The following is a 1,153,433-nucleotide window of genomic DNA, read 5'->3' on the forward strand; positions in this document are numbered from 1 at the left end:
TTGTAAGAGCTGTGTAAGTTTCATTAAGTTAAGTGTACCTTGTGGCATCCAAGATATATAACACGCAAATATACTTTGAAATTGAAAACGTATTTTCACCTAGACATATTAATTTATGATCTTCATTAAAAGAGAGTGACAAAATTTTATTTAAGCCAAGATAAGCATAATCTTCATAGCAAAGATGATATTTACAAATGTGTGCATTGCTAGCCCTTACTGTAGATGTATGTCAGTATTCAGCATTTTTCTACGATGTACCTAAGAAACCTAGGGAGAAATGAAAAGATCAATAGAATGACAGATTGAGTCAATCTTTTAATTGGTAACTACCAGGTAACGTTGAAGTTATGTTTTTCTTATTTTAAGTGGGAGTTCAGTCTCTTGAGATGACACCAAGCCAAAAATCCTGCTTCTTCTCAGTGTTTTTCTCTGTTTGTTTTTAAATATATATATATAATCTCCTGAATTGGACCAAATGGATTATACACTTACATTTAAAAGTCTCCAATTGGTTAATACCTATACTTATCATTTTTGGTGCTATAAATTGAGGTATTTGATTTTACTGAAAACTAACTTAGCCATTACAGTCGGTAGGAGTTTGCTACAGAGAAAAGAATATGAGTCATAGCGTTAGAAAGATCTGAGTACACTCTCAGTTAGATAGCTTGCTAGATCTGTAGCTTTGAAAAATTATTCAAGCTCTCTGTTACAGATTTTAACCTATCTAACAAATAGGAGTAATAGTTACCTTACCAAGGCTTACTTTAATGATTAAAATAGATAAATTAAGTAATAATATATAATTTTAAAGCCCCAATCACCCAGCCCAGAGTATAGTAGGTGCTAAATGGTTACTCATTTATTTTTCTTAAGTACTAAACTTTATTATTAATTTACATATATATATATATATATGAGAAAGGGAAATAAACTTAGCATTGATATTTTAAGCATCTCTGGACAAATCAATTGACAGTAAGAACTGATTAAATACTTCTGGTTCAAAGTAGTAGAATAAAATTAACATTATCTCACATTTTCTGCTCAGATAACACCCAAAACTAGCAAGAAAAATAAAAACTGGAAACATAAACATATCCTGTAATAAAACTATGAGCTGTCTTATGGCTATAATCAATAACATATGTGGAAGCATTACCACAAGCAATGACCATCAAAAAAAGTGAAAGAGGATTAAAAACAAAATGTCAATCCAACAACTGTACTCATATACCCCAAAGAATTGAAAGCAGAGACTCAAACAGATACTTGTACACCAATGTTCATAGCAGCATTATTCATAATAGCTAAAAGGTGGAAATAACTCAAGTGTCCATCAGTACTTGAATGAATAAAGAAAATGTGGTGTATACATACAATATAATATTATTCAACCATAAGAAGGAATGAAATTCTGATACCTGCTGCAACATGGATATAAACTGAATTGATATAGTGAAGAATATCATCACCCATTATGGATTGAGGTGAAATTGTGCTAAGTGAAAACACTGTGCTAAGTGAAATAAGCTAGACAAAAAAGGAAAATATTGTATGATTCTACCTATATGAGGTACCTAGAATAGGCAAATTTATTGAGAAAGAAAGAGAATAGATGTTACCAGCAGCTGAGGGGAGGGGGAATTGGTGAGTTCCCCCTAAGAATTTTGTACTCAGCCAAATATAATTCAAATGTGAAGGCACAAATATTTTCAATATTTTCAACATGTAAGAAGCAAGAAATCAGAGATGTTATTCTCATGACTCTTTCTTAAAAATGAAAGCACTATAGAACAAATTTCCATAACCAAGGATGGCAGGGACATTATAGCAGAAGAAATGGTAGTGAACACTAAATATTTGACAGTGGGTCTAATATTAAATAAACTAAGTAATATGCTTGTAAAGTGGAATGTGAGTAGTTTAAGCTGAGACAATACAGAAATTATATTTTTCAAAAAGAAACTAAAAGTGAAAGGAATAGAGATGATGAGAGGGAATATAAGCCTGCTGACTTCCTCATATTTATTAACAAAAGGTCCAGAGATACTATGTGAAGTTGATAAATCAATAAGTAGAGGTAAAAATAATGTATCAGTCATGGTCTCTGCAGGAGGCAGATGCCATACTTGAATGGGATAATTGAGAAGAGTTGACAAGTGGATTTTTTTTTTTTAATGCTGGCAAAGTTAAAGGAAACCAGCTAGAAATGGTAAAATTCTCAGGAACTAGCAACAGTGAGGAACTCTTACTACAGATGTGAAGGTAAGGGAGAACCTATTAGATAGTATAGGGTCACTCAACAGGGGTTTCCAATGACTGATGCATTTGGAAGCCAGAAAGTAACAGAAACTTTTGATTCAGCCCATACCGTATGTGTCAGCCTTTCAGGTCACAGAGTAGAATGGAGAATTACAGATAATGGTTCTTGAGAAATAAGTGGAGAATATCCAGTACAAACATACTTAATTAAACAAAGAAAAATGCTAAGAAAAATAAGATAATCTGCAAAGAGAAAAGGGAAGAGAGGAAAGGGAAGAGAGTGGAAAGGAGAGGAAGATAGAATTATGATGTCATTTGTTAAGGTGAGAAATCAATAGATAGTATCTAAAGAAGTAGAAAATCAAGGTATTATACAGAAATATACATTTAAAGTTAACCATTAGAAGCAAAAAGAAACATTGAACAATAACAGAAGATACAAGTATCCTAAACAAAGCAAAAAGATTACATATGACTTGATCCTAATACAAAATCTAGATCTGTTATATTCAAGAAACAATATAAAATTGAAAACACACATACAAACACATAAACATGCACATAAACACAGAGAGAGAGAGAGTCGGGGGTGGAGAAAGTTATATGGGGTAAATGTAGACAAAAGGAAAGAGGATCACTACCATAATCTTAGACAAGGTTGAATTCAGGAGAAAACAAACATTAAATGAGAAAAGAGTCACTTTGTAATTATAAGAACTCAATTCACAAATAAGCTATGAGTATTAATATCTAAGTGCTAACTAAGATCTTATTAATAAAGCATTAATTATGAAAGTTACAAGAAGAACTAAAACCAAAATCCAGTAGTTCTAAAATTCATCTTTCTCATTCCGTGGCTAATCAAGTAGACCAAAGCTACGCTGTAAAATACTTAGTGTGTCAACAAGTTATGTTGTATTTACTATATATGTTCACTTAAAACAAAAAGAAGAAATTAATGATTAAAAAATAAAAATGCTACTAGTATTGCATTTTATTATTGTTTTTGCATTACTTTTTGATTAGCCTAAGAACACACAACTTTAAATTTTCTTATTCAAAACTCTATGCCTTCTGTTTCTCTAAATCTTTTGGCTTCCCTCAGTAACAATTACTTTTTAGTATAGATTTTCCTATATATTTAAAAATATATTTTCCTAATTTTATTTTTAATTGTTTTATTGGTATTGTGAATAGACATATTTTTTCATTATATCTTTTAAATCCTTCTTTTTTCTGTATATGTAAAAGCTATTGATTTCTTTATGCTATTTTGGTAGGCAGACTGAATTTTCTCATTTATAAAACATTTTCAACTGATCCTCTCTGGCCAAAGGGACATATACTTTTTACTATTGTTAAGTACAATTGTGTTTTATCTTCACATTTTTATTTTTTAATCATTAATTTCTTTCTCTTATCTTACATGGAATTGTTCAGCTTGTGAAAATTCATTGATCCAGTTGTGATTTTGTACATTTTTCTGTACATGTGTCATTCTTCACTTTAAAAAGTGAAGTTATGCTTTTCACCTATGAAAATGGCAGAAACATTAAAAGTATTTTGACTAGGGAAGAAGAAGAAAATACTCTCTTGCAGTGATAGTAAGAATGTAAATTAGTGCAAACTCCATGGAAGACAATTTTTATTGCATCAAAAATCAAAACTACAGGGCCTCCCTGGTGGCGCAGTGGTTAAGAGTCCGCCTGCCGATGCAGGGGATACGGGTTCGTGCCCCGGTCTGGGAGGATCCCATATGCCGCGGAGCGGCTGGGCCCGTGAGCCATGGCCGCTGGGCCTGTGCATCCGGAGCCTGTGCTCCGCAACGGGAGAGACCACAACAGTGAGAGGCCCACATACAGCAAAAAGAAAAAAAAAAAAAAAAAAAATCAAAACTACAAATGCACACATTCCTATTCCCTACAAATCTACTCCAAAGAATATACTCTTCAGATACTCTCTCACATAAACAAAATGATGTATGTTCAAAGTTATTCATTTCAGCATTGTTTGTACAAACGGTGTCTGACTTATAATGGTTTGACTTGAAATTTTTTGACTTTACAACAGTGGAAAAATGATATGCATTCAGTAGAAATGGTATTTTGAATTTTGAATTTTGATCATTTCTCAGGCTAGCCATCTCATGATGCTGGACAGTGGCAGTATGACAAAGCTTCCAGTCAGCCATACAGCCACAAGGGTAAAAAACTGATTCACTTACAACCATTCTGTACCCATACAGCTATTCTGTTTTCCATTTTCAATACACTATTCAATAAACTATATCAGATATTCAACACTTATTATAAAATAAGCTTTGTGTTAGATGATTTTGCCCAAATGTAGGCTAATGTGTTTTGAGCACATTTAAGGTAGGCAGGCCAAGCCATCATAGTAGGTTAAGTGTATTAAATGAATTCCTGACGTATAATATTTTCAGCTTATGATGAATTTGTTAGGATGTAATCTCATCCTAAATCAAGGAAGATCTGTATTAGTAAGAAATTGAGACAACCCCAAAGGCCATCAATAAACACCTGTTTAAATAAATTATGGCTTCAACTATGCAATAGAAAATTATGGAGTTGTAAAAAACAACATGAGGAAGAAGTTTATGCACTGATAAGGAGCAATTCCTAAGATATATATTGTTACATTTCAAAAAAAATAGTAAGAAGTAGGAGGACTGAATGGTATCTTTTCATTTATTAAAAAAAGTTTGTGTATACGTAGGGAAGGGTAGATTAAAAATATGTAACATTTAATGCTTCTAGACGAGGGAATGGGTAAAGAAAAACTAATAGTAGTAGTAGGAAGACTTTCTACAGTACACTTTTTTTTGAATAGGTAAATGTATCACTTATTCAAAAATCAAATACAAATTACATTAAAATGAAACATCAATTCATTAGGGAGGAAAATATACATATTCTACCACAGAATAATTGTGAGAAAAAAGGGAAGTGAATTTTCTTGCCTGGATACTGTACCAATGCCATATTCTAAAGTCACACCTTATGTCATTAAGTGTGAGATTTAATAAATCATTGAAGACATTCAGAGAAGGCAGTTTTATAGTTCCTGCTTGATAGGATATAAGATATCCTGTGAGTATATTTACTGGACTATGTCACTGTCAATTTAAGATCATGTCTACTTCTTTATTCATTACATTGAAAAGAAAATAGATTACCTAACATACAGTCAGTTTACACTTGCCTTTCTGTTTTCCAGTTTTTTTATAATTTAAAAAAGTTACTGCAGAGACTTGTTCTTTAGGAGTAGCTGTGTTTTCAAGGTATCTTATATCTGGATGGAAAGTCAAAAAGTGCTTTAGTTCTAACTCTTCTCTTTGTTTATATTCTTGGGTTAACAGCCTTTTGTTATTTCAGCAACATACAGAAAGAGTTAATATAGTTGTAACCTAAAAGGTTTTGTTGGAATCAGGTTTTTTTTCCCCTAATTATAAAGCACATGTGGAGATATTCAAGGAATATCTTCTGTTAGCATGGAAATATGTTCAACAGAAAGGCTAACAACTTTATTTCAATGATTTATTAATGTAATATATATTTTTCTCTCATTATCTGGCAATATGGTTTGATTTATATCCAGTGGTTAGTCAGGAAAACATTTTTATCATTGATACCAAACATTAATATACTTTGGATATATAGTTTTTAAAATGGAGAAGTAACTATAACTTTTATTCATTATTTTAAAACAGTGACATGTTTAGTTTTCATATAAATTTTATAACTACATCAAGAAACTGAACGAAGAATTATTTAAGAGTTTGAGAAAATCATACCACTAAATGCAATCAATATTTATTGAGAATCTAATCTGTCTGCTAGAAACCAAAGGAGGTATAAAAGAACTATTGGGTCATAAAAAACCCTCCACTGGCTTCTAAGGACACAGAACAATAAGATCCAATCTCTACTTAGAAGAAACTTACTTTATTTTGGATATGGGTTATTTAACTGTAACTATATGTAAAGATACATAAAAAATTAAACTTCATGTGAGTTGTATAGGCAACAAATACTACATGAGAATGCATTAGACACAAGGATGTATCAGTCAGGGAGGACACTGGGAAGCTGACAGGACTACAGAGAATCCAGAGAGAATTTAGTTTTTTAAATAAAGCTTTTTTTCAATCCCATTCTATGGTTAAGTATATATGTTGTATACTATAGAGAATTCATACAGTTGATAAAAAATATTTGTTGAATAAATAACTGAAGTAATTTTCTGCTTTTAAGTAAATTACCATCTGCTATGGACACAGCATTTTCAAAATAAAAAATAAAAATAATAAGTACTATAATACATGAATAGATAGGCAGCAAATAAAGGACTTTTGTAGTACTTAGCAATTAGTGAGGAACAGTTTTTTATTGTTTATTTTTATTATTTTATTTTATTTATTATATCACTATTTTGTTTGTTTGTTGTATAAGCATTTGTTATTGAGGTATAAATACCTGGAGGTAGTGGTGCCTTGGAGCCAGCTCCATAACTCTGCCTTGAGTCATAGGGTCTTAAAATATGCCATAGAAATCAACAAAGGCCACAAATTAGGACTCACACCCTACCTCCAGAACAAGTGATAAACACAGCACCATAAACACAGTTTAATGTAGCACCCCACTGCTTAGCAGACAGATGAATGTGCATTTCCTCAGGTAAAATTTGTAGTTTACTTGAAATTCTTTGGACATAATTTTGCCATCCTAAAGTTGGATATTCTCCCAGCCATTTTGCCTGGTTAATTGGTGATGTATAAAGAAAACTACATTATCTAATTTGTACTAATAAGTTCTTCAGAACTTCTTTGTGGGGTCCACATTTCTCAGAATAAAATGTGTTGTCCCTTAGGGGTTGCAGTTACCAAATGATTAGATAAGAATGGGTAGGCAAGAGACAGAGAAGTGGAGAAGTTAGAATTAGAGAAATAATCCTTAAAAAAATACCTTTCAACAACTCATTCATTTGAAATATAATTATTAAATACAAAACTGGGTACCAGACACTGTTCTAGTTACTGTCAATGCAGTGGTGAACTAAAATAAACATACTTGGTCCTCATGGAGCCAGTGGCCTTTCCAAGGTGGAGAGGCAGCTGTAAAATATTATGGTTTGTACATATCTTGGTTCTCTTACAAAAGGGGTAGACAGAGAGATACATTATTTTCCAATTTTATTTTAAGCAGAGAGAGGGACTTTCTTTCATGAGATAAAGTGTCTGTTGACCATCAATTAGTTGCTGAAACCAGAATCATTATGATCTCTTATAATACCTCCTGGGTTCTGTCAATAAATACCATGAAAATCAAAGACTTTTTTTTAAAGTTTATTTATTTTTTCTTGTTCCTTATGAGTATTTAAGCTAAAAGTTGTGAGAGGCTTCACTGGGGACTTCTGGACAGGCTAGTTTGCATGCATTGGGCATAACTCCACCATCCTAAAATTGGATATTCTCCAACTTGGAGTCTTCACTTCTTTTTGTAAGAGAGAGCTTTATTTCAACAGATGTTTACAACTTGAATTGCAATACTCATTCATTCAACCAGTGGCTATTGAACACCTACTAGGTGAATAATTCAGTCCTATGCTCTAAATATTATATTTTTGCCAGAGAACACTTACCAGTTGTTAAAAAAAAATGTACCACACTTGACTATTCCTTTCTACTTTATTTATTAGTATGACTGTATTTTATTTATTTTGCTCAAGCATCATAATTTTCCCTGGAAAACTCTGGTTCTGCATCAACATGAACCCCTACTCCACTATCTAAGGCAGAAGCATTTTGGCTTCTAAACAGACCCCGGAGCCACTTGAGGAAAAGTGTTCTTGAAAGATTGGTATCTTGATACCTTTTACTCACACCCTATGCCAAACTTTTCCTTCTGAAAAGATCGATAATATGATAGTCTTCTAAGATTGTTTCTGATCAAATGTCCCACTAAGTAACTGAAAGGTGCCTCAAATTCCTGTGATACTGGCAATAAAATAAACCAGAAATTTCCTTTGATTTGGTTGATAAAAGTAGATACTTTATTCGCTTGCAGTTTCCCTCACACAAACATTGTAAACTGTGTAATCGGGACGGGGGCAGGTAGGGGTGGTATACTAGAACGTTATTCTACTGGTCGCATCAGTCACATAGGAATACTTTCCATTTTTAACGTAGATTTTTCTTTTGAAATAAGATTTTTTGATATTGTCCTCAACATTAAAGTAAATACTCTTCAAATTTGCAATTAGCAGTAATTTAATAGGAAAACCTGAGACCAACAACTAAATATCATTTAGGAAAATTAATATACTCATGGTACATTTAATATAACTATATAATTAATTTTTATACTGTAGCCATCAAAAAACAACACAGTTTCCTTTATATATCCATTTTTAATTAGAAACTTCTTACAACTCAATTGGCAGGTTATCCATTTTCAAATGCCAGATATTATTTGATTAAGCAATTTAATCACTTACTGATGACATTTTCTTTCCAAATAAAGTTATGAGGATATGCATATATAACCACATACCATGATTTTAATGAATGCTATACTCAAAATCTTTTTATCATGTTATAGTTCCAAAATTTTGTATTGAATGATTCTTATCTCTATAGCATATATTTAACCTCTTTAACATCAGCATGAATTTATTGATTGATTAGTTAAATCATTCATTGAAAAGTATTTATTGCTGGCTTGACTTTATGGCAGCATTGTGACAAGGCTACAGGTGTTTGAAGGTTGCTACTCTCAAAGATTTTCCATTTCAATGGGGAAAATAGCTATACGAACACATTATATTCAGAATTTAAAAAAAAAGGTTGCCACAGGAGCAGAGGAGAGAGAACAAATTTTAGTTTTTGGCATGGCAAAAGGCTTCATGGGGTAAGTGATATTTAAGTCTTAAAAGTCAAGAAAGTGTGCCACACTGGGAGAAAAGTGCATCTCACACAGAAGGGGAAAAAGGGTATTCCATTCAGCAGGAAATATATGTCCACAGTCATGGTTGAGTAGAAGACTGTGGTGTGTTCCAGAAATTTCAAGTACTGTACTCAGTGTAACTGGATACAGAATGTATGTGAGCAGGACAGCTGGGCAAGGAGGGCTATATGCAGGTGGAAGGAGCTTTGACCTACATCTACAGTATGGCAGGGAGGACACTGAAGAGTATACAATCTTCCCTTTCTATCCACAGGGAATTGGTTCCAGGACCACCCCTTCCTCCTTGAGATACCCAAATCCACAGATGCTCAAGTCCCTTATGTAAAATGGCATAGTATTTGTTTATAACCTATGCACATCCTCCCATATACTTTAAATCAACTCTACATTAGTTATAATGCCTAATACAGTGTAAATGCTATGTAAATGTTGTAAATAAAATGTAAATGTTATGTACATAGTTGCCAGAATGTGGCAAATTCAAGTTTTGCTTTTTGGAACTTTCTGGAAATTTAAAAAATATTTTTAATTGGCAGTTGGTTGAATCATGGAACCTGTGGACAACTATATAATCCATAATGAAACCAAATTTCCCAGTTTGGCAGCAAAGAGTAGGATGAACTGAGAAGTTGGGTGAGATGAAGTGTAAGGAAGCTGGGCCCATTGCTGTGCTAAGAATGTTGTTGAAAGCCTCTGGGGGCCTGAACCACAGCAGTTGTGGTGAAATAAGGACAGGAACAGCAGTCTGAGAAGTATTTAGGAGGTCAATTTAAGATGAGTTCTAATTAGAAGATGAAGTAGATGTTGCATATGCACATGTATACCTATTCATCCAGTCATTTCACAAGTGTCTAGGAGCACGCTTTATGCAAAATACTGTGATGGATCAGTCATAGTCCCTGCTCTTAGCCAAGTCACTACCCAGAGATGGAAGAAAGGCATGTTTAAATACCTGAAAGGGAAGTTAAAATATGGCTAATGTCTCACTTGATGCATAATGAGAAACTTGATATATAATGTGTAAAAAGACAAAAACTGGATGCAGAGTGTTATACATATTACTAGCTCAATATTAAGTGAAATGGAAGATTTTTGTAAGATTTCAAACATTAGGGTATGACCCACAGGCTAATTCATTCCAGGAATGCTAGTTACTGAATTGAATTCAGGTATAGTTTAAAGGTTAAGTGAACATTTTCTGTCTTCTAGGAGATGGTGTTATTAAACTTGAAAAAATATATATATATCTCCCTACCTCGAGAGAGTTTAAAGTGACAGAGAAAATGGGAGGTATTCCAGATTGGGGAAGAAGTACAAGCAAATGAAAAGGTGAAAATGAGATGTTCTGTATGATCAGAATTAAAATTTAATTTTAGGGGAGAGTGGTTTTCAGGAAACACGGATCTTAGTGCTATGAAAGGCAGCTTATTTTAAGACATAATCTATTGACTAGTCAAAAGAAGAGGTAAGGAGAAAAATCAATGTTTATCAGTATTTAGAAACTACTTATCAAAAGGCAATAAAGTGAATGTTTTAAAAAGCCCTGGATTATACCACTTACTAGATATTGTGAGTTGCTTAAGCTTTCTGTACCTAAATTTTATATCTAGAGGTGATAATAATAATACCTACCTTACAGGATTGTTAATAAGTTGATACTTATAAAGTACTCAGAACAGAGCCTGGCACATAGTAATGCTCTATAAGTGTTGGCTATTATTGTATACAATATGATAGGCAGTTCTGTATGGTTAAAAGCTCACAGCCTATGACATATGGTGGGTTTTCAAGAAATATTTGCTTGGAAAAAATGAAGGACTACTGAAAAAAGGAAAATGTAAATTTGAATTCCTGTTCTATTATTTACTGTTTGTGTGACCTTGGACAAATGTGTTAGCTACTCTGTGCTTAATTCCCTCACTAATTGATTAAATAAACACTTGTTGAATATCTATTCTGTGCCAGAAACAATAACAAAGGAGACAGACTTGTTCTTCGTTTTTATAGTTTCCTTTTAGAGAGAGCTTCAACCACATATGTAAACAAATATGTAAAAATAAGAATTTCACTTTGTGGTAAGCACCTCAGTTCCCTCATCTGCAAAAGGAATATAGCAATACTTAGTTTTTAAAGTCACTGCAATGATTATAAATAATGTGCATAAAAGCATTTGCATAGGGCTTCCCTGGTGGCACAGTGGTTGAGAGTCCGCCTGCCGATGCAGGGGACACGGGTTAGTGCCCGGGCCCGGGAGGATCCCACGTTCCGCGGAGCGACTGGGCCCGTGAGCCATGGCCGCTGAGCCTGCGCGTCCGGAGCCTGTGCCCCGCAACGGGAGAGGCCACAGCAGTGAGAGGCGCGCGTACCGCAAAATTAAAAAAATAAAAAAATAACGTGGTTCTAGCATTTCAGAAGTTGATGGTCTAGTGCAGTGATCAACAAACTACAACCCTTGGGCTGGCCAACTGTTTTTGTTTTGTAAATAAAGTGTTATTGGAAAATGGCCATGCCCATTTGTTTACATAAGCGGTCTACAGCTACTTTCTCACTAAAGAGGCAGAGTTGAATAATTGTGACAAAGACCATATGGTCCTTAAGCCATATTTACTTACACATTTACTATCTGGCCTTTAAGGAAGTTTTCTGACCCTGGTATAATATACCAGTTAGGTGATGTTACAAAAAATTGGCTCTAACATGCATGCGATGCACCCAATGATGAATATCAATTTTAATGTTGTGAAAAGGGAGAGATTGATTGCTCCTAATTGGGGTTATCCTAGGGAAGAAAGCATTTTAACCAGGGTTAAAGGGATAAATAAGAATTCAGGAGATGGAAATGGCTGGGAAGAGGGCATTCCAGGGAAATTTCTATGAGGAGAAAAGCCTCAATAGAAGCATAGTATGTGATGAGTGCCACATTTCAGAAATTACTGGATAGGAGGCTTAAAGGCATGTTAGGAGATGAATGAGAAGTGTTTTGATAACTAGACCAATGTGTTTGAACTTCATTTGGTAGGCAATTGAAAGTCACTGAAAATTTCTGAGCACAAGAATGACATAATCAGTATTTTAAAGATATTCATTTGTCAGTTGGTACACAAAATGAATTGAAGCAGAGATAATGAAAAAAAGTCAGCCATCAGCAAGTGAATAAAAAATTTGCACAGGCATAAGATAATGAGGACTAGCACTGGGATGATAGATGAAAAAGAAAAAGATGACCACAAATATTGCTGTAGTTACTGTGACAGATTGAGCATGCAGGGTGGAACTGGGGGGAAAGCATGAAAGCTGGTATATGCCATCAGTTTCAATGGTGTGAGAATGGATGAGAATGATGAACAATGTCAAAGGCAGCAGAGAAACCAAGATGAATGTGGGCTGAATAAAGATCAGTGGATTTGGGGATGTAGGAAGTCAATTGCCGCTAGCATAATGGTGACACATGTGAGATTATGACTTAAAGAGGTAGTGTACTTGAAAAACGAGAGAACAAAAAGTAGCAAGGTGGTGGTAGTAAAACCTGTCTCACCATCACTGAGGGCTTACTATGTGCTAGGTGATGTTTTAAGTACTTCAGTACACTATTTCACTTAAGTTGCATAATGTCTCTATCAGTAGTCATATTATTATCATTCCCATTTTACAGGTGAGGAAATTAAAACTTAGCATCATTAAATTGCCCCAGGCTTTCACAGTTAATACTAGAGTTTGAACTCTTGTTGTATGACAGCAACACTTTTTGCTTAACCACACAACTGCACTGCATCTCACGGGAAAAATAAGTATGATGAACCAAAGCAATGGTGCTTTTTAATCTTGTTAATTATTGAAGTATTTTGCTGTCATTTGGTAAGGGTTACATGACTACTATTTATAGTGAAGTCTTCATAGTTGCAGGGAAGGAGGTACCTAATTTCGAATGCAACAATTACTTAACAAAAACATACCATAATATTTTTGATATTTTAATTAGTTATCTTTTTGGTAAGTGTTGAAAAGCAAGTAGGTTCTTAAGGCTGGCTGCATTTGAGGTAAAACAGCAGGATCCTAACTACTGTAAAGGTGACTTCCAGTGCTCCAACTTCCTGACAGCAGCAGAAGCAGCAGCTTTGCGAGGGCCAGTTCTGAGTCATTCCTATAGAAGTACAGCCTAGAGCCTGCCAGACCCAGCTCCAGCTCTCCCAGTGATTTTGAAAGCACCAAATTCCTTCTGTTAAATCCTTTTCTACTTAACCTAGCTGCAATGATTTCTGTTATGTGAACCCTAATCTATCCTATACAGTATTGAAGCAGTAAAATTAGCAAGCATGAGATTGACAACGCTGAAGTTCCAGGGATTTCTCCAAAATGTCTCTTGTAAGCTTTCCCTGACAAACAAGGGGAGTGCACAATCAGACAAGGACTGGATTAAAGGAGGTGTTTTCTTAATTGTGGTTGTTTTCCAAATTAACCAATGGGTAGGGAAAAAGACCAGTGACCAATAGATAAGATTCCTTAGGTTTAAGATCTCTCTCTCTCTCTCTCTTTTTTAAAAAATATTTATTTATTTATTTGGCTGTGCCAGGTCTTAGTTGCAGCACATGGGATCTTCATTGTGGCATGCAGAATCTTTTAGTTGTGGCAAGTGGAATCTAGTCCCCTGACCAAGGATTGAACCTGGCCTCCTGCTTTGGGAGCACAGGGTCTTAGCCACTGGATCACCAGGGAAACTGAGGTTTAAGATCTTTGTCTTTGGAAATAGTTTACTCTCTTCTGAAATTGACCAGAATCAAATAGTCCTGATGCCTTCTAGGATTTTAAGGAAACAGTTGCCAAAAAATCTGTCAAGGAGCAGCCTGTGACTGTTCTACCTAAAGAAATCCTTGGGCTTCTGAAGCTTAACAATAGGAGCAAGGTGTGAACACTGTGTGATTCCCAGAAGGGTAACCCCTTCAGAGCTGACCTGAGATAGTTGGAGATTTTCTTTGGCTTCTATTTTTGCTCTTGATTTCCAGTTGAATTATATTATCATCTGATAATGCAGTCTATACTATTTCAAATTTGGAATTAAATGACTTTTTCTTTGAGTTTAATATGTAGTCCATTTTTATAACTGTTCCATGGTTGAATTCCTTTCTTTAACTACATATATCTATAGATCTATATTCATCCAACTTTATTAATTCTTTTGTTAAAAACCCTCTATTCTTACTTATACTATTTTCTATGCAATCTAACATGAGGGAAAAGAGGTACATTTCTGTATTTATTATTATCTTTCTATTCATGTAATTCTTGAAGATATGGCTTTCGGTATTTTGGTGCTATAATATTCAAATATTCATGACAAACTATGTCCTCATTGTGGATTTGCAAGTTACAGTTATAAAGTGGTACCTTCTATATCATTCAGTTTGCCTTGAATTTAATTTTGTTTCATGCTATTTAAAGTTTTAAATAGACACTCAGTTGGTCTGATTGAAAATCAAGAAATTTAAGAGATGGTTGATGGACAAAAAGAATTCCCCCCCCCCACTGGAATATGACTACTACGTTCATATTGTTTCTACATATTTCTTTTTTTTTTTTTTTTTTTTTTTTTCTTTTTGTGGTACGCGGGCCTCTTACTGTTGTGGCCTCTCCCGTTGCGGAGCACAGGCTCCGGACGCGCAGGCCCAGCGGCCATGGCTCACGGGCCCAGCCGCTCCGCGGCATATGGGATCCTCCCAGACCGGGGCACGAACCCGTATCCCCTGCATCGGCAGGCGGACTCTTAACCACTGCGCCACCAGGGAGGCCCTATTTCTACATATTTCTGAAGTGAAGGCCCAGGTAAGGAGAGAATCAATGTCTGCCAGTGACAATAATGAAGCTAATGAGAAAATAAACTTTAGCTTTCATCTTTCATAACAGATAACATTAAAGTCTGGGGAAATAATTAAAATTCATTAAAAAAAAGAACCTCTCACCCACAAGATAGTGTTATTTTTCCTGATCTTTCCTGGTAAATCTGTTTAATCTGAAATTCTTAGGTAGGAATATGGTCATATCATGCAGGACTCATAAATTATTTGTATTTGTTTACATATTTTTGTCATTTATATGGGGATAATTTTAGGAATTAGAATTCTCTAAGTGTACTTTAATTCTCAATATTTAATTAGTTTAAAACCCTAACTAAAACTTCATTAAGTACTTCTTTCATTAGTTAACATAATAGATTCAAGCTTCTTAGTAGGGCTTTTATTGCAGGAAAAATGTGTTATTTTCCACCACACTTAAGATCCAAATAACAGGGACTTCCCTGGTGGTCCAGTGGTTAAGTCTCTGCACTCCCAAAGAAGGGGGCCAGGTTCAATCCTTGGTCAGGGAACTAGATCCCACAGGCCGCAACTCAGAGCTGGTGCAGTCAAATAAATAAATAAACTATTTAAAAAAGAAAAAAAGATCCAAATAACAGACTCGTCATAGCTTTTCTGACTGTATTCCTCAATCTCCTTGGGAATTTAAAAAATGTAATACCATCCACCATCAATGTCCTTAACAGTTCTTAAAGGTCTGAAATAACCACTGTAAAGTGAAAATACCTTGAAGGGCAGCTATTCCACAGTCTAAACCAATAGTTATGATTGGGATTGTTTGACTAATTGATGCTTATAGCCATCATTTAGATCAAATCTCAGACTCTCCTTTTTCGTATGTGTTATTGAACTTGACCTTTCTTTACATTAATCATGGCATGCTTAGCAATCAGATTAGAAGATTTTTTTGACATTTGAAAAATGTCCTTGTCTCTGAAGGGCACCCCACTGCGAGTACGATAGACCTACTTAATAGAAGCAAAGAGATGTGCAGCAGAGCTGAGAAAAAAATCTTATTTTACACTTTTCTATTTTCTCATGCATGTGTTTTTTTTTTTTAATTTGGCAAGTTTGTTGCTTTTCGTAGCTACTAGCTGTTTTTAACAAGTTTTCAGTATTAGTTGTTTTGTAGTAGTTCCCCTATTCAACCTAGTAAAGTCCTAACAATTTTAAAACCTGAAGATATAAGCCCACCCCAGTGAGCCATTCCCCAAATACTTCAGACTGATTGATATCTCTTCCTTTAGAACGCCTCTAGTATCTGAGTTTATGGTCAACCCCATGTTCAGGACATGGTCATTTGGTCTAACTTCTTTATCACTCATTTATAAGTCTAATCAGATCTCATCTATTGGTTTTACCTCTTGTTTCAGGTCCTTCTCCTTCTCTTTCAACACCATGTCACCCACCTACCTCTGTCTACTAGTAAACCATCCCTGTCACCTACTTGGTTTATTCTCCTTCTAAGTCCATGCCAGCCTCAATGAACAGCTATTTAGGATATTTTTTCTCCTTTAATCCTGATTATCATCACAAAGTTGGCTGTAAAGAGTCTAGAATGAGTCTGGCTATAGCAGTTTCCCAGATTCTCTCAGCATTTTATTTATTTATTTATTTATTTGGCTGCACTGGCTCTTAGTTGCAGCATGCAGGATCTTTGTTGTAGCATGTGGGATCTTCATTTGCGGCATGAAGGATCTTTAGTTGCAGCATGTGAACTCTTAGTTGCAGTATGTGGGATCTAGTTCTCTGACCAGTGGTTGAACCCAGGCCCCCTGCATTGGCAGCACGGTGTCTTAGCCACTGGACCACCAAGGAAGTCCTCTCTCAGCATTTTTAAAAGTCTACTGTTTAATGTGCAAAACTACTGGTTTCACCAAAGTTGTTCGGTGATGCTACTTCTTAAAGTCTTTGCAGCTACATTAATCCTTTCTTGCTTCTTTATGTTCTTCACATATGCCTCTCAAGACTTTACATTCCCACGGCAGAATTTTAGTCATACAATCCTTTGAGACTCTCTAGATCATAGGTCACAGTTCAAGGACCTTGGTGCTCAGATATTCTTTCAAACCACATTGGCTCTCCTGACCGTATTACCCAGTCTGGCCTCACCCATGATTTTTACTTTCCAAAAGAAAAAACAAAACAAATTTTGTTTCTCTCTCACACATACACTTAAATTCACAACTGCACACAGAAACTGACTGTTGGAAGAGACTAAGAATTAATAAAGTACTTCTGGGATATAAAATATTGCTTCATATCCATGAATGTATTTTTTAAAAGTTTAAAAAGTCATTTTTACATAACAATATGTAAAATTCTAATTCATCAGTTACCTATACAGACACAACAAAGAGTTATCTTGATTTACATATTTCTTATGCAGGTCCTGAAATTTTTTGCCTGTACCATGGCTGCCAAATGTCAACTTTATAAAGGCAAAAGTCATGTATATTTATATTGTTTTCAATAGCATGAGAACAAGGATTATTGATGATTTTTTTTAAAATAAAGATTGAACTGCCAGACTTATTGTCATGTTTAATCCCAGTGAGATTCAAAGGTGAGATTGATAATTTCTTGAGAAAATCTTTAAGTTAATCGGCTACACAAGACAACTTTGTCAATCAGTATCTGGATATAATTTGTCCCTGAATTTCTCTCTATACTAGCCATAGCCTCATAGGACCTAAAGTAAAATTAGAGAAAGCAGAGACTGTCTAGTTCACAGAAACTTGGAAAATTTTATTAACTATTAGAAGTTATAATAACCAATCCAAATTGAAATCAGAGAACGAGATTTCACCAAGTTCTTTGAGTTCCAATAATATAATTTTTCTCCAGTGTTTCTCCAATTCTTATTCTTCCTACTACATCCACCAAACCGGAAGAGAAAATTCTAATATCTAGCTAGTCCTTGTCTTTGATCTGAAATCACATGGTCTGTTTTTGATATTCTAACAGCAAGTTCATCTGTGTGCCCTTGAAGATTTTACATATTATTAACTGAGAAAGCTAAGTTCCCCTCAAAGAACTATAAAATATTTTAGGCAAGAACTAAATGACAAATAGGATCAGTATTTTATGTTTTTGATTTTTGTTTATTTATTTATTTATTTATTTATTGGCTGTGTTTGGATCTTCATTGCTGCACATGGAATTTCTCTAGTTGCGGTGAGCATTGGCTACTCTTTGTTGCGGTGCGTGGACTTCTCATTGTGGTGGTTTCTCTTGTTGCAGATCACGGGCTCTAGGTGCGCAGGCTTCAGTAGTTGTGGCATGCAAGCTCAGTAGTTGCAGCATGCAGGCCATAGAAACCACAGGCTTTGGTAGTTGTGGTGCATGGGCTTCAGTAGTTGTGGTTCTCAGTCTCAGTAGCTGTGGCTCATGGGAACGCAGGCTCAGTAGTTATGCACAGGCTTAGTTGCTCCGAGGCATGTGGGATCTTCCCAGATCAGGGCTCAAACCTGTGTCCCCTGAATTGGCAGGCGGGTTCTTAACCACTGCGCCACAACAGAAGTCCCAGGATCAGTATTTTAAAACAATTAGTTGGCATAACAGGAAAATTTATGGCTATTACACATTGAGGAGGTAATGGCACATCTTTGTTATAAATACAAAGACTTATTTCCTGCCTATCTGCTTAGTGTTGTTAGGAAACAGTATCCAAAAACATATAAATAACATATAAATAAGGCCAAAGAATGCTTGCATATCTTTTCAATGTCACATTGAAGCATTGTTTAACTGAATCACCTAACAGTTAATTCTTTAAGAGAATGTACTGTTGTTTGACATTTATATTTATTATTTATTAAGAGTTAAGACTGTGAAGTTACATGTGAACTTAGAGATTTCATATGGCAGAAGTACAAATCATTTCTATTGTAAGAAAGTTAACCCTAAATGTGAACAGTATAACATTTACCAGTTTTTTTAATCTAACCCAATAATTCTTCCTAAAATTCTTTTATCAAATAGCCTATAAATATCTAGTTCTTAAAATGCCCTTTGAATCACATTGACTATCATACGGATCCTTCATCAATTAATAAGTCAAATAAATTTTAGACATGTTCATTCTACATTTGCATGAGGGTTATTATTTGTACCATTTGGAAATAAGTTTTTGTTAGTACATCACAATTCTGCTTGAATTCTAGACATCTTTTGCAGTTAATCTTAAGCATTTATGGCAAATGCTTCTGCAAACTTAACTCATTAATTCTGTGCAGTTTATGAAATGGAAGGATTCTCTAAAGTGATGAAAAGAATACTCCTTCTGTGGGTGTATTTTGTTTTCATTTAATTTGGCACTAATCCACCCTGATTTCCTGGGCTTCCCTGTAGAGCACTAATCTTCTCAGAGCAGGATGGAGTAAGTAGCTGACACTGTCCTCTCAGGTTCAAACTGGATGTTCATTAATGTAGTTTCCAGGCTGCCTCTGACCACCAGCTTCCTGCTGGGCTTCCACCTACTTGCTGTTTCAAATACTGTTTTGTTAACATTTCTTACCTAAGCAGATTCTTTGATTTTACTTTCTGGATGCTTATCTATCACTGCATAAATATCTTACTATTGCTGGTGGTCAATTAACTGGGGTGCTAAAGGAAACTCAAAAGATCATAACACAGTTGTTAGATTCTATTATACTTTGTAAATAGAAAAGATTCAATAGAAAACAAAACCATTCAAGGAAATAAACAACAGGTGAATACAGACTTTTTGTGTGAAAATGGTTTTAGAAATAAGCAAATATATTTATTTTTCTACTTTCAAGATCAAAAAATTTGAGTGTAGATATCAAAGGGTCAATAACACTATTGCAAAAGTCCCCAGGGGTCAGAGAAAGCACACTGCCAACGTAATGCTGTGGGCACTTGATATGGCCACTGTGCAGACTTCAAAGAGTAAAGAGAGTCTGAAGAATGGTAAACCTGCTCTATTTGCAAGTTCTAAAAATGGTTTCTCAACCAGCATATTAAAGCTGTAAAACATTTTCAAAATCCAGTGTAATAATTTACACAGGATAGAAATACATCCTTTTCTGGTATGTTACCTGTGTGTTTTTCTCTTCGCATTACAAACTAAAAGCAATTAATAGTAGACATTTCTCAGTATTTTTCTTTTCCAGGAAAAAATTCCTATTGCTCTTATTTTCATTTCAATGCAGTGCTACAGCCATTTATCTTAAAAGTTAGCTAGTGTAACACAAAATGACTGAATAAAGCATTTTGACTTACTGGAGTAGTTAATTCTGTAAAACCAACTGCAAACTTGATGAAGCAAACTCACTGAGGTTTGGTAGGAAAATTGAGACAATTTTACTTTTTATTTGTTTGTTTACAAAATTTATTGAATTACTAGGGTTCAGGGACCAAAGATATGAACTGTATGTGACATTAAAATAATGAAATGAAATAGTTATATTTTATTTTTTATCAATTAAATCAATATCTTATAGACCAAATATTTGATTGGCCAAGTTGAACTTTGTTTTCCCAGAATGTAATCAAACCATTTTATGTGTTGGTATGTATCTTAAAAATCCATAGGATGGAATTCCTGAGTTTATTCAAGAGATCTGACTTTCCAGAATGCAGACCTCTCTGAGGTAATTCAGCAGGAAATCCAGCATCTGCTACAGCAACTGGAGAAATCCTTTGGTTCCCAAACAACCTCTGTCTTAATTTCCTGTCCTTTTTGTTAGCTTATTTAACCTGCAATTTTATAATTAAAGTACAATGCTTTCAGCTCACTGAAAACCTCTCTTCCCTTCACATGGGTCTTGGAGCCCTGGCAGATTTGCAACATCTTACAGGAATCTCTCTCCTTTTCTCTCTCTCTCTGAGTTTCAGCATTCTACACAGAATTTTACAAATTAAATATCTCATCTTATAGCACAAAAGGGAACACAGTGCAACTACTGGAATGATATTTGGGTCAAATAGTTACTGAACCAAACTTGGGTCCACTTGCCTGTGTGCAGAAAAGCCAACCTACTGACACCGGGCTGTGGTGAAAGAAAGTGCAGCGTTTATTGCAGGCAACAAGCAGGGAGTCCAGGGCAGCTAGTGCTTAAAAGACCCAAGCTCCCTGAAGGCTTGCAAGGAAAGTTTTTTAAAGATAGGGTGAGAGAGGGGTGTTGTGAGGTGTGTGATCAGCTCGTGGACATTCTTCTGATTGGTTGGTGGTGAGGTAATCAGGAATCAACATCATCAACCCCCTGGTTCCAACTGGTCTGGGGTTTACATATGTGCTTGTAGGCAGCATACGGTTAACTGCTCCCACTTGGTGAAGTCGTTTCAGTATCTTCAAAGCAACTCAAAGGACATGGTTCGGAATACTATCTATAGCCCTTGAAGAGGAACTAAAAGTCCTTGACTTTGTTTAATGGCTAAAGTATTATTTTGACTTGTTTGACTGTTCTCTTTTCTTACTGCATTTTCTCACTTCTCTGATTAAATTTACTCTTTGGAACTCAGGGAAGGCCTAGGAGGCTACGGTTTTTCTGCAGACAAGAGGCAGGTGGAGGACATGGTGCTGAGGTAGTCTGTTCTGGGAAGGCCCCATAGGGTCCCGCTCGGTTACAAGATGAGCTGGGTCTGATTTTTTGGATCAAAAAAAAAAAAGAAAGAAAATTTCCATGAAGATGTTTGGTAAGGCTTTCCAACTAACCCTTCACAATGCCAGGCCTGATAAAGAGGAAGCCATAGATCTCCTTTTTAATTCCAAAGACTATACCACCAGAACAAAATCCACATTCTAGCTTTAGTGTGACTTATCTTAATTTTTATTCATTAGGCATTGATTTCTTGGTTTAATTCACACAGAGCAATCTTATTTTCCTAATTTCAAGGGTCTTATGGGAAGCATCACAGTGACTTTCATCTACTGACATCAGTGAAATCTTTATATCTCTTCCTTTGAAATTTCTCCCATTTCTTTTTTGCTTAGCAAATCCTACTCCATCGAGCAATCACAAAATATTTATCAATTGAATTAATCAGAATTCTTTCAGATATGAATTGTAAAAATCCAATTCAAACTAGCTTGAGCAAAAAGAAAAACATAAAGGAAATGTATAAATTCTGATGGTATACAGTCTGCTCTGTCTGACTTCTGGGATCCTTCTATAGCAGTTCCCTTTTCCTTTAGGTAAAGATGGTTATCAGGAAGTACTCAGATCATCAGGAATCTGTCTCTCTTGATTCCCCAGCTCTACTTCTCCCACAATTAGGCTCACACATTCTTGTGGTGGCCCATGACTCTTTCAACCTTATATCATCCCAGCTTAGAAACCACGGTGACATAGCATGCTTCTTTCCCAATAATTCTAGAAAAAATCCTAGGTCTGACAATTATAGGAAGAGTGTGGGTTTGGTATGGAATGCAAGTTCCTGCACAGTGAGGAAAACAAAGTGAAACGTCAGAGTTTGGAGCAAGAGAAAGAATAATTGCAGAGCCAAGCAAGGAAAATGGGTGGCTCATGTTCAAAAATCTCAAACTCCCTGATGGTTTCTGGGGAGAAATTTTTCTAGGCAAAATTTGGAGTGAGGGTTTCAGGGTGCATGACTTTCTTCTGATTGTTTGATCATGAGGTAACAGGGCAGTGTTCCAGGACTCTCAATCCTCAGCCTCTGGTTTTCAACCAGTCTGGGGTTTGAGCCTATAGTTACCATCTTCTATATGGGTGGAGGCCTTAGTTCCTATAAAAGAACTCAAAGATATATTGTTATGTATATTCCTTGTGGAGGAACCAGGACCTTGTCCCATGGCTGCACTATTGTTTCTTGACTGCTCCTCCTTAGGTTCTGCATTCCTCACTTCCCTGATTAGCAACTGTTTGAATCGGCCTTTTGGAACAATCACTAACTGGAGCCTGGGGCAAGTATGTAGGAAGGTCAGTCAAGTGGGTAGGGTGTAGGTGAAGCAGGCACTGGTCGGGCAGGGGATGTACAAAGAGCAAGAGAACAGCCATCTTGAGTGGCCTGACCATACACAAGTGTTAGAACCAGCTATACCATTATCACTTGAACTGAGGGAGTAGGGAAAAGGTATATTCAAATAAAATTCTCTATTCACTTAATAGAAGGAAGCACAGAAGGTTGGCTATAAAAGCAACAAATAAAAAACACAATCAACAACTTGGATGGCACAGGCATATACAAATGTACACACACACACACACAAACACAAATTTCACCTCATTACCACCATTTAAATAATGCTCATAAGTAGTGTGAAATAAAATTCATATCTTACGGCAAGACAAGAAAAATTTAAATGAAAAAATCTTCTCTTTCCTTTGGCCTCCTCTTTCCCTCACTGTGCATTGTGTACCTGCATTATACATCAACCAAGGCTTCCCCATTGGCAGAAACACCTGCTCAATCATACAGAGCAATATTCTCCTAGCATCAATAAGACAGCTTCTTAAAGATAATATTGCTTCTTGATAAGAGTTCACATGGCACCTAGATCTGGATTATGTAAACTGTCAATAATATGTCATTTGATGTACAGCCTTCTGTCTCAAAAAACTTATATAACTGTGCCTTGACTTCTAACGAGTGGAACAGTTCTCAGAGATTTCTAAAATGTTCTTCCCAGGTTATAATCCTCAAATTTGGCTTGAATAAAATTTTCCATCTTTTTGTTGACAGTAGTACAATGCAACTATTTCTCCTATAACTAAAAATGCATGCTCTCTCTTTCCATTAAGATATAACCAAGACTCATACAGTTACTGCTTCTAATTCCCAATTCATAGTCACTGAATGATGTGCATTACCCCTATAAGGCCCTGATGTTGGATTTTATGTTCTGGAATCCCATATTCTATGAACCCTGAAGGGGATAACTGCCATAAAAATACCTATTTGAGAAAAAGAAAAGAGAAAATTATGTAGACTGGTATGCAAAAGTACATCCCTTTAGCTACCTACTACTGGTTGGTGAGCATTTAAGAGTAAACAATTGTCTTAATGGTCAAATGATCAAAGGTCTCTATTTTCTGCTCTGGAAAAAAAATCTGCCTTTAAAGTTTAGGTAGGAGGTCAGGTCTTTAATTAACAATGATGGATTAATTTGCCTTGCTTTGAACGAAGCCTCCCATTCAGAAGAGTTGGAGTAGCTGGAAACAATATTTTAAAAGCAAATCTATTTTCATTTATCAGAATGCTACCAAGACACAAGGCTTGTGAGAAAAAGAAAATCCGGAGAGGTGATCCAAAGTCCATACTGCTTTTCTCTGCCAGGCCTTGGTTGATTCATAGACAGTTGCTGAGAGGCTGAGAAAGCAGGGCTATGAAGATGAGAAACAAAGCAGAGATTTCAGCCATTTCACATGCTGAGGGAATAAACATTGATGAGAGTTTTGTTTCCCAGAGAATTAAAAAATATGAGGGGTGGATAATTAAATTGCCTTTAGTAATTACAGGTGCCAAATATCAACTGCTATTCAACTGCTATCATGTTGCAGTGTTCACATTGCATCAGCTTTAACTTATTTTTTTCTCTTGTTTATGGAATTAGATTTTGTGCGACCTATGGGTCATAAGTTGCTTATCACTGTTTAGGTCTCTGAAAGACAGGGCCAAGAACTTTCAAGAGCATATATGAATTTGTTTGTTTGTTTTAAATTTAATTATATTTGGTTGTGTTGGGTGTCCGTTGCTGTGCGCGGGCTTTCTCTAGTTGTGGTGCGTGGGCTTCTCGTTGCGGTGGCTTCTCTTGTTGCAGAGCACAGGCTCGAGGCACGTGGGTTTCAGTAGTTGTGGCACATGGGCTTCAGTAGTTGTGGCTTGTGGGCTCTAGAGCACAGGCTCAGTAGTTGTGGCACACGGTCTTAGCTGCTTCGCGGCATGTGGGATCTTCCCGGACAAGGGCTCGAACCCGTGTCCCCTGCATTGGCAGACAGATTCTTAACCATTGTGCCACCAGGGAGGCCCTTTTTGTTTGTTTTGATTCTTGAAAATATTTTGCTGCTATGCATCTATTCACTCACTATTTGCTGATGGCAAAACAGAGGACTTAAGAGCACAGACACAGAGCAGACTGCCAGGGTGGAATCCCTGCTGTGTTATGTATTACCTGTGTGACCTTAGGCAAGTGAATTTGCCTGACTGAGTTTCAGTTTTCATATCTTTAAAGTGGGAATGAGAATAGTACTAACATAATAGGCGTTTCTTTGAGGAATAAACAAATTAAAATATACAAATAATTAAACAGTGCTTACCAACTAGTAAGAACTATATAAATGCTTCTTATCATCATCTCATCATCTTCTTCTTTTTCTCCAATCGAGGGCCTTCTCTGATGCCAGGAAAACAGACTTTCGTTATATGAGGCTAACCACTTTATTTTGTGCAGTCATATATTCCCTTCCCAAGAACTTCCATGGTGGGTTTTTATACACCTGCCAATTACTCTGGCCATAGTCCCTTTAGATAGTAGACTTGATCATGATGTGAGAAGCAGGACATGGTCAGATTTGGCTGTCAAGATTACTGTGTGTTATTTTTCACTGAGAGTATTTCTGTCCATTAGTGTCAAATAATTCTTGATCCTATTCTTTTTTCTACTTCCACAATGCTATGAGTTTGTCGTAACTATATTCGAGGTAGCAGAACTGCATCTGAGTTGTTCTGGCTACAACTTTTAGGGACACTAATAAGCTCAGGTCCATCCAAAAGATTGGCAGAGACCCAGAGAAATGTATATAGTGTACTGGGAAGATAAAGGTTTATTAATCCTTCTGAACTATAGAGCTAAAACTGTCCTGAAATAGGTAGACAGCTTTGCCAGCTGATGCAATGTTAATATTTTGATGTTACTGCAGGCTTTTGAGGTGTTTTTTTCCTCACTAATTTTGAGTGCCATCAAAGTCAAAACCACTTCTACAGTTGTGATGATTCAGTGAAAAAAATTTTTTTTTCTGATTTGAATCACAAAATCTCTTTACAGCTCAAAATGATGAGTGACTGATTTTGCACTCTTATCCATGGAATGTCAATGACATGAAAATCCAAATATACTCTCATCCTTTTATACTTAACAACATTTAATCCTGATTATGTCAAGCTCTTAGACAACTACTTGCCAAGTGAAGAGCTGGAAGAAATTTAAAACCAGTGGATTGGACAAGTATTATTCCTTCATTGCAATTCATGAATTTCAGGTGTGACTATCTTAATCAATCTAGAGGTACTTTTCCATATCCATAAGTGACTAATAACGACTAAAGTAGTTTAAAGCTGATTTTGGTGAAGTTGGATTGATAAAGGACAGAGCATTTGACTTTAAATCTTTAAAAATTATTGTATCACACAGTTTGGAATATGGTGTCTATTTGGACATGGGGTACTAAGTGAAATGATGAGTCAATTTTCTCAGTACTAATGATGAGGACTCTAGAACGAGTTAATACAATGCAACAAAATTCATTTCATGTTAGGTGCTAATCCAGAACAAAACACATTGTACTGTAACTATACACAAATGATACGTGAAGACAAGAGTATAGCCATTTTGGAAAAGGACATGGGAATGGCCTTGGGCAAAACAGGCCTTGAAAGCTAAAGAACAAAGGCCCTGGGGGCCTGAGTCCCAGAGACAAAAATCAGGCTCCCAGGGATAAAAGATTAACTATCTCTGTTACACTAAGGAGTGTACCTAGTTGCCATAAGACAAGAAGCTCAACTGTAAATTTTAACCTTATCTGTTCCTGTGTTTTCTGGCAGAAAATTCTCAAGCATTTCTTCCTTCTCTCAGAAGCCCTCGCTATTCCTGATTGCCACAATGGAGCCACCTGCTTCTGATCATAGAATTCTGACCACTTCTGGAAATTATCAGTGATCATGAGACAAACCCTCCCTTTTGTTATAAAAGCAACTCGCCCCTTGCACTTGGAGAGCTTGCACTTTTTCCCTGCATTCTCCCTTGTGCAGAAGATATCTATCTCTTTTAATAAAAAGATTTGCTTGCCTGAGAGTCTTGTGGAAATGATATTCATTTCTATGGTATTGCTCTCCAAGAATCTGGAAAGAGCCACACAACTACATACAACACATTATTTATAACACATAACAATACAATGTACTGCAAAACATTGTATTATAACTTGTATAAAGCCTTTAGAACAGGAAACATACAATTCATTTCTCTATTTAAATTGCCTAGTCCAAGGCATTAATAATTTAGAAAGTATTTGGTAAATAGTTTTGAAAAAAATATATGAATTAATAAGTGTAAAGGAATTCTACAATATTCACATTTTTAATAGGTGAAGTTTCTGGTAATGAAATGTACATCAGTGTTTTCAGCACACCAATAATGCACATCATGCTTTGTTTATAGTTATGTTATCCTTTATTATAAATAATCAAATCACAGTTAGGTTCATAAAATGCCTAATGTCTACCAATAATCAGCCACCTAAAGTTTAGGCCTGTGATGCTTTTCTAACTAATGGTTTATTTTTAAATTTCTGTCCTCTTTGGAGCTGTTAAAGCATCTGGATTGTGTTTGCTGAATCTGTCAGAGGGAAAACGTGTTTATATTTACTAAAATTTTTGGATATTATTTTCTTGAAATTAATATCCTTATTATTTTTATAACTTGAACTTTACATACTTGTAAATTTACCATTTACATATCTAATATTTTTAGTCATAATTGATTTCAATAACCTTTTATAAATATAAAATTAATATATGTTCAATTCCAAAAACTTGGAAAATACAGAGAAGCACAAAGGAAAAAAAATCAATAATTCCACTAATTAAGTACCCCATTATAAGTATTTTGTTGTATATACAATTTGTATGTAAATCTTAATACATATGTTTGCCTTTATACATTATGATAATATAAATGCTGTTTTGTAGCCATTTAGTTTTCTACTTACCATTTTACACAGCAATATTCTTTAACAACATATTTTTAATGCATGTAGTATTATACCATGGTTTAGTAAATTAATTTTCCATTGTTGGATGTTCAGGTTGCTGTCAAATTTTTAGCATTATTAAATACACTTTCCTGAACATCCTTATGTCTGTTTTTGCACAAATATCTGGAAATTTTCTTTTTGGCAGAAATAACCATAAGTGAACTGTTGTTTCAAAAGGTGTGTAATATTTTGACCATACTGAAGCTAAAATATTATATTTTAGCTTCCATTGTCTTCTCCCAACTTGATGATTAAAAGAGTCTTCCACTGATTTTTTAAAAAAATCATTCATTACGGGCCTCCCTGGTGGCGCAAGTGGTTGAGAGTCCGCCTGCCGATGCAGGGGATACGGGTTCGTGCCCCGGTCTGGGAGGATCCCATATGCCGCGGAGCGGCTGGGCCCGAGAGCCTTGGCCGCTGAGCCTGCGCGTCCGGAGCCTGCGCGTCCGGAGCCTGTGCTCCGCAACGGGGGAGGCCACAACAGTGAGAGGCCCGCATACCGCAAAAAAAAAAAAAAAAAAAAAAAAAAAAATCATTCATTATAAATTGAATAAGCAATTTTTACTATCACGAAGTTTTACAGTCTCTTATGAGTTATAATAAATTCCTCTGATATAAAACAATGTCAATGGTATAAAGAAATAATTAATATTATGGTAACATTTAGAACTGATTGCTTACTAAGTGCCTGGAATGCTTCTCAGAACAGCAGGTTGTATAGTAAGTACTAACTCACCTAAACCTTTCAAGTCCTATGAGGCCAGTACTCTTAATGAGCCCATTTCAAAACAGAACACTGAGGCAGAAAGAAATTAAGTAATTTGTCCATGGTCATGCAGCTAGTGAGTGACAGACTCGGGGTACAAAGCTAAGCACTCTGGCTCCTGAGCCCACAGCATTAACCACCATGTTACACTGCCTCTGAAACAGCCATTGTGATGTGAATAACCTCTTCATTTGCTGATCGCTGATGGACACTGGGCATTCCCTAGAATATATTCAAATGACTCCATAAAATTCTGTCCAATTTTTACAAAGTTCTTCCTGACTTTTTTTAGATTAAAATATTTTCAGGTAGAAATAATAGCTATCTATGGCTCCTACATGATACATAGACTGGTTTTGTGTGTACTGTGTTTAAAATATGGAAAATTGCACATCTTTCTCCTGGTGGGCTGGGGTATCAAGTACAATATTTGAAAAGAAGGAAAAATATGGTCTGACTTTTACTTCAGCAAAGGCATTGCTATTTTTCCTATTAAACCTGGTTAAATGTACTTATTCCTGGTGCCAAGCAGAGCCCTTGAGATCTAGCTCATGTGAAATCTCCAGCTTTGCAAAGGACAGAGAAAGCTTCAAAATTACTGCTGGAAAGGAAACCAGATGCCCTATCCTGTTATGCCTATTAGGCTAAATCCTAAAAGAAATGAGATCACTCCATTCTCTCTTACTACCTGAGACCTTGATTTATTAATTATCCTCACTCTCTTAAATAGTCTGCCAGTCCCGTCCTTAAGTTAAACAATGGAACACCATAGACTTTGGAACTATGAAGCTTGACACCATCAGTTAGGAATACTAAAAGGAATTAGAATAACAACACATTTGTACATTGATTATTTCATAACCAATCTTGGAGGTAGACAGCTCTATTATCCGCATTTTACAGATGATGAAGTGGAGGCATAAAAACAGTGTATAAACTACTTCAGGACACATAGCAAGTGGGTGGCAGTTCATAGACTTGAACCTAAGTCCTCAGACTCCAGGGCCCTTTTTCGCAATCACATTACTTGATCTTCTATAGCATGTGGGTGATAAGGATAATAATCACTATCTTACAGAATTTCTGTGAAAATTAATAGTATCACAGGGCTTCCCTGGTGACGCAGTGGTTGAGAGTCCACCTGCCGATGCAGGAGACACAGGTTCGTGCCCCAGTCTGGGAAGATCCCACATGCCGCGGAGTGGCTGGGCCCATGAGCCATGACCGCTGAGCCTGTGCGTCCGGAGCCTGTGCTCCACAACAGGAGAGGCCACAACAGTGAGAGGTCCGCGTACTGCAAAATAAATAAATAAATAAATAAATAAAATAAATAGTATCACAATATCTGGAACAAATAACAAATGATTAGATTATTGTTGATGATGCTTTGGTTGTTATCACCCCATTAAAAAATATACCTTCTATTCATGTGCAATATTACATACACCCCAATAATATGTGTATCCATAATAAAACAAATACCTACTGTTACCCATTTTAAGAAATAAAATATGTGTGAGCACTGCCTTTGAAGACACTATACAATCATGTTACTCTCCCAACACCCCATAAGAGTTACCTTACTCTGAATTTTTTGGCTTATTATTCTCTCTCTCTCTTTCTCTTTCTCTCTCTCTAAAGCAAGTTGTCGTTTATTTAATATCTGAGTTTTTGTCCCAGGATGGCTTTTCAATTATCTCATCAATAATACTGCTTGAGGAAAATGTCCATTGTGCCATTTTGACCTCTAAATTTCTTGAGTGGGCATTCTGCGCTCACCTCCTTCTCCTCAGCTGAGTTTATTCATCTAGGCTTGCCTCTTATAGATGTAGGAACATAACAGCTAATGGGGAAGATCAAGAAGCTAGAATCCTGGCTGTAAAGCCAACACTTTAAATATGATGTCCATAACAGCATGAAGAACTGGAATGGAAGAGATCCTGGTGTCACCTGGTATGGGCTTGTCAAAGTTTCAAAGATGTCTTTGGTTAGTGTGGATATTTGCACCGAGGCACAGAGGACTGCAGACCAGAAGGTCTATTCAGTGAGATGAGGGTTCTAATCAGGCACTGGGGTTTTGGAGCTGGTCTGGTTTCAGAAGCAGAGCATGCACAGGAGCCTGAGTGTGCAAACCCTGACAGACTGGCGCTGCCACGGCAGAATTTCTATCTCTACAGGATATGGAGACCAATGAATGGCTAGTCTTATGCCCAGAGCTCATCTAAGATCCACTGAATGCTGTGAAGGAAATAGGATTCATTCCAGATCCACATGCCAATGAGAATGTGGCCACTATAATGCTACCAGATTGGTTTTTTTTTCTAGATTGTCTAGCTGTTCTCAGCAATTGTCTGTCCTGGACTAAGCTCGAAACTTGAATGTTTCAAGTCTGATGCCAAGTAGAGCTGGTAAAGGAAACAATGCATATTCCTGTTCCTGCATTTTCAGTTTCTACTCCTCTCAATCCCTTCGACACGTGGCGTTTAACTGTGTCATGCTACCAAATTCTGCCGAACTGTCTTGGTTCTTCAGCTCTTTCTCCTTCACTTCTTTAAAGTATTTGAGAGTGCCAGCCACTCTTTTTTTTTTTTTTTACATCTTTATTGGAGTATAATTGCTTAACAATGGTGTGTTAGTTTCTGCTTTATAACAAAATGAATCAGTTATACATATACATATGTTCCCATATCCCCTCCCTCTTGTGTCTCCCTCCCACCCTCCCTATCCCACCCCTCCAGGTGGTCACAAAGCACCGAGCTGATCTCTCTGTGCTATGTGGCTGCTTCCCACTAGCTGTCTACCTTATGTTTGGTAGTGTATATATGTCCATGCCTCTCTTTCGCTTTGTGACAGCTTACTCTTCCCCCTCCCCATATCCTCAAGTCCATTCTCTAGTAGGTCCGTGTCTTTATTCCTGTCTTACCCCTAGGTTTTTCATGACATTTTTTTTTCTTCTTAAATTCCATATATATGTGTTAGCATACGGTATTTGTCTTTCTCTTTCTGACTTACTTCACTCTGTATGACAGACTCTAGGTCTATCCACCTCCTTACAAATAGCTCAATTTCGTTTCTTTTTATGGCTGAGTAATATTCCATTGTATATATGTGCCACATCTTTTTTTTTTTTTTTTTTAGAAAATGTTGTGGGTAGGAGTTTATTAATTAATTAATTTATTTATTTTTTCTGTGTTGGGTCTTCATTTCTGTGCGAGGGCTTTCTCTAGTTGTGGCAAGCAGGAGCCACTCTTCATTGTGGTGCGCGGGCCTCTCACTATCATGGCCTCTCTTGTTGTGGAGCACAGGCTCCAGACGCGCAGGCTCAGTAGTTGTGGCTCACAGGCCTAGTTGCTCCGTGGCATGTGGGATCCTCCCAGGCCAGGGCTCGAACCCGTGTCCCCTGCATTAGCAGGCAGATTCTCAACCCCTGCGCCACCAGGGAAGCCCGCCACATCTTCTTTATCCATTCATCCAATGATGGCCACTTAGATTGTTTCCATCTCCGGGCTATTGTAAATAGGGCTACTAGGAACATTTTGGTACATGACTCTTTTTGAATTATGGTTTACTCAGGGTATATGCCTAGTAGTGGGATTGCTGGGTCATATGGTAGTTCTATTTGTAGTTTTTTAAGGAACCTCCGTACTGTTCTACACAGTGGCTGTACCAATTCACATTCCCACCAACAGTGCAAGAGTTATCCCTTTTTTCCACACCCTCTACAGCATTTAATGTTTCTAGATTTTTTGATGATGGCCATTCTGACTGGTGTGAGATGATATCTCATTGTAGTTTTGATTTGCATTTCTCTAATGATTAAGATGTTGAGAATCCTTTCATGTGTTTGTTGGCAGTCTGTATATCTTCTGTGGAGAAATGTCTATATAGGTCTTCTGCCCATTTTTGGATTGGGTTGTTTGTTTTCTTGTTATTTAGCTTCATGAGCTGCTTATAAATTTTGGAGATTAATCCTTTGTCAGTTGTTTCATTTGCAAATATTTTCTCCCATTCTGAGGGTTGTCTTTTGGTCTTGTTTATGGTTTCCTTTGCTGTGCAAAAGCTTTGAAGTTTCATTAGGTCCCATGTGTTTATCTTTGTTTTTATTTCCATTTCTCTAGGAGGTGGGTCCAAAAGGATCTTGCTGTGATTTATGTCATAGAGTGTTCTGCCTATGTTTTCCTCTAAGAGTTTGATAGTGTCTGGCATTACATTTAGGTCTTTAACCCATTTTGAGCTTATTTTTGTGTATGGTGTTAGGGAGTGACCTGATCTCATACTTTTACATGTCCCTGTCCAGTTTTCCTAGCACCACTTATTGAAGAGGCTGTCCTTTCTCCACTGTACATTCCTGCCTCCTTTATCAAAGATAAGGTGACCATATGAGCGTGGGTTTATCTCTGGGCTTTCTATCCTGTTCCATTGACCTATCTTTCTGTTTTTGTGCCAGTACCACACTGTCTTGATTACTGTAGCTTTGTAGTAAAGTCTGAAGTCAGGGAGTCTGATTCCTCCATCTCCATTTTTCGTTCTCAAGATTGCTTTGGCTATTCAGGGTCTTTTGTGTTTCCATACAAATTGTGAAATTTTTTGTTGTAGTTCTGTGAAAACTGCCAGTAGTAGTTTGATACAGATTGCATTGAATCTGTAGATTGCTTTGGGTAGTAGAGTCATTTTCACAATATTGATTCTTCCAATCCAAGAACATGGTATATCTCTCCATCTATTTGTATCATCTTTAATTTCTTTCATCAGTGTCCTATTATTTTCTGCATACAGGTCTTTTGTCTCCTTAGGTAGGGTTATTCCTAGATATTTTATTCTTTTTGTTGCAACGGTAAATGGCAGTGTTTCCTTGATTTCACTTTCAGATTTTTCATCATTAGTATATAGGAATGCCAGAGATTTCTGTGCATTAATTTTGTATCCTGCTACTTACCAAATTCATTGATTAGCTCTAGTAGTTTTCTGGTAGCATCTTTAGGATTCTCTATGTATAGTATCATGTCATCTGCAACAGTGACAGCTTTACTTCTTCTTTCTGATTTGGATTCTTTTATTTCCTTTTCTTCTCTGACTGCTGTGGCTAAAAATTCCAAAACTCTGTTGAATAAGAGTGGTGAGAGTGGGCAGCCTTGTGTTGTTCCTGATATTATTGGAAATGGTTTCAGTTTTTCACCATTGATAATGATGTTGGCTGTGGGTTTGTCATATATGGCCTTTATTATGCCTAATTTCTGCAGGGTTTGTATCATAAATGGGTGTTGAATTTTCTCAAAAGCTTTCTCTGCATCTATTGAGATGATCATATGGCTTTTCACCTAAAATTTGTTAATATGGTGTATCACGTTGATTGATTTGTGGATATTGAAGAATCCTTGCATTCCTGGAATAAACCCCACTTGATCAGGGTGTATGATCCTTTTAATGTGTTGTTGGATTCTGTTTGATAGTATTTTGTTGAGGATTTTTGCATCTATGTTCATCAGTGATATTGGCCTGTAGTTTTCTTTCTTTGTGACATCCTTGTCTGGTTTTGGTATCAAGGTGATGGTGACCTCATAGAATGAGTTTGGGAGTGTTCCTCCCTCTGATATATTTTGGAAGAGTTTAAGAAGGATAGGTGTTATCTCTTTTCTAAATGTTTGATAGAATTCGCCTGTGAAGCCATCTGGTTCTGGGCTTTTGTTTGTTGGAAGATTTTTTATCACAGTTTCAATTTCAGTGCTTGTGACTGGTCTGTTCATATTTTCTATTTCTTCTGGGTTCAGTCTTGGAAGGTTATGCATTTCTAAGAATTTGTCCATTTCTTCCAGGTTGTCCATTTTATTGGCATAGAGTTGCTTGTAGTAATCTCTCATGATCTTTTGTATTTCTGCAGTGTCAGTTGTTACTTCTCCTTTTTCATTTCTAATTCTATTGATTTGAGTCTTCTCCCTTTTTTTCTTGATGGTTCTGGCTAATGGTTTATCAATTTTTTTTGTTTATCTTCCCAAAGAACCAGCTTTTACTTTTATTGATCTTTGTTATCATTTCCTTCATTTCTTTTTCATTTATTTCTGATCTGATTTTTATGATTTCTTTCCTTCTGCTAACTTTGGGGTGTTTTTGTTCTTCTTTCTCTAATTGCTCTAGGTGCAAGGTCAGGTTGTTTATTCGAGATGTTTCCTGTTTCTTAAGGTGGGATTGTATTGCTATAATCTTCCCTCATAGAACTGCTTTTGCTGCATCCTATAGGTTTGGGTCGTCATATCCCCATTGTCATTTTTTTCTAGGTATTTTTTTATTTCCTCTTTGATTTCTTCAGTTATCACTTCGTTATTAAGTAGTGCATTGTTTAGCCTCATGTGTTTGTGTTTTTTACAGATCTATTCCTATAATTGATATCAAGTCTCATAGCGCTGTGGATGGAAAAGATACTTGATACAATTTCAATTTTCTTAAATTTACCAAGGCTTGATTTGTGACCCAAGATATGATCTATCCTGGAGAATGTTCCATGACCACTTGAGAAAAATATGTATTCTGTTGCTTCTGGATGGAATGTCCTATAAATATCAATTAAGTCCATCTTGTTTAATGTATCATTTAAAGCTTGTGTTTCCTTTTTATTTTCATTTTGGATGATCTGTCCATTAGTGAAAGTGGGGTGTTAAAGTCCCCTACTATGAATGTGTTACTGTCAATTTCCTCTTTATGGCTGTTAGTATTTGCCTTATGTATTGAGGTCCTCCTATATTGGGTGCATAAATATTTACAATTGTTATATCTTCTTCTTGGATCAATCCCTTGATCATTATGTAGTGTCCTTCTTTGTCTCTTCTAGTAGTATTTATTTTAAAGTCTATTTTGTCTGATATGAGAATTGCTACTCCAGCTTTCTTTTGATTTCCATTTGCATGGAATATCATTTTCCATATCCTTACTTTCAGTCTCTATGTGTCTCTAGGTCTGAAGTGGGTCTCTTGTAGACAGCATATATATGAGTCTTTTTTTTTTGTATCCATTCAGCCAATCTGTGTCTTTTGGTGGGAACATTTAGTCCATTTACATTTAAGGTAATTATCGATATGTATGTTCCTATTCCCATTTTCTTAATTGTTTTGGGTTCATTATTGTAGGTATTTTCCTTCTGTTGTGTTTCTTGCCTAGAGAAGTTCCTTTAGCATTTGTTGTAAAGCTGGTTTGGTGGTGCTGAACTCTCTCAGCTTTTGCTTGTCCGTAAACGTTTTAATTTCTCCATCAAATCTGAATGAGATCCTTGCTGGGTAGAGTAGTCTTGGTTGCAGGTTTTTCTCCTTCATCACTTTAATTATGTCCTGCCACTCCCTTCTGGCTTGTAGAGTTTCTGCTGAGAGATCAGCTGTTATCCTGATGGGGATTCCCTTGTGTGTTATTTGTTGTTTTTGCCTTGCTACTTTTAATATGATTTCTTTGTGTTTAATTTTTGACAGTTTGATTAATATGTGTCTTGGTGTATTTCTCCTTGGATTTATTCTGTATGGGACTCTCTGTGCCTCCTGGACTTGATTAACTATTTCTTTTCCCATATTAGGGAAGTTTTCAACTATAATCTCTTCAAATATTTTCTCAGTCCCTTTCTTTTTCTCTTCTTCTTCTGGAACCCCTATAATTCGAATGTTGGTGCGTTTAATGTTGTCCCAGAGGTCTCTGAGACTGTCCTCAGTTCTTTTCATTCTTTTTTCTTTCTTCTGCTCTGCAGTAGTTATTTCCACTATTTTATCTTCCACGTCATTTATCCGTTCTTCTGCCTCAGTTATTCTGCTACTGATCCCATCTAGAATATTTTTAATTTCATTTATTGTGTTTCTAATCATTGCTTGATTCATCTTTAGTTCTTCTAGGTCCTTGTTAACTGTTTCTTGCATTTTGTCTATTCTATTTCCAAGATTTTGGATCATCTTTACTATCATTATTCTGAATTCTTTTTTCAGGTGGACTGCCTATTTCCTCTTCATTTGTTAGGTCTGGTGTGTTTTTATTTTGCTCATTCTCCTGCTGTGTGTTTTTCTGTCTTCTCATTTTGCTTATCTTACTGTGTTTGGAGTCTCCTTTTTGCAGGCTGCAGGTTCGTAGTTCCCATTGTTTTTGGTGTCTGTCCCCAGTGGCTAAGTTTGATTCAGTGGGTTTTGTAGGCTTCTTGGTGGAAGGGACTAGTGCCTGTGTTCTGATGGATGAGGCTGGATCTTGTCTTTCTGGTGGGCAGGTCCACTTCTGGTGGTGTGTTTTGGTGTGTCTGTGGACTTTTCATGAATTTAGGCAGCCTCTCTGCTAATGGGTGGCATTGTGTTCCTGTCTTGCTAGTTGTTTGGCATAGGTTGCCCAGCACTGTAGCTTGCTGGTGGTTGAGTGAAGCTGGGTGCTGGTGTTGAGATGGAGATCTCTGGAAGATTTTCGCCATTTGGAGCTGGGAGGTCTCTTGTGGACCAGTGTCCTGAAGTTGGCTCTCCCACCTCAGGGGCATAGCACTGACTCCTGGCTGCAGCACCAGGAACCTTTCATCCACACGGCTCCTCAGTTTGGGATGATTCGTTGTCTATTCATGTATTCCACAGATGCACGGTACATCATGTTGATTGTGGAGCTTTAGTCCGCTGCTTCTGAGGCTTCTGGGAGAGATTTCCCTTTTTCTTCTTTGTTCTCACAGCTCCCAGGTCTCAGCATTGGATTTGGTCCCGCCTCTGCGTGTACGTTGCCGGAGGGCATCTGTTCTTTGCTCAGACAGGACAGGGTTAAAGGAGCAGCCGCTTCGGGGATTTTGGCTCACTCAGGCCGCATGGGAGGGAAGGGCACGGAGTGTGGGGTGAGCCTGCAGCAGCAGAGGCCGGCGTGACGTTGTACCAACCCGAGGTGTGCCATGAGCTTTCCCGGGGAAGCCGTCCCTGGATCCCGGGACACTGGCAGTGACGGGCTGCACAGGCTCCCCGGAAGGGGGGCGTGGACAGTGACCTGCGGTCGCACACAGGCCTCTTGGCGGTGGCAGCAGTAGCCCCAGCGTCCCACGCCCATCTCTGAGGTCCGCGCTTTCAGCCATGGCTCGCACCCGTCTCTGGAGCTCCTTTAAGCAGCACTCTTAATCCCCTCTCCTTGTGCACCAGGAAACAAAGAGGGAAGAAAAAGTCTCTTGCCTCTTTGGCATGTCCAGACTTTTTCCCGGACTCCCTCCCAGCTAGCTGTGGTGCATTAGCCCCTTCCAGCTGTGTTCACGCCACCAGCCCCAGTCCTCTCCCTGCACTCTGACCGAAGCCCAAGCCTCAGCTCCCAGCCCCGCCCGCCCTGGCGGGAGAGCAGACTAGCCTCTTGGGCTGATGAGCGCCGGTCGGCACCGATCCTCTGTGCGGAAATCTCTCCACTTTGCCCTCCACACCCCTGTTGCTGTGCTCTCCTCCGCGACTTGGAAGCTTTCCCCCTCCGCCACCCACAGTCTCCGCCCGCGAAGTGGCTTCCTAGTGTGTGGAAACCGTTCCTCATTCATGGCTCCCTCCCACTGGTGCAGGTCCTGTCTCTATTCTTTTGTCTTTGTTTATTCTTTTTTCTTTTGCCCTACCCAGGTACGTGGGGAGTTTCTTGCCTTTTGGGAGGTCTGAGGTCTTCTGCCAGCGTTCAGTAGGTGTTCTGTAGGAGTTGTTCCACGTGTAGTTGTATTTCTGGTGTATCTATTGGGAGGAAGGTGGTTTCCACGTCTTACTCTTCCACCATCTTCCCCGGAAGTGCCAGCCACTCTTTATTTCTAAATGTCTCTTTCCATTTTCTTCATTAAAAAATGTATGTCCTGGACTTCCCTGGTGGCTCAGTGGGTAAGTATCGCCTGCCGATGCAGGGGACATGGGTTCGATCCCTGGTCCGGGAAGATCCCACATGCCGTGGAGCAACTAAGCCCGTCAGCCACTACTACTGAGCCTACACACTAGAGCCCGCTAGCCACAACTACTGAGCTCGCATGCCACAACCTCTGAAGCCCGTATGCCTAGAGTCCGTGCTCTACAACAAGAGAAGCCACTGCAATGAGAAGCCCGTACACTGCTACGTAGAGTAGCGCCTGTTCACCACAACTAGAGAAAGCCTGCACGCAGCAACAAAGACCCAATGCAGCCAAAAATAAATTTAAAAATATATATATATATGTCCTACTTCTGTTATCTCTCTGTATTTTATGTTTTGCTTTAATTTGCTGGTTGCCATTTGATTTTCTTTTCCCTAAATATAATTTTGAATGGATCTGTCTTTATATTTCTTTCCTTCTAATTTCTATATCCTCTTCTCTGACCATTTACCCCATTCTTATAGTTCCAAACTACTCTCTAGTCTCTCTTTTGAATTATTGTTCTTTATTTCCAACTTGTCATGCATAACCCTACATGAATATCCTACATTAATTCCATCTCAATATATCTAAAACGGATCTCATTATCTGTCCTTCCAAAACTTGCTCTTTCTTACATGTTCCCAACCTTTATGAACGGCATCTACATAATCCCCAACACCAAGGCTCAAGATCTTAGTGCAGCAGTTCTCCAAAGGAAAGATATTCTCCTAATGGGGCATTTTGGACATTTGTGTGGTCTTTTGGGTTGGGGTTGTCATAAAAATTGAGGGTTACCAGTACAATTTCTTTTGTAGCGGCTAGAGATGCTAAACAACCTGTAGATCAGGTTGCCCACATTCTCCTCAAAATTGTGTCACAAGTTGAATGAATTTTAAATGTCCTACCAGACATTCAGAAAGGTAAAATAAAACCTTTTTTTAAAATTCCTTCATCCTTGAATCCAACTCTCTTTTACATTAAGCATACAGAATTTTAGCAGTTTCAATATATAATGAATTTCCAGAAATTCATACACCATGTAAACTGTCCATTTTCCTAAATACTGCCAAGAGGTTTTCATCATTACAGAAAATTATATCACTTTTGGCAACACAGCTCATGGTCTTTGAGTCTCCAATAATAACTACTCCATAAGTCTGCTTTTGTAGCTGTCATAGTTATTATTCATATGGGTGCAAAAATTGGTAGAATCACTTCATTCATTCTTCATTCATTCATCCATTTAAGGTATAACAACTTCCTTATGCTTTCCCAAGTTAATCATGCTGTGGTTTATATACTGAAGTACATTTTGCTAAAATTGTTTTCCCTTAATTTCTCTTATATGTCACATTTAAAGGATTATACTGATTTTGCTTAACAAATGGATGCAGATAATTTTTAGATATCTAGAAATTTTATTTCAGGATAAAGAAAGGGGAGTTGCTAGTATATTTTTATGTATGTGGACTTGAGAACTGTTGACTTATTCTCTAAATTCTTCTTTTCCCTCATCTACTAACATAACAATATTTGACAACTTCTATAAATTTTACTTCATAAACATTCTTAAATATTTTTTGTATATTACCATTGACTATATCTTAATTTATATAGTCTTAATCTGAATGCTCAGTGGCTTCTTAATTAATCTTCTTTCTTTGAAAGATGTTATAAAATGTTTTAACATATTGTATAAGTCAGACTGACTTAAATTCATATTTTATCTTTTCACTTATTAGCTGAATCTTAATTTTTTATAGTAAAAATAACAATTCCTGCCTAGCAATAATGATGTTGTTAGAAATCAGTAGAGCAATATACAATATGTCTAATGCATAATAATAAATATTCATTTAATGTTAGTATTCTCTCTCAGTTCTAGTACATATATATATTATGATGATCATAACATTCTAAATTGTATAATATTATCTTGATTATAATATTAAATATTATGGTCAAACCATGTGACATGATGTTAGGCTTAGAAAATACAGCCAACATAATTGCAATATATCTTTTGGTGTGTGCACCAAAGGCCCAGGTGTGTATGTACCCACAGAACAAGCAATTGAGAACTCCTTTAGTAATGGGTATTAAATGACATCAGGAGATAAATTCTCATTACTTCTTCAATAATATTGCATATACATTTGATGCTGGGTATGAGCAAAATTTTCTTTCCCATCTAAGCTGCCATTTCTACTGGATGTCAAGAAGTTACTTATTTTCAGCTTACATTTTTTTTATGAACTGTATTTCCATTCAATTTCTGTTCACCTGAAATGGAAATATGAGGTAGTTATCAGGAAGCAGGACTTTCCCTGCCTCTTTATAAATGAAACATTTCTGAAAATTAATGTGGTACCCTAAGTTAACAACAGTAATTTGAATGCCGGCATGGCTGCTACCTTAAGGAATAGGGAACATAAGTTGTTTTTATTATTATCATTATTTGTAAAGCCCATTTTGGAAGACTGCTTATTTCCTCCAGTTTTGACTTCCTTATATTAAATATTCACCTGCAAAATAAGTTGTCAGAAGGTTAATATAAAACTGCCACTCTGGCCAATTTTCTGAGATGACTTTCTTAAAAGTTAACAGATAAGCTCATTTATATCAGGAATATTCCCAAAAGGAGATCAGAAACAGCTATAGAAAAAAAGAAGTGAGTCAAGTTTAGGGCATTAAGGACAGTGGGAAAAACTTGCCTTTAGCTAATTTTAAGGAACTGGATATACTTACAGAAAATATACAGAGCAACTCCAGTGGGTTTCAGGCTAAAGGGAAATTATAACAGAAAACTGGATCTATGAGCAGTGTATTAATTTGCTAAGGCTGCTGCAACAAAATACCATAAACTGGGTGGTTTGAGAAACAGAAATTTATTGTCTCACAGTTCTGGAGGCTAGAAATCCAAAATCAAGATATCAGCCTTTGATTCCTTCTGAAGGCTGTGAAGAAAATCTGTTTTATGCCTCCCTCTTAGTTTCTGGTGGTTTTCAGGCAATATATGGTGTTCCTTATTTTATAGAAGTATCACCCTGATCTCTGCCTTCATCTTCACATGGCGTTCTCACTGTGTGTATATGTCTCTGTGTCCAAATTTTCCCTTTTTATGGGACTCCAGTCATATTGGAATAGGGCCCACCCTAATACTTCAGCTTAACTAATTACATCTGCAACAACCCTACTTTCAAATAAGATCATATTCTGAAGTACTATGGGTTAGGACTTAAATATATGAATTTTGAGGGGACATAATTCAACCTATAACAAACAGGATTGACAACCACTAGAAAGTGTAAATTTCTGGCTAAATAGGATAGACTACCATATATTTTTTTTCTTTTTCATTTCCTTGAGATAATTGACTGTTTAAGTGAAAAAAACATTTTCTTATGAGGTTTATATTTATACATGTAAAATATATGACAAAAATAGAACATCTAATGAGAGCAAAAATGGACTTTTAGTGTTGTAAAGTGCATTTTAAAAATATATTTAGTGTGAAGTATGCAATAATGACTCTAGGAAGACTTGAGAAGTCAAAGATACATATTGGAATACATAGAATAGTAATAAAAATGAAAAACTCATTAGAAGAATTTAAATAGGATACTCAAAAATATTCATTTAATTGAATAGAAGGCAAAAAATGAAGGAACAAAGAGGAAAAAAAAAGAACAAAAATATACACCTAGCAAAATTTTATAATTAAAGCAAACAATGTAAAAGTTACATTAAATATACTGAATTAATCATTTTGATTAAAAGCCACAAATTGTCAAACTGGATAAAAATGCACTACCCAACTATATGCTGTCTACAAGAGATACATTTTAAACATAAAGTCACAGATAGGTAAATAAATAGAAAATATATGCCATGCAAAGAAAGCAATTGTGGCTATATTAAGATTAGATGAAGTCTACATCAAAACAAGAATTATTATCAGATATGTATATATATACACACATATGTACATATAAACATATATGTATACATATATTCATACACACACATACTTCTTGTCTCTCACTTTCTATGTGTATATATAAATATATATGTATAACAAACTTCAAAATACATGAAGCAAAAAATGACAGAAATCGAGAAAAAAAATCCACAGAATACACATTCTTTTTTTTTTCCTTTTTGCGGTATGCGGGCCTCTCACTGTTGTGGCCTCTCCCGTTGCGGAGCACAGGCTCCGGATGCGCAGGCCCAGCGGCCATGGCTCACGGGCCCAGCCGCTCCGCGGCATATGGGATCCTCCCAGATCGGGGCACGAACCCGTATCCCCTGCATCGGCAGGCAGACTCTCAACCACTGCGCCACCAGGGAGGCCCCACATTCTTTTTAATGAACGTGGAACATCATGAAGACAGATCACCTATCGGGCCATAAAATGTTTCTCATGAATTTGAAAATATTGATTCTTGCAGAAGAGTTTGACCATAAGATAATTAAATTAGTAATTAATAAATAAAAATATCTGGGATAACTGGAAAATCTTCAATTATTTATAAAGTAAACAACACACTTTTACATGAATCCAGGGTTAATAAAGAAATGACAAGGGAAATTAGAATATATATCAAACTGAATGATAATGAAAATACAATATATCAAAATTCATGGTAAACAGCTAAAGCAGTGCTTAGAGGGAAACTATTACAGCCCTAATTGCTTATATTAGCAAAGAAGAAAGGTTTAAATTCAATACTATAATCATCCAACATAAGAAGTTAGAAAAAGCAAGGACATTTTAAATGAAGATAAATGGAAACATGAAAAATAAATATAAAAATATGAAAAATAAAAATCTGAAGAACAAAAATAAGTGATATAAAAAACAGACATAATAGGGGAAAATAACAAAGGTAAAAGTTGGTCCTTTGATAAAATTAATACAATTAATAAAACCCTAGCTATACTGATAAAGAGCAAAAGAGAAAAAATACAAATTAACAATACCAAGAATGAAATTGGGATATCTCTACAGATCCTACAGATAATAAGAGGATAATAAGCAAATATTATGAATGACATAAAGTCAATGAATTTGATGACTTAGATAAAATGAACAAATTCTTTGAACCGCATAACTCAAAAAAACTGGTACAAGGTGTTGAAATAGAAATATGAATAGCGATTATATGTTAAAAGATTTCATTATCAAAACCTTCCCAAAATAACAAAACTTCATGCCCAGAAGATATTTTTGTGAATTCTATCAAATTTTTAAGGAAGGAAAAATAACAATCTTCACAATATATTTTAGAAGATAGAAGACGAGGGAACACTTCCCAATTTATTTATAAGCCCAGTATGTCTCCGATACCAAAACCTAGCAAAAACATTTTAAGGATTTTAAGGAAAGAAAAATACAGACTAATATCTTTAATGAACATTGCTGTGAACTTTCTTCATATATACTTGCTATTCAGATCTAAAATCAAATAAAATTATATCAAGAACAAGCTGGCTTTATCACAGTTATGCAACTTTGGTTTAACATTTAAATATCAACAAATCTAATTCACCACATTAACAGAATAAACTCTCCAAAACAGGATCATATCAACAGTAGCCAAAAAAAAAAAAAAAAAAAAAAAAAAGGGCAAACCAACGACAATGACAACAACATGCTTGGTAGAGTTATGGGGAGGAGTAAATGCCTACGTGTATAATCTCCCATGTAACACAGAGCCCGACATACGGAAGTGCTTCATTGATGTAAATAGTTGCTGTTATTAAATGTGCTGAAGCAGTTTGCTATTGTCCTTGTTTTAACGTGACTTTCAGAACAAAAGTGTATATATTTCATCAAGCACCAAGTTTCAAAGGAGCTAATGAGAAGAGTGAGTGGCAATTTAATTCTGAGTGGTGTTGAAGACAACTTCTCTGATTCATGGATACTGGCCTCCAGCTCAGAGGAATCTGTAGTTCTGCTTCATCCTCACAGCAGCAGCCAATAATTTTACACTGATTATTATGTGCTGGGGCAGAAAGCATGGAGAATATGCTTAGCTCAGTGACTGGCAAATTGCATTAGCTGAATCTGAATTTACCTCAAGAGCCCATCAATGACTACTTAGGAAACATGAACTAAAGAAAGAAAAAAGACTAGTGAAGTAAAAAAATTTAAAAAGACAAGTAGGAACTCTAATAAGAATTTGCAGAAGAGAAGGATGAAAATTATGTCTTCCATTTTACACTTAAGAAGGGACTTTCATAAATATTATCTCAGATCTTTATTTGTTTATACTAAACTGATTTAAAATAGAATTTTGAAAGTCTTCAATATGCTAATGTGCATTACAAATCTCCAAAATCTGACATACAGTTATACTTTTCCATCCAAACAATATTAACTTCCTAAAGGACCAGGGTGCCATGGAGTACAGTTTATAAAATGCTGCACTGAAAATTTGTGAGATCTTTAGGAGTATGGTCTGTTTCAATTAAATCTGTATCTTCAGAACCAAGCATGAAATCTGGTGTTCTATAAATGTTTCTTTAATTACTTTTTCCATTTATTATATTCTTGCTTTGCAGATGAAGAATCGATGTTCAGAGAAGATAAATTATTTGCCTAAATCAATCAGTCAGTGACAGAGATGGGATTTGATTCCTACTTGCAGTCTTCTGCTGTGTGAACTCAAGTAGTTAGGCTCCAGGCTGCAGGTAGACAGAAGGATTCATGGGGCAGAAATGGTATCAAATTGGTGGTTGGCAAATATATGATCTTGTGGTGTTGCTACCCTGGGCAGGGTGATTTAGAGCAAATTATGTAATGTTTCTGGGCTTTATATGCTTCCTTTGCTATGAAACAGAGGAGCAATTAGATTAATGATTTTTTGAAATGCCCAATACCTCTAAAATTCTCTAACTTGATCTGAGTGTGAAGGAATGACAGAATGTAAATGGGTAAAGAAGGTGAACAAGATAGTTTCAGGTATCTGGGGAGCAACTTGACACTTCAAAGTTAGTATCCATTGGCAGACTCCCCCTAAAACTGAGCACCATCACCAGTCACTTGTTTTATTAATATACATATTATTTTGGCCATGCTGCTAAAAATGTGGGATCTTAGTTCCCCAACCAGGGACTGAACCTGTGCCCCCTGTAATAGAAGCATGGAGTCCTAACCATTGAACTGCCACAGAAGTCCTTCTTGTTTTATTAATATTGGTTTTTTTTAAATCTGTTCATTATTACTATTATTGTAAATAATAATAATAATAATAATAATAATAATTGCTTAAGTTAGAAGAGGGTTTTCCTTTCTCAAAAGTGTTTCCTCATTTATTTCCCATGTTAACCTTTGCTTACTTTAGGGCAGAAAGTGAAGACAGACATATCTGGCTGTATCTACACTATTAGGACAAATGGAGAATTTGCAAAAGTTTCCCCAATAAGCAAAGTTCAGAGTCAAGTCTGCTGACTTCCAGCCTTATGTTCCTTTTTCAAGATTGCTTTTTCCTTTCTCTCACTAATATTTTAAAATATTTTTCTTCCAGATTTAGATTTCTCACCTTTAATTTTGCTCAGGGATCATTATCTCTATACAACTGGAGCCAGAACTTCTTATTTGCTTTCCACCTTGGGGCTTTCTTCTTTAACTATAGATGATTAGAACATCTCTCTGCTTGTCAGGATGGTCCTTGTAAAACCACTGTAAACTCAAACTTCAAATCTCCTTTTATGAAAATGTCTCAAACCTCAAATCACAGATAAGGGTATTTATTATACCTTGAACTATGCTAGAGATTTAATAATTCACTCTTTAAACATAGTTTTCATACAAATTATTTTTATCTTTTCACAGCAGAGTAAAAAATGTATTTTAGGTTGCAGATTTGTTTGTCAGGTATTAAGGGTGAAGATGGTGTCAACAGAGGGATACAACTACTAAACGCCTACTATGTTAGTTAACAAAAATATGTTAGCTAACAAAATAATGTGAAATAATTCTTAAATGATTTATCTTAAATGAAGAAAACCATGCTTTTTATTTGAACAGAACCATGCTTTTTATTTGGTAGCATTTATTCTTTAACAAAATATTAGTAGAGTACCATCTTTTGCCAGAATCTGTGCTATGTTCCTGTTGATTTAAAAATAAGCAAGACAAGAAGAAAAACAGAAAAAATTGTTAGCCTCAAAGTCTTCATAATCTAATAAGAAGAGAAAAGAGATACAACTTCATATTATTTCAGATTGTTAGATTCCAAGTGAAAATAACTCTAATATATGTAAGCAGAAGATGCTATGGCAACAAAAGAAGGCAGCTCCTGAATGTCAGGGTCAGTTCACAGAAGTGATGCTTGAGTTGAATTCTAAAGTATGGATGGGAAGCCAGCAGGAATTGGGTGGGAAGATGATAATTCCAGGAATGTTTCAGCATATGGAAAGAGCATATCACTTTATGGGAAATAGATATTCTTTATTATGACTAGATTATTGGTCATTTGGAAAAGTAGTACTTGTTAAAGATAGAAGTAAAGTAAATCATAAAGGGCATTGCATGCCAAAAGAATTTCTATTTTATGAGACATTTGAGAAAAATCTCTCCAGTGATTGTGTGAAGGAAGTTGACTTAAATGGATTAAAAAGAGTAAGTGAAGGATTTTCCCAAATTGTGAACATGAACAGAAAGGTAGTTACTTTGAAAAAGGAAAATTTGGGAGAACAGAAGTTCTCTTTTAGACATGATATTAAACATCCAGGTGGAAGTAAAGAAAGCTGGATACAGAAGTCTGGAATTTTAAGGGACATTTCTAGGTTGAATTATAAATTTTGATTTAAAACCAAGGACTAGTGAAATCACCTACAAGAAAATATAAATGGAAATATCTTCCAGTACTTTACCTGGGAATATATATGAGAGAGATGGTTGTTGGGGGAAAATAATTGCTGCTAGAGACGATCTTGCCTCTTTCCTTCCTTTCTCTTACTTATTGTAATCCAAGAATGAATCTGGGGCTAGAACAAGAGGACGTCTTGTTCAAAGTCTTGCAAACATTCCTCTGTAAGAATGAAGGTATTACTTAAATTTGGGAACACTATTTTCTGGGTTTGAAATTGTGAAGCAGATAAAATGCTAGCTAACTTTGATGTGTGTGGACTATTGTTCCTCTTCCTCATCCACCTGGATACCTTGAGTGGTAAACAAAGGATCTGCTCCTTCAGGATCAGGATCTGGACCTGTCTCCTTTTAGAGATGGGCTCTCTCTTCTTCCTATGTGAGGCCAAGGACTATTTCCTTAACCTGGGAAACCTGAGGCAAGTAGCTTAGACGTTCTTTGTCTAATGAATTTAATTTTGCTGATTCAGAGATTTTTTTTTTTTTCTGGCCACACCACACGGCATGTGGGATCTTAGTTCCCTGACCAGGGATCCAACCCGCCCCCCTGCATTGGGAACATGGAGTCTTAACCACTGGACTGTCAGGGAAGTCCTTGATTCAGAGATATTAATGCAAGGAACCATACCTGACATGGAAATAAAGTTTCATAATGCTACTAATGGAATATTACATTGCTAAGTGTTTTTCTATGACCATGATTTTTCATTTTTGATGCCAGTGTTATCAGACATCTCTTAATCTTTTTCTATTTTCTCTAGGATATGAAGGTTAGTCATCAATTTCTGAAGACATGAATATAGTGCATAAGAATGTATTCTGATTAGTCATATATTAATTGTCTTAAGAAAGTCTGTTTTATCTAGCTTAGATCCCACTCACCACCCTCAACTGATCGATCTGACTGAAGCAAAAGGAGTGTTTCTGATTGACCAACCCAGGAAGGATGCAGGTTCATACCATGAGTGAAAACTCTTCTGTGGGAGGGGTGGAGACAAAGTGAGTTTTTATCACACAAAGGCTGAAAGGCAGTCATAACAATTGATGTTTTCTTTAAAATGACTGAGAAATGGAGTAATATTGCTTTATGCCTCTTCTGGTTGCTAACAACATCATTGCTTTGCTACTCTTTTGTTTCATGGATAAATAAAACAGTACTACCTACCCTGTTCAAGTTATAAAGAATTCAAAAGTTGCATGGTTGTTCATGTAAATGAAGCATGCCATTTTTGACAATTCCCCGGGAAAAAGCTTGTTAATATGAACAAAACAATTATAAGTAGGGTACAAATTACCTATCCATTTTAACCTCCTCATTGTATGTGTTTATAGATAATAATGGAAACCTTCTCAGGATTCCTGTACTTAGTGTTATTATAATTTTATAGATGAAATTAAAATTCAGAGAGGGTATGGTGTTCACCAAACGTTCTGGGAATAAGTAAGAAAACTAAAACTCAAAACAAGAGTTTCCCCAAGGATTCATAGGTAGCTAGGGAGGAAAATGAGATTTCAGCATGTTAATCAATACAAGCACAGTCATGGAAGACTTTCTGGGTAGTATTTTCCAAATTATTTATGAATTTTTACATACTCAATAAAGTCTTCACTAGCTCCATAATCCTTTTTGAGACCTTCTCTCTGACCTTTTCTTTTCTTCCAGTTGTTTAAATTAGCAAGTAAATTTTGCCAAGTAAAGATGCCAGTGTCTTTGAGCCCATCCACTCCCAGCCCAGAATCTTCACTTGCTTTCCGCTGAGTGAAAAAAAACAAAGGCAAGCTCTTCTTTTTTGGTCTTGATCATACCAGGCTCGAGAGGGCAGGCCAAGAACTAAAAACTTACACTCACCTGTATAAGCAGACCAACCAACCAAGTTAAATGAGAGGGTATTATGGAAACACAGGAAAAATGAAACCAGAAGAGGTTTAGTCTTGTAAAATATATACATATATCTTTATTGTCACTCTAAGAATTTGGTTTATTTGATAGCTTGGATAAATATTTATGTACTCCACATTCTGCATTTGAATTTAACATAAAGTCAGTTTAAAATATTCCTGATTGTGACACAGCTGACAAATTGAATACTAAATAAGATTACTGCTGTAAGGCAAAGCATTCTGCTGGTTTGCTTTAGGTAAGATGATATTCTCATATGAGTACCTACAACATCAAACATATCAACTTTTTATCAAAACGCCAGATTGGAAGACCTCCATTTTCTAATTACTCTTCTCCAAAAAGCCAAATAGAATTACCTTAAATCCAGGAAATATTGCAGCCATTGTAATTGCAAACATTAAAGGGTAGAAAAGAAACATTCTCTTCTTCTCAAATAATAAAGTCTTGCATGTATATGAAGCTTTGCCATTTTTAACTTGCTTTTACATGAAAAATCTCATTTGAGTTTCCTTCAATAAACACTCTATGTTGTAGATGAGGATACTAAACCAGCTACCTAAAATTACACAACTAGGGTGAGGTGAGACTAGGGCCTGCATTTGATGTCTGTACTATTTCTTAGTTTAGGGGTCTTCAGCTACATTGAATTTTCTTTATTGTTTTCAGAGTATGACACAGCAAATTATAAATTTTTTGACAAATTAATACACCAGCTTACTGTCAGGACTAAATTTTTCTTAAAGTTGCTCCATTATTCAAAACCCAGAGATTATTTTTTCTATTGCAATAATAGGGTTTAAAAATTCTGCCTTTGCTGTCTTTTTCCTGTTAGAAAAGAATAGAAGGAAGAGAAAAATAGAGTGAATAAAGGATAGCAGGAAGGGAGAAAGAAAGAAATAAGGAAAGGAAGAAAGAAAGAAAAAGAAAGGAGGGAGGGAGGAAGGAAGGAAGGAAAAGAAAGAAAGAGAGAGAAAGCAAGCAAGAAAGAGAAAGCAAGAAAGAAAGAGAAAGCAAGAAAGCAAGGAAGCAAGCAAGCAAGAAAGAAAGAAAGCAAGAAAGCAAGAAAGAAAGCAAGCAAGCAAGAAAGAAAGAAAGAAAAGAAAGAAAGAAAGGAAAAGGAGAGAGGCAGTGAGGAAGGAATTGTGAAATTGTTCAGATTGATCATTTCATCAATATTAAATACAAATTACCCAAAAGATGAAAAGTCTGTCTTTCTTTACTATTTAAAATGAGAATCAGTTAGTCTGTAGCTGTTTTATGACACATGAATACAGTGAGCAAGCCCTTGAGCAGGCTCTTTCTTGGCACCAATTCCCTAAAGCACCTAGAAATTATTTTCAGACTAAATCCACGTACTTTATTTCATTATTTATAGGTTTAAAAAATACTACATGTATGACATGCAAATAAATGTTCTTCTCCAGTTCACTAACTCTACAATAAAAGCCTTGTGATTCTATTAGCAAAACATTCCCAAAGCTGGTGGATAGAGGTCTTGGGGAATAGTACAGATGCTTGCTTATCCAACTGATCTTGCTTACAAATTAAGAAGCTGTTGAAGCACAATAATTATTTAACAGGCATAGCTACTTCAAGGGAAAGGGAGAGATAGTCTCTAGATTCTTCAATTAAGTATAGTTTGAGTTTGAGGAAACCTTATGTTAAAAAGTAAAAGTTTCCTCCATCTACCATAATATGGCTGTGATACAATCACTTTGCAGAATTTTGAAATTATAGAATTTGTAACAGAGACCTAATTCATTTTTTATAACTTGAAACTTTTATCCTATGTAATTTTCATAGCAGTACTTATTATTAGTAGTTACCACTAGTAAAGTGTGTTGCTACAGTCCTGTTTTCTAAGGCACAATATAGTATGATAAAAAAGGGGGAGAAAACAGTTAAAAGAATTGAATTATGGTAACTTTGTTTATTTAGCATGTTGTTTAAAATGCTCTATGTATGAGAAATTGTGATTATTAAATGAGCTTCTGTGGTCCAGGGTTATACAGACACATTTTCGAAGGTGAGAGAAAGATCCACAGACTAAGAAAATAAAAACCAATGTTCAGGTAAGGACCATATTTTTCAGGAAACTCATTTATTTATTCTTTCATCCATCAGCTATGTATTAAGTTCTTAATCCATCAAAAGCACTGTGCTTGATGTCTATGGCACCTGGCAATCCCAGTCTCCTTGTAGGGTGGCCATATGCAGTGGGAAGAGCCATGGCTTTAGGACCTGAAAACCAGAGATTACTTCTCTCTTCTATCCTTTATTAGCTGGGTACTCAGGCATACATTACTTAATCATTCCTGAGACTGTTTTTTATTTGCAAAATAGAAGTTTAACAGATGCATTATGAGATCATGAGAATTAATTGAGATACTGTCTATAAATACCTGGCAGATCATCTGATTCAGAATCCAGCAGTTCTTCAATTCCCTGTGCTGAAACAGGCAAAACTGAGGATAATTACATACTGATAAAAATCCTTTCATTTGACTTTTCTTCTACCAGATAATGAGTTTCTTAGGTGATCAAAGAATACAGCTCTGTAATGGATGTAGATTTTTGAGGAAATCTGAATAATGTTGGCATGTGAATTAATCAAATAAAGCTGGAGATCTGGGTAAGTGGAATCATAGAAGTATTTTATGTAAAGGTAAGTGCTGAAATAATTTAGAAACTTCAAAGTCTTTATTTTACAATGATAAATAGATAAAAATTACCCATTTATTTGTGTAAAATACTTTACTGTTAAACATACCTTAAGTTTGGAGAGCTTTAAAACACATATTCAAATTTAAAGACTATTAACTAAAGGAATAACTGGAGACTCACAACCCAGGTGAAGAGATACCATGGCTAGTATTTTAGGAGCTTCATCTATGTCCCCTGTGTGTACCCCCTCAATCACACTATCCCATTCACCTCAAGAGGAAACTACCATTCTTATTTTTGTACTAATCAGCTCCTTGAATTTTTCTATCATTTTTGCCACATATATAGGTGGCTGTAAAGAATATATAATTAGTGTTGCTTATTTTTTTAATTTTTTAAATGATGGAATTATACTGTTTGTGGTTCTGTGATATATTCCTCCCAATATTATGTTTTTGGGAATTAGATGAACCCAGTGCATAGCTGTAGTCAATTTATTTTCATTGCTGAATATTATCATACTGTATGAATTTAGCACAATTGTTAATCTATTCTACAATTGATCAGCATTTAAAATGTTAAAATTTATTTTCTATCACAAACAATCCTGCCTTGTAAATTACCTTCCTCTGTACTGGTGCAGGATTTTCCGAGCTTTACTAGACACTGGCGAACTGTCTTCCAGAGTGTTTGCTACAATTTTCAGTTGATGAGCAGTGGATGAAAGTTCTCATTGACCCGCACTTCTGACAACACAGAGTGCTGTAAAACAATGTGTTACTGAGACAGCAATGTGTAATTCTGTGGTTGCTAATGAGCTTGAGCATCTTTCTGTGTATTCAAAGGTCATTCATATACCTCTTCTATGAAATGTCTGTGTTTTTTGTTCAATTTTAATTTGTTTTTTCTTGTTGATTGATTGGTGGGGTAATAAATCTTTGTTGGTTATATATGTTGTGAGAATTTTCTAAGTTCTTAGCTTGTATTTTGTGGTCTTTATGGTATTTGTGATGATCAGAAGTTATTTTAATCTAGTAATATATTTTCCCAGTTTGTTTTAAATGAGTTGCATTTTCTGTTTTTTGTTTAATAAACTTTTCCTTGCCCTGGGGTCATAAAAAATGTCCTGTAATAATTATAGAGGTTTTCATTCCCATTTAAATATTTATTCTATCTGGAATTGATTCTTGAATGATGTAGAGAGTTAATTTGACATTTTTCCCCAGGTGGATAAACAATAATTCAAAACCATTTATTTCCATTCATCTGCTCTGACAACTATGTCATAAGTTAAATTATATTTTCATACACAGATATGACTGTTTATGGACTTTCTATTCTGTTCCATTTTTCTAGAATTCTATCCTTATGCCAATATTATACTATTAAAATAACTTTACTTTCATAGTAAGTTTTTTACAGTAAAGAAAATCTTCTTCAGGGCTATTTTTGACACTTTATACCTCCAAATAATTTAAAAACTTAGTTGTAAATTTCCACAAAGATCCTGTGGGAATACTGGTCTATGGAGAGGTGTCATTTTTAGTATAGTGAATCTAAAGATAAGAACACCTCTCCATATTTAGGTTTTCTATAATATCTTCAGATAAGTATTACAACCTTCTTCATAAAAATCTTAAACTATTTTTTATTCCTAAATATTATGTTTTTCCTCCCTATATGTAGTAAATGGTTTATTTTAGATTACATTTTCTAATCAATCATTGCCTTTATCTTGAATATTGGCTTAACACCCATTATCCTTTATTTTTTTATTAATTCCAATATTTTTATCTGTGGATTCATTATTTTTAATAACAATCATATCATCTGCAACATCTACAATATTGATTTTTCTTTTTTCTTTCTAATCGTTATATTTTTGTTTATTTTATTTTATTTTATTTTATTTTTTTTTGTGGAACTGCAGCAGGCTTAAGGTAAGCCAAGATTGTTTTAATGAAGATCAAGGTAGAATAACAAAACTTAATATGCAGTAACAATAATGTACAGAGTTTAGTATGGGCTCAAGAGTAGAAAAACAAATGAATGGAAAAAACACAGACTACAGAAGTAGGACTATTTATGCTTAGATGATTTATGATAAGAGTGACCCTGCAGAGCAGTGGGTAAGTATGGACTTTTTAATAAATGGTCTATGCAAATTGTATATCTGAATGGGAAAAAAAAAGAATTTTAATCTTACCTCATACCATATACTAACATCAATCCCAGATGTACTGAAGATCTAAATGTGAAAGACAATAAAAATAATGTTTCTATAACAAAGAAGACTATCTTCATAACTTGGAATATACAGACTTTTATTCCAAATAAAAATAAATCTGTTTAACAGACATTATATATTTGTGGTTCAAATATAAAATCCCCTATAAAAATCATCAAAGGTACAATCATTAAAATCCAATTAGTCAGAATACTTAACTCAATACTTTATCTTCAAATATAATACGCACTCTAGATGTTTCTGTAGGTCTCCTATATCAGCTTAAGGAAATTCCTGTATTTATTTTTTATGTTTTTGCTCTATTTTTTGGGTCCTGAATGAATGTTTTTTTGGGTCCTGAATGATTTTATTTTTTAATGACCAGTCCTTACAAATGGCCAGAACCGAGGCCATACACAGCTCTCTTATTATCTCTTCCGTTGCATTCCCTACCTCGCTCCCTCCCACCACCCCAGGCACGAGGGACACTGCAGAAGGCGTGTCTACTTCAATGCTTTTATTTGTTGGATCCTCTACCGTTTTCCCAAATATCTACAAGCGTTACACGTTCCTCCTTCATTTTGGGGTTATTGCTAGAAAGTCCCCTTCTCAGTAATGCATTTCCCAGACACCCCACCTAAAACTGCAGTTCTCACCCTCACCCATCTGACAAGTCCTGTCTTCCTCACTTTATCTTTGCCATTGGAATCTCCTGGTACTGTCTTACATGCATGCTTTGTCTTTTTAGTGTCTTATTAAGGAGAATTTTCCTCTTGATTATGCTTTCACAAATCAGTCAGCTGAGAAATTACTTTAGAGGCAAATAGGCTTGATTCTTTCTCCTCTATTAAATGCTTAGTATCATCCGAGGTAAGCTCTCTGTGTATTCTTTGTTAAAAGGGAAAACTACTTCAAGAAACTTTCAGTAACATCCTTATATCTCCGATTATTTATCTATGGAACTTTGCAGCAATATCTTCTGATCATGTTTTCTCCTACTAGGCACAAACTCTGAATCATGGTTTTAATTTGTTTTTGACATTTTGTCTAGGAGATGACTCTAAATTATGAAAGAATACAGAAATAATTTCTTTCCCAGTTAAAAAATGACATATAGAATAACAAAAAGTTATTTTTTTTACCATGAATCAGATTGATCAGAGCCATGTTTTTATGGCTACCAGGATTCTTGAACAAAGAGATAAAATAAGCAGATTACTGAATGTTATGGTCTCAGGGCATTTGGTTTTCTTTTGGATATCTTACAGGTGATAACAGTTGTCTTTCACTTAAAATGGAGAAAAGGTGTTGAATTTTCATTTATTTGTGAGGTAGTTGTACTGTGGTAGACAAAGGTACACATAATGGCTTTGTGTGGCCATTGGGTTGTTGTTGGTAGTTTGACTACAGGAGAAAGGACTGGCTGAATCTTAAGCAGATGAGTTTCAGATTGTGGCCAGTACTGCAAACTGGCTTGTGAACTCTCTTCCAAACCACTCCATTTGCTAAAGGCTTCTCAGTGTGGCCAGGATTAGAGTGAGACAAGTGAGGTGTCCAGTTCCACATATTTAAGAATGAATTCACTCTAAGGCTTGTGCAAGTACAGGACTGGCACCTTAGAATGAGTGCCACCTTAAACTCTGTGCCCTGGATATCTCTATTGCTTCACCCTAGTCTCAATCCTGTTTCCCAAACTCCCTGACAGTTCAGTTGCACCTATGAACTAGCTTCTGATAAGCCAAAATACACCCTTATGAGATTTGGAAGTAACAAGTGATGCACAGTCCCCCTCCTGGGAATTCTTCTGTTTCTACTGGCCCACAAGGAGGAGGAGTGTGGATTTTCCTTTTTAGCTTTATCAGAGATTCCATTAGCTGTTCCCCACATTTGCAGACATTTACAGGGAGAAGGCAAGGAACCTGCAGAACATCTGTTTTACTGGAATGAAACGTATTTGTGATAATATACTCCTGAAGCTAGTAGTTGGCATGGTTCCCATTTATTTCACAACTAGAGCTGAGGTGGTCAGGCCTTAGAGCTGAGAGTTTGGTGAGAACATCTTGACCTTCAGATTTGAGCAAAGCTGGATTGATCCTGGAGCGAGGAGTTAGAGGAACAGCTCCCTGACTCCTAGGCATCCTGATTAGAAGGCAGCAGCTCCCCTAGTGTCCATTCTATGATACTGTTCTGGAAGTAATCGATCCTCAGTCTGCAGCTGGTCCTCTAACCCTTCTAACAATGTTCTTAGTACACCACTTATTTTCTGCTTATCTGATACTTGCAACAGACCCTTGACTGATATGAACAGAGAATAAATGTTTTATTCTAAAGGAAAAGAAAGACTGCAATAAGTTTTCTGGGGTAACACCAGGATTGACTATAAATAAGTGTTTACTCAGGAAACATTTACTTATGTATATATTTATTTTTAATCATTCACCATGTTAAATATATGGATAATAGTTTGAACTGATAGGGAAAGAATTCACTTTGAGTCATGCTGATCAATTAATTAATCAATAATTATGTTTCAAGCATGTGATTAGAACTTTAGCAATTGAGATAAGCGATACAAAAATGACAAAACTTATTCCCTAAAAAACCTGTAATTCTTGTCATTTTTAAGAAAATAAAGAAATTGCAAACGATGCAAACATGACTGTGCTCCAAGAAGGCAAGAAGTATCTGTAAGGTCTAATATATCATGATTCAGAGTATTCATATTCAATGTTATCTAATTGAATATGTTAGTAATTATAAAGAAAGAGTTCATCAATTGAAAGTGACCAGGGATTGGTCTGCCACAGCTGAATAATAAAGGAAGAGTCACAAAGGCAAGATTGTCCACTTCACTGAAACACTGGCCACCAGGGAGGAGCCTCAGTAAAGTGCCTTATAGTACTCCTAACTTCTATCCCATTGGAAAGACGATTCTCATTATCACAAATTATTCTGATTATCTTGACAAATTATTTTAGCTTGATTCCAATTCTTCCAACACCTCTTATTGTATTTTCATGCCCACCAAGTGATATTCTAATTATGTTCTAGAGGAAATGGAATGACAATGTTCACCTACTGTTTTCTTACAGTAGTTATACTTCTCATAACAAGGTATTCTGTTGGTATTCTTGCTCTGTTCATCACTTTTAAACTCACTTTATGGGGATCTGTTGCTACAAAATATATTACTTTTTTTTTTTTTGTGGTACGCAGGCCTCTCACTGTTGTGGCCTCTCCCATTGCGGAGCATAGGCTCTGGACGGGCAGGCTCAGTGGCCATGGCTCACGTGCCCAGCCACTCCACAGCATGTGGGCTCTTCCTGGACCGGGGCATGAACCTGTGTCCCTTGCATTGGCAGGCGGACTCTCAACCACTGCCTCACCAGGGAAGCCCCTATATTACTTCCTGATAGCTTTATAAAACTAAGTTTGGAGACTGTAAACACTGAGGGTTACAGCCTGGACTACAGAAAATTTACAAATGCCAACCTGTGATGCCTCTCCTCAGATAATGAATGTACCTTTCCACAGGAAACAGGCACAAACCAGACATTACAAGACCACAAGCAGAGTTAAAAAAATTTTGTCTGCTTGTTTGTTTTTGTTTTTGTTTCTTACAACAACTTTTACTTTTCCAGGAGCATAAGAAAATGATTCTTGGAGTTCCTGTTCTACTTATTCACCCATTTCATCTAAACTTCTGGAGTTTGTCCAAACTCTTATTTTCTTGTAAAAGTATATTGAAATCTAATCCAAATTATTCATGCTATCTTAAGGTAGGCTATCCATACTATATTATATTTGCTATAGAATTTATTATTCTAGATTTAAGCTCCTGAATGCTTCCTTGTGGTAGCTTTAACATTAAATCATGAATACTTTAAAATGAAATTTAATTTAAACTTAACACATGTCATATTTCTTTTTAAGCACACACGGTTTCATGAATAGTAAAGGGTTTATAAATGCTCCTTGATAGTGATGAAACAAGGTTATTTGAACAAGAATAATATATAAATTATGTCTTTTCATTATTTTCTTCTGTAGCCAAATTTGAGGAAAATTAATAACATTCTACATCATTTAATCTCTTATCTCTTTTAAAAAGTGACCAGGATAATTTTGATTCGATTTTGAATTGAATTATGACTTAGAGGGTTTTTTTTTTTTTTTTTTTTTTTTTGCGGTACGCAGGCCTCTCACTGTTGCGACCTCTCCCGTTGTGGAGCACAGGCTCCGGACGCGCAGGCTCAGCGGCCATGGCTCACAGACCCAGCCGCTCCGCTGCATGTGGGATCTTCCCGGACTGGGGCACGAACTTGTGTTCCCTGCATCAGCAGGCGGACCCTCAACCACTGCCCCACCAGGGAAGTCCATGACTTAGAGTTTGTAGACAAACATTTCACCAGCCCTGTAGAATATGACTAATCCCAGACCCTTTATTTAGAACAAGTTATCATCCTAGTCTTCAAATTTCTGATCCAATAATAATATCTCTAATCTTTTGTTATGGTGGGTAAAAAGTGCTTATTTATCCATTATAGATTTGGCTTTAGCTTGACAAGCAAACTTGTTAGGTAGGCTGGAGTAGAGTTATTCATTATTTCTATCATACAGTTGTAGAAAATGAGACTCAGAAGATATACTGGACTGATTAAAGTCACCCAGTTACTTAGTAATAGACCCAATTATTAATTGAAGGTTTTTTCCCCTCTTAAATCAACTTTATTTAGGCATAATTTATAAACAATACAATTAATTCATTTGAAGTATACAATTTGGTGATTTTTGAAAATTTCATACCCTCATGAAACACCACAATCAAGATACACAACACTGACAACAGCCCAGTAAGTTCCCAGTGCTTCTTGGCAATCAATTCCCCATCACAACCAGGCATGGCCTTAGGCAATCCCTAATATGTTTTCAGGCCCTAGAGATTGCTTTTGCTTTTCTGAAATTCACATAAATGAAATCATGCAGTATGTACATTTTTGTGTCTAGCTTCTTTTTCTAAGCCTGAATTTGAGATTCATTCATGTTGCTGTGTGTATTATTATGAACTGAGATCTTTGAATGCTAGGTAATCATTATTCCCAAGGGGCTGCCTTATAATGCTTCCTATCTTCATCCCAGCTTTAAATAGTCTTAGTTTTTCATTCAACTGGGCTATTAAAATCATCTCCTTACAAATTTGAGTCTCCACCCTATCAGCCATACAGTTTAAGAGAACTCTTTCCAAAATACAACTCTTTCAGATTCCTTTGTTTACAGCAGTAGTCCTCAAGATATTTCAAGGAAACTAAAGGGGTGATGAGAGCAAGTTGGGCCAGCTCTGTCTGCTTCTAGACTCATCCCTCTGCCTTTAGGCAGAGTAAGCCAATATTTTACCTCTTTTATATATTGGATTTCCACATACATTTTTAATTGCAGTGAGAAAAAGTTCTGTGCTTTAAAATACGGAAAGTAGTTAATCTACAGAATAAATCCATCCTCCAGCCATTCACTGCCCCTCCAATATGTGTCTCATTCTGAATCCCCCCTTCAATCATTTTTCTTCCATCCACAGATATTGTCTGTTTTCAGACCACACACTGTGCCTGTAACTCATCAGGCTCTTTTACTCTCAAGCCTTTGCTCCAGCTGTTCCATTTGCCTGGGGAGTTTTCTACTCTCAATTTTGACCCATCCAGCAAACACACATTTATCACTCAAGACTTTAAGCTCTAGGTACACCTTATTCATAAAGTTTCTCTGACTTCATCCCTTAATATGCGACCTACTTGTGACACCACAATTCCCTAAACTTATCACAAATACTGTGCTAAGAAAATAGTTTTTCCTACACATGCCTTTTTTCCAGTAATTATTTCTTACCCATTATATATATTTACCTTGGAAGTAGCAATTTTATACAACTTTGACATGACCCAGTGACCCCAGTTCATTGATAAGGAGTGATTAATAACCCAACTTAGGCCAATCAGAGACTCTTCCCCACTTGCTGCCACTTGGACAGTCCATTAGTTCAGGATGGGCATATGGTCCAGAATGGGCCACTCATAGCTCACAGTTCCCATTTTTGCTTAAGCTAGTTCAAGCTGAGACTTTGTTATTTGTGACAAAAAAAAAAAAAACCCTCATAAAAACTGAAGTGCATTTATTTGTTTTTTTCAAATCTGCATTTTTTTCCCTTGACTGCATTCATGGTCTTTATATCTCTAGCCCAGGGCCTGGTACAAAATAGATATTTAATAAATGTTTAAGGAGTGAATGAACAAAAAGATGGGCAAAGAAAAGGTACCTGTAGAATATAATAATCAAGATGAATTTATTAGCTTGAATAATCAAGCTAATTTATTTAGTGATTGAAACTAAAAGCAACTAGACATAAAATGTACAGAAAAACTGATGGAATGTAACATTAAGAATATTACAAAATAAAGATACAAACAAGTGGCTAGAGAAAGATCAAGTCAGAGAACAAAGTTCAAGATTTTGAAATTTCAAACTACCATAGGGTCTGACACTTAAACCTTGCAGAGATACCTTCTTTAATTAAACAGTTTTCATATATTACTATTGCAGATAGTAGTCTCGAGGAAGCCCTAAGAAAATGAACAGAAATCATGGATGTAAACATATTCACAGCTGGGAAGATAGTGGGCAAATCACACCATCAGCCTTTGTTCCTTAACATAAACAGGTGAGGTGTGCATGTTCATTCCTTTCTGGTTAGTAAGTAATAGAACCCTGGTTAACATGCCATGGCATCTTCAGAAGGAAATGATTTAAGAGAAATAATAAAGATCACTTGAATTCTAGACTATATGTTATTAGAGCATCCAAATAAATAATAATATGTAGAATGAATTTTCTTTATTTTACCACAAATCTTTACTGAGTGCCTGAAGAGTACCAGATACTGAGTATTCAAAACCAATATAACAAAGACCCTATCCTTGAATACAGAGCAATTACATGGGGGACATAAACAGAGAAAGAAATTTATGACACAACATGGTAAAGTGCTGTAAAACAGTATGAATAAAGTGAAGCAGAGATAACCTTAAACCCCACCAAAGAAGATTGTTGAAGAGCTTAGTAAAAAAATTAAAGAATATGACCTATCCTGAAAGTACAAGTTTTGACCACTATTCACATCTCTTCTGCTAAGCGTAGCAAGTTTTATTGGCTCTTCCTCACATTCATATTTCATTGAGTAATATATCTACTAAGGAGTGTTGAAGAGAAAGGGCAATTTGCTAAATAGAATAGAATCAGATTGGGGGAATTACTTAGGTCCTATTATTTATTGCCAGCATAAATATTCTAGTGCTTGATTATCTACAAGGTACTTATTCTTATGAGCTTAAAAAAGTAAGGATAATTGATAATTCTCTCCTCACATATGTGAGATACACTGATATTATGTATAGGTGGGATTGACCCTACAATAGAGGAGGATGGGTAACTATTGATTTGATTTGAGGAATACAGGGTCTTACCTGCTTAAAAATGTTACCTTCCCTCTGGGCTGCCTTGACATGAATTTCTTATGAAGTGAGTTATATTTTTTGATTGAGACATTTCCTTCAGAAGGTCACTCAGACCATGCATATGAACTGACTAGAAAAGGCATGCTAGCAATGGCTATGGTGCTAATGTGTCAATAAGTGTCCCAGCCCATGACGGATATGAAGGAATAAGTCACAAAATTGTTGAGTTTTGCTGGAAAAGAGGAAAATAAGAGGGTCTGGAATATGAGAAGCCATTCAAGAATGGCAGATTCAGTAAAAACAAAAACAAAAGCATTTCAGTTGGAACAAAAGAAGGAAATCAAGCTCAGAGGAACAGAGAAGCACAAACTATTCAGACTAAAAAGAACACATTTTGTTTACTTCACTATTTTTATTGTATGTATTACCTTTATAACCAATGTAATTTATGCATCTTTAGTGTGTGTATATATATATATATATATATATATATATAGAGAGAGAGAGAGAGAGAGAGAGAGAGAGAGCAAGAAAGATCAAGAGAATGTCTTTTTAAAGTAAATCTGTACATTTATTTGAGATATTGTTATTGAATCCCTACATGTGCCAGACTGTATTGCAGGACCTGGAGATATGATGGTGGTAAGAATGACCCAGGTCCTTGTATATTAAAGATCCTATGGTCTGGGCTTCCCTGATGGCTCAGTTGTTAAGAACCTGCCTGCCAATGCAGGGGACACAGGTTCGAGCCCTGCTCTGGGAAGATCCCACTTAAAAAAAAAAAAAAAAAAAAAAAGATCCTACGGTCTATTGGAAGACACAGGCAAATATAGTAAAATATCTTCTATGATAGGAAATATACTGGAACTATGGGAGCTTTAAGGAGAACTTAAGTGTAATGTAAGGGGTTAAGAAGAGTTTCCAAAACAGTGATTTCTAAGCTGAACTATAGAGCATGGGCAAGAATAAGCTGGGTGAGCCCAGGAGAAGGAGAAGGAAGGGAGAAGGCAGAAAGAGCAACATGTGTAAACACTTAGCAAGAAGAAAGAGAATATCAAATTCAGGTATCTGAGACATTTTTGTGGCTAAAGTTCAGAGTGTGAAGAGGGACTATTAAAAGATGGGTGTATTAGGATTCTTTTGGAGCAAGGTAGAGAGACACATTGTTCCTAGCTAAAACAAGTAAAGGAATGATTATATTTATAAGCCTAATGTGATATCTCATGAACCCACATGTCAAGGAACACTTTGGTCCCAAGAAAGGAGTGAATTCAGAACTATAATGGTATTAGGATTCCCTTTATATCATTTGTCTTTGCTCTACTCTCTGGGTTGGCTTCATTCTCCATGCTCACAGCTGACACTGTCTCTAATTGATAGGCTATAATTTTGTCTTTCTTTGCTTTTCATAGTGGATACTCATGAAATTTTTGCTTAGTCCCTGACATTATACTGAAAGAACTCCTTATACAGTTGTCGTGGTGGTCCCCAGTAGTCACTTTGTAACTGATTGATTGATAAAGAAATAAGTAGTTGGCTCAAGATAAGGTGATAAGAACATTTTCCTGGCTAGTCTCTTACAAGGAGATAATTTAAGCTTGGTTGATACAAGATCAACATATCACCATGATGACTGTAGAAGGATCTCTTTCAGGATAAGGCAAGGGGCTAAGCAAATAACTCTGTAGGTATACATTACAAAATAGTAGAGTATTGAGGAATTTGGACTTCAGTATATAAAAATATGAGCTCATCAAAGGCTGAAATTCTTCAGTTGATTAAAGCTCAAATATTTCTTGAACTAGAATTTCCATTTGCTTGCAAGCTGTCAAGAGAAAATTGACTACCAAAGCATGATGCATTTCTTACACAGATGAGTCCCTTTGATGCATATGAGTTTCTGCAGGTCTGAAGACCTGAACAAATCTCATGAAGGACCACATTTGTTTCCCCAGAGCTCCCCATGATTTCATGATTCTTTAGACTCAAAGTAAGATAGAAGAAGTAGTGGGTGGGAGCAGATGCTTTTCAAGAATTTCCTTCACTTTTGGCATTTTGTTTTCTGATCAAATGAGATTTTCCTGTATTTATTTTGGATACAGTCCTGCCACTTTCTCCTGAACCCCATCATCTGCATTTAACAGGCTGTGTACAGTAGAAGTACTGATCCTTGTCATATGACAGATCACATGTCATATGAACAGTGCAGTATGGTGACAGGCAAACAAGTAAATGCCTTGACAAAGTGTGGAATGGCACAGACTACCTGGGTAGCCCTTCTTTATTCCTATTGGCATGTTTTAAAAAAATGGTTTTAAAAACTCCTGGATCTTGCCATACTGAGAATAAAGCAGTCTTGCTGAGATTTTTTCCCCTGTATTATTCAAGAAGAATAACAACTGTCTTTTATTTATTAAGTATATATTGTATTCCAAGTGCTTTATGTAATCATACATTAATATGACTCTTTCTCACTCAGATTTGGTTGAGATCCCAACCAAACACATGCATGCACGCACGTACACACACACACACACACACACACACAGCCAGTTCTTGTTCCAATTACTACTGGGTGACCATCTAAGACAAAACTTAGAAGCATAAGACAACCATTTTATTATGCTCACAGATTCTGTGGGTCAGAAATATGTATACAATATACGATCGCTCAACTGACTCCAGGGCTGGGGGTGACTCAAAAACTGTGAGCCAAAATCTTCTAAAGGCTCTTTCACACACACGTCTGACACTTGGGCTGGGAGAACTCAAATAGTAGAACTGAAAACTGAAATTTCTGAGTGTGCCCTCTCTAGGTGGCTTGGCTTCCTCACAGCATGGCTGCCTCAGGGAACTTGGACTACTTACATGGAGGCTCAGGGATTCCAATGTAAGTGTTTCAGCAAGCAAGGCAGAAGCTACATCATCTTTTATGACACAGCATCAAAAGTCACACAGTGTTACTTTCCCCATATTCTATTGATCAAATCCTGCATGCATTCAACAGGAGGAGACATAGACCCTCCTTTTAATGGGAATCGAAATTTGGGGGGCCATGTTTTCAAAAAGCCAAGGCATCAGATTGCCTAGGCATGGCATGCTTAAAATTGTAAAAATGGTATTGAAATTCTTAGCTCACCACCCTTTTTGGGGATAAATAACATATGTGAAGAATTAGCAAACATTTGGATTGCTTTGGAAAAATTGTCAGTATGTCCTATATTCCACTTCTTGATGTCAACCACAGTGAAAAACAGGGCATGGGAGGAAATTACTTTGCTCTTGCCTGAGAGGAAGAGATTCTTTAAGAATTTGGAGAGTCTGGTATGCAACTCCTGCAATTTGAAGGATGCAGTGACTACTATCTGATTCATGCCTAAGACGTCTAAAGGTTAGCAGCTTTGACTAGCTGAAGTAGCCTAGAGCAGCAGAATAAAAAGTCTTCACTGAAAGCAAGACAAACTTTTAGACTTTTCCTGTGTGATTTCCATGTGTCAGAAAGAAAATAGCCATGAATTGTCCTGAAAATGACTCTATGTCAATCGGCTTCCTCCAAAGACTAAGGTGATCTTGATATAAAGAAGCTAGAGGCAAGAGCTAGAGGGGGATGGATGTGGCCAGCTGGAGATTGCCACATGCACCAACGAGCTAAAATTAGAGATCCATAGAAGTGACAAAGGAAATAAGTAAATGGCTTTGGACATCCACAACATCTAGTGGATGTCACTGGAACATTAAAAGTACAAGTAAGAGGGCTTCCCTGGTGGCGCAGTGGTTGAGAATCCGCCTGCCGATGCAGGGGACACGGGTTCGTGCCCCAGTCCAGTAAGATCCCACATGCTGCGGAGCAGCTGGGCCCATGAGCCATGGCCATTGAGCCTGTGCGTCTGGAGCCTGTGCTCCACAATGGGAAAGGGCACAACAGTGAGAGGCCCATATATCACACACACACAAAAAAAGTACAAGTAAGACCTCCTTTGTTCCGTAACTTTCTTACCTTCTATTGTGTCACAAAACAACTACCTGGCATTGGAAGATGTGAGGTGAAAATAAGAATGGAAGCATTCCCAGCCTATCCCCACTAGAGGATAAAGGGAAAGAAAAGTTTTTAATTGAATGAGAATTCAATGTTTCAAATGTTTATGGACTGTTCTGTTATTAAAACCTGGGAAAAGAAAATATCCTTTGAATACCTGATGATGACTAACTGTTTTATGATATCTGTTGAAATTTTATGCAGGATTGAAGATAAACAAACCCCAGAAAGTAAGGTAGTTTGTAGGAGCAATTGTTGGGAGATAAACATGCAGCATGCTTGCTTTCTAACTTTTTCAAGTATTTCATTAAGCGTGATTCATATATTTTAAATTTTATTTAACTCTCATAATAACTCTTATAAGGTAGGAAATATTATTCCTTGAAGCAGACAAAAGGTGGCCATAAACTCTCTGACATTTCTTTCAACAAGAGATGGAGTCTGTGTGTCCTCACCTTGAATGTATGTTGTCCCTGTGATTTCTAAGGTGAAAAAACACAGCAGAAGTGGTGCTCTACCAGTTTCTAAGACTGAGGCCTTAAGAGACTGATGAGGGCTTCCATTTCCTTTCCCTTAAAACCTCTCTCTAGAACCCTAAGCCATAATGAAGAAGTCGAATTACCCTGAGGGTATCATGTTACAGCGCCCACATGTAGGTGCTCCAATCATCTAAGCCTAGCTGAGTCCAAGCATCCCCCACGCAAGGTGCCAGACAAGGGGGTAAAGTCATTTAGGACCCTCCAGGCCAGACAATCTCCCAAATGAATAACACATGGGTGACCTCAGCCAACACTTCTTGGAGCAGAGAAACTGTCCAGCTGAGCCATGCCCAAATTAGTGATTCTCAATAACATGAGGTGTAATGAAATATTATCCCTTAAAGCCACTGAGTTTTAGAGTAATTTGTACACAGCGATAAATAGCCAGAATATCCCCATTTTATAGATGAGGAGACTGAGGCTCAGAAAGGTAAAGATTTTTCCCGAAAAACATATTTAACAAACGGTAAAAAAACATTCAAATTTTAGATTGTTTTAGACTCCTAATTCTTTTCACTATGCCATGCTACCTCAAAGCCAAATGCTGGATTGACTAGGAAATATTTATTTTTATGTCACTCCTTACTTATTCTACATATAGAAACAGCAACAATAACAACAAAGTAGAATTATTACATCTAGGAAGTTGGTATGGACTTCAAGTGCTATTAGGGCTATATTTTCTTTTTAAAGCTTAATCCTGATCCGTTGGATTAATCTATTTTATAGGTCAGTTTACCTGACAGATAATTCTGCTGCTTTGTGTAATTGGTGTAATTGTACCTAATTTGCTGGTACAACATAAGTCCTTCTCATCTCATTTATCTATTATCTGTATATTCCCTTGAAGAAATTTTGTACATATGCATGTATGCATATATACAATCACTAATTTATTCATTTATTCATCCATCCATTCATTTGCTTCTCCCTTGCTGCTTAATTTTTCATGGCTATAGGACTGGTTTCCATAAATAGATAAAAACTGAGGAACAGACATAGGGTTTTACATTTTTTTCCAACCCTCAGATTTTAATGTGTGATGCACAGAATGGCCCCAAGTTGGATTTCAGGGATTTTTAACACCCTTAAGTTTTATGCAAAATGTATTAATTTTCAGATATGCATTTTTTACATCTTTATTGGAGTATAATTGCTTTACAATGGTGTGTTCATTTCTGCTTTATAACAAAGTGAATCAGTTATACATATACATATATCCCTATATCTCCTCCCTCTTGCGTCTCCCTCCCACCCACCCTATCCCACCCCTCTAGGTGGTCACAAAGCACCTAGCTGATCTAAAGTGCTCAAAACTGTTATGCATTCTCAAATCTAATTTTTTTCAAAAAATTAAGACTCGCTGTTCTTGAACACTTGGCAGAGTTGGGGGCTAGTAGTAAATTCACAATATAGCTTGGTGATTTACCTCCTGGTTTAGAACAAGATCTCCCATTAATATTCATGAAACTAACAGCAAATGTGTGACTTTGGGACTCTACTAGACTAAATTCAAATTCAAATTAAAAAAAAAGAAAAATAATAAATATACAGCTATAAGATACTAGCAAAGTCCAAAGGAGGAATAGAAAAATAAAATACAAATTCATACATGATTTCTTCACTCAGCGGTAACCCTGTTAACTTTTTACAGAATATTTTGTCTCTTTCACATCCTCTATATATATAGTTTACAAAAATATACTTATATTTTGAACACTACTATATTACTCTTTTTAAGTTTTGTTTTCTGGGGCATTCATTTATTGTCACTCTAAAGCCAAAATTTATATCTTAATAAAAAAGTCAGGCCTTAGGATCAGTCCCTCTTTACTGATCTTTCCCAACAGCTATGGCTAGTGACCTGGATTCCACCTCATCCAGACACTGAGGCAATAATAGGGAGACCGAACGAGATACCAGGAGTTCTATACCTTCTGTGGAATGTGAGTGTGTAAATAACCTGCTTCTCCTACATCCAAATGACTAAGTGGCTGTGGAAAATGTAATTTCTGAGTCTCCAAGAAAGGACTAGGCAAGAACTTCCTTACCCTTGTGGCAAGTTTACCTGCCTGGTCTAACTCTCTGATGAATACATACATACATGCGTACAATACATACATACATACATACATACATACATACATTTTTTCCTGAATTACTTCTACCTAAATCCAAAGCTGAATGGAAGACACCTGACCTGCTGATGAGTGGCTGCCAGTTTTGATTTCTAGAGCTGGATCCTGGTTCTGGTACCTATTACATTGCCTTAGATGATTCTCCTTAACTGTGACTTTAACATCACAACTGCTGCCCTAAATCTCATTTATCTCGAAGAAGTAGGTAATGTAGAGCTCCACATCACAGATAGCATATCCTTTAGAAAATGACATTAACCCAAATTGCATTTGACTTTACTAAATCCCACTCCTACCCCAGGTCTTAGATGTGGACTTACAGTTTTGAAATATTAGCCTCTTATTGAGACTCTTAGTTCATTTCTATGAGCCCATGGTGTTGCCAGTTCCTGGCATATACACTACCTCACTACCTCTAGTGACGTTTTTAAGACTACTCTGTGACCAGCATATATATGACAATTTGGGGATATTTCCAATTGGTGGAAGATTACTTGGGCATTTGTCAATATGGAAGTTGTTTCAAGAATATCAAGAGGTCCCTTAGTGCAACTTAGGATAGAAGCCATCCTAATTTCCTTCTTAGCCTTAGATCTTTCAAGTCTCTCTGAACTCTGTGAAGAGAGAGGATCTTAAGTATTACATCAATACTGAAAATTACCTCTCCTATTAATTACCAAAGTATGTATTTCAATTTTATGTCTCTATAAAACCTATTCTTCACTATTAAAAATATTCTTTAATTTTATGTTTCTATATTTTAGTTTATTTTTCTCCTGATGCTCTACAGTATTTTAGAGTGGCTATTTGCAATTAAGAAAAAACATTCTGAAATTTTCATAAAGCTGAACAACAACCTAATGCTTTTTCATGTCTACTTTGGTATACATTGGTTAGGGAGTTTTCTGGTTGTTGTTGTTGTTTTTCTTAACTATATAGTCATCCTCCAAGAGTCATTGCATCACTTAAATAATATTCATTCATTCATTCATTCATTCATTCATTTATATCTTCAACAAAACAATTGTATTTACTCCATACCAGGCACTGTTTTAGACTTGGAGGATATACCAGGGAACAAAATGGACAATAATTATGCCCTCAAGACGTTGACTTGCTATATGAGGGAAATATAGATAATAAATGAGAAAAATGCTAAAGACAAAAATTAAAGCAGGAAATGAGTGTTGGTTGAAATATAACATGTGGTGGTCAAAAAGGGCGGAAATAAGAAGTGGACTTTTGAATAACACCCTCCAGGAATTGTAGCAATAAGCCAGGAGGATTCAGGAGAGAACATTCGAGAGAGAGGGAAAAGCAAATGCCAGAAGGCACTAAAAAAAAAACCCATATTTTAATGTAAATTTTATAGCATTTTTTACTCATTTCTGAAAGATTATTATAGACACTGTTAGCAGTGTCCAGTCAAGAGTTAAAATGAAGGAGGCTTAGACCAAGGTAGTGACAGAACACATGTTGAGAAGTGCAAATATTTTGAAGGGAGACCAACAGATTCACTGACATATGGGATATGGGATATGAGAGAAAAAGAGGAGTCAAGATTAACCCCAGGGTTTTGACCTAAGTTACTGGAAAAATGCAATAATCATTAACAGAGATGGTAAAGATGGTCGTAGATCAGGTTCTTTAGGAATAGTCAAATGATGGGTAGATGAAAGGATGAATCAACAGAAAGATAGCAATGGATGTAAGAAAAATGAAAACATCACATGTAACCAAGGATGAACTCAAACCCAGCAGCTCATGTATATATATATATTTTTTTTTTTCTTTTATTAAATAACCAATATACATTGAGTTACTATAATGAACTATATGTTATACTATACTTTACATACTGCCTTTGTCAGGGTCCTGTCATGAAAACAACAACCATGTAAGGTGTTTTATGTAAGGAATCAATTACATGGTTGTAATCACTTACAGTTGTTGGGAAACTGGGGAAAAATAAAAACAAAAAAACAGTGAAGTAAACTGAAAATTAGAAGCATCCATGACCAGTTTCTACCACTAGAGAAAATAAAACATTACAGGAATGTAAGATTAGATAAAAAAATATCATGAGTCAGGGTTAGGCAGCCAAGCTAGAACTTGTAGAAAAAAACCACAGATTTTAGGAAAAAGAAAATGCAGTAGTGGCTAGTCAAGTCAATAAGAGATATCAAATTTGCTACTATATAGCAAGTATTGAAAAATTCTGTGCTGGTCTTTGGATGTGTCAACTTGGCTAGACTACAATCCCCAGTTATTCAATCAAATAGCAATCTACATGTTCCTGTGAAGGTATTTTGTAGATGCGATTAAAGTCCTTAATCACATCTTGATGTTGACTTGCTGTTAGGGAGATTATCCTAGATAATCTGGGTGGGCCTGATTCTTTAAGAGCTGAAGTTGTCCTGAAGAAGAAATACCATTTGTGGATAGTAGCTTCATCTGACGACCCAGAATCCCAGAGTTCAGTTTGCCCTTCCTGATGTCCTGTGCTATGAATTTTGGACTTTCCTAACCAGCTCCCACAATCAACATCAGTCTGGCAATAAATATTTTAATATCTATCTCCTATCTTCTTCTCTGGTTGAGCCATAACTGAGACAAGTGCTAAAAGAGAAGACAAGGGGAAGGATGTCTATAGCAAGTGAGAAGTCAGTGAGAGGGAGAGTAGGTAAGGGAACAGAGGAATGGAGTGGAGGCAACAAAAATCAGGTGAAATCCTTGACACATGAAGCAACTTTTGCCTCCACTATGGGACTTTTATCTTTTCTACTTGGGCATTAGTCCATCCTCAGGGATGACTTAACTTGGGAATGTGAGGTAGAAATGCTTGGTTAATACTCCTCATATGAAATCAGAGAGAACGGGAGCTATGGCTGGTGGTAGATTGTTATGCTCAAGGCCCCCAATGAATTACATCTGATATTCACACCCTCATTTAGTCCCCTTGGACATTGATGCAGGGCTTGGCCAGATCATTTAGTTTTGTCCAGTAGGATAAATTGAATTCAGTACATGCTTGATAGTCATTGAGGATTGAACTCTTTTAATAGTGCCTGAAAACGCGTGTGAAGAAACCCAGTCTAGTGTCCTTGAAGATGAATCCCTACAAGGAAAAAGAGACCCAGCTTTCCAGTCCTCTCTGCTGGATGCCCAGTCCCCCTGCAAACCCACCAGCTGAATGTAATTGCATGAATGAACCCACACTGGAAAAATCACCCAGCCAACCCACAAAACCTTGAACAAGTAAAAGTTGTTGTTTTTTTTAATAGATCTTTATTGGAGTATAATTGCTTCACAATACTGTGTTAGTTTCTGTTGCACAACAAAGCGAATCAGCCATATGCATACACATGTCCCCATATCCCCTCACTTTTTTTTTTTTTTTCCTTTTTGCAGTATGTGGGCCTCTCACTATTGTGGCCTCTCCCGTTGTGGAGCACAGGCTCCGGATGCGCAGGCTCAGCGGCCATGGCTCACGGGCCCAGCCGCTCCGCGGCATATGGGATCCTCCCAGACGGGGGCACGAACCCGTATCCCCTGCATCGGCAGGTGGACTCTCAACCACTGCGCCACCAGGGAGGCCCCCCCCCCTCACTTTTAAGCCTCCCTCCCATCCTCCTTATCCCACCCCTCTAGGTCATCACAAAACACTGAGCCGATCTCCCTGTGCTATGCTGCTGCTTCCCACCAGCCAACTATTTTACATTTGGTAGTGTATATATGTCGATGCTACTCTCACTTCACCCCAGCTTCGCCCTCCCACCCCATGTCATCAAGTCCATTCTCTATGTCTATGTTTTTATTCCTGCCCTGCAACTAGGTTCATCAGTACCATTTTCTTTTTTTAGATTCCATATATATGTGTTAGCATACGATATTTGTTTTTCTTTCTTACTTACTTCACTCCTATGACAGACTCTAGGTCCATCCACCTCACTAAAAATAACTCAATTTCATTTATTTAAAGGCTGATCAATATTCCATTGTATATATGTGGCACATCTTCTTTATCCATTCATCTCTTGATGGACATTTATGTTGCTTCCATGTCCTGGCTATTGTAAATACAGCTGCAATGAACATTGTGGCACATGTCTCTGTTTAAATTATGGTTTTCTCAGGGTATATGCCCAGTAGTGGGATTGCTGGGGCATATGGTAGTTCTATTTTTAGTTTTTTAAGGAACCTCAATACTGTTTTCCATAGTGGTTGTATCAATTTACATTCCCACCAAGAGTGCAAGAGGGTTCCCTTTTCACCACACCCTTTCCAGAATTTATTGTTTCTAGATTTTTTGATAATGGCTATTCTGACCGGTGTGAGATGGTACCTCATTGTAGTTTTGATTTGCATTTCTTTAATAATTAATGATGTTGAGCATCTTTTTATGTGTCTCTTGGCTATCTGTATATCTTCCTTGGTGAAATGTCTATTTAGGTCTTCTGCCCATTTTTAAACTGGATTGTTTGGGGTTTTTTTTTGATATTGAGCTCCATGAGCTGTTTGTATATTTTAGAGATTAATCCTTTGTCTGTTGTTTCACTTGCAAATATTTTCTCCCATTCTGAGTGTTGTCTTTTTGCCTTGTTTTTGGTTTTCTTTGCTGTGCAAAAGTTTTTAAGTTTAATTAAGTCCCATTTGTTTACTTATGTTTTTATTTCTGTTACTCTAGGAGGTGAGTCAAAAAAGATCTTGCTGTGGTTTATGTCAAAGAGTGTTTTTCTTATGTTTTCCTCTAAGAGTTTTATAGTGTCTGGTCTTGCATTTAAGGCTTTAATCCATTGGGAGTTTATGTCTGTGTATGGTGTGAGGTAGTGTTCTAATTTCATTCTTTTACATGTAGCTGTTGAGTTTTCCCAGCACCACTTATTGAAGAGGCTGTCTTTTCTCCATTGTATGTTCTTGCCTCCTTTGTCATAAATTAGGTGGCAATACGTGCATGGGTTTATCTCTGGGCATTCTATCCTGTACCATTGATCTAATTTCTGTTTTTGTGCCAGTACCATACTGTCTTGATTACTGTAGCTTTGTGGTATAGTTTGAAGTCAGGGAGCCTGATTCCTCCAGCTCCGTTTTTCTTTCTCAAGATTGCTTTGGCTATTTGGGGTCTTTTGTGTTTCCAAACGAATTGTAAAATTTTTTGTTCTAATTCTGTGAAGAATGCCATTGGTTATTTGAGAGGGATTGCATTGAATCTGCAGATTGCTTTGGGCAGAATAATCATTTTCACATTATTGCTTCTTCCAATCCAAGATCATGTTATATTTCTCCATCTGTTTATGTCATCTTTGATTTCATTCATCAGTGTTTTATAGTTTTCTGAGTACAAGTCTTTTGCCTTCTTTGGAAGCTTTATTCTTAGGTATTTTATTCTTTTTATTGCAATAGTAAATGGGAGTGTTTCCTTAATTTCTCTTTCTGATTTTTTGTTGTTGGTGTATAGGTCTGCCAGAGATTTCTGTGCATTAATTTTGTATCCTGCAACCTTACCAAATTCATTGATTAGTTCTAGTAGTTTTCTGGTGGCATCTTTAGGGTTTTCTATGTATAGTATCATGTCATCAGCAAAGAGTGACAGCTTTACTTCTTTTCCAACTTGTATTCCTTTTATTTCTTTTTGTTCTCTGATTCCTGTGGCTAGGACTTCCAAAACTATGTTGAATGAGAGGGGCAAGAGTGGACATCCTTGTCTTGTTCCTGATCTTAGTGGAAAGCTTTTAGTTTTTCACCATTGAGTATGATGTTTGCTGTGGGTTTGTTATAGATGGCCTTTATTATGTTGAGGTAGGCTCCCTCTATGTCCATTTTCTGGAGAGTTTTTATCATAAATTGGTGTTGAATTTTGTCAAAAGCTTTTTCTGCATTTATTGAGATGATCATATGGTTTTTATCCTTCAATTTGTTAATATGGTGTATCATCTTGATTGATTTGCGTATATTGAAGAATCCTTGCATCCCTGGGATAAATCCCACTTAATCATGCTGTATGATCCTTTTAATGTGCTGTTGGATTCTGTTTGCTAGTATTTTGTTCAGGAGTTTTGCATCTATATTCATCAGTGATATTGGTCTATAATTTTCTTCTTTTGTGATATCTTTTTCTGGTTTTAGTATCAGGGTGATGGTAGCTCTGTAGAATGAATTTTGGAGTGTTGTTCCCTCTGCAATTTTTTGGAAGAGTTTGAGAAGGATCCGTGTTAGCTGTTCTCTAAATGTTTGATAGAATTAGCCTGTGAAGCCATCTGGTCCTGGACTTTTGTTTGTTGGAAGATTTTAAATTACAGTTTCAATTTCATTACTTTTGATAGGTCTGTTTATATTTTCTAATTCTTCCTGGTTCAGTCTTGGAAAATTGTACCTTTCCAAGAATTTGTTCATTTCTTCGTGGTTGTCCATTTTATTGGCATATGGTTTTTTGTAGTAGTCTCTAATAATCCTTTGTATTTCCTTTGTATTTCTCTTTTTTCACTTCTAATTTTATTGATCTGCATCCTCTCCTTTTTTTTCTTGATGAGTCTGACTAAGGGTTTATCAATTTTGTTTATCTTCTCAAAGAACCAGCTTTTAGTTTTATTGATCTTTGGTATTGTTTTTGTAATTTCTATTTCATTTATTTCTGTTCTGAGCTTTATGATTTCTTTCCTTCTACTGGCTTTGGGTTTTCTTTGTTCTTCTTTCTCTAGTTGTTTTAGGTGTAGGGTTAGGTTGTTTATTTGAGATTTTTCTTGTTTCTTGAGCTGATATTGAATTGCTATAAATTTCTCTCTTAGAACTGCTTTTTACTGCTTCCCATAGGTTTTGAGTTGTTGTGTTTTCATTGTCATTTATTTCTATGTATTTTTAAATTTCTTCTTTGATTTCTTCAGCAATCTCTTGGTTATTTAGTAATGCACTGTTTAGCCTCCATGTATTTGTGTTTTTTACAATTTTTTTTCCATAATTGGTTTCCAATCTCATTGTGTTGTGGTCAGAAAAGATGCTCGATATGATTTCAATTTTCTTAAATTTTCTGAGGCTTGATTTGTGACCCAAGATGTTATCTATCCTGGAGAATGTTCCATGTGCACTTTAGAAGAAAATGTATTCTGTCACTTTTGGGTGGAATGTTCTATAAATATCAATTAAATCTATCTGGTCTATTGTGTCATTTAAAGCTTGTGTTTCCTTATTTATTTTCTGTTTGGATGATCTGTCCATTGGTGTAAGTGGGGTGTTAAATTCCCCTACTATTATTGTGTTACTGTTGATTTCTCCTTTCATAGTTGTTAACATTTGCTTAATGCATTGAGGTGCTCTTACACTGGGTGCATAAACATTTATAATTGTTATATCTTCTTGGATTGATCCTTTGATCATTATGTAGTGTCCCTCATTATCTCTTGTAACAGTCTTTATTTTAAAGTCTATTTTATCTGTTACAAGTATTGCTACTCCAGCTTTATTTGATTTCCATTTGTATGGAATCTCTTTTTCCATCCCTTCACTTTCAGTCTGTACGTGTCCCTAGGTCTGAAGTGGGGCTCTTGTAGACAGCATATATATGGGTCTTGTTTTTTTTATGCCTTCAGCCAGTCTGTGTCTTTTGGTTGGGGCATTTAATCCATTGACATTCAAGGTTATTATTGATATGTATGTTCCTATTACCATTTTAATTATTTTGGGTTTGTTTTCGTGGGTCTTTTTCTTTTCTTGTTTTTCCCACCTAGAGAAGTTTCTTTAGCATTTGTTGTGAAGCTGGTTTGGTCGTGCTGAATTCTCTTCGGTTTTGCTTGTCTGAAAAGCTTTTGATTTCTCCATTGAATCTGAATGAGATCCCTGCTGGGTAGAGTAATCTTGGTTATAGGTTTTTCTCTTTCATCACTTTAAGTATACCCTGCCACTCTCTTCTGGCCTACAGAGTTGCTGTTGAATAATCAGCTGATAACCTTGTGGGGATTTCTTTCTATGTTGTTTTTTGTTTTTCCCTTACTGCTTTTTTTTTTTTTTTTTTTTTTTTTTTTTGCTGTATGCGGGCCTTTCACTGTTGTAACCTCTCCCATTGCGGAGCACAGGCTCCGGACGCACAGGCTCAGCAGCCATGGCCCACGGGCCCAGCTGCTCCATGGCATGTGGGATCCTCCCGGACTGGGGCATGAACCCGCATCCCCCGCATCGGCAGGCAGACTCTCAATGACTGTGCCACCAGGGAAGCCCTCCCTTACTGCTTTTAATATTTTTTCTTTGAATTTAATTTTTGTTAGTTTGATTAATATGTGTCTTGGTGTGTTTCTCCTAGGGCTTATCCTGTATGGGACTCTCTGTGCTTCCTGGACTTGGTGACTATTTCCTTTCCCACCTTAGGGAAGTTTTTGACTATAATCTCTTCAAATATTTTCTCAGACCCTTTCTTTTTCTCTTCTTCTTCTGGGACTCCTATAATTCGAATGTTGGTGCATTTAGTGTTGTCTCAGAGGTCTCTGAGAGTGTCTTCAATTCTTTTCATTCTTTTCTCTTTATTCTGCTCCTCAGCAGTTATTTCCACCATTTTGTCTTCAGCTCACTTATTCGTTCTTCTGCCTCTGTTATTCTGTTATTTATTCTTTCTTGTGTATTTTTCATATCAGTTATTGTGTTGTTCATCTCTGTTTGTTTGTTGTTTAGTTCTTCTAGATCTTGTTAAATATTTCTTGTATTTTCTCATCAATGCCTCCATTCTATTTCCGAGATTCTGGATCATGTTTACTATCACTACTCTGAATTCTTTTTCAGGTAGATTGCCTATTTCCTCTTCATTTATTTGGTCTTGCAGGTTTTTACCTTGCTTCTTCATCTGAGACATATTTTTTTGCTCTCTCTCTCTTTTTTTTTTTTTTAATGAGTGGGCTTGTGTTCCTGTCTTACTTGTTGTTTGGCCTGAGGCTTCCAACACTGGAGTTTGTAGGCTATTTTGTAGAGCTGTGTCTTGGTGCTGATATGAGGAACTCTGGGAGACCTCACTCTGATGAATATTCTTTGGGGTCTGAGGTTCTCTGTTAGTCCAGTGGTTCATACTCAGAGCTCCCAGTGCATTAGCTTTGGCCCAATCTGTGGCTCCTGAACCAAGATCCCACAAACGGTGTGGAGTGGCAAAAAAAAAAAAAAGAGAGAGAGCAATAACAAAATAAAAAATAAAATTAGGCTAGGAAACTAACAGATATGTTAGAAAGAATATAAAAATAAAAATTTAGATGAATCAACAACTGGAAGGTACATCAGTATCACAATAGTGAAAAAGAGGCAGAAGGGGGAAAAAAAAAAAAACAAGGGGGAAAATGCCTTGGCTTTGGAGGGCAGGGCCTAAGCAAGGGTGAGGTTTGGGCAGTGGACAGGGCCTATGCTTAAGACCCACAGGGCTGGGGGCAGGGCTTAGGCTCAAGGAACAGAAGGGGCCCAGGTATGCTCCCCACCCCTGGTCTCAGAAGTCCGGGGACCTCATGTGGGAGCCCTGCAGACTTCCTGGGCTCAAGTTGGTAGGGTAAAATCCCTCCTCTCCTCTCCTGCTCCTATCCTGCTCCTCCTGGTTAGCTCCTCCCACCTGCCTCTCTTGATCTCGCTGGCCTCAGGGGTACCTATCCTCTCTGGCCTCCACTTCTCCCCATTCCTCAGTCCCCCTACATCCTACCAGTTCACTTAGGGTTCACTTTAGGGTTCCTTCCATCTTCTTGGGTGTCAGAGTCCCCCCAGCCTCCAGCAGGTGCCCTAGTTGTGGGGAGATGCTAACTCCATGTCTTCCCACACCACCATCTTGTCTCTGCCTCCCCTAAAAGTTTTTTTTTTAATCTACTAAATTATGGGGAGGTTAACAATAGCTAACTGATACAGTGATATTCTTTGGTAATGCTATACCCTGAGAGCATGATCCCCATTAGTAATGGTCAAGTGCCAGTATGTAATATTTTAACCATATTTATTTTTAGAAATTTTACCCTCCAGTTTGTTCAGTCATTTTGGGATTTATAAAGGTTAGAATATAAATTGTTTTAATTTCTTATTTGAAAAAAAATGAATATTCTTGAATATTCATGGATATGAAATATGAAAAACATAATTGTATAAAATTATTATCTGAAAATAAGTGATACAGTAGTCATTGTGGAATAAGGAAAAAGGAAAGTGTGGATACCAATAACATTACCAAAATAGACAATTTATATAACTTCAGAGAACAATACCATGCAATAATAAAATTTCCTTCTGCCCAGCAGGGCTGCAAAGTTGTTCTGCATGTTTGAATCAGAGCCATTCAAGTGATGTAGCTCCTAAATTATAACTAATTTCCTCTAAAGATGTGGCTCTGCCTACTAATATGGATCGGGAAAACTCCTAAGAGAATACTTTTGCTGCTACTGCTATTTTTGCCTGGACTACGTTCATTGCATTTCTTATTCCTTTGCACTCTGCACATCTGAGACTTAAATTCAGTTATGCAGGACACAGCTACCCTATGTTCCTTTTGGTCCTGAATTTAGTGGCATATACTCTCAAAACTGCTTTCTTTTTGGGCATGTAAATGTCTTCTTTTCCCCTTTAACCTGTAAAATCTCTTGCCTTTTCTACAATATTAAAACTCTAGATGTTTTCCTGGCCAGTTGGCCTGATAGATAGACAAGCCAATTACTGGCCACCATATATCTTTAGCCTGCATGATCAGTTAATCAAATTCACACTTAAAATTTAAAAGTCATGCCCCAATTAGAATGGCTGTCATCAAGAAGACAAAAGACAGTAGGTGCTGGTGAGGATGTGGAGAAAAGGGAACCCTTATACACTGTTAGTGGGAATGTAAATTGGTCCAGCCACTGTGGAAAACAATATGGAAATTCCTCAAAAAATTAAAATTTTCAGGAATGAAAAATGGGCAGAAGAATGAAGGCTAGTGCCCGCATATCCTAATCCCTTGTGTTAGAGTGAGAAGAACATTCTCATGGTACTATACTACTAGAAAAACTCTCACTCAGTGAGAGAAACAAAAAAGATTTTTCTAGTCTTTTCTCTTTACTTGTTTTAAATTATAACACATCTACATCATATGAAAATAGATCTTCAGTATATCAAGAAAGAAAATGTAGTAACGTGGTTAAGTTAATGGGTTCTAGAATCAGATAGACAAGGATTTACCAGGAAAGGTGGCCCTGGGCAAATTACTTGACATCCCTAGTCTTTAGTTTTCTCTTATGAAAACAAATAATAAGTTTGTTGTGATGAGTAAAGAAGACAGTTGTTATAAAGCTCTACACTGAGTTTGTGGCATATGCTGCGTTCAATATCAGTAGCTGTCAGTGGTAGCCACGCTTGTTATCTTCATGTATTTGCTTGAGGGAATAAACAACTAAAAAAAATACCCAAAATTCCAGTCAGTCCAGTAAATTAGTAATATTCTATCAGTAATTTAATCAGTAGTCTCTATCAGTAACATTTTTGCTGGCCAGTTTCCTATTCTCAGATAAGAAATGCCACTTTTTCTTGTTTGTTCCAGAAGGTAATTCTGAGTGGTTCTGCTGAGCTTCACCTCTGTGGAGCTGGGGCTGAGTCATTCATCAAAGGTTGTTAGAAGTCATCTGTATCTGCTCTAACAGTGGCAGCATCCATGCTCCTGGTGACCTCACGTTGCACTTCTGCTCACGGGTGTTAAAAGCACTCTCTCCAGGGCATGGCTTTTATACACAGAACCTTCAAGCAAGCACTAAAATGCCTTGACAAAATTGGGCACTCTGTGACTGAAAAACCCAGTGTGTGCACTGAAAGTTGTTAGTAATACCCTGTCACAATAATTGCTATCACAGAGCAAATATGAGGTTGTTTGGACTTATGCAGCTTAAGAAAAGCTGTATGTGGGGAAAAAAATCTCTTTTCTAAGATAGAGATTCTTGGTAGAGAATAAAGCTGATGTAGTGAGACAAGCATTGAACTTGGTGGCAGGAGAACTAGCTGGTGTGCCAGCTCAACTTACATGTGAGTTTGTCCCAGTGGTTTACCTCTTTGTGTCTCAGTTTCCCCATTAGGGAATTGGAGATAATCCTACCTATCTAGAAACCTCTGTGAGGTAACGTATGTAAAAAAACTTCCCACTGTAAATGTTAAATAATGTGTATAAAAATCATATTTGCACAGGAAAGTTGTTAAAATTCCAGTTCCTGGGCCCTTTTCTAGAGATTCAGACTTAAACCTGGGGTGAGGACTATAAATCTAAATATCGAACATGCATTCTAAAGACCCTCAGATTCTGTGCAGTTTATCTCTGGACCACACTTTCAGAAATCTCAATATTTTGTATATTGTATACTTTTTTTTTTTTTTTTTTTTTTTTTGCGGTATGCGGGCCTCTCACTGTTGTGGCCTCTCCCGTTGCTGAGCACAGGCTCCGGACGCGCAGGCTCAGCGGCCATGGCTCACGGGCCCAGCCGCTCCGCGGCATGTGGGATCCTCCCGGACTGGGGCACGAATCCGTGTCCCCTGCATCGGCAGGTGGACTGTCAATCACTGTGCCACCAGGGAAGCCCTATTGTATACTTTTGAGTTATTTAGTACTACTAATGGTCAGAAGAGAAGGAAATGTACCAAATTCTTTTCTCTAATGTTTGAAAATTATCGAATATGAAAACCCTGAGAGAACTCTATGGATTCAGAATGTCCCTTTCCTCCCCACTCTTTTTAGCATAATTATTATCAACAGTGAAGCAAGAGCTGAAAACATTAATGTGCTAATAAGTAAAGACAGATTCTATTGTCCTAACCATCATAACATCATATGCTTAAATATACTTAAGGCTTAAACGTGAGTAGAAAGACCAAGAGAGAAAACAGGGGGGATATAGATCAAACTGTTCTGTTTTGGTTGGAATAAGCTATGCAACACCACTGACCTATGGATTCTCCTTAACCATCTAGCTATAGCTTCAAACATAACTCGTGTTTCTCTTAATCAATACAAAGATTTAGGACAGAGCAATAAATGGGGGAAAATCAAAATGAGAAAAAATATCACAGTATTTCTGCTCTCCCCAAACCAGGTGCTGAGCCATAGTTGTCATTGTACGATAGAAACAGATGTTGTCATTAGTTACCAGACACCATTATTACAAACACAGAAAATCTCTACCACCCCCATTACCGGGAGAGCCTTTACAGAGACGGAGTTAATATCTACCTCTGAGTTATCACTTGAAAGGTGCCTAAAGGACTCCCTTCTCTGGCCAAAAATATATTTCTTCCACTGATTTGTCACCAGTTGATTCCAAATTGACCTCTTTTAAAAGAGCTAAGTACTTATAATAAATTAAACATATATGTTATTCCATATCATGAGAAATCAGATAAACAGAAATTCACTGAGTTCCTATCTCTTTTAAGAAATTAGATAGCCATTAGGGGCCTTAATTACATTTTTGAATATAGCAGTGTGTACAGAGTTTTGTTTTAGACAATGTAGACTAGTTTATTTTGAACCAACTCTCCTGCTTAAAACATCTAGAAAAAATTTAGACAAAATAACAAGATCTGTGTGTAAGCCTTGTTTGTAAGCTACCAAGGAAGTAAGGTTCACCAGACTAAGGTCCCAAAGATGAAGAAAACATAAAAAAGTGAACCTGACACTTAGGACAGCTTTCCCCTCAAGCATTTGCTTATTTGAACATAGTAACTGAAAGGTTAGGAAAGTGAACAGAACTTTTGGCAGACTCACTATCTGGAGAAACAGATCAGAGCCCACCAAGAATGGAGGGGTCCCAAAATAGTACACCAAAAACTTATGCCCCAGGAATAAGGGTCAATCTGAAATATACCAGCCCTCTTGGGGCTTCAAATTTTCTAAATCCCTGTTTCCATTAAAGTTAAATGCCCTTAACCTAGCATCTTACAGAAGAAATTTTAAAACCCCACTAGTGTAAGATGACATTATTTAGAACCTTAAGTTATCTCTAGAGAATTTCATCTAATATTTCCAGTCAATGGTGCTGGCTTAACTGGGTATCTGTGCAGAAAAACAATGACTTGATCTTTACTTAATTATCTACACATAAAAACTATGTTTAATAAAGCTTAAACTGAAAGGCAAACAGTCAGGCTTATAGATTATAAGGTAGAAACAATAAGTTTCCAGGAGTACATCTTTGACTACACTAAAATTAAAATTACTCTTAAACAAAAAGAAACCCTTAAAAGAGGGCAAAACCAATCTATGTAGTTTTGACATTTGCAAAGCACATACTTAAATAGGAACTTGTGGTCAAATTATATAAAGAATTTCTATAAATCAATAAGAAAAATCAGACAGCTCAATAGAAAAATGGGCAAAAAGACTTGAACAGGCACTTCATATGAGAGAATTTTCAAATTGCCACAATCAGAGAAATGGAATGAAATAAAAAATAATACTGCAATGAGCCATCACTGCACAGCTACTATAACAGCTAAAAATTGAGAAGATTTACACTAGTCCTGTTGGCAAATATGTGGATCAATGAGAACTATCACACAGGCTGGTAGGAGTATAAGCTGGTACAATCACTCTAAGAAAGCTACATGGAAGTAACTATTAAAGTGAACATGTGAATACTTTATGGGCCAGCAATCCCAGACCGAGGAATGTGTACATATGTGCACCCAAAGACATCTATGTATAAGTCAAGAGTGTTTATCACATTATTATAATTGTCCCAAACTGGGAAATAACCCAAATGTCTAGTAATCGAGGAGTAAACAAACTGCAATACATTTATACAATTCAGGAAATATAGAGTATGGAAGAAAATAAATCTCTGCTACATATGACAGCATTAACGAATCTCACACACATAATGTTGAGTGAAACAATCAGATTTTAAAAATTTTATTATTTAATTTGTATGAAATTCAAAATAGGCAAAATTAATCTGTGGTGTTAAAATTCAAGAAAATGGTTATTCTTGGGGAGGAGGTATTTAATACTTTGGAAGTATTATGAGGGATGCTCTGGTTCTTTGTTCTTGACATGAGTGGACCTTCCATGGGTATGTTCCTTTGTGATCATTCATTGAGCTATACACTTTTGACTTTGTATTTTTCTCTGTATTAAACTTTAAAAGTTAATATTAAATCCTTGGTGAAAACAGCTAACTTTTGTAGTGTCTTTTTTCTCACTTTAAATTGTCAACTCCTTGAGACATTTACAAGAATAATTAGGCCATGACCTGCAACTGAATTAACATCTTTAGACATGGTACCCAGAAGTTTGTTTTTTTTCAATCTCCCTGAATACATTTTGGCAGCCAAGACTGAGAACTACTATGCAAGGACCTCCAAGCCTTTCTCAGTTGCATTTATATACACAAAACTATTTTTCCCATTTGATATTCAACCTTTATATTTATTGATATGCAAATATGTATAATGTGAGAACACACATAATTGTTTCCTCTTTCCATAAAGATTTCTGTAAGCTCAGTTTTTGTAAGAAAAGAAGATGATTGATCTTTGAGTACAAATTGAATTACTTGTGCTTAAAATACTTTTTTTTCCATAAATGATTATATGTAAAATTTAGGTTTCTGTTGTATTATATTTAGTAAATTGAATCCTGTAATCCCAATATAGATTTCACTGGGATTCCTTAAGTATTACTTAAAATAGTAAAGCTTATAATACAGTAATTTTGGGAATTTTGTTATAGTATCTTTGATATTGTATCTGGATGGGAAAAAAAATAATTGAGCCTGATTTATATAGGCCTTTAGAGACAGACTGTGGGCTAGATGACATTGTTCAGTATATTATTATAATAGTAGGAAGAATTCCAAAATTTCTGATGTACATGCCCTGTATAATTCCAGGAATTTTAAAATATGTACCTCTAATGAAAATAATAGATTTTATTCCTGTGATTATGTTATACCATATGGCTCAGTTGACTTATAAAAAGGAGATCATCCAGATGGGCCTGACATAATCATATGCGCCCTTTAGAAGTAGAGAATTTTCTCTGGCTGGTCGCAGAATAAATTGTCAGAGAGACGCATTCTGGCTGACCTGGAGGAAAGCAAATATCCATGTTGTTGAACTGCCCATGGAGAGGAGTGCCTTGAGGGGGCTGACAGTGGCCCTACTGACAGCCAGCAAGGAAAGGGGGACCTCAGGCCTACAATCCTTAGGAACTGAATTCTTCCAACAATCAGTGAGTTTGGAGGATCTCAAGCCACAGATGAGAAGTGCTGCCCCAGCAGAAATCTGTTTTTCAGCCTTGTTCTACCCTGAATAGAGAACCTAGCCATGCCATGTCCAGATTTCTGACCTACATACTGTGTGAGTTAAAAATGGGCATTGTTTTAAGATGCTAAATTGTAATTTATTACATCATAATAGAAAACTAATAGAGATTTTGGACCTGGAAGTGTGGTGCTACTGCAACAAATACTTATAAATGGAATAGTTTTGGAACTAAACAGTGAGCAGAAGCTGGGAGAAGTTTAACAAAAATGGTGAGAAGCATGCTAGAGAAAGTCAAAGTGACCTTGAGCAGACTGTTCAGAGAAACATGGATGTTGAAAATGTTGTTGACGAAGGTTCTGGAAGAAGTGTGGATGTCATTATTGGAAATTAGGGCAAGAGGGATGGATCTTCATTACGTAGTGGCAGAAATTGTGTCCTACAGTTATGTGGAAATCAGGACTCGTAAGTGATGAATCTGGGTGTATGGCTAAAGAGATTTCCAAGCAAAGATATGAAAGTTCCACCTGGGGCTTCCCTGGTGGCGCAGTGGTTGAGAGTCCGCCTGCCGATGCAGGGGATGCGGGTTCGTGCCCTGGTCCGGGAAGATCCCACGTGCTGCGGAGTGGCTGTGCCAGTGAGCCATGGCTGCTGAGCCTGCGCGTCCGGAGCCTGTGCTCCACAATGGGAGAGGCCACAACAGTGAGAAGCCCGCGTGCCACAAAAAAAAAAAAAAAAAAAAAATTCCACCTAGTCTCTTCTTGTTGCTTATGGTAAAATGTTAAAATGGGACAGGAAACAGACAGATTGAGGGAAGAACTATTTAACTAAGAGACTCACAGTCTGGAAAGCATACTCTGGAGAAAAGGCTGAGAGCATGACTCTATAGTTCTTTGTTGAAACCTCAGAAAGATCAAAAAAAATCAGAGGATTCATTCATAAGAGATTAAGGATGTGCTTACAGATCCTCTCAATCAAACCAGAGGGCCTCTAGGAAGCTTGAGAATATTTTCTCTAAGTCACCTCGACAGGAGGTTGGGCTAGAGAAGGCATTATCTTAAAAATCTGTGCATGTAGTTTTTGTGTGATGGAATGAGTCCCTGTGAAATTCACAACAGACCCACAAGATTCTTGTGGAAATTATGTCAGCAGAGATACTTCCAGCTCGGACTATAAGAAACAGAGAGTGTGAAATTAAAAGAAGCTCCCGAACTCTCAAAATTCTACTGGCAGGCTGATAAAAATAGCTGCAAACACTTGCTATTTTTCATGAAAAAGGAATGATGATTCAGAAGGCAGAACCAAGGGCCCAGTGGGTATAAGCAAGTACCCAGAAGGCAGAACTGAGAGTTCCCAGGCCTTGAAATCTAATCAAAGAACTCTGGCTGGATTATGCCCAGATGGATTTCAGAATTGCATTAGATCTGTGACTCTGTCTTACCTTCCATTTTCCACTTTTTTTTTTTTTTTTTTTAACAGTAGTGTTTATATCCTGTGCCTGCACCACGATTATATGTTGAGACGTTTGGGGGCAGATAACTTGTTTCATTTGTTTCAAAAGTCCGGGGATGGAGAAGAATTTTGCCCCAAATTTTATTTAACTGATTACTCATTGGTACCTTATTTAGAAGCTTTCAGTGGTGGAGTTTTGAACTTTGAACTGATGCTGTAATGGGATGAGGACCTTAATCACCTTGGGAGGTGGAAGGGGAAAGAATAGGGTGGGCTGGAAGTGTATCACACCTTAAGTTTAGGATAAGAGGTGGGGTATTCCATAGGCAATGGGAAATCACAGAAAAAATTACACATGTTTAAAAATGGCAAAGTTCAAGAAATGCCTAAAGGAAAAGCTTCTGTCACTGTAATGCAAAACTTTAAAAACAGTTCTGTGCAAAATGAGGCATTATTCACAAAAAGAAAAAAAATCACTATAAAATGGGTTTGATCTCAAAGAGACTTAGTTTCTTGTCATAGGTGATCTTACAGATGTGAAGATCCTATGAAAATCCTTATGAAAATCCTATCATGTTGGAATTTGCCTTTGGCTGGAAATATTTGTTAAGAACAGTTTGATGTTTTAGAAATTACTAGCCTTCTCCCCTTTATGTCAAGAAATGATGTGTAAATGGACTCATGTTTGTATTTATTTGTGCCTTGCAGATTTAAGGCAAGTGTCTCATCAGTATTGCATCTGTGACAGCTTTTTAAAGTACAAATTAAGAAAACCTTTTTTCCCCTTAATTATCCATCATTTTAACTGCAAAGGATGTCATTTCTCTCAGAGTTTTAGTGTATCATATATTCAGCTATAATGAAGCCATTTTCCCCTTTGTTTCACAAACTCCAGAGCTGTATGCTTTACAATCCTCCAAACCTTGTCATGGTTTCTTTAGCAGACGATGGTCTTCTGTACTGTAACCCATGATGGTTTGTCCTCGGTTTACAATGCGAATGAAACTCTCAGGCTCTCCATTGGGTGTCTTGAATTTTGGCACAAGCACTCAACTATAGACCATCCAATTAATTAGAAATGTTTCAAGAACAGAGCATGTTTATAGTAATGTTGACATTGGCCTGAGGGCTCTAGAACCCATGTCATATGAAGAACAATGCAAGAAATGAAGGACATTCAACCAGGTAGAAATCAAGCATATTTAGTGACCACTAACAGACTAGTACCAATAGGCAGACACTGAATACAAATTACTATTCAGAAGAAATATCAAAGATCTTGATTTTTTCAACAAAATCAATTTATTTTTCCTAAATTATTTGTGAAAATTTTCTAGGAGAGCTAACCAGCAGCCTGCCAAGTGTCTACTGGACATCAAGACTGCCTTGTTTGTATTGGCTGCATTGAGTAAAATGGAGTACATGATCTCAACTCCTTTTGAACCCAGAGTCTAAGATTCCCTCTTGTAGGGTTTCTGATGTAAAGGACAGATCAACTGGTTCCAAAAAAAAAAAAAAAAAAATGAATAAAGGTGACCTATCTTTTTTTTAATAGAAACTTTGTTTGACAGAATTCAAAGCAAAAATAAAAGCATCCTATTCCAAAAAGATCTGAAAGCAAGCCCAGAATTCATCTGATCCAAACTTTTAATTTTACCAATGAGAAAACTGAGGCCTAGAGAGTTGATGTGACCTACCTAAGATTATAACAAGTTCACATCTCTAAAAGGTGGGCAAACCAACCAATTCCTGGTATGCAGGTTGTAGCTCTTAGCAGTAACCTGGACTGTGTAACAACTGCAGTTCTTTTGTTTGTTCATTTCCTATTAAATCACCCTTAAAGAGTAGTGCATCCTTCCTCAACTTACTTCTGTTTTCTCACATGATAAACTGATAATTTCTACTTCTCTTCTCTATCTCTTCATCTTACTTGCAACCTCACCCTAAACACTCAAATGCCCTACCTGCTTCTTCATTGAAATAACAGTGAGCAGATGGATGCCTGATCTAAAGTAGGTCTCAGAGACACAGGTAGCAATACTAAAAGCAGAAAAAAACCCTAGAAAGCCCTATTGCTTGCTATTGTCAAAGGAGATCAGAATTGAAAGTCATGAAATACAGAGAAAAGGAAAGGAGGCCTTTAGGAGGAAATATAAGAGGTAATTGTGTAGGAGCCCCAAGACTAAGAGCTTTGTAAGCACGGGCAACACAGGAAGTTATGGCTGAAAACGCCTCCCTCCCTCTCTTGACCCCCTGGAACTCTGATCCTACTCATTAGTTAAGAGGCTGTAGTAGAAGGCGCCATAACAAAATACCATAAATTGTGTGGCTTAAACAATAGAAATGTATTTTCTCACAGTTTTGGAGGCTGGAAGTCCAAGCTTTGAGTGCCAGCTTGGTCAGGTTCTGGTGAGAGCTGGCTTGCAGACATCTCATTGTGTGTTCATATGACCTCTTCTTTGTGCTAAGAGAGAAAGAGTGAGCTCTCTGGTGGCTCTTCGTATGAGGTCACTAATGCCATCATGAGAGCACCATCCTCATGACTTCATCTAACCCTAATTACCTTCTAAAGAACTCATCTCCAAATACCATCATATTGATGGTTAGAGCTTCAGTATGTTAATCTGGGGGTGGGGAAAGGATACAAACATTGAATCCATAACAGAGGACCACTTGCTTGCCCTAGAATACATACGCTGACAAAAAACTCTGATACCAAATTTTCATAGCAAAATGCATTTTCCACAGGTTTTCAGCCTGTGGAAAATTTTGAAATTGTGTACTTACACTCAGAACAACAACAAATATTAAGTTGCTATTCTCCTTTGTTTAGTAGGTTTAAGAGTATTTTTAAAGGTTTATCCAGAGAGCTTAGTTAGACATTGACTATGAGACTAATTTGAAATTGTTCACCTTTATCTCAAAATTGTATTTTAGGATTCAGAATGAAAAAGAAAATCTCTCAACTGATTATGCATGCTCCAGCTAACCCCTCCTATCATCCCCCTGTCCTATGTTAATACATCCCTGGTTAAAATAGGTGTGCCATGTACTGTGGAGAATATCACATTTTTATACTGAGATCTTTTGGTGGGGGGGTGGGCATTTAAACATGTAGATAGTTAAGTCTATTCTTATCATTTCTTTTACATTTTGAAATGTTATTTCCCCTCCACTGATAGACATTTAGTGTTCTAAGTGGAAAAGAATATTAAGTTCTTTTTTCTCCCACTTCTCTACTAACACACTGAATATTTTTGAGAAAATATCAGGCTTCTACATGAAGGATCTAAGTTATGTATCAAAATACTTTTTCAATATATTGGTGTTGGAGTAGAGTTGATGGGAGATGGCATATCAATGCCATTCTTCAAGACCTATGAAATCTGCTTATTTTCAAATATGTACTTGATAAAGATTTAGGGAAAATTGTATCCATCTATATTTAATTAGAACACCACACTATTGTAATATCTAGGTCAAACAAGTTAAATCCAAGGACTCCAAAATGAATGTTTAGTATTCAGCAAATCTAGAAAGAAAGAAATCTTGATAAAGTACATTTCATAAGGTGTATAACTAACTTATTTTTTTCACACAGGGGACTCCTAATTATAAAAGGCAGATGGGAGATACTTTGGTCAAATATCGATCTGTAACAATGCCTGAAAATGTTCCCAATCTCAGAACATATTAAGACAAAAGGATTTGTTAAGAATGACCAAACCCCTGATGTAGAAACAGAAGTCAGTTTATTTTACTATATGTAATTATGCACTGTTTACTCTTAATAACATATATCCAGGTTACAATAAAAAATTTAAACTTCTGGGCTTCCCTGGTGGATCAGTGGTTGAGAGTCCGCCTGCTGGTGCAGGGGACACGGGTTTGTGCCCCGGTCTGGGAAGATCCCACATACCGCAGAGCGGCTGGGTCCATGGGCCATGGCCACTGAGCCTGCGCGTCCAGAGCCTGTGCTCTGCAATGGGAGAGGCCACAACAGTGACAGGTCCGCGTACCGCAAAAAAAAAAAAAAAAAAAAAAAAAAAAAAAAAATTAACTTCTCTCATTTAAGAAAATGACAAAAAATTAAATTCTATAGCTTTAAGACTAAGTTTCTATTCTGATCCTCTTCTACTCCCCACTCTTCTTCTGCCTATGTGGTCTGTATTCTGAGGCATGGGGTACTCTTGTTTAAACCCACTTGCTGTAGAATGGTGATATCTTGTGTTTGGTTCTAATGTTACAAGATAGACAAAATCATGTTATCTTTCTTTAAAATTCAGGTTAAGCACCAAGTCTTTATCAGTGATATGTTGTATATATTGGGCAAGCCATAAACTGGAGTGTGTAAGAAGTGGAGTGTTATGTTTTGTATTAATGGACTTTATTTTAAATCCACATTCCTCTAGAAATTGGAAATTTATGTTCAGTTAACTTGGAGTCTCACCATCCTTTCCCAGAGGTTATATCCAAATTCTATAGGAAGAGGGGACTATGTAGCACTCTGGTCTTGTCATGTTAAGAGTGGGATAGCACAATAAAATCTCAATTTTCATTTACCTACTCTAACCATCGTTGCTTGTTCCCATCTCACCTATAGACAAGGATTCACCCAGGGAGCTGCTCACCCTCTTTGTTCTAAACTCAGGGCACCAATCCCCTCCAGCATGGCCACACTGCTCTCCATGTACAAAAGATACATTCTGCTAATTCTAAACCCATCAGACTATGGGTACCTTTTGTACTTCTACTTTGAAGGCTTAGTTCTTGCTTTGGCTTTTGCTCTAGCAACATACTGGTTGTGTGGTTACTCTAGGCTCTACTCTGAAGACAAGGTTACAATTCCTCTCTGCTCGTAGATCTCCAAGTATATCCAGAATATTCTCCCCTATCCTTTCCCAAGAGCTCTGTATGTGGTGGGGCAAGGGAAAGGCATAAATCCACTTCTTGGGTAAACATCATAGACTAAGTTATTTACTTTTCTCTGTGGTCTTTTTCTCATTTACTTCTAGTCTGGAGAGAGAGATGAGGTGGGTAGTCTATTTCTTCATCTTTTCTTTCAAAGTTATCATTTGTGGCATGTTATATCTGAGCTCTTTAAAGTCTAGACTTAAAAAAACCCTAAAGACTAGACTTTTGTAATCCTAAGTGATTTACCTTTTTTAATGTTTTTATGCTACATTGTCCCTCCAAAGGGGGGAGTGCAAAGGGTAAGAGAAGATCTGAGGAAAATTCCTTGGTAAATATGTCAAATACTTGCCTTGATATTTGCTTTCTTTTAAAGTGCTTTGTATGCACCCTGCTATGCCTTTCAGCACTGTTTTGTATATGCGTATTTCTCCTCCAGTTGCCTCTGTCTTCTACACAAACTGCAACAACAGCAGGCAACTTTACTTTTCCTACAAAAGAGCTGATTTTTAATTTTCTGTTTATGACATTAGTACCTTCTGCACTGGGAAGAAATATGGATGTCATGACACCTGCTGAGCTATGTTATTCAATATGCTCCACTCTGTCATAACCCCATCCTATTTATTGTATTTGAAGCCTAGCAGAATAATCAGGTAATCATATTATACTCAATATTGTATGAGCTTCAGACACATGTAATAAACTCTGAAATACAATTGATATGCTTAATGCCAAGCCATCAGTACAGATCAAAAATGAGCTACTTTAGTAGGATGAGATCCAATATGAGCTGCTGTTGTTGAGGAAGAATCACGTGCAGTGGTTCAAAATCAAGAGTATTAGAGTAAATGACTCTTCTAGTGAGCACAGTGCAGATGTCAATGCTATATTTCAAGATTAATATGGTTAATAAGTAATTGATACTGCCTTAATCTTGGCCTAAAGGATAGCAGCTGGATTTTCTACAAGACCAACGTGTAACTGGGAGACCATGGATTCCATGCTCATGAGACATAAATCTTGTATAAAATTAACCTTTAGTGATTAATTAAGTGGAAAGATTTTAATCTTCTGAAACAAATCCCTTCCAGAACCTAACAAAAATCCTTTGTCTTATATGAAAAACATTATTAAAATAATATCACTCTTTCCTTTATATCTAACAGTTGATCTCATGCCATCAAATTCAGACTTCAAAGTCATTTTAAATTTATATATAGCACAGAGTACTTGGAAGGGAAGGGAGATGGGATGCTCTAAATGCTTTTCCTACAAAATGTTATAAATGGGCGTTTACATTTCTAATAGACCTATTGCACCAATTCTCATCCTCATAATCTATTATTCCATTTTAATGTGTTTATATAGATCATCCAGCTACTGTGAATAATATTTGTCTTGACTAAGGATTCCTGAAAATCTTATCTGGTATGATGAGATGTAAGTAAACATCAATAAAATTCATCTGCAGAAAATTCTGAGTTGTTCATTAACTCAACACATTTTTTTCACTCAGTCTTTTTTTTTTTTCTATCCAAGGTACTAGACTCACTGCTGAAGGTAGCAAAAGGTTACAAAATATATATTCTTATTAAAGGAAAACAAGTACATAATTAAATGAAACAAATACGTGGCAAGCACCAGGCATCCTATAAGGAAAAAAGTGTTAGTGTTATGAAAATTCAGTTGTATGAATGTTCACATTCAACTAGAGAAATTAAAAGTCTTCATAGAGAAACTGTCACCTAAGACATGCTTAAAGGATGCCTGAGATTTGAATAGCAGACATCCTGTTTAAAAACAAGAAAATATAAATAAGAAAGGTCATTAAGATGGAGGATAGCATGAGTAAGTTGGAAAAATATGGGGCATATCCAAGGAATAGGTTTGACCTGAGTGGCTGTAATATAGAATTATTAAGAGTAGAAGGTAAACTAAAAATTGGTCTGAAAACATTTACTGAAGAACCTTAAAGATCAAGTTAGGAGTATCTACCAAAATTAATAAGCAATGAGAAGCCACTGAGGGAATGAATATTATGTGGAGTGTGTTTTCTGCAACTTTTCCTGGATTACAAATTAGCTGTCATATTTAAAAACTAACCTTTATTGTTTTTTCCTGGTCCTGTTTCCTATGTCTATATCTTTTATGTAGGTTCCAGATGTTGATCTTTATATTTCACTCACCCTTCCCACACACATACAGGCCCACATGTAAATGAACACGGGTACACACACTTTGGCATGCTCTTCTCCGAACTGCCTTACTGGTTTTTTTTGTTTGTTTGTGTTTTGTTTTTTGCGCGGTACGCGGGCCTCTCACTGTTGTGGCCTCTCCCGTTGCGGAGCACAGGCTCCGGACGTGCAGGCTCAGCAGCCATGGCTCAGGGGCTCAGCCGCTCCGCGGCATGTGGGATCCTCCGGACCGGGGCACGAACCCGTGTCCCCTGCATTGGCAGGCGGACTCTCAACCACTGCGCCACCAGGGAAGCCTGTTGTTTTGTTTTTGTTTGTGGATTTTTTTCTTTCCTACCATGAAGTATAGGCAATATTTTTAGACAAGTATTGTGATGATTTCTGGTTGTATTGTATGGTAAATACAACAGCCATTTCCTACCCTTTTCCCTTTGCTGTTTCTATCACTGAGGCTGAAAGAATATTCACTTTCTCATATTCTTTTGTAAGAAGAGAGTGGTCATGTGATACAGATCTTGATGCATAATTGGAAATCTGCTAGAATGGCTCCTGGGAAAGCTCTTGCTTTCTAGGTTAAAAGGTCTGAATCAGTGTCATTGTCACTACTTTCTTCCTCTTTTCTTTTTCCTGGAATGTGTATATGATAATTCTTGTAGCTGGGGCAGGGGTGTAGGGTAAGGAATTTCAGAAATATTGGTTTCTATATATTTGAGCTATTGAACCAATGTCAGCAGAAATCTATAGATATCTGACATATGATAAAAGTAACCTTAAATTGCTTAATTCACTTTTAGTTTATTTGCTGTTAAAAAAGAATTCCTAATTAGCATGTAATATTTATTTATTTTATGTAAATCTTAACTATACATAAATCTATAGAGTATGTTTGGTTAAAGTCAAGTAATTTATTTGCTAAATTCATTTAACCTTTCTGATTCTCACTTTTTTATCTGCAAAAAGAAGAAAATTCCAGCTACTCTGAAGAATTATGAGGACAAAGGGCAACAAAACACCTGATACAGGGTAAAAATACCTATCACAGGGGCTGATCCATAGTGGCAGATTAATGAAGATTTTTAAATGAATGAATAAATAAGACATTCTTACTTCTAGGAAGCTTCTTTGAATGGTGTTAAGTTTTTGCTGTGTTGACTGATTAGACATATCTTTAAAGAATCCTGTTGGTTATCTTTTCTTGCCATCAGAAGAAAGTTGGCAATTAAAGAACATTTGATACCAGTCCAAATATAGAGTTGGAGGTCAGAATTATATCTACATTTAAACTGAATAATAGAGACAACATGTTGGATTTGGTTTCTATACCTTGAACTAGAATTTGATACTGAATCAACCTTGGTTATTAATAAGTGATAAATATAGTCAAATTTGAAGTTGATATAATTTAACAATGTTTAGAAGATTGCCAATAAAAATTTTGAGTTATATAATTCAAACTTACATTCCTTCTTTATTCGTGCATTGTTTAAGAGCTTACTCTATAGATAGGAGAATATACTAATAACTTTCAACATTGTACAGTAAATAAAAATTGCATTTGTCAAGACTACATGCTATATCATGATTCTACTTAATACCATTAAACTATAGCATGATGATGACTGACAGTACAAAGTATTTCTTAATTTAATGCTTGAAAAGCAAAGAATCAGTCAATATATGAAGTAGGAGGATTGACATTTAATAACCCCAAATCAATATTACTTTAAGAGTTTGTTACAAAAGCAGAAGATAATACCTAACTTCAGATAAGGAAGGCATGTAGAAAACATAGTTGATAAAAAGTGGTGGCAGAGTGCATAGTTCACAGTTTAAGGATAGCTCATATCCATCTTCAACGTCTAGTAGAATCAACCTAAAGGTTGGATTCATAACCAGATCCTTATAAAATTTTACATAGAATTTCTGAAACTGGTTTTATTTTGAATCACAAAAAGTGGCTATTGTGTCTTATAGTAAATCATGTTAAAAATAATGTTTTTCCTTTATAAACTCTCCTCCTGCCTCCAGAACTCAATCCTGCTGAGCATGTAGAAATTCAGAAGAAAATATATGGAGGGTTTTTTATTGGAGCTCACTATCAGAATACAGACAGAACCTTTAAAACAATAAACATGACCTCACTGGCCATAATTCATAAGCAAAGAATCAGTTGACTTCAAAATTTTCTGACAAAACTTTTTGCCTTTGAAGTTGAATGAAGGACAATTGGAAATACTCTCAGAGTTCAAACAACTTCCTATTCAAAGAAAAATCTTCCATTTCCTTCTTCTACTCTGAGCATTATTTTAGGGTCTTCATGTCACTACTACAAATGTATAGTTGTATTCCCTTCTACATTTCAGTGGACTTGCATATGAACTCTTGCTTCACATATAAGTGTTGAATAGAGCAAGGATGGGAGCTTAAATTAAAATAGAGAAATCGTTCGTTTGGTATTAAGCTCTAAGATATTTTCTCCTGCAAAAATGAAATCTCCCCTAAATCTCCCCAAAATGTGTGTTTGATTGAAGTATTGAATTATAAATAAGTAGTTCAAGCCATACTGAAAAAAATGGCCTGTCTAGGTCACCTTTACCAGGTAAATCAAGATATAGTAAATTAATCACATGGCAATACTTTTGGAGAACTTCCTCCTGGTCAGGAAGCACATTTGTGTTTATGGAAATTTAGTGTGAAGGTAATTAAGGTAAGGATTGAAATGATGTCATACTGGATTAGGGTGGGTCTTAAATTTAATGAGAGTGGGCTTATAAAACACAGAAAAAGACACACAGAGACACAGAAAAGAAGGTGATTTGAAAACAGAGACAGAGATTTAAGTTACATTGCGACAAGCCAATGAATGCCAGAAGCCACTAGAAGCTGAAAACAACAAAGCAGATTTGTCCCTTTGGAGGGAGTTTGGTCCAGGAAACACCTTGATTTTGGACTTCTGACCCCCAAAACTGTTGGAGAATAAATTGCTTTTGTTCTACATCCCCATGTTTGTAGTATTTTGTTGCATCAACCTTAGGAAACAAAAAATACAGACAGGTTCCCAACCTCTGAGACTATCTCCTGTGTTTGAGAAATTAGCAAGTTCAAATGCTCATTTTTCCAACTTTTCTTATAGATAGTGTGCAGGCCTAAAGTCTAGGCTCAGTCACTGTATTTCTTGTCTATTGCTGTATAACAATTACCACACACTTAGTGGCTTAAGACAATGCACATTTATTATTTCATGGTTTCTGTGGTTCAGTAGTCTGGGCAATGCTTAGCTGGGTCTTCTGTTTCTGGGTCTCACAACACCTCAAGTTGTCCGCCAGGGTGCAGTGTCATGTGAGACTCAACTGAGGTTGGATCTACTTCCAGGCTTACGTGATTATTGGCAGCATTGAGTTACTTGTGGTTTCTTGGACTGAGTGCTTGCTAAAATAATAAATGTGTGAACAGATGAATGAATTTTTATTACTGCTTTCTCTGTAGTCTTGGTCCTACCTAGTAATCAATTGTGTCAGCTCCACATGTTAAATGTGCTAGAGTTAACCTTAAATCATTTTGAACTCTTTCCCTGAGAACTCTGTTTCAAAATTCATTCACAGCTAAAGTTCTTAATTTCTTCAATGTCATATCATAAATAGAGGTATTATTTCATCTTTTGGCTCACCTGAGCTCCCCTAGATCATTTTCTAAACTTTATGACATTTGATATGATATCAGATGAAATTCTTTGCTGATATTTGCAGTTAAGTTCATCTGCTTTATTGCCATCTTTTTTACTACACTTGCAATATTCTCTCTTCTTCACTTCACATATTTTTTGCTGATATCCTCTGTTTCTCACACAAACCACAATGTTCTACCAGCATTGCTTTCTTCATACCATTCTTTTCTCTACAATGCTCCCATACTTCTACAGGCATTCAACTGATAATCTTCAAGACCCAACAAAAATATGATCTCTTCTACTCTCATTTCCCTGCCCAGCCCAAAGTAATCTTTTCCTGATTCAGATTCTCACATTTAGTATTTCATAAATTCTATAATAATATGCATCTATCTTATCTCTTTTTGTATGGTGTGAATTCCCTGAGTACACCATACATGATGATTCATCTTCATATTCCTGAGTGCCTTATATATGCTGGATATTCAATAAATACATGAGTGATCTTACAATGAAAAGAGCATTGGATACAATAGCTATACCTGTAGACATTAATCATTTCCTGCATAAAAGAAGCCAATTTCTCTAAATTGCTTCATGTAGGTAAAACCCAATACAACATATGAGTATGACCCAGTTAGTGCAACCCAAATAATACCATTTATAAAAATCTTACAGAATTAATTATCTGCCTCAGTTTCTGTGGCAGTCATTAATGGTGCTATGTACCAAATATTTCTGGCTTTCTTCTATCTACTCTCCAGGCACAGTTTGTGATTGAGTGGGGCCAGGTGATTATTCTTGACCAATGGATTTGAGTGAAAGTGACATCTACCAGTTCAGCCACAGAACATTTAATTGCTTAAGTGGGACTTTCAGTCCTCCGTTCACTCTGATATGGTAACTTATTTCACTTGAGATGCTGCTGCTCCGTCCTCTGGGTCCCTGGGACATTAAAATGAAGAGAGCTCCCTATTGACCTACATGAACAAGAAAAAAAAACATGATATTCAAATCACTGAGAATTTGAGTTATTTGTTACCACAGTCTACTCTGATGGTACCTTTATTTTCTTTTCAATCTAGCAAGCCTGGATGTGTTTAATAACATAAAATCTGTACAGTTTTTCATTTCTCACTTTTCTTTGCATCACACTTCTTGTCACCCACTGCTTAGAACATCAGCCATAATTTATGCACATGTGAAAAGAAGATGGAATCATTGATGGGGAAAATTAGCTATTATGAACTGGAAACGGAAAGGGACTTCTATAGTGAAAACAAAGGGGCATAACAGAAAAAAATTCTTGAGAAAAGAAGAAAGGATTTAGCTTTATTTCAAGTGGAAAATGCCATGAATGTGATACTACAGTCTCAAATTCCTATGGACATTTTTTGTTTATTTTGACAATTCTTTATAAAAGAAAGACAAGATGATGAATGCAACTAATAAAAAAGTTTGGGTTTTAGGCTATGATTAGAAAGGTAAACTTTTCTATGTTAAAATCTGGATTTTTATTAAATAAACATGCTCATAGCAGAAATTTATATTAATACATAAGTATATTATTATACCTTTCTAAATAAGAGTGCTACCTTTGCTGTATACTATCATAAAATTTCAATAAATTATTTTCTTTTACAGAGGATCTAAACTTTAAAGATAAGTGACCTGCTCTAGGACATAAATGCAAGCAGTAGAAGTTTTAAAGAATAATGTGACCTACCCATGTGGTCTTGGGAAAGCTTGTGTTTTTACAGTCTCCTTCCTGAGAGCCAAAAAGCAATTTTAACATAATGGGCAGTTTTAAAAAATTGAAGATCAGAGGAAAAATCCTATATTAGAGAAAGTTACAATAAATTCTTAATTATGATGTCATTTGAACCCACAATGACACTGGGGTGTTAGAAAATTTCTTTAAACTATGTGTCTCAGGAAGACGATAGAAAGCAATGAAAAAGTCTCATCCATTGATCTTGAAAAATTTGCTGACATAGCCCTTATGAAATCCTGACGTAAGTAGTTTCTGTGCAGAGTCATATTAACAAAGCGTGATCCTGTGAAAGACAAAGTGCACCAGACAATCAAGATGACTGTTCAGGCTATTGTTAACAGGGGGAACATTTATTAAAGAAGACTGTCGCAAAGAGAAGGAAGGGGCCTTGGTATTACAGAAGCAGGTACACAGGAAATCATTGCAGTGGTACAGGAGTTATGAGGAAAGATGGAGCAAGGTCTTATCTTGGAATATTAGCAGGCAGGTGCCTCTGAGAACAAAAGGGTGGGGTATTTCAGAACTATTAGTATTTTCTAGGCATACTGGGCTCAGGTAAAGTTCAACATCATCAATTCCAAACCCAAGTTTCAGTCAGGACACAGAAATCACTCTAAGAATTTTTAGCAAAAGAGGGCTTAATACAGAGAATCAGTTGTTTGCAAAACCACTGGAAGGGTTGAAGATGCAAACATCAGGAGAAACTTCCACTAGCTTTCAGGTTCAACACTACAGGTGTAGTGTGGAGAACCAGGTGGTAACCAGGTTTTTCCAAACAGAATGGAAAACTGCAGATGCTGTTCTTAATAATGACAGCAAAACCTCTACAAAATCTTACATCTGCTAAAGCCCATGCACTCACTTACCACCGCCAAAGAAAAAAGGAATACGGCTCTGCCTCCCCTCCACCTTCCAAATCCTGCTCAAACGCCCCTCTTAGTAGAACAGTAATTGTATTCCAAGCCCTGGAGTCAAGAGAATCTGGCTCCTAATACCCAGCCACTGTGAAACAGAGGAAACACTAGGAGGATTTTGCTGCTTGCAGAATTAAATGAGCATGCTACTTTTTATTCTTAATAAAACTTTGAAGAGGATTAATTCATGACAACCAGCAACATTTCTCCTTGTATCACCACCTCAAACCTCTCCCACACCCTGCTGCTCCTCTTTACCTTTTAGATCCTAATTCTCTGCCCCTAAATCTTTCACTTCCCTCCCTTTTATTCTCTCTTCCCTATTTCCTTCCCTCACCATCCCTTTCTTTTGCTGCTCAACTTAAAAACTAAAACCCTTGGGACTTCCCTGGCAGTCCAGTGCTTAAGATTCCGTGCTTCCAATGCAAGGGGCATGGTTTCCATCCCACATGCAGCGCTGCAAAAAAAAAAAAAAAAAAAAATCATTAAGTAGGCTTTGGATTTCCTACTGGATGTGAGATTGATATTTCTAGGCAATTTTATGTAAATTTCCAAGGCCTGCTTGATGATAATTTTTTTTAATTTTACAGGTTTATGAGAATGTGATCACCTCTTATAGAAAAATACACTCTCTGATGTATAGTGACTCATACATGGGACATTACCCCTTTTTCTTTATTTTTTCACAGCACCATCAGTAAGAAACACTTGGTCTAACAGGGTAAGGATTACATCACAGCATCACGCAGCAAGGATAAAACTGGATCTTCAACACTTTTCTTCCTTTGGCCACCTTTACCACCAGAAAGTGTTTCCTGATAGATTCACTTGCCCCTTTATGTCCTCTCTTTTTCTGTCTTCTTCCTTTCTTTCCAGCTCCCCATCTCTCATCATTTCTTATGCAGGACATAAGTTTCACAGTTTCCTTCTACCGTGGGGTACAGGGAGATAAGGAACTTCTCATTCCCTCTGCCCAAAACAGCCTATGAAGATACTTTGTTAAGTGAAAGATCATTTACTATGAAAAGAAATGATGCCATTCCCATACTGACAGAAGTTGTGGCCAATACTGTGATTCTAAACAGAGCAATTTGTTTGGTACTATGCTATTTAAAGGAAGACCAACTCTTTAATTCTCAGATCTTAACCTCATAAAAGAGAGAACTGAGCAATTAATACAGAAGCAAGGTAAAAACTACAGTGTACAAAGAAACAAACTCTCATCAGTACTAGTTTAGTAATCTATCCAGGACATCATAGACTTCCTGAGTGAGGTCTTCAGTGCTATGTGCAAGAGTGAAACAATAACAATCCTCCCTTCCTAAGCAATGTTTTGGTTAATTCTGTAGGAAAACATGGTAGGTGTGAGAGTAAAAGTGTGGAGCCTAGACACAGACTGCCTGCATTTGAATCCTGTCACTGGTACTTAATTGTTATGTACTTTGGGACTGAGGACAACTTGACTAACATTTCTAAGACCCTGTCTCATGAACTGTAACAGAGAAATAAAATAAAGACAAATATCTTGGCTCCTTCAGAGTTGTTGAAAGTATTAACATAGTGAAGTGTGTAAAGCATTTGACACACATATTTTAAAAAATGTATGGGAGTATAGTTACAATGTTGTGTTAATTTCAGGTATACAGCAAAGTGAATCAGTTGTACATATACATATATCCACTCTTTTTTAGATTCTTTTCTTATATAGGTCATTACAGAGTACTAAGTAGAGTTCCCTGTGCTATACAGTAGGTCCTTATTAGTCATCTATTTTATATATAGTAGTGTGTATATGTCAATCCCAATCTTCAAATTTATCCCTTCCCCCTTACCTCCAGTAGCCATAAGTTTATTTTCTACATCTGTAACTCTATTTCTGTTTTGTAGAAAGTGCATTTGTACCTTTTTTAGATTCCACATATAAGTGATATTGTATGATATTTGTCTTTCTCTGTCTGACTTACTTCACTCAGTATGACAATCTCTAGGTCCATCCATGTTGCTGCAAATGACATTATTTTGTTCTTTTTTATGGCTAAGTAATATTCCATTGTATATATGTACCACATCTTCTTTATCCATTCCTCTGTTGATGGACAATGAATGTTGGGGTGCATGTATCTTTTCAAATTATGGTTTTCTCAGGATATATGTCCAGAAGTGGGATTGCTGGATCATATGGTAGCTCTATTTTTAGTGTTTTAAGGAACCTCCATGCTGTTCTCAATAATGGCCACACCAGTTTGCATTCCCACCAACAGTGTAGGAGGGTTCCCTTATCTCCATACCCTTTCCAGCATGTATTTTTTCTAGACTTTTTGATGATGGCCATTGTGACCAGTGTGAGGTGATACCTCATTGTAGTCTTGATTTGCATTTCTCCAATAACTAGTGATGTTGAGCATCTTTTCATTTGCTTTTTAGCCATCTGTATGTCTTCTTTGGAGAAATGTTTATTTAGATCTTCACCCATTTTTTGATTGGGTTGTTTGGTTTTTTTGATATTGAGCTGCATGAGATGTTTGTATATTTTGAAGATTAATCCCTTGCCAGTTGCTTTGTTTGCAATAACACACACACTTTTATGAAATACTGTCACCAAAGCAAGAAAGCTCACAGTCATTTCAGGCTCCTTCCTCCACTTTATCTTCTACCTCTAATTTCTCACAAAATTTGCCTTTTAAATATCTTTCAAATATTTTCGCACCTTACTTTAAACCCTTAACAACAACATCTCTTGCTAGGTCTGTAGCAACCAGGTCTTAACTCATTTTTTATTATTATCGTTGTGTCATCCTCCTACCCCCCTTCCCTAATTATCACTTACACTGCAGCCAGTGATCTTACTGTATGGAAAATGTAATCAGTCTAACTCCAATTTTAAAACCTTCATTTTTATGCAAATACTTATAAAGTTTAATCTCTATCATTTAGTAGATATGAACCTCATCATCTAAATTTGTCAACATTTACAGCAGTGAAGATCAAACTTCAGAGTGGATCAGAGTCCTCTGGGATGTTTGTTTAAAATGAAGATTTTAGATTCTTACTCCACGGGCAAGTCTTGAATGGTGTCTCAATTAAAGACCACAAGTTTGATTTTTTAACAGTCAGGCCAGGACATTCAGATTCAGCATTCCTGAGATCACCTTTTGAGAAATACTCTGCTCTATATCCCCATAGCCAACCATTTCTCCACTACCCCTACCCTCTGTCCACCTTATATGACTGGTGGGTCTTCAAACATGACATGCTTTAAATGTCTTTTTGCCTCTACAATGCTATTTCTACTTCCTGGAAAGTCCTTCCTCACCTTCTGTCTGGCTAATTTCCATTCTTCTTTCAGCATTTCATTCAAATGTCACTCCTGTGTGAGAAGATCCCTGAGTTCTCTCAGAGAGAAGTTAGTTACACCTTCTTCTACTTTTTAGTAATATCCTGTACTAATCTCTACTTGTACTCCTGGCATTGGGTTATAAGTAAATTTTATATGTTAGACCTCTCTACTAGACTATAAAGGCATGACAGCAGGAAAGCATCCCATTCATTCTTGTGTTACCATTATCCAGGGCCTGGCATATACTAGGTGCTAAATAAAGTATTCATTGGCTGAAAGAAGAAACTAATAAGTGTTAGAAAATCACTTACTTGGGATTATTTAAAGATTTAGGTCACCTGCATATGAAAAGTATTTCCTCCGTAAGCTTTCTGCTCTTATCTGAACTATCATTAAATATTATCTCTAAATCTTCACAATAAGACCAAGAGATAAAAACATTATTAACCTTATGTTAGAAACACCCGACAAAATTGAAAACTGTATTCTGTTTATTTGATTATTTGATTTCACTGAAGCAATAATTATAAGACACTAAAGAGGGCTTCCCTGGTGGTGCAGTGGTTGAGAGTCCGCCTGCTGATGCAGGGGACACAGGTTTGTGCCCCGGTCTGGGAAGATCCCACGTTCTGCAGAGCGGCTGGGTCTGTGAGCCATGGCCACTGAGCCTGTGCGTCCGGAACCTGTGCTCCGCAACGGGAGAGGCCACAACAGTGAAAGGCCCGCATACCGCAAAAAAAAAAAAAAAAAAAAAAAAAAAGACACTAAAGAGATAGAAGGTAAAAAGATTTCATGTTCCCTTTATTCCCTATTAAATACAATGTTGGAATAAACCAGGTATCACCTGAACTGTTGGTAACGTTGCCTGAGGGTGGAATTCTCTAAGTACCACAAACAGTTCCTGGAAACTGGAACTGGTGCAATTCACCTGGCCCTGGGAGTGGATGGTACATAGATTTACCTGAGATTTGCAGCCAAAATTTGTCTACAAAATAGAGTGAATTCAAAGAGGGGCTGGTGTTATTTCCAACATTTTACTATTTTACATAAAGGAGAGGACTGACATTGCTGAACTTTACTTGAAGCATGTGATCCTGGAAAAGAGCAAAGGTTAAGAAATCCCTCCACTCTTTTGTATTCCAGGAAATGGTTTACTACAAAGAAACATTCTTCCCCATATGACTTAGATAAGGCTCCCAGATGATGTCCTTGCTTATCTATGACAAGGCCACAGACTCTCCAAATCCACATTATTTGACTTATAATGATTAACAACACTGTTTGTCCCCATTGACCAATCTGGACCAAATGCCCACTCATTTGACTTGACCAATCTGTAATCAGACTTCTCTCCTTCCCCTAGGCCATTGAGTTTAAACAAGCATTGGGAGCTTAAGCAGGCATTAGAACATGGAACAACCCTCACTTAAAAGCTCCTCCTAAGATTCAGCTGGTTGCAAGAAAGATATTCCTTGCTCAACTGTCCAATGAGGCCACATAAGCATCCCACTCCCTATTCCCATAGACGAAAGCATAATGGTAGATCAAGAGATGGGTAAATCATGGTTTTCTCCTTCTCCAAATGCACTGCTTCACTACAAAAATTTCTTTCTCAGAACCATCAGAGAATTAGTCTTCAGGATAATTTATTAAGTGCAGAGAGAGGAGAGGAGTAATGAACAAAGCACCTATCATTCATTGAGTAACGTTTCTACTATGTGCCAAGGAATGTCCTAGTCATTTTAATTTAACAAAATTGGAGGAAAGTAGAGTTAAAAGGTAATTACTCAAATAAGGTAATGTATTCATGATTGAAATTTGTACCAGTCAATACACAAGTTTAGATCACCAACTATAAGAACTGCCTTAATTTTAATAGGTGGAGGTACAGGTTACTAAGTGCTTCAGTTTCTAGGAATTGTCCACCAGGATTTTTAGAGAGACAAATGCAAAAAAATTATAAAGGAGAACTTTTTAATACAGATGTTATCCTGGTTTTTCAAAAATTACTTTATTTATGTTCAGTTGGGCCTTGACATATAGATGTGGGCACTGAGGGATTTTGTGTAGTTGTGCAGCTCTATTTAACATTATCAATGATTTTGCTTCAATTACATGATTCTCATTAAAAGAGTTCTCTATACAGCTGAGGCATTACTGTACAGCGGTACCTCCTTTTATCATGTTTCACTTTATTGTGATTCACAGATACTGTGTTTTTCACAAATTGAACATTTGTGGCAACCCTGCCTGAAGCAGGTCTATCAGTACCATTTTTTCCAACAGCATTGCTCACTTCATATCTCTGTGTCTCATTTTGGTAATTGTCCCAATATTTCAAACTTTTTCATTGTTATTATATTTGTCATGATGCTCTGTGATTAGTGACCTCTGATGTTAATGTTGGAATTGTTTTGAGGAGTCACAAACCTAATCAATAAACGCTGTGTGTGTTCTGACTGCTCCACCAACCAGCTATTCCCCATCTCTCTCCCTCTGTTCAGGCCTCCCTATTCCCTGAGACACAGCAATATTGAAATTAGGCCAGTTGATAACTATACAATGGTCTCCAAGTGTTCAAGTGAAAAGAAGAATCACATGTCTTTCAGTTTAAATAAAAAGCTAGAAGTGATTAAGCTGGAAATGAGGAAGGCATGTTGAAAGCTGAGATAAACCAAAAGCTATACCTCTTATGCCAAACAGCCAAGTTGTGAATGCAATTTTCTTGAAGAAAATTAAAATTGCTACTCCAGTCAACAAATGAATGATAAGAAAGTGAAACAGCCTTATTGCTGATACAGAGAAAGTTTTGGTGATCTGGATAGATGAACAAACCAGCCACAACCTTTCCTTTAGCCAAAGCCTAATTTAGAGCAAAGCCCTAACTCTCTTCAATTCTCTGAAGGCTGAGATAGATGAGGAAACTACAAGAGAAAAGTTTGAAACTATCAGAGGTTTGTTCATGAGGTTTAAGGAAAGAAGCAATCTCTGTAACATAAAAGTTCAAGGTAAAGAAGCAGGTACTGATGTAGAAGCTTCAGCAAGTGATGGAGAAAGTAAGATAATTAATGAATGTGGCCACTTAAAATAATAGGTTTTTAATGTAGATTAAACAGCCTTATATTGGAAGAAGATGCCATTTAGGAATTTCATATCTAAAGTGGAGAAGTCAATGCTTGGCTTCAAACCTCAAAGGACAGACTGACTCTTTTGTTAGGGGCTAATGCAGCTGGTAATATTTTTTTTTGGAGACTTTATTTTTTCTATTAATTTTTATTGGAGTACAGTTGCTTTACAATGTTGTGTTAGTTTCGGCTGTACAGCAAAGTGAATCAGTTATACATATACACATATCCCCTCTTTTTTAGATTTCCTTCCCATTTAGGTCACCACAGAGCCCTGAGTAGAGTTCCCTGTGCTATACAGTAGGCTCTCATTAGTTATCTATTTTATACATAGTACTGTATATATGCCAATCCCAATCTCCCAATTCATCCCACCTCCCCTTCCCCCCTTAGTAACCATAAGTCTGTTCTCTACACCTGTGTCTCTATTTCTGCTTTGCAAATAAGTTCATCTGTACCATTTTTTGAGATTCCACATATAACCAATATTATATGATATTTGTTTTTCTCTTTCTGACTTACTTCACTCTGTGAAGTAAGTCCACCAGGGGGACTTACTTATGAGGGGAGGCCACGTCTCTGCAAGTGGCACTATTTCATTCCTTTTTATGGCTGAGTGGTATTCCATTGTATATATGTACCAAATCTTCCTTACCCATCCCTCCATTAATGGACATTTAGGTTGCTTCCATGTTCTGGCTATTGTAAATAGTGCTGCAATGAACATTGTGGTGTGTGTGTGTCTTTTTGCATTATGGTTTTCTCTGGGTATATGCCCAGGAGTAGGATTGCTGGGTCATATGGTAGTTCTATTTTTAGTTTTTTGAGGACCCTCCATACTGTCCTCCATAGTGGCTGTACCAATTTACATTCCCACCAACAGTGTAGGAGGGTTCCCTTTTCTCCACATCCTCTCCAGCATTTATTGTTTGTAGATTTTTTTGATGATGGCCATCCTGACCGGTGTGGTAACTTTAAATTGAAGCAAATGCTAAGTTACCATTCTGAAAATCCTAGAGCCCTTAAAAGTAATGCTAAACCTACTCTGCCTGTGCACTATATACAGAACAATGAAGTCTGGATGACAGGACATCTGTTTACCACATGGTTTACTGAATATTTTGAACCCACTGCTCAGAAAGAAAGATTACTTTCAAAATATTACTGTTCATTAACAATGCACCTGGTCACCCAAGAGCTCTGATGGAGATGTACAATGAGAGTCATGTTGTTTTCATGCCTGCTAACACAATATCTATTCTACAGCCTATGGATCAAGGAGTAATTTTGACTTTCATGTCTTATTATTTAAGAAATATAGTTTGTAAGTCTGTAGCTGCCATAGTGATTCCTCTGATGGATCTAAGCAAAGTAAACTGAACACCTTTTGAAAAGAATTCATCGTTCTAGATGCCATTAAGAACATTTGTGACTCATGGGAAGAAGTCAAAATATCAACACTAACAGGACTTTGGAAGAAGATTCCAACCCTCATGGAGGACTTTGAGGGGTTCAAGACTTCAGTGGAGGAAGTAACTGCAAATGTAGTGGAACTAGCAAGAAAACTAGAATTTAAAAGAGAGCCTGAAGATATAACTTTGTTGCAATTGTTGCAATAAAAGTTGAACAGATGAGGAGTTGCTTCTTATGGATAGGCAAAGAAAGTGGTTTCTTGAGATGGAATCTACTCCTTATGAAGATGCTGTGAAGATTGTTGAAATGACAGCAAAGGTTTTAGAATAGTACATAAGCTTAGTTGCTAAGGCAGTGGCAGGGTTTGAGAGGACTGAGTCCAGTTTTGAAAGAAGTTCTACTTTGCATAAAATACTGTCAGACAGCATTGCATATTCAGAGAAATTTTTCATGAAGGAAGAGTCAATTGATGGAGCAAACTTCATTATCTTATTTGAAGAAATTGTCACAGCCATCCCAAACTTCAGCAACCACAACCCGGATCAGTCAGCAGCCATTGACACTGAGGCAGGACCCTCTACTGGCAAAAAGATTACAACTAGGTGAAGGCTCAGATAATGGTTAACATTTTTTAACAATAAAGTGTTTTTAATTAAGGTATGTACACTTAACAGACTACAGCATAGTGTAAACAAAACTTTTAAATGCACTGAAAAACCAAAAAATTCATGTGACTGGCCTTATTGCAATAATCACTTTATTACAGTGGTCTGGAACGGAACCTGCAATATATCTGAGGTATGCCTATGTAATGCAGCATACAATACATTTATTTTAAAAGCATCATTTAAAAAATGCCATTGTTATTTGGCTTGAAATTCTACTATAAAATACCACAACGTTTAGGTTCTGTAAGTTTACATATTGAATGTTTCATTATGTTCCATTTCTAGGCATGTTATGGAAATCATTATTTTTGGCTTGTATATTCTAATCATATTCCTAAGATTTATAGATGTGATTAGAAACACTTTGATGTTCAATGTAACACAATGACTTTTTGACAGTGATATTTACAGCTGGTAATACGTGTGCTTCATCATTCTCTATCTGAGCTATCATTGTCTAAAGAATAGAGGTAAACTATACTTGTAATAATGAGGACAGAGTACACAACAAAAATTGAACATAAAATCAGAAAATAAAATGTCCCAAATTCCAATAGTACAACAGTGGGCTAACTTATAAAAATAAGACTATCAAGGGAAGGAAATAGAAAATCATCAACAATTAAAATTTAATTATAAAAAGAATAGTGGTACTAAGGGTTGGGGTAGGAACACTGAAAATCTATCATTGGATCATAGGATTTCTAATGTAATATTTTCCAAGCACTCATTACTTAACCAAAGTAGAACAGCTTGTTACTTTTACATAGCTATTAATATTGGAATAGCTCTAAATTCACATTAATGGAGGTTCACATCTGCTGAATAGACTAGTACTCCTGTTCTGCTCTACTATGCTAGTTTTTTCAAAGTGTTTATTTTAATTACCTTAGCTATCCACCTATGAAAAATAAGAAGACTATTTTTCTTTTAAAGACAAATGTGAAATTTCCTACAAACGAATGTGCTGAAATCAAATTTTATCCTTTTCAATACATGCTATACCTCCTCACAGAATCTTGGTCAAATTTAATTCTTCTACCCCTCTTCCTCAACTATTTTTTTGAAGTCCAGTCATGGCCATGGAAGAAACAGCAGCGTGTCTTAAACATATTCCAGATCTTACAGAACATCTTAACCTCACAAGGTTTTGCCTCCCACGAGGCACCATAACTGATTAGTTAATGGGCCATTCCTACATCTCACAAGGCCATCTGCAACAAGATAATGGAGAAAAAATGAATTCTATAGTTTTAATCTCTTATTATATTTCTTTTGATGTAAAATTAGTTATTTGCTCAGGAGCAATATTTTGTGGAATATTATGACCTTAAATAAGGCATTCTATGAGTTCACATGTGAAAGTATTTCAAGTATGGAAGGCGTTATTCATATCATGAAGTGGAGATAAACCACTGCCCACTCTATGAGGGAAAGGGTTCACTACAATCAATCTGCTGCTGGATGGCTTGATCTTCCCCTCAAATGGTGCTGTGTTCTGTGCTCACACTGATCTCATTGTTGGCAGGCTGGGAACACTGCATGGGCAATAACCATATCAGCCTTGGTGATTGAGCATGTGTAGAGCCTTCAACCCTTGATGCCAAGTCCACTTTTTCATTAAGCAAAAATAATATATTAGTTTCCTAGGGTTGCTATAACACCTCAAACTGGATGGCATAAAACAATACAAATTTGTTCTCTCATAGTACTGGAGGCCAGAAGTCTGAAATCAATGTTGGCAGGATGGGTTCCTATGGGAGGCCGTAAGGAAAAATCTGTTTCATGCCTCTCTCCTACTTCTGAAGGCTGCCAGCAACTCTTAGCAAAAACTCTAATCTGTGCCTCCATATTTACATACATGGTCTTCTTCCCTGTGTCTCTGTCTCAGACCTTCCTCTTCTTTCTTTTATAAGAATACTGGTCATTGGATTTAGAAAACACCTAAATCCAGGATGACATTATCTCAAGATCCTTAACTTAATTATATGTATGAAGACCCTGTTTCCAAATAAGGTCATATTCATAAGTTCCAGGGGCTAAGATTTGGACGTATCTTTTTTTCAGGACACAATTCAACCCACTACACACAGTAGGATGAAAAAAGACATTGACTGAACTTGACTGACTATAACAAAATTCCATCTTATCTCCCTGACTATTGAGATACTCTTCTGCTCTGAATGTCCTCTATTGGTTATTCACATGGAACAAAAACATAATCACAACCTGTGTCTCTCATGAGATGTCATCCACATACCTCACCTGTATATCATTTTGTTAACAATTTGCCAAACTTTTTCTCTGACTACCTGGCCAAGCTGTCAGCTATGTTCCATAAATCAGTGTAGATACACACATTGTAGGCCCATCATATCTCTATTAAAGTGTCAGTTAGATGTACTGTTTGAATTTCTGCTCTTTGAGGGAATTCCCTTACTCTTCTATCTTTCAGGACTTTCCTTGAGTATGCCTGCCTGTAATGTTGCACAGTTCTCTTCTGAGTGGTGCCAGCATATTGGGCCAAATGCTTACTAAGCACAGGCCTAATATTTTTCTCCTTCAGTAAACTAATTGTAAGGAACTCTGTATGACAGGAGTTGGCAAACTATGGCCCATAGGTCAAATCCAAGCTGCTTTTATAAAGGTTTATGTGAACATAGTCATAATCCTTTATGTATACTCTATAATGGCAGAGCTGAGTAGGTGTGATCATGATCATTAACACCCACAAAGCTTAAAATATTTACTATCTAGCACTTTAGAGAAAAAGTTTGTCAACCTCTGTGTTGGAGGAGAGCAAACAATATAGTTACCATAACGGTCCAAGGTCATGCAATTTACTTGTGCCTTCAAAACCTGATCAAGCCCAATTTTGTATTACTCACTTCTACTTGATGTATGCATTCACTGGCTTGATGGAGCAGGTGAACCCAATTTTGTCACTTTCTGTCTCACAGTCTGGGATTCAGACATTACTTGTGGCCAATAGCAAGCAAGATGCTGTTTTTTTTAAAAGAGAATGATTATTTTCTAAAGAGAACTTGAGACTTTTTTCCCTAAGCATTGTGATTTACCCCCCCCAGGCTTGTATCAATAGGATTTCTATTTATCATACAGTACAGTAAGTCCCCTACATACAAATGAGTTCCATTCTGAGACATGTTCGTTAAGTCCAGTTGGTTTGTAAGTCCAACAAATTTAACCTGGTTACCCAACTAACTCAATTGGCTATATAGTACTGTACTGTAATAGGTTTATAATACTTTTCACACAAATAATAGATAAAAGACAAGCACAAAAAATAAAGAAATCATTCTTAATCTTATAGTACAGTACCTTGAAAAGTACAGTAGTACAGTATAACAGCTGGCATACAGGGCTGACATCGAGTGAAAAGGCAAGAAGAGTTACTGACTGGAGGAGGGAGAGGAGGTGGGAGATGGTAGAGCTGAACGATCGTCAGCAATAGGAGACAGAGGGCAAGCTGCACTTTCACTCATGCCTGACGTTGATGGCACAGGTTCTGGTTCCTTGCTGGATTCAATTCAATCTATCTTCTTGAAAAAATGATCCAGTGACATCTGGGTAGTAGCACTATTTTTTGCATCATAGATGACACAGTAGCACTGGATTGCATTCAGAATGGCTGTTGCAACCTTCATGTACTGTTCTATGTTGAGGTCTGGTCCTGTGCCTCAAAAACTAGTAGTGCCTCCTCAAATAAATAAAATCCCCTTGCCATTTCCTGCATTGTGCATCTCTTTGGTTCTACAGTTACTTCTTCTTCCTCTTGTCTCTCTTTGTCCTTTCTCTTGGCCTCCAATTCCTGGCCCTTCTTAGCAGTAACAGCCACATCACCACTGCTTTTAACTCTTGCTTCTGAACATCCTGGGCTTGAAATAAAGATACTATACTACAGTACTCTTTATAGTAGTATACAGTAAAGTATGCAAAAGCACAACCACTTGTAGAGGGTGCACACACATGACAACGTATGCCAGACACATGAACTAACTTACATTATTGGACATGGGAATTCACAATCGCATCTTTGAAAGTTCACAACTTGAAGGTTCATATGTAGGGAACTTACTGTATATGCTTTCAGCATCATTTAATATAATGGGCAATATGGACCAAGTGGAGGAAAACTTGCAATACACACTGAAACTGTTATAAAACCTCCTCTTACTCTAGGCACCTCTCAGAAGTTAAGTTTATGTGTTATTTAGTAATTGAATGAGAGAAACACCCTGAAGGATGGTTATGTATTGTTTCTGAAATCCAAATAGGTCCATCAAACATTGTGCTTCTTTCTTGGTAGTAGGTTGTGTATGGACTGAAATTTGCCTTTCAATTTGTTCATGTCCCAGATCACTATATTCAAGGCAATTTTACTAGGTGCCCCTTAGTTTTTATTAATGTATCTCTTGCACTGGGATTTTTGAGTCTTACCAAGTCAGTTAGAACACTTCTGGTTATAATGTCCAAATAGCATGATGTCATCAATATAGGGGACTAGTGTGATATTTTTGTAAAGGCAGAATGGTCAACATTCCTATAGCCTAGATCATATCAAGAGAGCCATAGACCTGACATAGCTCTGTGATAACAGAGTAAAGGTATACGGTTGTCATTGTCATATGAAACCAATACTTATCATAGTTCTTAGTAAACACTATAAGAAAAACATTTTTCAGGTTAATAGCTCCATACGAAATGCCAGGGACTATGCTGATTTATTCCAGTTAAGAGATCAACCTGGGAGGACCTTTAAGATGGCAGAGGAGTAAGACGTGGAGATCACCTTCCTCCTCACAAATACAACAGAAATGCATCTACATGTGGAACAACTCCTACAGAACACCTACTGAATGCTGGCAGAAAACCTCAGACTTCCCAAAAGGCAAGAGACTCCCCACGTACTTGGGTAGGGCAAAAGAAAAAGAAAGAATGGAGACAAAAGAATAGGGATGGGACCTGCCCCTCTGGAAGGGAGCTGTGAAGGAGGAAAAGTTTCCACACACTAGAAGCCCCTTCACTGGTGGAGACGGGGTGGTGGTGGGGAATCTTCAGAGCCACGGAGAGAGCACAGCAACAGGGGTGCAGAGAGCAAAGCGGAGAGATTCCCGCCCAGAGGATCAGTGCCGACCAGCACTCACCAGCCCTAGAGGCTTGTCTGCTCACCCGCCAGGATGGATGGAGTCTGGGAGCTGAGGCTCAGGCTTTGCAGCTTAGATCCCAGGGAGAGGACTGGGGTTGGCTGAGTGAACACAGCCTGAAGGGAGCTAGTGTGCCACAGCTAGCCGGGAGGGAGTACCGGAAAAAGTCTGGACCTGCCTAACAGGCAAGAGACCATTGTTTCGGTGTGTGTGAGGAGAGGGGATTCAGAGAACTGCTAAACGATCTCCAGAGATGGGCGTGAGCCGCGGTGATTAGTGCAGACACCAGAGATGGTCATGAGACTCCAAGGCCGCCGCTGCAGCCACCAAGAAGCCTGTGTGCAAGCGCAGATCACTATCCACACTCCCCTCCCAGGAACCTGTGCAGCCAGCCACTGCCAGGGTCCAGTGATCCAGGGACAACATCCCCGGGAGAACACACGGTGCACTTCAGGTTGTTGCAGCATCATGCCGGCCTCTGCCACCACAGGCTCACCCTGCATTCTATATCCCTCCTCCGCTATGGCCCGAGTGAGCCTCCCCATGGCCTGAGAGACCCCTAATCAGTTGCTTCTTTAATCCCCTCCTGTCTGGGCAAAAAGCAGATTCCAGAGGGCAACCTAAATGCAGAGGCAGGGTCAAATCCAAAGCTGAACGCAAACAAAGAAGAGAAAGGGAAATTTCTCCATGCAGCCTCAGGAGCAGTGGATTAAATCTCCACAATCAACTTGATGTACCCTGCATCTGTGAAATACCTGAATAGACAAAGAATCATTCTAAAATTGAGGCAGTGGACTTTGGAAGCAACTGTAGACCTGAGGTTTGCTGTATGCAACTGACCAGTTTCTGATTCATATATTTATCTTACTTTAGTTTTTAACACTTGTTACCATTGCTGGATTATTTATTGGCTTGGTTTCTCTCTTCTTTTTTCTTACTTTTTTATTTTAATAATATTAAAAATTTTTTTCTATTAATAACTCTTTAATTTTATTTACTTATTTTTTTTTCTTTCCCTTTTTTTTCCTCCCCTTTCTTCTGAGCCATGTGGCTGACTGGGTCTTTTTGCTCCAGCCAGGTGTCAGGCTTGAGCCTTGGAGGTGAGAGAGCCAATTTCCAAATTCAGGACATTGGGCCACCAGAGACCTCCCAGCCCAATGTAGTATCAATCAGCAAGAATTCTCTCAGAGATCTGTGTCTCAATGCTAAGACCCAGCTCCACTCAACAACCAGCAAGCTCCAGTGCTGGACACCCCATGCCAAACAACTAGCAAGACAGCAACACAACACAACCCATTAGCAGAGAGGCTGTCTAAAATCATTATAAGTTCACAGGTGCCACAAAACACACCACGGGACGTGGTCCTGCCCACCAGAAAGACAAGATCCAGCCTCATCCACCAGAACACAGGCACCAGTCCCCTCCACCAGGAAGCCTACACAACCCACTGAACCAAGCTTATCCACTGGGGCAGACACCAAAAACAACGAGAATTATGAACCTGCAGCCTGCAAAAAGGAGACCCCTAAATACAGTAAGTTAAGCAAAATGAGACCACAGAGAAATATGCAGCAGATGAAGGAGCAAGGTAAAAACCCATCAGATGAAACAAATGAAGAAGAAATAGGCAGTCTACCTGAAAAATAATTCAGAGTAATGATAGTAAAGATGATCCAAAATCTTGGAAATAGAATGGAGAAAACACAACAAACATTTAACAAGGACCTAGAAGAACTAAAGAGCAAAGAAACAATGATGAGCAACACAATAAATGAAATTTAAAAATCCCTGGAAGGAATCAATGGCAGAATAACAGAGGCAGAAGAATGGATAAATGACCTGGAAGATAAAATAGTGGAAGTAACTACTGCAGAGCAGAATGAAGAAAAAAGAATGAAAAGAACTGAGGACTGTCTCAGAGACTTCTGGGACAACATTAAATGCACCAACATTCAAATTATAGGGGTCCCAGAAGAAGATAAAAAGAAAGGGACTGAGAAAATATTTGAAGAGATTATAGTTGAACACTTCCCTAACATGGGAAAGGAAATAATCAAGTCCAGAAAGCACAGAATCCCAGACAGGATAAATCCAAAGAGAAACATGCCAAGACACATAATATTCAAACTATGAAAAATAAAATACAAAGAAAAAATGTTAAAAGCAGCAAGGGAAAAGCAACAAATAACATATAAGGGAATCCTTATAGGTTAACAGCTGATCTTTCAGCAGAAACTTTGCAAGCCAGAAGGGTGTGCCAGGACATATATAAAGTGATGAAAGGGAAAAACCTACAACCAAGATTACTCTACCCAGCAAGTGTCTCATTCAGAGTTGACAGAGAAATTAAAATCTTTACAGACAAGCAAAAGCTAAAAGAATTCAGCACCACAAAACTAGCTATACAACAAATGCTAAAGGAACTTCTCTAGGCAGGAAACACAAGAGAAGGAAAAGACCTACAATAAGAAACCCAAAACAATTAAGAAAATGGTAATAAGAACACTACCTATTGGGTAGGAACATACATATAGATAACTACCTTCAATATGAACATACATATCAATAACTACCTTAAATGTAAATGGATAAAATCCTTCAGCCAAAAGACATAGAATGGCTGAATGGCTACAAAAACAAGACCTGTATATGTGCTGTCTACAAGAGACCCGCTACCGACCTAGGGAAGCATACAGGCTGAAAGTGAGGGGGTGGAAAAAGACATTCGATGCAAATGGAAATCAAAAGAGAGCAGGAGTAGCAATTCTCATTTCAGACAAAATCGACTTTAAAATAAAGACTGTTACAAGAGACAAAGAAGGACACTACATAAAGATACGGGATCAATCCAAGTAAAAGATATAATAATTGTAAATATTTATGTACCCAAAATAGGGATGCCTCAATACATAAGGCAAATGTTAACAACTATAAAAGGGGAAATAGACAGTAACACAATCACAGTATGGGACTTTAACACTGCACTTTCACCAATGGACAGATCAACCAAAATGAAAATAAATAAGGAAACACAAGCTTTAAATGATACATTAAACAAGATGGACTTAGTTGATATTTATAGGACATTCCATCCAAAAACAACAGAATACACTTTCTTCTCAAGTGCACATGGAACATTCTCCAGGAGAGATCGTTCCTTGGGTCACAAAACAAGCTTTGGTAAAGTTAAGAAAATTGAAATTTTATCAAGTGTCTTTTCTGACCACAACACTCTGAGACTAGATATCAATTACAGGAAAAAACTGTAAAAACTACAAACACATGGAGGCTAAATTATAGGCTACTTAATAACCAAGAGATCACTGAAGAAATCAAAGAGGAAATCAAAAAAATATCTAGAAACAAATGACAATGAAAACATGATGGCCCAAAACCTTTGGGACACAGCAAAAGCAGTTCTAAGAGTGAAGTTAATAGCAATACAATCCTACCTCAAGAAACAAGAAACATCTCAAATAAATAACCTAACCTTACACGTAAGCAATTAGAGAAAGAAGAACAAAAATGCCCCAAAGTTAGCAGAAGGAAAGAAATCATAAAGATCAGATCAGAAAAAAATGAAAAAGAAATGAAGGAAACAATAGTTAAGATCAATAAAACTAAAAGCTGGTTCTTTGAGAAGTTAAACAACATTGATAAGCCATTAGCCATACTCATCAAGAAAAAAGAAGAAGACTCAGATCAATAGAATTAGAAATTAAAAAGGAGAAGTAACACCTGACACTGCAGAAATACAAAAAGTCATGAGAGATTACTACAAGCAACTATATGCCAATAAAATGGACAAACTGGAAGAAATGGACAAATTCTTAGAAATGCACAACCTTCCGAGACTGAACCAGGAAGAAATAGAAAATATGAACAGACCAATCACAAGCACTGAAATTGAAACTGTGATTAAAAATCTTCCAACAAACAAAAGTCCGGGACCAGATGGCTTCACAGGCGAATTCTATCAAACATTTAGAGAAGAGCTAACACCTATCCTTCTCAAACTCTTCCAAAATATAGCAGAGGGAGGAACAATCCCAAACTCATTCTATGAGGCCACCATCACCCTGATATCAAAACCAGACAAGGATGTCACAAAGAAAGAAAACTGCAGGCCAATATCACTGATGAACATAGATGCAAAAATCCTCAACAAAATACTAGCAAACAAAATCCAACAGCAGATTAAAAGGATCACACACCATGATCAAGTGGGGTTTATCCCAGGAATGCAAGGATTCTTCAATATATGCAAATCAATCAATGTGATACACCATATTAACAAATTGAAGGAGAAGAACCATAATATCATCTCAATAGATACAGAGAAATCTTTTGACAAAATTCAACACCCACTTATGATAAAAACCCTCCAGAAAATACGCATAGAGGGAACTTTCCGCAACATAATAAAGGCCATATATGGCAAACCCACAGCCAATATCATCCTCAATGGTGAATAACTGAAACCATTTACACTAATATCAGGAACAAGACAAGATTGCCCACTCTCACCACTATTATTCAACATAGTTTTGGAAGTCTTAGCCTCAGCAATCAGAGAAGAAAAAGAAATAAAAGGAATCCAAATCAGAAAAGAAGGAGTAAATCTGTCACTGTTTACAGATGACATGATACTGTACATATAGAATACACCAGAAAGCTACTAGAGCTAACCAATGAATTTGGTAAAGTAGCAGGATATAAAATTAATGCACAGAAATCTCTTGCATTCCTATACAGTAATGATGAAAAATCTGAAAGAGAAATTAAGGAAACACTCCCCTTTACCACTGCAACAAAAAGAATAAAATACCTAGGTATAAACTACCTAAGGAGACAAAAGACCTGTATGCAGAAAACTATAAGACACTGATGAAAGAAATGAAAGAAAATACAAACAAATGGAGAGATATACCATGTTCTTGGATTGAAAGAATCAACATTGTGAAAATGACTATACTACTCAAAGCAATCTACAGATTCAATGCAATCCCTATCAAACTAACAATGGCATTTTTAACAGAACTAGAAGAAAAAATTCCACAATTTATATGGAAACACAAAAGACCCCGAATAGCCAAAGCAATCTTGAGAAAGAAAAACGAAGCTGGAGGAATCAGGCTCCCTGTCTTTAGACTATCCTACAAAGCTACAGTAATCAAGACAGTATGGTACTGTCACACAAACAGAAAAATAGATAAGTGGAACAGGGTAGGAATCCCAGAGATAAACCCTCGCACATATGGTCACCTTATCTTTGATAAAGGAGGCAAGAAAATACAATGGAGAAAAGACAGCCTCTTCAATAAATGGTGCTGGGAAAAGTGGACAGCTACATGGAAAAGAATGAAATTAGAACACTCCCTCACACCATACACAAATATAAACTCAGAATGGATTAAAAACCTAAATGTAAGGCCAGACACTATCAAACTCTTAGAGGAAAACATTGGCAGAACACTCTATGACATAAATCACAGCAAGATCCTTTTTGACTCACCTCCTATAGTAATGGAAATAAGAACAAAAATAAACAAATGGGACCTAATGAAACTTAAAAGCTTCTGCACAGCAAAGGAAACCATAAACTAGATGAAAAGGCAACCCTCAGAATGGGAGAAAATAGTTGCAAAAGAAGCAACTGATAAAGGATTAATCTACAAAATTTACAAGTAGCTCATGGAGCTCAATACCAAAAAGCAAACAATCCAGTTAAAAAATGGGCAGAAAAAGTAAATAGACATTTCACCAAGGAAGACATACAGATAGCCTAGAGGCACATGAAAAGATGTTCAACATCACTAATTATTAGAGAAATGCAAATCAAAACTACAGTGAGGTACCATCTCACACTGGTCAGAACGGCCATTCAAAAAATCTAGTAACAATAAATGCTGGAAAGGGTGTCATGGAAAGGGAACAGTCCTGCACTGTTAGTGGGAATGTAAATTGATACAACAACTATGGAAAACAGTATGGAGGTTCCTTTAAGAACTAAAAATAGAAATACCATATGACCCAGCAATCCCACTACTGGGCATATACCCTGAGAAAACCATAATTCAAAAAGAGTCATGTACCACAATATTCATTGCAGCACTGTTTACAATAGCCTGGACATGAGAGCAGCCTAAGTGTCCATCGACAAATAGACAAAGAAGATGTGGCACATATATACAATAGAATATTACTCAGCCTTAAAAAGAAACGAAATTGAGTTATTTGTAGTGAGGTGGATGGACTTAGAATCTGTCATGCAGAGTGAATTAAGTCAGAAAGAGAAAAACAAATACAGTACGCTAACATATATATATGGAATCTTAAAAAAAAAAAAAAGTTCTGAAGTACCTAGGGGCAGGACAGGAATAAAGATGCAGACATAGAGAATGGACTTGAGGACATGGGGTGGGGGAAGGGGAAGCTGGGACGAAGTGAGAGAGTGGCATGAACATATATACACTACCAAATGTAAAATAGATAGCTAGTGGGAAGCAGCTGCATAGCACAGGGAGATCAGCTGGGTGCTTTGTGACCACCTAGGGAGTGGGATAGGGAGGGTGGGAGGGAGACGCAAGAGGGAGGGGATATGGGGATATATGTATACGTATAGCTGATTCACTTTGTTATACAGCAGAAACTAACACAACAATGTAAAGCAATTATACTCCAACAAAGATGTTAAAAATAAAGAGATCAACCTGGAACAGAAGCTGCAATTGGAGTAACCAGTTGGTTAGGTTCATGACAATGCACATTCTCCAGGATCCATTGGTCTTATTCACAAGTCAAAAAGTAAGTTAAGTGAAGATGTTATAGCAATCACTACCTTGCAGCTTTCAAATCTCTGATAGTGGCACTGCTTTCTGAAATGTCCCCATGGTTGTGATATTTCATTTGATTTTCTATTTTCATTATTATTGACATTTCAGTGACTTCTACTTGGCCCTTCCTAATAATAGACCTTACTGTATGGGTCAGGAAGTCAATATGGGATTTACTGTTTGACAAAAAATGTCATTTCAACTGTACTTTCAGGAACGATTATGTATGATAATTACTTATCTTTGAGAAAGTCTAAAACCAAGGTTTGATTTAATATCTGACCTGTACAAACCCCTTCTTGGACTATTGGACCACAGTGTTATTTTAGGTCTCTGAGGATTAGTGTCAAATCTGAGCCATTGTTTAATAATCCTCCCCATGTCTACTTCCCTCCATTTCCTTTAGTAAACAGTTGAAGATTTACAGTATTACTTGTGGCAGTGCAAGAGAACTTGACCTTCCCTTGAATAAAGTGACTCTTGATCTATGAATTGGAAAAAAGCCCTTTGTGGTAATTCAAGTCAAAATTCTGGCCACCAGACCCAGAATTTTATTTTTATTTTATTTAGATCAAGTAGTATTTTAGTAAGCTGTCCATCTCTTCCATTCCAAGGAACAAAGTGATTACTTAGCCACTGCTAAAACTCCCTGTGGGTTTTTGTTTGTCCTCTGGCTTTGCTGCCTATTAACTCTATCCTATCTTGTGTCTGGGGTTTTAAGTATTGCCACCAGGCATTCACCACTCCAGCATCCTATTATTGCCCCTTGTTTTCCAACCATTTTTCCCGATCTGCAGAGGAAATTTACTAGAAAACTTTTGATGAATTATGGTGCTCCCTTTACCAAGATTTTGAGAAGTTCCTTGGTAAAAAGAGTACCTTTGACTTGCCTTGGTGATTCTCAAATTATGGCCCCTGGACCACTTGGGAAATTGTTAAAAATGCAAATTCTCTTCCTTCAACCCAGACTTACTAAATCAAAATTTTGGGAGTGGCGTCCAGTAATCCATGTTTTAACAAGCCTTCCAAGTAATTCTCATTTGCACCCTACCCCCACCAAGCACCACCATTCTCCATTATTCCAGGTAAATCCTGGAATAGAATGTTAGTCATCACTGCGTTGAGGTATCAAATGAGTTCAAAGGCTTCCCATCATTTAAATGAACTGCCTAATTCACTCCTGGCTTCTGGGGCTAACACATTAAATATGTGAGTCAGTGTTGGCTAGGGCTGTCATAACAAAATACCACAGACAAGGTGGCTTAAACAATAAAATTTTACTTCCTCATAGTTTTGGAAGCCAGAAGTCGAAGATCAAACTATTGACGGATTTGCTTTCTCGTGAGAACTCTCTTCTTGGCTTACAGATGGCCACCTTCTCAATGCATCCCTCATATGGCCTTTCCTTGTTCATACTCATGTCTCTCCTTCTTATAAAGACACCAGCGATACTGGCTTACAGCCTAACCCTAATGGCATCATTTTAATTCAGTCACTTCATTGAAGGCCCTATCTTCAACTATAGTCACATGGACTAGGATCTACTCAATGACCTCATATAACTTTACCTCTTTGAAGAGTCTGTCTTCGGACTTCCCTGGCGGCACAGTGGTTGAGAGTCCGCCTGCCGATGCAGCAGACGCGGGTTCGTGTCCCGGTCTGGGAAGATCCCACATGCCGCGGAGTGGCTGGGCCAGTGAGCCATGGCCACTGAGTCTGCGCGTCCGGAGCCTGTGCTCCACAACGGGAGAGGCCACAACAGTGAGAGGCCCACGTACTGCAAAAAAAAAAAAAAAAAAAAGTCTGTCTTCAAATATGGTTATACCATGAGACACTTGGAGGAGAAGGCAGTTCAGTCCATAACTGTTAGTTAAGTGCAGCCATATCAGTAAAATCATCCCAGTGTAATGTGATTTCATCTTCGTTGATCTAGCACAACATACATTCTCATACATACAGTAAGTCCCTTGCATACCAACAAGTTCCATTCCGAGAGCACGTTGGTAAGTCCACTTTGTTAAGTCCAACAAAGTTAGCCTAGGTACCCAACTAACACAATCGACTATACAGTACTGCACCATAATAGGTTTATAATACTTTTCACACAAATAATATATAAAAAACAATGAACACAAAAAATAAAGGAAACATTTTTAATCATACAGTACGGTAGCTTGAAAAATACAGTAGTACAGTACAACAGCTGGCATCCAGGGGCTGGCATCGAGTGAACAAGCAAGAAGAGTTAATGACTGGAGGAGGGAGAGGAGGTGGGAGATGGTAGAGGTGAAGGATCATCAGCAATAGGAGATGGAGGGAGGCTGCAAGTTCACTCATGCCTGATGTTGATGGAATGCATGTTCGCATCTTTAAAAGTTTGCAACTTGAAGGTTTGTATGTCTGTTTGTACTGTATTTTTACAGTCTCTTCTGATATAAATAAAAACCTCACCGTACTTATTAGTGGGTAGGTGCCTCCTCCATACTAAGACTTTGTACTTTTTCCACTGGGGTATATCTGGGGTTTTTGATTATAGTCATAGAAATGGAGGTTAGTGGAATGGAAATTGAGAAAAATAGACATTGTCAGGCAAGGTCATTGATTTTCTTTAAGCAAGAGTTTCCTAGTTTCCACAAATAGAAAAGAAAGGGCTACATCAATATTCAAGGGAACCTCATGGTAATACAGAGCTTCAAAGTTCTCAGATTCATCCAAATCCACCCAAATGCAACTATTCTCATTCTTAGGGTGTCAGTCATTACATTAATATCAGAAACATGACAAGGCTGAATTCAAATTATGTTGTAACTCTATAACCCATATAAAATTCTTTGACATTCCCAGTGTAGTAGCTATTCAGTCTCTCAAGTCTCTCATCATAGCCACTGCTTAAGAGAGTGGGGTAAAACACAAAAAGCCTGGCTACCCAAAGTCTAAGATTATTGGTCCTAGATAAAACATCAAATCAGAGAAACAGAAAGGTTTTTGAAGTAGACAGACGTTTAATTCAGGGTGTTAGATATAAAAATGTTGAAAGGGCTGATGGAACAAAGGGTTTGTGTTATTACCCTTAGGTTAAAAACTATAGGAAGTCATCATCACTCTGCAGGAGCCCAAGAGTTCACACACAGCTGATATTCCTTGAGCTGCCATCTCTGTTATTTAGCAGGAGTGGAGGGAGTGCCTCTCACCTTTGCCACTTCTGGAAGCACTACTTGAAATGGACATTGCTGGAGCTACTGCTGCTGCCACTTCCCGAAGAATAGCTTCTACATTCTTTCGTCTTCTAATCTCAATTGAGTGCCTCCCACAGTCTCTAGAACTACTCTTCCACGGCATTTATTTTTGTTGATTTGTTTTCCCAACAAATTTCTTCTAATTTAGAAATATGTTGAGGAAGTAGAAGCCTAGAGACTTTCAATACATCCAAGCACAGGCATTTGTTTCAGCGTGGGCTGCATGGATCCTCCTCAACTTCAACAACTAATGAGGGTCAATTCTCACTGCTTCTCTGGACTCAGTGTCTTTGCTGGCCATCCCTCTTCTGTCCCTAATTTTTTGTTTTTGGTAGATAGGTCAATGTTGGTGATTAAGTTACAGTTAACTCCTACCAACCTGGTAGATTTTCTATATTCATATATGAGTTATCTAGTTTTTTTCATCTAACAAATATTGCTTTAAGTATTTTAAAAATATTAACCCATTAATCCACATACACACTTTATGAAACAGGTACTGCTATTACCTCCATGTTACAGATGAGAACTGAAGAAAATAAAGGTTAAGTAACTTGAAAGCACAGAGATAATAAGTACTAGAAGTGGATTTATTGAACCAGACAGTCTGACTCTAGAAGTCATGCATGCTCTTAACCAAGGTGTTTTACTACCTATGAAGTTAAAATTTTATAATTCTCAAATCTATGTTATATTTTATAATTCAGTTTGACGGTATGGATTCCCAACCACTCTCCAGTCTCTTCTCTCTCTCACTTTTGCTGAGCCTCCCCAATATATGTATTCACATGTCCCCACATGTGCATGGATGTTCACATGCACACACATGCACACACACACACATGCTCTTCAAACTTCAAATATGGAACTGAAGGTTCTTGTAACACTACCCATTGATCATACTTAAATTCTCTTGCATATGCTTCCTCCCTACCTAGTATGTCCTATCTGACTTTATCACCTTATCAGCTTAGAGAGCACTTTTATATTTTATTTAGTTATTTAGTTTTTGAGGTACGCGGGCCTCTCCCTGTTGTGGCCTCTCCCATTGTGGAGCACAGGCTCTGGACGCGCAGGCTCAGCGGCCATGGCTCACGGGCCCAGCTGCTCCACGGCATGTGGGATCTTCCCAGACCGGGGCACGAACCCGTGTCCTCTGCATCGGCAGGCGAATTCTCAACCACTGTGCCACCAGGGAAGCCCCCACTTTTATATCTTAAACTACCCCCCTAATGCACATACACATACTCCCAATAGAATTAATAGCTTCTTTTAATCAATGAAGTCTATGACACTTGTACAGACTTCTATTGTAATTATTGTTACCACATCTGTTTCCATTATTACACTATAAGCACAATGAAGATAAGGTACAGGTCTCATTTTTTCTTTATATCCCCACTGCCTAGCACAATTCCTGATGCATAGTATGTATACTAGAACTAATTTTCATGTTTAATTAAAATCCATTTTGCCATACTTTTGCTAAAAAAAAAAAACTTCAAAAACTCCCTACCATCTATTTTTTAAACCTAAAATCCCTTAGCCTGTAGTCAGCCCTCCATAATTTTTACCCCGAATTTACTTTTTCAGCTTCAGTTCTCAATAACACACAAAAACTCACACCACTCTGGGTTCCAGCAGAACTAAACTGAGACCACTTGAAGATTCCAGAAGACAATTTCTCTTTGGGCCAAAATTCACCATTCTACAAGCATACCCTGTAGTTCATTTCTTTTGTGTCGTGGCTCATCTTGTCTTCACCTAGGATATACTTATCCAACTTTCACATTTCTTTGAAATTCTTCTGAACTGTCAATGCCCCATTAATCCATCTCTTATTCTCTAAGTCAGATCAAATTTACCTTTTTATCTTCCGTGAGATCATTCACTATATTCAGCTTTCTCTCTTATTTATATACAGCCATAGTTTATTTCATGCAATGCATCTTTAGCTCCATGGGGGCAGACACCTATTTACCTCAGCATGTCCTATACCAGCTCCCTACGGTACTTTGCATTGAGCCTTGCCCAAAACAGTTACTATTAACTACTGCATAGAAAGTAAGATGGTATTCTTGTCCACACACTTCTCATTGCTAAGTAATTATAATACATGTATGTTATGACTCAATAATGATTGGGTATAATCAATAGCAGAATAAATATATTTTGCCAGTCACATCCATTAATATGCATGTAGATTCAGAAAATTTGGGGGAAAAGCCAGAATGTAATACAAGTAGCTATCATTCACTAAATGCTTACATATGTCAGACACTATATTATCTATTCATCTAGGATGGTAGGTTTTAGTATTCCAATTTTAGAAATAAGGAAACTGAGGCTCAGAAAGTTCTTGAAATGTGCCTAAGATGACACATCTAAAAAACAGAAGAACCCAGACTTAAATCATATTCTGTCTGTCTCCTGTACCTGTACTCATAACAATAGAGTGTATTCCCTACTTCATATAAAATGCACTACCCCAAGCATCTTCAAACATCATATTTGATCCTTAGGATAACCATGTGAGGTATGTACTCCATTTTACAAATGAGGAAACCAAGACTCCCCACATGAAGTCATTTCCCCAAATTCACACAGCCAGTAAGTGATGAGGTTGAAAGTTGTACCAGGAACATTTGATGCCAGTCTTGTCTTAAATTCTAAACTGTCATGTGTATAGGTCTTTCTGTTCTAGCACATTTTTCCTTTTGACCAGTGGACTATTTGGAGTTTACAGTAGAAGCAGTAACAGAGTCACTAGATATTTAAAATGTTTTATTCAGGCAAGTTAAAGAATTGAATTGCCCCTAAGTCACAAGGCACTATCCAGTTCATACTATGAAACAATCTCTTGTCTTTTCTGAGCCCCAGGGTAGAAGAGAGACCCTAATTGATTTATTAGTCATCTAGTTCTCTTTTCACAAATCATGCATTGGAGGGATTATTGATTCACATGTAAGCTGATTTTTAATTAGTTTCTCTTTTTCTTACAATAGTATTTATGGTTAAATTGATTAACAGGCAGGTAAATAACTCATGGCAGGTACATATGCAGTTAAATTGTCAAGTAGTGCCTGACATTCTCGGTTTTCATAGAAACTCCGTGTTCAGTGATTTGTTGAAATAGTTTTTAATGGGCAGAAGCCCATACTGTCAGGCACCAAGCTGTAAGGCAAACCACCTGGATTGTTGCTAATCCCTGGGAAAGGAAGCAGGATGGAAACCCCAGGATGGTCTGGCCCTGAAGCATAGAGCCAGCCCTCATCACACTGCATCTACCCATTAGGACAGATGTCCGATGGAAAACACAGCTGAATATTTGCTTCCTAACTAATTTTCTTACCAAAGTAGTGTTCTTATGATAAAAACAATAATAACAATGATGACAAACAATACTCTCACAGGCTTTTACAGTTAATAGCATTAAAGTCTTTTTCTTATAGCAGCTTTTCTCAGATTCCATGGGTATATACAATGGAGATACTTAAGCATGAAAGGGGTTGGCAAAGCTTTCTAGAAGACCAATTTTATTCTAAGTAATGTGAAACATTACTTATGATTTCATATTAATGATTTCATATTAAGTCAAACATAGGTGTATTATGAAGTAGAAGGCAAAATAAGCATGAAATTTTAAAATAAAACACTAACTTTCAAAGAAATTTTATGCTTGCTTCAGATAATTTGCACTGTTTCCCTAGAACCCTGAGGGTTTTGACTTCACTGTCTTCAGTCATTGATGGTATTTGGGAGAAAGTTTGAGATGCACTGATACATAACATTTTGTTCGAAGCCTATGAATCAGATAAGAAATTTTATTAATTTTACTAAGTGGATCAGGGTGATTTTTATGGTTGTAGGGTAGATTTTAAGGTATTCAAGCCATATTCTCTATTTCCTGCCTTTCCCACTACCCACTTTTAAAACCTCTCAACCAGGTACTCCCTGGACCATATGAGAAATGAATAGGTGCTCTAAGAAGATGAAAACAACCCACCTTACTTCACCCTTGTGTTATCTGAGAATGTTTCATTAATATTCACTGACTCTTTCTTGTCATTTTTCCTACCTCTTGGACTACCCTGCTTGTCATGATTCTGAACCATTTTGGATGGTGCCTGTGACCAGCTGACATTTTAGATAACCAACAGCACATTCTTTCAAACCTCAGCTCATCTGAGTCAATAGCAGTAATTCTGCCAGTGTTGTCTGGATTCTTTCATAACTTGATTGCAGCAATTATGTCCCAAGTGGCACTCAGTCATTCTAGCCTAAATGTTTTATCATACTTCTCATTTGTATCTCCTCTAGTAAGACAGACCTTCAGCCTGAAGCTGTTCCCTTCAGTGCATGCGATATGATTCAATGTGTTGGGGAAGGTACCGTAGAGTGATTTAGAGCATGTCTTCTGAAGTCAGCAAACCTGGGCTTTAATCGCAGCTTTACCAGTGACAAGGAAGTTGATTAACCTTCCTAGAATCAATGCGTTATCAACATAATTAATAAATATACTCATGAGACTGATGTGAGAATTAAATGAAACAGACTAAAAAGCACTGTGTACGTTAACTTAGGAAAATTTGTCAACAAAAGAGAGTCATATTTATTATTGTTGTTGATATTATTGTAGATATATTTTTAATTAAATATAATATGAAACCCCCCAAAATCTTTGGCATATAGCTCCATAAACTGAATGAATACAACCATGTAGACTCCACACAAGTCCAAGATACCAGTACCCACAAATCCTTGCTTAAGCCTCCATCTAGTCATTAACTATCTTAAGGAAACCATATTTTTACTTCTATCCCCATCAACTAGTTTTTGGTTTTGTCCTTTTATTGTGTGTGTGTGTGTGTGTGTGTGTTTTACATGAATAGAATAATATTATATGTACTCTTCTGTGTTTGACTTCCTCTTTTCAATATTATATCTGTGGTTTCTTCCTGTTTCTGCCTAAGGCAACACTTTGTTCATTCTAATTTCTGGGTTATATTAATATAAAATGATTTTATTCATTCTTTTGTTGATGCTTATTCTATTGTTAAATGTTTTTAACATTTACTTCTGGTTTGGAATTATTTTGAATAATGTTGCTATGAACATTCTTGTATATGTCTTTAGTTCTCATTTTTGTTATATTTTTACCTAGTTTAGAATTGCAGGACCAAAAGATGCATATTTTCAATTTTAGTAGATATTTCAAAGTAATTTTCCAAGTGGTTGAACTAATTTACACTCCCACTAGCAATGCATGAGAGTCGCAGTTGCTCCACATTTGAACCCAAACTGGGTATTATGAATTTTAAACCATTCTAAGTGGAATGGCATATGATTGAGGGTGTAGCTTGCATTATCCTGATGATTGATGACATTCAACACATTTTAATATGCTTATAGTCAATTTGATATATTCTTTTTGTTCAGATATTTTGCTAATATTTCTGTTGTGCCACCTGTCCTTTTTTTATGGCTTAATACAAATTTTGTACATGATCTGGATATGAGTCCTTTGTAAAAATATCAGTATTTCAAAAACTGTTATCTACTCTGTGGTTGGGGTTTTCACTTTATCAATGGAATATTTGATGAAGAAAAGATTTTTTACTTAGAGGCAGTTTAATTTCTATCTTTTCCTTTATAATAGGTGTTCTTTGATTCCTATTTTTTAAATATTTGCCAATCTCAAGGCCACAACAATATTCTCTTATGTTATTTTCTAGAAGGTTTATTGTTTTTTTTTTTTTTTGCGGTATGCGGGCCTCTCACTGTTGTGGCCTCCCCCGTCGCGGAGCACAGGCTCCGGATGCGCAGGCTCAGCGGCCATGGCTCACAGGCCCAGCCGCTCCGCGGCATATGGGATCCTCCCAGACCGGGGCACGAACCCGTATCCCCTGCATCGGCAGGCGGACTCTCAACCACTTGCGCCACCAGGGAGGCCCTGAAGGTTTATTGTTTTAAATTTCACATTTATACCTACAAAGGAGGTAAAAAATTATATTTATATGTGTGAATTAGAGGTTAAGGTGCATCTTTTTCTGATAACTACACCAATAAACACAACATTATTTATTTAAAAGACCATCCTTTCCCAACTGCACTACTGTGTCACCTTTGTTGTAAAATGACCACAGAGACGTGGGTTTGTTTTTGGACTTTCAGATTATTTGCCATCAATCTATTTGTTTTCCCTTGCACAAGAACCATACTGTTTTAATTACACTAGCTCTGTAATAAGTTTTTATACCTGGTAGTATAAGTCCTCACTCAACTTTGTTCTTCTTTTAATATTGTTTTTGCTATTCTTGACTTTTTAAATTTCCATAAACGTTTTTTAAATTGGCTTGTCAGTTTCTACCCCTCCACCCTGCCCCCAAAAAACAACCAAACAAAAAAAATCTCTTAGAATTTTAATTGAGATTGTATTGAATCTGTAAATAATTAGGGTAGAAATAACATCTTTACAACATTGACTTTACCAATCCATGGATACACAATATTCCATCATTTATTTAGGTTTTTCATTTTTCTTGGTATTTTGTAGCTTTACCTGTTGAAGTCTTGCATTAAATTTATTCTCAGTTAAATGAAATTTCATCACCTAGTTTCAAAGATTGTTTTTTTCTATACAATTTTCTAATTTATTGGTAATGATTAGAATACAAATGATTTTTTAAATTTTGACTTTGTATTTGGTGAACTTGCTAAATTCATTCACTAATTCCAATAATTTATTTGTATTTTATTTTGGATTTTCTGTATCCATAATCAAATCTTCTGTGAATAATGAAAATCTACTTATTTCTTTCTAAACTTTATATTTTTTATATGTTTCTTACCTTATTGGAATAGCTTGTTTTCCAGGTCAATGTTAAATAAAATTGGTGTTAGTACTCTGTTATCTTATTTTGTTTCTACACACAAGAAACTTGGTAGCTCATCATTAAGTATAATTTTTTGCCAAAGAACTTTTTGTAGGTTATTAGGTTAACAACATTCCCACCTACTCTTAGTGTGCCAATGGTTTTTATTATGAGTTTTGCCTCCTATCGAGTGATTTGGGTATATTTACAATCAGGTGGTTTTTCTCCTTCATCTTGCTGATATAGTGAATTATTTTTATTAACTGCCTAACGCAAAATCAAACATGCATTCTTGGAAGTAACTCTGCTTAGTCATGATGTGGCATCCTTTTTATATACTGTTAGATTACACTTGTTGATATTATGTTTAGGATTTTGCCACTGTTTTGTAATTTATTTTTCTTAGTAATGCCATTTTCAACTTTTGTTCTCAACATAATACTGATCTCATAAAACAGCTTGGGAAGTCTTTTTATACCCTCTGAAAGAGTTGTGTAAGAGTGTTACATTGCAAATGAAAAAATCAGTTTCATTTACTGTTGAGGCAATCTGGATCTGGAGTTTTCTCTGTGGTAAAGTTTTAGATATGGATTAAATTTCTTTAATGAACATAAGGTCATTGAAATTTTTACTCCTTACTTTTGTTAAATATTTTTCTAAAAATTTTCATCTTATTTATATTTTAATTTTGTTGGCTTAGTTTTCATAATATTCTCTCCTAACTTGTATAATATGTCTGGATATGTGATTATGTCCTCCATATTATCCCTGAAATTGTTTTTGTTCTTTCTCTCTCTTTTTTTTTTCAGTCTTGCCAAGGGATAAACAATTTTATTTGCTCTTACAAAGAATCAGCTTTTGGATTTTCTGCCCTTCTCTATTGCATGTCTGTTTTTATTTCATGAAATTCTGCTCATACTGTCATTATTTCCTTTTTCCATATTTTGGAGATAATTTGCTGTTCTTTTTTGTAGGTTTCTGAGATAGATAATTTTAATTGTTAACTTTTAACCATTTTTATATTTTAATTTATGCACTTATATCTAAACATGTCTCTTTAGCTGCTCCTCACATTTTGATAAGTAGCATTTTAATATTTATTCAAAATATATTCTAATATTCATTTTGAAATAACCCATGGGTTATGTACAAGTGTTGGCTTAATGTCAAGCATTTGGGGAGTTTCTAGATTTTTAAAAAAATATTGAGTATTAGCTTAAATTCTCCATGGGAGGCAAATCCTCTGAATCAAGATGTGGCTTGCCTTATGGCATAATAATTTGTCAATTTTGGTAAATGTTCCATGAGTACTTGAATATAAAATGTTTTCCACATTTGTTGATGCCATGCTTAAACATGTAAATTAGAACATTTTGTTAATCATGATGTCTAAATCTTCTATTCTTTACTAAATTTTGGTCTTTTTTTTTTTCCTCAGTGACAGAGGTATGATAAAATCTCCAGCTATAATTATAGGTTTTTCTATTTCTCCTATAATCCTGCTAGAATTTTCTATGGATATTTTATATCTATGATATGAATTATATTATATGAATTTCATAAATTATGGAATATTATGTTTCTGTTGAATTAACCCTTTTATTATTGTGACAACTCCCTTTTTGTTCCTGACAATACTTCATGCCTCCAAGTCTGAGTTGTCTATTATTATATACTTTTCCTGGCTTTCTTTTAGTTACAGTTTTTACAGTGTATCTTTTTTTATTATTTTACTTTCAATCTCAATCTGTCTTTGTATCTTTTTTTTTTTTTTTTTTGTGGTACGCGGGCCTCTCACCACTGTGGCCTCTCCCATTGCGGAGCACAGGCTCCGGACGCACAGGCTCAGTGGCCATGGCTCACGGGCCCAGCCACTCCGCGGCATGTGAGATCCTCCTGGACCGGGACACAAACCCGTGTCCCCTGCATTGGCAGGTGGACTCTCAACCACTGCGCCACCAGGGAAGCCCTGTCTTTGTATCTTTTTATTCCAGTTTTAAAATCTTTCTTTTAAACTGTGAATTTAGCTTATACCCATAATGTAAATACTGATTTGAGTTTTATCTACCACATTATTTTTTGCTTTTTGCTTCATTACTTTTTTTCTATTCCCTTTCTTATATTCTATTTGTTGAATCAAGCATGTTTCATGATTCTATCTGTTCCCAACTGAGCTTATTAGTCATACTGTCTTTTACTATTCTTCTAGTACGTTCCTTAGAGATATCAATAAATACCTTTGACTTGGTACATTCTACTTTAAATTGGTACATTTTCTGTTTTGTAGATATACTAAAAAGCCCAGGAAAATAACTCTTTCACTTAATTCTCAATTTTATGCTATTATTAACATGCATTGCAATTATACACATTATTAAACCACACAAGACAATATCAGTGAACCAATATCAAGTTATTGTTCTCATCTACAAATCCACCTTTCTTTTCCTGCTTTGTGATACTCGGGCTGTACCCTCTGAACATTTCTTCTGCTGTCTGAAGCAAGGTCAGACTTTGCTAATAGAGGAAACTGTAGTGACAACAGAAGGTAAAGAAGCAGGAAGACACTTTTCTTCTATGTAAAGGTCCTCCATGGTTTATTTAGCAAGGGTGCCCTACAGACCTCACAGGCCAGTTTTATCTGCACCCTCAGGCCTTGCTCTCCCTACCCAGTGGCCATTTCCATAAGCTCTAGTTGTGCTTTTTTGGTAGCCCTGGCTGAACCTATTTCTAGCTACCCAATGGCTGCTTCTGAGATGCTCCAGTGGGCTGCTTGCACAGCAGCTCTGGTCATATCCTCAGGGAACTGTTTCCCAACTTAGAGAGCTATATCCTTAAATCAGTTCCAGCCTGCTGACAATTTCCATCTGTGGCCAATCATTTCTAAAGACCATTTCTGGCCTGTACCTTCTGGAATCTTTCTTCACCCTATGAGGTAGTGTGTTCCTATGGAAGTCATGCCTTCTTAAAAAGAAAAAAAGATGAATCTCAGTTTTGGGAAGACGCAGGGGGAGAGTAGGGAGGGACAGTCTCTGAGGCTTCAGTTTCTTTATTTTTCATTCTCTCTCCGCCTAGGAATAACAACTGGGTTTTTCTGTTTGTTTGTTTTGTTTGTATGTGCTACTTATGTGCTTCTTAGAGTCTTCTTTTGCCCCTTTTAGTAGTTAGCTTTCTTTTATTAGTGAACAAATCTTTACATAAAATTTTCTTTGTTCTAATAATTGGTTTGGTTTCTGTCTCCTTGTTAGATCCTAACCAATATACTCAGATTTCTAGTGGTGTTTTCCATTATTTACCATGTCTGGTGCTCTTCATTCCTTTCTGTATTTCTGTGATTCCATCTGAGATTATTTTCTTTCGTCTGAAGAGCATCCTTTAGTATTTTTTGAAGTGCATGACTGTTGACAGTAAATTATCTCAAACTTTGTCTAGAAATGATTTATTTTGCATTATCTACTAATGAATACTTTTTCCTCTGTGTAGAATCTGAGGTTGACAGCTACTGCTTTCAGCACTTTAACAAAGCAATTTGTTGTCTTTGGTTTTATCATTTCTGTTGATGAGTCAGCTGTCAGTCTCACTGATGTTCCCTCAATCTGCCTTTTCTCTGCTTACTCTAAAGGTTTTCAATTTTCGTTTCTTTTCTTTTTTTTTTTTTGAAGTAGATTTTATTATTATGTGCCTAGGTGTGTGCCATTTGTTCCTAGGTCCATAGAAATTATTGAATCACACTGACTGATACCTTTAATCAGTTTTAGAAAATTTTCAACTACTATGTTTTCAATTATTGTTTTTACCCCACTCCCGTTTTTCTCCTCCTCTGTAATTCCAATTATATTTGGTATTAAATCTTTTCACCATACCCTTTTCAATCCTTTTGGTATTTTCATCCTTTATTTTTTCTCTTTGTGTACTGATTTGCTCTGTCCTCTAATTTACTATTGTTCTTATTGCAGGTCTAATTTGTTGTTATAACAAAACTATCAAGTTCTTCATCTCCATTAGTATATACATATGATTCTTTTTTTTTTTACACAAATCAGTTCTCTCTCTCGACATTTCCCTCTATTTCTATGAACATATCCATAATAATTATTTTATGTCCATGTCCCATTACCCTGGATGATATGTAGGTCCATTTCTATTGCAAATTTTTTGCCATTTGGTCCTGCTTCCTTAAATGTTAATTCTTAATTAAACATCAGAAATTGTGTAGAGTAATTATAGTATCTATCTTGTTTTGCTTTTTATTGTTTTATTTTTTACTTTTGAATTAACTTCAAAATAAAGTCTAAATTCTATATCTAAGAAGAGTAAAGTTTTGTCTGAGATGTGGGGGTGGGGTTGGTATGTGTATCTCATTACAGGGTGTAATTCTACAGTTTAGGTGTATAATTAAAGTCACTATTTAAGTCACCATATATTCGTTATTGGATTTATTGTTTTATTTTGACATTTTCTAATACCTTTCTATGTAAGAGTGCATGACATGTATTTGTTGAAAGTCTCTACTAAACGAATCTCAAATAAATATCACCTTTATTAAGGAAGTAGGTTGTATTTGGAAGATATTTGCTTTTGCCCTGAGGCATTAAGGATATAAATATAGAACCAATAATTATTTTTAAAAATCTAACGATTGCTGGGCTTCCCTGGTGGCTCAGTGGTTGAGAATCTGCCTGCTAATGCAGGGGACATGGGTTCGAGCCCTGGTCTGGGAGGATCACACATGCCACAGAGCAACTGGGCCCGTGAGCCACAACTACTGAGCCTGCGCGTCTGGAGACTGTGCTCCGCAACAAGAGAGGCCATGATAGGGAGAGGCCCGTGCACCACAATGAAAAGTGACCTCCACTTACCACAACTAGAGAAAGCCCTTGCACAGAAACAAAGACCCAAAACAACAAAAATAAATTAATTAATTAATAAACTCCTACCCCCAACATCTTAAAAAAAAAAAATCTAACAGTTGCTATTAAAATGCAGAAAAATCTGCCAAGCATTTGAAATTTTTATAGACTTTGTTAAGTCAGTAACACATAGGTCAGAGCTAGATATTTAAAGTCTGGGTGTATGACATCATTACTTATGGTTTTAGAGCCCAAGAATTACATACTGAAAAATATTTGTGGAGAAAAATATCCTTAAACAGCTATGTAAGTACATGACTGTGAAGAGAGAGACAGAAACAGAGAGAGAAGAAAAGGATGTATAACAAGATATAATATTTTCAGTGAGTTTCATATTCCACCATTGTGGAAGAGTTATATTTATATTAGTTATATCCAAATTTAACAGAACAATTCAGTATGCTGAACACAGGGTGTTAAAATAGAAGTGCTTGGGCCTTCTATTGTTAGCAGGCAACAGAGGTAGACTTCATATTTGAGTCTGGAAGAAGGTATTTTCTTCCTATGTTCTGGTTCTATATCTTCACCTCCTGTGGATATAGATGAGCAGCACTTTTCATAAGTAGCACTGTCAGCCTGCGTTGATTCACCCTGGGACCACTTACATGCTTTTGAGAACTACTGTCTCCTTTGGCGCTGCCCCAAAGTCTCAGTTTTTAGACACTGGACATTAATCCATATGGCTTTAAGATATCCAGGGTCTCCATACTTTTAGTAGCAATACTGTTAATTGTACAATGGTATAACGTGTCAATAAAATTAATGTTCTGTCTCTTTCTATGTCCCACAAAACAAAGCAGATTTTTTTTTACAAAACCTGAGGTTATGTCTGTGATGGTCTAAGTTAACATGATTGGGTGTCAGAGTTTTTATTGTTAACTCTAGGACCTATAAAACATTGAACTTTGGTGAGAGAAAGGAAACTGAATGATTACACAGTAGATACTCAAAAAGGCTTGTTAAAGAAAGCTTTGATGTGGCTTATAGAAATTCAGTATAAAGCACTGAGCACCACGGACTGAAGAAGTTCTTGGATTTGAAGAGACATTTCAGGTGTTAAAAATTATCACACTACAGTGAGAGAATTGATCCATTAAAAAATCATTTTTGAATAGAAATTATTTTGTAACTTTAGGAAAACATAAGAAATGACAAATTGAAAACACTTCATTTTAAATACTTCTGTTCAGCTCTTCAGAAGTTGTTTTCCACCCATCAACAAGCGTATTTTTTTTTTCTGTATTTGGTCAACAATAAAGCTGTCCTTGGATTTAAGGGGCATATCTTTTGTATTACAAAAACATTGCAATGTTAGTGAAAACAAACCTAAATGGCACTCTCAGTGGTCATTCTTACTTGGAATTTTCTTGTAAAAGCTTGCCATACTAGTTTCATTCCATCCAGAGCTATTCTGTGCAAAGAACTCCGCTAGGCACAAGGGATACAAAGATGAGTAATATAGATTTTCTGCCATTAAGAAATGAGACACAAATTTACAGAAGACTCACTGTATTAGTATTAGTTTGAGTATTAATTTCAGCCTGATTTTTAGTTTATCTTCCAGCTTCCTAAGGAAGAAATTTTCTAGATATTTGATCAGATTTTGCATGAAAACATAATAATGAATCAAAGTGAATATAAATACCATTGATTTCCTTCCTTATTTTTCATAATTAAAGCATTTTTTTCTATTTAGAATCATACAAAATAAACTCTTTTTCATAAAAATAAGAAACTATGTTTCAGAGTTAAACTAAGTAACCAAGAATTTCCAAAATCTTTTCTTCAAAACATTAGTGGTATGAAATTTTGAGATTTTCTGTATAAAAAGTATTTCATTCAAAATGAGATTGTAAAATAATTTTTCTTAGATCTATCTGTGAAGAATCCCAGAATATCAATTTTTTGGAAATTCTGTGATTTAAAATTTCTATTTAAGTTTCTTTATCTTATCATTTCCCTCTTACTTAAGCATAGATCTTCCCTTATGAAATTCAGACAAAAAATAATGCTTTATGGAAGATAGTGGAATAAGTAGAGTTCACACAACAAAGATAACAATATCTAAATTTTGGTTCTCAGATCTGAGTGCTTTCCACTAACCATGCTTGCTTGGCCAAGTAGTGATAAGATAGTAAACATTCTCACATGGAGATTGAATCAATGACCTAGTAAAGCAAAAGGCCAAAAGGTGAGATAGTGACCAGAATGCAAAAAAAAGCTGTATGACAGAGGGCACCAAAAGTTTCTAGAAAGAGCCTATGTAGTGCTTAACAGCAAGGGCTCTGGACCCAGACTCCCTGTGTTCAAGTCAACTCCAATTATTAGCAGTATGATCTTGAAAAATTTGCTTAACCCTGTGTGTGTCAATTTTCCTATATGTAAAACAGAAAGAGTAATAGAGGCTACCATAATCATATCTATCTATCTATCTATCTATCTATCTATCTATCTATCTATATATATATATATATAAAATGATTTCTAAATTAATTAATATGGTTAAAGTGCTTAAAACAATGGATACCACATAGGAAACAGCATCTATGTGTGTAAATAAATAATCCTCACAGTTCTTATCTTTCTTGTGTCTCCTACTTGATGAGACATAGCTTCTTCTTCCAATTGAGAAATACATTTTTCTTACAAATGCAAGCTGACTAGGCTGACACTTAATGAATAACATGTTCAGGAAATTTACAAAATGTGTTATTGAGTGCATAAAGTAAAAGAAGAAGAGGAATAGATCTTTATATATGCTGGCAAAAATCTTCAGCCCCTGTTCATATCCAGTATCTTGGGACATGTTCCCTGGAGAAAATCAACTAACCTCATGTAATGAAAACAACAGATTATTTTCCATATTGGTCCCTGTTGTCTCTGAATGTTTGCGTGTGGACATGGTTATGCAATATTGATAATAACAATGTATTTACTGCGAGCTTACCATATGCCCTGTGCTCTTCTTAGGGATTTGTATATAAGTTTTTCACTGAACTACCACAATCCTACAAGTTGGATATTATTATCCTCATTTTATAGATGAAGACGAGAAAGTAATCTTCTTACTACTAAACAAATATAGAGTTTCAAAATATTTTTAAATATTGCAAATATTTTAGGTTCCTTCAGCATAGAAAATAGTCTTTAAACAAGAGTCTTTCTAAGATGAAACTGTTGGGGAGAATAATTCATAGCTTACAGATTTACACATCAAGAGTGGTATATCTTTGGTACTGACCAAAATCCATGAAGTTGCTATAATTGTTCCGTGTTACAAAGAAACAAGCTGAAGTGCCATGAAGTTAACTCACAGCTCCATGTTCATAATGAAAATGATCCACTTATCTCTTTAAAATTGGGCTAAAAATTATGAACAAGAAGTACACATTTATCACTGAGGTGAGAGAAAGAAGAAATATTAGCAATAATGGTAGTTACATAAGAGATTATCAAATACAGGAAAGTCTCCAGTGCTGAGCTAGAAAAACAGAACATAATTCAGAACAAACTTTAATGGGAATATTTTCTTACTGCTTATTTTCACTGTGCAAAGACTGATTATGGATTCATTTATCTAATAAAGAACAAAGCATGGAGAATTTGCTTCATAGTATGTACTAAATAGGACAAACAGGAAATAAACATTTATATAATTCAGTACTTCCCATGCAGGTACATGCACATCTGCAAATTGAACATAGGTCTTTGAACCACTTCTGCAGTTATAAGAATGGTCAGAAGAAAATTCACAGTGATATCTTATTGTACATACTTTAATCTGGTTTTGCTGTCAAAATGAAATGGAGCATCCTCCAAACAGCATAAACATGTATCCCTTAGCTATGTACATAGTTTGAAATAATCCCAGCACCTTCATTTTTAATAGAAAAATTGTTTTCCTTTTTTTTAAATTTGTTTTTTCTTTTTGCTGTCTTGTTGGATTTGATGGGGCAGCTGGTTTTCATGTGAACAGAAGTCATGTCTTTTCTCAGAGTGTGCTGGCAGCTATTACTTTGATAGAGGTGGGGCTGGATAAGGAGGGGTTAGGCCTGGAGCCAGGTGTGACGCAGAGCTTCCCTTCTGCTTGGTTGGTGTCACTGCCCTATTGAGGGCAGGGTCAGGTCTCAAGTTGCTGGAGCAGAAGTCCTGATGGTTGGTTCTGAGCTAGCTCGGTTCCCCCTCCAGGCACTGGCTTACCTCGCCCCAGAGGGGAACAGTGCTGGAACAAGAGGGGCAGGTGTGAGTATTTGACAAGGGCTGGGGTGCAGGCTGTGGTGGTCTGGTCACTGTCAGAAGTCTGGACTGCCTCTGATGCACAGCCTGTGCAATCACCAGTAATAGCTACCACCTTCCTGTTTAGATGTCACTTAAGGTTTGAGCCGCCTCAGGGTCTCATGGCTGGCCAAGTAGTTTCCTTGGCCACTGCAGCCCTGCTTGCTCCTGTGTGGAGCTGCTACAGGACACAAACAGCCAGCTTAGGTTAGATGCATGCTGGAGTGGTGTGGGAAATGAGTCAGCCAACTGTGCAGTTTTAATTTCAATCCAGTCTCTTCACCCTACTTTGGGAACAAGCAAGCATTCACACATTCCTCATGAGGAGAGTCTGGGCTTCCCATAGCCCTCTTGTTAGTCCCACCAGCCCTCCAACAAGAGAAGGCGACTTGTCTTCCATTTGTTGGACCCTAGGGCTGGGGTGTCCAATATGTGGCTCTAGCTGCTCACTTCCCATTGAGGGTCTCTGTCCATGCAATTTTGCTTTTTCTCTGAGTTCCCTCCCAGGGGCACAGGTCCCAACCTGATTGCTTCTCTTTCCATTCTTACAGCCTTGGTTGTATAGGAGTCTTTCTGCTAGCCTCCATTTAGTTTTCAGTGAGAGTTTTTCTACATGCAGATGTATTTTTGATGCATTCATGGGGGAGATGAGTTCCATGTCCTCCTACTCCACCATGTTGATTCCTCTTATGATGACCCTGTTTTGATAACAAAATTAAAAACTCCCAAACATTCTTGACCTTCTATCTTCATCTGGATATTAATTTCATTTTCTCCTGTAATTCTTCAGTGCTAAGGACTTCCAAAGAATAATTTACATTTATGGTTTCTTTTCCTTTGCATCTGTACTATTTATTGTGGCTGTAAAATATTGTCAAAAACCTAGTGGCCTAAAACATCTAGCATATGTAATCTACCATTTGAGAATGGCTTAAAGGGAATGGCTCATCTCTGCCTCGGATGTCTCAGCTGGAGCAGCTCAAAAGATAGGGACTAAAATCATTCAAAGAATTGCTCACTCTTGAAGTTGGTGCTGGTGTTAGCATTGAGAAGTTAGCTGGGTCCTTCGGCCAGAATATATGTAGAATCTCCATGTGACCTAGGCTTCCTCACAACATGGTTGGTAAGTTTCAAGAACCAGTGATGAGAGAGAAAGGGAGAGAAGGAGAGAAAGAAGAGAGACAGACAGAGAGAGAGGCAAAATCTTTATTTCCTTTATGATCTAAACTTGGAAGTCACACTGCTATAGTTTGTTCATTGAGACAGTCACAAAGTCTTATTCCAGTTCAAGGAAATAAGAAACAGACTTCACCTTTGATAGGGTGTAGCAAAATTCTGGAAGAAGACTTGGGACCTGAAACATTGCTGTGCTTAGTTTTGGGGGAAAAAAAAACAGTTTACTAGAATGTTTCATTCATACTTCAACCTTCTACAGTCTGATTATTATCTACAGTCTGATCACCATTGCAATGAAACTCCTCTATAGACATCACAAACCACCCAGTGATTGTTAAATCATATGGCATTTCTTCTCTCCTAATCTTAGTTTACTTACCTGAAGCATTTGGTAAGGTTGACTGTTTCCTTCTTGTTACACTTCCACCTTGGCTTCCTCAGCATGAGTACCTCCTGATTTCCCTTGTACTATATGGATGTGTTTTCTCGGCCTCCATTTTTGAGTTCTTTTTCTTCTACCTATGTTTTATATATTTATGTTTTCCAAAGTTTAATCCTTAGCTCTCTTTTTATCACTCTAATCTCTATAAGCAGTCACATATGGTCTCATAACTTTAAGTATTATATGTAGGAAACCCACAAATGTCCTAAACTCCGAGTTGAAGCCAACATAACCAAATTGTGTGATAGATCCCTGTGGTTTTATGTATTATAGGCAACTCAAACTCTACTTCTTCAAAACCAACCTTATCTTATTAATCTAGTCCTACCCTCCTACCGCCTACCTTCCTACCTGTACTTCCCATTGGATTTGCTATCTTGATGAAGTCATCATCCTTCTGGAGGCTGAATGTCATTCTTGATTCCTTCCTTTTCCATGTTGCAACATTATATTGGTAACCATGCTCCATTATTTCCAGCTTTTTATAATCTCATACTTATACTTTTTTCTCTGTTTCTGTGGTTGACTTGGTTCAAACTTTTTTTTATTTCTCTCATGGACAACTGAAATAGTCTTATATCTGTTTTCTTATTGTGCCCTCCAATTCACCTCTATACTGCAAGAAGAATGATCTCTTTAAAATGCAAACTGTATCATGGTACTCTTCTGGATAAAATTATTCAATGACTTTCCATTGTCTACCATATATGAAATCTAAAATCCTTTCACAGCATAACAGATTTTTCAAGTTGTGGCTCTGACCCTTGCAGTTTAAATGTGATTTTTAATATAATCACAGCAGTAATAGAATCTACCATTTACAATACACAGTGTGTAGACTGTATTCATTATCTCATGTAAACTTCATAACATTCCTTTATATTGGTAATTAATAAATATTTGTATATAGTATGTAATTATAATTTATGTTTTATAATTAATTAATCTTTATAAATATCATTTTACAGAAGAAGAAATTGAGATTAAGAAAAGTAAAGGTATATATTTTCTTACACTGTTGGTGGGAATGTAAACTGTTGTAGCCACTATGGAAAACAGTATGGAGGTTACTTAAAAACTGAAAATAGAGCTACCATAAGATCCAGCAATCCCATTCCTGGGCATATATCCAGAAAAGATGAAAACTCTAATTTGAAAAGATACATGCACCCCAATGTTCATAACAGCACTATTTAGAATATATGTATTAATATTCCATTATATTAATGGAATATTACTCAGCCCTAAAAAAGAATGAAATATTGCCATTTGCAGCAACATGGATGGACCTAGAGAATATCATACTAAGTGAAGTCAGACAGAGAAAGACAAGTATTATATGATATCATTTATGAGTGGAATCTAAAAAAGTACAAATGAATCTACATAAATAAACAGAAACAGATTCACAGACATAGAAACAAAATTATGGTTACCAAAGGGGAAGTGGGGGAATAAATTAGGAGTATGGGATTAATACATATAAACTACTATACATAAAATAGATAAAAATAAGGGTTTACTGTATAGCACAGGGAACTATATTCAATATCTTGTAATAACCTATAATGGAAAATAATCTGAAAACATATATATATAGATGATACATATATATATATATATATAAAACTGAATCATTAGTTAAAAAGGTTTTCCTTTCTCCATTGGATGTGGCACCTTTGTTGAAAGTGAGGATCTATTTGGGAGCTCCTTATTCTATCAACCCTTATACAGTACCACATCGTTTTGATTTACAGTATGTCTGGAAGTCAGATAGTGTAAGTCTTCTATTCTGTACTTTTTCAATCTAGCTTTGGAAATTCTAAGCCCTTTTCATTTCTGTATAAAATTAAAAATTTCCAATCAGTGGAATATATGAATTGTCTGTTTATTTAGATCTTCTTAAATATTTTCTCACTTTTTCAGTTTTCAGGGTAGAAGTCTTACACATCTTTTGTTTAATTTACTACTTAGTTTGTGGTTTTTGTTTTTATGGTAAAGTGAATTGTTTTTTAAATTTCATTTTCTAATTTTTTGCTACTGACATATAAAAATGAAATTGATTTTTCTATATTAACCTTACTTAATCTTGATATAGTATCCTCTTGATATACTGCTGTATTTGGCTAGTATTCTGGTAGTATCTTTACCAATAGTAAAGAGGATTTGGGGGGCTGCAATTTTTTTTGTATTCGCCTTGTAAGATTTTAATATTAGGTTTGTGCTGGTTTTGTAACAATAACTTGCTAATTCTTCCCTACTCTTTTTTTCACTAAGCTTAAGACTGGTGATATTTCTTCCTTAAATATTTGAGAGAATTTTTTGAGAGAGACCATGTGAGTCTGGAGTGCCTATAGATTTTGGATAAGAAGTTCATTAACTTTAATATATGTAGGGCTAAACAGATTTTTCTGTTTTATCTTGTATCAATTTGGACTAGGTATATTTTTTAAATATTAATTTTCTCATCTAAGTTGACAAATTTATAGGCATAAACTTGGTCATAAAACTACCTTATTATCGTTTTAATATCTGTGCAATTCAAAATGATAATCTTTTATTCTTGATATTGGGAGTCTGTTTTCTTTGTTTTATATTTCATCAATATTGCTAAGCCTAGTTTTTAAAATTTTCTCCATTGTTTGTTTTCCATTGATTTCCATTATTATATTTCTTATTTCATCCTTGTTACCTATTCTGGCTTTAATTTTTTCTATTTTTTTATCTTTTTAAGATGGAAACCTAGGTCATTAATTTTAAATACCTTTCTTTCCTAATATATCTATTTAAAGCTATACATTTCCCTCTAAGCACTGGTTTAGTTACATCCCGTACTTTTTAGTGAGCTCAATTTTCCTTATCATTTAGTTGGAAATGTTTAATAATTTCCCTTATAGTTTCTTCTCTGACCTATGAATTATTTAGTAGTTTGTAATTTAGTTTTCAAGTATTTTATGCTTTCCTAATGTCTTACTATTATCTAATAACTCCTAGTTTCTAATTTAACTACATTGTGGTCAGAGAATATATGCTGTATGATTTGAATTTTGAAAAATTTATTTAGGTTTGTTTTATAGTTTAACATATAGCCTGTATTGATGGACATACAATGTGCACTTGAAAAATGTATATTCTAAGATTGCTGGATATAGGATTGTATAAATATTAATTAGGTCAAAAGGACTGACAGTGCTGTTCAGATCATCTATGTCTTTACTGAGTTTTTTTTTTCTAATTGTTCTATTAATTGACAAAGAAGAAAAGAAAAAGTCTTTGACTATGTAGAATTATCTATTTCTCTCTTTAACCTTACTGATTTTTGTGTTACCTACTTTGAGATTTTGACATTAGGTACATACACACATATGGTTTTTAGTTCATCCTTATGTTTTGACTCTTTTTATCATTTAGAAGTGTTCTTCTCTATCTCTGGTAACATCCTTTATTTTGAAGTCTGTTTTATCTGATATTAATATAATGATTCTCAATTTGCTATGCTTGCTGTTTGCATAGTATATCTTTTCTCTTTGTTTTCAACTTCCCTTTGTCTTTGATTTAAAGTACATCCCTTATGACAACAAATAGTTTGGTCTTCCTCTTTTGAATCTGACAGTCTCTGAGTTTAATGTTTGCTAATGTTTGAAACTTTAATACAATTATTAATATGGTTGATAATTTTAGGTTGAATTTAGACCTGATGTTTTTATTATTCATTTGCTGTTTGACACTGCCCCTCAGTCTGTGTTTTTGGTTTCTATTCCTCCTTTCTTGACTTCTTTTTGATTATGTGAATAGTTTTAGGATTCCATTTTAATTTCTTTATGGGTGTTTTAGTTATACTTTTTGTCATTTTTTTTCTTGTTTCTCAAGATATTTTGATATACTTCCATAATGTTTAACAGTCTAGTTAGAGGTAATATTGTACTATTAAAAAAAAAAAATTGGAAACCCTGCCACCATATAAGTCCATTTATCTCCCTCCATTCTTTATGTTATAGTTATGTAACATATCTAACATACATAACAAACTCCACAAGAAAAAATAATTTTGCTTTAAATAGTATATGTATTTTAAAGAAATTAGAAGAAGATATTTACAATCATCCAGATATTTAACAAATGCTGATGCTATTTATTTTCTCCTAAAGTGCCAAATTCCTATCTGGTATCATTTCTGTTCAATCTGAAGGACTTTTTTTTTTTAGCAATCCCTGAAGTAGAGGTCTGCCAACAATGAATTCTCTTAGTTATCTTTTATTTCAAAATATCTTCATTTTGCCTCCTATATTACAGAATATTTTCATTGTATATAGAATTCTGGGTTAAAATTTACTTTTAACACTTTAAAAATGTTATTTCCTTATCTTCTTGACTACATAGGTTTTTTTTTTGTTGTTGTTGTTGTTTTTTGTTTTTTTTGTTTTTTTTGCAGTACGCGGGCCTCTCACTGTTGCGGCCTCTCCCATTGTGGAGCACAGGCTATGGATGCACAGGCTCAGCAGCCATGGCTCACGGGCCCAGCCGCACCATGGCATGTGGGATCCTCCCAGACCGGGGCATGAACCTGTGTCCCCTGCATCAGCAGGCAGACTCTCAACCACTGTGCCACCAGGGAAGCCCCTTGACTACATAGTTTTTAATGAGAAATCAGTGATTTTCTTTTTCACCATTGAGCACAGTTCTACATTTATTATAAAATCCTTTGAGATTAATTCCAAATATAGGTCTTCTTGGGGATGGCCTCCATTTTGTCTTTTCTCTTGAGAACGGGTCATATTTTCGTATGTTTTTTTCTTTTCTTTAACATTGTGGATGTTGTGAATGTTATGTTTGCAACTCTGGATTCTCTTACAGTCTCCTGAAGAGTTTGGATTTGTTTGGATTGCCTGTTTTTCCCTTTTATCTTGTTTCTTTGTGTGTCAATAATATATTTTTTAATGCCAGATGTTACATCTGAAAATCTGTGGCCTTGGCATAATGCTATCTCCCTTTAGAGATAGTGTACACTGTACCCTGATAGGTATATCACCTCAATCTAGTCATGGACAGAACAGACTTGAGGCTGGTTTTCAGTCTCTATTAGGTTCCAGCTCCCTCTTTTTTGCCTATGTTCCTGGAGTCCCCACTGACGGCCTGGGTTATATTTTAAAGCCCTCATTCTTGGTAACTACTAAACTCCATTTTTTTCAGCACCAGAAAACTGCCAAAAGTTCTATTCTGCTTCACAGTAACTTTCTGCTTGATTTCTTACCTTTTTTTTGTCATGTGCAGCTGAAATAGCAAATGTTTTGGGAGTTAAACATGTGTAAGGTTGACTTATTTGCACTTTTCTTCTCACTGAGATCTTGAACTTTCACATGTAGCTGTTTTGGCCATCTCAGACTCAAATTTTATCTTCCCAGCCTAATGAGATTGCCTTGAAACTTCACTAGCTTCTTTGGCAGCATCTGTTCTGGCAAGCTTCTTGGCCTTTTGGCCTCCTGACTTTTACTGAAAATGAGCAAATGCCTTAAGAGGAAAAACAGCATGTAGAAAGTTGAGCACACCTTGATGAATTTCCCTTCTCCCTTTCATCTGGTCCCTCAAGTTCTGGCTACCCTAGAAACTCTAATATTTTCATTATCATTTCTGTGGAGGTTTTTTTTTCCTGACATAAAAATCATTCTAGAAATATGCTAAATTATTTTTATAACAAATGTTTATGATCACATTATATTTCATGGAACTGGTGTTCTGTAACTTCCTCAGTATCTTCCTATTTCACAACATTAGCAATAATCTCATTTAATTTTTTTTTTGCGATGAGCCTCCAAATTCATATAACTGTTTCCCCAAAGAGTTATGTTTTCAAAATTAATTCTCAGGAACAAATGGTCCATTAATATTTCAAAAGATATGAACAATGTACCACTCATTAAAGACATTTCTTGATAGACTTTAAAACATATTTGTGCCAATCTACAATACCACTTACAATACATAATTGCTGTAGTTTTATTACAAGTTTTCCAGTGTTGAAGAATTTTAAAATATTTAATTTTGGATGGATTAGTAATTATAAATCATACATCTTATTTCAATTTGAATTTGCTTTGATCACTTACAAAGTTAAAAATTGTGTTATATTTGAGAAGGAGTAATTTCAAAGACTGCATGTCAGTTGAGGCACTTGGTAAATTTTCATAATTATAACAATAAATTAGTCCATTTCTCCAGTTGTTTCTGGTATGCTTTTCCTTGTATTCTCTTCAGAATTTTATATAATTTCCAAGATATAGAATGTACTCATTAAACATTTATTAAATTAAATATCACTGTTTCTTTCACTTTTCAGTAATTTTAAACACTCTTCAAATAATACTGCAGAGGTTGTGGTTGGACATGGTACAAAGTTGTGGCTTATCTGTTTAAACCACTTACCATATGTCCAATACCCTCCTTTCATGGATGTCTCATTCTGATCTATTTTACCATCATGAGAAATAATAGATTCATAAGTTATATATCTGTTATCTAGACTTATATTGGTCGATTTTTCTTTTTATCTGTAGCAAACTGACAAAGGGGACATAACTGTATTTCTGGACTTTAGCAGACACATAATAACAGAGTTTTAAAAAATGAGCACATTACTCAAACCTGCTAGATAAAGCATGTCAGCCAGAGTTTTGATTGGAAAAACAGTCAGTTCTGCTCAACCATCATTCTCTAAACTCCTATCTTTCAGCAAGCAAAGATAATTCAACTAACATGTCAGCAGTAATGCGGTTTTGAGTTGCTTCTCTGGGAGTAGCAATCAATTTGCAATGACCCTTTCTTGTAGTTTGCAAAATTTCTGGGCAAGTTGAAATTATAGCAAAGCAGTTTATTGTTGTTAATAATATTTTCAGGAAAAAAAATTTCACATTAAAATATACAATGCAATTTAAAATGTTTTATAGCTCTAAAATAATTTAAAAGCATAAAATATATGTTTTGATTTTTTCATAAAAATCACTATGTTTGCTGTATTAAATTTAGAAGTATAGTTTATTCAAAAACAATTAAAAATGTCCTAATGAATTTGTTTGTAGTTGTTTCTTTTTTTAAATGTGAAACCATAAGGTACTTACCATTAAGGATTCTAGCATCTCTTGAGCTATTGAGAAGTAGGCTAAAATTTGTGAAAACAAGAAAACACATTTGTTAAAAAAGACAAAAAGCGGGCTTCCCTGGTAGTGCAGTGGTTAAGAGTCTGCCTGCCAATGCAGGGGACACGGGTTCGACCCCTGGTCTGGGAAGATCCCACATGCCGCAGAGCAGATAAGCCTGTAAGCCACAACTACTGAGCCTGTGCATCTGGAGCCTGTGCTCCACAACAGTAGAGGCCGTGACAGTGAGAGGCCCGCGCATCATGATGAAGAGTGGCCCCCACTTACCACAACTGGAGAAAGACCTTGCACAGAAACGAAGACCCAACACAGACAAAAATAAATATAAATAAATAAATTAATTTTTAAAAAAAGGTCCACATCAAAAAAAAATCTTTAAAAAAACCATAAAGCAAATACATTATTTAGATCTACTCACTTTCAGAGAAACAAACAGGTAGAAAAGAAAAATTTTTCAAAAAGTCCTTTAACTCTTGAAATAAAATTTTATTTAATTGGTTTGATTTCCAGATTTGGAAAAAAAAAACTTTTAAAGATATTCTACTCCTCATGTATACAATAAGTAAATATCCTTTCTATCATCTCTTATAGGTAGTTACCTACACTCTAGGTTTAATGGCTGATGAAAGACAGGCATTTCAATAAGTAACAAGGGAAGCCAGTGTTGCCTTAATAACTTTATTTTGTCAAGTTAAAGACAGTAAAAACATCGACCAAGAAAGTCTAAGATCTACAAATATCATTTTCCAGTAGAAAGGGTATCTAAACACCAAAAAAAAAAAAAAAAAAAGAATGGAGAAAAGAAAGACATAAGCTCAGGATAAAACAGGCTTTTCACTAGATACATTTAACCTTGTAGAAAAGTCATTACAATGTTTTTATCACTTTTATCTTCATTACATAATATTTTATTCCCAAGCTGAGTAATGGTTACATGGATGTGTTCACTTTGCCTCAATAAAACAAAAATTATTTAAAATTAAAAAAAAAAATCTTTGCGGACTAAAGACAGTTCTTAGACTAACATACATTTTGACACCTCCAGCCACAGAAAACTCAGTGCTTTTTTTTTTTTTTTTTTTTTTTTTTTGCGGTATGCGGGCCTCTCACTGTTGTGGCCTCCCCCGTTGCGGAGCACAGGCTCCGGACGCGCAGGCTCAGCGGCCATGGCTCACGGGCCCAGCCGCTCCGCGGCATATGGGATCCTCCCAGACCGGGGCACGAACCCGTATCCCCTGCATCGGCAGGCGGACTCTCAACCACTTGCGCCACCAGGGAGGCCCCTCAGTGCTTTTTAAAATGAGGAAGCTCTGAATTTTCAGAAATACTTTTATTATTTTGAAATAAAGTCAATTTTTCTATCATTTCCCCCCACACTCTTTTTTTTTTTTTTTTTTTTTTCTTTTTGTGGTATGTGGGCCTCTCACTGTTGTGGCCTCTCCCGTTGCGGAGCACAGGCTCCGGATGCGCAGGCCCAGCGGCCATGGCTCACGGGCCCAGCCGCTCCGCGGCATATGGGATCCTCCCAGACCGGGGCACGAACCCGTATCCCCTGCATCGGCAGGCGGACTCTTAACCACTGCGCCACCAGGGAGGCCCCCCCCCCACACTCTTTTAAAGAGTCTTTTAGAACCCTGTGGAATAAGTCTATTCTCCCTTTCTGAAACACAGCCCTACAAGTATTAAGACAATTATTGAAGTAAAAATGTTAGAATCATATTAGCAGTTTCTAAATATCTTCCTGTCACATTTTATCATTTTTGGGGACTTCTACAACCCAAAGCCTTGAACATATTGAGGGCAATTTTTACAATTTAATGAATTATTTATTTCTTGATTTTGTCTGAATTCAAGCAGATATGTGAGCTTCAGATCATGGTGGACATCTTTTTTTTTTTTTTTTTCCGATACACGGGCCTCCCACTGCTGTGGCCTCTCCCATTGCAGAGCACAGGCTCCGGACGCGCAGGCTCAGCAGCCATGGTTCACGGGCCCAGCCGCTTCGCGGCATGTGAGATCTTCCCGGACCGGGGCACGAACCTGCGTCCCTGCATCGGCAGACGGACTCTCAACCACTGCGCCACCAGGGAAGCCCCTGGTGGACATCTTTGAAGTAAGAAGCAGTAATCAGAGGCCTTACCCACAGAGTGCCAGAAGACTTTTCTTGGTAGGATTTGGGACTGCATTCCTGCATCAAACGGCTGAAGGTGTACTCTGTTCTTTAACTGCTGAAAATGCATTTCCACCACAAGTCCTCCTGTGCAGCCTGATTTTCTGTCCTATGGAGTGCTGTAACAGTGCTGCCCTTATCTAATGAGAAGTGTCCCTGGAGGCAGACATGAATCTTGCTTGCTTATGAGAGGTGTATTTTTTGTCCCTGGTTACAGAAATAGTGATGATCTGTTCTGTGTAATTTAACATCCTCCTCTTGCAGCATTTGTAGGAATCACTCCGGGAGAGTAAAAGCTGAGTAACAGTATTAACAGCACTTAACCAAAGGGATTTAATTTAATTCTAACATTATTCCCATCCTATCTATTTTCCATGCTGCTACAAAACCTCTCTGCAAATATGTTCATTGCCTTTACACTGGTGTCTTGTAAATTTGGGGGTAAAATATAGTCTTCTTTGTGGCATTGAGAACCTTTCTGATCTGGTTACTTTCTGACTTATCTGCATTATCTGTTGTCATGACAACCTCCACTCAGACTCCAACCACATTGAACCACCAGCTCCCCAAAACCCCACACTCATTCTTGCCGCTGCGGCTTTGTGCCAGCAACTCCATTTGCCTAAAATGCCCTTTTCTACCACCTTTCTCCTGCATTATATACACCAAGAGTTATAATCTCATCAAATAAGCCTCCCCTAACTTCAGCCCATCTCTATGCTACCACGGCACTCTGTGTGCAGCTTCACCCCAGCACAAATCACACTTATATAGAAGCCTTTATTTTGCCCACCCCTAGATTGTGAGTGACCCTTCAACAACCAGGGGATGAGGGGCATTAACCACCACCCTCTGCAGTCGAAAATCTGCATGTAAGTTTTGACACCCACAAAACTTAACTTATGGGGTTCTGGGTGGCCAGGGGCATTATCCAATATCAAAAGAACTCCAAAAAGTAGTCCCTATACTAGTTGGAACTTCTAACTTCAGAGACAAGTTTTAACCCAAATCTCTTTCTGAAATTATCAAACCATCCTTTGCTAGCATTACATTCTCCAGTTTTAGATCCTTCATCTTCTTTTTGCTTTAAGTTGTCACATAATGACTTTGCTTTTTCTCAACTCATATTAGACTATAGGTATGCCTTTCTTACAGCAAACCTGCACCCACATAAAAACTGCATTTTCAATACAAGATAAAAAGGTATTTTGCAAAAAGTGCAAGGTGTTCATGACTGCTGGTATAGCTAGAGGGACAACTTCATGAATTTCCTTTTCTGTTTTTATAATCGTCTTTATGCTGGATTCATTTTTCTTGAAATGGTGGGAAAACCCAGCTGCAGACCTCAATCTAGGGTACATATCAAGCAATACAACTTTTTCTTGTAATGTCATGACTTTTCTCTTCTTCTCTGGAGCACTTCCAGCATCACTAGTGGCACTTCGTATGGATCCCTGGTAGGATTCAAGGTTTACAGGATTGGGTTAAGCACCATGCAAAAGAGGGGAGAACCACAAAAGATCACTTTTTACTCTGATATGCAATTTATAGAAGAACTGCTCACTGGGAGATGATTAGTGTCCCAGGGCATTTTAAGCAGAAACATGAAACTCTTGAGCTCACCAAAATAGCAACAGGAGGTGGCTATGAAGTTATTACAGTGGTACAGTATATTAACTTTATACAGTTAACTGTATGCAGTTATGATTTAATACTACATCTTTACATTTGTTTACATTTCTCTAGCACCATATATGATCTGTGAATGTTTGTGTGGGTAAGTGTTGATAAATTTTAACTTTTTATAATAGATTTGTTATATTTTATGGTAGCAAATGATAAAATAGACTAGTATCTATATATATTTTATGCATTCATTACATACTTAAATTTTTCTTAATTTTTTCAATATTTCTAGACTATGTAGTTCATCAACAAGTCTTTTTCAAATTGTTGCAACTCTCAAGGGAAATTTTCCAGCAATTTATTGGAAAAAGTCCACGTACAAGTGGACCTATGTTGTTCAAACCTACAACAAGGGTCAACTGTATTTTGAAAATTAGGATCTTATGTAGCCACCCATGTATCCCCAGCATTTTACACAATGTTTAGCACATGGTAGTCTCCCTGAAAATTTTATTTTTTTGTCTTTTACTTTGATAATTGATAAATGTGCTTTAATATGATATTTTTAATGAGCAACTGCATACATTTATAGAAAAACCAGCTAGAAAGTGGGTTGAAAAGTAAAAGTAACAAACCTAACTTCCCCCAATACCTATTAAAACAACACAATTAGCTCACTGCCAAAGTTATCCAACCACATAGTGAACTAATCAAAGACCTTTTGATATCCCTTGTCTTACTAGGAATAATGGGCATTTCCCTGGTAGTGCAGTGATGTTTGATATTTCTGTAAAGATACATCCAGTTCTACTGCTTGTGACAATCATAGCGCTTATGTGACCACTGTATGTAGAATATCTGACAACAGTGAAGTCAGAATAACAATGAATTTGTCATGCTCTTTTACAGTGACAAGTAGAAAACACAGCTTTATAGTTTCAGCTTCCTGGTACATACATTTTGTACAAATATTTCCCAGTGATCATGCCTGATGGATTGACAAGTTCAAAATCATTTCCTCACAGGGAAAATTTAGTAAAACTTCACAACCTGGTTCAAGACAAAATGAAGTTCAGAAAATAAAGGAACAAGGGTAAAGGAAAATGATGTCTGCACCCGGATATGCTCCACCTAGATTAAGGAGAAAAATGTACCGTCATCTCTCTGCATAAGATCATCCCACCTTTATAACCACAAATACATGCATTATTTTTTTTTTAATGCAGTAAAGTAACAGATGCTGACAATGGAGAATTTTAAAACCAAAGCATACTCTTTTCCTAAGGGATAATCTATTAATAGCAATCTAGGGACCACCTATTTTAATTAAAATAATACAATCAATTTCTCTTTATAAATCTGGGCAAGTCTGTTGCTATAGATATGAGCAGTTGAATTAGCATGTCTATGTGGTGGGCCCACCATTCTCAGCTGTGTTCAGTCACATGTGTCATATTGTGAGTGTAGCATGTTCAGAGATGGGGTATTGTATGAGAGAAATATTTACTCAGCACTAACTCTTTGTCTGGTGTTGGGTCAGTTTTATCACATGACTATTTAATCATTACAGGAACCCAGTAGGTATTTGTATTTGCTTTTCATAAAGGAGGAAACTGACTCAAATAAGTAGCCAAGCCAGGGTTAAAATCCAGGTCAAACCGATTTTAAAGCCCTTACTCATTCCATAATGTCACATTATCACTAAGACATGTCAATTGTGGTTCTGTCTTTATATAGTCCATGTTATTACTGAGCAAGACAGGAAGTAGTCCCTGAGCAGGACAGAAAGCTGCCCAAATGGATGGCATCTGTGTTCTATCCCATCAATTTGGCTTAGTTCATCTGCTTCCATATTATTTGTTTAGATTTCTTGAAGTCCATATATCTAAGTTATACTACAAATCGACATAATCAGAAATTTTAATGAGGTAGAGCCCAGGCATCTACAGTTTTAAAAGCTTAGCAAATGATTTTAATGTGAACTAAACTGTATTCTAGATTTTTCTATCTGCTTAAATCAAATTCTTAATTATTTATTGGAAACCTACTAAGGCACTCTGCCAAAGGCTGATTTTACTACAAAGACCTGGTAAATCCCAGGAAATTCATCTTATGATTTCCTGACATTTTCCCAGAGCATGGAAAGTGACCCTCATTGACCAGAGATTGTCACCAAGTTACTTTAAATGCAAAAGAGCTAATCAGCCCATATACATATACCTAACAAACATAGGCAGAACAGGCTTAGTCACTTTCCTTGAGCTCATCAGGAAGCAACGTGTGATTGGTCTCTGTTTTTTCTACTGGAAAGCAAGGTATACAACTTCATGGCCATACACTTTGACCACTTAGTGAGACTATTCTGTATATGATGGATGCATGTCATTTTACATTTGCCCAAAGCTATCAAATATACAACACCTTGATGAACCCTAATAAACCATGGAATTTAGCTGATATTGGTGTGTCAATGTAGGTTCATCAACTGTAACAACTGTACCACTGTGATGAGGAAGTCAATAGTGGGCCAGGTTGTGTACATACGAGGATGATTATATGGGAACACTCGATTTTCCGGTGAACTTAAAGCTACCTTAAAACATAAAGTTTATTACTTAAGAAATAGCACAAACTATGTAATATTATGTCATAGTACCAGAATTATTTGATCAGTGTGAAAGTAATCAATAGTGAGTAATACTAATGATTTTTAAAAATTTGGAGCACATTGATCTAGTGATAATTAATTTGCTTAGATCTGTATCTTACCTGGAGGAAATGTATCATTCAATAACAGATTTTAAATCAACATTTTCATTATTTGCTTAATTAGCCTGATAAATGTTGATCAATATACCAATTATAATTTTGCTTCCAAAAAAGGGCAAGCAATTGGAATATTCTTTTCTAAACCACTAATTAGCCCTCTATATTTTTCTCATTAAGTTGACAGACTACACTCAGTAAGTGATCCACAATTTTCACCAGAAATGACAAAAGTGAAGAGTATTCTTTACTTTCAAGTTTATTTTTCTTTGGTTATAGACCATTCATGGCATTACTATCTGTCTGACTAGAGACAATCTCTTAATAAGTCTTAAAATGTCTTAAAATTATCCATCAAAGTGAAGGAGCATATTGTTGTTGCTTTTGTGTGAGTGTGTGTAACATATATATATATATATATATATATATATATATATATATGTACTTATATGTATATGGATTAATCATGCTTTGTGCCTTTGTGGATACCTTCAATTCTAACTTTTCTGCCCTACATATATCTAAGAACTAGTCTGGGACCATGCATACAGCCAGCATGATGAGGTGGGAACATAATCTCTCAATTCCACTATTTAACCTAGTGCATGGGCTAGCTACTTAGCCTCTTTGTGGCTCAGATCACAGTTTGTTAGACATCTCTTGTGACATGCAACCATCTCAAAGGAGAAGAAAGTATGGACTAACCTGAGGGGCTACCAAAATCTTACTGAACCATAATATTAATGTGGAGTGATAGGAAGCAATGGGGTTGAGAACTGACAAAACTGGTGACATTTGATCTTCACTTAATGGTACGAGTGTTTTGAGAGCTTGAAAGGTCCTGTGAGACCCTGATGATTTGAAGTTAACAAAGATCTTGTGTAACTAACATCAGTAGCTGGTCTAAGGCAGTGGAGAGTAAAGCCACTTTAAAGAAATTTTCCATTTACGGAAATCCAGCAGCCCAAAGGAGTATTACTGTTTGAAAATGGGCTCCAGAAGTAAAGATGTTGGGTTCCAGGACACCAGGATTAAAATTCAAAAACATGGAAAATAAAGGGCTATTGCCAGTTTGGATAAACAGCCATTTATCTAAAACTCAGAGAGCTTAAGCACACATAACACATTTTGAGAGTTCGTTTGCGTGGTAGCAAAGGACATTTATTAACAGGTTATTGAGTGGTGTCAGTCAAATGTACTTTGTGTTAGCTTGATTGGAATTTGCCTCAGAGACCTAGAGAGAAGGATTATGGAAGAAAACTGGGAGGCTAATGCCTGGTTTTCTGATACTCTAGTAGAGGATATGGTGATATGACAAAATACTGAAGTAGTGAGGTCATATTTTGAAGGCCCTAAATATGAAGGAGATGGACAGCAGTAGAATTTTAAGAAGACTCAGACTCACATGGGACTTTAGGCAGTTTAGATTACCCTTACAGGCTAGAGGAATAGCAGTGACACTTCTAGCTCATCAGGAAGAATGATAAATGTCACAGAAATGGTGGACAAGGAGGCTCTTTACCAAAGACACTGCTAGATAGTCAAGGGACTTGAGTCTCATGTTTTCACTCAGTTTAACTTGGAGCCAAATTTGCTTTTTCAAGCTATTCCTATTATCCATACAATCCATAAATGGCATGGATGCAAGAGCCACACAAATACATACGCACAAATACACACAAATACTAAATACATCTAAAAACTAGTCAGTGATGCACATGGGGGAGAAAGTATTTATTTTTTCACTTCCAGTTTTATTGAGATGTAATTGACAAACAACCTTGTATAAGTTTAAGGTGTACATTATAATTATTTGACTAACATACATCATGAGATGATTACCACAATAAGATTAGTGAACATTCATCTTCTCATATCGATTCAAAATAAAAGAAAAAGATAAAACATTGTTTTTCTTGTGATGAAAGCTCTTAGACTTTACTCTTTTAACAACTTCCATATATGAAATAAAGCAGTGTTAATTATATTTATCACATTGTACATTCCATCTCTACTAATTATCTCCTAACTGGAAGTTTGTACCTTTTGGCTACCTTTACCCAGTTCCCTCACCCTCCACCCTCACCTCTGATAACCACAAATCTGATCTCCTTCTCTGTAAGTTTCTTTGGTTTTGAAGTATAATTGACCTACAACACTGTTAGTTCTTGGTGCACAACATAGGGATTCAATATTTCTCTACATTGCAAAATTATCACCGTGATAAGTCTAGTTACCATCCATCTGTTACCATACAAAGATATGTATGCAGGCCAGGGGTCCTGGAGCTGGTGTTGGCCTACTGGCGGATGGGGAGGGGTGGGCAGGGAGAGGGTCCCAGAGCTCGTGCAGGCTGCTGGTGGGTGAAGCTGGGTCCTGGGGTGGGGAAGTTGGGAGGATGTATTTCTTAAAGAAAGAAATTAACAGTAGCAGTAAGGCTAAAAGCAGAAGAAAATGAAAATACATCTCTACAGTGAAGATTATATGAATTTGTAAACATAGCAGTGTTTTACTTAATTCTGACAGCACAAGATAAAGATCTGCCAAACTGAGGCACAAGTACTAGATCTGACACATAGATCTGTCTCTGGTCTATATCAGTTTAGCTTCACAGGAATTTTGCCAAAACTATCTCCTTTGGAAAGGTAAATTAAAACAGTTCAGTCTTTTCTCCAAGGAGAAATAGTCATCATTTGTTATCCTACAAAATTTTGTGTGATATTCAATGAGAAGACAAAATGCCTTTTTTTTTTTTTTTTTTTTTTTTTGCGATATGCGGGTCTCTCACTGTTGTGGCCTCTCCCGTTGCGGAGCACAGGCTCCGGATGCGCAGGCTCAGCGGCCATGGCTCATGGGCCCAGCTGCTCCGCAGCAAGTGGGATCTTCCCAGACTGGAGCACGAACCCGTGTCCCCAGCATCGGCAGGTGGACTCTCAACCACTGCGCCACCAGGGAAGCCCCCAAAATGCTTTCTTTTGGAGATGGTATCAGAAAAAAATTCTTTAGACAAACTGAAAATAATGCCTCAGAAACGAAGACACTTGAAATGAATGTTTAAGCTTAAATTGGTCATTTTTTCAAACATGTCATATGAATGAGATGAAAATATTAAAAGAAAGTGTGTTTTTATCATATTAGTCAAGATTCTCCAGAGAAACAGGACCATAAGGTATGTGTGTGTGTTTGTGTGTATGTATGTGTGTGTGTGTAAAGAGTTTTATTTTAAGCAATTAACTGTGTGATTATGGAGGGTGGAAAGTCTAAAATCTAAGGTGGGTCAGCAGGCTAGAGACCCAGGAAGAGTTGATAATACAGTTCAAGTCCAAAGGCCAGTGAGCTGGAGAACCAGGAAAAAGCCAATGTTGCAGTTTCTGGTAACATTCTTTCTCACTTGGGAGAGGCAGCCTTTTTCTATCAAGGTCTTCAACTGATTGGATGAGGCCCACCCACATTATGGAGAGCAAACTGCTATATGCAAAGTCTACTGATTTGAATGTTAATCTTATTTAAAAACGCCCTCACAGAAACATCCAGAATAATGTTTGACCATATATTTGGACACCATGGCCCAGCCAAGTTGACATATAAAATCTACCATCACAGTATTAATATAATACATTGATTTTTAAAATCTAACCTTGCTTTCCAAAATCATAAACACATTGTTAGAGAAGTCCTTCTAAATATAAATTATTCCTTTGTCTGTGTACAATTATTCAATAAATAATAAACTTGTCACAGCTCATATCAGTATCAGCATTTCAGGCATACACATCTTTGCATTTACTTAGTAGTCAATACATTTGCTCAAAATGTGCTACAGAATTATGTGTTTGCTGAGCTTCCCTGGTGGCACAGTGGTTGAGAGTCCACCTGCCGATGCAGGGGACACGGGTTCGTGCCCCAGTCCGGGAAGATCCCACATGCCGTGGAGTGGCTAGGCCCGTGAGCCATGGCCATTGAGCCTGTGCATCCGGAGCCTGTGCTCTGCAATGGGAGAGGTCACAACAGTGAGAGGTCCGCGTGCCGCAAAAAAAAAAAAAAAAAAAAAAAAAAAAAAAAAAAGAATTATGTGTTTGGTTAATAACCATAGAAAGTGGGTGTGAGAGTCCACTATTCTGAGAAATGTTCCCCTTCCTCTAGATAACTCTACATTCAAAGCACCTGCAACGTTTACTAATATTGACATACATGCAAGACCAGTTTGCTGAAAGAGCTGTTGATTAAGAATCCCAACTTGAAGGCCAATTGTACTTGGCACATACTGGGCATTCAATAAATATGTATGGAATATATGAATAGAAGTTGGCTGTGAGTAGCATGCATTCCTCCTTGCTTCCTGAGATAGCATAAGCTAACTAAAAATATCAAAATGGTGATGTCATTTATTACATAAATTCCTTAAACAATTAAAAAAAATCATTTAGCCTGGGCTTTGTGTTTCTGACATCACTGAGTGGTGCTTAAACTAATTTTTGAAAATTTTTGAAATTCATCTTTTAATACATGCTTGCACCCAATTCTTAATGCAAATATGTGCATTTCTATTTTCTTTATTTTATGTTCATTTCTTCTTTCTGTGTCTTTCTTTACTTTTACTATCCTTTCTTTTTTACACTTCTCATTTCTGTTTTTTTCTTTACAGTGATTTAGGTTTAATATTGCCCTTCTCCATCTCCTGTAATATTATTTAGTCCTTCAATAAGCATTTGAAACTAGACACAGACATAGAGAACAAACATATGGACACCAAGTGGGGGAAAGGGGAGGTGGGATGAACTGGGAGATTGGGATTGACATATATACACTATTGATACTATGTATAAAATAGATAACTAATGAGAACCTACTGTGTAGCACAGGGAACTCTACTCAGTGCTCTGTGGTGACCTAAATGGGAAGGGAATCCAAAAAAAGAGGGGATATATGCATACATATGGCTGACTCACTTCGCAGTACAGTAGAAACTAACACAACATTGTAAAGCAACTATGCACCAATAAAAATTAATTTAAAAAAAAAGAAACTAAGCAGTTTTCCAGCTTTTCAGTGATTTTAAACTCATTTGTTTTGCTATTTGCATTGATGCCTATCTCAAAAATTCTATTTAAATGTCTATCATATGATGTTCCCCCTACAAAATGTGAAGATAATCATAGATGTATAAGAATGATAATGATGATGCTGGCAAATGACGTGCAGAGTGGACTTCTGGCATTTACCACTGCCCACCCTATCCTCTCTCATTTTAATATAAAATGAACTTTAATGTTTTGTTTTAATTTTTTTCCCTAAGTGAGACAAGCAAACAAAATGATACCTGGCAGTGATGATTACGTTATGAGTGAAGACTCAGAGAAAACACACATAGGCTGGTCAGTGACTATGGAATTGTGGTTAAATAGAAATTGGCTCAGCCTGATTTCAATTCCAGGAATTTGGGATCTAAAACAACTTTGTTAATAGTATGTACTATAGTTGGGAGGCCATGACATTAAGTTGAAGTTGGTGGCTATTTTCTGAATATATGTATATGTGGAAATTGATTAAGTTGGAGTGGGTTGAGGGTTGTTGTAGAGATAAATGCAGCCAACTCAGGAGAGCAGCAGAGTACAGAGAGCCTACACAGTGCCTGAGAGAGGCAAGGAACCACCTATAATTTTCCACTTGAAATTCCCCCTTCTAGTTTTTCCTCTCTAAGATCCATAAGATCCTTGAATAGTTTTCTGTTCCTTGATACCAGAAGAATCTTAAGAGTTTCAGGAGGCTCTGCCTCTGAAGAAAGAATAATTATGATTTCTAATGTTATCATATCCTTAAACATAGATTCTACATAGCTATGCAACAATATTTATTCAGCATATACAAAAATCTCTTCAGAAGCCATAATTAAAAATAGTATACAACATTTCTGTAATTCTTCATCACAGAGTCCATTACCATTTCTTTCTTTCTATTTAGTAGCAGAACCTCCAAGTTTTAGTATGCCATGTGTCCAATAAAATTCTGTATCCCTTGCAGCTAAGTGGGGTTATATGACTGGTTCTAGTTTTGAATGAAAGTGATATGTGAAACTTCCAGGTTGGTGTTTTCAAGTGAAAAAGCATGCTCTCTACTTCCCTTTATCTCTTTCCCATTGGCTGGAATGTAGCCATTATAATAGCAATCATCTTAGATTATGATATAGTAGTCACACTATGATGATGGCAGTCTCTGATGTATGGACCCTCCATTTAAGATCTAGACTGTTTATACTTGTATCCTTGCATGAAATTTCTATGTTATTTAAAACAGTGTTAGTTTGTCTTTGTTAGAACAGCCAAAAAGATATTTTAACAAGCATAGACAGCAATGATGAGAAGGAGATTCTGCTAATAGGAGGCAGGAAAAGCATCAAAGACAATCAAATGAAATAAAATGGTTTGGCTTTGGAATTTTTTAGCATGGGCATATTTCACCAAAATGTTGTAAGAAATAGACAAAAAAAGAAGAGGAAACTTGGCCAAAGTTTATATGTTCTCAAATCAAAAAAATTAAGTAAATAAACAACAAAGTGGATGTTTTCCCAAGTATAGTTAAGACAGTGGTTAAGGCTGTGTGCATATTTCCTCCTCCTGATTTCCCCCAAAGGAGGGCTCCTTCTCTACACTAATGCCATTATGGTGAATAGCACTGTATGCCAATGAAATAAATTAGAAATAGAACTAGCCACACATTGCCTAATTAGCACCATTTTAGAGTAAGTAGGTCCAGGTCTTTGTGCCGACAAAATCTAAGGTCCTGAGTGAAAGAATTTTAATTGTATCACCAATGCTTAATGTGAACCTGTGCTTAAAAAATCTTCTGTGAGTGGCACACCTGTTTTTCTCTATGATTTTGCTAAGAGTTAGTGTATATAGGAAGTATGTAATTGCATACCCACGTATCACCAGTTCTGCTCTTGGTGTCACTGTCTTGAAGAACTCGTTATCTGAAAGTGGTGTAAGTTCTTTTTCTTGATGAGCAATGTAAGCTGAAGAATGATTGCAGAGACTTGATGCTTAGATTGCTTCCACACACTTATCCTAGCAACCAGGAGGATTGGAATGGCCCAGAAGAAGCAAAGGGAGCAAGACAGAGAGGCAAAGATCTTAATAGTTTAATAAGAAAACCTTAATGGCTCAATAAATATTCCAAAAACATTCTGAGACCAGATCTGTAATCAGCATAAAATGTTTTTATTTTGATGATGGTGGGACTAACTGTTCTCTCCACAGATATAATGATGGTTAATTAGAGCTAGAATACAAATCTTAATTTAATCAGAGATATTAAATGTGCTTGTTCCTATAAACACTGGCTTTGATTTTTGTAAGACAATAATAATGACCAATTTTAGAATAGTATTTATGTTAAGATAGTTATTATTTATCAATATTTATAGAAGACTATAAACTGGATTTCCAAGGGCAGTGAGGAGTAAAGTAAATAATACTCATTCATATGGGCATACCATATTTCCAAATATCACAATAAAATCTTATCTTACAAGACTCAGATATCATTTACTCTAGCAAGCCTTCTCAGAATTCTGACCATTCTGTCTAGGTTAGGCAATCCTCCTCTGTACACTAATAACCTGATTTATCACCCCATTATAATACTTTGGTGAATTTATTTATCTGCCTCTGTATGGTAAATTCTCTGGTAGTAGAAACATATATTACTTGGTCATGGTACATTCCAGTTATTGATTGCTGCACACAAATGACTCCAAAAATTTGTGGTTTGAAACAACAATCATTTATTTTGTTCACAAATCTGCCATTCAGACAGGACTTAGCAAGGATGGTTTGTCTTTGTCCTACACAGTAGCAGTGTGGAAGCTGAACTGGGACTAGAAAATCTATTTCCAAGATGGCTTCATTCAATGGCTGGTGTCTTTGTTATCTATTACTGCATAACAATTTAACTCCAATTTATCACTTACAAAGGCAATAAACATTTGGCTTTGTTCACATGATTTCTGTAGGTCAGGAGTTTGAGAATTAGCTGAGTGGTTCTGCTCAGGGTCTTTCATGACACTGCAGCCAAGACACTAACTAGGGCTGCAGTCATATGAAGGCTTGACTGAAGCTGTAGAATCTGCTTCCAAGATGGTTCACTCAGATGGAAGATGATTTGGTACTGGCTATTGGCAGTAGACCAGTTCCTCATCCTTTGGACCTCTCCACAGAACTGCTTCTATGACCCTATTAAATGGCAGCTGTCTTTCCCCTGAGTAATCCAAGCGAGAGCAAAACAGAAGTTGCAATGGCTTTTTATACTTAGCCTAAGAAGTCACATACTGCTGTTTCTGCAGTATCCTGTTGGTCACACAGTTCAGCTTTATTTAGTGTAGGAGGGGCCTGCATGGTCATGATACCAGAAGGCAGGGATCATTGCGGGCCACTTTAGAGGCTGACTACCACAGCTGACACATTGACATTGGCTGTTACCTGTGCTTCAGCATAAGACTATTTGGGCTTCCTCACAGCATGGTGAAAAAGTCTCAAGTGAAAGAAAATGCAAGGCAACCACAATACAGGAAGTGGCAAGTGGCACAGTGGTTCAGTCAATTTGGGGTTATGTATTCAGATATTGGTACAACATCATTTCTACTTTATTCTGCCAATGAAAGCAGTTGTTTATCTCACACAGAATACTCAATAGGAAGGATATAAAAGATTTTTGTGGTCATCTATAATTGTTGGTATGATTGTTTTTACAATTGTGTATGGCTTCTGAGCTTACCACAAGGTTTAGAATTCAGTAGGCATTCCCTGTTGATTAGTATAGGTATATACCACGAACATTTTATTTATTTATTTATTTATTATTTATTATTATTATTTTTTTGAGGTACGCGGGTCTCTCACTGTTGTGGCCTCTCTCCTTGCGGAGCACAGGCTCCGGATGCGCAGGCTCAGTGGCAATGGCTAACGGGCCCAGCCGTTCTGCGGCGTGTGAGATCCTCCCGGACCGGGGCATGAACCCGTGTCTCCTGCATCGGCAGGCAGACTCTCAACCAACGAGCCACCAGGGAAGTCCCTACCACAAACATTTTAGAATTTAGATTTTTACACATATTAGTACATTCACAAATAAAAGGAATAAAACCTGCTTTTATGTTCCAGTTAAAATTTACATCATATTATTTAAGGTTAGCCACTTAACATTGTTCTTTCAAAAAGAGAAAATCAAATTACAGAAACTGTTTTTTCAAAACAACATTGTAAAAATGACCCTTGAGTAGAACCTGTGATTAAAGGCAATTAAATATGATGACAATATTTTTATTATTTAATGTTGAATTAGTAGATAGTATATATCAGAGCCAGTAAAGAATGGAATTCATAGAATTTCTTTCAAAGACATAAGGGTCTTATAAGGTAGAAATCAGAGAAAAGTTAAGAGGGGAGGTACATGATGTCTCTAGGTAACTTATGATGTATGGCTTACTCATAACCGGCTTCAGTAAGAATGTGTAATTCTAAACATTTGAAGGCAGGTATCACTATACAAAGATACACCTAAGTTTGAGCAAGACTTCTTTAGTTAAAGATAAACTTTGAGTAATGTCTATGTTATTTACACTTTTTAACAAAAGCTGACTGCATTTTTGAAAAGTAGTGAAATAAAATTACAGTCCTGCTGAGTCCAGTTTCACCTTTAGACAGTTCTTTTCAACCTTCTATAAAGGTTTTATAAAAGCCAGGCAGACATTTAATTACTAATTCAAGAGCAGCACCATACCAATATAACATTCAGTAACACATATTATCAATCAAATTGAATTTTTGACTGTTTTGCACCGAATACACACTCGATTATACACTCTGTGTCATGAATAGTTTTCTAAGGACCTTAATCCATATTGGCTTTAATCCCGTTCCCTAGGGTTCTTTGCAGGATTAAATCTGGAGTGAGAAATTGTAATGAATAGATAAACAGCTCAGTACAGTATCTAAGAGTAGTATGCAAACCATAGACAGACTGGCTTTTGTTGCTATTTCACAGCTAAGCACAAACTGCAGCAACTTGACTGTGACCTGAATAATCAGAAAAAAAAAAAAACCTTTGCATTAATTTTCACCTTGAATAACTAAGCTGAACTTTTATTATCAAAGAAATTGTCCATAAAGTCTTCTCTTCATTAGCACTTCTCCGAGTCAATAATTTTGAAAACAGAGCAAATTCTATAATACTTCCTATATTAAATGCTGTACACCATGGAGGTGAGGTAACACAGACAGATTGATGTGCATTAGCAACAACAGCAACAACAAAAAACTCCTGCTAAATTATTTCTACTAGAAATTAACAAATAGAAAAAAGGTGCTTCCACAGATATTTAAACTTAAATCTAAAATATGATAAGCCAGATTTAAAGAAAGTCCAGGAAGATGGTTCTAGTTACAGGGAAAGAAAAGTGCAGAGCCTAAGATAGAAAAGAGCTTAGCATATACAAAGGACTATCAGAAGGTGAGTGTGGCTGAAGTGCAGAAGTGAAGCAAGAGGGAGAATGACACAACATGAGTTTGGAGGGTAGACAAGCAACTGTGCATCCCTGTGAGCAGGAAGTGTATGCGTGATTCGAAAAACAAACAAACAACAACCACAACAAAAACAGACTTTATTCCAAGGACAATGGGCAGATAGAGATGGCTTTTTTTTTTTTTTTGCGGTACGCGGGCCTCTCACTGTTGTGGCCTCTCCCATTGAGGAGCACAGGCTCCGGATGCACAGGCTCAGCGGCCATGGCTCACGGGCCCACCTGCTCCGCGGCATGTGAGGTCTTCCCGGACCGGGGCACGAACCCGTGTCCCCTGCATCGGCAGGCGGACTCTCAACCACTGCGCCACCAGGGAAGCTTGAGATGACTTTTAAGGTAGAAAATATTTTGATCATATGAGGGTTTAGTGAATAGATTGTAAATGTGCAAAGTGAAACTATGGAGTCCAGTCAGGAGATAATTCAGATTGGGGTTGATGGTTACTTACACTAAGGTAGAAGAAATGATGATGGGGTGGAACAGACATATTTGAAATACATTATGTAGAACCAAAGGAACTGGGGGTGGATTGGATATAAAATCTACAAGACATGGAGATGTCAGAAAAGACTATCAGGTTTCTGAATTGAGCAACTGATCCAGTTTTAATGCCATTTATTGAGATGAGAAAATATTAGGGGGGAAAAGATTTGGGGAAAACTAAATAGTTCTATTTGGGGATATGTTACCTCTGAAATGCTTATGAAATATGTAAGTGAGAAAGTCAAATATTCCTTCAGTTATAGAAGTAAAAATATCAGAAAAAATGTCAGTACTGTAAATGTAAGTATAGGAATTAACAACATAAAGATGATTTTAAAGTCATAGAAATGGATGAGCTCATCTAGCAAGAAAATATAAAGATGAGGACCAAGAACTAAGCTCTGCAAAGAATTTTAATAGTTGCATATAAAAATAACAGCTAAAACCTTTGGAAGAAAGCCAGTAGAGCATAGTGTTATGAAAATTAAAAGGGTTTATTCAAAAAGAGAGTGGTCAACTATGTTGAAAGATGCTTCAGGGTCCAATAAGATGAGCATAGAAAATGGCAATTTCAGTGGCCCAGTGGGAATAAAAGACTGACTAGAAAAGTTAACAGAATAATAAGTATTTGAAAAAATGAAGACATTAGGAGATTCTCTCAAAATATTTTATACCATGAAGGGAAACAAAGAAATGTAGAGAAAATAGTGAGCACATGCTAGATCGAGGGCAGATTTTTTTTGTAAGATGGGAATTTATATACTAATGGGAATGATACACAATAGAAAAGGAGAAAATGATGATACAGAAAAGAGGGGTTATTGTCAGAACATCCCTCTGTGTGACTGAGGTAGAGATAAAACAAAGAAAGGGAGTTCCAGAAGATTGGAGTGATAAAAGTAAAAGCCAGTTCCTCAAGAAGATGAGAAGGATGCAATATAGAAAACAAAGAAAAAAGGAGACTTTATTTACCAAAACAGGAGGAAACAGGAGCAGGTGGAACAAGATGTGAAATAATTACTTCAGAGAGTGAGAAATGAATTTTATAGGAAAACACAACAGAACTGATGTGCCGAATCAGGGACCTGTTTGAGGTCTGTAATTATGAATTTAAAGTGAAAAGTGTTATGTGATTTTCTCTGGCAATCTTCCTTTCCTTGGGTACAGGCACGGGGGAGAAAAGAACTTGGTTTCTCTAGGGTTGGGGATAGTATATCAGATAATAACAGAGGGAGAGAGGAGTAAGTGAGCAAGGGATGTTTGCCAAGTTGTGATTGTAATTATAGACTATGGAACTAAACTTGAACAAGGAATTCAGGAATATGAGAGGGAAGAGGTAAAGAGATAATGAGAAAGGGTGGAGTCATACTAAGGTCCCAAGGAAGTTGAGGAATTAAAGGAGTTGTTGTTCTAGAGCAAATGTTGTAGAAGTATAGAAAGTTATGGTTAAATATTGGGATGTTAGAAATCCCGATCTAAGAGAAGGCTGAGTTCCTGATGATGACAACAACCAGTGTGTATCCAGAAGGGCAGATGACTGAGGTGGAGTGGAAGAAATAGTCATTGGAGGCGGAGAGGCAAAGAACTGAGATTCCAGTTTCCGTAGAGATCACTGATAATGTAAGTCACTAAGACTCTGGAAGGAGAGGAAGAATGTAAGCCAGGAACAGTTTTCAATGTGTGTATTAAACCAGATTTCAGTCACTACACCTACAAGGGATATGGTATATTTATTTCATTGAACTGTTTCTTTTTTAATGCAATCAGATATATTTCTCTTTGGTTTACATGATCTTGTGAAAAATGGAACTTTTTCAATAATATTTTTCGATTATGTACCCTGAAAACATATGCATTACAAACCAAAACAACTCATCACTGCAGTTCTGGGAAATGCTGAATCCAGAAGTGATTGAGAATAGCTGTTGATGAAGCAAGACAACACCAGGGAAGTCATAGAGGAGCTAGACACCTAGGAGAAGAGGAGAGAAAGACGTTCAGTAACAAACATATGTGAATGGAAGGGGGATATGAATTTAGAACAAAAGTCATATAGTTGTTAAAAAGGCATGAGTTCTGTATTCAAACCTGTATATGACCTGGAGACTCGATTGTTACATAGACCAGTTTCTTGAACATTAACATAGGGATAATAGGACCCATGCCATCCAGTTGTTTTAAAGGTTAAATGAATAGAAATATGTAAAGCCCATTTATTATACTGGGTGTTGGCTAAGATACTACAACAAGAAGACCTAAAATTATAGTTACTTCAAAAAAAATGTGTTTCTCTGCCATCTAACAGACCAGGGTGGGTAGGTGAGCCCTGCTTCACAAAGCCATCCAGGAACTTATATTTTTCCATCATAATGGTTTATTAAAACCTATAGCATGCTTGCACTTGTGGTTGAAGCTGGCTAACCCCACGTCTGCATTCCTGTTTTGGGAGCAAGAAAGAGAGGAAGTCTAGGTCAGACAGCTTGTCTTCAAGAAGTTGAAACATGTTGTATGTTATATTGATTTCTACACGGACAGTGTAGTCTCTAGCAGAACATCCTGTTTCTCAGCCTTAATTTTGGAGTTTTGGGGTATAATACCAAAATAAATAAGAGGAAAATGGATGCTGGAAGAGAGTTGTAATCTCCATCACAGCACCTACCATAGTACTTGGTCCAAATTATTATTAATCATTAGTTCCATTAATTATCCTTTTCAGGAATACCTTCATTCATTCTTTATAAACTTTATTGACTTTTAAATGCAAACACATTGGATTTTTATTTATAAATATATAGTAAAATTGGATCCCTTGATGATTATTAACATATCTCCACCAACATTTCAGGAACACTCTGTAAGTACAAGTGTTTAACCTGGTGTTTTACTGAGTTATTCCTGTAACAGGATGGCAGCATACCACATAGTCTAAGTATATGGAGAACTTTAATTTGGAGTCTACACTCAAACACTTATGTCTGGATATGGGTGGAACTTAATCTATTATTCGACCAAGTGCAGCAAATTTATGTATGTGGACCTAGCCCAAGTAAAACTACTCATAAGTAGTAAGTTAATAAAAATGATCATAAATCAAGTTCTATTCACTTAATTTGGTAAATAGCCTCACAGACATATATTATCTCTGCCAAAAAAAAATCTGTGACTGTCTAGTTTTGTTACCTATGTTTTATTTTTTAAGCTTTTTTTTTTTGGCTTATGAATACGTCTGGTTGTTCAGAATACATCCACTGAAGCAAGGGAACATTTGCCTCTGATTCCATCAAAGCATTCCCAACAATGATCTTATGCTGAATTAAGCAGCTGTAGCAACACTAGGGACATGTAAGTCAGGATGTTAATGAAGAACTGAGTTCTTCATTTAAAGAGTTCCCAGGATATGGCTCATAGAGCTAAAATAGGTCATTACAACTCAAAGTCAATTTTATGGGGGAAGTAAAACTCTTAACTTCTATTGACAAATGAAGACCTTTGTAACAGGGACTTTATAAGATCTATAAAAAAGTACAACTAATTCCATTTAAAACAATAGTATATATATATATTTATGTATAGGGCAAAGCACCTTCTCACTTCCCTCCTTTTGGTTAGTATGTACCATCTCTTTAAAGTCATTTTATATTTTACTTTCTCCAAGAGATTTTCCTTGATTATTCCTATACTTTTATGTTTATTTTTAATACTGTAAAATTATTTTAAAACGTCAAAGACTTGTTGATATATGAATCTGTAAAGCAAAACCAATATTTTTATGATTTCATTGTTCAGATGCTAACATTATTATAAACATAAATAGAGAAAGAAACTGACATGTAGTTAGTTAGCACATGTTATGTATCAGTTTCATTTACATACATATTTTCATTTAATCCAATGCAGTATTGTATGATGGTTGAAAATCATGTTCCAGAATCAGGCAGTCCTAGATTTGAATTGCCTATTTGGTAATTTTTGTGTAAGTCACCTTAAGCAAAGTAAGCCTAAATTTCCTCATTTTAATAATTACAGAAGCCACTCAGCAGTGTTGCTGGATGATGAAGTAATGCATGTAAAGCACTTAGATTATCCTGATATCAGAGTAAACAGTAAATAGATCAGTTATTACTGTTGTTATTACTAATTACTTCTGAAACGGAAGGTATTCTAAGTCCAGTTGTATCGAAGACAAACTAAGGTTTAAAGATTTCAGGTAACTTGAAAATCTAAGTGGAATGAAAGATTTAGAATTTAAAACCTGTCTTTTTTTTTTTTTTTTTTTTTTTTTTGGTACCTTGCTTTCCACAAATACCTAAGCAGATACTGCTGTTTTCAGAATGATTAAAAACTGCATCCCACGTCTAGGCAGGGAGTTGGTTGATATTCTGTATCCTGGGTGGGTTGAGAAAGAAAGATAATAATTGTTTTCTCATACATTCTGGCTCCTATTGTTTTTCACATGGTATTGTTCCAGAGACCACTACTTTTTATTACTAAGTAGCTTTTGCTCTGCAAATCTAGCTGCCACCATCTCTGTGCCTTCCCTGTAAAGGGAAAAGAGAAGAGGGAAAATGATCCCAAATTGGGCAGACCTGAAGCTAAGTGTGTAGACAGGGGACAGTGAAGGAGCTCTGCACTGGGTTCTGAGAAGTCTGCATTACTTTCTGACTGACTCCCAAGCTACGTTTTTTACTGTACTACAGTATGCTATTTCTGCTTGAGAGAAATAATATTTATTATTTTCTTAGAGGCAGAGTATGAGCTTAAGAGCTCTAAATGTTGAGTCAAGCAATGAGTTTAAAGAAAAATGGCAAAAAGAAAACATACAAACACCAAGTTTAAAGATCAGCATTCAGAGTAGCCAAACTGCACTCTATTGCTCATCCTGTCCCTTCAGGGCAATTTGCAATGATGCCATAATTATGATATTCATAAAATATATGTAAAATCATCTATATGAATATCATTTATATCATGATATAGAATATATATCACTCACATAAAAATATATACATATAATTTAAATTGAGCTATTTCTAAGGCTTGGCACTTTGATAATTCACAGGAAATTTCTTTCATTTATCTCAAGGCATTCCGGTGTTTGGAAGGCATGTTCTACTTCTACATTTATCCTTTTGTAAAGCCAGGTGAAGAAAACTTTATATGATTCCAGTGATCTGATGAATGACCCCTACTTTTATTTTATTTTATTTTATTTATTTTATTTTTCTTTTTGCGGTATGCGGGCCTCTCACTGTTGTGGCCTCTCCCGTTGCGGAGCACAGGCTCCGGATGCGCAGGCCCAGCGGCCATGGCTCACGGGCCCAGCCGCTCCGCGGCATATGGGATCCTCCCAGATCGGGGCACGAACCCGTATCCCCTGCATCGGCAGGCGGACTCTCAACCACTGCGCCACCAGGGAGGCCCGACCCCTACTTTTAGAAGCAATGGATGGAAGTTGCTTTGGTTGGGGGCAGGACTAGTGGCAGGGAAATTGGAGACAACTGCAATGTTGTGGGTGACAGGTGATAAACTGAATTAAGTGGAGATGTGGTGACAGGAAAAGATATTTTTAAAAACCTGGAATTATTAGTCTAGATTAACACTTGGAAGTTAAGAGGGCATTAAAGAAAAGAAAGGAAGAAAGTGAAATGAAAGTAAACAGGCTTTTAAAAGAAAATGAAAAAGGTGAAAAGTTTTTAATTAATTATGAGCAAGTTGAGTTTTAAGGGTTATAAAATCTTAAAGGTCATCCATATGAAAGTAAAGCTTACACAGTTACCAAAAGTTTTTAGAACTTTTATAAAAAAAATTATCCTGTCATTAAAAATCTTATATCAAACACCTACTCTGTGTTTCATGGTCACTCTTCTCAAGACTCATTTAAAGATTTTATTATTATTTTAAGATTTAACCCAGAGTAAAATGCAGTATTTTCAAAGAAATTAATTGAAAATATTAAAGTTATAGTATTATATTTTGTATCTGTCTAAAATTTTCATCTTTATCAAAGATTTGTTTTAATGTAAGGTTCTCTGATCCAATATAAAAATACTTTAGTTTGGTTATTGCTGGTACACTTGCAGACAAAAATTTTCATATATTTTATAATGAGTTATATTTGTTTTAGTTAAAATGTTGTCTAAAAAAGATACCAAAAAAAACCCTTGCTCACTGCTTTGATTTTATCATAATCAAGCAACATTCATTCCACTTAGGCTCTGTCATACATCTAGATTGAGGTCAAACATTCAGTTAATTTGGATCAGCTGGGGACATTGCAAATACCACCCCAAATCAACAATTCAACTTTAGCATATTTTTCATGAAAGAAAGTGAATTTTCCCACAACTTCTCATATTTCAGGACACTAACTATACAGTTGTTTTAGTTCATCCAGCTGTTTACCAAAATTCAGATGGGAGATTTCAATTTTGAATATAAATGAAATATGTGTTTTACTTTTATTTGGTGTTATTCTATGGTCACAGCCTTAGATAAGGCAGCACAGCATTGATCACACCTCATTTTATTTCTTTCTGTCAAATAATTAGAAAAAGAAGAGCAAAATAAGCCCAAAGCAAGCAGAAGAAAGGAAACAATAAAGATAAGAGATAAAAACCTCAATGAAATTGGAACAGGAAAAAAATAGAGAAAATTAGTGAAATGAAGAACTGATTATTTTTTAAAAATCAATAAAATTGATCAAGTAATAGGAAGGCTGACCAAAATAAACAGGAGATACAAATCACCAACTTCAGAAATGAACCTAGGGATATCACTACACATACTAGAGAATACTATGAACAACCAAAATTCAACCAAGATGAAAGAGACAACCTGAATAGTCCTATGATCATTAAAGAAATTTAAGTTTAAGAAATTAAAGAAATTTAAATATTATTTTAAAGTTTCCAAAGAATAAGTCTTCAGGTCAAGATGGATTTACTGGAGAATTCTATCAAAGTTTTAAAGAAGAATTAACACCAATTTTACACAATTTCTTCCAGAAAATAGATTAGGAAGGAAAATTTATCAATTCATATTATGAAACAAGCATCATCCTGATACCAAAACTAGAAAAAGAGAGTACAACAAAGAAAACTACAGACTAATGTTACTCATGGACAAGATGTAAAAATATTCAAAGTGTTAGTAAGAAGATTCCAACAATGTATAAAAGAAGAACTATATACCATGACCAAGTAGTTTTTATTCCAGGTATGCAAGTCTGGTTCAATATTTGAAAATAAATTAGTCATTTAATTGATCATATCAACAGATGAAAGAAGAAATATCATATGGTGATATCAATTGGTGCAGAAAAAACATTTCATAAAATCTTACACTCATTCATAATAAAAACACTCAGAAAATTAGGAATAGCCACAGCAATAAGATAAGAAAAAGAAGTAAAGAGTGTACAGTCAACTGATTTTCAACAAGACTGCAAAGAATACACAATGGGGAAAGCATAGTCTCTTCAATAAATGATGTTGGGAAAACTGGATATCTACATGCAAAATAATGAAAATGGATCTTTATCGTAAACCATACACAAAAATCAACTCAAAATGGATTAAAATCTTAAATGTAAGACCTAAAACTGCAAAACCCCTTGAAGAAAACACAGGGAAAAATCTTTTTGATGTTGGCTATGGCAATTATTTCTTAGAAAGAACACCAAAATTATATGTAACAAAAGTAAAAATAGACTAGTGGGATTACATGAAACTGACAATCTTCACCATAGTGAAGGAAACAATCAACAAAACGAAAGGCAACCTGCAAAATGGAATAAAGTATTTGCAACCCATATATATGATAAAGGGGTAGTATCCAAAAAATATATAAGGAACTTCTACAACTCAATAGCAAACAAAACAAAAGAAAAAAACAAATAATCCTAATTTTTAAATGTGCAAAGGAAGTAAATAGACATTTCTTCAAAGAAGAAATACAAATGGCCAACAAATATTTGAAAAGGTGCTCAACATCACATCATTAGGCAAATGGAAATCAAAACCAAAATAAGATATCACCTCTTACCTGTTGGAATGACTATTATTTAAAAAAAAATTGTATTGACAAAGATATAGAGAAAAGGGAACCCTTGGACACTGTTGGTGAGAATGTAATTTGGAGCAGTTACTATGAAAAACAGTATGGAAATTTCTCAAAAAATTAAAAATAAAACTACCATGTGGTTGAGTAATCCCACTTCGGAGTACTAAATGCCCAATGGAACTGAAGTCAGGATTCCAAAGAGATATCTCTACTCTCATGTTCATTTCAGTATTATTCACAATTGTCAAGATGTAGAAGAAACCTAAATGTCCATTGGTGGATGAATAAAGAAAGAAAAGGTGGTATATGCATACAATTTTATATTATTCAGCCTTAAAAGGTAGGAAATACTATTATTTATGACAACATGGATAAACCTGGAGGAGATTATGCTAAGTGATATAAGCCTGATACAGAAAGACAAATATTACATGATATCACTTATATGAGGATTCAGAAAAGCCAGATTCATAGAAGGAGAGAATAAAATGGTGGTTTCCAGAGGCTGGAAGTAAGACAGAATGGGAAGTGATATCACAAATGTACAAAGTTTCAGTGACACAAAATGAATAATCCTGGAGATCTGCTATACAGCATAGCCCCTATAGTAAAAAATACTATATTATATACTTTAAAATTTCAAGGGAGTGTATCTTATAGTAAGTGTTATTATCACAAAATAATAATAGTAATAAATAAAAAGAGTGGACAGAAACTTTTGGAGAGGATGGATATGTTTATGGCATGGATTGTGCTGATGCTTTCATGAGTATAAACATCTCTGAACTTATTAAATGGTATTCATTAAAAATGTACAGCTTTTTGTATGACTATTACACCTCAATAAAGTGGTTAAAAAAACAAACAATAAAATAACAGTGCAACTCACAGGAGAAATTATGAAAAAAGTGGTTATGGGAAAAAAGAGAAATAGAAATCTAAATTAATAAGACCAAGTTTCTGTGTGTTACCATATTACCTGAATAATATTCGTATTATTTCAGTATATTATTTAAATGATATTCACAGAAACTTTTTGAGGGGAAAAAAGATTAATCCCATGTTCAAGGATTGGAAAGTTTAACGTATTAAAAATGTCAATTCTTTCCAAGTTGTTCTATAGGTTAATTCAATTTTTATTAAAATCGTGTTAGGTATTTTTGTATACATATAGGAGCTTATTCTAAAATTAATATGGAAAGATACAGGCTCTAGAATAGCTAATCTAATATTGACAATGTATAACAAAGTGGATGAAATCACTATTTTTGATATTCTTTTTTGTTTTTTTAACATCTTTATTGAAGTATAATTTCTTTACAGTGTTGTGTTAGTTTCTGCTGTATAACAAAGTGAATCAGCTATATGTATACATATATCCCCATATCCCCTCCCTTTTGCATCTCCCTCCTACACTCCCTATCCCACACCTCTAGGTGGTCCCAAAGCATCGAACAGATCTCCCTGTGCTATGCAGCTGCTTCCCACTAGCTATCTATTTTACATTTGGTAGTGTATTTATGTCAATGCTACTCTCTCACTATGTCCCAGCTTACACTTCCCCGCCCCTGTATCCTCAAGTCCATTCTCTATGTCTACGTCTTTATTTCTGTCCTGCCCCTAGGTTCATCAGAACCTTTTTTGTTGTTGTTGTTAGATTCCATATATATGTTTTAGCAAAGGTATTTGTTTTTCTCTTTCTGATTTACTTCACTCTGTATGACAGACTCTAGGTTCACCCACCTCACTACAAATAACTCAGTTTCATTCCTTTTTATGGCTGAGTAATATTCCATTGTATATATGTGCCACATCTTCTTTATCCATTCATCTGTTGATGGACACTTAGGTTGCTTCCATAGCCTGGCTATTGTAAATAGTGCTGCAATGAACATTGGGGTACATAACTCATTTTGAATATAGTTTTCTCAGGGTATATGCCCAGTAGAGGGATTGCTGGATAATATGGTAGCTCTATTCTTAGTTTTTAAGGGAACCTCCATACTGTTCTCCATAGTAGCTGTATCAATTTACATTCCGATCAGCAGTGCAAGAGGGTTCCCTCTTCTCCACATCCTCTCCAGCATTTATTGTTTATAGATTTTTTGACAATGGCCATTCTGACCAGTGTGAGGTGATACCTCATTGCAGTTTTGATTTGCATTTCTCTAATGATTAGTGATGTTGAGCATCCTTTCATGCATTTGTTGGCAATCTGTATATCTTCTTTGGACAAATGTCTATTTAGGTCTTCTGCCCGTTTTTGGATTGGGTTGTTTGTTTTTTTGATATTGAGCTGCATGAGCTGCTTGCATATTTTGGAGATTAATCCTTTGTTTGCAAATATTTTCTCCCATTTTGAGGGTTACCTTTTTGTCTTGTTTATGGTTTCCTTTGCTGTACAAAAGTTTTTAAGTTTCATTAGGTCCCATTTGTTTTTTGTTTTGTTTTGTTTTTATTTCCATTTCTCTAGGAGGTGGGTCAAAAAGATCTTGCTGTGATTTATGTCATAGAGTGTTCTGCCTATGTTTTCCTCTAAGAGTTTTATAGTGCATGGACTCACATTTAGGTCTCTAATCCATTTTGAGTTTATTTTTGTATAGGGTGTTAAGGAGTGTTCTAATTTCATTCTTTTACATGTAACTGTCTGGTTTTCCCAGCATCACTTATTGAAGAGGCTGTCTTTTCTCCATTGTATATTCTTGCCTCCTTTATCAAAGATAAGGTGACCATATGTGCATCAGTTTATCTCTGGGCTTTCTATCCTGTTCCATTGATCTATATTTCTGTATTTGTGCCAATACCATACTGTCTTGATTACTGTAGCTTTGTAGTATAGTCTGAAATCAAGGAGCCTGATTGTTCCAGGTCCGTTTTTCTCTCTCAAGATTGCTTTGGCTATTCGGGGTCTGTTGTGTTTCCATACAAACTGTAAAATTTTTTGTTCTAATTTAATGTGTCATTTAAAGCTTGTGTTTCCTTATTTATTTGCATTTTGGATGATCTGTCCATTGGTGAAGGTGGGGTGTTAAAGTCCCCTACTACTATTGTATTAATGTTGATTTCCCCTTTTATAGCTGTTAGCATTTGCCTTATGTATTGAGGTGCTCCTATGTTGGGTGCATAAATTTTTACAGTTGTTATATATTTGTCTTGGATTGATCCCTTGATCATTATGTAGTGTCCTTCTTTGTCTCTTGTAATAGTCTTTATTTTAAAGTCTATTTTGTCTGATATGAGAACCGCTACTGCAGCTTTCTTTTGATTTCCATTTGCATGCATGGAATATTTTTTCCATCCCCTCATTTTCAGTCTGTATGTGTCCCTAGGTCTGAAGTGGGTCTCTTGTAGACAGCATATATATGGGTCTTGTTTTTGTATCCATTCAGCCAGTCTATGTCTTTGGGCTGAAACATTTAATCCATTTACATTTAAGGTAGTTACAGATATGTATGTTCCTATTACCATTTTCTTAATAGTTTTGGGTTTGTTTTTGTAGATCTTTTCCTTCTCATGTCTTTTCTGCCTAGAGAAGTTCCTTTAGCACTTGTTGTATAGCTGGTTTGGTGGTGCTGAATTCTCTTAACTTTTGCTTGTCTGTAAAGGTTTTAATTTTTCCATCGAATCTGAATGAGATCCTTGCTGGATAGAGCAATCTTGTTGGTAGGTTTCTCCCTTTCATCACTTTAAGTATGTCCTGCCACCCCCTTCTAGCCTGCAGAGTTTCTGCTGAAAGAACAGCTGTTAATCTTATGGTGATTCCCTTGTATGTTATTTGTTGTATTTCCCTTGCTGCTTTTAATATTTTTCTTTGTATTTAATTTTTGATAGTTTGATTAATATGTGCCTTGGTGTGTTTCTCCTTGGATTTATCCTGTATGGGCCTCTCTGTGCTTCCTGAACTTGATTGACTATTTCCTTCCCATGTTAGGGAAGTTTTCAACTATAATCTCTTCAAATATTTTCTCAGACCTTTCTTTTTCTCTTCTTCTTCTGAGACCCCTATAATTCAAATGTTGCTGCATTCAATGTTGTACCAAATGTCTCTGAGGTGGTCCTCAATTCTTTTCATTCTATTTTCTTTATTCTGCTCTGCGGCAGTTATTTCCACTATTTTATCTTCCAGATTGCTTATCTATTCTTCTGCCCCAGTTATTCTGCTATAGATTCCTTCTAGAAAATTTTAATTTCATTTACTGTGTGGTTCATCATTGTTTGTTTGCTCTTTAGTTCTTCTAGGTCCTTCTTAAACATTTCTCGTATTTTGTCCATTCTATTTTCAAGATTTTGTATCATCTTTCCTATCAATACTCTGAATTCTTTTTCATGTAGACTGCTATTTCCTCTTCATTTGTTTGGTCTGGTGGATTTTTACCTTGCTCCTTCATCTGCTGCATATTTCTCTGTCTTCTCATTTTGTTTATCATACTGTGTTTGGGGTCTCCATTTTGCAGCCTGCAGGTTCATAGTTTCTGTTGTTTTTGGTGTCTGCTCCCAGTGAGTGAGGTTTGTTCAGTGGTTTGTGTAGGCTTCCTGGTGGAGGGTACTGGTGCCTGTTTTCTGGTGGGTGGGGCTGGATCTTGTCTTTCTGGTGAGCAGGACTGCGTCCTGTGGTGTGTTTTGGGGTGACCATGAACTTATTATGATTTTAGGCAGCCTCTCTGTTAATGGGTGGGATGTGTGCCTGTCTTGCTTGTTCTTTGGCATGGGGCGTCCAACACTGGCGCTTGCTGACCATTTGGTGTAAGTGGGTCTTATCATTGAGATGGAGATCTCTGGGAAAGCTCTCGCTGATTGATATTATGTTGGGCTGGGAGGCCTCTGCGTGGTCCAATGTCCTAAACTTGGCTCTCCCACCTCCTAGGCTCACGCCTGACATGAGGCCATAGCACAAAGACCCTGTCAGCCACACAGCTCTTCAGTATTTCAGCTGCAGCCTCATAGGGATTGCAGAATCTGGGTGAGGTGGCTGAATTTTTCCCCTATGTCTGATAGATCTGCATAATCATGTTAGCAACTTGACGGTTGCATGGGCAGCTCAGCCCCATGCTCCTATTGACCAGGAGGTCCAAGCCACTGATGCACCTCTTTTTGATATTAAGGCCTGCTATATAGTTCCACTGATCAGGACAATGTGATATTAGTGAAGGGATAGACACCTGTATCAATGGAACAGTTAGAAAATCTAGAAATAGGCCCATGCAAATTCAGCAATTGATTTCTGATGAAGGTGCAAAAATAATTCAATGGATGATGAGGGGAAGTTTTATCTACATCCAGTGACATCCATTTTTTTCTTTATTATGTACTTTATTAGTAAAAAAAATGTCTGACTTTGCAACTCCAAGATTTGCAGACTAACTTAATTGTTTATAATTTAGATGTGTTTTACTGTACTTATTCTGAAAAGCATATGCAAATTATAAACAGTTTTAAAGTATAAGATAAAGGTAAATATAATGAGGAATTTTAAAATTTTATTTCTACACCACAGTGGATCATCTTGTATACCCTGAGGACACAAGCACTGGAAGTTTTACGATGGCCTTTGTAAACAAAGGGAAGTTATTAAAGGATTTTTTTCCTTTGGTTTCAGTATGAATTTTGTGTTCATTTTTTTGGCCCTTAGGTCATTGCCCTGAAATAACTAAATAGCATAGGTGATATAGTCTCACAGTGTTAGTCAGAGAGTACATTGATTCTCCAGAGAATAGTTTTTGTATTATTAATAGTGGAAACTTAACCAGTTTCTGGAGGCAAGAGAAATGTGAAGAATCTTGAGTTTGCTCATTATTTTTAAAATATGTGTGGTAAGTCCTATAGTGCTAAGAGTGCAGTAAACCAAAATGCACTTTTAAATTTTCTCCTAACCAATCTCCCCTTATACTATCATCATTATATCTCCTTGCAAACTATTTAGTGATTGAGAGCTGTAAGTTGTTCGTGGTATGCATGCATGTATGTATATTTTAATATTCAGTACTACTGAACGATGATTAGGACTCACTTAACTAAATACATTACCATAAAATGTTTCTGTCTTCTGTTTATTTTTTCTGTAGTTTATGAAATGGGTCAGAACAAATAAATCTGGAGGGTTTCATAAAGACAGGACAGTGTTGTGTTGCATTTCTTCTTATATGACCAGAAGATTTACTTTGGTAAGTAAATATTAGAAATAATGTTTGCATATAAAGGACAAAATAATGACAAAGTAATAACAAATATTCTAAATGCACAATGAAGAACACTAAGAAGTAGGACATCCAACAATTATGGTGAAATTTTTAGAATAAGTACGTCAGCAAATAATCCTCTTTAAAAACAAAGGAATTTAATAACAACAAAAAGTCCAAATAAAGATAAAAATATTATTTAATCCAAAACCAGAGAGCTCAACCTCCTACCAAAGATTCTGGTGAAAACGCATCTGATACAAAAACTTCTAGGCCACCTTAAGGAAGGACGCTGTTAACCAATGTATACTACAGTTGTATGAGGTATAAGTCAGGAAGTTCTACTGGTTTGTCTAGGTTCTGATAGATAAAGGTTAAAAATAAAAGTAGGCAGCTCTGTGGCAAAATGTAAAAGACATATTTCTTCAAGTCATCAGTATAGGCAGGGCTAGAACATCTATCATCTAACCTGACCTCATGAGAAAAAGTGAGAGTTGGAGGCTAACTTATTAGAAACAACCATATAGAGATAAATAATATTTGGGCTGTGATACAAAATCCTTTAGTAATTATGTGGCAGCTAACAAATTTTCAGCAAGATAACTGTTTCACTCAAAATAGAAGAAAGTGAACTCTAAGGAAACACTATCAATGAGACAAAACATATTCCTAGTCTAATGGAAAAAATATGATTAATAAAAAAAGATAACTTAGGTTGCATTGCTCACTGTCCCAGTTCTTTGGGCTCCCATTCAGCAACCACGGTGCTAAACACTGAATTTATAACGTTAGTTTCTAGCAGCCTCAGGAAAGCCTAATAGTAGTTAAATATGCACCAGCCCTAAAGTCATGCTTTGCTGCATTCCCACATGTCACTTTCTCCATAGTGCTTACAGATGTTTAACAGTATCCTATGTATATATTTATGGCCTAAGTTTCCACACTAGAATGTAACCTACTAGAGAGCTGGTCGGTTGTCTGTCTTGTTAACCTTTATTTTTGTCCAGGGCCAAAAATAGTGCCTGGTGCAGAGCAGAGACTCCATAAATATATGTGCATTGACTGCACAGATGAACATAAAGAGAGTCGAGGCGATTCTACTTATAGTACTCTGTGACACATGGACTTAAAATAGAACTTATCCTACATAAACATAAGTAAACAGAAAAAATAGAACTTCAGCAAAAATTTGACAAAAGATAAAAAAGAGAAATATTTTTATTACAATTAAGGACATTGAGGAAAACAACTTTTATCAAATAGAAGTTATGATAATAAATTAAATGAAAGACAGTAGCAGAATAAGAAAATAAATTAAAGAGAAAAGTAAAGATAGAGTAAAACTTACAAACAAGCAAGAGAAAAGAAAGAATGCAGTCCACTTTTCAGAGGGTCAAATCAATGGCATGGGGCAGAGATTTCAGAAAATTATACATAATACATCGGAAAACAGTTTAAAAAAGGTAATAGAAGGAAAAAAACAACTATCTAATGCAAAGATTATTGTTATGCTTAAAGAATACAACTGAACTAGTAAATAAGAACAAAACCAAATTCAAATATGAATGAAAGAAAAATTTCCTGAAATGAAAGATTACATAAATCTGAATCTCCAAAGGATTCACTGAGGTCTGCTTGTCAGAAAAATAAAAACAAGCAAGCAAAAAACAAATAGCAAAGATTGACAATTTTACTTGTCACAAATTTTATATTAATACTTAGCTTATCTAAGAAACATTCAGCAAAAAGAACTAGGTCTCCTATAAAGGAAAACAAACAAATAGGTTTACCTCCCAATTCTCTTTGGCAACTTTAGCTGTTGACAATGGAACAGTGTCCAAAGCTGAGGGATAAGAGTACAAATCAAAAACCTTTACCCATCCAGATCATCATTCACATGTGTTGACAATAAAAAGACATTTTCAAATATATCACCTATGTATGATTTCTTAAATTTAGTTTGAAGTAATCCAGTCAAATGAAAGATGAATCAAAGAATTTTCATAGTAACATCATAAAAATAAAAGACTGATAAAATAAAAAAATAATTTAAGAAATGTTACATGTATTTTACTCATAAAGTATTTATTCATAATTTCATTTAAATTCAAAAGTAAATATAAATATCTATCACAATTGTGGTTGTAAAACTGAATGTGAGTGTAATTTAATCTTCTGCTTAAACTAGCTAGAGGAGTTTCTGTTATACAAGTGAAAACTGTTACCTAGGCATATATAATCCTGATGTCAGGAAAGAGCAATCTGCTGTGAATGCCAGCCTCTCTCCTCTCTTCTACTGATCTCCACATATATGGATGGTTACACCTAGTCTTGAATCTCACTCTGCACTAGCATCAGCTGCTGTTATCTGGTGTCACTTGAGCTCTTGTTCCATGTTCCACAGACTCTACATCCTCTTCCTTTGCCCTCTCAGTATCTTTGCCCCTCCAACACTGCTGATGGTAAAGGGGGTAGGGGTGGGGAGCTCTGAATTTCTTAGCTGTTTGCCTTCACCTAGTAGCAGTTGTCTTCAGGTTATCGGTCTAGACACATTCCTTCCCATTTTCTTCAACCTTAGTGGGCATCTCTAGGAAGTTTGCAGGCTCTCTGGATTTGGAAGTGTGAAGCCAAATCCCTGCTACTCTGTATAAGTATGTTTTGGCAGGTCTCTGAGAGAAAGGTCATCTTTATCAAATACACATTCACCCACATACACACATGCATGCACATCAGGATTTGATTTGCAGAAGGTAATGCAGAGATAGCCACTTCTTAGGAACTTACCAGCTAAAAAGCACCAGGCTTCTCACCCCTGAGCTTCCTCTTTCCATGGCAATCTTTGTTTCAGTCCTCCGTGTTTTGTTTTTTATAGTTACAGCTCAACTTATGAAAACAAGGACAACCTTTCCTTTCAACTAAGTCAAATATGTTTGGTTTTCAAACCATTGTCTCAGTCTTGGAATTTAAATCTCTCCTTTGAAACTCAAAACTGAACAACGACTTTTTTGTTCTAGTCATTATCTGCCTTCTCTCTGATTTCTAGTGTTTCTAGTTTTTAAATTACATGCAGTAGGCTCAGAAAAACTCATAGTTACTTCTTTTTCTGTTTGTTCTAATATTTTTGTAGAGTTTTGTGTCTCTTTCATGGTGTCAGTTTTTCTTGAACAGTCAGTGGTTCTTGGTTATTCTCTTTATCTCTCTGCCTGTGGTGCTTGTGATGGGACACTGGGATGGCTGGACATATCTTCGGAGTTTAGGTGCCAAATCAGTTGGGTTTGGCAAGCAAGTTGGATGCCAAACTCCAGTTTGTGTTATTTGCTAATGTGGGTACTCTGTTTACCAGGTTTCAATGTACACTTTTATTCCTTAAAACCTGTGGGCAAATACTCTGACTACTCACCATTCAGCCAACCATAAGAAAAGAAAGAGACAACCCCTCAACTTCTCCAAATGCAGCTCACCAAGAGAAGACCCTAAAATTCTCCTTCCTTCCACTTGTACCTGTGTTCTCTCAGCTCAGTTTCCCAAAATAACTCCCATCACCTCAGGAGTCTTTCCGTGATATTTCCTACTTTCTGTCTCAGCAATTCCTCAAGATTTCTGCTCCAGGACCCTTGTTGATTGCATATCAGCAGAGTAAAGAAAGTGAAATAGGATGAGTGAAGACATCTGGGAGAGGTGACGTTTCAATAGAGACTTGAACAAAAGAAGTTATATTATCTTATATAATATTATATAACATGTCAGTGAGACTAGTATTCCAGGTAGTGGGAATAGCAAGTGTGAAGACCCTGAGAGAAAATTATTTTTAAACCATTCAAAGAATCCAGTGGGACTGGAGTATAGCATGCTAGTTGTTTTTGGTGGAATTGAGAGAGGAAAAACCATCACTGTGTCATGGTGTTATGAGAGTAACAAATACACACACATAAAAAGCAATCCAGGACTTCTTTGGTGGCGCAGTGGTTAAGAATCCGCCTGACAATGCAGGGGACACGGGTTTGTGCCCTGGTCCGGGAAGATGTCACATGTCACGGAACAACTAGGCTTGGGAGCCACAACTACTGAGCCCACATGCCACAACTACTGAAGTCCAAGAGCCTAGAGTCTGTGCTCTGCAAGAATAGAAGCCACCGCAATGAGAAGCCCATGTACCACAATGAAGAGTAACCCCTGCTCACCGCAACTAGAGAAAGCCTGCACGCAGCAATGAAGACCCAATGCAGCCAAAAATAAATAAATAAATAAATAAATTAAAAACAACAACAATCCAAAACAGGATAAGATGAAAACACAAGGGTTCTAATTACATGCTAAGTAAATATAGAGGTGAAAGAGATTAATTCTGACATATTGGATCAGGCACGATTCTGTGAAAGACTTTAAAGGAAGGGGTTTATTTCTTGTTTATGTAAAAGTGTGAGTTTGTTTGCTGACCCTGCCACATGACTTCATAAAGTTGCCATCATTTGTAAAGTGTTGCTTTTGTCTGAGTAGTATGTCTCCCACTATGTTGATACTGCAGCTAGCAGAAAGAGGAAAGGGAAGGCAAAGGACATTATCTCTTCCCAATAAGGGCAAGACATGAAAATTACACACATCACTTTTACTTACCTTTTGTTGGTCAAACATTTAGTCACGTGGGCAACTTAGCTGCACATGGGGGTTTGGAAATGTAATCTTTATTGTGAGTTGCATTCTACTTAGATAAAATCTATTTCTCTGGAAGAGGGAAGATAAACTCTGATGGAAAATGAGAAATCTATACCACACTTTCTAAAAAGAAAATATTCATAATTCTAATCACAAAAATCTATCAATTATAGCACAGTTTAAAGCTTTACTGATATATGTACTTCAATTACACTAACCATCTGAAGAATCATATTCATCTTTGAGTGGTGCTAACTCCACCTTTCATTATATTTAGTTTTAAGTATTATGTGGAACATTCTTTGACTTGTTCAATTACTTGGCTCATAGATTATAGCATGAATTAAGTAGACACTCTACATCCAAACAACAAACACTTCACCTGTCAGATTCCAAATTATATTGAATGAAATTTTTATTACTTTATTCTTCATCACCTTCATGGATTTTTATATTACCATTTATAAGGGTCCATTCTATTTCAAATTTGATGGATATGCATAGAATATGAAACAATCTATATTTATGTTCCTTGCAAAGGCCAGGAGTTGACTAAACACATCTAGAAACTGCTCCTGTCAAAATGTAGTTGAACACATCATGAATACATTATTGTTCCTGCAGCATCTGCAATGCATTTGGCACAAACTGCTGCAGGCTTTCAGCAGACTGCAGCAAATATTAAATATATGCTGTTCTTCAGTCCAAGGGGAAACTACTGCAAATTTTTTTGTGAAAGTATGGCCCCCAAATTAGTGTGTACTGAAACAAAACACAAAAACCAAGTACTATTTACTGCAACAGTTGCAATTTTTTTATAAATGGAACATTTATTTCAATAATTTTGTACACATATACTAATCTGCAAAATATTTTTCCTGCATTATTAATGACCCCAAAATATAGATTTTGAATGAAATGTAAATGTCATTCTTGACTTATTAAAATCGTAGTTTTGTGACCAGAATATCAAAAGTATCATCCACAAACTTTATAAATGCATATGGAAGAAATAATTTCTAGTGTGTAAAGTGGTGTAAATAACTGTTATTTTGTATTACTTACATTGTCTATATAATAACAAATAGTCTTATAGTTAAATAAAAATAATAGAATGAAAGAAGTAGACTTTTTTAATTTTTTTTTTTTTTTTTTTTTTTTTTTTTTTTTTTTTTTTTTTTTTTTTTTTTGCGGTACGCAGGCCTCTCACTGTTGTGGCCTCTTCCGTTGCGGAGCACAGGCTCCGGACGCGCAGGCTCAGCGGCCATGGCTCACGGGCCCAGCCGCTCCACGGCATGTGGGATCTTCCCGGAGCAGTGCACGAACGTGTGTCCCCTGCATCGGCAGCCGGACTCTCAACCACTGCACCACCAGGGAAGACCAAGAAGTAGACTTTTTAATAATCAGGTGAGGTTTTTTTTTAATAAAAGCCTTAAAATTAAAGTATAGCAGTCAAGAAATGATGACAGTGAAATCACTCCTAAGTCACATCTCCTGACCAATTTGTTTTGAAAAAAGCAATGAAAAACCATAATTGATATTATCAGAAATATAAAACATTGCATTGATAAAACAGAATTCTATAAAAATGAAACAGAGAAGAATGAGTTCTTTAAAATAAGAAATATGATGGCTAAAATAAAAATACTCAAGAAAAATTCAAAGTGTTGAAAATAGCATCATCTAGGAGGAAAATAAAAAGACAAATATATCAAAAATAGGAAGGAAAGAGAAAATTAAAGTCAGTGTAGGGGGTCACATATCTGAATAATAGAAGTTCTTGAAAAACTAGAGAAAAAGAAGAGAAATATTTCCAAAGAATTAATTTTAAAAGATTTTCCATTACCAAAGTACTTGAATTTTGCATTGATAAGAGCCAGCAAGGATCTAACACATTGAATAAAAGTGATCCATACCAAGACATCATTATAAAATATCAGAGCACTGTGGATATCAAGAAGATCCTAAAAACCTTCTGACAGGAAAAACAAGTCAGATACAAAGGAATAAGAAGAAAACATGGCATTGGACTTCTCAACAGCAACTTCAGTTACTAGAAAGCAATCAGCAATGTCTTCAATATAATTAGAAAAAATGAGTTCCAAATTAAAATAGTATATTTAATCAAATTCTCAATCACTTGTGAGGACAAAGTTTTCTTACATGTAAAGAGTAAAAAAATACATCTCATGCACCTTCTTAGGAGACCAACAAATGATATATCTCAGCAAAACAAGGAGATAAACAAAGAAAGAAAAATCTGAGCAACATGGAAGATAAGCAAAGGGAATTTCTAAAATAAAAGTGAAGGAAGTCCCTGGGTGACAGCTTATTCATCAGAAATAAGGAATAAAAGATGAAGAAAAACTGGAGTGGGGAGGGAGATGAAGAGAAAGGAGATGAAAATAAAAACATGGAAATGATAAATCATCTGATGTTTGGCAGTATTTGTGAACATTAGTGTAAGGAATTGGCAGGCCTATTAGAAAAATAATAGCAATTTGTACATGTAACACTAAGCAAATGGATAAAAATGAGACAATAATTAGCTCTAGGTAAAATTAAAATTTTTTTAAAGAAATGTATTCATAGTATACTACATGGCTCAATAATTTGCATAATCCTAGTAATGTAAATACTAATGATTTTACCAAGAATTATGATATAATTATATTGGGAAGGTAAGAGGAAGGATTGTTAGCTCATCCGAACTCTTAACTGCTATAATAAAAAGCTTAATAGGGGGCTTCCCTGGTGGCGCAGTGCTTGAGCGTCCACCTGCCGGGGCAGGGGACACGGGTTCGTGCCCCGGTCTGGGAGGATCCCACATACCGTGGAGCGGCTGGGCCTGTGAGCCATGGCCGCTGAGCCTGCGTGTCCAGAGCCTGTGCTCCGCAACGGGAGAGGCCGCAACAGTGAGAGGCCCGCGTACCGCAAAAAAAAAAAAAAAAAAAAAAAAAAAAAAACAGATTCTGTCAAAATTAATCAATCAAGAGAAATCTGAGTATGCATAGTATATAGAAGTACGGATGTAAATACTAAAAGGAGCAGCTAAAAATTTCAAAAGTGGCTGCCTCTGGGAAGCATAACAATGGAGAGGATGTGCTGTATAAAGATATCTTTTAATATAATGGCAACCCTTTTATTATATGGGCAGGATCCAATAAGGTGCAAGTAGAAAATTAATTGATGCCTGTCCTACTCTTTCAAATACAATATGCAGTCTCTTTTTTCGCTACCCCTTGGGTAAAATTTCTAGCAGGTACAATAAGTATTTCAGATCATTCTCAGACAGTAAAATGTCCTCTGGTCATTTTTAGATCTAAGCATAGTAACTACATAATCCAAACTCAGGTCATAATTGCAGAGCTCCACAGTTTTGCCCATTTTAAAACCTTTCCCCAGGGGCTTCCCGGGGCTTCCCTGGTGGCGCAGTGGTTGAGAGTCCACCTGCCAGCGCAGGGGACACGGGTTCGTGCCCCTGTCCGGGAAGATCCCACATGCCGCGGAGCGGCTGGGCCTGTGAGCCATGACCGCTGAGCCTGCGCGTCTGGAGCCTGTGCTCTGCAACGGGAGAGGCCACAACAGTGAGAGGCGCGCAAAAAACCCTTTCCCCAATCCTCAGGATTGTTTTAGGCTGGGAGAATTCAGTGAACGTTGGGAGTGATGATGGGAGAGAATGGAAGCCTTCTTCTCTAATTAATGCTTTTCCTTTTCCTTCACCCTCTGATTTTTCCTCTTGTGGGTAATGGCACTTTTGTGAGTTTCTCAGGGGTGTTTTTTCTGGGGCTCCCTTAAACGTTTTTGCTGTGAACAGTAACGGTTCTCCACTGGTTACTTGTTCTCTTAGGATGGTACACTCAGTTTCTGTATCAAATAACACTTTCAGCCTTTAAAATATACTGTTTTAACTTGACTCCAGACTATGTACATCTTATAGGTCCACAGGGCTCCTAGGATGGTCTCACGTTCCTGCTAGACAAAATGGAAATGCAGCTTCCTTCCAAGGAAGGAAAAAATTGGAAAAACCTCATCTGTTTGCTCTGCTGCCAGGCAAGTGACTTCACTTATTACTGTTCACCTTTAGTTTTCCCAGATGTGAATCAGCTACCAGCACTTATGAAAATCCAAGAGATACATGCAAATTATCAGAGTGATCTTTTCAAGGATCCTCTCATGCATCTTGAGATGAGAGGGAGGCATCCCTCCCCCACCACCTCATAGAGGTGAAAATCACACAGCACATGACAAAACTCTCCAGGAATCCTCTCTTCCAACTCTTCAGCCTCCCCTATTATTGCATGATGTGGAGGATCATCAAAGCTGGGAGAATCAGTTCCACGACTGGCTAGTCTGTACAACACAGGTCTATAAGCACCCAGCTTCAGAATATAGGGGTGTTTGGTAGCAATTGTTTTGTTCTTGGCCTTTGGGCATCAGACGAAACTGAAAAAGAGATTCCATTTTATTATCCTGCTGCATTAGTTTTTTGGTACTATTTTTTGAACTATGTGCATTTTTTATTTGAACTAAAAATGAAGGTTAATTTTTCTAAAGTAATGAGACCACACAGTATAAGTTAAATAATAGTTTATAATCCTGAGTCTTTTTTGTCAAATTCCTTGATAAAGGAAGACTTGGGTATGATACAGGTCATCATGAAGCAGCAAACTTCAGGTAAAATTCAAGGGTCAGATCTGCAAAAATCACAAACTCAAATGCCCACAAGAACTGGACAGATAATAGTCACACATGAAGTAGGGTAACCCTAACAAAAACTATGGTGCAATTCTCATTAAAAAAAAATAAAGAAATAAAATAAATAAATATGTGAGACAAGGATATGTTAATTAACTGATGGGGGAATCCTTTCACAATGTTTATATATATCAAATAACCAAGATACCACAATGTACACTTGAAATATCTTACAGTTTCATTTGTTACTTGTACCTCAATAAAGTTGAAAATTAAAAAAACAAAACCAAAACTACAGTGCAAGTGTACTGAATGGTGACAACCAGTGTCAGCAAATGGGAGTGAGTGCAGGGATTCTGAGAACCTGCACAATCTAAAGCAGGCAGCTACTAAACAGTTTCAGATGATTGCCATGCAGTGATTTAAAATCTTCCAGTGGCAAAGAGAAACTAATTTTATGTAGAGTTTCTTTTTTAGAAAAATTTGTTTGACAACTAATTGAAAAAAAATTGAAACATTTTTAAGACAAACAAAACTTGTCTGTCAGCCAGATCCAGCATGTAGGCAACCCCTGATCTTCAGATTTCTTTGCAAAGTACCTGCTTATGTAAACACTGTTAAATAGATGAATTATTTCCTATAATACTGTGCAATTTTCTCTAAGACTATGAGCCCTATACTACAGGGTCACCAAAACCAAGGTCAGTAACTCAATCCATTCAATAATTTAACAAATATTTATCAAGTGCCTACACTGTTCCAGGCACTATTCAAGGCACTAGAGATACAGCAGTGAAAATAAACAGAACAAAAAAAAAACCCCTGTATTAATGGAACTGAGTTCATTGGCAAACAAGCCAACACACTAGATTATGAATAATGCAAATGTTTAGGGCAGAAGCATTATCTTTATAAGCATCACTGCTGGTTACTTACTAAGCATTTATTTAATCCTCATAATAAAAGATAATGAAGATACATTGGTTTCCTCATTTTACAGATGAGAAAATTGAAGCCTCAGAGAGGTTAAGTACCTTGATTAACTTGACACAGATGTTAAATGGCACAATAGGAGCTTGAACTCAACTTTGTGTAATGCAAGGACCCTACATTATAGTATCATGCTGAATTAAGATCAATAAAACACCATAGGTAGAAGATGAGCTAAAACAGAGCGACTGGAAAAAAATATGATGATCACACACATCACAAATGTGTGACATTAAGGAATAACTCACAGCAGAGTATTGGGAAGTAATGAACACAGGTGCACAGCTTCATGTTCAGATATCAAAAATAAAGAAATACTTTAAGCAAACACATAATAAGTATGCAAAAGATAAGTGCCTCAGCTAGGTTGCATTCAGTACCAAATAAAAGGAGACAGACGTGAATGATAGTAGCTTATACTCTACAGATACTTTGTGTTTATTAACAAAACTAGAAGGTGATTGTTGTAAGTTTGTTTCTAGCAGCTCAACAACATTGTTAAGATACCAGGTGGTTTTCAATCCTTCCTCTCAGGCAAATGCATCTTGCTGGCTTTTTTCCCTTTGGCATGTTTCCTCAAGGTCACAGGTATCTAAATGAGGAAGAGATGGAAGAGTTCTCCTTTCTCCCTTTTGTGGATCTTTACCAGGAAGAAAAATATTTCCCAGAAGTCCTTTCACAGATGTTTGCGTTCCATTGGTCAAAACAGTAACTGACTAAGACGAATGGAAATGTTCAAGTTATGATGGGCTTTGACAAATATTGATGAGGCCAGACACATAGTTTCTTGAATGAAATTATGGTTTTATTAACAAGAGGAAGTAATAAAATGCTGTTGGTTAAGCCACTGAAAAAGTCTTCCAAAATAAAAGACATGCCCATTATATACAAGATACCTTACAATACAAAAAAAATAAATAAATAAAGACAATGCAATGATCTATGACTACAAAACCTTACCTTTTGTACATATTAGGGTCAGAATCAATCCTGCGTCAGGTAGTGCAAGGATTCAATCAAATGTATCAAAAATAATGACCTGTAAGAAATGAAAAGCCTTTTAAAGAAAAGTCACAAATGAAAACTAAAATGCAATCTTGACCTATGTATAGTAGGAAAGACAGTGGATTCCTGCACAGAAAAGATCAACCATACAGTTGGTGACAATATCTTTTATTGATACAATTCTTTAACCTTACTGGAGCTAGGTAAACATACAGGCACATTCTTTTTTAATAAGCAGTGGAATCAGGAGTTTCTTGTCTAACTTTTAGAAACCAGTCCCTCTGTCTCTCAGCTGCAGGCAAGCAAGAAAATATTTCAAAATGAAACTGCCTCTGTACCTGGGAACCAACAACAAGTATATTTGATTAAAAGAATGCCAATTATTAGGTCCTTTTTTGCTTTTCCTGTATTTCCACGGCTCTGCAGACAAATATGAATTCCTCCAATTCTCTCTTCACACACACATTTTTTAAAAGACAGTTGTGACCTTCATACATTTTAAAATTTTTATGTCAGTATTTTACTTTCTCATTTGTTCCCATTTTTGTTTTTCTCAAATCAAATATGATTTTAAACACTAGGAAATTATTTATAGATACTCAGCACACATCTTATGTTTACAATAGGGGTCTTTTCAAGTTTATTAACTCAAATAATGTAGATAAATATAACCACAGAGCCTTACTAGACAGAAAAGCAATGGATTGTATATATGATTTACATCCTCCTTTTCTCCAGCTATTCAGTGTCCCTTATTGCTTCCCAACCCACTGTGGCAGATGCTCTCAGTGTTTTACCCACATCCTCCAGCCCTTTGCCAATTTTCCTCATATAATCCACCATTGTTCTTGTCCTCCCAAGAGCTGGCAGTAAGCACTCATGGATCATTTTCGAAGGCTGGTCTCTGGCTTCTGGAACAAGCTTTGTTTGAGCACAGGGAAACCCTGAAGAACCTCTTCTATCCACACAGACTAAGTGGGCACCCCTAACCAATGGCTGCTCTGGACTGAAGTTCTAAAGCTCCTGCTCTCCTTGCCATGACCAGGACAACTCAGAAGTGGTACCTATACTGTTCATAGAATTCTGTGAGATTGAACAAAAGTTACCTTTTGTAGAGCTTTGCCCCTTTTCTTGCTTTTCTTCCTGTCCCAGTCCCACTTCTGAAATCCCCTAGCAGTCTGTATTTATTTCCTGGGATTGCCATAACAAATCAATGGGTTGGAGTTGCCTCACAGTTCTGGAGGCTAGAAGCTTGAGATCAAGGTGTCAGCAGGGTTACTTCCATCTGAGCGCTGTGAGAATCTGTCTCATGCTTCTGACCTAGCTTCTAGTGGGCTGCTGGCAGACTTTGTAGTTGCTTAACTTGTAGAAGCATCATCTATACTTGGCCTTCATGCTCACATGGGCTTCTCCTTGGCTCATGGCTATGTCTAAATTTCCCCTTTTTATAAGGACACCAGTCATATTGGATTAAAAGCTCCAGTATGACCTCATCTTAACTAATTACATATTCAATTACCTTATTTCCAAATTAGGTCACGTTCTCAGGTATGAGGAGGGGGTGTTAGGACTTGAACATCTTTTCACAGGACACAGTTCAACCCATAACAAAGTTTTTCCTAATAAATCACTTTCACATGAATTCTCATCTCAAGTTTTGCTTCTGGCAAGCTCATTCTGTCCATCAGATATTTACTGTCTCAGTTACAATGCTTTTAGTTGCAAGGAAAAGATAATTAAACTTAAATTGACTTCAATAATAAAAAGAATGTATTCTTTATGTAAATTGAAAATTCAAAGGGAGATTGACTTTAGTAATAATTTCATCCAGAGATCCATGAGTCATTCAACAAGTTTTTATTAAGTGCCAACTCTGTGCCAGGAAATGTTTTGGAGATATAACAACAAATCAAACAGAAACATTCCTGGAACTTGTATTCAATAAAGAGAAGACAAAATAAGTAAAATTAATAAGTAAAATAATAATTAGATGATGATAAGGACTATAGAGAAAAAAATAAAGCTGAGAAGGAATCAAGTAGAGTTGGGATATGTGTGTGCATGTGTGTGTATAAGGGGTTGGTGCTTGTATGAATAGTTTGATCTTGAAAGGTCTCACTGAAAAAGTAACATATGAATAAAGACCTTGATGCAATGAAGGAGCGGTCCATGAGAAAATCTTGGTGTAAAGCATTCCAGGCAGAGGGAATTAATAGTGAAAGAAGTAGGGGTTTGCCTGGAATGTTAAGAAGCAGAAAGGAAGTCACTTAGGTCTGAGCAGATTCAGGGAGAGTGAAGGTGGAGAAAGATAGGTCAAGAGAGGAAATACTGTTCAGAGCACATAGAACTCTATAGGCTACTATAAGAACCTTAGATTTGACTCTGAATGAGATGAGGAGCTATTAGGGGATACTGAGAAGTGGCAAGGTCACACACTTCAACAAGTTACTTGGCTGCTGTGCTGAGAATAGACTAAATGGGGACAAGCATAGAAGCAGGGAGACCAGTTCAAAGGCTATTGCAATAAGGCAAGCAAGAGGTAAAGTGTCTTGGACAAGGGCATAGCAATAAATGTGCAAGTTGGTCAGATCCTGAATGTGTTTTAAATATAGAGTCAAAGGATTTGCTGGGAAATTTTTTCTTTAAAGAGCAGATATCTTCAAAGATGCATCTACATGTATTTGCAGCTACATTTCTTTCTGATTCTCTCAATTCTGCCATCATTATGGACTAGCTGCATCTTCAGATTGCTTTTCTCATGGCAGAAAAACAACTGCTTAATGCTTCCTTGATAACATCCCAGAGAAAGGGGGCTTCTCTTTCTCCAACCATTGCTAATAATGTCCTAAGTTCCCCTCTGAATGAAATAACTTAGGTTACATTCACTGTAACCAAGAGAATATCTTGTACCAGATGGCTTAAGCCTGGCTTAAGCTATATGCCCATCCCTAAACCATTAACTGTAGCAAGAAATGCAGAATTTCCTTTATTGCTTCAACTCAACTGTTGCTCATGGTGTGGTCAAAATTCCATAATGGTGGCTACAAAATGAGAAAGAGGTAATAGAGATACTGGCAAGGCAAACACAATGTCTATTACAAATACAACTCTGCAGTCTAAAAGTTGTTTTCAACCTTAAACCTATGACTTCCTTAGTAAATATGATCAAATATAAGCCAAAGCATCACAGTATAGTTCATTACAATGTTTTGAAGTGAGAAAATGTAGATAAACATCAGGAGAGTTGCTAATCTTTCAACTGCCAATTATGAATGTCTTTACCCTTTGCTGAGCACACAGGACCACATATGGAAAAAAATAGAAAAGAAGATAAGAAGATCTAATCTGATCTAATATTTTAAATAAAGTATCATTCATACTTGACAGATGAATTAGGCAATACCTCAGAGAAGGCTGCCTTAGTAAATCTCAGTCTATCCTAGTTATACTATCTTTGAATTAATAACCTTTGATTTTACTGTTCACCTTTGGCCTTACTAAATACTCAAGTTTACCAGTGATATGAAATATTTATATTATCTTTAATTATTTTAGCCCTCTTTAAGATGTTGAGAACCATGCTTAACACAAATCCAGAAAATGAAAAGAGCTTTAGATCATCTGGAATCACACTATTACAGTGCTGGTTTTTTTTTTTTTTTTTTTTTTTTTTGCGATATTCGGGCCTCTCACTGTTGTGGTCTCTCCCGTTGCAGAGCACAGGCTCTGGACGTGCAGGCTCAGCGGCCATGGCTCACAGGCTTAGCTGCTCTGTGGCACGTGGGATCTTCCCGGACCGGGGCACGAACCTGTATCCCCTGTATCGGCAGGCAGACTCTCAACCACTGCGCCACCAGGGAAGCCCTACAGTGCTGTTCTTGACCAGGACTAAATATCTAACTGGAAACAGCACATTTGGTTAGCATAATTAAATTCTATAATAATTTAATTACCCTATAAATCTTAATGACCTAAACAATTAAAGATATCAGTACATTTTTCTACCCCCGTTTATCAGGTGGTCTAAGCTCTTTTGAAGACTCCCAACTGTCAGGGTTATTATAGTGGTAATAACAACGAATAGTCAAAATGTTAGGTTCCAAGAGTCAAACGGTGGCTGCCAGGAACTGGCGGGAGGAGGAAACGGAGAGTTCCTTATCAATGGGCTTAAAGTTTCAGCTATGCAAAATGACTAAGCTCTAAGGAGCTACTGAACAGCATTGTAACTAGAGTCAACAATAATGTATTGAACATTTCGAAATTTGTTAAGAGAGTAGATCTCATGTTAAGTGTTCCTAACAATAAAATAAATAAGTCAAAAATAATACCACCACCAACGAAAACAGTAATAGCTGACTCATTCACTATTAACTATGCAACAGCCATTCTTCTAGGTGCTTTACATATTTAACACATTTCATTCTCACAGTGGTATCATGATCCCCATTCTTCAGATGGAACACAGGCACAGAAAGGTTAAGTAACTGGCCCAGTATTGAATCCAGACAGTTCATAATTGAAAAACTGCTATGCCAGTGGAAAACTGTTACCTATTTTATTATTACTATTCTTTATGTCAAGAGAGTTATTATTGGAAGAAGTCAATATTGATGGTGTCTGATTTCAAATCTAGTGACAAACATTAAAGCAAAAATGCTAGCTCTAACATTTAAAAAATATTTTAATGTGAGCTTTGTATCATTGACTCAATTGATTTCACCATGTAAAGCAGCCACATTAAAAACTATGAATTTTCAAACAAATCAATTCTGTTGTCTAAATAGATGTAACTTGTTCTGGGAAAACACAGAATAAATGAATCTCATTAAATAGTTTATACACCCCAATTTAAAATAAATAAAATAAGCATTTAACTTTGTTAAATTTCATGACTTTACCCTTTATATTTTAATATATTGAGAAGAATCATAACATATTGAAAGGTGCAAAAACCAGGATTTTAATCTTAGTTCTATGATATGATGTTATTTCATCTTTGAAATGCAAAGGGGGAATTAGATTATCTCTAATTTTGCTTCTAGCTTTTACATTCATAGATAGAAAACTGATAAAATATCTTATATTTTACCTATAAAATGTATTTCCTACAGTTTCATGCCATATGAAGTTAAAGTAATTATACTATAAAGTCCAAAGTCATCTGAATTTTTACACTAAAACATTTATAAATATAATGTATATGTATCTAGGTGTGAGTCCATTCACACATACACACAGTTTTAGATAATATATTAATTAAACAAATAAGCTTCTCTACAAAGCTACAGTAATCAAGACAGTATGGTACTGGCACAAAAACAGAAAGATAGATCAATGGAACAGGATAGAAAGCCCAGAGATAAACCCACGGACATATGGTCACCTTATCTTTGATAAAGGAGGCAGGAATGTACAGTGGAGAAAGGACAGTCTCTTCAATAAGTGGTGCTGGGAAAACTGGACAGGGACATGTAAAAGTATGAGATTAGATCACTCCCTAACACCATACACAAAAATAAGCTCAAAATGGATTAAAGACCTAAATGTAAGGCCAGACACTATCAAACTCCTAGAGGAAAACATAGGCAGAACACTCTATGACATAAATCACAGCAAGATCCTTTTTGACCCACCTCCTAGAGAAATGGAAATAAAGACAAAAATAAACACATGGGACCTAATGAAACTTCAAAGCTTTTGCACAGCAAAGGAAACCATAAACAAGACCAAAAGACAACCCTCAGAATGGGAGAAAATATTTGCAAATGAAGCAACTGACAAAGGATTAATCTCCAAAATTTATAAGCAGCTCATGCAGCTCAATAGCAAAAAAACAAACAACCCAATCCAAAAATGGGCAGAAGACCTAAATAGACATTTCTCCACAGAAGATATACAGACAGCCAACAAACACATGAAAGGATGCTCAACATCTTTACTCATTAGAGAAATGCAAATCAAAACTACAATGAGATATCATCTCACACCAGTCAGAATGGCCATCATCAAAAAATCTAGAAACAATAAATGCTGGAGAGGGTGTGGAAAAAAGGGAACACTCTTGCACTGCTGGTGGGAATGTGAATTGGTACAGCCACTATGGAGAACGGTATGGAGGTTCCTTAAAAAACTACAAATAGAACTACCATATGACCCAGCAATCCCACTACTGGGCATATACCCTGAGAAAACCATAATTCAAAAAGAGACATGTACCAAAATGTTCATAGCAGCCCTATTTACAATAGCCCGGAGATGGAAACAACCTAAGTGTCCATCATCGGATGAATGGATAAAGAAGATGTGGCACATATATACAATGGAGTATTACTCAGCCATAAAAAGAAATGAAATTGAGCTATTTGTAATGAGGTGGATGGACCTAGAGTCTGTCATACAGAGTGAAGTAAGTCAGAAAGAGAAAGACAAATACTGTATGCTGACACATATATATGGAATTTAAGAAAAAAATGTCATCAAGAACATAGGGGTAAGACAGGAATAAAGACACAGACCTACTAGAGCATGGACTTGAGGATATGGGGAGGGGGAAGGGTAAGCTGTGACAAAGTGAAAGAGCGGCATGGACATATATACACTACCAAATGTAAGGTAGATAGCTAGTGGGAAGCAGCCGCATAGCACAGGGAGATCAGCTCGGTTCTTTGTGACTGCCTGGAGGGGTGGGATAGGGAGGGTGGGAGGGAGACGCAAAAGGGAGGGGATATGGGAACGTATGTATATGTATAACTGATTAAATTTGTAAAATAAATAAATAAATAAATAAATAAATAAAACAAATAAGCTTCTCTATCTGAAACAAATGACTGCAGACTAAATTTCCATAGGCAAGTTTGGGGTAAATCTGTTAAAAACATAGTTTTATTAGTATTTTAAAAAGAAATAAGATAGCTGTATGGTTTTAAATCCCAATTATGGTGCCCTTCTTTGAATCAAGTCAGTTTAAAAGAAAAAGTAACTTTAACTCTTTGACATTGAACACAAAATCATCACACATTAATTTTCCATTTTCACCTACATAATTCTTATGAAAGTAGTTGCTTGTCATATACTACCCTTGACCTAAGGCCTTTGGCCGCATTTTAGATTTCAGGGCAGGTAAAATAGACACAGCACAGCACACAAAATGCTGACAGGAATTCTGACTTATTTCTATATGCCTCTGATATTTTATAATATTTAATGAGGATAAGGAGTTAAACCTTCATTACATAGAATAATATTCACTTTGCTGGAGATTTTCACCTAAACTTATAAGCAAACTTACAAAAGAAAGAACTCCGTATTTGGAGTTAATGTGTTGGATAATCATCCTGGTTGTATCTGTTGCCTGAGGGTAATTAATTTAATCTCATCTTTGGGTTCCTTACTTGTAAAAAGAGAATGAGGATGCTGCTTAACAAACAATGAGAATGATGCTGTTATGAAGTCTCTAATAAGCTAAATTGTATGATCTTAGTAAATGAGTACAATAAATGACTACGGATCTCTTTCCTAAGCACTGGATCTCTATATCCACCCAGATGTGCAATAATAAAACAAAAAACTGGGAGGGACCTTCAAGATGGCGGAGGAGTAAGACATGGAGTTCACCTTACTCACAACAAATACATCAGAAATATATCTACATATGGAACAACTCCTATAGAATACTTACTGAATGCTGGCAGAAGACCTCAGACCTCTCAAAAGGCAAGAAACTCCCCACGTACCTGGTTAGGGCAAAAGAAAAAAGAAAAAACGGAGACAAAAGGACAGGGATGTGACGTACACCTCTGGGAGGGAGCTGTGAAGGAGGAAAGGTTTCCATACACTAGAAGCTCCTTTGTGGGCGGAGACTGAGGGTGGCGGAAGGGAGAAGCTTTGGAGCCACGGAGGAGAATGCAGCAACAGGGGTGCGGAGGGCAAAGCGGAAAGATTCCTGCACAGAAGATCGGTGCCAACCAGCACTCACCAGCCCGAGAGGCTTGTCGGCTCACCCGCCAGGGCGGGCGGGGTCTGGGAGCAGAGGCTCGGGCTTCGGAGGTCGGATCCCAGGGAGAGGACTGGGGTTGGCAGCGTGAACACAGCCTGAAGGGGGCTAGTGAACCATAGATAGCTGGGAGGGAGTCTGGGGAAGAGTTTGGAACTGCCTAAGAGGCAAGAGACCATTGTTTAGGGGTGCACGAGGAGAGGGGATTCAGAGCACCACCTAAATGAGCTCCAGAGACGGGAGCGAGCCCCGGTTATCAGCATGGACCCCAGAGACGGGCATGAAATGCTAAGGCTGTTGCTGCCGCCATCAAGAAGCCTGTGTGTTATCCACACCTCCCCTCCCAGGAGCCTGTGCAGCCCACCACTGCCAGAGTCCCATGATCCAAGGACAACTTCCCCGGAAGAATACACGATGTGCCTCAGGCTGTTGCAACGTCACGCTGGCCTCTGCCACAGCAGGTTCACCTCATATTCCATACCCCTCCCTCCCCATGGCCTGAGTGAGCCAGAGCCCCTGAATCAGCTGCTCCTTTAACCCCATCCTCTCTGAGCGAAGAACAGATGCCCTCTGGCGACCTACACGCAGAGGAGGGGACAAATCCAAAGCTGAACCCCAGGAGCTGTGAGAAGAGAAAGGGAAATTTCTCCCAGCAGCCTCAGGAGCAGCAGATTAAATCTCCACAATCACCTTGATGTACCCTGCATCTGTGGAATACCTGAATAGACAACAAATTATCCCAAAATTGAGGTGGTGGACTTCTGGAGCACCTGTAGACTTGGGGTTTGCTTTCTGCATCTAATTTGTTTCTGGTTTTATGTTTATCTTAGTTTAGTATTTAGATCTTATTAGCATTAGTAGATTTGTTTATTGATTTGGTTGCTCTCTTCCTTTTTTTAAAAAAATATATATTTTTTTCTTTTTCTCTTTTTGCTTGTGTGTATGTGTATGCTCTTTGTGTGATTTTCTCTGAATAGCTTTGCTTTTACCATTTGTCCTAGGGTTCTGTCTGTCTGTTTCTTTTTAGTATAGTTTTTAGCACTTATTATCATTGGTGGATTTGTTTTTTGGTTTGGTTGCTCTATTCTTCCTTCCTTTCTTTCTTTCCTTCCTTCCTTCCTTTCTTCCTTTCTCTCCATTTTATTTTCTAAGCCATGTGGCTGACAGAGTCTTGGTGCTCCAGCTGGGTCTCAGGCCTCAGCTTCTGAGGTGGGAGAGCTGAGTTCAGGACACTGGACCACCAGAGACCTCCCAGCCCCACATAATATCAATCGGCAAGAGCTCTCCCAGAGATCTCCATCTCAACGCTAAAACCCAGTCCCACTCAATGACCAGCAAGCTCCAGTGCCAGACACCCCATACCAAACAACTAACAAAACAGGAACACAACCACACCCATTAGCAGAGAGGCTGCCTACAATCATAATAAGTTCACAGACACCCCAAAACACAACTCCGGATGTGATCCTGCTCACCAGAAACACAAGACCCAGCCTCATCAGAAGAACACAGACACCAGTCCCCTCCACCAGAAAGCCTACACAAGCCACTGAACAAACCTCACCCACTGGGGGCAGACATCAAAAACAACATGAACTATGAAACTGCAGCCTGTGAAAAGGAGACCCCAAACACAGTAAGTTAAACAAAATGAAAAGAGAGAAATATGTAGCAGATGAAGGAGCAAGGTAAAAACCCATCAGACCAAATGAAGAGGAAATAGGCAGTCTACATGAAAAAGAATTCAGAATAATGAGAGTAAAGATGATCCAAAATCTTGGAAATAGAATAGAGAAAATACAAGAAACATTTAAGAAGGACCTAGAAGAACTAAAGAGCAAACAAACAATGATGAACCACACAATAAATGAAATTAAAAATTTTCTAGAAGGAATCAATAGCAGAATAACTGAGGCAGAAGAATGGATAAGTGATGTGGAAGATAAAATAGTGGAAATAACTACCACAGAGCAGAATAAAGAAAAAAGAATGAAAATAACTGAGGACAGTCTCAGAGACATTTGGGACAACATTAAACACACCAAATTTCAAATTATAAGGTTCCCAGAAGAAGAAGAGAGAAACAAATGGACTGAGAAAATATTTGAAGAGATTATAGTTGAAAACTTGCCTAACATGGGAGAGGAAATAGTCAATCAAGTCCAGGAATCATAGAGTCTCAGACAGGATAAATCCAAGGAGAAACACACCAAGAGGAATATTAATCAAACTATCAAAAATTAAATAAGAGGAAAAAAATTAAAAGCAGAAAGAGAAAAGCAACAAATAACATACAAGGGAATCACTGCAAGGTTAACAGCTGATCTTTCAGCAGAAACTCTGCAAGCCAGAAGGGAGTGGCAGGACATATTTAAAGTGATGAAAGGGAAAAACTTACAACCAAGATTATTCTACCCAGCAAAGATCTCATTCAGATTTGACAGAGAAATTAAAAGCTTTACAGACAAGCAGAAGCTAAGAGAATTCAGCACCACCAAACTAGCTTTACAACAAATGCTAAAGGAACTTCTCTAGGCAGGAAACACAAGAGAAGGAAAAGATCTACAACTACAAACTCAAAACAATTAACAAAATGGTAATAAGAACATACATATCAATAATTACCTTAACTGTAAATGGATTAAATGTTCCAACCAAAAGACATAGACTGGCTGAATGGATACAAAAACAACACCCGTATATAAGCTGTTTACTTCAGATCTAGGGGCACATACAGACTGAAAGTGAGGAGATGGAAAAAGTTATTTCATGCAAACGGAAATAAAAAGATAGCTGGAGTAGCAATACTCATATCAGACAAAATAGACTTTAAGATAGAGACTATTACAGGAGACAAAGAAGGACACGACATAATGATCAAGGGATCAATCCAAGAAGAAGGTATAAAAATTGTAAATATTTATGCACCCAACATAGGAATACCTCAATACATAAGGCAAACATTAACAGCCATATAAGGGGAAATTGACAGTAAGACAATAATGTTAGGGAACTTTAACACCCCACTTTCACCAATGGACATATCATTCAAAATGAATAGAAATAAAGAAACACAGCTTTAAATGATACATTAAGCAAGATGGACTTAATTGGTGTTTACAGGACATTCCATCCAAAAACAACAGAATACACTTTCTTCTCAAGTGCTCATGGAACATTCTCCAGGATAGATCATACCTTGGGTCACAAATCAAGCATTGGTAAATTTAAGAAAGTTGAAATCATATCAAGTATCTTTTCCAACCACAATGCTATGAGACTAGACATCAATTACAAGAAAAAAATCTGTAAAAAGTACAAACACATGGAGACTAAACAATACATTACTAAGAAAACAAGAGATCACTGAAGAAATCAAACAGGAAATCAAAAAATCCCTAGAAACAAATGACAATGAAAACACGGTGACCCAAAACCTATGGGATGCAGCAAAACCAGTTGTAAGAGTGAAGTTTATAGCAATAAAATCCTACCTCAAGAAACATCTCAAATAAACAACCTAACCTTACACATAAGCAATTAGAGAAAGAAGAACAGAAAACCCAAAAGTTAACAGAAGGAAAGAAATCATAAAGATCAGATCAGAAATAAATGAAAAAGAAATGAAGAAACTGATAGCAATGATCAATAAAACTAAAAGCTGGTTTTTTGAGAAGACAAATAAAGTTGATAAACCATTAGCCAGACTCATCAAGAAAAAAAGGGAGAAGACTCAAATCAACTGAATTAGAAATGAAAGAGAAGTAACAACTGACACTGCAGAAATACAAAGGATCACGAAAGATTACTACAAGCAAATATATGCCAGTAAAATGCACAACCTGGAAGAAATGGACAAATTCTTAGAAAAGCACAACTTTCCAAGACTGAGCCAGGAAGAAATAGAAAATATGAGCAGACCAGACACAAGTATTGAAATTGAAACTGTGATTAAAAATCTTCCAACAAACAAAAGTCCAGGATGAGGTGGCTTCACAGGCGAATTTGATCAAATATTTAGAGAAGAGCTAACACCTATACTTCTTAAACTCTTCCAAAATATAGCAGAGGGAGGAACAATCCCAAACTCATTCTATGAGGTTACCATCACACTGAACAAAACCAGACAAAGATGTCACAAAAAAGGAAAACTACAGGTCAATATCACTGATGAACATAGCTGCAAAAATCCTCAACAAAATACTAGCAAACAGAATCCAATAACACGTTAAAAGGATCATACACCATGATCAAGTGGGGTTTATTCCAGGAATGCAAGGATTCTTCAATATAAGCAAATCAACCAATGTGATACACCATAATAACAAGTTGAGGGAGAAAAATCATATGGTCATCTCAATAGATGCAGAAAAATTTTTTGACAAAATTCAACACACATTTATGATAAAAACCCTTGGGAAAGGAATCACAGAGGGAACTTACCTCAACATAATAAAGGCCATGTATGACAAACCCACAGCCAACATCTTTCTCAATGGTGAAAAACTGAAACCATTTCCACTAAGATCAGGAACAAGACAAGGTTGCCCACACTCACCACTATTATTCAACATAGTTTTGGAAGTTTTAACCAGAGCAATCAGAGAAGAAAAAGGAATAAAAGGAATCCAAACCAGAAAAGAAGTAAAGCTATCACTGTTTGCAGATGATATGATACTATACATAGAGAATCCTAAAGATGCTACCAGAAAACTACTAGAGCTAATCAATGAATTTGGTTAAGTAGCAGGATACAAAATTAATGCACAGAAATCTCTTGCATTCCTCTACACTAATGATGGGAAATCTGAAGGAGAAATTAAGAAAACAATCCCATTTACCACTGCAACAACAAAAAAATAAAATACCTAGGAATAAACCTACCTAAGGAGACAAAAGACCTGTATGCAGAAAACTATAAGACACTGATGAAAGAAATTAAAGAAGATACAAACAGATGGAGAGATATTCCATGATCCTGGCTTGGAAGAATCCACAATTTCTAAATGACTATACTACCGAAAGAAATCTACAGATGCAATGTAATCCCTATCAAACTACCAATTGCATTTTTCACAGAACTGGAACAAAAGAATTTCATAATTTGTATGGAAACACAAAAGACCCTGAATAACCAAAGCTATCTTGAGAAAGAAAAACAGAGCTGTAGGAATCAGGCTCCCTGACTTCAGACTATACTACAAAGCTACAGTAATCAAGACAGTATGGTACTGGCACAAAAACAGAAAGATAGATCAATGGAACAGGATAGAAAGCCCGGAGATAAACTGACGCACATATGGTTACCTTATCTTTGATAAAGGAGACAAGAATATATAATGGAGAAAAGACAGTCTCTTCAATAAGTGGTGCTGGGAAAACTGGACAGCTACAGGTTAAAGAATGATATTAGAACACTCCCTAACACCATACACAAAAATAAACTCAAAATGCATTAAAGACCTAAATGTAAGGCCAGACACTATAAAAGTCTTAGAGGAAAACATAGGCAGAACACTCTATGACATAAACCACAGCAAGATCCTTTTTGACCCACCTCCTGGAGAAATGGAAATAAAAACAAAAATAAACAAATGGGACCTAATGAAACTTAAAAGCTTCTGCACAGCAAAGGAAACCAAAAAGAAGATGAAAAGAGAACACTTAGAATGAGAGAAAATCTTTGCAAATGAAGCAACTGACAAAGGATTAATCTCCAAAATACATAAGCAGCTCATGCAGTTCAATACAAAAAAAATCAAACAACCCAATTCAAAAATGGGCAGAAGACCTAAATAGACATTTCTCCAAACATATACAGATTGCTAACAAACACATGAAAGGATGCTCAGCATCACTAATCATTAGAGAAATGCAAATCAAAACTACAATGAGGTATCACCTCACACCAGTGAGAATGGCCATCATAAAAAAAATCTATAAACAATAAATGCTGGAGAGGGTGTGGAGCAAAGGGAACCCTCTTGCACTGATGGTGGGAATGTAAATTGATACAGCCACTATGGAGGATAGTATGGAGGGTCCTTAAAAAACTAAAAATAGAACTAGCCTATGACCCAGCAATCCCACTACTGGGCATACCCTGAGAAAACTATAATTCAAAAAGAGTCATGTACCACAATATTCATTGCAGCTCTACTTACAATAGTCAGGACATGGAAGCAACCTAAGTGTGTATCAACAGATGAATGGATAAAGAAAATGTAGCACATATATTCAATGGAATACTACTCAGCCATAAAAAGAAACAAAATTGAGTTATTTGTAGTGAGACGGATGGACCTAGAGTCTGGCATACAGAGTGAGATAAGTCAGGAAGAGAAAAACAAATACTGTATGCTAACACATATATATGGAATCTAAAGAAAAAGAATGGTTCTGAAGAACGTAGAGGCTGGACAGGAATAAGGATGCAGACGTAGAGAATGGACTTGATGACACAGGGAGAGGGAAGGGTAAGCTGGGACAAAGTGAGAGAGTGGCATGGACAAATATACACTACCAAATGCAAAACAGATAGCTAGTGAGAAGCAACCTCATAGCACAGGGAGATCAGCTCAGTGGTTTGTGTCCACCTAGAGGGGTGTGATAAGGAGAGTGGGAGGGAGATGCAAGAGGAAGGAGATATGGGGATATATGTATATGTATAGCTGATTCACTTTGTCATACAGCAGAAACTAACACACCATTGTAAACAATTATACTCCCATAAAGAGGTTAAAAAAATGGTGGTAATGAGCACTTATTATATGTCAAGATAAAAAATAAATAGATTTCCAAAATTATGGTAAATTGAGTTGGCATGGAACAGTCTCCCATAAAAATATGTAGAAATATTTACTGCAGCATTATTCACAATAGCCAAGATATGGAAGCAACCTAAATATCTACTGACAGATGAATAGATAAAGAAGTGGTGTATGTACATAATTGAACATTATTCAGCCATGAGAAAGAAGGGAACCCTGCCATTTGCAAAAACATGGATAAATCTTGAGGACATTATGTAGAGTGAGATAAGTCAGACAAAGACAAATACTGTATGAGATCTTTTATATGTGGAATCTAAAAAAACTGAGATCATAAAAGCAGAGAGTAAAATGATGGTTACAAGGAGCTGGGGGTGAGGGAATGGGAGAAATGTTGTTTTAGAGTATATACTTACAATTAATAAATAAATAAATCCTGGAGACCTAATACACAGTATAATGATTACACACAATAACACTTTATAATAAACATTGAATTTGCTAAGAGACTATATTTTATTGTTCCCAACACTAGAAGAAATAACTATGTGACATGATAGAGGTATTAGCTAAGGCTGCTATGACAGTCATATTGCAACATAAATGCATCAAATCAATATGCTGTACATCTTAAACTTAACAGAATGTTGTATGTCAAATATAAGTCAATAAAAAGTAAAATAAAACAAAACAAAAAACCAACCAGTTCTGGGAGCTCCCACAGGGAAATGGCTATAATCACACCCCTCCTTACCAAAGACAAAAACACAAAAACAAACACACACAAAACGTGACAAACCACTACCATGTAAGGAACCAATACATGATGAGGGAGAGTTAGCAGAAAATGCATACAAAAGAATCAGCAACTTAAGAACTTGAAATAAAGAAACTTGCAAGAGAAAAATTTGTATGTTTAAAGTAACAGCAATAGCAATGGTTAAGATTTATTCTGTACTTACTATGTGCCATGCTCTGTTCTACTCGCTTTATATGCTTTGTTACTTATTTTAAAAATTGCATGTATAACATAAAAAAAAACTTAAAACAAAAGAGAGTTTACCTAGAAAGAATGATATTTAGGCAGACAGCAATAATAGAACAGTCTTGGAGATAGAAAAATGTTAGAATATCTTCTTCAAAATGCTACAGAAAAATAACATCAATCTAAAATTCTATTCTCACATAAATTGTGAATCAGGAGTGAAAGCAAACACATTTTAGACAAAGCTTAAGAGAGTTTGTGATTCATAGACTGTTTGAAATAGCCACTAAATTCTACATTTTGGTATGGAGATTTTTAAATCCAGAAAGAAAGAATGTGATATAAGAAATATGATGAGCATAGTAATTGGTATTGGCAAATCTAAATAAGCATCAACTGTATAAAACAATAATGATGATAGTGACTAATTTCAGTGTATAATCAGGTTGAACCTAAAATACCAGACATCAGATAGAGATGGTAAGGGGAGATTTAATGTTTCAAGTTCCCTGTAGTTTTCTGGAGTAAGCCAGAAATATGTAATGTAATAAGAATAAACTTCATTGAGTCAAGTATTTACTTAAAGAATGTGTGTAGCATATAAACTTCAGATCAAGAGAGGAAAGGAAAATAAAATGAGGGAAAGGGGAAATTTTGCCTTTACTGACAATGTTGATGAATGTTGGGAATATGAAGAAATCCCGAAGTAGAAGAATTAGGTTTTGAGGGGACATGTGTGTTCTAAACTTTCATCTTCAGCCTTAAGGAAGGGCTGTTTGCTATGTAGATGAGGGGCAATTCTGGAGCAGAAAGGCTATCCCCTCACTAGCATTGGTTAGGTGAGTCCCCTGCAGAATGATTCTGCACAACCAGAGGCAACCATATTAAACAAAGTACAGGTGGTGGCATCGTGTGTTTGGACAGAGGCTAACCGGAGTTACTTGCCAACAGTGTCAATGCCGGGGTGCCCTGTGGTTTGGCAGGTGTCCAGACCTTCCCAAGTGCCCTGCAGTGGGTACAGAAAGCATCTGGCTAAAGAGTTTACTAGAGAGAGTGCTGGGACAGGGGAATGTAACTCTAGCTACAGGTTATGGCTCAATTAGGGTGTATCCAAACTTCAAGTGCTGGTGAGGACCAAGGTGGAGCCAAATCATCAGGGAGGACAAAAGGTCCTTGGCTAAGCTCAGGAAAAATATCATATGCTCATGATCTGCCAACTTGGGCACCAAATGTCAGCTGCAAGAGCAATGACCAAATGGACAGGGAATAATCCGTACAGAGTCCAAAAAGACACCTTATGACCCCATGGATACTAAGTGACTTTGCAATCACTGGTAGCCCCAACAAGGACACAGTAATTTCCCCCAGAAATCTAAATGAAATTTGAGGGAAGAACAGGGGGAGGGTGTAAAACTCTGAGAAACAGAGCCTTTACCAATAAAGGACTAACTTAAACTGAAAACTATTACAACTAGGTAATCTTTTAAAATTTAGAGTAGTTTTTTAAAAAACAGAAAACAACCTCCTGACTACCCAGAAGAGTGATGATGAAAGAGAAAGATTAGATTTGAAATATTAAAAATCTACACATTTTACAATTTTGTGGGTTGTACTATGAGTGCATTTTAAAAGGCACCAAGAAATTCCCAGATATAATTACAACAAAACGTTTTTTGGTACCCATTAACATGCACAGAAACGATATCCTGAGGAACATATTTGGTTACTCTCTGCTCTACAACTTTGTTCTCATGATACTATACATTTACTGTTTCTATATTTCTTAAGACTCTCCAGAGAAACAGAACCAATAGGGGATATACAGAGAGATAATGATATAGCTATAGGTAAATATAGATATAGATGCAGATAGGCATACATATATAAATAGCAATATTATATATAAATGTCATATATATAATCATATATGTATATGATTTATTATAAAAAATTGTCTCATGCAATTATGGAGACTTCCAAGTCCAAATCTGCAGTGTGGCTGGCAGGCGGAGACCCCAGAGAGCTGATGGTGCAGATGAAGTCCAAAAGCTGGCTGCTGGAGAAACACTCTTGCTGGACGAAGCTGACATTTTATGCTATTTAGACCTTCAACTGATTGGGCGAGGCCCACCAACATTGTGGAGAACAATCAGCTTACTAAAAGTTCATTGATTTAAGTGCTGATCTCATCCAAAAACAGTTTCCCACCCTTCTCTCTACCTTTTTGCTTGCAATGTCCTTCACAGGTTCTTTTTTCCCCTGCTAAAACCCATTTCCCAAGAGATCCGTTCTTGGTTCACTACTTTCTATTTTCATTCTTTTAGCAATCTCATCCAGTCACAATTTCATGTGCCATCTCTACACTAATGAAGCAAATTTATATCCCTACTTATAATATCACCTTTAAGCTTCATATTCTAGGAGCACCAATTTATTTGGTGTCTCATGAACACAAACTCAAGAGCTTCCAAATTAAACTCTTACAGCTGCCCCTTTCCCACACATCACCTCTCCCAAATCTTATTTCAACAATACTTATGCCTAACTATTCCCTTGTTTTGCTGATTTAATCCCAGCATTTTAAAGTCTTAACCATTAGCTAGACACACAAAGACCTAAGTGATCTAAAACTTACCCCAATTTTCTTGTTCCTAACTTCACCTTTTGAGATATTAAACTACATATAAGTCTTACGCCTCCATACCTTTTTTTCAGAGGTTTTTTTTTTTTTTTTGGCCAGAACACTCTTCTATCACCCATTTATTCACCTGGCTAAACTCCTTTCAGCTCTGGATATTGTTACCTAAATCAGAGACTAAACTAGGGTCACACCCTGTTCCAATCATTCCCTCTGCCTGTCAGAACACTTATGACACTGTAAGGCAGTTATCTGTTCACGGTTCTACTCCTGGGCCTAGAATGAAAATTTTTTTTAATATTTATTGAAGTATAGTAGATTTACAGTGTTGTGTTAGTTTCAGATGTACAGCAGAGTGATTCAGTTATATATATGTGTGTGTGTGTGTGTGTATTCTTTTTTTACATTCTTTTCCATTGCAGGTTATTACAAGATCCTGAGTATAGTTTCCTGTGATATTAAGTAGGTCCTTGCTGCTTATTTATTTTTTCCTATTGGGGCTTTTATTTATTTAAAAAATTTTTTACTTTATATTGGAGCATAGTTGATTTACAATGTTGTGTTAGTTTCAGGTGTACAACAAAGTGATTTAGTTATATATATATATATATATATATATATATATACATACATACATATACATATATATATATACATACATATACATATTATATATATATATATTCTTTTTCAGATTCTTTTCCCACATAGGTTATTACAGAGTATTGAGTGAGTTCCTTGTGGTATACAGTATGTCCTTGTTGATTATTTCATATATAGTATTGTGTATATGTTAATCCCAACCTCCTAATTTATCCCTCCCCCCACCTTTCCCCTTTGGTAACCATAAGTTTTTTTTTTTTTTTTTTTTTTTAGTTTCTGCTTTATAACAAAGTGAATCAGTCATACATATACATCTGTTCCCACATCCCCTCCCTCATGCATCTCCCTCCCTCCCACCCTCCCCATCCCTCCCCTCCAGGCAGTCACAAAGCACCGAGCTGATCTCCCTGTGCTCTGCGGCTGCTTCCCACTATCTATCTACCCTACGTTTGGTAGTGTATATATGTCCATGCCTCTCTTTCGCTTTGTCACAGCTTACCCTTCCCCCTCCCCATATCCTCAAGTCCATTCTCAAGTAGGTCTGTGTCGTTATTCCCGTTTTACCCCTAGGTTCTTCATGACATTTTTTTTTCTTATATTCCATATATATGTGTTAGCATACGGTATTTGTCTTTCTCTTTCTGACTTACTTCACTCTGTATGACAGACTCTAGGTCTATCCACCTCATTACAAATAGCTCAGTTTCGTCTCTTTTTATGGCTGAGTAATATTCCATTGTATATATGGGCCACATCTTCTTTATCCATTCATCCGATGATGGACACTTAGGTTGTTTCCAGCTCTGGGTTATTGTGAATAGAGCTGCAATGAACATTTTGGTACATGTCTCTTTTTGAATTATGGTTTTCTCAGGGTATATGCCCAGTAGTGGGATTGCTGGGTCATATGGTAGCTCTATTTGTAGTTTTTTAAGGAACCTCCATACTGTTCTCCATAGTGGCTCTACCAATTCACATTCCCACCAGCAGTGAAAGAGTGTACCCTTTTCTCCACACCCTCTCCAGCATTTATTGTTTCTAGATTTCTTGATGATGGCCATTCTGACTGGTGTGAGATGATATCTCATTGTAGTTTTGATTTGCATTTCTCTAATGATTAATGATGTTGAGCATTCTTTCATGTGTTTGTTGGCAGTCTGTATATCTTCTTTGGAGAAATGCCTATTTAAGTCTTCTGCCCATTTTTGGATTGGGTTGTTTGTTTTTTTGCTATTGAGCTGCATGAGCTGTTTATAAATTTTGGAGATTAATCCTTTGTCAGTTGCTTCATTTGCAAATATTTTCTCCCATTCTGAGGGTTGTCTTTTGGTCTTGTTTATGGTTTCCTTTGCTGTGCAAAAGCTTTGAAGTTTCATTAGGTCCCATGTGTTTCTCTTTGTTTTTATTTCCATTTCTCTAGGAGGTGGGTCCAAAAGGATCTTGCTGTGATTTATGTCATAGAGTGTTCTACCTATGTTTTCCTCTAAGAGTTTGATAGTTTCTGGCCTTACATTTAAGTCGTTAATCCATTTTGAGCTTATTTTTGTGTATGGTGTTAGGGAATGATATAATCTCATACGTTTACATGTCCCTGTCCAGTTTTCCCAGCACCACTTATTGAAGAGGCTGTCCTTTCTCCACTGTACATTCCTGCTTCCTTTATCAAAGATAAGTTGGCCATATGTGCGTGGGTTTATCTCTGGGCTTTCTATCCTGATCCACTGATCTATCTTTCTGTTTTTATGCCAGTACCACACTGTCTTAATTACTGTAGCTTTGTAGTATAGTCTGAAGTCAGGGAGCCTGATTCCTCCAGCTCCTTTTTTCGTTCTCAAGATTGCTTTGGCTATTCGGGGTCTTTTGTTTTTCCAAACAAATTTTGAAATTTTTTGTTCTAGTTCTGTGAAAAATGCCAGTGGTAGTTTGATAGGGATTGCATTGAATCTGTAGATTGCTTTGGGTAGTAGAGTCATTTTCACAATATTGATTCTTCCAATCCAGGAGCATGGTATATCTCTCCATCTGTTTGTATCATCTTTAATTTCTTTCATCAGTGTCTTATAATTTTCTGCATACAGGTCTTTTGTCTCCTTAGGTAGGTTTATTCCTAGATATTTTATTCTTTTTGTTGCAATGGTAAATGGGAGTGTTTTCTTGATTTCATTTTCAGATTTTTCATCATTAGTGTACAGGAATGCCAGAGATTTCTGTACATTAATTTTGTAACCTGCTACTTGACCAAATTCATTGATTAGCTCTAGTAGTTTTTCGGTAGCATCTTTAGGATTCTCTATGTATAGTATCATGTCATCTGCAAACAATGACAGCTTTACTTCTTCTTTTCCGATTTGGATTCCTTTTATTTCCTTTTCTTCTCTGATTGCTGTGGCTAAAACTTCCAAAACTAGGTTGAATAAGAGTGGTGAGAGTGGGCAGCCTTGTCTTGTTCCTGATCTTAGTGGAAATGGTTTCAGTTTCTCACCATTGAGGACAATGTTGGCTGTGGGTTTGTCATATATGGCCTTTATTATGTTGAGGAAAGATCCCTCTATGCTTACTTTCTGCAGGGTTTTTATCATGAAAGGGTGTTGAATTTTGTCGAAAGCTTTCTCTGCATCTATTGAGATGATCATATGGTTTTTCTCCTTCAACTTGTTAATATGGTGTATCACATTGATTGATTTGCGTATATTGAAGAATCCTTGCATTCCTGGAATAAACCCCACTTGATCATGGTGTATGATCCTTTTAATGTGCTGTTGGATTCTGTTTGCTAGTATTTTGTTGAGGATTTTTGCATCTATGTTCATCAGTGATATTGGCCTGTAGTTTTCTTTCTTTGTGACATCCTTGCCTGGTTTTGGTATCAAGGTGATGGTGGCCTCGTAGAATGAGTTTGGGAGTGTTCCTTCCTCTGAAATTGTTTGGAAGAGTTTGAGAAGGATGGGTGTTAGCTCTTCTCTAAATGTTTGATAGAATTCGCCTGTGAAGCCATCTGGTCCTGGGCTTTTGTTTGATGGAAGATTTTTAATCACAGTTTCAATTTCAGTGCTTGTGATTGGTCTATTCATATTTTCTATTTCTTCCTGAGTCAGTCTTGGCAGGTTGTGCATTTCTAAGAATTTGTCCATTTCTTCCAGGTTGTCCATTTTATTGGCATAGAGTTGCTTGTAGTAATCTCTCATGATCTTTTGTATTTCTGCAGTGTCAGTTGTTACTTCTCCTTTTTCATTTCTAATTCTATTGATTTGAGTCTTCTCCCTTCTTTTCTTGATGAGTCTGGCTAATGGTTTGTCAATTTTGTTTATCTTCTCAAAGAACCAGCTTTTAGTTTGGTTGATCTTTGCTATCGTTTCCTTCATTTCTTTTTCATTTATTTCTGATCTGATCTTTATGATTTCTTTCCTTCTGCTAGCTTTGGGGGGTTTTTGTTCTTCTTTCTCTAATTGCTTTAGGTGCAGGGTCAGGTTGTTTGCTCGAAATGTTTCCTGTTTCTTAAGGTGGGATTGTATTGCTATAAACTTCCCCCTTAGAACTGCTTTTGCTGCATCCCATAGGTTTTGGGTTGTCATGTCTCCATTGTCATTTGTTTCTAGGTATTTTTTAATTTCCTCTCTGATTTCTTCAGTGATCACTTCGTTATTGAGTAGTGTATTGTTTAGCCTCCATGTGTTTGTATTTTTTACAGATCTTTTCCTGTAATTGATATCTAGTCTCATAGCATTGTGGTCGGAAAAGATACTTGATACAATTTCAATTTTCTTAAATTTACCAAGGCTTGATTTGTGATCCAAGATATGATCTATCCTGGAGAATGTTCCATGAGCACTTGAGAAAAATGTGTATTCTGTTGTTTTTGGATGAAATGTCCTATAAATATCAACTAAGTCCATCTTGTTTAATGTATCATTTAAAGCTTGTGTTTCCTTATTTATTTTCATTTTGCACGATCTGTCCATTGGTGAAACTGGGGTGTTAAAGTCCCCTACTATGATTGTGTTATTGTCGATTTCCCCTTTTATGGCTGTTAGTATTTGCCTTATGTATTGAGGTGCTCCTATGTTGGGTGCATAAATATTTACAATTGTTATATCTTCTTCTTGGATCGATCCCTTGATCATTATGTAGTGTCCTTCTTTGTCTCTTCTAATAGTCTTTATTTTAAAGTCTATTTTGTCTGATATAAGAATTGCTACTCCAGCTTTCTTTTGATTTCCATTTGCATGGAATATCTTTTTCCATCCCCTTACTTTCAATCTGTATGTGTCTTTAGGTCTGAAGTGGGTCTCTTGTAGACAGCATATATATGGGTCTTGTTTTTGTATCCATTCAGCCAGTCTGTGTCTTTTGGTGGGAGCATTTAGTCCATTTACATTTAAGGTAATTATTGATATGTATGTTCCTATTCCCATTTCCTTAATTGCTTTGGGTTCGTTATTGTAGGTATATTCCTTCTGTTGTGTTTCTTGCCTAGAGAAGTTCCTTTAGCATTTGTTGTAAAGCTGGTTTGGTGGTGCTGAACTCTCTCAGCTTTTGCTTGTCTGTAAACGTTTTAATTTCTCCATCAAATCTGAATGAGATCCTTGCTGGGTAGAGTAATCTTGGCTGCAGGTTTCTCTCCTTCATCACTTTAATTATGTCCTGCCACTCCCTTCTGGCTTGTAGAGTTTCTGCTGAGAGATCAGCTGTTAACCTGATGGGGATTCCCTTGTGTGTTATTTGTTGTTTTTGCCTTGCTGCTTTTAATATGATTTCTTTGTGTTTAATTTTTGACAGTTTGATTAATATGTGTCTTGGTGTATTTCTCCTTGGATTTATTCTGTATGGGACTCTCTGTGCCTCCTGGACTTGATTAACTATTTCCTTTCCCATATTGGGGAAGTTTTCAACTATAATCTCTTCAAATATTTTCTCAGTCCCTTTCTTTTTCTCTTCTTCTTCTGGAACCCCTATAATTCGAATGTTGGTGCGTTTAATGTTGTCCCAGAGGTCTCTGAGACTGTCCTCTGTTCTTTTCATTCTTTTTTCTTTATTTTGCTCTGCATCAGTTATTTCCACTATTTTATCTTCCACCTCACTTATCCGTTCTTCTGCCTCAGTTATTCTGCTATTGATCCCATCTAGAGTATTTTTTATTTCATGTATTGTGTTTTTAATCGATGCTTGATTCATCTTTAGTTCTTCTAGGTCCTTGTTAACTGTTTCTTGCATTTTGTCTATTCTATTTCCAAGATTTTGGATCATCTTTACCATCATTATTCTGAATTCTTTTTCAGATAGACTGCCTATTACCTCTTCATTTGTTAGGTCTGGTAGGTTTTTATCTTGCTCCTTCTCCTGCTGTGTGTTTTTCTGTCTTCTCATTTTGCTTATGTTACTGTGTTTGGGGTCTCCTTTTTGCAGGCTGCAGATTCGTAATTCCCGTTGTTTTTCGTGTCTGACCCCAGTGGCTAAGGTTGTTTCAGTAGGTTGTGTAGGCTTCCTGGTGGGGGGGACTAATGCCTGTGTTCTGGTGGTTGAGGCTCGATCTTGTCTTTCTGGTGGACAGGTCCACGTCTGGTGGTGTGTTTTGGGGTGCCTATGGCCTCATTATGTTTTTAGGTAGCTTCTCTGCTAATGGGTGGGGTTGTGTTCCTGCCTTGCTAGTTGCTTGGCATAGGGTGACCAGCACTGTAGCTTGCTGGTCGTTGACTGAAGCTGGGTGCTGGTGTTGGGATGGAGGTCTCTGGGAGATTTTCGCTGCTTGATATTATGTGGAGCTGGGAGGTCTCTTGTGGACCCGTGTCCTGAAGTTGGCTCTCCCACTTCAGAGGCACAGCACTGGCTCCTGGCTGCAGCACCAAGAGCCTTTCATCCACCCAGCTCAGAATAACAGGGAGAAAAAGCAGAAAGAAAGAATTAGTAGAAGAAAGAAAGAGAGAGGGAAAGAAAGGAAGAAGGGAAGAAAGGAAGGAAGGAAGAAAGAAAGAAAGGAGGGAGGGAGTGAGGAAGGATGGAAAGAAAGAAGGAAAGAAAGGAGGGAGGGAGGGAGCAATGAAAGCAAAAGGAAGAGTGAATGGAAGAAGGGAGGGAGGGAGGGAGGAAGGAAAGAAAGAAAGAAAGACAGGAGGGAGGGAGGGAGGAAGGAAAGAAAAAGAAAGTGGAAAGAAGAAGGGTGGGAGGGAGGGAGGAACGAAAAAGAAAGAAGGAAAGGAAGAGCAGAGGGAGGGAGAGAGGAAGGGAAGGTAGGAAAAAAAGAAAGAGCAGGTAAAGTAAAATAGAATAAAGTATGAAATATAGTAGCGTTATTAAAATTAGAATGTAATTATTGGGAAAAAAAAAAACGGACCGATAGAACCCTGGGACATATGGTGGAAGCAAAGCTATACAGAGAGAATCTTACACAGAAGATTACACATACACATTCACAAAAAGAGAGCAGGGGGAAAAATAAAAAATCTTGCTCTCCAAGCCCACCTCCTCAATTTGGGATAATTCGTTGTAAAAAGAGGAAAAGGGCAAGACGTCTGAAATCTTGCTCTCTAAGTCCACCTCCTTACTTTGGAATAATTCGTTGTAAAAAGAGGAAAAGGGGGGAAAGTCTTAAATCTTGTCCTCAAAGTCCACTTCCTCAATTTGGGATGATTCGCTGTCCATTCATGCACTCCACAGACGCAGGGCACATCAAATGGACCGTGGAGCTTTAATCCGCTGCCTCCGAGGCTGCACAGAGAGATTTCCCTGACTCTGCTCTCACAGCTCCCGGGTCTCAGCCTTGGACCTGGCCCCGCCTCTGTGCGTAAGTCGCCGGAGGGCGTCCGTTCTTCGCTGAGACAGGACGGGTTTAAAGGAGCCACTGATTCGGGGGCTCTGGCTCACTCATGCAGAGGGGAAGGAGGGGCGCGCAGTGTGGGGCGGGCCTGCGGCGGCAGAGGCCGGCGTGACGTTGCAGCTGCCCGTGGCGCTCCGTGCGCTTTCCTGGGAAAGCCGTCCCCGGGTCTCGGGACCCAGGCAGTGGCGGGGTGCACAGGTCCCCCCGGAAGGCGGGGCGGACAGTGACCCGCGCTCGCACACAGGCCCCGCGGCTGCGGCGGCGGCGGGCGGGGGCAGGCGGCGGCGGCGGCGGGCCGCGAGGGCGGCGGCGGCGGCGGGCCGCGGCTGCGGCGGCGGCGGGCGGCGGCGGGCGGCGGCGGGCGGCGGCGGCGGCGGGCCGCGGCGGCGGCGGCGGCGGGCGGCGGGCCGCGGCGGCGGCGGGCGGCGGCGGCGGCGGCGGCGGCGGGCGGCGGCGGCGGCGGGCGGCGGGCGGCGGCGGGCCGCGGCGGCGGTGGGCGGCGGCGGGCGGTGGGCGGCGGCGGGCCGCGGCGGCGGCGTGCGGCGGCGGGCGGTGGGCGGCGGCGGGCGGCGGCGGTCGGCGGCGGCGGTCGGCGGCGGTGGCCCACGCCCGTCTCCGAGGTCCACGCCTTACCCGCGGCTCGCGCCTGTCTCCGGCGCTTCCCTAAGCAGCCCTTTTAATGCCCTCTCCTCGCACACCAGGAAACGAAAGTGAAAGTGAAAAAAGACTCTTGCCTCTTCAGCAACTCCAGACCCTTTCCCCGGACTCCCTCCGGGCTAGCCGTGGTGCACTAACCCCTTCAGGCTCTCTTCCTGCCGCCAGCCCCAGTCCTCTCCCTGCGCTCCGACTGAAAGCCGATACCCAAGCCTCAGCTCCCAGCCCCGCCCGCCACGGCGGCCGAGCAGACAAGCCTCTCGGGCTGGTGTGTGCCTGAGGGCACCGATCCTCTGTGCCAGAATCTCTCCGCTTTGCCCTCCGCACCCCTGTTGCTGTGCTCTCCTCCGCTACTCCGAAGCTTTCCCCCTCCGCCACCTGCAGTCTCCGCCCGCGAAGGGGCTTGCAGTGTGTAGAAACCTTCCCTCCTTCACGGCTCCCTCCCACTGGTGCAGGTCCCGTCCCTATCCTATTGTCTCTGTTTATTCTTTTTTTCTTTTGCCCTACCCAGGTATGTGGGGAGTTTCTTGCCTTTTAGGGGGTCTGAGGTCTTCTGTCAGCGTTCAGTAGGTGTTCTGTAGGAGTTGATCCACGTGTAGATGAATTTCTGATGTATCTGTGGGGAGGAAGGTGATCTCCGCGTCTTACTCTTCCGCCATCTTCCTCCGGGGGCCAACCATAAGTTTTTTATCTAAGTCTGTGAGTCTGTTTCTGTTTTGTAAATAAGTTCATTTGTATCATTTTTTTAGATTCTCTATATAAATGATATCATATGATATTTTTCTTTCTCTGTCTGACTGACTTAGTATGATAATCTCTAAATCCATCCACGTTGTTACAAATGGCATTATTTCATTCTTTTTTATGGCTGAGTAATATCTCTTGAGTGCTCTTGTTTCTTGAAAACATGAACATTATTATACATCTTTTTAACTCTATCACCTATCACAATGCCAAGAAGAGAACGAGCTTGCAATTTTTTGTTAAACTAAGCTGAATATGTAAGTTAAATTGGTTACACTTTACAAGGGTTTTATAGAGCAATAGTTCTCAGACTGGTGTGTGGAGCCCTGGATAAACTCAAAGCGCTTACAAGGAATCCACAAGGCCAAAACTATTTTCATTATAATACCAAGACATTATTTGCTTTATTTACTATGTTGAAATTTATACTGATGGTACAAAAGAAATGGTGGGTTAGATTGCTGGCTTCTTAACAAAAATCAAGGAAGTGGCACCTATCTATACTGTATTTCACCACACACTCTCATGAAAAATAATAATAGCAAAATAATAAATAATAAAAGTGCCATTTTCACTTAAGAATGTTCTTGATGAAGAAATAAAAATTATTAATTCTATTAAAACTCAACCTTTGAATGCACTTCTTTTTAATATATTCCTTGTGACAAAAGTGGGAAGTATGCCACAACATTTCTGAATAACACAAAAAATCTGTATCTGAATCAAGAAAAGCACTTATGTAATTGTTTAAGGTGCAAGCTGAAATAATCACTTTTTTCCACAAAACACCATTTTTTGTTTGAAAGAATGACAAGTAGACAAACTATTTGACTATTTTGCAAACATTTTTTCAAAAATCAACAAAGTGAGCCTTCCATTTCAAAGACAACATTGACAGTACTGTTGCCAGTGATAAAGTTTGAGCTTTTAAGCAAAAATTAGAACTTTAGAAAACTTATGTCAGCCATCTTGAGCTTGCAGCTACCCAATACTTAAAAACTTTTCTGATGGGATCAGTGTCAATCCTAATAAATATAATTTTTATTGTATGATGAAATGCATCAACATATTTTTGCAACATAATTATGCAGAAAGATCTGCATAAATTAGTGAACTAATATTTTCAAATTAATGTGCTTGATGGTACAAAATCAGGCATGGATAAAAGATATATTCAAAATGCAGAAGAAACCAAAGGATTTTGTTGTAACAGAATACAGAAAGTTTATTGATATGGTTTCAGATTCTGTTTGAAACTAACTTTCAAGAAGCTGTCACTTGTCAAGCTTTAGTGTTGTATCAAAGAAGAATATCCAAAATTGTCTAAAAATACTCCTCCTTTTTCTCCCTATCTATGTAAGAACTTTCTTCATGTACTTCAACCAAAAAAACATATATCACAGATCTAGCATATAAAATAACCTGTCTTCTATTAAATCAAACATTAAAGAAATTTGCAATAGTGCACATAACAATGCCTCTCCTCACTTTTTAAAATTTGAGATATATAATTATTTTAACAAAATACATGATTTATGTTAATATGTAATGAGCCTAATATTGATAATTTTAAATTAATTAATAAATTAGTTTTAATTTTTTTTTAGTTTTAAATTCTATTATGGTAAATACAGATAGTAGGATTAACCCACATTATAAGAACGCTTTATGGTCCTCAACAATTTTTAAGAGTGTAAAGAGGCCCTGAGACCAAATTGTTCATGGACTATGGCTGTAGTGACATGTATCTTAAGCTGCAAACACTGACATAGAATTATTTTTAAGAATACCACCGATTCCTAAATTGGTAAAATAATTCAACTATTTACTTTAAAATACATCTAAAAGTAATTTATTCTATATCCTCGTGCAGTCCCTTAGACCACTAGTTAGAAAAGGTGCACAGAAGTAGGCAGACCAATGTTCAAATCCTGGCCACACCACTTAGACACATCAGGAGTGAGGAAGGAGGAGGAACTGAATGTTCTACTTAGGGGTGGTACAGTGTATTAGTGTATTATTGTTCCCAATTATTAGTTGCCTGTGAGAAGATTTGACTTCCTTGACTCAATGACATCAGGATTGGCCATGAAATTTATTTTACTTAATTAAGTGTGAGTAGAAAGTAACATAAGCCACTTCTGACCAGAAGTTTTTACTGCATCATGAAGTTCTGACATCATCCTTTTCCCTTTCCCAAAAAGGCCCACAGATCTCATGCAAGGATATGCCTTCAACCCAGGTCCTGGAAAGAGGAAAACATGGAGCAAAGCTGCTTGGGCCATGTAACATGAGCAAGAAATGAAGCACTGGTTTTGTAAGACACTGAGGTTTGTGGGTTATTACCTCAGCATAACCCAGCAAATTTGATAGATACACTAGGTCACTAGTAGTGTCTACCACGATGTTCACTATCTTGTGTAGACAATATGATAATTACATAATTTAATAAAGAGTTATTACTACCAAATCTGAATATAGTAGGCTCTTGGTGAATAACAAGCAATTGGCTTCTTTTTTTGTTTATTCTCACCCATCTATTTCTTCTGTCTTTTTATCAGAACCTCACTTTTATTCAGGTATAATTGCCCTTCTCATGCAGCTCACATGGCTCAGGAAAAATGCCCCCACCTCTTAGCTCTGGAATAGTTCTCATTGTTTTAAGAGTCCCATTCCTCCTTGTCTGGAACTGATGGAAGAATGGACTAGTGATTCAATTCCAGCCAGTAAGAACGAGAGAGTTTGGTAGAAGCTTCTAGAAAAAAATTTGTTTCTAACATTTAAAAGAGAGTCATGAAAAGCCTTTCTTCCTCTCACGCCATGTGTTTGTATATGAACGAGAAAGAACGTGGCTTCAATTACTACTGGCAACCACCCAATCACTTAGGGTGCCTGTGAGTAAGAGCACTGAAGGAACCTGGGTCTCTGACGACACTGTTGAGGTGCTAGGCCAACCACCTCTGAGAACTTCTCTCTGTCTAGAGTTCATATTATTTAAGCCAATGGCTTTCTGATATATACTCCTTATATATCAGAGTCCTATTTTCTGATCTCTGCAGCCAAAAGCACCCTAAGTACAGTAAGAAAGCTACGTTTTATTCTCAGCCTTCTCACCAAGTAGAATTTTATAGGGTTTGGACCCTCATTGGTGGCATTTTCAGGACAACTGGTGTTCATGCTCTTCCATTTGTCTAGAACACCCTCCCCACCATTTGGCTGATTGATTCAGGCCTCAGGTAAGGTCTTTTAAAACTTTGGCTTTATATTTTTCATAGCAATAAAAATTTATGATACTGCACTTACAGATATGTTGTTTAACTACAATTGGTAGTGCTTTAACCAATGCATTCTTATCTTTTCAGCACTTTTGAGAACTTTACTTAAGAGTAATAGTATACCAAATGAAGTGTTTCATTGATGGCTATCCAAGGATGTTACTATTTTATTCAGAATGTATACTATGTACATTTTGTATATAATTTTCACTTGTGATCAAGATACTATGGCAATAAATTAAGATATAAACTAACTACATAGTTGATTTCTTTTAGATTCACACAAACTCCCCATGAATCAGTTATAATGATTTTGATTTTATATTAGAGAATGAACAACTAAAAGTGGCTTAAAATAGTTTGACTTTCTATAATAACAAAATGTCTGAAAGTAGGTGGGCCCAGGATCAGTTCAACAGGTGAACAAATTCAGGGTGCTGGGTCAGCCTATCAGTGGTTCTCTTGTCTTTTCTTCACGGTCTGAAGATGACTGCCACAGTTCCACATGACTGCCTCAGCTCATATCATTCAAAGTCTGAAGCAAGGGTAGGGACAAGATTTTTCTATATTTCTCTTTCTTTTTTATCAGAAAGGAAAATAATGCCCCAGAAAAATCACAGCACACTATTCCTACTAAATTATGGCAAATGCAAACCAAGCATGGGTAAAGTGTTTTCATAATACACTGGCCTTTTTTCCTTTATCATATCAGTGCTCAATATCTGAACAAAATTTGGATTCTGTTGATAAGTAAGAAGACGATAATGGCTGAGCATATGCAACCAACAATATCTGTCCCGTACTATCTCCTGTATAAAATGTAATTTAACACTGTTTCTTCTAAACAACTCTACTCCCACCAAAGTCTACCACTTACCACTTTGGATAATCAGAGTTGTTTTTAACTACCTCAGAAGATAAGCAGGTGGTTAGTGCAAACCAAGGTGAGAGAGGAAGGATTAATATGAACATCAGTGTCTCTACAAATCAGTCACCTGTGATAGAAAAAATGACTTAATCCAGTTCACTTAATGCCTTGTGATTTAACAAATATTATATATTTCTTAGAAGAATGATGTTTCAACTTTAAAAATTAGAAATGGCATAATCTCAAAATGAGAGTTTTAATGAAGAGTGGTACAGTTGTAACCTACATTGATAGACAGATAGATATAGGTAGATAGATAGATAGATAGATAGTAGGTAGATAGAGAGATAGACTTTTTAATTTTTTTAATATTCCTCTGGATCAGCACTGATTCTTAGCACAACCATGTAAGCGAGCTAAGGACACATTAGAAGTAATATTGAAACAAACTGAGGCACTGAAGAAGAAGATTTAAAAGAAATTCAAATCCATTTGTACAAGTCCATATTATTTCTCTCTAAATTTTACTTCCAGTCCCCAATTAAAATAATTCAACTCGACTTCCGGGTAAGATGGCGGAAGAGTAAGACGCGGAGATCACCTTCCTCCCCACAGATACACCAGAAATACAGCTACACGTGGAACAACTCCTACAGAACACCTACTGAACGCTGGCAGAAGACCCCAGACCTCCCAAAAGGCAAGAAACTCCCCACATACCTGGGTAGGGCAAAGCAGAGAGATTCCCGCACAGAGGAGCGGTGCCGAGCGGCACTCACCAGCCCGAGAGGCTTGTCTGCTCCCCCGCCGGGGCGGGCGGCGCTGGAGCTGAGGCTCGGGCTTCGGTCAGAGCGCAGGGAGAGGACTGGGGCTGGCGGCGAGAACTCAGCCTGAAGGGGGCTAATGTGCCACAGCTAGCCGGGAGGGAGTCCGGGAAAACTCTGGAGCTGCCGAAGAGGCAGGAGACTTTTTCTTCCCTCTTGGTTTCCTGGTGCGTGAGGAGAGGGGATTAAGAGCGCCGCGTAAAGGAGCTCCAGAGACGGGCGCGAGTCGCGGCTGAAAGCGCGGAGCCCAGAGACGGGCGTGGGACGCTGGGGCTGCTGCTGCCGCCGCCAAGAAGCCTGTGTGCAAGCGCAGGTCACTGTCCACACCGCCCTTCCGGGAGCCTGTGCAGCCCGCCACTGCCGGGGTCCCGGGATCCAGGGGCGGCTTCCCTGGGAGAACGCACGGCGCGCCTCGGGCTGGTGCAACGTCACGCCGACCTCTGCCGCTGCAGGCTCGCCCCGCACTCCGTGCCCCTCCCTCCCGCCCGGCCTGAGTGAGCCAGAGTCCCCGAAGAGGCTGCTCCTTTAACCCTGTCCTGTCTGAGCAAAGAACAGACGCCCTCCAGCGACCTACACGCAGAGGCGGGGCCAAATCCAAAGCTGAGACCCAGGAGCTGTGAGAACAAAGAAGAGAAAGGGAAACCTCTCCCAGCAGCCTCAGAAGCAGCGGATTAAAGCTCCACAATCAACTTCATGTACCCTGCATCTGTGGAATACATGAATAGACAACAAATCATCCCAAATTGAGGAGCCAGGAGTCAGTGCTGTGCCTCTGAGGTGGGAGAGCGAACTTCAGGACACTGCTCCACAAGAGACCTCCCAGCTCCACATAATATCAAACGGCGAAAATCCTCCAGAGATCTCCATCTCAACACCAGCACCCAGCTTCACTCAACGACCAGCAAGCTACAGTGCTGGACACCCTATGCCAAACAACTAGCAAGACAGGAACACAACGCCACCCATTAGCAGAGAGGCTGCCTCAAATCATAAAAAGTCCGCAAACACCCCAAAACACACCACCAGACGTGGACCTGCCCACCAGAAAGACAAGATCCAGCCTCATCCACCAGAACACAGGCAGTAGTCCCCTCCACCAAGAAGCCTACACAACCCACTAAACCAACCTTAGCCACTGGGGACAGACACCAAAAACAATGGGAACTACGAACCTGCAGCCTGCAAAAAGGAGACCCCAAACACAGTAACATAAGCAAAATGAGAAGACAGAAAAACACACAGCAGGAGAAGGAGCAAGATAAAAACCCACCAGACCTAACAAATGAAGAGGTAATAGGCAGTCTATCTGAAAAAGAATTCAGAATAATGATGGTAAAGATGATCCAAAATCTTGGAAATAGAATAGACAAAATGCAAGAAACAGTTAACAAGGACCTAGAAGAACTAAAGACGAATCAAGCATCGATTAAAAACACAATAAATGAAATAAAAAATACTCTAGATGGGATCAATAGCAGAATAACTGAGGCAGAAGAACGGATAAGTGAGGTGGAAGATAAAATAGTGGAAATAACTGCTGCACAGCAAAATAAAGAAAAAAGAATGAAAAGAACAGAGGACAGTCTCAGAGACCTCTGGGACAACATTAAACGCACCAACATTCAAATTATAGGGGTTCCAGAAGAAGAAGAGAAAAAGAAAGGGACTGAGAAAATATTTGAAGAGATTATAGTTGAAAACTTCCCTAATATGGGAAAGGAAATAGTTAATCAAGTCCAGGAGGCACAGAGAGTCCCATACAGAATAAATCCAAGGAGAAATACACCAAGACACATATTAATCAAACTGTCAAAAATTAAACACAAAGAAATCATATTAAAAGCAGCAAGGCAAAAACAACAAATAACACACAAGGGAATCCCCATCAGGATAACAGCTGATCTCTCAGCAGAAACTCTACAAGCCAGAAGGGAGTGGCAGGACATACTTAATGTGATGAAGGAGAAAAACCTGCAACCAAGATTACTCTACCCAGCAAGGATCTCATTCAGATTTGATGGAGAAATTAAAACCTTTACAGACAAGCAAAAGCTGAGAGAGTTCAGCACCACCAAACCAGCTTTACAACAAATGCTAAAGGAACTTCTCTAGGCAAGAAACACAACAGAAGGAAAAGACCTACAATAACGAACCCAAAACAATTAAGAAAATGGGAATAGGAACATACATATCAATAATTACCTTAAATGTAAATGGACTAAATGCTCCCACCAAAAGACACAGACTGGCTGAATGGATACAAAAACAAGACCCATATATATGCTGTCTACAAGAGACCCACTTCAGACCTAGAGACACATACAGACTGAAAGTAAGGGGATGGAAAAAGATATTCCATGCAAATGGAAACCAAAAGAAAGCTGGAGTAGCAATTCTCATATCAGACAAAATAGACTTTAAAATAAAGACTACTAGAAGAGACAAAGAAGGACACTACATAATGATCAAGGGATCAATCCAAGAAGAAGATATAACAATTGTAAATATTTATGCACCAAACATAGGAGCACCTCAATACATAAGGGAAATATTAACAGCCATAAAAGGAGAAATCGACAGTAACACAATCATAGTAGGGGACTTTAACACCCCACTTTCACCAATGGACAAGTCATCCAAAATGAAAATAAATAAGGAAACACAAGCTTTAAATGATACATTAAACGAGATGGACTTAATTGATATTTATAGGACATTCCATCCAAAAACAACAGAATACACATTTTTCTCAAGTGCTCATGGAACATTCTCCAGGATAGATCATATCTTGGGTCACAAATCAAGCCTTGGTAAATTTAAGAAAATTGAAATTGTATCAAGTATCTTTTCCGACCACAATGCTATGAGACTAGATATCAATTACAGGAAAAGAGCTGTAAAACATACAAACACATGGAGGCTAAACAATACACTATTTAATAACGAAGTGATCACTGAAGAAATCAAAGGGGAAATTAAAAAATACCTAGAAACAAATGACAATGGAGACACGACGACCCAAAACCTATGGGATGCAGCAAAAGCAGTTCTAAGAGGGAAGTTTATGGCAATACAATCCCACCTTAAGAAACAGGAAATATCTCGAATAAACAACCTAACCTTGCACCTAAAGCAATTAGAGAAAGAAGAACAAAAACATCCCAAAGTTAGCAGAAGGAAAGAAATCATAAAAATCAGATCAGAAATAAATGAAAAAGAAATGAAGGAAACGATAGCAAAGATCAATAAAACTAAAAGCTGGTTCTTTGAGAAGATAAACAAAATTGATAAACCATTAGCCAGACTCATCAAGAAAAAAAGGGAGAAGACTCAAATCAATAGAATTAGAAATGAAAAAGGAGAAGTAACAACTGACACTGCAGAAATACAAAAGATCATGAGAGATTACTATAAGCAACTCTATGCCAATAAAATGGACAACCTGGAAGAAATGGACAAATTCTTAGAAATGCACAACCTGCCAAGACTGAATCAGGAAGAAATAGAAAATATGAACAGACCAATCACAAGCACTGAAATTGAGACTGTGATTAAAAATCTTCCAACAAACAAAAGCCCAGGACCAGATGGCTTCACAGGCGAATTCTATCAAGCATTTAGAGAAGAGCTAACACCTATCCTTCTCAAACTCTTCCAAAATATAGCAGAGGGAGGAACACTCCCAAACTCATTCTACGAGGCCACCATCACCTTGATACCAAAACCAGACAAGGATGTCACAAAGAAAGAAAACTACAGGCCAATATCACTGATGAACATAGATGCAAAAATCCTCAACAAAATACTAGCAAACAGAATCCAACAGCACATTAAAAGGATCATACACCATGATCAAGTGGGGTTTATTCCAGGAATGCAAGGATTCTTCAATATACGCAAATCAATCAATGTGATACACCATATTAACAAACTGAAGGAGAAAAACCATATGATCATCTCAATAGATGCAGAGAAAGCTTTTGACAAAATTCAACACCCATTTATGATAAAAACCCTGCAGAAAGTAGGCATAGAGGGAACTTTCCTCAACATAATAAAGGCCATATATGACAAACCCACAGCCAGCATCGTCCTCAATGGTGAAAAACTGAAACCATTTCCACTAAGATCAGGAACAAGACAAGGTTGCCCACTCTCACCACTCTTATTCAACATAGTTTTGGAAGTTTTAGCCACAGCAATCAGAGAAGAAAAGGAAATAAAAGGAATCCAAATGGGAAAAGAAGAAGTAAAGCTGTCACTGTTTGCAGATGACATGATACTATACATAGAGAATCCTAAAGATGCTACCAGAAAACTACTAGAGCTAATCAATGAATTTGGTAAAGTTGCAGGATACAAAATTAATGCACAGAAATCTCTGGCATTCCTATATACTAATGATGAAAAATCTGAAAGTGAAATCAAGGAAACACTCCCATTTACCATTGCAACAAAAAGAATAAAATATCTAGGAATAAACCTACCTAAGGAGACAAAAGACCTGTATGCAGAAAATTATAAGACACTGATGAAAGAAATTAAAGATGATACAAATAGATGGAGAGATGTACCATGTTCTTGGATTGGAAGAATCAACATTGTGAAAATGACTCTACTACCCAAAGCAATCTACAGATTCAAAGAAATCCCTATCAAACTACCACTGGCATTTTTCACAGAACTAGAACAAAAAATTTCACAATTTGTATGGAAACACAAAAGACCCCAAATAGCCAAAGCAATCTTGAGAACGAAAAATGGAGCTGGAGCAATCAGGCTCCCTGACTTCAGACTATACTACAAAGCTACAGTAATCAAGACAGTATGGTACTGGCACAAAAACAGAAATATAGATCAATGGAACAGGATAGAAAGCCAGAGATAAACCCACGGACATATGGTCACCTTATCTTTGATAAAGGAGGCAGGAATGTACAGTGGAGAAAGGACAGTCTCTTCAATAAGTGGTGCTGGGAAAACTGGACAGGGACATGTAAAAGTATGAGATTAGATCACTCCCTAACACCATACACAAAAATTAGCTCAAAATGGATTAAAGACCTAAATGTAAGGCCAGACACTATCAAACTCCTAGAGGAAAACATAGGCAGAACACTCTATGACATAAATCACAGCAAGATCCTTTTTGACCCACCTCCTAGAGAAATGGAAATAAAGACAAAAATAAACACATGGGACCTAATGAAACTTCAAAGCTTTTGCACAGCAAAGGAAACCATAAACAAGACCAAAAGACAACCCTCAGAATGGGAGAAAATATTTGCAAATGAAGCAACTGACAAAGGATTAATCTCCAAAATTTATAAGCAGCTCATGCAGCTCAATAGCAAAGAAACAAACAACCCAATCCAAAAATGGGCAGAAGACCTAAATAGACATTTCTCCACAGAAGATATACAGACAGCCAACAAACACATGAAAGGATGCTCAACATCTTTACTCATTAGAGAAATGCAAATCAAAACTACAATGAGATACCATCTCACACCAGTCAGAATGGCCATCATCAAAAAATCTAGAAACAATAAATGCTGGAGAGGGTGTGGAAAAAAGGGAACACTCTTGCACTGCTGGTGGGAATGTGAATTGGTACAGCCACTATGGAGAACGGTATGGAGGTTCCTTAAAAAACTACAAATAGAACTACCATATGACCCAGCAATCCCACTACTGGGCATATACCCTGAGAAAACCATAATTCAAAAAGAGACATGTACCAAAATGTTCATAGCAGCCCTATTTACAATAGCCCGGAGATGGAAACAACCTAAGTGTCCATCATCGGATGAATGGATAAAGAAGATGTGGCACATATATACAATGGAATATTACTCAGCCATAAAAAGAAATGAAATTGAGCTATTTGTAATGAGGTGGATGGACCTAGAGTCTGTCATACAGAGTGAAGTAAGTCAGAAAGAGAAAGACAAATACTGTATGCTGACACATATATATGGAATTTAAGAAAAAAAATGTCATCAAGAACATAGGGGTAAGACAGGACTAAAGACACAGACCTACTAGAGCATGGACTTGAGGATATGGGGAGGGGGAAGGGTAAGCTGTGACAAAGTGAAAGAGTGGCATGGACATATATGCACTACCAAACGTAAGGTGGATAGCTAGTGGGAAGCAGCCGCATAGCACAGTGAGATCAGCTCGGTTCTTTGTGACCACCTGGAGGGGTGGGATAGGGAGGGTGGGAGGGAGACGCAAAAGGGAGGGGATATGGGAACATATGTATATGTATAACTGATTAAATTTGTAAAAAAAAAAATAATTCAACTCTTATAGCCTCTTAAGTCTAAGTATCTTTTAGCCCATTATCTTGTGTTGCTTTCTTAAATAAATAAATAAATAAATAAATAAATAAATAAATAAATAAATAAATTTAGTAGAGTAACACTTATTGAGCTTATACTGCATGTAAAACATAATGATTTAAGAATATGGTGATGTATAGAACCAGATCCATTTTGTCAGTTACCCTCCTCATTCCCCAATTCTGTTTCTTCAGGTTTCCAAAGCATTAAAACATCTTGTTTAAAACTTATCAGAGAAAAGAAGGACCTTTTCATCTTAATTTTCCTGTTTAGGTTCTTAGTGTTATTTACTCCACGTGTCTGCTCAATTTTTAGGAGAAAAACTTAAATTTTGTTTTTAAGTTATAGTGGTAGCGTTATAATCAGGAACCCTCTCTTGTTACTTACTCTCATAGCACTTTCTCCTTCATAACACTTACCACAAGGAGAATTAAATTATGACTTGATGTCTGTCTTTTCCTACTCTCTTGCAATTTCCTTGAAGGCAGTCAAAACCTGCTAGTTCATTATATCTCCAGTACCAGGAATAGTTCCTTAAACATTGTTAGAACTTACTCAGTTTTTGTTGAAGTAATAAGTAAATAAATTCATAACCCTATTCAACTTCTCCATTCTTGACTAATCAGTGAATGATTTATATTAATGCAGCAAATATCCATTAAACAAAAATTGAATAAGCACACGCTACATGCCTGGAAATGGAGAGATAAAGCTTGTGATCTCAAGGAGCTCACAATACAGTGGAATCTATTTTATCACATTTGAAAACTTGATTCTGATTTTTTAATAGGCAACATTGGTGCCTAACATGGCAAATTACTCAATCATACTACTCTCCAGACAATATTTTTTTGAGTATTTTAAACACAATTTGAACATAATGAAATTGATTTCTTTTTAAATCAAAGCTCTATAATACTTTCCTGTTAAAAAGACAGACAGAGAATAAAGAAGCTGGAGGGGAAAGTTTGGAAGAGGAAAAAGTCATGCAAAGAATGATCAGGGCCATTTGTGATGTCAGGTGCCCATGGCATGGAAGCTGGGGAATTGTAAGCACACGTGCATAAAAAACACATCTGAACTTAAAATATTAATCACAGTCACAAAGATAATATTTCTTTTTAATCAAATGGTAGGACCAATAAGGATTCTTAATTTTTTTTTAATTTGGAAATGTAGTATTTTAAATATTATTTTCCAAATCTCCTTCTCAATCTTCAAGGTCTTATCAAATGCCATCCATCTCTTCTAAGAAGTCTTCAAGTGATTCCTCTGCTAAAAGTAATAGTATCTACTGCACAGAATCATTAGGAAGAGCAAAAGAACAAATGTGTGTGAGTGCCCCTTATGAACCATAAAGGCTCAAACAATCATTAGTTTATTCATTCTTTAAACCATGAAAAATATATTGATCACCTGTAATGTGCCAGCATTCTTCCAGGCACTGGACATGGACAAGTTAAGAAGAAGGCAAAAATCTCTCATGGAGTTTATTTATAATAGGATAAAACCAACAATAAACAAGATAAGATATATCATACTTAATGCTAAGTACTCAGGAGAAAAAAAATAAACAGAAAAGAGTGATATGAAGCGTGTGTATGTGGCTAAAATTTTCAGAGGAAGGAAGGTCTCATTGAGAAATCAAGTTTTGATTAATAATCTGTAAATAAGAGGCTGAGTTCTATGAAAATCTGGTAAAGAATCAGTCTAAGCAGAGGGAAGAGAAAATACAAAATTTTCTGTTTAGAAGGTTGGAGGAACAGTGAGGGGGCCTGTATAGCTAGAGGAAGTGAGAGTAGTAAGTAGAGAATGAGGTCAAAAATGATGGGAGAACATTGATCATATAAGGATTTTGTTATCAAATGTATCAATTAGTTATTAGTAGTTTTTATAATTAACAATAAATAAATATTTTCCTACTTGAGCACTCACAGTGCTTTTTAATAGTACTCCCTTTATGGTCCTTATCACTTTCCTTGTATCCATGGCTTTTCTACTCTATTAGATTCTCAGATTAAACACTATTCATCATTTTGTACCTTACAACATTACCTGAAGAGAATTGCTGACCACAAAAATATGAGAATAAAATCTAAGTAACTGTGTTGACCTTTATTGGTGTTTTTATCATAAACAAATGACTACAAACTTGGCTCCACCTTCACAACAGCCAAAGTAGGATTTGGTGAAATTGACTATTTTTTTTTTGTTTAGACATAGTTCAACTATCTGATTGACCCTGTGTAGATATGTAGTCTTTCAAATTTATTTGGGATTATTAATGTTCTGTAAAAATTCCACAGATGATGCATATTCATTCAATAAGTCAACAAATACAATTCAACAACATCCATGTGGCAAGGCTTATGAGAATGGTTGTTGAATATGATAGACATTATTCCTGCTTGAATAAATCTTATACTCCAGTGGGAAAGAGAGTCATTATTTGTAGTTGCAATGTTTCTGAAAGTAATTGGTTTTGTTTATAGTCTAAATTAACATTTAAATATGACAGTTAGTGGTAAATAGTATCTATCACTTATAGAGCCCTTACTATGTGTCAAGCACATGTTAAGCACTTTTTTGGGTTTTAATTTAACATTCTTACAATCTAGATAAGTAGATATTTCTATTTTACAGATTAAGACACTGAGGCACTGACAGGTTTTTCAAAAATTTCCAAGATTTGCTCTCGCATTCCTATATACTAATGACGAAAAATCTTAAAGAGAAATTAAGGAAACACTCCCATTTACCACTGCAGCAAAAAGAATAAAACACCTAGGAATAAACCTACCTAGGGAGACAAAAGAACTGTATGCAGAAAACTATAAGACACTGATGAAAGAAATTAAAGGTGATACAAATAGATGGAGAGATATACCATGTTCTTGGATTGGAAGAATCAGTATTGTGAAAATGACTATACTACCCAAAGCAATCTGCAGATTCAATGCAATCCCTATCAAATTACCAATGGCATTTTTTATGGAACTAGAACAAAAAATCTTAAAATTTGTATGGAGACACAGAAGACCCCGAGTAACCAAAGCAGTCTTGAGGGAAAAAAAAGTAGCTGGAGGAATCAGGCTCCCTGACTTCAGACTATACTACAAAGCTACAGTAATCAAGACAATATGGTACTGGCACAAAAACAGAAACATAGATCAGTGGACAAGATAGAAAGCCCAGAGATAAACCCACGCACTTATGGTCAACTAATCTATGACAAAGGAGGCAAGGATATACAATGGAGAAAAGACAGTCTCTTCAATAAGTGGTGCTGGGAAAACTGGACAACTACATGTAAAAAATGAAATTAGAACACTCCCTAACACCATACACAAAAATAAACTCAAAATGAATTAGAGACCTAAATGTAAGACCAGGCACTATAAAACTCTTAGAGGAAAACATAGGAAGAATACTCTTTGACATAATCACAGAAAGATCTTTTTTGATCCACCTCCTAGAGTAATGGAAATAAAAACAAAAATAATCAAATGGGACCTAATGAAACTTAAAAGCTTTTGCACTGCAAAGGAAACCATAAACAAGATGAAAAGACAATCCTCAAAATGGGAGAAAATATTTGTAAACAAATCAATGGACAAAGGATTAATCTCCAAAATATATAAACAGCTCATACAGCTCAATATTAAAGAAACAAACAACCCAATCCAAAAATGGGCAGAAGACCTAAATAGACATTTCTCCAAAGAAGACATACAGATGACCAAGAAGCACATGAAAAGATGCTCAACATCACTAATTATTAGAGAAATACAAACCAAAAGTACAATGAGGTATTACCTCACACCAGTTAGAATGGGCATTATCAGAAAGTCTACAAGCAACAAATGCTGGAGAGGATATGGAGAAAAGGGAACCCTCTTGCACTGTTGGTGGGAATGTAAATTGATACAGCCACTATGGAGGTTCCTTAAAAAACTAAAAATAGAATTACCATATGACCCAGCAACACCACTAATGGGCATATACCCAGAGAAAACCATCATTCAAAAAGACACATGCACCCCAGTGTTCATTACAGCACTATTTACAATAACCAGGTCATGGAACCAACCTAAATGCCCATTGACAGACGAATGGATAAAGAAGATGTGGCCCATATATACAATGGAATATTACTCAGCCATAAAAAGGAACAAAATTGGGTCATTTGTTGAGACATGGAAGAATCTAGAGACTGTCATACAGAGTGAAGTAAGTCAGAAGGAGAAAAACAAATATCGTATATTAACGTATATATGTGGAACCTAGAAAAATGGTACAGATGAACTGGTTTGCAGGTCAGAAATAGAGACACAGATGTAGAGAACAAATGTATGGACACCAAGGGTGGAAAGCAGTGTGGGTGGGAGTGGTGGTGTGAAGAATTGGGAGATTGGGATTGACATGTATACACTGATGTGTATAAAATGGATGACTAATAAGAACCTGCTGTATAAAAAAATAAATAAAATTAAATTCAAAAATAAAATTGCCAGGGCCTCCCTGGTGGCGCAGTGGTTAAGAGTCCGCCTGCCGATGCAGGGGATACGGGTTCGTGCCCCGGTCTGGGAGGATCCCATATGCCGCGGAGCGGCTGGGCCCGTGAGCCATGGCCGCTGGGCCTGCGCATCCGGAGCCTGTGCTCTGCAACGGGAGAGGCCACAACAGTGAGAGGCCCGCATACCGCAAAAAGAAAAAAAAAATAAAATAAAAATAAAAATAAAAATAAAATTGCCAACCTTTGGACAGTGTTTAGCAGAACTGGGATTTGAATGTAGATTTGACACCTTGTTCTTAACCCCATAACTAGTGTACTTCCAATGATTACCTCTTTAGTGTATCATCTGGAGTTTTGTATTTAATGTTTTATGTCAGGGAGAAGTACAGGTTCTTCAGGACTCATCGTATTTTAGTTTCCCCATAATGTTTTTAATGGCCTTGTATATCCAAGTTATATTATTTGACGTAATATTGAAAATGAGTAGATGAGTAATCGTAGTTCAAAAGACAGTGAAGAGTATAAGTAGGACTTAGGACTACTCAAAGATAGGATAGTCCAAGGATATTGATATTCAGTGAAAGTAATACCTAATTATTCTAATTAGCTGTTTTTTCAAGGCTTTTTATATACTCCTTTATAAGCACTTCATGGTTGCTTGGATTAATTATAAGAATGTAATTTTAAGATACCATGTCTTAAGTTGACAGTATGTCTTTTCTAGAATTCCCATTAAAAAAAAAAAAAAGGCTGAGTTTGCTCCTCTGTCCTATGATCTAAACAGAGAACTGCCAAAACCTTTAATGGAAATGCTTTTATATCAGAGTTTTAAGCAGAGGTTAGTATTGATTTCTCTGATAGGTACTTTGTCCCCATGGACAACAACTATAATCTAATCTCTAACTGCCAGGATAAATACAGGGCTGGAACATATTCTCACATTCTCTGGAACACAAACTCATATTCTGATATGAGTATCCTCCCCAGGTACACACATGCATGCCATCTTTTGGAACTTTGTGAGGTATATAGAAAACTGCTGCTTGGGTCCCTGTTTGACAGTGGGTGTTTTTTTGACATAAATTGGCAAGATCTCTTTATAAAAATTTTTCCTCACCAATCTTCTTTTGAACTTATAAAATACTTCCTGTTGATGTATTTACTCAAAATCAGTCATGTTATACCATAAATTATTATTTACCTTATATATATATGTAACCCACTGTAAGCTGATCATCCTCATGTGGTGATTTTGTCTCATCCCTCCAGAAGATGGTTTGTGGTTGCTGTTCCTTTACTGCTTACTATAAGAAATCTAAACACAATCAGAATTTCTTCAGTTTAGTCCCTTCTGTACAGATTTGATGGAGTTGAGCTGAATCACATTGTGGCATTTGACTTCCATAATCTTACCGTCGGTTTTTCTTCCTCAAACTATGTCCTTCTCTGGGATCTCTTCAATAATTCTGCACCAAATAGTGCCCAGGTTTGTAACCTCTACCTTCCTCTTTGATTTCTTGTTCATGTCATCTGTTAACACTACCACTGCCCACTTGATTTTGCAGAATAATGTATCCAGTATCAGCTTCTACCCTCAGCTTTCATACCCAGGCCCATTCCAGTCCTCAGAAAAATAAAATAAAATAATAAACTCATCCAGCTACTATGAATCATCCCATTCTAGAAAACAATAAAAGGTATAAATAATTTTCAAAGATATATATATATTTTACACCTCTCACTAGATTGAACTTACTTCAAGGGATTGCGCCTCACTTGTCTATGTCACCACTAGTTCTCTGCACTAGGTAAATGCTCTACTATATGTTATTTGGTTTATTTATAGAATAGGCCATCTAGGAAAGTGAATTAACAAAAGGAATATGCCCTTATCTCCAATATTTCTTGAATAGTATGTATAGTTGAATTTTATGTTACTGGAAGGAGAGAATCCAGTAGCTCATTTTTGTTAGGAGTTTTCCAAACAATACCTATGTGAGCTCACTTGACTTTAAGCTCCTGTAAGACAAAGACTTAGTCTATTTCATCTTCATTGTGGAAGTTCATGGGAATTTATAGGCAGGAATTGATAGGTACATCAACAGAGTACAATTGTACAAAAATGGTACAACAGAAAGCAGCCTTCTGGGGGTTGAAATTTTGGATTCCCTCTTGGAAAAAATAATTTAAAAGAGAGTCTACTTCTAGATGCAAAGAAATTCTCAACATCACAGTGGGACAAACATCACAGTGGGGCAAAGTAACAGACATTAGCATCAACTCTATAAATTGCTGAATAAATCTCATCAAGTGAATGGAGTTTTTGACCTTCTTTCTATTCTCTAAAAGCTTCAGTTGTCCCAGCAGGTAACTTCAAATCAGGCAGTATAATTTATATTCTTCTTTTCAATGAAAGTGTTTTACACATAGTAGGTATTCATTAAATATGTTGAACCTCATTTTATACAATTAACCATCTATTCAGTAGAAGTAGAATTTGAAAACAGAACTCAAAAAGCCTTAAGTTTTGTAGTCATTTTTAGGGAAATCTGCTAATAGCATATAATTTCCAAAAATCAGTCATATTAATGGGCATAGAAAAAACAGTGGTAAAGTATAAATAAAAATGAATTTTTACTTAGATCATTTTGGTATAGCTTACAGTCATAAAGATATTTAAACACATTGTGGGTAATATAAGCAGGCAGCTCAATTTTAAATTCAATTTTTTATGTAATTACTCTGCTACCTATATAAAATTTTGATTTATTTCCAGAGAAGTAAAATAATCTCTTTAAATTTAATGTTATTATAAGCATAGAATTCTTAAATTATCCGAGTGTGTACTTTAGGGAAACAGAAATATATCTTGACATGTTTAGAGATGTACAATACATAAGGGTTAAATAGCAATGGTAAAATCTTCCCAGTTATTTTAGATATGTATTTAACATTATAAAACACCTTGTTTAATTTAAAAGATAATGTCTGCATCCTGATCCAGTATCTATTCATATGATGAAAGTAAAAACCACCTCCACTGTTTTAATACTTTGAATAAATTACATTCATAGTGATTTACGTATTGTCTATTCATTCTCAGCACTCCTTGATTCTTACTTATTATTTTAAAATGCTTCGTAGTGCATAGAGAAACCACTGTAGAGAAACAAATACTATTTGTTTTTATTTCAAACCAAATATCAAGCTTAAAACAAAATGACTGACAGTGAACTGTATTTAATTTTATTTTCTTATGCAGGAATAAATACACTAAGTAACCCAAGCTCAGAGATACTGGTCTGTGTCATTTTCAAGCAATGAAACTAAGCAAGTGTTAGTGAGGTTGAAGATTACATAATGTGAAGTGTTAGTGTCTCGTGGGAAGAATAGGTTATCAAAAACCTTTGACTATATCCATGTGGTGCCAAATTCCAGTCCAAACACTAAAACATTCCTTTAAATCAACTGGGTGAAGTTTATTTTACTGATGTGGTTTAAATGCAAGAGGATATCAGAGATGCTCAGATCTGTGACATTTTTCTTGGTAAAGAAATGAGAAGGAGCTGGGGGGATGGGATTTTAGGGATATGTAATGAACTGAGAAAACTTCAACACCTATTCCTTTTACTAAACTCTCATCAGACTTACCTAAAAACTAATTTTCTATAGGTAATATTTTGACTTCTATATTGCTGCCTCATTTCTGCTTATTTTCTTGCCACAGATAAAAAATATGATGAAACAAGACCATCGCATTTCAAACTTTCATAAAAGGCATAAAGCTTAACCTCAATTTAATAACTGTTGCAGATATACAAATTAAATCATGAGATGTCCTTGTTTATTAGATTGGAAAGGTTTAAAAGATGATTGGTACCTAAGGTCAACAGTAGGTGAAAAACAAAAATTTTGATGAACAGCTGGTGACAACATAAATTAGTTTAGCATTTTGGGAGGGATTTTGGTACTATCTATTAAATTTTTGTATATGTATAGTTTTCAATAATACTATAATTATTTTATGTAATCATATTATTATATTACAATAATTATTAATATATTGGATTTATATTAATATTATATAAAATATACAGTTTTCTAATTATATTTCTAAAAAATATATGCTATAAAAGTTATGCATAAGAATGTAAGGACATATATACAAGGAAATTAATTGCAAAATTGTTGCAATAGTGAAAAAAATTAAAATTAACCAAATAGCCATTAATAGAAAAGAGGTTACATAAATAATGGTATATCCATGCAATGGGATTCTATAAAGCTATTAAAAAGGAACAGGATATCTTACTATATTAGAACTGAAACAGATGGATCTTTCACCATATATTGTTCAGCAAAAGCAAGTAATAAGGCAATATGCATACATATAAACAATATACTTCTGAGGGGTCAATTTAAGAATATATGTAACTTTATGTTACTATATGTTGAGATAAATTCAGAAGAGTACACCACACTAATAACTATGGTTATTTAAAGGAAAAAATTATAGAGTACTTTCATATTTTACTTTATAAAATCTGTACTGCTTGAGATTTTAACAATAAGCATAACATTTCTGTGATAAGAAAAAAAATATTAAAAATATCAGAGAAACATTTTGGTAATTTTTAATATACCCTTTTCTTTAACAATGCTATATTGCTACTAGTCTTTTTCTTCTTTCATAATTTTCTAGATTATTGAATTCTCTTATATCTTTATCACAGAATCCATCTATTTCAAAAGGAGCTAAATTTGATTGGTTTTCTACCTTTTATGTCTCAGATATAAATTCTCAATTGTTAGATGAATGTTTGGAACATCATTCATGACTCAAGTTGTTTGTGCATACTGCTATCAGGGGAGTAGATTTTAATCAAATAATAATCATTAATGCTATCTATTAGTGTGTTCTATAATAAAAAACTAACTCATTTAGAGGAACGTGTTTATTATCTGATGGCGATACCTGGTATTAAAAGAGACTTTTGCTTACACTGATCCTGAAAATAGATTAGGGTCATCAAAAATAATAACCAAGTATGTTTCTGTTTGCTTCACTTAGAAGCTATCAGTCCGTAAAGTCCTTTGTAACAACATCATGGTGGCAAGGCTCATTTCTACTGTCTCCTCTAACAACATGCTTCATAAAAAGGAAATATACAAATGCTATTTAACCTAAGTAACTTCAACATTTTGACACTGAAAAATATCACCTCAAAAATTGTGATGTAATAGATAAATTATTTCCACTTCCAAAACATGGCAGTCTGAATATCATCAAAATACTTTTAGGACAAAACATCTAGAAAAACTGGATAAAAATTTAAAAACTACCCTTTTTTTATCATTGTTTTGCAGACAATTAACTTTCAAGAAAGAAGATTAATTCTTGAAAGCCAAACAATTGATAAAATAGGAAACCATAGTGGTAAGAAGCATTAAATATACAACTCCTCTGAAGGCATTTGCCAATAAGTAATCTATAACAGAATCTCCCTATTAACAGGCAGCTGAATAGGACACTAGACCTTTAGCCTAGAATAGGTGGGAATTAACTTAAAGATAGAACCCTTGAAGGCTTACATTTTCACTGTTTAATTTAAAAATATTTACCCCTGGAAAACAGGAATTACAAAGCACATTGTCTGCTTCAACCTTGTCTTTTGCTTGGGAAGAAAGTATTTTCTTTGTAATCACAGGCATGGTCTTTCGAGCACTTGGGACTTATTTGATGATCTGGGAAACCCACAGCTAAAAATTAAAGTGATTTGGGTAGCTAACTCCTTGGGTCACCTGAAAAAAACAAATACAAATCCTTATTGGAGGAAAACATCTTTTTTTTTTTTTGCGGTACGTGGGCCTCTCGCTGCTGTGGCCTCTCCCGTTGCTGAGCACAGGCTCCAGACGCGCAGGCTCAAGCGGCCATGGCTCACAGGCTCAGCCGCTCTGCGGCATGTGGGATCTTCCCGGACAGGGGCACGAACCCATGTCCCCTGCATCGGCAGGTGGACTCTCAACCACTGCACCACCAGGGAAGCCCGGAGGGAAACATCCTTAACCAAGGGTTCACATTATTCCCACATGTGACATCCAACTGAAAATTAGCTCTGAATCCAAGGAAATATACCACTATGAGCAAGAGTCAAGAGAAAATAAATCAGCACCCCAAATTAGACTTCTAGAATTTCAGATATTGAAATTATTAGACCAGCATGCAAAGTAAAAGAGTGAATCAAAAACATGAGCAAGAAATATGCTTTCAGAACAGATCAGAAAATCTTATACATAACAAAAGAAACTTGTTGAAATTATAAATATAATTAGTGAGATTCAAAATTTAATGGTAGGTTAAACATCACATTAGATAGTTGAAAAAGAATCAATTAACTGAAAGATAAATGCCACTAATTACAGAAAATGTAACACAGAGAGACAGAAGAGAGAAAAATGTTACAGAGTAGTTAGTGATACGGAAGATAAAATAAGAAAGAGACAATATAGAGAATGGAGGAGAGACAGCATTTAAAGAGATAAAAGCTGAAATTTTTTTAAAAATTACTTTTTAATCTCTAACAGCATAAATAGAAATAAATAAGAGAAATAAAAATTTAAAAACTAGAAAATAAAATGGAAGGAAATCGATGCCTAAATACATCAGTGTACAAAGAAAAAAGAGAATATCTCAATGACAGCAAAAATGAAAGGAATGATTGTCTACAGAGGAATGACAATTAGACTGAGAGCAGATATTTCAACAGTAACAATGAAGACCAAAACACATGGAATAATATCTTCAAAATACTAAGGAATAGTAACTGTCAACTTTGAATTATATACCAACTAAATTATTATTCAAGAATAAAGTGTAAAAAAAGACATTTTCATCTAACCCAAAATTTTGAAACTGTGGGGTTTTATAATTATAGATGATAAAGTATTAAGTGTAAACTGTTGAGAAGAAAAATTCACTGAAATAAAATGTTATCCTGGACCTAAATGAATCTCTACTTGTTTCATGTTAACAAACATTTTTTCTAATGATAGAGTTGAAGACATAAATAAAATTGGATAATAGCAAGCAGTGTAACTTTATATCAGTTATTCTTAATAGTCAATAGTATGAAGTCTCCACTCTGAACTATGATTAGATTCTATGCTAAATAGTACCATTCTGGAATACATTGAAATATTCCAGTATGATTTATATACTCAAAGCCATTTCTTTCATCTTGAAGTAAGCATAACAGTGAGACCTAAACAAAAAGTTCTGGGGTCCTGACTACATATGTCCAAACTACTCCTGCTTTTACTAAAAATAAGTAATTTTTAAAACCTCAGATTGCTGAACTTACTGTGTCTGGCACCACTATTTGACTATTTTCTGTCAGGCAAATAGACAAAATCATCACAGCTTAGTATATCTTGCCTTATAATCAATTTAGAATTGTGTTCAACTTATACTTTCCTCCATCATTTCCATTTAAGTTTTAGATGTGGTCTCACATAATAAGCAAAAATATAGGATAAATATCTTTCTGGCTATGTCTATTTTCCCATCTTTGAATGGAAAGACTTTCTTTCCTAAGAATTCTTTTTCTAGAACAAAGCAAATTCCTGACACTATAATTGAGGTTCCAAGACTTGTGTTATACAAGAAAACAATTATAGCCATACCTTGGAGATATTGTGGGTTCAGTTCCAGACCACTACAATAAAGTGAACATCACAATAAAGCAAGTTACACAAATATTTTGGTTTCTAAGTACATATAAAATTATGTTTATACTATACGGTAGTCTATTAAGTTTGTAATAGCATTAAGTCTAAAAAAGCAATGTACATACCTTAATTTAAAAATAATTGATTGCTAAAAAATGCTAACCATTATCTGAGCCTTTGGCAAGTCGTAATGGTTTTGCTGGTGGGGGTTCTTGCCTCAAAGTTGATGGCTGCTGGACTAATCAAATTGGTGACTGCTGAAGGCTGGGGTTACTTCGGCAGTTTTTTAGAAATAAGACAACATTAAAGTTTTCCATATCAATTGACTCTTCCTTTCATGAAAAGTTTCTCTGAAGCATGCAATACTGTTTGATAGCATTTTGTCCACAGTAGAACTTCTTTCAAAAATGGAGCCAATCCTCTCAAAACCTGCCACTGCTTTATCAAATAAGTTTATGTAGTATTCTAAATCCTTTGTTATCATTTCAACAACCATCACATCATCTTCACCAGGACTAGATTCCATCTCAAGAAACAACTTTCTTTGCTCAGCCATAAAAAGTAACTCCTCATCCATTAAAGTTTAATCCTGTGATTGCAGCAATTCAGTCATATCTTTAGGCTCCACTTCTAAAGTACTCTTGCTATTTCCACCACTAGTGCAGTTGCTTCATCCACTGAAGTCTTGAACCCCTCAAAATCATCCATGAGAGTTGGAATCAACTTCTACCAAATTCCAGCTAATGTTGATATTTTGACCTCTTTCCATGGATCACAAATGTTTCTAAAGACATATAGAAAGGTAAACACTTTACAGAAGGTTTTCAATTTATTTTGCCCAGGTCCATCAGAGGAATCACTACCTATGGAAGCTATAGCCTTAAAAAATGTATTTCTTAAATAATAAGACTTGAAAGTCAAAATGACTCCTTGATCTATGGACTGCAGAATAGATATTGTGGTAGCAGGCATGAAAACAACATTAATCTCATTGTACATCTCCATCAGAGCTCTTGGGTAACTAGATGCACTGTCAATGAGCAGTAATATTTTGAAAGGAGTCTACTTCTGAGTGGCAGATTTCAACAGTGGGCTTAAAATATTCAATAAACCATGTTGTAAACAGATGTGCTGTCATCCAGGCTTTGTTGTTCAGTTTATAGAGCACAGGCAGAGTAGATTTAGCATAATTCTTAAGGGTCCTAGGATTTTTGGAAAGGTTAACAAGCATTGGCCTCAACTTAAAGTCACCAGCTGTGTTAACAAATAACAAGAGAGTCAGTCTGTCCTTTGAAGCTTTGAAGTCAGGCATTGACTTCTCCTCTCTGGCTATGAAAGTCCTAGGTGGCATCTTCTTCCAATAGAAGGCTGTTTTGCTACATTGAAAATCTGTTGTTTAGTGTAGCCATCTTCATTAATTATCTCAGCTAGATCTGCTGGATAACTTGCTTCAGCTTCTACATCAGTACATTCTGCCTCACTTGACACTCTTATTTTATGGAAATGGCTTCTTTTCTTAAACATAATGAACCAACATCTGCTAGCTTCAAAATTTTCTTCTGCAGCTTCCTCACTTCTCTCAGGCTTCATAGAATTAAAGAGAGTAATGGCCTTGCTCTGAATTAGGCTTTGGCTTAAGGAATGTTGTGGTTGGTTTGATCTTCTATCCAGACCACTAAAAGTTTTCTTTTCTATAAGACTGTTTTGCTTTCTTATCATATGTGTGTTCGTTGGAGTAGCATTTTTAATTTCATTCAAGAACTCTTCCTTTGCGTTCACAACTTGGCTAACTGTTTCATGAAAGATGCTTAGCTTTCAGCCTATCTCAGCTAAGGTATGACAAAGTACAAAGCAGAAAAAAAGCAACAAATATTATTTTACCTTAACTTCTAAGGAAAGATAATTGGTGTTTTCTTACTGACTAATTTAGCATAGAAACAACTTAATGTTAACAACGTACAGGTTCTTGGGTTAAAGGATTATGTTATCTAAGGGAAGGTGAACGTTGTATATGTTCTGGATTGTGCGTGCATGAAACCTTCTGAACTCTGGTTAGTTATGCAGTTAGAATTCCTATATTTACAGACCACTGAAAATTCTTCAGCAGTTTATAGCTGTCGTTAAAAAAAACTTTGCTAGTAAAACCATCAATTCCTTACCTGTTTTTAATAATTCCTAACTACTCAACTTAATAATAATATACTGTATTAAAAATTAAGATCATGGGATAATGTAATTTTATAATCATAAAGAACTTCTGGTTGCTTTAACTATACATATTCATTTTAGAATGAAGAAAATGTATTTTAAAATTTTATATAGGTAGGAAACTACCCAGAGATAGCAAAGACATTCTTAGAAAATATTTATACCGTAATGTGTTAGTGAACTCACCTATATTGTTATTTTTTAAAAATATATATTGAATTACTCTTAGCTGGTCTTTTTACTTATATTTCATTTAAGATAACCTTCCTGTTGGAGTACTGGTATATTATATTTTGTCTGAACTGCTTGTGAGAGAAAACTGCCAATATGATTTTGTTCTGTCTATAGTGTGAAGTAAGGTATTAATTTTTGTTTAAGTTTCCATTTTATTCTTCAGGAGGTAGCTGATTGCCTTCTGCCTCCTCTGTTGTATAAAAGCTCATTGCTCAATTTTTTGGCCTTTGTATTTGGTTTCACCTATCTCTCTAAACTGTTTCAATTGAAAACTGTCCTAAATTACTGTAGTTTCACAATCAATATTGACAAGGAAGACAAGGCACCTCATATTATTCTTTTTCAAAATGTCTTTGACTTTTCTTTATCCTTTCTTTTTGGACTATTAATTCTTAAGTACAGGGTAAATCCATGATAGCTTCTTTAATTTTTCTCATGCCACTGATCTCTTGAAAACAGATTGTGAAATCACAAGACCTTATTCTATCTAGTCAATTTCAGATAGTTTAAAGTCTGAAAGGTAAAATATTCAAATTCTAAAGATTTTAGCATACAATACAGGAAAATATATAATCTTGGGATAGTAAAGGGTTTCTTAAACTAGATACAAAGCACATATCATAAAGGAAAGTACTGATAAAGTTGACAGTATTAAATTAAAACTTCTTTTCATAAAAATACATCATCTTAAGAGTGAAAATTAAAGATGAGATCTGACAAAGGATTAGAATCCAGGATACACACACACACAAATATACACACACACACCAAGAAAACCCAATTGAAAAATTCACGAAATATATAAACAAACCAATTCATATTGGAAATGTGGATTGTTAATAAATATAAAAAGGTTCTCAATCTTATAATTAAGCTGGAAGATACGCATTTAAACCATAGTGAAATACCATTTTACATGCCTCGGACTGGACTGGACAATGTGAGAGTATCTGATAATACCAAGTACTGCCAGGATGTGGATCAAAGAAAACTCTTACAAATGATAGCAGGAATGTAAATTGTTTGAAAACAATTGAATATTGAATATACTCCACAACCCAGGAAATCCACTCCTATATGGTATATAAAATAGAAAAACTCTCATCCATATACATAAAGAGATATAAACAAACATGTTCCTAACAGCATTACTAAAATAAAAATTGTCATCAGAAGGTGAAAATGACAAATTCATAAAGTCAAGTATCATGCAGCAGTAAAAATTAGTGAACCAGAGTGTCACATATCAAGACAATTCACACTCACAGACATAATGCCATTTTCTTTCAAAATCAAAAGCAAGTTGCAAAAGAATATATATTCCACTATATCACTTTTGTAAGAGTAAAATTTGCAAAGCAATATAAACATGTTGTTAGCAGTATAAGGGCATGAAATTTAGTAATGTACAAATGTGCAAATAAATACAAAAATTTAGGAATGAGGTTACCTCTGTGGGTAAGGGGAGAAGAAATAGAGGAATGGGAGAGGAAGCTTCAATCCTATTTTTTTTTAAGATTTTTTTTTAACGTGGACCATGTTTTTTAAAGTCCTTATTGAATTTGTTACAACATTGCTTCTGTTTTATGCTTTGGTTTTTTGGCCACAAGACATGTGGGATCTTAGCTCCCTGACCAGGGATGCAACCCACACCCCCTACATTGGAAGGTGAAGTCTTAACCACTGGACCACCAGGGAAGTCCTGGAAGTTTCAATCTTATCAATCATATTTTTCTTCTTAAAAGAAATGCATGATGTGTACATTAGTGTTCATTGTATTTTGTGTATCATAAATATGCAAATTAATGTTTAAAAATGAAAAATAATTATCCAAATGAATTCAATATAACAATAACCATTCTCTTTAGCTAGACTAGATTGTTAATCTGAGAGATTAGTTTCACAGTAAAGGCTGTCTAACAGATTAACTTGAAGAAGAATCTAATGACTCCCACTTCCTGTTCAGAGTTTCTCCCTGTTTTTCAAAAGCTAACAGTACTCCATACTCTTATGGTACCCCACTGATACTGACCCTGTCCTACCAAGCTCTACCAGCTCCGAGCTCTTCAGATCTATGTCCCCATACATCAGAATTTAACAAAGTTTTTTTTATTTCCCCAAGGACCAATATCTAATTAAGCTAATCCTGTTAAGACACTAATGGTTGGTAAAACCGAAAGTATTGTGCTTTCTATAAGTGGGTTTTTTAAAATCAGGAATTGCCGAAGAGGAAATCTTTTTAAGACAAGTGTGACATACCAGGCCTCCAAAGAAAAATATTAGAAAGATAGTTGGCGCCTGATCGTGAATATCATCATATGTCTTTTATTTTCAAATAAGGTTAGTCCTGTTTATCCTGGAAACAGCTTATCCTTTCAAAAATTTTAGTAGTGTGAGTCAAAGGAATTGATTAACAGTTTACAAAATTTTATGGATTCAATGTCTAGCCATTCTTAGGTGTAATCTGAACAGCTAATCTGTTAAAACTGCCTTGACCTAATTTTGAGTTGATACTGCTTTTGGTGTTGGACCTCTGCTTGAGTGACAGCCTAAGGATATTCTGCATTCATCTTTCTCCAATTTACAGGCAGTCATCTGCATTTCCAGAGGGTTGATGAGAGGGCAACTTGGAGTTCAAATACAGCATCTGCATTTGCATTTCAATAGTTCCTTAATTCTATGAAACCACTGAAATCTCTTCGGTATGCTTTATTGTTTAAATAGCGAAGGTGGCCAAAATTTGTTCAAGATTCATAAACCTTAGAAAAAAAATTGGGCCATTGTATCCAAAGTCCATTCTACCGAGAATACTTCCTTCTTATTTTTTTCATGCTAAAATCATGTTTGTTAAAAACCCATAGGCACTGCATCACACCTGCACATATTTAAAATCTTTTATCCATTTGAAACTCTATAGTCTGAAATCAAGGTTCTAGGATATGACAAAGAGGAAAGGAGGGTGTATGGTTTGAAATATATTACAGGGGCATCATCAATTTTTAATTTGGGGTTCCAATAAAATATCTTTTTCCCCATTAGAAGGGAACAATTTTGTTTTCATTTAGGAAAGTTCCACTGAACACCTGAGATGTAAGTTCATTGGTAGGTATGTTACCTGTTTGCAATGATCTGCAGTTTCCTCATAATTGGCTGTGATTTTACATACAATTTTTTTTTTGTCAAATATTTTGGTAAAAGGGAATGAATCCTGGAGTTAAAATAAGAAATTCTGAGTTCAAGTACAGGGCAATTGGGTATGTTTCTGAGATGAGCCTTGTGCCCTTCCTATAAGTGTGGAAAACGTTACCCACCAAATAGTTTTAGGAAAGGATTAAATAAAAGAATATATGTGAAAGTTCTGTGTAAACTGTATCCAAAAGAACTGGAGGCCTGTAAAGGATTGCTGCAATTGTATAACTGTTGTGTGAGGTTATGCCTTTTTTAGATTTTCAATCAGTACCTAAAATTTTTCATATCACTCCATCCAGCTGAGATACTAAGATGTGGCAAATGTTTACAAGGACAAAACCATGGGTGAATAAAATAGAGCTCCACAGAGGTCAATTCAAAATTTGTCCTTAAAAAAATTTTTTTTCATCTCCTTGCCGTTTCAGAACCCTTTCTCAGTGGTGTTTTATAATACACTTTTAAAATGATCTGGATTTTCAAAATATGCTCTCATTCCTCTTTCCTTTTACATGCAAATAATATGATATACTGGGAAGTTATCCTTAAAAGTCAGCCCACTTTCATGGCCCAGGTAAAGTGGAAAATAATCATTCTTGGTACTCTGCAGATTAGGTGTCAGTCTCCAAAGTCTCTTCCTAGACAATCCTTAGCAGCCAGAAAAGATGATTTTTGACCTTGAAGATTTTAGCATTGCAAATCCAAGAATATGAGCAAATGCATTTTCTTTTTAGTAAACTGTGAGTTTGCATCCACCCCAGAGTGGCAAATGAATACCATGACATCTGACTGTATTAGCGATGTAGAGAACTAAAGGGAAATCCTTTCTCTCTTATAATGAGGAAACAAAAAGCCTATAGCCTATATTCCAGGAAAAGAAAAAAAAAGTGATTCCAGGATAATAAATCTTATTTTAAAGAGAGAATTGACCCAATGGGTTTAGAGAATAAACGAGAAGTCTAAATATAGTACCAGCTTCGTCAATATGTCTTAACATATTGCTGCTTATGAGAGTTTAAAGACAAGTGTGAGATAATAAAGTGTCTGTGTGTGCTTTTACGTGAGGGAGCAGATGAGTGTGTGTGAGTGTGAGAGTGTGTGTTCATGGCAGGAGGCGTGGCAGTGAAAACGTGAAGGATCGTTAGAAAACCCCTTCTCATTTTGCGCACTCCCAGGGCAGCAACCCCGGCCCCAGAAAGAGAAGGGAACGTGAGAGCAGGCACAAAGGTCATTGCCTTGACTGACGTGAAGCGACCGACCCGCTAGCAGAGACTTTTCTCCTTGTCAGCCAACAACCTGCAGCGGGAAAGGCGGGAGGGGGAGGAAACCCCGAGGAGGCGCTCCCGGCCGCCTCTTTGCTGAGATAGCAGGAGCGGCAGCCTGCGGAGCCACGAGCGCAGCGTCACCGAGCCGGTGCGGGTGCAGGGGCGCTCTGGAAGGCGCAGAGGCCCGGGGGCGCTGGTGCGGCGGAGTCGCCCGCCCTGCAGGACGCCGCGCCGCCCGAGCGCCACGGGCCGGTCCGGCAACGGGAGGAACCGGCGGCCCAGCGCTGCCCGGCGCCGTGCCTCGGGCACCTGCCTGGCGCACGGCGGGCGACTGAAAGAACCGAGAGAGCTCGGCCTGTTGTCCCGTTCTCTAACAACAGCCTGTGCCGGAGCCGGGAGAAGGCGACCATTTCAGTTCTCCGCCGGACTGGGATTTTTCTTCTCACAATTTGGGGAAGCCCGAGTGGAGGTCAGAGGGGCAGGCGAGTATCTCAAAAAGAGGCCGAGGGCTGTGAATGTGGTCACCCCCTCCCCTATTGCTGGAAAATCTCCTTGACATTTTTTACACTTTGAAGCAGCTGCAGCTGGTGTCGTCGGAAAAGGGGGTGGGAAAAAAGAGAGGGGGCGGGGAGAGCACGGAGACACAGCCAAGAGCCAGGAGCAGCGCCTCCTCGCCTGCCAATCCTGGCACCTGTTCACCGAGCCACTGCACCGAGGAGGACCCCACTCCGGGCGAACCCTGGGCTCGAAGCCACGGACACTCAGCCCCTGGGCAGCGGGTTCTCGTTGGAGGGACCTGCAACCGCCCACTCGGCCGCCGCCTGCAGCCGCGGGAGCGCACTGCCCCTCCGAACCGCCCGCTGCGCCCCGGTCCCCGGGGATCCTCGCCCTGGAGAGGCGCGGCAGCGGGCAGGGGGTGTTACGGAGTTGGGTGCAAGATTCGCCTTTTCTGCTCGGATCTTCTCCGCCCAGGATTCATTGTCTGTGGAGCCTTCTGGGGGGGGGGGGGGAGGGAGCTGCGCCTCCGCCACCGCCGCTGCCTCTTCTGCTGCGGTCGCTAGCGCGGCGCGCAGGGCAGGCGGAAGCTGGGCAGTGGATGCGCTCCTGCCTCCCCCGCCAGCGCTTCGGGCTTCCCCTCGGCTGCTTCCCGCCGGAACCTCTCCAGGTGTCCACCTGAAGGACACGAGCATCATGGTCTAACGTGGCACCTGCCTGGAATCCCCTCTTTCTCCTCTTCTCCTCCTTCACCCCTCCTCTCCTCCGAGGACCCTCGTGCCCACTCCACTGCGGACCCCCGAACACTTAAAGGAATAACCCTTGGCAGCTGCACGATTCACTCTCTCCGGAACCTCATGGGCAGTTTCTCCCGCCGGCGATGTGAGTAGGACACTATTGCTCCGTGGGCAAGGGGGTTGCGGGGGCCTCGCCACGACAGCCACAGCGCCCGAGGTGTGGGACCCGGGTGGCCGACGGGGGCGGGGGTGGGAGGACCGGAGCCTTCAGCGCCCTCTGGGAGCTGCTTGCGCGGTTGCCCGCGGAGGCGGCGGGGAGGTGGTAGGTTGCGGGGCATTTAGAATGGGGTGCTAGCTGTGCGGGTGCAGGGGAGCGCCGAGCGGCCTGGGCTGGAGGGTGAGCTTAAAGGGTTACATACTGCAAAAAGGAAAGGTAAAGAGCTAGATTGGGGTGCTGGTGCTGGGACCGTTGGTTGAGCTGAGATTGATCTTAGTTCTTTATTATCTTGGGTATCTCCAGTCAGTTTTTTCCTGGAGATGTCTGAAGGATGAAGCGCTCGTTTGATACTCTCTCTCTCTCTCTCTCTCTCTCTCTCTCTCTCTCTCTCTCACACACACACACACACACACACACACACACACACACACACACAAACACACTTGTGGCAGGTCGCGTTTGTCCCTTTATCTTAGAAGCTGTAGTATTCCTGTTTGATGTCTATTTGTTTGAAAAATACAATTAGAAAATCTTTATGCCTTTGGGGATTGAAGGGAACGGGTGGGGTTTTGGGGAGGGGATGAAGGGAAAGAAGGAGTATGAGAGACTGGAAGACCGAAAGAACTGGGGGAGCGATGGAGCGAAAGCTTTCTCCCTGGGAGTCAGGGAAAGCGATGTCTCCTTCCCCCTAAGCTAGACAACTCCTGCCCACACATCTTCTTTGTGCTGCACGGTGAAGCTGGTGAGCCAGATCTATTCCCAATCTCAGTGCTCAGCCCCCTTCAGCCTCTTGCATCCTCCTCTTAGAGTCATTAATGATGCAGGACTAGTTTCAGATCCGACGTGGAAAGAGGGAGGGAAGCACATTAACATGACGATAACCACAGCACCTTAGCTCACGGACAACTCAATTGGCTGCCACAGGGTGTCCTGCCTTACAGTTTGCAGAGTCAAGAATGGGGGTGAGGGAATGCGGCTTGTACAGAATGCCTTTAAAAAGAGTGTGACAATAATAACGGAGATGGCTGCAGAATTGCTTCATTATACTACTTCTTGCCCATCAGGGCTGCATAAAGGACCCGCCTCCGCCCTCTCCCTCGCTGTCTCCTCCCCATCAAGTCACAAAGCGAGCGGGCTGGGCGAGAGGGCACAGCGCCAGGCAGAGAAGGGAAGGGTCACTTTCACAACTCCCGGGAATCGGCTTCAGGAAGGAAGCATCTGAGACTCCCACGACTCCCACGTTCCTTTCGAAGTTGTCCTTTAAAAGAAATTAGAAAAGGTGTGTGTATGGGGGGTAGGGGGATTACGCTCAGCGAGACATAAAAGGTCCTCCACCTGCTCTTTTCCATTACTTTCCCAATACACTTTCGAATTTACCTGCAATGGTAACTGGGTCACCACGTAAAGATGTGTACCTGTTTACATTGAAATGTGGTTCTCTTGGTAGATGAAAAGCAATTTGTATGTGAGCATATTTTAACCTGGGTAAAATTTCTAAGCACAGTAGAGATTTTATAGCGTGGGCGAGAAGAGTGCATTCCAGTGAAAGTAGGACACGTGATCTCCAACAGGAGCGATACAGTATTAGGAACTCGATTTTCTTTGTTCCAGGCTGAGCCGATGAGATGCTCGGCATCCGTGTGGCTTAAGTCCTCCTTTAAGGGGGAAAAATAATAAAGTTGAAGGGGGCGAGAATAGAATGTGGAGAAGCACGAGTAGATACCTGTGAAGGGTTTGAACCTTCTGCTCTGCCGCCCACCTTTCCTCTTTTACTGCCCACCTTCCACCCACCCCCGCCCCTCGCCCCAGCTAGCCCCCTATTTAAAAGTGAGGCATTCCTTCCGGGAGACGTGGCGGAAAAGTTCTCCAGCCCCTGCACACGTGGGTTCTCTAGCGCCTCAGAACCTGCTGCGTTTCTCAACAGATTCTGCCACCTCCCCAGTCCAAGTGTCACGCCTCCATCCAGGCGTCTTGAACTGACTTCACAGACTCTTAAGAGAAACACCACGAGATTTTGTGCAAAAGACAGTAGAGCAGAGTCACATCCTTGCTTCTTGGAAACCATTGATCGCACCGGGAAAGAATGAGAAAGTAGGGCTGTAGGAATGATTTTAATTTTCCTTAAAAGTAAGTCATATGACTAAAGTATATTGAGGGTGGTGTTTAGCGCTCTTTGCGTTTTGGACTCGCGAGGAGTGTATCAGGCATGTGGAATGTCCTGGGGTGTGATTATTTATTAATTTAATGGAGGTAGAACTTGTTCTAGACCCACCATTTAATTAGTTCCCTGACTTGGAGATTTCTTATTTCATTTTCACTCCATGTTTTATAAGCGATCTTAATGGGCTGAAGTTTTTAAAAATGTGGGCTATTTCTGTCCTGTGCTGCATTGCATCATACTAGTATGTGTTGGTAAGGAAAGCAGAGTCAATTTCCATGACATATTATGAAGTGAGAGTTCTTTATACAGTTTTAAAAATACTTGACTGCCCAAGAAAAGATGTGTACTTGCCATGGCAACCCTTACATTCCCCATCACGTGTGCCTGCACATATGCAGCTTCAGAATTAGAAAGCACTTCTTAAAGAAATAAACCTGCTTCAGTTACAGTAGCCATGTTTTATTCCGAATTTTAGTGCTGCTTTAGTCTGGCATTAAAATTTCTTAGTTAAAATCTCATTCCACTTTTGTTTGTAAGCTTTTAATTTTTCTGCTTCCTCTATAAAATATAGAACATAGCTTAAAGTGCTTTTGTGCATCTGTATTTTTGTGTGCTTTTGATTTAAAAATTGCAAAGATATAGATTAATATCACTATGAATTTTTATCAATTATGAAATCATTAAATGACTGTATTATCCACATGGTGTTAATTCTCAGGGGTATTTCTTAGATCTCTCTCATTTGCAGTTCATAGTACATGGTAATACTTGATATAAAAACCTAGTGTCTTTAATTATGACTTAAAATGTCCACCTTTTAAAAATAGTTGAAAAAATAAATAAGACAGTTGAAAATTTGAAAATAAGTTATGTTTTCATTGATGTATCAAAATTACACCTATTTTTACTATAATTTTATCTTCTGATGACTGTTGCCCCAGTATAAGGATGGATCCCTCATTCCATGATATTATAATTTCATTTCATATCCAAATTAACAGAGTGCACAAAGAGTAACCAACTATTGATAAATTACCATCTGAGTTATTTCTGGATCTATATTCTATTCTTTTTCCTTCACATAAATTATTTCATAATTTTTGGAAAATTCTTCATTTAGAGAATATATGCTATTCATTGAGTATAATAATTATAACAACCACATAACCAATGAAAGACATTACTTGGAGTACTTTGGTCTCTCCAGTAAGAATGGCTGCTTTGTAGAGTATCATCCATATTCTTTTTTGGCTGAGTCTAGTCAGTCACGTGAATTGGCAAGATGGCTTTGTGGGAAACGTTAATTCACATCTGTGACACAGAACAGACCTTTAGTTTGTGCCAAGCTAAATGACCATTAAGTAATTCATATCTTCAAGGAAGGACATACTGAAGATGATTCTAGGATCTTCTGAGAACCTTGACATTTTTACTTTGAAGCCGTTTACTACATCAGTATTCAGTGGAGGGTTTTTAATGTCTCAGGATTAAAAATTGGAATTTTAAGATTAAAATAGCAATTTGACCATATAGTGTAGCTATTAAATTCTACTCTGAGGAACCACAAAATCAGAAAAGAGATGCCTAGATGGTAGGTTTTGTATGTATGTTAAAATACTGATTCATGAATTGTCAATGAAAACTCAAATTTTAAAGTGGTACTATAAATCAACAATGTTTGAAAAATGATGGCCACAAAACAGTAATATTTTTCCTTTATGAAGTTTTTAGCCAGGTTTTGTGAATAGGGTTTGAATCATTAGAAATATCCATGTTTTTATAGAAAATACTCTAGTGAATTATCCTGAGGTAGTGAAAGAGGATTAAGAAAACCATAGGTACTCCCAGAATTAACATGTGATCCTGGAACTACAAACCAGCCTCTTTTAATGCTGTAAAATAGAAGTAGTAATAGTTGCTAATTTATAATTCTAGTACATAGCAAATAATAAGACAAAATGGTACATTTTAGAAGAGTGCAACATAAACTTTTTGGTACAAATGAAGTTTTCTATAGTAATGTGTGTGTGTGTGTGTGTGTGTGTGTGTTTATATGTAGTGATGGCATAGTATGTTTTTAAGGTATCCATTTAAATAGTTAAATATGTTTATTTCCTATCTTGGAATTAAGTGATATGCTTAAAATTCTTGAGCTTTTGTGGTCAGGAACCATCCCTTGTCATCTGGCTTCTCTTACCATAGTGTATAATTATAGTAACAACTACCAGCTCCTAAAGACCTACCATGAGTCAGGTGCCTTATTTCAAAATAATCCTTTAAGAAGCATTATTCTCACCATTTGAAAGATTGGAAAATTTAGATTCAAAGACAGAAGTGATACGTCCATGTCACATAGCTACAAGGTGATGATTTAAACCCAGATTTGGCTCCTGTACCATTTTCTCCATACTATGCCTTCTCCTTCATAGGCAAAAATTGTTGCTTGTTAGATGACAGAAATCTGTAGATCATTGAATTATTTCCTAATGAATAAAAAAAACTTAATATTTTGAAACAACTTTTCAAAGTGGTCGACCTATTTGGCAATAATGCACCATATTGCTTTTGTGACCACCATTTAATATTGGTACAGAAGATACTGCTGCTTATATTCCTGGCATAATTAATTCATGACAGAAACATTTAATAGACTATTAGAATCTGTCATATAAAAGTACATTAAGGAAGTTTTCAATAAAGCAATTTTGAGTCAATAGCTGTAATATCTACTTTGAAATTGTGATTTGATATATAAACCTCTGGAGAGTTATCACATATGCTATGTAAATTATTAACCATAAAAGAAAAATTATCATTTGTCATTCAATGACACATGGAAAATTTATTAAATAAATTTAATAACCCAAAGGATTTCCTGCATATACTCACTTTCACTGTACTGTTCACTGCCTGATAAATTACTTAAAATCTCTGTAGAAAAATATTATTTCACTTTAATAAACATGAAAGCAACAGTAGTTACCAGAGATGAAGTACTGAAATTTATATTAGCATTGACATGATCTATTTAAATATTTTAACATTAGCGTAGATGCTTAACATTGTTTAAATACTTCATTTACTGGCTTCTTAAAGATGCAGTTTCTTCAGTTGTGCCAGGGTACTTTTACTCTACATGAAGTTCAGTAAGTTGAGAGCATGTTTAGCCTCAGGTGATGGTTATCCCAGGCCCAAGGTGGTAGCATAACAAATTTGCTAAGAGCAAGAGAATAACAGGATATATGTGGAAGTGTGTGTGTGGTGTGTGTGTATGTTCAGATGGACAGAATTAAATTTTGTGCTCTTCAAGAGGTAAAATAGTATGAGAACAAGTGAGACTCTGTAGGTTTCAGTTATACAAAAGAGGTAGGTGACCTGAAAAGAAAAATACTGATAGTGTAAGTACTATCATTATGAGATTTTCACAGGGAGAAAGAGAAGGAGGTGGTATACAGAGCTAGCAGAGGAAAAGATGGGAAAAACAGTCTAAGAGAGCATTTGATTTAATTCCCCAAGAAAAAAATTACAGGCTTTTATGCTATTATTATACTAAAAGAGATAAATATAGGTTTGTGTAGTGGCAAAATATTTTATAGATGGCTGTCTGCATTATCAAATTATTTGATAATGGAAGGAAAGGCAAGAAATGAACCTTACTGAGATAGTGCCTAAATGTTATGAAGACCTTTGCTGTACTAAAAAGGTGAGTAATGGATACAAAGCTAAAATGTGTCAGCTGAATTTGAAGAATTAATGTGACACAAATGGTGTAACTAAAATAAAAGTGCAAATAATTAGACTTCTTGAATATTAACTGGTTAGGTTTTCTGCATCTAATGCATTCACCATTGCAGTTCTTACCATGAGTAGGCATCTTACAGAGTCATTAGAATGGAGATGTACCTCCGAATACATATTCTTAGCACTGACATCACATTGAATATTTATTCCGGTGTTATTCTGAGTTGGTGTAACTCAAGACATGAAAAAAATTTTCTTCCCTACTTCAAGTGTGATTAATTTCTTAAGACAATTATAAAAGCTATTATAATTAAATCAAATACCTATTTAAACTTCGAGTGATTGTTAAATATTTGCAATATCCTTAGGGTAATACCATATTGTTGAACACTGAGCATACCACACACATACACATACAGCTGTAATTGCTCTGTTTTATAATACATACTCTCACATAGCTGTCATCTTACTATTTCATGAGTTCATAACATTTCAGAGAGGGAAAAGACTTTAGAGGGTCTTATTTTACAACAGAGGAAACTAAGCCCAGATAAGTGTGCTTTCTTGTACAAGGTCACACATCTGTTAGTGAGAGAAACATAAATAGAACCAGATCTCTTGGCTTCCAACCTCGGCCACTAAAACCACACCCTTGGAACTACTGGAAATTTTACACCTTAGCAAAGGGAAATAAGGATGGAAACCTTAGTCTACTAAATTCACTTCATGAAGTCAGCCAACAAGATGACGCACCCAAAATACATTTCTTTCTCATTTCATTTTTGGCTTGAATTTTGGCCTGAGTTTTTATTTAGCCTAAGTTTTTTGGACAATTGCCTTATCTTTCCACTTTGATTTGACTATCTAGGCAGTTTAATTCTATAAATTTACCATCTGTTAAGTATTCTATTTTAAAAAATGTACCATTATTTAAGAAATATGGAATTCATTTCACTAATATTAAAGTATTCTAAGTTTGGATACTACAGCCTTTTTAATGAAAATTAAAATGTTCTTTTAAATTATTGATCTATTTAGAATAATGCCAACTAAATATTAGATGATGGAGGAAAGTTCAATTCCTTTTAAATAAATGAATTTTCTTCTAAATTTGCTAATTTCATTAAGGATAATCAATGATTTTTCTTACCAGAAAACAAGAATTATTTAAAGTTAGGTTAGGCCTTTCTATAAAATATTGCCTTGAATATTGATTAGGAATACATTTTAATCAGGAAAATAAAATATGATATAGTTGAAATTTTTAAAAATATACTCATTTCTGTTAATTTGTTTTGCATTACAAAGTTATATTTTGAAGGGTCCTTTGAAATAATAAATTCCTTCTTACTGCTAAATATCTACTTACTTATCTGTTATGTTATGATTGTTATGACTTTAAAGAAGGGAATTCTCTGTTCTTTCATGAGACAAATTGAAACAAATATTTCTCATTTAATGTTTTCTCTAATGCTAAAATTCTGAACACATTTTATCTAGAATCTTCAGTTACTGGGAAACTTAAGACGAGATGTTTTCTAACCTACTACCAAAACATATTAGCAACAATTATAAAACATTTTTGAAATGATGATGTACATCTCTTAAAATATGTATTTGGCTTATAAATAATGGCATACAGAAATATCTACAAACAAAATTTTACTTAACAAGACTACCTGCATAGCCACATCTCATAACCATTTTTAAAGGACAGATGAAAACTTCTTAGTGTAGCAATAATGTTTAAAATTGAAGAAAAAAATATAGTGACTAAATTAGTTCATTACATATCAGAACGTTAGCTCTGCTTTTCATTTGTGGAATGGTTCTTATTCATGCCAGCTTTCAGTGTACTGTTCTGGGACTCGTGGGTGTTATAGAATGGAACATATTTCAGTATCTGTGAATATAATCCCACACACCATTTTACATGACAAAATCTGAATGTCCTAAGAATAGGTGTTAAAGGTAAGACAAAATGTCAACTTTTACCGGCCCAGGGTTTGAATTACCTCCATAATAATGCTTGTTTTGTCTTTCAAATTATCTAATGCTATTTAAAGAGACATTATTTAGACAGGTACTACAAGGAGTAAGGGATCTTTTGTATTTGCTTCCTTGCTTGCTAGCTTGCTTATTTTCTTGCTTGCTTGCTTTTTCTATCTCGACATAACTAAGGTTTGCTTCCTGCAGAATAAAAGTAAGCTGCTGAAACTCAAACATAGTGGATACCAAAGTGGGATATGAACAAGGGGAGAGGTGCAAAGGTGATGTATTCTTTGTACTTTGGTACAGAAACTACTAGAACTGCAACGTATATCTATTTTCTATATAACAATTATGAAGAAAATAAGGTTTATTAGTAAATATAGTTATTAATATAGTTACTAAATATAGTTATTAATAGTTAATAAATATATGAATTAACAGATGGGGTACATGCTCATTTACGAAAATATATTGGAAAAACTAGGGAGATGGGTAATTGAGAATGCATTTATCTTAAAGTCTAAAATGTGCTGGTGAGTAAAAAGTTAGAGCATGGTTTGTACAAACAGTGTTTAATGTCTGCCTTTCCTAAATATAATTGTATATATGTCAAGCTCTTAGTCCTAGGTGCATTCTTTATGCATCTTATCCTAAATACACCCTCTGAGCCAGGCCAGGGACCCTTGTCTCCTGGAACAGTTGGCAAGGTATATATCTTCTCTACTCTTTGTTAATTAGCATAAATTCAGCTGTGAATACATGGTGTAATAGTGACTGCTAGTGGAATAACATCAGTCTCTTTGCACACAGTCTTGGGGATGCACTTGTCACCCCTTTTGGCTCTGCATGTGACAAGGACAGCCCCAAAGCTCAAGAGTACATGTCTTCTTTGCATGTGTAAAGTTATCCACGATTTTTAGAATGGGATATATTCTTAATCTTCTTCTCCTTTTTCCAAGTAGAATTTCTTTGTATGATAATGTGTGAAAGATAGGAATGCAGAAAAAAGAAAATTGAATTTGGATTCTGGGAATATGGATGAATATTTTCTTGTCTTAAATGTCACTTAATGTTTTTAATATTTTTGTTTAACAATGGATAAAATATATTCTTTGGTATAAAAGTAGGGCATTTTAGGACATTTACTGAGAGTTAAGAATTATAGTCTGATGGGCTCATATTATAAAAAGTAATATAATAGCTTCCAGTATTTACACTGAGAAGGAAGGCAACAAAAAACCCTATGATGTTACTTGAAAGGTTTTACACTCTCTTCTCGTTCTGAGACATGCGAGAAATTTACCCTTAAGCTGAGTAAAGATCACTGTTAAGTTGGTACATTCTTTTTAGAATGCTTAGTTAAATGAAATATATATGACTATTAATACACTTTAATGAAACTTTAGAGTGATTTGATTACATTTTTTAAAAGATCAAAGCTTTAAACTGTGTGATTTGTGTGATCACCCAAGATCACTGTAAGTTGGTCTTTTGGGGATTCTTCAAAATGTGAATATGTATCATTCTTAGCATCCTTAAGTAATTGATTAAGTGGCTGTCTCCAAAACTAGCACATGTATAGTGGCTCAACTTGATTTTTATTCCTAGCATACTAGTTCACAGCATAGTGCAGAAAAAACACATGTTGTGTGAATGAATTGTTTCATTTATGCCTCTGAATGTCTCTGACTCTTGCAGCATTTAGTGTGGTTCCTTTGGATTTTCCTCTCTTTCCTTTTTGAGAACATCATAGGATTTAAGTCCCCAGTCCCTCTTTGCAGTTAGGCTGACATGTGACTTAATTTGGCCAATGCAATAGGAGCTAAAAGTGAGGAGTATGTCTTTTGAATACAAGTATTTATGACCTAGTGCACTATTTGCTCTTCACCTGATACAGCAATTAAAGACACATTTGTCATAATGGGGCCTCCATTAGCCTGGTCCATTAACAATTACACTAAATAAAGTCACCCCTTTCAACATGTAACATGAGCAAGAGTGAATGCATTGTTGCATTAAGATTTGGGGCAGTGTTTGTTACTCAAGATAACCTAGATTTTCCTTCCTTTCAAATTCACTGAATGAAATTCTATTGAAAGAATCCTGATGTCCAGTTTATGGTGTCACAATTATAGGGCTGTTTTATGGACATGCCTCTAGTTTACATTTTAATATAAAATTGTATTCAATTCCCATTTATATTCTGTCTACAAGAGACCCACTTCAGACCTAGGGACACATACAGACTGAAAGCGAGGGGATGGAAAAAGAGATTTCATGCAAATGAAAATCAAAAGAAAACTGAGGTAGCAATACTCATATCAGATAAAAGACTTTAAAATAAGACAGTTACAAGAGACAAGGAAGGACACTACATAATGATCAACGGATCAATCCAAGAAGAAGATATAACAATTATAAATATATATGCACCTAACATAGAAGTACTCCAATACATAGAGAAAATGCTAACAGCTATAAAAGAGGAAATTGACAGTAACACAATAATACTGGGGGACTTTAACACCTCACTTACACCAATGGACAGATCATCCAAACAGAAAATTAATAAGGAAACACAAGCTTTAAGTGACACAATAGACCAGACATTTAATTGATATATAGGACATTCCATCCAAAAACAGCAGATTACACTTCCTTCTCAAGGGTACACAGAAGATTCTCCAGGATAGATCATATCTTCGATCACAAATCAAGCCTCGGTAAATTTAAGAAAATTGAAATCATATAAAGCATCTTTCCCAACCACAATGCTATGAAATTAGAAATCAATTACAGGGGAAAAATGTAAAAAACACATGGAGGCTAAAGAATAATTACTAAACACCCAAGAGATCACTGAAGAAATCAAAAATGAAATCAACAAATACCTAGAGACAAATGACAATGAAAACACGATGATCCAAAACCTATGGGATACAGCAAAAGCAGTTCTAAGAGGGAAGTTTATAGCAATACAATACTACCTCAAGAAATAAGAAAAATTTAACTTTACACCTAAAGGAACTAGAGAAAGGAAAACAAACAAAATGCAAAGTTAGTAGAAGGAAAGAAATCATAAAAACCAGAGCAGAAATAAATGAAATAGAAATGAAGAAAACAATAGCAAAGATCAATAAAACTAAAAGCTGGTTCTTTGAGAAGATAAACAAAATTGATAAACCTTTAGCCAGACTCATCAAGAAAAATGAGGGAGAGGACTCAAATCAATAAAATTAGAAATGAAAAAGGAGAAGTTACAATGGACACTGCAGAAATACAAAGCATCATAAGAGACTACTACAAGCAACTCTATGCCAATAAAATGGACAACCTGGAAGAAATGGACAAACTCTTAGAAAGATATAACCTTCCAAGACTGAAGCAGGAAGAAATGGAAACTATGAACAGACCAATCACAAGTAATGAAATTGAAACTGTGATTAAAAATCTTCCAACTTCACAAAAGTCCAGCACCAGATGGCATCTATCAAACATTTAGAGAAGAGCTAACACCCATCCTTCTCAAACTCTTCCAAAAAATTGCAGAGGAAGGAACACTCCCAAACTCATTCTACTAGGCCACCATCACCCTGGGCTTTCTATCTTCTTCCATTAATCTATATTTCTGTAAAAAAGAAAATTATAGACCAATATCACTGATGAATATGGATGCAAAAAACCTCAACAAAATACTAGCAAACAGAATCCAATAACACATTAAAAGGATCATACACCATGCTCAAGTGGGATTTATCCCAGGGATGCAAGGATTCTTCAATATACACAAATCAATCAATGTGATAGACCATATTAACAAATTGAAGAATAAAAACCATATGATCATCTCAATCGATGCAGAAAAAGCTTTTGACAAAATTCAACATCCATTTATGATAAAAACTCTCCAGAAAGTGGGCATAGAGGGAACCTACCTCAACATAATAAAGGTCATATATGACAAACCCATAGCAAACATCATTCTCAATGGTGAAAAACTGAAAGCATTTCCTCTAAGATCAGGAAGAAGACAAGGATATCCACTCTTGCCACCATCATTCAGCATAGTTTTGGAAGTCCTAGCCACAGCAGTAAGAGAAGAAGAAGAAATAAAAGGAATACAATTGGGAAAAGAAATAAAACTGTCACTGTTTGCAGATGACATGATACTATACATAGAGAATCCTAAAGATGCTACCAGAGAACTACTAGAGCTAATCAATGAATTTGGAAAGTTGCAGGATACAAAATTAATGCACAGAAATCTCTTACATTCCTATACACTAACAACAAAAGATCAGAAAGAGAAATTAAGGAAACAATCCCATTCACCATTGCAACAAAAATCATAAAATAACTAGGAATAAACCCACCTAAGTAGGTAAAAGACCTGTACTCAGAAAAGTATAAGACACTGATGAAAGAAATCAAAGATGACACAAATAGAGAGATATAACATGATCTTGGATTGGAAGAATCAATATTGTTAAAATAACTATACTACACAAAGCAATCTACAGATTCAATGCACTCCTTATCAAATTACCAATGGCATTTTTTACAGAACTAGAAAAAAAATCTTAAAATTTGCTTGGAGACAAAAATGACCCTGAATAGCCAAAGCAATCTTGAGGGTAAAGAAACGGAGCTGGAGGAATCAGACTCCCTGACTTCAGAGTATACTACAAAGCTACAGTAATCAAGACACTATGGTACTGGCACCAAAACAGAAATATAGATCAATGGAACAGGAAAGAGAGTCCAGAGATAAACCCATGCACCTATGGTCAACTAATCTATGACAAAGGAGGCAAGGATATACAATGGAGAAAAGACAGTCTCTTCAATAAGTGGTGCTGGGAAAACTGGACAGCTACATGTAAAAGAATGAAATTAGAACACTCCCTAACACCATACACACAAAAAAAATTCCAAATGGATTAAAAATCTAAATGTAAGACCGGATACTATAAAACTCTTAGAGGAAAACACAGGAAGAAAACTCTTTGACATAAATCACAGCAAGATCCTTTTTGACTTACCTCATAGAGTAATGGAAATAAAAACAAAAATAATCAAATGGGACCTAATGAAACTTAAAAGCTTTTGCACAGCAAAGGAAACTATAAACAAGATGAAAAGACATCCCTGAGAATTGGAGAAAATATTTGCAAATGAATCAATGTACAAAGGATTAATCTCCAAAATATATAAACAGCTCATGCAGCTCAATATTAACAACACAGACAACCCAATCAAAAAATGGGCAGAAGCCCTAAATAGACATCTCTCCAGAGAAGACATACAGATGGCCAAGAGGCACATGAAAAGATGCTCAACATCACTAATTATTAGAGAAATGCAAATCACAACTACAATGAGGCATCACCTCACACCAGTCAGAATGGCCATTATCAGAAAATCTACAAACAACAAATGGTGGACAGGGTGTGGAGAAAAGGGAACCCTCTTGCTCTGTTGGTGGGAATGTAAATTGATACAGCCATTATGGAGAACCATATGGAGGTTTCTTAAAAAACTAAGAATAGAATTACCATATGACCCAGCAGTCCCACTACTGGGCATATACCCAGAGAAGACTGTCATTCAAAAAGACACATGCACCCCAATGTTCACTGCAGCACTATTTACAATAGCCCGGACATGGAACCAACCTAAATGTCCATCGAGAGATGAATGGATAAAGAAGATGTAGCACATATATACAATGGAATATTACTCAGCCATAAAAAGGAATGAAATTGGGTCATTTGTAGAGACGTGGATGGACCTAGAGACTGCATACAGAGTGAAGTAAGTCAGAAAGAGAAGAACAAATACCATATGCTAACACATATATATGGAATCTAAAAAAAAAAATTGTTTCTGAAGAACCTAGGGGCAGGACAGGAATAAAGACGCAGATGTAGAGAATGGACTTGAGGACATATTTTCTCATTCTGTAGCTTGTTGGGACAATACTTATGATAAAAAACTCTACCAAATCTACTAGAATCTGCAACATTTTCTCAGTTTAATACATTTTATCCATGTTCATGCATTTATTCATTCATCCATTCTGAAAATTTATTGTGCTGTTACTCTGTGCCATGCCTTGTGCTAGACAAGGCTGATTACACATGTGACCCCTGTTTTCATGGCACTTATAGCCTAATGGGGTAGGCAGACATTAAACAACTAATCACTCTAGGAATATACGACTTCAAGTAATGATAAGAGCTAAGAAGGAAAAGACCAAGGTACTGAGAGTGAATGTAATAGGGATCTGAGCAGGAGAAGTAGCATCTCTGATGAACTGATATTTAAGTAAGACATCTTAGATGATAGGAGTTAGCCAAGCAAAGAGAGGGAGAAAGAGAATTCCAGGCTGGGCAAATGGTGTATGCAAAGACTCTAAATCAGAAGAAGGTGGTGCAATGGAGGGCAGTGTAGTTGGAAAGAGGTGTGTCTGAATATTAGGGAGCAAGGAGAGACTGGCATTAATATGAGACAGGCATGAACCAGATCACTTCAGAATTTTTTGACCCAGTTAAGAATATAAGAGTTTTATTCTACATCCTATGTGAAGTCATTAAGCATTTTTAAACACAAGAGTGGTGTGAACTGATTCATATTTTTAAGTGATCACTTGAGTTGCTTTGTTTAAAGTGCATTACCAGAAGGTCAGAGAGGAAGTAGGGATTTTTAAATTAGGAGATGTTTACAGTAGGTTGGGCAAGATATTAAGGTATCTGGTGCTAGGATTTTGGTCATGGAAATGCAAAGAGGTGGATAGAAGTGAGTATGCCTTGTAGAACCTCTTGTATTCTTTGCTGAATTGATAGTGGGAGAGGGCTAGAGATAATAAGTATGGTATCAATGATTATTTCAAGATTTCTGACAGGAACAACTGGACACATGGAGGTACAATTTATTGTCTGAAGAATCCTGGATAAGGAGCTAATCTATTCAAGCGTAACTAGAACATTGACACTAATATTAAGGAAACTGAATAACTGACTGAGATATTGAGGAAGCATGAATCAGAGCATCAGTTTATAAACCTAAACATCCCTATATAAAATTACTGGAAATGTAGTGAATACTTTTGTGGGGAAAATAATTAAAGCCTCTTTTTAAGAAAAAAAAAGTTTTCAAATAAATGATAATTGAGTATGCATTAGAGTGACTCGCTTGATATTGCTCTCTTGCTTTTCTTCTAATTATTCTCTGGCATGAAAAGAAAACATGAATGTGTATCCATTCCTTTTGAACACTAATTTCTTCCACCTGTTTCTGTTACGCTTTAAAGTTTGGAAAGAGCAATTTACTTCTGGTCCTTTTACATTTGGTTGCCTGAGATGAACAGAAGGCTGTTAACTGTTGGTATAGTTTGTTTTAAGCAGCCCATCTCAAGTATTTCCTATTCTCTTGTAGCCCTGTAACTACCCTGGTATCCATGCTGCGTACTTCTCTGGACAAGGCCACACACATTTGCAAGTTATCACCTGTGTGGTCCCTTTCCTTTAGGCCTTCACACCTATAATTTTCTAATACTAAGTTCTGTCAGTTCAGACACATTGTAAATTGCTGCCCAGAGAGTGCATATGTAAGTAAAATGATAATCTTTTTATTTATGTACATATTATGGATATATTATTTAGGAATATGTTCAGCTGCAAGTAACCAACAATTTGTGGCTTAACTGAGTAAAATATTATTTTACCCCTTCTTCCAGTTAGTATTTGCAGTGGTAACTAAAAACCGCAAAACATTTCAGTGGCTTACAACCACAAACATTTATTTCTCACTTACAGCACCAACTTTGCATTGCTCTGTTCACCCAGTCTTCTCACTCCAGCCTCCAGGCTGAAGGAGTACCCTTATCTGGGATGTGTTGTTTTCCTGGTAGAGGACAGGAACAAGAGTCCAAACTGACCCACTCAAGTTCAGTGAAAGCTTCTGCTCACACATAGTGTATTTTAAGTCCATTCACATTCCATTGGCTAAAACAAATCATGTAACTATAATCAAGGCTCAGTGATGCTGTTAGGGACTCTGACTCTTTTCAAATCATTGCTTATGGCTTGGGTAGCATTCTTAGCATTTATGCTTGAAAAGAGTTTTCCTACCATAACAGAACTGCCTTCAAGTGGATTGGCACCAAAGATAATAGAGGCAGTGGATATCAACTGTGAGTTCTCTTAGTTCTCTTCTTTGTTTTTGTTTTTGTTTTTTCCCCCTTTTATCCTGGCCAGCATGCAGGTCTGTTTAATACAGTACTACTTGTGTATATATTTTGATTTTTTTTTTGAGTTCAAATGTATTTTATAAACTTCTCAAATAAATTACTTGGACTATGCCCTGCTATTTCCCTAGCATAGCTATTACCCTACCATGGGGCACTTGGAAAAAATAACATTCATATTGAAATTTAGATAAATAATAATTCAGTTTTAGCTTGAGGGAAGAGAATTTATTTTTCAAACATTGAAGCTTAGTTATGAAGTAAAATTTTATTCTTTTATGAAAATCTAGAGGATCCGTGGAGTGATTTAGGGTTTAAGAATAGTTGTACTTTGGATCTCTCAGATAACTGATAGTTAACTATCAACTGATAAAGCTATAATCTGAAATTCCTTTTAATGTTCAAAACCTTGTATATTTTATTTTTATTCAGGTCTACTTTATCTAGAACTGTGGTTTATGACCATTATTTATTTCATGAATCGTATTTTCACAAAGTTTTTTTTTTAGATGGAATCCTTAAAATTGGATGTATTTATGATTAAAATAAATTATTTGAAAGTAAATATGTAAGAGCATTTGTGTTTAAACTTCTTTGGTGTTCTTTTATTAATTAATTAATTTATTTTTGCTGTGTTGGGTCTTCATTTCTCTGCCAGGGCTTTCTCTAGTTGTGGCAAGTGGGGGCCACTCTTCATTGCGGTGCATGGGCCTCTCACTATCGTGGCCTCTCTTGTTGAGGAGCACAAGTTCCAAACGCGCAGGCTCAGTGGTTGTGGCTCACGGGCCTAGTTGCTCTGCGGCATATGGGATCCTCCCAGACCAGGACTCGAACCCATGTCCCCGGCATTAGCAAGCAGATTCTCAACCACTGCCCCACCAGGGAAGCCCTCTTTGGTGTTCTTTTGAAACCACTTGACTTCATTGCTGTGCACAGCTTTCTCTAGTTGTGGCAATCAGGGGCTACTCTTCGTTGCGGTGCACGGGCTCTTCATTGCGGTGGCTTCTCTTGTTGGAGAGCACCGTCTCTAGGGTGTATGGGCTTCAGTAGGTGTGGCGCACGGGCTTAGTTGCTGCACGGCATGCGGGACCTTCCCGGAACAGGGCTCAAACCCGTGTCCCCTGCATTGGCAGGTGGATTCTTAACCAATGCGCCACCAGGGAAGCCCATGGAACGTTTTTATCAAGTGAAACAGTACAAAAAAACTCCAATGCATAAAACAGAGGCAAGTAAGGTTGCTGTGTTTGAAAATGACTATGTTTTATATTCAAGAATTATCATGCTAAAACATAATTATTTTATAGTTTCTCACTTTCTATTTTAACAGAAAAACATTTTACCCCCAACTGGGGAAATTTTAAGAAAATATAGACATTATTTATTTTCAGTTACAGGTTACCAACAGAATTAGAGTTCAGCAAAGTCATTTGAGCTGTCTTATGGTCCAAACAGGATTGCATTGCATTAGCTCTTCCTTTTATTTTTCCTTCGATTGACAGAGGGTGATATCTGCACTGTAACTCCCGGAGGGTTTCACTTTATCACACCAAATTATCAGTGTATATTCGAGGACTCTGAAGCACAGAAAGGTATTTGGGACTGCCAGCGTTACCCCTTAATGAGTATCTTCTGTGCTCAGCTAAATAAGCAAAATGGTAGAGAGAACACGACTCCAGGATAATCTGAGGCAGTTGGAAAGGCTTACTCATTTTGCTGAATATAGCTCTTTAGTTTTGGCATTAGTTTTGGCTTTGGCTTTGGTTTTTGATTTTGTCAGAGCTTGGGATCACTTACTTCCCTCATCCTAAATATCCTGTTGTGACTGGTTATAGTTTTTATGAAAGTGAACTCCAAGCAGATCAACAAAAAAGAGCTTCAGTGGCAAAGGGGGACAGAATGATTATTTCCTCAGAATTTCATTTCTCTACTATCCTATACGACAGAAATATTTGAGGGTATTTTGGGGCTCTTCTATTTTAGAAGACATGGAATTCTTATTACCTTTGTTGGCTAACCTATATTACTCTCTTGCCTTCTGCCGTCCTGGCCTTAAATTTTTATTTTATCAAATGTCTGTCAAAATTTTATTTTGCTGCCCTCTGTGGTTTAGTGATATGAATAGTTGAATTGCAGTCAGATCAAAAATATGCTTTTAAACTTTTTTCTGTTACTTTTTTGCTGGGTAAACTTAGGAAAGTTATTTTTAATTCTCACATCATAATTTACTCACCCTTGAAACAAACATAATAATACTCATTTCACATAAATGTTGTGATGATTAAATAATTTATGTAAGAAAAAGTATCTAGCACAGTGTTGTATTAGTAATACTTTGGACATGCAAATCAAGTCACCTTATCTCCTCTCCAGTGAAAAGTTTATTAATTTGCCATTTGTTTTGGGACAAAGACCAAAATCCAAAGTTTTTTCCACAAGTCCCACAAGTCTGCCTGTTATCCACACTCCAACGTGACTTCCTACATGTCCGAAAATGTTGGTCCTCTTTCAATGCCTCGAACAGGCCTGTTACCTACAAACTTAGGGTCTTTTCCTGTGCTGTTCTCATTAAGTGCTCTCTTCACCTGGTTAACTCCTAGTCTACTTTCCTTTTTCAAATGAGTGCTCACTTCCTGTGGAAAGCCTCTGCCACCACATTCTCTTTTGGCACTGCACAATGCCATACAAAATGTTCCATACATGTTTATTGAGTGTGAACTGCTCTACTCACGTACAGTTTTATCTTTCTTATTCTTCAAACTGTCTTATCTTGGACGTTTATAAAAATGCTTCAAAATGAATACACGTACAAATGGAGTAAAAGGAGAAGAAGAAAGATAACATTTATTAATGAACTACTGTCATTTCAGGAACTCATCTAGGCATGCTATAATTTTTTTTCCTTATGTAATGCTCACTGGCTCTGTGAGCAAATATGATTTTTAGGAAAAAATAAAATTATATGTAATATTATATTACATATATGTTCATTAAAGGTCTTTGTGCCAAATTAAGAGAAAGGGAAGCATGCACAATTTATAGACTAAAAAGTAATTTTCTCTTTTGTTGAAAAGATAGAGAGTAACAGGAAGTTTTATTGCATAAGGAAAAGTTCACGTTGTAGAATGTTGTAGTTCTTTTTTTTTTCCAGGGATATATTTACCATTTGCATAGATCAGGCTAGATGAAATATAAAGCCTTTGAAAAGATGATAGTCTATATCTTACACATAATTTATATATTTGTAAATTAAGTCACTATTATGAAGATAATTCCCATCACACATGGAAATGTCTATGATGTTGATACTCATCTGCACCATAAACACAAAAAAGAGAAGCTTTGGAAAAGCTTGCAGATGTCAAGAATAAATTGTGGGCAATCACAGTTAACATTCTTAGAAGTGCAATATGTGATAAAACACTTGCAGCCAGTTAAATGAGGGCCACTGACCTGGTCAGAATGACACCTTCAGCCACCAGTGAATTCAGGAAGAAGTACATGAACTATTACCAAAATATATATCTTTCTAAAATTTTTAATTAACAAACTGTTCAATTTTTTACCTTATATATTTTATAAGGTAGTGCCTTTGGTTCCTTTATATCACAAAATTGGTGAATGTCAACTAAATACAAAACTTTGCTTACAAAAATGATTCTTAAAATGGAAGGATTATGGATGCTAGTATGAATCTATAGAGAACAGAAGGTTTTTGCAGAATTAAATCTACTATTGTTAAAAAGCAGGTGTAGCAAGAGCTGGTCTGACACTCAGTCAAGCTTACTCTCTCCAGTTATGTTACATGATAAGCCAAAATTTCAAAATAAAATTAATTTCAATTTTTGTCAATTTAAAATATTGACCCATTTAAAAATGTTTTGTTTCCTCCTATCTCTTTCCCTATATGTAAGAATTTAATATATTATTTTAATAAGTTTTTCTGACTTTAATCTCCCTCACCCATCTGTCAAATTAATCTTTGTGAAGGCCTTCCATACAAAATTAATTTTCCTTCTGGGAGATCTCCAGTAATTCCCCACTGCTTATAAAAAGTCTCAATTTCTTAAGCTGAAGCTCACAAGCTTTCAAATTTCACTTACAACTTAAACTTATTCTCTGCTCCTTCTTTTTATTTATATTCCTCTCAGTTTAAACTGAGCTGAGGTCTCCAAAGAGACCTTGTATATGCCTTCAAGGAGGAGGCATTGTGATGAAGTGGTTGAGGAGTTCTATGGATTTCCATACTCTTTACCCACTTTACCAGTAAGCTGTATGTGTTGTATGCCTAACGCTTCCTCTCCTGCCCTCTGATCTTCAGTTTACCGCTCTGTAAAATGGGGACAATTGAAATAATAACTATAAGCTCCCTCAAAGGAGTGTTTTGAAGATTACATAGGATAATAGGTACAAAGCAACAAGTAAAGAGCCTAACACTGCTAGTTGAGTCTTAATAAATGCTGCTCCTTATACCACTTGTCATATTGAGTTCATACTTCCCCTAAAAGTACCAATGAATTGCCCAAGGTCACAGTGAAGTATATGTTCTGTTGATTACAAAGACAAAACATGAAGGGAGATCATGTAGCATTTTTGGTCAGGAGCAAGGACTTTAGCTTCAGCTGTTCTGGAACTGGCTCTAATGCTGCTTTTTTCCAGCTGTGAGACCATGGACAGATTAGTCTTCCTGAGCCTTGGGTTCTGATGTGTAAAATATGCCAAGTAATCCTGTTCTGATAGGGTATTGGGGTGGGGGTGGGGGGTTAGATGAGCTAATGCATGCCAGTAACTAAAATAATTCCAATAACTCTTGATAAATGTTATTTTTTCTTTTAATTGAAAAATAAGTCTTTTCAGTTTAGTAAATGGCAATGAAGATTTTTTAAATCAAACTATTATTTTTAAAAAGGCATTTTTTTACCATTTTTCTAGATTCCACATATATGCATTAATATACGATATTTGTTTTTCTCTTCCTGACTTACTTCACTCTGTATGACAGTCTCTAGATCCATCCACGCCTCTACAAGTGACCCAATTTCATTCCTTTTAATGGCTGAGTAATATTCCATTGTATATATGAAAAATGGTACAGAAGAACCTATTTTCAGGGCAGGAATAGAGATACAGATGTAGAGAATAGCAGTGTGGACATGGCGGTGGGGGGATGAATTGGGAGATTGGGATTGACGTATGTGAACTGCCAGGTGTAAAACAGATAGCTAGTGGGAACCTGCTGTATAGCGCAGGGAGCTCAGCTTGGTGCTCTGTGGTGACCTAGATGGGTGGGATGCGGGGGTGGGAGGGAGGTCCAAGAGAGAAGGCATATATGTATACATATAACTGATTCACTTTGTTGTACAGCAGAAACTAACACAACATTGTAAAGCAACTATACCCCAATTTTTTTTAAAAAGAAATTTTTAGCTGACTTTTATTTTTGGCATTTCAAGTGTTATTTAAGAATTTAATGGGTATTACTTAAATACTTGTTATTTCTCCAAAATACTGTCTTTTGTCCCTTACTAAGCAACAAAATCAAAGATTCTAAGGAATCCCATTTATTGTTAAACCTTGGAATTACTGTTTTCTGAATTCTGAGGAACAAAACAGAATCCAAGCGATTCTAGTAACTCCTAACATGCTCATGCCCTTTTCACAACTATATCCAAACAATGTCATTTGTAGGAGGTACTATTTTCTTGCCTTTAGTATATTTACCTGAAGAAATATATTGTACATGTTTGTATACTTAGATGTCTATTGGGATATTTTTAAGTATGCATGTGTTAAAATATGGTATAATACATAGAGTACTTTACTGATAGAAAGTGTCTTCCTTCTTATATCACTTCTCTTTGATTATTGCTTATATTTCTTACTCAGTCACCCAAATTTAAAATCTCTTACTTCTTCCCTCCCTTATCAACATAGGCTTTTTCTTCTAGTTCTGTGAGCTCTAATTCTCAAATATTTTCAAATCCCTTTACCCTCATTGGTTTCACTACTGCTCTTTCTGTTCAGGACCTCTTTATGTCTCCTCTGCCCTACTGCAGTGGCCCCTGACAGCCCCTTATTCCCTCTGGACTCTTCTTCCTCCAATCCAACCTCTGTGGGGCTCTCTGGCCTTGAGAGTTTGTGAAATTCAGGAGTTCTACTTACGACAGCTCTCCTGATTCAAAATCATCCTTGACTCCCTGTGTTCAAACTCTTTGCCATGGATTACATATATACACAGTGACTTCTGCTCTAACTTCCCCTCCTAGATGCCTTTAATATTCTAGCCCTATCGCACTACTAGAAGCTCCAAAACTATACCCTGCCTTGCTCCAAGCCATGTTCTCTGCCGGAAATACTGGCAAACTTTTACTCATTCTTTAGCTCTTAGAAATATCACTTTCTCCATGAAGACTTTCTATAACTTTTCTCCTCCTTCTAGTCCAGAGAAAGTTAGTGGCTTTTCCTCTGTTTTGGAAGTAATTTGCATATACCTCTACCAGAAGTCTAATTATATTTTAATTGTTTATGTGTCTTTTCTCCTAGGATGAGCATTATGATATCAGAAATAGCGCCTTATTCTTTTTTGTACACCCAGCTCTTATCATACAGTACCTAGTCAATAAATATTTCAAGGATAAATGAATAACAAGGGAATAAATGAACAACAAAAAATTGACAACGAACCGGTATATACATATAGATCCATCAAGGATAATGTGATCAGGCTTATACTCTAAATTGTCTGTTTCTTCTTGTTGTTAGATGCAGATGAAAGAAGATTCTAAACATTTAATTTTCCAAATTGAGTATATCAACATTAAATAAAGTAAAGACGATACAAAAAAGTGGAGAAAGTCTAAGCTTTGGCATTATCAAAGCTGGATTTAGGCTCTAGCTTTACCAAGTAATAACTAGGAAATTTGGAACAGGCTGCATAATTTTTCTAAGGGTTGGTTTTTTGCATCTGTGTAAAGAAAATAATAATATTTATATTTACCTCACCATTTGGCCATGAGAATCAAGTAAGATAGATGGAAATGTTTTGTAAAGTATTAAAGAAGAATAGATGGAAATATTCTGTAAGCTATTGAATATTATTAAAATATTAATTTAATAGTTTAGTAGGTTTAAACTTAGAGTCACAAACTCTGATGTTCCAAAATACAACTCTTAAAATCTATTTATAACCTATATCAAAGTATCTCACCAAAGTTCTCAGTTGGTATTTGTTAAAGTTATATTTTCCTGACAAATTTACCAAGTCACATTTTATCTAAAACAGTATATTCTTCTTCTTCTTTTTCATGCTGCTGCTACTGCTGGTATGTGTGTGTGTGTGTGTGTGTGTGTGTGTGTGTGTGTGTGTGTGAGAGAGACATCCTGGGGGAGGGGTACCTATCCCCCATGCCCCCCTCTTCTTTTGCTCTCTGGCCTCTACTGAAGTTTTCAACCTCTGGGTCAACCCAGTCCACACTACAGCTGCCCTTAACATTTCTGTATAACCCACCTGGACCATCGATCACTCAGGTGTCTGTATTTTATGTTCTTATCTCACCTCCCCATCTCTTTATATACATCTGTCCCTTCAGCACTTCATGCTCACCTCAGAAACATTTAGTTTAGAAACTTTCAGGTATCACTGGGATACAAAGTACTCTATGAGGTGGTCCTTGGGCCCATGTCTGTAGAAACCTCCCTGGGCTGTTGCCCAGATACCATTTGTGGATCTGAGGTGTTTTAAGAGGCTTGTAGACTTCCAGGGTTATATTTTGGGAAGAGAAGCACAAGCCCTGAAGAGATGCCATTAGAGCCATTTGGATATTTCTGTCACACTCACCCTGAGGTTTTAATCCTAATAGTGAGCCAATCATTAGGCACCCACTGTATCCATACTCTAGTTCCGTTCACTTTGAATCGTTTCCTCTTCCTATACGGTGAAATACGTGTTTCTTTTGGTGTCGGAAGTCAGATATTAAGTCACCAAGCACTTGTTTGTACTCTGTGGCTGATAGTCACAATCTGTGCCATTTTTTTTTTTCTAGCTTGATCTTTGATACTTAATGTCCAGCTTTTGAAATTCCAAGAAAAACCTCTGTCTCAACAAGTGTTTGGATTTCCGCCTATTGTTCCAGATAAGGACTTAAATGCTCTATTTTGAAATTCAAGGCTGAACAATAACTTCTTTGTTCTTAATTGTGTTCATCCTCTATCTCTGCAGTGAAGATCACCGGCTCCACAGCTTAAGGGACACAAGAAGGTGGGAATAAAATGTAAGAATGAATATTATCCATGAAATATATCCAAATATATGGTCTTATTATTAGTTTCTGCGATTTAGAGATTCTATTGTTTTTTTAAGATTATATCCTAAAATTTCCCCAAAAAAGATAGGTAAAAAATTTGATTGTTTATTCTGTACATTCCATATCCTCAGAGTATAAATTGAAGATAAAAGCTATGCTTAAGTGTCTTTATCTACAAACAGGGGCTAATATCTCATTAATATTTGTGAGTATTAAATGTGATAATGTAAATAGAGCACCCAGTAAATTCCTAGCATATATAGGTGCTCAATAAAGTTATGTTGTATTCTTCCATCATTCTTAACAGAGTTGGTTGGCAATCAGAATCAGCAAAGTCTAATAATATTAACAATAAATGCAACAGCTAACAATTATTGCTTTATCAGCCATGAACTTTTGCAACCTTTGCAGAAGCCTAAAAATATATACTATTCTGCGCAAAGGGAGCCTATTGTATTCCAAAAATGTCAGCAACAGTGGGGATTGGTAAGCCTTTTTTAGAAATCTCTGTCTCAACAAGTGATACACTAATATAAAATTTACTAGAATGTCAGGTGAATACATGTCTTTGGAGCATTAAGGAGGTAGTAGAAGTATATACATGTTCCAGGTTTCTTAAGTGATGTTGTGTCCAATTAATCCTGACAATGCCAACCATAGCCTAGTTGCATCTGGTTACAGATTTGCTGTTCAGCTAACCATGTCCAGTTCTAGCCAGTTCATTAGCCCATGCTTAATATTACATTTAAGCTACAGATATCAAACATGCATAAAGTGACAACAAGGTCCTACTGTATAGCACAAGGAACTATAATCAATATTCTGTGATAAAAGATAATGAAAAGCATATGAAAAAGAATATACATGTATAATTGAATCACTTTGCTGCACAGCAGAAATTAATACAACATTGTAAATCAACTATAATTCAATAAAATAAAAGAAATACATACAGTGTATGACCTTTGTAGAAAGTCTCTGAATTCTGTTAGTTTCACAGAGATGTAAGAATTGAAAGAAAATAAATCTGAAAACACTTTTTAATATATAAGATGCTATAAAATATCATTGATAATCATTTATTAATATTGTTACATTAAGAAGTGGTGGTTAGAAAGTATAGCCATTTTGCTTAAATACAGGAAATCTTAGCCATACATTAATTGAAGTTTAATTTTTGTTAGATGAGGATGATAATGATTACTTGAAATGGGAAAATAAACTCTAGGAAATCCTATGAAAATAGCAGGGTACAATCACTGATCACTGATTCTGGATAATGTACCAGAGGGAGATGTTGTACCCAGCAGTTATAGGGGTTCATTTGCTTTACTCCTTGAAACTTTCCAAAGATTTCCTCAAAATAAACAGGCAGAAATAAAACAGTCAATAATCACTGTTCCAAAAATGAGTTGTTCAATTACCATGAAAGAGTTTCCACTTCACATACATTTGGTTCCATTTGTTCACACCAGTTTCTAATATTGTTGGGAACGCTTTATGTTACCACTTCATGAAAAGGGTGGAGAGTAAGGAGCTATTTGACAGAATAGTGGTTCCTCATAGATGTCAAGAGGAAAAATCTCTCTGCCTAGTGGGCATCAATTTTACATGCTTTGAAGTAAAGCCATATGATCCTCAAATAATCTCCCTATAGAAAAGCATAATAAAAATAATAGCTTTCATGATGGATTTCCATTCTCTACACATTTATAAATCTCATCTTTAGTATTTTGACAACTCCCTCTGATTCCACAATTTTTCATAACCCAATATCACCAAGATAAATATTTCTTTTTCTATACTATCTGCAAATTCATCAGAAATCTAATCTGTGATTCAGGATTGATGATCAAGTGGGTAATTAACTGTCCATTTCTTCATCTAATTAGAATAAACAGGAATCAGATCAACCAAAAAATGGGCATTTTAAAATTCTTATTAGTAAAACATTAGCAAATTTGACACATCTGTCTGTATAATAGCTCTTTAAGGCAGATCTACCATTTTACCTCAGTTATACAAAAACTTTTCTCATCTCTCTCACTATTTTCATTCCTCCATTTATTTCCTTTTTAATTTTTTTCTCCTTCTTGCCCTGTAAACACTTATTAAAAATTATATTAATCTAATTATGTTCCATATATGCAAGGCACTATGTGAAGTGCTGGGGATGGACTTAATTCCTAGCATTAAATGCTTTATAGTCTAGAGGGGAATAAAGGAAATTACTTTGTGTCACATGCTACAATACGGTAATGTAGGTTATCTTGCCTATCTCATATTCTTTTTCTCTTTCCTGTCCCTTCCACACACAGACACACACACACACACACACACACCCCACACACACAAGCCAACACACACATCCCTTATCCTTTCAGTCTGTAAAAAGGAGTAGATGCTCCAATTTAATAAAAGTTTTAAATGAAATTAAATCATGATTTAAAATCTGCTGATTCAAAAGAACATAAGGACATCACCTGAAAGGGATCAAGAATGAAAAATTCAGAGATTGTATTTTATCCCTAACAAAAGAATAAAAAGGAAAAAAAAAAAAAAGGAGAGAGGGCGCAATTTTTTTTTTCTTAAAAAAAGCTGACTTTTTGGAAGCACTTGAACATTTTCATAACTATTGAGTTTTAGGTCATTTATAAAGTACCTAATGCTAGCCAAATGCTGATGTAAATTTTCTATCTGGAGGGCGAAGATTTGATTTGAGGTCAGGACTAAATTTATGGCAGTGTTTCCTCTACTAAGGTTTTGGCTAAAGCATAACTGATCATTTAGGGGACACTGTGGAAATTTAAGAACTTATATTGGGAGTAGAAATGGCAAGCATCTTACTTTTAGATTTATTGATCACAGCTAATATTTTCATGTACCAGGAATACTTTTATAAATGTCTGACATGTATTTAAGCTTCACAACATCTATGGGAGAAAGGAAATTTTATCTTCTAAATTTTACAAATAAGGAAAACATAAGGCGTGATTGAAAAGGATGATTTTTCTCACGGTCTTAAGAGACAGAGCTAGGATCCAAACCTAGAAATCCTGACATTTAAATGCTACCTTTTAATGCCTCATATAAGTTTTAAGTTTTTTTTTAATTTTTACATAAATATTTCTAATTAATACATTGTTTCATTTTGTATACAGTTTTTTCAAAGAATCCATTTTTTTCAGTGAATTAAATTTGTTTGACTTTGCAGTATGTAGCACGGAAGGGAGGGTGAGTAATGGAGCATATAAAATTAAAATTCTGTATTTAGAAATTTGATTATTCTTGGAATAATTGAGAAAGGAATCACCTTCTATTATAAGCAAATTAATTAAAAAATAATGTAAGTTCATGAAAAACCCACAGTAGAATCCAAGTGGTTTTAATAATAGTAAAACTATATTTGAACATTTAACACATGCTTTATACTTTTTATATTGTTTTGCTTTTAGAACCAATTCACATGTGGTTATAGCAATGTTTCACATTTATTTTTAAGTAACTAGTAGATATTCAATAAATATTCCTTGATTTAAAAAAATATACTGACAGTTTAAAATATCAGCAAGAGTCTTGGGTGTGTGAAATATGCTATAAAAGATTTTTAAAAATTAAATACTTATTTGTTTTTAAATGTTTCTTTGTGAAACCAAACTGCAACAATATCTAAGGAAATTTTTTAAACTTTCCCGACACAACAGTTCTCATTTCTCCTGTAGCCTTCTTTTCTTTACCTTTTTGGTGTACACATTTCACATTTGAAACCATAGATGTTCAGCTCTCCTCGTTTAAACATGACTTGCTAAACTGGTGTTCAGAGAACAGGCTTTGTAGTCAGATGAACCTGATCTGAGCTTAAATCTTTGTTCTGCTATGTCCCAGCTGTGGAAACAGAGGCTGGGAACTTCTTACAGCTGTGTACCCAGAAACTGATCCTAATCCCTTAACACAACCTATCCATAGGCAACATCTTCAGTCCCTTTGCCACTCATTAGCTGGGTGACCTTGGGAAACTGTCTTAATTTCTCTGCAGTCTAATATTTTCCTTGTAAAATGGGGATAACAATACTTACTGTTGAGAATTATGATGGTTACATGAAATAATCTATAAAGTGTCTAGTACAGTGAACTCAGTAAGTGGTAGGGGTTATTAAAATGTGTAATTCTTATTGTCTGTATAACATTCTATGAAGTTGATATACTACATAACTAGCTTTCTCCTAAAGGTCATTCAGGCTCTGCAGACATTTTTCCTATTATCAATAATGTCCAAATTACATTTTTGTGTATATACCTCTTTATCCCCTTACTTACTAAACACATTGGAATAATCTATTAGAAGTAAAATTCTTGTATGATTGATTGTAAACAGTTTTATGCCTCTTTATGCATACCATGAAATTATTTTCCGAAAGGATTATAGTAGTATTGTTTGTGCTTACTGTGACCAATTTTATTTGGAAAGCATTCCAGAATATAAATAGTAACATAAGTGCAATTGTACTCTCTTCCTCAAAGTCACTCCAGGAAAGCTCTGTTCTGATGCTAACAGTTCTATTATGGCTCCTAACGGTTCTAAAATGCCTTTGGAATTACTTTTATAACATGCTTCTCAGAGCTTGGTATTGAATTCTCCCTTTTCTTAGCTTCCTGTATCTTATTCATTACTAAGTGCTGTCCATACTCTATTTATACAGACTTTCATGCTCACCTGTGATTTTCTCTTCTTGTTATCAATGCCTTAGTCCTGATCCTCAAGATCTCTGGCCTGAAATATTCCAATGGTATTTTAACTGGTCTCTCTACCTCCCATATTTTAGCCCTCTGAGTCATAGTCTCTGGTGCCAACAGGTATCTTTTCAAAACCTAGATCTGGTCAAATCCTGCATTTGCTTTCCATTCCTTACATTGCTTCTCTCCTCAATGCTTTTGCTACCCATATACCTGGCTAACTCCTACTCAACCTGGAGGAAGTGTTACCTAAACTATCCTAAAGCGTGAAAAGGAGTCATATCATTCCCTTTTAATATCAACATATGTAGAAGATGATGTCACTGTACATAAAAAGAGTTTTGTAAAAATGCTTGTTGTCACTTTTTGAGTATTTACCATATATCAGGCACTATTTTAAACATGTCCCATGAATTAATTCATTTAAACCTCACAACTGTCTTAGGAAAGAGGTACTATCATAGTGTCCATTTTGCCAATGAAGAAAGAAGAAAGTAAGGCACAAGAAAGTTGACTAACTTACCAAGGTCTACAGCTGGTAATGAATAGTGTTGGATTTCAAACCTGGGAAGTCTGGCTTTTAACCACTACTGGACCAAAAGCTGCCTGGTAATTCATATTTTTTTCCAATAGAAATTACTCCACTGCAGCTGCTACCCTTACAACATTATTTTCCTTACCTTAGTTTTCTTGCTCTAATGGTGCAATAGGCACTACCCCACATAGTAAAGTTTAACCTGTGCTGGTTTTACTCCATGTCAAGTGTGGTGAAATGATGTATAACGTTACTTATTCCAACAGCAATTAACTCTGCCAGATGGCACTTTAATAATATATTTGGTATATTAGGAAATCTGTACAAATATCCCATCATTTGCCCCTTTTGAAAATATTTAACTACAATTATGCCATTTAAGTTTCCAGTAAATTTTCTTTAACTTGCTTAGCTTTTATAATAAAGCACGTATTTTTACTTAAAATATATACATAATAATACATTCAGCAAGTGACTGCCTACTCAGGCTATTAAACTGTCTCACATAGAGTAGATTATGTAATTTAATTACCTTTTACTTGACTCTTCTAAGTAATTATCCTCAATTACACGTAACTGAACAATAATACCTATGGGTCTGTGTCTATAGGAGAAGGACTATCCAGGTACTTTAAGGCAAAGACTTTTTGTTTTCTCTTCTGAGACAAGTCCTTCTTCATAATAAGAGCACTTCATTTGTGTCAAGCATTATTCTAACTACTTTATTAGGATTACTGTCTTTACTCTTCACAACCCTAGTGTTAGTATAATTTCTGGATAAAAAAAAACCCAGAGAGATTAAGTAACTTGTTCAAGACCACATAGCATATTATATGGTGAAAACAGAACAAAAATGCAGGCCATTTGATTCTAGAGCCCTTACTGTTAACCACTGGAGATAAAACCATGGATGAAAATGATAGAATATATTAAAGTGTCTCAGAAAGATAATCTGTTTCATAACTAAATGGTGGCTATAAATACATTTTCAGCTTTAATTGGGACAAACCTTCTTCTTTCATCTCAAATGAATAGGAAGTCAGTCTTTTGGATTTGTGGGGAAATTTGTTACCAGGTTTAGCTGAAAGTGGACCCACTTATATTCTCATTTTTTTGTTTGTTTGTTTGGAAAGATCCACTAGAGAAGCAAAGAGTTTTCTTTTTTTTTTTTTTTGAAATATAGTTGATTTACACGTTGTGTTAGTTTTGGGTGTACAGCAAAGTGATTCAGTTATATATATATATATATATATATATATATATATATATATAGTGTGTACAGCAAAGTGATTCAGTTATATATATATACACATACATATAAAAAGAATTAAAAGAATTTATGTATATATATTTATATATATATATATTCTTTCAATGATGCAGTAGAGAGTGACTAGCCAAAGACGAAGGCTGTTGAAAAGCAAGAAGGAAAGAAATCTAATTGTGGAGTCATTGAAAGGTAGAGAGATGCTTTCTCCACTGAAAATAGAAGGAAACAATGGTGCAAGTTTATATAGGTTTGGTAGTGTGAAGTATATTAGTCTTCCCCAGTCCGGGTGGCTGTTTCTCCTGATAGATTTGGGGAAGCCAGTTGGAGTAGTGTCTTTTTCTCATTTGGAATTACAACTTATTTGAAAATTTTTTCTTCATACCTATTTTGGTAACAGAAAGGGAGTTCACCCACAAATGCATTTTTGGATTCAGTTGTGGCACATGTGCTTAGTCTGTGAGCAGCGTTCCCTCTCCTTCCCCTCTCTCATTGGTGTAAGAGCTATGCAGGATCTACACAGAGCTAGTTACAGCATGCTGATTAGGAACAACAGTCTGGTATCGTCTTGTGTGTTGGTGGGGCAGGCAGATTAATTTCAGAAATTATTTAAATTTTCATTGACTATCATAAAACTGAAAAATAAAACCTAATACATACTACTGTTATCTTTTATCAGTCTTATTATAAGAGGATGTGTTCCTGATTCAATATTACCGATAATTCCTTACACTCAGTGTTTCCCAATTTGCTTTTACAAACATTATTTTATTTAATCTTCGCAAAACTCTGTGGAGTTGGTACTATCAGAGTTTCCCAGCCAGGGCTTGAATCCAGGGCTTTAACTTGCAAACCAGAGTTCTTTCTACTGTATATTCCTTAATTTATTATTTTATTAATGCAACAAATATGTATTGAGTAATTATTGTGTACCAGGCCTATTCCAAGAACTTAGGGTAAAACACTGAACAAAATAGTCAAAAATCCCTGTCCTCAAGGGGCTTATACTCTAGCTGGGGAGGAGGGGGAGGGAAATAGGTGATATGTGATGAGTAAAAACTAAGTAATTTATAGAGTATATTGAAAATAATATGTATTTCAATATCAGTTACTGATGACCTTGTTAATTAACTAATTCATATCCAGATATATTTTCTTAAGCAGAACATGCTGCATATTTAATTCTGATTTCAAAATACAGATGTAGAGGCTTAATACATAATTGTGAATGAATAAATGAAAGAATGAATGGGGTAGAGACATAAAGATCATTAGGTTTAGGGAAGGGGTCTGGAATTTCTGTACTGATTGTGGCTTAACTGCTCCATTTATTTGACAATTATATTTTGAGTGCATACTCTGTGCCCTAAAGGTAAATATCAATAAAGAAATGCAGGATGGCAGAATGTTAATAGTTTTGTGGAAGAGACAAAACAAAACCAAGGCTAGCATTCTAATTCTATGACTGGGAAAATACATGATGATATGAGAGAGGAAAGTAGTCATCAAACCTAGACACAGAAAGACAGGAGAACTGCTGGGTGGAAATGACATTTACATCTTGGGAAGAGAAGGGGAAGACGTTGGAGAGAGACACAGTCAATAGATTAAAAAATAAATAATTTTTAAAGTTTAAAACTAAAAATAATTTCATGTACAAAGGTCCAGAGACTACAAAGAGTACAACTGATTTTCTAAACTAAAGGGTTTGAGTTCTCTGAGTCTTTAGAAGGAAGAACAACTTACTGCCTTTCCTACCTCCTCTAGACTTTGTCTCCTTTCACCATATACTATAAATAAAAATGTTCCTTAAATTAGAATGGTTCCAATAGGTGTAATTTAAATAATAGATCTTCAAGATTTAATTTGAATCACAGCATCAAGCAAGCTGTTTCCAGCATCTAGGAAAATGCCTGACCCATAATAAATGCTTAATATTGCTGTTGACTGAAGTAAGTTTATGGACTTGAAACCTCCAAGTGGCTGGGTTTTAGAGGGAGTGTGGGATGATACTAAGAAGAGATGTCTGAAGTACAGTCTGCTAGACTGACTAACCTATTTCTGATGATGTCCATTTACCTCTAACTTCAACATAAACTACTAGGATATTAATTCAAACAATATCACATATTAACATACAGCTATATAGTCACTTTCTTTGTAGTTTGCACCTTTGCAAATACTTTTGTGACTCAGTGATATCATTTAAATCACAGTCATAGAAATAGGGAGAGAATAAGCAAGGAAGATTTGACAGAAAAAAAAAATCACAATAGAATATTCTATGAGGATGAAGGACTGTTCCCATCCACCAAATGGAGGTAAATTGATTTAAGGAGCAAAATTCTTTTAATGTATCACTTGAATAAATTTAAATACAAACATGTTGTCCCTTCTACTAATGCATACTGGGAAAGATGCATTTGGTCACAGTTAAATAATTGTAGCTAAAAAGTTAAAAACAAAGTGTGAGTTCTTCCTACTCTGTTTCTATTGAGTGTCATGTTACTAAACTTAATTTACCTGCAATCCAGAGACTAAACATTCAGGAATGTAATCTATGGGGAATCTCAGGGAGCATGTTTTGATCCAGTTTAAATAAATTAAAATATGTAGTGATGGTAATATCTTAAGCAAACACAGTACAATTCTGGGCTGGTAATCTTTGTAAAGGCCTTCTTGCACAGTAAGTTGGTGTATAGTTGACATGGGGGCAGGCTCATTGTTATTGTCAGAATTTATGAGATATTTCCTTGCATTAGAATTTTTTTCCTAAGAATTTTCCAAAAGCCAGATTTAGATTTTTGAGGCACAGGCTATGCTTCCCTTGGGAAAAGTCCCTTTGTCTCCATTGAACAACTAGTCTTTTTCTAGCAAGCAATGTGAATAATGATGCTTAACATGGTAAGAATAACTATGATAACCAATATTATACTTTGTAATTAGAAAATACCTTTCACGTATATTGACATTCATAGCTATCTTGTAAGGTAGATGTGATTATCACCATATAGTAAATAAAGAAAATAGAAGCCCATTGGGGGCATAGCAAATAAGAAACAACCAAGGAAACTTACCAAGAATTAGGAAATGGCAGACTCCATCTGAAAGCATGTCTTCTATTCCCATTATATGTGTCTTCTCATTACATTGTGAAATGTTTAAGTCAGGCCCAGGATACATACTCTCTTAGTCAGAGTTCTGCATAGAAACAGAACCAATGGGATATATATATGTATATATATATATATATATATATATATATATACATACATATATATATGTATATATATGTATATATATATCTACACACATGCACGCACACACACACACACACACACACACAGGTTTTTTTTAAGGAATTGGGGAATTGGCTCACATGATTCTGCTTTGATGACTCCCAAATCACATGGGTCAGGCCAGCAAGCTGGAGACTCATAGAAGTTTCAGTTCCAGTCCAAAGGGAGTTTCTGGCAGAATTCACTCTTGCTCTGTGTGTGTGTGTGTGTGTGTGTGTGTGTGTGTGTGTGTGTGGCAGGGAGGTGCAGGGAGAGGGGAAGGAAGGTCAGTCTTCTTCTATTAAGGTCTTCAACTATTGAAAGAGGTCTGTCCACATTACAGAAGGTAATCTGCTTCTTCAAAGTCTACCAGTTTAAATTTTAATCTCATCCCCAAAAAAAAAACACCTTCACAGAAATATCCAGAATGATGTTTGACCAAATATCTGGGCACTGTAGCCCAGACAAGTTCACACATAAAATTAACCATAACACATACCAAGGTGTTTCTAGCCAGAATGCACAAAGGGATATTAGACAAAATTAATTAAGTCATGGATACCATTAGCAAAGTCAGTGATCCAACATTCTACAGATTTCACATTCCAGGTATTTCTACTGAACATTATTAACTTTGGTCCCATTTGAGCCTTTTGCTCTCTTTCTTTTATATACATGTTCTTCAGACTTTTCAGAGTCACCATGGATTTCATATATTTTGTCCACACAGTTTTCTTACCTGACTTGACATGGCAAATGAAACATAGTAATTGCCTCAAATGTGTCTCAAGCTCTAGGAAGAATCTCTACAGGGAAAGTATGAAAAGGAAAAAACAGTGTGCATTACTCATCTCCTACATTTAGCTAATATGTACCACATAAGGGTGAAGAAGAAATTATCTCAGTATACAAATGAAGAATCAAAGGACCAGAGAGGGTAAGTAATAGACCTAGGATCACACAAATAAAATGGAGTACAGATAGTGTTCACATCAACTTCTTTTTGGTGTACCTGTTTTTTTCATTTTGCTACATTTACCAAGGATTCTTTTAGGTACCTGAGGAAGCAGACTGGCAGCTTTCTTAATCATTTATCTTGTTACAGTGCTTCTTTACTCTGTGAGCATATATGCAGGCTAAATATTCACTGGGAACTTCCATACATTGCTTGAGACCTTCTAGTCTCAAGAAATAATTTATGTATATTATAACAGGAAACTAGACCTAATATAGGGTGAACTACAGTCTTTACATTCTAAGCCATTTCGTAAGTTGTCAGGTTTTTTTTTTTTTAAACTCAGTACAATAAAACTATAACAAGACCTTTAATTATATAAGCTTTGGAAAATAATATCATTCATCAGAAAGTCACATTTGATAAACCAGAAACAACATAATATAAATGAAAAGTAGTGGGTGTAGGAGCCTGGAGTTTTTTAGCCTTGGCCCCTTCATTTACTTGATTGTGGGATGGCAGCAGACATGACTAGTTATCTACTTGACATCCAGTCCCTTTTTCTTGCTTGCTGGCAGAACCCCAATTTTATTTGGATATCTCTCTCCCCCACAAGTCTCAGGGAAGGATGTATCTATTTCCAGCTGCAGGGTAAATCATGATTGGTCTAGCCCGATCATGACCATTCCAATCCTTTGCCAGTGGTTGGTTTAGACCCACTTCTGGCCAATGAAACATGAAAGGAGGTTTGCAAAAGTTTCCTTACTCCTAAGAAAATACAGAGAAATTAAACTGCTCCTTTTGTTCCTATGCATATTTTCTTATTTATATTATACCTGAAACCAATGCATTTATATTTGACCACAAAATTAGCCAGTCTTAGAATGAATCTGATTCAGGAGTTGGCAGAATAAGGAGGGAAGCTCACCAGTTCCATGGTGACCCTTTTGAAACACAGACTAAGTCTAGAGCCACTCTACCACTATACTTTACCTCATACATCAAGCTAAAACAATATTTTTTTTTTATTGTTTAAGCCACTGTAAGCCATGTTTTCTATTACTTTCAGCCAAATACATTCTAAATGATACAATTTACTTTCAATGAAGAAAAAGCAGCACCTTATCTGTGGTGATTCTATGAGCCTTGTTTTTTTTCTGGGTTTATATTTTTGTTTTTGCTGCTTTTTATGCATATTAGAAAAATTAAAATTTAGCAAGAATAAAATAAAACAAACTACTCTAAGTTGAAAAAATAATGTCCCCCCCCCCCAATTTCAGCACAAAACTCATGTGGACAAGTCATTTAACCTCTCTGGGGTTTGATTTCCTTAACTGTCAATGGAAATGGTAATAAATATACTACATAGAGATTTAATATAATAATAGATATAAAGTAGTATAGTGCAGGACATCTTAGAAGCTCTAAATGTTAATTCTCAATAAACGTTTATTGGTTATTGGTGCTATTTATTTCTACTGTGACTATTTTTGTTTCAAAAATCTTATTATAAGCTTAGTTACCTACTTTCATTTCCTACAGAAAACAGAATTAAAGACATATATAGACTGTAGCATATATCTACTTGCATCTTTATACAATCCTTAAAAGCTCACAAAGATTACAGATTTACTTCAAATTACATTGGTAAAAAGTAGCAAAACCCAAGACTTCTGTGTTTTTGGTGCTCTCTTTCATACAACATAGCAGACTTCTCAGAAGTAACAGAACTGAAGAAGGGAACTGGCTGCTAAACACTTGCAAAGTGTATAACAAAGTAAAAACTAGAAATACGGTAATGGAAGAAGAGATAGATGAGCTCCACAAAGTGACTGCAAGGACGAAGTTTAGAACTGTAAGGCAAGCAAAAATACACATCTGAACTAAACTTAGGGAATCACTCTATTATGGAAAAGCACATACATGATGTTTAGAAAAGGTCATATTCAGTATATTCTGTTAACTTAAAAAGTAAAATGTACAATGTGATATTCTATACGTGCTACTTAGAACCTTTTAGTTAAAGCTACTAGTAGCAAATTACTGTGAACTAATACCATATAAAGTATTACTGAATTATGTAAAGGGTCTACTGAAATGGCATCATCAACAAGTAACAGAAATATAAAACCATGAATTTTACATTTGTCTTCAGTAATAAATTGATATTATACTACAGAGGACAATACTTTGAACTAAGTACAAATTTCAGTTTAGTTCATTCAATAACTTTTGTGACCATGAGCAAGTATGTGTCTTAGTTTCACATATAAGGTGAAGTCATTGGAATGGGGGAATAGTCTTCTTCTTTCTGTAGAATTCCATAACTATAATCATTTTTAAAAACGTTTGTAGAAGTAATACAGGTATTTACATTTATAGAAAAATTACAAGATGTTACAGGGAGCTTCCATATACCCCCATGCCAACTTTCCCCTTTTTTATCTTACGTTAGTATGGTACATTTGTCACCATTAATTAGCAAATAGTGATGCATTGTTATTCATTAAAGTCCATACTTTATTCATGTTTTCTTAGTTTTTACCTAATGTCCTTTTCTGTCTCTATCATCCAGGATATGACATTGCATTCAGTCATCATGTCTCCCTGGACTCCTCTTGACTGTGTTAGTTTTTCAGATTTTCCTTGTTTTTGATGACCTTAACAGTTTTGAGGCATACTGGTCAGATATTTTTTAGAATATCCCTTTATTGAGACTTGTGTTATGTTTTACTTATGATTAGACTGGGGCTATAGGACTTGGGGAGGAAGAACACAGTGATAAAGTGCCAATAGTGACTCATGGATGTTTATTTTATACTTTGGGTTATAATACAATACAACTTTATTTTATTGCTCAAATTGTTCCAGTTTTAACCATTATTAATGCTCTATTTGATTTCTGAGTTCCTTTGACACACACCTATAGTTTTGTCACTTCCTTACTTTGTGGTGTTACAAGATGCTCCTGGCTCATCTTGTATATTTCCTATCCCAGTTTTAGAATCAGCCATCTCTCCAAGGAGCTCTGGAATCTTTTATTAAAGAATGGTTTTAGAAACCAATATCAAGGCACTAGGTGTGTTATCACTACTGGGGTGTCATTGCCTCCAGGCCTTCTCAGCTGACAGAACAAGAAAATATATGTGTGCATACTAACCTGTGTATATATATGCCCCAAAATACTTCTATATATAACTCTCTGTATCTATGTTAAGCCAAACATGAGTTCCTTCTCTCTCCAACTCTAATCCATTACCACCTGTATCATTCTACCCACCTCTTCTTATTTCTCTGTAACCACCTGTCCCAATAGTAAGAACCTACTTTCCACCTTTTCCTATCCATTTGCTTAGTTGTTCAGTCCCACTATATATGTATAGTGGTTTCAGAACTGTTAAATCATTTTCTTGTGGGAAACAACTTATCAACTAGAGAACAGTACTTATGTGAAGTTATTTTTGCCTTTAGTGGACTCCTTTCATTTAGAGTTACTTAGGTTAACACCCTTTTCCCCTGCCAATATAGTAATTTTTAGCATAACAGCATAATCTTCAAATTGTTAAAGATAATAATTTTTTAAAATATATCAATATATAAAACTTTTGCCAGATCAACAAGATAAAATAAAAAGCATCATGTAATGCTCCAAACTTTTCCTAATTTCTTCTTTTTCATTTATTAACAAGAATAAGGTGAATATACATTTATTTGAGGCCCAAATGATATTCAAATTTAAAAATTGTTAACCAAATTTTTCTTCTTCACCTTTAAAAGAAGCTGCTGATATATTTTTTTTCTTTTCAAGAAGCTGCGGCTTTTGATAGCTGTATAGTTTTGTAAAGGTACTTATACTGGTTCACACATATACTTTCTTTGCAGTTTTATGATTAAAAAACATTACTCTTAAGAAAACTTTGAAGTATCTAACCACAATAATGTACAAAACATTTTCATTTTTTTCATCTTTTTTCAAAAAGAATCTTAAGGAGATAGATGGGCAAATTTTGTCAGTTTTACTTTGCAAGTAAAGAAATTGAGATTTAGTTAGTCCCATGTCCATATGACTTTAAAATGCCCGAGCAAGAAACAGAACCGAGATCTTCTGTCTCCCTGTTCAGTTATAATTTTGACAGCATTTTTTTTTTGCCATCTCCAAATAGATTCACTCGAATACATTTGTTTTTACATTGTCATAATTACTTGATAGTACTAATGACGAAAGCAATATTTCTAGTTGGCAGTGCAAGATTGACCATAATGCTTAATGATTAGAATACTGTACACAAAGTAAACTACAAGAGAGTAAATGTTCTTTGAAATAGACCAGTGATTCTTAAAAGTGGCATATAGCTAGATGTTATGATACATATTTTATTATATATCTGAATTTTACAAAGCCTGAAAATGGAAAATTTCAAATGAAATGGATTTTGGTAAAGCAAATTAAAATTAATTTTTAAATTATTGAATTTCTTTACTATTTTTACCCCCTCGCTCTTTTGTATTATATTAGTTTCCCAGGACTACTATAACAAATTACTGCAAACTGGGTGACTTAAAACAACAGAAACATATTCCCTCATAATTTTGGAAACCGGAAGTCTGAAATCAAGGTGTTAGCAGGGTTGATTCCTTCTGGAGGCTCAAAGGGAAAAATCAGTCTGTCCCATGCCTCTCTTCTAGATTCTGATCACTTAAGCTTAGGCAGCCCTTAGCGATCTTTGGTTTATACATGCATCACTCCAATATCTAATGGAAACAGATTTTTAAGCAAAAAATAAGTGGAAATTTTGGTTTCATTTATTGCTTTTTAGATCATAGGGGCTAGATATTTTGTATCATACAACTCTAAAATCCTTTCATTCTTATGTAGTATTTCTTTAATAATCTCCACATTTCTGATTATGTTTGTATTTAAATTTATTGTATATTCTTTGAGATACCAGAATGTGGATGACAAGTTAGGAAGAATAGTAACCAGTCTCCCTGTAGTTGTCCTGCTTGTGCCTTTTTCTTCCTGTATCCTTATTAGTTTGATTTAACTTTCAAAAATATGGTTAGAAAATAAATGAATCACTTTTCAAACATATGAACAGTATAAAATTTATAATTTATTTACATCAGCTTTATAAATTGCTTTTTTTTTTTTTTGCCTTATCAAGTTCTTGAATATTTTAAGGTTTGTTTTTTCCTTTTCTTTGGACCCGGGGGGAAAAAGTGTATATCTGGGACTTTTTTAGAAGACAAGTTATGACTTCCATGTTGCTATTTCTAGGGTTTTACATACGTAGATATGTTATTTTCAAAGTCTAAAATTCCAAGCCCCTTAAAAATTATACAGTTTACTAATTTTATTTTGTTTAGTAGTCATTCCAGATTTGATCCTAGGCCACAGGGCTAAATACCACAATTTTATTTTTGCCCTTCAAAACAAAATCATTTTTCATTTTAAATAAGTGTCTATAAAAAATAATGGGATATTTTGTATTGGCCCTTTAGAACAATTTACAACTTGTAAAATCCCCAAATAATCCTTGCTATTAGTGAGAGGCAGATGAGTTATAGAAGTCCTTCATTAATATCAAGATGCTATTTGGAACTAGAAAAACATTATCTCATTAATACCTTAACTTGATTTAGTGATTTGGTTTACTGGATTAGCTCTAGCATAGAGCAGGACCCCAAGAGAATAATATGCATGATAGATTAGGTTTTGGAAAAGGACTATGATGTCTTAACATCACTTTTTATTGTTTTATGGGCTTTGTTGTAATTATTTTATAAGTAGATGTGAATCTACCAACATTTTTATCACAATCCCCTGGGTTTGCTGGCATTAGGTGAGGTAACATATATTAGGGTGGCTCTGAGAAACTTTCTACATGGTAGAGTTAGAGAGATAAAATAATACAAATTAAATAATATCTACTCTGTAAAAGAAAATTAAACAATTTACTACTCATGGTGTTATGCCAATGAGGTAAAAATACACATCATGTATATGTAAGAAAAATATTAAAAATCAGTCATTCACTAAATGTGTGAGAGCAATCTAGTTTTGACATACGGCATCCTATTGGACCTCAGAGTGATTGGTTGGCTAGGCAGGTATCTTCTCACCTTAGTGAAGATGATTGTCCTGACAGAACTGGACTGTTCTATTAAATATATAGAATGCATTCAACAAAGCTATTGACAACTTGTTTTGTGCAAGGCTCTTGACTATATGCTGTAGAGGATGCCAGAAATAATAGGACAAAATGTCTTCTTTAGAAGCCATTAGGTCTATTAGGGGGATGGAATGTGTATACGGATAATTGCAATTGAGATACGTGGTTTAGTTGCCATATAACTGTAGTTCCATTTAGATAGGGACATTAATTGGTCCCTGACTCTAGGTACTGGAGGACAGTTCCTAGAAAAGGTTATATTCGATGTAGGTCTTGAAAGATGAAAAGGATTTCAATAGTCTGAGATAAGGTAAAGATGTGGTATGGAAGAACACACATAACAAGTAGGAGGGCATGAGTTCTTCTTATTTATTTATTTAGAATGAAAATTGACTTTGCTAGAACATAGGCCTCATTGACAATTATGGCTGGAAAAATAAGTGTGCCAAGATGTAGGATGTAGAGAATGATCCTAGTGCTAAGCCAAAAGGCTAGAGTAATAATCCCTAAATATTAAATTGAAAATTAAACTCAAAGTTACTATTTTATCTTATAAAGAATTTTATTTTTAAAGGGACAAACTACAGTTGCTTTAAAAACTGAAATATATATATACATATACATATGTGTCTGTATATGTCTCAAATTTTCTGAACTGAATAATTCCCTCTCATGTGGTTGATGGAAAACTTTATATAAAGCAAGTACAAAATACCCTGGGAATTCACACATTTAACATTTGTGATTTTACTGAGGCATTACTTTAAATAGTGTACTTTAGAGAACATTCAGATCTAGTCACTTAACTAGTCTCTGATCTTAAGAAACCATCAATTCTCTTGTCATGATCTCAAACAGACTTTACAGTTGACCCTTGAACAAGGTGGGTTTGAACTGCACTGGTCCACTTCTATGCTGATATTTTTCAGTAGTAAATACTATAGTACTACACTGTTCGTGGTTGGTTAAATCTGTGGGTTTGGAGGAACTCTGGATAAAGAGGGTAGACTATAAATTATAGGCTGATTAACCTCCATGTTGTTCAAGGGGCAACTGTGTTTGAGAAATTAAATACAACAGTGGTATAAGGGGTTCACAAGCAACTTAGGATGTATCCTACTCTGAATATCAAGGAGTTACTTTACTCAAATATTGTAGTAAGGAGTTTCAAAAGCTCCTCTATCCATCTTCAAAAATCACTCACTATCATATCTCTGACTTTAAAAACACAAAGTTGCCAAAACATAATTAAAACACCCTATTGGTTTTTAATAAAGTAAGTATAATATATATTTTGATTATAATTAAGGTTTTAAGCAGTGTAAGAAATATACACTATTTTAGTATTCAATTCTAGCTATTTATGTTTAAAAGAAAAAAAAAGCAGCCTAAATTTATTAAAGACTTAAGGTAAATGTCATATTTTCAGAATAGTTTTGAAGAAATGGCCATGGCAGTTTGACCCGGGTATATACTATCTTACAGATTCTCTCTTTGAGCAAAGGAAGGAGAGGGGTGTGGGACAATTTCAACAACATCCATCCAACAAAAACATCATTATATTTGATTGATTTTTTTGAGTTGTGGGGTTTTTTTATTGTTGGAAATGGGAGATTTCAAGAAACACAAGTCTAAAAAGGTCCGCTCTTTTTAGTTTCAAAATGAATCAGAGCCTGATAGTTCACTCTGACTGCGCACCTACACTTAGGCAAGGTCAAGGCTGTGCTTTCTTTATTCTTTATTCTTTTTTGGAAAAAGATTTGATTTTCTGGTTTTTCACTACAGGAGACAAATTGACACTGGTGATATCCTTCAGAATAAGATGAGTTGACTGAAGAGTTTCAGGTGGTTCATTGATAAGAGTTTGTGTTGGTTTGGGATCCTCAGTCTTTTGTTCATCAGTATGTTTTAGTGCTTTTAATGGAGACCTGGTGATGGGGCTCCTGTCTCATTAGTTGACAAGATTTTGAATGTACTAGCCAAGTGTTTTGGAAGGCAAATAAAAGTCATCATCGTCATCTCCTAGACATAATTCACTAGTGCTCATTTCAGACTCGTTACTTTCTTCTCTTTTAGAATCATTTCTCATTTTATTTTGTCAGAAAGGAGTAACTTAATACCAAAAAAAGATTGTAAGCATTACTGAAACTGACAGAACCATCCAAATGTTTTTTGGGACAGATTTTTTTGGTTGCTGTTTAATTTTCATTTTTTTCTCCCTCTATACCTTAATACACAATTTGATTTTCTCTTTACATTAGCTTTTCTTTTATCTTTTTCTTTCATGTGAATCTCTAAGGTTAGGTGTAGTTTGTTCAAATTTAGGCTCAAAAATAACTTCTTTTATGTTAGTAATTCTTTCTAGCTGAATCTGCAAATATAATTCTTTCCAATTAAAAAAATGTCCCTGATTCATGACTTCTTTCAAAGTCATCCATGGTATCAAATTACCAAAATTGTTAAAACTACTCTTTAAACTGCCATGGATGGATGTTCCATATAGGACATTGTCAGTAGATTATGTCACCTGAACTAGAATATTCAAAATCAAATCTGTCGGTCTTGAGGAATAGCTGGTATTGGTTCTTCTGTTTATAATGATTCTCCTTGTTCTAAAAAGTCAGCTTCCTGAAGAGAAACTTGAGGTAAACCCTTCAAAAATAAGTCCATGGAGTCATTACTGTTGGAGTTCATGCTAAAGGGACATACCTACTGGTTTTGAGCAGGTTCTTCTCTTTGTTCTGAAATATATCTTTCTTTCAAAGGAAATAGCTGACATTCAAGGTAGTAACATTCTTTTCTGACCTTAGGATGATATCTTGGGCTTTCTCATTTTGGATTTTTCATTGCCCAAGTCTAACACTAACATTTTATTATAGTTCAGGTAATTTTTCAACAGTGTAGAAATGCTGGTGATCATTTGGCATGGCCCAACTACAAATGACTTGGCTTTTGCCAATTTCTACCAAGTTTTTATTCCTTTTCTCTTTTGTTTCTTTGTGCCTTCAAGACTAACTTGAAAGGACTCTTCAAGGCACATTTCTTTGGCCATCTTTGGCTTTGGCCCCTGCCTCTGCCAGAGCCCTCCTCCTCACATTCCAAGGCTCTGCAAAGCTGTTGGCATGACCCTCAACCCCAAAGACTGTGGCATCATCTCCTGCCGCCTGAGAATTCTGAGACCACAGTTGAAACTCTCTGCTGCACTCATCCATCGGCTGTCTGGAGGTGGTCATGTGATGTGATGGCTTTGCCAGGCACTCAGGTAGAGTCCTGCTCTGTCAGGCAGCTTCCACAACCCCTTAAAATAACTTTAAAAATATGACAGAACAGTCACCTTACCACATTCAGTCTCTAACTTAATTTCTTTTCAGTTTCTTCAACAAATTTAGTAAATATTTGTTAAGTGTTTCAACATACTGGACATTTTGTTGGGTGGTAGAGATACAGAAGCAAACAAGACCTGTGAGAACCCTGTCCTCAGAAATCTTATATTCTACCAAATATCTTACCCAAATTTAAAATAGGAACTGGAATTTCCCCTAAGTTGCCATATGTATCTTTAACTTAATGATACATAGCAGAAAACATGTTCATGTAGTCTAATACAACATGATATTTATAAAATTGGTATTTCTCCATAGGAAATATTTCAAGATAATAGGATATTTGACAATTAGCAGAGGCAGCATGAAAACATTAAGCTTTTTAGTTGGGAAGGGAAAGAACTAGTCTGTAAAATCAGAGAAAGGAGAATGGAGGGAGACTGTGGGCTTCACAATTTGAACTTGGACCAGCCTTGTTTTCTTACAATGCTTAGAATGTTACTTTTATTCTGTGCATTCATCCCAATAACATGATATTTTAACCTTTGAATATTCAAATCTAACCCACTTCTACATATTCATACAGATGATTAATTAGACAGAATAGTAGAGGATGATTCAATATGTTAATATTTACATTTTTCTATTCTTAGCTGAAGAAAAAAATTTTACCATATGAAATCAAAAGGTTAGATAAATTTATGAGTCTATAAAAATTGTGAGTTAATTTTTTACATTTATACATACAGAGAGAGGGAGACGTTTATACACAGAGAGAGAGAGACAGAGACAGACAGAGAGAGTAGAAAAACCTAAAATTGTAAGGAAGGAAAAATCAACAATGATCCCACTACCCAGAAATTAATAACACTTAACCCTGAAAATACCTCATTAATATAAGTACTGTTACACTTACCATTTTATGGATGGAGAAGTTGAGGTTTACATGGGTTAGGTAACATACAGTGGTGCCCAGCTGGTAGGTGACATAGATGTGATTTGAACCTGTCTACTTAACTTCAAAGCCCTGTTTTTAGCCAAAGTGAATAATTGTTCTTGTAAGTTATGATTTCTAATGAGTGACATATGTGTAGTTTATTTAACTAATACTCCATTTTTGGATATTCAGGTTGTTTCATAGTTTTTTCTTATACAATGCTACAATAAACACTGAACATTCTTGCCTACTGTTTATATAGAATAATATATATAGCAATGAGGACTTGTACCACTGGCATTTTACAAACGACCTTCCAGAATTATTTTCCATGGTTTTTTCAAATATACAAACAAGTAGAAAGAACGTTAAAATGAACCCCAATATATCCCATCAGCCATCTTCAACAGTGATCATTATTTTACTGCTTCTGTTTCATCTATGCTGATATTTATTTTGTTTACTATAATATTGTAAAGAAAATCCATATATCATTTTACTCATAAGTGATTCATTGCATATCTCTAATAGATAAGAATTGAACTCTGTAATGATTTCCTGTTTTTCTTTTTTTTTTTTTCAATTTATATGTTGAAGAAATAGGATTATTTTTCCTCAACAATTTTCCATGATCTAGATTTGACTAATCAGTTGTGGTGTTGTTTAACCTGTTCTTTTTTCCCTCTTTTTTTTTTTTGTTCTTCATATACACTGGTGGTTATATCTAAAGGCTTGATGGGATTCAAGTTCTTTTTTTTTTTTTTACAAAAATGCTTTATTGGTGGTGTTATATACCATATTAGGAAGCATACAATTTCAGGTTGCCCTATTTTCAATGATGACAAGATTGTCACTGGGTTCAGGCACATGTCCTTTAGTCTATCTTCCTTCTTTCTTTACTTCTCTTCCCCTCCTTCTTTCTAAATCTTTTCCAGTCTGATATCCTGAATTCGTAACTAATTTTTGTTTTCCATTTCCATGATTACGAGTGATTTTGATTTTTTCAACATGCTTATTGGCCTTTTGAAGTGCCTTAACAAATTGCCTCTTTGTCTTTTGTTTGTTTCACTATTTGCCTCTGTGGAAGAACAAACAGGGTCTTTGGGGTTCTTTTTTTGTGTGTGTATTTTAATGTAATTAGATTAGGGATATGTTTGATTTTTTACATGGCACATTTTTAAGAGACAGTCCTTTAAAAAAACTTTCCTAATCTAACAAGGAAATTCATTTCTTGTATACTAGTTTAATTGACACATAGTGGTTAAACTCTTACAAGACTGGTGAGTATATTTAATCTCCAAGGAAAAAATACTTCAGAAATTTAAGGAAAAGCACAGTTTTCTACACAGAATATTTTACCAAATAAAGTTTTTTTATAACAGACACTTTCAGGCTCACAGTTACACAAAAAACACTTCTTGAATTTTTTTTTCCATTTTATTTATTTATTTATTTATTTATTTTTTTTTGCCTTACGCGGGCCTCTCACTCTTGTGGCCTCTCCCGTTGCGGAGCACAGGCTCCGGACGCGCAGGCTCAGTGGCCATGGCTCACGGGCCTAGCTGCTCCGCGGCATGTGGGATCTTCCCAGACCAGGGCATGAACCCATGTCCCCTGCATCGGCAGGCGGACTCTCAACCACTGCGCCACCAGGGAAGCCCAATATTCTAATACATTTAAATACATGTAAATTAAATTTGTGAGAAGTTTAAGAATTAGGTTATTGGGCATTCTGCTATAAGATTTGATACACAGGGTTTAATTAATAGAAAGTAGCCACGGCCTGACTTGAAAATAAATTGTTATGAAATATTCTTAATGAGAAGAATAAGTTTATTCTGAAACTCTTGTCACTGACATAGAAGCTTTATTTTGACTTGAGGGAATACCCATGATGGTGAAGGAACACGTCAGGGATTTTAGAGCATTGGTGTGAGGGACTATTTTGTTAAATTAGTCTGTGTATTTTATACTAGGTAATGTAATTTACCTAAAACATCTCTAATGTTTTTAACTTAATTTTGTAAATTAAATATATGTACACATATTGTCATTTTTACAACTCTGAATTAAAGATATCACTATCTCTGCTATGCAAATGAGGACACTGAGATCCAGGGGTTTAAATAACTTATCCAACTCAAGTAACTTGCCCAAGATCACATAACAAGTACTAAAGCAAGACTCATCTTTTCACTCTTTGCACTGTAAGCTCTAGGTACATTAAACAACTTCAGGTTCTCTAATTTGGCCTATTTTTCTCACTTCTTGGCCTTTCCATATGCTAGTTCTTCTTCCTGAAACAATCTTACCTTCCCACACCATCTTCACACAATGAACTTTCACTCAGCCTTCGGTTTTCACACCAGGCATCATCTTCCAGTCCTCATGAGGTGTGTCTCAGTGACCTCAGTGTGTGAACATTCAGTGCATCCTTGTTGATGTGGACCACAATGTATTATCTTTGCTGTGTTTTTTGCTTGTATGTACAATGAGTGAGATCAGGGGGTATGTCTTGTTCACTGTTGTATTCTCAGCCCCTAGCACACTGACTAGTGTACAGTAAGGCCATTTGATTTGAAATATTTGCTGCTTAAGTGAACGTATATTTACAAATGTTGAGCAAAGCAACATGTTTCTAGATTTGGCAAATGTAAGCATTTTGATAACTTCTGAGGTGAGAACTTCCTGAAACCCCATTTACATGAGGAAGCTGGAGAATAATTATTCTGGAAAGATGTGTCATTAATTACACTCACAGGATAAATGGCAGAAAAAAAAAACATATATCCAAGAGGAAGGGATAATGAAAAACAATTATGGATTTTCATTAATAGCCTGGCAAAGAGTAAGGACTAATGAGAAAAATATAAGAATATTTATCTAGCATATAATTGTGAGAACACAATATTATCATTCATAAAGTTTCAGCAATTGGAAACCATTCATCTAATTATACATCTAATAGCTCTGTTCTTGACAAACCAGTTCACTTGTTTTTTCATATTAAGATATATATGTATACATCCTATACATACACAAGCTCTCCGCTGGAAAAATTTATTGGTTTACTTACATTATCAAGAGCATTTGCTAATCACGTTTGTGCTTGCAGTGGCACATGGGAGGGACACCAGTGTAAAATGAATCTGACAGACACAAGTTCTCTTCTCAGAGAACTTTATTGTTAAGACAAACACTCAGGAGCATAATAATAAACTGTTCGTTATAACAATTTCCATACCCAATCCCATTGTCAACATATTTCAAGCAATATTAAATACAATTGGAATACAACCCTGGAGTATGTGACAACTGTGTATCACTCTTTTCTATGCCACTAAAACTGAATGCAAATCAGCTAGGGATGTGTTCATTTTTACCTATCAGTGCTGTAGGCAGATAAAGCTTTATTTGTCCTGGCCTCTGTGTCATGTTGATATCACTGACCAAACACCAATTTGGGCTGTTCTTTTGTGTAAGAAGGAACAGGAGCAATTTAACTCACGCTTAGGCAACTTTCATTGTCTCATTCATGTTCCCTTTCCTGGCACTGATTACTTATCTTGGCCCTCCTATTAACTCTGTGTGACTTGAGGGATACAGAATATAACAACTTGTGTGATCTATCTCATTTGTAAAATGCAACTAATCTACTTACTGTGGCAATGTGTGGAATTTGTAATAACACCAGGCAACTGTAATTACTTGAATGACTAGAAAAAATTTACCACAAATTTGGAGGCAAGACACAGGTTATATCAAATCTTTCTCAGTGTAACATATAGATGTCTCCACAATGTATCCCACTGCATAGGATAAAAACTAGTTTAGGTATACTGTATTTCTGTCTTTACAAGAGCCTGGGGTAGTTTTCTTCTTCTTTTCTTTACTTTTAGCCAAATATTTAGTATAAGATATTCAAATTAAATATAAATATGCTGGACTGTAGATCCATATAATTACTCTTCCTACTTTAAAATAACTTGTTAGATTTTATCAACTATTTAATCCCTTTTATAAAGAACTTAAATGCTTTTGTGCTAAACACTCAGTTTCCTTCTCCCTTGCCACTTGCATCTATTGGAGCTAAAAGAATAATTCCTCATTTCCCCAGCCTCCCTTGCAGCTAGGCTTGGTCTTGTAACAATAGTTCCAGTCAGTGAAATTTTAGCAGAAGATAACTGGGGTGTTCTTGAAATGATTTTGCTTTTCTAGTAAAGGAAACAGAGGCTTATCAAGTTGAAAGAAATCTGCAGTAGCTATCTTGAGGAAAAGGCCAAAATAATAAAAAGAACAAGGAGATGACTTTGTTGAGCTATTAAATCAGTGCCAACAGCTTCCTACTTTCAGAATTCTAATAACGTGAGGAAAAATAAACCTCTGTAAGTGGTTAAGCTGAGACAAGATAAGAGACTATAGATATACATTCAATTATATATATATATATATATATAGTATATATATGCATATACATATGTTAATGAAGTAAGAAATTTGGAGGGGGTGCAAAAAAATCAATTGTATGAAATGCAGGTTCACGTTACTATGAGTTTAATGAAAATCATTATTTTTGCAAAATTAGTATAATTGTAAATAAGTTAAATAATTATAATGTTATAAGCACACATTGAATTGAGAAAATCCCCAATGAGCAGGAAGCAATCACTTCCTAACATTACCCCCCAACCCTCCCCCAACACCCTCAACACAGAGAAGAAAAGAATTTTTAGCTCCCTTGGGGAGGGGGGTGGGCTAGAGGATGGGACTTAATCACCAAGTATGTATTACCAAGTTTAATGAAATTATTAATTTACTGTAATTTAAAAGATAAAGCAAAATTTAAATGTGATTGTCAAAGGAATTCAGTAAATATTTCTCAAGTGCATTTTTGAAAGCAGTGCTGTGCTAGCACTGCAAGGTATACAAAAAAGTATGATTCTTAATATCAGCCTCTTACAAGAAGCTTACAAGAAGCTTACAAGAAACAGTGACTATATTTTCTAAAACCTTTAGGCTTGTAATCATGGTGCAGCAACTAAAATTTAATGTCAATTTTAGATATCTAGAAAGTGAATTTTTATTAGTAAAATCCAGATTCTTTTGGTTACTATAAAAAAGTATGCCTAACTTTTTTGTACTTACATTCTAAAATATTAATAGGTCAATAATTCTGTTATAATAAAAATATTTAGTAGTACTCTATCATATATGCACAGAGCTCTCATAATCAGATGTTTGGTAAAATAAAAATGAAGCCTTCAAGTCATGTGTGTTTGCTTCCTCAATTAATTCAACAATATTTTATTTAAATGTATCATTATTGTAATGTGGAAAACTTAATGGGAAACTCTTTTCCAAAGCCTTAATGATTTGATATATTCATGGACTTTATGATGAGGGAAAATAATAATAATCTGTAGCCTAGAAAGACTAATTGAAAAATAAATTTTACTTAAGGTCCTTGCTAATGAATGACCAAGGTTAGCTTCGATTCTACCTTAAAGATATGTTGTCAAAAATGTTAGCTTTACCAGGCTTCCAGAGAAATTAAATAGCCTGTATTTCAAAGTGGAAGAGACATATTCATAATGGCAAAGGATAGGCTAGAGTAGGAATAATAAAGTTAATTGACTAATTGTTCCATAATGCAGTACTTCTCCAACCCAAGGAAACTTCCATGTTTAGACAATACTGCAGGAAAATGAGAGGAACGTGTGTTCTTGAAAAAAATGCTGTCAAAACTTGTGCCTAACTCTAAATGTTGGAAGCCAAGGTCATTCACTGTTCTTTGAGGATAATTTAATTTCCATACTGTATTTGCACTTTTAATGCTACATCTATTTGTCCCAAGTTACATGACAAAGACATTAAATTTCTAATCAGTAACAAAACCAACAATTGTCTGGTGGCGAGTTTCATTATTGCCTTTCTCTTTTTCAAACATTTTACTCACAGCTGTGATAGTTGAATGGATGTCCCAATTACCTTGGAATATGGGTGGCAGCAGCTAGAGATTAGAATTCATCTCTAGGCAGGACTAAGATGGCATCTAACATAAATCAAGAGGATATAAGTCAAATGCAAATGAGTCAACAGAAGCAGGCACATTATTAATATGCAGTGAGGGATCACATCTGATTTGCTTATCACTGTATCACCAGCATCTACTACAATGTCTGGCACATAGTAGGTTCCAAGTCAACAGTTATCAAATCTCCAGTTTAAAAAGAAAGGTCAGAATTATCTTGGGAGTGTTATTTATAAGAACACATTAGCAGCAAGGATAGAGTGTGATGCAAAAATCTTTGTGAGCTGAAGAGTATGTTATATATTTAGAGTCAAAACTCAGAAATGCCCTGATTGCTTGTGGGGCTTGGGTCTGCAAGGGGAGGAAATGATTTTGTCTGCAGGAGTCAACGTCTCAACCCTTCAGGTCAAGGTAGCTGACTGGTATAAAAGAAACAAACAAGCAAAAAACTAAATCTCAGTAAACAATTGTAATAAAAGGCTTACTTCACATTTTTTTTTTCAAAGTCCAGTGCAGGTCAACAGAGTACACTCTATATAAGCAGCTGTCCAGAGGTCTGGACTCCTTTTATTTTTTTTGCATTTAGTTCCTTTAAATCTTTGGAATTTTCATCATCAACCAGAAGATGAGGGAAGAGAATGAGGTATAAACGTACTCAGAAATTGGCATGCATCACTTCCACTCACATTCCATGGTCCAAAAATAAGTCAGAAGGCCACACCAAAAGGGTGTGGAAAATGTACTCTTACTTTCCTCAGGAAGAAGGGGAGAACATGGGAACTGGTGAGTACTCGCACTGTCTTTTACAGTCCACTCTTCAGAACATCACATACTTGTTTTACTCTTTTTCCCATGTATAGGACAGATTCATTTCCCCTCCAGAAAGGCAACCCAAAATCCCATTTAGTCCCTGGATCCACGCCAAAGTGTAGGGACACTACTTGGGTGATAGGCAGTCCTCTTCATGAGACCTAAATGTGGTTCCATGTGGGCCAACAGCCTAAGAACGAAAAGAAAAAGTAATCCACAACCTCATGCATAACAATAATGTGCAATGATGGAGCATAATTTAAAAAATAGTAGAAACTTATTTTTAGATAGTGGAAGAATGGAAGACACTGGGCCATAACAATTATGAAACATAACTAGGCAGGATGTGAAGACACCTGCTGTGAGGGGGATGGGAGGAATGTTTCTTAATTAGACTCCAATTCTAATAAGAAGAACACATTCATCCATTTTTTTAAAGTTCCCTGGCTCCAGGCTATGTCTGGGAAGTTCCTTCTTTTCTATTAGCCTCCATCACCAGATCTGATGTGAGAATTGGTGGGTATGTCTATCTTGGTGGATGCCCACTATTCACAACTTACTTCCGGCACGTGCAAGTATTGGGGCCAGAGAGTCATTTTAAATATCAAGTAAGTTCAGGATCCTGATTTCTTTGGCCATAAAATTTTCTTAAAAACGTAGTAGGCTTTTTTTCTTTTAAATATGAACAAGGTTCTATTGACATATATATATATATATATATATATATATACACATACATAAAGCTGGGAAAGAGAAGGGCGTAGTAGGCCTTTGATCTATGTGATTCAAGTCAACTCTATCAGTAACTATACCCTAAGTTCTTTCCTGTGTATGCCAGTCTGACTCTACTTAATGGTAGCTACCTTAGGCCTTCAGACATGGCTAGAGAGGCTATATCCTAAATCTGACCTTTGCTATGATGGCTAAAACTCAGTAGAACTTTGACTCTGAGAGGCAAATTTTGGGGATCTTATTTCCTATGGTTTGGCACCTAGAAGTTGTTGTCTCTAACATTCCTTGAAGGCCTTAAGTTTATTGGCTCTCTCTTCCCTGTCATTTCTGCTCACAAATCTGCCAATTCTCGTTTAAGTTCATCTCGTTCTTATAATATTCTACTGAAAACAGCAGTAGCATCTGATACACATGATCATGTTCATTCTTTCCTCCAGAGCTACAGGCTCTGTGAGCAGGTGCCTGCTTCCGAGCTTTCACTAGTTAAATTTTCACCAAATGTTTGAAAAAGCAGAATAGGTTTTTCCAGCCTTATAGCTTCTGTCTCCTTGCCATCTATAGCCCAAATATCTAGCATTAGCTTAATGCCCATATTTTAGTTTTTGTCATGTTAACACCGAACTTCAGGGTATAACTTTCTAAATTAGAGAAGCTTTTTGCTGCAATAAACAACCTCCACCTCGAGTGGCTTGAGCAATACAAGTTCATTTCTTACTCATGTCACAGTCCAATATAGCTCTCTGTTTGGTGGAGGGGTTGGCATGTGTGCAGGCTTCAAAGACCCCTGTCCCATTCATCTGTGACTACTTCTAGTTCAGCAGTTCTCAAAGTGTGGTCCGTGGACCTTTGGGCTGGGGAGGCCAGTAAGGTCAAACTTTTTCTTAGTAACTAATGAAAATTATGTGTCTTTTTCAGTGTGTTGACATTTGCACTGATGGTAAAAAAGCAATGGTGAGTAAAGCTGCTTGTGCTTTCACAAGAATCAAAGCAGTGGCATCAAACTGAAATAGTACTATCTTCTTCACTGCCACTCACTTGCAATCAAAATATCATCAGTTTCTTTTAAGAATGTCCTTGATGAAGGAAGATTAATTATTTTAATAAATCCTAACTTTTGAGTGAAAATCTTTTTTTATTCTGCATGAAGTAATGGGAATTATGCATAGGGTATTTCTGCTGCATACCAAAGTCCAATGGTTGTCTCATGGAAAAGCCCTCGTTCTATTGTTGGAGTTTCAAACTGAACTTGTCTTTTTTTGTTTGTTTGTTTCCTTAGTATACTATTTCTGCTTGAAAGAACAGACAATTCATACTTGGATATTTAGCAGAAATTTCCTTAAGAGTTAACAAAGTGAGTCAATTATTTCAAGGGCAATAATTATAGTGGCAAATGGTAACATTCAAGGTTTCAAGTGAAAATTAGAATTTTGAAAAACTTGTTTGTGCCACTATGACCTTGAAGGCTTCCCAGTGTTCAGAGGATTTTCTGATGAGGTTGGCGGTACTATGATATTGTATAATGACATGTGTCAGCATTTGGAAGACAACTCAGTGCTCTAGTGTTGTGCAAATGATCAATGCTTTATATTACAAAATCATATATTGGTAAACTATCCATTCAAAGTGAAAGACAGAGTCATGGATTTTAATGTAATAGAAGATTAAAGGTTTGTTGATATGATTTCAGATTCCATATTGCAATGAGGCTTTAAGAAACAAGGAGCTTTCATGTAGCATCAAAGAAGAGTATCCAAAACCATTTTAAAATACTTCTTCCTTTTCCAACTACTTATCTATGTGAGGCTAAATATTCTTCATATGCAGAAACAGATATGAAAATCCAGTTACTTACATTAAACCAACATTAAAGAAATTTTCAATAATGTAAATAATGCTACTCTTCTCACTAACTTTTTGCTTTTGTTTTGAAATTATAGCTATTTTAATGGAAATAAAATGGAAAGTCCTTGACAGTATTTCTTCCAAGGATTGTTCTCATCTTTTCATGTTCATTTCTACTTGATATTTGCTTCTTGTTTTGTAAATATGTCTCTTTTTTTTTGTAATTACCGTTTATTGAGCCTTCACTATGAATTGGTCTGGACAAGGTGCTTTACTTTTAAATTTGAAGTAATACTCATTAAAAATCCCATGAGGTAGCATTGTTATCCTCACTTTACAGAAGAGAAAACCTAGGTGCAAGATGGTGAGGAAACTTATACAACATCTTCTGGAACTGGAATTCAAACCTAGATTTATCCAACTCCATATTCCCTATCCTTTCCTTTTTTTTTTTTTTTAAATACTCTGTTGTAAAAAAAAAATGACTGTCCCAAGTCAAAGCCTGGCCATCTGATTTTCTACAGATTTTATTAGTTTTCATAGATTCTCTAACTCAGACTGTTTGGAATCTTAGGGTTTTAGGGAAACCTCTAGAACTGAACTTAGATTATGTTCTAGTCTCAGATGCATATGGAAGATTTTCTCTCACTAGAAAACTTCCTGGCTGAAGTATCATAGCTCTTTAGTAATCATACTCAATCTCTTTACTAAAATATGTTTATTTTTCTACTTTCGAAGTGTTAGCTTGCAGATTGCCTTGTCAGGTTCTACCATTTTCATTTGTAAAGATATGTCCGTGCCAGACTTCCTAACTAGTCTAGTAGCAACTGCTCTTGCAAGTACAGTCTCTGGAAGAGGTAAATTTACCACCACCCTCCATTTTTTTCTGTCATTCTGCCTGTTAAGTATCTCACAACCCTCTTCTAGAACTGTTACAATAAATAGGCTACATAATTCACCTGCTTTTCATCTTTTTTCTATTTGCCTCATTTCAAATATTCCTACTCATTATTAACTGATAGAACAACTTCCATAGTTCCTTCATTCAATGCCCTCAAGTGTCTCCTGAATTAAGTAAAAATTCCAACTTGGAATGTATTCAAAGCCTCTTTCTATGCCTTGGCATTTCTTTCCTTACTGCCATGTACTTTCTCCAAGCCCTTATTGGACTGGACCACTTTTTTTCTAACTTGGGTTGCACTCTCTCAGCCTTTTACCTGCCCATGCCTTTTCTTTCATCAGTAATGTTCTCTCCATCCTGTTTATGCCTAATTAAGTGCTTTTGATTCTTCAGTGTCTCTCTGAATACTGACCTTTTCCCAAAGCTTTACCAGATGATTACATGTAATATTATTCTTCTCTGAACTCTCAATTTTCTATTTGGATATTTCCTAGAGCCTCTATTATACTTTATTTTACATTATTTGTGTACATTATTTGGCCTACTTTGAAATTAAACTCATAACTTTCTTAAACAAAGAAATCCTGCCATATTCATCTTCTATCTCAATAATGTCTTATATATGATGGTAATTCATTCTGTATAACTATAGATGAAAATGATTTCTACCCTTCTAAGGTTACTAGTTGCTCAATATTGGTGGAAAATTCTATGAGAATAAATGTCACATAGAAAGTAGCTGATTTTCTAAATCACTATTGCCTTGGCACTAGTTTTGGGATGGAAACTTTCTTGTCCATGTGTATAACATACTTTCATTATAGTTACTATCCAAATGACTCTTGTCTAGATATGGCTATTCACCTAGTTCAGGTCCATTTCTTACATACTAGTCTATTCAACAAGGTCATGAAAAAAACAAAGATTGTCCTTTTTCTTATAACTTGATGATACTCCATTATTTTGTCTGGCCTTAGCATCTCTGATTATGGACTTCATGGTTTTTCTATAACCAAAAGAAGTGATGATGGACTTTATACATCAATATCTGACTCTTAGGAAATACTGACTTAATTGAAACCCAATACCTGACATACTGTTCAAAATGAAGAGAACTGTATAGAAACTCATCTTGAAGTGGAGGTGGTACAGAGAACTATAATGGATTTTTAGGAGGCTCAGTGTCTCAGGAGAACAGTACAGTGCCCTAATCATATGCTTTTTCAAGTGTAGGAAAGATCTTCCCAATAATTATCTGAAACATGTTAGAGATTAGACTATTATTTAATTTAGCAAGTAAAAACTAAAGATACTAAGTATACTCACGAGTTAGAAGCTTACAACTTTATTGGAGGTGACTGCTCTTAATAGATGACAGGCTTGGGACTGGCCTCAGGTCTTTCTCAAGCTACATCTTGGTTCCTGGTCAGCCTCCTCTGGGCAGGAACAAACTTGTCTGGCATTCCTGGAAGTGCTCAGAGCATTTTTATAAATCAAGTTTGCTTCCCCTTGGAGCTTTGAGAAAGGAAGAAGAGCTTGTTATCCTTACCTTGACTTCTGATCCAATCTGAAGATAAAATTCTTCCCAGTACAACTGACAGTGGAAATGGACACTCCTTCAAGGGAACCCCAGGCCCAACCATAGGCACATGTCTTAGACACCTTCTGAAGGACAATTAATTTAAAATTCAGTTGACTTAAATCAATATTTCTGTGTTATAGAGTTTTAAATGGCATCACAAGGCAAAAGATATATTTTCTTCAGTCCTCAGTGATTTGGAAATGGAGAGATTATCTATTGGCATAGGATACTCTCAGTCAACTGAGAGAATACCAACATTTCTATCCAAATTCCAAAGATAGGTATCTTTGCTAAAAGAAACAACAGGTTTATATGACTAAATATTTAATTTCTCAGTTTAATCATCTGCTTTACCATATTGAAATATGTCCCAAGGGCTAGGACTTTATAAAAACCCATAGAGGTGGTTTTTTTCTAACAGTGCAATAATCAGGTATAAACTTAAGCCTCCTTACTGTAAGAATCAAGACTTCAAAAAATTTTGAAAATTAAATTTTAATTATCATTTTAAAAACTTCTTTCACTTTGTTTTTGTCTTCTTCTTTTGCTGAATATTGTATTTATGAGATTCAGTTTATCCATGTTCATTTTTGCATAGTTTCCATTTCGTGAGGTGAGCTTTGTGTGTTCCCAGTTTGGGGCTACTATAAATAATGCTGCAGTAAACATTCACTTCATGTACATGTGCACACATTTCTTTTACACCCAGTAGTCGAATGGCTTGATAACAAAATATATGTGTATTCAGCTCTAGTAAATAATGCTAAATTGTTTTTCAAAGTTATTGAACTATTGATATTTAGTCACTTCAGCATAGAGTTCCTGTTATTACACATCAGCCCCTATCAACAGTATTGTCAGTAGTTTTTACTTTTAGCCATTCCAGCGGGCATGTAGTAGAATCTCATTGTGGTTTAAAATAACATTTTCCTGATGACTAATGATGTTGAGAACCTTTTATATGCATATTAGTCATTTGGGTAGGATTATTTATGAAATTCCTGTTTAAGACTCACATGTATTTTTTTCAGCTCTTCCTTTTCTTATTTATTAGTAGAATGTCTTTAAATATTCTGTATAAATATTTTATATTAATTATATGTGATTTAAATATTTTCTCCCAATCTATAGTTTGTTTTTTCCACTTATCTTTTAACAAAGAAGTTTTTAAAATTTTTAACATGTAATTTATCAGTCTTTTTTGAGTGATATATGCTTTTCATATCCAAATATTTGGTTATCACAGTCATGAAGATACTCTCTTGTATTATTTCCTAGATTTTTTTTTTGCTTTTTATATTTCAATCTATACTCATTTAGATTTGATTTTCATATGTGATGTAAGGTAGATATCAAGTTTTATCTAATTGTTTCCAAGATGGTTGCCTAGTTTGTCTAGCAGTATTTATTGAAAAAATAATCATTTTCCTATGTTTAACAGCATCATGTTTATTACTAATCAAATATCCATATATGCATCATCTTTTCTGGACCTTATTCTTTTACATTGATTTATTTCTCCATCCTTAAGTCATTACTTCATATTTTAATTGCTGTCGTTTTGTAATAATTCATATTATTCATGAGATTAGGCCCCCCATCCTTGTTTTTATTCTATATTGTCTTGTCTATATGCCTATATACTAGACTATAATTGCCTATACTTACACAGGCCTTTATCTTTGTTACATGATGTCAGACTATACTAGATCCATTTTCAAAGGCATTTTAGAAACAATTTGTCTAATCCCTCAGAAAAAAAAAAAAACACCCCATTGTGATTTTGATTAGGATTTTATTAAAATATAAATAAAGGATAAATCTGCAGAGAATTGACATCTTACTATCACATCGTCCAATCCACATATCCTCTAGCTCTATAGGTCTTCTTTACATTTCCCCAATAATATTTTATGGTATTCTGTAAGATATTGTATACATAATTTATTCTATCCTCATATATTTTTATGCTATTGTGAATGCCATTTTTTCAACTTCTACAATTTCCCCAAATTTTGTTTCTAGTATTTGGAAATAAGGTTGATTTTTAAATATTAGTCTTGTAGCCAAGAACTTTGATAAACTCTCTTGTTAATTATAATAATTTATTCTAGACTTTGGTAATTTTCTATATATATATTTGTATCATCTTTCACAATCTTTATACATTGTTTTTCTTTTTTTTATCTTATGGCACTATACATACAACATAAAATATAAATAGTTATGGGGAGCACTTTTGACTGGTTTTTAGAATCAGAGTAAGATTTCAACATTCCACCATTAAGTATGATGTGTGAGATAAGTTTTGGTATATAACCTTTATCAGATTAAGTAAATCCTTTGTTATTCCTTTTTTTGTTAAGAGTATATTTTCATGGTTAAATATTGAGATTTATCATATACTTTTTGAAAAAAAATATTATGATTTTAAAATTATTTCCTCTTTATTCAATGTGGTGGATTACATTGATTTATTTTTTGGAAGTTCAAGCAACCTTGCATTCCTGTAGTGAGCCCAACTAGATCATGATATAATATCATTTTCATATATTGAAAGACTCAATTGCCTCATTTTTTTTTAGTAACTTGTATTTATGTTTGATTGGGCTAAAAATTTTTTCTCATAATGTTCTGACACATTTATTTAATATCAGGATTAAAATGACTGCATAAATGAGTTGGACAGTTTTCCTTATTCTATTCTCAGAAAGTTTGTGTAAGGTTGGCATTATTTCTTCCTTAAATAATTAGTAAAATTTATTGCTAAAGCTATGTGAACAAGGAGATTTTTGGGGGAGGTTTTAATTACAAATTATATGCCTTTAATAATTATGGGGGGGCTTCCCTGGTGGCGCAGTGGTTGGGAGTTCCCCTGCTGATGCAGGGGACACGGGTTCATGCCCCGGTCTGGGAGGATCCCGCGTGCCGTGGAGTGGCTGGGCCCATGGGCCATGGCTGCTGGGCCTGTGCATCCAGAGCCTGTGCTCCGCAGTGGAAGGGGCCACAGCAGTGAGAGGCCCACAAAAAATAATAATAATAATAATTATAGGGGTACTCTGACTTTTATTTGCCCACATTTTGATAGGCTGTATTTTATTTGGAATTTGTCTTTCATCTAAATTTCAAATATATGAGCATAATGTTGTTCATAATAGCCTTTAATAATTTTTAATGTTGCAGAACATCTGGTGATGGCCTAATTTTCATTCCTGATATTACATTTGCCTTCCCTATTTTTTTCTGAATTAATCACAGTCAGGAGCTTCATCAATTTTGTCAGTCTTTCCAAATAACCAATTTTCAGCATTATTAATTTTCTCTACTGTATGTTTACTTTTATTTCATTAATTTATTCTATTTCCTTTAATATTTCCCAACTTCCATACTTTCAGAAGCTTAACTTGATGTTCTTTTTCTAATTTCTGTAAATAGATTCTTAATTATCAGTTTTCAGTCTTACTTTTTAATTAATACATGATTTTATGGCTATAATTTCCTCAAGAGTTTGGCTATAAACAAGTTTAACTGTAAACAAATACACTTACAAACTTCTCACAAGTTTTGATATGTAGTATTTTTACTATTATTCTTTCAAAAATATTTTCTAATTTCCATTTTTCTTTCTTCTTTGATCCATGGGTTATTTATAATATTTGTTCTGCATTTAAAAAATATCTAGAGTTGTTTTCCTATTTAGCAGCATGAAGAATTGAAATTTTAAATTAAAAGCACTATACCATCTGTATTAGCACCCTAAAATATGAAATACTTAGGCATAAATCTAACATAATATGTATAAAATCTATCCAAGAAAAACTACAAAATTCTGATGAAATCAAAGAACTAAAACATAGAGGTACATTCCATGTTTATTGATAGAAATACTCAATATTTTCAAGATGTCAGTTCTTAATCTGTAGGTTCAACACAGTCTCAATGAAAATCTCAGCAAGTTATTTTGTGGATATCAATAAATTGATTCTAAAGTTTATATGGAGAGGCCTAGGATAGCCAACACAATATTGAAGGAGAAGAACAAAGTCAGACGACTCACTACCCAACTTAAAGCTTACTATAAGGCTCCAGTAATCAAGACAATGTGGAATTGGTGAAAGAACAGACAAATAGGTCAATGTAACATAATAGAGAGCTCAGAAATGAACCCATGCAAATATAATTAACTTATCTTTGAAAAAGAAATAAAACAGAGAATCTTCTGTTCTGGAATAGCTGGACATCTACATGCAAAAAAAAAAATTAATCTAGACACAGATCTTACACATTCACAAAAATTAACTTAAAATGGGTCACCCACATCAATGTAAATTACAATACTAAGAAACCCCTAGAAGATAACAAAATAAAATCTGGATGACCTTGAGGTTAATTTTTTAGGCACATCTCCAAAGGCATGATCCATGAAAAAAATAATTCATAAGCTGAACTTCATTAAAATTAAAAACTTCTGCTATACAAAAAACACTTTCAAGATGATGAGATGACAAGCCATTGAATGAAAGAAAATATTTGCCAAAAACATATCTGATAAAAGACTGTTATACAATTTATACAAAGAACTCTTAAAACTCAACAATAAGAACATGAATGGTTAAAAAATGGGCAAAAATTCTGAAAAGACATCTAACCAAACAAGATATACAGATGACAAATAAATATTTGAGAAGATGCTCAAAATCATATGCCATTAGGGAACTGCAATTAAAACAACAATGAGATATTACTGCACATCTATTAGAATGGCAAAAACCCAGAGCACTCACAACACTAAACGCTGGTGAAGTTGTGGAGCAACAGCAACTCTCATTCATTGCTGGTGGGAATGCAATATGATATAGTCACTTTGGATGTCAGTATGGCAGTTTCTAACAAAACTACACTTACTCTCCAATAATCACACTCCTTGGTATAAAGCCAAAGGAGTTAAAAATTTGCACAAAAACCTGCATGTGGACCTTTACAGCAGCTTTATTTATAATTCACATAACTTGGAAGCAACCAAAATGTCCTCCAGTCAGTGAATGGATAAATAAACTGTGGTACATCCAGACAAGGAACATTATTCAGTGCTGAAAATAAATGAGCTATCCAAGTCATGAGTAGACATTGAGGAAACTTAAATTCATATTACTAAGTTAAAGAAGCCAATCTGAAAAGGCTACATATTATATGAGTCCAACTATATGATATTCTGGAAATGGCAAAACTGTTGAGACATTAAAAAAATCAGTGGCTTCCAGGCTATAGGGGTTGCAGGAAAGGTTGCATAGGCAGAACACACAGGATTTTTAGAGCAGTGAAACTATTCTGCATGATCTTATAGTGGTAGCTACATACATGTATTTTATATTTGTGTTATTTATATGGTAATACATAATACATACATAATATGTGATTTATATATATGTCAAAACCCATACATTGTACAACAAGAGGAACGATACATAATGACATATCATTTGTAACCAATGTACCTTTCTGGTGTGGTTGTGGTTAGGTGGAGAGGCTGTGGGTTGGAAGGGGGCATAGAGTATACGAAAACTCTGTGTACTTTCTGTTTAGTTTTGCTGTAAACTTAAGACTTCTTTAAAAATATAAAACCTATTAAAAATCTATTGGCTCTTCTCAAAAAGGCATTATAATAACAACTTGGACAATATTTTCAGTTGCATAGGGATTTTGTTTAAACTGCAAATAAATCTATAAATTAAGATTGATTGAGAGTTTGATATACTTAGTATAGTATTTCCTTCGAGGAACATGTTATTCATACCTTAGTTCTTAATCAGCTGGAAACACGAACTCTTTATAACCTTATTTAAGCATCTCACTCTCTGCAACCTGCATTTCTCCAAGCTCAGTCACTCAGCCGCTTATCACCTATTCTTCAAAGACATTGAGACCCCGTTCCCATAACAACTCTACACTTTCTATCGATTCTGCTTCATTTCCATTTTGACCTAGTTTTGACTCCTTAATATATCCCTTTAACCACTGTCTCTCCAATGTATCCTCAGTTCTTTTCTCTTTGTCCTTCTTACTCACTGACAAGTTCTCTTTCTGCCTTTATTAACTATTGACAAGAGTAAACAGCCCCATAAATTGATGTCGTTAGAGTTAATATTTCTGTATTTTACTTTTTTTGTTGTTCTCATTGTATACACTGCCTACTTCTTATCTTTTTCACATCTGCAAAATCTAACTTGAATACATCTCCTCCAACTCTCAACAACTGAGCTACTTTTCTTCTTAAATTATAGAGAATATAGACATCGTCCAATTTGAATTTTTCAAACTTCTGTGACCAAATCTATAATCATACTGGCATGTGTACTGGTCCTCTTTTCTCCTCTCCTTTATCACAGTTCTTATCCAATGCTTGGGATTATATTGTTTCTACCTCCATCCATCCATTATCCACTGTCTCTGTATTTTAGCATTTCTCCTTTTACTTGTTCCTTCCCTTTCTCATTTAATCTTCCACAAGTATCTCCCATTACAAACAAACAACTTGCCCTCCACTACTTTATCTCCTGTCTCCCCTCTCTACAATCCATTGCTTTCCTCCAATTCCCAACAAACCTCCTTAAAAGGGTGTCTCTTTGGTATAGAGGACTTTTCAGTATTGTGCTATTCCAGACTATAGTGAAATTAGCACATATTTCTGTAAGGTAGATTTACAAGATTGTTATTGATATGTCATGAGATTTCAGTATTTAAAGCTCGATAGTTACTGCCAAATTACCTTACAAAAATGTGTGTAACAGTTACCAACCCATCCAGAGTTCCATTTACCTATACTTGACACCTTTACTATGTATGATTAACTTTGGATAATCTAAAAGTTGAATATTGTACTTCATTGCTTTAATTATTTTTCAGCAATGATATTGGCACCTTCTCGAATATTCATTGGCTATTTCTTTTTCTACTAATTGCTGGTTTGTATCCTTTAACCTTTTGTCTTTATATTTCGAGGAGCTACTTATAAATTTACTAAAATGCATTATAAAAATTTTCCCATTTGTCTTATAAATTGCTTGATAGTTATGTAGCCAAATCTGTCACTCTTTTCCTTTCTAGCTCCTGGGTCACATGCTTCAAAAATGACTCCCTCTGAGGAAATTGTCTACATTGATTGCCTTCACTTTTCAAAACCCTGTTACACAACTTAATCTACTGCAGTGTGATTTCAGTCTTCATCACTACACTGAACTTGCTCTTGCCAAAGCTGCTAATGGCCACAGTGACCACAACTTCCATGAAATCCTCTTTTCTGCTGTTTTACATGATACCATACCCTACTTATTTTATTTGCTCCTTGCTTTCTGACTACCTCTCAGTCTTTACACCCCTTTAACTAAAATTTCTTAATTGTTGATATCCCTCCAAGTTTTGCCACAGAACCTCATCTCTCTTCATTTTACATGCAGTGTGTCTTGTAACGATAATAATCATCTCTGAGTTCGATGTAATTTTGATAATTTTGGGATAGAGTGATCTTCTAGTCCATTTGATATCATTGTGACCAGGGACTAAGGAATACCAGGGGCCTGCCTGCCAGTCTTCTTTCTTTCCTCTCTCCATAAAGCCCTAAAATAGCTTTTGACCAAGAGCAATAGCCAGAAAGGGGAGGGAAGATGGCATTTTATTATCAAAGCTTGACTGGTTTCAGATAACCCTCAAAAAAGAACTCTGTTAAATTAGGTAATAGTGTGTCATTTAGACTTCTGCCACTACTTTTCCCTAAAACCCCAGTCTTTACTTTTGTTATTTTACTACACTCTGGCTAGCTGCTTGATAAAGAAACTCAACCCAATTTTCAGCATTCTCATCGTGTTCACAATTTTCGACTCTGTAGCTAGCCTGTGTGTTTATCTTAATCTTAGATCTGATCATGTCTACCTCTTACTCAAGTCACTCCAAAGATTCCCTGTTGACCTAAGGTTAAAATTCAAAACCTTTATTATGGCTTCCAAAGACTTTTTGATTAACCTCTGTTTTCAATACAGCCTCTTTTTTCTTTCTTAATATTTTTCTTCTCTCTGCACCAGGCAGTCTTAATCTTGTTTAGATTATCTAATAAAATGTGTTCTCTCTAACCTTACAGACTTTTTTGCAAGCTTTTCCCTCTGGCAGAACCTCATGCATTTCTTCCAATAACACTTCCTTGGATTTCAAAGACAGGGTGAGTAGCCATTCTTAGGTGTGCCCATAGCCTATTGCATGGCTCCAACACTCCGGTACTTATCACATTATATTTTACTTCCCTGGATACTTTTTTGTAGACTCCACACTAGACTTTGAACTATGTGAGGAAAGAAGACAGTTTTGTTCACCATTTTATCCTGAACATCTAGCACAGTACCTGAGATGTATTATATGGTCTATAAATATTTGTTGAATTAATAATTGAGTGCCAAGTATTCCCTTATACCATTTAAAATTTTCTATATCTTTCATTCTTAATTTTGCATACTTTTGATTAATCTTTTTACATAATTACTATATAAAATCTCATTCTACTATTTTTTTTCAAGAAACTGTTTTACATTTATTTTTCTCTTTTATAACTTTTGGCACTCCAAATCACTGTTTTATTTATTATTATATTTTGTTCTTGCTTTTCTCAGGGTTTTCCCCACTTTGATTATTCGAAAACTTATTGGTTTATTGAGTGTATGGGTGAATGAATGAATTAATGAGTAAGTGTTTCTATCCCTTCCCCAACAAAACTGTAAGCCAACTAAGCAAGGACTGTGTTTGCCTTGTTCATCACTGGAAACTCAGTGATATGAGATTAATGAATAAATACTTAATTTTAAGGCTATAATTTTGTTAAATGGTTTCAAGTTCCTGTTTTAATGTTCTCTCTAGCCTAAGAGTTAAGTAGGGTATTTTTATAATTTCCAAACTTTACAGTTTTCATGCAACGAAATCACAAAAAGAGAGTATTTACAATTTGTTCTTTTGATAATTTGTTGGGGTTTCCTTTGTGGGATAATATCTGATAGTGTTTTTAATCTTTCATCATTACTTAAATAAGAAGTTTCCATATTTTACCAAGTTTTACTTGCAAATATTAAATCAACAAGAATATAGTATCCAAATCTCATTACTTTTTTTTTTTTGGCATACTTATTTTGGAAAAATATTTCTAAAAAATGAGTTGCATTTTCAATCATTATTCCATTATTTTATTTTTTGTGTTTTTACAATTCTGCAGATTATATTTTAATACCTTATTATTTATTACATAAGGATTCATGATTATGCATTATACATTTTTTCAAAGTTAAATAACCATATCTGTCCAATGTCCATCAACAGATGAATGGATAAAGAAGATGTGGCACATATATACAATGGCATATTACTCAGTCATAAAAAGAAACAAAACTGAGTTATTTGTAGTGAGGTAGATGAACCTAGAGTCTGTCATACAGAGTGAAGTAAGTCAGAAAGAGAAAAACAAATACCATATGCTAACACATATATGTGGAATCTAAAAAAAAAAAAAAATTTGTTCTGTAGAACCTAGGGGCAGGACAGGAATAAAGACTCAGATGTAGAGAATGGACTTGAGGACACGGGGAGGTGGAAGGGTAAGCTAGGATGAAGTGAGAGAGTGGCATGGACATATATACACTACCAAACGTAAATAGATAGCTAGTGGGAAGCAGCCGCATAGCACAGGGAGATCAGCTTGGTGCTTTGTGACCACCTAGAGGGGTGGGATAAGGAGGGTGGCAGGAAGACACTAGAGGGGTGGGATAAGGAGGATGGTAGGAAGACACAAGTGGGAGGAGATATGGGGTTGTATGTATATGTATAGCTGATTCACTTTGTTATAAAGCAGAAACTAAGACACTATTGTGAAGCAATTATACTCCAATAAAGGTGCTAAAAAATGTTTTTTAGGTGAATTCCCTGGTGGTCCAGTGGTTAGGACTCTGTGCTTCCACTGCAGGGGGCATGGGTTTGATCCCTGGTCAGGGAACTAGGATCTTGCAAGCTGCATGGCCAAAAAATAAAAATAAATAAAAATTTTTTTTAGTATCTTCTTAATATTTGAGTTTTTATTTGGTTCATGTTTGCTGGTATAGTTCTGACTAATACTTTACTTTTAACGTTTTCTCTTATTTTTTTGAGTACTAGTCTTATGAATTAACTTACATTTGGACTTTGTTTAATGATCAAATCTTAGAGTCTTTGCAGTATGAGAGGAATTAACTCATTTATACTTAGTGACATAAAAGCTAATGTTCATAATAGTTAATATTTTAGAGGTACTTACAGTGTGTTATGTACTATTTTAAATACTTTTATCTAATAACATATTTAATTCTTATAACAGCCCAATCAAGTCAGTGATACTAATATACACATTTTACAGATCTGAAAACTGGGACACAAAGAAATCCTAAGTGACTTACTATGGTTACAGGGATAAAAAGCAGAAGAGCCAGGAAGTGTACCTAAGCAGTCTGGCTGTAGAGCCTGCTTTAACCACCAAGCTTTATTACCATCTAGTTTTATGTTGATTTTGAAAACTTTAGGTAGTACCTTACATACTCATTGTGTGGTCTACAAAGATCTTTGAGATAGTCATTTCAAGTTGTGCAAATACATGTTTTTCCATGTAGTTCAGCTGTTCTGTTACAGTTTTCATCTATGCTCTGAATCATAAAATTACCTCTCGATTCTGGAATAACATTATTCTACATGCCTTATTTGTGTTTCTGTTGAAACTTTGTATCATTTTATGCTTTCTGGGTGAGGGGTGAAGGCAAGGCTCACTCTCTGCGAACCTAAGAATTCCACTAATCAGCTATACATTCTTACTCCTTTGTGTCCATAGAATTCAAATTACCCTTTCCTCTCTTAACTTTATGGCTCTGTATGGCCACAGTGCCTGTGACCACCTCTCTTAGGATACTTCGGAATTGTTACAATGCAGCCACTGACATCTCAGCCCTGGAAACATGACAGGCTATGGTTTTTAAGCTTAAGGATGGTCACAGGAGGCCAACAGATCTAAAAGTATAGGCAGACACTTGACTGAAGTTTGAAGTAAGTATAAAAGAAAATCTGACTTGAGAAGAAAAATTGAGGAATGAGGAGTGGGAAGTGTCTGACATTCAAGTATTTAAAATAACTTTAGTGTTTGCTTTAAGCTTAGTGAATGTGATTAATCTTTTTTTTATAACTTTATTGGAGTATAATTGCTTTGCAATTGTGTGTTAGTTTCTGCTTTATAACAAAGTGAATCAGTTATACATATACCTATGTTCCCATATCCCTTCCCTCTTGCGTCGCCCTTCCTCCCACCCTCCCTATCTCACCCCTCCAGGTGGTCACAAAGCACCGATCTGATCTCCCTGTGCTATGCGGCTGCTTCCCACTAGCTGCCTACCTTACATTTGGTAGTGTATATATGTCCATGCCTCTCCCTCACTTTGTCACAGCTTACTATTCCCCCTCTCCATATCCTCAAGTCCATTCTCAAGTAGGTCTGTGTCTTTATTCCTGTTTTACCCGTAGGTTCTTCATGACATTTTTTTTTCTTAAATTCCATATATATGTGTTAGCATATGGTATTTGTCTTTCTCTTTCTGACTTACTTCACTCTGTATGACAGACTCTAGGTCTATCCACCTCATTACAAATAGCTCAATTTCATTTCTTTTTATGGCTGAGTAATATTCCATTGTATATATGTGCCACATCTTCTTTATCCATTCATCTGTCGATGGACACTTAGGTTGTTTCCATCTCCGGGTTATTGTAAATAGAGCTACAGTGAACAATTTGGTACATGACCCTTTTTGAATTATGGTTTTCTCAGGGTATATGCCCAGTAGAGGGATTGCTGGGTCATATGGCAGTTCTATTTCTAGTTTTTTAAGGAACCTCCATACTGTTCTCCATAGTGGCTGTACCAATTCACATTCCCACCAACAGTGCAACAGTGTTCCCTTTTCTCCACACCCTCTTCAGCATTTACTGTTTCTAGATTTTTTGATGATGGCCATTCTGACTGGTGTGAGATGATATCTCATTGTAGTATTGATTTACATTTCTCTAATGATTAATGATGTTGAGCATTCTTTCATGTCTTTGTTGGCAGTCTGTATATCTTCTTTGGAGAAATGTCTATATAGGTCTTCTGCCCATTTTTGGATTGGGTTTTTTTTTTGTTGTTGTTATTGAGCTGCATGAGCTGCTTATGTATTTTGGAGATTAATCCTTTGTCAGTTGCTTCATTTGCAAATATTTTCTCCCATTCTGAGGGTTGTCTTTTGGTCTTGTTTATGGTTTCCTTTGCTGTGCAAAAGATTTGAAGTTTCATTAGGTCCCACTTGTTTATTTTTGTTTTTATTTCCATTTCTCTAGGAAGTGGGTCAAAAAGGATCTTGCTGTGATTTATGTCATAGAGTGTTCTGTCTATTTTTCCTCTAAGAGTTTGATAGTGTCTGGCCTTACATTTAGGTCTTTAATCCATTTTGAGCTTATTTTGGGGTATGGTGTTAGGGAGTGATCTAATCTCATACTTTTATATGTACCTGTCCAGTTTTCCCAGCACCACTTATTGAATAGGCTGTCCTTTCTCCACTGTACATTCCTGCCTCCTTTATCAAAGATAAGGTGACCATATGTCCGTGGGTTTATCTCTGGGCTTTCTATCCTGTTCCATTGATCTATCTTCCTGTTTCTGTGCCAGTACCATACTGTCTTGATTACTGTAGCTTTGTAGTATAGTCTGAAGTCAGGGAGCCTGATTCCTCCAGCTCCGTTTTTTGTTCTCAAGATTGCTTTGGGTACTCGGGGTCTTTTGTGTTTCCATACAAATTGTGAAACTTTTTGTTCTAGTTCTGTGAAAAATGCCAGTGGCAGTTTGATAGGGATTGCATTGAATCTGTAGATTGCTTTGGGTAGTAGAGTCATTTTCACAATATTGATTCTTCCAATCCAAGAACATGGTATATCTCTCAATCTATATGTATCATCTTTAATTACTTTCATCAGTGTCTTATAATTTTCTGTATACAGGTCTTTTGTCTCCTTAGGTAGGTTTATTCCTAGATATTTTATTCTTTATGTTGCAATGGTAAATGGGAGTGGTTTCTTCATTTCACTTTCTGATTTTTCATCATTAGTGTATAGGAATGCCAGAGATTTCTGTGCATTAATTTTGTATCCTGCTACGTTACCAAATTCATTGATTAGCTCTAGTAGTTTTCTGGTAGAATCTTTAAAATTCTCTATGTATACTATTATGTCATCAGCAAACAGTGACAGCTTTACTTCTTCTTTTCCAATTTGAATTCCTTTTATTTCCTTTACTTCTCTGATTGCTGTGGCTAAAACTTCCAAAACTATGTTGAATAAGAGTGGTGAGAGTGGGCAACCTTGTCTTGTTCCTGATCTTAGTGGAAATGCTTTCAGTTTTTCACCATTGAGGACGATGTTGGCTATGGGTTTGTCATATATGGCCTTTATTTTGTTGAGGAAATTTCCCTCTATGTCTACTTTCTGCAGGGATTTTATCATAAATGGGTGTTGAATTTTGTTGAAAGCTTTCTCTATATCTATTGAGATGATCATATGGTTTTTCCCCTTCCATTTATTAATATGGTGTATCACGGTGATTGATTTGTGTATACTGAAGAATCCTTGCATTCCTGGATTAAACCCCACTTGGTCATGGTGTATGATCCTTTTAATGTGCTGTTGGATTCTGTTTGCTAGTATTTTGTTGAGGATTTTTGCATCTATGTTCATCAGTGATATCGGCCTGTAGTTTTCTTTCTTTGTGACATCCGTGTATGGCTTTGTTAACAAGGTGATGGTGGCCTCATAGAATGAGTTTGGGAGTGTTCCTCCTTCTGCTATACTTTGGAAGAGTTTGAAAAGGATAGGTGTTAGCTCTTCTCTAAATGTTTGATAGAATTTGCCTGTGAAGCCATCTGGTCCTGGGCTTTTGTTTGATGGAAGATTTTTAATCAAAGTTTCAATTTCAGTGCTTGTGATTGGTCTGTTCGTATTTTCTATTTCTTCCTGATTCAGTCTTTGCAGGTTGTGTAGTTCTAAGAATTTGTCCATTTCTTCCAGGTTGTCCATTTTATTGGCATAGAGTTGCTTGTAGTAATCTCATGATCTTTTGTATTTCTGCAGTGTCAGTTGTTACTTCTCCTTTTTCATTTCTAATTCTATTGATTTGAGTCTTCTCCTTTTTTTTCTTGATGAGTCTGGCTAATGGTTTATCAATTTTGTTTATCTTTTCAAAGAACCAGCTTTTAGTTTTAGTGATCTTTGCTATCATTTCCTTCATTTCTTTTTCATTTATTTCTGATCTGACCTGTATGATTTCTTTCCTTCTGCTAACTTTGGGGTTTTTTTTTTGTTCTTCTTTCTCTAATTGCTCTAGGTGCAAAGTCAGGTTGTTTATTCGAGATATTTCCTGTTTCTTAAAGTGGGATTGTATTGCTAGAAACTTCCCCCTTAGAACTGCTTTTGCTGCGTCCCATAGGTTTTGGGTCGTCGTGTCTCCATTGCACTTCTTTCTAGGTATTTTTTGATTTCCTCTTTGATTTCTTTAGTGATCACTTCGTTATTAAATAGCGTATTGTTTAACCTCCATGTGTTTGTATTTTTTACAGATTTTTTCCTGTAATTGATATCTAGTCTCATAACAATGTTGTCGGAAAAGATACTTGATACAATTTCAATTTTCTTGAATTTACCAAGGCTTGATTTGTGACCCAAGATATGATCTATCCTGGAGAATGTTCCATGAGCACTTGAGAAAAATGTGTATTCTGTTGTTTTTGGATGGAATGTCCAATAAATATCAATTAAGTCCATCTTGTTTAATGTAACATTTAAAACTTGTATTTCCTTATTTATTTTCATTTTGGATTATCCGTCCATTGGTGAAAGTGGCGTGTTAAAGTCCCCTACTTTGAATGTGTTACTGTCGATTTCCCCTTTTATGGCTGTTAGTATTTGCCTTATGTATTGCTGTGTTCCTATGTTGGGTGCATAAATATTTACAATTGTTATATCTTGTTCTTGGTTCGATCCCTTGATCATTATATAGTGTCCTTCTTTTTCTCTTCTAATAGTATTTATTTTAAAGTCTAATTTGTCTGATATGAGAATTGCTACTCCAGCTTTCTTTTGATTTCCATTTGAATTGAATATCTTTTTCCATCCCCTTATTTTCAGTCTGTATGTGTCTCTAGGTCTGAAGTGGGTTTCTTGGAGACAGCATATATATGAGTCTTGTTTTTGTATCCATTCAGCCAATCTGTGTCTTTTGGTGGGAGCATTTAGTCCATTTACATTTAAGGTAATTATCGATATGTATGTTCCTATTCCCATTTTCTCAATTGTTTTGGGTTCATTATTGTAGGTATTTTCCTTCTGTTGTGTTTCTTGCCTAGAGAAGTTCCTTTAGCATTTGTTGTAAAGCTGGTTTGGTGGTGCTGAACTCTCTCAGTTTTTGCTTGTCTGTAAACATTTTAATTTCTCCATCAAATCTGAATGAGATGCTTGCTGGGTAGAGTAATCTTTGTTTCAGGTTTTTCTCCTTCATCACTTTAAATATGTCCTGCTAGTCCCTTCTGGGTTGCAGAGTTTCTGCTGAAAGATCAGCTGTTAACCTTATGGGGATTCCCTTGTGTGTTATTTGTTGTTTATCCCTTGCTGCTTTTAATATGTTTTCTTTGTGTTTAATTTTTGACAGTTTGATTAATGTGTCTTGGCGTATTTCTCCTTGCATTTATTCTATATGGGACTCTCTGTGCCTCCTGGACTTGATTAACTATTTCCTTTCCCATATTAGGGAAGTTTTCAACTATAATCTCTTCAAATATTTTCTCAGTCCATTTCTTTTTCTCTTCTTCTTCTGGAACCCTTATGATTAGAATGTTGGTGCATTTAATGTTGTCCCAGAGGTCTCTGAGACTGTCTTCAGTTCTTTTCATTCTTTTTTCTTTATTCTGCTCTGCAGTAGTTATTTCCACTATTTTATCTTCCACGTCACTTATCCGTTCTTCTGCCTCAGTTATTCTGCTATTGGTCCCATCTAGAGTATTTTTAGTTTCATTTATTGTGTTGTTCATCGTTGCTTGTTTCATCTTTAGTTCTTCTAGGTCCTTGTTAAATTTTTCTTGCATTTTGTCTATTCTATTCCAAGATTTTGGATCATCTTTACTATCATTATTCTGAATTCTTTTTCAGGTAGACTGCCTATTTCCTCTTCATTTGTTAGGTCTGGTGGGTTTTTATCTTGCTTCTTCACCTGCTCCATGTCTTTCTGTCTTCTCATTTTCCTTATCTTACTGTGTTTGGGGTCTCCTTTTTGCAGGCTGCAGGTTCGTAGTTCCCGTTGTTTTTGGTATCTGTCCCCAGTGGCTAAGGTTGGTTCAGTGGGTTGTGTAGGCTTCCTGGTGGAGGGGACTAGTGCCTGTGTTCTGGTGGATGAGGCTGGATCTTGTCTTTCTTGTGGGCAGGTCTATGTCTGGTGGTGTGTTTTGGGGTGTCTGTGGACTTATTATGATTTTAGGCAGCCTCTCTGCTAATGGGTGGGGTTGTGTTCCTATCTTGCTAGTTGTTTGGCATAGGGTGTCCAGCACTGTAGCTTGCTGGTGGTTGAGTGAAGCTGGGTGCTGGTGTTGAGATGGAGATCTCTGGGAGATATTCGCCATTTGATATTATGTGGAGCTGGGAGGTTCTTGGGGACCAGTGTCCTGAAGTTGGCTCTCCCACCTCAGAGGCACAGCAGTGACTCCTGGGTGCAGCACCAAGAGCCTTTCATCCACACAGCTCAGAATAAAAGGCAGAAAATGTAGAAAGAAAGAATTAGTAGAAGTAGAAAAAAGAAACAAAGAAAGAAAAGAGAGAGGGAGGGAGGGAGGGAGGAAGGAGGGAAGGAGGGACAAAAAAAGAAAGAAGATAAAGTAAAATAAAATAAAGTATGCTAAATTATAATAAAGTTATTAAAATAAAAAATAATTATTAAGAAAAAACAAACAAACAAACAAACAAAAACGGACAGATAGAACTCTGGGACAAATGGTGGAAGCAAAGCTATACAGACAAAATCTCACACAGAAGCATACACATACACTCTCACAAAAAGAGGAAAAGGGGAAAAAATCATAAATCTTGCCCTCCAAGTCCACCTCCTCAATTTGGTATGATTCGTTGTCTATTCATATATTCCACAGATGCAGGGTACATCAAGTTGATTGTGGAGCTTTAATCTGTTGCTTCTGAGGCCGCTGGGAGAGATTTCCCTTTCTCTTCTTTGTTCTCACAGCTCCCAGGTCTCAGCTTTGGATTTGGCCCCGCCTCTGTGTGTAGGTCGCTGGAGGGAGTCTGTTCTTCGCTCAGACAGGATGGGGTTAATGGAGCAGCCGCTTAGGGGACTCTGGCTCACTCAGGCCAGGGGGAGGAGGGGTACGGAGTGCAGGGCGAGCCTGCGTTGGCAGAGACCAGCGTGACGTAGCACCAGCCCGAGGCGCGCCGTGCTTTCTCCCAGGAAAGTTGTCCCTGGATCACGGGACCCTGGCAGTGGCGGGCTGCTCAGGCTCCCCGGAAGGGGGGCGTGGACAGTGACCTGCGCCTGCACACAGGCCTCTTGGCGGCAGCAGCAGCAGCCCCAGGGTTCCACGCTCTTCTCTGGGGTCCGGGCTTTTAGCCGCGGCTCGCGCCCGTCTCTGGAGCTCCTTTAAGCAGCGCTCTTAATCCCCTCTCCTTGCGCACCAGGAATCAAAGAGGGAAGAAAAAGTCTCTTGCCTCTTCGGCAGGTCCATACTTTTCCCCGGACTCCCTCCCGGCTAGCTGTGGCGCAGTAGCCCCTTCAGGCTGTGTTCACGCGACCAACCACAGTCCTCTCCCTGCGCTCCGACTGAAGCCTGAGCCTCAGCTCCCAGCCCCCGCCCATCCTGGCGGTGAGCAGACAAGCCTCTCGGGCTGGTGAGTGCCAGTCGGAACCGATCCTCTGTGTGGGAATCTCTCCGCTTTGCCCTACCCAGGTACGTGGGGAGTTTCTTGCCTGTTGGGAGGTCTGAGGTCTTCTGCCAGCATTCAGTAGGTGTTCTGTAGGAGTTGTTCCATGTGTAGATGTATTTCTGGTGTATCTGTGGGGAGGAAGGTGATCTCTGCATCTTACTCTTCCACCATCTTCCCCGGAAATGATTAATCTTTAATTACTAAAGGACTAAAAGGAAGAAAATTATATTAAAACTACTTTTAAATAATTATGGAATCTATTATGAAAATAATAATTTTGGTGTATTGAATCAATGTGGCAAAGTAGTAATTATAGAAATCTAAAATAGATAATAAAGATAAGATCAAAAAAGTAGAAATCAGAGCTAATAGCATATATGGTACGGGTAACCAAGTAATATAACTTTGTATTTTTTTAAATTAAATAACTTTGTATTTTTTTTTTTTTTTCTTTTTTTTTTCTTTTTGCGGTATGCGGGCCTCTCACTGTTGTGGCCTCTCCCGTTGCGGAGCACAGGCTCCAGATGCGCAGGCCCAGCGGCCATGGCTCACGGGCCCAGCCGCTCCGCGGCATATGGGATCCTCCCAGACCGGGGCACGAACCCGTATCCCCTGCATCGGCAGGCGGACTCCCAACCACTGCGCCACCAGGGAGGCCCATAACTTTGTATTTTTGACAAAAAAAAACGTTGACAGAATTTTTAATCTTTTTGTCCACCTGAAATACTTGTGTAATGAAAATAATTGGACTTTTTCTACTGGAATTTATTTTACAGGCAACATTGTAATGTAATCTTTCCTTTTTCCACTTCTGTATTTTTAAAATAATAACCCAGGGCAAAAATATAATGTTTGCTTAAGGAAAACAACCAAAAAGTTGATAGTGTGTGCATAAGAATTAGCAATACCCATCCAGTACCTATGAAACTAATGTAGTTAAATATCAAAATAAGGTATATGTCATACATTATTTGTTTATTTTAAAAACAGTATGGCTATTGTGAATAATGCTGCAATAAACATGGAGTGCAGATATCTTTTCAATACCCTGTTTTTATTTATTTTGAGTATATACCCAAAGGTGGATTGCTGGATAATATGATAGTTCTATTTTTAATATTTTGAGGAACCTCCATAGTGGCTAAATCAATTTACATTCCCACTAACAGTGTACAAGTGTTCCCTCTTCTCCATATTCTCACCAATACCTATCTCTAGTTTTCTTGACAATAGCCATTCTTACAGGTTATTTACAATTGCCAAGATATGGAAGCAACCTAAGTGTCTGTCAGTGGATAAATGGATAAAGAAATATATATATATATATGTATAATTTATATATAATATTATTCATCATTAAGAAAGAAAGAAATCCTACCATTTGTGACAACATGGCAAAGTGAGATAAGTCTAAAAGAGAAAGACAAACACTATATGATACTGCTTATATGTGGAATCTAATAAAGGTGAACTGTAAAAACAGAAAGTAGAATGGTACTTACCAGGAAATGTGAGGTGGGGGAATTGGGGAGATATTGGTCATATGGTACAAACTTGCAGTTAGAAGATGAATAAGTTCTGGAGATCCAATGCACAGCATAGTCAACAATACTATGTTATATACTTTAAGATTTCTAAGAAAGTAGATCTTAAATTTTCTCACTACCAAAAAGAAATGTTAATTATGTGACTTCATACAGTCACACAGAAGAGTTAGTTAACACTATGGGTGGCAATATTATTGCAATCTATAAATGTATCAAATAAATATGTCGTATACCTTAACCTTACACAATGTTATATGTGAATTATATCTCAATTAAAAATATGTCAATATTGACAACATATGAAATAATCCCATATAGGGTACTAAATTTGTAAAAATGAGCACAGTGCAGTGTATAACCACAAACCATGCTGATGTTAGAAAATAGATATTGTAAAGTAGATTAAAACAAGTTCCCTTAATATGTGGGATTAATTCATAATTTTAAGTGGTAGGCTTTGTTTAGGACATATTTATTGAGTGATTGAATAAATTAATGAATGCTGAACTTAATTCCTGGTTTGAGAGAACCTACTGTGCATCAGTTCAATACTACCTAGGAAAAGTTGTAGAGTTATGCATTTCTTGGGGAAAAAATGGTCAGCTTCATGTTTTCAGGCCATGCAACAACATATACGATTCTATTTAATTATTTTATACTCTGAATCTATTGAATACTTTTTCTGTTCCTAGTATATGACAGTTTTTCTGGTAGAAAGCTTGCATTGTTTTTTCAGAGGCAAAAGGAAAGAGTAAAGTCCAGTTAAACTTTAGGATATCTTCTCAAGTAACTAAATAAATGAAATCTAACATCCCTACAGATCCAAAGAATTTTATACATGAACATACACACACATATAAATATACATGTGTGTATAAATGTGAATAAATGTATATATATCAGAGGTAAATTTTGTAGGAGGAAGAAAGGCTGTGATTATCTAAAGAACTTCTAGGATCTTTTAGTTATTTGTTTTCTTATTATGAGTTTCTTTGGTGCTCCAGTACAATGTCAAATACAAACGTTGATAGTGGATGTATTTTTTGTTTCTCTCTGAATATAGAGAAAATATTTCTGATGTTTAGTATTAAGTATGATGTTTGCTGAAGGTATTGGGTGGGTAACTTTTTCAGGTTAAAGAAATTTTGGTATTTAAAATAGTTAGTTGACGTGAAAAACTCAGAGTTAAAATTCATTTTTGCACCTACTGAAGTAGTCATATGGTTTTTCTCCTTTAATAATTTCACTGGGGGAATTACAATAATAGAATGATTAAAGTTAAACCAACCGTGCGTTCTTGGAATGAATGTATATTGATCATGAAAGATATAAATATTTATACTGACTGGATTTAGCTTGCTAATATTTTATTCATGATATTTCAACTATGTTTATGAATGAAATTAAACTCTAATTTTCTTCTCATATTGCCCTTGTCTTATTCTTTGACATAAAGCTTACAGTGACTTCATATTACTTGGAGAACATTCTCTTTCTTTTCTCTTCCTTCCTCTCCCCTGTTTCCCTTCCACTTTCCCTACCATTTTCTGTTTTCTCTCACTTTCTTTCCCTTTTTCTCATTTCTCTAGAATAGTTTGTGTAAGGAAGATTTAGATTACCCAAACCATCTAGACTCAGTGGGGGTTTTGTGGTGGTGTCTGTTTGATTTTGTGTGATGGGAGTAGGTTTTAGATTACTGGATAAATATCTTTAATAGTCCTAAATAAATTTAGATTTTCTAATTCTTCCTTGAGTCTGCTGCAGTTGTTTATATTTTCCAATAAAATGGTCATTTCTTTTACATTTTAAATTTAAAAAAACTAATATTGTTCATAGTCTTGAGGTTATTTCTAAGTAAATAATTCAGAATTGCAGAACTGAGCAGGAAATAGTAATACAGGACTGGTAGTTAGAAGACCTGATTTCTTATCACATCTCTGTCATTAAGTATACATGGTGGCTTAGGCAAAATGTTTTATCTCATCAATTCTATTTCCTTGCCTAAAATTTTGGGAAATCGATAGGGTTGTTTTGATAATTAAATGAGATAGTATATGTAAAATATCAAACGTCTTTTCAAGAGGGGTTTCCAGATATATGTTAGTTCTCTTTCTCTCTCTCTCTTCCCTTTTATGACTATTTGTAGATATCTATTCTGTGAATTACATTTAGTGATTTCTTTACCTCATGTAATCCCTCTCCCTATAGCTAACGTATTTCCTGATATATTTATTTCTTCTTGTGTGATCCATATTTAATTATATAGAATAAGTTTTATATGCCAACAGTTGATTTTCTAAAAGAATAACAAAGAATTTCTTAAAAGATAAGCAAAGAAGCATATTGATGGAACAAAGCTAAGTTTCTTAAGTTCAGTGAAATAAGACAAAACACCGCCTTGAGAGGATCTTATTAGTGTCTCAGAATAAGGAGGTCAGGGTAGGATTTTTTTAGGGTTTGAGTCTTGTCTGAGATTTTAAGGCAGGCTTTGCAAGCAGAGAAATAAGTTGGGATTGGAGGGTATAATGAAGTAAGTTTTGGTAAATAATATATTAATCTTGGCAAATAAAATTTTTGGTTACTTCACAGAATTATCTTTCAGAAGCAAGTATTTCCTAGAACTATAACCAGGTTTATTTTGTTTGTTCTCAATAGTAACACTGGGCAGGAAATCATGCACTGTCTCAGTATTGCTTAATTTAGGTACAGGAAAGAAATCCTGCTCTCATTATTGTTTAACACCGTGTCAAGGGTGTACATTTATTGCAGTTTTCAGTCACATTCTTTTGGTCATTTCTAATCCTAAACTGTGATATAGATCATTATGGTCTAGTAATGATTAATACAGATCCATAATTCTGTTTGATATGTCATTATCATGTGTACATCTTCTGATGGCAGTCATTCCAGTTTTTGTAAGTGGCATATATTCTTGTTCTTTTTGTCGGGAGATTATTTGTTGTATCATTTGATGAGGTGAAACAGTCACTGTGTGACAGCATTTAAAACTCTGGAAATCCAAATTTGATCCCTGCAACACATACAAAAACAGAAGTATTATAATCAGAGTTTGCAGTCTAAGATGAATGGATAAAGAAGATGTGGCACATATATACCATGGAATATTACTCAGCCATATAAAGAAATGAAATTGAGTTACCTGTAGTGAGGTGGATGGACCTAGAGTCTGTCATATAGAGTGAAGTGAGTCAGAAAGAGAAAAACAAATACCAGATGCTTATATATATATGGAATCTAAAAAAAAAAAAATGTTTCTGATGAACTTAGGGTCAGGACAGAAATAAAGACTCAGATGTAGACAGTCGACTTGACATGAGGGGGAAAGGGTAAGTTGGGACGAAGTGAGAGAGTAGCATTGACATATATACACTATCAAATGTAAAATAGCTAGTGGGAAGCAGCTGCATTGCACGGGGAGATCAGCTTGGTGCTTTTTGACCACCTAGAGGGGTGGGATAGGGAGGGTGGGAGGCAAACGCAAGAGGGAGGGGATATGGGGATATATGTATACATATAGCTGATTCACTTTGTTGTACAGCAGAAACTAACACAACATTGTAAAGCAATTATACTCCAATAAAGATGTTTAAAAAAAAAGAGTTTGCAGTCTACTTCCAAATTAAGAGCATAAATTAAGTCAAGAGACCAGCACCCATCCACACTCTAAAGAATCTGCAGAACCGATATGGAGACATTAGAGAAATCACCTAATTGTATTATTTATTTCTTTTCTGGAATTAGTTTGTTTTTTTTCTGGAACCACAGAGAACTGTCAGAATATAAGTACAACATTCTTCACCTAAGAAAACACGTGTTCCACTTAAAGTTGTCAGAATTATAATATCTAAAGGAGCTTTACTTTGAGCCATCACCTGTCCAATTTTATGGATTTCTTGGGTGAGAAGTTCTATGGCCTACTGTCTTGTTGTCCTACTATTCCCTGTTCTAAAGCAGGTAGGCGTCCACCAAGTTTTCAGGTCTCTTATACAATGTGAAATAAATAAGCTTGGAAGATGAAGAGATCAATAAAAAAATTTGCATTCTTAAGCCGTGGTGTAAGTCAAATAAAAATTAAAGTTTTGAACTCAAACTGAGACCCTCTTTTATCCTTCCTGGATCAAATTGTCTATTTTCCTTCAAAGGGGGAAAATTAATGGTCCAAACTGGACTCTGGATAATACTGGAGACCATATTGATTGCAAAGTATTAGTTTATTGAGATAGAAGATCCTATCTAAATTGTAGATAGTAACCAATAGGCTTTTGTGTCCCAAATTCAATAATAGTTTTTAGAGGCCTATCAATGATTTCTTTCATTTGAATAATCAAATGGTATTGTTGAATAGCATTTAATTGTCTGACATCATTCATCAGTAATTACCAATGAACCAGACAATGACATGTCTAATGTAGAGATCAACTGATAGACACAAAGCAAGAGTTTAGATTTGAGTCTGAATGGTGTGGTTTTCTTATCACTTCTGTAAAAGTCAAACAACCTCAGAATACATACCAGTACTTATTAAGCTTTTTTGCAAGGCTCTATTTCTGTGAAAATTTTACTACCAAAACAAGCCCCTGTGAAAGGACTCAGGGTGTTATTTCTGTGAAGACAAGAGCCTTCCCATATAGGTGCATCCTTAAAGCAGTTTTAGATATCTGGCTTTCTGTCTTGTTGCATTGTTTGCCCTCTACAAATGCCTTAGTAGTTCAGCCCAACTACCCGGAGACCAACTTACTGATTTTTTTAAATTGATATCTTAGGAAACTGGATGGAACTGAAATAAAAATGAATACAGACCCAACAGCTGGATTGGTCATATGTTTTAGTCTAACACAAGCAGGTTAATTGTTGCCTGATATTTGACTTACACCAAGGCCTAAAAATGCAAAAACCAATATTAAATATAGGGACTTTGAGGTATCATAATTACCAGGCGAAAACTATCTGTTAATTATACCAAATTTCAAAACCGTAAAAAGGAAATAAAATAGCTATGAAAAATGAAGAAAACCCAAAAGCATGCAGATCAAGGTAAGACTGTGAGCCTGTGACTCTAGATACGTGGATTTTGCTCTGTGGGTTTTGGGTGGAACCTGTTTCATGCAGTTGCCATCTTTATCAGAAGATGTTTGGTGGGAGCTGTCTACTTTGTAGAGTTGTCTACTTGCTCTGAAGTTCTAGGCAAACACTTAATCATGCTCTCAGAGTTTGTCTGCTTCTTGAGGATTCCTTAAAGCCTTCAGCTTGAGGTCTTCAGAAGGATATAGATGTGAGGAACAACACTCTAGCCTTTTACGGTTATATTCATTATTAACAGTATACGATAGGACTTCCCTGGTAGTGCAGTGGTTAAGAATCCACCTGCCAGTGCAGGCGACACGGGTTCGAGCCCTGGCCTGGGAAGATCCCACATGCCGTGGAGCAACTAAGCCCATGCGCCACAACTACTGAAGCCGGTGCACCTAGAGCCCATGATCCGCAGCAAGAGAAGCCACTGCAATGAGAAGCATGCGCACCGCAACAAAGAGTAACCCACACTCGCTGCAACTAGAGAGGGCCCACATGCAGCAATGAAAACCCAATGCAGCCAAAAATAAATAAATCTATAAAAAATTATTTAAAAATATAATATATGATACTGTCCTTTCACTGTCTTAATGTAGAGTTTTTTCTGATATTTTTCCAGTTGATGAAATCTCCAGAAACGTTATCATAATGGTAGAGATTGAAATCCTTTATTTAGGTATAGCAGACAATTAAGTTTTAAAGATGTAATCCATGACTGCAGTGGGAGAAGAACATGTTGTAACAGTGCAAAACAAGGCAAAGTAATTTCAAAAGCAGCCAGTCTGACAACCCCTCTAAACTTGTCTGTTTTGAAGCTGTAGAATAGACTTAGGCTGGGCTTATCAAACTTATAAACATTTTCTTTCAATTGACTGTTTTTTAAAGGCTCACCATGGAAAGTGCCAAGGATAGATAAAGAAAACATTGGTTGTATTGTTAGTTGTGTTATCTTTTCCACCAGAGATAACCATTTTAAAATCTGAACAGATAGTCAAAAGATTCCTAGACCAAAATAAATATAGCATTTGGAAGCTTTTAAAAAGAAATTGGAGCTCAAATCCAATGAAGAACTTTCCTCACTATCACAATTGGAGACACCCCTGAGTAAGAGATCCAAGGAAATATAAGGGAGAGCCTCTTCCATGCCAAGGGTTTTGAGCCATAGCCTTTAGGATATCCTGACTGGATCTCAGTGGGACTTCCAAAAATTGTCTACTGTCCACTTCTCAATGGAGCTCCCCAAAGACTCGTTGATTAAACAAAGCTTAGTGTAGTCAACCTAGTGCAATAGTTAGAGAAGATCATCATGACACAGTTTTAATAGTATAGAATGGAGAGGTCTGAGGAAAAATTTATAGGATTTTAGGCCCTGAGTTGGATGATTTTAAGGTGGATCTTGCAAGGTAGAGAACTGGTTGGGTTTTGGATAGTTTGTGACAATAGCTTCTAATTGTTGAGCACAGCTAGGAAAGTGTATCTTGATGAGTAAGCTGATAGGCTTGACATATAAACTATTTTAGTTTACTATTTAATTTTAGCAAACTATTTCAGTTTTAGTTAGTTCACAGTCTCATCTTACAATGTCAACTATTTCCTATAACAAGTTATTGCTGTTGTTTTCAGTGTTGTTTAAACCTGGGACAGAAAGAGATGCTTGCACCCAGAATTGTTAAACACAGAGATAGAAAATCATGTTGGTTTTTATTCTTAACATTAATGTAAGTATGTTAACATTAGAAGACGTCTGTTAAAAGAAAATTTAATGTAATCTTAATTTAAATCTCAATGACTTTTGAATTGTCTGTATCATTTCTTCTATCAGCAAGGAAAATTATTCACTGTTGCATGAATTACATACTTTTTCAAAGAAAAAATATATTCTCTAAGTTCAACATAGTATGAAATTAATACTTTAAATGTTTTTTAGTTATTTAAAATGTACATTTTAAGTGGGAAGTCTCAGCCTATGAATCAAGAACCTGATATATGAGTTGATAAATGGTGCGGTGCCTTTCACAGTAGACCACATTAGATTTATTTTGTTAATAGCAGTGATAATAATTCACTAGAGAGTTTGGCATGCTTACATGCTTAGCAGTCTGCCACTAATTGGTATGCTGAACCAACAGTGCCATCACTTATCCTAGATTAGTCCTATGCCTCTTAACACCACTGCAGAATGAGCCCTCAGGAGAAGTGTCATTTTAAACTGACTGACTGTTCAAGATAGCCCTTACATGGTGAGCTTCAATTCAGTTAGTGGCCTTGAGGGTGACATGATGTTAAATCAGTCCTCAAAGTAGAGAGCTATGTATCATATACATAATCTCTATAAGATAAAAAAAAAAGGCAAATCTTCTGTATAAGACACAATGTCTACCTTGGTTAATTATATATCCTAGAAATAACCACAAACTAAATAACTGAGTGGTTAATGACATATTAAACTTAATTTAGAACATGTCTTTCTAAATTATGTATAGAAATAATATACATTGACAAGAGGCACAGAGTAAAATCTGTCACATGAGCGTTCAAATCTCAGTTTTGCCATTTCCAATTTAAGGCATAATTACTTCATTACTTCAGCTTTCTGAGCTTTCATTTCTTCATCTGCTAAATGGGTAAAACAGGGTTGCTGAAAATTACATGGGAGAGAATATCTAAAATTCCAGTGAGATGGCTTGTATAGCAGGGATGATTTAGCTATTTCTCTTTTCACTGGGTCATGTAATTATGCGTTTATAATCATATACATTATTTTCCTATCTTTCAAAGTGGAAATTGATCTTTTCTTTTTTTGTATTCCCATACCATTTTCCTATACCTTTTCATGGTTTTTATATTAAACTGTTTTATAATTAATCCTACTTATAAACTTTCTTAATTCAGTGGGATTCAAACATCAGTTTTGAGGGTTTTTTCCCCGATTGACCACTATTTTCAACAACACTCTGCCTTTGCTGCCCCTTAAAAACATTTTAGGCAGATTCCATAATTTTCTGATCGGTTTCTAATATTTAAATTTTCAACTTAGTTTAAAATTTCAACCACAAGACAAATCCTTCTCTCTTTTCTGCTAGAATGAACCAGGAAAGTCATCAGTTCAGTAGGTGAGGGGAATGATCTGCTCCTTCCCTTCTCCTCCTCCTCCTCTTCTAAAACAGTTTCTCCTCTTATGTGTTGGTCCTGAAAGAGAGAGATGAAGGACAAGTGCCTCTTGCTGATCTGGCCCCTATCAAAGACCTGAGTTGACTACTGCCACATGTCATCTTCTGTCAGTGCTTTCTGGGTGGAGGATGCTCATTGCTAAATTTCTTTTAGGGCTTAGGTACTAATAACTGCAAAGGATCCTGTAGAGGTGGGTCCGTCATGCCTCTACTCTTGTATAATAGAAATTCCTGTCCAGCTCTTTCTCCTCCAGCTTCCTTTAGCTGTTTTCTCAAAGGTACAGCCCACATTCTTTTGCAATTCAAGTTCTCTTTCTTAATGATAAGCAATTTGTCTTATGATTGATTGACCATAGCTTGTTCCTTGCTAGGCCAAGTGGTGGGTGCATCTCAATTACCCCAAACTCTCTCTCTGTTCTTCTGTTACTCTCAAATTATTGCTTTACTCAACAGGTGGAAGGATTAATGTCAGATTAATATAAACACTTTACAGAAATCTCAAAATTGTGTAATTATTTTAGAATCTCCCCCCTTGCTTGGTTTAGGAAGAATGCCATGTAACACCTTCGCTAACTCATGGGATATGTTCTCTGATTACAGTGGAATTAAATTAGAATTTTATTTTTCAAAAAACTAGAAAATCCCTAAATATTTGAAATACCCCCCCACACACACACACATTTAAAAGTAACCGTTGGGTGAAAAAGATATCACAAACTTTAGAAAATATTTCAAACTGAATTAAAAAAAAAATACCTGCCAATGCAGGGGACACGGGTTCGTGCCCCAGTCCAGGAAGATCCCACATGCCACAGAGTGGCTGGGCCCGTGAGCCATGGCCGCTAAGCCTGCATGTCTGGAGCCTGTACTCCCCAACGGGAGAGGTCACAACAGTGAGAGGCCCGCGTACCACAAAAAAAAAAAAAAAAAAAAAAAAAATACCCAAATCTATGGGATGCAGCTAAAGTAGTGCTTGGAGCAAAAATTTTTAATTTGAAAGATTTTATTCGTTCATTGCAGTGTATTTCATTATCTTGCAGTATGTCTCATGTGCACCTGAAAAAATAGGTATTCTGCAGTCGTTGGGCATAGTATTCAATAAATGTCAATAAGATTAAGATGATTAAGAGTGATATTCCAGTCTTCCATATTCTTATTGATAACAAAATGCTAGCAAATTTAATCTGGCGATATATAAAAATGAGAATACATCATGAATGAGTGGGGTTTATCTGAGGGTTAACATTCACAAATTAATGTAAATCACCATATTAACAGAATAAAGAAGAGAACACATATGACCATCACAATAGGTGCAGAAAAAGTGTTTGACAAAATACAATACCCTTTAATCATAAAAATCCGTAGCAATTTCTGGAATAGAAAAGAACTTTCTCCACCTAATAAGAGTACACATGAAAATCCACAGCTAATATTTTACTTAATAATTAATTGAAAGTATTCTCCTAAAATAGGGAACAAAGCAAGTATATCTACTCCCATGACTTATATTTGACATTGTACTGGAGGTTCTAGCTCCTCAGTAAAGTAAGGCATAAAGTTTGGAAAAGAAGAAGTAAAACCCTTTTTTATTCGCAGATGACATGATTGATTTCATCGAAAACCCAAAGGAATCTGTAAAACAAAAACTAGAACTAAGTAAAGTTAGCAAATTCAAAATATGTAAATTCAATATGGAAAAATCTATTGCATTTCTATATAATAGCAACAAACCTTTCCAAAATGAATTTTTTAATTGCATTTACTATATATAGCATTAAACATCAAAAAATATTTAGTCATATGGTGGGCCTTCACAACATAGAGGCTCAGGACTTCAGTTCTGGAAAATAACCTTGTCTTTCCATAATTTTTCTCCATTTTTGTGTTCTTCTTGGAATTTTAATGTTAAGATACTTAACCCTCAAAATTGATATCTCTAATTTTCTTTTCTCTACTTGTTCAACTTTAGGAAATTTTCTTCATGTTTTCCATCATCCTTCTTTTTTTACAGATTAGGAAAGAGAGGCACAGAGCACAAGTAATCATCCAGAAAAAGAAAAAAGAAGAAAAAATAATCATCCCCAGATCATTCAGCTAATCAGTGTTTGAACTGCTATTTGAAAGCTGGTCATGTGACTCCAGAGCACAGGATCTTAGCCATTACACTCTACTCCCTCTTTTAGAAAATACGTTTGTAATAAATAAGTTGATGTTTAATGAAGAAATATGTCTTAAAAACAATAAATTAGAAAAAGATATTACTATGCATTTATAATGCTGTAATTAAAGATAAAGTTTTATAGGAATCATACTATAAAAGGTCCCAACTGTTTTCAATTTAGAGCTATGATATCTTGGTGCCCAAAAGATTTTTCCAGTAAACATTTAAAATAAAATCTAATGGGGATTTTTATTCTTGTCCCAGATTGCAAAATCCTCAAGGTCAGAGACCATGTTATGTTAAGTTTCATAATTTATAGTGGAGAATTTATAATAGTTTGTTATGAATGATGCATCACTGGCATTCAAAGATTATGGACAGTACATTATTTATATGAATGATTAAAAATATACACAATGGCTAATTGGACAGCATACTTAAAGTTAAGCTGGCAGCTCTACTTCCTTTTTCAAAATGGAGAAGTATGGATGTTACATGCCATATCTTTTAAATTTCATTTTTGTGGCTATAACAATAACTTAGGGGCTTCCCTGGTGGCGCAGTGGTTGAGAGTCCACCTGCCGATGCAGGGGACACGGGTTCGTGCCCCCATCTGGGAGGATCCCGCATGCCGCGGAGCGGCTGGGTCCGTGAGCCATGGCCGCTGAGCCTGCGCGTCCGGAGCCTGTGCTCCGCGTCGGGAGAGGCCGCAGCGGTGAGAGGCCCGCATACCGCAAAAAAAATAAAAAATAAAAAAAATTAAAAGAAACACAATAACTTAGAATTGCTATTAAAGTGCTAGAGCCTCATATATTTATTTTACTTTATTCTTTTTTTTAAAACGATTTGAGGGGCTGATGAGTATTTTTGCATAGATTTTCACTTAAGCCATTATTTCACATTTTTCTTCATCTTTTTGGAGTAAAGCAATAAACTAGTGTAAATTAGAAAATCCAGTATAATTCAAACAGTTATAATAGCATGTGGTACATATATGACATTCAGAAGAGCACTCATATAAAAACAAGATATTAGAGAATTACCCACATTTGGCTTTGTAGTTTCCTAGCATAATGCAAGTTAAATTTTGAGTTCCAATTTGAATGTCAGCATTTTCTAATCTAGCTAGTAGTCCTTGATGCAGTCTCCTGAAGCATATGACAAATTAGCTGTGAAGACAAAGAAAGACTGAAACGTGAGATAGAACTGTTTGGCAAATACTGAATGAAGAGTTGTGGTCTGTAAGAATGGAGGAAGAGAGCTATAGGGTAGGATTTGGATGGGATGAAAAAACAATAGAATAATTGTTGTCTAATTTCCCATTTTGCTACTGTCTAGCATTTTAGTTCCATTATTAACTTTAAAGGCTATCAATTTTAGTCTTATTTAATTTCTAAGGTCAATACGAATTTAGATTTATCAATATATTTTACTAATTTCTTTGCTGACCAGTGACTTTTCCTTCCTACATCCCCTACCAAATTTAGCTTTCTTCTTATAATACGTTCTTTAAAGATTCTGTGAAGCAGAAGTATCTCAACTTTTTAATGAAACATCTTTATTTTTGCTCTCAGCCTTGAGTATAAAGATAGTGTACATAAAGTGAAATTTTAAGTTTTCACCTACTTTTTTCAACACTGAAGGTATTTTAATTCTGGCTACCACTTTTGCACATGAGAAGTCTGCTACCATTCTATCTCTTTTAAGACCTTATTATTTTGTTTAATGTTTTGTATTCACACTACAATTTATTTAGGTGTAGATTTGTTTTCATTTATTTTGCTCAAATCTTGTGATCTCCTTCCATTTGAAATTTATATATTTATTTACTTCTGGAAAAATTTCTGTCAATTATTTGAATATTTCTACCTCATTCTTTCCTTTCTAAAATCCTATTAAATGTGCCTTGACTATACATAATCATGCATGCTTTTTAATATTTCCCTCATATTTCTCATCTACTTTAGTCTGCATATGGGGTGCTTTTTCAGGACAACCTTATAATAAACTAGTTTTTTCTTCTGTTGGTTTTATTCTGCTGTTTAACCTTTCCACTGATGTTTTATTTATTTCAGAGATTATATACTTAATTTGTACTTGCTTCATTTCCAAATTCACCTGACATAGCTAGCTAACTAGATGTATTTTAGATACACACACAGATCCTTGCTTTCTGGAATATAAGTCTTCCTTTATATCTTTGAACACTAAAAAATGTTTCATTCTACAGCTTCTATTATCTATCACTCCTGTGGAGTGAAATTGTGCCATTTGTTAGTTTGCAGACCTATAGTTAATTAACAATGTTGTGTTAGTTTCAGGTGTACAGCACAGTGATTCAATTATATGTATACATGTATCTATTCTTTTTCAAATTCTTTTCCCATTTAGATTATTGCAGAGTGTTGAGCAGAGTTCCCTGTGCTATAGAGTAGGTCCTTGTTGCTTGTCTGGTTTAAATATAGCAGTGTGTACATGTCAATCCCAAACTCCCAATCTATCTCTCCCCTCACCCTTCCCCCCTGGTAACCATAAGTTCGTTTTCTAAGTCTGTGATCTGTTTCTGTTTTGTAGAAAAGTTCATTTGTGTAATACTTAGGTGTTAAAAGAAGTGAATTGTATGGTTCTGTGGGAGAATCTAAGAGGAGCAGGGAGATCTTAGTGAGGAAGGCCTAAGAATGAGGCATTCACCAGATGTGCAGGACATGAGACTCTGTGCCTCAGGGCCAAGCCTTGCCCTTCCTCTGCCTTGTCCATGCTCCCTGTGGTGGTGACCTGTTAGCTGGTTTCTGGCTGGAACTAGTGGTGGAAGATTCTGTTTGAAGAAGAGAGAAAGAAGAAAGGTTTGAAGAAGAGAGAAAGAAGAAAGGGAGAAGACAGAGTAGTTCTCTCCCACTTCTTTGATGCAAAGGGCTGAGCTTGCAAAGGCTACATCTCCCTTTGGTGCTGGCTCCTCCCAGACAAGCCTACTGTGGTTCAGTTTCTGCCAGGTGAATCCACACCCAGGCTTCAGAAACACGCCTCCTCCCTCTGTTTCTACAAAGTAATATTGATAGTGATTTCCTGCTGTTGCTAATCTCTGTCCCCTTTTGGGCTTCTCAGCTCCTCCACCTCCTGTGTCACCAGTGTCCCTGCATTCAGTTCTCTGTTATAAGCATTTGAAGTGGTTTTTGGTTTTTTGAGACACCAGGTAAAAATAGGTGATGAGACATGTTCTAGACAGCACAAAGTATATATTTGAAGGAAATACAGTTTCTATGGTATGGAAAACCACCAGAAAATGTTGAGAATATATTATTATTATTTTGAAAAAATAATAGTGTGCTGACATAGAAGTAAAAATTTATGAATGATCTTGAGTTGCAGTTTTTCAAGATTTTCAGTTTTCAAAGGGGTTGTTTTTCATGGGAATATGAACTTACAGATAGTCTTGGATTCTGTGTCGTACTCTCTGTAGTCAAATCCTGGCTACACCACTTATTAGTTACATGATGCTGTGTAAGTTACTTTACTTCTCTGTGCCTCAGTTTACTCACCTGTAAAATGGGAATAATAATAGTAACTACTTTACCTTGTAAAGTGTTTAGAATGGTGCCTAGACACAATGGATGCTCCAAAATTGTTAGTTGTTACTATTATTTCCCAATTTTGAAGGAGAAAACACTACTTTTTGCTCTGGGAAGTGAGGAATGATCCCTTTGCTTTGCCTAACCTAGACTCTAAGCAGACTTGCAGGGCTATGGAAGAATGGAAGTGAATGCTGGAAAGTTGATAGGCTTCAGATTTTGAAGGACCTTGTATGAGACATAAAATTTCATTAATTATTTGGAATATGAGGAACCATAAAACTGTTAGAGAGGTAGTTATATTTATCTTTTTATAATTATCTTTTTAAGAAAATAATCTCTGTTACCTTTGGATAATGGAATTGGAGGAAGGTAGGAGTGGAAACTGGGAGGAATTCACAAAGCTCTAGAAACCCTCTAGGACAGATGTCAGCAAAGACACCACTAATCCATCTAGCACCTTTGTGAGCCACGTGGCATCCCTTCCTACATGCAGGTGCAGCTCCATGCAGGAGCGAGCGTAAGGTTTGGTGAACAGACTTCCTAACCTGAAGGGCTTTATGCAATTAACAAACTGCCAGTTTATACTGCAAGCAACCCTAGACTTGTCCTAGGGCCTGAGAAAGGCTGGTAAGAATGACTTAAGGAATAAGGTGGATTTCAAGAGACTCCCTCATAGGCTAATTCTTAGGCTTCAATGACAGTCATGTGGAGATGAGGCTCAATCCTCAAGGAGGTTTAACCTCAGCACCAATATGAATGCTTTGCGAATGATAACAGACAAGCATGCAGTAAAAGGTTACAAGGTACAGTAAGAAAATCTATCAATATTCCCAAACAAAATGTTAAAGTCAGTGTGACTTTCTGCTAATGAAACTCAAAGATATAGCACAGTAGTAAAAATGTTACTTCTTTATTTGTTTTGTGTTTTTTTTTCCTTCAAGGCAAATTCTTTCCCTCTTTTCTCACTATTAGTTCTATTTCTTCCTCATAAAAAAAAGAGCGAATTTATGTTTTAAAAAATGCTTTGGCGTATTCTCAAAAAACTTTCTAATAAAAAGCCTAAGCATCTATGTCATTTGTTACAAATGAATGCATCCTTTCATATACATAGCATATATTCATTAAGCACCCATTGTGGGCTGTCTGTGAAGTCTTTGTTTGATACTTGCAGGGCTGTAAGGTTTGTATTCAATCAGTGTTTCTAAACCACACCTTCAGAATAAAATGTAATGTGCAATTTCTTATAATCTGAAAATTTTAATTCTTTCTTTTTAAATGCACTTCGAGTGTATCAAATTTGCAGACATACTTAGGCAGAATTTGGGAGCAATTTGCAAGCATCATTTCTTTGTCACTGTCAATAGCTTACCTAATTTAATGGGTGTATTTTAGCACATTTTTCATTCGATTATAGCTGCCACAGATAGGCATGCTATCCTCATATGAAAGTTACAGCAGTGTTGACAAGTATAGATGTCAATTCAAGAATTATGGACTGAGGCCTCCAGCTAAATCATCCACCAAGACAGTTTGGCACATCTAGATTCATAAAAATAAGTGATGAATGTCAACTCTTTCTAATTAGTTGACAAGCCAGAGGTACCACCTGAATATAGCTAAGTTTTGAAATGAAATTAGACATAAATTAGACATAAATAATAACTCTTTAATATTTTATTCATATTGTTTATATATAGTTTCACATGTGTAAATCTACTTAAATAAAATAAATAAATAAATAAATAAATAAAATTGTTTTCCAGGCAAGTTTAACCTAGTTTACAAATTAACTATAATAGTGATTTAGGGAAAAAAAAAATTAAAGTTTGAAAGAAACTTACCTCTAACTTTCTTTGTAGTTGAGACCAAATTATGCATCTTTTTTGGTCATAATGGAACTTCGGATATCCAAGAACTTCTGTCAGTGCAAAGAACATTTTACCTCGTATCTATTAGAGCTATTTTAAAAGGCAGCAGCAGATAAAATAAACTTGGTAATTTATTTAAAAGTCAAAAGCACAGTGGGAAGAGCAAAGACATGACACTAAGAATCCTATATTTATCTTAGAAATGGGACAAAAATATCAAAATACAGCAGTATAAGAAACTTCAGAAAAATACCCCCCAAATGTGGAAGTTTTAAATTTATGTCACTGGTTTAGTTAGGTTGTTAATTCACTTATCTTTTAGTGAATCTCCTTCTTCATCTTAAAAACAAACACAAAAAACTGTATGTATAAAATTCAAAACACAGTTTTGGGTGAAATATTAAAATGAAAACTGCTGATCTCTTTACCTTTTACTTAAACAAATCCGATGAAAAAAGATATATCTTAATTGTGGTTATTCTGATATAAATTCCTAGGAGATACTTGCTTCCAAAATAAGAGTTGTGTTAAGAAGAAACAACAACCTTTATTTAAATTGCCAAACTTGTCACAGAGTACATGCCAGATAGACCTTAAGATGCCTCCCAACAGTGCACTGTTGTAGTGATGCTAGGCAAAAAAGCAAAGTTACCATTCTAACACAGATAATCTAGCTTTTCAATTTTAAAAAGTCGTTTCTGAACCCTTGCCCAGTATACTTCTTCTATGCATTATAGGTTCATTTTTAAATAGATGATAGCTGTTATTAGGCTACAAGAGAAGCTGCACTTAATTGTCTTCTGAAAACAAGTGAGAGAAAAGTTAAGACAACTTAATAGCAAATATGGCAGCTTGCCTGCCATTTATTCACTATTAATAAGTGATAAATTGTTTTAATAACATAAATGGGCTGTACTTCTCAGAAATGAAATTAATAAAAGATACACAACTTGGTGATAAACTATCAGAATTACTCATACCAGATATGCTGGCCAGTATTTCAAACAGATTGGCTTCAGTTTGTGTACCCTGTTGCCATTCATCATAATCGAGGTTTTCTTCTAAGATGGTGCAATATTCCATATCTCACAGCTACCTGGTCTCATCAAGCCAATAAGCAAATGAATCCCTGGAGCAGGTTAGGCACATTGAGAAAGCTATGACTTGCTCGGATTTCTGTGATAAACTTCTACTCGCTAAATAATAGAATTAAATAAAAGAATTCACAAATTTTATATGTATGCCTAAATACATTTATTACTAAAAGACATTTGTATACGTTATGAATTACATTTAATTGCTGGTAATATAAGTCCCCCCCACACTAACTTAAACCAACATGTGTTTTATTTTTCTATACTTACCTCCACTGTAAGTAGTAAGATCAGGCCAGTGAAGTAGCGCAGAGTTGCCACTGGAAACCCCAGCTTTTTCCAGCTGTCTACCCAGACATTTGGCTTTTGCCCTGCTTACTGCTTGCACGTTTGCATGGGCCATCTCTACCGTCATACCCATGTTACAATCCAGAGGAAGAGAAAGGGCAAAGGGAAGAAACACAGAGACAAAGCCCAACCAAGTCTGTCTCTTTTAAAGAACTTTCCCAGAAGCCCCTAGTGATCTTGGCTTACAGAACATCAGCCTGGACTGGGTCCCATTGCCACCCCTAGAGTCAAAGGAGTTTGAGACCTACTACCTTGAGAAAAATTGGGGCTGTATTAGTAAAAAGGGGGAAAAAGGGGCACAAGGCATCTACTAGAATGCTTCTAAGAATTTAAAGAATTCACAGTACAGTAACCACCAAAACGGAAGCATTCCTGTTTACTTGTCAAGTTTTGAAATTTTACCCTCAAACTTTGCTCTAAGGATTGATGAAAATTTGAGTTCTTAAATTTATGAGATGGTATATTAACTATCAGGTTGACCTAATGACTTTGTAATAATAATAAGCTATGTAATAATATGAACAAAACTGCAAGTGTTTCAATAATGTTAACAAGGCCTGATGAGTTATCCTGAAAATAGAAAATGTTATATAGCATTTTTTATATGAGCTTTCAGGACTAGGGCTGACTAATACTCTTTGAAACAATGTGGTAGTTGGTTTAATTTGCATTATGTGGAATTGTAACTTTTTCTTGTTGACCAGCGTCCCCTGAAATAATGCATTGTAGTTTAAACTCAAGGTCTTGGGTTATCAAAAACGTATGCCAGCACTAGTCTAACATTCATCAAATTGAGTACTTCTTTATCCTAACCACTTTGATTGACATTGAGGCTGCTAGTGAATATGGCTCAGTTTCCACTTTCTGGAGTTGATAGTCTGGCCTAGTGAATGCCTGTGGTAACCCATGGTTGCCAGGATCCACAATTCCACAGGCCACAATTAACATTGTATTCTAAGTGAAAGATGCCTCCCCAGGTGGTTATAATGAGAAGGCTCCAGGTAAACCACTTGTGTATTACAATTACTTTCACTTTTCCAGCATAATTAGGAAGTGATATTTTTCTGAAGGGGAAAAATGTTACTGGATAATGGTGTTTGGAAAGTTAAATAAGAGCATACAGGCATTACATAGGTACAATAAATTTTAGTTTTAAAAGAAACGTTGTCCAATTCTCTTGGTTAATAGTTTGGTCTCTAGAGCCAAATGGCCTGAATTCAAATTCTGGCTCCACCACTTTCTAGCTGCAAATGACCTTGAACAATGTTATGCCCTCCTCCATGAAATGCTGACCTCATAGGGTTACAGAGAGGAGAAAATGAGTTATATAATTCCTGTAATCATACATTCGCAATACATTTTGGTTATCAGCTTATTCACTGAACGTGCATTATTAAGCCTCAGCATCCATTTTGTTGAACAGTATTTGATGGACATTTTTCTAACTGTTGTGTACATTTTTCTTTGCTTTTGTCAATAAAATAGAATAAATATAGTTTAAACTTTTCCTCATGTGTAAGTACCATTATTACAAATATTGATATTATACTAGAATAAAATTAGCTTAAATTTATTGATTGCTTACTGAGCACCAAGTACTCCTGTAAGTGTTTCACATGTATAACCTCATTTGAGTCTCAGAACAAAGTTTGTTGTTATTAAGATTTAGAGGTGTTATTTTTGTTTTGTTATTGGCTTCCTTGCATAGTCTCAGCTATAATTCAGATAGTTGAGGCTTCTCAATAACTGAATACAAGATAGGTAAACATGAATATTTTTAGTACTTTGCAATGAACACTGTTAAACTCACAGTAGCATTCTAGATCAATGTTTCTTAATTTTTTTCCAAGATAAAAAAGATTGCCTTTTTATTTTGCCCAATAGAAAGTGTAGCTGTGATTCTGACCTGGGAAGTTATCTCTACTCCCACACCAACTGTAGCTATTTAACTTACCCCCTATTAAGAGTTATTGCTCTTGGTGTTATTTATTTTAAAAAATCCTATCCAAAGAAAACTATTTAATATTAATATAAAATTCCAAAACTATAGGAGAGATTATTGAAGAGTTAAGCTTTTATATTAAAATGATTCTAATTTTTTAAAATGTTGACTTAACACCCATACCATAGAGTCAGTCTCTCTCCCATCTCAATCCAAAGTGACCAAGGCAAGCTCAGGAAAGAGTTCCTCATTTGGCAGTAATCAGATCTAAAACCTTAGTTAATAAAATAATCAATTAACCTTTAGCACAAAAGACCTTATTATTTGCTAGGAATGTCATGACAAAATATCACAGACTAGATGGCTTAAATAACATAAATTTATTTTCTCAAGGTTCTGAAGGCTAGAAGTCCAAGATCAAGGTAGCAGTAGGTTTGATTTCTTCTGAGCCTTCTCTCCTTCCCTTGCAGGCAGCCGCCTTTGCACTATGTCCTCACATGGTCTTTTCTCTGTGCATACCCCTGGTATCTCTTTGTGTGTCCAAATCTCCTCTTTTTATAGGGACATCAGTCATTTTGGACTAATGCTCACCCTAACAGCCTGATTTCAACTTAGTCATCTCTTTAAAGGCCCTATTTCCAAGTATAGCTACATTCTGAAGTACGGGGGAGTTAGGACTTTAACATATGAATTTGGAGAGGGACACAGTTCAGCCCATAACACAATCAATTTAAAGATCACTTTTCTTCCATACCTTCTGGTTACTAGACATTAGACTTCAGCTAAAATGCACAAAACAAATCTGTAATATGAAATGATGTATTTTTTTCATGTTGTAGTAACACATCATGATTTTCTGATCAAGAATGTGTTTGTTATTTTAATAAACACAGAGGAAAACATCTAATAAAATCTTAGTTTTAGTGATGGTAGTTATTTCAAAATAGATCATAAAATAGACATATAATATCTGATTAATGCATCTGTTTATCTAACTTTGGTAAAAATAACCAATGCCTATTTAAATAATGCTAGCCATTGTAGAAGAAAATGCCACTCTAAGTCAAAGATTTAGGAATTGTATCATTCAATACTAGCAAATATAGCTATAATCATGTTTAGAGACTCCTATGTAAAATAAGATTGCTAAAAGAATGAGAAAATAAATTTTCATGTAAAGGAAGGTACATTCAAGAAAGATTGTTTTATCTTTTGATATTTTTATCCTCTGAGTTTTCTCCTGGAATTAAGCTGGATTTATGAAGGAAAATACTTTTTTTCTTTTTCTCTCCTAGGTCTTCAGATAGATTTTGGTTAAGGGTATTTATGATGTGGATCAGTTATTGGTATTTCTTTGGTTCTGTATTTCACTGGTGCATATTATACTGCTTATTGTTAGAGTGCTGCCAGGCAGATAGGCTTCAAAATCAATTCAGTGTGCAAAACTTCTGACTGGGCAACACATATTCAAATATATCTGTCCATATTTACAATTGTGCTTTCATTCACTTAACATTCACTCAGCTACTATGTTTGGAATGCCTGCTGTGTGCCAGGAATGGTGCTAAGCACCTCCCCTTGCTTTTTGTATTTTCTCTAAGCAAAGGTATCACCAACCTCCAACTTATCAAGTTGGTCAAGAATGCCATGATCCTCCCCAAGATCATGCAATTCAGTGGTCCCCAGACATTGGAATTTCACAGAGCAATGCTATTTTTTTTTAATTGGGACATTTTATTAGAATAATAAGGACAGATTTACCATTGATTATCACCATCAATTTATGAGAAAGAACATTTTAGTACCAAAAAGATTGCTTAAAGCAAGCCTCAAAATATTGCCTATTTTTCTCATTTCCCCAGTGAAAATTTTGTCATCCACAGTACAAAATTTGAGAACCACTAATCCAGAAAACAGAATAGAGAGAAAGAGCGGCAGTAAATATCAAGAGGACTAATTAAAGACCTATGTGTGAAATAGTACATCGCTTCTCAACCTGTTACTCATTTTGTAATTAAAACATCAAAAAGATTGTTGCTGTGTAACATTTGAAAGAATGACATTTAGCTTATTTTGTATATAGTAGTAGATAAATGAGAAAGAATATTATTTTAAAAAAATTGTGAAGTCATCCACTCGTGGCTTTAGTTTCCTAACAAGATTCTCTAGGTTATTTAAAATATCTTGTAGCACAAACCTTTCTCTCAATATAAAAAGTAGAATTTCGAAAGGGTGTTTCCATTCATTAGAACCTTTAGGTCCTAAAGATTGATTAACTGCTGATAAATGTCTATGATATTAGTGATAGTAGAGATAAATCATTTTAGTGACAATAAAATGGAAAGCATCAAGAAATAACTACTATAATCCTTCACTACCTTACAGTTATAAAAACTAAGGGAAGAAAAGGAAAGTAGGAGACATAAATATTCAATTAAAAGCAAAATCATGGTGATTCATTAAGGCATAAGAATCCATAGTCCGTTGTAGACTCCGAATTAGGTACTTGCATTGTGAGTCTGTGAGTGCGAGGAGGTACTAGTAACTGACCCATATTCACACTGACCTAGTTTTTCACCAGCACTTGTATGTTTCTAATAGTGAGAACCATTCCTGAAATATTGTTACTCTATGATTAATCTGAAATACCAAGAGCATAATAATATTTTAAAGTATAATAGCTAATCAAGAACATTATAATTATTTGTTTAAAACAACAGTTTATTGAAATCTTAATCCACTGTCTTTTAAATAGATGATTTTATGTAAAGGATTGCCAGTACTTCAAGATATTTCTTGTAGGTAGAATTACTTCAGGCTAACAATAGAACCATAGGTAGAATCAGATTCCAAGGTTACCTATATTGTCCAATTTGAAAAGTGTTCCCAAGGCTCCCCTTCATCCAGGTGCTATGCATCTGAACCACTATAAGTAAAATGCATTCATATTATTTTTTGCCTTATGTATCTTCTACATATAAAATATTGTAAGGGGTAATATTGAATGAATCTACCATAAGATGTTATTGACTTACCCAGATCTTCAGAGAAACTAGGTAGAATTAAAGCAGAGAAAACATAGGAAATGAGGAAAATGAACAAAAAGAAATTTGAGGGTTCATGCGGTTGAATTTTTTCCTGTTTGAAAATTTTGTCTAGAATAGTCCTGATGAAATCACCTATTTTTATCATGTTGTCTTTTAGGCCATCCATTTATTTCAAGTTCTTCACCAAGTATACATGGATTTATTTATCCTCCATTCTTCTTCACAGAACATTTCTTCCAAGTGAGATAAATTCATTTGGTTTATTAATATTGAAAATGAGGGAATCTATTAAAATCTGTATACCATTTTATTGATTCTCTCTAGTGTACCTTATAACAGCTGTTTTTTAACTCATCACTTTTATACTGATAGCATGGGCATTTAATGGCTCTTACTTGAGCCTAAAGTAATTTTATATATTCTTAGCAATATAATTCTGATATATACAAAGATGCCAGTGTTAACAGAGGTCTTATAGCATAGCATCATATAAAATCACAATAAATCACCGTAAATCAGAGTCAGTGTTAGTGGAGGAATGAACTATTAGAACTGATTAAGAGGGGAAGGAGAGGATGTGAGGAGAGGTTACAGGAAGCAGAACACAAAGGGCTTCATGGGCCATCGTAAAGGACTTTGGCTTTTGCTCTGAGTAGAAGGGAAATCCTCAGCTTTCTGGCTCAACACAGTGACACAATCTGACTCATGATTTTAAAAGACTCCCTGGCTGCTGAATTGATAGTAGACCATAGGGAAGCAAAGGTTGTATGACAGAGGCTGTGAACATATGCTCTAACATTCTTTTAGTGGATAATGTATTTACTTACCCACAAAAGAAACCAGTAGAAGATAAGCAAAAGGAAACAAAGAAAAGTAAACCCTTCTGGCCATGCAGAGGGAAGGAACTGAGAAAGGAAATGCCAGGTGAGGACTTACAAGGTGAAATTGCTATGCTCCATGGGATATGATTCTTTGTTGTGACCCCATAAATTTTTATAAAATGCCAAAAGGTGCTTCTAAATGCTCCTAGAATTGGCACGTAATTATGTGATGTCCATCTGAGTGGTTCAGGCTGTTCAGGTACTCACTCAGTCTCAAATAGAAACTAAATTGGGTTTTTCCCAGAAACCTATCTTCCGGAATAGATGAGTCATCTTGACCCTTCTTTCCTTAGTAAAAGATACAAGATGTTCCATTTTTTCTCATCTTAGTATAAAATACTAAGAGATTGAAAGTATTTGTGCTTTAAGACATCCTAGAAATTACAAATATGATTCTGATTATGAAGTTTTCTTTTTTCTCATCAATAAGAATGATAGCCATCAAACCCAGTACTCAGTCATAAAAATGCTGAGTATCTTCTGTGTCTCTGTGCCATGTGTGACAATTCTACAGAATTTACTAGGGCAACATTGTCCTAACATTCAAAAATCTCAGTCCAGTGACAGAGCCATTGGCCTGTGGGCTACAACTACCAAAAAGAGGTTACTCAGAGATAGGATGCAGGATAACAGGCTGAAGGCAGAACTCTCGGGAAGAACTTGATCTTTACATGCCTGATTAAAAGATTGTGATGTCATTTGCATTATACATTATAGTATATGTTTAGATATTTATGCACATTTGGAAGATAATATTACTTCATATTTGCCAACTCTCCCTATTTCACTTAGAGAAAGGAGTATATGCTTTTCTTGAGAAATAATTAAGTCCTTCCACACACATTTTTTTTCTGCATCTAAACAACTGCCATATATGGTAGTAGTCCCTCCTCTGAGACTTAATGGGGCTCCAGGTGAAAGTGGAATCATCTGGAAATGAGCAGAGCCTTCATTTAGGCAGCTGTGCTCAGGTACAAAGGGCAGCAGGAATCAGAAAGTCTAGACGTTAGTCTGGCTTTGCTGCTGACCTTGGGGAAGTGAGTCTCAATTTCTTCATCTGTAAAATATTAAGCCCATAGTCTCTTTATGAGGAATAAATAATATATATGAAGAGGTTGTATAACTGTAGATCACATTAGAGCAGTACAGGACATACATTTATTCCTCACACCACTCATTCATTCAATCATTTAAAATGAATATTTAATTTCTTCTATGTTCAGTGAATTGTGCTAGATCCCCAGGAATGATACAACTTCTGTCCTCAGGGATTTTTAGTGGAGGCTGAGGCAGTAAGACATATGTGTAGGATCCCATAATAGGACAGAGAGACAGAAGATAGTTGGGGAGGTGGGTGAAATCACAGAAGACTTTCCAGAGGAGAGATGATTCTATATTCCGGTGGCATTAGTATTCTCATTTCATAAATGTTGACTGAAAACCATGAAACCCAAATATTGACAGGTATTTTCCTCAATCTTTAGAGTCAAAGTGTGTGGGGGAAGGAAAGAAAGAATGGAGAAAAGGAATCTGACTGGACTTATAAATATATATTATATTGTATTAATTTCTAGATGGTAGGTAATTATATTGTATCTCTGTATTTCATGGTATTCAAAATACAAATTTTTAAATAAATAGTTTCCATATGCTCTTAAATTTTAAAAATGATGGACAGTTCAGATATAATTTTGGTAATAGTATTAAAACCTGAGTGTTAATAATCTTATTAAAGCACTAGAATTTTTCTGTATTTTTTAGCATCAATTTTATCTTTGCATAATTATGTTGATTCAACGTTAGAACTTTTTCAAGAATTCTAACCATTTTTAATTGATATATTTCTTCTACATTGCCAGCTCTGTTTTTGCTTTTAAGAGTAAACTAAACACGTTTTGAATATTTTGGATGTATTGATTTATTTCTTATTATGCCTTCTTTACATTTTTTCCATCCTGTGAATGTCATTCCTTTTTATAGGCAAATATTTTATTAATTCATCTACTTGATATACATAGCTTTAAGGGATTTATTTTCTGAATAACTCTGATTTTAGTGAACTTAATGTTTTGTGTATGTGTGTGTGTGTGTGTGTGTGTGTGTGTGTGATTTTGGCAATGAACATATTCCTAAATATTTCATGTAACTCACTTATTTCTGTAAGGAGATTCACTGAGGGAAGATTGTTATTCTTTGTACCAGTTCAATTTGTTAATAAAATACCTTCATAAAGATAACAGACTTCTGATATAGTACTACTTTTTGTGAGGGTAAAAACTACAAAGATTTTTTTCTTTTAAATAGGAGGAAAGTAAATCAATTTAAACTAGAATTTTGTAATAGTGTGCTTCCTGAATTTATGAGGAGCTGGACTTTTTTCTTCCCATTGCTACCCAAGCTCTTCTCATTAATTTCATAGATTTTCATGGAACAGTTGTTTGCTACAACCTCTATAGAGTAAATTATATACCATTCACATTCCAGTTTTGATTTATCATTTAGAAAAGGTAGAATCTACATTTTCAAGTCCATAATGATACCCATCTATTTTGAATTCTATTTTCTTGAAAAAAGGTGAAAACAATACTGTTATATTTGTCATCCCCTAAATGTGTGACATGGCAACGTAAAAACAAGTTTCTCCTTTGAGACTATTGATGATCCTTGAATATTTGGTAAATCGTCACTGACCTTAAAAATCAGGCATCTGGCTCTTTTCCAAGTGGACAGTGCTTTACCTATCATTTTGTTATGCTAGGCATTTCACTCTGTTTCCAAGCAGTTTAAGTGTAGTTAAGATGTGATTTTTTTTTCCTGCAACAATATTGCTGTTTAATTTCATCCAGTTTGTCCTTATTAAATATCAACTCAAAATATTTGACTGAGATAATTGGGTATTGATTATTTTTGCACTGTCATTTGCAGTTCAAATTGGATCTTTATAAACACTTGAGACTTTTTAATGGCTACCTTATGCTTAATATGCATGCATAGTTTTAGTTTGGTTTGGAGATTGTTTCACTGTGCTGAATTCAGGCTCAACTTTCCATAAAAAGGAAAAAAAAAAGAAAAGAAAGAAAGAAACAGCAGCTCAGTGATAAAGCAAGAACACTTTCCACTGCTTTTTCAACTCTTTCCTCTTTTTTCTTGAATTCAAAGCCAACGAAGGAATTCTGAAGTGCTGGGGGGTTACTTGGCTTTAGAACGTTGTAAAGATGGATGGTCACAGCATGCTGTCCCTTATTATTCTCTTTTCCTGGGTAGAACAGACTACTAATTATTATTTCTAAAAATAATAGAGCAATCTTAATCTTCCTTTTCCCATATGCAGGCTTAAGCACACTTTCATTTTTTAAATTCTTATTATTTTATTTATTTATTTATTTATTTATATTTTTATTTTCCATTAATTATTTCTATTTAGTTTTTAGACTTGTAGACGTGTAAGTCAAAATCACAATAACATAAATATTCCATATTTTAAGGTTTAGTGAACACCTACAACTCAGTAAGAGAACTGCTTTATGATCCACTAGACATTAGAAAAAAGAAAAGACTGATAATATTTTCTCAACATTATGAAATGAAAACTGCATTTTAGGAGTCCAAAGACCAGAGTTCAAGTCCTTCCTCTGGCCCTCCTGTGTTACTCTGCATATGTCACTTAATTGCTCAGACTTCCTGTTGTCTCATCTATAAATAGTAATGCACTGATACCTACTTCAGAATTGTCAAGAAAATGAAATGAAATAAATTATATGGAAGTATTTCAACAACTGTAGTGTGTTATGTCAAAGCCCTCAAATGGTCTAGAATCTATATGAGTAATACAGATGAGTAATTCTTCATTTCAAACATTGAACTGAAGAATAATACTAGCTAGAAAATCACCGGTTACACTTCCAAACATTTAATAAATATCATATAGAAGATTCGGAAGGCAAGCACTGAGTATATTTGAAGTGGTTGGATTTGTTTCTTAGTAGAATTGGAACTTAAAAATATATCTTCAAGGATGGGTAAAATTTGGAATGAAAAATGAAAATCTTCCAAATATTACTGCCAGGAAGGAGCAGACTTCAATCATCCATCCATTAAATCATTAATTAAATATTTATGGGGCATTTACCATAGTCTAGGCACTGTGCTAAGGAATACCAAGAAAGATGGAGTAGCTATGGAAAGAAAAAGATCTTTGACTTATGTCACTATAGACACTTTAAACTTTGGACTCCGACTAATTGAAAGGTAGTACCCTCTTTACCCCAGAACTAATTGGATGAAATTTCAGATTGTAGTCAATATTGTATGCCATTGTACTTTAAAAGAAATGCTCCTGTACATTCATTGTCAATTTGAAGGCAACAAATGCTACCATATTTTATTATAGATCTTACTAAGCTTCCTACTCATGTAGATTGTCACTCTAAATATAAAAGAGTGTGTTTATTTATAGGTGTGTAGCTTATTGTGTCCAATTCTGCTTATAATCAAGTTAAATAAATGCTCAATGAAATGCCCGTCTGATTTTTTGAAAAATGTCTGCATTTATTTCAGATTGTTTAATTAAAGATAATTATTAACACAAAATTGGAATTTTTACTTTCCTAGAAAGTAATAAGTTAAGGATATTTACTCTTTGTAATTTATTTTATATCTAGTTTACAGATTTTTTAAAATTTCCTTAAGGAGTCTTAGGAAGCCTACAGACCACAAAGCAAAGGGGTTTGCAAATACTCAATTCATTACTTGTGCACTGAACGTCATTTAGGGGCTTATCTAAGTTGTCTAATTATCAAATAGACCCATTAAGCACTACATACTTCCAGTCTGAGTTGTGCTCATAAAGCAGCAAGTATAGTAATAAGTTCAATGAGGGAGAAAAATAGCCTCTATATAGTTGGAATCTTGTAAGCAAAACAAGTTGATTTTGCTTTTTAATCGATTTTTTGATGTCATGATAAAATCTCTTTTCATTACACATAATCCCCTGTAATCTACCTGTGGGAACACAGGGAATTCCCCTGGTTCTGCTGGAGAAAGTCCCCACAGGGATGCATCACCCTGAGGAGAGCAGCTCCTGATGTTCTATCTATCTTGTCTCCTCCTCCCCCTCTCATCTCCTTGGTCTTGCAGCAAAGGGAACCTGGGGCAATTTAACCTGCTATCCAATGTCTGTTCATGCTTGGCAGCTGGTGCAGAGTAGGGTGGTGAGAGGCTGTTCAGTGCAAGGTGATGGCCTACTAGGAAAGTGTTAGGGGTGCCAATGAATGACTGAGAGGAAGCACATGAGTTGGGGGTAAAGGTATGATAGCCACAGTATTTGAAAGGCCACTCACTAGGTTGACCACCTAGGTCACACAGAATGATCCCAGCATCATCTATTTTCCGTTATGGCAAGATTAGGAGAGATAGATTCATTCAAGCAACGAGTATGAACATGAAGCACCGTACTAAATTCTCCAATAGAATGGAGAATAAAACTGACATTGTCTGTGCCTCCATGGAACTTACAGTTCAGGAGAAAGGCAGGCATTAAACAGAAATCCAGAAGTCTGATATGTAATTGCAATATGTGATAAGTGCTATGATAGAAAATTCTAGGCTGCAGGGTTGAACTATATTTGGAGATCTAGTTAGATGAAGGAGTTAAAGAAAACTCTCTTAAAAAGTCATGTTATAGTGAAGATTGGAACAGTGATTAGGAGTTATTTAGATAATAGGAGGAAGATCATTTGAGGCAAAGGAAGCAGCATGTAAGAAGTCCCTGAGATAGGAAGAAGTTTCAAGTGAGTATCCAAGGTACTTCAATGTGCTAGGAGGAGAGCTCCATAATTGAAAACCATAGTTGCATGAAAAGTGTGTTTTTGCAAGGAAGCTCCTAGGGGGTTACTGTAAGCCAGTTCTACAGTGAGAAGTTAAGTTGTTTATTTGTCTCCAAAAGATCCTCATACAGAATACTTTTCCATAACTTTACTTTCCTGCTCATGTTGACTTTAATTTAGAGGTCTTCAGTGGAGAACTGGATTTTCACCAGTCATGTGCTAAGTTAATAGGGCCTTCTAGATATGCAATGCTGTCTAATAGAGTGATTACTTGTCATATTGAAATTGAAATTTAAATAAACTAAAATTCAATCAAATTTTAGAAATTACAAATTCAGCTCCTTGGTCACACTAGCCACATTCCAAGTGGGAATATACTGTGTATATGTCTAGCAGCTACTGTACTGGACAGCACAGATACTGAGCATTGGCACCATTAAAGAAATTTCTGTTACACAGTCCACATAGTAGCTAACCCCATGGGCTCTGGAGTCAGATCTGGATTTAAATTCTAATTTTTGCACTTGCTGTGTGATCCTAAGCAAGTTATTTAACATCACTGAGCCTCAGATTAGCCATGAAAAAAATAAGAATAGCATGAGTAATATATATAAAGAACCTAATAAATCACCTGGCACATAATAGACATTTAGAAATACCAATACCTGATACCTCTATTTTCTTAGTCGAACTCTCTTTTCCTCCAGGCACTCAATCGTTCTTCCTCTTCCTCCTCCATACTGAGTAAATCCACTTCATCCATATTTTCACCCATGCTTCCCTTGCTTTATTCACTGGCCAGACCATCAACCCAATCCACAATTCTAGGTCAATCCAGACTTATTCTCTGATCCAGCTGAGTCTGCCAAAGCTTGGTAGAGGAAATCAATTCACTGTTGAGATGATCAGCATTATAAATGGTCAGCCTCCAGGTTCATCTAGTTGACTTCCAGCCAACTTGGCAAACCTTTGAGTCTTTTGCTTTGGCTACTCTTTTCATTTTTGATAGTACCTATCCTAACTGCAGCCTCCTCACTAGGCCCTCACCTCACCTCTGTATCAGCAGAATGAATTCACTGAACTTCCCTTTCCTACCTCTTCAAGTATATATATATTTTTATTTACAGGGGTTCCCAATGCCAGTATTGGGACCAGTGTAAGGCTACTTTAGAAGTACTTGATTAATGTTGAAAAATATATCTACCTGGGCCTGACCCCAGTCTACTGAATGGAAATCTTTAGTACTGGGAATGGGGGAATCTGTAGTTGTATAAAGCTCTGCAGATGATTTTGTGACCTAAATTTTGGAGACACCACCAAGAGAGTTGTGGATACTGTTGCTTATAGCCTCTGATTGCTTTTTCATGCTGTTTGATATTAATCTGGATGCCCCTATTTCTTCCCAGCAGTTGACATGTAGGCTGCACTTTTCAGAGCTCTTCAGTGAGTTGTTAGAGCATCTGTCTTGCCTGTGGTTATCACACTTAATCTCTCCTTGCTGGAACTATTAACACATTCCCTCTGGTGACATGCCAAGCTTGAGAGTAGCTAGAATAGCATCTTTGCTGTGTCCCGGCTGTGCTCTAAGACTTCATTCTTGGTCATTTTGTCTGACCATCTAATGCAAACTGTAGATCATAGCTGACACTGGTGGAAGAGTTCAAGTGGCCAGAAGTGTAATCTCAAGAGGATGGAAGTCTCAGAGTTATATAATAGTTTGGACATGAACATTGCTGTATAAAACATTTAATTTTATTCAAAGTGTATTTTCCACTGGGTGTAACATTTAGCATTTCAATGACTTTTAGTGCTATTTTAATTTTATTCATCTATTACTGTGTTGTATTTTAGTTTACAGTGAGTTTCCTTGACCCCAGTTATCTTTTTCGTGGTTCTAAAAACTTAAAATATCACTAATAGAAGCAAACATTTCAATGAAAAAAGCTAAATGATAAAAAACTCAACATGTAATTAGCAGATAAACATTTTTACAAATATATATATTTGTGTAGTATTATATTTAATGTAATATATACAATTTATATATGAGTATATACTAATTTAAATATTAATATTATGTTCAATAAGAATTCCATCAAAATTAAATAAGCATGATATAGTAGAATCACAAGCATTTAGTCTCTTAGTGAAATTATCTATAGCTAATCATAGACTCATGGAAATAGTGGGTTAAAAAGCAACTAGAAAAAGATTTAAAAAATCAGAAAACCTTGATTAAATCTCAGTTGCACCTCTTAATTCCTGTGTGGCCAGGATCAGGTCACTGAACATTTTTGAACATTAGCTTCCTCATCTTCAAAATGTCCTTTCAGAAGGTTGTGGTAAGGATTAGATGGAATAAATGATAAATGGTAATACATTGTAAGATATATTCATTGTTCTTGCTAAGGTCAAAGGGCACTATACAGTTTTGTAACATCTTCTGAACTCTCTAAGAAAGAATAAGTTATTTAGCACTTTAATTAATTAATGAGGATACCAGCCCACTTTTATCCATCTGAGTATCCTTGGAAGATTGTCATAGAGTAATCCTTTAAATCTTACTGAATAAAATGAAATACAGTTTATTAAGTTCTTCATTTTGAAAATTGGCCATTTATGTGCATGGATGTTTTGTATTTTTCCAATAACCAGAACATTGTTTAGCCAGAATTTTTTTTCTCAACAGTGTCATCTGTTCTTTTTCTTTATTAAAGGCTAGTTTTCATATTTCTCCTAACATACCAGACATTTAAAATTTTAGTATATGATTTCATTTTTATTTGGGATAATTATTATTAATAATAACTACACTTGCTGAGCTCTTGTATCGTGGCGGACACAGTATAAGCACATGTACACTATTAACGTATTTAATCCTCACAACCATCCTATGAGGTAGCTAATGTTATCCCTATTTATTGCTGAGAAAATTAAGGTATAAAATAGCTAAGTATCTTTCCCTAAAATCATCCTTTAAGAGACAGAATGGGAGTTTAGCCCAGGCAGTCTATTCCAGAACCTAGGCTCATCACAGTTAAACTATGCGGCATTGCTAACATTGCATAATCTCTTGCATATCTGCTTGTGAGCATTCCCATAATGCAACATTTGGGCACCATGATTCTTGGTGATCTTTGATGCCAATAGCAACCATGTAAGTGAAACTCTCCTGGAGCCTTTGGCAGTACTTTCTAACTTGTATTTTAGTTTTTCTGACATACCCTCAAATATAATTACATCAAAATCAACTAGACCATTTTTGTTTTCACATTCTCTATAGTCAGATACATAAAAGGAAAAGTAATAGCCTATCTAAGAGACTGGTTTACATAGATTTCCAACTAGGGTAAGTTGTCATCCTCATCTGTATAATCATGATGACTAATTGGTTTTTAAAATTAAATCACAATTTTATGTAGATACTTGCATTTGTAGGTTATGTTTGTTGTATTTTACTATCTTGAGCTTGTAAATACTAGTGATTAACTAAAGTTCACTTAAATTGTTATTATATCATCATGAAACTTCATGTATTTTCTGAAACATGTAATCAAAATAGTGCATTGAATTAATTCGAGTCAGAATCTAGAACATTTTATATAATTTACATGGCTAATCCTTGTACTGAAACTGCAGGGGTGGTCCTGGAAGATTAATTTTGCCCCCATATATAGTACTAAAGCAAATTATGTCTTAAACTCTTGAGGTTTTCACTTGATTTCCTGTCATTATATTATTATAACCTTGAACTCTTTCTCTCACTTGAAATGATCTTCAAGTGAAACTAAGTTTCAAGTTATCATCACACATTGAGAAATGTTTTTTTGTACTTTACATACACAAGCATGGGCATATGAGTGAGCATACACACGAATATAAAGTAGTCCCTACCTATGAATGGTTTGATTTAAGGAAGTGTATTTGGAAAAGTATTTCTAAGAACCGGTGACAGCTTCTCACAGAAATAGTGTTATGTTATTCTTCCAGTACGAAAGGTTATTTATCTCATATTTCACACCATTTTACATATTGATTTTATTGGATTATCCTTTCCCAATTTCCTCTCTAGACACTAGAAATATAATTCTCTGTACTACTCACCCTAGGAGACCTTCTACCACCATAACCTACAACAACCACACCATTTTCAATACATGCTATTAGCCAGCATGTTTGTTAAAACCAGTGATATCCCATTAGAATAATTATGTAGATGTTAAAAGCTATGTTTATATTTTTAAACTGATAAATATCATTGTTTTGTTCTGAATTTTCAAATCCTAAACACTCAATAGTTGTTTAATGTTTTCAAAATAAGCAGAGTGTGCATTGGTGGCACAAAACTGTAAGGTTTACTAAAACCAGAAAATACTAACCACAGAGTATATGCTGTTTAATATGCCAACCCAAGTTGCATTTGGTCCATTTATTATTATTTTCTGGTTGTCAGCATCAGAAGTAACTGAGAAGTGCACTTTATATTAACCATATTTTCAAGAAGGCACAATGATTAGAATTAGAAAACTCCTCCCAATTTAATCATTAGCACAGAGGAAAGCAGCAATTAAAACTCCTGAAAACTGGTATTCAGAATGTTGGTGAAAGATATGATCTTTCTTTCTAAAGGGTAATCTGATTTTTGATAAATGTGTTTGCTTTATAAGTAATCATTCTTTAGTTAATGGGTCTCTGACTTAGTTTGGACTATAACAAAATACCAAAGACTGGGTGGCTGAAACAATAGACATTTATTTCTAACAGTTTTGGAGTCTTAGAAGCCTACTATCAAGGCACCAGCAGATTCTGTTCCTGGTGCAAGCCCTCTTCCTGGTTTGTAGATGACTAACTTCTCACTGTGTCCTCATATGGCAGGGGAGAATGAGCTCTGGTCTCTCTTCCTCATCTTATAAAAATACTAATTCCATCATGCGTGTCCCACCCTCATGACCTCAACTAAACCTAGTTACCTATCAAGGGTTCCACATCCAAATACCATTACCCTGGGGATTAGAGTTTCAACATATGAATGGGGGGGTGGAGGGGAAGGGTTGGAAGAGTGGAGGGGATGGGGACACAAACATTCAGTCCATAACAGTCTCTAACTGGAGACTGTGCGTATGAGTTTCATCCACATGTGTTTTTATATTTTTAAAATTGGAATGTCTAAGAAAAGTCAAGCACTCTCCAGTTTACCACATTCACTGCCACTCCCTACTGTCTTACTCCTTGCTAGATACTCTTAATGGTGTGATCTACCTGAATTGTTGACTCTTGATTTAAACCATTTAACTTGTTAAAATTTATCAAGATTTTGGTATTAAAATATTCTGTTAATTCCCTCCTGTAGGATGGAGAACCTAATAAGGGGAAGGAATCCCCCACAATATCAGAGAAGTCCTTGTAAAGAAGTTCGTGCAGCCCTTCGGAAGAGGCCTGAAGAGGAGTGTAAGTATGTTTAATAGGTTTAACTACGTTCTAGATAGACTTAGGTGAGTGGCATAGTAAAAGTAAAACGTTAACCTTTAAGTGATAAGTCAAATAACAGAGGTACTTAACAAATACTTGTTGATTCTAATTGAATTTATTTTTAAAAAGATATCATATGGTACCTGGATTCAGGCACTAAGAACATTGTTTTCTTAAGTGTTTCTCTTGTACTTCAAAATGCTCTACTAATAATTTGGTTCCATGTTCAAATGAGATTGGAAAAAGCTACACAATTTACCACATCTTTCTTAGATATCTGTACCATAAATATTATTTCCAAAGAGTCCTGAAGTAAAAAAACAAAAAAACAAAAACAAAACAAAAAACTTTTAGTGTGTTTAAAGTGAACATTTTCCAGTGTCATTTGACCACAATTCTATTTCAACCCTTTTTTTTTTAAACTGAGGACTCTTTGAAAACAACTTCATTAGACTAAAGAATAAATGTCTAGTAGCAAATCTAAATCCTTTCATCAAAATGAAACATTTGATTTAATCGAATTTAGGAAAAGATTTTGAAATAAGTCATGTATCCCCTCAGAGAGCCATTTTAATCCATCTTTAAATTATCAAAATGTTACAATATATAATTGTAGAGATTTTATCTAAATATTGCATCTAAATATAGCATTGTTGGAGATGTTTAACATAATACTTGCATTTTAAGTTTATAAGATGACCCATAATACTAGCTTTCCTCGTGGCACTTGCATCTAATTATTTTCAGGGTTCTAAATCACAATCCATTATGACAAAAATTCAGAAAAAAATTTCTGAATGATGTCTTTTTACAGGAGTTTGTTTACATTTTGTAACCATAGAGCTAATGCAGTGGGTTCACTGGCGTATATAGTTTAGTAGATTTTTAGGGTTATATTGTCATTTTAAATTAGTTTGAAGTACACCATTCCAGGTAAAGACCAAATATATTAAATCTGGGCACACTTCTGGCAAGTAGAGTACCTTTGTTTTGTTTCATTTTATTATAAAGTCAATAGATAATCTGATTGGGTTGGCATCTATGTCATTCAATATAGTGTTAGTTTTCTTTTATTTGGTATATTTATAGTTTCTAGCATTATAAACAATATCCAATTAAAACTAAAATTTGAAAATGAAGTTATAGTTCATGGGCATGTTAGAACAAAAACTGTTTATAAGATTCAGACTCGTGCATAAAACTATTGCTTTTTTATTGGGTTCATAGGAAAGCTTTGGGGTTTCTCCTCTGTGCTGGTTTAACACAATCAGCTTAGTCTCTGTTATAGTTCTGCAGATTTTATTTAGAAACTTAGGAAGGGTTTTTGTGGATAAATCTATAGTTGATTCTCATGGAGTCACAGAGTATATTTAATATATACAAAGTTATTTTTCAGGCCTCTTATACTGAGTTGGTCTGTGCCAGAGGTTGACCACCTATGGTCCATTTACCAAATCTATCCCGACACCTGTTTCTGTAAATAAAATTTTATTGAAACACAGCCATCTCCTACTTATTTAGGTATTGTGTATGGCTGCTTTCCATGGCAAAGAAAGAGTTAAGCAGTGTGACAGAGACTATATGGTCCACAAAGCCAAAAGTATATACCTGATTCTTTACAGAAAAAGTTTTAAAACCCTGGTCTGGGTGAGTGGTTCTCAAAGTGTGGTCTTCAGACCAGCAGCAGCATTAGCAGCATCTGGGAACTTGTAAGAAACACAAATTTTAAGGTCTACAAACCACATCTACTGAATCCAAATGTCTGAGAGTCGGATCCAGTAATCTGTGTGTTTCGAAGAAGCCCTACAGGAGACTCTGATGAAAGCTCCAGTCTGAAAACCACTAGCCTAAGTCAAATGACTGACAGCAAGATGACATTAAATCACCATGGATACAAAAGACTAATGATAGACATATTTCAGAGTTAAGTCTTATTGTTTTATAACGTAAGATACATAATATAACTGTTTCCTGTGTTGTAACAAGCAAGTCCTCAACAATTGAATCGTGGCAGTCAGGACAATTTTTGAAATATCACTACAGGAGCTCAGCTGGATTGACTATGTTATTAAACATGGAAAGACATAATGAGAAATGAGAAACATGTAAAGTATTATTCCCTGCCAGAGAGGTCTTCATTATCCCTTGTTAGTTTAATGAACGGTCCTTCTTGTCCTGTACAGACCACTGTTAACTCCCTAAGAAAGAATCCTCTTTTTTAGAATAGGAGCAATATAGTAGTTAATTAAGACATTAACTTTAAAGTCACCATAAGGGTGTTCTAATGTGACACCTAATGAACAGCTGCAGGACCCTGGGTATTATTTCCTTAATCTAAGACTCAGTTTACTTATTTGAAAAATGAGATTAATTAAAGAGCCTACCTTGAAGGGTTATTTGGAGAATTAAGGAAGATTTTTATTAAGTACCTGGTATAGAACTTGGGACGTGGCAAATTATTTTCCTCCTCTCTCTCTTCCGCTTCATTTATTATTATTGTTCTTCTTTTTTCAAACTAACCATCTGAGAATAGAAAGCATGTTTTGATCATAGAAATGAAAATCTACAGAAATTATAACCACTATTTTTAGAAATAATAATATAAAACAAGGAACAGGTTGTAAACAAATGACATAAAGCTGGAATTCTTGCAGCAATGTTAGATAGTAATTCGTGTTAGATAGTAATTTGTCTCACACAAGTTCTTTCCCTATGATTCTACAAATTCAACATGGGATCTAGACCAAGACTTACTGGTCAGTTCTCATGGAAAGCTGCCACCTTAGAAAATCATCATAGAAAGCCAAATGATAGTGGCTTTGTTTTACTGAGAATTGAAAGAATAGTGGAACTTGACTCAGGCAATAGGATCCTCCAGATGCAAGGTGAGCCCTCTTGAATTTGGAGATATTGCAAATAAGAGGATTTTGCTAAATAACAGATTTCATACTGCTGTCTTTTATAATCTTTTATAGTTTTTACAATATTATCAATATTAATATCAACATTAGGTCACCAGACATAGCTCTTAACCAATTATTTCATGTGAATTATATCTAGCTATATTGCATTTAACATAGTCAAGCAAACTTTCAGTAAAAATTGATTCTTGTAAAAGACAGACTTTTAAGTATGTTCAAGTTACTTACCATTAAAAAATAAAAATAAAAACTTTGTCCTCAAAACCAAAGCACCATTCAGCTACAGCCCTACATTCTCAGACTGTTCTCAGGCTAACTTCTCAAAGGAGTTATCTATACTCACTCCATTTACTTACCCCCGACTCATTCCTCCAAATCAATGCAGTCTGGCTCCTACCCAATCACTCTGCTGAAACGGCTTTCATTCAGACCACTAATAGTCTCTTTATGATGCTATATTAGTTTTATATTGCTATGTAATAAATTACCACAAACTTACTGGCTTAAAACACTTTATCTCACAGTTTCTTTGGGTCAAGAATCCAGGTAGGGCTTGTCTAGGTTCTCTGCCTCAGGGTCTTACCAGGCTGAAGTTTCATCATGAACTCAATTGGGGAAGAACCTACTTCCAAGCTTACTTAGGCTTGAATTCACTTTCTTGTGTATTCACTTTCTTGTGGTTCTATGACCAAGGGCCCCTCTTTTTGCTGACTTCCAGCTGAGGGCCATCTTTAGGGTCTAGAGATCTCTGCAGTTCCTTGATATATGTACATTCTCAGTATGGCTGTTTACTTCATTATTTATACTAAAAACTTATAAATAAATAAAAGTTGAACTAAAAAATATTCAAGTAACCCACAGGAAGTCAAGAGAAAAAAAATAGAGGAATTAGAAACCAAGGGGGGCTTCCCTGGTGACGCAGTGGTTGGGAGTCCACCTGCTGATGCAGGGGACACGGGTTTGTGCCCCAGTCCAGGAAGATCCCACATTCCGCGGAGCGGCTGGGCCCGTGATCCATGGCTGCTGGGCCCGTGATCCATGGCTGCTGAGCCTGCGCGTCCAGAACCTGTGCTCCGCAATGGGAGAGGCCACAACAGTGAGAGGCCTGCATACCAAAAAAAAAAAAAAAAAAGAGAGAGAAAACCTGTCAGAAAGAGAAAAACTTGCTATACAAAATGCCTTTTAAATGTAAAAATATGAAAAGGTTATACATAAAAGGATAGAAAAAGTATTTAAATGAAAGCTTGAATGACTATATTTATATCAGAAAAAAGTAAGTCCAGAGTAAAACATAGTAAAGAAGATAATTTCATAATGATAAAGGGGTCAGTTCACCAAGAGGATATAACAGTCCTAAACAATCCTAAATGTTTATGACTTCAATTTAGTTTTTTACAAATTTGTATTTTCTTAAACTTTGTTTCAATAACTTTGCTATGTTGTCTCTTTTAAATTTTTTACTCAGTCCAATTTAGTTTTCAATAGCTAAGTAATTCTTGGTAGCATAGTTGTGATTGTGGCCTGTTTAAAAGAAAAAAAACAACACAATTGTTTTCATATAGAGAAATATCTATGAAGGTATAATTTTTCCTCAAAATTTCCCTGAGTCCATACTGTGTGAACTAAAATTCCACAGAGCCTTTCTGTTCAGTTTCTGAAGAATAAGAAAAATTAATTGAAAAGTTTTCCTTTCTTTATTTTACCGTCATAAAATTTAAATTCCTAATAACATAATTCTATCCTTATAGCATTGATATTTTACTTTTCCTTAATATAAACAATCTGTTTTATATTATCAGGAGATAACATTTAAAATTATTTTGTTTTCAAATAACTGAATGCTACCTTTCCAAATGTCAAAATATTCTTGTATTAACCAGTTTGGTGAAAATCATGATAATTAGTCAGGTTCCTGCCTTCATATTAGAAGTTACTGAACATGATTTAACCTTTCACTGATGATTCAAGGACAGTTTTATAAATACACATTTCTGTCTAGAATTCCATCTGGGCATCCCTCCAAATCAAGTTGTCATCTTTCACTTCTGTTGTGATTGTTCTTGCTTTTTAGTTACCCATTCTTTTGACATTCTGTTTCCCATTTTAGTTTTCTCCTTCAGAGAGCTGATGCACCATCCTTATTAAGAAGTTTATATTAAGTATGTGTCAATGAATCAAGGATTGAAAACCAGTCAAGCCTTGGATGATTTATGGTAAATAGGATAAAGGAGTAGGGAACACTAAACGCATTGTAAGAAGTGGAGTGCCTTAATTAAGAAGATCCTAAGGCTACCCTTCTTCTCATGGACTTCATCTCAATTTTGTGGTGAATCCCCAGATACTTGTATTCTTTACCAGGTTCCTATTTCAAACTATGTATTAATGACTCAAGTATGATGTTGATGACCGGGTGTTACTGTCATCTCACTCACTTGGTCTGGGGGCTTATGCAGTGGGTGTGGGGAAGGGCGCATATCTGCTAAGGAAATTTGAAGTAATCCTCAGGATGGTAACACCATGCTATGTAGTTATAGGCCTCACACATGTGCATAACAATGTCAGTATGCAGAAGAGTTACTATCTTTTCTCGGGCTTCTCTTTACGCTAGCAAACCTCCTAGATGATCCTAGAAAATGTTCCCTGTCATTTCACTAGCCTAAATTGGGATAAATTCCTATTCCTGTACCATTACTATACACCATAAGACTGCTATGCACTCATTGGCTTAAGCCTGTTATACTGGACCGATCAGGTTCAAGAACTGGTTTGGTATTAAAAGTAATCCTAGATAAGGTAAGGAAATAAAAGTAAGATTATGTATTTGCCATTTGACCTAGCATAATGGAACAGGTAAGGTTATTCAGCACGGTATCCTATGCTATTGTTTGTATTGTATATTTGTCTGTATATACTTAGCTATCCCAAAATATTTTAGGGATGGGAATGGGAACAAGGAACAGAAGAGGTGGTACTTGGGAGATCAAGAATCTGGGCACTGATATTAAAGTGACTTCCAGGCCTCTATTAATCATTCACAGCCCTCTTTTCCTATCTAAACCCTATAATTTGTGGGCAGTTATGTGTCCATTATCTTCAACTGCTCCTTTAACTTTCCTTAAAATACAGTTCCTTCTGGTTTGGAATGAGACCCATTTCCCCTACATCTCCCTTCCATTCTAGAGCCAGCCCTTCTTTCTTTCAAATTTGAACTATTATTAGCCATATTGTATAGATGAAGCTGTAGGGTCTCAGACATATTAAATAATTTATGCAATGTCACACAGCTAGTAAGTGCCAAAGCTGGGATGCAAACGTTCGTTTGACTCCAGAAGCTACCTTATTCCTACTGTTCCATGCTATATACCTACACTACAGTATTCTGTGTCCTCATTTTAGCTCTCCAGGATTCATTTTCTGAATTTTTAAACATAAACTATCATACAAAGAAATGTATATAATGTGTATATAGCTTAAAGAATTATAAATTAACAGTCATGTATCTAAAACATCAGGTTTGCTGAATTACACATTCCTACCCAGCTCTGCTTATCGTTTTAGTTAGCATATCCATTCTAGGAGACTAGTCCTTCCCACTCCTCATTTCTTAGGTCTTTCTTTAGGTGACCCTTTCTTAATTCCTACAACAAAGCCAAAGGAATAATATACATGGTTTTAGTACAAGGGGGCTCAAGAGAAACAAGTGGTCAGTGTTTTCTCATTAGCTAGAAAATCTTACTCTTGTTTAACTTTATTAATATCTTAGATTGTGACTATACAGTGTCATAACAAAAAATAACGTTGCATTTTCAACTTGAATTTTATCAGCACACCTGAAATTATTACATGTTGCTTACTAATAATTTTGGCATGAGGTAAAAGTAAGATTAAAGGGAGGTTAGATTAAATTAGACTTACAGCCTGAACCTTCTTAGACCAATTAGAAAATTGAAATCAGGCTCAAGCAAACTTTGTACAAAGTTGATGTATTTTAGACAGTTTTTCCATTCAAGGTAATAATAGAAATTCAGGCAAAAATATGTCTTAAACTCTTCTCTGGAATATCTCCAGGTTTAAACCAGCTTCCTTAGCTATCTGCAGCCATATTTTTCCCAAGATTCTATTTAGGATATAATTTTAGAAAAGATCCACTAGCACTAATTTTCCTAGCACCTCTGGCTTAGCAAACCATTCGCTTGAGTTAGGGCTTGACTCTTCACTGGACTTCTCTTTTTGTTTGTTTAAATTAATTATTATTATTATTATTTTTTTTTGGCTGCATTGTGTCTTCGTTGTTGGGTCTTCGCTGTGGTGCACGGCCTTCTCATTGCGGTGGCTTCTCTTGCTGCAGAGCTCAGGCTCTAGGTGTGTGGGCTTCAGTAGTTGCGACACGTGGGCTCAGTTGTTGTGGCTTACAGGCTCTAGAGTGCAGGCTCAGTAGTAGTGGCGTACAGGCTTTGTTGCTTTGCGGCATGTGGGATCTTCCCAGACCAGGGATCGAACCCATGTCCCCTGAATTGTCAGGCAGATTCTCCACCACTGTGCCGCCAGGGAAGTCCCTGGACTTCTTTTAAAATGCAAATTCATTTGAGGGTAATGCTAGTCAAATCTTAAGACTGTCATAAAAGTGATTTTAGATCATTAATCTCAGTAATCGCAAGGAATCAAATTTCAAGAGATGTTTGAATGCCCAGGAAGAGAAAGGAAAGGTCAAAAAATGGTTATATAGGTGAGGAGTTTGAAAAACAAATTCACTTGCTACATATTTTTGCTAAGCATTGGTTCTCTTATCTGGTGAAAGCCTTCTTCAAATAAAATTTCAGCCCTTTCTATATCCTTCTGTATATTTCAGTAGTTACCACTCTATTAATTTATTCCTTCTTTATGAAAAGTTCTCCTTCTCTCCTTGGCAGAGGGCAGGACCTCCCTCCTATTAGTCCCTGAAACACTTTGCACAGATTATTAATGCAGTACTTACAACACAGTATTTTATCATTTGCTTTCATGTCTATTTTTTCCCCGTTGGGTTGTTAGTTGCTTAAGGGCAGGCAGATACATCTTATTCATTTGTCTACCACTAGCATTAAGCACAATATTTGATATATAAGTATCACTCTAATAGAGGTTTACCAAAAACAAATGAACTATAAAAGATACAACTTGATTCATGCCATGATACTTATTGGAGTTTAAAGGCATCCAATAAGTAATTTCCGTATTCCAGACCAATTTTGGAACCAATTAAGATATTGACAAGAAGTCAGGAAGTTAGAGATCAATCATCAACTTTATTACTTTTAAAAGCTAGATTGGAGGACATAGCTGTGATGTTTGGCAACAATGGACTTCTTCATACTGTACTCAAGATTTATGCATACTTAACTGACTCAGCCACAGCAGTACAGAAAAGCCACAGGCCTCCTCATGTGGGGAATTCCTCCTATAAAATTTATAGCAATGAGAAACAGACCAGTGTACTGTGTCTTTCCTGAAGCAGCTTCACCCCAAAGAAAGATGGAGGAAAGTGTTGGGCTATGCATGTCAAGTTCTTCAAATAATTGGTAAATAATTGCATTTCCTAATTAGAGTTAGAAATGAGATAAGAGGTCAATAGTGTTGGGGAAATCTCTCCACACAGAAAATAAGTGAGTGGATAAGAAGCACCTCCACTTGCAATGTTCCTTAGAATTTTTATCTCTTAAACTACTGAGCTTAAACATTAAGCCCTTAGACAACTAGTGGGGAATTTATTAGGGCAGTCTCTGCCATATATAAACTGCTATTCTTTCATGGACTCTTCTGGTATCATTAGGGACAGAGAGGAGGAGCAGGGTAGATTTAACTCCAAGACCACTGTAAACCAAAATCTTGACACTTCATGTTCTACTTGTCATCCCAAATAATGTCCTGCATGGTTAGCAAGGCTTCTGCAATATGATTAAATTACATTCATTTATTCAACAAATATCTACTGTTTGAGTGCCTACCATGTGCCTCTCTCCCTGTTCTGGGTGTTTGTGATACATTGTGAGAAAAAATTTAAAAATCAAACCAAAAAAGGCAAACATTTCCATTCTCAACAGTTTTGCTCTTGTTGGGGAAAGCAGACATTAAACAAAATAAATGAGTTATAATTCATTAGAAAATGATTCAGACTGTGGATAAAAGTGCAAAGTTATGGGGGTTTAGGATTAGAGAGAGATTTGAGGGCAATTTCAAGTAGGGAGACTAGAATATGTAGAACTTTTACAAAAGATGGCATATGTACAAGGAGATGAAGGAGTTAGCCACACCAGTTTACAAATTGTAAACTCTATGACTTCTGTATTTAAATTTAACTGGAAGAACTCTCCCATCCATAGGTTAATTTTGGCATGATGCATAGGTGATATAATGGGGAATAGTTACCTATACATACTATCTCCTCTCTCAGAGAGAAGCTATTAAGACACTTTGCCTTTTTGCAAAGTTTAGAAACTTGCAGTGCTGAATACCCTAGTTCAGCTTGTTTGCAGTGCCATTTTCCCCAGGCAATATTTTCAAACCTTTGAAAATTGTTGCCTCTTTGAGTGCCAGAGATGGGCTGAATGTGGGTCTGTCTAATAGCATGGTTTCTAAAAGTCGGGTGAGCAAGTGTCTTTAGTCCTAGAACCCTAGTGCCCTTTGCCATATGTACTGTTATGGAATTGCTGAGGCCTATGTAGCTGCTGTCATTGTTATCTGTTTCATCTGGAGAATTAACTTCAGCATGCTCCTGGCCTAAAGCAGCTGTTGTTACTTCAGAAATGTGTGCCTCTAGGGACCTAATGAGGCTAAGCGTCTGCTCTTTCAAGAAACTTGCTTTTTTCAACATTGGGCTATTCCATGCAGGCCTTGAGTAGAATCTCTTTCTGTATATCTTTTTCACAGAAGTGAAATAGGTCCATAGTGCTTCATCTCCCTCTATTGTTCTACTGATTTTAGGGTAATGTTGCCAGATAAAATACAAGACACCTGATTAAATTTGAGTTCAGATAAGCAACAAAATTTTTTTTACTGTAAGTACATCTCATACGAGATTTAGGTCACATTTAAAATGAAAATATTATTCATTCCTTATCTGAAACTCAGGTAAAGCTGTTTGTATTTGGATTCTACAGAAAAACAAAAATAGTAACATATATGTGTGTGTGTGTGTGTGTGTGTGTGTGTGTGTGTGTGTATTTATATATTTTTAAGGAATTGGTTCACATGATTATTGTGGCTGGCAGGTCCAAAACCTGTAGGCTGAAGAGCCAGGAAGAAGCTGATACATCAATACAAATCCAAAGTCCATCTGCTAGAAGAATTCCTTCTTTCTCCAGGGAAGTCAGTCTTTTTCTATAAAGGCCTTCAACTGATTTGATGAGCCCCACCCACTGTATGGAGGGCAATCTGTTTTACTCAAAATCTACTGATTTAAATGTAAATTTCATCCAAAAATGCCCTCACAGAAGCATCCAGAATAATGTTTGACCACATACCCAGGCATTGTGTCCCAATCAGTTTGACACATAAAACTAACTATTACAGTGTCTTATTTTTATTCATTAAATCTGGCAGCTCTATTTCAGGGGGTCTGAACTGAGTTTCTAAGAGTTTATATTGTTCCTATAGGTGATCTATTTCTTTCTTTAATAGTGTAAAACTAGTACCATTTCCTAGTACTTTGTTTTTTAGGTTTTCACTGCTTTTGGACTCATATTTTTTGTAACATATTTTTCTAAACTTTGTCTCATGAGGTCTCTTATATGAGAAATATGAAATCAGTAAATTATGAGTCTTTCAATAGACTTCACTATTCAAATAAATCATATCCATCCTCACCTGTCTGGGTTAGATAATCCCATTGAGGAAAAAATTTCCCATGAAGTCAGGATCAAAATCCAGACTTGATCTCTTATTGTTCTGCATGCCTTTTCCTGTAATATGTCTCCTTTAATATGCTTTGTCTTTGCTGGATCTTCCTTTAAAATGCTAACTTTATAAATTTCTGGAGGGTTTCCTTAGGGCAAGGCAATACCTGTACCCTCATCTATAATGATTTTATCACTTTGAAACTCCCCTAATAATGCTTTAAATATATTTTTTCCTATCCTTAAATTTGTCCAGGTTTTGTGATGCTTTGGTATCATGTCCCCATTCTTCAAGTTGTGGTTCCCAATTGCTGTCACTTTGAAAAGCCACATTCTCAGTAGTTTCCCAGACCCTGCCATCTCTTGGGGATTCGTTCCACATTGCTCTCTAAAATTCTGTCTCTCTGTTTTGGTTAGATTTCTTTAGGCTCCTGTCATAATTGTTTGACTTGGTATAGCTGAAACATCTCTCGCTTTTCGACTTTCTTCTTTAAGATTCATCAGAGCTGAGTCTATCCATTTCCTTTTAATATTTGTTTCTCTTGGCCTGGAAGTTCCCATTTTCTATTTCATATCTATCTAATATATATCCTATAAAATCTCAATATTTCTCCTAAGGAAAGTTCTCTTTTCCTCCAATATAATTAGCCAGTTTTCCTTTATTTTGTTTCTATTCTTCTACTGCTTCTGTTCTGATAGTAAAACTGAAGCATGCTTCTTTTCATACCATTTCAATTCCTCCTGGATACCTTAACAAACTCAATTCTTAAAGACCAAGTGCTCCAAACAGACTTTATTATTTCTTTTTGTGATCTTTATGTATGCAATCTTTTCAGTGACATGTTTGTTATCTTTTTCAATTCCACCTAGGAGAGGGCAGATTCTCTTCATTAAAAGGGCTCCCTGTTACTTTTCATTTGTTTATTAATCAAATTCACTACTCTTCTGTGGGTACATCCACAATGAGAGTTCTCTAATTTATAAGGCCATGGACAGGGCTTATGTGGGTATCAAGCCCAAAGTTCAAGGTCAAACTACAGCAGCTTAAACACTGTGGCCAATGCCCACTAAGATCAGCAAGGCCAATACAGTGTTGATAAAACAGCCCTATCTGTGCAAAAACAACTGCTTGCCTAGGAATAAAACTGCTGTGAACTGTAATAAACCCCCAATCAAATCTTGTGTGGCCTACTTGCTAAAGCTGAAAGCCCATAGCTCCATGTCCTGGCCCCATCAAAAACTTCTCCAGGTGCTATTTACCTCACCAAAATTCACTTTTTGCCTATTTGTTTTTATTACTGATAACACTAACACTTGAGGATGTAGCTCAAGTGCCTGGCTACCGTGATCTTCCTATGAATTAGCTCATGTAGCTTCATTCCACGGGGCCTAGTGCTGTACAACTAGAAACTTGCAGGGTGAAACAAGATGTCCCAGGCAGGATCCAGAGGAGGGAGGGGAGGGGTTCTAAGTGCAGCATCTACTCTCAGTTCTTCTTCAGAACTCACCAATCAGCATCCCTGGAAAAGAGAAAATGGGGCAAGAGCCCAGGAAGGGTAGGGAAAATGTCTCCTTGTAGAATCCTGAGAAGTAGGCAACATGTCTGACCCCACCTCCAGCACTCCTGTGGCACTCACAACCAGGAACCAAATCTGGCAGAAGTCCTTACAGCTTTTGTCTGCCATGATGTGACGCACATCGATGTCTAGAACTCCTGTTGCAGAATGAAAAACCAGCCAAGAGAGCTTCCTTACCCCTAGGTGGAAAGGGTACTCATACCATGGAAATAGCTACTCCAGTGAAATTCCTTCACAAAGTCTCCTTCTCTTTCAATAATCTGATCCCTTTTAAATCATTGATCTGGCTGGGGTGGGGGTCCAAAACAGTAGAACCTGAATTTAGCTAGCATAGACCAGCTAGGAGTAGTTCAGAGCACAGATCCTGGAGCCAAGCCACTGGCATCTGAGTGACAACTTTACTACCTACCAGCTGTGTGATGTAGACAAGTTACTTAATCTCTCTGTGCCTCAGCTTATTCATTGAAAACAATAGGGAAGATTAAATTAGCTAATATATGTAAAGCTTTTAGAACAATTTCTGGCTCTATATAATTATTTGCTATTATTATTACTTCATAAATTCCACATACATCAGTCTGGCTTTGGAATATCACCTCTGTAGTATCTTGCTGCCTCTACTGAAGTCTATGTTTGAGCAACCCATTATAATTGTGAGTCCATCTAGTTCTTCTGCTGGCCTAGCAAAAAAAACAAATTAACCTGGCACCTTCATGTCCATCCTTACAGTACTGGATGGGAAGCCAGAATAACCATGATGCCACGAGCTATTTCCACCTCTGGTGAGGCTGGTTCCATTACTTCATAGAATAGCAATACTAGCTCCTGAAAAAAATTATCTAGGATCTGGGAGACACATTCAACTTCCTCATTCAATCCAAGGGGGAAGAGAGGAGCAAAAGAGGAAAAAAAGGACAGGAACCTAGAAAATTCTAGGGAATTCAGCAATAGAAGTTCGTGGCTGTTCTCTCTCAAAGAGAAAAAAACATAAAAAACAATTAATGTGATTCAGTTCCAAAGATTCAAAATCACTATCTCTGCATTTCAAGTTTTATTTCTCAGCAAAGAGAGAATTTGATCAGCCCAGTTTGAGTCACTTCTCTATGTCCAAGTCCAGGGTAATATTGTGTTTTGTATTAAGGCCATTCTCAGAAAGAAGGAATCCTTGTTGGCCTGACAACTTCCCAGGAGATGTCCACCTTAGTTTGGAGCCCATGACCCTTCTGTGCCCCACTGTGAGTACCTTTCTCTTGTTAACTTCTGACAATCTTGACTTTGACCTGCTGCAGCTCTAGCTGCAAAACCACAGTGATTTGTTTTAAGATCAAGTTATTTTTTTGGTTGTGCTAGATAAAACTATACTTGTGGCTTTAAAATGATGGATGATACAGACCAAGCCTCAAGAAACTTTCTCTCTAAATTGTCAAATCATATGTTGCATATAAAGAAACTAAGTATATTAAAAGAACAACAACATATTAGTTAGAAAATCAATGCATTTCAAATGTTTCAGGCTTATTTGAATAAAGTTAGCATAAAATATCCCCCAAAACAGTAACACTATTAGTAGAATGTCATGTTTGGAATTTTGCTTCACTAGAGTCAGCCCTGTGGAGACAGGGACTGGACCTCTGTTCTACCTGCATTACCTATGCTGAACCCAGTGCCAGGCACATGGAGATGCTTGGTAAATACTTGCCCAATGAATGAAATAATTAATGAATAGCAGAATACATCTTCATTAAAAAATACATACACTTCAATTTTTGTTGTTTAATTGCTCATATTAAATGAAACAAAGTCATTACATTGATAACGTAGTAAAAGTAGTGGTATATTTATGAATTCACATTCCTTGGAATTTACAGCTGGACTCAATATCAACTGTCGGGGAGGGAGACATTTCCCTCTTTGACCCCTTTTGAGTTCTTTTAGCTACACTAATAATAAAATCGACACAAGACAGATTAACAGGATAATCTGTTAACAGATTAACAAAACAAACAAATTTTAATTCATATTCATGGAAGTCTCATAGAAATAGGATCTAAGAAGTGGCAAAAGCAGGCAGCTTTTATACTTTTTAAATAAAGAAACAATATATTTGAGAGGAGTTGACAGGACAAGGAAACTTAGGTTCTGAGGACTCAATTTGTGAAGAATCTAAAGAGAGTTTGGACTTGGATAGTAAATTAAAGTAACAAGGTTTGCTTATATAGGCTTCTCTGCTCCTAATTCCTTATCTCTGGAGATAAGGGGGTCCTTCTACCGCTAGAGGTGGACTTTTCACATGGGAAGGTTTTTTTACTGCTTTCAGGGAGACAGAGGAGGCTCAAAGTGTCCCTCTTGTATTGGCCATTTCTTAAGTAACTTTAATTCAGAATAATCAATACGTCATTGAGGCATATTTTGGGGTGGCCTGCCCTTGGCCCCAACACAACTAAAACTCTGATCCATGTGAGACTGTTCTATATACAGAATAAGTAAGTGTTCCTATGAAATAACAGTCCTGAAAGCAATGAATGTATTCTAGCTCCCTTGGAAGATTCTCTGGTTTTATTAGTTTAAAGAAAACTTAACTATTTAATTGGAGCACGCTATTTTAGAAAGAGTTGGCTTAATTTATTTTCAAACTACTGCACAAAGGATATTTGTACTCAAAGATTTTTAAATGGTATCTCCAGTGTTGTATAGGCCAAAGAAAAGATTACATTTTACATGTTTGTTTGAATTGATGGTGTGTCCATAAGGTATAAAGGCAAGAAAGTCTTTGCATCAATACTTTCCACATTCTGTTTTTAATTAATTTATATTTTTTATAAAAAATATTTGAAAACCAGACGTTTTATTTTGTGTGAATTTGAATCTCCTGTCATCAAGACCAAAGCTAAATACTTCCTCTTTAATTTTAAAAGCAAACTATATATGACTTTTTGTGCCATTTGGTTGCATGCGTGAAGAGTGAATAATGTTACCTCTCTGCTCACAGGTCTTCACGAATCATGTTTAATCAAGAACGTATTTTCACTTGTAGCGTTTGACATGTCACATGCCTATCAGTTTACTGTCAGGCAAGATAGAGCACATCATAAAGTCCATCAGTTCTTATTGCTGTCTTTTAAAGTCAAGCACTACAGATGACAGTAAACCTGACAGCTTTTGTGATCAGCATTTTTGCTGGCATCCTGTTATTAATAATACTTTGGTTAGTATTACCAGGAATAATCCATGGTGGTGCAATCATTCCTGCATCATCAACCACAAAATGATTTCTAAGCTTTTTCTGAGGCTTTTTTGTTTTTCAGATTTTTTCCCCTTTAGGCCAAACGCTTAACTAAACTTGTTATAAAATTAATTGGGAAGGGCAAAAAAGGGAAAAGAGACCATTAAAGGCTCACTCTTTAATTCTGGATTCAAAGGCTGTATTTGCCAACTTTTAAGAGACGAAATGAATACTGAAGGTACAGTCAAGGCTGAGTGTGATTAAGAGGTGAACTTAAAAAATATAAAGGATGCAAAAATGAGTTTTGATTGAATAGATAATTATAGCACTTAGAAAGCATATTAATGAGATGAATATTTCTGATGATATATGAATTGTAGACAGTATTCTAGGCATACTATAATATGTACTTAATAGCCATAATGACTTTTTGTGTTTAAAAAAAATCAGAAATTATTTTTTGATGGCAGTCAGAAAAGGGTGAGCAGTTTTACGACTAGCCATTATCCAGACAAGTTTTCCTCTCCTAGGATCAACTGCAATGTTTATTACATAAACATAACATATTTCTGGTGCCATGTATTTTCCACACCATCATTAAGAAAGTTCATGAGGCAGCCTGTTGATGAGCTCATTGATGCATCTGCATAGACTCCAGTCTTCAATTACTTAATGCTTTTCAATGCTTTTTCAATTACTTAATGTGATAACCTAAAAGAGTCTGAAAACACCAAAAGTTTTAGAGGAATCTTACCTCCAATTTACAAACCACATTTCACTTTTACCTTGTCCTGATTTACTTTATCTTGAAAAATCTCATGAAAATGAGTCTGTCATTATTTATGAAGATTATAAGTGGTTAAAAAATAGATTATTTACTTTCTCTAATAGTTTAATGCTTTAAGACAAAAACAAATCTTACTTCACTTTGTTTCATAAAGTTGGTGCTCAATTTTTCTATTTCAATGTCAATTCTAAATGTTTTCGATAAGTTTTTAGGTAGGACTAAGCGAATTTAGAAGGAGGTTATATTTTAATCTTAAATTGCGCTGTCTCTAGTTTATCCAATGGTGGCATAACTTTAAAATCCTTTAAGATATACCACTAGTTACATATCTACATATCTATTCCAAGAATAAGTTTAAATCTCTGATCTATAGGAATCCAACAGATTATATAAATTGTTGCTTCAAATTCCCAAAATTGCACAGATACATTTGTGTGTGTATGTACACATATATATCATGTATATAATGTGTGAGTTAATGAATATTAGCTTAATTTTGAGGCTTGCCCTTTAACTAACATAAAAATACTTCATAGTAAAGGCTATTAACATAAAAGGATATATAGATAGATGGACAGATATTTCATGCATTTGACTTAATCACTATTCTTTACATTATTGAAAGGTCTTCTGTTTCTTTTCTAAACTTGAAAAAGTTAAGGATTTGGTCAATGTTATTATTTACAGGTATTTTCGGTTGTATGTTATGTGAATCAACAAATTAAACACCTTTAAGAATTCTGCATCAGAATTAATGTGCTTCCTTGAAACAGATTAAGAACATGTATAGCCTCTACTTTTGCCCTATTGCCTGTCTTCCAGGGAAGCAAACAGATACATTCCATGCTAAGTCATAGTAAATGTTAGTCTTATAATAAGATCTTTTCTTTCTTTTCCTTTTTATGGTTCTAATATTTTTTTTTTACTTAAAACAAGTTTGTATCTATCTTTTATTTATAAGCTTCCAGATTCTTTTATGAAGGAGATAAAGAAAAGGATATAAAAGGATAATAAATAAAATGTGCTTTTTATGTGCATTTTATTCATTAGTTCAGTGAGCACTTACCAAGAACTTGCTATGTTCACATTTTTTTTTTTATTGGTCACTTGGGGTAGAATAAATCTCTTCTCTTCTTCAGGAATAACCCATCCAGGTGAGGAAGCAAAAAAATTTCAAAAGAAAAATCAACCAGAGAATAATTTTTTCAATATACAAGTATCTATAATAGCTAACTTTATTTATATGTGATGATTTAGAAAGATTTTATAAATGAACATACATTTACATTTTAAATGCAAAAAAAGAGAATAAAGTACATTTTATGATGCATTTGAAAGCCATTTTACAAATTGTAGAATTAGAAAACTGTAGAATTACCATAATTTTGGTTTGGGTCAACTTTAATTTCTCTGAGTCTTCATTTCCTTATTTATAAAATGGGAAATACTTTACTACTTCATAGTGACTTTTGTTGCTGTGAGTTTTTAATGTTATAGGATGAATTCTGTGCACAGAAAGATTATTTATTTAATAAAGAAATTATTATTTATTTGCAGTTTTTAATTTTCATTTTATAAAAGTTAAAGTTTTTAACTTACACCTAGTTTTTCAGTATTTTTTTGAGACTGAACATACAAATCTTATTCTATTTATAAATCAGGTAAGTTTTAACAATCGCTTTAAAACTTTTACTTAAAATTGTTAAATATGTTTTTCTTCATAAATCTAATAAATTTTCTCTTCTTTATTATTTCAAACCCTGAGGTAACAAGTAAAACCTTCCCAAAGACTTAAATCACTCTTACAAATCTAAGCAATTAATGTATAAACATAGTAAATTTCAAGTTTTTGTAAGCATTACAATACTATTATAAATCAACTAAATAAAATTCTCCTGCATATTTGAACTCAATGTCACAACTCAGTAAATAATTTATTTCTCATTTCATTTGGAATCATGTGCCCATATGGCCTAACACGTCAAAGTTTTTTAAATATTATAAACAACATTTATAAATTTTTCTTGTGGTAAACTTTTAAAGTTATGAATGGAAAGTGGTTTTCTTCAAGATCTCAATTTTTGATTTGTAAACTTTCCCAGAATTAGAAAGACACTTATACCTACTTATTCATACACAGCTTTTACCATTGTAATAATAAACAACCTTAAACCTTAGTGTTTACAAGAACAAAGGTTTATTTTTCATTACCATTACATGTTGGCTGCATATTGACTGTGATTCTGCTCCATTATCTCTTTGTTCTAAAGTCTAGAAAGAAAATGGAGCCCATAGCTAAGATTTGCCACAAAGGACGGAGAATGCATGCTGGCTTAAAGCTTCCCCTTGGCTGGTATTCCATTAGCCTAAGCAAGTCACTTGGCCTAGGCTAATATCATTGGGGCAGGGAGTACTATCCTCCCATGGAGGAAGCACCCATAAAGAGGAGCAGTAGGATAGGGAAATGCTTCAAATAGTTTTAATCAATCAATGCATTCTACCATATCTTTCCTCCAAAAAAAAAGGGGGGGAAAAAAAAAGGTCATCTGATTACCTAAGTGTTTCTTATGTGACTTTTCACCCTGGTACTCAGGCTGTAACTCTTTTATTTTCAGTAATTTTGTTACTGCATGACTGAATGCTAAATTATTTCATGCTTTTGTCAGGCCCTACAGTCATGCTAATGACCTGGTTCTAAGGCTTAAATGAGATAATGTAAATGAAAGCATCTACACATTGTTAGCAAATATAAGTAGAAACACATTTTTTTTTCCTCTCTTGTTTCCTACTTCATTTTTCCTGGTTCCATTTTGCTTGTGTGGTAGAGTGTTTTTTGTTCAGGCCCAAAGCCTAAAGCAAAATCATTTATCATGCATGGATAAAAGGAATTTTGCTGTCCTGTTATCAGTTTTTCTGAGTTCCAGTCATTTTGTCCTCAGAAACAGAGTCTTACATGCACCATCATTAACACCCACCCCTCTGACTGCTCTAGAAATTACATTTACATTCATTTAGCCTTTTCATTGGACTTTTTAGAAGGCAGATCACACTGTTTTCTCATATTACACTAACTTTTGACAAAAAGCAACCTGAAAGTCATTTTCTCTTATGGTTTTAAACAACATTTCATTCATCCCATAGTGTATTTGTGCACTAATTTTTTTTTAAGATGCACGACTGGTCTAACTAGCCAGATTATAGAAGGAACTGAAAGTCAGGCAGAGGAATTTAGATTTAATGATGTAAGAAATAGGAAATAATTGAGTTTTCTGAGACAGGAAATAGGAAAACAGCATGGTATCATTATCACAGTGTGGTAAAGAGTATGGGATTTTATGTCAGACCTTCCTGGATTGGAATTCTGTCACCACTAATATGGCCTTAGTATTCCCATCCAGTAATGAAGATTACACTACCTAGCTTATAGGGCTGTCATTCAATACTTGATTCAGCAAATACTGGATTTCTACTTTGTACTAGGTGTTGTTGAACAAAATAAACTCAGTTCTTGACCTCATTATGTTCACAGTCTAGGAACAAATATAGAAAATATACAAGAAAAGAAGCAAATTAATAGTGATCAATTCTGATAAGGGCTCAGAAGGAAAGGACAAGTGATAGAAAACTGGGGTATGTGTCTTTAAATTAAGTGATCAGGGCTTCCCTTGTGGCGCAGTGGTTGAGAGTCCTCCTGCCGATGCAGGGGACACGGGTTCGTGCCCCGGTCCGGGAGGATCCCACATGCCGCGGAGCGGCTGGGCCCGTGAGCCATGGCTGCTGAGCCTGCTCATCCGGAGCCTGTGCTCCGCAACGGGAGAGGCCACAACAGTGAGAGGCCCGTGTACCGTAAAAAAAAAAAAAAAAAAAAAAAAAGGAGTGTAACTGAACATAGGCCTTGTCCCCGGGAGACCATATTTTAAGTAAGAACTTATACCTTAAGGACTTTTCATGTGTACTTTCTACTTTTGAGTAGTAGCAGGACAAAGAGGCAGCTCAAACAGGGGTTAAATGCAGCTCGGGACATCAAAAACTATAGAAAGTGCGGGAAGGAAAGGGCTGTGTAATGAGCACAAGCTAGTGAGAATTAACATCCACCTATTGCACACAGTGAATTTTTTATTTTTTGTCTCATCATTTAAATACAATTAAGGCACTGAATGAGGTTATATTTCAAAATTTGTGACTAAAAACTGGAAGCCAGAAATACACAGAAAGAGTTTAGCCCAAAGCAAGGAGCCTTTCAAAAAGATTTCAAACAATGCTTCCATATATATACAAACCCATTAAGTCTTTTAAAATGGATTTTAACCTGGAGGCTCAGGCACTTAGCCAGGCATACCCTGAACCAACCAGGCCAGTGATAGCACTGAAAAAAAAAAAAAGAAAACTAAAAAAATTATTATTTTTTTAAGATATTTTAAGTTATTTAGTAAAAAGAAACCATCAAGACTGGTATGCTGGTCTTTATTATAACCAAAAGGTTCTTTTTCTTCCCCTTCAACATGGCCTTAAAACTGTGATGTTACCTGTAACCAAGAATATTAGGTCTCTTGCAAAATTAAAATACTGTGTTTAAGAGTAAGTATCTTCCTCATATCCTAATAAATTTCTCTGAAGAGTGTATATTTACACCAGCTGTGGCAGGACCCAGTTCCATTGATTTGCAGAAAACAAAAGCAACTATCCTTAAAATAACATAACTATATATTATACTACAATATTATAACTATAGTAATAATATAATTATTATTATAATAGTATATTGTACTACAGTACAGTATCATATAACAATATAGTAATAATAATAATAATTTATTGTTCTAATTCAGACATATATTTCTCTCATTATAGTGAATAATGAATCTGCCTGAAAAGTGGAGACGCAGTTTTTGTCTTCAACCAAGTAGCAACAAGATAACAGAAAACAAGAATATAATAATTTATTTTTAAATATATATCACTTTCTTGGATACTGGAATAATATATTTTAGGCTTATAATTTTACTTGTTATAATAAAATAATAATAAATACCTTTCTCCTAAGGAGAGTGCTCAACTATTAAGAATTTATATAATTAAAAAAAATCTTTATGGGACCCTTAAGGTTAATTATGATTGCCATTTTACAGCTAGAGAAGTTAAAATAGATGATTCCAGTTTTCTAATCTGTAGGCCTAGACTATTATAAATAGTATTTAATCAGACTATATATTTTTGTTTCTATAAAATTCAGGATAATATATTGCAGACTGTAAGCATTTCATAATGTAACACTGTAATGGTGGTGTGTAAATCACTTTTAATTTTCATATAAAGGTTAAAAGATACAATTATTAACAATAATTATAACTATAAAATTTATTAATTTCTATTTCATTTTAATAATGCATTTGTAATCAGAAAATTACTTCAGCCTAAACACATGGTTTGCTAAATTTTATTTACGACTTTATTTTGTATTTTATACAAATAAAGAATTACATTAATTAAATAAACATAATCTCCAGCATTTTGACTGCTATTTATATATTTTCACTACAGTTACTCTTTTCCAGAATATCCTGTAGAGTCCTAATTTCAAGAAGAGATTTTTTTAATATCTAAATCTTACTGTGTACAATTGACTTTATTAAGCCTATCTTGAATATTTTCTTGGTTCTTTCACTCCCCTTTTTAAATTTTTGGTGAGAAAATTGCACTAAATAATAACAAGAAATCTTCCCTTTATGACTTTTGAAACACATCAGGCTCTGCCTGACTCTGTGCATGGACTAGATACTTCTCTGTTCTACAAATAAATGGAGGTTCCATACAGTCCTGACTCACACATTTATACAGAGATTCATGGGCTTTATAAACATAAAGGTTTTACATTAAGTATTCAAATAAATAATTTCAAGCTATCACTGTTTTCTTAATTTCCCATATCATCCATGGGTTGTAAATGTATCAGAGTGAAAACTATAAAACTAAATAAATGTATATCTGCATTAATCTTGTGGAAGTCAAAAAAAAAAATCTCGTGGAGGTCACTTTTCTAAAATACTTGATTATTACAAATGCATATGAGTATTTTAGGCTCAATTATTGTAATTATAATATATAGTACACATTAAGCTATGAATATATACACATATAATAAGCACTTTGCTTTAATGATTACTGGGAATTACCAAATCAGGGTTTAAAGTTTAACAGTAAGATCTTAAAACTTTATTCATTCAGAATAACTAGAGTAAAAGGCAACTCTGACCTGTAAGAATCTAAATTATGAAATATTTTATAAGAAATTTTGTTTTTATAATTTTTAGAAACAAAGGAGATACATTGCACATTTATTTAGTTATTAAGTATAAAACAGGCAAGGAGGAAAATCACTACTGAAAGAATTTTCCTTGCAGCTATTGAAGTGTTACTTTAAGAAGGAATATTAGACAACAGTATCATCCTTTTGTTCCACACTGAGTTTATATATTCACAGCTCAAATACCTAAAGTGATAGTGTTTGTGGAAATATGCTAATAGGATGTGTAACCTGACGATTAGAAAAGCATCTGATTAAGCTCTTCACAACCCATTCTTGTTTTTTATGTTTTAGATGCATTTGTCAATTTATAAGAACAGTTAATTAAAATTTTTTACATTTTCTTTTTTTTTTTAAAGGAGCCCGCTACATGAAAAAAATGCAAGTCAAAGTGGTCACAACCTAGAAGTCTGCAGAGACAGAATAACTAGCAAGTAGATACTGTGTTATTTTACTATGCTTAAGTATATAGAATTAAGTAGTATTCTGGGAATTTTCCTCTATAATGACCAAATAGTCTTATAATTTTAAATTTATACTTAGTATTATTTGTGTTAAGTATATTACATCACAAAAATAGCTAGGAAGAAAAATGATAACTATGGATTTCAGGAAATAAAATTTTCTGTCCATAATAATGAAATTATTATGGATAGAAAGATGAATTTAAATACTGTATTCTCTCTCAGGTCTTATTTTCAGAACCCTAATTCAACAATCTAAGAATAAGATCTCCCTTTGCCTTGTGACATATTTAACTGCTATATAAATGTATTAATTCCTCTCCTAAACCATTAACAGAAATTATATTATAATCATGCTTTTAAGAACAAGAGCGAAATTACATTCACTTTTGAAGGTTACATTTCAAAATTTCAAGGTTATATCAAATAAAATCCAGGCACAAAGCAGGAGCTTTCCATTTATTAGTACTCACTGACATTTGCAAGAAATGAAATAGGAGGTTCAATGATAAAAACATGCAATGTTTGGATGAATGAATACAAAAAGGACTTAAAGAATGTGGAAAGGGTAAATAAGATTATTTCAATAGAAAGAAGAATCTTTGAAAATCTCACTGTTGCATATTAAAGTGGATGGAGTTGATTCTTTCTCCTCAAATGTATCTTGAAGGTTGTAATAGAATCAGAAAATGTTAAAGCTAAAAGGATTTTAGAAAGTATTTACATCAACTCTTTCATTGGTATGGATTAAGGAACTAAGTTTGCATGTAGAAACTGACTTTACGTGTTAAAATTATACATATATACACATAAATACCTTTATATGCACATATACACATAATATACATATATTTTAAGATAAAATTAATAGTTATTAATTCAACAGGTATTTTCTGTGGTAATGGTGATTAAAATATATTTGCAAAGATAAATATATACAAAATAATGGCAGTATCCACAATCAAAATATTTGAGAAATTGTCCATAAATTTTTTTATGTTTAAAATCCTATAGTAGAAATTTCTATAATTATAAAAAATGTTTAAAATTGTGTTTTAACATTACACATTCCAAAATAGTTAAATAAACCAACAGAAGTTTCTTCCTTTTCGATCTTCTTTTAAGGCTTTATAAATGACAAGTCATGGATGATAAACACCTTTCCTCTAAACTCTATCAAATATTTATACAATTTGAGCCACTCATTTTGAAAAGAAAAATGCTAAGCAATAACTCAATAGAGATGAAAAACCTCATTATAATGTAAATTATTAGTCCTTAATGTATTTGGTTTATAAATTTGGACTTTTTATCTTGGATTGTCATACAGTGATACAAGCTTACACTATAAGGCACTGGAAAGGAAAGCACCTTCAAAATTCAATGACTTTTTTAAAATTGAAGTATAGTTGATATACGGTGTTCTGTTAGATTCAGGTGTTACAGCAAAGTGATTCAGTTATATATATATTTTTCAGATTCTTTTTTAAATAGTTCTGTTAGGCTACCTTGGTACTAAAGGAGAGAATGTTATCAAAATATGTTTAGAAATACATTTGTAATAGTCAGCATCAAATTTAGCTCAGAAAGAAATGAAGAGGACCATAACTTTGAAGGTATTGAAGAACTCACAAAGGAAAAAAAAAAAATCTGGTGAACTGCTGGGAGAGAGTCTGGACACAAAGAAATTGATGCTTGCGGTAACCCAGGTGGGAAATTTTAGGAGCCAAACTAAATGGTGGCAGTAGAGATAGAAGGATTTCGATTTGAAATAAATATCTTCTTCACTGGTTTCTACAGGAACCTGGTTTGGATGAATAGTTTTTCCACTATTTGAGATCTGGAACAGTAAAAGAAGAGCCGTTTACTTTTAGTAAAGATGTTGAAATGGTATCTTTAGTTTTAATGTGAAATTCATGTGTCTCTAGCATAGTAAAATGGGGATATCACAGGGTTGCTGGAAATGCAGAACTGGAGCTCTAGAACTAGATTACATTGGCTTTTTTTTCTGAGTAGGGATGATGGTTGAAGCCACCAGAATTTAACCAGGCAGAAAACATACAGAGTGAAAAGGGAACATTACCCTAGTACAATTCCTGGGATCATCAATATTTAGTCATCAAAATTCTGTTTGGAGGAAGTGGAATTGGCAACAAAAACAGGGCAATAGTCACAAGTAAGAGGAAAACAGGCTTTCAGTGTTTTTGTTTTGTTTTAAAAGAACCAAAGAAGCAGAGAGATCCAAAAAGGTTAACTGTGTTAAATGCTGCTGAAAAGCCTAGAAGGAGGATGACTGAGGGAGAAAAAGCTTTTGGATATCACAATTAGGCAGTCATTGGGAGCCCTAGTGGAGATAATCCAACTTTGGAAGCCAGATGGATTTATGAATCCTTTTCAATACAGTGCCTTTATTCTCTACCTTATCTCCTTCCTATGTCAATCACAATAATAGAATTATGTTTTTCAGATTTATCTTTGGGTAGTTTTATTTTCTTAATTCAGATTTACTTAATCTCGGAGTATAATTCAGTTTAAAACACCCTAAAACTTCCCATAATTTGAAGAACTAATTCAATTTAATATACTTCGGTTAAGGGAATCTTTATTGCTGGGTAATTGTATCAAATATAAATGGCTTATTATTATTTCATTTAGTAACCTCATAAATGATTTTCCACAGTAGGCTGACAAATACTCTATTTGCTGGGTTGGGAAAAACTCAGTCCTCCTGTGTCTCTCCTCTCACACTACTATCACACTCACAACACTTCTGACACCAATGTATGGAGATTTTTTCCCACAACAAGCAATTTTCTGTGATACCAGCAGGGTGTCATAATTTAAGTCAATTATGACACTCTTTACCTGAAGATATTGTCAGATCCCACAGGTTTAGGACTCAGTCCCAAAGACTGCCCCCCAACACACACACTTTAGATGACAATTGCAAGCAGTAGGTCCCTGGGTTATCCACAGCTTCTGTCTGACCAGGCTACAAATCGTAGTGTCCCAAGACTTTTGGTTTCCCTTTGGACTCTATTATTTGATAGAATAGCTTACAGAACTCAGGGAAATACTTAACATTTACCAGTTTATTAAAGAGTATGATGAAGGATACAGATGAACAGCCAGGTGAAAAGATACATAGAACAAGGTCTGGGAAGGTCCCGAGAGCAGGAGCTTCTGTCCCCGTGGAGTTGGAATGTGTCACCCTCCCAGTACATGTGGATGTATTCACGATCTGGAAGCACTCCAAACCCCACACTATTAGGATTTTATGGAAGCATCCTCACATAGGCATGATCAATTATTGACTCCATTTTCAACCCCTCTCCCCTTTCTGGAGAATGGGAGATGAGCCTGAAAATTCCAAGCTTCTAACCATGGTCTTTCTGGGGACCAGCCCCAACCCAGGAGCCATCCAGGAGCCCACTCAAAGTTGCCTCATTAGAGTAAAAGACACTCCTATCGCCCAGGAAACTCCAAGGGACTTAGGATCAGGGTGTCAGGAACCAGGGTCAAAGACCAAATATTAGAACAAGAGATGTACCTAGTGCTCTTATCACTTAGAAACTTATAAAGGGTTTCAGGAACCCTGTGTCAAGGACTGGGGGCAGAGACATATATATATATATATATATATATATATATATATATATATATATATATATATATATATATATATATATATAGTAGTATATATATATATATATATACTATTATTTCACAGCATCATAAGTAATCATTTCAATTAGTACCTGGCACATAGTACTTAATTATAATTACTTATAAGTAGTTATTGAATGAACAAATGAATCAGTGCTTTTCTCCCTTTGGATTATTCCCACATTCTTTTTAAAGTATTACTATCCAAAAGCAGAAACTAATAAAAAATAAATAAAAAATAATAATAAAGTGTGTCTCCAGGAATGTTACTTGAAAAAAAAAAGTATTACTATCCTCTTCTTGCAGAAAATACACTCAGAATTATTTGACTGTCTTCAAATCCTTAAATAAACAAATAAAACTAAGGGAAATGAGATTATGTAACACTTTTGTGTGAGATTTTCTACCTGATTCTCCTCAGTGCTATTTTAATATTTTTTGTTCTGTTACTATAGGCTTAATTTTTATAGTTGTCATTAGGGCATAATAACCATCAAATCTTTCTAAAGTTTTAATTGAGAAAACATATTACTCTTAAATCTTTGTATTGTTTTATTTCTTTCTTTGTCCACAATAAAAGTAGCTTTATTGTTTTATGTCAGATTATATAAATAATCCATGCTCATTTTAAAAAGTTCAAACAATACATGAAAGTATGCTGAAGAAAGTAAAAATTACTTGAAAAGCCACCCAAGTGATATCAGCACAATTAACATTTATATTCCTCATGGACTTAAAACTTTATCATTATGATATGACTTTTTTGCCTTTAATGATGATTCTTGCTTTAAAAATCTACTCTTTTTGCTTTTAGTACAATACTGCCAGCTTCTTTTAGTTAATATTTGCATGGTATTTCTTTTTGCTAACCTTCTTGTGTTGTTATATCTATGATTTCTTGTAAGCATAATATAGTAGCCTTTAAAAAATCTAATCTAATATTGATCTTTTACTTGGAGTATTTAGTCCTTTTACATTTATATAATTGCTAATATAGTTAGGTTATATCTACGATGTTACTATTTATTTTCTCTTTAACTCACTGATCAGGTCCTTTTTTCTCCTTTATTGCATTCTTTCGGATTTTGTATTAAATAGATACTTATAGTGATATTATAGTGGTTACTCTAGAGATATCAACGTTCATCCTTGACATATGACTGCTTAATACAAATAGTAACTTTCAACAGTTCTCTGATACTGATTGAATCTTAGAGGACTTTATTATTGTGCTATGTTTTTCTACAGCTATCCTAACCCTCACTTAAGAGGTTTCCATTATTGTTTTGTAGAATCAATATCTATCTATATTTACCTGCATGTTTACCCTTTCCACTGTCTTTCATTTCTTCTTGCATGTCTGTGTTTCCATTTGGGAATAATTTCCTTATATCTGAAGGACTCTATTTAGTATTTCTTTTAATGCCAATGTGCTAGAAATAAATAAATATGCTTCCACCTTTTGCCTACTGTGAATAATGCTACTATGAACATGGGTGTACAAATATCTCTTCAGATCTCTGCTTTCAATTATTTTGTGTATATATCCAGAAATGAAATTTCTGGATCATATGATAATTTTCTTTGTAGTTTTCTGAGGAATTGCCATGCTGTTTTCTGTGGTGGTTGCAAAATTTTATATTCCCACCAACAGTGCACAAGCCACAAGCAAACCAATTTTTCCATATCCTAACCAACACTCATTATTTTGTGGGTTGTTTTTAATAGCAGCCGTCCTAATGGACATGAGATGATATCTCATGGTGGTTTTCATTTGCATTTCCGTAGTAATCAATAATGTTGAACACCTTTTCTTTGCTCATTGCCCTTTATCTTCTTTGGAAAAATGTCTGTGCAAGTCCTTTGCCTATTTTTTAACTGTGTTATTTTTGCATTTTTGTTTACACTCCTTTTAAGATCTTCTCTTTATTTTCAGTGCTTTGATTATGATAAGCTTAGGTGTGGTTTTCTTTCCAGGTATTTTGCTTGGAGTTTGTAAATTTTCTTGAATTTCTAGGTTAAAGCTTTTTATCAATTTTGGAATGTTCTTTGCCATCATCTTTGCAAGTACTGTTTCAACCCCTTCTTTCTTCTTTCTGGGACCTCAACTACATATATGTTAGATCTTTCCACTGTGTGCCCCACATTTCTCTTGTATTCTATTCGTTACTGCATATCCTTTTTCAGTCTTACTTTAATTGGATAGTACCTACTCATCTGTGTTCCAGTTCACTAGTCCAATTTCTAATCTGATTTTAAATTTCATTTATTGAGTTCTGAATTTCAGAGTCTATATTTTTCAGTTATAAAATATCTATTTGATCCTTTTATACATATTCAAATTATCTGGTGAAAGTCTATTTATTTTCATCTGACCTATTGTGTACATCTTTTCTACTATTTTCTTGAACCTGTCAATCACAGTTACTCTAAAGTCTTGTCTAATAACTGTAATATCTTGATCACCTATGCATCTATTTTTAGTGTCTGTTTATTCCCATATATTTTGGTCATTATGAACTCATCTGTTTAAGTAATTTTTTTATTGAATGCCAGACATTGAGTATACAAAAGTTTAGAGTCTCTAGGGGATAATATTTAGGCAAATAAAGTAGAAAAAGTGTTCTACCTAATTTTTTTTCAGGGACAGAGGTGAGTACAGGCTAGGTGTCAGTCTATTTCTGCTTGATCTCTGTTTTTAACATGTAGCCCTCTAAGATTTTCAACTGAAATCTTGGTGTGTTCATCATGATAGTTGTCCCCTCATGAATCTTTGTCAGTAAGACAGCACATTCTGCCCTGTGTTTCAGAGGTATTTAAATAAAACTCCAGTTTTCTCTGTCATGAAGCATCAAAGTACAGCAAATTACTCAAAGGAGAGATCAAATATAAATCTAAGGTTTCTCAATTCTTTAATTTTCACATTAGGCTCACAAGATCATCTTACTTATCTTTCCCTAGTTGTGGCTTTCTGATCAAAGTATAATAAAGCCAGATTCTCAGACTCTGTTTTCTGTCATAGAATTGGCACATGTCTACAGAAAAAGGAGCTTCTGACATTCAGCTCATCTCTTTTTGTTTCTCCCCACTCTGAAAACTTAGCAACTAGCTTTGTAGCTTCATTAGCTCTCTGACGCATGAAAGCAGATGTTTGTGTGGCTTTTCCAGTTTCTCTCTCTAGGAGAATTGGTGCTGCCAAAACCACTTTTTATGCATTGTTTTCCAGTAGAATAGAAACATTTACATGTCAACTAAAATAGACTAATGTATTTTTTCTTTTCTTTTTTTTCTCTCTCATTAGAAGTCTTCTTAAAATAAACTGTTTTTAGAGCAGTTTTAGATTCACAGCAAAATTCAGCAGAAAGTACAGATATTTCTCATATATCACCTGACTGGACACATACATAGCCTTCCCCATGATCAACATCCCTCACCAGAGTGACACTTTTGTTACAGTTGATGACCTACATCAACATCATTTTCACTCAAAGCCCATGGTTCACATTAGGGCTCATTCTTGGTGTAGTACATTCTATGGGTTTGGACAAATGTATGATGACATCTATCATTATAGTATCCCACAGAACAGTTTCACTGCCTTAAAAATCCTCTGTCTTCCATGTTCCCTAATTTCTGGCAACACTGATCTTTTCATTGTCTATAGTTTTGTCTTTTCCAGAATGTCACATAATTGGAATCAAAAAGTAGCCTTTTTAGTTTGGCTTCTTTCACTTAGTTATACTCATTTAAGTTTCCTCCATATCTTTTCATGGCTTGATAACTTATTTTTCTAGCACTGAATAATATTCCATTGTCTGGATGTAGCACAGTTTATTTATCCATTCATAAATGTATTCTTTTTAACAGCTTCATTAGAGTCTATGATATATGGATAAGTTTTATTAAACAATCTCCTACTTGGGGACAATTTCCAATTTTTTACCACCTAATATAAAGGTATATGAGCCTGAATATATACTTATTTATTTATATTTGTTTCCAAAGGATACACACCCAGGTACAGGCTTATTGGAACATAAATGTACTTTAAATGTATATATACATATACACACATATATAATTAAAAATCATTTTATTATGGTAAAATATGCATAAAATAAAATTTACCATTTTAAGCATACAATTCAGTGACAGTAAGTACATTAACATTATTATACCAAAGCATTATTATTATTATTATTGTTAATAGGTAATAAGTTATATAGTTCAAAAATCAAAATTCCAAATTATATAAACTGAAAAAAGTCTTTTTCAATTCTATCCCCAGCCAACCAATTTCCCTCTTTAGAGGGAGATAACTGCTATTATCAGTTTCTTATATAAATTTCCAGAGATATTTTTCATAAGTCTACGGACACGTATATAGCATTTTAGACACTGTTTGATAAACTTGCTTTTTCCACATAGTAGAAAATATAGGAGATAATTTGATATCTGTTTGTAAAGAATTTTCTTATTTTATTTTAATTTTTATTTTTTTTACAACTCCTTAATAGTACATCGTGTGGATTTATGTCATTTCCAGTCTTTGCATACATAGATTATTTGCATCCATGCAAGCATATTATAGGAAAAATTTAATTGTTATATATAATGGTATGCCTTTTTGCAATTTTGGTAGATTTTGTAAAATTCTCCTGCATAGACTTTGTTCCAATTTTTACCATTATCTATAATGTGAAGCATATGACTTGATAAATTTAATCGATGGGTATTGTACTCAAAAGCTGTGATGGTTTAGATTGCTACAGGATTATATGTAAATATCCTGTCCTTACACTGCCACTCAGAAGTAGGTTGTAAACTCTTTTCTTATTCTTCTCGTTGTGCTGAATATATAGTAATATCTGAATTCCTTCAAGTTGCATTTTCTTGACTACTACAGAAATTCAGCATTGTTTTATATTTGTCATATGCTCTTCTGTAAATTGTATTTTATTGCCTACTTTTTAATTGTTGTCTTCTTATCACTTTGTGACTACACTTTGTATATTATATATATATATATCAACCCTTGTCTTTCAAATACATTACAAATATTTTTCCTAGCTAAAATTTGATTTTGTGTATGTTACTTTTTGTCATTTTTTTAGGTATGTGAGGCAAAATACATCTTTTCTTGTAATAAAATTAACTTGCTTTTGCTATAATCCTTCTATATAATTTATAATGGTAATTAATTCTCTGGAAGGAGTTGTGTAATTCTCATAGATTATGATGACAGGAAGTCTGTCTTCCTAAATTATCTCATTACCTTAATCTTAATTCATTTATGATTGTGGAAGAGTCAGTTTATACAATTATGGAATATTTTATATTTAATGTGAAATTCAGAGATGGCTTCACACTTTTATGCAGCTATCCTGAAAATGTTATTTCCTAAAGAAGAAATGTCAGTGAACAAGAGATAGTAAACCTTGTTTTAGACTTAACTGGGTTAAGAGAAAAAAACGTGATCTCAAAATGCCAGGAAGGGGAGAAGAATACTGGGTTTTTTTTGGTTTTTGGTTTTTTATCTGATGTTAAAAAAGTTGTCAGAAGTCCTCTTGGGTTATTTCTTACTTACTCCATGTTTTACTGGATAATTGCCACAAATTATTTGGAAGAGTATGTGGGAATTAAAACTTTTACTTCTATTACTATTCAGCTTATGTGATGGTTAGAGAGCCTTTCTTCTTTACAAGTTACAGTGTTAGTTGGGTATGAAGAGTAGCAAAGACATGTAAGTCATGAGGTCAGAGTCAGTGGTTAAAATGCATGTTCTGGAGTTGAATCATCTAGTTTGAAATCCAGCATTACCGTTTAAGGCTGTGTAAAACTGAGTATATTCCTTAACCTTTCATTGCCTCTGTGTTCCTCATCTGTAAAATGGGGCTTATTGTACTTGTCTTATGAAATTGTCTAGGTGTTGGGAATAAAGCAGCAAACAGAGATGACAAAACCCACGCCTTCAAAAATGATGTTATTGGGGCTATTCATATGAAATATGAATCTGAGAACAGTATGAGAAATGGATTGGAATAAGAAGCAACAGGACACATGGCACATAGTGAGCACACAATAAACATTACTTATAATAATTTTTTAAGAATCAAGAAATACAAATCAAATTGGACAAATTTATTTCAAAAGAAAGTATATTTAGAGCATAATTTGTATTTAAAACTTATGAACCTCTTCTAAACTTTTTTGAAAAAAAAGTTTCTTTCATAGTTTGTAAAGAAGAATATAAAACTGGAAAATTATACCCAAAAGAAGGACAAATTTGTGCTATTTTTATACTAGGATTTATTTATTCAACCAATATTTATTGAGCATCTACTGTATGCTAACCCCTGTTCTAGGTGCTAGAATATAGCAGTAAATAAAACAAACAGAAGAAATCCACACTCTCATGAGTGTGTGTGTGTTTTGCACAGAAGAGTGATAGGGCTACGAATTTGAAAAATGAATCCTGCTAACCACTTGAGAAATGTACTGGAATAGGGAGAAGCAGGAGATGTAGAAATCAGTCAGGAGGCTATCTTCTTTTGAGATGAAAAGTCACAGAGACCTGTACTTGTGAATGCCAGAGAGAGCCACAAAAATTCCACAATTGTGTGGTTACTGAATTTCTGTAAATAAAATATTTTCAGTGTACTATAGGAACTTACTATTTTAAATAAATCCTCTTCAACTGTTATTACAAATAATTATCTATTTACTCCTTAAAGTGAGATAAGCCTATACTACTACTTTAAAAAAACCCAAAACCTCCAAGTGTATATTCTACTGAGTGTGCAACAGTTATTTTGTTGCTAGACACTCAGAGAGAAATAAAAATAATATAATATTGTCCATGAAGAATAACCTAAAATTATAGCCAGTTGTTACAGGTTACATATGGCATCTATATGGACAGAAATTCAAAATTTAAAGAATGAAATTGATGACGTGATTCTTCAGATCCTGTAATGCCAATATAAAACTTAGATGTCTAAAGGTTATGAATATTATGATAGAAAAGAAAGTAATTGTGGGTGAGTCACAAAGTAGTGATCATATGAGAGGGAAGCTGGAGGTTAGGAGGAAAGTTGACACAGACTGTACTTGACTCTCAAGCTATGATGGGCAGAGAAAGACTACTACCAGCTGCACACTCCAGGCTCCTGGCCATACCTGTGCTGCTTTGGAGATCTCTGAATGAGCCAGCATCCTAGCTTCTGTGTCCTGAGGTATTCTGATGCCAGGTGAATGAGCTCCTGATGCTGTCATGTCTGACTTTATTCCTATCTGTGCTGAAGAAAGAGCCCAGTTCCTACCTGTGATCTGGTTGAGAACTTTCTAGCTGGAATTTAGGAACTGATAGTTCTTTAAATCATAACTGGAACCAAAAACCTGGAGAGGAAAGGAAGGGCAGAAGAGAGGGAAATTAACACTTATTGAGTAACCCTTATGTAGGCCAAGTTCATTTATACACAAACTTTCTCGCTTTCTAGTCCTCATAATACCTCTATAAGAGAGATGAGAAACTGAGCTGCAGAGAAGATAGTTAAGTGACATTTCCATGGTCACTACAACTACTAAAGGGAAAATCAGTATTACAATCTATTTCTATATGACTCAAAGGACCATTCTCTTTCTACTGTATTGCCAGGAGAAAAGAGCTTGCATGAGAAAAATTGGATGGAGAGAACATCATAAAATTTTACCAGAATTATAAAACTCTAGAGTCATATGTTTATGAAATAGAAATGGAACAAAGCCTTCTTAAAGCAACAAAAATGGAACAATGACAATAGCTGTCAGTATTGATGCATTGAGCATGGCGGCTCTGACCATAGGATAGAGGGTAGATTTATGAAGACCATGGCAGGAGACAGGCGGAGTGGCTGTGAGGAGCAGCCATAGGATATTCAGGGGATAATACCAAGTAGGTGTTTTGTTTTTTTTGTTTTTTGTTTTTTGTTTTTTTTTGCAGTACGTGGGCCTCTCACTGTTGTGGCCTCTCCCGTTGCGGAGCACAGGCTCTGGACGCGCAGGCTCAGCGGCCATGGTTCACGGGCCAGCCACTCCATGGCATGTGGGATCTTCCCGGACCGGGGCACGAACCCATGTCCCCTGAATCGGCAGGTGGACTTTCAGTCACTACGCCACCAGGGAAGCCCGCAAGTAGGTTTTTGAAACATAGGACAGATCTGAGCTAAAAATGTGGATTCAGGAGGTTTTACCATGAAGTGAAAACTAAAGTAAAAAACAAAATAAGAAGAGAACCAGAGATTTTGGGGGAAGATGGCAGAAGAGTAAGACGTGGAGATCACCCTCCTCCCCACAGATACATGAGAAATACATCTACACGTGGAACAACTCCTACAGAAGAGAACCAAGAGCAAAACTTGGGTTAAAAAAAAAAAGAGAAAAACGAAAACAATAACAAAAGCATTTAGAGAGGTAGGGAGAGTATCAGGGTTAAGCAGGTTTATGGAAGCAAAAAAGGAGTGTGCTAAGGGGAAAAAAATGGTCAACAGAGTTAAATAAAAGCTGCAAAGAAACTTAAGCATTAATGGAATCTGGTGTTTAAGGTATTGTAAGGGAACTGTAGAAGAAATTCATAATAGTATAGGGTAAGGAACTGAGTGTGTCTTCAGTTGAGTTCCTTGGAAACAGGCTCTGAGATAAAGATTATTATCTTATTATTTTGGGTTTTCTTGAAACAGGCTCCAAGATAAAGATAAGGATTATTTAGGAGTGCTGGGTAGAGAGAGAAATTAAACTATGATGACATTGCAACAAGAGGACTCAAGAGACCCTACAGATAGCACTGGCGCTGGGGAAGCCCTTCAGAATTATGCCAAAGTGAAGCAAGGTATCTGGGCTTTTAAACAAGCATCAGGCAGTCTTTGGAGGAGTGTAACCAGGGGAGGTCATTGCCTTCAGAAAAAGGCAGTGCCCAGAGAAGGATGCACCTATGAGCCATTGGTAGTCAACCTTCCAGCAGCTGAAAGAATGAATGGTTCCATCCTACAAGGGGATCTAGGTTTGGCAGCTCCTCAAAGCACCCCAGGAGAGAGTGGAAAAAATGAATGTAAAGGACTAGGCTACTATCTTAAATACTTTGCTGTAAGAGATTTTATTATTGCGGCCAATAATATTCTTTTCCAAATTCTTTCCCACCACCATCTTCTTGCCGGCTAACTCCATTACTGCCAGATTTTCTTCTTAGCTAGATGCTTCATTTACTTATATGGCCTCCAGTTAGGTAGCTCTCTTTTCCTTCATTGTTCTTCATTAATTGTTACTCTTAGCTTATCTTGTACCATATGGGCAGATGTGAGCCTAAGTGGATTTCCATGGCCATTGCCATTAATATGTATTATGTGAAAAAATAACCATATTTTATAGAATTGCTTTTCCTAAATCAATTACCAATAGAAAAGAGGCTTTCCATGGGAGCTCTAAGTTAAGGAACTTAGAAATTACAAACCAAGACTTGGTGTATCACTGCAAGGCTCTGACTGCATTGAACAGTCTAGTTTTACATATTTCATGTGGGGCTTTCCATTTCCTTAGAAGAAGACACTAAGTAAACAGGCTGTACAATTACAAATATGAAATCTTACCATAATCACATGCTCATGAATAAAGAAGAAGGTTAAATAAAAGCTGTTCATCATTTTAGTGATTATTAATTTATGGCAGCTCTGAGTGTGAGGATAGTGTAAAAATAGTTCCCAGGAGGGACTTGAGTCGATATGCACTTATATCATCATGTCAACCACTTTTATCACCCTGCATCCTTATGCTTCCTATAGGTGCTTAATGCAACATCAACTGTCTGTAGCAGTTACCGGGGATGTGTATTTACTGGCAGTTTTATTACTTTTTATAGAATATATAGGACCATATTTTTATTTCTCTTTTTAAATTATCAATAGAATAGTTTAATATTTAAGATGTATTGGCAGGGTTCTTTTGGAAACTATGAAGTTGTAATATACTAAATCCCCATATAACCATCTCCCTAAAAAAACCCTGAATTATGTACAGCTTTATGGAGTTCTAACTGTAGACTGTCTGAAAAAGGAAGATTTATCCTTGCTTTAAAAATACCATATAAACACCAAAAAAAAGAAAAAAAAAGAAAATCAGTCCCATCTGTCAAATTGCCTGGAGAATGCATTTAACAAGGAATGAAGCTACATTAAAGGCCATAAAATATGCAGCAAGGGAAAGAAGGATAAAGCCATCCTTCAGTTCATTGGCTTCATCTGCTGTGCAGAGCTCTCCTTGTGAACAAGACAGATTGGGTAGTTATCGCTACATCAAAATATCTGCTATTGTGGAGAGTAAGAGAATTGGAAAGGGAACACTGGACTCCAAATCCCAGCTCTTTCCATGATTATTAGCCAAGAAATGTGAAAATTAATTACACTTCCTTTCATTTTAAGAAAGCAGATCAACTTTTTCAACTAGGAAAATAAATCCCACAACTTTTTTTTACAATCAAGAAGACTGACATTCCATTAATATTATTACCTATTTGGCAAGTGAAAGAAGTGGTTTGCCTTACAGTTTTGCAGCTATGCCTAAGGGAAAGGAACAAATTTCTAAAGGGTATGCTGATAGACTAGCTATTGGGCAATTATATAAATTTTCTATTGTTTTATCAAAATGTAGAAGCAACACAAGAAAACAAGATTCATTTGGAGTAGCTAACAGAAAATAAATTACATCTAACTTAACCTGCTGAAAAAAAAAAAAGACAAAGCATTTAGATGTCCTTTTCCAAAGTACATTTTTGCTCAGATTGTAATTTTGAAAGGTGTTCACTTCTCTGTCAAATAGCAAAGCGGAAAACAATTATCCAAAACAAAATGTTCAATGCTAAACTTATTGAAAGTGGTCTCCATCTGTAAATGTTAGCAAAGCTATCCAAGGCTTCTCTGTTGATGCATTTTGAGGGTGAGGGAATAGCATCAGATGTTCTCAGCAGTTTATAAGTGCTTCTGAGAAAGGAGTGATGATGTTAAAAAATCTTGCTTATTATTAACAATAAGTTATTTGGTATTTTCAGGTAAAACGTGAAAATGTCCTTTATATTGTCTTAAGTTTACTCACTTTTTAAGAAAAATATGACATTTTGATGGCTAACTAGATAATTTATTTGAAAACACTAGACAGAGTATTTTACTTGTTTTGTTTTATACAAACTATGGAACTATTCTTCAAACCACTTAGTTCCTAGAAAATATAATAAACTAGAAAAACAGTTTCTCAATAAAAATGTATTACAAGTTGCAAAAGTAATTCCAATTTAGTAGTAATCATAATCAGCTAATTTTAAAAATACTTTTTGTTAAAAAGATCTGAAACATAACTTGAAGAAAAAGTGGGTTTTTATTTGTTTGTTTGTTTGTTTTGTGATATGCGGGCCTCTCACTGTTGTGGCCTCTACCGTTGAGGAGCACAGGCTCCGGACACACAGGCTCAGCAGCCATGGCTCACAGGCCCAGCCGCTCCGCGGCATGTGGGATCTTCCCGGGCCGGGGCACGAACCCGTGTCCCCTGCATCGGCAGGCGGACTCCCAACCACTGCGCTACCAGGGAAGCCCAAAGGTGGGTATTTTTTAATGAAAGAAACATTTAACACTATGGTAGATAAAAATTTTAAAGATTTTTCATAGTTTTAGAAAATTGGACAGTGTTTCACAATCTAAGGAAAAATAGGAAACATGCATGTAGCTAATTGTCCAAAAGAAGATGCACACAATTATGACTAAGATATGCAATCACTGAGAAATTCAAAAAGCTCTATTCAATTAAAAAGGTTACCTAAAAGTTTAGAAATAAAGACTCTAAACATCTTGTCCAAATTTAGGAACTGTAAAACAGTAATTATTTTAATGTTCTATGTGTTAATATTCTGTTGTGAGGAGTTGAAATAAAATTATTTCATATTGACAAACAGGGACAAAAATCAAGAGGAAAAATTCAATTTCAGTAAATAATGGAGCCCCTCTACTGAAGAAGATATAGAGACTTGCAATTTTATTTATTATTATTATTATTATTATTTTTTTTTTTTTTTGCGGTACGCGGGCCTCTCACTGTTGTTGCCTCTCCCGTTGCGGAGCACAGGCTCCGGACGCACAGGCTCAGCGGCCATGGCTCACGGGCCCAGCCGCTCCGCTCCGTGGCATGTGGGATCCTCCTGGACCCGGGCACGAACCCGTGTCCCCTGCATCGGCAGGCGGACTCTTAACCACTGTGCCACCAGGGAAGCCCACTTGCAATATTTTGACCCTAAATTTTGACAAAGTGAATGAAGAGTTGTCTCTGTCCCCTTTTAAGAAACAAAAATGCTTTATTTTCATTGAACTAAAAAATTAGACGTGAATGCAGACTGGATTGTAACCTACATGCTCCTTTGAACATACCTTTGCCAAAACATACTTTCATAGTAAACCACTTTTACACCTTAGACATAAAGCATTTTGTAGTTAGTAGGGCCTCCATACATTTCTGAAACAGTAGGAGTTCATCAACAGCTCAGGAATCCATCCAGAGGCTCTGTACTGGCTAGATGTGAAAAGAATATCTAATTCCTAGGGGAGATCCCAGTGTAGGAGAAGATCTAAATGTTTTTGGCAGAAAACATAATTAAAGAAAAAATACATGGAGCCTGTATTTTCTTATCTATTTAAGACATGGTAAGGTTAGAGAATCATAGAAATGGGTCCCCATATACTCTATTTATAGATGAGAACACTGTAGCAGGGAAAAAAGGTAATTTGACTCAAATCATGTGGCTACTTAATGGCAGAACTGGGACTAGCATTCAGGTTTCCTGACTCTTAATTCAAAGCCCTTTAGTGGAATTCTGGCAAGATTCTTGATGAGACTTGATGTTCCCTGTTAGACATGCAATTAAGCTTATAATTGGTCCTTGTTCCACTTCTCTGTGAACATGCCTTTCTTCAGATTCTGTGAGAGGGCACATTATTAACCCAGGGACAGAGAAGAGAGCGTGAAAATTAAGTCAGTGAAGTAATTTTATTTAAATTATCCAGAAAACAAGGATAATAACATGATTTGATTATTTGTTATTTTCTGCTTATGTTTCCTTATTTGCATTAACTGAGCACCTGATTCATCTGAGGTTCAAGTGACTCCCAATTTATTTTTAATTTTATTTTTGAATAATGGTAGGAAATTTGTCATAAATTAGGCCCTCCTACATCAATTCTTGCATGTCTCTCCTGAATTTTGGTAGTTATATGTCGTGATCAACTTTTCACTTCTTTAAGCTAGCAAACCATTCTTTGCTAGCATTAAAAACTTCTTTCACTGATTTCTCAACACAGCAACTCTTTTATGCAGAGAAATCGTGTCTCTGATAAAATTGTAATTTTTTAAAGGCATTTAACTTCCAATTATGCATCTGTACAAGCAGAAGTTTTCCATCTTAGAAATCATCCTCATGCTTTCTTATCATTGTTAACTGCACTAATCTACCATAAGCAACTCAGCTAGGCTTACTGTCTCCTGTTGCAGTCTTCAGGTGGTCATAAATAGGAGTATGAGTTGATGATGTACTTTTATTTGGAATGAGGTACGTTGCAAAAGTTAGAGCCTCATGTAAAATAGCATGAATATCAGATTGAGAGTGTCACATATATTTATCAAGAATCCAAGATCCTGCTTAATTTATTTTATTTTATTTTATATTAATGTTTTACCTTTTTACTGGGGAAAAATACAGTGATTATAGAAAAATTATAAAATACATACAGTCAAAACAAAGAAAATTGGAAGTATCCATTAGCCATCAGAGAAGCTATTAAGAAGCTATTAAGCTTTGGGTACTTTTATCTGAACACACTTACATGCACACACACTCACACATGAAAAGGAATAATTCTGAATATGTAACTTGTTAAGGTTTTTTGCTCTGAGCAATATATGGCAAAGATTTTCTCATTAATGTAATCAATTTTGAATTAAAAAATAGTAAGCATGTGGATTTTACATTAATATTATCTCTGAATGAATGAGAGATATATGAACCGGAGTAGGGTATATAACCAATGTAAACGTTATTTATCTGCATCATTTTTAAAGGTTGCACAGTATTCTACTATGAGTACATTCTATATTTATTTAACTAACCCTTTATAGCTATATTTTAAGTTATTTTAAATTTTCTTTGCTTTTATGAGCAATTATGCATGTCTTTCTACACATTCAATTCTGGGTATATTTTTATGGATAGAATTACTGTTCAAATAAAATTTTTGAATAAGAGTTTTGAACTCTTCACTTCTTATTCCTTGACTTCCTATTCCCACTGGTAATTCTTTTTTTTTCTTTTTCTTTTTTTTTTTTTTTTTTTTTTTTGCTTGAGACATTTTTTTAAATTCAGTTTTAGTACACTATGGACAAAATGCCTGGTAAATAATTTTTAAAAGTTGTGTGGATAAGCAGCCTCCTTATCCAATGGCAACATGCAAAGAAATATCATGAAACAATAAAAATATTTTCCAAATTTTCAGAAATCTCCGTATCTATAAAAAAAATAGACAAAAAAGTGCCTTTATATTCTCTTCCTAGATTCACCAACTGTCAGCATTTAGCCACATTAGCTTTATCTCTTTCTCTGTAAGTCACAGACATTATGATACTTTACCTCTAAAAATTGTACCTTATTGCTCCTAAAATAAGGGCAGTCTTTTCCACAACTACAGTGCCATTGCCAGGTCTAAGATATTTACAATTGCTCAATAATATCACCCAATATGTGGTCCACATTTAAATTTCTCAGATTGTCCCCCAAATGCCATTTATGACTTTCTTGTTTTGAATCCAGTCTATGTTCATACATTTTGGTTATTATATCCCTTTAGTACTAATAACATTTACATGACATTAAATTTTTAAAAAGTCTTGGCCAGTCATCTTTTAAAATGTCCAAGATACTAGATTTGTTAATCATAGCCTCATTGCACAAACTTTAGATTGTTGGTACTGATTGCTTCTTATCACATCAGAAAGTATAGAATGTCAGTTTGTCCCTCAATTGATGATACTAAATTTGACCACTTAATTGAGGTGGTGCCAAATCCCTCCATTGTATATTTTCTCCTTTGTAATTGGTAAATAATGTGTGGGTTTTGAAAGTATGTGAATATCCTGACTCCGATAACTTTTTACCCAGCAGTCTTAGCGTCCATTGATGACCCTTTACTGAATTGCCATTAGGGATTGCAAAATGGGCATATTGTATCATTTTCATACACTGTATTAATATCATTTCAAGAAGTTCCCTTTTTATCTCTCTCTCTTTTTCTTTCTCTCTCAGTCTCTCAGCATTGTGGACTACTCGTGAATTTCTTTTTAGCCCAAATATTTGTGTTTAATTCAACGAAAGCAATAGAGATTTAATTGTCAGTCTAGTTCACTTTGGCTGATAAAAATGCTCAGAATTTGGTGCTTGGGAAAATGTATATATTTAGTAACACTAACATCGCTCCATTATTTTTAAAATAATAGTTTTTCTGCTTTTCTGCAAGTCTCCATGACATACGTTGAAATTATTTCACAATTTTTTATTTCCAAAAGTGACATTTGGAATTAGTAAGACTAAGCACTGCAGAAAAAGTGTTATAGAGCTTGCTTTTTAAATTCCTATAAGATTTAATTACTATTTTTGACTGATTGACTAAGAACAGGCAATTATTAATTTATTCAGCAACTCTGCAATGTTTAATATGCAAACACTTGCTAAGTCACTTTGCTGTATCTTCACCTCTGAGAAAAAACAAGGAACTTTATAAGTACTAGTTTTTTATTTTTAGTTTTTTATAGAAATAAAAATTGCTGAATATTTTCTTCATATTTTAACATAATCCAATAGTAGTTGAATGACAATGAGACATTTTAGGTCATCAAAAATTGACTTTCAAAAATATCTCATCGGTGTTTGTGAATAAGTTAAATAATGATTCTCTTTCAGAGGAAAAGAACATCTTCTGAAAGATGAAAATTTCTTTCTAGAAAGTTGCAGAAAATTTCAGTTAATTTTAATACAAAAGTCTATTCTCGTGATAAGAAGGGAGCTTGTATAGAGGATAAATATAGTTTTTAAGTTAAACTGTCCTGTGATTGAATCTCAATGCATTCACTACTTTGGTATTTAGTCTTCTTGTCTGTATAAAGGGAATAAAACTGCCAGGTTTTTCTCCTTGTTATAAGATTCAGGGTAAGCCCTCACCTAATTAAATGTAGCCATCATGATTATTATTATCACCATCATTATCTTTACTTTGCCTTTGATACTTATGAGCCCTTGAATTTATTGGAGACAATAAAGTTGTAAACCAAAGTTCTACAAGTATGACCTGTGTATTGTCCCCTATAGTTTGTCTTCACAGCAGGCTAAGACTGATAGCTTAAAGCCTGCCAGAGCCGAACTCAAATTCTTACACATCCAATTACTTTAAATAGAACCCCCAAAGCATAATATCAGCCATTTAGAGCCTGCCTGCTTTGCATGCCTCACAAAACTGCACCCAATATGTGCTAGCCATGGAAAAGACAAACCCAAAGGCTACAGAAGAGCCTGCTACCCTTTGCAGTTCTCCAACTCAGAGTCTTCCCATCTTGCTGCTAATGAACAACATCATCTGGATATATAAGCCCCTCCTCCAATTCCTTTCTCTTGTCCTAGTCCCCTCCTGGGCAGTAGTCCCACACCACTGTCTCCAGAAGGTCTCCCACTCTGAAGCAAGCACTTCCCAAAGTTTGCTTGCAAACTTGTCCAAGTGCCACCTATAGAGCTTGTTGTGAAATACTGCCGTCTTGTGGTTGTGTCTTTGCCTTGATCAGCCCTGGTATCCTTAAACGTACCAGTCTTATACTCGAGTTTTGGATTAAAGACTAAGAAGCTGAGTCTTTTAATAAATATTATGGCTGGAATTTACTCTTTGCTTCTTTTTGTGACAAGAAAGAAGGGGAAGAAGGGGCTTTTGACGCATTTATTTCACAAACCAAGGAATTTGATTGTGGGCTCACATTGCACTTGTCCAACAAAGAAATCTGACTGTTTTGGGCAGAAACTGCCTTATTTTATTCCAGAGGGAAAGCTTATTTTGTTTGGGCTTACTGACGACTATTTTGGGTGCCAAGTGAGAGCTGAATTGCTTGAGGAAGGCCACCTTTGTCTCACTGAGACCATAGGAGAAGAATGTACTGAGATCTAATGAGAAATTTTTCATTGATTACTTCACTCAGTCCTATTTAGAAGGGAACATTACTATTTCATTTGGAAGGTAACTGGGATGGTAGTGCTAGTAATGAGTAGAGCTGAAATTTGAACCTTGATCTTGTAATTTTGTAGGTCTTACCCTCTCACCATTCTGCTTTACCTACCCCAGAGCTGGTACTAATCTGTAATTGAGTATTTTATAGGATCTATGAATGATACACACCTATTTAAGATATTTTTTTTTCCTGCCAGTTTTTACTTCTTTATTTTTCTCCATAGTCAGTTCATTGAATATCTTATAAAATTGAAATCTGGAACTCTTTAAAACAAAAGGTCTATTTTAAAAAAATTGCCTTTATGTGTTTTTCTTATTATGCATAGTGTTAGTTTATCAGTAGGCTGCTGTTTGAGCCAGTTGCTTAGAAATTTTGAATAGCACCCCTTTGAGAAGGAGAGAAAAAAAGGCTGTTTTTATTCAAAAACAACACAGTGATGGATCTGTTAGTTGTAAAAGGCAAGCCCCCCCACCCCCCACAGGGGTAGTTTATGTGAGAGAAATAAGACACAGAAAGAGCTAAACTGATTTACTTAATAAACTATCAGGAATTACAAAATTGACTATTTCTCAGCAGCTTTGAAAAAAACTTAAGTGAACCCTGGAGAGATAGTAGAAAGTAGGTATGCAGGAGTAAGCTCTTGGAGGACTCTTAATAGCTTGGAAACAAATAGGACCTAGAAAAAGATGGCCAAGTGAGAAATTCCTTAGAGAGAAGAAACAGACTATAATTAATACCCCAAACAGCAGTTTTTAGGTTACTGAGTCTAATGCAAAATTCCTATATTGAAAAATAAAGTGGGTTTGAGAGACCTGACTAAAAGCAAGATAGCAGTAGCCGGTCACTATGGTAACAGAGGTGAAGTGATGTCATTGGGAAAGAACACTGTTAAGATAAGGTTGAGCTTATATATAAAGGCCATAGAGAAAGAAAATCAAGTTGCTTTTTTCCATCTATTCCTTTCTGACTTGGAAAAGAAAAGGTAGAGCGATAAGCACTAGCTAGGAAGTATCATAGTATAAGTTATATAGTCTCCCTTGGCCTTGCTGGAGCTAGCAAAGGCAGGCTGAGATAAGGGTAAGGATGGTAATTAAAGGTGTTAGTCACAGTGGGGGACAGCCATGGGCTTTCAGCAGGTCCACTGTAAACCCAGGAATATAAGAGGAATGCTTCCAACCCACCAAGCATCAGGATGGCTTGAACCTATCTTCCTACCACCAAGACTGCTTAGCAGCTACAGGATATTTAAACGGGACAGTCTCAGAATGAATACAGAATGAGAGAGCACAAGATTAAAATAAGATTGGGAGCACACTTTTAGAAGTTAAGTGATTTGACTGTAGACCTTTGTGTTCTTTTTCTTTTAATTGCTCTGAATATTTACATTTTTATTATCAAAGGAAAAGCAAGCTATTTATTGGTTAAATGGGCAACTCACTGGTTAACTATGGTAGATAATTTACATTTAATTTAATTTAATGAAGAGTTAGTTATTAAAGATATAAAGTCATACTTTGCCAAAAACAAGTTTAATTTGTATATAATGGTGGCTATAAATCTGAATTTTCAAGATGTCAATCACCAGAGAAGAAACTGGATGCTGGTATAAGCTATTAAACAAAGAGCTATCCTTAGTCAAACTAAATTCACTTATAAAGTTTACAGTAAAAAAAAAAAAAAAAAGCCTTTGTCATCTATTAGTCAGAATCTGCTTTCATAACTGTCCAGCATTCACCGATGAGTAACATCAGAAAATGCCTCTAAGATAGTGAACAAACAAATGGGGAAAATAAGCAAGAGATGAGAGCTTATGGGCTCTATTGTATGATTGGTCAGTTTTCTAAATTAAAAGGAAGAAATATATTTATTTATGATAGCCATACACATCAAGGATTGCTGTATTATTCTACTTGAGCTAACAACAAAATATCACAAACCGGGTGGCTTAAACAACAGAAATTAATTTTCTGACAGTTCTGGAGGCTGGAAGTCCAAGATCAAGGTGCTGGCAGAGTTGGTTTCTGCTGAGGTCTCCCTCTTTGGCTTGCAGACAGTGCCTTCTTGCTGTCACATAGGCCTTTTCTTTGTGTGTGCACATCCCCAGTATGTCTTCCTCTTCTTAAACAGACAACAGTCCTATTGGATTGGGGCCTACACTTTTGACTTCATTTAACCTTAATTATCTCTATAAAGGCCCTCTCAGTCACGTTGGGGATTAGGGCTTCAACCTACGAATTTTGAGGAGATACAATTCAGTCCATAACAGTTGCCAACCCCCAAAACAGAGCAGATTAGTGGAAGTATCCATTCATAAATTTACACAAGATATATGTTTATTAAGTATCTACTATATGATCAGGAAAACTCCACAAAGGTGACATGTATCCTAAGACCTGAGGGAATGAGTAAGAGCAGGAAAAGAATAAGAAACCAAAAGAAAGGAAAAGAAAAGAAGAGAACCTCTGACAAGAGAAAAATGCTGGATGCCAATACTGAAGGTAGAGATCACCAAAATGCTGTGTAGATGAGAACCAGTGGTGAGAAGCAGACATTTGACAATGATTAGTGGTAAAAATAAAGAACAGAGACATGCATGAGGAGGAGATGGAAGAAATAACCAAATTCTACCAGCCTCCAAAGGTATTCAGTATAGGAACAAGCTAAAGGAGACTTACCAACCATGACCAGGCTATCACCAGTCTTGCTGATTGTAACTTTAATTTATTTATTTACTAAATATTTTACTGTGTTTACTTCTCACATCTCTACCTCCTTTCTGGACACAACTTCCTCAAGAACCTCCTGATTGGTTTCTGAGCCTTCTTCCAACTATTCTTCAGTGGGGAGCAAGATACAAATGCAGATCTGATCAGATCTTTTCCCCATTTAGAACCCTCAGGACATTTCAAGATGAACATTTATTTGTTTAAGCCAACACAAATTATTCAGACAGTGATGCTAAAATTTAAAAAGTGATGAAGATTTGAACATAATTTTGAAAGAACAAGAATAGAACTATATTTGTGTATGTGTGTGTTTATGCAAATTATGTAACATAAAACTCAGAAGGAAAACTGCCTAAAATCCTCATGTATTCCAAGTTGAATAAAGCAGTGCTAAGTATATGAAATAATTTGAATCATAAGGTATAACTTCTGGTAAAGATCTGAGCTATTTCAGTCTAAAATTATTATTTGCCTATGAAAAACTAATCATCAAATAGTTTAAAGCACTTATAGGTTTGTATCAAAATTAGGATTATGATTAGGTTTCTTGATATCTTGATATAGTATACTTATAACCATGCTGCTTTGTATAAGTTATATATAATCAACTGGCAAAATATTTCCAATGAAAAGATTTCCAAACCAATAGTAATTTTAGAGGAAAAATATTTTTATGAGTAAAATAATTTTGTATTATCTTATACATTTTATTTTGGGTATGTTTAGTGTCTTCAGATTATATGGCATTAGAAGATATTTATATATGTGTGTGTATATATTTATGTGTATGTGTATAAATATTGTGAGACATCTCAGTAATTGCTGTGAATAATTTGGGGATATGAGACGCATTTATTTAATAATGTTTTTGAAATTCTGCACTGGCATGGTCATTTTCAGATTAAAACAGGAAAATAGGGTGACTATTATTTCACAGAGATATACTGTAGATAGACCTTCATTATCTTAAATCTTTGTGATTGAAAATATAATTATATTAGTGCTTTCAATGTTGTCGATAATTTTGTTACTGTTTAAAGAGCATAATTGTAATTTATAACTAACAAATAATTTTTAAAAATTGATACATATTATTTTGTACTAGAAGCAGACTAGCATTTCTGAGCCATAGATTTACTAAAGGAAAAAAAACAAAATATTTTATTGTGAAGGAAAACAGAGTTGGCATCTGGTTATGTTTATTATAACCTGCCAAGGTGTTACTTAGAACACAAATATGACTATAGAAGACATTTCATAAGGAAGATGATAAATCATTCAGATGTCATCTATATGTAATGTATAGTAAAGCATGAAAGTGCTTTGACTTTCTTTTGAAATTTAAAAAAGAAATTTGAATCCTCAGCTGACTAAGAATGGATACTTTTAAAGTAAAGAATTCTGGAATTGTCTGTCTTGGTCAGGGATGAGCAGGTTGGGGTCACGATAATCCACAGAATGAGCTTTGACAATTTACCAGAATAAGTGCTAGAAGTCAAAGGGCAAAAGAAGGGATGTAACTTACATGCTGAGGAAGATGGAAAAGATTTGCAGAGGGAGTGTCATTTGAGCTGTCTTCAGGATGAATAAGATTTCTCCAAGTTAAAAAAAGAGTGAAGATCATTACTGGCAGAGAAATGCTTTTGCGAAAACATGGCAGAATGCCGAGGCATTGTGGAGGTATGCTGGGTGGAAGAAGTTGACGGCATTCACAGGATAGGCTACGTAGAAACCAACTAGAAAGCTATTTAAGAAGTCAGAGGAAGTAAAAGCAAAAGGATCTAACATTCCAACAATGATTACAGGGTGGGGTGGGGGCAGAGGGGTGCATATGAAAGCTCTGACTCATCTGTGTTATTGAAAATGTATAATGACAGAAAATATAGTGTGGAGGATGGTTCCAAAGGTGTAGCTTAGGAGACTGGATGAGTGTTGACCTATTAACTCAAAGATGGCAATACATTAAGGTCAGATTTGGGGGAGAAAATAATGGGAGCATGTGTTAACCATTGTTATCACTTTAAAGAGAGTAATAGTAAATAAGAGAATCTGTACAGGGGAGAAATTCACTGGGGAAAGCAATCTGAGAGACTCACCTGAAGTATAACCTTTTAACAAGAAAAAAAAATCTTTTGCCTCTTTGATATCTTGATTGTATGACTACATATTTACTCTATTTCTCAGTGAAAAATGTTTTTAAAAATTTGATAAAATTCTCTTTAGTTTCTATACTCTACCCAATTATATCTATTATAATCTTTGCAAAACAGACCACCGGTACTCCTGATAACTCTGAGGGTGGCAGAAAAAAAATTAATTATTCTAAATATATATATTCCCTTTATTATGGAAAAAACATTTTTACAATATAAATTAAAAGCTTAATCTAAAAAGCTAAAAAGTTTCCTCTAATTATTTGGTATATTCACTCATCTCAAAGTGTTCAACTTTTCCCCTACTTTGACACAGCATGCTCTCAACCCCAATGCACACATACAAACACACTAGCGCAATGCATATAAACCCTTTTAATGAATTTTTTCTACCATCCTTAAGAACTAAGCAGATGGCCCAGGAGAATGATGAAATTACGTTACTTTTCTGCTTCAGGTTAGATTAGCCCTTGGTTCAGAGCCAGTCTAGGGAGACAGTTGTTGCTACTTAATGAGAAACCAGGTGCATTTTGTCTCCATTGATGCTCATTTCTGTACCTTGTTTTGTTCTACGTATATCTAGAAAATGTGAATTAAAAAGATTTGTTCTGACAGCATTCATATGTTAATCCCACTATAATTGCTAGAGGTGGATTGAGCTCTAACTGGGTTTATAAACAAAATAAAACATTGAATTTATATTAGTAAAAGAATTATTAGGTCTGTGGCATCCTGTGTCAGTAAGAAAAATAAATATTCTTGATTTAAAGCTTAGAATATTTGGATTTCAAGGTCAGTCAGCAGAAGTGCTATCAAGAGACATTTCCATTTGAAAGAGTCCATTAGTGACAATGGAGAACAAAATCTTAGAAATATTTTCCCCATTTATTCATGGTACTGTAAACACACAACCTAAAACACACAACTAAGTGAGAGATTAAATTCTATTAACCTTATATACAACCTAAAACACACAACCAAGTGAGAGATTAAATTCTATTAACCTTTCACATATAAAGATGTACCCTTTATATAATCATTTACTTGGTTCTCTTATAATGGAACCACCTGCTCAAAAACCATGGCCAATAGAAAACTTCCAAAAATATTTGGATTATTCACACACTGTATTGGAACTATACAATTATCTAAATGAGATTGTTCCTCTAATTGAAAATTTAGAAGGGTATGGAATTGACAAAAGTTCTTGTCCAGGAGGCGAGAAGAGAGTTCCCAAAGATGATGTTTAAAGGCAGTGACTGATAAAAAATAAAGTGTTTCCTATTTATAATCCATTGAGTCAAGTGCATTCAGCAAACTGATTTTATAAGCATAAATTAAAGGAGGAACAAATAAAGGAAGAGATTAGAAACACCTCAAATTAAACACTATAAAACTGACAAAGATTGAAAATAAACTGATAACATCTGCTGGCACTGGTACAAGGAACTGGATATTCATATATAATACTCTGGACAATATCAATTGGTACAAATAATTGAACAATTTTGCAATATTTATCAAGAAGAATAAAAATTCAAATTCTTTTCACCTAGTAAATGCACAAGAACTTATATTTGAGGTTGTTTTATCAAGGCACTTGTTATAATTTGGGAAAATAGCAAGCTATATAAATTTCTAGGATAAGAAGAAGATTGGTCAAATAAATTGGTAGAAATATTCACAACAATATTTCATAGTCTTCAAAAAGTATATTTTAAGGAATGTTTAATGATATGAGAAAATGATTATAGTATAATGCTAAGTAGAAAAGCACGACAAAACATGTTTAATCTTAGTAATATATGTATGTGTTGTATGTGTGTGCATGTATGTGTGTGTCTGTATGTGTGTATTCAGAGTGCAACCTTAAATGAATGATAGAAAATACTCCACTATGTTAATAGTGCTTTATTTCTGGATGATAGAAGTATGGCAAATTTTATTTTCCTATTATACTTTTCTATATTTTCCAAATTCTTAATAATAAATAGACATTACTTTTATGTTCTGAAGAAAATAACAACTGAATTTTTTTTAATTTTTTTTTTAAACCCACATTTGTTTATTTATTTATTTTTGGCTATGTTGGTTCTTCACTTCTGTGCGAGGGCTTTCTCTAGTTGTGGCAAGCGGGGGGTCACTCTTCATCGCAGTGCGCAGGCCTCTCACTATCGAGGCCTCTTTTGTTGCTGGAGCACAGGCTCCAGATGCGCAGGCTCAGTAGCTGTGGCTCACAGGCCCAGTTGTTCCGTGGCATGTGGGATCTTCCCAGACCAGGGCTCGAACCCGTGTCCCCTGCATTAGCAGGCAGATTCTCAACCACTGCACCACCAGGGAAGCCCTAACAACTGAATTTTAAAAAGCAAAATTTTGATTGAGCAGAATTATGTGTCCAAAATGTCTAAAGAGCTCTTCTCTCATTACTTCTATTTTTTCTCTTCATGCCAATGTGATAATGTTCATTAGGAAAGCATCATTCATGTATCTTTCACATGATCTGGAGGTTAATAGTGTATTTTCTAAGGTAATATAATTTCTATTTTTATCCTCTCCAAAATGTTCTTCAATTTCCCTCCACTATCCATTTAATATATCCATATTGACATAGAGTGCTCTCTTTTTTCTATTAGAACCGCTTCTAAACAAGATATGCCTATCGTTTCCATATGAGAACCATCATATCAATTTTTCAAGACACTTCTGAAATCTTTATTTAACTCTTTGTGTTAAATTTTTAGGTTCAAGTAGTTTACTATATTCCCTAAGTGTGTTGATTAAAGACATTGAGAGTCACTTATTTTCCAGGATGTTTATTTCTGAGAATTAAGGGGGTTACCTATACATTTTGTTCATTCTGTGATATCACACATGTTGTTCTTTAGAATATCTAACTTTATACTTTTGTTGTACAATTTTACCTGCATCTGAAATTGCAGTTTTAAATCTTCTTCAACAGGTTGGTGAATCTAAGGCCAAACAAAATTTCCATTGTTCCCTTTTTTCATTAATCTGTACAAAAGAGAATTTCACAATGCCTGTCTGCCTTAGACTAAGAGAACAAACAGAAAAAAAAAAGAGAGTTCATGGTCTAATTAATGCTACCTCAAGAGATTCACAAGGAAACAATTTTAATAAGTCTGTGCCAGATTGGGTCCCGGGTTCTATAGATGCTGTAGAAGAGCCACCTACTTTTGCTTGGAAGCTGCAGAGGGGGTTGTATCAGTTTGCTAAGGCTGCTGTAACAAAGACCACAAACCAGGTGGCTCACTCAACAGGAATCATTGTCTCATAATGCTGTAGACTAGGAGTACTAAATCAACGTGTTTGTTCCTTCTGAGGACTGTGAGAGAAGGACTTGTTCCAGGACTCTCTCCTGGGCTTACAGATGGACATCTTCTCCATGTCTCTCTCCATTTTCCCGCTATGTGTGTCTCTCCCTTCACATGCATTCTTTTTCTAAGAATACTAGTCATACTGGAGTAGCACCCTACCCTACAATGGTAGGACCTCATTTTAACTAATTACACCTGCAGCAACCCTATTTTCAAATAAGGTCACATTCTGAGGTACTGAAGGTTAGAACTTCAGCACATGAATTTGGGGAGGACAATATTCACCTGTAACAGGGAGAGTAGAGGCACATTTTCCTACAAGGGTAATCCTTGAATTCATTGTAAAGGATAAGGAAGAGTAACTTAGGAGACATGAGCAAGCAATATGGTTCATGAGAACAGGAAATGCAAAGGCAAGAAGGCCTGGAAGGTAAGGTGTGAGTGTGGTCCACAGGGAGACTGAAGTCTTGGCAGAGGATTATACATCTGGCTTTTGAGTGCAGAATTCATGGTGAGGTAGCAGGGAGACTGTGAAGAGTTTTACACATGTTCAGATTTGAATTTTAGAAATGATTATTCTGGTAACATGTGGTCTTTTTGAAGTACATTCCATCTACCAGCAGGACTCTGTTAGTTCGGCATGCTCTTTTCATTCAAAGAGCTCACCTGCCTTCTTTAAGCCTTTTCCAATTCTCTTTGCAAAATTTTGCTCCTGATTTTATTCTCTTAATTCTCTCAAATCCTGTTGCCTTTCATCATCTCCTAAATAATTTAATTCAGTAAGAATATAAACCAAAAAATTCCATATATAACATATAGCATTTACAAAATTAATAAAGATAAGTATTTAAATACTCAGGATGTTTTAAATTCTTGTTTGAAATTATTCTTTTAATCTCATATGAGAGACTAACAATGAAAAAAATTCAGAATCATAACAAAATATTTCAATTTTAAAATAAGCCTCTGATTCTTCCATTTTAAGCTTTCATGAACTTTTCATTTAACAACTATTAAATCTATGAGTGCATTCTCACATGCCTTTAACTTCCTTGCAGAAAGCTTTTTAAATTAATTTTTCTTTTATTTTTTACTCTTCTTTCAGCCCGAGGGTGACCTCAAGCAGGTTTATATGTTTCATGAATCTCTTAAAATCTTTCCAATTATAAAGTAACTGCCTAGATTTATACAAAAAGAAACTTAATTGATTAAAAAATTATCTCCAGAAGTCCTGTTTATTTAGTTGAGTTTCAAAATTGCAACATTTGTTCTAACTATCCTGAAGGCACAAGTACCACCGTCATCAGAATTAATTAAAATATTAATAAACAGAGATAATATCAGAAGTTATCTGTACTTATGATTGAAGAATGAATATAAAGCAGCATGAAATCCCATTTAAAAATGCTTTCTCTAAGTTGTTTATATCAGATTGAAAACATGGGCCTTTCATGGTGTCTTGTGAAGGGCACCATATTGAAATTGTGTCACATCACAAAAGGCAAGGATCTCTGAGCTGAGACAACTGCATGGAAAATGTTTTCTTACTAGCTCCTACTGAAACTCCTATTCAAATCTTTGGAATAAAGTGTGGAGTAAAGTGTTTCACATAAGGTGAAATTTTTACAAATATTTTTTACAAATTTTTACAAATATTTTTTAAATATTAACCATCATATACTGCAATTTTTATTAAATAAAATATTTCATTAAATTACATCTAAATGTACTATACATATCTCTGGCTTCTCAATAAATCATGCTGAATAATTGATCTTTTTCATAATAACTCAGTCATCATTAAGAACATAAATAATTACCTTATATCGCAAAATCAAAATATGTCAAGAGATAGTAAGGTATAAGACCATGATCTGAGTAATTTATTCAGGGATGAGACAAGTGATTAGACTAAGGTTCCAACCAAACCTAAGATACTATTAATTAAATTTCCTATATCTGACTACTTCTCTTCTATTTTCTTATTCTGTACCTCTGTATAAACAAGTCTTCAGATATTATTCCAGAGACTCATTACTTTAGGTTACCACATTTTGAAAGTTAGATCTTTGAGAGTACCCTAATACTTAGAAATTTGTTTCTTCATACTGCTCATGGCTCAGGTTCACAACTTGCCTGAAAGCAAAATTCTTCAAGAAACATAGCTGTAACATTTTATTATAGAATTAGAACTTTTTCCTGAACTTGGGCCATTTTTAAGCTAAGCTTGAAGTTTGCTTTCTACTGTCCTCTACAGTCATGTTTGCATATTTAAGTAAGTCAGTAGATAAAAATTCTAGGAGAGGATGTATGGAGAAAGAAGGACAGGAGTATTAAAATATTGTTTTTCACCGATGTAAAAATAAGGAGAAATTTTTTAGTAAGCTCGTAAATGCCACTACTCAGTACAAATCTTCTCTCGAGATTTTTTTTCAGATTGATTCTATAAGCCTTACGTTGATGTTCTTTAGGGTAATTAGTGTTAAAACGACAATAATAATAGTAAGGAAGAGGAGGAAGACAAGGAAAGCAGCATTATTTATAGTCTGGAACAGTTAGAGAAGACTTTAAAAAGAAAAATTTGAGCTTCAATAAGTGATCCAAACTCAGATTCTGTGAATCTCTTTTCTACTGGAGCACACTATGACTAGTAGGCAAGGACTTAAATAAAGAGTAAAACAAAACATTCTATTTGTCATTCCCAGAAGTTCCAAAACACAAGCTTCTTTAACGTCGGCTACTGTGATGTTTTAAGACCTGCGAACAAATTATAATAACCAATAAATAAAATTACTCAACATGACTTATAAAGATGTAATGGTATTACCATAGATTGGCAGGATTGGTATAGATGAAGAAAGTGGATCAGGGACATTAAGTATTGGGTGTGGTTTAAGGTAGAGCACAGACTTGGAAGTACTAGATAAAACAGCTGAAAAGTAGATTAAAGAGAGCTTGATTGTCAAGCTAAAGAATCTTGTAGACCAGCCTTTACTAAAATGTGTGATTCAGAAGACTAATTCCTAATTATGGTGATAAACTATAACATTTTACATGTTTTAAATTTTAAGTGGTTTAGGAAACACTGGTTTGAACAAAAATAAGCATATTTCTTTGTCACAAAACCTCTCTGAGACCTTAATTTGCTAATGCACAGTGCTTATTTCTTAGAAGAAGATACGGAGACATGGACTGGGAAAGACATGGACTGGGAAATACTGCTATTGAAAATGTAGACACAGTGAAGCTTTTAGAACTGGGGAATGGACATGCATTTTAGGGGATTAATCAAGATACTTAATGTGTAAATATATAAAATGGATAAAACTCTAATATTTTCTTTTAAAGCAATTATTACAATGTACAAGTATGGATTTATTTGTTTAATTTTTTGTTCAATGTTTATCTCCCTCACTATCCAGGAAATTTATTAGAGCAGAGAACGTAGCTCTTTTACCCACTGGTTTTTCCCACCATATAACCCAGTACCCAGCACATAGTAGACACTTAATAAATATTTGCTGCATAAATGATTGTAAAGGAAAGGTGTTTGGAAATAGTATACTTTTGTATTGTATTACTTTGGGCAGTACTACTAGGAGATGGTATGGATTTGAACTAGATTGACTGAATGGTAAGGAAAAGAAAGGGGAGACATTGAATGCCTAATACAGAAGGAAAGAAAGGAGTAGTAAAAGATGACTCCAAGGTACAGCATTAAGAGAATTAAAACACAACTAATCAAAGCAAGAAATCAAGAGGGAAAGCACAGTGTCTGGTACAGAGTAGGAACTTAGTAAATATTTTCACGTTCTCCTTTAGACAACTAGAGTTTTATTTAAAGATAGGTGGCTCATTAAGCAGTTAGAAACTAAATCAGAGATGATGGTTTATATTAGGACTCATTCATAGAGACTTTCTGAAGTCAGTGGATGAAAATTCCTGGGAAATACGTGAGGAAGGAGAATGGAAGCATTGCTATTCTTAAAACTCACTTGTCTAAAAGCAGAATTAAAAATATTAAAAAAGCTTTTTCTTGGTACCAGACACCATGTTTCCCTTCTTGATTTCTTGTTTTGATTGCTGATGTGATAATATCAGCATTAAAGACCACTAATGTGTTTATCCTAATAACAGTCCATTGATCTTCATGAAGACAAACTGGTTTCCTTGTAATGATATCAAATCAAGTTGTGGATAACAATTGCAGGCTTTCAGATATTGTAATGATAAGATGAAAACAAACCCATGAAATCTGAGTATTTTTGAAATGTGAACATTTCAACAATCAAAAAACAAACAAACCTCAGATGCTCCACTTGAAGTCCAAGAATCACCATGTATGTTGTCTTGATAAGGGAGTTTCAGAGACTACTTCAGATTAGGTAATGGTTTTAAAGATGTTTCTTGAAGTAGGACATGGAGAGAGTTTGGCAGGTTTCCATATCCCTGTGGCACACTTAGTGAAGCAAAGGGTTTCTCAGTGAATAAATTAGAAACATTTGTCATTTGAAAAGTGTAAGACTGTGCCAACTAATGAGGACAGCCAGAGTATTTATCACAAGAAATCTTGGAAAGATTGAACTTTTCCTTATCCCTTTAACTTTCCAGGGATGAAATATTAGGCAAGGGTAACATTGGCATACATGGGTCTAAAATCCTAGAGAATGTAGTGGTACTGGATATCAGGTGTTTTTTTTTTTTTTTTTTTTTTCTTTTTGCGGTATGCGGGCCTCTCACTGTTGTGGCCTCTCCCGTTGCGGAGCACAGGCTCCGGATGCGCAGGCCCAGCGGCCATGGCTCACGGGCCCAGCCGCTCCGCGGCATATGGGATCCTCCCAGATCGGGGCACAAACCCGTATCCCCTGCATCGGCAGGCGGACTCTCAACCACTGCGCCACCAGGGAGGCCCTATCAGGTGTTTTGATACATATATTCTTATTGCTTGGGTCAGCTACTGCAGGCATAATTCTCAAGTGGTTGAAATTCTCTTTGGTTTAAATTATGAATACAGAAGGATCTGATGACTGTAGCAAGGTGAGTCTTTTTGCTGTTTCACCTATGTTAGGCCATGTTAGTGAGCCCTGCTATTTAAATACATTTGACTCAGGGAGAGTGTTGAAAGGGAGACTGTTGACTGCATGCTGTAGCTATAGAAAAAGAAAAATCCCCTTTAGCTATTCAATTCAGATTTTAAATATATATATATATATATATATATATATATATATATATATATATATATATATATATATATATATATGATTCAAGAGAGAAGAGAATCCATGCAATGAGAATCCAAAAAAGATAATACTCTTATCTTTGACTTAAGGAATTTATTGGAAGGACTTTAACAGGAAGAGATGAAAACTTGTTTTCCTCTTGCCTTTTTAAATCCCTTTGAAAAACTGAAAATCTAAGAATTCCTCTTTTGGATGTTTGCTAAGGATATTAGTAAAACAGGAAATCTGGTTGCTTTTGAGTCAATGTCCATACACTAGATGTGAAGCCACATGCTTCTATGGTATACTGGGCAATGGTCGTGTTTCAGGAAAAAGCAAAAGTTGCTTCTATATATCATGTATGTAACATTTATGTGCTTTCTTGTATGTTATGCTCTACTCATTCTACCCTACTGTATTTTCATACTTTTGGCATGCAAAAAAATGTTTAAACTCTTATCACCAGAGAAGAGAACGATGTTATTTCCCTCACTGTTACCCCATCATTCTGTTTGCACCTATGAAGTAGTCTATGTGTAAATAACTATCAAGTGTGTGAGTGTGTGTGTGTATGTGTGTGTGTATGTGTGTTTGGTATAGAACAACTAATAAATTCATGTTTGATAAATTCTCATATGCTGATCTATGTGTATCACTGTAAATGTAATGCAGGGTCTGCTAATGGGAAAAAATGATGACTTTGGGGTCAAGAAAAATGAGATCTAATCCTAGTTCTACTAATTACTCTGTGTGTGACCTTATGCACATTACAAACTCACTAAACCTTAATTAGTTTATTATTGAAATACAGAAAATAATATATGAATGCTTATTCATTAAGAAAAAAAGGTGATAAATTGTAAATTGTTTTGAAATTTTGCAAGGACTATACAAATAAAAGTCATTATAATCATCTTTACTTGCCGTATGCATTTACTAATACAGTTAATGTTTTTAAAGTATCTACTCTGAACTAGATACTAAAGTTACTGGAAATATACAGTGTTTAAAGGCTAGACATGGTCCCTGTCCTCACAGAAGTTTCAATCTAGTGAACAAGATAGATTTGAATACATAATTAAAATGTGATCAAACGGTATGGCAGCATATAATTGAAACATATAGAGACGAGGACATACAGAGTTGGAACATATTGAATAAAGAGAGGCTACTTTCCCTTTTAATCTAAATTTTTTTAAAAGAGCAAGGAAATGTACCCTGTGCAAAGGCAGCCCTATTTCTGAAGGCCCTAGTAGAAGAAAGATCATGTAGTCCTAGAAATGCAAAGGAAGCCATGAATAAGAAGAGCAAAGAAAACAATGAGAAGAGTGGTACGTGGCCAGGCTGCACAGAGAGCTGGATGTGAGTGTGGAAGACAGCAGTCAGGCCAGAGGACCATATCATACTTTTAAGCTGCAATAAAGACTTTAGACTGTCTGGAGGGCAGAGAGGAATCATTGAAGTATTTGAAGCAAGAAGGTGACATAAAAATGTTAGTGTTTTTAAAGGTCACTCCAGGTTCACTGTGGTGGAAGAACAATAGAGAGAGACAAGTACATATGCGAGAGAAAATAGTTTGAACTATGTTGCTAGGCAGTTGAAATGAATAAAAACAGACTTGAATCAGGATATGTTTAGGCTTTTGTAGGATTAGGACTTGGTGATTGTTGGATGTGGGAAGTGAGGCAATGAGAAGAGTCAAGAACATTGCCAAGCTTTCCACCTTGAGAAACTAGGTGAACTGTATTGTCATTCACTGAGTCTGAGAGCACAGGAGGAGGAGGAGGAGGTTTGGGCAGAACAATAATTGCCAATGCTTAGTGAATGCTTAAAACTTGAAGACACAATTCTATGAGCTTGGTATGTACTCTGTTATCTTAGAGATGACTAAATTGATAGAGGTTAAATATGTGCTGAGAGTCACACAGCCAGGGAGTTGGCTTCAGTGTCCAAGGTCTTGACTATGATGATGGGCTCCATACCTTTGAAGAGCATCACTTCAATTTTGAACATATTATGTTTGAGATGCTCATAAAACACACAGTGGAAATGATGAGGGAAATAAATCTGAGTAGAAATTTGAGAAGCTTTATAGCCATCACTCATCAAAGTTAAATGAAAAGAGTTGGGAAAGGTGAGTGAGATTTTAAAGATTGAAAGGGAGAGAGCGTATAATTAGAAGGGCAACAAGCCTAGCAAGGGAATAACTCTCTAGTACTATAAATGTCAATATTTGGTAGAGAAGATGGATCTTCTTAAAAGATTGAAATTGAGGAACCGAAGTGGAAGGATAAATGTCAGAAGATTGTGAAGTCAGGGGAGCCAAAGGAAGAGAGTGTTTCTGAAGGAAAATTATAATTTTCTGTCCAATGCTCCTAATAGGTCAAGTAAGAAGAGATTAAAAGTATGAAGGGGCTTAAAGGAAAACTTTCTTTTAAACATGAAAGTTAATCTCCCACCTTCCTTATTGATCTATACTTACAACCAAAATTCCACTAAACTAAAAGAAGTTTTAAAATGCATATACTCACAAGGAGAGACAAAATTGAAAAGAAGACACCAGGAGATAAGAGATTTCAACAAATTTTAAGAAGACAGGGAAAGAAGATGTAGTTTATATTCACGTATATAAAAAGTACATTGTCAGTTACATTATAAAGCACCCACAAAGGGATGTAAAAATTGATTTGCTTCATAGTCTTCCTTAGAGTCTTGGAGACAACAGGTACCAGACAAAGAACTGAGGAGACTTAGTACTGAAAATAGAAAAATCGACTTAAATCTTTATTTACAATACTGCATAGCTCTTCCCAGTGAATTTAAGGTCTTTCTTCATCGCCAAAGAATTCAGAGACAAAGTGATAGGTAAGAAACAGATTTATTTAGATAGAAACACACTCCACAGACAGAGTGTGAGCCATCTTGGAAGGCAAGAGGCAAGAAGCCTCGAAATATGACATGGTTAGTTTTTATGGGCTGCATATTTCATAGGCTAATGAGTGGGAGGATTATTCCAATTATTTTGGGGAAGGGGCAGAGATTTCCAGGAATTCGGCTACCACCCACTTTTTGGCCTTTTATGGTCAGCCTTGGAACTGTCGTGGCACCTGTGGGAGTGTCATTTAACGTGCTAATGTATTACAATGAGTGAATAATTATGCTCAAGGTCCACTGGAAGTTGAATCTTCCGCCATCTTGTACCTTGTTGGTTCTCACTAGTTTTCATCATGTACTATGGCTATGTCATTCTTTTAAAGGTTGTGCCCTGCCTCCTTCCCTCCTGTTTCATAGCTATGCCTCAGGCTGAAGACCAGAACATTCTTTGGCTTGCTGCCAATCGTCCTGCAGTGATACCTATTATGCATACAAAACTTCCAATTAGTTCTTTAGAAAGTCACTCTTCAATATTGAAGGACAGCCAGGGATCACCAGATATTTGTGGAAGACCCCTATCATGAAAAATAAAGATGAAAAGAAACAAACAGAAAATGGAACTCAGAAAAAATGCAAGGAGCAGGGGAAAAAGGCAAAAAAAAAGTCTATAGCTAATATCTTCTTAAAGAAATGAAATGATATGGCACCCTGAAATACAATCATGATACTGTTAAAAAGGAGCATGCATTTAGGAAGCAACAACCAATTTTTGGACAATAAAAATATGTTATCTAATAAAAGATAATACAGGAGATGTATTCAGAAGATGAAGTTGAGAAAATCTTCCAGAAAATAAAATAAAGAAACAAAGACATGGAAATTACAAGAGAAAAAATAATTAAATTACTGGACATTTCCTACTTTCAACTAATCAGGATTACAGGAAAAGAAAATAAAAAAAAAAATGAAGAGGAGGAGGAAATCATCAATTAAATAATAACAGAAAATTTAACATAATTTAACGATAAAGGCTTCCAACGTGAAAGGGCCCATCTAGTACCCAGTACAATGGATAAAAACACATCAAAGTACATTGTCATGAAATTTCAAAATACTAAGAATAAAAGTTCTAAAATATTTTGGGAAAGGGGAAGGTGGGCGTAAAACAGGGTTTTGAATAGTAATAGAGCTGGATTTCTTGACAACAACCTTAAAAGCTAGAAAATAATACTTTAAAAATTTCTTCGAATTTATAAAGAAAATTATTTTTGACCTAGAAGTATATATCCAGCCAAACTTTCAATTGTTTGTGGGTGAAATGAAATCATGTTCGTATATGCAGAGGTCTCAAAATTGTTCCTACTGTAGATTCTTTCTCAGTAAGTTACTGGATGTTATATTTCACCATTGGATGTTATAGTCCAATAAGTCTAGAAAGAAAAGACATGTGGTCCAGGAAATAGGAATAAAACAGAAGGAAATATAAAATTCACAGAATGACAGTGAAGAGAAATTCCAGGATCTCTCTCTCTCTCTCTCTCTCACACACACACACACACACACACACACACACACACACACATATCAGGTCTAGAAAAGTGAAGTGACCACTCCAGACTGAAGCAGGAAGATATAGAGCCCCTAAAAGATTATTCCAGGGGGAAATATGCAGATTTCACGTTTTTCACTATATCAAGAGAAGAGGAGATAGTCAGGAAATTGAATTTATGAAAGACACATAGATAAACCAAACAAAGAAAAAACAAGCAATTTTTAAAGAAACAATAAGATGCAGAAGAAATAAAATGCGACTGAATTACAGTGATATTTATAGCTATAATAAAATAAGTACTATTCATTTAAAACAAAATTGCTATATATACTTTGGTTGGTTAGAAGTTCGTTGAAACTTTGTTAGAAGAAAGGTGAACTACCATGTTACATACTAGATAACTGCAAGGGAAAAATTATGGAGTAGCACCACAATCAAGTTACTTAGAAATTTAAGATGGAAAAAAAGTTGAAAGCTATCATGTGTAGAGAGCATAAATCAGGAATGGAAGGAGTTCCCATTGAGAGATAGTCCATGAATCAGATACCAAAGTCATCAATGGGTTCTAGAGGTGGTAATGAATGATATGAAAAAGAGTAGAAAAATGTTACTACCATGTAATGAGACCATCAAAGGAGCAGGACTTTTTTAGGATGAGAGAAGATTAATAATTTTTAGAGAGCAAGGGAGGATATCAATTCTACTTTCCAACCGTGAAGTGTTTAAGGTATGAGAAAATCAGCATGCTCCACTTTTAAAGGCTATAAGTGAACCATGTTTTAAGTTGAGACTATGAAGGGGAGGAAGCATTCAGTGGAAAGGATCAATGAAGTTACTGATCATGACATAAGGCACAATTTCAGAATTTAGTGGGATTGAAGGAAAGAGAAGTTGGGTCAGGGGGAAAGCTCAGCACATTGTAAGAATGAGACAAGGGACCGGAAAGATGACTAGAAGAGGCTACGTTTTTGATCAACAAAAGGGAAAGCAGTCCTAAGTGAACTAAATTGCAAAAGTCTTAGTGGACAGTGGGCTCTCTGGCCAAATGGTTCAGGTCCAGGCCTGGATATTCTCTTTTTTCTCTTCATAATAAAAAATTTGCAATGCAGCAACAGATGGGTATCAAGAAGTAGCTACAAGGTTCAGCACAAAATGGTGAGTGCAAGGAACTGGGCAAAAACAACATATGAACAATTGATTCCTCACCTGTGAGTCATAGAGACAGACAGGATACACACCTTGAGTCAGCTCGATGGCATCACAGCTGGGTAGTCAATGTGGCTACTAGTGATAAATTAAAAACCTGGGAATTTTTCAAGACTTCTCCCTCTCTCCACAGCACCCCTTCCACCTCTCATCTAATCCATTACCCACACTTTGGATTCTGCTTCTTAAATACCTTTCCAGTCTATCACTTCTCCCCATGCTCACTATAACTATCATAGTCTGAGCCATCATCACTTAACTTTACAACTGCAATAACCTCAACAAATATTAAATAGGTACCTAATATATGTCATAGATTTACTAGATGCATTTACTGGGTGCTTGATATGTGCTAGATCCCATGTAGAGATCAACCTACAATCAGGGCTTTCAAGGAAAGTCGAGTAAAATAAAAGTTACAAAACCTTGTGATTCAAGCTCCCAGAAATGAGAAGTGTAGGAGTTCAAGAGATAGAAAGTAATGGAGAGGAAAGACCATCTTCTTACTGTTTTTAGTTAAACCTTCTAAAGATTACCATGTTCTTATAACCTTCTATAAGAGCTGACTCATGAACCTGTCCCAAAATATAATTTTATTAATTTCATAAGTAAAAGGAGGAATAAAAATGGCCTTGGGCTGCACTTTCAACATCTCTTAAGCATATTGTATTCATTTGCCTCCAAATTTGATTTAATCTAAGCCATTTCAAAACAAAATGCTATATTATTTTTGTGAACTATCACTACTTTCTGTTTCGGCAGTAAGTTTATGCTGATAAGTAAATCAAATCAATGACTAAAATGCGAGTTTCAAATTGATGCTCATTCAGTACTATTTCTGCAGATGGCAAACTGTGTACTATTATTGTGAATCCAAAGATGAATAAGACAAGATCCTCTCCTTCAAGAACTCACCCAGTACACAGGGAAATAGTACACATAATTAGGAAGCAATGTGATTTAGTGCCCTGGGAGCTCAGAGGAAGACACTATTCATTTATCCTGGGGAGACATTCACAGAGATAGTGACATTTTAGTTAGAATGAGAAATTTTTCAAGCAAATTATCAGTATCTGTTGGTGGTTGTGGAGAGAGTCCCAAATGTATCCATCTATTCATTCATGAACTGATTTGTTCATTTTACATTTGTTATTGAATATCTACTATATGTCAAGAACCTATACAACTGTAAAAATGAACAAAACATAGTTACTACCCTCAATAGCCTTGCAGTCTAGGGAAAGAATGATATGAAAAACAGTAACTTTAATAAAGTGTTATAGATGCCATGATACCAATTTTGTGCAAGATTTCATGGCATTTGGGTCATTTTAACCTAGAAAAAGACATGCCAGGATGTCAGAAATTTCTGCCACGATTGTTTTGTCCCATTAAAATAAAAGAATTCACAGGGACAGATTCTTATTCTGAAGTGAATAACCAATACAACTGTAGCTCCAATAGGAGCTTTGTTCAATTCATCTCTCTATCCCCAGTACCTAGTTCAATGCTTGGAGCATATTAAGTATTTAATAAATAATTATTGATTAATGGAATAAATTTGAGTCAAAAAGAGGATATCATAAACCTTATGAGTAAAACTTGACTATTTTGCAGAAATGAGAGAAATGTGGGTTTTTTTCAACAAATTCTGGAGGTTTCTGTTCTGCACTGCAATTTGTATAAAATTAAAAAAAAAAACATATTATCGTTCCATGTTTCAAGTGTGAGTGTAAGCATTGCGCTAAGTCAGGATTGTATTCTGGCCCAGTTCTGCCATTCCAAAACTGTGTGATGACGGGATTCTGATCCTTTCTGAATCCATTTCTTTATTTGTTAAATGGGAATAAGAACGTGTCTTTACATACCTTGGAGAGCTGTTTAAGGAATAAATGATCTATTGAATGTGCATGTCTTATGTAAACTTCTTTACGGCCTTATATAATTATAAAATATACAACATAAGTAAATTTCTAAGCTTTAAATATTATAAGAATGCCTTCCAAATGCAGGTGGTTAAGCAGTTGGTTTGTTTTCTGTTTTTCTCTAGTGCAGTGCCTGGAGATGACCACCAAGCGGAAAATCATCGGCCGACTGGTGCCGTGCCGATGTTTCCGAGGTGAAGAAGAAATCATCTCAGTTTTAGATTACTCCCACTGCAGTCTTCAGCAGGTGCCAAAGGAGGTCTTTAACTTTGAACGGACATTAGAGGAACTTTACCTAGATGCCAATCAAATTGAAGAGCTACCAAAGGTAATTTTTGACAACCTAAAATATGTACTTCAAATGAGTATTTCATAACTCCAGAGACTTGGCATAATGATAATGCTAACTACAGCCTTCTATCTAGGTAATTGACAAATCATTCAAATTAATATAACTTTTCCCAATATTCTCATTACCTTTTAATGCGACTCCATTTGCAACTTCATGTAATATGCCAATAACCAATTGAACTCCATTGAAACCATCATTTTATGTAATATGCTTTTTTATTTTAACTTAAGATGATCTCCAAGAAAATAACAGGTTGGTGGGTTGAGATCAATAGCTTATGTTTAGAAAAGAAAGGGAAAATATGGTACCCTCTATTCCAGAACTGAAATTTTGTATGTTGTATGTTAAGGTGACATTGTTTTAAAGCCTTGAATTATATGTTACAAGTCTAAGAAATGCTTTTACATACACACACACACTCACACACACAAAGAGTCAAGTATACTATTATGAAAAACATGCTGTTATTTCTAGAATTTGAAATCTTTGGTTATTACAAACATCACTGAATTTATATGGCATATAACTTATATAGTGTAGCTAAAATTTTTTAACTAATGTCAAACTTTACGCACACATACACACACACTGCCATTATGTTATGCAAAGAAAATGTCTCCTGTGACCAGAAAACACTGGAGAGATTAGCTAAAGCAGACTAAGGCCACACAGCAGAAGGTTCAAAATCTAAATCATTGGATCCTATTGTTCACCTAAATAAATGACTCAGATTAAGTTGCTGGAATGGCATTCAACCCTGAAGAACTTAATGGCCAAGAGGGGAAAAATGTCATGCAATACATTTCCATTGCTTATGCTAAAAAAAAATGCATGTTAAATATCCAAGAACCAGAAAAATATATCTCCCATCATAAAAACTAACTTAATATCAAAAGCAGAGTAAAATGTTCTGATGAAAAGGATTTTTGAATAATTGTTTTCATTTAGGATGATGCATTACAGTGTTTATATAACACTTCAGAGACAGGAACTATTTAATGTGTACTTCAAACAAATATCCTTCATTTATGACAACCTGTGTGTATAGTGTCATCTTGAATCTTTGCCCAGGAGGGCTGAGTTAAACCTAAAAAAAATTTGGCCATATGGATTAACATCCATATTGCACATAAGTGGAGGCTGGACTGAAATGGGCTGTGTCTTCCACCAGGCTATGAACAACTTGAGGGTAGAGGGAAAGATCTTATTCATCTTAGATGAATCTTTCATTCTTATTCATCTTTGCCTCCCTGTACAGGAGGATTCATGGTGACCTTCACATAATGGATAATCAATCTATGTGTTGTTGCTGCTAGATGAAACACTGCAGAGAACTTCATGTACTATAGGACTTGATTAGTAAGACTGTATAAGGTTAAGCAATTCATAAATGTGGCATTTAGCTCTAATTTAAGAAATTAAGCACAAAGTTTTGTTTTTTTTTTTTAGGTCAGGTCAATCTAGAATTGCCAGATGAAATAAAAGACATCCAGTAGAGTTTAAATTTTAAACTAAAAAACAGGCCATTTTTCAGTATAATTCCATCCCAAATATTGCATTGGATATACTTATACTAAAACACAAAACAGATTGTTATTTCTTTGAAATAAAAATTTAAATGGGCATTTTATATTTTTATTTACTAAATCTGGCAGCCCTAAGGCAATCCAGCCATTTAAAATCTTTTTCTAGATGCATGCAACAGAGTCTATAAGACAAATAGTAAAAACATGGTTAATTAATCAACTACATACTCATTTAATATCTACTCTGCAACACAGTATTTGAAGTTTTAGGGGGGTTATAATAGAAATAAATCTCAACCCTTGCTCTCAAGGATCTGACAACCTAATCACAGAGAAAACTGAAGCATTAGAGGTGAATACACAATAAAGTATAATCAGAGCCAAAGAACCAAATCCTGTGGTAGGGCTTATGTATAGAGAAGAGGTCCACTCTTGGAGGGGATGGGGAAGGGCCTGACCAAAAAGCACAGATGCAAAAACTAAGATGGAATATATGTAGAGGGGGAGGAGAGGAGCAGCAAAGCTGTGAAGATTCTGCAGCTGCAGGTGCAAGTGGGAGAGTGTTGACATATGTAGGTAAAGTAGGGAGAGCAGAGGGAACCCAGATTATGAAAGGTCTTGAGAGTTACACAGCATTGTTTGACTTGATGCATCAGGCAGAAAATGCCATTGGAGAGTTTTACATATCAAGTCAGTCACTAAGGGTGTAATGAAGAGAGCTTGGATTAACAATAAATAAAAATACTACAAGTGAACCAAGGATTTAATAACACTTTTGCAATGTATTAGAATTCAGGAGAAATTGTTATCTTTTGTTATTGGTATGCTTTATTTCAAAGACCTTTCACATAATCTCTCAAGGTTTCTTTGACTCCCAAAGTTCAATATTATTAGTTTCCTAAAACAGCCCTATAAGTTCCTTTCTTCTAAAGTATCTGTTATTGAGATATGATCTAAATTATCTGACTTTGAGATTTTATTATAATAATACATGGATATAATTGTGCATTATTAGAAAAATAGGTAAATTAAGAAACAAAAGGACTGACATATCAATTAGGGCTCATTATGTGTGTTTCAAGTAATACAAAACCCAATCCAAACTGATTTAAACAAGAAATAGGCTTGATTGGCTCACATAAGTGGAAAATGCATCTCAAAACAAGCTCCAGACTTGGTATGTTTCTATTTGCTTTGTGTGGGATCAGCTTTATTCTGAGGCTGGCTTTCTCTCATGGGGCAGAATGGCTAGAACTGTTCTAGTGTTCACGTCCACAGCATCCCAAATTAGAAATTTTTGGCTTCTGAAAACTCTTTCTTTTTCTGAGAAGGACGAGAAGTGTCTCCCCCAGAATTCTTCAGTTAACTTGTCCTTAGGTCTCATTGACCTTAATTGTGTCACATGTTCATTGTTGATCCAGTCTATTTGCTATGGGATACACTATGTCAAGAAAAATGAGATTACTCTGATTGGGTTAAACAATGATGGGCCACCTCTGTGGAGTTGTGGTTACTGGCAGCAACACAAGGAAATGAGGTGGAAGAACTGTTGGAGAGATTACCACAATGTACACCACAAACAAAATGCTATAAAATCGCTGTTTTGCGAGGAAAAGTTCCTCTTAATCAAAGTTTGTAAGGACTTGTAGGCAAAGTATTGAGCCCTTAGGGGATTTAAACCTTTCAAAGTTAGATTAAGTGAAGTATTTTTTGTCTGCCATCTTATTTTACTGTTTCCTTGGTATTATTTTGACATTATTACCATTGTGATTTCAGATTTATTGAGTAATGAGATAACCATTTTTATTCTTGATATTACATTATGGCAAGAATTACCTTTTATACATTTTAAAAATTATTTTCATTCCGATATTTTATACTGAGAATGTTCTAGCTGGCCAAGAGTCTGTACTGTGCATTCTTATAAAGCAGGTAGAGAACAGAGTCAAGGTTAATGGCATTAGGAAAAGAATGTCAAGAGTGTGTTAGAAAAGATGCAAAAAATAGATATGAAAGAACAGGTAGTGTTTTGATTAGGAATAGTTCAATCTGTGTTGCTTAATTTTTTGTAGTAAAAGGTAAAAATACAAAATAACATACTTTTCACAGAGTGATAGAAACCCACACAGCTTATAATTTAGTACTGCTTTGCTTGTTATTTGGAACTGGAAACTTAAAATTATAGACAGAGTAAGAGACAATCACAGATGTATATTATATATGAAGTAATAGAGTGGGAAAACAAATGTGAAAAAAAAGAGCAATAAAGAGAAAACCTACAGAGAAACTTCTTGAAACTGAAGAGGAACTTTAAAAAAGATTAAAGAAATAATTTTGATAAAGTCAATATGTGACCAAAATTGAAAGACACACAGTGAATTTGGTAGAAGAGGTTAATTTATCCACGTATAAAAGAGGACGGGACTAAATCTGCAGTACTGTACTTACAAAGTTTTCCCCATATAAACTATCCAGATGTATTTTAGAGATTAAGAACTTAGGCTTTGGACTCAGACAAACCTGGGATTAGCTCCTAGCACTGCTAATTAGTTGGGAAGGTATTTTATTTTCTGAAAGCCTCAGTTTCTTCAGAAACTGGGAGAAACTGTTTAGCTGGGAAAATAATATCATCAACTCCTGGGATTAAACAGATAGATAGATAGATAGATAGATAAATAGATAGATACATAGGAGGGTAGGGTACTTGGTGTGATAATGTTTGTGGAGTACCTGAAATAGAAAAAAAAATAATTGGTATTTATCATTCTCCTCCCACAGATAAAGGAAATTCTCTATGTTAATTACCCGGGGTACAATAGTAAGATTTTGTAACATTTCAAGATAGTTCTGGGTATTGACTCTCTCAAAAAATGTTGTGGCATGATGTCATTTCTAACTGAAATCTCCAAAGACAGCTTCTAGAAAAACAACCCTCTGCCCATAGTGAGAGATAGGTTATTGACCCATATAGCTACACCTGCACATTTGTGAGGGCTAATACCACCACTTCTCCTGAGAATTTCCTTGATTCACAGAATCACGTTATGTCATTTTTGAGTAAATGCAACTTTGGAAATTATTTTATTTAAGCCCTCAATTATTATAATAAGCAAATCAAGGCCAGAAAAGTTAATTAACTTATCTTAGGCCACATGGGATATTAAATTCCTATCCAAAACTAACAACAAAGACTATGTGTTAGTTAGGATAGAATAGATTATGCTACAGTAACAAGTCAAAATGTATCACTAAAGTTTTGCTTTGTGCCCCATGAGTGTTGCCAGGGACCACTGCTTTCCAAGATCCTATAACTAGAAATTAGTCCAACTTTCCCCCCAGTGCAGAAATGTCTACCTCTTATTTCTATTATAATAGTCATCCAACCTTTTCATGAACCTTTTTATTATGGAAGAAGTCACTCAATTAAGAAGTAGACCATTGTATTATTGGAAAGTTCTGATTGTTAGAAAGTTCTGCAGTATGTTGATGGTGTAGATCCATTCACCTATCTATCCATCTAAAACTTGGCTGGGCACTCAGAGTGCTACTAAGATTATTAAGGCCTGCCTTCCTTGGACGAGGAATTATGCTTCTGGCATTACTGCCTTGATCCTTAAAATATTTTAAAGGAATTCATAGAGTTCCTTAGAGTTCTGTTTTGCCTTAGAGTTCTGTTTTCCAAGACAAGTTTCCAAGTTCCTTAGACCGCTTTTCAAGGACATGCTTCCCAGATGCTTCATCATCTTAACAATATTACGTCTAGTGTAGAATATTGTCAGTGAGCTAAGAGATGCTAGGGAAAAAAAAGCACCTGCATATCTGCAGTTGCTTCTTCTGGGAAGAAAACAGACATTGAGAAGCCAGGTGCCAGGCAAGGGCTACCGAAAAACACTTGCATGGTGCTCATGATTCTGTGTTGACCACTCATGCAGGGCTGTTTAGCTAAGACATTGATTATCCAATATAAAACAGACAAAAATTTATCAAAGAGGGACATTTTAGACTGGTGAAAATTTTGTCATGGCTTGGATCCAGTCATTGACCATGAAATGGAAGAAATCCCTACGGACTCTTAAGAAAATAAATAAGCAAAAAAAAAAACAAAAAACAAACAAAAAAACCCGCACCTGAATCATTTGCCAGCAGCCAGCAGGTAAAATAGAGCTCCAAGTTAATGACCAGTGAACGGGTTCTGACAACTATATTGGAGTTGTTTGTGCCGAGCCTACACATGAAAGCCAAGCAAGCTTTCCACTCAGAGATTTGGTCCCCACTCTTTCCTCTGCTAGCGCTGCTCTTCCACATGGCCTGCTGCTTCATTTCCTTCAGGTCTTTGCTCAAGTATCACCTTCTTAGAGAAGCTTTACCCATTATCTTACACAAAATAACAATGCTCACCACTGCCACTTACTCCCCCAACAAAACTTTAGGCTTAATTATATCTCTAGAAGATTTCAAGTACAATTCAATAGTGTTAACCAGTAGTAAGATACTGTGAAATAAGTTTTCATTGTTATAAAATATCAGCATAGCTCCCTCTGAAACAATGTGTATTATTTTGCAGAGTAAGACCTCTGACAGTGGCCAGAGGTAAGGAAGGACAGGAAATGTGGGCACATATCTGCAGAGAACAGAGAAAATCAAACTCTCTCATTTAATTTGTTTTTTTTTCTTTTTCTTAAGTTTTGATGCTGATTCTTGGGGTTGAAGTGAGGTGAGATAATTTTTGTGGCTCCTCCATAATCCACTACTTAATATAGTACACTCTGCATTTTTTCTTACTCCCAAACTCTAAGTACTTTATCCATATAAAATAGAGCTTCAACATAATATTTTCCCAAGTTAAGGAATGTGCTCTTTGACTCTAGAAGCAGTCAAAGGATAGATGTCAAAGAACATACTTTTACATGTATGGTGGTAGAGGGTGGAAAAATCCCTCTAAAATTCCTTTCACACTTAACGTTTTGTGATTCACTCATCTGAGATTCATTTTAAATAGATAAAAATGATGAACAATATAAGGAAGTATTCTGACAAACAGAGTAGTGACTGTAGTTACTGGTTATTATCACAGAAGTACTACAGTAAACGTAAGTTCTGAAGAGAGAAGACCTAGGTTTAACACAAGTTCTGAAATGAGCTCATCATATGACTTCAGGCATCTTACTTAACCCCTTTGAACCTTAGCTTCCTCTTCTGCATTAGATGCTAACAAATTTATTTCTGCCCATCTCCTAGGATCACAGTGAGCACCAAATAATATAAAGTACATGAAAGCCCTATAAAAATGGCAAAGTGATATATAACTCTTGAGCTAAGAGAAATAGCTTATTTTGATAAGAAAGGGCATATATTTAATGAAGTTGAATGAACATAAATTTAGACAAATACCATACTACAATAACAAGAAAATGTTAATTGGTCAACAAATGGCTATGATTTATTATTTAATATGGATTTACAGTTGTGTCAGTTTTTGTTTTTATTTATTTTTTATTATAGGCCATAAAAAGGTATGGTAAAGATGAACATTTATTCAAAATATATCTCAGGCTTAAAATCAATAGGAGCCTGAAGATCTTTACATGAAAAAAAAAAGGGTAGAAACCAAGAGAGCTCTGAGTTGCTGCACAGAATTCACAGCACAATGACAGTACGGACCACACACTGCTGCTCTTGTGAGGAGTGTACCTCCAAACACCCCCATGTAACCATGACATTTATTCAAGATTCAAATTCCAGATGCCTCCCAAAATATTATTATACAATTAAGGATGCTCTTAAAAAGAAGGTTGAGGTTCTAATGGAAAAAAGGAAATGGATTCCAGACAAACCAAACAAAAACAAAGTGTCCTCCAGTATTCTACACATCATATATCTGCAATTTTATTGATTCTTTCTTCTTTTAATTCACTGATGTCTGCTACTTAGAATTTGGGAGCCTGAAGCCATGTTTTTCTTACAACTTTAAATAAAATTGTTTGAAATCAAGGGCACTTGCTTATTTTGTGAGAAGTCTAAGGACATCAAAGGAACCAGAGAAGAAATATTTTAGGGGTACAAATTCTGAGTTGCTTGTTCATAATTATGATTTGTTTATCAAAGCTTGAATGATCATTGATTATTTTTTTCTTCTACTCAAGAGGAATCTTTCAAAGTAAAAGAAACTACTTGAATCACTATAGCTGCTGATTAAACAATTGTCATGTGTAAAAAATATGAAAAACTTTGCTCTAGATTAAACATGGGCTAAATTTGCAAATGTAGAGTATAAAAGCTGCCACTTCTTTAATAAAATTGCCTCATTTTTAAAAACAAATTTCACATTAACAGATAATTCCTTAAGTGTTTGTCTTGTAGAAACATAGAATTGTCTATAACCATGGCATGTTACATAAGTATCTCCACATATATCTATGGAGGGCTCTCTGAAGATCCAATAAAGGTGAAAACAATGGCCTTTTCCAACTCTCTCACTCCCTCAAAGGTGTTCAGTGTGCACAGTGTGAATTTACTCTGTCCTCCAGCGCCAAAGGTATAGAATTCATCTGAATATGATTAAAAACAATGTCCAAAATAAAACTGTCACATGAGTGATGCATAAATAATCAAAATCTGACTCTGTTTAATCTCTTGCCTGAAAAGTCTTTATCCAAATCTGTTCTTTTATTGCAATCATTTTGGCATTCAAATGCGTTGGGTTTTTTTTTTTCAATAAATAAATAATGTAGATGGACTCTCTAGGGGTCCAAAGGAAAGTAAGATGAAGGACAAATTTGTAAAAAACATTGTTTATATGTGGAAAATTTTATATATTTTTTTCTTACTCAGATTTCTATTTTTGTTTACAATGTTCTTTTGTTTCAAAAGTTGATAGTACCAACAACTCTTTATTATGTGTGTCAGTGAGAAACTGGGACTTCTATAGTAGCCCAGTCAGTTTTTGAACTGTTTTATCTTCCAGCTAAAGACTTACTCATCCCATCATTTATTACTAACCTTTACCCAAATATCAAATCTCACTGAAATTTCAATGAGAATGAAACTCATTTGCTAATTTTTACTGCCAGTTTTTGGGAAATTATATAAAAAATAAATTTTAGGTAAAATATATCCATTGATTTGTTCATTCATTCAACAAACCTTTCTTGAGTATCAAATATGTGTAGACAACTCTTCTAGAGCTGGAGATACATTATTGAGCAAGATCAACAACTTCCTGTTCTCACAAAAGTTACATTGCTGCAAAAAATGAATGAAAATAATATTTAAGAGAAAATGTTAGATAATGGCAAGTATCATGATGAAATTAAAGCAAGGAAATTGCTGAGAGACTACTTTAGGTTGAGAGGACAGTAAATGCCTCTCTAAGGAGTGACCTTTTATGTTGTGCTTTGGATGACAAGGGGAATCCTCCATGCAGATCTGAGAAAGAGCATTCCAGACAGAGGAAATACTCTAGGGTAGGAATAAGTGAGGCATATTCAAAGAACAGAAAGAAGATGGATGTGTAATGAATGAAGAGAAAGCTGTATAAGGTGCAGTAGGAGATGTAGGTAGATAGCGCGGCTAAATCCTGTAAGTTCAAGCAAGCCAGGAAAGGGCTTAAGATTTTATCCAAAGTGAGATAGGGGGCCACTGAAGAATTTTTTTAGTGGTGATAGTAAATAACTTATATATATATTTTAAACTACCACTTTGGGTGCAATGTGGGAATACATTGTGGTAAGTTAAGAGTGGAAGCAAGGAGATTAGAGGCTACAGTAGTTATATGGGTGAGAAGTTAGTAGTTTCAACTAGATTGGTGGTAGTGAAGAAAATAGAAGCATGCTCTGTAGGTAAAGTTAATAGGATTTGCTATTAGAATGGATTTGGGAGATAGGAGATTAAAGCCTAAAAAAGGATTTAGAAAGAGTTTCCATTGATAAATTAGGAAAGCAAGGAGAGAAAGAGTTGCTATGGATATTGGAGGAACCCATGTGCTATTGTCATGGAAGCTAAGAACAGAGATGTTTTAAGAGAAGAAATTGACTTAGATCAGAAGAGGTACCATTGTATTTGCTAGTATAGAAGTAGTTGGTGACCTTGATAGGAATAGTTGGGTGGAAACACAATGAAGTGGCTTGAAGAGACAATGGTGGAGATATATATATATATATATGATATATAGATCTCTCTTAAGAGGTTTTGCAAGAGAAAGAAGAGAAATGAGACAAGCTAGAGATAAGTTTCAGGTCAAAATAATCTTTGTTTATTTGTTTTTTAAGATCAATGACATTAAAGCACATTTGTACACTAATGAGAATAAATTAGAAGAAAGGGGGGAGAAACTAAATGAAGGAAATTGATAGGATAATTATATGAGCAAAGTCCTGAATGCAAAAGGACACAGGATTCACAGAATGCATGAAGGGGTTTCCTTTGAGAGGAACAGGCACATTTCATCCATTTTAATAAGAGAGAAGAAAGAAAATATGGGTACAGATGATGATGGTTGGTAGGACTTAAGGGACATGATAGATATTGAAATTTAATTCAAATGATAATGGTTTCAATATGTTAGAGAAATACTGGAATCAGTGAGCCAAGAAGATGACAGGTGGCGATCCTACTGTGAGCTGAGAGCATGGGAGAATGAGGTATGTGAAGCTTAGGGTTACAGAGGAATATAATTTACAAATGAATTAAGGTTCCTAAGTATATAAATTACCTCTATTTTGTGAAGTTTTTCCTTGAAGTGGCAGGTAGTTGAGAAACAGATGCAAAAGCCAAGTTCCTCTAAACTCATATTAGCTCATATGCCTGGACCTGTGTATTAGCAGTAGAAAAGGAAAAGAAGACAGATGGAAGAGGTGAGAAAAGAGCAGAAGACAGGAAATTCAACATTTATTGAGCATCTGCTCTGTGCTAGGCACTTCATATGAAGTAGCTCTTTTGTCCTTAGAGCAACTCTGACAAATAAGTTTTGTTATCCTAATTTTAAGTCCAAGGACACTGAAGCACAATGAGTTTAAAAGAATTTACCAAATGTTATACAATTAGAAAAAGGCAAAGTCCATATAATAGAAACTATGGACTAGCAATAGAATGTTACTCCAAATCTCATGTCCTTTCCACTTGACTAATCTGAAAAAAGACCTTCCTTCTAGAATTTAGCATTTGTCTAGACTGGAGGATAAACAAGAAGGAGGAATCAAGGATGATATGATTTTCAAGCTAGAGAACTGATACAATTAAAATGATTTTAAAAATAATATTATTAAAAATATATTGGAAGGGCCTATTGTGCACAAAAACATGACAAATTCTGCTTTAGATGCAAAATGTGAGCTATCAGCCGAGCATTCTCACAAAGACCCCAAAAGATGCTGAGAGATCTCAAACTGAGCCTCATCAGAGCAGGGCTGGCAATACAAACCTATCTTTGCAGCCATGTTTTGTTTGGCCTATTTTTGAAAATGAGCTGTAGCCAACTTGTAAAATACCAACTTTTACAAAAAAAGTCCAGATTCCTGGCCTCTATTTAAAAAAAAAAAAAAAAAAAGGAAGATCTGGTGGTGTCCATATGCTCAATTGGTAGCAGTTAGGTGGGACTTAGTGTCTCATATCAATAGGCTCTTTTGATTGAGCAGATCTAGTTTGCCACAGATCCCACTCAGGCTGCCCCCAGCAATGAAGTTACCCATCTAGACCCTATAGGAAATTGAGTTTGCAACCGAGTATGTATATTCATTAATTTCTTCATGAAAAAATACTTACTATGTGCCAGATACTTGCTAGTCACTGGGAAAATAATGACTGAATGGATTTAGGTACTCTTTAGCAAGAAAAACAAACATTGAACAAGTAATTGCATCAAGTATGTTGCATGCTGTCTACTATGATGGGTGGGAAACAATGGGTGTTTTGGAAACATTCAGTGGAATTCCCCCTGAGGAATATCATTGCAACTAAGACAAAGATAGGTAAGAAACTGTAGGTTAAGTATTGCTTAAATATGTAGTGCAAAAGAGACAATGGGAGAAATGAGGCTGGAGAAATTGTAGAGGCCTTCCATGCTAAGATATGGAGTTTGAATTTTATACTGAAATTTGTGGAAATTCATTTAAAGTTTTACCTGGGTAGCAGCAAGATCAGATATATATATATTTTAGAAAGATAGTTCTAGCTGCACTAAGAATAGACATAAAAGTTTAAGCCCAGAGGCAAGGAGACCAGTTAGGCAGAGCTTGTAGGAATATGAGAGGTGATGGTGTCCTGGCCCAGGGTAATGACCCTAAAGATTACACAATGGACACAGATTGGAGAGGATTTGGGGAGGCAGAATTTACTGGGTTTGGTCATCTGTTTGATATCTTGATTTCTGGGTAAGGATAAAAATGAGTCACAGGTGACTCCCAGTTTTCTACTAGAGGATGTGAGAGTGAACCAAAAGAAGGAAGGTATGAGATCCAGGAAACCAGAGCCCAATTCAGTGAAGTAGCAAATGAGTATCTGTGGAAGCCACGTGTGCATCACAGTGACAGAGCTATCTGCCCATACTGGAACTGGCTATACTGGGTGCAGGAGTGAGGTCCTCCAGAATAAAATGTGGGCCTAGCAAAATCTGATGTGCTTTAGCATTTTGAAATATTACTCTTGGGCATTTGGCAGAGCTGCTGGAGCATTTGGAAACAATTAAAGATATATGCATAGAAAACCAAGCAAATAAAAAGTGAAGAAACTTCAAGGGAAACAAATTTTTATGAGTAAAAAACAAACGCAATGTGCAAACAAACATTACTGATTTAACCAAAAATTCAGATGTAAGTATACTGAGAAGATGAAGAAAAAGAGAGTGATGGTGGAGGTGGCAAAGTGATATGACTTTTCAACTGCAATATATGAAATAAATAGACAATGTCTGCAATTGATAAACAAGTAAAAACGCATTGTGTTCTCTAGAAATACAGATGAAAATACAAGAAATAGTATTTTAAACAGTTTAAAGCAACTACCTTTAGAGGAGGAATAATAAGATGCAAATGATAAGATGCAACAAATTGATATAATGCTTTTATAAAAATAAAAATTAATTTCAAAATAATAAAAAGAAAAATAAGAGAATTGAGCTGGAATAGAAGTAGCACCAGGGGTTAACCTTTTGGCAGCATTGACCAAATCTGACCATATTATGGTACTTCCTTTTGAAAATGATCCATAAGACACATTGGTAAATGTCTGATGCTCAAGTAAATTATAAGGTATCATTTGAGCAAGTTAAATGACATAAAAAATGAAAATGTAAATTTACAAAGGAGGGTCAATATCTGCTATCTATTCTTTTCAATTGTTCTTATAATAGTTAACTGATTAATACAGGTTTTAGTGTTATTCATTTCCCAGCTACATCCTTAGTATATGAAGTGGTTCTAAATCAGAGAGAGCATTCTACTAATGCAGCAATTTGGACTCCCAGAATGAAATTGCCCTTTAGGAAATTGATGGAGGATTATTTCTCTAGTGTATTTTTTAAGTGTTTCTTTTTTTTTTTCTAAATTTGCTTCATTTTTATTTGTTTGGTTTTCTATATATTGATCCTCTAAATTTCTAGAGAAATAATTTCTCTAGAGTGTTTATGAGGCTTAGAAAAATTTCATGATCCAATTCTTGACCAGGGACTCCTGAGAAGTCAGGCTATTCTCAACTTGATATAGAAACATGGGATTATGTCAGTGTGATTACAATGAAGCTGACCTAACATAAAACTGACCTATAGTAATATGTAAAAATCAACATGTGAACATTTGCTTCCAAAAATTAATACAGATATGTTAGCATCTACTATAGCATACATGTAGCACATTTTTCTAGGTTGACAATTAAGTAAAATATTTCTAAGAGAGAAAAGTGAATATGTTATGGAATCAAACACAAAATTCATCTGAATTATGAAGACAAAAAATTGTTTTGGTTGTATTCTGTTGTTAGAGGTGCTGAGGTAGATGGTGAAGAGGCCCTTGACTAGACTCCATAGATAGTGAACAGTCAGGTGCTGAGCGGTGATGGAAAAGAAGAGAAGCCAAGGATATGAATAATGTAAGCTCACAGTTTTTGCTGGCTGGATGGTATATTTAACTTCAAAGGTCAGCTCCAAAATTTCACTAGAACTCTAGTTGCTGAGATGAAGAGCAATTAGCAGTTAAATGTCTGGTGTAGTGGAAAGCTGTAGAGGTTTAGAATCAGGCAGATTTAAATTTGAATTTGAGTTTGGGGAAGGTTTTCAATCTCAGTTTCTTCCCCATCTAGGAGATACCATCTACCTTGTTGGACTGTTTTACCTACATCTTATTTTTGTTAACTATTGACTTTGTGGTAATTTTTCTTCATTGTTATAGATTAAATAACATAACGTATGTGAAGTGTGAGTATGGGGCCTGGCAAAGCATAAAACCTTCAACAAATGTTGACGATTTTTATGAGCTGTAATACCATAAAGAAAACCAAAAAGTTGACCTTCTTCTTTAAAATGAGAAATGATAGTATCACTTTGCAGAAAGGAAGTTATTTTTTCTAAATTAATAGTGATATAAAAAGAGAGAAAATCTTTTGCAGATATCTTTTCTTTCAAAATTTATGTGAAAATTAATTTTAACAAAATCCTAGCGATTTTATCCTTTCTATACAAAGAGATAGTTTGCTGTTTCTGTAATGAACCCAAAACAGCAATACATGAGTTGAATCTTGACCAGAGATTCCAGAAAGTGACAATAGTCTCTCTCTCTCTTTAGAAAGTTTTTGCTGCTTCTTGATTTCCTGGAAACAATGTAGCCTTGCTGTTGATTTTTCATTTTGGCATATGTGTATACGTGTGCATGCTACTTGACTGCCTAGAGAGTTTTCTGTTTTCTTTAAATTTGAAGTGGATGATAAACCTTTGTTCTTTTTTTTTTTCTTTTCTTTTCTTTTTTTTTTTTTTGAGGGGGCAAAAAAGGTTAATTGTGTTGAATTTAAGTCCCCTGGCTCTCAGTTGTCTCTTTTCTGTGTGGCAGTGGCCTTTAATAGGAATAAAGTTTCTTTTTCTTTGTTCTAAATAATTAAGAACTGACTGCATATATGTTCACCACGTGAATTTACTCATTAACATTCATGGTGGCTGCTTCTTCACTGCCCGTGAAATGCTGCCATCAACCTACAGGGAAACTGCCTCCAGAGAACTGGAGAAGGACCAAGGCCAGCAGGGCGGGACATGGGGAGGTGCTGGCAGACAGAAGTGGGAACTCTGTTTAGAAGCATAGTCACGGAACTGAGGGAGTGAAGACTTCTAAGGAAGGAGTGATGACATGGTCAAATGGAATAGGGAGGCCAAGTAAGGCGAAAACTAGATAATCCATTAAACGGGGCAATAAAGTTTCATTTGTGACTTTTACAATAACAACTTCAGGGGAGAGGAGGAAGGAGCTTCCTGTTTTCTTTAGGTTATCGCACTGATCCAGACACACGTTTTCAGCCACTGTACTGAAGACTCACAAATCTCTTGTGGCAGCTCAGCCCTACCCCTCAGTCCTCAGATTAAATGTGTGTTCTGGACCTACTTGAATATTCACACTCAACACGTCTGATTTCCCCCTAGAAACCTGTCTCCTGTCCTATATTCTCTGTTTCAGTTGGTGACTATCCATTCAGTCCCAATGCCAGGACCCTGTCATTTTTTACTCTTCCTACTTACTCACCTTCCACATCACATCAGTGGCCAAGTCCTATCACCTTTGCCACCTAAATATTTCCTAAATCTGCTCTCTCCACCCTATGAACAGAGGCTTTGTCAGGCCCTCATCATCTCTCAACAGACTAATGAAACAGTCTCCTTATTGATGATGTGTCTTAAACCTGATTTTCTTTTTCCCAATTTATTCTTCACACAGCCAACAGTGGTAGATCCAAATGTAAATATGACCAGGCTACCCCCAAGGTTAAGCCTATTCCCTGTCTCCTCTCTAACCTGCAGGAAAAAAACCACACAACTGAGCATGTAATGCTAATAGGAGGCCTCCCATGGTCCAGCTACAACTTGTCTCTCCAATCTCTTACTCTTGCTCTCACAGGAAGTGTTCCTGAAACACAAAGCTCTTTCTTGCCTCTGAGCTCATCCTGTTTTCTCTGCCTCACATGCTACTTCAAGGTTCATCTCAGTTGTCACGTTCTCCTACAATCTTCATGCTTCACTCACTGGCATGGTTATTTAACTCTCCTCTGTGCCTATGTATTACCATGTGTACAACTCTATAATTACACTCACCAAACCTGTTGTAGTTATTCATTCAATACATATTTGCTGAATACCTACTCTACTCTGGGGAAATAAGATTGAAGAAGAAATACACTAAAATATGGGACTATGTCTATTTAATCTTTGTTTCAACAGGAAACACAATGTTTGGTTCAAAGTTAGATCTCACTGAATATTTGTTGCATAAAGAATTTGAGTTTGCAAAAGTGGATTGTAGAAATATGTCCACAAGATTATACACAACCACGGTAGAGAGACAACACATCTTGTTATGCTGGAGGGTCAAGGAAGTCGGCTTGGCAGAAACGCATTGTTAAAGATAAAATTAGGGCACAGTCTAATTGGGCTTTTTAAATGATAAATTGAGCCTTAGAGAAAATGTATGGAACTTGCTCAATAGCATGTCACCTGTTAACCATGAAATCAGAATTCAAATCTAGGTCTGTTTGCTTCCAAAGTTTATAACCTTTTCATTATAACTATAAGTGAAAAAGAGACTTCAGCTATACCATTAGTCATCTTCTCTTTGGTTTACTGACCTAGGCAGAGCTAGTCAGTACAGGTTAGTTTTTTAGTACCTAGAACTAATTAGAGCATAGACATTAAAAATTAAAAATATATATATATATATATATATATATATATATATATATATATACCAGCTTACACTAATATCTATATATGTATATATACATATATATCAACATATACTAATATGAAGGTCTAAATTAATGCCATTCAACCCAGTTGTTCACACACCATATTGATTACTCTCTAAAGACAAAGCCAATACTTTTATAAATGTTAATTAACCAAAATTTTTTTACCAACTAGTAGTTATTTAAAAAGCAACAAAAGAAAATCCCAAAGGACACACATCACTTGTCTTAAGTACTAAAGAGATAACAAGATTTTACCCCAAACTCTTAGCAGCCATTAAGCTATGTCAAAATTAAGAACATTTATAGATCTTTTATATCCAGCTTTTCACTCTTCCTATTTCTTTCCTGGTGTTATAAGCTTGTACCATCAAGTGAAGTAATCATGAGTATGTAAATTAAAGAATATATTCATTTAAAAAAATTTAAATGAAAATTGTTATCAAGCAGAATGGGTAAGGCAAGGTGCTATGTCTTATATATTCAAACAGACAGCTCTTATTCCAATAAAACAGATATAGTCCCTTCCTTCTAAGACACTGAAAAATGGTAAAATAAACTTGCTGTTCCAAAGGGAGAAATGATTCAACACCACCAATGGGCAAATTGTTGCTGAAAAGGTGTGTATTTTTAAAACAGCAGCAATAATATTTATTGTTTTCTAGGATAAAATGCCTGAGTATTTATTGTAGTTGCCATCTTTCTCCAGGGAAGAAAAGATCTTGTCTCTGCAACACATCCAATATTGCTAAAATGCACTAGAAGGGATTATAAGTGTTCCCTTCCCCTACAGCCTCAATCTTATTTGATGCTACCAGCATTTGTCCAGCTCCATACTTCCCACACCAGCCCACAACTCCACTACTACTAGAGACCTTAAAGTGTTGTTGGACCACAAAATCCTCCCTCCTTTGACTGCCTATGTATTACTGGCACCAAGTCTTAATGATTTCTCCTCCCAGAGTGCCTCACTCTTCCTGACAGTGCCTTAACTAATATTCTCGTTATTTTTCACCTAGATGTTTTCTCATTGTCCTTCTGCCTCCTTCTGGTCACAGGTGTCAGTTTCTCAAAAACAAAAATCTGAGTCAGCCCCTTTCCTCTTTATGAACCTCTACAAGGTGGATGATAATGTGAGAGAGCAGTGTAGAATCATTTAAAAGGCACACAAATCCAAGCATCCAAATTCTCTAGGTTAAGGGCAAAGTCTAGCAATGTTTCTTTTGGAATAATATGCATTTTGCAAAGCCCTCTCTCTGTTGTAGTATTTATCTAGTATTTACTACATTGCATCTTATTTTTTGTGTGTATTTATAACCGCTAGGTGACTGTATTCTTGAGGAAGGGGATACTTTGTTATTCTTCTTTGGGTCCTGGTGCTGTGTCTGTCACTAAGTAGATGTTCAAGAAGTGCTCACTGAATATAAGCAGTCAGGAAGGAAGGGAAATAGGCAGGAAAGAAAGGAAGAAGATAAGAAGAAAAGGAAGGAGAGAGGGAAGGGAGGAAGGAAGGAAAGAGGGAGGAAGTAAAGAAAGAAAGAAGTGAATGAATGTCATATTTAGAAGCCTACAATTTCACCAAGTGCATACATTAAAACTATTTTTATTCTATTATTTTTGAGTTGGCCCTTTTCTAACTAAAGATAATTATTAACACTTGTATTAAACTAAAGAAGTTTAAAACATTTTATTGTAATGTGTACAAAATAATTATTTCTTTGAAACAGCTTTCAAATGAATTTGGAAACACTGTAGCCTGAATAATTGTAAAGGAATTCAAAGGAAGAACTTCTACGAAACCAGCCATTCAGTAATGCCAACTCATTAGACAATTAGTTCTTTTCCCTGGTGGAATCCACTTGTGCCAACATAGGGCATCAATAACAGTCTCATTGAATATTTATAATCTTACATGAAACTTCTCAGGAAAAGGGTTTGTCTCTACAATTCACAAGCAACTAATGCTTTTTAAATTTGTAGTGGAAAAAATAAACACCCTATCTTATTTTTTCTAAGGAACTATGTTTTGAGATCTGGTCATTCACATTCATGATGTCGTCATTGTGTCCTTAATTTTCCAAGCTTGAGTGTAAAGGTGATAATAAAATGCTAATCCAAATTATAATACTTTGCATTTATGTAGCACTTCAGGGTTAGCAAAGTGCTATAACATATACTCAGATTTACTCTAAGTTAGATTTTTGCTGTCAAAAGATAGTCACTGAATCCGAGTCTTCTCCTCTAACCCCCGTAGGACCATTATTATGGGTGGAAGACTCCCCCTATCTCATTCACTTTCCCCTACCAGACAGCCACCAGCTGTTGTCAGTCATCACTATTGTCTCTCCCAAGCACAGATCTGATGGTACAGAGGAAACAATGCACTGAAGTAGAAATGGCCTTGTACCAGACAAAACTGAATTTGAATGCTGGTTCTGGCACTTCCTACATATATGACCTTGTAAAAGTTAACCTCCTGAGTTTTCTCATCTGCAAAGTAGAAATAATAATACCTTCCTTACAACATTGTTGCAAGAAGTAGATCATATACTATAAAATCTAGGTTAGTGCCTTGCACCTATATAATAGGCACTTAAGAAATGGCACTATCTTATTATTTGCCACTCCCCTGCCTAAGAATTTTCATGAAAGGACAACTATTTACTGAGAAAGTACAACATGTCAGGCGTTACATTATACACTGCAGATGCTGCAGAAACTAAAGAAGCTTACGGTCTAGTAATCCCAAAACAGGGGCATCCAGGCTTCAATAGAGATAAATACAGAATGTTATGAAAGTACACAAATGGAGCATGTGAACCAGTCTTAAGCTGTGACCAGAAAGGTTAGAGGGCCTGAGCTTGGAAAAGACGGTAGAAGGGAGGTGAGATAGGGCGAGGTGGAAAAAAGCTTCAGCTGGAGACCTGGCATTTACAAAGGCAGAGCATGGTGGATACAGAAACTGGCAGCTGCTCAGTGTGTCTGGAGATGTGGTCATGCAGGATGGTAGGAGGGAAGGTATGAGAAAAAGACAAGAGACAGGGGAATGACAAGATAAGACTCTATAGAGGTAAAGGGCATTGAAAGCCATATTAAGAAACTTGGACTTTGTCCTGAAGAGAGAAGAGGGCCACTGAAAAAGTATAAGCAGGAGATGGACCTGATCACATTTGCCTTTTTAGAAGTCACATGGAGGTCCTTAATGTGGTCCACAGAACCATGCATGGGCTTCCAGTGATTTGCAAGCTCCTTGAAATTGGTGGCAAATGTGTATGTGTGTGTGTGTGTGTGTGTTTCTGAAGAGAGTCTCAGTAAGGTTGACTCAAAAATGATTAAAAATCACCATCTGAACACCTCCTGTGGGATAAAGTCCTGACTGTTAAACCCTTTCACTTTCTGGATGAAATCTACATTTTCTATCCCCCTCCACAAAACTTAGAGTCACTTTTAATTTTTTGCCATTCCTAACATACCTCTGGTCCTTTCCTCCTCTTACAGCTTCCTGAACTGCTCTGTGCTTCCCAATCTACCCCTACTTCCCCACCCTACCTTCTGCTCACAGAACTTCTCTCTCAAAACCTAGATGGACTCTTTCTTCCTTCTCTAGGAATTCTCTATATTCCTTCCCCATTCTTTTCTGGCACAAACACAAATCAGAGTCTTAGATTTCTGGTGACCCAGCTGGAATGAGAGATAGACAAATAGACCAGTGGACTAGAAATAGAAAGTCCAAAGACTGACCCGTACTTATGTGGAAGTCCAACAGAACTTGTCTTGCAAATCAGTGGACAAATTAATGACCTATTTTTAAATGGAACAACTGGTCATCTGTAAAGAGAAAAGAATGGATCCTTGCTTCACATCATTCTCAAAAATAAATTCCAAATGAGTCAAATCAAAGCATTAAAACTTTTAGGTAGGGAAAAAATAGGAGACCATCTGCACACATTCAAACTGAGAGATAAATTTGACTATTGTAAATGTCTTTTTATCAGAACTACCATAAAAAGAATGGAATGATGAGCCATATATTGAGAGAACTGTCCAAAAATTCGTATTCAGAATATGTGATGAACTCTTTCAAATGGATAAAACACGAAAAGGTGTTCAACTTTTTTAGTAATAAATTGTTACCATTTTACATACCACAGATTGGAAAAATAGCCTGAAAATATCAAATTTTGGAAATAATATGAAGAAATAATTCTTATCCCTGTTGGTGGGACTTTAAATTGTTACAGTCACATTGGGAAAAATACAAATTCTATTACTTAGTAAATTTTCCTACCTCCTCAGAGAAACATTTGTATATGTGCACTAGCAGATGTATATAAGAATATTCTCAGCAACGTTGTTCAAAAAAATGAAATAACCCAAAAGTCTGTGAACAGTAGACTACATGAGAAAATTGTGTTATATGAAGCATAAAGTAGTAAAGGTGAATTAATCGATTATATGCATAAACATGGAATAATGTTAAAACACAGCATTGAATGAAAAAGTCAAGTTACAGAAGAAAGTATACCCTATTATTCCATTTATATAAAAATTAACAGACAAATCTAAACAATATCTATATTTAGGATTACTAGAACTGTGGTAAAAAGCAAGAGAATGAGAAATTGGTTGTTTTTTGGTGGATCAGGTAGATGACAAAGGGACATGATTGGGAGGAGAATAAAGTAGCTTTCTTAAGCTGGATTGAGGAGTATGGCTCTTTATTTTATAATATCATAATTTAAAAAATACATATTATATACACTCTTGTGTATTTAGATTTCACAGTAAAAAATGTTAAAAAGACAAAAACTAACATAAGATACATACAGTGACCTGGAAGAGACGTGGCCCCTCTGTTTGAGGAGCTCCCACTCTGGGGCTTGTTTCAGAATCTCTAGCTTTCCTACTTCATAGACCACTGTGAGTTGCAAGGACTTTTCTTTATTGTTGCTTCCCTTCTACATTCTGTTAACATTTTTTTGTCTTCTTAAGCTGCATGCTTAACTCATTCATTTTCACCTGATTATCTTTCCTAATGTAAGCATTTCAGGCTACAATTTACTGCCAATTACTCTAGCTGTATTCTGCCATTTTAGACAGGTAATATTTTGTTATTATTTGCTAATGTTTTGCTATTATTTGCTTATATTTTGTAATTTCTAGTGTGATTTCTTCTCTGACCCAGGATTATTAAATTTAACTTTATATATATCCAAATATAGAAGCTTTTAAAGCTATCTTTTGGTTAATAATTTATAACAATTGCATTATGGTCCAAGATTTTGGTCTTTTTATTACTAATTCTTTGAAGTCTGTTGAGCCTTCCTTTATGTCTATCTAGTACATGGCTAATCACAAGGTTTTCATGTGTTTTTTAAAAAAGTACTCTATAGTAGTTGAGTTTAATGTTCTATACGTGTCCACTAGGACAAGCTAGTGGCCATCAATTCTTCTGTACCTTTTCTTTTATTTTTATCTGTTTTAAATTAATTATTGAGAGATACATGTTAAAATACCCTATTATGATAGTAGATTTGCAATATCTCCTTGTAGATATGTCAACTTTTTCTTTAACTATTTTAAAGCTATGATACTAGGTGCATACAAGTTTAGAATTATATATTCCTGGTGAGATGAAGTGTTTACTAACATAAAGTCACTATCTCTCTAGTAATGCATTTTGCTTTAAATCAGTATTGCTGCATTAGCTTTCTTTTGGTTAATTTTGCCAGTTTTATCTTTCTTTCATCAAGTTTTGGGTGTATCACTGGTAATAGGATATAACTTGATTATGTTTAATTTTAGTCCACTCTGATAGTCTTTTTTTTTAATTGGAGAGATTAATCCATATTTATTAATGGCAGCTATTGGTATATTTGTATTAATTTATCCCATTCTACTCTTCATTTCTATCTCTTATTTCTTCAAAGTATTTACTTATATGTATTAAAGATTATATTATATGTAAATATTTACTTATGTGTATTAAAGATCTTTATTTTCTCTATCTTATTCCATTTATTTTGTTTCTACCCACTATGAAATCATACACCTTATTTACATTTCTTTAATTGTTACCCTAGAAATTTTAACATTCATACTTAACTTTAATCTAAAGTTAATTAGTGTCTTTACCCTCCTCCCAAACAATGCAAAAATCTAAGAATGTTTTTGTTTCCCTTTTTTCTGACACATAGGCCTCTGTTGTTCAGAATTTTAGTTCTACGTTGATTTTCCCCAGCTTTACTGAGATATTATTGACATGTAACATATGTAAGTTTAAAGTGTACAATGTGATGATTAGATACATGTATATATTGCAAAATGAGTACCACAATAATGTAGTAAGTTACCAATAGCGTACCACATCTCAATCCCTTCACATAATTACAGTTTGTGTGTGTGTGCTGATAACAGTTAAGATCTACTTTCTTAAAAACTTTCAAGTATATAATACAGTGTTGATAATTATAGTCACTATGCTGTGCATTACCTCTCAAGATCTTATTTATCTTACAGCTGGGAATTTGTGCCCTTTAACCAACATCTTCCCATTTCTCCCACCCCCCAGCTTCTGACAATCACCATCCTACTCTCTATTTCTATGAGTTCAGCTTTTTTAGATTCCACATATAAGTGAGATTATACAGTAAATATTTGTCTTTATCTGATTTATTTCATTTAGCATAATGCCTTCAAGGTCCATCCATTTTGTGACAAAAGACAGAATTTTTATGTTTTTTATGGATGAATAATATTTCATTGTATATACAGTTGACTCTTGAACAACATGGGAGTTAGGGGCGTAAACCCCCAGACAGCTGTAAATCTGTATATAGTCTTCCCTCGGCATCTGTGAGGGATTTGTTTCATGACCTGCCACGGATACCAAAATCTGTGGATGCTCAAGTCCCATAGTTGGCTCTCCAGATCCATGGTTCCACATCTGAGAATTCAACCATTCATGGATAGTATAGTGCATATATATACATATGTATAGATCTCACATCTTTATCCATTCATCTATTGATGGACCCTTAGGTTGTTTCCATGTCTTGTCTGCAGTGAAATTGGGGTGCAGATACATCTTTGAGATAGTGTTTTTATTTCTTTTGGATATACATGCAGAAGTTACAGGGATTACTGTATCATATGGTGGTTCTATTTTTAATATTTTGAGGAACCTCCATGTTGTTTCTCATGATGGCTGTGCCAATTACATTCCCACCAGTAATGTACAGGTTCCCTTTCCTCCACACCCTTGCCAACACTTGTTGTTTCTGGTCTTTTTGATGACAGCAGGTGTGAGTTCTTATCTCATTGTGATTTTGATTTGCATTTCCCAGATGACTGGTGATGACAAGCATCTTGTCATATACCTATTGACCATCTGTATGTCTTCTTTGGAAAAGTGTCTATTCAAATATTTTGCCCATTTTTTAATTAGATTTTTTTTTTTTTTTTTTTTTTACTATTGAGTTGTGTGAGCTTCATGTGTATTTTGGATATTAACCCCTTTTCAGATAAATGGTTTGCAGGTATTTTCTCCCATTCCAGAGGTTACCTTTTTATTTTTGCTGATTGCTTCTTTTGCTCTGCACAAACTTTTTAGTTTGATGTAGTCCTACTTGTTTATTTTTGTTTTTGTTGACTTTGCTTTTGGTATCATACACAAAAATCTTCGCCGAAACCAATGTCAAGGAGATTTTTTCCTATGTTTTCTTCTAGGAATTCTACAGTTTCAGGTCTCACATTTAAGTTTTTAATTTATTTTGAGTTATTTTTTTGTGAGTGGTATAAGATAGGTGTCCTATTTCATTTTCTGCTTGTGGTTATCCAGTTTTCCCAACACCATTTATTGAAGAGACTATCCTTTTCCCATTGCATCCTTTTGGCTCTCTTGTCAAACATTTGTTGACCATACATGAGTGGGTTTATTTCTGGGCTCTCAATTCTGCTTCATTGATCTGTATATCTGTTTTTATGCCACTACCATACCGCTTTCTGTTTTGACCTACACTGACTTTTTAATCCCACAATTAGACATTTTGTTTTTGTTTTATTTGTTCTCTCTCTCTTTTTCTCCCTATCTTCTTTTTTCTCCCTCCCTCCCTCCCTCTCTCTTTTCCCTTCCTTCCTTCCTACTTTCCTTCCCTCCCTCCTTCCTTTCTCCCTCCTTTTCTTCCTCCTCCCTCTTTCTTTTTTCTTTCTTTCTCTCTTTCTTTCTTTCTTTCTTTCTTTCTATTCTTTCATTCTTCCTTCCTTCCTTCTTTCCTTCCTTCCTTCCTTTCTTTCTTTCTTCCTTCCTTCCTTCCTTCCTTTCTTTCTTCTCGCTTTACTCAGAGACAAAACTGAGAAAATCATGCATTCACCACTGACTCCTTTTGCAGGACCCAGTTTGTTTTTTTAACTTCACTGACTGATGGCATCACTCTCAGGAGAACCCAACTAGGTATGGAGTGGTCTCTAAGCCAATCTCCAACCTCTGTTCAAATCCCAAGCAGTCTTCTATGCTTCCAGTTGCAAAACAAACAAACAAACAAAAAAAAACCCTCAGTCTTCAGCCACCAGAAACCAACAGATACCACCAGAGCAAAAGCTAAATACAGACCCACTTAACTCGGTGTATTAGCATTTTCTTGTTATTCTGGAATTTGAGAAATTCCAGTATTTTGCAGCCATAGCTCACCTATGCATTAAAGGAATATGTGTGTGTGTGTGTGTGTGTATGATTTTGCTGTACTAAAAAGTTTTTCTTTGAATATTTAGTCCATCATACTGCTGAAAATAGAAATTGATGGGTATCTTTTCACATCCTTACCCTCAGTGCTGAACATAGACCATACTATATAATAGGTGTTCAATAAATATATTTTAAATACATGTAGATGTTGTGGATGCAGAGATTTCACTCCATGATCCAAATATCCTCATGCTGTCAAGCAAATATTTGAAACTAGTTTGAGTTACACAGTCTTTGAATTTGGAGTATCTTTAGTTTCTACAAATACAACATTATCCCTCTTTAGCCTTCATCTGGCTAATTTGTGCTGGCTCTTAGGTGATCCATTTTTTATTACCTCTTCCAGAAATACTTTCATGAGTCAACCTTGTCACCATCATCAACATAACTTAGGGCAGATATTCTACCAGTGTGTTTTCATTATATCTGATATTTACCTTGGCATAGTCATTAAGTCTTCTTTTAATTAGCTATTAGAGTTGTTGTTTTATACTATATTGAAGAATTACAGCTATTTCATAATCATTCTTTACATCATTTTCATTCAAAATATGAATATTGAAAGAATCACTAAAATGCCTTCTTAATTTCTTTGCCACTTTATAGACATCATGACTCATATTCAAGAGTTCACTGTTTGTTTATTAAATTTAGATTCCATTGAGATTGTTTATCTATCTGAAACTTCCAAACCAGTGAAGTACCACTCAGCTGGAGCTTAACATTCTCTTCATTTTCTCTTTACTTATCTAAGTATACTTTCAAAGATATTTATGCAACATACACTATGTAAAAGACACTGTGCTAGTCACTTTGATATATACAAAGGTGAAACGGGTTGACACCAAGATGAATCAGACATGACTCCTGCCTTCAGAGACCTCATCATCTAGAAAAATAAGAAATAGATTATTATATAGGTATATTTCTCTTTCTGTATTAACATTTAAATATTAGTAATTGCTAACAGTTGTCAAACTCTTACTATGTGCCAAACACAGTTTTACACTTTTACAAGTAATTCATTTCATCAAACCCAAGGCCATTGATTATAAGAAACACCATTACCATTATTGTAGTACCACTAAGAAAAAGAAAAAAAAACACTGCTTACAGATATAACAATGTTGATTGGAAGATGAATCCCAGACAGCAAAGATGTTAATACATGAAAAAGTGCAAGACTTAGAACTGATGACATATAGTAACTCATTTAATCCTCTCAACAATCCTTCAAGTTAGGCAATGTTATTGTCCCCACTTTACAGATGAGGAAATTGATAGAATTCAGAGATATTAGGTAACTTTCCCAAGATCACACAGCAAGTGAGTAGGTAAGTGGGGATTAAATCTACATGAATCTGATTCCAAATGCCATGCTCTTAACCTCTCTCAAGATCTTAGGATCTTGGATGCTCTTATGTAATAGGGTGTTCAGGAGTGCCCAAATCTTTTGTTCCTGATGTGGCTTCATTTAAAATTGAAGAAGAATATAGGGACCTCTATTAATTCTAGAGATAAACTGAGTATTTAGTTGAGATGAGGCTTGAATTTACAAAGCAAAAAACAGTTTTGAAAATAATTTGTCTGAATTTTACATAAAATGGTTATAACAATCAGACTAAAAATTAGTTAATACATCTTACCAGTATCAGCCAAGAGGCAATTGATATTTTTAAATCTATGCATCTATAACTAACCACATTGCATGTAGTGCAATGGTCCTAACAGAATGATAGAGACTGGACAAAAACTTAAATTAACTTTGGCCATGAGTGTAGACATATTTTTTTTCTATTTTTAAAGGGAAAATTAGTAGTTAGCGGAAACTATCTATCAAAGTTCTCATTTTTAGACTTTATAAAAAGAAGTAGCAACATTTCTATGGAGAATATTGAAATCCTAGTACTACATGAAGTATTGCAAATGATCTTTGTAAGGAGCCAAAAGCAAGAAACTACATATTCTATCTTAAGTAATAACCAGCACAATCTATTTTTTTAAAAGCTAATGAGTTAAGAAATAACAACCACATACTACATTGTTTTGCCTATAAATTATGAATTACATTTAAGAACAAGCAGCAGTTAAATGTACTGTGGGCCAATTGCATAGTCATGGATACCAGAGACTTCATCTGTGGAAATTCAGCAAAACAGAATTAGAAATGTCCAACAGAAAAGATCTCATTAAGATAATTTTTCCAGAAATGAATCAAAAATTCTGATCCAGCTGTTCAAATCTTGATTAGTCAAGATGAGATGGACATAGCTAAAAAATCTAACCATATTGTTTCCAGAAATGTGATACTGGAAACACCTACATAAAAATAACCAGATAACTAGAGTGTTTGTTAAAAATGAAGATTTTGATCTTCATCCCAGACCCACCATATCAGTACTTCTTTGGGTAAAGCCCAAGGACCCACATTTTAACCAAGCACCTCCACCCACCAGTGATTAAAACCATGCTGGATTTAAGAACCATTACATTAACACTTGACTCTTCCCCATCTAGTACTTTTGGATTGGTTGTAGAAGTGAACCAATCACTAGTGGTTATTTTTCACCAAGTATCAGAGATTAAATGTTTCATTTGGTAGATATTTATGAAGCAGTGTGGGGACACACAAAAGAAATGTGAGCTCATGTATTCAACTGTATTGCAGTTCTTGCATGTCAGATAAACAACTGTTCAACATGATTAAATGGAAGAAATTTGTGGTTGTGGAGAAAGAGAATTGAGGTAATCCTGGTAGCTGTGAGAATAAAAAGGAAGGGGCTACTCCAGAAGTTATTTCAAAGAAAAAAATAAATCAATTGGTTCAGTGGCAAATTGAACACTAATGTTAAACAGAAGGGGAAAAGTAGAATACCTTGGGTGGCGAATGTGGGTAGCAGAGAGCAGGGAGGTACTAACATGGCAATGGAATGAGAAAAAACTCTGAAGAGAATCCAGAAGATGAGTGTGGAAGAAGGTGAACCTTTTCGGGTTGGGCCCTTTTACTATCACATTTGTAAAGATGGTGAATTGAATTTTGTTACTAAGTTTGTATATGAATGGATTTAACCAAATTGAGATCTAATGAATTATTATTTTCTTTTTACAGCAATTGTTCAACTGTCAAGCTCTAAGAAAACTAAGTATTCCTGACAATGACCTTTCAAATCTGCCAACCACTATTGCTAGTTTAGTTAACCTTAAAGAACTCGACATCAGTAAAAATGGTAAGATTCTCATTTCATCTCTAAATAGCTTGAACTTTTAACTGAAAATATGTTTTAATGTTTTCTCTTAGCAAATGATATACACTTTTTCTTTGATTTTGTTGCAACTCTAACTTAATTTTTGTTGAAAAGCTAAATCCTGAATTATAAATCGAACAGAAAACTTCTCTCCCCTCTTACTAATGTCCCTGACTCACTCAGGCCTTATTTCCCTCTGTACTCAGATATGTGATTTAATCTTTTCTAGACTATTTTACTGACTTTGCACCACTTATTTTCCTCATTCTCGGGGTAAAATTTTTTCCAACATGTCTCAAGTATCACCTGCTCAATGAGGCTTACCTGTTAACCCTTCTTGGAATTGAATTCCCAGTTTCCTTTACTCTGCTCCATTTTTTTCCCATAGCACTGACCATCTTCTCAGTATATATGATTTACTGATTTTTTTATGGTCTTGTCTATCTTCTCCTGCCCTAAAATGCAAACTCCATTATGTGGCAGGAGGAATTTTACTCTGTTTTAGTCACTGATGTATCTCAAACGTTTAGAGCAATGCCTGGTGAATAATAAGTGCTCAGTAGTATTTGTTATATTTTTGGCTAAACTTGTTATATCTGGTGATTTTGTTGATATTCATGTTGATGATCTTTTCTTCTAAATGTTTGTGGAAGTCTCCTGTGTCCTAATACGTTCACTAAATCCTCATTTCCTTCCATGCAAACTTGACTAACTGTTTTATTACAATAAAGTAAGGATCAGTCAAAAAGAGTTATGTCTAGACACTATGAGGATATAAAACATGACCCCTTCATCATTAAGCTAGTCAGTTAAACTTTGTGTGTGTATGTATGTATTGCTTTGGTAACTTCAGGCAATATGCTTGGTGCGAAAGGAATAGGCATCAACAAAACAGATCCCTGCCCTCATGAAACTTGCATTCTAGTACATGTGTTAGACATTAAACACATAATTATGGATGATTAAATAAACAATTGAGTGTGAAAATACATTGGAGGGGAAGGATATGCATACTAGTAGGACATAATCCAGTCAGTGTAGTTAAGTAAAGTTACCCTAAGAGATGATAACCAAGCTCAGACAGGACAAATAAGAGTTGTTATTCAATGGGTATAAAGTTTCATTTGTGCTGGATGAATAAATTCTAGAGATCTGCCATCCAACCCAACATAGTGTCCATAGTTAACAATACAATATTATGCACTTCAAAACAACTATTCTTATTATGCACTAGTAGCATACCCTATGTCCCTTCCCTGTTTTATTTTCTTAATAGTCTTTATGAGAAACTGACATACTATATTTTTAACTTGTTTATGTATTGTCTAGATTCCCCTAACTAAAACTAAAATTCAGTGATGTTCTAATTTTTTATTGTTGTCTTGGTCACTGATACATCTCTGTTGCCTAAAACAGTGTGTGGCATATTGTAAGAGTTCAATAAAATTTATTGAATGAATTCACGAATGAATCGTCCTTCTGGAACATCGAACATTTGTTGAAATGTACCAGTTTAAATGGCAGTGATTTCTTCAATTCAAGTATGTGAGAGTCATAGAAAAGTTTACAGTATCACTGGGGAAAGAAGACTAACACCTACAAATAATCAATGAATATCAGAGTTCAAGTAAGGCATATGGCTTGAGGAATTCCATGAAGCACAGTAGCATCTGAATAAAGGAGAGCATTTCATTTGAAGGAAACAGATAGAGTGCATGGGACTTCCTTGACAGTCCAATTGTTAAGACTGCGCTTCCACTGCAGGGGGCACGGGTTCGATCCCTGGTAGGGAAACTGAGATCCCGCATACTGTGTGTTGCGGCCAAAAATAAATAAGTAAATAAAAGTTTCAAATGGGGGACACACACGTCTTTCTATACCAACTTGATTTACCACTTAGGGGGTTCTCAGGAAGCCAAACCTAAAAGGACCATTTGCCGATTTAGAGAGAGAACAGCAACTAGATTTAGGCCCATTGAAAGATGACATAAAGGCCTACATTTATTGTTTTAAAAATAGATTTACAGGTCACATATTATTATGAATTGATAGTTCTGTACTTTAATAACAAATAATGCTATTTATATACATTCACACATCAAATTCTATTTTCAAATTACAATTTCTGAGAAATGTCATATGGCCAAATATAACATATCACTTGGCCTTCAGGCAGGTTTGGCTGGATAGTTCATGTAAATAAAAAATCTAGGGCTTCCCTGGTGGCACAGTGGTTGAGAGTCCGCCTGCTGATGCAGGGGACACGGGTTCGTGCCCTGGTCCAGGAAGATCCCACATGCCGCAGAGTGGCTGGGCCTGTGAGCCATGGCCCCAGAGCCTGTGCTCCACAATGGGTGAGGCCACAACAGTGAGAGGCCCACGTACTGCAAAAACAAAACAAAACAAAACAAAAATCTATCTTGTTCTTAAAGAGAATCAGAAGAAAATTCATCACCAAATATAAACACAAAACTCCTAAGAAATATGACATTTTTATGAGCATTATAATCGTCTCCTAGCAGTCCTCTTGCATCAAGAAATTTGTGTTGTCAGTATGTAAACTGCAGGTTATACTCCTACTTAGAAGTAAGTCTGTGAGCATCATTAGAAGTCCTAGTAAGTAGTATTTAGGGGATTTTAGCTATGCTTATGATTGCTACATTATGGAAAAAGACAAAACAAAGAATAGCAAATCATTCTGCAAGGTTAGTATAGTAAAAAGGTTTAATGAGCATGATGACATATCAGCCATTGCTAGAAGTGACACAAACAGTAAAAGATTTCAACACATCAGTCCTTTCACAAAATCATACCTAAAAAGCTGTCACTGAATTCTGTGGCAGAGACCTAGACAGTTACTTAAGGAACATAATACATCCTTTGGGAATCTGTCAAGTGAAGAAAGAGCAGATAGCAGAAAGTAAATGCAGTGTCAGCATCACAGTTTGACAAGGTTAGAATAGCCCAAGTGGAAAAGAGTCAAGACATGAGAGAATATAATTAGTATTGGGATTTAGGGACAGAAAATGAATGTTTATTTGGAGGCAAGTACTCATGCAATTGCTAGTCAATCTAGGTAAACATTTGCCTGACTTGTGTTGGAATTTGATAAGTGACCCTTTATGAAATTAATTCAATTGGAGGCTGAGGTTAAATCTGATCTTGGTTGTGCCTGTGCCTCCGATCTTAACTTGTCATGTCTAATTCTTCCACTTATCCTGATTCACCATTTCTCCTTCCATAATTCAAAAATACTACTTTATATTAAAACCTTTAGATAAGTGAACTATTGTGGACAGAAAGGTATCTAGAAATTTTTTGTGAATAGCTTTCACTACCTCTCTAATCATACTGCCAACTAACCAATCTCCCTTCCATTTCATCCCCAGGTAATGCCAAATTATCATTCTCAAATGCATCAGGCTGGTTACTGTGACACAAGAAATGATACTATTTTCTCTGCCCAAAATATTTCTTCCTCCCACTGTTGTCCCTCATCAACCAGAGTCCTCTTCACCTTTAAAAAGACATCTCTGATGTTATGTATTCTGGGGAACTTTCCTGACATCCTATACACAAAGAGAATTAATTGCTTCTTCCTCTGTATATCTTTATACTTCCGTCTCACTTTGTAATTTATTTTTTTAATATTTCAAAAGGTAAATTTTATTTTATTGATATTTTCAAATGTTTTGGCTGTTTAAAAGACACAATTTTTTATTATTGAAATATAATTGATACAATATTATGTTAGTTTCAGGTGTACTACATAGTGATTTGACATTTGCATACATGAAATGATCACCAAGATGTCTAAGAACAATCTGTCCCCATACAAAGTTATTAGAGAATTATTGATCATATTCCTTATGCTGTATATTACAACCTCGTGGCTCATTTATTTTATAACTGTAGGTTTTTACCTCTTATTCCCCTTCACCTATTTCTCCCAGTCCCCATTCCCTCCCCTCTGGCAATCACCCATTTTTTTCTCTATATCTATGAGTTTGTTTTCATTTTGCTTTGTTTTCTAGATTCTAAACATGAGATCATGCAGTGTTTGTCTTTCTCTATTTCACTTAGCATACTACCCTCTAGACCTATTCATTTTGTTGCAGTTTCAGAGTTTTTTAAGGCTGAGTAATACTCCATTGTATATGTATGACATATCTTCATCCAATCATCTGTGGATGGACATTTCAGTTGCTTCCATATCTTTGGTATTGTAAATAATGCTGCAATGAACATTGGGGTGCATATATCTATTTGTATTAGTGTTTTTGTTTTCTTTAGAAAACTACCCAGAAGTGAAATAGCTGGATCATATCGCAATTCTGTTCTTAATTTTTTTTAAACTTTTTACTGAAGTATAGTTGATTTACAATGTTGTGTTAGTTTCAGGTATACTGTAATTTAATTTCTATATATCCCTATGTATTTGACAAGATTGTAAAACCCTTGAAGTCAGAGACTATCTTATTCATTTCTCTATTTGGAGCTACTAACACAATATCTATACATGGCAGGTGCTCAGTAAATGTCTGGTAGGTAAATAAACATTATACTTTAGCATTCTTTTAAAATATATAATATATTTTTATATTATATTACATTAGGGACCCTGCATAGTATAGGGTCCCCACCTCTTATACTGGTATATGTTAAATGTTGTAACTGAGTTCTGGAAAAGACAGAAATTATGCTGCAGTAAGTGATGAGTAACCACTAAAATCAGCTCCAACCTTCCATATAGAAATATATTTAATATTCTGTTCTTGGGAGAATGACTACTTCACGTCAAGCTTTGACCCTTCCCTTGAGTTTTAGACTGGTATAGCCAACTGCAGGCTGGACATAGCTATAATATGTTCCATAAACACCTCCAAACATAACGTATTTAAAACGAAGCTCATCATCCACCCTAATCTGCTTTTCCTCCATTATATCCAGTTTTCTGTTAATGTTACTACTATCCACATAGATATTCAATGCAAAAATCCATTCTTTCTTCTGGCTCCCATATGCACTGTCAACAAATTCTACCAATTTTACCTCCTAAATATATGACTAGTCTGTTTCTTTCTTACCATTCCCATTGTTACCATGTTAATTTAGTGTCTTGTCTGTTTCCAGACTGGTTAACGTAGCCTTCTAATTGGTCTCCCCCTCTCATTATCGCCACCACCATTCCCAAACCTATCCTCCACAAAGTAGCTTCAGCGCTTTCTAAATTGTAAATATGATTAGGTGGCTTTCCTTCTTAAGATACTTCAGTTGATCTAGGATAGAGCATAGGCTCCCTAACAAAGCATTAAAAGTTCCCACAATTGATCACCTACACTTCCATTCCATCTGCTCATCTCACAAAGATGATTTATACTTTTTAACTTTATGGTCTAGATATTGAAGAGCTGCCTCAAATGTTTAATGCTGTTACAATAACTCTGTGACTCTGTTTATATAATTTCCTCTGCCTAAATCACCTTTCACACCTCTTTTCCCATGGTTCAAACTTACTTATCATTCAAAACTCAATTTAGTATTGAAAGCACTTGACACTTAGTTATATTAAAATATTTAAATAGGGACTTCCCTTGTGGTGCAGTGGTTAAGAATCCGCCTGCCAGTGCAGGGGACATGGGTTCAATCCCTGGTCCAGGAAGATCCCACATTCCACGGAGCAACTAAGTCCGTGAGCCACAACTACTAAGCCTGTGCTCTAGAGCCCATGAGCCACAATTACTGAGCCCCCCTGCTGCAACTACTGAAGCCCACGCACCTAGACCCGTGCTCCACAAGAGAAGCCACTGCAATGAGAAGCCCACACACAGCAAGGAAGAGTAGCCCCCACTTGCTGAAATTAGAGAAAGCCAACACACAGCAACGAAGACCCAGCACAGGCAAAAAAAAAGATTATGTAGCTTTAATTTTTTAATGGTAAACATTTTAACCATGAAGAAAATTATATGAGACAGTAATGTGCCCACCATGTAGATTAAAGTGATGGCATTTATTATAGATATAACACTGTAGCTTTTTTTTAATGAAACTTGTAAATTCTCATCTCCATCCCTTTTTCCTTCCTCTGAGTTAGTGTGTTTAAAATTTCAATGAAGTGCTAACACATTGTGTATGTTATTCTGCAAGTTTTCATTCTACATTATGTTTCTAAAATTTGTCCTTAATGATCAATGTGAATATAATTGCACCAGCATAGTACCATAGTTTCCGCTGCTCCATATCCTTGCTAATACCTGGGGTTATTCGATATTTTAAATGTTGGCCAGTCAGATGGATATATAAGGATAGCTCAATATTTTAATTTATATTTCATTAATCACCAGTGAAGTTGGCGCTTTTTCATTTCTTTTTATTAACAAGTGTAGAGTATCTTTCTCTGCAAATTGACTTTTTGATCCTTTTTTATTTTGGATTGTTTGTTAGGTTCTTGATGATTTGAAAGATTTACATACTGTGAACACTAATCTCTTATTGGTTAAATAGGTTACAAATATCACCTCCCAGTTTGTGGTTTGTCTTTTTGCTTTGCTCGGGATGCCATTTGTTGTAGAGAAGTTGCCAATTTTAATATACTAAAATTTATCACTCTTCTCTTTTAGGCTGTATTTTTACAGCTTATTTAAGAAATTCTTTTATATGCTAAAATCATAAAGCTGTTTTTCTACATTTTCTTCCAAAACCATTAGTTTTCTTTTCACATTTAGGCCTTTAATTCATTTGCAATTTATCTTTTTTGCTGTATATTATCAAAATTTATTTTTTCCATTTGAATAGATGATTAATTGTTCCATCAACATTTATTAGTCTCTTGTTTTCTCACTAATTTATAAATATACCTATTTTACATATAAAAGACATTTTTCCAAACTCTTTGTCTTGCTCCATCAGCTTATTTGCCTATTCTTGTACCAATATCACGTTGTTCTGAGCATTATAACTTAACATTAAGTTTTAATATTTGATACTACAGGTCTTCTTTCTTTTTAAAATGTGTCTCCCTGTTCTTGGTACTCAGTTCTTTATATAAATTTTAGATTAACTTGATGAAGTTCACAAATAATCTATTAGAATATTTTTAATTGGCTTGAATTTAAAGATTCATTTGGGATGAATTGATATCTTTTTGACATAAGTATTGTAATCCGTGAACATGGTACTTACCTTTATTTATATCTTATTTTGTGTCTTTCAATAAAGTTGTGATTTCTTTCAAGAAAGAGCTGCACACATTTCATTAGAGTTATCTCTGAGTAGTTTAAGTTTCTAGTTTTATAAATTGTATTCCTTCTATTTGTATTTATTTATTTATTTATTCCGGCCACACTGCATGGTATGCGGGATCTTAGTTCCCTGACCAGAGATCGAACCCGTGTTCCCTGCAGTGGAAGCGCGGAGTCTTAAGCACTGTACCGCCATGGAATTCGTGTATTTCTTTTAGAAATTTTAAGTAAATTTTAGTTGATCCTATATAGAAACATTGCTAATTTTGATATTTTGATCTTACAATCAGCCATGGTGCTGAAATATAAATTCTAATATATAACCAGTAGTTTCTTTTGAATTATTGTATATAAAATTATATCACCTGCATGTGACAATTTTCTTTTCTTTCCCATTCTTATACCTTTATATCTTCTTTTTTGTTTTCGAATTTTATTTATTTATTTTTATACAGCAGGTTCTTATATACATATTAGTGTATATATGTCAATCCCAATCTCCCAATTCATCCCACCATCACCCCCAACCCACTTCCCCCCTTGGTGTCAATATGTTTGTTCTCTACATCTGTGTTTCTGTTTCTACCCTGCAAACTGGTTCATCTGTACCATTTTTCTAGATTCCACATATATGCGTTAATATATGATATTTGTTTTTCTCTTTTTGATTTACTTCACTCTGTATGACAGTCTCTACGTCCATCCACATCCCTTTATATCTTCTTGATGACTTTTTTATAAGTTATAATTTCCTGGGAAATAATCTATTCTGTCACCAGATGTTCAATTGTATTGTAAAACATTGTCCATAGACTTCTTTTACGTGTTTTATAAATCTCTACCATATCCATGGCTGTTTCTTTCTTTGTATTCTTAACGTTTTTTAATTGTTCCATCTATCTTGTATGTTTTTATCTCCCATATGGCCAGAGGTTTTTCTACTTTACTAATCTTTCAAATAATACTTTTTTGACTTATTTTTCTCAATACTTGTTGGTTGGCTGGCTTTTTCTCCAATCATTAATTTCTATTTTTCTACTTTATACTGCAGCTTTTTTATTATGCCCCTCCTACTTTCTTACAGTTTCCTCAGTTGTTTATAGTATCCCAATAAACTTGAAGCTTTTTTAGTTATCAAATTATTTTTATTGAAATATGTTGCAGACTACATAGTCTACATGATTTCTCTTTATTCATTGACTTTCATATTGTGGCCTAGGATATGGTCAATTTTTTAAAATATTCTTGGTTGCTTGTGATAAAAATACCTATTCTCAGATTATTGAGTACAGGCTAGGGATCATCTAATAATATTCTTTATTCTTCATTACATTATAGGCTTTTCTAGGACAAATACTGTATCTTAGTGATTCCTATATGCTTGAACATTGAAAGCAGATTTTAACCTCTTGTGTTCAATAAAGATTCTAGTCTTTCTTTTTAAAAATAAGTACATTAACCTTTATCTTTCTTGAGAGAGAGAGTGAGAGAGAGAGATATAAATAAAAATTCATGCTTCATGTAAATCACCCTTCCTTTCTCAGGAAAATTCCCAAAAATTACATACAGCAATCCATGGGTAAATCATTGGCTTTCCATGCCAATGGATTTTTTATCCTTTCTTGCTCAGATCTTAATCCAACAGTAAAACTATAATCTTATGTCCATCAGAGAAAACTGCATTTTATGATAGTGTGGTATCTGAATAAATAGTCTATTCCTGTTTGCAGAGCTGATACATGGTCATAATGGAGTAAATTGTTTTATATGATAAAGCAAGATAATGAATGATAAGGTTTAACTGGGCAGTGATTCAGTTTTAGGTCTGATTGTTGATTTGTCATAGCTTCAGAAAGACTATGACACTCTAATTTAAGGACTTTAATGAAAATGAATTAATGTGAAAATGCTTCCTAATTCTGCAGCAATTAAGTTATTTTTCTCTCATCCTCTAAAACTTATTTCTATACAAGAATGAATTTGAACAGCATCATAGTGGGCCAATTCACTGTTGTTAGTTATAATGAAAGGCAATCAGAGTTGAAGGTATTATTATGTGTTTTACTGACTTGCCAATTATTCCACCCCTTCTCCAAATGCATACAAAACACTGAAGACAAATAATATCTTCAGCTTTCAGTGAAGAGGAGGAGTTTCTCTCAAACACACCAGAGAAAGAAGATATGAGTAACCAGTTAAATGATGAAAATCTTTAAAATTTTGAGCATATTCAGAAAAGAATAGAGACTCTAGTAGTATATATATAAATTCTTAAGGAAGTCTATTTTGGGATGCCTTATGTGGGTTGGGGAGAAAATATTACCCTGCAGTTGTTTTCAATTAGCAATAAATATGTTCTTTGATGTTTGGCAAATCATTAGGCCATTTGTTTAGAGTGAAGCCTATTATTTTGCCCTATTAAATACCTCACTTTCAACACTCTTAATGTGCTATTTATCTGAAAATCACTAGCACTTCCCTTACTGTAAGACTACTTTCCTTTCTACAGAGTCTACTTCTGCCCAAGATTATAGTGTTAAAATAGAGGATTGACTCCTCTATTTCCATAGAGGAATATGATGGCAACAAAAACCAGGTCTGTTCTCCTGCCACCTTCTTAGCTAGATACCAGGATTTTTAACTCTTTCTAATGTCTTCATGAGGAAATAAAACCAACATATAATTTTTATTTGTGTTGCCAGCACTTACTCCATGGGGGATAGAGCTTCCAATCTGGTAATATATTTAAATATAAGGGAGAAAGGAACTGTTCCCACCCCCTCATCCTTCTGACATCTGTGTTGGGCTCTGTCACCTAGAGTCAACAGTCTTTCCTGAGCTGATTGATTAAACTGTCTTCGTGTGCCCCAGTAATTCCTAGAACTTGTAAAATAACAGAATTGAACTGGCAATGAAGCATTGTGAGTCCTCTCTCTACTAGGCCATACTCCCTTGCAGCTTCAGGATAAACTCTTGAAAAGAACTGCTGCACCTTGCACTGTTTCTAGACTCACAATAGCCACTATCAAAGTGCAGGCATAGTAACTGCTCAATAAAGCAGTTGATTGATAATGAATGAAAAAAAATTATTAGCCAAAAATGAGGTAAGATTAAATAGGTCCATTTAATATAGTAGTGACTCAATATATTTGTTGTTGAAGCAGAGAGAAGATGAGGAGGGCAGGTGTCATTTTAACTCCTTTTGACTAAGTCTTATTCATTCCTCTATGAAAGAACTTGTTGGTCAAGGTCATAAAGATTTCTCAAAATTTTCTCTAGGCAGACATGTCCTAAAGTCAGAATCAGTTGCATGATTGCCTCAAAGTATTGATTACTTTACCTGCATTTGGCTTTTCTCTTTATAATACCACTAAGATAGGCAGAGTCTTACAGGAGACCTTTAACTCTTCTTGCTTGGGTCCCTACTGAGTTCTTGGCTCCCTTCATTTGAAGGGTTGGAGGTAAAGCAAATCATTCCAGTCTGTTTGTTCTTTTCTCTCTCTCTCTCTGTCTTTAATATATGACTAGCCTGTATATTTTCTCCCAAATTTACTAACCTAACTGCTGGATGCTTTTGCTTTCTCCCATATAATAGATTGTGTCTCTGAAATCTAACTCTAATCAGTACTTCCTACTTAATAGAGTATTGCCTCACTTGCCAAATACCCTTGGGGAATGTGGGTTTATACACAAAATAATTTTCAAAAAAAAATTACAGTTTATCTTTTTACACCTCAAATTTTAAATTTTATTTGAATCATTCTGAATGGAAATTATCCCAGAAATGTTTCATATCACATTATTTTCTTTCAATGAGTATAATGAATGCAATTGAACCTTTCCAGGTTGACTTGAGTTCATTATGGTTTGTGTTATTAAATTTTTTAGTATGTGTAGATGTTTGCCTCTACGCAAAATAAGAATGGTAGACTTTAAGAGTTCTGGTGTTAACTTTGTAGTTTTTCCCATCACCTCCTTTATTATCAGACCATGAGTTATCAAGTTTTCATATCGACATTCTGCCTATCTTGAGTAGCCCCTCTTCTTATTTGTTCCTTCTAATAGCTATTGGTTGAACTATATATAAAGAGGACATAGACTTGGAACTAAGCTTATAGTACTTGTGAGTATATTAAATTCAGAAATAAAGAACATTATGACCTGAGCAATGCACTCAAAGTTCCAGAAAGTTGATAGTACTACCTGAAATTTGACCAAAGGTAATTATAGAACAAATACAGTTTACAGTGCCCCTATAAGAATGCCACATGGTCAATCTTGAGTATGCATTAAACTCAGAGTTCTAGAAAGTTGGGGCTGTTTGTATTTGACCTGGAGAGTATGTATGGAACAAATCCAATATATTGTGCTCTATTATGAATGTTGCATTGTCAATTTTGAGTAGCTAAAATTTATACCCCCAAATAGTTTAAATCCTGGATTTAATGGAGGCAGCTTAATAAACATATAACGTGACAGTGTTTGGAATAAGCTTGTCCTGGTTTCAAAACCTCTGGCCTCGGTTTCTTCATTAGTTTAAATAGCAATAATAAATCATCTTATAAAATTGTTGTGAAGATGAACTAAAGCAAAGTGCTTATAATGTTAATGTTTCCTCAATAAATTCCATTCTTTCTGCTCCTAAATCTAATCCAATTTACTAGATATTGAAAAACCTGCCTGCTTTCTCAAAATTGAAAAAATATATATAAAAATTGGTATCACATTTAAAATATCAGATGAAAATATTAAAGTGTTATCAATATATATCCCTTCTTTTTTATACAAACTATAAAATCAAGGTTTTAATCCTTTTTCAGCCTACGGCACTTACATTATGGGGTAGACCATTTGGGCTGATGATACCTCTGAAATTCAGAGAATTCAGAGAAGCATTTCAAAATGCACTATCTATAACTATTATCATGTATACAGGTTTATATAAAAATTTTAAAGCAATAAACATAAACTTTAATGCATTTGAGAGAACACTAAATAATTTAAGATTTGGTATTTGTAGGAAGTCCTTTATATTATTTTTGTATGAAAAGAGAGTTACCTGTTTCATCTTAGAAAAGGTAATTTCAATCTAAAGCATCTGTACTTAAGATCGTGTGTTTTTTTCCATGTTTGTAGCGTTTTAGTTCATTGCTTCAGGATATTGATGCAAAAATATAATTAGATCCAATTTAATAGACACTTGCTCAGTTTCTGTTGTTTTCCTAGGTCTGGTCTAGGTACTGTCAGAAATATCAAGAAATTGAATATCAACTGACTCCATCCTCCTATCTTTCCAGAACACTCCCTCTTATACCACTCCAACCCTCCTTTGACCCCATCAGAACCACCAATCTATTAGTACCACCACCTTTTCATGAATTCTCTCAACCTCTCTCAAGGGCAGATGTTTGCTCAGCCCTTTTTGCATGGCTTGAATTTTATGGTCAGTCATCAAATGACCCCCTTGATACCTTTGCTTCTCTTTTTTATATCTACGTATGCTCAGTAAAATTACAACCCTGACTGAATCCAGCTCTCTACCTATGGCTGAAAAGATCCGGAAGAAAACAGTCACACTGATTGATATGACTTTAAGTTCATGATTGCAGTTCTGAAGTGGAGCCTTAATGCTTCCCAACAATCATGTTGTACTTCCTTCGTCTATTGACTCTCATTCTTTTCTGGTGACTATTTCACATGTTCTCTTCTGTCTTCAAACTCCCACATCTCCTGTCCCATGTTCATGGTTATTTATCCTACTCCACTGAGAAAATCAAAACTCTTGAAAGATAATTTCCAGACTGTCACCATCCTATCAATTCATCTACCAGTGTCTGCACCCATATTCTCTCATTTCTGCCAAATTAGTATAGGTAAACTACTCCTGTTTCTCTCTAAAGCCAGTCTCTCCACTGGTTAACCATACCTTCTTGCTGACCCATGGATATCACTGTAGAAATTATCCTCAGTCTCTACCACATCATCAAGATTTTCCTCTCTACTTGTTTATTCTAATCAGTATACACACATGCTATTATTCTTCTGTTCTATAGAAAATTTCTTGGATTTTCTTCCCTTAATAGTCCCTCACTCCCTTGCAGCAAAAGCTCTAGATGGAGTTGTCTATATCCTCTATCTACAATTCTTTCCTCTCATCCTCTCTTAAACCTTCCCCAGTCTTTAAGCCCTCCACTCCAAAACAATTCCAGATGAGGTCATACAGATCTCCTCATTACTAAATCCAAAGGCAATATTTGGTCATCATGTTACTCGACCTAGCAACATCATTTGAAACAGTTGAACGCTTCTTCCTACTTTGCACATTTTCTTCATTTGATTTCTAGGATTCAATACTCTTATTTTTCCTCCCATCTCACTGATTGATCTTGTTCAGGCTCCTATGTTGATTCTTCCTCTTCTCCCCAACCTCATTTTGGAGTATTTCATGGTTCAGCCCCTTGTCCTTTTTTCTTCATTATCTACATTTACATCACTGGTGCTCACATTTTGTCTCATGGTTTAAATACTGTCTAAATCAGCAGTTCCAAACCTTTTTGGCACCAGGGACCGGTTTCGTGGAAGACAATTTTTCCACAAACCGGGGTGGGGTGGGGGGATGGTTTCAGGATGATTCAAGCACATTACATTTATTGTGCACTTTATTTCTATTATTATTACATTGTAATATATAATGAAATAATTATACAACTCACCAGAATGTAGAATCAGTGGGAGCCCTGAGCTTGTTTTCCTGCAACTAGATGGTCCCATCTGGGGGTGATGGGAGACAGTGACACCCGAAGTTTGTTGCTATGTCCAGTCTACTCCGTAATCTCATTTTGGTTGCTGTCACTGCAGAAAACCCTGCTTCACAAAGATAGGATGTTGGATATTGAAGCAGGCTTTTCAGTACTTTTATGGCAATCTCAGGTTATTCTGCCTTGACTTTAATACAGAAGGTATGGAGATTTGAAGTTGTCTCAAACATACTTTTAAGGCCCCCATCATTTACGATCTCAAGCAGTTGATCATCTTCTAAAATAGAGAAAGTCAATTCACCTGGCTTATGCACAAATGGGTCATGGATCCATTCCTTCCCTGTTCGGAGGTCTTTTGTGGTTGGAAAGTAATGCTCAAACTCTTTTGAAAGCTGAGATAAGTGATCATGCACCAGCTGGGAGAAAGAAGGCCCTGGCTCCGTCTCTTTCACAATCTCTGCTAATGTTTGAAACATGTCAAAAATCCCAATGTTCACTCGTCACCCCCATAAGTCCAGTTTGTCTTTGAATGCAGCCACACTATCTGCCGACTTAAACACACTTGTCGTTCTCCCCTGAAGTGACAGATTGAGTTCGTTGAGCAGGTTGAATATGTCACACAAGTAAGCAAGATTTGCGACACATTCTGTGTCACTGAAATGTACTGCCAGTGGTGACTGTTTTTCTAAAAGAAATCTCTGGAGCAGCTCTCGTAACTCAAAAACTCTGACCAGTAATCTGTCTTTAGAAAGCCATCTCACTTCTGTGTATATGTATAAGAGAAGACATGTGTGCTCTACATCCATCTCCTCACAGAGCTGCATGAACAGCTGTGAGCTAAGGCATGTACTTTAATGTGGTTGATAATTTTAATCACATCCTGCAAAACGACTTTAAGTTCAGGTGACATTTGTCGGATAGCCAGCATTTCTCTATGGATGACACAGTGTGTGGACTCACATTCAGAAGCGACTTCTTTGACCCGAGTAGTGAAACCAGAAAGCGGTCCAGTCATGGCAGCCTCTCTGTCCGTGCATATACCAACACAGAATGACCAATTCAGTTTTCCTAACATGTAATCATTCAAAGACTTGAATAGTTTTGCAGCTGTGGCATTGGTTGGCAACAAAAGTGTACATAACGTATCCTCATGCGCATCCTTCTGGAAAATATATGGCACAAAAACAAGCATTGTTGCCTTGTCGTCAACATCAGTAGACTTGTCAACCTGTATGGCATACCACGGTGACTCATTAATCCTCTCTAACAATTGTGCCTCAATATCCTCTGCTATTTCATCAATTCGTCTAGTTTTGGTGCTAGATGATAGAGAAACATATGCAACCATTTGAACTGCAGCCTCTCCTAAAAGTTCATGACAAATGTCCTTAGCAGCAGGCAGGATCAACTCTTCACCAAGAGTAAAGGGCTTCTTAGCTTTAGCAATGTGGTTAACCACTAAGGATGATGCTCTCAGTGAAGACACATTTGATGAAGTAGTGGCCTTCAGTAATTGCTTCCGTTCTTCGTGTTCATGTTTTTCTTCTTTTGAAAAACTCCAAAGGTTTGTCTTTTAATGCAGGGTGCTTGGTCTGCATGTGGCGAAGCAGTTTTGAAGGTTTCATGGCTTCATTGGAGAGCCAGTTACCACATACTATAGAATGCGGGCTTGGAGAATGTGAATCAGCTGCTGCAATGAACCCGTAATTTAAGTAGGACTCTTGGTATTTTCTTTTAAATACATCTTCCTTTTTCTTGGCAGTCATAGAGTCTTCTGCTATCTCATCATTGGGTCTTTCCCCCTTTTCAAAGAAGCTCTCCAGTGATGTTTGTTTTTTACTCATTTTGGCTAGGGTTAACTTGTGGGCTTACCAAAACTGTGACTGAGACAAGTGTGCAGTGTGGAAAGGAGTGGATGGAAGTGATAAATAAAATAATGGGTGAGCCACATATGGACTAAAATAAGTGTTGGATTCTGACTTAAAGCCTGTCACCAGATGCAGCTGTACAATTGAGGTACATCAACTCACTTGCCACTATAAAGCCTGCCATCAGATGCAGCTTGTCACTTGCCACTCACTGACAGGGTTTTGATATGTCTCTAAGCAATTGATTTATTACGGTCTCTGTGCAGTCAAACCTCTCTACTAATGATGATCGGTATTTGCAGCCACTCCCCAGTGCTAGCATCACTGCCTCAGCTCCACCTCAGATCATCAGGCCTTAGATTCTCATAAGGAACGTACAACCTAGATCCCTCGCATACGCAGTTCACAGTAGGTTCCTATGAGAATCTAATGCCATGGCTGATCTGACAGGAGGCAGAGCTCAGGTGGTAATGCGAGTGATGGGGAGCGGCTGTAAATACAGATGAAGCTTCGCTCGCTCACCCACTGCTCACATCCTGCTGTGCGGCTGGGTTTCTAACAGGCCACAGACTGATACTGGTCTATGGCCCGGGTTTGGGGATCCCTGATCTAAATGATAATGAATCCTACATCTTGAAATTTACAGTCTAGACCTCTCTCCTACACCCACCTGACAACTTCTCTTAGAAGTCTTACAGACATCTCAAATTACACATGTCCAAAAGTGAACTATTTATCTTCTTTCCAAAACCTATTTCACATATTGTTTTTCCCATCTAAGTTCAAGATAACTCCTTTATTCAAGTTGCTTAGGACAAAGAACCTGGAGTTGTTCTTGATTTCCTTTTTTTCTTTCATACTCTTCATCCAATCCATCATGCTATCTTATTGGTCTTACATTCACAATTCATCCAGATTCCACTCACTTCCTTCTCCCTCCATTGCTCCCACCCTGATGCAAGCCACCATCAATTCTCCTTATGGTTTATTACAATAACACCTAATTGACCTCCCTTTCAGAAAGACCACTCTACTCAGGAGCCAGAGTGATCCTCTCGAATTAAAAATCAGACTGTATCACACATCCTTCAATGTCTGTCTATTTCATTCAGAGTAAAAACCATTCTTGTAATGGCCCAAGAACCCCTACATGAGTCAACACCCCCGTCTCCCCATCATACACCCTTTATTACTTCTCTAACCTAATTATTTGCTACTCTTCTCTTCCTCACTGTGTTCCAGTCACACTGACCTCCTTGCTATTCCTAGAATACACCAGGAATAATTAATCTTCATGTCTATTCACTCTGTCTAAAATTCTCCTACTGTCCACCTTCAGTTTTCAGATATCTGTATTCCTATCTCTCTCACCTTCTTCAAGTCTTTTCTCAACTGCCATCTTTCCAATTAATAAGGCTTACCCTAATCACCCTAGTTAAGTTTGAAATCTTCAGGCATTTCTGATCTATCTTTATTCAGCTCTAATTATATTTTCCATAGCATATCTCAAAAATTAAATACTATTTAATGTATTTCATGTGTATGCTAATTCTCTATGGTTTATTGTATGTATTCCTTTGCCAGAATATAAGCTCCACAAATGAAGAGAATGTATCCATTTTTCTTACACTGTATCACCAAAGTTTAATACAATTCCTAACACAGAGTAAACACTCAATATTTGTTGAATGTTGACTTTCCCTTTTAGGGACCTTATAATTAAAATATCAGGGAGCCATGTAAGACAAGATGATAAAGCAATAATTCTTCAATTTATGACCATATATTATGTCTCATTAATTTTCAGTCTTAATTTCAGAAATAATACAATCTAAGATGCTAGTCTTAAGAAGAGAAGGTCATATGGACTAAAATAGTTGAACAAACTTTCATGCAGATGATAGAATTTAAATGTGTTTATATGGATAATATTTAGACTGATGATTCAGATGAAAGGGTGGACAGGGACAGGTAAATATTATTATTATTATTATTTTTTTTTTTTTTTTTTACAAATTTAATCACTTATACATATACATATGTTCCCATATCCCCTCCCCTTTGCGTCTCCCTCCCACCCTCCCTATCCCACCCCTCCAGGCGGTCACAAAGAACCGAGCTGATCTCCCTGTGCTATGCGGCTGCTTCCCACTAGCTATCTACCTTACGTTTGGTAGTGTATATATGTCCATGCCGCTCTTTCACTTTGGGGACAGGTAAATATTATAACACACTATTTAAATATATTCAAAAAGTGATGATATTAAAGGTAGCTTTATGTTATAGAAATGTCTTACACTCAGGTTTGCCTTTAAAGGATCTTCCATTTATGACATAGGAATCAGTGTTGCTATTGCTAATGTTAGGTTCTATATTTGATTATCACAAATTTTTGCCACATTTAGATTCCATATTTATCTACTGCATTGGGAAAAATATTTGCTTTCATACTTTAATACCAACTTAAAACCAACTTTAAGTCTAACACACTTTTAGTGACATTTTTGTTTTGATTTTAATTTTGACATCAATAATCTTTTTATAATTAAATAAAGTTGAAAACTATATTAATTACAGATTTAAGATTCTCCTGTCAAGACTTGGTTGCCTCCATTAGTAATAGAAAGGATAGTCTAAATAAAAATAATTAACTGAATTACTAAAACCTAAATGTAGCCATGACTTTCAACTTCTCCCATGCTAAGAAGGAAAGAGCCACATTTGATGATTTCAGAATTCTCCCCTTTCCCTTCTCTGGTGGAAGAATGGCTGAGCACTGCAATGGTCAAATGAAAACAGCAGGAAAGAGAAAAATAAAAGCTCCACAAAGTGGATTAGTTCTTGAATAATTAAAAGTTGAGCAAGCAGGAGCTTTCTCAACCTAATTTTTTTAAAAGGGGAAGGACAAAGAAACCAATCAGATAAAGTAGACTTTTACATCTTTCCTTCCTCAAGATATTAATAGCTTATTAACACAATTTTGCATAACTCCATTGCATTAAAAGCTTTGTTTCCAAGGTGTTTTAAGTTCAAAATGCAGAAATGCTATTTCTCATTTGATGGAATTTCTGTGAACATATTTAAAATAGATTTTATGGCATAGTTACTAAAGTGAACATATCGGGAAAATATTATCACAGTGTCCTAATTTGAAGGGTAAATATCTATTGATGTCATCTGATATTTGTGAATGAGGCAATTGTCCATTTTTTAAACTAAATATATCATTTTGCTTGTAAAACACAGTGCTTCCAGTGTAATTATTTCAGAGTACACTCTTTATTTGTTGTGCAGCCTAGGTTTGAATCTAAGCTAAATACAATGAGCTTGAATCTCCTGGATTCCCAAAAGAATTGAACTCATAATGCCTTTAGAAGAGAGTTCCTTATAGGCCTGTGTTAGAAAATTTATGTGATGTCTCAACTGAAAAATAGGGATTAAAACTTGAGTTGCATGGTCTACAAATACTTGAATCTGTTTTTTACAATAATCACAAATAAAAATGGCTGGAATAAGATAAATTGTTAAAGTGAAGTCTTATTTCTGGATGCATAATTTGAAAATCAAAACAAAGTTAATCTTAAAAATTGTGTGTGGGGGGCTTCCCTGGTGGCACAGTGGTTGAGAGTCCGCCTGCCGATGCAGGGGATGCGGGTTTGTGCCCCAGTGTGGAAAGATCCCACATGTCACGGAGTGGCAGGGCCCGTGAGCCATGGCCACTTAGCCTGCACGTCCAGAGCTTGTGCTTTGCAATGGGAGAGGCCACAACAGTGAGAGGCTCGTGTACCGCAAAAAAAAAAAAAAAAAAAAGTGTGTATGAACTTTTTTAGAATTGAATAGTGTGTGTATATTTATATATATTATATCAATATATATGTGTATAAATATATGTATTTATAACCTTTTTAAAAATCAAACACACTGTGTTTCAGAGGACCAGACAGACCAATCTCAAAAATCGGTTAATAAAAATGTGAGCTCTGTGGGGAATTCCTTGGTGGTCCAGTGGTTAGGCTCCGCGCTTTCACTGCTGAGGGTGCGGGTTTGATCCCTGGTCCGGGAACTAAGATCCTGTGAGCCGGTTGGCAAGGCCAAAAATAAATTAAAAAAAAAAAAAAAGGAAAAGAAGCAAGACGCTTAAAAAAAAAGTGGGCTCTACATTTTTAATATAGTAACGTAATAAAGAGGAACAGTAAACAATTTTAATAAGTAATGTAATAAAGTAATGTAATAAAGAGGAACAATAGACATGGTGTTAAAAAAATTAAATAAATCCCACCTATATTCGTTCCCATCTATAAACATCCATTAGGTATTTAAATAAGTCACCTAATCTTTGTGAATGCATGATTCTTCATCCATAAAATGAAAATAATATTGCCTAATATATCTTCCTCATAGGATTATTAAGAGAATTAAATTATTTTACACAGTGGCATAAAGAAGTGTAAGTTAACTTTCCTCTTATTAATACATGAATTTTATCTCGTTTATTAGATACTTATTAAGTGGCTGACATGATACTAAGTGTTTTACAACATGCTATCTAATAATCGGAACAGCCCTTTGAATTAGGCAAGAAATGAGAAAGTGACGTTCAAATATTAAAATGTCTGACTAAGATTACATAGCTAGTTAAGTGACAATACTGAGGTTAGGTTATCCTTCCAACCCATGCTTTTAACTACTGTGCTTTAGTACCTCTCCATGTTTAGACTGAACTATAAGTTAAAGATATGCTCTAAGAACTTTTCCTAAAGTCTAAGGTCCATATATTAGTATATATGGTAAAGTTCCCCTGACAACCTATTTTTCCAAATGTGTTCTGACTTTCATAAGCAAATTAAGCAGCTATAAAAACCTCTACAAAAATATTGCTCAGCATAGACTAGTTATATATGTTTATATATTTTCATTATAACATACAAATATTTATTTATAAATATATGTTTATTATTTACTTCCCATCTGCAAGAGCATTTATTGCAGCTATTATATTGATACGATACTGAGATGTTCTTTCAGCACACTAATTCCTACCTCTTTGCTGTTCTCTTGGGTAGATAAATTTTACAAGTTTATACTAGCCAGCTCATCTCGACATGATTGTTGGTTCCTTTGTTGACGGACACCCTCTGCTTCTATTTGTTTCTAATAATTATAGATAACAGATATTCAGCACTTTGTGCCAATTACTTTACTTTCTTTATCTCCCTCCATCCTCTCTGCAACTCTCTGATGAAACCATTCATATAATAATCATATTTCAGAGTAGGAAACTAAGACATTGAACATTTAAATGACTTGCCTAGGGTTACCCAAACAGTAAATTATAACGTTGAAATTCCATTTTAATCCAATGGACTCTGCTCTGAACAATTTTAAGTTTAACTGTAAACAACATAATATGAGTTTTTTTTTTAACAAATAATGTGGTAGCATTTTCACCACAGCAGGGAATTCCATTTTCAGCAGAAGATAAAGAGATACACTACAGTCTTTTCTTTAAAATCGTACTTTAATTTGCTTCTACTTCCATGTCTTGGTTTACACATAATTTCAGGAAATATCATCTTAAGGCAGGCACCTGTGGAGATAAGGCATCAGGCATACTGGCTTGTAATGAGCCCAGATTGGTAACTGGGCAGAAAAAGCTAAAGGGAGAAAAGAAAAAGCCTCATACTCCTGTTGGTTGCAGATATCCAAAGTGACTATGAATGCTCAGGGGAAAAGTTGGGGATAGCTAAGCGTTAAGTTATTGACTTCTGTGACATTTTGTTAACCTCTAGTTAATAAGGACAGCTCTAGGTGTTATGACCTTTCCAAAAAAGGTAATTGCTTTTCTCATTCAATTCATATGTAATGGTGCTCTTAAACTTCCTTGGGTTTTTATTAAGAAGGCAAAATCCTTCAGCAATAATTTTAGGACAGCACAGTTTCTGGTGAATCTTCACATAGAGAGAAGTGGTATGAGAAATGCCTCCACACCATCTTTCATACCCTCACTTTGCATTGGTAAATGAGTTGTTTGGTTTGGCTCTCCTCCTGCTGCTTCTCTGGACCTTGAAACCCTGTGGACATGGTGGTCTAGGTCAACAGAATCTAGGAAGGTGGAGGGTTTTTTTTCTTGATTATCTATCATCAAAAAGTTCAACTAAATCCTACCACAAAGTGTTCCTTATCCTTCTGTAATATACGAAGTACTTGGCAGGACTAGTACTTCATAGACATTTTTTTAAATGCTTAACAATAGTTTCAAAAACTGAGAGCAAGCAGTACTGCAGGGATATAGGAATGGCTTCATATAGCTGTTTTTCCTTCTAATTTTTGTAGGGCTTATTTCAATCATCCCTCAGTATCTGTGGGAGATTGGTTCCAGAAAATACCAAAATTGGTTGGTTCCCTGCAGATACCAAAATCCACAGGTGCTCAAGTCCCTTATATAAAATGGCATAGTATTTACATATAACCTATGCACATCCACCTGTATACTTTAAATCACCTCTAGATTATTTATAATACTTAATGAAATGCAAATGCTATGTTAATAGTTGCCAATGTGTAGCAAATTCAATTCAAGCAAATTTTGCTTTCTGGAACTTTCTGAGTTTTGTTTTTGTTTTTTTAATATTTTCTACCTGCACTTTGTTGAATCTGTGGATGTGGAACTCGTGGATATGGAGGGCCAACTACATATTTAATTCATTTGTATCAACTGATTGAAGCATCCTCCACATCTTTTATTCCTCTGAATAAAATCCTAATTTATGGATTGAGTTTTGGCTTAATGACTTCCAGTAAGAAAAACTTGTGTTTTTCTGTCACATAGCCAACAGCACAGCTGTGACAGCAGATGAGAAGTTCTACAAGGGCAGTCAGCCAGGCTGGGTACCTCAGAGACTCCAGAGAGGACCCCAGGAAGGGTTGCTCACCTTGTCACCCTTTCAGGCAGATGTAGAGCTGCACTCTGTGCCAACAAGAAAGAGGTGCACAAAATTTGTTAGAGCTTCTTAATAGTTTGGGAATATCTATCAGTTTTGTGAATTCTCCTTAGGTATCTTTACATTGTACATGTTCAATCTTCTCAATCTTACAAAATGAAGGGAGTAAAGATTTCATTTTCTGTTTTCTTATATCTGCTGATGTCCCCTTTCTTTTGTAGCAGCATTATAATAACTAAATAATCCCAACTATTTTTATTGCTTTAGATTAGTAAACAGCCAAGGTATATCCTATGCTAAATTGTTCTCAATTTTATATCTAATTTCCAATTATTACTATCATAAAATATTATTTAACACTCATACTTTATTTTTAAAATGTATGTATATTATATAACACTAATGTATAATATTAATAAGTTATTATTCTTACATGTGATTACCCATATGGTGTTTACACTGTGTATTTAATTAATTATTCTTAATCTTAAAACTATTGTTTAGTATGTTTTATGTACTATTTTCTTAATTTTAGGTGTACAAGAATTTCCAGAAAACATAAAGTGCTGTAAGTGTTTAACAATTATTGAAGCCAGTGTCAATCCCATTTCTAAGTGAGTATGAGTGATTACATTTTATTTATCTTTATATTTCCATTGGATAATAATGTACCAAGATAAAGGAAACTCGCATAGTAAATGAATTTTAAATGCTGTATTTAAAATTCAGTTTAATAGAATGATGGGAAAGGAATAATCAAATCAGGATAGTTCAATAAAAGATGAGTAAAAGCATTGCTGAGTAACAATGAAGGCCTAATTGACACAAGATGGCATTACTTTGAAGGAAACCATGTCATCATTTTTTGTGGTTCTCAAGCAACATTCCATGGAAGAGCGCCAAAACTAAGAAAACAGTTATTAGTTATGGTCATGCTGGAAAATTAGCATCAAGGTTCTGATGAAAGTTCAAGAGAGTGCAAGTGTATAAGGCACATGCAAATAGCTGTCATGTGATTCAAGGTGGAAAATGAATTAAGTATGATCAGAAAAAGGGAGTACTGTATTTAGGTACCAGATATCACAGGAAGAGCAAAAAGACAATTTTGTGAGGATAGCCTAATGGAAGACATGGATGGTAAAAATACTGTGATCAGAAATATGTTATTTGTGTGTCATGATCTGTTAGTAGGGAAATGCCAAGGGAAAGTGAAACCCAGCATGTGACCATGTTTCAAATTACAATATGCCATAGTGATAGGGTATACTGTGGAATCAAATAAGTCAAGAAACCATGAAGTGAATGAATTGGGTAAGCCCTGGACCTGAATGTTAAAGTCACTTATCTATGGAAGTGGATGTAAAATCTAGAAAGTCTATTGAAAGTTGTAGTAATATTTGGAAGTGGATGAAATTAATCAGTGGTGATGAGATAACGAGTTGTAAGGTAAGACTGGCATTTTAATAATACAAAAACTGACAGGATTTGAGCAAAATCCCTCAGTCTTTTGTCCACATGAAGATGGGGAGACTGGGAGAAGCTGAAGTTCATAGGAAAGGCATTGAATGAATCTAGTGTTTCCAGAAGAAGACAAAAGGAAGTTCATCAAAGGGAATTTAAAGGGTAAATTTTCACCAACAGGGTTGAGGAGAGGGAGTAGTGAGGATGGTTTCTCTATGGATCATGAGAAGAGGATGTAGGTGAAACTAGAAATGAAATAGAATGTAAAAGAATGAGGTAGAAGTTTAGATGAGGCTCTTTACAGTGAATGGTTTGTGAAATAATTTGAGGCCTTTCGTAGAAAGTGTGGAACATCAAGGAATAAACTATGTTTGAATAAACCATATTCTACCTCAAATGTAGAATATGATGAGGGGAAAAAAAGGTGAAAAGTATTCTCCAAAATACTTAGACAAAAATGCAACTTTCTCATAAAAGAAATAAATATTGCTAACCTCACAACAGGACTATAGACATGTCCTTGACTTAAGTCATAATCCAGGGCAGATGATGAAATATTTTGATTTCTATCTCTTTCATTCTAATAGCTCATTGTATTTAGGAATCATGGTCAGGTCTTTGAGCGTGGAAGTCAGATGTTAAATTACATATTTAAAAAGCTTAAAATCTATAGTTTTATTGGCTATGCCTCTGAATTCCTTTCATATATTTAACTTTTTAAAAGATAAATGAGTATAACTGTTTTCATCAAAAAGTGTCTAACACTAAAAGCAAGTTTGGGAATTCATTTAAAAATTACTCAAAAAAAAGTCAATTTAAATAGTATATCAATTTTAAAGTCAGGGTTGGGTTTTTTTTAAGATATATTGGGTTGGCCAAAAAGTTCATTTGGGTTTTTCCCTAAGATGTATGCAAAAACACAAATGAACTTTTTGGCCAACCCAATAATTCACATACAGTAAAATTCACTCTTTTAGGTGTACGGCTCAGTGAATTTTGACAAATGTATATAGTTATGGAATCACCATAATCATCAAGATATAGACTATTTCCTTCATCCCCAAAATTTCCCTCAGCCCAGTCATCCATTGATCTGATTTCTGTCCCCATGGTTTTGCCTTTTCCAAAATATCGTATAAATGGTGTCATACTTTGTGTTTTTTTTCTTAACACAGTGATTTTGAGATTGATTCCTGCCATTTCAAGAATTGGTACTACATTCCCATTTATTTCTAGGTAGAATTCCATTTTATGAATATAACACAATTTGTTTATCTATTCCTCAGTTGATAGGCTTTTAAGTTATTTCCAGTTTGGGGTTATTATGAATAAAGTGGGTATAAACCTTTCTGTACAGGTGTTTGTGTAAGCATCTGTTTTCACTTCTGTTGGGTAAACACCTAGGATTAGTTTCCTCTGTATTATGGTACATGTATGCATAACCTTATAAGAAATTTCCAAACTGTTTTCCAAAATAACTATTTCACTGTGCATTCCAACCAGCAATCTGAGTTTCCATTGTTCCTCATTATTGTCAGAATTTGGTACTGTCAGGTTTTTTTTCTATTTTAGCCAGTCTAGTAGATATAGTATCTCATTGTCATATCTCACTGTAGTTTTAATTTATAGTTTAAATGTCAAATTAGCATCTTTCCTTGTATTTATTTACAATCTGTATTGCTTCTTTGTTAAAAGTTCAGACTTTTTGTTCATATTTATTGACTTGTATTTTTATTATTGAATTATAAGAATTCTTTATATATTCTGGCTAAAAATCAGATATTTGTTTGCTCTTATGACTTATCTTTTCACTTCCTAAATAGTGACTTTCAAATATAAAAAGATTTTCATTTTCATGAAGCCCTATTTATAATTTTTTATGGTTTATTCTTCTTGTCCCTGTCTAGATCATTACTAAATTCATAGTCATAAAGATTTTCCCTTATGCTTTCCTCTGGAACTTTTGTGGTTTTGGTTTTACATTTAGGTCTATGATCCATTTAAAGTTGATTTTTGGAAATATATAATGTAAGGTGTGAAGGTTGTGGTTCTCTTTTTTATTTATTTATTGCATATAGATTTCTTTATAAAATTATCTGAGTACCTGTTTTGTAAATCAATTGATCATATGTGTTTGGATCCATTTCTGAATTCTCTATTTTTATGTTAATCTATATGCCTCTCCTAACACCAGTTTTATACTATCTTAATTACTGTAACTTTGTAGTAATTCACACAGTCAGGGAATGTGAGTCCTTCAACTTTGTTCTTTATCAAAATTATTTGGGGTCTTCTATGACCTTTGCTTTTCCATATAATTTTTATAATCAGCTTGCCAAAAAATATGGAATTTTGATAAGGATTTATTGAATCTGTAGATCAATTTGGGCAGAATTGACATGTCAAAAATACTGAGTATTCCTTTTTCTGAACATAATATATCTCTATACTTATTTGATCTTTTAAAAATTTTTATCAATGTTTTGTAGATTTAAGTTTACAAATATTGTACAAGTTTTGTTCATCTTATTTCAAGTACTTCATGCTTTGGGCACAATTACAAATAATTTTTCTATCATAGAAATATAATTGATTATTTTATATTGACCTTATATCCTGCAACTTTATTAGATTCACTTATTAGTACTAGTAAATACTTTGTAGCTTTGTGGGGGAAAGGATATGATTTTCTGTGTAGACTATCATGTTACCTGTGAATAAAGACAGTTTTATTTCATCCTTTTCAATCTGTACTTCTTTTATTTATTTATTTAGCTTTATTGTCCTGGTTAGGACCTCCTGTATAATGTTGAATAGAAGAGGTAAAAACAAATATTATTGCTTTGTTCCCAATCTTAGGGAGAAAGCATTCAGACTTTCACCATTATATATGATTGTTACTTATTTTTTTTTAATACATTCCCTTTATCAGGCTGAGGGAATTTAAAATAATACATTTCTCACTTCCTTTTGAGCTTTTACCAGAAGGGCTGTCAAAGTTTAGATTTCTACTTTCAAACTTTTCAAGAAAATCAAGGCTTTCTCTATGATGCTCTTCAACAATCATGCAATCTCTGACCATTTCCTGGTTCCAAATCCACTCCACATTTTTTAGGAATTTATTACAGCGGAATCCCAATACCAGATACCAAAATCTGTGTTAGTTTTATAATGCTGTGCAAGAAATTACCACATACTTTGTGGCTTAAAACAACACATATTTACTATCTCTAAGTTTCTGTGGGTCAGAAATATGGACATGCTCTAGCTGGGTTCCCTGTTTGAGAGTTTCACCAGGCTACCATCAAGGGATCAGTCAAACTGCAGTCTCATCAGGAGGCTCAACTGGAGAGAAATACATTTTCAATCTCATTCAGGTTATTGGCAGAATTCATTTTCTTGCTGTTATAAACCTGTGAGCCCCAGTATTTTGCTGGCTGACAGCTAGAGGCCACTTTTGCCTCCTAAAGGCTGATGCAGTTCCCAGCCAAGTGACCCTCTCCATAGACAGTTCACAACATAGCATCTTGTTTCTTCAAGGCCAACAGCAGAGTAGAGTGAGTATCGTAGCAAGATGGAGTCACATAATGTAATATAGTTATGAGAATGACATCATATCCTATTTGCCACATTCCATTGATTAGAAGCAAGTCACAAGTCCTACCAATACTCAAGAAGAGAAGATTTTACCAGGGCATGAACTTCTGAAAGCGAAGATTATGTGGTCTGCCTTAGAATCTGCCAAATCTTTGAAATCTGTTTTGCTGAGACTTTTTCCTGTCAATAGACGTTGAATTTTGTCAAAGTTTTTCTTAAAAAAAATATCTATTGACATGATAATATAAATAAACCCTACCTGGTCATGAAGTATTACACTTTTTATAAATTAATGGCTCTGATTTGATAATATTTTGTAAGGATTTTCCCATCTATATTCATGAGGCATATTAGTCTGAAATTTTTTTTCCTGTATAGTACTCTTCAAGTTGCCTATTTTTTCTTGAGTGATTTCTGGTAGTTTGTGTTTTTTAGGAATATGTACATTTCATATGTTTTCAAACTTATTGGTACCTCATTTTTCATAATTTTTATTAGCCCTTTAATATCTATAATATCTCTAGTGATGCTCTCTGTTTCATTCCTGGTATCAATAATTTTTGTCTTCTTTCTTTTTTTACTTGATCAGTCATACCAGAGATTATCAATTTGCTCTATTAAAAAATAGACTTAGGTTTCATTTACTTTTCTTTATAGCTTTTGTTTATTTTCTTAGATACAAGAAATCTACAAAGTAGTTAATTCATGAAAACCCTAGAATATGAAAATTATAGTTTTAAGTGTTAGCGTACTAGTTTTAGTTTTAGATGTGAACTTTATAGTATAGTCTGAGTGCTTTAACCAAGTCACTGGTGAAAATTATTACAATAAAATTGAAAATAACAACTTCTCAGTGAGAAAGTAAGGACCAATATTTATTGAGAACCTAGAATGTCTCAGGCTTTTAGATTATTTCATTTTCATCTTCACGGCAATTATGAAGTAGATAAATATTACTTATGTAACTTTTTACATATGGAAATGCATAAAGATATTATTTAAATTCCTGGGCTCCTTTTATTATATTTCACAAATCCTCAAGAAACATTTTGATTTTGGTTTAAATTAAAAGATACAATTTGAAAAATCTGAACATTCTTAATGCTCAACAATATGGAAATTGCTAATAAATTATGGTACATCTACTGGATGGTTATAAAGATTATTTATAGGGTGACCATAGGTCTCTGTTTGCTCAAGTCATCCCAGTTTATACCTCTTGATGTGGCATGATTAATAATAGTTCCTTTTTAACACTCCAAAGTGTCCTAGTTTGAATGATAGATTATGTAGTCACTCTGGTTATACAGCAAAATTGAAAGATAATTACAAAGTAAAGGGAGAAATCATGATACAAGTTTGCAATGATGTTAAAATAATTAATTGGAAATTAGATCAAAATTAAATACATGAAATGGTAATAATAGTTGTGTTAAGGAGGTGGAATTATGAGCAACATTTTTTTCTCTTTATTTTCTAAATGTTCTCTGATAATGTTAGGTAAATTTTATAACTATAAGTTTATAAATTAAAATGTTTAGATGTAAAATATCTTCCCAATTAGAGTAGGAGATTTTACATTGGCTCCTTAATCAAAACTTATAACACCTGTGTTTTAATTTTGTTTAACTGTTCTAATGGAGGTCAAATGCCTGTAATATGTTTTCATTAAACTTCTAAAGTAAATGCAATTAGAAAAGAAAAATATTGAAACAAGGATGTCTGCAGTCAATCTTAATCTGCCTATTCCAACAATAAAATTAGTACTGATAAAAGTATTTAAATTAGTATTCTAGTTAATATTGAAAGGTCAGAATAAAAACAATACCATGGAAAAGTAATACAATTGCTCCAGTTTAGTGTATTCTTAATATGGGGTGGGTAATCATTTACTCATTGGAGCAACTCTGGAAGTGGATATTAGTATGATCATTTCATAAAGAAGGAAACTGAGGCTTACAAAGATTAAGTGATCTGTAAAAGTCACAGAGATAAATAATTGAAAGAACTGTGATTCAAACTTAGGTCTTCTGACATCAATGCCCATGTGCTCAAGCACTAAACATTTTAGGTGTCTGATTCTAGTGGGCTTTCTTTATTGCAATTTGAATACTCTAATTTAAAAAAATTTTATTGGAGTATAGTTGATTTACAGTTTGTGTTAGTTTCAGGTGTACAGCAAAGTGAATCAGTTATATATATACATATATCCCCTCTTTTTTTTTTTAGATACTTTTCCCATATTGGCCATTACAGAGTATTGAGTAGAGTTCCCTGTGCTGTACAGCAGGTTCTTATTAGTTAGCTATTTTATATTTAGTAGTATATATATGTCAATCCCAATCTCCCAATTTATCCCTCCCCCACCTTATCCCCTGGTAACCATAAGTTTGTTTTCTACCTCTGTGACTCTACTTACATTTTGTAAATAAATCCATTTGTACCCATTTTTTTTAGTTTCCACATGTAAGCAATATCATGTGATATTTGTCTTTCTGTGTCTGACATACTTTACTCAGTATGACAATCTCTAGGTCCATCCATGTTGCTGCACATGGCATTATTTTGTTATTTTTTATGGCTGAGTAATATTCCATTGTATATATGTACCACATCTTCTTTATCCATTCCTCTGTTGATGGACATTTAGGTTGCTTCCATGTCCTGGCTATCATAAATAGTGCTGAAATGAACATTGGGGTGCATGTATCTTTTTGAATTCTGGTTTTCTCTGGGTATATGCCCAGTAGTGGGATTGATGGGTCATTGGTAGTTCTATTTTTAGTTTTTTAAGGAACCTCCATACTGTTCTCCATAGTGGTTGTACCAATTTATATTCCCACCAACAGTGTAAGAGTGTTCTCTTTTCTCCACTTTTAATTTCAGCCATTAATAAACTGAAAATGTTTCCTCAGAGAGAGAATTACTTACCAGTATATATTTTAAAAAACACTTTGAATTTTTTAATAAATCAGTCAAATGTGGAAAACCACCAGTTACTTTAGGAATGTGAAAACCTTTCATTAGAGTTCCCTTACTTAGTGTAAAATCTTGGATTTCATTGACTATCTTGGAGGAGGATAAAGACAGCCCATGACTTTCATCTTCATTGAATTTATCTAGCTTGCTAAGGAATATCTTCTTCCTTGCAGGTCTTTGTATGTTCCTCTGGAAGTTGTGATGTTGACAAGTGGGACCACTGTCACTATTAAAGCTACAAAATCATACCATAAAATTAATAATGAATAAAGTTGAATATCTTTTTAGCAGACCTACTGAATATATATTTTCAAAAATATGTTTTCAAAATACAATACTAGATTATTGCAGAGATTAAAAAAATTCCTTGTCCTCAAAGAATGTATAATTTATTCCAGGAATAAAAAATTCCCAAAACTTGTATAAAATATAATTGTTATAAGCATTTTGCTAAATCTATGAATATAATGCTGTGGGGAAGGTGAGGAAGAAAGCATTAATTTTGGATCTCAGTGCAGAGTAACCATTCAACAAATTCTTATTTAAGTAAATTGAAATAAATAATATACATGCTATTAAACAAGACATACTGTATAAATATACCCTTTAATTCTACATTTTTAGAAAAGAAAGATTTGATATACAGTGTCAACACATCTTTGTTTATAAGCAGACTGAAAAAAACTATCTTACTTTGTATTCTGGTTTTTTCATATAACTTATTTTTGGCAGTCCAATTTTGCAATTGGAATCTGCCCAGTGTAGTCAATTCTTAAATCCTTAGAGAAGTGTTCTAAGTAAGAGCCAGATTTTCTTACATGATAAACTTTGCCAGAGAAGCAGCCTAAAGAAATATTTTTTATCAAAAGAAGTAGTACAATGTAATACCATTTAGTGCAGACATGTGTGGAAAAATAGACTAAGGTAAGCTGAGCAGTTCAAACTGTCCCTATAACTAGAAAATTAGTATTTTTTTAAGGATTTTTATTTATTAATAGTTACAATGTTAAAATAAATTATTAGATAAAGTTTTATCATTCTCATTTTACACATATTAATCTTCTTTTTTGAAAAGTCATAAATGATTTATTTTCTCAAATGACTATAGAAACCAAAAGGACATCAAAGTAGGATAGTAGTTAAATTGAATTGTAATCTATTGGACATATGTGCCATTATCATAAAAACTATTTTACTATCAGGATATGAGCTCTAATGTGTTATAGAAAGGAAAAAGTAGAGAAAAACAAGGATCTACAATAAATTATTTTTAATCTTATAGGATAAAGTTCAAACCTTTGCAACAAGCATTAAGTATCCTATAAATCCTGTCCCCTACTGATATTCTCAGATCTTAATTTCTAATACTCTTATACATAAGGTATTCCCCTTAGAACTCATCTTCTCTTTGTCACTCATCTCAGGTGAATGATTACCTCTATGTTATAGAACCACTCACTCCTCCCCTGCCTCCTCTCTCTTTCTTTTCTGTTTTTATGAATCCTACCTCGCCTTGGGAGCAAATTTATGGAAACATCCTCTATGAAGCAAGATACAAACAATCCAACTCCAAAATACAAATTGAACCAAGATATTTGTAGCAAAAATAATCCATATAAGATCGACGTCTTAAGAGTGTATAAAGAATTCCTACCAAATTGATATACAAATATTAATTGTGTTTAGTTTGGGTTCCCCAGCAGAAAAGTTTAGAAAATAATTCAAGCAATATATTTAGAAAATGATCCAAGAAAATACCAGTTAAGGATACGTTATCAAGCTATTTACTAGAATGGACCACTAGACCTTAATCTTTCTGGGAAACTCTGGGAAACACTTTAAACACATGTCACAGAGTTGTTAAGCACAATGGGTGAGGGAGCTGAGGTATTTATACTCCTTCTAGTCATTAGCTGAGACCTATTCATAGGGACATTAATCTCTTGTAACTAGCAATATAACTTAAGTAAACACTTTTTATTTATTTATTTATTTATTTATTTATTTTTATTAGTTTCTGCTTTATAACAAAGTGAATCAGTCATACATATACATCTGTTCCCACATCCCTGCCCTCTTGCATCTCCCTCCCTCCCACCCTCCCTATCCCACCCCTCCAGGTGGTCACCATGTACCGAGCTGCTCTCCCTGTGCTATGCGGCTGCTTCCCACTATCTATCTACCTTACGTTTGGTACAGTATATATGCCCATGCCTCTCTTTCGCTTTGTCACAGCTTACCCTTCCCCCTCCCCATATCCTCAAGTCCATTCTCAAGTAGCTCTGTGTCTTTATTCCCGTTTAACCCATAGGTTCTTCATGACATTTTTTTTTTTTGTGGTACGTGGGCCTCTCACTGTTGTGGCCTCTCCCGTTGCAGAGCACAGGCTCGGAATGCGCAGGCTCAGCGGCCATGGCTCACGGACCCAGCCGCTCCGCGGCATGTGGGATCTTCCCGGACTGGGGCACGAACTCACGTTCTCTGCATCGGCAGGCGGACTCTCAACCACTGCACCACCAGGGAAGCCCCATGACATTTTTTTTCTTAAATTCCATATATATGTGTTAGCATACGGTATTTGTCTTTCTCTTTCTGACTTACTTCACTCTGTAAGACAGACTCTACTTCTATCCACCTCATTACAAATAGCTCAGTTTCGTTTCTTTTTATGGCTGAGTAATATTCCATTGTATATATGTGCCACATCTTCTTTATCCATTCATCCGATGATGGACACTTAGGTTGTTTCCATCTCTGGGCTATTGTGAATAGAGCTGCAATGAACATTTTGGTACACGCCTCTTTTTGAATTATGGTTTTCTCAGGGTATATGCCTAGTAGTGGGATTGCTGGGTCATATGGTAGCTCTATTTGTAGTTTTTTAAGGAACCTCCATACTGTTCTCCATAGTGGCTGTACCAATTTACATTCCCAAGAGCAGTGCAAGAGTGTTCCCTTTTCTCCACACCCTCTCTAGCATTTATTGTTTCTAGATTTTTTGATGATGGCCATTCTGACTGGTGTGAGATGATATCTCATTGTAGTTTTGATTTGCATTTCTCTAATGATTAATGATATTGAGCATTCTTTCATGTGTTTGTTGGCAGTCTGTATATCTTCTTTGGAGAAATGCCTATTTAAGTCTTCTGCCCATTTTTGGATTGGGTTGGGTTTTTTTTTTTGCTATTGAGCTGCATGAGCTGTTTATAAATTTTGGAGATTAATCCTTTGTCAGTTGCTTCATTTGCAAATATTTTCTCCCATTCTGAGGGTTGTCTTTTGGTCTTGTTTATGGTTTCCTTTGCTGTGCAAAAGCTTTGAAGTTTCATTAGGTCCCATGTGTTTATCTTTGTTTTTATTTCCATTTCTCTAGGAGGTGGGTCCAAAAGGATCTTGCTGTGATTTATGTCATAGAGTGTTCTGCCTATGTTTTCCTCTAACAGTTTGATAGTTTCTGGCCTTACATTTAGGTCTTTAATCCATTTTGAGCTTATTTTTCTGTATGGTGTTAAGGAATGATCTAATCTCATACTTTTACATGTCCCTGTCCAGTTTTCCCAGCACCACTTATTGAAGAGGCTGTCCTTTCTCCACTGTACATTCCTGTCTCCTTTATCAAAGATAAGTTGACCATATATGTGTGGGTTTATCTCTGGGCTTTCTATCCTGTTCCATTGATCTATCTTTCTGTTATTGTGCCAGTACCACACTGTCTTGATTACTGTAGCTTTGTAGTATAGTCTGAAGTCAGGGAGCCTGATTCCTCCAGCTCCGTTTTTCGTTCTCAAGATTGCTTTGGCTATTCGGGGTCTTTTGTTTTTCCAAACAAATTTTGAAATTTTTTGTTCTAGTTCTGTGAAAGATGCCAGTGGTAGTTTGATAGGGATTGCATTGAATCTGTAGATTGCTTTGGGTAGTAGAGTCATTTTCACAATAGATTCTTCCAATCCAGAAGCATGGTATATCTTTCCATCTATTTGTATCATCTTTAATTTCTTTCATCAGTGTCTTATAATTTTCTGCATACAGATCTTTTGTCTCCTTAGGTAGGTTTATTCCTAGATATTTTATTCTTTTTGTTGCAATGGTAAATGGGAAAGTTTTCTTGATTTCACTTTCAGATTTTTCATCATTAGTGTACAGGAATGCCAGAGATTACTGTGCATTAATTTTGTATCCTGCTACTTTACCAAATTCATTGATTAGCTCTAATAGTTTTCTGGTAGCATCCTTAGGATTCTCTATGTATAGTATCATGTCATCTGCAAACAGTGACAGCTTTACTTCTTCTTTTCCAGTTTGGATTCTTTTTTATCATAAATGGGTGTTGAATTTTGTCAAAAGCTTTCTCTTCATCTATTCAGATGATCATATGGTTTTTCTCCTTCAATTTGTTAATATGGTGTATCACATTGATTGATTTGCATATATTGAAGAATCCTTGCATTCCTGGAATAAACCCCACTTGATCATGGTTTATGATCCTTTTAATGTGCTGTTGGATTCTTTTTTTTTTTTTTTTTTTTTTTGCTGTACGTGGGCCTCTCACTGCTGTGGCCTCTCCCGTTGCGGAGCACAGGCTCCGGACACACAGGCTCCGCGGCCATGGCTCGCGGGCCCAGCCGCTCCGCGGCATGTGGGATCTTCCGGGATCGGGGCACGAACCTGTGTCCCCTGCATCGGCAGGCGGACTCTCAACCACTGCGCCACCAGGGAAGCCCTGTGCTGTTGGATTCTGTTTGCTAGTATTTTCTTGAGGATTTTTGCATCTATGTTCATCACTGATATCGGCCTGTAGTTTTCTTTCTTTGTGACATCCTTGCCTGCTTTTGGTATCAAGGTGATGGTGGCCTCGTAGAATGAGTTTGGGAGTGCTCCTCCCTCTGCTATATTTTAGAAGAGTTTGAGAACGATAGGTGTTAGCTCTTCTCTAAATGTTTGATAGAATTCGCCTGTGAAGCCATCTGGTCCTGGGCTTTTGTTTGTTGGAAGATTTTTAATCACAGTTTCAATTTCAGTGCTTGTGATTGGTCTATTCATATTTTCTATTTCTTCCTGAGTCAGTCTTGGCAGGTTGTGCATTTCTAAGAATTTGTCCATTTCTTCCAGGTTGTCCATTTTATTGGCATAGAGTTTCTTGTAATAATCTGTCATGATCTTTTGTATTTCTACTGTGTCAGTTGTTACTTCTCCTTTTTCATTTCTAATTCTATTGATTTGAGTCTTCTCCCTTTTTTTCTTGATGAGTCTGGCTAATGGTTTATCAATTTTCTTTATCTTCTCAAAGAACCAGCTTTTAGTTTTATTGATCTTTGCTATTGTTTCCTTCATTTCTTTTTCATTTATTTCTGATCTGATCTTTATGATTTCTTTCCTTCTGCTAAATTTGGGGGTTTTTTTGTGCTTCTTTCTCTAATTGCTTTAGGTACAGGGTCAGGTTGTTTACTCGAGATGTTTCCTGTTTCTTAAGGTAGGATTGTATTGCTATAAACTTCCCCCTTAGAACTGCTTTTACTGCATCCCATAGGTTTTGGGTCGTCGTGTCTCCATTGTCATTTGTTTCTAGGTATTTTTTTATTTCCTCTTTGATTTCTTCAGTGTTCACTTTGTTATTAAGTATTGTATTGTTTAGCCTCCATGTGTTTGTATTTTTACAGATCTTTTCCTCTAATTGATGTCTAGTCTCATAGCATTGTTGTCGGAAAAGATACTTGATATAATTTCAATTTTCTTAAATTTACCAAGGCTTGATTTGTGACCCAAGATATGATCTATCCTGGAGAATGTTCCATGAGCACTTGAGAAAAATGTGTATTCTGGTGTTTTTGGATGGAATGTCCTATAAATATCAATTAAGTCCATCTTGTTTAATGTATCATTTAAAGCTTGTGTTTCCTTATTTATTTTCATTTTGGATGATCTGTCCATTGGTGAAAGTGGGGTGTTAAAGTCCCCTACTATGAGTGTGTTACTGTCAGTTTCCCCTTTTATGGCTGTTAGTATTTGCCTTATATATTGAGGTGCTCCTATGTTGGGTGCATAAATATTTACAATTGTTATATCTTCTTCTTGGATCGATCCCTTTATCGTTATGTAGTGTCCTACTTTGTCTCTTCTAATAGTCTTTATTTTAAAGTCTATTTTGTCTGATATAAGAATTGCTACTCCAGCTTTCTTTTGATATTCATTTGCATGGATTATCTTTTTCCATCTCCTTACTTTCAATCTGTATGTGTCTCTAGGTCTGAAGTGGGTCTCTTGTAGACAGCATATATATGGGTCTTGTTTTTGTATCCATTCAGCCAATCTGTGTCTTTTGGTGGGAGCATTTAGTCCATTTACATTTAAGGTAATTATTGATGTGTATGTTCCTATTCCCATTTCCTTAATTGTTTGGGTTCGTTATTGTAGGTCTTTTCCTTCTGTTGTGTTTATTGCCTAGAGAAGTTCCTTTAGCATTTGTTGTAAAGCTGGTTTGGTGGTGCTGAACTCTCTCAGCTTTTGATTTTCTGTAAACGTTTTAATTTCTCCATCAAATCTGAATGAGATCCTTGCTGGGTAGAGTAATCTTGGTTGCAGGTTTTTCTCCTTCATCACTTTAATTATGTCCTGCCACTCCCTTCTGGCTTGTAGAGTTTGTGCTGAGAGATCAGCTGTTATCCTGATGGGGATTCCCTTGTGTGTTATTTGTTGTTTTTCCCTTGTTGCTTTTAATATGATTTCTTTGTGTTTAATTCTTGACAGTTTGATTAATATGTGTCTTGGCGTATTTCTCCTTGGGTTTATTCTGTATGGGGTTCTCTGTGCCTCCTGGACTTGATTAAGTATTTCCTTTCCCATATTAGGGAAGTTTTCAACTATAATCTCTTCAAATATTTTCTCAGTCCCTTTCTTTTTCTCTTCTTCTTCTGGAACCCCTATAATTCTAATGTTGGTGCATTTAATGTTGTCCCAGAGGTCTCTGAGACTGTCCTCTGTTCTTGTCATTCTTTTTTCTTTATTCTGCGCTGCAGCAGTTATTTCCACTATTTTATCTTCCACCTCACTTATCCATTCTTCTGCCTCAGTTATTCTGCTATTGATCCCATCTAGAGTATTTTTCATTTCATCTATTGTGTTTATAATCAATGCTTGATTCATCTTTAGTTCTTTTAGGTCCTTGTTAACTGTTTCTTGTATTTTGTCTATTCTGTTTCCAAGACTTTGGATCTTGGAAATATAATCTTGGGTCAGCTTTACTATCATTATTCTGAATTCTTTTTCAGGTAGGCTGACTATTACCTCTTCATTTGTTAGGTCTGGTAGGTTTTTATCTTGCTCCTTCACCTGCTGTGTGTTTTTCTGTCTTGTCACTTTGCTTATGTTACTGTGTTTGGGGTCTCCTTTTTGCAGGCTGCAGATTCGTAGTTCCCGTTGTTTTCGGTGTCTGTCCCCAGTGGCTAATGTCGTTTCAGTAGCTTGTGTAGGCTTCCTGGTGGGGGGACTAGTTCCTGTGTTCTGGTGGTTGAGGCTCGATCTTGTCATTCTGGTGGACAGGTCCACATCTGTTCGTGTGTTTTGGGGTGCCTGTGGCCTTATTATGTTTTTAGGCAGCCTCTTTGCTAATGGGTGGGTTTGTGTTCCTGTCTTGCTAGTTACTTGTCATAGCGTGACCCGCACTGTAGCTTGCTTGTCGTTGCCTGAACCTGGGTGCTGGTGTTGAGTTGGAGATCTCTGGGAGTTGTTCGCCGCTTGATATTATGTGGAGCTGGGAGGTCTCTTCTGGACCCGTGTCCTGAAGTTGGCTCTCCCACTTCAGAGGCACAACACTGACTCCTGCCTGCAGCACGAAGAGCCTTTCATCTACCCAGCTCAGAATAAAAGGGAGAAAATGTAGAAAGAAAAAATTCGTTAAAGAAAGAAAGAGAAAGAAAGAAGAAAAGAAAGAAAAGAAGAAAGAAAGAAACGAGGGAGGGAGGGAGGGAGGGAGGAAGGAAGGAAGGAAAGAAAGAAAGAAAGGAGGAAAGGAGGGAGGGAGGGAGGGAGGAAGGGAAGGTAGGAAAAAAGAAAGAGAGAAGATAAAGTAAAGTAGAATAAAGTATGATAAAATATAGTAGCGTTATTAAAATTAAAAATTAATTAAAAAAAACGGATGGATAGAACCCTGGGACAAATGGTGGAAGCAAAGCTATACAGAGAAAATCTCACACAGAAGCATATACATACACATTCACAAAAAGAGAGCAGGGGGAAAAAATCGTAAATCTTGCTCTCAAAGTCCACCTCCTCAATTTGGGATAATTTGTTGTAAAAAGAGGAAAAGGGAAAAAAATCTTAAATCTTGTCCTCAAAGTCCACCTCCTCAATTTGCGATGATTCGTTGTCTATTCATGTATTTCATAGATGCAAGGTACATCAAGTTGATTGTGGAGCTCTAATCCGCTGCTTCTGAGGCTGTACAGAGAGATTTCCCTGTCTCTTCTTTGTTCTCACAGCTCCCGGGTCTCAGCTTTGGATTTGGCCCCGCCTCTGTGTGTGGGTCGCTGGAGGGCGTCTGTTCTTCGCTCAGACAGGACGGGTTTAAAGGAGCCTCTGATTTGGGGGCTCTGACTCACTCAGGCCTTGGGGGGAGGGGCACGGAGTGCGGGGCGAGCCTGCAGCGGCAGCGGCCGGCGTGACGTTGCACCAGCCCGAGGCACTCTGTGTGCTTTCCCGGGGAAGCCGTCCCTGGATCCCGGGACCCCAGCAGTGGCGGGCTGCACAGGCTCCCCGGAGGGGGGGGCGTGGACAGTGACTTGCGCTCACACACAGGCCTCGTGGTGGCAGCAGCAGCAGCCCCAGCGTCCCATGCCCATCTCCAGGGTCTGCGCCTTTAGCCGCGGCTCGCGCCCGTCTCTGGAGCTCCTTTAAGCAGCGCTCTTAATCCCCTCTCCTCGCACACCAGGAAACAAAGAGGGAAGAAAAAGTCTCTTGCCTCTTCGGCAGCTCCAGTCTTTTTCCCGGACTCCCTCCGGGCTAGCCGTGGTGCACTAACCCCTTCAGGCTCTCTTCCCGCCACCCTATATCCGGGCACGGCGCAGTCATGGCTGGGCCAGAGGTGCTCAAGGCGCGGGGGCTTAAGTAAACTCTTGTACACCAGAATATATGTTAAAAATAAATAGAACATATAATAGAAATACAAGCAAAAAGCTAGAAGCAGCTGTAATGTTCAATTAGATGGAGAATGATAAATAAATAGTGGTATATTCATACAGTGTAATACTGTGTTATGGTGATCAGTCCTCTACATCAAAATGAATGAATTTCATTTAACTAATCAGTGAATTATTTAATAATATGAATTATTAAAAGTCTCAGAAAAATATTCATGGTACGATTTGATTTATATAATGTTTAAATACATGCAAAGCCATGTGACTTTTTTTTCTTGTTTTAGGGATTTAAATAGGTGTGGTAAAACTCCTTAAAAAGCAGAAAAGTAAACATCATTCAGGAATTTGTGGAACAAATAGATGTAGTCAGGGAGGGACACCTAGAGGGTGTTAAAGGTACCGGTTCTATTTATTAAATTATACTGTGGGTACATATATACTCTTTTATTTTTTTTTAACATCTTTATTGGAGTATAATTGCTTTAAAATGGTGTGCTACTTTCTGCTTTATAACAAAGTGAATCAGCTATACGTATACATATATCCCCATATCTCCTCCCTCCTGCATCTCCCTCCCACACTCCCTCCCTATCCCACCCTTCTAGGTGGTCACAAAGCACCGAGCTGATCTCCCTGTGCTATGCGGCTGCTTTCCACTAGCTATCTATTTTACATTTGGTAGTATATATAAGTCCATGCCACTATCTCACTTCGTCCCAGCTTACCCTTCCCCCTCCCTGTGTCCTCAAGTCCATTCTCTATCTTTATTCCTGTCCTAACCCTAAGGTTCTTCAGAAACTTTTTTTTTTTTTAGATTCCATATATATGTGTTAACATACAGTATTTGTTTTTCTCTTTCTGACTTACTTCACTCTGTATGACAGACTTTAGGTCCATCCACCTCACTACAAATAACAATTTCATTTCTTTTTAAGGCTGAGTAATATTCCATTGTATATATGTGCCACATCTCCTTTATCCATTCATCTGTCAATGGACACTTAGGTTGCTACCATGTCCTAGATATTGTAAATAGAGCTGCAATGAACATTGGGGTACATGTCTCTTTTTGAATTATGGTTTTCTCAGGGTATATGCCCAGTAGTGGGATTGCTGGGTCGTATGGTAGCTCTATTTTTAGTTTTTTAAGGAACCTCCATACTGTTCTCCATAGTGGCTGTATCAATTTACATTCCCACCAACAGTGCAAGAGGGTTGTTTTTTCTCTACACCCTCTCCAGCATTTATTGTTTGTAGATTTTTTTTTTTTTTTTTTTTTGCGGTATGCGGGCCTCTCACTGTTGTGGCCTCTCCCGTTGCGGAGCACAGGCTCTGGACGCGCAGGCCCAGCGGCCATGGCTCACGGGCCCAGCCGCTCCGCGGCATATGGGATCCTCCCAGACCGGGGCACGAACCCGTATCCCCTGCATCGGCAGGCGGACTCTCAACCACTGCGCCACCAGGGAGGCCCTAGATTTTTTTGATGATAGCCATTCTGACTGGTCTGAGGTGATACCTCATTGTAGTTTTGATTTGCATTTCTCTAATGATTAGTGATGTTGAGCATTCTTTTGTGTGTTTGTTGTTAATCTGTATATCTTCTTTGGAGAAATGTCTATTTAGGTCTTCTGCCCATTTTTGAATTGGGGTGTTTGTTTTTTTGATATTGAGTTGCATGAGCTGCTAGTAAATTTTGGAGGTTAATCCTTTGTCAGTTGCTTCATTTGCAAATATTTTCTCCCATTCTGAGGGTTGTCTTTTCATCTTGTTTATGGTTTCCTTTTCTGTGCAAAAGCTTTTAAGTTTCATTAGGTCCCATTTGTTTATTTTTGGTTTTATCTCCATTTCTCCAAGGGGTAGGTCAAAAAGGAACTTGCTGTGATTTTTGTATAGAGTGTTCTGCTATACTCTTTTATATACATAAAACATTTCATAACCAAAGTTTGGTCAGAGGAAAGAGAGAAACCATGCAATGAAACTCAGATATAGTGTTCCAGGAGTAGGGGGAAGAACAGGAAGAGTATATTAGTAGTCCAGAAGGAGAGAACAATCAGTGATGGCAACTATTGCTAGGCAGTGTGGGTTACAAAATGAAATGAAGTTAATGGAATTAGGGCTTAAGAGCCTTTGGTGAGTGCAGTTTCAGGAATAGAGTTAGGGTAGATGCCAGAAAGCAATAGCTTGCGGAGTAAATTAAAAAATAGTGAGTAGAGGCAGCTCTTTAAATAATTTTGTCAGTAAATTCAAGGAAGGAGATAGGTTGGAATTTTAGGGGAAGGCAGATATGAACAGTATTTAGAAGTATTTTGTGAAAGAACATGGTCTTGTCTAAAGCCTAGGTAAAGACATTAAAATTTTTAAGTCGGAATTTAATTATTAAAAAAAAATTATCCTTTTAAGAAAAATCCTGGAGTTAAATCTTTTTGATAAAACTGATTTAAACATTTCAAATAATTGTTTTATCTAACTAGTAAGATTTTCCTGTAGGATATTTTCTCAACTCTTTTAATGCTTCTTAAAATCTTTAGGATTCGGTTTAATTACTGTGACAATGTTCTTGTTCAATGCACATGAATTGGATCAATTTGAATTATAATGTACCTGTATGTTGGGCCTGCATTAAAGAAATTATCAGTTAAAGGGACAAAATACTCCTTCCCTCTTCATGTTGGGCAGCTTTAGTCATCATTGTCACAAACTGTAGACAAATTTTAATTATTAACTGAATGAGTAGATAGCATTGCCTGACTATATATGTGAATATGCTATTGAGAAAATACATTAAATTTAAAATTAAAAAACATGTCATACAACTTGAAATTTCCATAAAAATATCTCACTGGTGTGCATAAGGTTAGGGCAACAGTAATAAATGATGTCTCTGACTTTGGCAATGACATAAATCTCAGCATAGGAAAGCAGTGTGGAGGTAGGTGAATGCCAATTTATTTAAATAACAGGCAAAATTTTCAAGTTGTAACAACATGCTCAGTAAATTCTTCCATTGCTGTGATACCAAAGGAGATTTGAAAATGTATTACACTTCTATTTTTTCTCCTTAGAGATATATATATTTTTGTTCTGTTTCTATGGCAACATCTATGCAATGACTAAACCTTTAACTCCTTTCTAGACTCCCTGATGGCTTCACACAGCTTCTAAACCTGACCCAGCTCTACCTGAATGATGCCTTTCTTGAATTTCTTCCAGCCAATTTTGGAAGGTAAGAATAAGAAGTTTAAATGATACAATTTTCTTTCACTTTAGGTAAGTACTGTACCAGCTTCTGTAGGTGAGGCTTCAAAAGTGACCATTGGAATTAAAGACACCCTCATTCTTGTCCAGTAAATGAGACCATGTCAATTAATGAAACATTTTGCAAAAAATAAAGTTAGGTCTTTACATGTCATTAATAATCAAATTCCAGATGAATTAAAGAGTTAAATATAAAAAAATAAAATCAGAAATGATCTGGAAAACAATGCACATGAATATTTTTGACTCTTGAGTTGGAAAATGCCTTTATAGCATAGAAACAAAAGAAAATATCATAAATGGATAGATTTGAATTCATAAAATGCTTTTAAAATAAAATAATATTAGAAAAAAATTTTTTAATTAAGGTAAAACAATAAATAGGAAAATATTTCCACTGAATATGGAAAGTAAATTATATCCTTAACTTATAAAGAATTCTTACAAATGCATATGAAGTTAAAGTTCTCATTAGAAAAAAATGGGTAAATGACACATACTGGCAGTTCATAATAAATGTACAAATTGGCAACACAAAAAATGTTTATCATCATAAATAATAAAAATAGTACAAATTAATATGACAACAAAGGGTCTTTGTGCTCTAGCATGTTATAAAAAGTGTAAATTTATTTATAGACTATGAGGAAAGAGATAACCTCACACTGCTGATGAAACTGTAGAATGTTATATACTCCTTGCAGGGCAGTGAGCTTTAAAAGATTTGAAAATATTTACAACCTCTGCCTTTGTAATTAATTTCTAGAAATGTATCATGTCATCATGTATCACAGTAGGATTTATGGACAAGGATGTTTATCATTATTTACAATATGAAAAATATGGAAGCACACATCCATCTAGGAGATTAGTTGAATATATTATGGTACATCCATATGACAATACCATGTAGCAATTTATAATCTTACCTAGAGGAATATCTTTTAATTCCTATGACGTTATGTTCAAAACATATCATAGCTATATATAAACTGTTTTCCATACTAATATGAATGTACATGAAATAAAAGACTATTTCCTTGGAAGTGAAATTATGGATGATTTTTATTTTCATCTTTATATTTTCAATGTTTTCTAGATGTTCTAGAGTGAATTTTTTTCTTTCAGTTTTATTGAGGTATAATTGACACATAGCACTATATGAGTTTAAGGCATATAACATAGTAATGACAAATTTATTACAAAATGATTTGGACAATAAATTTAGTTAACATCCATTACCTCATATAATTACAAAGAAAAAGTTTTTTGCCTTGTGATGAGAATTTTTAGAATTTACTCTCTTAGGAGCTTTCAAATATACCATGTGCCATACAGCAGTGTTAACTATAATAATACTGTTGTGCATTACATCCCCAGTACTTATTTATCTTATAACTGTAAAGTTGTATCTTTTGACTACCTTCACCCAGTTCCCCCACCCCACCCCCACCTCTAGTAACCATAAATCTGATCTCTTTTTCTATGTGGTTTTTTTTTCTTTTTAGATTTCACATGTAAGTGAGATCATGCAGTATTCATCTTTCTCTGCCCAACTTATTTCACTCAGCATAATGCCTTGAAAGTCCATCCATGTTGTTGCAAATGGCAGGATTTTCTTCTTTTTTATGACTATATATATATATATATATAGATAGATAGATATACACACACATATACACACACATACATACATATATATGGACACATTTTCTTTATCCATTTATCTGTCAATGGAAACTTTGTTTCCATGTCTTGGCTATTTTAAATATAAAAGATATATCTTGAAAGTTAAGACATTTTAAGTTTATTGTTAACTGCATTTTTCTAAATGATCATCTTTAAAATTGTTCAAATAACTGACTGAGTATAACTCGGCACCAATCTGTTGGCAGAAGCTAATATATGACATTAAGAAGAACCCAGTGGAATAATGAAGTCCCTTAACAGGTAGTAGCCTCCATTTGCACACAGAAATCACCTCGAAAGTTTTTTCCAAATTCCCTTACTTTTGTACATCATGATTTCACAATACCTATGAATACCATATATTTGGGCAGTTCTGAAAATTCACAGATATTCAAAAGAGCATTTGCCTCATTTCTAAATGAATTGATACTTCACCATTTGTCCACATAAAGTAGATTTTCCTTCATGTACTAATGACAACACTACAAATATACCTTTGGTTTATTAAATCAGGAAATGTTTATCTCCCTAAGACACACTTTTTTGTCTTGCATTTTGTCAGTTCTTTTTTACTAGTCCTAATATAGGGGAAGAAATTTGGGTAAACAGATAACACAATACCAAAATCCAAACCACTTAGGAATTAGAATTCAATTTTATGTGAATTGTCTGCCAAAAAAATGCTCTATTATTGTAATCTAAAAAGCTCTATAACTTTCAGCTGGATAATTTAACAAAAAATGTTTTAAGATACTTTCTAAAACCTGAGATTTAGTGCTCCTAAAGGCCAAACTAAGTCATAAAATATTATTACAATAGTACAAATATTAAGAAGATTTGAGATATATAAATGTTTAAGAAACTTCTTTAACTAGTGATATACCCATGCTGTGAAGAACTAAATCACTTTATTTCAAATAAAGATTGAGTTATAAGATTAAAACTAAATTGGAAATTTGGTAGAACTCAAAACAAAAAGGAAAGGAGAAGAGAACTAGTTGAATATCTAAAAGCACAATAAATATGGGACCTTGTAGGTGAATTGTATAGTTCAAATAGTGAAATATTCCCACATCACTAAGGATTTGGATAATTCAATTAACATTTGTCCTAAAGTAGCCTCAACTGAGTACATTTTAAAGCTCAGTATAGGCATTAGTAACAATAGCATGTCCCAGATTGCAAACACTAACAAATACTTAAATGTGAAATGCATTTCTAATTACAAATGCTATGCAAGCAACAGAAACTGTGAACACTTCTCATCCCCTTCACAAGATTATCCCAACTCCAGTACTATCATAGGCTAGATGATACTATAAATTTTTAAAAGTGCATCCACTTGAAATATTCAGATGTTAACCTCAGAATCAATTAAATATGGTATATTATACAGCACTTTTCCCTTTTTTCAATTAAAGAATAGTAATAACCTAAAACATACTAAAACTTATGGTGTGCCAGGCATTATGCTTTACATGTGTGCCATCATTTAATATTCAAAACCCTATAAATTTTGTACTATTATCACATGTTCATTATAGATGAGGAAACTGGAGTTATGAGGAGTTAATTAATTTGCCAGTGTCACACAGCAAAAAACAGATAGGCTATGAAAGAGTCTGAATTTTACCCAGATCTGTCTGATCACAAAGCTCAAGCTTTTAGCCACTATGCTATATTATTTGCATTACAACTTCATTTATTGTCTCTTGAGGGGAAGTATCACCATGTTTCAGTGAATGCAGCATCTAGTATTTAGTAGATATTCAATAATCTGTCAAATGCATACAATCAAACAACAGTGAATATAATTTTATAAAACATAGGAGATTTAGATGACTTGGTCTCAATGATATCTTTGAAAAAACTTTATTTTTAAGAAAGGGATATTTGTTATTCTCCAATGTTGATTCAACCCTACTCATAACCAATTTGCATAATTCTTAAAAATCTGTAACCATGGTATGTAATGTTTGGACATAGTTGTTTGGATAATAAAGTAACAGTTTACTTTACCATAAGAATATTGTTTTATAGAGAAATATTAAGAAGCAATTTTTAAATTTATTTCTACAGACTTGCCAAATTGCGGATATTGGAGTTAAGAGAAAATCACTTGAAAACTCTACCAAAGTAAGTGGCTGAGTATTTTCTAAATTTGAATTGTGACTTTTCACTAGTAGGAAAAAGACAGCTATTTTTACCTTGGCTATGCTTTGTCATTATGATTGAGTTAATTTTTCTACAATTTTTTTCTAGAGGCTAAAATGTACAGTATTATAAGGGATTCATATTAAGAATGTATCTGCTTTATAAAACTGTGTAATTACAAGTAAAGGTGGGAAGAGACCATTTAAGATTCTTCTCATAGCTGAACATACACACCAGGAAGTTACTGCATTGAAACTTAAGAAACTGACATTTTTATAGCCCCCAAATCATCAACAGTTTCAAAAGGTTCAACCTAATAGAATGCTTAACATTTCAAGTTAATTTATGCTTTGAGATAATTTTCAGTTTTTAAATCAAAAATATACAAAAATATTTCATAAAAATGATTAAAATGTTTCCAGAGATCCTAAAATGATTTAGCAGAAATTTTATATTTATACATTCTTTCAAACTGTACCTTTTAAATAGTCTGTTTAAAATCTGGTTTACATAAAAATACAGAATATTTTTATGTAAAAACTAATCTCCAACATTTTATTCAATGTTTAGTTTAATAAAATTGTTTCATCCTGCTTTGTCTTATTTATGTCTAATGATAGAATTTTGTGCTGTACAGAAAAAAATATCTTTGAAAGTCAAAAATTATGTAAAGTGGGAATTTTTTTACTCAAATAAATAATTATGACTTGTATATGTTACAGTTAAAATATTGAAAGTACTATGTTGTTATTTTTAACCCTCCTGCAGTATTGCTGAAAAATATTGAGTACAGTGATTAATTTTTGAAACATGTCAGCAGGATTTAGAGACCTTTCGTCTGCTGAACCAAAACTTAATTTTATTTTTTTCTTTTTATATTCCTTCTCTAAGCAAACTACACTGAATTTCATTGATTTTTTTGAGCCAGTATATCAATACAATATTCTCAAGTACATTTTGTTACACAGATATGTATGGAAATTCTGTCAGGGCAATATAAAACTTTTAATAATTATACAGATTTAATTTAAATATATACATAGAGATAAAATATCTATTCATTCCTCCATAAGTGGAAGACAAGGAGAGAACGTGAAAAGGAGGAATGTCACCATATCTGGATACCCTGCACTTTTGAGTGGTCTTTCTCTAAGCCAAAGCACTATACATAGTCTTAGAAGGCACCTCTTCCACGTTGGAGGCACAAACAGAAATGCGAATATGGTTGAAGGTGTTACTTGTTCAGCATTAATCTACTGCAAATGCATTTCCAACCCCCATGTTTTAAATGTCTACATTTAAAGTAAAGTGAAAACAAGGCTAATTACACACTAAACTACGGTGAAAGAGTAATTGTCTCCTTCACCTAAACATGAACATTTGGGTCAAAGAGAAAATATTGAAGGTGTGGAGGAGAATCCTTTCCCCTCTGCTCTTAAATAACAGTTTTGAAATGAAATAAAAAATAAATCTGACACAGGTTGTCAGATTTTTAACTATGTATTATTAAAATATAAATTTAAATATAAAGCCTGACCATAGATGGGTAATATGGACTTTATATGAGATAGATGTGTGAACAGTTCAGAGTAATGAATAACAATGCTCATAATTGGTGCATGGGTATTCTGTAGGCTGTGAGGCAGTGGCCCAGTATCAAACAGAATTCAAATAAGTAGAATAATATACATTTAACTTTGTTTGGCAATTTTTAAAAAACTTGTAAAGATGTGTGGAAATGACACGAGGTTTCCTTGGTAGACTGTTATATTTGTACAATTTGTATAGCTGTTACAGTTTTTACATTTAAAAAATTTGCAAAATTATTTTCAATCTAGTATGCTTATTTTTTACCTTATAGACAAAAATCAAAAGAACCAAGGACATGCATAATGTATGGTGAACTTTATCCTAGTTTTGATGTCTATAAAAATGAGAATTGCAGAAAGTTCTGTCAAGAATAAAGATAAACTCTGTTTTTACTATGTATTATATGTAGTACCTTCTGATCACCAATCTAGACCTGTAATAGAGAGATATATGAGAGCTTTCTACTATCCTTTATTTTTACACTTCTAATGAAAATAAAGGAAGAAAGATAGTTTTAGGAAAAACAATTATAGCTTTTTAATAATTACTCCAAGAAGAGATAGCTCATGATTTCCTCATGGACACAAACAAGATGTCAAATCTTTAGCAGGTCTTCAGTGATTTTCTCTTCTTTTCATCTTCTGTCTTAAAGTCTAAATGCCTGGCAAGCTATGAAAAATGTAAAAATGTGAAGAATTATGATATAACATACATTAAAATGTCTCTTTAAAGTAAACTGATAGAGACATTTTGATATGTGCAGATTCTAGGACAAATTCTTTCTGTTATTAAATAGAATTTAGTATTATCAATTTTTTCACACTGTTCCTTTCCTAAGGTACACATTTGCTTAAAACTCATTGATACAGTCATTCTTGATTGTGTTTAATAATTGAGGACATTGAATATCTGGAAAAAACTAGATAACCAAAAAGAAAAAAACCTTTAACTTCTATGATAAAATTTGTCCTCATAGCAGAAGTATCCTCTTAATTAATTTTGAAGGGTAGTCCAAAAATGAATTTGTTCCCATTTTGGAGATTTTGCACTAACTGTTTCTCTCTGGAATTCTCTTACCTCAAATCTGTTCAGGCTACAGCTTCCTTAGGATTCCTATCTTTCTTCAAATGGTGCCTCCTTGGAGGCTTTCCCCGATCACATCATATAAGGTTGCTCCCCCTTAGCCTTTATACCATTTCACTCTTCCGTTTGATTTTTCACACCTATGGTTCTCTAAATTGTATTGACTTTTTGTTTGCTTGGAGATGATCTCCTCAGGAGAACATAAGTTCTGTTCAGAAAAGGAATTTTTTCTGTTTTGTCACTGCTGAATCTCCTGTGCCTAAATCAGTGCCCAGCATATAGGGGAGTACTCAATAAATAAACAAGAATGCTGATATATTGATTCACAGTGAGAAATATCTGTCACGTGACCTGGACATTTTGTATCACTTGATTATTTTTTCCCATAGAAAATAATATAGGATACAAAATATTAAAATAAGATGAGGGCTTCCCTGGTGGCACAGTGGTTGAGAGTCCACCTGCCGATGCAGGGAACATGGGTTCGTGCCCCGGTCCGGGAAGAGCCCACATGCCGCGGAGAGGCTAGGCCCATGGGCCATGCCCACTGAGTCTGCGCTTCCGGAGCCTGTGCTCCGCAACGAGAGAGGCCACAACAGTGAGAGGCCCACATACCACAAAAAAAAAAAAAAAAAGAAAGAGAAGAAAAAAAAATAAGATGAGTCTTTAGTGAGCATCATGAAGGCAAAAAGAATAAATGGTTAGTGGATTCTCAGTGGCTGATAGCTGACCCTTAAATTTCTTTTTTCTTTTCTTTTTTTTTTTTTTTTGTGGTACGCGGGCCTCTCACTGTTGTGGCCTCTCCCGTTGTGGAGCACAGGCTCCGGAAGCGCAGGCTCAGTGGCCATGGCTCACGGGCCCAGCCGCTCCGCGGCATGTGGGATCTTCCCGAAGCGGGGCACAAACCCGTGTCCCCTGCATCGGCAGGTGGACTCTCAACCACTGCGCCACCAGGGAAGCCTGAGCCTTGAATTTTAAACCTATACACACACACACACACACACACACACACACTTACACACTCTCTTTTTCAGGTGGTTTCAAGTTACATATAATAACCAAGTCATGACAATGGAAGAAAATAATTTCAAATTAAGGCAATTAATATTTATAACAACTAAAGAAAATCCAAAAGTATTATGACTTATTTCTTTGACTGTCATTAAAAAGTGATACATTTAGTTAAGAAACATATGTCAAGATAAAAATAAAAGGATAAGATAATATTTTAAAATGAAATTGAGGAACCATTTCCATGGAAGTAACATAACAGCATACAAATGGTTAGTAATAATGGTGGGTTTTATCTTTAAATAAAAATTTTCCATTTTTATGAGAATTCTTCTAAAACCTTAAAGTTAAAATATGGCCTGTCCGTTGATAACATTATGACTGTAACTTTGTTTCAAATTGAGCCAAAATATGATCTTGTGTAAATTTGTCTGTGATAATTATAAAAATATGAAATAATATGAAGAAAGGAAACACAGGTCAAGCTAATATTAATGTTTATATTTGCCCTGCCACCTGGGAACACAAGGCATGAAATGTGATTCCTCGATCTGCTGTCATAATAGAATAACTAAGAGAGGAATATTTCAAACATGTTGCAGTGGGATTGCTGGGGAAATATCAATAAGTAAGTAAACCCTGGTGAACAAATCCAAAAAGGGAAAAATGGATGAACTTGATGGATAAGGAACTCTAAAAGTTGTTAGAAGAAGGGATTCCATTAGAGAAATGATAAGTCTGAAGTAGCAACGACTTCTTTTAGATCCTAGACTCTTAGTGAAGCTGGAAAAAGCTATGGAGTCCAGAAACATATTAATTGTAAAATCCGAATTGTCTCTATTTCCAATATATTCATAGTTCATTGTGAGTTTTCACATTTTTATTTTCACCTAGAAGTAGATTTGGCTTTTTATGTAAAATAAGCCATGTCAAAATACCTAGTATACTATGACAGAGCACCAAAAAGAGGGCCCTCTCAATTTTAAAGAACTAAATTTGTTGAGTGGATTATTTTTATCATATAACTGTTTCTAGTATATTCACTCAAAAGATAACATTGTGTTGAGCAAATTTTCTTTGGGGTTATTAATAGAATTCTATTTCACTATCATCTATGACAATTTTTGGACTCTCCATAGAAAAAAAATCATTAAGGAATAATTGAATGGAAAACTTTTCCAAGTATAAGCATGAAAGATACTTTGAAACTACTAAGCTATGTAAACTTGAAAACTAGTAAATGATGTATTTATTATTTACATGATTTTATTCCTTGAGCATCATTGCTTTTATTGTGTTCCCCCCCACCCAAAGACAAAGGTTCAGTAACTCTACAGTATTCCCCCTCTGTGAATGTCTAAAGACACACACACACAACACACATATATTCACAGAAGGTGCTGAAGCATCGTATGTTATCTGGAAATACTCTAAGAAAAAGATAACCTTGAATTATAAATATAAATTGAAACCAGAGGTACATTAAAGCACTGTTAATGAGAGACACTAGATCATGAAAGTTAAGAAAAGACGGAGGGAATGTTTCAGACTGAAGAAGACTAAAGAGGCATTATAACTAAAAGCAGTGTTTCTGAATTGATTCTTCTGCTATTAAAAAAAAATTATTGAGACACCTGGCAAAACTTGGGTAGGGTCTGATGATTAGATGGTAGCAATGTATCAATGTTAATTTCCTAATTTGGATGGTTGCTTTGGTTTGGTAGGAGAATGTTCTTGTTTGTAAGAAATACACACTAAAGTACTGGGGAATGATGGGGCACCATGTTTGTAGTTTACCATTGAGTAGTTCACAAAAGTTATTTGTATAGTACTTTGAAGCTTTTTATAATTTTTTGCATTGTTTCAACATAAAAACTTATTTTAAAAAGCTATTTTCATACAAAAATTAAAAAATAAACACTATTAACACTGAGAAAATTATCAGCTTTATGTCCGAAATTCTTGTAGATATAAAGGGCCAGGGAGAGTATGTATTTATGTGCTAAAATGCTTAACTATTTATAAAAATGAGAATTTCAGTGATAGAGGTTTTATATATGTGAATAATATATATATATTGTGGATTTTTTCCTAACCTGAATGGCAATAAATACTCCATATTCATAATTTTCACTCAAATTTCTGTTTATTTGCAAATAACATGTTTTTAGTTTTCATATAAGTTCATTTATATTTTTTAAATAAGATTACTCTTTAGACAGACTTACAAAAATATAATGTACTTGTCATGTTTTCTTTTTTAAAACCTCTCTTCCTTTATTATCTATTTTTCTACCAGTTATCATTGTCAGCATAATGAAGAAAAAGTCATAAAACAATATGTATTCTAAACTGGACAGGTGTGAATAAGTCATTTTCTATTCTCATTTCAGTGTCCTATTAATGAATTTATCTCATTTGGCATTACTGTACTGGTTACTACAATGAAATACATCAATAGTTTCCTTAGTGCTATTGTAACAAAAAATTCCTTTGTCAGGAACAGCTTACAAAATAGCTTTTTGATGTTTCTATTAACTGTTTTTGTGACTGTAATACATAACTGGATACAGTGTATTTTTATAATGGTACTACCTTATGCTTTTACGAATGAATATCAATTTACAAGGTATGGTGTTTTGTTACACCCATGGTACCCTCCCATTCTGGGCTTTCTTTTTCGAAGGTGATAATGTGACAAGCTAGCTAATCAAGGGTAACCGTATTAGTGCCCTCTGGCTTTAGAGAATCGCACTCAGAACTAGGATTTTTTTTTACTTCTTCTCACAGGGTCTTATATTTTAAATTCAAATGAAATAAGTGGTAATTATGACATGTTATATTTAAAAGCATTCAACAAATTATAATGCATTCTAAACAATATAATTATTAGATTCCCTTCTAAATTATCAAATATATGCTTTCCAACGATTCACAAAAGAGTGTGAGCTCCCTAACATGTGAGCTAATTATATTTCTTTTTAGCCTTGTATTTTCAACATAAAATTAAGGTTGAGAGTATTATGGTTAGTTAAGGTTGTGTCGAGTCCAGTGAGGAGTTAGGGGGAGGGCACAAAAACCACATAAAACCATGGGATCAAATCGCTGTTTTCAGAATACTTCAATCAATAGCCACTCTGATCCCTGATGATTAAATTTACCAAAAGATGAAAACGTCCTGGTATAATAGCGAGGTTGAAAGTGCTATGACTTCAGTTTCATAAGATCTCAAGGCTTAGTCTCTCATGGAACAATTAGCCTATAGTTAGTTCTATTTCACGTAAGAAGAGCCAGAATGTACTTGAATGAGGGTATACTTTGCAGTCAGACAAACCTGGACTTGTATTCAGGCCCTTGCTTCTTGTTTATGAATTATTTAAATTCTTTGAACTTCAGTGTCTTTATTTTAAAAGAATATTGGGTGGTCATTGCCGTCTCTAAACTGTGAAATATATTTTGCATAATAGTTGATGAAAATGAGTCATGATTATTTGGAACCATAAAAACATTTAAACAAAGGTGTGTTCTATGGTACTTAGACAACTTAAAAGCATTCAAGGAAAGATTAACATAAACGAGATGAAAAGACAACCCTCAGAATGGGAGAAAATATTTGCAAATGAAGCTACTAATCAATTCTTAAAGACTATTTTTTTTTCTTTTTAAGGTTTGTAGTTTCTTTGGGTGAATTGAACTCAGATAGTAAAATACATGATAAAAAATAAATAAAAACTCTCAACAAGAACTGAGAGGAACATATTCAACATCTGCAGATTTACAAATTCAAACAATTTAATGTGGATGATTGCTCTCCCCTTTATGAAAAAAATGTAATATCTTTACTAAAGATATAATATATTCTGAACTTTACATTAGTGTTGATCTTGGTCTCAGAGTCTTGTAAAAATATACAAAGACACAAAGGACCTAGCTAACAGACTACTCCTGTGGTCTCAGATATGGTGAATTACACAGATTTACTTGATTTCAAATTCCATATTCCAATAGCCAGAACCCAAATGGAGTATTCACCACATTTCAAAACTGAAATCACCTTCATCTCTCTTCTCCACTCACCACTCCAAGAAAAACCAAATCAAACCAAACCAAACAAAACAGAAATCCCAGGCATCTTATTATATACTGCCTAGTGACAGTACCATCCACCTAATTACAGAAATTAGAAATCTCAATTCTATTTTCCTCTCCTACTACCCCCAAATCCACTGTCCATTAACTTATGCCACATCTAAACACTCTTCTCTACTTTCTGTCATTGCCCTACTTGAGGTCTTTAATATTACCCGTCTTAGCCTGCAGTAACTCATTCTTCCTACCTCCTCCATTGTAATCCATCTCCTTATTCTTGTCAGAGCTTTCTTACTAAAATACACCATGACACATGTTAATGTAAAACCTCACAATGACTGCCCACAGCTTGCAGAAGACAAACATGTCAAGACACTTCACAGCTTACAGTCAACATTTCCAGTGTCATTATCTTTCAACATTCACCATCCCACAGAGTGTCTCTGCTATATACAGTATACAATGCACCTTTGTATCTCCAAGCATCTTCCTTAGAACCTTCCCTTTTTCTCTCTGAAAAACTCCAAATCATCCCTCAATTTTCCCATCAATTTTGCTGTGAAATTAGCCATGGATTCTGCATTCAGAGTGGTAGCTTAGAAACTCTGCTAGAGTTTTTTCAAGGCAGAGTTTTGTAGGAATTTTGATCTGATTATAGTTTGACTCAGGAATCTAATAAGTTTCATTTTGTGAGAGACTTTTTTGTCATTTTGACTATGTTATTTGAAGGTCCAACCCCACAGTCCAACTCTCAAGGAAGCAACTGCTGAGCAGCATGATTTTTTCTTTCCAATTACTAATTTTGGGATGGAACAGTTTCAGCAACAGTGGGCATTCAAGAGGAAATGGTGAACTGATTTTCACTGGGGTCCTTCTCTGGTATTTTAGAAAGTGCATGAAAAAACTAATCGTTAGGAGATATGTTTTATTCCAGCATTTGAAAAGCTTTCCCTGCCACCTGTTTTGATTTTCATTTTTAAAAGACTCTTGATGAGTAAATAACAAACTATTACTGATAATTGGCTCAATAGGACACATGAAAACAAGTGAAATATATCTAACTCTCCATAGATTTTCTGCTTTCTTCGTGCCTCCGTTCTTCTCTCTATTCAAGGCAGGGTTAAATCAGGTCTTTCAATATGCAAAATACATCCTAAAAAAGCTTGATTTCCTGCTGAACAGATGAAAGAGAAATATTTCTAAGTTGCTATAGTTTTCCACAGTTTCTGTGACATTTAAGATCAATACCTGAGCAATATTATAAATAAACATTCACATAAGATACTAACTTCATGACATTAATTTCCTTGAATGTATATTTTGCATTTCCTTTTAGTAATATGAGATTTTAGTTTGCCCTTTTATGGCTTTAAAAAATTGTGAATTCTTCCTTGCCAAACTTCCTATTCCATTATGTTTAGTTTTACATTATCTATATTCAAAATTATCCCAAACCTTTACCTAACTACACTGTATTTCTATTCATTTTCTCTTTATAGTTAAACTTAATTCAGTACATTAAAAGTACTTCTGTTAACATTTAGTACATAATAACAATCTTTTCTAGTTATACAGTAAATGCTGTATAATTTTATAAGTAAGATTAGAAATAAAATTAATCAGATTAAAGCACTGTGACTCTTATCAAGCATTAGCTCTTCAGATTTATGTTTGTTCTATAAAGATGGGGTAGAAAATATGCTACATGAAGTGGTTAAAAAGTAAGAATAACACATCTCTATTAAGAAATGTTCAATAGCAACTTAGATAAATAAATTGTGTGTTTAAGTTACATTAAAGCTATTGACTCTTCTGATTATCATAAAACATTTCTAAATTAAACAGATTTTTACAGGCAAAAGCTTTATTTTGATTAAATATCTCATGAAATTTTAGAAGCAAAAGTAAAAACATTTCTTATACTAAATAGAATCTTAAAGGGCATCTCTTTAAATATTACATCCAACTAAGTAGAAATACATTTTAAAATATACTTAACATACTTTAGTCTTATAAAAGGAAGATCTCATAACTCAAGGTTTTATTTAAGAGAGAATTTAATATTTAAAATCTTTGGCTTCCCATGCCTTTACAATAATGTCCAAACCACTAAACATGACATTCAAGACCCTTCACAGCCTGACCCCCAAGTTCCCTCCAATTACTCCCCACTTAACCCCCTAAATATGACTTGCAGATTTGTGCCTCTGTACACTTACCAATAAATTCTCACTTCATATAATGAACAAGTCAGTTTAAACTTTAATTGAGTATGTACCTAACATGTGTCAGACACTATTCTATGTGCTAGAGGATGTGACAATATGACAATGAACAATAAAGACAGATCCTCTTTTCTTCAAAGACTTTCAAGTCTAATTAAGGGAGACAGATGACAAACACATAAACAAATAAGTGAATAAGACAAGCAATTGCTATAAAGAAAACAGGATGATGTTATAGGAAGTGATTGGATTTGGGGGTTTTTTTGGTTGTTTAATTGGTTGATTGTTGGGTTTTGGATTTTTTTTATTCTTTGTTTTTTGGCTAGGCTGGCCAGAAAAGACCTTTATGAAAAGGTGGGCTTTGCACGATTTAAATGATGAGAGTAATACAAAGTTCTAGAGGAAGAGCAAAAACAACAATAAGGAACAGCAGGTGTAAAAACACTTGTGAAGGGAGCAAGCCTGTTGTGTCATGAACAAAAAGGCCAGTGTAGCCAGAACATAATGAGCACAAAGTGAAGGAGTATGAGACAAGGTTGGAGAGACAGGTGGGGCAAAATGATGACGTGCCTTGTGAGCTATGTTTGGAAATTAAGACTATATTCTAATTGCAATGAAAAGCCCTTTGAGGATTTGAGCAAGGGAGAAGTGTGATTTGACGAAACCTTACAAAGATCTGTCTGGCCACTCTGCAGAGAAGAGTTTCTAGGTGGACAAAACTGAAAAAATACAAATTAGGAGATGATTGCAATAGTGTAGACAAGAAATTATGGTAGTTTGGTCTAGGATTGTACTCTGGAGGTGGTAAGTGGTGAGATTTGGGATCCATTTGGAGGTGGAACCTTGCTGATGGAAAGGATCTGTGGTGAGAGGAAAAGTTAAGGATTTAAGGAGAAATTAAGGAGCATTCCCAAAGATTGGGTTTGACTAACAAGGTAACTGGTGGCATAATTTCCTGATGTAGAGAAAATTTGAAGAGGAGTAGATGTGGGGAATCGGAAGTTTGATCTTGGCAAAGAAAAGTTGGAGATGCCTATTAGAACATCAAGTGTAGGCAGTGGAATACATAAACCATATGCTCAGGAAGATAGAGATATAAATTTAAGAGTTATCACACTATAGATGATATTTAAAAATAAGATTGGTCAAGTTAACGAATTGAGAGTATAAATAGAGAAGAATTAAGGACCCAAAATTAAACCCAGGACACTTTAATATTCATAGTTTAAGTATGGAAGGGGATTCTACAGAAGATCCTCAGAATGAACAACCAGAGTTAAGAAGGAAACCAAACGTAGGAAGTGCCACAGAAGTCTAGAAAAAAGAGGGAGGGAGGAGTCAATTGTATCAAACACTAGTTGGAGGTCAAGTGTGATGGGAACAGAAAACTGAGCATTGGCATTAGCAAGATCTAGGTCATTGATGGGAGCTTGGTAAGAGCTATTTCAGTAATGCATTATGTGCAGCCTCACTGGAGTGGTTGAGGAGAGAGTAGGGATTAACAAAGGAAGATAACGAGTACAGATCGTTCCTTCTAAGAGTTTAGTTGCAGAATGAACAGTGAAAAGGTGGAAGTAACTGGATGGGGGTATGGTGTCAGGAAAAGGATTTGTTAAGAAGGATAATGTTAAAGTGTATTTTCAAGATGACGGGAATGAGTCAGTAGAAACAAAAGAATTAATAATGTAGGAGAGAAGGAAAATAACTACAAGACCAAATGCTTGAGGAAGTGAGGGAATTAGATGCAGAACACAAGTGGAGGAAGTGGCCTAAGAAGCAAGGATGCTTCTCACATGGAAACATGTGTCCTAGAGAAAATAGATATAAATATAGATAGATTGATGGCTTGGGAGTGGAAAGATAAGAACATTCTCAACCAATTGCTTTGATTTTCTCTATGAGGCATGAAGAAGTGTCATCACCTGAGAGGGAGTAGGGAATAATGGAGATTTGAGGAGGTGAGAGAGAGTGTGAAAGATAAGTCTCTTAGAGAATGGGAAAGTGAATACACTAAGGCAGTGTCATAGAATCATCTGGCAGTGTTGACTGCCCATTTGAAATTTAAGGTTATATATGTGAAAGAAGTCCATTCAGGAAAGTTGAGCAGACTTCTTCAGAAAGTCGGTTACATTACTGCAGGCTTAGAAGGAGACAGGTGGCTGGGTTTACCAGGCATGCCAGATGGAGGAGGAGAGGGGCAAGGGAACTTGGGGTGTTTACAGAAGAGTGACTGGGATCTGGGACTACAGAATCCAAGATGGAGGATGGAAGTAACTGAGGATATTAAAGGGTCAGAAGAAATGTCTTATTTGCCTTTCTCTCTTTTTTGATATACTATGAATCTTTGAAGTACAGTCCAAATGCCACTTTCTCTATAAAGTGTCTCCTGACACTGCAGGCACAAGTAATTATTCCTTCCACTTTGCTAACACAGCATTTTGTACATGTCTCTATGATAGCCTTTATTACGTTATATTGGATTTGTTGCCTATGAGTATATCCCCAAGAAGACTGCAAACTTTTAAAGGAAATAACTATATCTTATTTATTTATCTTTCTATTTGCAACAAAGTGGAGCATAAGGAAGGTTTTCAGAGAACACTTGATGAATGAAGGCAGACAGTGTATCATGGAAAGAAGTGTTTTAGTTCCTCAAACATTACCAAGCATTCAGTGGGCACCTGGTGTATACCTGATTGATTGTAAGGACCAGAAATGAATAGAAAGTTAAACTCTGTTATTTTTTCTCATTAAATAATTTGTCCACTGCAGTTGGCTCTTGATTATTGAAAAATTGTCACACATAAGGCACATTGTTTTTCTTTCTTTTTATTTCACCCACATACCTTTTAGTCTTCCCACTCATCCTTACCCTTGAAGAGAGTACACTACAGATGTCAAGTTGGTGTTGCTCTACTTTGTCTTTAAGAAAATATTAGCAATGTAGTTGCCAAGTGGTGGGGGGGATTCGTGGGAGGGATGGAGTGGGAGTTTGGGGTTAACAGATGCAAACTATTATATAGAATGGATAAATAACAAGGTCCTACTGTATAGCACAGGGAACTATATTCAATATCCTGATAAACCATAATGGAAAACAATATAAAAAAGAATGTAGGGGAATTCCCTGGTGGTCCAGTGGTTAGGACTCCACGCTTTCGCTGCTGACGGTGTGGGTTCAGTCCCTGGCCAAGGAACTAACATCCCGCAAGCCAAGGCCAAAGCTGGAAAAGAATGTATATGTATGCATAACTGAATCACTTTGCTGTACAGCAGAAATTAACACAACATTGTAAATCAATTATACGTTAATGAAAAAAATGTTAGCCATATAAAGATATGGCTTAAACTGACACTGTTAGTTACACATGGGCTTTATTTACTTTCTTGGATTAGTTAATCAATGTGTTATCTACTTTAATTAAAAAAATAAATATCATCTCTGGGTATATTCTTTGATTATGTTTCCTTATAAGAAAATTTATTATAGTACTCTTCATATGGAATGAATTTCCATAGCATTATATAAAATGAAAATGTGTTCTAAAGAAAGAGATAACGAAGGTACAGTGTACTGTGAGGCAATATGACCTCTTCTAGGTGGCCAAATGTTGTTGCTTGGGAAGCAAACCATTTAAAACACTTTGTATCAGAAAATCCATAAAGTAATTATAATTTTCTATAGACATAGTTTACCAAAGTTTCTATAGCTTATCAAATGCATTTTGCTTGGAAATGTTTACAAAATCTTTAAATCATCCCTGATACCCATATACAGGTACTACACACCCCCTTGATGAGACTGCTATTATGAACAATAAAGCACAACAAAGAAAAAACACTAATAGATGATACACAGTGTGATCGTTGTAGTGAAGGAACCATTATTTGGTGGTCTGTGATCTACCTGAAATTTTAAGATAAGCCACATTTTAATTCTGTTCTCCTTGAATTGTCATTAAGAAATTAGCACCTTTTATTTTTTCCTTTTAGATAAAATTCCTGACAGGAAATTTTGCATTTAAAAGTATTTAGACTATCATAGGAAGAAGTATGTCGAAAGAGTTCAATCCAAGATGAAAGCAAAACTGAAACTCAGCAAACTGTGGGAGAAAATAGATGAGAAATATGAACTCAATTGATTTGGGCAAGGGATAGATGTTACCTTTTATAGTAACAGTGGGAAACCTGAAATTCTTGTTTCAGGTGTAATTCAGTAACATATATAATATTTTGTATGTTTTCTATCAACTACAATGGCTAACATTCAATATTGGTTCATGAATAAAATTTACCCCCTTATAAAACTCTGGCAGACGTTCGATTTATAAGGTTTTGGATAAATGATACAAAATCCCATTAAACAAACTGATTGTGTTTGCTATTCTTATTCTACCTGAGAAGTAAGTATTAAATAGGTAAATCTGGCTTATTTTTAAGTTGAAACCTTGAATGTAATTATAACAAGGATAATTAACTTCCCGAAAATTTCTTCTGAAAAAAGTATTTTTCTGTTACTTTTCTCTATTTGCATTTTCAAACAAAAATTCATACTGATTTTCCCTCTGTGACTACTAAACAAGTATGATTAAACAAGAACAGAATTTTTGGTATATCATAAACTGTTTTTTTAACATCATACTTGGGGTGGTCTGATGCAAAGGGAATCCAGAAATCTTTATTAATCTCACACATAATGAAGTTATTGCTTGAAAAGTATGTAATAAAAAATAAGTATTGCTTTGAAAAAAACAACTGTTAGATGAGCTGTTCCAACAGGTTAATAGTAAAATTAAAAATCTTCTTTTAAAATCTAATTCAAATTTCCAGAATATATCAATATGCTTAAAAAATAAAAAATTCAATTGGTGATTCTTTTGGGGTTTACAGAATAAAATCTGGAATATTTTTTCTTAACTCAACCTGTGGTTCCCTGCCTACATCAAGAGAAGGAAACCATGGCCAAGAGAAGGGGTCTTGAGCTCTACAGTGGACAAACATGAATTGAAATCTCTTTGTCACCTTAGTACTCTGTGCCTTAGAGCAAGTGACTTATCTTCTTTCAACTTCAGTTTTCCACATGTATTATGTACTTAGACACTATAGATAATACTACATATATATTATACCCAATAATGCTTACCCGCAGTGGATGCATAATAAATGGTTCTTAAGCTTGCAGAGGGAGGGAACAAAAAGGAAGCCAAGAGAAGCTTCTCAGAGGGACTCAAATATTCAGCAGTCCTTGCTCAAGATAAAAAGAAATTCATAGAGAAGGGTGCTATACCCATGCGGGCTACACAGTATTACCATTCTAGAAGGGCTCTCCGGATGTTCTCTTTTCTCTTTCACCCTTTGAATTGGGAATTTTGAGTTTACTCGTTCCAAGTTTACAAGTTCTGTTCCTGCTTTGTCTGCTGTACCTCACACTGGCAGTTACACAGCAGGATCCAGATAGCCACTGCTCAGGAAACCAAAATACTGGTATTATAATCACCCACTCTGACCCGCTAAACCATGAGTCATAACATATTTGCACTAAATTGCCATGGCAAAAGTGCCCATTTTGCATTTCCTGTTTTATCTGACCTCTAGTTCCTGAGAACTGTCCTCTGAGTCCTTTTACCTTATTTATCATAGTAACCTCCTCAATGCCTAGAATCCTACCTTGCACAGAGTTAAACAATCAGTCAATTATTGTTGAATAAATGAAGAAATAAATGTCACTTGTTTTCAGAGAATTCATATTTATCTTGGAATCAGAAGGCATAACCAGAAGGCAATAAACCTATAGCATAATTGCAACCTGGCAATATTGTATGTGCACTACTGTAAACCACACTCCAAATCAGACATTATGTGTCCCATATTCATATGCTGAAATCTGGCAAACTTACTCAAGTCAAAACAATTAATCAAAGCCTGATCATTAATGTGACTGAAGAAAGATGTCTTTATTTATAGAAACAATCTTAGAAACACATCAAATTATTATTTTTTGTTCACACAGTGGATAATGAAGATGTGTATATTTTGTTATTTGCTGATATTTATATACATTTTACAATACTTTTAAGGTCAAGTATTCACCTTTCTTTGTTATTTCCATACTTACTTGATAGTAAATAGGTTAAGATCTGTTATGATTTCAAAATGTTCTTGTCTTAGATAAAAACAATACAATTTCCTGAATATCCATCAAGATGATATAAAGATAAATTAAAAATCCTTAGAATTATTTCCAGCCAATTTAGAAAAGTTGTTCTTAACCAGAATGCTGTGGTACATGAGAACCCCATCAACACTTCACATACATGCCAAATTCCAATTAACATTTAAATGTTGTTTTTGCTTTGCCTTTTCAGGTCCATGACCCTCTATAACAAGTTCTAGTTCAGGTAAAGGCAGTGAGCAGTATTATTCAAACAGCCAAATCGTATATAAAGATGAACAGGAATAATTTAACGTTCTGGATGCTTTCATAAATATTGTATGATATTGTTATACTCTCATAGCTATTGCATTGAATCACTGCTGATTTGTTTAATGTTGCCATGAATCTTTTAATGCATTCAAAGCATGCCACCGCAACTCATAGTATGAGAAAACCTACAGAGAACACACAAAAATGTGAGAATTTCTGCCTAAAATAACCCATTTGAATTTATGAAAACTTAGGAAGTATTTTTATATGTTTGACTTGTTTTAATAATCCAATTCTTCCCTAATGTACCTGTTTTCTTCGTGATTCTTCCTGTTAAGCAAGGGAAATAGATAATCACTGGTGGTGAGGAAAATATTTAGCAAAGGCTCTTCTTCCTGATTCTGTGACGTACAAAGAATAGAGTGAGGCTCCCCTGGTGGCGCAGTGGTTGAGAGTCCGCCTACCGATGCAGGGGACACGGGTTCGTGCCCCACTCCGAGAAGATCCCACATGCCGCGGAGTGGCTGGGCCCGTGAGCCATGGCCGCTGAGCCTGAGCGTCCGGAGCCTGTGCTCCACAACAGGAGAGGCCACAGCAGTGAGAGGCCTGCGTACCACAAAAAAAAAAAAAAAAAAAGAAAGAAAAGAAAAAAGAATAGCGTCATTTGAATGATGATCCTGCTCCACATAGCTTTAAATAGTCAAGATAACTCACTGTTGTTTTTTATAAGACTATAAATTTTTCAATCAAGACATGCACAAAACACAGTTTAGTTGAGCTTCTGTGTTGGCATACAACAAAAAGCCCCTTTATACAGAAATAAGAATGGTAAAATTTGGATTGTATTCATATTCCAATCGGTGTTTAATAAAAAAAAAATGGGACTTATGAGGCAATCAAGGACACACTTTCTGTAAAGACCTGGAAAGGGTTAAGTTGAAGGAAATGGGTTTTGCAATGATAAATTGCCACTCTTAACCCTAGGTAACTGATCAGGAAATGAATGTCATTATTCACAAACAAAAATAAGCTCCCCTTCTTCCCCCAAAAGAGTTTTCCCAGATCAACCCATTGCTTCACATACAACCCATATTATTGCATGTTTCTGCTGAGAGTGGCTCAGTTTATACCATCTGTGTACATAAGGATCACATTAGTAAATGTATAAGAATTGAGAGTTTTGATAATTTCCAGCAACTAGATGAAGACAGTTTTTTATATTTTCAGACAATAAAAACATGCATTATTAGTCTTTCATTATTCAGATTAAATTTATTCAATAGCTTTTCTAACATAATATATTAGTATCACATACGTATATAGTAGATTTACTATATATATATGTTATCAAAACTATTATTATTATATCAATTATGATCCCCAAATTCAACATGCTATTGACAGAGAGCTAATCTGAATATCCAGTATTTTCTTTTTGGTTAAAAGGCTTTTATTATAAGCTGAGTCAAAATTTTTATTCCCTTTGATTTTGTTCTGGTGGCAGTTAGGGTTAATGAATTCTGCTACTAAGTCTCTTTTATTTATTTATTTATTTTTATTTTTGGCTACGTTGGGTTTTCGTTGCTGCATGCAGGCTTTCTCTAGTTGCGGTGAGCAGGGGCTATGCTTTGTTGTGGTGCACGGGCTTCTCATTGCAGTGGCTTCTCTTGTTGTGGAGCATGAGCTTCAGGCGCACGGGCTTTGGCAGTTGTGGCATGCGGGCTCATTAATTGTGGCTCTTGGGATCTAGAGCGCAGGCTCAGTAGTTGTGGCACACGGGCTTAGTTGCTCTGCAGCATGTGGGATCCTCCCGGACCAGGGATCAAACCCGTGTCCCTGCATTGGCAGGTGGATTCTTAACCACTGCACCACCAGGGAAGTCCCAAGTCTCTTTCTTTTGACAATTGTAAATTAATCACTTTTGGGGAGATTTTCTTAGCTAAATTATAAAAATTTAAGATTTTTTTACAAAAACAATTTTTTCCTCTACATATAATGCCTTTGGTTAAGAACTAGCAAAGTTGAGAAAGGAGTAAGAAATCTAAAACTGGAAAAAGTTTCTTTAAACTGACAAAATATATGTTCATTTTGACCTGTTTTTTAAAGCAACAAAAAACTTTCCTAGAGAACTTCCTCCAATTAGTTAGATTTTAATAAGATGTATTAATATTTTTTAAAAACTGTACTAATCTTCCTTTATTAATAAGTTACCTTGAACTAAATGATGTGAGTAGACATTTATATGGGATGTATCCATTTCTACTACAGTCAACTTATGAGCTCAATTATCTTTTTTTCCAATGGTTCCCACAATTCACACAGTTTAAGTTACCATTCTAGTTCTCCATTATTTTTCTTTGTTTATGCAAACATTAATTTCCTGATAAGTGTTTTTTAATTGTTGTTTCTTAAACTTTAAAAGCCTTATTAGGTGAAATACATATTCTTCGTTGGATTTTATTTTGCAAAATAGTCAACTATCATTGTATTTCCTGTTTGGGTCATTCTTTGCTCCATATTATCTGGAGAATCTCCTGGCACTCAGAAGAATCCAAGCTCTTCAAGCTTGCATATTTAACATCTTATATCTATTTGTCATTTAAAATTTAAGAAACAATGCTGCTGGAAAATTTACTTTTACTCCTTAAACTGGTTTTTGTCTATGAATTCTTCAGCAGCTGTAGTAATAATAGTAGCCATCATTTCCCAATGTCTTATATCTGCCAGGCACTGTATTAAAGTGTTTTATTTTTGTCAATATATTTAATCCACATGTGATCATTATAATATAGGTACCATTATCAGTTTCCACTTTATAGATGAGGAAAATAAGACTTAAGGAGGTTGAACAACTTGCCCAATATTGCACTACTCTCAAAGATAGATTAGGATTTCAAAGGTAGATCTGCCTGACATAAATCAGTGTAGGAATAACTGACAGTAACAGTTATATTATTTGCTTACTATATAGTCATACTTCTGTACATTTAGAAGATATGAGCCCTAATACACTATTAAAAAGAATAAAGGTATTTGCAAGATGTTTGGAGAAAAAAGTAAGGATATGAATATGAGTAGCGGTATTTTTTCCATTCTAGAAAAAACACTGATGAAAGAAACTGAAATATATATTCCATTCCCAATAGAAACAGAAATGAAGTAGTATTCAGGAATCAATGTAACAAGAAAGACATAATGCGTATGAAAGAAAAATATAAATTCTTATTGAAAGGCATAAAAGAAGATCTGAATGAATGAAAAGACAAATCATTTTTAAATGGGAAGTTTAATATAAAAAGTTATTCTCTCAAATTATTATTAATGAAATTCAACATTTATTTAACCCATCTTCTAAGTTCAAAAGTTTTTAATTGGATAAAATAATCTTAAAATTTGTATGAGAAAAAAAATTATGGATAACAGTCAAGAATGTATAACAAAAAGTATTAATGATGGAAGCACTTACCTTGTCAAATATTGGAATATAATATTAACTATTCTTATCAAATAAATATTGTCATAAGATAAGAAATAAGTCAATAGAATAAACACAAAATCAGAAATAGATCTTAGTATCTATAATAGTTTTAAATATGACAAAATGTATTTTAAAGCAGTAGAAAAGGGTATATTATATAATAAATGCTATTGGTGCAATTGATGATTCATTTGAAATAAAATGGAGCTAGACTGTATCTCTACAGTATATAAAAACTGTCAGTGATTACTTAACTTACAAGGTTATGGCAGTATTGTTTGGAGTAAAAAAAAATTGGAAAAATAAAATAAAAATTAACAGAATGAAGGCTGACTAAATAATGGTGCAGAGACATGATAAAGTCATTAAAGTGATGATTTCTACAAGTTATTATTGAAGGGGGAAGAAAGATTCAGAAGATGGCATGCAGTATAATTTAATTTTTAAAAAACAAACAATGCCAGCACTTCTTATATTTGTGTGTATTTGTATGTAATTTTATAAGCATCAAGAAAAATATAATAGGCTACATACTAGATTATATATTTGGGTCACTTGAGGCTGGATTCAGGATGAGAAGTAAGTAAAAGAGTGGAAGGGAAAGGAGGAAAATATAACAAAAGTAAAAAAAAATAATTTAATTAAAACTGCACTGCAAAAAGCATATATGACAATCACATTTATGAATTTATAAGTGATAGCTTATTTTAACATATATATATAAAACATTTTCAAATATAAAAGAAGTTGAAAAGAACTACAAATTAATTACATCACTTGTTATCAGCAATTTATGACTCTGCGTTATAATCTGCCACATCTTCAACAGTGTTGATATTTCTCTAAGTTCATACATAATGTTCTTTGAATAAATTCAGTAAATGGGATTCTTAAACAATATTCAATGGGCACAACTTAATATGACCTTGTATCAACATATTGCTTTAGAAAAATGAGAATGTCAGCAAAAATCTAGCAGTGGGAACATGAGAATTTGCAAATACTCTTTACTGGACTTGGACTCCTAAAATGTAGCAGATTCAATTTACATTATGAGTCCTGCTGAACATGAGAAGCAATTTATCCAATCTAGCTTACAGAGAGCTAAGTGTAGAAATCAGACTAAAGAGGAGGAGCCTAGCAAAAAGTTTGATAAAAGCTAAGTACATCCAAGAAGGCAGAAAATCAAGCTCAAGGGAAGGAAGTGTAAAACTGGTAGCCTAGAGCTAAAAAATGCAGGCAGTATCCAGCTATCATTGGAAGTGTCCAACTCATATAGCCATGGCAGAAGAAATTAATCAAGAATCTTAATTCTAGACCAGAGGCTCTTTGCTTTATGCCTTATATCAGTGTGTGGTACAGCTAGAAGTCATAGGTTTTAGTAGTTCAAAGACAAGAGGCTATCAGGTCCTACCCGCACTTGATAAAATCAGTTGCTAAAGTCTAGCTTTCTGGCACTCTTTTAAAGTTATCTGACAAATAAGACAGGCTTATCAGGTCAAATTCCTTATAGTTGAGCCTTCTCTATTGAGATAATATTTCATTGTGAAGTTGCAGTAGCTGTGTATGTAGCAGGGCGGTCTCTGGTTTGTCTGCACACAAAGGACACTTTCTACCTTGGATGGTCATTAGTCTGTACAACACCTTACGAGCTAACCACAAAAGTATCCTCAGTAAAGAAGTTTTATTTTCTCCCTTCTCACCAATGGCCTAAAGGGATCTATGGCCCAAGATAGTATTGAAACATATTTGCAGTACACCACACAGATCTGAGCCCAATCCCCAAGACTAGGTTGAACACGAAAAAAAATGGTAGTAGGTTTTTACATATGACATATAGGCAAAAATAGTGGATGAGATCCCCCAGCCATTGGGCCTCTTTCAACATAAGTGAAACTCTTTTTTTTTTTTTTTTTTTTTTTTTTTTTTTGCGGTACGCAGGCCTCTCACTGTTGTGGCCTCTCCCGTTGCGGAGCACAGGCTCCGGATGCGCAGGCTCAGCGGCCATGGCTCATGGGCCCAGCCGCTCCGCAGCATGTAGGATCCTCCCAGACCGGGGCATGAACCTGTGTCCCCTGCACTGGCAGGCAGACTCTCAACCACTGCACCACCAGGGAAGCCCGTGAAGCTCTTTTTATAGGAAAGCAAAAATTAAAACAGTATTAAAGCACTGTGGTGAAGAGCTCAGTAAAAGAGTCTAGATTTCCAGATTTCTGCCTGGAAATAATTAGTGCTGTCTAAAGCCTACCAATAACTAATAATCATGTTATGTTTGGGTGACCATGATGTTAGAGAATTCCAGACAGAACACAGTCTACTGGTCCTGAATTGTAGGAGATTTTGGGAAGACTTTCAGGAAACGTAGTCAACTGAAGATATTGTCAGCTAAAAAGTTTCATCTGGAGAACACTGTTGTAACAATCTTTTAGAGTTGTGGCCTATATCCTTTCTGTTCTTAGAAAGAAAGTCTCTTGGAGATGAATGGCCATCTACTATTTCAGTGCATCACAAGTACCTTAAAGTCCACAGTTCTACGGCTGAACTTCACGTTTCCATCACTGTCAGTACTCTTTCCAGTATTCCCAAGCTCATTTAGAAAGAATAGAAATAACATTTTCTAGATCCTGTGAATCATCTTAGGCCTATTTCTTCCCATCAGTCAACAAGTTCTGTCAAATCTGTCTAATTTGCTTATTCATTTCCTTCTGTCTGGAACTGTCTGCCCCCATTGCCACCCATGACTGGCTCCTCTGTTATCATCCGTATCTTAAATCAAATGTCACTTGCCCTAGAATTCTTTGATGACCCTTCCATCTAAAGTAGCCTCTCCCACACCAGCACTTCCCAAAAACCCTATTTTAATTTCTTTGTAACACTGATTACTATCGCAAATTCTCTTACTTATTACTTGTTTCTCCCCTTTCTAAAATTTCTCCTTGAGAGCAGGGATCTTGCATAGCTTATTCATCACTGAATCTTCACTGCCTTGTACACTGTTCAGTTCATAGTGTGCATTTAACATGAATGTACATTTTAAATTCATTCATTATCAAATTCACTCAACAAACACTTATTAAGCACTTGTGTGCCAGGCACTGTGTTAGGCATAGGAGATATGATGGTAAGCAGAAATGAAACCTACCTTTGTACTCATGGATCTTATATTTAATAAAAGAGATATATACTAATCAAATAATCACATAAATAAATGTAAAATTACAACTATAAGTAGTGACTTTCATCTGTTTTCCCTTCTCTTTATCTCCATTACCATTGCTTTAGTTTAGGTTATCATTGTCTCATGCCTCAGCTATTAAAATTATCTATTTCCCTGCCTCCACTCTTGCACCCTCCACTATGTTTTTCCAAAACTTAAGTGCAAATATTAACTCATTATCTACATTAAAATCCTTAATAACTTCAATGGCCTTCAAGAACAAATATTTAAACTCTTTAAGATAATAGCCATTTATGACCTACCTTCAACTATCTCTTCTTCCCCTCCTCACACACTATGCTCCAGTCACCCCTGAATTACACTCTTATCTCTTGGCCTTTATGTATGTTGTTCCTTCTGCCCTGTACATATTTCCCTACTCTTTGATTAAGTGATTCATTTACTTATAATTCAGTGGAGATAAACTCTCCCAGAGGGCCCTTTCTGAACTCACTCAGCCTGGCTCAGTCATCCATTTTCTGTGTTCTCTTAGGATAAAAAAAGGTTATCCTGTTGTGCTATAACTGTTTATTTACTTGCAAGGCCAACGATTTCCTTTGTGGCAGAGTGTCTTTAATATTTCTATCTCCTTTGCCTAGAGCAGTAACAAGTATGTAGAATAAATGGAAAGATGGCTGGATGGATGAATGGATGGATGAGTTCCCTTGACAAAGTTAAAAATAAAAGTCTAAGGTAATATTCAACACAGCTTCAAACAAGTACTATTAAGAATATGTGTAAACAGTAAGTTAAGCAAAATGAGAAGACAGAGAAATACCTAGCAGATGAAGGAGCAAGATAAAAACCCACCAAACCAAAAAAATGAAGAGGAAAAAGGCAGTCTACCTGAAAAAGAATGCAGAGTAATGATAGTAAAGATGATCCAAAATCCTGGAAATAGAATGGAGAAAATACAAGAAATGTTTAACAAGGACCTAGAAGAACTAAAGAGCAAATAAACAATGATGAACAACACAATAAATGAAATTTGAAATTCTTTAGAAGGAATCAATAGCAGAGTAACTGAGGCAGAAGAATGGAGAAGTGACCTGGAAGACAAAATAGTGGAAATAACTACTGTAGAGCAGAATAAAGAAAAAAGAATGAAGAGAATTGAGAACAGTCTCAGAGACCTCTGGGACAACATTAAGCTCACCAACATTTGAAATATAGGGGTCCTACAAGAAGAAGAGAAAAAAAAGTTGCTGAGAAAATATTTGAAGAGCTTATAGTTGAAAACTTCCCTAATATGGGAATGGGAAGAGTCAATCAAATCCAGAAAGCACAGAGAGTCCCATACAGGATAATTTCAAGGAAAAACACACAAAGACACACATTAATCAACTATCAAAAATTAAATACAAAGAAAAAATATTAAAAGCAGCAAGGGAAAAGCAACAAATAACATACAAGGGAATCCCCATAAGGTTAACAGCTGATCTTTCAGTAGGAACTCTGCAAGCCACAAGGGAGTGGCAGGACATATTTAAAGTGATGAAAGAGAAAAACCTACAACCAAGATTACTCTACCCAGCAAGGATCTCATCTCAGATTCAACGGAGAAGTTAAAAGCTCTCCAGACAAGCAAAAGCTAAGAGAATTCAGCACGACCAAACCAGCTTTACAACTGCTAAAAGAACTTCTCTAGGCAGGAACCACAAGAGAAGGAAAACACCTACAATAACAAACCCAAAATAATTAAGAAAATTGTAATAGGAACATACATATCGATAATTACCTTAAATGTAAATGGATTAAATGCTCCAACCAAAAGGCATAGACTGGCTGAATAGCTAGAAACACAAGACCTGTCTATATGCTGTCTACAAGAGACCCACTACAGACATAGGGACACATACAGACTGACAGTGAGGGGATGGAAAAAGATATTCCATGCAAATGGAAATCCAAAGAAAGCTGAGGTAGTAATTCTCATATCAGACAAAGTAGACTTTAAAATAAAGACTATTACAAGAGAAAAAGAAGGACACGACATAATGATTAAGGGATCAATCCAAGAAGAAGATAAAACAACTGTAAATATTTATGCACCCAACATAGGAGCACCTCAGTATTTAAGGCAAATGCTAACAGCCATAAAAGGGGAAATCGACAGTAACACAACCATAGTAGAGGACTCTAACACCCCACTTTCACCAATGGACAGATCATCCAAAATGAATATAAACAAGGAAACACAGCTTTAAATGATACATTAAACAAGATGGACTTAATTTGTATTTATAGGACATTCCAGCCAAAAACAACAGAATAGACTTTCTTCTCAAATGTTCATGGAACATTTTCCAGGATAGATCATATCTTGGGTCACAAATCAAGCCTTGGTAAATTTAAGAAAATTGAAATCGTATCAATTATCTTTTCCGACCATAATGCTGAGATTAGCTGTCAATTACAGGAAAAAAAACTGTAAAAAATACAAACACATGGAGGCTAAACAATACACTATTAAATAACCAAGAGATCACTGAAGAAATCAAAGAGAAAGTCAAAAAATACCTAGAAACAAATGACAATGAAACACGATGACCCAAAACCTATGGGACGCAGCAAAAGCAGTTCCAGGAGGGAAGTTTAGAGCAATATAATCCTACCTCAAGAAACAAGAAGCATCTCAAATAAACAACCTAACCTTACACCTAAAGCAATAAGAGAAAGAACAAAAAAACACCAAAGTTAGCTGAAGGAAAGAAATCATAAAGGTCAGATCAGAAATAAATGAAAAAGAAATGAAGGAAACAATAGTTAAGATCAATAAAACTAAAAGCTGGTTCTTCGAGAAGATAAACAAAATTGATAAACCATTAGCCAGACTCATCAAGAAAAAAAGGGAGAAGACTCAAATCAATAGAATTAGAAATGAAAAAGGAGAAGTAACAACTGACACTGCAGAAATACAAAGAATCATGAGAGATTACTACAAACAACAATATGCCAATAAAATGGATAACCTGGAACAGATGGATAAATTCTTTGAAAAGCACAATTTCCTGAGACTGGATCAGGAAGAAATAGAAAATATTAACAGACCAATCACAAGCACTGAAATTGAAAAAGTGATTAAATATCTTCCAACAAACAAAAGCCCAGGACTAGATGGCTTCACAGGCGAATTCTATCAAACATTTAGAGAAGCACTAACACCTCTCCTTCTCAGGCTCTTCCAAAATACAGCAGAGGGGGGAACACTCCGCAACTCATTCTAAGAGGCCACCATCACCCTGATACCAAAACCAGACAAAGATGTCAAAAAAAAGAAAACTAAAGACCAATATCACTGATGAACATAGATGCAACAATCCTCAACAAAATACTAGCAAACAGAATCCAACAGCACATTAAAAGGATCATACACCATGATCAAGTGGGGTTTATTCCAGGAATGCAAGAATTCTTCCATATATGCAAATCAATTAATGTGATACACCATATTAACAAATCAAAGGATAAAAACCATATGATCATCTCAATAGACGCAGAAAAAGCTTTTGACAAAATTCAACACATATTTATGATAAAAACTCCCCAGAAAGTAGGCAAAGAGGGAAATTACCTCAGCATAACAAAGGCCATATATCCCACAGCCAGCATCATTCTCAGTGGTGAACCCACAGCCAACATTGTTCTCAATGGTGAAAAACTGAAACCATTTCCACTAAGATCAGGAACAAGACAAGGTTCCCTGCTCTCACCACTATTATTCAACATAAGTTTGGAAGTTTTAGCCACAGCAATCAGAGAAGAAAAAGAAATAAAAGGAATCCAAATCAGAAAAGAAGTAAAACTGTCACTTTTGCGGACAACATGATACTATACATAAAGAATCCCAAAGATGCCACCAGAAAACTACTAGAACTAATCAATGAATTTGGTAAAGTAGCAGGATATAAAATTAATGCACAGATATCTCTTGCATCCCTTTACATTAATGATGAAAAATCTAAAAGGGAAATAAAGGAAACACTCCCATTTACCACTGCAACAAAAGGAATAAAATACCCAGGAATAAACCTACCTAAGGAGACAAAAGACCTGTATGCAGAAAACTATAAGACACTGATGAAAGAAATTAAAGATGATACAAACGGATGGAGAGATATACCATGTTCTTAAATTGGAAGAATCAACATTGTGAAAATGACTCTACTACCCAAAGCAATCTACAGATTCAATGCAATCCCTATCAAACTACCAATGGCATTTTTCACAGAGCTAGAACAAAAAATATTTCACAATTTGTATGGAAACACAAAGACCTCCAATAGCCAAAGCAATCTTGAGAAAGAAAAACGGGGCTGGAGGAATCAGGCTCCCTGACTTCACACTATACTACAAAGCTACACTAATGAAGAGAGTATGGTACTACCACAAAAAACAGAAATATAGATCAATGGAACAGGATAGAAGGCCCACAGATAAACCCACACACTTATGGTCACCTTAATTTTGACAAAGGAGGCAAGAATATACAATGGAGAAAAGACAGCCTCTTCAATAAGTGGTGCTGGGAAAACTGGACAGCTACATGTAAAAGAATGAAATTAGAACACTCCCTAACACCAAACACAAAAATAAACTCAAAATGGATTAAAGACCTAATTGTAAGACCAGACACTATAAAACTCTTAGAGGAAAACATAGGCAGAACACTCTATGACATACATATAACAAGATCCTTTTTCACCCACCTCCTAGAGAAATGGAAATAAAAACAAAAATAAACAAATGGGACCTAATGAAACTTAAAAGCTTTTGCACAGCAAAGGAAACCATAAACAAGATGAAAAAACAACCCTCAGAATGGGAGAAAATATTTGCAAATGAAGCAACTGACAAAGAATCAATTTCCCAAATATACAGGCAGCTCCTATAGCTCAATATTAGAAAAAAACAACAACCCAATCCAAGAATGGGCAGAAGACCTAAATAGACATTTCTCCACAGAAGATATACAGACTGCCAACAAGCACATGAAATGATGCTCAACATCACTAATCGTTAGAGAACTGCAAATCAAAACTACAGTGAGGTATCACCTCACACCAGTCAGAATGGCCATCATCAAAAAATCTACAAACAACAAATGCTGGAGAGGGTGTGGAGAAAAGGGAACCCTCTTGCACTGTTGGTGGGAATGTAAATTGATACAGCCACTATGGAGAATAGTATGGAGGTTCCTTAAAATACTAAAAGTAGTACTACCATATGACCCAGCAATCCCACTACTGGGCATATACCCGGAGAAAACCATAATTCAAAAAGTGTCATGTACCCCAATGTTCATTGCAGCTCTATTTACAATAGCCAGGACATGGAAGCAACCTAAGTGTCCATCAACAGATGCGTGGAGAAAGAGGATGTGGCACATATATACAATAGAATATTATTCAGCCCTAAAAAGAAACAAAATTGAGTTATTTGTAGTAAGGTGGATGGACCTAGAGACTATCATACAGAGTGAAGTAAGTCAGAAAGAATAAACAAATACCGTATTCTAACACATATATATGGAGTCTAAAAAAAAATGGTTCTGAAGAACCTAGGGTTAGGACAGGAATAAAGACACAGTCTTAGAGAATGGACTTGAGGACAGGGGGAGGGGGAAGTGTAAGCTGGGACAAAGTGAGAGAATGGCATGGACCTATATACACTAAGAAATGTAAAATAGATAGCTATTGGGAAGCAGCCACATAGCATGGGGAGATCAGCTCAGTGCTTTTTGACCACCTAGAGGGGTGGGATAAGGAAGGTGGAAGGGAGACCCAAGAGGGAGGAGATATGATGATATATGTTTATGTATAGCTGACTCACTTTGTTATACAGCAGAAACTAACACACTATTGTAAAGCAATTATTCTCCAATAAAGATGTTAAAAAAAAGAAGTGTGGAAAAAATATTGGCCAGAACAGAAGGATTGAAGCCCATTTTGAATCTTCCAAGCACTGTAGAGGGTAGCACTCACTAATAAGTTCACTAAATATATTCCATGTTTGTTGTTAAGAAAAAACCATTAACTATCCATAGCCCTATGTTTGAAATGTTAGAAGGTAAGGCAACATAGCAATCGTATTATCAGATTGAAGGACAGTTTGCAAGATTTCTACCACTGATGAAACACAAACTTAAACAAAGGATATTAACCCTGAAAACAAAGGGTATTAAAAACCTCTAATCTTCAATAGGAGCTCTGTAACCAAAGAAGAAAAAGGTATCGTGACAATCTTTTTTCACTAGATACATGGAATCTTGGAAGCAATACCATATGTTGGAGAAATTTGAATATTTAGACAAATAAAATATAGTGCAGGTTTAGACTTACTAATTAGTATATGACAACAACTGCTCTGCTAGGGAAGTTGACTATTTGTTTCTAGTGAAGAGGAATATGAGGGCACAAAGATAAACTTGTCCTTGAGAAGGTCTCAGCATGTTTGCAAGCAGAAAGGTTTTTGCTGCTGTTAGCCATTAGGGACAGAATGAGTATTGAACAGAAAGTATTGGCTTGGCCAAAAAGTTCGTTCGTGTTTTCTGTAACATCTTACAGAAAAGCATGAATGAACATTTTGGCCAACCCAGTATAAAAATAGGGTGCTTCTAGTTATTCTACTGGAGAACATCCTAGCAGAGGGAACTACTTTCACGTTACCCACAACAAATCTAGAGAAAATAACTTCCCTTGCCCAAAAAAGGTAAACTAATTACTAGTGCAGGTACTTACATACCAGCTATGGTCCTAGTAGAGGTGTCAGTTGACCATCTGTAAAACATCCATCCAATATTCAGCAAATATTCATTAAGTACCAGCTATATCAAGCATGAGGCTACACGAACCCTAATTATTAGAAGGAAGAACTAAGGGTGGCTGAAAGAATGAAGCAATGGTGAAATTTTAGGAGTCAACACTAGTAACCAATTAAATTAGATTCCAGCAGCCAAGGAAGTAAGGTCCTTAAGAGTCTCAGAATAAGTGAGTCACTGATGACAGTTCTTTTTATATAATAGATGACAGAAAGGCAGAGTATCTGAACAAAGTACCAGTCACCTCAGAAGTTATCTGAAAAATCAGCCTGTGAACAGGATAACTTCAGATCCACCAACAGTAATGAGTGAAGACATAACTCCTAGGTGCTACTGCCAAAAGGAAAAGAACATTTTGGGGTATATGGAATATTTGGAAAGGAATAACTGTGTCTAAATATATCTTATCTAACACTTGATCATGAGTTGATTTGCATTTGTCAAGGTGGCAAATTCTCAAATGACAAAGGAATGAAACCTAAGATAAATTCAACAAGATTCTTTTTCTATAAATCTGTTATCATTTTAACACTCAAATATTGGAAAGGAAGGTGAGTGAGTCTTCTAATGGAATAAAGGAGATTTGGTGTGTTTGTGTGTGTGTGTGTGTGTGTGTGTGTGTAAGTCACTAGGTTTGAAAAGAAAAGGATAGTAAAAATGAGAGAAAGTGGAGTCTTCTTCCTACTTCCTCTCCACTAAAGCTAATGTTTTGGGTTTTTTTTTTTTTTTTATGGGAGATGTGGTTTTCAAGGGAGACAAGGTTGCTGTGTCAGGCCTGGGGTGGCTGCAGGGTCTGGAAGTATAGCCATAAAGCTAAAGAGAATCTGAAGAACCAGCAATGTGTGGCCCACGGCAGCAGGCTGGATGGTAGAACGGTGTGTCCTTTCATCCTCCCAAAGTAAATTTAAAGAACTTTTAGAGGTTAGGATCTGATGGCATCCAGACATTTTAGACACAGACCTTCTTACTTCAAGGGTTACTTACCATTTTCTATTTATAAAACATCTTACTATAATCCTGCCTTAAGAATATATGTATTACCAGGTGTCCCATATAAGGTATACATCAGAACATTCTTAAAAATCATAATAAAAATCATAACAATAACCATTACTTATAGTGGTGTTATTCAAAGCAAAGTTTCTTTTCAATTAGCTTCAAAATTAATTTGTTAACACTGAATATCAATTCTACGTTAGTACTCCTCTGGTAATTATTGCTTACCGTCAAGGCTCCATTAAGATTCCATGTTTGAAATGATGAACGTGTACCTTTATTGATTACTGCTTGTGATTGAGTTATTCTTAGAATAATGATGTTTTTAGCAATATGTTTAGTTTTTCCAACATTTATGAATATACTAAACCTTGAAAAGTGTACATATATATTTAAACTCACAGTTGGAGTACTACATCATATTTTTTCAGGCCCTTAGGGACATTGGTATAAATACATTAGTTTAGTGAAGGCTCTATTACAAAATTATCATACATTTCCATGCCAAAGGAACTTAGAAATATAAAAAAAAATTTTTATTTCATTTCTGGTTGTTATTTTATTACAAGTTGCTTAGTTTTTAGTCTCCTCTTTCTCTTTTAATATCCTTCCTACCGTGAACCTACAGTGAAGATTTTTGTCAACATGGATACTTAGATCTGTTAGCAATTATTTTTAGTTTTATAACTTGTTCTTGCAAGTTCCCAGTATGAGAATAGACACATAAGTAAAGAGTCACAAAAAGTTCTTTAAGACAAGTTCTTTAAGAATGGAGAAGTCAGCTGATTCCCTCAGAGGAGTGCAAGAAGGATTGAATAACACATGTAAAACCCTAAGTACAGAGCAATTTAAAGGGTCAGAGTATGGTGTTGAAAGATTCAGTAATCCACTGAAGAATATTAAGCTAAGGAGTGACATGATCACTTTGAATCTTTAACAGTTACATTAACAGTTATGAAGCAAATTTATGGAGGAAGGAATTGAGGTGTCTGGAGACAGAGAGATGGAGTTAGAGAACATTTCAGTAGCTTAAAGATCATGTGGACCAATTTAAATGAATAACAATGGAGTGGAGAGTAAAGACACAAGATATAGTTAAAAGACAGAGTCAAAAACGCTTTAGTAAATGATTGAATTTGAGTTGGGAAAGATTGAAGGAAAAGAGACATCAGGATGAACCACTGGTTGCAAGTTTGGAAAACTTGGTGAATTATTGTGCTATAAACAGAGATATAAGAAGGTTTGGGAGAGATAGAAGGGGTAGGACAGATACTAGTTAGAAATATTGAGTTTAGTTTGGAACTGATTTAAGTTTTAGTGAAATGCTCTGATGAAGAAGTCCAACTGATATACAGATCCAAAGACCAGGAGATCTAGAATTAGAAGTTTGAGAATAATACCATAAAATTCATTATTAAGCCCAGACCAATCAGGGCTGAATTTCTAGTTCTAGTAGGATGATTAGATTAATTGAGATGAGTCAACATGGTGAGATATTTTATGAAGTCACTAAAATTATGTTTTTAATGATAAGAAAATGCTCAAATAATAATATCATATCAAATAAAAACAGAAAACAAAATTGCTTGTGCAGTAAAATCTCAATTGTGTAAAAATTGGCCTTAAAAAGGCTGGAAAGAAAAGCATTAGAGTTATAATGGTCCTACTAGGGTTAAACATTTATGGTGACTTTTCCCCATCTTTCTATTTATTTATATTTTATAAGTTTTCTATGTGCATTACTCAAAAATCAAGTTAGGGTAAGGGATGGCTTCCTGGAAAGATAATGATTAAGCTGACTTTAAAGGTCTAGATAGAAATTAACCAGATGAAGAGGATTACAGTAATAGAGGTACATAAGTGAGGAATACAGTGTGCACAGGGATCTGTAAGCAGTTGAGGGTTGTTGAAACATTCATGATGTCAGAGAGTGGTCAGAAAGGAAGCTAGATAGGAAAGTGTGTTAGCCCTATGACAGCTTGTTATGTTGAGATTCTATCCAGTGTACTCTGAGCATCTGTTAAAGACATATATACACAGGGTAGTGTATTCATTTGCTAGGGTCACCACAACAGAGTAACACAGACTGGCTCAAACAATAGAAATTTATTTTCTCACAATTTTGGAGGTTAGCAGTTTAAGATCAAGGTGTCAGCAGGGCTGGTTTCTTCTTAGGTCTCTCACCTTGACTTGCACAGAGCTGACTTCTCTCTATGTCTTCACATGGTCTTCCCTCCATGAATCTGTGCCCATATATCCTCTTCTTATAAGAACACCAATAACTGGTGTCCTTATTACATTAAAGTCCACCCTGGTGACCTCATTTTAAGTTAATGACCTCTTTAAAGACCTATTTTTAAATACAGTCCTATTCTGAGTTACCAGGGGTTAAGACTTCAACATATGAATTTGGAGGAAGGGGAGACACAATTCAGTACATAACAGAGAGTGATATGGTTAAATTTCCTTTGTTAACCATGTGGAATATGGATTTGAGGGAGAAAAGATGGATGAACAGGCTGTTTTAATAATGTAGGCAAGAAATCATTATGTTGTTTAGAACAGTGAATGTATATAAATCAATGAATGTAAAACACATGTAATCATAATAATTCCAGAGAGAGCAGCTAGGTTAGAGGGGAAATAATGAATTCAATTTGGGAAGATTCAATTCTATACCTAGTATAGAGTTAGATATAGGATTCTGAAGCTCAAAGACAGATTGTTGGGATGGAATTCTGGATTTGGGCATCATTAGTACATATGTTATTTGAAACAGTGGGAGCAGATCAGTGTATCTGAGTGATGAGAGCAATGGATTTAGAACAGAAAACCAACATTTACAGATCAGTCAGAAAATGAACCCATGAAAGAGATATGAAAATGTGAGGTAAAGCAGAAGAGTGCCTCATCATAGAATCTAAGGAAATAGAGAGTTTTGATGAAGGGAATAATCAATAGTCAAAGAGAGCTTTGAGATCCTAAAGACAAAAACTGAGAAATGTTAGTTGGATTTGGAATTAGTGGACTTTTGGACGTGGATACTTAAGGACAATTCCTTGAACTTCTATGTGCTAGACACTGGGTGAAGCATTATAAAGCATATAATTATATTTCACTTTGAGTTTCACTTAAGACTGAGAGAAGGGTTATTATGTCTGTTTTACAGATTAAGAAAACAATGGCTCAGGAAAGTCAAAGTACTATCTCAAGATCAACAGACAGCAGCAGATCAGTGCAAGTCAGCTCTAGACTTCTTTCTGTCACCAAAACTGGCATGATTAACCACTAGTAATACTAACTCCCTAAAAGTGAGGCAGTTTTATTAACTTGGAAGGACTAGAATTCCAGAGAGCTGTGGGTTGGTGATTGAATGGTGAGGAAGAAAAATAGACTACCCTTTTCAGAAGAGAAGAAAGTAGGACAGACACCAACCCATCTTGCTCTCCTTTGTTTAGTACATTGCCTGGAACACAGTAGATGCTCAATAAATTTTAGTTCAATGAACAAGAAATAAATGTTGACATGAGTTAGGCATAAGGTGTACATGGAAGAGGAGGCAGCAGAGATGTAGATTGCATGCAGCCCAAGGTGGGGAAAAAGTGGGGAGGATTAACACTGAAGAAGAAAGAGAAGAAAACTTAAGCCAGGTGCTTCCTAGAAAATGTTACTAGGGTTCAGGATCAAAAGCACAACTAAGGGCTTCCCTGGTGGTGCAGTGGTTGAGAGTCCTCCTGCCAATGCAGGGCACATGGGTTCATGCCCTGGTCCGGGAAGATCCCACGTGCCGTGGAGCGGCTGGGTCCGTGAGCCATGACCGCTGAGCCTGCGCGAAAAAAAAAAAAAAGAGCACAAGTAAGAATTTCACCCAAAGCACCTTCTTTACGGTTGAACAAAAAAAGGGAAGTATAAAAATAAGTATGTAACGACACGTGACAAGTTGCTTCATCTTTTAACAATCCTCTCCATATTAAGCTTCTTCAGGAAAGACTATCTCACCGTTTCCAATAAGTTATTTGCTTTAAAGTTTTAATAAATTCATACATGTAATGCCCCGTGCCTAGATTTCCCTCTTTTTCACTGTATGGTGATCTTTTATTGCAAGATAAAGACTTAGATCACAGGTTATCTCTTAGAATTATTTATTCAATTCTCCAAACAGAATCTGTCACTCCCTCTCTTTTCTATCTCTTAATGCAATCCTGTAGTGACTTGGAGGCCGTAGATAAAACACTCTTACATTTATTTATTAAGTGCCTTTGAAATACCTTAGCATATCAACAAAATATTTCAAAATGTTATATGGAATATTTTAAAGCAAAGGAATTTCATAAGCTTATTTAGCTTGGACAAAATTGTATTTATTAATTCAACTTTTATATATAAAATAATATATGTTTTAAATTTTCTTACTAGTCAGCTAAAGACTATTCTGTTAGATGACTGCATTTTGTAATAAAAGCACATTCTTAATTCATTGAGTTTTAATAATCTCATACTGCAAATGACACATAGGTTGGAAAATTTTATGCAATGTATTTAAAGAATAAAATGTCACTTGCCATTATAAAGATTTATCTATTGATCACTGTGATGTTTAAAGAAAATGATTTGTACTTGTGCCCTAGCTTCACTATCTTCAAAGCCAAATTGTGTGCTGTAATACTTTAAGCTTTCAGCTGGTGTTGAATTTTGGCTGGTTCAATAGTGGGATGAGATTACTGACTGCTATATTACTATTCTGTTAAACAAATTCATTCTTGAATAATCTATATGCCCTATGGGAAGGTCAAATGATAAGGCAGAAAGATCTGAAACAAAACTCTAAGATTTCATTGTTTTGAGTTTGGCAGATATCCAGTTGCATATTTCAAATTATCTAAGAAAAATACACAAAGTGCACAATTATATTCAACTTGAGCTTGAACTTGAGCTATATAGAATTATCCTCATCTAATTTATAAAATATACTGGTATATATGAAATATGAAATATAGCATTCTTTGTAACACTTTGCACATGCTGATATTTTCCTTTTATCACTAAATTAAGAATGTGAACTTAATAAACATATATTGGGAGAGTTAAGATAATGTGGAATAGCTGTATCAATTTGTCCATAAACACCTCTTTAAATAACTATTTAATATTATACCCAAAAATACATAAATAAAACTAAAACTCTAGCAGAATCTGAGACAAAATATCCTCACAAATAATCTGTGTATGTATTGCCTGTCAATTAAACTTGCAGATAGGTAATTTTTGCTCAGTCTATGTGCATTTTTAATCTACCTAATGTAAGCATTGAATTGTTCAACTTTTAGAACATTTGCCAAGTTCCAATGTAATTAATAATCATATGGATTTGAAGACTCTAGTTCTTTCTTTCTACTATGAAAATGCTTTAAGATTATTGTGCATTAATTTCAGTTGTATGCAAAAATATTGTAATGTAAGATTATGTTTTTATTTTTTTAATTGAAAATGTAAGTCTAACTGGAGCAAAGAGAAATTTCTAATGCAGATAAGCTATTCAATCATCATTTAACATTATGTGTAACCATAATTGCATTTATCTGAGAAAACATAATTTGCTTTGTTTTGCTATTTAAGCATATCCAATTTTTAAATCATATGTTTGTAAAATTGTAGCATTTAATTAATTTGAATAAAATGTACATCAAAGTCGTAAGCAAAATATGTATAAGTCATTAATTGAAATATGCGATTGGTAGCTTTTCTGGAAATAAAGGAGAGAAAAATTAAGGTACAGTAATAGCGTAATTAATTGATTCAGGATGGCTTCTGATTATTATGTTCAGTAAGAGTTTGTCGTTATAATTTGTGATCATTTGTCACTTTACAGTATATCATATATAGTGGATTCAGGTGCACAAGCTGTATAAATGACTGTCATAAAAATGCCAATTTTTTAAATAAAAAAGATGGTTATTTTACTGATTTAATTCAAAACTCATTGTATATTAATTTGAGCTATTGCTGTGTTTCCAGAGATGGTAAATACTTTGTAAATGATTTTGTTCTCATATATGCATATATCATTTAAAAAATCAAATCAATTATTTTTTTAAAATATGTTTCAAGATACAAATTTCACATGTTTTTATTAAAACATGAAGATACTGGACAAAAGTTGTTTTTTAAATATTTAGTAAAAAATAAATAGAAGGAATGATTTTTTTTTACAACCCAAAACATTCTTTCACTCAAAATTCTTTTAATATAATAAAATGTACTCTTTTACAGTATGTTCCCTTCTGTATCTCACTGATTTCTTCAGTGTTGTTATCTCATATAAGAGTTTTTGTTAAACACTATAGATTAAGCTGAATTATTCTACATATCATGGGAACTGATAAATCTGAGAAGAAAATTTTATTTAACAGAGGACATTCATAAACCAAATTTTGTCATTTTCAGAGAGAAAAAGGGACACAAACTCAGAGTAAAATACCAATGGGCTCATTTGTGTTCTGCCTTAAACAGCAGACATCAATAATGCTTGTTATTGTAGAGTTAATTTAAATGAGTAGAAATAACCTTGGAAATAAAAGTTTAAGCAAGTTATTTTCATGAGACTGGTTTATTATGCAATGATTTTTATATGAATATTTTGCTTTCTTCTTTTAGGAAGTATGAATGTTTTTAGTCATCTTGTCAAATACCACTCAGTCTGATTTTCTGTTTCTATCCTATCTAGTACCTGTCTAATCCTAGAACTGCACCACTTTATGAAAATCTTGTTTATAACATATTTATATAGAATTATATGAAAGCAAACAAACATTTCACATCCCTGTACTGTAGACCAATTGGTAACTATTTTAGTCGCCTTCTTCATTAGGAGTTCCATCTTTTGGGCATTGAAATTGATTTTTCTCATCTTAGCATCTGAAGATCCAGAGTGTGCCCCTTGCCCAATCGCCTGAGACTATACAGTGACACCTACAACAGAGGATGTGGAGTCAGCAGCTTTCGGGCACCAGAAATGGCAGCATCAGGAGCATCAGCACGAATAGACTTTGTAGAGGTAGTTCTCCCAAACTGTATTATGAAACCAAACATTTTTGGTGTGCTACCTGCTGACAGGGGCTGCCTTCTTACTGCCTAGTGTTATGCAAAATGTTTGGTCTTTGTTAAAGCTTAACAATAACATTTCTGACTAATATAGAGCAACCTGATTTTTTTCCAAGTGTGTTCAGTTGCCTTAACTTTCAATTAACATGAAATTTTATCAGTCTAGAAAAACATTAATACTCATATCTTTGTCCAGTTTATTTCACTCTTAGTTTATATAAAGCTGCTGTCATATATAATTTTTGTATAAATTTTTTTGACTAGACCAGAATAAGCCATCATTTTAAAAGACATCCTAATGAAGTAAATAAGAGAATTTCTCTAGTCAGTTATATACTTCAGAGACTGAATAGGGTTGCCCAGGTTTTCTGTGTGGACCACCTAATGATGTTCCATTGTGAACTTATTTTGCAAAGTGAAAGATTATTCCCAGATGGTCCCAGTCAAAACATGAAAGGCCAGTGATTGATTGGTTTTATATATCCTTTCATTTTATGTAATTTAATGTGAAATAGTTATTTTGTAGCTATAAAACATATTTGTTAATTAACCACATTGGCTTTATCTATACAGTTCAATGACATAACATTTCAATTTGCATGTAGACTGAACCTCTGTAATGATGTCTTTGCAAAATAAATAACAATTGACACAATGGGTGCATTTGCTTTTAACATGTTATACATTTGACTTAGAAAAGTAGGGTATGTTTCATATTGAAATTTTGAAGAGTTTGAAATTCAGCATCCAGAGATCTTCATCTTGGTGCAGTCCAACAAATTCATTCTTCACCCCATCTTCACTCCTTTTTGGAACAAGGCAAGATACAAAGAATTTATACTAGTTCTATTGGAACTATTGCTTGATTAAATATAATTTGAACATTCTTTGCATAAACCAGATATGAGCAGGATAGATACATTGACCTTAATGGTATTTTTATTTTTGTTTTTTTTCGTTTTTTTCTGTTTTATTTCCTTATTAGGAAATTACGAATTGTCATTTTTCGCCAAATCTACACTATGGAGTTGAAATGTACTTTTCTGAATATTTCCATTCGTCTTAATGTATTTTAATTATGTGAATTTATAAAATAATGGCCCTAAATGCATAGACCTTTGTAAAAAGTATATATATATTTGAAAGTGGTTGTTGTTTTTTCAGTTAAAATTGTGTAAACACTGATTTTTCCATGAGTACTCATAAAGATCTTATGTAAAAATTCATAAAACTACTTAATGGAGTTTGTACAACATAGTTTTTACCTGTGTGTCATATACTCATTGACTTCTGTCATTTTCACAATATATTGCATATGTCTCTAGAAACTGTATATTGAAAGGTATGTTGCTCTTCTAAGAACACAAAAGTAAATCTCTGACTCTGCTTTAAAACAAATTGTGCTATTTTAGTATAGTTTTATAATGTGCTCTCATCATGTCCTTCAAATGTCATTTTCAAGATTACTTAAAACATTCTGCATGAAAGTAGCTTTAAAGTATTTAAGAAATACTTCTTCCTCTATCATGTTCCAAGTAAGGAACTGGATATTCCATTGTTAAATTTTGAAAGTCTTACAGAGCTGCAGTTAAAATCTACAGCATAGTGCAGTAGTTCTGTTTGATAATTATTTTGGTGGAGTGACCAAACTGCAGTAAACCATGTTGCATTCCTGGTCTTATGATAACATATTACAATTGAGACCTTGTATATATAGGATAAAGGAAACTTTTCTTAAGGAAAAGACATTAACAAGTAACAAATAATTGTTATCAAGTTGGAATGGTTTAAAACTGCATCAGCAGAAGTGATTACAAAAGTGAAAAATTAAATCAAATACCAGTGAATATGATACTTGATTCATTTTTGCCCAGTGTTCATGCTATGTCACTGTAGTGTTCCAACAAGTGGAAGTGATTATAAATTCCTTCACAATGTTTATGGCGCTCTAATCTTTTATGCTAAGAGGAGTCACATATACCAATTTAACAAAAATATTAAATGTGTTCATTTCATAAAGTTACATAATTTTTAGCCTCTAGGTATATATATTTTTTAAACTAGATAAACTGGTAAAAGGATAAGATGCGTTTATGTACATTTGTTATTATTGAAATAACAGTAATCTCCTATTGAGCTATCTTTTAGAAATATATTCTATTGATTATACATTCATGGGTAGTGGAATATGCATATCAAACCAGAATTTGACTAAATATACAATAATAACTAAACCAAAAAATAACTCTTAAGAAGAAGGCAGCACAAGAGGTGCTTACCCATTCTCCAGGATACCAAATATTACAACAGAACCCCTTCTTTCCTTGTAAGATAAGTGTCCCTCTTGGGAACCTGGGCCACCATTTGAGCAACATATTGAATTGCCTTTCAACATCTTGTTGACATCTCATGGAGAGAAGTCAACTTTTATAGCTCTTAGCAGCGTCTTAGAAAATAGAATACATCTCCCTACGTTTCTCAGAAATTACAGGTTCCTGCATATTTATTAAGAATTTCATATACTCTCCCATCCTTATTTTTTTGTTCATATCAAATTTTACCAACTATGATTTCTGCCATTTTTATTTTCTTTTAAATCAAGTCAACTTTTCCTGGAGCAAAACTGGCAGATCTAAATTTTGTCACAAAAGAATATGATTATTTTACAAATTTTTAGTCATAAACAAAACATAACAAAGTTACATTAGGTGTTGTCAGTTTTATATTATTTGCTTCTGCTACAGCAATCAATATAAATTGGATAAAGACTGATAATTTATATGTATTTATTGGCAGAAAACCAGAAGTCTCAGGCTACTAGAATATTGTTGAGTACTTGTATAAGTGTCACTTTTATCTGAATTACTAAAATATAGTTTTAGTCCATCATTCTAAAATTTAGCAGGTATCTTTTAAATAAGGTAATGACCCTGCCCTTTCTCTTCTCTCTTCACCTACTTGACTGGTTTCTTACTATCCATCCTTTAATCTTCCAATGTATCAGGCCTATACATCTATCTTTCTGTCTTATTTATTTATGTACTTGCCTTTTACATTTTTCTAAATTGTAGATTTCTTGAGGACAAGGTATGCTGTTTTATTCATTCTCCAGAATACCTAGAATGGTGGCTTGCAAATAGTATGAATAGCTAATGAAGAAGAAAGAAAAGAAAGGAAGAAAAGTAATCTCCCCAAATACTTAAAGAAAATAAGATTACTTCCAGTGAGAGATAAGGAGGACATATTTGAGGACATTTGATCTAGATTTTAAATGGGAAGCTATATTTCAACTATTGGGAAGAAAGCAGTGGTATACTTGCAGAGGAAATGAAGGATATAAGAACGTAGAGGGCATAGTTACGGAATGACCTGATTTTGCTGACAGTTGAAAAGTTAAAATGAGTAGTGGAAGTAAAAGTTGAAAGGTGGATTGAGGTGGTCCTGGCTAACTGACATCTACTAAAAGTGTTTGACTACATGAGTAATAGGGAAGAGTTGGCATTTAAGGCAGCAGTGAAAAACTCAAAAAAGAGAAAATAAATGTTACAGCAACATTTCATAAATAAAGCAAATGATGTACTTAAACACAGTGCAGTACACATTTTTTCAGTCTCTTGTGAGTGGCTGGCACTGAAGATAGATGAAGTCATATGCACTACATCTCAGTCTTTGTCTTCCCCTCCAGTAAAACAGTAATCTAGACAAAATTGTTTTAGCCCATAAGTGGTCTTGAATTCCTTGACAGTGAACGGGAACAAATATTTATTTAGTGGATATACTAGGCTCTTTATCCACGAACCTATTTTATTAAACCTTATAACAGTGTAAGGTAGGGCTTGCCACTTTTTTTAACTGACGAGGAAACTGAGTCTCAGAAATTAAGCAGGGTAGAAAGTGGCAAAACCTGGATTCAAACCCATTTCTCTCTCCTGTGCTCCATAATGTACTGACTTCACTGTTTTACGTACAGATTGTAGTCCTGCTTAAATGATATTTTTAGCAACTTCAATTTATGCTGATGGTGTTCTTGATTGATTTATCTCCAAGGTACTTGATTAGGAATCAAATCTTATTAATGCCTCTTCTAGATTATAGATATTTGTCACATATGGCAAGAATTGCTTATTCTTTTGAGGTGTTTTCCATTTAAAAAAAATACATCAGGGTACATTTTGGGTTCTGGAATCAGAGGTTAACCATTCAGTCCTCATGATGATAAATTAAGATGATCAATGAGTTTCATAAGGTTATGAGTGTCAGTTTATTTGTGATAATGTAAGGTTTTGTTCCTGCCTTTAATTTATGGTTAAGTGTCTTTAACTATCAATTTTATCTCTCCAACCTTTTAAAATCAAGGTGATTTCTTCTTTAGCATTTCCTAACATACAAGATTGTAAAGGTACCAATACCTTATTCAGCAAACGTGTATTACATTTTTCAAAGCTTTCAATAGTAATTTTTTGATCTGCACGTTAACTTGGTAAGGAAAGCATAAAAGATATTTTCCATTCAGGTAATAGGAACTTTAATGTTATTTGCCACCATATAAATAATATTCTCAGCCCCACAGACAATGCAATGATTTTTGTGTCAGCTTATGCTATTTATTGGTATATATTAATTCTATATTATATTTTTTCTTGAGGACAAATGTTTAGAATTGCAATTTTCATTTTAAGTTGATGCTTTGCAGAAGGATTTCGCAAAAACTGGTAAAACTTTGAAATATACATTTTTTCTATGCTAATTACCACAAAATACAGTTAAGTAGTTCAGGATGTTTCTATAGTAATTACTGAACAATGTGCTTTCAGTATTTTTGATATAAGTAAATATAGAAATTATGTAGCTTCTAATATCAAAGCATTTGTTACTCTAAGATATTTCTAAATTTACTTTTTAATATAAAATTGATCATGCTTGAAATCAAACTTTTTTTCTGTGTACATAATTGATATACATTTTACTCTTTAGGAAAACAAACAGAAACTGGAAAATTTTTAGGAAAAAGCAGAAGAATGTAATTCTCATCAGTCTTCTCTCTGGATCAACAGGTTTATGTGGGCATCTAAAATTGTTAAAAAAAAAAAAAGACTTGGAAATAAAGAGGATTAAAAAACAGCAGTAAATATGGATACACTGAGATGGCAACATACAAACTGTTGTTCTAGTTTTGTCATTTAGTAATTCTAACAGAAGAGCAAAACAGTATATTCCTTTAATACCAAGCTTAGGGCACAAGAAATAAATGTATTAAACACAGTGACAGAAAACTCAATAAGAGAATGAAAATTAGAATCAAGGAAAACTTTCCCAACATTTATTGAAAACTTACAATTGAGCACTGTACTATGTGTTGAGAATTTCAAAGATATATTGGGTCCTTTTACTGAGTTTTTGGTTCTGTGGAAGAGATATTCTAGCCAAGGAAGATCATGTGCAAAAGCAGAGAGATGAATGGAAACTGATGAATTATGCAAAGTACTAGGAGATTCATTTGTGTTGTATGTATTGGCTTGTGCATATAAAGAGATGGGGTTTGAAAAGTAGAGAAAAGCCTATTTGAGTAGTGTTTTGTATGCCAGTATAATGGTTAGATCCATAAAGAGAAATAAGTCCAATTCAGTGAATTTTGCAAGGAATACTGGCCATTTAATTTTACCTAATATGGGCACTAGAATTTAACTCTTATAGGTCATATAATTGCTAATATTTATTGAGTTCTAAATTCTTTACATATATTAACTCATATAGCCCTTACATTAACTCTCTGAAGTAGGTATTAGTACTATCCTTATTTTATAAGTAAGGACACTGAAACATAAAGAAATCACTTACCCAATGTCACAAAGTTGGTAAGGTGAGGTGGAAGGATTCTAACCCTGGCAGCCTGACTCAGAAGCCTTGTTCTTAATAGCCATGGCACAGCAAGGTAGAGTCCACTCAAACTGGACTGAAGTTTTGAGGATATGGGATGATATCTTTTTTTAGAGATTTGAATACATACTGAATTCGGGAAAGTTTTGGTAACATTTGTTAGTAAAGTATCCAACTCTTTTTAAAAAATAAACAGCTTCATTGAAGTATAATTGATATCTAATAAATTGCACATATTGAAAGTAGCAATTTGATAAGTTTTGAAACATATATACATCACCAAAAGCATCACCACAGTAAAGATAATGAACATATCCATCGTCCAAAAAAGGTTCCTCATGGCACTGCTTACTCACTCCCCACCCAGGCAAATACTATTCTGCTTTCTATCACTACCAATTAGTTTGAATTTTCCAGAATTTTATGTAAATGTTATCTTAGAGTATATCATCTTTTTTGGGGGGTCTGGCTTTTTTCAATGAGCATTATTATTTTATTTGTCTATGTTGTAATGGTTATCAGTTTTTATTGCTGAATAGTATTCCATTGTATAAATATAGCACAATTTCTTTATCTTTTCCCCTCTTGATGGATATCTGAGTTGAAAGTTTTTTTCCAGTTTTTCTCTGTTACGAGCTGGCTGCTCTGAATGGTCACGTACAAGTCTCTGCATGAATGCTTAAGGAGAGAAGTCAGGCACAAGGAATATATATGTTTTCATTTATGTAGAATATAATGTGAGGCAAAACTAGTCTATCTTATCAGAAATTATAATAGTGGTTATCTTTTGGGAGGTAATTAGTGACTAAAAGCGTGCATGAGGGAGACTGCTTTTGGACTCTGAAAGCATTTTGTTTCTTCATCTTGATATTGTTTACATGGGTAACCAGTTCAGTATATGAAAATTCAGTGACCATTACATTTCTGCTATGTACTCTTCTATAGGTATCTTACACTTTGATTAACAGTTAAAGTAAAAGTGAGGCTAAACAGCTAAAGTAAAAGTGAAATCATTTGGTTCAGTCTAGATAATTTTCCATATGTTATCTGGCATGTATGCTTTTTATTCCATAGCTCTTATTAATATTCCAGTTATCTACTCCTATAATATCCTCCTTGTACATTCTATACCATTACATTTACACCTTTTACTGTAATTACTATTTTACTGTATGCCTTTCTTGTCAAATTATAAAATTTCTGTAAAAGAAGGTAATATCTAACTTTCTTACCTCCATGTCCATTGTGGGCATGGTTCTTGGTACATAGTAGGTATTCAACGAATACTTGGATGAATGATACATAATTTTTCTTTCTGGTTTCTTGCTTACCTGCTCCAAGTTTAGCCTCTGAGTCTTCATTATTTGTTTTCTACTGAAGGTTTTGCTTCCCCTACTGTCTACAAATTATGGATTATATTGTGTGATATTAAAAGTTTTTCCTCCTAACCTCAATTCTTTGTTTTACCATACATTTTTCAAAATAATAATAACTTCTATTTTTTAGTGTTTACCATGTGCTCTGAGCACTTTACATCTACTAATTTATTTAAGATGCACCATCCAACAATGTAGATACTCATATTTTTCCCATTTTATGGAGAAACTGAGGCACAGGGATGTTAAATATCTTGCCCTAGGTTATAAGGTCTTGTAAGTTACAGAGTTCATATTTAATCCCAGACAGTCTAACTACGTAAGTCATGATTTTATACAGTATAGCCTTCTGTGTTTATATACACTACATTATGTCATAACATTTCTTCATTGCCTTCAGAAATTGGATAAAATGTTAACTTTCAACAGTGGCTCTCTCTGACCACTTTATATGAAATAGAAGCTCTCCAGACGCTCTCAATCGTTCTCACCCTGCTTTATTTTCTTCATAGCGCATTTAACCACATGCTATATTGTACATTTATGTTTATTTCCTTCTCAGACATCTCTCCCACTAAAATGGTAGCTCTACAAGGGCGGAGGTTTTATCTGTTTTACTTTTATCTACAATGTTATATCTTATAATAAAGCCTAATACATAGTAGATGCTTAATAAGTATTTGTTAAATGAACAAATAAATGCTTCATAGAATCAACTTACACTGTGACACTTTTGTGCTACAGGGTTGGCAGAGGTTTTTAAAAATCCCTTTAGCAGAGTCACTTCTTGCTTACAATAGAGACCAAAAAGGATCTCTATTGGACAGAAACACAGACACCATTACACATTCCAATTGAACATATCCTGGAAGTAGTAACTCAAGAGCATTTCTGAACATGCCAGTATCATGTGAATTTTCATTCTAGAAGCAACTTTGTTCTGGCAAAGGAAATTTATTTGTCATCATATAATTTGCATTTTTAAAAGATATCCGTGGCTTCTAAGTGGAGAGTGTGTTATAGAGGGCACAATGGAAGACACAGTAATCAGTTATCGAGGCCATGGAAGTAATTCATGGGAGAAACAAAACTTTGAACTAGAGCTATGACAATGACCATAGAGATGAGAAGAAATAGATTTCAGAGAGAGTAGAATCCATGGAATTTGTGAATAATTAGTCGTGGGTTTCTGATTTAGGTAGTGTCAACTCACAGGCAGGAAATAGAGGAGGTCTGGGAAGATGACTAATTTTGTTTCCAACATGATAAATTGGAAGTTCATATGGTATATTCAAAACTGTTCAGTAAACAATAAAAAAAAATTAGACCTGGAACTTAGAAGAGCATCTGTGACTAAAGAGTTATATTTCAGTCATCAAATGCATGAAGTTGCTTAGGGGGATACTATGTAGAATGTTGTTCCAGTATCAACAGGTTCTTAACTAGCCACACGATAACCAACTCTGCATGATTTAAGTTGAAAGAGACTTTAATGATAGGACATTGAATAAATGAAAGAACAGGCTATAAGACAACAAGTGAAACTTAGAAAAAAGGCAAAAGCAATTTTTGAAAGAACAGCGTGGTGTAAAACCATCATTGCCACCACTGAATGCTGAACGTCACAGTTTGCACCAGCACCCTGCAAGCATTAGGTACTGACCACTGTTACTGCACCATCACCCTGCAATGTGTTACTCTCGCTGCTGCTGCTGCTCAAGCCATAATGAATTCTCCACAGTTAGCTTCTGTGGCGAGAAGGGAGTATGTGTCTGACTTATATAGCCCCTAGCCCCAATTCACTGATGCCAGAGAGACTTGAAAACCAGGTATGTGGCTTCTAAAAAGGATGTTGATCCCCAGCAGCCAAAAACCACCATGTACACTTACCACCAACATTAGGTTTATTAATTGTTGCAGCAAGGGAGGCTGCATACCATGGAAAACCATGGAACACCTCAGTAAGAGGGAGTTAGGAAGGGTTTTAGGTGATTTTGGAGAAGGTTTAAGAATGTGGTTCTTTTTCTGGATCAGGTATTCTCTGAAAGTGGGGCATTTGGTTATTGGAGATTTGGGCATTTTTTAACCTTTGAGACCAGGGGAATGGAGAGTAGCTGGAGTTGCCATTGGAGAAAAAGTAATTCCTTATAGTAATAGAAGCACAAGGTCTGCTTTTGTCTCTATCCAGGTCTGATTTTGTAGTTGACTTGTTTTTGTTTTATTCCATCATTGTCTGAAGAGTCCTCAACTGATAATTTTGTGAAATTGCTTATGATCAGCAGAGAAATACCATGGCTTGGTGGTAGCAGCCAGGCTAGCTACCAGCTGTCAGCTGTCAGGGTTGCTCTTCCCTTTTCAGTAGGTAAGCTTTGCCTCCTACCAAGATTCCTAAAATGGAAATGACCAAAATGCCAGATGCTGGGCAGCCAATTAAAAAATTACCAAACCTATAATTTCCAAATATTAGGTATTGTATTAGTCAGCTCAGATGGCCTTGACTGAGTGGTTTAAACAGCAGGAATTTATTTCTCATAGTTCTGGAGGCTGGAGGCTTAAGGTCAAGGTGCTGGCTGATTCTGTCCCCCAGGGACGGCCCTTTTCCTGGCTAGAAGATTATGCCTTTATGCTGTATCCTCACATGGCAGGGAAAGAGGGAGCTCTGGTCTCTCTTCCTCTTCTTATAAGGACACTAATCCAATTGCGGGAGGTGAGGTTCCACCGTTATGACCTCATCTAAATCTGATTACCTCCCAAAGGGCCCACCTCCAAATACCATCGCCTTGAGGGTTGGGACTTCAGCATATGAATTTTGAGGGGACACAAACATTCAGTGCATAAGACGTGTCACTTTAAATCAGGGATCAGCAAACTTTTTCCCGCAATAGGCCAAATGGCAAATATTTAAGTTTTGCATGCCATAGGGTCTCCATCACAACTATTCAGTCATTGTAGCACAAAAGCAGCCAAAGACAATATGTAAACAAACAAGTATGGCTGTGTTCCAAAAAACTTTATTTATGGACACTGAAAAATTTGATTTCATATCATTTTCATGTCATGAAATATTATTCTTCTTTTGATTTTTTTCAACTATTTAAAAATATAAAAACTATTCCTAATTTGTAGACTATATAACAACAAGCAGTGGACCAGATTTGGCCTGCAGGCCATAGTCTGAAAACCCCTGCTCTAGCTAAGAAGTGATATTATTGATGAGTCGTTTGCCTGTGAACTGATATGAAGAGAGAAGATCCAGTGGTGTTGATTAGTTCAAAAGAACACATCATGTGGAATTAGAAGTCACCATAATAGAGATTCCATTACTTCTGGGTCCTTATTGTAAATCTCAGAATCCATGTCTATTTTAATAGCTCTTAAATTAGGAGAGAGTGACAGACTCTACCTACTACTTCACTGATGTTCTAGGAAAGCTTCTTTACATAGAATTTTTAAATTTCCTTTTATTTGGTACATTATGACTCACTTACAGTTAGTTTTTTTTATTTTTTCCCAATTTTATCAAGATATAATTGAAATACATCACTGTATAAGTTTAAAGTGTACAACATAATGGTTATATATATATATATATATATACATAATGAAATGATTACTGCAATAAGTTTAATTAGCAACCATTATCTCATTTAGAGGCAAAAAAAATAAAAAGTAAAAAAAGAAAAATTTTTTTTTCTTATGATGAGAATACTTAGGATTTCCTCTCAACAACTTTCATATATATCATACAGCAGTGTTACCTGTAGTCATCATGTTGTACATTACATCCCTTACATAGATTTTTAAATATTATTTTCTGTTGCTCAGCTTCGCATGAGAGACTTCATATTAGTTACATACAAACCAAAAGCTTTGGTATTTTTTTGATCTATAAAAATTATAACAGTTTATTTGATAATATATTCTTTTGATAACCTAATACTTTTCAAGTGGCAAAACCATAACAAATATTTTCCCCAGTAATTGCTCCTCATAAAAATTCAATTATTCTCAATTGTATTTTTTAATCTGAGAAGTCCTCTGAGATATATTTAAAAGGGCTAAATTTAGTCTCATGACCTCCAAAGATAAGTCTACCAGAGAATGGCTCCCATTAGAGAACCTAGCTCATTTAGGACACTATAAATGGCTGTAGATAATAATATGTGTAGAGGTTTTGCAGGCAATAAAACCAGAAAGGTAAACTGGTGTCAAATTATAATTTCCTTGAATGCAATGTTGAGGAATTTGGACCTTTTCCTGAAATAATTTGATTTCTGAGCCCAGAAATGACATGACCAAATTATTTGGGGGATTACTCTTGTGACAATGGTAAGTATGGATTGGAAGAAGTTGAAACTAGAGGCAGGCAGACTGGCAAAGAGGCTGTTACAAGGCCTGTGTCACCATAGTCCAAGAAGTAAAAGAGGTTAAACCAAGAAGTAAGTAAACTAACAAGTGAGAGGAGCTAAGGGACTCTTCATCTCTTAAACCCTAATTCTAGTATTATTCGATATGAAGCCTTCTTTGGGTCAGGCAGAGAAGATGAAAAGAGAACATATATTCAAGACATATAACAGAGGTAGACTAAACAGGTGCTTGTAATTGACTAATTTGGAAGGTGATAGAGAAAAAACAAGTTTAGAATAGCTTCCAAGTTTCTATTTTAGGCTACAAGGGAGGTAGTGGTAACATTCATCAAAATAGGAAATAGAGAAGTAAGAGGCAAGTTCTTTCTACCATTGCTTTATTGGGACAACCAGTCCTTCCTTTCTTTAAAGGGACTTGGGCTCCATCTTCTTATTTTGGCACTGATGGTTCTCCATTCACAAGACCTGTGAGCTCTGCCCACAGTGTGAAGGTCCAGTTTGCCCTGGGAACATAACCCACTGTGGCCTGGTAAGGGAATAATTCTCTGAACCAGTCTTCTCCATGAGTGAACTGCTTTGAGAAAGAACTTTCTGTCTTCTTTGAGCTTTAAGGCTAAGGAAACAAAGAAGTCCTCTGAGTCCCTTCATGTTGCTGAGAATTTTATTGAGAAAATACTTTTCTATTTCCCAAACATATCGAACACTTTAATACCTAGGAGAATGCTGATGCTCGTGTCATTTTCCTTGCTTGAAAATCTCTTTCTGCCTCCTCGATCTGGTGAACTCTTCATCTCATAACCCCTAATGTCAATATTACCTGATATGAAGCCATCTCTGGGTCAGTTCCTGAATTACAAGTTCTCAAAACACGACGTCTTCTGGGTAGCATGAATCCCAAGCATAATAAATTAACACATTAGTTTCAAAATTACTTAATTTCTTAATTTTCTCATAGAATATAAGCTCCAGCAGGGCAGGGACTGTGTTTTGTTGTGTAAATCCTTGAATTACTGTTAAACACATAATAAAAATTTCATATTATCCATTATTATTGTTAATTGTAGGTTTTTATGTACACTTCACTAAGTTGTGAGGTACCTGAAGGAAGTGACCACATCTTAGTGCCAGCCCTTAGCCTAGCCATCTGATATGTACTCAAGAGCTGTTTGTTATATTAATGAAAGAATTGTTTGGTTAATGATTTAAAAGTCATAATTTACAAGGAGTTTATAAAATGAAGTATCAGGGTAGTACAAAAGTAAGATAGTCAACTTATTATTTTGTCTACAATGATAATGATGATATGAAGAATCAGACCTTTCTTCCTTTTTGGACAGTTAGCTAAGTGTTTTTAACATTGACAAAAGTTAATCTTTCCTCAGTAAAATTCAGGTTCAGAAATATTATTTTTTTGACAGTATGTTGAGAATCAATGGCTGAACTTTTGACTTTTTTAAAGGAAGATTGCCTTTATATAAATATAATTACCCATAAGAAATAATGCTATTAGACTTCAATGCCTTTTACAGTTCTTTTATTGAAATGAGCTTTCATTATGAGGCACATTTCACAATGGTCTCATCTAGAGTTGATTTTTTCCCATTGTTCTATTTGGTTTCTATTGTACAGTCTGTTATTTCTGATTGCTATCCTATCATATTTTATTTCACAACTTCTAAGTACTGATTGTTATAATCATATTTTAGCATGATAATCTTTATGCCAATTTATATCCATGGGGAAAAATTAGTTCTGATTAAGACCAATCAAAAAGTTATCCTAGGGCCTCCCTGGTGGCGCAGTGGTTGAGAGTCCGCCTGCCGATGCAGGGGATACGGGTTCGTGCCCCGGTCTGGGAGGATCCCATATGCCGCGGAGCGGCTGGGCCCGTGAGCCATGGCCGCTGAGCCTGTGCGTCCGGAGCCTGTGCGCCGCAATGGGAGAGGCCACAACAGTGAGAGGCCCGCATACCGCAAAAAAAAAAAAAAAAAAAAAAGTTATCCTAAGTGAAATTTTTTCCTAAATTGCTATTTTAAGTGAACATATGCAGCTAAAAGCACATATAATTCCAATTATTAAATAAAAGCTAATTTTATTTCTATGTATTGATAGACACTATGAAAAAATATACCAGTAATGCAGGTTTTAGCATTCAAATACTAAGGGAAGAATCTCTAATAATAAATACATAGAAGAAAAAATATCTAGTTGAGTCTGAGGCAAATATTATTTTAAGAAGAAACTTAATTCAGGAAATTAAGAAAAATTAATAATTTTAATTTATAATCATAATAATATTTAAAAATATTTTTTCTAATTAACTGAATTTAGAAAAAAAGATTTGTGGAATAATTTTCTTTGAAGATATAATAAACATAAATGTGAAGAGGTATACAAACTTGAAAATATTAACATCTTTACCATATTTTCAAAACTATAAAGTAATAAAAAATAAAAGAAACAGAATATATATAGAATCACAGTCATGGTTTCTGAAAAGTTGAAATTATAAACATCAGAAATCATACAAAAACCCACAGAATAATTTATGAAAAAGAAATTGTCAAGATGGAAAACTAGAATATTGATAAGTCAAATGCAGGAAGAAAAAAACTTAAACTACTTTGAACATTGGTGGACCTAGAAAGTATTATGCTAAGTAAAATAAGTCAGACAGAGAAAGACAAATACTATATGATTTCACTTACATGTGGAGTCTGAAAAACAAAACACATGAACAAACAAAACAAAACAGAAAGAGTCATAGACACAGAGAACAGATGGTTGCCAGAGGGAAGAGCAATCAGGAGGATGAGTGAAATAGGTGAGGGAAAGTAGTACAACTTCTAGTTACAAAATAAATGAGTAACAAGGATGAAATGTACAACATGGGGAATATAGTCAATAATAATGTTTTAACTTTGTATGGTGACAGATGGTAACTAGACATCATGTTGATCGATTTGTAATGTATAGACATGTCAAATCACTATGTTGTGCCCCAGGAACTAACATAGTGTTGTAGGTCAGTTCTACTTCAAAAACATACAAGAAAACAAGCTCAGAGAAAAAGAGATCAGATTTGTGGTTACCAGAGATGAGGGGGCAAGGAGGGGTAATTGAATGAAGGTGATTAAAAGATACAAATTTCCAGTGATAAGGTAAATAAGTACTAAGGATGTAGTGCATAACATGATTAACATAATGAACACTGCTGTATGTTATATAGGAAAGTTGTTAAGAGAGTAAGTACCAAGAGTTCTCATCACAGGAAAAAATATTTTTCCTTTTTCTTTTATTTTGTATCTACATGAGATGATGGATGTTGACTAAACTTATTGTGGTAATCACTTCATGATGTATATAAGTCAAATCATCATGCTGTACACCTTAAACTTATACAGTGCTATATTTCAGTTATAGCTCAATAAAAGTGGAAGAAAAAAATAAAATCAATTAAAGCTGCAAATGCTGTGCAAATACTTTTATACATATTTTCTGTTTTTTAAATTAAATTTATTTTTTATACAGCATGTTCTTATTAGTTATCTATTTTATACATATTAGTGTATATATGTCAATGCACATTATCTCTCATGATCCCAAAAGCACCTTTGTACTTAATTTAATTAAGTAGTAATATATTAATTTCTTTGCTAGCTTAGTATTATCAGAAAGTTTTTTTCTAATCAAGAACAAAAGTGTTAAAACTATTTCTTTTATATTTTTTGCCTAAAAGCTACTAAAACTCAAATTAATAAATCGGGAATTTTTTTAATGTGTGGTGTATCAGACACTTCTGGGCCTTAAAAGACCTCTATTTTTACTTTAGGTCTGCCACCAACAAACCATGTGATGCTCTTTTAGGTACCTAATAGCTCAGTAGAATGAGTGTATTTAGAAGTATGCTTTTGGCAATAAGAAACAGAATTCTGAGTAAAAGTGACTTTTTAAATAATAGGTACATTGTTGTCCATAACAAAGTCTCAACATAAGCAGTTCCAAAGTTTGTTTCAGTAGCTTAATGATTTTACCAAATGCTCGGTCTTTTTCGAATTTTCTACACTGCTATTCCCAGCGTGTTGGCTTTCATCCTTGGACTTGTTACCTCATGGTTTCATAGTGTCTGCTGCAACTCCAGACTTCACATTCTCATCCAACCATGGAAAAAAGAGGAAAAAGAGGGACAGGTAAAAAAGTTATCATGCCTCTCTCCCTCTTTTAAACCAAGGGGAAAAATCTTTCTCAGGATCTCCCTCAGAATCTCTTCTTCTCTTCCTGTTCTAGTGGCCAGCACTGAGTCATATGCTCATATCCTAGCTGCAGAGGAGGTTTGCCTCATGACTACTTGGGATTTCCAGTCTCTGATGCAGGGCAGATACCGCTGGCAAGGAAGAAAGGGAAAGGAAATGACAGTTGCCTGGGAAACCAGCCGTGGCTACCTTGGCAGATTATTTTCAAAGGCCTTTATCTGCTAAAGGTCAAATTCTCCGACATCTTAGTCACAGGGTTGTTTCTGTATTTTACATCAGTCAGGGTATCAACAATCTAAGGCCAGATCTAGATAAAAGTACATGAATTAATATTTACAAAGCCCAAAGTGACAAGTTGTAATTTTTTCATTGAATAATAGGAAGAAATAATGAGCCTGAAACAATGAGCCTGTGTGTGTGTGTGTGTGTGTGTGTGTGTGTGTGTGTGTGTGTGAGAAGAGTCTCTTAGGAAAGAAACTTGTTTTTCCCTGCTCAGTTATCTATGAGTTTTAAAATAGCTTAACTGTGCCTGAGTATTTTTTCAGTAGCGTTCGAAATCTCTTCATGAGCTTATAATGTAGGTTGCAGCATATTCTAGTGAAAATGAGCATCTTCATAGCTGATTATGTTTCCCATAACTTCTTGATTAGACTGCTTCAGTGCAAGCCAGGAGCTTCAGTTCCTGAAGTGTGGCCATACACAGAGATAATTGTCATGGTTTCTGCTCATATGACACCGTTTCTCCAGAAAGAGTTCAAAAAATCTTACAAGTACAATTTTATCTTTACTGCATTGTCATGAGTTAGGAATGCACAATAATTTTTGGCCAGTGGGAAAAGTCACGTTCAGAGTGAATGAATGACTAGTTCTGGTCATAAACCCAAGAAGACTAGAGAGAGACAAATGAAATTCAGTCTTCTCCTTAACCTAATTAGAGTAGTGCAGAATTTGTCTTACAGCTGGCTGCTGTTCACAAGGTTCTATTTTATACTTTAATCTATTTCACTGGAGAAGTTTATCTTACTATATAAACTAAAGCTATTCTTGAGAGGTTACTTGTAAGTTTATTTCTTCATACAGAATCTTTTTTTCATGTTATGCATTAAATTAGAGATACGTAGTTATAGGAAAGAAAATTTTTCCAATAAGACATCATGAAATCAGCTTAAACTTTTAAATGTTGAATACTTAAAAGGAAAAGATATTTCCCAAGGAAATACTCAAAATATGTGAGAGCTTGATATAAATTATATATTTTAAATATTTATTCTAAAAATTTAAATACTGCAAGGAGGAACATCTTAATTAGAAGCATTCACAAATTGCTTAATTAGAAGAATTCTAAAAAAATGTCTTTCCAATATTCTATGACAAAATATTAGATGTTTAGTTTGGTTACATATCCTTCTGGGAGATCCAAGAAGCCAGTTTAGCTTTTCATTGCTGTTCTTAGGGGAAAGTTGAATTGAAATGATGGAGAGTACATAAATATTGTAGCTGTAACATTGGCTTAAGTTATAGTAATAATCAAGGAAGATTTTTTTTTAATTTTTATTGGAGTATAGTCGATTTACAATGTTGTATCAGTTTCAGGTGTACAGCAAAGTGAATCAGTTATGCATATACATATATCCACTCTTTTTTTTTAAGATTATTTTCTCATGTAGGCCATTAAGGGAGAATCTTTATAAAAAACATTTTATCATAGAACTTATATTATGTTATTGGACAATGGGTTTTAAATTTTTCCTTGTGTGTAAAGATAAGTTTATGTTTCTTCAACATGAGGTATGCTGCTAGTTGCATTTTTAAAGAATATCAATTCCTGGGCCTTCTTGTCTTTAGTACTTGTGTTGTAAGGAATGATTTATTTCAAAATGTATAATACAGGGCTTCCTGGTGGTGCAGTGGTTGAGAGTCCGCCTGCCAATGCAGGGGACACGGGTTTGTGCCCCGGTCTGGGAAGATCCCACATGCCGCTGAGCGGCTGGGCCCGTGAGCCATGGCCATTGAGCCTGCACGTCCAGAGCCTGTGCTCCACAACAGGAGAGGCCATAACAGTGAGAGGCCCACGTACCTCAAAAAAAAAAAAAAGAAAGAAAGAAAAGAAAAATGTATAATACAAGGTTCATTTAAAGAAAGATTGTGAACAAGAGAAGAACATGATAATATGGTAGAATCAGTAGGTCCAATGTATAAAATGTAAATGTCCATTTAACATAGGACATGGATTAAGTAAAGTGGAAAGATAATATATTCTTTCCCTAAGTTCCAATACAAGAGAAACATTGGACAGTAGCAACTGAGGGGAGTTTTCCTATCCTTGTGGCGTGAATAGCCACTAATTAGAGAGTGTTTGAGAACATTTGAAAGACAAGTTAAAAGATGGAATGAATAAGTCCATGCCAAAAATTTGCAGAATCTTGTGAGAATCAGCAAACCCATGTTACTGCACTGGGAATTTATGGAGAAACAAAATTCTGCCAACTTTATGTGGCTTCAGAAGTAATTGTACACTTCAATAGATAAAATCTCTCCATCTGATAAAAAGCGAATCATAGACTGTATAATTTTATCAAAGTGACAGATGCACCAAGATATTGTGTTATTTCTCGTCATTGCTCCAACTGGAATCTTTTACCAGATTTGCAATTGGATAAATGCTATAAAGTAATAGCATGCTAGTAAGGACTTAATTTTCATAAATGCAACCAAAGGACAGTATTAAGAATAAATGTCCCTAGATTCCAGTAACATGTACCCTAAGAAATGAGAATTTCAAATAGTATATAAATATAGTTATCTAGTGGCAATTATCTAATAATAAATATTTCCAGTTCTTAATTTATCTATTGTATCAAGTTTTAAAAATTTAAATATTCTTAGGGACCAAGCTTATATCATAAACCCACGGAGCTATCTAGATGTAAGGTCTTAAGGACTGATGTAGACCAGGGGTTGGAAAACTATGGCTTATGGTCCAAATTTGGTGGCCCCCCTTTTATAAATAAAGCTTTATTGGAACACAGCCATGTCCATTTGTTAATATGTCATATATGGCTACTTTTGCACTACAATGGCAGAACTGAGTAGTTGAGACAGAGACCATATGGCCTATAGAGCATGAAACCCTTCTTGTCTAGCCTTTAATAGAAAAAGTTTCTTGACCCCTGGCATAGACTACAGTGAGCTCTAGAAAATATACTTTTCATAAAAACATTCATATTTAAACAATGGTCAACCAAAGAGTCCAGGCCAGGTTTAGATGATTGGCCACTGCTGTGAAAAGAGATCCTGTGCCAGCTCTGTCATTAACTTTCTGTGTGACGTTGAACAAGTCACCAAGTCTCCTCTAGTAAGGGAGCACTTCTTTTTCCTGAGGTTGCTGTGCATAAGGCCAAATGGCAAAAATCAACATGGTCTTTTAAGGAGAATGTGAAAGTCAAACCAGGGAAGCATGACCAAAACAGTCATAAATGCAAGAAAAGCCTGAAGTTAATATTGGGAGTTAAGATGCAGGGCCTGACAGGTCAGAGTTTCAAGAAGACAAAAGAGGATGATTCGATCAAATTTAAATCCTATATTCATTATAGGGAAACACACATGCCTGTGTTTTCATGGACTAAGTATGTCCATGATTCCATGGACTGGGATGGGCAAGAACTCAATTTCATCATCTGTAAAAAAGCATTTACAGTGTTCTCCTAGTCTAAGAAATGTCCTGTGGGAAAGAAAAGAAAAATGCTTTTGGTCACATAAACAGGATATTGTCTAAACTAATTGAATCTGTTAAATAATCACAATGAACATTTGTATGTTTTATAAGAAGTCCTACTGATAAGAAATCTATTTAACATTTTTTAAGTAAGATTTGCCAAAATGTACTGGCCACCTTAAAATTTTTTAAAATCATGCAACATTTATAAGTCCTTAGGAAAACTTCAAGAAACTCTGACCTCAATAATCTCTCAAAATATTTCCAACTCTGAAATTCTTCTGTAAGTATTTCAATACCTAACTCTTAAAGAACACCTACCATATGTCAATCACAATTTGTGTGCTTTACCTGTATTAACTATTTTAATCATCAAAATAACCTTATGATGTAAGGATTCTTATTATCATTCCCATATTACAGATGAGAAAACTGAAGTGCAAAGATGTTCTTATTGGTTTAAAGTCAAACAGCTAAGTGAGTGGTAGAATCAGGATTTATACCCAGGTTGTCTGAATTCAGAGTCTATGCCCTAAACTACTCTCCATTTAGAGTTTTGTTGCTATATTTCAGATATCCAAACAAATGAAAAACTCATCTAAATATTTCACTTAGTATTTTTTATTATTTGGATTTTTTAAAACCTACTATTGAAAATGTCAGGAAGTCAACTTAACACAAGATGCAGATATCCTGGGACGGATGAATCTCAGCCTTATCTGCCTCTATCATCACGCATAGTTTACAATAAGTAAGCTAATGTATATTCATTACAATATTCATTAAAACAGGCCTATCAGGATCTCTCCTTGGAAACTGTTAATTAACTGTAGATGCCTGATAAAAATTGAGTGGTTTTCCTTTGTAAATATTCTAAAATTCAAACAGCTCACTGGTAAAGAGTTATTCATTCATGCACATATGAATATCTTCATTAAACAAACTGATTGAGAAGCTATTTGTAAGATCAATAACTTACTTGCTCTCATGAAGCTTCAGTCTAGCAGGGGGAAAATAATTAGCAAGTAAACAAGTTTTAATTTTCAGTATTAAATATTAAAATATAAAATTAGCCTAAAAAATTAAATTAAATATTTTCAGGGGTAAGTGTTAAGAAGAAAATGAAACAGGGCAATATATAACATGAAGATGGGAAGGAGATTTAATTTTGGGTAAAGGGATATGAGGAGGAAAAATATGAGCTGAGTTGAAAAGGAGCCAGCTATGAGAAGATTTATGAGTTATAACATTACAGGCAAGAGAAGCAGCAATGTTAAATGTAACAATCATGGAAATTTTATACATTTCTACAATTTTTACATATATAATATGAACGTAAGTTGGTAAACATCATTTAATACAACCAATTTCATTAGAACTTGCTCATTCAGATAACTAGGTGAACTTTACAAATGAATCTAAATAATCAGAAAGATATTCGGTTCAGACAGGAGATGATCAAATTGTAGGCATAACTGATAGAGAATGTGACCCAAACTGTAACAAGTCCTGATATTTTCTCCCTAACTTATGGCAGTGATCATGCCTTCAAGCCATTTGTAAGGGGAAGTCACACCAGTTAGATTCCTGTGTTGGGACATAGAGATAGACCCCAGACCCACATGTGTTTACTGTAAGGACAAAGGAGTACAGTCAAATGAGTACATAATCAAGTAGGCTGCTTGAAGTGTATAAGAACAGGCCACATGGGACCCCACCTAGTAGAGTAAGGAGGTAAACAAATGGAGATAAGAGGCTCACCCTCCAAGGAATCAGCAAGGAGAGGAGATAAAAGCCTGGAATATTCCTCTAGCACAGTGGATCTCAACTAGAAGTAATTTTGCCTCCCTAACCTCTACCCTGGGGACATTTGACAATGCATGGAGACATTGTGGTTGTGAAAACTGCAGAGAGTACTACTGATATTAGGTAGGTAGAGGCCTTGGATGCTGCTAAACATCCTACAGGGCACAAGATAGCTGCATCCCAGGTGTCCCCTTATCCAGCCGTGAGGATAGAATGACAGGGATTCGTGCAAGAAACTCTAATGGGAATTTTTAGAATTTCTTCACTTTGGACCAAAGTCTCTTACATTCTTTAAGGATACATGTTAGTATTGTGGACTTAAGCTATAATCACAGAAAAACCTCAGCTTCAGATGTACTCTTTGAGCATTTTCATTCTTTCTTTTCACATATATGACTCATATAACAAAGTTCTCCAAAACCCAGCTCAAACTTCACCTTTTCTTAAAGTTTTCCATAATTACCAAACTGTCAAATGTTCCTTCTTCTGAGCTCCTATGGCAATCTATACATACTTTTATCCTAGCATTTATCACCCTGTGAAGTAATTATTCATTGAAATGTCATTCCCATTTTAAAAATAGGTCTTTCTGGGTAGAGACTATGTAAGATGTGCTAAACATCCTACAGTGCACAAAGTAGTCCCCTATATCAAAGAATTAACTGGCCCAAAATGTCAATAGTGCCAAGGTTGAGAAACCCTGCATCCCAGAAATCTTTGTAACTTCAGTGTCCACGTGACACCTGCCATAAGGAAGCACAAATTGAATGAATGAACGCTCACAAACACTACTAACATAAAAATACCATGAGTTCTATTTTATTTTTCTGACAAAGCCTTACTTGTTTGTGTCCTAATTAAATTAAAAACCTATTACATATTTCATCTAAAAGGAACTTTTTTTGGACAATTTGACAATGATTATAGTTTAGTAACTAGCACACGAACAAGAAAAGCAACAGGCTGCATTACAGACTGTCTAAAATCTTGTGGGTAAAGACAGTCATTTTGAAAGGTGTAAAATGTAAGAAATAATATAGAATGACATTTTCAAAAAGCAGAGATAAGAGTGTAAAATTTTAAAGATATGTAAGAAATCATATTGGAAAGTAACTTTAAAAATGGAAGTAAGAATGTAATGGTAGAATGAAACTTTGCTGATAGTAATTAATGGAAACTAGGATCAAGAAAATAAAATGAGATAAAATTAAAATAGAAGAAAAGATATTTTAAACAACAGAACTTAAATAAGCTTCAGGAAATAGTTTAGAAAACCTCATGAGAAAGCCTTTTGTCATTGTTGTTCCAGAGCAAACAAAAGGAAAATTGTTGCTCATTCATAAGAATGGCAAAGGAATCATAGGAAGCTATGTTATAAACTTAAAATATAGTTTTTACGTATGAATTTATGAGTCAAAGATTTCAAAAGCAGTAGCCTAAAACTAGGATGGGAAAAGAAAAAGTCTTAGAGGTGGCAGAGAGGCTACCTATCCCCATACAAAAGGAATCAAACAAACTACACTAATAGAAACATAAGACATAATAAATACATTTATACATTGTCTTGGTCAGCCCACGTCTGAAGAACAGTGTTTAATTCTGAGTGCCAGTTGGCCTTCAGAGATAGAAATGTTTCAGATTCTGTGGTCCATATGGTCTGTCTCACTGCTCAATTCTGCCATTGCAATGCAAAATAGCCATAGATTATATGTTAACAAATGAGCAGGACTATGTTCCAGTAAAGCTTTATCTATAAAAACAAAAGTGCCAGGTTTGTATCTCATCCTGTTTGGAAGAGAAGCTTTGATAAAGATGATCAGGGTGTTTAGGTTTCTGGAAACCCCATCATGTAAGAAATGATTTAAGACGTCACCAATATTTAGCCTAGAAAAAAGAGATAAATCCCAGAACCAATAAAATTTACTTTAGGACACTCAAGTACAAGACATCATTCATGTCTTCATTTAATAAAAATAATTGTGTCTTTCTCTTTAACCACCATGGCTAGAAAAAATGTATATTCTCAGGTTTATGTGATACGCATCTTGGAGATAGTGAGAACTACAGGAAGTTGTGGAAAGGCTTCTGGTCTTCAGCTCATGATGGTTCTCACTAGAATACTTTTTGCCTAAGGCTACATGGTCAAGTCAAATGCAGGTGGCTTTACTACTCCTGTGGTCATTTTTCATTCATTGCCATACTTGGTCACTTGGTCCTTCACCTTGGTTCCCAAAGTTTTGGTGTTCATTGTTTGTTGGACTACAATGTGGTCTAGGAACAAAGCTTGAGATAATCTGCTGCTCCTCAGTATTCCCAGGCTTAGAAGAAAATCTAATTCTCTCTTCATGGAGCACAGCCACTACCACCCCTTCCCCTAGAAGCACCTATCCAGTGGTATAGGTTTGGCAAGAGGTGAGTCAGATGTTCTTACAATGCTGGCCAATGTTTCACAACCATCTTTGGACTGCTAGTGATCCCACACAGACCCTTCTGGGCATCTTGAAACATAAAGGAAACATATATATATATATGAAAAAACTAACAATTCAAGAAAGTTAGTGACCAATGCCAAATAAATCATGGAAAAGAAAGCAGATAGTATGTGAGCTTAAAAGGAGAGATAACTTTGTGATGGAGTAGACAAGAAACATCACTTATTTATTTTTCAAATATTTATTTCTAGTCAAGACCTTTCACCTGAGCTCCAGTCTTACACAGGCGCACATGTGCATGTGTGTGAGCACGTGTGCACACACACACACATTTTCTCCTAACATAGGACTCACACATTCACCTCAAATTCTCTATAGTATTTTTAAAAGTATTCACTACATCCAACTCTCTCCACCTCAGATTTATTCCTTTGCAACATTCCCACAGTGCTACTCAATCCAGAAACTAGCTTCAATTCCTTCCTCTTCTTTATCTTCCACATCCAACCAACTATCATCATTACCAAGTATGTCTTCACCAATGCATCCCTTATAGTTCCCACCATATCATCCACACTGCCATTGTCTTATTTCTGGCCACAGTTATATCCCACATAGATTTCAGGACACTCTTTTTATTTGACCTTTTTGCTAGCACATCTTCTCCACATTTCCCACACCACTCCAAGCTGTCAAAGTGATCTTTCTAAAATAAAAATTTGATATATCTTCCCTATCTAAATCTTAAAGTTTCCATTGCCTTCAACGTAAAACTCAAACTTCTTTGTTTAACATGGATGATCTCATGATCTGGCCCTTGTCTACATATTATTTCTTATTTCTTTTTTTTTTTTTTTTTTTTTTTTTTTTGCCATACGCGGGCCTCTCACTGTTGTGGCCTCTCCCATTGTGGCGCGCAGGCTCAGCAGCCATGGCTCATGGGCCCAGCCGCTCCGCGGCATGTGGGATCCTCCAGGACCGGGGCACAAACCCATGTCCCCTGCATCGGCAGGCAGACTCTCAACCACTGTGCCACCAAGGAAGCCCGAGTCTCCTATTTTTTACTCCCACTCCCCAATGCTGAAAAAGCACTTCTTTAGAATCCTACACATATGTTTTCTATGGCATTTAGTCTATTGGGTAAACATGGCCCACTGTCTTAACCATTTTCTTTCAAGATTATGAGCTACCTGATAATAGGAAAAACACCTTTCATCTTGATAACCTTAAAAGTTGAGAGATAGTAGGAAATCAGTATGTTTATGTTATTGAATAAAGAGTATTGAAGATGTATGGATAAAGGCATATTGAACGGGAGAAAAAGCATTAGCAAAAGCTTAAAACAGAAAACTGATCTTCTCAAAGTCATCACTAATCTACATGTTCAATCAAGTGGTCATTTCTCAGGTATATCATCAATTTTTCTTACAATTTGTTATTTCTTCCAACTTGAAATGCCATCTTTACTTGGCTTCCAGTTCTTCACACTCTTCTGGCTTTTCTCTTGTGATCCTAGTAGCTTCTCTGTCTTCTTTCCTGGCTCATCCTCATGTCTTCTTAGATCTATTATCTTCTCATCTACACTCATTCCTTTGGTGATCTCACATGCTCAAGGCTTGATACCATCTGTATGCTGACCATGCTCAAATGATCTATTTTGCCTGGACTTCTTCCCTGAACTACAGACTTGTGTATGTAACTTCCTGCTTGACATCTCTAGTTGGCTTTACAATAGAAATTTCAAATTTAACATTTTTTTTCAACCTTATGAGGTGAGGTATAACTGATAAATATAATTGTAGGATATTTAAAGTACATTGTGATGATTTAATAGAAGTATACATTATGAAAGGATTCTTCTCATCTAATTAATTAACACATCCATCACTTCACATATTTATCTTTTGGGGAGGAAATTTGAGGGGGGATGGACAAGGATGAGAACATTTAAAACCAAGCTTTTGATGAACCCAAAACCCTGCTCACCGTGTCTTCTCCATCAGTCAATTACACTTCATCCTTCTAGTTGTTCAGACCAAAACACACTTTTAATCACATTTGACTCTACTTTCTCTTACTCCCCACAATCATTTCATCAACAAAACATTTGAATCTAATCTTAAATATGTCCAGAATCCAACCACTACTCACCCCCTCCACTGCCACCAACCTGACCGGACCACCGTCACCTCTCATTTGGCATTTTCCATTAACTGCCTGTTTGATCTCCCATCTTCCACCTTCGTCCTCCTCGGTCTGTCTACAAGCCTGAAATCATAGGTATCCTTTTAAAACAAGTCACTTCAATATACCTTTGATCAAAACCTTTCAGTGACCCTCCATCTTACTCAAAATCAAAGCCAAAGTCTTGGGTTATAAGACCCCATTTTTCTAACTCCCCAATATCATCTCTTTACTTCTCCTGTCCCTCAGTCTACTTCAGCCACACTGGTTACCTAAGATGTCTTCAAGCAAGCAACGTGTCCCTGCTGCAGAGTCTAGGCACTATGGTGCTCCTTCATTTTCTTTAAGCATTGGCTCAAGTTTCTTCTCAGTGAGACCTGATTACCCTATTAAAAATTGCAGTCATGTTATATGCATTCTTCCTATCTTCCTCCTCTTCTTATGTGTTCTTCATAGTACTTATAACCTTCTAGTATATTATTTTATTTTACTTAATTGTTTTATTTATTGTCATTATCATCTCCACTGGAGTGTAAAGTAGTTTCAAGGAGGAATTTTTGTTTGTTTTCATCCAGTGCTATTCCCCAGGCCCCAGAAGATTGTCTAGCACATAATAATCCTTCAATAACAGTTGCTGAGTGAAGAAAGAGTACACACATTTTTTTTGCATTTCTGAGTGCCTGCCAGAGTCTGAATTACAATAGTATTTCATTTGCTACTCATAAAAGCCCTATAAGATAATTATTACATGAATTTTAAAGGTGAAGGAACGAAAACTTTTTGAGATTTGAGTCAACAATGCCTCCAGAATTTCTGTATAGTCAAGACTTGTAGACAGCATTCTGGTTAGTAGGGAGATAAAAAACTTGAAAATCAGAAAAATGCTCTCTTTTCTTATGTTGTATGTTATACTTGAGAATGGTTTGGTAAATGCTGATTGCACATGGCATGTGCTAAGGTATGTCTAATCTTTGGCACCAACTCTTGCCCGAGGTTTAAGGTTGTTCAAAGCTGCAGCATCATTCAAGCCAATATGTTTAGGAGACAATGAGTACAAAAGTTAGGGGTAGGGGATTAAGAGGTACAAACTACTGTGTATAAAATAAATGAGCTACAAGGATATAAAGTACAACACAAGGAATATAGCCAATATTTTATAATAATTATAAATGGAATCTAACCTTTAAAAATTGTGAATCACTATGTTGTACATCTGAAGCTTACATAATATTATAAATCAACCTATACCTCAATAAAAGAAGAAAAAAGAAGTTTTGCTATAACAGAACTTCATTTAAGGAAGTGAAAAATGACAAGATTGATGATGAATTTGTGGCCATATTATGGAATTTTAGAACACTTTACTAAGAATTGGGTTTATCCGTTGGTTTCCAAACCTGTGGGGCTTCTTAAAAGTATGGATTTTGGAGCCCCAATCGGTACCTCCTATTGGTATAGATTTTTAACAAGCTTCCCAGATTTTCATTAAGCATCCAGGCCGGAACTCCATCCATAGACTGGCATTTGGAAATATGGTAAGCTACTAAAGGTTTTCAGGCAGCAGTTTGCATACGTTACTGTATATTTGCAACTTACTTCTCCCTAAAAAATACCCCCGTATCTGTGCACTATACATCCAGGTAAATCTGATGGGGAGGTGGATGGAATGTCTTTTGGAGCAATGTGTCATGCACTGCCTCACAATAATATTTTTCTCCATCTGTTATAGGTCAATGCACAAACTGGCCCAGTTGGAAAGACTTGACCTAGGCAATAATGAATTCAGTGAGCTGGTAAGCGAATGCATTTTCTAAATTTGATAAATATATCCCAGGGGATTATTTCTTTTTCTCTGTCTTTATAACCCCAGGCATTAAATCATCAGGTGCACATTTACATTTGCTAAATATAAAAATGAAATAAAATCTGGAATTAAAGTGATTGTTTATCTATATAGTAAGCCACAGGGAATTGAATAATATTAGGATTAACTTTAAAAAGCCAGGGTATGGATAGGCAGATGCAAATTGTCAGTTTTGAGCACCACCTATATAGCAGGCACCATGTTCAGAGTGTTATATATGTTGCCTCATTTAATCCTGATTTGCCATGTTGCCATGGAACATGGAAACAAGCTCAAAGTGGTCACTGACTTACGTAGCTTTTATGTGGTTGAACAGGAATTAAACCAAGACTTGATTAACTCAGAGTCCATACCTTGAAGACTTCTGCTTTGGCTGCTTAATGGGCATAGCATGAGAGGAGCAATCAATGACCTTTTATTTCCAATTGTATTGAAAGTGTCTTTCTAGTGAATATATGTTATGACCTCACTGCCAGCAAAATTGACAGAATTTTGACTACTCCTTTTAGGCTTAAGTTTTCTTTAAATGTTCCTGAAAACCAAAATCTCAAATGCAAATTAAAAATAAAATACTCTTTTACCAGCAGACCCAGCCTGTTTTACTCAGAGGTCTTCCACTTGAACATCTTCAAATTTCAAAAATCAATTCACCTAAATTATATTTTAACTATTTTTAAATTAAAACATTTAAGTGAGTAATCAGCTTTTCTTTTGCAGCTATGTTAATAGCTACATGACCTTGTGAAAATGACTTAACCTCTCTAAGCCTCATTTTCCTTTTCTATAAAATGGAGATTATAATGGTTCCTCCCCTCCAAGGTTTGTACGAGAATTAACTAAAAAAATGTACAGGGCCTGGAAAAAGTGATTCTCAGTAAATGCCAATGTATAGGGGTGATAGGGTATAATTCACACTACAACTTGAATGTGCAAAAAAATTAACTTGTTTTACTTTGACCGTAACTAATTTGATCATTGTCCCAGCCTCTATCAGCTCTTTATTGAGGGTAAAAACTGACTTTTATTCTTCTATTCTTCTATGATTAGAAGTTAAATCTAATTTTAGAAGTTACATGGTTCCTTTAGGTTGTGTTCATCTTCCCTGCATAGAAATTTTCTGTAACCTGTTGCCTTCCCCTGCTTGTGACCTTAAGATGGAATTTGAGTGAGTGTGAAGGAAGGTACATATCTTTCTGACATGAGGAAAAGATACCCTTTGGCCTCAGGCTGGTTTTCAGAAGTGCTGGCCTCTGGGCTGATGTCTGCAGCTGATACTGCCTCCTGTGTTAAATCTGCAACTCTGAACCTGCCAGTTGGTTCTTTGGGCTCAAGCAATACCCCCTGGGAGCATTGGCCATCTTCCTCTTGCTGGCAGCACCATCACCCAGTTACCATTGCATATACATGCATAAGTCTCTGTCCTGTCTTCCCTCCAGCGCCATGCTTGGAAGTCTATCCCCGATTTCTGTTGTGAAGGAACCTCACCAGCCATAACCTTAATAGTGACCCCATAGCAAGTCTACAGGCTCTGAGAGTCCAAATGATAGGCAAACTGAAAGAGGTCCAATAAAAATAAACTTCAGAGCTTCCTTCTACCTGCTGCATCGCACCGCCAAGCTTGCTCTGCTTTGGATGCACCCAACTTTGTTATTGGGCAGCTGGCAAGGTGGCCTCAACACAGTAAAGCAAAATGACCCAGTACATAGTTTAATGTACCTCTGGCATTTTTAAAGGAAATATTTATTAGTGTAAGTATAGAGAGACGTAAAGGTGGTGAATAACAGTGGCAAAACTAGTTTATATTGGAAGTTTTTTAAATTAGTTGTTAAGAAGTTAGGATCTACCCATGATTCCATGAAGACATGTAGCTTGGCCTAGTAATTGAAAGAACATGGACAATGGATTCAGATGACTCAGGTTTAACTTTCAACTCCATCACTGGTTAGCTAGGTACCTTTGAGTCTATAGCTCACTCCCTATCTTCAGCTTCCTCTTCAATAAAATAAGGGTATCAAACCCATATATCTCACAGACTTTTTGAAAGAATTTCATGCAAGAGAATCTATAATAAACACAATGTATGTTTCAAACGAATTTCAATTCTGTCAGGTATATAATTTTGCAAGCCTTTTGTATGGATATTTTGTGAGTCAATATTTTACTATAAATATTTGCATCGACAAAGTTGAATAGGGCATGTTTATTTTTTGAAAATAAGCTTACTAAAAGTAAAATTTGAATACACATATTTTGACTTATGCTTCTGATGTCTAAGAAATCGTTATCTGAGCAAAAACATTTTTTACTTTTGAACTCCCAATATTTTATGCTTGTCACAAAGTTAAGTCTCTTAAATTTTTTTGCATTTCTACTGGGGTGCTTTATTTGATACTAGTTATTTGGTGGGGTTGGGGGGAGTATAATTCTGGAACTTCACATTTTTAATGTTATTTACTTTTAATCAAATATTTGAATTTTATTCATCATATATGTGGGACTAGCTGTTATTTCTCTGACAGTAACAATTTTTTTTTACATCTTTATTGGAGTATAATTGCTTTACAATGTGTCAGTTTCTGCTTTATAACAAATTGAATCAGTTATACATATACATATGTTCCCATATCTCTTCCCTCTTGCACCTTCCTCCCTCCCACTCTCCCTATCCCACCCCTCCAGGCAGTCACAAAGCATCGAGCTGATCTCCCTGTGCTATGCGGCTGCTTCCCACTAGCTATCTACCTTACGTTTGGTAGTGTGTATATGTCCATGCCACTCTCTCACTTTGTCCCAGCTTACCCTTTCCCCTCCCCATATCCTCAAGTCCATTCTCTAGTAAGTCTGTGTCTTTATTACTGTCTTAGCCCTAGGTACTTAATGACATTTTTTTTCTTAAATTCCATATATATGTGTTAGCATACGGTATTTGTCTTTCTCTTTCTGACTTATTTCACTCTGTATGACAGACTCTAGGTCTATCCACCTCATTACAAATAGCTCAATTTCATTTCTTTTTATAGCTGAGTAATATTCCATTGTATATATGTGCCACATCTTCTTTACCCATTCATCCGATGATGGACACTTAGGTTGTTTCCATATCCTGGCTATTGTAAATAGAGCTGCAATGAACATTTTGGTACATGACTCTTTTTGAATTATGGTTTTCTCGGGGTATATGTCCAGTAGTGGGATTGCTGGGTCATATGGTAGTTCTATTTGTAGATTTTTAACTTCCATACTGTTCTCCATAGTGGCTGTACCAATTTTTAATGTGAAAATAAGAGAATTTGCTCTGATAAGAGGCCTCTAGAACCAAGATCATATGGAGGAAAGGGAATTAAATTCCAATCTGTAACTAGATATTGACACCTAGGAGATTACTATTAGATGATTCATTTTGTGTGTCATGGTAAAGAGACAGATGTGAAGAGATGGCAGTAAGTAAAAAAAAAAAAAAAAGAGAGAATGAGAATGAGAAAACCTAATGAAGAGAACAGAAGTCTGCTTGCCAGAGGAGCAATGTACATATCCCAAATAAGGTTTGAAGTAGAAATATCTCCTTATGGATGCTTTTGTAACAATAAAAGATTGTAAACAAAAGAAATTATCTTATGTTTCTACAGGAATAACCACTAGAAGATAATAGACACAGTGCTAGGAACATAATAGATTCTTAAAACTTTTTTTATGTGTGTTTCTTTCATGGCTTTTTTATCAATATAAAATTAATAAATGCTCATTTAAAATTATTAGAAAGTTAAAAGAAGTATAAAGATGATAGTAAAAGTAATCTGTGACCTCATCCCCATATATAATCATTATTAATATTTTTAGTATATTCTTTCTCCCTTCCCCCATTTTCTTTTAATGAGGTCATATGAGCATTATTTGGAGCCTGGTCAGAGATGGGACACTAGTAGGTTGATGTGTGTAGTTGGATAGCATCAATCCTTAAAAATCCTCTGTACACTCTATATAGTACATTCTTCACACTGTTACAATAATTAGTAACATCCCAATGTCATGAAATGGTCAGGGACCCTAAAACAAATTCAGTGATTATCATGGGGCCCAAAAGCTGTATGGCAGGATTATATTTCAGGTATATATATATATATATATATTCTCCAATGAACTAAGAATTGCTATTTGTCCTGAACTGGTGCAGGAAATAATGGAGCCCCAAAGCAAATCACCATGAATCAGAATACTGGAAAATGGAGCAGATTGAGTAGCAGAGCCCCGAGGAGATAGGATGGATCCAATAATAGTATGGGGTCATGGTTGACCATCCCCCAAAACTAGCTCCAGCTTCCAGCTCCTTTACTTCCTTTCTTCATCCCCCCCTTCCCTCAAAAGCAGAGGACTGTGGCATACAGGAAAATGTCACTTAGAGCCCCCAAAAACTCTGCTAAGGGAACCTTCATCAAAAGAGTCAGTCATAAGAAGCAAAATAAGAAAGCTTTTCGGCAAGCCAGAAAGAGAAAATTGGTCGGCTCAGAGGAGGCTAAAAGCAGACTGGGAAATGGTCTGTGTATGCCTTAGAGTCCATGATCATGATATAACGATGATCATGACCTTCTATATAAACTATATTCAGTTCCATCCTGTCAGGGATATTTTTTACATCTGTGCTCATACATGAGGTTGGTATACATTATTCTTGTGTGCTTTATCCATGAGTTCCTGTTTTTCATCAGTTTTGAAAAATTAACAGTCCTTATCTCCTCAAATGTTGCCTTTTAACTGTATCTTCTGTCTCTCCTGCTGGAATTTGGATTAAATATGAATATGAGTGATTTTGAAATAAGTGATTTTGAAATACCATTTTATTAATTATTTTGTAAGTTTTTTCTGGAAAAGTAATCAGATAAAGAGTAATTTTAAAATATCTATTCATGTCCTTAAAGAAAGTCTTCCTGCCTCTGCACCTAAAATTAGCCAGGATTCATTCTCCAGAGTTTGAGGCATCATGATGAGATCATTTTAAGAGTATTTTCAACTCTTTGAGCTATTTAATGTGTCAGTTACTGACAGAGATATTTCTAAACTACAGACCATTCAAATTCTGGATTAAAGAACAAAACATGTATTTTAAAAAACAAAACACCTAAATGACAGCAACAAAAATATTTAAAGAGCAAAAAATATATATTTTTCTGTGATAAAAAAACATTTTTTAAACACATGTAAAGATGGATTGAATTTAAAAGTTCAGGGAATTCATCAGGAAATGAGTAGCATCATTTTTGTTTTGTTTTGTTTTTTTATTTTTGGTTGCATTGGGTCTTTGTTGCTGTGAGCTAACTTTCTCGAGTTGCGGCGAGCAGGGGCTACTCTTCCTTGTGGTGCACAGGCTTCTCATTGCGGTGGCTTCTCATTGCAGAGCACGGGTTCTAGATGCGTGGGCTTCAGTAGTTGCAGCATGTGGGCTCAGTAGTTGTGGTGCATGGGCTCTAGAGCACAGGTTCAGTAGTTGTGGCACATGGGCTTAGTTGCTCCACAGCATGTGGGATCCTCCTGGACCAGGGATCGAACCCATGTCCCCTGCACTGGCAGGTAGATTTTTAACCACTGCTCCACCAGGGAAGTCCCAATAGCATCGTTTTAACTATCTAATATTTGAAACAGTATGTCAAGCCATCTTTATAAAAAGATTTCATAAATTCAGCTATCCATGGACTGTATTAGAGGATTTATATTCTATAAAGCTTCTTTATAGAAAAACTTAAAAAATAGTCTGCACTATACAAGTCACTATTTTAAATGCTTAATAAGGCTGCAGGTCACACTAAGCAAGAATTTCTAATCTCAATATTCAAACTGAATTTGTTTCTGTTGACTTTTTTCACTTTATTTCATAGCATCAAACAAAAATATCAAATGGATAAATCAAGTAAAGAATGGAGTCACTCTGAGCAAAATAATGGAGAAGAAATGCCAATAGTTGTACAGACTACCTGTTTGGTTTTATAAATAATATGAATGTGTTTTCATAGAAATTTGAAACAGCTGAGTGCTGTTTTAACTTGTAATTGAAATTGATTAGAATTAAATTAAGCTTTACCAGTAGTGTAACAGCCAATGATTTCAACTCCCTAGTTTGCCCAAGGTGTGCTCATTCTTTTTTTTTTTTTTTTTTTTTTTTTTTTGCGGTATGCGGGCCTCTCACTGTTGTGGCCTCTCCCGTTGCGGAGCACAGGCTCCGGATGCTCAGGCTCAGCGGCCATGGCTCACGGCTCACGGGCCCAGCTGCTCCGTGGCATGTGGGATCTTCCCAGACTGGGGCACGAACCCATGTCCCCTGCATCGGCAGGCGGACTCTCAACCACTGTGCCACCAGGGAAGCCCCGGTGTGCTCATTCTTAATTAACTAGGATGCATGTATACCTGGGGCAAGCATTATATTTACATATCCGGTAATTTCCTTTATAGATAATTACAATGTAGGTTTGCCACACCTACTAATAAAATTTTGTTAATTATTCCTCAAGTAAAGCTTATAAGAAAGAGCAGAGTAATAAAAATACAATCTGTCATCTTATAACAGGCCATCCCATTTTCAGGGAAGATATTTAAAACATCCTAATTAGTAACGCTTCTATTTCCTGAATTTGTAAAACTACTGAGGCCATAGATTTTGCGTGCGTGTATACACATATAGAATTTATATAGATCACAGACATTGCCAGAGGTTATCAAGAGAAACTTGAGAAATGAAACTAATTTTTTTTTTCTTTGCGGTACGCGGGCCTCTCACTGTTGTGGCCTCTCCCGTTGTGGAGCACAGGCTCCGGATGCGCAGGCTCAGCGGCCACGGCTCACGGGCCCAGCCGCTCCGCGGCATGTGGGATCTTCCCGGACCGGGGCACAAACCCGTGTCCCCTGCATCGACAGGAGGACTCTCAACCACTGCGCCACCAGGGAAGCCCGAAACTAATTTTTAAAATGGAGACACATCAGTTTCTGTATCAGTCAAGGTCCAGGCAGGGGGTAGAAAGTATATCAAGTATTTAACAAAGAAAGTTTAATATAAGGAATGGATAATCATGTACTAGAAAACTGGAAAGACAGAAAGCAGACTCTGAAGGACCACAGATATAATAACTCTAGGAAGCAGCTACCACCTCTAGCTTAAGGGACAAATGGAAGATGGTAATGTAAGGAATTAAGAAAACTTGAAGCTGCCACTCAGACCTCTAAATAGGGGCACCAGTCATCTGATGTCTTCAAGGAGCTAATGAGGCTAGTTCTAATTGTGTGGAAAAAATACAAGCTGAAAACAACTGCTGTTGCTGGAGTTTATTGTCACTGCAGGGAGCAGTGCTGCTGTTGAGATACTAAATGCCCAGGAAGTAAGTAGAATGAGCAAGTCCCTTCTGCCTTCTCTAGCCTTCCAGCACGCTGCAGTACACCCAGTCATCAGGGCCTGATGCAGAGTCACCTATCAAAAAAGAAATGTAGGTCTTCCCTGGTGGCACAGTGGTTGAGAGTCTGCCTGCCGATGCAGGGGACATGGGTTCATGCCCAGGTCCAGAAAGAACCCACATGCCACGGAGTGGCTAGGCCCGTGAGCCATGGCCACTGAGCCTGCGCATCCAGGGCCTGTGCTCCACAACGGGAGAGGCCACAACAGTGAGAGGCCCGCGTACTGCAAAAAAAAAAAAAAAAAAGAAAAAGAAAAAGAAATGTAGTTAACCTCAGAATTACGAAGTAGAATATTAGAAAAGTGAGCCACAGCTAAAAGACAATATCTTAAACATTTAAAATAAAACAAATGTTTATTTTTGCCAACTCAATTTTGGCATCATTTTCTCCAGAAAGTTTTCCCAGCCCCTAGCAGAGTACCAACTCCCAATTGGCTCATGATAACTGTTTCTAATGAATGAATGAATCATTTGACTTTAACAGTAAACAGTTAAGTCAATTCTCTTCATCAGAATCATGCCTACATAAATTGAAAATTTTTGATTCAAACTAAGCAATAATAGAGGTGGAGGAAATGCTTAGTTTATATGAAAAACAATCATTCCATAATTAGCTATCCTTTTAGGAATCAATTTCAATTCACTTTAAAACATACTTCTAAATGAGTTTCTCCATGAAACTTTAAAGTACAAAATTTAGAACTGTGACCAAAAATTAAAACTGTATTTCCACCAACAGTGGAATTTGAAAGGAATCCTTGATGAATCTTTCAATTAAAAGGTGTTTTATGTCTGAAAATAATTATGGAGTTTTTAGATAGGAGGATCAAACTGGGGTCTCCGCTTTTACAGGTACAACATCTGTTGACCGAGGGCTTTAAAAAGCAATTTCTAATGTTGCACATACAAAAAAAAACAAAAGCAAAAAACTCATTTCTTTGTTTTTAAGCTTTCCTTTTCCTAGCAATAAAATAAGTTATCTTGGCCTCTGTTTTCAAAGGAAGCAGTTTTTCTCTCATTGCCATTTCTTATTATTGCAATAAGACTGGGTACTATAAATGAAATTAATTAGCTCTGTTTCCCTTTCCATAAATAGATTTTTCTAAGAATGGCATATATCTCAATGTAGTCAAGTGCCTTGGTGATTCTTTCAATAGTGTCAACAATAGAAGTTAAAGAAAAAAGAAATGCTCTCTGATTGAACCAGGGAAAATTATGTGAAATAAGAGTACAAATTTATAATCAACACTTTACAAGGAAAATAAGTGTATTATGTAATCATGGAGTAAACCCAAGAATATTCTTGAGTTGTGAATAGGGATTATGAATCATCCAAAAACTAACAAAAACTGTATTTAAAGTAATCAAATTCAAAATGACATCTTCCTCATTGATATGCTGAAATGTATACTATCTGGATGTATTATCTGAAATTGAATCAATAAAAAATTTATTTGATTTCAGGTTTCACAACAAACCAAACCCAGAAGACAATGAAAATGCTAAGGAGAAATATAAAGAAAGGAGGATGGAGAGAAAGAGAGAGAGGCAGTGTGTGTGTGGGTGTGTGGGTCTGGGTGTGTTTGTGTATGCATGTATGGAGAGTGTAATTGTTAGGGTGGCCAGGGAAGCTTTACTCAGCAGGTGACATTTTAGCAAAAACTTAAAGAAGGCGAGGGAGCAAATCATGCTAATATCTGGGTGGAAGATCATTCTAAACAGAGGGAACAGGATGTATAAGCACCTGACATGAAAGCAGGCCTGACTTGTGGACAGCAAGGAGACTAGAAGGTCTGGAGAAGGGTAAGTGAGAAGAGTAGGTGATAAGTTAATTTGGGGAGTTCGGAGGTAGTTGCACAGGGAGAGGTAGAATCCTGTAAGACATTTCAAGGATTTTGGCTTTTACTCTGAGTAAAGTGGAAACCCTCTGGAAGGTTTTGAACAGGTAGAACCCATGGTTTGACATACATTGTCATGTTACATTACACTACATTTGGTTGTAATATGTTACCTTAATTACACTGCATTACATGATATTATCAGGATCACTTTGAATGCTGTGTTGAGGATGAATGGAAAGTGGGTCAAAGTGGAGTCAAAGAGACCAGTTAGGAAGTTATTGCAATAATATAGGCAAGACATGGCAGTGTCCAGGAATGGGGCAGTAGCAGTGGGGGTGGTAAGAAGGACGGATTTCTGGGTAAATATTAAAGATATAGCCAGAAGTAGGATCTGAACTTGTAAATTAGGGACACCTTCTTTCAAAAAAATAATACAAAATTAGGAATACATAATTAAGTATAAAAGTGAATGTTTATTTAAGATAAAAAAAGAAGCTATGAATTTTAAATTACAAATTAAAATTAATAGAATACAATTTGAAAAGCTGACAAATGTCATAAATATCATTAAATCCAGAAAAAATAACATAATAGCACATATCTGTGATACTCTTTTTTCCCCCTACACGTTGGCCTCATGCTCTTTGACAGTCTGTTCACATGACAAATATTTTGTAATATCATTTTCTACAGTGATAATAGAAAAATAATCCAGGCTTTCCTCTACCATGGTTTTTATTCCTGATAATTTGGAAACATCTGTTTCATCTTTACAATTTTTCATTGATACAGCTTGTAAAATTCTAGGATTGTCAAATTTGGGAAAACCTCTGACTCCCTACATTTCAAGCCTTGTTTCTCTTCATCCACCTACACACTGAGAACCAAAGGACATATTCATGTCCCAATACTTTCCTTGGCCCTGTACCTTCATGTCATGAGGGTCAGGGGAATTGACACAATGAACAAAGTATTTCTGGAAGCCATTTCTACTCTAGGTGGCTAACAACAGGTTAACTACGTGGAGACATGATTGCAAACCATATAAATATATTCCATTAAATCTATACTAAAGGTATTCCATGTAACTCCCTTTTATCTGTCTCCCCAAAATGCCTGTGGCCATTCCATCACCACATGACATGAGAGAAATTGCAACATAGTGGAAGTCAGGGTAGAAATTATAGTTAAAAGATCTTAATTTTACCTAGCATTTCAGGCCTAGGCACATACCTGTACTCCTTTCTTATTGCTGATCTGTAGCAAATGACCACAGACTTGGTGGCTTAAAACAATACAGATTTATTGTCTCATAGTCCTGGAGGTCAGAAATCCTAAAATCAAAGTGTCATCAGGGCGTTGATCCTTCTAGAGACTTCATGAGAGAATCTGTTCCTTACATTTTCCAGCTCCTAGAGGCTACCTCATTCCTTTTTTTTTTAAATTAGTTTCTGCTTTATAACAAAGTGAATCAGTCATACATATACATCTGTTCCACATCCCTTCCCTCATGCATCTCCCTCCCTCCCACCCTCCCCATCCCACCCCTCCAGGCGGTCACAAAGCACCGAGCTCATCTCCCTGTGCTCTGCGGCTGCTTCCCACTATCTATCTACCTTACGTTTGGTAGTGTATATATGTCCATGCCTCTCTTTCACATTCCTTGACTAGTGACCCCTTTCTCACATTACTTCAATCTCTGTGTCTGTCATTATGTCTCCTACTTTGATTTTATTTCTATCATTGCATCTCTTTCTCTGTCTTCTCCAACTCTGCTGTCTCCCTCATGTAAGTACGTTTGTGATTACTTTGGGACCACTGACATAATCCAGGATAATCTCTCTTTCTCAATATCTTTAAATTAATAATATCTGCAGATTCTCTTTTATCCTGTAAGGTAGAATATTCACAGGTTCAGGGGTCAGGACATGGACATCTTTGAAAGCCCATTGTTTAGCCTACCAGTAAGGTCCCTGTCCCTAAAGATTCATGTTTAACCACTTGAAAATGCATCCACCCCAACTCAAGTTCTCCAAAATTCTCACTCATTACAAAATCAACTCATGTACAAAAATCTCATCTAAATCTCATCAGCTCAAAAGTCCCAAATTTCATCATGTAAAGCATCTAAATTAGGCATAAGTAAGGTTCTGTATACAATCTATCCTGGGTCCAAATCACCTTCCATCTGTAGACCTGTAAAACTAGAAAACAGTCAATCTGCTTCCAAAATATGATTGTGCAATAAGCATAGGATAACAGTTACAGAGATTCCCATGCAGAACGGGAAAAAAAATGGAAGGACAAAAGTAGTCTCTTCACTCAAAACCAATATCAAAATGCACCCACGCAAACTCCAGGAGGTTTCAAGGCGAGGGAATAAACTCTGTGGCTCAAGACTCATTGCTCTGTGCCTTTGGCTTTACCCACTGCATCATTCTTCCTTTTCCTGGTAGGAAAGCAAGGTTTGCAGCTGAGTAGATTTATCAGCCTGTTTTCTGCTTATAGAATTTTAGGAGTCTGGCAGTCTTCTTTTATTTTGTCCTCTCTCTATTCCTTTCAGTCCTTGCTGGCAGTGTTTCTGTTGATACAACAGTCTAAAGAGCCTTGTGGGTCTCCCATTTATATCTTGAAGATTTCTCCACTGCACAAGAGGTTCCTCACAGTTCTTTCCTGGATAATCTCATCTCTATTCCTGGCTTCTTCTAAGATGTCTAACAGGTTCCGTGAAACACCTACCTAAGCACTTTGATCCTTACAAGGCACTTTAATCCTTAGAAAAGTTTGCCTCAGCACACCCTGACTTTATTTCCAGAGCACACTTTCCTGGTAGTGAATCTCCTAATTTTAGCATTTTTTTGTAGTCTGAATAGGATGAACATTTCCCAAGTCAAGTCCTGGTTTCTTTTTGCTTAATACTTCTTTCAATTTACTCTTTCCTCTTGTATTTTGCTACAAATAGCAAGTAGAAATCAGGCCATACCTTCAAAATTTTGCTTGGAAATCTCTTCAGCTAAATATCAAATTAACCTCATACAAGTTATGCTTTCCACATAAGTGTATGATACAATTCAGCTACTGTATAACAAAGATCTCCTTTACTCCATTTTCCATGTTAACGTGTTCCTCATTTCCTTCCGAGTCCTCATTAGTAGTGAGGGCTTAGAGTTCACATTGCTACCAGCAGTGTTTTCATGATCATTTAGATGTTCTCTAAGAAGATACAGATTTTCTGTACCATGCTCTTCACTTCATTCTGAGTCCTCCTTGGTAGAGACAAGGAGGACTCATTACCATCCATATTTCTATTAACAGCATGTTCAAGGCAATCTAGGCTTTTTTGATCATGCATTTTTAGCTAGAATTTTTCCAACTCTGTTCACTATCCAGTTCCAAAGCCACTTCTGAATTTTTAGGTATTTGTTGCAGCAGTAACCCACTTCCAAGTTCCAAAATACGATCCCTGTGGTTGAACTGTAACAAATTATGACAAATTTGGCAGCTTAAAACAATACATACAACACAACACAAAATTACTATTTTAAAGTTCTGTAGGTGTCATCAGGGCTGTGTTCTTCTGAGAGAAGTATCCATTTTCTTTCCTTTTTCAGCTTCTAGAAGCCACTTGCATTCCTCTGCTCACAGCCCCTTCTTTGCATCACTTCAACTTCTCTTCTGTCATGACATCTCCTTCTCTGCCTTCTCTGAACTTCTTACCTTCCTCTTATAAGGACACTTATGATTACATTGGGACACTCAGATAATCTCTCCATCTCAAGATCCTTAAATTAATCATATCTTCAAAGTCTCTTTGTCCATGTAAGGTAATATATTCACAGGCCCTGGAGAGTAAGATGTGCATATCTGTGGGGAGCCAACACAATATTCACCCAACCACACTACCCAAGATAATTTAAAACATATATCCGGGGCTTTCCTGGTGGCGCAGTGGTTGAGAGTCTGCCTGCTGATACAGGGGACACGGGTTCGTGCCCCGGTCCGAGAAGATCCCACATGCCGTGGAGCGGCTGGGCCCGTGAGCCATGACCATTGAGCCTGTGCGTCCAGACCCTGTGCTCTGCAACGGGAGAGGCCACAACAGTGAGAGGCCCGCGTACCGCAAAAAATAAATAAATAAAAATAAAATAAAACATATATCCATACAAAAACTTGTACATGACTATTCATAGCAGCATATTCATAATAGCCAAAAAGTAGAAAGAAAATCCAAATGTCGATTAACTGATAAATGGATAAGCATGATGCAGTATATCCATACAATGGAATAATATTTGGAAATAACAAAGAATTAAGGACTGATATAGATGAACTTTGAAAACATCATGCTAAATGAAAGAAGCTAGAAACAAAAGCCATGTGTTATATGATTACAGCTATATGAACTGTTCAGAATAGACAAATTCACAGAGACAGAAAGTAGATTAGTAGTTGCAGGGTCTGGGGAGGAGGGAAGAATGGGAAGAATGAGATGGGTTTTTTTGGAAGAGGGGGTGATGAAAATGATCTAGAATTATATAGTTATGGTAGTCGAACAACTTTTTAAATATTCTAAAAATCACACAGTTTTATATTCTAAAAGGGTAAAATGTATGATATGTGAATTATGTTTTAAGTTTTTAACCTTAAAAAATTTGTGCAAATTGCACAAAAACATATGGCCATGTGAACACTTTGCCAGGCCACCTCCCAGGATCTGGAAAGGAGTTCATGCAAGTAAGGGGCCTGAAAGTTTGAACTTCATTAAGTTTAGAGGAAACCTGTCTCTCAGTAGAAGCAATAGGATTTGTTGACAGATGGGATGTCAGGGATGAAAGGGAGAGTAGTTAAGGATGAGTTTAAGATTTGAGACTAAGCAACTGAAAGATGACATTTCTACTTCTGAGTAGAATACTATACAAGATGCAGGGGTTTTGTTTGTTTGCTTGTTTGACTGTGGCAAAAAAAAAAAAGTGCATAACATGAGATTTAACCTCTTAACAAATTTTTAAGTGTTCAGTACAGTATTTTTAACTATAGGCTTCTTTCATTTGAATGTCCACTTCCTTCACCAGATTTGGGAAGTTTTCAACCATTATTTCTTTAAATAAGCTTTCTGCCCTTGTCTCTCTCTTCTTCTTCTAGAATTTTCATAATGCATATATTGATACATTTTACAGTATCCCATAAGTCCCTTGAGCTTTCTTCACTCTTTTGTATTCTTTTTCCTTTTTCTCCTCTGATTGCATAATTTCAAATGTCTTATCTTTTCTTCTGCTTGATCAAGTCAGCTGTTGAATAATCCTAGTGAATTTTCCAGTTCAGCTACCATGTTTTTCAGCTCAAAGGTTTCTGGATTTTTAAATTAATTTTTTACTCGTTTTTTCATGTATCATTTTCCTAAGTTTGTTGAACATTTTTATGATGGGTATTTTGAATTCTTTGTCAGGTAATCCATGTGTCTCTATTTCTTTAGTGTTGGTTTTTAGAGATTTATTTTGTTCCTTTCTTTGGGCCATTCCCTGTTTCTTAATGTTCTATGACAATTTATTTTGGTGTCTGCACATTTGAAAAACACCTACGTTTCCCATTTTGTACAGACTAGCTTTGTATAAGGGAGGACCTTTACCAATCAGCCAACTAGATATTTTAAGGACAAGAGATGTAATTTTAGAGAGAAATATCAGTTCTATTCTGGAAATCTTAAATTTGATATGCCTATTATGTATCCAAATGGAGATGTCAAGAAGGCTGTTAACTATGAGTCTGGGCAGAAGTTTAGGCCAGATCAATACATTTAAGAAATACAAGTATAGGGAATTCCCTGGAGGTCCAGTTGTTAGGACTCTGTGCTTTCACTGCTGAGGCCCAGGTTCAATCCCTGGTTGGGGAACTAAGATCCTGCAAGCTGTGCAGTGAGGCAAAAGAAAGAAAGAAACAAACAAACAAACAAATACAAGTGTACATGTACAATTTAAAATTATGAGCCTAGATGTGATTACCAAAATAAAAAGTATAAACAAAATATAATAGCTGTAATTTCTACAGACTGTAATTTTGTACAATAGATAAAAGTAGGATTGTCCTGCTAAAATGAGGGAGTGCTCTCATACCCAAGAGTCTTTTTCTACTTCCTGTGGCTCCATGGAACACAATATTATGGTCTGTATTAATAAACTCAGTTAACAATTGGGAGCAGTTGAGGAAAGCAGAATTCTAAGATGGGCCCCAAGATCTGCACCCTCTGGAATACAGAGGTCTTCTCTCAGTTATTCAATCAAACACTAATATAAGTGCTATTGGGATTTTGTAGATATAATTAAAATACCAAATCAGATGGCCTTAAATAGAGAGATTATCCTGCATGAATCTGACCTAATTAGGTTATTCCTTAAAAGGGAATGGACTCTTCTTAATTAAAGAGATTGAAAGTGTGAGAGGGCCCTTGAAAGGATCCATAGTCAAGGAATATAGGCCTCTCTAGGCCTGAGAGTGACCCCAACAAGAAAGTAGCTGACAGCAAGCAAGGAAACAGGGACGTCCTTCATACAACCCCAAAGAACTGAATCCTGCCACATCTGTGTGAGTTTGCAAGAGGAGGCCAAGCTCCAGATGATAACGCAGTCTAGCCAATACCACCATCTTAGCCTTTTGAGACCCTAAGCAGAGAACATAACTACATCATGCCCTGATTTCTGACCAACTTGAATTAATAAATGAGTGTTGGTTTAAGCTGCTAAATTTTCAGTAATTTGTTATGCAGCATTAAAAACTACTACAGCTATATTTTATTCAAGGTTCTTGCAAAAATTACAACACAGATAATTGAAAGGATTTGTGAGACTCCACAGAGCATTCTCACATAAGGTTTTCAAAAAATGTAAATTATACAGTAAAGCAGTAGAAACAGAATGCAGGCAAACATCAGGGGCCCAAGAGCCTTCCAAGTACAGCTTCCCAAAGTCATTATTCACACATGACATGCTGCCTCTCTGGATAAAATCACCAAGATTTGTATGATAAGTCTTAGTTTCAGGAGGCATCCTAAAAGTCTCCAGTAGTGTCTTTCATGGTCTTCTGTACACAAAGCCAAGCCAGACTATCTGACTTGTAATGCCAGGCATAAGTCCTGATAAACCAGCAGTGGGTACCACCAGGGCAGTTTCAAACTTTAGTGCATTATAAATCATTAATTATCCCACTGCCCTTATCTCAGCCAAGAGTCAGTGTCAGACTTATACCCAGAGATAAGCACAGCACTGAACCTCTCCAACTATAAAACAATTCTGTCTCATATGGTTCTGTTTCCCTTCCCCTACTTCACTCTCCTCAAGCAGGATACTATATACTGGCTCTGGTGAGTAAGAAAGCAGGAAGACAAACAAGTAAATATCATTTGGGTCCTTTAGGAAGAGTGGATGGCAGCAGAAGACCCTTCTTTAGGTGACAAATGTCCAGTGCACAGTCCATGCCTGGATAATCAACGCTGTGGTCAGCTACCTGTTGTGAGGTGTTCTAGTTGAGTTCTCTCAACCCACCATCTCTTCTAGCCATTGTTAGGGGATTCCTAGGGGCTAAAGCTGTACTTGTTTGCAAGATGTGGAGGAAGAATTACTAATGAGGATAAACACATAGTGGAACTTCACTGCTGCTTTTGTCATACCAACCTGAAGTTAGCTGGAATACTGCCTCCTTCTCTAACTGACCCTACTATTCATATTAGAAGGCAATGGGCCAGATCTGTAATGAGCAGTCCTAGATAGTGAAATAACTCTAAGTACTAATCCTGACCATCTAGAAGTCTTTCGATTGTTCTTTATGGACTAACTATGGCCGGTTTTGATCTCAGCCCCTCCTATTCCATGTCTGGACATTTTTTTTGTTTAAATTGTTAAACTGTTTATATTGCACTTTAGTTATAAAAGTGATGGTAATATAGAAGTGAAAAAGAAAAAAGAGGAAAATCCCCCTTAGCAACCTCCCAGTCCCACTCCCCAGAGGTAGATACAATTCAATGTCTGTCATCCCACTTTTTTTCTATGCATTTACAAATGTGCACATGCACATGCATATGCATTTTTTTCACTTGAAGAATATATCATGGTCATTGCACATCTTTTATTCTTCTCTCAAAGTTATATGTGGTTTCCTACAGTGGGTGTCACATTATTTATTTAATCTGTAACCCATTGATGGACATGTATGTAGTTTCCAATATTTTGCTATTTTAATTATGCAGTGACCAACTTTTCACATACAAATGCAAATATTTGCAAAGAAAGGCTTCTTAGAGGCAGAAATGCCAGATGACTAGCTATGCATATTTCATTTTAATAGATGCTGCAAGTTTCCCCTCTCAAAACCAGTACTAAGTAACACAAACTTTTAGAACTTGTTAGAGAAACCAAGTAATTCTGACTTCCCAGAGGGACTCCTTTTGGTTTTTATTAAGTCACAGGTGATTGGCACTGGATTTTTTAAATGTAATTGGATTTACTTTGTATCTTCTACAAAATTCTCTAAGTTCTGGCTTCTTAGTTTTACCATTTCCTGTTTACTAGCAGCAGCATTTTTTCCCCTTTATTTGTTTTCAGTTTTGTTTCTGTTTTTTTGCTTCAGTGAAACTTCAGGAAAGGTGAGAGATAAACCCATTTTGACATATGAATCAACATGCTGTTTATTCATTCACCATATGTTTACACTATGTTTATGCAGGTACTCTGCAAGCACTGAGGATACAAAGATGAAAAAACATAAACTTTACCTTTCAGAAATTCAAGCCTAATAAGAGAAATGCAAATGATAGCAACACAAATAAGATACAAAGATAGATGCATAGATAGAAAATAAGATAGGAGAACTGAAGAGTGATGTTCAGAGTGAAAGACAGAGAGGTTCAAGGTAAAGAAAGACTTGAAAGGTAAGTAGGGGAGAGAGAACAGCTCATGGAAGTTACAGATGGATGAAACAGAAGAGTAGGCTTGGAGAGCTTTAAGTGGTTAGATATGGTTGGCATACAGGTACTTTTGTAGGATAAAAGGAGACAAGATTAGAAAAATGAACTGAAGTAAAAGCACTAGAGTCTTTGAACGTCATGCTAAGAATTTGGTATTATCTCATGAATGACAGCCTGAAAATTTTTATGTAGGAGAATAATATGTTTAAGCCTACATTTTAAATTTTACCCCTGATCTGAAGAACGAATTAATCACTAAATCAACATTTTTTTAAAATTTATAACCTACTCTGTGTTAGAAATTGTGGTAGGAGCTAGAACTTTAATAAGAACAGATTAAGCACAGTGATAAGTGAAAATTACTATAATAGTTTAGGAAACGAATTATATAGCCAGAACTAAGACATGAAGACAGAAGAAATGAAGAAAAAAATCCATGGATTCAAGAAATAAAGAAATGACAGAAAGGGGAAGGTGGATAAAAGGGACAAAGAATCAGATCTGTTGCTTCTAGTTGTAATAGGGATGATTTGTTGGGTAATGTTGTTATTAATTGAAATAAGAGGAACACAGCAAGAGAGGAGGTTGAATACGAGAAGATGGAAGTTCTGAACACATTGAGTTTGAATAACCTTTGGAACACATAGGTGAAAATGTCTAAAACATAGTTAGAAATATCGATCTGGAATTTAGTATATGTGTCTGAGCTAGCAATAGAGATTTGAGAATCACTGGCATAATAGACCCTATGGAAATAGATAAAAATAGAAGAAAATTGTATGCAAAATCAGAAAGGAAGAGAGTTGTGAAAAATAACACAACAGACATGTAAAAGTTTTACAAACTTTAAAATATTGTATAATATAGCTAATTATTGCTATTGTTGCTGTTGGAACAATTGCACCAAACTACTAGATCTTATTAGAATTTGTTTCACAAAATTAGGGAATTTGTTCCCCTTGTTCACCAACATATCTCAGAACCTAGACCATTTTCATACATGTAGTAGGTTTTCACTAAATATTTATGTTTTGTCTGGGTGTATTTACTGAATGTCTTGGCCATATGGATTTGTTATGGGGGTGGATTAGCTATCGTGCCTTTTCCCGAAGAAACATCTCACAACCCTCTTCAACAGCTGTACAGTCCATGAAGAATTTGAGAGCCAGTTCTTTAACTCTAAAGAGCAAAAGAAAACCCAACAAAACAAAACAATATAAAAGGTTTCTTCCTTAAATGTGTAGCCCAAATAAAACTACAATCGTCATTACTTTTTAAATATTCCAACAGTTGTTTTACAGGGTAGTCGTTACTATTTATTTCCATTCCATGTACACATTTTTACAAATTTAGGAAAATATGTTCAGTTAATGTACAGAAAATGAAAAAGAACATGCATCTGTAGTAAAGTTCCCAATGGGCTAAAATTGCATTATTCATTTTTAGACACCTCCACATACTCACAGCATGACCTCTGTGATTGTCAACAGTGACAGTCTTCTCATATGCTTAACATGGTGCCAACAGAGTGAAGAAAACCCCAGTGGTACATAGTCCTCCTGTATGCTATGAAAGCTCTCCTTCTGAGAACAAAAACAATCTCTCCTAATCAGTCAACAGAAATTTTTAGAACTTCTGCTGTATGCTAGACGTTGTGCTACATTCTGAGGGATTTCGAAGGAAACGTGAAACATGCCCATGCCTTCAAGGAAAATATAAGCTTGTTGGGGAGACAAGGTATAAAAAGTAACATATATTGTGTCAAACAAGTTGTCCAAGGAGTAAATGCTACTCTGAGGTCTAGTACTCAAGGTTCCCTAAGATCTGGTCTGGTTTACCTTCCTAGAGTGTTTCCCTAAATCCACAACTATAAGAAAATTATCCTTCTCATACCCTTTTCTAAGCCAAATTAAACTGCTTGCTATTCTCCCTGCCTTCAGCTTGCTTTCCTTCTTCTGTGTCCCTGCTTGTACTAATTCTTCCTTCTGGAATATCCTTGCTTTCCTTCATGCTCATGTCTATATTATAGTTTGTACACCTTACCCTTCCTCAAGACCCAGCTCCAATGAAGCACCTCCTCAAAAATTTCCTTATGTTACTAGCTAGAAATAATCTTTCCCTCCTATAAATGCCCCTCAAAGGGGACCTCCACTGCACCCATTACTTTCTTTCTTATGTCATACTTGTCCCTATCCATGTAGATGCATGGTCACAGAGAACAACCTTTCCTTCTACCTCCTCTACTTCCTGATGAATATTGTCTTAAAGGGATTTTAATTCCTCAGATCCCAATGAGGCTAACTTGTAGTTTCAGTGCATCCAATACTATTGATTCTTTCCATCCCCTATGGTCCCTGAAACTGGCTTACAAGCCTATTCTATTTTTTAATGTAATAATTACATAATCTTTCATTTGCATTGTGATTAACCACCTGCCCTAACTAGGATGTGAGCTCCTTGAGGGCAGAGAATCTGTTCATTCATCTTAGTAACCGCTCTATGCAAGCCATGTATAGTAGAGAAGCATGCTCAAATTACCATCAACACTTGTTAAAATTTTTGACTTCTGGGTCATACTCTCAGAAATTCTGATTCAGTGGGTTTCATGAGGAGCCCAAGAATCTACATTTTATCAGACTCTTCAGATGATTCTTATCCACAGCAAATTTTAAAGTGGTCACCAGTTAGTAAGTATTTATTGAGTGAATGCTGACTTTTTTTCTCTCTTAAACTATAACATCATAAGGGAAAGACATGTGACTACCTAATCTTTGTATTTTCCCTAAGTATATGGCCTAGCTGTTTGAACAGAAACTCAAACTCTGTGGAGTTGATGAATGTTAATGGAATGACTGATGTAATTTTAGCTTTCCGTGAGGCACAGAAGTTGCTGGGCCATGAAGAATGAGCTGGTTTTGGATGGGTGGGGAGGGGTGAGAGCATCCTGGCCAAGAGATTGATATGATCACAAGAATAGATAGAGATGAGGAAACACAAGCATGCTGAGGGTTTATTATTAGATTAGTGTAGCAAGAGTAAAGGTTCTCATGGCAGAGGAATGAGAGATGAGGCTGCTTCCCCACTGTATAAAATAAGCTTTTGTTAGTAGAACTCTCATTTTCATTTTAATTTAATAATAGCAAAAATAAGTGGTTTTGAGGTGATTAATGACCAACAAGAGAGCTACAGTGCTGACTTGGCCAGCACGGCACATGTAGAAGTACAAGATTTAGTACAGAATTAACCTGCCCAAACATCTGTTCACAACTCCTTATGAAAAAGAAAAAAATAGGCCATAACATATGTTACAAGTGGAAGCCTGGGAAACTTTTTTTCACATTATGTTTGTAGGAATTCACATTTTAGCAATATTCCTTATTGACTCGCTAATATGAATTTGAACATTAAATAACCATAATATGATAGGCAAAAATTTAAGAAATCATTCTGTTCACACGTGAAGAAAAGAATAACTTGTTACAAAAAAGATAATAAATTTGCAGTTAAAATATATTCCTTTGTTCCTGTGACATAGCAGGACCTATACATCTGTAATTAATCCAGTGGGACATGAGTTTATTCATCAAGTTGGCAAATGGTTATTAGCAATCTACTACTTGCAAAGCACTGTACATCAAATGTTAATGGTAATGCACAATGTACATGACACAAATTGAAAGGTTCATTCTTACATGGAAGAGAGGTTGATATGGAAAAATTAGTATCAACAAGTTATTCATTCATTCATTCTTGGATGAATGAATGTAGCTCTATGACTTTGTTTTATTCTCCGTCATATCCCCCACACTAAGAACAGCACTTGAAGTATGTTAAGTGGTCAATCAAATCTGTTGGATGAATATATTTATTGATCACTCTGTCAGACTCCCAGTATCCAAAATAAAGTGAAAACAGAGATAGTCCCTGCCCTTGTGGAGTTGATAGTCTAGTGAGGAAAGCAAATATTAATCAAGTGCATTCAGAAATGTAAAATTCCAGCCATGACAAGTGTTGAGGATCATCTAATGGAGTTTGGCCATACAAAGACTCTCCTCAAGGAGTGATCTTGAACTGAAATCTAAAGGATGAGTGGAAATTAACCAGGCAAAGAAAAGGAGGAAAAGCACTTTGGGCAGAAGGGGTAGTAGAAAAGAACATGATGAGTGACTGTAATATAGATTGAGAGGGAGTCACAAAAGTGAGGGTGGAAAGCTAGGTAGGTAAGGTATAAGTATGTGATGACAACTCAGGGAGTTCCAGAATATAAATAGTAGGTAAGATTACATAGGTAAGGAAATTTCTCATTTAAAGTTGATACAATACAAATTGATTTGAGTTATAACCTCAAAACTCCTTGATCATTTGCAATATAAAAGAAAGATTTGTCTGATAAAATGTACCATATTTTTTATAGTGACAAGCAAAATAATCAAGCATGTAATTTCAAATTACATAACCTTGATCCTGGTAGATTGCACCAATAAATAGTATAATTTTACTAAATTACATAGCAGCAATTAGCTCTCAAATGGGAATTAATAAAGAAATCAGTACAGTACCATAAGAATAATTTGGGTATATTGATGTAGAAACCTACTGACAGATATATACCCTGGCGAACACCTCATTCAACTGTTATGTGAAACTATTAAAAAATATAAAATTTATTGGTGTAGTTCACATGATAGAATTTGTGCAGAAAAAATAAAACCAAGACTTTTAAAGTGTTTTAAAGCAAATGTAGAAACAATGAGATGTTAAAATCATATCACAATACTCTTGAGTTTTCCCTTCCCCACATGCACATACACCTATATTCCATAACAGAGTGCTGGACATGAGCTTGGTGCTTGGTAAGTACTTGTTAAATGTTCAGAAATGGCCAGTTAGAATATTTACAAATAAATATTCCAAGTTTTAATACTAATAATGAGAAGTATTATAAGTTGCTAGATTTAGTTGTTTATTATTATTATTAAGATAATAAGTATTAGAGTAAATGGGTTTAGGGATAGATGTTGTAGAATGATATAAATTTTCTTTACCAGTTCATATTGTTTTATGTGAGATATGGTCAAACAAACATAGTAAATATGCAGCAATATTTATATCTTTTGTGTTCTGATCTGATCTTTGAGAATAAATGTATAAGTGAATAGTAAATATTAGAATATATTGTAAATGTAGAGGACAACATATTCAGGAGTAATAAATAAAACAAACTATAATAGGTTAAGGATAATAAAATTAAAATATGCACGCTTAATAAATCAAATTCTATTTAAAAAGTCCATGGAGCTCTAATAATGTTTAAAAGTATTTATATTTCTCAAAATACAGTTTAAAAGCTCGTGATGTGTAATACAAGATTTTATTGATGTAAGTGCCATTACTATGTAGTGAAGTAAACTAGGATAAGTATTGATACAAGTGTTTCCACTTCTCTAATGGGAACACTAAAATGCAGCATGGTTAAAGGCTTCTACTGATAGATAATACTATTTTTTTTTTCTTTTTTTCAGTTAACAGATATTTATTAAGCATAAAGCTAAGTGGTAGGGATATAATGGTGTTGACTCATTTTTAGCATTTCCTAATTGCTACAAATTGAAGACAGGATGACTTTGGAACCCAAATATGAATGGGTCTTGTCTTGACTCTGTTCTTGCCTACCTCTAATGAGCTACTCTTGCTACCAAACACTTAACAAAATGATCTTCACATGGAAAGATATACAATTTTTAATATAGGTTCTAACTTCCACTGATGTAAGGCATAATGATCTGCCTTATCATTTACTGGGTTTCAAGCAAAAAGATATGCATGAATACTTGACAATCCAGTTTCTTATTTGCTTCATTTCTTACTGTTTAACAGATTGATGACATAATTTCTCTATTATTTTTTGTTCAAGTAATTGGGCATTATATACTTCATAGAAAACTAATTATTTATACACCAGATATTGATTACTGATTTTCAAAGCATTTAAATTCTGAATTACATTGAAATCACTCTGAATAGATGTAGTCTTTTATGATTCAGAAGGTAAATCAGTTTTGCAGTACATCTGTTTGACCTTCAAGAGTCATTGCTGGCATTCTTGCAACAAGCGTACTGCTAAGTGTTAGGGATTCAGGGATGTAAGCCCTGCTCCAGAGGCTTACAATAATGAGAGTGGAACTAACAGTTTAAAGAGATTTCAGGTTATTGGTTTGCCAGATAAACTAACTTTCACTGTATTAAATAAGTAAAATCCAATAGTGTTATCATCAAGTAGTAATATAAAAAGAATTTTCCCAGTATCTATAGAAAATACAACTAATGCTATACATAGATTCTTATGTACATCTTAGCAGTTTCATTAAAAAATATTTCTCACTGCTATTGTAAATTAATCCACATTTGGGGGTGGGCTTGACTAACAGTGATAAATAAAAAAAATAGTGACTCAGGTTTGTTTTTCATTCAGTAAAATAACTATATTGGAAAAAATATTTATCTGATACAGAGGAAATAAAACAATTTTAGATATTTTCATAGATTAGCTCATAGGAATTGCAAATTATAGAATATGGTGTATCTAAAAGTATATGTCTGTATTTTCAACATTAATAAGAGATAGAGAAAATAGGTATAACATAGAAATTATATTTTAGCATAATTATAATTTGCACTAATGAACATCCATGTATCACCTAACAATTCTAGAATTTAAAACTGCACTGACAACTGCAAATTTTTTTCTGTAGCCTGAAAATACTTATAACTATAAAATTTTCTTTAATCAATTAGTCTTTAATATGTTTTTCATTTTTACATTTAAGATTTTTTTCCCCTGATTTGCTACTTATCCTTTATTGTCTGACTTTAGCAGCTAAAAGTCTGACTCATGTAGCCGTATTTTAGGGACCCCAGCCCTAAAACTGCACAAGAGCAGTTTTCAGGGACACATCAGAGTGTCTTGAAGGGTAAATGGGAGATAAGAAAACAAAGGTAAATAGTGGCCAAACTTTTTCTAAAGTGTCTCTGTGAAGAAGAGCAAACAAAGGGAAAAGTAGCTGGAAGAGACTCTACAGGCAATGAGACAAACTAAAGCATGTTTGAATGTGGCTGGAGGCGACCTAGTAGAGACAGAAATTGATGTGTGTTGGAAAAAAAGATTACTCCAGGCCTGGATCCCTGCAAAGACAAGAAAAGATGGAAGAGATATGACCCAGATCTCAAATGGACAAAAGGGGATACAAATTTGGGAGGGCCAGAGGTGCTTAGTGAAAGAAAACTCCAGAAGTGACTACAAAACACATAAACATAATGCACTAAATTCAAACTAAATGTATCCCCAACTCAGCTTCAACTAAACACAATTCCAATTGTGCCACATTACACCCAAGGAACTATGATGGAGGGAAAGTCTATGTAGCAAACAACAGGAATCTTAACTAATTGTTTTTAAAATATATTCCTCTGCAAATTTTTCTAACCATGCATGTGGGAAGCCTGAAACTTAAGCTTCATTACCTTTGGAACAAATCCACCTCAGGTTGTGTGTTTGCTTGTTCATTTGTTTCAGATAAATATAGGCTAAGTTATAAACTGGGGTAAGAGGAGGATCCAAGATTGAAGAACTATAAAATAGTCTCAGAGAGTTGAAAAGTAACTTCTCAGGGAAAAGTAATAGAGTCGCTGTCAGTATTCAGTGTACATTTCAGGTACTTGTCATGAATTTACAGTAAAACCAGTCAAACAAAGTGTGATTTTCTTCAGCTAATCCTGGTGCAGTAGCAGAAAAGGCGGAAAGTTGGATTCAACAAACACTAAGTTCATCTAGGCAAATGTGACAGAAGGAAAGAGGACACATCTGCTGAGAGATGTTTGAGAGAAACTGTTTATAATGATGGAATGTTTATCATGAATCTACATGTGGTAAGGAAAGAAAGATAGGCAAATAAAGGTAAATTTAGCATATCAGTGATATATCATATCAATAACCTCTTCTAGGGAGTTCTAGGGTACTGGAGTAAGTGAACTGGAAGTATAGGAGATTATGGTCAGCCAGTGGTATATTTGCAATTGAGACTTCAAAAGTGATACATATACTTGTGATGACAAACTTTAAGTGGGAACTTGGTAGTGAGTTACTGAGATAGTGTAGAGGAAAAGACTGATTATGAATATAGATTGTTTTGTTCAATTCAGATGGAAATTTTGAAGCACTAGCATGCACAAATTACCATGGAAGGAATTGGAGATACAGAGATGAACAAGATTCAGTTCCCTGCTTCAAAGATCTTACAGTGTAATTTGCAAAGTACTACAGTAGGGACACCAACACAGAAGGAAGGATTCTTAACACAGTCAGGGATCAGGTGAACAGGTTTGAAGAACAACATTCACAAAGACCAGACTGCAAGATAAATCTTGATGCCTTTGAGAACAGCAAAGAGTTGGGTTTTCCTTGAGGCTCATGTTTAACTGAGGGTGCTGTGAAAGAAAAGGCTGAGAAGTAAACAAAGGTCAGATGAGGGTCATTTTGTCTGATATGGTCAAGGTATGTGGGCCTTGTATTCTTTGGATAATGGAAAAACTGTTTCAAGCAAGAGTGGACATAATGAAATGACCTACTGGCTGCAGTGTAGACAGAGGGTGGAGGAAGGAAGTAGCTGCAGTTCTTTGGAGAAGAAAAGCAAGAAAACCAATTCAAATTATGAGACAAGAATGTATTTGTTATACAGTTTTCACTCTTAAATTTAGATTGAGAATAGGTCATCAAAGTTTGCAATCTAGGTGGAGGGTAGTACATTAAATTGGAAAGCATGAAACCATAATTGCTTCCCTTGTCCAGTTGTTAATAACATTTAGTAGGACCCAGCCTAGGAAACGTGAAACACCAGAATATAATCTCCATGAGGGCTTGGTTGTTTTGTTTACTACTCTTTCTCTAGTGCCTGGTACATAATAGACTCTTAATAAATATTAACTGAGTAAAATTGTTCAGTAAATTAAAATCTGTCTTTAACATCTGATTTCTTTTGGCACCATTCTAAGGCCACCTGCCCAAGTAGCATCATGCTAGATGTGAACCATACCTTTTCTCTGGAATATTCATCTCCTTTTGAACCTTATTCATTATATCTTACAAAACTTCAAGATCATGCTCTTGCCTTCTGTGTATATTAGCCATATAATTCTGGGCATGGTAATTTGCTTTTTTATGCCTAAATTTTCTTGTCTATAAAATGGGGATAATAGCTAACACGCACTGAGCATTGAGCACTAACACTTAGAACAGACACTATTCTAAGCACTTTAAATGTTGTAACACAGTTATTCCTCATTATCCCCCCATGTGGGGAGTACTCCTGTTATCTACCCATTACAGAAGAGGAACCTGAGCCAACATTTGACAGCAAGTAAGTGACAAAGCCTGGGTCTGGACTCAGGCTAGCTCCTGAAACCATGCTCTTAATCATTCTGCTTACTGCCTGTCCAATAATAGTACCCACCTGTCCAATGATAGTTCTGAAGTTTCACAGAGAATAATCTATGTAAATGCATTTGGAAAAGTGCCTGAATGTCACAAGTGACCAATAGAAATTAGCTTTTGTTGTTGTAATTGCTTTGTTCTTTTTATTTATATCTTCTTAAGGAGCTATGTGTTCCTTTGAGAGAAAAGTCACTGTCTCCTAAAGGAAATTAGATTATTTCATTTTAGAGAGATCTAACTGGGAAAAAGTCACTCCTGTGTAGTACTTACTTACATCCAGTTTCCTGCAACTTTCCTCATTGATTCTAGTTCTGACCTGGGGGTGAAGAGAGAACAAACCCAACCCCTCTTCCTTACAGCAACCCTCAGGTACTCAAAGATGGGTATCTTTGACACCTACATCTTCCATTTTTCAGCCCAACATTTTAAGGCATTTTAACCATTTCTTCTATGGCATGGTTTCCAGATATTCTGAATACACTCTAGTTTGTTGAAGACATTTAATGCTTAGGCACTTAGAAGGCAACAACCCACATATTTTGCATATAGAGCAGGACATTGACAGAAAAGATGTAGGGACAGCCCTATTACAGTCTGAATTAAATTCCCAAAGACATTTATAGTGCCTTCTTTGCATGGGGTACATAGTACTTCTTGATTGAATGAATGTTATTTATAAACAAATGAAAATTAATGTCTTCCAATATTTTCAGATTATTTTGGATACTAATTCAGTCATTTAATGGATTGTCTCTCCATCTTGACATCATATCATCTGTGGATTACTTCCTGTGTGCCATCAATATATTCACTTGATTATTTAAATGGAATGTATTACATTCACATATATGTTAAAATATTCCTATTAGTTTATGGTTGAAAGTGTTTTAATTAATTATAAATTAATCTGGTTTTCTCAGCAATGCATTTTATTATTGTTGTTAAGAATGTCTATTTATTTATTCAATAATTTATGAAATATAAAAATATTTTCCTACGTTACCTAATTACAGTAATTAAACCAAAACCAAAGCTTCAAAATTTATGAACATTTTAGTAGGAGTGACATCTGAAATAAAATTGAGAAACATGAAACTAATGTAACCTGGAAATAGGCTCGGACTCTATGGAGCTAACGTTTTTATATCCAAAGAAATTAACTGAAGAAATTAAACAGTCTAAAGGCATGTAGGACAGAAAAATTGAGAGAATGAACAAGTAGGCTTGTCATCAAGAGCCAAACAGGGCTTCCCTGGTGGCGCAGTGGTTGAGAGTTCACCTACCGATGCAGGAGACACGGGTTCTTGCCTCGGTCTGGGAAGATCCCACATGCCACGGAGCGGCTGGGCCCGTGAGCCATGGCAGCTAAGGCTGCACGTCCAGAGCCTGTGCTCCGCAATGGGAGAGGCCACAACAGTGAGAGGCCCACGTACCAAAAAAAAAAAAAAAAAAAAAAAAGCTGAACAGTTTTAGTTATTTTGTGTATCAGAAAGAGTTTCAAAAGTGCACCATAGAATTCATAAATAAAAGATTTCCCAGTTGTGAGAGCCTTAGAGCTGGTAATAAGCTAAGTGTATTATTAAATAAAAAATTGAAGGAAAATGAGGGAAAGTTTCTTAAAATGTAGTCATGTTTCCTTGGCAAATTGCAAACTCTAACATTATCAAACAAAAATGGTAAAAGTAAAAAAAATAAAATAATACTTTAAAGTATTGATCTCAAAATTTAGAAAAACTATAATAACTGAAACATCTCAATGAAATATCATAATTGGGTCACTTTGATTGGAGAATATAATTTTTTAAATTTGCGTTGGTTATTTTACACTTATGGATTTGAAAAACCACTTTCTAGTGTATTTGTCAGCATTTTGAAGCAGGTTCCATACTGTTGCCTTCCAGTTGAGAGTCTGCCTGCCGATGCAGGGGACACGGGTTCGTGCCCCAGTCTGGGAAGATCCCACATACCGCGGAGCAGCTGGGCCCGTGAGCCATGGCCGCTGAGCCTGCGCGTCTGGAGCCTGTGCTCTGCAACGGTAGAGGCCACAGCAGTGACAGGCCCGCGTACCGCAAAAAAAAAAAAAAAAAAAAAAGAGAACAGGATAAAACTGCATATACATGACAGGAGTTATTTGAATTTGTTGTAGTCTGTAGTCATGGAAAATATATGTTCTATTTTTGGTAAAACTGTTGTAACCCTTTTCTTAGCTCATTTCAGCTAATAAAAGTAAGATCACTTCAAAGATAATTCTACAGTGGTTTAGGTAAGTGTAAATGTAAGACAAGACACTGAAATGTTCTCTAATTTTTTATTAAATTAATGCCTATATACTGTAGGAAATTTGGAAAATACAGAAGAAATGCAAATGAAGAAAAAATTATTATTCCATCATAATTTTTCTAATGTTTTAAAAATGAAAACAAATATAAAGATATAAAAATTTCAAAGTAATGTATTAAACACCTGCCAACCAAAAGGAACAAATGTTAACTGTTTTTTTGTATTTGAGTTAGATTTTTTTTGTAAAGAAATAAAACACTGTAGATCAAGTAGAAATCTTCTATGTTCTCCTTCTTACTCTTACTCCAATCCCAGAACAATTACTATTTTTAATTTGGTGTGCATCTATTCTATATATTCCTATTTTCACTGTATGTTTATGTATTCATAAATATATAACTTTTCAAAGTTTATGTTCAATTGATTTGTGCTATACGAATTTTCTAAACTTGTTTTTCATTTGCTATTATTTGCAAGGTATATCTTACATAAAAATATAGATAATTCATTTTTGTATGCTATACCAACACATTTTATCATAATTTGGTTAGCTCTTTCCTTATGCTGTAGTTTATTTAAAGTGTGACCAACTTTTTAATATTATTAATTATTCTACAATGAAATTTTTCTGCAATAAGATTTTTCCATATTTCAGATGATTTCAGTAAGATAGTTGCCCCAAAACAAATGTGAACACTTTTGAGAAATGAGATACATATTTGAAAATGTTTTCCTAAAACACCAAATGAATTTATAATCATCAAAGCAGTTTATGTGAGTGCCCAGCTCACAGCACTTTCATCAGCATTAAATATGCCAAGCCATTCTTGATTTAATTCACTCATTTTTAATGCAAACAATTGACTTTGAGAATGAAGTTAAGCAGTATGAAAAAAGGCAATTTATGTGTTTGGTTGGGTGTAAGCCATTTAGTTTAGCTCCGAGATCCACTTTAAAATTGTCTATTGGTCATGAGACATCATTGCATCTTCATGTTTTTTCAACAAGGTTATGTATTGATCTGCTGAATACATTTTGTCTCTGTTTTTATTAGAAAGTTGCTGAAATTTCCTCTGTGACACATTTTATTATAACACCCAGTAATAAAAATATTATCTTTTTTTAGAAATCCAGCATATGCTCTACTTTCTTTATTGGGCATTTGTGATCACCAGCATTCTTCATTATTTCAGAATTTCAGTCTTAAGCTGTAAAATGATGTCATTTTTGGAGCCAGGAGACTTGAGTAATAATCCCAGCTGCAGTTATGCAACCTCATCAAACTATTCTCATTTTCCCCAGAAAATGATTATCGGATTCTTCATCTGTAAAGTAGGACTATTATTACCTTATTATATTATTAAATAAATTAAATGGGAACTTTTGAAATAAAGTAGAAATATAGGTTAGCATCAGTAATCCCTCTCCTAGTTGTCTTAGATGTCTAGAGTCCCCAGTAGAACCCGCTGTGAGAGGTACTTTAGAGGTATAATTGGTCAGTTTTATCTGCCACTTTGTGTAGCACAGACAAGGGAGCAAACTATGCAGTCCACCAAAGGTTACCCAAATCCTTGGAGATCATGCAAGACCTTATGTTCCCACAGCTTCCTCCCCTGCCCACACACACCAAGATGTCATACTACCCAGGGTTACAAGCTTGAATTTTTTCATTGCCTGGAACTACTTCAGAAATCTTAAACTCTGAACTTTTGCTCTCTCATCTAATTTTTTATCCTTCTACTTCTCTCAATCTGTCACTCCTACTATACTCCTCTTTGACCTCATGGAAACCTGAAATCTCCTATTTCTTTTTTTTTTCCTAGACTGTCAGTTTCCCACCTGGCTCCCCCAAAAGTTAAAATAGTTACCATTGATAGAGCTCTTTTGATTGCCCTTAATTTCCTCTTTGATTCCCCTCCAACAATTCCAGTATGAACCATTCTCCCAAAGTGCTCTTCGTATAAAAAATTCTTGCCCTGCCAGCTCAACAGATTACCTTGCTCCTTACTTCATTAAGAGAATTTGAGACCTTCAGACATGCTCCCTCTCAACTTCCAGCCTTCCCCCACTATGCCCACCTACAACCACATCAACCTTACTACCTTCCCTTGAGTCTCAGTAAATGAGGTGTCTCACTTCTATTCAAGGGCAGACTCTCTTTTTGTGCTATCAATCCCATCTTTTTTATCACCTCTTGGAATTTACTCCATTAATTTTATACCATTTTGTCTGTCCTTAATCTGTTCCTCTTTGCTAGTGTCTTGTTATCAGCTTTTTTTTCCCTCAGCTTCCTCAATTTCTGCCTAGCCCCACAACTTCTCTCCTCACCTCTCATCCAAACTTTACAAAGAATATTCTATCTGTATTGTCCCCATTTATTTGCCTCATTTATCTTCAACCCACTATAATACAGTTATCACATGAAATGGCTATCAGTAAGGTTACCAGCATGCTACTATTTCCAAAATTGAGTGGACATCTTCATCTCTTATTTTACTGGACACTTCTCCAGTATATGATACTCTTGTTCACTTACTTATTCTTAACACAATTCTGTTCATTGGACTTTAATAACCCTTTACTCCTCTGGACTACATTTCTTCTTGCCTTCTTCTGTAGTTTGCCCTTCTGTTACTGACCCTTTCGAGTCAGGCCCCAACAAGGGTCCTTCTGCTTGGTGTTGCTTGTGCCAATAGAATGAGACTGAATTTGGTTCCGAAGCAAAGGAAAGCTTTATTCTTTGATCAGAGAATGGAGAGGTGTGAGCTCGTGCCCTACAGCACAAGTTCTCCCCCACGGGCTGTGGTCTGAGCTGCTTCATAGGGGTCTCCTCATCAGGGCAGGGACAGCGTCCTCCTGGGTCTGGTTCAGCTGTGCTGCTTCCGGCAGTCACTCCAGATCACAGTGCTGGGTACAGTGTCTCTACACATGGCCCACTGACGCCATCTTGGATTTCGGTATCATGCACAGCACTTCTGCACACGGCCTAGAGCTGAGGTGTTGGGCGCAGCTGTTTTGCACAAGAAACTCTAGTCTGAAGTGTGGGGGGCAAGGCCTCTGCACCCGGCACCCTATGAGCAAGTGAAACTAGACGAAGTACAAAGGGAAAAAAAGGGTTAGAATTTATTTTATTACCAGGATCTTATTTTTATTTCTTGGGAATTGTTAATGGGCTTTGCCAGCAGCACTTCCTGTTTTCAATTCTCAAGTGTTAGTGTTCCACATGGCTCCTTCCTCGGTCACCTGCACCTCTGAGTCCCTTCACATTCCCCGTAGGGAGCTCATCCACATGGGTTTCTATTTCCACAAAATGCCTAAGTCGTACAACCTTAGCACAGACCTATTCCTTAAGCTTCAGATTTTAATAGCCACCTGATTTCTGGACATCTCCACCTGTGTCTCACAGGAACCTAAAGCTAATCATGATCAAAACTAAATTCAGTCTCTTTCATAAATCTGCTCCTACCTCCAAATTCTGCACCTCCATTGGTGGCACTACTAAGTACTGGGAAACTGGGGGCCATGCATCTTCTAAACGTTTTCTGAATCCAACTTCTCTTTATTCCTCATTATCTCTTTTATTACTAGTCCTAATAAGCTTTTCTGGTTTCTTTGTTTCCTTTTTCCACCAGGATAGAGTGATACATATAAAACATTGGTCTTCCAAAATCACTTTCCTTTAGAAAGTTTTTATGCTTCTAGACCATAAGGTAAAGTCCTATCTCCCTAACAAAACATGAGGCCTTCACAGACTGGCACCTTCTTTTGTTAGGCTCATTTTCTGCTACTTATTCCATTTTAAACTTGACAATCGTGTAAAGCAAACTGCCTGTTGTTACCATTCCTACACCATGCTGTTTCTCACCACTCTGCTTCTGGCTAAAATGTGTTTCCTCTCCTCTCCTCTCCTCTCTTCTGACCAGCTCCTTCACATCTCAGCTCCATGAATCCATGTCTGGTTTCCCTCAATACTAAAGCATATAGGTACCCCCTTCTTTATATTCCCATAATGTCATGTATTTGTTCTTTGTATGTTTGCTCAAGAAATAGACCATGGGTTTCCTGAAGGCAGAGACCATACCATGCATTATGACTCTAGTGCAGTGCCTGGAACCTAGAAGCTGCTTAATAAGTACTTACTGAATGAAGGGATAACTAAATTATGAAAGTACTATATACTCCTTCTTGTCATTCTTTTTCTCATATGGTGTCACTGTGTGGCAGGGGCAGTAGTGTTCACCAAATATTCCATGAATTCCTCCTACATTTCCCAGCCTTCCCTAAACTTAGGTCCTGGCCATATAAACAGTTCTGGACAATGAGCTATAAGCAGAAGTGATAAGTGTCACTTCCAGCCTGAGATCTTTAAGAGCAGTGGCTAGTTTTCCATAGTCTTTCCTGCTTTGGCTCTTTTGGAAGTCTTGATTTGCAGGTAACACAAGATCATGGGGGCAGAAAACCACATGGGACATATAGTGAGAGTAAGAAGTAATCCTGTTGTGTTAAGACACTGAGATTTCAGGATTAATTTGTTACCACAGCATAATCTAGTCCATCCTGAATAAGGCTCACTGTTTCAAGTTTATACACTAATCTCTATCTTATTACATACATAAAGTTGTGTTGAACTTATCAGGTATGCAACTCTTTCTCTTCTCCTAAGGTCTGCATGATGCCTGGGCTTAGAAAAATTGCATCATGTGACTGATGTTTTCCAGTAGTTCACTGCCTGTTCCCTACGATCTAAGTGACAGTGGAATATTTCCTACACAAAGTATCCCCCTGCACTTACTCATGCAGTCCTTTTTTTTCCCTGTCATAACTTTAAGTTTTGATGCTTGTTATAAATGAAACTTCTCCCAGGAATAGTACCACGTTCCACTGCAATTGCAGGCTAAATGTATCAGAGACTATTGCCAAAGTTGTCCTGGAAGTCTCTGAAGTGTATTGTACTGACCCACAATTATCAATAGTCTAATAGTAACATTGATACAATTCCATTCTTTTCCACAAGTATTCTATCAAATACACTGGCTTTCCTAATTAGGTCTCAAATTTTATTAAACTATGGTTGTATCTTCTTTCAGTGATTTTTTTTCAGTTGGAAGAGACAAAAAAAATCTGACTACAGGTGTGGCTTAATTCTAGGCTTATATGATGTCATCAGGATCCATCTTTTAACTCAAACAGGCTTTTCCCCTTTCCTCGTGCCTGAAGCCCCCAGGGCTGTACCCTTCCAGTTTCAAATCCAGTAGGCAAGAGCAAGTCTTTTCCCTAGAAGTCCCAGTCAGAGAACCATTTCTTCTTATCTGCTCTGAATGGATCCTTGAGCCAAACCCTGTGGCCAGGTGAAGATAATGCACTAATTAGCTCAGGCCTTTGTCAGTTCCCTGAAGTGGTAAAAAGGATTCAACTTCAAGGGAAGCAGGTGGCCTTAGGGTGAGGGAGGGGATATTTCTGAAAAGAAAACAGCAATAGGTCATCATAAATCAAGAAATGATGCTGACAGCAATAGCAACATCTATCTTCTCTATATAGTCTGCTGCCCAGGAGATAGAAGCTAGAGACAGCTTCTAGTTAGGGAGTTAAAGTGTTTCATTATGCACTGTAGGTTACACCTTGATTATATTATCTCTCTTTTTTCTCTGGACTTCTCTACATTATTCTTTTCTCCCATACGATGCCTTGTGTTTTAGTTATTTATATGCATTTGTCTCCCCAATTAGATCATCAGCTACTTCCAGGCAGGAACTGAGTTTTAATAACTGTGGATCGTGCACTGTGTGTTCCACGTAGTAGGCATCCTCACTATTCAACAACTAATTATTTGTTGAGTAAATGAAAAGATAAGAAATGAGTGGGTTTATACTATTATCACATCATGGTAATGTAATGCCTGGGAGAGGGGCGAGGGGGGGAGATGTTTGTGTGTATGGTGTTAATACACACATATGATCAAAACCTACTATTTACCAAGTATCATGGCAAGCAATGGGGATATGAGGATACAGTGATTAAAAAACAAACATTACTCTGCCCTTCAAAAACTTATACTCTAGTGAAGAAGACAGAGTAGAGTATAATAAATACTACAAAGGATAATTGTAGGGTGTTAAGGGAGAGTAATAGATTTTAACTTTTATTATTGTTGTTCTGATTGCTTCCACATAAATTCTAGGTTGGTTACCTCAGGGATTGCCAGTTTTGCTGGAAGAGGTCTGTTAAACTTGGAATTTTTTAGAGGATTAACACTAGATTCCCAAATCAAAGCTCCAGATCCAAGAAATTACATGTTATATTGTGACGAGAAAAGAGTAATTTAGTTTTCTTCTCCTCTCTCTTTTCTCCCTACTCCTCTCCTAGCCTGAAGTTATGGATCAAATACAAAATTTAAGAGAACTGTGGATGGATAATAATGCATTGCAAGTGCTACCTGGGGTATGTAAGTTTTTATTATTCCATGTTGTCTAGCATCTATGTTGTATATTAATTATAACTGATAATGATTAATCTTACATCTTAAATCCCAGTGTTTTCATTTCAAAGTTAAACATTTGTTAGGAGTGTTCTGTCATCAAGTGTTTTCCACTAATTTGTTTTTTTAATATTTCATATAACTTTTATGAGTGTTATAGATGTGTAAAATGTATGAAATTATTTCTTATTCTCTTAGGAGTATGTTTTTCATCTCCTTCCCTATTTACTGTTTTTCAAAAGCTGAAAAGTTCACATTGTTAAATGAAAAACAATGCTATACATAATACCAAGTCTTAGTTTTATAAAATCAACCTTCTTGTAGGTAACTAGATAATGGTTTCTGCTCATATTGTTAGAGCTCTTGCACAAAATAAATCTCTCTCTCTTGGTTCAGGTGATTTCCAATAGAACGCATTTGAGTTTTTTTGAAAAAGGCAAGGAGCATACATTGTTAAAAATAGAAAGTTAAACTAGAATCGATTTTTCTTCTCAAATAACAGAAAATCCAACAACACCTCCTGAAAAGTAGGTTTATCAGTCAACTCATTGAGTGTGACTATTCATTCCTTTTTCATCCAGTGAAAGAATGGCTTTCCATAAAACACTGTTTCTTACCACTCATAATACATGCACTTGAATATAAGCATGTACACACACACACACACCACCACCAACAACAACAACAACCACAAGGGTCTCTGGTGAAAGCCAACTCTAAACTCCTTGCATTGGACTAAGAAGCCAGGGCAGCTTGTTGTGTAATAATTCTTCAGTCACTGAGGTTTAGATGTGTATTCCCAAAGTCAAACTTATTCCTTGTTTGAATTAACATTTAAAATTTTTTTAAAATTTTTGCAAAAGCAACAAGAACAGGAAGCTTATTCTCTTTTGAACAAGGATGGGACCACATAAAGAAGAAAATATGACAAAAGATTAGGGAAAAAATACTTTCTCCTCTCACCAAAGGAATACATTTCTACTATCATCACAAATGCAAAACAGAAAAGCATGCATGTTTTCTATTTATTGATTTATTCAAAAACCATTTGAAACCACACATATACCTCTATGAACTAGAAACCATGTTAATGTCAGGGTTACAAAAATAATATACTCAATGACCTTGAATATATTTGTTTGAGGGGCTCACATATAACATGAGAGACAAATCTGTATTCCACTACACATAGCAGAGACTGATTTGTATCATATTCAAGGTATGTACAAACCCTGGGACAACAAGTAAGACAGTGATCAATCCCTTATGCAAATACTGAGGAATCAGAATGTATGTCTAGTTGGAAAAGTTTATATCTGCTTCTTCAATGTATTCATTTATTCAAAAACACTTACATAGCATTTATCATGGGCTAAGCACTATCTAGATATTTTACAAATGATTCACCAAATTCTCACAGCAACCCTGTGAAGCAGATTTATTACCAACCCCATGTTATAGATGAGGAAACTGAAACAGAAAGAGTAAGTAACTGGGCCAAGGTCACACAGCCAGTAAATGGTGGATCTGTAATTCATACCAGCTCCAGAGGCTTTTGTTCCTCTGATGCTCCAAAATTCTGTTGCTATAGAATCAATAGAAGGTATAAATGAGAATTAGGTTCATCTTACTTTTCACAGTTACTCCATTCCCAAAATCCAACCTTGGAAATCAACTCAGACCTCTAATTCCTTAGTTAGTGTATTATTTAAATGGAAAAGTAGTGATTAAATCTTCTGTAAAACAGTGCTGCCTAATTTTTTTCTGCTTCAAAAGTAGATTTTTTATTATATACTACCAAGTTTAAGTGGATTTCTCACTTTAGTTGGTACACTTAATTCCACATTTTGTGATGCTCTTTGTGGGAATACCCCACACCTCCCTACCCTAAACAGGCATGGTTTTTTTAATGTCCAGTGTTGGCAATTAGTTGTTATGCAATTACCTAGAAATGCTTGACTTTGAAAGGTTAATCTTGAATGCAGTCTTCAGCCCATGTCTGTCAGTTTCACAGGATGATTAATCCTAAATATTTAGTGTTATAAAACAGAGGTCCCCAACCCCTGAGCCATGGACTGGTACCATTCCATGGCCTGTTAGGAACCAAGCCACACAGCAGGAGGTGAGCAGTGGGTGAGCGAGCGAAGCTTCATCTGTATTTACAGCCTCTCCCCATCGCTGGCATTACCGCCTGACCTCCGCCTCCTGTCAGATCAGCAGCGACATTAGATTCTCATAGGGGCACGAACCCTACTGTGAACTGAGCATGTGAGAGATCTAGGTTGCAAGCTCATTATGAGAATATAAGGCCTGATGATCTGAGGTGGAGCTGAGGCAGTGATACTAGCTCTGGGGAGCGTCTGCAAATACAGATCATCATTAGCAGGGAGGTTTGACTGCACAGAGATCATAATAAATCGATTGCTTGCAGACTCATATCAAAACCCAATCAGTGAGTGGCAAGTGAAAACAAGCTCAGGGCTCCCACTGATTCTGCATTATGGTGAGTTGTATAATTATTTCATTATATATTACAATGTAATAATAATAGAAATAAAGTGCACAAGAAATGTAATGCTCTTGAATCATCCCCAAACCATCCTCCCTCCCCCACCCCGGTCTGTGGAAAAATTGTCTTCCATGAAACCAATCCCTGGTGCCAAAAAGGTTGGGGACTGCTGTCATAAGACACAGGGAAAAAAGCAAGTTCCTTTTTATTTTTAGTTCATGTACCAAAATACATTAAGCTAATATACTTTTTAAATACTTTTGGAAGCCTGGGCTTTCATTTTTCCACTGTTTTTCATAAATCAGAGAAGCAAGTAGATAATGATCAAAAATTAGTTTGCTACATAGCTCTGTCTTGTGGCCATCACTCTAAGATCAATCAACCAAAATATGACTAAACAGCAAACTCCAATATCTTCTTTTGCTTGTGATGGCTTCCACATTTTATTTGTTGTCCACCACTCATCTGTAGGCCCCTCTATGTTCAGAGAGATGTTGGAGCAACATTTAGCATCCTCAAGAACTCTGAGACATTGGGCCTCAAAGGTCTTTATCACTCCAGGCTACTATTGCTTTTATAAGATATTTGAAAGTAAGGGTTTAGAAAGACAAAAATAAACACCAAATTGTTATTTTGCTTCCGAAAAAAGATATTTAGAAACTTCACACCAAAATATTTATTGAGTTTGCTGGAGATAGCAATTCAGGAAGCTTCAAAGAGAAAAGAAATTTTCTCATCATAATGAAACAAAAAAATAAATATACACACACATAGACACATAATCACATATATTATTCTTTCTATGCTCATCAGAAGAGATGAGCTAAGGTAACATAATAGTTCCTTGGGGTGGAGAGCTATAAGTAAAGTGACAGTATTTTTCCAAGGAACATATTTCTAGGCATGAGGAGAAACTCAGTCCCGTGGCCTGACTCACCCAGAGTACCCAGTTCCGAGCCTAGCAACTATTCACCTGTTCTAAGACTGTGTTCGCCCTCTGCCCACATGGGGAACTGGAGGAGCAGGGCTAGAGATGTGAGTTGAGTTAATTAAGGCGTCAGTCAGAAAGTGCTAATGTAATCGGTAGGCTTTGTAGTCTGAATTCCAGTAAAAACGAGTTTGAATTTTAGCTCCACCCCTTATTAATGGGGCAACTTTGGAATGCTACTTGTAGTATAACCTGTCATGCATTATCATCCTGAATGAACTCCCCAGCTTCTGGGCATTCTGCTTGCAGCTCTCCACCCTCTTCAGGAATTGCCTCAGCTGAGAGAACTTTCTCATGCAGGGTTACACCCCTATTCCAGGAGACCTGTAGCCAGTGATCAATCAAATAAGACTCTGAAGGCCTGGCCCCTTCCCTGCTACTTCAATACTATTTGAAGGGTCAGCTGAGGAATTCCTCAAAACTTCATCATAGCCCACCTTCATCTGTCCAATCCTGCTTCCTTCCTTCCCTCTTTCTTTCCCCTGGTATTAATTCCAAGAATCTCTCTCATAAATTTCTCTTTGTCTCCAGTTCTTAGGGAAACCAGCATGTGACATTACTTAACCTCTAAGCTTTATTTAATGTGTGTCCAAGTGCAGATTCTGATTCAATAGGTCTGAAGTGGGTCTGGATTCCACATTTCTGACAAACATTGGTTGTACCAATGCTGCTGCTGTGTAAAACACGTTCTGAGCAGCAAGAATATAAAGTATTATGTCAAGTAATATGTATAAAGTACTTAGCACAGTGCCAAGTGTGTGCTTGCATAATAAATTTGTTTATGTAATATTTATGTGTTTATACTCTGTCAAATAAGTAGAGACAGTATAGTAAATTGTATACAGGTAGACCAACAAGCAGATGACCCATTGAACACAGATATATGTGGGGCATTTATTTGCAAATCATGCCCTTAAAGAAAAGGAAAATGAAGGATTTTATCTTGCTCTAATTCCCGTAGTACATGTCCAAGCTAAACAATCACTATTCACTCCCTGTGCAATGTATGACCTGATTCCTCCCCTGTCCTCAGTAATCAGTTACTAATCCAATCATTTCACATCTAAATTTTTCTTGATCCATCCCCTCTTCATCCTCACTTCTGCTGTCTTAACTCAGGTCCCTTTCATCTCCTCAGCTAAACTGCTTCCAAATCCTTCTAATCCTTTCAGATCTACTCTAACCCCAGTCATGAATCTTCCCTTCACATTTCCCTGAAGTCATTATTTCAAAACACAAATCTGATTATGTCATTCACCATCTTAAAAGCTTTGAATAGCTCTCCTTGCCTATAAGATAGAGATCACGTAATCCTCACATGACAGGCAAGGCCGTTTAACAGCTGGCTTCTTATGATGCTTAATTTCATCACTGTATTCAGTGACGTTGAATCTCCCACTCTCCCTCAAACACACCACGCTTCCTCACACTTCTCTGTGCTGTTCTCTCTTCCAGGTACAGTTTCTCCTTTTCTTGACAGCAGTGTCTTCCAGGCAATTTGCATCCCTTTGTTTCTAGAGCATTCTCTACATGCTTTTTTTATTGTACATATCATAGGGTATTATAGTTATTTATTTGACAGTTTCCTTCACTGCTATAAGCACCTTAAAGACTTTATCTATATCATGACAAGTCTCTTCCCAAGACTTTATCTATATCATGACAAGTCTCTTCCCTCACATAGCTGACTTATTCATGATTGTTCTCCAGTATATAACAAAAGCCCTGGTACATAGTAGATCCTCAAAAGAACAAAAGGACTGTTGAATGAACAAATTGATTTTACGTAGTAAGATGAAGTCCAAATCACAATTTAATATGTTTCTTATGCATTTGAAATTGTAAGAATCAGAATGTCAGCATATGTTGTTTAGGTGGCAACTTTTTTCCTTTCTTTTCCTTACTTCCTTTTTCTTTCTTTCTTTCAATTTACTTAATTCTACAGCAACTTTGAGATTATTGCTGCTATTTTTTTTTTTTTTTTTTTGTGGTACGTGGGCCTGTCACTGTTGTGGCCTCTCCCGTTGAGGAGCACAGGCTCCGGATGCACAGGCTCAGCGGCCATGGCTCACGGGCCCAGCCACTCCGTGGCATGTGGGATCTTCCGGACCAGGGCATGAACCCACGTCCCCTGCATCAGCAGGCAGACTCTCAACCAATGCGCCATGAGGGAAGCCCATTTGCTGCTATCTTTTAACATATTGTCTCTATTGGGAGATATATTCACATATCATAAAATTTACCCATTTAAAGTATACAGTTCAATGGTTTTCAGAACACTCACATAATTGAACAGGCATCACCACAATCTAACTTTGAACATTTCCATCACCACTGAAAGAAACATTAGCAGTTACTCCCTTTCTCTTGACCTTTCAGCCTCTAGCAATCCTTATCTACTTTCTGACTCCATAGATTTGCCTATTCTGGACAATTCATATAAATGGAATCATACAATAGGTGGTCTTTTGTGACTGGCATTTTTCACTGCATGTTTCAAGGTTCATCCATTTTGTAGCATGTATCGCTACTTTATTGCTCTTTATTGCTAAATAATACTGCAGCTTATGGATGTACCACATTTTGTTTAACTGTTCATCACTTGATGGACATTGGGTTGTTTCCACTTTTTGCCTGTTGTGAATAACACTGCTTTGAACATTTGTGTTTCTTTGTGGATGTATATTTCATTCTTGAGTATGTACCTAGTGATTTCTGGGTCATATGGAAACTCTATGTTTAATATTTTGAGGAATGGCCAAACTGTTTTCCAAAGTGGCTGTATAATTTTACATTCCTCCTAGAAATGTATGAGGGTTATGGTTTCTCCACATTCTCGCCAAAACTTGTTATTGTTGCATTTGCTTTTAAAATTAATTTATGGTGTTGTGGTTTTTACAACTTTAAAATATTTCCTGAAAGTTTCTCTACTAACCCTGAGTTTATGCAATGTCATCAAGTCTATAGGGAAGTTAAAGACGTTGGTATACCTGGATATGTCAAAAAACAGAATAGAAACAGTTGACATGGACATTTCTGGATGTGAAGCCCTGGAGGACCTCTTACTGTCATCCAATATGTTGCAACAGTTGCCTGACTCTATAGGTGAGAACATAATATCTCATCACGAATGTTTATGTCAAATATACTGTTTTCTATAGCTCATTCACAGATGTAGGGTATATACTCTTAGCATGATATTAATAAATTAGCATGATCATTATTCAAGGTGATAAAATATTTTACCAATATCTTAAAATGAAATGGTAACTATAGTTGTTAAACTCAAGAAGACTCTCCTATTAAAGTGATCCTACTAAATTGATATATTTTAAATAATTTTAGATCTCCTAAGTTGTAAAATGTTATTATAAGGAGTCTATATCTTAGATTTAAGTACTTTGATAAACATGTATGTCTCCTTTTATTACTATAGAATTATAGTAGCTTCTATCCACAGTGTGGCTATATTCTATTTTTAATAATATTGTAACATCACTATAATTAGGAATAACACAATATGAAATATCTTATATTACTATCATTCAAAAAAGACATCTCACCTTTATATTTAAGATTCATGAGGCCAGATATCTTGTCGGTTAGTATATATTCACCACTCAATCTATTTTTGTCGTAACTTTTTATCTGAGTAAAATAATGAAAGAATCTAATTTAAATATGAGTAAACATTTTGTATGTATATCTTATTATTATTTATGAAAGGAAACAGCTAGGAGAGTAATTATCGAACTACTTAATTTTGGAATGTAGTTTTTAACACTCTGAATTAGATGTATCATATGTTCCGGAACTTATTAATGCTTCTGAAAATTGAGTCACAACCTAGGTAGCCTGATTGAAGGGAAGCTAGAAGACAAAACAGTTTCCCAAATTTTTCTTCAATATTTTATTGCTTCCATTTTCACTATTCTTTCAAGCTAATAGAGAATACTAGTTTTAACAGAACAGGCTGGCTTTTCTTTCTTTGTAGATTTGCTGACTTTTTTATTTATATAATTATATATTTTTATAACAGTGTTTCTCCAACTTATTCCCCATAAGACTTATCTGAGAGCTTTATTAAACAGTTCCACATTTCCAGGCTTGTTCTGTGAAAATTCTGATTCAATAAATGTGTAATAAGCCCTCTGTTCTGTATTCTTGTTAAATATCCTAGATGAAACTTATGATCAGATAAGCTTAGAAAATACTATTTAGTGTTGTAGAAGGTAAGGAAATATAATAGTTTAAAAGAGCATCCTCTAGTCAAGATGATAGAGATGGTCATCTGGTCAAGATAACCATATGGTCAAAATACATATCTTACTCTCCTACTCAGTCACCACTCTATACCTCTTCAAAGACACAATGAGAATGGAAAAACTATATTAGAAGAACATATTTTTGTTCATTACTGCCTCCTTTGTACAAAGAATTATGCCTGGTGTATGGTAAGTGCTCCTTAAGTATTTAGTAAATAAAATAATTTTACCCTGCTTAAGAAGAATGAACATATACCTGGATTTGAGACATAATGGAAACACAGCAGTGACTCCAGGCCTGACTGATGGTCTTCAGACCACAAACAGAAGTGGTAGCCATAAATTGTTCCTGCAGTTAAAAAAAAAAAAAGACCTTAAGCATAACAGAAGAATACAGACTTACAGGGACTGAGGCAGGGAAGGAACCCTTTTCTGCAAAGAGAGACTTGAAAAAACCTGCAACTAATATGTAGAGCTAGGGTGGAAGGAGAGAACAGATACAGATTCACTGCTGAAAATTACGGCCCGTCACAAGCTGGTGTGGACTGAATCTGCAATATCCACCTCAAATGAGAGTACCGTGTTGTTAATATAAGACCTGGTTCTGAACTCCAGAAACTTGGGGGTCAGGTGGAGGTAACCATAAGTGCCAGACAGGGAGGGGTGAGCATAGGTAAGGAAAAAATATTTACCCTCACAAATGGGCATGAAAACAAAAATTTTAAAGGAAAACTAATGTTACAACAACCAAAAACTCAAACAATAGGAAAATTTACCCCAAGGGAAACCAAAATTATCAAGAAATGTAAAAAAAAAAAAAAAGTTTAAGTATGTGCAGATCCTCAAATAGATATAAGGAAGAATAACATTTGTAAAAATAAAAATAACTTATAAAACAAAAACAGGAGCTATGACTAAGAACAGGTGGTTATAAAAAAGAACCAATTAGAAATTCTGGAAATGAAAATGTCACATAGTGAAATAAAAGATGATATGATTATTTGTTTAAAATATCTTCCATTAAGAAAGCAGACTAGGGAATTAGCCTTCTGGTCTGGGGAAGGCAGCATGTATAGATGATAGAAAATATCAGATTAGATCCTGGGATGATAAAAACAGACCAGCACAGGCAGGTGGTATTACATATTTAACACCTTCACTTTAGAATCTGAGTGGTTCTCAAATTAAGAAAATAACATGTTAGTAGCTTACTCCTGGAACTCTCTTTGGACCCTATTGACCTTTTAGGGAAAATTGCATTTATATATCTGCAGAGTTGCCAGAGTACCTGATTATACACGTAGAATGGCTGTCTTTCCTCTAAGAATTTCCTTCTTGGTCAAGAGAAATACCTGGGAACTCTGTTCAAGGGTCCTAAAATAATTTGTTGATTCTGATTGGATGGTAAATTGCATCTCTTCTTCTTTATTTGAGCATAAATCGTCTATTGAACTACCAACATTTAAAAGAATAAAAGACAAGAAACGTCACAGTATTAATAAAGGGAAATAGCAACTAAAATAAAATCTTTACTTCCTTTACACCTGTTTTAATTCTGCAGTTGTGGGGTGTTTGAATGGAGTGATATATTCAACAATGAACCCTGTATGCTGAGTCCCTTTCTTTGTGCTGGTTGCAGGGAAAATGAAGGGGGCTCTTTACATTTTCTAGATAGAGCTTTAATAACCATCTTCTTTGGATAACAGAGAAACTCAGTAAAGGAGAATACAATTTTTTTACTTTCCAAAATAATTTATCTTATTCACTTAGTGGTTAAAGACAGGTTTTGTAGTCAAGCTACCCGAGTTCAAAGTCTGGGTTTTCTACCTTACTAAATGTGTGACTTCACACAAGGTACTTAATCTCTCTGTGCCTCATTTTTATCATCTTTTAAGTGGGGAAGTAATAGTACCTGCATCAGGGGATTATTCTGAGAAATAAATGAATTAATATATGTAAACTTGCTTCGAACAGTACCTGGCACATAATAAATGTTCAATCAATGTTAGGGACTATCATAATATAATAATTATTATAATCGTAGATATGATGAGTGAGTGCACAACAATTTGGATTTCAAAATTCTATTATCTAGGGTAAATGCCATGTAAACATTAGCTATCTTTGATATTAATGTTTAATACATTACTGCTTATTATATATTTATATATAAGTAGCTAAAATCATAGCCAAAAAAGCCCTCCTTTTTCTTCCTCTTCAGTATATCTGAGTTGGGAATATAGGATAAAGAGGTGGGGAATTGAGGAAGAAATAGGATAAAGTACCTTTGGTGCCTGAGGGTAGAAGAGAGTCCAAGCAGATATGATATAGCTATGTAGTATTTATCTGCAAGAGGAATTCATGAGCAACAGAGCTGAGGCTGGTGGCCTATTTCCATTCCAAGGACAACCAGATTCCTACAGAAGCTCCAGAATGTGTCCAAAGGGATACATTTATGTGAGTGACAAAGTAGCCACACCACAAATGAGTGAAGTTCCCTTAAGTCCACAGACGTGGAACTAAGAAGGGAGCCCTAACTCACTTCAACCTTTAAAGCTATAGAAGCTTCTGTCAATTTTCAGAGCCACTACTCCATTCTTCAAAAAAAATCTGTTGCATCAATCTTTTGGCCTTCATCCCTATCCTGCCTCGAAATTTTCTCACCACTACTTCAGACCTAGGAACTGTGATTCTCTTAAAGACTGCTTTGCAACCTGGTTTCATGTTTGCAGAGCCATCTGTAACCCAGCCCAAAATTTCTCGTGACCGAATCAAGCGATGTTGAGACTGTCAGCCCTCCTCTGGCTCCACTGGTGGGCAGGGGCAGTAGTTTGATCAGGACTACAACTCATAAAAAAGTTAGCTGTAATTCATAGTCCCCTGTTGTCTTTTCACAATTGATGAACAAGCTCAGGAGTTCTTTTATATTTCCAAGGTCTATAGTTTTTTACACATGCACCAGAGAAGCTAAAGTGATTCAGTCACCCTTTGAGCATAGATGAATATGGCAGTGGGTATTCAAATTTCAGAGATTAATTACCCCAGTGAGAATTGTCTTCTTTCTCAGGTGCTACTCTTTTCAGCCATGTATCCTAACAGCACAAGCTGATGTATTAATCTCCAAATATTGTAGGTATTTTCTCACAGCAGTCTGATAGTGATAACATTTCTCTCCACCGGAGCAGAAATTCTGAGTGCTTCTGCAGAATACGTAACTGAGCATAGTGAAACTTAAAGTGCAACAATGGCTTTATTTCAGACTTCTTGTGACTTACTTTTTGCCTTTAAGGTATGCTTAAAATACTTGAGGTGAGTAGGCATGAGCTATAGCAGTGCTTCTGAGAGCATGTTCGCAAAACACCACTATACAAGATACTCTGTGCATACACACAAGTTGCCCGATAATTTTAGTGTCACCCTGTTATATTAGCATATTAAAAATTCCTAGAAAAACTTCATTAAAGAAATCTGGTTGATTTTGTTTAATTTAGATTTCCCAAACGCTTTCAACCATGGAAGCTACTATATCCATCAGAACAAGTTTTCTGCAAAACAAGTCATCTATAGTGTATATCTATAGTTCCAATGTAAAAAAAGAATTAGCCACTGTTAATGCTTTGTCTTGGATTTTAGCTATTTAAGCCATATTGATACAATGGGTTCTGTTACGGCTGGGTAAAGGAAGCTGTTCTTCAATTACTCTGTGGTTTTTGCTCTTTGAAACCCTGAGAGTAGGAGTAGATCAAGCAGTAAGGGTATGGAGGGCATAAATCAGACACTGAAATATAAATAGTTGGAACTTCAATTCTTGACCAGTTCTACTTGATAGATTAAAAACTACAAGTTTTTGTGCTTACTGCTGATCCAAGTCAAGAATTTATGGTAACAGAAAGAGTATGAAGTCATATGTTGTAATTTTCCAAGTCAATAATTATAACCATTACACTGCAGTACTTCAGTACCCATTTGTTGATTATTAGGCTTAATTCAGATTTGTTTTCAATTCAACAGGAATGTTAGTTATTAGTGCTTATGGGTTAATTAAATACCGAACACAGCTGGCTTGAAAAGTTTCATCTGGTCCATTTGCTGCATAATAGAAAAGGGAAATGTGGTAGTAGTACTGCCAACTCAGGTTTCAATGGAGCCCTATGTTTTCTTTATTGTCTCCATCAATGTACTTGAACTCTCATTGATGTAAGTAAATTTTTTGTAACTGGAAGGTTAAAACTAGACACACGAATATCAGCTTGTAGGTTGATATAAGTAGAGTGCAGCCAATTAGCATGACAAACATTCATCACCCAATCAAGTGATGTTGAGACTGTCAGCCCCCCTCTGGCTTCACTGGTGGGCAGGGGCAGTAGTTTGATCAGGACTACAACTCATAAAAAGCAATTCCTTTTATATTGTATTTTTTGTCAGAAATCTATTCTTATATATTAATATATCTTCTTCTCTGTTTTAGGTTTGTTGAAAAAACTAACTACCCTAAAAGTAGATGACAATCAACTTACAATGCTACCCAATACAATCGGAAAGTAAGTGACAAAGTTTCATACCAGTCAGTCTCTCTAAAGCCAGAAACAAAAGAATATATTGAGTTTTCTACTTTCACACATTTTCTGCTAGAGATATCAATAATTTTGTTCATATGTAAACTCATTTTAGACCACATTTTATTTAGTTATATATTTGTATATAATTTATCTTAATTTAGTTTTATATTTAGACACTGCATTGACACCCAACTATATATTGATAATATCGTAAGAAATACTTAACCATCACTCTTTCATAAGCAAATTGATTACCCAGACCTTCAATTATACCATTGCCTGTAATTTTCCAGATACTATTAATTTGATGTTTTTGACTAACAGCTCTAAATTCACTTATGTCTTACAAAACCAAATCAATTTTTATAAGATCTGCATTATGTATATGTTACCACTACACTGTTAGTAAAATTTGATATTTGTGGAAACTTAATGTATTTTTAGACTTTAAGGAGATAAGCATCTGTTTTAGCTTGCATTTTAAAAAGCTGCAAGGTGAAAGGTCATCATTGCCTTTTAAAGACAAAATATATTCCATTTATTTGAGAGTGATTTATTTCTAATTTTATGTTGCCATTAATGTTTGATTTACAGTTCTTTAAGAAACATATGTATGTTATTATCAGTGTTGCACTGAAATTCTTTTGTTTACAACTTGTGTAAAGTGAGAAATCAATAAGCTGTCTTTATTCTCACATTATGTAAGGCCATTTTACAGGAATCTTGCCCCACATTTCATGTGAAGAATTATATAAATCCATAATTTAACAGATTTGGGTGTACTTGGGGTGGTAGGGAGAAAGCCTAGCTTTTTTTAAGAAAAACATTTATTAGCTATAATTGATGTACAATAAACTGCATATATTTAAAGTCTACAATTTGATGTTTTGACACTCATATAAAGCCATTAGGGGAAGTGTTAAAGAAATGGACTATATGACTATATTTTATTACAATTAAAAAAGGCAGAATAAAAAAAACAGTAGGAAGTATATGCGAAATCTCTACATTCTGCTCAGTTTTGCTGTGAACCTAAAATGGCTATAAAAATAAAGACTATTTTAAAAAAAGGAAGAATGACTGACAAACTGTGGTTACTCAGACTTGAGTATTTGGCAAACATCTTGTCAAAAATGAACAAAGTGAGCTTGTCCTTCAAGGAAAACAACTGACAGAATTTGTTGCCAACAGTGAAATTTGAGCTATCAAGTAAAAATTAGAATTTTGGAAAATTTGTATCTGCCACTATGAGTTTGACAGCTTCCCAATATTTAAAGCCTTTCCTGATAAGACTGGTGTGATATCACTGGTGTAATAATGAATGTGATTTGTTGATATTGTAATATGAAATGTGTCAACATTTGGAAAATCTGTTCAACTCAGTGAAGCAACACTTTCCAAATGACCAATGCGTGAGCTACAAAATCACACATGAGAAATAGACCCATTCAAAGTGCAAAAAGATTAGTTGATTTTAATGTATTGGTATGAAAAGTAAGAAAAGTTCATTGATGTATTTCAGATTCTACATGGCAATTACTGTATCCCCTAAAAAGACTGCCATTTGTTGAGTTTGGGTGTAGTATCAAAGAATAATCACAATTATCCAAAAAGACCATGAAAATACTCCTTCCTTTTCCAACTACCTATCTGTGTGAGTTTGGACTTTTTTATGTATAACTTAATCAAAACAATATACCACAACAAATTGAATACAAAGCAGATATGAGAATACAGTTGCCTTCTATTAAGCTAAACATTGAAGAGATTCACAAAAATAAAAAAGCCACTCTTCTCACTAAAGGTTTTTGTTTTGGAAAGTATACTTACTTTTATAAAAATGTGTTACCTACATTAACATGTCATGGGTTTATTATTGTTATTTAAGAATGAATAATAAATAACTATTTTAAATGCCTCTTTTAATTTATAATATTATAGATACCAATAGGTATAAACCATATTTTTAAAAGTACTTTAAGATTACCAATGATTTTTAAGAGTGTAAAGAGGTCCTAAAATGAAAAAGTTTGAAGATTTCAGTTCTATAATACATCATGTCTTGGATGGTAAAATTGTGACAGCCGTTGTCTAATATGTTCTCACTTCAAGGTAGCACTTGTGGCAAAAAATAAACTAAATTTCTAAAATTTTATAGTATACCTTAATAAACAACCTGTATGAAGTAAAAATAATAATAATGATATAATGGCTTTGCTTTCTTTAGGGAATTCAGAACTGATAGATCAGAGATTTAGTTCAAGGCTAGAGATAAAATTTGATTAGAATCCTATTTAATGGCACCCCAGATCACATGCAGAAAGTGTTCTGTAAGTAGTGAAATGGTCTTTATTTTATTATGAGACATTCTACCTAGAACTCTGTGCACCAAAATGTTCAGATCAGCTGCAGTGACCAAAAATATTCTCATTCTGCACATCGAATGTTTCAATAGGTTAGGCTTATCTTTATTAATTTTTAATAGTCCAACTAGTAAAAATTGCTGAAAGAATTCATTTCTCAACATCCATGACTTTTGTACCAAATGACTTGTAAAATTAGTTATTTTTGTTGTTGAACCTTAAGTTGTGCCTAGGAGTTCCAGCCACTCTAATAATTGAATGTACAATGAAAATAGTAACAAACAACTTTTTGTGTTTGCTCATATTGTGCCAGATACCATGTTTGGTGCTTTACATGTATTCTTATTTAAAGGCCCCATCAACACTATTCAATGTGTATTATTATCTCCCCATCAACAGATACAGAAACAGAGGCTGAGAGAAGTTATCAGATTTCAAATCTAAGCTGCTAATTGACCTATGTCGCTTCTTTTTTGAAAATTTAATTTTATTTATTTATTTATTTATTTATTTATGATACAGCAGGTTCTTATTAGTTATCTATTTTATACATATTAATGTATACATGTCAATCCCAATCTCCCAATTCATCCCACCACCACCACGCCCCATCCCCGCTTTCCCCCCTTGGTGTCCATACATTTGTTTTCTACATATGCGTCTCTATTTCTGCCTTGCAAACTGGTTCATGTGTACCATTTTTTCTAGATTCCAGATATATACATTAATATATGGTATTTGTTTTTCTCTTTCTGACTTACTTCATTCTGTATGATAGACTCTAGGTCCATCCACCTCACTACAAATAACTCAATTTTGTTTCTTTTTTATGACTGAGTAATATTCCATTGTATATATGTGCCACATCTTCTTTATCCATTCATCTGTCAATAGACACTTAAGTTGCTTCCACGTCCTGTCTATTGTAAATAGTGCTACAATGAACATTGTAGTACATGACTCTTTTTGAACTATGGTTTTCTACGGGTATATGCCCAGCAGTGGGATTGCTGGGTCGTATGGTAGTTCTATTTTTAGTTTTTTAAGGAACCTCCATACTGTTCTCCATAGTGGCTGTATCAATTTACATTTCCACCAATAAGTCTCTTATTTATCTTTTGTATCATCATTTACCTTTAAATTATAATGTCATTCCCTCCCAACTAGTATATGGGCTCCTTAAATGTTGGTATCATGTCTTGAACATGTTTAATCTTTTCATTGTACCTAGGCAGTATGGCACAGGGGAATATTTGCAAGACTTGGAACTAGACTGGCTTCTCCACTCATTAACTAATTGACCTTGGACACGTCATTTCACATCTCAGAGCTGTAGTTTTCTCATCTGTAAAATGGAAATAATACATCTCTGAGGTTATTGTGAGACTGAGTGTTAGATAGTCTTCAATAAATTATAATAGTCATCAATAATAATAAGCAAAAAAACATTTATTGATTGATTTTTCTTATGTTCATCTGTGTAAGGATTAGTAATATAACATGAATGAAAGATCCAGTTCTTAACAAGAAAAATGTTTTATACTTATTTACAAATATGATAATAATGCATTGTCTTATACTGCACAGGCTGCCATAACAAAGTAGCATAGACTGGGTGACTAAAACAGCAGAAATTTATTTCTCAGAGTTCTAGAAGCTGGGAAGTCCAAGGTCAATGTGCTAGCAAGGTAGCATACATTGAATCCTCACTGATACTCTACATATCAGGCATTATCAACCAATTTTATAGATTAAAAAACAGGGATTAATAAGTAGATAAAGTTCACTCAGATATTAAGTGGCCACACTAGAATTGGAACCCAAGCCTGTCTGAACATTTTCACGGAATTACATTACTTCTGTTAAGAGTTAAAAGTGAACTAAGAAAGTGAAGCCCAAAGTCATTTATTTTTATGTTTATTAGCATCTACATTAATAGAAGATTTAATGGTATCTAATGGTTTCTAATGGTCATAAATGATGTTAAAGTTTAATCATAGATTATCTATGTAGTATATTCACAATTCCTCTTCCCCATTAGCTAGGTAATTGAGGGTTAATGATACAGTAATATCTTCTCATCCAAGACTGATTCATAAAGACCAAACTAAAGTAGAGAAAAATGTGGAGACTGTTTTTAGAAAATTAAGTCAATATTGTTGCTGTTGTTTAATGTCAGGCATTACTACTTGGAGTAGTGTTGCTTGTACTGATATGTGATCTAAGGTAAAACCTTACCGAACACAACTCTTATAATATTTATACATGAATTTTAGCCATCATTGACATATCTTTTGTGTGTGTGTGTGTGTGTGTGTTTAATATCTTTATTGGAGTATAACTGCTTTACAATTTTGTGTTAGTTTCTGCTGTATAACAAATTGAATCAGCTATATGTATACATATATATCACCATATCCCCACCTTCTTGTGTCTCCCTCCCACCCTCCCTACCCCACCCCTCTAGGTGTTCACAAAGCACTGAGCTGATCTCCCTGTGCTATGCAGCTGCTTCCCACTAGCTATCTATTTTATTTATTATTTTTATTTTTTTATTAGTTTTTGCTTTATAACAAAGTGAATCAGTCATACATATACATCTGTTCCCACATCCCTTCCCTCTTACGTCTCCCTCCCTCCCACCCTCCCTATCCTACCCCTCCAGGGGGTCACAAAGCACCGAGCTGATCTCCCTGTGCTATGCGGCTCTAGCTATCTATTTTAAATTTGGTAGTGTATATATGTCCATGCCACTCTCTCACTTCGTCCCAGCTTACCCTTCCCCCTCCCCGTGTCCTCAAGCCCATTTTCTATGTCTGCATCTTTATTCCTGTCCTGCCCCTGGGTTGTTCAGAACCTTTTTTTTTTTTTTTTTTTTAGATTCCATATATGTGTGCTAGCATACAGTATTTGTTTTTCTCTTTCTGACTTAACTTCATTCTGTATGATAGAATCTAGGTCCATCCACCTTATTACAAATAACTCAATTTCATTTCTTTTTATGGCTGAGTAATATTCCATTGTATATGTATGCCACATCTTCTTTATCCATTCATCTGTTGATGGACACTTAGGTTGCTTCCATGTCCTGGCTATTGTAAATAGTGCTGCAATGAACACTGTGGTACATGTGTCTTTTTGAATTATGGTTTTCTCTGGGTATATGCCCAGTAGTGGGATTGCTGGGTCATATGGTAGTTCTAATTTTAGTTTTTTAAAGGAACCTCCATACTGTTCTCCATAGTGGCAGTATCAATTTACATTCCCACCAACAGTGCAAGAGGGTTCCCTTTCTCCACACCCTCTCCAGCATTTATTGTTTGTAGATTTTTTGATGATGGCCATTCTGACTGGTGTGAAGTGATACCTCATTGTAGCTTTGATTTACATTTCTATAATGATTAGTGACGTTGAGCATTCTTTCATGTTGGCAATCTGTATATCTTCTTTGGAGAAATGTCGATTTAGGTCTTCTGCCCATTTTTGGATTGGGCTGTTTCTTTTTTTGATATTGAGTTGCATGAGCTGCTTGTATATTTTGGAGATTAGTCATTTGTCAGTTGCTTCACTTGCAAATATTTTCTCTCATTCTGGGGGTTGTCTTTTCATCTTGTTTATTGCTTCCTTTGCTGTGCAAAAGTTTTTAAGTTTCATTAGGTCCCATTTGTTTATTTTTGTTTTTATTTCCATTTCTCTAGGAGGTGGGTCAAAAAGGATCTTGCTATGATTTATGTCATAGAGTGTTCTGCCTATGTTTTCCTCTAAGAGTTTTATAGTGTCTGGCCTTAAATTTAGGTCTTTAATCCATTTTGAGTTTATTCTCATGTGTGGTGTTTGGGAGTGTTCTAATTTCATTCTTTTACATGTAGCTGTCCAGTTTTCCCAGCACCACTTATTGAAGAGGCTGTCTTTTCTCCATTGTATATTCTTGCCTCCTTTGTCACAAATAAGGTGACCATGGGTTTATCTCTGGGGTTTCTATCCTGTTCCATTGATCTATATTTCTGTTTTTGTGCCAGTACCATACTGTCTTGATTACTTTGTAGCTTTGTAGTATAGTCTGAAGTCCAGGAGCTTTATTCCTCCAGCCCTGTTTTTCTTTCTCAAGATTGCTTTGGCTATTTGGGGTCTTTTGTGTTTCCATACAAATTGAGAAATTTTTTACTCTAGTTCTGTGAAAAATGCCATTGGTAGTTTGGTAGGGATTTCATTGATTCTGTATATTGCTTTGGATAGTAAAGTCATTTTCACAATGTTGAATCTTCCAAGCCAAGAACATGGTATATCTCTCCATCTGTGTGTGTGTGTGTTTTTTAATGTTACTCTTGCCATATTTGCAAGTACTTTATTTAAAAATGTATGGTCACAGGACCAGGAGCTTCTACATCACCCACTAGCTTGCTTCAAATGCAGAATCTGGGCCCCACCCCAAATCACTGAATCTGCATTTTAGCAAGTTCTGCTGGTGATTCATATGCACACTAAAGTTTGGGAAGCACTGCTTTGAAGTACTTTATACTTCCTTTGCAGCTGTTTTCACTTTTAATGTGTACTATTATAGACTATAGAGAAAACTTCTAAAAAAGGTAGCTTTTGGTCTATCTTTTTTTTTTTTGTACAAAGGGTAATGTAGTTTCAGATGTACAGCAGGATGATTCCATATTAGTATGTATTGCAAAATGATCACCACAGTAAATCTACTTAACATTTTTCACCATACATAGTTACCTTTTTCTTGTGATGAGAACTTTTAAGATCTACTCTCAGCAACTTTCAAGTACAGTATTGATAACTATATGATGCCATACATTACATCCCCATGACTTATTTATTTTATAATGGGGAGTTGATCCCTTTTAGTCACCTTCACCCATTTTTTCTACCCCCTATCCGCTACTCCTGGCAACCACCAAACTGTTCACTGCATATATGAGCTTGCTGTGGTTTTTTTTTTTTTTTTTTGCTTATTTTTGTTTTTAGATTTCACATATAAGTGAAATTGTATGGTATTTGTCTTTCTCTGTCAGATTTATTTCACTAATTTTGGTCTATCTTTTGAATTCCAGTGATAATCTGAGTAAATGTGGTACAACTGTATTCATATAGGATCCTGTATTAAAATACCTTAGGTGATTTATAACAAGATAACCATCAATAAAGTCAGCTGGACTGTTAGATTTTGAGTTTGAATCCTTTGAATTCAGAGATCATTGAAGAATGTGTTTTGCACATAATAGATTTTCTTTGTAACCCAAAAATATAAAATACTTTCAGGCTATAAATTATAATTCAGTATAGCCCATGATGCAGTAAAAATGTTGTCTTTTTATTGTAGGAAGTCCTCACTTTGCACAGTAGTGGGGACTATGAAAACAACCACGCACACTGAAACTATGCAAAATAGTCTTAAGAATCAATGGAGGAAATTATGATTGTTCTGGCAAAAAATCTTTAAACCTTTTCAAACATTAAGTACTATTGCTATTGGTTATAAATGTATAGAGAAATGGAAAAATAATAAATCAACATGGATTTAATACACAGTCATTGTAAACATTAGGAGCATCAAGAATTAAAGTGGGTTTTTTTTTAAAAAAAGCTTATCAAAATTATTTTGAACAGTGCTTGCCTTCTTTTCATTGTGTAAGTTGTAATTCAGAATGAATATCTTTTCTATGAGTCAGTGAATTGTCATCCTCCTTTTAAGCTTGGATCAGCTTCCAAACTTTTATCCTTTGTGCTTTCAATATCATGAAATATCTCTGAGAGTTCCTTTAATGTAAAGTTTATTGTCAGGGTCACTTCCTCTGAGACATCTTCATCTTTTTCATTACAACCACTTTCCTCATTGATGTCAACAAGTTTTCCTTCACTAAGTTCCTCTGGCAGCAGATCTACAGGCTCTCAAATAGTGGCAGGCAGCATTCCCATAGTCAGCTGTTTCTTCTATAATCCCATGTATGTTCAGTTCAAATCCTGCCAAGTTATTTGCACAGTGTGCTAAAAGTTTCTGCTACAATGCATGAGTATTACTTGCTGTTACTTCCTGACCTGATGTTTGAATATTTTCAATTGAATGCTTTATGTCATATTTCTTCCAAAACTCAGCTGTATGATCTCCAGTTGTAGCATCAATAGCCTCTTCAAAAGTCTGTGTAAGATAACAGGCCTTCAAAGTTGAAATAACTCCTTGGTCCACTGGTTGGATTAATGAAGTTGTTCTTGGTGATAAAAAGCAAATTTTCACATTTTCATCTAAATCCCCAAGAGCAATAAGATGACGAAGAGCATTATCCAACAGGAGTAGCACTTTAAATGTTAAATTATGGTGCTTATAGTATCTCTCTATAGCCGATTGACAAGAAGGCAACATAACTACAAGACTTACTGTCTGTGTGTGAACTGAATAGTGGATATGCAGAGGCTGATCACTGACAAACTCAAAAAAGTAATATGACTAGTCACTGATCATGATGTACATCTGTTATTTACACAGCAATTTGTGGACTGAAGAGTTAGCAGCAAAGTTTTTACTTTAGGCAGTTACTCACAGTTAATATACTGAGGTAACTGAAATTTGAGCAATGTTGTTGGGAGACTAATGTTATTCAAGGAAACCATGATAACTGAAATCTGTGCAAAGTAAGGAGTGCCTTACTATGATTCAAGACTAACTTCAAAAATGTTTTTATAAAAGAAAGAAAAATAAGAAACCTTAATTATATTATTTAATTGTTTAATTCTTTGACTTCTACCTCTGAACATACATCTGAAGTTTTACTTTTTTAACATCTTTGCTGGAGTATAATTGCTTTACAATGGTGTGTTAGTTTCTGCTTTATAACAAAGTGAATCAGCTATACGTATACATATGTTCCCATATCTCCTCCCTCTTGCATCTCTCTCCTTTCCACCCTCCCTATCCCACCCCTCTAGGTGGTCACAAAGCACAGAGCTGATCTCCCTGTGCTATGCGGCTGCTTCCCACTAGCTATCAGTTTTACATTTGGTAGTGTATATATGTACATGCCACTGTCTCACTAGTTTTTATTTTTAAAAATCACTCGTACTTTCATGACCACTTGCTGAGTACATGACCACAAACCATAGATAGAAACCTCTTTCATTCAATTCTACCAAATTTTCTTAGTGTATTATATGTGTATGACACTGTGCTGGACTTTTTTTTAAGAAACAAATAATCTGTTACTGGGTTTTCCACATACATTGGTTTCTGCCACAACCAATGCATACATACCGAGTCACACAGCCATGTATGTCTGGTACCCATTGACATGACCACCCCTGCATGTGTGGGCCTCAAAGGCTTTAGAAATTAATTTCTCAGGGTTCACTAATAAAAAGAGAAAATATTTCCTGAGTGTGTATTTTATGGCCGGTATTGTGCTAAGTTCTTTACTTACAGTATTTCATGAAATACTCAGAGAAACTGCATGAGGCAGGAATTACTAGTATCCTCACTGCAAATACAAAGAAACTAAGGCCTGTGGAAAAGTAATATGACTTGGCTATGCAAAAGGAAAAGCATTTGCCTAAGAGCTATTATTCACAGCTGAATACTGTGTTTCAGAACTTCTGGGTTCTAACCAGTTGAAGCTGTTAAGGACCATAAATCATGAGTTACCCTGATCAGGGTCAGACTGAACTTGACTGAATTAGATTCTTCCCTGACCCATGAATGATGGGACTTGATTTACCTACTTGTACACAGACTTGTGAACTTATTCCAACCTCTCCATAATGCAAATTTTTCATCTTTAATGAGCATGATCATCATGACCTCCTGTCACCACCCCCTTTTAGCACTGACTTTTCCCCCCACAGTGCACTACTAAGTGAATTTCTTCTGAGTGTGAACAGGGAGTGTTCCCTTTCCTGGCAGTAAATAAAATCAGCTTTGATTTTTGAGTTCTGATCCTTGTTTTATTTATTTATTTATTTTTGGTACGCGGGCCTCTCCCGTTGCGGAGCACAGGCTCTGGACGCGCAGGCTCAGCGGCCATGGCTCAAGGGCCCAGCCGCTCCGCTGCATGTGGGATCCTCCCGGACCGGGGCACGAACCCACGTCCCCTGCATCGGCAGGCGGACTCTGAACCACTGCGCCACCAGGGAGCCCCTTGTTTTATTTTTTGATACCCAAGATAATATGTCTAATAAGTGACAAGACTGGGACACAAATCCATTCTAACTTAAAACCCAAATGCTTAATTTCTGTGTTCACTTGTTAACTAAATTATGGGAATAAATTGCATTCAAGCCAGCTAGTTCCAAGATATAAAAAAGGGAAGTTGATTCTACAATATTACTCCAGCTAATTCTAATTCATTCTTCCCTTTACAATGGTGAGATCATCATCCTTGAGGGTTCCTTCCTATTACAGTAAAACAATGATATGAATGGTAATAACAGTGTAATAATATTAACATCCATGACAACTTAAATATAGGTAGCGCTTACTCTGTGCCAGGCACTCTTTCTTTCCCAGTTATCTCAAACCAGACAATGAAATGTCTTGTTCCCTTGTAATAGCTTGAAAGTGTACTCATACAATTCCTTTCTGTAGATTTGGGGTAAAGCAGGCTAAGTTTGGAGTGGTGGAGATTTTGGCAAACTGGAGAGCTGTGCTCATTTGAAGACAGCAGCCATTACTCTGTTTCCATTACTGTCATGCAAGAATAAAGGCCCAGTATTTGCAGATCTTCTTCTTTTTCAAAAGGCTGCAAAAGTCTGGGTCATTATGTAGAGTTTACCACTTTTTAAAAAACTATGTAAACCAACCAAAACACATCTGCAGGCTGAAATGAGCCCTGTCCATAGCCTCCGCTACTAATGCATAGGCTGAGAAGCAAGAAAATAGAGTGGAGCCATATTGTCTGCATTTAGGTACTAGTTTTCCTACTTTGTGTGGCCTTGGACAAGTTATTTAGCCTCTTTATGCCTCAATTTCCTTATGTGTAAAATGGGTTTAAAATAATAGATATCTTCTAGAGTTATTTTAAAGAAAAGAGTAGTTATTTTTATCTCTAAAATGCTTAGTAAAATACCTAGCATTTAATCAGTGTTTTTGTTGTTAATATTTTGCCCCCCTTATCTTCCCTTTCTTGGACCTGCCCTCTATACCCTTCTACCTGCCCATGCCAGTTATATGCACTCATTCCAAGGATATACATTATGAGCCTCTGACTATATGTGACACCTAAGTCGTATAAAAACAAACAAAACTTTTGTCATTCTCAATGACTCATTTAAATGACAGGTGAATTAAGAAAGGAGAAAAATGAACTACATTTATTTCAGCAAATTGAACCACTTATTAAATGGTATTGAACCATTTGGTTGAACTGATAAATTAACATATAATATTATGCAGTCACTAGATAAATAATTTGGTTGGTGAATTTGAATATATGGCTTTTCCAAAACTTTTGTGCCACATGACCTTTTAAAATGTCTAACTAATATATTTAATTTTCAGTTTATCTTTATTAGAAGAATTTGACTGTAGCTGTAATGAACTGGAGTCACTACCTTCTACTATTGGCTACCTTCACAGTCTTCGGACATTAGCAGTCGATGAGAATTTCCTTCCAGAATTACCCAGAGAAGTGAGGAATAAACTTGTTTCTATTAATTTCTTTTAATGAATCTGTTTGGGGATTAAATCTTAACAGGTTCAGTAGCAGTGTAGCTTACGAGTTGAGCTGTGAATGTACACAGGAATTATTTATTTGTTAATCATTCTTTTTTAAATGGCAAGTTATAAGTTCTTATATTTGACCCAGGAAATACATTTGATTTAAACACTGCTTGCCAAAAATAGTAATAAAATATTATAAATTAGTTCATGTTAAGGAATACAATTTTAACTAATCCAACTTATATATTTTGCTTTTAAAAACAATAAATAAATTTTAAGATAACTATACTTCCAGTTCTAAGTGAAAGTTTTTAATATAAATAAGTTTTTTAAAGTATCATGTTGCATAATATTGTTTTAACTTCAGGATCCACCAAAATGGTCCATTAGCATTCATCTCTAAATGGGACTTTCATGTATTCATGTCAAGAAAAAACTGTGAAGTATATTTTCAATTTAACATTTTCTATTAAATGTTTTCATAATACAGAAACAATAATTCATATATCATTATTTAGAGACAAAAGTTATGAATAAAAATAAAAATACCATGTAACATTAAATAAAACTAACTTTTCAAAGGAAATATCAATATTTCATTTTTGAGTATATGATCTATTATAAACATAGATTATTAGTATTTACTCGGATAGACAAAAACAATGTGATTTATGAAAACAATGAAGCTAACAAGTATTCTAATCATGTAATTAAAAAGAAAATTTTTCCTTCATAATATGTAAAAAAATGAGATACACAGTCTTAATATCTAAAGGAATATATGTATTATAGACATATTTTAGAGAGTGAGTTTATAAAAAATAAAACAATACACATACTGATAGTCTTAAAAGTGATAAAGAAATTTATAAATTAATTAAATTACTTTATAAATTATAAATGTCAGTATAAAAATAGTTTACACTGTGATTCTTTACTTTTTTTTCTTTTGTTACCCATAGATTGGAAGCTGTAAGAATGTAACAGTTATGTCTCTACGCTCCAATAAACTGGAATTTCTTCCTGAAGAGATTGGACAGATGCAGAAACTAAGAGTCTTAAATTTGAGTGACAACAGGTATTTCTGCAATATTTCACAATCACATGTTATTTTCTAAAAGCAAATTATTGTTTCTTATCAATAATTTTGAAAAATTTTTCTGTCTTATGAAGTATATGGAATGCAAATATTTATATAAGTATGCAAATATCCATTTAGAAAATGGCAGAAGCTAAATTGTTTTTAAACTGATATTTCAAACTTTTATTGTTTGATTATATAGAAACATATATTGTATATTAAAATTATGTAAAATTTATACACCCAAATTTATGTACCAAAACCCTCCCATATGCAGAAAGCATAATATTATGAAAACATGGAAAAATAACTGTAGTGAAAATCTACATAATTTATTAATAAAAATATGTACACAGTTATGTATGTATGCATACATATATGTCTTCATGTATATATTTATGTCTCCAGTAAATTAACTGAGCTATGTATATACTGTCCACACCACCAGAACACTGGTGAGAATATTGCCAAGAAGCTAGTACTCAAAAGTCATAATGTTTGCACATTATAGTAAAGACAACCAAATGGTTATTTAATCATGTTCTGAAAAGGATGAACAAAGAAAGGATAGGTCCTCTTCTTGTGACAAAGTTGTTATATTGGTGAATGGCTGAAAATGCTGTTCATCTTTATTTCTACCACAGTCATCCTCAAATAGGAAAGGATAAAAATCAATACTGACTAAAAATAACTTCTAAGAAGATAAAGTGATTGTGGATTAGAATAGACTACTTGAACTCTTTGTTTTCATTAAGTTTCAGTCAGATAAATGACAATATGAGAAGCTAAGAGACTGCAAAAAAACTAACAAAGATTAGCTTTTATGGAATCACAGAGAATGTTCAGATTCTAAGGTTTCACTAAGTGTGGGAGTTCTCATTTGTTTGTTAGTTTGTCTAAGAAAAAACTACTAATGTGAATTTCAAAAACCATTCACTTAGTAGCTTAAAATATTCCATGTAAGAAATAAAATATTTTTAAAGGCTTTGGAATTTTTTTTTAAATCAAGGTGACACGGAAGCTTCATAGCTTGGTGCATCAAGAGTAATTCATGTAAAATCGACCCCATTTCTTGTTTTGACTCTTAACAGACAGGATAATGAAGGAAATGCATTAAATGTGCCCAACTTTCAGTAAGACATTTTTCAGAATTTTCTAATTATATTCTTGTGAATAAGATTAGAAATATGGTCATAGAGATACCATAGGAAGATGGGTTCCAGTGGATTCAATTAGAGTCCCCAGTGGAACCAAGCTCCATTATTGTCAACCTGGAGGGAGGGTTTTCATGGTGAGCTGGAAGTCTCTCCTAAATACTTGGTCTGCTCAAATTTTACACATTAATAATTTACATGATGATATGGAAAATATGCTTATAAAATATTTTTAAATGACCCATAGTTAGGACTACTAATGGAGTTACTTATCCAACAAATACAGCACATGTGAGTATGTATCATAGGACAGCACGTTGCTAAATGCCAATGCAAAAGATTTTAATGAGACATTGAGAATCTCATAATAGTAGGAGTTTAAAATACTTCATCTGGTCAGAAATATAAGCTAGTTTGTCTTCTAATACAGTGATTGGAACATAGTATAGAGCCAAATTAATATTTTTAAATTGATGAATTAATCAATGAATCTTAACCTGAGATTAAAATCAACATTCAGTCAAAGCTGAGGCTAAAGTTGAACATCACTGTCAGAGAATAAACTGCTTGGATAAAAGATTAAATATTAAATGTTATCCAAAAGTCATGATTATTCCAATTTTATATTTAAAATGTAATAAATTTTAGAAGTTTGTCATTATAGTTCAGGAACAATGATTCTTTTACACTGTCAACTGTAAGATTGCTCCTGTGATCAATACACCACACAGTTATGATACTAAATAAATGCTCACTTGCAATGGTGGTCACTGGAAGAGCAAGGAAAAATGAGGGTAACATCCTTTTCTGACAGTTTCTTTCCATACTCTACATTTATTATTTGATTGATGATTTATCATGGCTATTGTATACGATTCTGTACAGTTTTCCCCTCATGTAATTTTTATGTGGCAGAATTGATATTCTACTTTTAATTCATTTCCACATGATGTAAAAACTTCTCCTCATAACACATTACTTCATAATTTCTGACTTAATTTAAATAACTAAAAAATTAGAAAACTTTAATGGGCAATTTGGTTTAATGTTATAAATGCTAGTATAATAAATAATTTTATTAAAATAATTGTGATATAATTTAATCCCTGTCATTCTTTATATACTTATTTATGTTTTACAAGTTTCTGTTAGCTCAGAAAGGTTATTATAACCTTCCTAAACTTACCTAGATAATACATACTCTGTTGATATGTTTCTTGGCTTGTCAATATCTTTTCATATTTATTAAATTATTTGATAGTGCTTAATTGTTTTTGCATATACAATTAACTACTTCCACCATCCTTATTAATTATTGTAACATTTTCCACTTCTGTTATCAAAATATATTTATTCATCATTTGGCTGATAGAATTCCAACATATTAAAGACTTTCAAGGAAATTTTCATTCCAAGTCATATCTAAAATGTTTGTATTCGAAAGTGAACATGCAGAAAGTAACAATAAATTCATTGGTGTGCCTTGTTTGTATTATTCACTCTGTTGACTAGCTATGGTGGTAACCCATGTAATGACAATATATTGATCATACACAATTTCAGGGATATCATACAGTATGTTGAAGCAGGCAGTTGGTGATTTGGCCCTCCACAGGCTGAAGCCAAGGCTAAATACATAATTTTGATTGAATACCAAGGCTGATGCCAACTTCACTTATCTCAAAATGCTATTTTTAAAGATTCCCTCTTTGAATATCTATTACACAATATATGAAGGGTGAAAGAACAAAAGGACACGCTTTCAAGAGCTGTAAATTCCTTTCGAGGTAAGGTGGAAATGGCCTCTTGCCCTCATAGAGCCTACAATTTTATGGGGATAACAGACAGTAAAACAATAACCACAAAACTAAACAAAAAATTACAAACTGTGATATGATCCATGAAAGTGCTTTGAGACTAAACTGGGGAAAGAAATTTAAATGAGGAGTCAAGAAAAGCCTCTTTGAGGAACTGACATTTAAGCTGAGAGTTAGAGAATATGTGGAATTTTAGTTAATTGAAGTATGGGAGAAAGAATATTCCAGACAGAAGAAAAGAGTTTGGTTAATCCTCAGAGTAGGCTGATAAAAGTTGTAAACTCAAGATTTTCACTTTTAAAAGATTACTCAGGCTGCTCAATGGAGAAAGAAGTAGAGAGAAGAATGAAACAAATGTTATAGTATTTTTAAAAATTCTTCATAAAAATGAAATTTATCCATCTTCACCCATGCTATTAGACTTTTCTTATTTTTGCAGATTGAAGAATTTACCATTCTCATTTACCAAACTTAAGGAGCTTGCAGCTTTGTGGCTTTCTGACAATCAGGTAAAATTTTTTATTACCTGATTTATTTTGTTTATTCAAATGAACTACAGTTGAAACTTTGAATTACTAACTTATTCCCAATAGGTACCTTTGACAATCACTGCAAAATATAGATTCTTTATACCCTGGAGGAGAGATTTTTGTAAAGGTAATAATACAAATAAGTATTTCATTGCTGTGGACAAACAGTACTATAGTTCTCACCCCTTTTAAATGCTTCAATCTAGCTTCTACTTCATTCTCAGAGATCTAATACATAAAATGATCATTTTTCTAGGTGGTACATACATGTCCTCAGAGGATGTACTTTAATTATACCTCTGAAGGTAAAGAATAAGAAATCATTACCACAATTCCCACAAGAGGGAATTATTATCCTCCATGTTCCTTTCGTGTGTGTGTGTGTGCTTTTAATTATAATCAACTTAATTCTAAAACTTTATTCAAAAAATTTGTGATGTTTTTTGTTACTATTACCAGTATCTTCTGTGAAATTGCTTTGATATTAATTCTTATACTTATGAAAATAGATTATAATTGAATTAGTAATTGAGTGTTAATGAATAATTTTATTAACTGGAAAATAAAAAGAAATAGTTGAAGACATCTGATTTGCCACCAGAAAAACTGGTGATAGACGATTTTGACATAGTTTATTTTTCTTCTTTTTACTTTTTTCTTGTAATCCTAAAATTTTAAAACATCCTACCCCAAAATATGAATTAACAAGTGAAAACAAATCATCTTGGATTTAGTTTGTTATGATTATTTTCTGAGCATAAAAACAGCATTACTGGTAAATGAATTGTTCAGACATAGGTATTGGGCTACTTTTGTAAAAAATTAAAATAAACCTCTACAAAATGTGAAATATAAGTGTGAGAATAATGTTTGTATTCCTACAGTCATTACAACACTTTCTTCCATCTACTAAAAAAAATTAGATTGTCATTCAAATTCAAGTCTTACCAATGGACTGTAGATTTTTCAAAGCATCAATATATCATTATAAATAAATCATTTCTGGAATCAACGTGAACTATGCTAATGGAACAGTCTTTTCTACAGTCTTGCATTGTAAAAAAACATCCCCTAATGTCATGATTTATTATTCTTGTGGGAGAATGAACAGAACAATGGCTGCACCATTTAGCTTTTATTTAGAACAGTGATTTAATGTGTTTCTGACTTAGTTTCATGAGACAAGTTGGTATCCCAAATCCCCTTTGTGCTTCACTCATTAATAAATGTCATGAAATAAGTGTATTTTAAAACATTAAATAATATGATTATTTTCAATATGTTTATATAAAAATAGTATACAATATCAAAGTTCTAAAAAATACCTTCATAAATAGTATTTCTGAAATAAAATTAATAATAGAGAATTAAATGTTACCATACATAGGTAAATATATTGTGATATATCAAATACAAGGATTGTTGCTTATGTGTATGTGGACCCTGTCTTTGGTTACAAAAATCTCTTTAAAATAAATGCTTATGTTTTAACCTAATTAAATTCATAGATGATCTTGTATAGTATAAATTCGATAGCAAATTCCGTTTATTTTTTAGGGCAACAGTTCATGAAAATATAGGACTATACCAAAAGTTTACTTAGTTGAAACAGTTTGACACATTTTGGTCTCTTCAAGATCAAAACTGACATTACTCAATGAAGATGAATAGGTCTTATAAAAGCACGTTCTAAAGAAAAAGAAAATCTCATTATGAAAACCTTAGAATTTCAAAATATTCCTCTACAATAGTCTTATTTTATGTTATACTTTCTTATTTCATTACCTTTTTCCTTACTTTAACTGTTCATTCAACACAGTGAGGCCAGACTATTGACCTTTATGCTATAGAAAAGAAATATTCTTTATACTTCCAATCTTATTAATCTAATTTATGTCCTTTGCTTCTAGTCCAAAGCCCTTATCCCTTTACAAACTGAAGCCCATCCAGAAACAAAGCAAAGAGTATTGACTAACTACATGTTTCCACAGCAACCTCGTGGTGATGAAGGTAAACAGTCAGTAGAAATTTCTCCTATGCTTGTATGATTATCAATAAAAGGGATTAATTTTATTCTAATCTCTGGCCAATACTGGCACATGGGCAAGACACATAATTACATGACACACATAAATCATTTGGGGGTTAACTCTAAGCAGATATCTTCTCTTCCGTACTGTAATATTCTAAGTAAGATTTCAAAAACATAACTCTTCCTCTTTATATCTGTCATGAAAATAATGTTGACTTTTAGTAGCGACATCTTCTCTTGGTGGATTGCAAAACCCAGGACTAGTTAACAGAAGGTGATACCTAGCCAGTTGAAATGAGCTAAGAACAGTCAGATCTTAAGGAAGATAAGTTGGTTTATTTCCTGCATTCACTAATTTTATGAACACAATTTAAACATTTAGTCCTGATCTCAGGCCCCGAATTATTTCATGTTAAGAGTCAACCGTAAAGAGATGACTTGCAAACGACTAATTTTTCAACTTGAGTTTTCCTAAACAATGTCAGCAATTATGATAGGAATAATTTTTGAAAGACTTAAACCTTTTTCAATAATAAAATTTTCTCTCCTATGATCACATTACTCATAAAATTTTTAAAGGAGCTTTATCCTTTACCATTTGGAACTCAGCACAGACCCCTTAGCCCAAGCCAGCACAGGCTGACATGCACATTTACCACAGTCTAACAGTAATAGTAATTCTTGAAAGAGTAAACCCACTTTAATCCACCCATGGATTAAATCCACCCAACCCATTTAAAAGAGAACAACTTTTAAAAGAAACTATTTGCTTATGTAGTTCTTATTTTCAGGATAATTATAATAAATGTCTTTAGGTTTTTTTACTTAAAAAGGGAAATGAATTATTTTGAGATATTTTAGGATATTTTTATTCAAATTTTGACTTACAGAAGTAGAAAAAGGAAAGATTGTTTCATATGTATTTTTCAGGCTTCAGTAAAATTGATCTTTTGAATTTATGAAAGAAAAGCCACTGTGTTTACATAGGGTATAACAACAGTTTTAAATAAGGATTATGCTTTATTCATGCAACTTTACTTACATTTTCATTTTAATATCCCTAGATTAACAAAATATTTCATTTTGAAAGGATATAGGGGAAAATGAAAAGTGTCTCATATTTTCTGGCCATTTCTGAGATCTAGCCTGACAGATTAAATCCCTAAATTGTTCCATGGAATGAGGTAGAGCTAGTTAGGTAAGATGTGATGTTTTAGGAATTAGCTTAGTTTGTTTCACTTTGTTTTCCTTTGAGGAAAGCAGAGTTGGTAACAGAAAAGTTTTCTTGAAATTTAAGCAAGTCACCCTTTGGTTTTTCAAGCAGAAGTGTAATGAGTAAATTTGCAGAATTCCTGGCAACACACAAAGTTTTATATAATAAAGGTTATCCTTTGGGAAGTGCTTTTATTGCATTTTCATGTGATCTTCACAGGACTGTTGCAAAGAAGATATTACCATTAACCAACATGTAAGTTAAAGATTGATAAGCCATTTCTTTTCCCTGTTAATTTGAGACACATTTAGATTAATTGAGACCTGAATGTTAAAGACTATTTTCCAAATGCTTTTTTACCATACAACCAAGCACCACTACATTGCCCCCTACCAGACACACAAAAGAACAACGACAGGGCTTCCCTGGTTGCGCAGTGGTTAAGAGTCCGCCTGCTGATGCAGGGGACACGAGTTCCTGCCCCGGTCCGGAAACATCTCACATGCCGCGGAGCGGCTGGGCCCGTGAGCCATGGCCACTGAGCCTGCGCGTCCGGAGCCTGTGCTCCGCAACAGGAGAGGCCACAACAGTGAGAGGCCCGTGTACCGCAAAAAACAAACAAACAAACAAAAAAAAAAAAACGAACAACGACAAGAAAGGTTGCAATCTTGGACAGGTTATTGCAAAACCAAAGTTATGTAATACCTTTTATAACATCCTAATAGCATTTAGTGGTTACAGTTATGGACTGTATAATCACACAGTCATGGTATAGAATCCTGCACTGTCTGTGGAGAAGCTGCATGGCTTTGAACAAGTTTCTTAAAACTCAGCTATAGTTTTCTCATTATTAAATTGAGGATTATATTACTTCTACCATTGTGCTGTTTTGAAGATTAAAAGAGATAATGGTGTAAAATACCTAATTCAGGTCTATTATCATAATTATGCTATAGAGAGCCCATTCTCTACACTGGAAAACTTCTCAACCCCAATATATAATTAATGTATACTTAAGAAAGCTGACTGTGAGTTAAGATGTTAAAAGACTATGTAACAAACATGAGGGGAATATTTTCCCTCTTTTTCTTTCTTTCCTTCTTTCTTTTTCTTTCTTTCTTTCCCTCTTCTTTCTTTCTTTCTGTTTCTTTATTTTTCCTTTTCTTTTTTTATTTCTGTATTTGTTTTTAGTACCTATCACCATTTTTTGCATAGCATACTAAGCTCTGTTAAATAACAATTTATGATTTTTTAAAAAAGCAATAACACTTTGGAATCTAACTGTAGATTTCCAGTCAGACAGTGACAGCTTTAACCCTACACTGTGGGAAGAACAGAGACAACAACGCATGACTGTTGCCTTTGAATTTGAAGAAAAAAAGGAAGATGATGAAAATGCTGGGAAAGTTAAGGTGAACCTTTTAATTTTTGTTTCCTCTTCCTTCTCATTATTTTTATTTGTTCATTGTTATTATTCAAATAGCCTTTGGGACTAATTGACTGACCTCTGCTAGAAGGTCAGATACATCTTAAAGTCTCATGGTGATACCTTTCATTATAGCAGGATGATGATTTTGGAAGCACTTTTGTGCTTCGGAATGAGACTAACATCCTGACTGAGAAAATTTCATATGCCACCCCATCTTACAGAATAGCAACATGAAAGAGATTCAAGCTGAGAGAAAGCCAAAAAAAAAAAAAAAAAAAAGCTAAAAATCAAACAAAATGTCTGGGTGATGGGCTTCACCTTATTACCTCTTTGAAACACTGAGATGTGTGTTTTTATTTTTTTAATCACTGATCAAGGCAAGGCATCATGCAGACTGTGTGAAGCCAAAATACACATTTATGAAAGAACCATTGGATTAATATATTACATTGGCATTAAAATCTCAGAAAGGTTCTATGTCTCTGGAATATTTGAGAAGACTTTATGAGTTTTCTTAAGTGTGAGGACAAGTTTTAATGGAGGTAAGAGCCTAATAGTAGGTGATGTCCCTTAGGGAAAATTACTTAAAATTTTTCACCTTAAAGCATATTTTAAAAAATGCTTTATTGGCACTAATCTAAGTCAAGTAACAAGGTCGGAATTTTAAAATCTGTATTTTTACATTATATAAATTTGAAAATAACAGAATTTATATGGATTATATCAACATCAGATCTTCATGTTATCATCATGGCAACATCTTGAATCTCTCATCAACTTTTTATGGTATTATTTTTGCACTTTTTCCATCATGGATACTAACAGCTCTCACCCTTAGTGACTAATTACCTAAGTAATTGTATATGCATCCTATTAATAGATCTGGATTGTGTGATGTGTTCTTTTCTATCCCCTCATTCTCACATTTTCTAAACTTTTTTCTCAAACCAGCATACTCTAGAACCTTACTGGAATTAGTCAGTAAGGTAATTGACAAAGCCTACCTATATCATTGTGGAGAAATCAAAATGGATTCCCAAATCAAAATGACAATTTTATTAAAGATTTGGGCTTAAAAAATGTTTCTCAATGGTTGATTAGTGCTATCTAATAACCAAAGAGACATTTTTTAACTAAAAATAAACAAAAAAAGATCTTTAGAACATTTCAGTTCTTCTTGTAAGGATTTTATATGTTAAATCCAGAACAAATGGATGATGCATTCTATACTGGACCTCTGATTCATTCTTTTACTTCATTGAATGTCAAAAACTACATACTTCTTCCTAAAAAGTAACCTATATTCAAAGGCTCCAAGAAGAAAAGAGTGCATTTAATACTGGTATATGTGTCATTGAAAACATAAAATATAGCAAATGCAAACAGACATTTAGAAGCCCTGTTTGTGTGTTATGTGATCAAGTTTGATTATAATTAGAGTAGGTTCATTATACTTTAGAGTACATTTTCTCTATGTTTATTTATATTTGATTTATTTTATATATTGGTGAAATAATATGTTTCCAAAATCTCAAACTACTTGGTTTTGACCAATTTGAGTATTTCCAATGCCATTGGCTATTGGACAAATTGGAACACAAACAAATTTCTAAATAAATCATCATGGAAGTATGATGATGAATGGAATATGCTGAAATCTTGAACTAAATTAATTATACTTTTCTGGCTCATTACATGTACATTAAATTTAGCACCATTTTACCTTTTATTTACATAAAATTTTAAAGGGAACCACTGACCTATGGCATCAACTTCCAAATAGACTAGAGTATAATGCCCTACTTATAATGTGTTTAGTGTATGAAAGTATGAAAGTTTAGTTCAGTTTAGTTTAGTATGAAAGCTGCATTGTGTGAAGAAATTGTGACCCTTTAGCTTCATATAATATTGGTACTGTTTTATTACATAGAATTAAAACTAATTTTCTGATGATTGTTTTAAATGCATTACCCAGAATGAAAAAAAAATCAAGAATAGAAAAATGATAAAGTGAAAGTTTTGCTACAGTGCTCCTCTTTCTCCCAGAAAATGGAGATTCCTTCTCCCACAGGATCACCCCTGCCAAGCCCCCTGGGAAAGGGGCCAGCGTGGGATTACTCTCCAACCTGCCAGACTCTCTGGCGATTGCTGCACACCATGGGCCAGGTGTGATCAGCAGATCCAAGATATGCCCGTCCCCCAGAATGACCCACAGCTGGCATGGGGTTGTATAAGTGGCCTCCAGCAGGAAAGGAGCATGTGTACTCCATTGCCAGTTGCAGCACAATCCACCACTCTTCCCTCTCTAAGTGGCAGACAGGTAGGCCTAGGTGTTTGGGGTAGGAGAATCCCTTACGTAGAGGCAACCTTGGAACAGTGGTTTATGGAGTATGTTCTGCATGATTTGGGTTAAGAAATGTTGATCATATAGAAACCTTTCAATTGCCAGTGTTTGATCCCAGTTTAATTTTTTATTCATTGACATTGGCAATGGGGTGGGGAGAACTGAGTCAGAGGGGGAGGGAACATCGATATGATGTGCCTACTGGTGGGATATCTGGCATGGTTTTTAAGTTGGGTGCTTCATTTTTATTTATGTTTTTATTTTTCAAGATTTTTATTTAAAGTGTGGGAATACCAATAGTCGGGCAGAATGTTGATGACACTACTGATGCAATCTAAATTGTCCCCAGACATACACATATTTTTTTGTAATATCAATTCTGGGGGAGATTAAATAATTAAAACTTGATTCTAAAACAGCATGAGATTTGAATTGAAATTTGCTGAGAGTGGACTTTGAGCACAAAGATGGACATCTGTTGAAAAGCATCAATTTCCCTTTAATTTGAAGGCACAGATGATGAGAATTCCTGTAAGAGAAGATTGGCCTGGGAATTCTGGCAGATAGGACTTCATTATCTCAGTGGGTGGGGTGTTGAAGAGTTTAATGAAAAAAAATCTTAATGGGTTGTGGAAGAACACTACATTTTTTGTAAACCTTATCCACATGTAATGGACTAAATTCTTATTCTGTGTCTTATATTCTTTCTACAATATATGACAAGCTGAGAATCCTAACTAAAACTGCTATAGGTTTCCTTTCTATGTAAAATGTTCCAATTAATTCCTAGAATAAGATATTTCACAATTAATAACCAAAGCATTAACTATTATTTCTCTTACTGGAATTTACAATCAAATCAAATTATAATTTAATCATTATATAAGAAAAGCATAGTTCTTTGTGAATTCAAGGTATCACTTCTAAATTCCCTAGCTATTAACATTATTTCTTTCTTCATTGCTAAATCTTTGGTAGTCTCCAACATCTTGCAGCTACTATTTGCATTTACTGCACTTTCTTAAGATCTGAGATATATAGAATGTTGTGAAACACTTCTATTTTCCAAAATAAAATAACATTTCAGTAAAAATATTGATTTTAATAAAATGTACCTGTAAAACGAGCAAATACTTTATGGTGAGTGATAAACACAACATTTTGGTAAGAACATAATTGACAAATTTTTCCCACCTATTACATATATCCCATATTAGAATAAGGGAATATTTACAACCTATATATTTAGCAATATAAAGAAACTAACTGGGCATTACTGAACTATTAATATAATTGTGTTTATGATCATGGTTATTCATTTCTGAAGCACTTCACACGTGCATTGAAAAATAGAGAAGCAAAACAATCTGTAAAAGTGTATAAAAATATGCTTTTAGAGAGCTTACAAACATAACAGAATTATAAAATACTATACTTTCATGTTTTTAATTATAAAATATTATGTTAACTCTATGTTTTAAAAATTGAAATTATCTTATTTAACTCAATAAAATTCACACTTTAGATTTACACTACTTCTTCCACAAGATTGTACAAATATATGCTGCACCTATACCAGAGAATAGCTCTGAGCCAAGTAACACTTGTGAAGCATAAGCTTTGGAGTTAGACCTGAGGTTGAATATGGGCATTGATTCCTGTAGCTGTATGACCTTCAAGTAACTTACACCATCTGAGTCCCTGTTTTCCTTCTGTAAAATGGTAACAGATGCTACAAATGGGTTGTGAAATTAAAATGAGATTTAATTATAATTATAGATTTTAATTAATATTATTAATTATAACTATTTATTATTCATATATAATTAAATCCATATGGTAAATAATAAAATAAGTATTGTTTATTATATAAATAACTAATAATAATTAGTTTTATATATTCTTATAAAATACTTTGCATGGTGCCTATCACATGGTAGATAATGAGTAAATGATAGTTATTGCTGCATACAACCTGAAAAAAATCCAGTTACAGGTATTATAGTTAGACATATATATAATAAAACTAGATTGCCAAAAGACTCCAGATTCAAAAAATACATAAGAAGAATCTGATATTAGAAATAGTATCTAATCTCTGCATAAAAATCATACATTTTCAAGGGACTTCACATTTATTATCTCATTCGAGCTCTAGATTAACCCAAGATATTATCATTCCCATTTTACATGAGTAGAAACTGGACAGAAAGATTGTGGCTGATAGCTAGTTGGGGGTAAATCTGTGGTTTTAATTTGGGTCTTCTGACTCTAAGTCCAGTAAATTCTGCTAGTAGACTAGTAAATGGGAAGCAAGTAGCTTATTGTATAGGTGGAACAGATCCAAGTTTTATGAGACCTGAAGCTTCCACAATTTGGAGAGGAGCCTCTTTAAGGAAAAGAATATAAAATAACCATGTAAATACATAAGTAGGGCTCCTCACAAGGCTTTGAAAAGAGCCCATGCAGGTGACAGTCCCTAAAACTTAAGCTTCTTTAGCTTAATGGCAAATCTACTTTTATTTCTACATTTAAATATTTTTACAGAGATAAAGTACCCAAATATATTCTGGTGATGTGACCAAAATATAACATTAACTTGCTTATAAAATAACCAGAAAATATCGGTACCATGGCCATTAGCAAATAGCCCTCTGCATCAGAAGAGACACAGCATCTACAAAAATTAGAATACATTACTCAATGTATTTAATTCAGTTAAGAAAGAACACGTCCCAGGGGGCTTCCCTGGTGGTGCAGTGGTTAAGAATCCACCTGCCAATGCAGGGGACATGGGTTCGAGCCCTGGTCCGGGAAGATCCCACATGCCGCGGAGCAACTAAGCCCGTGCACCGCAACTACTGGGCCTGTGCTCTAGAGCCCACGAGCCACAACTACAGAAGCCCATGCACCTAGAGCCTGTGCTCTGCCATGTGAGAAGCCACCGCAATGAGAACCCTGTGCACCGCAATGAAGAGTAGCGCCCCCTCACCACAACTAGAGAAAGCCCATGTGCAGCAACCAAAACCCAACACAGCAAAAAATAAATAAATAAATTTATATATATAAAAAAAACACGTCCCATTTTTTGCCTTTGATTCAATTTAGAAGTGTAGTTTTAATATTGAGGATTGTTAAGGTGTGTAGAATTTTAATTTAAGGACCTATTTGAAAGTTATTTTTTATTCATATTAAAAATTTAAAGATGTTCTTAATTGGCATAATAGTCACACCATTCTACAATTTACATTTTTAAATGTAGTTTTTTGACTTTTAAGTCCTTTGATATCAAGGACTTTTAAACAAGTTCAACAATATAATTTTTAAACGTAGATCAAATTTGTGATTAATATTTCTAATACCAATTTAAACAGCAGATCCAAGAATGCATTCATCCCAATGGATTTTGTCTAGCATGGCTATCATCCTTTTTATGTTTATTTAAGAATGCATTATAAAGTACCCTGAGATATACTTATATTACACTCTAACAACTTATACTTTTTTTTTTTTGGTAAAGCCTAACTTTTTTTCTTGGGTTATATTTTTGTAGCTTTGTTTCTATATATTATTAACTTCATCATATTTGTTTCAGCATATTAAAGATTAAATTACATTTCAATGAGATTTACACTAATAAATTTATCTGGTTTTTCACCAGCTTCCCAAAAAATTATTGGAAAAATAATTTTGTAATTTTAGTTCTGAAAGGAATGTTAAAAATCATCTACTGAAGTCCAATCCCAGTATTTGACATGGACAGTGAGCCACAGGAAGATGAAATACTAGAATAACAAAGTTGGTGGATTTGCTAAAACTGCAGATGAGCAAAAGTGTTTTAATTCATATTTATAATCCTCAGATCTATATCACTATCATAGTTTCTTACATCCCATGTGTTACATAGGTGTGGAGGGGGTGTGTATGTGTGTGCCCCACCCTCTTTCTCTTTTTATCTCTCATCCCCCTCTTTCTTCTTCCCTTTCAGCTTCTCTTCCACCTCTGCCCTCCCTCAATGCACCCTCACACACACTTTCCCCAACACATACTCACCACAATCACATAAATCATTGCATTTTGTAAAGTTGGTTCTACTCAAATTCAAAAAGACATGACTATTGGAATAAACCAAGCAAAGTAAATATGCCCCCTTATTTTTCCTCCCACTCCATTTTAATCAGCCTGGATAATTTGTATCTATTCCATTTTAAGTATATTTTAAGTACTCTGAAGGTGGGATATTCTGTATGGAATGTCTCATATTTTCTCTCTCTGAATTAAATGTGAAGAATAGTAATTAATATATATATATATATTCCCTAAAGTCAGATTGATACACCAAAAATGAATTCAAGAATAGAAATAGGGCTTCCCTGGTGGCGCAGTGGTTGAGAGTCCACCTGCCGATGCAGGAGACACGGGTTTGTGCCCCGGTCTGGGAAAACCCCACATGCCACGGAGCGGCTGGCCCCATGAGCCATGCCCGCTGAGCCTTGCGTGTCCGGAGCCTGTGCTCCACAACGGGAGAGGCCACAACAGTGAGAGGCCCGTGCACCGCAAAAAAAAAAAAAAAAAAAAGAATAGAAATAAGTCTGGATAAGTATAAGACAAAATTTACATATTTACCTAGAATATCCTAGACAATGTTCTCAATTTTTTATTTCTCTTTATTGTAAGATGTAACCTATAAAGCATGTTACTTTATTATGGTAAAAACTAAATATAAAAGCCTCCTTGAAGGATTTTTTTTTAGTTATTAACAAGAATTAGCTACCCTACCTTTTGATGTAACATGCTAATTAACACAGAGCTGGTGCATATTTGATGGCAGATACTGTCAACTCCACATTTTTTAATACATGATAACTCACTTGTAAATCTTTTGGGGTCTTCTCCCATCACCTGCATTGATACTCCAAAGATATTTTTTAATGTCAAAATGATTATTTTTAAATAATTAAAATAGGTAAGGGAACAGCCTCTAAAGTATAAAAGCAGCTGATAGTAACTTAATTAAATTTTTCAGAGATTACCAATCACTTAAGTGTTTGATCTACTGCTATTTCAACCATCTATAGAGTAGACCTAAACATAAGATATAATCCAAAAATTGTTTTTAATCTAGAAAGGTGGCCAGGCGTGGGGAGAAGTCCCAGGAGGCAGAATGTGAAAAGAACACTGTGTGTTCTACTCTACAACACAGTTTTTCAGCCAGCTCAACACTCACTATATTGCATTTGGTTATACTACTGCACATAAAATGGAGTAGTTTTGTGAACATGCTTGCTGAAGGTATTTTTATGTTAAATTTCTTTTTATAAACTTCTAGGTTGAAATAAACCTAAAACGATATCCAACTCCTTACCCAGAGGATTTAAAGAATATGGTAAAATCTGTTCAAAATCTGGTGGGTAAGCCAAGCCATGGAGTGCGTGTTGAGAATTCAAATGCAACTGCTAACACGGAGCAAACTGTGAAAGAAAAATACGAACACAAGTGGCCTGTAGCCCCAAAGGAGATTACAGTGGAGGTATTTCAAGGTTATTGGTAATTGCCAGTGTGGTTTGGATTTTTTGGAATTACTAAATGATATGTTTTTTTAACTGAACAGATCTTCCTTGATAAGTGCATTTTTTCCTAATATATAAATGAGTCTCTCTACTCTTCCAAACTATGAGGGTTGCATTTAATAAATTCACCTTCATGGCCTAAAATCATTAATACAGCTCCAAAAGTTCCAATACACACAGAAGGAATAATTCGCTCACCCAGCTAGGCCTGGCCAGTAAGTGCATTAAATCATTTTCATGATATTCCTTTGACTACCCCTAACTTTTATTGTATGAGTCATTAGAAAAACCTAAATGAAGTTTTTTTTATTATTATTATTCTGCAAATCTCAGTAAAACTCTTGATCAGATTTAGAGCCAATTTTTTAAAATGTTTTTGTGTTTGGGTTACACCCTTTATAGGAAACACTACTATATAAAAAGGGGCAATAACTTTGAAATTTAGCTTTACAGAATCTAATATGAAGCTTAGTTCCTATATTTTAGAATGAATTAGATATTCATCCTTATCAATTTGTATGGTCTGAAAAGAATACAACTACATTTATGCCACCTCTGTACTATTTCATCTACTCTTCAACTATTTTGGTTATCATCTTTTAATCTTCATTAGAAACATAATTGATATGAGTACATCTAGAAGTTCCTATACCTGCTGCTCAAAGATCTAGGCTGACAAAACTCTTTTACAAATCTGCATTCAAAGCATCAGTTTTTGCATTAAACACCAACTGTATATTTAGCACTGTGCTAAACACTGTGAGAGAGAGAAAAGAAATATGAAATGTGTGAATAGTCCCCAAATAATTGAGAGCCTAGCCAGGTAAACTTAACACAGATGAAGCCATTAGAGAACGTATTATATAAAACATGATAACATCGTTGGTTGTGTGATGGAGAATATAATACTCTAAGAAAATGAAGTGATAAGCAGTCACTGCCAATCACTTTAAAAGTTATGTGAAATGCTTAAGATTGAACTGCATATTAAAGATTAGATGATTCTTTTAAAGTCAAAAAGAGAAGAAGGCATTCTAGGCAAAGAGAAAAGAAAGCTTAAGCAAAAATAAGCATGGTGTGTATATCTGCCAGTGGAAGTACAAGCCTGACCCAAAAGAGAGGAGTATAGCTGGATATCTAGGGAAGAAAATTTAAGTAAATATTTCTTTTCATTGTTTTTTTCATTTTGCTTATAAAACTCATATTATTATACTTTTTCATCTCTAAGACATTACAGATATACTATAGCAAAGCAACATACTTTTATCTCTAAGATACTGCAATAATATAAAAAGGAGGAAAACTAACATTTAGTGGGTACACCCTAAATACACATACACTTTATATTTAGATCTCATGTCATCACAGTTTAACATCAAAATAACTGTAAGGTCATGATAACCCATAAACTGAATAACTACTGCAAAATACGTAGATCCTAAAATTGCTTAATACAGGGATGGGAGAGATGAGACAAAGATGGCTTTGATCATGAATTTAATAATATCCCAATAGTAGAAAAAAATCTTAAAATTATCCCACAAGCACTTCAAACTTAACAAATCCAAATTAATTTTAATGTTTCGTCCTCAAACTTGCTTCTGCTTCAGTATAATTGGTCTTGATGTCAGCTGGCACTATTATCTACCGGTTCACTCAAGCTAGAAATTTGGGGGGTATGTTGATTTCTTTCTCCTTTTTTCTCCCCACCCCCTGCCCCTTCCAGTCACTAACTCCTATACATTTTCATCTACGTGTATCTCCTCTATCTCTTCAGGTCCTCAACTCTGTCCTGCATTTCTGTAAAAACTGTCAATTTCTTGGCTTACCTTGTCCCAAGCCCCCTCATTGCCTTGCTAATGATCCTTTTAAAACATATATCTAATCTTGTCCTCCTTAAAAAAAAACCACTATAGTGACTTTGTATTGCCTATCTAATCTTCTTAATTTGCTAAAGTAGCCAAGCTAAATATCACTGAAGCTCAACTTTCAGCTTTATATTTATTTCTATGATTCACCCCACTTTCTTAGTTTTCTTCATCTACTAGCCTTTTCCTCTTGAATAGAAATTTCACTGATAATATCAATATTTTTTCTAAAATTGAGATTTTAGATCTTCTGTCCCCAACTTTTAGCCATCCTAGGGCTAGGAGATGTCCTTTTCTGTATCATCCTCCCTTCTCATTACTGCATCCAAATTAAGGGGTCCTAATTCTATTCTACTCCCAGATATAATAAATACAAATAACCAAGTGTCTAGCTGATCAGTGTATACTATGCATTTTTATTATATGTTTTACCTGTGCCTGCCATTTTTGGGTTATCATTATTTAGATCATACTACCAAGAAGGTGGAAGAGGGTGTCACACACTATATGACATATTTATCCATGTTGTTAAATATGGAAAACCAAGAAAAAACAAACAGAGGTAGGCAGAAGCAAAAGCAGAAAACAGAAAGAAGAAGCAAGGTAAATAGGTTACAAATGCACCAGAGAAAGAGGGAAAAGGAAAGATATATCATTTATTGATCACTTTCTATTTGCAACCCTATGCCAAGAGTTTTAACATAGAGAATATGGCCAAGAGAGCCATGAGAACAAGGAGGTCAGGGATATATGAAGGTTCTCCTTTGCCCCCATTTTCCTTCATATATGCCTTGTGGAGATTACATTTGTTTTTCCCCCAGTATCTTAGTCCATTTGGATGGCTATAACAGAAAACCATAGACTGGGTGACTTAGAAACAGTTTTTAAGGAGCCAGATTTTGTTTATATGTAAAAACCAAAGCCTATGAGACTGAAAATCAAAATTTCAAAGGCTCAAAAGTATCAGGGGTTAATATACAGTGATAGCCAAGAAATACCTAACAGTTCCAATTATTATTGTTAGGTCTGAAGAACTTAGTAAATATTTATGCCCCACTTAGTGGTTATTTGAAAAAACAATACACATAAATTGAAAGAGAAAATAATAGTTTTAGTTCATTCTTAAATAACCAAAACTACTTACTCATGGAATGTGTGCACCTGTTGGACACCACCTACCTTCTCAAACCTTGGAATCATATTGGGTACTACAACTCTAATTTCTGTTTCACATTGATTTTCGAGTGGCACTTGATTATTTTTTATCACAGCAACCACCAAAAACCCAGATTCACAAAGACTATTAATCAAAAGAAGTGTGCAATCTAATGTTGAAACTGAGAGCTACCTCAAGGTAGCAGTTCTTACAGAATCTGACTGATGTCAAGTATTGTTTTTTTCCCCTCAAATATTTAAAATAACCCATGTGTCCCTGTGAATTAGCAACAGCACTGTGAGTGCCTCAAGAGCACAGTTTTCAGAACAGGGGAAAGGACTTAAGTCTAGAAGACATGAATTAAAAGTTTGACTCCACCTTGTTACCAATTGTATGACCTTGACAAGTCACTGAAAACTTTCTGAGCCTTGGTTTTTTATCTTTAAAAATACAGATAATAGTAACAGTCTTTCAGAGTTTTGGTGGAGATGAAATCAGATGAAAACAAATATTTATAACAGTTCTGAGCACAGTTCATGGTACAGAGGAAAGCTGCAGTAAATGACCATTCCTTTCCCATCCACAAGAGAGGGAGACCCTGCCACATTCTCCTTTAATACTTCTGTGAGTCACTAGCTTGCATTAACCACTTTCATAAAGGAAGGCACTTTTCCATTTCTTAGGAGACTCAGTCCAATTTCTCTCTGTAGAGGAATCACATCTTTCTCCAGGAAAAAGAGAATAGTCAATTACCCTTGAAAGTTTCCTTAAATGCTTTTATTAATGCCTTTATTTATTTTGACTCGAAAGCTCAGGCATAAGCTTTTTTTCCCCCTTTGACTTCTACCTTAGGCTTTAGGCTCCCTTTCACTACAGCAGTATCAGCCAAGATTTAGTTTGACCAGTGGAAGGGCAACGGGGTTAAAAAAAAAAAAAAGATTTTACTTTTCTTTCCCCTCAATCTCTGTCCCCTCACCAGAAAAAATTATGGCTCAATTTACTTATAATGGGAATTCCACTAAATTTGATTCCCTACTGGTAACTTCCACTGTCTTCACCCATAGTAGTCCCAAAAGTTTCACCCACTTTTCCAACATGAACTTGATTCTTCCAGCTATTTATATAAGATTTTATAGAGGCAAAGCCAATTATTAATTTCCTTTGTTGGATAGTTAACTTTGTTATGTGAAGCCCATTTGAGAAGTGAGCTTTTCTTAGGATAGACAATATAGCATATACAGTATCCAATAGAAGACCTCCAAGAAGAACAGATTCCAGTTCAAATCCCAGCTCTACCACCTATTAAGCTTGTGACTTGGAAGTATTAGCTTACCTCTCTGAGCTTCCATTTCTTTACTTGTAAAACAAAGATGATAATAATAAACAACTTAAAATAATAAATAACAATAAAAATAAGATTATCGTTTAAATAATCAACAGGGATAAAATAAAGTGTTTAGCATAGTAACACAATAGTAGACAGGTAATAGATTCTTCTTAACTGATGACCACCATCATCATCATCATTATTTTGCTCATAAAGATAAGAGAGTCTAACTGGGTCAGTGTAAATCCATTACTCTTGTTTCAGTAGTAGTCCTCTACCTAGGTGGAGGGCCACAGAATTCTAGAGAAGAGATGCAAGTTCATGATTAGCTGATATCATTCTTCCCAGTCATGAGGGCTCTTTTTTAATTCAAAATAGAAATTCTTGAGCAGGGTCAGAGACTAGAATTTAAGTCAAACTATAGCTGCCATGCAGAGCTCCAGTCACAATTGTGAGATACAAGTGTAAATGTTTGATCTATACATAAAAGATAACTTGAGTACCGAATGTGTAAGGCATAAGGGGAAAAAAAAGTATTGGAAACCCTTAACTATTACATTTCTGTGCTTATACAACTATTTTGTTTATTTGTTTTTGACTAAAACAAAATGCTTTTACTTCTATAATAAAATGTCATAAGAATATTTCCTTTTTAAAATATTATTTCAACAAATAAGTTATATGATATTTATAGAATGTTAGTATTAGACAGAAATTTGCACTAATTCTTATTATCTATTACCCCCATTTTATTGATAAATTGAATAAGATCCAGAGAGTTACAGTGACTTGCTCGAGGCAACCTGATTAATAAGTGATAAAGCAGTCATAAAACAGAAATATGCGACTTTAACTGAAAAATTTTTGAAAGTCTTAACATACTTTATGCCTTTCATAGTACCATTTCTCAAACTTGCATCTGCTTCTACTTAATAAATGTCTCTAAAGATGTGTGAAGGCTTTTACTCTATTCTCTCAACTCAAAACTTTATCCAAAGTTTCTTATGCTAGACTTTTGAAATAATTTTCAAAATCCATGAAAACACAGATTTTCCTATTCATCTCCAGAATTTCCATCAATCCCATTCTCTTTTCCGTTCCTCTTCAAATATATACAATACTGCATTTTAAGTCTCTAATATGTTCAAGCTGAGCTAACCAGGAGGCAGCAATGTAAGGGATAATCATAGGACTAGAGCCCAAAGGAATCCTACCTGCATGCAGGATCTTTGTCTACTTACCTATGTAAGCCTGGGCCTCACTGAGTCTCAGAATCCACCTTTAAGAAATGAAAGGATTGGACTAGATGATCTTCCAATCTTCTCCCACTGAAATATTATTTTTTTTAAGTGTCAGATATACCCATGTTTGCGGTAGCAGGCGGGGGTAGACAAAATGTATAGTAAGAGTTTCTTTCTGATATTACCAACCAATTAGTTATAAGGCAGGAACCATTGCATTATTATATTTTGTCCTCAAGTGTATTCTTTCTCCAATTTAACAAAATACTTCTAAATGTATTACCTTAATGTTCAAACAAACAAGTACTAATGAACGAAAAAAACTGAAAATTCTTCTTTGAATTCAAATTGAGTTTAAGGGGAAAAGACAGAAAGATAACTGCTGTGCATAAATTTATATCACTACTTACTCCTGAGCATAAACAAGCCATTTTTATATCTAGAAGGAAGTGAGAATGTTGCTTTTCCTAATGTCCTCCCACTACCTGGTTAACCGGGAATGATAATTTGAATTACAGAAGTTTAAAATTCATCGGTTTTTTAAAATACATTTATTTGTCATAAAGTTATATTCTTATACCAGTGTTGCTCATTATACTGAGTGAAAGGATGTAGATTGAAGATTTAGCAGGCTAGATTGATCATGAGAAAACTAGAAACCTTAGGAAGAACGCATGGTAAAACTAAAGAAACTGAGAAGATCACTTGGGTAACAGTAGGAATTAAGAGGGAGATTGGCAGTAAAAGCTGTATTTATAGGGCCCAATTGTGCATTAACTTTGTTAATATTTGAAAAAAAAAAAACTAGTTGGTCAGCAATGTATCCCTCTTAGAACTCTTAAAAGAGTTCATCCCTTAGAACTCTTACATGTTTATATGTTATAGATTACGTATTGTATTACTTATATATGACTTATTATAATTCAGTCGTGTTTTATGAGTTACATCTATCTCCCTAACTAGACTGTAAACTCCCACAGGACATTGGTGACATTTTGTCTTTCTTTGGAAACACCACAGTTCTTTGCACAGTGCCAGGCATATAAACAGCTTTCAAAAAATGTCTGCTAAATAAATGTACTCATTTAAATTAGAAAAACAAAAAACATTTTAGTGCTTACCTCAGAGATACATATGATTCACTCCTCCTAGTACACCATGGTGAATTAAATTCTGGAGTCCCATCTTGTATCTAAGCCAAATAAAGATATTGCCATCTTGGTTAACCAATGTTTAAATGTTTACTTTCCTTTTCCTGTATTATTATATCTCTCAGGATTCTTTTGTTCATCCAGCTAATGAAATGAGGATTGGGGAACTTCACCCTTCATTAGCTGAGACCCCTCTGTACCCACCCAAACTTGTTCTGCTAGGGAAGGACAAAAAAGGTAACATTGTGAACCTGATGTGGAAAATATGCCACAAATGCATGTGCATGATGAATCACCAGTTGTAAATTATGATATACCATAGTCTATAGAAATATTTTATAAATATGTATCTCTAACATTCATTGGTATGCTGTTTTTCATACTTGCCTTTCTGTGTTTATACTTGTCAATGTTCACAGCATTATAATATTTTCCCATTTACATTTCAGAATCAACCGATGAGTCTGAAGTTGACAAAACTCACTGTCTGAATAACAGTGTTTCCTCAGGCACTTACTCAGACTACTCGCCTTCCCAGGCTTCCTCAGGATCCTCTAACACCCGGGTTAAAGTGGGGTCCTTGCAGACAACAGCTAAAGAGGCAGTACATAATTCTTTGTGGGGTAACAGGTGTGTTTAGAATTCCCTCTTTTCTGTCCCCAAATGCTTACTTTTAGCAACATTTTTAAAAAATGGAATCTTCTTAATTTGGGGATTGTATTCAGCACATGAGTGGCATAGAAGACAGAGGGGAAGGTAAGCAAATGTAGTCCCCCTGGGATTTCCAAGAGTGGATAAATCCATTTTACACAGCAAAACCATTGTTTACGGGAGTGAGGGTAGTACATTAACAGGTTGAGATGATAGAACCAAAAAAATTTTTAATCGAAAATCAAAAATTGTGTTTGCCTCAGTACATAATAGTGACACATTTGGGCATTCACCATCCAAAATGGTGTTATGAATTAAAGAAAGATTCATGGAAAGCACTAATGTGCCAAGTACAGAGTAAACATTCAATAAATTTTTCATCAGCATCTTCATCATCATCATTTTATCACCACCTGGAAAAGTTAGAATATAAGTAAAAGTATTTAATCCTTCCAAAATGGCTCTTACTCTATATTACTTCCATTTTACAGATATATTAAAATCAAAAGCCACGGAGGTCAATAAAGTGACTCAGTGAAGTAGCATTTACCCAGCGCTGATTCCCTTGTTTTGTAACAGGTTGTTATGTTTCACAGTACAAATAGCAAATAAAAATTGTCATATGATATAGGTAGTCAATGACTTTCACTTAAATTTACTGATAATGTCAATACTGTTAACAATATATTCTTTGGTAATTGATGGATAACTATTTCTACTCACTGATGCCCATGATAAAAATCTTAACTCTTTCAGTTTGTAGATTTATTATTTGTTATATAAGCTGAGACTGATTTAGGTACTTTTGGAAGATGCCTTCTAAATGAACTTTTTTTCAATTAGCAAAAGCACTTAAAAGTCTTTAATAAAAGATATATAATTCAATATCATTAGTGTGCAAACGGTCTAGAATAAACTTAGAAAAGTGAGCATCTTGTAGAGACACTGTGGTCACCAGAATAAACATGCCAATGACCAGAACTCATAATTTAATTTAATTTAATTTAATTTACATTCTAGAAAAAGATATGTGAATGCATACACTATACAATGGGTTTAATGTCTTCCAATACCTGGCCCTCAAATATGTTATTTGAAGACAACTTGGGTTCATTAGATATAAGAAGCATTGATAAGAAATGTACTCTCAACTAATAGTTTGGAAATGTACTGAATCAGAAATTCCAGCGATGGGGACCAGGAATCAGGTAGCTCTAATTATCAGACATGTTTCAGGACCATTACTAAAAATATCTATATTTCTTTCATTCACTCATTTATTCATTCATTCATTCAACAAATATGTACTTAGTACCTACTATGTGCCAAGCACTATGCTAGGCCTGAAGAGAAATAAACCTCTGCCCTCATGAGTTTACATTCTAGCAGAGGACACAAGACATATAGTAGGTAAGTAAACTGTGTATATTAGAAGGTAATGATAACTGAGAAGAAATAAAAGTTAGAGCAGGGTAAAGGGGTGACTTTTTTTGGACATGGAATAATAATGCTATCATCAATCATAATTGAGGTGTGGATGAATGATCAGCTGAACAAAGGATGGTGGTATTCTTGCCTGCTTGTTCTTTCTGGCAAAGACCCAGATCTGCCTCATTTTCATGTTCCTTCTTCCCATTGTGTTCACAGGATTGCACAATCTTTCCCACAGCCTCTTGATGCAAAGCCATTGCTCAGCCAGCGGGAGGCTGTCCCCCCAGGGAATCTACCACAGCGTCCTGACCGGCTGCCATTGAGTGACACTTTCACTGACAACTGGACTGATGGCTCACATTATGATAACACCGGGTTTGTTGCAGAGGAAACCACAGGCGAGAATGCCAACAATAATCCTCTCCTGAGTTCAAAATCTAGAAGCACATCTTCTCATGGACGCAGGCCTTTGATTAGGCAGGATAGGATTGTTGGTGTTCCCCTGGAACTTGAGCAGTCTACACACAGACACACACCAGAAACAGAAGTGCCTCCTTCCAATCCTTGGCAGAATTGGACCAGAACCCCTAGTCCTTTTGAAGACAGGACTGCTTTCCCTTCCAAATTAGAGACAACCCCTACCACCAGCCCATTGCCTGAAAGGAAAGAACATATAAAAGAATCTGCTGAAATACCTAGTCCTTTTTCTCCAGGAGTACCATGGGAGTATCATGATTCTAATCCCAACAGGAGTCTCAGTAATGTCTTTTCTCAAATCCACTGCCGCCCAGAATCTTCTAAAGGTGTTATATCAATTAGCAAAAGCACAGAGAGGCTTTCCCCACTAATGAAAGACATCAAGTCCAATAAATTCAAGAAGTCACAGAGTATCGATGAGATTGACATTGGCACATACAAGGTTTATAATATACCATTAGAAAACTATGCTTCTGGGAGTGATCACTTAGGAAGTCACGAACGACCTGACAAAATGTTAGGACCAGAGCATGGTATGTCCAGTATGTCTCGAAGCCAGTCAGTCCCGATGCTGGATGACGAGATGCTCACTTATGGAAGTAATAAAGGGCCACAACAACAAAAAGCTTCCATGACAAAAAAAGTCTATCAATTTGACCAAAGCTTCAATCCCCAAGGAGCAGTGGAAGTTAAAGCTGAAAAGAGGATACCACCCCCATTTCAACACAATTCTGAGTACGTGCAACAGCCGGGCAAAAACATCACCAAGGATTTGGTTAGTCCTAGAGCTTACAGAGGATACCCACCGATGGAGCAAATATTTTCATTTTCTCAGCCATCTGTTAATGAGGATGTTGTAGTAAATGCCCAGTTTGCAAGCCAAGGTGCCAGGGCAGGCTTCTTGAGAAGAGCTGACTCCCTGGCAAGTTCCACAGAAATGGCCATGTTTAGAAGGGTCAGTGAACCTCATGAGCTGCCTCCGAATGATAGGTACGGCAGACCTCCATATAGGGGAGGTCTGGATCGCCAAAGCAGCGTTTCAGTGACTGAGTCCCAGTTCCTGAAAAGGAATGGCAGGTATGAAGATGAACACCCTTCATATCAAGAAGTGAAAGCTCAGGCGGGAAGTTTTCCAGTTAAAAACCTTACCCAAAGGAGGCCATTGTCTGCAAGAAGCTACAGTACAGAGAGTTATGGTGCCTCCCAAACCAGGCCAGTTTCAGCTAGGCCTACTATGGCAGCTCTTTTGGAAAAAATACCATCTGACTATAACTTGGGTAACTATGGTGACAAGCCATCAGATAACAGTGATATAAAGACGAGGCCTACTCCTGTGAAGGGAGAGGAGAGCTGTGGTAAAATGCCTGCAGACTGGAGACAACAGCTGCTTAGACATATAGAAGCTAGAAGGTTAGACAGGGTATGTTTGGCATTTCTCTGTAAGAATATCCCTCCTGCCTTTAGTTTTACTTTATTGGCATTTCTAAGCACATGTAGTGAAGCATGAACTACATGAATGAATAGATGATCAGCATTTTATTTATCTTTATATTGTGGGGAAATTGATCATAATAGTTTTTCATGGATACTGTTTGATGCTCTTTGAGAGTTCATAATGTACAGGTGAATTATTTATCAAAACTATCCTAAATATGGTTAGTAAGAAAGAATTTGACTCTGTTATATGGGATAGTGCTTCAATTGCTTTCTAGCCATTAAGGCAAAATGCATCTCCTAGGACACAAAACTGTTCTCTAGTGACCTAAAGAGTATGATTTTTATTGAATCTATAAAAAGTGAGTATTCTACCCCTTTCTGCACAGACTCACTTATATTAAAATCAGACCTAATTTGTTTATACAATTTGCATATAGTTACTGCTATGGGACTACTAAAGTTATTACTTCTAATGAGCAATAATCTTCTCAGCAAGAAACAGAAAAATAAAATAAGCAGAGATTGAATGCCCTCATACACATTATTTTACTCAATGAAATCCTGCCATTTAGAATGTTGTTTTTCATATAGAAAGAAATGGTTAAATTCAAATCATACTACAGACAACAAAAATAGATGATGTCTTTATAAAGAATACAAACGTACAAGTTAGTGTGTATATTGCAGCAAAAAAGGGGGGGGACATTAATCCCAATGCAGCTAAAAATTGAATCACAACAAATCATGAAATGCATAGCAATTGAGGAGAGAAAAAAAAAAAACTTGTATAAGGCCTAGAATTACTTTTTGTTGTTGTTTGTATCTCTCAAGAGAAGTCTGCATTTTCTAGAACTATGATCAATTGACCATCACCATTGAGTGTATTGATACTTTGCGGCTTTGGTGTAGAGGGCTTTGTGTACTCTGCATTGACCTTAGAATCTTAAAAGTCCTTTTTGTGAAAATAGGGCCTTTTGTTCTCACTTTCTAGATTTAAATGCTCAGTGTAAATTGGGGATCTGGGTAATAATATACCATTAGAATGTTTCACTCAATAGTTTTATTTTATTTGGTGTCCTGCTAAAAACACAGGTCACTGCATTTATTATATATTTTCTTAATGCTGAATTTTATGTTTTCAGGTGTACTCTTTTAAAATAATTATATTGTTTGTAGGTCGTGTCTACATGACAAGAAAACAATTATTTATAGGGAAAGAGTGAACTAATAAGTGTGGGTGTGGGTATTAGTTTCTCAATGTGGAAACTGGTTCTGACTTGCAAAGTATTTCATCAGAATGTCTGTTTCAAATAGGTGTGCTCAGTCCCATTGAAGGGAGCCTCATCAAAGCCTCATGACTGGCTGTCAGTGGGAGACACCTGGTCGGTTGTCACCATGCCTTACCTCAAGTTATACCCTCCATGTAGACAGATAACTTGGAGGGCGAAAATATTTGGGGCCAAATAAAACAGTACAGTTTGGGAACTCTGGCCTCGTGTAGACACGACCATACGTAACAGGGTAAGATGAACTAGCCAAGAAAGGTTATAAGAAGCTTTTTGGAGCATATATACAATGACTAGTAATTTGAGGCAACAGAGGAGTGAGTGAAAACAAAGCATGAAAAAGAAAAGACAAAATTTTAAGCACTTGGTACCATCATTTATTTACTGGTTTCCCAAATAAATGGTTCCTTTCCTTTGATCAGAGCTACTGAAAAGTAGGTGACTCCTCTAGTTGGAGCAGGAATTTGGAGGGAGGAAAATAGGACTGGGGAAGGGGGATTTGGATCAGCAGAAGTCTGGAGGCCCTGCCTGTCCCAGATCCAGATAACTAAAAGTAAATTTGTATGTATTTTTCCATTACTGTGACAATACCTCCCTTTTTAATTAGTCTTCACATATCCTCCGTCTTTATAATTCCCTCAGTCTGTCTTTCATTTTTCAGAGCAATTTCAATGTATATTCAATAGCTTCTCATTTAATTCCATGAAATTAAATTACCTTAGAATATTGCTTCAAGCTATCAAATCTTGAAAGGTCTTCCTCTTTTCTCCAAGTAACTTTTCTTTCCCTCTCTAAATTGAGTTACTGAGCTATTCAGGCTGTATCTTTCTTAAAACTTAAAGCAAGATAAATTCAGGGTGCTAGAACACAGAGTTGTTATGTAAAATAGTTCTGTACTGTTGTTCTTAACATTCTGCCCAAAGTCAGATTGCCCCAGACACAGTGTGCTTCTTCCAGTGAAATTTAGTTGAGCGATTTGAACCCTGGAAATCAAATAATTACACTAGAAACTACAAAATCTTTGTCCATTCCTTATAAAAGAGAACTGCCTAGAAGCCTGGACATTGGATAAGCTTAAGTGTTCTACGTAATGTTGGTTAAAGATCTTGCTCGGTGTTGACCTTGGAGAGGCAGCTCCAAGTACTACTCTAGATTAAAGATGCTTGTTTTCTTCTTTGGTTTTATCTCAAGGCTCATGCTTCCACTATATAGCCCCATTTGACTGAGATAAATGAAAACATGAACCCATATGTCTAAGACTGCTACTCTTCCATAGGAGCTGAGAGAGCACTAGACTGGAGTCATTTTAACCCTTAAGGAATCATTCAAGTGCTAGATTGAAATGTTCAGTGTCCTTTTCAGTTTTGGCATGGTAACAATGAAAAAAAAATCTCTGGATGAAATAATCAGGGATCCATAACAAATATGATTAGTAGACAGCACACCATCAGGAGTATAATAGTCTTTCAGTTGATGGAATTCTGGTGCTAAAAATCATTTCTTTGCAAATAATGCCCTCAGAATAGAATAGCTGCCTGCTGTTAATGTTCAATAATATTCAGTTTTTAAAAGTATACTAAGTTAACTTCTGTAGATTTTTTTTTCCAAATTAAAAGAATTACTTAAAAGGGCCAAATGCTGTCAATTATTACATGTCCATGATAGGTGGAAAGTAGAGATTTTACTGATGGAAACTATTTGATGACAGGGTATACAAAATGTTTTAATTTTTAAATGAAGTTCTGCAGAAAAAAACAAACTACTTATCAGTCACTTGGAATAACTTTAGATGCACCTACTGAAGGGTAGCTACAATGCAAATATCACTAGAATGTTCTATAGGTATTTAGGTATATCAGATAAATAGCATTAATAGTTCAAATCATAGTTCCTTTAGTTTCATTATGAAATTTTTCCAGTTTAAAATGTAATTTTTAAGAAACAACAAAAAAGTTAGAATATTTGGATTCACATACAAGTTGACTGGTTTAACTAAACTAATAAGCAAATTCAATCATCCACTGGTCAGATTGTATGATTTTTTGATGAGCTCTTTTTTTCTGAGTTGCCATAATTATGCCTATAGACAGAGAAATAAAAGCAAATGATTTTGGCTTTAACTTTTCAGTGTATTAGTTTTAAGGCAGAATTATAAGCTAAGCTAATTTGTATGTGCTAATCTCACAATGTGAAAGAGACCATGAGATTTGCAGCTGACAAAATTTGATTAAGACCTCGCTGTTTGAAATTTTTGAATTAATAGACCGCCACTGATGAACATTTGTCCAAAGTCACTACAGTCATGATATATAAGAGATAGATTTTATGCCTTTGAGTTAGCACCAAATGTAAAATGAATGTTATCTTTGTTTTTCGTCTTTTCTGTAGTTTTGGATGGTACTCATTATGTGCATAACTAACACTGTTTACTGTATGCTTCTGTCTGATCAAGTGCATGTTTAAAAAGGAAAGTTACTGTTTGCCTGCTTAAAGTTAAATGTTATAAACTTAAACATGTTCATGTAATAATCAGTTTGTTGAGCATGTGTTCACATCCTGTCACATGATTATTTCCTCTACTCAGAATGCTGCTTACAAACACAGCACAGTTAACCTTGGCATGCTGCCCTATGGAGGTATTTCAGCAATGCATGCAGGCAGAAGCATGACTTTAAACTTGCAGACTAAGTCTAAATTTGATCTACAAGAACTACCTCTTCAGAAAGTAAGTATGGACTGCCCTACATGTGTCAGCATACCAAAGCCAATTAATGTTGTTTGTTCACGTAATGTGTTTGGGCTGTACATGTAGCCCTGCTTATAGACTCTCAGGAGTCCAAAAAGCACAAGGGCAAACAATGTAGAGCCCAAACTCTTAGCTGCTAAATGAATATTTATAGCTAGATTGATTATCAGGTTCCTGCTTAACAGCTTTACTTTTTGGATTGAGCAGGTACATGGCTTTTTGTGTTGCTTTAAGACTCATTTTTTCTTATTATTCATTTTCTTTTATTCTTTGCTTCTCTTTCTTTTGTGTGTGTATATGTATGTATTGATATATACCTTTTTTTTTTTTTTTTTTTTTTTTTACTTTTTTGGAGACCACCCTATTATTCTCTTGCTGATGCATTCTGAGAACAGAACTAGAAATTATTACTGGATGGCACTGGCATAAAAACAGACACATAGATCAATGGAACATAATAGACAGCTGAGAAATAAACCCACACAGTTATGGTCAATTAATCTAAGCCTTAAATGTACCAATGAACTAGCTATAAGTAAGGAATTCTCAGAAGAAAAGATTAAATAAATGCTGGTTGAGTACAAGAGCTGAGATTGAGAATGGATGTGAACTACAGTTTTAATTCTCATGAAGTGAAAGAAATAATAAAAATAAAAGAACAAAACAAAGAGACACACACACAGGGCCTCCCTGGTGGCACAAGTGGTTGAGAGTCCGCCTGCCGATGCAGGGGATGCGGGTTCGTGCCCCGGTCTGGGAGGATCCCATATGCCGCGGAGCGGCTGGGCCCGTGAGCCATGGCCGCTGAGCCTGCGCGTCCGGAGCCTGCGCGTCCGGAGCCTGCGCGTCCGGAGCCTGTGCTCCGCAACGGGGGAGGCCACAACAGTGAGAGGCCCGCATACCGCAAAAAAAAAAAAAAAAAAAAAAAAAGAGACACACACACAAAGAAATTATTATTGGATTTCAGTTGATTCTTTTGGAAAAGACATGGAGTCCTAAATTAGAATGAAAATTAAGTGTTTGGCACTTCTAAATACTTCTTTAGCCCATTTTTTTGTAGGAAATATTACGCAGAAGTAAAACATGAGAAACAAATTTGTAGCTTAGCTAGCAACTTTTTACTCATCCTGGGTTAATGGAAAAGTGGAAAGCTCACATGATTTTAAATGAAAATATAGGCTTATTTGAAAGAGAATATACTGTAAGAGGAAACATTTCCATTGTCAAAGGACCGTTTCTGCTTGTTTTATTCAGGCAAAACAGAGAATACACATTTTACCTGTTTAAATTGACTAATGCACTCTTAGTTACCTTTCGATGGAAACTAATGAGTCATTTTCACACAATATGTCATTATGACTATATTATTAATGTAGTCATTAACCTAGTAAGTTTTTACAAAAAAAAAAGCAATGCAAAAGTAAGGATAACAGAATGATGGTAGCCTCCAAACACTCTTCTATTAATCAAATTAATGAACATATGGAGCAAACTCCCATCCCAGAAAAGTGAGTGTTATAAGACCACAAACTCATGTTTTATTGTCAAATTAGCCTTAATAACAGCCCCTAACTCTGTATAGTTTGCTTCCTACTCTGAGGAGAGTAATAAAATTAAAGAGACATTTAAATTCACAGCTTTTTTATCACCCATGATCACTTTGGGGGAAAAAAAAAGCTAACTTAATTGAAAACTTATGAAAATTATTTTCCTTGTCCTCAGTCTCCTGTTACAGGACCAGTATTGTGTAGGTAACTCTCTCCAGGGAGAAAAATGACTGATTTATGGTGTTTACCTATGTCAGTGATAAAGCACTCCCTCTCTGGCCAATTTCAAAGTAGTAATTTGACATCAATGAACTCAGAATTGGGACTGAGAATAGTCAGCTCTCATGAGCTAGTACAAGTCGGCTCCAGCACACGACCATCAGTGAGACCCTTTTCACTGGAGCCTCTAGTCTGTTCTTCATGTCCTCTTAGATGCCCAGGGCTTTCATCTTCTGCCTTAACAAAACCAGTGTTCAAAAAGTTCTTGAAACTTCTTTGCGCTAAGGAACAGACGAGCTATCACAACTTAAATAGATACCTTTCCTGGAGGGCTTGGTAATTGAATAGAAATCAAACCCTTAAAATACAATCATAGAATTTCAAAATACAGTGAGCAGATTTGAGAGATCTTGGTATGAAAGAAGCTATTGCTTGAACCCCTTGAAATTATATCATATGGATAACCCCTTATTTTGCTTAGTTTTTAGTTCTATTTTCTCATCAATCTATAGGATAATATAGATATATTCAGTGTCTGAAAAATGGTAATACACTTGAAGCACTGTTTCTCAATGTATAAATTATTCTCCAGATATAAATTAGGTACCTCTGTGTTGCTATATTAATTTCCTGATGTTTTGGGGGGGTACCCTATAGAATCGATTCATTAACTATTACTATAGCTCTAAGATGATCTATAACAGAAATATTGCAGTTATATTTGGAGACATTGCAACCTTACTCAGTTGGGCACAGAGATGACCTAAAGGAATTCTTTTTGGAAACTACCTTAACTTGCAAACCAAGAATAATTAAAGTATGGAAAAGAATCTGAAAAAGAATATATATAAAAATTTATATATACATTTCATTATATATATACACACACATATATATAGAACTGAATTACTTTGCATACAACTGACACTAACACAATATTGTAAATCAAGTATACTTCAATATAAACAAACAAATAAATAAATAAATAAACAAGCTGCCATCCAGGCCCCCCAAAAATAGTAATTCAAGTATTGAAATAGTCTATCTCAAAACGAATTATCATCAATACTTTATTATACACACCAAAAAATAAATAAATAAAAGGGAGAAGAAAGAAAGCAAGGGATGGAAATAAACAGGGCAACTACTCCATTGCCCCCAAAACATTTTATGACCCAAATGATGAGTTTAAGCCCTGTAAACTGTAGACATTTAAGCATCTGGACAACTTTGCTAGCTTGCTGCTATTGCAGGAACATTATCAGGTTTGGTTACTGGATGTTTAATCACTTTCAAGACTACTCCATGCTCTACTTCCTTTCATGGATTCCAATCTAAGTCTCTGCCCTTTTGCCTTTGGCTCAGGTACATCTCTTCTGCATAGCTCCTTAATTTGAAAATGTGTTTGGTTTTTCTGCCAAACTTTAGAGTCAACCTTTCTTAAGGTGCAGCCTTTCAGATTCTCCACTAACTGTTGATAACCGGTCCTATGATTGAGGCTCAGTTTCCTGGAACCCTTCTCACCAGGAGAGGAGATAGGCAAAAATTATTTTCCTTTGATTTACAAATACATAAAAACCTATTACAGCACTTTCATCTTGCCACTTAAGATAATAAAAATTAGTAGCAGCTATTTAAGATATCATTACAGCCTCTAAATGATTGTTAGCCATGAGAATTGTACTAAAATATAGAGTAAGATCAAAATAAAAATATTTCAGTAGATAAAGTTGACAAAAACTGTTCATTCTCCTGTGAAAATCCTGGAGCTATCTTTTTATTCATAAAATTCCTGAATGATAACACTGGCTATCTCTAGTTAAATACTGTGGTAAATGATTTTGGGGTGTCCTAGAAAGAATAAATGAAGTGTCCTAAGGAATCTAAATGAATGTTTTCACATATTACCAGTTAAGAACTGGGTATGGAGTTGCAGCATACTTTTGTATAGGTGGTGCCCTCCCCAGGGAACATTCATGGGCTGAAATCCAGACCCTTTCCCCACACTCTCTGCTGGCAAGACTTAACCTCTTGTAATTAGAAGAAAGGAGCACATTTTTGTATTTTCTCTGTTACACTGAGATTGTCTTCTTGCAAGTTATGTACCCAGAGAGGGCACCTTTTTGTGATTCCTACCTCCCCCTCCCTCCATTATGGTAATTGACAAAAGGGCACTACCTGAGGTCCTGACTGAGCAAATTATTTGTTTTTCGGTTTGGATTTTTTTTTTTTAGACTACCAAAACATATCTAATAATTTTTTCTCAATTTTCTTTTAAACAAATTTGTAATAAACTACTTAAATGATATAACTATTTTTGAATAAAGATTGAAGAACTCTGAACTTGAAGTATTTACACAGTGAATATTTATGTGGATAAAAAGAAAAGACTCTCCCAGATTTTGCTATGTGTTTTGAATATTTCTATTTTTTTCATATTTATTATATTCCAGGTCAAGTACTGTACATTTTTCATGGACTACAAGCTAAATATAGTCTTTCTGTATTATAGATATTAAATTATATTTTCTATGGTAATTTTACAGAAGGTGTTTTGATATTAACAGAATGTAAATAAAGAAAACCACAAAATTAGTTTAATAAATTTAATTTCCTTTAATATTTTCATCTTTTGATGCTTACTCTAATTTAGTAAAAAATTTAATAGTATTTATAACCAGAACATCTAAGGCATATAAGTCAGCTACTAAATTATAAATTATTAGTATTCTCTATTTATTTACTTATTCATTCATTCATTCATTCATTTGTCATTTATTCACTGCCTCTCCAAAAAGCATTTATGACAACTTTCTATGACGTTATTGATGGTTCAATGTGCTTCTTTGGATGTGTTCTGTTGTGATTGAGCTTAGCTAATGTCTTGAAATTTTATGTTATCAAAGAGAAATATAATATTGTAAAATGTCAGTTCAAACTGTCATTTTTATTATCCAGATTAATGGTAGAAAAAATAAATATTTTGATAGGAGAAGAATAAAGACTAGGATTTATTGGAAATCTACTATGTACATAGTACCATGAGATACTTTAAATTTTTTTTTTTTTTGCACAACCCTCACAAAAACCGTGAATGGAATTATTTCTCACCATTGTATAGAAGAAGAAACTGAGACTCATGTGTTACATAAAAGAACTCAACTTTATTTTCACTGTTTTACTGTTGTAACCCCAACACCTAGCATGGTAGTAGAATTTGAATCCGACTCTGCTTAGCACTCAAGTCCCTGCTATTTCTTGTATATGATGATGTCTTCTCAAATTTTTATAAAATCGGACATTTTCATAGACTGTAATTCATAATGGTTGATAAAGCTCTTTCATATACATAATTATATTATCTCCACAATAATCCAGAAAAGTAGATCTTATGGGACGGAGAAAAGAATACACAAGTAGAACATAATAACTAATCTAAAATATATCATGACCCAAATCATCCCCTATGTGCTACAGATACAGTGCTCTTTTATTCAGCTGAGCTTAATAAATGCTAATAGTTACCTTGCCCTCTTTAAGATCCACTTGCATTTCCTGAGCAGTGAGTAGCACCAAGAAATATGTTTGGTAGCAGGAAAAGACCAAAGGTTTTGAACTTAAGAAAATCACAACTTAATCAGCCATAATACTCCTGCTCCAGAGATATGCAAGGCTGGGAAAGAAATCCCTGGCCTTTTCTAACTCCCCATCTGCAGGTGTCCAACTGCCAATATAAATAGTGTGGTCTCTTCTACACTGGAGAAATTGATAATTTTTTTCTTTTTTTTTTTTAACTTTTACCAACATAATATTACACCATAGTACCTACTGCTTATTGGCTTATTGAAACAGACACTAATATAAATTACAATTTCAGAGGAAGGGAAGTTGAAATTATGGAAACATATGTATTCAATGATCTTTTCATATAATTTTGCCTGGAAGAAGATGGCCTCAGTATCTGTTTTATTAGTTGATACTTATTCCACCATCTTTTGAATTAGAGTTTAGATAGCAATGTTTGCACCTAAATTCTTTTCAAATTTCTAATGTCCTTTCTTATAGACCTATGCAAGTGACTCAGGATCAAATAGTAACAATATCTGATATGCATTCGTTCACCCTAGTTCCAAGGGTTACTTACTTAATTCCAATTTTGTTTTGTTTTGTTTTGTTTTGTTTGCTGAAAGCAGAGTAATATTTCTGCAGCACCTTGGAGTTACTTATGCCTGTAGTGTCTACTGATTTTGCTGCATTTATTATTGGCTACCTATTGCTCAAGAAGGATTCACTTATCTTTCTAATTATGAAAAAAGCCTTCAGCCTGTAAATCCACATAAATCCTCATAGGCAGTGATTAAAATTACCAAAATAAGCTTAGTACTTGTACAGATGCTTCCCCACCATTATAATGAAATACTAGCTTTAAAATCATCTGGACATTACATTACCATCTTCAGATTGAACCCTGTGAAATCATAATAATTAAGATCCAAACTTGGTGTATATTTGTCTTTATAATCTACTTTTTTCAAAAAATATGCAGAAAAAAATAATTTCACTGAAAATACTTTGGGGAAAGTTGTTTTCACACATTTTTTTTTGAAGCTGTGGTAATGCCCTCTGTGAACCATGTGCCAATTACTAAGCAAAATAGATCCTTGAGTTCTTAAGGAATATATCCCAAGACCTTTGAACAGTGCCAAATTCTAATACCACTCTCATATAATTCCTCCAACTAAATGCCATAAGTGAATTTCCCAAATTTTCAGTGCACCCATTAATTAACAGTCAAGAGCAAAGCTACTGGATCAGCTAAGCTCATTTACTCATATATGTGAATCCTCCACATACACATATCCTCACATATGGGCACACATATGCATACCTGCATGCATACACTCATATACATGCTCATGCATACACAGATATATAGAGACACATATTCATGTACATTTATGTCTCAGCAAATTAGAAATTACTTCTTCCTTCCAATAGATGCTTGTGATCATTCACAGTAGTCAAAATCATAAACGTTAAATATACAAATGTCCACAGTCTTCTCTGGGATTAGCATCTGTTCAGCAAAACTTCTACTAGCATTACCGAATTTCTTAACAAATATAATTTCTGACTTTTCACTAAATCACATTGATGAGTTTTTCTTTTATTTTGAAATATTAAGGATCTACAGAATTTAGAAGCTGAAGAAATGGTATATTGTGATGATTTTCCATGTATTTTATATTTAATTGGTCATATGTGGTGAGGAAAAGACTAATTCTTAATCTTATGAAGTATCTAAAGAAAATAACTAGAATGTGGTACTAAAGATAATTGAACCTCAATTTGCTTATTTCCCTTGAAATAATAAAATTCAATAGTGACAGTTGCTCCTTGTAACTTTTCATAGAATTTTAACAACTAAGTAACTGCATTTATGTAAAGTTCAGGAGTAGTTTATCAGAAGTACATTTTTTTGTAAATAGCTATACTCACTCCTTTTGAGAAAGAATGTGAACCCACTACATAATTCTCTTTTGGGTTCCTCCTTCCCAAACATTAATAAACTCTTTTCACGGTATATTTTTTGCAAACCTGTCACCCCTAGGGTGTCTCACTTCAGAAAAACAGAGGGCAGAGCATTCTTGAAATTAATAAAGGAAATTGCTTTCAGGAAATTCCTTTAATTTTGGTGTCTAGTCAAAGTATTTTTTCACGTGTCTGCATGTTTATGTTCTCTTTGGGCCCTATAACATAAAGGAATTGGTGCGGTTGTTAATTCTAATTTTAAAAAGAGAGAGATTAATTGCTAAATTAATGAAGAATCTCATTATCATGATATTAGGATTTTGACTAGGGGTTTTAGCCTTCTTTTACGTTGAAAAGAATCTTGCAATTCTCAGTTGCTCTCTGTGACTAGGAGTCATGTCTGAGTAGCTGAAGGGAGTTTAGTGGAGGAAATAAAGATGGAAATGAAGATGACATGGAGGAAAAAAAGATTATATGTGTTGAATTCTGACCACTTCTCAAAAATCTGTGTTCCACAGACCCAGCTAGTTGAATATATTTATTATTCCACTTCATTGGCAAAGAAACCAAACCAGAAAAGACATGAGTACTAAAAATTCAAAAAGAAAACTGTCCAGTAGTGCCTGCCCTGCATAATTATATTTTAACTGCTTAATTTTAACAGTTTGGTTTATCATATTAATAGCTAGAAAAACCGTGTGTGGGCATATGCAAACATTAATCTCTAAAAGGTAAAGACTAGAAAATTAATGCTTGAAATCAGACAGATGTCATTGAATAGCTATCTGGTTATTTTCAAGTAATATATACTTTAAATATGTTACCTCTATTTGATTTTCAAACAAACACATGTAAATTCATTCCTAACTAACCCAGGAGCCTCAATTCAGTACCTTTTTTCTCTTTTTTCATACTTTCTGATATGCTCATGAAAAAGGAATTCACACGGCCAAAGTCAAAGAAGAAAATTGAATTATTTCCTTACTTTTCACCATATCCACTAGACCCCAGGAAAATTTCATCTAATTTTGTTTAATTAATCTTGTCATAACAAATATTATTTTTTAATAGTTCCAAGCAATGCTTTTTAAAAATGCATGTAGCCAAAATGCAGATAGGGTGGTTATATAATTGTTTTCTAAAGGAGAACAATTAGGAAGGAGCACTCTGTATAACTGGATGAAGCCTGGCAAGCAGTCCATCTGTGCCATGTTATGAAAAGAATGGCCCAGTTCCCTCATTCCAGGGTTGGAGGACCATTCTTCACACAAAGAGCTGCACATACACTCTCTAACCAGGCTTTCTTTATCCATAGGGATCCTCCAAAACATGTGGAGAAAATGGCATAGGAAACATTGAGTATAATATCTCACCACATAAGAATTCCCCAGGAAATCAAGCAGTACTTGTATATCCCATAGTTTAGAGGAGGAAAAAGTCTATGGAAAAAGTTAATCGGCTTTGACAGGAAAAATATCCCATTACTGTATCCCTCCACGGGAGGCCATCTTTCTGATGATGTATGATTATTTTCTGTTACTCAGGTCAGACTACAGAAGCCTCCCAAAATATCTAGTAGTAATAACAATAAAGACAGGAGTATTATTATTTGTTAAAAATAATAAGCAGTAAATCAGCCAAAAATAAAATATATATGAAGAGTGTAAACTTTAATGCATAAATGATCTATATAAATAAATTTGGAATTAAAAAAATTATGACTTATTTACACTGAAATTCTAACAGCACAATATTTTTTGATGTGTTAATCTTTCCTCTAAGTGATCTGTAGATAATGTCATAGTGCCACGAATCTCACACTATGCTAGTGTTAATACCATTTTGGATTAGTGCAAGACACATTCTCCCAGAATCAATACAGCCTTATAAAATTTGTTTTAGGTTATGGTTTGGAATATTGGAAGTTACATACTATGTATTATATGGTTTCAGTTTATATTCCAAATGGTAAGATCACACTAAAGAGACAAATGAAGCAACTTTTAAATGTTGTAGTTTTTAACAACTGGTTAATTTTATCCTCATTATTTTTATTCTAGTACTGTAAATTTAAACTTCTCTTTAAAATTCAGTAAATAACTATAAGATGGTTATTTTAATTGAATTTCTCACTGCTTCCAAAAAGCTATTAATTTACAATTCTTACCACGTAAATAGTGTATAATAATACCTCCAGTTTAGGATATATGTTTTTCTGTGATTAAACAAAATTAATTTTACCATAATCATGAGGGACTCTTTTCAGAAAACTATGATAAACTTCTATTACATCACTAAAGAATGCCATACCATTTTTGCAATAGACCCCGTCCCAGCAAAGCAACATTTTAGACAATGGACAAGAAGATGTATCTCCTAGTGGCCAGTGGAATCCTTATCCTCTTGGGAGGCGGGATGTACCTCCGGACACCATTACTAAAAAGGTAACCAATTTCAAATTAATGACACAAACCATGAATCTTTCATATCCATTGTAATATGTAATCCATATCTTGCGTCTTAACATCATTTCTAACTTTGTGATAAATTTAGGCTAAATACTATCCCACAATAGGGAGTCTGGTTAACTGTAAGTGCATTGAAAAGAATGAAAAGTGAGCATTGCCAAATGCTCAGAGCTGGTAATGAATTTTTATAAACAACATCCTGCCACCTCTCTGAAGATCTGTCACCTCTTATTTGTGTCTGACCCCCACCTTTGAAGTGCAGCTACAGGAAATTGTGTAATGTATACTTTCTGACTCTGTTGGATTCAGCAGAATGGTGTAGCCAATTTGCATAAAATGAAATTTGACCACAAAAGATTGATTCACCATTTCTAAAGTCATAGCAACTCATTCATCCTGTCATTCATTCATCAGACACTTAGTGAGCAACTGTATGTGCTAAGCAGCACTACTATGTGTTGAGTACTTGCTAGATGTTAGGGAACAAAAATGAATAAGATATGGTATGGTGTCTTACCTCTAGGACTTATTAGTCTGGTGAGGTAAGTTCAGTGATAAGTAGGTAATTGTAATACTTCATGCTAAATCACCATAAAGGGAGCAAAAAGAAAGCTATAACAGAGAAGATAATTGCAACATATATGAGGGACAAGGGATTTATATTCCAGAATATATTTTTTAAAACTCCTACAAATCATTATGAAAAGACATATAACACAGTACCAAAAGTATGGTAAAATACAAGGGCATCAGGAGAGTAAATTAACATTAAAATAAAACTGAATCTTTTTATCAATCCGGGAAAAACAGAAAAAATGCTATTTTATACCTACTGGACTAACAAAAATTAAGAAGTATGAAAATATAAGTTCTTTGCAAGTATAAGAGCAATGTAAACTCTATACTTCTTGTGGGAGTATAAAGCACAATCACATTGGCAACAAGTTATCTTATAAAGCTGAATATGCATATACCCAACATTCCAATAAGTGCCTTCCTAAGATATTATCCTAGAAGAACTCTTGTGTATGTCATTCAAGGTACCAACACTTACAATAGTAGAATACTGGATAAGCCTAAATGTCTATCACAAGAAACGTGATAAAAAATATTCACACAAGGGAATACTTTACAGCAATGAACATTTGTTAGCTATAATCAGGACAATGTCTATAAACTTTAGAAGCATAGTTTGAGTGAAAAACAAGTTTCAGAAGATGGCACACATCAAGAGTTACATATTTATACATCTCTAAAACAAGCAAAACTAAAAATATATTATTTAAGCATAAGTATATGAGTGAGAAAACTTTTTATAAGGGAATGGTTAACATAAATTTAGGATTATGGTTATCTCTAAAGGAGAGGCTGGGGGTAGAATCAGGGAGGAAGCTGTTATTAGTTTTAGTACTGTTCTGTTTCTTAAGCTGAATTGTGATTCTTACACTCTAGTTCTTAAGCTCATAAATATTCATTTTATAATTGTGCTTCATAATATATACACTACATAATCCCATACTTTCTTTGTAACATAAGTGGTGATTTTTCCCTTGATAAATATTTCAGTGCTTTTTTTAAAAGATATATTAAATATCAAATTATTTTACCCAAAATAATTGTTAATATTCTGATTTGCAGGTGTTATACACGTTATTAATCTGCCTATTGAGCAATATCCAGCACTGCAGATATAGTCCTGTGAAGATAGCTAGGAGAGCACCTGGAGAGGACACCAGTTTAGTAAAGAAATTAAAGAAAGTTAAGCGAGAAGGGTGGCATAAAATAAAGCTAGGAGGATAAGCATAAACCAGATTATGCTGGGCTTTACCCTGAAAGAAATGGGAAGAAGTGTTTTAAACAGGGGAGGGACATCATTAAATTTTCATCTAAAGAGCACTTTGACAGCTTTTCAGAGAATGAATTGGGGAGCAGAAAAACTAGAGGCCACGGAATGAGTTACAAAGCTTCTCTTGTAATCCAAGGGAGAGTAGATGGAAGCAACGGGTGGTAGAGAGAAAATGCAAAGATCCAATATATTCTTAAAAGGTAGAACCAACGTGATCTTGTGATTGACTGGACATAGGGCCTAAGAGACAGCTAAGAGCTCCAAGACTAATCCCCAGGTTTCTAATTTGTATGAGTCATGATGTGCCATTCACTGAGATGGGAAAGCAAAAGAGTAATAGGTGTAAGTGGAGGAGGGGAGGGAAGTTTAAATTTTAAGATGTAGATTTGAGGTATCTTTAGGAAATCTGAGTGGAAATTTTTTCTGGATATTTAGCTATATTTTCCTGAAGTTCAGGAGAGAAATCTTAGTTGGCGATATAAATTTAGCAATCATTAAAACATAAGTCATAATTGAGTCGTGAGTGAGACAGATAGACGACATAGAACTCCACAGAACACCAACATTTAAGGCATGTCCTTAGAAACAAGAACAGAGAAGGAATGACCAACGATTTTGTCAATAAGTTTCTTTCTACCACAAGTTATAGAAAATTCAAGCCTTGAACACTAAAATATTTAGCTAACATAAGAAGTAGACAAGATCTAGGGTAAGGCTCAGATTAGTCTTCAGTTAGATAATTTTAAATATTTAGGTTTTTTTTTCCCTGTCCATTCTTCCATTCATATTGTTGCCTTTATCCTAAAATTGGTTCCTTTCATAATTATCAGATGGCTACCTATGGCAATTGAAGATAACAAGCTTCCTCCTTCCAATCCATCAGGAGAGAGAACCAAGTTTCCCATAGCTGTCTCTTACAAGCAAAACCTGTCTTCCCTAAATCCCCCCACAAGCCTCTTTTTACATCTCATTGATCCAAAATAGCTAAGGACTTCTCACCCCTAGCAAGATGAATGGAATTGTATGATTGGCCTTGACTAATCAGTTGGAATAGAATAGATGCACTTTCAACTCCAATGACCACTAAAAAACTGTAGAAGGAAAAACAAGGAAAAGTGGCACCTTAGAAATCAAGTAGAAAAAATGTTTAAAGGAGGGAGGGGTCAACAGTATCACATGGTGCAAAAAATATCAAGCAAGGTGAGTAAAGGCTCCTTGGCTTTAACGACAAAAAGGTTATTGGTGGTCTTGGCAAAAGTAATTTACTTAACTGAAGGGGCAGAATCCATAGGAACCTACATTAAGAAATAGAGAAACTTTAAAAAAAACTCAGGAAAGGAGTTTCCTTTTAAAAGGAAAGAGAATTATGGTAGAATCTGGAAGGGGATATGAGGAAGATAGAAGGAATATTTAAGATGGCAAACACCTGATTACATTTAAAGGCTGATGAGAAGCGATTGGTGAAGAGGAAGTTGGAAATCTCAGGAAAGTAGGGAAATCTGCTTCTTTATGAAAAAAGAGGAGATTGTGAATGTGATGGTAGGAAATTGAAGGAGTACCTATCAGAGCCAAGGGACCCTTACATAACCTAACCAAAGGAGAGAACCTTAATCACATACTTAGTTGCAAAGGGCTACTATAATTTTCCCATAAAAGGAAAAGCCTTATTCATTTATTACTCTAAATGGTATTAACAGTTGTTTACATTATCCATTCATGCATCCATTTTACATAAAATCTATTTTCAAAGTCCATAATATTATGTTTAATCATATCATCAATACAAATCATGATGATCATTTGCTTGCTTCTCTACTTGCTTTGAGAACCCCATGCAATTCTGTATTGATTAAACATTTGTGAGCTAGTTATTCTTGTTAATGGCTAAAATAATTGTTTAATCTATCTGAAAATTTCAGTAGCCTTTTATACATCTTGTCAAATGTAAAATAATGTAGTATGTATTTAAAATTTTACCATGTCTCTCATGTGTAGACTCACTTATAGCTTCTTCCTACTATCATAAGCATTTTCTGACTACCCTATGTTATAACACTTTTGCCTAAAATCTGAGACTTTAGAACCTAATAATGGATATGTTTACCTATTATGTCACAGATTAAAGAGAATAAAGAATGCTTTAAATATTCAATTTTAGTTTATTATATATTAATTGAGGATATCAAGTTAAAATTCTAGTGAGAATCAACCTAAGGAAATGAAAATGGTAATGGGATTATTAGCCTGGGCTGCTGGATTTACCAAAATAGGGGTGAACGTTGTACTATTATTCTTTGAGCTTATATTTTATTCTACAATCAATTTTTTTAAAAGTCAGTGTTGGTTTTGTCATTTTCCTGAAGTAAGTAGTCATTAGGCTAGATAGGATGAGAATGAAAAATCAGAAATTAAACTATAAATGGAATGAGGAATCAAGGATAATAAGTGATGAAGAAGTCTTAGTCAGTACCCGTTTCAGTCTGCTTCTCAAAGTCTCTGCAGAAGATTTTTTAAATCTTTTCTCTATGCCAAGGGATACTACTATGATGCTACTACTAGGATAATACTACTGTGTAGTACTAGTACTGTGATACTACTGTGATCAGAAAGTACTGTGATGCTGCAGAGATTCAGTGGGAAATCCATTTTAGAAAGACTATGATTGAACTTGTGGCTCTCTGTTCTAGTTATTGTATCTTTTGAACTAATATTGGTAATACCTATGGCTATGCCTAGCAGTACTCCAAGCATTACAGGAGAACAAATGTGGGTACCCTCCAAGCTGTGGATCCAGAGGTTTAGATATATAAAATAAACACAATGTGTTCATCTATCAGAAAGAATTTTGCTCCTGTATCTACCATCATTGTTCTATGTATCTGAGAGTGGCTAATATATGGCAAAGTGTTGAGGGTGTTAAATCCTACCCTCTTTTTTCAGTGGCATAATAGTAGGAGGTAGTTTTTAAATTCTCTCTTGCTATGTCAGTCTCCAAAATCTCAAATTCTGGTGTCCATTAATTCAAAAAGTCTGGGAACCACTGCTAGAAGAACATGTCACAGTAAGGTAAATCCACCCTCACACCCTCAAATTCCAGACAGTACTACTTGAGCACTTTGAGAATTGCTGTTAAAAAGTTTAGTTTTTAACAAAAGTGCTCAGAAGGAGTATTTGCATTTTAGAGTCGTATCGCCTCATTGCTTTTACTGCTTCAGTCTATTGGATTAAGTCGCAGTCACCATGGTAAGAACTATGAGGTACCATGCATTAAATACTACCCTGTGTCAGGCATTGTGCTAAATGCTTTCATGTATTTGTTCGTCTTATCGTCACAACAATCATATGAGGTAAACACTATTATTTTTGTCCACTTTAATGAAAGAAGAAACTGAATTTAGACTTTCTCAGTTAGAGACTTGGAATTGAGGTTAGGTTACTTGCCAAGACCACATGGGTGACTAAATATTTTAGATGACTCTCCTAAATGTAACCGAATATAGTATGAAGGTCATAATGTAAAATATAAACGAAAACCATTTTCATTTTAAAGTCAGACATTGTACTCTGATTTGGTAGAACTCTCCATAAGGATGACAAGGCTGTTTTTCTCTAAATCTGACATGACAAACTCTGTTAAAAGTATTGAGAGTCTTAAAAAGGTTGAATATCCCTGAGAAGGTTTTAAATTGAAGGACAATACCTGTAAGGGTATGTTAAAATGCTGGAGCAGGAAAATATTGCAGGAAAAAGGCTGAAGTGACATATTAAAACAAATGAAACTTAAAACGTTTCTCTTCTTGAAAGGGTATCCAAGAAACTTTAAAATTCCAGTGATATTAAATCTGAAAATTCTTTAATATGTAAAGACTAGACATTCAAAGGTCTCTTTCAGCATTAGTGACTCTTCCCTCCTCAAGTGTCTGTTATTCTAGGTTAAGTGCATAATGACTTGGCAGTTAGAATAATAAAGGTGGGTATCAAGGGTCAACATCAGGATGTACATAGCTGAAGAAAAAGGTATAAAAATGTAGCTAATTTAGTCTTGGCTCACAGACATGCCCCTTATGCTGAACTTGCCCATGATTTTCTCACATCTACAATGCCAGGCATTGGAAGCTCAGCCATTAAGAGCGTCAGGATTTCCAGATGCTCGTCATCTCTGAGGCATGCCCAGGAACTCATTAACAGAAACTAAAAGAAATTATGTGGGGTTTGATCATTTTTATGTTCTTTTAATTCTTTCTTTCACAGGCCCCCAAATCGAAATTTTTGCTTTTTCAGACCATATGACATATTAAAAATTTTTTAATTTATTAATATTCATTCCTTATTATAATTTTGCCATTTGTCATGTTTCTTAGTATAATGCATTTTACTGTTTCTTTTTATACATATATAGAAAGATCAAGTCTAAAATATCTTTTGAAAATCTTAAATTGTTTTGCTATTGACTATACAACCGCACCATCATTTATGTTTAAAACAACTGAATCAAACTACTACTGGGATTGATTTTTCACTTGGTAACAAAAATCAGTCTGTTGTAGAATTTTTCACAGGATAAGAATAAATTTATGTCATTTTTAAATAAGTAGATGTTTAAAAGAAAATCAACTTAAGAAAAATCAAGCTATACATTTAGTAATTTAAATAAAATCATTTTATTATGCTATAAAAATCTTATCTAAAATGTATAATTTTTAAGTTGTAGCATTGAAAAGTAATTTTCTCCAAAATTACTCCCTTTAAAAAAAAATATTTCTATCAGTACTCTATACATGTGCAACTGAAATAAATGTAACTACAATTATTGGCTTTTGTATTTAACTGAGAATGGACATTATTGCTGTTGGAATCCCTTATATCAAAAACAGGGGACGGGAGGTGGGGCAGGGGCGGAAGGAGGATGTAACTTACTTACACAGAAATAGAGGAAAGTCTGGAATAGACAAGAAAGATAGGTGAAGATTTAAATATTAGAAAACATAAGAATGGCAATAATCAGAACAAATCCTGAGGCTATAAGAGAGCAAGTCAAGGTGTGGATGAAGCAGATATGAAAATCAACTGGGTAAACCTTAACATATGAGAGATAAGAGACAGAGAAATAGAAATGTTTCCTGTTTCCATCAATAACATAAAAGTCAAGCATATCTGCTCTAGTTTAAAGTAATATTGAAATTTTTAAAAAAATGCTTCTGAAACTTTAGTGAATGTCAATGCCGTAGCTAAACTCTCTTTTTGTACAGAAAGAAATATGTCAAGTAGTGTAAGTTTCACCTGAGGCTTTGTAGTTTTTCCCTCCTAAAGCAATATGCATTATTAACAGTGAAGAATGCCCAGGAGTAATGACTTGACTTCATCCGTCCATAAGCAAACAAAACCAATATTCTCTATTACTGTGAGTAATGCCAAGCACAATCCTGACTCCCTCTTTTCTGATTCTCTTTCCCAAGCCTCATTTTTCTCCTCTGATAGGAGCAAATTTTGCACTGGTTGTGATAAATTTTTCTTCTGGTAGACTGGGTCATCACTGAAACTCAAAAACAGACTGGAATCCTGCATTTAGAGTCATTTTGAACTCCAAACATTTTTATAAACATTAGGAAAAGAGATCTTTTTGAGTCAGTTGGTAGGTTGAGATCCTCCTTGCTTCCCTCAACCATCCTCTTCCTATCACCCTCACTCATGTTAGTGTCACTTCTACTGAGGCTGCTGGACTTCAAAAAGAAATAGCAGTCAAATGTATTTGTTATCAGTGAGCTTTGCCCCCAAAACGAGAAGTGAGTCAGTGAAAGGGTAGATTGATGAAGTCATACAATTATAGATTTTTTAATTATCAAAAACAAATAAACAAAAACTTTTAGCACAATCTGTTGCCCCCAGAGAGACATTTCTTACGCAAATATATTGAGTTTTTCTTTTGATCAAAAGCCACTTTTTTCAAGGGACATAAGTTTAAAAAGGAAAGTGGAACTGTGGGAAAATACCAAATGTGTCCAAATGAAAAAGAACCTCTAACCCTAGCAGAACTTTGACTCTCTAGATCAATGATAATGCAACTCCACTTTCCTTTGAGTTTTAGTATTCAGAAATAATCTGGAACTGAATATTTGTGTGAATAGTAAGTATCCACACCTTAATTTCACCCTTAGGTTGAAAAGGGAGTTTTAAGCAACAGTTCCAATCACACCAGTTGCCTGAGAGTTGAACATACCCACTGTCATAAATATCACTCCAGGTTAGGAAGGATTAGGAATAAAGTAAATAGATGAAAATTATATCTTAGGGGACTTGTGTGATTAAGGATCAACTATTGATGACATTTTTAGGCATCTATCAAACACGTATTGAAGGCTCATTGAAATTTTTGATGCTTATATTTACTGTCTATATTAAGACAGCCACTAATTTCCCTCCCTAACAAATACATGCCTCTGTCTCTACCACACTAGCCTCAGCATGGCCTTTATGGAATAAATATGTTATTGTTCTAGAACAGGATAAAAATGCACTGTTTGGGGTTGTACAGGTTAAAATATATAGAATAATCCAAAGAACAATTATAGGAATTGTAAGCTAAGGTTCAAATCTAGTCTTGAGAATTTTGTATTGCACTTCTTTTGGGTTTACCAGTATCAGAACTGTTATTCAGATGAACTAAATTGTACTCTTTTTAAAAAAGGCTTATTGATTGATGATTGTGTTACCTTTTCCAGTGTGCCCATGAAGCCATGCCTTTTGCTATACTAGAGAAATAAGAATGAATACATCCAATTAGATTCAAATCTCCCTATAATTGGAAATTATTTATATAAGAGAGAGAAGGCTGAAAATATATAAAGACTTGCTTGCTTAACAAGAATTAATTGCCAAAGCAAGAGTACATGGCCAGTAGGAAGTCAAAAATTTCATGAAAATGGGATCCTTAAGAGGCAGTTCCATACACTTAGTGGCTAAATCAGGAAGAAGCTTTTGAAAAAAAATCAATGGAATAATTTTCTGTATTTAATGATCCATTTCAAATATTCCTTTTGTCGATCTGAACAGCCAGGATGCTATATTTTAATCAGTTGATTTTAGTATTATTTAATTCATAGGTATTTTTGAAACTTACTTTATTCCTATTATGTAATTAAATTTGTTCTAAAAAATAGTGCAGGTAGGAAGTTGTAGAAATGTGAATGGAAAATTCTTCTCTAACTTACAGCAAGAACAACAGCTGAATAAAGTATTGTTTAGTTTCACAGTCGCTTTTGTATTGGATTTTCATACTTAATACAACATTAATTCTTTAATTCACAAAGCACATTACTTTATCTCCTAATACCAGTGCAACAATATAGCTATCTCCAGTAGTGTGGGACATTACTGTCATAAAATCAGGAGATTGCTCTTATCCAGACTGACTCTAAATTATTTCCTTAATAAAAGTGCAAACCCAAAGAGTGCCTATCAAATGGCTATTAAGTAAGAGGAAAAAAAAATCTTGGCACAGATTAAAGCAATAGAAAACAGTGGCAGATTAAAACTACTTACTTCATCAATTCTTAACATAGGTATTCCTTAAAACAAACGACTATTCTACTTCAGAAAATGGAGCTAACTCAATAACATTTATACTATCTTCATTTCAGAAGAAATATAAAAGCAAAAATAAAATGTGAAATTAATCCATTGTAATGAAAATGTCCGTGATTGAGTATGTAATTTGAAGACCTAAACCACATGACAACTGGCAGATGATCAAGGATTGCTGCCAAATAGAGAATGTCAAAATGATAAGATGCCATTTCTTGACACTTGATTTTTATCTGACTTACTTCACTACCTTTAGTTCCTAGAAATCTTAAGGGCAAGATAAGTGATTGTCAAACTTTTATTGTTAGTGCTAACATCTTCCTTTTCATTTTATTTCAGGAATGTAAAAGTCAGCATCATCACACAACAAACTCTGTGGAATGTGTAGATTTGCTCTAATTTCACCATTTTTTCTATTATGGATCCTCTGTTGTTTTTTTCATTTTGATTAATAATTTCCAATTCCAGAGATATATTTTATAAGTTGGCATTTAATCACAGAAAAATTTGCTTATGGAGATACACTAAGCCACAAATGACTGCCTGCACATATAAGCCATCCTAAGGCATATGCACTGAAGGGAAAGGCCCTATTGCCTCACTTTTTTATCTGTCATTTGAAGCACTGGAGTATATCACCAGTATTTGGCTCTAAAAAATTTAAGCTCTGCAAATAATTTGAATCCCCCCCCCAATACTGCACTGTGCCAGCAGAATGCACTGTCACCAAGTCCCTGGGGCAAGAGAAACAGCAACTTCCTACCCCCTCTCCTTCAAGCTTCAGATCTCCCTTTCATGTATTTGTAAAAGTTTGTCCTCTAATGTCCAAATGGGAGAACATAGATTTTTGGCATCAAAATTGCCCTAGCTGAATACAAACACCACAAGAAGAAAAAAATAAAGCTTAACAGTTTGGTTGTCATAATCATAAAACAGTATCTACAATACATATTAGGCATTGTACTAAGGTGCTTGACATAAATACACTCATCTTCAAGACAACATTATTCTGCTTCGTTTGATATGATCACATGATTTATCTTCTGTAGCCCATTAATACAAGGCATTGCACTGGTTGATTTTCAAATACTGAAAAAGCTTTGTATTATTCAAGTAACCCCCACTCAGCCATGATGTTTCTTTTTATATATTGCTGAATGCTATTTGCCAATATTTTGTTAAGGACTTTGGCATCTGTATTCTAAAGGATATTAGTCTGTAGTTTTCTTTTTCTTTCTTTCTTTCTTTTTTTTTTTGTACTGTCTTTATGTGGTTTTATTCACAAATTGGGAAGCTTTTCTGCCTCATCTACTATCTGGAAAACTATGTGTAGAATTACTGTTGGGCTTCCCTGGTGGTGCAGTGGTTGAGAGTCCGCCTGCTGATGCAGGGGACACGGGTTCGTGCCCCGGTCCAGGAAGATCCCACGTGCCGCGGAGCGGCTGGGCCCGTGAGCCACGGCTGCTGGGCCTGCGTGTCCGGAGCCTGTGCTCCGCAACGGGAGAGGCCACAACAGTGAGAGGCCCGTGTACCGAAAAAAAAAAAAAAAAAAAAAAAAAAAAAGAATTACTGTTGACTCTTATTTAAACTTTTAATAGAATTCTCCAGTGTAACCATCTGCGTCCAGAGAATTTTTTCCTGGAAGTTTTTAAATTATATCCAACCTTGATAGCTTCAGGACTATTCAAATTACCTAGTTCATATTGTGTGAGTTATAGTAGTTTGTGTTTTTTGAGGAAATGATCCATTTCATATGAGTTGTCAAATTTACTTCTGTAGAGCTATTCGTAGTATTATACCTTATTATCCTTATGATGTTGGTAGGGCCTTTATTGATATCCCCTTCACTCTTGATTTTGGTAATTTGTGGCTTTCTTTTTCTTTTCCAGTCTTGCTAGAAGTATGTCAATTTTTTTTTTTTTTTTTTTTTTGCGGTATGCGGGCCTCTCACTGCTGTGGCCTCCCCCGTTGCGGAGCACAGGCTCCGAACACGCAGGCTCCGGACGCGCAGGCTCAGCGGCCATGGCTCACGGGCCCAGCCGCTCCGCGGCATATGGGATCCTCCCAGACCGGGGCACGAACCCGTATCCCCTGCATCGGCAGGCGGACTCTCAACCACTTGCGCCACCAGGGAGGCCCGAAGTATGTCAATTTTATTGATCTTTTCAAAGAACCAGCTCTTTGTTTTATTCATTTTACCTGTAATTCATTTTAAGTTTCAGCAATTTCTGAACTTTTAAATTATTTCCTACCTTCACTTGCTTTTGGTTTATTTGACTCCTATTTTTCTAAGCTATTGAGGTAGTATCTTAATTATTGATTTGAGGTGTCTTCTTTTCTAGTATATGCACTACTTTAGCTGTATTTTTCAAATTTGCATTTACATTCAGTTCAATATATTGTTTTATTTCCCTTGAGACTTCCTCTCTGATCCATGAATTATTTAGAACTACATTGTTTAGCTCCCAAGTATTTGAATATTTTCCTTTTATTTTTCTATCATTCATTCCTAATTTGATTTATTGTGGTTGGAGAACACATTCTGTGTGATTCCAGTTCTTCTAAATTTGTTGAGATTTGTTTTCCAAATCAGGATATAGTCTTATTAAATATTCTGTAGGAACTTGAAGAGAATGTGTATCCTGCTGCTGTCAGATAGAATGTTCTGTAAGTGATAATTAGATCTGGTGAGTTGATGGTATTGTTGAATTCTTCTTTTTCTTGCTAATTTTCAGTCTAGTTCTTCTATCAGTTGTTTAGAGAAGGGTGTTGAAATCTCCAATTATAACAATAACGAATTTGTCTATTTTTTTCTTAGTTCTATCAATTTTGCATTACACATTTGCACCTCTGTTGTTTGTTGTGTATACATTTAGGATTGCTATGTCTTCTTGGTGAATTGACTCTTCTTCATCCTATAAAATTCCTCTTTATTCCTAGTACATTTCCTTTGCTCTGAAATCCACTTTATATAGTATTAATGTAGCCACCTCTCATTTCCTTTAATTCATATTTGCATGATATTTATTTTTGATTCTTTTAATATCTACCTGCCTAGCTCACTACAGTTGAAGTGACTTCTTATAGTCTGCATATAGTTGAATAATGTTCTTTAATCCAGCCTGCCAGGATCTGTCTTTTAATTTGTGTATTTAATCTTTATGCATTTAATTTAATTTGGCACATTAAGGTTTAAGTCTTTTTAAGTCCTTGTTTTCTGTTTGTTCTCTTTTTTTGCTTCTCTAATTTCTTTTTCCTGCTTCTCCTGAGTTGTTTGAATTCTTTTTAGAATTTAATTTTGATTTATCTACAGTGTTTCTAGTATATCTTTTTGTGTAGCTTTTTAAGTTATTGTTCCTGGTATTGCATTACATATACATAACTTATAAGAGTCTACTAGCATCATCACTTAGCAGTTCAACTGAAGTATAGAAACCTTACCTTCTTTTATGTCCCTTCACCCTCCTGTGTATAATTGTCTTAAATATTTCCTCTGTATACATTTAGAATCACCTCAGACAGTAACATAATTTTACTTCAATCATCCAACATAATTTTGAAAATTCAAGAGGAAAAAGAAAGCTTATTTTTTTACCCATATATTTGCTTGCCATGTTCTTTCTCCTTTCCTAATGTTCCAGATTTTCTTCTTTTATCATTTTCTTTTGATTTAGAGAAATTCCTTTAGCTATTATTTTAGGATAAGTCTAGTGGTGACAGATTCTCTTCATTTTCCCTCATCTGAGAATGTTTCAATTTCCCTTTGATTACTGAAGAATATTTTCACAAGTATAGGATGTTGGGGTGACAATTCTTTTCCTCCAGCACTTGAAAAATATTGTGTCACTTCCTTCTGTCCTCCATGGTTTTTGATGAGATATCCACTGTCATTCAAATTGTTTTTCCTCTATAGGTAAGACGTCATTTTTCTCCAGCTGCTTTTAAGATTTCTCCTTTGCCTTTAGTTTTCAGAAGTTTGATTATCATGTGTTTGTGCATGGATTTCTTTGGGTTTACCCTTTGTGGGATTCTCTCTGCTTCTTAAATCTATAAGATATGCCAAATTTCAGAATTTTTCAGCCATTATTTCTTCTTTTAATTTTTCAGCTCCACTTTCTTTCTCGTCTTTTTTGATAATATTCCTTACTGTTGGAACTTCTGAACAGAGTCTCTGAGGCTGTTCATGTTTTTTCAATGTGTTTTCTCTCCATTACAGATTAGATAATTTCTACTGTCTTATCTTTCAGTTTATTGTTTCTTTCCTCTGTTCTCTACATTCTGATATTAAGTCTACTCACAGAGCTTTTCAGTTATTGTATTTTCCAGCTCTAAAATTTCTATTTGTTTCTTCTTTATATCTTCTGTTTCTTTGCTAAGACATTATATTTCTTCAGAAGTTTTCTATTTTTTAGTTTTTTTCAAGCATGTGTGTAATTGGTCATTGAAGCACTTTTTAAATTGTTGTCTTAAAAATCTTTGTCAGGTAATTCTAATTTCTGTCTTCTCAATGTTGGCCTCTATTGGTGGTCTTTTTTCATTGTTTGAGATCTTCCTGGTTCTTGGTATGATTAAAACCTAGACATTTTCATATTATGTTACAAAACTCTGGATTGTATTTAACCATCTGTTGCAGCTGGCCTTCTCTGACACCACTCCAGTTGGGGAATGGTGGAGCACCTCATTTTGGCCAAGTGGAGGTACAAGTCCAATTTTTCCATTTAGCATCCAGTGACACTTGAGGCAAAGTCTCCTCATTATTGCTAGGTGGGGATTGAAGTTCCAGCTCCCAGATGACCCCACTGATACCACTGTATAATTGGGTGATGGAGAAAGTCCTGACTCTCTATTAAGACCTCCTCTAACCACTCTAATGGGAAGGTAGAGGAGTGCCTCATTACTGCTGGGTCAGAGTGTAAGTTCATGCTCCTTATGTGGTCTCCATTAACACCACTGGGTGAGGAGTGGCTTACTACTGGCCAGTGGGGATGAATGCAGTGACACCTTACTTGGCCTTCTCTGACACCACCCCAGCAGGAGTGTTGTGCCTTGTTAAATCCTTATAAGGGTAGAAGTATCAGCTTCCCACTTGGACTTTGCTGGCATTGTTGGGATGGGACCACAGTTCTTTCCGTGTTGTTTGGCTGTAGTAGAGCAATCTAAAAGTTTTCTGTCTTGCTAGGATGCCCCTATTTCCTGGTTCTTTGGCTAGAGAGAGTAGGCTTTTGTTGGGGCTTTTGTTGTCTGCGCTGGTTGGCATTTTAGGGGATGCCCACTTTTTCAACTCCTAGTCTGGGATATATGACACAAAAATAAAACCTGAGAAATTTACCACCATCTTGTTACTTGGTCCTTAGCTTCTTCAGTCTACTTCCCAGAGTTTTCCTATATTTGTTTATGTACAATGTCCAGAGTTTTTTGTTGTTCTTAATGGAGGGAATAGGGAATAGTATATCTACTCCATATACCAGGAGCAGAAACCCTAGTGTCTCGATTTCTAAAACCTAAAGTGCATGTTAAAAAAAAAACAAAGGAAGGAGAAACACTGCAGAGTACATGGTGCAGATAGAAAGTGATAGGACTATTTTGTTGTTGTTTTACAAAATTACTGAAACTGACTCATTTAAATGAGTGCTGATGTTTCCTTGAAATCAGTTACTTAATTATCCTTTGTATGTAAGTCTGTATTGTTGACACTGACCCCAAACATCTTTAGAACTCTTTTGAACTTAATTTTAGAGAATGAGTTGTACCCATTTGAATATTCTCAGTGGCATAAAGTGTCATCCTTTGAGGCTGTGTTTGATTTTTGGGAGCACCACAAGTGGTCCAAGAGCGACGATGGGTAGTAAAACTGATAAACAAATTGAGTAATACACTTCTCAGTCTAACATTCTTTCCTAAGAAAATAATGTGAACCAAAATTTTGTTGTAGTGAAAAAGTCATTTATTTTATACCATACAAAACCTCCCAAACACTTCAACTTTCCACATAATAAGCCTGATAAGCTGTGAGATGAATTGCGTATGAACAGTGCCATTTGGTATCAAATCACATTTCTTTCTGTGACTTTGACATAAATATTTCCTTGGGTCCTATGGATATTGAAGTTTTCCCCATAAACCTTGACAGTATGATTTTGGGTCAACTTGAAAACATCATATTCCATCATTCTCAAATACATGTTATTTTGTCCAACCTCCCATTGAAAGTTCAAAACAAATGTCAAATCTCTATTTCTTTTTATCATTCAAGATGTGTACCTCAGCCTTTATAGAAACCTTCATGTTCAAATTCTCCTTCAGTATGAGTCAGTGTTCTCATAGCTAACCTTCTATCTGAAAGAATCCAGTCTCGATATTTCCTACATTTTCATCAGTCCTTTGTACTTCACCATGAGCATCCTTATTACCTTTCTTAAGCCTCTGTGCCAGTCAAAATAACTTACTCTTTACAGTCCCTCCACACCATAATTGTCCCTTTAGATGTCTTGTGTCATTTATATTTGCTTACCTTCACAAAGAATTTAGTGTTAATTCTTTGCTTTCTATAGCTGTCATTCCCTATCCTCATTTATTGCACCTGGTAGCCCCAATAAAGAGTGGAAAAACTGCTACTTATGTGAACAGAATCATTTTACAGAATGTTTTTTCCATGCCCACTTTATGCTTTGCCAAGCCATCTGTGAACCTGAGTGTCATTATTTCATAATCATGGAAAGATTACTAAATACACAGAGTATCCTCCTAATTGCTCAAGTATAAAGTTCTAAGTCACATACGTAGGATCTAAAATAGATAATAGACCTAATTCAATAAGTAGGAATGGCCCTTTGGCAAATTGAAGAGCTGCTAAAGAAATTTAATATATCCTTTCTTAATAATCAGATCCTTCTGTTCCTTTCTGTGGTTTCTTTTCATTTCATAGTTCAACTATTGTAGGAAGAGAGACAATTTTGGGGAATGGTGGTTGCAATATAATTTTGTGTTTAAGAGCATGAACTCTGATTGCCAGACAGCCTTGGTTCAAATCCCAGTACAGCCAGTTTACCAGTTGTGCAAATTACTGGAGAAAGTTACTTAACCTCTCCAAGCCTTAGTTTCCTCCTTAGTAAAATTAAGTAATAATAACTAATAATAATTATCCCTTAATGCTATTGTAAATATTAAAGGAGGTAATATGTATAAGATAAGTTTTAGTACATTATCTAGCACCTAGTATTTGAATAGTAGCCATTGTTTTTTAAGTGCCAGTTACTGTGCCGTTTATTAAAGATGGTAAGTAATATGTGGTGCTTGCCCTCAAGGTGTTTCAAATCAAAGCATAATTAAAGTTTAAACTGTCCCATCAGAAGGAAAAAAATAAAGCATAAAAATAAGTCTAAAGGCTATTATAGTTCTATAATATCTATGGTTTTTTACCCTTAGATAGACCATTACCAGAATATTCTAATCAATGAAATTATTATTAAGCAGTCATTATTGACTTTCTAATGGATTATGCATTGTGGGACTAAAGCTATGTTCTGGAGCTCTCTAAGTTTTTCTGGGTGTAAAAATTCTTTGCTTGTCTGTCACTTTCAGTTGTTAAACAACCAATCTTCCTCTTTCCCACTGGCTCAAGGACTAACTGAAGACCCATGAGTATTATACCAGTGGATGTGAGAAGCAGATATAAATATAAAATCAATTGCTTGTTCAGTAGCCAGGCCAGTAAGCCTTAGTCGGCCTACACGCCCAGCTCCTATAACTACAGGAAATTGTTTTCTCTAACTAAATAACTCATCAGGCCAGTGACTTCATTCAGAGTACAGCAGCTCCAAATGTGATACTGGATTTATCATGGCTTTCCTTGCCTACCAAACAAGAGAACATGAAATTCCAAGGAGGTAGGAGAGAATTGAATTTGCAACAAGGAAAAACTTGACCAGAAGGGTGTTCAGTCTTCTAGAATGGCTGAGAAAGTTGTGACATCTTTCATTTAGATTTCTAAGAAGGAAATAGATACATTAGAGAAATACACATTTGCCCTTTATGAGGTTATCTTAGTTGTGTTTATGATGTCATAATTTTCTGATCCCTGGTTGCATTAGACAGTATTAGATTGCTAATCGTTTTGTTATTGTGCTGTTATAGCCTGAAACTTTTTTTTGCATCTTTTCCTCCAGTTTCTCATGACTGAAATATCTTTACTGTTTTTGAATGTAAAAAGTTGTACATAATAAGACAATCAATTAGATATCTAAAGTATATTCAAATTATTTTTTCTTTGCCTTGCATATTGCTAAATAATAATTTTGAATATTTTCTTCACTGAAATTACCTCTTGTTTGGAATCAAACAATATTCCTTCCTTCTCCAAATGATTTTGCATGATCACTGTCATCTCCTATGTCTCTTATGTTGCTCTTCTTTAAGAATTTTAAAATAATTAAAATTCATCTTTTCCTTGATTACTTGTTTAGTAATTTTTCCTTTATACCTCCAATCTGACTTTTCCATAGTAATTAAAAATCTTGATTAGTCAGGAAAATTCACAAACTTTCCTAACTAATGAACTCTAAGGTGAAATTTACTTTTAAATTCCAAATTGCCTACCCTTAAAAGGTCAACAAGAAAGACAATGAATTCAGGAAGTAATTCCTCAGATCCTTCCATAATAATGGGTGAAGTACCAAGCACAGCATTAAAACGTAGGTTTAAAAGTATTAAAGATAAGCATTCACTTCCCATGTTAGACCTCCATGTTAAACCATACTTAATTTTAAAAGGCAGGTTCTAGGGGACTTCCCTGGCAGTCCAGTGGTTAGGACTCTGCCCCTCCATTGCAGGGGGCACGGGTTTGATCCCTGGTCAGGGAATTAAGAGCCCCACAAGCTGCGAGGCATGGCTAAATAAATAAATAAATGGCATGTTCTAGGTTATCAGCTCACAAACAGAACTACTTGTTTGACAGAAAAGATATCAGGTAGAATGACTCAAGGAGCCCATGCTAGAATGAAGGTAAGAAAATCGGAATGAACGAGAAACAGGATTAGGCACCAGTCATTTAAAGATGGGAGACCAAAGTAAGCATGCCCTTTCTCCTCTAGCAACCACCCTCAGGGGCTGATAAATGATCATTGTTGTTTTGAATGAGGTACTGATGAGTCTCTCTGAAAGCTAATGCATGCAGAGTTCACTTTAAAGACCTTTCCATGTCTAGTGCCTCTACAGGCTACAGATATTCGCAGGAATTTATCACATGATTAATTTTTAATGGAACTTAAAGATTGCAAAAACCATACTCTTGATTTAATATTGCAGAAAAATAATAAATATTGATTATACTCACCTGAACAAGCTTACTATACGTGTGTGGCATAAAGGCAAATATGCAAGTCAATTCTTCTGCTGCAGAATTAGAAAGTAGTTTCTATAATTTTCTCCCTGATGTTTCATATATTACATCTCTCTCCCTGCTATTATTCTAAATGAAATGCCAGATAGAACTCCACTTTATTTTTTAAGTTGTGACTTTTTTTTCTTCTTGAGATTTTGCAAACTGAACTTTGTTTCCTTAAAATGGGGGCTAAAATAAGCTTTGGCAAGCCATCAGATGACGACAAGTGTATTTAACGTGACCTTGTTCCGATATTAGCATTTTCACAAACCACGGCAGGCAGACCCTTACTGTTTTTTCATTATCCTTCCTAGTCATGGCTGAAAGCCCAAATGATGCCACTTTACTTACCGGAGAGGTATTCTGTACTTTTTTTTTTTTCTACTTTAATCACATCCTTTCAGCACCACAAATCTTCTGACAGATTGTCTTCTCCACAGGCAGGCAGCCACATCCAGACATTGATGGGGTCCCAGAGCCTTCAACATCGTAGCCGGGAGCAGCAGCCATATGAAGGAAACATAAACAAAGTGACCATCCAGCAGTTTCAGTCACCATTGCCTATTCAGATCCCCTCTTCACAGGCCACCCGGGGACCTCAGCCTGGACGGTGCTTAATTCAAACTAAAGGGCAAAGGAGTATGGATGGCTATCCAGAGCAGGTGAGTAGAGTTTTTATAATTGATAAATTTTCAGGAAATATTTGGGGAAAGTCCCATAAATCCGTGGTTTGCCTTCCTTCATTAATGTAGTTTGGGACACATTAATGCTATCACCATGTTGAATGGAGTAGAGCACTCTTTGTAGGGATTTTATCGTTATTTTCATTGGCTAAGAACTACAACATATAGTAATTGATGGCTGGTAAGATGCCCATTTCACATAAAGAAAAATTGATGAATTGGAATATTTTTTTCTGGTTTATCCTGCACCTCCTTCTGCCCACTCCCAACTCCAACTTAGCTCTTCAGCACAGCTTTTGAATGTTATAAAGAGCTTCAATGGATTCGCTATATTTACCAAGGCCTTTGGTGAAATTGACAGTGTAAAAACTAAACTGTATATTCCCCTCGATTTGTGGGAACATTTTTTAAAAGTTTTATCTTCTGATTTTTGAGTAATACAGAGATAAAGCTTTGCTATGAACAAAATGATAAAGAGCAGTTAGGAAGGAAACATTTATGAAATGCTCCAAAAGCTATTGATAAGTGCCATGTAGTAAAAAAAAAAATGCTGCTCCTCTGACCTATTTAAATTAGGATCTGGTTTTCCATTGTAGACTCTGCTTTTCTTTCTTAAGGCCAGAACACTGAATAAGATCTCATCTGTTGAGTCATATTAAGGTTAGAAAGTAAGACATCAAGATATTAATACTCTCAGAAATTAATTTCTCTTATTAATTAATAAGAGAAATTAATTAAATTTAATTAAAATTAATTTCTCTTATTTCATTCTTCAGATAACTAGGCAAAGCTCCCACTGACTTCTCTAACCCCTTAATATGGTTTATAAAGGTTTCACTTTATTATTGCTTATTCAAAGCTTCACGTATCACCATCCTTATTTTCTAAACATATCAGACAAGATTGTTTTCATCCTCCAGTTTTTTCCTTTATGCTGTTGAGTCATTTATTATTTGGATCCCAGCTGATCCTGACATCTCCTGTGTTTCTTAATACCCTTCTTGAAGCTGAGATAGGGTTTTTTAAGATAATCTTCTTCCTATCCTGCCTTGATCTAGGCCAAATGTTGGATTTAAGGTAAAATAAATCAGACAGGTGTCTTTAATCAGGTAATGAGGTGAGGTTTTTAATTCTCCAGAGATTCTAAAAAGTTAATAAAGTTTTAAATTATGCTTTACCACAGGCATCTTAGGTTAAAAATTGTTCATATATCCTCTCTCCCACAAATATCATAACTTCAATCCAGTTCTCTGATTTAATGATTCTTGTTAACAGGAATAATTAATAAGTTATTACAAAATTTTTTTCTCCCAGAATCAGCATATTTAAAATCCACTGAGATCAATGCCCTCTGTTTCCCCTACTTTGAATAGTAGGGTTAGTATTAGCATACAGTTATTCTGAACACTCTAAATTTAAAGGCCTTTTTTATATTATTTCTCAAAAAATATATAAATTATATAGCTTGACTTAATGACAGGATTACTAAGTTTTAGTTTACATGCTTATCAAACTTAAAATATCATGATTCTTTCAAAGAATGTATTTATAGTCATTGTAAGTGTTCTGATTTGTAACTAACAACATCAGGTGTCTTTCAAACTGAGAGATAAAAACTTAAACATTCAATGGTTATATTAAGGAAAGTACTTAAGTGTAATTCCTTTTGAATTCCTGGTCTTTTCTGCCTTGGTTTCAGACTGAAATGGTTTGGAATGCTGAGATGAAAACTTTGGAGTGACCACGAGAAAGCCTAAGGAGCATTTAAACCAATAGTACTAGTCCCCAAACTATGCTCCCCCCTCCCCTGAGTTATAAATCTGGAGACAGTTTCTCAAAACCTTTTTCATGATTCAGTGTAATATTTATCCACTACCAGTGGCATGCTGGAGCATATTCGTCCTGGCTCATTACTGTGTGCATATCTTCCCAACTCTACCTTCAGCGACACCACACTGATAGGTTGAAATTGTGGGGATAATTACACCAAGGAAATAAGCAAACACTACAAACTAGGGCCCTCCCCTTCCCCCAGCCAGCTCTTAAACATTTTCCAGCACACCACAACTACTACACTGTTTTCTTTCATCTCTTTTTCTTTTTCTAACCTCTCCACTTCTTTGTTTAGTTCTATAGCATTCAGGAAAGAGAATACTAGGAATAGGTCTCAGAATTTGGAGTTCGAGTTTCATGTTAACTTTTATTAAAGTGTGTGAATCTGGTCAAGTCATTAACTCTTTCCTGAGGTTCTGTTTTTCTCCTTATAAAATGAGAACATTACCATCCACCAACAACATTCAAAAAGTTTTTGAGAGAGTCAAATGATACAATTCTACATGCACACACATGCACACAAAGTAAGCCTGGCACTGAGAGTAAAGAAATAGGAAACAAAAGAAATAGAAATACAAGATTTTAAGCATTAAAATACTGGAGGGCATTTAATGAATATCAGTCCAACCTCCCTAGTCTATAGATAGAAAACAAACAAACAAACAAACAGAAAGAGGCTGACGGAGGTTATATAATTCACTCTCATCAAAAAAATATTTTATGTATTTTTTACCTTCCTAACTCATTTTTCTTTTGAAAACTCAGACCTCTCTAATATGTGTGTGTGCCCTTTAAAGCAAGACTTTTTCCATATTTAACAAGAAAAAAAAGGAGGAAAACATTTAAAGCATTTAAGAACTGTATAGATTCACACGAAAATTATAGAGTAGCGATTGAACTGCAAAGACCAAGGAGGTAACTGAAAATTCTAATATGGGTTTCAGGCATATAAATCAAGATACTCTATTTTCATAAGGCATTTCTAGTGGTGCATTAAAAGGGCCGACTTCCGGGTAAGATGGCGGAAGAGTAAGACGCGGAGATCACCTTCCTCCCCACGGATACACCAGAAATACAGCTACACGTGGAACAACTCCTACAGAACACCTACTGAATGCTGGCAGAAGACCCCAGACCTCCCAAAAGGCAAGAAACTCCCCACATACCTGGGTGGGGCAGAGCAGAGAGATTCCCGCACGGAGGATCGGTGCCGGGCGGCACTCGCCAGCCCGAGAGGCTTGTCTGCTCGCCCGCCAGGGCGGGCGGCGCTGGAGGCTGAGGTTCGGGCTTCGGTCGGAGCGCAGGGAGAGGACTGGGGCTGGCGGCGAGAACTCAGCCTGAAGGGGGCTGATGTGCCGCGGCTGCCCGGCGGGGAGTCCGGGGGGGCTCTGGAGCTGCCGAAGAGGCAAGAGACTTTTTCTTCCCTCTTGGTTTCCTGGTGCGCGAGGAGAGGGGATTAAGAGCGCTGCTTAAAGGGGCTCCACAGACGGGCGCGAGTCACGACTGAAAGCACAGAGCCCAGTGACGGGCGTGGGACGCTGGGGCTGCTGCTGCCACCGCCAAGAAGCCTGTGTGCGAGCGCAGGTCACTGTCCACACCGCCCTTCCGGGAGCCTGTGCAGCCCGCCACTGCCGGGGTCCAGGGATCCAGGGGCGGCTTCCCTGGGAGAACGCACGGCGCGCCTCAGGCTGGTGCAACGTCACGCCGACCTCTGCCGCTGCAGGCTCGCCCCGCACTCCGTGCCCCTCCCTCCCGCCCGGCCTGGGTGAGCCAGAGTCCCCGAAGAGGCTGCTCCTTTGGCCCTGTCCTGTCTGAGCGAAGAACAGACGCCCTCCGGCGACCTACATGCAGAGGCGGGGCCAAATCCAAAGCTGAGACCCAGGAGCTGTGAGAACAAAGAAGAGAAAGGGAAACCTCTCCCAGCAGCCTCAGAAGCAGCGGATTAAAGCTCCACAATCAACTTGATGTACCCTGCATCTGTGGAATACATGAATAGACAATAAATCATCCCAAATTGAGGAGACAGGAGTCAGTGCTGTGCCTCTGAGGTGGGAGAGCCAACTTCAGGACACTGGTCCACAAGAGACCTCCCAGCTCCACATAATATCAAACGGCGAAAATCTGCCAGACATCTCCATCTCAACACCAGCACCCAGCTTCACTCAACGACCAGCAAGCTACAGTGCTGGTCACCCTATGCCAAACAACTAGCAAGACAGGAACACAATGCCACCCATTAGCAGAGAGGTGGCCTAAAATCATAAAAAGTCCGCAGACACCCCAAAACACACCACCAGACGTGGACCTGCCCACCAGAAAGACAAGATCCAGCCTCATCCACCAGAACACAGGCACTAGTCCCCTCCACCAGGAAGCCTACAAAACCCACTAAACCAACCTTACCCACTGGGGACAGACACCAAAAACAACGGGAACTACGAACCTGCAGCCTGCAAAAGGGAGACCCAAAACACAGTAACATAAGCAAAATGAGAAGACAGAAAAACACACAGCAGGAGAAGGAGCAAGATAAAAACCCACCAGACCTAACAAATGAAGAGGTAATAGGCAGTCTACCTGAAAAAGAATTCAAAATAATGATGATAAAGATGATCCAAGATTCTATTTCCCAGATCCGAAATCTTGGAAATAGAATAGACAAAATGCAAGGAACAGTTAACAAGGACCTAGAAGAACTAAAGATGAATCAAGCATCGATTAAAAACACAATAAATGAAATGAAAAATACTCTAGATGGGATCAATAGCAGAATAACTGAGGCAGAAGAACGGATAAGTGAGGTGGAAGATAAAATAGTGGAAATAACTGCTGCAGAGCAAAATAAAGAAAAAAGAATGAAAAGAACAGAGGACAGTCTCAGAGACCTCTGGGACAACATTAAACGCACCAACATTCGAATTACAGGGGTTCCAGAAGAAGAAGAGAAAAAGAAAGGGACTGAGAAAATATTTGAAGAGATTATAGTTGAAAATTTCCCTACTATGGGAAAGGAAATAGTTAATCAAGTCCAGGAGGCACAGAGAGTCCCATACAGAATAAATCCAAGGAGAAATACGCCAAGACACATATTAATCAAACTGTCAAAAATTAAACACAAAGAAATCATATTAAAAGCAGCACGGCAAAAACAACAAATAACGCACAAGGGAATCCCCATCAGGATAACAGCTGAGCTCTCAGCAGGAACTCTACAAGCCAGAAGGGAGTGGCAGGACATAATTAAAGTGATGAAAGAGAAAAACCTGCAACCAAGATTACTCTACCCAGCAAGGATCTCATTCAGATTTGATGGAGAAATTAAAACGTTTACAGACAAGCAAAAGCTGAGAGAGTTCAGCACCACCAAACCAGCTTTACAACAAATGCTAAAGGAACTTCTCTAGGCAAGAAACACAACAGAAGGGAAAGACCTACAATAACGAACCCAAAACAATTAAGAAAATGGGAATAGGAACATACATATCAATAATTACCTTAAATGTAAATGGACTAAATGCTCCCACCAAAAGACACAGATTGGCTGAATGGATACAAAAACAAGACCCATATATATGCTGTCTACAAGAGACCCACTTCAGACCTAGAGACACATACAGACTGAAAGTAAGGGGATGGAAAAAGATATTCCATGCAAATGGAAACCAAAAGAAAGCTGGAGTAGCAATTCTCATATCAGACAAAATAGACTTTAAAATAAAGACTACTAGAAGAGACAAAGAAGGACACTACATAATGATCAAGGAATCGATCCAAGAAGAAGATATAGCAATTGTAAATATTTATGCACCCAACATAGGAGCACCTCAATACATAAGGCAAATACTAACATCCATAAAAGGAGAAATCGACAGTAACACAATCATAGTAGGGGACTTTAACACCCCACTTTCACCAATGGACCGATCATCCAAAATGAAAATAAATAAGGAAACAAACACAAGCTTTAAATGATACATTAAACAAGATGTACTTGATTGATATTTATAGGACATTCTATCCAAAAACAACAGAATACACATTTTTCTCAAGTGCTCATGGAACATTCTCCAGGATAGATCATATCTTGGGTCACAAATCAAGCCTTGGTAAATTTAAGAAAATTGAAATTGTATCAAGTATCTTTTCCGACCACAATGCTATGAGACTAGATATCAATTATAGGAAAAGAGCTGTAAAACATACAAACACATGGAGGCTAAACAATACACTACTTAATAACAAAGTGATCACTGAAGAAATCAAAGGGGAAATTAAAAAAATACCTAGAAACAAATGACAATGGAGACACGACGACCCAAAACCTATGGGATGCAGCAAAAGCAGTTCTAAGAGGGAAGTTTATAGCAATACAATCCCACCTTAAGAAACAGGAAACATCTCGAATAAACAACCTAACCTTGCACCTAAAGCAATTAGAGAAAGAAGAACAAAAACATCCCAAAGTTATCAGAAGGAAAGAAATCATAAAAATCAGATCAGAAATAAATGAAAAAGAAATGAAGGAAATGATAGCAAAGATCAATAAAACTAAAAGCTGGTTCTTTGAGAAGATAAACAAAATTGATAAACTATTAGCCAGACTCATCAAGAAAAGAAGGGAGAAGACTCAAATCAATAGAATTAGAAATGAAAAAGGAGAAGTAACAACTGACACTGCAGAAATACAAAAGATCATGAGAGATTACTACAAGCAACTCTATGCCAATAAAATGGACAACCTGGAAGAAATGGACAAATTCTTAGAAAAAAACAACCTTCCAAGACTGAGCCAGGAAGAAATAGAAAATACAAACAGACCAATCACAAGCACTGAAATTGAAACTGTGATAAAAAATCTTCCAACAAACAAAAGCCCAGGACCAGATGGCTTCACAGGTGAATTCTATCAAGCATTTAGAGAAGAGCTAACACCCATCCTTCTCAAACTCTTCCAAAATATAGCAGAGGGGGGAACACTCCCAAACTCATTCTACGAGACCACCATCACCTTGATACCAAAACCAGACAAGGATGTCACAAAGAAAGAAAACTACAGGCCAATATCACTGATGAACATAGATGCAAAAATCCTCAACAAAATACTAGCAAACAGAATCCAACAGCACATTAAAAGGATCATACACCATGATCAAGTGGGGTTTATTCCAGGAATGCAAGGATTCTTCAATATACACAAATCAATCAACGTGATACACCATATTAACAAATTGAAGGAGAAAAATCATATGATCATCTCAATAGATGCAGAGAAAGCTTTTGACAAAATTCAACACCCATTTATGATAAAAACCCTGCAGAATGTAGGCATAGAGGGAACTTTCCTCAACATAATAAAGGCCATATATGACAAACCCACAGCCAGCATCGTCCTCAATGGTGAAAAACTGAAACCATTTCCACTAAGATCAGAAACAAGACAAGGTTGCCCACTCTCACCACTCTTATTCAACCTAGTTTTGGAAGTTTTAGCCACAGCAATCAGAGAAGAAAAGGAAATAAAAGGAATCCAAATTGGAAAAGAAGAAGTAAAGCTGTCACTGTTTGCAGATGACATGATACTATACATAGAGAATCCTAAAGATGCTACCAGAAAACTACTAGAGCTAATCAATGAATTTGGTAAAGTTGCAGGATACAAAATTAATGCACAGAAATCTCTGGCATTCCTATATACTAATGATAAAAAATCTGAAAGTGAAATCAAGGAAACACTCCCATTTACCATTGCAACAAAAAGAATAAAATATCTAGGAATAAACCTACCTAAGGAGACAAAAGACCTGTATGCAGAAAATTATAAGACACTGATGAAAGAAATTAAAGATGATACAAATAGATGGAGAGATGTACCATGTTCTTGGATTGGAAGAATCAACATTGTGAAAATGACTCTACTACCCAAAGCAATCTACAGATTCAATGCAATCCCTATCAAACTACCACTAGCATTTTTCACAGAACTAGAACAAAAAATTTCACAATTTGTATGGAAACACAAAAGACCCCGAATAGCCAAAGCAATCTTGAGAACGGAAAATGGAGCTGGAGGAATCAGGCTCCCTGACTTCAGACTATACTACAAAGCTACAGTAATCAAGACAGTATGGTACTGGCACAAAAACAGAAAGATAGATCAATGGAACAGGATAGAAAGCCCAGAGATAAACCCACGGACATATGGTCACCTTATCTTTGATAAAGGAGGCAGGAATGTACAGTGGAGAAAGGACAGTCTCTTCAATAAGTGGTGCTGGGAAAACTGGATAGGGACATGTAAAAGTATGAGATTAGATCACTCCCTAACACCATACACAAAAATAAGCTCAAAATGGATTAAAGACCTAAATGTAAGGCCAGACACTCTAAAACTCTTAGAGGAAAACATAGGCAGGACACTCTATGACGTAAATCACAGCAAGATCCTTTTTGACCCACCTCCTAGAGAAATGGAAATAAAGACAAAAATAAACACATGGGACCTAATGAAACTTAAAAGCTTTTGCACAGCAAAGGAAACCATAAACAAGACCAAAAGACAACCCTCAGAATGGGAGAAAATATTTGCAAATGAAGCAACTGACAAAGGATTAATGTCCAAAATTTATAAGCAGCTCATGCAGCTCAATAACAAAAAAACAAACAACCCAATCCAAAAATGGGCAGAAGACCTAAATAGACATTTCTCCACAGAAGATATACAGACTGCCAACAAACACATGAAAGGATGCTCAACATCTTTACTCATTAGAGAAATGCAAATCAAAACTACAATGAGATATCATCTCACACCAGTCAGAATGGCCATCATCAAAAAATCTAGAAACAATAAATGCTGGAGAGGGTGTGGAAAAAAGGGAACACTCTTGCACTGCTGGTGGGAATGTGAATTGGTACAGCCACTATGGAGAACGGTATGGAGGTTCCTTTAAAAACTACAAATAGAACTATCATATGACCCAGCAATCCCACTACTGGGCATATACCCTGAGAAAACCATAATTCAAAAAGAGACATGTACCAAAATGTTCATAGCAGCCCTATTTACAATAGCCTGGTGATGGAAACAACCTAAGTGTCCATCATTGGATGAATGGGTAAAGAAGATGTGGCACATATATACAATGGAATATTACTCAGCCATAAAAAGAAACGAAATTGAGTTATTTGTAATGAGGTGGATGGACCTAGAGTCTGTCATACAGAGTGAAGTAAGTCAGAAAGAGAAAGACAAATACTGTATGCTGACACATATATATGGAATTTAAGAAAAAAAAGTCATGAAAAACATAGGGGTAAGACAGGAATAAAGACACAGACCTACTAGAGAATGGACTGGAGGATATGGGGAGGGGGAAGGGTAAGCTGGGACAAAGTGAAAGAGCGGCATGGACATATATACAGTACCAAATGTAAGGTAGATAGCTAGTGGGAAGCAGCCGCATAGCACAGGGAGGTCAGCTCGGTGGTTTGTGACCACCTGCAGGGGTGGGATAGGGAGGGTGGGAGGGAGACGCAAAAGGGAGGGGGATATGGGAACATATGTATATGTATAACTGATTTAATTTGTTATAAAGCAAAAAATTAAAAAAAATAAAAAATAAATTTAAAAAAGGGCCATTAAGAGAAAACAGAGTTTTCTTAAATGATTACTACAAAAACAATGTTAAATTTGGTCAAGTACAATATGAAAAAAATCTAAGTCATTCATAATTTTTAAGTGCAAGGAGACATCATAAACATAGTACAGAAGGGTAAGCTGGGATGAAGTGAGAGAGTATCATTGATATATATACACTACCAAATGTAAAAATGATAGCTAGTGAGAAGCAGCCGCATAGCTCAGGGAGATCAGCTCGGTGCTTTGTGACCACCTAAGGGGGTGGGATAGGGAGGGTGGGAGGGAGACGCAAGAGGGAGGGGATATGGGGACATATGTATACGTATAGCTGATTCACTCTGTTATACAGTATAAACTAACACATTGTAAAGCAATTATACTCCAATAAATATGTTTAAAAAAGTAAATAAAAAATAAACAGTACAAATAAACATGCTGTGTGCAACATGATAAAGCACAATAATTTCTACTAAAGCTTGGAGATTTTACTTTAAAAAAGTAATCACTTATTGGAATGCTACAGGTGAAAAACAACCAATTACAACGAATCTACATTTTTTTTAATTCAGGGAAGAGAAGTCTGAATGAAAGTAGGAAAAGAAAAGACAACAGTTCCCATACATTGACTGCCTACTATGCTATTTATACTATATATAGTGTATTTATGCTATAAATACCATGTATCTTACACACAGGCCTGGCTTCATGGTGTGTGAACTGTGCAGCTGCACAAAGTCCTGCACTTGGAAGTGCCCCACACTTGGTTTAATGCTCTGCTGTCACCAGCTTGTAATTCTTAAAAATCATTCAACAAGGAGGTTCACATTTTCATTTTGCATCAGGCCCCACTAATTACATAGCTGGTCCTGCTTACACATGCTGTTCCATTTAGTCTTCACAATAATCTCATTTCCTTTTTATAAATGAAGAAACCAAGGCACAGAGAAAATAAGTAACTTGTAAGAGGTATAACTGGTCAAGCTACTTGTGAGAGGTATAATTGGTCAAGCTGGAATTTTAATCCAGGTCTGTCTAACCCAGAACCCAAGTTCTGTGTACCAATCTTACCATTAAAATTATCACATGATCCAGATGCTTGCTGTGGCCTCAGTGTCCCCTTCTGTCAAATAATATTAGTTAAACGTGTTTCAGCTACAATTCAGAGTTATAGAACTGCCTTATACAGATGGTATGCTGACTGGAACTCACATGAACACTTCCAATGCTTTGAAAAGCAAAAATACTCAACAAATGGAAAGTTTTATTTTTAGCAAAAGTATACCTCTGTATCTCTTAATGTGACCTAAAGAACTAATGAATTTCTAATCTGATTAAAATAAGTTCCATATAGCAATGAACATACATAATAAATGCTACCACTAATGAAGTTGAATGAACTTAAATTAATGTCATATTTTACCTAACCAGCACACTTTGCCTTTTTTAGCCATAAAGAAGTACTTAGTAAACTTTGATGTTCCACCTGAATGATGAAACCATCTCAACTTTCAAACTACCCATCACAATAAAACAAGGCAAAATATCTAAGAATTCTAATTTAATACACTTTTACATATCTATTTTTCATAGACGTTAAGTATCATCTGTTTTCAACTCTAGGATTAAATGGCATAAAATATATGGAAGTGATTTTTAAACCATAATGTGCGACCCAGATTCAAGGTATTAATTTCCATAGACTAGAAATCTGATGTATAATATTGGATATCCTTTTTAACAAATTATCTACAACAAAATCATGTGCACGTCACTTGAAATTCATTATCAGGGAATTTTACTTAGAAAAGGGATTATAATGCATAAACCATTTTTATTATTGATGAACATAATAGAGAATAATAGAGTTGTACTAAACAGTGAGCTGAAGAAAGCCAGAAAGTAAGATTTGACTCCTTCCCATTCCACATGAAAACTCTTAGCCAGCATATCCATTCTCTTAGCTCTTCCCTTTATTTCCCAGTCCAAGTGACTATTCAGCTTATCATCCCCTTCACAATAAAATAATACTTTTTATCAGATGTTCTCAACCTCAGCTGTACATTAGAATCTGCTCAGCTTTTTTTTAATTGAAGTATAGTTGATTAACAATATTGTATTAGTTTTAGGTATACAGCATAGTGATTCAGTATTTTTTTCAGATTATATTCCATTATAAGTTACTACAAGATAATGGCTATAATTCCCTGTGATATACAATATATCCTTGCTGTTTATCTATTTTATACATAATGGTTTGTATCTGTTAATCCCATATCCCTAATGTGTCCCTCCCCCAACCCTTTCCCTTTAGTAACTGCAAGGTTGTTTTCTATGTCTATGAGTCTGTTTCTGTGTTGCATATATCCATTTGTACTATTTTTTAGATTCCACATATAAGTGATATCATACAGTATTTGTCTTTCTCTGTCTGACTTATTTCATTTAATATAATACCCTCCAAGTTCATCTATGTTGTTGCAAATGGCAAAATTTCATCCTTTTTTATGGCTGAGTAATATTCTATTGTGTATATATACTATGTCTTCTTTATCCATTTGTGTATTTATGGGCACTTGGGTTATTTCCATGTCTTGGATATTGTAAACAGTGCTTCTATGAACATTGGGGTGCATATATCTTTTCAAATTAGTGTTTTCATTTTTTCTGGATATATACCCAGGAGTCGAATTGCTGGATCATATGGTAGTTCTATTTTAGTTTTTTGAGGAACTTCCATGATGCCCGATGGAGGTTGCTCAGGAGCATTTTTTTTTTTTTTTTTTTTTTTTGGTACGCGGGCCTCTCACTGTTGTGGCATCTCCTGTTGCGGAGCACAGGCTCCAGACGCACAGGCTCAGTGGCCACGGCTCACGGGCCCAGCTGCTCCGCAGCACGCGGGATCCTCCCGGACCGGGGCATGAACCCGTGTCCCCTGCATCGGCAGGCGGACTCTCAACCACTGTGCCACCAGGGAAGCCCTGCTCAGGAGCTTTGAAAAACACTCATGCCCTGGCCTGATCCCCAAAGAAACTGATTTCATTAGCCTGGATGTGCGCTGGGTAATGGGAATTTTTGAAACTCCCCAGATGATTCTATTGTGTAGCCAAGGCTGAGAACTGATATCGAGATATTCCATAACTCGGCAATTTGCCAGCTGAATAACATATTGTTATTAACACTATTTAGAAGTATACATAAGTCATACATAACTTGTTGAATAGTTTTTAAAGAAACTAACATAAAGTTGGTTTTTCTGTTTTGCAAATGTATAATCCAAGGCAAAGCATATCTGTATATGTGGAACATATAGACCTCAAAGCAGAATTAGGAAGGAAAAACATCAGCATGATGCTTCAAATGTCTCAAAATCCTTTCATGTATTAACTGATTTAATCTAATCAATAATGTTGTGGTGGATAGAGCAGTTCCTGTTTTACTGACTAAAAATCTAAGATTCAGAAAAGTCGAGCTAGAATTAAAATCCAGTTTCATGAGTCTACCACATAATATGCTACAGCCTGCTGCACTATAGCCAAACACAGAGGTCAAGAGTAAGCCCACACTGGAAGAATAAAAATAGAAAAGTGCACACTCAAGTCCATGTCTGCCCCCAGACAAGAGAACATATCCGCTAATGAACCTAACATATCAGGAGGGCCAGAGTTCCATAGCTGTTTCCTGCCAGTTCCTGTGAGTATACATTTGAACTAAAGTTTGTGACTAAAAGAGAACTTGTAACATTACATTAGAATTACATTAGAATAAGCCTTGTGAGTTATACAAAGCAGCTCACACCCATCATATTCAAGGGGAAATAAAAACAAAGCTCTGGGGCTTCCCTGGTGGTGCAGTGGTTGAGAGTCCGCCTGCCGATGCAGGGGACACGGGTTTGTGCCCCGGTCCGGGAAGATCCCACATGCAGCGGAGCGGCTGGGCCCGTGAGCCGTGGCCGCTGAGCCTGCGCATCTGGAGCCTGTGCTCCGCAGCGGGAGAGGCCACAACAGTGAGAGGCCCGCGTACCAAAAACAAAAAACAAAACAAACAAACAAACAAAAACCAGTTAAGCTCTGAAACCCTCCTTGAAGGAGATGCTATAGTGTACCCTGGAAGAAATCATTTTGATACTTAATAATATGTGGAGTACATGAAGTTTTGGGCTAAGACATGATTTCAGACACCTCTTTAGATGCTCTGATCAGTTGCCTGAAGGGCTCACAAGGGTTCCAGGTGAGGCTTCATCTAACCTCACCTCATCCAGGTGAGGTTGCAGGTGAGGTTCACTCGGAACCAAGTGAAGAAAAATACATTATCCTGAGTGTTTGATATAAGAAGAAAAACTTGGAAATATTTGGGTTTTTAAATTATGAATTTTAAAATTAAAAGGCAATAATTTAATAAAGATGGTTAGAAAATAGATATTAAGATGGTTTTAATGTATATTATTTACTCAAATGATTTCAGGGACATCCCATACCTCATCCTGCTCTACTTAAAGTACTGCTATTTACGCATATTTTCCCCATAGAATTTTATTCTCCAGTAACCAAAGTAATACTGCAACTCTAAATTCATACTTTGACACAAATAATGTCTAACTCAACACCACAAATTCTACAAATTGACTTTATGAATTATGTGCAATTAAATAGTAGGATTCAGTAAACACTACAGTAGGAATCAGAAGGCCTCTTTCGGTGTTCCACTAAATACATGTATGGTCTTCTTGGTTTCCTCAAGTTTAAAATGAAGGAAATGAAGTGAATAACCTTTAAAATGCATTTACAGACTAAAAAACATTTGAGTTTCTACTTTTTAGATACATACAGAGTTGGCTATTTTTTTCTGAAAGATCTAGAAAATGCTACTCAAAGGATTTTATTCATCAATCTATTAGTATGTTTCCTCAAAAGATTTAATTAGCACTTTTCATTGGACTTGCATCTCTGATACACAACAGAAAAATATATGAAAATAGAAGGATCAAAAAAATATTTTTAATATTAACATTTATATATTTTTATAATTATTACCTTTTTTAGTCTATGACACAGGCTCATTAGAAATTTTAGGAATGCAAAGAAGTTTTATGTAGACTTTGTATGGCTGTGCAATACACATAGTGTAAATCACAACAAAAGTTATAATACCTTATCATTGCATAGCACTCTTTATTGTACAAGCACTGTTATATAATAACCTATAAGACCAGGAACTAAAAGTGAAAGTAGCAGCAAATTTAATCTCCAGTTTAATTCCAGTACCATGAAGCATTCTCTCTACTTCTGTCAAGTCCCATAATCAAATCGCCATCATCATTTCATTTGATCTCTCAGCAAGTGGCTTGACTGAACTCTTTCTTTAAATTTTCTTCACTTGGCTATCACTATTCTATCGCTTTCCCTCTTTCCACATTAGCCATTCTTTCCTGATTTCTTTATTGACTCCTTTTCTGTTCCTGACCTTTAAATGATAGAGTGATCCAGTGCTCAAACCTTGACCCCCTTCTCTTTTGTATCCATACTCACACCTATATGATTTCATTCACTTCTGGGATGGATGAGTCCAAGATTTACGTATCTCCAGCTCTGGCCTCTCCCCTGTACTCCAGATGTTTATATTCAATTACCCACTTGTTGATATCTCAACCTGATGTCCAATGAATTTCTTAAACTTAGCATAGTCAAAAGAAACTCTTGTTTCCCGGCCCTGCCCCTACCAAACCTGCTTCTCTTCTAGATTTCCCCATTTCAGTTAATGGCTCTTCTATTCATCTTTTTGCTATGGCCAAATATCTTTGGCTCCCCTTTCTCACAGCCCACGTACAAGACACAGCAATTCCATTAAAATATATTCTGAATTCACCACTTTTCATCACCTGCACTGCTACCACCTTATCAGCCATCACCTCACTCCTATCTACTTCAGTAGCTCCACAATTGTTTTCTCTTTTGCCGGTTGCTTCTCTCCAGTCTGTTTTCCACTGCCAGAATGATCTCTTTAAAACATGAATCAGATCATGTCAGTCTTCTGCTTAAAAATCCCTAGTGGCTTGAAAACTTCTGAACCCTTATAAATCCTCACTATGGCATGAAGTCCTTACAGACCTGGACCCTGCCTCCTCTCCTTCTACTCTCTCCTTAGCCATTTTCTCTCTCGTCATGCTGATCATGTTGTTGTTGCTGATTTTAACAGCTTTATTGATATAGTTTACACACGGTAAAGTTCACCTGTTTAAAGTGAACAATTCAGTGGTTTTTAGTATATTTATACAGTTGTACCACCATCACCATAATCTAATTTTTAAACATTTTCATAATTCCAAAAAGAAACCTTGTACCCATTAGCGGTCATCTTCCATACTCCCTGCCCTCTATTCTGCTCCCAGCCCTAGACAATCATTCATCTACATTGTATCTCTATACATTTGTCTATTCTGGACATTTCATATAAATAAGATCATATGATATATGAAGTTTTTTGTGACTGGCTAATTTTAATTAGCATAATGTGCTTAGTGTAGCATGTATCAGTAATTCATTCCTTTTGACTGTGAAATAATATTCCATTATATGGCTATACCATATATTGCTTATGCATTCATCAGGTGATACACATTTGCGTTCTTTCCACTTTTTGAACATTCATGTACAAATTTGTGTGTGAAGGTACATTTTTATTGTGCTTGGGTAGTTACCTAGGAATGAAGTTGCTGGGTTATATGGTAATTATGTTTATCAATTTTAAGGAGCTTCTAAACCCTTTTCTAAAGTGTCTGCCACATTTTACTCCCACCAGCAATGAATGAGTGTTCTAATTTCTCCACATCCTCACCAATATTTGTTATTGTCTTTCTTTTTTATTATAGCCATCTTGTGAAGTATTGATAGTATCTCATTGTGTTTTTAATCTACATTTCTTTAATAACTAATGATGTTGAGTAACTTTTCATGTGTTTATTAGTCATTCATATATCTTCTTTGGGTAAATGTCTATTAAAATTCTTTGCCCATTTTTTAATTAGGTTATTTGAACTGTAACTGTCATTCATATATTCCAGATACAAAATATTTTCTCCCATTCTGTAGGTTGTCTTTTCACTTTCTTGATGGTCTCTTTAAGGCACCAAAGTTTTTAATTTTGATAAAGTCAGTCATCTCCTTTATAACATTTGGTTTCATATCTAAGAAATCATTGCTTAACTCAAGATGACGGAGATTTACTTGTATTTTCTTCCTAAAGGTTTATAGTTTTAGCTCTTGCACTTCAGTCCCTGATTTATTTTGCATTAATTTTTGTGTATGGTGTTAGGTACAGGTAAAAATCATTATTTTTCATGTAGATATCCAGTTGTCCCTATACCATTTGTTTAAAAGATTATTCTTTCCTCATTGAATTATCTTAGACCTTTTGTTGAAAATCAAATGACCACAAATGTTAGGGTTTATATCTTGATTCTCCATTCTATTTCACTGATCTATATGTCTGTCCATATGCCGTCTTGCTGTTCTTTGACTTTACAAAGATCCATCTGTCTTCAGGGCATTTAAAATTGCTGTTCTCCCTGCCTGGAATAGTTTTCCCATTTTTCTTATTGTCTGTTGCTTGATCCTTTACCTCATTCACATTTCTGCTCAAATGTCACATCCTCAGAGAGGCCTTTCTTAGCTACTCTAACTAAAATAGCTCCTCACTCCTGTTCCGTCAAACTGTACTTACTTTCCTGCTTTATTTTTTTTCACAGCTCATATCACTATCTGAAATTATTTCCTGTTCACATGTTTACTATCTGTCTTCCCCATTAGAATGTAAGTTCCATGAGGGCAAGGATTTTTTGTCTCTCTGATAAGGTGCCTAGCACTTAGTAGAAAATCAATAAATATTTGTGGCATGAAGGCATGAATCATGATTTCTACAATCATTTTCATTTTCAAAGTTACAGCAGTTTTTCCAAGCAGTTAATTATATAATTGGAGCACTTCTTTGAATAACTGGCATATCTTCGAAAAACTCATCACGTTTTAAGAAAGAGTCATCATACACTTTTGACAGTGAATAACTGAGAGTATCTTTTGTCACATATGCATATTACCGATTTATTTATTCAACCAAAAGTTAATTGAGTGCTAACTATGTGCCAGTCACTGTTCTAGATAGTCAATGAAGAGATAACATAATAGACATTCAGAGGTGATTCAGATGTCCTACTTGATTAAAACTCCATGTGGAATGTGGATGTCTCTTCACCAGACCTTCTCTATGTTAATACTCTCAGAGTTCAAACCTGGAAATGGCCTCAGAGGTGAAACATTTTTAGTTACAAGGTCCTTTCTTGATGCTTCAGCAATTAACAGTCCTTAAATCAAAAATTTACCTTGAATTTCTTACAGTACAGAATATTTGAAATTCTGCTCACTTCATTTCCCAAAAGAATTTTCTAACAAGTGTATAATTTGTTTTCTTTTTAAAATAAAAGATAAATCAATTCTTTTATATCTACAAATAAGCAAGTTTCTTCTCAATATTTTTTGGTCAACTATGCCTCTTGATTATGAGTGACTCAACCTAATAAGACTTAAGCCAAAGAAGAATGTTTAAACTCATATCAGCTGGAACTCCATAGATGGGGGAAGCTTCAGATAAGGCTTAATGCTAGACTCAGAGGAAACCATGACTTCTCTCTCTGTCGGCTGGTTCCTGTGCCAAGAAGGTTTCCCCTCGTGACAGAAAGATAGCTCAAGAGCTTCAGACACTTGCAGACTTAAAACAAGCAAGAAAGAGCAAGATTCTCTTTCCTGAAAATCCTAATAGACATCTCATTACTCCTAGTTGATCAAGTGACCTGCTCATCCTATAATAAATCATATTTTTAGGGGATCCAGTGCTTTGTTTTAGGTCTAGATAACATGATTAACTGAAAGCATACAGGCTGAGAATAAAGAAGTGGGTAGTTTTCAAAGAGAATTTGAGGTTATAATTGCCAGACAAAGAATGAATGGATCTTGAGCAGCAAAAACAGCAGGTATCCACTAAAAGCTTCATAATACATACTGCTAGGAAAGAGAATGGTCACTAGAAGAAAGCATAGGAAGCACGTTAATTACAGCATCACCAGGTATCTTTCTGCAATGCAATTCTCTAATCCTGAATTACACCTCATGCACACGTGCCCCCCCCCACACACACACCTATTTCCTTTGTTCTTGCTACTAGGTTTTAGAGCATTGCAAGACCAACTGAGATCACTGCCTTCCAGAGATTATACATTATGACTTCACAGAGCTTCACTGCTACATTACAATCCATTTTGTCATGGGCCTCTCCAAGTTATGACCCAGTATTTTAATTAGAGCAAGATTAACACAAACCAGAAATATCAAGTAGTCAAATGATGGAAGCGGACTCTGAAAGAAGCAAATGCACAATTTACTGCCAAACTGTTGCTGTTATCTTCAGCCAGCAATTTCACTCATTGATATCAATAACTTAATAAAAAATAGAAAAGCTGATTTTCATTGAATAAGCTATTTATTAGCCTCCTAGATCTGACCTTTTTCTAGAACACTGCCTTTCCTCTTTGCTAAACCCCTTTAGTTTCAGACTATTTATTGGCTGTGAGGCATTCCCTCCTCTTACATTTTATGGCCCCTTTGGGCCTTAGCAGACAGGTGGAACTCCTTCTATGTGAGATGAATACTCTGTCTGACACGCTTTATGGAACTAGCAGTCCCAACACAACCTATTAGCCATACCATAGCGTGCCCAAGGGGAGACTAGCTTCAGATCAGAATTTGTGGTTGTTTGTCACATTTATAAAACCACAGTGTCATCTTTATTATTTCTATTATTAAAAAATATATTGAAGCAGTTCTTCAGATACTTGGCACGTATGAAATTTGTTTTCCTAAGATTTTTTAGTGTCTTCCAGATTGACAATAATATAAAATAGATATAGTCACTACCTTGAAAGAGAATGACTAGAAAGTACCCTCAGCAACTTACTTTGTAAATAAAATCTGTTACATATGTTTCCTTTCAGTTTTTATAGTGGCCTGGAGAAAGCCCAAAGTGTACACCTTCCACATATTATGTTATACAATATAAAATTTTCACATTAGAAAGATATAACCCAAATTTTAAATAATTTTATTGGAAATGCACAGATATATGGGAAAAGCAACAGTAAAATGTTTAAATAGTATTAGTTCTTTTCTTGTCATTTTCTAATTAATCACCAATAACAAAAAAAGGACTACAAGGTGAACTGGTGTGATGAATAAAGCTAAAGTATTCCTTTGAGCTAATCAAACTATCATATGTTCAGATCCACAGACTGTGAGCCATATAAATACAAAACTATTAGAAACTGTAGTTTCTACCACCTTATGATAACTAGTTTTAACAAATCTAGATCAATTAAAGGAAAAGTTGTAATTAAACCAATCTTTAAGATAAAAATATAGGAGAGTATTTATGGTAATTGTAGTTACTCATATTTAGAAACTGTTCATTAATGACTCTATCATAAAAATCACTTTAGTGGATAGTTTTGGGTCCTTGTGTTGCAAGTGAACTATGTAATAAACATTGTTTACTATGAAAGAATATGACTGAATAGGATAGGCCTATTAAATGGCCAAACCTAACTGATCCAGCTCCCATCGACTCACAATATATGCTAATTAAGTCAGGAATAGGACTCAAGTTTGCCTTGAACTATCTAAGAGGTAAGTATTGAAGGTACCTTAAAAATAAAGATGTAGAGAACATTTGGGGCATTTGCATTTTCCCATAAGCAAATTAATAGGCTAAGCAATGTTGCTGGGGAAAACATTGAGCTACTTAAAAAAGCAAATATTTCCAATCATCTTTAAGAACATTTCCAATATATATTTATATAAATACAAAATATATGCTAATGTATTTCTTTAGATTTTTTTCTTAACTCTTCTTTAATGATAATCTTTTGCCTGCTAATCTCTGGTAATACTTGGTTCACCCTAGTTCCAATACTCATTCTGTACTTAAAAGTTATAAAAGTTGTTTTTTTTCCCTTTGTGTAACCAAAGTGTATGCTACCTCTGGGGTGCCAAGTCTTTCAGTTATCTGGGGTCACCCCATCCCACTTTACATGGAAAGCTAACATTTTCTCCACAGCCCACACATACACATCCCCAGCTCAGGATCATCAGGAATTCCTAGGTTTATTATAGTTTCTCTAGATCATCCTGACACTGATTTCCCTTCTGCTGAATTCTTGATCTACGTTGCTTGTAACAATTCCTTCTTTTTTTTTTTTTTTTTTTTTGGCCACACCATGTGGCATGCAGGATCCTAGTTCCCCAACCAGGGATAAAACCCGTGCCCCCTGCAGTGGAAGTACAGAGTCCCAACCACTGGACCGCTAGGGAAGTCCCTGTATCAATTCTTATAATAGCTGTTATCTTTACTCCAACCTTACCCCAAGGTGGACCTACTCCTAATGCCATCATTACCCAACAGTACTGCAAAGCATAAGGCTCTGATGTTTAACATATTTCATTGACGATTTGGGGTTTGGGGAGGTAATAGAGCACAGAATACTGGAATATTAGCCTTCACGGTCCTAAATATTTATTGACTCTTCCCTGTCACAATTTCTCCATATTTTTGACCTCTCTCTTTCTCACAGTGTTTTCCTCTTTCCTCTAACATTTGTAACTGCCTCTTCAGGAGCTGCTGCCAAAACCCAAAACTCTTTTTACTGAGTATTTCTTTCTTCTTTTGTTTCACCTTCACTCTAACTGTGGATAAAACTTCTCCCCTTTCTCAAACTATTGGGCTGGCCCAAAAGTTCATTTGGGTTTTTCTGTTGAGATCTTATGGAAAAACCAAATGAACTTTTTGACCAACCCAGTAAAACCCCTGTTATGTCTAAACAATAGAATTATCTACCGAGAAGATGAAATATTCTACTCTCCTAGAAAGCAGTAACAACTGATTTAAATTAAATAGCCATCAGGGGACCTTCAAGATGTCAGAGGAGTAAGAGGTGGAGATCACCCTCCTTCCCACAAACACATCAAAAATACAATTACATGTGGAACAACTCCTACAGAACACCTACTGAACACTGGCAGAAGACCTCAGACTTCCCAAAAGGCAAGAAAATCCCCACGTACCTGGCCATGTGGCTGACAGGGTCTTGGTGCTCTGGCCAGATGTCAGGCCTGAGCCTCTAAGGTGGGAGAGCCAATTTCAGGACATTGGACCACCAGAGACCTCCCAGCCCCATGTAGTATCAATTGGCAAGAGCTCTCCCAGAGATCTCTGTCTCAACGTTAAGACCCAGCTCTACCCAATGGCCAGCAAGCTCCAGTGCTTGATGCCCCATGCCAAACAACTGGCAAAACAGGAACACAACACCACCCATTAGCAGAAAAGGCTTCCTAAAATGATACTAAGTTCACAGATACCCCAAAACACACCACCAGATGTAGCCCTACCCACCAGAAAGACATGATCCAGCCCCACCCACCTGAACACAGGTACCAGTCCCCTCCACCAGGAAGCCTACACAAGTCACTGAACCAAACCTCACCCACTGGGGGCAGACACCAAAAACAATGGGAATTACGAACCTGCAGCCTGCAAAAAGGAGATCCCAAACACAGTAAGTTAAACAAAATGAGAAGACATAGAAACATGCAGCAGATGAAGGAACAAGGTAAAACCCTGCCAGACCAAACAAATGAAGAGGAAATAGACAGTCTACCTGAAAAAAAATTCAGATTAATGATAGTAAAGACGATCCAAAGTCTTGGAAATAGAATGGAGAAAATACAAGAAATGATTAAGAAGGACCTAGAAGAATTAAAGAGCAAACAAACAATGATGAACAACACAATAAATGAAATTAAAAACTCTCTAAAGGGCTTCCTTGGTGGTGCAGTGGTTAAGAGTCCACCTGCCGATGCAGGGGACAAGGGTTCATGCCCCTGTCTGGGAAGATCCCACATGCTGCGGAGCAGCTAGGCCCGTGAGCCATGGCCACTGAGCCTGAGCATCTGGAGCCTGTGCTCTGCAACAGGAGAGGCCACAGCAGTGAGAGGCTCACATACCGCAAAAAACAAAAAACAAAACTCTCTAGAAGGAATCAATAGCAGAATAACCGAAGCAGAAGAAAGGATAAGTGACCTGGAAGAAATAATAGTGGAAATAACTACCATAAATGCACCAACATTCAAATTATAGAGGTCCCAGAAGAAGAAGAGGAAAAGAAAGTTTCTGAGAAAATATTTGAGGAGATTATAGTTGAAAACTTCCCTAACATGGGAAAGAAAATAGTCAATCAAGTCCAGGAAGCCCAGAGTCCCATACAGGATAAATCCAAGGAGAAACATGTCAAGACACACTAATCAAACTATCAAAAATTAAATACAAAGAAAAAATATTAAAAGCAGCAAGGGAAATACAACAAATAAGATACAAGGGAATACCCGTAAGGTTAACAGCTGATCTTTCAGCAGAAATTCTGCAAGCCAGAAGGGAGTGGCAGGACATATTTAAAGTGATGAAAGGGAAAAACCTACAACCAAGATTACTCTACCCAGCAAGGATCTCCTTCAGATTCAAGAGAGAAATTAAAAGCTTTACAGACAAGCATAAGTTAAGAGAATTCAACCCACCAAAGCAGCTTTACAACAAATGCTAAAGGAACTTATCTAGGCAGGAAACACAAGAGAAGGAAAAGATCTACAATAACAAACCCCAAAACAATTAAGAAAATGGTAATAGGAACATACATATTGATAATTACCTTAAATGTAAATGGATTAAATGCTCCAACCAAAAGACATAGACTGGCTGAATGGATACAAAAACAAGACCCATATATATGCTGTGTACAAGAGACCCACTTCAGACCTAAGGACACATACAGACTGAAAATGAGGGGATGGAAAAAATATTCCATGAAAATGAAAATCAAAAGAAAGCTGGAATAGCAATTCTCATATCAGAAAAAATAGACTTTAAAATAAAGACTATTATAAGAGACAAAGAACTACACTACATAATGATCAAGGGATCAATCCAGGAAGAAGATATAACAATTGTAAACATGCATCCAACATAGAAGCATCTCAATACATAAGTCAAATGCTAACAGCTATAAAAGGGGAAATCGACAGTAACACAGTCATAGTAGGGGACTTTAACACCCCACTTTTACCAATGGGCAGATCATCCAAAATGAAAATAAATAAGGAAACACAAGCTTTAAATGACATATTAGACAAGATGGACTTAATTGATATTTATAGGACATTCCATCCAAAAACAACAGAATACACTTTCATCTCAAGTGCTCATGGAGCATTCTCCAGGATAGATCATATCTTGGGTCACAAACCAAGCCTTGGTAAATTTACTAAAATTGAAATCATATAAAGTATCTTTTCTGACCACAATGCTATAAGACTAGGTACTAAGTATAGGAAAAAAACTGTAAAAAATACAAACACTAATATGCTACTAAATAATCAAAAAATCACTGAAGAAATCAAAGAGGAAATCAAAAAATACCTAGAAACAAATGACAATGAAAACACGACTACCCAAAACCTATGGGATGCAGCAGAAGCAATTCTAAGAGGGAAGTTTATAGCAATACATTCCTACCTCAAGAAACAAGAAACATCTCAAATAAACAACCTAACTTACACCTAAAGCAATTAGAGAAAGAACAAAAATCCCCAAAGTTAGCAGAAGGAAAGAAATCATAAAGATCAGGTCAGAAATAAATGAAAAAGAAAAGAAGGAAATGATAACAAAGATCAATAAAACTAATAGCTGGTTCTTTGAGAAGATAAAGAAAATTAATAAACCATTAGCCAGACTCATCAAGAAAAAAAGTGAGAAAACTCAAGTCAACAGAACTAGAAACAAAAAGGGAGAAGTAACAACTGGCACTGCAGAAATACAAAGGATCATGAGAGATTACTACAAGCAACTCTATGCCAATAAAATGGACAACCTGGAAGAAATGGACAAATTCTTAGAAAAAAACAACCTTCCAAGACTGAGCTGGGAAGAAATAGAAAATATAAACAGACCAATCACAAGCACTGAAATTGAAACTGTGATTATAAATCTTCCAACAAACAAAACCCCAGGACCAGATGGCTTCACAGGCAAATTATATCATTTAGAGAAGAGCTAACACCTATCCTTCTCAAACTCTTCCAAAATATAGCAGAGGGAGGAAACTTCCAAAATCATTCTACAAGGCCACCATCACCCTGATGCCAAAACCAGACAAAGATGTAAGAAAACTACAGGCCAATATCACTGATGAACATAGATACAAAACTCCTCAACAAAATACTAGCAAACAGAATCCAACAGCACATTAAAAGGATCATACACTATGATCGATGTGGTTTATCCCAGGAATGCAAGGATTCTTCAATATACGCAAATCAATCAATGTGATACACCATATTAACAAACTGAAGGATAAAAACCCTATGATCATCTCAATAGATGCAGAGAAAGCTTTTGACAAAATTCAACATCCATTTATGATAAAAACTGTCCAGAAAGGAGGCATAGAGGGAACTTACCTCAACATAATAAAGGCCATATATGACAAACCCACAACCAACATCGTTCTCAATGGTGAAAAACTGAAACCATTTCCTCTAAGATCAGGAACAAGACAAGGTTGCCCACTCTCACCACTATTATTCAACATAGTTTTGGAGGTTTTAGCCATGGCAATTAGAGAAGAAGAAATAAAAGGAATCCAAATCGGAAAAGAAGAAGTAAAGCTGTCACTGTTTTCAGATGATATGATACTACACATAGAGAATCCTAAAGATGCTGCCAGAAAGCTACAGAGTTAATCAATGAATTTGGTAAAGCAGCAGGATACAAAATTAATGCACAGAAATCTCTTACATTTGGGCTTCCCTGGTGGCACAGTGGTTTAGAAACTGCCTACCAATGCACAGGACATGGGTTCGAGCCCTGGCCTGGGAATTCCCACATGCCATGGAGCAAATAAGTCCGTGTGCCACAACTACTGAACTTGACCTCTAGGGCCCGCAAGCCACAACTACTGAGCCCACGTGCCACAGCTATTGAAGCCTGTGTGCCTAGAGCCCATGCTCCACAACAAGAGAAGCCACGACAATGAGAAGCCCGCATACCGCAACAAAGAGTAGCCCTGCTCACCACAACTAGAGAAAGCCCACACACAACAACAAAGACACAACACAGCCAAAAATTTTAAAATAAATAAATAAATTTATTTAAAAAAACAAGGAATCTCTTGCATTCCTACACACTAATGACGAAAAATCTGAAAGAGAAACTAAGGAAACCCTCTCATTTACCACTGCAACAAAAAGAATAAAATACCTATGAAGAAACTTACCTAAGAAGACAAAAGACCTGTATGCAGAAAACTATAAGACACTGATGAAAGAAATTAAAGACAATACAAACAGATGGAGAGATATACCATGTTCTTGGACTGGAAGAATCAATATTGTGAAAATGACTATACTACCCAAAGCAATCTACAGATTCAATGCAATCCCTATCAAACTACCAATGGCATTTTTCACAGAACTAGAGCAAAATATTTCACAATTTTTGTGGAAACAAAAAAGACCCTGAATAGCCAAAGCAATCTTGGGAAAGAAAAATGGAGCTAGAGGAAGCAGGCTCCCAGACTTCAGTCTATACTGCAAATCTACAGTAATGAAGCCACTATGGCGCTGGCACAAAAACAGAAATATAGATAAATGGAACAGGATAGAAAGCCCAGAGATAAGCCCATGCACATATAGTCACCTTGTCTTTGATAAAGGAGGCAAGAATATACAGTGGAGAAAAGACAGCCTCTTCAATAAGTGGTGCTGGGAAAATTGTACAGCTACAATGTAAAAGAATGAAGTTAGAACACTTCCTAACACCATACACAAAAATAAACTCAAAAAGGATTAAAGACCTAAATGTAAGGCCAGACACTATCAAACTCTTAGAGGAAAGCATAGGCAGAACACTCTATGACATAAATCACAGCAAGATCCTTTTTGACCCACCACCTAGAGAAATGGAAATAAAAACAAAAATAAACAATGGGACCTAATGAAACTTAAAAGCTTTTGCACAGCAAAGAAAACCATAATCAAGATGAACAGACAACCCTCAGAATGGGAGAAAATATTTGCAAGTGAAGCAACTGACAAAGGATTAATCTCCAAAATTTACAAGCAGCTCATGCAGCTCAATATCAAAAAAACAAACAACCCAATCCAAAAATGAACAGAAGACCTAAATAGACATTTTTCCAAAGAAGATATACAGATCGCCAACAAACACATGAATGGATGCTCAACATCATTAATCATTAGAGAAATGCAAATCAAAACTACAATGAGGTATCACCTCACACCAGTAATAATGGCCATCATCAAAAAATCTACAAACAAGAAATGCTGGAGAGGGTGTGGAGAAAAGGGAACCCTCTTGCACTATTGGTGGGAATGTAAATTGATACAGCCACTATGGACAACAGTATGGAGGTTCCTTACAAAACTAAAAATAGAACTACCATATAACCCAGCAATCCCACTACTGGGCATATACCCAGAGAAAAACCATATGTACCACAATATTCATTGCGGCACTATTCACAATAGCCAGGACATGATAGAAACCTAAGTGTCCATCAACAGACGAATGGATAAAGAAGATGTGGCACATATATTCTATGGAATATTACTCAGCCATAAAAAGAAACGAAACTGAGTTATTTGTAGTGAGGTGGATGGACCTAGAGTCTGTCATACAGAGTGAAATAAGTTAGAAAGAGAAAAACAAATACTGTATGCTAACACATATATAAGGAATCTTAAAAAAAAAGAAAATTGGTTCTGACGAACCTAGGGGCAGGACAGAAATAAAGATGCAGACATAGACGATGGACTTGAGGACACAGGGAGGGTGAAGGGTAAGCTGGAGCAAAGTGAGAGAGTAGCACTGACATATATACACTACCAAATGTAAAATAGTTAGCTAATGAGAAGCAGCTGCATAACACAGGGAGATCAGCTTAGTGCTTTGTGACCCCCTAGAGGGGTGGGCTAGGGAGGGTGGGAGGGAGACGGAAGAGGGAGGGGTTAGGGGGATATATGTATACATATAGCTGATTCACTTTGTTATACAGCAGAAACTAACACAACATTGTAAAGCAATTATATTCCAATAAAGATGTGTAAATAATTAATCAACTAATTAATCAAATAGCCATCTTTTCCCTCACTCTACATTTGCAAATTTTCTTTCACTTATTCATACAGTACTTTCTAATTAGCCAGACAATATGTATGTTTAAAGTAGATAATTAAAATAATGTACAATCTTTTTTTTAAGGAGTTTTCTAAGTTTTAAAAACTGCTAATCAAAATTTAGTCCTGCACAGGTAACGAATAAAAATTTACTCATGTCTGCTTTCCAGGTAATTTTAAGTTAGTTCCAATTATAACTGATACTTATAGAAACACTATTTTGTCAGAGTTTATACTGTCTTTTATATACCAAGTTAACATAGGCTAACCCTGAGAACTTAAGTGAAATGTGAATATTTTCTATTGGGATACAGTTATTTGAAGATATTTAGCTTTTATATGTATTTGATTACCTTTTTATATCTTTTTTGCATAGTTTTGTGTGAGAATAGAAAAGAATCCTGGCCTTGGATTTAGTATCAGTGGTGGAATTAGTGGACAAGGAAATCCATTTAAACCTTCTGACAAGGTAAGAACTGAATTTCTTATTGTCAATTTTAATTAGAAAAACACTATATTCTACTGCAGCAAAAAAACTTTTTTCAATTTTTTGGTTTTACTGTGCTTTAATAAGCTAGCTAACTATGAAGCCAATTAGAAACTTTTTCAGCAAATGGAAAAAAGAATTCACTGCAGTGCTTGACAAATCCTATGAATGAGAAAAAATAAATTTAAGCATTCTCTCTGAAAAGGAAGTGGCTTGTTTTTGCTTTTTGTTTTGTTCACAGTTGTATATATTTGTAAATGAAGCTATATAGGCAATTTCTAACAAGTTTTTTCCAAAACTTTATTTGTGGATCACTGATTTGGGAAAAAGTTTTCTCATAGTAACAGAATGAATAAATAATGATTCAATGCCAGGGCCAGCTGATTGCCATCTCTTTAATCCATCATGTTTGTAAAGTACTTCACTAATAGAATTGTAGAACTGAAAGACCATGGGAAACAAATATTCTGTGAGAAAATCAGTGTTAGCCATGGCAGAGGAATGAGGTCCTCCTCTTATGCTCACCCCTGTCTGTCAAATCATGGGTAAAGGTTCACCACCACTCCCAACTCTAACCTCAAACGTTGCTGAATATCCACCATGCTGCACATGTTCACATCTGACCTGTCTGATACCATTATGGACCACTTGACTTTTTTAAGCAAAAAAATTTACCCTGAGCTATGTAACCTGCCTTCTGCCATCAGGGTTTAATACTCTCAGCTTTTAAACAATTAGTGATTATAATTTGATGATCATTGAAACTGTCTGCTTTTGACCTCATCAAATTTAATTGCATTAAGTGACATCATAAAACTTTGGGATGATGAAGAAAGACAGAAATTAGCTATGAATAAAACCTCCTCAGGCTCTCGACTTAACCTTTGAGTCACAAGGTGGTGAGGATCCTTTCAACTTAACACTATTGTAAAAATCACCCACACATCAGTTTCTGCTTAAAGACATATTTCTGAAAAAATTTGGATGCCCCTACTTTAGAGATTTCCATAGCCTTTAATCCCTTATTTTCCTCTACTTCTTCTCAGTCTTTTTGTTTCCTACCATTAGTTATGACCTCTTCCTTTCCTTTCTGAAGAGGAAGAAAGAAAGAGGTTGGACTATTTGGATGGAAAGGAGTAGAAAGAAATCCCCAGTGGCCATAGATAAGAGTTTCTTTGGTTAACTGATTGGAGCAGGTATTCACATATAAGGAATGTATATGAAGCAGCCATATATAATTAGGGAAATTCCAGTTAGAAATGTCTGTGTATAAGTAACTACTACATTTCCTTTTTGAAATGATGTTGAGGATAATCATTGATTTAGTAGAATTTAAATATTCATGGCCTAGTAGGACCAAGTGTTTACTGAATTTTAATAAATTATTAATATATCTTAAGACAAAAAGCATGAAAAGTCAAAATTATCAGAAACATATGATGGTATTTTTAAAAGCCTCAAATCATTGTCTTATTCATCTTGACCCCTCTTTTTGTCTCTGGTTTTACATCTCTTCCATAAGTTCTTTCAATGAAAAGGTAACAACCTTATCATTCATAAGATAGTTGAAATTCAAAAGACATGTTTTCCTCTCCTATTTCATCAGCAGATATATCTTTTCACGATATTTTTGGAAGGCACAGGGTAATAGATATTTTTTCAATTAAAGATGCACAAGTTGCTAAGTAGTCAAGATGTCTGAATGCTGTTACTTTTCTGTTTTTATTTTCAACTGAAAGGGATAGCAGGTGTGAGGCTTTCAAATCATTGCCTGTTATTCTTCCACTGTGATGAAATATGAAAACTTTATAACTATTCATTTACTTTTTCATTGCAACATTTTGATGACTCTAGTGAGACTGAACTATATCTATGATCTTATAATTTCTCTTTTGGTTAAATGCAACAGATATAGAGCTTGAATTATATAATCTATCCATTGAAAGATTCCCCTCAAAAGCACTTTTCTTTGCCTGATTACTTTCTAAAACACTTAAAATCTGAAAAGTGAATCTCTGTTACAGCAAAATTGATCAGAGTAATTAAAAGTTCCAAATCTACAGAAGACTCAGACTGCTCTTAATTTATTGACCACACCAAACATATGGTAGATACTTAGTTAAAAGTGTTGAGGCGATCTAAAGACATTGGCTCTGACAATTTCTATAAGAATTTAATCCACTTACAAGGAAAGGGATTAATCTTGAGGAAATTCAGTAGCATTTTTTTATCCCCAGTGCCCCATTCTTGTAGAGGTTGCATAAAATTTAGAGTGGAATCCAGTGTCCATATCAACCTAAAAATATCAAACAGTGAGAAAATGAAAATGAACTTTAAAAATACTCTTCTCTCCAATGTTGAAGGACAATTATATCATAAATTGGCTAATTTACAGCTGTGAGGAGGGATGAGGAGAACCAAAATAAACAGATGTTTTAATTCAACCTGGGTCAGAGGTTGATGCTTTCTTTATAAGGAGTTCTAGTCATGCAAAAGCTTAAACTTTATTATGATACATACCCCCTTCCAATAAACAAGTCATGGGTTAGAAGCAGTCTTTTGAGCATACTATATTATTTTACTTACTGTTCATTAATGTTTAAGTGTTTTGTAATGGCACTCAAAATTCTAAGTATCCAAGATATCTGAATGTCTTAGAGTCACTGAAGTCTTTCTGTACTAAAGTAGCCAATAGATTTGTTCCATTCTCTTCATTATGATTGCTAGGAACCACTGTTTCAGCCAAATGCCAAGGACTAAAGTGAAATAGCATCCAAACTGATTACCTGGTTTACAGCCAGATAGGAAAAGCATGAAGCAGTCATCCCTAAGGGCTGAGAGTATGAAACTGGGACAAAAGTGAGTTGTGTTGTTCAGTCTGGCAGAAGTTCCAATTTAGGTTCTGTGGTAATGTGAGACTATTGCAGAAAAACTCTTGGTACAGCCCAAAAGTTAACTGAGGCTTTAGGGAGAACTGAGGATTAAGATATGAAGACTGTTTTGTACCAGACTTTGAGAGCTTAGAACAGCATCTGGTCTTGCAAATTTAACTCTTTTCGAAGACGCCAAGGTAGTCTGATTATGGTCTCCTTAGGTTAAACAGATGGAGCACAATTGGTCCTGCAGTTCATATCATTGTCAGAACAGTGTTTAGTAGTTGAACAACCCAACTCACTCATCATGGAGTTCATTATTTTGGGTTCACTGCCAGGTGAAAACTGCTTTTACATACTTGGAAAGAGAAAAATGTAGAAAACCAGATGAAAAAGCCTTCATATAATGCTTGCCTTTGCCCTCCCTGTGAAGTGGATGGAGCCATTATCTGGTTTATTATTATAGAGAAACATTGCTTTCAAGATGGCACGATGCTCCAGAGAGAGAAAAGATTTTGATCCAACAAATCTGATGATAATAATAAAAGTATAGACTTCTACTGAGTATCTGTAATGTGCTAGTCACTGTATCAGGCTCTTTATATACATGAACTTATCTGATCTTCTTAGCAACTTGTGTTAGTTGATTATTATTATTCCCCATTTTGTTGAGGCCCAGAGGGGTTAATTAACTTGCCCAAGGTCATTTAGCTAACCTGTGGCAGATAAGATTTGAACCCAAATTGATCTGATTCCAAATCCTTTTCTCTTTTTTTTTTTTTTTTTTTTTTTTTTTTTTTTTTGCGGTATGCGGGCCTCTCACCGTTGTGGCCTCCCCCGTTGCGGAGCACAGGCTCCGGACGCGCAGGCTCCGGACGCGCAGGCTCAGCGGCCACGGCTCACGGGCCCAGCCGCCCCGCGGCACACGGGATCCTCCCAGACCGGGGCACGAACCCGCATCCCCTGCATCGGCAGGCGGACTCCCAACCACTTGCGCCACCAGGGAGGCCCCCAAATCCTTTTCTCTTAACAAGCACTATGATACATACCTCTATCTGCAAATACCACTTAGCTGAAGAGCCATATGACAAATTTATACCCTCTAGAGTTGAGACTAACACAATAATCTAATACTGAAAGTGTTACAGAACACTGTAATTAGTTATAGTCTAGATATTTGCTTCAAGTCCTTGGAAGTCAGCATGTATTCTCTACTGAACTTAGATAATTAGAAGCATACTATATACATTAGATTGCTAAGCATTTATATAACTTTTGGACTAAGGTATTATTACAGTGGAGATCCTGCCAATGGAACAAACCACAATAATCTTTCCCTATATTTAAATGTTCATAAAATAATAATTCATGATTACAAAATTTAAGTAATATACCAATACAGTTTCCACGAGATGTTGTTAGGACGAAGAGACTGGATTAATGGATGACTGATATCATGTTGTTGTGTGACTTCATAAGGCAGCCTGAGACTCCGAAAATAAATAAATTTTTAATGATGTATTCACACAGTTCATCATTTAGGGACTGATATCCCACCTTGCCTCATTTTAGAAGGAAGGACGAAGCTTCTGGAGTTTAAAGATATTAACAAGAACTCATAGCCTCTTTCTCTATATACTGTAAAGGTACAGCACTGAACAATGCCATGAACAATCACCTAGTCACAGGATCAAAATGGAAGCTGTATTATGAATATCCTCAAATCACTTGATATCAGGAAATATACATACTAGGACATTGGGCCGAAAGAACCACTTATTCTCCACAGTTTTATCATAAACACTCATGCTGAGCAGATGCCAGAGAGCCTACCCATATTTCCACTGATTTGGGCAATCGGCATGTAGACACATAAATGATAGAAGAAACAATCCTTTTTTTTTTTTTAATGCCTTAATTTGCCCATGGTACAGGTAAAATCCCAAGCCAAGGAAGAATATTATAGGCATGGCAAATGTAAAATACTATAATCACCAATATACTCTAAATAAATGTTCTGGAATTTCAGAATAAATTACTATATCTAATTCTACATAAATTCTAAAAAATTGATTCCAGATGCCAAACAGCCTCCCTCCTATTTACATCCCACCTTCCACCCCTAGAAGAAAATTTGTGTGGAGATGAGTATTGCATCAAATAAAAGTTTTATATGATTAATATTACGAAGAGAAGAAAGGTTAGATGTGCAGATCCAAAGCATTTATTTGACATCTTTACCTGGGGATAACAATACCCAGAGGCATGCTTGGCAGTAGCAAATTCGAAAATGCACAAGAATAATTTTCTGGGTTTGTTCAGCCTCATGACACTGGGTGATTCATAAATAAAAAGTTGCAAAAGATATGCTCTTGACTTATGAAAAAGGTGCATATCCTATGTCTATACCTTGTCATGTATTCTCCATGGATATAAAAATCAGGAATAGCAAACACATTTGTCTAGAACTCCACACAGCATATGATTTATATTTACTACATAAACATTAAATTACATATAATATTTCCTTCATTTTGTACAATTCCTAGACAAAGGTGATTTATTTTATATATTTCTAAGTTAATAGTATAATATAATTTATATATCTGTCCCATCTTTAATTCTACTTCAAGCGATTATGTAATGCAAAGTAATTTGGAGAATCTATTAATTATGTGAAAGTAACATTCAGGAGCAAGGAATAGATATAATATAAATGTATATAATTTATATATAAAACTGAATTTTTAAAAATAAATAACAAACAAATTATTTTACAACACAATTACTTCAGCTTCATCTTAGTCACACTGCAGTTTGAGGTTCAGAACACCACTTGGTTGTTTGAGGACTTTAAAAGCAAGAATTTTTTAAATAAAAAATGCATTTTTGCCTGTTCTGTTCTGTCTTATATGTTGAAAAAGAACTGAGTCTATTCAGAAATATTGATAGAAATGCAGTCTTTGCAATCTCCTATTAATAGGATTCCTATAGGTATGACCACCTATGTGAGGCCTTTTAAGAAGGCATGGCAGTGTGCTTTAGCCAATTGGATAATTTCAATATCAAGATATTATATTATAAAGAAGACATATAAGATTTCAGCTTGTGAAAAGATATAATAAAATATAACTCAACACAGACTTGGTTCTTTAAGAAAATATCATTCCATCATACATATGAAAAAATAAGGCGATTTAAAAGTACCATTTTAAATAAGAACATTGATTGGGACATTTTAATTCAACAATATATTTAGAAAGTCGCTAGAATTGAGATTGCTATCACTTTGTGATATTCTTTAACAATCAGTAAAACAATTTTCATTAAAATTAAAGTCCAAGTACATAGCCAGCTATACTAGTTGCTAGAGTTAAATATTATCTATGTTCTGTCTGCTGCATCATTTCAGCCATTTAGCATGGAACAAAATAAGCTAAATAAGGAGACAGAAAATGGTGTGGGAAAGGATTTGGGACTTTTTAAGTTTGTTGCTATTTGATGGAAAAATGTCAGAGACTTCTCAATCAAAATATGAAAGCACTTAAAATTAGTTCATAAATAATATTTTAGGTAATAACTAACAAGAATTGACAGGTCCAACAATGAGAGAAAGTTAATTACTGAGGGTCCAAAAGATCTTTGGGAAACCTGTGAAATCTTTCATATGCCATTTATAAAGTTACTAACACAAGTTTTAAATGGTATTGCAGGGACCTCCGTAGTATTTCTAGTTTCTGCTTGAAAATGTTACAACCAACTAGAATTCTTGAAAATATTGTGAATCCAGATTAATAGAAATAAAACAAAAATAAATTAAAAAGTAATAACTTCCATGTCTCTGCCTGTAGCAATATTGTTTAGCTTTTTTTAATTTACCTATATAACATTTGAGATGTATCTCAATAATGTGTATTTAATAACAATATTATCCATTTTTCCCCCAATCTACCCCCAAAGTTGCTCTATGCTTGGGGAGCAGAGGTGCATTTTATCTCCTGGTACTGGGTTCCAAAGAATTGCTAGTAAGCAAAATATAGAATCTATGTATACCTTCCAGGAAAGAAGATACTGCAGAGCTTTAATTTTTGTAGTTTATATTTGTCTAAAGCCAGCTCCCCAAGATGCAGAACCGGAGATGAAGACTTTTGTGCAAGTAGTTAATTGAAGAATTGCTGTCCAGTGAAATCTATATGAGAATAAGGGATGCAGGATAGGTCAGGTGAAGAAAGTGGAAATCCACAAAGATGTGAATTTAGTGGAAACCAGATGGTACAGGGTACAGGGTGCTCTGGAGCATCAATGGTACCACAGAGTTGTCTCACCTTGAGGAGGGTAACAGCTTTTTGCACCCTGGTATCAGTCATTAACTATATGGGAAGGAGCATAACCTTCCCAGCATTTCCCAGTAAGGATGCTCCAGGCTGAGGGTAATTTTCAAAAGAAGGATTAGATGTGAGCTGCCAGCAGCACCTGCAGGATGAGAGCATGAATCTGATAAAGGGAATCTGGGCAGGTCCCCAAAAGCATCCATTATGCAACTATGAAAACAATGGATGTTCTTCATCTTTCAAACTAAAAGTACTTTAGTACCAGCAATTCTGATATGCTCATCTATGAGAAGTACTGCCTGAGTGCTTTCAAACATGGCATCTAACTGAGAGGGATTGCCAAAGCAACTGATACTTCAGTGTGGATCCTGAATTTTGCTGTGTCATAGTTTTTTCAATGAGACCCATTAAATCTGCTTTTAAATACTTGTAATTTTTCTGATTAATTTTTTTCTTAAAAAAAACACTGCTATATTCTACAAATATAGTCTCAGTCTCTCTAAGAGATATAATCACTAATTGAGCCAAATCTATGTTCTTTGGCAGCGAAAGAAAGTGGTTTAGAAAATGATATTGATCAGAAAAAGCGGGAAGTTTGGAGGCAACACACTTAGATGGGAAAAAATTTTAGGTAACAATAGGTAAGATCGGAGAAATCGAAAACAGCTGAGAAGGAAACCCAAGTAACTGCAAAACACTTTTATTGTGTCATTTTTCTCTTTTGGGCGTGTGAAGGAAATCATGAGAACTCAAAGAGTTGATTCTCAACTTCTGTAAGTTCCAACTTAAATCCGCCCTAAGATCCTTTGAATGAGTTGAAGGAAAACCATAAACAGATGAGAACAGATTTCCAGACACCAAGTTAACCTGAAGGTGCTAGAATTATGCTGGAAAGTTGGACTACTAGATCAGAATTTAGACTGTGTTATTTTAAAATGTATATATATGTATATATATATATGTGTGTGTATATATTTTTAAAATATATATTGTTAATAAATTCAGAGTTACATTAAGCAGTAAACAAGTAGTAACAGTTTATGATTACTATATAAGGTACAAAATTACAAATATGCACTTGTTTAATTGCAATCATCCTTACAGTATAATTAACATAGCTATACATGATCTTAGTAACCAATTCTATTTTTTAAGTATAATGCAGTAGAAATTATTTCCCATTTTTGAAACCCACTGGATGAAACCCCATTACCATACACAAACCACATTCCCATAACAAGGCACTATCATTTAACCACCAAGAACATTTATTAATAGAAAATAGGAAGTGTTGGAGTAAACATTAAAGTGATTAAAGAAAAATCGTATCTTAAATTTATGTTTCTCTTTGTTCATTGAGGTATACCAAGGTCTGTGTGTTTATTGAGAGAAAAATCATACATTCATCCTATCCTCTACTTTAAAAAAATGTTTCCACCTTGACTCTGTGACTAATTTAGTAGGATACGTAGACTAAGGTACAAGATTTGCTTATTCCTATACTGCAAGAAGACCCTACCATATGCTGGGTTTTGTATGACTTGCACACACCAGCTGGGGTGGCTTCAGTTCTCTGAAGGTGTCCATCTCTGAGCTGTAATGTGAGAGTGGTGAAAGAGACAGAAAATCGAGAACCACTTTTACTTAGCCACCTCCTACTGATTGTGAACTAGGGCATTCTCAACATAATCGACATAATCATCCTTTAAAATCATAATATGTTCTTAGTCTCAGATGTGTACAACTGCAACGTCCTTTTTCTTTAACTTATCTCTCTTAAAAATTATACAGGTAAGAAATGAAAACACTCTCACTATAAAAATTCAAATAATATAGAAATACAGAGACTAAAAAGTGAGAAAAAAACCCTCCCTTTTCACTCCACCTCACACTGCCAATGCACAGCCGTGGCCTAAGAGTCACTTTGTCAGTCAATGTATCAAGAATCCACAACTAGAGTGTCCTCTGGACATTTGTCACTGGGCTTTTTGACCTCCTGATTTCACCGTGATCTCTAAGCAATACTTCTAGTATGGTCTACTCTACATAAAACCATATTTTATCTAAAAGAATCATAGTTTGACTGAATGTAGTTTACAATACAATAATTTTTTACTTTAAAAACCTTATTTTAGCATAAGTGACAAAAAAGCTTTGACCGAATTCTTCACTTTTCAATCCATTATTTTGAAGTGGTGTAGATAGTGTCAAAAAAGTTGACAACTGAAGGGGCTTTGAGGAAGACTGAAAGGATGATAATCAGAAAGCTGATTACTGATACTATTTTAGTAGTACCTAGGAAGGAGACGCCACAGCCACCTACAGTTTCCCACTCTTGTTTTTAATGTCATCTACTATTTTATGCTATGTATAAAGCTGAGAAGAGGACTTCCCTGGTGGCTCAGTGGTTAAGAATCAGCCCGCCAATGCAGGGGACACGGGTTCAATCCCTGGTCTGGGAAGATTCCACATGCCATGGAGCAACTAAGCCCGTGCAACACAACTACTGAGCCTGCGCTCTAGAGCCCGCGAGCCATAACTACTGAGACCACGTACCTAGAGCCCATGTTCCACAACAAGAGAAGCCACCGTAGTTAGAAGCCTGCGCACTGCAACTAGAGAAAAGCCTGCACACAACAACAAAGACCCAATGCAGCCCAAAATTAATTAATTAATTAATTTTAAAGAAGGGAAAAAAAGCTGAGACGAAAAGCCAGTAGGAACTCTGATCAAATCAGTAAACTGTATGAAGCTCAGCAATCCATATATTCACCACCAGTTGAGGTCTTATATTAAATACAGGCTTTAAAGAATTCATAAAATAAAAGAAATGAAAAATATTTCACCTATTTTTCCCAAAGAGTTAAGAAATCTTTAAGCTTAAGAATTTTACCAAGAAATAAACAGGAATAAAATGTACATTCAGTCAACAATACACAGACTCCCAGAGATTTTTAACTGTTATGGAATAATTGCAATACTGAAGCAATCAATAAAAGGAAAATTACAATTATAATTCCTAACAGGAATACCTCAGAGATATTGGGGTTTGTTTCCAGACCACTGCAATAGGATGAATATTGCAATAAAGCAAGTCCCTTGAAATTTTTGGTTTCTCAGTGCATTTAAAAGTTACATTTACACTATACTGTAGTCTATTAAGTGTGCAATAGCATTATGTCTAAAAAATGTAGATACCTTAATTCAAAAATACTTTATTGCTAAAAATACTAACCATCATCTAAGTCTTCAGCGAGTCGTAGTAATAACATCAAAGATCACTGATCACAGACCACCATAACAAACAGAATAATAATGAAAAAGTTTGAAATATTGCAAGAGTCACCAAAATGTGACAGAGAAACATGAAGTGAGCAAACGTTGTTGAAAAAATGGCGCTGATAGACTTGCTTGACAGAAAGTTGCCACAAACCTTCAATTTTAAAACTGCATTGTCTGCAAAGTGCAATAAAGTGAAGCACAGTGAAACAAGGTACGCCTGTATAAAGTAATCAAAGCCAAACATAATTTCAACTCTTATATTCAAATTCCCCAAAAGAGAGTAGTGCCTGGTGATCAACACCAAACTATTAAAAAAAATCGATTTTTTAGTAGTCAATTTGTCATTTCTAACAGGAATCTCAGATAAAAGGAAATAAACTGCTTACTTCTTGGTTGTTTTTATCAAGTCATAAGGGCAGTATCTTGAAAACTATATGTTTATATACATTTTTCTTTTTGGCTACTAAACAAATCTTTACAATGACATAAAAGAATGGTGCAAGTGTATTTTTTCTGTTAGGATCACTCCATTACGTTGTTACTAAGATATTTGTAATCACATAGCCAGTCTCTATGGGTTTAGTCTCCTGTTGCTCCAATGCATTATTTTTTTTAATAGATCCTTATTGGAGTATAATTGCTTCACAATACTGTGTTAGTTTCTGTTGTACAACAAAGTGAATAAGTCATATGCATACATATATCCCCATATCCCCTCCCTCTTGAGCCTCCCTCCCATCCTCCCTATCCCACCCCTCTAGGTGATCGCAAAGCACTGAGCCGATCTCCGTGTGCTATGCTGCTGCTTCCCACTAGCTAACTATTTTACATTAGGTAGTGTATATATGTCGATGCTACTCTCACTTCACCCCAGCTTCCCCCTCCCCACCTCACTGTGTCCTCAAGTCCATTCTCTATGTCTATGTCTTTATTCCTGCCCTGCCACTAGGTTCATCAGTACCTTTTTTTTTTTTTTTTTTTTTTAGATTCCATATATATGTGTTGGCATATGGTATTTGTTTTTCTCTTTCTGACTTACTCTGTATGACAAACTCTAGGTCCATCCACCTCACTACAAATAACTCAATTTCGTTTCTTTTTATGGCTGAGTAATATTCCATTGTATATATGTGCCACATCTTCTTTATCCATTCATCTGTCGATGGACATTTAGATTGCTTCCATGGCCTGGCTGTCATAAATAGTGCCGCAATGAACACTGTGGTATGTCTCTTTTTGAATTATGGTTTTCTCAGGGTACATGCCCAGTTGTGGGATTGCTGGGTCATATGGTAGTTTTATTTTTTACAAATGCAACCAAGTGATTTTTATTTTAATATTTCTTTATTTAAAATTTAATGAAAGAGAGTTTTGGATACCTTTAAACATCTGTGCATAAGATTTTTGTGAAATTTTTAGAGGACTTTGGTCAGTTGTATGATTTCTATCTCTGTCTTTTGAGGCTCAATTTTTTTAGGTTTCTAAAGCAATTCTTCTTTCTGTTCATTTTTTATGGATTTTACAATTCATTGTTTTGTCAGCTAAAGTTCAGTCATACACTGAATCATCATATGCAGCTGCCAATGCCCTCCTGTTTTTCTCTTTCTCTCCTTTCCTTCCCTCTCTCCTTTCCTCCCTCTGCCCTCTCCTTCAGTTTCTAATGGTCATGGGATAAATCTCATCACTTGCTGCATATAAATTCCTCAGTTGTTAAGGTAGTAAATTGTTCAAAGCTCAAGATTTGTCTCTCAGCAATTAACCTTAAAATATTTTGTTTTCACACTTTGACTCATAGAGAGTAAATCTATTGAAACACCTTTATTCTTGATGTGTCTTCTAATAATCACAGGGATTAAGTAAACACAGTCTACTGTGTATGTGTAATGCTGCTTCTATGAACTGCATCATAGCTTAATATTAACCTTGCTCAATTCATAAAAAGAAATTATTTGCCAATATTTGGCCAAAAAAAAAAAGTTTCCCGGGGCTTCCCTGGTGGCGCAGTGGTTGACAGTCCGCCTGCCGATGCAGGGGACGTGGGTTCGTGCCCCGGTCTGGGAGGATCCCACATGCTGTGGAGCAGCTGGGCCCATAAGCCATGGCCGCTGAGCCTGGGCGTCCGGAGCCTGCGCTCCACAAGGGGAGAGGCCACAACAGTGAGAGGCCCGCGTACCGCAAAAAAAAAAAAAAGTTTCCCCTTGCAAGCTATTGAATCTATGGCTGTGTTTGCTATCTATATGGGTCAGTTTTTTCTCCAGAAATGCTCTTTGAACTTTTATAATTATATGAAAGCATATGATACCATATTCTATAATATATAACCAATGTGTTCTGAATTGTAATTGTATGCAATTTTTATCTGAGATATGGCCCTCCTAGAAACCAATTTCTTAGCATCAGCTAGAGCCAAGTTTTTTCAGAATTTTAAAGAAAAGCATATTTCACAAATTGGACTTGTAATTCCCTTAAGACAAGTTCTATTTTGGTGTCTACATTTACAATAGCTGAGACTGTCACAGCCATTCACCTTCATCATTAAAAAGCCATATAAAGTTCCTTTCTCCTCTAAAGTTAGAATGTTAAATGTTGGCCTTGTAGACTAACTTTCAAGGAACTTTGAGTCCTTCAAGATTTATGTCCAGAGGTGCAGAGACTAGGTAACCAATAAGACAAGGTCAGATTTTAATACTGTGAAAAACCTTCTATACTCATCCATTTTCAAAATTACTTGTGAAAAGTAAAACTTTTAAAAAACCCATTATGGGTACTTTTGGAAAAACTTCATTTATGACTTATATGAAGACTGGTTTAAAAACTGGGGAAGAAACATGAAATGGCAAAAGGTCAAGCCTATTTGTAGCTTGACTCAGCCAGTGCTCTCCAGATTAGCTTTGGTTCAAACCTATGGGGGTCCCTCTGTGATACATGAGTCCATTGTGTCTGTGTCTGTCTCAAGCACACCCAGATATTGGTGTCTGATAGGAGAAAAGACTTGCATTCTTTGGAAAGGACTGCAATACTTGTCTTGTTGCTCTGCTGTGAGATACCCTCTAGAGGTGGTGCTAAGGGAAAACCACTGTGCTGTCAAGCCACTAAGGAACATGAGAGCTGGTGATGAGGTGCAAAACATTAGAGAAACACAGTCAGAAATGCCATAAGCCAGTAACTAGACTCTAGCAGCCATTGTTACAGAGCTGATGTTGGCTTGGAGCTACCAAAGGAAGTAGCCTCTAAAAGTTATTAAGAACCATCAGAAAGCCCTCTTGTTGGGACCTATGTCCATTATTGAGAGTAAACAATAATTGGAGCCATTATCACTGACAGCCCCCACTAGGAAACCACAGATGATACAGGAGAGACTTTCCAGCCCTCTTGCCTTCCCCTTCCCTAAATCAAAGATGCAAATCCTCTTATCTGTTGGGAATTCAAGGTAAAGATAACAAATGTCGGCCTTTCAATGTACTCTAAGACTAAGAATAATGAAGAATTTTCTGACAGTAAATCTGGTACAGTTGGGAGACTCAGAATCTCTTACTGCAGGCTTTGCTGCAAAGAAAGACCCTGGATTGTAGCTCAACCTTCAGACTTTCAATAATTAGAATAACATTTATAGACCCTATACTGAGTGCCACACACACTGCTACAATGAACTTTTTGAAAACAGTGTCAAAGTTTTCATATTTCTCATCAATATTCATCATAACAGAGACCACAAAAATGGGTTCAGAGTTATTTGGTCTCTTTCATATGACAGTGTTTATATGTCAATACATAAATACAGTGAAAAATTAGGGCACTGGCCTTTTCAGGCAGTCTTTGGGGAAACATTCCACCTCCAAAAATAATGAATGCTACAGACCATTATCAAACATAACACTCATTGCTATCTGTTTTGACTAATGTGGCAATATGCTGGCTGATAGGATATATATATATAGAGAGAGAGAGAGAAAGAGACAGAGAGAAAGAGAAACTATGCCAATGGGCAGTAGCAATTTCTTAGTTGGTAAAATTTATTGATTGAAAACAAATATTAACGCTTTAGAAAACAGCAATAAATGCTTAGGAAGACTCAGGCCACCATAAGAGAAAGCTTCAAAGCAAGTCTCCAGAACAGTGGTTGAACCCCCCAGAGCTTTGTGATGATTGAAATTAAACCTGCTAGAGACATGACTTTGGTATTCTTTCAGCAGTCAGGTTGTGGAGTGTTGCTAGTTCCTCTCAGCATTGCAATATGGTGGCCACAATTCAGTTCCTATGGTCTGGATTCATACAAAAATTATTAAAACTGTTCCCGTACAATAAGCTGAAGAATGGCAATCAAAATTAACTAGGTAGCACAGACTTTGACTGCCGGGATAAAATAATAGTCAAGGGCTTCCCTGGTGGAGCAGTGGTTAGAGTCCGCCTGCCGATGCAGGGGACACGGGTTCGTGCCCCGGTCCGGAAAGATCCCACATGCCGCGGAGCAGCTGGGCCCGTGAGCCATGGCCGCTGACCCTGCGCGTCCGGAGCCTGTGCTCCGCAACTGGAGAGGCCACAACAGTGAGAGGCCCGCGTACCGCAAAAAAAACAAAAAACAAAACAAAAAAATAAAACAATATGAGCGTTTTTGTGCAAGTAAAAATGTTGCTTTTCTTAAACTTGATTTAGAGGGTGGTGCTTTGCTTAAAATACTATAATAATATTTTAACCTCACATGTGTAAACTTTTTAATCTGTTTTCACTGTTTTCTATGTGAATGAAAAAGTTTTTAAGTAGATCTAGTTCTTGAAAATAGAATCCTAACCTCTGTTACTTCTGACTTATAGGGTATCTTTGTTACTAGGGTTCAGCCTGATGGACCAGCATCCAACCTGCTGCAGCCTGGTGATAAGATCCTTCAGGTAAGACATAAAAAACAATGCTTTCTAAGGCCAACACTGAAACAAATATGTACCCAAGTTATTAAGCTGAATGACTTGAATTAAGTGATTGAACATAAGCTCCTCTTACATTTCTTATTTGCCTTTATTGTTTTGGGGTTGAGAGGCAGGTCAGAAACCATTTCAGACCTATAGAATCCTATATCCCCATTACCTGGCACATGGCAAGTGTTCTGAATATTTTTGTTTAAATGAATGGTGTTATTTTGGGAATGAAAGAAGAATTGATACATACAGGAATCTATGCATAAGTATCAAGTGTAGTAAGAATAATGAAGTACCCAAATAGGGTATCTATGTGACTTTAGATGAGAGAGAAGAGACTGTCCATGTTTAATTTCTCAACAGTAAGCTTATTACTGTTTGAATAGTATGAAACACCTGGTTATATCTCTCTACTCTCCCTGCTGAGATGTTTGAACAAAAGTTTAGCTGTATACAAGGTGACTTTTTGCAACCCCTCTAGTTGCAGGGTTAGAATACACTTCTGGCTGTGAAATTCTAGAAGGGTTATATGTGGGTAAATGAGGGTTTAGTATTTCTAGTCCCTGAGATGTATACAGAAACAGCAAAGTGCACAGAGAAATGAATTCCCAATGCAAGAAGTAGGAAGGAATTATAAGCCAAATCAGTTAAAAGTCACAAAAACTGCAGAAGAGCTGCACCTGGGTTTTCTCTTCTCTCCACAAATGACTATAAATGATGTAACATTTTATTTTTGCTATAGAAGTTATTTGTATCTAGTATAATAAAATCAAAGTCCATTTTCAGTAAAAGAAAAATGCCCATAGACTTTAATCAAATAAATTGCTATGTTTAGTTTCACTCATACTAGTTAAAAAGGACAAGTGGCCAATTATATTTTCTGAAGGAAATAAAAATTGTTAATTCTAAACTGAAATCATTGCCAACATCAGATGCTAAGAGAGCAAATTATATATTTGTCTCTTTATAATACTGTGGCTCTTAGTTTAAAGAACACTGGGAAAAAATGAGTTTATAACATTGAGTTATCTGTCACTTACAAGATCATTAGAATATATCCTCACTGGAGCAACTTTATTTACAAACCTTTATGAAAGCATACTACCTGGAAAATCAAGGTAAAAGGAAAAAACAAAAACAACGAATGATCTCCCCTTTAAGTGATGGCAGTTATTGAGTTTGATCTAACCCAATAGCAAGTAGCAAAAGAGATATAAAATAGCAAGAGATGTATCTTTCCCAAATTTCCCCCAAACCCAGAATTTGTTATATAAGAGCTATATCTTTTTTTTTCTGTAAATCTTTTTAACCATTTTTCTCTTATTCTGCTATGGTATTATGAGCATGTTATTTGAGTTACATGAAGATGTGTGTATTAAGGGATGATGTTAATTAAAACATATACACATGATTATTCTGTCATTTTACTATTCATTTTCCTAGAATAGATACTGTAATTCATGTGCATATTCAAATGACTTGCTGTGCTTAGAAAGTCATTTTGGTTTAAGACAGTGTGGCATGAGGAAAGAGCGCTGTGCTAGGACAACTGACCCCTCACAGCCTTACCTTCTGTCAAGTCGAATTACAGAAGTGTGAGAGAGAACCAGGGAAAGCACATGGAGCATAAAAAATGTTATTAAATTGAGCTGTGTGAATTTTCCGATATCTGACCATTTTTGAAGTGGCAGTTTTGTTGATTTAACATCATAGTTTCTTTTTTCTAATGTTCTTTGCAGTTAAAATATTCATTCTAATTCATTATACAATTTAAAGTATATTTAAATATAGAATATCTATTAATTATAGTTACTCTGTTGAAAAGATGAATAGACTGGAAAAAAAGAATATATTGTACTTGATAGTTAACATGACTCACAGTTGTAGCCTACAGCTCACTTGTAAGTATATTGTATTCTAGTCTATCATGGTAGTCAATACCTATCCTCTTCATTTACCTGCCCCCACCCCTTCCCAGGACAAGAGCCTAACTTTGACCGAAGAGAAATTATATTATTTATAATTAGTTTATGACATCCAGTTCTACTTTGCAATAATTTTAAGAGTTTGGAATTTGTAATCCAAAGTATATTCCTTGTCTATGGCTATATCTCAAAGATACCAGAATAGAATAATCAAAGAGATGATAATTCGAACAAACCTGATATGTCATGCTTTTTTAAAAATAAATTTATTTATTTTATTTATTTATTTTTGGCTGAGTTGGGTCTTTGTTGCTGGGCACGGACTTTTCTCTAGTTGTGGTGGATGGGAGTTACTCTTTGTTGTGGCACGCGGGCTTCTCACCGCGGTGGCTTCTCTTGCTGCAGAGCATGGGCTCTAGGCGTGCGGGCTTCAGTAGTTGTGGCACACGGGCTCAGTAGTTGTGGCTCGCGGGCTCTAGAGTGCAGGCTCAGTAGTTGTGGTGCACCGGCTTAGCTGCTCCGTGGCATGTGGGATCTTCCCAGACCAGGGATCAAACCCACGTCCCCTGCATTGGCAGGTGGATTCTTAACCACTGTGCCACAAGGGAAGCCCGCTTTTTTTTTTTTTTTTTTTTAGTCTTGAAACACCTTTGTCCTCCAATTCATAGAGACAAGTCGAGAAATCACTATCAACAAATATGTCTGTCAAGTTTCAGTTAGTTGTTGGTAGGTTGTTTGGGCCAGAGCATGCTATCAAGACAGTTTACTCTTAATGGAGCAGGAATTACTCCAGGCTTAACAGAGAGGAGAGAAAGAGGATGAGTAGGAGGAAGAATACCCATGGGCTAGACTGGCATCTGTCTCCAGGAGCAGAGGTGAGAGCCTTATGCCTGAATGGGTGAGTGTGGAGTACAGTGAGAGGGGAGAGGGATCCCAGGTGTGAAGAAAGAAAACCCTAAGATTTTAAAGTTTCTCACTGAGTTAGAGAATTCAACATAGACATGGCTTGGAGTGGGGATGGAGGTGAGGAGGAGATAGTGAGTTACAGCTGTCCATGTTCAGAATGGGAAGAAAAAGTTTAACTTCTCAGAAGTCTAAACAAAATAAATGTCAGTGGATGGCTGGGTCAGTTTTATACAGATACACGGTGCTATATCTGTATACAATCACTGAATCAAACCTTCCTTATCTGAATGGAAGTTTTGTACCTCTTTTAATGACAAGTACGTGTGGTTAGCTGCTAACGGTATTATCTTACTTAGCTAAAGTTTATTTATTCAACAACCTTAAACAAACAAAGTGCTATGAGAAGCCATAATAAGTGTCACAAATTCCATGCACTAAATCTCATGCCTTTTACTCATAAGAGAGACTTTATTTCATACATGTAGTCTTTTACCTAGTTTTTCAGACCACCGAGGGGAAAGCGTCTGGATCCAGGCACATTGCCAGAAGCAAAAAGTCATAACTGACAGTTTCACTGTCCAGGAAGAGAGAGAAACGTCTTTTAAAAGAAAGAAAAGAAATTCAAAAAGTAAAACAGAGTCATTCAGTATAGAATAGTGTTTCCTAATGGAATCTTTTAAAATATCTTTTTTAAAAAGAGTTCCTTACTCAAATAAGTTCAGAGCCACCTCAGACTCAATCCTTTGTTTCAGAATTTCACAACGTTGTAAGCATATTAAGAACCTGAAAAATCGTACAAAATGATATATCCCAACATATTTAACCATGCAGCCCTCTTGACCAACAACATTAGCCACTTCCACAGAACACACTTAGGGGAATACCTCTAGTGTAAGAAACTAAGAAACTAACTGGGTCCACAGCTTCATTCCAGAGAGTGTTCATGTTCATAATTATTATCATGAGTCACTAAGAATGGGTTAGAGTACATTTATTTCTCTGAATTCTTTAAGATTTCTCCCCCAAAAAGACTACAAAAAGTAAAGAGGAGAAATTTTTGTTATGGTTAAAATGAAGTGTGGGACCCTTAAAGAAATAAAGTATTTGGAAATTTCACTAAAGCATTTCCCAACAAGGCTAAATAAGTTAACACTTTTCTATTGTTGATCTTATTTGGTGGTTGAAAATCAAAAACATTGGAGAGGTTTGGGGAAAGGTGGGGGTGGGGGGGTAGCGGGGTGGGTGGGTTCAGCATCATATAACACTTAATGTTCAGAGAAATTATTGCTTATAATGATAAAATACATGTGCAAATATTTTAAAATAGCATTTGGTTAGAAGATAACCAAAAATAATTTTTTAACCGTGTATGATTTTATAAGCCAGTTTCACTGCATACTTTTATCCATATGGTTTGCTCACAGTGTATAAAGTTCAGCACAGATAACTAATTAGAGACGGAGTAAATACTTTTTGTAAATCAAAAAAATAATATTTAGGTACTAAGTGAAACATGAAAAACAATAAAGACAAATTAAGTTCATTAAGCTGGCTCTAACTTCCATAATTTGGCTGAAATAAAAATATCAATTAAGCACCCATCTTGGGTCATTTAGAACACACAACAACCCTGCAAGGTATCTGTTGTTGACAGAGGTTAAATAGTTCATTTGAGCCTCTTCCATTATACAACACTGATTCTCCTGGAGCAAATTTTACTGATAGCATCACATTTTCCATTTCCTGATTTGTCAAATATGCATTAAATGCCCACAAGGTACAAAGTGTTATGCCAAGCCGCGTGAACACTGCAACAAGGAAATAGAACTAAGGTTCTACCTTTACACACCTAGCCCAGGAAGTAGACGTGCCCAAAATTACACAGAGCAGAAAATGGAGGAAGAGAGACAGGAAAAAGCTGACTTCAAACATGCAACAAAATCAACTCCCAGTCTGTTTTCTCTTAACAGCAAGCTCTCCACCAAAACAGAGACCAACCTGGCTACAAACAGTTCCCTGAAAATGAGAGGCTGATTTTTCAGTTCCTTTTGTGGTAAAGTACAGAAATAAAGTGCAGCTTGTTGGGGAACTGCTTGCAAACCAAGATAGGTTTTTAGAGATGCTCATTCCACATGCTTCTTTCGAAGAAAACAGGCATTCTAAAGTCAAAGTAGATCAATAAGTAAATATCCTCAGGATTACTATTTATTACCATTTCCATGCCTGAGTTTCTATACAAATAATGGACAGATTCTTCAGTTGAGTCTTTTCTATTTTGCCATGTCTTTTTTTGAGCCTGAATTCATGAAACATTCAAGCTGCAGTACATGTGTGAAATTAAGGCAGAAGAGAAATTCTTATTTATGTTTTATTCCATGAATATTTTTTAACATCTTTAATGGAGTATAATTGCTTTACAACAGTGTGTTAGTTTCTGCTTTATAACAAAGTGAATCAGTTATACATATACATATGTCCCCATATCTCATCCTGCTTGCGTCTCCCTCCCTCCCACCCTCCCTATCCCACCCCTCTAGGTGGTCACAAATTACCGAGCTGATCTCCCTGTGCTATGCGGCTGCTTCCCACTAGCTATATATTTTATGTTTGGTAGTGTATATATGTCCATGCCACTCTCTCACTTTGTCCCAACGTCCCCTTCCCCTTCACTGTATCCTCAAGTCCATTCTCTAGTAGGTCTGTGTCTTTATTCCCGTCTTGCCCCTAGGTTCTTCATGACAATTTGTTTTTTCTTTTCCTTTTTTTTTTTTTAGATTCCATATATATGTGTTAGTATACGGTATTTGTTTTTCTCTTTCTGACTTACTTCACTCTGTATGACAGACTCTAGGTCTATCCATCTCTCTACAAATAGCTCAATTTCGTTTCTTTTTATGGCTGAGTAATATTCCATTGTATATATGTGCCACATCTTCTTTATCCATTCATCTGTTGATGGACACTTAGGTTGCTTCCATGTCCTGGCTGTTGTAAATAGAGCTGCAATGAACATTTTGGTATATGACTCTTTTTGAATTATGGCTTCGTCAGGGTATATGCCCAGTAGTGGGATTCCTGGGTCGTATGGTAGTTCTATTTTTAGTTTTTAAGGAACCTCCATACTGTTCTCCATAGTGGCTGTATCAATTTACATTCGCACCAACAGTGCAAGAGGGTTCCCTTTTCTAAACACCCTCTCCAGCATTTATTGTTTGTAGATTTTTGATGATGGTCATTCTGACCAGTGTGAGATGATATCTCATTGTAGTTCTGATTTGCATTTCTCTAATGATTAATGATGTTGAGCATTCTTTCATGTGTTTGTTGGCAATCTGTATATCTTCTTTGGAGAAATGTCTATTTAGGTCTTCTGCCCATTTTTGGATTGGGTTGTTTGTTTTTTTGATATTGAGCTGCATGAGCTGTTTGTAAATTTTGGAGATTAATCCTTTGTCAGTTGCTTCATTTGCAAATATTTTCTCCCATTATGATGGTTGTCTTTTCGTCTTGTTTATGGTTTTCTTTGTTGTGCAAAAGCTTTTAAGTTTCATTACGTCCCATTTGTTTATTTTTGTTTTTATTTCCATTTCTCTAGGAGGTGGGTCAAAAAGGATCTCGCTGTGATTTATGTCATAGAGTGTTTTGTCTATGTTTTCCTCTAAGTGTTTGATAGTGTCTGGCCTTACATTTAGGTCTTTAATCCATTTTGAGTTTATTTTTGTGTATGGTGTTAGAGAGTGTTCTAATTTCATTCTTTTATATGTAGCTGTCCAATTATCCCAGCACCACTTATTGAAGAGGCTGTCTTTTCTCCATTGTATATTCTTGCCTCCTTTATCAAAGATAAGGTGATCATATGTGTGTGGGTTTATCTCTGGGCTTTCTATCCTGTTCCATTGATCTATCTTTCTGTTTTTGTGCCAGTACCATACTGTCTTGATTACTGTAGATTTGCGGTATAGTCTGAAGTCAGGGAGCCTGCTTCCTCTAGCTCCATTTTTCTTTCCCAAGATTGCTTTGGCTATTCAGGGTCTTTTGTGTTTCCACACAAATTGTGAAATTTTTTGCTCTAGTTCTGTGAAAAATGCCATTGGTAGTTTGATAGGGATTGCATTGAATCTGTAGATTGCTTTGGGTAGTATAGACATTTTCACAGTGTTGATTCTTCCAATCCAAGAACATGGTATATCTCTCCAACTGTTTGAACCATCTTTAATTTCTTTCATCAGTGTCTTATAATTTTCTGCATACAGGTCATTTGTCTCCTTAGGTAGGTTTATTCCCAGATATTTTATTCTTTTTGTTGCAATGGTAAATGGGAGTGTTTTCTTAATTTCACTTTCAGATTTTTCATTTTTAGTGTATATGAATGCAAGAGATCTCTGTGCATTAATTTTGTATCCTGCAATTTTACCAAAATCATTGATTAGCTCTAGTAGTTTTCTGGTGGCATCCTCAGGATTCTCTATGTATAGTATCATGTCATCTGCAAACAGTGACAGCTTTACTTCTTCTCTTCCGACTTGGATTCCTTTTATTTCTTTTTCTTCTCTGATTGCTGTGGCTAAAACTTCCAAAACTATGTTGAATAAGAGTGGTGAGAGTGGGCAACCTTGTCTTGTTCCTGATCTTAGTGGAAATGGTTTCAGTTTTTCACCATTGAGGAGGATGTTGGCTGTGGGTTTGTCATATATGGCCTTTGTTATGTTGAGGTAAGTTCCCTCTATGCCTACTTTCTGGAGGGTTTTTATCATAAATCGGTGTTGAATTTTGTCGAAAGCTTTCTCTGCATCTATTGAGATGATCATATGGTTTTTCTCCTTCAATTTGTTAATATGGTGTATCACATTGATTGATTTGCGTATATTGAAGAATCCTTGCATTCTTGGTATAAACCCCACTTGATCATGGTGTATGATCCTTTTAATGTGCTGTTGGATTCTGTTTGCTAGTATTTTGTTGAGGATTTTTGCATCTATGTTCATCAGTGATACTCGCCTGTAGTTTTCTTTCTTTGTGACATCTTTGTCTGGTTTTGTTATCAGGGTGATGGTGGCCTCGTAGAATGAGTTTGGGAGTATTCCTCCCTCTGCTCTATTTTGGAAGAGTTTGAGAAGGATAGGTGTTAGCTCTTCTCTAAATGTTTGATAGAATTCACCTGTGAAGTCATCTGGTCCTGGGCTTTTGTTTGTTGGAAAATTTTTAATCACAGTTTCAATTTCAGTGCTTGTGATTGGTCTGTTTATATTTTCTATTTCTTCTGGGTTCAGTCTTGGAAGGTTGTGCATTTCTAAGAATTTGTCCATTTCTTCCAGGTTGTCCATTTTATTGGCATATAGTTGCTTGTAGTAATCTCTCATGATCCTTTGTATTTCTGCAGTGTTAGTTGTTATTTCTCCTTTTTCATTTCTAATTCTATTGCCATGAATGTTTTTTAATACTACAGTAAAAGCCACTTGAGACTTCAAACTTCCTCACATTTAAAAAGTGCAGTGTAAATTTTTCACTGGAACTCTCTGAGAATTTAAGTTCTGTAGGTCAGATTTTTTGATAGGAAAATTTTTCAAATGACTTGGCATACAGTTATTGGAGTACTGTTTATACAGTATACTCAGCCCTAAATATATCCTAATATTTAATGAGACTATATCAGATTAAAATTCTCCAATGGGAAATAATTCCAGGTAGTTAATGGGAAACATAATTATAATTACCTAAGATTCCCACTGTTTAGTCTCACATAGTCTGGCTGTCAGGATTAGACAACATGAAGGCTTGCCCAATAACTCTAATATGGTTGATGTATATTTTCATTTTCCCTCATCCCAAGAGCTACAGTCAGTCAAAGGACACTATATTAATGTACTAATGTGTATCTAACATACAAAATACATGTATACTGGCCCTTTAAATGTTTGTCCCTTGAGGGTTAGTTTAATCAATTCAAAATCATACACCAAGTCTCTAATCCCATTTCTCTTTCGGATTCTTAAAAGTATCGTGCTGTCCTTCTTATTGGATAATCCCACCAATTTTGTGGCCAAGCCTTCTAAGAAACTAGTTTTTAAATTTAGAGCTTTGAATAATAAGAATACAACAGAATTCCTGGGAGAATTACAACATCCTCTGGAGAATTTCTTTGATATAAACATCCATCATTTATCCACTTAACAAAACATTTAGCAGAAGAAAATCAAAGATAAATTCAGGAAGGAATAAGAGGATGAAATCCAGAAACTGAGTATGTTTTACAGTAAATTGATGAGCTGTAATCACAAAGCTCTACTTTTTGTTAGAATTGCAAATGTTATTTTCATTAACCTTCTATCTTGTCATGTCTAAATCATGCAAAGGGGCAATTAAAAAACCTTTTGTGGCACAGATGTCAAGTGGAATTAAAACAAGGAAGTATACCTTCTGGAAAAAACATAAAAACTATTGTAAAATGATCCTTTCTACTTCAAATCAGCTAAAGCCAGAAATCCATTAATTATATATTCTTGAAGCATAAAATTTTTAGAATATCTTTCCTTTCATAGATTGTTTTCTTATTAACTTCATTTTGACTTAAACCATTCACTTAAGTTGCAATTTACTCAAAATTGCACACATTTTATTATAATCCATGATAGTCTGTGTGTTTATATAAAACATATATGTAGCCAAATGTGGCAACATATTTTAAAACTTTATTAATTTAACATTTGTCTTTCAAATCATCTTTTGTATTTATATTATATACATATTCAAAATGTCAAATGCATAAATGTAGATTATATGCATTTTCGTTTCATAGCTTCATGAGATTTATACTCTGCAATTAATATTAAATAGTATCCTCCTTTATTTCCTAAGCTCTTCTATTCACACACATGAAACAACCATGAAACTTTTCTAGTTGAAATATTGTGATTTTTCTGAACTTCATGTTAATTGGAAAAGCCCTGCACACATGTAGTAACATAATTGTCTGATTCCCTGTCTGAACCATCTAAGATGTAAGCCAGATAGCCATATTCATTTGAACAAATACAATATAAATTCTCTTGGTTCTTCTGTCCTAAGAATATAAAAGAAAGTTCTCTAGAACTGAGATTCTATCTTCTCCTTCCATTCAAACCCCTCTGTCATTACCTCCCCTGGTATCAGGCCTACCATAATGTTCCATATCAAGAAATAGGGCAATTAATGTTAACAAGTGAATTCATTTAATGAACCTAAAACATTTGTTTCAACCTCACAACACCAATGAAACGAATTGTGTCAAGATACAGAGAGTTGTGACATAAATTCCCATCTAGCCACTAGCTGTGTGAGCTTGGATATTTCGTGTAACTCTCTGATCCTCACATTTTCATCTTTAAAAAAAAGTTAAGGTTAACTAAACAGTTCCTTCCTCTGACATTTCGTCCTTCTACTCTTATGGCTTAATGAAAATTGTATTTCTTAAATTCAAGAAAGTAATAGTGAAGTAATATTAATAATAGTAGCTAACATTTATTGATCGTTTACAGTGTGCCAGGCCTTGTCCTAAGCAGTTAACATATATTAACTCATTTAATCTTTAATAAACTTTCTAAAATAATTTGCTTTCTGATCTTCCAGAATCCTTTCGGTAATTTGAAGCCATTCCCAGGCAGTCCCTAGTTATGCTCTTTTAAATAAGCCTCTTGAGATTCACCTAAATTCTGGCTTAGAGCCAACACATTTCTGGGGACTAGAATTACAGGTAGAGTCCTAATGTTTATTTGACACAGTGGTCTAATTTATCAACCTGCTTATTTCCTTCTGGGAAATCAACTCTTTGTGTTTCCAACTATATAACTATCATTTGTACCTACAAAGCATGAAAACTAAAAGCCAATGCTTTAAAGCAATATTAAAAGCTAATTTATACAAGGAGTCTCCCTAGCTTGAATCAGAACCTGGACTGTGGGTCTGAACATCTTGAAGCCTTTTTTCTTGGAAACAGACCCAGATTCCAGGACAGAATTAATCAAGCTATGGTCTTCCTCTGCTCTTTCCTCTGTGCCTCAGAAAACTAGGGTTAATTGAAGCCGCTAGGAAATACCTGACCCTCTTGGATTTCCTGCTACCTTTATGAGCCCTCTACCTTGATCCCCTTTAGGATGACCCTTTCCAGTTCTCCTCCTGCCAGTTTTCCTGTTCCCTCCCCTCAGTGCATTGGTATCCTCATTCTTTAGTTCAGCCATCAGGCTAGCGTCTACTTTCTGCCATCCTCTAGCAGGAAGGATTGGGCTCTGTTTGACCTTTCCCTCCCTCACTTCAGACAAATTTACCTAGATGCCCGGGTCAACGGCAAACACTGTCTTTAACTTCTATTCTACACATCCAAAGCCATGGCTCCATCCTGCTCCCCTAGTTAGATTTCCCTTCTTTCACAATGCTCCCTTTTAAACTTATTCTCTGATAATTCTCTCAGCATTCTCTGTGGTAAATACCAGAGTGTGGTAAAACCTAACTTCTGTTTCTAATGCTGCCACCCTGACATCCTTCCTGAACTCCAGTCTCTTATTTCTAAATATATGTGCAACATTTTCCTTGCATGTGTCGTCAGTACCACAAACTCTGTTGTCTTCCCAACTAAGCCTGCTGCTCCTCCAAGGTTTCCATTTTCTGTTAATGGCCTCACAGTTTGATTCTTGTTTGTTTTTATACACTTGTCCAATCAGATGCTAAATCTATTGATTCTACCCTAAAAGTTTTCTCCTTTTTATTTCCTCTCAAGTCTCATTGCCCTAGCAGATAGTCTGACTTAGTCTTTCTACTTTTGAAATAGTTCACGTGTAACTACAACAACACAATTAAGCCAGAGTTAAAACTATAAGAATGAGAGATTTAGCATTTTGGTAGATCCAAATTTAGGACTAAATATTATTTTTACCAGTACTCGAATAATTTAAATTAAACCTGTTAGGAATCTGAATGACAATTACAGCTTTGCAAACACTGTAAAGAAAAAAAATTATGGTAGGAGGTGATATAGCAAAATTTTAAAGGGAAAATGTTGATTATTTTATCATGATCAATGAAATATCAGTTCAAATCACTAGAAACAATTGTAGTGTTTTTATGTCAGTAAAGTATTGAGAGAAATAGTAAGAATATTATGGCATCAGGTGACTCAGCCCTAGCTTAGCAGTGTGACCTTAGTCATGTTGCTTGGCTTCTCTGAGGTGTAGCTCTTTCATTTATAAAATAACAAGATGAATCTAGACCACACAGAAATTTATTCATTTCTGGATGGGATTGAGAACCACTGGTATAAATAATGAATATATTTGCATTCAAAAATGAGGGAAATAAAAATTATCTTTTTAATATAAAAACGTGTAAATTAAGGACTTTTCGGTGGATCAAAATAAGATCTAACTATACTATATGGTTTGCATGAGTGAAACATTTGACCGTGTTGATGGGTTTATATCAGTGATTATGCAACAAAAAGGCAGTGGTCCTATGAACACTTCCGAACCATCTCAACTAAGTTCCTGCAAACAAATCAGAACAACAACAAAACAACTATTAAATTTCAAATGTATCTGTCTGTTACTGACCAGTATATCTCTATGATTAGCACAGTGACTAGAACTATACTAGGACAATCCTAAGTAGGATATACTAGATACTTGATAAATATTTGTTGAATTAATAAATTGAGTTGAAGCTGGGTGAAACTAGTTGTTCCCATAATTGCAATTCTGCTGTGAATTTTAAAAACACATGACTTTTGGTTGCTCAATACTCCCTTGAATTTTTTTGTTAGAAACAATGATAATGTGGTAAACAAGTATCTTACATTGATTGCCCTGTTTTATTTGTGTGTTTACAGGCAAATGGACATAGTTTTGTACATATGGAACATGAAAAAGCTGTATTACTACTGAAGAGTTTCCAGAACACAGTAGACCTAGTTATTCAACGTGAGCTTACTGTCTAAATATTTTTTATAAATAGTGAAGATACGTCTAGCCAGACCTAATGTTCAAAAATAAATTTATACATAGAAACAAATTTTGCCAATTGCTGGACCAATGGCAAACATTAGTGCCAAATGTATAATACTATATGTTAGCACTGGTCATCCTTAAAAATGTTAACTATATAAATATGATGTTCATGTGGTCATGTATTATTTTAACTGTCAGCCTCTGGCTGTGCATTGGTGCAGTTTTGGTTTTGTTTTTTTCTTTTTTTTAATCAAATAAGTTTCTTCTTGAAGTGGATTTCATATAATTTCGGAGCACGGAAGCACACACAAGCTCTTTACGAATTCTGCTCTCCATCAGAAACACTGCCTCAAAGTTGTATATGCCTTTATATAGAAAATACAAATATAAAGAATTGTAATTCCCATAAAATATTTCTAGCACAAGGTACATGTTGGCATATATACAAAAAGAATATAGAGAAAAAACAATATTTTCATAAACTAAACATCTTGGATTGAGAAAGACAATATATCTTAAAATAAGACTTTACTATATTGAATCTTTTTCAATAAAAATTACAAGATAATGCCTTATGAAAGCAACTGTACATATGGTATAAAGTGTTTATATTTGGTTCCATATTCATTTGCTAAATTCTCATAACACAGAGTGAAATATTTCATAAATTAGCCATTTATCTCTGGGACCTGAATAAAAATAGGACAAACTAATTTGTTCAATGCCTTTAGCTAATTACAAAACATGCAGAGTTTAGAAACAGACTAAAGGTCATTGTAGATAAATCTTTTTCACCCCAAATGTAAGCAGTGAATGATGGGTGGCAGGAAAAGTGTTGCTTTATTTCTTTCAAGTTTATGTTGATTATAAACTGTAGCCCCTGTGATTTCTTTACTTGTAAATGTGGAATTTATTTGTGTGTTGCTTTATCCAATTTGCTACTTTTAAATCATTTAAAATGAGTTTGGGGTATTGATAAAATTTATCATTAAGAAAGACTATTGTTAGAAAGTTATGGTGGGTGATAAAAAACTTTGGTAATTAAATATGAAACTTCAAATATAATTTCTCAGAGCCATGGTCTACCTGAATTATTAATTTCTGTGCCTGCTTTTGAGGGCAGAAATAGAGAAAATACCTTTTTTCCCCCAAAGTTTCAAAGTATATACAATTCTAAATTGTCTCACTGAAAACAAAGATTAGCATAATTAGTATAGAATTAGTTATGTTTACATTGGAAATGTTTTCCTCTATAAATGATCAAAATTCATTTTATAATCCTTTAAAAATATTTTTTATATATTAGTCATTAATTTGATTAAATTATTAATTTGAAATTCCAGAATAACTTTCCAGAGTTGGTTATATGCATTCTTTCTCATATTTTCACATAGCTCTCTTTTTTTAAATATATATAATGGATTTACTTTACATGCTAGCGTTCCAAGTATTTTGTTAGGATTTTCACAAGTGTCACATATTGATGTCACCAAAGCTCTGAGAGTAATATTTGTAAGTTAACTGTTTTATGGGGACATTGAAAATATTGTATTTTTGTAGGGTCTATTAAAATGAGTGTCACTTATTAGAAGTACAGTGGTATTTTTTTGGCAATAGAATTTGTCACTTGAAGGCAAATGATACTTCACTTTATCGATGAGGCACTAATTTTGATGTTGCTTTATGTCAGAGTGACATTATAATTATACTATGATTTTGTAGGCTTTGACATTTAGCAAATGATTAAATGATTGGCCTCTTTAATATGCTTCCCAGAAGTAACTTTTAAATGCATTTTAATATATTAACAGTTTCTGATGAGAAATGTCTTTCAGAGCCTAATTTTTTCTTTGTCAAAACCTCACACCAAACCACCATATCCAGCCACTGTTATAGGATGATCATCGTTAATCAAGATAGAGGCCCTCACTGGCCTCGCAAGATCACTTAAAGGAACAACAAACCCATGGGAGTAGTTCAGTGGCAATGAAGCACCTCCAATCATCCCACTGGATTTGTTTAATCTTTTATGGGAGAGGTGGGAGAAGAGCCAGATAAAGGACCTCCCAAGTCTTTTTTTTTTCATGTCAGGTTTCCACATCAAACCCAGGGCTTCAGGAGATGCTTCTGAGGCCAAGCTGAGAGGATCATAATCCTAGTAAACACCTCTACCACTCCTGATGTGACAACATTGTCTTGGGCCATGCTTTAATCCTTCCTGTTCTCAGGAAATGAGGAAAAGAGAAAAGTGATCCCTGACCAAATGGAAAAGAAATCTGATGTGCCAAAGCACCTCACTGTCAATTGTACTGCCATGCTGCATACTGAAAAAAGGCAGGTAATATTGAAAAGAGGTATTTTTTTTTAGGTGGACTGAAAAAAATCACTGATCACTTACAGGGGAAAAAAGTCTAATTGATTTCATGGGTGACCAAAACCAATAATACACTGATTTCTGAGTATTGCCTTTTTTGGATAATTGGCTTTACTCTCTGAAATCAGAATCTGGTTTATCTTAACAAAAACAAACAACAAAAGTTGAGGGTGTGCCTTTAAAAAAAAGAAAAACCAACAACCACAAAAAAAGGAGTGGAATTCATGATGACTCCAATAGACTCATCTTTGTCTTTGATTTTTATTGGAATCTTTCTGCTGAGGAAGCTGTCCTGTACCTAACAGAGGTGAATGAGAAAAATCAGAGGTGGAAAGAATAAGCACTAAAAATTATTAGTAGAATTGCTGCAGATTTTGCAAGCCAAATAGGCATTACTGGACAGTTTTTAAAACTATTTACATGGCTTATCACACATTGTCACAAAAGCTCTATTATGATAATTCCAGCCTGCCAGACAACACAAGCTACCTAAACAAACATAACAATTTTAAAATAAAAGGGTACTTTTGACAAGGAATATTGAAAGTCAATATAATATACAAATATGTACATCATGCTAATCTATTGTTCATTGAAATCTAAAAATATATGTGTTCCAGTTAATAAGAATTGTAATTACATAGATGTCAAACAGCCCTGGTTGTTTTGGGGCCTTATGTTGGATTGTGTTTTTGGGATGGAAAGCAGTTTTAAAGAGAGGGTGACAAATCAGCATTAATTAGTTCTTAATCTTAAAGATGATATACATATATCACTAATATAATTACTTTTTAAAAGCAGGACTGAAATACCTTTTACTGGGAGAGCTAAAGAGAGGGAATATTCAAAGGGAGGAAGACTTTGAAGAAATTAGTCTTATATGGTCAAATATTAGGTGAAAAGTATCTGCATTTGCCAAAATAATTGATGAAGCCAGAAAAACATTTTACTTTTATTCATAAAATTAATTTAATATCTCCACCACAATTTAAAGCTTTGGAAAATATAGTGTGTTTGCCAACTTGTCTTTCCATTGGCTTTTAATGCTGTCCTCAGTAAATTTCTGCCCCTCACTGGCACACAGATCAAGAAGGTGTATTCTGATGAATACCCTCTTATCAAAGGGCAATACAACATAACCAGATAAAAAGCCACGTTGGCATAAGACCACCACTCTAAATCTTTGGTAAATTCAATTAGACAACATATTCGACTGATTCCTGATATACTGACAAAACAGCAGGTTTATTGAAACACTGGGTCAGTAAAAAATTATGCAAATAATGAAATATAATAAGTTAAGAAGATGAGTCCTTCATGTAGTATCCAGAAAACTAGGGTTGAGTGTCTAGTAAAGTTCCTCTCACAGAAATGATAAATCATTCTGAGGCTTAATAAAATGTTCAGACACTGGGTTGGTGATGTGCCCTCTCTTATGGTTGTAGTTACCTGATCATCTGGGAATTGGGGGGAAATCTTCAGATTCAAGATCACTTGCATGAACTTTTTCCTTAGCAATACCTTCCATTAAGAAAAGCATCCTGACTTGGCCCAGAGTATTTCCCCATTGCTCAGCAAAACCATCCCCCAAGTATACATTATAGCAAGAAAATAGAATGTGGGCTGTGGAAAAATAAATGTGCACCAAAGAAAGCATGTAGGGCAATATTATAGGAGATCCTGTGTATCAGCTCTCCTATGCAATCTTTCAGCTTCATTTGATCTAAACTATTCAGAGAATATTTTTTGAAACACCCCACTGTATAAAACTAAGGCAGATACAATCAAATTTTCTAGTTACATTCTGAACGTTCTGGGGGGCATTTTTGTTTCTAGTATGCAAAACTGACCTCTCTTCCTCACTGCTGCTGCTGCTGAACATCCATTCCTTCAACTCCCCATGATGTTCCAAAGGCAGTAAATGGCCGCTTCTATCCTGCTGACACAAGAATAAGAGGCCCCCTTAGAGTTCTGTTTGGAGACCCCTGAGTATCAGCTGATGGTTTCAGCTCCCAGTTTGGAGGAACTTTCTTGGGTGATCAAGGAACTTGGAATAGTAGCATTAACAAAGGCTCAAAGGTGAAAGCACTTATGAGTCTGACAACATCAAACAAAGCTTGTATGCAAGGGTGAAGGTGGCAATGCCTTAATAGAACTGTTTCCACTTCTGTTTTTAAAATGTTGAACTTTACGGTATTGAGGACTCTCTCTGAGGCTCCCACCTGATTGTTATGGGGACAGGTTGCAATCGTCTTCACCTTTGACACTGTCTGCAAGAGAATGGTTTGGAAACACTATACTGTGAGGGTATAAATTGTACAACTTTTACTTTGGAGAATGCCGAGATTTCTGATAAATGGAGGGGGAAAGTCCACTCTAAGTTTTGATTAAAAAGAGTAAATGAAAACCTAGGAATATTGAAGCCTTTGGGCTTTTAACTATGTGATTATCATAATCTTCCCTGAGAGCAGTTCCATGGGAAGCAAAGAGGAAAATAATTCACTGGCTCCAACTTTATAAGCATTACTTTATCTGGTAGTGTTTCCCCTGTTGGATTTTGCTGTGTAACAGTTAGCTTATGCTTTGTAACAACTCATTGAGCACTGAACAAGATAAGAAGTGGACCTGGATGTAAGGCAGGCACAGATGAGAAGGGTACCTCTTCAGCCACACAAATATCTCCCCAAATTAGCCTGGGCTGCAAAACTCACTTTTTTGGCCTAATTTTGTTTTTGTTAATAGCAGCACCTCAGAGTGGAAGATTGTGAAATTCAAGCAGTGTTTATGTAGAAAGCACTGAAATCCTGTGACTCTTGAGGTTGTAGGCCTCGCCCTTTTTGGGGGGCTGGGTGGGGGTGGGGAGCTTTTAAAATGTTTCATTCTTTAAGCTAGCATAATTTTCAATGTGTGTAGGAAAGGGTGTTGGGGAAAAAAGTTAAATGAATCATCCAACCATTCTCTACTTTTGAAAATACAAATATTTTTTCTTAAAACTATCACTGTTGTACAAACACACAAATTGTATTATTTGTGCCAGGTTTTTTCCTGCTTTAAAATAACATGATGTGTAAGCAGCCTACAAATAGTCAAGTATCTCTATACGTAGAGTAAAATATCTTAGTACAGAGACTTATTTTCATCACCAATCTCCACAATTCCTCCATAGGAGAACAGTTACTGTAGCTGAATCTCAGATGCCTAAGGTATGTCATTCATAATTTCAAAACATTTGGGGACATTTTATTGAAGAATATAACAAAAACATTAAATGCAATGTTAATAAATATTCGTTGAGCATCTACTACATACCAGGCACTGCAAGGGCTGTAACATGGTGTCCTCTGCACAGAATCTCACAATCAAGTGGAAAGATGAGAGAACTTCCAGATCAAAGACAGTGCAAGGCCATATGGTGAGTCCCTTTGTCCCTGCCCTCAGCCCATGTACTGCAAAAGGAAGCAGCATCTTTATCTAGTCAAATCTCTTTTGGGTTTGAGCATGGTTTCTCCATTTGGGGCTACAGATAGGTCTCCCCACTGGGTCCTATGGCCTTTGGGAGGCAATATGAATGTTTTCCAAGACTTAGGACAATATTTGATAGGCTAGAAGTGGCAAGAGTGGATGCCTTACTGGACAAGATAAATAGCAGCTATAAGCCTTCGAATCTGTGAAAGAGAATTTTGCCAATTTGTTCGCTCCAAAGAAGAGAGAGACTATTAGAAAAAATGATGTCCCTCAACCTGGCTCAGCACTGTGTCTATATTCCTCTGACATGATGGAGGAAAGAGATAGAAGTCAGTATTTTAAAAGGCTTGGCATGTTTGATTGAAGAGATTCTTCTATGTTGAATGTCCCCAAAGAGTCCCTCCTATGACCACTGCCTCTTATAGACTGTCAGGAAGCATGTGAGTCCATAGGGTCCAATATTAGAGTGACCCCCTCAGAAATGCAATGAGTTGAATATTCATTCAGCTGGCTGCACTTCATGTTTATTTACTTCAGTTCCTTCAGTGTGGTGAAGAGTATTTTCACTGTGTGCTGTTCAGCCCAGACCATGAAAATACTGTTTGCATGAGGTAGGATCACACATATTCACATATCATAGACATCTATTTATTCTTCCAAGGAAAGTTTGATTATCTGAATCTAGGAATTGCTTGTTTTTATTCACCTAATCTATACATACTCAGTGTTTTAGACACCTAAAAATCCTTACCTTTCACTGAGTACTTTCTAATCTCAACCTTTGCCCATAATGGTCCCTCTACCGGAATGTCTTCCTCTCCCCATTCTCTTTCTACATTATCAAAATTATATGCGGCCTTCAGGGTCCAGTTCAAACATTACCACCATGAAACTTTCCCTAATCTTAATTGGAAGAAATTTCTCTCCCTCATATTAATACCATCATATTATTTTTTGTATGTTTTACAGTACTTACCACATTCTATCAACAGTCATAGAGGTTTGATATATATATTTGCTCTTTCCTCTCCTATCACCTGTGTGCTCCTTGAGAGGATCAGACAATACTTAAAAGAGGCATTCTAGACAGAAGAGCTTTGAGAAGGCACATCTGGTTTTTAGTATGTATCTTTAGTGCCTGTCATAGTGTCAGAAGCATAGTAGATGCTCAATAAATATTTGCACAATGATTAAGTGGATGATAGACCTGGCACATAAACACATTTAATAAATACTGAATTAACAGGAAGTTGATGTTCAATTTACATAATCAACTTAAACCATGAAACTTTCATTTTCTCAGTTCATTCCTAATTTTTCTTTCTTCAATTCTCCCTCTTAACCCAATACTCCTCTCCTCCTCAGCATTTCTTCTAAGACCTTTTAGGTTACTGTGCTGTGTTTCAAAAGTTGTATTTAATTTCCCTTTTATGTGTTCTAAGGACCTTAACACTGTCCAAAAAGTTTAAGAAATGGCTTTTGTTCACTGAATTGGAGTACATCATATCTATCCTTTTGACTTGTTTGAGTCTTCTTTCCTTTGAAGGAGTCATGCAGATTGATGCAGAAATCTCTCAGAGAAATGAGTGCATAAGGTTGAACTTTTAGTGCCATGGTCTTGATCTTACAGGCAGCTTAGAGATAATTAAGCCCAGTTCCCTCATTTTACCAGAGGCCCGAGGCCTGGAGAGGTGAAGCAACGCTGTGAACTAAGGAGACAAAGTACATCGTTAGATCTGGTTTTAGGTCCATACTTAAGGTTCTTCTACCTGTACACTGTGACTTGGTAGATTACTTTGCCAAGACTATCTTTAAAATTTGGAGATGTGGGCAATAGTAAAGGAAGTTGTGATAGGGATGGGGCCAGGGAAAGGTAGTTAGAAGAGGGAATCCCCAATCCTATTTTAGCTCTAAAATTTAATGAAACCACTGCCTCATGCTGCCTGTTCTAGAATAAGAAAAGTCTGTCCACAGGCCTTTGTCCATAGCTCAGCATAACAATATTTTCACACTGCATTTTGGATCATTTCATGGACAGATTCCACCATATTCATCCTTAAAGTGAAATGTCATACACTCCAGCCAGAATTCTCAGGCCACTGTAAAAGCTTTTAAATTAACATGATGAACTATTTACATAAATCACAGAAAATTTGGTTACCTTGATAAAACCCCACGCCCCCTCCCAAACTTTTATAGAGGTCAAAATCTGGCCTACTGATCTCCAAGTAGAAAGAAAACTATTTATACTGCCATTGGAATTGGCTTTATTAGATACATTGCCTTCATTAGAGGCAAAAATAATATAATTCAGCCCCTGAAGAAAAAAAAAAAAACCAAAGGGTATAAGGGAGAAGAACACTAGGTTGGTAACCTCCTAACCAGAGTTTCTTTATTACCTCATAGTATCTTGCTTTCCTTGGAAATAAAGCATTTCTTTCTTAGCTTTCTCTCAATGGTATCTTCCGTATTTTTCTATTTGGGTTTCATAGAAAACTGAATACAGAATTCAGTGAAATCGTCTCAAACATTAAATCCATTTCTCATTTACTGTTTTGTTTATACTAATAATACTAAATACTAATTACTCCATCTGCCTCTGCCTTTTAATTTCTTTATATGAGGAGAACTTGCTACCAGGCTGATTAGGGTGTCTTTTCATGGAATTTTGTATCTAGGAGCCGTTAAGTATATCTTGATGGAAACTTCCATCATTTTCTTTGATAGTAGGGTGCCTCAAACTGCCCAGAAGCCTACACCTTGGTCTTATAGCCCAGTGTCTATATATTTACATGAGGAAAACAATGCCGATTTCTGTTTGAACAAAAATGAAGTGAAAATGAAAAGGGTAATATTAGTTGAGAGAGTAACAAGTGAGTAGTAAGTGGGTAAGAGTATTTTAGAATAGTAGTTCTTTAAGTATTTTCAGTAAGAGTATTTTAGAAAGGTGAGGAAGAGTAAGAATAGGCTGGATGAAGGGGAGAAATTATTAAGTCATTAAGGGGGTAAGAATGAGAAAGGGAAAAGAATGGAGACAAAAGGCTGGTAGAGAGGAATGAAAGAAACTGGACGGCAGAGATCAGACCCAAATTCAGACACACCCTCTGGTCTCCCGGTGACCACACCCCTCCTTCAGCCAGCCCCAGAATTCCCTTCCTCTCCCTCCTCTCCTGGCAGGAAGAGTGATCTTTCAGCTCTTCTTGGTAGTTGACCTCCCTGATACTCTTCCAGAAGTAGAAAGAAGAATTCAAAATGAAAAATAAGGCATATATTAGAAATATCTTTCATTTAATCGTTATTTATGCCAGAAAGTATTTTTGTAATATAGTGGGTAATTTTTTTTAGTCACGTAACTTCTCAGTAAAGGAAAAAAAAAATCACTAAAACTCAGCTCATAAAAAAAAATTACCATAGGACTTTTCTGAAATAAAGGCCAATATCAAACAATATAGCCATAGGTAAAAGTTCTGCGAGAAAATGAGGAAAATTATTGTTCTATCATAAGACAGAAAAGGACCTTGAGAGGATCTGGTTCCCCTTCAGGGAATTAAACCTCCAGAGAAGAGGCTACCGCCTCCCTCACTAACCCACCCTAATAAAGCAACAAATCATATGTTTCATCCCAATAAGACCCTCTGTTTAAAATCACTGGATTCAAGTCTAGCATATCAATAGTATCCTCGTACTTAGTAGGACAGATCCACACTTTTTAGGAACATGTCTGCAGTTTGGAAGAGCTGCCACAAGATGGAGCCCTTATATCTATATTATATATCTAAGTCAGCAAGTCTGTAGCTTGGATGACCACACGCTCTGGACAGTCCATTTTTATACCTGTTGTACTGATATAACTGTTCATAAAAAAATATTAATAAACTGTTGATAAAACTTTTAACACCCCTTTCCACACTCTTTTGAGAGAATTAATTTGAAATAATGCTCTAAATTTAAACAATACAAGAAAAACAATTAAAAGCTTTGAGTTTAAGCAGTTTCTATAATTTTTGACTAAACCTCTCAGTTGTATCAACCACCTAGTAGCCAATCACAGAGAGAAAGAGACTCTGCTCTCTCTCTCTCAGCCTCAGGTGAATGTGTGATTTAAAATTCTGATGTTCCAGTTGTTCAGTTTAATTATGACATCTGCCAGTTTAATCGTTCTCTAATTAGCTTCAGTTTTCCAAATATTTTGTAGCTTATCTGCCATTATTTTAACGAGTTTCCTTCAAATATGCCCATTCCAAATATGTGGGAAGATATTTGCCACAAATTTTTTAAAATATATATTTTTAAATGAGCTCTCCAAAACTTAAACATCAGGAATTAAGTGTGCCTAGCATATAGCCTTGACTATATAGTTCTAAAACTAGTCCACATCTGAATATGTGTATATCTGTATACAGCTTTATTTCTAGCTGACATCTGGCAGTAACAAGTTATCTAGCATAAACTCCTAACTTTTCATTTTATCGATGTGCACAAATAATTAGCCTAATATTATAATCAGATTTTACTTTATTATAAAGTGAATATGGAATGTATTTCAAACTATGTCTCATAAAGTGATAAACAGAGTCGAGGGGTAGTTTACAATGTCCCCCAACCTCCCTTCTTTCAGTCAGAATGTCTGGGTATTGGCACAGAGCCCAGAGCAGCTCTGGTGACCTGTGGCCTCAAGCTATTTTGGTTCGTAGGCATTTGGAACTTCAGGGCCTCTACTGGCTAGAGCATTGTTTTAAAAAACCAAAATTTTCTGTTTACCTCTTCTAAGTTTATTATACCCTCACTCTCAGAGCTTAGTCATCATCCTTGTTTGAGCCTCCCCTTCACTAATTCCACCAAAGGCCTACTTATTCATGGTGTTTCTCTGCCAATCATTTAATCTTTGCTTCTTTTAAACCCAAGCAAAAGTAGAAAGAAAACACAGTGTTCTTTCCCAAAGTCTAGGTAAAACTATTTAAATCCTCTGGTGTTTTCCTCCAAAGGAAACAGTTTCCTCTGGCCACATGATCACCCACCACTAACACAGTATGTTCTTAGCAAATTCAGTCAACCTTCTTTGGGGGTTGGTGCTTTATAACTTCTCTATGACCTCAAATGTGCCAATTTTAGTGCACCATCTTGGGTTTGCTTACGAAGTATGCTTCTTCTCTTTTCAGAAAAGAAAAATATTTCCTAAACAATTTAAATTGTACACAACATGGCCACACATTCTAAAGCAAATATAGAAGGTGTCCACCAGGGTTTTATTCTTTTGAATACAGATTTTGGCTTGTTTAATTTGCCTTATTTTCTATTTCATCATCGTTTTCATCCCTTCTCAGACTTCCAAAAGCTTTCCATGATAGGTTTGGTTGTAGAAACTGGAACTAAATATTAGAATGTAAATTAGGAAGAATTTGTACTGAGAATGGGAGAAGAGTTACTTGAAAGCCATTTCTGTACTCCAATAGTGGTTTTTTTTTTGTTTGTTTATTAATGCTTGTGGTACTGGACTATCTCTAGATCTTGGGTATCAACTAGTACCTAAAGTATTATATTTTATCATGTATGGAGAGTCTTAGTTTTGTATTCCTGGGAGCAATTTCTAGGTCAGTGCTTTCCATTCAGCAGCCAGCTTAGTTCTCACAAGTACTGAGATATTGATCCCCTCAGAGCACAGGGGCTTGTAACTTATTGCTTTCACTTGGGGCTCAGAGAGGCCTTATCTATTTTACTCACCTATACCCCCTTATTCAGAACAAACACGACCGTTTTCTATCTGTGCTATGATGTAAAGAGGTTGGGAAGCTCTGTTTTTAGGTACAACAAATGAGAAAACCACCAAGGTTGGGTTGGGGTGTGGAGCCCTAAGCAGTTGAGGGAAGAAGAAACCTGCGAGGAACCGTTGCTTAAAATGCCTGCATCCCTTTGCAACACTCCTTGCATGCCTCCCCCCTCCCAACAGAATGCTGATTATACAATTGTGTCATCTCCCTATAAAGTAAGTGAATGATGGACATATTCAAGACTCCACTTACTTCTACTGATGTTCATTAAGCCAGAAATCACTTGTAAAAGAAAACGCTGTTAAGTCGTGGGCAAGCCTCAATCTCCAAATCTGATTTTTCCTTTATTTTATCATTATGTTCTTGACTTGTAACATTTTACTTGCTGTCCTTCTGTTTGTTTTAAATTATCCATCTTTTATAGCAAGTCTTTGGACATAAATTTTCAGCCTTACTTGTGGTGTCATTCAACTTAGCAATAAGCATTTTGCACTTGATATGCAAAATACTTATTGCTAAGTTGTGATCAAGACAGATTCTCTAGCAGGCCATTACTCTGTGTTCTTTATAAAACCAGGAATATTGCTAGCAAATGTTACAAATCTGTTTGTGACCATTTCTCAGAAAAATTCAAACTCAAGACTCTCTCTCTCTCTCTCTCTCTCTCACACACACACACACACACACACACACACACACACACTATCGGGTACTATTTTTTTTAGGTTTTCACGTACTTCCCCAAAATGATAGTTACTATCCCGGTGACCTAGGGACCTAGATCATCATAAACTACTGAAGGGTAAGGGACTATGTCTTCTTTTCTTTTTAAACTTTCCATAAATATGCCCGGTACATTCACCTACACTCCCACAACAATATACACTCATATTTAGAATATTCATCCAGACCTGTATGTAAGTTTGAATAGATCTATAGCTTGGAGAGGTGGTTAAGTAATTCTCTCCTAAGTCTTCCTCTGAACTATCCTAAGATTTGTCCTGTAGCCAATCTATGTGTTTATCTTTTAAGAAAAATTATCAGTGATAAAAACAATTTATTTTTTCTTCCTGTGCATTCAATTTAATAAACATATTTAATGAGCAAAAGATTTTGAGAACAGAGGGAAATATAAATATAAATAAGCCATGGTTCCTCCCCTCAAGAAACACAATCTAATGGAGAGACAGACACATAAAAAGTCTAATAAATGCTACTGTGTAGGTACAAAATATAAGGCGAGAACAGTGTATTATCACTTTTTGTCTCAGTGTAATAAAATGGCAAATGCTTCCTTTCAGCTTTATTAAGTTTTTCTAATGTGGATGAGGAATTTTTTTCTACTCCCGTAGGAAGGCAGGATTCTATCCCTGATATATGTTCTTTTCCAAAAAGGACAAAGTTTCAAGCAACAGTGAGAATGTAAATCTCTGCAGTATGGTCTAGAACAAATCATATCTGGGAGGGATGGTCACTAGCTAAATTCTCGCTTTCCTCTTTCATTTGTCTTTGTCCTTCCTAGGGGCTGCCCCTTAGGAGTCAAAGTCAGAAATCAAGGGCATCTCCAGCTTCCTGGAGGGAGGGCACCAAAGCCTGATAACAAAGGCCTACTGTTCCACTTGGAAGAGATCAATATCAGGAAAGAGAAGAATAGAACAGTTAACCTTTAGCATCTCTTGAAATCTTTGCTTTAAAATAATTTGTATTTTAAACACCTTAAAAAATGTACATACTTTTAGTGGACTTGTATATTCTAAATACTTATGTACCTATATATAAGGAAAAGATCACACTCTTGACTATTAATAAACACCCCCACGTTAGGAAGATGCTTTCTGTGTGTTTAAGAACAGAACAGGATCAATTAGAGTTCAGTAAAAAATGCAACTTGAGCAGTACCTATGATAAAATTTTCTAGAAAGTAGAAAACTAAAGAGTGCCTAGAACTATGCAGATACAGACCAACTCTCACACATACCATTTAGATGGACAGCTGAAATACCTATGTGGCCAATCCCCACACCCTTCTCTAAGTGTTGACCGTTGCAGCTGCCCTGGTAACATCTCTTAAGCACTAAGGAGTGGAAGCCATCTAAATTCCCACAAGTTATTCTGAAGGAGATTCTGAAGAGAAATAGCAGATATGGTTTTATATGCAACAAAACCCCTGAGTTTTTATTTGCTCTTTGAGGTTAAAATCAAGGATTGTCAAACTCAGGTTAGGATTAGCCTAGAGGTAGGACAGCAACTGTATAATAAAGGGGGTTTCAAAAAGTATATGAGTTCAACCATGGTCTGGAAAATTAGCTGCCATTTGGTGATGAAGCGGTGGGTTTAACCTTGAAGCAATTTAGTGGCTTTGTGCAGCAACTTAGAAAATGGAAGTTTATTAAAACTATTTGCAATGGACTGTGTAGCATGCTTGAATTTGAAAATGAGATCATGCTTCTTAAATTCTTAATCAGAGGGATTCTGACCTACAGATATCACTTTGGGCATATTTCTTAAGATCAAGTTTGAAAGGTATTGAAAAAAGGCCAGTATCTACATATATACGTATGGTCAGTGGTCAGTATGAGAGGCCATTATTTTTTTTTTGGCTCTGTTAAATTGAACTATCTGTTTATTTAGTCAACACCTCACCTTAATCCAGAAAGGACAGCTATCGAGTGTGATGCCTCCTCCTTTTGTTTTAAGTTTTTTAATAAATATTACATATATTTAAGGTGTACAACACGATTTTATATACAAATACATAGTGAAATGATAACCACAGTCTATCTATTTAACATCTCATCTCCTTACATAGTTACCATTTTGTGTGTGGTGAGAGCATCTGAAATCTACTTTTAACAAATTTCCAGTATTCAATATTGTTAACTATAGTCATCATGCATATTAGATCTCTAGACCTATTCATCATATGCCTTCCATGCAGAGATCATCATTCCACTCAACTTTTTTGATTTCCAAATATTTGTGGTAGCTGAAAGCAATAAATGTCCTAATATTGGCAAGACTGGCTATTTGTGAACTATATGCTGAACTGAATGATATACTAGAGAAAACTATGTAAAAGTTATGTTTGTAAATCTTTATGGTACATGATACAGCAGGGAATCACACAACCTCAAAAAAATTGAGAAGGGAAATCAATTGTTTAAAAAAATGAAGGAATCAAATTTAAATTCTCAATATATCATGCGATGTGTTATAACTGTTTCAAATTCTTGTCTGAAGAATGAAGGGATGTTGTAGGACTATTAAATATATTAATGTCAGGTGGCCTCTTGGCCTGGTGGAGAGCTCAAGTTTGTCCAAAGTATGATCTACCAGTGAGAGAATTAGTATTAAAACTCACAGAAAAAGATAATCATTCTTTAGTTTAAGGCAGACCATTTAGTCTTCTTCCAAGCATCTGCTGCCTGATTTTAGAGATAAAAGAAATTAAAAGAAGCAGTCTCTTATTTATCATATGTCAAATTCAAAGGCATTACTGCTTGTGAAGACCCTATTATATTTTATTTGTCTATCTCAGAAAGAGATCTGCTGAATTGTCCTTAGTGCTTCAGCTTTAAAGATTAATCCTGCATCAGGTTATTCTAAGGCTTCCTACCCTCAGAAACACAGATGTCTCAAATCCTGAAACTCACTGAAATACTGATATAAGAAGTTATTTTAGCATAAGCAAGAAACTGTACTCAAATTTCTGTTTATTATCAAGTTTGCCTCCAAACTCTGCAAGTAGTAGAAAATAAGGTGTTTTACTGCATTTCAGAACTCTGTATGCACACTTGGAAAAACAGAAATGTAATGGGCTTCTAGCATTTCAAGAACTCATTGTTGAGACTGTCAAAGGATTCAGTAAGGAATTCTAACAACTAGAACAGCAAGTCATTAGTGAGAAAGAAAAAAGCATCTCTAGTGAAATCTGTGGCCAGTGGACTTTAAACCACACAAACAGCATATTTTATTCAGACCATTTGAAGTTAGACATACCCCAAAGACAACTATACAATAATAGCTTGTCTCCTACTTCCTGGGTGATGTTGTTTTTAGCTTTTAATTGTTAGGAGGGTGGATCAGGTGAAGGGTTTCACTACTACTTGAAAACTAGCTCTCCAGAAGGAAGGGTGAAATCAAGTCCTCTATAGTGTGACCTTCCCTCATCTCCTCAGGGGAATTACATTTAAATATGGGCTAAAGGTTGGTCACAGGAATGAGGCATTAATCATAGGATTTCAGAAAGCAGCCTTTTGGGAAGCTAGAGGACAGGACAGATGTCTCCCTGGAGCCTCCAAAAGTGCAATATCTAGGTCTGCTTTCTCAGATTAGGCTGAAACTCCAAGTCCTTTTTACAAATTGTCTTGGAATCCTCATCTGGTTTGATCAGTTTATTATCAACTCCAGAATAACAAAGGAGGGTACACAGGAGTACTTGTATCAGGTAAAGTGAAATAGTGGTTTCCTGAATAAAACTAATTTAAATTCTAGGTTAATTAGCTGCCTTGTTGGGGGGAGGGGGGAGAGGGACCACAGATTTGAAAGCTGTGTCTTTTTTGTTTTTGTTTTTTTTAAATTTCGGAAGGTTTTCAAGCAATAACATTAGGTATGCAATACTCTTGTCAGGTAGTGTGTGTTGGCTTTGGAAAGGTGAGAACTGTTACAGCAGGCTGCTTTCATTTATCAAGTTAAGCATGGGCATGCCTTTTGAAGGACACCTTTGATCATATGGTTAATTTAACATTTGGGCTGAAGAGCTCAACATCACCAGAGATGGATCTGAATTTTACAGAGCCCCCCTTATCCAAACTACAGCACGCTTACTGCTTTCTTCCTGCATTCCCCAGATAGCCTCCAGGACCAGAGACCAGCACATCATTTTGTCCATTTTCATTGGTCTGGCCACACAAGGAACATCCTGTTTAAATCTCAAGTGCTCAAATTGCCATGTTGAAACCAACTATCAATTTTCTCCACATTTAATTCTCAGCTTCTTGTCATTTTTTCATTTTTCTGCATTGGTTCCCATGGTAACAAGCCTGTTGGCAGAGAAAGTGTAACTCTGCTTTTAGCCTTCTGCACAATACAAAATCCTTCCAGTGATCCTCAGGCAAGTGTCATATAAAAAGGCAGCAAGGGTACAGTTCCCTAGGTTAATGCCTCTAATCCCTTAAGCTACCACATGCACTTCCCACCCGATTCCCCAAACCAGGCCTGCTGATCCCAGAGAGGAAAGTCAGCGTTCAAGGACACTGTCCAGAATCCATTCATCTGTTGATACAAGTACTGAAAGGCCCAGGGCCCTATATCCAACTACAGAGGCAAGGATTGAACCTTTTGGTTTAGATGGCTTCCTGTTCTGTCAGTGACTTACCTGACATAAATGCATAATTAATGACAATGTTATCTGGGGGCAGATGGAGAAGCAACTTGCCCTCATTTTTCTATAAAATTTTCTCAGTATGCATCTGAGATGTATACAGCCCAGGAGATAAGTATGTCTTGAATTATTCTTAAATCAGTGTCTAGTGATAAGACAGTAGGGACACTTAAACAGATTTTTTTCCTAATAAGTAAAGGGGTACATGAGAGGGGGCCAGGGAGTCATCCCAGAAAACTGAGCTCCTGAAGAGGAAAAGATAAAGATTTAGTTAAGTGAAGAAGACACTGTACCTTGTGGCTGAATGTGAACCATGGAGCTTCAGTCGGCACAATTCAGGGTTCAAGTATGGAAATCTAAGGAAATGAAATAAAATGAAAGCTAAGGAAATGGGAGTGTAGGGAAAGGAGTTTTTAAGAGTGAATCATCTGCAGAAAGGGAGCCTGCAAATAAGAATGGCTTCATGCAGACTTTGGCCCAACTCTATCCACAAAATATTTTTCCAAGTAATGTTTATTATATATTTTCTTTTGAATTTTAGAATTCCTTTGTGGCTTGACATTAAGTTATATGCCTAGAAACCCCGAATCTCCTATGTCCTCAATATTTAGAAAAAAGCAGGAACTGTTAATCAGAAATTAAACAGTCCTCATATTTGAATGTGCTTTTAACTTTTTTCTTTTAGAAAAGTTAATGAATTCAGGGGAATGAAAATAGATGTTAGAAATTGAAATATAGGTATCTAAGCTATAGTTAAGGAAACTGTAAATGATTCCTTTTTTTGTTGGGTCTTAAAAAATATGTGATGCTTATGCACACTGAGTTTTAAAGTTAGCAGATTATATTGTATAAAGGTATTTTTGGCCCTTTAGAAATTATTTTCCTACATTAAGAGAAGTTTTCTTATATTAAAAACTTTTTATTGTGACTCAGGTTTTATGTCTCTGTATAGACATACATAGGTGTTTTTCTTTGCACTTGTTTTGCACATGTAATGAGGTTAAATAATGCCCAGGTATGCAGGTCAACTGACCTTTATGATAGCTAGATTAGTGAAAGTATTTGATGAATGGGGAAAAAAAAATCACATTATATTTCTTTGTATCTTTCTCTCCCCAATCCCCTTCCCTTATTTAGTCAGGAGATCTTATGTAATTTTTTGAATAGTCCACAGGAAAATCAAGATGAAACTCTCAGGCAGATAGAACATAAAGCAGTTCCCATATTTGCTATGGTAATTTATTTTCAGAATGTACTGCTAAAATAAATGTTATTTTCAATACTTGCAGTCTTTCCACTCAGAAGACTCTTATTGGTCTTGAATGTGGAAAGGCATCTGTTCAGGGCAGAAAGGAACGTTTTATGTTAAGTTTTACTCTAGAAAATTTGGTTTTAGCTTTGATGACACCTAGTGTCAATGGAATGCAATAAATGTTTAATACTGCTTTATGGTGTTTTTAGGCATTTCCTTTTAACATTCTCAACTACGTTTTCCTCCTCAAAAATGCAAGCCTTAGTATTCACGAGAAAGATAATTGATAGATAAACCAGATATTTTTGTGTCAAGAGCCAATCAAGTTTCTCTCTGTACTCAGTGTATAGAAGGGACTAAAGGAAGCTTAAGGACAATGACACTGTCTTCATATGAAAGAGGAATTTTTTCCTAGTTGAAAAATCAGAGGTAAAAATCTACTGAATTCTGTTTATAAATTTCAAAGGCCATCAAAAACAACCTTGCAAAAAGTAAGGTTTGCAGGTACTGTAGTTTCATTTTTCCCACTTTATAACCAGCCAAGGGCATGACCCCCCAGCTGTATATAAGTAAACCATAAATATGAACTATAGCCTCTTTTTATTCAGAGAAGAAATATTAACAACAGCAATTCTAAACAAAGATAGTGATTAAATTTTAATTGGTTTGTTAAGAATTAAAAAGAAACTAGATACTATGTTTTTAGGATTTTTAAGTATCCATGAAAATTCCCTCATTCCTAAACTATTTGATAATTGATTTCTTTTGACCTCAGTTATTTTGGGGCATAATCCTTTTATTACTGTATAATGAAGCTCTAATTCCACCTATTTATATTAATATTTTTCCATATGCTAAACACATGCACACACACACAAATTTTCCATTTTTTCATTTGAGGTCATATAATTCAGTTAGTGAAATATTTCACTCTTCTGTAAGTTTAAAAAAAAAATCCTAAGCAGTGATGCAACATTGGGCCACTATTTCAGTAAAATGAAGACAGTCTCTAGACTCATATTCTTTTATGACATCTGACTTCTCTACCATATGTGCAGCTAAACAGTGACATCTTAAGGCCAAGTAACTAGAGCTCCTTTAGCCAGAGAAAGAACTTGAATTGGGATCTGTTTTCAAAGAAATTCCATTATATTATCAAGTAATTTTCAAGTTTACAATTTGCAATTGGTAGATCTTTGTAAGTGCTTCTTTATTTATGACTTCTTTTGCAGTCTTTGTGAACATTTTAATGTGCACTAAACACTAACATTTTACAGACATACTGTATATTAATGCATGCATTTCACTGCATAGTTTATTGACACTACCCTTGTAAAGCTTTTATGGAAGAAACAACAGGCCACAGCGGTATAGCAAAAGAGGCTTAATCTTTATAAATTGGGGCCTTTTCTGTCTCTTTGCTAGCTTAGGTGGCTGTATACAAATTCGGGTGGGAGGGGGCTGGAAACACCTCTTACCATTTAAGGTTTTCTACGTGGGTGAACTCTAGCCAATTCAAAACAAATTGCTTACTTTAATAACAAATTTTACCATTTTATAAAAAGTTAAATCATGACATGTTTAATTGAAATGGCTGTATTGTAATTAATATTTTCAGATAATCGTGATTTTGAGCTCAAATTATATATAAAAATTGTCATTTTTGTATGTGTTAAAAAAGAAATTACTGTATCACAATTAAAACAGTACTTTTTAGTTGAACTACATATTGATGTAAATAAAAACTGAATGAAGACATATTTACTACTTTATTAACATAGATTGTGAATGTAGTTAATGTTTTTTTTGCAGTATGAGACCATGACAACCTTGAAAGCTGCTTCATTTTATGTGCAAAGAAGTCCTATGAATCTATATTTTAAATTTACTGAATCAGTGAAATTACTTTGTCAGTTAATTTGCAAATGCAAGCTGTATTCTCCAGTTTTATTTTACGTATTGACACTAATCAGTAAAGGTGTACAATGTGATTAGAATGCATTTTGAAGATGCTTTCTGTACAGATACAAAATACAGGGACTAAAATAATGCTGTGCAGTGTATAGCAGAGCCATTTTTCGGCTTTGGTGTACTCAACTTTTTCAGTATTTAAAAAAGTGTTTTGAATAACATAAAAGTCTCTTTATTGTATAAATAATAAAATGTCACCTTATTGTAAAATGTCTTTTGTTTAATACTGAAGCAGATTTCTTAGGCAGCCACAGAGTTGTATGAAAAGGGCATGTTTCTTTTAAACCAAAAACATAAACATTGTAATCAATATTTGAAAAATGTAACTTTTTAATGAACATGTAGTATTTATCTTTATTAGCAATGATTTTTTTTTCATAATATGAGCATGTCTCAATCATCCAAAAGCTATCTATCCATCCATCCACCTATCTATCTACCTACTTACGTACCTATCCATCCATCTATTTATATAAACTAATATACATTTTATTGATTAGTTACTTAATAGAATCACATAGTATGTTTTATAATGACTGACTAGCCTACTTCTGATATTTTTGGTATAAATACAAATGTTCATATTTGATTTTTATCAAATATAACAAATTCCCTTTTAGAAAATTACCACATGACTTCAAGCAAATTTAAAAATTAAGACCCTGGAAATAAAAAAAATGCACAAGGATGGATTAGAACACATCAACAGAGTAATTATATATACAAATACCTGCTTAGTAAGTATTTAAACAAAATACATTTCAAGGTTTCTATGTAGTATATGCTATTATTTTCTGTTGCTGTTATCCATAAAAATTAATAAAATTTCAGTACTTTTTTTTTAAAGAACAAAAGGTATTTTTTAAATGCTCACACTCTGAGAGAAAAATATGCAGATCCAGTTTCTTTAAATTTGTTGAATCTAGAAGTACTAGATTACTGTATGGAAACTTAACACTAAGACATCTTAAAAAAAAAAAAAAAACACAGTCAAGTTTTAAATTCAGAATTGTGAAAGCAATTATAACAACACTTTTACTATTTTCTCCACCAATAACTATATCTTATGTAGCATTTCTGTGACATTAGAAACCCCGACAAAATGATTTCATGAAACATGTAAAAAAGGCTAGGTAAAGACATTTCAACTACATAAACAAAAGCAAGCCGGTAAATATTAATTTGAAACTTATACTGACACCAACCACATCATAAAAGTCCTATTATGAATAATGAAAAGTCTTATTTTTTTAAATGCCAAAGAACAGTATTAAATAAAATTCAATTCAATTTTATATCCAATAAAAAGGTAGAAATTGGATGGTCATATTCAATGCAATTGGTCATAATATACGTAACACAAACAGAAATGGGAAAAAAAACCCCACCTCTACAACAATGCTTTGTCATTATAAAAATATTAAACTGTGATAAATAAAAATTCACTTCTGAAGAAACTGTTTGCTGTGTTATAAGGGAATGAAAGTGAGGATAAATCTTATGCAAAACATTCAGAGCAAATGTATGAACACTATACGTAGTTACACCATTATAAATGCACATGATACCTTAGAAATATGTTAGTTATCAATCTAAGAACTCTAAGAATTAACATGACCAAGATTATGTAACAACTCCAACTTAAGTAGGAATTCGGTCTCTCAAATATTCCAGAATAGCAGCTGTTCCTTTCATTAATATGGCTGCTCGAGGAACGCGGAATGGATTTCCATCTAGTAGCAATGTCCTAAACAAAGGAGAGAAATTAAGAATTTAAAACATTTTCCATTAGGGAGGCTTTTCTTCTAATTTCATTTGCTATTTTATAAGTAAAATTTGTGTGTTTTAAAAAATTTGTCCCTTTTCAAACCTAAGCATTAAAACAATTGGAATTGTAACTACAATAATGACTGAAACAACATTAAATGAATACATATTATGTGAAAGGTATTGTTCTAAGTAACTTACATTCACTGACTCTCTTAATTATCTTAACAACCCTGTGATGTAGGCACCATTAATATTTCTATTTTATAGATAAGGAAACACAAGTTCAGGAAGGTAAGAAAGGCTTGTCCAAGATCACACAGCTATTAAACAGAAGAGCTGGGATATGAACCATCATTTTACCCATCACATTCTCAATCCTATAATGATCATATACTAAATGGTTGAATTATATTTATACAAGTGTTAGAATGAGCAAACTGACAAATACTCATACCAAAGACTATAACATAGTCGATATATCCTTTTCCACACTGGGAACATTAACACGCCTGCCCTCATACTCCTTCCCTTGACCAGACACAAATACAAAATCTATTTTAAATGTTCTGAAATGAGGTTCAGTTTAAGATCTAAGGGCTGGTTGATTTGTTTCTTTATTTAATTAATGAAATATCTTAAATTATAAGATAGAGACTTTTATATTAATTTTCAATAACTTAAGTGTTTATGTAAATAAAAGTCAAAGGATTCACAACACATTATACCGTAGATCTAAATTATATCTTCAAATATTCCTATGCCTTGGGAATTATTTTAAAGAATGATTTTCTTAATTTATAGAAAAAAAGTTAATTACAGTCAATCTTCATTACTCAAACAGACTCCAAACTTGCTAATTTGCCTACTCACTAAAATTTACTAGTAACCTCCAAATCAATACATGTGGCATTTTGAAGGTCATTTTGGACATGCACAGAGCAGCAAAACATTTGAGTCACTTGACAGGCACATTCCCAACTGAGCTCAAACAAGGTGACACTCTGCCTTTTTTGTTTCAGCTCCCATACTGTAAACAAATGTTCCTTCCATGGCCTATTTAGTGCAACATTTTTTGTATTATTGTACTTTTTCTTGGTGATTTCACTGTTTAATATGGCCTGCAAGCAAAATGTTGAAGTGTTGTCTAGTTTTTCTAAGCACAAGAAGGATATCATGTATCTTACACAGAAGATACGTATGTTAGATAAGCTTCATTCAGGCATAAATCACAGTGCTGTTTGGCCATAGCTCTATATTAATGAATCAACAATATTAAATAAGGCATCTTAATACAGAAACACACGTAACACAAGGTTATATGTTGATTGGCTGATGAAAACGTGACCAGAGGCTTGAAAGAGCCTAACTCTGTTATTTCCCCTAGGGAGTAATGGTTTAGTACTCACTAATTTGGTGTTCGCAGAGACTTTACAGAATACAACTATTGCACATAACAATAATCGACTTACTTGTCTTCTATAATTTTCAATAATTAAATTTTTCTGACACATGCTGTTAACTACTGGGCTTTCTGTTCATGTCTCAAATTCCCTTTATATTCACTTAACAAGCACTTATTAGGTGCTTACTATGGTCTAGGCACTGGGGTAACTATTTTCCAAAGGAGGACAAAGAAATGGTATAAATGAGTCCACATAAAGCAGCATGGGAAATCAGAGAAGGGACTAACTCTGCCTGGAATATCGGAAAGGTTTTCAAAGGTGATAATTAGGTTGATTACTGATAAAAGCAGGATAAAGGCACTTGAGGCTGAGGTAACAGCAAACACAGAGTAAGAAGGACCATGCTGGCCTTGAAAAAATGGTAGTAGGCTGTAATCAGATATTGAAAAAACTTACATGCACAGCTAAGGAATTTATATTTCCTTGACATTTTTATGCAGTAGAGTTTCAGATTATACACATACATAGTGATGAGAAAAGTATCACTAGAAACAATCAATTGCTGTATTTATACATATACATACTGTATAAACAAAACTAAAAAATATATTTGGTAACATTTGAAAAACAGAATTGGGATTCGGAGTTTTGTTACCTGGTTTTTTGTTTGTTTGTTTTGCTGTATGCGGGCCCCTCACCACTGTGGCCTCTCCCGCTGCAGAGCACAGACTCCAACGCACAGGCCCAGCGGCCATGGCTCACAGGTCCAGCCGCTCTGCAGCATGTGGGATCTTCCCGGACTGGGGCACAAACCCATGTCCCCTGCATCAGCAGGCGGACTCTCAACCACTGCGCCACTAGGGAAGCCCTGTTACCTGTTCTTTTTAATGGGACATTAAATTTTTTATTTCAACTTGCCTGCAAGAGTACCTCAAAAAACAAAAACAAAACAGAAAAACAACCCTTCAACAAATCGAATGGGAAAACTTAGTATAATGGTGCATTTACCTTAAGTTCACACAATTACCGAGCTCTGGTGGAATTTGTAGGAGGTCATTATTTTGAAGGTCCAATGTAATCAGATTTTCCATTGTCTTCATTTTCTGAGGGTCCAAAGATCCAACCTGATTGTTACTAATCAAAATTGTTTCAAGTGTGGGAATTCGATACAGAATTTCAGGTAGTATTTTGAACCTATAAGAATATGAACAGAACACCTAAATATATTAGAATCAGAAGCAAAATCATCCCTTCAAATAGATGGTCCTAAGTTTGATACCATGAGATAAAGTTTTCTTAATGTAAGTTTTTAATATTTGGTATAAGTTCTGCATTTAAATTTTTCAGAAAATTTTTTAAACCTGGATTAATTCTGGAAACCTTGAAATATATGTTAAGTGGACAGACTTGTAACAGTTCCTATTTAATGTATAAAATCAAACAAAAGTTTGGAGTAAATTTTCCTATGTTTTTCTTTTCTCATTCAGGAGACAAGGAAATCTTCCTGAAATGCTCTCTGTATAATGTCTCCATGTAGGTATTCTTCCTTAGTTCACTTTTACTCCTTATGAAAGAGAATCACTGCCAATATTTTAAGTAAAAGTTAGAGATTTATACTTTGCTTTGACTTAAGCTTCAAATCTGACTAGTTTTGTCATTTTTTTCAACAACCAAAAATACACTCATTTTGGTTTTTGAAAAAATGACAAAACTACTATAGGCTGCTGGCTTTCTCACCCAAAGCAACCCTGAAGATGCCACAAGAGAGACGGGAAAGCTTATGGCTCTCAGAGCAATTCTCAGTAATTAACACAAAATCCCTGAGGATCTCTTGGGGGACAGAAGCTAGTTTGGTTTTAGTGTGAGACAAACTGCTGCCTCAACTAGAAAAGACAAGGATGAGCTGAAAGAAAGCTTTATAGTTGGCCTTTTCACTTCCCCATACTGCCCTTCCTTTGCTGCCTTGATGTTAAAAAAAAAAAAAAAAAGCAATAATGAAGGGTAAACTCAAGGGACCTCTGAAGTTACAGAGGGATCGGACAATCAATAACAAGGACTACAGATGGACCAAACCACCCTAAGTAGTATCTCCTCTTTTTCCCGCACAACCCATAAACAAGGTAATTAAAAAAGATGTAGCTCACTAGTTAACACAGAAGTTAGGGTTAGGTTTTGCCAGCTCCCCAGAAGACATTAATTAACAATGCAATTGATAGCTCAATAGAGAACCGATAGTTCAATTCACAAATAAAAATGAGAAGAAATCTGAGAAGTGCATATATTTTTAAATAATAACAATAGTGGTATAACCTACACATGAGAAAACACAAATAATAGAGTAGACGGAACAAAAGCTTAAATAGGTAATATTTTAACATCACTGTGCCTTAGATTCCTCATCTGTAAATGAGGAATAATAATAGTACTAAACTTATATACTTGAAGACCTTGGTATAGTATCTGTAATATATTAAATGGTAGCTACTAATATTTATATTAACTAGTTACCAGAATCAACTTTCACCATAGGAAACAATGACATAGTTGTTAAGAGCCCAACTTCTAGAGTCAAACCACCTGGGCTCAAACCCCAGCTCTATAATCTATGTGAACCTTAAGTGAGTTACTTAATTCCTAATCCTACATTTCTAAATGGACATAATAACAGAACCTACCATGTAGGGCTTTTGTGAGGATTAAATGAGGTAATACATGTAAAGTACTTAGTCCGGTGTCAGCAGATAATAAATATTAATAAATAAGCTCCCAATAAATATTAGCTATTCTTAATTATTAGTATCTTCATAGTATTTACAGAATAAAATCTAAATTTCACTGGGCATAAAAAGCTCTTAAAGGGCTACTGCTTACACACCCAACTTCATTTGTGACTTCCACTCTTCTACTTCGCCACTTTATGGTCCGAGCCATACTGAACTTCTTGACATGTCCCATCATTTTCTCACATCTTTGTGCCTTAGTACATGCTATTTGCTCTACATGGGATGCCATATCCCTGTGTGTCTGGCAAATGTCTATTTTCCAAGCCTCAGTTTCAGAGCTACCTCCTCTACCTTCAAGTAATCTCTGGAAACACCTATGTCTACGCACTGTGCTTCCACTACAGCGATTAGAATTATTTATTTGCATATCTGTCTTCCTACTAGGTTACAGGTTTCTTAAAATGGTTAAAAGAAACAAAAAATCTACTAGACATCAGTTGTGAAAATTCTAAAAAAGCCACATCACTTTTAATTCTAAGTAGAACTAAGTGAAAATAAACCTGGATATTTAAATAAAGAAAACATATAGGGCCTTTTTGTTTATTTGGCTCTTCTAGTTGTATTCTCTAATAAGACCTACACATTTTCCACAGAAAATTGTTATTCAGATTTGTCTGTTCTGTTTCTTACCTGTTAAAGGAAAGGTTGATTGTCTGTAGTCTTATCAATGATACCATTTCTTCAGGCAAAGAATTTAAAAAATTATTCCTAAATTAGAGAGAAAAAAGATGATTTACAAAGTTTGAAAATTTGTACAACTTTAGTTTATAATTAAAATGTTGACCAGACAAAAATTTATGCAGCTCAGTTTGTCAATTCTTGATTTCATTAAGGCTGTGTCCTGAGAATTCTGAATCGGTCAGCTGCTTCAAGTATTTGATTAATGTGCCAAATCCTAATGGCAATGTGCAACCAACTGATACCGCAATTAACTCTTTAATAATAGATTTAACAGGGTAAACACTGTAAACTAATCCCTTATCTCCTTCAAACTGCAATCAACAATACTTTCCAAAGCCAGAGCCCTTTTAGTTATGCTTATAAATACTACATTATTTGATATCACAAGTATTATAAGTATTTGATTAATAGAAATATTTCACATATAGACATTAAATTCTACTCCAAGAACAACTGAAAAATTACATGAAAAAGATGAAACAGGAAAATAAAGAGATTCTATATATTTAGAAACTTGGAGCTTTCTACTACATAAGTATTAAGTAAGTCCATTTCTACTCTAAGTTTAGAAATTTCAATTTGCACAGTGTATAATTTTTTAAGATCTTACAATAAAACACAGCAGTAAAGGGAATCTCATTTACTACTGAAAAGATCTGGGAACAATTTTAGAAGAAAGGTTAACAAGAAGGTAGAAGCACTCTAGAGGCCGTATAAGTACTAATAATAGAAAATATTTGTGAAAAAGTTATATCCAACTAGATGGCTATCTATCATAACTGAATAATTTTCTCTAACCTATATCTTTGCATTCAGAAGTCAAGCCTAATATATGAGTCATACTGTCTCAACATATGTTGTGTTTTCTTTTCTCTGTACTTTTCTCCAGTTATTGCCTTTATTAATTTGTGCTGAATAACACAATGATGGTTTCTATCTTTTCCTGGAGTCTTATACCTACTGATAGCAAACATAAAGGCGTATTTTAGTCACTTAATTAGAAATTTCCAGGTATAGTTACAGACAGAGGCATGTGCACGTACACACACACACACGTGTGCGCACACACACACACACACACAGGAGAATGGGATGAAAAATAAAGTCAGCAGCAATGGAGGCAGGAATTTATTCTCACTGTTCCATTAATACTGAACTAAAATGAGGTTTTAAACTGTTTTGCCAGTGTAATTACCCCTGGAAAAAAGAAGCAATTCCGCATTTAGCAGGAGCAGAGTTATTAGTGTATTTGCTTTAACCCCATAAAAAAAAATTTTTGTCTCTACAGGAAGAATAAATCTTCAAACAGATATAAATAGCTTATTGTAATTTATTGTTTGAGCAAAGCAAGAGCAGCTAAAAATAACAACATATGAGCAGTAAGAAGCCCAGGTAATAAGAAACATATTTTACAAATTAAGTTTTAAAGCCCAAGAAAATAAATGACTATCTAACCCTGAAATACTTATTATTACCCCCCCAAAACTGTGACACTTCTGATCCTGTCACTTCAACTTAGGACATATATAAACTAAACTTCCTATTACCTCTGTAGAGCCTTAAATAGTTTCTTTTCTTTTTATTGCCACTCATAGTGTTCTTTTTCTTTATTTCTTGCCTTGCATGGTTAATATAATATTTTGAAACCAAACAGGTTCTTTTTGAGAGAAGTCATGCTAGCTGCTGTGCCAGCATAGGGTTTTGAGAGTTTTATGCAAAAAAGAAACAATGTGAAGCAAACACTTTCCATGTGCTATCTGTAATTTTGCCTAAGCATGAATCTAAATAATGTATTAATATTTTCTAATATTTTAAGTAATTTTGTCTTGTCACATAACTTGTAAATTACCTTCAGATGACATCTGATTAAAATATTTCCTAAATGCTTAATTACAGATTTCTTCTAAAATGTTATTAATAAACTAAAGACCAATTTCTTTTCTTAGAAAAACATGAGGGAAAGGGCAAAAGTTAGGTAAAACACAAAGATAAGTTACTATTAGAAAAGGGAAGCAAGGCTTCCCTGGTGGTACAGTGGTTAAGAATCTGCCTGCCAGTGCAGGAGACACAGCTTCAAGCCCAGGTCCGGGAAGATCCCACATGCCGGAGCAACTAAGCCCGTGGGCCACACTACTAAGCCTGCACTCTAGAGCTCACGAGTCACAACTACTGAAGCCCATGCGCCTGTCTCCACAATGAGAAGCCACCACAATGAGAAGCCCATGCACCGTAACAAAGAGTAGCCCCCACTCGCCACAACTAGAGAAAGCACACACACAGCAACGAAGACCCAATGTGGCCAAAAATAAATAAATTAAATAAATAAATAATTTTTTTAAAAGGGAAGCAATAGTATCAATAAATACCTGAGATCTAAAAAAGTTAATTTTTGAAGCATACATAATTCCAAGGATATAAAGGAAAGCTTATTAAAACTGAGATTGACATCAGAAACCATTTCCTTCAGTTCCACAATCCTGAAACAAAGATAATTTTTAAATGTTAATACTATTTGAATTCACTGTCAGAACTTCAAAACTACAAGCAGACTGTAGAGGAAAAAAAATCTTACATTATTTTTGCTAATTAAGATTTTCTGTAACTGTTACTTTTCTCATAAAAATTGCCATCAGTTTGGATGTGTAACTGATAAAAATAGGTTTTTAAAAACAGCCATAATATTATCTATCCAAGAATTGCTATTTGACCTTAAATGTAGATTGAAGTTTAAGAAACCATTCAGTTTATATTTAAACCAATTATGGACAAAAAAAAATTCAATCTAGGCAATGTTTATACTATATCTGTGACTTGAATCCATAAAATAAATTGTTAGACATATATTCTGTAACATCATAGTTATCGTTTTAGACTCCATAATATAAAACCATCTAAGTACCAGAAGTATCTGATACATCAAAATGTTTTTTAAATATGATATGGCAACATTTTAAAAGTATAGTATCTTATCCAAATTATCATTTAATCATGATTGCAAGAAAACAGTAAGTTAATTCCTAGGTTTGCTAAGTGTTACTACTAAGCAACTTAAGCCAAATACTTAGAGAGGAAGAATTAAATACTTCTAAGTAAACCTGATCAAACTTAGTAGTTTGAAAGTATGATATTAATTTAAGAACAAGAGATGTTACATATGATTTGCCAAAAAACAAAAGTTAAACTGTAAATCATTTTTGTCTATCATATTAGCAAAGAAAAAAAAAAGAAAGAATATCAAATGCTGTGCTAAAGAAGATTCTGTGAAAGATACCATAAGTCTGGATATGTAACTGATAAAACTTTTTTGGAAAGCTTTTGGACTTATATATCGAGAGCCATACTCTGACTTAGTAATTCTTCTGAAAATTTGGCTTAGAAATACAATGTTTTGTTTTATTTACTGCCATAATCAAGCTTATGGTATATAGATAAATTACATTTTTAAAGTATTGTTTACAACATGGGAAAATGTTTATGACAAATAAACCAGTCAAGATACGAATTATATGTGTAATTCTAAATGGGTAGCAGCTTGAAATAAAATATGCCAGGAAGTCAATAGAATAAATCAGTGATGAGACCATAAATTACTTCTCTTCATTTAGTCCAATATTTTATAAATAAGTATTATTTTTGCAATCAATTTTGTGACTTGTGAAAAAAACATGACAAAATAACTGTGGTAACAGAATAGCATACTGTTTTGCATAAAAATAATCAGACTGTGGGATAAAATGAGAAAGTAAGCAATAACATAATATCTTTTAACTCCTTCCATCTTCATCCCCAATCAGCTTGTTTGATCTAGGATCCCCAAGGCAAACTTGTCTTATCTAAGAGCCAATCTAAATGCTCAAATACCTTCTGAACACTTCAAACGAGAGAAAAAGAAAATGAACTAGATCCCCTTTCTCAGTAGAATCTCTTAAGGTTATCATCTTTCAAGATCTACATTCCTCAAACTATTCTCTGTAAATAGAAAGCAAATAATAGTTTGTCTGACTTTTTAAAAATTTTAAGCTATCTAAAAAAATTTGGGGCAGTCAGATGAAATTTCCCCAATACATCACTTTCTTTTTTCTTTTTCTTTTTTTTTAAAGTACTTAAGTATTTATTAAGTGCTAGGTACTGGTTAAATGCTTTAAGTGGATATGTCATTTAATTTAATTCTTATAAATAGGTCTACTATTATCTTTACTTCACAACTGAGGAAACTAGGAGAAGCTAGTTATCCTGCCCAAAGCCACAAAGCTCATAGATCTGGGATATAGATACAAGCAACTGACTCTATTGCCCTAATTCTTTATGATTACCCTATCCTGTCTCCCATACTGCTGTTTTAATTGCAAGGCTGTTTGCCAACTTTCTTTGGGTATATAGTTAATGGCAAGATAACAATCATTTTTAGAAGTTCAACACTATACTAAACTAATATTCTCTCAAAACCTAAAGATTTTGCTATAATTAACATCCAGAGAGATGTATTAAACAGTACAAAGTACAAGGCAAATGATTTCTAATGTTTGTAAATGAAGAATCCTTTTCTAGGAGGAAAATGTTAAAAGAGTTGTCAATTTTGCTTTTACTATCAGTGGAAAAATTCACTGGCTTGGCAATTCATTAACATAAAGTCCCAAATTCCTATTAATCTACATGAAATTGGCTTTAGATGGTCTCTTAAAATTTTCCTCTGATATTTCACTATATAGGAAAAAAGTAATATTTTTAATAATTCTAATACCTATTTTCCAAGTTTAAAATGTAAAAGAAAAAGTTTTAACCTATCTATCTCTCAGAACCAATGTTAAAAGTGTCTCAGGGAATACTTAAGTAAATTTTGCCAAATCCCTCAAATATTAACAATGTAAGAATTTTTACATGCACTTTTTAATTAAGAAACTATGAAAAGTAATTATTCTTGCAACTAAGATGCAAGTACAACTGAGAATGATTCACAACTTAACAGAAATAGCATCACGAACAGTTCTTACCTTTTGGGTATTTCACATAGCTGATTCTTACTGAAGTTAACAGAAGTGATAATGTTACTTTTTACTGCATCAAACACTTCATCAGGAATCAAAGTTGTTTGTTTATCACTAAATGAAAAATGGTTTAAAATGCATCATTCTTAGCAATCTGGAAAGAAGATTATTGCTTTTCATTTTTAAGGCCTTTAAAGATTTCATAAGGAGATTTTTCAAGACAGTTGATTATGAAGTTCTGTAAAAATGCTAAAAAAACCTGCCAACCCACAAAATGTTAACTGTTAGGAATTCAGACAACATATTGTGTCATAACACTGTGCCACACCTTCTGTGTAGTCATATACTCAATGGGAATAAAAACAGAGAGATATCTTCAGAGCCTAAGATGTCCAAAAGTCATACAGTAAAGGAACAGTTAATAGATTCCTCTACCTCAGAGTAAAACTAAATGTATAATTTAAAGAACTGTTCTCACCCCTTTTCTTAAAAATCTCTAACAGAGGTTAGCTCTCAACTTTCTTTGGGTATATAGTTAACTATAAGACAACAATCATTTTTAAAAGTTCAACACTGTACTAAACTAGTTTTCTCATAACCTAAACCAGTTTCTATCTCATTTAGCATGTGAAAAGGTACACAGGGTAGTGACCTTGAATTAAACTATTCCTGGTTCTTCCATTAATAAAATAAGCTTTGTAATTTACCTTCCTTAAACCTCAGTTCTATGAAATTAGAATCTGAAGAATTATTCATTGTTATTTATGTCAGAATTTTTGCAAATATAAACATAAATACATTTCCTTTTCATTAAAATTTTCAGTTATATTTTCAATAAAATATAAATTTAATCTTAAATGAAAGTATAGTAGAACTCTGACGTTTGCAGATTTAACAATTTGATGTTATAATTAGCTGTTATGCTTATGTTATTCTTTTACAATTTTTAATGCCTAACCTCATCCACTTAAAAGAATCTTCAATGGAATGTCGAATGACTGTATGAGCAAGAAAACAATATTACATATAATGTGTGTTATGGGAGAACTGTATAAGAAAAGCATACAGTATACAGAAAGATAAAAGGATAAAAAAATGATAAAAAGCCTAGATTTCACTGTTATTATGCCTTCCACTTTTGCTTTCAGGACCCATTTTCTGCTGTGCAGATGGAGCACTTCTATCTTTTCCATCAGAAATGCTCAAGTCATGGGAAACTGATTTATTCAAATTAAACTTTGAAGATTTACGCTATGTTTAAAACTTTAGTTGAAGGCATTTATGCCTTAAGATTGGGAAATAATTTATATTTTGAATAGGATACTCCTGTCCAATTAAAGTCTCCAAGGAAAACAAATTACAATAAATTTAGAATCAAAACAATTTAAGATGTATGGTCTTAAGTGCTATCTTCATTATGCTTTTGTGACATCTGTACCTTTAAAGAATGGGAATGATTATATCCCACCAAAAAAAATTGTATCACTACTACTTTATAGATTTTTTAAATGATTAAAAGCAAGAGCATATGTGAAGTACCTAGTACAATGTCCAGCACAGAATAGAAACTCAGTAAATCATATCCATGCAGGGTGAAGAGAATGGAAGCCAGAGATAAAAGGAAATTTAAGGTAAGAAATTCCAAGGCAGGAATCAAGTCTGTCTGATCATTCAGGTAGTACAACAGCTAGCATAGAATTTGATACATACCTAGTAGACTCCAAAACTACCTACTGAATAAATGGCTATATTATGTGTAAGATAAGACATGCTAAATTGCTATGTTATGCTATGAGAAGAAGGACACAACTACAAGTAGGGAAGAGTACTACTCGGTGTTACAGTGTCAAAGAAGGAAGGTGGTTTAGGGTAGTGATTTCTATGTGAATGGAACATAACAAATCTGAAACAGAGACTGAATCTTAACCGTTCAGCAGGTGGTACCTACTCATACGTTAAGGAAAAGAGGCCAGAAATTAATGCTGGCTGTGTGGGTAACTGAACAAACCCAGTCACTATCTAACTTGAGTCTGTATTCTTTTTTATTTTCATTACAATACCCAGACATGAGCTAATCACTGCAAGAGTTTTGACAGTATTGGTTGTTTTTATCACTGCTGCCTTAGATAGTACTGAAGAATACTTGACAACCACTTCCAATCTATGCATAGGTATCTTCTTTCTCCAATCGAACACACACACATAATATATAAAAATTATTAGGCTTCTGCCTCAGTTTATATACCAACATTGTAATTATTTCAGGTTTATCATATGTGCTACCAGAGCACATTATTATGACATATTATTTGACTTGTATTCAAATATATAAACAGAGTACAACCTCTCACGCTTTGCCTGCTTGAGGTGTTCATTAAATAAATGATACTTATTTTTTAGTTACCAATATAGGAGCCCCTCCAATATAAAATTCTCTCTGGATGCTGGTAACTGAGTCAGAAAATTTTATTACCAATGAATACTGTCACTTTTATTTTTTATAATAATAAAATGTTCTTTATTATAAAAATTTTACTATTAACGACCATTTATCTATCTCTTAAGCCTAATAAACACAAATCACCTAAGGAATGGGCATTTAAATTCACTGTACTTTTAATATGCTTTTATCTCATCACTGTTTTTGCAATTGCTATTATTCTAAGTACTAATGCACTCTGATGAATTCTTCACCAATTTTTCTGAAGGATTATTTCTGAAAGTTTCCTATGTGTTTTGCAATTTTTTAAAAAATGAATTACATACCTATAGTCTAATATTTTTAATGTGATGATGGCATGTACATTGACTCTAGATTCACTTGGTAGTGTCATGGCAGTCTCAGTAACAGAATCACTTTGGCTAGGTCCATCATCTGGCAAAACAAAAGTTATATAAAAACCAATATTTATACTGCAAAGTCATTTTAAAAATTCTTAAAAATACTTAAAAATAGTTTACATGATCTCTATTGATAGATATTACTGGTGAAAATATCTTTTCATATGTTTTATTTCCAATATCTCAAATCTAGATCTAGAATTTAATCTTTATTTAATAGAAATAAAGTTCAAAATATTTTAATAAATCCTACCATAAGAAAATTTAGGAGTAGGAAAGAATAAAGGATAACTACAATGTCTCAGAAGAAACAATGACAAGCAATCCTTCCTCTTAAGCAAAAATAATATGGTATTACTTCTAATGAAGTAATTTGTTAACAAAGGAAAAGTATTATTTCCCCAAAATTTCTACCAAATAGGCATCTGCCTATCTTTTCAGTTTAGGATACTATGAAGCTGATTATCCCCAATCATTTAAAATCTGGCAATTTGCATAGTCAAGTAAGCTTTTGGTACATTACTCACATTAAGATCTTTCTTAGCAAATGTAAGACTTTATTTTAAATAGATATTTCCTAACATGCATACCTACTTACACATTTACATACAATCAACCCTTTCACTAATCTCCAGAGACCGTTTAATGTTTCACACTGTCCTAATATGGCATAAAAAACAAAACAAACAAAAATCATACACATTTAAGAGACAGCTTTGTGATTTTTTGGCAAAAGAGACTTCAGCAATCTAGACAGAAATAAAATAAGTCTATTAATTTTTAGCGATGCAAAAATGATAAAACGGTCCTAGTATTCATATGTTAAGAGCAGAGGCTTGCCAAAAGAACATTAAAAAAAAAAAAAAAAATCAGTAGTATCCCTGATCTTGCTTCAACCCAGTAGGCATTTAGTGAACATTTGTTAAATAATACCAAGTGTATTTCTCTTGCATTAAGCTCTTCAGTTATTCATTAATCAATAATTATTAAGTGATTATTTTCCACACAAATACATATCATATAAATATTTTATTTACAGAAGTAGCACAGAATAAATGACAGAATATCAAATAGAAATAAAAGACACTGAGAGAAATATTTATACCAAGTGAAATGCTTTGGTATTTAGAAGTTCCCTAGCGATTTGGTTATGTCACTTTAAAAAATATGTAATATATACTGCCAAATTACATCAGCAGAGAGACATATTAAAACAGCAACAAAACCCAGCATTATTTTTTAAATATACATGTATATTAGCATGATTACATATTGAAATAGAATATTCTCAATACTTTCCAAAGAGCTACTTTTAATAATCAGCATCAAGGAGAATGTAAAGAGAGAGGCTGTTGTCTCTTGGGAGGGGACTACTGTTAGAAATAGATTTATTTTTCATTGTATGTTCTTGTATATTGCTTGAATTTTTTTTACCATATACATTTATTGACTTTTTGATTAAAAAAACTAAGATGGCGATATTCCATAAACTGATCTAGATTCCATGCAATCCCTATCAGAAACCCAGCTGACTTCTTTGTAGAAATTAACAAGCTGATTCTAAAATTTGTATGCGATTGCAAGAAACCCAGAGTAGCCAAGACAAACCCAAGAAAGAAGAATAAAGTAGGACTTACACTTCCCAATTTCAGAACTTAGTACAAAGCAATGGTAATCAAGATAGTGTAGTACTGGCACAGGATAGACATATAGATCAATGGAATAAAATTGAGAGTCCAGAATAAATCCTACATTTATAGTTAAGTGATATTCAACAAAAAATGCCAAGACCATTCAGTGAGAAAAGAAGTCTTTTCAACAAATGGTACACAGAAACTGGATAGTCACAAGCAAAAGAATGAAATTATACCCTTATCTCATACTATATATAAAAATTAACTCAAAGTGGATCAAAGACATGAATGTAAGAGCAAAAGTATAAAACTCTTAGAAGAAAAAATAGGAGAAATCTTCATAAAACAGGATTTTGCAAAGAACTTTTAGATATGAAACCAAACACATAAGCAAAAAAAGAAAGAAAACGATTCCATCAAAATTCAAAAAAAACTTGTTTCAAAGGACCCTATCAAGAAAATGAAAAGACAAACCCACAGAAGCCTGGAAAATATCTGCACATCATATATCTGACAAGAGACTTATATCTAGACTACATAAAGAATTATTACATCTCAATAATAAAAATAATTAAAAATTGGGCAATGTATCTCAATTGGGCAATGTATTTCTCCAAAGATGTACAAATGGCTAATAAGCACATAATGCTCAACGTTATTATTCATCAGGGAAATGCAAATCAAATCTACAATGAGATACCACTTCATACCCACTAGAATGGCTAGAATCAGAAAGTCAGAAAACAAGTGTTAGTGAGGATGTGGAAGAATCGGAACCCTAATACAATACTAATGAGAATGTAAACTGGTGCAGCTGCTTTGTGAAAAACAGTCTGGCAGTTCTCAAATGACTTAATATAAAATTACCATACGACCCAGCAATTCCACTCCTAGATGTATATGCAAGAGAAATGAAGACACGTTCACACTGAAACTTGTAAATAAATGTTTATCACTGCATTATCCATAATAGCCAAAAGGTACTGCAATTCTTTTTGAGGTGATGAAAATGTTTAAAATTGACTATGGCAATGGTTGTACTTACCTGTTAATATAGCAAAAAACATGTAGTTGTACAATTCTAATGGAAGAATTGTATGGCATGTGAATTACATGACAATAAAGCTGCTTCTTATTTAAAAAAAAAAAAAAAAAAGCTGTATTTCCCAGCTCCCCTTACATGAGTGGCTGCAATATAAGTTCTGACCAATGGCATATGAGAAGAAGTCATGTACAATACAACAGCTTAGTATATATCCTAATATATTTAATCGACCTTGTACCTTATAATGCCATAAAACATACCTTTTTAAGGTACAGCAATCAATGTCTACTCTCAGAGGACAATGAAATTAAACTAGAAATCAATAACAGAAAGATAACTGGAAATTCTCAAAATATGTGATTATTAAACAACACATTTCTAAATAACACATAGCTCAAAAAAGAAATCTAAAGAGAAATTCTACAATATTTTTAACTACATAAAAATAAAAACACAACTTATTGAAATCTGTTGTTTGAACTGAAAGCAGTGTTTAGAGGGAAACTCACAGCATTCAATGCATATACTAGAAAAAAAGAAAGATCTAAAATCGCCAATCGAAGTTTCTACTTTAGGAAATTAGAAAAAGAAAAGATAATTAAATCCAAATCAAGAAAAGAAATAAGAAGAACTAGAGTAGAAATTGATGAAATTGAAAACAGGAGATCAATAGAGAAAAATCAATAAGACCAAAAGCTAGTTATTTGAAAAGATCAATAAAATTAGTATGCCTCTATGCCAGGCTAAGAAAAAAGGAGAGAGGACACAAATGACTAATATCAGAAATGAAAGAGAAGACATCACTGCAGGTTCCATGCACACAAAAAAGGATAATGAAAGAATACTAAGAACAATTCTATGTCCACAATTTTGATAACCTAGATGAAATGGGTGAATTCCTAGAAATACACAGTCTTCCAAAACTCACACAAGAAAAACCAGACAATCTGAATAGGCCTAGTATCTATTAAAGAAATCGAATCAATAATTAATAACCTTCCGAAACAGAAAGCACCAGGCCCAGACAGTATGACTGGTGAATTCTACCAAACATTTAAGGAAGAAATTATACCAATACTCTACAATCTTTTTCCAAGGAATGAAGCAGAGAGAATACTTCCTAACTCATTCCATGAGGCCAGTACTACCCTAATACCAAAACCAGACAAAGAAATTGCAAGAAAATAAAACTAGAAAGCAAAATCTCTCATGAACATACATGTAAAAATCCTCAACAAAATACTTGCAAATCAAATCTAAAAAAGTATAAAAAGAATTATACACCATAAACAACTGGGATTTAACCAGGTATGCAAGGCTAGTTCAGCATTCAAAAATCAACTAATGTAATCCTTCGTATCAACAGGCTAAAACAGAAAAATTACATGGTCATATCAATAGATGTATAAAATGTGTTTGATAAAATCCAACAGGCATTTATGATAAAAACTCAGTAAAACAGAAACAAGAGAACTTTGTCAACTTAATAAAGACTATAACAGCCCTACAGCTGTCATAATTAATGTTGAGAAACTTGAAGCTTTCCCCCTAAGATCAGGTACAAGGCAAGGATGTGCCCTCTCTCCACTCACTCCTCTTCAGCACTGCACTGGAGGGAGTTCTTGCTAATGCAATAAGACAAGAAAAGAGATAAAAGGTACACAGATTGGGAAGGGGGACATAAAACTGTCTTTGTTCACAGATGGCACAATCATCTTGTTAGAAAATCCAAAAATAACCTCCTGGAACTAATAAGTGATTATACTATAGTAAGGCTGCAGGATATAAGGTTAATATATAAAAGTAAATTGTTTTCCTCTATATCAACAATAAACAAGTAGAGTTTGAAATTAAAAACATAGTACCATTTACATTAGCATCCAAAACTGAAATACTCAGGTATAAATCTAATAAATGTGAATAAGAACTATATGAGGGGGCTTCCCTGGTGGCGCAGTGGTTGAGAGTCCGCCTGCCGATGCAGGGGACACGGGTTCGTGCCCCGGTTCGGGAAGATCCCACATGCCGCGGAGCGGCTGGGCCCGTGAGCCATGGCCGCTGAGCCTGCATGTCCGTAGCCTGTGCTCTGCAACGGGAGAGGCCACAACACTGAGAGGCCCGCATACCGCAAAAAAAAAAGAACTATATGAGGAAAACTACAAAACTTTGATGAATGAAATCAAAGAAGATCTAAGTAAATGGAGAGATATCCCATATTCATGGATGGAAAGATCCAATACTGTCAAGATGTCAGTTCTTCCCTATTTGATCTATATATTCAATGTAATTCCAATCAAAATCCCAGCAAGTTATTTTGTCAGTATCAACAAATTGATTCTAAGGTTTATATGGAGAGGCAAAAGAGCCAGAACAGGCAACATAGTATTGGAAGAGAAGAACAAAATTGGAAGACTGATGCTATCCAACTTAAAGATAGTAATCAAGACAGTGTGATACGGCAAAAGAACAAACAGATCAATGAACAGAATAGACAATCCATAAAGAGACCCCCATAAATGTAGTCAGCTGATCTTTGACAAAGGAGCAAAGGTAATACAATGGAATATACAAAGGCAAAGATAGTCTTTTTCACAATGATGCTGAAACAATGGGACATCCATATGCAAAAAATAGCAGCTTTATTCATAACTGTCAAAACTTCGAAGCAACCGTGACGTCTTGCAGTAGGTGGGTGAGTAGATAAACTGTGGTACATACAGACAGTGAAATATCATTCAGTGTTAAAAGGAAATAAGCTATTTAAGCCTTAAAAAGACGTGAGGGAAGCTTAAATGCATATTACTAAGTGAAAGAAGCCAATCTGAAAAGGTTACAGACTGTATGATTCCAATTATTTGACATTCTGGAAAAGACATAAATACAGAGACAAGAAAAAGATCAGTGGTTGTCAGGGATGGCAGGGATTGTGTGGGGGAGGGAGGATGAATAGGCAGATCACAGAGGATTTTTACAGCAGTGAAAATACTTTGTATATTACCATGATGAATATATGGCATTATACATTTGTCCAAACCCATAGAATGTACAACACCAAGAGTGAACCCTAAGGTACCTATGCACTTGGGGTGATTATGATGTGTCAACATAGGTTCCATCCTTTGTAAAAAATGTACTATTCTAGTGAGTGTTGCTGATATTGAGGGAGGGTATATGTGTGCAGGCAGAGGACATGTGGGAAATCTCTGTAACTTCCTCTCAATTTTGTTGTAAACCTTAAACTAGTCTAAAAAAAAGGCTTTAAAATTTTTTTGATTATTCTGACATGACTTCTAACTGATTTATATCAGAATAATCAATCTTGCTTGAGGAGAAAGTATATCTGGAGAGAAAAGGACATTATCTGATTGTCAGAAAATGAGAGTCTTAGAAAATTATGTCAATTTATTTGAAGGGCAAAGTGGAAAATATAAATTACTTAAGTATACAATTATCTTATTTATTTAACATCACTGACTGACAATATGGTGCTAGACTAGGCTGTGCATAACCAAGAGTTGTGAGCTAAATTAATAGCTACTGTATTTAGCTACTAAGTTTTGGAGTGGTTTGTTATGCAGCATTACACTGGCACAAAAATTTTTTTCTTAATGTTCTACATGTAGTGTGTGCTACAATAACATACATGAAATAAAAACTGGAATAAATCACAATTTTAGTGAAACATTAAAAATTAAATTTATGGTAATTTTTCTTTTGGTGCATGTTTGTGCTAAATTAGCATTCCTAAAAAATGTGTTTTGTCTTTATTTTTGTCAGAACTTACCAAAACTATGAATGGACCATATATTCAAATGCCTGTTAATATACTTCCCAGTCAACAGAACCCTTATATTATACCATAATAGTCAAGTTTTGCGCTTTTTTCAAAGGTAAAGCATTAGGTGCTTACAGAATCTTCTTTTATATTTTCTAATTGATACAGTATAACACAACTCAAAGAGATTAAGGATAGAACAGTATTATTGTGAATTTAATGGTTTTTTAAATAATTTCAGCATACTTATGGCCTAGTGGATTCAGAATTAGAGCCACACCTGCCAGGGACCATTCTCTCTAAATATTTACACCAAAAATACATGTAAATTTATATACTATTAACTCTTTACCACTTTTCATGTTATCCTTCAAAATATGGGAGAAAATAGAAAAGTACCTTTAATCTTGCTTCGTAGATATTTTAAGACTTCTTGGGTTCCTTTCTGAAAATGTGGGGAGAAAGACATATTCACCAAGACATACATTGCAGTTTTATAGATCAATGTGTATGTTTCAATATCAAATTTAAAAACCAGCACTGAGGGCTTCCCTGATGGCACAGTGGTTGAGAGTCTGCCTGCCGAGGCAGGGGACATGGGTTCGTGCCCCGGTCCGGGAAGATTCCACATGCCGTGGAGCAGCTGGGCCCGTGAGCCATGGCCGCTGAGCCTGTGCGTCCAGAGCCTGTGCTCCGCAACGGGAGAGGCCACAACAGTGAGAGGCCCGTGTACCGCAAAAAAACCCAAAACAAACAAACAAACAAAAAAAAACCCAGCACTGAATTCTAAATATGCTTACATTTATAATTTCTCTTCGAATCGTTCTCAAAGGATTTCCTTCTAGTGCCAGGAATTTCAAATGAAGTTCTCCCAATGAACAGGGCAGACTACAAAAGATTAAATTGATTTCAAGGAAGACATTAAGGGTAAGTATAATTCAACCAAGTAGTAGATTATAAAACTAACATATGACAAACTATACACCATAAAATAGTGTCAAAGAAAGCCTAAGTAATTTAGGCCTAAAATATTTCCTCTCGAAATAGAGGCCAAACTTGTTTAAAAAAAAAAAAAAAGAGAAATTTGTTTCGATACTATCATATTGTGATTACTAAAAAAAGAATGTGAGCTATAAAACATTTGCTAAATTGTATCCAGTGCTAAAAAGTAAATGTAAGCAAACAAAATATTTCCTAATTGGAAAAAAAATGAGAAAAAATAATTTTCAATTGCATAATTCATATTTTCATTCAGTAAAGAAAGTAATTTTTATCTTTGGTACACAAAAAGATAACCAGTTTATACACATAAATATTAAATCTCAAAATCTGTTAAGCATCTATAATATACTAGGCATTGGTGTAGGGATAACAAGAACGTTCCCTTAAAAAATTTTTAGTTGAACAAAGGAAAAGGACACATGTATCGCTAACCAAAATACAGGAATTATCTTATGTTGCTGGTGAGCATATAAAATAGCACAGCCACTCTAGAAAGTGGAGTTTTTTAAAGTTAAATATACACTCACCATACAACTAAGCAATCCCACTCCTACATATTTACCCAGGAAAAATGAAAATAATGTCCAACCAAAGACTTACATGAATATTCACAATAGTCAGAAAATTGAAAGTAATCCAAATATCCATCAACTAACTAGTGAAGAGATGAATAAATTGTGGTATATCTGTATAATGAAATAACACTCAGCAATAAAAATGAATAAACTATTGATACACATGAATGAATCACAAAAGCTTTATACCACAAGAAAAAAGACACAAAAACTATATGCTGTGATTTCATTTATATGAAATTTTTAAAAAGGCAAAACTACAGTGACAGAGCACATCACTGGTTGCTAGGGGTTGGGGATATGAACAGGGGATTGACTGCAAAGGGTAGGAGAAGTTAGGGAAACAGAAATGTTCTTCATGACTGTAACAATGGTTATACAATTACATACATTTGTCAAAAATCATCAAATTGTATATTTTAATTGGTAGATTTTATTGTATGCAGATATGTCAACAAATGAATTTTTTATATATATATATATGTAATAAGACAAGTGCTAAACAAGTAAAGTTGCTCTGAGAGTACAGAAGTAGAAATTAGCAAGGGGGGTAGAGGGAGAAGGGAGTAGCAAAGCCTGGATTTGGGCTTAAAAAGAATGGAATTCCATCAGGCAGTCAGGCAGGAAAAGGGCATTCTAAGGTAAAGAAAATGAAAAAGTCAGTACATTTGCAGTTCAGTGTTGTCAGAGTAGGATACCTGTGGAAGTGAAAGATGACAAAGAGAGACTGAATGAAGTCTGACTCTGAGATGTACTTAGCTGTTACACTAAAAATTCTGAATGTTATCTTGCAAGACAGTGATTCCCAACTGCTGGATGGAAAACCAGACGCATCAAAATCTCCTAGGAATTTTTAAAAATAAAACTCAAAACAATTCTAAGGTTCCATTGTTAAAGATTCTGATTCATTGTTGCCTCAGTATCTGCATTTTTTCTTAAAGCTTCTCATGTGGTCTGATACATAACCATATTTGGGAAACAGTGCTATAAGAATGGAGAATCATCAAAGTTTTTTAGTAGAAGAACAACCTGATAATTTGTACTTTATAAAAATTACTCTGGTAGCATTGCAAGGAATCAATATTTTAGTTAGAGGAGATTCTGGAGGGGCAAAAAATGCATAGAATGGTCTAATATCTAGGAAGTATAAGATCAGATGAAGGGAAGGAAAATAACAACCTGATAATTTGTACTTTATAAAAATTACTCTGGTAGCATTGAAAGGAATCAATATTTTAGTTAGAGGAGATTCTGGAGGGGTAAAAAATGCATAGAACGGTCTAATATCTAGGAAGTATGAGATCAGATGAAAGGAAGGAAAATACTTATTAGTTTCATTATGTTCTAGGCCCTGTGATATACACACACTTTATATCCAGAGCTCTGGAGAAAGAGAAACAGATATATCAGAAATATTTGTACCCATTACTTTATTTATTTAATATTACTTGTCATCATTGTTTTAAATATTTGCTTTCTGCTGCTTTCATGTAGTAGCCAAAATAAGACTGTTATGGGGGAAAATGTATATGTCAGTATTTATGAGGCAAGCGATTATTTCATTCATTAGTTATAAGTACTTTTAGGAATATCCAGGTCACTTATTAATTCTGTCATAAATAGAAGTGAGTGGAAAGAATGGTCACTGTCCAAGCATTCAAATCTATGGTCAAGATGTACCATATGGGGCTTCCCTGGTGGCACGGTGGTTAAGAATCCGCCTGCCAATGCAGGGGACATGGGTTTTAGCCCTGGTCCAGGAAGATCCCACATGCACATGCCATGGAGCAACTAAGCCCACACGCCACAACTACTGAGCCTGCACTCTAGAACCTGCGAGCCACAATTATTGAAGCCCGCACGCCTAGAGCCCATGCTCCACAACAAGAGACACCACCACAACGAGAAGCCCGTGCACCGCAACGAAGAGTAGCCCCCACTCGCCGCAACTGTAGAGAAGCCCACACACAGAAACGAAGACCCAACGCAGCCAGAAACAATAAATAAATAAAATAAAATAAAAAGATGTACCATATGCCATATGTACACTGTGAAAACAATTTTGATTTTTAAAAAGTTATTGAAATATACACATAGAAGAAAGTCTACCTTGCTTAACCTTTCTCCTTCTGTGAAGAGCAAACCATGTTTCTGACATCCAAACATAAAACTTCAGACACCTAACTGGCATACAATCTTAGGTGAGTCTGAGTCTTTTTTTTATGTATCTGTAAAATAATTCCATCTCTAAATATTATGGTTTTATAACTCCTTATGATTCTTTGCTCACTACCCTCTTCCTCTACAGCTCCAACACAATCAATTGCTAAATACTACTTATTCTAACTCATCACACCTTTCACATCTTTCCTCTTCTTTCCATTCCCATTATCACTACAGTTTAGGTCCTTATTACATGAGAGAAATCTACAAAGATGTCAACTCAGTAAATTGGATATAGCAAGTGCTCCTTAGTGATCATTATTAGATTAATAGAATTTTTTAGAATTCCCGTCTACAAAACCACTCCTATCCAAAGTATCTGACCCACTATCACCAATTTATTTTTTAATGAGATTACAATCAAGTTGGTTTTGTTGTTAATCTCCCCACCTCTTAATTAACGAAAACTGGCTCTTCACAGGCATTTTAAGGAACTCTTTCACATGGCCTCAACTTATCTTTCAAGAACTAAATTCTCACAATCTCCTTTCGTGCACCCTACCATCTCAACTCGATTCCTTGCTGTTCTCTCTATATGTACCTACAATTCATTTTCTAAACTTTCAGAGCTTTGTTTGTGCAGTTTCCTCCTGCCAAATGAGTCATTCTGACCACCTTACACATGCACTTGAAAATAGTGGTCATCCTTCAAAGATCACATGATAGGACTATAATGAGGCATGACCCTGTGCGTACATTTAAATTTTGTGCTCTAGGCAATTAACTTGCTTCACCCTGGTCCCAGTTCTATAATATCATCTAAAAATTTTATTTCTTCCACAAAGTCTGCCCTGAGTCTTCTCAATAAATTGTGATTCCTGTATCTCCTTTAAACCCCCAAAGTATTTCGTATCTCTCCCATGGCTTTACGTCATTTAACAAATTCAACAAATATTTATCAGGCAGCTTCTATGTACCCAGGCACTGATCTAGGAGTTATTCATAGAGTTTGTGTCCTACTGAGTTGGAGTAACTGATTCCATTAGCATATTAAGCTTGCTGCCAAGAACAAAATCTTTGTAGGTCTACACATGATACCTACTCAATAAACAGTTATTGAATTTGATTTATAAAAGAGATCTCTACATGCTTTTATAACTTATGAATTACAACCAAATACAGAAATGATTTCTTATTCATTCCATCTTTAAACTTACCTACTAATATCATTGTTGCTTAGATCAAGCCTTTCCAAAGATTGCAGGAGTGTAATTTCATCTGGAACGGATTTTAACTTGTTATCTCGCAGGTCTAGCACAAGGATAGAATTCAGATGCTTAAGGTGTCCTGCCCCTAATACTTCAATCTGGTTTTCACCTACATGTAATTCCTACAAAAGCAAAGATCAATCATGTATATTTCTGTATTCAACTTTATACTAGATAATGAAAATAAAATTGAAATCTTGATTTCAAATCATTGAAAAATACATGGAAAATTATCTAATTACTAAGATGCTTAAATTTTTAATTATATTTAAGCAATCTTACAGTTAAAGAAAAATGACAAAAAGGAAAATTTTCAAGAATTTCCTAGTAATTTAAAAATTAATTAAAGGTTTAATCTGGAAGAAAGTTCCAAGTTTATAAAACCAAAGCAGAGAAATGATTTAGTAGTTACATTTACAGAATCAATAAAAACACAAATCCAAGAACTATACTGATAAAAAATTAAAAGTTTTAAAACAAATCAGTACAAGTTAAAAAAGTTATTTATATTATAATAAAGGTTTGTTACTCAACATTTTTATTAGTGATTATTATATATACTGATTTCTCACTAGCAGAATCTAAGATTATCAGATAGATAATTAATCTTATTAAATGATAATTTTTTCAGTTATTTATATCATTGTCACCATTCTGTTTAAAAGTAACTCGTTTATGGCTTTCTTTGCTGTGCGAAAGCTTTTAAGTTTAATTAGGTCCCATATGTTTATTTTTGTTTTTATTTTCATTACTCTAGGGGGTGGGTCAAAAAAGATCTTTTTGTGATTTATGTCAAGGAGTGTTTTGCCTATTTTTTCCTCCAAGAGTTTTATAGTGTTCAGTCTTACATTTAGGTCTTTAATTCATTTTGTTTATTTTTGTGTATGATGTTAAACTTAAAAGCTTCTGCACAGCAAAGGAAACCATAAATAAGATGAAAAGACAACCTTCAGAAAGAAAGTATTTGCAAACAAAGCAACTGACAAAGGATTAATCTCCAAAATATACAAACAGCTCATGCAGCTCAATATTAAAAAAACAAACAAACCAATCAAAAAACGGGCAGAAGACCTAAATAGACGTTTCTCCAAAGAAGACATACAGATAGATGGCCAAGAGGCACATGAAAAGATGCTCAACATCACTAATTATTAGAGAAATGCAAATCAAAACTACAATGAGGTATCATCTCACACGGGTCAGAATGGCGATCATCAAGAAAAATCTACAAACAATAAACGCTGGAGAGGGTGTGGTGAAAGAGGAACCCTCTTGCACTGTTGGTGGGAATGTAAATTGGTACAGCCACTATGCAGAACAGTATGGAGATTCCTTAAAAAACTAAAAATTGAACTACTATATGACCCAGCAATCCCACTACTGCGCACATACCCTGAGAAAACCATAATTCAAAAAGACACATGTACCCCAATATTCATTGCAGCACTATTTACAATAGCCAGGACATGGAAGCAACCTAAATGTCCATCAACAGATGAATGGATAAAGAAGATGTGGTACATATATACAATGGAATTATTACTCAGCCATAAAAAAGAATGAAATTGGGTCATTTGTAGAGATGTTGATGGATGTAGAGTCTGTCATACAGAGTGAAGTCAGTCAGGAAGAAAAAAACAAGTATTGTATATTAACACATATGTGTGGAATCTAGAAAAATGGTAGAGATGAACCTATTTGCAGGACAGGAATAGAGGCACAGACATAGAAAATGGATGTGTGGACAGAGGGGGATGGGGGGACAAATTGGGAGATTAGTATTGACATATACACAGTACCATGTGTAAAACTGATAGCTAGTGGGAACCTGCTGTATAGCACAGGGAGCTCAACTCGGTGCTCTGTGATGACCTAGATGGGTGTGAAGGGGTGGGGGGGCTGGAAGAGAGGTCCAAGAGGGAGTAGATATATACATACATATAGCTGACTCACTTCGCTGTACAGCAAAAAGGAACACAACATTGTAAAGCAACTATGTTCAGAAAAACAAACAAAAAACAAAACAAACTCAACACTAATGCATAAAAGTATACATACAGAAAAGCAAAGCATAGCAAATTTAAATACAATGTTAATGCTATACACTTAATACCAAAAAAAGTAATTAATTTTAAACAGACTTTATGATGAGGTAAACATGAGTTGGCAACTTATAGAATTAGATACATATTCATTCCTGGTATTCCAGGTTTCCTGCACTATGGTCCCAACTTACTTTGTTAGCCTCATCATCTACTACTTCTCCAGTTATAAACTACTCTCCAGATGAAATGGACAAATTCTTATTTTTAAAATTGATTACTGCTTTTTTAAAAAAAATCTATTATTAACAATACCATTAATATATTTAGTCATTAAAATTCTGAAAAATAGGAATATAGGAAAAAATAACACATAACTAATACATATTCTCAATGTAAAATACATTTAAAATTTTATTTTCACGATTAACTTTCAGAAAATGTATAGTTATTTAATAATCAACTAAATAGTACCTTTAATAATTTACAAGAAGGAAATTCCGGTAGAAAACGTAATTTATTCCTCCGCAAATAAAGCAATTCTAGTGATTCCATGCTAGCCAATTCAGAAGGTATAGTTTCCAAGAGATTTGAATTACAATCCAAATGCTTTAATCCTGTAATATATATTTAGTGAAATACAAAGATATTTTAATAGAGAAAAAATACTGGTTTATAATTGTATATACATTCAAATAATGTGTACATAATCATGAGGACTTACAAACCTGTGATATTCTATACTGCTATAATAATCAAGAATCCTAGAATACCATTGAATTACACAAATGTAAACTAAAAATGTTTTATATTTAGTTATAATTAAAGAGAAACAATGATATTAAAATCAATGTTTAATAATAGTGCAGGTCATCTTTGTAAAGATTTAAAAAACAAAGTACTCTAGTACTCCTTTAAAGTACACTAAAATATATAAACTATATACTATGAGATTATTTCTCTCAGTAATTATACATCTTTAAAAAGAAAAAGCTTAAGGTAAACATACAAGCATACTACTCGTATGAAAGAATGTCAAGTAACTCTGGCCAGTAGTAGCTTAGACACATCTGTATTTAAAATAGGCAATTGATGTTCTGTCAAAAACCCTTGGATTTCTATGTATTCCCTCTTATTCTTTCATCTACTCATACTGCCTCTCTCCCTGTCTTCTTTCCTTCCTTTCTTCTTCTAATTTTTTTTAAGTTACATTCTTTCACTAACAACTTAGCTAACACTCTTGATAAGAAGGTATAGATAGCTCAAGAAGAATGTTCTCACTTGCAGCATCTCTCTCACCTCCTGGATCTTTCTTAAAAGGCAGAACAGAAAACAAAAATGGAAAAAAAGTAAAGGTCTTCTTTCTCTTAAGACTTTAATAAGCAGTTTTCTTCCTAATCCATATTACAAATTCTTCCACTTACAATGGCCACCATATATTTTCCACTATATATTCTCAACCCTATAGTTTGAATAGGCAATATGCATTTTACAACTTTTTTTCCTGTACTTTGAGCCTGTCAATTTTAACATAATTCAACACTGAATTGATGTACTGCCTTAGACTACTACTTTCATTGTTTAAAGAAGTTAACTGCTTTCCAAAACAAATTTAATAGTACTACTTTCAACTTATAATATGATAATTTATGTATTAGTTGGCTAGATCACTGAGAAAAATGTCACAGTCTGATCTACCCTAGATCCAATAAATTCTATAAAGCAAGTTTGTTTTAAATTTAGAAACTAGCTTTCACAAGTGTTTGCATCTAAGAGCACTGGTTGAGAATAGAAGCAGTACACAGAAGAAAGTGAGGTGGATGGACCTAGAGTCTGTCCTAGAGAGTGAAGTAAGACAGAACGATGAAAGCAAATACCGTATGCTAACGCATATATATGGAATCTAAAAAAAAAAAATTGGTACTGATGAACCTAGTTGCAGGGCAGGAATAAAGATGTAGACATAGAATGGACTTGAGGACACGGGGTGGTAGGGGGAAGCTGGGGCGAAGTGAGAGTAGCATCGACTTATATACACTACCAAATGTAAAATAGTTAGCTGGTGGGAAGCAGTAGCATGGCACAGGGAGATCAGCTTGGTGCTTTGCGATGACCTAGAGGGGTGGAATAGGGAGGATGGGAGGGAGGCTCAAGAAGGAGGGGATATGGGGACATATGTATGCATATGGCTGATTCACTTTGGTGTACAACAGAAACTAACACAGTATTGTGAAGCAATTATACTCCAGTAAAGATCTATTTTTTTAAAAAAAAGATTGTTTATATATGTATAACTGAATCACTTTGCTGTACAGCAGAAATTAACACAACATTGTAAATCAATACTTCAATAAAAAATAAATTAAAAAATATAAATAGTAAAAGTAAAAAAAAAGAGCAATGGGGACGGAGTAAGAAGATGCAAACGCTGGCTCTACAATTTACTACATAATTTCTAAGCTTAGGTTTCTGAATCTTTAAAATGAAAATAATATGCATCCCTACTAACTTGTAGAACTATTGTGGCAGCAAAATAATATATTTAAAAGTATTCTGAGTTACAAAGAGCCATGCAAATGTTAGATACTGTTCTTGGAATCTCATCATGAATAGTGAAATAATAACTAAATGTCCTACTGGTGATAGCTTAAAAGTATCATTGTCATGGCTGAAGGAAAGAAAGCATCTGAGCATAATTATATAGTATATTAAAAAAACTGCTGTAAGTTCAAAGTATTTTTCTATTGACTTCAATATTTGCTCCTCTCTCTCAACATTTCTACTCAATTTGTGAAAAAAAAAATGCTTACATACGCACTCCAGGTATCATTTTTTATGTTTAGCTCTACTTTCTGATACCTTTATTGAAAATGGCAAAGGCAAGCAGAGTCAACTACTGGTATCACAACTAAAGGCTCCCCTGAAATGTCAATTGAATTTATGGCAGATTTAATTTATGCATTCCTGTTATAAATTACAAATAACCATTAATCTAAAGTAAAACAGCAGTGATCATTTTGTAATGTATAAAAATATCACTATCTTATACACCTGAGATAATATAATATTGTTAGTCAATTATACATTAATTTTTTAAGTCAAACAGCACAATTGTACAAATTCACTGCAAAATAATCTGTAATCAACGGTACAAAATCACATCTATGACTTCCTCCACAAAAGGGAGGTTTAAAAAAATGAAAAGGCTCATATATGATTAGCAAAAAAGAGTAGTAAGGTCTATAGCTGACACAGTGTGGTCATCAACTAAGAAATAATAATAGTTTGCCTTTAGACAAAAAAAAAAAAGTCACTATAAAGATTTTGGACTCTAAATCAAGAATTCTAACATGATTAAGTATACTTACTTAAAAGGTACTGAAATGTACCTTCAGTTTTTTTTATCCCTTAATATTAGTTCTACAATACACCAAATATAATGGTTCAATGGTAAACTTTAATGGAACCACTAAATTTTAACTTATTTTTTTAAAAGAACTGACAAACTATACTATCTCTTGACATTATTACTTATGGACCTCAAGGAGGATACAGCTATAACATAACTGTGTATCATAGGTGGCATCACCTAGGAAAGGGGAATGACCTCTTAGTAAATGTTGAATAAATGAATGAAGAGATAGAATAGCTCAAAACCTTAATCAATTTCTCAGGTATACAGTATTACCACAATTTATAATCTTATTTTCTTTTTCTCTGCTTGATATGCCAAAGTATTGTTTTGGCAGTAATTCTTTTTTTTTATTGTTTTGTTTTATTATTTATTTATTTAGGCTGTGCCAAGTCTTAGTTGTGGCACACAAGATCTTAGTTGTGGCATGCGGACTCTTAGTTGCAGCATGCGGACTTCTTAGTTGCGGCATGTAAACTCTTAGTTGTGGCATGCATGCGGGATCTAGGTCCCCGACCAGGGATTAAACCCGGGCCCCCTGCATTGGGAGCATGGAGACTTACCCACTGGACCATCAGGGAAGTCCCCTGGTGGTAATTCTTTACAAACTTGCTAGACTACAATGACCCGGAGAAAATCTGACCAGTTGTTACTGTTTGCATTTACCACCATAAAATCTATTATCTTACTTCTCTGTAACTAACTATATAAAAATTTATTTTTTTAAATGTAAGTTTCACCAACTTCAAATTTTTTTATTTTTTAAAATAGAGAAGATTTACTTTTCATTCCACTTATTTCTGCAGGCAAACTCTTCAGTTGATTACTGGAAAGATTGAGTTGCAGCAGGCTGGATAGAGAAGCAAAACTAGCAGGAACAGTTGTAAGACGATTGTTCGAAAGATCCTTTAAAAAGAGAAAGACAAAATGAATGAATGAACAAGTAAATAAAAAAAGAAAGGATCCCTAAGGGGAATTTTAGAATTTTGAGGGCATTGCAACATTAAAAAAACTATTTACAGATGATATGTTTTGTAACTCTCATTCACTGACAATTTCACAGATCATTATTCATTACCTCAATATACTCTGTGGGCCTACTATGTGCCTAATAATGTAGCAGAGAGGAATTAAAATGAATTCTGACTTCAAAACTATTTTACACAAAGGTTTCTGTTAATATTAAGTCATGCTTTACCATGTTATCATGCTTTCAAAAAAAATCTATTTTTTCATCCAATATTTGTTGAGTACCTATAATAAATCAGGCAAACTGTATGGTTAAATGAAAAACATCTTTGCAAGAAAGAAAAATTCTTGGAAGAAAAAAAAGTAAGCTGAAAAAAAATGGCCATTTTAATTTGGGAGGAAAAAAAATATTCCCTCTGGGTTCTGCTGACCTCAGCAAGTCTGCTTTAACTAAGTACAGAAGTCTACTCTACTCTCTAGTTTTCACTCATTCAAGCTTGCCTAATTAATCTCTATACCTTGATGTTGCTTTAAGTCTTTGTTTCTGTTTTGTCTTTTATGACAGAATATTTTTTTGAAAGTCCCTTTAAAAGACAATGTTATGAATCAGGTATTCTTCTTACGACATTCAAATCAGATATAAGTACTACACTAGCTATCATTAAACTGTTAGGTAAGGCAAGTGGCAACAATAAATAAGAAAAAAATGACTTAAAGGAACTGTTCTCTGAAGACTATGATTTAGTCTAACGTTAAACAACTGTAACTCCAAATAAATTAAGATAGAAAAAGGAAAAATGCTAGCAGTGTATTTTTTAAAACATACTGTTATTATAATAACATAAAATAACATATTATCATAATTTACAACATCAGTATAATAATATATAACTCAAATACTCTAAGGTCTAAGAATCAACAGATTACTAATAAATAAATATTTAGTAATATCAAAAGTTACTGACACTAAATGCAATGTAGTATTCTGGATTGGATCCTGGAACAAAAAAAAAAGGACATTAGTGGGAAAACTGGGAAAATATTATAAAATCTGTAGTTTAGTTTGTAATATTGTACCAACGTTAATTTCTTAGTTTTTACAAATATCCCATAGTTATGTAAAATGTTCACCCATTAGGGCTTCCCTGGTGGCGCAGTAGTTGAGAGTCCGCTGGGCCCGTGGGCCATGGCTGCTGAGCCTGTGCGTCCGGAGCCTGTGCTCCACAATGGGAGAGGCCACAGCAGTGAGAGGCCCGTGTACCGCAAGAAAAAAAAAAAAAAGTTCGCCCATTAAGGTGGGTGAAGGGTATATGGGATCTCTCTGTACTATCTTTACAACTTTTCTGTAAATCTAAAATTATTCCAATATCAAAAGTTAAAAATAAAAAAAGTTTCTGATAAAGATTCACAAATTCCTAAGTTTTAAAGAACCCAAAGCAACAGAATTGCTAATAAATATTCAATTACTGCAGTTAATGACTAAATTAGATACAAAATAAGTACAGTGCATATAAATTAATCATTATTTATGCTAAGTCATTTCTTCAATATTTATTTAGTACCATTGTGTTAAGCAGTTTTATATAACTTTAAGAAATATTACTAGCTTAAATTATTATAGATCTTATACTTTTAATGTTTTAATATATTGTTGCTCATATTTATGATTTATTTGATAATGAGTCCTTAAGAACACAGTTCTCAGCTGCAACATCCTTTCGTTATGCAATGACTATCTGGGAACCCATAAGGAAAGTTTATTAGGTTTCCTTTAAGCTTTCTACTAGGCTCTTTTTTTTTTTTCTTTTTAAATCAATTGCTATCTTTTACCAGTAGACTTTATAAGGAAATCTGATGGCTCCTTTCTTTACCACTCATTTCACCTACCTATGCCTTTTACTTTCCAAACCTATTTCCAATCTGATCAGGTTGAAAAACAAAGAGCTACTGAAGAAATGGTTGAAGAGAGTATGTATTTTGATTTCAAACACTAGAGCAGATGGGTGAAATATCAAGAAAAAATAAGTAAAAGAAGCAATTTTTCCTTGAATAAAAAATAAACTTTAAGGCTAAAATTACTAATGAGTTTTTCAAAACATGTAATTGGGACTAGAACAAGAATGTAACATGAAATAACTATGTGGAGTAGAGATTTATATTAGAACATCTGATCTAATACAGCTGAAGTCTTTCAGATAGGAAACCTTACAGTAGAGTCTTACTTCTTCTGTGGTAAAGTGGGGGAACAAAAAAAGGATACACTTTGAAGTCAGATTATTTTATGTTAAATTCCTAAATTCCTTACATATTAGTTATATGACTTTGGATGAGTTACTTTTTTTTTTTACAAGTCTTAGTTTCTTATCTGTAATGGGGATAAAACTATCTACTTTGCTATATACACAGCAAAGTAATATGTAATATACTATATGTATAGCAAATATAGTAATATGCTATATGTATAGCAAAGTGCCTATTGTTTGTATTATTCTTAACAATATGACTAAAATAATACTTGCATTGCTCTATGGTTATCTCTATTTAAGATGTGAAATGGATAGAATAAAAATTTTTACCAGGAAATATGGCCATTTTGAAAAATAGGGTAGAAAAAGCAGGCCCTGAAGGCATTATCTGGACACTCAGAGGACAAAAGGGCCATAAGGGCTACAGAGGAGGAAATGAAAATGGAGATTAAAAAGGGAATTGGTATATGCTAAAAACACTTTTCCTCTATTTTGCTAAGCCATAAAAGCCTCTGAAAAACAAAGTCATCCTCAATGGCTCCTTTCCCAAACTCTATTCCTAAATTAAAATCTAAGGTGATTTCCTTCATAAGAAAAACATAAGAAAATCAAATTTACAATTACTAATTTAGCACTCTAATTGTAATTCACAGTTTCTGATAATCTAGTCATACAATCAGCTGCCCATGTACTCATGATTTCATCATACATCCAATTTTTCAGCCTAATGAAAAATCCCACCAGCCCCAAATTATATAAATATTGCAAAATCAAAACTTACTAAATCTTCTAAGTTGGAAAGTTGTTCAAATCCCCTTGGTATGCAAGTTAGTTCATTATGCTGGAGATATAGGCCCTTCAGGTTTCTTAGATTTGTAATTTCTTCAGGGAGTATTTTCAGCTTGTTATGGCTATTGATTGATAAAACAAATGCTGAACAATTTGGTGACAATACAATAAATATTTATAAAGGCATTTTTGCTAATCGACCTGGGCTCATTAAAAAAAAAATGAAGTAAGGTTACTAATTTTAAGTACTTACAAACTTTACATCCTAAAATTACACACCCATTAAAATGACAGTAATCTAAAGTAATCAAATTGAGTTTCAAAGAAATAAAGATTTTTAACCAAACATATAATTTGTGAGCTTTTGATTGGTTCCTTTTAATCAACTTGATTTTACATATAAATGAATACATTGAGCTATAATTTTTACACTGCATATGAGGTTTAGAATTTTGACAAAGATGTGCACATACATACACTACAATGAAGTCACATTTTACATGGGGATTAGGTTTCAACGTAGCACTCAAGACAAAAATAGCTATTTCTGTTTGAGGGCCTGGCATGTCCAGATGAATGCAATATGCAACTCCAGTCTTATTTTTCACCAAATAAGGACTGTTATTTGAGGAACTGTTCTCCCTCAAACCAGTTAACTCCAGAAAACTGCAACTTTATCATGCTGTGATAGATAGATTTATATCTATTTTATAAGCCCCAGCTTTTCAAACTACATTTTGAACACTTAAACTTTTTCATTTTTTTCTCCTAAATTAAATCTTCCCTAATCCCTTTCCCCCTGTGTATATATAACATATAAGGCAGTTATTTTTCTTGAAAGTCTGAGTGTGTACTGAAGGGCAAACAGAGTTAGCTAGGGCCTTAGCCACCTGGCTTCCCATGTACCTATCAGTGAGTACCAGACGCATACCCATGGAATCCCAGGAGTCCTCAGAAAAGTTTAAAAACTACTAATATCAAAAACATGAAATTTTCCTCATTATAACCACTAAAAATTATTTCATAAAAATAAAAAGTATTTTTTTAAAAATCAACTGGCCTTAAATTTGTAAAACCAGAAAACATGCAGGCAATTCTAAAACAAAAATTAAAATAATCTGAGAATTAAAACTTAAAATTATTATTCTGCTTAATCACTTTCTGAGATAATACAAAACATTTTTTACATGTTAGAAAAAATGTTTTAAAAAATTTTAAAGAATGTTAGATTTACACCCTTATACTAGCAATACTGAAATAAGTTTAAATTTTACCTGACATTAAGTTTCTGAAGATTTTCTAACTCTCTTATAGCAGAAGGAAGGGATGTCAGCTGATTATCATGTATCTAAACGTTATTAAAAGACACAGTCAATATCTTAGTCTTATAATTAACCATGAGCTTTGCTATTGTACAATATTCTCTGATGACAGTCTCGTTATTCTAGCTCAAGAGCATAGCTGGGCTATTGGTAATTTGTTTTGAGTACAGAAGAGAAAAAGGAATTTGACCAAACTGCTGCTCATAAATCATGAAGTGATAAGAGATCAATTTTAAAATACTACAGTTAAAAAAAAAAACTTCACCTCATTGAGTGGAACTTCAATCTCAAATGAGAGATGACAGGGTCAGAAACTAACAGCCCTCTGATGGTATGATTTATGTCAACATTTCCAAAAAATAAATGAGGAGGGAGACTTCTCTCATGTTCTTACAGAATCATATTGCTTTCAAGGTACAAGGAACCTTTAAGAGAACACTTATGCCAATCCATTCATTTTACAAATGAAGAAAATAAAAACTTCTCTAGAAATCTGACTACATCCAACTTTTTCAGACATGAAATGGAAGACTTTTGATGATCCTAAGTAAAGTATATCAGAAGTTTGTGGATTATGAAATAAACTACTCATGACATGGCAACTAGGTATTAAAAACATAGTCCCTGAATAAACACACAAAAACTTAAGCCCAATAATTTAAGTCAGTCTTGGAGATAAGTTACCAAAAAAAAAAAAACCCAAAAAAAACAAAACAAAAAAACAAAAACAAAACAATATTAAATACTTGCTTTAACACCTCGAATAATAATGATGATAAAAATAATAGCAAAAAAAAAAAAGACGAGCAGCAGCAACCACTTGTTAAATACCAATTCTGTCTGTAAGCATTAACTCATTTAATTCAAAGAACAATTTTTAAAAACAGGTAGTAGTACTAGTCTCGGTTTATAAATGTGGAAACTGAAGCACAAAGAGGTAACTTTCCCGAGATCACACAGCTATCAAGTGGCAGAGTCAAAATTTGAAGCCTGATGTTCTGACTCTGCACTCTTAACCATTATGCTATGCCGAACACAGTAATTTGTTATTCTTCCTTGCACTCTACCGACTGAACATGGGTCTTCTGTTTCTCAAAGCCTAAATTTAGCTTTAGAGTCTCTTCAGACGAAGATCCATATTTATAATCAGTCAACTTACATCAAGAACAGTCAGTGCAGGAAGGAGTCGGAGGTCATCAGTAAGTGACTGAAGTTTATTGTTTGATATGATTAGTTTGGTCAAATCTGTCTGTTCCCACCATCGCTCAGTAGCACTGAATGAAAGATTCTGATTAGCTTCTTCAGGGGTATCCACATTTATTCTCCAAACACACTGAGGCACTATTTCCACCACCACACCAAAAAAAAAAGAAGGGAAAGAAGTGAGATACTAAGTACATATGTTTATAACAGCTATTCTGCTTATCTACTGAAAAGAAGTTTCTGAAACACTAAAAAAACACTTTCAAATAAATCAAACAAATAGCAATGAATTACAACTACATTACAGTGGAAGTTGACTTTATTCCAAAACAGAATATTGGATATGTATTTTTCATATTAGATCTCACTCTTATCTTCATTCAACTACATTTGCTATATACATTCCCTGCACAGCACATAGTCGTTAGATTACAAGACAAATAAAGAATGGACTCTACCATTATGCTACCATAACAGAGAACGTATGGAAATCAACATTTAAACTAACTCATTTATATCTCATAGCAACTCCATGAGGTAGGTGTTATTTTCACTTTACAGATGAGAAAAATGGGGCACAGAGAATGTATCATTTACCCAGGGTTATATAGCTAGATGGGATTTAAGCCCTGGAAAAACTAAATTGTCTTGCTTCTCAGTGAATATTTGTAAGGTATATCTGACTCTGGTAGCTGCTCTCTATTTTATCTGACGTACAATTTTATTTCTTATCCCATCACACAACATTGTATTATTTCTGTTGCAGCATATACAGCAATTCCTTTGACACTGCAAATAAGACTGTTCAAGATAAATAGAAAGAGTCCAGGCTTATCACTATAACACTTGAAGATCTAGAAAATATTAACTTGCTCTAGTGCTATAGCAGAACTGTTTTAAATAGTCCTTCATTCCTTGATACCAGTAAGACAATATATGGGTATGATCTAGAACTTTAGCTAATATTAATCAAGGCAACCATTGGTTATGCCTTACAGTTACTGACTATCATTTTAAAATGACATTAAATGGAAAGGTGTGGTCAAAGTTTCAAGTTCAGGACACAATCAGGTCGAGCAATCCAATACAATGGTTTTACAGAAGCAAAGCAAAGTTCCTGAAACCCGTTCACTCAAAAAAAATGAGGTACCTATATTTGTATTAGAATAAATTATAAGATCCCTTTCCTATCCTTCTCTATGCCTAAGCAATCTGTATTTCTCTACTCTTCTATCAATCAATCCCCAGCAAATGGGAATAAAACAGAATGAAAATCCACCCATGTTTATGGACAGAGGTTTATTTTTAAAGCAAGGCAAAGAAACAAAAACCACTCTTTCTAACTCTTTGAGCACAAAAGCAGCATAAAATGTATCTTCACTGTTGTTATTATTATTTTGGTGGGTAGATATGGATGACTGAGTGGGAATGAGAAACACACATCAGCCCATCACTAGCATGTGAAGTTACTGACACCAAATGAGTCAACAGAAATGGGTACATTTATGTATTTGACTAAAAATCAATGTTACCCTTAAGCAAAAAAAGTTACAAATGTGCCATACCAGTTTGGGTCACCAACAAAAAGCTCCAGAACAAGAACAACAACAAAAAAAACAAGGCAAGACAAAACAATACAAAACATTTTTTAAAAAGTATGGAAGAAGCTATGTGATATGCACAAGTCTACTCCTAAAGAAAATATGTAGAGCATTGTGCATATATTTTTATCTTAACACCTATACATAGGTACATTAAGACGATTATACTTAAAAGGCAATGTAATAGAAAATATCTTTTTTTGTAAGGAGGAAGGTGGAGAACACAAGAAATTTGTATACAACACAACAAAAATATCTGTTACCCATCAACTACACTAAATGAATGTTAAAATTTTATCATTATTGCTTCAGATATTTTGGTTAACCAAATTTGTCTTTGTAGGAACTATCACGGGATGGATAACTATTGATACCATACTACTGTTATTAAATATGTATCAATTTGCTTTTCCATAAACATTGACTTACTGCTCATTCTTTTCCCCATTGTTTGTGAAATATCTCAATTTCTTCAAGAGTTTATAGCACCAAGATTCATGTCACTTTTCTTCCCTCCCCACAAATATGAAGAACCACTGAAAGGTATATTGTTCTAATTATTGAGGAATTCAGTGGAGCCATCCTAAAAGTAGCTTACCAATTCACAAAACAGAAACTATCAGGTAAAAAATAAATGTCAATAGGCATATAAATGTGAAAAAAATTTACTATGGAGTTAGGTTTATTTGCTTTATGTAATTTTTAAAGTTATATAATATGTCAAATATATACATACATTTAAAAATAGTATAATGAAATAATGCTCCACGTACCCACCGCCCACATTTAACAGTTATCAACTCATGGCCAATCTTGCTCATATATAATCCCATCTCACAATGATCTAAACTACAATCTTAGGAAGATAGAAATGGAGCAACTAAGCCTGTGCACAACTACTGAGCCTGCGCTCTAGAGCCCACGAGCTACAACACTGAGTCCGTGAGCCACAACTAATGAGCCTGTGTTCCACAACTACTGAAGCCCGTGCCTAGAGCCCATGCTCCACAACAAGAGAAGCCACTGCAGTGAGAAGCCCGCGCACAATGAAGAGTATCCCCCCCCACCCCGCTCACTGCAACTAGAGAAAGCCTGCGCGCAGCAATGAAGACCCTAAAAATAAATAAATAAATTTATTTTTTAAAAAAAGGATAAGGGAATATGATGAACAATTTTATATCCATACATTCAACAACTTAGAGGATATGGACAAATTCCCTCAGGGGGTTAAAAAATAAAGCACAACAGCAACAGGAAATCTGAGTAGCCTTTTGAAAGGGTTCCTGGACACAATTCCAGTGTGCATATTGTTCCCCACACAATCAGTTCTCAGACACCCTCCTGGTGTCTCAACTCTGACACTACTAGGGGACATAGAATCAGATTCCACAAGTAAAGGGCTCAGTCCCACAAAACTGCCCTCCATTTCAGAGGCCAGTCACAAGCCCAGCTTATTACCAGTACTTCTGATCAACTGGCTATAAAGCAGAGGTTCCCACGACTCCCTCCTTGGGTTCAGTTAATTTGCTAGAATGGCCCACAGAACTCAGGAAAACCCATTTACTCATTAGATCACAGATTTATTACGAACAATATTAAAGGATACAAACCAACAACCAGATGAAGAGATACACAGGGCAAGGTCTGAAAAAGGGAGCTTCCATCCTTGTGGAGCTCATGGTCTGGCACAATGGCACATGGGAGCATACTGGTTCCCTAATGTAGAAGCTCTCAGAACCCTCTCCTTTTTTGGTTTCTACAGAGGCTTCATTACATAGGCATGATTGATTAACTCATTTGCCATTGGTGATTGATTCAACCTCTATCCCCTCTCTCCTCCCCAGAATCAGGGTTTCTGATTCTGATTCTATCTGTGGTTAGTTCTCCTGGCAACCAGCCTCCATCCTTAGGTGTTTTGCAAAAGTCACTTTCATTAACATAAACTCACTTGTGGTACTAAAGTCTTGTTAACAAGACACCATTTAACTTTTATGGCTCTGAAGCAGTTTTTTGGGGGGGGTTTGTTTTTGTTTTTCAGGAACTGAGGACAAGAAACCAAATATTATAACAAAGGATGCTCCCATTGATCTTATTCAGGAAATTCCAAGGGTTTTGGAGCTGTGGGCCAGGAACTATGGATGAAGACCAAATATCTCTGAGAAATATATTTTGGTCATCTGAATGACCAAATATATATATTTCTTATAAATCACAATAACGTACATTGTATCTATCAAAGAAATTAAACTTGTTATTTAAAACATTCCCACAAAGAAAACTCGAGGCCCAGATGGCTTCACTGGTGAATTCTACAGACATTTAGAGTAGAAACGATACTGATTCTACAGACTGTTTCAGAAAATAGAGGAAAGAAAAATTCCCAGCTCATTTTATAAAGCCAGCACTACTCTGATACCAAAATCAAAGACATTAAAAGGGGGGGAGGAAAAAGCCAAAAACCAAAAACCAAATCTAAACATCATGATCAAGTGAGTTATATAAGGAATGCAAGGCTGCTTTAACATTTGAAAATGAATCAATGCAGTCGACCATATTAACAGAAAAAGAGTAACACAATATGACTCTCAAGGAATGAAAAAAAAAAAGCATCTGACAAAATTCAACAATCATCCAAGATAAAAACTCTCAAAAAACTAGGTATGAAAGGGAACTCCTTCAACCTGATAAAGGGTATCTTTGAAAAACCTACAGCTAACAATATACTTAATGGTGAAAAACTCAGTGCTTACTCTCTAAAATTGGGTACAAAGTGAGGATGCCCATTCTTACTGTGTCAATATTTTACTAGCAGTTCTGACTAATGCAACAAGGCAAGAAAAATAAATAAAAGCCATTCAGATTGAAAAGGAAGAAGTAAAACTGTCTCTATTAGCAGACATGAACATCTGTATAGAAAATCCTAAGAAAGCTACAAAAAAAGTTATATGTAATGAGTTTAGAAAGGTCACAGACTTCAAGCTTAATATACAAAAATCAATTGTGTTTCTACATATTAGCAATCAGTAACTGAAAACATTCTTAAATGCTTAAAGATTTACAAGACATAACATCTAAAACCATGAAATACTCAGTGTTAAATTTAACAAATATATGCAAAATCTATGGTATGAAAATACAAAATATATGAAAGACCTGTGGTTTTTGCTGTGAAAACTTCAAGAAGGTCTAGATAAGTAGAGAAATATACCATGTTACAGTTTGAAGACTCAATATTTTTAAGATGTCACTTCTCAAAGTGACTTATAGATTCAGTACAATCCTAATCAAAATCCCAGAAGGCCTTTCTGTAGAAACTAACAAGCTAATTCTAAAATGTATACTGAAATGCAAAAGAACTAAAATAGATTAAACAATTTTGAAACAGAAGAAAGCGACAGGACTTAACAGTACTTGATTTTAATTTTTACCATAAAGCTTATCAAGACAGTGTGGTATAAGGACAGACATATAGACCAACAGGAAAAAAAAAAATGAGTTCAGAAAAAATTCCAGGCAATAAAATAACGTCAATTAATATTCAACAAAGTTGCCAAAGTAATTTAATAAGAAAGGAATAGTCTTTTCAACAAATGTTTGTATAGATAAAAAATGAACCTCAACCTTTACCTTGTGACACACTCTAAAATTAATGCCAAGTAGAGCACAGACTTAAATGTAAAAGATAAAACTATAAAGCTTCTATAAGAAAGCAGAGGAGAAAATCTTCACAGCCTTGGGATGGATAAAATTTCTCAGTATAGAAAAAGTATAATCATAAAAGAAAAAAATGGATAAATTGGACTTCATCAAAATTAAAAAATCTTATGTTTTTCTAAAGAAATTGTTCAGAAAATTAGGCAAGCCACAGACTGAGAGAATATATTAGATAGATACCAATATAGATACACAATATATCTGAAGACTTGCATCCCCAGAATATAAAAAGTCTTATAACTCAGTAAGACAAACAGCCCAATTAATAATAGACAAAAAATCTGAACACTTGGCAAAAGATATACAAAAAACTAATGAGCAGTTGAAAATATGCTCAACATCATTAATCATCAAGGAAATGTAAATAAAACCATAAGGAGATACTGTAATACAACCATAAGAATGGCTAATGTTAAAAATAATGACAATACAAAGTGTTGGTAATGATGTGTGGCAACTGAATCTCTCATGTTACTAGGGACAAACAGTTTAGTGAATTCTTATAAAGTTAAATATGCATGTATTATTATATGTCCAGCGATTCCACTCTCAGGTATTTAACTCAACAGAAATGATAACATATGTCTACACAAAGACTGTACTTGAAAACTCATAAGCAGTTTTATTCATAATAGCCAAAAGCTAAACCCAACTCAACAGGTAAATGGATAAACAAACTGAAATACATACATACAATGGACTATTACTGTTCAACAATAAAAAGGAACTACTTCTGTAAACAATATGGATGACCCTCAAAAAACGTTATACTAAGCAAAAGAAGCCTAACACGGAAAATTTGCAAATGTATAATTCTATTTGAACTAAATTCTAGAAGAGGCTAATCTATACAGACAAAAAGCAGACCACTGGTTCCATGGAGCTAGCAGTGGGGGTAGACTGACAGCAAGGGGAACTTTTCAAGTACTGGAAATGTTCTTTATCTTGATTTTGTAAAGGTTACACAACTGTATATATTTGTCAAAACTCATTAAACTGTACACTTAAAATGAATGTACATACTGTTTGTAAATTATACCCCAATAAAGATAACTAAAGATAAAGAGTGAAAATTTTTAAAATATAGATGATGTAATATATCAAGACAATCTTATGAATGCATATGTACACATATGTACATATGTGAATGAATAAAAAAATTAAAGTGTATATATGTGTATGTGTATATATATGTATACATACATACATACATATATATGTATACATATACATATATATGTTTCTCACAGGGTAGATAATACCCTTAAGCAGCATTACCCAACAGAACTTTCTGCAATGATGGAAATATCCTGTATCTGCCCTATTCCATATGGTAGCAACTAGCTGCATATGGCCAATGAGCACTTATAATGTGGCTAAAGTGACTGAAGAACTTGATTTTTAATTTTATTTAACTTTGGTTAATTAAAATTTAAATAGCCATATGTGACTAGAGACTTCCACAAGGGATGGCATGACCCTTAACAAACACTGAAAAACGATTTCTTTACATGTTTTTTTTGGCAATTCATTCCTTCTTCCATTGACAACAGCTAATTACAGAAATAGGGAGTCACAAATGGGTTGACAGCAGAGAACTGTCTAATTTGAGGAAGATACAAGTGGGTAGGTGAAGAAACAGAGAAGAAATAAAAAACACATCTAAAATGGTGTTTACATGGCTGAATAAAAGAATGTGTAGCCAGTAAACTATAGGAGCAATAAATCATGAGATTTAAAAAAATTTTTGGACTCCTTTGGACAGTTTCATAAATATAATGATCATGCACAGTATACAATAATAACTGTTTACTTAAGGCAGAAAATCATACCCATTAAAGTCTATATTTAGTCTAAGTTGATTACCATCTTCTAAAAGATTGTAAATATATTCAACTATGATACACAGTATAGCATCATGGACATACCACTGACCAAAGAGTCAGGGACCTAAGGCTCTGGTTTAAACTGTATAACTAATCAAACTGGCCAGTAACCTAGTATCTCTGGTCCCCAGTTTCCTCGTTGATTAAATGAGAGGGCCCTACTGTCACTTAAATGCTAGAATCCAATAACAGTAGCACAAAAAGGCTTTTGCTAGATGCAGGGTAATATTCTGATAATAGTTTATCTTACAAATGCCATTTACTAAACTGTCTACCCAATTATGAGCACTTTAAAAGAATAAACCGATAGATCAAGTCACTCTGTAAAGGATCCGGGAAAGCTCATTGGTAAACATTCCAATTTTCTCCACAGTAGTTTATGTATGGCCACCAATGGCCTCATTAAATTAAACAAAGAATTCCAAATTGATAAACCATATTATAGTGCCACTTTGAGGCTATCTTTAAAGTTTAACACACACACACACACACACACACACACACACACACACCCCAAAGTAAAATTAAAAGGTTATATGGAAGGCATTAACTCAGTTGCAGCTTTAGGTTGATTCAAAGGAATATATCTTTGTGGTTTAGAACACCTGAACCATTGTTATTTTAGAATGCATGAAGAGAACACTTCTTTCCTGAAGTCCAGGATACTGTAAGAAAAAAGTGAAACAATGTTAAACATATAAAAAGGAAACATGTTTACTAATCACTTTAAGAGAAAAACATGCTTGAATTTATTACATTAACTTGAGGGTACATTCAGTTTTATAGTGAAGACAAGCCTCACTGAAACTATAATTCCATTCTTCCCAGCCTGTATTTTTTCTCTTCTACTCAAGAAAACATATTAAAATGCAAGTGAGTGAACATGATATTAATATAGGGGTAAGTTTAAATTTGCACTAATTTATTAAATAAACTTTGGCATTGGCGATAACTTGGGATACACATCCCAACAGGTTAAAATACTAACATTTAGAAATATATCAACATATCAAGAAATAGGAATGGGATTTTCAATTAACTGTCAAGGTCCTTGTTTTATAATCTAAACAAGTAGACTTCCCTGGATTTCAGTATACTAAAAATTAAATGTTCACCTCAGATTTTACCATTACATATGGATTAAGGCACTTTTCTCGTGTTTTCATTTCTAAGAACTGTTTAAGAATTAGCTTGTTTTTTGGGCTTCCCTGGTGGCGCAGTGGTTGAGGGTCCGCCTGCCGATGCAGGGGACACAGGTTCGTGCCCCGGCCCGGGAGGATCCCACATGCCGCGGAGCGGCTGGGCCCATGAACCATGGCCGCTGAGCCTGTGCGTCCGGAGCCTGTGCTCCGCAACGGGAGAGGCCACAACAGTGAGAGGCCCGCGTACAGCAAAAAAAAAAAAAAAAAAAGAATTAGCTTGTTTTGATGATCTACTCACCTGGAAGCATATCTTTCTGGAATTATTTGTTATAAAACCGATACTTTGGTTAATTCTCATTAGCTTTTTAGAATATAACAGTAAATTCCATTAAGACAATCAGGAGTCAAAATACAGAGTTAAGCTAAATAGTAAAGCAGAACATGGTTAATACAGATTTAAGGATGGTTATTTAAAATCTTAGTAAACATATGGTTTGTGTTACACTTTTTATCCTGTCACAACAAACTGTACAAACTGAACATGGCAAATTTTCATTACCCTAAAACAGACAACATGACATCTTGAGGCCTAGAAGCCTTAGACCTATTTACTTAATTCCACAAACAGAAACTAACCAAACTGCTCTCTTCAAGATAAGGAATGATAGCCTTACACCCATATTTCTCTTTCAAATAATATGGTTTCCAAACTAATTTAATTGGCTTATTTAATAAATTATCCACTTACCAATGTTCTTGTCACTTCAATAGTGTGGTTTCCTTTAGAATTTACAGCATTCTTTTGTTCCAAACACTGGCCCCTCTTACTTTCACTAAGTTTTTGATGACTCACTCAAAAACATTCCTACACTACTGTTCTGCCATGGTCATGCAAGCACGAGGCAACAATCAATATCTCCTTTACAATTCTACTTTCATTTTATCTGGTCCAATGAAAAAGAGCTGCAAATATCTATATTGAACAAAAGATAATATATTCCCACACTGCTGCTCATAAAAAGAACTGTCACTTAAAATTTCCAGAATATTTCTAATGTTCTTCTTTGAAGTTTGTTATTATTAGTTATTTTGTTTGGGTATACCTTTCTAAGTAACTTATAGAACTGACACTCAGAATGATGACTCTAAAACTGCCAACAATATTTGGATATTTAAATTAATCACAATATTCATAAGACAGACTATTATCTGATTATTTTAATGACTATTTTTCAAGTGTCCCTGAAAAATGTACAAATAGAAGTCAAAAAAGCAGAACTCAGTACAATTCCAAATTTGTTAAAAATAAAAAACAGAAAGTAAATTAAATATATTCACACACACACAAAAAAAAAAACTATAAAAGAAAAACCTCCAAAATATCAACAGTGATAACCGTAGATGGTTATTTTCATTTTTTATGCTGTATATAGATTCTACTTTTTCTATAGTAGACATATTGGTTATATAAAGAGGAAAATAATAAATAGTATTTTTACAAAAGAACTAGGACGTAGTTCTTTTGCAAAGGAACTAGAAAAGAAAGCGTATCTAAAAACCCTCAAGAGTACACAGATTTCAGTTACAGGTAAATATTTATCTGCACTGTACGGGTACCAGTTAACAACCCCATCTAGTTAATAAAATGCCTCACAGCTCTTAGAAGTGACCGCATTAAGAAGAATCCATTTCAGGAGGCCAACACTTAAGAATAAGAATCAATAGAATTTTGGTGGGGAGGGATAAATTGGAAGATTGGGATTGACATATACACACTATTATATACAAAATAGATAACTAAATAATAAGGACCTACTGTATAGCACAGGGAACTCTACTCAGTACTCTGTAATAGCCTATATGGGAAAAGAATCTAAAAGAGTGGATATATGTGTATGTATAACAGATTCACTTTGCTGTACACCTGAAACTAACACAACATTGTAAATCAACTATACTCCAATAAAAATTTTAAAAAAATTAAACCAAAATAAAACAAGAAAAAAGTAACAAAATGGAAAGAATGAAAATATAGATTTAAACTCAAATGTATCAATAATTATATTAAATGTAAACAGATTAAATGCTGTGATTAAAGGAAAAAAAGATTATAGCAACCATGCTACAGGAAGGGCTGAATTACCTTTCCATTCTTACAACAGAAAATGATATTGCAAAACCACTGTCATATGAAGAAGTGACTAAAGAATTTGATGTCAAAAATGTAGGAAAGCATTATAGAAATCATGCCCTGTATATAGCTGTTAGATAGTAAAAAATATGTATTGTCCTTTCTGAAAATTGGAATGTTTTTGGTATTTGTTAGCTTTAAATTTTTTAAAAATGTATTATGATTTCTTTCAAAATAAAAATCCACATTTGCTCTTAAAAAAAAAGAATCAACAGAATTTTAACTGTTTTTTGTTATATACACCAAAATTAAAGGCTAGGTTCTATTTTTCCAATTTAGAAACAATTGACATGACTGCACTTTACAAATACATTTATATAATCATATAAATATAAAGGACGAAAGAAAGACCTGGAGTATACAGTCCGCCCTCTGTATCCTTGGGTTCCGCATATGCATATTCAACCAACTGCAGATCAAAAATATTCAGGGAAAAAAAAAATTCCAGAAAGCTCCAAAAAGCAAAACAAAGGCACTCCTAGGTTTGTACCCAAATGAATTGAAAACTTATGTCCACGCAAAAACCTGAACACAAACAGCAGCTTCATTCATAATTGCCAAAAACTGGAAGCAACCAAAATGTCCTTCGAAAGGTGAATGCATAAATAAAATGGTACATCCATACCATAGAATATCATTCAGTGTTAAATGAAATGAGCTATCAAGCCATGGAAAGACATGGAGGAACCTTAAATGCACATTACTTAGTGAAAAAGGGCAGCCTGAAAAAGCTACATACTGTATGATTCCAATTATATGACATGTTGGAAAAGACAAAACCATAGAAAGAGTAAAAAGATGAGGGGCTGGGACTTCCCTGGTGGTGCAGTGGTTAAGAATCAGCCTGCCAATGCAGGGGACACGGGTTCGAGCCTTGCCCAGGAAGAGTGCACATGCCGCGGAGCAACTAAGCCCACGCACCACAACTACTGAGCCTCAGCTCTAGAGCCTGCGAGCCACAACTACTGAAGCCCACGCATCTAGAGCCTATGCTCCACAACAAGAGAAGCCACTGAGATCAGAAGCCCTCACACCACAACGAAGAGTAGCCCCCGCTCTCCACAACTACAGAAAGCCCGTGCGCAGCATCGAAGACCCAACACACCCAAAAATAAATAAATAAATAAATAAATTTAAAAAAATAAAAAAGATGAGTGGCTGCCAGGGCTTCTGGAGAAGCACGGTAAGGAATAAATAGGTAGGGCTCAGGTGATTTTTAGGGCAGTGAAAATATTCTATATGATACTGGAATGGTAGATACATGACATGCATTTGTCAAAACTCATAGAACTGTATAAGACTAAGAGTGAACAGTAACGTAAATAATGGACTTTAATTAATAATGACATATCAATATTGGCTGATCAATTGTGACAAACGTACCACATAATGCACGATGTTAATAATAGGGGAAACTATGAGCTGGGGAGAGAGGGTATATGAGAACTCTCTGTACTGTCTGTTCAACTTTCTGGAATCCTAAAACTGTTCTAAAAAAACCTTAAAGTACGGTTGCTCGGGGGGAAAAACGATTTGCTATTGTTGTTGTTGTTAAAGTATAGGATTCCGAAAAGAGACAGGAGGCTTTATTGTAGACACTTAGGGGCAAGATTTCAAAAGACTTTTTTTGTTTGTTGTACTAAGAACTTTATGCTGAATCTTGTGGGCTACTGGGAGTCATTAAATGTGAATGACATAGTAAGATCTTTGTTTTGGAAAGATAATTCTTGGTAATGACACTGATTTAGAGGGTGAGATTTAAGACAAGAAATTCAGAAAACCACTTAGGAGGCTATTGCAACAGTAATAGCAATGGCCAATTTTTACCATGTACTTTTTATGTACCAGGCCTTTTTTGTGTATAATCTCATTTAAACCTTAGTAGGTCCTATTCCTACTATCACATTATAAATGAGAAAATAAAACACAGGGAGATTAAGCATCTGAAAGTTACATGAGCAAAGATATGGAGATAAGAAACATGGCCCCATACTGGACTACAAATAGTTCAGAATTACAGCAGTTTGGATATCAAAGGCTGAGAGACAACAGATGAAGTTGAAGGCTACAACTAGATTAAAAAACACCTTTTATACTATGATAACAAGAATTCCTTTTTTATATATAAGCTATAGATACCATGTGCCTCTTCCATTTACATCTTTTGTCTCTTATGAAATATTGTACCTTCAACATAATTTGCTGAGTACCTAGTATGTGCCAGATATTATGTTAGGCTTTGTTTATACAATAATGACCTAAACAGCCCTGATCCATGTCATCATGAAGCTAGGAGTCAAAATTCATTTGCTCCCTGAAACTTTAATAGACTAAACCATCTGGATCCAATCCATAAGTACATTCCAGCACACACTTAGTATTTGGGAGTACTCATTCATTTACTTATTCCTTCCACAAATGTTTAATAAGAATCTACTATGTACTAAGCACTATTTTGAGTGCTAGGGACACAACAATTAATAAAACAAAGCTTCTTGACCACATACAACTAATACTCTAGCGGAGGAGAGAAGACAATAAACAAATAAATACATAATATAAATTCTGATAGTAATAAATGTTATTAAAAAAACAGAGAATACATGTTAGCAATGGTATTTAGATAGGGTAGTTAGGAAGGGCCTATCTGAGCAGAGTCCTACAGGAAGCAGAGTGAACCCTAGTCAGGTATCACATAGAAAGTTCCAGGCTTTGGAAAAAGCAAGTGTATATGCACATCTGTAGTTTTAGAATACTAATGTCCCCATTGATTAAAAGCTTTTCTACGTAGAGCAGAGATTTTGTCATATACCCTTTCATTCATTCAGCAAGTATTTGTCTGCACGGTCAACTCTATACATGGCACAATAAAAAAAGCAATCATTACAAGGAAATGGAAGCTTTTAATCCCAGGTAGCCTTAAACCTAAATATAAGTAGAGGAAAACAGAAGGAATGCCATAATCTCTCTCTCCCACTCCCTCCCATATACAACAGAAAATCAGAAGAGCATCTGGCTATTATTCATTCATGGTGTCCAGATTTGTGCTTTTTATCTTTACTAGATTTTCAGGATGGCCCCAAATTCACTCTGTATGGCATCCACCTTGATCTTCAATTTAGGATTATGTTCATTATTCCTTGTATTTAGGATTCTGTCCAGTTGCACACAGAAAAGGGTCTTGATAGAGAACAGTGGCATTCACTCTAAGTTCACAAAGGAGCAGATAAAATACAGAATTTTAGCGCTGATAACTGCCCTAAGTGATTAAATTAAGAGGAGGAACAGAGGGCCAAAGAAACAAAGCATGTGCCCATCACTTGATAGCTAATTTAGTCAAACATTATGTTGTTCATTCCACAGAATGTAGGAATCCCAGAAAGCGCCCCGTTTAAATTTTGACCGTATTCCCAGCACATTCCCTGCACCAGACACTCCTGGAGCGAAAGGAGGAACCGAACGAGCTGACCGAACCAGTGGAAATGTTATGAGTGCCTGAATTCGAGCACCGGGATCCTCGCTAGGAGCCTGGGCCAAAGGCGGCCAAACCCAGGCCAGAGGAAAGGGAGGCTACGTGGGGCAAGTGCTTTCTGCCAGGTCGCACAATCGGGTCGTACCTCTGGATCTTACCTTCACTGAGGTTGCGGCCCGACAGGTTTAACTGCCCGCTCTTCCTCGCCGCCTTTAATAGCCCCTGGGGTACGGAGGCACCGCAGTCTCTCCTCTCAGCTCGGAACCCCGCTCGGGGATCCCGCCCAGCTACTCCCTTCAGCCGCGACATGTTCAAACCCGGGTGTTTAGAAGCAGAGCCCTGCCAGTGACGCTTAAAGGTGGCGCCGCGGAGCCGCCCAGCCCCTGTCGGGAGCGCGCGCTCCGTGCGCCGGGCCTTCGCTCTCGGCGGCGCTGCTCGGATGTCGTCACCGCCAGCGTCTGGGGCAGGAGGACCGAGGGGCCCTTCCCGTTGCCGGTGTCGGCCTTGTGTCTTGGAAATTACTTCGCTCAAGTAAGTGCGTTTAACGGGCTGAAGAGGGGGTTTGAATTTATTGTGGGCACTATTACTGCGACTCCAACCTTCTCTTCTGTGTTCCCGCGGCGGCGAGGGTGTCAAGAAAGGATAACCTTCTCTGCTCCCCTCGCCTGGCCGGAACGTGGGCCTTGACTAAAACTTGAGACCTGGGCGCGGTCTGCAGCCTCTCTGGACCCCTGCCTGTTTGTCGCTTTTGGTGCTGGCGCCAGACCTCCATTCCGCGTAGGAAGTAAAACCAATTTCTGTTCTTCGGGCCTATACTCCGACTCCTAGCCTTAGTGCACCTCGACTGTTGTTGTGTGGAATTTGTAGCCCAACATAGGAGGTAGTGTGAAATGGAAGGGTTGGCAACAGAGAAGGAAACACAAAAAAAGAAAAGAAAAGAAAAGCTTCATAATGAATGTTCTCTCTACCGGATGGTTTAGGGAAGTCAAGTGGAAGCGCAAGCTTGAGTGTAGCGAGATTTATTGGATTTTGGAGCCCGAGAGCTACGAGTTCGAATGCCAACTCCTTATGTAGCTTACAAACTGTGTAACTTTAGGAAGTTTACTTGACAGCTTTTAAAGCTCACTCCTTTTTCATTAATTTAGGGTTAATCATTACTATTTCATTCGGGTTTTTTGAAATAATTAAGCGAAGATGAAGTTTTAAATATTGAGAGCTTGGTGAGGAAACGGATTCCATCCAGTTCAGAATGGAAGATGAAAATTTTGTGCAGTAAGTCGTATATCTTGGACAGTTAGTTTCTGCCTGAAATATACAGCTTTAGTGAGTCATTCAATAAGTAATTAATAACTCATCCTCTTTAGTATTGTCCTGGGTGCTAGACTTTTCTTTTGCCTAAAGTAATTTTGTTTTAAAAAGCATATACCGGGAGATATCCTTTTAACCCCCATCAGCTCGGCTGGGGATCATTAGGATAATTAAAAGGTAATATGACGGCCCGCTAACAAATTCTGCAGTGCACACGGTTTTGCCTGAGTCCACGTTCTTGCCAACCGTAAAATCAGGTTTCTAAATCCCCACCCCCTCGATTATTTTTCTTCTTAATTCTCTGGAGTCCTTTGCATTGAAAGTGAACGGCAGAAAACTACCAGTAATTACACTATCAAACAAGCAGAGTGGGTTTTAAAGCCAGGAACATAGCAGTTTTTGCAAGGTCACTAATAAACACCCCCCCACCCAAGTTTGTCTTGACAATAATCATTATAGTTACCTTACTGGGCCCTAAGTATCAGGCTCAGTGCTGATAATACCTCTTTTACTATCTCTTATTTAGCACAAGGATCAGTTTTACAGGTGAAGAAATTGAGGCTAAAAAGGATTAAGAAACTTGCCAAAAGTCATAAGTTTCTATAAGTGGTACAACCAGGCCTTTGAACCTAGATCTCTCTCTCTCTCTCTAAAACCTTTCTTGTTAATCATTATGATTTCCCTAGTGGCTTTTATTTCACCATTTTCAACTTTTGTCTTCGAACCATTTTTTAGGAAGACTTCAATTATGTTTTAGAAGGTAATTATTTATTAGAGAAAACCCTTTTTCTCTTTTGTAGGATGTAGCAGCCTACCTTTGGAGGATTATTTACTCAAGTATAAAATTTTACAGTAGCCACCTCTCCCCCTACAATAGATTCTTCTTTAGTTCAATTTTTTATTTTAATTATAGGGAAGATACAGTTTTTTGATTTATTGTGTTCTACTTGAAGTTAAATATTTCATTATTGACATTTAATTATAGTATTATGTTGAAACATTGTTGCATTTTGTATGAGAAGCATATCCTGATTAATGGCAGAGTATTTCTGAAAAATCCAAGTGACTGCACTCTTGTGGTAAACTTCAATAGATACGAACCGACATGTATAAAAATTTTATAAGTATATATCTGTAGTACACTGTGTATTGTACCTCTGTAGCAAGTGCAGATTGAACAAGTGAGGGTGAAAATTATTACCTCATGCAATCAGGAAAATCATGTTTCATCTAAAACTCATGCAAACTGAAAGCTTATCAACTTAATTGAGCTTCTTTATGAGAAAGTGTAGTTATATATAGTTATATTCGTGGGAATTAACACTGTATATTCATTGTATTACTTTTGAAAGAATGCATTAAAACAAAAAATCCGAACCTTTTTCAACATGAGCAATGAAGCTAAAGTATTTGCTTTTTTTAAAAAAAAAAGATGGATTATTAAAATAATATGAAATGGATATCTCCCCTGTAGGGGCTGGAGACTACTGCATAGCTGCCATTTGTAACAGAATTTTCCTAGCTACTGTTTATTATATTCATTTTATTAAAGTATGGAAGGTTTCAGTCTTCTAGCTTTGCTAAATGAAAACAGAAAGTGAAGAAACCAAAAATATATTGACCCTAAGAATTGTATCGGCCAAAGAATGCCGTTCTATTTCATAATGGAAAGTATGACTTATCAAAGTAAGATAGCGCAGCTTATCACTACCATTAAAATTTAATAAGATTTTAAAACATGGCTGTGTTATTCTTATGAACATTGCTACATGTTAAATATTTTCAAAGTTGAAAGCTACAATTGGTAAGATGAATTTATTGAGGCAAATTGAGAAATTGTGGCAAAGGAAAATGGCATTAATTTGTGCAAATTTTTGAGCACAATTTTTTTTAATGTCATCAGGAGCAAAGTGAATTTGATTGCAGACATCTCTAGGAAGTTTTCTTTTTCTATAAAATAGGAGATTTAGATTTAGCCTATACTGAATCAGTATAATGTTCACCTTTCAGAACATTGCCTTATCTGTGAGAACTGTTTTATGCTAACGTTATTTATTGAGAGAACATTCTACTTTTTAATACTGTCATTATTGACTGGAGCTGTTGGACCTAACATGTATTGCTTATTAAGTATTCTTTGAGTTGAATTTTTTACATTCTCATATGCTTATTATTCAAAGTTTTCTTTCTATGTTTATCCTTACTCTGTAAATTAGTTGGTTTGAATTATCAGAATTGAGAGCAAAATTATATTGCACATGGACTCGTCGTGTTTTAAATATTCAACGTTAATGGTGCTTTAGTTTCCTTTGAAAATTGCATTTTGCCCATTTGTTTTCCATTTAGGCTTATAACTGCCAACTTAACAGTAGTCAGTAGAAAACATGCTGTTTCCTTGAAGGTAGTACATATTTTGCATATTTATTCATAGTTTCAAATGTGGCTTTGAATTGTATTTTGTTGTCATTGGAGCTTTGTGTGGTAATTTTTTCTGGAGACGGTGCATTTTCATCCTTTGTATGTTGCCTGTGCTTCCCTTTCTTACTTTTGAATCAGGAAGCAGTGAGCTTGCTCTAGGTTTAATATTTGATATAAATGTTGTCTTCTGTTTCTCTCTACTTTCAGTGTAAAAGAATTACAGTCCACTAGCTTTAGGAAAATATTTTTACTTTCCTCTTATAAAAAGGCTTTTACATTGCTGATGTTTTTCACATGAAGTGGAAGAAGTAGGTTTTTTTTTAAAGTTTTTTTATTTTAATTACTTTTAGTTTTTTTTGTTTATAGTCTTAAAAAAAGCTAAAACACAGGTGGTGGTTATAAAGCAGTCGCTTATGTCACTAAATAAAAAGCACTTATGGTATTATTTCTTTTTCTAAAATCAGCTGAAAATATTTCCCATAATCCCTAGTGATTCTTACTCCTAACATTAAATAGCTGTTTTCTTGATCGTTTTTCCAAGATTAATGTGTTGTGTGATTTCAACTCTTTAATTTTAACATCAATTGTATAGGTTTTATGAATTTGTTTAAAGTAGTAAAGTAATACAGAGATAAAATTAGGGCACCAAATCTGAGAATGTACTTCATAATACTATTCTTTCTTTGTGTTAACAGATACAAAACAACTACCAAATGGATCTGTTTAAAGAAAAATCATTTTAATCAAAATCCACTATTTTAAAATTTGACTTTATATCACCCCGCCAACATTTTTTTTTTTTTTTTTTTTTTTTTTTTTTTTTTTTTTTTTTTTTTTTTTTGCGGTATGCGGGCCTCTCACTGTTGTGGCCTCCCCCGTTGCGGAGCACAGGCTCCGGACGCGCAGGCTCCGGACGCGCAGGCTCAGCGGCCATGGCTCACGGGCCCAGCCGCTCCGCGGCATATGGGATCCTCCCAGACCGGGGCACGAACCCGTATCCCCTGCATCGGCAGGCGGACTCTCAACCACTTGCGCCACCAGGGAGGCCCCATTTTTATTCTATTGGATTTGGCTTGCAACTCCATTTGCTCAATACTTCAAAAAGAGACATTAAATAATTATACATGGTAAATGTTCTGTATAAGCAAACGTCCCCAACAGTTTTAATGAGACAAGATATGGCCCCTGAGACTTCATTCTTAGTACCAACTGAAGTTGATATGGGGGAAATAGTAATAATTTGATAGTTTGTTGACATTCACAATTGATAGATTTTTATTTAAAAATTTGATTGTTAAATTTGGAGGTGGAGTATTTATACTCACAATTGCAATTAAGAAAAATGTTAGCTTAACTTTCAAAATACCTTCAAGAGTGTCCACTACTTTTTTTCTACATCATTTTTTTTCCATCCTTTAAAATATCACAGTTACATATGCTTAAGTGATTTTAATGGTACTATTACTGGGGGGGTTGAAATACTAGTGAACATTTAAATACTTGGTCTCCACAGTGCAAATCTGTGAACCCAGAGCTTTTGCTCTTCATCTTTGTAGAGATACATGTTTTGCACTCATCACTAAATTTATCTGCTGTTAATAAAGCTTTGATTTTTTTCCATTATTAGAGCTTCTGACCTTTTTGCTTGTCTTTTGATTCCTAGTTTCCTAAAAAGTTACCTTTCCACCATCTCTTCCTTCCTTCAAAATAATTATTTGATCAATGTCTCCACGTGCTTTAGACTTCAACATGAGCTAATTGTGGCTTGAAACTAACTGCAGTTCATAGTTAAAAGTGGCTGAGATGGAAATTGAAGGAAAAAAGCATTGTGGCCTTTTGCTTTAGCGTGTATCAGAAATTCAGCTTGTTTTGTGTATTTACTAATATTTTGCTTTTTTTTTTTTAATCGGTGCTTTGGTTATTTGGTAGTCTGTTGCTCTAACCCATGTCACAGTACTTTTAAGATTGATCAAGCATATGTGGAGTTGTTTGTCTTTTGAAAATTAGAATAGCAATCTTGTTCTAAAAATATGGAAAAGTAATTGAAGCCTTCCTAGCAAGAGTTTTCCATGAAGCATTTGTGTTTTATCAAAAAAAGAATGTTTTGTTTAGCTGTCATCTATCTACACATGCTATTGGTAAAGTGCTGCTTTAGGAACAAAATGAATATGAAAATCTGAAATCTGTCATCATGTTTCCATTGCAGCAGCCTCTTAAAGGAGAAGGAGCATCTAATAATAGTATACTTCACATGTTTACTACCACTTACGAAGTATTTTCACATTTGACAGTAATGCTCTAAGGTTAGACCAGAAGTATTATTGTTATTATTCATCTGTTGAAGAGAAGAGGACGTGGAACACAGACTTTCTTGTAATGGTATAAAGCATTTGTTGAGTACCTATGTCCTGGGCACTGTGCTAGGTATTTCATATCCATAATATTTCTAATCTTAAAAACTTTAAGTGGTATCGTTATCTCCATTTTTCACATAAGGAAACTGAGGTTCACATTGCCTATTACAGTAGTTGAGAACATGCATAGGGGAATGGGAATGAGGGACTTCTACTTTTTTACACTCATATAGTTTTAATATTTTACATTTTGCATTTATTATTTTATAATCTTTGTAAAAAAATATGCCACCAAAAGCCTATATTAAAATGTGGGATCTTAAGTAAGAAACTCCTCTTACTGTATAAATTAACTCTTTTGATTGATATCTTTCACGTAAATGATGAAGTAGTAATAGTCCAAGATACTAGCCTAAAATAGAGTGATGGTATAAAATGGAACACAGTTGAGGTAAACATTTTTCAAACTGAAAGTTTTTAAATTGTAGATTAAGGATAATAATAGTAGTTGATATTTATGTTTTCTAAGCATTTGTATTCTCACTTCATCCAAAAAACAACCCAGTGAGTTGGAAATTATTATTATCCTCATTGTTCAAATGAGGAAATTGAAGCACAAAGTAGTGAGCCAAAGATTGCAAATACCTTAATTGGTGGCAGAGCCCCTTTGGTTTGACTCTAGGCCTGCATTCTTAATCACTGTAGCACTTCTTAAGTGTTGTGAGGATTAAAGTGCATTTTAAAAGCATTCAGCTAATGTAGATCATCAAATTACTGAGTTGAGTACATTTTCGGTTTTACCAGTTTCATGACTCTTTAGAAATAATTTTCCTTCATGATGAGAAAGTTAATTTTACAGCGTAAGGGGAAAAAGAGCTCAAATTGTGCAGATGTCTAATTCCTTGATCAGGGAAAACTCTTTAGTATTAAAATGCTTGAAACTATTTACTTAGAATAAAGATACATGTAAGTACTGGATTTTTTTTCACTTTTTTTTTTTTTTTTTTTTTTAAGATTATGAAGCAGTCCCTCAAATGGCCTTTTCTCAGTTGAGACTAAAATAATCTCATATAACATAGAGGATATTAGTGAGTAGTCAGTACCTGGAGCTTTCCCCTGCAAATATTTCTGTTGACCCTATTCAATCCAAACACCAATAAATCTGTTACAAATAAATTGATTGTGATTGTATGGACCACAGCTGAGAGTACTGTGTGTATGGCTATAGGCAACAGTATCCTAATGCTCTAACTCCTTTTCTCTCTATGTTAATCATAAAAACAAACTTTGAAAAATAAAATGAAAAATACAGATTTTTGCCTACAGTTTCAAGGTGTTCACAGACCTTATGCTGTCAATTTTAAAATGTAGATATAGAATTTCTGCTATTGACAGACAATATAAGTTAACAAAACAAGTATTTGGAAGTAAGTAGACTTTTTCTGTTCTGGTGTGTGTCCGTCCATCATTCTGTCCATTAGCCCCCTAATGCTGACTTATCCTTTAGTCTCTCCCCTTCATTTTAGATGGAGCAGAAAAAGGAGTGTGGGATTTACGATTATGATTTTAAAGTAGATACTAATCATTATAGAATCATCTAATCAATAGAATTAGAAATAGAGAAATACAGTTATCTAATTTGCAGAAGTAGAAAAACAAAACAGATCTGCAGGTAAGTTTTGTTTTTTTTTAAAGTTATGGTTTGTAAGCAGCGATTTATTTCCCATGTTTTTCTTACTGCTTTCTATAGCTATGGGGGGAAAATGTATAGCCAAATACTTTGAGAGTTTCTCAACCAAACTTCCTTGTAAATCTAGCAAATGCATTCCTGCCTTCATTCACCAAGCCTTTGTTGAGTAGATTGTGTAAGGCATTTTTAAAGCTTCTAGCACACAGATGATACCAGTAAGTTTTTGTCAAGTGCTTACTTTGTTCCAGTAAAATATTGTTGGATATCAGAAACACAGAGATGAATACTTTGCCTTCCCTGTCCTCAAAAAGTATATTCGGTAGAGGGAAAGAGCTGCTTAACAACTAATTTGGTAAAAGACCTGTTGCTTGTGCAGATTTGCAAAATTGTGTCAATTTACGGCAGCGGTCCCCAACCTTTTTGGCATCAGGGACCGGTTTCATGGAAGACAGGTTTTCCACAGACCGGGGGTGGGGGTCTGGGGGAGGTGGTTTCAGGATGATTCAAGCACATTACATTTATTGTGCACTTTATTATTATTACATTGTAATATATAAGGAAATAATTATACAACTCACCATAATGCAGAATCAGTGGGACCCCTGAGCTTGTTTTCCTGCAACTAGGTGGTCCTCTCTGGGGGTGATGGGAGAAAGTGACACCTGACGTTTGTTGCTTATGTCCAGTCTACTCTGTAAGATGCAGCTTAATTCTCACTTGCCACTCACTGATAGGGTTTTTTTTTTTTTTTTTTTTTTTTTGCGGTACGCGGGCCTCTCACCGTCGTGGCCTCTCCCGTTGCGTAGCACAGGCTTCGGACACGCAGGCTCAGCGGCCATGGCTCACGGGCCCAGCCACTCTGCGGCACGTGGGATCTTCCTGGACCGGGGCACAAACCCGTGTCCCCTGCATCGGCAGGTGGACTCTCAACCACTGCGCCACCAGGGAAGCCCAGGGTTTTGATATGAGTCTGCAAGCAATTGACTTATTATGGTCTCTGTGCAGTCAAACCTCTCTGCTAATGATAATCTGTATTTGCAGCCACTCCCCAGCGCTAGCATCACTGCCTCAGCTCCACCTCAGATCATCAGGCATTAGATTCTCATAAGGAGTGTGCAACCTAGATCCTTCTCATGCGCAGTTCACAGTAGGGTTTGCACTCCTATGAGAATCTAATGCCGTTGCTGATCTGACAGGAGGCGGGGCTCAGGTGGTGATGCGAACAATGGGGAGCGGCTGTAAATACAGATGAAGCTTTGCTCCCTTGCCTGCCTCCTGCTGTGCGACCCGGTTCCTAAGAGGCCATGAACCCGTAGTGGTGTGGCCTGGGGATTGGGGACCCCTGATTTAGAGGACTCTACAATCTTTTTCAGTAGTGTGAACAAAGGTGGCTAACAGTAACAGGTAAGTTGACTTACCCAACTGGGAACATGGTGTCCAGTGGGTAGAGTTATTGTACATACCTATGGCTATTCTATCTTTTAATTAAAGAATTTCCATTTAAATACATGAGGTCTTTTTCTTTCCCTTAGAAATGTCTTTATTGCAGTTGTTCTTTTTCCCAGTTTTATTGAGATATAATTGACATACAGCACTGTATAAGTTTTAAGTGTACAGAATCACAATTTTACTTACCTTTATCTTGAAATGATTACAACAAAGTTAGTTAATATCCATCGTCACATATAGATAGAAAATAAAAGAAAAATTTAAAAAAACTTTTTCCTGGTGATGAGACTGCTTAGAATTTATTCTCTCAGCAACTTTCATATATATCATACAGCATTGTTAAGTATACTTATGTCATACATTATATCGCAAGTACTTATTTATCTTATAACTGGAAGTTTGTACCACTTGACCACCTTCTTCTCATTCTCCCTCCCCTCACCCTCACCTCTGATAACCATATATCTGATCTCTTTTTCTGTGAGTTTGGTTTTGTTTGTTTCTTTGTTTTTTAGATACAACTTCTTTATCTATTCATCCATCGATGGACACTTTCCATGTCTTGGCTATTGTATATAATGCTGCTATGAACATGGGGATACAGACATCTCAACATGGTGTTTCTGTTTCCATAGTGGCTGCACCAATTTACATTCCTACCAGTAGTACACAAGGTTTCCTTTTTCTCCACATCCCTCCTCAACTTTTGTTATCTCTTGCCTTTTTGATGCTAGTCATTCTAACAGATGTGAGGTGTTTTGGAGTTCCCTGTATATTTTAGATATTAACCCCTTATCAGATATATGGTTTGTACATATTGTCTCCTATTCCATAGGTTGTCTTTTCATTTTATTGATGGTTTTCTTTGCTGTACAGAAGCTTTTTAGTTTGATGTAGTCCCACTTGTTTATTTTTAATTTTGTTGCTTAATGCTTTCTACGTTCAAAATATCATTACCAAGTCCTACATCAGGGAACGTTTTTCCTATGTTTTCTTCTAGGAGTTTTATTGTTTCAGGTGTTACATTTAAATCTTTAGTCCATTTCAGATTTTTGTGAGTGGTATAAGATAGGGGTGTAGTTTCATTCTTTTATACATGAGATCTTTTAGAACCTTGATACTGGAAAGAACTAAAGCTTGTTCATTATGACTGATAGGATTGGTACTGTTTTGAGGATTTGCATCAAGTATTATTTTCTAATATTCTTTGAGAGACTTTCTTTCCAATATCAAGCACTTCTAACTTTTTCTTAGCAGTGTGGGGGTAGTAGCAGTTCCCCACCTGTGAGCAATAGCACACTACTATCAGGAGTCTTATTTTTCATGTTTCAAAAGCCTATCAGAGGGCTTCCCTGGTGGCGCAGCGGTTGGGAGTCCGCCTGCCGATGCAGGGGATGCGGGTTCGTGCCCTGGTCCGGGAGGAGCCCACATGCCGCGGAGCGGCTGGGCCCGTGGGCCATGGCCGCTGGGCCTGGACGTCCAGAACCTGTGCTCCGCAATGGGAGAGGCCACAGCAGTGAGAGGCCCGTGTACTGAAAAAAAGAAAAAAAAAAAGCCTATCAGAAATTATGCACTATAATATTCATGTATAGGCCAAACATGACTAATAGGCCATAATATGACTAAAGAGGCCAAAATGACAGGTTACTTTTTGCTTTGGAAATAGCATCAACCATTAGTAAGATTGGTAATAATTTTCATTCAAATATAACTGGAAGCCTTCCCAAACCCACTCCCAAAAATGAGCAGTGGCTCTTCCCTATGCATGCTTCTTTCACTTCACTTTCCACATGATACTGACAGGATTTTCTTATAAGTCTCTCTCTGAAATATAAACTGTAAAGCATTTAATCAACAAAGAAAATGGTCTTCCTACTTTCCTTGAAAGCTTCAAACTTGTTCTCATCCTGAGTACCTTTCTAATTGTCTATTTCCTCCGCTTGGATTGCTTTGCTTCCTCCTTTTAATAAAGTTTCAGCTCAGATAACACCTTCTCCCCATCTCCTATCCTGGTTTATTTTCATCACAGCACATTACTCCCTTACGTCTTTGTTTTTTTTTTGTTTGTTTTTTGGGGGGGTTTTAGTTTTGCGGTACGCGGTCCTCTCACTGTTGTGGCCTCTCCCACTGCGGAGCACAGGCTCCGGACGCTCAGGCTCAGCGGCCATGGCTCACGGGCCTAGCTGCTCCGCGGCATGTGGGATCTTCCCGGACCGGGGTACGAACCCGTGTCCCCTGCATCGGCAGGCGGACTCTCAACCCCTGCGCCACCAGGGAAGCCCTACGTCTTTGTTTTTGTATTGAGAGTTTGCCATACCGAACCTGGCATTTCATGAGATCAGGAACATTGCCTGTCTTTTTTCTCTGCTGTATTTCTAGGGGCTAGGAAAATCCTGAAACATCGCAGGGGCATAATAATATTTGAAGGAATTTGTGAGGCTTTTTTTTTTTTTAACATTTTCATCATACTGGGGTTAAAGTAAATAAGACAGGCATGATACTTGTGTCCAGATTCTGTACTTTTTATAGTCTTGTTCAACTGGGAAGCTAAATAAAACTAAAGTGATTTAATACTAGTATAGATTGGATATATTTATTTGCTTTCGTATATTAGTTATTTGCCTTTAGCTATTTCATTTCTATGGGAAACAGACAGTAATAACACAAGGTAGTTACTTAGTTATTTAATCTATTTATTAGACCTAAAAGGATCTTCAAAATTATGATTCAGCTCCTCACTCAGCTTCTGACTGAAGTAGGTTCTTTGAAGTGAAATTTCCTCAAATCACACTTAATTAATAACAAGGTAGTATTTTATTTTAAGCCAGTCTTCTGGCTGTAAGTCCAGTATTTTTTTTTTAGCTGCTAGATGATTTGAAAATAAAATATTCAGAAATCCTCCTTATTAGAACGATTTTTTTTTTTTTTGCCACTGTTTCTCCATATGGAAGCACCATCTATTTGTGTGTTCAGTTAGTTTTTATGTGTAACCTGGTTTCTGAGGACTTAAAAGATTTATCTTATCACAGAACTATGTTTTTCTTTGGCTTGAATTTGTAATTTTAATTATGTAATATGTCAAGCATACAGAAAAGTGTGGAATAATAGAAAAGATTTCTGTGTATCCACCACAGAGAATAAAAAGATGTTAACATTTAAAAAAACAAGACAGGCATGAACCCTGCCCCTGTATTATTTGCCCTTTTGTCATAGAACATCATAGCCACTTCTTACAAGAGTTAAATGTATCAAGTGACAAAACTGAAACAATTTAGTAAGGTGTTTGATGCCATTTATTCAAAGGAAAACAATCCATGGATTGGGAGAGTACAGTGCCTGGCAAGCATGGAGCACTCTTCACAAGGGATTTTGGGCAAGAGGGAGTTTTATAAAGAATTAGAAGAAGCATTGGCCAAGAGGTGGAGAGTTTCTTCATAAGGCTAGCAGGTCCTATTTTCTAGGGCAAGGTAATCTAGCTAAAACTGAGTTGGAAGATTGCGATTTGCTATGTTAGGTTTCCTTGACAGGTGTTTCCTGTGAGTGCCGGCTGACTTAGGTTTAGATTTGTTACTTGGGCTGGGCTACTGTGGCGGCCTCCATTTTGTGGGTACTGATATACTAATTAACTTTATCAAACTGTTAAGAATCTGTATTTGACAGTTACATATGTCTGATTCAAAATAAGAAAATTAATTATCTGGCATCTTTTATATTCACAGGTACACATTTATGAATGACATGCAGTTAATTGTAATTTTTCTAGGCGTATATTCAACCTACCCATCCCTTTGTATAAGAACAAGCAGAAATGACGTAATAGTAAGAAAACCTAGCCAATTGGCTCTACATCCATATCTCAGTAACTTTAGTTTCTAATCTCTAACAAATTACACTTTCAGTTGCATTATTCCATAGAAGTATTTACTAAAGAAAACATTGTATAAGTCCTCAGATTTTGGCCTCCAGAAATATTTAGGATCAAGTAAATTTTTTAACAATTGTCTTAGAATAAATGAGTCATTAAGGCATATTTGTGCATGTGTTCAACACATTTATTGGGCATTGACTATGTGACAGACATTGTGCTAGGTCCTAAACTGACCCAGAAAACTCAAGAGTTTTGTGGGGTACATGTCAGTATAACAAATATATGTACCTCTGTTGTTGAGTGGTGAGAAGGAAACCCTAACTCTGCTTGCAGAAGTTGCGTCAGTGAGGCAAGGAAGGCCCTATGGGGGATAGCAGTTAGGTAAAATGAGGGAGGTCATTAATAATTTGTGTAAAGGCACTGTGAAATAAAAGATTTTGTCAGGTTTGGGAACTGCAAGTCATTGGATAACACTGGATGAAAGTGGGAGAATAATTCACATGAGGTTGAAAAATTAGGCAAGGATCTTTTTATGATCAAAAGCTTCAAAATTATTTTAAGCAAGAATATGCATGTAAAGCAGGTTTTTCTGTAGAAATTTTAGATCACATACTTGTACATATTTAGGTACTGTAAAATGTTCTTTTTTTTTTTTTTAATTTTTTTTTTTTTTTTTTTTTTGCGGTATGCGGGCCTCTCACTGTTGTGGCCTCCCCCGTTGCGGAGCACAGGCTCCGGACGCGCAGGCTCCGGACGCGCAGGCTCAGCGGCCATGGCTCACGGGCCCAGCCGCTCCGCGGCATATGGGATCCTCCCAGACCGGGGCACGAACCCGTATCCCCTGCATCGGCAGGCGGACTCTCAACCACTTGCGCCACCAGGGAGGCCCAAAATGTTCTTTTAAAAAGTGAATTTGTATCGCTTCTCGGCCTTTTGGCTAAGATCAAGTGTAAAAGAGTGAATTTGTGAAATTAGCTTATAAAGCACTAGTGAGTGTAACATTAAAATATGTTTCTGAAGATTTTAGTGGGAAAGCAAATTCGTCACAAATTCAGTGTTACAAAGATGTGTGTAAAGATTTAGAAAATTTTATAGTGGTAGGGAGGAAAGTCTTGATAGCTAGGGTATAAATTTCATTAGTAACTGGACAGATCTGTAGAAGATACTCTGTACAAAGAAATAAATATCGTGGGCATTTTTAATAAGAATAGTTGCTAAAGTGTGCATGCAGTTTTTTGCCGGGGAGTGGAGGCTTGCTTTAAAAAAAAAAAAAGTTAACGCCTTCCACTTTTCTTGTCTTTAAAAAAAAAGGGGGAGCACAGAGGGATGGAGATGACTCCTTTCACGAGACCGGGGTCCCTCTCGCGTTTCTCCGGCTGTGAGTGAGGCTTGCTGGGCCGGCACGGGGCGGAGCCGATAGTGACGCGCCCTTGCGCCGCAAGGCATTGTGGGGAGCTCGGGCCGCGAGTAAGGTGGTTGGAGCGAGGTGGGGGCGGTCGTTTGTTTTCTCGTGGTGTCGAGCTCGCGCGGCCTCTTCGTTCCCCGCGGCGACCGGCGGGGCGGAGAAACGGCGGCGACGGCAGCAGCGGCTGCAGCTTCGGACACCGTCCTGTCCCCTCTCCGGCGAACCGGTTCCTATTCCCCTCCCTCTCACTGTTTGTTGTGTGTTTGATGTGTTAAAGCAGGAGCGAGTACGCGAGCAGCGCCATGAGCAACACTACCATCGTCCCCAGCACTGCGGGCCCGGGCCCCAGCGGCGGGCCGGGGGGCGGCGGCGGCGGCGGAGGCGGCGGCACCGAGGTAATCCAGGTGACTAATGTCTCCCCGAGCGCTAGCTCTGAGCAGATGCGGACCCTCTTCGGTTTCCTAGGGAAGATCGACGAACTGCGCCTCTTCCCGCCTGAGTGAGTATCGTCCACCATCACGGTTTTTGCTAACTCCTCCTCAGCCTGGGCCTAACGCACAGCATTTCCTGCAGGCCCTTGTTCATGTTTCCCTGGGCTAGGCTGCTTTAGTTGAGGTTGGCTATTGCGTTTACTTACTTACGCAAGCATTCTGTGCATTAGGCCTAATAATAATGCAGAGAAGCAGGGCCAGGGTTTGGGGGATTAGGAGACGCTTCTAATCTTGGTTTTTTTTTTTCTTTTCTTTTCTTTTTCCTTAAATTGTGCCAGCGTGGTCGTTCTTTGGGCACTTAAATCAAGACGAACTGCCCACTTGAAGTATTTTGTATATAGGTTAATCTCTTTATAAAAAACAAATGTTTGAATTCTTTGGAAAGTAACAAAAATACTCATTTCTATGTTAATTTGATATTGAACTTTATAGGCTGTTGTTCACTTAATGCTAAATATTGTTGTTCAGTGATCCTGGCCCAGTGAACATAATTCAGAGTTAATACTCGTTTGGACAGACAGTTAATTCAGTGAGCCTAAGTAGTTTTTAAAATGAGAGAATGAGTTATAGCTGAAACCTTGGGTTTTCCTTTGTTTAAATAATGTACATACTTATATTTCAGAATTGTTCTTCAGAAGGAATTCTGTAGAATGTTAAACTTTTTAATTTGGGGTATATGGTTTTTGTTTTTATCCTACTGTCTCATTTCTTATTTGTATCACAAAAGTATTGAATGAGTGCAGTAATTGTAAAGAAAAAAAATAAGCTATGACAAAATGTGATAAATATTAGAGCAAAAATTTGAAATAATAAAACAGTCCAGTGCTCTTTGGGAAGAGTGGAAATTCAGATTTTACTGTCAGTGGGTACTCAGTACCCGCTGTACCATAAGAGTTTTATGATGTCACTTAAGTTCTAAACAGGAAATTGGAATCTTCAAGGAATCCACGGTTGTGGATGTAATAAATCGTTAATCTCTGTACACTTCTCTGAAATAATTAATGGAAGTTGATCATACTGCGGTATTTAAGTATTACTGTATTTCATCACTTTCTACTTGAAGTATTTTCAGATGATTATTATTGTTTGCAGGTGTTGTGTTGTCTTTAATTTTGAGGGAATATACATGTGGAGGGAGATTTCAGAGTAATTTACATGAAGTGTAGAAGTCTGGGAACAAACATGTTTTTGTTACAGTTATTTTGAACAGAAATTTGCTTTGACAGTGAAGGACAAATAACTTTCATAATAGGAACTTATAGATGTTTTGCTCTTATTTTCTCACAACATACCCTTTATTAAATTGTTAGTGAAATTAATAAACAGTAAATGGCAGAAAATAAAAGTGACACATCTGACTGTTATTGATGACTTGATTGTAATCATGTTGTTTCTCAAAATATGTGAGATACTGGATTTATTTATGAAAAAATTATTTCTGGTCCAGCAAGTCATTAAGAACTTTTTTATAGGTGCTGACTGTAAAATGCTCTTATTTTGAAGGTGTTCTTTTTATGATACTTTTATAAAAAGATGAGAAAGAAGTGTGGGAAGTTTACTGGATCTTTTACCTAACGCATGGTCCATATCTTAGAGGAAGTCATGATGGAACAGAGTCTGGCTTTTGATTTGTAGTCAAAGGAGTGGTTCCATCATAACCAGGAGAGTTTTGTGTACCAGGTAACATGATCTGGGGGTGCTATGCATTAAGAGGATTCTTTCCCCTATATTGGGAGGAATAGATAAATATTGACACATTTTTTCTCTTTGACTCCTTCATATATGCTCCCACATACAGATCATTTTCTCTTCTGAAAATGCATAAGGTAACAATATAGTGAATGTTACATTGCTAGTGGCCTTTCCGGTTTGAATAGTGTGAATGTAGATGCTTACTTTTGTTCATTTTAACATTGTTGTTTTTGTTGTTTTTTTAACTAATTTAAGCCTCAGCTAATCTGACCTGCACAGTTTGGAAATACTTTATTGACAATTTCTTTAAGCTCGCTATGGTTTTCAACAGTAGTTTGCTGGGGATAATGTGCTATGGAATCCCTAGCAGTCTAAAAGGGGTTCATCATTCCAAAAATACTCCAAAAATTTACTCTTACACGTAGAATAAGATTGAATGACTCGGATCACTTAAAATTCTATTGATTGTAAACACGTTTGGTGTTTGATTTTTTTTTTTTTCTTTTAATGGGTATGTGTGTATTTCTCCTAAAAGGTATTCTTATCCACCTGGAACTCTTATCCTAGATATGCCCATGATGGGCTTGCTTTCTTTTGTTGCTCAAATGTCACCTAATCACACTATATAAAAATACAACGCCCCTGCTCCCTGCCTTCTCTATTCAGTTTAACTGCTTTTTCTTTGTAGCACCATTCACCAGCTTACAAGCTTGACTTCCTCCCTCTTCTAGAATGAGGTCCCTTGGGGTCATCAGCATCACCCTAGCGGCATTTTTAAAGAACTTACATGACTGAGCCCCAACCCATACCTGCTGAAACTAATTTCAGTTCTAAGTGCCTGTTGAGGGGGAAAATTCCTAGGATCTGGGATTATGCCAGACATTTCACTGACAACCTCCTCAAGGTGTCTCCCTTTGTTTCATTATTGAACCATCTATTTCTTGGTTCTTTTAAGCCAGAAATTGCTGGCTTATAGTTTCACGCAGTGATAATACAATCTCTCTTCACAGGAAATAGTATTCTATCCCTCTTTTCAGTATGATAGCCCTACCTACAGCTATCTGAAAGCATCTGTCAGTGTTCCCTCATTCTTCCTTTTTAAAAGAAAATGTTACTTTGATTCTGGTTTTTCTTAAAATGCATATTGAAAATTCAACATGGTTTGTCTCTTGTATGCTAAATGCTTTCCTATTTTATCTTGCTCAGTCCTTTCATATTCAGAAGAAGAAGGTATTTTACCCTGTTTTACAAATGAGTGGACTGAAATTCACATAGGTTCTGTATACACAAGCCCCTCTACTAGTGTCAGAACTATTATTCGAACCCCAATGTTCTGATTCTTTTTTGCCACTTGATCAGGATTTCCTTGATTTAACCAAACAACTTGTGAGGGGAATCATTCTTTTACGCCTGGTAGGTATTCTTCAAATGTTTGATTTTAGTGGGATTTCAGAGTGGAGAATGTAACAGGAGTCCTTATCAGGTAATGATCCTTGAGACGCATATGCCAGTTACGCAGTAACTGAAGGCTACTTATAACACCGCAGATAAATTCATTACTAACTTTTCAGCGACCAAAAAGAGATACTTTAATGATCATATAAGTAAGTATAGTTAGGTAAGGGAAAGAACATAGTTAACCTTTTAAAATTTTTTAAATAAATGCAACAATTTACTGTATTTCTTTAGAACTGAATAAGAGCATATGATGGAAAGGGCATATGAGGTCAACAGAGTTGTTAACTTTGCCACACGCTTGCTGTTTTGCAGGGTTTAGGAGATGCTTTGTTTATAAGCTCAAAATTCTCTGCTCAGAAATGGTTAGCTCAGTATTAAGTTGGGGGTTGAAAGAACTTCTGACCCAAACCAGCAGTTCTACTTTAGCAGGCACTAGTATGAGCTACGGATCTTGTTAAGAATCAGAGCCTTCCCGTTAAAAAAGGGGGTTCTCAGATTCAGCGGGCTTGAGATGGAAAAGAGTAATCTGAATTTTATATGTGCATCCCAGAAGATTCTGAAACAACCCTTAGAGGTCACTCTTAAGAAAGTAGAGACAATACCACCACCAGTCTTGCTCCTCAGTTCTTTTTAGCTGCACTGCCTCTTCTGTATTAATTCTTAAAGATAAGGAGCAAAGACAATCTTATTTGTAGCAGTGGTACTTGCACAACATTCTAGGGTATGAAAATTAATTTCCGGTATCAATTCTTTATCTTAACATCTCTTATTTATTTTAACTGAGAAAGTATGACAGTATACTTGTGGGACCAAATAGCAATGGTTTTAAACAAGACTATTTAAAGTGGAGAGAAATTAATTATGTTCTTCTGAGTTGTCTTACTGTGACTGTCTTTTCCGTGATATTTAAATTGTTTGTATTTTATCTTTACTTCACCACCACTTAAAGGTTTGATATAGCCAACTAATGTTGCACAGACATGAGTGGGTAGAAAAAAATATGAATTATTTAAGATTGCCAAGTAAATGGAAATACATTGGGAGAATGTAGGCATACTTTCCTAATTTTTTTTTAAATTTATTTATTTTTTGGCTGTGTTGGGTCTCTGTTGCTGCGCACTGGCTTTCTCTAGTTGAGGGGAGCGGGGGCTACTCTTCATTGCGGTGCGCAGGCTTCTCATTGCGGTGGCTTCTCTTTTTGCGGAACATGGGCTCTAGGCGCCCAAGCTTCAGTAGTTGTGGCTCGCGGGCTCTAGAGCACAGGCTCAGCAGTTGTGGTGCACGGGCTTAGTTGCTCCGTGGCATGTGGAATCTTCCCCAGATCAGGGCTTGAACCCGTGTCCCCTGCATTGGCAGGCGGATTCTTAACCACTGCACCACCAGGGAAGCCCCCTAATTTTTTTAAAAGAAGTGTTATGTTTATATTCTTTAAAAACCTAATATTTGATAGTCATTATCTTTTTCTTTTAGTTAAATGACAATAGATGGTATCAAAGAAATGGTAGAGGTCACTTTTTAAGAAGTCTAAGTGCTCACTACCTGCCAAGGCATTGTGTTAAATGTTAAGAACATAAAATGATAGCGTTTAAAGAGCTTTTTAATTTAGTAGTAAGAATGTGAAAGTCAGGAAAGAAATACGAAGAGCTATTATAGCTTTAGTACTAAAACTAACGCAACAGCATTCTTTTCAATATACTGGGTGCAACATTGTTAATTTAGACCAGTGATGCTTTACACTAAAAAAAAAATGTATCCTTTCAAAGACATTTTGCGGTAAACTTCTGTAACAAGATGGCTTAAGTCCATTTCGATATCTGTGATATATACATTGACAGCTTTGCTTTGAACCTATCTTTACCGTGGGTGCATATTAAAATTGTCAGGGAGAATTAAAGAAGGCAGCACTCAGTACTTCATTCATCAGAGATCTTGATGTAATTGTAGTTTCGTACCCCCCCCCACTCCCGCCATGATTCTAGTATAAACCAGGGATGACGTGATTACTACTGCCTTAGGGTATTGATTTTCAAATAGCTTTTGGTTTGGTGTTAAGGCAATCCCTGCCTTTGTTTATTTAATCTTTCCCTTTCACAGAGAGTTTAGTGGCTGGCTGAAATTTAACCATCTTACATTTTTAAAAAACAGCAAAAACTCTGCTCTTTTTCTAATCTTATCTTACTTAGACCTACCATTGCTTGCACCTTAGCAACTTGTTTTTGTTTTATATAAGAACGCAATTGCCAAGGGGAGTGACTCTTTGCTTACTGAAATTTTGCCTAATTGGGGGGCGGGGTGTAGTATTATTCCCATTTGTGCTTAATTTTCTTTTTCTCTGTGAAAGTGTTCTACTGGGAGAGCCTTAACTATTTATAATGCCTGGGAGTTTTAATATGCTGTAGGTTTAATAGGACAGGGCATTTAGTGGCAGATCAAGAAAACTCATTGTCAAATAGATGTACTTAACGACCATATTCGTATGTCCCTAAAATGGAAAGGTTTTGTTTTTAACTCTGAAAAGTTAGCCGTAATGAAAAGTTCTCTAAGCCAAAACTAATTACTTGTTACCTGTATTTTTAAATGACTGGTATTGTTATTATGAAATAAATGTTGACATTTTTGTGACCTGTTCAGACTCTGAGACTTTATAGTTTCAAACTGTTTGTAACTTGATGCATTGTAAGTTTAAACAGTGATTGTTTTTGTCTAGGTGCAGTTTGCTACAGTCAGTTCTGTGGGTAGTACTCTATTGGAAATGTCACGTATTTTTGAACTGGTTAACTAATGTGTGTGCAGTTATGTATTTTTATCTGCCTCTTTTACTTTTGGAATGCAAGTGTCGTTTGTGAATCATTCATTTCTGTTTTAGCTGATATTTTTCTCTTCTTTTATGTTATCTGTTTATTTTTTAGTGATTCGCCTTTGCCAGTCTCATCCCGAGTCTGCTTTGTTAAGTTCCATGATCCGGACTCAGCAGTTGTGGCACAGCATCTGACAAACACTGTATTCGTTGACAGAGCTTTGATAGTCGTACCATATGCAGAAGGTTTGTGCTTTGTTTAACTACCTATGTGGGCATCCTATGATGACCATCTACCTCAGTGTAGTTTTAGAGTGAGCATTAGTAGCATGTTAAAAATCTAAGCTATTAACATTTTGAAACCCTTGTTATACTGTGGTCCGTATTTTTACTTGAAGGCTTTCTTCTTAACTTAAAAATTCGAAATCAGGTCTGTTTTTATAAGATATTTAACCTTTTGCATTATTTTAAAGCATTTTTAAGTTAATTAAAACCATATCCCTAATATCTGCTTAGTTGATTTAATGTCGTTTTATGAAAAAGTCCTGAAGGTGAACAGTTCACGCCATGTACATTTACACAGAAACCTTCAAATAAATGCATGATGTTGTTTCTGTTTTGAATAAATGTGACCAGGTTGGTTTTATTCCTTAGTGATTCCTCTTAGTGATTCTTCTCACTGATAACTTTAAAAAATGTATCCCACATTGAATTTCAGTATACCAAGGGTCGCAATGATTTTGGTTTTTATGAAAGTTCAAGATTTCCTATAGCTTAGGTGCCAGATGGGCACTGGGTGTTTTGTTTTTATGCCAGATTTTCTTGTTCATTCTTGCTATATTTTCTAGAATATCTCTAAATAATAAATTCTTCTCTCTGTTATTTGTGTGTGTGATTTTTGTAGTGGAGAAGGCAAATGCAAAACTCTTCCAGATGACTGAAAAACAGTGGGTCCTCTGCAGCTACAGGGGATTCTAGACATTAACTAAAGGCCAGCAAGCACTCAAGTCCCCCAGGTGTTTTCCTGGTGTAACCATTTGTTAACTACATTTTTCTCTCTTTTTACATTTTAGGCTGTTAAAGTAATTTGGCAGAAAAATAATGAGCAGGGTTTTTGGATCTAAAAAAGCCACTGTGACAAGACAGCACTCTATTAATTCCATTTTGTAAAATTTTCTGAGACATATATTAGTTTGTTCCCAATGTACTGCTACTTTATTTGCTTTTTGGTAACTATAAATTTGAGTCAAAGAAGTCACTGAAATATGTTAAAACTACTGGATTTTATTAACATATATGCTGACCGGGATATAAATGCTTTCCCCTTTCCATAGTGAACTGGTCAGTGGAAGCAGAATCTTGATATTGTTAACTTTAGATGCTATCTTAGATCTTTGAATACTGATGTGAACATTTACACCATTCCTTGTAAAAGTTGTGAAATGTCTAGTCCTTAAAACTTAGAAAAATTGCCTCTGTGGTTTTCTAAAGAAATTAAATTGCATTCATAGTTGGGTTAAGGCATGCTATATAATAATAGTAAATCTATGTCCGTGATATTAAAGTGTATGAGCCCAATTTTAAGGTTTTAAAATATATATATGCTGATAAACTTATGAGTTAGTATGTTTTGATTGAGCATTTTCTTTTATATCAGTGTGCCTGTTGTAGGATAAGACTTATCACCAAGAGAAAATTTACAGAATTCAAATTTAGGATAAGTAAAAAGTAGAACATAGCTTTTGGAACAAGGGTCAAATCATGTGAGTAATTTACAAAACATTAGTTAGCCTTTTAATTTAAAGAATTCTTATTGGCTAAGTATTATAGTTCCCAAGCCCTGAACATAATACAGTATATCATATAACTGGCTTTCGTAAATATTTTTAGACCATAATAATTTTTCTGGATCTGTTTTGAAAGTGAAATATTCAGGGAGTACATATAGAGGATTACAGAAATATTTAGTTTCAGAATCTATTAGTGTATTACTGTAATTTTTGGTATGGTATGCTGTATTAATGTTACCTCCACTAAATATCTGATGTACTCAATCCCTTTGTCACCATTCACCCTGGTTTTAGCTCTTACGCTTTGGTGTTGGTTCTTGGTCAGTGTTTTAGGACAATAGACACAAAGTCTACGGTAAGGAATAGTCATAACTGGTAAAACTGAGATAGCTGGATTTGGAAGGAACTCTTAATAGTAATGGATTTGGGGATTATTTAGGTTCCTTGGTTAATGTTTGTTTCTTTTGTCTGTTTCTTTTTCTTTCGTTTCTACACATTCATGCAGTATTTCATGGTTCTATCAAAGCAGCAGTAAAAAAAAATACTCTTGACGCATGAAAATTAACTGGTGAGGGGCCTCATTGCTATTTTTAAATTGTAGTTTTATTTTTAAATAGTCTTTTTTAAATCAGAGGATCAGATGCATGACTTTTTTTTTTTAATGGATGCAGATCTTCTATCAGGTGTCTCACAATAAATTCAAGAGGATTTTAGTTTGCCAGAAATGTTGCAAATGCACTAATTTTAGTAAGATGTTGATACTTAATATTATCCTCTTGAGACATAATTTTGCATGCAAAATTATCCCATAATCTTTGTAGGTTTGTTAATAATGATGCATTAATGCCCTATATCTAAATGATCTTCTCCCCCCTCCCCCCTCCATAACTCTTGGTATCTAAATTGATGACAGCTCTGACACAAGCAAGATAACAGTGCTGTGTAGTATACATTTGTTTATATTATCGGCACTTCTCAGTTTAGGTGGAAGGAACCATTACCTTTATTTAACAGTGGTTTTTCTTTTTTGTTGTTGTGTTTTACAGTTCTTTTCCCTGGTTCAGCCTGAACTATATACCAGGCCCTGCTGAAAATACCACCCAACAGTTTTCTTCTGCAGCTTATCCAGTTTCTCTTAAGTGCCCTGTACATATTGTATGTTTTATGATGAGATGCAGTTTCTTAATATGTATTACAGAAATACTACTGGTATTTGCAAATGTAGTTTAATTGTATTATTGAACTCTCATTTTGGGGGCTTGGGCACATTAACAGATTAATCCATCTGTATAGGGCTTTTGCTGTTGGATAGAATTTAAATTGTCTACATAAATATTTGTCTTAGGGCCCTTAGATTTTATCTGAATACACAGATTAGGCTTTAAAAACAGACATACATGTTGTTTTTGGCTTAGGAGTTTGGCTAAGTTAGCTTTTCAACTGACACTATGTAGCAGCATTTTTGGTATGGTTAGCATGGCACATGTTGGAACATAAGACATTTTACAGTACAGGTAAGGAATGTGCCATGTTGTTTTACTTATTCTCTCTTTCTCTCTCACTCACTCCCACACACACATCCTGTGTGTATTCAGAGACCTTCAGAAACATTCATATTCATTTTCATGAGTCAGCAAAAGCCCTACGCTTGATTCCAACAGAATATTTCCTTTACATACTTTTCTTCTCTTAATTTTTACAAAATTTGTATGGTAGGTGTAAAAGAAAATCATAGTAACTGTACCATATTATTAACCCCTAAATCAAACTTTTTTTGTCTTGTGTATCTTGATTTTTCTGTGTGCTTTATAGTGAAGCAGCCGACACGAGTCGTTGTTCATAAAACAGCTTTTGAAAGTTGAGAGCACACCCCTGGAGAACCGACTGTGCTTGCTTACGTTTGGTTCATGACTTAAAAATCGAGTACAGGTGATGAAATCTTGGCAGTGTTAACAAAAAAGTAGTGTGTATTGTGCTATTTTTTTTTACTCTAGAAACTTAACCATTTGTAGAGAAAAAGGATACAGATTTTCACACATTGAAGTTTCATTCTGACATAAAATTAATGATAAATAATCATAGAAATCAAGCTTTATATTTTAGCGAACATAAATACTTTCAACAAACTCAGGTGGTGTATCAGGGAGACATTTTCTGGGTGTTTTTGTGTGTTTTCTGTCTTGCAAAAGAGTGTGTTCTAATGCATGGATGTTTCTCTGCAGGAGTTATTCCTGATGAGACTAAGGCTTTGTCTCTGTTGGCACCAGCTAACGCAGTGGCAGGTCTTCTGCCTGGTGGTGGACTCCTGCCTACTCCTAACCCACTTACCCAGGTATTAGTTCTGTTGAATTCTTAAAGAATGGAAATATATTTGTGCTTTTTGAGTGCTGTTGTGATTCTGGTTCATATGCTGTTACCACGTGGTCAGAGCATTGTAGAAGGTTGTAGTATTGTAATCATAAATATTAAAGTGGTAGTTTGCATTTTAAGAACATTCTGAGAATTGTAAATATCTTTTATCAGTTTTGTCACTGGCTCTCAAAATAGCCCATAAGTCAGGAGGCATAAGATTTCTGTTGCACATGTTGTTTAAAATAGTATGTTCATTTGAACTACAAAAGAAAATTAAGGTGAAATTCAGACCTTTTTTTTTTTCCTTCATGTGTTGTTATCTTGCTCTTGGGCTTTAAAAAGTAGGTGGCTTAAAATAAAGATGAATTCAAAGATCTGGGTAATTTGTAGATGCCTTTGATGTATAAAATTGTGTAATAACTAAACCATTTTTATAATAGTACAGTTGATCCTTGAACAACATGAGTTTGAACTGCTTTGTCCATTTATATAAGGATTTTTTTCTACTAATACATATTATAGTACTGCATGATCCAGGTATGTGGACCAGCAGATATGGAGGGCTCACTGTAAAGTTACAGGTGTATTTTCGACTGCATGAGGAGTCAGCACCCCTAGCCCCCATGTTGTTCAAGGATCAACTGTATTAACAGTGTCTTAACTCAGTAAACAGTTACATTGCAGGAAGTTTGGTAACTTATTTTTACTAAATAATAATGAAACTAGGAGAAATTTCAGCACAGTGCTTGTAGAGAAGGTCAGCGGCCTCCAAAGTTATAAGATTTTGCATGGTATGTGTGCATTAAACTGACTAATCAGGATTAGGTCAGGCAGGAGACAGAACCATACCGTAATTCGAAGGAGAAAAGTTTTAGTATAAGGAATTACTAATTAGTAACAGGAGATTACTAAGGGAACTCTGATGAGTACCAGAGTCGCAAGTATAGGAAGCAACCTCTACTTCTAAGCTAAGGAAGAAAACACAAGAAAGAAACACGTGTAGGTGAGCGGGCGCACCTTCCCCCTCAAGGCTAAGATTCAGACCTCCTTCAAAGAGGTAGATACAGTAGAAAGTTCTCTGGGGTACCACGGAACTTACTAGGAAGCTGCCTAAGAGGATGGCACTGAAACTCACTGAGGTGAACGCCACTGAGTGTCCCATGTGGCACTGCAATAAGAATCAGAAAGGAGACAAAAGAACTAGAAAGAATCCCTTCCACAATCAGTGTCCTTCCACCCCCCACCCCCCGAAAAATAAAGCTTAACATCATGCCAGCTGTCAAAGGAGAAATGCTTATAAGGGTGCTGCCTTCGGTATCACACAGTAGAACAACAAACAGTGGATTTGGAGCTAAGAAGCAGTAAGTATTCATAAATGGCACAAGAATGTGTGAAAATCTTTGCATTTTTTCTAAATACTGATTTTAGGGATAAATGTGCTGTGATGAGTGAAAAATGAGGCCATCATGTTATAGCAGGGATAGGCAAACTATAACTCTTGGGCCAGACCCCCGTTATCTGTTAATTTTTATTGGAACACAATTATGGCCACTTATTTATGTATTGTCTCTGACTGTTTTTGATCTACAATGGCATAGTTAAGTAGTTGCACCGGAGTCCCCACAGCCTACAGACTTAAACTAGTTATTATCTGGCCTTTAGAGGAAATAAAAGTTGACGCACTCCCCCAACCCCCACAGTATAAGAAACAGAAACAAGATTTTAAATAAATAAAAATTGAAATTTCACAGATTGGCGCTGTTCCATTGGCTGCTTTGGGAGCTCCTACTCTTGATCCTGCCCTTGCTGCACTTGGGCTTCCTGGAGCAAACTTGAACTCTCAGGTATAACTTAATACCCTTCAACTCTGAGCTCATTTTTGTAATTTAAAAATTTACTTCATTAAATGTTAGTTTGCATTTCAAGAGCAGGAGATAACTGACTGTTATATATTGTAGTAATTTTTTCTTATGTAAACTTGTTAATGAGAGATTTAAAAGGTCACTGCATTATTGGCCCCTTGCCCATCAAAGAATTTCTCATTTGATAAAGTTCAAAGTAGACTAGTTTCACAGGAAGCCCACACCACATTAATATGTTACGAAGTCAAAATAAAGTCATGAAGTGATAGGAATGTGTGTTCATAATTTATTCTCTTATCTACTCACTTGGAAATTTTTGTTTTCCCTCTTTGCGAGTTGGCTAAACTTTTTTCTGAAGTCCTTATTTCATGGAATTCTTTTGACTGTTATACTGACTAAGCACTTTGAGTTTTGTTTTATATGTTTCCTTAAAATGTTACTTGCCTTTAGAAAGTCTTAAAATAAGGAGGAGGTGATTATTCTATAAAATCTGGACTGTTCAGCTTCATAATCTTCATAATTAACCTGATAAAGCAGCTCTGGGTATCCAGTACTACAGTCACTAATGTCACCTGTTTATTTTTTTAATGTTGCAACTAGAAAACTTAGTATGATATATTTGGCTGGCATTATATTTCTGTTGGTCATTGTTGTGCTTGGGATATGTTAGTTTCTGTAGGTTTGCCAGATTGTTCTAGGACATTTCAACATACTAAAAAAATTAAAATAGTAATCATTTATAGTTCTGTGTGTTCTCATTGCTATTTTTTTGTTTTTCCAGTCTCTTGCAGCAGATCAGTTGCTGAAACTTATGAGTACTGTTGATCCCAAGTAAGGATTTTTTTCTTCTGTTTCCATTGGTGATAGAGATATAGTAATATCTAGAGAACAGGTATTTTATTTTTGATAGCTAAAAGAAGGTTTTCTCAAGGCATGCAATATGTAATCCTGTTTTCTAGAAACAAGGAGAAAAAATCCAGAGGTAAGCCCATCTATAAAGGGTTTTTGTTTTGGAATAATTATTGGTCTTTGAAAATCATTGTAAATAGGTTAAACCAGGATGACAAGTAAAGAGCTAAGTGTTGTCTTTAGTTGATTCATTTAAAAAATTATACTGACTACTACTATAAGCTTGTGCCTTCATAGCATTTATATTCAGAAAGGGAGACACTATTTAACTATAGTAAAGCATGTGCATCCAACTAGAGGAAGTACAGATGTGCTGTACTTATTACAAGGAGGAGAACTTAGTTTAAAGATCAGAGAGGCTAAGCCCTAGGGCAGGGGTCCCCAACCCCCAGGCCGCGGCCCATACCGGTCCACAGCAGCCTGTTAGGAACCAGGCCGCACAGCAGGAGGTGAGTGGCAAGCGAGCAAGTGAAGCTTCGTCTACTGCTCCCCATCACTCGCGTTACGCCTGGACCACCCCACACACACACACACCCCGTCCGTCTATGGAAAAATTGTCTTCCACAGAACTGGTCCCTGGAGCCAGGAAGGTTGGGGACCACTGCCCTAGGGGATGAATAAGAGGAAGACAGAAGTGAGGGAAACACTAGCCCAGAGTAAAGGCGTAATACATGTCACATAATAATAGTCAACATCTTTTTAGGGGCTTTGAAAAGTTTTCTTCATGCTGTAACTTATACTTCCTAATTGATATATCACAAATTCATGAGATATTTTCATTGGTAATTTCTTAGTATATTAAATCTGAGCTTAATGCTTCTTAACTTGGTGAAAGTCACTGTCGGTAAGTGGGAGAGCATGTGGGGGAGGCAGGACAGACTCATTTGATTATAGTAGTTAGTGGCATTTTTTTCCTTAAAAATTAACAGGTAAAATCCAAGTGTCTACCACCCTGCTTATAAAAATATCACTAATACAGTTTTTAGGGGCTTCCCTGGTGGCGCAGTGGTTGAGAGTCCGCCTGCCAGTGCAGGGGACACGGGTTCGTGCCCCGGTCTGGGAGGATCCCACGTGCCGCGGAGCGGCTGGGCCCGTGAGCCATGGCCGCTGAGCCTGAGCGTCCGGAGCCTGTGCTCCGCAGTGGGAGAGGCCACAACAGTGAGAGGCCTGCATACCGCAAAAAAAAAAAAAAAAAAAAAATCACTAATACAGTTTTTAAAAACTCCCTGTGTACTCATTCTTGTTTACATTTCCCACTCTACCCACAAATAACTACCATCCTCAACTTGGTGTCTACAGTATTTTTTCACTTTTATAAACCCTTAAGGTGTATCTTTAGCCTTTCCATTCAGGAATTTCATAAGTAATTTTGGTGTGCCATTGGCTTCTGCCTCAGTTTCTCCCCATCTGCAAGCTTAAAAGTAATTCTCTTCCCCAACAAAATTATGATGATGTAGAAAGTTTTTAAATCATATTAAGGAAGGTTCTGTTAATCAAAAATATTTAGCATCAGCATATTCCCATGTACTAACATTTGTCAAAATGTGTATAGAATGTTCATGGATGTTGAGCAAAATTAAATAGATTTTTTTTCTTATTCCACACATCTCTGAGTCTTTTAAAATGCAGGTGCCAGTGTAAATATCCAAAGCTTACTATACTATATACGTATTACATATAATTTTATCAAAATTGTGGAGTTTCCCCCCTCCCACTTTTTTTCAAGGAGTATCTTACTAAAATGATGATAGGAACATGTGTTTATTTGAAGTGCTGTTGTACATTTTTAAATATTCCAGATGCAATGCTTGGTTCTGTTCCAGGTTGAATCATGTAGCTGCTGGTCTTGTTTCACCAAGTCTGAAATCAGATACCTCTAGTAAAGAAATAGAGGAAGCCATGAAGAGAGTACGAGAAGCACAGTCCCTAATTTCTGCTGCTATAGAACCAGGTAAAATAGGTTTATGCAATTATGTTTGGAAATTTGTTGAATAATACTTCAGTAATTTTTTTAAATTTTATTTTCTGTATTTTGATAAAAGATCATTTAGTGCAGTGATTCTCATTTGGGAGTGGGTGGGTGATATGGGTAAGAGTTGTTACCCAGGCATATTTGGAAATATCTGGAGACACTTAGTTGTCATGCTGGTAACAGCTGCATCCGGTAGGTAGAGGGCCAGGGATATACTAAACATCCTACAGTGTCCAACACCTCCCACTCCCTAAACAAAGAATTCTTCATTCTGAAACATTAGTGCCTAGGATTACCTAATGCTTCATGTGATATTTTGGTGGTTTTTAATTTATGAGGTTGGTTTTTTTTTTGGTGGTTTTTAATCATTTATGTTTGCCTAAGTTGGGGTATCCTAATTGATTTCAGTCTTTTATTTGACCAAGAAAACCTATTAAAGATCTTCTGTTTATGCCATTTGTTTAAAGAAAAGCAAATATGTTATTCTTTGCAGATTGTCTTTTTGAGATGAAATGAATGGTTGTCCCATTGTCTTCCTGCGTGTATTTTGATCTTTGGTCCTGATTTTTTTTTCCCCCATTAAAAACAATGTTTTATTCATTTTTCACTCTATTTCTTAATAAATGGGATGGTTTTTATTATATATAGTATTAGGCAAATAATTGTTAAGTATAATGGATAAATTAATACCAGGTGCTTTATGTGTATTATCTCATTTAATCAACAGATTATTAAATAATTAGCCCAAGGTCACATGGCAAGCAGTAGGAACTTTTGATAGACAACTGGACCTGTACGACTCCAAAGCCAGAACACCATTTCTGTTTTCATTGAAAACTCATAACTGAAATGACTAAAATTGGTTGCTTTATGAATTTTTTTTTGCCCCAAGATTTTTGTTAATTTATTAGTAATGACATTCGCAATAAATTGAATCCTATTAATGAAATGATCTAAATGTAAAAGAGGAACTCCGTCTCACTTTGGTAGTCCATATACGAAGAATGCAATGGCTGGATTTCTCTTTCATTATGTCCTAAGTTAAAGGAGTAAGTTGAGTTTATGTGTTATTTTAAAACTAGGAAATGATGACAGATCTTTCTAGCTCTGCTCCCTGCACTTACACAGTTGAAAATCAGTGAGGAAGAAGAAGGACAGACAGATTAAAAAAAGAGCTAGCTTAGTAAAATCCAGTTCTGTCCCAGCAGTATAGTGAAAAGAGTTAATGAATGAGACACTATTTATATAGGAAAGGAGCACAGAGCTAAGTGATGAATGAAAGAAGGAACATTTTGCTGGACCAACAATTTTAAATGTTTATTTCATATTTTTAGCGTAAACGTATTTTTTAAACATTTTACGTTTAAGTACTGGTTGGGAAGATGCTATTAATACATAAACATGTAAAGGTTATAGTTTTAATCTGGGTGAATGGTAGCTGTATTTGGGGAAGTAGAACCTAGGAATGGAAAAAGGGGCTCATGATTTAGAAATCTCTAAAGGGTCAAGAATGAGAAAGGTAATTATTTTCATAGATTGTTTTATGGGTGACACTTGACAGCCTCCTAAGTCTGGCAAATGAAATAGTCAAAGGAACCTTTAGCTGCCTGAATTTAAGAACTTTGTATTAAAGCTGAAAATTAAGGTAATAAATTATAAAAATAACTCCTGAATGGGAATAATCTTCCTGCTTGATGATGTCTAAAGCCAGGTTCCTTTTCTTTTAAATCCAGATAAGAAAGAAGAAAAACGAAGGCACTCAAGGTCAAGATCACGTTCTAGGAGGAGGAGGACTCCCTCATCTTCTAGGCACAGGTTATTAGATTGATTGCTTTTTGGTAGTAAGTTGTAGGTTAGACAAAGATAATTTCTCTATGTGTCACATCTGCTTATCTCTTAACCTAATTACCTCCTGGTTAAAGTGGTTTTGGTAACTACTGCTATTAGCAGAGTATGAGAATAAGTGTTCACACATATATAAATGGAGAAAAGACATGGATGATTGATACTTTAAAACCCCGAAAAATCCAGGCTTAGGAGGAAGCCACTGGGATTTGAGCACTAAAATGAATTAGTACTATAGAAAGAACACTGGACTTGAAACTTTTAACTTGAATTCTAGTTCTGACTTTTCATGAGACTCCTGAGAGTTTGAACATGGAGTGTCGTCATGCAGCCTGCAGATTACCATCTAAAGCTTGAATATTTGCAGATGACAACTTGTTATCCTTTTTTAAGATTGTTCTTTGTATTATTGGACAGACCACATGATAGTACCTATTATTCTTTATCCTACGTAGAGTAAGACTAGGCAATTTAAAAGGACCAGTGTATTTTCTTTTTCACATGACATTCCTGTATAAGTTTGTTAGGGTCTCTAGCCCAGTGGCTCTCAAACTTGCTGGTATTAGGACCTCTATACTTGTAGAAAATTTGAGTACTCCGATGAGCTTTTGTTTATGTGGGTTATATCTATCATTGTTGGCTATAATAAAATTTGAAACCATCTGAAATAACAATAGTAAACTCATTTGTATTAACTTAGCTTTGAAACAAAACTTTTCCAGAAAAATTAAAAGAATGGCTTTGTTTTAAATCTTTGCAAATCTCTTTAACCTTTGGCTTACTAGAAGGCATGTACAGGATTCTGCATTCAACTTATTGCAGTATATTTTAGTTAACATATGTAGAAAATCTTACACAAATATATAGTGAGAAGAGGGAAAAGTAATTTTATAGTCTTTTCAGGTAATTGGGAATAGTATTCTTTGATACAATACCAAAACTTAACAAGAGTGCTTTCTTAAAAGATAGTAGTAATATGGAATCTGAAACCGTAATAGTGAACCTTTTATATTTTGCTACTTTAAAATCTATTGATCTTTTTTACACCTTGATGGATCTTTTTCCCAGGCATGCTTTTGTACAGTTACGCATTGGTGGTTTGGAAAATGATTGATTATTGCATTATGCAAGTTTTCAAATGTTGACACATTTTGTTAAACAAGATCAAAAAATGACTTGGTAATATCGCCACACATCTCATCGGTAAACCCCTTTAAAGTGTTAGGAAGCTGTCAAGTTCACAATGGTGTGTTCAAGTTTTCCAAAATTTAATTTTCTCTTGAAAGCTCAAATTTTATTATTGGCAACAAATTAGTTTTCCTTGAAATGATAAACCTTACTCATTTTCCATGAAAGTGTTCTACCAAATACCCAAGTCTGAACAACCATGGTTTGTCACTTGTTCTTTCAGGTAAAGATGATGTTTCATGGCAAATGCAATTAGCTGAGCTGACACTCAAATCACACAGGTGTCTTCCTTGACACAGTCATTGAACTATAAAGTATCAGAAGTGATTTATGCATACTGCCCATTTTGTTGCACAGAATATTGCTGAAGGGACTAGATTTAATATTACTAGTCAATAATACTACTCTAATATTACTCAAGGGACTAGATTTAATAAAATTAAGAGTTTTTACTGGCTTTATCAAAGACATCCTTAGTGAAAATGGCAGGGTTTTTTTTTTCTTTCTTTCTTTTTACTGCAAGTGCATACTACAAATGCCAGTGAAGAATACAGTAGATAATAGGGAGGTTCAGTTGCCACTACCTTGATTTGTAATAAGGAGATGCCAGCACTTGTACACCACCATTGCTCTTGCACCATTAGTGTAAATGTCACAGTGGAAAAGGCAAAAAATATCTTGTTATTATTTTGAAGAAAAAAATTGACAGGCCCCATAACATTGTTAAGTCATTTCATAGACTACTGTGTCTTAGTCCATTTGGCTGCTATAACAATACCATAGACTGGGTGGTTTATAAACAATAGAAATTTACTTCTCACAGTGCTGGAAGCTGGGAAGTTCAAGATCAAGGTGTCAGCAAATTTGGTGTCTGGTGAGGACCTGCTTCCTCATTTATACTTTGCTGTCTCTTCAGTGTGTCATCACATAGGGGAATGGACCAGGGAGTCTTCTGAGACTTCTTTCATATGGGCATTAATCCTATTCATGAAAGCTGCACCTTCATAACGCAGTCACCTCCCAAAGGCCACTACCTCATAATGTCATCACATTGGTTATTCAGTTTTACATAAGAATTTTGGGAGGACACAAACATTCAGTCTGTAGCAGAATGTTACAGGGTGGTTTTGTCTGGTGTGTCTGTCACCCACCTTCCCCCAGCCCATCTCATTCTTAAAGATGTCTTTCAAAAACCCACATCTAGAACATGTCACAGCTCTATGAAACGTTTAGAAGATCCTTATTGTCTTAATAAGTTGACACATAAAACCTTAGAATGGTGTTCAAGGATCTTTACTATTCATCTGGGTTTAATCTTTCCACACTTGTCAATTGCCACTCCAAAATAACTAACCTCATTATTATATTTGTTATGGTGATCTGTGATTAGTGATCTTTGATGTCGTTACTATTGCAAAAAGATTACGGCTCACTGAAAGCTTAGGTGATGTTTAGCAATCTTTAGCCACATTTTTAATTAAATTACATACACTGTTTTTTAGACATAATGCTATTGCACACTTCACAGACTACAGTATAGTATAAACATAACTTTTATATGCACTGGGAAACCAAAAATTCATTGTGACTCACTTTATTGCGCTACTCAGTTTATTGCAGTGGTCTGGGAACAAACTCATAGAATCTCTGAGCTGTGCCTGTACTTAGAATCCTAACCTTCCAGGACAGGTGCTCTCATAGCTTAGTTTAACACTTAAAAAGACTTAAAAAGGAGAACCTATATCTCTTTCCTTTGTACATAACAGGGACATGCTAAGGCTTTCAAATAATAATTTTAATTATGACCAATGGGAAATAACAATGAAACATTTATTTCCCTGAACAAAGTGCTTTTGAACACTTGTAGTAATGCCTCATAACAGAAAGATAAATATTATGAGTTGCTGTAGTATTTTAAGCATCTTGGTATATAAAATGACCATTACGTTCAATAAGCTTTTTACATATTTAGATACATGATATGATCTTTATTTTTCTAATTTTTAAAAGCTTACGTAAACTGTTGAAGTGGCTCTGCAGTGCAATGCTGTTGAAGAATAACTTTCAGCACCTTATAATAAATTGATTGATATAATACCTCTGCTTATTAGATTTTTTAACTATTTTATATTATTAATCACTTTGTTTAGAAGGAAACCTACAAGAATGCACTTATGATTTTTTCCTACAACTATTTTTTTTCTATATACATTAGAGGTAGGATAAATGTGTAACCGTTGTGCTAAGATGATTGTTGACTTAAATTTTTGTTAAAGCCAGAATTCTCAAAAGATGAACAATACTTAATTCTAATAGCATCAATTTTGGTTTTCCAGAATTTTAAAAAATTCTTAATAAGAAAGTGATGGTTCTGATATTTTATAGGGTCAATATTTCACTCAAAATATATTAGTAGTACCTTTTACTAGTCAAGACACTGTAGTAGTTGCTCAAGGGTACAGTGGTGAATAAGATAGACATATATACCCCTTGTCCTTATGGAGCTTAGAAAAAGGTAGGTAAGCATTACATGAAAATTTCCTAGGATATAGACATGTTATTGAGAGGGATTGCTTTAGTAGATAGTTTCAAATATGGTCACAAATAAGAAATGAGCAAAACATAAAGTTACTGAATTTGATGAGACACTGCTACCGATGGGTTTTGCTGCTCTAGAGAATGATGGCAATACTATGTTAGCACATTAGTAAGAGAAGAGGGAGTCAGTATATAATATATATGTCTACAGTAAGGCACTGAGCTGGGCTTTATAATTTCAACTATTCTGTGATGGAGGTGCTATTGTTTTTCTTTGCTGGAGTAATAGGCTCAAAGAGGTTAAATAATGAATGCCCTCAGTTAACTGGCTTATAAATGAGATTTGAACACAAATCTTCTACATTACTAAAATGTCCATCCTTTGGCACTTTGAAAAAGTGAAAGCAAAAAGTTTAAATTGTATTTGAAGTGTTCCATGGAAAGAGGTTGAATGGTCCACTAGAAATTAAATGACCAAGTCTAAGCAAAGAACTGCAATTTATTTTCAATTCTTAAAATAGAAAGGAATAAAATATAGGAAGGAGGATCAGAGAACATCAAAAGGTTAATTGCACTTAACCTTTTAGAGAAAGTATGGGGGTCAGGGTGGTATTCAGTAGGCACAGAGAGAAACATCTCTTACGTGGCAGGAAAGAGATGATGATGTAATGTTGAGGACACATAAGAGTGGAAAAGGCAGTTTGTACTGAGTTGAATATATCTGTATCATACTTGGATTTCTCTTAAACTGTAAATCGAAGAAGTGGAATATATTTCAGGGAACAACAATTGGAAATCATAGAAGGCAACACACTATATGGTTTCCATTTTTTAAATGGGAATAATAATGGTACATACTTTATTAGGTTTATTATGAGGGTAAATGAGTTAGTATTTGTAAAGCATGTAGTGGGCATAAATAAGTATTCGATAAGTAGTAAATGGGTTTAACTTGGAATAGTGAGGAATCAAATAAGGTGTACTTGCAAAAATGCTATGTAATTGCGAAATGATGCATATGAGTCCGATATTTTTTGTTTTTCTTCATTCTCTAGAAGTATTTTTAAGTTTGGAGTTATAGTTTCAATGGGCAAAGTAGGATTGGTTTGACAGGTTGAGCAAAAGATTAAAAGGTGAGGAATTCTAGGTGTTAAAAGGTATTTACTAATTTCTAGGATATCAAACATGTTGTGTGGAGTAAATAAATAATGGCAGGAAATCACCCTCACTTACTGATGGCTAGTCCACATGTCTGAATCTTTTGTCTGATGCTTATATGAAATAGTCAGAAACAGAGCTAGTCTTTTTCCATTTACATACATGTGTTTGCTTCCTTTTACATTATAAGGCGGTCAAGAAGCAGATCAAGAAGGCGATCACATTCTAAGTCAAGGAGTAGACGACGATCCAAAAGTCCAAGACGGAGAAGATCTCATTCCAGAGAGAGGGGTAGAAGGTCAAGGAGCACATCAAAAAACAGGTACAGTAAAAACCTATTAACAAACACTGAGTGGGAAGACACATTTTAGAGTTCCCAACACCCCCAAATATTGCTGCTTTAATGACAAAGAAGAGGTTATGATAGGAGATAGGACTATACTGAGGAAGAAACTGTTGGAGGAGGCTGACATTGTTTTCTTGTGCTCCTTCATAAACTTGAGATTTCTGCTTACAGCTAAAGGCCTAGATAAAATTTCTTCGTAGTAAAAATTCTTAGCTGTTTCTACTGCCTTTTTTCATTTCCTCTTTTCCATTCAACCATTACTAAGGATTTAGTGTTACCAGCCACATCTCTTGGTATGCCAAAGAGTTTATGGCAGACAATCATACCTTCCTAATTCATCTTTATATACCTCATCGTGAGCACCTTTGTAAATATGAATTCAGTATTGCTATATTCCAGAGGCTGAACCATACTTAACAGTCTTATCCCATGGTTTGGGGACTAGTAGAGAATTAAAGTGAGGATTCATTAAAAAACACATCCCCACCATAACACTGTATTTCAACTTAAACATGCATTTAGTAATTTGTTTTTTCATATAGGGCCAAACTGTTTGAAATTAGGCCTAGTCTGGAGTAATACATACCAAATCACTTTCTTTTCATTTAAACCACCTTTAGAAGTGTTGAGAACTCTGTTACTTGGAAATACCTCGATTTTTTCCCCCATTTTTAGTTGTCACACAATACAATTTCACAACACTTAATTTTTAACAAATGTCCTTTATCTCCTTCTAAAATATTTGCCTTAATTTTCTAGAAGCAGCCCTATATTTTATACTGCTTTACCCATTTATATATTTAATTATGTAATTAAAATAGTAAGGATCACAGGGAGGGGGCAACAAAATTTATTCTTGGTAAGCATATAACTCAAGTGGGGACAGAGGTTCTGGGATAGCTTTACTGAGTGTTCAGCCTCTAATGAGGCTTTTACTCATGTTTTACAGTTAGTCACCTCTTAATTCAGTCAATCAAACAAGCTTACTTAATGAAACATCTCTTATACAAAGCAATTAGGCATTCCTTCCCTCAGGGAACTTTCTTTATACTAGAAGAGAGATGAATGTAATTACAAAGGAAGGGCCATTGTTACGGATGTCAGAAGAGATTTATTGAGAGGTGACTCTTGAGTATTGAATTCTTACAGATTTGACTGGACTCGGGGGGGCATGGTTTCAGGTAGAGAATGTTAACAAAGTTAGCATGAATTCTTGAAATAACAAGTATTTTGGTATAGAAGGACCAGGAAAGTTAAAGAGACATATCACCATAGAAGGCTCTGTTGTACACACTAAGGAGTTTGCGGCTGATCCAGGAGGCAACAGGAATGAATTGAAAAGTGATGAGCAGGAAATTAATATTTTCAAGTTTGTATTTTGAAAGATTTCTGATTCGGGGTATAGCATCAATTTGTGGAAAACATGACTGGGGCCCCTTAAGGGACTATTAAAATAATCTAGAAATTCAGTGATAAAGACTTGAATGAATAGAGAGGATAACTGATGGAGCAGGATGAGCAAAGATGGGAGGGAATGAAGCACAGGATATAGGGTGGGACTAGCCTAGAACAACGGAAGAGATACTTTAATCTCTAAAACGGTAGAACAGTTGAAAATAGGTGTGTGTTTACGAGTATAAGGATATAAGGGACATACATATATTATAAAAAGGTATATATTTTACCTTTTGTCTAGAATCTTGGGGCGAAAAATGCTGTGGGGAATAAAAGTAAACTTAGAAGAATCTGTAGAAAGATTTTAGTTGAGGCCTGGTTGTAGTACCAGTCCATTTTGATGTTTATTTTCTAAAAGCATTGAATAGCCCAGAATATATAGCAGCAGGGAAAAAGTTACAAGGTTGGCTTCATCCATGAAGAGGTTACATCGGGTGTGTGCTTTGAAAGAAGAACTTACAATAGTGATGGGGTTTTGGCCTGTCAGTAGAGGATTTAGAGCCAGGATCGGTTGGGAAACTGGTACTTAGCTGAGAGAAAAACAGTGTTGAAGAGCCTAGAGAAAATTATTTAAACTATTACCGTTTATTGCCAGACATACTAAGAAACTGGCCAACATCCTTGTTTTCTTGCCATATAGTCTGCTTTGGTCATGGAGAGAAGTTTTATGTGGAATACCAGGAAAATAGGATTTTTAAAATTTGTTAACCACAAATACGCCACTTGAGTTACTATTATTTTTAAGTTTGTATCACAGTAACATTAAAGAATCAGATTAGATTTCACTGTACTTCTGTTTTTATTTGTAGTTTGATAGAAGTATGTATTAGTTGAATCTTATAATACATTCATAAATTGTTTTCATTTATTAGAGACAAAAAGAAAGAAGACAAAGAAAAGAAACGTTCCAAAACACCACCAAAAAGTTACAGCACAGCCAGACGTTCCAGAAGTGCGAGCAGGTAGGGTAGCATTATGAATTCTCGCCATTTTTTTAAGCCTTCATTTTTATTTTATTTTTTTACATCGTTATTGGAGTATAATTGCTTGACAATGGTGTGTTAGTTTCTGCTTTATAACAAAGTGAAACAGTTATACATATACATATGTTCCCGTATCTCTTCCCTCTTGTGTCTCCCTCCCACCCTCCCACCCTCCCTATCCGACCCCTCTAGGTGGTCACAAAGCACCGAGCTGATCTCCCTGTACTATGCAGCTGCTTCCCACTAGCTATCTGTTTTACGTTTGGTAGTGTATATATGTCCATGCCACTCTCTCACTTTGTCACAGCTTACCCTTCCCTCTCCCCATATCCTCAAGTCCATTCTCCAGTAGGTCTCTGTCTTTATTCCTGTCTTACCCCTAGGTTCTTCATGACATTTTTTTTTCTTAAATTCCATATGTATGTGTTAGCATACAGTATTTGTCTTTCTGTTTCTGACTTACTTCACTCTGTATGACAGTCTCTAGGTCCATCCACCTCACTACAAATAACTCAATTTCGTTTCTTTTTTTGGCTGAGTAATATTCCATTGTATATATGTGCCACATCTTCTTTATCCATTCAGCCAATGATGGACACTTAAGTTGTTTCCATCTCCTAGCTATTGTAAATAGAGATGCAATGAACATTTTGGTACATGACTCTTTGAATTATGGTTTTCTCAGGGTATATGCCCAGTAGTGGGATTGCTGGGTCATATGGTAGTTCTATTTGTAGTTTTTTAAGGAACCTCCATACTGTTCTCCATAGTGGCTGTACCAATTCACACTCCCACCAGCAGTGCAAGAGTGTTCCCTTTTCTCCACACCCTCTCAAGCATTTATTGTTTCTAGATTTTTTGAAGATGGCCATTCTGACTGCTGTGAGATGATATCTCATTGTAGTTTTGATTTGCATTTCTCTAATGATTAATGATGTTGAGCATTCTCTCATGTGTTTGTTGGGAGTCTGTATATCTTCTTTGGAGAAATGTCTATTTAGGTCTTCTGCCCATTTTTTGGATTGGGTTCTTTGTTTTTTCGTTATTGAGCTGCATGAGCTGCTGTAAATTTGGGAGATTAATCCTTTGTCAGTTGCTTCATTTGCAAATATTTACTCCCATTCTGAGGGTTGCCTTTTCGTCTTGTTTATGGTTTCCTTTACTGTGCAAAAGCTTTTATGTTTCATTACATCCCATTTGTTTATTTTTGTTTTTGTTTCCATTTCTCTAGGAGGTGGGTCAAAAAGGATCTTGCTGTGATTTGTGTCATAGAGTGAGTGTTCTGCCTATGTTTTCCTCTAAGAGTTTGATAGTTTCTGGCCTTACATTTAGGTCTTTAATCCATTTGGAGCTTATTTTTGTGTATGGTGTTAGGAAGTGATCTAATCTCATACTTACACATGTAGCTGTCCAGTTTTTCCAGCACCACTTATTGAAGAGGCTGCCCTTTCTCCACTGTACATTCCTGCCTGCTTTATCAAAGATAAGGTGACCATATGTGTGTGGGTTTATCTCTGGGCTTTCTGTTCCTGTTCCATTGATCTATCTTTCTGTTTTTGTGCCAGTACCATACTGTCTTGATTAATGTAGCTTTGTAGTATAGTCTGAAGTCAGGGAGCCTGATTCCTCCAGCTCCGTTTTTCGTTCTCAAGATTGCTTTGACTATTTGGGGTCTTTTGTGTTTTCATGCAAATTGTGAAATTTTTTGTTCTAGTTCTGTGAAAAATGCCAGTGGTAGTTTGATAGGGATTGCATTGAATCTGTAGATTGCTTTGGGTAGTAGAGTCATTTTCACAATATTGATTCTTCCAATCCAAGAACATGGTATATCTCTCCATTTGTTTGTATTTTCTTTCATTTCTTTCATCAGTGTCTTATAATTTTCTGCATACAGGTCTTTTGTCTCCTTAGGTAGGTTTATTCCTAGATGTTTTATTCTTTTTGTTGCAATGGTAAATGGGAGTGTTTTCTTGATTTCACTTTCAGATTTTTCTTCATTAGTGTATAGGAATGCCAGAGATTTCTGTACATTAATTTTGTATCCTGCTACTTTATGGAATTCATTGATTAACTAGTTTTCTGGTAGCATCTTTAGGATTCTCTATGTATAGTATCATGTCATCTGCAAACAGTGACAGCTTTACTTCTTCTTTTCTGATTTGGATTCCTTTTATTTCCTTTTCTTCTCTGATTGCTGTGGCTAAAACTTCCAAAACTATGTTGAATAAGAGTGGTGAGAGTGGGCAACCTTGTCTTGTTCCTGATCTTAGTGGAAATGGTTTCAGTTTTTCACCATTGAGGACGATGCTGGCTGTGGGTTTGTCATATATGGCCTTTATTATGTTGAGGAAAGTTCCCTCTATGCCTACATTCTGCAGGGTTTTTATCATAAATGGGTGTTGAATTTTGTCGAAAGCTTTCTCTGCATCTATTGAGATGATCATATGATTTTTCTCCTTCAATTTGTTAATATGGTGTATCACGTTGATTGATTTGTGTATATTGAAGAATCCTTGCATTCCTGGAATAAACCCCACTTGATCATGGTGTATGATCCTTTTAATGTGCTGTTGGATTCTGTTTGCTATGTTGAGGATTTTTGCATCTATGTTCATCAGTGATACTGGCCTATAGTTTTCTTTCTTTGTGACGTCTTTGTCTGCTTTTGGTATCAGGGTGATGGTGGCCTCGTAGAATGAGTTTGGGAGTGTTCCTCCCTCTGCTATATTTTGGAAGAGTTTGAGAAGGATGGGTGTTAGCTCTTCTCTAAATGTTTGATAGAATTCGCCTGTGAAGCCATCTGGTCCTGGGCTTTTGTTTGTTGGAAGATTTTTAATCACAGTTTCAACGTCAGTGCTTGTGATTGGTCTGTTCATATTTTCTATTTCTTCCTGAGTCAGTCTGGGCAGGTTGTGCATTTCTAAGAATTTGTCCATTTCTTCCAGGTTGTCCATTTTATTGGCATAAAGTTGCTTGTAATCTCTCATGATCTTTTGTATTTCTGCAGTGTCAGTTGTTACTTCTCCTTTTTCATTTCTAATTCTATTGATTTGAGTCTTCTCCCTTCTTTTCTTGATGAGTCTGGCTAATGGTTTATCAATTTTGTTTATCTTCTGAAAGAACCAGCTTTTAGTTTTACTGATCTTTGCTATCGTTTTCTTCATTTCTTTTTCATTTATTTCTGATCTGATCTTTATGATTTCTTTCCTTCTGCTAACTTTGGGGTTTCTTTGTTCTTCTTTAATTGCTTTAGGTGCGAGGTTAGGTTGTTTATTCGAGATGTTTCCTGTTTCTTAAGGTACGATTGTATTGCTGTAAACTTCCCTCTTAGAACTGCTTTTGCTGCATCCCATAGGTTTTGGGTCGTCGTTTCTCCATTGTCATTTGTTTCTAGGTAGTTTTTGATTTCCTCTTTGATTTTTTAGTGATGACTTCGTTATTAAGTAGTGTATTTTTTAGCCTCCATGTGTTTGTATGTTTTACAGATCTTTTCCTGTAATTGATATCTAGTCTCATAGCATTGTGGTCAGAAAAGATACTTGATAAAATTTCAGTTTTCTTAGATTTACCAAGGCTTGATTTGTGACCTAAGATATGATCTATCCTGGAGAATATTCCATGAGCACTTGATAAAAATGTGTATTCGTTGTTTTTGGATAGAATGTCCTATAAATATCAGTTAAGTCCATCTTGTTTAATGTATCATTTAAAGCTTGTGTTTCCTTATTTACTTTCATTTTGGATGATTTGTCCATTGGTGAAAGTGGGGTGTTAAAGTCCCTTACTATGAATATGTTACTGTCGATTTCCCCTTTTATAGCTGTTAGTATTTGCCTTATGTATTGAGATGCTCCTATATTGGGTGCATAAATATTTACAATTGTTATATCTTCTCCTTGGATCGATCCCTTGATCATTATGTAGTGTCCTTTGTCTCTTCTAATAGTCTTTATTTTAAAGTCTATTTTGTCTGATATGAGAATTGCTACTCCAGCTTTCTTTTGGTTTCCATGTGCATGGAATATCTTTTTCCATCACCTCACTTTTAGTCTGTATGTGTCTCTAGGTCTGAAGTGGGTCTCTTGTAGACAGCATATATATGGGTCTTGCTTTTGTATCCATTCAGCCAATCTGTGTCTTTTGGTGGGAGCATTTAGTCCATTTACATTTAAGATAATTATTGATATGTATGTTCCTATTTCCATTTCCTTAATTGCTTTGGGTTCGTTATTGTAGGTATATTCCTTCTGTTGTGTTTCTTGCCTAGAGAAGTTCCTTTAACATTTGTTGTAAAGCTGGTTTGGTGGTGCTGAACTCTCAGCTTTCCTTTTCTGTAAAGGTTTTAATTTCTCCATCAAATCTGAATGAGATCCTTGCTGGGTAGAGTAATCTTGGTTGTAGGTTTTTCTCCTTCATCACTTTAAATATGTCCTGCCAGTCCCTTCTGGCTTGCAGTTTCTGCTGTAAGATCAGCTGTTAACCTCATGGGGATTCCCTTGTGTGTTATTTGATGTTTTTCCCTTGCTGCTTTTAATATGTTTTCTTTGTATTTAATATTTGACATTTTGGTTAATATGTGTCTTGGCGTGTTTCTCCTTGTATTTGTCCTGTATGGGACTCTCTGTGCTTCCTGGACTTGATTAACTATTTCCTTTCCCATATTAGGGAAGTTTTCAACTATAAGCTCTTCAAATATTTTCTCAGTCCCTTTCTTTTTCTCTCTTCTTCTGGAACCCCTATAATTCGAATGTTGGTGCCTTTAATGTTGTCTCAGAGGTCTCTGAGACTGTCCTCAATTCTTTTCATTCTTTTTTTCTTTATTCTGCTCTGCAGTAGTTATTTCCACTATTTTATCTTCCAGGTCACTTATCCGTTATGCTGCCTCAGTTATTCTGCTATTGATCCCTTCTAGACAATTTCAATTTCATTTATTGTGTTGTTCATCACTGTTTGTTTGCTCTTTAGTTCTTCTAGGTCCTTGTTACATGTTTCTTGTGTTTTCTCCATTCTATTTCCAAGATTTTGGATCATCTTTACTATCAGCATTCTGAATTCTTTTTCAGGTAGACTGCCTATTTCCTCTTCATTTGTTAGGTCTGGTGGGGTTTTGCCTTGCTCCTTTATGTGCTCTGTGTTTCTCTGTCTTCTCATTTTGCTTATCTTACTGTGTTTGGGGTCTCCTTTTTGCAGGCTGCAGGTTCGTAGTACCTGTTGTTTTTCGTGTCTGTCCTCAGTGGCTAAGGTTGGTTCAGTGTGTTGTGTAGGCTTCCTGGTGGAGGGGAGTAGTGCTTGTGTTCTGGTGGATGAGGCTGGATCTTGTCTTTCTAGTGGGCAGGTCCATATCTGATGGTGTGTTTTGGTGTGTCTGTGGGCTTATTATGATTTTAGGCAGCCTCTCTGCTAATGGGTGGGGTTGTGTTCCTGCCTTGCTAGTTGTTTGGCGTAGGGTGTGCAGCACTGTAGCTTGCTGGTCGTTGAGTGAAGCTGGGTGTTGGTGTTGAGATGGAGATCTCTGGGACATTTTCGCCGTTTGATTTTACGTGGATCTGGGAGGTCTTTTGTGGACCATGGTCCTGAAGTTGCCTCTCCCACCTCAGAGGCATAGCACTGACTCACGGCTGCAGCACCAAGAGCCTTTCATCCACACGGCTCAGAATAAAAGGGAGAAAAAGTAGAAGGAAGGAAAGAAAGAAAGAAAGAGAGAGAGGATGGAAGAAAATAAAATAAAGTAAGGTAATGTAAAATAAAGTTATTAAAATTAAAAAATAATTATCAAGAAAAAAAATTTTTTTTAAAAAGGGACGGATAGAACCCTAGGACAAATGGTGAAAGGAAAGCTATACAGACAAAATCTCACACAGAAGCATACACATAATACACTCACAAAAAGAGGAAAAGGGGAAGAAATCATAAATCTTGCTCTCAAAGTCAACCTCCTCATTTTGGGATGATTCATTGTGTATTCAGGTATTCCACCGATGCAGGGTACATCAAGTTGATTGTGGACATTAAATCCGCCGCTACTGAGGTGGCTGGGAGAGATTTCCCTTTCTCTTCTTTGTTTGCACAGTTCCTGGGGTTCAGCTTTGGATTTGGCCCCGCCTCTGTGTGTAGGTCACCAGAGGGCGTCTGTACTTCGCTCAGACAGGATGGGGTTAAAGGAGCCGCAGATTCGGGGGCTTTGGCTCATTCAGGCCGGGGGGAGGGAGGGGTGCGCATGCTGGGCGAGCCTGCGGCGGCAGAGGCTGCCATGTTGTTGCACCAGCCTGAGGCACGCTGTGCATTCTCCCGGGGAAGTTGTCCCTGGATCCCGGGACCCTGGCAGTGGCGGGCTGCACAGGCTCCCCGGAAGGGAGGTGTGGAGAGTGACCTGTGCTCGCACACAGGCTTCTTGGTGGCGACAGCAGCAGCCTTAGAGTCTCATGACCGTCTCTGGGGTCCCTGCTGTTAGCTGCAGCTTGCGTCTGTCTCTGGAGCTCCTTTAAGCAGAGCTCTTAATCCCCTCTCCTCGAGCACCAGGAAACAAAGAGGGAAGAAAAAGTCTCTTGCCTCTTTGGCAGGTCCTAACTTTTTCCCGGACTCCCTCCCTGTGAGCCGTGGTGCACTAACCCCTTCAGGCTGTGCTCATGCTGCCAGTCCTCTTCCTGCGCTCTGACCGAAGCCTGAGCCTCAGCTCCCAGCCCCGCCCACCCCGGCCTATGAGCAGACAAGCCTATCGGGCTGGTGAGTGCTGGTCGGCACTGATCCTCTGTGGGGGAAATCTCTGCTTTGCCCGCTGCTCCCCTGTTGCTGCGCTCTCCTCCACGGCTCTGAAGCTTCCCGCCTCCACCACCCTCAGTCTCCGCCCTAGAAGGGGCTTCTGGTGTGTGGAAACCTTTCCTCCTTTACGGCTCCCTCCCACTGGTCCCGTCCCTATTCTTTTGTCTCTGTTTATTCTTTTTTCTTTTGCCCTACCCAGGTACGTGGGGAGTTTCTTGCCTTTTGGAAGGTCTGAGGTCTTCTGCCAGCGTTCAGTAGGTGTTCTGCAGGAGTTGTTCCACATGTAGATGTATTTCTGATGTATCTGTGGGGAGGAAGGTGATCTCCACATCTTACTTCCTCCATTTTCCCCCCTCTCCTAAGCTTTCATTTTTTTAAGCTTTGTTTGCAAGACTATCAATAGGCTGTGAACATGAAATGTTTTCCAGTACATGGCTACATACTTCAGTGGTGAAGTTTTTTGGGGGGTTTTTTTGGGGTTTTTTTTTTTGCGGTATGCAGGCCTCTCACTGTTGTGGCATCTCCCGTTGCGGAGCACGGGCTCCCGGACGCACAGGCTCAGCGGCCATGGCTCACAGGCCCAGCCGCTCCACGGCATGTAAGATCTTCCCGGACCGGGGCACAAACCCGTGTCCCCTGCATCAGCAGGTGGACTCTCAACCACTGCGCCACCAGAGAAGCCCGTGGTGAAGTGTTTTTAAAGGCAATTTGTGGAGAATAACCTAAAGTTCATTTTTCTTTTCACTTAATGTTTTATGGTGTAGAGTGTATTTAAAATAATGTGGGAATTGAGCAGAGGTCTGTTTTTATGTTTGCTGTATGCATTTCACATCATAATTTGAATTGTTTGTGTGGGTTTTTTTCCCCTAAACATCTGAGTTTTAATGGCTAAAGTATACTGCATTTTCACATTAAATTCATTTTATCATAGTAAGTTATATTTAAAATACCTACATGTTAATATTTTTTCCCATACATAGTGGTTCATTGATAAAATAATTGGAGGCAATGCAAGTTCTGATTTGTGTAATTCTTAGAGTAGTAATTCTATCTTTAACCTGCTGTAGTGAAAATTCCTTGTTGCAAACTTTCTCCTCAGAAAATATATTTTTCACACTTAAAATGGAATTCATATGATAGTAGTAAGGCCTGGCCATACTTAATTCCATTTTCTTCCAATCTTCTGTTTTTTGTTTTGTTTTTTACTTTTTTTAAATTTTATTTTAAAATTTTTATTGGAGTATAGTTGACTTACAATGTTGTGTTAGTTTCAGGTGTACAGCAAAGTGAATCAGTTATACATATACACATATCCACTCTTTTTTTAGATTCTTTCCCCATATAGGCCATTACAGAGCACTGACTAGAGTTCCCTGTGCTATACAGTAGGTTCTTATTACTTACCTATTTTATATATAGTGGTGTGTATATGTCAGTCCCAGTAACATTTTCTTGACATTTTTCATTTTCCATTAAGCAAAAGTAAAGGGTCATTGTACTTTTTTAAAACTGTAAGGAAATAATTCTCCTTCAAATGTTAGGACTCCTAGCATCGCTAAGAGTCCTTAAATCTTTTACCACAGACACAGATGAGGCTTAGTTCTCTCAAAATTTAAAGCTGTTGAATTTCTCAGCAAATCATTTTCTTCCAATCTTGTTTACACATTTTACTACAGTGTTTGTTTTCTTAATCTTGATTAAATTCACTTAGGAGTCTCACATTGTATATAAATATTAACTCAAAATGGATAAAAGACTTAAAAGCCAAAACGAAAATCCTGTTAGAAGAAAATATGTAAGTTAACTTTCATGACCTTGTATCTGAAAGTGATTCCTTAGATATGACAAAAAGCATAAGCACCAAAAGAGAAATAGATTAGTTGGGGATAATGAAAACTAAAAACTTTTTTTGTTTCAAAGAACACTCAGAACGTAAAGACAACTGTCAGTGCTAGACAAATAATGTTTCCAATAATGGACTTGTATCTAGAATATATAAAAAAACTGTTACAGCTCACTCTTAGAAAGAATGTAGACTTGTGCAGCTGCATTGGAAAACAGTTTGGCAATTCCTAAAAAAATTAAACAGGGAGGGTTTTTTGACACAGCATTTTTGCTCCCAGTGATATGCCCAAGAGAAACAAAAACATGTCCACACGAAAACTTGTACATGGATATTCTTGGCAACATTATTCAAAACCAAAAAGTCAACCCAAATAAAACAAAGTTGTACATTCCATACACTAGATTACTATTCAGCAGTAAAAAGGAACCAAAGTACTGATACATGTTACAATATGCATGAGCCTTGAAAACATACCAGATGAAAGAAGCTAGACACAAAAGACCACATGTTGTATATGATTTCATTCATATGAAATGCCCAGAATGGATAAATCTATAACGGCAAAGTAGATTAGTGGTTGGAGTGTGATAGCTAAAGGATATGGGGTTTCTTTCAAGGTGCTGAATATTTTCTTTAAAAAGATACATATAAATATATTTTTAAAAAAGTTAAACCAGATGTAAGTGCTCAGGGAAATGCCAGAGTAGGTCTGAGGTGGCAAAGGGGCATAAAAGATGGGATGTGCAGTATGTATTTTCTTACCTTAAAAACTGGAGGCATATTGTTTGCCTGTTTCTTTTATTTAATGGATTTATTCATAAGCACCTTATCCTATTTAATTATTGAATCATTCTTAAATTATGGCATATTCTATACATTTTTATTGTTTGCCACTGTACTACAGTCTATCAAAGGGCACAGAAATACAATATAAAAAACATCTTTTCCATCTAAGGAATTTGGGATATTAGTTACACAAAGCAGTACAATAAAGTGTAAGGTATACAACCCTGACAAACTTAAATATTTGATGAAGGGAAAGTTCTGGGTAATGCTTCCAGGACAGGGGTCACAGATGACTTGTAAGGTGGTTTTTGTTATTTAAAGCTTAATTTGGAAGCTAAGTTGAGGACAACTGAAGGTATAGGGCTATATTTATTTTTTTGATTATTTTGTTTGTCCCTAAATCATATAATGGTCATCTTCCAAGTCCTATACTTTTTTTCATTTAATTAATTTTTTTTAAATGTTTATACAATTTTTAAGGTTACTATCCCCTTACAGTTATTACAAAATATTGACTGTATTCCCCATGTTGTACAGTACATACTTGAGCCTGTCTTACACCCGATAGTTTGCTGTCATTAGGTGGGATTTGTTTTTTGTTTTGTTTTTTTTAAGTTTAGTTGCTGTACAGTATAGCGATTCACAATTTTTAAACATTATGCTCCATTTATACTTATTATAAAACATTGGCTATATTCCCTGTGTTGCACAGTGTATCCTTATAGCTTATTTTATACCTAATATAGTTTGTGCCTCTTAATCCTCTACCCATATATTGCCCCCTGCCTTCCCTCTTCCCACTGGTAACCTCTAGTTTGTTCTCTCTGTCTGTGAGTCTGCTTCTTTTTTGTTATATTCACTAGTTTGTTGTATTTGTTAGATCCATATATAACTTATATCATGCAGTATTTGTCTTTCTCTGTCTGACTTATTTCTTTTTTAACATCTTTATTGGAGTATAATTGCTTTACAGCGGTGTGTTAGTTTCTGCTTTATAACAAAGTGAATCAGTTATACATATGTCCCCATATCTCTTCACTCTTGCATCTCCCTCCCTCCCACCCTCCCTATCCCACCCCTCTAGATGGTCACAAAGCACCAAGTTGATCTCCCTGTGCTATGTTGCTGTATAGTTGCTGCTTCCCACTAGCTATCTATTTTATGTTTGGTAGTGTATATATGTCCATGCCACTCTCTCACTTTGTCCCAGCTTACCCTTCCCCCTCCCCATATCCTCAAGGCCATTCTCTAGTAGGTCTGCATCTTTATTCCCATCTTGCCCCTAGGTTCTTCTGACCTTTTTTTTTTTTTTTTTTGCGGTACGCGGGCCTCCTTGGCATGTGGGATCTTCCCGGACCGGGGCACGAACCTGTGTCCCCTGCCTCGGCAGGCGGACTCTCAACCACTGCGCCACCAGGGAAGGCCTCACCAAGTTTTTTTCTTTTTTCCTTTTTTTTTTTTTTTTTTAGATTCCATATATATGTGTTAGCATATGGTATTTTTCTCTTTCTGACTTACTTCACTCTGTATGACAGTCTCTAGGTCCATTCACCTCACTACAAATAACTCAGTCTCATTCCTTTTTTATGGCTGAGTAATATTCCATTGTATATATGTGCCACATCTTCTTTATCCATTCATCTGTGGATGGACACATAGGTTGCTTCCATGTCCTGGCTATTGTAAATAGAGCAGCAGTGAACATTTTGGTACATGACTCTTTTTGAATTATGGTTTTCTCAGGGTATATGCCCAGTAGTGGGATTGCTGGGTCGTATGGTAGTTCTCTTTTTAGGTTTTTAAGGAACCTCCATACTGTTCTCCATAGTGGCTGTACCAATTTAAATTCCAACCAACAGTGCAAGAGGATTCCCTTTTCTCCACACCCTCTCCAGCATTTATTGTTCATAGATTTTTTGATGATGGCCATTCTGACCGGTGTGAGATGATATGTCATTGTAGTATTGATTTGCATTTCTCTAATGATTAATGATGTTGAGCATTCTTTCATGTGTTTGTTGGGCAATCTGTATATCTTCTTTGGAGAAATATCTATTTAGGTCTTCTGCCCATTTTTGGATTGGGTTGTTTGGGTTTTTTTGATACTGAGCTGCATGAGTTGCTTGTATGTTTTGGAGATTTATCCTTTGTCTGTCTGACTTATTTCACTTAGCTTAAATGCCCTCCATGTCCATCCATGTTGCTGCAAATGGCAAAATTTCATTCTTTTTTATAGCTTACTAATATTCTATTGTATAGTTACAGCACATTCTCTTTATCCATTCTTCTGTTGATGAACACTTAACATAGCTTGCATATCTTGGCAGTTGTTAAAAAATGTTGCTGTGAACATTGGGATGCATGTATCTTTTCGAAATTGTGTGGGGTTTGGTTTTGTTTGTTTGTGGGTTTGTTTTTTCTTTTGTTTTTTTTTTTTGTGGATTTCTTTTTGGATATGTACCCAGGAGTGGAATTTGGGTCATATGGTAGTTCCATTTTTAGTTTTTGAGAAATCTCCATACTGTTTTCCACAGTGGCTGCATCAATTTACATTTCTACCAACAGTGTAGGAGGGTGCCCTTTTCTCCACATGCTCTCCAGCATTTATTATTTTTAGACCTTTTGATCATGGCCATTCTGACCAGTGTGAGGTGACAGATACCTCAGTTGTAGTTTTGATATGCATTTCTCCAATGACTAGTGATGTTGAGCATCCTTTCATGTGTTTGTTGGCCATCTGTGTTTATTCTTTGGAGAAATGTCTGTTTAGGTCTTCTGCCCGTTTTTTTTGATTGGGTTGTTTTTTTGATATTGAGCTGTTTGTATATTTTGGAGATTAATCCCTTGTCAGTCTTGTTGTTTGGAAGTATTTTCTCCTATTCTGTAGGTTGTCTTTTTGTTTTGTTTATGGTTTCCTTTGCTATGCAAAAGCTTATAAGTTTAACTAGGTCCCATTAGTTCATTTTTGCTTTTATTTCCTTTACTTTAGGAGATGGATCCAAAAAAATATTGCTGTGATTTATGTTAAAGCGTGTTCTACTTTTCCCCTAGTTTTATAGTATCTGGTCTTACATTTAGGTCTTTAACCCATTTCGAGTTTATTTTTGGATAGGGTGTTAGAGAACGTTCTGCCCCTCTTTTGCATGTAGCTGTCCAGTTTTCCCAGCACCACTTACTGAAGGGACTGTCTTTACTCCATTGTATATTCTTGCCTCCTTTGTCATAGATTAATTGACCATAAGTGTGTGGGTTTATTTCTGGACTCTCTATGGTGTTCCATTGATCTGTGTGTCTGTTTTTGTGCCAGTACCATACAGTTTTGATTACTGTAGCTTGGTGGTACAGTCTGAAGACATGGAGTATGATTCCTCCAGCTCTGTTTTTCTTTATCAAGATTGTTTTGGCTATTCGGGGTCTTTTCGTGTTTCCATACAAATTTTAAAATTATTTGTTCTAGTTCTACGAAAATGCCATTGGTATTTTGATAAAGATTGCATTGAATATGTAGATTGACTTGGGTAGTATGGTCATTTTAACAATATTGATTCTTCCAGTCCAAGAACAGGGCAGAACTTTCCTTGCCATCTGTTTGCGTTGTAGACGCAGAATTTTTTTTAAGTCAAAATTTAAAGAGAGAGGAGAGGTACATCTTAAAACGCTAATTGCTCAAAGCAGGGCATGAATTGGGCATGGTTTGCTAGACAACAGGAAGTCAGTTTGATCTGTGTTACCACTAACTGTAGTTCTCTAAATTTTTACCTAATGATTTAGAAGTAATTTTGGATTTTATTAGCAACTGCCTTCCATAACACAGCATATCCTATACACGTTCTGGCCACTGAATGAATCTAGAACTGATTCCATAAATAATAATTTACTTCAGACTGTTTTTCCTTGAGTTAGAACTTTTGTTAATCAGTTTTTCCCCAAGTTTAACATTTCTAATGTTTTGATGACATAATGTCTTTAAGAAGTATTGCTAGGCATTAAAGGAAAGGCACATAGTTTACAAAAAAGAATTGCAGTTTTTTAGTATTCATTTGCTTCTTAGGCTCAGCACAGTATTTGAAAATGGGTCTTTCGTTGTCAGAATTCTCTTTCTAGTGGAGCTCCATCATAGACACATCTGCTATGATGTGTCTGCATTTTTTGGATAATACTGTATTTTAAAGTCTAGTTTGCACATTTGTGGTTCTAGAGAGAGACGACGACGAAGAAGCAGAAGTGGCACAAGATCTCCTAAAAAGCCTAGGTCTCCCAAAAGAAAATTGTCTCGTTCACCATCCCCTAGGAGGTAAGGATATTAATCTTTTATTAAATCTATCCTGTTTTTCAGGAACTGTCCGAGTTTTTCTTCCTTTTCAGGAATTAAAATGCTTAAGAATGCGCTGATACATGCCCTTCATGACTTGAGTCTGTGTTATAATAAACACTGTTTAGGATTGGCATTTTAGACCTGTTATCAAGTTATAGTCTTCTTCCCTATATTACTTATATACAGCTTGTATCCAGGGACTTGAAATTGGATCTTTGCTGTCCTCTTTATAGCAAGTGAACTTGGGTCAAGTTTGCCATCTAAAACAAGTTTAAACTTATTCCTATTTAAATAATGGTGATAGTTCTTGAGCAGTTCGTTTCAAGCATCTTGTCAGCATTTTACTGTCATCCTAGACATAAAAAGGAGAAGAAGAAGGATAAAGACAAAGAAAGAAGCAGAGATGAAAGAGAACGATCCACAAGCAAGAAGAAGAAAAGTAAAGATAAGGAGAAGGAACGGGAAAGAAAATCAGAGAGTGATAAAGATGTAAAAGTATGTTTACAAACTAATTTATTTTGGTGTTTGGGGTGGTGCTGGTACTTTAAAGAAGTGATTTTCCTGTGAAGACGTTTACTTTTTTTATTCTCCTTGGCAAAGCAGGTTACACGGGACTATGATGAAGAGGAGCAGGGGTATGACAGCGAGAAGGAGAAGAAAGAGGAGAAGAAACTGACAGAGCCAGCTTCTCCTAAAGCAAAAGAGTGTTCTGTGGAAAAGGGAACTGGTGATTCACTAAGAGAATCCAAAGTGAATGGCGATGATCATCATGAAGAAGACATGGATATGAGTGACTGAATATTTCCTCTGTGGGAATCCCAACTGTATACGTGCATCAGTGTCATTCCTCTGTGTGATTTCTTAATGCTGTATTTGTTCATCTCAAATCTAGATGTATACAGCTCTGAGTCATAAATGGTTATAAAGCTCTTGATGTTGATATTACTTATTTACATCCAAAAGCTTTTAGAAAAATGATATATGGGTAACCAGTTCTTGACAGGTTGAAATCTGATTGAGTAAACAAGCAGTTTTACTATTCTGGTGCTGCTTCATAACAAAAATGAAAAGCTGCATGCATCTACAGCAGGCATGGATTGTTTATGTTGTATGATCTCCTTTATTAAGTTCACTTATAGTATTTCTAGAATTTGATTCATTGCCGTAATAGAGCCATGTAGGGAATGCACTGATTGCATGTTAATTGTGGCAGGAATATTCTAAATGTCATTCAAATCCTCCAACATGATGGATCTACTTATGGTCTTGTTTGTTGACATGACAAATTAACATTCTTATAGTTACATCTGGAAATGAGCATTTGAAATAGATAATCCTTTAAGCCTTGTGGCTAAATTTTTGTGGCTTTTGTTTAACTTTGAAGGGTTATATATGCACTAACCTTTTTTGATGGCTATAATTAGGCTTTAATTACAGAAACAAGATTTCAAATGAAACTGTCTTTGGCAGTGAGTAAATAGCATATTTTGAAGTAGAGTTGTATACTTTTTCATAAGGTGTTTGGGAATTTTTTTTCCTAAAATAATTTATTGAACATCTACATCAGTGAAAGTTATCTGCCTATCCTGAAGTCCATCTGTAAAAGAAAGTTATCTCTTGTCCTGATTTTCAATTGTCCACTCTTTTATTTGTTTTAATCTCATTGTTGGAAAAGGGGGATAGTGCATTTTAAATTGACCTTCATATGCTTTTAAAAATAAGATCTACTTGATAATGTACTTTTTATTTGATCTCAAGTTGTATAAAACCAGTAAATTTTGTGTTACTGTTACTGCAGTAGTAATCTTATGCACACAGTGATTCCATGTTAAATGCAAAGTAGTTAGGCAACTGTTTTCTTACAGGAGTTTCCAAGCTTCACTTTTGTGCAGTAAAAACAAAAGTAGGCTACAGTCTGTGCCATGTTGATGTACAGTTTCTGAAATTGTTTTACAAGACTTTGATAATAAAACCCTTAAACTTATGTTTATGTTCCTGTAAAACTGTATTTGTATTTATTTACATTGTTGAATGTATGGCATTTACCTCATTCATTTTACATATCAAGTTCTTTTTCCTTTCAGTCCACATATTTTAATATAGTAGTAAGATGGAATCCATCACTGTAGTGATTAGTTGCCATTAGAATTGTCAAAATTAGTTTTAATTTCTATCCAAAACAGTCTTTTTCTAAGTGTAATTTTCTTATATTTTGGGTGTAGGACTTGGGTTGAGTAAAGCAATGAACTTTAGGGTAAATGATCCCACCTATATCTAGTAAATTTATATTTTTGGTGAATATAAACATACTTTTCTGGAATAGTATAGAAACTCAACGGTATGTATCTATTGTACAATACTAAATAGTATATTTATTCATTTATGAAATGAGTAGTGTCTGAGTGGCTGGGATTAAGGGGAAAATGAGCCGGAATTGTAGCTTTTATCCAAATTGGAATATAATTTTTTTTTTTAACTTTTAGAAGTGAAATGCCGTATAGATAAGCTAGTGTTGTTTTTACAGTTTGTAGTAACTTTTTAAAGATTTTATGGAAGGGAATTTTGTCTGTAGTGAGTAAGACGTTCTAGTAATGGTCCTAAAAATCACTGCATTTTTAAACACGAAGTTGAACGCAAATGACATTCTTTAAATTTACAGAAAATTTTAGTAGAAAAACATTTAAAGATTGAACCAAATGATATTGTCGGTTTTGTAAGTCAAAAGTAAGATATTGGCAGTTTCACTTGGTTAAGCCTAATACTACTCAAATTTTATTCCCTCACTTGTAGTCTTTGAATATATAGTATGCTAATTTCTCAAAAGGGATTAAGAAATTTGGGGCTTTAAAATAGTACCACTCACTTAAGATGCTGTCGTGAAGGGAGTCTATACTTAGGTTATTTTTCAGTGAACATTTATGCACAAAGGTAGGGTTGCACAGGACAGAAGCCTTTTAACACATAACCAGTCGAAATCAAGTGAACACTGCCTCCACACTGAATTTTGTTCTGTATTTGGTAGTGGAAATGATTTAAAAATAAAAGTGGTTTTGTTAGAAAAATGTTTGTGCTATTTATTTCCTTAAATTCTTCATGAGTGAATGAGGTAGTAGCTATTTAAGAGCCCAGTCATGAATTTCAGCTTCATTTACAGCTGGGGAGACCTGTGTTTCCTACCTTCATTTTCCTGTCTGTAAAATGGGAGTGATATCTACCTTGTAAAGTAGTTGGTAGAAAAAAATGTAGCCCTGTGTGCCTGGGTCAGTAAATGGTACCTGCTATTTAATTATGGAGCTTTTCAAAACTATATGAAAATTTAGTTTGGGGTAACGTTTTAGCAAAAGCACTAAGATAAATTGCATGCAGATATGGCTATGTTTCCCTTTACATTTTTGTGAATATAGGTTTTGGATAATAAGCTCCCTGGTAGTGATTCTATGTGGAAGGTAGAAGAATATTAGTTACTTAGGGAAGAAAGACAAACTGGGCTTCTACTAGAATAGTGAAAACTAATTTTACATTCACCTTGGAGTTGCATCTTAAAACTCATGTTCTGCTCTCAGTGTCATATAGCCTGTACAAGCCTACTTTTCCTCTGGCAAAACAATACCACTTTCTTCACTTGGGCACCAGATTAAGTGGTTTATGCTGTTTGAAGATTGATAGACATCTTTTAAACTGGGATTGAAATTTCTGTTCCTTTTGTCTCAAATCTAGCTAGTGCATTTCACTCCTATCTAAAATATTTTCTCTAATCAAATATATGTAGTTGTATTTAAATATGGAAACTCTACTGATACTTTTAAAGAGCATCAGAATATGTTACTGAGAGTTTATTAGAGGTAGTTTTTAAATGAGACTAATTCTGGAGTTGTTGATTTTGAGTCTGTTTTACTTAGTTTTATTTTCCCATTTTCATTTTATAATATCAAAATATGTAAAATTCATAGACATTCTTCAGCAAAATAACGTGTGAACCATGCTAATTCTTTGCTAGTGGGAATATTCTTAAGAATATACTTAAATGTTAAAGTAGGTGTTAAATAGCAAGTTTCGGACTGTAGGTTAGCATCATGTAATTTTGTTCTTATCAGTCAGTCAGCATTCAATCCAGGGAGCCAAATGACCCAAAAAGATTTGTTGACAGAGATTTGACCTTAATTGTGGGAGCTGGTTTAATAGTCTCAAAGATGTCTATGCTGTGCATCTGATGCTGGAGACTAAAGCCCACAGGCAGTCAAGAAAAAGATAGTTGAGAGGGGTAAGAATAAGTTGGAACCATAAGCTGGAACCCACAAGAATGGGCTGAAACTGCAGGACCAAGTAGATAAGCCACGTGTATGAACTACATAGTTTCTGCTTCACTTCTTCACAATTCCTACGCTACCCATATTCATTACTTAAACATTCCTGCCAGTCACTGTCAGCCTTCTTCAGTGACCAAGAATTCTGTGGGAGGTACAGGTGTGTCTTATTTTTATATTTTTACACTACACAGTTTCTGCTTTAGGCTAATTAGTCATTTTTACCTGCAAAACACGAGCAAATTCAGGAATGATTGCCAAATACCTTTCTTTAAAACCCTTAGGAAATTTGCTTCAGTTTTTTTAGGTGCTGTGGCAAAAGGAAAATTCTAATTCCATGTGCCATTATGGCCAGAAGTACTATTCCTAAAATGAGCTGTAACAGTTTTTTTAAAGTTCATCACTAGGTAGTACTACAAGGATGATCACATGATCTAAAAAGTGTGCTACTGGGCTTCCCTGGTGGCACAGTGGTTGAGAGTCCGCCTGCCGATGCAGGGGACACGGGTTCATGCCCCAGTCCGGGAAGATACCACATGCCGCAGAGCAGCTGGGCCCGTGAGCCATGGCCGCTGAGCCTGTGTGTCCGGAGCCTGTGCTCCGCAACGGGAGAGGCCACAACAGTGAGAGGCCTGCGTACCGCAAAAAAAAAAAAAAAAAAAAAAAAAAAAAAATATATATATATATATATATGCTATTGAGATGACATTTTTAGATGGCATTCGATGGCATTCTAAGATACTATTGGCCCAGATTTCTGATATAAAATGCTTTACAAAAGCAGTTTTTGCTAATTCATAATATACAAATGATGGCCTTTTACCGAGTTTAGTTTTAATGTTTTTACAAGTGATTTAATACCTCCTGTCCATTTATCTAAGTTTCACTGTCAGTTGTCTTTGAAAGTTCCCAAGTATAGCGACTTTGGTAAGGATACATTTTGTTAATTTTGGAAAACACAGTTAAGATACCTTTTGCTGGAGTTAAGCACAGGCATAGTGTGTCCATACTAAGTAATTTGCTCAATTTCAGAGGCTAGCATACTACAAGTAGGACTTTGAATTCACCCCATTTTTTACAACTTTTTCTCAACCATCTTATGACAAATAAAAGTTAACAGCAAAAGTAACTCAGTATTTTCTTTAGTCCTTTTGTGGCCTCGAAACAAGCTCTTTGTCTGCTTTAGGCTTAGTGAAAACTAGGGAGAAATTTCACTTAAGCACTTATTATTCACCACCCTTCCCCAAGATGTGAATGATAAGCTGTGCATGAATAACACTATGAAAACACATTTTTATTAGTGTGAGTGGGGCTCAATACCAGTTCTAAACAGGAGAAAAACTGAATAGTTTTTTCAGCTTCTTTTGGCTATCAGCTTCTCTGAAATGTGTTCATATCTAGACAATTGTATGTAGCTATACTCACAATAATCAGAACATCAGCTTTCTGCCTCCCTTTTTATGAAGCTTGATAATTTTCTGTACATGAATGTCTAGACAGGCAAACTGTCTCTAGGGAATTTTCTTAAAGAATCCTATATTCTTTTGAAACCATACTGGTAGCAGGATACACTGAACATTTCTAAAGGCCATTTAAGGTAACCATTTTATAGCCCCCCAATTTTAAACAATTTTTTCAGTCACAAATGGAAGGCAAAGAGAATTTTATGAACCTACATTACAAAATCTAGATTACCATGTAAGAGTATCAAAATATATAGCGTTTTTATCTACTTACTTGAAACACGGCATATAGCTTCATTCATTAGCTGGATTAAAAGGCACATTTTGAAAAGTCTAATACTGTGAAAAGTTTATTTGCATTAAATAACTCCTATTTTTACCACCATAAGAGATACTGACATTTGCTTGTCCTTTGTGATCAGATAAAAGACATTTTGGAATGGATAATCTCTACTATTCTTTATGAAAGAAAAAGTTAAAAACAAAATTCAAGTGCAAAAGTTTTCAGTAGTCTTCCTACCTCCAGTGTACCCCAGCAAAACAGTCACAGCTTTTAGGAAATTGATAAATCCCAAGCTGCAATTTACCATGTTTTTTCCCCAATGAATTACAAAAAAAGTCTGCAGTATATTCCTGAAAGTATACCATATTCCCACAAAGTAAGGGAGCCTAAAAGCAACAGTAATCATTGCCTTTCAGTATCTCAAACCTCATATAATCATTGACAGGATAATAGAATCTGTAAATCCAACAAACATTCCCAAAATAATAGGGATCAACTTCTATTTAATAAAACTAGTCTGGGTTTACCCACCCTTTCCACAAAATTCAACAGACCCACATAAGGTAGAAACTGGTCTTTGAATTTTTAACTATGATTATTTTTCTTCATTATAAAATGTATTTAATAAAATGTCAACATATGCAATGTAGTATGTACCAGCATGGAAGATGCAGCTTTAAAGATGTTTATTACAAAATTTTTCTTATGGTTGATGCTTCGGATTTTTAAGTCATCTCTTCAATAAAGGTCTCTAAACTCATTCAAATTATTTAAAATCCTGAAAAAAGTTACTGGTCACTCTAAAAAACTTGACAGATGCATTCTGACACATTTTTCAAGATACATTTAAAAAACATTTCTTTAGCTAGGCTCTTTAATACAACATAACATTTTATGACTGTTATACATTATTCTCCCTAATTTATTGTCATTGTTGGACCTTCAAACCATCTTGGAATAAGTATGAAAAATTTTATGTGCAAAAATGAGTAATGGATGATTTTAACACTTTGGAGATAATTAAAATCAATAAATATTTTCTTGTGACTTACTTAAAAAAATAAACAGTAGGAATTGTCAATCTTGTGTATGTTTCTGGAATTTAACTTGTAACAAATATATTCTATTAGCATATAAAATGTTTTTACCTTATTTTGAAAGCATTAAATATGTAGGGATGCCCAAAATATGTGGACTGTTTTTAAAACTGACACAAATGCATCCATATTCCACTAAAAACAAAATAATCAGAATGATGTGCACTTATTAGGAAGCAAGTTTAAAAATTTGGACTTTTTTTAAAGTGCTCAGATTTGGAAGAAGAATATCTTTAAGCATGCTTATTATGAACACAAAAAGGACTTTTAAACTCAAGTTTAGAAAAAAAAAGTTTCTATGAAAGGAAGATTATTAACAAACATTTTCCATTGAAGAAATAATTCAGGTAAAAACAAATAGCACCACAATGAATTGCACTAAGGTGCTAAAGGAGGTACCTTATTCCCTGCAGAGAGAATGCTCCTTCTGAAGTGTATTGCAACATATAAATGCAATTGTTTAATGGTTACCATTTGGTTCATTCAGCTACAGAAAACTGCATTCCTTCTAGTTCATTATATTGAACAAACATTCAAATTACTGAACTATACATAATGTTACATACTTTACATTTTATGAAAACAAAGCTTGAAGGAATATTTATAAAGGTCACCTTGAATATAAGATGACAAGTTTAAAAGGGCTTCATATCTCTTAAGACATTTAATTTATGTTAATGGTCCAGGAGTGTTTTAGATATAGATATAGATATATTTATATGCATATATATTTCAACAAGAAGTGTAAAAATTTTTAAAAACAAATCACAGCACTCATAGCTGTTTTACATAAGAAGGACTTGGGGTCATTAAGATGTCAAACTATTACACTTATAATATGTATATTTTTAAAAAGACTGAAAATGGCACATCAGGAAACTTGCTGGAATTCTTATTAGAGGCCCATTTCATTATATCATATCACTGATGTGTCGATCCAACATAATTCCCTTTTCTTCGATGAAAACGTTTGTCCCTTCTATTTGAATTCACTTCTGGGGTCTCTGCATTCTCTAGCTTTCCTTGGTTGAATGGCATCATTTTCTGTGTCAGTTAAAGATCAGGAAAACGGCTTGGGTCTTCCTTGTAGTCTTCAGGTATGGTAAAGATGGAGCCATCAAATTCATCATATCGAAACTCCTGAAAAGTCACAGTGGCTGTGATCGTAGGAAACACGGGTATATCTAGAGAGGACAATCAATGATAACACTGTAAAATGAAATGGTAACCTATTTATAGACTATGAAATACTATTAGAGATATCTATACTCCTTAAAATGTAAAAAGTGTTATTCAAGGACCAGACAAATCCTAACATACGTCTAATATTGAGTATGTGTGTTTGCAGGAAGAGTTTGGCTACTTGTGAGGAGAGAAAGACACCAAGGCATCAAGAATTACATCAAAAACTCAAGGTCCCACTGCTTCCCAGTCTTAGCACTATGACGGCAGATTCCACTAGACTATTTTTTCTTGGGGCAAAGGGATGGCTACATTTGTACTTTTTGCATTCTGATATCTTTTCTTCAGATTGTAGTGTATATACTCTGAATCTGAGCTTATTTTTTTTGAATTTAATACAAATGAAATACATTCATCCTTTTCTTGTTTTAAAACACTAAAAAGCAATCCATCACTTTAATATATGGGATAAAAATAATCTCATCAGAATTAGAGTAATATCATACCACCACAGCCTAATATTCTTCTAAATAAAATACATTTCTAGCTGAAATTATGAGTGATATCTGACATCAAAAATGGCCAAATACTTTAATCACTCTGCAGTTTTATTCCTAATACGATTTATTGGAAAGAACACATTATAAAACCTGGATTCTGATTCCTACAAATCATTTAATTTATGAGGCTCAAGGATTTCGTATACAAAATAAACTCTAAAGGTTACTTAAAACTCTGAAATGATTCTGTGAAAGCTAAGTTGAATGCCTAGAATAAAGGCATACCATAAACTAAGGCTGACTGTTACAAGCCTAGTATTCTATTGCAGAAAGTAATATTCTCATTTAAAAAAAAAAATCAACATAAGGATTACAGAGTTTCCAGTTATTTCTGGTGGAAAAGATCATTCACTTGTGCTTATTAAGTAAAAATGCTGTTCTAATTCAGAGGTCAGCGAACTAAGGCCTGTTGCCTGGCCTTTTTTTGTAAGGCCTGTGGGCTAAGAAAAAATTTTACATAATTTAGTAGTTTTTTAAAAAACACAAAGAATAATGTTTCATGCAGATAAAATTACATGAAATTCAAACTTCACTGTCCATAGTAAAGTTTTATTGGAACATGTGGTTTACTTATTGTCTATGGCTGTTTTCATTCTCCAACAAGAGTTGAATAGTTGTGACAGAAACCATATGGCCTGTAAAGTCTAAAATATTTACTATCTTTCAGAAAAAGTTTGATGACCTTGATGACCCTTGTTCTAGGCATTGGATATACACCAGGAAACAGTAGAAAACAAATCATGCAGTTATGGAGATTACATTCTGGTTGGGAGATACAAACCACAAATAGGTAAAAAATAATTGTGACTAAGTATGTAGGCAAAAATAAAGCAAGTAGGGGGATAGGGAGTTTCAGTGTTGAGGGTAAGAGTTCTTGATTAGGGTTCAAAGGAAAACCTCAATAAAGTGACCTTTCAGCAAACACCTGAGATAAGAACTACACAGTTGCCTAGAGGAAGAAAATTCCAAGTAGAGGGAATAAGTAAAAAAGCCCTAAAATGAAAGTGTATGGTTTATTCTGGGAACAGCTAGGAGATCAGTGTGGCTACAGCCAAATGAGTATGGGAAAGATAAGCAGAAGATGAGGTTTGAGAAGAAATAGGCAGCCAGATCAAGCGGGGTTTAGGTCAAGAAAAAGTCTTCGGCTTTTACTCTGGATGAGGTGGAAAGCCAGTGGAAGGTTGTGAGCATAGCAGTAACATGTTCTGGCTTAAGTTTAGGGAGATGTAATGAGAATATAATGTAGGGTGACAAAAGTAATAGGAGGGATGTGCTCCAGAAGGAGGAGTCAGAGAGGCAGGAAGAAGTTCAAGAGAGACTCTATCAAAGAAGTGGGAGGAAATCTGCAGAGAAACTACCAGCTTTCACTGGGACAAGGGCTCCACAAAAAGAATGAAATCTTGGAGAGATTAAGTCAGATAACAGAAAAGTGTCCAGTAGATTTAACCATATGAACATCAATAATAAACACAGAGTGGAAGAGATGAAGAGAATCTGTACCGAGCAGCTGGGTTGTTTCTAGCTTGAGGCTATTACAAACTTATTTTTGTATACAGGTTTTTGTGTGAACATATCTTTATTTTTCTGGGATAAATGCCTAGGAATGCAATTGACTGATCACATGGAAGTTGGGTGGTTAGTTGTTTGTTTGTTTAAGAAACGGCTAAAACGTTTTCCAGGGTGGCTGTACCATGTTACATAACCACCAGCAATCCAGTTTGTATTGAGCAATCCAGTTTTTCCACATCTGCACAAACATTTGGAGTTGTCACCATGTTTTATTTCAGCCATTCTGTTAGGTGTATGTAATGATATCTCACTGTGGTTTTAATTTGCACTTCCCTAATGGCTAATGATTCTCAACACTGTTTTTGTGCTTATTTTCCATTTATATATCCTCTTTGGTGAAATGTCTTTTTGTGTCTTTTGCTCTTTTCTAACTGGCTTGTTTATTTTGTTACTGATGAGTTTTAAGCATTCTTATGTGTTTTTTTTTTACTCTTAACTGGGTCTTCCACAGAGTAAAGAGTTTTTTTACTTTTGAAGCAGTCCAATTCATTGATTTTTTTTCTCTTATGGGTCATACTGTGGTGTGAACTCTAAGAACTCTTTGCTTAAACCTAGATCCCTAAGAATTTCTTCTACGTTTATTTCCTAAGTTTTATTGTTTTATTTTACATTTAAATTTAAGTCCATGATTCATTTTCAGTTAATTTTTGTATAAGCTGTAGGATTAAGGTGGAGTTTCATTTTTTTTTTGCCTTTGCATGTCTAATTGCTCCAGCATCATTTGTTGAAAAGGCTATCTTTCCTCTACTAAACTACTTTTGTACCTTTATCAAAAATCAGTTGAGCATATTTATAAGGATCTATGTTTGAATTCTCTTTTCTTATGTTGACTTATATGTTTATATCTCAACCAATACCATACAGTCTTGATTACTATAGCTATACAATAAATATTGAAATGGAGTAGACTGATTACTCACACTTCATTCTTTTTCACAATTGTTTTGGCTATTGTTCCGAGTCAAATTCTTTCCCCTCCAAAAAGGATCTATTCCAGTCCTAACCCCCAGAACCTAAGAATGTGACTGTTTTTTGAGACAGGGTCTTTGCAGAAGTAATCAAATTAAGAATCATTAGAGTGGTCCCTAACCCAATGGCTAGTGTCCTTACAAAAAGGGGAAATTCGAAGACACACGTACAGGAAAAGAACACCATGTGAAGATGAAGGCAAAGATTGGAGTGATGCTTCTACAAGCCAGAAAACATCACCAGAAGTTAGAGGAGGGCCATGAAACAGATTTCCTCTCATAGCCTGCAGAAGGAGCTAACCCAGCTGACACCCTGATCTCAGATTTCTAATCTCCAGAACTGAGACAATAAATTTCTATTGTTTAAGCCACTCACAGTTTGTGGTATTCTGTTATGCAGCCCTCGAAAACTAATATAGATATTCTAGTTTCTTTGCCATCCCATGTAAATTTTAAAATAATCTTTTCTCAATCTACAAAAAAAAATATGGCTGGGATTGTGATAAGAATTGTGTTAAACCCATGTTTCTCTTTGGGGAGAATTAACATCTTTCCTATGTTGAATCTTCCAATCCAATCTTCTACAAAAGTAAATCTTTTGTTTAGATCTTCTTTTATTTCTTTCATCAGTGTTGTATAATTTTCTGCATACAAGTACTGTAAATGTTTTGTTAAATTTACATCTATTTCCTTTTTTTTTGCAATCATAAAAAATATTTAATTTTTAATTTTGGTGTCAGTGTGTTCAATGCTAATATACAGAAATATTACTGATTCTTGTATGTTTAACTTTTATCCTGCCATCTTGCAGAATACATTAACTCGTTTGTTTCTAGAACCTTTGGGATTCAACTCATAGAATCATGTCATTTGCAAATAGAGAAGATTTTATTTCTTCCTTTTTCTACTCTGAATGCCTTTTTTCCCCTTTCATTCATTATTACACTTAATATCCTTTTGATTTCTGCAGGATCTGTCATGCTATCCTGTTTCATTCTCTCTTTTTTACCTGTCTTGCTACAGATGTGTTGATTTTATCACTCTTTTCAAAGGACCAGCTCTTTGCATCACTGACTTTCTCTATTTATTCTGTTGTCTCTTTCATTTATTTCTACTCTTTATTATTTCCTTCCTTCTGCTTGCTTTGGGTTTGTATGTTCTTCTAACTTCTTGAAGTAGGAGCTTAGATTATTGATTTAAGACTTTTTCTCTTTTTGTAATGTATGCATTTAGTACTATAAATTTCACTCTCAGCATGACTTTAGCCATATTATACAAATTTTGATATTTGTGATTTTACTTTCATCCAGCTCAATATATTCTTTTCCTTGAGATTTCACCACTGACCTATAAATTATTTAGAAGAGTGCATAACAAAATATCACAAACTGGAGAGCCTCGTTATCTTTCTATTATTAATTTCTAGTTTGATTCTACTGTGATTGTTTTTCAATTATTAAGGTTTGTTTTATAGCCCAAGATATGGCCTATCTTGGTATATGTTCCATGAGTACTTGAAAAAAATGTGTATTCTGCTGATGTTGGGTAAACTGTTCTATAAATGCCAATTAGGTGCTTTGGTTTATGGTGTTGTAGAGATGTTCTATAATATCCTTGCTGATTTTCTTTCAAGTTGTTGTATCATCTATTGAGAGAAGGGTGCTGAAGCCTCTTATTATAATTGAAAATCTATTTTTCCTTTCATTTCTTTCAGTTTTTGCTTCACTTATCCTGCAGCTCTGTTGTTTGGTATACACATTTAAGATTGCTATTCTTCTTCATGGATTAACACCTTTATCATTATATAATGCCCCCCCCGCACCCCAGTAGTTTTCTTTGCTCTGAAATCTACTTTATCTAATATTAATATAGCTAGTCCTATTATCCTTTGATTAATGTTTGCATGATATATCTTTTTCCATCCTTTCACTTTCAACTTGCCAATATCATATTTGAAGGGAGTTTCTTGAAGATAGCATGTAGTAGAGTCATGTTTTTTTAATCTGTTTTTCCAATCTATATCTTTTATTTTTATTTTGCGGTATGCGGGCCTCTCACTGTTGCGGCCTCTCCCGTTGCGGAGCACAGGCTCCAGACGCACAGGCCCAGCGGCCATGGCTCACGGGCCCAGCTGCTCCGCGGCATGTGTGATCCTCCCGGACCGGGACACAAACCCATGTCCCCTGCATTGGCAGGCGGACTCTCAACCACTGCACCACCAGGGAAGCCCCCAATCTATATCTTTTAAATGTTCTATTTAGACTATTTATACTTAATGGAATGATTTATATACTTAAGACTTAAGTCTGCTGTTTCATTTTTTGTTTTCTTGCTTGTTGTCTCTCTTTTTTCATATATTTTTCTTTTTCTTGCCTTCCTGTAGGTTACATGACTACTATTTATTTATTTGTTGTTTGTTTGTTTGGCTGCACCGCACAGCATGTGAAACGTCCTTAACCAGGGATCGAACCTATGCCCCTGCAGTGGAAGCGCAGAGTGTTAACCACTGGACCACCCGGGAAGTCCCAACATGACTACTTTTTAGAATTTTATTTTTATTTATCTATACTGTTTTTGAGTGTATCTCTTTGTACACCTTCTTTAGTGGTTGCTCTAGGTATGAATTATATGTTACTAATTTATCATAGGCTCCTGGTGTCATCACTTTAGCAATTCAAATGAAGTAGAAAAATTTTGCCTTCCTTTATCTCCTTTCACCTTCCCCCATTTATAATATAACTATAAATAGAAAGAAAGAATGGAGAGATAAAAGTAGACTTTCAAGCAACTCGGCTATGAAAAGCAAAGATTAAAGGCAAGTGCTGGGTAGGGTGGCGCTAAAGGGATTGTTTCATTAGATTGGTTGAATTTTATTTCTGAAGTTTGGCCATCTTCCCCTCACCTCCCTGGGCCTGACTTTTCTTTTTTTGGGCCACACCGTGCAGCTTGCAGGATCTCAGTTCCCCAACGAGGGACTGAACCCGGGCCAGGGCAGTAAAAGCCCAGAATCCTAACCATGAGGCCACCAAGGAACTCCCTAGATTGGCTGAATTTTAAAAGGAGAAAGACCTTTAATTGGTTTAACTTTAAAAGGAGAAACTAACACACCATTGTGAAGCAATTATACTCAATAAAGTTGTTAAAAAAAAAAAAGGAGAAAGACCTGAACAAAACCTAATGGCTAAGAGGAAAAAGGCTGTACAAAAGGAGTTGGAAGATAAAGGAGAAATAAGGGGAAACTGATAGAGCAAGCTTTTTAAAAAAGCGGGGAGAACAGATACACAGTACAAATGAAGAGAATAATCAAGCTAAGAAAAGGGACACCACTTCCACTGAGATAGAAAAGATGGAGGAAAAGATAGGGCTTGGGGCAGAAAAGTTTGTATGAGAAGTTGGGAGTAATGAGGGAGGTCTCATTTTTGATGGCATTTTTTTGTAACTAAGAAAACAAAATTCATCTGCTTAGACTGTGGGAGGAAGTAGTGGGGGGTGGGGATGGGGACTGGTGAAGGAGGTTCAAATTTAACCTTTGAAAGCAGAATGAGGGAAGCAGTAAATCAGAGAAAAGATCATTCAAAATCAGCATTTAAAGCTCTGGCTGCTTTTGAAAACATGTAATTGTGTTAACAGTACCCCAATTTTTCCCCTCAATTGTACCTTCTAGCCTAAATATAGAAACAGAAATGACTGAAGATTAAACTGATGTAGGACTGGAGTTTTATAGGGTCATTTTGAAAGAAGGACAAAGAGACAAGAGAGACAGAGGTAAGCAAATTCCCAATAAATATACAAGCAAAAAATTATAAATCCCTTGTTAATATGGCTCTATATCAGAGACATGCCTGCAAAAAAGTATTGTAGACTTTTTTCCTTTCTATATAATCAAAGTATTTCTTTTTCATAAAAAAACTTGTATTGTGAGGTTTGATTTGTGTTTGGGACTTTAAAAAAAATGTGAATACAGTAATAGTTTCATATATTTAATCCCTACCCTCTATTCTAGTTTGTCGCTGTGCCCCTTAAATACAGTACATAGAAGAGAGTCCAATGCTTGAACTATTTTCTGGCTACAGACAATTACAGTGGGATTTTAAGCTTCTGCAGAAATACTCATGTAATGATCCACAGCTCAAACACTCAGCTTTAGTTTTCTAACAGTTTCTGCCTAGAATCTTATCACTGGTTTACTCAAGTAGACACTGGGTTCCCAGTGCTTTTACATCACAAAGGGAATCTAGAATGACATAGTTAGAACATGTTTTAGAATCAATTTTAATTCACAAAATGTATTCCCAAATTTGGAAAGTTGAGAAGGTTGAGTTTAATTTTAGCAATAAAAGCATTACTTCTGGGAGCAAAGCATTTTGGCCTAATTATTCTGAGATGTGGTTTCAGTAATATTGAGTGAAACAAGATAAAATATATCAGAGGAATTATATAAAAGTTATATTATTATATAATATCCCCCTACCCCATCCATAATGTAAACACCAAAAGGGCAGGGGCTTTTTGCTGTCTCTCAACCCCCCCATAGAAAAGGGTCCATTACACAGCAGGCACTGATTAAATATTTGGTGGCTGGATCAATGGATGGTATTGAAGGCCCTCCTGGAGCTTAAATCAATGCTAAATCTAAACCTCAACTCCTAAAGAACCTGTAAATAGTGTCTTGCTCCCAGTTTTCTAATATAGTTAAGAAGATAAATATATACGAAAATGAGAGTTTACTGTTTTGAAAGATCATTGTTTAAAATAAAATTAAGTTGACACATTTAAGACCGAAAAATAAAATGTAAGGAGTATTACTGTATCCCTGAATAATGACTGTTGACAACAGAAACATTCTCACTATTCAGAAACTCAGAGTCTGCTGAAAACTTGGGCTAAAATCCAGTCTCCCTATATTTCACATTAAAACATTATCACAGTGCATCATAAGTTCACCCACACCCTCCTGAATGAAATATTTGCATATCCATTACATTTGACTTAAATCAAGTAGAATTAGAGTTTTCATCAGGAACTTTATATATTTGACAAAACATGAATATCAATGCATGTAATTACAGAAAAACCATATAAAAATATAAACTAGGAAATCCATTTTCCTTCAAAGCATATTTCTTCTTCTTAAATATTAGTAAACAGCTCCATATTTCTAATAGACACTGAACTTACACGAAAATTTTTCTCTTACCTAGTTTTACAGGAAAGCCTGGAGGAAGCTTCATCTGAACAAATTCTCTAAGCTTATTAAAGTGCTTGAAGGGAGCTATTACTTCCAAAACATTCAATAATCTGAAAAATGGAAGGAGAAAAAAATTTTTCAAATTGATTTCATTGTGTCTTTATGTTGTTTTATAACTACATGCTTCAAACTTACACAGTATTACTGACTTCCAGATATTAAAGATGAGAAAATGACACCTCCTTCTACCTCCTCATTTTTTGTTTTATTATTCTTTTCACTGTGTCAGAGTTAATAAATTTCACATTTTATTGGGCAGCCATAATTTCCACAGTTGTTGATTTTAGATCTATATTTCAGCAGATTCAAGGCTTACACTAGTCTTCATCCTGAAGTCTACGAATTCCCAAGTTCTTTAATTAGCCTCACTGTTTGGACGCCTGAATTTCACTGTCAATTTTGTGTGTGTGAAGGGCTCTTATGTACTTATTATTCCTTGATTTCTTATAGATTTGATAACTGAGTGTTTCTTTTTTACATGCTAAAGGGAAATCCGACTGGCATAAAATTTCAGTTTATAATCCTTCCCTCAACTACAATTTCACGAGGTCTCTTAGCATTCAGTATTATGTTAGTCATTATATTTTATCTTCTTTTATCCTTTGGTTGGATGAATTTCATTTTCAAGTAGTAGTATTTTTCTTTCAAAAAAGGCTCATGGCTGCTATATTTATTGAATTCTTCTGTGCCTTTTCAATTGCCTTGATATGTAAATGACATCTTACCTAGATATACTATCAGATCACACTTTCTTTGCCTCAACAATGTCAAGATGTGAAAAAATGTAAGACCAGGCTGTTTTTTACCCTTTTTGACCTGAATGCCTTTAGAGCTCTCTATTAACAATTGAAATACAATAGTTTAACCAATATAATCATTGTTACTAATCCTTCTCTATCAATTTTTCTTGGAGCCTAATGTTAGCCTACAGATTTAGTTCTTCCATACAGAGAAATTTTCTTCTATCATATTTTGAATACTATTTTGTTTACATTTTGGAGGCTTTCTATTTAAGTGGAACAGCAATGATCCTTATATTGAACCACTCTCCTCCATAAATATTACTTCTCAAATTTCTTTAACCTCTTCTTTCACTGGATTCACTATAAGCTATAAAAATTTAATTTTTGGTCACATCTATCCTGTTCATTGTTGTTTCTACTGTATTTGTTTTGCAATAGTGCTATTTAGTGCTTAATTTATTTCCTTAGCTTTACAATCTCCTTTCCATTTCATCCTGTTGTCTTATCATCTCAGAGTGATCTAGTTTACCAATTTCATGTTCTTTTTATGTTTTACTATAGTATTTACAAGGAATTTTCTTCTGTTCTTTGACTTATATTTTATTCTAGAATGAGTTCTTTTTCTGGCTTTTACATGCTATCTATATTCCTTATTTTACTTTTTGCAGGGGGAATGGCTATAATTCCACATTTTATAAATTCTAAAATACCCATTTTTTTTCCACATATTAACATCTCTGAAATTGGGATAACTCCTAAAATTGAGAACACCTTATAATTTGCCACATTATTCTTCTTCATTAGAGTATATATCTGGTGCATCTTGGAGTCATTTGGGTCCAAGATATGATAAATTATGCAGATTTGTATGTATGGCTAATTCCCTTCCCACATCTTCTGAGAACTATTTATTTATTTCCCTCTTTGATCAATAACTTGAGGACTGTATACCAAATTCTATCTACTCTTCCAAAGCTTGGCTATTGAGGAGTATGAGATGTGCACAGAATTTGTAGAAAAGAAGGGTCCTGCTCTCTTCTGTGAGAATTTTTTTTTTTTTTAATGTATTAGGCCAGACTGAAAGTGGAATGATCTACAAAGGAAAGCCTAGGACTTCAATTCATCCCTTACTTTAATGAGAAGCCTAAAGGTACAGTTCTGTCAGAATCGGCTCTAGCTACCCACCTCCCATTCCATCCATCTCTCCAAATCAATTTTTTTTAATAAGCATCTGATGAATACAGGTTTGGAAGGATATATTCAAGTACTCCAGGAGTACTGTTTATAAGGGTGACAAACTACAAATAATTAAAATGTTTATCAGTAGGGGGATGATAAAATAAATGGCAATACATCAATACTACAAAATACCAAGGAAAGAAGAAAAAGATAGATAATAATGTATTTATTGTAAGAACTCCAAGATAACTCACTTTTAAAAGAAAAAAAGGAACTAACAGAACAAAATGTAGACTGTTCCCTCATTTTTATAAAAAATTCTAAAAAAACACAGAAAAAATCTAGACAAAAATACAGCAGTTATTTACCTGAGGTGAAAGAAAACTGCCATTTTTATTCTATAAACTTCCAAACTGTTAGTTTTTTACAATAAGCATGTATTCATGTATTACTTTTGTAATTAAAAAATAATTATTCAAAAATTTATCTGGTTAAAATAATTAAAATGTTAATATTTTGTGAGCTGGAAAATTTCTAGAAGGGAGCACGACACACTGTCAAAGCAATGGCTGTTTGCTTTTACATTTCAAAGGCCTCAAATGCACCACTCAGATGCCAACACTGTTATAGCCTTTAGAGTTTAATAGCTTCTTTCATAAACTTGTGCAGTTAATAACAAACTTACGACTCAATTCCCAAGGGAAATTCCTGGCTCATGGCTATTGTGGCTTTAAATGTTTTCTTACTCTCTTTGCACACCAGTTCTCTACCCAGATGAGGAGCTCTAAAATGAAAAAGGAAAAAGGAAAGAAAGAAAGAAAGAAAGAAATATTAGGAAATTTTTTCCACATGCTGTCATCTTCCTATGACATTCATTAGTATTTCAACTTTTCTTACTCTGATAGAAATAAAATTATGCTAAAAGGGAATGAAACATGTATAATAAATGAGACAAGGGTAACAGGAAAAAGAAAATAGCAAAGCATAAAAGTTCAGAAGAATATGATCAAAACCCAGAAAATTTCATACTGAATTTTAATAATCACTATTTTTAATAACAAAGCAAATCCATAGAAAAAAACAAACTTTAAAAATATTTTATATCTTTTAAATCACTTATTCAATTCAATCTCTTACTGTCAATGGTTCTCAGCACTGATCAATAAGAAGTGATGTAAAGAATACAGAATTTTACATTACTTGTAGAATATTGTAAGATAGAAACATTTTAGAGAAGTTAGAAAAAGTATAACAATAAACCTTTCAACATAAAAAAAAAGACAACTTCTTACTAAGCATGAGGGTAGGTAATATTTTATTCTCCACCAAAAGAATATTTTCTACAAAGGACTGTATTTTCTTTGACATCATCAGCCAGAAAAAAATTCTTATTTATTTATTCATTCAAAATAAACCATTCATTCATCATTCTTTTATTCAATAAGTATTTACTGGATACAAAAACTATGTACTAGGTACTAAGTATTAGCAATATAACATTAAGCAAACGTCTTTGGTAAGGATAGTAAGAAGTAGTCTGGCACAGGCTGAAACAGAGATGATGACAGGAAATGAGCTTGGAAAGGCAAAAAGTAGGTAAACAATGAGTAGCCTTACATACCTTGCAAAAGACTCTGGATAATAACAGAATATAAAGTTCATCATACAGTGCAAAAACTCAAATAAGCAACTGCATTGGGCAAGTCCTCATATTTCCTTAGAACAATGTCCTATAGGTTTTTTGGTGTATATAAATTGGCAAGAGGGATGTAAAAAGAAGGCTCTACAACTTATTCAAAAAGAATGTAACTGGGGATGATTCTCCATCATGCTTCATCCATCTTTTTTTTTTTTTTTTTTTTTTGCGGTACACGGGCCTCTCACTGTTGTGGCCTCTCCCACTGCGGAGCACAGGCTCCGGACGCACAGGCTCAGCGGCCATGGCTCACGGGCCCAGCTGCTCCACGGCATGTGGGATCTTCCCGGACCGGGGCACAAACCCGTGTCCCCTGCATCGGCAGGCGGACTCTCAACCACTGCGCCACCAGAGAAGCCCCTTCATCCATATTTTAAAAGGAAAAAGAACTGCTTCAGATGAAACTATACTAATAATTCTCTGTAAAAAAAATTTTATGCCTAAATATTCATGTTTTTACAAATTTTTCTAAAAACCAAAGAATATATAAACAAACAAAACAACACTTACTTTCCATTTTCAGAAGATATATATTCTTCCCATGTAATAGTGTTCTGAGGAGGAGGGGTAAGGGACTGTCTTCGAATTGGCTGCCAAAAAATAACAAACAGAGAGAGGGAGAGAGAGAGAAAGAAAGAGAGAGATACAGAGACAGAGACGAAGAGGGAGGGAGAAAAGAAAATTACATTTTTTAAAATATAAAATTAAAACATACAATAATCTACTTAATCTCTTCAATATAATGCTTTAAGAGGTTATTCTGAGATACTTCCATGGTGATTTAAGCTCCAATACTTATTATCATTTTTTAAATCTCAAATAAAAAGAAAAGTGTCAAAGTAGTAAAATCCATTCATTCAATGTCTTTTCTTTGTTTGTTTTTTGTTTTGTTTTGTTTTTATTTATTTTTGGCTGTGCTGGGTCTTCACTGCTGTGCATGGGCTTTCTCTAGTTGCAGCAAGCAGGGGCTACTCTTCGTTGCGGTGCACGGGCTCTCACTGCGGTGGCTTCTCTTGTTGTGGAGCATGAGCTTCAGTAGTTGTGGCACGTGGGCTCTAGAGTGCAGGCTCACTAGTTGTGGCACACGGGCTTAGTTGCTCCATGGCATGTGAGATCTTACCAGACCAGGGCTGGAACCTGTGTCCCCTGCATTGTCAGGCAGATTCTTAACCACTGCGCCACCAGGGAAGCCCCATTCGATGTTTTAATCATCTAAAATGTCCCTGGTTTTATGCTAGATGCTGAACATGGGAACTACAGAGAAGTATAAAGACTAATCCTGACTTCACGGAGTTTACAATTCAAAGTTGGAAAGAAAAAACACATACAAACATGAATAGTTAATCAGGAATACAAATTATTAAATGATTAGAGATCAAATGAGCTTACAAAAAACTGAGTAATACAGGGGTTCAGAAAAGAGAGCAGTTTTCTATAGACAATAAATCGAGACTAGGGGTTTGAGGCTCAAATTTAAATGAAAAGAAAATAAAAAGAATATTTTGGACAGAGAGAATTAACAGTGGAAACACTAGATTGATTTGAACTAGGGAGGAAAGTTCAAAAGGGAGATCAACAACAGTGGTAAAGGTCATATCAGATTTAAAACTTACACCTCATCTTTGTTAACTAAGAGCTTGGATCACTATAGGATGAATTGGCAATAAAGAACTAAGGGAGTGGCAGTAGAAATCGAAAATTCCTAAGGAAAACCAACAACACAAACTGTAGAGCAAAAGGGCAATAAGTGAAAGACACATAAATAACAAAATGAACAGTAACACTGGGAGAGGGTTCCATTCAGAGAAGTATAGTTTTGGATATAATAAGTTTAAGATGTTAATAGGCAGCATATTAGAGTTGTTAAACTCAAGGATTTTGAAGACACAAAAATGAGCTGGAATCCCACCCAGCTCCACTACCTGGTAGTTGTGTGAATTGGGGCATGTTATTTGTATTATTATCAATTTAACTCACCTGCAAAATGGGAATATGACCACCCAACTCATAGTTAAGAATTCAAGGAGATAGTGTATGGAAAATCTTAGTGCCTAGCACAGTATAAAGGATTCAGTAAATAATAGTAACTATTTCATACTGGGAAGTTCCTAGAGGGCAGTTACAAAAAGAAAAGGAGAGAAATCATATTTAGAGATAATGGTTTAAGAAGTCTCTGACTAAATGAAAAGTAATAAAAACAGAGGACTGATGACTGAGCCCTAAAAACTACACAGATTTGCCAGGGGGTTGGGTGGGGGTTGGGTGGAGAGGAGAGAAGGGAGCCAGATATTAATCAATAAGAGAAAAGAAAAAACCAGAGCATCAAGTATCAAGTATCATGACAAGATACAAGACAAGTATCAAGTATCATGACAAGATGCAAGACAAGTATCATGGAAGTGAAAAGGCTGTTTCAATATCATAACAAAGACTTTAAAGGGAAAGAAGCCTGAAAAAAAGGCCACAGATTTTGTTGGTTAGAAATCATTGATGATCTCTGAATAGCAACAGAAGAATAGGGGAAGAAGGGAGACTAACAGTTTTTGAGCATCAGGCAATATGAAAGATGACGTTCTGACCTTGAGAAGTTTACAAAGAGACACACAGGAAGTAGATAATTATAATCCAGGATGGGTGTGGTATGATAGAGGGATCAAGAGGATGGCATAAAAGCACTGAGAAGAGGTTTCTCTGACCCAGACTGGGGTAGCCAAAAAGATGTACCAGCAATGGTGGTTCCTGGTGGAGAAGTCTAAAAGAAAGAGAACAAAATAACCAAATGAAGGACACTGAGGAAAGTACAATGGTGAGAAAAAGCATGCTGTACTGGGAAACTACAAGTGTGGTGCTATTTTTCCCTTCATGTGTAGCATACATGAAGGAAAAATAGCAAGATACAAGGTAAGAGGGCAAGACACAGAAGAGAAAAAGTAGTTTGAAAGGGTTTTGTGCACTAAGTAGATTGTATTTTACTCAGAAAGCAATGGACAAATATTTTGAGCAATATAATGTTTTAGAACACAAACGTTGGAGCCAGACTGACCAAATCCTGGCTTTGCCAATTACTAGCTGACTTTGGACAAATTATTAAACCTCTTTTGTCTCAGTTTAGTCAACTACATAACCTCAGAGGGTCGTTGTAAGGATAAAACTGGCTTGTTAACATCAAATACTTAAAATAGTGCCTGACACATAGTAAATATTCTATACATTTTAGTTATTGAGGCTTTACATAGTTCAATCTATTTCAGAGAGGTCATTCTGGTAGCAGTGAGTAAGCTAGGAAGCTATCTCAGTAATCCAAATGAGAAATGATAAGCTATTTCAAAATGGAAGAAGAGAAATAGATTCACGAGATCTTTAGGATTTTGTAATCGATTTGACACAGAGGTTAAGGAAAGCTAAGAAGTCCAAGGACAAATTTCAGATTGCTGGTTTGGGTAATGGTAGTAGATAATGGTGTTACCACTCAAGACAGAGAAAATAAGAAAAATGAAAAAATTGATCAGATTTAAACATACTAAATCTTAGATACCTATGTTTATCCAAGTGGAGGTAGGCAAAATACTATAGATCTGGTGATTAAGAGACAGGTCAGAATTGAAGGTATATATTGGGTGACAGTTACTAGTGTTTATGTGGTAACTGAAGCATCAGGTATGTATCTAACAATGAGACATTAGAGAATACTAATTGTCTACTCAATCAATAATCTATCTCCTGTTCTTTGTTGTAAAAGAACCTCCCTACCAATTTTTGGCTGGACACATGACTTCCTAGATTAAAGACTTCTAGATATCTTTACAGCTAGCTAAATTAGTTACACCTATGTTCTAACCAATGGGATTTGAGCAGTGATGTATGCAACTTCTGACTGGGTATTCAAACAGAACAGGCATGTCCTCTCTTTCCTAAGTACTATTAGGAATTATCATTCCTAATGGTTGGAATGCTAAACAGGTAATAAAACATCGTATACCATGTGAATGAGGGTCAGATCATAGAAATGGTAGAGAAATAAGACCAAAAAAAAAAAAAAAAAAAAGGCTAGGTCTGAGATTAACTCACAGAACAAAGAAACCATATAAACTCAGATTTTTCCATGAGAGAAAAATAAACTCCTGTCTTGTTTAAGTTACTGTTATAATCAGCCAAAATTATATCATAACCCATATCAAATATGATATATAAAATGTGATACTACACACAGTAGTATGGCATGTGGCAATGGCTATTAATAGAATGACAAATGGGCTTAATAGGTAGTGACTGTCATAAATATTGTGGCAAAACATCAGGTAAAACAGTGTCTTGTGATCCTGCAGAAGGCAGACAAGCTAATAGAAGCTGTAACAAACAGAAGAAATGACTGAAAAAATTTACCACTGATGCTCCAACCCAGAACCATAGCAAAGGTTAATCACACCTCCACCCAAATCTCTATCTAACTAAGCAGATCATGGTCAATTTCTCTTTCAGAGCACTGCTTAAAATTTGTCTACTCTTGCTTCTAGTCTATTTAATACCTATATACATTTAATACCTGTATATACATTTGGCTATAACTGATGTTTATATATATATATAAAATCATATATATGTTATCATATATATATTATCATAGTAAAGACTCATTTTCCTGGCATGATTAGATAATGCGACATGTCATATAAGTATATTTTTTCAGGTAATAAAATTCTCTAAGCAGTTTCTACTATTTCCAATAGAATTCTTTCTAAACTATACATTATATATTCCCCATCTTAGTAGAGACTGTAATGAATCTAATTTAACCTTCCACTGAGCACTTTACTTCATCATTATGAATATCAGTTATTATATTTTAATAAGGTCTTTCTTAGTTTATGTTTATTCTAATTGATCCTTTGTTATATACTGATACTCACAGCTGAACCCATCAGTGTTCCCACTATACTGTTCCCATAACTATCTAATGAAACAGGAAGACATGAAGGCTGACACAGGACACCAGATGGCTTTCTAAGTTTATTTCCCTAAGTCAGTAGGCTCTGTAACTAAAATGGAATCAAACCTTTCCTACATAATTAAATGCAAACTTTTAATGCCTGTTTTCCTTGAAGCATACAAGAAACAGTTTTGATTTATTGCTAGATTTACTGAATTCTAATATTTTATATGGCAAAGGTTTCTGAAAGTTTAACACATTCATGTATTTTATATCTATATATTCTTATTTTGATTTTATATATTAAAAAAGTACATAATCACTAATAGAGTTTAACTCAATATTCTGTATATATAGCTGGCATACAATTAGTGCTTTTATCAATGACTGTCTAAGGTATAAATGGGGCATTACTCCCCCCTCCAACAATAATTGGTTAGAACAAAGTGGAAAAAAGCACCAAAAGTGGAGGAGCAAGTATCCATAACTTAAGAATTTCTGAACACTTAAATTTTACTATAAAAAATATTGTCAAAATATATACTAAATATTAGAACTGTCTGGAAAGGAGAGGGGAAAGAAGGAGTAGAAATGGCAAAACTAGTTAAAAGGCAAATAATTACTTCTAAGTGTTACCTATAAGCTATTTCTTATAGAAATTAAAACAAATATTTGTCTGAAAAAAAAAAGAAACTCAAAAGCTATTCATTTAGAATAAAGAACATAAATTCATTCTTAAAAGGACATACAATTTTAAGAACTGAAATTTTATTAAAATGTGGCTTTAAAATATAATATTTTTGGGAATTCCCTGGTGGTCCAGTAGTTAGGATTCCAAGCTTTTACTGCCAAGGGTGCAGGTTCAATCCCTGGTTGCGGAACTAAGATCCCACAAGCCACACAACATGGCCAAAAAAAAAAAAAAAAAAATATATATATATATATATATACACACATATATATAATATTTTCATGTCTTTTGAAAACAATCATAATAGTCATACATATTTTCTAAGTTCTTGAAATTTTCAATAATGTTCCAAAGCCAAAAACATGCTTTTTACTAATGTGTTCTCTATACATCATTGAAAAAAACACCACAATACTGATTTTTACTACATTTACCAATAGCAAGGTTCTCTCATTCCTTTTACACCTTCAACTTCACAATATTTTGTAAGAATTGCTAAGATGTGTTGAAAATCTGGATACACACAAAGAAGAGACTTTAACAAAGGCAATCTGGGAAGCAATATACTTAGACCAAGAACAAGAAGAACTTGGGGTAAGGGTCCAAGAATCAAAACCCATCTTTGCTACTTATAGCTTTGTGACTTCAGATATATTAATTTCTTTAAACCTCATTTTCCTTTCTATACAATTGGGCAATGATAGTTATCTCATCAGGTCATTGTGATAATTAAAAATTAAATGAGATGATATATGAAAAAATACTTCACACAATGCCCAGGAACTATTTCCTTTTATCTGATCAGAAGTCAGAAGCTTAATTATTTAATTCATATTATTTTGTTTTATTATACAGGCATCTGGGATTAAACTATGTTTTAATTTCAATGTGACAAACTATACATGATTAAAATGTCATCTAAAGACCCCTTTACCAATTCAAGTGCATCAAGTTACAATCTCTGCCCTAAAGAGAATAAATTTGTGTACTCATCCCAACATGTTTTGCTGCCAAAATTAAACAAAGGTAGCAATAAGCACCACCACAACAAAATCATTTTTTTAAAAAGAACTGTTATAAAATTTAAATCACAATATAGTCCAAAGAAATGGTCTTTATGTCTGGTTAACAATGGGAAAGGGTAACAGCTTTGTCAAAGATTATGCTCATCATTCCCTCTCTTCAATCCATCTCCATTTCTATTTCCTGAGCATATCATATCCTATTACCTCCTACTGATGGAGAGATCAGCAAATACCAGGAGGCTTCTGGAAAATAAAGTCTAGTGAGGCTCTAACCCAAGGACAAAAGAAAAATGAGGACTGTAAAGAGGATCTGGCAGGAAGGGGACACGATCACACTAAACTGGATCACAATTTTAACTTAAACATTTAATGTGGATTCTTAAGCACTTTACATCCTATATTCACTTAACTAAACTATGGTTGATTCACTCAACACATAAACTTTCTAAACATTAAAATAATTTTGCTGGCACACACAGTATCACCATGAATTAGTTGAGACCTGGCATACTATTCTGAAAAGTTTGTCTATCCTGAAAATGCAATCTGGCACAATACCATAGGGGAGAGGCTAAACATTCAAGGAATTCAAGTCTCCTCATAGTAGCCTTTAATCTTTTTCTGACTGTGACTCACATTTTACGCTATAACCCAGCAGTCACACATATGCAAGTAGACACAACATACACCCCTAACACTATTGTTTCATAAAGTAATAAGGACCCATACTATGTGCTCTAGTTTTTCCTTATTCTCTGAATTTAGATTCTACTTCAAAAAAAAAAAAAAAGTGGGGGTCACAGCCCACAAATTGAATTCATAATCCACTAAAGGGTCCCAATCCTAAAAACACTGCTATAAAAAATGTAGTAGAATGTTAACATTTGGAAATCATTTTTTTTCTGGTTTTAAAGTCTAAAATTGTTAAAATTAAAAATATTTAAGAAACCCTCCAATTCATCTACTAGAGAAATAAGATTATAGAGCCAAGTTACCTTGTCTCATATAGCTATATATTTCCTTGATTTCCCTCCCCTTTTCCTACTGTCACACAATTCTTTTCATGTACCATGTTTTCAATAAATACATACTGAATAAAAAATTTATGGGAAGGTATAGGCTAGAAATGACTTCATAAAGTAGGTAGATTTTTAGCCAGGTCTTCAAAGCAGCATAAGATTTCAGTTGGTGAAGTAGGAAAAAGAATATATGCAAAGGGACATGGGTTAAAAATTAACACCAGGTTTCATGCTTACAAAACGATTTTAATCTATTTATTAGTGAAGACTCAAAGATCAAGAACAGGTTCACAAAAAATCACCAAAGACCGTATCACAGAAAAATAAAAGGTGATACATAGTAAACAAAACCTATGAGCATACTTATATAAACTCACTGAATGCCAGGAATGAAGTCTACCCCCTCTGTCTTTAGAACATTATAAATTAAGAAAAGTAAAAGTTATACCTCAAAATTCTGCTCCATTATGTTTCCACCTTTACTCAAACTCTCCATAATGGCCTTATTTCGAAGAATATCTTCTTCACTGAGATGTTCTCTTCTTTTTCTTGATTCTAAAACAAGTCCATTCACCAGATAAAAGTCGGCCAAAAAGTTTCCTACCCTTTCCTAAAACAAAATCAAATATTTCAAAATAATAAAGTTTATCTTAGATTTTTTTTGTTTCGAAGTAATACACAATTTCTTCATAAACATATAACATTTAGATGTAAATAAAATATTCCTCTGGTACTTGAAATTATCAAATTATCTTATACATTCTATTAAGCTAAAAAATACATAAAATAACACATTTCAAATTTGTAAAGGAAAATTTAAAACACACAAGATGTATGGTAGTTAATCTGCAAATGAATTAAGTCTAAGTAAAAACAACACATAGTATTCCTTTAGAATCTACTCCCAAGTAGCACAAAACTATCTGACAACTTAATTTAGCTAATAGTCAAGTATCATGAGTTACAAGGAGGGGTCAGGGATAATTAATGTTCCCATTTTATAGATAGAAAAAAATGGAATAAAAAGAAATAGTCTTAGTCACATAAAAATTTCTAGTACAACTAAAATTAATTACCTGTTCCAATATTCTCTAACAGGCCCAAACTTCAAGTTACAGTTGCTTGCTTCTTTCAACAAAGGGAGAACAACCAAGTAGTTTTGCTTATCAATATAATTATGTATTTATATTATGGATTGGGGATAGGGAAACTCAAATGGATTAAAAGGACATCAAGAAAAGAGGGCTCCTTCAACATTAACCTTCACCTTTTTTCAGACCCACAGGTGGTCAGTTTGAAATACCTTACCTCGAAAAACATGATCAGTAACTACTGAAAACAAGCTTCCCATTTCTACCTGCATGCAGATCACTTACTCTCCTCTTGCTGCTGTTTTCTGGCATTCCAAAACTAAGTGTTTATTGTTGCTTCCATTTCCACCTTGCTTTTGGTGGCTTCCTTACCACTCATTAGAAAGCAAGGCATTCTGTACCTGTTTCTACCTACAAAATGGGAACCATAAGCATTACTGACTCCCTCCTTACCTGTCAAAGATTTAAGAAGATCACCTAGACACTCTTCAAGAGCTTTGAGCTGCTTAGCAGTAGCACTAGATGAACAGCAGCTTCAATTTTTATCTTCTCTTGAAGTGATCCTTCTAATGCTGTCCAGAAGAACAGAGTACAAACAAATAAGACTTCAAGCCAACAAATGGATTGCAATGTAGGATCTCACAACTGTGAATCCTATAATGCTACTTGTTGCCAAATAGGCTTAGAGAGGAAAATTGATGAACCTAGATCTCACAGTGAGAATTTTTCTGTGGTTGGGAAACACTCAAGTGATAATGATCAATTTTTGAAATCTTATAATGAAAAAGCATTTATTAAAAATAAATCATATCAATAAAAAAATTTAAATGTATATTCCCCATAATCCAGCCATCCATTTCTTGCTATCTATAAAAGACAGTGCAAAGGCATGTAAAAAGATAGTAAACATAACATCACTTATAGTGGGAGAAAACTGGACACAAATGTGTGTCCATCTAAATGTCCCAAAATAAGAGACTGGATAAATAAATTACAATATATCCATACTATGGAATACTATGCAGTTGCTAAAAAGAATGAAGTAATACTACTGAAAAGAAAACACTTCTAAGACATTGGGGGAAAAAAAGTTGCAAAACAATAGATAAAATGATACTTTATAAAAAATAAACCTATCAACAACTAAAGCTAAATATTATTATAGATAGATATTTATGTACATAAAGCATAAAGAAAGGTCTGGGGGATATACAGCTGGATAACCTTCTGCAAAGGACTCTGGGATTGTGAGTAGTGGTCAAGTGAGATTTTTCAGCTTTATGTGTAAGACTGTGTGCTGGTTAATTTTATGTTAGTTTGCCTAGACTATGACGTCCAACTGTTCAATCAAACACCAGTCTAGATGTTGCTACGAAGGCTTTTTCTTTTTTTTTGGCTGTCCTGTGCAGCTTGCAGGATCTTAGTTCCCAACGAGGGATTGAACCCAGGCCACAGTGGTGAAAGCACTGAGTCCTAACCACTGGACCACCAGGGAATTCCACGAAGGCATTTTTTAGATTAATTAAAATTTACATCAGCAGACTTGAAGTAAAGCAGATTACCCTCCATAATATGGAAAGGCCATATCCAATCAAATGTAGGCCTTAAGAGCAAAGACTAAGGTTTCCCAAAGGAAAAGCAATTCTGCCTCAAGACTGCAACACAGAAACCCTGCCTGAGATTCTAGCCTGCAAATTTCAAACTCAAGACCATATCAACTCTCCCCTGAATTTCCAGCCTGCTAGACTGCTCTACAAATTTCAGACTTACCAGCCTCTACATTCACACAAGCTAATTCCTTAAAATAAATCAACCTCTCCCTCACCCTTCTCTCCGTCTATAGGTATATATACATCTATATGCAGATATATACACATACACAGAGAGATACAGAACTCCTACTGATTTTGTTTCTCAAAGAACCCTGACTATTACAGGCTATTTTTGTCTTTCTAATGAGGATATATTCATTTCTACTGTGTGTAATAAAAGATAAATAGAATTCTTAAAATCTTGGCCCTTACCTAATGTGTTACTTATCCTTGACTTTAAAATTTTATAAGATGCTTCTTCATACATGCAACTAAAAAATGTTTGAATATATTTTGAATATATTATATTTGAAATATTATATATTATATAACCTCTTGCTGACAGATGAAATGGGAATTATGGAAAGAGTTTACAATTCACTAATGGGGAAACCGCCACTGAGATTTAATTTAATTACAGTGTTGTAGAAATGTAAGCTTATTTAATTTTAGTCAAATATATGGAATACTGAGGGACAGATACTGGGCAAGGAAGTAGTTTAAAATTCTAATAGAAGAAAGAAAAAAGGTCCAGGGAAATGAATGTAAAAGTATATGCTTCTTTGTGGTCTTCCTGAGAAATAAAGCATTAGAAATATAATGGAACCATGTGAAGACATTGTTCCCTGTATAATAATAAGGCAACTAACAACAAGAATATTTTTCAACATAAAATTCAAATGAACTAAACTTTCTCTCCTGGCTTCTGTAAGAATATCTTCCAACTCTGTAACCAACCAATATAATTCCCTATTTGAATTCAAGGAGAAGAGAATAAACTACTTGAAAACAAGTAAGTAAGATACTTCTTTCTACCTGTATTTCCAGCACATTATTTTGGCAACATTAAATACTAAACAATTTTTAAAGTGTAAAAATCTCGACTTGCACATACTGTTTTATCTTCCCGAAAAAGCCATCCTGTTTGGGCACGCGTGAAAGAAATTGATTTGGTTGATAAAGTTGCAGAGTAAATATCGCTACTCATTAAAATGTCAACCTCTTCTTCTGTTTCCATCTCTGACTCCTGGGGTGGGGGCAAAAGGTAAATATAAGAATCTAGGTTTTCAAAGGTTATTAGTGCCACATATGAAAATGTCAACAATTAAAACGTTACAGATTTCAAAAAACAAAAAGGACCAATTCTAAAAAAATGTGAAGTGCTAGTTACTCTAAAAACAATGACAGAAGTGTAAACTTCATATAACTAAATAAGTTAGAATTATAACTAAATATGAATCTAAAAATACAGGACACATAAAAAGTGTACTCACACTCTTCCAGATATGTAATGGAAACAATACTAGATTACCCATTACAGAAGTACAAAGTATGCAGAGTAATTGTAAAAGATTACTTTAAGAATTAAGTAGACATGTCTGAGACAAAATGCCTGTAAGAAGGTTTTGTTTTCTTTAAGTATAGATGAATCTTACTTTAGTTCTTTTTAATCTAAAGACCCACCACTATGAGCCTTTCTTTCCCAATAGTTTTAAGTGGAAGGAAGGAAGGGAAGGAGGAAAGGAGAGAGGTGATAAGGCAGGAAAAAAGGAAAGGAGGCCACATGGGATCTTCTCTATACACCTTATACAAAGAAAAGGAATCCATAAATATCAACCCATAATTTCCAAACTCAATTTAGCAGCCTTACTTCAACATATTCCTCAGTGCTGGCATAAAATAATTGATCGATAATTATTTTTTAAAAGAGAAAGCTTTGTGCTTGTTTCAGGGACAGAAAACTAAGAGACCAGGTACAGAAAAGTAAATGAGTAGGTATTAGATGAGGTTCTATTCTAAATATAATAGGCCAAGAGAGATTCTCTGATATTTAGGACCCCAGAATCCGAAGAAAAAAGGGAGAAAAAAGGCAGAACCTAGAGAGTTGACTGGAGAATGAGAACCATCCATAAGGTTTACAATAACTAGAGGCTCTATTTTCCCTACCTCCTGATTTCTAGATTCCCAAGAGGCCCATTTTCTATTCGTCACCACAAACTTTCACCCAGGTATAGCCCATTTCCTTCACCCTTACAAGTGAGGGATAGAAAATCTTGACATTAATGCTAAGGCTGTAACAGGTGAAAATGTATTCCTGGTAACCCAAACTAATTCTGAACACAATTTCCTAAAGAGAAATTTTGACTGGCAGAGATTGTACAGAATTGTTAACCATCATGATGTAAATATATTACAAATGAATTAGGATTTTACGTACTAGCTTGGGAACAACACTATACACAACACGACCTATGAAGAAATTTGCCTTAAGTTTCAAACATCCCATTTTCAAATAAACTTTTGAAACATAACTCTTCTGTAAATCATAGACTATCTCCTAACCACACCATTGAAAAAGACCTGTTGTTAATTACATTCATTCAATAAACATTTAATGAACAATTATTACTTATGTATACATATTAGGATAAAAAACAAGTATTCCCTGCCCTGAGGAGTACTGCTCAAAATCTAGCATTTCTGTATTCTTTTAGACATAAAATACACACACATATACCCTAAATACCAGACCACTGGTGATCTCATTGATACTAAAACATCAGCTAATACTTACACTACTAGCCTTAATCTCTGGCTTCTCTTTTAGTACTATCCTTCCAACTCATCTATTGCCCAGTTAGCTATCCTGCTGTTATTTAAAACATAAGAATTCGAATTATTTAGTACATATACGATAGTCTAGAATAAGGGTCAGCAGACTATGGCCAGCAGTCAAATCCAGTCCACCATCTGTTTTTCAAGTAAAATTTTATTAGAATACAGCCATACTCATTCATTTATATATTGTCTATGGTGGCTTTTATGTTAATAACAGCAGAGGTGAGCAGTTGTGACAGAGACCATATGACCTGCAAATATATTTAAATATCTAAAATACTGACTCTCTCCCTTTACAGAAAGATTCTACCAAACTCTAACTAGAATGTACTCTGTATTAGGTACCAGAGACTACAACTAAAAGAACCCCAAACCTCTGAGAAGCTTAGCCCAAAAAAAGAAGAAAGCCATATAGACAAAAACAGCATTAGAAGCTCTATGGTACCAGATTAGTGAGAACATCAAGAAAACAATGGTCACTTGGCAGATGAGGAAGTAACACTAAGTAGGTGCCCCACCAGGGTGAGGGTACAAGAAGAAGGGTATCCTCAGAATTGGAAACAATACGAACAAAGGAATGAAACACTAAATAGCCTGGAAAAAAATTGCAAAGAGTTCAGCATGAAGGTACCTATGATAACAGGGTAAGAAAAAGGCTGGAAAAGTGAACAAAAGCCAGGTCACAGAAGGAACCATGGCATGCTAAGGAACTTGGATTTCATTCTTCAGGTAATAGGGAACTTTTAAAGTGTCTTTAAGGAAGACAAGTGTCATGAATTTGTTTTCAATGTTCAACCTATCTCCAATATGTGACATAATTTAAAAGCAGACAAGAAGGGGGCCAGGAAGATCATTTATGAGACTTTTGTGACAGTCCAGTTGACATAATGAATATCTAAATTATGGCAATAACAGCATGAATAAAAAAGGGATAATTATAAGACATGAGGGAGACAAGAATAACCACACATGTTCTCTAATTAGGAAACGTGAGAATACAAGAAAAGATGTCAAAAAAACCCTCCAATTTTTCTCGCTGAACAGAGAATGATGTCAATCACCAAAGGGAAGAAAATGGGAGAACGGGCACCTTAAAGGGAAAATGATGTGTTAAGTCTTAAATAAGCTAAATTTTGAGGTACCTAGGAGACACACACGATATCCATTAGGCATTTAAATAGATAGGTCCCCACTCAGAAGATCTGAGTTACAAATATATACTTGCGAACTATCAACTGATAAGAGGTAGTGAGAGCTGTGGGAATGGAAGAGATTATTCTGGCAATTTGTAAAAATGAGAACAACATCAAGCGCATATCAATATTCAAGAAGTGAGCAGACAACAGGAAACAGGCAAAAGAGAGTAAGAAGGAGATATGGGAAAAGAACATCTAATGATCAAGGTCAAGTCACAAGGAAATGCAAATTTTAAGAACTGAGTTATCGATAATAGCAAATACTTCAGAGAAGTCTGTATAAAGAGAGTGTTGAAACAAATACACTGATTTCAGCAACAGATTCAATATGAAGGTCATCTAAAACCCCAAACCTGTTTCCTTTTCCAAATGCCCCAATTCTATCAAGTGGCACCACCATCATTTACTCTGTATTGTAGTCTGTTCAGTGTGCAATAGCATCATGCTTAAAAAAACAAGGTACATACCTTAATTTAAAAATATTTTATTGCTGGGACTTCCCTGGTGGCACAGTGGTTAAGATCCGCCTGCCAATGTAGGGGACACAGGTTTGATCCCTGGTCCGGGAAGATGCCACATGCCGCAGAGCCACCAAGCCCATGCGCCACAACTACTGAGCCTGTGCTCTAGAGCCATTGAGCCAAAACTACTGAGACCATGTGCCACAACTACGGAAGCTCATGTGCCTAGAGACCACACTCCACAACAAGAGAAGTCACTACAATGAGAAGCCCACGCACCGGCAACAAAGAGTAGCCCTGGCTTGCCACAACGAGAGAAAGCCCACACACAGCAACGAAGACCCAACGCAGACAAAAAATAAATTAAAAAAAAAAACCACAAAACTTTATTGCTAAAAAAATGCTAACCATCATCTGAACCTTCAGCAAGTCATAATCTGTTTGCTGGTAGAGGAGTCAAAATATTTTGAGAATTACCAAAATGTGACACAGAGACACAAAGTAAGCAAATGCTGTTGGAAAAACGGCACCAACAGACTTGTTCAACACAGGGTTGCCACAGACCTTCAATTTGTAAAAAATGCAATATCTGTGAAGTGCAATAAAGCGAAGTATGCCTATAACCATAAAAACACATATTTTCCCCCCTTCCATTCTCTCCCTTTGCCAATCCATCTTGCATACTAGCTGTGTGATCTTAGCGATATCATTTAACATTTATAAGCCTCAATTTTTTCATCTATAAAATAGAGATGGTACTATTTAGACAGGTTATTTTAAGGATTTAATAAAAGAGCTTTAAAGTATTTATAGTCCCAGTATGCTGGCATTTAATGCTTAATATATGATAGTAATTGATATACAGTTGTCCCTCCATATCTGCAGCTTCCGCATCTGCAGATTCAACCAACCAGGGATCAAAAATATTTGGAGAAAAAAAAATTCCAGGGCTTCCCTGGTGGCGCAGTGGTTGAGAATCTGCCTGCTAATGCAGGGGACACGGGTTCGAGCCCTGGTCTGGGAGGATCCCACATGCCATGGAGCAACTAGGCCCGTGAGCCACAACTACTGAGCCTGCGCGTCTAGAGCCTGTGCTCTGCAACAAGAGAGGCCGCCATAGTGAGAGGCCCGCGCACCGTGATGAAGAGTGGCCCCCACTTGCCACAACTGGAGAAAGCCCTCGCACAGAAACGAAGACACAACACAGCAAAAATAAATTAATTAATTAATAAACTCCTACCCCCAACATCTTCTTTAAAAAAAAAAAAAAAATTCCAGAAAGTACCAGAAAGGAAAACTTAAATTTGCCACTCAGCAACTATTTACAAGGTATTTGCACTGTATTTACAACTGTTTACCTAGGCTTTACATTGTATTAAGTATTATAAGTAATCTAGAGATGAATTAAAGTATATGGGAGGACGTGTGTAGCTTATATGCAAATACTACACCATTTTATATAAGGGACTTGAGCATCTGTGGATTTTGGTATCCTTGGGGATTCCTAGAATCAATCCCCCGCAGATACCAAGAGACAAACTGTATACTATTAATACAATGCCACTATCCATAGCACCTAGCAGTGTCTAGCATTTATTAGGTCCTTGATAAATGTTTGAGGAAGAGAGGGAAGGAGGAAAAGTCAAAAAACTATTATATATAAGATGAATTCATTTAAGTTACTTTTAGATCAAATCAATACCTTGTTTAAGAATCTATGACTCTCTATTACAACTATAACAGATCCTAAATTATTTTATCTGGCTGTTAAGGCCTTCCATAAACCATGTTCCTATGCTCAGTAAGAGAAACCTTCACTGCAGTCAGATAGGTTGCTTTTCTGTTTCCCAAATAAACCATTCTTAGTCCTACTTCCCTGACTTTACTCATCCTGTTTCCCCCACAAGGAATGTCTTTTTTTCTTCTCTTCGAATCCAAATCTTCCTTGCTCAGTGCCAGTTAGGAAACTGTTTATTTCAATAGTACACATACAAGGTAACTAAGGTCTTGTCAACAGATATGACAGTAGGAGGGTCTAATCTAAGAGATGTTGAGGAAGGGGTCACAAGATGTGGTAAAGGAAAGGAAATGGTGAAAAATAAAAGCCACAGTGACAAAACAAAATATCGACCTAAAAACATTTGTAAGGCTATCAGTGATACATATAGAGACTAGAAAAGCTTTTTCTTTGGTTTATAAGCATTCAGGGAAAAACGGATATAAGATCATGGTGAATATGGTCTCTCAAAGGTCATTGTGGAGGCAATTCCAACATGAAGATATAGTGTTTAGAAGGGGTATAATTTTGTACTTTAAGAGTGAAAAGACAGAGAAAAGAAAGGTGGCCAAAGAGTTGGGAAAAGTAAAACGGTACAGACAGAGAGCCAAGAGAGGTGTTCGTACTAAAGAGAGAGAGATGGTTCACAACAATACAAGAAACTAAGATAGGAAGATAAATGGGGACAGGGCCAGAACAGGTTCAACAAATGAGAACTATGAGAAGTTAGGGTTTATTTAACTAGGAGATCATCAGTGAATTAAGAGCAAACAGACTCAGTGGATTAGTCAGGATAGAGAACAGATGATAAAACTTTTTAAAAAAACTAGAGGTAAGAAAATGAAAGCTTTAGGAATGAACCATCTCAATTATGCCTTATGCCTTTTAAAACAATTACACCGAGGCTTGGTTGCATACACAAACTTCTTTTATTTTTTTGGCCGCACCCCGTGGCATGTGGGATCTTAGTTCCCCAACCAGGAATCAAACCCTCACCCCTTGCATTGGAAGGCGGAGTCTTAACCACTGGACCACAGGGTAAATCCCTACAGACTTTTTTAAACCATTTACAGGAATACTGATAAGACAACATGCTCACCTCATGGTGTATTCGCTGATAAACTTTTTGTTCATTGTCTAATACTACAAAAGATTCAGAGGGTGCCGCATCCCCATTGAAAATGAAGCTTAAATCCCCTCGTTGGCACTTCATGTCAGTAAAGTCTATGAGAGTAGTGTCAAGCCTGTGAAAGATGGATAGATGAGAAATTCTGACAAATAAAATTTCAATAAAAACTTCATATTAATTAAACAAGTTTTGCTCCTTCTAAACTCAAACCAAGATGCTAATACCATATTTCAAAGTCAAATTTATAGATAAAAGCTAAATTTAAAATCTCATTTAAAAACACCAAAAGAATACTTAAATATATATTCAATTTTATCTATATTTCATTTTTCTGAATATATACTTCATTAATCCAGCAAGAAAAAGGTTGTTTCCACATTGTTGATGCATTTCTCTAACTGTACCCTTATTCTCTACCATTTCCTCTACTGTAGCTACTCCATAAAAGTTACTTCAAGGGGGAAGGGCAGAAAAGGAAAGCAGACCTGTCTAACATTCTTTGACACCTTCAAGACCAAGTTGCTAGCTCAGCAGAGTACAGCTGACCCTTGAACACCAGGGTTTGGGGCGCTGACCCCCATCCCCTCCACATATAACTTTACAGTTGGCCCTCCGTATGCACATTTCCACATCCTCAGATTCAACCAACCTTGGATCATGTAGTACTGTAGTACGTATTTCTTGAAAAAGATCTATGTATAAGTGGGCCCAAGTAGTTCAAACCGTATTGTTCAAAGGTCAACTGTATATAAGAGAGGTATAGCCATGGACGGACCACATTGTTAGACTAAGGACTGTGTGTCCACAGTCTTGTCCTTATGATCTGCACCTATGCTTATGCTTGGTACCAAACCTTGCTTCATCCTTCAACTCGATAAACCATTTAACTTACTCTAAATTCTTGGCCTTTCTGCTTGACTTCCCAGATTCAGATTAGCATTCTTTTTCCCAACATTTTCTTTTCCAACATCTCCACAGCCTGAAAACATTATGGATCGTTCCTATGGCAAATATTCATGGACTCACACACTTGTATGTTTGTTGTGCTCATTGTAACCAAGACCTGGCATGGTCGACCCAGTGGGTTGGTCTCAGATAAAATCTACAAATCACTACTTGCTGAAATTTGGGAGAATAATGGAATGGAAAAGTTCACAAGTACCCTGAAGTGCTTCAATCTTGCACAAGGCTTTGTAGGAGAAGCTGAAAAATGGAACATATTTCGCATGCAAAAGAATAACTAGGGTTACAAATAATTTATCACCAAAACTAGTAGTTTTTAAAGGTGAAGGTGATACTGTGAATAATTTTACGAGGACAACAGAGGTGAACAGGGAAATATGGTTATCCTATGTATAAGAGGCTCTTTTCTGAGCCATATAAAATATACACACCCCTCAGAACTGAATAAGAAGTCCTAAAAAAAAAACCAAGCCACCAACTCCTATATGAGTGAACTCTACCTGCTGCTTTACCGTTGAATTCTAGCCCCTGGACCACTTCCAGTGGCCTGCTACTGTACTACTGGTGCCTGTACTACTAAACATATCCTGTTATTGTTTGTACATGTGGCATAAGAGAAAATAATGCCAGTAAAAGGGGCTTATCCCCTACCTCTATAAGATGTGGGCTACTGAAGTTTCAAAAAAGGAACAGATCATTTAACATGTGTGGCCTATTTGGACTCCAAGCTTCAGCTACCAGGGAACTCTATACCCCACAAAAAAAGAAGAAAAGGGCCAGAACAGTCTTTTGCCTCCATTCCCTTCTTGCCTATCCTGGGTGAGAGTAGTAGTGGGTTGCAAGGGGTGGGGGTAGGAATAGTGAGAGAAGAGATGTACAGAGAGACAAAGACAGACTGACACTGGCAACATTTGAGCCCTTAAATCTAATTTTTCATAATGATATAATTTATAATATAATTTTTATATAATTTATCACAATGATATTTTAATGTATTAACTAGTCCTTGGCTTTCAGCTTATAAGCCTAAATACTTTTAATTTTGCCATGTAATTCACGATGAAGAACAAAAAATTCTTTATACAAATGCAAAGATTTGAGTAGAACATGCTCTGTTTCAGATAAAAACTTGAAAAATGCCCAAGTAACAGTGAAAACGAAATAGGGCCTACTTGAAATAGGAAGAGCCTGACTGAGAAAGTTTGCAATGATTATTTTAGTCAGTGGCTATATGTAACCTCAAAATTACTAACAGTGAAAATATTTGTTAGTATTCTCAACAATAAAGTTGCCCACACTTTCCTATTTCTACTAAAGTATTAATTTCTCTTTGACAACAAAGAAGATACTTTTTTTTTCTTTTTTTCGCCACACGGCCTGCAGAATCTTAGTTCCCTGACCAGGGATCGAACCCGCGCCTTTGGCAGTGAAAGTGTGGAGTCCTAACCACTGGAACACCAAGGAATTCCCAAAGAACATACTTTAAACGATCATATAACTGTTCTGAGATACAAGTAAAATTCATTTGAAGTGATGTTTAAAAGAACTAATCATCTCCTGATGTTTAAATTTGAAAGTTTTTAATGTTAACAAACTTCTTTTTCTTTAAAATAATTCTTCATCTATGCAAAAAACCTTTGTCATACATCCTAAAATGCAGCTTCTCCATTAATCTAGTAAACTTTGTTTGATAACTAGCACTTTGAACCTGTCACATTTCTCCCTCAACCTCGGCTGCTAGTAAGTTCCAGGTTTCAGAGTCTTGCTAAACTGCAGTAGCTTCCCTTAAACTACATTCTTTGACACAATTATTCTCTCTCAGCCTCTTATTCTCATGTCTCTATCTTAACCATTTTGTGGTTTTTTTATCATCTATATTTATTAGGTAATATGCATCATGTCATTTACTTTTAAAAGTCATATACAAATGTGAAACAATTTTTTAAAAGAAAGAAGCTCCTTTTCTCCTAAATTTAAGAATCAAACAGAACTAAAACTAACCTTTAGTTAAAGTAGCACATGGGAGATAATACTATTCTCCCAAGTTATCTACTAACTTTGGCAAGCACCTATATTAAGCATTTTTAAACTGATAATTTTTTGATAACCATAATATATTGCTAACAATAGGCTACTGAATTAAATCTACATCATTATCAAATCCTTTCCTAGTTTTCTTATCTATACTTTTCTGTATTTTCCAAGGTTTCTATAATGACCATGAATTTAATGTGCATGAATACTTTCATCATCAGAAACATCTGAGGAGGTTATTTTTTAAAACAAAATCACAGAAACTTCTACCTTAATAGAATTTTGCTGGAGAATAATGACCCTAGAACTTACTTCCATCTAAAGGTTATCTCTTCATTATAATTCAACATACTGAATAATAAATCTCATAAAGAGTTGATTTTTTTAAAATTTCTGCCTTGTGACATGATAAGATCTGACAGGAAGTCAGAGAGGTCCTGGCTCAGTTATTAATTTGCAATATGCTCATAAAAATCACTTCACTTGTCAGAACGTTCTAATCTATAAAATGAAGAGTTTATATGAGATAACCTTTTAAGACATCTCTAGTTCTAGACCCTTACATATTCAAATTAATATTCTGGATTTTTATAAGATACAGACATGTAAAATTTTATGTATATATAAATATACTAATAGATATGAATATACTAAAAAGTTGGCATATTCACCAGCATTATATATAGCTTAGATATATATAATTTGTAAATATACCTATATTAATAGAAAACTAAAGAGAAAATGATAAAATCCTGAAATAAATAAAATAAATAGATTCCCCGTGAGATCCATCAATCTTAGTTTTAAAAGGAAACAGAAGAAAATTAAGATTAGTCTTAAAGTGTTCACTAGAATGGATAGATGACTGAACAGATGAATGGCTAGAAGTATGGATGGGTAGACAGGGGAGGGAAGGGTTGGAGAGGGGTGGAGGAAAAACAGGACAATAGTTATGCCCTCCTTATGTGTCCCTTATTCCCTACAAAGCTAGGAAGAGGGAGGTGACCATCTTAAATCTTCTTAGTGTTATATCATGATCTTCACTCTACTTGCCTTCCAGATAGTCTGTAGTTAAGTAGTAATACCTTTGTTTTAGTCAAGATTTTATGCCTTTGGTTCCTTATCTGTAGTATCTCAAAGGAGATAAAATATTGTGAATATATTACAACATGTTATAAAATACTACATCCAAGTATAAGCTATTACTACAAAAAGAAAAGCTACCTCTAAATCTCAATTATCTGTTACTCAGAAAAAAATCAAATCACCTTACCTGATATTGATACCTTGTTTGTATATTTTACATGCATCAGAAGGCAGAATTCGGGAAAGTAAAGGCACTGTATTTGTAAAAAGAAAAGGCAAAAAAATAACCACCTAAAGTTCTGAGAGTTTACAAATTTTTTAATTAGAAGAAGAGTAATGTAAACATTTTACTATTTCACCAAAATTGTAATAATTTCCTTTAAAATAGTATTTTCCACTTAAAAATAATATACAAAGCAATTTTGAGCAACTTCAAATACCTACTATTTAATTGTAATTGCTATATAGTTCACCACCACCACCCACCAAACACATGTAAGAGTAGCAGAGTTGATATAATGCCACTCTTGGGTACATATTGTAGGATATTACTGTAAGTTAGAAAACAATGCCCTGTGGTAACTAAACCCTCCTGAATGGGTAACCAGATAAGCCTGGATTCCATCTGATCCTCTAAATATAATTGGATTAAATACCAGAAAAGTAATATGTGTAATAGAAAAAGACATTTTTAGAGCTAGATAGTAGAATCTGAGTCTGAATCCCAAATATGCTGGTTACTTAAGCTCACTGTAGCTCAGTTTCAAAATCCATAAAATGTAATCATACTATTTATTGACTTATAGATTTCTACATTCCAGTGTTGCTTACATTCATATCACAAGCTATATTCTCATAGTTTTTTATTATTTATTATCTGCTATATTTTGAGGAAATATGAGTTATTCTATAGATAAATAAATCTACATAACAGGCCATATAATTAAACTACCACATACCAAAAAAAGAAAAAATGTGAAACTCAAAATTTTTGAAATTAAAGATTATATCACAAGTACATGTGTATGTAAGTGGGTGTGTGTATCTATGTAAGATATATTACATGTATATTTTACAAAACTCTGTGTTTTAAAAATGGGTGATAAATCAACCTGGGTTAGAAAGAAACAAAGACTTTGGAGATAATTAAGGGCTAGTTTTTTAGTTAACTTTTTCAAAAGCATCAATATTTGCTCATTAACATTAAAGGTATACCAAATATAAAAAAGTCTTTTTTAAATCCTTAGAGGTCATTTAATCCAAAATGATTTCCAGCATTGAAGACAATTTTCTAGACTTCTTATTTTATAAAAGCAAGAAAATTTTACTGCCCAGAGGGAATATCAACTAAGAGTTACCCTGGTCAAAGAACACAAGGAATAATTTCCAATAAAATTTTTCCTTATATGAAACAACAGAAGTTAAGAAGATTAATAATGGCATAAATCTACGTAAATGATCAAAGCTCCTCTTTCATGCTTATGGAGATCCAGTTTTTCTGTCCTTAAATATTTGGTGTAGCATGAAAAAGATGATTACAAGAAGACAGCATTCTAACAATTTAAATTTAACTTATTACATCTTTTGAAGTAGTATGGTAACCTATAAAAACAAAACTTAGAATCACATACCAATACCCATTTATCAAAAATCAGAAAAGGAGGAAGAGGGGAATGTAGAAAAAAAATAAGAAGCTTAGGGTTTGAAAAGCAAAAGTTAAAAAAAAAAGATATCATTGAGGAAAAAAGATTTTAATGCATTCCAAAAATAAAGCAATTTTCATTTTCCCAATTCTGTGATGACTTTTTCTTCCTCCACGTAAACTGAACAATTAGGCTGTCTATATCTTAAGTTACCTCAGCATAATCTGAGAGTCTAACACAGTACTCCAAAGGCAGCATAATCCTCTGAACTGAAAAATGGAAAGTCTCAAAATTTTAATTTTGGTTTTGCTATCACTTACTCCCTGATTTTAAGAGGAATTTCTAGGTCGAATGTTTTCCATCTATAATATGCAAAAAACAGTCCCAAATACAAGATGGATATTCTGTAGATTATGAGATAAAGAAAAAAAAACTATTAGTTTTTCTGTTGAAACATGCTATATACACATAATGTTAAATTTGGAGTGATTATAAAATTATTTAACACTTTACAGTATCTGAAGGGCTTCCTTCAAAAACATGATTTCATTTCATCTACACCAAAACAAAGGCTTGAAATAGGTGGGGCAGTTATTATTATCCCCATTTTTAAAATGAAGAAACTGAAGCTCAGGAAAGTTATATGATTTGCCATTTCAAACAGTTAGGAGCCAGTACTTCAGATTCCAATTTAAAGCTTTTCCATACCTAAAAACTCAAACTGGAATAATTTAGTCACCTTCAGACTTGCTATTAACCAAGTCTGAGGCTATTTTCAGCCAAATACTGAAGGAGAAAGAGTAGAGTTTGTGGGCTCCACTACCTCTAAATTAAACTTAACGCCGGACCTCAATATTTCTTAACTTCCCCTTATTTCTGGGTTGCCTTTTCTTTTTTTTTTTAATATTAGGGGCTTAAACAAGGGGAGGAACCATGCCTAAACTCTGGAAAAAAGCTTGATAATCAAATCTAATAATAGAGATTATCCATTTTTTTTAATCCAAAGTGTCTAAGCTAAATCTAGCCAATGAGTTTAGTTTTTAAAATTATAGATGACATCTAACCATCAGGTGCTAATAATTTGACATGAAATCAGTAAAAACCTTTATCAACAATGAAACAGATGGGCTGACTCTTTTGCATCAAAGTCAAGTTCTCAAAGAAGCAATACTTTAAACAAGTACCTCAGTGGTTGCATAATGAACTTGATTATGCAACATTTATAATGTGTTTATAACTATAGATCATATGCACAATTTCTGGAGTAATTACATCCATTTCTATTTCTTCATGTAACTGAAATGTCACTTTTAAAATATTTTAGAACATTTTGCTCAGCAACATAAAGTGACTATCTTAGAATTCAAACCACTAACAATTACTAAGACAATCAATTAAAGAGCCAGTACACTCAAGGGACAACCTCAGTTTAGGATCACCAAGAATGACTGGGGTCTTTACAGATAGAAAAAAACAGGGTGAAAAAACAGTACTCAGGCTTTTGACCAATCTAACTTAGACCTCTTTTATTATACAGTGCTATTACAAACCTTTCTTTCTCTCAGTATTCTAGAACACTGGGACTTCTGAATAATTTATAGAGTATAAAGGACTATCAGAGTTAACAAAACAAAATCATGTGTGATCTTTTTTTTTGGCTGTGACATGAGGCTTGTAGGATCTCAGTTCCCCAGTCAGGGATTGAACCCGGGCCACAGCAGTCAAAGTGCAGAGTCCTAACCACTAGACCACCAGGGAACTCCCTCATGTGTGATTTTGATGGAGCCAAAACTAGCCTGATGAGCTAAAGTTGTTAACAATATTAGAAAAAACTGATTATATTTAGGGATTAAAATTTTACATTTAGAGATTAAACACTAGAAAAACCTTAATCACCCATGCTGTACAGTATTATGCAGCTGTTAAAAAAAAAATGAAGTATTTCCTCATGAACTAAAATGTAAGCTATCTATGATATATTAAGTAAAAATGACAAAATGCATAATGATATAATAGTATGATCCCATTAAAAAAAATAATGCTGAGGATATATATACATATATACATTTATATTTATATATATGTACATACACACACGTTTGTAAGCATTGAAAAGAGTTTGAAATATTCATATGAAACATTAACAGTGGTTTCTAGAGTTATCAATATCTGATTTATTTTTATGATTACTTTATGATTTATTTTTATGATTATTTTGGTGATAATAAGCATTCAAATATCTTTAATATCATAAAGATTAATTCAGATGCTTTAAAAAACACACATAAGTACACTATATTCAAACCTATACATAGATTACATTAAAAAAATATTTAACCCAAAAGTTAGTGGTTTGGATAGTTGTTTACTTAGTAAAGTAGAGGTCACTAGGATCAAACTTCCTATTTGGACACGAAAGTTTTCTCCCTAAGTAGACTCATGTTTAAAATGGGGAGGAGAGAAAACTTACCTTGCCAAGGTGAATCAATATATGACTGTAAAATATCTAGGAATTAACGCCTTTCATAAATAAGTGGAAGAGTGTGCAACCAAAAAGTATGTTAAAACAGTGGCTATAAAGTATGCAATAAAAGCAGCAAACGTGATTGAAAGATGACAAAACATACAAAATCAATTAATGTTAACCGAATTCTTCACATTCAGGGATCTAAATACTATATGTCAAACTTCCCTAAATTCAGTAATCTAATAATCCCATAATTATTCTTCTCTTCCCTCTGAAAATTCCTTTATTAAATTATTATAATATTTGAACCAGCATTTTATTTAAAAAAAGAGAATTTTTAATCTTAAAAATAATAATTATGAAAGTTACTAATCAGGTTAGGATAATTAAGTATTACCATAGGGCTTTATAACCATCACATTCAACATGATGAAAAATATCTTAATTTCCTTAGGGCAATATTTGTTATGTTAACATTTCTATATAATAGTTATTTTTGCACTTGCATTTCTGCATACATAAATATTTCATAGTAAAATATAGCACACTCTTACCCCAGCTTTGAAAATCCCAGTGAAGTTCTAGATAAAAGTCACCTAGCTGAGAAATGAAATATGAATAATTATTGAATGCACACCTTCGTTAACAGCTCTTATACCTACTTAATATTTTGCTTTAAAAAAATGTGTTATCATTAAAGGTCTATAGACAGGAATAAGAAATAATTTCAATGTATGGAGTTGGAGAAAGAACCAAAAATATATATATGGTTATTACTTAAAATTACATTACAATAGCAGACATTACTACACATATCTACAAAGGAAAACTCACACCACTCTAGATTTTACAAGAACATTTTAATCACATAAGAACATATCTGAAACTGACAGGCATTTAAATTTGTATCAATAAATATTCCATTTCGCATAACAATAAGTAGTATTGTAAAGAAACTTAATAACTTTAGAAGTGTTATAAAAAAAATCAGTAACTTCCAGAATGATTATTGTGTAGGCTCATAATGGTCTAATAAAATCACCCACTGCAATAGAAACTTTTTTTCTATAAAGTGATAATGCAGGTTTACTAAATCTGAAATAATATGTCATCACATGAGATCTATAGAGAACGTTTTTATTTCACAAATTAGAAGCTAAACATCAAAGACTATAACTGTTCAGGGAACTATTAATCAAATATTGTCAAAAAAATTTATCCCTTGAGATTTCAAAAACAAAGCATACCTAAAAGAAGACATAGTCATGATGATATATCTTTCTCCCACAGTTCTTTCACGCATCCAAAATACAGAGGAAAAAAACAACAGAAAATAAACCTCTCTCCCTTTCTGTGCCAGCACACCCAGCTCTTACCATCATGAAGTAGGACAGACAAAAAGAGTTTTGTTACATAAAGAAAATGCAAACTGCTCCTAAAGCAGTAGCACTTCAGCTCATAGAAAATCTTTCAATCCAAAGGACAAAGGAAAACTACTGCCATTAATTATGACTTACCTCCTTTTTTCTTAGAGCTCTTACCTAATTTATTGAAAGCAATAATTCTTTATCTGCCTTCTAAGATCAAAGCAAATAATGCTTCCCATAAGATTACACATCATAATCAGAGTATTCTGTAATGTCATTATTGCTTAATTGAAGCACGATTTTTACCACTCCTTGACCCTTAATAATTAGTGAGAAATTAAACTGTATTTTTAAAATGCTTAAAGGTACACTTGCAATTACCCTTTAGGGCAAAATCAGCAAAGAAATTTAGCCTACCTCTTTCAGGGCTTTTAATAATCGAGGTCGTTTTTCTTCAACACTTTCCCTGGATTGCTGCTTAAGCTTCCTTAAAAGAGCTGTAACTAAAATTTAAATTTAAAAATTTTTTTTAATTTAAAATAAATTTCACCATGCTAGATTGCCAATTACACCTCAATAAAAAATTTATGAAAAACAATTTCACCATGCTAGGAAACACCACTGGCTTATTACAGAGATATAATATAGATATTGTGAATAAGTTAGAAAATACCTTTAGCAAAACTTATGATCCTCAAGGAAAATTGAAAACAGATACCTCGACATCAACTTATTCATACTAGTTTTGCTAGTTTTTAATCATCAGTAGGCTTTATCTGACTGAGTCAAGATTACCAATCTCAGTAAGATGATGCAGTGTCCTGTTGTCAACACTGATCTAAAAGATGATCTCAAAGATAGATCTCAAAAATCCCACTGGACATTATTTTTCTAAAAATGTAATTATCTGCAATTGTTACCAGTTGCATCTGTTCTTCTTTCACTTGAGGCTGTACTCTCACATACCACCAACATAGCATAAAAAATACTAAAATGAATCCTATTCTATCTGTGAAAAGAACTTTTGACTCTGATAAAACCTGAAACCCCCCAGAGCGTCTTCTCAACAGTTAAGAGATGGAGATTCAGACAAATTGCCTAAGCGCAAACCACAGCATTACTACTTACTAGCTGTATAAACATGGAACATTTACTTAATTTCCCTAAACTTCAGTTTCTTTTTTTCATATGTCAGTTAAGAATAAAGTGAAATCTGCTACATGGAGTTACTATAGAGGCTCTATATAAATTGCTTACTACTGTGCCTGCAATTAGGTAAGTATAAGTTTTGTTTATTAGAATAAAGGTCTAAAATTAACTAGCAAAATCAATCAATCCCTAACATTTATTGAAATAAGGGAAAATATTAGACTTGAATGAAATAAGATGAAAAAATGTACAGAGGGGGGTAAAATGTATACATCAATACATGCTGATTTCCTCCTGGTCCTGTTTTCATATACATATATATACATACAAACAAATAAAAATACTATTATTTTTACTATTTTACAGTACGCACTCTTATAAACTACTTAGTGCCTTATATGGAATACAGAAGTATAAGGGGAGTATAAGGTTGGGGGGAAAATAATGTGGAAAGAAGACAGTGATAAAAGCTTATTAAATCAGATTTGTTTTGTCCACAAAGGCCAAATTAGGAAAAGCTCAGGGAAGAATATGAGAAGTAGTAGAATCTACACTTATTTTTAACCACAGGTCTAACTTTAATCCCAATGTATTTTTTTTTTTTTTTTTTTTTTTTTTTTGTGGTACGCGGGCCTCTCACCGCTGCGGCCCCTCCCGCTGCGGAGCACAGGCTCCGGACACGCAGGCCCAGCGGCCGTGGCCCACGGGCCCAGCCACTCCGCGGCATGTGGGATCCTCCCGGACCGGGGCACGAACCTGCGTCCCCTGCCTCGGCAGGCGGACTCCCAACCACTGTGCCACCAGGGAAGCCCAATCCCAATGTATTTTTAAAAGCCAAAAATCAAAGAGCAATGTTTAAATTACTAAAGGTCTTTTGGGACAGAAGAGGATGAGACCTAAAAGTCAGGGAACATGGGACCTAGTTTCAGTTACACACTAGCTCTGTGATCTCGGTCAGCAGTTCCCAAACACAAGTCTACATTTCAGTGGCCAACTAACTGTTCAAGTTTCCAGTGATATGCAGCCAAATGAAAAAACTGGGTACCAGAGTGGATTTCTTTTTCTTTATAAATTATATACTTTTTTTTTAAATTTAAGGACTATTCTTTCATTTTTGGTTTCAAAGTGTCTTTTTTTTTTTAATGAAATTGTGATCGCAGAAGAAAGTACTTTTAAAGTTCTTATATGCTAAAATGAAAAAGTCAGCTACTCTACATCAATCCTTAAATAAAATTCTTTTCTGGTCTATAAAATCCAAATAGTGTGAGAACCAATGACCTATAAAACATTAGGGTTCTTTACAGATTCAAATTTATATGAATCTGGTTAACCTGCATGTTCATTATACTTTAACTTTAATATCAAAGTGATATTACCTAAATGTAGTAGAATTCTTTTTATAATTGTTCTCCACTATAAAGGCAAATACTTTTTTAATAAATGTTTATTCAATCTACCTTGCCTTCAAATTCAAACAGACCCCTGTTGACATAAAGAACAAAAAGAATTAATTTCCTAAATAGGAAAGATATCAATGAAAAGCAGAAGTCATGTAGTTTCCATTAACTAAATATACTTAATTGACTGAAGACATTTAGTAAATAGAAAATTATGTTAAAATAACCAAACATTATTAAAAACGTAGTGACAACAACTATATATAGCATAGTAACGTATGCAAAGAAATTCCTGTTCTATGAGACTTCACATTAAAAATAACGTCACCTTGTGGAAGCAGAAACGAACACTCAGAACACAATTAGGGACTTCCCTGGTGGCACAGTGGTTGAGAGTCTGCCTGCCGATGCAAGGGACACGGGTTCGTGCGCCGGTCCGGGAAGACCCCACATGCCGCGGAGCGGCTAGGCCCTTGAGCCATGGTCCCTGAGCCTGCGCATCCGGAGCCTGTGCTCCGCAACGGGAGAGGCCACAACAGTGAGAGGCCCGCGTACCGCAACAACAACAACAAAAGAATCCGCCTGCCAATGCAGGGGACACGGGTTCGATCCCTGGTCCAGGAAGATCCCACATGCCACGGAGCAATTAAGCCCATGCGCCACAATTACTGAGCCTGCTCTCTAGAGTACGCGAGCGACAACTACTGAGCCTGTGTGCCACAACTACTGAACCCACGCGTCTCGAGCCCGTGCTCCGCAACAAGAGAAGCCACCGCAATAAGCCCGTGCACCACAACGAAGAGTAGCCCCTGGTCACCGCGACTAGAGAAAGCCTGCCCACAGCAACGAAGACCCAAAGCAGCCAAAAATAAATAAAATAAATAAATTTATATAAAAAAACACAATTAGACAAAATTACCATCATATTTGGGGAGAGGGTCAATATTTGTACTCCCATACTGTAAGAATCTTATTAACAGTGATTGATAATGAAAGTAAAATCAGCTTTAGAGGATTTGGATGATATTAGACAGAATTCATACAAAGACTCAAATGAAGAACTCCAGAAAAACACAACTAACTTAACTTTCTCTTTCTTTCTTCTCCCATATAGAGTACTTATAAAGTTTTCAGTTTTTTGTGTCTAAAGTTTTTGGAGCTATGCCCTACTGCTCCAAGTATTACTTAAATGTGTATCTTCTGCCTTCCACTTCCTTCTGTGCTCCAGTCTAATTATCTCCTACTTCTTACTTGTACAGTTCCACCTGCATATACTACAGAAAACTCAAACTCAACAAACCTAACACCAAATCAATTAAAATCCATACTGTTCTTTTTCCTATTTTCTGTATATCAATTAATTAATGAGATAGCCATTAATTCATGATAAAGGCTTTGGAATTACTCTGAATCCTTCCATTACTACCAGTATCCAAGAGATAATCAACCACTGTAGATTCCTTCATTTATCTTTCTAATCTATCCCTTACTTTTCTAAACACACTGTCTCTTCTTTAAGTCAAATTTACCACATTTGTTCTAAAGATTGTTTTTCTAAAAATCTCTTGCCTCCCTACTCAATTAAACAGTCTTCGGGCTTATCTAATAATGTCAATTCCTGCTTTAAAGTCTTCTGAGGTTTTACAGTGACTGGAGATTGAGATTAAAACCTTGAAAAGCACATAAAGCAGATCTCAGTCAGTGTGGCTCCTTTACCATCAAACTTCATCTCTCAAAACTACACTTCACCCCTTCACCCATGGTTGCCATGTAGCCTCATTTAGGGAGCCACACTGAAATATACATTGTTCCCTAAAACGTGCCTTGTTCTTTACATTTCCATGCTTTATATATATTCTGCTGTCATAGGCTAGAATGTCCTTACCCACCTAAATTATTAACTCCTAAAATCCTCTGAGACTCAGCTTAAATAAACCAAACACCATGCCAAAACTGAAATTACTTTCTCCCTCATCTTTTTTCCTCTAGTACTTTGCGAATACTTCAGAATACTGCAGAATATTCATTGGTTTCTCTCCCCCAACTAAGATGAGTTCCTCAATGTCAAAGCTAATTGCACATTCTTACTACATTTCCAATGCACCTGATATGTACTTAAGAGACAAATAGACAATCCCTACCCTAAATGAAGCTTACTGCCTAATGAAAGTGACAGGTAGCATTCTGGCATAGTATACGGGCAGAGAAAGCTTCCTTGTACTTGAACTGAGATCTGAAGAATTATAAGGAGCTGGGGCAGCAGGGGAAGGATGTGTGAATATAAGAAACTGAAAAGCCAGCAGAGCTGACATACAGAAACCATGTGGAAAGAACAAGATAAGGATGGAGATTAAAAACTGACATTATCATACTAGATCTTATAAACCAAGTTAGAGATTTTCGTCTTCATCTTAAGAATAAGAATTTTTAAAGGGTTTTAAGTAGGAAAGTAACATGACTAGAAAAAGAAACTAGAAGAAAATATAATAACTCTCTGGGTGAAATTATTTCCTTTTTTTCTTCAATAATTTCCTAATTTTCTACGACAAATGTTATTACTTTCTTAAAAGAAAAAATATTTTAAAGTTTTGAACATCTCAGGAGAGTTATAGTAAATAAAAATCCTAATATAATACTTTTCAGAAACATGTTAATTCTTGATTAATCTCAAATTTTCTTTGCAGTTTTAATTTTCTTTGTTCTAGGAGCCAGAAATGAAAGGATGAATAAAAAAACATATTCATGACTTGAGTTCTCACAAAGATTATACCATCAGGATACAGCGTAGGGAAAAGACATTGAACAGTTATTTAGAAGTGTGCTGAGTGCTGCAAAGGAAAATAATGGACCACTTTGAAAACATATAAGAGAAGTTAATCTACTTAACGAGTTGGGAAAAGAAATATAAAGTTGAGACCCAAATGAAGAAGACTGCCAGTTCCTGATAAGACTGCAAACCAACATAGACTGCTCTTTCCCTCCAAACTAACTTTTGATGTGCTACAAAAATAAGACAGAGGCTGATAGAATTCCTAAAACTACCCTAACATAAATATACCACAATGAAAATCTGTATAAACTATGAGTAAGTCCTGGAGAGACAAAAAGACAGCTAGGTCTCAGTATAGGTAAGAACTGGAACCACCAACAGTCAGGGATGGGGTGCAGGGAACAGACAGATTAAAGGAGTCAAAAGGTACCAACTTCTAGTTATAAAAGAAATAAGTCATGCGGATGCAACGTACAGCACGGTGACTATAGTTAACAATACTGTACTGCATATTTGAAAGTTGTAAAAGAGTATATCTTAAAAGTTCTCATCACAAGAAAAATAGAAGTACTGTAACTATGTATGGTGACAGATGTTAACTAGATTTATTGTGGTGATCATTTCACAATACATACAAGTAATCAATATGTTGTACTACTGAAATGAATATAATGTTGTATGTCCATATATATTTTTACTTACGTATACTTATATAATATATATGGTAATTATATATATATAAAGTCATGAATAATTCATTTATAAGTTTGTAAGTAACTGCAAACTTCTCATAGTATGGAAAGTTATGCTGAATGACAAATATCTCAAATGCATCCCTTCATATTTTTAGAAAACATATCAACAATAGTAATTTATATTGCTTACTCATCTGTCTATCTCCATAACTGATGGCTTCTGCCAGCGGGCTCCATCCCTGAGCATTTTTCACCTTTACTGGAGCATTGTGAGCCAAAAGTAAATGGGCACATTCTGAAACATAAAATGGTGATAACATCAAACATCATGCTATTTTCAGAATCTCTAAATTAAAAAATCATGTAAAAATTCAAGAAATCAAGTTAATATAATAGATCTATGATATAAGTACTATACTATAGAGAATTAAATATTTTTTTAAATTCCTCTGTATCTAAACCAGGTTATTTCAGATCCTTAGATTCAAGAAGTATCTATTCTATTACCTGAAAAGAAATTGGATCTCTCTGCAAAGAAACTATTATATTCCCTAATAATTGTTCCCAAGGATATTTTGAGAATGTTTCCATACTATAAAAGACAACCCAAGAAACTCAAGAGTAATTTACCTAAAAATTTCTACTATCTAATAAGACCCAAAAGAGGATTTGTACATCTGCAAGGTCAAATGGAAAGCTCATTATTTATTTCAGGGGAAAAAAAAGTATTTTCAAAAAGAATCACTAATGTTTCCACAAACCCTTATTTTTCAAATTTTATAATTCGTTTATTTCAGAAAAACACCCAAAAGGGACAAAAATTTGTTTATGACTACAAGGACAAATCCAGACAGTCCTTCTAGTAATCAAACAAAGTCTAAGGTATACTTGGCACAGTCATCCACTGAAACTTAAGGGGAACACTGAAGACTGTGCCACAAGTGACAGAATAATTACATATAAGAAAAATCTATGCTCAGGACACAGTTCCCAAACCACTGGATTTTTCTTTTACCTCTTCTTTTTTTTGGGGGGTGGGGGGCCGTGTCCTGCGGCATGCAGGATATTAGTTCCCGGACCAGGGATCAGGAATCGAACCCACGCCCCCTGCAGTGGAAGCATGGAGTCCTAACCACTGGACTGCCAGGGAATTCCCAACACTGGATATTTTAGGATGCACCGAGGGATCTCTGGCCTCTTGGATCTTGGCTGATAAGTTTAGGGGTGGTGGGTATAAATCATTGCTCTCAACGTTTCCAGTTATTAATGGGAAAATTAATGTACATAGTACTTCATCAATGGATTGTGTGGTTTCAATTGTTTTGTTTATATAGTATTTACTGTTCTCAACTCCAGTGGCTGGGGCATTTCCAACATTTAACACTGAGGATACTTGGTAATCTGAACCAAGTCTTAAAATAAGAACATAATATATGACAACATGAATAAAAGTTTTGTACAAAAGAAAAAAAAAGTCTAAGGCATAGACACTTGTATACATTGAGGAAATTTGTTTTTAATTCAAAATAAAAAGCATATTAACAGGCAGAAAAACATTTGAAACCAAGGCTCATGGGAAATTTAGGATGGCTATCCAACCTAAATTCCCTAAATGAATGATTCATTCACTCACTCAGTCTTTTAGCAAATATTTACCAAGTGCCTATTATATGCCAATTCTAAGTACTAGGTCCTGGATATAAGTAGTGAGAAGAAAGATAAGATCTTGCTATCAGAGAGCTCCAATATTAAAATATAATTAAGTAAACTAATAAATAAAAAAAGATAATGATAAGTGCTCTGAAGGAAATAAAGGTGTTATGACAGTTGTAATGTAATGCAGGTGAGCTGAGGTGGAGGAAGAATGACACTGTTTTAGCACTATTCCTAGTAATAGAAGGAATATCTACATTAGCAGGAAATTATATTAGAATAAAGTAAAATAAATACAGAAATTTCACAAAGGCGTTTAAGAAAGTCTGCTACAGCTTCCCTGGTGGCGCAGTGGTTGAGAGTCCGCCTGCCGATGCAGGGGACACAGGTACCGCAAAAAAAAAAAAAAAAAAAAAAAACTTAGTGGCAGTAATAGTCGGATAACTTAAAATTATGTTTCCTAATGTGATACAATATAAAGTTCATATGCCTCTGCAGTATTCTTTCCAGAAATGTTTAACCTGAATCTAATCAAGCATCGATACTTAATTTTTGATTCATAGAAAAAACAGAGTATAAGGAACAAGTTAAATAACATTATGAGAAAATAATCAGGCAAAACTAAGATGGGAGACATTCTACAAATTAACTGGGGAAGACACTTCAAAAAGGTACAAAGGAAGGGGGAAAAAAGGTGGGCAAACTTTTCTAGATTATCTGAAACAAACAACCAAATGTAATGAGTGAATCCCAATCAGATCTTGATTCAATATAAAACACCTATAAAGGACATTTTTCGAACAACTGGAGAAATTTAAATATGGATTGGATATCAGATATTATAACAATATTATTATCTTTCTTAGGTGTGATAATGATATTGTGGTCATGATAGACAATGTCCTTATTCTTAGAGATGCATGCTGAAGTATTTGGTGGTAAAATGTCATGATGCTTACATCTAGTTTTCAAATGTTACAGCAAAAACAGTAAAATAAATAAATAAATATATATATATATATATATATATACACACATATAAAACACTAAGATAAAGAGAAAAATACAGCAAATATGATAAAATGTGAACAGTTATTGAAGCTAGGTAGAGAGTATTTGAATGCTCATAGTGATAATATTTCAGTTTCTCTGTATATCTGAAATTATTCATAATAAAGCATTGAAAGAAAAAAATGAATAAAAAAGACAAATATTAAAAACAAGAATGAATTTAAGGGCCTCCCTGGTGGCGCAGTGGTTGAGAGTCCACCTGCCGATGCAGGGGACACGGGTTCATGCCCCGGTCTGGGAGGATCCCACATGCCGCGCAGCGGCTGGGCCCGTGAGCCATGGCCGCTGAGCCTGCGTGTCCAGTGCCTGTGCTCTGCAACGGGAGAGGCCACAACAGTGAGAGGCCCACATACCGCAAAAAAAAAAAAAAAAAATGAATGAATTTATGTCATCCCAATAGACTGAAAGAAATGTCTACACTGCACTGCTAAATCATATATCTGCTCAATGGAAAAGTATATTATGATCACATGTTTTTATAAAGGAATAAATAAAAACTACACATATGAATGTGTGTTTATATACATACACACATATATGTATATAATAATAAGCATGGAGAAGAGTATGGAAGAATACCTAGCAGGCTGTTAACACGGGTTACCATGTTTAATGGGAGAAGGGGGTTAATAAGGAGAGAAGATGATAGAAAGACCAGCTAAAAATAATTTTTTTAATATATAAATAAATAAAATGGACCCTCTAGAAGACCTAAATAGACATTTCTCCAAAGACATACAGATGGCCAACAAACACATGAAAACATTAACATCAGTAATTATTAGAGAAATGCAAATCAAAACCACAATGAGGTATCACCTCACACTGGTCAGAATGGCCATCATCAAAAAATCTACAAACCATAAATGCTGGAGAGGGTGTGGAGAAAAGCGAACCCTTTTGCACTGTTGGTGGGAATGTAAATTGATACAGCCACTATGGAGAACTGTATGGAGGTTCCTTAAAAAACTAAAAATAGAACTACCATATGACCCAGCAAACCCACTACTGGGTGTATACCCCGAGAAAACAATAATTCAAAAAGACACACGCACCCCAATGTCCACTGCAGCACTATTTACAATAGCCAGGACATGGCAGCAACCTAAATGTCCATCGACAGATGAATGGATAAAGAAGATGTGGTACATATATACAACGGAATATTACTCAGCCATAAAAAGGAACGAAATTAGGTCATTTGTAGTAATGTGGATAAACCTAGAGTCTGTCATACAGAGTAAAGTAAGTCAGAAAGAGAAAAACAAATATCGTATATTAGCGCATATATATGGAATCTAGAAAAATGGTACTGATGAACCTATCTGCAGAACAGGAAAAGAGGTGCAGAAGTAGAGAACAGACTTGTGGACACAGAGGGGGAAGGGGAGGGTGGAACGAATTGAGAGTAGCATTGGCATATATACACTACCATGTGTAAAACAGATAGCTAGTAGGAGCTGCTGTACAGCACAGGGAGCTCAGCTCAGTGCTCTGTGATGACCTAGAGGGTTGGGATGGTGGGGGTTGGGGGGTGCGGGGTGGGAGGGAGGCTCAAGAGGGAGGAGATATGGGGATATATGTATACGTATAGCTGATTCACTTTGTTGCACAGCAGAAACTAACACAACACTGTAAGGCAATTATACTCCCCCCCAAAGGAAAAAAAATCAAATAAATAAATAAATAAATAAAATGGACACTCTCCTAAAGAAACCTACCAGGGGGTTTTATGTAAATATGTGTTTGTATGCATAAATAAAGAAGTTGGGGAACATGAACATGGATAGATATCTATAGACTTTGTATTTCATGGTAAACTTTTGAGTGAAAGGAAAAACATGGCAAAATACTACATGCAGTGATTCAACTTCTGTAAAAACAAACCAAGCCCCTGTATTACAAGGAGGAAGGTGTGCAAGGATGCCCACTAGGCTATTAATGTTAATTACATCAGAAAAAATGTAGGAGAGATGATGTTTTTTATATACATCTTTATACTGTATTATTTCAATTGTTTCATCAAGCATGTATTAACAACCTAAAAATCATTAAAGAAAAAATTTTAGTTTAAAAATATTAAGAAAGAAGACGCACAACAGTATCTAAAGCAATATACCAATTGCGTAAACTAAGGTATAGAACTGGTATGATTTATATATACGTTAAAGATGTCAACCGTTTTCTCATACGCCACAGACCTTGCCACAGGCCTTTCGCGCTCACATCACAACTCAACTGATGTAGAAATGAGCAACTAATAAAAAGCCAGAAAATCATAGGTATGCCATGATCTCTGATCTAGTCTCATACATTAAAAAAAAAAAAAAAATGGAACAATCAAATGCTCTCTCTCAGCAACTGTAACAATGAATAAGAAAAAAAGGTAGTTAACAACCAGGCAGTAAGGCTTAAAAATGCACAAATGTGCCACAAAGAAGTTATGACTTGAGGAGTCTAAACAAAATGAAAATATGAGAAACTGAAATCACATATAAATATACCAGAGCTATACAGGTGACAAAATATAGAGAGTGAATGGGATAAATAGGACAGCTGGGAACAAAACAGAATATTCAGAGAGACCCTTATGAAAGTGAAAAATCATACTAATTCTAGACTTATTTCAGAAAAAAAATGGAAAACTGCCGTTCCAAAAAAGACTGAGAATAAATTAAAAGTTGCAGCAACTGGTTTGAAGAATTTTTGTGATGTCTAACCATTAGGATAAGAATTAAAGGTTAGTTTTCTAGTTCACCTCCTGAAGATTCCTGAAATCTTTTAAGTATAATGTTTTTCTCCATTTCACTTCAAATCCATAGTTGAAAAACTTGCCAGCCAACATGGCGAACATGGTCAATAGACTCAGAAATTCAGAAAAAATCAGACTTCATGGTGAAAAATAAGGTTATTCAGTAGGTTAAGATGAGTGACAGATGTAAATAAAGGTGTACAAGTCATAGGGTATCTCTCTTTAATTCAGTCAACAAATATCTGAATACCCTGGGAATTTTTACTGTGTTTACAAAAAAGTATACAAACAGAAAGTGCCCTTCAACAGTGAAGTCACTAAAGGCATAGTATATCTCTAAAGGAGAAGATAAAAGTGGCACAGATTCAATAATGGTATAATGTAAAATTGCTTTACAGAATTAAGTATAAGGTCGATGTTTTATCTTCCACTACATATTTCAATCTCACTCCTATGCAACCAAATATCAAAAATATTAAAAGGTCAAAAAGAAAAAAGCAAAAAAGAGTATTCAACTGGAAAAATATAAATGGAAAATTATAAATTGATCATTATATTAATGGCTGTACGTACTCTACATGAAAAAGACTCAGGAAGAGCAAATACTGACATTATTTGCAGATCCTGAATCATCTAACCAAGTGTTTCCCAAAATATGTTCCACAGAACTCTAGTTTCTCAAGATACTTGTGAAAAAGAGAAAATACCAAATAACTATGGGAACAATGACTCTATATCCAACAGAAGGCTCCAATTCAGAAGGTCACAATGAATATTAGCATATCAAAAGTTCTAAGAAGGTCCACAATAAAGAAAACTGCTTAAAACTTATTAACTCACTATTTTCTGATCAATTTGACCTGGAAACACTATTTTCCTCTAAAAACTTATCAATATCCAATGAAACTAATTCTGTGAAACACATTTTGGATAGGCTGATACAATCCTATGATGAAACCTAACAATACTTCTACTGAAAATTAGAACACTTAGACCTAGGATGGTAGATATGTTTAATTTCATATTCGAATCCTGGTAAATCCATATTTACTATTAAAGTGCTAAATTTAGAAGAGTAATCAGACTTGGCATCAAATTAACTATATTTTCCACAAAAACAGGAGGAAAGCACAATGCATGTTAGCTAACTTTGATTTAGACCATTTCCTTTTTTGAATGGTTCACAGTGAAAAGAGAGCAAGGCAATTCACCATAATAATTAGGAATCCAGGCTCTGGGACAAGATACTCCAAGTTCAAGTCAAAACTCTGCTACTTTACCCTGGGAAAGTTGCTTAACTTCTCAGAGCTAACTTTTTCATCTGTAAAATAGGAATAATAATAGTATCTTCCTCACATGATTGTTGTGTTAAATGAGTAAACATACATAAAACACTAAAAAAAAGCATCTAGCATATTGTAAATGAATACATTCCCATTATTTTCTAAAGTTCTGATCGAATGTTCTTTGAAAGAAAGCATAAGTTTTAACTGGTCAAATTTAGCTAACTATATCTGATATCTTTTCACCAAGGTAGCTATACTAAAGATGACTATCATTGTCTGCCCTGCCAATATTCCTGATAAACATTCTTCCTCTGTATTCCTGATTTCCTCTTCTACTCCCAACTCTCACCCAAAGCCAGCCAAGCTAAAGCTAACTTCACGTGAGTAAATATATATCCCAAACTCAATTCATGAGATTCCCAGTCACTCATCACTGTGACTTGGCTCGACATGAACTAGACCAATCAAACTTTTTGTTCAGAAATTCAGGAACCTAAGAAACTGAACTACTTGGTGGAGAACACTGAAATCAGAAAGCCTTGAAGGTTTAGGAACCTAGAACAGTTATTTTGGGTCATGGTCAATTTCACTAAACAGAAAAATCAATCAAGAAAAGGGAGAATATATATATATAAAGAAAGAACAGCAGATGCACCATAAGAGACAGACAGATGATAGATGATTGATAGTTTGACAGACAAATAGATGGATAGATATACATATCCGAAGGGAAGGAAGGAGGAAGGTTGCGGTGGGGGGGCGGGGGGAGGAGGGAAGGAGGGAGGGAGAGAAGAAGAAGGGAAGGGAGGGAGAGAGAGAGGAAGGAAGGGAGGAAGGACAGAGGGAGAGAGGAAGGGAGAAAGGATGGCTGATCTTCCAGACTGTCTTGGTTACTACTCTTCCTGAGACACAGCTAGTCCCCATAGCTTGAATTTCTATAATATGTAGCACCTTAATGAATCTCTCTTTACTTAAAAGTTACTTGACTGTTCCTTGTAAGAAGGAGAAAAAAATAGCATAAATAAATAAATAAATAAAGATTTGAGCCCCCAGTTTATGTAGTATTAAATTTCCTACAAATCATATGCTTTACCTAAGCACAAGAACTTAAAACCAAACCAACAAAAGAATTTTTTTTCAACAAAGCAAGTTCTAGTAACATCCTTCAGATCATCATACATTCAAATGTTTACAGTAACAGCCACATTACACTATATAACAATAGATGTTCATAATGATACAGCTAGATCATCAGAAAAGTGTTAACAAAAATTAATTAACCTGTTTAAAAATTCAAGAGTATACGTTTTCCAAAGTTTTTTTATCAAACACATCCAAAATTTAAAAATCTAGCACTCAAAAGGTTGCCAATCAGCCATCTGGAATCCTCACTTTCCAGGGTTATTGGGAATCCAGATAACTAAGACTTATTGCATCTAGGAATAGCCTTAAAAAGTAGATCTTTTAAATCACCTGTCTATGAGTTGTTGCTTTCCTTTTTTCTTTTTGGAGAATAGGTAAGTACTAACTTTTTATTATTATCTACCATAAAAAATCTAGACTTATGAGTTTAGATATATAAAATAGTCCATATTAAAGAATCTTATAAAACTCTTTGAATATTAAAAGTATTACAGTAATTAATAAAACTTAATATTTGGAAACAAGAGTCTCCTGAAATTATACTTCCTTGATAAAATAACCAAGAAAAAAAAAAGGCATAAGATTAGCACAGGACTCCCACTAACTCTTTGAAAAAAGTGCTATGAAAAATGAGAAAGTATTTGTGTTTTTTAATATACTGAATCCTAAACTCAATGAGCACATCAAATAATCAGGTGAATTTTTTAAAACTCAAAACATAAAACTCATCTTAAAATATTTAAACTGACTATACATGAGTGAAGTTAAACAAAAAAAGAAAATATTTACTAACCTTTATTTCCTAACATCACAGCAAGATGTAAAGGAGTGTTTCCTAAAACAAAAGCAAAAATAAATTAAATTAGTGTAGAAACATCAGAAAAATTATTTTAAGGTGGTTTCAGCTCCTTCAGAGATTTCACTGACAAATTTAAGCAAAAATAATGTGACCACAAAATGATCCTGCTTATGTGGCAAAGTGAGGGTCAGAGGATGCCATGCTTTCTAAACACAAGGTATCTTACTCCTCCTCCCCCCACCTCCCGTAAAAGATATCCATTTTGCTTTTGGGATTTCTTCTCCAAACAGATGTCAGATTCCTTTGCTGCTAATTTCTCTATTATATCAATCTTTGTGCATTCAGCATACAATTTAAGTACCTTACTATATATATACTCATCCTTGCTCATAAATATCAATAAGACCCAATCCCAGTCCTCAAGTTTTAATAAATAAAAGAAAATGAAAACACTAACTGGAAAAAATATATGCACCCCCATGTTCATTGCAGCGTTATTTACAACAGCCAACATATGGAAACAAGCAAAGTGTCCATCAACAGATGAATGGATAAAGAAAATCAGTGTGTATGTGTACACACACACACACACACACACACACACACACAGTGGAATATTATTCAGCCATTAAAAAAAAGAATAAAATCTTTCCATCTGTAACAACAGAGATGGACCTTGACGGTATTATGCTAAGTGAAATAAGTCAGATAAAGACAAATATTGTATTATCTCATTTACATGTGGAATCTTTTAAATACACATATATACTGAGAATGAACTGGTGGTTGCCAAAGGTGGAGAATGGGAGGGTAGGCAAAATGGGTGAAGAGAATCAAAAGGTACAAACCTTCAGTCAAAAAAATGTCATAGGGATGTAATATACAGCATGACTATTATTATACTGCATGTTAGAAAGTTGCTAAGAGTAGATCTTAGAAGTTCTCATCACAAGAAAAAAAATATTTTGAACTATGTATGGTGATGGATATTAACCAGACTTCCTGTGGTAATCATTTCACTATATACAAACATGAAATCATTGTTATACACTTGAAAGTAATAAAATGTTGTATGCCAATTATACTTCAATTAAAAAAAAAGTATATTGCAAAGGTAAACAATTTCTTCTGTCTCAAAATGCTAAATCCTAGGTGGGTCTGTAGAAGATACACATTTTCTGTTTTACTAAAAACAGTACCTTGTTATTCTAAACATTTATTTTGTTTCTGATCAGCTCCAGAAAAAAAGAAAAGAAATCCACATGTATAAGTATAAATTTCCAATTTGATTGGTCTAGAATAAGATCGTCTTCCACCTTTTCTAAATATTAAACTATTTTCATAAGTTTGCATTCACATTCTATGACAATTTATCAAAACCAAAAAGCAGGGCCTCCCTGGTGGCGCAGTGGTTGAGAGTCCGCCTGCCGATGCAGGGGACGCGGGTTCGTGCCCCGATCCCGGAGGATCCCACGTGCCACGGAGCGGCTGGGCCCGCGAGCCATGGCCGCGGGGCCTGTGTGTCCGGAGCCTGTGCTCCGCAACGGGAGAGGCCACAGCAGTGAGAGGCCCGCGTACAGCAAAAAAAAAAAAAAAAAACCAAAAAGCAGTCATAAAAAGTAAACAAACTTGTTGACAAATTGGTGCCAGAAACAAAAGCTCAATACTATGCCAAAACCAAAGCCTTTACTTCGGACTATCATTCTTAATTCCCACCTCTTTTCTAGTTTAAGCTCTCATCACCTTACCTGAATATCTACTGCAACAACCTTCAAGTCTCCCTGCCTCAAGTTTTGCCCCATTTCAATCTCCTCTCTGTATTGGAATAATAATTTTAAAACAAAAACTTGACCATGTTACAGTTCCACTTAAAAGGCTGGAAGTGGTCCATATTTTATCCTTAACATGGCATAAAAGGTTCTTGAGATATGTCCTTACCTACCTTTCTTCTCCTATTTTCTTCCTTACCCTGTATTTCACCTGAACTGCATGCAATAAATTCTCCAATAAGCCAGGTTCTCGATATTCTACACACATTTTATTAATCCTCCCTAAATATTCCTTCCTGATCTGCCTGGCAAGTTAATACTCACCTTTTAGGGTTTAGCTCAAACATCACCTATTCACTGAAGTCTTCTCTAGACAATCAGATGTCCCTCTGCACTGCTCCCAAAGCCCTCTATACCTATCTTTTTTTTTTTTTTTTTTTTTTTTTGCGGTATGCGGGCCTCTCACTGTTGTGGCCTCCCCCGTTGCGGAGCACAGGCTCCGGACGCGCAGGCTCCGGACGCGCAGGCTCAGCGGCCATGGCTCACGGGCCCAGCCGCTCCGCGGCATATGGGATCCTCCCAGATCGGGGCACGAACCCGTATCCCCTGCATCGGCAGGCGGACTCTCAACCACTTGCGCCACCAGGGAGGCCCTATACCTATCTTTTTATTGCAGCACTTTTCACACTAAACTGTACTTTTAAGTTTTTGTGTAAACATCTGTCACCTTCATTAGACATTAACCTCAGGATAACTAGATACATATTTTGTTCATTTATGTATATGAAATGCTTCCAATACACATCTTACATTCAAAATAGTCAATAAGCATTCATAATGAAGGCACAAGAAAAAGTTCTGACTATAGAAACAAACCTTAAAAATATCAAATAGTTACAGAAACCTGATCACTAAAACGCAACAGGCATTACCTTAGGCAAGGGTTGCAAACTCAAATGTTTCCATAATTAAGTAATGTAATTGTAAAACTTTTGGTGTTATTTTTCCTAAATGTTTACACGAATACACTTGTAAAACCATCTAGCCCTGGAGTTTCCTTTGAGTGAACATTTTTATTATGGATTCATTGTCTTTAATAGTAACAAGAGTACTTATGTTTTCTAATTCCTTTTTGTGTGCATTTTGACAAATTAAATTTTTCATGGATTCTGTCCATGTCATATAAATTGTCACCTATTGTCATACATTTTGTTCACAATATCCATGATTTTTTAATGACATTAAAATTTATGCAGATGCCCCACTTTTCATTCACATTTGTTACTTCTGTTTTTTCTTTGATCAGTCTGAGGTTTATTAATTTTATGCACTTTTTTAAAGAACAAAGTTTTGGCATGTTGCTACTTAATGTCTGTTTTAATTCAATAATTCTTGCTCTTTTATTACTTCTTTTCTTCTATGTTATTTGGGTAAAATAGACTCAACTTGGGAAATTAAGCAAGTTAAGTTGTTCTTTTTCTAATTTCTTGAAATAGATTCTTAAATGCTGGATTTTTTTACCATTTCTTAGTATATTTACCTTTTTATTAATAATTTCTAGTTTACTTGCACTGTGATCAGAGAACAGACTCAGTATAATCTCAATGTGAAACATGTTGAGAGTTGCTTTATGGTCAAGTTTGGTCAATTTTTGTAAATGTTTTCTGTAACCTTGAAAAGAACATGTATCCTAAGGGTTTTGGGTACAGCATTTCATATAAACCTATTAGATCCAGTTTGTGTTGTTCATATCTTTTATATCCTTATTGGTTTTTTGTCAGCTTGTTTAAGAAAGAAGAATCTTAAAAATATCCCACTGTAATTGGGGGTTTCTATGTCTTCTTGTACTTCTAGGAACTTTGCTTGATATATTTTCAGCTATGTTACTAAGTACAAATCAAATCCTTATACTTTCCTAGTTCAACAAATGATTTTCATCTTGAAGCACCTCTCTTTATCTCAGATGTTTTCTGCTTTAAAACCTACTATGATGTTAATATAACTATTCCAAATTTTTTGATTGATATTTACATGAAATATATTTTTCACTCCTCTCACTTTCAATTTTTACATATTGTTATATTTCAGATGTGTTTCCAACTGTATGTAGTTGGGTGTTTTTTCATACAGTAAGACAATATTTGTCTTTTAACCAGAGCATTTAATCCAATTTCATATGTTATACTTACTGATATTATTGGAGTTTAAGTCTACCATCCAGCTTTGTGCTTTCTATTTGTCCTGCTGGTTCCATGTTCCTTTTTCTCATCTTTCTTACCTTCTTCTAAATTGATTGTTTTCATTATTCTATTTTGTTTTTTTATCTGTGGATGGAAGGTATATATTTTTTTATTTTACTATTCTTTTAGTAGTTATCCTAGAGATGCACTGTCCCATATGGTAGCTACATGTGGTTACCGAGCATTTGAAATGTGGCTAGTCTGAACTGAGATGTGCCACAAGTGGGATTTTGAAGACTTGGTATGAAAAATAAGAATGTAAAATATCTCAATAATGTTTTATATTGATCATCATGTTAAAATAATGTTTTGGATATTTTAGGTTAAGTAAAATGTAGTATTTAAAATTAATTTCACCTACTTCTATTTTATGTGGCTATTAAAAAACTTAGTTATAAATGTGGTTTGCATTGGCTTTCTATTAGACAGCACAGCTCTAGAGTTTACAAATATGCATCCTTGATTTATCAAAGTCTAATGTTAAATGGCACATTCCCTTCTTGAAAGCAAGTCATCGACCTTAGAACACTAACTTCATTCCCTCCATCCAGATTTATATGCTGTTATCTAGTGCCATGAGTCTTCATTTGTACCTTATAGAATCAATATTCATTTAAGATTTCTTACCACTTTTATTGCTCTTCATTCCTTCCTACCTCTCTAGCCTTCCATTAGAATCATTTTTCTTCTATCTGAAACACATTCTTCAGTATTTCTTTTAGTGGTGGTCTGATAAGTGAATTCTCTTAGGTTTTTTATTGTAAATGTTTATTCAACTTCGAAGGATATTGTACAGGGTATATAATTCTTGATTGGCTGTTATTTTCTTCAGTATTCTATGTAGTCTTATGGTTTTCTTTTTTGTTGAGAAGTCAGCTGCAGGAATTTCTACTGATCCTTTTCAAGTAATGTGACTTCTCTGGCTGCATTTAAGATTTTTTTTTCAGCCATTTCACTCCAATGTGGAATCCTTTTTTTATTCTACTTGCGTTGGACTTCTTAAATCTCTGAATTGGTGTCTTTCATCAACTTTGGAAAATTCTCAGCAACTGTCTCCTCAAATATTGCTTTAGCCCCATATTCTCTCTCTTCTCTCTTGGGGTTCAATTAACATAGAACTGCTCTTATCATTTTTAATTTTTAAGAAATTTCTTTCCCCTTTTCATTGTAGATATTTTCTCCTGACATATTTCCAAGATCATGAGTTCTGTCTTCTTCAGGCTCTAAACTGTTATTAAGCCCATTTATTTAGTTTTTAATTCAGTTATTATATATTTCCATTTGGAAATTTCCATTGAATTATTTTCCAAATATGTTACTTCAATTTTCATAGTTTCCAGTTCTCCACTAAAATATTCAACCTTGTCTCTCATCCCCAAGAACATAATAAACATTGTTATTTAAAATCTCTGTCCATACAAACTACTATACATAAAATAGATAAACAACAAGGTCCTACTGTATAGCACAGAGAGCTATATTCAATCTTGTAATAAACTACAATGGAAAAAAATCTGAAAAGGAATATATATATATGTATACCTGAATCACTTTGCTGTACACCAGAAACTAACACAACATTGTAAATCAACTATACTTCTATTAAATAAGTAAATAAATAAAAAATAAAGTCTGTCTAGTAATAATTATAATAAATGAAGCTCTGATGGCTCTGTTTCTCTTATTGCTTCTCTCTGGTTCTCATTCATGTTGTCTAGTTTTCCTATAATGCTGGTCATCTTTAATTGTATGTTGAACATATTTAGTTAACTCCTTCTGCAAAAATCTTGAAGCCTAAGAAACAAATTCTACAGAGCCTTTTATTTGCTTCTGACATGTGGCTGGGGGTACTAGACTAATCCAGGGATTGACATTTTTTTTCTGGCCCTCACAAATGACTCAAAGCTATGCTTCAACCTATATCAGAGCTGATTTACCTGCAGTTCAACCTTATTCCTAAGCTGCAGCTCTTCAAGTTTCCATCCCCAAAAGCAGCATGTTTAACAGATACCCCACACCTGGTAGGCCCTGACCTCTATCTTTTGTCCTCTTAGCTCACCAAGGCTGTCAAAAGTACCGCTCAGCCTCTTAACTGCTTCTTCTGGATTCACAAAAGCTGCTGGGGAAAAATAACCTCAAATGTTAGATTTGCATCTTTGGATTTCCATCTTCTGCCAGATCTTGGCCCAGTATTCCTTCCTACCTCATTAGATCTCCAATGCCCTTAAAGTAGAATATTTTATTCTTATTGCCCTCTAAAGAAGAGTTGTCCTCATTATCTAGTTCATTACTAGAGGCAGAAATTCTACTTTGATTTTATGTGTTAACTTTTCTCCATCTTCATTAATAATTTGCTTTCTACTTTTTATACTTTTTTGATTAGTGCATAAAGATGCAATACTTTTATAAGTGCTAACGATCATAACTTCTATCAAAATATAATTACTGGGCCTCCCTGGTGGCGCAAGTGGTTGAGAGTCCGCCTGCCGATGCAGGGGATACGGGTTCGTGCCCCGGTCTGGGAGGATCCCATATGCCGCGGAGCGGCTGGGCCCGTGAGCCATGGCCGCTGAGCCTGCGCGTCCGGAGCCTGCGCGTCCGGAGCCTGTGCTCCGCGACGGGGGAGGCCACAACAGTGAGAGGCCCGCATACCGCAAAAAAAAAAAAAAAAAAAAAAAAAAAAAAAATATAATTACTTTCTTAGCACTTTTAAATCATTTTTACCTCAAATTCAATTTTATTAGCAATTAATCTTGAGGATTCATAGCTTTCTTTTCTTTACCATTGACTCAACAATAAAATTTCCATTTTTCACTCTTCTCCTTCAAGTATGTGTGAAAGTCCTTTTCTTCCCTTTTAGTTAGTAGATGTCATCGTTGTTACTTTTGGAATTTCTTCACTACTCCTTTCTCTTAGTAACAAATGCCATACCTTAAGTACATGAACCAGGGAAGACACATGACACAAACCCAACTAGTCTGATACCTAATTAGAAAATTGTTTCAGGGAAGGGCACAATTCCCACCTGGGTCAAGGTTCTTTTCTGCAATTTTTTTTTGTACTTGAGCCAGTGAGGAAAACTGTCTCTTGCCACTGGAACCTTAGTACTTTAAGGTTCTGAGTATGAGACTGCATATTCTCTACCATATAGATTAGCAGGTCTCAATCAGGGACAATTTTATCCCCCAGAGGATATGTGGCAATGTCTGGCACATTTTTGGTTGTCAAAACTGGAGAGTGGGGGGTGCTAATGGCATCTAGAGGCCAGGGATGCTACTAAATACCTATAGTGCACAGGATAGCTTCCCACCACACAGAATCATCCAGCACAAAATGTCAAGTGTAGAGGTTGAAGAACTCTGACAGAAGAAAGCCCAACTGCAAGAGGGAAGAATTAAATTCTACGTAACACCAGATCTAACAAATTGTACAATACCCGCCCCGCAGCCAACAAAAGTCCTGATGATACTGCAGGAAATTTGGATACAATCATGTCACTATTGTCTCCTACCCTATCATCTTCAGTTATATGAATCAGTAAATACTTCGGGGCTTAAACTAGTTTGCAATGAGTTTCTATCACTTGTAAATCCAAGAATCATTACTAACATAATATGGGAATATAAAGCTTTATTTGGCACAATCATACTTTTGGAGACTTCTGTTTTTTAAGTCCTGTGGCTTTGCTTTTCTACTTTTTTTTTTTAATGTGGACTTTTAAAATTCATCTTCCACAATAACAGATTATAGATTTTAAATTCTATTTATAGCAAACTAACACTTTTTAGAACACATTTTTAAACTCATACTTATCTAACACTCAAAGTAAAAAAGTAAACTATACTTTTGATTCCCATTACAACAAATGAAGATGTCTGGACTTTTTTTTACTGAGGTATAGTTGGTGTGTAACACAATGATTCACAATTTTAAAGGTTATATTCCACCTATAGTTATTTTAAAATATTGGCTATATTCCCTGTATTATTATCCTTGTAGCCTATTTATTTTATACATGGTAGTCTGTACCTCTTAATCCACTACCCTCTTCTTGTCCCCCTTTCCCTCTCCCCGTATCTATATCTGTGACTCTTCTGTATATCTGTGACTGTTTCTTTTTTGTTATATTCACTAGTTTACTTTTTATATTCCACATATAAGTAATATCATATAGTATTTGTCTTTCTCTGACTTATTTCACTTAGCACAATACCCTCCAAGTTCATCAATGTTGTTACAAATGGCAAAATTCCATTCTTTTTTTATGGCTAATACTCCATTGTATGTAAACCACATCTTCTTTATCCATTCTTCTGTTGATGGACACTTAGGTCGCTTCCATATCTTGTCAATTGTAAAGAATGTTGCTATGAACATTGGGGTGCATGTATCTTTTTGAATTACTGCTTTCAGCTTTTTTCAGATAAATACCCAAGAGAGGAATTGCTGGGTCATATGGTAGTTCTATTTTTAGTTTTTTGAGAAAACTCCATACTGTTTTCCATGGTGGCTGCACCAATTTGCATTCCTACCAACTGGGTACTAGGGTTCCCTTTTCTCCATATCCTCATCAACATTTGTTATTTGTGGTTTTTTTAAATTAATTTTTATTGGAGTATAGTTGTTTTATTATTTGTGTTCCTTATGATGATAGCCATTCTGACAGGTGTGAGGCGATATCTCATTGTGATTTTAATTTGCATTTCTCTGATGATTAAACAACGTTGAACATCTTTTCATGTGCCTGTTAACAATCTGTATGTCTTCTTTGGAAAACTGTCTATTCAGATCTTCTGTCTCATTTTTCAATTGGGTTTTTTTTGATGTTGAGTTATATGAGTTGTTTATATATTTTGGATATTAACCCCTTGTTGGTCAGATCACTTGCAAATATTTTCTCCCATTCCACAGGTTGCCGTTTCATTTTGTCAATGGTTTCCTTTGCTATGCAAATGCTTTCAGGTTTAATTAGGTCCTGTTTGTTTATTTTTGCTTTTTTTTCCTTTGCTTTAGGAGACAGATCCAAAAAAAACTGCTACTATTTATGTCAAAGAGTGTTTTGCCTATGTTTTCTTCTGAGAAGCTTTATGATTTCTGGTCTTACATTTATGTCTTTAATCCATTTTGAGTTTATTTTTGTATATGGTGTTAGAGAACGTTCTAATTTCATTCTTTGACATGTAGCTGTCCAGTTTTCCCGGCATCACTTATTAAAGAGACTATCTTTTCTCCATTGTATATTCTTGCCTCCTATGACAAAGTCATAGATTAATTGACCGTAAGTTCGTGGGTTTATTTCTGGGCCCTCTATTCTCTTCCATTGATCTACATGTCTGTTTTTGTGCCAGTACCATACTATTTTGGTTACTGTAGCTTTGTAGTACAGTCTGAAGTCAGGGAGCATGATCCCTCCAGCTCTGTTCTTCTTTCTCAAGATTGCCTTTGCTAATCGGGGTCTTTTTTGTTTCCATACAAATTTTAGAATTATTCATTCTAGCTCTGTGAAAAATGCCCTTAGTATTTTGATAGGGATTGCACTGAGTCTGTAGACTGCTTTCGGTGGTATAGCAGTTTCAGCAATATTAATTCTTCCAATCCATGAACATGGTGTATCTTTCCATCTGTTTGTGTCATCTTCAATTTCTTTCATCAGTGTCTTATAGTTTTCCTAGTACAGGTCTTTAACCTCTTTAAGTATGTTTATTCCTAGGTATTTTATTCTTTTTGATGCAATTGTAAAGAGTTCAGTACTTTTATGTCTCCTCTAGCTCCATTTTTGTTTCACTAATTTAATCAGTGGTTATAAACCATTTCCTTACTCATTATAGATTACATGTCTCTCAAAATTTGAAGCAGATTGTTTTTTTGGGGTTTTTTTGGGGGGGGGTTTGGAAATTTGCTCTCAGGATTATAATCATATTTGCTTTAATTTTTAGACTTATCTATGGTATATTTAACTGGTTTAAAATTCATTATCAGTCCTTTTTGGACACATCTCCTTTCTTGGGTTAGTCATTTAACCCTTCCAACCTGAGATACTTCTTTGAATAATATTTTTCAGGAATGATATCATGATGGTTGGTCTATTTTCTAGAATGTTACTATTGCTTTCACAAATGAATACTTGGCTAGAAAGAATTCTACAGTTGGCAGATGGTGTATCAAGTATGTTCTAACATTGGCGAGGTCTGAGGCCAAATTGATATACATTTTAGTTCAATATTATAGTAATCTGTGCTTTTTACTTGTATATATGTAGGATTCATTCGATTTTAAAATAGCACGAAGAGGGAATTCCCTGGTAGTCCAGTGGTTAGGACTCTGCACTTTCACTGCCAAGGACCTGGGTCCAATCCCTGGTCGGGGGAACTAAGATCCCACCAGCCACGCTGCTCGGGCAATTAAAAAAAATATATAGCGTGAAGATATGCAGATCTCTTTTCATTAATTTTCTCTGGAACAAATTATGAGCTCTAACTTTGGAATCAGAACAAAGTTTAGATAAAAAAAGTTTTCTTCTTTATTTATAGCTTTGGGTGTTGCCTCTGATCCATTTCTTCTGTTTTATTCTCTGGAAATTCATATTATTCATAGAATAAAATCTACACATGTAAAGTCCATATTTATAACTTGTCCTTCATTCTTTTAATCTGTCTCCTTTTCCTCTACAGTCTTTGCTTTCAAATTATTTTTGTACATCACTCATTCAATTTTCTTTACTGTCAAGACTTTACTTTCTGTACTCAATTTAGATCATTTTAATGCAGTGATTATATATTTTAAAATTTCCATAGTATCTTCATAATTTGGACTGTTTCTCCACATCACTATTTAACAGTTTTAAAGAAACAAACTGTTTTATGTGTTACTGAAAAACAAGGCAATTATTTTCTAAACTTTTCCTCTATTTCTTATAGTATTCCTAACAGTATCTTCAGGATACTTATAATGCTTCTTTTTTTTTTTTTTTTTGCGTCACACGGGCCTCTCACTGTTGTGGCCTCTCCCACTGCGGAGCACAGGCTCAGCGGCCATGGCTCACGGGCCCAGCCGCTCCGCAGCATGTGGGATCTTCCCGGACTGGGGCATGAACCCGTGTCCCCTGCATCGGCAGGCGGACTTTCAACCACTGCACCACCAGGGAAGCCCATGATGCTTCTTTTATAATAACTGTTTTCCAAAGACTCTCAAATGGATTTTTTTTTCTGCTCATCCATCCTGAAATGATTTATTCAGATCTAATATGGGAAAGGACAAGCATATTGCCCTCACTATCCTCTCAACATTCAAGAGAATAAATAGCAGAAACTCCTCTACACTCTGAAGCTAAAAGAACAAGCTGATATTTAAGCACTTTCCTATGAGACTCTAATACTCTAAATAAACTCTTACAACTAAATAATAAAAAGACAACCCAATTTAAAAATGGGAATATATGAATAGTCATTTCTCCAAAGAAGATATACAAATGGCCAAAAAGCACATGAAAAGATGCTCAAAATCATTAGCCATTAAGAAAATACAAATCAAAACCATAAAGAGATACAACTTTATGCTCACTAGGATGGCTATAACAAGTGTTGGCAAGGAAGAAAAACTGAAATCCTCAAACACTGCTGTTGGACCAGTAAAATAGTGCAACCACTTTGCAAAACAGTTTGGTAGTTCCTTAAGATGGTAAACACAGACTTATCACATGACCCAGCAAAAGATATATACCCAAGAAAATGAAAACATGTCCACACAAAAACTTATATACAAGTGTTCATAGCAGCATTACTCATAATAGCCAAAAAGTAGAAACTCAGATGTCCAATAATTGATGAATGTGCAAACAAAATGAGGTACATCCATACAATGTAATCTTAATCAGCAATAAAAAGGAATGAAATACTGATACATGCTACAACATGAATGAACCTTAAAAAACAATGTGCTAAGTGAAAGACCACAGATTGTGTGATTTCCATTTACATGAAGTGTCTAGAATAATAAAATCTAAAGAGACAGAAAGTAGATTAGAGATTGTCTAGGGCTGGAGGAAATGGAGTGGTGGGCAGTGAAAGGAAAAAAAAATACATGATTTCTTTTTAAGGTGATAAAAATGTTCTCAAAGTGATTGTGGTAATGGCTGCACAACTCTGAATATACCAAAAACCATTTCATGGTACACTTTAAATGGTTCAACTGCATGCTATAGGAATTATATCAGAATAAAGCTGTTTAAAGATAAATAAGAGATAGGTGGCCGATAAGTAAAAACTTATTCACTCTCCTAATAATTTTAAAAGAAAAAGTCTTCCTTAAAAAGGCTGTTTTTTTTTTTTTTTTTTTGCGTTACTCGGGCCTCTCACTGTTGTGGTCTCTCCCATTGCAGAGCACAGGCTCCAGACGCGCAGGCTCAGCGGCCATGGCTCACGGGCCTAGCCACTCCGCGGCATGTGGGATCCTCCTGGACCGGGGCACAAACCCGTGTCCCCTGCATCGGCAGGCGGACTCTCAACCACTGCGCCACGAGGGAAGCCCTAAAAAGGACTTTTTACTGGATTTATTGTTCCTTAACAACCATCACCAAGGTTAATCTAGCTCTCAACTAAAATAAGCTCTCTTGCCCACTTGCTTCTCTAGTGTGAATTTCTCTATTCAAAATATGGTACCAGAAAAAGTTTTATTTTTTTCCTACTGTTATAAATCTTAATGATAACAATAAATGAAGGCAGGAAGAAAGGGTAAGCTTGCTGTCGGGCACAAACTTACTCCTGCCATCTGTTTCCCATATTAGAAACTTCTTCATCCTCTAATTCAGGGACGACGTAAAGTTTTACTGGAACACAGCCACATGCTGATTGTTTATGAACTGTCTATGGCTACTTTCATGCAACAAATGGTATGGCCTGCAAGCCTATAATATTCACTATCTTGCCCTTTAATGAAATGTTTGTAGACCAATGCTCTAATCACTAAGGGTTTCATGTCACATTACAGGTGACAGGATAGAACACCTGTCATTCATCAATATAATTTCTATATGTAATCACACTACATTACTATTATTGAAAATTTCTCTCATTATCTAGTTTACTTGATTCTAGAGTTATCATTGTATTTCAATACAAAGTTAGAAGGAGTTCATAGGTTCTGTTATTTCTCCAACATTTTACCCAGAAGGAAAATCCATTCATTTCCATTCAATAAATATTTACTGAAGATCACTATGTGCTAGGCATAGTGCTAGACACTAGAGATTCAACCACTAATAAGCTAGAAATAATTCTTGCCCTCGTGGAAGGGATGTGGGAACAGATATATATGTATGACTGATTCACTTTGTTATAAAGCAGAAACTAATAATAAAAAAAAAAGCCAAAAAAAAAATTCTTGCCCTCATGGAGTTTATATTCATAAAGAAAGAGAAGTATAAAATTAAACAAAATAGATTGTAAGTGTTGAGAAAAATAAAAGGCTAAGGCTGAAAATAATAAGGACAGACATACTTTTTGATATTTAAGTCAGGAAAATCTCTCTAAAATGAGATCTAAAAGCTAAGTAAGAACTATGAAATCAAAGAATGAGTAGAAATGCTTTCCAGACAGAGGCCAGAAATAAGCTGGCATGTTCAAGGAACTGAAAGAAAATAAGTATGGCCAGACATAGAAAAAAAGGAGGGATTGATAAAAGATTATATCAGAGAAGTAAGAAAGGGCTAGATCATGCAGGGTTCTATAACATATGGTAAAAAATATAAACTTACTTTTAAGTGGAGAAGGCATTAAAGGACCTTGAGCAGGGACATGACATGATACAAATTACATTTTAAGATCACTATTCTTAACATACAGAGAATGGAATGGAAGGGGACATAGGAAGACTAGTTATGAGTCTGATGCAGTATTCCAGGGAAAAGATAATAAAAATTGGTTGGTCTAGGGCCTCCCTGGTGGCGCAGTGGTTGAGAGTCTGCCTGCCGATGCAGGGGATACGGGTTCGTGCCCCGGTCCGGGAGGATCCCATATGCCGCGGAGCGGCTGGGCCCGTGAGCCATGGCCGCTGAGCCTGCACATCCGGAGCCTGTGCTCCGCAACGGGAGAGGCCACAACAGTGAGAGGCCCACATACCGCAAAAAAAAAAAAAAAAAATTGGTTGGTTTCAAAGTGGTAGCCGCAGAGACAGAAAGTAGACTGATTCAAAATAACTTGTTAATTAGACATGTATGGGTAAAAAGAGGGGGTAAGACAAAGAATGATCCCAGTGATTGATGCTTGAGAACTGGATAGCTAAATGATGTGATTTACTAGACAGGTGGGAAGTGGAAAATGATAACTCCATTTTGAACAAATAAATTTTGAAATATCTCTGAGATTCCCAAGTGGAGATAATTATAAAATCTGGAACTCCAAGGAGAAGTCGAGGCTGGATATATAAATTTAAAAATAAGAAAAGAGAAGGAAATTTAAAATCAAACATATAAATTTCTGAATATCCATTTTTGTCCTAATAGTAGGAAAGGTTGTAATAGCTCTTTCTTCACTTCCCTATCTTTCAGGAGAAAAAAAAAGTACCATGTTCTAAATGGTAGCAGAAAAAGAAAACAAGGAACTAATAACACTAGCTGCTGTCAAAGAGGATAACTGGGTGGATAAAGATGGGTGGGAAAGAAATTTTATTTTTACATCATATCCTTTTACATCTTTTTATACTTTTGTAGCATGTGAACATAGTAACTATTCAAAAAATTACACAAATTAAGGAAAACCTACCAGAGTCTAGACAGAGCATACAAGTGAAGAAACCAAGGCATTTATGCACCTAGATAAGTACTCTTTGTTTTCTTAAACCCTCCAAGAACATATAGATGAAAAGGTAAAAGCCTCAGCACCTACTTAAGTTACAAATAAAACTTCCCATTACTAGTCCAAATTAATCACGATTTCAAAAGATTTATGAACTAGAAATGACTTTGAGTTCAACAATCCAGTCCCTCTCACTTTAAGGTAAGAACATAATCAGAAATACATACTACTTACAATCAAGGATGCCAAATGTCATGCTATGATTTCAATATTTTAAACGCAAAATAATCTTCATCAACATCATTATCTACCCAATACCACATTTACTTTACTGACTAAATGTATCATGAAACTAAGCGCTCAAGTATCCTAGTTTGACCCTTCACCTACTATCCCCTCAGTTTTCTAAGTCCTCAACCTACTGCTTAAACTAATTTGTTACACAAAGGACACTAAAAACTTAAAATAACTTTCTCCGTTAACTTTTCAAAATATACTTTTATTTATTTATTTATTTATTTATTTGCAGTACGCGGGCCTCTCACTGTTGTGGCCTCTCCCGCCGCGGAGCACAGGCTCCGGACGCGCAGGCTCAGTGGCCATGGCCCACGGGCCCAGCGGCTCCGCGGCATGCGGGATCCTCCCTGTCCGGGGCATGAACCCATGTCCCCTGCACCAGCAGGCGGACTCTCAACCACTGCGCCACCAGGGAAGCCCCAAAATATACTTTTAAATCTGAAATTGGATGCCTTGGTTCTAACTTGGTAAACAAAACTGAACTCTGTTTTGTTAAATGAGTAAAAAACATTCCAGTAATATTAAGACCACTACAGTCTTAAAGTACGCAAATTATCAACCAAATGGCTGGCATTTACAGGGCATACATTATATACTATGTGCCCAGCACTACGCTGTATACTTTAGATATCTTATTTAATTTGCTCCCTAACTCTGTGAGACAAAGATTATTCCTATTTCACATGTCATAAGAAAAATACGTCTAAAAATGGTTAAGTAATTTCCTAAAATTACATATCCAGAAATTGTGGGAGTCATGATTCTAAAATCAGTATTCTTTTTACTATACCAACAGATTTCAAATTTTCTGGTTTCAAGACCCCATTATACTCTTAAGAATTACTGAAGATCCCAAAAATCTCTTATATGAATAAATCTATTGATATTTACACCACGTTAGAAATTAAAATTATTTAAAATTTTTCCTTATTAATTTTAAAATTACAATAAAACCAGTACATGTTAATATAATTTTTTTATGAAAAAAATTTCAATTCTCCAAAACAAAACAAAAAGAATGACAAGAGTGGTACTATTTTAAATTTTTTAATTAAAAATAAAAACAAATTTAATTTAATGTCTGGCCTAATAGAAGACAGCTGGGTTTTTATAACTGGTTCTGCATTCAGTCAGGTGTAAATGCTGTTGTGAAGTATATGAAGAAAATCCAGATTCAGACGATATGCACTTGAAAAAAGAAGAGGAGTATTTTAACAGCCTTTCCAAATAACTGGGGGTATTCTTTGATACTACACCAAAACTTAGTAAGTGGTTATTTCTTTAAGGTTTGTTGCCATGTGAGATCTCAAACCGTATCAATAAATTTTTTGTACTGTGGTACACTGAAATTCATTGGTTTCTCTTACACTTTGAATGGATCTTTTACTGATGCATGGTTTTGTAACATCAGGCATTGATCAGTCTAAAAAATACTGATTTACTGAGTTATGCAGATCTTCCAAATGTCAACACATTTCAGTATACAAAAATTTTTGAATCACATTTAGTAATATCACCAATCTGACCAGAACAGTCTTTAAATACTAGGAAGCTGTCAAGCTTACAGTGACAGAGACAAGTTTTCCAAATTCTAAATTTCATTTCAAAGCTTGAATTTTTTAATTGGCAACAAATACTGTCAATTGTTTTCCTTGAGGTCACAGGTTCACTTCATCCAATTTCCAGAAAATGTATGCCAAATATCCAAATTGCGATAACCATAGTTTGTGTGTAAGCTGTTCTTTCAAATAAAAATGGTGTTCCATGACAAAAGCAGCTAGTTTGGCTTACAATTCAACTGCACAAATGTTCTCCCTTTTTTTCTCTTCAGTATGTAGCAGAAAAGCATTATGCATAATTCGTATTATGTCACAAAGAATATAAAATGTACTCAAGATTAAGACTTTAAAAATTAACGATTTCTACACCTTCATCAAAGACATTGTGAAATTGGCTTTTTTTTTTTTTTTCCTACTTCAAGTACACGGCAGTGAATAATACAATGACTACTAGCAGTTTGGTGCCTTGATTCATGCTAATGTTCCAACAATTTTACCCACCACTGCTTTTGTACCATCAGAGAAAATGTCAGCGCTGTGAAAAAGGCAAACAATGACTTTGGGTTATTACAAAAATAGTTTTGACTTCATGTGCCCCCTGATGAGGGAGCAAAGCAGGAAATTACAAGTCCTAGAACCAACACAGCTCCAGCTTCCACAGACATCTTCAAGTCTCATCCAAGCAAGCAATAAAAAGGGAGAATTTTTGTGCTTTCTCTCATAAATGGTACTATAGTACTAAAACTCACACACACACATATTACTTTCAATCTATCATCGACTCCTAACCAGCTCTACCTTCTCATTATTTCCAGTTACCCCCACTTATTATAATAGCATGTTAAATTGACCCATGCCCCCCCAACCGGTTTCTTTTCTGCCTCATATAGTAGCCAGAAAGAGCCTTTTAAAATCAGATCATGTTACCTGGCTACTCAAAACCCTCAAATAACTTCCTATGTTACGCAAAGTAAAAGCCAAAATCCTTAACAATGGCCTACAAAAGTTCTACATGTTTACACCCCGGTCTCAAAAATCTCCCATATCCTACCACACTCTGCCTTGTTCCAGCCACACTATTCTTTGAACATGGTACTTTTGTGTTTGCAATTCTCTGCCTAAAACTCTTTTCTGCCATATTCTCTTTACCATATTTTTATTAGTTCGTTTATTATTTATCTTCCCCCATTAGAATGTAAGCTCCCTGACAGCAGGGACGACTTCGTTCATTTTGTTCACTGCTGTAACCCCAGCACCTAAAACACTGTTTATCACATATCGGGAGTTCAGTATATATCTGTTAAGTGAAGGAATGAATGAACAAAAAAAGGGGGGAAAAAACTATGAAGAACCGTTAGAATAGTGTTAAAATCTGTTTTTACTCTCCAAAAAGCATTTTACCTCAGGACAATGCAGGTCTCCACATGATTCTCTATGAAAGCCAACCAATATCCAAGAAGATATGCAACACAGCACAGGTGGCTTTATAGAAGTCAGCGTAGTGCTGATTAAGAGAGGATAAATTAACACACCTGACATATATCTACAGCCAAGAATCCAAATGCACTGAACCGAGTTACACAAGTAGTAGATGAAAGATGACTGACAGGAGAGTCAAATAAACCTTTTAGCAAACTGATAAGCAGTATCAATTCAAGAATCAGATAAAACCTCAATTGAATGAAGTCCTAACTAAACCTCAAAAACTAGAATGTCCTCTGCTGAAAGGTACGTCACAGCAAAAGTAGAGCAAGATATTGATATTAATGGATATTACTATGATATGAGCCTTCATCATTAAAATATTTTCAAGTGTGGTCTCCCATTTAATACTATAATGCCCCAAGAGATAGATATTATTATATCATCTTATTTCAGCAGTTAAATAAATAGTATAATTACATAAAAACCAGTTTGTAGAGAAGCATGGTCTCAAACTCAGATCTGACTCCATATATAGAAAAAGCCTTCTAGTTTTACAGATGATCTTTGGGATATCAACAAGACTAACAGGCTTAAGAACAGATGAAAAGCAACCACACAGTTAAACCTCACATATCCTGATAACTAACACCATTCATAATCTTTAAACAGTTAGAAAAGAGACCTTTTCCCTTTTTCCTACCCTCATTTGACATGCTTCTGTCTTGCTCTAAAACTGATCTTCTACCACTCCCCAGTGAAATAAATGGTATACGAACAGGAATATACTGTTTGTCTTTCCAGCCCCTATCCAATTTTTGAGAATCTACATTCATTTTCTAGAACACAAAGCACCCTGACAATGACCTCGTACTCTTCATTTAAATTTCTATGACTTATGAATGCCATTAACTTGGGACAGACATATTCAGTTCTCCAATAAGTCCTCCAGAATCCTCCTGCCTCATTGCCGATGCCCAGGACACAATATCATCAGTAATTGCTCACTTCTGCTTCCTTTTTTGCCAAAGTTTGAAGGTCAGACTTCCTACTTCTACTGTGGTTCAATGAAGGCAGCTCTCCAGAGGTAGCTCTGCAGATGTGTTCATATCACAATTTCAAGTAGCAGTTCATGTTCTATAGTGCTAATGATGATGGCATCAGGAAACAGTCATTTAACACCAGGAGAGTCCTATTCTGTTGGAGATGAACATGCAGGAAAAGGTGAAAGGAAGAAGGTTCTATTCATACAGTCATGAAGATCAACTGAATCAACCCCACAGGATCAGTGGAGTGACATATTTCACAGCCAAATCACCCTCATACCCAGTGACAGTGCATAAAACTTTAATGGATTATCTTGGGCCTCCAGAAACCACTTTTTTTCCTAAGGGAAAATGAGGTATGCCTTCCAAAAACAAAATTCAGAAAAGACTACAAAACACGAGGAGGACAGATACAAAACTACTAGTGTTCTTTTAAAGATGTGCCCCTTGACTAAAATTGTTCACCTGAGACTTCAAGATTTTTTTTTTCCATGCAAAGTTTACCTTTATAGTCACCTTTTCTCAGACATATTGTGCTTTATTCTCTTGTATCACCCATCATGAATGTTAGGGACAAAAACGAAGCAGAGAAAATGATATCAAAAGAAAGATCAATTCATATAGAATAAGCCAAAATAAACATATTGTATGGGCACCAAAAAGATTTCCTATCACCTCCATTCTCAAATGTACATTTTTAAATTTTCTGAACGTAAGATGTTTTAAAATCTCTGTCTGAAGAAATCTGTCAGCCACCAGACACAAGTTAACCGTTTCTTTATCACTTCATTGAGTTACCTGCATTGGCAGGAATATTCTCAAACTGACTTTTATTTTAAATTTGAAATCTCTAATCACTATGTAAAATAGCTTCAAGAAGATTACACTACAATTCAGTAAAAATGAAAATTAACTGTGTATAGAGAAGATGGCTTGTCACATGCCAGACGATGTAATTAAAGGCAGTAGAAACTGCCAAACCTCTCAGAATAGATCAGAAATTTTTCACATCTAGGAAAGGCTGGTTTGAACAATTCATACATCAAGGACTTTTGTCACTCTGGCCCCTAAAAGCTTCTGACTAATGTCCAAGATAAGGTGCTTAACTTCCAAAGATATTTGACTCAATTAAGGGAAAAAACAAAATTACAAGTTTAACAAATAGGATGCAGTCAAAATCAAGAAAGTCTTCTATAAACTTCATAAGCTTTCTCAGTTCTAAAGGGAAAGAAGTAAATATCATTAGCATCAACTATAAAAAATAGCATGTTACCATGATGCTTTGTTTAACTACCAATGGCAAAAAAGGATTCAGAAAAATCTTCACACTCAATGTGAAAAAAAGCCTAGACTTAAACTTTAATCCTATACTAAAAAAAAAAAAAAGGGCATATGACTAAAGATATACTAATGATATAAAGTTTAAGTAATTTTTGTACACTTAATGTATCTTTTTCCCCACCCAAGAAGAGCTGTTGTTAAATATACCATGTGACAAAATCATTGGCATATTTGAACACAGTATATATATGATATTATGGCTGTTACTGTATTTAACTTATATTTCAAGAGATATGTTTGGATCCAAATATAATATTCCTTAATATAATTGATGGCTTAGAAAAAGCAATTCAAACTCAACATTTTTCCATAAAAGAAAAAGCTCTATCCTTGCTCCTACTCAATTTGACAATAATTTGTAAATACACATACATACTCACACACCAAAAACAGTTTTTCAATTCAGAGATCACTGCAAACTGAAAGAGCTAATGAACAGTGAGCTAAATAGTGACCAAATTCGGATTCAATAAGCTTTCCAGGTAGGTAGGATAAAGGATCAAGATTAACAAGATAAAAATTAATAAATGTAAAGTCTTGTTTTGAGGTTAAAAAAAAAAATAAGGACGAGAAAGGACAGAACGGAAAGACAGCCACTTACTTGAGAATAAACAGTATTTAAAAATCCAAATACTCTTGTACTATATTATTTAATGTATGCTCTTTACTAATATACATTACTAAATGTGTATTGCTTAGAGCAATAAATATAGTCTCTTTGTCTTTGCTGATGAGGCTACTATAGCTTCAACACTAAGGCTAGTTCTGGGCACCATCCTCAAAGGAAAGAACTAACAACCAGAGTTTCACTAAAAGAAGATGACTAAGATTTTCATTTACTTTTTTAATACACTTCTATAGCATTTACTGTGTTTCAGGGACCATTCTTAGCACTTTATAAACCATGTCATATGAAGAATGGATAAGGAAGTTAGGAATGTTTAACCTGAAGATAAGGAGAACATGATAGCTCTTGCTTGTCAAATACCTAAAGGGCTATCATGTGGACAAAGTAGCCTATTTATCCGTGCCATTACATAAAAAGAAACATAACAACAGTGAGAGATTTGGGCTCTACAGAAAATCTCTGTGAGCTGTTCAGTGGCATTCTCTCTCTACAAGTACTAAATGAGAAATATATATTAAAGAACTTTGCCATAAATTGCCACATACACATTATTAAAATTGACTTCTTTGCAAAATAGTGCATCCTGATCAACAGAAATATTTACAAACAGGCTGATCATGTGCTTTGAAGTTCCTGCTGTTAGTTCAGTTCCCAGCTTTGGAGCTTATTTACTAAGTATGCAACTTTGGCAAAGTTTCCTTGCCTCTCCAGGCTTCACTTTCCTCACCTTTAAAACAAGGATAAAGTTACCCTTTATAGCAGGGTTATTGTGAGAATTAAATGTAATAATGTATGTAAACACTTAGCATAGTGCTGATGTATTTAATAAGCGGTATCTGTGATGATGATGATCATCATCATTACATTATGGAAGGAACATCTAGTGAATATAAAACTAACTATGTCATATGATGTGATATAATTGTATGGCTCTGCTATGCACCTGTATGAGTGTATGATTCTGCTATGTACTCATCATGCTATAACAATCCAAATATAACAAAGAGCTTGTTTTTGTTGGTTGACTCAAAATGCATTTATCTTTTGTAATTTGAAAGGAAAAATAATCTAAAAAGATTAAAGTATCCAGGTTAGTAAAATTTCGTAAGTAATGTAATATAGCAGGGAAATTATGCAGCTACAGGGGAAAAGGAGATTAAAGAAGTAGCACATTAAATAGAAGCTACTCTTCCTTAGGAGTCTTCACTGCAGGAGATGAGAATGTAAATTGCAGGCAAAACAATTACACTTTCCACAGGTATGTGAACCATTGGTTACATTCATCAAAAATATCAACAATGTAACAGAATGTAAACTGGTGCAGCCTTTAAGAACAGTATGGAGGTTCCTTAAAAAACTAAAGATAGAGTTACCATATGATCCATCAATCCCACTCCTGGGCATATATCTAGAAAAGATGAAAACTCTACTTCGAAAAGATACATGCACACCAATGTTCATAGCAGCACAATTTACAATAAGCAAGACATGGAAGTAATTTAAATGTCCATGGATAGATGAATGGATAAAGAAGATGTGGTATATATAGGCAATGGAATACTACTCAGCCATAAAAAAGAATGAAATAATTGCCATTTGCAGCAATATGGATTGACCTAGATTATCAGACTAAGTAAATCAGAGAAAGACAAATATCTTATGATATTACTTATATGTGAAATCTAAAAAAATGATACAAATGAACTTATTTACAAAACAGAAATAGACTCACAGACATAAAAAACAAATTTATGATTACCAAAGGGGCAAGGGGGAGTAATAAATTGGGAATTAGGGATTAACAGATACACACTACTATATATAAAATAGATAAACAACAAGGACCTACTGTATAGCACAGGGAACTATACTCAATATCTTGTAATAACCTATAATGGAAAAGAATCTGAAAAAATTTAAAATACATATATATAAAAAACTGAATCGCTTTGCTGTACACCTGAAACATTGTAAGTCAACTATACGTCAATAAAAAAAATAAAATCAACAATGTAAGGGCAGGTAAGTACAATGCAAGCATTTAGTATATCAAGACGACTTATAAAGAGAATTTCAGTGGGCTAAGGAAGAGTTCAAGGGTATTCGGGATTCGAATTACTTTGAACACAATTTGTACTTTAACAAACCAACTCGTAAATGCTAGATGACAGATATGCAAGCCCAATAATCCTGCAATTCAGTACCTTCTGTGATCAGTCAAGAAAATCAGTTCTAACATACTATACTAACATACTTTGTCAGTCATAGTCACCTCTTTCGTCTTTCAAAGGGAATCAACTCTCAAAAACAAAGTTTTATCTGTTTTCAGGTACATTTCAATGTAATGGAACTCTATATTTTAAAGGCAATGGCCATAAGATAAACTATATATAAATAGCTACTATGAAGACCAAATCTGAAAAATGTCCTAATAACTAAACAACCTGAAGCTACAACAGATCTCCCACTAAAAACTGTTTCCCAAAGGGTTAGAATATAATTACCATCAACGAACAATATTATGTCGTTGCAACAATAGTAAAGTAATTAAATAAATTAAATGTAGGAATGAAAAACTGGGTGCAGCTTTTAGGAACACTCTGGGGGATTTGATTTTTGATAAATGAGAGGTAGTAATTCTTACAATATTGGAAATTCAGAATACAAATGCAGTAGTTAGAGAATTATACAACCAACAGAAATCTTACTTTTTTTTTTTAATGGCGATTTTTGCCCTAATTGTACATAAGAAGCCTAGAGTCCAACAGAATTAAGGGAGGTTATTCCACAGGCAAGTATTTCATTAATGTGTTACACTATTTTGAGCAGAGTTGAGTGTGTTCTAACTGAATGTATACAATACTCACGTTCAGTTAAAAGCCGAGCTATTAAAAATATTTGCCAACTACCCAGTTTAAAATGGCCTATCAAATGTTGAAAATATCAGTGCTGACAATAGTTTTCATAATTTACTGTGGCTTAAATGTCAACTCAGTCACATTATGTTTTTAGAAGAAACAGAAAAAAATTCAGCTATTAAAGCAAAAAGTAGAAATACAGTCCTTGAATAACAAATGACACTATATGTTGTCATGGAGGATATGATGAGGTTACTATGAAAAATCATAGTACTATTTTTAGTCACAGATCATCAAGATAAAACATTATTAGCAATTATCTATCTAAAACAAGCAAAAAACTCTAAGCTCTACTTCAGCAAAATCTTAGCCACTCAGAAGTCACTTTACATGCTCTAGGTATCAAATGCCAACAAATTTGTACTGTGGCTTTCAGAAATCAGAGCATTTGCAAAGTGTAAACACTTTGTACCAAACTAAGCTTCCTAAAAGTAGAAGAAAAAAGAAAGAAGAGAAACAGACAACCTGATGGCACATAGAAATCACAACCAGTTGCAGTCAGGTTGGGATTTGTACCTGGGCAATGAAGGGAGGTGGGCAATTTATATGTTCAAAATTCAAGATCCCAAGGGGGTAGGGGGGTTGAAGAAGAAAAGATACAGTTTAATAAACAATGGATGATGACCAGGTTGGATGAGAGGCAATCTAAAATTTCTTATGGTCAAGAACCAACACACTGAAGCCCTGTCTCAAACATAAACAAAACAGCTTCTAAGAGTTTGAAGTAGCCAAGGAAGAAACATTCCTTCGCACCCACAAGAACCAATCCCGAAACCACTGGCATGCTATTACAAGATTTACGGGCATTTGACTTAGAATGGTGGGCAAAAGAGAGGAAAGAAGGGTCTGTTAGGATTTCAGAGGCCTGGGGAGGCACAACCTAGGCTCTGGGAAGGAGAGGTGGACAGGGGCGAGCACTCCTCACCGTGATTATCTTTCTGCCCGATATTGTGCGTGCGGATGAGAGAGGACAGTCTCCTCACATCCCCCTTGAAGACGCACTCGTGCACCGGGTAGTGTGCGGGGAAACTGCCTCCACCTGCGACGACAGCAACGGGGTTGGTGCCTGCTAAAAGAGCCGGGGACTGGGAGGTGGTAGTCACGGAGGAATTGTGCAGCGGCAGGGCCGGGGCGCCGGGGGGATTGGAGGAGGCCGGAGCTGTCTTCAGCTGTAGCCGGTGGTGATGGTTACTGAAGATCTTATGACAGGCTCTACCGCCCTTGCTGCTGCTGCCTGTGCCAATCCTGCCTCCGGTAAAGGTGCCGCCGAGGGCAGCCGCCGCTTCCTCATCCCCGGGCTCCAGCAGGTCCCCCTCTTCTTTGCTGGGCTTGTGGTCCCTCCGCAATGAGCGGATCTTCTCCCCGGTCATCGCCGCCAGGGGCAGAGAGGGGATCCAGGAGGTTCACCCCTGGCGACGAAGCTTGCGCTGCGGCCGCACAAGGCGATTAGAGCGGTGGCCAGGATACTCCAGCGCAGCATGAACTCCCAGAGCGCCCCCGAGCCCGGGACAAACGCATCTCCCGGAGGAAGAGCCGGCTCTCGCCTAGGCACGAAGGGACGCGCGCTCGCTGGGGGGAGCTAGAGTTCAGGTGCCCAAGACACCAGAATCCCAGTCCCCACCGCCGCAGCCGCCGCCACTGCCTCACACCGAAAAACAGGCGACGGCCATCTTCCCCTGGCTTCTCTCGCGAGAACTTCCCTGGGAGGGAGGAGGGAGGAAACACCGCGATAAGTGAGCTGCCTGCTTCCTCCCTTGCAGGTTCTGTTCCCAGGGTTGTAGAATGCCGGCGCTTCCGAGGCAATGGGTTCTCGCCCCAAGCTGGAGTCTCTGAACTAAAAGACCGGGATCCAGCGTCCTGATGGCCGCGCTTCTTGTGGGCCGTCTGAAACCTTAGCCTGCGTTTGAGATATTCGATGCACGTTATAAACAATGACAAACCCTGCGACCTCTGGGCCTCCCTCAGGAGTGTTGACTGACGCCAAGGCACACAGGATGTGATGTCACTGAAATGCACAGGACACTCATTCAATAAACTTTCGCTAAGCACCTATTTCGTGCCGTACACTCTGCTAGTAGATTTATAAAACACCACTCCTGGCTCCAAGGTGCTCGTTAGAGAAGGAAAGATAGTCAAGCAATTGACTATAAAATGTAACTGCGAATGAAGTGGATGCGGAGTGCTGGGTTGCACGAAAAAACAAAGCAGTGGGGTGGCGGGGGGAGAGGGAAATTTTAGTGTTGGAGTGTCAGAAAAGCCACCACAGAAGTTTAGGGACTGACCCTGGATAACAGGCTATTCAGCAGACTGGGAGAGGGGAGGTCACTCAAATTTGTCGGATGAATGAATTTCGGGCAGGCGTCAGAGTTAAAGCATGGGGAGTGGACCCTGAAGGATAGCAAACAATAATTGTGTAACCGGAATATCGCTGGACTAGTTCATGGCCAGCCTCGACCTAGCGTCAAATTCTGAAGAACATAAATCTGACCTTGACAAAATAACTAATGCTGTTGGGAACTGGAGGGCAGAGGAGTTAGCAATGTCCGAAAGATATTAACCTGTTTATCTCTCCTAAGTCCCATTTACTCTGACAGCTGCTTCTCTCAAAACTCTTCTTTCTTAAACCAACTTTATCACTACCTCCATAACACCACCCCTGCAAATAAAAACTCCTGTGGGAACTGTCCTCTCTTCATCCTTCCCTGCTACTCAGGTTTCACCTCCCATTGTCTTTCAAATCTATTCAAATTAGTGTCATTGTCCCTTCTTCCTTTTCTTTCTTGTGTGTGTGTGTCGGGGCGGGGGCGGGGGGAGGCCAGGGGCTCGGGGTGGGGCGGTGTTCCAATTCTGTTCAAGCACTGCATGGGCAATCTGCACCTCAAAGGACCCTCCTACTCAGAAAGCAAGAGGGACTGGACACCTATGTATAAAAACATTTTCTTCTTCCACAATAGCCTCTGAAACAGGTGGTAGGCTCAGCACTTTATATGCTATTTCCTTGTGATAAGTATTATTTTCAATCTTCATTTGACAGTTGGAAAAACTTCCCAACGCATCAAAGGTGGAATGTAGCACAGTCAAGTCTAACTTCAGGGCTAGAGAAATAGGAAGGGGCCAGATCGTGTAGGATTTTGTATGTTATCTCAAAAGTTTAGACATTATCCTACAAGAAATGGATAGGCTTTTAGGGATGTTAAACAGGAGAATAGTAAACACACACACACACGCAAACAGGGGAATAGCATGATGCGATTTGCCTTTTAGAAAAGTCAACCAGTCACCCATACCTTAGAAAAGTATGTATCCAGAATAGATTACAAGGGGGCTACTATAGAGACAAGGAAACTGAGAGACTCCTGCATAAATCAAATAAAAATGTGTGTAAAAATATTCATGTAAAAGTCTGGTAGAATATACATCACACAGGGGGAACAGTAGTTCACTCTGGAAGATAAGATTGCTAAATCACATATTTCCTGCATTGTTTGAATTTCTTTTTACAAAGAGAAAGTATTCCTTTTTATTAATCAGAAAAAATAATAAATTAATTTTCAGAAGAAGTATGCGATTCAGGAGGTGAGAGATTATGAGAGTATAAACCAAGTTAGTAAGAGTTAGGCTGGAGAAGGTTTAAGAGTTTAGAAAAAACTGAGTTCAGTTTTGGCATATTAAATTGAATGTTTGTGTAGCTCACCCATAAGGAGTTAGGTGGCAAATATTTTGGTATTTGGAAATGAACCTTAGGAAACAGAAATCTGGGTTAAGATTCAGAAGTTATCATTACACAGTAATTGATGCCACAGAAGTCATTGAGTTCCCCAAGGAAGATTGTGTAGAGTGAGAAATTAAGGTCCAGTCTAGAACAAAACCTTGAAAACACCAATATATAAAAGATGTGTACAGGAAGAGTGGCCAGAATCCTATTAATAAAAAAAAAAAAAAAAAAAACTTATACCAAATTGTCTACCATTATATCTGTGTTACCACTGGATTTAGAATTTAAAAGTACCTTATTAGTGGCTGCCACCCATGGACAGATGTGGAAACTCCTAAGGGTCCCCTCAGTAAAATTAAACACTACAAACATCAAAAATAATATTCAGCCCTTACTTTTAGGAACTCCACAGTATAATAGGGAAAAATGATATAGAAATATAAGTTTATAGTACATTGTGGAAAATACAAGAATTGAAATTATATGAGAGCCTGATACACTACAGAAGAGGAGGTTATTAATTCTATCTGGAGGAAATAAAAGTTGGGTGATCAGAAAATCTTTCTGGAGGAGGTAATGTCCAGACTGGGTTTTAAAGAATGTATAGGAGTTGGCCAATTGGGCAAGGGGAAAAAGATATTACAGGTAAGAATAAAAATTACAATAATAATAATAGCTATAATTTATTGAGAGCTTACCACGTGTTAGGCATTGTTCCAAGCAAGTTTCAATAACTATTTGATTTAATCCCCACAACAATTCTATGAGGTACTTTCTGTCCCTATTTTACAGATGAGGCAACTGAGGCACAGGAAGTGATCATCCAAATGATGAATAGAGATAAGAAGAATAGTATGTATAAATATAGCATGATATTTGAGAATTATCAGAGCATGGTATGTGGCAGGAAAAGTGGTCGTAAATGAGACTAGAAAGGAAAAGTGGGACTTGATTACAGGAGCAACTGTATGAAACTTAGACTATATATGCTAGGCAGTAGAGAGTTTGCAAAGGATTCCAAACACATTAAAGACAGAATCACATTTAATACTATAATGTACAACCAACCAATACCCCAAGGATATGAGATTTTGCCAATCTTTCCAGCTTAACCTCCTCGCACAATGCCAGATTCATTCTTCACTCTAACCAAAGCAATCTGCTGACAGTCCCTTATCCGCTCTCATGCCACCATGCCTTTGTACATGCAATTCCATACATCCTAAATTCATTTCTATTTCACTTACCTAGATACCTCATTCAATCTATCAAGAATTAGTTCAAATTTTATCTCTTCTTCACACAGGGTTTTTTGGGTTTTTTTTAACTTGGCATAGAATTCAGGAGTCCAGGAAATTACATTGAATGAAACCACTAAATAAAATTTAGCACATCCTTCTATTATGAATGTAGACCACAAACCACAATAATATTAGAGGTACCTGTGCCTCTACAACCAAAAGAAACCACAGATATTTTCATATCACATTACAGTTGCTGCAGATAACTCAAAATATCATTTAAATTCATCACTACCTCAAAATTATGTTAATAATTATGCTCACTGATAAATCTTGTTCTTCTATGAGTTAATAAAGAAGCACATATACTGCTATATCACAAATTTGTTTTTTCAAATATTTTGATAGCTATTTCAATACTCTAAATTTCCTTCATAATCCAAAGTATTTTACACACTTAAAAACATTGTTCTGAAAATGGGTTCCTAGACTTCACCATACTGCCAAAGAGGTCCATGGCACAAAAACAGAAGTTAGTAACCCCTTCTTAGGAGTCTCTAATGACACCTGCCCTTCCCTCTCCTTGTCTCCTCTCCAACACCCCACCATTCTGAATATGTGTCCGTTCTTTGCCTTCTTCTGATTTCCCTTTCTTTCCTAAATCTTTCTGATTTGCCTTTTCTGATTTTAACTTTTGCTTGCCTCTTTGATATTCTTGTCCACCTCTTCAACTAGTTCTTTGAGATTTCTCAGTACTGAAACTATGTTTATCCCTGTTGTACGCACAGTGCCTTACAGAGTGAAATAGTGAATGCTTAATATGAATAATAAACAGTTGTTGAATCGATCACCCATAACATAAAACCCCAAAGTATCTAAAATGTACCAAGAGAACTGTAAACTAAGTGATGAGACGTTAAGTAAACTTACTAAATAATCCCAATCTCACTATACTTTAGCTGACTACTAGTTACTAGAGTAAATATATATCACTTTGGATTTTTTTTAACAAATAACAGTAAATTCAACTGAAACAGTCTTAAATTAAAGGGATTTATTGACTTACATACAGAACGGTACAGAGATACGTCTTCAAGACAGGCCCCTCCAAACTGCATGTCAGTTTCTCTGTGACTCAGAGCATCTTCTCCCTGTTCGGAGCATTCTCTGAAGGCCAGCTTCTCTCAAGGACACAAGATGGCTGCCAGCAGTAACAGTGGCCTGGAGCTTCCTCCTTCAGGTCCAGAAGGAGGGCCCAAGACCCCACAAGTCTGCTGCTCGACATTCATAAGATGATCCTGTCCAATCTCCACGTCTGGGAGAGTGTTGATTAGCTCAGACCTGGGCTACCTGAACCAATCCCTGTGGCGGAAGAGATTACCCTTATCAGGTTTGCCCAATCACAACTCATCTCTGAGCAGGGTGGGGTGAGGCCAAGCATTCCAAACTGCAAAACTATTTCATAATGAGAATGAGGTGGGAAAGACGATGGGGAGACAAACCCAGGAACAGCCATGAAAAGAACTACATCCAATGACTTAAAGTGGGATTTTCCTTGTGGGGGTGGGGTGGGGGAAGAACTGGCCTGTTATCACAGTGTCAAGACTAAATATGAAATATGTTGGTTATCAATTATATCAATAAGTAATGAGTAAATAACTTCACCATCAAACAACATATTTACGTTTTATTCAAATGTTACAGAGATAGAATTCAATCCAACAACTCAACTATATAACTCAACTTTTCAATATACTATATTTACTCTGGTCTTACAGACTAGCACTTCTTAATTTCCCTCTGAGTATGGCTAAGAATCCAAATAATGATCAATTTGTCTTCAATAGCAGGAAGAAATACTTTCTGATAAGTGGAGTCCCAACTTTTTCTAATGAAAATTTTGTTAGATGCCTTACTGTTCACTATCACCCAACAATAACTGGAGGATTAAGCGTGGTTCTAAGAATGAATATTTCTGAATTTAAGGGGAAATGTATGTACCTGTATTAGCTTTAGACAAACACCTAATCCCCATCCTGGTGTCTTTATTTAATAAAAGCAGTAGTATCACAATATGAAATATGGAATGTACTGTATAAAATAATAAAATCCCACTGTTATAATTTATAAATGCTTCAACAGACCTACAGTTAAGATTGGTAGTTATGGACTTCCCTGGTGACTCAGAGGTTAGGAATCTGCCTGCCAGTGCAAGGGACATAGGTTCGATCCCTGGTCTGGGAAGATCCCACATGCCGGGGAACAACTAAGCCCATGTGCCACAACTACTGAAGCCCGCATACCCTAGAGCTCATGCACCACAACTACTGAGCCTGTGTGCTGCAGCTAGTAAAGCCAGCAGGCCTAGAGCCCTTGCTCCACAACAAGAGAAGCCACCACAATGAGAAGCCCGTGCACCGCAACAAGAATAGCCCCCGCTCTCACAACTAGAGAAAGCCTGCGAGCAGCAACAAAGACCCAATGCAGCCTAATTAATTAATTAACTAATTAATTAATTAATAGAAGATTGGTAGTTACTAATCTTATGCAATCCTCTTTATGTTGTATATACCAATATGTTTCTAATGTAAACATTAGAGCAAGTTTAGTCTACATCTTTTATTCTCCTTCTCTCAAGGTTTGTATTTCATACTTTCACAATAATCTAGAATATGATTTCCTACACTCCATATTTGTTGAGATAGGCCTAGGAGAATTTTGCTTGGATAGATGATATAGCTGCCTAGCTAATGAGGTATTATGTTCATCAACCCTGACAACACTCCAAACAGTGCACTGACAAATGAAAATAACAAATTTTGTAAATCAATACCTTCACACGTTTTACATCCATCTCCTTAGGTCTCGGTATTTTTATTTCCTCCAAATTTGCCTACTCCTTTTCTCAGAAGGTATGCTGAGCACTTTTAATTCCTTCTACTATTTATGATCAGTGATTATTAGTGATTTAGTCAGATTTCTCTTAAGTAATCAGAAAAAATAAGAGAGGCAGGGGTTGCCAAGGAAACCAGAGCTAATAGCTGTGGAAGTTCCTGAAGAAAGCAATTCCTCTGAGAAAGATAAAACACACAGACTTTTTTTTTTTTTGGTGGGGGAGGAAATATGCCAGGACCTTAAAGAGAGGGCAAGTCAATATGAAATGAAAAGGAAAAGATAAATTGTAACATATGTAAATGAGATTATTTTTAGATCACCAACAGAGGCTTGGAGCAAGAGATACAAAGATATGAATAGGAATTTTAGTAAAAGAAGAGGTTAAGACATGATAGGTATATATGTAAGAAATTAAATGGAGCAGATGGATCAGGGTGAGTGTACTAGTGTCCATGGCTTCCTAGTTCTGCTTTATTTTAAATTACTTAATTGCCCCAAGATACATCCAATTATGTGCTATATTGATTAGCCTAAATATTCCTCAAGAGAACATCTAATTCAACATGTCCAATATAGAACTTATCTCTGTCAGCAATCTCACTAGCCAGACCTGTACATCACTTTTATTATTCTCAACTCCTCCCTCTCCTTTACTCACAGTCAACCAGTCACTAAATCTTGACCTTTCTATCTCCCATATAGCTCTAAAATGGAACTATTTCTCTCAACTTTACACTGGCCAACTTGGGTTCAGGCCACTAGCACTTGAAACTGTCCACAAACTCCTTTGTCTCTGGCTCCCAGTTCCCACTCCTGCATGAACACATACACAGAACCCCACAACCTCTCACCACTTGGATTGCCAGATTTATCGAAAAAAATTACAAGACACCCAGTTAAATTTGGACTTCAGATAAAAAAACAAATAATTTTTTAGTATAAGTATGTCCCAAATATTGCATGGGACAATATTGCAAGTATTACAAATATTCATTCAATATGTGGGACATAATTATACTAAAACTTTATTTTTTTAATCTGAAATTCAAACTTAACTGGTCAACTTGTATTTTATCTGGCAACCTTACTAACCTCTCAACCATTTGTTTGTATTATTTAGAGTTACATATGTAGTTAAAGTACAAAACCAAATATGCAGGAATAGTAACACCAAATTCAAGAGAGTGATTTCTATGGAACACGAACAGGGAAATGTCATCAGTTAGGGATAGAGAAACAAATTCCAACATATATGTGCTTGTATTAAGTATGTTTTTTAAATTAAATTAAATTTATTTATTTTTAAAATGTATTTATTTTATTTATTTATTTTTGGCTGTGTTGGGTCTTCGTTGCTGTGTGAGGGCTTTCTGTGCTTGCGGTGAGTGGGGGCTACTCTTCGTTGTGGTGCGCGGGCTTCTCATTGCGGTGGCTTCTCTAGGCGTGTGGTCTCAGTAGTTGCAGCTTGTGGGCTCTAGAGCGCAGGCTCAGTAGTTGTGGCGCACGGGCTTGGTTGCTCAGCGGTATGTGGGATCTTCCCGGACCAGGGATCGAGCCCAAGTCCTCTGCATTGGCAGGCGGATTCTTAACCACTGAGCCACGAGGGAAGCCCTATTAAGTATGTTGTTTTTAATTTTTGCTTTTTGGAGTTTTCTCTTTCTAAGGGGATTTATGTTTCATTTCTTAAGCTTAGTGGCGCAAATAGATTTTTTTATATTCCTATGCTTTTTTTGTGTCTCAAATATTTATAATAACTATTTTTAAAAGCTTAACAGCCCTCAAGATGAAATCCAAAGAACAGAACATGGATTACAAACACCTTCATGGGTTCACTGATCCTGTTTACCTCTCTAATTTTACCATGTCCAGCTTGTACACAACAGTCTGGTCATGCTGAACAATTTTCCTCAGAAGATGTCCAAGCCTTTGTACACAGTATTTCCCCTCTCAAGAACTCAGCCCCACCCTCCTCCTCTTGCTATTAAGTCTCAAATTAATTGTCAGTATATTCAGGAAAACTTCTCTGGCACCTTATCCATGTCTGGGTTAGGTCATTCTATGGACTTCCAGAGCACTGAGTACTTTCCCCATTACTTACCATCTATTTGCACTATAGTGTAACTGCTGACTTACTTCTCTGTATCGGTATACCATTAGAACATAAACTCTAAAAGTATAGACTATGTTGTATTTACCCTAATATCCATAGCCCCTGCCCCATTAATGAGCCCTCAATAAATATTTGTGGTAGGAATTAATTAATTAATGATGAGCTGGTTTATTTAACATTCTTAAGGCAGGCTATAATTTTACTTTTAATATGAATCCTGATTTATAATCAGTATTTAGACGGAATCATAAAATTTTACCACTTCGTAGTGTGAAGACTGAAATCATTACCTGGAATAAAGTTCTCTTCTGTCATTCATATTGCAAAGTTTGGTTTCAATATCATCTGTCACTTAAACTAGGTCTTCTTTTGCTGTTTAGGATTAGCACATCCTAAGCACTCATCAACTTCTACAAATGACACTTAGGCATAGGTGATATTTCTGAAAATTGCTTTTTATATTTCTGCATTCAAATTTGATGAATATAGTAGGTATTATTCTATTATACAGCAGGTATTAGGTATTGATACTCACCACTTGAATTTATTGAATCTAATACAAATTTTGTCGTTACCTATGTTTTCTGCTCAGTCTGCCTTTTTCTTTCATTTCCTTTAAAGTCCATGTGCTAACTAAAATTGTGATTTACTAACAGCTCCTAACCCCATATGTAAAAAATCCATACATTATTACCTTAATGAAATAATACAACTTTCCTTTACTATGCAGATTTGCCTTCTTGAGTTTTCTCTCTCCTGTTATCTGTTTTCTTGATACCACTATAAATTTTACCAGCACTCTTCCTTCAATCCTGATTTTAGGATCCTTCATAGAGTCTTTGCTCCTCAGGATTTCCCCATTCTCATTAATAGAAAAATAAAGGCGGATATTGGGAAAGCATTGAGGCTGGAGCAGTTGGCACAGGGAAAAACAGTATGTGAGACAGGTATCAAGAGGATGCCATCTTTACTCCAAATGCACTCTCTTTATTTCCACTTCTCAAACTTTATAATTTCAGCTCTCAGTTAAGTCTTGTCCTCACATTCTACTTCTGCAATTTCTAAAATAATATCATCTGGATCATTTTGAGGCAATATCAAGAGAAGAAAAATAAGTCAAGCAATCATATAATTATTGAGGACCCCCTATTGCTAAAATCTAACCTACCATGGTTCCCTGACTGTTATGAACATTTGGTCCAGGGAATGCAAAGAGCTACCATTTGGAGAATGTTGGCTGACAGTCAAGAGCCTTCTATAGTGGAACTTGCTGCGATGGATTCACCATAGTCCATGAGCTGGTCCGCAGTATGACAAGTGAAGAAATGTAACTTTGTCAGCTTCTTGAGAGTGAGTCTATTTTCCAGGGATGAACTTAACATAGCCAAGGATAAAAGACTGATATATGTGAATTCCAATCTAAAATTAATGATCAAGTGGAATAGAATTACTCATCAGCACATCCCCCTGTAGACAAACTGCATACAAAGCCAAATAAGCAGAATGCTGCTTGGTGAGCATGGAATCAGAATAAGAGGAGCCAGTTATTTGATTCTAATGTTTAATGGCATTGTGTTTTGTGAGCCTGATGTGCCTTGTTCCACAGGAGTGAAATTTCTGTCTGTGAGGCAGATGGAGATTTACAAGACGTGAGGAGCACCAGCCCACACCTCACCAGCACACCGTGTTCGGATGGCCAGTGCCAACTTGTGCCTCTGTGATTCCTTTTTCTTTGAATTCCTGGATGACTAACACCCCTATCCCCTTATCTCATATACATCTACTTGTCACTTTTTTCTTTAGATATATTAAAACATTCTGTGTGGTCATTGTCAAGTATGACCCAGGAAGCCATTATGATTTTTTAGATGACTTTGTGCATCTCTACTCAAATTCACTATGTGAATTCCAAATTTCAAATTTCAAATTTTTACTTTCAAATAACTCTGCTTACTTGTAACCGTTATTTTTCTTCTGGGGGGAGGCTCCTCACTGTGGTGTCTATATACAGTTAACACATAAAATAAAAGCAAAATGTTTTTAATGTTTCATCTCAGGAAGTAAGGATTAGGAATATTACTAATGGATGTGATCTACCAACCGAAATATTTGTTAGACTTTTTAAACTACCCTTCTGCATGTGTATGCATACCCACACAATATAGGACAATTATTCTTAGTTCTTAAAGCTTTTCTAATTTGTTTTTAAATAATCATAGATAAATTTTAAAAGGAGGAGGAACTGGAGGTGGAAGAGGAAGACAGGGAAGAAGAAGAAGAGGAAGGGAAGTGGAAGGAGAAAAAGAAACTCATTCAGATTAATTTTAAACAAGACATTATAACATACATACAGCTTCATTTTGATCAGTCAGTCTCTAATTTTTAAACACCATCTAATTTTTAAAACACCAACTTTTCCAAATTCTCTTTCATATTCCAGGCATTTATTATTACTCTGTGTTCCTGAATTTTCAACGAGTCCTAGATATATGCTCTTGTTTCCTTCAATGCTCTATTTTTCACTGTATAAATATTATTTCCTTTTGAATGCAATTTCAATTTGCTCAATTCTATGGCTATTCAACATTTGTGTTCTTTTGCTACACCTATTTTTTTAAAATTTTATTTATTTATTTATTTATTTTTGGCTGTGTTGTGTCTTCGTTGCTGTGCGTGAGCTTTCTTTAGTTGTGGCGAGCCGGGGCTACTCTTTGTTGAGGTGCGCAGGCTTCTCATTGCAGTGGCTTCTCTTGCTGCAGAGCATAGGCTCTAGGCGCATGGGCTTCAGTAGTTGTGGCTCACGGGCTCTAGAGCACAGGCTCAATAGTTGTGGTGCACGGGCTTAGTTCCTCCACGGCATGTGGGATCTTCCTGGACCAGGGCTTGAACCTGTGTCCCCTGCATTGGCAGGTGGATTCTTAACCACTGTGCCACCAGGGAAGCCCTACACCTATTTTTTTAATTGTTTAATTTATGTTACTTCAGCAACTCCTTATTTTCCAAGTTTCTTTCTTCAAGCCTTTTATCCAGCACATATGTTCTCTGAGTGACCATTTTGTAATTAAAACCTTTTGATTGGGTATGTTTCATGTATACAATTACAATAATATTTTTATTGGTATCATAACACATTGGCTTATTAGTAATTAAGGCATTTTGCATACACAGTATACAAGTGTGGACAAAATAATTTTAATATTGTTTATTTGCTGTGATGTTTTAAACTGTCACAGTCTTTTCAATATAACAGCTGCACATATTTATCAAATAAAACACAATAAAAAATTAATGATGATTGGTCTTTGTGGTTCCTAGTAATAAATCTGTCTTCTTAAAAAATCATAGCATAAATTATATTCTTATGCAATACACAGGACTGCATGAAGACCTAGTAGTTCTTAAACAATATTATCAAATAACCATATAAATTTCAAATGCAGCAAAGCCACCACAAAATTAAGAGGAACATGCAGAGATATCCCATTTACCTCCTGCCCTATACATGCACAGCATTATCAAAATCCCTCACCAGGGGTGTGCATTTGTTATGATTAGTGAACTTGCATTGACACATCATACTCACTCGAAGCCCATGTTTTACATTATGATTCACTCTTCTATTTTTTTAAGTTTTTTTTTTAAACCCTCAAGATGATTACCAGTCAAATAAGATTTGAGTAAGTACAGCTGCTTTTACCATTTTATTTTATTTTGAAGTTTATTTTACTTAATTTATTTTTTAAACAGCAGGTTCATATTAGTTATCTATTTTATACATATTAGTGTATATATGTCAGCCCCAGTCTCCCAGTTCATCCCACCACCACACCACACCTCCCCCACCCTCCCCACCCCCGCTTTCCCCAGGGTTCACTCTTGGTGTTGTACATTCTACGGGTTTGGACAAAAGCATAGCATCACTATAGTACCATAGAGACTATTTCCACTGCTCTAAAACTCCTCTGTGCTTCACTTCAATTGCAATACTCTTTTTACTCACCTAAATACAAATTTTCATTAAACACTTGGAATAACAAACTTTATTCCTTACATACATTTTTTACACATTTTTCAATCAAAAGCACAATCAATCATTAGAATGAATATATTGCTATTAACTCATAGTGACTCTAATTTATTGTACCTTATGGTTGTTCAAAGAAATAAAGACTTATAGGCCTGGACATAGTTAGCCAGACACAGAATAAACCAATGGGATTCTATTCTGAGCAGTCCAAAGGAGAAATTGTTTCTCTTACTTAGAGACTGAGAAATTACAAGACTGACATTCATAATAATAGCCATTCATCAGTTACTTGCTACATAACAGGTACCATTCTACAACATTTACTCCCATCTTTGCAGTGAATCTCTGACAGTTTCTCTCAAGCCACCTGTGATAAAGTACTAGCTTTGTTTTATTCACAGTCTGTTGCAGACTAATATTTTGTAAAATAGAACAAAAACAAATAACTAGAAAAATTTAAATGTCATAAAAATTTTATTATAGTCAAAAGATATAAAATTACTGTGTCAAATTTTTATAAAAGTCTCTATTGCTCATTCTTCATTTAAAAAATATTTATTTATTTATTTATTTATATTTTGGCTGTGCCAGGTCTTAGTTACAGCATAAGGAATCTTTGTTGCGGCATGTGGGCTTCTTAGTTTCAGCCTGCGGACGCTTAGAAACCTGCATGCAGACTCTTAGTTGCGGCATGCATGTGGGATCTAGTTCCCAGACCAGGGATCGAACCCGGGCCCCCTGCATTGGGAGCATGGATTCTTACCCACTGGACCACCAGGGAAGTCCCTCACTCTTCATTTCTAACCTGCAGCAAAGAGACTATTGTTGGACGTTGACACGAAGACCACACTTTGAGTAGTAGCACTATCCTATACAAAATATGGATTATTATTTCTACTTTTCTGCTGAAAACAAAAACTGAGGCTTGGCTCAGTAAAATAACTTGCTTAATTTCACTCAGATAATCAAGCAAAGACCAAATTTGTAACCAGGATTGATTCCAAATTTGAAGTTTTAAATAATTGTGGAACATGGTTTCACTGACAATTCTAAAATTGTGCTCTCCAATACAATAGCTGCTAGCCACATGTGGCTATTTAAATTAATTTTCATTATGTAAAATTAACTTTATCGGGCTTCCCTTGTGGCGCAGTGGTTGAGAATCTGCCTGCTAATGCAGGGGACACGCGTTCGAGCCCTGGTCTGGGAGGATCCAACATGCCGTGGATCAGCTGGGCCCGTGAGCCACAACTGCTGAGCCTGCGCATCTGGAGCCTGTGCTCCGCAACGAGAGGCCATGGCAGTGAGAGGCCCGAGCACCGCGATGAAGAGTGGCCCCCGCTTGCCACAATTAGAGAAAGCCCTTGCACAGAAACGAAGACCCAACACAGCCACAAATAAATAAATAAATAAATAAATTAAAGTACCCTTAATTAAAAAACAAACAAAAAAAAAACACAAAAAACGCAAGCAACTGGTTTAAAAAAAAAGTTCCCCACTTTTGCTGTTTGGGGAGACACTGCTTTGGGAAAGATTCCCATGTTCTCCTTACTTGCTACAAGTAATAAATCCTTCCTTCTCTTGCTTTTTGCCTTGGTTGTATCTTTCTGTTGCAGGAGAATGGGGAAGTGAGAACATGGTCACATCCCAGGTCTCGGGTTAGTCCCTGGGGTGGGCTGCCAAGTTTGGGTCCTTGGCTTCGCGCAGGAAAGAATTCAAGAGTGCGCCATAGTAAAGTGAAAGCAAGTTTATTTAGAAAGATACACATTCCATAGGCAGAATGGGGACTATCTCAGAAGGTGTGAATTACCCCAGGGTATGGGGTGGGGTAATTTCACAGGCTAACAAGTGGGAGGATTATTCTACTTATTTTGGGTAAAGGGTGGAGATTTCCAGGAATTGGGCCACCACCAAAATTTTGGCTTTTTATGGTCAGCCTTGGAACAGTCATGGCGCCTTTGGGTGTGTCATTTGCCACCCTGATTATTATAATGAGGCTCAAGGTCTATGGGAAGTCAAGTCTTCCATCTTGGGGCTAGTTGGTTCTAACTAGTTTTTGTTGTCTCCTCAATAGCTGTTGTCATTCTTTTAAAGGTTGTGCCCTGCCCCTCCCCCTGACCTGTCTCATTTTGGCTCAACACCCACCAAGAGGTAAACCCAGTTTTTTTGGTAACTGTGAGACCTTACTTCCTCCATGGTCCTCAGTCTCTCCATACATTCCCTATCACAGGACAGGGAGGTCTGGAGGACCAGGACTTCCCACTGGGGTCTGATGTTGACTCCTGTCTTACTTCTAGTTTCCCATAAGCCCCATGTCACCATTTGGCTCAGGAGAGGCATATGAATGGGACTCAGAAGTGGAGGTCAAGAAATCTCATTCAGGTCAAGAGATTTCCAAGATCCTACTCAGTTTAATTTTTTAAATGCTTTCAACACAAGTAATCAAAAACTTTTCAGATGTCAGATATTTTAATTAAATTATGTCCTTTAATGTTTATTATAAAATGTTCATATGGAAGTTCTCTGAAATTTGGAAGAGAAGGGAAAATGATGCACAGGAAGAGGAGAGGGGGAGATTGAAGAGTTGATTTTTTTTTAATTAATTAATTAACTTGTTTGTTTTCATTTTTGGCTGCGTTGGGTCTTTGTTGCTGTGCACGGGCTTTCTCTAGTTGCGGCGAGCAGGGGCTGCTCTTTGTTGTGGTGCGGGGGCTCCTCATTGTCGTGACTTCTCTTGTTGCAGAGCACAGGCTCTAGGCACGCAGGCTTCAGTAGTTGCGGCATGTGGGCTCAGCAATTGTGGCTCACAGGCTGTAGAACACAGGCTCAGTAGTTGTGATGCACGGGCTTAGCTGCTCTGAGGCTTAGCTGCTCTCAGGCATGTGGGATCTTCCCAGACCAGGGCTCGAACCTGTGTCCCCTGCATTGACAGGCAGATTCCTAACCACTGCACCACCAGGGAAGCCCCTGAAGAGTTGATTTTTTAAATACATGGATGTACATGTTACTGTAGTTTTTGTTTTGTTATTATTACAACTGCTGTTCTAGCACATCGATTCTTACCATATCTTGCCACAGATTTCTAGGACATCTCCCTAAGGAGCTGTGGAGAAATTAGGAGTCGACTATGAAACTAATAATAACTATTTTAAACTTAGAATGAAAGTTTTAAATTCTCAAAATCTTATGTTCTGATGCTGTATACTTTTAAAGTGATACTTAGTAGCTCACATGAAACAATCTGTAGGATAAATACCTCCCAGAATTCAGTGCCTAGAATAAAGCTTTTCTATTGAAAGAAATACACGTTTCATTTCAACTGATATGAAGAGTTACAGGGCACTTTTATATTGATTTTTATTTTCTCTGGCTTCCAGGAAATCTATAGTAAAACAGTTATTTTAAACAGTTATTGTAGTAACTATTGTCCTTCCAATTCCTTGTACAATTATCTTCTCTGCCTGTCTAGAGGTGTTGGCTTGGATTCTGAGTATTGTGGATTTTGATGTGGCTGAGTGTCTGGATTTTGTTTCCTTTAAAGAATGTTGAAGTTTATTGTGGAACTGGTGAAATTACCTCTATCAGCTTGCCCCTTTAAAGGCTTGTTTTTAAGCTTTGTTAGGTTGGTCATAAAGTATCCTTTACTTTGTGGCTGGTTTAGCCTACTACTGAGATGCTGCACTTACAGAGTCACTATTGAATGTCCCAGAAGTCTGAGGTCTTACCCTGTGGTTCTAACTCATATGTCTCCCAGCCTTGTGTGAGCTCTGGGAATTGTTCAGCTTTCAGCTATCCCATAGTTTTTCTTTTCCCAGGCTTGTGGAATTTCACTTATGCACTTGTAGCTTAGTTTTCATCCAAAGACACAAGGAAATGCCTTATACAGATTCCTAGAGCTTTTCCCTAGATAATTTCCCTCTCTGACATTTTACCTCAATCTTCTGAACTCTGATCTCTGTCTTCTCAGCTAAATGAGGCCATCATGTCCTTTTTTAAAAAAAAAAAATTATTTATTTATTTGGCCGTCCCAGGTCTTAGTTGTGGCATGTGGGATCTTCGTAGCGGCATGTGGGTTCTTTAGTTGCAGCATGTGGGATCTTTAGTTGCAGCATGATAACTCTTAGTTGCAGCAGGCGAATCCTTGGTTGCGGCAAGTGGGATCTAGTTCCTTGACCAGGAATCGAACCTGAGCCCCCTGCATTGGGCCAACATGTTCTGCTTGAGATCCCTCTCTCTCTGGTCCAGAAAGTTACTCCAGGTTTCCTGTTGGGATGACAATACAGTTCATCTTGTTTGTTTCCTTCTCTAAGATATAATAGTTCTGCATTGCCTGTTGTCTGATAATAGTTTTTAAAAAATCATATTTTGTTCAGTTTTTTAGTTGTCTGTGTCGAGAGAGGAAGTCAGGTAGCAGTTACTCTGTCTTTGCTAGAAGTTGAGACCAATTCTCTTATTTGAAAATGTGTGTGTCTTGTCTCTTACTGTATTTATTAATGTAACCAGCATCTAGCACAGTGCTTGACATAGCTGGCATTCAATAAATAATATTCAATGAATGACTAGATGGTGATATTATTCATCCTAATGGTTGTGACTCAAAACTTTTGCTTGAGGCTCTGTTAATAATGAAAATTTAGCAAGAGACAAATAAATGGACTTGGAATTTCTGCTTATGGAAGAAATATCTCAAAGGATGTATCTAGTGTTGAACACTTTTTGTAAAGATTGAAGGAATTTTAAATAAATAACCATGACATTATAAAGGAGAGAACATGGCTTTCAGGCCTGTTTCTAATAAAAACTATTATACTAGGAGCTCAACAGTGCCTAAGTATAATTGGATATATTTATCCAATCATCTTGAAGCTTGAATACTTTGTTTTTTTGATGATTAGATAGGGTAGTCACGTAGAAGACAAAGTATTTCTTGTTTATGAGTAAAAATCTGAATATAGAAGACTTAGGAGCAGCAGCAACTACTATGCTTTTCTCCTCCTTTTCTTGAACTGCAACCATAGGAAGAAGAATTTAACCTGCTAATTTACTTTTCCTACTCTGCCATTTTTCCTTACTTCTTAACAACTACCCCTCCATTTTCATATTTCTTTATTTCTATGGTGCAATTTGTACTTCAGAAAAACCACTCCAATAGGTATCAAGAGGTTTATGTATATATCTATAGATTTCTTATAATACTCTGGTTAATAATTCATCTGGGAACAAATTTCTACTATAAAGAAGTTAGCTTCATCTAAAACAAATACACAGCACAGTAAGTAGTATGACAATACTGATGTATTTCCACTACTTACTTTTTAGACTTCTTGAGGAGAAGAATGAGGTCTTGCTATTCCCTCAATTGCCTAACATTTATTCAGTCATTTAACAAATATTTATTGAGTGTTTTCTGTATGCCAGCTACAAAGCTAGGTGCTGGTGACATGAAGATACTGCTGCCTTCCTTCCAGGAACATGTAACCTAGCAAAAGATGTTTAAACAAGCAATTTCAAATAAAAACAATAAGAATTGTATGGAACTCACATCTGTGGGAGGGAAAGCAACTCTGGGGAGAGTAACTTCAGATAAATCTTGCCAGAAGAGGAAAAGCTTGATCTGAGATATACAGAACCTATAGCAGTTAGCTCATCTGGTGAAAAAGGGAGAAGAGAATTCCAGCGTAAGAATATGTACAAAGACCCATAATCATGAAAGGATATTGGCACATCCAAGGAACTGGATGTAGCTTGGTATGGCTGGAGAGGGGTAGGGACCGGAAAGAGAATCAAGGGTTTTGGATGCCAGGTGAAGGAATTTAAACATTTTCTGGGCAGGGCATACCATAATCAGTTTTGCACCTTCATTTTCAAAGTTCTTCCAGCTAGAATGGATAGAATAGATAGTCCAGGTAACATATAATAGGAGACTTGAGCCAAGACAAACCATTATGCTTATACATAATTGACATTGAGTGGTTGTTTGTTGAATGAATAAATTAATAATAAATATAGCTCATTGTTGGTCATTGTCACACACGTATGTACAGCTCTAGGAACAAAGTACAAATAGGAGTCCTTTCTTGAGAAGAGGGACTTGAGGGGGTCAACGTGATCAAAACTGCACTTTAAGACTTCCCTGGTGGTCCAGTGGGTAAGACTCTGTGCTCCCAGTGCAGGGGGCCTGGGTTCGCTCCCTGGTGGGGGAGCTAGATCCCGCATGCATGCCTCAACTAAGAGTCCACTTGCCGCAACTAAGAAGTCCATATGCAGCAACTAAAGATCCCTCATGCCGCAACTAAGACCCGGCACAGCCAAAACAAACAAACAAACGAACAAAAAACCTGCACTTCAGAAGAATTATTCTGCCTGTAAAGTACAAGGTGAACTGCAACGGGAACAGGCAGGAGCACACGGTAGCACCTGATCAAGGATGCTGCAATGGGCATGAAGAAGAGAGGATATATTTAAAAGATACATTGATTATAGAAAGAAGAATATATTACTGTATAGCACATGAAACTATATTCAATATCCTCTGGTAAACCATAATGGAAAAGAATGTGAGAAAGAATGTATATGTATGTATGTATAACTGAATCACTTTGCTGTACAGCAGAAATTAACACAACATTGTAAATCAACTATACTTCAATAAAATAAGAATTTTAAAAAAGAAGAAGATAATTAAAGTCATTGCTAGAGAATGATGAAGTGTTGAGGGAATTTTTTTGTTTGTTTTATAAATTTATTTATTTATTTATTTTTGGCTGCATTGGGTCTTCATTGCTGCATGAGGGCTCTCTCTCGTTGTGGTGAGAGGGGACTACTCTTCATTGCGGTGCGCGGGCTTCTCATTGTGGTGGCTTCTCTTGTTGCAGAGCACGGGCTCTAGGCACTCGGGCTGTAGTAGTTACAGCATGCAGGCTCAGTAGTTGTGGCTCGTGGGCTCTAGAAAGCAGGCTGAGTAATTGTGGCGCACAGGCTTAGTTGCTCCACAGCATGTGGGATCTTCCCGGACCAGGGCTCGAACCCACGTCCCCAGTGTTGGCAGGCAGATTCTTAACGACTACACCACCAGGGAAGTCCCATTTGTTTTTTTACGGGAGGGGCTTGAGCATGGTTGTAGCCTGAGAGGAGGGAGTTGTGTGGGAGAACATAATAAAAATATAGGAAAGGCACAGGATGGGATCTGGAATTTAGAGTCTCTATTCACTGGCCCTGTGACTGGAACAAGTAACATAAACTCTTTGAATCTCAGTTTACTCATTTATAAAATTCAAATAATTTCTATCTTTTGGAATTGTTCTAAGAATTAGAAAATAATTATGTAGAGCCCTTAGAATAAGTAGGCACTCAACAAAAGGTAGTTGTTATAGCTATTATTATTACTGTAAGGGTGTGACTTTCAGAGAAAAGACAATAAAGAGGTGGAGTAAAGTTAGGGGGGAGCAGAAGGGAAAATTGAGTGAATTCACACCTATTTTTCTGTGAAAGTGTTAAAAGAGAAGGAGGGTGATGAAGGAGAGTGATGAAAGCTTACAGTAGCTATAGTGGCCATTCAGAGAAGAAATTAACCAGTTGTGGACATTCAGAGGAATTTCTGATTGGTTGAAGGATCAGAGGAGAGAACCTTAAAGTACTGCCCATTTCTTTCACATATAAAAAAATTAGTGGAAGCGTTGGAATTACTCTTTACTATTTAATGACATCTCCAATGCCAGAATTATTTTATATTTTTTTCTTAAATACAGGCCTACCTCATTTTATTGTGGTTCACTTTAATTGCACTTTGCAAATACTGGGTTTTTGACAAATTAAAGGTTAGTAGCCATCCTGTGTCGAGCAAGTCTACTGGTGCAAATTTTCCAACAGCATTTGCTCACTTCATTTTTCTGTGTCACATTTTGGTAATTCTCACAATATTTCAAACTTTTCTTTATTATTATATGTATTATGGTGATCTGTCATCAGTGATATTTGATGTTACTATTGTCATTGTTTTGGGGTGCCACAAACCACACCCATATAGGACAGTGAACTTAACTGATAAATTTTGTGTGTGGTCTGACTGCTCCACCAACAAGCTGTTCCCCTTCTCTCTCCCTCTCCTTCAGCCTCCCTATTCCCTCAGATGCAACAATATTGAAATTAGGCTGATTAATAACTCTACAAAATGGCCCCTAATGGTTCAAGTGAAAGGAAGAGTCACTTTAAATCAAAAGCTAGAAATTAAGCTTAGTTAGGAAGGCAAGTTGAAAGCCGAGACAGGCAGATAGCTGGGCTTCTTGCAGGAGTTGGTCAAGCTGTGAATGCAAAGGAAAAGTAGGAAACTAAATGTGCTACTTTCCAGTGAACAAATGAATAATAAGAAAGTGAAACAGCCTTATTGCTGATATACAGAAAGTTTTAGTGGTCTGGATAGAAGATCAAACCAGCTAAAACATTCCCTTAAACCAAAGCCTAATCCAGAGAAAGGTCCTAACTCTCTTCAATTCTATGAATGCTGAGAGAGGTGAGGAAGCTGCAGAGGAAAAGTTTGAGCTTGCAAAGGTTGGTTCATTAGGTTTAAGGAAAGAAGCCACTTCCATAGCATAAAAGGGGGAGACTTCCCTGGTGGTGCAGTGGATAAGACTCTGTGCTCCCAATGCAGGGGGCCCGGGTTTGATCCCACATTCATGTTGCAACTAAGAGTTTACCTGCCAGAACTCAGGAGCCTGCTTCTTGTAACTAAGACCCAGTGCAACCAAATAAATAAATAAATAAAATTTAAAATAAATTAAAAAAAATTTTTTGAAGTGCAAAGGGAAGCAGCAAGTGCTGATGTAGAAGCTGCAGCAAGTTATCTGGAAGACCTAGCTAAAATAATTAATAAAGGTGGTTACACTAAACAACATATTTTCAATGTAAATGAAATAGTCTTATATTTCACTGTAGATTGAAACAGCCTATATTGAAAGAAGTTGCCATCTGGACCTTTTCATAGCTAGAGAGGAGAAGTCAGTGCCTGGCTTCAAAGCTTCATAGGACAGACTGACTTTCCTGTTAGGGACTAATGCAGCCTGTGACAGTAAGTTGAAGCCAATGCTTGTTTACCAAAAATCCTAGGCCCATAAGAATTATGCTAAATCTGCTCTGCCAGTGCTCTATAAATAGAACAACAAAGCCTGGATTGATAGCACATCTGTTTACGACATAGTTTACTGGATATTTTAAGGCCACTTTTGAGACCTATTGATTAGGAAAAAAAGATTCCTTTCAAAATATTACTGTTCATAGACAATGCACCTGGTAATCCAAGAACCCTGATGGAGATGTACAGTGAGATTAGTGTTGTTTTGTGCCTGCTAACACAACATCCGTTCTGCAGCCCATGGATCAAGGAGTAATTTTGACTTTCAAGTCTTATTATTTAAGAAACAGAAACAGACTCAAAGACATAGAGAACAGACTTGTGGTTGCCAAGGGGGATGGTGGGTGGGGGAGGGATGGACTGGGAGTTTGGGATTAGCAGATGCAAACTATTGTATATAGAATGGATGTCATTACGAACACTGATGATTCATGGGAAGTGGTCAAAATACCAACAGTAACAGGAGTTTGAAAGAAGTTGATTCCATCCCTCATGGTTGACTTTGAGTTTGTTCAGAGTTTGAGAGGATTGGCTCCAATTGTGAAGGAAGTTCTACTGTAGGTAAGATGCTATCAAATAGCATTGCATGCTCCAGAGAAACCATTCATGAAAGGAAGGGTCAATTGATGCAGCAAACTTCATTGTTCTCTTATTTTAAGAAATTGCCACAACCATCCTAACTTCAGCAATCACCACCATGACTAGCTGGAAGCCATCAACATTGAGTCAAGCTCCTCTTCCTCCAGAAAGATTATATCCAACTGAAGTTTCAGATGATGATCAGCATTTTTTAGCAATAAGGTATTTTTAAATTAAAGTACGTACATTGGTTTTTAGATATAATGCTATTGCACACTTAATAGATTATATTATAGTGTAAGTAAAATTTTAAATGCACTAGGAAACCAAAAAATTTGTGTGACTCACCTTATTGTGATATTCACTTTATTGTTGTGGTGGTCTGGAACAGAACCCACAATATCTCTGAGGTATGTCTGTATTTTAAAGCCTGTCCAGAGAAGCTCTTTTAATTAATTAATTTTAATTTTAACTTTTTATCTTTTTAAATTGCTGTTAAGAGAAAAATGTTACAGTAGAAATGGGAGATGAGCCAGAAGAAGAAAGCACAGGTCTATGGAGAAGAGTCTTCCCTTTTGAAATATATGATACTTGGTTTCTTGTTCTAAGACTTCTCTGACCTTATCATGGTAATAGTAGGCATTGTAACTCTAAAGATGACTGATTAACTGTGTAGTGTTTCCTAAACCTTTTTGGCCACAGGCTGTTTGTTTTGTACAGAAATTCCTAGGGACCCAGTTTGGAGAGGTTTTGTCTAGTATGTCTTATATGTCTTGCTTTCCTTTTCCGAGATACCAGAATCTTCAAGATAAGGTAATTTTCTCCCAAAGTTCTCCATGTGTCTTCTTTACCAATCCATTCTCCTGTTGGTTAGATTAAATTCAGAGCAGTCCCTTAGTTCCTCTAGTCATGGTTCTCAAGTGGGATTGGTCTTTCCACGTTTGGAAATCTTTGGAAATATGTAGGGGTGTGTCATTGTCCACCAGGGAGGTTAATTGCTCTGCAGTGAGCCAGCCAGTCCTGGAACTTGGAGAATTACTCTTAACACGTTTTCCCTATGATATAAAATTGTCAGCAAGTAAGTCAAGAGCTTTTCAATTGTTGTATTACCAGTTGAACAAGACTTCTGCACATCTGAATAGTTCAAGTTACCTATCACTCTTATATCTTATCTTTGTGGTGGTTTATGGGCTGTGCAAAAAGGCACAGCTTTCTCCATTGGACCACGTGGCCTATGTAGAGTATACCTCTGCAAAGATTCTGAAATATCAAAAACACCGAAAAGTAGCTTTCTGACCAAAGTGTTGCCCACACTGTCTACTTGCCCCATATCCTATCCCTGTCCCATATTCTATCCCTGCCCCCATCCTATCCCTTGCCCCATATCTTATCCATGGCCTGCCATGAGCTTCTAAGGACCTATTTTTGAAAACTGTCAAGTATTATTATTTTTCTCATTTTTACAGATGAGAATACTGAGATTTACAGAGGTTCAGTAAATTGACTTCTCAAGGTCACAGAGGTTGCAGGTGCTAGAGTTGAGTTTCAAACTCAAGCATTCTGACTCCAAAACTCAGCAGCTTTACCGTTACTCAAAAATGCCCCGTTGGTACTTCATTACATTTTTCAGTCATACTTGGCTACTTTTATATCACTGTGGAATGCATCTTAGTGATTTCTGGGTTACTTTATTATCCCAAATATCTGAACTCTGTTTATTATCAGATTAGATGCTCACCATATATGCCAGCACGAGCAAGCCACAACTTTTTTAATCTCGTCACTAAAACAACGCAATTGTGCTAGAAACTCAATCTCTGGTGTCTCTCTTGATATTAAATTTAATAATTCCATCAACAGTGTTTAGACTTCTATGCTCAAGATTTACCACTTTCAATTACATCATACCAAAACCAGATTCAGGGTTTTTTTCTAATTATTTAAAAAAAATATTTTTACAGGCAAATGAAAGTAAGTTCATAACTGATATCCTCAGGGCTTTGGCTCACTGTAGTGATCTGCAAAACCCAAATTAAGGACTTGTGTTGTAAAGTCTTTCTCCTCTGCCTGAGCTTCAAATTTCCTGCCTTCTCATAAATTTGATTGTCAAAAGCCAAGGAAGGCAATTTTTTTCTCCTCTGAGGTAAAACAAAGCAGATCTAATCACTGCCTATATTTATGCTTTACAATAATAACATATTATAGGAACATCTCACCAAGGTCCCTACTGTTTTCTCTGTTCAGTCACAATATCTCTATCCATAGTTTGACTTTAATGACAATGCTATTTACATAGTGTGTAAAAAGTATTTATTATAAAAATATTAATTAACTTTGTGTTATGAAAGAAATGTAAAAACTAAGAAGTCTCCCATTTCCTCTAAAATATATGTCCATGTAGAATCCCATTACCAAGAGGAATTAATGTTTTTTCAGTAAGTGTTATGATAATGCTGTTTTGTTGTTTACAAGCTAATTTACATGAAAAATTACCACACACTCCAAACTATATAGCGTTTATTATATTTAAAGTAGCTGTCTTCTATTCACTTAAAAAGTTTCTTTCTAGGTCTTCCCTGGTGGCATAGTGGTTGAGAGTCCTCCTTCCGATGCAGGTGATAAGGGTTCGTGCGTCGGTCTGGGAAGATCCCACCTTCCGCGGAGCAGCTGGGCCCGTGAGCCATGGCCGCTGAGCCTGCGTGTCCGGAGCCTGTGTTCCACAACGGGAGAGGCCACAATAGTGAGAAGCCCGCATACCGCAAAAAAAAAAAAAAAAAAAAAAAGTTTCTTTCCAAATAACTTGCTTAACTGAAATTTTAAAATTAGGATTGCTGGTATTAATTTTATTGTTTAAAGGTAACATATGCCCATGGTATAAAACTTGAACACAAAAGCAAATAAAATGTAAAAAATTTGTCTTTCTACTGCAGATCCATGTTTCAAACTACCAGAATGATTTTTTTTTTTTTTCTTTTTGCGGTATGCGGGCCTCTCACTGTTGTGGCCTCTCCCGTTGCGGAGCACAGGCTCCGGATGCGCAGGCCCAGCGGCCATGGCTCACGGGCCCAGCTGCTCCGCGGCATATGGGATCCTCCCAGACCGGGGCACGAACCCGTATCCCCTGCATCGGCAGGCGGACTCTTAACCACTGTGCCACCAGGGAGGCCCCAGAATGATTTTTTTTTAAATATTTATTTAGCTCTTAGATAGACACATCCACCAGAGGGCAGACAGCAGAAGAAAGAAGAACTACAAATCTGCAGTCTGTGGAAGCAAAACCACATTCACAGAAAGACAGACAAAATGAAAAGGCAGAGGACTATTGCACCAGATGAAGGAACAAGATAAAACCCCAGAAAAACAACTAAATGAAGTGGAGATAGGCAACTTTCCAGAAAAAGAATTCAGAATAATAATAGTGAAGATGATCCAGGACCTCAGAAAAAGAATGGAGGCAAAGATTGAGAATATGCAAGAAATGTTTAACAAAGAACTAGAAGAATTAAAGAACAAACAAACAGAGATGAACAATACAATAACTGAAATGAAAACTACACTAGAAGGAATCAATAGCACAATAACTGAGGCAGAAGAACGGATAAGTGACCCGCAAGACAGAATGGTGGAATTCAGTGCTGCAGAGCGGAATAAAGAAAAAAGAATGAAAAGAAATGAAGACAGCCTAAGAGACCTCTGGGACAACATTAAATGCAACAACATTCATATTATAGGGGTCCCAGAAGGAGAAGAGAGAGAGAAAGGACCTGAGAAAATATTTGAAGACATTATAGTTGAAAACTTCCCTAACATGGGAAAGGAAAGAGCCACCCAAGTCCACGAAGCGCAGAGAGTCCCATATAGGATATACCCAAGAAGAAACACATGGAGACACATAGTAATCAAACTGAGAAAATTAAAGACAAAGAAAAATTATTGAAAGCAACAAGGGAAAAATGACAAATAATATACAAGGGAACTCCCATAAGGTTAACAGCTGATTTCTCAGCAGAAACTCTACAAGCCAGAAGGGAGCGGCAGGATATACTTAAAGTGTTGAAAGGGAAGAACCTACAACCAAGATTACTCCACCCAACAAGGATCTCATTCAGATTCTATGGAGAAATCAAAAGCTTTACAGACAAGCAAAAGCTAAGAGAATTCAGCACCACCAAACCAGCTCTACAACAAATGCTAAAGGAACTTCTCTAAGTGGGAAACACAAGAGAAGAAAAGGACCTACAAAAACAAACCCAAAACAACTAAGAAAATGGTAATAGGAACATATATATTGATAATTACCTTAAACATGAATGGATTAAATGCTCCAACCAAAAGACACAGGCTCACTGAATGGATACAAAAGCAAGACCCATATATATGCTATCCACAAGAGACCCAATTCAGACCTAGGGACACAGACAGACTGAGAGTGAGGGGATGGAAAAAGATATTCCATGCAAAAGGAAATCAAAAGAAAGCTGGAGTAGCAATACTTATATCAAATAAAATAGAGTTTAAAATAAAGAATGTTACAAGAGACAAGGAAGGACACTACACAATGATCAAGGGATCAATTCAAGAAGAAGATATAACAATTATAAATATATATGCACCCAACATAGGAGAAACTCAATACATAAGGCAACAGCTAAGAGCTATAAAAGAGAAAATCGACAGTAACACAATAATAGTGGGGGACTTTAACACCTCACTTACACAAATGGACAGATTATCCAGACAGAAAATTAATAAGGAAATACAAGCTTTAAATAACACAATAGACCAGATAGATTTAATTGATATTTATAGGACATTCCATCTAAAAACAGCAGATTACACTTTCTTCTCAAGTGCACACAAAACATTCTCCAGGATAAATCACATCTTGGGTCACAAATCAAGCCTTGGAAAATTTAAGAAAATTGAAATCATATCAAGCATCTCTTCTGACCACAGCGCTATGAGATTAGAAATCAATTACAGGGAAAAAAATGTAAAAAACACAAAAACATGGAGGCTAAACAGTATGTTACTAAATAAGCAAGAGATCACTGAAGAAATCAAAGAGGAAATCAAAAAATAGCTAGAGACAAATGACAATGAAAACACAATGATCCAAAACCTATGGGACGCAGCAAAAGCAGTTCTAAGAGGGAAGTTTATAGCAATACAAGCCTACCTCAAGAAACAAGAAAAATCTCAAATAAACAATCTAACCTTACACCTAAAGGAACTAGAGAAAGAAGAATGAACAAAACCCAAAGTTAGTAGAAGGAAAGAAATCATAAAATCAGAGCAGAAATAAATGAAATAGAAACAAGGAAAACAATAGCAAAGATCAATAAACCTAAAAGCTAGTTCTTTGAGAAGATAAACAAAATTGATAAACCTTTAGCTAGACTCATCAAGAAAAGGAGGGAGAAGACTCAAATCAATAAAATTAGAAATGAAAAAGGAGATGTTACAACAGACACCGCAGAAATACAAAGCATCCTAAGAGACTACTACAAGCAACTCTATGCCAATAAACTGGACAACCTGGAAGAAATAGACAAATTCTTAGAAAGGTATAACCTTCCAAGACTGAAACAGGAAGAAGTAGAAAATATGAACAGACCAATCACAAGTAGTGAAATTGAAACTGTGATTAAAAATCTTCCAACAAAAGTCCAGGACCAGATGGCTTCACAGGTGAATTCGATCAAACATTTAGAGAAGAGCTAACGCTCATCCTTCTCAAACTCTTCCAAAAAAATTACGGAGGAAGGAACACTCCAAAACTCATTCTATGAGGCCATCATCACCCTGATACAAAAACCAGACAAAGATACTACAAAAAAAGTAAACTACAGACAAATATCACTGATGAATATAGATGTAAAAATCCTCAACAAAATACTAGCAAACAGAATCCAACAACACATTAAAAGGATCATACACCATGATCAAGTGGGATTTATCCCAGGGATGCAAGGATTCTTCAATATATGCAAATCAATCAATGTGATACACCATATTAAGAAACTGAAGAAGAAAAACCTTATGATCATCTCAATAAATGCAGAAAAAGCTTTTGACAAAATTCAACACCCATTTATGATAAAAACTCTCCAGAAACTGGGCATAGAGAGAACCTACCTCAGCATAATAAAGGCCATATACAACAAACCCATAGCAAACCTCATTATCAATGGTGAAAAACTGAAAGCATCTCCTCTAAGATCAGGTAGAAGACAAGGATGTCCACTCTCACCACTATTATTCAACATAGTATTGGAAGTCCTAGCCATGGCAATCAGAGAAGAAAAAGAAATAAAAGGAATACAAATTGGAAAAGAAGAAGTAAAACTGTCACTGTTTGCAGATGACATGATACTATACATAGAGAATTCTAAAGATGCCACCAGAAAATTACTAGAGTTAATCAATGAATTTGGTAAAGTTGCAGGATACAAAATTAATGCACAGAAATCTCTTGCATTCCTATACACTAACAATGAAAGATCAGAAAGATAAATTAAGGAAACAATCCCATTCAGCAATGCAACAAAAAGAATAAAATATCTAGGAATAAACCTACCTCAGGAGGTAAAAGACCTGTATTCAAAAAACTATAAGACACTGTTGAAAGAAATTAAAGATGACACAAACAGATGGAGAGATATACAATGTTCTTGGATTGGAAGAATCTGTCTTGTGAAAATGACTATACTACCCAAAGCAATCTACAGATTCAATGCAATCCTTATCAAATTACCAGTGGCAGTTTTTACAGAACTAGAACAAAAAATCTTAAAATTTTTATGGAGACACAAAAGACCCTGAATAGCCAAAGCAGTCATGAGGGAAAAAAGCGGAGCTGGAGGAATCAGACTCCCTGACTTCAGACTATACTAAAAAGCTACAGTAATGAAGGCAATATGGTATTGGCACAAAAACAAATATAGATCAATGGAACAGGATAGAAAGCCAGAGATAAACCCACGCACCTATGGTCAAGTAATCTATGACAAATGAGGAAGGATATACAATGGAGAAAAGACAGTCTCTTCAATAAGTGGTGCTGGGAAAACTGGACAGCTACGTTTAAAAGAATGAAATTAGAACACTCCCTAACACCATACACAAAAATAAACTCAAAATGGATTCGAGACCTAAATGTAAGACCGGACACTATAAAACTCTTAGAGGAAAACATAGGAGGAACACTCTTTGACATAAATCACAGCAAGATCTTTTTTGACCCACCTCCTAGAGTAATGGAAATAAAAGCAAAAATAAACAAATGGGACCTACTGAAACTTAAAAGCTTTTGCAAAGGAAAGGAAACTACAAACAAGATGAAAAGACAACCCTCAGAATGGGAGAAAATATTTTCAAATGAATCAATGGACAAAGGATTAATCTCCAAAATATATAAACAGCTCTTGTAGCTCAATAATAAAAAAACAAACAACCCAATCCAAAAATGGGCAGAAGACCTAAATAGACATTTCTCCAAAGAATACATACAAATGGTCAAGAATTACATGAAAAGCTGCTCAACATCACTAATTATTAGAGAAATGCAAATTAAAACTACGATGAGGTATCACCTCACACTAGTTAGAATGGGCATTCAGAAAATCTACAAGCAGCAAATGCTGGAGAGAGTGTGGAGAAAGGGGAACCCTCTTTCACTGTTGGTGGGAATGTAAATTGATACAGCCACTATGGAGAACAGTATGGAGGTTCCTTAAAAAACTAAAAATAGAATTACCAAATGATCCAGCAATCCCACTACTGGGCATATACCTAGAGAAAACCATAATTCAAAAGGACACATGCACCCCAATGTTCATGGTAGCACTATTTACAATAGCCAGGACATAGAAGCAACCGAAATGCCCATCGATAGATGAATGGATAAAGATGTGGTACATATACACAATGGAATATTACTCAGCCATAAAAAGGAAGGAAATTGGGTCATTTGTGGAGACGTGGATGCATCTGGAGACTGTCATACAGAGTGAAATAAGTCAGAAAGAGAAAAACAAATATATTAACACATATATGTGGAACCTAGGGAAATGGTACAGATGAACCAGTTTGCAGGCCAGAAATAGAGACACAGATGTAGAGAAGAAACGTATGGACACCAAGGGGGGAAAGTGGTGGTGGTGGTGGTGGTGGGATGAATTGGGAGGTTGGGATTGACATGTATACACTAATATGTATAAAATAGATAACTAATGAGAGCCTGCTGTATAAAAATATGTATATATATATATATATATATTTATTTATCTATTTTGGCTGTGCTGCGCCTTAGTTGCAGCACGCGGGATCTTTAGTTGTGGCATGCGTGTGTGATCTAGTTCCCCAACCAAGGATCGAACCCACACTCCCTGCATTGGGAGCGCAGTGTCTCACCCACTGGCCCACTAGGGAAGTCCCCCAGAATGATTTTTATACACATTAAATCATATGTGTTCCTCTAAAAATAACACAACATGGTATATACTCTTTTGAAAAAGTAGGAGCATAACATATGCATTGCTTTGCACCTTGCTTTGCTGTCTCAGAAAGTAGCAATCATGACATACCAACTCAATCAATCTCACCTGCTTCTCAGCTATACTGCAGCCATCACAGAACTGTTTCAATAACACACTGACTAGTCTCCTATGGATGGATAACTAAGCTGTTTTTCATTCTTTTGCTATTAAAAAGAGCAAAAATAGGTACAAAGAACATCCTTATTCATCCTCACACACATACAGGAATACATTTGAAGGATAAATTCCTACAAGTTACTAAATCATAGGAATCCTTGATACCTAATAGTGAGCTGCCACCTAATAGAGTTTTCTCAATTTACGAGCGTAAAAAAGGCTCTATTTAGAGCATTTATATTAGTGTTATTTTTATTTATTTTTGTCTGCTTTGGGTTTTCATTGCTGCGTGCGGGTTTTCTCTCTAGTTGCGGAGAGCAGGGACTACTCTTCGTTGCGGTGAGTGGGCTTCTCATTGCAGTGGCTTCTCTTGTTGCAGAGTACGGGCTCTAGGCGCATGGGCTTCAGTAGTCGTGGCACCCGGGCTCACTAGTTGTGGCTCGTGGACTCTAGAGCACAGGCTCAGTAGTTGTGGTGCATGGGCTTAGTTGCTCCATGGCATGTGGGATCTTCCCGGCCAGGTATCAAACCCTGCATTAGCAGGTGGATTCTTAACCACTGTGCCACCAGGGAAGTCCAGTGTCTTTTTTTTTTTGTTGTTTTTTGTTTTTTCTTTTTGCGGTATGCGGGCCTCTCACTGTTGTGGCCTCTCCCGTTGCGGAGCACAGGCTCCGGATGCGCAGGCCCAGCGGCCATGGCTCACGGGCCCAGCCGCTCCGCGGCATATGGGATCCTCCCAGACCGGGGCACGAACCCGTATCCCCTGCATCGGCAGGCGAACTCTCAAACCACTGCGCCACCAGGGAGGCCCAGTGTCATTTTTAAAAGAATCTTTTGTTATGGTAATACCCAATAAAATATCCCTATTCATGCAACTCAGTGTTTGTTCACAAATATTAGGAGGTAAACTAATTAGGACTGTTTTAGACCCTCCGGGTCCCTAAGCACCATATGATATAAAAACATACCCATGTACAGCTATATATCTCTTGAGATGAGTTGCAGTTGATGTTTTGGGGTTTTTTTTCCGCGGTACGCGGGCCTCTCACTGCCGTGGCCTCTCCTGTTGCGCAGCACAGGCTCCGGACGCGCAGGCTCAGCGGCCATGGCTCACGGGCCCAGCTGCTCCACGGCATATGGGATCTTCCCGGACCGGGGCACGAACCCGTGTCCCCTGCACCGGCAGGCGGACTCTCAACCACTGTGCCACCAAGGAAGCCTGATATGTTATTTTTTAACAGAAAATATTAATTAAATATACATTAATATCTATTAGTGTTTTGGAGTCCATCCATTTTCCCCCCAGGGCTAAAAATTTTGCTAGGTTTGCATGTCTGTAGGCCCAGTTCTCCTAGTGCTTAATGGCTGTGTCCTGGTAGTTAATTTGAAAAGCCAATTGCCTCAGTCCTGTAATTTTAAGAGCCGTTTGTTCAGTATTCTCTCCTTTCTTAAATGGTTTAATAAAGTTTCAGATAGTTAACACTGCAGGAACAGAAGTATTCCTAACCCTAGTCCTAGAAAATAGTCACAATAGTAAATAGGTCAAGTCTGTATTGTTTAGGGAACAAGGAGATTTTTGTTGTCTGTTTTAAAGGAGTGCTCCTTGTGAGAGTTGGGCTCTGGATACAGGTGAATAAATTGTGACACGGGACTGCTTCCTTTTTCCTACGGGGATGTTGCTGTCAATTGCGTAACAATGAAGGCATTTTGTGTAAGGATTTGAGGCTCCAATAAGTTTTTCAAAGACACACACACACACACACACTATATATATATATATATATATATATATATATATATATATATATTTATTTATTTATTTATTTATTTATTTTTTTTTTTTTTTTTTCATCAGGGAGAGTTTCTCTGGGTACTTCAAAAGAAGATAATGATGCTTGAAAAAAGTCGTTTGAATAGCTCTTAGGAAGCTGCCGGAATCCTGCTTAGAGATCCTTATCACAGTAGCTCTACTATTACGTAAGAAAAATATGACCCTCACTCCTGTTTCAATCAACGTAAGTACTGAGTCATTAGAGTTCAGCGTTGTTTCAAAGGCAGGCTGCCCTCAGTTAATGAGAATCCAAGCTGCACATTTGGCAGCTTGGGCCACCGTTTTCGTCACCGATCTCCACTTTGTCGCTTCGTCCGTCAGACCCGCCCTCAGGACAAAGGGTGGTTGGTGGAGGTGGGAGGGGTCGGGGCAAGGGCTACGGTAAGAGGAGGATATTTCCGTGGCCTGTTTACGGGTTACTCGGTTTCAGTGTCAAGCCAGTTTATTTGCACATCTCCGGCGAACCTCCGGTCTGAGGTCACACAGACGCTTGGGTGGCTCACAGGAGCCAGCAATGAAGCTTCCCCTGGGCCGGGACTCAGGAACTTCACCAGCAGGGACCAACCAAGGGGCCCAGGGACGCCGGCTTCACTCCAAGCCCTGAGCCAGAGGGTTGGCGGCGACGCTCCGGGCAACGCCTCCGCTGCCGGCCAATGAGGAGCGGGGACCGCGTAGGGGCCTGCGCTCATTGGGTCGCGGTGGTTCCGCCCCGAGGTGAAGCAAAGCTCCCGGCCCGCTAATAGAGTCTCAGCTACATTCCGGCTTTTGTGCGCTCGCCGCTGGTCACCCTGCTGGGTATACCCTTACCTCTCTTTCGCCTAATTCTTCGGTGTCTTTTTCAAAACCCGACTCACCAGTTTCATAGTTTTATCTTCCTTGCTCTTTAACTCTCACCTTCCTTCGCAGATCAGCATGCAGGAAAAAGACGCCTCCCCACACGGTTTCCTGCCTAGGTTCAAACATTTCGCTACGCAGGCCATCCATGTGGGCCAGGAACCAGAGCAATGGACTTCCCAGGCTGTAGTGCCCCCCATCTCACTGTCCACCACGTTCAAGCAAGGCGCTCCTGGCCGGCACTTGGTGAGCTGGGTCTGTCTGGGGCGGTCCAGTGTTGGGCGGTAAAAGAGAGGTGGCTTATAAATTAAGAAGGCACGCAAGTAATTTGTGAGGTGTAATTTGTGTATATCAGGAATGATGTTTACTACACCTGTGAACCTCCTTGTAATAAAGCTTTGTATTGAATGGTTCAATGATCATATTTCTTTTGATAAGCATTTCTTTTGATAAGCAGGACTGGAAGGAACAGTTTGTCCAACATGCCCTATAGATTTGGACTGATATTCATGTGATTTTGGCAAATTTGCAGTTCAAAACTGAGTGTCATAGCTTCCTTGAGTTACCTTTAGCAACAAAAATTGTAAAGATATAGTAAGGAGTCAAGTAAGAAAAAAATTAAGAGTCTCATAACTCACCTGGAATCAAGATTATTCCCAATAGCTATTAATTCCCAATATTATTCCAGTAGTTATTAATAGCCATTGAGCCAGATTCATAGTTACATTATATCATGTGTATTACATATATTGCCTCAGATAATCCTTACAGCAATTCTAGTATGAACTAGGTTCTTATTTCTCTCATGAAAAACCTGAGGTTTGGGGATAAGTATCAATGCAAAGGCCACGTGGCTAGTAAGTAGTAGAGCTGGGATTCCAACGCAGTACTGCTCTGGAACCCCACCCACTCTTGGGCATTAGTCTATCCTGTGCTATACTGCAGTAATGCTAGCAATAATCTAACCCATTGCATCAGTGTGGCTTAGTAATTAAGAGGTTAAATCATGTAGTCAGAGGACCTAGGTTTGAATTCTGATACCACCTCTTTTTAGCCAGGTGATCTTGAGCAAGTTACTTGACTTATCTAAGCCTCAGGTTGATCCTGTGTAAATGGGTTAATAATAGTACCTACCACATAAGTTGTTGGTATGTATATTAAACTGCATTGTACATTATAACTGCTCAGTAGTTTGCTATTTCATGGTGTTCATATTTGCACTTTTTCTGTTTGATCTGGACAACAACCAGGTTAGAGAGCAAAACAGGTATTATGTACTTTTTATAGAAAAGGAACCTACCCAGAGTCATAGATGAGATAGCCCTCTGTGTTAATTACATAGCTTTTCCTTTTTTGGTAGCATACTTGATGGATCTTGGAGTATTTAAAAGTTGCTGAGGTCCAGAAGAAATTACAGTTGACCCTTGAACAACAGGGGTTTGAACTGTGCAGGTCCACTTATATGTTGATTTTTTTCAATAGTAAATACTACAGTGCTGCATAATCTGCAGTTGGTTGAATCTGGGGACGTAAACCCTGTGGTTATGGGCTGACCATAAGTTGTAATGGATTTTCCACTGAGCCCTAACCTGGGAGTTGTTCAAGTGTCAACTGTAATTGAATAAACTTTGTAGATCCTTGGTTATACTTCAAACACCTTTTAGTGTGTTATGTTATATAAGTTGAGGAAAATTCTTTTAGACGTGGCCCTTTGTTTTGTGAAGTAGAGTTTTAAGAACATTTCTACAACTGGTTTAGGGTACTTCAAGCTACTATATTTTGTAATCAAAATGTGTACACAACCTGTCTTCCAAGTTTCTTCCTCGTGTAGGGCTTTGTGAATGTGTAGCTGCCCAAGCTTTAGCATTTAGTGCAAAAGTTAATAATTTAGCTGCAATATTAATAATTAAATGTTTTCAGAGAGCCAGCAGGGGTGGTAAAATCCACAAACTCCTCTTAATATCTTTAAAGTGTCAGTTAAGAGGACTAAAGAGAATTTGAGGAGCTGAATGAGAAGCATCTAATTCTCCAGTTCCATTTGGAAAGTCATTGAATGAATGAGAGTGTGAGAATTGGCACTGAAATACACTTCTCCCCCCCACCTCCCTGACCCCAAAGTTCAATCTCTGAAGTGAATATTTAGGGAGACATGGACTACCTTTCCAAGGCAATAGCCACATGAACCTAAACTGTTTTTTCTGTCTGGAGTACAGCTGCAGGTCACATCAAGGAGGTGATGGTGGCCAGTAATGAGGATATCCTGGAGCCCTATAAAATGTCTACTCGGTTTGTCAAAAACGAGGAAACAAAAAAGGCAACAAAACCTAAATATCTATATCTAAATCTAATACTGGGAGCTCCTGAATCAGAAACAGGTGTAAAGAGTGGTTGTGTTTTGTTATGTGCTATGTGGGGCAGGAGGAGAAAAGTATGTATAGGATTTTTAGTGAGTGTTTAAGTCCTGGCTTTGAATTCTGGCACTGACATTCCCTGTAACATTTGGCTTTACTTTCTTTAAAGCAGATTGTGAGGATTAAATAAAATGACCGGATACAGACAGAGACTGACAAATACTGTATGATATTACTTATATGTGGAATCTAAGAAATAAAAGTAACTAGTGAATATAACAACAACAAAAAAAAACAGACAGATACAGAGATCAAACTAGTGGTTACTAGTGGGGAGAGGGAAGGGAGGCGGGAGGTTAGGGTAGGGGATTAAGAGGTACAAACTACTATATGAAATAAATAAGCTACAGGAATATATAGTACAGCACAGGGAATATAGCCAATATTTTATAATGACTACGAATGGAATATAACCTCTAAAAATTGTGAATCACTATGCTGTACACATGAAACTTATGTAATATTGTACATCAACTATACCTCAATAAAACTAAATAAATCAAATAAAATGACTGGATGAATTCAGCTAGTATAGTGTCATACATGTAAAAGGAATATAATGCAAATTTTGAAAAGGGGTTGTATAGAGCTGTTTTGCCAAGAATTACTCTCTTTTTTGAGTTGCTTTTGTAGAGCTAAGGTATGAACTTCGAGCATTTGTAAGGTCTGTTCATAGCTTCCTGTTGGATGCTAAACAGAACTCACATCACTTATGTTTTAGGAAATGAAATGCAGGTTAGAAATAGGTTTACTCTGTTGGTTCAGGTGGTTCCTATCTCCTAATATCCCTAGATTAATGAGTAGAGGTGAGTCTAACATAAAAACCACCATTTATCTAGTGGTTAGCACATGCCAGGCATCATGCAGAGAACTTATCTCATTTTATCTTCACATCAATTTTATGAAGTAGATATCTGTATTTTATTCCCATTTTAAAGGTATGGAGATTGACTCTGGGAAATATTAAGTAACTAACCTATTGGCATGTAGCTCATAAGGGGCAGATACAGAATTCTAATTCAGTTTGGCTGACTTCAGGGCCTCTCCATACCACTACGGCCACAACAGTGATGCTTCTGTCTAATGGCAAGACATGCAATAGATAAAAAACAGAAAGGCATGGCAGGATGGACCTGTAGTTGAGGAAATGTCTATGTTAAGACTCTGATAATAAATTTAAATCTCTTAGGACGAACTCTAACTTCTTTCCTTCAGGGTTTTGAGTACAGCCGTTCTGGAAATCCCACCAGGAATTGCTTGGAAAAAGCAGTGGCAGCACTGGATGGGGCTAAGTACAGTAAGTAACTTTCATTTCAAAGTTTGTAAAATCTAGAATCCATTCTTATTTGGATAGAAAAAATTATAGAGGCACAGATTGTAGAATCGGAAAGAAATAAGGATTAGCTAGTTCAAAACTCTTATTTTTTTACGACATTGAATTATTTGCTTGAGGTCCCACAGCTGACTTCATATGTATATGTGTAATTATAAGGTGAAAATAAATATGAAGGGAGGTGAAATGGCAGAATTTGCCACTTAGTATTCATGTAAATGCACTCTTCGTCTGAAGCTGTCAGTATAAATAGATACAAATTAACTAAGTTTTATAATACCACCTATGAGAATATAAGCTTTCTTATACTCTGGTTCATTCACCTGCTATTTTGTGCCTGAGAGTAGCACCAAGGAACATATGCAATAGCCAGGTACCCTTGATACTGTGCTTTCGGAGATTAGGGATTAACTCCTCAAAACTTGAACTTCCTCCATGAAGGGAGTGGACTGCTGTTAAATCATCTTTGTACTTTTTATACAAATGATACTAAATGAGGGCAGAATAGTGAATAAAAAAAATGAGAGTCTTAGGAGTTTTCTCACAGCAAGAGTGTAGGAATCAGAAATGTTAATATGAGCTTTGGGGTTTGTTTGGGATTGGGAGAGTTTCATTTGTTTTGGATGAGAGGGGGAGTTTTTTAAACACTAAATTTCTTAAATTTAGTAATGTGTGGGGAATATTATTTCCCACAGAAATTATAAAGGGTGAGGGTTCATATGGCAGACACTTTTTTCAGGTGGGCTCCAGAAAACATGGTTGTTTTGAACTGGATTTAAAGGTTAGCTTTCTGTATGAATTCATTGTTGGACCACAGATCTGCTTAGTAGAGAACTGCAATGTCAACCTCAACTTTTCTGAAAAAACTTTGCAAAAATTACATTTTCCAAGTTAATTGGATATCCCGTCTACTGGTCACAAGCGATTTTTATCATCAAGGTGATACACTGATAGTTTATCAGGATATTTTTCTTTACAGTGTTTAATGTGTACAATGCCAGTTATTTTTTTATTATTCAGTTTCACTATTTTTGTCAATATGAGATTCAGGATCACATGTGTTTAAAGAGAATCCACATTAAAAAAATTTTTTAAATAAAATTTATTAAATTTATCAGGTCTGATTTTGAGTTTTGTTAAAATATTTTCTCAACTGCATATCCATATAGTTAATGGATGAATCATATCTTAGCTCTCTCTATTCCTTAAGTTTGAAATTTCTTTAGAGTTTGATACTTTTAAAGTGTAATTTAATTGGCAATTGGTCTTTTGTCTCAGAATTTTGTAAAGAATTATTTCTTTGAAGCTTTTCAGAGAAATGTTATAACCAAAGCAGAATTAAGTATTTTTATTTTAAAGATATTTTATTTTTGAAATAGAAAAGGGGATTTTGTAATGGTATTCATCAGGGGATTTCTGGTGACTCAGTAGTGATGGTTGTCTTTCAGTCAGCAGAGAGAGGGATATAAAGTAATGCAAATAAATACTGTAGGTGTTTTTAACCTATAGTTCTGACATTTTGGCTTACTCTAACTTGGTTTTTACCTTAGGTTTGGCCTTTGCTTCAGGTTTAGCAGCCACTGTGACTGTTACCCATCTCTTAAAAGCAGGAGACCAAATTATTTGTATGGATGATGTGTATGGAGGTAGGTGAGGTCTCTTATTCATGTTGTTTCAGCTGACATTTTAAAGACAATAAAATGGGTCCTGAATTATATTAACAGTGCTACCAGGATTATTGACTATTGATTATCTTTTCAAAATATGATGAACACCTCTATGCTGGTTCACACTTGATAAAGGAGGAGCATAAACACTTAGGGTCTATGCTCCAGAACTTGCTTATAAGAGAGATTGTTTAATAACAATTTTATTTAAGCAGCTGGAATGAGCTTATTCCAGACATATTCTACTCTAGAGAAGATAGTGTTTAAAGAGAGAGTGTTCAAGCGTAATTTAAAATTTTTACCTGCAGTGAAGATGGTCTATAACCCAAGTCATTCTCAAAGAGCTTAACTCTACCCAACCGTTAACCACCCCGCCCCCCTGCGTTTTTTTTTTTAGGGAAGCTTCTGAAAATCTGTTGAAAGCTATAGACCTCTTTCTCCAAAAAATGTACTTAAGACTATACCCAACGTTTATCATTTTAATTTTAAATGATAAGGCTCCTCTCCAAGGACCCTTACCCCTTGAAGCCTATCCATGGATACAAATTTAAGAACTTTCATTCCAAATTGTTTAAATGCTAGTTATATAAAGTGGTAAGTGGGAAGGTAAGGAAGACAATTTGCCCTTACCTTTAAGTAAGACTGATTTTTGTGTTCAAAACAACAGCAAAATATTGTGTAAGTATATTATACGTATATACCAAATGCTTCCAAATAATTAAAATGTGACTTATGGAATATTATTATCATTTTATCTATCTCCTATTGAACAAAAAGTTAAATCTGTAAGTTCTTTGAAGGAAGAGACTTATTCTTAGTAATCATTTTATCCCTCTCAGAAATTTGCAAAATGCTTTATATTTTATCATAGTACCCTATGATAGTCTGATGAATTGAAATTATAGAAAAATCAAACCTTTTGTTACTATTATAATGTATTATAAAAACCTTTTGGAAAACATAGGTACAAAATCTTGAAAATTGCTGTTGATTTTTAAACAATTCTTTACATTATATTACCTAGGATCAGTCTACCAAAAGTCCAGTATATCTTTTTTTAAAAAATAAATTTATTTATTTATTTATCGGCTGCATTGGGTCTTCGTTGCTGCCTGTGGGCTTTCTCTAGTTGAGGAGAGCAGGGGCTATTCTCTGTTGCTGTGCGCGGGCTTCTCACTGCCGTGGCTTCTTGTTGCAGAGCACGGGCTCTAGGTGCACAGGCATCAGTAGTTGAGGCACGCAGGCTCTAGAGCACAGGCTCAGTAGTTGTGGTGCACGGGATTAGTTTCTCCACAGCATGTGGGATCTTCCCGTACCAGGGATCAAACCCTTGTCGCCTGCATTGGCAGACAGATTCTTAACAACTGCGCCACCAGGGAAGTCCCTCCAGTATATCTTTGATGATAATTTTTTTTTTCTTTTTTGGTTCACTATCAATAACAGCAAATTTTTCTTTAAATTTGCATATATAAACATCAAATCCAGAACCGTATTTTTATTTTATTTTATTTTATTTTTTATTTATTTTATTATTATTATTATTTTTTGCGGTATGCGGGCCTCTCACTGTTGTGGCCTCTCCCGTTGCGGAGCACAGGCTCCGGACACGCAGGCTCAGCGGCCATGGCTCACGGGCCCAGCTGCTCCGCGGCATGTGGGATCTTCCCAGACCGGGCACGAACCCCTGTCCCCTGCATCGGCAGGCGGACTCTCAACCACTGCGCCACCAGGGAAGCCCCAGAACCGTATTTTTAAAAGAAACTATTCTAAGTTGAATAATTTATCTTCTTTCACTGTAAAGCTCTAGTAGTTTGATTTACATTGTCTTATTTGTCTACTAAAGCTTTCAGAACCGCATAACAAAAAGATTGAGAAAGTACAAAGGATGAAAACCAATTCTTTTCTCTTACCAAAGTATAATCAGTTTGAAATTTTATTTTGACTATTTAATTGGCATTGATTCATTTATTTTATTTTTTTAAATTTTATTTATTTATTTATTTAGTGGCGCTGGGTCTTAGTTGTGGCATGTGGGATCTAGTTCCTTGACCAGTGATCGAACCCAGGCCGCCTGCATTGGGAGCCTGGAGTCTTAACCACTGGACCACCAGGGAAGTCCCAGTTCATTTGTTTTAGATTTGAGTACTAGGAAGGAATTGTTTAAAAAAATATTGATATTTCAGGAAGCATGCCACTTCATGTTTGAAGAGTAGAGATTGTGTATTTTAAGAAACATTTTCTGCTTCACACCACTTGGTCTGGGTATCAAGTGTATTTTATTAGACTCTGATTTTTAGTTTAAAATTTAAGCCTATATTCTTTAGTATACGAGAAGGTCAAAGTATTCAAACAAAGTAGAATTGCTTTTAGTTGTTTCTTTATTGGTGATTGACACTTCCTTATCTTTTTAAAGTGCTTATACTTTTAAGGAATTAATATTTCCTAATACAGTTTTCTTTTCATTTTATCTGATTCTCTTCTGCCTCAGGTACAAACAGGTACTTCAGGCAGGTGGCAGCTGAATTTGGATTAAAGATTTCTTTTGTTGATTGTTCAAAAATCAAATTGTTAGAGGCAGCTATTACTCCAGAAACCAAGGTAACTCAGTTTTCAGTTTGTCTGTTTTCCTTGTGATGTTTTGTTTTCATCATGTCTGTTTGCTTGAGGACATAATTTAAATCTGAATAATAAATTTTACTGGAAGCCATTGGAAACCATCAAGATTAGGATAGGTCTGACTTCTGTGTAGTATAGCATAATGGTTAGGTACATGCATTCTGTAGTGGGATTCAAATTCTAATTCTGTATCATGGTTGGTGTATTATCATGGGCAAATTATTTAACCAAAGTCTCATTTTTTTTCATTTGCAAAATGGGGACAATTGTACCTGCCTTATTGAAAGGTGATTGTGTGAACTAAATGAGGTAAGGCGTATGAAATGCTTATTACAGTACCCAATACATGATGACTGTTAAAAAATCTGTTAGCAAAAGCAGACAATTTTTAACTGCATTACCAAGCTAGTATTGGTAACAAAAGTCATCACAGAGTTTGGGTTACAGAAAAGGAAGCTTGTAAGGAAGCCCCCAAGCCCTAAGCATAGTTTAGCAAAATGATAGAAACAGAGAATGGGCCACAACAATCTTTAGCTTCCACACTGGGAAGCTTGTATGCCACCGGAAGGTGTTTTGTGCTGGAATGAATGGCATATGTGATATTCTTTCTTGGGACTTCATTGAAATTCTGCATGGGGAAAAGAAGGACCAGTGCCTTTTATAAGTATCGGCCTTTTCCAACTTTTTGCTAATGATTAAAAGGTTTGAATTGTACTCAAGATTATGTTGCAGTGAATGCTAAAAAATGAAAAACTTTTCTCACACAAATTACTTTGAAGATTAACACCAGGGTGAGCTTTGAGTGATTAAGGTTTGTTTTCAAAGGAACTTGTTTTTTTATTGTTGTTGTTGTTTTTTGTTTGTTTTCTTGCTTGGGAGAAAAGATTCTTATTAAAATAGTTGGTCTGAGTCTTTCTAAGGGAGGAAAGCAAATTGTCTGTATATTAATTCTTGTCAATAGAACTTTATATAGTGGCTCTTTACCAACTTGAATTAATACATTTTCCCCCCTGAGATGTCTCATCATTTGAAGTAGATTTTTAAAGTCTATGTAAAATCTACTTTGTACTTATTTACTTATTTTTATTTTAATTAATTTTTTATTATGAATGAGAATAATAAATTCTTACCCAGAAATAAATTTTTATATATTCTTAAATAATTCTGTTCTTGTAGAATATGCATTATTTTAACTACCATGTCTTTTCTACAGTAAAACTCTAGAGTATGAAGAGAGTTAAACCAGACCACTTGCCCACTTACATAGAAAAAAGAACCATTAACACTTTTAAAAAGAAAGCTGTAGATAATGTCAATCAATACAGTGGCAGCTTGTTTAACAAACAGAAGTCTTTTCTTTGGTCTTTTCTATAACTATCAAACATCCATGATGTGCCTGGATTGTGCTAGGTTTTTGAATAGACAGATAAATATGATACTGTCTCTTAAGTGAGCTGTGGCCAGGTTTTCTGTTGTGTGTGTCACTTTTCTTCCTCACTCTAAAACCCATTCTCTTCTTCAAGTTCTGGGGACTTATTATGTAGTTTCTAGTGCATCTGGCGTTAAGTTACTATTCAGGATATTTTTGGCATCATAGAGATAGTTCTCTTTACTGAAAATTCCAGAATGTAAGCTTAGACAATCTATATTATTTATCTTTGAGAACAAAATTCCCAGACATTGAACTATCTCTTTGGAATTCATCCTCTTTTTAATGGAAAATAATTACAATAATTAACTTGAACGCTTTTCTGCTTATATGTACATTATCTCATTTGATCCTTACAACAACTGTGTAAGGTAAATATTATCAATCCTATTGTATAGATGAAAAATTGGAAGAACGTAAAGGGTTAGTTACTTACCTATGAAGACTTCTTAGAAATTCATGGGGCTAGGATTCAGATTCAAACCTTTAAACTTCATCATCCATGATCTTCCAGTGTAGCCTCCCAGATGGTTACAGTATATGAGATAGATGTTTGGCAGTGTGTTTTTACAAACTATTGTCATTTACTGAATTGTTTTAGCTTGTTTGGATTGAAACTCCCACAAACCCTATCTTGAAGATGATTGACATTGAAGCCTGTGCACATACTGTCCATAAACATGGAGACATTATTTTGGTCGTGGATAACACTTTTATGTCGGCATATTTCCAGGTAAATGAAAATAATATTTTTGGCATGATTAGTAGACTACACAGGTACCTGTAATTAGGAGAGGAAGGACTTGTTTACATTAAATTACATGAAATCTGCTCATAATTATTGATTAGACAAAGAATTAAAATTGGATCTTTTCTACCATTAGTAAATATCTTTTCAACCCTACCTTAATATGTTGTGTGGGACTTCGTGTGTTTTAAATGTTGTCTTAATTAAAGCTTTTAAGTTCTCTGTGTAAACTCTCTGAAGACCTGGCTGTATTATATGATTGTATATGTCAGTGCCTTACACATAGTAGGGGTTTCAATGTTTATGTTTTGGTTCCAGGTCAGTTATATTATTCTATATATATTTAAACCTGGCTAACTTTGCAAATAAAAGGAAGAGAAAAGCTATACTCAATGACATCTCAGTGTACATCACACATTATTTCTCCATTTGTCTTCCTTCTTTCTAGTTTGTCTTCCCTCAGTGCTTCAAAGACCATGCCTGGCCCTCCGTATCTTTACCTTATTTGTATCATGAATTTCTACTCCATGTTTCACCTTGTATCTGTGAGTACAGCTCCTTTACAGTGCTCCTTTTATACTATCTCTTTTCCTGCCTGTCGTCTACATACATCTCTTCCCCACTCAAACCCTCCCATTCATCCTCAGTTCCTTTCTTTCTTTTCTTGTACATTTTTCCAGATTCTTCTTCTTTTCTGCTTTGCTCCTTTTGGTAAATCATCTTGAGATCTCTCTATAATTGACTGGTTGTTTGCCTTTTCCCCACACATTCTCCCTTTCTTTCCTCTGAGTAACCTACCTCTGTTTCCTTTCCTTATTAGGAGTTACCATCTCCCTGCTATTTCCTTTTTGTCTGTATCCTGTGGTCATTCTTATTACACCTCCTGTAGTTCACCTTTATTCTGCAGAGCTCCTGAAACCCCAGCTCATTTTCTCCAACTCTTCAATTAGGCAGATGTTTACAAACTCAATTGTTTATATTCCCTGCTTCTGTTCTGGGTCCCTGAAGTTGGCTGACTCCCTAGGAGTCTGCACAAAGCTGTTCTTCACCTTACTCCATTTTATTCAGAAGGCACTACCATGTTTTACCTTCCTTTCCTGAAACACATTTCCTGGCTACAATGTGTTCAGATGACTTCATGTGTCATCTACCTTTGGCTCATGATATAGCTTCAGCTGATTCTTATATCAAGTAAGGCAGTCTGTTTCCAAGTGAAAATCTCCTGGCATCATCTATTTGTCCCAGGTGATTTTCACTCTTGGAATCTTTATCCCAGCTCCTTACCCCATCTACCACTTACAGTAGGGCAGTTATTATAGCATAGGATTACTCTAGCTGAGTCATCATGAGTCCTGTATATTCCCAAAGAGATCGCATGAATTGTTTTAGCTGGGCCTGCCCAGGTTACTCATCAGGCCTAGCCCTTTTTCTCCTATTGCTGTCACTAAAATAGGTCCAGTTTTTCCACCTTTCTGAAGCCCACATCACAATCCTCATGCCAGGGACTGCAATTTGCTTCATTTCAATCTGGATTCATTCCAGTTGAATTAATCAGAATCACAATTCCCTAGGCAACCACAAACCAAATGTGGAACCACATTTGGTTCCACAAAGCAAATCTTCTGAAAAGATCCTTTCATTATTTTACACTCATGAAAACTGGGTATGTTCTTTCTTTCCTGTCTTTTGTCTTCTTGATCTTTTATAAGTCTCACAAAAGGCAAAATGGACATACAAACATAAAATTTCCACGTAGAACCTCTGAATTCCAGTAGTCTGAGTCCTGTCTCTACCAGTTTTTTAAATCTGAGTGATCTATTTTATTTTTCTTAGTCCCTTTTCCCCGCCCGTACAATTAGAGTCATAAACATACTGATTTTATTGAGTTAGGTAAAGTATTTTGAACAGTGCTTCACTGGGTTATGTAAAGTAACTCATGATTCTTGGAGCATAATGGCATCAACAGATGTTAGTTATTGGTTTTTATTTTTCCTTTTGACCATAGAGTTTACAACATGTTAACACTGGAGGAGACCTCACACAACATCTAGTTTGACTCATCACTTTAGAGATGAGCAAACACATGTGTAGAGAGTACTTTGAGGAAAACCACACTTAAAACGTCCTATTTTTGAAACCCTAAATGAAAAGTCCCATAGCCCCCAGCTAGGGAGGTTAAACACTCACACACACACACACACACTTTATTTTAAAGGAAATTTAAATGGAAAGATGTTGATTTACATTATTTAGTGAATAAGTTGATTATTACTTTAATTTTCACTGTAAACAAAGACATCTAAGACTAAAGAATTACTTTGCAGGGAAGTTCAGTGAGGGAAAACAATCTAAACAAATTTCCTTATAAGTGATTTTACACTAGACAAAACTAGTATAATAAAAGAGTAATTAAGAGTCAAGATCATGGCAAATCAAATAAATAACCACAGCATACATTGTAAGGTTTTAATGATTAAAAACCTAAGCAAATCACTTTTATACTTACTTGACAGAACAATTGCTAAATGTTTGTGTTAACTATTCTGTGTTTACTGAGTCATAAAATGCCAACACCTCTGCTAAAGGTAATAAATTTAGGGGCTAGTCAGCAAGTGCTCTAAAGAAACAAGTTCAGAAGACCTGTTGAACTGAGTTTATCTGCTATTTCCAGAAAATTTGTGTCTTTGGATTTAATACTGGTTCTAATACTTTGTATTTTTATTTGGTGTGAGGGAGGAAAGGGAAAGATAATATCAGAGTTCCTGGAAATTTTAAGATGTGTGTATTTTTAAAAGTTAGAATAGGAATGGAATTTACAATAATAAATAGGCAGGCAATGAAGCATATTTTCAAGTGATTTCCCATTTGGAATAAAAACCTTTTATTCCTTTCAGCGGCCTTTGGCTCTGGGAGCTGATATTTGTATGTATTCAGCAACAAAATATATGAACGGTAAGACAGTCTTCACTTAGAATGTTCTTTTCCATCAATAGATGAAAGTAGCATAAGGCTTTATCCTTTTATCCCTTTTCTTCTATTATTCAGGTTTTCTCTGTGACTCATGTAGAAAGTAAGAAAATACTTTGATTAAATATAGGACTTCATTTATAGCAGACAAAACTATGCTCATGATTTAACAGCAAAGGATTAAAATTTACTATAAATGTCATATTTTTATCCTGCTGATAGCTTAAAAAGAAACATTTAATTTTTACATGATTTTAATTTTATTGTTTAAGGTATAGCTTTTGCTAAAGTTTATTTAAACTGATTCTGTAGGGTTTTTTCCCAGAGTTTTTTCAAATGAAAGTCACATTTTAGAAATTATAAGCTGAGGAATAAACATATGTTGTTTTTAACTTAAAGTTTTTTGTTTTTGTTTTGTTTTTTTTAGGCCACAGTGATGTTGTGATGGGCTTAGTGTCACTTAATTCTGAGAGGCTTCATAATAGGCTCCGATTCTTGCAAAACTGTAAGTATTAAAAAACCCAGATTTCCCCTTATGCTCTCAAAGTGACCACATTTGATATTTGTATTTCCACTAAGTGCTGTGAAGTGATAGCATTCCACTAATTTAGGAAGAAATGAGAAATAGTGGGAAAAATTCTGATTTTTTAGAGGAAAGAAACATTGGGTTATAAAAATACAGTTATAACATAATAGGGCTTTACAACATGACCAAGAGATACATTTTGTTATTTTTCAAAGCCATGTTAATTTGATCATAATTTGGTAAAGCTCAAGTAAATTTTTTTTTCTGCTCCACTGAGCATCACGTGGGATCTTAGTTCCCCGACCAGGGATCAAACCTGCGCCCCTTGCATTGGAAGCGTGGAGTCTTAACCACTGGACCACCAAGGAAGTCCCTCAAGTGAATTTTTAGTTTTATGACTTAATGGATTTTTTTGTCTTTTTTAAAAATCATTTGGAATGATGGCTTTCTTACACTATACCTTTTATATCTGAAATGATGATAACTTTTAAATGGCACTTAACATATAAACTTATATTTTTCAACAGGTATCTAAACGTCTGTTTTCTGTTTAGATTGTTTTGTTATCTTAGGTATGGAGAAGGGTTTATTGAAAGAGACTTGATTTAACCACTGTGATTTGACAGAAAGATAAGATACAAACATAATTAGGAATAAAAATCCCTTTCCAGGGAATACATGTTGGGTAGCAAAAGGGGGCACTGAGGAAGGAAACCAAAATTTATTGCTTGATAAATTCCTTTCATTTACAAAAAAAAAAAAAAAAAAAGGACTGAGGCACGTATCCTGGAGGCATGGGAAATCACAGTCTGCTTTAGACAAAAGCTAAATAGAATATTGGTAGAACACTCAGAAATAATAGGAGCTGCACTGCTATTTTCTCTGTGTATTATAATACTCTGTCAAAGAAATACAAGATAAAACTGTGTAATATGTCCTTTCATTAAAATCATAAAAAAGACTATTGATGCTCATATTTGAAAAGTTCATATCATTGTATTTGTACTTAGTTTTCAGGATAATTTATTTTCCCTCTCATTTCTTTTAAAAAATAAATTTATTTATTTATTTTTGGCTGCGTTGGGTCTTCATTGCTGCGCGTGGGCTTTCTCTAGTTGCGATGAGCGGGGGCTACTCTTTGTAGCGGTGCATGGGCTTCTAATTGCAGTCGCTTCTCTTGTTGCAGAGCACGGGTTCTAGGCACGTGGGCTTCAGTAGTTGTGGCACTCCGGCTCAGTAGTTGTGGCTCACGGGCTTAGTTGCTCCACGGCATGTGGGATCTTCCCAGACCAGGGCTTGAACCCGTGTCCTCTGCATTGGCAGGTGGATTCTTAACCACTGTGCCACCAGGGAAGCCCTCCCCTCTCATTTTAAAGCCCATTTCACTAAGCATGTTTTATGCTTCATTCTCATGTTTCTAATTTGATATATTAATTTTTCCCACTAAAATGCAAACATTGGGCTTTGTAGCTAACTTCTCAGAGTCACTATAATGAAAAAGAGCAGTGAGAGGCTTTTCTGGGTGCCTCCTCACCTTCAGACTAATCCAGGACAGGTTCATTTTGCAGCTCTTGGAGCAGTTCCATCTCCTGTTGACTGTTACCTCTGCAATCGAGGTCTGAAGACTCTACAAATCCGCATGGAGAAGCATTTCGAAAATGGAATGGCAGTTGCTCAGTTTTTGGAGTCGAATCCTTGGGTAGAAAAGGTTATTTATCCCGGTATGTTAATCTGCTTTCTAAGCACATATGCTTACACTAGGATTTTAAGTGTTATCCTATGCATCCTGTTTATGTAACATTTGTTTGTAAGTTAGGTGCTTTCTTGTATTTTTATGTTGTTCACTTATTGAGCTTTTTGTGTGTCTGTGTGTCAGGCTTTTTGGTGGGTCTGATGGTAAAGAAGAAGGACATGATCTCTGGCCTAGAGTTGTCTATAGTCTAGTGGTTGCTTGGATGTTAAAAAATTAATCTTGCAGGGCTTCCCTGGTGGCGCCATGGTTGAGAGTCTGCCTGCCGATGCAGGGGGCACGGGTTCGTGCCCCGGTCCGGGAAGATCCCTCATGCCGTAGAGCGGCTGGGCCTGTGAGCCATGGCCACTGAGCCTGCACGTCCGGCGCCTGTGCTCTGCAGCGGGAGAGGCCACAGCAGTGAGAGGCCTGCATACCGCAAAAAAAATAAAAATAAAAATAAAATAATAATAATAATCTTACATATTAGATGTTCCTGTCTTTAGCTTGAAGGTTTGCGTATACCTGTTCCAAGATTGCATCCTTGTACTTTCCAGGAATTTGCTTGTAATCTTATCAGTCTGATATTCTGCACTAGCTCTAATTTTTATCTGATATAGATTGAGACTTGATACTTGGTACCAAAACTCCCCCGAAATTCTCTTACTTTTTTTTGGAATTTCTTCACCTCTCACAACATCTAGAAATGCTCATGTGAGTTAGCAGACTTACATGTTACTCTTTGAATTTATTTTACCAGACTTTTTAATTGTGGTCGTCTTAAGTAAATAGTTCTTTTAAACCATTTTGAGATGTGCAGCCATGTAGTCTTGGGTGTAAAGGAGAATTAAGCTTGATCCCTGCCCTTAAGGAATTTAGATAAGGCAAGGCAGAAATACATATGAGATTAAATGCCCTAATATATACACTAGGTATAGAGCTGTTGACTGGTGTGCATTTTGAATGGAGGAAGGGAGAAAAGTTTTGGGCTGTACCCTGAGGATTGGGCAGCATTTGTTAAAAGGTCATGGACAAGACATTTCAGATTTTTTCCATAAGTGTTTATTAATGCCAACCATGGGCCAGCCCTTGCACTCGGAACTAGGATCCAATTATTAATAAAAGAAATAGCTTTCTCCTCATGGAGTTAGTCTGGTGGATAAGACAGATATTAAGCAAAAAATTACAGAGGATATAATTAACAGAGGGAAGGGGGCAGTCAGTGAAGAGAATGTTCCAGGTTAAAGGGACAGCATATGCAAAAGTCCAGAGATGAAAAAGAGTGTGGTGCCACTGGTGTAAAGAAAGCTGACATGGTTAGAGCAAGGAGAGACCAGAAAAGATAGGTCAAAATGAAACTAGAGAGATAGACAGGGACCAGAACAAGAGGTCAGATGTCAACATGGCATAAAGCTCATTATTAGGCTTATTTGCAGTTGACTTAAGCAAATGGTGATTTTGTTGTTGTTCTGAAATTACATGTTTGACTCTAAAATAAGACATTCATTATACCTTATGACTACAGGGCTGCCCTCTCATCCTCAGCATGAGCTGGCAAAGCGTCAGTGCACAGGTTGCCCAGGGATGATCACCTTTTATATCAAGGGCTCCCTTCAACATGCTGAGACTTTCCTCAAGAACCTAAAGGTAAACTTTCAAAATAGTTTTTTAAACTGTAGATGTTAAGACCTTCTTATAGCATTATTATAGTCATTATTTCTCACTTCCACCTGACTCATATTAATGTTGTTGTACCTGGAGTTCACACCCACAGGCCTCTTTGTCATGAAATGCTTTGGGCTGGAAAATCACTTGAAACAAGAGTGATGCAGTAGCAGATATATGAGTCTGCTTACTTAACTCTGCAGACACTGCCATCCATTTGAGAGAGACAGAATGTTCTAATCCATTGGTTTTTAAATTTAAAGTGAACCGTCTTTTCAAATGAAATATTATGTGAAACTGCAGCAGTGTGTGGTCAGTGCAATGCCGAAAGGCTCTTCTGAAATCCAGCCTAGGAATGGCTTTCTAATCCCTGCACCACCCAGGTTGCATCTGCCTGGAGTGACGGAAGGGAGGCCTTTGCCTAATGTTCACAGAGGCAGGAGGCTCTCAGGGGCCCTGGGAGAGAGGCCTGTGTAACTCCATACTTTGGGCTTACTTAGAGCTCATGCAGTAATGTATTTAAGACTGAGTTTTAAATACTACAGATCTAAAGAAAAGGATGCTGCTGGATTAGTCAAAGTTCTATTGGTTCTAAAATTTGTGCACTTCTAAAATTAGAAATATAGTAGTGCACATTTGATTTAACACAGTTGTGAGAATAATTTTTAACATGTTGTGAAATTCTATGACACTATAACACTAAATACAACAGCCGACTTTTTTTCCCTTCTTCCCTAGGAAGGGGTTAAATAGATGTATTAATTTAGTAAGTGATACATATTAATGAGTAAGTTTGTATAACTTGATAAACATTTAGAGATTTTTATTTAAAGGGTAACTACAGAGCTAGGTCTCAAATGTAATAGTTCTGAGGTTTTAGAGCTCATGTTATTGTGCTGGGTCTTAGTTGCAGCTCAAGGGCTCCTTAGTTGTGCCTCATTGGCTCCTTAGTTGCGGCACATGGGCTCCTTTTATTAGTTGGGGCAGGCGGGCTCCTTCCTTGCGGCTCAAGGGCTCCTTAGTTGCAGCTCACCATTTCCTTAGTTGTGGCACATGAACTCTTATTTGTGGCATGCATGTGGGATCTAGTTCCCTGGCCAGGGATCGAACCCGGGCCCCCTGCATTGGGAGCGTGGAGTCTTAACTACTGTGCCACCAGGGAAGTACCGATCAAGTTTTAATGTTTTAAAAGTTAACACATAATATGTCTAATTGGGGCTTCCCTGGTGGCGCAGTGGTTAAGAATCTGCCTGCCAATGCAGGGGACACAGGTTCGAGCCCTAGGCTGGGAAGATACCACATGCCGCGGAGCAACTAAGGCTGTGTGCCACAACCACTGAGCCTGTGCTCTAGAGCCCGTGAGCCACAACTACAGAAGCCCATGCGTCTAGAGCCCATGCTCCACAATAAGAGAAGCCAGCACAATGAGAAGCCTGTGCACTACAATGAAGAGTAGCCCCCGCTCGCCGCAGCTAGAGAAAGCCCGTGTGCAGCAACGAAGACCCAATGTAGCCAAAATAATAAAATTAATTAATTAAAAAAAAGTCTAATTGGTGAAATCATTGTTATGGATTTTATTCTCATTTTTTTCTCCAAGTTTTTAATCCAATTTGTAGTTTATTGATAATTGCACCATTTTCCATCCCCCATGCCAAGGCCATTTTATTAACAACATTTATTTTTAGATTTTAGTATTTTTATTTTAGTAGAAGATTTATATTAATATTTTCTTTGCCATAGTTATTTACGCTGGCTGAGAGCTTAGGAGGATATGAAAGTCTTGCTGAGCTTCCGTAAGTATTTCTGTTTTTCTCAGTATTTTAGCTTTGATTTCAGCTGTAATGATTGTTTGGAAAAGGAGTAGGATAAAATCGGGGATCATTCAAGATATTTAACAATAAGAGCAGCATGGCACTATCTAGTTGGAATGGACTCTAACTCCATAGAATGGAGACCCTGATAAAAATCTAATGGGGGCTACTAACCAGTAAACTGCGTCCTCCCAAATTTTGCTTTTTTCCTGTTTGTCTGAAGGAGATTCCAGCAGTAATTCTCTGACCTCCGAACCAGGGCTACTTGTTCTACTCCAATCTGCTCTGGAAGGGACGATGGAGACTTTGTACCAGAAGGGCTGATTTCAAGACTCCAGGGGAAATGGAGAATGTGTTTCTGATAAAAAACCTCCACACTCTTATTTATCAGAGGAGAGCCCTGCTAGTTACCATTAAGTCTGTTTGTTTTCTGTTCTCTGTGGGGTAAATGGCTCTGTGTCGTCTGTGACATAAACCCAAAATCCAGCTGTATTCCTGACCCTTCATTAACTGACCCAACCAATTCATCTAATTTTTTTTTTTTTTTTTTTTTTTTTGCGGTATGCGGGCCTCTCACTGTTGTGGCCTCCCCCGTTGCGGAGCACAGGCTCCGGACGCGCAGGCTCCGGATGCGCAGGCTCAGCGGCCATGGCTCACGGGCCCAGCCGCTCCGCGGCATATGGGATCCTCCCAGACCGGGGCACGAACCCGTATCCCCTGCATCGGCAGGCGGACTCTCAACCACTTGCGCCACCAGGGAGGCCCAATTCATCTAATTTTATCAAAGCACCAGAGGATATTAGAACACAAAACAGCCTAAGATCAGGGAGTCCAACAGCTTATATTACAGACAAGGAAACAACGATTCAGAAATTTTTGCTGATGAATCAAATGTCACACAGGAATATGTTAGCAACTTCACTCTTGAGGCTTTACGCCAGAAACTGTGAGCGTAGAGGTTAAAGCAGCCTCGATCTGGATTTGAGAACATCAATCACTTAACCTTTGTGCTTCAATCATTTCATCCATAAAATAGTATTAATAATTAAAATAATGATTATCTGTCCCAGCAAGCATTCCTGAGCTACATCCTATTTTTCTTTTTACGTTTCTATGACCATATATTATAATTATTGCAGGGCTAAATCAATATCATTACCTATTAATTTTCAACTGTATTAAATGCATGGTATGTTTCTATGTTTTAATGTTCATGAACATTTCTGAAATAACTATGTGCAGCGGAATGTCAGGGATTACTAAAATTTAGGCACATTTCCTGCCCTGGTTTAGTAGTTTGTAGTTCATGCAGAGAGTCAGGCAATTTCATAATCTTTAAAAAAAAAATGAAGCCCAAATAATGATTCAAATAATTAAGATAAGCCATAGAGGTTTTTGTTAGTCTTTCAGGAAAATGCTTGCTAATAAGTCTGGATGCACAAGAGGGCACACTCAGCATATGAAATTGGTTTATTTTTCGTAGTAATGCAATGTATATTACTTCAAGGCTCTCTTAAATGTAGACCTCACTTGATTTATTTAGGGATATGGTTTAAAGTTGCTTGGCCCTCAGGAGCTCCAGCTAGGTGCTAACCCCAGTGCCAGTGGAAGAATAAATTTAGGTCAGAGCTTGTCTGTTTTATCACCCTCATTCTGTGTCTCCCAACAACGCTGCAACCAGTGCAGCATTACAGTCAGTGGGGAGGAAGCTGAGCCAACATGTACTGGGTTTGTCTCCCAGCCTAACAACGTGTGTTAACTTGGTGACCTTAGAAAACTTACTTATACACTCTCAATTTCAGTTTTCTTGATTGTAAAATGTGGATAACAGTGTACTGAGATAAGGAAATTGACTGAGGACAGGTAACTTTTACAAGCCCAACACAGCCAGTATGTGGAGGGGCTGAGATTCATACACACGTGTATTGGTCCCAGTAGTCTAAGTTCTTATTTCTACACATTGACTCTCTTTTAAGGAATAAGAGCCTAAAAAGGCAGAACAGGGCTTCCCTGGTGGCGCAGTGGTTGAGAGTCCGCCTGCCGATGCAGGGGACACGGGTTTGTGCCCTGGTCTGGGAAGATCCTACATACTGCGAAGCGGCTGGGCCCATGAGCCATGGCCGCTGAGCCTGTGCGTCCGGAGCCTGTGCTCCGCAACGGGAGAGGCCACAACAGTGAGAGGACCGCGTACCGAAAAAAAAAAAAAAAAAAAAAAACAGAACATTTTAAGGAGGATGTTTGCATGTAAAACTTCATTGGAGTGATAAAAGATGATATTCATTTACTTTGGACACAACTCATTTCTTTCCATGGGCCTGAAGTGGATAGGAGAAAGTGATTCCTTCTGCTGGTGGTGTAAGGGGATGGTTGAGTGTTGGGAGCAGTGTACATCTAAGCGCTCCCTAAGACTATAAGCCTCTCCTCTGTGATGTCTCAGCCCGCAGAGATTCTCCCTCCTCTGAACTCCGGCAATTCTTATTGTCCATAATTGTTTGGCATTTGCTGTAGACTGTTCTGCTTTGTGAGTTGTCATAGTCTTTAGCTCCTGCTTTGTTACCTAGAGTAAAGAAAATATCTCATTCTTCTTGGTTTCCCAATTCTTACTATAGAGCCTGAACCATAGTAGGTACTCTACCCTTACACATGCTGACGATGATGATGAGTTGCTACATGGTCTTGAACATCCTCTGAGGCCTCTGTGTCATGAGTTCTGTGCTGGAATTAATTCCTAATGCTTAGTGATTGCTACCAGTGATCGTAGGTTGTCTTTCCCCGATCTGCCTCAGAAGGTCCAGTTCTGGATTGATCCTTTGATCCAGATGGAATTAATTCTGACCAGCTCTTGATCCAAGAGGCCTCTTATAAGTGCAGCTGGTTGGTCATGGGGTGTATGACTTCTGGCCAAGGCCTCATTCAGGTTGGTGTTAAAATCCACACACTGGAGGCTATGTCTTCCCCTCCTGCATGGGGTGCTTGGCTGGCATCTTCAGTGTCCAATTGAGTATACCTTACTGATGGTATGAAAACAATAAAATATCTTTGTGTTCATTTAAAATCATGACTAGAAATGATAATTTTCACAATTCCTTAATTTTTTGTCTGAAAAACATTGTAGGTGTATGAAGCATTTGATATTTAGAGTAGAAAAGTTTTGAAAATAGTTGCAATTTATGAGATAGGAACACGCATCCCCTGCTACAATATAGTGATCAAAATCTTGCTCATTCTTTCTCTCAGGGCAATCATGACCCATGCTTCAGTGCCTAAGAGCGACAGAGAAGTCCTTGGAATTAGTGACACACTGATTCGACTCTCTGTGGGCTTAGAGGATAAACAAGACCTACTGGATGATCTAGATCAAGCTTTGAAGGCAGCAGTAAGTTTTATTTTAGTGTGTGTGTGTGTGTGTGTGTGTGTGTGTGTGTGTGTATGCACACGCACGCTTAATCTTGGGGGCGGCGGGTCACCATGTTTATAGAGTGGCCTCACTATGTTTATATAGTGGACTGTAAACGTTTTCTCTTTTCTTATTACAATATACAGGGTGTATAAATGTATAGGGAACTCAGTTGAAATGCAGATTTAAAAGAATGTAGTCTTCAGGAAAGAATTCCTGGAGGAGGTGAAGTCTTTGACTGAAAGTTTAATAACATATTTTTCTTGTGCACCGTTAATACAGCACCCTCCAAATGCAAGTCACAACTAGCATTCCAGAACTGCTATTAGAGTTTGCTTCCTGCGAAGATCAAAACTTCTGAATAATTGAATGGACCATTAATGAGCCTTTGCAGAATTTTCAAGTGAAAATTTTAAGGCACCTTATTACCTTTCACAACTGTAATCTTCCTGGGATCATTCCTGTTAAAAAGTTTCCTCTTTCTCGTATTGTAATTGACAAGTCAATTCTGTTAAGATCTTTTTGTTAATTTGGATATACATTTGCCTCTGAAGGAGGTGAGATTTGTGCTGCTATTGGGGATTGTGTTCTTTTTTTTCCAGCTTAAGATTTATATTGATCATGTTTACAATATAATGGTATTTCATTTTTGATGTTTTCTGAGGTATTTAAATTATTAAATGAATGTTCTTAAATCAAGGGTGATTTTGTATGTTGTTGAAAATAGCACTCAAAGCAATGGTTTACACTTAATTACCATGAGCCAAAAATCAAATATCTGAAAAGTCTGTGAAATTCTACTGATTTAAGGTTGTACTTACTATTTTTTAAAAAAATAAATCTAATTATCAAATGTATCCCATTGTGATATTTCTGTATTATGTGACATTAAATTGTATTCCTGGGCCCTTTTAATTCCCAAGTCTTAGAGGTCTCAGCCACTTAATTTTTATAAATTCAATTGTGTAATTATCATGCTCAAATCTTAGTGTTTTCAGATTAGTTATAAAATCTGTACAGGGCAGGTCAAAAGCCACTTTTATAGAGAAATATTACTTCTTATATTTTTATCTGAAACAGTAAATTTGTTGAGGCTAAAGGGAGAAATACTTTCATAGCTAAAAGCATAATCAGCAAGTTATTGTCAATACATCGTAAGTCAAATAATTAGATTTTTTAAATTGTTAGTACTAAAAGCTTTCAGTCACATTTGCTATCACCATTTGTTTCAGTTTTAAAAAATCCTATCATTGGGACTTCCCTGGCGGTCCAGTGGTTAAGACTCCATGCTTCCATTTCAGGGGGCATGGTTTGATCCCTGTTTGGGGAACTAAGATCCTGCATGCCCAAGGGCATGGCTGGGATGGGGGAGCCTATCATTGAGCTCAATTAATAATAGTGCTGGGTAGGAGGAGAATACATACAGATACATATTCTTATGTATTGTGCACTTCTGAATTATGTGTATGGACCCTGGAAATTCTGTCTCTGTAGGTAGCAGCATTTTGAGGCTGGTTATATCCCACTGGTTTCTGGAAGACTTGATTGCTTGCCATTTCAGTACCTTAAGACTGTGGGGATAAACAAATGATCATTTGAATAAGAAAAGCAAAGGCTATTTATTCTAAGCTTACAAGGGAGGGAGTCAGCTACTGTCACTTGTTTTTTGGCAGACTCAAATGAAGGCAGAGCATAGGAATTGCAGAGATTTTAATGCCTGTTAATGTGGATGAGAAACAAAAATTTCCATATTTAAAACTGTTAGATGACTTTTAAATGAATAACATTAAATCACTGTCATAAATGTTAAAAAAAAAAAGCTAAGAAAAACAAAGGCAGACAGAAGAATGAAAACGCTTTGTAGTGTAAAAAGAGAAGGCTTCAAGTATGCCCTGATTAGAGGCTGTTGGCCTAGAGAAGCGGTGGGCAGGTTGACTTGAAGTGGGGATCCTGTGTGATTGGGTAGGGGAGCATATTTGGTTTTCTAGGTTTGGTCCTTAGTCAAAAGCAGGGACAAAAATTAAGGAAGCTGTCAGTTATTAATCAAGTCCTAACCATTTGGGGCTGATTATTACAGAAGTTATTGTTTAGCTTCCTGGATTGTCACTAGAGGCAGCAATCAGATTTCCTGCACATCTGCCTTATAGCAGCTGGCTTCCTGGGTTGTTTATTGTAGATAAGGAGTTGGTTTTCTGGGGAGATTGCTGCAGATGGTAGGTCAAAGGTCTATTTTTATATATGGTCTATCCATTGCCTGAGCTTCTGATGAGCAATAAGTAACTACATTTTATTAGTCAGGATTCTCCAGAGAAACAGAACCAATAGGGTGTGTGTTTGTGTGAAGAGAGAGACTGAGAGAAAGAAATTTATTTCAAGGAATTGGATCATGTGATGGTGGGGGGCTGGTAAGTCTGAAATGTGTGGGGCAGGCTGGAGATTCACCAAAGAGTTATTGCAGTCTTGAGACCAAAATCTGCAGGACAGGCCAGCAAACTGGAATCTCAGACAAGTTTTCTGTGTTGCTGTTTTTGAAGCAGAATTGCTTAGCCTTCAACTGATAGAGAGAGGTCTACACACCTTATAGGAACTAGTCTCCTTTACTCAAAGGCTACTGATTTAAATGTTAATCACATCTAAAAAATATCTTCACAGCAACATCTGGATGAGTATTTATTTGACCAAACAGTTGACATTATAGCTCAGCCAAGTTTGTGGATAAAATTAACTGTCACAACCATGTTCTAGGCAATTTCCCTTATTGCCTGAGAAGGCACCGTTTTGTTTATTAGGGTTTAAGAATCTTATCTACACTTTTGGTTATCTGCAAGTATGTCTCCATTAACATAGTTCACATCGAGATGATGATTCAGTGTTTAAACACTGCACCTCACCCCTTCCCACTTCATAATACATCTAGCTTTGTAGAGGGTAACATAACTGGACAGCCACATACCGATCAAGTTAGATGAGGTCAGGCTTCCAGGACACTATTTTTCACTGATTTGCTTTATAAGGCACATTAGTCAAAATTCAGTCCTACCTTGTACATTTTCTTTTAGTTTTTTAGTGAGTTCTATTATAGGTTAGGTGCAGAAAGTGGTCCTCTATTTTGGAATATTGTGCCGAAGACTACTAGCTCTGAGATGTGAGGGGTAAATAAGAAAGTAGCAATGAACCACTGCACCACCAAGGAAGTCCCAAACTTAGAAAAAAAATTATGCAATGTAATTGTTTTGGAATAGAAATTGAAGGTTCATTGAAGAAAGGATGGCTGTACTTCTTTTTCTTAATAACCACATTTGATTAAATATTGACTTATTGCTGACAAAATCAATTTAAATTTGTTCCAGTGAGAATGGTCAGATACTGCAAATATTCCTGATCTTTTGAGTAGTGTGCCTCTAACAGAACACATATAGCATAGTCCTGGGGAATTAAAGATTTCTGAGTTCATTACTAATTTTACAATACTTTATATCTCAGTTTCTTCAAGTAGAAAAAAGTCCAGACCTATTTTTGTTTGTTTTTGTTTTTTTCTTTTATTTATTAGCTCAGCTGTATCTCACACCTACCTGTTGAATTAGAAGGCACAAGTATAAGTCCATCTTCTATAGAGAGGAAAGGAAGATTCAGAGTGGTTAGGTGACTACTCCATATCACATGGCTAATAAAAATAACTGGCAGAACCAGGGCTAGAACTCTGGTCTTCTGACCTTTCCTTTCATTGTTCCAGTGCACCATTCTTAGTCCAGCATAGAGAATTCATAAGCAAATTAGCAAACTACTCTCTTGATATTGCAAGGATTGTTATTAGTTATTAGTGTTAGTTGAGAAAGGGAATAGGATGTGACTCTCTAGGATGGACATGTATTTTATTCACATAACTCATTTTATTTTGAATAAAAGTTTGGCAAAGTCTAGCTTTGGCCTGCTTCTCAAGGGATGGTCTCTGAAATAAATGCCCTGTAGATGTGGGTCAAGAGGGCTGGACTTTTATAGTCCTGTATTAGTCAATCATTAGTTGTGGAGTGGGGAGGGGGAGGGGCAGGGGCAGGGAAGGTGGTGGGGATGGGGGGGTGTGGGTAACCTCCCTGGTGAAGTGGCTCCACCCAGCTGAGGCAATTCTCTAGAGAAGGGTGGATCGGAGCCCTGGCCTGGCAATGGGGGTCCAATGGGTATTACAGCACCCACTGCAAGGTAATGTCATGCTTCGTCCTTTTACACTGTTGATGCAGATAATCAATAACCAAACTATAACAGGGATAAGAAAGAGTTTTATTTGAACCACATTGAGGACTATAGCCTGGGAGACAGCCACTTAGATAAGTCTGAGGGACTGCCCCACAGAAGCATGGTTTTCACACAGCTTTATACCTTGTCACAACAAAGAACATCAAAGAGTCAGGTTTCCAAAAACAAAGAAACAAACAAACAAAGAGATCAGCATGTACCGGGTGAGTCTGTATGGCCTTGACACCTGGGAAAGCGGTCTTATCATCAAAGGAGAACTGGCATTTGTGTCCCAGGACTGGAGGCATTTAATCTTTATTTTTAACAGGGACATTCTTTATTTGTGGTCAGTGCACATTTTTCTTTAATGATTAAAGCAGATGTAAAATGTATGTTTGATAGGCCACAAACAGGCTGTTTTAGTTAGCATAAAATTCAAGTTAAATCATATATAAGCCAGAATGACTTCCCCACACCTTAACATGTGAAAATTTCTTCCATTAATATCTAACAACCTCCAAGTTAGTCTAAAAAATTTATTGTGGCTATAATGTGATTATTACACTATGACAAAATTGTTGCCTGACTTCTTTCCTTCCTTTCTTCCTCCTTCCTTCTATACTATTTTTTCTTTTTTGGAAAAATGAATTTTTTCTAGGAAATTTAGGGAATTGGAAAAGGACATTTTTAAAAACAGGCTTCCATTACAGAAAAGTAAAAATTAGAGTTTCTGAGTTCAAAACCCAAGTCAGGTGCTTACCAGCTATTTGACTTTGTTTGGAGCAACTTATTAAAATACTCTAAGATTCAATATCCATCCTCATCAGTAAAATGGAGATAGTAGTACTGTTTACTTCATGAAGTTCTTATGAGAATTAAGTTACATAATGTTTGTGAAGCACGCATGCAGTAGGTGCTCAGTCATTGTTAGCTGTCCCTTTGGCTCAATAATAACCATTGTAAAATTTCTGTGTGTATGCCTTTGGGTTCTTTCTCTAAGTTATATAGACGGTGTTTTGCATATTGGAATCATGGCAGATAAAAACTGTCCATCCAACTCCTGTTGTGGTTTAGATTTAGAAACTGCTGTTGTTACCAAGTAACAGACTGGTTATCGAGGTTGGAGGGAGGAGGGTTTTCATTTTAATCCAGCGACAATCTGCTTCATCCAACTGGTGTGAGGATTTTGTTGTTTTTGTCTTTGTTTTTTAAATTGAATATTGCAGAAAGAAATGCCAGAGAATCTGGCTGGCCCATATGTGATAGCTAATAATAATGGTAACAGAATATTATGAAAATATAAAGCAAGCTTAGAAGTAATCACCACCAAGTGGCAACAATGATAATTGTAATATGGTGGAAAGGTTTGAAATTGTTCTTGTTTTAAAGGAGCCAAGAAAGGAAATTCACTGTTATAAATTTTCCATGTTGGATGAATTTATAACATGGATGTTTAAAAAATAGTTAATGCCAGGCATCCTCTTGTGGTTTTTTTTTTTTTTTTTTTTCGGTACGCGGGCCTCTCACTGCTGTGGCCTCTCCCGTTGCCGAGCACAGGCTCCAGACGCAAACCCGCGTCCCCTGCATCAGCAGATGGAATCCCAACCACTGCGCCACCAGGGAAGCCCCCCTCTTGTGTTTTTGATTCTCAGAAATCAAATAGTATTTGTAATAGGCAAAATAACCAAAATTGTAAAGAGCGATTTTGTTAAGCAAATGGAGTGGCTTGTTGTTGACTACCTGGCGTCCATCTAACCTTCTTCTGGCACTACATACCCTATAGAAAGCTTCCCTGTCCCTATGATTGATTAGTGGTTTAGTGAGCAGCTCTAGCAGTGAGCACAGATTAACTAACCTAAGCCAATGCACATATCTGGTCTCTTGACCACAGTGATGGTTTCAGATGAACACCCAATCTAAGCTAGACCACTTAGAATGAATTTCAGAATCTTTATGTGAATTACCAGAAAAGATGCATTCTCATTCCCTTGTGACTTGAGCCTGAAAGTGTATAATGTGGAGCTGCTATAGCCATTTCACCACTCCGAGGAGAACACCTATCTGAGAATGAAACCCCATGGAGAAGGCATCTCTGAGAGGTGGACAGAAACCGGGCCTTGGTGATATTTTTGAAACGCAGATCCAGTTATCCCAGAGGCTAGACCTATCCTTGTACATATAAGTCACAGGAGCTAAGACATTTCTTTTCCTCCGCTCCCTCCTTCTCCCCCTCCCCTCCTCCTTCTTCTTTACCTTTCTTTCTTTCTTTCTTTCTTTTTTTTAAGCCAGCTTTTCTTTTGTTGTCTTCTTGCTGGTACTCCTCTTAACTGAAAGAGTCCCATCTGATATTGAAATGGAGCAAAATTTACTTAAAATGGGTAATGGGAATCTTACCCATCTTCACATTTTTTTTTACATGTTGTACGTAATATTACCATATTTACAGGTTACAGGTTTGATATTGTATTATTCAGTGTTCTCCAAAGGAACCAATAGGGTATGTGTGTGTATGTGACCCAGGGAAAGCTGATGTTGCTGTTCAACTCTGAAGGCCATCTGCCTTCAGAATTATCTGGATAATTCTTTCTTTTTCGGAGGAGGTCAGTCTTTTGTTCTAGTCAGGCCTTCAACTGATTGGATGAGGCCTACCCCACCCACATCATAAAAAGCAATCTGCTTTACAAAGTACACCACTTTAAATGTTAATCTCAACCAAAACACCCTCAAAGAAACATTCAGAATAATGTTTGATCAAATATCTGGACATCATGGCCCAGCCAAGTTAACACAACATTAACCATCACAGATACCTAATTATAATAATAAGAAATATTTTTAAAGCTATTCTTATGTAGTAGGAACATGGCCAAGCTTTTTACATGCATCATTTAAATTAATTCTCATACAATTGTTTGAGCAGGTGCCATTACTATCTTTCTTTTTATGAGGAAATAACAGTAAAGGAAATTAAACTTTAAAGAAAATGTCTAAGGCCATACAGCTAATAGATGTTAGAACCAGGACATGAACCTAGCTTGTATGATTCTAAAGCCCATGCTCTTAATAGCCATGCCATACTGCCTTTCAAGGTTACCGATTTGTTTGCTGCACTTTGGTCATTTTCAGCAGAATACTCTAGCAGCATGTTGAGTAAAACAAAGTCCTTGACGTCAAAAATTTAGTGAGAGTTCAGAGAGGTAGACAGTGTGCTAAATTACGCATGGGGTGCTATGAATCCATAGGGCAAGGACACCTAATCCAGTCCTGGAGGGCCAGGGAAAATTTCCTGGAAGTCTAAGTCAAATCTAAGTCGAATCCAGAGGGCAAAGTAGGTGTTAGCCAGATGGATAGGGTTGGAAGAACATTCTACAGCTTAGCTAGAATTCAGTCTTATCACTGGTCAAAATCAAGGATAGAGCTCAAAAAAATCTTTAAGATCCCTTTTGTATTAGTTTTCTATTGCTATCATAACAAATTTCCACAAATTTAGCAGCTTGAACCATATAAATTCATTATTTTACAGTTCTGAAGGCTGGAAGTCTGATATGGGTCTCACTGGACTAAAATTAAAGCAGTATCAGCCAGACTGTGTTCCTCTCTGGAGGACCTAGAGGAGAATTCATTTTCTTGCTCAACTGGAGAATTCAGTTCCTTGCAGTTATAACACAGATCCCCATTTCTTTGCTGGATGTCATCTGAGGGCTATTAGCTTCTTCAAATTCCTTGGCTCATGGCCCCTTTTTTCCAGCTGCAAAGTCAGCGACAGTGGGTTGACTTTCTCTCATGCTTTGAATCTCTCCTTCCTTTTCCATCTCATCTCTCTGACCCAGTTGGTAGAGATTCTCTACTTTTAAGAACTCATATGATTAGGTTGAGCTCACTTGGATAATCCAAGGTAATCTCCTGTCTCAAGGCCCTTGACCTTAATCATATCTGCAAAGTTCTGTTTGCCATGTAAGGTCACATATTCATGGGTTCTGAGGATTAGGACAGGGACATCTTTGGGGGACCATTATTCTACTTACCACAACTTTCCAATTTTAATATTTTCTTATTTTGTGAGAATTAATAATAAAAATAAGACAGAGAAAATTTGTAGATGTAGCACCTTGGTTTCTAATTTTTAAAATAGCCTACACCTGTAGGTGAAAGTTCTTCCCTGAGCAGGAGGGAGAGGTCATCATCTAGAGTAGCCCTAGATACTTCTACACACTTGGAAGGTCCTCCTCTTTATGGGAATATTCTAGAAGTCAAGAAACAGTTGGGAGAGGGATGAAGGTTCTGACTAATGGGTGAGATCAGTGTTGTATCTTCAGGTTTTTCTGGAAAGATTTGTGGCCTGTTTATGTACTCCCTAGTTTGGCTTCTTGTCTTCAGGTTGCTGAATCAAGTGAATTATGTTTCAGATTGGTTATCCCTCACTAAAGTTGGGGTGATGATCTACAACACTGCTTCCTTCCCACTCCCAGGTCATGGCCTAGGTTGACTGGGTCTTTAGATCTTCCTCAGACCTTGGTTGATTCCTCCGTACACCTCAAACCTACAATACTGAGCTGTACTGAGCTGGATCTAACCTGGTGAGAAGAAGGAAGAGTGTGGTTTAGACAAGCATCCCCATTTTGGTGGGAGATAACTAGTCTGAAACAATAAGCTTAATTCTGGATGCCAGAGACCAGATTTCCTAAATTCATGGAAGAAACAGGTACATATGGAGAGGAAAAATTAGAACCTTGAGATCCAGACATCTCTCCACTGTCACATGCACCAATCTGCTGGAAAATGTATTATCTGAAATATAAAACAGGAGAATTGTGCTAATTCCAATTAGCACAATTCCAATACAATTATTATGAACTATAATTATTTTAACTTACAAGACCACATGTTTTGTAATACTGTGAAATATAATTCATATTAGAAGTCACATACTGTCTTTAGAATACATCATACTTCTTTTCAAATATAGAATAGTTTACAAGTATGGACTCTGGAGCCACAAGGCCTGAATTTGAATCCTGGTTTTACTTCTCATGTGACTTTAGACAAATTACTTAATCTCCTCTTTGTTTCCTCATCTCTAAAGCAGGGATAATAATAGCACCTACTTCTTTGGATTATTTTGAACAGTAACAGGTAGGGTACTTGTAAAGTGCTTAGCACAGTGTCAGACATATTAAGCACTCCCTAAATAGTAACAGTCATTACTGGACTTATACTGTTGTTTTAAAAAATGGAAAAAAGAACTCATTATTGAAAGAACACTTTTATTGTCTCCGTGGTATTGAGAAGGAACTTGAAAGAGGTCACACAGCCAATTACAGTGGATCCAAGCCCAGAACCCATTTCCTGGCTCCATCCTAATCCACGCTCTTGTTTCTGAACCTCCACATAGCCCGTGTATGCAGTGATGTCAGGTGATTTTTTTACTCTCAGTCTCAGAGAAAATCTGTAGGAGAGAAGTATTTATCGTGTCTCTCCATGCCCCAAACCAGTTATAACCAAATTTGGCTACACTTTTGCTTTGCTATTGCAAAAGACACTTCAAAATCCCTCTCTCTTCTGATTTTTCACTTTTTCAAACTGGTAATGTTTTAGGGTTGCCAGAAATTGTGATAATGTGTTTTCCTTGTTCTTTGTTTTCAAAAAAACTTATATCAATAATCTTTGGTAAATCTTCAAGAACATCTGGTCTGGTGTAGGTAGTCTTAGTAGTACTAGAAATAGCAAACTACAGTTGGCTCATAGAGGGTTGAGGGCACTCCCCAACCAAAAAGCCCCCAACTTCAGACAGACCAATCCACTGATGAGATGTGTTTCACTAAAGTTCTCAGCAAATACATACAACAAGATTTTATGGTCAGTAAGTTTGTTTCTAGATAAGTATATCCTCAGTTGCCAGGAGAGATTATTTTAGGAAGCTTTTTTTTCCTTCTGCCTTCTTCCTTCTTTTAATTGTTCTCCCAGACAATTGACTTTAGGGAATAATATTTGATATATAAAAGGGGAAAAACATTCCATAAAGTATAATATTTACAAAGTCTACTAAGTTGATTTAAAAAATAATTATTGCAAATATTAATCTCCTTTGTAAAAATTCTCTCAAAATAAAAATGTCAAAGAGGATGATTTGTAACTGCAAGAAAAGATATATATGTTATATTCTCTTTACTTTTCTTTAATTCTTGATTTTGTTTCCTCAAACCCAAATTTTATCAATATTGTGGATATTTCTGTTTTATTTTCTACCCAGCATTAGTTCTACCTTCCCCAAATGACTCTTATCCTTCAAAAGGCTAGCTCAGGCTTGCTAACATGGCAGTGGCAGAATTCTAGATGAAAATGGAAACGTGCAATGTCTCTTGAGATCTTGGCCTTGAGCTTGCAAGGCATTGCTTCCACTGCATTCTATTGGCCAAAGCAAGTCACAAGGCTAGCCCAGATTCAAGGAGTGGGGAAATAGACTCCACCTCTTTATGGGAGGAGTTAAAAGTCACATTGCAAAGAGTATGGATACTAGAAAGAGGTAAATCATTGGAGACCTTTTTGCAATTAATATATCACAATCGTGAAGGGAGTTGCCTAGAACATCCTCTGAGTCATATATATCTTCCTCTGGAATCTATCAGGTGCCATCTCTGGCCATGGTAGGGCTTCTTAGATACACTGAAGAGGAATAGTGAATAAATGTTTCTTTCCGACAGAGACAGGCCTAACAGGTAAGCTCCCCAAAAGAGACTAACATAAAGTAAATATGTAATTTAAATTCTATTTATGAAAAAACACTTACTTGTATTAGGGATCATCAACAATGACTCTAGTACCATCTTTCTACATTCACTCCATCAATGGAGAAAAATATTGTGAAAAAGCAACCACTAAGTGTGCATTGTCTATAAACCTAATAAATAACAAATTCATTTTGCATTACTTAAAAAGATAATACTGGGCTTCCCTGGTGGTGCAGTGGTTGAGAGTCTGCCTGCCGGTGAAGGGACACGGGATCGTGCCCCGGTCCAGGAGGATTCCACATGCCGTGGAGCGGCTGGGCCCGTGAGCCATGGCCACTGAGCCTGTGCGTCCGGAGCCTGTACTCCGCAACGGGAGAGGCCACAGCAGTGAGAGGCCCGTGTACCGGAAAAAAAAAAAAAAAAAAAAAGATAATACTTAAATAAATATTTAAGCTAAAATAATAAAGACTATTTGTAATTTCTTCACCTCTACTTTCAAATGATGCCCTGGTTACATTCAGGTAGGACTCATGGCTCTCAGTTTTTATTTATTTTTCTCCTGGAAAATCTTCATTTGATATATTTCAGAGCTTATTTGCTGTGACTTTGCAGGCCCTTTCCCACTTCCAGTTCCTTTGACAGTTTCTTACCTGGTGTTTTCAACCCATTCTCTTCTAAGATCTAGAGAAATAATTATAGATTTGCTAATTTCTCTGCCTGATAAACTCTGATTTGTTCAACAACTCCATCTACAATGTTATGATTAATCCTGAGAAAATACTTATAGGAAAAAAGCCATGGGAAGTGAATGAGTTTTGTGTGAAAGGTAGTGGATAAAACAAAGGCATTTATAAAACATGAAATAGTGATTTTATGAGCTTGTGAGTTTTGGCATTGAAGCTGATTTTTATTGGATGTTTTTGTTGCTGAAGATGAGCTTCTTCTCCTCAGAGGACAATTTCTTCTCTTGTTGATCTGACCCTTGGTGAAGAGATCATCTGGTGTTTATGCCATGAAAGTTGGCTGCCACTTCAACAAAAGTCACGTTATACTTTGATGATATTTCCTTTTTCTGGAGAATCAAAACTGACGTGGAAGAAAATCTATAAGACAGTTCACTAAGAAGCTACATTATTACTGCAGCTGACAAGGGGAGTGATACATGAAGGAGACAGATAAATGCTTTTAAGCCATTAAAAGAAAACATATTTCTTGTGCTTTCTTTATCCTGAAAAAATGTCATTAAACATTTCTTAAAGATATAGGAGGGAAAACCCACCTAACCTGTCTTGTATACTTATGTAATCAGGATCACATTTATTTCCTCAGAATATACTTTGTAGCTTTGTCTCCCTTTGAGTTTTTTGTGTTTTTTTTGTTTTGTTTTGTTTTGTTTTGTTTTTTGCCGGACCACATGGCTTGCAGGAATCCTAGTTCCCCAACCAGGTATGGAAACCACACCTTTGGCAGTGAAAACATGGAGTCCTAACCACTGGACCGCCAAGGAATTCCCTCCCTTTGCTTTTGTATCCCAGAGTTAATCTAGGGTAATTGATGAAAGCCCCAAAAGACCATTTGTCCTGTGGATTTCATTAAAAAATGGTCTTAAATTTAGACTTTTTAATATTACCTCAAAATGAAACAGAAACACATACATGGGGTTGAATGTTTAAAACATGCCATGTTTTTATAACCTTATATTTTTTCATTTCTTTACTTTTTAGTACATTGACAGTCTTAAAATTGAAATGCATCCTGAGCTGCAAGAAGCATTGCATTTCTTTGCATCAGAATTTCTGTCCTTGTTTTTACTACCATCTGTCAAAATCTAACCCATCCTTTACAAGCCAGCTCAAATCATCTCCCCATAAAGCCATCCCTGTTCTTTTTAGCTGGAAATAATTTCTCTCCTCTGTGAGTCCATATTTTTGACCTAGGCATTGTATATCTTTATACCAGGCTGTAGGCTGCATGTGAGCAAGAGCCTTGTCTCTTTCTTTTATTATGTACTTAGAAATTTAAAAAATAAATCATCTTTGAATGGAGGTCTATGATTGCTCCATTTCATGAGGCATCTTTTACTAAATTATATTATTCTCTGTCTCTGTCTCTGTTTCTCTTTGTCCTCTATCTCAGGATTAACTGGAACTAAAATTACGGCAAAATACTTTACATGCTGTGAAGCCAACATGTTGGAGCTCAGAGTAGTTTTCAGATTAGAACATGAGATTTAAGTGTAAGTCAGTCTTTGCAGAATTGGATTAGATGTTCTATTTTCAAAGATTTCCATTACCATAGCCTCTCTAGTATCAGTCTAATTTAGTGTGAAAGCTCAAGAGGCCTCTGCTTGACTAGAAAATCATTCCTCTGGTCATACTCTGGGCTACTTGCAATGTGGTTAATGACATCCTTGTGTCAGTGGCAGAAAAACATTCCCTTGAAATCTCAAAGGTCATTAAGCAGATATCTGATTAGACTCTAGATTATATTTGACAACAACACTACCAGATGGCTTCATTCTGGTTACCTTTCAATTTTTATTTTTCTGTCCTTACTCTTCTTTACAGGGCTCTTCTGCAGCATACAGTTATGCCTTTAGGAAATCTTTGCATCACGGAATGTATTGATCCTGAGTTGGGTTCCTCAAGATAGTGATCTTAGCACATAAGCCAGCTTTTGGTTGTATAAGTGACATTTCCTCAGTATCTCCAAAAACCAAGAGTTTGTGTATTGGGTGAATTTCTCACTTCCAGAGTGGACAGAAATTTCCTTTTGGACAAGCAAGTTAATTTGCCTTGTATTGATAGAACCTTGGAAAATATCAGAAATTGGAGATATCAGGTGATCCATAATGAAGGCATAAAATGGCATGTTAAGGGACCCCAAATTGGGGGATTATTTAACAGTCTGTAAAAGAAGCTGTTAGTTTACCTTGTCTCCACCCCCATGCTGGCTATTTAGGTTACTACCCCTCTTCACTCCTATGGGAGCCTGGAGATTAATCTCTGGAGAAAGTGAAACCAAGGCATTTACAAAAACAGGTAGTGGGTGGATTTAGCCCTAGGGTCATAGTTTGCTGATCCTAAAATGATAGCTAAGGAGCACCAGATATGTGAATAAAGGCTTTAGCATGAGACATCAAAACAAACAAACAAACAGAAAAAAGAAGGAGAAGGGGAGATGATTCAGAGAGCAGAAGAAAACAAAGAAATTAGTCATTATTTTTCCAGAGATAATAAAAGTATGACATTCATCAATCAAGAATAGGATACAATTAAAAGGAATAATCACATTATGAAAGAACTTCACGAAATTAAAACTATGATAGCCAAATAAAAACAAATTCAAAAGAAGAGTCAACAGGTAAAGTTAAGAAAATCCCTAGAGAAATTAAAAGACAAAGAAATAGATAATAGAAGGGAAAGATAAGAAAATAAAGATAACCTTATTTCTGAAAGTCCATCATCCTACTAACATAAACTCCAGCAGGGAGAGAATAAACAGAAAGGAAAAAATTATCAATTCAATATTACTAGAAAATTACCCAGAGTTGAAACACTTGTGATTCTACATTGAAAAAGCCAACTAAATTTCCAGCACAAAAAATGACAAACTCTTTCCAATGCATTAAAATAGAAGAAAAAAAAAAAAACCTTCCAAAATTTTCTAGAGAGAAAAAGTTTAGTTACAAACAGCAACAGAGGGCTTCCCTGGTGGCGCAGTGGTTGAGAGTCCGCCTACCGATGCAGGGACACGGGTTCATGCCCGGGTCCGGGAAGATCCCACATGCCGCAGAGCAGCTGGACCTGTGAGACATGGCTGCTGAGCCTGCGCGTCCGGAGCCTGTGCTCCGCAACAGGAGAGGCCACAACAGTGAGAGGCCCGCGTACCGCAAAAAAAAAAAAAAAAAACAAAGAACAACGAAAATAGAATAACATCAGACATCTCAATGGGAATTTAAAAGCTGAAAGACATATTTCATATATAACAGCATATTGATCAGGTATTATAGTGGAGCAACAATATTGTCAGACATGTAAACTCCCAGACCTTTTTCTCCTCAGAAAGATACTGAAAAGTATATCTTCAACAAAATAAGTGATAAACTAAGAAAAAAAATATTTTGGACTTAGGAAACATCATGTCCAAAACAAGAGAGGTGAAGAAAATTTTCAAGATGCCAGCAAAGGGAATTTCCAGGATAATGCATGGCCTAAAGAGCAGTCAGTCCAGATTGGAGCAGGAGGTCAGGGGACAGCTGGAGTGAGTTTATCGAGAACTTATCTGGCAGTTTTGATTGAACTGAAAACTGTATTGCAAGGTATTTTGTAGACCTGCTGGAGTGTGTTAGAGATAAAAGAAATTTAAAAAATGAGGCTATTATCAATTCCTGGAAACACAGCAGTGATGAATATTTAAATAATTATAATAATGAAAACTGTGCATTTGGGTTTATATGGGGGAGAGAGAGAAAAAATATAATTATATTGGCAGAAATAGAAGGAGGAGAAGAGGGTGAGTGAAATAATTTATGGTATTAGAAAAGTTAGTAAATAACTAAATTATAATGAGTTGAGAGACATTTATACATACCCACTTTTTAGGGTCTTGAAAATAAATATTAAAGAAACTGTTAAAACTATAAACAGGACAAGAAGAGTGGCAGGCAAGGAGAACATGGAACTGTTATTATTATTATTTTTTTGGTTGCTGTTGTTATGAGTCTTTTGTTGTTACGAATCTTTTAGTCTTGTATACACCCTCCCAAAATTTGTAAATGTAATACTTCGATTAAAAATTAAAATTAATTAAAACAATCTATTGGGGAAAAGGGTCTGTGTAGAGTCAATTCTTGCTGGTTTCGAATCAATCCCATCTAAAAGAAATGGTGATAGAAATTTAGCAATTATTCCTAGAATTTAGCTGTAAAGTTACATAAGTTAATTAAAAATGAAAGCTAGAGGGCTTCCCTGGTTGCACAGTGGTTGAGAGTCCGCCTGCCGATGCAGGGGACACGGGTTCGTGCCTCGGTCCGGGAAGATCCCACATGCCACGGAGCGGCTGGGCCCGTGAGCCATGGCTGCTGAGCCTGCGCGTCCCGAGCCTGTAGAAATCCTAGGAAAGTCGATTTACAATGGTTAAGAGCCACCATGCACTTTTCATACCTTTTAGCAAGATGCACAAAAAGATAAAAATTCTTATGTAAAAGATTGCATACTAGAATGAGACAGGATCCTAGAAATCCTTTTATATTTTATCATTCATTCTTTAAAAAAATATCTTATGTTGAAGAGATGTCAACTGCTCTGAATAAAATGTTGTGAATTTTATTCTGTTTTACAGCCAGAAATTGATTGTGTGAAGAGCCATGTGGTTTGTTTCACAGTGGTGCTGTAGGGACTAAGCGAAGGTTGCACAAGTCACTGTTTTGTCCATTTTATTAGTTTACTCTGTCTTATATAACACTGGGATTGACTTGCTCATGAGAGGTGCCCCATACACTAGGATCCTATTTGAGTGATCTGAGTATTAGGGCTGTCTTTTAATTTCAAGTTGTACTGACTTGTGCTCTTGGACCCCTGTGAGCAGCATGCCAGCACAAAGGACATAGTTCTTTGGGAAGTCTTTAATTAGAGGTGTTCCCCTTCTTCTCCCAGCCTCTTGGCTGAATCAAGAGTATCTTGCTTCCTGTACAAGAAATGACGTGCTATCCAGAGTCCACATCCAGACAGCTTCAGATCTGAAGGGGACTGTGTGATCTGTGAAAAGACTGTGTGTGCTGCTTTGCAAGTTGGAGATAATTACTCTTGACAGAGAAGGGCTTTGAAGTTGCTGTGTGAAGTCAGTGAAAAGCATTATGAAGGCTCCACATGAAAGGCTTATTTTCTTATTAGGTCTGCTGCTCGTAGAGGGACGATTGCATCTCATCATTCATCTTCTTTCCCTGTGGAAACAGAGTGTTGGGTTCTGTGCCATACTTGGCATGTGTCATCTTCCTAGGCCACCAAATTTCACAGAATGTTAAGTAAAAATTGCTTTCATGAGCACAAAACTGACTCCGCTCAGAAGAAAGACTTGGTAAAGTGAATTAGTTTTTAGTTTAACCCCAGAGAACATTGGGAGCAAATTGAACATAGGAGCTGATATTCAGCAAGTGACTGCTAAAATGGTGAAAAATGAAGCAGAGACCAAGATCCAGAGGCTCCCCTAGTCATGGAAAGGGTTCTGGGGTCAAAACAGTCCTATAATTTGGTTTCTGGTTGTCAAAAACCTGCCCTTTTCTGGAAAGTAATAAAATTCAAAATTCGGTATATTTGCAGTCTGAAAAAGATGGGACACAGAGTCCTGATTTGTACTTGGGGTAGTACATTTGATATGGAAGCAGTATCTGACATTCTAATCTGAAGAAAGTGGTTTTAAAAATGGAGACTCCATTGAGGAATGTAGTCTTAGTTCCCCTGCAGCAAGAGAGGCAGCCTGAAGGTCCCTGGCTAGAGTCAGTCAGTCATGTCTGTCTGCACTCTTTTCCCACTCAAGGACACAGTGATTCAAGTTAGCGTTCTAGGTATCAGCTTATCCACCTATCTTCCCCAGCACTTCTGGTGCATTATACATACCCTCTCCCCTGGCTGCTTTATTCTGCAATTTATTTGCTGTACTAGATATTAACCTTAAACTAGAAAACCTTTCATTGTTTTCAGATTGTTTCAGATATACTATTCTTGCCTCTATAATGAGATTGTTCACTTTTTTGATAGCAAGGCACATACTGTATCAAAAAAAATTTTTGTTACTGCTTAGTTCACGTGGCACATGGTAGGTGTTCAATAGATAGGAGGTCCCATATAATTTATTATCCAAATTGAAACACTTTTTAAGAGTAAAAGTGGATACTATTAGTTGTTATGCTGAGATAACAGGTGTAAATTTGGACATAAGATGAGTTTCTCAATCTATATTGGTAAGATGGTATTAATTTCTCCAGTGATCCCCTACCCATGATTCTTGACTTTTATACCTTTTCTTATCTCAGGAAACTTCCTGTTGGGGTTTTGAACAACTTCTTTCCCTCTAAAGCCTTTTTAGTGAGATTGTGTTTTCTTAAACCACATAGATGTCTCATGACTCGTTCCCTTTTTATGAGCCATTACATTCTTCCATATTCCTTCCATTTGTTTAGCAATATAATTCAGCAGTGAGAAGGCCGTGTACCGCAAAAAAAAAAAAAAAAAAAAAAAAGACTTCCTGACGTTACAGTTTTCTGCTCCATTTGCTGTGTTTTTGGTGGGGGATGTTCATTTTAAGTTTGCTTTGGCAAATACTGCTTGGACTCTGAATCAAAAAGAGACCCCTCTTACCCCTATGTAAAATCACTGACGTCATGAAATTAAAATTTCCTTGCCATTAGTATCAGTTCTTTACTGTTTCTTAGCCTTCATATTAATTTTTTGCACGGTACGCGGGCCTCTCACTGTTGTGGCCTCTCCCGTTGCGGAGCACAGGCTCCGGACGTGCAGGCTCAGCGGCCATGGCTCACGGGCCCAGCCGCTCTGCAACATGTGGGATCTTCCCGGACCGGGGCACGAACCCGTATTCCCTGCATCGGTAGGCGGACTCTCAACCACTGCGCCACCAGAGAAACCCCTTCATATTAATTTAACACATCTGTAATGAAATCCTCAGATGTGTTGTGCCTGTGCATAAATAAGGTAAGGAATAAACATAAATAAGACATTTTGGGTCCAATATTGTGTAGTCATGGCTATGTATTGACTCTGTTTTTCAGATAGGATTGCCAGGTCATTTAAGAGAAAAGTATTGGACACATTTGATGAAAATTTATAGACTAAATGAGAAAAAATATGATGTGGAAACTTTAATCTCAGCAATCTATACCATAGTTCAAATTTTATATTAGATGATCTCTCTTATATTCATATAATTATATTAATAGAAAATATTCTATTAAGAAAAAGGACGTTTGCATGACTGGCATTTATTCCCAGTGAACACCAGTTTGAAGTACTACACTCAGCAGGCTATATGTTAGCTGGGCTAAATGATATGTGCTTTTTAATTTTGAGAGATATTGCCCAATTGTCTTCCATGGATGTTGTGTGTCAATTTGCACTTCCACCAGCAAAGAATAAAAGTTCTTCCTTCCCCAACACTTGCCAACACAGGAATTTATCAATATTTGATCTTTGCTAATCTGATGGATGAAAAATGATATCTCATTATAGTTTTAACTTGCATTTAGTGAACATCCTTCATATATTTAAGAGACATTTGTATTTCTTTTTTACCAGCTTTCTCTCTGTTTCATTTTCCTATTGGGTGATGAATGCCTTGGCAGAGATTTTCTGTCCAGCTACCGGCAGTATTATTATTCTATATTCAGATTCAACAATAACAGTAGATATAGATAGACTTATAGAGTGAGATGATTTTTTTAAGATGGAGGTGCCAAAGAGTGAATTTCAGCATACTGATAATCTACATTTTTATTATAAATTTTTAACCCAGATTAAATGGATATATTATATTTCATAGTTATTTCTTTTTATGCTGTAAAGTGACAGAATTGTTCAGTATTGTATCTATTGCCAAATATTTTTAATGGGGCTTAAGCACTTTACTTTCTATTGTGCTTTAATTGAAGATAAAATAGATAAAATAATTTTGCTTTTCTTCTTTCCTTTGTAAATGACAGACTATTGTTTTTTTTTTCCTTTTGCTCTAAATAAAGAGTGTGTCAAAAGGCAGTGGACATTTGAAGCTAACTACAGAAAGTAACGTATTAAAGTTTCACCCAAAGAATTACATTTATACTTATGATGTTAAGTCCTATATAAGCATTTATTAAAAACCAAAAATATTCCCATGATGCAGGCTTCAGCATAAATATTATGCAATCATTTGCAGAAACTAAGATATAATGAATTTACTTGTCCAAAGTCAACCTACATGACCTCAGGCATTGGACACCGTCTTCTTCTTATCTCATTTACTAACTGCTACTTCTTGTTGTGCTGTTGTGTACCTATGATGTACTAGAACAGCATCCAGAACTCAGGGATACAAATACGATGAATATTTGGCCCCATCCCTAAAGAGATATATTGTTTTAATGGCTCTATTGAGGTATAATTGAACTTAACAATAAACCATGTATATCTAGAGTGTCCAGTTTGACCTGTTTTGACACCTATAAAACTGTCACTGCAATTAACATAATGAATGTATCTATCACTCCCTCAAATTTCCTGTGTTCCTTTGTAATTCCTCCCTTTTCCTCTTTTCTTTACCCCTTCCCTAAATAACTGCTGGTCTGTTCTCTGTCACTACAGTTTACTTTGCATGTTTTAGACTTTTATATAAGTGGACAAGTGTACTTTTTGCTTGGCTTCTTTTGCTTGGCATAATTATTTTGAGACTAACTCACATTTTAGTGTGTATCAATAGTTGTTCTTTTTTATTGCTGAGGAGCATTCAATTGTAAAGAAATACATCAATTTATTTATCTATTCATTTGTTGGGTTGTTTACAGTTCGGGGCTATTATAAATAAAACTTTAAATAATGTTTTCAGGACTTCTCTGGTGGCACAGTGGTTAAGAATCCGCCAGCCAATGCAGGGGACATAGGTTTGAGCCCTGGCCCGGGAAGATCCCACATGCCACGGAGCAACTAAGCCCGTGTGCCACAACTACTGAGCCTGTCTAGAGCCTGTGAGCCACAACTACTGAGCCAGAGGGCCATAGCTACTGAAGCCCATGTGCCTAGAGCCCGTGCTTCGCAACAAGAGAAGCCAGCACAATGAGAAGCCTGTGCACTGCAAAAAAGAGTAGCCCCCGCTTGCCGCAACTAGAGAAAGCCCCTGTGCAGCAACAAAGACCCAACGCAGCCAAAAATAAATAAAATAAATAAATTAATTTATATATATATTAAAAAGGTAAAGGGGTGATTTGCCTTTGACTGCCTGTTCAAGCTGATTCCAGGATGAAGGAAACCAACAGCATTTATTAGAGGTTTCTGACTCAATTGTCCAAAGCTCATTGGCAACCAAACAAGTATACAAATATCTCCAGGTCAGAGTAAATTGAACTGAGCTCCTGAACCAAGGATAAGGAGAATATAATTTCCTTCTCAGTAAATTAAATTATCCAGATCTAGCTACCACCTGCTTGCCCTCCCTGCCAGATCTGGGTAATGGATCCAGTTCCTCTGAAGGAGGGAATAAAAAGGCTGTTTGTTGGGACTTCCCTGGTGGCGCACTCGTTGAGAGTCCCCCTGCCAATGCAGGGGACACGTGTTCGAGCCCTGGTCTGGGAAGATTCTGCATGCCACGGAGCAGCTAGGCCTGTGCAACACAACTGCTGAGCCTGTGCTCTGGAGCGCACGAGACACAACTCCTGAGCCTGGGTGCTACCAAAAAAAAAAGAAAAATCTGTTGAGTTGCCGTTTGCATAAAGATCAGAAATATTTTGGCACCTGAAGGCACTGATTACATCAGTGGCTTTTACACTGAAATAAAATTCCTAGGAGGTCACTGGTTATTAGTTAGGCATTCCTTTAAGGCAATAAATAGTATATACTTCTTCTGAGAGGAAGACATCCTGGTTTGAAAACAAGTGACACATGCTTGTAGAAATGCTCAATTTATCAAAAACGTTTGTGACAGCAGGTAGTCATTAAAAAATGTTAATGTAGTAAACATTTTAACTTAAGAATGCACATCAGGGATTCCCTGGTGGCGCAGTGGTTCAGAGTCCGCCTGCCGATGCAGGGGACACGGGTTCGTGCCCCGGTCTGGGAAGATCCCACATGCCAAGGAGCGGCTGGGCCCGTGAGCCATGCCGCTGAGCCTGTGCGTTCGGAGCCTGTGCTCCACAATGGGAGAGGCCACGACAGTGAGAGGCCCGCGTACCGCAAAACAAACAAACAAACAAACAACAAAAAAACCGAATGCATATCAACTCATCAGTCTTTTGTGTAGGACAAAGGCTTTTTCTTCATTCATTTCAATAAATATGTATTAAACTTTTATTAGGCAGTATTCTAGATGCTAGAGATAGAAAATATATAAAAGAAACAAGCATCTCTGTCCATATACGTTTACTTCAGAGTGCAGTGGGTCTTATGTGGGGCTATGGGATTGCTCCAGTAGACTTCCTACTACCGGGAGCATAACTGAGCCCCAGCTTCTTGTGTACTCCCTCTCTTCCTCCTTCTTTTCATCAAATACTTATAAAATTCCTCTTATGACCAGGTACTCTGGACGTTGAGGCTACTGTGATATAAGCAAGGCTCAATTACTGCCTTGAAGGGATGACTAAATTTGGGAACACAGACAACTAAGTGAATATTTATAATAAATAATATTCAGATTCATATTAAAGGGATGGATGGTGTATTATGAAAACCTTCAAGAGGAAGTGATTAACTGTGTTTGGGAGAATTAGGGAAGTTTTCACAGAGAAGGTAATTATATATATATTTATATATTTATTTACTTATTTAATTTTGAATCATATAAATGTATTATCTACTTAAAAGGTTAAATAATTTTTGAAAAAAATAAGGTAATATTGAACTGAGTTTTGAGCAGTTTGAAGAATTTGTTGGGAGGAGAGGAGAGATTGAATACTGCCTTTTCAAAATGAAGATTCCTGAAAGTTTAGTAGTTCAGGAGACACTCCTTGGGCAATTCCGTGCGCCAGATGTTGTGTAATAGAAGGGAGGCTTAGAAAACAAATCGTGATAAAATAAAACAATTGCTTTTAATATTTTTTGTGATAGTGCTATTATGGTTACGTGCTTTTAAAAGAGTCTTTATCTTTAAGGGATCCATACAAAAATTTTTACAGATAAAATTTTATGGTATTTGGGATTTTCTTCAAAATTATATGTTGGAGAGAGCAAGGAGGTTAGGTATAAACGGCCAGACTGGCCATAAATTGATAATTGATGAAGCTGGGTAATGAGTACCAGGAGTTCATGAGACTATTTTTTGTAATAAACAGTAAAAACAAAACAATTAGACTTGATTCCTGACTTTGAAAAGCTCATAGTCTCTTGGAAAGAGAGATCCAAAGAGATTGTTTTAATGCATTACGTGGAGAAACACTTAACCCAGTAAGAAAGGCTGTATAATGTTACAGAATGAAATAATAGTTATTTAAACTAAAAATGAACCCTAGCCCATTCTACACTGTAGAGGGTGTGACACAGTTCTTTTCGTTGGCTAAATAAATCTCCATTCGACTCCCTTGCCTTTAGAGACTGGGGAGATGGGAGAAAAATTAGATTCAGACAAAATGACCTACATTTAATCATAGCATATGGATGAGTCTTTGGATACAAAAAAGGAAACCAGAGGTGGTATTTTTGAAATGCTGGTGTTTGAATAGAGGGAAAGAGGGAGCTGAGCAACAGTAGAGGATGCTTCCCTTAAAGCATCCTCTAACTGGTGGACTAATTTTTTTTTTTTTTTTTTGGCCCCCTGAGCTGCTTGCGGGGATCTTAGTTCCAGGACCAGGGATGGAACCAGCATCCTTGGCAGTGAAAGTGTGGAGTCCTAACTATTGGACCACCAGGGAATTCCTGGGGGATATAATATTGAATTGGTTGTGGGTGTTGCTGCTATACAACCTCGTCCATTGTCTCTAGGTCTTCACAAAAGGCTATGACACAAATGATTTGTCTGTTTTTTTCTTTTACTATTTTTCTTTTTGCAGAACACAAGGAAATAAACCTAAGTCCTACATGAGGAACACCTCAGTCATGGGAGGTGATATTGAAGAACTCTTGGGAACAAAAATTCAAGACCCATTAGAGACACGAGAGGGTTAACCGTAGGAATGCACAGATTTTAGGAGGAGGGATGCAGGATTACGCTGGAGGGTGGGTATGCTGACATGTGGGTTAAAATTGGAATTGGCTGTATCAAAAAGGAAGATGGGGGAGGGGGAAGGGTAAACTATGACAAAGCGAAAGAGAGGCATGGACATATATACACTACCAAACGTAAGGTAGATAGATAGTGGGAAGCAGCCAGCAGCCGCATAGCACAGGGAGATCAGCTCGGTGCTTTGTGACCGCCTGGAGGGGTGGGATAGGAAGGGTGGGAGGGAGGGAGACGCAAGAGGGAAGGGATGTGGGATCAGATGTATATGTATGACTGATTCACTTTGTTATAAAGCAGAAACTAATAAAAATAAATAAATAAATAAAAAGGAAGATGAAGCTAATATAATTGTCACTAGTATTTTGTTGGAAATAGTTTATCAGATGCTTTATTCTGTTAAGCAAGGAGTAAGGACTCTGGGCAATATCAATGCTCCAGATGCCCATGAGGAAGAAAAACCTCAGGAAGGGGCATGGGAGTTTCTGAGGAGAAGACAGAAGATGCTTGAAAGAGGGTAATAAAAGAGAGCCCTCTTTCAAAGGTGGTGCTCCCTGGGCCCTTGCACTCCACTTTATTTCATTCTAGGATGAAATAAACAGTTGACTCTGAGGGCCTAGCAATGACCTCTGCAGAAAACTGCAATTACCATCTAGCAGATATATTTGCTTTCAATGCCTGTTTGATCTGAAATGTGCTTTAAGTAAAATGAAATCTATATGGAATCCCTTTGGAAATTTTGGTCCTCATCCAACTACTTTAATCATTTAAATTCTGTACTTTAGCTTGTGCAATTTTTTAAACTGGCTCTTAAGCTAAAATTGTGTTGGTCAATAAAATTTCTGAATCCATCCACTTGGCAATATTGTCATTAAAGAAAAATAATTTTACACCAAAAAATTGGCAGCCAAACCAGGGTTTGAATAAAATAAGTAAATTATAGTAAACAACTCTCAGCTATTGAGTCAAGCGAAAGTTCATCTTCTATCCAAGTAATTGTTATAAGCCCCGGGTGTCCTCTGCAGCCACTACTTAATCCTTATTATATCCGGGTATTAAGGAAAATCAAGAATACAGATTCCAGACATTTTGTACTCTCATGCCCATTTGAATCGTCAGCTAAGGATATTAATTACCTGGCTCTTATACTAAAATAAAGTACCCTACTGAAACACAGCAGGACCCTATGGTCCTTCCCCCACTTTTGTCTGTAGAAAAACTTTAACCAAAGAATAAGTTTAATCAGAGAAGTGAGAAAGTGCAGAAGCAAAGGAAAATGGTCAAACAAGACCGAATAATAATAGTTTAGTCATTAAGCAAATTCAAGGACTTAAAAAATTTTTTTTAGAGCTTCTTTTTTTTTTTTTTACTCTTCCCATTAGTCTTTAAGTAAGATGTTCTTTTGAGGAAAGTCAACACACTTTTGTTTGGAATATAGACCAAAGATTACAGCCTGCTTTTACCTCATGACACGTACTGTTTTGAATCATAGCAGCAAGCACTCAGGCAGAAAATCATATTAGCAGAGGCTAAATGGTGGCTTGCGGTTCTGAACTGTATTCACAGCACAATTTTAAACGCAGAAATGTTTCTCTTAAAATAAATTTATTTATTTACTTTTGGCTGTGTTGGGTCTTCGTTGCTATGCTTTCTCTAGTTGTGGCGAGCTGGGGCTACTCTTAGTTGCAGTGCACGGGCTTCTCATTGCAGTGGCTTCTGTTGTTGCAGAGCACGGGCTCTAGGCACGCGGGCCTCAGTAGTTGTGGCTCTCGGCCTCTAGAGCACAGGCTCAGTAGTTGTGGCACACGGGCTTAGTTGCTCTGTGGCATGTGGGATCTTCCTAGACCAGGGCTCGAACCCGTGTCCCCTGCATTGGCAGGCGGATTCTTAACCACTGTGCCACCAAGGAAGTCCAAACACAGAAATGTTTAATGGCACACTTGATATGATTAACTTGCATTTAATTCATATTTACTGGACTATGCACTCTTATGACTTTCAATATTATGTTGTTTGAACAGAAGAGGTTATGACATGGATCTGCATACAATAGCCCCTGGCCCACCAACTATGTTCCGGGAAATCTGAGGTTTTACTTTGGTGCCATCTTAATGCTACATTATCATTCTAGCTTTTACTTATATTGGTTTGTACATGGCCATATACTGCTTTTTATTACCCACTTAATGTTCTATCCAATAGATATCACTATAGTAGAATGTATCTTCAGGTACGGTTTAAAAATATTTATGCAATAATAAAAATTTGGTAGATAGCTGTGAAGACTTCATGATATGTCAGTGTGTTGTTATAACTGCTGATTATTTGGCTAGAATTTGTGTTAGATACATGTTAGATATATAAGATATCAGAGTAGATATTGGTTTCTTTGTTTCCTACCCATTACTTGATCTCTCTTCATCTAGTAATAATGTCCTGATTTACCTTGGGAAACATTTTTGTAGATGCATATTTGTGCACAATAAAGTGGTTGAAATTCTTACATATTTTGAAGATAGAGTCAGTAAGATTTGTTGATGAATTAGATAAGCATGTATGGAAAAGAGAGGAATTAAGAAAAACTCTAAAGATTTTGGTCTGATCAACCAAAACCAGCATCTATCACCATTTAGCATAATGCATATTTATTTATTTATTTTTGCTTTCTTCCACTAGTGGCTTGAGACCAAGTGCTTTCTCTTTATTCCTAGAAACTAGAAAAATACCTGGGGTATAATATACTTTTGATAAGAATTTTTAAATGAATAAATGTGTAAGTATTTCTGTGGCATAGATTTCATAGAGTTACATGGAATCAAAGAAAATGCATAAACTTAATTTTGATATGTTTGAAATTACCCTCTAAACCTAATTGCCAATTACCATTCCACTAACTGTATGTTAGAATGCCAAGGTTAAAAATGAATGGGAAGTATGGTAGGCAGAATAATTCCACACCCCCCACCCAGCTGCGCCCACTTTCACACACCTAAGAGATGTCCATTTCTTAATGCCCTGAACTTGTGACTATGTTACCTTACCTGGCAAAAGGGAACCTGACGTTGTGATTAATGTTAAGGGACCTTGAGATGGGAAGAGGCTGTGTGTAGTCAGAAAGTGATGTGACAATGGGAGACAGAAGTAGTCAGAGAGATATAACATTGCTGCCTTTGAAGACAGAGAAAGTGGACCACAAGCCAAGGAATGCAGGAAGTTTCTAGACAATGGAAAAGGCAAGAAAATGGATTTTCCTTTAGAGCCCCCAAAAGAGAACACAGTTGTGTTGACACTGTGATTTTAGCCCAGTTGAGACCATATCAGACTTCTAACCTAAAGAACTATAAGATAATAAATTTGTGTTTAAGCCACGACATTTGTGATAGTTTGTTTCAGCAGCAATAGAAAACTAATAAAGGCAACATTTCAACAGGTAAATCAGGGGTGGTGAGGTTGGTTGCATGTCTGATGAAAAGGTGAGAATGAGCAAAATATGGAGGCAGACAGACACTAAGGGCAAATAGAGAAGGACTATACATAAGGTACACAGACTGATAGTAACAATTCTGGAATGGCAGTTTAAGGCTACACATTGAAGACGTTGGATGCCAGGCTAGGGGATTATAGTTTATTCAATGAACAATTTTGACTCATTACAGATTTTAGAATTGGACAGTGAAGGAAAGGCTGAAGGAAAATCATGAGAATATTAACTTGGAAATGGTGTTTAAGAGGGTTTGGGTAGTTGAAGTGAGTGAGGCTGGATCTAAGGAGACTAGTTAAAGGTTCTTACAAGAAACCTTATTATTATAATAATAATAACCTCCATTATGATAATAATAGAAACAATAATGTAATGATATCATTATTATGATAGATTGCATTTATTGCCTGTTTATGCTCTGTGCCAAGAGCTTTCCATGAATTGTCTGACGTTTCCTTATAGCCCAGTGGATAAATGCTGTTATTATCTTCATTTTATAGATGAGGAAGTGGAAGCTTAGAAAGGTGAGGCAATTTTTCATGATTATACAATTGACAAATGGTAGGGCTGGGACCAGAACTCAGCTCTCAGAGCTCTCGGCTCTTCCGCTTGCTCTTCAGGATCCAAACAAGCATGGTGATCTTGGGACAAAACATGAACTTTTCTTTTATTTACTGAGTTTCTTTAATCAGATTCATTTTCAGTGGGTTAGTAGAATATTTGTGCAAGTTGTGATGACCAAACCAGCTACCCAAATTCTTATTTTGTTTTTTAACATTTTTGTCCCTTGGTTTTTAAGTGAAGAGCTTGGTCCATATGACACCATTTAACACTACACATGGACTTAATTGAAGAATTTCTCATATTTATTGATCACCTGGTATAAGGCAGGCACACAAATTTAATTCTGCTGAGCATTTAGTTCATTTGTTTTCTTCCTCTCAAGTTATGTGTGTGTGTGTATGTTTTAAGTTAATTTCAAAAGGTTCTTTGAGGTTTAATTCTTATTGTGAAAATTATGCTTTTGAAATATATACATACTAAGTGAGAGGCTTTGAGAAGTCTTCAGATTAAATCAGCAAATATTTGAGGTTCCACATATTAGGACTCTTCTAGATTGCCAAGGTCAGAAATCTTATCTAAATAAAATTAACACAAAGAATAATTTGTTATGAAATTGACGTATTTAATGGAACCTGTGGATAGAAATGCAGATGTTTTCAAGGACTAAGTAGAAGTGCTTATATATCCCTAAATCATCTCACCATCTCTCATTTCTGCTCACCTCTGTACATCTATTTTATAATTCTCTCTCTCTTTGTAGGCCCTTTGTCTTTAGTTTTCTGATCTAAATAGCAGTAAGCATTCTTCCTTTCTCTCCAATATCTCCTGATTTGCTTATTACTATTTCAGCCACTGAAGAGAAATTGGCTTTTATTTTCAATTCCAGTTTCACAAGTTATAGGAAAAGAACTGATTGATTTCAGCTGGAGTCAGGTATCCGCCTCTGTATAAACTATAGCCCAAACCAGAGCCACAGTGTACCAAATGTAGTGGTGTGTTGATTTGGAGAAGGGCAGGGGTGAGGGAGGTGGGCAGAGGGGTGTGAAAGGGGGAATTTGGGGGGGCTGGAGGGACCAATCTGTGGTGATTGCCATCTCTGAGGTATAAATACTCTCACCACGGCCATTTTCCCAATGTGATAGCACGGAATGTGAATTTGGAAGAGATGCTAACAATCAGCTTTCACAAGATAACATGAAGTAGCTCTGAAAATGACTGTTCCTATAGTAACTGCCTAGGTGAGAGAACATTTCTCAAGAAAGTAGGAGATTTTTGACAAACAAATCAATGTGTCTAACACAGCCCACGTTGTACAGTAAATACTGTTGTTATTTTCTCCAATACATGATTTCTTTTTACTCATTTTTTAAAGTTAAGGTAGTAACATAACAAATAGCATTCTATCATTTTAGTTTTCTGAATATACACATCCAGCAAGATATATAATGCTAAATGTGATGATTATGACTTTGATATTTCCTGTCTAATTAAATGGATAAATCAACAAGTTATAACTGCTTTATGTGTGAAATAAGACAGAGGAAATGTGGTTACCTTAATTCCAGAAGTGGCTGAGGTAGCACATAATATGGCAGAGCTGTTCCCCAAAAGAGAAGTAACTAGAACTTGGTCAAGAGAGATGATTGGCTTACATTTCTCAGGTTATCACAAATTACAAGCAAGGGCACATGTTGGGAATCCTGGCTTTTGGAAGGCAGAAAGATGTAAGTAGCAGAACTAGTGATTTGGCTAAAAATTGTGTAACATGTAAAATTATCATTCCAGTAATTCAATTTTTAATAAAATTGAACAAACTTTTAAGCATTAGCAAAATTATAAATTTCACATGATTGGACTTCTTGTGGAAAAAAACCCAAAAAAACTATCTGTATGTATTGACTTAATACTGAACCAAGCCTAGGCCACAGTCATGGGTGCAAGAGTGGTAAGAGACACATGGTACAAAAGAGGCTGTAAGCAAGTAAGGACAGCAGAGAACACTGATATGAGAGGAGATGCGTGTGTATGTGTATTAGTAAAACTGCTGTGTATTATGCAATGTTTCACATATGAAAATTTTAGTAAAATCTGTATTGCTCACCAATGTCTTGTGAAACGGACTATTTTTTAAAAATGGGGGAGTCAGTGAAATGCTGAATCCTACTTTCACGTCAGCATGAAGTGAAATTGGAGATAGTTCATGGAACGATAACTATATATGCTATCTTGGGGTAACATGGGAAAAAATACTCTCTTTTCTTAAAAATTAATAAAATTAAAAGAGAATGTTGGCAAGAAACTAAAGATAAAAATTTAAATCTCTGTTGATGTGAATAATATTAATATTTTAACTATTTTAAAAACATTTTTCAACTTTGTATTTTGATATAATTGTAGACTCATGGGACATTACAAAATGGTACAGAGTCTCATGTACCCTCCCCTTAGCTTCCCCCAGTGATGTCATCATATATTGCTATGGTACAATATCAAAACCAGGACACTGGTACATTTCTGTTAACCAGAGTACAGACTTTATTTAGCTATCTCCAATTTTTAACCTGCATTCGTGTGTGTGTGCAGTTCTGTGTAATTTAATCCCAAGTATAGATTCATGAAACCACCCCACAGTTAAGATACAGAACTCTTCCATCACCACAGAAGAACTCAATCATGCTACATCTTTGGATTTGCAACCCCTATCCACATGCTTGTCCCGGAGAAACTGCTAATCTGCTCTCCACTGCTGTAGTTTTGTTATTTTGAGAATGTAGATAAATGCTATCATACAGAATATAACCTTTTTTTTTTTTTGGCCACGCCACACAGTGTGTGGAATCTAGTTCCCTGACCAGGGATCAATCCTGGGCCCCTGGCATTGGGAGCATGGAGTCTTAGCCACTGGACAACCAGGGAAGTCCCAGAATACAACTTTTGAAGTTGACTTTTTTTTTTTTTTTCCAGCACAATACCCTTGAGGACTTTCTAGGTTGTCACATGTATCTATATGTCGTTCATTCTTTTTTATTGCTGAGTAGTATTCCATTGTATGGGTGTACCAACATCTACTCAATCATTTGTCCTTTGAAGGATATTGGGGTTTCTAGTATTTTGTTACTACAAATAAAATTCTTATGAACATTTGCGTATAGGTTTTATGTGAACATAAATTTTCATTTCTAACTTTATTTTTAAGCTATAAAATATTAAACATTTATTTTTCCCTTAAACTTTTTTTTTAACCACTTGTTATTTTTACTCATAACATTTCTGACACCAAATGTGTGGGTATTTCTTCTCACACCAATCAATTCTCCAACTCTCTAGACACCAACTGGGTGTCCAACAATTCAATTCTGACACTATCTAACTGGAGTTAGTATCAGATCCCACAGGGTAAAGGCTCAATCTCACAAGACTGTTCCCACTTTAGACACCATTTACAAGTCCTGAGCTACCTGTACTTCTGACTTGACCAGCTATCAATTGTGGGTTCCCATGACCCTCCCCTCAGATTTGATAATTTGCCAGAACTGCTCATAGAACTCAGGAAGGCACATACTATTACGAGTTTATTATAAAAGGATACAACAAAGAACAGTCAAATGGAAGAGATGCACAGGGCAGGGTGTGGAGAGGGTGGGTGGCTGCCCGCTCTGGACAGACCACTCTCTCAGCACCTCCATGTGTTCCTCAACCTGGATGCTCTCTGAACCCTGTTGTCCTGGGTTTTTTATGGAGATTTCATTACACAGGCACGATTAAATCATTGGCGACTGATAACTCAATTTCCAGTCCCTCCCCTTTTGCAGGAAGTTGGGAGGTAAGGCTGAAAGTTCTCAGCTTCTAATCAAGGCTTGGTCCTTCTGGCAATCAGCCTCCCTTCTGCAGCTATTTAGGGGCCAAGAGTCACTTCATTAGAACAAGAGCTATACCTATCCCTCTCATCACTTGGAAAGTTCCAATGGTTTTAGGGGTTGTGTGACAAGAACCAGGGACAAAGACCAAATATATTTCTATAATACCATGCTATTGTAGAAATTCTCTATTCTGAAATGTCAAATAACTTTATCAGAATTGCAGTACGTAACTCGGATCATTGCATCTAATGGAATCTATTAAAGAATATATTTTTACTGAATATGTGATGCACTGTTCTGTGTGACTCAAGCTGTTTTTTAATGAACATTGTGTACTTTACGCCTCACTTTTCATCAATAATGAAAATTAATGTTAGAAAGGAGGTTTCTTGTGACATTTCTATTTCCATAAAGTCTATCAATAGTAAATTGAACTAGTGCTTGAGGATAGCCTTCTGCAAAGGGATAACTGTTATTTAAAATTGCTCTTTCAGGATGTCCCTGGTGGTCCAGTGGGTAAGACTCTGCACTCACAATGCAGGGGGCCCTGTTTCGATCCCTGGTCAGGGAACTAGATCCCACATACATGCCACAACTAAGAGTCTGCATGCTGCAACTAACACCTGGCGCAGCCTAAATAAATAAATTTTTTTAAAATATATAAAATAAAATTGCTCTTTGAATGCTGGTATAAATTTGGGACATTTGAAAATGATGGGAGTTATTAGTATATTTCATGTGGCTCGCATTGCAATTTCTTATGATGGAAAATAGGTACCCTCAGGTCATACTGAGGAGAGAAATTGCTCAAGCCGCAAAGGTCCTTAGCTCTACTCTGAATTAATCCTTAGACATATGACACTAGGAATAACTGAATTATTTCTGCTCATTGCAAGAGGTTAAATAAACTGAATAGCTAAGAGACAGTTTTCAGAGCTTAACCCTTTAGTTCTCGAATTTTCGCACCAATAACACACACTGTCTGAATTTATTGTATTGGCTGTTGAAGTGTCAGACTTGTTTATTTACATTAAAGTGTGAGATGATATTGAGGGAGAAAATAGATTTACTCCTGTCTGCTTCATTGGCTTAGTTCCAAAACAGAGGACCTGGCAGGGATGTTTCCTGTCATTGTCAAAACGGTATACGTGAGAAAGTCTACATACATACATCTCCAAAATAAAATATAATTATGATTACTAAATAAAATGTTACAAACAACAAAACATTTTAAATGCCTTTCCACATGATTACAATACATGTATTAGTGTACTGCAGTTTGAAGGAATAGGTATACATGTTCTATTTTTGACACACCCAAAGCAAAGGACAAATTTTTTTCCACTCTGAGAGATGGATGTGACTAGAGGGTGAGGCTTAGGCATTTTGAAGAAAATTTATGAGCCAGGTTTTAGGAATGCACACCTGATGGCATACAATTTGAATATAAAGTCCAGATCTTCAGTTTTTCTTATCCCCCCCCGACAAGACACTGGATCTTTGTGACTTTTGTTGCCAGAATATGCCTATCTTTTCTTGGGCACATTAATTAGACTTAGAACTGAATCCAATTAAGCTTATTTCTTTTCTCCTATTTTTTCCAGTTCTCTGAAAAGTTGTTGTCAAAGAGTTTCTTTGACTAAGGCAGTTGGTGCAGCCTGTAATTCCAACTCTCAGTGAACAATGACTCTTTGGATATTTATTCTAAGATTACAAATTTTGACTGTTATTAGTATTACTTTTTCTGACTCATGCGGCAGTCCTGTGAAATAGTTTTCCCCATTATTACTATTTTAGGAGATATCAAAGCTCATAGAATGACTTGCTCAAGTCTCAAAATCATGTCAGCACCTGAACTTGAACCCATGGCTTATGGGCTTTCTGACTCTTACAACGGAAAGACACAGTCCCTGTCATTTAAGAGACCAAGATCCATCCCAGACTGGGGATTATACGGTCCGTTGCATCCCCTCCAAACAACACAAGGCAGGGAAATGAAATAAAATGACACTTAAATCTGCCTGTTTATGCCTCTTAGTGAAGATATGATTGAAACCAAATAAGGAGTTTATTTTATGCAGTTTTAATTTTTTTGGGTTTATACTAGACAAACTGTTGAGAAGCACTTGATGAAGGGAGGTTTCATATAAACAGAAGTAAAGTCCTGATCACTCACATTCTTCATTCTCTTTTCTCCCCAATTCGGTTCTGGTTCTTGTCTAGTCTTGCTGTCAGACCGCCTGGAAGCTGGCGCAGGAAGCAGAAAGCTGGGCTACTTTCCAGTGAGAGAATCTTTTCTGGGTCACTTTCACACATTTTTACACTCTGAAAGCAGGGATTTTTCTGGCCGAGCAAGAACACTCTTTACTGTCTTGTGTTCCTTTAGTATCTCCTCAGACAGGCCCAGCATTTTTCATCTGACAAGACAGAGGTAGGGTCATTAATAATATTTTCTCTTCATATTTGATCACCTGGTCAGTTTTGTTTACGGTTCATTCTCTGAGATGTTAAAAAAATCATTCATTGTAAAATTCCTCTTTTCTACTGAGATCATGTTTTACTACCTCTGCTTAGAATGTCTCTATACATTTCCATAAAAATACCTAAAATACTCAAATCCAATCATAGACAACCTGCTGAAATTTAAAGGAAGCACATTAATATTTACCTTGTGAAGCTACCATTGTGTGATAATTTTTATGCCAGTGACTATAATTTGTATACCTGACATTTCAACTCTTGTTGAATTTTTTGGAAAACTGTAGCAACTGTATGACAGTTTTGCCCTGCTTCATCTTATGAAAATACATGTCATTTAAGTGAAATATGAATTAGTGACATAAGGTGAGGTTTTAAGGAAAAAGCCCAAGTGACCAAACTCATATATTTTAAGAGACCCCATGACATTTTAGAGGACAGGAAGCACCTAAATAACCACCACTTATGCAAATCCAAGTCGGTTTCTGGCCATCTACACCATTCCAGGATGCTTGTCTTTTTTTTTTTTTTTGCGGTATGTGGGCCTCTCACTGTTGTGGCCTCTCCCATTGCGGAGCACAGGCTCCGGACGTGCAGGCTCAACGGCCATGGCTCACGGGCCCAGCCGCTCCGCGGCATGTGGGATCTTCCCAGACCGGGGCACGAACCCGTGTCCCCTGCATCGGCAGGCGGACTCTCAACCACTGCGCCACCAGGGAAGCCCCAGGATGCTTGTCTTTTCTTGCCCAGTCCCACTCTATATTAACTAGTGTTACTTTGTAATATACTTCATAAATTAATTGGATTGCTGACTTCCTAAGAAAAAGAATGAACATTAAAAGATTCTGATTAGGGCTTCCCTCGTGGCGCAGTGGTTGAGAGTCCGTCCTGCCAATGCAGGGGACACGGGTTCGTGCCCCATTCCGGGAAGATCCCACATGCCGCAGAGCGGCTGGGCCCGTGAGCCATGGCCGCTGAGCCTGCGCATCCGGAGCCTCTGTTCTGCAATGGGAGAGGCCACAACAGTGAGAGGCCTGTGTACCGCAAAAAAAAAAAAAAAAAAAAAAAAGATTCTGATTAAATAATTAAGAACCCGTATTGCTTTCCGAATGAAAATCTAACTAGACCTCCATTGTGCACTATGGAAATGTGCTCCATAAAAATAGGATATAGAAATGATTATGACACAGCTTCACTCTTTAAGGAGGATATAACTCACAGAAAGATAATTCTAAGACAGTGTGGTAAGTGCCATGTGAGTGGAATGCAGAGCACTGAGGAGGGGCTCCTGATTCAGCTTAGGATAGAGAGAGGTTGCGGTAAAGGTTTATCAGAGGCAATGAACCAGGAGATGTTCTTAAAGAATGAGTAAAATTTCGACACATAGGAAAATTTTGAAGACAAATCTTTAGGAGATTCTCTCAAATAAGAAATCTCCTGATGATCAATGAGGTATTGATGTGCATATTATTTAAACTCGTAAGAATAAAATTTCTATAAACCCCAGAGGATCATTGTTACTGCTCTCTGTAGGGGTCTTGAAGTATTTATTTGAACGAACCATCTGTAACTTTTAAACTTCATTTTATTGGACCCTACTGCAAGGGGGAAAATATCCTCAGAGTGATAGGGTTAGTAATATTTAACTGTAACTCTAGATTAGACAATTGTGTTGTATTTTGTTGAATTTGGAATTTAGTATTCAGATTTCCCACTGGGCAAAGTCAAAATAAATGCAACTTGAGTGGTGGACAATTACAAGGCGTTATTCAACTCTTTACTAATACAGCAAAACTAAGTGAATGAGCCCCCAAAGGCTAACTGAATCACCAAAGTTCAACCTTTCTCTGGCAAGATCTTGAGGAGGTGCCAAAAAGAACTCCTTTAATGGTGTCCCAAAGGAAAGGTGTCGTTATAAACAGAGCAGAAAGTGCCACCTAGTGGTCTTGGAGGGAAATATAGGAAATGTACTTTCTAAAGTGAAGAGCTGGAATAATTTTGCTGTTTTCCAAGCTTTTGCACCACACTTGCTTGTTTTTTTGAGTTTCAAGTAATTCAAAGAGTGCATATCATGCAAAGTACTGGTAATTTCAAACTGTGTTTGTCCACTTCTTGCAGATTGGCTAGAGCAGAGACACACTCAGGTGACCTCAGGTGATGAGAGTTTATGGAAAGTACACATGTGTAAGAAAAGAGATACAGAAAACTTAATTAGTGGTCAAAACAGCCAGATCTCTTTGAGAATTGGAACCAGAGCTCCTTGTTCAAAAATTACAGCAGTTCTAGTGATCTAAGAATCACTTTGTTCATCTTATCATATGAGAAGCTTGGGTCATTTTACCCCACTCTCAATTATCCAGCAGAACACTAGCTGTTAGATATTTTTTTTTTTATTTTTTTTTTATTTTTTTTTTACAAATTTAATCAGTTATACATATACATATGTTCCCATATCCCCTCCCTTTTGCGTCTCCCTCCCACCCTCCCTATCCCACCCCTCCAGGCGGTCACAAAGAACCGAGCTGATCTCCCTGTGCTATGCGGCTGCTTCCCACTAGCTATCTACCTTACGTTTGGTAGTGTATATATGTCCATGCTGCTCTTTCACTTTGTCACAGCTTACCCTTCCCCCTCCCCATATCCTCAAGTCCATACTCTAGTAGGTCTGTGTCTTTATTCCTGTCTTACCCCTATGTTCTTGATGACATTTTTTTCTTAAATTCCATATATATGTGTCAGCATACAGTATTTGTCTTTCTCTTTCTGACTTACTTCACTCTGTATGACAGACTCTAGGTCCATCCACCTCATTACAAATAGCTCAATTTCATTTCTTTTTATGGCTGAGTAATATTCCATTGTATATATGTGCCACATCTTCTTTATCCATTCATCCGATGATGGACACTTAGGTTGTTTCCATCTCCGGGCTATTGTAAATAGGTAGCTGTTAGATATTTATCCTCTGGGCAGGAGACCCAAGATTTCTTCCCTGAAGAAATTAAACAGTTCCATAGAAATGATCTCCCTGCGTAAATGCTCACTCCCCTCCAAGTAACTCAAAAGCAGTGGCTGCCAGCCTTGGCCCTACCTATGTGATTCTCAAACTTTTAGGATCACTTGGAGGTTTCCTTAAAACACAGAGGTCTCATGCTTTGAATTTCTGATTCACTAAGTTTGGGATGAAGCCAGGCAACTTGCCTTTTTAACAGGTCCCCAGATGATGCTGAGAACCATATTTTGAGAACTACTCATGTGGATAGTACCTCAATCAGCTTTTCAGAGCCTCTTTCTTACATGTGAATAGGCAAAAGAGGATTGTTATATATTTGGGGTGGGGGGACTTCAGCAATGAAAGAGAAAAGTAAAGACAGAAATATGGTGGGAAACAGAAGAGAATTTAAAAGTTTTGAAAAAGTATTACATTCATCCATTCGTGTTTTCAAAAATATCTATTGAATGCCAAGTAGATGCCAGGAATTGTTCTAAGAGATGCTAGGGACATAGCAGTGATATAATCTTCAGAAGTTTGAGAAAAAGATGACTTTCAACTAAGTATTCTATGCTCAGTCATCCTGTAATTCAAGCGGAGGGGTAGATCAAAAACATTTTTAGGTATGCAAAAGTGTTATTTGCCCACCAAATTTTTATTTCTCAATGAAATTTGATATACTCTAGTAAAATGAAGAAATAAACTAATAGGAGGAAGAATGGGATCCAGAAGTGCAGTCTGAGAAAATCCTTAGGATGATAATCATGAAATAAGTCTGAGAAACAGCCTGGTTTACACTAGGAAAATAGAAGACTCCAAGAGGAGGTCTCCGGAAAAATTTCATAGAGGATCTGCTCTGTTGAATCTTACAAAAAGGAAAATTATTATTAAAAACAAATTTTATGAAGGAAAGAAAAACTCAGGAAATCTGTACAGGAAAAGAAATATAATCAGTGTGAACTTCTCGGCTTTGCAAATTCTTAAACGTGTAAACAGATGTTAACGATTTAAATGAGACTTTATACAACTGTGTTGGAAGAAAGATGAAGAAGAGATGGAAAGGAAGAGATGGCAAGAGAGGTAAATACTCGTACATTATAGTAGTGAATAAATACAATTAAAAATAGCTAATTAAATAATAGCAGCCTGCAGATATTATTTCCAGATTTGATGTGAACTGCCAAAATAAATAGTGCAAGGACTTGGCAAGTGTTTCCCCTTAGAGAATGAGATGGATATGTGAGGAGAGATAAGACAGAAGATTATTGCTTTTCTTTATGTCTTTTCATCCCATTTTATTTTTGAATTATATTTATGTATTACTTAGACAAAAATTTAAAAAAAATTTTGAAAAAATAGAAAGCTCTTGGGGGTAGAATTAATACATTTTATTTTAGGGCTTTTCTTGTGTTAGGAAAATCTGTCCTTCATTCTTATTTTTATTAATAGGAAGTGGAGAATACTTTTGTTCAGAAAGAAGGACATTTTACATTTACAAACTTAGTTTAACTGTCTTCTCTTTAATCAGATTAGACTTAGAAAAATAAGTTTAGGAAGATAATCTTGGAGCCTATTAGATTCTCGCTATGATAAGCATCACCAGAATCTGGAGTTTGTACAAAGTGGGCTCATCTAAGACTTCTTCTAACTCTTCATCCAATAAATACTGATTATGAATGTGTTGTGTACCTAGCAGTGTAAAACTAACAGAATTTATTACTACTGTTGTTATTATTAAAGTGTTATTCTACCTATGTCATGTGTTTTCAGTCAGGAAATTAGAAACTGAGGAGAACAGACATCCTCTGAGTGGGGTCATTTCAGGATCTTCAAGCAGGAGAAGGGAGATGGGAGGAAGGTCTGCTTTCACGGGCAAGAGAAGCATAGTGGTTTTGGAGACTTAAGTTTCTCAGATTCATCTGAATCATTCAAATTTCCACTCCAATTCTGAGAGGCAGTGATTTCAACTTATTGATACATTGCAATTCTGTAACCCAAAGGGTGAATGTGGGACAGAATACCACAAAATAGAATCCATCGGGCTACCTGTAATAGGATCCTTGGAGTAGACCCTCAAGGAAAGCAGTGTAGCAAGCTTTGTATTAAGAAAATTTTCAAAATGGTTTGGCAGAATTTGTTTGTTCCTGTAGAATTGCTCTTTGAAAAGTAATGAGCAGCCGTTTTTCTCTCCCCTGTAACTGTAATGACTACCTATACCTTCTTTGTCTGCTTAGGCATGGTCCCAATTAAGCACCTCTTCCTTTGGGAAATCATTCTTCAATTTATTATTTCTTCCTTCTTGTCACCATTCCATCTAGAATTTGCTTCTGTTATTGCAAATAATAACAACTGCAGATGCAGATTCAAATAAGTAAGTGAAATGAGGATGTCTCTTTTTTCAATTTTTTTTTTTTTTTTTTGCGGTACGCGGGCCTCTCACCGCTGTGGCCTCTCCCATTGCGGAGCACAGGCTATGGACGCGCAGGCTCAGCGGCCATGGCTCACGGGCCCAGCCGCTCTGCGGCATGTGGGATCTTCCCGGACCGGGGCACGAACCTGTGTCCCCTGCATCGGCAGGCGGACTCTCAACCACTGCGCCACCAGGGAAACCCAGGATGTCTCTTTTTTATTCAAAATATGGGAGACGGCGTTACATTGTGGTTAAGACACCTGGGTTGATTGCCTGGCTCGTCCACCTGCTGGCTAAGTGAACTCTGGGCCTAAATTCCTTATCTGTAAATGATGAAAATAATAGTATCTACCTCAAACTTTTCTGGCATCAAAGTCAATATCTTTTTTTCTTTCTCCTGCTACCAAGAGTTACTGGGTTGAGAACTCTGATTTAATCTTCTAGTTGGTTTATTTATTTTATTTTTTCAATTTTTAAAGTTGAAGTATAGTTGATTTACAATGTTGTGTTAGTTTCTGGTGTCCAGCAAAGTGGTTCAGTGATATATATATATAAATATATGTGAATATATATATGAATATATATATGAATATATATATGAATATATATATTCTTTTTAATATTCTTTTCCTTTATGGTTTATTATAGGATATTGAATACAGTTCCCTGTGCTATACAGTAGGACCTTGTTGTTTATCTATTTTATATAGTTTGTATCTGCTAATTCCAAACTCCTAATTTATCCCTGCTCTACCCCCTACCCCTTTGGTAAACATAAGTTTCTTTTCTGTGCCCGTGTGTCTGTTTTGTAAATAAGTTCATTTGTATCATATTTTAGATTCCACATATAAGTGTTATCATATGGTATTTGTCTTTCTCCATCCAACCAGTCAATTCATTTAAATGATCATATGGTTCTTCCTTCCTTCATTTCATTGGTTGTTTGACTGATTGGGTTTATGTCTGTTTGTTGTTATCTGCTCTGTTTTTTAAATTTTATGTAGGCAAAGAATTATTTTACAGGGTTTGGTTCTCACCATCCATTCAGTGTGCTTCTTGCCAGGTTTTAGATACTGAGATAAATAAGATTAAAGTCCCTGTCACCAAGATACTCATAGTACCCCCATTTAAGCAACGTTTTATATTTCAGCATGAAAGATGGTTTAAGTATTCTAGTGGAAGGGTTAAGAGCTTTGCCATTTATTAGTACTAAATCTTGCTAATCCTTTTTTTCCCTCTGTAAAATAAGAATAATAATAGTACCTACCTCATAGGATGCTCTCAGGCAGCGTTTCCCAAACTTGGCTGATTATAAGAATCACATGAAGCACTTAAAAAAAAATATAGATCCCTGCACACCTTCCCAGAACCCTCTGATTCAGAGGTGATTGGAAGTGGGGCTTGGGAATCTTTATTTTTAATAAGTACTGTAGGTGATTTTTATAATCAAAGTTTTGGAAATATTGTAAGGCAGTGTTTCTCAAAGTGATTTCTTGGATTCCACTCTAACCAACTGAATCAGAAACTCTGAGCCTAGCAATCTTATTTAAAAAAAAATCTTCCAAGTGATTTGGATACTCACTAAATTTTGAGAAGTGCGATGTCTTAGATAATTTGTTTGGTTTAAATTAGATAAGCTTAATTTGTACCTATCCAAATTAACTCTAATGATTATTAATAACATAGAGAAGGATCAAATCAGCATCTTACCTTCCAAACTATGAGTGAATTGGTATTCTAATTTCTAGGCATCTGTGCAATTCTTGTCAGTGTTTCTTTACATGCAAACTTGGAAAACCTGGCTAAAATATCTTAGGTTCTAGATTTAAAAAATATATAAATTTATTTATTTATTTATTTATTTATTTATTTATTTATGGCTGCTTTGGGTCTTTGTTGCTGTGCGTGGGCTTTCTCTAGTAGTGGCGAGCTGGGGCTACTCTTTCATTGTGATGCACAGGCTTCTCATTGCAGTGGCTTCTCTTGTTGCGGAGCACGGGCTGTAGGCATGTGGGCTTCAGTAGTTGTAGCACATGGGCTCAGTAGTTGTGGCTCATGGGCTCTAGAGAGCAGGCTCAGTAGTTGTGGCTCAAGGGATTAGTTGCTCTGCAACATGTGTGATCTTCCTAGACCAGAGCTTGAACCCGTGTCCCCTGCATTGGCAGGTGGATTCTTAATCACTGCACCACCAGGGAAGCCCCTAGGTTCTAGATTTTGTAAGAGAATTCCTTATAGACAAGGCTTATGACAGATAACATGCAGATTTATAGATCCTTTGTTGGTTAATTGAACACATATTTACTGGGCACCAAAATGTGCATAAAAACATTTGAACTAGTTCCTTCCATCAAAAAATATACTATCAAGTTGATGAGGCAAGAAACATGCCTGTGATGTTTGACCTTAGCAACTTATTTAACTTTTCCTGTTTTTCTTACCCTATAACATATCCAAATAATCAAATTCTGTTGATTCTACCTCTGTAACATTTCCTGCCCTTAAGGTTTTTCCTTCCTTTCATAACTGGTTTGATGTTTATAATAAAAAGATATCATCCAGATGTCTTCACACTGAACTCAGAGCGATCTTCCTAAAAGGTAAATCTTATCACATTACTTCCCTTTTTAAAACTCTTAAAGTCTTCTTATTATGATAAAGTATAAACTGTGTTACTTTTCCTTAAGGGTCTGTATAACTTCAAAATTTTGGTCACAATCTCTTGTCAGGCTGGGGGCTTGGCCTCACGTGTGCTTGCGGGCAAGTTAAATAGGTAGTACCCAAAGGTTATGATGATGAAATCGCAGGGCATCCATAGCAAGGGAGGTCCAATTTGGAGGATGGAATATGACAAAGAGAATTTAGAAACCAAGGAAAGTTTGAATAGGTATTGCTGGATATATATTGTGATCATAAGTAATCAGTACATTTTTGACATAATCCTTACCTCTGACAGAGGGGTGGTGATAGGAAGCAGGAATAACTTCATCCCTTTTGGTGGACAATACTGGCAGGAGATCATAAGAGATGCAAACCAAGGAGGCTGGGTTCAGGGAAAGATGCTGGTATCTGGACACCTGGGTTTACATGCAAAGAAACTGAGGCCTAAACCAGAGGGAAGCCTGCTTAGTGGAGAAGCAAGCTGTATGGATGCAGCTCATCCATTTATACAAAGTATACAGCACAGAATGACTCCAGACCACAGGGGGTGTTGAATTGCAGCATTTACTTATTCTACTTTGATCAGGATTAGGGCAAGCCATCAGACCCTGTAGGACAAGGTCTTCTCCTGGGAGAGCATGGGAAACCTAGGGAGTGACTTGTAAAACAGGATCTAATTAAATTCTCAAATAATACAGGTAATGTCTTATAGCAAGGACAGATTTCTTCGACTACATTATAGGGGTGAGGATTTCATTGTGAAAGCCGAACAAGAATGTAGGAATCTTGAAAAATGGATAGGATTTTAATTATATAGCATATTATATAATATACATTACAGCTAAAATATATTAACTGGTTATTATGCACAGAGCGCCAATGAAACATGATCTTTCTTAATTTTCACAATGGCACCTATTTTACTGGTGAGGAAACTGAGGGCCAAGGATGCTAAATAATTTGTTAAAGATCACAGACCTCTTGAGTAGAGGGCTAGGATTCAGACTATTATTAGAGTGATAACAGAACTGGCTTTGGTTAATGTAACAAATTGCACTTTTTCATGAATCAGACAATCCCACAGTGGAGAAAAGAATGAAGGGAAAACAAAATGGCAGTTTTCAATCCCTTTCTGTTACAAGGAATGACTTTGAGCTGCACACTAAGGGCTGGAGGTTGTCCTGGTTGGATGCCTGTTCTCTTCATCATTCCTAGGAACTGAGAGGATGTCCAGAATGGTTATTAAAGGACTACGTATTACTTCTTTGGAAAATGGCATGTGGAAAATTGCTTTTCTGGGTTCTTTGAAAACCAGGAATGAAAAAAAATCTGTCACCTAAAATTAAATAACATTTTCTTGTTTTGCACTTTAAGTGCTTTTCTACTACCAATGTTAGTATGTCTAGCCTACACATTACAAAATAATTAACTTGCTTAATATCTTCAGTATATCATATAATTTAATCATAAGAACTATTTTAAAGTTTAGGGGAGAGTGAAGGTTTATTTCTAACTCAAGCACAGACATTTCTTTTTTCCCAGAATCCTGTAACCTTTTTGGTACTTTATAATTGTACTGAATTCTTAAAAATTATATTCAGCTGTATGGTAAAAAATGAAAATATTCTAGGGTAGAACAGAATATTTAAGCAAAATCTGAAAATAGTAGGTTGATTTTTTTAATTGTAGGTTGATTTTTCTCTTCTGGCCCCCCATATTCTCCTTCTGTGAAGATCATGCTGGGAATTATCTTTAGTAGTTGTAATTAGATGCTTGAAAATACACAGCTTACCTAAATGCATTAAATTAAGTTCTTAGAGACTCAGCATTATTACTAAGATAACCCATAATTTTTGTGTTTCCAGGGGTTTGAAACATAAAAGTTAGTTTTCTGAACAGCTCATTTTCCAGAAGAAGAAATCTAGTAAGTGGTCTGTGCTAAAAATAAAACTTAAGATGATACTGAGAATCACAGAGAAATGGAGGCTTACTGATTTTGAAAGAGGCATGATTTCCTTGACTAGTCTTTCTGCAAAATGGAAATAGGTTCATAATTTTATTTCTGACAAAATTCAATATACAATCTTTGGAAAAATTCAGATCACACAAAAAACTAGAGATAAAAATAATCTGGTTACAGATGCCACCACTGTTATAGTTTGGTGAATGTGTGACTGGTTTGCCCATTATGCCCTCTGCCTTTTTTCCTTTCTTCATGCCTAGAACACAGGCCTGAGGTCATGGGGTGCCCAGGCATCTTTATCCTGAGGTGATAAGGATGAGGACAATAGCCTGCTGAGTAATGATGGTGACACGAAAAGAGAAACAACCTGGGTCTTTAATGACACCACTGAGCTGTCGTCAGTCCTGAACTGCTATCCCCAGAGTTCTTTTTGGCAAGCTAGAATTTATTTAAGCAGCTGTAAGTTGGGGCTTCTGCTATTTGCAGATGAAGTCATTCCTAAATGATACCAAATCATGTTAATATTTTCCAAAAGATTAGTTAATTGTCCCCAAGCAATTTATTGGGAATTTAAAATACGAATTTATCCCCCTTTAATTTTAAATATGTACATATCACATGCTAATTCCTAATTTTACTTCTCCTCTAGTTTTAAATACATGTGTATTGCATAATAATTCCTATATGCACCTGTATCTGGTCCAGGTGCATCATTCTTTTCTCTTCATCTGTCCTTTAGTCCTACCATACTACCACACTGTTTTAATTGCTGACACTGACACTTCTTCCCACTTCCTTCTCCTACCCCATGCTTTGGTTGGATTTTTCTATGTTTTATTGCCAAATGACTATTTTTACTTCATGCAGCCTTTCTTTCAAGAATTACGACTCTGCAGTCTGTTTTGGAACCACAGTTACTACAGTTGTTTGGTTTGCAGTCTATGCTCAACACTTCCCATCTGTCCTCCCCTATGACTTACCCATTTGCATGTTATTTTGGATGATATTTTGTGAGGAGATGGTTCATCAGTATTATTTTTTAAAGAAGATTTTTTAGGAAGGGTATAGGGTGCATTAAAGTCCAGATCAGTTTTGGACCCCAAATTGATCTGGACTCTTTCTCTTGCTGTGCTTTTTGCTGTGACCTAGGGTAGAACCCTGTTCTGGATTGTGCTGACCTCTAGGACACCCCTCATAGCTCGCATTTTCCAGGTCTCCCCATTCCTGTGAGCAGCAATTAGGAAATCTATGCATTCTACTCTAAAATCCAGCACCTAATTTTTATGTTTCTAATAATGGCCTTGTTCTCCCAGGAACCAAGATTCAAAATTTTGGACTTCTAATTTTCCTTTTCCCCTCCTTCTAATCTGTTAGAAGCCCCAGGATTTATCACTGTCATGTTTCTCACAGGCAAAAAAAATTTTTTTTGGTTTATAAATATTTAGTAAACTTGAAAGTTTTTTGGTCTTCTATCCCATGAACATCCATCCAGCTGTCTTTCAACTGTTAAGATGCATGACTGCTGTCATAAATGCCCTTGAAATCTTCAGGATAACAGAACATCTGCCTTTGCTTAAAACTCCATGTTCATTGCCTTGTAGCCAACACCTCTCTTCACAACTTTATATAAAAAGTCTCCAGAATTTGCACCTCAAGCAAGCCATCCATGGAAAAAAATGTATACCTGGGATCTCTTCAACTTCCAGCTAATTCTGCTTAGTGCCTGCTTGCCCATGGATACAGCATTAAGTTTGTGCTTTAGGACCCCAGCAGCAGTTCTCATCCCTTTGTTACACAACTGTCCACCAGAAGCCATCAAAAGCCACATTGCATTCATGCCTGGCACTATTCCAAGAGCCGACGTGTACCCTCAAAAGCTCTCACAGGCAAATTTTTACTTCTTTTTCCACTGCCATGGCCCTATTTCTGACCTTTACAGTCTTCTCTACTGTATTCTTAGTTTCTTCATCTATACGTCTCTTGATTCTCTCTATACCTGTTGGATCAATTTTTCTAGGAGGTATCTCTCTTTTGCTCAAAAGTCTTGTGTTTTATATTTTCCTTTTGCCCCTCCAAATCTATTCCATTCCTTTCTCTGTCCTGTTCTGTGCCCTGGGAAGAAGGTCTATATGGACTGTATCAATGGTCTCCCTTGCCTTCTGGCTTCCAACTGACTTTAGCCAACAGGGGGAACTTGCAGGAGGCTGGAAGGAGCAAGCAGAGAGTAAGTTTGGGTACTTATTCCCCTGGTTCTCCTTGCTCAGCCATAGGTTGCCTGTCCTCCTCCAAAAAAGGTCTTGCCTCATGTCAGGAGATGCGCTCTTACAATTTGTAGCTTCTCTCTGCAGCTTCCAATAAAATCTCCTTCTACTTCCACTTTTAAGACTGGTGGTGGCAACCCTTCCCACTGTTGCTGGCAGGATGTGGTCCACCATCTCTTATTGGTGTCCCTTACACAGCCCACATCTTTTGTAAATCGTGTCTTCATCAAACTCCACCCACTGATCCTGTTTGAATGTGCTATTTGCTTCAGACACTGACAGGTACAAACCTTAAATGCCTTTCCATTACCTATTAAAATAAGTATAGCGCCTCCACTCCACGCTGAGCATAAACTTTCAGGCTGCTCTTGTACTTTATTTTTACATTGACCCATTGCTCCAGTAAAACTGGGTTAGTGGTAGTTCCCTGAAAGACCTAAAAAAGTACACCGTGTTTACTTTGCTTGGGATACCCTATTTCTCTAATGTCATCTGTCAAAGACTTGTTACTTTTTTCCCACAGTTTATCTCAAATGTTACCGCTTCCTTTACACCCTGGTTCACAATTGTATATTCCCCTGTCTTCCGATGCTTATGATGCTTATATTTTCCCTTGTCTTATAACTATTAATGTACGTTCTGTCCCTTTTATTTTATAAGCTCTCTGGGGCCAGTGGCTGACTGTTATAGACCTGCAGTATTTTCTGCATGTTCGGTGTTCAATAAAAATATAGCAGATCTGGGTAAATTGTACTCATTTAAATTGTACTGATTTAAATGTAAAGATTCAGATTATTTTAAGGTGGGGTTAGTGGTTAAAATCAGATAGAATATTTTAAAATTCAGGTATTATATTATGGTAACAGGGGAAAACACAACTTTGTTTTACATGGAGATAGATAATAAAGAAAAGTCAGGAATATCTTCTTTATCTTTCATTAAAAAAAATACGTTTATTGAATGTCTGCTGTGTATCAGGTAGTTAATCAAGCACTACAAAATGCCTCTGTTGATGCCCAGCAACATAGTATTAATTTTTTTTAATTCGTAGAATACTAGAAAAAATTAGAATTTACAATCAGTTACTCGATTAGTAATTTTATAATTACATTTTGGGGCGGGCAATTTCCATAAAGACTTGACTTAATTCCTGCAGTTACCAGAAAGTTATCAAAAATACAGTAATTTTCTCACTCTATGTAGTGGGACACCAATTGCAGTATAACTGAAGATTTTCCCATGTTTCCAGAAATATATCATAATTTATAAAAGGACTGTCTAGATTTAGTTTTGCTTTTGAATATTAGCAGAGACAAAGGAGCCAGCTGCTTGTTAAAAAACGCGACAGGGAATATACACGATGGCACTTTAATTTATTATCATTCTTATATTATAAATTGTGGATTCTTTTGTTTGTCTGCTTGATAAACAAAAACTGATTCTTGGGAGAGTAAGGATCTTTTCCAGTGAATAAGAAGAGAAAAATAGTAAATTGAGACTACCTGTTTAGAGAATTTCTCTTCTGTTATGCCATATCCTCCAAAAGTATTTCTTTTTGGTGTTTCCACTCTGTGATGTTGCCTTTTTTTTTTTTTTTTAGAGCAAATTATGGTATTGTGCTCTTAAGAAAGAAAAGGGTAGACCAAACAGACTTGTTGCAGGATACGCATCCTTATTTGGTCACAAAAATCTCAAAATGATGAAATGAGTATTAATTGAATACTTATAAAAGCACACAATTACATTTTTCAGGTTCTTATGCTCGGGACCTTTAATGAGTTAAATTTCAAGTGTGGGGAATACAGATGACCAGAATAGTGCAAAGATTCAGGACAACATATTTGTGAAATTTGTTGCTCACTCTCATTTCAAGTTTGCAAACTTCTGAGTTCTTGGGTCCTGAATGGCTGTTTCAGGCTTGATCCGAATCCTCCCAAATGTCGTATAAATTTCACCACCACTTTTTGACTGATTGATATAAAAATTAATGATCCACTTCAGAGAAAGTTAATTTTGTGATATTCTGTGGCTGATTATCTCTAATCTAGTAGTTTTATGGAATTATAAACTTTACTATTTTTTTCTGATTATACAAAATGCAAATAACAAAAATCATTGGATATTTCAGATGAATTCCTATCTCTAAGATTCTTCATTTTTCTACAAGAATTTTTCAAATTCAGAACACAAGATACATCGCTGTGCACTTGAAGAAAACTAGATCCCAAAGGTGAGATTGCATTTCCACTCCCTAAAACAAAACCGATCAACAAAACAGAAAACCAGTTGGAAAAGATTCTTTAAACAATTTTTCTTTGAAAATAGTGATATAAGTTTAGTACTTGCTTTCTTTTATTCTTTTTATCTCCCTGAAGGATGTCGCTGAGACATCTGTGCTCTGACTCACTTGAGTCTTTGGGAGTGAGGTGAATGGCTAACTCTGGTAGACAAAGAAGAAATAGTTTACATTAACCTCAAACATTCAGTGCCACAAACATTATTTGGCTGTATTAAACCTTGCAATTTTTTCTTCATTTCAGTTAAGTAATGGTACCAATGTCTGCCTGCCTCTGCTGGAATCTTTTTCGCGAGAGTTCTTCTGTGTTTGTGTTAGAAGTTTTGTGTTTGCTTAACTTGAGAAGTAGTTCCCAAATAAGGTTTAATATATGATATATTTGATAAACAAAATAAAGCAGTAGAGCTTTCTACCTTAATTGAATCAAAATGGTTCGGTTATATTTTAAATGCTTAGTTCTTTAACAAAATTTGACAATTCGATATCTCACAGTGTTTGAATATCAAATTACCATTATGAGTTGTGACTTAGTTGTATAAGAAAAGGGAGCTTTAATTTTTGTTATACTGTGAGTTTTTTTCTTTACGACATGGAAATTAATTATTTTCCCCCACAACTTTTTTTTAATTTAATTTAATTTATTTTTTAATATATCAGGTTCTTATTAGTTATCCATTTTATATATGTCTATATATATCTATTATGAGGACTTGGCATACATAATTACGAAGGCTGAAAAATCCCACAATATGCTGTTTGCAAGCTGGATGGAGGAAAGCTGGTGATAAAATCCTAGTCTGAGTCTAAAAGACAGAGAACCAAAGTAGCTGATGGTGTAAGTTCCAGTCCAAGGGCAGAGGAAGACTAATGTCCTAGCTCTGAAGGGCAGGAAGCAAAAAGGAGCAAATTCTTCCTTCCTTCACCTTTTTGTCCTATATTGTTCTTTTTGAAGGCTGTGAAAGATTGGATGAGTCCCATTCACATTGGGGAGGGCAATCTATCTTACTGAGTCCACTGATTCAAAATGCTAGTCTCATCTGGAAACACACCCACAGACTCACCCCCCAAAAATGTTTAATCTGGGTGCTGCTTGGCCTAGTCAAGTTGACACATAAATTTAACCATCACACAAGGATTAGCAGATTGTTTCTGTAAAGGGCCAGACAGTAAATATTTTAGACTTCGTGTGCCACACATAGTCCCCCCCGCCCTTCTTTTTTTCAACTATTTAAAAATGTGAAAACAATTCTTTGCTCCCAGCCTGTACAAAAATAGACTGTAAGGCCAGATTTGGCCCATGGATCGTAGTTTGTCAACCCTTCTAGCCCACAGTTAAGTGAAGTAGCTAATATAACCCCCAGTTTACAGATAACTGGAATCTCAGAAAGGTTTAATAACCTGCCTGAGGTCCAGTGTATTACCCTGGATTTTTAAAAGTTCTTGTAAGATTCTAAACACTTTAACTTTAACCTTTAACACTGTACTAGTTCCTTCTAAGACCTGATCTTTTATGTGGACAACTTTATTTTATTATCACAAATGAGGAATGATATTAAATAACAATGTAACTTGTTGACCAATTACTGTTAGAAAGACTAACCATTAATCCCACCAAAACTGAAATCATTGCATTTGACCAACATTTTCCAATATGGTACTAATTAATTTAACAAATATTTATTAAACATCTACCATGTACAAAGCACTGTGCTAGGATCTGGAGATACGGTGACAAAGATTCTTTCCTTGACCAAATTCTAAGCAGGCTCTTCTGAGCTCTTTTTCAACTAGGCCTTGACTTTGGACTTCTGTGTTGGTCTCTGTATTATCACATTTTAGCAAAAACACTGCTAAATCAGTTTAACCAGAATACACCATCTTCAACATCTGATCGTTCTTAATACCCGATTGGGTCCCTCATACTCCATCATCCTCCAGGTGACATCTGATCCCTCTGGTCTGCCTTCAGCAAGAATCCTGTTAGATCAGTTTAGCTAGAATCCTCTTTACCCCTGATATTTCCTTTTAGTAATTTTTCATTTACTGACTCCTTTGCCCCCATGCACCCCACTTCTTTGTTATAAATTCCCATTTTTTCCTTGTCATATTCAGAGTTGTGTTCAATCTCTCTCCTCCCCTACAATAACCCATTGCTGTGGTCCCTAGCCCTATCATGATAGTTCTCCTGAATAAATTCTGCCTTACTGTTCTTTAATGAGTGTCGTGAATAATTTTATCTTTAAAATGCCAGGGCATAAGACAAATTTTTCTTGTGCTCACAGAAATTACTATCCAGAAACAAACTTTAAACAAATAATTGAAAAATGAAAGGAATGGCAAAGAAGTCAGGTTGCTGTAAAGTTACTCATAAATGGCTTTTATCAATCAGGCAACACTTAGTTGGGGTGGGGAAGAGAGTTGCAGTATATGGAGTTGAGAAGGAGCTGGATCAAGGGAGATAGATAGAGTTTGGCCATGTGATTTGCTGAAGGTTACCTTACCACTATCTATACTATCCAAAAGTTCTCAGATGTTTTTTAAAATTAATTAATTAATTTTTGGCTGCGTTGGGTCTTTGTTGCTGCGCAGGGGCTTTCTCTAGTTGCGGCGAGCAGGGGCTACTCTTCATTGCGGTGGGAGGGCTTCTCATTGCGGTGGCTTCCCTTGTTGCGGAGCATGGGCTCTAGGCGCGCAGGCTTCCGTAGTTGTGGCTCGCAGGGTCTAGAGCGCAGGCTCAGTAGTTGTGGCACACGGGCTTAGTTGCTCCACAGCTTGTGGGATCTTCATGGACCAGGGCTCGCACCCATGTCCCCTGCATTGGCGGGTGGATTCTTAACCACTGTGCCACCAGGGAAGCCCTCAGCTGTTTTAATTAAACAGTCAAAGCTCTTTTAATAAAAGGTAAAGTTGGAAAGGGTAATTTTAAAAATATGGTTTATCAATTCCATTTTTGTATAAAGAAACATGGGAGAAACCTAGCTAAGGAACACACAACTGTTGCCACATGAAAAGGTACTTTTTTTAAAAAAGATTTTTTGGTTGTGGACCATTTTTAAAATCTTTATTAAATTTGTTATAATATTGCTTCTGTTTTATGTCTTTTTTTTTTTTTTTTTTGGCCACAAGGCATGTGGGATCTTAGCTCCCCCAACAGGGATGGAACCTGCACCTCCTGCCTTGGAAGGCCAAGTCTCAACCACTTGACCACCAGGGAAGTCCCCCAAAAGCTACTTTTATCAAACTTCGAGTCTAAGAACCTACAAATGCTTCTTTTAGCAAGTCTGAAGCAACTGTCTATGCTTTTCCACTTAACTGTTTTAAAAATTCCACATAGCCCCATTATTTTTCTTCTGACCCAGTTACAGTACAATGACAGGGGAGGAAGAATGTCAGTTAAAATAACTCTCTAAGCAGCTCTCTGCTGTCCCTTAATCAGAGAGTTGCGGATGTGAGGGATCACACCATCCCCAGCTATGGTAGCCTTGATAAGTGAGTCCAACCTCTCGTCACCGCGGATCGCACGCTGCACGTGGCGCGGAGTGATCCGCGTAACTTCGAGATCCTCGGAAGCGTCCCCTGCTGGCTCCAGCTCCTGGAGAAGTACGGCCCGGGCACTGCCGCAGTGGCACCCGCTCTTCCGTGTGGCTCGTGGTGCGAGTCTTCACATGTCTGTGGATGCAGCCCTCGGGAAACTGTAGCCCAGCTCTCTGTGAGCAGACACTGCCTTAGCCTTGGCCTTCCCGCGGTCCTGCCCAGCTTCGTCTCCGCCGCTCCCGTCCTCGGTCCCAACGCCACCGCCCCGCCCCACGCCCGGCTCTGCCGCCACCGGACCGACCGCGGCCGCCACCGGGGCCCCTGGAAAGGGTAATTTAGATACGAGAGTTGTACCCTTTAGCTCCGGGATTCTCAAATTCGGTGTGAGGTTTATTAATGCGCAGAGCGTACTAAATATGCCAGTTCCAAGGCCTCCTTGTAGAGATGCTAGTAGGGTCTGGGGGAAAGCATTGCTGTTACACACTCCGGATGATTCTGAGGTGGGCAGTCCGTGAGCCACACTCTTGACGAACACTGCTTAAGACGGAAGCAAAGGTGTTAGATTGGGCTTTGTTCACTGGGCCTCCCAGGAAGGAATGCAACATCTCTCTTCAAGACCCTATTTTTAAGGAAGTGGAACCCACCTCAGACCTTTGTTAAGGAATTTTGGTCTTATTCGTCTCCAGCTTTTATGCACCCCATCTCTCCTCCTTCCAATCCTTAGTTTCTAAGGTATGCTTGGATTTTCTTATCATTACTTTCTTGCCTTGATTTGTGCTGTTTTTTCTTTTCTAGTCATGATTTTTGTTGAATGCTGGCTACCCTAGAATACCACCCAAACAACTCACTGAGAAGACAAAGCCTCATTTATTCTTACCACAGTAAGGAGGAACACTGAATTGACAGTGTCTTAGCATCTTAGAGGGAGGAGGACAAAGTTGGGATACTTATGAGAGTCTTGGAGTCCTGTTTAAGCCTGGACTTCCAGTGCAGTGACTTGATTAGAATTGGGTAAGAATCATAGTCTAATAGTTTAAAATTTGTGGAGTTTGAGGTGATGGGTCCAGAGTCTGGGGGTGTAAACTGTCGTTTCTGTTTTTTATTGAAGAGTTTATGAATCTTTTGTAAAATTCTTGGAATGAACAAAAACGTTATTTTTATCTTCCTGGGCAAGAGTTTCCTGGAATAGAAAAGTTAAATTGATGAGGGCAGTGGAATAATAAAGTCGTGTGAACGTAGACAGTAAGCTGTGTGGATGAAGATAGTTTCAGCTCTCACTATATTAAAATAAAAATAATTTGAATTATACATTCATTTCTTTATTGGTTTAATTTTATTGGCACAATTTAAAGCATGCATTTTTTTCCCCAGAAAAGTCTCAAGTTTGTTATATTCCCTGGGTTCTTTCATGCTTGAGAATGTTTGTTGCTATTTAAATGTGAAAAACATTTTGGTTGAATGTAATGTTCTCAGGGAAAATTTTCTTTTTCTCAGAAATATAAAAAAAGTTTTCTAGTATTTTCCAATGTACACTTCCACATAGACATTAGAGAGAAATAATTTTTTAATAATAAGATTACATCTACTACATTTTATATTAAACATTTTAAATTTAAGTTGACATTAAATTCACATAATTTTAAAGGAAGAAAAAGAAATGGGTGAAATTGAAAGAATGCTAAATTTAAGTGACTGTTTATCCATGAAAAGAGATATTACTTTGTAAAGTATCCTTTTAAGGTTAACAACAAAAGGTTATGAAAAAAGTGAAGTCTTTGGAGCCATTTTTTTCATGATGTATTTTTTTAATGTTATCTATTGTTTTGCTATTATGATAAATGAAAATAGTTTGTGCTTTTATGTTTACTCCCATCCCTTCTTCCTCCTGCTAATTTTTTAGGTAAGTTGTCATTTTCATGTTTTCAAGTTTATGACATTTCAGCACTGTTCTGTAACCACAAGTCTTGCTATCACTTGTTTCACCACAGCTTCTCTAAGAAAATCTTTATGTTGATTCATCTCTTGATTGGTTGGATTTCACTGTCAAGTAGATTTTTCTGTCTGAAAAAGGCTTATAGATATGTGTTCCTGAGATCTTGCATATGTGAAGATATTTATTACTTTTATGTTTGAAGTACAATTTGGCAATGTATGAACTTCTTGGGTTACCTTCGTCAAGATTCTGTAGACATTGGGTTTCTTTCCTTCAGAAACTTGCTCTATTATTTTTTTAGCACTGAATATCGCGGAGCTGTCAGAGGTTAGCTTGATTTTTTTTTTCCTTGTAGGTGACTTGTATTAACCAGGGATCACCAGAGAAACAACCAATAGGATATATATATATATATATATATATATATATATATATATATATATATATATATATATATATATATATATATATATATCATGCTTATGGAGGCTGAGAGGTCCCAAGGTCTGCAGTTGGCAAACTGGCAACCCAAGAGAGCTGGTAGTATAGTTTCAGTCTGAGTCCAAAGGCCTGAAAACCAGGAGAGCCAATTGGTGCAAGTTCTAGTCTGGGGGTGAAAGATTGATGTCCCAGCTCAATCAGTTAGGCAGGTAAAGTTCCCTTTTACTCAGTTTTTTGTTCTGTTCACGTCTTCAGATGATTAGATGAGGTCCAGCAACGTTAGAGAGGACAGTCTGCTTTACTCAGTCTACCAATTCAAATGTTAATCTCACCCAGAAATACTCTCACAGCCACACCCAGAATAATATTTGACCAAATGGCTGGGTACCTTGTAGCCCAGTCAATATGACATATAAAATTAGCTATCACATATGTTTTCTCCTTGAGTGACTGAAGTATTATTTCTTTGTCCTTGAAATTCAGTAACTTAACTAGGTTATATATATATTTTACTTATTTTTTATTGAAGTATAGTTGATTTACAATGTTGTGTTACTTTCTGGTGTACAACAAAGTGACATATATGTGTATATATATATGTATATATTCTTTTTCATATTCTTTTCCATTGTGGTCTGTTACAGGATATTGAATATAGTTCCCTGTGCTATACATTAGGACCTTGTTGTTTATACATTCTTTATATAATAGTTTGCATCTGCTAATCCCAAACTCCCAGTCTATCCCTCCCCCAACCCCCTTCCCCCTTGGCAGCCACAAGTCTGTTCTTTATGTCTGTGAGTCTTTAATTAGGCTATCTTAACTATTCTATGTCCATTTTCACTTAAACAATTTCATTACTAGTCCTCAGAAGCTGTTACTACTTCTGCTTCCCCCATCCTCACATTATGATAGTCATCAAAAAGAAAAAATATATACGAAACTCTTTTCCCACCATGAAACAGATATTAATATCTGTTGAAGTGAGAGATATGCAAAATATGATCAACATTTTATAATTCTGTCATTTATTTAACACATTGTGTCTGCTATGCATCTGCTAGATTCTTTTCAGGTCTTTCTGAATTCAGCAGTTAAAGTCCCTGCTCTCCAAGATCCAGGGTTAGTTGGTCACATTTCCACATCATGACTATTAGGTATGTGTAATATCCATCTGTCTTATTCATGGGTGCCATTATCTTTTCATATACGAGGGAAACTTTCATGTTATTTCCCAGCCCCCTAATGGAAGAGTCAGGATGGAGATCAGTGGACATCCTTACAGCTACCACAGGCATGTGACATAGGCTTCAGCAATTATATGAACCAGTGTGAGACTTTGATGTGGAAGTGAAAGAGGTGGAGTAGTTTCAAAACAGCAACCATTTAAGTATTTCTCATAATGGAGAGGGCAGAATGGGGATGGTTTGTTTCAGCTCCATGAAGTCCCTCAGCTGCGATGCCTAGACTGGCTGGGGACTGGACGATTGAGAAGGGCTTCTTCACTCACATCTCTGGCACTTGTGCTTCTTCATGTGGCCTGTGTTCCACATTGCATTTCATCCTTCAGGGCCACTCCACAGGTCCTCTCTCTCTAGTTACTTAACTTCTTACATACCAGCTTAGGGTCCAAAGAGCATAAAGCAGAAGCTGCCAGACCTTCTTAAAACCTAGGCTAAAGAGTTCTGGATCATCATTTGCTCTATATTCTACAAGTCAAAATAGTTTTTCTTCAAATGAATTTAATTTGTAAATGGTTTGGACTTTGAAAATGCAACTTAAAAGAATCATGAGGCCATGTAGTGATTGTCCTCCACTCTTTCTCAATTTTAGGCAATGAATAGAAGAGTAACATTATAGTAGTTTTTCAGAAAGTTTGTGCTTATTTTCCATTGTTGATGTCAGACTCTCTAAAATGTTCATAGTTTGGAAATTCTTACAGATGTAAGTGTAAGTCTTTTTCTGAAACCAAAGTCATTTAAAAATCATTGTAAAAGGTACCTTAAGAAGAGGACAGTGTGGTGGTTAAGAGTGTAGTTTTTGGAACTTGACTTGTTAAGTTCAGATCTAGCTCCACCTCTTACTGGCTGTGTGACCTGGAGCAAGTTACTTAGCCTCTCAGTGCCTCAAGTTCCTCAAACGCAAGATGGGGATCTTAATAGTCTTTCTCTTATAGAGTTGTTGTGAAGGTTTAATGAATTTGTACATGTAAAGCCCTTATAATATATACCCTATACTAAATGCTAAATTTTATTTATTATTATTATCATCATCATCATTATTGTTGTTATATGTAAAACAATCCAACAGAATGCAGCAAAAGAGAAAAAAATGAAAACAAAAAAGAAAATGTTAGAAATATGACCAGTGTGATAGTACATATGAAGATTCAATAAATGTGTATTGATTAATCTTCACTACTGAGGACATAATTAGATTGGATAAACATTAAAAAATCCATTTGCTAATATATGATGTATCCAAGAGCCAAATCCAAAACAAAACCACATAGAAAAATAGAAAATAAAGGGATAATTAAAATATATATCAGGAAAAGTATAATTTAAAAAAGTTGGCAAAGCAAAATCATACAAAGTAGAAACTAAGGCAAAAAGCATAAGCAGAGATAAAGATTATTACATAATAATAAAGGAAGAATTAACGAAGAAGATATAAAAATTATGAACCGTGTACCCAGCATTGTATCAAAATCTAAAACTGACACAATTATAAGGTAAATTTGATAAATTCACAAAGATACTGGGAGATTTTTAGCAAACCATTATCAGAAATCAATCAAGTAGATAAAAATGTAATGATCTTGAACAAAAATAATAGCTTGATCTGTACCCTAAAGTAGAAAATATACATTCTTTTTAAGGATACATAAAACAGTTATAAACAGTGGCATTAGGTACAGGTAGTAGTTCTCAAAAGAAGTCTCCGTGAAGGTCAGAGCAAGTCCTCTGAACACAGCACATTAAATTAGAAGTCAAGAATAAAGAATTATTATTATTATTATTATTATTTTGAATTTTATTTAATTTTTTATACAGCAGGTTCTTATTAGTTATCTATTTTATACATATTAGTATATATATTCAATCCCAATCTCCCAATTCATCCCACCGCCACCCATACCCCCGCCACTTCCCCCCCTTGGTGTTCATACGTTTGTTCTCTACATCTGTGAAGAATAGACAATTATTTAGGAAGGCTCCATAGATTTGTAAACTAAAAAAGGACTACTACATGAGACAAAGGGGAAATCACAATGAAAATTACAATAACTTTTTAGAATTGAGTGACACTGAAAGATCTGCTCATTGAAGTTGCTAAAAAAAAAGTACATGGAGCTTCTTTTATAGCTCAGTTTGAAAATAGTTCAAATTATTGAAGTATCAGCTCAAAAAGTTGAAAAAAATTGATGAAAGGAAGCAAAAAAAGAGAAATGAATGAACTAGGAAACAGAAACAGAGATCAACAGAAGGAAAAGCTGTTTCTTTATTAAGATTTAGGCAGTATTTATAACATTTGGTATACGTGAAATATTCTCATGATTGCTCTGTCATAGAGACAAGGAAAGGAGAGATGTGCATAGTGACAAGGAAGCGAGAGAGGAGGATTTCAGAATTTTGCAGTGAACTTTTGGTCTCTGTTATCATGTTATCTAATCACACAGACGTCTTCCTTTTATTTTTTTAAAATAAATTTATTTATTAATTTATTTTTGATGCTTTGGGTCTTCATTGCTGCGCGCAGGCTTTCTCTAGTTGTGAAGAGCGGGGGCTACTCTTCACTGTGGTGTGAGGGCTTCTGATTGCGGTGGCTTCTCTTGTTGTGGAGCACAGGCTCTAGGTGCGTGGGCTTCAGTAGTTGTGGCAAGTGGGCTCAGTAGTTGTGGCTCACAGGCTCTAGAGCTCAGGCTCAGCAGTTGTGGCACACGGGCTTAGTTGCTCCATGGCATGTGGGATCTTCCTGGACCAGGGCTTGAACCTGTGTTACCTGCATTTGTCAGGCAGATTCTTAACCACTGTGCCACCAGGGAAGCCCCCCTTTCTTTACTTTCTAATGTTACTTTACCTTCTGAGAAATAAGAAAATACTTTCCCTTTGGAATTCACATGGTTTAGGAAGTGAATAAATTTCCTAATGCATTTTCTCAAGAGTGTTAGTCCCACTACAAATTCAAAGCAAAATATTTAAGACAATTTAAATACAAATTTAAATTTACATATTTAAGGCAAATATAGTTATACATTCCTCATAGAGAAGTGAAGGAGAAAATATATGTGGCAAAAACTAAATTCCTAGTCAGTGTGAGTTGAAGCATATATGGAATGTTTCAGACATATATACAAGAATTGGTGAGATGTACTTAATAAATTAACAAAATGTTTTTCCTAAAATTTCAGGGTTCAGGTTTTGTTTAGTTGTACTTTAATATTTTGTAGTCACATCTGTTCTTTTTAGAGTCAAGCCTTTTACATTATCCAGAATGATGTCATGTTTTATTATTAAAGAGGTTACTAATGGGAAGTGTCTGTATATAGACTTATTTCATCTAGTTGATAATGCTAATAAATTCTAGGAGAAAAATGGTATTTTATTGAATTAGTTACATTTATGTAACTGGAATTGCTGTCATTTCTCCTCTATGAAACCTTAATTCCCTTGTTCAAATTGCTCAAACTAGGTCACCACAGAATGCTGTAATAGGTAACCCGATGAGTTTTGCAGTCACAGAATATCCTGATGCCCTTATTTAATGCAATCATTTTGGACTCATTATCTTCTCTCTTCAACATGCCTCATAGTTAAGGAAAAAATTAGTGTTAATCTAGAATAAGAATGTTTTATTCTTTCTCAACTCAAAACACATACGCTGCCTCTTTTATTAAAATAAGCTCTGCTTTCATGGTTTGTGGATTTCCAGTCTTGTGAATTCATTACATTGCCATTTTATTTTCAGGAACAACCTATGTATCCTTTGGCTTTGCTAGTTGTTGTCGAAAGGAAATGGAAAAGATTAGAAGTTAAGCTTCGTTTAATAGATATTTATTGAACATCTATTATATGCTCATTGTTGTGGGGAAAAAGAACCGTAAGAAATGACTTGCTTATTTCACTCAAAACTAATATGAGTAATTAATTGTTCAAACGAATGGAGCAGGCCCCGGAGGAAGATGGCGGAAGAGTAAGACGCGGAGATCACCTTCCTCCCCACACATACATCAGAAATTCATCTACACGTGGAACAACTCCTACAGAACACCTACTGAACGCTGACAGAAGACCTCAGACCCCCCAAAAGGCAAGAAACTCCCCACATACCTGGGTAGGGCAAAAGAAAAAAAGAATAAACAGAGACAATAGGATAGGGATGGGACCTGCACAAGTGGGAGGGAGCCGTGAAGGAGGGAAGGTTTCTACACACTACAACCCCCTTCGCGGGCGGAGACTGCAGGTGGTGGAGGGGGAAGCTTCGGAGTAGCGGAGGAGAGCACAGCAACAGGGGTGCGGAGGGCAAAGCGGAGAGATTCTGGTACAGAGGATCGGTGCCCTCAGGCACACACCAGCCCGAGAGGCTTGTCTTCTCGACCGCCGGGGCGGGCGGGGCTGGGAGCTGAGGCTCGGGTATCGGCTTTCAGTCTGAGCGCAGGGAGAGGACTGGGGCTGGCGGCAGGAAGAGAGCCTGAAGGGGTTAGTGCACCACGGCTAGCCCGGAGGGAGTCCGGGGAAAGGGTCTGGAGCTGCCGAAGAGGCAAGAGACTTTTTTCCCTTTTGTTTCCTGGTGCGCGAGGAGAGGGCATTAAGAGGGCTGCTTGGGGAAGCGCCGGAGACAGGCGCGAGCCGTGGGTAAGGCGCGGACCTCGGAGACGGGCGTGGGACGCTGGGGCTGCCGCCGCCGCCGCCGCCGCCGCCGCCGCGGGGCTTGTGTGCGAGCGCGGGTCACTGTCCGCCCCGCCTTCCGGGGGGCCTGTGCACCCCGCCACTGCCGGGGTCCCGGGACCCGGGGACGGCTTTCCCGGGAAAGCGCACGGAGCGCCACGGGCTGCTGCAACGTCACGCCGGCCTCTGCCGCTGCAGGCCCGCCCCACACTGTGCGCCCCTCCCTCCCCTCTGCCTGAGGGAGCCAGAGCCCCCGAATCAGCGGCTCCCTTAAACCCGTCTTGTCTGAGCGAAGAACGGACGCCCTCCGGCGACCTACGCGCAGAGGCGGGGCCAGGTCCAAGGCTGAGACCCGGGAGCTGTGAGAGCAGAGAAGAGACAGGGAAATCTCTCTGTGCAGCCTCGGAGGCAGCGGATTAAAGCTCCACGGTCCATTTGATGTGCCCTGCGTCTGTGGAGTGCATGAATGGACAGCGAATCATCCCAAATTGAGGAAGTGGACTTTGAGGACAAGATTTAAGACTTTCCCCCCTTTTCCTCTTTTTACAACGAATTATCCCAAATTAAGGAGGTGGACTTCGAGAGCAAGATTTCAGACTTCTCGCCCTTTTCCTCTTTTTACAACGAATTATCCCAAATTGAGGAGGTGGACTTGGAGAGCAAGATTTTTGATTTTTCCCCCTGCTCTCTTTTTGTGAATGTGTATGTGTAATCTACTGTGTAAGATTCTCTCTGTATAGCTTTGCTTCCACCATATGTCCCAGCGTTCTATCGGTCCATTTTTTTTTCAATAATTACTTTTTAATTTTAATAACGCAACTATATTTCATACTTTATTCTATATTACTTTACCTGCTCTTTCTTTTTCCTACCTTCCCTTCCTCCCTCCCTCCCTCCACTCCTCCTTTCCTTCTTTCTTTTTCTTTCCTCCCTCCCTCCCTCCCACCCTTCTTCTTTCCACTTTCTTTTTCTTTCCTTCCTCCCTCCCTCCCTCCTGTCTTTCTTTCTTTCTTTCCTTCCTCCCTCCCTCCCTCCCTTCTTCCATTCACTCTTCCTTTTGCTTTCATTCCTCCCTCCCTCCTTCCTTTCTTTCCTTCTCTCTTTCCATCCTTCCTCCCTCCCTCCCTTCTTTCTTTCTTCCTTCCTTCCTTCCTTTCTTCCCTTTTTCCTTTCTTTCCCTCTCTCTTTCTTTCTTCTACTAATTCTTTCTTTCTGCTTTTTCTCCCTGTTATTCTGAGCCGGGTGGATGAAAGGCTCTTGGTGCTGCAGCCAGGAGTCAGTGCTGTGCCTCTGAAGTGGGAGAGCCAACTTCAGGACACGGGTCCACAAGAGACCTCCCAGCTCCACATAATATCAAGCAGCGAAAATCTCCCAGAGATCTCCATCTCAACACCAGCACCCAGCTTCAGTCAACGACCAGCAAGCTACAGTGCTGGTCACCCTATGCCAAGCAACTAGCAAGGCAGGAACACAACCCCACCCATTAGCAGAGAGGCTACCTAAAAACATAATAAGGCCATAGGCACCCCAAAACACCACCAGACGTGGACCTGTCCACCAGAAAGACAAGATCGAGCCTCAACCACCAGAACATAGGCATTAGTCCCCCCCACCAGGAACCCTACACAACCTACTGAAACAACCTTAGCCACTGGGGACAGACACCAAAAACAACGGGAACTACGAATCTGCAGCCTGCAAAAAGGAGACCCCAAACACAGTAACATAAGCAAAATGAGAAGGCAGAAAAACACACAGCAGGTGAAGGAGCAAGATAAAAACCTACCAGACCTAACAAATGAAGAGGTAATAGGCAGTCTACCTGAAAAAGAATTCAGAATAATGATAGTAAAGCTGATCCAAGATTCTATTTCCAAGATCCATAATCTTGGAAATAGAATAGACAAAATGCAAGAAACAGTCAACAAGGACCTAGAAGAACTAAAGATGAATCAAGCATCGATTAAAAACACAATAAATGAAATGAAAAATACTCTAGATGGGATCAATAGCAGAATAACTGAGGCAGAAGAACGGATAAGTGAGGTGGAAGATAAAATAGTGGAAATAACTGATGCAGAGCAAAATAAAGAAAAAAGAATGAAAAAAACAGAGGACAGTCTCAGAGACCTCTGGGACAACATTAAACACACCAACATTCGAATTATACGGGTTCCAGAAGAAGAAGAGAAAAAGAAAGGGACTGAGAAAATATTTGAAGAGATTATAGTTGAAAACTTCCCTAATATGGGAAAGGAAATAGTTAATCAAGTCCAGGAGGCACAGAGAGTCCCATACAGAATAAATCCAAGGAGAAATACGCCAAGACACATATTAATCAAACTGTCAAAAATTAAACACAAAGAAATCATATTAAAAGCAGCAAGAGAAAAACAACAAATAACACACAAGGGAATCCCCATCAGGTTAACAGCTGATCGCTCAGCAGAAACTCTACAAGCCAGAAGGGAGTGGCAGGACATAATTAAAGTGATGAAGGAGAGAAACCTGCAACCAAGATTACTCTACCCAGCAAGGATCTCATTCAGATTTGATGGAGAAATTAAAACGTTTACAGACAAGCAAAAGCTGAGAGAGTTCAGCACCACCAAACCAGCTTTACAACAAATGCTAAAGGAACTTCTCTAGGCAAGAAACACAACAGAAGGAAAAGACCTACAATAACAAACCCAAAGCAATTAAGGAAATGGGAATAGGAACATACATATCAATAATTATCTTAAATGTAAATGGACTAAATGCTCCCACCAAAAGACACAGAGTGGCTGAATGGATACAAAAACAAGACCCATATATATGCTGTCTACAAGAGACCCACTTCAACCTAGAGACACATACAGATTGAAAGTAAGGGGATGGAAAAAGATATTCCATGCAAATGGAAATCAAAAGAAAGCTGGAGTAGCAATTCTCATATCAGACAAAATAGACTTTAAAATAAAGATTATTAGAAGAGACAAAGAAGGACACTACATAATGATCAAGGGATCGATCCAAGGAGAAGATATAACAATTGTAAATATTTATGCACCCAACATAGGAGCACCTCAATACATAAGGCAAATACTAACAGCCATAAAAGGGGAAATCGACAGTAAGACAATCATAGTAGGGGACTTTAACACTCCACTTTCACCAATGGACCGATCATCCAAAATGAAAATAAATAAGGAAACACAAGCTTTAAATGATACATTAAACAAGATGGACTTGATTGATATTTATAGGACATTCCATCCAAAAACAACAGAATACACATTTTTCTCAAGTGCTCATGGAACATTCTCCAGGATAGATCATATCTTGGGTCACAAATCAAGCCTTGGTAAATTTAAGAAAATTGAAATTCTATCAAGTATCTTTTCCGACCACAATGCTATGAGACTAGATATCAATTACAGGAAAAGATCTGTAAAAAATACAAACACATGGAGGCTAAAGAATACACTACTCAATAACGAAGTGATCACTGAAGAAATCAAAGAGGAAATTAAAAAATACCTAGAAACAAATGACAATGGAGACACGATGACCCAAAACCTATGGGATGCAGCAAAAGCAGTTCTAAGGGGGACGTTTATAGCAATACAATCCCACCTTAAGAAACAGGAAACATTTCGAGTAAACAACCTGACCCTGCACCTAAAGCAATTAGAGAAAGGAGAACAAAAAACCCCCAAAGCTAGCAGAAGGAAAGAAATCATAAAGATCAGATCAGAAATAAATGAAAAAGAAATGAAGGAAACGATAGCAGAGATCAACCAAACTAAAAGCTGGTTCTTTGAGAAGATAAACAAAATTGACAAACCATTAGCCAGACTCATCAAGAAAAGAAGGGAAAAGACTCATATCAATAGAATCAGAAATGAAAAAGGAGAAGTAACAACTGACACTGCAGAAAAACAAAAGATCATGAGAGATTACTATAAGCAACTCTATGCCAATAAAATGGACAACCTGGAAGAAATGGACAAATTCTTAGAAATGCACCACCTGCCAAGACTGACTCAGGACGAAATAGAAAATATGAATAGACCAATCACAAGCACTGAAATTGAAACTGTGATTAAAAATCTTCCATCAAACAAAAGCCCAGGACCAGATGGCTTCACAGGCGAATTCTATCAAACATTTAGAGAAGAGCTAACACCCATCCTTCTCAAACTCTTCCAAACAATATCAGAGGAAGGAACACTCCCAAACTCATTCTACGAGGCTACCATCACCTTGATACCAAAACCAGGCAAGGATGTCACAAAGAAAGAAAACTACTGGCCAATATCAGTGATGAACATAGATGCAAAAATCCTCAACAAAATACTAGCAAACAGAATCCAACAGCACATTAAAAGGATCATACACCATGATCAAGTGGGGTTTATTCCAGGAATGCAAGGATTCTTCAATATACGCAAATCAATCAATGTGATACACCATATTAACAAGTTGAAGGAGAAAAACCATGTGATCATCTCAATAGATGCAGAGAAAGCTTTTGACAAAATTCAACACCCATTTATGATAAAAACCCTGCAGAAAGTAGGCATAGAGGGAACTTTCCTCAACATAATAAAGGACATATATGACAAACCCACAGCCAACATTGTCCTCAATGGTGAAAAACTGAAACCATTTCCACTAAGATCAGGAACAAGACAAGGCTGCCCACTCTCACCACTCTTATTCAGCCTAGTTTTGGAAGTTTTAGCCACAGCAATCAGAGAAGAAAAGGAAATAAAAGGAATCCAAATTGGAAAGGAAGAAGTAAAGCTGTCACTGTTTGCAGATGACATGATACTATACATAGAGAATCCTAAAGATGCTACCGAAAAACTACTAGAGCTAATCAATGAATTTGGTAAAGTAGCAGGATACAAAATTAACGTACAGAAATCTTTGGCATTCCTGTACACTAATGATGAAAAATCTGAAAATGAAATCAAGAAAACACTCCCATTTACCATTGCAACAAAAAGAATAAAATATCTAGGAATAAACCTACCTCAGGAGACAAAAGACCTGTATGTAGAAAATTATAAGACACTGATGAAAGAAATTAAAGATGATACAAATAGATGGAGAGATATACCATGCTCCTGGATTGGAAGAATCAATATTGTGAAAATGACTCTACTACCCAAAGCAATCTACAGATTCAATGCAATCCCTATCAAACTACCACTGGCATTTTTCACAGAACTAGAACAAAAAATTTCAAAATTTGTTTGGAAAAACAAAAGACCCCGAATAGCCAAAGCAATCTTGAGAACGAAAAACGGAGCTGGAGGAATCAGGCTCCCTGACTTCAGACTATACTACAAAGCTACAGTAATTAAGACAGTGTGGTACTGGCATAAAAACAGAAAGATAGATCAGTGGATCAGGATAGAAAGCCCAGAGATAAACCCACACACATATGGCCAACTTATCTTTGATAAAGGAGGCAGGAATGTACAGTGGACAAAGGACAGCCTCTTCAATAAGTGGTGCTGGGAAAACTGGATAGGGACCTGTAAAAGTTTGAGATTAGATCATTCCCTAACACCATACACAAAAATAAGCTCAAAATGGATTAAAGACTTAAATGTAAGGCCAGAAACTATCAAACTCTTAGAGGAAAACATAGGTAGAACACTCTATGACATAAATCACAGCAAGATCCTTGTGGACCCACCTCCTAGAGAAATGGAAATAAAAACAAAGATAAACAAATGGGACCTAATGAAACTTCAAAGCTTTTGCACAGCAAAGGAAACCATAAACAAGACCAAAAGACAACCCTCAGAATGGGAGAAAATATTTGCAAATGAAGCAACTGACAAAGGATTAATGTCTAAAATTTATAAACAGCTCATGCAGCTCAATAGCAAAAAAACAAACAACCCAATCCAAAAATGGGCAGAAGACTTAAATAGGCATTTCTCCAAAGAAGATATACAGACTGCCAACAAACACATGAAAGAATGCTCAACATCATTAATCATTAGAGAAATGCAAATCAAAACTACAATGCGATATCATCTCACACCAGTCAGAATGGCCATCATCAAGAAATCTAGAAACAATAAGTGCTGGAGAGGGTGTGGAGAAAAGGGAACACTCTTGCACTGCTGGTGGGATTGTGAATTGGTACAGCCACTATGGAGAACAGTATGGAGGTTCCTTAAAAAACTAAAAATAGAACTACCATATGACCCAGCAATCCCACTACTAGGCATATACCCTGAGAAAACCATAATTCAAAAAGAGACATGTACCAAAATGTTCATTGCAGCTCTATTCACAATAGCCCGGAGCTGGAAACAACCTAAGTGTCCATCATCGGATGAATGGATAAAGAAGATATGGCACATATATACAATGGAATATTACTCAGCCATAAAAAGAAACGAAATTGAGCTATTTGTAATGAGGTGGATAGACCTAGAGCCTGTCATACAGAGTGAAGTAAGTCAGAAAGAGAAAGACAAATACCGTATGCTAACACATATATATGGAATTAAAAAAAAATGTCATGAAGAACCTAGGGGTAAAACGGGAATAAAGACACAGACCTACTAGAGAATGGACTTGAGGATATGGGGAGGGGGAAGGGTAAGCTGTGACAAAGCGAAAGAGAGGCATGGACATATATACACTACCAAACATAAGGTAGATAGATAGTGGGAAGCAGCCGCAGAGCACAGGGAGATCAGCTCGGTGCTTTGTGACCGCCTGGAGGGGTGGGATGGGGAGGGTGGGAGGGAGGGAGATGCATGAGGGAAGGGATGTGGGAACAGATGTATATGTATGACTGATTCACTTTGTTATAAAGCAGAAACTAATAAAAAAATATTAAAAAAAATAAAGCTCTTTGGCAGTAGCAACAACAACAACAACAACAACAACAAAACGAATGGAGCAAACTTTACGTGCTGTTTTGAACATTTCAACTTTTGCCTACCAGGGGAACTATAAACATAAAAAGATAGGACTCTGCTTCATTCATGCAACAAATGCTTGGTGAGCACTTACTGTATAAGATAGAATATAATAATTGTGTACAACACAGAGGTAGTCCCTGCCTGCATGATGCTGGGGAAAATGTAGAAAATAGTTTTATAGGGAACAAGAGTCTTCTACTGAAAGCCAATTTCTGGGATTTCAAAAAGTGATGACAAATGTGGTACTCTTCTCCCATGCTCAAAAGAACCCTAAGGGGAGACCTGTGATCACAGGCATGTTCTGTCTTGTTCCTATTGCTCCATGAGAGAAACATGGTCGATTGATTTCCAAGCTTCAGTGGGCATTTGACACCACATTTGTCAAATGCAGCCACTCAAATTCTCACCTTTTCCTTGAAAGAAAAACACCCCTGATTTGCTAAATCCATGCAAAAATGAGATTGTGGTTAAAACACAGTAAAACTTAAGCTGTTCTTTAGGACACATGTTTTTCTTTTTAAGTTAAAAAAATGCTGATGTAACCAGGGAAAACTTAATATTAAACTAATACCCTGCGATTAACCTAAGTGCTACAGAATGAATATAGTATAAATATTTCAAATCTTCAAGGAAAAATAATTTGAACTGGTAAAACTGGTGGAATTGCCTTGCATGTAGTGGCTTTCTTGAATATTGTATATTTAAATATACATAAAAAGATTTGCATATCCTCAAAGAATCTATATATCAGGTATTGAAGATTTTAATATGTGCCAGGTACATTGCTAAGTGCTTTACATATATAGTCTAAGCATTACAGTAATCCTTACAATAGGAACTATCATTAGTGAGATTTTGCAGATGAGAAAATTGATGCTTAAAGAAGTAAATTTTTAAAAAAAATTTAAATCTTATTAAATTTCACGGAACTATTAAGTGGCAAGTCCTGGCTTTTAAACCAGATCTGCTTAATTCCAAAGACTGTCTTTTAAACCATCCTGCTATTTGGTTTAAAACTTTATTTATCCAACTTGTAGTTTTCTTTTTTTATCCCTCCAAAGATTTTTGCTCCTATTTAATATATAGCCTTGGAGACTTTTGTAGATCAAAAGTTAAGACCTAGTACCTTGTCTGCCAAACAGTTATTGACCCTCATTAGCATTTACTGGTAACAACCACTCAATCCAGTCCTGTTTTTATTGAAGTGCATTGGTTACTATCATTATTTGAAAAGTATTTAAAATGGGTCCAAAGTCTATACAAAAAGTTTTTGCAAAATATAATTAAAGCACCTATTATACCTTTATGACTCAAGGCATATCATGTGTGATCTCTATTTTCCTTCTCCCTCAAATCTGGCCTACTGGTTTTATTTTCTCTCTGGACCAGGTCCAAAATCTGATGTTCTTGTACTGCTTTCCAATGACCTGGCATTTTGCAAAATTTCTGGGTTTTTCTCTAGAGCAGAAGCATCCAATTCATAGATCATAATCTAAATCTGATATGTCTATTTCGTACATTGTTCTTAAGGTTTTTTTTGAGCCAACAGTTAAAACTCAGGAAATTTCATATAAAATATCTGGATCCTAAACATAATCTGGCAACACTGGATCTGAGCTTCTGCGTGGTAATAAATGCCTAGCTCTGGGTAGTAGGAGCCCCTTTACATAGGGTGGTTCTCTCCTATATACCACGGACACAAGCACTCACAGATGGCTTTCCAATTCTAGTTGTCATTGCCAATAGCATCGGCATTATCAATTTATCAACTGTGCTTGCACTTAGTTTTCTCACAGTAGAGAACTATTTCTCTATACCATGTCTTAAAAGTGGGAAAATGAAAAATATATCCAAAGGTTAGTGTACTTCAAGAAAAATGGAAAAAAGCATATTTCTCTCTAGATTTGAAGAATATTCAGTAATCTTTAATATGTAATCAAAATATTTTTACCCTTTTTTTTTTTTTACTAATTTATGTTATCTCTCAAGTGACAGGGTTTATGACTTTGGATTTAGAACAAGATACTGTTTATCTGGTAAATAGTCACAGACACTGAAGAATTAACGAAAAGGAACAAGGACTAGAGTTACCAAAATTCTCTTTGATTCAGTCTAATTCCTTTAGGGTCACCCACATTTCTTTGAAGTTTAACTGCATAAGTCATAAATTTAACTGAATCACTGAGCAAATTCATTTGTGAAGAACTATGTGTAAAAGTAGGTCCTTCCATTGTTACTTTACTTGTAAAATGTTTATATATAATTTTCTTCTTTCAAATTCAATGAAAGAAATTTTACCTGTATTACATAGCATTCAGTTATAATTAGTTAGTTACCTAATCACTATCCCTCCCTCCCTTCTCCTTTACTAACAGAAGCCTTATTCTTTTTTTTTTTTATGGATTTTTTTTTTTTGGCTGTGTCGGGTCTTCGTTGCTGCACGAGGGCTTTTTCTAGTGGTGGCCCGCAGGGGCTACTCTTCATTGCAGTGGGCAGGCTTTTCATCGCGGTGGCTTCTCTTGTTGCAGAGCATGGGCTCTAGGCGTGTGGGCTTCAGTAGTTTCAGCACACAAGCTCAGTAGTTGCAGATCGTGGGCTCTATAACGCAGCCTCAGTAGTTGTGGCACACGGGCTTAGGTGCTCCGCGGCATGTGGGCTCTTCCCAGACCAGGGCTCAAACCTGTGTCCGCTGCATTGGCAGGCAGATTCTTAACCACTGCACCACCAGGGAAGCCCTGAAGCCTTATTCTTTTGAGGCATCAGTGAAACCATGAAAAACACTCATCTTCTAGACTCCTTTGCAACTTGGAGTAGCTATATGACCCAGACAGTGAGATGTATGTGGAATTCTACTGGATGGAGCTAATGAGAAAGCCAGTTTTTTTGTTAATATTGGTTACAGCCTCAGTTGGCATACTCCTTTTTTTGTGTACCTTACCCTGAACTTTTTTCCTGCCTAAAATGCATATGCAGTTCCTGAAGATGGAAGTCATTTTGTGACCATAAGGACAAAAGCCAAATGCTCAAGTTGGGTAGAAGAACGTTAGATGGAACCTGAGTTCTTTATGCTTTTATAGAGTTACCATGCCAGACTTGGGCGATCTACTTTCATACTTCTAGTTATTGAGAAGAATATTCCTCTATTTAGTTATGCTTCTGTACTCAGGTTTAGGATGTATGCATTCAACTTATATGTATGCATTATAAGTTGAAATAAGATTTTGGTTATATTGGGTTAAGAATAAATGTATCATTAAAATGAGTTTCACCTGAGTATTCCGAGTGATGTCAGAAAAATGGTGGAATAGGCAGTCCCAACTTATCTTTATGAGAAATCCAGAATCCAGTTAAGAAGCTGCAGCACACCAGACACAGAACTGAACACAGCTGCATTGAAATGGGTAAAAAGAGGGATTTAACTTGATCTGCCTCAACCCCTCCCCCAGACTGGCACAATTCAGTGCTAAGGGAGATCAGCTGAGCCTGTGACTTCTGCAGTTGTGTGTGGTGGGTTGGGAGTATGGAGCACATGCCTGGCCTCCCTGTCTTTCACTAGGCACCCCACAGGGCTGGTTTCCGTCCTGCCTCACACCAAGTGCTAAAGGAATCAGCATTGTTTGGATGCCTTGAACAGATAAGAGCAAAGGAAAAGAGGAAGGAGGGTCTCTGAATCCAGCACAGATCTGCAAGATTGAGAAAACAGCACTGACACCTCTCCCCTAAAAGGGAGGGAGAGGAGTGGAACATGTCTCCAACATCATCAGTTTTCAGGGCACTCACTGAGAGACCAGTCCGTCCCACCTCACATCGAATGCCAAAGAACCCAGTACATCTGGACACCAAAGGGAGCAAGAGACTACAGGATCCTGAGAGAGAGGTTGGGGCACCTAGGTACAAAGCTACAGAATCTAGCCAGGTTGCAGATCTTTGCAGTCAAATCCAATCCATAATGTCTGGAAGAAGTGGCTGTTTCTTTAAATGCATAGACCTTAACACAAAACTACAGAACATGGAGAATCAGGAAAACATGACCCAGCCAAAGGAATAAAATAAATTTCCAATTACTAACACTAAAGAAATGGAAATATATGAATTACCTGACCAGAATTCAAAAGAATCATTGTAAAGAAGCTGTCTTAGACTTTCTGGGCTGCTATAACAAAATAACATGGACTGGGTAGCTTACAACAGAAATTTGTTTCTTACAGTTCTACATGCTAGAAGTCCAAGATCAGGGTGCCAGCATGTTTGGGTGAGAGCTTTCTTCTGGAGTGCAGACTTCTCACTGTGTCATGACATAATGGAAGAGGCTAGGGAGCTCTGTGGAATCTCTTTTATAAGAGGACTAATTCTATTCATGAGGGTTCCACCCTCATGGCCTGATCACCTCCACTAATCCCCAGTTACTGATACCTTTAGAGGTTAGGATTTCAACATACATACGTTTTTTTTTTTTTGGGGGGGGGGTGCAAATACTCCTCATTCAAAAGGCATAGAGTGGGTACAAAAAATGGATTAAAAACCCAAGATCCAATTATATGCTGTCTATAAGAGACTCACTTTAGATTTAAGGACACATATAAGCTGAAAGTAAAAAGATGGACAAAGATATTCCATGCAAATGGTAACCAAAATAAAGCAAGGGTGGCTATACTTATATTAGAGAAAATAGACTTTAAGTAAAAAGCTATCACAAAAACAGTTATTATAGACTGATAGAAGGGTCAATTCATCAGGAAGATATGACAATTATAAACTTATATGGACCCAACATCAGATCACCTAAATATACAAAACAAACATCGACAGATCTGAAGGGAGAAAAGACAGCAATACAATAATAGTAGGAGACACCAATATTCTACTTTCAATAGTGGGTAAAACGTGCAGACAGAAAATCAGTAAGGAAACAGTAGGCTTGAACAACACTATAGACCAAGTAAACCTAACAGACATATATAGAACATTCCAACCAACAGCAGAATACACATTCTTTTCCAGCACACACAGAACTTATTCCAGGATCACATGTTGGGTCACAAAACAAGTCTTAACAAATTTAAGAAGATTGAAATTTTACCAAGTATCTTTTCTGACTACAATGGAATGAGAATAAAAATCAACTAAGAATGAAAATTGGAAAATTCACAAATAGGTGGAGATTAAATAACACACTCTTGAATATTCATTGGATCAAAGAAGAAATCAAAAAGGAAATTAGATATTGGAAAATAGCTTAAGGTAAATGAAAATGAAAACAAAATATACCAAAACTTATGGGATGCAGCAAAAGCAGTACTGAGGGAGGTTTATAGCAATAAATTCTTACATTAATGCAAAGAAATATCTCAAATAAACAATACAACCTTACACCTCAAAGAAGTAGAAAAGTAATAAACTAAGCCTAAATTTATCAGAAGGAAGGAAATAATAGAGATTAGAGTAGAAATAAATGAAGTAGAGAATGGAAAAATAGAAAATTGATGAAACTAGGAGTTGATTTTTGGAAAAGATAAACAAAATTGGCAAACCCTTAGCCATGCTAATTAAGAAAAAAAAGAGAAGATTCAAATAAATAAAGTCAGAAAAGAAAGAGACATTACAATTGACGTCACAGATATAAAAAGGATCATAAGAGGCTATTATGCACAATTATATACCAACAAATTGAATAACCTAGAGGAAGTGAGTAAATTCCTAGAAGCAGACAACCAACCTAGAAGTTGTCAACCTAGGTAGACAACCTACCAAGACTGAATTGTGAAGAGATGGAAAACCTGAACAGAGTTATAACAAATAAGGAGGTTTATGGAAATCAGTGATCAAAAACATCCTACAAAGAAAAGTCCAGGGCCAGATGTCTTAACTGTTGAATTACACTAAACATTTAAAGAATAAACACCACTTCTTCTTACTCTTCCAAAAAAATGGAAGAAAAGAGTACACTTCCAAACTCATTTTATGAGACCATCATTATCCTGATACCAAGCCAGATAAGGACACCACAAGAAAAGGAAACTACGGGCCAATATCCCTGATGAACATAGATGCAAAAATTCTCAACAAAACACTAGAAAAATGAACTCAGCAACACATTAAAAGGATCATATGCCATGCTCAAGTGGGATTTATTCCTTGGATAAAAGAATGGTTCAACATAGGAAAATGAGAGACTTCCCTGGTGGTCCAGTGGCTAAGACTCCACACTTCCAATGCAGGGGGCCTGGGTTTGATCCCTGGTCAGGGAACTAAATCTCACATGCTTCAGTTAAGAGTTTGCATGCCACAACTAAAGATCCCGTGTGCCACAAAAAAGACCCCACATAAGCAGAAACTAACACACCATTGTAAAGCAATTACACTCCAATAAAGATGTTAAATAAATAAATAAATAAAATGAAAAATAGTGCGTGTGAATTAATCATACATAAATAAGACCAAAATCAAAAAAAAAAAAAAAAAGATCCCAAATGTAGCAACGACGATCCTGCATGCCACAACTAAGACCCGGTGCAGCCAAATAAATAAATAAATATATTTTTTAAAAATAGGAAAATGAATTAATTTCATACACCATATTAATAGAATGAAGGATAAATATCTCATGGTCATCTCAATAGATGCAGAAAAATCATTTGACATAATTTAACACCCTTTCATTATAAAAAATCTCAAAAATCTTGTCATGGAAGGATTTTACTTCAATTTAGTAAAGCTCATATATGGAAAGTCCACATCATATGCAACAGTGCAGAACTGAAAGCTTTTCCTCTAAAATCAGAAAGAGACAAGGATGTCCACTCTCACCACTTCTATTCAGTATAGTACTGGAAGTACTAGCCAGAGCTATTAGGCAGAAAAAGATATGAAAAACACCCAAATCAGAAGGGAAGAAGTGAAATTATCTCTTTTTGCAGATAACATGATCTTATATGTAGAAAACCCTGAAGACTCCACAATAAAAGATACTAACAAATAAATGAATTCAGTAAAGTTGTGGGGTAAAAAATCAACATAACAAAATGGTTTGTTTCTAAAACAGATAAACAACAAGGATTTACTGTATAGCACAGGGAACTATATTCAATATCTTGCAATGAACTATATAATGGAAAATTTAAAAAAAGAATATAGATATATACATATATATGTATAACTGAATCACTTTGCTGTACACCTGAAACTAACACAATATTGTAAATCAACTATATACTTCAATTAAAAAGAAGTTTCATTTCTATACACCAGCAACAAACTATCAAAAAAAAAATTAAGGAAACAATCCATTTATAATAACATCAAAAAGAATAAAATCCTTAGAAATTAACTTAACCAAGGAGGTGAAAGACTTGTACACTGAAAACTACAAAACACTGCTGAGTAAAATTAAAGACAATTAAATGGAAAGGCATTCTGTGTTCACAAAATGAAAGGTTTAATATTGTTAAAATGTCTGTACTACCCAAAGTGATCTACAAATACAGTGTAATTCCTATCAAAATCCCAATGGTATTTTTTATAGAAATAGAAAAAACAATCCTAAAACTCATATGGAATCACAAATAACTTCAAATAGCCAAAGCAATCTTAAGAAGATCAAAGCTGGAGACATCACAGTCCTCATTTCAAAATATATCACAAAGCTACAGTAACTAAATAGTATGGTACTGGCATAAAGACCATGTAGACCAAAGGAACAGAACAGAAATAAATCCATGCATTTATGGTCAACTGACCTTTGAGAAGAGTGTCAAGAATGTACAATGATAGTATCGTCAACATATGGTGCTGAGATAACTGTATATCCACATCTAAAAGAATAAAGTTGGACCCTTCTCTTACACTATACACAAAAATCAACTCAGAATTGATTAAAGATTTAAATGTAAGACCTGAAATTATAAAGTTCTTAGAATAAAACACATGAGACAAGTTTGGAACATTGGTCTCGGCAAAGATTTCTTGGATATGACATCAAAACCACAGGAAACAAAAGCAAAAATAAAGTGGGACTACATCTCACTAAAACACTTCTTCATAGCAAAGGGAACAATCAAGAAAGTAAAAAGGCAAACTATGGAAGGGGAGAAAGTATCTGATAAGAAGTTAATACCCAAATATACAAGGAACTCCTACAACTCAATAGCAAAAAAAAAAAAAAAGAAAACCAAAAACAAAACAAAACCCCACAAATAACCTGATTAAAAAATGGGCAAGGGAATTGAATAGACATTTTTCCAAAGAAGATATAGAACTGGCCAACAGGTATATGAAATGATGCTCAACATCACTAATCATGAGGGAAATACAAAACAAAACCACACTGGAATGTCTCCTCACACCTGCCTGAAGGGCTGTTATATAAAAAAACCAAAAAAACAAAGATAAATGCTGGCAAGGACTTGAAGAAATTGGAATGCTTGTACACAATTGATGTGAATATAAGTTGGTGCAGCCAGTATGGAAAACAGTATGAAGGTTCCTTAAAGAACTAAAAATAGAATTATCATATGATCCAACCATCCTACCTCTGGGTATAAATTCAAAAGAATCAATCCAACCGTACTGTCTACAAGAAACCCACTTTAAATATTATGACACAGAAAGATTAAAAGTAAAGGGATGGGAAAAGATATATTATGCTAACATGAATCCAAACTGTTGTCTGGAAGTAGAGCAGCCATCTTGTGTCCATAAGGATTAAGCCATTTGCTAAAGTGGGTAGATCCACAAGGAGCCTGGGTCTTGGATGCTTTTCTTAAACACTGCATCAGCCCTGGACTTTATGCCTCCAGTCTTCTTGTTATGTGATAAAAATAAACCTCTACTTGGGTAAACGATGATAATTGTTACATATGACTGCAAGAAATCTCTAACTGATACTAAAGGAGACTAGCATTCATTGATGATTCTGTATTAGGAGTTTCACATATACTATTTTTATTTAATCCTTCTAGCAGCATTTTAAAGATGAAGACATTGAGACTCAGAATTTAAGTAACTAGTGTAGGATTACACAGCTAGTGTATAGAGGAGCTTGGATATGAAACTTGGTCTTTGACATCCTATGTAATCATCACCATCATTATAGGGTTAGCATTTTTTTGTTTCATTAACATGTTTGCACTAAAAGTGTTTTCCCAAGATGAGAATAATTTTTAGCGTAATTTTCAGTGAATATAAATAGTTGTTTTTAATTTAATTGTTATTTTTTTAAAATGTTAGGTAACAAATTATTTTTCTTACTTGAAAGCTGGAGTCAGAATAAGGTTAGGTATATTGATTTAATCTTCATGCATAGATTTTGTGCAGAACTCCTATTGAAATAAAATTACGAAGCAAGAAAAAAATCTCTGGCTTTTAAAAAACTTTTATTTTCTCTGTAATACTGCTTACCAGGATGTCATGATGCTAAGTACAAGAAATGTACAATTGGGAAAAAAGTTGGTGAGATTAGATTAGAAGGGAGGGATGTGTATTTACTGAAGGAGGAACATATCTTGAAGCCTAATAAAGAAGAAAGATATTACAGGCTACATTTATGTATTGTTTGTCAGGGATGGATGGATGAATCTAAATGATTTTGTGCTATCAAGATATCTGGTACAAGTTTCTGAAAAGTATTATACTCAGGCTGATGCTTTTTTTCTTTTTTCTCCAATCACCTTTGTCTTAAATTTTTAAAATCATGTCTGATTTGAGGGAAATATCGTCCATTTGTTTCTGGTTCATTTCCCCTTTACTCATTTATTTGTAACATAAATCTCTGAAACAGAGGGCTTTGGGAAGAGCTAAATTTAGTTTTCCATTATCTCTCATAATGAAAAACATGGAGATCAGAGTACAAAAGCCCTAAACAGAAAGTTGTAATTGGTATCTATGGATATTTCTTCAAGTTAGCTACTACATAAAGTTCCCATAGTCAACAACTTAAACTAGGGTCATTCTTCTGGTACATTCCTCTTTGTGGAATATTGCCAGATACTTTCCTGGCAGAGTCAAGGAAGCTTTTTCAGAGTTGCTTCAATTCAACAAATGGTTTATTGAGTACCAGCAGGGGTCTAGGCTCTTTTGGGAATAAGAAATTTATATTAGTCACATTTCCAACCCTCAAATAACATCAAGGTCCATTGGATAGGTCAGACATAAGTAACAGATTGGAAGATCAAAAAGGTGTTACTGGTCTGGCAATGAGAGCTATAGAGGTCTTTTGGGTTTATCAGTGGGGAGATATAAATTAAGGCTTAAGTGTGCATATGTGTGTGTGTATGAGAGAGAGAGAGAGAGAGAGAGAGAGAGAGAGAGAAGGAGAGAGGGAGGGAGGGAGAGATTTGGGTTAGACCTTAAGAGGTTTTTAAGACTTATATGTGCATGAAAAGAAGGCCAGGGTTGGGCGGGTCACAAGTTAGGGAACATTTCATAGAGAGTTATAACATCTGTATGATGCAGGAATATCATAGATACTGGGTTAAGAAGTTCATGTACAAGGCAGGTTTTTGGAAGATTTATTTTGGGGAGGTACAATTTTATTCTCTATTTTTGTCTCTCAAACATAACCTCTACCTGGGATTGGTGACTGCTCTCTATCAAGTGCCCTTGTTAAATCATATAACTTTTCTCTTCTTTGCTCTTGTCACCTTGAGTTCCTTTATAGACATAGCTAAATAGGTAACCCCTTTAGCATGGCTTGGCTTGGTAGAAACTTTGAAAATAATTTAACCTTTGGAATTGCTTTATTGTTATAAAAACGGATTAAAATTTTCTAGAATAAAAAGCTTCACAGAAGATTGCAAATTTATCTAGTGTTCCAATTTCATTTAACATTCCTGCTTTCAAAATATATTGAGATAAAAATGGACCCCTTAAGGTATAATTTTGAAAGAATGCAGAGAGATTCAGAAAATATATGATCTTAAGGTTCTCCAGGCTCTGAGTGATACTATATAGGTATAAATTTTACATGTGGAATTGAGACTCTTGTAAATAAAATTTCATTTACCTTCTTACTTATACAGAGGAAATGTGTATTGAGTTGAAATTGCCAATTCTCTGTGTCTGCAAAGCAGTAATAGGGGAGGGTAGGTTGAGGTTGGGAATAGTTTCCATTATTTATATGACTCCTAGTTGTTTAGCTAGAGGAAGATTTTAAAAATCCTTTTACTGTAGAAATAATGTCAGGTGGACTGCATCATGGTTTCAGTCTCACTGCAGTTCTGGGAATCCAGAAATAACAAGAGCTGGACAATTCAGGAGACTCTGGCCAAGAACATAAAAGAAGACATAGTTTTCCTTTTTTTAAAAAATGATGAACAGAGTAAATGTGTTTTTAAAATGGATTGTTTTAGGAATACAGGTCTAGCGAGTGCAGATTTTAGGCCACAAACAGTGTACAAAACACACAAATAAAAAACACTCATTTTTTTCCTAGCAATTTTTATTTTAAACCCTTATTCTGCCTGCTGGTAAAGATTAAATATTAGTCAGTTCAGTCACTTCAGGGGTACCTGTCCTCCTACACATTTCCCCCATATTGTATGTAAGTTCCACAGGATTTATGGGAGCTCTGGGAGAATTTCTTCTCATTCTTGGTTGTTGTCATCTGTCCGCTATGACACCAGCTGAGATGTATATTATTCTTTCCACTTTCAGTAATTGGTCTATGTGTGTTACTACTGTATTCTGCTGTCTCAATCACATGGCCTCTGTACCCCACTTTGTGTATAAAACATCTTTGGCTCTGCTCCTGGACCCCAATGATGAAGGGGAAATCTCTCCATGTAGACAAGCACCAGAGGCATTCTATGTACTATTTCTCCTACTATGCTGCAGCTGTCAAGTTCCTCTCTGTTTTATGTGCAAATGAAGGACACAGATCCTCACTCCTCTCAGATTCCAGGGTTTCTCTGCCTCCCAATCCCCAGCCTCTAAGGGTGCTTTCTTAGGGAACCAACAGCATATAGCCTTCTTGTTCTCCCCGTCCCTTCTCTTTTTCCTCCCCTTGCCACACATCCCCACTGTAAAAGGGAAACTTCGTCTAGCCTGCAGGTGATGTGATGTGACTTCCTTCATTCTTTCCAGTCTGTTATTTAAAGCATACATTTTATGTTTTTAAGGGCTCAGATTTTGGGACCTCAGAAACTCACAACCCTGAAAATGAAGCATCAGGTTTTGAAGCTCAAAAGCTGTAACTGCCTTTAACTGCCTTTCTGCTAATTTATCACCTTCCCTAAGACAAGGCATCATTATACTCATGCTGTCTTAGTAATAGAGTTAATATATTAAGCAATATACTGCCACACTTGTGTTTCTAGCCATACTTTATGGAGGTGTACAAAGAATATTTCCTTTTATTCTTGAACATCTCATTTTCAGGAACTGCAAAGAGTCTGGTTTTACCCTACTTAACAGCTAACAAGTTAGCCTGCTACACAGTCTCATGGATGATGGTAGAAGACATGAGACTCATGAGTCAGAGAGAAAGGACAATTTATTACTAATATAAATAGCAGTAGCCAGAGTACCAATCAGTAGTTTTGGACCCCCAATTCCCACATGATGATGACAAGAGTGACAGATGCCACCTGTGTATGCAGCGGGTTATGTTACAGGAGAGGAACTTTCAGCTTAGGGAATTTGAGCATTTTATAATAGGCAGTAAGCATACCTGCCTTTTGCTTCAGAGAGACATTATCTGTGTAGCTGTTTGCAGATATTTTTGGAAAGATAGTATGTAGCTAAGGTCTGTTAGTGCCTTACTTGCAAGATATACAGGAATGCAAGAGAATCATGAATGTCTCCTTATTCCCATTAGCATTCAGAGAAATTTGCTTTAATAACAAAAACCCTTGGATCACCAAGCAAAAGTTTGAAGTCCCTTAGTTGTCCATTGCCCCCTTAGATTATGATTTTAACCTTATCACAAAGTGATAAGGCAAAGACCCAGTACCCTGACACACGTGACAATAGTAATAGTGTTGAGTAGTAATTAGTGTTTATTTAATGAGATATTTCACCTCCCCCTCAGGTCCCAGTTCCTTAACACTGCCCCACGCTTGTTCATTCTAATGGATATTGGCTATTGGGCACCCTCATTTATTCATTTATTTATTAGTCAACTTAAAAAAATCAGTTTTAAGGGTTTTTACTAGGATGAATGTGATCTGTTTTGAAATACATTTAAAACACCCTACTGAGACCTACTGAGAATAAGATGTTAGAGGGAAGATATGTTAACTCTTCCTTAAACTAAAATGAATTTTTTGTTTAAATCCAGTTTTTATGTATTCAAAGGACAGCTTCTAGAGTAAATGCATGAGCCAAATAAATGGATAACAGTGAAAAAAATGTAGTCAATTTTATATGTAAAAGCAACTGAATTTTCCTCTTTCCCTAGGGATGTTTAGTCTTATGCAGATAAATCCAGGATAAGAAACCTGGGGACAATTCTGCTTTCTGGAAGGAAATTCCTTTGATTACTCTTTGATTTTTATCAAAAAAATTAGTTTCTGGTATCTGTACTATTTAGTTACTGGTGATGATGGAGCAAATTAAAATGTGCTAGTTATATTTACTATAGTTAAACAACCACAAAGGAGACTCTATATGAAATATTTATGGAAGCTGGTAATATTGTTTTACATTTATAATATTTTTAATAATAAAAGTGATAGCCATTCCATTTAAACTGCTTACCATTAGAGTGATAAAGATTATATTTTTTCAACTAATTAAATTAGGTCTCAGTGTATGGCATCGGGAGTGAACTCAGCTAACTGATATACCTGATAGCTTTCTTCCTAATCAGCAGGACATGAAGTCTGTGTTCCCTGACACCTGCTAAATTGTAGACCATAGTTGATGCAGCAGCACTAAAAATGAGGACCTCAGACAAGCCATCCTAGCCACTGTGGCACACATGCTTGGTGGTGTATCCCTTTGCATACCAGGGCAGCTTATAAAGGATGAGTGATCTTTCCTGTGTGGAGATAGTACAGTGCTTTTGCAGAGTGTACTTATTATCTCTAGAAAATTGACCTAAGATGTAATGTGGCTGCTGTGGGAGGATTTATGTAGTCATTGGGATAATTTTGTCTTTATTGCAAAAGTGCTGGATATTTTGTCCTCAACTGAAAAGTATTGCGGTAATTAGTACTGAGGCATCTTGGAAAAGTAGTCTGGACCCTCATTGTAAATCCCTCCAAGGTACCAGCATGAATGCTTTCCACTACTTACATTTCATGCTCTATAACTCATGCCTCTGAGGAGGCCCTTGAGGATCCTTGGCAAAGGACCAGTAGTTTATTTAGTTTCATCACAATAACAGCATCCAGACAGGAATGTTTGCACCATGCATCCAGGGAAATGGAATCACAATCCAGCTTTACCTAAGATTCTCATGCCTACAATGAGGTACAGAGGCAACAAAGAGCTGATAGATTTCAAGAGCTTGGACTCTGAGGAAGGCAGTGGCCATCATGATGGTTAAGGACTAGAGGCCCTGCTCCTGCTTTCAGGGCACAAAATAAGCCTCCCGAATACTAGCGTGACACTGGAAGAGAGGGAGAGCCCAGGTTATGACCAGCGGTAATATTCTTGAAGTCCAATAGCTAGGAAGTTCAGAACTGAGATTAATTTGGAGAAAATAAAGTGTGTATGATTGTGAACAGAAGATTTATGCTTGCTAAAATTACTTATTGGTCAATGATAGAATTTTACCATGGTGATCCCTGTGATTGTCAATTAGCATGTATTTCTATTTATTCATTCATTCAACAAATATTTATTGAGCTTCTATTATGTGACAAATCATGTGCTAGGAGCTAGGAATATAACAGTGGGCAGTACAGTCATGATCCCAGTTCTCTGAAAGCTTACTGTCAATAAAGAATACAGATACTAAAACAAATAAATAATTTAAAGTGTGAGGTGTTTAAAATTTACAGGCACAACTCAAGAATTCATAAATGTAATTTTACTTTTTTATAACTGAAAGCAATTTTGCTCTGGAATCCCCACTCTTACAAACAGTGGGAAATTCCTAATCTTGCCACTTGCAGGTAACTCAGTCACTCCCAGTCTAGAACATAGAGTATTTTAAATAAATATTTAGTTAATTTAAAGATTTATACTCAGTTCAAAATTCACATTTATATCAAGACTGTTTTCACCTTTCAAGAACTTTTCCTTTTATTTCCTAGGGATGTCATCTGGTTATAGTTTATGCAAATGACATCACAGCACCAGGGGAGAAGTGTCTGGTCCATATGCTGTCCTATTTCCTGGCTGACCTTCACTGAGATGTCTTGTTCTCCTTGGTCCTTGAGTATCACCTTCTGATCCCATTGCAACTTTTGTTGATGTGCTCTGTTCCAGTTACTATTGCTGCATAACTTGCCACCCCCAACTTAGTGGAATAAAATGACAAACATTTTATTATACTCACAAATTCTATGAATCAAGAATTTGGAAAGGACACGATAGGAATGAATTATCTCTGCTCCATGATGTCAGAGATCCATGGGAAGACTCTGTTTGGGAGTAACTTGAAAACTGGCGTCTGGAATCATAAGAAGCCTTTCTCATTCACTTTCATACCTGGAATAAAATAGTTCTTGCTGGGACCTCAGTTGGGGCTGTCAGGACAACACTTCTAAAGATCCTCTTGTGTGGCTGCTTGGGCTTCCTCATAGCATGGTGGCTGGTGGTATACATTCTGTTTTTCACATAATTACAGGTGACAATGTCGCTAAGTTTTCTGATTCTCCATAATAGGGATTCTCCTTCCAGTTTTTACATTTCATTTTGAGCTCTCTCACTGGCAGCATTCTCAAAATACAGATTTGTATTAACAGCCTGTTCAAGGCAACTTAGACTTTCTCAGTAATCCTCCTCAAGATCCTTTCAGCCCAGTTCCAAAGCAACTACTACATTTCTAGGTATTTGTATGGTAACCTTACATTTACAGGTACAAAACTGGTATTAGTTTTCTAATGTTTGCAAAAACTTACCCCCAAACTTGATAGCTTAAAACAACAAAGTTTATTATTTCACAGTGTCTGTGAGTCAGCAATCTGGGCACAGGTTAGCATAGGGACTCTCACATGATTACAGTCAAGATGTCAGCTGAGGTTGCAGTCTTATCTGAAACTTAACTGGGGAATGATCTGTGTCCAAGCTTATGCAATGGTTATTGGTAGGATTAAGTTCTTCATAGGTTGGACTGAGGCTGTCTTCAGTTCCTTGGCACATGGGCCTTTCCACATGGCAGCCTGGTTCATCAGAGTGAGCCAGCAAAGAAAACAAAAGAGCACCAGCAAGAGAGAGCGTGTCAGAGCCAGAAGGCACAGTCTTTCATAATCTAATCTTGGAAGTAACATCCCATCACTTTAACTGCATTTTATTCACTAGAAGGAAGTCACTGGGTTCCAGCCCACACACATAAGGAGAGGATTACACAAGGGAGTCATTCTCAGGAGCCAGGAGATCACTGGGGACCATTTTAGAAGCAGCCTATCACATATACATTTATGGATTTGCTTATAAAAGTATAACAATAAAGGAAAGTTTGCAAAGTATTTTAATATATTGAAAGAACCTTTGACTGTCAGACTAGAGACTTGGGTTCTCATTTGACTTCTACTATTAATTGAGGAGTCAACTTAAATTCCATGGGTCTTAGTTACCTTAGCTCTAAAATGAGGATACTGATAAAGATATTTTGAAAGGTTTCTTCTTATTCTTTTACTGAAAATACTTTATTTTTTTATTGGAGTCTAGTAGCTTTACAATGTTGTGTTAGTTTCTGCTGTAGAGCAAAGTGAATCAGTTATATATATACATATATCCACTCTTTTTTATATTTCCTTCCCATTTAGGTTACCACACAGCATTGAGTAGAGTTCCCTGTGCTATACAGTATGTTCTCATTAGTAATCTATTTTATATATATGAATGTATGTATGTCAATCCCAACCTCCCAATTCTTCCCATCCCCCTTTCCCTCCTTGGTAACCATAAGTTTGTTTTCTACATCTGTGACTCTTATTTCTGCTTTGCAAATAAGTTCATCTGTACCATTTTTCTAGATTCCATGTACAAGTGATATTATATGATATTTGTCTTTCTCTTTCTGACTTACTTCAGTGTGTATACAATCTCTAGGTCCATCCGTGTCACTGCAAATGGCATTATTTTGTTCCTTTTTATGGTTGAGTAATATTCCATTGTATATGTACCACATCTTCTTTATCCATTCCTCTGTCGATGGACATTTAGGTTGCTTCCATGTCCTGGCTATTGTAAACAGTACTGCAATGAACATCAGGGTGCATGCATCCTTTCAAAGTAAGGTTTTCTCCAGATATATACCCAAGAGTGGGATTGCTGGGTCATATGGTGGCTCTATTTTTAGTTTTCTAAGGAACCTCCATACTGTTCTCCATAGTGATTGTGTCAATTTACATTCCCACCAACAGTGCAGGAGGGTTCCCTTTTCTCCACACCGGTTTCTTCTTTTTCTTAAAAAAGATTACTAAAATCAGTATCTCAAATATATCTAGGAAATAATATAATGGCATGATAAAATGAAGGAGTAATAATAATATCTTTACACAGGTATACACATTTCATATCCATTTTTATGACATATGAGTTTTAAAATTTGATTTATTTTTATTATTTTATTTATTTATTTATTTATTTATTTTTTTGCGGTACGCAGGCCTCTCACTGTTGTGGCCTCTCCCATTGTGGAGCACAGGCTCCAGACGCACAGGCTCAATGGCCACGGATCACGGGACTAGCCGCTCCGTGGCATGTGGGATCTTCCTGGACCGGGACACGAACCCATGTCCCCTGCACTGGCAGGCGGACTCTCAACCACTGCGCCACCAGGGAAGCCCCACTCAATAGCATTTTTATTAGGAGATTTTATTGACTACTCTCTGTGGTAAAGGTTGTAGGCCTTCTTATGCCTGCATCATTCTTTAAGGTGAGAAAGTTTCCTTTATTTGAAAAGGGAGAAAGGAATATCAATGAAAAAAATTAAGCTGAGAGTATTGACTATCTCAATAGTTTTTTTTCTATTTTAGAAGATAACCAAAAGGAAAACTATTGATGAGATATACTATTTTCACATAGACAAGGGTCTGTCACAGTTAAGATTGTCTTTTTGTCCTCAGTGATACAATATTCAATGAGGGAAATGCAACAAATTCGGGTCATAAGGTTTTTTTTTTTAATAATAAAGATAATAAATAACTCTTGTAAAACACTTACAAATATGTCAAATATAGAGAAAAAATATCACTTACTGTTATACAACCCCCAAATAATCATTGATAGCATTTTAATATGTTTGGAATAATTTCTAATATTTTTAGACCCTTAGATTACAAAAATGAATAAAACATTGTGTCTGCTTTCAAGATGTTTGTAATCTAATGGAGATAATATATATATAAATATATGATGAAAAATCAGTGTGCTAAGTTTATTAAAGAAGGTATGCACCAAGTGTTATAGAAGCATGAAGGAAGAACACTTAATTCAGTCTCGTGGTGGAGTTGGGTGTCAGAGAATACCTCTTAGAAGTGGTAGAGGAGGTGAACTTTAAATGATGAATCTTAAATGAGTAATTTTGAATTACTTGAGAATGAGGCAGGGGGATGATGGGTCTAGGACTTATATGGATACCAAGATTTTTTTTCTTTTCTTTTCTTATTTCCTTTCTTCCGTCTGTCTCTCTTTGGCATGGGTCTCACCCCTAAGACTCTGCCAGTTGAGGGTCACAAGGGTCACCAAGGCTGTAGGTGACCCTGACCCCAGGGTTCCAGGCACCTTACCTCCATGGCTCTGAGAGGTTGCTGTCTGGCCTGGAGAAACTGAGGCAATTCACCCCCTTCCCCCCACCACCCCCACCCCCACCCCCACCCATACCAACCTCTTTCCTTTGAAACCAAGGAGGCAGCCTTGATAATCTCTGAATTGCCTTCAGGGTTATTTTTCCTTGTGGTTTTGAAGTATACCACACAGTGGCAGCTGGATAACTCTATGATCTGGTCTTGTAGAATCTAAGAAGCCTGATAGCCTTCCTTCATTTCATCCTGTCTCTGTCTTCTTCAGTTCAAACTGGCAGTGTTTCTGCTGGGGTGCCTGATTAAGGCAGTGACTCATACTCATCCTAATCTCTTTATCAAATGGCTGTTTGGCCACACCCTTAGTGGCTCCTTTCTGAATACATTTTCTCATTTTTTGCAGTATGGGCAGGCTGAGGATTTTCCAAATCCTTAAGTTCTGGTTCTTTCATGCTTAACATTTTCTTTTTCAATTCATCTTCTCTCCTTTCACATTTTACTATAAGCAGTCAGGAGGAACCAAGCCACTCCTTCAATACTTTGCTTTGAAATCTCCTCAACTAGATATCCAGTTTCATTACTTGCAAGTTCTCCTTCCACAAAACACTAGAATGAGAACACAATTCAGCCAAGTTCTTTGCCAGTTTACAACAAGGTTTGCCTTTCCTCCAGTTTCCAATAACACGTTACTTATTTTTATCTGAGACCTTGCCAGAATGGCCGTTACTGTTCATATTTCTGCTCATGATTCTTCATGTATTCTCTAAGTAGATAAAAGTGTAAGCAGATAGGTTAGGGTGTCCCTGGAGAAAGAGGACCAGGAATGGCTTTCTTGACATAAGAGAAGCCATTTTGGCCTAAGCCATTTTGTGATCTAAGCCTGGCCACAATGCTTGCCCTTGAACAGGTCTCAGTAATCAGTGATCTTAAGGGAAGTAAGGGAATGCAGGAACAAAGGAAAAGCAGTCAAGAAACAACAGTTTAGCAATAAAACAGAGTCCTAGTTCCTCCTCAAGGGATATACATAACAATCTGATACAGTCTTTGAGTTCTGCAGGAACTGAGGTCCCCACCCAGGCTGACTCCAGACTGGTTGGAATGAGAAAGTTGGTGATTAAACCTTACACATTTATGGGAGGAACTTAGGGAGTTTGGAAGGAATTGGAGGATCAGAGAAAATGTCCCTAATCAGCCCCATGGCACTGGTTCTAACCAGTGCAGCAAGGCAAGAAAAGGAAATCAAAGGCAAATAGATTGGAAAAGAAGAAATAAAACTGTTCCTGCTTGCAGGTGACATGATTGTCTTCATAGAATAGCCCCCCAAATCAACAAGAAGTCTTCAAGAAGTAAAAAGTGGGGTCAGCAAGGTAACAGGATACAAGATGAACATATATAAAATTTAATTGTATTCCTTTATACTAAGAATGGACACCAAAATTAAAAATACAATACAATTTACAATCACTCAAAAATTAAATATAACAAAGCATGTACAGAAACTATATGCTGAAAATTATACAATTCTGATGAAAGAAATCAAACATGATCTACTTAAATGGAGTGGCGCACGATGTTCATAGATAGGAAGAATCAACATAGTAAAGATATCAGTTCTTCTTTAATTGATATATAAGTTTAACACAGTTATTATTAAAATCTCAGCAAGATTTTTTGTAGCTATAGATAAAGCTACTTTAAAATTTATTTGAAGGGTAAAAGAACTAGAATAGCTAAAACAATTTTTATTTAAAAAAATAGAATGATAGGAGTCAATCCACCCATTTCAACTTATTGTATAGGTACAGTAATCAAGACTGCATGGGAGCAGAATAGGTATAGATAAATGTAACAGAACAGAAAACCTAGAAATAAACATACAAATATGCCTACATGATTTTTGACAAAGGGTATGACTATAGAAGGGCATTGTGATGGGTCCTTGTCATGATGAAAATGTTCTGTATATTGACTATACCAGTGCCCATATCCTAGTTATGATATTAAGTTATAGTTTTGTAAGATATTACCATTGGGGGAAACTGGGTAAAGGGTACATAGGATCTCTCTGTATTATTTCTTTTTTTTTTTTTTTTTTTTTACAGTTTTCTTTTTTTTTTTTTTTATTAGTTTCTGCTTTATAACAAAGTGAATCAGTCATACATATACATCTCTGTATTATTTCTTACAACTGCATGTGAATGTATCTTTATCTCAAAATAGAAATTTTAATTTAAAAATAAATTATAGGTTCTCTTTCCCTGGAACCACACCCAGTACCAATAATCATATCAGTCAGAGTACAATAAAGGAAGCAGAGCCACTGTGAATGTCATGGGATAAGGTATTTATTATAGGAATAAGACTTTATACAATTTTGGGGGGCCTTAGGGAAGTAAAATTCCAGAGTGAGAAGTTGGTGGATCAGAAAACAAATCACTAATCAGTCTTCTTGAAGTAGTGGAGTAGATGGAGAAGACAGAGCCTGCAGGGGAATCTGAAATGTACAGCGTGCACAGCTGCTGACGTGGGACTGTGAGGATGGAGTGAATAGAGAGGTTTAGGAGAAGCTTGTAGCTCCTTCTCTTTGTAGCTTTCACCTCTGTGTGTCAGCAGCCAAGTGTCTGGCCTTAGCTCTGGGGCTTCTGATGGTCGTCAGGTGCATCAGTTGCGAAGAAGAGCTGGATGGACGTGGAACAGAGGAAAGGATGAACTGGTACCTAGTTGGCTTTTGTGTCTTTCCATCTGATTTTGAAAAGACTTTTAAGCATAATAGTCACTGTTCATTTCCTCCTGCCAAATCTCATGTAAGTTCCTTTTCTGGCCAATTCCAACTATAGGGAAGGGGATTCTGGAAAACATAATTCCCAACAAATCCCTGTATTAATAATAGCAGCTAAAATTTGTTTATGGAATGCTTACTTTGTGCTACTTTAGGCACTGTTTCATGTGTGTTACATGCACTATTATATTTTACATAACATATTATATGGTTGGTCCTAAAGGCACAGGGATTATGTAGAAGAGTCAGATGCAAAACTCAGGCAATCTAGATCCAGAGTTTGCACTTGGAAAGTCATCCTGATATTGCCTCCCCAACTGATCCTGGAGCCCAACAGGATGCCCATTTTTGCTGAAGTTATTCAAAATATATTTCAATTGAATGGGACAACCTAGAATTCTTCCAAAAACTCCACCTTTTTACCTATCGTGCTTGAGTTGGGTTTCTCTCAATTGAAATATATAAAGAACTGACAGGAGAGATCTTCTGTCTTGACTCATTGGTTTTTCATCAGTTGAGAGAGGTTATATTCTTTTCTTTTCTTTTTTTTTTTTTTTTTTTTTTTTGGCTGCGTCGGGTCTTAGTTGCAGCACGCAGGCTTCGTTGAGGGATGTGGGATTTTTCAATGCGGTGCTCCGGCTCTTCGTTGCTTTATGTGGGCTTCTCTCCAGTTGTGGTGCGCAGGCTCCAGAGCACGTGGGCTCTGTAGTTTGCAGTACACGGGCTCTCTAGTTGAGACACGTGGGCTTAGTTGCCCTGCCATGTGGGATCTTAGTTCCCTGACCAGAGATTGAACCCACGTCCCCTGCATTGGAAGGTGGCTTCTTACCACTGGACCACAAGGGACGACCCAAGAGAGGTTATATTCTAAGGAATCTTAGGATATCTCTACCATGGCAACTGGATTCCGTGCATACATGGCCTTCTGTATCCAATCCTGCTCATCACATTTTATGAAAAACACATTCTATAATACCCCAAGTATCTTGTTGGGAAAAGAGGTTGCCAGGACAATAGTCTCAGAGTAGATGCAGAAAGACTATTGTTAGAGAGGGAGAAAGCTGACTATGACTCATAGCTATCAGGTTTCTGAATTCCTAGTTTTCTGGTTAGAACAGAATCTGTGTTTCTGAGTTGGTGGGAAGCTGGTGGAAGTGGGAAAGAGCAGAGCTGATTTTGTACCTACTTCCTGGGTGGTAGAGCTCTGTTTCAGAGGTTAAAGTGTACATGGTCTAATGGATTAACTTCTTAATCCAATGTTATCCAAAATGAAATTTCTCCCAGACTTTTGTAATATTTTTGCCCATTATTTTTGTCTTTAGAGGTCTTTTAACTTTTGTTAATTGTGGGACTTAAAAATAATTTTTAAAAATTGCAGTATATTTTATATACAGAAAATTGCAATTAAGTGAATCATAAATAATCAGTGAATTTTCATGAATCAAACACATCTATATAATCAGCATTCAGATCAAGAAACATAATTCTACAGATATCTGAAAAGTCTCTGTTGTGCTTTCTCCTAGTCATTACCCTAGAAGTCTTGGTTGACTTTTATCAGCATATTTCCCCATTTTTGTACTGTATCTAAAAGCAACATTATAGTATGTTCTTTTGTGTATGAATTCTCTTGCTCAATATTGTTTGTGAGTTTCATCTATATTGTGTGTGGGTGCAGATTTTATTCTCTTGCTGTGTTCCTTTGTGTGAATATACCATAATTTATTCATTATCCGTTCTTGATGGGCATTTGGATAGTTTCCAGTGTTTGACTATTATGAAGTGTTGATATAAGCATTCTAGAACATGTCTTTTTGCGAATATAAATATGCACATATTTTTGATATATATCCATGTGTGTAATTATCGAGTCATTGGATGGTCATATATTCAGCTTTGTAAATACTGCCAAATCATTTTACAAAGTGTACTGGTTTACAAGACTACTAACAGTGGGTGAGAACTCCAGTTGCTCCATATCCTTTCCAACACCTGGATTTTTTGCTCAGGAGATTTAAAAATTTTTTTTAGTTTTTAATAAAAATTGTGTAATTTAAAGTACTCAAATGGATTTTAAAGGAAAGTTGGGAAATGGACTAAGAAAATATTATCCAGTTGATATATAAACTAGAGTTTTCCTTTTTAAATAAATTTATTTATTTATTTTTGGCTGCATTGGGTCTTCGTTGCTGTGTGTGGGCTGTCTCTAGTTGTGGTAAGCGGGGGCTACTATTCCTTGTGGTGCGCAGGCTTCTCATTGTGGTGGCTTCTCTTGTTGTGGAGCACGGGCTCTAGGCGCATGGGCTTCAGTAGCTGTGGCACGAGGGCTCAGTGTTGTGGCTCGCTGGCTGTAGTGTGCAGGCTCAGTAGTTGTGGCTCACGGGCTTAGTTGCTCTGCGGTGTGTGGGATCTTTTTGGACCAGGGCTCGAACCCATGTCCTCTGCATTGGCAGGTAGATTCTTAACCACTGCACCACCAGGGAAGTCCCGAGAAGTGTGTTCTTAAAACAGTAGGGAAGGGGAGGAATACTGGATATCGGTGTCACTAGTATTGCCTATTGTACCTTGCATTTTCTTCTGGACAATTCTAAGTTGCAGTAAGAGTAATAATTAAATGTTTTAGCCTCTGTTATCACTTTTCCAGAACAGCCCTGTGAGGTAAATACTATTTTATCCATTCAACAGGGGATATCACTAATCCAGAGAAAAAGTGGAAAGGTTGAAGGGGGCTCCAGTTCTAGCAGAGTCCCAGGGTATTAGGCAGCTTACCAGAAGAGGAACTCAGATACCAGGGAAAGGAAGCAGCATTTACTGAGCATCTACTATGAGCTAGTCTCTATGTAGGAATTTTACAAATATTATCTGACTGAATATTCATAGTTGACGTATGAAGAAGTTTTCTTAGACTTACTCTACAGGTTAGGAAATGAAGGCTCAGAGTTGCTAAGTAGCTTTATTGGATCACACAGTTGGTAAAGGTATATCTGGAATTTGACCTCAGTGTGATTGACCTTGACTCTATAGTTCACATATTCACATATGAATTAATTCATTAATTTATTCAATCATGTTTATTGAACACGTTCTCTGTGGCTGGAATTATTCAATGAACTATATCGACAACAATAAATGAGAGATATAAATTCTTACTTTTGTGGAGATTATCTTCTGGTGAAGGGAACTAGACAATAAACAGTAAAGAAATAAACAAGCAAAAAAATTATAGATTGCCATAATTGCTGTGAAGACAAAGTGCAGGGTAATGGGATGGAGAGTGACTGATGAATGAGAGCCATTTTATAAAGGGTGTTCAGGGAAGGCTTGTCTCAGCAGGTGATATCTAATCTAAAAGTTGGGGAATGAGAAAGAACCAGGTCCCTGAAGATCCCAGGGAGGATGTTAGTCGAAAGGAACAGAAAGTACCCAGGTCCTGCTGTGGGAAAGAGATGGGTGAGTGTGAGGAACTTAAAAGGACCTAATTTGCTGGAGGGCCATGAGTAAGGCAGAGAGTGAGTGAGGAGAAGATGGGGAAGTAGGCAGGTTGGAGGAGGTTGTTGAGGGGTGTGACCACCGGTTGACCTACAAGCTGGACCTGGACAATCAGAGGCTCCTTATCCCCTCCCTTGACCTTGGAATGTATATCCTGCCCACTCTTCCTACTGTGGGAGACGTTTTCAAGGACAAAGACTTGAGAGAGCTGTGTACTGTTGAACTCATCTGGTTGGTACATATGGCTGAATCCAGGTAAGGCATCTCTGCAAGCTTTGGAAACTGCAGATTCTGGTACATGGGAGCAGAGATCTACTCATATTGTGGCCACCCAAGAGAAGTATTGTATGTAAGTTCCCTTGCTTATTAAATTAGCCATCTACCAATCTGGAGTAGAGTACTTCTTTCTTCTGTCTCTCTTGCCCTCCGTGTGTGCAGGACCAGTTTCAGATTTCACCTGGGGAACTCCCCAGTTTGCGAACCAACACAGATCATGTATGGCCTTGGATATCAGATAAAGGAACTAAAAATGTCTTTTAGACGTGGATGTGACATGATCTTGATGATGATTTAGGAAGGTTGAGCTTGTTGTTACCCAGAATGGGAATAGGCCAGAATCAGGAAGACCTTTTAAGAGGCTACTGTAATAGCTGAGTTCAGCAGTTATAGTGGAAAGGAAAGGACAGTAATGAGGGAGTCTGTGGAGGGAGGATTGGAGGATATGGAGACTTATTGAATATTCTGTGGATAGGATAAAGAGGAGGGAAAAGTCAATGGCAGCTTCTAGATTTAGGACTTGGGGGACTAGAAAGTGTAACAAACTGGAAATCTTGAGGAGGAGTCGAGGAAAGAGAAAGGTATTATTATGAAATATGGCACATAAGAAGTCACAATAAAATAACAACGTTGAATGTAATGGTAGCTTTCTCTTTTCTCATTGCTTTAAAATTTTTTATTTGATGACTATATATTAAAATAAAAGTAAAGAGAGACCAAAACAAAAAAAGAGAGTTTGAATGTTCTTTCATGAGATTGACAGAATTTGAAGTTTCTGTTACTTTTCTACAACTGAGTTGGTAGTAGAAAATGAAGTTGATGGAAAGCACAATGCAAACAACATAATTCAGCCAGCTTGGAAGGTAAATTGAGGTAAACATTTTGTTTATTGCTAAGACGAATGAGAGGATAATTGGAAAGAGAGTCCAAGAGCAAAATATTATAAATATCTTTAAGATATATATTAGGAGATCCTAGAACATCTCTGGGTATTCTTTGGGGAATACCAGTGTCATATCAGTTTGGTTATTTTAATCAATGCATTTATTTAATTTTTTGGAGATATAATTGAAATATATCATTGCATAAGCTTAAGTATACATGTTGATTACATACATTTATATACTGCAATATGGTTATAACTGTAGCTTTAGATAACACCTGTATCATTTGTGTGTGCGTGTGTGTGTATGTGTGACAGGAACAATTGAGATCTAGTTTCTTAGCAACTTTGAAACTTATAATACAGTATTGTCATCTAAAATCACTATGCAGTTCGTTAGATCTCCAGGACTTAACTATCTAGTGGTTGTAAGTTTGTATCCTTAAGCAACGTCTTGCCAATTCCCCCAACCCCCACTCCTAAGTCCCCCATCACCATGCTACTCTCTGTTTTTACAGGTTCTGTTTTTGCAAGCTCTAGAGTGAGGTTCAGTAGTTATGGAGCATGGGCTTAGTTGCTCCGTGGCATGTGGGATCTTCCCGGACTGGGGATCGAACCGGTGTCCCCTGCATTGGTAGGCAGATTCTTTTATTTATTTATTTATTTATTTATTTATTTATTTATTTATTTTCTTATTAGTCTTCCATTTTATACACATCAGTGTATACATGTCAATCCCAATCTCCCAATTCATCACACTCCCACCCCCACCCCTTGCCGCTTTCCCCCCTTGTCTCCATACGTTTTTTCTCTACTTCTGTGTCTCAATCTATGCTCTGAAACCCAGTTCATCTGTACCATTTTCTAGGTTCCACATATATGCATTAGTATACGATATTTGTTTTGCTCTTTCTGACTTACATCACTCTGTATGACAGTCTCTAGATGCATCCACGTCTCTACAAATGACCCAATTTCATTCCTTTCTATGGTTGAGTAATATTCCATTGTATATAAGTACCACATCTTCTTTATCCATTCGTCTGTAGATGGGCATTTAGGTTGCTTCCATGACCTGGCTATTGTAAATAGTGCTGCAATGAATATTGGGGTGCATGTGTATTTTGAATTATGGTTTTCTCTGGGTCTATGCCCAGTAGTGGGATTGCTGGGTCATATGGTAATTCTGTTTTTAGTTCTTTAAGGAACCTCCATACTGTTCTCCATAGTGGCTGTATCAATTTACATTCCCACCAACAGTACAAGAGGGTTCCCTTTTCTCCACACCCTCTCCAGCATTTGTTGTTTGTAGATTTTCTGAATGCCCATTCTAAATGGTGTGAGTGACACCTCATTGTAGTTTTGATTTGCATTTCTCTAATAATTAGTGATGTTGAGCAGCTTTTCATGTGCTTCTTGGTCATCTGTATGTCTTCTTAGGAGAAATGTCTATTCAGGTCTTCTGCCCATTTTTGGATTGGGTTGTTTGTTTTTTTTAGTATTGAGCTGCATGAGCTGTTTATATATTTTGGAGATTAATCCTTTGTCTGATGATTCCTTTGCAAATATTTTCTCCCATTCTGAGGGTTGTCTTTTCGTCTTGTTTATGGTTTCCTTTGCTGTGCAAAAGCTTTTAAGTTTCATTAGGTCCCATTTGTTTATTTTTGTTTTTATTTCCATTACTCTAGGAGGTGAATCAAAAAAGATCTTGCTGTGATTTATGTCAAAGAGTGTTCTTCCTATGTTTTCCTCTAAGAGTTTTATAGTGTCTGGTCTTACATTTAGGTCTCTAATCAATTTTGAGCTTATTTTTGTGTATGGTGTTAGGGAGTGTTCTAATTTCTTTCTTTTACATGTAGCTGTCCAGTTTTCCCAGCAGCACTTATTGAAGAGGCTGTCTTTCTCCATTGTATATTCTTGCCTCCTTTATCAAAAATAAGGTGACCATATGTGCATGGGTTTATATCTGGGCTTTCTCTCCTATTCCATTGATCTATATTTCTGTTTCTGTGCCAGTATCATACTGTCTTGGTTACTGCAGCTTTGTAGAATAGTCTGAAGTGAGGAAGCCTGATTCTTCCAGCTCCATTTTTCTTTCTCAAGATTGCTTTGGCTATTTGGGGTCTTCTGTGTCTCCATAAAAATTTTAAGATTTTTTGTGCTACTTCAGTAAAAAATGCCATTGGTAATTTGATAGGGATTGCATTGAATCTGTAGATTGCTTTGTGTAGTATAGTCATTTTCACAATGTTGATTCTTCCAATCCAAGAACATGGTATAGCTCTCCATCACTTTGTACCATCTTTAATTTCTTTCATCAGTGTCTTATAGTTTTCTGCATACAGGTCTTTTGTCTCCTTAGGTAGGTTTATTCTTAGGTATTTTATTCTTTTTGTTGCAATGGTAAATGGGAGTGCTTCCTTAATTTCTCTTTCAGATGTCTCATCATTCGTGTATAGGAATGCAAGGGATTTCTGTGCATTAATTTTGTATCCTGCAACTTTACCAAACTCATTGATTAGCTCTAGTAGTTTTCTGGTGGCATCTCTAGGATTCTCTATGTATAGTATCATGTCATTTGCAAACAGTGACAGTTTTACTTCTTTCCCAATTTGTATTCTTTTTATTTCTTTTTCTTCTCTGATTGCCATGGCTAGGACTTCCAAAACTATGTTGAATAATAGTGGTGAGGGTGACATCCTTGTCTTGTTCCTGATCTTAGAGGAAATGCTTTCAGTTTTTCACCATTGACAATGATGTTTGCTGTGGGTTTGTCATATATGGCCTTTATTATGTTGAAGTAGGTTCCCTCTATGCCCACTTTTTGAGAGTTTTTATCATAAATCAGTGTTGAATTTTGTCAAAACTCTTTTCTGCATCTATTGAGATGATCCTATGGCTTTTATTCTTCAATTTGTTAATATGGTGTATCACATTGATTGATTTGCATATATTGAAGAATCCTTGCATCTCTGGGATAAATCCTACTTGATCATGATGTATGATCCTTTTAATGTGTTGTTGGATTCTGTTTGCTAGTATTTTGTTGAGGATTTTTGCATCTATATTCATCAGTGATATTGGTCTGTAATTTTTTTTGTGTGTGTGGTATCTTCGTCTGGTTTTGGTATCAGGGTGATGGTGGCCTCATAGAGTGAGTTTGGGAGTATTCCTTCCTCTGCAATTTTTGGAAGAGTTTGTGAAGGATGGGTGTTAGCTCTTCTCTAAATGTTTGATAGAATTCTCCTGTGAAGCCATCTGGTCCTGGAGTTTTGTTTGTTGGAAGATTTTAAATCACAGTTTCAATTTCATTACTTGTGTTTGGTCTGTTCATATTTTCTATTTCTTCCTGGTTCAGCCTTGGAAGGTTATACTTTTCTAAAAATTTGTCCATTTCTTCCAGGTTGTCCATTTTGTTGGCATAAAGTTGCTTGTAGTAGTCTCTTAGAATGCTTTGTATTTCTGCAGTGTCTGTTGTAACTTCTCCTTTTTCATTTCTAAATTTATTGATTTGAGTCCTCTCCCTCTTTTTCTTGATGAGTCTGGCTAATGGTTTATCAATTTTGTTTATCTTCTCAAAGAACCAGCTTTCAGTTTTATTTGTCTTTGCTATGGTTTTCTTTGTTTCTATTTCATTTATTTCTGCTCTGATCTTTATGATTTCTTTCTTTCTGCTAACTTTGGGTTTTGTTTGTTCTTCCTTCTCTAGTTCCTTTGGGTGTAATTTTAGATTGTTTATTTGAGATTTTTCTTGGTTTTTGAGGTAGGCTTGTATAGTTATAAACTTCCCTCTTAGAACTGCTTTTTTTGCATCCCATAGGTTTTGGATCATTGTGTTTTCATTGTCATTTGTCTCTAGGTATTTTTTGATTTCTTCTGTTTGATTTCTTCAGTGATCTCTTGGTTATTTAGTAATGTATCATTTAGCCTCCATGTTTTTGTTTTTCTTAATGTTTTTTTCCCTGTAATTGATTTCTAATCTCATAGTGTTGTGGTCAGAAAAGACGCTTGATATGATTTCAATTTTCTTAATTTATTGAGGCTTGATTTATGACCCAAGATGTGATTTATCCTGGAGAATATTCTGTGAACACTTGAGAAGAAAGTGTAATCTGCTGTTTTTGGATGGAATGTCCTATAAATATCAATTAAATTTACCTGGTCCATTGTGTCATTTAAAGCTTGTATTTTCTTATTAATTTTCTGTTTAGATGATCTGTCCATTGGTGTAAGTGAGTTGTTAACGTCCCCCACTATTATTGTCAAATTCCTCTTTTAGAGCTGTTAGCAGTTGCCTTATGTATCGAGGTACTCCTATGTTGAGTACATATATGTTTATAATTATTATATCTTCTTCTTGGATTGATCCCTTGATCGTTATGTTGTGTCCTTCCTTGTCTCTTGTAACATTCTTTATTTTAATGTCTATTTTATCTGCTATGAATATTGCTACTCCCACTTTCTTTTGATTTCAATTTGCATAGAATATCTTTTTCCATCCCCTCACTTTCAGTCTTTATGTGTCCCTAGGTCTGAAGTGGATTTCTTGTAGACAGCATATATATGGGTCTTATTTTTGTTTCCATTCAGCAAACCTGTGTCTTTTGGTTGGAGCATTTAATCCATGCAGGTTTAAGGTAATTATCGATATGTATGTTCCTATTACCTTTTTCTTAATTGTTTTGTTTTTGTTTTTGTAGGTCCTTTTCTTCTCTTGTGTTTCCCACTTAGAGAAGTTCATGTAGCATTTGTTGTAGAGCTGGTTTGGTGGTGCTGAATTTTCTTAGCTTTTGCTTGTCTGTAAAGCTTTTGATTTCTCCATCAAATCTGAATGAGATCCTTGCCAGATAGAGTAATCTTGGTTGTAGGTTCTTCCCTTTCATCACTTTAAGTATATCATGCCACTCCCTTCTGGCTTGTAGAGTTTCCACTTAGAAATCAGCTGTTAATCTTATGGGAGTTCCCTTATATGTTATTTGTCATTTTTCTGTTGCTGCTTTCAGTAATTTTTCTTTGTCTTTAATTTCTACCAATTTGATTACTATGTGTCACAGCATCTTTCTCCTTGGGTTTATCCTGTATGGGACTCTCTGCACTTCCTGGACTTGGGTGGCTATTTCCTTTCCCATGTTAGTGAAGTTGTCGACTATAATCTCTTCAAATATTTTCTCTGGTCCTTTGTCTCTCTCTTCTCCTTCTGGGACCCCTATAATGCGAATGTTGTTGTGTTTAATGTTGTCCGAGAGGCCTCTTAGGCTGTCTTCATTTCTTTTCATTCTTTTTTCTTTATTCTGTTCCACAGCAGTGAATTCCACCATTCTCTCTTCTGGGTCACTAATCTGTTCTTCTGCCTCAGTTATTCTGCTATTGATTCCTTCTAGTGTAATTTTTATTTCAGTTATTGTATTGTTCATCTCTGTTTGTTTGCTCTTTAATTCTTCTAGATCTTTGTTAAACATTTCTTGAATCTTCTCGATCTTTGCCTCCATTCTTCTTCTGAGGTCCTGGATCATCTTCACTCTCATTATTCTGAAATCTTTTTTTGGAAGATTGCCTATCTCCATTTCATTTAGTTGTTTTTCTGGGGTTTTATCTTGTTCCTTTATCTGGTAGGTACATAGCCCTCTGCCTTTTCATCTTGTCTATCTTTCTGTGATTGTCGGCAGGCAGATTCTTAACCACTGCACAAACAGGGAAGTCCACTGACTCTTCCTTTTGCTGTGCAAAAGCTTTTTAGTTTGATGTAGTTCCATTTGTTGATTTTTCCTTTATTGCTTGTGCTTTCGGTGTCACATCTAAAAAAAAATCATTGCCAACATCAGTGTCAGGGAGATTCTTCCCTATGTTTTCTTCTAGGAGATTTATGGTGTCAGGCCTTATGTTTGTCTTTAATCCTATTCAAAACATTTATTGAATACATTATTTGTTAAGTACCATACTGGGTTCTGTGAGTACAAAGATGAGTAAGACAGGATGCCTTTCATCAAGGGGCTTATACTCTAATGGAAAAGATAAATACAGTTTATGGTAAGTGGTAAGATAGACATGAACCAGATGCTAGAGAGGTTTGGGCAGTTCAGTGTTCTCTGAACATTTCTTCTGATGAGCACAAGAGGAGTCTTGAGGGATATAAATAAGTGTGAGCCAATTGAATGATGGGAAAGGAAACTGCATTAAACAGTCATCAATGTATGAAACAGATGGTATTCAACCTACAACATCACACTTCTTTCCAAAACCAGCCTCTTACCTTAAGCCAGAGGATACCACAATAGAAATGATGATCTGTTTCATATTCTTAGGATCCCAGGAGCAGTGAGCATATATGCAATTTCTAAAGTCAATGCTTTTCTAGGATGATGCTTCAATACAAGAAACCTGCTAAAGCTAAAAAAACCCAGTGACTCTGCCTCATGCTTGTCTGATTGGCTTGCTTTCTGATTAGAAATTCTTGTTATATAACCTCAATCTTGGGCAGCGTCAGGATTACTGTGGAGCTTTGGGCCTTCAGATCATCTTAGTGGTATTTAAAAACAAACTCCTTTCCTGGAATCTTAGGATATAAAAACTTTGAATAATGTTTATGCATGTTTTCTAATAGCAGAAATGACTGCAGTTCTCTCTTGAATTCCATGGATATCTCCTCTTTCAGTAAAAGTAATTGCTATTATTATCTGTGTCTTTTTTAAGGGCTGCAGTCATATTTCTATGAACACTACAGTTTTTCTTTGAAAACATGCAGCAGTCTTAACAATATCAAATGTAGTAAGCTGATTGTATGGCAATCCAGAATGTTGGTCTCTTTTGTTGTGTTTCTTTACTTTGATAAGAATTAAGGATGCAAAAATTCTTTCAGGGCTTTGTCAGGTCTTCCTAGCAGGCAAGATGCATAACAGTATAATACTTGTAAAGAGTAGTTCCTTTGTGCTACCATAACAGATACCAAAGACTGGGTGGCTTATAAACAACAGAAATTTATTTCTCACAGTTCAGAAGGCTGGGAAGTCCAAGATCAAGGCTCTGGCAGATTTGGTGTCTGGTGAGGGCTTGCTTCCTGGTGAGCTGTTTTTTTGCTGTGTCTTCACATGGTGGAAGAGACAAGGGACCTCTTTCCCACCTCTTTTATGAGGGCACTAATCCTATTCATGAGGGCTTTGTCCTCATGACCCAATCATCTCCCAAAGGCCCCATCCAAATACCATCATGTTGGGGATTAGGTTCCAACATATGAATTTGGGAGAATGCAAGCATTCAGTCTATAGCCGTCTCCTTTTCAAGTTCTTGGTTAGGGGTAGGCAGTGGGCTAGAGGGTTTATATAATATCAGCTGTAGTTTTTTGCACATCCCAATGAATGTTTATTAAATGAGAAAAGGAACAAATGATGAAACTCCTATGAGTAGATTGGAGTGTGTGTGTGTGTGTGTGTGTATTTTCAACGGCTTCTTAACTGACCTTTGATCCCCTACAATCCATTCTAAATAAGCAGCCAGAGTGATTCTGTTAAAAAGAAGTCAGATCATCTTCATCTTTGCTTTCAACCCTTTATGGCTGCCCATCACACTCAAAGTGAAAGCCAAACTCCTAAAGCTATAAAACATTGCACAATCTGGCCTTTATTACCTCTTTGGCTTTATCTCACAAGACTCTCTCCTGAGTCACTCTTCTCTAGCCATACTGGCTTCCTTGTTGTTTCTCATAGATGCCTGGTGTGCTCCCCCCCTCAGGGCCTTTGCACTTGCTATTCCATCTACTTGAAATGCTCTTCCCACCTAAACTTATAAAGACTCCCTCTTCCTTCCAGTCTTTGTTGAAACGTCACCTCAATGAGGCCTCCCCTGACCATTTTATTTAAAGTCACAACTGTCCCTCTCCTCACCCCCCACCCATTGCCTTTCCCTCTTATCACCATCTAACACACTGTGTATTTATTTTATTTATTGTCTGCTTCCTCTTTAACATCTTTTTCACCTAAAATAATATAAACTCTAGGAAGACAGGGATTTTAATATATTTTATTCACTAATTTATCCTCCTTTACCCAAAACATACATGGCAAAAATAGGACCTCGAGAAACATTGGTTCAGGGACTTCCCTGGTGGTCCAGTGGGTAGGACTCTGTGCTCCCAGTGCAGGGGGCCTGGGTTCAATCCCTAGTCGGGGAGCTAGATCCCTCATGCCTGTTGCAACTGAGAGTTCACATGCCACAACTAAGAGTCCGCATGCTGCAACTAAGAAGCCTGCATGCCTCAATGAAGATCCCACGTGCTGCAACTAAGACCCGGTGCAGCCAAAATAAGTAAATAAAAATAAATCTTTAAAAAAAAGAAATATTGGTTCAATGAATGACAAAATAAATGTGCGTGCATGTGCGTATGTGTGTGTGTGGCCTTTAATGCAACAGTTAGATGTTGTATTAGTAAGATTTTTAGATGTTCATGAGGAAAGCCTCCATCTGAGACCTTATTTTCTGCATCTTCTTCAAAACCTAGGCCAAAGCAGAATGCTAGCAGAAAGGAATAGAATTGAGGTGTCACTGTTTCCTTGCCTGGGCAAAGAAGACCCAACACAGCCAAAAATAAATAAATAAAATTAAAAAAAAATAAAGTGAGATTCTGAGATCGGATATTCACAGATAAACTTCTTGTCAAGGGAATGAGAAAAGGGAAAAATGAAGTACTTGAATGTTTAACTCTGAAAAGAGTGGAAAATCAGAAAGATTCAGTGGCCTCTTTGAAGAGTTCCTCCTCTCCTGCAGTCATGGGGCAGATATGGTTCCGGGTCAGGGCCAGAGTCTGATAAGAGGTGTGGGAGAGAGGTATGTGATGCTTCTCTCACAGTGGGCACTGAATGGTGGGACACTTGTGCCTCACCTCCGTGTCATCAGATGGCATTCACAGTGGAGGAGGCCCTCAATAACAAGCTTGGCAAGATGGCTATCCATCCGCTTCTTTCTCCAGCTTGTGTTAGATCTGTGCACAACTACGGCAATGGCAGCAGTGTGGGAAGTTCTGCATGAGCTCAAAAATATGGCCTTTCCCTCACCAGGGCTGATCCGTGACTTGGTATTACTCCCCAGGTGTACTTTACAGCCATGTGGTGATACATCGATTATGTCAATCCTCTTTCAACATTGAAGAGGCAGTGTTTTGATTCCATCAGAGTAGACATGTATTCTAGGACAGATTTGCCTCCCTAACCACAGTGCTTCTGCCTGCACCACCAGTTATAGACTTAGAGTGCTGTATCCACGACCACGCTGTTCCACAAAACATTTCCTCCACTGTTGGGGCATTACAGCAAAGAAAGGGCTGCAGTGGGTTTGTGCCCAGAGTATTCACCAATTTTACCACTTACTCCCATGACCCAGGAGCAGTCACAGTACAGCCCTGATACAACACCCAGTAAGATTTGGTGCTGTCATACAGATAGTGGTGTATGACTTAAACCATGAGTCCACATATGTTAGTCTTCCCATTAGTCAGAATATGGGGCTCTGGAATGAAAGAGTAGGAGGCTAGAGTGGCATTGCTCACTTTTATACCAAATAACATGCTAAAGTTGTTTTTGCTTCCTGTACCAGTATTCTTGGGCTTGGTGGATTTGGAGGCTCAGGAGAGAAATGCCTCGGAGAGAAGTGCCTCCATCAGAGAGCCCAGTCATAGTTTTGAAGAACTGAAAGCTCAGACTGCTCCCTGGATACTCTGGGATTAAAGCGACAGGCAGAGAAGGGGATCACTGTATCTGTGAATAAGCCCAAATATCAAGGAAGAAGCGGGCTGCTCCTCCATGATCAGGGCAAAGAGGGCTGTTTCTGTAACCTAGGGGGTTTGCTAGGACATCCTTTAGTGCTGTTCTTCATGGTCAGTGGAAAACTCTGGCAACTCAATAAGTGTGGACCAATAAGGACTCATAAATGAAGGTTTGAGTCACACCTTCCATCCCCGGGTGTTGCAGAAGGTAAGTTAAACAAAATTGGAGGTGGTGGAAAAGGAAGTGGTGATAATCAGCTTCATGGCTATTTATAAAGGCGGTGAACATTGCACCTAAATTTCAAGTTAATTTTTGCTTTTCCTGCCTCCCTCTGCTCCTTTATATTTAGAGTGCTGGTGATAGCTCATGTTCTATAGGTAGGAGTATGGCATCATTCTGCAATAATGCAATAGCTAATGGTTTGTTTGTCATCTGTGTTAGGGATTTGGATTTTTTTTCCATCCAGATTAACTGGTCAGAATGGCTGCTGCGGAGCAAAATGTGTAGACTGTGATGGATATCTTCTGCTACCCCTCCAGATCCACTCCTCACCCTTTACCTCTTGCTCAGGTGTTCCAGGAGGATGACATTTATGGACAGTTCCTACTAGGTTCCTTTGCCCTCTGGCTTCTAGGTGGGTGTCAGCCAATGAGAGATACTAGTGGGATCTGGGAAAAGGGATAAGGTCGTGTTAGTGTATTTACTGCCCAGCTCTCTGCTTGCTGCATTATACTGGGTTGGCTGCTTTCCTCTAACCAAGGTCTCCCTGATTTCCCTGGTTCTGGTAGCTGCTCTGTCTTTTGCCTCTCAGGCCCAGGGATATTCATAGCCCTGGGCACTGCATATTTCCTTGCTGTGTCCTCTAAACTCTGCCTACACATTTATAAATAGTTCTTTTATTAAACTTTGCTGGACCTCCAAAGGCTACAATTATTATTTCCATTTTACTTTAGGCAACTAAGTCTAAGAAAGCCTAGGTAACTTGCATAAGTTCTCACAGCTAGTGAGCTGTGGAACTAAGTAATTGTGGAACTAGGACCTGTATCTGGTGACTCCAAGCCAGTGCTAAGTAGATGATATCAAATCCTGATTACTGCAACACATATTGTTAGCCAGGGGAAAAGTTTGAAAACATAACTTATTGGCATTCAAAATCTCAGGTTTCAGATATAATGATGAGAGTGGGGAGACTTGGGATATATCTAAAAAGAAAAAAATCCCAGCCAAATTTGAATATTATCAAGTCAGAGGGTCTGTTTCTAATATGATTTACAGACCACAGCCTTATCTACCTATTCCAAATAGGTCTCTGCTTCTTTGGTAATGTGTGATCATTACTTTTTTCCTGGTCTGAGGTTCCTAATCTTTAGTTAAATAAAAGAGATATAGGTCACAGATTGATGGTGGTGGTGGTGTAGACAGAGGTCTTTGACCTAAGGCTTTTATTGTAGCTTCATTATGTTTTAAGGTAGAAAATAGTGCCGCCTAAAATGGATGTGGGAGGGGTAAGTGGGGGTCTGGAATAGTGGGCTGCCAGAGGCAGCTGGGTCCAGCTGGAAGCCAGGGGAGATAAGTGAAAGGGGAACAATAAAAACCAACTCTATCACCCTTTAGGTCTGGCTGTGGGTCCTTTGTGAAAAGGTGATCAGGAATTAACAGGAAATGGAGACACCACAGGTATAAGACAAAAAAAAGTGAATTTAAGTTCAGGGAGACTTAGAAATGAAAATAGCAAGGAAATCTAAAAGGATCCACTAAATCAGTGTCAGTCTGTGCCTCCTGTTGGAGAAAAGGGAAACTGGGATGGAATTTGCAGTGATGGAGTTAGTATAAGACTGTGAAGGGGGAATACTTAATGTGCAGATATGCTTTGAGAAAAATAACGCAGGTGCTGGATTGTAGCACACAGTGGAGTTAATGGTAAACCTGAATGTATTTGCATCTGGTTGGATAAATTATCAATTATGCAGACATAATTATCAGTTATGCTGATGGAGTCACTAGAAAGTTTGAGAGAAGAATATTCATCTCACTTCGAGCTCACCCTTGTACAATGGAACACAAAATATATGGCGGCTTGCAGAGCTGGAGCACCACTCAGTAGTACCACTACAGTAGAAAGCCATGGGGCACATAAAAAAGAGAGCAGAGTTTTAGTTTCATTGCTTCATTGATTCAAAGGGTCAAAACAAATGAACAACAATTTAGAACAGGCTTAACTTTTCTCAGTAATAAAGAGATGCTAAAGGAGAGGAAGTACTCTCTCAAATATGCAGTGAGTGTCAAATGGGAACCAGGCTTAGGAAGAACAGGGAGAAGGAGATGTAGATATATGCATTAATAACCCTGACTGGGAAGAATAGTAGGAACACAAACAGTTTAGGGGGTATATATAAATTATATATTACATATATAAACTTTTTTCCATTTATATTTTATTTACAGTTGTTTGACTATGGGGTAGAATTGTTGAGGGCCGGTCAACTAGTGTGGTGGATTATAGAGCATGGGTTCTACAGAAAGGGAGAGCATGGATGTTATGAATTTAGAAGCCCACCTCCTGGGTGTTGGAGCAAAATAGAGGAAATAGGAAAGAAGAGGACTCCAAGTCAGACCAGGCAGATGGGTTAACAGAGGGGTGGCTCCAGGATGGATAAGAACTAGGATCCTAGGTTGGAACCAGGTATGTTTAAACTGGCAAAGAATACAGTCTGGAAAGGGCAAGTGAGGACAGTATCTCTGGGTTTTGCACATATGAGAAGGTCCATTGAATAAAACACCTGGAGTATGACTTTTGCATCTAGATCAGTGGCGGTCTGTCCTTAAATTTAGTTTTAAGCACCTTTGTTGGGTGAGTAGATCAAAGTTGGAAGATGTTTGCTGCTCCTCAGAGATAGGGTTTTGTACATTATTGTGGCTTGTGGTCATAAGAGGAGTAACAGTTGAGAGGAAGTGAGGAGGTGAGTCCTCTGCAGAGTGCTAGGCACTTCTATTTTCAGACCATACATTTTTGTTGTTTTAGGTAAACTTTGTAATCAGTGTTTTAATTTACTTATTAATTTACTAATAAGCCTCTGAATTTTGAAATCTGCCCACTGTTTGACTAAGAAGTTTCCCTCTAAGAATTTATATTAATGAGATGCTTATTTATTTAGCTAACATTTATTGAGAGCCTACTATGTGTCTGACACTGTTTTAGGCTTTGGGGATGTATCAGAAAATAAGACAAAGTTCCCTGCCCTCATGGAGCTTCCATTGTAGAGGAGCAGAGAGAAAATAAACAACAAACAAAACAAAAATATTTAGTTTGTTAGAAGGTGATGCTTTAAAAAAGTAGAGCAGGGTAAGTGTGGGGTATAGAGAGCAGTTTGCAAAAGTAAATAGTTTTTAACAAAGTCCCATTGAGCAGTTTTCATTGGAGGAAAGTTTTAAAGGTGGTAAGGAAGTTAGTCATGTGGATATCTGGTTAGAGCGAGAAGAATATTCCAGGAAAAAGGAAAAGCCAAACAAAAAAATGCAAAACTGTCAAGCACGAGCACCCTGGCATGTTTGAGGAACAGCATGGAGGGCAGGGTGCTGCAGTTGATTGAGGAAGGTGAAGGGGTGTGGGGAATGCAGAAAGAAGGAGAGCAGCCACGGTGAAGAGACGGGAGGTGCAAGACCCACCGAGAAAACCATTTGAAAAGTCCACGGCCCTCAACTTGGTTGGAAGGAAGGAAATAAGATTAAAGAAGACAAATTAGAAATAAAAACTATAGGTTCTTCAAAAGAATGTAGCTAATTTTGGGTTTCCCTGGTGGCGCAGTGGTTGAGAATCTGCCTGCCAATGCAGGGGACATGGGTTCAAGCCCTGGTCCAGGAAGATCCCACATGCCGTGGAGCAACTAAGCCCCTGAGCCACAACTACCGAGCCTGTGCTCTAGAGCCAGCAAGCTACAACTACTGAGGCCCACATGCCTAGAGCCCATGCTCTGCAGCGGGGGAGGCCACTGCAGTGAGAAGCCCGCGCCCGGCAGCGAGGAGTAGCCCCCGCACGCTACAACTAGAGAGAAGCCCTCATGCAGCAACGAAGCCCCAACGCAGCCAAAAATAGAAATAAATCAATAAATAAATTAAGAAAAAAAAAGAATGTAGCTAATTTTTATTTCTGGAATGTGAGATATAGAAAATGGATTTAGTATTGTGATTAATGCAATTAAAAAGGCAGAGGAAGGAACTCTTTTCAACTCAGTTCTAAAAAGTGGAATTCATTCTTTAAAGTTTTACCTGCCCTGATATACTGAAATATATGGAAATATAAGCACATTTCAACCTGAGGCTTCATAATGTAGTATATGTAATAAAATAGCCATATGATCAGCTTTGACAACCAAAGTGTAAATCAAATTTATTGTTTTTCAGCATCAGGCACTGTGAATTTATCACTGATATCTCAAAAATTCTCTTTTGGAAGTTTGATGTAGTCAATAGTGTGGACAATGGAGTCAGATAGAAATTAGTTTAGATTTTGACTTTCTGTCTGCCCTTTGGCAAGTTACTTTATTGCTCTGAGCCTCAACTTTCTCATCTATAAGATGATGCTGTATTCTCTAGCCCCCCACACCCACCCCTGCACCTGCCTTGGCTTATTTTTCTCCAGAGAACTTGCTACCACCAGGCATTCTAATGCATATTTACATGTTAACCTGAAAAAGAAGATGATGATAATATCTATTTTTTATGATTGTTATGAAGATTATTTAATTTATTAAAGTATGCTTTATTAAAGAATAGAGTGGATGCTCATCAAATAATAGCAATTATTTTTATTTTCTATCTCCTCATTTGCCTTTCTAATCTCTATGAGGTATTCACATGCAAATTTTCCCCTCTTTTTTTTACTTGCATTATTTCTATCATCCTCTTGCTTATAGTCTCTCTTTTATACAGATGAAATAATTTTGTAATCACAAACAAGAAATGGCTCTAAGTAGAAAATGAACGTATGATTATATATTGCCAACAACAAAAGCTTGGCATTAATTCTACTTAAACCAACCTTTGGGGTATATATTCCAACATTTAAGTAGACAAATATAAATGATTTTACTCAAAAGATCAGCTCATTTAGCCAGCAACTAACTCATTCAGCTTGAATAAGGTGTATTTCTCTTACAGTCACCATATATTCCTAGTTTCAAACTGAAATACATATTTGAGGCATGTGGATAATAGGAGTCAAACAGACATGCCCAGAACCATGGTCAGATTCTTTTGCAGTCTAGGTGTCTGAATATCTAGTCTTAAAATTTTAGAATTTCATGTTTTGTAACTCAGAAGTCCAGGAAATATTTGTCCAAAGATCCAAAGATTAAAAAAAAAAGTCTTTACTTTTTTCTTTTCCCCAAGTACTCGTCAATTTTCACTGATTTTTTTAAAAAATGAAGTATAGTTGCATACAATATTGTTATAGGTGTACAACATAGTGAATCACAATTTTTAAAGGTCACACTCCACTTATAGTTATTATAAAATATTGGCTATATTCCCTGTGTTGTACAATATATCCTTGTAGCTTGTTTTATACCTAATAGTTTGTACCTCTTTCTCTCCTGCCCCTATAATGCCTCTCCCTCTTTCTTCTCCCTACTGGTAACCACTAATTGTTCTCTACATCTGTGAATCTGCATGTTTCTGTTATATTTATTAATTTGTTGTATTTTTAAGATTCCATATATAAGTGATATCGTACAGTATTTGTCTTTCTCTGTCTAACTTATTTCACTTATCATAATGTCCTCAATTCTCTCCATTGTTGCTGCGAGTGGCAAAATTTCATTATTTTTTATGGCTGAGTAGTATTCCATTGTATGTATGTATGTGTGTTTATATATATATATATATATATATTTACCACATCTTCTTTATCCATTCATCTGTCTATGGACACTTAGGTTGCTTCCATATCTTGACAATTGTAAATAATGCTGCTATGAACATTGGGGTACATGTGTCTTTTCGAATTAGTGTTCTTGTTTGTTTTGGATATATACCCAGGAGTGGAATTGCTGGGTCATATGGTAGTTCTATTTTTAGCTTTTTGAGGAACCTCCATACTGTTTTCCACAGTGGCTGCACCAACTTACATCCTGACCAACGGTGTACAAGAGTTTCCTTTTCTCCACATCCTTGCCAACATTTGTCATTTGTGTTCTTTTTGATGATAGCCACTCTGACAGGTGTGAGATGATATCTCATTGTGATTTTGATTTGCGTTTCCCTGATGATTAGCAATGTTGAGCATCTTTTCATGTATCTGTCAGCTATCTGCATTCCCTCTTTGGAAAAATGTCTATTCTGTCCATTTTTTAATCAAGTTGTTTGTTTGTTTGTTTTGATGTTGAGTTGTATGAGCTGCTTATATATGTTGGTTATTAATCCTTTATCAGTCATATCATTTGCATATATTTTCTCCCATTCAGTACATTGTCTTTTCATTTTGTTGATGGTTTCCTTTGCTGTGCAAAAGTTTTTAAGTTTAGTTAGGTCCCATTAGTTTATTTTTGCTTTTATTTGCTTTGCTTTAGGAGACAGAAACAAAAAATATTGCTGTGATTTATGTCAAAAAGTGTTGTGCTGCTTATGTTTTCCTCTAGGAGTTTTATGGCATCTGGTCTTACAGTATAATTGATCTTGATCTGTTATACTGCATGTGGCTGCTCATTTACTAATCTCTGGGTATTTTATGGAGTGAAAAAATTAGAAAATATTGTCCTTATTTTTTAACTTCTTTTTTTATACCATGAACTTTAACTCGTGATACTTTGGGAGTTTTCAAAAAAATTCTTCACAACACATTCTCTGTATGTAAATAATAATATAGCCAGTAAGAAACTGAAAGGTTACATACTTTATATATGTATTCATTCAACAAACACTTAAGTATGCTATATTCATTCAAGAAATAGTTATGGAGAATTTACTATGTGTTGGGCACAATTCTAAGTGCTCAAATTCAGCAGTGAACAAAACAAAGATATTGTATTACATGCTTCATAATAAATTATTGTATTGATAGAATTTTGAAGTTTTATAGCTGTAAGGGGATGTAGAAGGTATAGCAAAATATAACAATTTTACAACCAAATAGACTTATGCCAGAGGGCTTAAGTAACTTCCCACAAGACCACTCAATTAATGTCAGAACAGGAGCTAAAAGTTGTTTGATGATTTCTACTACATCATCTGATCATCAGTTCTTGCCATGAACATAGGAGAAGAAACTAAACACCTTTGTATATGTATCTTGGGATCTCCTTCCTTTCCTAAGGCATAACAAAAAGGTTAAATATCAGATGTTTATGTTTCAGGTGACTTTGCCATTTATGGTTATTTTTGTTAAGGTTTTTGTCCATCTGTTCTAAAATCGGTTCACCCAGCCCAGGCCAATTACCATGATAAAAACCACCTTTGTTGATGATATATGTGATGCAGAGAGTGAATTCTGAGTCATATTGGTTGTATTCTATCTTATTAACATTGAGCCTAAGTTTTTCCACGATGTAGTTGGCTGCCTCTTGTTAAAAGTTGGTTATTTCTTTAGAGTCAGTAATTTACATCACCATTAAAATGCCCAGATTGTGAGATAGGCCTTCTGGCTTCAGAATGAAGCAATTCAAGGTTAAGGCGGTGAAGGAGTAGCCTTTAAATTCAGATATTCTGGACAATTGTCTTGGAAAATGAATGTAAAAGAGAATGCTGGGGTACTTAATTTTTAATAATCTAACATATTGGTAATCACCTCAGGTACATTCTTTTAGTCCTGCCAGAAACTCAGAGATGGATTTGGCAGAAGGAAGGATCAGACTAAGTGATACAGTGCTTCCTCATTACATTATAGGAAGCAAGTGAAGGCTAAAAGAGCTAATATTTCACTGTTTAATGTAATTTCATTGGTAAATATGAGGTGCCAGAAAATTGATGTTTATGTCCCTTAAAGGCAGCAGATTATTTAACTTTACTGCTACTTAAGTTCACTTTTAGTCCTAAAAGTCAGAAAAAGTTGAGACATGCTTTAATCTTTATTAAGATACAGTGAGAGCTTCCCTGGTGGCACAGTGGTTAAGAATCTGCCTGTCAATGCAAGGGACACGGGTTCGAGCCCTGGTCCGGGAAGAACCCACATGCCGCAGAGCAACTAAGCCTGTGCACCACAACTACTGAGCCTGCGCTCTAGAGCCTGCAAGCCACAACTACTGAGCCCACGTGCCACAGCTACTGAAGCCTGTTCGCCTAGAGCCCGTGCTCTGCAGCAAGAGAAGCCACCGCAGTGAGAAGCCCGTGCACCGCAACGAAGAGTAGCCCCCACTCACTGCAACCAGAGAAAGCCTGGGCACAGCAACGAAGACCCAACACAGCCAAAAATAAATAAATAAATTTTTAAAAAAGATACAATGAAACAATAAACATTTCCTTTCTAAAGCCCCATTACCACAACATTAGTAAATGTTGCATGAAAAGACCTGTGTGTGCAAATATATTGTCACTGGAAATGAATTGAAGGCATCAAAAAGGTCTTTTGCAAAAGATTAATTGGTGTTATAGACTAAATCAAATTACAGAAAACTTGTCAAGCACCAACCCCTAGATTCTCATTTTTCTATTATCCTTGTTTCTCTTCCACATACTTGAAGACAGTACACAAGTGAAATTACAACTTAGCAGAAGAATGGATCTAACCATTGGAAGTTGTCTTCAGTGAGACCTGAGAGCATATCTTTTTGACCATGGTCCTCCCTAGACTTTATTAGCATTCTCTCCAGGAATTGACATAGAAATCTCTTTCTGTGACTTTCTTCTTTAAAGAAGTAAAAGAAATTTACAAGCCAGAGGTAGCTATTTAGCCCTTGACCTTTAATGATGCAAAATGGAATATTAGAGTTACTTAATAATAATTTTTTAAAAGTCTATCTTTGTTTTAATTACATGACCTCGTTTAGGAAATAATAGCAACCATAAAGTAAGAAGTGACTAGCAAGCATATAAGCCTTTGGAAGACAAGTTTCCCTTGCCAACCTCTTCCCCTAGGGCACAATTTCAGAGAGTGATATTCATGCTAGTGCTCTAGAGACATCATGTTTATTTTCTTGCTGTAGGAATTAAAGAGCAAAAGTTAATCATTAATGCAATGGTGCCAGAGAATAACAGAGGCATTCTTAGGATGGGAAAGTCAGCATTTCTAAATGGCCTGATATATATTCAAAATAGTTCTTTTATATGAATTTGCTTACCTAGTAGTTTTTGTTTGTCACCTTACCTGTTCTCTTTAATGTATGTGCTTGGAGTGGGGAAGGCTAGCTGTGAGATTATAGATAGCAATTTGTCCTGTACAGACCTGAGTTGAGAGGCAGCCTAGGGGTTTGAGCAGGAATTCAAATTTTGTCTCTTTCATTGTATATGTTTGGACAAGTTACTCAACCTCTTTAAGCCTCATTTTTTTTTTAGTTGTCTAATTGAAATAATAGTAACTACCTTTTAGTGTTGTTTTGAGAATAATATGTGAATAATAAATATAAAGTGCTTAGCATAACTTCTGGTAATAGCAAATCATGGATTTACTGGACTTGCACTTGAGGAAACTAAGTTTTATCATCATATTCCAACTAGTTTCAATGGACAAAGATTTGCTTTTTTGCCTATTAAGTGCCAGCACTGTATTCAGCCTCAAGATACAACAGGGACAATATAGAAAAGAGAGCTCTTGGACCATAAGGCAACAATGGTAAAGACTTAAGGAAGGCTGCTGTGAGAGGTGTCCTAATTCTGACAATTCCTGAAGGGCTCACTCTCTTCCTCATTTCAAGAAGAGTTTCATAGAAATGACTTTATTGACCTCATGGACGAAGTAATTGTATATACCCAGACTAAGGTTGGGTTTGATATCCTTGTAACAAAGTTATTGAAATTCCATGATGCTTTGATATCTAACTCAGTGTTATGAAATTTATTTCCCAGCTTGCATAGTTAATGTATCAGGGCTTACTTAGAATTTCTAGGTAATCATTTTGTGGCAAGTTGACACTACGGTGATAGTCTCCTTTGGATCACTATGGAAATTTGAAATACAGACTGAATCTCAGTATAGAATGATATTAATAAATATAATTAATATTTAACAAGACTATGCCATTCGTATAGAAAATTAGAGAACTCCAAGGCATGAAATTCTTGATCTTATGAGTTTGACTCCAAAGCTGAATTTATGGTGACACATTTTCTGTTTAGATTTTTTTTTGATCTCACAGGCTGCCTTCCTGAGGCTCATATAGCAGTCTTCCCCGGGGCATTCTACTTAAACCTACTGTCAGTAGGTTGCCAGTTATTGGGGTTATCTCAAAGCTCAGGCCCTGACTTGGGCCAAACAAGAAGCAGTAGTGTCAAACATGAAACAAATATGAGGGAAATACTGCTTTCATTTTTATTAAATTAAGAAAACAGCATTGCGTGTATTTTATTATAAGCATGCATATTTTGAAGTGATGGTACGAACTTCCTTTGACTTCACCCAGATAATATGCATACAACTTTCTTGCTCTGTGCGTTAGAACTTACATTCATCCTTCAAAAAACCACATAATTATTTTCCCATTAAAAAAACAACAGAGCTTCTAATCTTGAAAAAATAATTTTTTTACCATTGTATCCTGAAAAAATTCTAGCAGAACATAAAGAAATTTGAAGTTTCCGTTAATTTATCAAGTATATCATAAATAGATGTAAAACTTTACTTAGGCTAATTTTTTTTGATATATTAACTAGTTAAAAAAATAAAAGTTAATATGTAAACATGGTGAGTCTCCTTCTTATTTTGGACTCTCCCATTCTTCATTTCCTCCCTTTTCTCCTACTTTTCCCACCTCTGCCAACTAACTTGCTCCTCTCAGAGGCAAATCATCAAACCAGTTTTTTGGGTGGCTTTTTCTAGAAATGTTCTGGCCTGGCTTCATGAAGAGATCATGTGTAGGTGCTCTAGCCGAGCTGTATCTACAAGTTATCTTAGCCCAGGCAGCAGACATGTGAGTGAAGCTGTTATGATTCCAACCCCCAAATGCTGAGTCACTCCCAGTTATTCTAATGTTTCTAGAAGCAACACACCATCATTGTGCCCTGCATTCCTGACCCACGGATTTCAGGAATATCATGAAATCGTTGTCTTACACTGCTAAGTATTGGAGTTGTTATCATGCAGTAGGCATTGGATAGTATGTTTCAATATCTGATACAGCTAGAATTTATTTGTTATTCTTTTTCAGGTATCTTGGATTAGTCTTGTTACCTTTTCAATGCATGTTAGAAACACTGTAGTCCCCCACAAAGCCCCTTTTCTACCACCATTGCCACTAAGTATTGATATATATAAATATTATATATATATATATATATATATATATATATATATATATATATATATATAATTTTTTAGGTTGGCTTAAAAATGATAGAATATTATAATATTGAGGGCTTTTCTATTGAAAAACAAGAGATATATTTCTATTTGTAAACATTTTAAAATGTCCCTTAGTAAAATTAAAAATTTTCAATTTTATAAATCTTTCACATTATCTGTTAAGGGTATTCTTAAGTATCGTATCTTTTTATTACTATTATAAATTGGATATTCTCTTCTATTATATTTTTAAGTAGTTATTATTTGTATATTTCAAAACGTTGATTTATACAGTAATGTGGCAGGACCACCTTGATGAATTTTGTTATTGCTACTTACGAATTTTTAGTTGCTTCTCAATCTATCTATCTAAAACAATATTAAGGCAGGATCTCAATCTTATTTTATCGATTTTTTAAAAATCAGGAATATATGCTGAATTTTATTAGTGCCTCTTTGGCATCTCTAGAGATGATCACATAATTTTTCTCCTTGAATCTGTTAATATGATGAATTATATTAAAAGATTTTCACTATTCATGCATTTATTCATCAACTTAGTACATATTTACTCAAAGTGCAAAGCTCTGTTCTAGGTATTGAGGGGACTGAGGTATTTAGAAAATCTAGATATTGGATTTATTGTGGCATGAATCCCACTAGGTTATGGAATATTATACTTTAATATATTGCTGTATTTTATTTGCCAGTGTTTCATTTAGGACTTTGGGGGTAATTTCCCAAATGAGAGTGGTCCATAGTTTTCTATTTTTGTGTTTTCTTCGCTTTTGATTTCAATGTTAATCTGGTTTTGGAAACATAATTTGAAAACATCATTTAATTTTCCAAAGGCTCCTTCCTGCCTTCCTCTCTGAATGTCTGCCTGTCCATCTGTATTTTTTTCTTTTCCTTCCCTTATTTCATCCTTCCCTTCCTTTCTTTTTCACTTTTTAAACTGATTTTTTTCCCTTCTCTATCATTCTCTTTTTCCTTACAGCTTTTGTTTTTATTTCTACTTCTAGACCTGACAATTGCTATGAGCTGCTAAGCTACATAATAGATTCTTATTATAATAATAAGACACATATACAAAAAGATGATTAAAGTTAAACAATTAGGACAGAACAAAACCAGTTAGAAAATATATACCAGTCATCTTGGCTGAGTTAATGGTCACAACTATGTACTACCATTAATTTTTGGCTTTAGAACCCAACAGTTCTCTTTGCCTCTAGGAATCTGAATTATCTATACATAATTGCATATATACTCAAAGATGTATTAAGTGTGTTCTCTGGAAACAACCTGTCTTTTAATAGGGAAGTACAGTGAATAACTGTAACTATTAAAATGATTGAGATAGTTCTGTACTATGTATGCATCTATCTATATAAATATAGATATGGAACAATCTTTAAGATGCACTATTACATGGAAAAAATCAGATATGCTTTTTGCTTGTATAAAAGAAATATTGTTGAATGAATATATGGGTGGATGAATAAGGGCAGGTAGGTATATAGGTATGAATCAATACATTGCTTTTCCTATCTTGCTAGGTTACAGGAAAATCATTGGGAAATCAATTTCCAAACCTTTTCAGAGTTAGAAAAAATTCAATTATATGTCTCATAGAGTTTGTGATTATGAAATTCCATGTTTGCTTCTTGGTACTAATGATTATAGTGTGTAGCAGTGACAATACCACATAATTTTCTCTTTCTGGACTCACTTGAGAGCTATATTTTTTAGTCTCCCCTGCAGTTAAGCTGCGGCTGTGGAATATAGGCAGAAATGATTTATATCACTTTTAGACCTGACCTTTTATTCAATTAATTCTAATTCTCTCCTCATGGCAACTACAGGGTTCATATCTTCCTAATGGAGTACCTTAATGAGAGTCCCTGAATTACCTTTTAGAAGAGAGTTGACCAACCCACACTGATGTAAGCTATAAACAAACTTTCAGTGTGTTATAAAATGAGATTGTGGGGTAATTTGTTGCTGTAGCATAGACTAGCTCATCCTGACCAATATATACAGGAAAGGTTTCCTTTAGAACTGAGCACTTCTAGGCAAATTTGCATGACAGGAGAAAGGCTTTGATTAAGAAGTTAGTATGGTGAAGAAACCAAAAATAGAGATTCTGCAGAGAGGAGATTTGGAAAATTATTCTGCTTTAGAAATTCTGAGAATTTAAGATTGGAATTATGATTTCTTAGGGGAAAAATTTTGCCTGGAACATATCTGAGTTTCCAACGTTGCCAGGAGAATAGATTTTAAGTATGAAGCCATCAGCCTCCCCCAGAGGGCTCTTCTTTATGCCATCTAAGTCCAGACTTAGAGATGATTTGAGATGCTAGATATGTCTCTGAAGAGTTACCTTGGAGGAAATAAAGGATTTAAGATTTATTACATATTTGAAACATGAGCAAGTTTAAACAATTTTCCCTTTATTTTAGCAATTCCTGATTACAACTTTAAACAAACTACTTGAAATAAAAATGTTAAAATATTTAAAAATTTTCTACAATTATAAAAACAATTACATGTAAGAAAATAAGACAACACACACTGAACAAGGCTCTTAATCTGAATACTAAACGTCCAAAAGTCATAAATGAATCAATAGACTGAGCTTCATAAATCTGACGGTACCAGGGAGACAAAGAAAAAAAAAACATGATGATACAGAGGAGGTAAAGGAGGAGAGAAAAAGAAGGCAGAGGTATCTTGTTGGATAATCAGACTATATATATTTTAGTCATAAAATATATATAGCCTCATAAAATATATATAGCCTCAAGCCATTGAACCAGAAGCACATATTGTAGTAATACAATGATAACAATAAAAATGTGCAATTATATAGTTTGTTAGATCCCCCTCTTTTCCCCTTTCAGAGGGCGATGTCCTCTAACCTATGTTAGGCACAATGTCTAGTCTTCCTTTCCTCCCTGTGCCCTCTCTAGAACGTTCCTATAGCACATAAGCTTGTGCCATCACTCCTGACTTTGCTGTGGGCTTCCTTCTTGCACCACTGATCACTGACTTGCACTCCAAGTGATATATTTGTGCTTTATCTTTATAAGAAACTAGGGGCAGACGGAGGAATACAGTTATTCCTTTATCACTCCCAAGACTAGCATATTCAATGGTGTGAATATATGATTATTGGTCTACTGAGAGATTAGTGCCATTTCAAATGGGAACTAAAATGTAGGAACAAAACTATTAGATTCCTAGATAATTTGGTTTACCCCTGGAGTCTTAAAAGGTATTTAGACATAGGCCTTTCAAAAGATGGGTATGGGGATTACCCTACTTTATTCTTTTGTTAAAGTTAGTTAACATACAATATTATGTGCCCTAGCTCTGAAAAACATACCAGAGTCTTGAAAGAGCTACTGAGCTTTAGTGTCAGTTATTATACAACAACCACAGTAACAACCTGCCCAACAGAACAAAGAAATATTCATGGCCCCAAATAACTCCTCTGATGACCATTAGAGGCACACAAATTTACTGTCTCTTACCAGTGGACAATCATCTAACTTTATCAGGCTTTCACAAATACTTTATGTTTTTTCAAAGAAATGTAATTAAGAAATTACAGTAAAACAAAACAAATCAAAAAAACAAAAATATAGGGTTACTGAGCTCTGTGTGTCACATTGTCTTATTATAACTCAATAAATTCCCTTCCAAAGTAAAGTTAAAATGAACTGGAAGAACACATACTGATTATCTGGTCTAACCACATAATTTTATACATGAAGAAACTGAAGCTAAGAGGCATAAAGGACTTACTTAAGGTCACACAGACAATGGTAGGTTCAGGTCTGAAATGTGAATGACACATCAAGTAAGCAAATGTTTACTCTGACTGCTAGGTCTCTTTCTAATCCCCAAATCCTAAAACAGTATACCTATCAGATTTGGTTTGTTCTGGAATATCATGTCCTTTTTTTAAGTAAATGAACTAGTTTATTGATGCATTCAAAACTTATTTTTTTGTATGTCTGTGTGCCATGAGGTATGCTAAGCATTGCTGTACTTGGTAGGACAAAAATCGAAACAAACCCCCAAACTATGAATTTTAAGGACTTGGAAAAGGATACGTAGTTACTTCCTTAATAAAGATAACTAATTAATTCAGCAAAACTTATAGCATCCTTGCTGTATGCCAGACACTGTTCTAGGTTCTGGGGAATATATCTGTGAACAAGGTAAAGCCTCTGGTGGCAGGTACATAAAATCTGGGGATGAAGCAAAAATGAATGAACAATTATGAAACAGTTAGTGCTGTAAAAGGTTAAAGCAAAGAGTCCCCTGAGGGCCCCCAAGAAGGAACATAACCCCAGCTTTGGAGTGGTGGGGAGGTAAGGGAAGTTCTCTGGAGCAAGGAATGCAAAACAAATGTCTAACAGGTTAATATCTATGACTTAAAAGGCAGAGGTTCTTCTGTGAAATTAAATTTGAACAGGTGACATAAGATAGTATTTGCTTTCCAATTTGAAGTGGTTCTCACTGTCTACTGAAATGATTTGCTAAAAGTCTTCTAAGAAATGGAAAATAGTAGTTTTAATCCAATACTCCACTACTTTGAGTCTGTCATAAGAAAATAATTTAAAGGGCTTCCCTGGTCGGTGCAGTGGTTAAGAATCCGCCTGCCAATGCCGGGGACATGGGTTTGATCCCTGGTCCGGGAAGATCCCACATGCCGCGGAGCAGCTAAGCCTGTGCGCCACAACTACTGAGCCTGCGCTCTAGAGCCTGTGAGTCACAACTACTGAGCCTGAGCTCTAGAGCCCGTGAGCCACAACTACTGAGCACGTGTGCCACAACTACTGAAGCCCGTGCGCCCATGCTTCCACAACAAGAGAAGCCACCGCAATGAGAAACCCACACACTGCAACGAAGAGTAGACCCTGCTCACTGCAACTAAAGAAAGCCCACGTGCAGCAACAAAGACCCAATGCAGCCAAAAATTAATTAATTAAAATAAAGAAAATCTAAAAAAAGAAAAGAAATAATGTATAGTCTTGAATATCTTTAGGATAGTTTTCACTGTAATGAAATGTTGAAAACAAAGTAAATATTTACTAATAGAAGAAATGTTAGATTTGGTTATACTTATGCTATTATTAGAAATAACGGTTATAAAAATGGCATGAAGAGTAGCCTTTCTGCCTGTCACAGGAGGTAGAAATGGGGGGAGGAGACTACAGAGGGTCAAGAAAAAGGCAAGAAGACCCAGGAAAAAGCAAGGTATTTAAGCCAGAATCAGTCTAAGGTTTTCCTGAACATTGAAGCTTTTTGCTCATCTTAAATAGTGGTTTTCAAAAATAATTTTTGGAAGGGAAATATCTTTAATAAAAATGATATTGTCTGTGGACATCCAATATATAAAACTTATAAATATATGAAAGCAATATTTTATTAATAATGATTGATTTGAAAAATTCAAATTTTTAGCACTTATTGTACTTAAAATAAGTCAATTAATGAGATCAATGAGACAGTTTTGATGGATTCAACAACCTGACATTGGGTTTTATGGATGACAGTTGCCATCTTCTGTTAGTCTCAGCTTCCATTTTATTTCTTTAGCTTTATTTTGGCCGTAGTATATGAAGAAACTTCTGTTTCATCCCAGTGAAAAACAGTGATATGCTTGTAAAGCTTTATAGAAGCAAGCATATGCAATTCATAAAAAGAACAGGTCAAAGACTAATCAATTGCACACTTAAAAGAAGATTAAGTATGTGCTTAGAATTGGCAAGAAGATCTGTATTCTGACACTAAACAGAGGCACGTTAGTTTGGCAGCCCTTATTAAGTGGTATCCTCCAATATGTTGGAAATTTGGTGCATAACACATTTGAGTAAGTATGCTGGAGTTTTAGTGTGTAATGTAGCTTAAAAATACATGCATAAACCATATATGAAAAATGAAATCTAATCAAACATTTATATACTCTTTGAAGATGGAAATTATTATGTACATTGCATGTGATATGAATGGCAATTTTCATAAGTATTATAGCATGTGTTTTCTTTGCCAGGAAATGATATTTATTATAAATAAGATGCAGATAATTTGAGGAAAAGTTTTGGAGAAAGCTATTCTAAAAAACTGTAGTACTATAAACCATTGTACCTTCTCCCAGATTCCTGTCTCCAGCACATACAATAAATGTCAGTGAGATAATTAATCTACAGGTGTTCATGGAGAGAGCAAAATGAGCTGGGGAGCAAGGACACATTTATGTCAAGGAACAGAAAGGAGTAGAGTTGGGTTATGCAGTTGAAGAGGAAAGGACTGGGAAGGTGATCTCAGGCTGGAGGATGGCACATAAAAGATGGAATAGTCTGACTTAGGGGGAGTAATGGGAGGGGATTTACTGTCCTATAACAAATAACTATAAAATTGGACAAAATATACAAAGTGATTGTTTTCAGGTGTTGAGCAACCTGCAGAGCAGAGTAGCCGTCCTTGAGAGAAGGGAAACACTGGAGGTGAACTTGGCATTCATCCAGGTTTTCTGCCTTTTTGCCTTTCCAAGGCATGGAACAAAGGAGTGGAGCCTGAAAAGCAAAGATCTTGTTGGGCACAGGAAACAGAGATCCCAGTATGGGAAGGCTGATGTGTTTAGAATTTGTAGAGAAGTGTCCCAGGGAAGGGTGTTTCTCTGTACAGAGAAGGAGCTCTAAGAATCTTCATAGGGGTCCCTTGAGTTTTGGTTGAATGCTAAGATATACATGTGCAGGATGACTATGAGGTCTTACAAAGAACATATGCAAGGTTTTTTGAGATGAACAGAGATTCTGGAGCTTGCACAGTGTTGAGAGATATTGGTTTTCTGACCAGCTAGAATACCCTAAACATTTAGTTGAAACTTCAGAATGGCCATACTTTAGGAGTAGGTTTACTCTAACCTAGAATGAGGGTTAATCTAGATCTGCTCTAACAAAGCCCAACAGGGTCAAGTGAACTTGGCAGTAAATTGACTGGCTTCCAAAGCAAAACTCAACATCCTTTATAGGAAGACAATATAATCCAGTCACTGAACAACACAACATTCACAGTGTCCAGCATCCACTAAAATAATCATTAACATGTAAAGAAGCAGGGAAATGTGACTTGTGACAAATATAAAAATTGCTTAATAAAAACAGGTGAAGAAATGATAGAGATAATAAAATTATTAGACAAGGATTTAAAAACAGTACATGTGTATACACGCACACACACACATATATATATATATTTCCTTATTATGTTCATGTATTCTTACAAATCCCTAACTAAGGACTACATGAACATAATGAGAAATGCTAGAAATACCAAAGAACTGAATGGTACTCATAGAGCTAAGAATACAATACCCCAAATGAAAAATTCATTGGATGGGATTAAGAGCAGATTAGACATTGCAGAAGAAAAGATATGTGATTTTAAAAAACATAGCAACAAATTATCAAAGATGAAGGATGACAAAAAAGACTGAAATAACATGAAAAACGTCTCAATTACCAATGAGCGGGGCATGCTTCACAGGTGTGCAACCTTTCCTGACACATAGATTCTACATTAAGAAGGGGCTATCACTTGGTTTAATGTTCTGCTGTTGCCTCTTGAAATTTTTAAACAATTTTTGAATGAGGGATCCCTCACTTTAATTTTGCACTGGGCCCTGCAAATTATTTAGTTTTTGCTGCCTAGAGGATAATACTAAACCATCTGACATGCATGTAATAGTTGGAATCTTAGAACTGATAGGCAGTGGGGGGTGTAGCACAAAAAGTATTTGAAAAAATAATGGTTGTAATTATTTCCAAATTCCTACTAGTCCAAGAAGCTCAATGAAACTAAATCACAAAGAACATGAAGAAAAGTACTCCAAGGATAATCATAATCAAATTGCTTAAAACCAGTGAGAAAGAGAAAAATTAGACTTTAAAATGGTGGGATGGTTAATTTTGTCTGCCAACTTGACTGGGCCATAGGCTTCCCAGATATTTGGTTAAACAATTTTTTGGGTGTTTCTGCAAGGGCGTTTTGGGGTGAGATGAACATTTAAATTAGTAGACTTTAACATTCTATTACATTAACATTTTAATCAGTAGAGTAAGGCAGATTACCCTTCATAATGTGGGTGGCCACATCCAATCAGTTGAAAGGCTGACTAGAACAAAGAGGCTGATCTTTCCCTAGGTAAGAGAGAATTCTACAGCCAAGTGCCCTCTGACTTCATCTGCGACATTGCCTCTTCCTGCTTGATGGCCTTGCAACTGGAGCATCTGCTCTCACTAGGTCTCCCATACCATCGACATGCCCTGCAGATTTTGGATTTATCAGCCTTCATAATCATATGAGCCAATTCCTTATAGTAAATCTCTGTCTGTCTGTCTGTCTATCTAGTTATCATCTATTTATCTATCTCCTGTTGGTTCTCTGGAGAACTTTAATACAAATGCTATTCTTGGAAAAATGTTATTTGTCTCAGAAAAGTGGTTCCAGTGGTCAATAAGAATTTGATGTTAAGAGGCATGTGAAGAGGTTAAATAAACTTATTTCATGAAATTTGAAGGTGGAAAAAAGTAATATTTTAAATATAATGTGTTAATTTACAGGGCATATGATTTAAAATAAATATGTAACCAAATAAATCAAATATGCACATATTTACTTTTAAAGTTTATATTCTTATTAGTATACATATATTCAATCAGGCTCTTATTCTCATTTTTATTGTGTTTGTATTCTAATTTGGATAATGAAAGATTATATTATTTTCTGATATTCCGGGTTGAATTATATTCAGGCAGGCATATGTGGTAAGTTTATTGAGCTATAGTTGTCTTACATGTAATAGGGAAATAAAATAGTACTACTCCTTATGGGTATTTTGGGAATGAAATGAGATAATGAACATAAAATGTTTAGTGTAGTGCCTGGTACATAGTTATTATTCAATAATTATACATATATATATATATATTTTTTTTTTCTTTAAAAGCCTGTATAAGGATGGAGTTAAAGAAAGAATCAGCAGAGTTAAATTAATTTTTTTTGCAAGGGTTGGAAAATTGTTAGCATTCAGATAATTGAAGCTAAGTTCTGTTATTTCTGCATGCAAACACAAGGACATATTTTTCACTGTGTATTATTTTTTGGGAAAAAGTGATTTTTCTATTATTCTTCCCTTTGGCTAGAAAAAGCAGCTGGAGTAATGAGCTTATTGCTCTGTGAAGAAGAGATTATTAATTCGTACTGTAAGCCTGAGAGAAAGGATATAAGTTGCATCAATTTGGGGGGAATATATTAAGTATTGTATAATTGCAGTTGATTTTAGGAACAATTTATCTTGCTTCTCTATCAGCAGGATAAGCCTCCTCTAAAAGGCCCTAACAATGACATTTCAGGCACAAAACATCACTTCTGCATCTAAATTTTGACTAAAAAGTTATAACTGTGTATTTTTATTAACAATTGTATTCAATTATATAATATATAATTATACTAACTATATTAATTACATAATTATATTAACAACTATATTTATAATTTAACAATTTATTCTGATTCTAACTTACCCTTGTAAAATTTCTACCAAGATGACTTTTAAAAGTCATGTAAAAGCTTTTGTATACAAACCACTCAAGGTACATTCTCTACAATAACAATATGAGTATCTTTGTTCATTTATTCACTCACTGGTTTTTGGTATCAACAATGTGGAAGAATGTTGCAAATGTCGCAGAAAAGTGCATAATTATGGTTTCTTTTCTCAAGGAACATGGAGATCTTTTTTATTCCCCACACTGGAGTAGTCTGTCTCCTCAATACATTTGCCCTCTATCACATTACTCAATATTTCTCTTCATAACATATCTGAAAATATATAAGTTCCTTGAATGTGAGCAGTCTTTTCCCCTAGAACAGTGCCTGGCACTAGATGGTACTCAATAGATACCTGTTGATAGATGATTTTACCAGTATCTATCTATGAGGTAGTTATTTTTACTTTTGCCTTTTTACAATTGAAAAATAGGCAAAAATTATTTAAATTATTAGTTCAAAGTCACATGGCTGGTAAAATGTTAGAGCTGAGATTTGATCCCTGTTATGTGAAGATGCATAAATAGTGCTGCAAAGGTGCAAAAGGTTAGAAATGGTGACTAATTCTTTTTGGTTGTGTTATAAGTGACAAATAGGAAATAAGTGCTTAAAATGTAAGTTGTTTCACATACTAGAAGGTCTTAAACACCAAATTGAAGAGTTTGGACTTGATTCAGAAAGCAAAAGAGATTTTTAGAGCATACTCTGCTTTCATTGCTTTGTCTTTGCACATACTGACTCATTGCCCAGTTCCCTTCTGTCTACTTCTTCATCTCCTTTATTGAGTACTGAAACCAACATTTCATATTCCTGTGGTAAACATTTCTGGGACTGGACATATTTTCTTGTCTGTATATTAAATAATACTAAGGACAAGCAAAAATAACTTGGCTACTTGTTCCATGAAATACATGCTCCTGGAAGGTAAAATGATGAACTAGCTAATTAATTTATTTACCAAGACAAACAGCTTCATCATCTAGACTGGCTTCAAAGCCAATCCACAATTATGTCATAAACTCTGCCTATTCCCATCTAGTTCCCTGCCTTCCTAGATCCGCCTTAAAGGCACTGAGCCCAGGTCTCAAAATCCTTTATCTTTCCCTGCCTTCACTCTTCTGAGATACTAGTAAACTTTTGTCAAGGTGGTGCTATCCCTTACTGCACTGTCTAATAAGTGTAGCTTTGTTTGATCTTCAGGTTTTTCTGATGGACTTTCAGGGACCTAACAATTGACATTTCATGTCTACTTTTTATAATAATCAGCTGAAGCATCATTTGCCTTGGTAAGTTTGAGGTGTCCTCTTTAGTTCCTTGCCCAGGAAAAGTTAGTGCTCCCCTCTTGTGCCCCTTACCTCCTTATACATACTTCCATACTCTATCAGAGTACAATCCTGCTCTTAGACTGGGAGTCCCTAAGGGCAGTCACCATGACTTTATCATTGTATGCTCTTAGCGCTGACTTAAACATACAGTGGGTGCTCAGTGATGTTGACTTACTGACTGCTATACTGAATGAATGAATAAATGTATTACCAAGTGCAGGTAGAGAGACTTACCATCAGGAGATCAGTAAAAAGGTGACTGCAAGTTTATTAATGAGGTAATGAGCACTGGTGAATAGAAGTGAGTAGCCTCTCCCAAGATGAATCAAATTAGGAAAGTCCAAGTACCATTGGGAAAATTCCAAGGACCAATTGAAGAGACAAAGCAGTCATATTTCTTTCAGTGGTTTTCAACCCTGGCTGTATATTGAAATAAGCAAGTATTTTTTAAAAAATCCAGTGCCTTCTTCCTGAGTGCTATCCTCACCCCACCACTCTGATTTAATTTGGTCTGTCATGAGGCAGGACATTAGAATATTTTAAATATGATACTGAAGCCTCTAAGAAGCAGTTAAAATTGGGAAGCATTGGTCTAAATGCTCAATATTTCTATTTCTTTTTATTTCTTTGACACCCTCTAAGCCCAGTGGTTCTCCAGGAAGTGTAGTTAGTAAGAGGACAGGTGAGATCCTTCTGCCAAAGAAGCTTAGCAGAATTTTGTGAGAAAGACATGGAGTGATGGTTTGGTAGTTTAAAAAATATATTCATAGGTTTGTGGGCTTTCTATCCTGTTCCATTGATATATATTTGTTTCTGTGCCTGTACCATACTGTTTTGATTACTGTAGCTTTGTAGTGTAGCATGAAATCAGGGAGCCTGACTCCTCTCGCTTAATCTATGACAGAGGAGGCAAGAATATACAATGGAGAAAACACAGTCTCTTCAATAAGTGGTGCTGGGAAAACTGGACAGCTACATGTAAAAGAATCAATTTAGAAGATTCTCTAACACCACTCACAAAAATAAACCCAAAATGGATTAAAGACCTAAATGTAAGCCTGGATACCTTAAAACTCTTAGAGGAAAACATAGGCAGAACACTCTTTGACATAAATGGCAGCAATATTTTTTGGGATCTGTCTCCTAGAATAATGAAATAAAAACAAAAATAAACAAATGGAGCCTAATTAAACTTAAAAGCTTTGACACAACATAGGAAACCATAAACAAAATGAAAAGACAGCCTACAGAATGGGAAAAATATTTGCAAATGATGTGACCAGCAAGAGATTAATCTCCAAAATATACAAAGAACTTATATAGCTCAACATCAAAAAAACAAACAACCCAATCAAAAAATGGGCAGAAGATCTAAATAGACATTTCTCCAAAGAAGACATACAGATGGCCAAAAGGCACATGAAAAGATGTTCAATATTGCTAATTATTAGAGAAATGCAAATCAGAACTACAGTGGGTTATCACCTCACACTGGTCAGAATGGCCATCATCAAAAAGTCTACAAATAATAAATGCTGGAGAAGGTATGGAGAAAAAGGAATCCTCCTACTCTGTTGGTAGGAATGTAAATTGGTACAGCCACTATGATGAACAGTATGGAGTTTCCTTAAAAAACTAAAAATAGAGCTACCATATGATCCTGCAATCCCACTCCTGGGCACATATCCAGAGAAAACCATAATTTGAAAAGATACATGCACCCCAGTGTTCACTGCAGCACTAGTTACAATAGCCAAGACATGGAAGTAACCTAAATGTCCATCAGCAGATGAATAGATAAAGATGTGGTATATATATACAGTGGAATATTACTCAGCCATAAAAAGGAATGAAATAATGCCATTTGCAGCAACACAGATGGACCTAGAGATTATCATAGTGAGTGAAGTAAGCAAGTAAGCCACAGGGAGACCTAGAGATTATTATAGCGAGTGAAGTAAGCCACAGGACAAATATCATATAATGTCACTTATATATGGAATTTTAAAAATGATACAAATGAACTTATATACAAAACAGAAATATACTCACAGACATAGAAAACAAACTTATGGTTACCAAAGGGGGAAGGTGGGGAGGGATAAATGAGGAGTTTGGGGTTAACATATACCCACTACTATATATAAAATAGGTGACCAACAAGGACCTACTGTGTAGCACCAGGAACTATACTCAATATTTTGTAATAACCTATAAGGGAAAAGAATCTGAAAAAAAATCAATGAATCACTTTGCTGTACAGCTGAAACTAACACAACATTGTAAATCAACTATACTTCAATTAAAAAATATTCAATATGATCAACTTTTTTAATTTTGAAAAAGAAAAAAATTATTTTTTGTATAATTTAACTTATGAAAATTAAATGCTGGTAAGAAAACAAAATACTGCAGTTCTCAGTAGAGGCATGCTCCTTTGGGGTTTCTTAGAACTGTTTTTTTTTTTTTTTTGTGGAAGAGACTTGAAATGTGAATGTTTATCAAAAGACAACAATGCTTAAAAGACTGTAAAACTCTGTCTTTGCCCCTAGAGTTAGAGTAAATATGTACGTGCTCCTTTGTGCTCCTGTAGCAGTTTCTTCTTATCTTTATCTGCACTTCTCAGTATGCTTGGTTTGGAAACTTCTGCTTAGTTTTCTATTCCCCGCATTAATTTGAAAGTGCTTGAAGGGAAGCAAGATTATAAATCTATCTCTTTATTCCCAGATTTCCCAGATTTATTGCCTATTTACAGTCTATAGGGGTTGGTTGATTGATTAGAAAGAGTGAGAGCCAATAAGGAATGATTTAGCTCTTGCTAAATCATTTGTCTAGATTTAGCAAGAGCATGTTGCAGATGAGGTCACAGATGTGAGTTTAATGCTGGATCAGGGCCAGATGGTTACTCAAAGAAATTGTTCCATGACCTTGTAACTGTCCCTTAAACCTAGGCAGCTGCTTTGCATATATTGGTGCATTAGAGAAAAATCTTGCCACTATTAACAGAGGATGAGTCCTAGAAATGGTGGTTACTATCACCATTGTATCAAGGTCAACTCCATCTGTTTTCTCCTCTATAAATTAGAGAACATTACTTCTTATACGGTAGTTGTGAGGATTGAATGAATTAATGTGTGAGAAAGTATCTAAAATAATAATTAGAAAGTTTTCACTAATTGCCCTTGAAAGAGAGTAAGTTTGCCGCGATATTGACATTTGGTCAGAGATATTTTAGAAAGGATCAAAGACTCAGAAGAGTTATTGAACTATATGGATTTTAAGTCTCCGTCCTTAAAATGAGATTGTATTATTTTATCTCTTTTATTTCAAAGATAATGAAGGTAAAGTACAGAAGGATAAAAAATTTACCATATGGCCATCTCTTACTCATCTTTTGGGATTCAGCTAAAGCATCATTATTTCAAAGAGGACTCCTCAGATAGCACTCTTCTAATCCACGTTCTCCCCCCAGCACTCTATTGTTCTTATCACAAGTTGTAACTCTAATTATTTATGTGATTATTTATTCAATGTCTTTATTCCACACTAGATTACAAACTACCTGAGGGTAGAAACCAAGTATTTTCCTCCCCACTATATATAACCGCCCAGAGACTAGCACAGTTCTTGGCTCATAGAAGGCTCTTAAATATTTTTTAGATGAACACACATATAATTAATTAGTGAATTAATTAATTATAATCTATTTACTCGTGTCATCTTACAAAAGGGATTTGAAATCTGCAAAGGGTAATGTATTATCCATTAATTTACTCATTTATTATGGTTTTATTTTTATTGGAAATGTTAATTAATATAAAGTTTTTACATCTGGCTAATTGTTTTCTCTTTTACTACTACTTCTATCATTATTCTTGGCGACTACAACAGCAATGAAAATGCTTAGTTCAACACTCTGGCCCCTGAGGTCCATGATTTCCTTAATTCTATAATCCTATTCTATCCCACCTTAATTACCCCTGTGGAACTTATCCTAGACCACTGCTTTTCACACTACAGATCCTGATGCCTCAGTAGGGCTGGAAAATAATTTACTAAGTAGAATTTTTAAAAGGAATGGAATAGAATTGAAAATTGAGTGCGTTTAAGGATTGACATTGTTTTGTAAAAATTTGTATATGTATACTAAATATCTATGTAAAATTTCTTTCTTTCTAAGGATTGTGGTCAAAAAAATTTGTAAAATACTGCTCTAGACATCATCATCATCAGTAATTGCAGTGCCTCTGAAACCTCAGTTTTAAGCAGCCTACTTTTTGTTCACTACTGCTTTCCTTCCTAGCTCCTTTACTCCAGTAGGTCCACCTGAACATTTTTTATCCCAGCCAGGCTCCCAATTCATTGACTCCAACACTTTTTTACTCTTCAGTGTTTCCTCCTTCTCACTTTTCTCCTTGCCCAGGTTAGACTCCATGGTCTATCACATTCATTATAATCAACCTCAGTTCCCTTGTTACGCTTTCCTTCCATCTCACTCAATTGGCAAAACTATCTGCTGACTCCATACTGTATGTGATAAGCTTGGAATGTGGCTGCAGTTTTGGAGACAAACTTCTGTGAACTGATCTCACTTTGCATTTATGACCACAAATCTCAAGTGAGGCCTTAGAATTATCCAGCCATCTTTCTGGAGTTCCTTAATAAATCTGCTTTCCAACTCTGAGGTGCCTTCACAGCTTCTCTCTCCATTAACCTTCAGTATCCCTCTTTCCCAATCAAATAAGAAGCATCATAATACAGCTAGGTCATCTGTCCACTATCAAATTTCCACCACCCTTTCATTCTTACCCACATGCTCTTTTTTTTTTCTCCTGTGACAATAGACTGCTCCCATTGTTACCTAAAACCGAACCTCCCACTTGCCACCTATTGTATCCCCTGTGAATTCCCCATACTTGTCTTTCATTTCTTTTTTTTTTTTAAGTCACAAACAGATTATAATATTCTAGCTGGGACAAGCACTGCTTATTTTGCTTTTGATTTTGGGGTTTTTGTTGTTGTTCTTCATGCTTCATGTAATAACATAAAGGAATGAGTAAATTGGGGAAGCTGGGGCTGGGACTTATGGAGGGGGGCATCACAATATGTTGCCTTGAGCCGCTAGGAGTAACCCAATATAATTCTGTGCCTATTGAGGCTCCAGAAAGTGAAAAATAGATGGTAAAGGATAGAAGGAATAAGAATACACTCTACTTCTTAAATGTTCTGAGAACTGGCCCTGCATCTAAATTATGATTTTACAACATGCTTTCCCTAATATAATTGTCTAGCATTTCTGGGAAAGTATTACAAGATTCTTCTCCTTGCTCCTGTGGCCCCAATTGTTTCTTAAAATATGATCTGTACTTCCACTCCTTCCCACAGTTATTATCCTGATGCAGAAGATGGGGAGAGTTTAAAGGTCTTTCCTCACTGGGACCTTGAGTACTCATTTGTAGTGTTTATGGGAAAGACGATCCTCTTTTTCAGTCTCTTCTGATGCATATATTTCCATTTCCTGACCTTTCCAAAATGACCTTTTAGAAGCAGTAGTTGTTGGGAATGAGAAATAATGTGGACAAGTCAAACTTTTTACCATATTCTGTTTCAAAGTGACCTCATGGTCATTGCTCAAGAGACTCTACTTATGACAGGTTCATCCCCCTAGGGAAATTCATGGCTGCATTCTATTTCATCTCCTCCAGTATGTGTTAATGATATTTTATTTCATATTTTAAAAATATTTTAAAGTGCTTTCTCATTTGTGATATGCTTTTATACTGGAAATGACTTTACAAGTCACATAAGGGAGTAACTGAGACTTAGGTTAAGTTGTTGAAGTTACTGGATTATGTTTGGTCAACTTTCTAATTAGAGCAGACTGTGGTGGTAAGACCCACATTTTGGAACATCTAGCTCAGAGTTTTATTTATTACGTAATTGTATTACTTTATTGTACCGGGGTCCATCAATGTTCATCTTCTGCCTTTTTAAGGACCCTATGATCACAAGAACAGCCTTAAGTCAGAAGTGTATGTGATTAGACAGATACTACTGACTGCATTGAGTGAGGAGGGAGAGGGCCCAGAGTGTTTCCTAGTGAGGCTACAGTGAAGACTGGGAAGCAAAGGGGAGCTTACAGGTGATCAGGAGCTAAAATAGCTTCACTAGGGCTGAAGAGGAAGCCGAGAGTAGCAGACTTGGCCCAAATCAGTGAAAGGGATAGGGAGTCTTTAAGGCATGTTAAAGATGTATCTGATGTACCTTTGGAAAAAAAGTGTTTGTTAAATGATCTAATTCAATTCTCTTGCTTTAACTTTGAGAAAAGTAAGAATCCAAGAGTTTAGGTAACTTACTAACAGCTGCAAATCAAATCCATAGCAGAGCTGGGACTAGAATTTATATCCAATTTATGATCCTTATGCTATTTAAGTGGTCTAATTCAGTGGTTCTCAGTATTGCCTATTATTGACAGGTTATTAGAATAACCCGGGAGTTTAAAAAAGCTATAGAGGGCTGAACTCACCCCCAAAGACTTGATTAAATTGGTTTGGGATGGGTCAGGGCATTAGTGTATTTTAATAGCTCCCTAGGAGATTCTAATGTGTGGCTGGGTAGACAGCCCCTTGACTAAATTACAGGGCTTTGTATAATAGCTAGTAGAGCTAATGCATATTCTTCCCTTTTTTTTTTTTTTTGCTATTTTTAAAACAAAAAGAGGAAGAATTCTTACTTTGAGCCTTTGTTTTACAGTTTTCTTTAGTGCACTCTGCCTTAATGCAGTCCTGCACACGGAAGAGCTTTGATGTCTAAGAGTTTAGGGGATTAGAAGCAATTTCTCAACTGTAGGTGGTGGTGATAATGTACAATTTTAAATAGCTCTCCAGGTAATTCTCCTAGACCTCTCTCCCCTGTGTCACCCCAAGTTGGGAATCATTGTCCTAGTGCACATAAGAAAAAGGAGTTTGTTTCTGAAATGGTGGCTAACTTAGTATTTCTCTAAACCTACCTCATCAATCATTACTTTTATTATAGGAAGAAAACCACCAGTTCAGTGTCAGAATATGAGGAAAAAGGGACAGATACCTATAGGGATCATTTATCTTCACACAGAATCTCCCAATCATGAATGATCATAGACTGCATTTCTCACCTAAGTCAGCCATCTTGCATATGTGCCCATCACAAGACGAACCAAAAGGTGGTAGAATACACATGGCATGCGTATCATCACCAGCTCTTCCTCCACCCACACTGTTTTGTACTAAACTGAAATACAACTTTAAAATATTATTCAACATAACAATTCAGGTAGAGGTGGATGATTTCTATTTGTCACTTTCAGAATAAACAAAAATTGTGCCTAGAAAACAGAGTTTTTAATCTACCTGTAAATACACATGAAACCCTGAAAATATGAAAGCTGTTCATCCAGAGTGTCTATGCTTCCAGTATTATTTGAAAGTGTTGTTACTTTATGCACCTTCCTTCCTTTTCTTTGCTTCCTTGCTTTTTTTCTTCCCTCCCTGCCTTCTTCATTTCTTTCTTTAATTCTTTCTTTTTACTTTTAAAAATCCTGTATCTATCTCTCATGTGTACCATGCATTTTGTCATACTCCTGATCTGGTTTCCAGAACTTCTAATCTTAAACATAAAATCTTTCCTTCCCTCTGTTATGTAGTTACCCTGAGGTTATTCCTGTGGATTACTCAGAAGTCCTGTTAGCTACACAAGAACTTGAAATAGCAGTCCTGATTTCAGATTTCCTTGATTGTATTGTTTATTCTTGTAGGAATGACTACCTTAGGAATCCATAGTCTTAAATTGGAATAGGAAACACTCTATTCTTGAGAAAAGGGATGTAAGAGTGAGGTTTTGCTACTGTATAGTACAGGGAACTCTGCTCAATGTTATGTGGCAGCCTGGCTGGGAGGGGAGTTTGGGGGAGAATGGATATATGTATATGTATGGCTGAGTTTCTTTGCTGTGCACCTGAAACTATCACAACATCGTTAATCGGCTATACTCCAATATAAAATAAAAAGTTAAAAAAATAAAGTGTACAAAAAAAAGAGTGAGGTTTTGGTTCCCAAAACAAGGTTGACATACATGTCTGAGTATAAACAGAGAAGAAAGAGTTAGATCAGGAAAATGATATGTTCCTGAAACACATTTGCACTTGGAATTTGCTCACTGTATGTGGTAGATGATGGATTCTCTCATCTGGCATCCTCCAGGTCAACAAATCTTCTTTTCAAAGATTTTAAATCTCTGGCCTTAGTTCAGAATATTCTTATTGATGCCAGTATTTATGGCCCTCTCAATTTCCAGAGTAATTTGAACGAAGACAAAAATTAATATATTTTGCAAGAGCTACATAGGATAAGGACAATGTGATGTTTTAAACATGTGTCAAAGGCATACATTTAAAAATATTTTTAAAAATTTCACATAAACCCCTTCCCTTCCATGTATAGCATGACAAGATATTTTTCCATCTTTAACTTTCTCTGAAAACAATACAATTGTTACCTATATTTTTTTGGCAGTGGTTTAGAGAACATTTTAGAAGAGACAGGGTAAATCGCACTGCCACTGCAAACTTCACTCTTTGTTCTGAGGGATTTCATTATCCTCATAGGATCTTATGATCTTCCACCCATAAACATTTGTGGCTCCCAGGGAGTTGAAAAATCTTTAAAAAGTCAAAATTGTACAAATTTTATTTTACTTGAAAAAATTTACATGCCTGGAAGGTATATACAGATAAAACATCCTTATGCATGACTTCATTTGGAGATAATTTCAAAAGTCTAAATTTGAGGCCTTTTATACATATGAGGCCCAGAGTGCTGACCCTCTTGTAGCTGTCCCCCCATAACAGATTCTTTTCTAAAGCATGAGGAATCAGCATTTTACTCTATACATTGGAACTTGGATCTCTCACCTGTGTCCACATGCACACTAAAATGAGACATACTCTGTCGCCTAACAGAAAGGTGAAAACCATTCTAGGACAATACATGTGGGGCAGTTTACACTTGATAGGTATAACATTCTTAATCCTGGAACAGCCATAATTACAGAGGTCTGGTACTTAATTTATTCATAATTTATTAGTCAGATTGAAACTATTCAATTTCTTTGACATAATTATAAATAGTGCTTTGTATCTTTTATATTTGCATTTTTCAGAGTACTCCAAAATTTACTAGACATGTTATTATTAGTTGATTTCTAGCTATCAAGGAGAAAAGAAGCTAAAATACCTAAGAGGGACTTCCCTGGCGGTCCAGTGGTTAAGATTTCGCCTTCTAGTGCAGGGTGTGTGGATTCAATCTCTGGTCAGGGAGCTAAGATCCCAGATGCCTCATGGCCAAAAAACGGAAACATAAAGCAGAAGCAATATTGTAACAAATTCAATAAAGACTTTACAAGTGGTCCACATCAAAAAATTCTTTAAAAAGAAAGAAAAAATAAAACACCTAAGAAAAGTCAAATCTGGCATTCCTCCCTTCTCTTTACTATGTCTGAAATAATTTTCAGGACACCAAGGGACAGACAACAAGTAAACATTTTTCTACTGTTTTCTTTCTACAACCCAATAAAGCATTAAATAATATTTAGATATAATCTACACGTCTCAGCCCTCTGGGAGCAAACTTTTTATATCAATGCCTGAGAAATTTTGGAATCTCTAAGATGAAGAAGCAGATAGCTGTGGATTTGCCTGCAACCCATCACCAAGCCTCATGGGCTTGACAGGACAATGCTCCAAAGAGTGGGAGGTGTTCTGTGCTCTTTCATAACTTTCTCTTTGTTTGAAATACATAGCCATTATGATATCTCTGGCAGAGAACACTCATTTTCCTCGTTTTTATTTTCTTCTTCCTTTTGGTGATGAATTCTTCTTAGTCAGTTTGACAGTACAGCTAGACACTACATTTCTCAAGCTTTCCTTTACCTACATTTGACCATGTGACCAGGTAATGTCCAGTGGTATATGAGTATGAGTAGAACTTCCACACCATATTTTTAAAATTTTATTAAAATTAAAATGTCATACAATTTTAAAGGGTACTTTCCATTTACAGTTATTACAAAATATTGGCTATATTACCTGTGTTGTACAATACATTCTTGAGCCTATCTTACACCCAGTAGTTTGTACCTCCCACTCCCCCACCTCTATTTTGCTCCTCCCCCCCAGTAAACACTAGTGTGTTCTCTATATCTGTGAGTCTGCTTCCTTTTATGTTATATTCACTAGTGTGTTGTATTTTTTAGATTCCACATATAAGTGATACCATACAGTACTTATCATTCTCTGTCTGACTTACTTCACTTAGTGTAATGCCCTCCAAGTCCATCCATTGTTCCTGCAAATGGAAAAATTTCATTCTTTTTATGGCTGAGTTGTATTCCATTGTAGCCACAGCATATTTTTATTTTTTTAAATTTTTTAAAATTTTTGGCCATGCCATGCAGCTTGTGGGATCTTAGTTCCCCAACAAAGGATTGAACCTGGACCCTCAGCAGTGAGAACACAGAGTCCTAACCACTGGCCCACCAGGGAATTCCCCACACCATATTTTTAAAGAAAGCTGCTTTCCCTCTACTTCTCTTTCCCTGTTTCTGTAGGCTGGAACACAGATGGGATGGTGAGCCAGCCATGACCATGCAGGTAAGGGAAACAACGCACAAGAATGTATAGAACAATAAGTGAAAGACAATGAGAATGGATGAACCTGAGTCATGAATGGCTTTGAAAGCAGAATTCCCATTATAGATAGACACACAGAAAGATAGATGATGATGATGATAAAGATGATAATGATGATGATGATCATGATGATGGTGTGTTCTATCTTGGATCACTTATACATATCTGGATTGTTATGAGATACTTTATTTTGTTTGAGCTATGGTATTTTTGGGTCTCTTTGCTGCAGTTTAGCAGTAATACAACTAATACAAACATCATTGACATTTCTTTACATCACTTGAGAATCTAGGGAACAGATTCTTTCCCATGCCCTTCCTTATTCTCTAATAAAAACATTAAAATGACAAGCAAGTA

General features: G+C 35.8%; 5 protein-coding genes, 1 long non-coding RNA gene, 2 other non-coding genes and 1 pseudogene across 17 annotated transcripts; 4 read left to right on the top strand and 5 right to left on the bottom strand.

Annotated features, from left to right (window-relative positions):
• Window positions 1–250,137: 250,137 nt before the first annotated feature.
• On the top strand, window positions 250,138–747,564 carry LRRC7 (leucine rich repeat containing 7). Of its 2 annotated transcripts, XM_060089953.1 has the most exons (26): window positions 250,138–250,500; window positions 362,056–362,153; window positions 427,425–427,627; window positions 455,958–456,075; window positions 479,437–479,515; window positions 499,203–499,292; window positions 503,093–503,149; window positions 568,941–569,004; window positions 605,430–605,504; window positions 611,999–612,143; window positions 617,772–617,844; window positions 629,722–629,851; window positions 630,846–630,961; window positions 634,375–634,444; window positions 636,376–636,475; window positions 638,998–639,122; window positions 641,211–641,459; window positions 646,813–647,013; window positions 653,922–654,033; window positions 654,246–654,426; window positions 656,095–657,775; window positions 671,447–671,566; window positions 690,837–691,058; window positions 719,266–719,358; window positions 734,674–734,748; window positions 747,457–747,564. In XM_060089953.1, coding segments are annotated over exons 1-26 (4,587 nt in total). In that variant the 5' UTR covers window positions 250,138–250,498. The 2 variants fall into 2 exon arrangements, with proteins under 2 accessions (XP_059945936.1, XP_059945935.1); XM_060089952.1 differs by lacking the exons at window positions 568,941–569,004; window positions 605,430–605,504; window positions 611,999–612,143; ... (14 more) ...; window positions 734,674–734,748; window positions 747,457–747,564 and adding an exon at window positions 541,013–541,389.
• Window positions 293,588–295,008, bottom strand: LOC132483547 (shugoshin 1-like; annotated as a pseudogene).
• On the bottom strand, window positions 601,817–764,959 carry LOC132483978 (uncharacterized). 4 transcript variants are annotated; one of them, XR_009531138.1, is made up of 9 exons: window positions 764,858–764,959; window positions 751,799–751,884; window positions 690,748–690,875; window positions 653,767–653,837; window positions 652,646–652,683; window positions 614,592–614,755; window positions 613,560–613,652; window positions 612,602–612,686; window positions 601,817–602,153 (listed from the first exon to the last, which is right to left on the bottom strand). It is a non-coding gene; the product is annotated as an uncharacterized LOC132483978 (long non-coding RNA). The 4 variants fall into 4 exon arrangements; XR_009531139.1 differs by having other exon boundaries at window positions 652,646–652,732; XR_009531136.1 differs by lacking the exon at window positions 614,592–614,755.
• A 3,140-nt stretch (window positions 764,960–768,099) lies between these two features.
• Window positions 768,100–820,040, bottom strand: LRRC40 (leucine rich repeat containing 40). Its single transcript, XM_060089954.1, has 15 exons — window positions 819,860–820,040; window positions 805,652–805,833; window positions 804,445–804,518; window positions 803,163–803,292; window positions 799,949–800,072; window positions 796,229–796,371; window positions 793,662–793,834; window positions 789,505–789,592; window positions 789,104–789,149; window positions 782,176–782,284; window positions 779,416–779,523; window positions 776,791–776,901; window positions 774,374–774,451; window positions 771,969–772,154; window positions 768,100–769,534 (listed from the first exon to the last, which is right to left on the bottom strand). The coding sequence occupies exons 1-15, from the start codon at window positions 820,008–820,010 to the stop codon at window positions 769,429–769,431; spliced, it is 1,809 nt and encodes a 602-aa protein (XP_059945937.1). The 5' UTR covers window positions 820,011–820,040; the 3' UTR covers window positions 768,100–769,428.
• Window positions 820,041–820,150: 110 nt separating this feature from the next.
• On the top strand, window positions 820,151–875,797 carry SRSF11 (serine and arginine rich splicing factor 11). 6 transcript variants are annotated; one of them, XM_060089956.1, is made up of 14 exons: window positions 820,151–820,232; window positions 834,471–834,692; window positions 840,744–840,877; window positions 844,644–844,753; window positions 846,525–846,617; window positions 847,417–847,466; window positions 849,368–849,495; window positions 851,250–851,331; window positions 856,436–856,567; window positions 858,919–859,008; window positions 860,261–860,302; window positions 872,598–872,714; window positions 873,092–873,230; window positions 873,336–875,797. In XM_060089956.1, exons 2-14 carry the CDS (start codon window positions 834,496–834,498, stop codon window positions 873,531–873,533), a joined length of 1,512 nt encoding a protein of 503 aa, XP_059945939.1. In that variant the 5' UTR covers window positions 820,151–820,232; window positions 834,471–834,495; the 3' UTR covers window positions 873,534–875,797. The 6 variants fall into 6 exon arrangements, with proteins under 6 accessions (XP_059945939.1, XP_059945944.1, XP_059945938.1 ...); XM_060089955.1 differs by having other exon boundaries at window positions 820,157–820,232; window positions 834,474–834,692; XM_060089961.1 differs by lacking the exon at window positions 860,261–860,302 and having other exon boundaries at window positions 872,619–872,714.
• Window positions 875,798–878,824: 3,027 nt separating this feature from the next.
• Window positions 878,825–960,734, bottom strand: ANKRD13C (ankyrin repeat domain 13C). Its single transcript, XM_060089962.1, has 13 exons — window positions 959,984–960,734; window positions 935,043–935,084; window positions 926,535–926,639; window positions 920,751–920,836; window positions 919,521–919,566; window positions 915,044–915,110; window positions 910,744–910,888; window positions 904,487–904,618; window positions 901,138–901,299; window positions 893,538–893,617; window positions 892,017–892,115; window positions 889,359–889,459; window positions 878,825–881,066 (listed from the first exon to the last, which is right to left on the bottom strand). The coding sequence occupies exons 1-13, from the start codon at window positions 960,426–960,428 to the stop codon at window positions 880,936–880,938; spliced, it is 1,641 nt and encodes a 546-aa protein (XP_059945945.1). The 5' UTR covers window positions 960,429–960,734; the 3' UTR covers window positions 878,825–880,935.
• TRNAQ-UUG (transfer RNA glutamine (anticodon UUG)) lies at window positions 918,186–918,257 on the bottom strand. The gene has a single exon. It is a non-coding gene; the product is annotated as a tRNA-Gln (tRNA).
• Window positions 960,735–993,968: 33,234 nt separating the features above from the next.
• On the top strand, window positions 993,969–1,017,180 carry CTH (cystathionine gamma-lyase). The gene is made up of 13 exons (XM_060084489.1): window positions 993,969–994,035; window positions 994,147–994,320; window positions 997,701–997,782; window positions 999,369–999,464; window positions 1,001,974–1,002,083; window positions 1,004,132–1,004,263; window positions 1,007,173–1,007,230; window positions 1,007,673–1,007,750; window positions 1,009,340–1,009,492; window positions 1,011,026–1,011,147; window positions 1,012,906–1,012,958; window positions 1,016,214–1,016,352; window positions 1,016,656–1,017,180. Exons 2-13 carry the CDS (start codon window positions 994,153–994,155, stop codon window positions 1,016,680–1,016,682), a joined length of 1,218 nt encoding a protein of 405 aa, XP_059940472.1. The 5' UTR covers window positions 993,969–994,035; window positions 994,147–994,152; the 3' UTR covers window positions 1,016,683–1,017,180.
• Window positions 1,017,181–1,048,640: 31,460 nt separating this feature from the next.
• Window positions 1,048,641–1,048,713, top strand: TRNAV-CAC (transfer RNA valine (anticodon CAC)). Its single transcript has one exon. It is a non-coding gene; the product is annotated as a tRNA-Val (tRNA).
• The last annotated feature ends 104,720 nt before the right edge of the window (window positions 1,048,714–1,153,433 follow it).

The sequence above is a fragment of the Mesoplodon densirostris genome, chromosome 2 (genome assembly GCF_025265405.1).
Source record: "Mesoplodon densirostris isolate mMesDen1 chromosome 2, mMesDen1 primary haplotype, whole genome shotgun sequence".
NCBI lineage: Eukaryota > Metazoa > Chordata > Mammalia > Artiodactyla > Ziphiidae > Mesoplodon > Mesoplodon densirostris.

Coding starts and splice junctions, on each gene's coding strand:
- LRRC7 (XM_060089953.1), top strand. Junction 499,293..503,092: donor CTTCCAGCCAATTTTGGAAG/GTAAGAATAAGA, acceptor TTATTTCTACAG/ACTTGCCAAATTGCGGATAT. Junction 719,359..734,673: donor CATTTAAACCTTCTGACAAG/GTAAGAACTGAA, acceptor TCTGACTTATAG/GGTATCTTTGTTACTAGGGT.
- LRRC40 (XM_060089954.1), bottom strand. CDS start 820,010: ATGTCGCGGCTGAAGGGAGTAGCTGGGCGGGATCCCCGAGCGGGGTTC. Junction 779,524..782,175: donor TTAAAAATATTAGACTATAG/GTATGTAATTCA, acceptor TTTTTCATTTAG/TGATAAACAAACAACTTTGA. Junction 772,155..774,373: donor ATCAACCTTTCCTTTAACAG/GTAAGAAACAGA, acceptor ATATTCTTATAG/GTTCAAAATACTACCTGAAA.
- SRSF11 (XM_060089956.1), top strand. CDS start 834,496: ATGAGCAACACTACCATCGTCCCCAGCACTGCGGGCCCGGGCCCCAGC. Junction 840,878..844,643: donor AGTCGTACCATATGCAGAAG/GTTTGTGCTTTG, acceptor GTTTCTCTGCAG/GAGTTATTCCTGATGAGACT. Junction 872,715..873,091: donor CGTTCACCATCCCCTAGGAG/GTAAGGATATTA, acceptor CTGTCATCCTAG/ACATAAAAAGGAGAAGAAGA.
- ANKRD13C (XM_060089962.1), bottom strand. CDS start 960,428: ATGACCGGGGAGAAGATCCGCTCATTGCGGAGGGACCACAAGCCCAGC. Junction 935,085..959,983: donor CGGGCAGAAAGATAATCACG/GTGAGGAGTGCT, acceptor CTTTTGTTTTAG/GAAACACTCCTTTACATCTT. Junction 910,889..915,043: donor AAACAAGGTATCAATATCAG/GTAAGGTGATTT, acceptor CATCTTTCACAG/GCTTGACACTACTCTCATAG.
- CTH (XM_060084489.1), top strand. CDS start 994,153: ATGCAGGAAAAAGACGCCTCCCCACACGGTTTCCTGCCTAGGTTCAAA. Junction 999,465..1,001,973: donor TATGGATGATGTGTATGGAG/GTAGGTGAGGTC, acceptor CTTCTGCCTCAG/GTACAAACAGGTACTTCAGG. Junction 1,002,084..1,004,131: donor CTATTACTCCAGAAACCAAG/GTAACTCAGTTT, acceptor GAATTGTTTTAG/CTTGTTTGGATTGAAACTCC.